The sequence below is a fragment of the Dermacentor variabilis genome, chromosome 2 (genome assembly GCF_050947875.1).
Source record: "Dermacentor variabilis isolate Ectoservices chromosome 2, ASM5094787v1, whole genome shotgun sequence".
Lineage (NCBI taxonomy): Eukaryota > Metazoa > Arthropoda > Arachnida > Ixodida > Ixodidae > Dermacentor > Dermacentor variabilis.
In genome coordinates this window covers 252117876-253271308 of record NC_134569.1, presented here as the reverse complement: position 1 = coordinate 253271308, position 1153433 = coordinate 252117876, and the positions used below count along the sequence as shown (strand labels likewise).

Sequence of the window (1153433 nt, the reverse complement as noted above, 5' to 3'; positions counted from 1 at the left end):
CTTTCTCTGTTGTGGAATAATTCAGCTGAGTAGGGAAGAATGTATAACAGTAGTATGCCATAACTCGCAGGTGCTGTGTGGGACAACATGTCAAATCTCTTTGGCATAGAATTGCCCCTGTACCGTAATTTGAGGCGTCCTTGTTCATCTCGAAAGATAAATTATAATCCGGTAGGGTAAGAACAGGGTTGGAGGATACACGTTGTACTAGTTCTTGATAAGTCTTTTCTCATTCTTCGGTCCAGACAAAAGGTACATCCTTATTTGTGAGCTCCGTCAACTACTTGCTTATCTTCGCAAGATCTTTATTCAAGCACCTCAATTGACTTATGAGTCCAAGGAAGACTCTGAGCCGTGAATGTCGTGCGGTTTTATATGCTTCGTGATCCTTTGGACGGACTCCTGTTTCGTGCCCTTCGTAGCTTCATTGAACACTCTCACAAGGAACACTAACTTTGACTTAAAGAAATCGCTTTTCTGCTAATTTATTTTGAGCTCCCCGTCACTGAGCGCTTGCAAATCTGTCGCCAGGTTTTCGAAGTGCTCCTCTTCTGACCGTGAGTAAACTAGGATATCGTCAATGTAGACGTTGCAGAAACGTCCCAAGTGTGGCTTCGAAACACCGTTCATCATTTTTTTGAAACAAGGCTTCAAACATCAAAGTGTTTGACGAATGCCGAGAACATCTTCGTCTCTTCTCGGAGGGGCACTTGCCAGGAGCCCTTGCAAACGTAGAGACGAGAAAAAACATTGCAGCCTCCCATCTCATTGATTCATCATCATCAGCAGCAGCCTGGCCACACCCACTAAAGGGCAAAGGCCTCTCCCTTACTTCTCCAACTGCATCGGACATGTGCTAATTGTTGGCCATTTTGTACCTGAAAACTTCTTAATCTCGCCCGCGCACCTAACTTTCTGCCGCCCCCTGCTACGCTTCCCTACCCTTGGAATCCAGTCCGTAACCCTCAATGACGATCGGTTATCTTCCTTTCTCATTACCTGTCCTGCCCATGCCCATTTATTTTTCCTAATTTCAACTAACCTGTCTTTACGTCGCGTTTGTTCCCTTACCCAATCTGCTCTTTTCTTATCCCTCAACGTTATGCCCATCATTCTTCTTTCCATAGCTCGTTGCGTCGTCCTCAATTTAAGTACAGCCCTATTCGTAAGCCTCCAGGTTTCTGCCCCGTACGTGAGTACTTGTAAGGCACAACTGTTATGCACTTTTTTCTTGAGGGATAATGGCAACCTGCTGTTCATGATCTGAGAATGCCTTCCAAACGCACCCTAGCCTGTTCTTAATCTTCTGATTATTTCTGTCTCAACAGCCGGATTCGCGGTGACGACCTGCCCTAAGTAGATGTATTTCCTTACCACTTCCAATGCCTCGCTACTTATCGCAAACTGATGTTCTCTTCCCAGACTTCTGCACCCTTCTGCTTTGCCTCTCCAGGTCAGTGAGCATGCATTGCAATTGGTCGCCTGACTTACTAAGTAATGCAATATCATCAGCGAGTCGCAAGTTACCAAGGTATTCTCCCATAACTCTTATCCCCAATTCTTCCCAATCCAGGTTTCTGGATACCTCCTGTAAACATGCTGTGAATAGCATTGAAGATATCGTATCTCCCTGTCTGGCGCCTTTCTTTACTGGGATTTTGTTGCTTTCTTTATGGATGACTACGGTGGCTGTAGAGCCGCTTTAGATTTCTTTCAGTATTTTACATGCGGCTCGTATACACCCTGATTCCGCAATGCCTCCATGACTGCTGAGTTTTTGACTGAATCAAACGCTTTCTCGTAATCAATGAAAGCTATATATAAGGGTTGGTTATATTCCGCATATTTCTCAACCACCTGATTGATAGTGTGAATATGGAATTGACTAGCCTTTACGAAATCCTGTATGGTCCTTTGGTGGACAGAAGTCTAAGATGTTCCTGATTCTATTTGCGATTGCCTTAGTAAATACTTTGTAGGCGACGGGCAGTAAGCTGATCGGTGTATAATTTTTCAAGTCTTAGGCGTCCCCTTTCTTATGGATTAAAATTATGTTAGTGTTTTTCCAACATTCCGGTACGCTCGAAGTCATGAGGCATTGCGTATATAGGGTGGCCAGTTTCTCTAGAACAATCTGCCCACCATCCTTCAACAAATCTGCTGTTACCTGATCCTCCCCAGCTGCCTTCCCCCTTTGCATAGCTCTCAAGGTTTTCTTTACTTCTTCCGGCGTTACCTGTGCGATTTCGAATTCCTCTAAACTATTCTCTCTTCCATTATCGTCGTGGGTGCCACTGGTACTGTATAAATCTCTATAGAAATCCTCAGCCACTTGAACTATCTCATCCATATTAGTAATGATATTGCCGGCTTTGTCTCTTAACGCGTACATCTGATTCTTGCCAATTCCTAGTTTCTTCTTCACTGTTTTTAGGCTTCCTCCATTCCTGAGAGCATGTTCAATTCTATCCATATTATACTTCCTTATGTCAGCTGTCTTACGCTTGTTGATTAACTTCGAAAGTTTTGCCAGTTCTATTTTAGCTGTAGGGTTAGATGCTTTCATACATTGGCGTTTCTTGATCAGATCTTTCGTCTCCTGCGATAGTTTGCTGGTATCTTGCCTAACGGAGTTACCACCGACTTCCATTGCACACTCCTTAATGATGCCCACAAGATTGTCGTTCATTGCTTCAACACTAAGGTCCTCTTCCTGAGTTAAAGCCGAATATCTGTTCAGTAGCTTCATCCGGAATTCCTCTATTTTTCCTCTTACCGCTAACTCATTTATCGGCTGCCTATGTACCAGTTTCTTCCGTTCCCTTCTTAAGTGTAGACTAATTCGAGTTCTTACCATCGTATGGTCACTGCAGCGTACCTTTCTGAGCACGTGCACACATATATGATGCCAGGGTTAGCGCAGAGTATGAAGTATATTTCATTTCTACTGTCGCCATTTGCGCTCCTCTACATCCACTTTCGAATATCCCGCTTGCGGAAGAAGGTATTCATTATCCGCATGTTATTCTGCACTGCAAACTCTACTAATAACTCTCCCCTGCTATTTCTAGAACCTATGCCATATGCCCCCCTCTGACTTGTCTCCAGCCGGCTTCTTGCCTACCCTGGCATTGAAGTCGCCCATCAGTATAGTGCATATTGTTTTGACTGTATCCATCGCGGCTTCCACGTCTTCATAGAAGTTTTCGACTTCCTGGTCATCATGACTGGATGTATGGGCGTATACCTGTACGACCTTCAATTTGTACCTCTCATTAGGTTTCACAACAAGGCCTGCCACCCTATCGTTAATGCTATAGAATTCCTTTATGTTACCAGCTATATCCTTATTAATCAGGAATCCGACTCCTAGTTCTCGTCTCTCCACTATGCCCCGGTAGCATAGGACATGCCCGCTTTCGAGTACTGTATATGCTTCTTTTGTCCTCCTAACCTCATAGAGCCCTATTATATCCCATATACTGCCCGCTAATTCCCCCAATAACTCTTCAAGACTCGGCTCACTTGATAACGTTCTAGCGTTAAACGTGGCCAGATTCAGATTCTCTTTGATTATTTCATCTATATATGGCATACGAAACGGGAACAGGTCGGTGGGTTTGTTTATCTGTCTGTAGTCGGTGCAGAGGCAAAATTTTCCATCCTCATTAGGCGCAATCATGATTGGAGAAGCAAAAGACGATGCAGAGGGGCATATGACACCAGCGTCAAGGATTTTCTGCAGCTCTTCTTTGAGCCAAAGCTTATCTCTCGACATATTGAAGGCCTTCCGCTTCACTGCTGTCGTATCGCGTAGTTCGGATGGTACTTGAAACTTTGATGTCGCTCTTGCGTAGCCTCCCACACAAAGTATCTCTGGGTACATCCGAGTGACGTCTTCTGCTGCAGTGGGCTTGCGAGCATTATCATCGTCATGCGTTGTGTCTTGACCATCCCAACAGAAGCTCAAGCGTAGTTCTTGCATTATTGGACGGTCCAAAAGCATCTGATACTTCACACCGCTAAAAACTGGGGCTTTTACGGAAGTGCTCTTGCCTTGAGACGTAATGAGCACATCCGTCTATTCATTGTACCCTTCTTTGTCTCTGCCAGACCACGACTGGACAATCTTTGGTTATATTTAGCTCTAGGATCTCGTTCTTGTTGACCACAGTGATTGACGCTCCGCTGCACGCGAGTGCTTTCACCTCCTTTCCATTGACTTGTGCGGGAACAGCTTGACACGATCATTAAGGAAAATTGCTTCCTGTACAGGTGGCGAGAGTTGGTCAGACATAATTTTAAATATTTTGTTTTTCTTCTCTTTAGAACAGTCTTTCACAAATAAACCAGATTTGCCGCCTGCCTGCCAAAAATTGTCACTTTGGAACCGCGGTACTAGAGATATTTCATTGACATTAACTTTTGTCGCCGCATATTGTCGCTCCTGAACTAATTGCTTCATAATTGGCAGTATTTGTTCTAGTGTTTGTGGTGCCCCAAGTTGACCTTGATGCTGTATCCGCTTGGGAAGGCCCAGTATGATGAGGGGCACGAGTGACAAGTCTCACAGTGTAGGATCTGCTGCATGCAATAAACCTCCACTTTTCAACAAAATAGTTATGAACAGGGCCAGAAGCGTACATGAAGGCTGTTTCCCTGTCCCAACTTTCGAGCCTACTTTCAGAAAATTTCGACACAAAGTCTTTCCTCGAGTCCGCCCAAGTATTTCATGCCTTTTCGGTCACTCGGAGCTCGTACCAAATCGTTGCGACGCCTCCGAGGTACAACTGCATGTTCATAACCTTGTCAACATCACCCTAGCAACAATTATGGTCACATGTATATTCATGCAAGTCAAGCCAAGCCTGAACATTCTTTGTCAATGATCCGTCGAAGATATACGGTTGAATAAACTGCATTCGTGCCATCAGAGACCGTTGGAGGCCCGTTTGCCTAATGAGTTCCAACAGTTGTTGCCGCTGGCTGTTTTTTTCTTGCAAATCAAGCACATCTCGCAAAATATATTTTGTTCTGGAAACATCTTTGTCTTTTTCATAGCAATCTACTACTGCAGTCGTGAGCCCATTTCCCTGCACTTTCGCGTCGCTATGCTCCTTATTAGGATGCTAGGATGCACGACGGCCACTACATGTTCGTGGTCGCTGTTATTTATCTTGTGAGCATTCATCGTCGCTTCTTCGCCGAAAGCAAGCATACACGTTTTAAGAAAAAACAGTCAAAGTTCGCGCTAACAAGCCGACTTTCCTGCATAGACGCAGTATGCAACGCTCACCAGCCGAACACCATCCATATCGCTGGCCCCGACGTTGACACACATTTTCCTTGGGAAATCGGAGTGGTCCATGAGGCAATTTACACAGGACCATGAGGTAAACAGGGCCAACTTTGTAACAACACTAAGAACAACTAGTTATACGGTCGCCATTACTGTTTATTCTCTCTTCTTGTTTTCCGACTCCTCAAGACCATCCACTCGTTTCATCTTTCTCTCCAACGTTGCAATATTTTTTCTTCAATAAAATCAGTCAAAAGTCAGCGTTTCTTCCTGTTTCTTCGTTTCTCCTTCCCAAAAACGTGTTGCACGGTATCAACCTTATTCAGTGTGAGCCAATTCCTCCCAATTCCTCCCAAGCTGTTGACGCTGAATTTTTTTAAGATTTCCCAATTGATTCATTTTGCTGCAATATTCTCTTTAACATCTGTCTTCTCAGTTCTGGCCGACATTTCATCGTTCTCCAGCTTGGTTTGCCCTATTATTCTGTTTATCAAGGATTGACTGATGGACTAGTTGGTTCACTATACCAGAAAGAACAGTGATTCAAGACGGGACACGAAGGCTGAACAACACACACACAGCGCTTGAAGAAGTGCGCACTGTGTGTGTGGTTCCTACTTTGTGTCCTGTCTTGAAGCGCTGTTCTTTTTGTTCTGTTTATTGCTGGCGTTTAAGTGTAATGGCACCAGGTACCAGTCTGCCCTTTAACACACTTATTTGTCAACTGCGTGTGTTATGGATTACCCTTTGCTCTTAATTGTGTATATTTGTTGAAAACAAATAATAGGTAATAATGATGGTTGCGATACCCGCTTGTTATTCGAAGACTATATATATATTGTGAAGCAGCAGTTATTGCGGCGTTTATTAAGCGTCGGAGATGCGGCGAACCGGCCACGTCCCAAAGCACGGATCACACAAGAGCGAGCCCGACAAGCGATGATGGAGAAGAACGCCATATGAACCCCACATGGTGATGATCATGTACAGATGACAAAGTATAGCTTATAAATGCCCACACTAATGTCCCCTCGCGCGAGAGCAGCCATCCTGGCCCCCAATTCAAAGGGGCGGCGAACGCCTCGTGAAAGGCTTCATACGGGAAACGTGGACAGCCTCAGCAGCACGGCAGCGGCGGTCATTTGGAACAATAAGTGGTGCCACGCGATAGTTAACCGGAGAGGTCTGCGAAAAGACTTTGTAGGGGCCGATGAACCGAAGGTGAAGCTTGTCACACAAGCCAGGAGTACGAACTGGTACGCGGAGTAGCACTTCCTCACCAGGGCGGAAGCACACGACGCGATGGGAGGAGTCGTAATGCTGCTTGTGGTCCTGTTGCCGTGCTTCGGTGTTGATGCGGGTGAGCTGGCGACAACGCAGAATGCGGGACACATATTCTTCACAGGAGGATGGGCATCGATCGACAGTTGGCGCGAAGAAAGAGTCGTCAAGGCAGGAAGAGGGCGAATGACCATAGACAAGGTAAAATGGCGAGTAACTGGTCGTGTGTTGTACGGCGGTATTGTACGCAAAAGTCACGAATGGCAAAATCGCATCCCAGTTTCTGTGATCTGGTTCGATGTACATAGCTGGCATGTCTGACAGCGTGCAATGGAATCGCTCTGTTAGGCCGTTGGTTTGCGGATGGTAACTGGAGGTAGTCTTGTGGGTGGTTCCGGAGGCTCTGACTACTTAATCTACTAGTTGCGAGAGGAATGCGAGAGGAATGCTTTCGAGAGTTGCGAGAGGAATGCAGCAACTTCAGACGCTGAGGCAGAACTCGCACAAGCTGTTTCGGCGTAACGTGTCAAGTGGTCAACGGCTGTCGCAATCCATCGTTTACCGGTGAGAGTCACAGGAAGAGGACCATACAGATCAATGCCAACAACTTCAAATGGTTGCGACGGACACGGAATCAGTTGCAGTTGTCCGCTTGGAGCTGATGTAGGGAGCTTTCGACGCTGACATAAGGCGCAGGACGCTACACTGGCGGACAAGCCAGGCCAGTAGAAGCGACCTTTGATGCGGTCATAAGTTTTCTGGAAACCAAGGTGACCAGCAGTCATGTCGTCGTTAGAAGCCTGCAGGAAAAGAGCACGTAGAGAGCGTGGCAGGACAGGAATCCAGCGTTGACCGTCAGGGTAGAAGACATGGCGGTACAGGACGCGGTTGTCAATTTTAAATTGCGTCAGCTGTCGACGAAGGCGGGCGTTAGGCGGGCGTGAAGCTCCTTGTAGATGGTCTATGATGTGCCGACAGTAAGAGTCGGCAAGTGGATGAGATTGTAAGAATTTGTTGTCGTGTGTAGGCACCTAGTCTACAGTGGCCAACGAGAAAGCATGCGAAGAGGGGTCGTGCGAAAGCTTGTCACGGATGGTAGTTGGAGGTCCATTGCATGGTGTCGTAGTAAGCGGACAGAGAGAAAGCGCGTCTGCATCCTGGTGTGTTTTTCCGGACTTGTAGGTAATAGCAAACTCGTATTCTTGCAGACGAAGGATCCACCAACCAAGTCGCCCAGACAAGTTCAGCTTCGAAAGCCAGCATAATGCATGATGGTCTGTAACGATGGTGAAATGGCGGCCGTCAAGATAAGGTCGAAACTTCTGCACAGACCAAACGATAGCTAGGCATTCGTGCTCCGTGATGGTGTAATTCATTTCGGCGTTTGTGAGAACGCGACTTGCTTACGCGACGACCCTCTCACCTAAAGTGTCGTCTCGTTGTAGAATGCCACCAATGCCGTCACCGCTAGCATCCGTATGCAGGAGGGTAGGAGCAGCTTCATCAAAATGGCGAAGTACTGGTTCAGATGTGAGAGCGCGCTTTAGATGGCCGAACGCTGATTCACATTCGGGAGACCACACAAAGGGAACATTAGAACCCAGTAATTTGTGCAGAGGTGACGCTATTGAGGCGAAGCCTCGTATGAATCGGCGGAAATAGGAAGCGAGGCCTAGGAAACTCCGCAAACCATTCGTCTTTTCGAGACGAGGGAAGTGCCGAACTGCCGAAACCTTGTCAGGATCTGGACAAATGCCGTCTTTGCTCGCAATGTGACCTAATACCTTGATCGTCTTGCTCGCAAAATGGCATTTCTTGGTGTTTAGCTGAAGTCCAGCGTTGGCAAGGCACGTGAGAACTTCATCCAGACGTTTCAGGTGCTGAGAGAAGGTTGACGAGTAAACAAAAATATCGTCCAGATAGCACAAGCAAGTCTTCCACTTCAGGCCACGAAGAACAGTGTCCATCATGCGCTCGAACATTGCGGACGCGTTGCAGAGGCCGAAAAGCATGACATTAAACTCATATAGCCCATCTGGTGTTGAAAACACTGTTTTCTTTTTATCGTCCTCATGCATGGGTATCTGCCAGTTGCCGGAACTCAGATCGAGACTGGAGAAGTACTCGGCACCCTGCAGGGAATCCAAGGCATTGTCTATTCGCGGCATAGGGCATACATCCTTGCGTGTGATCTTGTTAAGTGCTCGGTAGTCGACACAAAATCGAACAGAGCCATCTTTTTTACGAACCAAAACAACGGATGATAACGAAGGGCTAGCAGACGGGCGTATTATGTTCCGTTGGTGCATGTCGGTGGCGTTCTGGTTGACTTTCCTCTCGGCTAGCGATACGCGACACGGTCTACGGCGCACGATGGATGTGCCATCTGTCTCTATCCAATGCGTCGTAATCGTAGTTTTTCCCAACGAAGATGAATGCGCGTCAAACGAAGCTTCATGTTTTTGCAGCAAAGCAAGTAACTGTTGTGACTGCGAAGGTGTCAGATCGGAACTGATGGTAGCTACAAGTGCTGAAGGAGATGCGGCCCGTTCAGTACAAGGAAGTTCAGAGGAATCTGCTTTAAAGGAAACATGAGAGATGGACTCCGATTCAGTGGCGCAAGCCGATGTAGTGCCTTTAGGGATGAGAATCTTTTCGGATGTCTGGTTTGTAGCGCAGAGAAGTGCAGCGCCATGATGAAACCGAACCAGCCCTGATTCAAAGGCTAATACTCTTGCGAGACAGCGTGCAGATGGTAATACGAGCACGTCGCCGCAGTCAATGACATCAGACGTGATATCAACAATGTTTTGATGGCGAGGTGGTAACGCGGTATCTGCTGCAGCAAGCAAGTGAAGTGGTGCGTCATCTGCATGAAGTGAATAGGTCGTGTCGGTCATGTGGAGAACGCGTTGCCCGTAGCAGATGGAGGCGGAGGCCGTAGAAAAAAAATCACATCCCAATATGAGGTGCTGCGCACACGAACTTAGCACTGCAAATTGCCCGTAATGCAGAAGTCCGTCGATGGAAATACGAGCCATGCACATGGCGGTAGGTTGAATGGCGGTCCCTTCAGCAGCGAGTAGTGTAGGTCCATAATAGGGGGTCGTAACTTTCCGGAGTCGCGAACACAATGCACGGTGAATGATTGAAACACTAGTAGCAGTGTTTATCAAAGCTTCGACTTGTACACCTTCTACTACAACCAATATCATATAGCACGGACGCGATGGAGGAATTTCTGTACTGTCGTTCGATGCAGCTTTTCCTCCAAAAGCTGCATAATTCAAGCTTCCGGAGACGCTCAGCGAATTGAGAAGCAGGTCGAAGTGCGGACGTAGAGTGGCGAAGGGGTGATGGCGAGCGGCGTCTCGCAGAACGGTACGTCTGAGCCGTCTCGGATGCTAGAGTAGGTGATGGCGAGCGGCCGCGCGGTGGAGCATAAGGACGGCGTTGGTCATGCAGGCTTCCTAGACGTTGGAATGTAGCGCCGGGCGAAAAGTCATCCCGTTCGTATTCGTCATATCCGCGATGCTCGTCTTGCTGGCGCTTGCGGCAAAGACGTGCTATTTGGCCACGATAGCCGCAGTAGTAGCAGATGGTACGAGGAGGACGCCACTACGGATAGCTAGTTTGGGTAGGTGCGCTGGTAGTCATGGAAGCCATGTGGGCCGGCAGTGGTTTTTGAGGCATCGGTGGAACGAAGACTGGAGTAACTGCGGCGACTTGTGCGTACGCTGGTGGGGCCCGAGGGGTTAGAGGGCACAATCGACAGCTGGCACAATCGGCGACCTGATCGAAGCTCCAGGAGGTTGAGCGGGGAGTCAGAGGATGGAGGACCAAAGAGCACATTTCACCACTTGTGATGCAGCAGTTATCACGACGTTTATTAAGAGTCGAAGATGCGGCGAACCCACCACGTCACAAAGCACGGATCACACAAGAGCGAGCCCCACAAGCGATGATGAAGAACGCCATATGAACCCCACATGACGATGATCATGTACAGATGAAAGAGTATGGCTTATAAATGCCCACAATATATATATATATATATATATATATATATATATATATATAATATATATATATATTGCATTCTAGTGCATTCTAGTGCATATATATATATATATATATATATATATATATATATATATATATATATATATATATATATATATATATATATATATATATATATATATATATATTGCATTCTAGTCGGCTCTTCCACACGGACACATTTTTCATCGGAACCTAGCCATATACAGCTTCGCTGTGAACAAATGTTCGATGCAGTTCTGCCTACAGGGTCGCAAGAGCAAATTGCTGTGCTAGAAGAAGTACATTGTATCATTCACGGAGAGCTCGAAGAAGAGGTTTCGAACCATGCGCAAAAAGTCAGGCTCGTGGAGGATGGCGTCTAGTCCATGCTCCATTTGAAAGATAAAGTCAAGAAGTTGGTGACGCAAATGGATAAGCTACCTGGCACGTGTATGGAAGTGAAAAATGGTCATGACAATACAGAAAGTATGTCCAGAAAGCATAACATAGTTGTTCTTTCAAGACGCGAAGACGAAGTTATACGAAGCTTTCCAATTATCAACACTGCTTCAGCCGAAACTGTTTGCCGTAAAGTTGACCTTGATAATGATGATCCTGCAGCTTTTGGCTCATTCTAGCGGCCACCTTTCTCAGGAAACGCACAGGCCTTATTTGACTTAGGCAACGTTCGCTGTAGTGGTAAATTAAATTATGGGGCTTTACATGCCAAAACCTCAATCTGATTAATAGGCACGCCGTGCACGTCATCATCATCATCAACATCATCATCATCATCAGCCTGGTTAAGTCCACTGCAGGGCAAAGGCCTCTCCCATACTTCTCCAACTACCCCGGTCATGTACTAATTGTGGCCATGTTGTCCCTGCAAACTTCTTAATCTCATCCGACCACCTAACTTTCTGCCGCCCTGTGCTACGCTTCCTTTCCCTTGGAATCCTTTCCGTAACTCTCAATGACCATCGCTTATCTTCCCATCTCATTACGTGTCCTGCCCATGCCCATTTCTTTTTCTTGATTTCAACTAAGATATCACTAACTCGCGTTTGTTCCATTACCCAATCTGCTCTTTTCTTATCCCTTAACGTTACACCTATCATTCTTCTTTCCATAGCTCGTTGCGTCGTCCTCAATTTAAGTAGAACCCTTTTCGTAAGCCTCCAGGTTTCCGCCCCGTACGTGAGTACTGGTAAGACACAGCTGTTATAAACTTTTCTCTTGAGGGATAATGGCAACCTGCTGTTCATGATCTGAGAATGCCTGCCGAACGCACCCCAGCCCATTCTTATTCTTCTGATTATTTCAGTCTCATGATCCGGATCCGCAGTCACTACCTGTCCTAAGTATATATAGATGTATTCCCTTACCACTTCCAATGTCTCACTACCTATCGTAAACTGTTGTTCTCTTCCGAGACTTAAACATTACTTTAGTTTTCGGCAGATTAATTTTTAGACCCACCCTTCGGCTTTGCCTCTCCAGGTCAGTCAGCATGCATTGCAGTTGGTCCCCTGAGTTACTAAGCAAGGCAATATCATCAGCGAATCGCAAGTTATTAAGGTATTCTCCACTAACATTTATCCCCAATTCTTCCCAATCCAGGTCTCTAAATACCTCCTCTAAAAACGCAGTGAATACCATTGGAGAGATCGTATCTCCCTGCCTGAGCCTTTCTTTATTCTTTATTGGGATTTTGTTGCTTTCTTTATGGAGGGCTACGGTGGCTGTGGAGCCGCTATAGATATCTTTCAGTATTTTTACATACGGCTCGTCTACACCCTGATTCCGTAATGCCTTCATGACTGCTGAGGTTTCGACTGAATCAAATGCTTTCTCGTCATCAATGAAAGCTATATATAAGGGTTGGTTATATTCCGCACATTTTTCTATCACCTGATTGATAGTGTGAATATGGTCTATTGTTGAGTAGCCTTTACGGAATCCTGCCTGGTCCTTTGGTTGAGAGAAGTCTAAGGTGTTCCTGATTCTATTTGCAATTACCTTAGTAAATACTTTGTAGGCAACGGACAGTAAACTGATCGGTCTATAATTCTTAAAGTCTTTGGCGTCCCCTTTCTTATGGATTAGGATTATGTTAGCGTTTTTCCAAGATTCCGGTACACTCGAAGTCATGAGGCACTGCGTATACAGGGTGGCCAGTTTCTCTAGAACAACCTGCCCACCATCCTTCAACAAATCTGCTGTTACCTGATCCTCCCCAGCTGCCTTTCCTCTTTGCATAGCTCCCAAGGCTTTGTTTACTTCGTCCGGCGTTACTTGTGGGATTTGGAATTCCTCTTGACTATTCTCTCCCATTATCGTCGTGGGTGCCACTGATACTGTATAAATCTCTATAGAACTCCTCAGCCACTTGAGCTATCTCATCCATATTAGTAATGATATTGCCGGCTTTGTCTCTTAACGCATACATCTGATTCTTGCCAATTCATAATTTCTTCTTCACTGCTTATAGGCTTCCTCCGTTCCGGAGAGCATGTTCAATTCCATCCATATTATACTTCCTTATGTCAGCTGTCTTACGCTTGTTGATTAACTTAGAAATTTCTGCCAGTTCTATTCCAGCTGTAGGGATAGAGGCTTTCATACATTGGCGTTTCTTGATCAGATCTTTCGCCTCCTGCGATAGCTTACTGGTATCCTGTCTAACGGAGTTACCACCGACTTCTATTGCACACTCCTTAATGATGTCCACAAGGTTGTCGTTCATTGCTTCAACGCTAAGGTCCTCTTCCTGAGTTAAAGCTGAATACCTGTTGTGTAGCTTGATCTGGAATTCCTCTATTTTCCCTCTTACTGCTAACTCATTTATCGGCTTCTTATGTACCAGTTTCTTCCGTTCCCTCCTCAGGCCATGCACGTAACCTGCACCTAAACCTAAGTGCACGGATGTCTTCGCATTTCGCCCCCATCTAAATCCGGCCGCAGTGGCCGGGATGCGATCCCGCGACCTCATGCTTAGCAGCCCAACACTACAGGCACTAAGCAGCCATTGCGGGTTGCTTTCAATTATGAAGAGAATGTACGCAGTTCTTGTTGCTGATTTTAGTATATGCCGGATGAATATTGCGATAATTAAACGTCTGTACTGCGTAATTCGTCTTTCTTTATATCGCCTTGACAGAAATTATAAATGCGCACTCGCTGTCTCAGTTTGGCAAAGCGACAACAAAAGTCAGTTCTCAGAGTTCTAATGTACTGGACTAATTTTTCTCCAATGAACCTGACATGAGGTCTTCTTTTACTAATACACCAGGGATGCGTGATCACGGCAATGTCGTTTCAACAATTTCTCGCGGGATCATGGGACACCGAACAACGCATGCGCTCAAGGTTTTGTTTTGTTTTTGAAGAAGCTCATGTCGTTTCACAAGCTAGTGAGCTGGATGCCTTTTATCGTGATTTTCATTAGCTTAGTTCCTGCTTATACATCAACACATTGTGGACCCAAAGTTTTGTTTCTTCGCGTAGGATTGCATCTGCATGTTGTATTGACAAGCCGTGGATGACAGAAGAAATACGCACGCTGGTAAAGAAGAAACAGCGGCCCCTTCGATCTGACTGCACACCACCTGTGTATGCCCTGCACGTAAAATAAAGGCGATTCGTAAAACGTTCGTAAAAGAAAGGCCTAGTGCGCGTAACGCCTACATATATAATCGTGCTTAAAACGAATTCAGTGAAAATGGGAGAGCAGATAAAAACTGAAAGCAATCTAGATTCGTTATTCTGAATGAAATCGACAGCATATGGTATGCAACTGCAGAAAGTAAAGCAGAACATTTCAATTAATATTTTTGTTCAGCCTTTTCTAGTGAAGTAGGCAAAATTACGGGTTTCAAGAGCTTAAAGAACTAACGCACATAAGCGGTATCGACATTTCAGTGGGTCGCGCAATATCCTTATTAAAAATGTAAAAGAACACTCCGCCGTTGGCCTAGAGGGTATTTACAATTTTATTTCGAAGAAATGTGCCGTATCTGTTGCTCCCTATTTTGTGCTTCTTCAGATCTCCCTTGATCAAGGTGCCCTAGTACATGAGTGGAAAAAGGCAAACTTAATACCTGCGCTCACAGGTGGTAAAAAACAAAGGAATTGTAAGTAAGGTCCCATATTATTGACGAACGTAGCCCGCAAAGCACTTGGACATATCATCTATACGTGTAATGAGTCACTTGCAAAATAACATTACTTTCTGTGCAGTTCAGCATGGCTTTAGGACTGGCCTTTCGTGCGACACACAGCTGGTCGAGTTGACTAATGAAATTGCAGCTTCAGTTATTCCCGGTAGCTAAAATGATTGTTTATTTCTAGATTTTCAGAATGCGTCGCACTCTGTTTGCCATATTTAATAACTGCAAATGTTATCGTTCCTTCACCTGTTCATTGCGCTATTACCTGGATATAGGCCCGTTTTTATTTATGTTGTAGTCAAGAGGAATGCGCGGCCCCGCAGCCACATCACCAGTCGCCCGGGAGGCGCGTGCTCGAGATTGCCTGAGCTGCTCTGGTTGAGACACGCTCCCTGTTGCTCTCTCGTGCTGTATTCATATTAGATTCTGGTGGAGGTGCTACGGTTTTCCCCAACCTGGAATTACGCACCCGAACTCTGCCATCCGTCATGCGTGACGACCCGAGCCCGACATCCCCATCGGTTACTCCAGCCATCCTATGTGCCGGTGCCTAGTGTCAGCGGGATCCTGATATCTTCAGCGGCACCGATGAGAAAGACGTTGAAGATTGGCTGGAATTGTATAGACGCGCCAGCAACACCAACAAATGGGACGATCCCCTAAAGCTCGGCAACGCGATCTTGTATTTATCGGGTGTCGCCAAGCTGTGGTTAAAAAACCACGAAGCCGACCTCCGCACGTGGGCTAGCTTCAAAACCGGCATCGCCGAAGTTTTCGACCGCCCTGGCGTGCGCAAACCTTGCGCTGAAGAACGCCTACGAAGCCGATCCCAGCGAACTGGTGAAACTTTCACCAGCTACATTGAGGACATCGTCGACCTCTGCCGGCGTGTCAACCCAACGATGGCGGAGGCGGACAAGGTACGTCACATCATGAGGGGCATTTCCGACGATGCATTTCATATGCTTCTCTCCAAAAACCCAGGCACGCTCTCTCAGGTCACTGAGCTTTGCTAGAGTTTCGACGAGCTCTGCAGACAGTGCCTTCTCACGCGGCGCCCCCCTGCGTCCGACGAAACCCTCGAGAGCATGGCCGCGGCTCCTAAGATGGACTCCCTGCTTGGCCAGATAAAAGAGTGCGTCCGTGCTGAGGTCGCTCGTCATCTTTCGCTTCTGTCCTCAGCCACACCACCACCTTCGCCAGGTCATCCACGAGCAAGTGTGCGCAGCTCTCCCTTTTGCCCGCGAGACTCCGCCTGTGCCGACTCCCATGGCTTTTCCCGAGGTAACTGCACCTCTCAGCTATGCCGAGGCTCTCGCGCGGCCACAACCTCCGATCTGTGCGCCTACCCCATCGGTCGTGCTACTGCGTCCAGCTGCTCACTTCGTTCAGCAGCGGTGCAGCAGTGGACAATGGCGCACAGCTGACAACCGGCAAATATGTTTTGCCTATGGTGCACCTGGCCACGTCGCACGATTTTGTCGTTGCCGAGCAACATCCTACCGCCGTATGTTCGACGCCGCACCATACGTTTCCCCATACCCGTCATCCTCCGCGTCTCAGGACCCCTGCCAGATGTCATCCTCGTCAGAACCCCGGCCAGATGTGTACTTGTTGACCTTCGTTCGCCATCTCCTCGACGCCGCTCGCATTCGCCGATGCGCCATCGTCCTTCTTCGCCGGAACGGGAGAACTAATCGTCGCAGTTCCAGAGGCAAGAACTGTGTCACCCACGAACTGACCAAGGGCTCTCCCTTGTCCGACTAATGTTATTGACGTATATGCGGACGGCGTCGCTGCACTCGCCCTCGTTTACACTGGTGCCGCAGTTTCAGTTATTAGTGCGAAACTTTCCCGTTCGCTCAGAAAAGTCACGACGCCACTGTCCAACGTATCACTTCGTACTGGCAGCGCAGACCGCATCACGCCTGCGGCTGCTTACACTACTCGCGTTGTGACCAACGGCCTCCGTCTACATCGACGAATTTTCGGTGCTGCGTTCTTGTTCCCACGATATTATATTTGGCTGGGACTTCCTTTCCGCTAATAAGGCTGTCATCGACTGTTCTCGGGCTGAAATTGAATTTCAAACGATGTGTAATGCTATCCATTCCTTGACGCTCGTGAACCTGAAGATAAAGTATTTGTTGCCGAAGTCGTTACAATTCCACTGCACTCATCTGCCCTTGCCACAGTGTCATGCAACATTGTTGCTGATGCCAGCGCACTTTTAACGCTATCTGCAATTTTCGCTCATCGCAAATGTTGCCCACTGCCTTTCGCTCTTTTGGACGTTCATGCCGGCGTCAGCAGATTGCTCGTCGCCAAGCGAATATCCTGTCCTCTCACTTTGCTTCGTGACGAGTGCGTTGGCCGTGCCCAGTGTGTCGACCCTGCTGCCGTCATTGACATGTCAACTGGTCCCATCGCCACTCATGAGGTCGCCGGAGTGACCTATAAGCCCGCGCAGGAGCCGACTTCGCCCGATGGCTTACATAGCTCCATCGCCGACACGTTGACTGTTTATCAACGCGCCCAACTTTTAGGCCTTCTCGACAAGTTCGGTTCGTCTTTCGACTGTCAGCATGTTCCCTTGGGCCGCACGTCAACTGTTTGTCATCGCATCGACACGAGTACCAGTGTGCCACTGCGACAAAGACCATATCGCGTATCCGCGACAGAGCGTCGTGTTGTCGACGACCAAGTAGCTGACATGCTCAAGCGCGCCGTCATTCAGCCTTTGGATAGCCCCTGGGCATCTCCCGTTCTTGTTAAGAAGGATGGATCGATACGATTCTGTGTCGATTATCGTCGTCTTAACAAAATAACTCGTTAAGATGTTTACCCTCTTTCGAGAATTGACGAAGCCCTTGGCTGTCTCCAAAGCGCGGAGTTCTTCTCTTTTATCGACTTACGCAGCGGCTATTGGCAAATCCCTATGGCACCCGAAGACCAACCTAAAACGGGCTTTGTAACATCAGATGGTCTATATGAATTTCGTGTCATGCCTTTCGGGCTTTGCAACGCCCCCACAGCATTTTAGCGTATGATGGACAAACTTTTGCGTGGTCTCAAGTGGAAAACGTGCCTGTGCTACTTAGATGATGTGGTCATTTTTTCGCCCGATTTTCCCACCCATCTGAAGTGTTGCAGTGCCTAACTGCCGCCGGCCTTTAGCTCAACTTGAAGAAATGCCACTTTGGCGCAACTCAACTCACCATCCTTGGTTATGTAGTTTCTAAATACGGTATTCTTCCTGACTCCGCCAAGCTCCGTGCAGTTGCTCATTTTCCCATACCTTCCTCCGTAAGAGAACTTCGCAACTTCCTTGGCCTGTGTTCTTACTTTCGTCGCGTCATTCGGAATTTTACATCCATCACCACTCCCTTGAATCAGCTTCTACGGAGCGACTTCAATGACTACGCCTGGTCGTCCGCTTTTGACGATACCTTCCAAGAGTTGCGTCGTCTACTGACCTCGCCGCCTATACTGCGTCACTTCGACCCGACAGCTCCGACCGAAGTATACACCGACGCCAGCACTGTCAGACTGGGCGCTGTGCTCGCGCAGCGCAAATTCGGATTCGACAAGTAGCACGACGTCGTCGCATACGCAAGCCACACCCTCACCAAAGCCGAGCAGGATTATTTCGTTACGGAGAAGGAATGGTTGGCCATAATCTGGGCACTTAGTAAATTTCGACCCTACCTCTATGGCCGCCCCTTCGACGTGATAAAAGACCACCATTCACTTTGTTGGCTATCCACGTTGAAGGAACCTTCAGGTCGATTAGCTCGCTAGGCTTTGCGGTTCCAAGATTTCAACGTGCGCTTGTCTATAGGTCTGGCCGCCGCCACACCGATGCCGACGCGCTTTCCCGTTCGCCCGCGTGAACCGAAAGTGATGCCTACCTCTCTGCCGTTGACCAATTACTTTCGTTCCCAGCAGGCTGTGACATGGCTTCGGAGAAACTCAAGGATGCCTGGATTAGTACTCTTATCCGCTTCCTTTCAAAACAGGCGATTGTTCCTTCACCTTCTCGAGCTTTGCGCCGTCAAGCATCTCACTTCAAAATTCGGGATGGACTTCTCTATCGCCGGACTTACGTCTCTGATGTCCGCAAGTGGCTGCTGGTCAAACTCGACGTCTTCGCGGTGAAATATTGTTACGCCCACAAAAGGCGTTACATGGAAGCCGGGTAGCGTTAGATGCGATGGCCTTGATCAGCTGAGCACCTGTCGAGATTCAGCTAGCCAGCCACCCGTCGTCTTCTTCGTTCTCCACTCTTCGGTGCCCCCGCATACTGTTTGTTGAGGCGTGAACCCACTATGCACGTAAGAGCGTCACATTTCCCTCCGCGCAGACGAAGCCCGCCGGGCAAGTCAAACAGGCTGTCGAGAAATAAAGGGCTTTAAACGGGCGACATGCGAAAGTTCAGTCTTTGCTGACCGTCGGCCATTTGATGTGAGACGTGCTATACGGTAGGTTAATTCGGTGATACGCTCAGTAATAACATAGGGTCCAATATAGTGGGCCAGCAGTTTTTCACATAATCCACGTTTCCTGGTTGGTTTCCAGAGCAACACTAAATTACCAGGGTCATATATCACGTGTCGGCGTCGGCGGTCGCAGCGTGCCTTCGAGCGGTCTTGTGAAAAAAGAGTGCGTAAAGAAGCAAGTCGTCGGGCTTCTTCAGCAAGACAGACTGTCTCTGATATACAAAGATTATCGTGGCTGGAAAAGGGGAAGATAGTGTCTAGTGTATAACGAGGCGTACGAGCGTAAAGAAGAAAGAAGGAACTGCAGCCCGTAACTTCATGCTTTGAGGTGTTAAATGCGTACGTAATGAAAGGTAGCACGCTGTCCCAGTTCTTATTATCTGACGCGACATAGAAGGACACCATGTTAGTAAGAGTTTTGTTCGTGCGTTTCGTAAGACCATTTGTTTGGGGATGATACGGGGTGGAATGTCGAAACCTTGAAGCACATAGACGAAGCATCTCTTCGACCACGTCTGCGGTAAACTGCCGCCCACGATCGTTGATGATGACTCTGGGAGGTCCATGCCGGCGAATGACAAAACGCAGCAGAAAAATACACACTTCGGTGGCAGCAGCCGATGGTATTGCAGCTGTCTCACAGTAGCGTGTCAAGTGATCGGCACACACGATAGTCCAGCGATTCCCATCGGATGAACGCGGGAAAGGATTGAGGAGGTCGACGCCAACTTGCTCAAAGGGAATGCTGGGGGGTGGCAATGGATGGAGTTGACAGAAGGAGCACTCGTCGGATGCTTGTAACGTTGACACACGCTGCAGCTGGACACATACTGGGCGGTCGTCTGGCGAATTTTAGGCCAGTAGAACCTTTCTTGAAGGCGGTAGAGAGTTCGCGCAGAACCCAAATGACCAGATGTTGGATCGTCATGCATAGCGCGCCACACGGAGACCCGGATACTCTCCGGGACCACCAGAAGATATCGTGGGCCTGTAGCAGAATAGTTCATTGTGTAAAGAAGCCCATCACGAACGCAGAAACGAGTGGATGGTGCTGATTGCCTTGCAGTAATGAGCAGTTGTTCTAAAGTTCTGTCTTTTTGTTGCTCGCCCTTGAAGGTATTTATATAAGGAAATCCCGGCTGCAGTGATGCGATACAGCAGTTGAAATTGTCCGCGTCGCAGTCCGTCGTTGGAAGCGGCATGCGCGAGAGGCAGTCAGCGTCGCCGCGTCGGCGGCCGCTTTTATCAGAAACGGTAAAGTTATATTCCTGTAAACTAACTGTCCAACGCGCAAGCCGGCCTGACGGATCGCGGAGATTAACCAGCCAGCAGAGAGAATGGTGGTCTGTCACCACAGTGAAGGCGCGCCCATACAGGTACGACCGGAAGCGCTGTACTGCGAAAATAACTGCAAGACATTCTTGCTCTGTAACGGTGTAGTACCGCTCGGACTTACCTAAAGAGTGACTCGCATAGGCGACGACGTGTTCGTTTGTGTCGACGTGTTGAATAAGGACAACGCCGATGCCAATACCGCTAGCGTCCGTATGAACTTCTGTGGGAGCCGCATAATCGGAGTGTCGGAGAATGGGGACGTCAGACGAGACTTCAGCTCACGAAAACTAGCTTCACATTCAGAAGTCCATTCAAAGGGAACGCCATTCTGGAAGAGGCATGTCAGCGGATACGCGATGTTGGCAAATCCACGAATAAACCGGCGGAAGCACGAGCAAAGCCCTATGCAACTGTGTAGCTCTTTTACATGGCGAGGTTGCTTGAAGGCTTCCACCGTAGCAGTCTTCGCTGGATCAGATCGTATACCGTCCTTATCCACTTGGTGACCCAGAACGAGTGTTTGGCGCTCTCCAAAATGACACTTCTTCGAGTTGAGCACCAAACCCGCTTTGTCCGAGTAGTCTAGCACAAGATCGAGACGGAGGTTGTGCTGACTGAACGTGCGCCCGAAAATCACTACATCGTCTAGATAGCATATGCATACTTCCCACTTCAAACCACGCAGGATGTGGTCCATGAAGCGCTCGAAAGTTGCAGGCGCATTACAGAGCCCGAACGGCATCACATTGAATTCAAAAAGTCCATCTGGTGTTACAAATGCCCTTTTCTCCTTGTCTGCCTTGTGCATAGGAATATGCCAGTACCCCGACCTCAAGTCAACAGACGGAAAGTAAGACGCTGATGAGAGGCAGTCGATAGCATCATCAATACGCGGAAGAGGATATACGACCTTTTTAGTGATGGTGTTGAGGCGGCGGTAGTCAACACAAGATCACCATGTAACATCTTTCTTTCTAACCAGAATTACTGGCGCTGCCCCCCGACTACAGGATTCTTGGATTACATTCTTATTTAGCATTTCGTGGACTTGGTCATTGATCACCTTGCGTTCCGATGGTGAGACTCTGTATGGTTTCTGTCGCAGCTGTTGGGCAGAGCCCGCATCTATGCGATGGTGTATACGAGAAGGAGGGAACAATGGTGGCCCCTCTTGCTGGAAAAAGTCAAACAGACGGGCATGTTTTAGCAGAATATTCGCCGCTTCGGGGCGCTGCTTAGCGCTGAGTGACTTGTTTACCACAGTCAGAAATGAGGATTGCGCCGCAGGGCAGGCATTACCGAAATGGCGCTCATCCGCAGAATCAAGGGCCTCGTATTAATGGCGAGCGATAGCACTTGATCTTCATGGTAGGCGGCAAGTTTCACACCCTTTGGCAGTATTGCAGGTTCATTCGAACAGTTTACGGCCCATAAGTTAGTGCGTCCCTGAACAACTGACAGCGTGCAATACGGTATCAGTACATTCCTCTTGATGCAACTCAGATGAACGGGCTCCACGGTAAGCGTCCAACGTGCCGTCGGTGGTAGGGAAACGGGCAACTGAAACACACGTTGCGGATAACGGAGGCACAACTCTATCCCGGGATACACAAAGCACACTTTCACGATATGGTGGGCCTTCCATAAACGCACCAGAAAAGCTCTTACCTACACTGATTTCACCCGTTTTGCAGTCGACGGTGGCACCACTCAGTTTCAAAAAATCAAGGCCCAGGATTCCGTCATGCGTAGAATGAGGTAGAACAGCGAAATCCGCGTTAAATATTTGACTACCCAAGGTAAGGTCTACATTACACACGTCCATAGTGTACAACAATTCCCCACTCACTCCGCGAAACGTATCGGCACGGACCCAGCGAAATATCACTTTTCGTCCTAGGAGGCTTTTGAACGCAACACTCATCACTTTAACGGTTGCTTCCGTGTCCACTAAGGCCATGGATGAAACCCCGTCAATTAATACAGACACCTTTTTATTAAACATACAAATGGATGGAGGTATCTCTGTCGACATCGAAGATTGTACAGCGACCTCACCTCCAATGGCCGCGCTGGCTAGTTTCCCGGAGGTGGCGACGGGTATCGACGCCGCGGAGAGGGCGATCGGCTTACACGAGGAGCGGGTGGGGGTGTCAAGATTCCATCGGATGCTGGAGAACGGTTCCGCAGCGGCTCCGGGCGCTGGTGAGGCAAGCTTCCCAAATATGCGGGTGAGGGCGAAGAGTGCGGTACCGCCTAGACATCCTCGATCCGTCGAACCTAGGTGGTTGGCGGCGATTGCAGTACCTGGCAATGTGACCGAAGTCGCCACAGCTATAACACACAGGTAAACGACGATCGATGAACTGCCCTTCGATGTGCTCAGCCGTGGGGGGTCGTGTACCAGAGCGAAGCGGCTGAGCCTGCTTCACAGGAGGAATGGTCGGTCTGCGTGCAAACCTGCTGGGGCGAGGGTGTTCTGCAGGTTGGTGTTCGGGTGTAAATGTGCCCTCACGTGGCCATGGAGCTCCTCTGTGGTTGACGTCTGTGACAGATACCGCCGGTTGCCAGGAAGCGCAGGGTGCGGGAGGCGCCATGTGTTGCGGCTAATAAGCATCAGGTTGTCGTATGACGTCGCGCGCAAGTTCCTGGTGCCGCAGCAGTTCTTCACGCACAATCTGCCGTATAGTAGACGAAAGATCGGCGGACGAGCTCTCATCGACGCTGGCAACGGTTGTCACATTCGCCAGGCGTCCAAATTTTGTCACAATGCGGCGTGACGGCAATGACGCACGACATCTGAGACGGAATCAACGTGTTCCCGGCTTATGACGAAATTGTATACATCTTCTGCAATTCTTTTGAGGAGATGTCCGACTCGGTCTTCCTCAGACATCTGCGAATTTACGATTTTGCACAGCTTGAGGATTTCCTCTATGTATATGGTGCATGCTTCTCCAGGAGTTCGAGCTCTTTGAGCTAGCGTTCTAAATGCGCGTTTCTGTTTGGCGTAGGAGTCGCCAAAACGCTTCTTAATTTCCTCAACGAAGCGCTCCCACGTTGTTAGGGAGTCTTCGTGGTTTTCATACCACATTAGCGCTGTCTCACTCAGAAAGAGTACGACATATTCAAGCTGAGTGACAGAATCCCAATGGCTGTAGTGGCTCACCCTTGCGTAGTGCGTCAGCCGCTCGTCGACGTCTTCGCCCACTTTTGCCGTGAACGAGCGTGGTTCCATGTAGTGCTGCAAAGGTCCAACTGCCGCTTACATTTGAGCAGGTGAAACTACAGCTGGAATTTGCCCACCTCCGTCCTGAGCCATAGGGAAAGTCGTTGGCAAGAGACCGGCAAGAGGACGGCTCCGGCGAAGTTCTAGATGTTGTGACTCCGTGGTACGTTGTGTCGTACCCCGCACCTCCACCACTCTGCTACGCTAACAAAAGGCGTTACCTTGAAGCCAGGTAGCGTTAGATGCGATGCCTGATCAGCTGAGCGCCTGTCAAGATTCAACTAGCCAGCCCCCCGCCGGATTCTTCGTTCACCACTCTTCGGTGCCCCTGCATACTGTTTGTTGAGGTGTGAACCCACTATGCACGTAAGAGCGTCACAATACGTTCTGCCTTCCACACTGACCCGCGGTGTGCACATGCGGGTGTCTTCAAGACGTACACCCGGCTTCGCTCCAGGTTTTCTTGGCGTGGCATGTGCACCTCTGTGTGCAAGTACATTCGGTGGTGCCATCAGTGCCAACGCCGCAAGGTTCCTGCTCAGCATGTCTCAGGTCCACTACAACCAATCCCATGTACTGCCAGGCGCTTCCATCGCATTGCATTGACCTGTATGGACCCCTTCCGAGCACCGCTTCCGGGAACTGCTGGATCGTCGTCGCCATCGACCATTTGACGCGATACGCAGAAAGAGCCGCTCTGCCCTCTGCGGTTTACGCTCACGTGAACGAACGAACTGTTGCGTGACCGCCTTTTTCAGCAAGAACCTGGAACAGTTCCTCTGTCAGATTAGGAATCCGTTATCCTCACCCGCCATGTTTGGAGCTATTTCTTGTCCTTGCATATGCGCAACCACCTTTAAACCCCCTGCCTCTTAGGGTAGACAATTTCTAACCGCGCCCAAGGAGCTGGGAGTTTACTCCCTGAGGCCGACCCTAGTTTCGAGGGTGTTGACCCTGATCGTGAGAGCAGCCACCGCTTCTACTAAGTTAAGTTCATGATTGAGCCTTCGAGGCTGTGTACTGACTCACTAACCCCCTTCACGAAATTCCTAATGGCGCTTTGGAATTCCTCGAAGTCCCCTTGTCCTTCACCGCGAGCTGCGAGGGCCCGCTTCTTCGGGGACCGCGCGCCGTGGGAGCCGGTGTGGGCGGTGCTTCAACCTGACTCGCGAAAGGACTCGAACACGGCCCTGAGCTGCGGCAACGCGGCTCTGAGCTGCGCATTCTCCTGCTCTAAGTGAATGACTCTAGGGTTGCTCTGTCTGGCGGCAAACCCTTCGTTACCTTCTGCTTGGCTCGATCGGCCCAGGTGGTCGCCTGAATCCTGCCCTTCGAGCGAGAGCAACCTTTGGAGAAGGAGCTCCCTCTGGGCCGGCCGCGGTGGCCGGCTGCCATGGCAGAGCGGCCCCTCGAGGACGCCCTGGGCACGCTCGGATCTCATACTTGGCAGATGGATGTCACCTGCGGCGTAGGTGTTTTCTCGGTGTTCTTTCGCTGCCTGCTTCTGGGACGGACCAAGTAGGGCACTTGAAAGCATTGCTTGCAGGTTTTGTCCACCGTGAGATGAGGTCCCCTGCAGAGGGCACACTTGCGCAAGCATTCATGCGAGCACTTAACCTAGGTAGGACATTAGGCAGTATAACAGCAAGAGCTTGGTGGCGCAACCCAGCACCCCGTTCCAAAGGGGACGCTCATAACATCCATCCATCCATCCATCATGGTGTTCCCCGGAGGATGATTCCGAATCCGCTCCAAATTGTTTTCTCCAGGGCTGGGCACACGTTGACGCGGTGACCCAGCCTCGCACAGGCGTAGCAAACGTCCGTCTGGCGTATTTGGTGCCTACAGCTAAGCATGCTGGTTCCGCAAATTACGTAGTTCGAAACTTTCAGTCCGTGCAACATAACGACGATCGTGGTGGTGTCATTGACGAGTTTCACTACAAAGGCCTTTGGATTTCTTGACTGGACGATCATGTCGCGCAGCCGGTTATTGTCAAAGTCGAGGTCGACGTCTAGCACGATCCCCTTGCACGTGTTATCCGGTGCCGCCAAGTACGAGTTTATTTCGCCAAATTTTATTTGCACTCCACTTTTGTTCTATTTGACCAGCAGCCGTTTTTGCAGCGTGATGACATGTGCATAGGGTCTTGCGTAGCCCCTATTCTTTGCAACATTTTTCTGGCAAAGGTGGACGACACACTGGAACAGCTGTTAACTTGAGGCTGGAAAAAGCAGCGCGCCTTCAACTACGCCTCTAGTGTAGGCGATGTTTTATCTATATTTAGCAAAAATGAACTTGGGTTGCGTTTCACCCATGAACTCTCGCACCTTTGAATTCTACAGTTTTATACATAAAAATTATATTCTTTGATGTGCACGTTTGCTGGAGCTACTACCCACGGGCTAAGAAGGAGTTGCTGCCCTTCAACTTGGCGTACTCCACGGCAATTAAGGGGGGAATAGCGGTGTTGTGCATAAAATCGGCTCTCTAAAAGTCTGGTCCGCATGAGATTAAGCCCAGTTCTTAAACTTAGGCAAGCCTTTGTTTGGCTGCAGAATTCACCATCTCGGTCTTGACTAACATTCCAAAACCCTCATTCTAAAATTCAAGCGAGGCTCGGGAAGCACAATGGCTGAGGATCAACGGAAGGTGGTCCCTTATATCCATAAACTTTCCCACAATCTTAGGAAGGTGGACAGTAGGCACGGCGTGCCAATTCGTTTCTCGGCCCCATATAAGCTGGGAAAGTTCTGCCCACGTATCTGCAACGCCAGAAAGCGTGGATGCCAGAAGAACTACCTAGTGCCGTTAGTTAAATGTGGCACTGGAGCGGTGCATTGCATTTTCATGTCATGTCGAATATTTTGCCTCGGCGAAACTGGTCGCTGTGTCACTGACCGTTTAGGAGAGCAAGCACAAAAACTGAAAAACCTAGATGATAAATACGCCCATTTAGTTGCGCACGTTAGAAAGTGTACTGATTGTGTGGCCCGGTTGAAAGAGACGACGATTTCACTAAAGAGCCGTGACAAGACATTGCGCATCTCTTTAGAAGCCTACCACATTAGGGAACTTGTTAGCAAGTGCTTTAGCACCCCTTTCCTTGCTCTCTTTAATGCTGAATCCATTGCTGGATACAGCAATGGGTGGTTCAGATTGCAAAGAAAAAGAATTGTTTGCGTGTTGTTGCACTTGGTTGGCTGCATTGCACTTGTGTTGTTAGCACCCTATTACCCTTGACATGTTTCCTCCTTCATTTCCCTTGCTTCACTCGGCATATACAAGGTTTGCTATCCTTGCCAATAAAACCACTTGTTAGTCAGTGTTTCTGTGTACGTGTCTCCTTTCTTGGAGTCGTCTGTTTGCCCTGCTACTCATATGTTTCAAGTGGGAGAGCTGCTTTGTATACATCGATGGTGTGGTAATCTTCACTGAGACATTCAAAGAACATCTGAAGTGCCTAAGAATGGTCCTCCAAGCTACTTACTCAGTGGAGCTGACGCTGAAACCTGAGAAATGCCATTTCAGCTATGAAGAACTGAAACTCCTTGGAGAAGTGAGTGCAGATGGAGTTCGCCCGAACCAGACATAACTGCAGCCGTCGCCACTTTTCCTGTTCCGTCAGATAAAAGAGCAGTGTGACGTTTCCTTGGCTTGCGCACTTACCATCGTCGATATGTTACCAACTTCTCCAAGATAGCCGAACCACCCACGCGACTCACCCGAGAAGATGTACATGTTGCCTGTACCACAGGGCGAGAGACAGCTTTCGCAGAGCTACTGTAGCTCACGCAGACAGCACTTGTACTTGCCCATTTTAATGAGGAGGCAGATAAAGAGGTACACACTGACGCTAGCAACTTCGTACTTGGGGCTGTCCTTGCCCAAGCATCCCGGGCGCTCCGGAGGCAGCCATCGACATCTAACGCTAGTTGCTGGGCCCGATTTCTAACCGTAGCTGCTGGCCACGTCTGAGCCCAGCAACTACCGTTATACGTCACCAGCAGGCTCCTCAGCGTCCCGGAGGCCACCGTTCCCACGCTCTCCACAAGGGTGACGCTGACTGTGCAATGACACGGTCGTGTTGAGCACGTCATAGCTTACTCCAGTTGTACACACTCTCGTGTCGAGACCTACCGCTCCGCTTCAGAGAAAGAATACCTCGCAGCCATGTGGATGGCGACGAAATTCCGGCCCAACCTCTACGGCCGTCTCTTCAAAGTGATGACCGATCACCACTCGCTGCACTGGCTGGCCAATCTCAGGCATACGTCTGACCGCCTCGATCGTTGGAGTTCGCGCTTGCAGGAATTTGACATCCCGATTGTGCACACACCCGCGCACAAATACGAAGATGCCGGCGCGTTTTCACGCGCACCAGTGGGACATCCTTCTCCTAGCTCTGAGGATGAAGATGGTTTCCTCGGGTCCATTTCAGATTCTGACTTCGCGTGAAGACAGCAAGCAGCCAAAGAATTATGGAGGGCCGAAAATCCCATCTTGCTAACATATTACTCGCGAGTTATCCACATATTCTCTGAGAAGGGGCGTGCTGTGCAAGTAAAATGGCTGTGGCAGCGGCAAAGCGTTTCTCCTCGTTGTGTCTACCGGTATACGTGATTACATCCTCTTTGTGGGCCGCGACGAACCCACGTCAGCACACTTGGGCTAGTCGTGGACTCTCGCCCTAGTACGCCTGCGGTACTACTGGCCACGACTTTCATCTAGCGTACACTACTATGCAAAATACTGGCGCTAGTCTCAGCCCCGCAAGCCACCAGCTGTGAAACCTGCCGGCCTACTCCAACCAATTCCACCACCTGAGGTCACCGTTCGAGGTCGTGGGAATGGACCTTCTGGGGCCCCTGCCTTTGTCGTACACTAGAAATAAATAAATTATCGTTGCAACAGACAACCTGACTCCTTATGCCGAGACAAACGTGGCACGGCAAGACGTGAAGTCCTTTGTACACCACATCGTCCTGCGGCATGATGCCCCGTCATGTCTGATCACGGACAAATGAGGACAAATGATGGAGGACATTTCCAGACTGAGCTACATGAGTCGTCAAAAAGGAAGAGCCTGTCATCGACAAACACGTGGGCTGACGGAGAGGTTAAAGAAAGCTATAGCAGGCCTGCTGTCAATGTATATAGACGTGCAGCACAAAATTAGGGACGAGTTCTTCCGTATATCACGTGTGCCTCCAATACAGAAACAGAAGAAACAACACGATTTTTGTATTTCCGCCTGGTTTACGGACTCAACGTGCAAACCATGCTTGGCGCTATGATTTCCCGCGTCAAAAGCGATGAAATTGCTCCACACGCCGAGTAGTACGCCCAGTGCGCCGAAGAAGCCCGCCAACTGGCTCGCGTAAACATCCCTTACCAACAAGATGCCGATGCACGACGTTACAGCCGGCGCCGCTGAGAGGTCATTTATGACCTTGCTGACCGAGTCTGCGTGTGCGCCCCTATTCGACGTCCAGGCTTCTTTGAAAATCTTTTAAGCCGGTAATACAGGCCTAACAAATTTCTGAAACGTGTCAGTGATGTTACCTACGAGGTATTTCCGGATGGCATTTTGCCTTCGCGTCGCCAGCTTCGACCCGAAATCGCGCCTATCGTACGGCTCCAGCCGTATTTCACACAGTAGCTCTTGTACTATTGTGCCATCAAGTCTGTGCTTTCCGAAAATGTGTGTGTGTGGGGGGGGGTCTAATGCCGCCTAATGTTTCTGGAATAAACACGCATAGAAGACGAAAAAGCAGAGGATGGGACTGAACAGTTCTCGGTAACGAGAAACCACTTGGTCGTCTTTTTTACGTGGCCGTCCAAAGCACGCGACAGTTTTTAAAGGGGCAATGGAAGCTTTAAAATCAAACTGTGCAACTGGGTGAAACAAACGGTGTACTGGGGGAACTACAGAATGAGTTCAGAGGATAATATGATTGCACCAACTCAATTTATCGAGATTTCAGTAGCTCAGAATAGACTCTTATGGGTAGCATTTCAGGATATTAAGGGACCCTACGACAACATAAACCGATAATTGTTAAAGGATATTCTCAAGCACGAAGCATGGATGAGAATTTTGTGGAGCAGCTGAGGGAGAAATATAGAGAATACCGAATACAAATTGTGCGGGAATGCCGAAAATGTTGCGTAGTTGTGGAAATTCATCAAGGACTGAAGCGAGGATGTCCTGTGTCTTCAGTGTTCACGCTTTATGTTAAAGGCATAGAAGGCTACTGGAAAACATGGAATTGGGGTTTGATTTATCAGAAATGGGTAATGGACAAAGGGGGAAACAGAAGGTCCCCGAACAGCACAGTGTGGACGAAATAGTGTTAGGAGCGGACAAAGCAAGATATTCATTTTTTTACTGGCACTTGCGAATATTTGTGCTAACGCAGCGACAAATTGGTGCAGCTCAGAAAAATCGGGAATTGTGATCTTCAGTGAAGAGACGTGGCGTCAATTCAACAGCAAGTCACACCCATAGTCACGCAATTTAAATATCTCGTCGTATACATAAACGAAGGAAAGACTTACTCAAGCATCCACCGAGATAACCCGAAAATAAAGGGCAAGTGGGATGCAGCAATAAGGAAATATAGAGCAGTTTGGGGCCTCAATAATTATGAGGTAGTGCGTGGAATCGGGAGAGGAGTAATGGTGCCAGCACTAATGTTCACAAAGGCCGTTCTATGCTTGAAATTGGATATCTTGTCTGTGCTGCAAGTTAACCAAACATCGGTAGGCCGGTTGACTATGGGAGCCCACTGCGAATCCGTCAATAAGGCAGTGTTGGGTGACATAGGTTGTGCCTCGTTTGAAGCCAGAGAAGCGCAGTGCAAAATCAGTTCCGAAGAAACACTCCGGAACATGAATCAAAATAAATGGGCGAATAAAGTCCACAAGTATCTGTACCTGGGATCTGCAATGAACCCTTTGTTTCTTGTAAAAAGCACACAAGAACTTTTGTTCGGGTTCACTTTAAATCCGTTTTCGTCTGCCCATTTGGACACTTTGTTGAAGCCCTGTTGTACTTGCATCTCACACACTGCAAGGTTGCAGGATTTGAAGCCTAATTGTACGTCGTCGACGTAAACGGAATAGAAGATCGCTGGCGGTAATGCAGCACGAAGGGTGTTCATTTACACAATAAAGAGCGTGCAACTAAGCACACCTCCTTGGGGTACACCAGTTTCTTGTATAAAAGGTCGCGACAAAATATTGCCGATTCTCACGCGCAATGTACGTTTGGACAGATAGATTTCTAGTATGTTCAACATATTTCCACGGATGCCCATTCGCGATAAGTTTCGCAGGATCCCATATCGCCACGTTGGGTCATATGGCTTTTCCATATCAAGGAATATCGATAAGAAGAAATGTTTATGTACAAATGCAAGACGGATATTTGCTTCAATGCGTACAATATGATCAGTCGTGGACCGCCCTTCTCTGAAGCCACACTGATAGGGATCAAGTATATTGTTCAGTTCAAGGAAATGTATTAGTCTACGATTAATCATTTTTTCGAATAGCTTACAAAGACAACTTGTAAGAGCTATCGGGCGATAACTTGCCGCCAAGGAAGGGTCTTTACCCAGCTTCAAGACGGGAATAGCAATAGCTTCCTTCCACGAGGACGGAAAGTACCCGGCAGCCCAGATGGAGTTGAAAAGTGCCAGAAGTGTCATTTTTGTGTCTTCATGTAAGTTCTTAATCATGTCATAGATGATTCTATCAGCTCCCAGTGCAGAGCTTCTGCATGTGCTCAATGCAGCTTTAAGCTCGGCAATATTAAAAGGACGGTTATATGGTTCACCTGGAAGGCATTTACGATCAAGTGTCTTAAGTTCAGCTAATTGTTTATATTTGAGGGACGATCTTGTGTAGTGTATGGAACTTGATAAATGCTCGATGTGTTCGCCCAAACCGTTGGCCTGGTCTTCCAAGGTGGTCCCTTGGGGGTCAACTAAAGGCAATGGGTGGACTTGCTGCCCCTTTAGCTTTCGTACGCCATTCCAAACTTTAGACTCTTGAGTGTAGGATATGATGCCCAAGAGAAACCTCTCCCAGCTAGCCCTCCTTGCCTGTCTCCGGGTGCGCCTTCCTTGCGATTTGGGCAGTTTAAATTCAATGAGGTTTTCTGCAGTCGGAGAGCGACGCAGCAAACCCCACGCTTTGTTTTGTTTCTTTCGTGCGAGTCTGCACTGTTCGTTCCACCAGGGAACCCGTCTTTTACAAGAGAGACCTTGTGTTTGTGAAATGAACTTTTGAGCTTCGTCGAGTATAAAACAAGTGAAATATACTACTGCTTCATCTATGTTAAAATTACTGATAAAATTCCGTGATAAGTATGTGGATGCGTTAAAACGATTCCATTCGGCGGAGGCTAGTTTCCACGGGGGGCGTGTGGAGGGCATTCATGCTGATGTATTAAAGTCTACGTTATAGGGAAGTGGTCACTTCCATATGGATTTTCGGTTACATGCCATTATAAATCAGGGAAAATTGAGACAGAACCAATTGACAGGTGTATTGAGGAATATGAATTATGATAACTGTTAAAATACGTTGGTTCCTTCTTGTTGAAGAGGCATGCGCCGGAATTCAGAAAAAAATTTTCAATAAAACGACCTCTCGCGTCACATCGCGGGTCTCCCCACATGGTATTATGGGCGTTAAAATCGCCTTGGATGACGTACGGGTCGGGGAGCTGATCAATCAGGCTGTAAAAATTCCTTTTTCGGAGATCATAATTTGGGGGCATGTATATGCAACATACAGTGATTATGTTGCCAGTGCGGATTTATAAAAAATCGATCGACAGAACTAGCTCTTCTCGACCAGAAAGAATATATACTGGAGAAATTTGAACAAAAACAATTGGTTCTTGGTGTTTTTGTTGATTTTACGCAAGCCTTTGATTACATAAATCATAAAATTTTATTTGAAAAATTAAGTCACTATGGCATTCGTGGGCTTCCCTTATGCTTCTGAAAAGTTATCTTTCGGAAAGACGTCAGTTTGTGTCAATGAATGAAATGGTATCTGACAGAAAGCAAATAATCTCAGGAGTACCGCAGGGTAGCATTCTCGGGCCTTTGATGTTTAATTTATACATAAATGACATAGTCCATATATCTTCAGAAGGTAAATTTGTAATTTATGCTGACGACACTAGCATATTTGTTTCGTCTTCATCAAATGCCGAACTTTTTCATAAAGGTAATGCCATTTTAGAGGAACTAAGCACGTGGGCAGATAATAACCAATTAAATATAAATACAAAGAAAACAAAGGCTGTGATGTTTCATTCTATAGGCAGGAAGGTTTCAGTAATACGTAACCTAGTTTATCGCTGCTCAGCGATAGAGCTAGTTAGGTCTATTAAAGTACTTGGTGTGCATTTTTCAGAATCACTGCAGTGAGATGAGCATATCTATGCGATATTACAAAAGTTAGGTGCAATAACGGGAATTCTGAACAGAAACCGTTACTTGTTTCTGAAGTCAATAAAATTGTTAATCTATAACGCCCTCTTCGCTTCCTATCTAAACTATTGTCATTTGTTCTGGGGACTACAACGCAATCGAATTTCTCGCGGCTATTAGTAATGCAAAAAGGAATTTTGAGAATAATTGAGAATGTGCCACTCCGGCATTCTACTGTGGAGCTCTTTAAAAAATTTAAAATAGTGAGAGTACAAGACACATATGAGTATAAATTGTTGCGTGAATATCGCCTTAACTATGACTGTCATAATTCTATCTTCATGGGTTTGGTGAATCTCCATTTGAAGGAAGCATCATATGCCACTAGAACAACAGAAATATGGAATATTCCATGTTGTCACACTGGCTATGGTCGGCAAATGCTCCAAAACAAACTTCCACGTCTACTAAATGAGTCCAATAAAAACAAATCGATATTCGCGAAGCAACATTATCTGACTAGTACACATTCTTTCTAGCCTAACTTTGACCACTAGAGCTTTTTACGATTTCTATTTAAATATATTGCTTCAATGTCACTATTACTAAGCGTACATTGTTATGAAATGTGCTGTCATTCGATGCTGAGGTGAAGTAAAGTATGTTAACGCATGTTGCCCTACGTAGGACAGTAACTAATGTGTTTAATTTTATGGTTTTGTCACGCTTTATGGCAATGTTGTGCTTAATATGGTTTTGTAAAAGTGTACGACCATGTGAACAGGACGTGTGTGCCTCTGCTGTTGTCTTTGCCAGCGTGGGGGCGAAGGACTCCCTCAAGCCATCCTTAAATGGCTTTTCCCTTCGCCTCCCATCACATGTATATGTGATAAACCAATAAAGAAAGAAAGAAAGAATATACATTTATTCGCCCAATCATTTCGTGCAATTCTACCGGACTGCACAGGTAACCAGCATTTCAGCGCTTATAAAGCCAAATGAGGATAAGCTGATAGCCTTCTCCGAAAATTCGGGATATCTTGTTCCGGCAATCACGGGAGTTGTGATGAGGCGACAAATGTCGCTCCTTTGCAAGAGATTGCAGATGTACTCTCAGTCACCCAATCGCTTGGGGCACTGCTGTAGGATTGCACAGGAGACCATAATTCATGCGCTTATAAAGCCAACCGAGTATAGGCTGATAAACATCTACATGGAATCCGAGATATCTCGTTCAAGCAATCAAGCGAGCTGTGCCAAGGTGCCAGTTGTCGCTGCAATACAGTGGATTAATGATATGATTTTCATCGCCAAATCGTTTCGTGCCCTGCTCCAGGACTGCACAGAAGACCAGAATTCCAGTGTTTATAGAGCCAACCGAGGATAAGCTTACAGTCTTATGAGCCGAATGGAGGATATTTGTTCCGTCAATCAACCCAGCAGCGCCGAGGCGCCAGTGGTTCCCTCGATGTACTGCAAGCGATTTCCGATGTACTTTAATCGCCATATCGATTCGTGCTTGGCTGGTGAACTGAGCCGGAGACCAGAATTCCAGCCCTTAGAAAGCCAACTGAGGATAAGGTGATAGCCCTTTGCACAGAATCTGGAATATCTCGTTCCGGCAATCACGCGAGCTGTGACGAGGCGCCAGTTGTCGCTTCTCTGCAAGGCATTACCGATATATTTTTAATCGCCCAATCGCCTCGCGCCCTGCTACCCGACTGCAGAGGAGACCGGAATTCCAACCCTTATAAGCCAACCGACGATAAGCTGACAACCTTCTGCGCCTAATCCGAGATAACCAGTTCCGTCAATCAACCGAGCAGCGACAAGGCGCCAGTGGTCACTGCACTGCAAGGGATTACCGATATACATATAATCGCCCAATCGTTTCGTGCACTGATGCCGATCTGAACACGAGACCAGAATTCCAGCTCTTAGAATGCCAACCGAGGATAAGCTGATAGCCTTCTGCGCCGGATCCGGGATATATCACCCTGGCAATGAACAGAGCTGTGGCGAGGCGCCAATTGACGCTGCACTGCAAAAGATTTAACGGCCCAATCGCTTCGTGCACTGCTGCCGGACTCCACAAGAGAGCAGAATTCGAACGTTCATAAAGCCAACCGAGTATGAGCTGATAAACTTCTGCACCGAATCTGATATATCTCGTTCAAACAATCAAGCGAGCTGTGATGAGGCGCCAGTTGTCGCTGCACTGCAAGGGATTGCAGTTGTACACTTAGTCGCCAAATCGCTTCGAGCACTGCTGCAGGATTGCACATCAGACCCTAATTCCAGCGCTTGTAAAGCCAACCGAGGATAAGCTGATAAACTTCTGCACCGAATCCAGGATATCTCGTTCCGGCAATCAAGCGAGTTGTGACGAGGCGCCAGTTGTCGCTACACAGTAAGGGATTGCAGATGTACTTCTATCTGTCCAAGCGCTTCGTGCACTCCTGCCGGACTGCACTGGAGACCAGGGGGAGTATACTGTAAAAGTCAACCTAGTGGTCGCTGCTGATTGGATGCGCTATACGAGCACCTCCTCGCTCGTATAGCAGCATCCAATCAGCAGCGACTGAAATATACAGTCCACTAGGTTGACTTTTATTCCAGCGCCTATAACGCCAGCCGAGGATAAGCTGATAACACCCTCCGCCAATCAGGGGTATCTCGTTCCGGCAGTCAAGCGAGCTGTGACGAGGCGCCGGTTATCGCTGCACTGCAAGGGATTACCCACCTGCTTTAATCGCCGAATCGCTTCATGCACTGCTGCCAGACTCCACAGGAGACCAGAATTTCAGCGCTTACAAAGCCTACCGAGAATAAGCCATCCGAGATATAAATGATATTCATGAGGGTATAGACTAGGAAATCCGGTTATACGCTGACGACTGCGTTCTGTATCGGCCATTAAAAGGTACGGCTGACTGTGATGAATTACAAAATGAACAGGATTGAAAGATGGTTCTCAGACTGGCAAATGAGCGTGAACTCCGCGAAAACTAGACTTATGAGTTTTACTTCTTGCGGTGGGATTACGAAACACACATACTTTCCAATGGTGAGGCTCTAGAAACTGCAGAAACATTTCCGTCAGCTTTTTTATCACCCAAATATCTTCACTCAGGCACACATCTTAGCAGCCAAAAGGAAATTCCCACGGATTCCAAGAATTCACGAATTCAGGAATTCAAGGTCGAACAACCACTCGCACATACTAAACTATTGCAGTTTTCATGTCTGCCCTCAACCATTTTGGAATGAAATCATCTCCCAAGTAATATAGCCGAAAAAACGGACCATATCGTATTCAACAAGTACTTAATGGACCATTCGGAAATAATTACATCAGCATTCCTTCCTGCATATCTTCAAATGTCAGAGGATGTGAGATTATTGTTTTTATAATGAAAGAATTATTGGCGTATGATGTTGCCGAATGAGAAGTGACGTAAAGATTTCACAACATGTACGAATTCATGTGAGGATATTCGGCTTACATGCACTTTGCCTTATACCTTCATATATCAACTGTTCTCCGCTCCCTATATAATGCTCAAGCTGTGCCTTTAGGGCAAATAAATGGAAAAAAATATCTCGTTCCGGCAATAAAGCGAGCTGTGGCGAGGCGCCAAATTTCGCTGAACTGCAAGGGATTGCCGATTGACATTTAATCGCCCAATCGCTTCGTGCACTGCTGCTGAACAGCACAGGAGACTATACTTCTTGCAGTTATAAAGGCAACTGAAGATAAGCTGATAACATTCTCCGCCAATCCGGGGTATCTCGTTCCGGCAGTCAAGCAAGCTGTGACGAGGTGCCAATTGTTGCTGCACTGCAAGGCATTGCAGATGTACTTTTATTTGCCCAATCGCTTCGTGCCCAGCTGCTGAACTGTGCAGGAGACCAAAATTCCAGCTCTTAGAAAGCCAACTGAGGGCAAGCTGATAGCGGTCTTCGCCGCATCCGGTGTATCTCGTTCCGGGAATCAAGCGAGCTGTGAAGAGGCGCCACTAGACGCTGCACTGCAAGGCATTGCAGATGTACTTTTATTCGCACAATCGCTTCCCGCACTGATGCCGGATTACACAGAAGATCCAGAGTTCTAGCGCTTATAACGCTAACCGAGAATAAGCTGATAGCCTTCTCTCATAATGCGGATATCTGGTTAGAGCAATGAAGTGATCTGCGATGAGGCGCTAGTTGTCGCTGGGGTGCAAGGGGTTGCCGATATACTTTTAATCACCCAATCGTTTCGTGAACGTCTGCCGGACTGCACATGAGACCAGAATTCCAGCACTTATAAAGCAAACGGACGATAAGCTGACAGCCTTCTGTGCCAAATCCGAGATATCTAGTTCCGTCAATTTTCCGAGCACCGACGAGGCGCCGGTTGTCGCTGCACTGCAAGTGATTAATTATATATTATAATCACCCAATGGCTGCGTGCTGGGCGGCTGAACTGGGCAGGAGACCGAAATTCTAGCTCTTAGAAACCCAACCGAAAATAAGCTCATAGCCTTTTGTGCAGAATACGGAATATGTCGTTCCAGCAATCAAGCAAGTTGGAACGAGGCGCCGGTTGTCGCGGCACAGCAAGGTATTGCAGATGTACCTTTAGTCGAAAAAAATTGGCTGAAGGCTTAGCTTGGTTAAGCCTGGAAGATTGCGAAAGCAAAACCCTTGGCTGCGCCATGGTTCGGCTGATGGTGTGGACATGGTTGCCGTTTGTTAAACTTATGGCTATACATCATCCGACATAGCGCAAGGCAGCGCCGACCGCTGCGAGGAGCCGAGCTGTAGCCCCATTTATCCTCCTAGCGTGAAGTCACACCAACGAGCGCCCTCTCTCGGTAGCGCCGCCGCAGCGGCGCGCAAGGCTTCGCCTCCACCATCGATGCCGCGAGCTGGGGCCCCGTCTCTCGGTCTGGCGTGACGTCACACGGTCACGTGACGCGCAGCTGTGTAAGGAGGCGCCACGACCACCAATGAGGCGAAAGTGCGAGCAGTATTGCTTTCGCAATAAAATAGCTTCGTGCTCTGCTGCCGGCCTAGAATTCGAGCGCTTTTAAAGCCAACCGAGGTTAAGCTGATAATATTCTGAGCTGAATCCGCGATATGTCGCTCCAGCAATGAATAGAGTTGTAGCGAGGCGCCAGATAACTCTGCACTGCGAGGCATTGCAGATGTACTTTTACTCGCCCTATCATTTCGTGCACTGCTGGCGGCCTATACAAGAGACCAGGGCTGCTGTGCAGGTTGCGCCAAGTTTCTCGTTCACCCGAGTTTTACCCGAGTTTGCTCGAAGGCAGTAAGTGAACGGAGATAGCGCGGAACGCGCAAAAGCTACAGGCAAAAAAGTATGTAGACAAAAAGCCGCGTATGGCAGCATGAACGCACCCTACGCGGCACGCTGCTTCCACGTTTGAGCCGCAGAAAGCTGCACCAGGAAACGCGCCAGCGCCGCGTATTGTTATCAACGAATTATCGCAACTTAGCAATACCGTGACTGTCCCGCTGTCTGTCTGCACACTTGCCGTGAGCCGCTTGCCACGCCTTTCCCGGGCGCGTTAAGGGCGTCCCTCCTTTTTCGGGCACTATCTTTCTATCCTCCATCGAATTCGAACAGAGTACATGCGGCACATTCTTGCACCTACACTTTCAATCAAATGAATATGTTAGAATACAACATATAAAATAACGAACACTTTTATTTCTTTAAGTATGTGTTTTTCGTTTTGAATGCTAGAAATTTCTGATGACAAACGGAGATCGAGCAAATTATTAAATTTTGCACTTCTTGCCTCGAGTGGCGACAGTGAGGCGAAAGCTCACAAGCGGATACATTGAAGAGCGTGCGTCTAAATGTCGTACAAAAATCCCTCACGTGACCTGATCCTAGGTGCCTAGGCACAGGATCGTTTAGGGACTTTTGAGAAGGCGCGATGATATGGCGCCAAGTGATGCTGCCAAAGTTGGTTTTTGGTGCGTTGAATCTTCGGCCCACGCCGACCGCTGGTCGTATGATGTCTCCGCAGTGGGTTCAGTATTTGTCGGCGAAACGTTGTGCAGTGGTAATGGTGTGGCATGTCGGCTTTTGGTCTCGGTGAATGCTGCATAGTGGTGTGAGACCCGTACTTCTGAAGAATTCAGTGGGCTGACGCTCGAAATATTGATGTGGCGTAGCGCGTCGGCTATGCAATTTTCGAACCGGCTTGTGCAGCCGCGTCACCACATCGCACATGCACCTTTACTTGACGGGCGTCATAGGCGGAGGTATTCTACGTGTTCTTCGCCACGAGTTACGTTACATAAGTAATATATTGCTTAAAGGGGTGTTTGCTCACAACTGTCCGTGCGTCCTTGAAATGGGGCAACACATGCTTTCAATCGTGTTCAGCGCTAGTGCGCCATTCGTGACGTCATGTGATTTACTTTTATTGTGGGCTTTACGACAGTTATCGCCCAGAGCTCTGAACTTGACGGAGCTTTAGTGACATCACATGGTCTGCCAGAATTCCACGAACTGAAATGCACAGTAGATGTTTAATATTATTCGTACTAAGGGCGCGATAAACACGGTGAGGTGGAGATTATTACTGTCCCGTTATGTTCAGCTGCATCTCTGCCCGTTTTTCGCGCTCTTAGATTTAGCACTGTGATGCAAGGTTCTGTGTAAAGTTGGGACGAACGAATGTGTATATGTGCGTCTTCAACAACTTCACCGCACCACTTTTGCGTATTGCGATAAAGCAAACAGTGCATTGCAGTGACGGGATGTATGGCAGCCCTAGTTCCAGATTTGGTGTCCCCGTTACACATAAGCTACTGCCCCGCCCGTTCTACTGTAATCTCAGGTGCTCTTGGACTCTCTATTTGCCGTTATTTTTATTTTTACATGCTGAATAGTCCCACCGCAACACATATATGTAGTAAGGTGAAGCTTAATAAAGTTGCCAAAGTTTTTGACAGTGTCACACCTAACAATTTAAGAATAACATGGCCAATACAACAGCCCAGACTTTCACTTTAACAATTTTATTATGACTGTCAAACTAATCTTACAGCAAAGAAAAAGAATGTAAACATTCAAGAGTTGATTAGCAAGTAATACTGGAAAGCACACGTATAGCGACAAAGGGTGTGGTGAAGTGCTTTAAACACTCAATCGACACACCTTAAGTGTTAAAAAATTTCTAGCATATTGGTGCAGGTTGATCAGACTTACTGCGATATTGGTTGCTTTACAATGCAAATAACAGTATTGGATAAGAGGATGCAAGGAACTCATGGGCTGCTTGGTTATGCATACCACATGGGTGCCAGAAATATGCAAACAGGGTTCTTGTTTACGCATGCTTCTTGAGTCCACTATTCTGAAGCTCTATATTGTCAGCAGTATAAAGGGAGGCTGTAAAAATAGGGCTTTGAACTTCATAACTCCAATTTTGTTTCTTCTATACACATATAACCTGAACACTACGCTGTCGTGAGAGCATCTGCCTAGCTCACTGCCACATTTTGCGAAAAAAGCAGTGATCGCTCAGTTAGAGTTGCCTGTCCTAATGCCTGTCCTGTCCTCCTAATGCCTGTCTTGCCTGTCCTCCAAGAGTTCTTTAAAGAGTTCATTTTTAAAGCACGAAGCGTGTCATGCCCAACTAGAATATTAACCACCGCAATAAGCTACTAGAATTAACTAAAAAATCAGCAATCTTCTGAAGTCACCTTGATTTGCATCTCTTAAATTGGTTGGTATTGTATTAGGGGAAGGAAAGAACAGCTTAAATAAACAAATGTCTGATCAGAAAGATGTGGTGGTGTGCAGCAGGCTAAGGCAGTGAAAGGAGGCCGTTTTAGCATTGGTCTACCTCTCTCCCAAAACCAGGGACCGCAGCCCAGCCGACTTCACTTGGCTTTGACATGTTCAAATTTCTTTCACGAGCACAGAATACTCAGTCAAGATGAGCTCAATACACATCACCTACATTGGGAATGCAAATACGTAGGCCAAGAGTATGCCACCTTGACAAAGCAGACACCACAGACCTCAAATTAACAAATGACACTATCTATCCCAACTGCCACACCCTCCATTAAACCCAGCATGGGCAACTGTTGGCGTCATCCAGAGTGTCAGTGCGACTCTGCCACAAGAGGCAGCGACTACTATCCGGTATAACACTTGATGTAGGGGTGAAAATGCGCCACATTCACAAAATCAGGGTTTCAGGCTGGGACCATTTCCGTGATGCACTTCAGCCTGCAGAATGTGAAGGTATTGAAGAATCGCTAGCAACACACATCCTTTACAAACTGCAAAGAGAGGCATGCGAACTAGAGCTTACAGGGGCAACATCCAGCCCTGACAATCACCTGCTGCTACTTTGGGGTGAGCAAGCCAAGCTGCATACTGTGTACTTAAATTGTGGCTGCACGCAACAAACCCTGATCAAGGTTCTGCACAAGACTGAGCAGGCAAGGTGTCATAGTAAGAGACTTGCCTGGGACTAGTGGATCGACCACTGCGTGTCATTTGAATGTATAGGTCTCAGTAAGATGCGGCACATTCTCGGCTATAACAGGATGAACCAAATACTGTAATACTATTGAAAAGACGCTGCTCAATCTTCCATGCACATCTGAGTAATTTAAGGAACAAGTTGCAGATGCTTTCCCCGACCATCTCTCAGTTACTGACCGTCACCAGGGTTCTACTACGCACCTTAATGATACTTGCCAAGGAAGGAGTAGAAAGCCTCTTTAAGATGGCAGAACCTTTTGTTGCTCTCGAACATGTCAACACTTAAAACGTACATGGCAAAGATGGAGTCATATTGCAGATGTTGAGGAAGCTTGCCGAAACGAGGAAGCAAGCACTATTCCTTGTAATCAATGAAATCTGGAATATTCGAATTCCCCACAGAGTGGAAACACCTCCGAAACCAGGCAAGAAAGCCGACACCATGGCCAACCTTTGGTCAGCCTCACTCACATTGACAGTGTGCAAATTGACTGAAGGAATATGCCTCGCGAGGCCGAACCAGCATATGGGAAAGACAAGGCTATTTCCACTTGTGCGAGATAGGTTTCTGGCCTAAGGTTGACAGGTGCGACAACAGCCTTTTTCTGCATCAAAGCATCGCAAATACCAGCCGCTTTGGAGGAAAGATGTATTGATTCATAGTCACAGTCGAACCAAAAATAATGTCGAGCACAGTCTGCAACGAGGTGGTACTGGTGGTCTTTCATGAAGCCTGCCCAGGCTTTAGGGTTGCCAGTGTTGCCAAAGCCTCTTCTGCAATCAAATGTTTGAAATATGAAGTTACAGTAAACAGCCAAAGAACTTCTAACAACTGCACAGGTGGAAATGGAGGTAAAACCCGGACCAGCAGACTTGGTTGCAGGAGTGATTCGCTGATGAGCTAAGAAGGTGACTTAACAGTTGTTGACAAGGTATACCGAAATGGTGCAGTATGTGTACGTACTGTAAGGCAGAAAAAGATAAATTTTCTCCAAAGTAATATCAAAAGCCCATCTTTTTTTCAGGATGCCGCTGACGTGCTTCAGGCATGTAACAGGGTTATATAAAGCTGCGTAAGCAAAAGTGATACTAGATACGGCTATGAAGCGTAATATTTTTCTAGGCTAAATTCTTGCTCCTTGAAGTCATTCGACATCATTAACTGTAGCACCAAAGTAGAGGACCAGTAAATGAGCAAAGGCATGTAGTGGGCCCATCTGAATTCTTGTGCTTATGCCAGTCTTCCTTTTTACAGCAATAGCTGCTATGGGCTAACTCCCTTGGCTGTTCTGATGTCTACCGGTGTTGAAACTGGAATTCCCAAATTTCTTGCTAGAATATTGCAAATAAAGTTCTCATTGTGCTGCGAGGATTCAAACATATGATCAAAACATTGGCAGGCCACAATTATATATTTCAGCCGCCCTGCTGAAGGTACAGTAGCGGTGAATACTGATCCTGGAGAGCGCAATCAAGCCAACAGGTGCCATGATTGGCTAACACCTGCTCAGTGTCTGCGTGCTGTATACAAAGCTGGTGTTCACGCCTTCAAGTTCAGACACATCACCTTCCCACTTATGAAGGCAGTCCTATGTTGATTTTTCTTGTTGGATGTAGTGACAGTGATTGGGTGCATCTGCTTCATTAATCTTCTTCTGGTGCTTGGCTTCACAGATTTAGTGGATGGGGCTGTTGGTGTCTCGTTTTCCTCAAGCACAGCGCGAGACTTGACAATGGGTGGGCCAAATATAGATTTGAGAAAACCAAAACAAATTCAGCAGCAAGAAGCTAAAGGGTTGTTTTGGTGCAGACCAGTGGCCAAGTTCGGATATGAAAGTGGAAGAAAAGTCGAGTCTTTCCACTTTAACACTGGGAGACACAACTCGCACAAATAAATACGACTCGTACTTATTTTACTTCTCTAAAGGAGATTACTGACTTCCATTGGCAAGTGTTCACTTCAACAAACACTGCATGAAGCAACCTTTGTCCACATATTTCACCAGCTACTGCATCATTGTTTTGCGTTATGAGTGAAACTGCAATTTTGCTTGTGCCACAACATGCCCAGTTTTGTTTTTTGCAGTAGGATATTAGCTGTGCTATTAAGGCACTTAAATACTCGTGAATAGTAGTAGAGAAAAAAATTAAACTAAGAAAGCAGTGACTTTTTGTGCGTATACAATGCATACAACTGGTGCTCTCTTGGCCATTTCTTCCCTATCTGCTAAACCATTCTAACCTAGAAAAGCTTATACACAATTATTGTGCAAAGTCAGACCGCAACTAAACCGGAGCGATCCTTGGTAAGCTAAGTATATTTATTTGGTAACATTTCCTGCAGCCCTGCTCTTGGGCTTTCTTTCCTGTTCAGCTATGCAGGTTCATTATGAAGTGACGACACAGAATTACAATTTTAATAATTGAAAGACTTAGTGAAACCTTTCTTGGGTGGTTTTTTCTGGGTTTCAGACTCTGCACATTGCATTTTCAGGAATGTTTTCCTTCCGTTTGCTTTTGTTTCAGTTAGTTTATGGGGAGGGCATGTAAACATCTTTTACACCATGTCAAGTACGTGGTGCCATAGAGTGTTCTTGGATGGAGTGCTGCCCTTTCATTATGTACACTATAGTGTTTGTTTTCTGTGTCCAAGGCCGTTTTACATTTGATGTGAGTGTAGCATTTAGCTAAGTTTTACCTCTGTCACCAAAGCTTGAAAGTTTGCTGCCCACTGATTGTAGCATGACGCATGACTTTTTTTTTCAATAAAAGGAAGTCTGTAACTTATCCTGTGCACTGGTTGTCTTTGTCTTTTTGAATTACAATTTGTTGCCTATATTTGCCTTTTGTTGCATTTCACATTAGTTGACATCATTTAACCATATTGCACAAAATATGGATCTGTACTTACAATGTATTGCCACCATAAATATAATAAGTAGAAGTTATTATTTTGCAAATAGCGCCTTTGCATGGTGGTGCAGGGATGGATTGTGGCTATAAGGCACCAGTGCTGCAGGTAGCGCTGCTTGTGCAGAATATTGTTCAACTCTAAAAATACTGCTTTCAAACATAATTGTTCTTATGTTGATTTGTATAGCTCCAGTTCTTGAAACAACAGGCATCTGGTGGAAGAGTAGCTTGCACCTGCAGTTGGAGCCAATTAATAGCCTAATTTCTGCCTGTTTTCATGTTATTAGCATGTTAGTAAAGGCAGTCGTTTTTATAGTGACCTGTTTGCCCATTGTAGAAGCTGCTGCGGGGTGTGAGAATCTTGCACACATCTTCAGCTTTGCAGGGGACACAGCATCTGGCACATAGTTTGTCACAGGCCATGTCTTCGGGGGAAGTTGAGTTGACTCACTTGCATAGGGTGAACCAAGCTTGTTGGATATGAATTAAACCGCCTGTACACTCAGTGGCCTTCTTCATTTTGTGTAACATGTGTGGTTATAGCGACCCTTGTTTTATGCAGGTCTTGTCCAGCAGCGGTCTTTTGTTTTTGAAACACTCAGGATAGCTTTCAGCAAGCTGCACAGGAATACCACTGAAAAACCAGATGTTAATCATTGCACTTATCATACAAAGCTTCGTACAGTATGATGAGGGCATAAATAAATGAGGGTGTTCCTCAAGGCTTTGTAGCACATGGCATGAGTTCGGAGCAACATGGTGTACAGCACTTTTTTGATCGCATGCTATAGATTCAGCAGGTGTGGCCATGGTTTAGGAGCAGCGGAAGGTCAAGAAAACAGATATCTATGAGCAGCACCCTCGTAAAGGAGAGGCAGCGAAAACCAGTGGGAAGCCTGTTCAACATCTGGTTGACCCTGCTGCTGGCTTCATCAGGCAGTGTGAAACAAGAGAAGGAACTCATGAACACATCAGAAGGTTTTTACATATATTGTAAGCACTATTAACGTGCTTCGTCGTTTTCATTTGTACATAGCCATCATCATCTTCCCTGTTCTTCGACTTCTTCGCGCGTGAGCTGGGGGCGTTGCCTTTTGTGGAATAAACAGCGCTGGACAACTCGATCGGTCTCGGTATTATAATATATACACTGTGCTAAGGTTCTCAGGCAGGTCTCTGTCATAACACGTCAAGTCACCCTGCAGGCTATGCGCGACCGACTACATTTGCCTTCGTTTCGGAAAAAGAACTGCTCATTGTAACTGACGAGGATGAAGTGGGCAAAAAACAAAAACAGCAGCTCAATAACCTGGTTTCACTGGTATCAGCAGTGTTTTGTAAGTGTGCACCGCCATACTCCCCAATGCTTTCTTGGGTGACACCAGCAAGGACCAGCTTGAGGCAAGGGGTAATAGACGTCTTTAAAAGCTAAAAATGCATGCATACATGGAAAGCAAATTGTGTCCAAAAAGCAAGCCCTTTACAGGGGCACTGGAAAAGGAACAGATTACTGACAGTGGGAAAAGACAAGCTTCTCTGCTACAAACACCCAAAATTGTTGCCATGTAATAACCTCTGAAGCAATCCCTCTGAAAGAGGAAATCATCGTTGTGCATCCATAAAAAGGGCAGACAGGCAAAGCCCCTTGAGCAATGCTACCAGCTTCAAAAGGCCCACTTCGCAAATCCTGAATTCTTCCTTCTTAGATTTTGCTGGGTGCAAGCTTTCTACTCTCCAAAACTTGTCGCTGAGAGGACTGTTGGCATGGTAGCAATATAGTTCAGAAGCAATTGCAACAAACCTCTTCCTAGTTGGTCTGGAGGCTAACGGTGCTCATGGAGCTACACCATGAGACAAGCAAGCTGACCGGATGCCTCCAAGCCCTTGTTCGCTTATCACATTGTTCTGTTAGTAACAACCATGAGACCTGAAAACTAACAATCTCAAGCTCGGCACTCGCGTGGTTACTGAAGAGGAGGCATAATAAAAAGCACAAAAACAGAAAACTCAAGGGAAAGGATAAAGCCATTTAACACTTAGTATTGCTGCAGCCCACCCCTTTCTGTTATTTTGTCTGGTCGTGCTATATTTTATTTTACTATAGATAGGCATGGAACTTCTCCTGTATACGTGATATTCCCAAGCTCAATCAGTGTCTGATTTTTATAAGCAATATGTGCTGGCTCAAAGAGGCTCAAAACACTTTAATGGAAGCTTCTAGTAGAAAAGGTGCCTGGAATAAAAAAAATGCTGTGCTGCAGCTGCCCTGGTAATATCTTGTCCCCTTAATAAAAATTGTGTTTCCATATCAACTTCAGCCCACCAGTTTAGACTAAAGTACCAGTGCACTTATGAACAACGAATCAATTCTCAAAGAGTATGTGCAGTCCAGCCAAAAGCATGGGCATGAATCCGCATTATGCTCCTGCATTGAAGGTGAATAATGCGTTTCATAATGGTGAATGTGTTTCAGTAAGCTTCCCTGCAATATCAATTTGTAATGTACAAAGAATTGTCAATGAACTTACCACGAGCAAAGATGCACTTGCCTATTATGTCACAATTGAAAATAATGAGCACAGCGTAAACCTATGTTCACTTCCACTCTTACTATGCTTTACTGCACGATGCTTATTCCACCCCTGTATAGTGGTGCAGCAAGCCACAAAATAAACGTTGCATAATTGGGCTTTTTAAGATTACCTGTCTCGCAATACACCGATGTTTCGCGGTGAAGCCTAACCAACATATTGCCGTGAAGCATACTATACGTGGAAAGGGGCCATTGTCACTGGACATAATATGACTACTTTAATTATACACTCATGCACGCGCCACCTCTCAGGTCGCGTGAGTGGACATACTATGCTGGGTGAAAGCGACCCCCTCCCACTTTTAGTATGCTTCACCGCGTAACTAAAATGTACTGCGGCAAAGAAGCAGTGAAAAAAAACAAATGGTTTTAACAACAGTACAGAAATAAACGGGCACCATACATCAGTCTATCAGACGGAAGAGCGTCGCAACAAAAGGTAGCTGATTCACACGGGCTGTGTAGCCCACTTATCAGCCGTAAAGGGTATTATGGGTAATTCAAAACTTCGGGTACACAGAAATATGTTTATATGTTTACGTTCGTATTCTTTGCGTAATAAGACTTCCAGCAATTCCACAATAGAAAGTAATTAACAACACAAACGCAAAAAACACGGACATATGCCTCGTTTTCAACTCGGTCATCATGCAAATGACATATAGCATGGAAAAACGTGAACATGCTGTGTGTTAGCATCGTAAACTTCATACTAGGCAAGGAGCACACCACAATCCCACGACAGCCGCTAATGAGACCAAAACGGGAGCACAAGTCGGTGGACGCGCCAATGCAGTACCTAAGCCACTCTGCTCCTCCACCACCCACGCTGCACGGCTGCACCACTCGTTTCAAGCACAGCATACCACACACGTTCAGCGCTGAACAGTGGGCGGTCGACGCAGTCGCATTTACATGACTTGTAGCGAGCAACACATCCCTCGATGTCCGTTAAGCAAAGTCGGACACGGCGACGCCACATTGCGGTTCGCAGAACTTCGCTGCCGAGGCGCTAGGTCACTTAGACACCACCGCCGGGTTCTCAAGGAAGCACGGGTCACACAACGCAGATTCTGTACTGCCAGAGGTCACCAAGGACAAAGCCGCACTGCCGGACCACCACTGACCACGGCTTTCCGCCAAGTAACACAGAACCTACAACCAACACACAAGCAACGCACGCACAATCACATGAGCAATGTTGAATAACGCGCGGTCCAGAGAACGATCACGCCGAGGACGAATACTCCACGGCGTCGCTTGGCGCCACTGTCGTGTCTTCTAAAAAATCCCTAAACGATCCTGTCTCTAGGCACCAAGGATCAGGTCAGGTGAGGGATTTTTGTACGACATAAAGACGCACGCCATTGATGAGGGTCATTAGCGCGCATCTAATTGTCGTAAAAAATCCCTCACGTGACCTCATCCTAGGTGCCTAGTGACATTATCGTTTAGGGAGTTTTGAGAAGGCGCGATGATGGTGCCAAGTGATGCCGTGGCACGAAAGTTGGTTCTTTATTCCATGGTGGCGTCATGTTGCGCGTTGAATGTCCGGCCCACGCCAACCGCTCGTCTTATGATATCTCCGCAGTGGGTTCAGTATTTGTTGGCGAAAAGTCCTGCAGTGGTAGTGGTGTTGTGGCATGTCGGCTTTTGGTCTCGGTGAACTCTTGGTGTGAGACCCGTATTTCTGAAGAATTCAGTGGTGCTGACGATCGACATATTCAAGTGGCGTAGCGCGTCGGCTATGCACTTTGCGAACCGGCGCTATACAGCAGCTTCATCACATGGCACATCCAGCTTTACTTGACGGGCGTCGTAGGCGGACGTATTGTACGTGTTCTTCGCCACGAATTAGGTTACGTAATATAATGCTTAAGGAGGTGTTTGCTCACAACTGTTCACGCGTCCTTGAAATGGGGCAGCGCATTTTCTATCGTGTTCAGCGCTAGTGCGACGTCCGAGACTTCATGGGAGATACTTTTATTGTGGGTTTTACGACAATTATCGCGTAATGCTGTGAACTTAACGGAGCTTTAGTGACATAACATGGTCTGCCAGAATTCCACGAACTAAAATGCGGAGTAGATACTTAATATTACTCGTACTAAGGGCGCGATAAACACGGCGAGGTGGAGCTTAATACTGTGCCCAGTTATGTCCAGCTGCATCTCTGCCCGTTTTTCGCGCTCTTAGTTTTAACAATGGGATGCAGAGTTCTGTGTAAAGTTGGGGCGGGGGGGGATGAATGAATGTGTAGCTTCATTGCAACACTTTTGTGTAATGCGATGAAGTAAACAGTGTATTGCGGTAGCGGGATGTATGGCAGCCCTAGTTCCAGCTTTGATATCCCCGTTACCCAGAATATACTGCGCCGCCCGCTTTACTATAATGACAGGGGCTCTTGAACTCTCTCTTTGCCGGTATTCTTATTTTCACATGCTGAATGGTCCGATTGCAATACGTATATTTAGCGAGGTGAAGCTTATTAAAGTTGCCAAATGATTTGACAGTGTCAGACCTGACAGTTTTAGACTGACATGGCCAATACAAGACCCCGGACCTCCACTTCAACCATCTTATTAGGCCTGTCAAACTAATATTACAGTACAGAAAAATAATGTAAACAACTCAAGAGTTGATTAGCAAATAATACTGGAAAGCAAATGTGTTGTGGCCAAGGGTGTGGTGAAGTGCTTTAAACACTCAACCGACACACCTTTAGTGCTTAAAAATTTCTAGCATATTGATGCAGGTTCATCAGACTTACTGGGATATTGGTTGCTTTACAATGAATATAATAGTATTGGATAAGAGGATGCAAGCGACTTGTGTGCTGCTTTGTTATGCAAACCACATCGGTCCCAGAAATGCCCAAACAGGGTTCTTGTTTACGCATCTAGCTTATGTCCAGTAATCTAAAGCTCTCTAATGTCAGCGGTATAAAGAGAGTCTGCAGAAATAGGGCTTTGAATTTCACAACTCCAATTGTGTTTCTTTTATAATCATACAAGCAAAAGATTATGCTTTTGTGACAGCGCCTGCCAAGCTCATTGCCACATTTTGCGACAAAAGTAGTGATCACCCAGAGTTGCCTGTCCTAACATTACTCCAAGAACTCTAAAATTCAAACGGTTCATTTTTAAGCACGAAGCATGTCATGCCCAACTAGAAAATTAACCACGCAATAAGATACTAGAAGTAGCTAAAAATCAGCAGTCTTCTGAACTCAGCTTGATTTGCGGCTCCTAAAATGGGCTATTTTTTAATTAGGGGAAGGAAAAAACAGCTTAAATAAACATGTATGATCAGTAAGTTGTCGTGGTGTGCTGCCATATTGTGCAAGTGTGCAAGCCATATTCGCATTGGTCTACCTCTGTCCCAAAACCAGGCACCGCAGCTGAGGCGACTTCACTTGGCTTTGACATCTTCAAATGTCTTTCCCGAGCACAGAATACTCAGTCGAGGTGAGGTGAATGCACATCACCCACATAGGGGATGCAAAGACTTATGGCCAAGAGGATGCCACCTTGACGAAGCAGACACCACAGACCTGATATTACCAAATGACAGCAACGATCGCAAGTGCCACACCCTTCATTAAAACCATAAGGGCAGTACACTTACCTATCATGGGCATCCTTTCAATAGATGAAGCGCCAATAGTGACGGCAAACTGGAAGGAATACAGACAGGACATGGTGCTGGTCCTGTCTGTGTTCCTTCCTGTGTGCCATCACTATTGGTGCTTCATCTATTGAAAGCTATGCACCAACTAGCCCCACGTGTTTTACTAGCATGGGCAACTGGGGGCCTTAATCCAGAGTGTCAGTGCGACTCTGCCCCAAGATGCAGCGACTATTATACGGTATAACACTTGATGTAGGGGTGAAAATGTGCCACCTTCACAAAATCAGGGTTTACGCTGGGACCATGGCCGTGATGCACTTGAGTCTCCAGAATGTGAAGGTGTTGAAGAATCGCTAGCAACACGCATGCTTTATACACTGCAAAGAGCGACATGCGAACTAGACCTTACTGGGCAACATGCAGCCCTGACAATCACCTGGTACACTTTGGGGTGAGCAAGCCAACCTGCATACTGCATACTTAAATTGTGGCTGCACGCATCAAACCCTGATCAATGTTCTGCGCAAGACTGAGCAGGCAAGGTCTTATACTAAGAGACTTGCCAGAGGCTAGTGGATAGACCACTGCGCGTCATTTGAATGCATAGGTCTCAGTAAGATGCGACACATTGTCGGCTATAACAGGATGAACCACATACTGTAATACTATTGAAAACACGCTGCTTGATCTTCAAGTCACATCTGAGTAATTTGAGGAACAAGCTGCAGATGCTTTCCCCGACCACCTCTCAGTGACTAACCGTCACCAGAGTTGTACTACGCACCTTAATGATTACTTGCCAAGGAAGGAATAGAAATCCTCTTTACAATGGCAGAAGCTGTTGTCGCTCTCGAACATGTCAACACTTGAAGCGCACGTGGCAAAGGTGGAGTAATATTGCAGATGTTGAGGAATCTTGCCGAAACGAGGAAGCAAGCACTATTTCTTGTAATCAATGAAATCTGTAACATTGAAATTCCCCACAGAGTGGAAACACTTCCGAAATCAGGCAAGAAACCCGACACCATAGCCAACCTTTGATCAGTCTCACTCACATTGACAGTGTGCAAATTGACTGAAGGAATATGCCCCGCGAGGCTGAACCAGCATATGGGAAAGACGAGACTATTTCCACCTGTGCCAGACTGGTTTCTGGCCTAAGGTTTACAGGTGCGACAATAGCCTCTTTCTGCATCAAAGCATCGCCAATACCAGCCGCTGTGGAGGAACGATATATGGGTTCTAATTCACAGTCGAACCAAAAATGTTGAGCACAGTCTGCAACGAGGAGGTACTGGTGGCCTTTCGTGAAGCTTGCCCAGGCATTAGGGTTGCCAGTGTTTCCAAAGCCTCCTATGCAACAAAATGTTTTAAATGTGAAGTTACAGTAAACAGCCAAAGACTTTTACCAACTGCACAGGTGGAACAGATGAAACCACGATCAGCACACTTGGTTGCAGGAGTGATTCGCTGATGAGCTAAGAAGGTGACTTAACAGATGGCGATAAGGTATACCAAATGCAAGTATGTGCAGTATATATATGTACTGTTAGGCCGAAACAAATGAATTTTCTCCAAAGCAATATCAAAAGCTCATTTTTTTCAGGATGCCACTCATTTGTTTAGGCAAGTGTGGACAGGGTTATGTAATGCTGCATGGACAAAATGATACAACTAAATACAGCTGTTAAGCTCAATTTAGTTTTCTGTGCTAAATTCTTGCTCCTTGAACTCACTCAAGATCATTAACTGTAGCACCAAAGTAATGGACCACTACCAGAACAAAGGCATGTAGTGTGTCCATCTCAATTCTTGTGCTTATGTCAGTCTTTTTTACAGTGATAGCTGCTATGGTATAATTCCCCTGTTGTTCTGATGTCTACTGGTTTTGTCACTGGAATTCCCAAATTTGTTACTAGAACATCGCAAATAAAGTTCTCATGGTGCAGCGAGGGTTCAAACATACGATCAAAAGATTGGCAGTCCACAATTCTATATTTCAGCCACTCTGCTAAAGGTACAATCATGGTGAATACTGACCCTGGAGAGCGCGATCTAGTGAACAAGTGTTATGATTTGGTAACACCTGCTGAATGTCTGCATACGGTATGCAGAGCTGGCGTCTACACCTTAAAGTTCACCTTCTTATTTGTGAAGGCACTCCTATGTTAAATTTTCTTCTCACGTGTAATGACAGTGATTGGGTGCATCTGCTTAATTGATTTTCTTCTATTGCTTGGCTTCTCAGATTTACTGGATGGGGCTCTTGGTGTCTTGTTTTCCTCAAGCACAGCGCGAGACCTCGCAATGCGTAGCCCAAATAAAGATTTGAGAAAACCAAAACAAATTCAGCAGCAAGAAGCTAAAGGGTTGTTTTGGTGGAGACCACGTCCGGATATGAAAGAGAAGGAAGAAAAGTCTTGTCTTTCCACTTCAACACTGGGAGGCACAACTGCCACAAATAAGTACGACTCGTATTTATTCTACTTCTCTAAAGGATATTACCAACTTCCATAGGCTAGTGTTCACTTCACAAGCACCGCATTAAGCAACCTTCCTGCGCATATTTTACCAGCTGCTGCATCATTGTTTTGCGTTACGAGTGAAACTCCAATTTTGCTTATGCCACAACTTGCCCAATTTTGTGTTTTCCAATAGGACGTTAGCAGTGCTGTTAAGGCACTTAAATACTCGTCAATAGTAGTAAAGAAAAAAGTTAGAAAGCAGTGGCTCTTTATGCGTAGACTATGCATACACCTGGTGCTCTCATGGTCGTTTGTTCCCTATCTGCTAAACTATTCTAAACAAGAAAAGCTTATACACAATTATTGGGCAAAGTCAGACCACAACTAGGAGGTATTCTTGGTAAGCAAAGTATATTTGTTTGGTGACACTTTCTATGGCCATGCTATTGGGCTTTCCTTCCTTCCTCTTCAGCGGTGCAGGTTCATCAAGAATTGACGAGACAGTTTGACAATTTCAATCATTGAAAGACATAGTGAAACCTTATTTGGGTTGTTTTTTTCTTGGTTTCAAACTGCACATTGCATTTTAAGGTGTGTTTTCCACGTTTTTTGCTTTTGTTTTTTTATGTGTAGGGCAAGCTAACACTTTTTGCACCATGTCAAGTATGCGGTGCAATAGAGTTCTTGGATGGAGTCTTGCCCTTTCATTCTGTACAATATTATGTCGGTTTTTCGTGTCCAAGGCTGTTGTTTTACATTTGAGTGCGATTTTAGCATTTTGCTAAGTTTTGCCTCTGTCACCCAAACTTGAAAGGTTGCTACCCACTGCTGGTCGCATGACACAGGCGACATTTTTTTTCAATAAAATGAACTCTATCACTTATCCTGTGCACTGGTCGTCTCTTTTGAATTACAATTTCTTGCCTATATTTGCTCTGTTGTTGCATTTCAGATTAGGAATGGCTATCATAGTTAACATCATTTAACCATATTGCACACAATGTGGATGATATGTACTTTCAATATAAAGCCACCATAAACATAAAAAATAGAAGTTAATGATTCAAGAATAGTGCCTTTGCATTGCGGTGCAGTCATGTATTGTGGCTATAAGGTACCAGCAGTGCAGGTAGCACTGCTTCTGCAGAATATAGTTCAACTCTACTACTTTCAAACATCGTTGTATTTATCCGCATTTGTATAGCACCAGTTCCAGTGAACAACACACATATGGTGGAAGAGTGGCTTGCACCTGTAGTTTGGGCCAATGAATAGCCCTTTTCCTGCCCTTTCCTGCCCTTCTGCCCTTTTTCATGTTATTAGCATATTAGAAAAGGCAGTTGTTTTTATAGTAGCCTGTTTGCCCAGCGTGGAAGCCGTTGCGGGGTGTCAGGATCTCGTACACATATTCAGCTTTACAGGGGACACAACATCTGGCACATAATTTGTCACAGGCCATGTCTTCAGGGCAAGTTTAGTTTACTCACTTGCAAATGGAGAACCAAACTTCTTGAAATTGAAGTAAACCGCCTGTACACTCAGTAGCCTTCTTCATATTGTGTGACATGTGGTTATAGCGACCCTTCCTTTATGCACTTCTTGTCCGACAGCAGTCGTTTCCTTTTGAAACACTCAGGATAGCTTTCAGCAAGCTCGAGAGGAATAACACTGAAAAATCAACAAATGTTAATTGTCGAACTTATCATGCAAACCTTCACACAGTAATGAGGGCGTAATTAAATGAGGGTGTTCCTCAAGGCCTTGTAGCACATGTCATGAGTTTGGAGCAACACGATGTATAGCACTTTTTTTATCGCATGCTATAGGTTGAGCAGGTGTGGCCGTGGTTGAAGTGCAGCGCAAGGTCAAGAAAACGGATATCTGTGAGCAGCACCCTGGTAAAGAAGACACTGGGAAAACTAGTGGTAAGCCTGTTGAACATCTGATTGACCCAGTTGCTGACTTCACCAGGCAAAGTGTGATAAAGAGAAGGAAGTCATCAACACACACATCAAAAGGTTATTACATATAGACACTGTACTAAGGTTCTCATGCAGGTTCCCTCTGTGATAACACGCCAACAAGCCTTAGTACGCAAGCTATGCACGACCAACTACATATGCCTTTTGTTTGCACAAAGAACTGCTAGTTGTAACTAATGAGGATGGTGTGGACAAAAAAACGGCAGCTCCATTAGTTAGGTCTCACTGGTATCAATCGTGTTTTGTAAGTGTGCATCGCCACACTCCCCAGTGCGTTCTTCGATGTCATCAGCAAGGACCAGTTTGAGGCAAAGGGTAATAGACGTCTTTACAAGCTAAACATGCATGCATGCATGGAGAGCACATTGCATCCAAAAAGTTTGCACTTTACAGAGGACTGGAGAAGGAATAAATTATTGACAGTGGGCAAAGACAAGCTTCTCTGCTACTAAACCCCCAGCACTGTTGCCATGTAACGACCTCTGAAACAATTGCCCCTTCAGCAATGCTGCCAGCTTCAACAGGCCCACTTTGCACGTCCTGAATGCTTCCTTCTTAGACATTGCTGGGTGCAAGCATTCTAGCGTCCAAAAGTTGTCAATGAGAGCACTGTTGGTTTGGTGGCAATACAGTTCAGAAGCGATTGCAACAAACCTCCCTTCCTAGTTGGTCTGGAGGCTCACAGTGCTCATTATGAACACCATGAGACAACAAAGGTGACTGGATGCCTCCAAGCCCTTGTTCGTTTATCAGACTGTTCTGTTAGTAACAACCAAGAGAACTGAAACCAACAAACTGAAGTTCAGAACTCATGTGGTTACTGTGGAGGATCCATAATAAAAAGCACAAAAACATAAAACTCATGGGAAAGGATAGAGCACCCTTTAACACTTAGTGGTGCTGCAGCGCACCCCCTTCTTTTATTTTGTCTGGTCGTGCTAAATTCTTTTACTATAGATAGGCATGAACTTCTGTACACAGCTTACTCAGAGAGCATAGGTGATGTTCCCAGTCAGTGTCTGATTTTTATATACACTATGTGTTGGCTCAAAGAGGCTCGAAGCACTGTGATGGAAGCTTCTAGTAGAAAAGGTGCCTGGAAGAAAAAAGAAGCTGTGCTGCAATGATCTTGGCAACATCTTATCCCCTTAATAAAATCTGTGCTTCCATATCAACTTCAGCCCTCCAGTTTAAAGTACCAGCACACTTATGAACAACGAATCATTTCTCAAAGAGCATGTGCAGTCCAGCCAAGAGCATGGTCATGAATTCGCATTGTGCTCCTGCATTGAAGGTGTATAATGCGTCCCATAATGGCAAATGTGCTTTAGTAGGTTTCCCTGCAATATGAATTTGTAAAGTGCAAAGAATTGTCAATTGTCAACGAGTATAGACTCACTTGCAAAATATATCACAATTGAATATAATGAGCACAGTGTAAACCTATGTGCCCTTTCCACTCGGCCCCCTCCCACTTTTAGTATGCTTCACCGCGTAACTGAAACTGCGGCAAAGAAACAGTGCATTTGTATTGAGTGAGTAAACAAATGGTTTTTAACACAGCAAAGAAATAAACGCGCACCATGCATCAGTTTACCGCACAGAAGAGCGTCGCAACAAAATGTAGCTGAGTCACACAGGCCGTGTAGCCCACTTAATATTCGTAAAGGGTATTATGTGTAATTCAATATTTCAGACACATAGAAATATGTTTATATGCATACGTTCGAACTCCTTTTGTAATAAGAGTGCCAGAACTTCCACAATAGAAAGTAATTTACAACACACAAACGCAAAGAACACGGACATATGCCTCGTTTTCAACTCTGTCGTCATGCGAATGATATATAAGGGGTATGCACATGACGTCATCCGCGAGGAGAGCTAGCGGCATTCGCGGAGGCCGCCATAACTGCGGTAGCAAGTTCGCGCAGCCTACGCAAGCAGGCCTGCGTCGCCAAGTGGCCCACCGATACGCACGAACCGTTATACGACCTTTGCAATGCGCCTTTCTGACTTGGCTATCGAGTAGTACGTCTTAGGTCAACGATGGGCCTACGCACGTACGTGCGTGGGTTGAGTGAACCAGAAAAATCGCGTTATGAAAACGAAGTGCGCTCGTGTGACTGCGTCGACCAGCTCGAACTCAAGAGTTGATTTCCTTTCCCTTTGTCCTCTTCTAGCTTCAATGCTAGCCAAGGAGGGAAGGTGTTGAAGGTACGAGGTCGGCGCCCCTCCATGATTCGAGTGCACGGTGGCAGTGCGAAGGAAGAGCCGTTGTCCGACGAAGTGACGTTTTATTCAAACGCCGAGGCGTCTGTCCGAGTCCAAGCCCGAAGCTCCGCTTTTTTTTTCTTCTCCAGACAACCAAACATTACTTTTTAAGCCCTCAGTTGTACAAATGATTCGCAAACCAGCCAATCGCACATGCGAGTTCACATCATTGTAACCAATAGCACAACCACCTTCGTGCCGCACACGGCATTGGTGGAAACAGATTCAGTTGGAAACGCGATGGACGGTGACAGTGTGAACGAATCGGATCGAACCCGCGAGTTGATGCTAGAGATAGAGGCTTTAAAGCTCAAGCTAAAGCTGGAAAAGATGAGATCGTCGCGTGCCTTGTTAGAGGAACCGGAGAACGGGAATAAGCACACCGGAATGGCGCGATACGCGAAAGAGTTGAAAGCAGTCCTTGCCCCCATGCCCACTAATGAACCAATGATTCCCGCCTGGTTCAAGAACGTGGACGCTCTTTTTGCGCCATTGGGTGTACCTGAGGAAATACAGGGCACTATTATAGTACCATTTTTAAATGAGAAGATGCGAACATTCGTTGCCAATCAATCCGAGGCTGGTGTAATGCCTTACACAGACCTAAAATCTAGAGTGTTGAAAGAACTGCGGATGACTGCAATTGAATACCGCAGAATGTTTCTCGAAGTCAAGAGGGAAGCTGACGAGTCTTGGAGCCAAGTTGCGGTACGCCTGCAGACAATGTTCACGTACTACGTCAGAAGTAGAGAGGTGCTGACGTTTGAGTGCCTGCAGGAATTTCTGATAGCTGACAGGCTAAAGCAGTTAATGCCAAGTGATCTCCGATCACTGGTCACCCAGCAGGAAGTAAAGGGCTGGTTGAAAGCCGAAGAAATAGCAGAGTTAGCGGCGAATTTCGAAGGAAGTCTGGACATTAGCAGGCAAGGCAATTATTGTGGTGCTCCATCAGGAAGTGATAATTATAGGCCGCAAGCTAAACAAGCCGCTAGTTCGAGCTTCAGCCCTAATTATGTGGTGGGTTTTGGATGTGGACAACGGGGTCACTTTAAAAGAGATTGTGACGCTTCACATAACACTACTGCCAACAAAGCAGAATTTTTGCGTGTAGCTCCCCAGAATGAGACATCAGTTGCGAGCGTTGTCACACCACCGCGACACACCGCCTTTGGAAGCAACCCACTGACGGGTGACCCGAGAATATAGATTTTAGTGGGAGACAAACCCTGCGTCGCGCGAATTGATTCAGGTGCAGATATCACGGTGATACGAGTGAATGAGGTATCGGTCGAGTCTTTGTGTCAGAGCAGCGGCAGAATAAAGCTTACTGGTGGTTTTGCACAGGGTGTCACCGCGCACTTGATGTATGTGCCTCTCGCTCTTCCGTGCTCGTCGGGGAGCATTACTCAGTGTGTGCCATTGCTTTGCGCAGTAACTGATCAGTTAACGACCAGCGCCGCAGTTTTACTCACTCCGGGAGATCACGAATGCCTTCGTCGCTGCCGGCAAGAGCTACGGAATGATCTGAAGGAATGTGATTAGTGCATAGACTTTAAAACAAAGAAATTAGGATCGGAAAAGCATTCTCCGATGAGAGAGCAAGAACAGGTGACTCTATGCTCTACCTGTAACGCTAACGCCGTGCAGCACGCATTTGGGGAACCATCGCGCAATCAGCGCCAGGCCACTAACACTAAAGGTGGGGCAAACCCCTCGTTAGAAGATGAAGGAGAGAGAGAAGAGGGCGCACAAGCCTTGGAGCCGCGAGCTACTAAACCCACGTCAAAGGAGGAACAGCAGCAGTCGGATAGTCGAGATGCTGTAGGGGCGGATGATAGATGCGACAGCGAGCTAGTTCGGCCAGTCAAAGAAAGTTCTTTCGCGAAAGAGCAGAAAGAAGAGTCACTGGCAGATGCTTGGCGCCAGGTGAAAGAGCAGTCGCACGGCATGGTTATCGATGGTCCGTTGCTTCATCACAGGGAACGATTCGATAGGAAACAATGTCCCCAGTTAGCAGTACCAAAGTCGCGCCGAGCCGAAGTGTTGGAGTTAGCGCACGACAGTCCTTGCGGTGGTCAGTAAAAAAGAGGAACAAGCGCATTAAAGGGGCTTTCTTTTGGCCATCATTGGCGTCTGATGTGAAGCACCATTGTCAGAGTTGTCATGGGTGTCAGGTTCATGCGCCTAAGCTGAAAACCGATCCAGTGCCCATGACGCCCCTGAACAGGCCGCAGACACCTTTTCAGGAAGTTTACCGTGACTGCAGAAGCCCCCTTCAGCCAGCTTCGTCACAGGGTCATAAATATGCTGTAAGTGTGGTGGGATCAGATGTACATGCTCCAGACCTTAATACGGTACGCGCGTTCCAGCAGCAGGGACCGCCTAAGAGAAAACTTGAACTGAGGAGTGTTCTAGGGCTTCTCAACTACTATCGAGGCTATGTGCCTAACCATTCAAGACTCGTCTTGCCACTGACAAGGCTGACAAACAAAAGGGCTCCGAACACACTGCCGTGGAACTTGGAGGCACAGGTTGCGTTCGACTCGGTGAAAAAGGCGCTCGCATCAAATCCAGGGTTGAATGCACCAGACTCCCGGCAAAGATTCTTTGTTTGGCCACGGATGCATCGGACATGGTAGTTGGCGCCTGCATCTCCCAAAAAGTAGGTGAAATCGAGCGGTCAGTTGCATATCTTAGTGGGAAGTTGAGCCCGCCGCAACCAAAGTGGTCACAATTGAACGGGAGGCGTTGGCAATTGTGTGGGTGCTAGAGTCTTTGGGTACATGGTTATTTGGCACAAAGATTGAAATAATGACTGACCATGATCCGCTGATTTCCCTGACTTGCGCGGCTCCCTCAAGTGTTAGGCTGAAGCGTTGGGCATTGGCGATTCAAAAGTACGACATAGAAATTGTTCACATCAAAGGGCTGAACAAGGCTGCTTAAGCACTTTCGCGTCTCGGATGATCATTCGGGATGTGTTATATGTTTGTTTAATCAATAGGCTGTTATGTTTCGCTTAGACGCGTATATTAGTTGATGTTAAGCCATGAATTAGTGCCTATACCGAATCACCGTGCAGGATTTGTTTTCGCATGTTCGAACACAAGTGTTAAGTGTCGTTTCAAGGTAACTCTGAAAGACGAATATATTTGTGTATAATGTCGAAATGTCTTGTGTAGCATTTGTCTTGACAAAGGGAAAGGAAATTAACTTCAAGGATCATCAGCTTCGACGCGATGTCGGACTACTCCCTCGCGTGGACGTCCCAGACATCAAGGATTACACTGCGAATGCAACGAGCTCCGCGACCAGCGAGCAATCAAAAGCCTACAAGTCGATGGAAGGCCACCATGATCTGGCGTGCGGCTGGGTGCAGCAGCCGCATGTCAAAGGGCTCGAGTAACATGATCGCCTTCATTAAGGAATTTACTCCGCGTTGTCCACTTGCGTCGTCAAAGGATAGCGTTAAACTTGCTTCAATGAAAAAAAAAATACCCCCCCCCCCCCGAGAACTAAACACTGATTTTACACAGCCTTCGTAATTTTTATGTTACGTCAATTATTCTAGTCTTGCCAAAAGTCTTTTTTTTTTGCCCTCCCAGGTTTGTCAATCACAATCATTCTGTGAAAAGCCACTCGACCCCCCCCCCCCACCATGGCTTCTCGCAAAATAAAACGGCGAGGTGCTGGCGGCACACTGCGCCTGCAAGGGAGGCCTGGCAGAGGCGTGCTCGCACATAGCTGCTGTGCTCTTTTACATTAAAGTTGAAGTTGAGAAGAGAAATAACCACGTGTCGAGAGGAACCCAATCTGGACAACATATTCCTATCACCGAGTTTCTTTCTTGTGTGACTGCGGCATCCGAACATAGCACAGTTCACCGTGACACCAAAGCTCAGTTGACGCACGGCCACGCCGGAGCGTAGTCTGTCCGGATACGTAAACATTGTACGTAGACCCGTTCGTAGACGTAGAACAGCACTGCGCACGAGACACTGAAACGTCCTGTTTATATATCAGCGACTGGATAAAAAAAACAAGGCATACGACGGGCCAAAAGATAGGGGTCAGATGCTCGCGCGAGTAAGACCGCTGCCATTTTTTTCGATGCTCCCCGACCGCCATCAAGGCGCGGCTGCCCCAGTGACACACGCCGCCTCGCGGGTCGAGCTCAGTGTATACCTCCTTTAGCACGGAAAAACGTGAACAAGCTGTGTGTTAGCATCGTAAACTTCAATATCAGCAAGGAGTACACCACAATCCCACGACAGCCGCTAATGAGACCAAAACGCAAGCACATATCTGTGAACGCGCAAATGGAGCCCCTAATCCACTCTGCTCCACCACCAGCTTGACTGCACGGCTGCACCACTCGTTACAAGCACAGCACACCAACCACATTTTCAGCACTGAACAGTGGGCGTTCGACGTAGTCACATATACATGACTTGAGGCCAGCACCACATCCCTCGATGTCCGTTAAGCAAAGGCGGACAAGGTGACGCCACATCGCGGTTCACTGAACTGCGCTGCCGATGCGCTAGGCCACTTCGAGAGAGAGAGAATAAAGATTTATTTCGTAAAGCAAGTAGAAAATTTCCTCGATGAGTGGGGCCCGCAGTCCAGGGCTCCATTGCCATGCGCGACTTCGCGAGCCCGCTGGATCAGCCGTTGCTGTTCCTGCTGGCTTCTGCTTGGGAGCGCAGACTCCCAAGAGGAAAGGGTAGGGTTGGGTATAGGAGGAACACCTGAAGGGTTAGGGCATTCCCATATGGAGTGATACACCGTGGGTTTGGCCCCACAGTGGGGACAATAGGAAGGGTACAGGGCGGGATGAAAGATATGTAGCATGTGGAGACAAGGAAATGAATTGGTCTGCAGTTGCCGCCAGACAGCGGCGACATTTCAATTCTCACCACCGCCGGGTTCTCAAGGAAGCACGGGTCACACAACGCAGATTCTGTATTGCCAGAGCTCACGGAGGCCAAAGCCACACTGCCGCACTACCACTAGTCACGGCTTTCCGCCAAGTAAAATAGAACGTACAACCAACACACAAGCAACGCAAGCACAATCACATTAGCAATGTTGAAGAACGCGTGGACCAGAGAACGAACAGACCACGGCGTCACTCGGCAGCACCATCGTGCCTTCTGAAATATCCCTAAACAATCCTGTCTCTAGGCGCCTAGGATCAGGTCACGTGAGGCATTTTTGTACGACATTTAGACGCAAGCCGCACGCACGAGGGAGTTCATACGATGAGAAGTCGCCGAGGGGCGCTGCAGTGCTATTCTGAATAAAGTCAGTTATGACCCATGGAGGGTCATGACCACGACCTACTGAACTCCAGACCTGCACAGATCTCCCTCCTCCAGCACGCCTGGTCTAGTTCGCCCCTTTCGCCGCTTGGGAAAGAACGTACGAGCAGAGTGGCGCTAGTTATAACCTGTTCGCTATCGTCTGCTTCTGCGATCTGTTCAGCGCTTGTCTTGCCATTTCGGCAGGCATAAAGCGCTTGTATTGGCGGTAAATGAATAAATTCACAAATATACAAAAGAAAACATATTTGCGAATGCTTTGCGTCTGAATAGTGAAACTAGAAGAGGAGGAGTGGTGCAAGAAATGTAAACAACGAGCATAGGTGGCAGCTGCAATGCTAGATCGACGGCATAAATTTCCTTTTCCTAGCCTCCGTAAGAGACTGGAAAAATTGTCTTGAAAAGATTCATAGGATAATCTAGCTTTTTTAGTTGATTATACACAGCCTAGTGTCGTAGATGACATTAGGATTTACTGCTGTGTGCCGTAGTAAAAGGCAGATGATCTGATAAAAGTATAGTTAAAGTATTCACGAGTATAAGTACTCCGCCCGATATGTGCAATAGGTTGATCGATTCTATTTCAAGGAAAGGTGGGGATATCTTGTTTTTATTGTCGTTGCATGTCTAGTTCAGTAGAAAGCTTGCAAAAAATTAAGCGATCCCAGTGCTTTAACACGTGCTGTACTGCAAGCCTTAAATCGTGTCACGGGTCTCTTTTCAAACTGTAAAGCTAGCTTTTCTTTGTGGTACGGCGGCAGCACAACAATGGTGCTTAAGATACGTACGCAGTGAAGCTATGTGTGTAATTCACTTTTTGAACTCACGACACCTTGATGGACAACTTCTAAGAGCTAAAATGTGTGGTAATCGTTCTGTCGTCGAACATTACGGTGGTTTCAAGTTTCTAAAGAGCGCAGAAGCGAATTTTACAACGTGTACAATGAAACTGTTGTGTACTTTGCGAACTCTATGCACAATGTGATATATAATAATCAGCTTCTAAAAGGCAATAGGAGCGGCTATTTAACGCTATTTTAGGGAGCAGCGGACTACACGCTCCGACATTTTTTAGGTTCGGGCAGTCAACTTTTGGAGCCAAGTGACCGATCAAAGCCTTGTGACATCACTGTCACTGTGTTAGCAAAAATCATCAACTAGACAAGCAGTTCGTCACAACACAATCTGCCGCCGTACTAATTATAACGCCGCACAGCCGCCCACCGCGTAGAAGACGGAGGGATGGGTGGATGGATATTATGAGCCTCCCCTTTGGAACGGGGCGGTAGATTGCGCCACCAAGCACTTGCTACTATACTGCCTAATGTCCTACCTAGGTTAAACAATGAAAAAAGAGAAGAAAAAAACACTATGAACCACCACGCCCAAAATTTCTGATCCCCTATTGCGAACTGTGCTTTTGTACGCCTCTGTCTTTTGTCGTTTCCCTACTTTTCTTCCACCAATCCTCCAATCGCCTCTTACTCTCCAAACGCCTCGTACTGCGGATGGATGAATGTATGGATGTTGTGAGCGTCCCCTTTGGAACGGGGCGGTGGGTTGCGCCACCAAGCTCTTGCTACTAAGCTGCCTAGTATGATAACCAGGTTAACCAATGAAAAAAATTAAAAAAACACTATGAACTACCAGGTCCCAATTTTCTGACCCCCTATTGCGAACTGTGCTTTTGTACGTCTCCGTCTTTTGTCGTTACCCTACTTTTCTTCCACCAATCCTCCAATCACCTCTTACTAATGTCTATTGCGGACCTGTTTGCTTTACCACTGCTCCCGCTGAACCCAAGGGCTTTAAGGAGGCCAGTGGTGCCTAAATCGACCGCTGGGTAGATGTCTTCACATTCTAATAAAATATGCTCCGTCGTTTCCCTAGCTTTACCGCAGCAAGCACACGCTTGTTCTTACTTCTTATATCTCGCTTTATAGGTGCGTGTTCTAAGGCATCCCGATCTCGCTTCGAAAAGTAATCAGTTATCATAAATTGTTTCTTTCCTGATTTCCTTTTTCCCTCTTAAGTAGTTACTCATGCCAGCTTTCTTTTCCATTGCCGCCACCCATGAGATCAATTCAGCCTCTCTGACTTTCCGCTTGACCTTCTTTGTTGCTGTGTTGCCCACCCCACAGGTCGCATACTTGCTGGTAAGCTTCCCAGTTCTTTTCCTCCACTGTGAATCAAAGTTTTGCCTGTACAGATACCTGAACACTCACCCCACCCCATTTACTTTCTTCCATATTTCTCAACCGTTCTTCATACTCATTTTTACTGCGAGCTTCCCTCACTTCAAAACTAGTCCAGCCCATATAACCCTGCACAGCTTCATTTGTAGTCTTCCCGTGAGCGCCCAATGCGAGGCGACCCACTGACCTTTGGTTCCCGTCGAGTCCTGATTGTACCCCTGATTTAAAGCAAACAACCGCATTTCTAAAAGTCCTGGAAGCATTACCCCTTTCCACATACTTCGGAGGACCTCGTACCTATTGTATCCCCATAGCGCTCTGTGCTTCATTATGGCTGCATTTCTCTTCCCCTTGACTGTTATGGTTTTTTCCTGTGTTTCCATATATCCATGGCCTTCATTTATCCATATACCAAGGTATTTATATTCTGTTATCCGAGGTATTTCTTGGCCCTGTATCTGCACTGTCTGTTCACTGTTTTCACTGAATACCATAACACCTGATTTTCTAACACTAAATTTCAAACCTAAATTTTTGCCTTCCTGTCCGCATATATTTGCCAGACTTTGCTAATTAGCGAGCAACACAATGTCGTCCGCATAAAATAAACCTGGGAGTTGCTGCTCTATTACTGTACCTGCCTGTCTGTATGAGAGATTAAACCCGTTAATACTTCCTTCTAGCGCCCTCTCCATCCTCACCATGTACATCATAAACAGCAGCGGGGATAAAGGGCACCCCTGCCTCAGTCCCTTCTTGATATGAACTTTCTCCGCGCTCCTCATCCCTTCACATTCAACGCAAATGGCATTTTCTAGGTAAATCTCTCTCAAAAGCTGTAGACAATCGTTACCTAAGCCTTCCCCTTCCGGAATATCCCACAAAATGTTGCGTTCTACGTTGTCGTATGCTCCTGTAATGTCCTAAAAGGCCACATACAACGGTCTGCTTTCTGCTTTTGATATTTCAATACACTGAGTAAGAACAAACAAGTTATCATCCAAACACCTACCTATTCTAAAGCCATTCTGAAGCTCTCCCAAAATGCCATTATTCTCTGCCCATGCTTGAAGCTTTAATTTGATTGCCTGCATTTGCTAGCCTGTATATTACCGATGTAATGGTCAACGGTCTATACGAGTGAATTCTGTCTTTCTCCCCCTTACCTTTATCAATTAAATTCATTCTACTTTGTCGCCAACTGCCTGGTATTCGTCTATCTTTTAAAGTTTCTTCCACTGCTTTCACCAGAGCTTCCTTACTTTTTGGTCCCAGTTCATTTATCAGCCTAACGGGAACCTCGTCTAGCCCTGTGGCTGTGCGCTTAGGAATTTTCTCTTCCGCTTTCTTCCAGTCTGAATTTGTCAGCACCAGCTCCTTTTCCACTTGGGTCTCTTTCATGCTCTTTTTTTCTTCAAATATAACCTCATCCTTGCCTTGGAAAGATTCGGCTGTGTACTTTTTGGATGTAATTTATTGCCGCTTCTCCTTCCAGTCTGTTTTCATCTAGGTCTAGGATATGTTGTTGTATTATTGTTGACTTCCTGCCTAATAATTTTATGTGATTCCAAAATATTCTAAGTGCGGCCTTCTTTTTCTCACGTATTTCTGTCAACCAACCTTAACTTTCACCTTTTAATTTTGCTTGTACCAGTATTTGAACCATAGACTTTTTCTCCCGGTATATTTCCCATTTACTGGTTACTTCATCCTGTGGCAACTGCGCCTTCTTTGCCTGCCTGTGCTCTCGAGATGCTTTCTGTCGTTCGGCGATCGCTTCTCGTTTCTCCTTGTTCCACCAGCTTTTCGGTTTCTTTTTTCCTTTCCAACGAACATGTTTCTCGTTCCATATTTCTGTCGTTATTACACTTAGAAGCTCACCATATTCCCACTCCTTACTTGGCCACTTGCCAACTTCTTCTTCAACTCTAGTGACTATATTTGCTATTTGTTCAGCGTTCACATTTGGGCTGGCCACTGTGCTTTCCTTGCCGTCTTTCCCAACTACATATCCCATTTTCAAAATGATGCGTTTATGGTCACTCCCAATGCTGCTAAACCTTTCCTCATCCATGACCATTTCTCTCAACTTATCATGAATTCCTTCTGTCATCAGACAGTAATCAATGTTCGATTGCCGGTTTCCCACTTCCCACGGGATCAGCCTTCACACTTAGGCCCTGTATTCACGATCACGAGGTTATGTTGCTCGCAAAGGTCCAGCATTGACTTCCCGTTATTGTCGGTATAGCCATCTAAATCCTGTATGTGGGCATTCATGTCACCTAATAGGACAATCTCAGCACCATTCCCGCAACCCTCAATATCAGCGCTTTTGCATTCCACTAACTCTTTATTCTACTCTGTGCAATTTTTTCCGGTCCACAAATATGCATCTCCCAGCCAAGTTTCTTTCCCACTCATTGTACCTGATAACCAAAGATGCTCTTGACATTGTGAATTTACTGTTTTCCATTGGGCTCCCTGATGGATGAGCATTCAGACTCCCCCTCCCTTTCTTTCCGACTTATTTCTGTTCCGCCCTTCCCATACATAATTCTCAATAACTAGCTGCTCTTCTGAGTCTCTAAGGTGCGTTTCTGTAACCGCATATACCCCTATTTGTTCTCTATGTAACTGCTCCTCAATCTCTGCCCACTTTTCCTTTATTCTGCCGCCCTGCATGTTTATGTAGCCTATTACATGGCGAGCTCTTGTTCTTGCTTTCCTCCTTTTTCTGTTATCGACGAAGATGCTCTTCTGATGTTCCCCTAGGGGACCTTCTTCATTACTACCTACTCTGACCTCCTGAGCGCCCGCGGGCCCCCTAAAAAAGCAACAGCGCGATCCCCAAGTCACCAGCCCACTTCTCGTGCTAGCCTTTAATTGAAGTGGATCCCATATCGTTTAAAACCACCACAACTTCTCACTTCCCTGTTTACTTCGACAACCTCGAAGCCCTTCTCTCGGCTCATTTTCCATATTGCCTCATTGGCAGCCGTTACGGCTCTTTGTACGTGACTGTCACGCACAGGCACCTCCAGCACCGTGCACACCACGATCTGCACTTGAGGGGATAGCTAGCGCAAGTCGTGCACCCCCTTCGCCAAGCGCTGGACTAGTCCTGGCCCTTTGCTGTTTAGGACGTCATTTAGTCCACCTGCTACTACGTCAAGGTTGCGCACGTGAGCATTTTCCGTGAGCTTTTCTTTCGCTCGCTCTATGACAGAACTCAGTGTCCGCCCTGGAAATGTCCCTACCGCCACTCTTCTGTCGCCTTTCACCCTCTCCACAACTGCTTTTGAGCACCCATCCATGTTTGAGTCGCCAGCGATGATCACCCTTTCACTTTCTCCTACCTCTCTCTGCTTCACTGTGTCCTTTTCCGCGTGATTCGGACTCGACAAAGGGCATGTCTCCTGGGCTCCTGCTTTTTCCGCGTGGCGGCCTCAAGGTAGGTGCCGCTCTTTCCAGCTTCCTGTGGCTGCAGCGTCGCCTCACTCAGGGCGTGTTGCGCTGCTTCACTATAGCTACGCCGATTCACCGGCAGCGAGCTGGCGACCGCTTGCTTTGGCTCCCTGTCTCCCACTTCGCCTGTAGGGTCTACCCTACTTTCTTAGTCTTTGCCACCGCTTTGGTGTCCTGACCCGACATTCCCCGCTGCCCGCGTCTCAAGCGCGTCCAGCCGCTTTTCCAGTTCGGCGCTCCTTTCTTTCTTCTCGGCCACGGTCCTTACTAACTGCGCGGCCTGGGCCGCCTCCACCTTGACGAAGTTTTCAACTTTCGCCTGCAGTGCTACCCGCTTCTCCTGCTCTTCCCTCAGGTTTGCCTTAAGCTCTTCGAACTTAGCCGCCCAATTCCCTTCCAGTTTTTGGACGGCTTCCCTGACGCCCTCGCACGACCTGCACGTGAAGCTAGACCGCTCCGCGTCTGCTAAATTCTGGAATTTAGTCTCGTCGAGGAAGCACCATCGCAGGCACTCGTCGCACTGCACTTGCTCCCCGTCCCCCGCGGCCTTCACGTTCTTCGATTTCATCGCTAGGCCTACGTCCCTAGGCCCAACGAGCAAGTTCGCCAAATCACTCACCCAAAGCGGACCTCGACCGCTATCCCAAACAAAAATAAAGAATTATCACTCCCTACTCCATGTAAGAATCCGAAGAGCTAGCTGAAAGAATTAAATAAGCCTATCAAATCGGTCCCTCCAACCACCAATCTAGAACAGGTTATAAAAGCTCCAGTTACGGCCGTCGGTTGAACGAAAGTGGTCGCAAGCTGCTCCCATAGAAGCCGAATATCTGTGCAGGTCTGGAGTTCCAGTACGTCGTGGTCATGACCACTCTTTCTCTTTTCGGGGAATAAAAACGCAGCGCCGCGGCACGGCTGTTCATCGCAGGCGCTTCACTAGGCCATTAGGGCCCCCGCTGTACCGACTAAAATCGATACATTAGACATAGATATGGGAGCAACGGCTGTCGCTGCAAATTGGCGGTACGTTATTTTAGGGTCCATAGTGACGCAGTTCAGTGAAAATGTACCAGTTAATCTTTGTGCGCGAAGCCTCTGCGATACATTGCGAAGAAGTGCGTGCTTCCCAGCGACACAATTCATCGCTTGTCATCGCTTGCCCAGTGAAGGTGCCTCTGAGCTCATGTACGCAGTATTTGAGTGTGTTGTGCAGTCCAAGGTGCTTGCGGATTACCTCTGCTGGAGCCAGCAGCGATCGCAGATGGATATCGTAACGACAGCGCAGCAATCGCATTTTGGCAAGTGAGGGCTCTTATGTGCAGTTATGAAATGAGACTTCGAACGGAGAAAGGTGTTGGAACTGTTGAGTGCACAGTACTTGTGATGAAGAAATGCCATTGCACTGGGTCTAGAAGAGCGAGCGATTCTCGGACGCTGATCGTGTTTACGACGTTGTGGCTGCGATACATCTCCGATGATAGAGCAGCCATCTCAAACGCCTGCTGCGATACGCACTCCTCAGCATCGTCGTCCCCCTCGGCGCATCGACGCCTTGCAAGCAGCTACAATGACGTGCCGATAATTATTTACTGTACGCTACTTCGTCACAATGCAGGCAATGAAACAGTGTTGTAGGGCCATCTCAGCCCGAGATGAATGCATAAGCCAGCGACAGTCAACACATTTTTTTATAGTGGTGCTCAGTACATCACCGATGACAGTGCGTTGTGCGTGTTTTCTGTCGGCGGTCAAGATTGTTGATGCCTCTCAGCTCGACACCGCGTCGCCGTTGCCGAAAGATAAGTTGGGCGTGGCCCAACCGTGGTTGGTGAGCGCACAAGAGTTACATGTCTCGTGCGCGGCGTGACCTCTGGTTTTGATTGATAGGCGAACTCGTGCTGAACTCTTACGTCGCGAAACCCCCTCTGAGTTCAACTCGGGAACATGGCGGCGGCAGCAGCAGCCTGTGTCATTGCATCCAGCGGCAGCAAGCATCAGTATGACCGTCTGGACCCGTTCACCAATATGACCGACGTGGAGTCTTTTTGGCTCGTCGAAGGCATCAGCGCGCTGACTATGTGACGAGCTAGGCGGAGACTCTCGTCTGCGGAGACAGCGTGGCGGGCTTCATTCGCTCACCGTCGTAGAGCAAGTCCTCTGCGCCCTCCGTTTCTATGGGACTGGGAGTTTTCAGGGAAGCCTCGGCGCCGAGCGTTAAATTGAACGTCATCAAACTACCGTTAGCCGCTGTGTCAGACTTGTGTCTGACGCGCTTATCGATGTGCCAGTGCGTAAGCGGTGGCTATAGCTTTCCCCAAGACTGCGGCTGAGCGGGCATATATAGAAAATGCTTCCTACTTCGCGGGAACATTACAAACGTAGTCGGGTGTGTCGACCGAACGTACATAGAAATTAGGGCGCCTTCAATGTCAGCGTTACTGTGATTAGCATTGAATCAATGTCTAGACAGACACGCCATATTGCCAAATTTGTCACTTCTGTGTAGCCGACTTAAATTTTGTGTTACCTACATCTCACATGCGGCTGCCTATGATACTGACTTTCTCGCTGGTTGTTGACTTTTTGCCGATTGTTCTACTTGTCTGTCAGGGTGCTTTCCAAATGGCTCACTTTCTTGGGAAAGAGGTCAATTAAGTATAAATGGATAAATTGATATCACAAATTGTGCGAAGTAACCTATGAATGCTAATCTCATAAAGAACTTGGGGTTCTTCATTGGTGAATTTACTTACTATGCATAATGCCGAATTTCGGTCATGTGTCATCTATCGGCCGCACTTGAAACAGCGAGGCACTGCACAAATTTTAGCAGCTCGAGATGTGGATGTTGCGCCAAGCCGGTGGTGCCTATGCATTTGTGGCGAAATGAAAATGCATTGAGAATCTTAGTGTGCTGGCTTGCACGAAGAAACTGCTTCAGGTTCTTTACTCTGTTCACTGTTGATGCCTGTGCCAGACCTTCAGTGTATCTTCTTTCATTTTCTTTCGGGAGGGGGGGCAGCGTCATTCTGGTTGCATAAATCATATATTTTCCTCTTATAATAGGGCTCTAATTCTCAAGCAGTAGAACAATGCAGATCCAATGCTCTGCAGAACTCGGTGTGCGTGAAGATGTCATGAACCACCAAGGCAAAATTACCTATCGGGAGAAATGTGGTACAGATGCCAATAAAAAGTGGGTGTTTAACCCGCCATGATAAAAATAAAAACTGCACAGCAAATAGAGCTTTCGTACAGCTTTAGAGCCATGTTTACAATAACGTGAGATGCTCAAACGAGTAAGAGCTTGCCGCAATGCCAAAGTAGGATGAGCGACATGCAGCATATTCTGGCGTTGAACATGTCCTGTAACCGCTATTTTTATTGTAAGCCTCGCTGCCGCACCTTTCCCTCCGGCACTCCCTTTACTGAAATGCAGCACTGTGTTTCCATTGGTGTGACGATGGTAATGGTAACGGTAGCAGTAAGTCTGGTTAATGCTTGTCTCTTTGATTCCTTTGAGTTTAGTGGTAAAGAATATGGCACGTGCATACACCTGTGCTGAAACTTTTAACACTTGTGATTTTTGGATAGCTAATTTGTGTTGGGACATTTCAAAGATGTGCGCCATTGTGGCCTAATAACTAGAGCATTGGTGAGGTTGAAGACTGGGTGTATCGGTATAGAAGCTTGAAGTTGAATTGCACAACAATTCGACAGGACACAAAGAAGAAAAATGCGCACAGCAGAACGCTCTGCTGTGTGTTACTCTCCTTTGTGTGCAGCCGAATCGTTGTGCGATCCAACTTCAAATAGAGCACTGGGTTTCTTTGGTGCAGGACCGAGGAAGTGTGAGCTATTCGACAACATGCCAGTGCCTTGCTACACAATTATGCAAGTCTGAAGGTTTGCAAGCGAAGCATTGCTTTCAAATCCACCTGATCATGTTATACAAGCACTTATTGAAGGAACCGTCATACAAAAATAATGGGGAAATGAATGGCCTGTGAAAAGTGTAATTTGTATATTGACACTGTTGACATAATAGGTGCCATACCGGCCTCAGAATACCACTGGACAGAGCAGTTTGTTTCCTATGTGAAACGCAGCCTTCCATTACATCCTGTGCAGATAATCAAGCTCAGTTTTGACGTGGTACACAACATTCACTGTAATCGGTTTTGATTCTAAAGAAGTGCCAAACACTACTCTCTTCTTCAAGGACGTCATGGGAATATTTGGCGAGACTTTTTAACAGCCCCTCATAATGGAAGTGTGGCCAGCCAGCTTTGCTTGGATGCCTTTATAGATTTCTGTTCCTGATCACTGTGTGCTATCAAGTCAGTAAAGTCAATGCAACTGGTGCAAGGCATTACGTGATTCTATAGTCGGGTACAACTTTAGGAGGCCGCGGAATCTGCACTTCAACGGCAGGTGAACACAATTCTGCACCAATGGGCAAGCACTCTAGACCGGCGTCGTGCCGCCGGATGCACCAATAACCGCTCGTTGGAGAGGGACTATTTCTGTAGACGTGGAGGCAATCGGCTGCTGCGCTTTGGTTATCTGGGCGGGGCCTCTCCTGTTTTCTGAAGTTGTATGTGACTGTAGAGGATGCCGCTTTTCATAAAATACAAAAGGACAAAGTGTACAATTATTTGGCCTATGAAATGGATACATCAGAAGTGAGCTGTGCAAGGGCTTCAGCTGTGTGAAAATTAGTACATGAAAATATATGACATTGTTCAAAAATATGTGGTATCCAACATGCATGTAATGGCACGTTTGAATCGGGGAGTGTTGCAGTCATATGCACAGTCTGACTATGCATAGGTGATAGCATTATTAAGCTCCTGCTGTTTCCTCTCTTTTCATTGTGAATTACACCGTTCATCTTGTGGCTAATCAACACGCACTGTATTCTTGCACATAGAAAGAACAAACATCACAATAACATGTATGCTGCATTAGTGTATTATTCACTTACATGGTCCAAGAGTGGCATAGGTTGTCTCACGTTTTTGCCTATTTTGAAGAGACACCAAGTGCATGTTACAGGTGTACTAATATGCTCAGCACAGTGTTTACTCCAATCATTTGATTCATGTTTTTGAATAATAAACCAAATAATAAACTGAAAGCTCCTTTCTAAGGTGTCTTCTGGGGGCTTGACTGGAGAGCAGTGAGGGCACCGATACTACTGTCGCAGAGCAGCCCTCTGGACCTCTGCCACACTCTCAAGAGCACGTGCCTGGCGCTCTCCTACTGCTATCAGGCGGTTGAGTGCCTCCAGCAGCAGAATGTTTTGCTGCAAAAAAAGTGGATGATTGGTATGAACCAACCGCATATAAACCATTATTTACAAAGAAAAATGCTCGTTGCACTATTGGTACTAAGTGCGCTTAACTGTGGAAGCCATTAGTGTAGTATGCATAATAAAACAATGTGTCGGGACAACGTTGCTTTATTTTTCATAACTGTGGCTTTTTGAGAGCCAATTGTCATGTTGATTAGTGCACAAGCAGCTGAGGTGTCCCCGCACCTTCACGAGTTTCAACTGTCAGCACCACCAACCTATTTTCGTTCACAGCAAAACAAATGCTTGTCCCTACAATCCCATCTTATCCGAGCTAATTGCATCCTATGCCTACAAACATAATATTTTTGTCCCATTACGCAATTTTCTACCATCCTCGGCTGCAGTGCTCTCTCTCCTTGACACCCATTCTGTCACGCTTATGTAATCACCTCTTATGATTTGCAACAAGTGATTGAAGACGTGCACGGCTTGCCTGCCGATTCCATTTTTTTTCTTTATATCAGATAGCATATCAGTTGCCACGGTTTACTACGCCATTGTCTTCCTGGCTTCATGCTATCTGCATCGATTGTGTTACTTCGCTTTGTACACAGTCCTCGACTTCTCAAGTTTCTTTCTTAACCTCTAGGTATATTACCGATATTGCATAACCGGTAGAAGGCAATGATTCTAAGCATTTTTCAAGGGTATCGGTAATGTGGCGATCACGATTCGGTAATGCCTTCCATGTGCTGTTCAACGCATGAAATTTTTGTATCAGTTTCCTGCTTTATGTCAGTACCTGCTATTAATATTTCACCTGGGTAAAGAAACTCTTCCATAGATTCTGCGGGCTTAGTGTCACTCATGAATTTCTGTTATCTCACCAAGTTAGTGAAGGTTACCTTCGTCTTTTCCATATTTTTGTGGGCCCACATGCATGTAAAATCACGAGCATTCATTGGTTCTCAATGCCTTTTTTGCACTGCTGGAAATTCAGTTCGTTACTACAAAGGTGACTTAATCCGTGCACTCTTATTATGCTAAATATGAAACAGTGGACATATACTTATCTGCAGTTTGTCGATGTCCCCTTCACTGTGCTGGTTGCGAGATCCATCGTCGGCACCACCTCCTTGTCGCATCGTAGCTATATAGGCAGTCTTCCTTTTGCACACACTAGTCAATATTCGTGGCGCTCGCATTGACGCAGAGTGGAGGAACTCAGCGCCCTCGCAGAAGCAGCACCGGACAAATTTCTTCAGCATAGCGCTGTGAAAAATAGGTGTGCTTGGTGATCTGTAAAATCGTCGAAGCTATTGCCAGTTTTCAATAGATTAGTCGCCAAAAGTGACAGCACACAAGAAGAAATGCAGACAGGACAAGGCGCTACTTGCAACTTTTTATTGAAATGACAGGTGGCTGATTATATAGCCATGAGGAGAGGAGAAGGAAAAAAGAGGGACACTCTTTTCATGCGAGCTGTGACGAAGCGGATGTGGTTGCTGAACTACAAGGGATTCCAGATGTACATTTAGTCGCCCAATCGCTTCATGCCCTGCGGCCGGATTGCACTGTAGACTAGCGGGAGTATACTGTAAAAGTCAAGCTAGTGGTCTGTTAATATCGGTCGCGGTGGAGTGGATGCAGCTGTAGGAGCGAGGAGGAGACGAGTGGCCTCAGCCGATCAGCAGCTGCCGAAACGGACAGTCCACTAGGTGGACTCCTACAGAATACCACATCAGAATTCCAGGGCTTACAAAGCAAACCCAGGATACGCTGATAGCTTTCAGCACCGAATCTGGCATATCTCGTTCCGGTAACCAAGTGAGCTGTGACGAGGCGCCAGTTGTCGTTGCACGGTAAGAGACTGCAGATGTGATTTTATTCGCCCAATCTCTTCGTGCACTGTCGCCGGACTGCACAGTAGAAGAGAATTCCAGCGCTTTTAAAGCCAACCAAAGATAAGGTGATAACTTTCTGCTCCGAATCCGGGATATCTCCTTCCGCCAGTCAAGCGAGCTGTGACGAGTCACAAATTGTCGCTGCACTGCAAGGGATCGCAGTTGTACTTTTTTTCGCCAAATTGATTCGTGCACTGCTGCCTGACAGCATAGGAGATAAGGATTGCAGCGGTTACAAAGCCAACCGAGGATAAGCTGATAACCTTCTGCGCCGAATACGAGATTTCTCGTTCCTGCAATCAAGCGAGCTGTGACGAGGTGCCAATTGTCGCTGCACTGCAAGGGATTGCAGATGTACTTTTAGTCATCCATTCTCTTCATGCACTGCTGCCGGACTCCACAGAAGAACATAATTACAGCGCTTTTAAGCCAAGCAAGGATAAGCACGTAGCCTTCGGCGCCTAATTCTGGATATCGTTCTGGCAATGAAACGAGCTGTGACGAGGTGCCAATTGTCGTTGGAGTGCAAGCGATTACCGATCTACTTTATTCGCCCAATCGCTTCGTTTCCGAATGCTGAACTGCAAAAGAGACCAGAAGAGCAGCGCTCATAATACAAACCGAGGATAAGATGATAGCCGTCATGGCCGAATCCGGGATATCTCGTTTGAGCAATCAAGCAATCTGTCATGAGGCGCGGGTTTTCGCTGCAATCCAACGGTTTATGATGTACTTTTAGTCGCCCAGTCGCTTCGTTCACTGCTGTCGGACTGCTCAGAGTACCAAAATCCTAGCGCTCATAAAGCCAACCGAGAATAAGCTGATAGCCTTCTGCACCGAATCCGGAATATCTGGTTCCGGCATAAAGCGAGGTTTGACGAGACGCATGTTGTCGCTGCACTGCAAGTGATTGCCGATGTAATTTAAGTCGCCCAATCGCTTCGTGCAGTGCTGCTGCACTGCAGCGGAGACCATAATTCGCGCGGTTATAAACGCAACCAAAGATAAGCTGATAACATTCTCCGCCAATCCGGGGTATCTAGTTCCGACAGTTAAGCGAGCTGTGACGAGGCGCCAATTGTCGCAGCACTGTAAGGGATTGCAGTTGTACTTTTGTTTGCCCAATCGCTGCGCGCACTGATGCCGGACTGCACAGAAGATCCAGAATGCCAGCGCTTATAACGCCAACCGAGAATAAACTGATAGCCTTCTTCGTCAATGCGGGATATCTCGTTGCAGCATTCAAGTGACCTGGGACGAGGCGCCAGTTGTTTGGCACTGCAAAGGATTGCTGATGTACCTTTATTCGCACAATCGCTCCGTACCCTGCTGCCGCAATGCACAGGAAAGCATAACTGCAGCGCTTTTAAAGCCAACCTAGGTTAAGCTGATAACTTTCTGAGCCGAATTCGTGATATCTCGCTCCGGCAATTAACGGAGCTGTGACAAGGCGCTAGTTGACGCTGCACTGCAAGGCATCGCAGATGTACTTTTACTCGCCCAATCATTTCTCGCATTGCTGCCGGACTGCACAAGAGAGCAGAATTCCAGCGCTTATAAATCCAACCGAGGATAAGCACACAGCCTTCTGCGTTGAATTCTGGATATCTCGTTCAGGCAATCAAGCTCGCTTTGACGAGGCGTCAGTTGTCGCTGCATTGAAAGGTGTTACCGATGGACGTATAATGGTTTCCAGCAGGTACGGACGCGAACACAAGTATAAACAGACAGGACAACGCTGGGCTTACAACTGAGTCCAGCGTTGTCCTGTCCGTTTTTACTTATTTGTGCTCGCGTCCGTACCTGCTGGAAACCATTATACGTTGACCATGCGCCAACTTGCCCAGCAAACTACTCTTCTAAAGGAGTGCCGATATATTTTTAATCTCCCAATCGCATCATGCCATGCTGCCGGACTGTACAGGAGACCAGAATTCAAGCACTTACAAAGCCAACCAAGGATAAGCTGATAGTCTTCTGCGCCGAATCCCGGATACATCGTTCCCGTAGTCAAGCGAGCTGTGCCGAGGTGTTACTTGTCGCTGCACTGAATGGGATTGCAGGTGTACATTTATTCGCCCAATCGGTTTGTGCACTGCTGCCGCACTGCACAGGAAACCAGAATTTCAGCGCTTATAAACCCATCAAAGGATGAGCTGCTAGCCTTCTGCGCCGAATCTGAGATATCTTATTCCGGCAATGAAGCGAGCTACGACGAGGCGCCAGTTGTTCCTGCACTGTAAGGAATGGCAGATGTACTTTCTTTTATTCGCCCAATCGCTTCGCGCACTGAGGCACAAGGAAGATCCAGAATCCCAGCGCTTATAACGCCAACTGAGAATAAGCTGATTGCCTTCTGCGCCAAATCTGGGATAACTCGTTCCGGAAATCAAGCAACCTATGACGAGGCAAGGGATTGAAGATGTACTTTTAGTCGCCCAGTCGCCCAATCGCTTCATCCACTGCTGCTCGGCTTGGCATCTCGAAGAAGTTGGTGTCCTGAAACAAATTGTTAGGGACAGTTCATCTCATAGTGATGGTGCTGAAAGGACCAGGCATCGATTCCGTCATCGACGGGAGCATACAACGCAAGGTGCAGTTCATGCACCGATTTTCGACGACAACAGCTTCTAGTACAAGCAGAATCAAAATCCCAAAAAGGCCTCAAAAGGAAAACTATTATTCTTCAAGAGACTGGCCGGCGCTCCCGAGTGCCCAGCCTTCCATGGAGCGTTCACGCTTGATACTTCCACATGCTGATGTGCAACCAGTAGACTCCCAAATCATTCCGATGCTGCATTCAATTATCCATGTCACGAGAGTAATGTTCGTCAGCTTCGAAACTCCATCCTATTGATGAGGACTGGAAGTGCTGGACACGCTAAGCCCAACCCTAGAGTGAACCATGGTTAACAGCCATCAGTCTTTTCGTAAGGAGGTCAGAGATACATCGATTATTCAGTGGAACGCCAGAGGCTTATGGTCTCGCATTGTTAATTTTGCCAATTTGGGCACTGTAGCCGTTTACTAATTATCGTTATCTGCGAACCAAAATTACGCCATCCGATCAGATTATCCGGCTACGAGTCAACTACGTCCTCAAGGAAAAACGAAAGTAGCAAGGTCATCGTCTTCAATCGACGTTAGCTTGCTTAGGTCGTCCAGTATGTGCAACGTCATGACGACAATCAGTACGTCCGCCTAAAATTAAAAAAAAAATGATGCTAGCCATTATACACGTAGGTGCTTATCTGCATCATGCGCGTTTGACGTCATGACTAGAAGACGTAATAAAAGCATATCCTTGCCCTTGGAATATTACAGGGGGTTTTGATGCCCATCACACAATTTAGGGCATCTCAAGCGTTAACACAGCGGGATGAAGACTCGTTTCGTTTGTCTCTAATGATGACCTCTTGCTGGTGAAAGACTGCATTTCTACGGGGTACTGCGCACAGCTGCTACCTAGACTTGACCTTTGTACCATGCCGCTTTGCCACGCTTAAGTGGTTTTTGGACATTGATACACATGGGAGCGACCCTATTCCCGCTTACCTTAAGATTGACGGGATGTCTAACACTCATCCGCCTAACACACTACAAACAGATTGGACTGTGTCTAAAAAGCTACTAGAGAACGCTTGTCAGAGAAGCCTCCCCTCTGGACTGCAAGAGGCTATAAATAAAGCGGTGCAGACTGCGATGCGCACGTTCATGCGCTCACCGAAGAACTCGTAATTCGACCTAGAGCTGGAGATGGAGCGACTCCGCGCGATTCGTCGTCGTGCCGAGCGAAGATACTGACGCACGAAGTCAATTTATGATCTAAGGACAGCCCGTCGCACTCAAAGGAAAATACAACGTCGAATGAATAAACAGGAATCCGTTAATGGAGAAAATATTGTGAGTCCATTGACTCCCGAAAACCATTATCTCTTATAGGGAGAACTGTGAGAGGCCTGTGTTTTGTTTCTGAACAACGCCTCCCATTCAAGGCCATAGCCTTCTTCCAACGCCGGCAAGACCTCAATGTAGTGAAAGACTTTTGTACTATGACTACATGCCAGTCAACGCGCACAAGATCCCTTACTTTCAACTAGGTTCCTGGCACATGGGATTTACGCACGGATCTGTCATTCACCACTCAAGAGCTCGACGCGGCAGTTACCCTATGCAATCAGTCATCATTACCTGGACCAGTCAGTATATCTTACGTTATATTGTGCCACCTCGGGGAACGCGCGCAATGTTCATTGCTGCCCATCATCATTGAGTCCTGGCAGGCTGAAGACATTCCTCAAGAAGGGAAGACCAATGGTCTGATACCGCTCCTCAAACCTGGCAGGTCTCCTATATAGGTAACTTCTTACCGCTAAATCGTGCTGGTTATTTGCATGGGGAAAGTGATGAAAGGAATAGGGGGGGATATCTACCAGACTTGAATGGTACCTTGAACGCGTTGAAGTTTACCCATACGCCATGGCTGAATTTAGACGTCACCGATGCCCCATGGTCGTCATTGATTTGGTTACGTACGTTCAGCATCAAAAGGCGTGTCAGCGATTATCTGTCGCCATGTACCTCGGCATCAAAGAAGCATACGACAATATTCTGCATGAGGCTTTATTAGACGCTGTGGAAATGGTTGGCCTTGGCAGTCGCCTGTATCGTTGAACACAGTTATTTACATATGCGGTCTCTCTCGGTGTTCTACCAAAAGGTGATTGGTGTGTTGAGCCCAACTCTCTACAACTTTTTGCTTATTGGTCTCCTAGAATGTCTACCAAATGCGGCGAAGTTGTCAATCTATGCCGATGACATCTGTGTCTCGGCATCTGGTGCTACGCGTCCTCAAGCGCTTGCAAGGCTGAAAAAATCTACGACGTTGATATCGACGTGCCTTAGGGAACAAGGCCTCAGAATTTCTCCAGATAAATGTGCATTGGCGGTGTTTAGCAGGAAGCCAATGACGCCTTACGCCATATCCATCCATGGATAAATTATCATCGGGATCGACCGTTACCTCAATTATCGGCCGCGACCTCGGTGTGGCCTACCAAAAGAAGCGCCTGACAACCATCCCTCATCTTTTCAAGTTTCTTTAAGGAAAAGCGTGGCCACGGCGGCCGCATTTCGATGGGGGTGAAAGGCGAAAACACCCGTGTACTTAGATTTGGGTGCACGTTAAAGAATCCCAGGTGGTCGAAATTTCCGGAGTCCTCCACTACGGCGTGCCTCATAATCAGAAAGTGGTTTTGGCACGTAAAACGCCATAATAAAAAAAACGAAAAAAGGAAAAGCGTGGGGTGCTTCAGTGCACGTGATTATGTAACTGTGCCGGACACTATTTCTCGACAATCCGAGGCACAGCTTGGCAGTTCTAATAATTCCAGAACTAACATCCGTGCACTCAAAAGCGCTCAGGCCCAGGCATTTGGGCCCATGCCTAGGGCTGGAGCGATGTGGACCAATATCCGAAAATATTGCAACTGCGCATCATTACACAGCCAAGATTCAGATTTTTGTGGAAACGCTCAGAGCACACGTCAGGCACCTTGCACGCGCCACTCCCCACTATCCCGCCTCACTGCCAGAAGACCGCCCACGCGCCCCTCTTTTTGTCAGACTATACTATCTTATCCTGCATACCTGTCATCAGATTACACAGCAGCAGCGAGGGTTTTGCTTCGCCCATGGTGCTTCGCCCAGCCACGAGGTCAACTGATGGTACCTGGGATTCAAACGAAGACACAGCTCTCGTCACTAGCTCACCAACAATTTTTGTTGCTCTTGCTGTACGAACAATAAAACGATCATACCCATATATACACTGGGGGTCCAACCACCGTGAATAGATCTGCAGGATAAGTAACTTTTCCTGCGAAACGCAGCTCCTTCAAGTTTAAGATACCGCATCAGACTACATCTACAGCCGCTAAGCTTGCTGCTCTTTGTAGCGCAATACACATAAATCGACAGAAACCACCTCACAAGGGAAAATTTTCAGCGACTACAAGGCAGCTCTACATTGCTTGCTTTCCGCCTTACGCCGTTGACTCTGCGAACAACTAGTGCTACAAACCTGAGAGCTCTATCATTTCCTCGTCGAGCAAGGACGGGACAGTGGCTCGGAGGCATCAGGTGAGTACCTGAGATAATAGTAAGGACTAGAAGGGTGGTCGGGTAAGGTTCACAGTTTTTATAACAACGCGTTGCTTACACTGCGTTTGTGCGCAAATTCTCACTCGCTTCACGGCAACGCACTAAATGCTTCGCCCCATTACCTAGGCGTTGTGTGCTGAAGCCATTAGAAATTACGTTTTCTTTGATCATAGCTGAAGAATCGTAGAAAGCGCAGCGTTTTAATAGAGCTTTCCCCTTGGTCTACGTTTTATTCCAATGAGTCAGGAGACAATTACGTGTTGGCCACAAGCTTTTCCTTGACGCATAGCCGCTAAAAGGAAAGTCGCACGCGTGGCAGCAGGAAAGTGCTCATGGTTTGAAGCATGCTTTTAATGCTTATGGGCGCACATCTGCAAATGTATGCGCGCTTCTCATTCCGCGTTCCATGCACTCAGTCCCCCTTTTGGCGTCGAAAAATTTTGGACAAGTGTGCGCTCCGCGTAACGTACGCGGCGTTACGTCTTACCCGATCGTACTAGCGTTCTCGGAAATATGCACTCTTAACTGCAACAGAAACCTACACCGTGTCGTCGTTATTGCTGTGACCTCAACACATGGAGGGAGGAAAACTGAGGAGGGGCTCTGAGGTCACTCACAGTGAAGCTAAGTGAAGCCGCAAGTTGGCGTTGCTCCTCCATTATGTTGGGCAAGCACTCGCTTGTTCACATTTCTCGCGAAACCACGCCGCGCTGCGTGAAACCGGGTTGCTCGGACGCGCGCGGTCCGCAGGAATACTAAACAAAAGTACGTAATTGCCATGTCCCATCGCATTACCGTTGCCGAAGTCATGTTTAAAGAACTTCGCAAATTGGGCTTTTGAGGTCAAATCGACTGCTTTTACGGGCTTTTATGAAAATAAACAAGCTTTATAAAGCAAGCCAAATGAACCGTTCTCATCAACCGCAGGTACCGACCGGTGCCCGCTTCTTGCGTGTTTTTTTTTCTAAAAAGTTCACCTTTATCGCTGGCTGCTACTTGCTTTCCTCTTGTTGGGCCTCCTGGGGCTTTCAGACGGACTTGCGAGCTAGACGTCTGGCTATACGGAAAAAAAAGTACTCATTCTCACTGCACTGTAACAATGCACTGGAGAGCGTACGACACACCGACCCATTTGCGATCCATTTGGATCTCATCATCATCATCATCATCATCAGCAGCAGCAGCAGCAGCAGCAGCAGCATCATCACCATCATCATTATCATCAGCCTGATTACACCCACTGCAGGGCAAAGGCCTCTCCCATACTTCTCCAACTACCCCGGTCATGTACTAATTGTGGCCATGTTGTCCCTGCAAACTTCTTAATCTCATCCGCCCACCTAACTTTCTGCCGCCCTCTGCTACGCTTCCCTTCCCTTGGAATCCACTCCGTAACCCTTAATGACCATCGGTTATCTTCCCTCCTCATTACATGTCCAGCCCATGCCCATTTCTTTTTCTTGATTTCAACTAAGATATCAGAAACTCGCGTTTGTTCCCTCACCCAATCAGCTCTTTTCTTATCCCTTAACGTTACACCTATCCTTCTTTCCATAGCTCGTTGCGTCGTCCTCAATTTAAGTAGAACCCTTTTCGTAAGCCTCCAGGTTTCTGCTCCGTCGTGAGTACTGGTAAGACACAGCTGTTATATACTTTTCTCTTGAGGCATAATGGCAACCTGCTGTTCATGATCTGAGAATGCCTGCCAAACGCACCCCAGCTTATTCTTATTCTTCTGAGTATTTCAGTCTCATGATCCGGATCTGCAGTCACTACCTGTCCTAAGTAGATGTATTCCCTTACCACTTCCAGTGCCTCACTACCTATTGTAAACTGCTGTTCTCTTCCGAGACTGTTAAACATCACTTTAGTTTTTTGCAGATTAATTTTTAGACCCACACTTTGGCTTTGCCTCTCCACGTCAGTGAGCATGCATTGCAGTTGGTCCACTGATTTGCTAAGCAAGGCAATATCATCAGTGAATCGCAAGTAACTAAGGTATTCTCCATTAACTCTTATCCCGAATTCTTCGCAATCAAGGTCTCTGAATACCTCCTGTAAACACGCTGTGAATAGCATTGGAGAGATCGTATCTCCCTGCCTGACGCCTTTCTTTATTGCAATTTTGTTGCATTCTTTATGGAGGACTACGGTGGATGTGGAGCCGCTATAGATATCGTTCAGTATATTTACGTACGGCTCGTCTACACCCTGATTCCGCAAAGCCTCCATGACTGCTGAGGTTTCGACTGAATCAAACGCTTTTTCGTATTCAATGAAAGCTATATATCAGGGTTGGTTATATTCCGCACATTTCTCTATCACCTGATTGATAATGTGAATATGGTCTATTGTTGAGTAGCCTTTACGGAATCCTGCCTGGTCCTTTGGTTGACATTTGGTCCTTTGGTTCCTGATTCTATTTGCGATTATTTTAGTAAGCACTTTGTAGGCAACCGACAGTAAGCTGATCGCTCTATAATTTTTCAAGTCTTTGGCGTCCCCTTTCTTATGGATTAGGATTATGTTAGCGTTTTTCCAAGATTCCGGTACGCTCGAAGTCATGAGGCATTGTGTAAACAGTGTGGCCAGTTACTCTAGAACAATCTGCCCACCATCCTTCAAGAAATCTGCTCTTACCTGATCCTCCACAGCTGTCTTCCCCCTTTGCATAGCTCCCAAGGCTTTCTTTACTTCTTCCAGCGTTACTTGTGGGATTTCAAATTCCTCTAGACTATTCTCTGTTCCATTATCGTCGTGGGTGCCACTGGAGCTGAACAAATCTATATAGAACTCCTCAGCCACTTGAACGATCCCATCCATATAGTGATGATATTGCCGGCTTTGTCTCTTAACGCATACTTCTGATTCTCGCCTATTCCTAGTTTCTTCTTCACTGCTTTTAGGCTTCCTCCGTTCCTGAGAGCATGTTCAATTCTATCCATATTATACTTCCTTATGTCAGCTGTCTTACGCTTTTTGATTAACTTCGAAAGTTCTGCCAGTTCTATTCTAGCTGTAGGGTTAGAGGCTTTCTTACATTGGCGTTTCTTGATCAGATCTTTCGTCTCCTGCGATAGCTTACTGGTATCCTGTCTAACGGAGTTACTACCGACTTCTATTGCACGCTGCTTAATGATTCGCACAAGATTGTCGTTCATTGCTTCAACACTAAGGTCTTCTTCCTGAGTTAAAGCCGAATACCTGTTTTGTACCTTGATCTGGAATTCCTCTATTTTCCCTCTTACCGCTAACTCATTGATCGGCTTCTTATGTACCAGTTTCTTCCGTTCCCTCCTCAGGTCTAGGCTAATTCGAGTTCTTACCATCCTATGGTAAGAACTCCACGAACCACGGACCTCTTGCACGCAAGGCCGGTGTTCTACCTCTACGCCACCGCTGCATTGGATTTTATGAGCACAAACATATTCTGACTGTGGATTGAGGAATCGTCGTGCTTTATTGTCGTGCTTTATTGTCGTCGTGCTCGGTGGCACGACAGCCATGACAACAGCCGCTTACCTGCGACCCCTTTTCGTTCTGCAGGTTCTGCTCTGGTTTGGCCCTCGACCAAGCGACAACGGATGCACTGGCGAGATCCCGGAGGTCTCCTGGCTCCGGGCTTGGCCAGACGCAGCAGATGACCTTGATTTGCCGCACCGAACGAAGCGCACCCCACCGACATCACGAGGCACTGCTACATCGCCGCCCCAAGATCCGTTTCACGAGCCACCACCTTGGCTCTCACAACTGCGCCCTCTGGTTCTACCGTTACCAAGCCACCAGATAACGTCGCCTTTTACTCAGGACTATATAAGTGTGACACCGTGCAGCGCGGCATTCTATGGGCTCGGTGGCACGGCAGCCATGACAACAGCCGCTTACCTGCGACGCCTTTTCGTTCTGCAGGTAAATTATCAGTATTCATTGTATGGCCGACGTACTCGTTATATGGCCCTTGTTGTGCTGCCGAGCCCACAGTGTTGTATTGATATTGCTTTCGATTGTGCACGTGTCCTTCATCAACTACTAATACTGTCCGGAGACGTCGAGTTAAACCCGGTTCCAAGCACCCGGGCAAGCGAAACGCAACCATCCTGTGACATAATGACAGCACTGACTGAAATTCAATCTGGCCAAGCTTCAAAACTAAAAGAAATGAAATCCCTGCAACGTAAGCTGTCCCAGAGCGACAGCGCTATCATCATCATCATCATCAGCCTGGTTACGCCCACTGCAGGGCAAAGGCCTCTCCCATACTTCTCCAACAACCCCGGTCATGTACTAATTGTGGCCATGCCGTCCCTGCAAACTTCTTAATCTCATCCGCCCACCTAACTTTCTGCCGCCCCCTGCTACGCTTCCCTTCCCTTGGGATCCAGTCCGTAACCCTTAATGACCATCGGTTATCTTCCCTCCTCATTACATGTCCTGCCCATGCCCATTTCTTTTTCTTGATTTCAACTAAGATGTCATTAACTCGCGTTTGTTCCCTCACCCAATCTGCTCTTTTCTTATCCCTTAACGTTACACCTATCATTCTTCTTTCCATAGCTCTTTGTGTCGTCCTCAATTTGAGTAGAACCCTTTTCGTAAGCCTCCAGGTTTCTGCCCCGTAGGTGAGTACTGGTAAGACACAGCTATTATATACTTTTCTCTTGAGGGATAACGGCAACCTGCTGTTCATGATTTGGGAATGCCTGCCAAACGCACTCCAGCCCATTCTTATTCTTCTGATTATTTCCGTCTCATGATCCGGATCCGCCGTCACTACCTGCCCTAAGTAGATGTATTCCCTTACGACTTCAAGTGCCTCGCTGCCTATTGTAAATTGCTGTTCTCTCCCGAGACTGTTAAGCATTACTTTAGTTTTCTGCATATTAATTTTTAGACCCACTCTTCTGCTTTGCCTCTCCAGGTCAGTGAGCATGCATTGCAATTGGTTCCCTGAGTTACTAAGCAAGGTAATATCATCAGCGAATCGCAAGTTACTAAGGTATTCTCCATTAACTTTTATCCCCAATTCTTCCCAATCCAGGTCTCTGAATACCTCCTGTAAACACGCTGTGAATAGCATTGGAGATATCGTATCTCCCTGCCTGACGCCTTTCTTTATTGAGATTTTGTTGCTTACTTTATGGAGGACTACGGTGGCTGTGGAGCCGCTATAGATATCTTCCAGTATTTTTACATATGGCTCATCTACACCCTGATTCCGTAATGCCTCCATGACTGCTGAGGTTTCGACTGAATCAAACGCTTTCTCGTAATCAATGAAAGCTATATATAAGGGTTGGTTATATTCTGCACATTTCTCTATCACTTGATTGATAGTGTGAATATGGTCTATTGTTGAGTAGCCTTTACGGAATCCTGCCTGGTCCTTTGGTTGACAGAAGTCTAAGGTGTTCCTGATTCTATTTGCAATTACCTTAGTAAATACTTTGTAGGCAACGGACAGTAAGCTGATCGGTCTATAATTTTTCAAGTCTTTGGCGTCCCCTTTCTTATGGATTAGGATTATGTTAGCGTTCTTCCAAGATTCCGGTACGCTCGAGGTCATGAGGCATCGCGTATACAGGGTGGCCAGTTTCTCTAGGACAATCTGTCCACCATCCTTCAACAAATCTGCTGTTACCTGATCCTCCCCAGCTGCCTTCCCCCTTTGCATATCTCCTAAGGCTTTCTTTACTTCTTCCGGTGTTACCTTCGGGATTTCGAATTCCTCTAGACTATTTTCTCTTCCATTATCGTCGTGGGTGCCACTGGTACTGTATAAATCTCTATAGAACTCCTCAGCCACTTGAACTATCTCATCCATATTAGTAATGATATTGCCGGCTTTGTCTCTTAACGCATACATCTGATTCTTGCCAATTCCTAGTTTCTTCTTCACTGTTTTTAGGCTTCCTCCGCTCCTGAGAGCATGTTCAATTCTATCCATATTATACTTCCTTATGTCAGCTGTCTTACGCTTGTTGATTAACTTCGAAAGTTCTGCCAGTTCTATTCTAGCTGTAGGGTTAGATGCTTTCATACATTGGCGTTTCTTGATCAGATCTTTCGTCTCCTGCGATAGTTTGCTGGTATCCTGCCTAACGGAGTTACCACCGATTGTGTTCATAGGAGGTTGTGGCCAAGTACTGCACCAGGGTGGCCAATCCTGCTCTGGTGAGGGAGTGCGTTACCGGTTCTGGTCACCGGGATCAGGCCACACTCCAGGCCTGTTTGTGCAATTTTATCAACACGCGGATTTTTTTTTTTTAATCCGGTGGAAAATTGCCGGCACCGGGATTCGAACCACGGACCTCTTGCACGCGAGGCGGGTGTTCTACCTCTACGCCACCGCTGCAACAGCGCTATAAAGGAGATTAAAGACCGCCTTGTCAAAATTGAAGAAAACTGCGCATCCCTGGTAGTAATAAAAGAACAAGTTCACGATATCCGGACGCTTGGCGATCAAAATGCAAAAGATATATCATTGATTAAGGACAGGCTGGACGACTCGGAAGACCGCGCGCGACGCTCAGTATTCTTTGGATTAACAGATCGCGCACGTGAAACGTGGGCCGAGTCAGAATCGTTAATAATAGATCTATGCCGTAAAGAATTAAATATAACTGCTCTGTCGGTGGACATCGAACGTGCCCACCGTTTGGGCAAATTCAAAGTAAACAACAACAGGCCAATTATTGTAAAACTTTCACATTTCAAAGTAAAAGAACAAATTATTTCACAGGGTAGGAAACTGAAGGGCACTGAATATAGAATTTCAGAAGATTACTCTCCTAACACTCTAACAGCTAGAAGGCGTTTAGTCGAATTCGCCAAGACACAACAGAAACCATTCAAGCTCCGACATGACAAGCTAACTATTGGAAACACAGCTTACACGTTTGACCGCAACGCAAAAAAGGTTGTCCATCGTGCTTTAAATGCCTAGGCTCCGGCAATGCTAACTCCAAGAAAAATTGTTTTTCGTTTGTTTTTACTAACATTGAAGCATTTTTCCGAAGCTTGACGCTCTGAGTAATCTTGCCGACACAATAGAGTTTGACCTAATTGTTATTACTGAAACTTGGCTGAATTCTACAATAGAAGACTCTGAAATATTGCCATTTTTCCCTAATTTCAATATCTTCAGGCATGGTCGAACTACCAAACGGGGTGGCGGCGTATTCATTGGCGCTCATAAGGACCCTAAATGTACTGAAATTAAGACATCGTCCTCCCTAGAAATTCTGTTCGTCCTGTGTAGTGCCTCTTACCCACCCACAATAATCGCAGTCTGCTATCGCCCCCTGGTAATGATCCTAACTTTGTTGCAGAATTCCACGAAACATTGCGTTCGGTAACTGAATTGCATCACCACTCTCCGATGTTACTGTTCGGTGATTTTAACTTCCCCGCCATAAACTGGACTAACTTAACATCCGCAACTTCGCAACACAGTACCGAAAGCGATATTGTTAACTCCTGCCTAACCTTTGGATGAACGCAACTTGTCACTGAACCTACACGTCAAAGTTGTAATTCTTCTAACATACTCGACCTCATTTTTGCTTCTGATCCTGACAAAGTTTATGCAATGACGCATTTGCCTGGTCTTAGTGATCATTCTATAATCCATGCATCGTACTCCTGTCAGCTTACACAACCTACAAAGATAACCAAAGTGATCAAACTGTATGACAAAGGGAATTACTCGGCAATTAACTCGGAACTCGCACATTTTGCTGCTTCATTCCACACCAGTTTTTTTTATGCGTTCTGTCGAAACTAACTGGCTGCATTTTAAAAACAAGATGCTCGATGTGTTTGCGAGATACGTACCCGTTATCACCCTAACCGAAAAACAGTCATCCCCATGGTTTAATATCACACTAAAGCGTCTTAACAATAAAAAGAAAAGGCTTTTTCGCTCGGCTAAACGATTTAACAACGCTGGCGCATGGAATAAGTATTAGCTTGCAGAAAAAGAATTCGAAGCTCTAGCAAATAAAGAAAAACGCACTTTTTTTTCGCAGACGCTGCCGTCTATGTTAAGAAATAACCCCCAAGAATTCTGGAAGGTTATTAACCCTAATAACTCCCAGCCATTAGCTCTGTTTGACGATCAAGGAGGAGGAGGAGACAAAGGAGAGGAAAGACAGGGAGGTTAGCCAGTGTAAGTACCGGCTGGCTACCCTGTGCTGGGGAAAGGGGTAAAGGGAATAAAAGGAGAAAGAAGAAGAGGGAAAAAATGGAAAAAAAAGAGAAAATTCACACAGTAACGCGAAACTACGCGCTACAACGTTCAAAGGCGGTCGCACAATTCGCAGTTCCTTAAAAACTTCAACAAAGCCCTTAAGGCCTTGAGTGCCGAAGCCCGTCTGGACCAATGTCCTAGAGCTTTTTCCTCTGTAAAGGGGCGATTGTCCAGTTTTGCGAGAGCGGTCACGAGCACTTTTCTTCGCACTGCGTAACGGGGACACTCACATAGGAGGTGTTGAATCGTCTCCTCGCAGCCGCAGGTGTCACAAGTAGGGCTGTCGGCCATGCCAATGCGGAATGAATATGAGTTCGTAAATGCCACGCCGAGCCACAGGCGGCACAGAAGTGTTGCTTCCGCTCGTGGCAACCCTGGTGGTAGGCGGAGTTGCAGACGTGGATCCAATTTGTGTAGACGTGCGTTCGTGAAATCACTGGTGTTCCACAGATTCTGCGTAAGCTTGCGGGCGAGGGAGCGAAGACTTGTGGCTGCATCTGTTCTTGACAGCGGTATGGGTATAATCTGGGCACCATCATGAGCCGACCGGGCAGCGTCATCCGCACTGTCATTTCCTGAAATTCCACAGTGTCCCGGTATCCACTGGTAGATGATGTTGTGTCCCTTGTTGATTGCGTGATGGTGGAGCAGTCGGATGTCTGCGACTAGGTGCTCATTTGATCCATGGTTGAAAGGAGACATCAGACACTGAAGAGCTGCCTTTGAGTCACATAAGATGGACCATGAATGTGATGATTTGTGAACTATAAACTCCAGAGCAGCACGGATAGCTGCGAGTTCTGCAGCCGTCGATGACGTAATGTGAGATGTCTTGAACTTGAGGGTGACGCACTCTGAGGGAATCACCACTGCTCCAGCTGAACTATTAGAGGATACAGAACCGTCTGTGTAAACATGGATGCGTCCTCTGTGCTGTTCATGTAGCACTGAAAGCACGGTTTGTTTGAGGGCGAAAGTGGACATCTCCGTTTTCCTTTTGATACCGGGAATAGCAAGAAGAGCCTGGAGTGGATGGAGGCACCACAGCGGTTGGGGTGGTCGTGCTGCAGGCGTGAAGTTTGACGGTAAAATTCCATGGTTGGCGGCAATAATCTTGCTAAACGCTGAACGAGGTCGAGCGGCAGGAAGGGAGGCGAGATGATGCGATGGAAGGCGGGCGAAGTGCCTGATATGCATCCTTAAAGTGTCGACTTGAAGATACGTGTTGATGGGGTGGTCATGCGCGATGGCTATTGTTGCTGCCGTGGACGCACATCTGGGAAGACCAAGGCAAATTCGCAGTGCTTGCGCTTGTACAGATTGGAGGGCACGGAAGTTGGTCTTGCCGGTCCCACCCAGTACAGGTAAGCTATAGCGCAGGAGACCGAGGAACAGTGCGTTATAGAGTTGGAGCATCGCACTCACAGACGCACCCCATGACTTGCCCGCAAGAAATCTGAGCACGTGGGTTATCATGACTAATTTCCTTTTTAGGTAGGATATTTGAGGACTCCAGGAAAGGTCGCGATCTATTATCACTCCTAGAAACCGGTGCGTCTTCTCGTAGGCAATTGGCTGTCCATTAATTCTGATAACGTACGGTTTCATTGCTTTACGCGTGAAAGCGACTATAGAGCACTTCTCGCAGGACAGCTCCAGACCTCGTGCTCGAAGATAACCTGATGTTAGTGTGGCCGCTTTTTGAAGTCTGGCGCGCACCTGAGGACGCGTCGCTCCTGATGACCAAATGCATATATCGTCTGCATAGATCGACACATGGACGGATTCCGGAAGGGTATGGATCAGGTCGATGAGCACCAGGTTAAATAGAGTGGGGCTCAAAACTCCGCCTTGTGGTACGCCTCGGTACGTGTTGCGTTGTGATGACGCACCGTCCTCTGTTTGCACAAAGAATTACCTGTCCTTCAAGAAGCTGGATATCCACCGAAAAACAAGGCCGCCTAGGCCGACCTCACCCAAGGCGTCCAGGATGGCTTGATGGGTTACGTTGTCATATGCGCCTTTGACATCCAGGAACATCGCCGCTGACAGTCTCCTGAGGCTTTTTTCGTGCTGAACAGACGAGACAAGATCTATAACGTTGTCTATAGAAGAGCGTCCGCGTCGAAAGCCTGCCATAGCGTCAGGATATAACCGGTAGTGTTCTAGATACCACTCTAGACGTGTCAGCACCATCCTCTCCATCACCTTTCCTAGACAACTGGCCAGAGCAATAGGACGATAAGACGCCACATCTAGGGATGATTTACCTGGCTTGAGCAAAGGCACAAGGCGGCTGGACTTCCATGCAGCTGGAACTTCTCCATCACGCCATGAATTATTGTACACGTCTAGAAGTGCATGCCGGGCTGTGTGACCGAGGTTTCCAAGAGCTGCGTATGTCACCCCGTCAGGCCCAGGCGATGAGGAACGTCTGCACGCTGCCAGCGCCGCCCGCAACTCCTCGGTGGAAAACAATTGTCCATACGAGAATCCTGCGAGATTGGAACATCACGGGGATCACGTATAGCGAACGATGGCGGTAAACCAGCAACTTTGAAACAGAAGTCCTCCGCTACGTCGATCTCTCTGCGACCTTGGTAGAGAGCCAGGCATTTGAAGGGGTGGCGTTGTTGCGGTGATGTTCGAAGACCACGCACTGTTCTCCATATATGTGACAGGGGTTTACGTGGATCAAGGGTATCACAGAAGGTCTTCCATCTTAGAGACTGCAGGGAGTTGATCCGACGCTGGATCTTCTTCTGTATGCGTCTCGCCTCCCTTAGGTCGTAGATGGACTTGGTACGCCTGTACCTTCTTTCCGCGCGACGGCGGATTGTTCGAAGCCGCTCCAATTCTGCTTCGAATTCAGAAAATTTAGGAATAGGCCTGAAAGATCTTGTGGCTTCTTGAGCAGCAGCGTTAATTAGCTTCTCGATGTTGCCAGGCAGACAGTCCTGGATCTCTTGGCAATTCTTCTCCATGAGCAATGTGTATTTAGGCCAGTCGATGTGATGAAGAACTGTAGTAGAGTGTGACTTGCGTATGCCGTCGATTTTGACGTATGTTGGAACGTGGTCACTACCATGCGTTTCGTTGTCCGTGAACCATTTCACACTGGCACTGAGGCATCTTGAAACAAATGTCAAGTCCAGGCAGCTGCTGTATGTCTATCCCCACTGAAAAGTGGGACTGCCATCATTTAGGCAGCAGAGCTCATGGTCCGACGCGAAGGATAGTACACGTCTGCCTCGACAGTCCATCTTTAAGCTTCCCCATAGCGGATGATGCGCATTGAAGTCGCCGGTAATAACCCATGGTCCAGGTGTCGCTGTTAAAATTGCACCTAGTCGTGCGTTGTCAAATTGACTATTAGGTGAAATGTAGGCACCTATGAGCGTGAGTGCGACGTTCTTGCATTTTATAGTCAAACACACATACTGATTGTCGTCATTAGGTGCCATCTGGGTGTAAAACATATGTGAAATCGCATCTGATATAAACGATGACTTTGCTGCGGTCGGTACAGGTGGCAGACATGAAAGCTTCATATCCTGATAGGCGGATGGCGCTCTCAACGTTGGGTTCACAAATGACGATGATTGGAAATTTGTTCTTAAAAACAAACGGACAAAAGTCCGAAATACGCGATTTAATGCCTCTGACATTCCATTGGAAGATAGACGCTTCCTTGACCTCTTTAAGGAACGAATGTAGAGGAGCAGCCATGGTGCTTCTCAAGACCGGACAGCACCGGATACAGGGCATCCAGTATTTGAAGTGCGCCTCGAGCCGCCGGAGTGTGTATGGCGGTCAGCAGTGCTCGTAGCGTGTTCATAAGGGCCCTTATCATGGTGACAACTTGTTTGTCGTTGTCTGGGTTGCTGCCAGAAGGTGAAGCATGATTCGGCGAGCGTGCTACATCTTGTCGCTCCGCTGGTGGATCTAGCCGTGGCAATGGCGGCCACTCCTCGCTTGAGGCAATTATATGGGAGACATTCTGCTGAGGAATCTCATTGCTGCTATTGCTAGTTGTATGCAGAAGTTGCTGGACTGTCAGTGGACGCGGTGCATCCTTAGCAATAGCAGTGGGTTTCCTAGATCTCCGGCGACGTGAACGTCGACGTCGCACCTTAGCGGCAGCCTCCCTGTGCGAGGAACCATCCCTGGCCATTTGCCTCAAGACTTTCGCCTCATTTTTCACATGTGGGCAATTCTTCGAAGTTGCATCGTGAGAGCCCTGACAATTTGCGCACTTTTGGTTTTCTACACGACAGGCGTCGGAGCTGTGCGAACCAGAGCACCGTGAGCATACGGCAGCGTTTGTGCAAACCACACTAACGTGCCCTATCCTTTGACACTTCCTGCACTGAAGCGGCTTTGGCACAAAAGGCCGTACAATGTGTCGGAAGTGACCGACCTTGACGTGGGACGGTAGGCTGTCTCCTTTGAAAGTTAACTTGACACACTGCGAGTTTCCCAGGCGGCGGGCTTGCAATATGGCAATTCCCTCTGTCGCCGGCTTGATGAGTATATGCAGGTCAGCATCGCTTATGGAATTATCTACGTCATACACAACGCCGGCCGTACAGTCATGATGGTCTTGTTTATAGCAGCGTACGTTGATGCTATCCAGCACCTTAACGTTGCTCAGAATGTCTAGCGCGCTGCGGTGTGTGACATCTATAGCGAGGATGTTCTTACGGCCGTTGATCCTTATATCTTTGATCTGACCCGGAACAAGTGCCTCGAGCGATACAGATGTGGCTTGGCGGTTGATCCGGTTCAGATTGTCGCTAGCAGCCACAGGCACATATAAAATGGTGAGGTCTGATGGCTTTCGCGTCGGGATCACAGTTGCCTTACTTGTGGAAGGAGACGTCCTGACGAGCCTTCTCTTTGCTTTGTGCTTCGCTACGGGCACGAAGTCGCTGTCATCCGAGGTTTCATCACTGGTCCCTGAGTAGATCACAGTGTCCTCGCTGTAGGTGTCACTCGGGCGACTAGACCGCTTTCTCGGTGCGGTCGCTGTTGACGTAGAGGGACCAGGAACCTCTCCAGGCGACTCCACGTCCATCGCCGTAGTTAAGGGAGTGGCGTCTCCCACAAAGTAGCTTTAAATTCTCAGAGACAAAAAGGCAGCGTTCCACACAGGACACTTCGTCATCGTCCTTTGACGATCAAAACCATCGTATTCCCGATTGCGAAATTGCTGAACAACTTCACCGTACTTTTTATTCCGTCTTCACAACTGAACCTGTTAACATATTACCTCGCTTCCCTCTTTCGGATCATGAAGTCATGCCTGATATTACCTTTTGTCCTTACGGCATTGAGAAACTAATTGATTCATTAAAACTTACATCATCGTCTGGCGTCGATGAAATAAATGTTAAAATGCTGAAAAACACCAAAACAAATGTGAGCGCGATGTTATGTGCTATTTTTCAGCAATCATTGTCATCAGGAGCGGTTCCGGAAGACTGGGGAGTAGGCAAGATTGTTCCAGTCCCCAAAAAAGGTCCTTCATGGCTGTGCTCTAGTTATCGCCCCATTTCACTCACCAGTGTTTGTTGCAAACTAATGGAGCATGTTATTTACTCTCAGATCGTAAACTTTTTAGTATCCAATAACCTCTTCCACCCAGCTCAACATGGCTTCCGTAAAGGTCTTTCATGTGACACCCAGCTAGCTTTATTTTTTCATGATCTAAGCTCTAACCTCGACTTGAACGTACCTGTAGATGCAATTTTCTTAGACTTTAAAAGGCATTTCACAAAATTCCACACCAACGGCTACTCCTAAGACTTTCCGGTCTCAAGATTAATCCACTTGTACTAGACTGGACACGTAGCTTCCTCACTAACCGACAACAGTTTGTATTTGCTAACACGCAGTCATCTAAAAGATCTTCTGTTCTTTCGGGCATACCACAAGGCACAGTTCTCGGACCACTACTCTTTCTAATTTACATTAATGATCTTCCTACTGAGATCTATTCTAACATTCGATTATTCGCAGACGATTGTGTAGTTTATTGACGCATAGCTAACACTTCGGACATGCATTTGCTTCAAGATGACCTAAAAAGCATTGAATTATGGTGTAACAAATGGTTGATGTCTTTGAATACTAAAAAAACCTCGCTAATTTCTTTCCATCGCAGACAGCATCACCAATCAGAAAAATAGACCATGTACGGCGGCGAAATCTCATCCGTAGACTTATATAAATACCTCAGCATAACCTTTTCTACTTCCCTAAATTGGTCACATCATGTCATTAACTTAGCCAATGCCGCGAATCGAACCCTCGGTTAATTTTCTCCGCCGGAATCTAAGACTTGCTCCCCCATCAGTGAAATTGTTAGCTTATGTTACATATGTCCGCCCTAAGTCAGAATATGCATGCTCTGTCTGGGATGCTCATCAACACAACCGATCTAATACACTGGAATCAATTCAAAACCGTGCAGCCCGGCTTATCTACTCTAAATATTCTTATCATGCAAGCGTGTCTGAACGAAAATCCCGTGCCGGTCATACTAATCTATAATCGCGACGTCTTATTTCTAGACTGTCTTTTTCACAAATTCTATCATTCACCACTCCACATTTCAGCTATATTACCAGCTCATCGTCAGTCCAGCCGCATTAACCACGGCAAAGCCGTGTATCCTGCTCCGGCGCTGACTACCTCTCATCTACGATCATTATTTGTGAAAACCGCCAGGGACTGGAACGGTCTGTCTGCCGACATCACGCACCACTCTGACACTCATCACTTCAAGGCTGCTCTCGAATCACTGTTTTGTTAAGGCCCATCCCTCATGTAATACCCCATCTCTGGGGCCTTTGAGGTATAATAATTAAATAAATAAATAAATAAATAAATAAATAAATAAAGTTTGGGTGGCCGCGCATCACTACGACAGTGCCTCGGCGAGGAGGCAGAATGTCGTTTCTGACCCCCCGTTTAGATTCATTGACTGCGGCCTGAAGTGTCTTCCCACGGTAAGTGAAGATTTACGGAACCAAAATCCAAAGTTTTGCGATAGCCGGCATATGGTGCAGAACAATACGCGTGTAGCACCGACCTATGTGCTACCACGGAACAGCCGTTTGATTTGTTCGCAGGCGTACGTTCTGTGGAGCATTGCTCACTATTGCAACGCATCCGCTAGCATTCTCTTCCGGTGTTTCTCTCGTGCACAGATAAAACACGCCTGCGGCAGGAAGGATTCGTTCCTTAGGTCGAAGCAGCCGCTTCTTTCCCATCTTCCCGGAAGAAGCGTCGACTTGCCGGCGCACGGTGCCGAGGGCACATATTCTGCGTAACGCTCTATCAGCACGTGTGTTGAGGTACACCTGTGCAGGTGCGCATAAACACCGAACGCGCTCTGCTTAAAAGACCTCTAGCTCTCGCGAGTACAGCGACAGACAAGCTACAGTTAAGCAACGTGTGTTTTAAAACGCGCCAAGGAAAGTTGTTACTGAACACGAATGTTCTAGACCCGCCGTGGTTCCTCAATGGCTATAGTGTTGGGCTGCTGAACACGAGGTCGCGGGATCGAATCCCGGCCACGGCGGTCGCATTTCGAGGGGGGCGAAATGTGAAACACGCCTGTACCGAGATTTAGGTTCTCGTTAAAGACCCTGAGCTGATCGAAATTTCCGGAGTCTTCCACTATGGCGTGCCTCATAATCACAAAGTGGTTTTCGCACATAGAACCCCCCATAACTAACATAAAAACGGATGTTCTAAACCCAGGACTATGCCTTCTTGCATAACGTCCGTTCTACGTGCGGCAAATGCACCATGCCCTGCCGAAAGCAGGAATCACTGACCTGCAGGGCGTTCATTGTACAGATTGTGAAACGCATCGGTTTTGACCTGCGATGGCACGTTCACATGATTACCCCGAAGAGGGCAAAATTTCCCGCGGATATTCCTTCGTCCGTTGCCATTGCCGTGGCGCCGTACATTGCGTACACCGGTGCATGCGCGTTCATTTCACAAGCTTTAGTTTCTTCTGTCCCACCGGGTCACAATAACGTCCGCGAGAGCACGGTCCAGATAAAATAGCGCAACAAAACACGGAGACTAACGCAAACCTGCCCATACGACGCCTTTTCCACGGTACGAAACCTACGGAGCAACACGTGTGAGCGCGCAGAACCATAAGAAAGCCGCCATTATGGCCCGAACGCACAACCGCTACAGCAAAACAAAGAAAAAAAGACAGCAAAAAAAGGCGAACCTACTACGTCATTTCCTCCACACTTTTCTCCTAGCTTGCGAAGGGGGTAGGGCCTCCCCTCAGTTTTCCTGCCTCCATTTCTCAACACGTGGTGCCATGATCATGCCGCCACCCTCTTCCTCTTCGGTGCGGCGCTTGTCGACGTTCCGCGTGAATGCTTTTTCAGCGTCGTTGAAAACGGAGGGATGCGGCTTTCAGCAGCGAGTTGTGGCGTTGTCAAAGGCCTGCACACAACCTTTGCGTAAAGTTGCGCATGCGTTTCTTGAAACATTTTAAGTGAAATGGCAGTAAGACATGTTACTGTCGCCTAATGGGAGTCAGTACCCACTGCTGCATCGCGTTCACCGCTGCGGCGCCCAGCGTCGGAGCGTAAGCAAACCTAAATCTCGGAAGCAATGTCAGAGGTTGCCGCCCTGAGCGCCGCCATGCTAGCGGAAGTAGCCTGCGGTGAGAACCAATAGGCGTGCAGCTCTGACCATGCCTTCCCTCCCTTCCGGAGCCTAGGGGATATGTATTCCTTATACGGCGTGGGCAATCGGCGCCGCTACTTATCCGAAAAGATGTGAAAGGGCGAAAGACTGGAAAAGCAAGTTGTGAGAGATAACTTGAAGGCAGAAACTTAAAGGCAGAGTGAGGACTAGCTTAAGCAATGCTCTCTCTCAAGGTTTTCGGTCACGTGATAGTACGAAGTGTCGAGATGCCGCCTGGGCCGTCGACGCGTCGTGGAAAAGTACCAAACTTGCGATCTTATCTTCCTTCCCTTTTCCTGTTGCGGCACCATGTAACACTGACGAGTGCAGCAACGCTCCCGCTCTTTCGTATTTTATATTTCTTTTTTACCCGCCGTGGTTGCTCAGTGGCTATGGTGTTGGGCTGCTGAGCACGAGGTCGCGGGATCGAATCCCGGCCATGGCGGCCGCATTTCGATGGGGGCGAAATGCGAAAACACTCGTGTGCTTAGATTTAGGTGCACGTTAAAGAACCCCAGGTGGTCAAAATTTCCGGAGTCCTCCACTACGGCGTGTCTCATAATCAGAAAGTGGTTTTGGCACGTAAAACCCCAAATATTATTATTTCTTTTTTCTTACTTCCCTTTCTATCCGATTTTCTCTCATATGCATCACAGAAACATGGCTTTGTGAGGATGACACTAACATGTTTGGATTCCCGTCTTGTCCTTGGGAATACTGCTCCCGTTCAAATTATTATCACGCAAGATAAGCTATGTTTATTTCCACTAATATTACTTACACTATGGGGAGTGACATTTCTATGCCCATTGCGCAGTGTGAATCGGTAGGGGCTGAAGGAGATCGTTCGTTTCTATCCGTTGACTCTGAAAAATTTGTTCCTTGTGTTACCGCTCGCCGTCATCATCTTCATCTGAATTTACAATTTATCTCGATAACATATTCAACATTTGAGTTTCAAAACACTTTTACTTGGGACGTCGTCTCCTTCCGCCCCCGCACCACAAGCTAGACAGGCCGCAGGGGCGAACGCTAAGCTTTTTACAAATACCTATCCCAACGCCGTCACGGTACACATCAACTACCTGGACGTCTACCGCGACGATGCGTGCCCCCCGTGTGGGGTCACGGCGACGCTCGCACACGTAGCCTGGGAGTGCAGAAACGCTCCGTCCGACTCCACCTCGGGCAAGTGGGAGAAGACCCTACGAAGCCCACTCCTACAAGACCAGCAATAGCCCTTCCAGCAGGCTCACGCAGAGGCCGCCATGTATTCCCTGTTGGTCCCGGCGTGGGCGACGCCCACTGCGTGCTGACGTGCATCCTGCAGGACCGTTATTAAAGTTTGTCCAGTCCAATCATAGTGGATGATATTATTATCAATATTATAGATATCGACAGTAATCAGTGCGTAGCCTACACTAACTGCTTTAGTGGATTCGCGTATGAGCAACTCATAACATCCCCAACAAGATGTACTACTCATGAATCAGGAACACTTCTAGATCATGCATAAACTAACATAACTCCTACACCTAATTCAAACGTTATTAAAACTGACATTAGTGATAACTATCCTATTTTTGCCATTTCTAACTCATTGAATAGCTCGCATTGTTCACGGTACTTAGCCAAGGTATTCAAAAGAATGAATTTATAGAAGACGTAAATAATATTGACTGGTCCGAAATTAATCACGTGCGAGACCCTGAAAGCACACTTGAAAGGTTTTGGGACTTGTTTCGGGAAGCCGTATCTGGGAACACTGTTAATAGCAAATGTAAATGGCAGTACCATTCACCTCGATGTCCACAGGTAACCGAGGGGCTTCTTGAAAGTATGCGTAAAGAAAGACGGCTTATACAAAAAAACAGCCATTCAATCTAACTTTCACATTAAGATAAAAAATACTGCAACATTCTAAATTCTTTACTGAAGAAAGCTGAATGAAGTTATTATGATAAGGAATTTGTTAGCTGCCAGAACAATCTAAAAATAATCGGAGTTACTCAACGCATTCTTAAGCCGAACAACGTGTCAGACTGCAATCTCTAAAATTAATTATAATGATAGTACACACGAAGAAGCACTTCAAACTGCTAATGCTTTTGGTGAGTTCTGTTTTCGAAATGTATAATAAGCATCACGCGGGTGCTGATTGTAGCATGCATCGCGTTCATTTTCTCTTTTCCCTGCAGCAGTTCTCACTAGGATTATGAAGGATACCTCGCCCGGATTAGATGGCATTCAAGCACGCCACTTAGGATTGGTAGGTCAGTTAATATATGGAACGTTCGCCAACATAATTAATAGCATTTTTAAAACTGCAATTTTGCCGTGCACACTTAGAGTGATACCCATTTTTAAGAAAGGTTATAGGTCCATTAGTTCTAATTTCCGACCTATTTATATTATTACGATATCATCGAGCGATGCTCAAGAGACGAGCCGCCGTGAGAATGACGATCAAGTTGGTTGGTGCCCTTGGCCCGAGCGAGTGTGGGCCTGGCTCCAGTGTAAATAGCCTGTGAATAGCATCTTTCGTCTGTGTCTTTCCATACGTAACAATATATTATCCTCTGTTAGCAGAATAATTGAGAAGCTATTTGTTGCTCGCTTGAAGAATTATTTGAAAAAGTTTAATTTATTCAATAACTCCCAATTTGGTTTTCGTTCAGGTAGCTCAACTGAATTGGCGGTAATCTCCTTAACTGACTACATTAGGAATTGTACTGACAAAGGACTTTTAGTTCTAAATTTTTGATTCCTCGAACGTTTTTGACACAATCACGACATGTTACAAAAATGTTAGAAGTCTATGGAATAAATGGTGCATTGTTAATCCTTGTTGAACAGAAAACCAACAGTTTATATTCGGGCAAGTATTCATATACCAAAAACAATTATTCAGAAGGCGCAACAGGGCTCTATTTTGGGACCATTAATAATTAGCTACGTAAATGACCTTCTGCAACACGCTTCACCTTCACAATGCATGTTATATGCTGATGACACAGCTATCTCAGACTCAATTATATCTTTAGCATCGTTAACTCATAAATTAATCAGTTCGTTACCTAAAATTGTTACTTGGTGTCGCAGTAATCACTTGATTTTCATTCCAAACAATACTAAATTCATTGTTTTTCGCTACCCTCAATGAAGACTACCATTTTCACCATGACTCGCACTTTATTTATACTAGCGACTGTGAATCATTTCTTGGTATCTACCTCAATCAACAACTAAAAGTTCACAAGCATATCGCGCAAGTTAAGAAAAGAACTTCTTTCGGTGTACGAGTGTTCTTAACAGCTCGCCTCTTCTCTGTCTAATCCTGCTCTCCTTTCACATTATTATGCACTCATTCGTAGTAATATTATTTACGGGATTGATGGTTATCGCAACATTTATCAGTGCCACTTAACGTATGTGTAGCACACAGAAAACCAAGCTCTGCGCATTATTTCTAACTTTAGTCGAGATAATAATAATATCGTACGCATGGAGAATAAATTGCTGACAACTACTAATTTATGCACACTCAACTTAGAACTAAGCTTTTCAGATTGACTAATAAAAATCTCACACACAATTTTATTTCCTTTGATTCCTTGGAAAATATTCACCCTAGTCGTTTTGCTTACAAAAAAAGTTCTCGTTGCCGATAGCTCTTACTAATTACGGTAAGATGACAGCAGCATCCTGCGATCATAAAATGTCGAATTCACTTCCCTACCCTACTAAAGATAATCTCTTACTGCATTAATAAAACACTTAAAAGCCATCTCTTAAATAAATAATTTTGTTATGACTAAGTTATTATATTTACTCTGTTCCTTTGTTCGTTTCTTTCTTTCCTTTCTTCTTTATAATTTATGTTTGTCATTATTTTACGTGTTAACGATGCACTGTTACGCTTCATGTTAACTTTAGGTACATATTTTCAGCGTTAATGTGAATTTATATTTCTCTATGAAATATTTATGCCATCACAAAGCAGTTTTATGCGTATATAATCCTTGTTTTCTTTACCCGTTTCTTCGTTTGGCTTGGTTAATTCTATATTTCTCTGCTAATTTCGTGATTTGTATAAAACAACCATGTACAGAGGGTCGCGCTATGGTCTTGTGACCTTGGGGCCCTCTTCTGGATATGCTTCTTGAGTAATTGTGCGAAAATTACTCGTCAACTTCGGTCAATTTTCTGTACGTCACAGCTACGCTATCGCAAGGTAAACTATTGACAACACTTTATCGTAAACGTACTGATAGAAACCAGCTTCTACATTTGCGGAACAGCCATGCGCAACATCGCAAAACCGGTATCCCCTACAGTCAGGCTCACCGATTCAAGCGATTGTGTTCGGATCGCAAATATTTCATTTCTAATTGCGAACAACGCGAAGTGCTCTCGTTAAATGGCAGTATCTGTCAAAGTTGATTGACGACGCCATACGCCGAGCACATCAATTAAACAGAGCCGATATTCTTAGCGAAAACGGGTTACCCGAAAAAAGTAACAGCACCAATCTTGTACTAACATTCTCGGCATCAGCGCCAAAAGTCCTTTCTGTATTGAAACGCCATCACAATATCCTTTCCCAATGTGAACATCTTCTCGATATTTTTCCCGAACCGCCTCGCGTCGTGTACCGACGGTGTAAGAACCTCCGCCCTAAGTTAACATCCTCGAAATGAAATGAGCACAACAAGACGTCTGGCTGCGCCCCATGCAACAAAGCGCCTTGCAAGGTGCGTGTGCACATGCAAACCACAGAGAGGGTGATTAGTACGTGCTCAGACTCTACCCGAAAAATTCGCGGATCCTTTAATTGCCATATCACGAATGTTGTATACATACTTGAGTGCACAGATTGAATAAAACGGTATATTGGCCAAATAGAAACCTCGTTTCGAATACGCTTTAATAACTACAGATCGCATGCCAATACTCTTCCTAACCTTCCATTAGCAAGACATATTCGCTTACCAGGCCATTCTTTCGAAAAAGTCAGGGCCCCTATACTTGAATCAGGTTTTCATTCCCATCACGATCACGAAGTCTGCGAGTCTTACCTAATCTATCAGTTTAACACCGTATCATCTGGCATTAACGAAAGCACAGGCACACTAACCAGCGTGCCTACTAAGTATCCTTGACATTAGCCATGACGCATATGTATGCTATGAGACGCAGCTTTTTTTAAAGAACCCTCTATTATTATTGTCTGTTTTTTTCGCTGCTGCGTCAATTCTGTGTCACATAATGTCCATAGTCTGCACCCGACACAGTATTCCACCGTATGCATGCCAATAATAGCCCTGGTCATTCATCCTGCTCGCTATCACGACTACTGAGCAATGCGCTTCACTAGCATCCTGAATGTACTATCGCGCGGTGCCTTATTATCTGCATGTTTCTTTTTATGGTATTATTTTTTTATTGCATTATTTCTTTATTGTCAATTCCAAGTGGTTTACATTGTAATATTGAGCAAACGAACGATTCATTTCTGCGCCGTGCGCCACGTGTGTGGCAGCGCTGTGGCCAGCGGTATCGCTCCATTTATGTTGTTTTTAGAGCGCAGCTCTTTGGCGTCCGTTCCTGGGTTTCGCGTCGTCGTCGCCATTGTCGTCGGCCTCGTAACCAGCTCCGCCCCCCTTTTATCCCCCCAGCGCTAGCAGTGACCGACTGATACCGCTGGATGCCGCTGACGCCGCTAGAGAGTCAAGATAACGTGACTGCATAGAACACCGTCGCCGCCATGCAGAAAGAGGAGGAAAGGGTCCCCCCCCCTGTTCTTGTGTGGCGGATAGGGTGCTCTTCAGTTGCCGACGCGCCGGTTATTTCATGTAGGCCCCGGCACGTCGACGAATACGTGACCACCTTCCCACGGCTAGACCTGGTTCTTAGCGCTGCGGAAGCGAGGGTATCATATTGTTTGTGTCGGCATCGGCGGCGTTGTCCCTGAAACCCACTCCGCAGCTGGGGTTGACTCACTATCGGCGTCAGCGGCATCAGTCAGTCGCTGCTATCTCTTCCCTCCTCCCTTTATAGTGTTGTCCGCTTGCTGCGCGCGCTTCTGCCCCCATCGTTTGCCGCTGGGTGTACACGCCGCCCCCCTCCCCCCTCTTCCTGCGAGTCTCCGGTTGTCAAAGCGCCGGCTCGAACTTAATTCCTTTCTTCGCTCCTCCTCCAATGCAACCCCTGTGCGGTGGCAATCAGAGAGCCAGATCGGTGGCGGCGGATCTGTATATGTGCACCGCCCGAGCCGAAATTGCCGCTGCCGTCCGCCACTGCGAAATTATCTGCCAGTTCTTTCTGAGCCATGAGCGAGACGACCGATGGAAGTCCTCCGTCTGCTGCTGCTGCTGCTGCTGCTAAACGAGCTGCCAGAGCAGAGGCCCAGCGCCGTCGCCGTCAGAATCCAGAGGTGCGTGCCGCCGAAGCAGAAGCTTACCGTCGCCGCCGTCGAGATGATCCAGGAGTACGGGAAATATAAAAAAAAAATTCTGTGATAGCGCATACATGTGTTGCTCGATTTCTTTGCCTCAATCTATCGAAAAGGTGAAACAGCTTATTTGCTGCGCTCAAATTTCGCATTAGGAAGTAACGTAATCGTCGGTAATTTTTCTTGTTATTATTGCGCACAACCTTATCTGATGTATTGCGGGTTTATAAGGAAGCCCAAATGCATGTATATGTTATGTTGACAAAGGCTGGTCCACCAGCCGAAACGTCATTCAAATATATTTTGCGTATTCCCCCCCCCCCCCAACGTACGTCGTACTCTTTTCTTCATTTTACTGCCGGGGCAAGTGTGATTTCCTCAGCCATAACTATATGTATATGTATATATATATATATATATATATATATATATATATATATATATATATATATATATATATATATATATATACACATATATATATATATATGTTTGTATATTGTGAGCATTGTATTACTCCTTCATTTTCTTCATCTGTATATATTGTCACGTGGTCGTGACGTCAAAGAACACAGTAGCAATACTGCGAAAGGCAAAAACTAGCTTTTATTGGGCGAACCTGTGCCCACAAAACAGGCTACACTTAAAGCACAACGAGAGCGGCGAACACAGTCGGCGATTGTCGTAAATCTGATCAGCGGGTCAAGCGCGTGGGCTTTTATAGAGCAGTCGTCGAATATTCCAGACTAATCGTTCGGACCCGCGTGCCTTCCACAAAGTTCTACATCATTCGCGTTACGCAATGAAATCAGATAACACAAGGTTCGGCGACAGCAGACAGCCGGGTAGAAGCGTCGATAACTTTCCAGAAACGTCGGATACATGCAGGCGCGTCCCTCGCTTTGCGATTACAGTTGTTAAGCGGCGAAACGTGGTCGCCCGATAAAGATAAGTACACGTGTCAATATTCATAATCTGCAGAAAACTAAAGTCATATTTACCAGTCTCGGAAGAAAACAGCAGTTTACGATAGGTAGTGAGGCACTGGAAGCGGTAACGGAATACATCTACTTAGGGCAGGTAGTGACGGCGGATCCGGATCATGAGACGGAAATAACCACAAGAATTAGAATGGGCTGGCGTGCGTTTGGCAGGCATTCTCAGCTCATGAACAGCAGGTGTCCATTATCCCTCAAGAGAAAAGTTTATAACAGATGTGTCTTACCAGTACTCACGTACGGGGCAGAAACCTGGAGGCTTACGAAAAGGGTTCTACTTAAATTGAGGACGACGCCACGAGCTATGGAAAGAAGAAGGATATGTGTAACGTTAAGGGATAAGAAAAGAGCAGATTGGTTAAGGGAACAAACGCGAGTTAATGATATCTTAGTTGAAATCAAGAAAAAAATTGGGCATGGGCAGGACACGTAATGAGGAGGGAAGATAACCGATGGTCATTAAGAGTTACGGAATGGATTTCAAGGGAAGGGAAGCGTAGCAGAGGGCGGCAGAAAGTTAGGTGGGTGGAGGAAATTAAGAAGTTTGCAGGGACAATATGGCCACATTTAGTACATGACTGGGGTAGTTGGAGAAGTATGTGAGAGACCTTTGCCCTGCAGTGGGCGTAACCAGGCTGATGATGATGATGATGATGATGATGATGATGATGATGATGATGATGATGATGATCATATATTCATCATCATGGCCAGCGTCCTCGTCTTCAGCGCGCGACCTGATAAATAAACCACCGAGGTTTACCAGCTGCCTCGCAAGTGGTGGAGGCTACCTTGATCCCTTGATCCTCTATGATTTGGAGTTTCCCTGGAGCTTCGTTCAGGTTGCCCTTGCTCCTCCTTTCCGCCACCATGACCAAAGAAGATCCACCAGGAACCTCCGGCGTCACCGTCTCTGCCCCACCCACCGTTCCTTCATGGACCGTCAGCACGCGCTAGCGCAATCTATGTTCGCTGGCCTTCGCAGTAACGACGTTGACGACTTCCTGGATAATTATGACCGCGTGAGTGAGTCTAGCCGTAGGGATGACATGCACAAGCTTCGCAACGTCGCATTCTACCTCACAGAGGTTGCCAGGACTTGGTTTAAGCAGGAGAGCACCTTGCCTGACTGGGCTGCAATCAAACACCAGCTTCGGCAGATTTTAGGTGCCCCCAACGTCAGCTCTGAGGTCGCCAAGAAAAAGCTTGATGGACGCATGCAACCTCCCTGGGAAACATACACCTCTTATATCAAGGTTGTCCTCTTCCTTTGTCGCCGTGTTGACGCCACCATGACGGAATCTAACCGTGTTCGTATTATCATGAAGGGCATTGTGGGGTATCCTGTGTTCGCTTCTGGTTTCGGTTTTGGGTCGTTTACGTCAGGGCGCCTCTCAGCGCCAAACACTGTAAGTTGCGTGCAACGTTGCCACTCGCAGAAATAAAATCATTCTTGGTCTGGTTCCCGACTGAAGCAGTCCGGCTTTTTCTTGCGGCACTGTGCGCCCCGGCCGTTTAGGCCTCATGCCGCAGATCCTCTGTGCGGCGGCCCCGTCGAAGCTACAACAAACTGGCGACGAGGTAAACCACTTACTTTACTTCATACGTCACCTTGCCGTTCTACTTCTGCTGTTCTCCTGCTTCTGGCATGCAAGACGCTACGTTTACTTCGACGTCGTCCACCGCAACTCCCCCGCCATTGTTTTTCGATGCCCAGCATGGCGTTCGCACCCCTCATGGCCCCTTTCCGGGCATTACCCGGTACTCCTTCGGTACTGTGGCTCACATGGAAACGTTCTTTTCGAACGTTTCTCCAGGCGACTGGATGCGAGGCACTATACAAGACGAGAGGAAGAAAGCCATTTTACTGAGTAACTTAGGCTTCGAAGGCCAGCGTGTCTACTACGACCTTGCGTCGCAAACGGACCAGACGGCTACTACGTTCGAAAACATTATTCGCATCTTCGACCAGCACTACGCAGAAAGCACCAATCCCCTGTTGCACCGCATTATTTTCCGGGACAGGAAGCAACTACCTGGGGAAACCTTTCAGGACTTCGTCACTGCGCTACAAAGGCTAGCGCCTGCTTGTGCTTTCGGCGCTTGGCACCACGAATCCCTTCGCGACCAAATCCTCCAAGGCGTCGCATCAACAAGAATACGAGAAAGGCTACTGTACGAAGGATATTCCCTCACGCTCAAGAAAGCCGAGGAAATTGGATGAAGCGTGGAGCAAGTTGACAGGGAAGTTCAAGACTTCAACAGCTCGTCTGTTGAGCCCGTCACGACGCAACGCCAAGATGGTGTCGCCAGCCATCTCCTTCCTCGCCCGGGCGCGCAAGATGGCGGTCCCCGCCCCCCTTCTCCCTCGACCCGGCGCCTTCAAGATGGCGATCAACGGCATGGCGGACAGTCGTATCCTCGAGCGGCCGGCCAACGTGATGCCCGGCCCGAACTCTGCGAAGCCAGTCGAAACATCGCAGTCCATTGCTGCCGATGTGGTTCGCCTCACTACACCGGATGCGATTCAGCCTGTCCGGCAAAGTACGTTACCTGCCGTGCGTGCGGAAAAGTGGCACATTACGCTGCAGTTTGCCGTTCGACGAACCGAACGCAGCGACAGTCTCTTGCTCGAACACAGCTTGTTTCCGTTACCGCTGATACCGAACCAGCCACTACAGTCCGTTTGTCCTTACAACTCAAGCACCATATTCTCGTCCGGCAACAATTCGCGCCGAAGTCCTCTTGGCGAATACTACACTCAAGTTGCTCGTGAACACGGGAGCTACGGTGTGGCTGATGAACAGCTCCCTATGCGAAGAGCATTTCAAGGTTTTTCAATTATCTCCTTCGAGTCTTCGACTCAAGAATTATTCGCAGCAAGAAATACTGCATTCAGGACGTTTCTCCGTGCTCGTCAAGTATCGCAACAAGGCTGCAGTAGTGGCATTTCACGTCACGAACCAAGGCACTTCTCTTCTGGGCTTAGAAGCCATTCAAGCTTTGGGCATTGACATTCAAGGGTCTTCGCTCACATGTAAACAAGTATCAGGACTTACAGCTGACCCAAGCGTCCAGCTTCCGTCTCTTCCACACAACGCTCCAGCGGAGTTCACCCATCTGTTCTCAGGACAATTGGGACTTCTAAAGGGCTTCTTCCATGACGTTCGTCTCCGACCTTCAGTGCAGCCAGTCTCAGCGAAACTGCATCCTCTACCTGTGGTTCTCCGGGAGCAAGTCTCCGCCGAGCTGCAACGCCTGGAATCAGCTGATGTCATCGAACGAGTCACTGCGTACGAGTGGATTTCTCCGCTCGTCGTCGTTCGAAAGGACAATTCCATTCGACTTTGCGTCGATCTTCGAGACTCCAACCAGGCTATCATCATCGATGCCTTTCCACTACCGAAGGCTGACGAACTGTTGCATCGACTCACTGGTGCTACTGTCTTTAGTAAGTTGGACTTGCAGTCAGCTTATCATCACGTTTTATTGTCCGAGAAAAGCCGTAAGCTTACTACTTTTATAACTCATGACGGTCTTTGCCGCTTCAAGCGTGTGTTTCGGTTTGGCATCTGCGCCATCCGCTTTCCAGCTGATCATGTCATCTGTTTTAAAAGACTGTCCAGACACATTGTGCTACCTTGATGATGTTCTTGCATGGGGTCAAATTCAACGTGACCACGACAGAAATTCGCAAACCGTCCTATCTAGGATAAGTAATGCAGGCATGCAGCTTAACCACAAGTGCGTATTCAGTGTCCGAGAATGAACATTCCTAGGGCATAAAATTTCCGCAAACGGCATTTCGCCCATGGATAGCAAAATTCAGGCAGTCGTGGAGGCACCGCAGCCTAAGGAAAAAAAAGGCTCTACATTGATTTCTGGGCCTCAGGATATTATGATAAATTTATCCCGCAGTATACCAACGTAGTGTAACCGCTAAGGAAACTCCTAAGGCAAGGACAGGCCTTTGTCTGGGATCGGGATACTGAATCCAGCTTTCAGGCAGTTAAAGACGTACTTGCATCACGCCCGGTGGTACGCATGTTTGAACCGCATGTGCCTATTATTGTGACGGTTGGTGCTTCTGACGTTGGCATAGGACCCGTCCTACAGCAAAAATGCGGAAATGAGCGCTTTACAGTAGCTTTTGCTTCTCGTACGTTATCTTCCGCAAAACTACGGTACTCTGTAGGCGAACGGGAAGCACTGGCATGTCTGTTTGCGTGTGAACACTGGCATGTTTACTTGTGGTGTCGACAGTTCACTCTACGAACTGATCACCAAGCTCTAGTCACATTGCTGTCTTTAAAGGGTCCTGGACACCCGCCGTGGTTGCTCAGTGGCTATGGTGTTGGGCTGCTGAGCACGAGGTCGCGGGATCGAATCCCGGCCACGGCGGCCGCATTTCGATGGGGGCGAAATGCGAAAACACCCGTGTGCTTAGATTTACGTGCACGTTAAAGAACCCCAGGTGGTCAAAATTTCCGGAGTCCTCCACTACGGCGTGCCTCATAATCAGAAAGTGGTTTTGGCACGTAAAACCCCAAATATTATTATTAAAGGGTCCTGGACAGCGACCATTAAGAATTTCAAGGTGGAATGCCAGATTGCTTTACTACAATTTCTACATTCAGTACTGTAAAGGTGACAAAAGTCATCGTGGACGCATTGTCACGCCTACCTGTCCCTCCCGAATGTGAACCAGCACTAGATGAGGAAATAGTGTCTTTAGTTTTATCTTGTATTACAAAGGAGGAATTCCAAGCAGCCACACAAGCAGATCCAGTGTGCAAAGCATTAAAAGACAAAATAGTAAAATGATGGAGAACTGCGGCGGACCTTCCGCCAGTGTTACATGCATATGCTGCTGTACAGTCCGAATTGTCCTACATGGATAATCTGGTTCTCCGAGGTGAACGTATCGTTACTCCTGCTTTCTTGCGTCAGACACTCCTGTCTATTGCTCATGAAGATCACTTAGGCACCACGAAAACCAAGCTCAGATTGAGAGGCATCTACTGGTGGCCTTGCATGGATAGGCAAGTTGAGGAACTTGTGGGAAACTGCTTTGTGTGCCAACAAGCAGATAAATGTGCCAAACCATCTTTTGCTCCATTACAACCTATCGAATGGCCGTTAAGACCATGGGAAAGTTAGCCATAGACATAATAGGCCCTCTTGATCATGCTCCACAGTGTGCACGTTTTGCTTTGGTGATGTTTGCCAATCATTTCAAGTGCACCGAAGTTGATTTTATGCCTTCCCTCACATCGGAAGCCATCATGCAGTCTCATGTCCAAATTCAGTATAGAAGGATTTTCTGATGCTATAGTGTCCGACAATGGCCCACAGTTTGCTTCTGCACAGTTCGAAAACTTCCTGAAGGAAACAGGCATTAAGCATTTCTTATCTTCTCTTTACCACCCACAGGCCAATGGCCAGGTAGAAAGATTTAACCGTGTCCTTAAAGAATTCATACAGATTGCTATTTTGGAACAGCGAGACCTCAGACTTGCGGTCTTAGAATACTTGGGAATTTACAGGTTTACTCCACATATGACCACCGGTGTGTCTCCAGCTGTGCTGCTCCATATTCGACAACCATGAACTCGGCTGGACGTTGCGAACATGCCTCGAACTCGTCCTGAATTTGCTTCGCCAAAGTTGTGCCATGAAGTGCAGAGTAGAGCACGTGAAAAACAGGAAAATACTAAAAAGTATGTGGATCGTCGTCGCGCAACCAAATGTCCTCAGTTTCAGCCAGGCGACCTAGTTAGGCTGCGTACTTCACGGAAATCTGGTCCTAAATGCTCCGGTCCGTTCAAGATTTATCGCAAAGTAGGCCGAAGTACTTTCCAGATTGAAAATGGCAAGTGTTGGAATGCGTCTAAACTGGTGAAGTACTCGGTACGTCGGCGTGAAACAACAAATGAAAGGAGTCATTTCAATGAGGACACATTTTTTGACGATAGTTTTCCGCGTTTTCGTCCAGTTCCTACTGGTACCCATTTTCCTGCTACAACCACTCCTTTGCAACCACCTTTCTCACCACCGCCGCCGGGTTCATCCCGTGCAGAAAAGTCTCCTGAACGTCCGTGCGGCACTCCTCCCCAAGACACTGCCCCTGAAGGCACTCAGGACACTGACACCTTCCAGTCCCTGTACGAGTAACACTTCTGCTGTTCCTGCTCTACCACCTGAACCAGCCCTCCGTAGGTCTACACGCAATAGGCAACCTCTGGAACGGTTTAAGGATGATGCTTCCAAGTCGCATTCTGCCTTAGGTTACTGTCTAGAGGTTTCAACCCTCCCATGCGAATTCGGCTCTTAACGCCAAAAGTCTTTCTTTCGCCCACTGCAGGGCAAAGGCCTCTCCCATACTTCTCCAACTACCCCGGTCATGTACTAATTGTGGCCATGTTGTCCCTGCAAACGTCTTAATGTCATCCGCCCACCTAACTTTCTGCCGCCCCCTGCTACGCTTCCCTTCCCTTGGAGTCCAGTCTGGAACCCTTAATGACCATTGGGTATCTTCCCTCCTCATTACATGTCCGGCCCATGCCCATTTCGTTTTCTTAATTTCAACTAAGATGTCCTTTACCCGCGTTTGTTGCCTCACCCAATCTGCTCTTTTCTTATCCCTTAACGTTACACCCATCATTCTTCTTTCCATAGCTCGTTGCGTCGTCCTCAATTTCAGCAGAACCCTTTTCGTAAGCCTCCAGGTTTCTGCCTCATATGTGAGTACTCGTAACACACAGCTGTTATACACTTTCCCTTTGAGGGATAGTGGCAACCTGCTGTTCATGATTTGAGAATGCCTGCCAAACGCACCCCAGCCCATTCTTATTCTTCTGGTTATTTCTATCTCATGATCCGGATCCGTGGTCACTACCTGCCCTAAGTAGATGTATTCCCTTACCACTTCCAGTGCCTCGCTACCTATCGTAAACTGCTGTTCTCTTCCGAGACTGTTAAACATTACTTTAGTTTTCTGCAGATTAATTTTCAGACCCACCCTTCTGCTTTGCCTCTCCAGGTCAGTGAGCATGCATTGCAGTTGATCTCCTGAGTTACTAAGCAAGGCAATATCATCAGCGAATCGCAAATTGCTAAGGTATTCTCCATCAACTTTTATCCCCAATTCTTCCCACTCCAGGTCTCTGAATACCTCCTGTAAACATGCTGTGAATAGCATTGGAGAGATCGTATCTCCCTGTCTGACGCCTTTCTTTATTGGGATTTTGTTGCTTTCTTTGTGGTGGACTACGGTGGCTGTGGAGCCGCTATAGATATCTTCCAGTATTTTTACATATGGCTCATCTACACCCTGATTCCGTAATGCCTCCATGACTGCCGAGGTTTCGACTGAATCAAAGGCTTTCTCGTAATCAATGAAAGCTATATATAATTGTTGGTTATATTCTGCACATTTCTCTATCACTTGATTGATAGTGTGAATATGGTCTATTGTTGAGTAGCCTTTACGGAATCCTGCCTGGTCGTTTGGTTGACAGAAGTCTAAGGTGTTCCTGATTCTATTTGCGATTACCTTAGTAAATACTTTGTAGGCAACGGACAGTAAGCTGATCGGGCTACAATTTTTCAACTCTTTGGCGTCCCCTTTCTTATGGATTCGGATTATGTTAGCATTCTTCCAAGATTCCGGTACGCTTAAGGTTATGAGGCGTTGCGTATACAAGGTGGCCAGTTTCTCTAGAACAATCTGACCACCATCCTTCAACAAATCTGCTGTTACCTGATCCTCCCCAGCTGCTTTCCCCCTTTGCATAGCTTCTAAGGCTTTCTTTACTTCTTCTGGCGTTACCTGTGGGATTTCGAATTCCTCTAGGCTATCTCTCTTCCACTATCGTCGTGGGTGCCACTGGTACTGTATAAATCTGTATAGAACTCCTCAGCCACTTGAACTATCTCATCCATATTAGTAACGATATTGCCGGCTTTGCCTCTTAACGCACACATCTGATTCTTGCCTATTCCTAGTTTCTTCTTCGCTCTTTTTAGGCTTCCTCCGTTCCTGAGAGTCTATTCAATTCTATCCATATTATAGTTCCTGATGTCCGCAGTCTTACGCTTGTTGATTAGCATAGAAAGCTCTACCAGTTCTATTCTAGCTGTAGGGTTAGAGGCTTTCATACATTGGCGTTTCTTGATCAGATCTTTCGTCTCCTGCGATAGCTTACTGGTTTCCTGTCTAACGGCGTTACCACCGACTTCTAATGCGCACTCCTTAATGATGCCCATGAGATTGTCGTTCATTGCTTCAACACTAAGGTCCTCTTCCTGAGTTAAAGCCGAATACCTGTTCTGTAGCTTGATCCGGAATTCCTCTAGTTTCCCTCTTACCGCTAACTCATTGATTGGCTTCTTGTGTACCAGTTTCTTCCGTTCCCTCCTCAAGTCTAGGCTAATTCGAGTTCTTACCATCCTATGGTCACTACAGCGTACCTTGCCGAGCACGTCTACATCTTGTATGATGCCAGGGTTCGCGCAGAGTATGAAGTCGATTTCATTTCTAGTCTCACCATTCGGGCTCCTCCACGTCCACTTTCGGCTAACCCGCTTACGGAAAAAGGTATTCATTATCCGCATATTATTCTGTTCTGCAAACTCTACGAATAACTCTCCTCTGCTCTTCGTCTAGTCAAGGGCATAAGTAGCATCCTTCAAATGGGGAGATTTCCGGCAGCATAAAGGGTACTATGTGCACGCTGTACTTACTGCTATACTGCAGATTTATCAGTGGATCCTAGTGGTAGGAAAACTTTGTTTCATTTCTTAGCATCCCAACAGAAGGGATACCATACATTTCTCGTACATTACATTTCTTGCAGCATAAACATGTAGTATGGACATTTTCGCTACGGTAATTACCGCCATATGAATTTGTCTTTCATGAAAAAGTTTTTTTAAAACATTAAGTCGTTAGCATCATTACGGGGGGACTATCCGAACTTTTTGGGAGTGTAAAGTGCTTGTACGCACAATCTCCAATCCACGACAGCCACAGAGACTGTCTCGAGTCAGGCTCGGGGCAAATGACCCACCTATCAATGCTGTCCCAGGGGCCACACAGGTGTTTGCACTGTCTAATTTTGTACTCGGAATTTTTTTTCACGTGAGATCTGTGTGGGCAAGGCTGCATATCATAGTCTTCCCAACACGGGTACTGAAACTCTGCAGAACTGGAGTGCAATCGTGTTCATTTTCAGTTTTCATGTGGTGCGTTTTTCTCAATATGCAGAAGCCAAAGATGTCATTTTCTATTGTGTAAAAAATTACCGACGATTACGTTACTTCCTAATGCGAAATTTGAGCGCAGCAAATAAGCTGTTTCACCTTTTCGATAGATTGAGGCAAAGAAATCGAGCAACACATGTATGCGCTATCACAGAATTTTTTTTTTATATTTCCCGTACTCCTGGATCATCTCGACGGCGGCGACGGTAAGCTTCTGCTTCGGCGGCACGCACCTCTGGATTCTGACGGCGACGGCGCTGGGCCTCTGCTCTGGCAGCTCGTTTAGCAGCAGCAGCAGCAGACGGAGGACTTCCATCGGTCGTCTCGCTCATGGCTCAGAAAGAACTGGCAGATAATTTCGCAGTGGCGAACGGCAGCGGCAATTTCGGCTCGGGCGGTGCACATACAGATCCGCCGCCACCGATCTGGCTCTCTGATTGCCACCGCACAGGGCGAACGGCAGTGGCAATTTCGGCTCGGGCGGTGCACATATACAGATCCGCCGCCACCGATCTGGCTCTGATTGCCACCGCACAGGGGTTGCATTGGAGGAGGAGCGAAGAAAGGAATTAAGTTCGAGCCGGCGCTTTGACAACCGGAGACTCGCAGGAAGAGGGGGGAGGGGGGGGCGTGTACACCCAGCGGCAAACGATGGGGGCAGAAGCGCGCGCAGCAAGCGGACAACACTATAAAGGGAGGAGGGAAGAGATAGCAGCGACTGACTGATGCCGCTGACGCCGATAGTGAGTCAACCCCAGCTGCGGAGTGGGTTTCAGGGACAACGCCGCCGATGCCGACACAAACAATATGATACCCTCGCTTCCGCAGCGCTAAGAACCAGGTCTAGCCGTGGGAAGGTGGTCACGTATTCGTCGACGTGCCGGGGCCTACGTGAAATAACCGGCGCGTCGGCAACTGAAGAGCACCCTATCTGCCACACAAGAACGGGGGGGGGGGGACCCTTTCCTCCTCTTTCTGCATGGCGGCGACGGTGTTCTATGCAGTCACGTTATCTTGACTCTCTAGCGGCGTCAACGGCATCCAGCGGTATCAGTCGGTCGCTGCTAGCGCTGGGGGGATAAAAGGGGGGCGGAGCTGGTTACGAGGCCGACGACAACGCCGACGACGACGCGAAACCCAGGAACGGACGCCAAAGAGCTGCGCTCTAAAATGTCATCACTAAAAACGCGTGTTACAGCGCTAACATGTGTTCTTCTGTAACTCATGTCTTACTTTTGTTGCGAGGAGACCGAGTAGCGCATTTTCCTCTCAAGGGAGAGGTGATGTGGTGTCCTGTGTTGGCTTCTAGTTTCGGTTTTGGGTCGTTTACGTCAGGAAGCCTCTCAGCGCCAAACACTGTAAGTTGCCTGCAGCGTTGCCACTCGCAGAAATAAAATTATTCTTGGTCTGGTCCCCGACTGAAGCAGTCTGGCTTTCTTTTGCGGCGCTGCGCGCCCCGGCCGTTGAGGCCTCATGCCGCAGATCCTATGTCACGCCGCCCCGTCGAAGCTACAACACATTGCCCACGTCGCGTTGACGCACTGGGGATAAAGAATCCGAATACCGTTAACGATGTGATCGCGACTTGCCAACACTTGAACGCACTGCAGGCCATCCGTTTACAACATGTCGCCTGTGACGAGTCTCCTTCCTCGGATACGGAGGTGCGTATGCTGATTCGGACCCTCATACGCGAAGAGCGCCAAGCGTGTGGCCTACTCAGTCCTCCCGTTCTCAAGCCTCAACCTTCGGTTTCTGGCCTGCGTGACATCATCAAAGAGGAGCTGTCCTCCATGACCTGCGCTGCGAGCTGTGCCCTTACTTCGCTGTCGACCTCATATGCTCAGGTTGCGGCTATGCAAGCAGCGTTCGTTCAGACTCCTTCTCCTGCTCCTGCTACTGCTCCCTACCATCTGGCTACTCTAACACCCCGTCCGCCTGCCACAGCATTTCACACTACCCGGCCTACGCCCCGCCCCATTTGTTATTATTGCGGTATTCGCTGGCACATATCGCGTTTTTTGCCGAAGATTACAACCGGACGAACGCCATGGCTACGATGTTTATGAGAGAGACCCGTAGCTTCCTCCGAGTCCCTACTAGCGCCGGCTTTCCCCACGCTCACTTTCTCCACCTCCCGAAGCGCCTCGCAACTACCGTCCAGGGCGCCGCCGCTCGCCCTCCCATCTCGGACGCTCGACATCACCCCTGCAACCGGCCACCCGCACTCCTGACTACCGATTTCAACACTAGATGGTGCTGTCTTTGGAGCGAAAGCTGCATGGCTCGCTCAGACTACAATTCCTCCTGTGTGCCCGACCAGTACTTTATTCGTGTGTGCAGAAGGTGTATTAGTTCTAGCATTGATTCATACGGGAGCACCTATTTATTTTATTCACGTGGACTTCTGCTCTCGTCTACGCAAAGTTAGTACACCTTACAATGGAGCTCTTCTTCGTGGTGCAAAAAATCCTGTGATTCGGCCATCGGCGCAATAGACCGTTCGAGTTTCGATCGACGGCATACGCCACCATATCCTGTTCGCAGTGTTGGCTTCCTGTGCTCACATGCTTATACTAGGGTGGGACTTTCTCTCTTCGGCGTCTGCTTTCATCTTGTGCCGTCGACGCCTCGTTAACTTCACAGAGACCGACGATAGCGACGACGTGTAGACACCGCGCCGTCGCTTACGAACTACTGACGATTGTATGGTGCCACCTGGCCGCGAACGTCACCCATCATGATGCTTTAGTTATACCGTCAGCCCGTTGCCTATGCAAAGAGATTGCTCTGGCACCCAGCTTTGTTCGCTTCACCAACGGCACGGTCACTTTGGCTGTAGTCAACACAACCACTGAGCCAGTACTGCTTCCTAAAGGCGCTGTTGTCATGTGCGTCTTGGACACGCAGCTTGTCTCTGTGCTTACCTCGACTACTGCTGTTTCGCAACCACACACAGCTATGGATCCGGTCCCTGCTTCTGTTCTCGTTAGTACCATCAGCTCCGATCTAACGCCACAGCAGACGGGAGAGTTACTGGCGTTGTTATCCAAGCATAAAGGCACCTTCGACGCGCACTCTCCTCTTCTGGGACAGACTGCTGCGATGGCTCATCGCATACACACTGATGGAACTTTCATCGAGCGCCCGCGGCCATATCGAATTTCTTCCACCGAACCTCACGTCATCGATACCCACGTTACCGTCATGCTGGAACGAAGCATAATCCGCCCTTCCTCAAGCCCTTGGTCGTCACTTGTCGTTTTGGTGGCTAAGAAAGACTACTCAGTGCGATTTCGCGTACACTACCGTGCCTTGAACAAAATAAACCGCAACGATGTATATACACTGCCCCGAATTGATGATGCATTAGATTCATTACAAGGCGCGGAGTATTTCTTCAGCTTTGATCTACGCTCGAGATACTGGCAGATCCCCGTGCACGCAGGAGACAAGGAAAAAACAGCCCTTGCCACGCCCGATGGACTTTACGAATTTAATGTAATGCCTTACGGCCTGTGTAATGCCCCTGTCATATTTGAATGGATGATTGACACCGTACTATGGGGCCTAAAGTGGAAGACTTGGTTAAGCTACCTTGGCGACGTTATCATATTACTTTCGACCTTCCATCAGCCCTTGCAGCGCCTCGACGAAGTCCTGACATGCCTCTCAGCTGCTGGCCTTCAGCTGTATACAAAAAAGTGCCGCTTCGCCAGCAAAACCATTAAATTACTTGGACACCTTGTCAGTAAGAAGGGCCTATGACCTGACCCCGATAATATTACCGCTGTCCTCCGCTTCCTCAGGCCTCGACACGCCAAAACTTGCGTAGCTTCTTTGGCTTAGCTTCGTATTTCCGGCACTTCATACGTAACTTTGCCACCATGGCGGCGCCGCTCCATCAACTCCTTCCTTCTGGATCTTCCTACGTATGGTCGGACGAATTTCAAACTGCTTTTGGCGCCCTCGAGCGGGCCCCCACGTCCGAAGCTGTGCTTTGTCATCTCGACAACACCGCACTCACTCTTCTACATACTGACGCCAGCGGCCACGGTATCGGCGCTGTTCTTCTGCAACGTGAGCAAAATTCCGAAGAACGTATGGTTGCATACGCAAGTCGCACGCTCACAGCTGCACATAAATATCATACGATTGCCGAGCTAGAGTGTCCGCGTTGTTTCGTCTGCCAAAAATTTTGGCATCTGCACGGCCGCCACTTCACGGTCGTTTAAGATCAACGCGCCTTGAACTGGTTGGCGACGCTAAAACATTTACCAGGACGCCTCTGCCGCTGGATACTTCGTTTAAAAGAATATAATTTCGACGTTACCTACAAGTCTGGAAAGAAACAATAGGATGTCAATGCTCTCTCTCGTCCCCTACCACCGTCTTCAAATGCGGCTTGCTTGCCACTACCCGTGAGTAAACCGCAGGGCGGCTCGTCTGCATTCCCTTCGCTCGCAGCTCTCGACCGGCTCCCATCCAGCCATTCTTGTACGTTTCTATTTTGCCAACGTAGTGACTCCTACTGCCACTCCACTATGGAACATATTCGTGGATCATCTCACATACCTTACGCTCGGGTTCCTGTCGTTCGCGTATCACTTCGGGCCCCGATACAGGAGACCTTTCACGACAATCCCACTGCCGGTCACTTTGGTTTCCATAAAACTTTTGCGCGAATTCGCAGCCGCTTCTCCTGGCCGGACTTGCAATCAGCGTACCGAAATACGCGGCTTCCTGATCGCTCTGCCAACACCGCAAAACGACTGGTCTGACCTCCAGTTGGACTGCTCCAGCCTGTCCCGTGTCCTGAAGCTCCTTTTGCAGTCGTTTATATCGACCCCTATGGACGACTACCCTTACACACTGGCGGTAAACGATGAATCGTCACAGCTGTGGACCACTTGACACGGTACGCTGAAACAGCCGCACTACCTTCGGCATCCGCAGAGGAGGTTCCAGCCTTGTTCTTGGAAGCCATCTTTTTGCGGAACGGAGCCCCACGTGTCATTTTGAGTGACCGCAGCAGGAATTTTCTGCCTAAATTTGTCGACGATGTTCTCCGTGCGTCCAATACCATCCATAAAACGACAGGCAGCTACCGCCCTCAAAGTAATGGTCTCACAGAGCGCTTTCATTGCACGCTGTCCGACATATCAATCTACATCAACCCTGACCACACCAATTAGGATGTCATTCTACCATTGGCCACTTTCGCATACAACACGACCGTCCAACGCACTACGGGGTACTCGCCTTTCTTCCTTGGGTATGGTTCGTGTAACGTTTGATCAGTTCGTTTAGCGCATTGCCCGGTGTCGCCAACGTGTCCGCCTCAACACGGACGCCAGTCACCAAGACCGCAAAACTCGCTATGATGCATCCCACCATGTCGCTTCCTTCCACCCTGCAGGTGAAGTGTCGCTGTGGGCCTCAGTTCGCGCTCCTGGCTTATGCGAGAGATTTCAGTCCCGTTTTGTCGGGCCCCACATCGTTCGGGAACAGACTTCGCCAGTTAACTATCGTGTCACTCCAGTTGTTCCGCCTTTGGACGGACGCTGCCGTGCCACACGGAGTGTAGATGTTTCGCGTTTAAAGCCTTTCATACAGCGTTTGCGCCATAACCAGCGGCCAGGTTGGCCGCTCCCACACGCGGGAGAAATTATGTGAGCATTATATTGCTCCTTCATCTTCTTCACCTCTATATATTCAGCATCATGGCCAGCGCTATCGTCTTCAGCGCGCGACCTGCTAAATAATTTGTCGAGGTTTAACAGGTGTCTCGCAATAATATATATAAATATATATATATATATTGTCACAGAAGTATAGACTAAGAGAGGAAGAAGATCGCGAGACGCTGGCTGCTGCGGGTTGTTAAGGGTCAGCCACCTTTTCTACGCTGCTTCATCCTAAGTCGGTATAACGTAAAGCTATTCCGTTCTGTTTCTCTTCCAAAATTCCCGACACCGCTTGCTCATTGGTCGAATTTTTTGAGGTCCCGCCCATTTTTTCTTCCTGTCATGCGACGTCAGGAATGCTCAAAAACCCCCACGTCAAAGTGACGTTTACGCACTCATTATGCTAAATTATGCCGAACAAACCCGCCAAATTCGTGGAATAACAGGCGAGTGCCCCATTCCGTTTGAATAGAAAATGGCGGCCTTTTTTATTGCGTTGGCGGCGGCGGCGGCTCGTCAGCCCGGGTGCGGGAGGAGGGAGGCCGAGGATGCGCTTGACATGCCAGACGATCTGTTTCAGCGGCACTTTCGCCTGAAGAAAGAAACTGTGCGGTGGCCGTGCGACGAAGTGGAGGAGGAACTCGGAGGCGTGAGAACTTCAGCGCTGTCGGTGGAGCGGCAAGTGTAGTGGGCGTTGCGATTCTTCGCAACGGGCAGCTTTCAAGCCTCGGTAGGGAGCGAGGGGACGATCGGCGTCACCCAGCCTGCGGTGAGCAAGTGTGTGCGACGCGTGGCGGAGGCAATCGTCCACGCCGGGGCCCGCAACAAGTGGGTCCATTTCCCGAGGACGTCGGAGGAGAAGGCGGCCGTGCAGGAAAGGTTCCTTCGACGCGGCTCCATTCCCGGCGTCATCTGATGCGTGGACGGCAGCCTTATAGCCATTACCGCACCGAAGGGCGAGCAGATGGCGGCATTCATGTGCCGCAAAGGCTACTACGCCCTCAACACAATGTTTGTAAGTATCTTAATTTTTGTCTAATTTGCCCGTCATAGCAACGCGTGACTTATGCTGTGCGCGCTCTCGTAAGATCTGCGACGCAGGCATGCGGATCCTCGCAGCCGACGCTCTGCGACCAGGGTCAGACCACGACGCCCAGGTCTGGAGAACTACGTGGTTGCGTCGTCAGTTCCAGGAGGGGAGGGGCATATTGCCAAGGCCGGCGAACACCTCCTCGGTGAGCAGCGGGGAAATTTTGTACAGTTGCCATTCTGGCAGCTTGCAGCAAAGCCTGCTCGCGCCGTAAGAGAATATTGAAGCCCGAACCTCTTATGTTATAGTAGGTTATTAGGTATAGGCGAGATGTAGAAATTTTTCAGTGGTATCTGCACGAAACAAAGTGGCAACAGACCTACGCTGTACTTTAAACTAATTTTAATGTGAGTGTACAGTGCACGTGTTGTCACATTATTTTTTACACTGATGGTCATTTATGAATGAAGACTACACAAAGAGCTGCCTTACTGCAAATGCTACTGTGTCCCAGCTGTCATTATCTGTGATCACAGCTGCGTCAGGTGCTCAGTCTGTATATTCCTTTATGGCAGCCTTTCTGTAGTAGTTGCATATTACATGACACATGCTTCGCCTACTAAACTTTGTGCAGATTTCACACCATTTTTTTATGATCCTGCAGGTAACAGCGGCTACCCCCTGGAACCATGGCTCCTGACCCCAGTCACAGGCCACCCTCCCATACACACCGCAGAAGGCAGGTACAACACTGCACATGCTGCCATGCGGTCCGTAGTGGAGCGGTGCATTGGGCTTTTGAAGAGCCGCTTTCGCTGCCTTTAGCGGTACTGCCCCCTCCACTACGAACCGGACATCGCTGCCAGCATTGTTGCAGCATGTGCAGTGTTGCACAACTTGTGTCTTCATGAAGGTGACGTGTTGTTGGATGATGTTAGTGATGACAGCAGCAACAGCAGCAGTGACGATGAAAGTGGCAACCCCTCCCCACAGAGAGTTCCCCGAGTGAGGGCAGCACGCATGATGTACCTGAGAGGCTGTGCTGCCCGGGATAATGTTATTAGCTCGTTCGGCACGACACGGCAGCAGCACTAGCACTACCTGCAAAGGGTGCGAAGGCGGCTGCTTCGACAGCAGCACCGACAGCAGCAATAAACACGTGCCTGACACTGCAGGCAGATGTTTATTAGTGCTGTCTACACACCTAATATAGAGCAGGAACCAATGTGAAGAAATGTGTGCAATTAGTGGATAGCGTGCTGTTTTTTGATGGAATCTGCTCGATCATAACCAGCGTTTTCACGTGTCCTCTGCCAGTGAGCTGTCACTACCGGAGATGATTGCATCATTCCACTGTGACACTACATGAGAGCCTTTCATTTAATACCTGTGGATAGAACACTTTGTGTTCATCAGCAGAATGTTTTAGCCACTTCTCTGGGCAGCTGGGGTTTGCAAAATGATTTGCTGCTGCTGTTGCTTCTGTCATCACCGACACTGTCACCGCCATCTGCACTGTGCATGGGAGGATATTGGTCTTCGTCTCCTCGCTTCCTATTTGGGCTGCTGCCATGCACAACACTTCTTGCTCCACCATGTGTACTGTTCTCACGCACCTTGTAGGCCCTACGCTGTTTTGCCACACAGCCACCGCACAGTTCCTTGACAGAAGGCGAAGTTATGCCGAAAACGATCGCCTGACATGTCAAGCGCGTTCTTCTCCCTTGGGAGAGTGTACATATGTAAATAGAGTTCTGAAATTGAAGGAACACAAATTGTAAATATTCATTTCAAGTGCCACTTGCATTGTTTAAAATCGTTTATTTTTATCTGCATTGTAAATAAACGCATGTGATCCATCTTCAATGCCATCTTTCATCAAAGCAAATGACAGACAAGTACAGAGAGCATGGCTTCATGGCGCCAAAATAGCCGTGTAATGTTCACTACATGGGACCCAGTACACTACCAATGGGCCGTTGGCAGATCTTCAATTGCATAAATATGACACGAGCATAATGTTTTTTTGAACTCACGCACAACCATTTATCTTCATCCAGCAACTTAACAGCAAGAAAGAGGTCTTGTCTATTATGTAGTCAGCATGTTTGTAGCACTAAAATAGTTTCTTTTCAATGACTAGTGTCGTAATAAGACCAGAATATAAAACTGCCATCATATGCTTTTAAGGAACGACAAGTGATAAAATGCTTGGTACTTCAACGGTATTTCATATAACGGCTGCAAGTGCAGCCTGGCAGCGAATGTCAAAATAGTGGCCACATCGATGGCTCCATTATGTATGCCACAAACTGTGCTTAACTACAATGGGGACTAGATTGTATTGCTATCATAGGTAAGGATACCTGAAATATTACAATAACTATCACAAGTAACGGGCGCTTGGTGTTAAGAAAAAATTCCAATTCGGCCAATTTGCATTGCGTAGGCACGAAAGGTTCGACATTGCAAACATGACATACATATGGCATGAAAATTCATTTCTGGTTATCACAGCATTGTTGTTAAGCGCGCCTCTATGTGGGCGCGACACTGTCGTAGTTGCCGTAAAAGTGATTGCATAGTGTATCTTCCGTGGAAGAACGGTGCACATTGAAACATATCAGTAACAACAAAACAAAAGTGAACAAAACCTAACCGAAATATGGCAAATATTCTACGTATAATTTGTAACGTCTCACTTGGACAAATAAAAATACACAGGAAAAGAAATGAACCTGCGGAAAAAATTGGATTAGGAACAGAAATGCAAAAATATGGCAAAAATTCTACACATAATTTATATAACGCCTCACTTGGGCAAACATGCACTGCGAGTGAAAATACACATAAAAAGAAATTACCTTGCAGAAAAATATGATTAGGGACAGAAATGTACGGAAAACGGTCATATCATCCGTTAATGCTACATACCAAAAAAAAAACATGCATTCATGCTTCAAGTGACATCGCAGCACTATCAGTTTTCGCTGCCATGGTTACGCATGAACTGCACTTCAGTTCGCAAGGCTGGCTACAACTCGGCAAAATAGCTTGCGAGGACTTATGGGCACCACCACCAAATGCTGCAGCGGTGATTTGAACGGAAAGATAGGCAACACTTGTACCTAGACAGCACTAAAGGATGATATGGGGAAAAAAAAAGCTGTCCCTCATGGCTGAGGCGGCTCGTGGAGGTGAGCGAGGGCAGCCAGCAGCTGGCGCAGCGTGGTTGCGATGAGACTAGCGGCCTCTCGCGAACCACGCATCTCGGCTACCAGCTGCTGCAGGACCTGCCGGGTCGCCCTCTGCTCTTCCACCAGCTGCTGGTGGTGCTGCGAACCAAATTCACTTAGTTAGCAACAGGTTATGCAATGCAAATTCTCGATCTGCACTGTTTGCAAGTGTTGTAGTTTCATCAAGGTTACTCTTGAGGGCAGCCAGGTCATTTACATATGACATGACAAATGGCCGTGCAAACGTTCATGGTCTGTTATGTTAAAAACGTGTGAAACGTAGCAAATCCTACCAAGCTGCCTCTGCCTGTCAGAAGACAGCATTGGTGACTAGTTGAATTGTTAAAGAAATGATGATCATGCTGTGGCGATACATGCAACCATGGAAATGTTTTGTAAGTTGCTATGTGTTGAAGAACACCTCAAAGGAGATGTATAAACGTGCATGAGCCAATGAGCCAAATGACTACAGATGCCTCTCATGTGTAACATGGTTGTAATGTACATTATTACCATGTGCACTAATCACCTCTTCAAAAAATGACCCGGCCAAGTTGTACGCACCTGCCTATTTTGTTGCAGCAACAGCTGATGGAAGTTGGCGGCCTCCGCATTTGCCGCCTCAGCTTGCTGCCCCTGCCGCGCATACTCGGCGGCTGTACTGCAGGCCGCGTCCTCCAGCAGCTGTTGGCGGGGTGGCCTGCGGGGCTGCTGCCGAGCTGATGGTCCGTAAAAATAAAATCAGTAAACAGGTTAAAAAAATTTCGCTGGTTTTAAAAATGTTACTGGTTCATTATCAGGTGGAAGCCCAGAAAAATAATTCCAGCAACACACCGTTCACAAAATGAACAGTAAATTTGCATAAACAAAAAGGCACTACACCATCATAAAATACTACAATGATAGTACTTTCAGCTTGTACGCTGCACAAGCTGCATTACAAATGGTGTTAATAGTCAAACAGATTATTGTTCCATTTTGCAGCGACATTTAGGCAGGCAGTTTTTCTTTGCCATGTAAATAATATAAATACACAATTTCTGTTTGAAAGGTCCTGACAGATACTGCTTTGTTGCTTTGAGTGATGTGTTCGTATTGCAACAGCTGCTGAAGTGCCTTAAGTGCAGTACCACTTGTCCCCGGCTCGGTCCCGATGGAAACGTGGGCAGCTGCTGGTGGGGCAGGGGGCACTTGTATAGGCTCCTCCTCACTGGAGGTGTCCTGCTGGAACAATAAAGCACGGGACATAATGTGATTAGGCTCCATCAACTGGTTTCAATGTCTATTTCACTTATAGTTTTAAATGAGAAAATTCTTAATCCAGCATGTCACATACTAGTGACTTAGAGCTTTGACAACTCGTTGCTAATGCTTTACAGATTAACGAGCCATGAAATCCATCACAAGGTGTTTCTTAACAGCATGGGGCAGTATTTCCATTCTTGCAAAGTACGGATATCATGTGCTGGCGTGTGTGCTGAATTGTAAGAAAACACACACAAGCACACAACGGCAAAATATTCACCACGGTGTAACTGCCTGGCATCGGTGCACATAGCAAGGAACATTTCTACTCACCTCGGAGTCGTCGCGGAAAAACTCCACAGGAGCGGAAGCTGGCCCGGTTCGGCCAAGCACGGCGAGCACGCGGCCCTCCAGGCCGCCCAGCTTCCCGCCTCCCGTCTTCCTGCAAATGCATGAACACCGTGAGCTTATACGTTCCGAAGATGTTGCTAGCCGCGGGCTCACCTCTTCTCGGCACCCACCTGCGCCGCGATCCTCCGGCAGTCATAGCATAGCCGGGCCCAATAGAGGCGCCAGCGCCAGGCTGCTTTTACTGCCGAACCGATCGCGTTCAGCACCGCGGCAACCTCCTCCCAGAGTGCTTTTTTTTTTTTGAGCAGCACTCATACTTGGCGAGGCGTGTGGCGCCTCTCGCCAAGTATGGATGTTGCTCAATGAATTCAATCAGCATGGTGGCCTGCGCCGCCCAAACTTGCGCGCTTTTAGCAGGAGCAGTCGCCATTTCTTGTTTATTCTGAATTTTTGCGGGACAGCAGCGAATTAATACCAGCAAATCGTACCGTTTCAGATATCACTATGCCGTTAAAACATAACGGTTACATTCATTTAATGTGTTTATCATGCCATAAGTGTACCGTTAAATTTAACCCAATTGAATGACAACAACAACAAAAAACTTTTCTCGTGCAAGTTATATCCAGCAGAATTATTTGTACCGCCCGCACGGGGGAGTGTATCACTGCGCAGCAGCGTGTGGCAGAGAAAAAGAAATGAGCCTCTGTTATGGAGCACCTTCGATTTAAAATAGGACCTACATTCGGAGATAGTTCCGCCTTCCAACCTTCATCAATTCTTCCGTGTCCTATGCGAATAAAAGCAAAAGTGAACGCCATGCGATCACCGCAGATGTTCAGATGCTACTGCTCAGTCATTAAGCACAAGAAAGAATGATGTGTTTACTAACCGAGCACTACGCTTTCACAGTCTTCATGATGTCAACACTTCCAAATTCTTTTCGGGCCTAAGTACCTCGCACGCCGACATTTCATCTAATCGGGCAGCGCTGGGCAAATACACACCAAGTGCGGCCCACAGAACCGATCAGCTGTTTTCACGTAGCCGCCATCTTACGTGTGCGTAGCGAAATGGATTGGATGCTGAATTGGCACATGTGTTGCTATGACTCAAAAAATTTAAATATTTCTGTTTACTTTCAAGCGCGCTTCAACTTATCTTGCGTCAAAAGATTACAAAGCAATTTTACTCTCAGCGACATACAATTGTTCTTTCATCAGGCGTTCATATCTAAATGATACTTGCTATACGGTCCCTTTGCAAATAAAAAACAAGCAAAACGTGCTTCCGGCAACGATGTAGGCTGCTGATTGGGCAGATTGAAAAACGTCGCTGGACCCGCCCCCCTACGCAGAAACAGTCGCGTCATTTTGACGTCCGGAGTTTGGAACTCTTTTCGTTTGGAATAGAATTACGTTATCGCACCCCTGTATATATATTGCAAATACTGCGTTTATATACTCTTAAAATCCCCGTAACATATTGGTGGGAGGTGCGGGGTACCACGGCTGGAAACGGAGCCCCGGAGTGGGCGTCGCATCACAGTCTGCACATGAATGACGGTGAGGACGCGGGATCAATGTCGTTGCCGCCTCCAACAGCACCGTCGCCACCTACATCGCTGTCGCCTTCGGTTGTGGTTGTGCAAGCTAAGGATCCTGGGCCGCTATTTTGTAGCGATGCCTTATGCCTTATTCTATGCTATTCTTATCATCGACCACACACGGCCGCCTGATCCCGTTGATAATGTGGGCAGACCGTCGCTCTGACCACTGGCCAAGCGCGAAAAGCCTGAAAAAGCATAGAATCGAAAAAGGCATCGCTACAAAATACCGGCCCTGGAACTTTCTGCGGGACCGATGGCGCCGACGTTGAAGAGTGGGTGGCTATGTACGAACGAATGGGTGGAACGAACAGATGGGACCCTACGCTTATGCTAGCCAACCTGTTGATCTACCTACGAAGCACGGCAAAGGTGTCGTACGAAAACCACGAAGAGGAGCTCACCAGCTAGAACCAATGCAAAGAGAAGTTGACAGAGTTGTTCGGTAAACCAGCCGTCCGTAAGATTGCCCCAAAGCAGGAACTGGCCTGCCGTGCCCAATCCCCCACGGAGTCCTATGTCTCGTACATCCAGGGCGTGCTGGCACTTTGTGGTAAAGCCGATCGCGACATGAGAGAAGCTGAAAACGTTGGGTACGTGCTTAAGGACATTACTGACGACGCCTTTAATGTGCTCATGTGCAAAAGCTGTTCTACAATTGATGCCATCATTAAAGAGCGCCGACAATTCAAGCAGGCAAGAAGCCGACGCGTCTTGCAACCATTCGGCAGACTTCCGAATATTTCCACAAGGTCGACGTGTGAACATCAACCCGCACAGCAGCATGCGTCGGCATCAGAGGACGTGGTGCGAATCGTTTGACGTGAACTGGATGTGATGGCGCCCGCAGCTTTCTGTTCGCGTAGCCCAGATGCTACCACTTTTTCGGTTCCCCTCGTATAAGCCATCGTTCGCCAGGAACTTGAAAACATTGGATTACATTCTGCCTGTGCTGTCGCCAATCGCAGAGGTAACGAACGCCCTTCTATTATTTTCGCTCCACCGGAACACTTCTATCCGCATTACCGCAACCCGACTGAGTGGAGAACAGCGGACGACCAACCTATTTGTTTCACCTGACGCCGCATTGGTCATGTCGCCCGATACTGTCGCAACTCGTGGCCCCCAATACTCGCATGCCGACCAATCTGAGCAGTTTTGATGGAAATGCCCTCAATGTTTTGGCCCACCGCCCAGCCTAACAGCGCCGATAACTCTGCTAGGAACACGCGGTACAGCCGCTCACCATCGCCGCGCGGACACCAGTCTCGTTCACAGCAAACACGTCGCCCGTCTTCCCGTTCGCCGCAGCCACGTCGCCTTTCGTCCCCTGTGACGTTTGGCCGCAGCCTTTCGGAATACTAAGAAATGCAGCCCTCGGAGGTGGTGCTCAAGTGCCTACTACCGCAGCAAATAATCTGTCTGTGCCCACAAGCAGTGTAATAGACGTTAAAATAGACGACATACCTGTCGAAGCACTGGTCGACACTGGAGCTCACGTGTCTGTGATGAGTGCTGGCCTACGCAGACGCATAAAGCAGGTACTCAACCCAGCATCTGCCCGGTCATTTTCGCTCGTCGAAGGCATCAGTGCGCTCGCTGTGTGACGAGCTAGGCGAATACTCGCCTGTGAAGACAACGTGGCGGGCTTCATTCGCTCACCGTCGAAGAGCAAGTCCTCTGCGCCATCTGTTTCTACTGGACTGGGAGCTTTCACGGATGCGTCGGCCCCGAGCGTTCCATTGCACGTCATCAAACTAATGTGAGCCGCTGTGTCAGACATGTGTCTCACGCGCTTATCGATGCGGCAATGCGTAAGCGGTGGCTGGCTTTCCCGAAGACTGCGGCTGAGCGGGCGTACATAGAAAATGCTTCCTACTTCGCGGGAACATTACGAACGTAGTTGGGTGCGTCGACGCAACGTACGTAGGAATTAAGGCGCCTTCAATCTCAGCGTTACTGTGATTAGCGTTGAAGCAATGTCTAGACACGCCATTTTGCCAAATTTGGCGCTTCTGTGTAGCCGACTTAAATTTTGTGTTCCAGACATCTCACATGCGACTGCTTATGACACTGACATTTTCGCTGGTTGCTGACGTTTCGCCGATTGTTCTACTTGTCTGTCAGGGTGCCTTCAATATGGCTGACTTTCTTGGGAAAGAGGTTAATGAAGTATAAAAAGATAAATGGACATCACAAATTGTGTGAGGTACCCTATGAGTGCTAATATCATAAAGAACTTGGGGTTCTTCATTGGTGAAGTTACTCAGTATACATTATGCAGAATTTTGGTCATGCGTCATCTATCAGCTGCACTATGAAACAGCGAGGCATTGCACAAGTTTTTGCAGTGCGACATGCGGATGTTGCGCCTAGCCGGTTGTGCCTATGCATTTGTGGCGAAATGAAAATACATTGAGAATCTTAGTGTGCTGGCTTGCATGAAGAAAATACTTCCGGGTGTTTGCTTTGTTCACTGTTGTTGCATGTGCCAGAGGTTCTGTGTATATTTTCTTTTGGGGGGGGGGGGGGGGAGGGGGCAGCGTAATTCTGGAAGGACAAAACATTTATTTTCGTCTTATAATGGGGCTCTAATTCTTAAGCAATAGAACAATGCAGATCGAATGTCCTGCAGAACTTGGTGTGAGTGAAGATGTCATGAACTACCAAGGCAAAGTTACATATCGGGAGAAATGTGGTGCAGAAGCCAATGAAAAGTGAGTCTTTAATGCGACATGATAAAAATAAAATTAGCAATGCGAATAGACCTTTTGTACACCTTTAGAGCAATGATTACACAAAATGTGATATGCTTAAATGTGTAAAAGTTCGCCTCAATGCAAAAGTAGGATGAGCGACATGCAGTAGATTTTGGCATTGAACATGTCCTGTAAATGCTATTTTTATTGTAAGCCTCGCTGTCCCGCCTTTCCCTCCGGCACTCCCTTTACTGAAACGTGGCACTGTCTTTCCATTGGCGTCATGATGATGACGGTAACGGCAGCAGTAAGGCTGGTTAATGCTTGCCCCTTTGATTCCTGTGAGTTTAGTTGTAAGTTTAGCTGTGACTAAGTGTAAGTTGAGTTTAGTTGCTGTTGTTTAGCTGTGCTGCAAAATTTGACGCTTGTGGTGATTTTTGTAGTGCTAATTTGTGTGGGGCATTTCAAAGGTCTGCGCCATTGTGGCCTAATAACTAGAGCACTGGTGAGGTTCAAGACTGTATGTATTGGTATAAAAGTTCGAAGTTGAATTGCACAACAATTCGACGGGGTACAAAGAAAAGAAATACACACAGCAGAACGCTCTGCTGTGTGTTATTCTTCTTTGTGTGCCGTCGAACATTTGTGCGATCCAACTTCAAATAGAGCATTGCGCTCCTTTTGTACAGGACCGAGCAAGTCTGAGCTATTCGACAACATGCCAGTGCCTTGCCACACAATTATGGAAGTCTGAAGGTTTGCAAACAACGCTTTGCTTTCAAATCCAACTGCTCATGTAATACAAGCACTGATTGAAAGAACCGTCATACAAGAATAATGGTGAAATGAATGGCCTTAGAGAAGTGTAATTTGTATATTGACACTGTTGACATAATAGGTGCCATACTGGCCTCAAAATAGTACTGGACAGAGCAGTTCGTTTCCTATGTGAAACACAAGCTTCCATTACATGCTGTGAAGATAACCAAGCACAGTTTGTTTTGACGTGGTACGCAACATTCACTGTAATCTGTTTTTGATTTTCAAGAAGTGCCAAACACCACCTCTTTTTCTAGGACGTCATGGGAATATTTGGCGAGACCTTTTTGCAGCCCCTCATAATGGAAGTGTGGCTCGCCAGCTTTGTTTGGATGACTTTATAGATTTCTGTTTCTGATCATTGTGTGCTATCAAGTTGCTAAAGTCTATGCAACCGGTGAAAGCCATTACGTGATTCTATATTCGGATACAACTTTAGGAGGCTGCGGAATCTGCACTTGAAAGGCAGGTGAACACAAGCCTGCATCAATGGGCACGCACTCTAGACTGACATCATGCCGCCGGACCCACTAATACCCGTTCGTTGGAGAGGGACTATTTCTTTAGATGTGGAGGCAATCGGCTGCTGCACTTTGGTCATCTGGGCTTCTCCTGGACGCCTCTGCGGTCTTCTGAAGTTGTATCTGACTGTAGAGGATGCGGCTTTTAATTACAACACAAAAGGACAAAGTGTACAATTATTTGGCCCATGAAATGGGTACACCACGAGTAAGCTATGCAAGGGCTTTAGCTGTGTAAAAATTAGTACATGCAAATATATAACATTGTTAAAGAATATCTGGTATTGAACATGCATGTAATGACACGTTTGAATCGGGGAGTGTTGCATTCATATGCACAGTCTATAGGTGATAGCATTATTATGCTCCTGACGTTTCCTGTCTTTTCATTGTGAATTACACACACCGTTCATCTTGTGGCTAATCAACACGCACTGTATTCTAGCACATAGAAAGAACAAACAGCACAATTACATGTATGCTGCATTAGTGTATTTTTCATTTACATGGTCCAAGAGTGGCACAGGTTGTCTTACGTTTTTGCCCATTTTGAAGGCACCAAGTGCATATTAGCAGTGCACAGTGCAACGTTTACTGCAATAATTTTATTCATGCTCTTGGATAATAAACAAAATAATCAACTGAAAGCTCCTTTATAAGGTGTCTTCTGGGGGCTCGAATGGAGAGCAGTGAGGGCACCGGTACTACTCTTGCAGAGCAGCCCTCTGGACCTCTGCCACACTCAAAAAAGCACGTGCCTGGCGGCTCGCCTACTGCCACCAGGCGGTTGAGTGCCTCCAGCAGCAGAATGCTTTGCGGCAAAAAAAAAGTGGATTGTCGGAATGAATTAACCGCATATAAACCATCATTTACAAAGAAAAATGCCCGTTGCACTATAGGTATTAAGTGCCCTTAACTGTGGAAGCCTTTAGTGTAGTATGCATAATGAAACAATGTGTCAGGACAATGTTGCTTTATTTTTCATAACTGGGCTTATACTTTTCAAAGCCAATTATCATGTTGATTAGTGTGCCAGCAGCTGAAGTATCTCCGCACCTTCACGAGTCTCTACTGTCAGCACCACAAACCTATTTTTGTTCACTGCAAAACAAGTGTCTCTCCCTACAATCCCGTCTTATGCGAGCTGATTGCATCCTATGCCTACAAACATGATATTTTTCTCCTATTACTCAATTTTCCACCATCCTCGGCTGCAGTTCTCTCTCCTTGACACCCATTCTGTCACGCTTATGTAATCACCTGTTATGAGTTGGCGACAAGTGATTGAAGACGTGCATGGCCTGCCAGCAGATTCCATTTTTTTTCTTCATCTCAACTAGCATATCAATTGCTACGGTTTACTATGCCACTGTATTCCTGGCTTCATGCTATCTCCAACGATTTTCTTACTTGGCTTTCTACACGGTCCTCGACTTCTCAAGTTTCTTTGTTAACCTCCAGCTTTATGTCCCACATTGCATAACCGGTAGAATGCAATGATTCTAAACTTTTTTTCAAGGATATAGATAACGTAGCGATCACGATTCGGTAATTCCTTGCATGTTCTGTTCAAACCATGACATTTTTGTATAAGTTTCTGCTTTATATCAGTACCTGTTATTCATATTTCTCCTGGATAAAGATACTCTTCCATAGATTCTGCGGGCTGAATGTCGCTCATGAATTTCTGTTATCTCACCAAGTTAGTGAAAGCTACCTTTATTTCTTCTATATTTTAGCGGACCCACATGCATGTAAAATCATAAACGCTCATTGGTTCTCAATGCCTTTTTTAAACTGCTGGACGTTCAGTTCGTTACTACAAAAGGGACTTATTCCGTGCACTATTATTATGCTAAATATTGTTACGCATGAAGAAAACGAAGACCAGTGAACGTGCTTGCGGTCCCGGGTGGAAGAAGAAAGAAGAGAACGACGCTCAGTTGATAAACCAGCTGACCGCTCTTGCGCTCACCTTCGCGACCTAAAGTAAACGGTCCCCTTCATCCGTCAGGGTTATAAACGGTCTCCTTCGCGCGTAACAAAGTGGTGGAGGTGCTGGGTATCGCTCACAACAACGGAACCATCACTGCCGCAGCTTCGTCGAAGCCGTCGACTTGCCGGCCTCCCGCCATCAGCCGTGACCATCTTCGACATGCCAGAAGAAGGAGCCACTCCGAGGGCAGCGCCTAGCAGTCCGCTGCCATACTACCGAGTTCCACCCACCTTCGGAGGCAAAGCGGGGGAAGATGCCGACGAGTGGCTCGTCCACTACAAACGAGTGAGCAAATCCAACGGGTGGGATGCAACCTCTCAGCTCACCAACGTGGTGTTCTCCCTGACCGATACCGCCCTCGTGTGGTATGAGAACCACGAGGACGCGCTTACGACGTGGGAACATTTTGTTGACGAGTTAAAGGCGTGTTTTGGGGACTCAGTCGCCAAAAAAAAGCGTGCGGAGCAGACACTGTCGCAACGGGCGCAGCTACCAGGTGAGACATGCACAACATACATCGAAGAAGTGTTAAAGCTGTGCAAGGTGGTCAATGCTCGCATGTCGGAAGAAGATAGAGTTGGGCATTTGCTGAAAGGAGTGGCTGAGGATGTGTACAATTTTCTAATTGGAAAGGAGAGCCTCAGTTCTGTGTCCGATGTCATACGGCACTGCAGAACTTTTGAAACGCTAAAGATGCGTCGGATTGCGCCAAAGTTTGGTCGGTTGGCAAACGTTACGACGGTTGCCAGTGTGGACACGAGTCCTTGCCTCGACCTTCCTTCGACCATCCGACAGATTGTCCGCGAGGAACTTTCCCGCCGCGAAGGGTTGTTGCATTCCACTGGTGACCACCATGGCGTGTACACGTCACGTGAGGCTATGACGGCGCCACATTCGGCCCCTTGGCAACCGATGGTTACCAATATGAAACAGTAAACATATACTTATCTGCAATTTGTTGATGTCTCCTTCACTGTGTTGGTTGCGAGATCCATCGCCGGCACCACGTCCTCGTCCTCGTGTCCGCAAGCTGGTGGCATCATCGACACCTATCGACTACGTCCTGATTATTCCGCCTACAAGATTCCAACGACGGCATTACCTGACAACGTGACTCTGCTAGAGACGCCACCTGGCAGTCATGGCGTGACGTCACCTCACCGTACAGCTATAAAGCAAGCACCTCACGAGTTCATCTTCAGTGGGCACGGCGGACGCAGCCTGGCAATGTCACTGACCAGAAATCTGCTCTGTATTCTGCAGGTCAGTAGTCCTTACGGCAATTCATTGCACAGCGATTGTCGTAGCATTATTGTCCTGCCGTGCCCACGGAAATGTCTCGATCTAGCGTATGAGTGTGTTCATGTTTGTAAGCTACTTCTTTGTGGCGACATCGAGAGCAACCCTGGTTCAACACAGAAAGAGCTGTTTGAACAATTACTAGAGGGTCAAACTACTATTCGTAATCATATTTCCGAAATGAAAGCTCAACTAGCCAACGCCGAAAAAATGATTGGTAACCTTCAACAAATACTCGCTAAAATTGAAGAAAAACTTTCAGAAGCTTCTCCTGCTCATGATGATCAGGTTGAAACCACCCTTAAATCACTGGAGCATGTTATTGATTTCCAGACAAAAAAATTAACAGATCTGGAAGACCGAAACAGGCGGTCAAATATAATTATTCATGGCATAACTGACATCCCCGATGAAACTGAAGCGCTGCTTAAGGAAAAGATAATCACTGAGGTAATTAAAGATAAGTTGAAAGTGGAGTGCCATTCCATTGGCCGCATTCACAGACTTGGCCGAAAAGGTACTGACCGTCCAGTTATCATATATCTCCAGGATTTCAATGAAAAGAAACTGATATTTGATAACTGTAAAAAGCTTAAAGGAACGAGCATAAGCATTAGGAACGATTACTCACAAGCTACACTAAAAAAAAGGAAGCTTTTGTGGGACAGCGCGCAAGCTGAGAAACTTGGGGGTAAAAAAGTGTACCTGATTCATGATAAACTTAAGATTGATAAAGATATTTTTTTCTGGGATGAGACAAAGAACATGCGCGTAAAAATAATGAATAAACACTCTTCGCAGCAAGAAACCTGACGCTCCTCCCAAGAATGCGACAAACACTTGCGTATTATTAACCTAAACGCTCGCAGCGTCCTAAACAAAACAGAAAATCTTGAAGTTACTTTATTAGAGCACAGCCCACACATTGCAGTTATAACGGAGACGTGGCTGCGGTCCGAAATAAGTGACGAGGATGTGTTCCCACCTTGTTATCAAGTATTCCGCAAGGATAGGAATTCTAGGGGAGGCGGTGTTGCAGTCCTTATTAAACACCATATAGAAGCTGTTCTACTAGAAGACGATAAAAGTCTTGAATGCTTGTGCATAAAAATCACGTGTTGGGGTCACAAATTCCTTTTGTACGCAATTTACAGACCTCCCGATGCATCACCTGAATATCTAGTCAAGCTACAAGAAAGCACGTCCCAATTCCAGTCAAACAAATTGTTACTTGTGGGTGACCTAAACTTACCTGACGTCATTTGGGAGCGTTTGCAAGCACTTTCACGGAACAATAAACATTTAAACAGCATGCTTAACATAATGCTAACGCATGACCTAATTCAAGTCGTTCAGGAACCCACACGTGTGCAAGGATCTTGCCAATCTTTGCTTGATCTGGTATTTTTGCCCAGAATGTTAACTGAATATACCGTTGCAGTTGTAGAAGGTATATCTGATCATCTACTTGTCAGTATCGATATATCCATAGTCTCTTCCACCCCATCTGAAAAACCTGTGAAGCGTTCCTTCAAGGACTACTCACGCGCAAATGATGCAGCCATAATAGAACATATGGAAACATGTCTCACCGACTTTAACGACAGTGATGTGACAGCACTCTGGCACCGTTTTAAGAACATGTGTGAGTTCTGTATTGATAAATTTGTGCCTGATAAATACAAACTAGTCCGCAAACAAACACCGTGGATGACACGTGATATTATCCATATGACCCGCAAGATAAAAAGGTTAAAGAAAACACGATTACAACCTGATCGAGTTAAAGAAATGAAAGAAAACCTTGCGCGTGCAGTATGCACCTCGAAGGAACACTATTTCAATATAGTACTACCAAACTTTATTGTTGAACAGCCCGAAAAGTTCTGGAATTACTTGAGCGAAAAAAAGAAGCCAGTAGCACAAATCTGCATCGATGGTTCAATCATTACCGATCACAGGGAAATTGCGAGTCACTTCAATTATTATTTTCATAGTGTATTTTCTAACTCTGGCATTGGTTCATCTACAGACAAAACGTTTCACCCATCCGAAGCTAATTTTATTTCATACCCTGGCTTAGTTTCGATGCTAGTTAACTTAAAAACTAAATCTTCTTGCGGTCCTGACAACCTTCCGAACATTTTTTTGAAACGTTATCCTGAAACTATTGCAAGGTTCCTTCTTATTATATTTCATGCTTCGTTGCTTGCTGGAAAATTACCGGATGACTGGAGGGTAGCCAGAGTTGTACCCGTATTCAAGAAGGGTGACTGTTCATTGTTAGAAAATTACCGGCCAATATCATTGACATCCTCATGTTGCAAACTAATTGAACATATTATTGGCAATCAGATTAACGAATTTCTAGATAAACATTCAATACTGTCTAATTTTCAACACGGATTTAGAAAAGGCTATTCAACAGTTACACAACTTGTCACCGTAATTCATTCACTCGCCTCATGCCTCGATAATAATGGTCAAATTGACGCCGTATTTCTTGATTTTAGCAAAGCCTTTGATACAGTTCCACATGACAAATTATTACTAAAACTTAGACATTTTGAGCTCCCTGAAATATTAATCGCATGGATAACAAACTACCTAACAAATCGCCGCCAGTTCGTGGAAATTAATCAGCAACAGTCTGGCTGTCTTCCGGTCACCTCGGGAGTTCCTCAAGGAAGTGTCCTAGGGCCGCTGCTCTTTTTACTCTATATAAATGATATTACTACTTCAATCCATCCCAGCGTGCAAATTAGGTTGTTTGCTGACGACTGTGTGCTTTTTAGGGAAATCACTTCAACCGATGATCAAACTGATTTAAATGCTTCTCTAGCTGGCATTACTGATTGGTGCAAAACATGGGGAATGCGGCTTAACGCTGAAAAGACGGTCTTTCTTCGCTTCACTCGTCAGAAAGCTCCACTAACCTTTAGTTACACGTTAGGTTCGTTGGCCTTGCAGGAAGTAACAAAATATAAGTATTTGGGTGTCACAATTACTAACAACTTATCGTGGAATTTACACATTGATAATATCTGTTCTTCAGCCTTGCGTAAATTATACTTTTTGCGACATAAACTTAGAAATTCCCCACCTAATGTAAAACTGCTTGCTTATTATTCATTAATTAGACCTAAACTTGAATATGCATGTGTTGTTTGGGACCCGTTTACTAAACAAAATATTAAATGTCTCGAAAGGGTACAGAAAAAAGCCGTACGATTCATATATTCTAAATTCTCTCGCTATGATTCCCCCTCACGAATAATGCATGATAATGGCGTCGAAGCCCTTCAGCAGAGAAGGCAACACTTAAGAATTCGATTTCTTACCATGCTTATTAATGGAGACTTATCAATTAATCCTGCATCGTATCTGTTCAGTACAACGTCTAGGCCTACTCGACACCATCATCCGAATTCACTAACACCTTATTTTGCACGGACGGATGTATTCAAGTATTCTTTTTTTCCCCGAACTATAACAGACTGGAATAACTCGTTGTTGCCTGTTTCAATTGTTTGACTCATTGTATTACTGTTGTGTCTTACCACCTTACTTGATTGAATAATGCATTGTAATATTGTTGTGTTTAACCACCCTGCTTGGACCTGTTTTAGGTCTGCAGTATGAAATAAATAAATAAAATAAAAATAAAAATATAGGCTGTCTTCCTTATGCACACACTATGTAATATTCGTGACGCTCGCAGTCACGCAGAGTAGAGGAACTCAGCGCACTCACAGAAGCAGCACCGGACAAGTTGTTTCTTCAGCATTACGCCGTGAACAGTAGGTGCGCGTTGCGATCTGTAAAATCCCCGAAGCTATTAGCAGTCTTACGTGGTGCACGAAAAGGTTGCGCACGGAGGAACAGAACTATCGAAGAAATAGGGGTCATCGTCGAGCCTGATCACTAAGTCGCGCACTGCAAGCTCGTTGAACGAGTTTGTTTACACTGGGCCTCTTCGATGTTTAGCCGCCATGCTCGCCCGGTGAATGGATGTAATGATGCCACCACAGCGCTCCCTCGTGGTATAATGCGAAGCGTGCTAAATTACAAATTAATCTAATACACATTCAGTACACATCTTGTAAGCTTTAAAATGCTTCTAAACAACATTAAATTTAATAATAATATTCTACTAAATGCATTTGTTTTATATCTTGCTTGTGTATGTAATGCACTCGGCGGAACGACAAAGAAGCAAAAGAAGGCACGACCACGCACCGACTGTATGATCACGTGAGCCCCAGTTTGTCGACCACCCAGAAGGCAACGCCCAAGGAATGATAGCCACCCAGAGTTAATCTATTTCAACCAATGAAACTGGAGGCTTGTCGAAAGATAAACTGCGTCTCGGTACCATTTGTGCATTCATCTTGGAGTGTCGCCAGAGCTCGTGAAGATCCCCAGTTTCGCCAAACTGGGCGCATCCTGCATAACAACCCTGTAGTCCATACACCCCATCTCTACTCGAATGTAGTAGACGCATTTGGGGTGCGTGTCTCTTGAGAAGGTGAGGAGAGCGGTGTTTGAGCTTCCTAGCATTCGGGCCCTTTTGATGGTCACTCCTTGAGCCCTGATAGCAGGTGTTGCTGAAGATCTGCTGATTCGGTGTGGGCTGGGAATCCGTGCACCGCCACTTTGTAGCTATCCCCTGGATCCGCTACGTATGCATTGAATGGTTGTTGTTTGCCTCACAGCTTCATGCATGTGATTCGACCAATGATGTCCGCACTTCCAGTGAGAGTGGATACGGTGATGATATTCCTCCCTTCTCGTATTTAGTGTACGAAACCATCTCCGATGATTTTCGTTAGTTCGATCTGCTTCCTGATATTATCCTCCAGGTAACGCGGATCATCTCTTGTGTTAATTCTGTTCTCAGACCTTCATTGAGTCCCGTGTGGTGTTTCGGTATTATCTTGATGTGATTTCTCGGTAATCGGGGTAGAGGGTTCCCCTTCATGCTGCGACAAGTAGCGCCCCTGTGCCGCTGTGCCCGCCTCCTTTCGCGGCGCCTGAGGATGGCTGTCCGTTAAGCTTATGCTTGCTGCTAAAAGCCTTTTGCCTGTCGTTGTTGAAATGACGGACCATAGCCGGCGGGCAGTGACAGATCAAAGAATGCTTTATTGCTTGGTGTTGCTAGTTTTATAACGAAACAGAAAAGGATCACATGACTGGACATGATAGCAAGAGTGCGACACGTGTAATCTGTCTTGCTTATGCTATACATCAGTACGCGGGCTTGATAACGTTACATCACGCGTGCTCGATAAGCCTACATCCCTTCCCCCTAAGCTGTAGTAAGTGAGATGATCTGGGGGCTTCCGTAGGCGAGTCGAACGACGTGGTGACTGTTGGTTTTCGGCTTGAGAGCCGACATCCCGTGCGTCCGAACCTTCATGAGCTGCGGCCTGCTCGGCGCTACACTAAGCTTCGTCGCCTGTCTGGACTTCGCTCGGCTTGCTAGGTGACGACCCTGTGCCGAGCCGTGGCCAGAGTTGGTCTACGTGGCGCCGCTGCGGTCCCTCCGGTGTTTCCAGTGTAACCATTCGTGATCCCGTCGTAGACACTACTGTCGCGGGCAGCTATTTCCGTGCAGACTGAAACTCCCGTGACCATACTTGCCTGCCAGGTTGATACCGTGTTAGTGCTTTTGCTGCTCCTGGAACAGGTTCGCCAGAACAATCACTTTCTGTCCCCTTTTTGTGTGTCAGTGAAGCTGTCAGCCTGGTTCGGGGACGGAAGCCCAACAGCAGTTCTGCGGGCGATTTTCCTCCTTCCAATGGTGTCGTTCCGTAACGAAATAAAAACTTGATTAGTCGCTCCTGCAATGTACCTGCCGGATTCTATCGAAGTCCTTCCTTTACTGTCCGTACAGCCCGGTCCGCCAACCCATTTGATTGAGGATGATATGGGGCTGTTCTGATGTGTTTCACTTGGCTTTTCTTCAAGAAACTGGACATAGTGGCACTTGAAAACTGTGGTCCGTTATCAGATACTAAGCAGTAGGACTGGCCAAAACGGGCGAAAATACCTTGAAGTACTTTAATGGTCGTCTCCGCTGTAGCGGTCTTCGAAAGTAAGGCCTCAATCAACTTTGTCTTGGCATCCACCAACACAAAAACTTGGCAGCCACTGATGGGGCCCGCGAAGTCCATATGCAAGCTGTACCATGGTTTGTTGTTCGCCGAGACGGAACTTCAGCAGCCGGCATGGACCAACATTGTATACACTGAGGGCAGCTTTTAACCAACACTTCAATGTCCCTATCCAGACCAGGCGCTGTACGAGGGCCTCATATCTCAGGTGATTCACCCATTCTGACTGGCACTGGCCTTGAAGTACGCGGACTACGTTGTCACTTATTGCTGGCACAAGAAGCGCACGCTGTTTCCCTGGATCCGTGATGCTGTGGCCCTCAAAAAAGGCCTCCAAACGGACCCGGTGTTCCAGCTAGCTAACTTGTTTTGACTAACTTAACCAGCTTGGTGTCACGCGCGAAGGTAAACATGAACACATATCGCTCGATGACAGCGGAAACGGTCTGTGAATACGCTGGGGAGACTTCCGTCCTTTTTCTTCACCAAGATTACGGGAGATTTTAACGTGCTTTCCGACGGCTAGACGACGTCGCCATGCAGCATTTCGTCGACTAGTTGCCTTATACCTTCACATTCTCGCGTCGTCGAACCTCGGTAAGGGTTCCGGCGGAGAGGTCGGGAGCACTCTTCGTTTATTATGCGATTGTTTGCAACTCATGCTTGCTGGATACTCGATGACGTCGAAAAGCAATCTTTCTATCGTGGAAGACTGTTGAGCCATTGTTGCTTACTCATGGGGAGGCTAACATTTATGTCGAAGACCGGTTCGTGGATCGAGGTAGATGTGGCGGAATCCAACAGTAGAAACTCATTGGTAATTTCCACAATTTTCTCGAGGTGCGCAATCGTCGTGCGGTTGTTGACGTGCTTGTACTCCTGGTAGAAGTTGGTGAGCACCACTCTCGCTTTTCCTCCATGCAGTCGCGCGATGCCTCTTGCTGCGAAAATAATACGATCGAGCAGGAGATGTTGATCGCACTTGATGACGCATTCTACGTTGGCGGGTGTAACGGTGCCAGTGCAAATGACAATGCTGGGCGAGATGGAAGGCTCACTTGATTGTCGAGTGCACTGAAGCCATATCGCTACAGGAGCTCTCCAACAGTACTGCTTGATCTTCGGACAGTTTTACGGACTTTGACTTCAGGTTGGTGATTGTGCCGTGTCGATTCGGGAAGTCTATGCCGAGAACGACGTCTAGTGAACAGTGTTGGAGGATTACAAAGAGGGCAGGGTAAGTTTGGTCACGAAAGGTAATTGTTACCGTGGAATTGAAGTCGGCGTTATTAAGTGCCCTCCAGCGGTCAGGATTTGATGGCCTTCCAGTGCAGTCTTAACTTTCTTCAACTGGTGCGCAATGGGTCCAGTCATGATGGAAGAGTCGGCTCCTGTGTCCACTAAAGCGGTCCACTAAAGCGCCGAGAAGCATATCGAAGTCAGTGGTACTTTCTTTTGCGTTGCGATTAGGTCTTGACATCGCATCAAGGCTGCGTGGCGTTGACCTGGGGATCGTACCCTGCGTCGACAGGTCTTTATTCGTCGGCATATTCTTTACTTCTAGGATTCGTCGGGATGGCGGCGTTATGTTGAAATTTCATCGAGATAGTCTTTTCGGTGTCTTCGTCGGTGTAGGATCTCCGTGAGTTCGCACCGCACCTCCGTCAATTGCAGTAGAGTTGAAATATGGGCGAGTTTGAAAGGAGGCATACTTATGAGTCAGTGCGACAACAACGGAAGACATAGAGATAGAAGAACACAGAGTGAAAGCTGCCTAACAACAGAAATTTATTGAACACGATGCTCCAAAAAACACGGATAAACCAAGACCCGCCTGCGTAGGAACTCTAAGTCGCCTGGAAATAGTTATTGAGCAAGCAGGACATTGAGCAAGCACAACAAAACGACAGATAGATTAGATGCACAATCATCGCACAACCTTTCTATATGGAAGGATTCAGCAAGTTCGCGAGCGTTTCTATACTTGTGTCTGATGTAAACAACAGTTTTTTTAACACAGGACTGCACCCCTAAATCTTCAATGCGCGGAAAGTGGAGAGGTCAGCTTTTCTTTTGGAATATTCTTATGCTGACGCAGGCGCTCACTGATGCTGTTGCTCGACTGCATAATGTAGCATTTCCAACAAGGGAGAGGAATACGATAAACTATAGAAGGATCGACGTTTGGGCGAGTTAGTACTGGTTGAACATCTTGCGCTGCCCCTTTAAGATGTTCGATAAACTATGCCTACGCTGCAGGAAACGAAGGCTTTGCGAGGATTCACGGAGCAACCAACAGTTGCTCCATCTTTCTTCTTTTAAGTCGCAGCACAAGCTTCACCGACTTACGGTTGGCCGAAAAAACAACATCCACGTCAAAACCTTTAGCTGTCTTCTTAAAGCGATGCAACGGACTATGATAAATTGTTACGGTGAAGGGAAGGAAGAAGTTGGATTGGACGAGAGGAAGACGAAGTCTGGCAGTTGCTTGAATGTCATTAACATCAGTTGTAAATATACATTATTTTACACTCGTGGGCCTGCTTTCTTCCTAGAACATTTTGGTGGAAGGTGAGGGGCTACAATCACGGAACTTCGCAGCGGACGTCATCTACCTGCCGCCACAATGGCAAATCAACCGACACAAGCGACAACGCCTCAGCAAACCGTGCCAACGGTCATCCTCACTCATCCGCGGGGCCCAGGGACATTTTGTGGCACGGACAACGCCGACGTGGAGGACTGGCTTACGATGTACGAGCGAGTGTGCGACAACAACATGTGGCACCCAACAATGATGCTAGCAAACGTGATATTTTATCTAAGAGGAACTGCGAAGCAATGGTACGACACACGCGAAGCTGACCTAACGAGCTGGGATATCTGCAAAGAAAAAATGCGAGACCTGTTTGGCAGACCTGTCGGTCGTCATCTGGCAGCGAAAAAAGAACTTGCGTGCCGCCCTCAGACGTCCACAGAATCCTATGTCATGTACATACAGGATGTGCTGGCCTTCTGTCGCAAGACTGATGGCAAAATGACCCAAGCAGACAAGATTGGTCACATACTGAAAGGTATTGCAGACGATGCCTTCAATCTCCTGATGTGTAAGGATTGTGCCACTGTGGATGCAAATGTAAAGGAGTGCCGGCGCTTCGATCAAGCGAAGGGCCGCCGCGTCGCTCAAACTTTCGACCGATTGCCTAATACCGCCGCAACCTCTTCTTGCGAAGACCCGCCGCGGTTCGTTCAGCCCGCAGGACCGGAAGATATCACGCGCATCGTTCGCCGTGAGCTTGAGGCCATGGCTCCGGCTACATTTCGTCCCGACTGACGGGAATGCGTGCCCGCTATCTCCCTTATACAAGCGGTCGTTCGGGAGGAAATAGCAAGTTTGGGCATTCCATCTCTCTGCTCGGTCCGCCATACAAACACCTACCAGATTTCTCCGGCCGCTCGCTAACAGACGCAAAGCTTTCCGCCAGCCCGTCGCAACCCAGCTGACTGGCGCACAGCGGATGATAAAGCCATCTGCTTTAATTGTTCCGGTATTGGACACATCGCCCCTCATTACCGCAACCACTAGTCGTCGCCTCCTCGGTGGTCCTCTCCGAGTCACTACCGCCAAGTACCAGACAATCGCACTTTCTCGCCCTATGCGCCGACAAGGAACATCAACGCCGACAGTGCTCCACCAAGATCCAGCCGCTCCCCATCTGCGCAAGGTCGTAGGTCCCGTTCGCCTCTCGTTCACCGCTCTTCGTCCCCTTCTGCAACCGGTCGCTTCGCTTCGGGAAACTAGGCGGTGCAGCTCCCGGAGGTGAAGCTGCAACTACAACCCGGCCCACAAATCCTCTGTTGACCCTGCCTACATGTGGAAACCTACTGGGCATCGAAGTTGATGGCGTTCCTGTTAGATCTCTCGTTGATACAGGAGCGCAGCTTTCAGTTATGAGCGCTGCTCTCCGCCGAAGGCTCAAGAAGGTTCTGACACCTGCCGTACTGCGCACTGTGCGAGTCGCCGATGGGAGTACTTCACCTGTCCTTGGAATGTGCACAGCACGTGTGACCATTGGGGGGCCATTATACCGTTGTTCTATTTATCGTCCTTGAACACTGTCCGCACGACCTAATTCTCGGCCTCGACTTCCTTTCGAAACACTCTGCCCAAATTGACTGCGCCGCAGGTGTTGTACAGTTGGATCTGCCGCTTCCTGCCCACACAACAACTTGTGCTTCGCACCGCTTATGTTCTGCTGAGTTTGCAAGGCTGTCTCCACAAGCGGCTACAAATGTCCTCCTGACGCCCTGTCCTCCCGTACCTGATGGCGAGTACTTCGTGTCGCCGCTTACTGACGTGGTTTTGTCTCGTAATATTGCCCTGCCGAGCACCTAAGTCCGGATCCGCGAAAACTGCACTCGCTTGCCCATCCTCAATTTTGGATTTTCTTCGCATGTGCTGCCACACGGTATCGCCGTTGCGCATATCACTCCTTTGGAAGAATTTGAGGTTTCTTCTTTGACCTCTGAATCCTTCCTCAGTACCAACGGACCATTGTCACCCACACCTCCGTACTCGACGCCTACGGACGATGTTTCTAAGATGATCGCCCCTGACTTTCCTTCTGAGCAAACAGCAGCTCTTCGTCACCTCCTGTCATCTTATCGGGACATCTTTGATTTGGACGACCGTCCACTTGGCCAGACATCTGTTGTCACGCATCGCATCAACACCGGTGACACCAACCCCATTCATAGGCGGCCGTATCGCGTCTCCGCAACAGAAAGGGCCATCATACAAAAAGAGGTTGACAGGATGATCGACAAGGACATCATTGAACCTTCAAGTAGCCCGTGGGAATCACCAGTTGTCTTAGTAAAGAAGAAAGACAACTCGTGGCGCTTCTGCGTTGACTACCGTCACCTCTACAGGGTAACAAAGAAGGATGTTTATCCCCTGCCTCGCATTGATGACGCTCTTGACTGCCTTCATGGATCCTAATACTTTTCATCAACTGACCTCTGCTCCGGCTATTGGCAGATTAGCGTCGATGAGATGGACCGCGAGAAAACCGCCTTCGCCACACCGGACGGTCTGTACCAATTTAAAGTCATGCCCTTTGGATTATGCAATGCGCCAGCTACATTCGAGCGCATGATGGACTCTCTCTTGCGCGGCTTCAAGTGGTCTACATGCCTCTGTTACCTCGACGATGTGATTGTGTTTTCGCCGAAATTGGAGAGACATCTGCGGCGCCTCACTACCATACTCTCCGTGTTTCGCAGGGCTGGCCTTCAGCTAAACTCCTCCAAGTGCCATGTCGGTCGCCGTGAAATTAACATGCTCGGCCATCTCGTAAACGCCGCCGGAATCCAACCTTATGCACAGAAAGTTCACGCCGTGTGAAATTTTCCTGTACCTTGTTCAACAAACTATGTCCGTAGTTTTCTGGGCTTATGCTCTTATTTCTGGCGATTTGTGAAAAATTTTGCCGACATAGCTCACCCTCTCACTGACCTTAAGAAAGACGTCTCTTTCTCTTGGGGACCACTGCAGGAGAGAGTGTTCTCTACCCTGATTGAGCGGCTTACAACTTCCCCAATTCTGTCACACTTCGACCCTTCTGCGCCAACTGAAGTACGAACTGATGCGAGTGGTGATGGCATCGGCGCTGTCCTCGCTCAGCGTCAACAGGGCCAAGACCGTGTCATCGCTTACGCTAGCCGCCTTCTTTCCACGCCCGAGCGAAATTACTCCATTACGGAGAGAAAATGTTTCGCGCTCGTATGGGCGGTCGCGAAATTTCGGCCGTACCTTCTCGGTCGGAGCTTCTGTGTCGTAACCGATCATCACGCCCTCTGCTAGCTCTCCTCTTTGAAGGACCCAACTGGACGACTTGCACGTAGGGCCTTGCGTCTACAAGAATATACATTTTCTATTATGTATAAACCAGGGCGCCTGCATAAAGACGCTGACTGCCTGTCCCGCAATCCCGTGGATCAACCGGACGATAGCGATGCAGACTCGCACATCAGTGTTCTATCCCTCTCCGGCTTCCTCCACATTGGCGACGAGCAGCGCAAAGATCCTGTTCTTCGAACACTTATGGAACGCCTAAGCTCCTCACCCAATGACCCGTCCCTCCGGATGTTCACCTTGCGTGATGGAACTTTATACCGTCGTAGCGTTCGTCCTGAAGGCCCGGAGCTCCTCCTAGTCGTTCCCAAGCACCTTCGACTAGCCGTGCTCCAGCAATTTCACGACGCTCTTACTGCTGAACATCTGGGCATCACTCGTACATACGACCGCCTACGGCGACGCTTCTTCTGGCCCGGTATTTATCGCTCTGTGCGCCGTTATGTCGCTTCTTGCGACCTGTGTCAGCGCCGGAAGACGCCTGCTATGCCTCCCGCTGGTTTGCTGCAGCCAATTGATATCCCTACAGAGCCCTTCTACCGGGTGGGCCTAGACCTGCTTGGCCCCTTTCCAATTTCCATCAAAGGAAACAAATGGATTGCTGTAGCAACCGATTATGCCACGAGATATGCCATCGCACGAGCGCTACCAACCAGCTGCGCTACAGATGTCGCCGACTTCTTACTATTCGACGTCATCCTGCACCACGGCGCCCCTCACCAGTTGCTGACGGATCGCGGCCGCTACTTTCCATCGAAGGTCGTCGAGGATCTGCTCCGGTCCTGTTCTACAGAACACCAGATTGCTACCGCGCACCACCCTCAAACGAACGGCGTCATCGAGCGACTCAACTGCACGCTAACTGAAATGCTGGCCATGTACGTTTCCGACGATCACCGCGACTGGGACGTCGCTTTACCATACATCACTTTCGCATACACCTCGTCCCGTCACGACACTGCCGGGTTTTCACCATTTTACCTGTTGTATGGCCGCGACCCCAGCTTACCCTTTGACACGTTGCTACCTTCCACAGTACAATCACCCAGCACTGGTTACGCTCGTGATGCTATTGACTTAGCCGCCCAGGCCCGAGAAGTCGCCCGTCATCGCAGTCTCGCAGTCTCGCAAGCTTCTCAAAAGCGACGCTACGACTTTCGGCACCGAGACTCCAATTTTTCACCTGGTTCCCTGGTCCTTCTCTGAACGCCTTCACGTCGCGTCGGCTTGTCGAAAAACTACTTTGCCGTTATTCTGGTCCGTACCAGATCTTACGCCAACTGTCCGACGTGACATACGAGATCGCCCCAGTCGGTCAGCCTTCAGTGCCTTCCAACGTCACCAGCGATGTTGCTCACGTCGCCAGGCTGAAGCCATATGTCCCCCCCCCCATTAAGTGATGCTCTACAACTTGCACCGGGACGGAGCTACCCCGCCGGGAGGGTGATGTTACGGTGAAGGGAAGGAAGAAGTTGGATTGGACGTGAGGAAGGCGGAAGTCTGGCAGTTGCTTGAACGTCATTAACATCAGTCGTAAATATACATTATTTTACACTCGTGGGCCTGCTTTCTTCCTGCAACAATATTGCCGGGTCACTATTCGTGCCATCTAAACCCCTCGACGACAAAGACGACGAACGGGCCGCTCGAGAGTACGAGCACGATTAAGAAAATACAAAGACGTCCTTTTTTGCTGGCCGGCATCATTCTGCACGTCCTTTTCGAGTACGACGCAGTACTGCTACTGCCAGCAAAATAGCCCATGTGCTTGTGGCCTGCGACAGTGGTGAAGGCACTGGGTACCATCGCTTCATGATCGGCACTCCTTCGAGAAGACCTGCATCTTTGCCCACAAGACACCCACACGTCGAGACGCCTGTAGACCGCACGAGCTGCTGCCTAGACCACAAAATTTGGTTTCTTACAAGAATAAGCTCTGTCAGCGGCCACCCCAACTCCAGAAATGGCAGTGTGAAGCAGCCCAAAACAGGTAATGGTCCGGAACCTTCGGATTCCCGACCCCTTTCACCGTGACGCGCACGAAGATGCGGAAGGCTGGCTTGAGCAGTATGAATGGGCTGCTAGATATAATCACTGGCACCCCGACCAGAAACTTATTGACGTCTATTTTGCCCTTGAAGACAGCGCAAGGGCGTGAATAAAAATCGCGAAGGAAGTTTGACGACATGGGACGAGTTTTCCGGTTGGTTACTCGATGCATTGGGGAGCACAAAACGCCGTGAAAACGCACAACGCCTCCTTCAGTCACTTGTCCAATTAACAGCCAAATGAAGGTGTCGCCATCTTTACCGAAGATATGGCGCATCTGTTTCGCCGCACCGATCCCAACATGTCCGAGGCAAAGAAGCTGAGCCACTCATGCGGAGTGCCAAAAAACCGCTGTTCGCTGGACTTATGCGCAATCCGGCGACAACCGTGGATGAGTTTGTTAAGGAAGCCATGGCAATCAAGCGGGCGCTTCAGCAACGGTACCAGCAGTACAATCGCTTGGTCCCTGGGGCACCGACAAGAGCCGCAGTACTCGCCACTAGGATGAGACCTGTTTACGCCAATTGATCCAGCAGATTCTGCTAAAAAATTGGAGGACGCTTAAGCTTCGCCTTCAAGAGTGGAACGCGACAGCGTTCCCGTCGACCCGCCAAGGGGTGTAAGACAATGGGCTACGGCGCAGCGACTACGCGCCCCGCATCGGACGCGGTGAGCGTCGAGCAATGCAGTGTTCGGCGCGACAACGAACTGTGCGCCTGAGCAAGCGACGCACGCCTGAGCCTTAGAAACGGCTCGTTTCTAAGGCAACACCGCGTTCACTAGAGGCGCTTTTGTACCGCTTTGAAGCATCGAAAGCAGATATATAAGGACCTGGTAGACACAATGTTGCTGGTGCCATTGTATCGCTCGATGTTCTGCATTGGACCTGAAAAGGATGTACTAAAAAGAGTAAAACGAATGCCAGTACGCCCGTCGGTAAAGTCCTTCTTTTTCCAGCTCCACACCAATACTTTACCTGTGAAACCGTGGCTAGATGAAAAAGGCCTTTCCGTGCCTTGGAGCGTCAACAGTTTACTATGCCGGAAACGCGAAACAGTACAACACATTTTTCTTGACTGCTGGGATGCAGTGTTCCATCGGGACATCTTACAGAGAACACTAAAGAAGGACTTGCCGATTACACCATATGGGATTCGTTTCTTGCCTACTCTAAATGAAGACAAAGTACCCTATGACATGTTCATGCTCGTGTCTTTACATAGCTTATGGAAAACTAGAATGGCCGTGAGACATGCCGATGTCAATGCCCGGCCTGTTAGAGAATACTTCATTGAAAGCATTTGTCATATTAAGGAAATGTATAATTTGCAAAAAGAAAAACCAACATGGCTCAGTGTGATGACTGAGCTAGCGAATTTCAAGCGTTTTTAGCCCTGTGACTGCCAACCAATGGCAGAGATTTTGTCGTGACCATTGTGTATTGTTAAAATGTCTTGTTTTGTAGCCTTGTTGCCATGTCGATAATAAAGAAAAAAACTCGTGTCTGAGTGGTAACGTCTCCGTCTCACACTCCGGAGACCCTGGTTCGACTCCCACCCAGCCCATCTTGCAAGTTGTTTTTTATTGCTGGGATTTACCGCTCACGGCCAACGCCGCCGACGCCAACACCGACGCCGACGACACCGGCTTTTCAGCGACACGAGCTCCTTAACGCTGTCGCGTTAAAAATTGCAAAGCAGAATGCTGGGTACGCTCCATCAGCGCATGCACCCCCGCCGCAAGAGTTCATGGTTTCCTCCGTCGCTGAAGTGGTGGGCCAGGAACAGGCGTTTGTCGTTTCCGAGCCATATCCCGAGATGTCATATCAGCTGAACGCCTACAGCTACGCAGGTGACGTTCGCCGTCCATTGCATTTCGGGCTGTCATGCCGAACGCATACAGCTATACAGACGCTGTTTGTCGTCCCTTGTCCATACCGATACCACAGTACCGTCAATGGCCTCCAGTCGCAGCCTGGATTCAACTAGAACCTGTATGGCAACCCCAGCTATGGAAGACCGATATGCGGCGCCGACGACAACCATGTTGGCTGGCAAGTGAGCCCATCTAATTTAGGGTGGTGCTCGCCGAACAGTTGAAGATTTCCTGACGTCGCAAGGGGCCGGTCTCCGAGCCCACGGCAGGGAAACTGAAAGCAGCGACCTCTGGTGGTGACGTTGCCAGTGATCAAGTTGCCGAAGATCCGCCACTGTTGCCGAAAAAGGAAGGCGCCGACAAAATTGTAACTGCCGACCTAGCTGTAACAATTGACGAGCACGAAGTGACGACCTTAGTTGACACCGGCGCAGATTTTTCTATAATGAGCGAGCAGCTGGCCGACAAACTCAAGAAAGTTAGAATGGAATGGACGGGTGCTTACACTTGAAATGCTGGAGGCCACATGACACCTACAGGTATGGCAAGTGTACGGCAAGACTCACGATCGGGAACGACGCTTTTGTCGCCACATTCGTGATTCTACCGGAGTGCTGCAAATCACTAATGTTAGGAATGGGCTTTTTAAGGGATTACGGTGCCATTTTCGACATACGCGACGGCGTGGTGACATTTTCCCTGATAAAGACCCGACCCATGGCACAGGACCCCAACGTCGTGTCTTACGTGCTGTCGACGAGGACGTGTGCGTACCACCGCTTTCATGCAGACTTCTTTCCGTCCGCTACGGCACACAGCATCAAGACGCAGTAGCGGAACATGTAACTGCTCTGCTATTCCGCCAAGATATTGCCAACCCCCGTGGCATCGTCAGCTTACTCGACAGGAGGGCGGAGGTGCTCTTGACAAATTTGACAAACGAATGTCGCCACATGAGTAAAGGCACCGTTGTCGCGTACCTTGATGAAATCGATCGCGCTGAAGGATGTTTTGCAATGCAAAGAGAATTCAAGGCTCGTACAACACCATGTACATCCGCTGTGGCCGTCGTTTCGTTCTTAACGCCAACAGAATGACACAATGTTATGGAACTGCTCGAAGAGTTTAAGGACGGCTTCTTCTCTACGTCGCGAGTAGGTCAAACGCCGCTGAAAAAGCATTGCGTCATCAGGGAGGAGACAACAACACCCATTCTACAGAACCCGTATGGTGTGGCTCAGAAAGAACGTCAGGCAATACAGCAGCAGGTAATACAGGATGATGTAATCCAGCCATCAAGGAGCCCTTGGGCATCACCTGTAGTGCTTGCAAAGAAGAAAGGTGGTGCAGGTTCTGCACTAATTATCGCAAGTGGAATCACATTAAAAAGAAAGATGTTTATCTATTGTGACGGATCAATGACTCTTTGGACAGGCTACGGAATGTGCGTTACTGCCCCTATATGGGCCTTAAAAGTGGATACTGGCAGATAGAGGTGGATGAGGGAAATCGTGAGAAGAGTGCTCTTGTGACGCCTGATTGGCTTTACGAATTTAAGGTTCTGCCTTTCCGCTTATTCTCGGCCCCTGTCAGGTTTCAATGGCTCATGTATACTGTCCTATCCGGTCTAAAGTGGAAGACTTGTCTGGTGTACCTCGGTGGCGTGACTGTTTTTTCTGCCATTTTTGAAGAACGTCTAAAACGGCTGTTTCTCAGTTCTTCAAGCCAAAAGGTTCGCGGGGCTTACACTCAAACCAGAAAAATGTCACTTTGAGTTTGAAGAACTTCAGTTCCTAGGTCATGTTGTCAGTCAAGACGGTATTATGCCTCAGCCAGATAAAATTGCAGCCATCACAATGTCCCCACCGCCTACCGATAAGAAGTCAGTCAGACGCTTCCTGGGTCTCTGCACCCATTACCGGATATTTATTGCGGATTCTGCCTAACTCGCCTTTCCACTCACCCGCCTCACAAAAGAAGACTTTGCGTTTGCATGGGGAGAGGAGCAAGAAGTGGGCATTCAACTAGTTGCGGTAGCGTCTACAAACTCCGCCTGTGCTTGCTCACTTTGACGAGGACGCATCAAGAGCAATCGACACAGATGCAAGCAACATGCGCCTTGGCGCTATTCCCGTTCAGTGGCAAGATGGTGCCGAGTGGGTAGTTGCCTATGCGATCAGAACAATGTCACGGGCTGAATCTAACTTCTCAACCACGGAGAAGAAATCTCTGGCTGTCGTATGGGCCGTCGCGAAGTTTCACCCGTAGTTATACGGCAGTGATTTTCAAGTCGTAAGAAACCACCATTCTTTGTGTTGGTTGACCAATATGAAAGATCCTTTTGGACGTTTGGCACGCTGGAGCTTAAGACTTGAAGAATCTGACATGACGATAGTCTACAAATTGGGAAGACAGCACTTAGATGTTGACTGGCTCTCGAAATCACCAATTGAACCGCCTAGCGCAGACGCGGATGAATACGCTGTTTCTTTAGGACTTGTTGATGCGGTCGCCATCTCTCGGCAACAGGAAGATGACCGGCAGCTCAGCTCACTCATGGAGTTCTTTAAACGTCGAGCTACGAAAGTGTCGAAATTATTCTCAAGGAGTCTACCTTCATTCTGTTTGAGTAATGGAGTCCTCTACTGGAAGAACTTCTCTTCAACTGGGAAAATCTATCTGCTTGTAGTTCCCACGAATCTCCGCCACGGAATCTTGCAAGCCTGTCATGACGAAGCCACCTTGGGCCACCTCGCTTACAAGCGAAAATTGGCGCGAATCAAAGTAAGATACTTTTGGCGAAGGCTTGCAGCAGATGTGAAACATTACGTTAGAACTTGCCTTGAGTGCCAGCGATGCAAAGTACCACCGACTAAACCCGCTGGGCTATTGCAGCCCGTTGCAGTACCGGCAACGCCAGTTGCTGAAATTGGAATAGACTTTCTTGGCCCCTTTCCAATATCTGACAGCGGAAACCGATGGGTCATAGTCACGACGGAGTGTCTCACCCTATACGCGGAAATACAGGCAATTACGAGTGTTATTGCATGTGAAGTGGCACGATTCTTTATCGAGAACATTGTCCTGAGACACGGTGCTCCGGCGGTCGTCATAACCGACAAAGAAACCGCCTTCACAGCTGAGATTTTGCGCATTGTGCTCACACTGAGTGGCACAGCGCATAGGTAAACGACAGCCTATCATTCAAAAGCGAATGGGCCTACAGAACGCCTCAGCAAGAATATTGCAGGCTTGCTTTGCATGTACATCGATGCGGAGCACAAGAATTGCACAAATTATTGCCGCAGGTCATATCCGCATATAATACGGCACGCCAGGAAATAACCAAAATGACGCCCTTTGGTTTGATTCATGGTCGAGAAGTCACTACAGTGGTTGATGCTATGTTGCCTCATGAGTACAATGATTCACACGCAGATGCCGTAGAATTCCCTGAGCGCGCCGAAGGAGCACGGCCGTTCGTGCGCGTCAGGATACTTTCACTTTCTTACCTTACTTCCACTGTGCAATGCCTCCACTGTGGAGGTATTACATAAGGGGTGGATGTACAAAAAAGAAAACACTTTGACCATTCAAGATGAGTAGTGAGCTCTTACAGCGTCAATGAAGGCTTGCGGGTTGGTGATGGCCACGATAACGTGGGGAAGGCCGTTCCAGTCTGCAGTAGTGCGTAGAAAAAAAGAAGACGAAAAGCTAAGAAAATGGGTTCGGGTGTGATCAATACTTAGAGAATTGGAAAGCATACTTAGCGCCAGTGATCAAGGACAGAAGGGAGACGACACCACAATGCGCTAACGGCAACCACTTTATTTTCAGAAAACAACCACCTATTTAACCCATCCAGAGTGGCGTCACGTCATCCAAATTTTCACCATTCAAAGGTGTGTCGGTGGGTTCCGTCGACAACGGCCGCTCGAGCACAAGTTGGATTCGACGGTCTTGGTTTCTAGCTGGAATCAACAGCACTCGACGAACGGACAACGAGGATATCAATTTTTCCAAGGTGGGCCCTCGGTTTCCCACTTTATTGAGACTTTGAAGTGTTCGACGCGCTGCATGGTGAGCTAAGCCTAAGGTTCGACATAGCGACGAGAAGCCACCGGCGGCGGCGGAGGCCCAGCTCGAAGACTATGATGGAGACCGTAGAAGGTACGGAGATCGATCCGGAAGAATTGAACGCGCCGGGACAATAGTGCGTTAGAAAGAAGAAAGGAAAAGCGGCCCCCCTAGAGAACAACGAGGCACGCCATATGGAACGGTAGCGAGCCGCCGAGAAGCTCGCAGGGAGGATGATGGCGGCTAAGTCGGTTGAAAGGCAATTTGCCCGACTTCAGGACGGCGCCGAGAAAGTAGTCATGAGGCCGCACGGCGGTATCGTACGTCTAATGAAATACGGAAGTGTGTATTTGGCAGACGTAATACTTAGGGCGGCTGGCGTTAGTCCAGACGCCGCCGGAGAGGACGTCATCTTGATGAATATGAAGCAACATTCCATTCTCGTCGCTACCGTCAGCGCGGAAAGGAGCGAAAACACGCCGACTTGAAGCTACTCGTGTTCGAAGGGGAAAAATTGCAATGACTACGTACGTCCCTATGCCGGAGGACTGCGGAAAAGGCGTCGTGCATGAAGTCCCTTTGTCCTTCTCGGACGCAGATATCTTGAAAAGGCTGCAAATCTACGGGAATCCTCCGGTCCTGGGAGTATGACGACCCGGAAGAACGTCGAGGACAGTTTTAATACTCTTCGAAGACAAAGAGGTGCCGCGTTGGGTGAGACTTACGCCCGTGGCGCAACGCTGCGTAATCTACCGCAAGAAGTGCGAAGCTTATAGCGCCTGCGGGCGGCTCGGACACCGCGAGGACGTCTGCCCAGACCCCGCGAATGTAAAGTGTCGTGGCTGTGGCATGGAGCAACCACCACAAGACCATTTATGTGAACCCAAGTGCCAGCTGTGCGGGAAAGGACACCCGCTCGGTGACAGAAAATGTAGAGAACTCTACTGAGTTCCTTACGAGGTGAAGAAGAGGCAGTGGGAACGAAAGATGAACATGCTACAGCAGCAACTTCAGAAGCAGCAGCAGCAAGCCGGAGCGACTGCCGAGGAGAATCCCAGGGGTCGTTCCAAGGTCAGGCGCGGAAATGAGTACTTTCGCCTCAGAACCGACTGCTTTCCGAGGCTGGAGGAGACCACCGGGGGGCACCAGCAGCGTGGCCGTACGCGGTCCCGCACCAGGGGGCGCTCCGGATTCAGACAAAGGGGGAGATCGAGCTCAAGGGACCCAGCGCACCCATGGGCTAAGAAGCGGAAGCAGAGCACAGACCGAAACAAGGTAAGCTTTGGCAGTGGGGTTTCCCAGGCAAAAGATAAGAAAGAAGAGGAGATCGATAAATTACGGAAAGAGGTTGGGGAGCTTAAAGAGGTCATTAATAAGCTCACTCAAGAGTTGCATAGACCAAAATTACAGGCGTGTACGGGTTCCCCCTCCACCCGCGACGCGCAACCAAATTTGGTATCGAAACCAACCCGCCCGGTCCCTACGGCTGCGACTCCCATGCAGTCTGCGGCAACGGAGGAGGAAAATATGATTATCGAATCGGCTAGACCACCCCCAATGAAACCCAAAGGGGAAGACGTCGATCCGTTGGTGGCACCAGAGAAAAGATTAGAAGCCAAAATCGAAGCTAAATTTAATTCTTTCATGGCCCAAATTATGGGAGCAATACAGCAGACTCAAAGCCAGATACAAGCCCTTTCGGGTGAAGTACAAAAGCAAAGGGCAGAATTAGTAGCCATCGGAGAATGGCAACTAAAAGCCGAGGAACAACTCGACCAGCTCCAACGTGGCCAGAGGCTCGCAAAGTGAGTCTTTAATCTGGCAGTGGAACTGTCGCGGCTTCTAACGCAAGCGAGCGTTAGTGCAACAGTACTTGACGTTATTAGAAAAGAAACCACTAGCTATAGCCCTGATGGAGACAGGCAAAGCAGCACAACTCTCGGGATGCCAAGCTTTTTCAAGTGACAGGGGTGATAAATCTCGCGTCACTAAGTTGATTAAGAGGAATATTGCGGCAATCGTGCACGAAATCAACTCTAGAGACATTGAGGCAGTGCTTCTGGAAATTATTACGGGACAAAAAGAGGAACCCAGCGTGTTCCTATTAAACTTGCACAGTACTCCACAGCAGAGAAAGGTGCGATTCAGGGCCCTCTTTCGCAAAGCTATTCAGGCAGCCGGGACTAATCCCTTGCTAATAGTCGGTGACTTTAATGCAGCGCATCCGGAATGGGGTTACGCTAAACAAGGTCCAAAAGGTAGGCAGCTATGGGAGGACACGCACGAGCTAGGACTCACCCTACACACGGACCCTAGCAGTACGACCAGGGTGGTTAACAGTGTGTGCGCAGACACTTCCCCTGGCCTGACCTTCTCCAAAAACATGACAGATCTGAATTGGGAAAGCTCGGAGCTCAATTTCGGAAGGGATCATTTCATTCTGGCCTCGATCCTTAAAAAAGGGGTGAAGACGCGTCGTGCGCGTCAACCGAGGATCACCGAATGGGGATTATTCAGGGAGAAGCGAGAGAAAGCTGCCATAGGGAAAATCACTAACATAGAGAAATAGACGGAGGTCATCGCACGTCACGTTGAAGAGGCAACAAAGACGCTTGAAGGGGACGATGCCCCGGAAATAGTCGATAGCAAACTGCTTCACATGTGAGAGGCAAAACGTGGTATGGAGCGCAGACTAAAGAAGCAAAAATGGAACCTAATCTTAGAAGGCGGATTGCTAGACATAACAAAGAAATTGGAAATTACGCGATCAAATTATGCGAATTGGTGCAGCAGATGCGACGAGATGGAGAGGGGCATGAGCCTTTCCAAAACGTGGGGTCTGCTGAGACACCTATTAGATCTGACCAATTTGAAAACCCTATCGGGAATTAGATTATCAAAAGCCAGGCAAGCGTATGAGGGTACAGACTCGGAATTTATGGACAAACTAATCACCATGTACATTGGCGATACGCATAGCACCCCCCTTCCAGAGTACGACGGAGCTCCCAGTGAGGAGCTCGACGCACGCATCACGGAGGCGGAGTTCTGGGCAGTAATATTGTGACTAAAAACCAAATCAGCCCCGGGCCCTGACGGGATAGCCAGCAAAATTCTAAGAAATTTGGACGATGTCTCCATCTGCGCTTTGACGGAGTAAATGCAAGAAATTTGCACTAAAGGCCACCTGCCACGCCAGTGGAAGATCGCAAACGTGATCCTGATTCCAAAGCCGGGCAAACCCCCTAAACTAGAAAATCGAAAACCCATTTCCCAAACCTCATGCATGGGAAAATTGATGGAGCGTGTAGTCCAGACCAGACTGACGCACTTTATCGACGAGAACGACCTTTGGCCGCACAAGATCATCGGCTTCCGACGGGGCTTGTGCACGCAGGACGTGATGCTCCGACTAAAACATGACATAATCGACTCACGTTCTAGAGACGCCAAAGTAATCCTCGGCCTGGACTTGACAAAGGCTTTTGATAATGTTAAACGCGAAACGATACTCCACAACCTCACAATGGCTGCAGCGGTGGCGTAGAGCTAGAACACCCCCCTCGCGTGCAAGAGGTCCGTGGTTCGAATCCCAGTGCCGCCTTGTTTTCCGCCGGATTAAAAAAAAGTCATCCGCGTGCAGATAAAATTGCATAAACAGGTCTGGAGTGTGTCCTGATCCCGGTGACCAGAACCGGTAACGCAGTCCATCACCAGAGCAGCATTGGCCACCCTGGTGCAGTACTTGACCACAACCTACTATATGAACACAACAATCAAACCCCGGCCCTCAGACCCCAGCAGCTGCGAAGCAACTGACCACGGTGGCGGTCAGACCTGTGAAGCAGCAGAGGGTGCTAAGAATCCCTGGCTCCGGACAGGCCGCCACTGGAACATGAACCTGGCAACGTTTAACGCTAGAACGCTGTCTAGTGAAGCGAGTCTAGCAGTGCTATTGGAGGAATTAGAGGGCAGTAAATGGGATATAATAGTGCTCAGTGAAGTTAGGAGGCCAGAAGAAGCATATACAGTGCTAAAAAGCGGGCACGTCCTGTGCTACCGGGGATTAGCGGAGATGCGAGAACTGGGAGTCGGATTCCTGATCAATACAAATATAGCTGGTAACATACAGGAATTCTATAGCATTAACGAGAGGGTGGCAGGTGTTCTGAAACTTAATAAGAGGTACAAAATGAAGGTTGTAAAGGTCTACGCCCTTACATCCAGTCATGAGGACCAGGAAGTCGAAAGCTTCCATGAAGACGTGGAATCGGCGATGGGTAAAGTAAAAAAAATACACTATACTCATGGGCGAGTTCAATGCCAAGGTAGGCAAGAAGCAGGCTGGAGACAAGGCAGTGAGGGAATATGGCATAGGCAGTAGGAACAGCAGGGGAGAGTTATTAGTAGAGTTTGCGGAACAGAATAATATACGCATAATGAATACCTTCTTCCGCAAGCGGGATAGCCGAATGTGGACGTGGAGGAGCCCGAACGGCGAGACTAGAAATTAAATAGACTTCATACTCTGCGCTAACCCTGGCATCATACAAGATGTGTAAGTGCTCAGCAAGGTGCGCTGCAGTGACCATAGGATGGTAAGGACTCGAATTAGCCTAGACCTGAGGAGCGAACGGAAGAAACTGGTACATAAGAAGCCGATCAATGAGTTAGCGGTAAGAGGGAAAATAAAGGAATTCCAGATCAAGCTACAGATTCGGCTTTAACTCAGGAAGAGGACCTTAGTGTTGAAGCAATGAACGACAATCTTATGGGCATCATTAAGGAGTGTGCAATAGAAGTCGGTGGTAACTCCGTTAGACAGGATACCAGTAAACTATCGCAGGAGACGAAAGATCTGATCAAGAAACGCCAAAGTATGAAAGCCTCTAACCCTACAACTAGAATAGAACTGGCAGAACTTTCGAAGTTAATCAACAAGCGTAAGACAGCTGACATAAGGAAGTATAATATGGATAGAACTGAACATGCTCTCAGGAACGGAGGAAGCCTAAAAGCAGTGAAGAAAAAACTAGGAATTGGCAAGAATCAGATGTAAGCGTTGAGAGACAAAGCCGGCAATATCATTACTAATATGGATGAGAAAGTTCAAGTGGCTGAGGATTTCTATAGAGATTTATACAGTACCAGTGGCACCCACGACGATAATGGAAGAGAGAATAGTCTAGAGGAATTCGAAATCGCACAGGTAACGCCGGAAGAAGTAAAGAAAACCTTGGGAGCTATGCAAAGGGGGAAGGCAGCTGGGGAGGATCAGGTAACAGCTGATTTGTTGAAGGATGGTGGGCAGATTGTTCTAGAAAAACTGGCCACCCTATATACGCAATGCCTCATGACTTCGAGCGTACCGGAATCTTGGAAAAACACTAACATAATTTTAATCCATAAGAAAGGGGACGCCTAAGACTTGAAAAATTATAGACCGATCAGCTTACTGTCCGTTGCCTACAAAGTATTTACTAAGGTAATTGCAAATAGAATCAGGAACACCTTAGACTTCCATCAACCAAAGGACCAGGCAGGATTCCGTAAAGGCTACTCAACAATAGACCATGTTCACACTATCAATCAGGTGATAGAAAAATGTGTGCAATATAACCAACCTTTATATATAGCTTTCATTGAATACGAGAAAGCGTTTGATTCAGTCGAATCCTCAGCAGTCATGGAGGCATTACGGAATCAGGGTGTAGACGAGTCGTATGTAAAAATACTGAAAGATATCTATAGCGGCTCCACAGCCACCGTAGTCCTCCATAAAGACAGCAACAAATTCCCAATAAAGAAAGGCGTCAGGCAGGGAAATACGATCTCTCCAATGCTATTCACAGCGTGTTTACAGGAGGTATTCAGAGACCTGGATTGGGAAGAATTGGGGATAAGAGTTAATGGAGAATACCTTAGTAACTTGCGATTCGCTGATGATATTGCCTTGCTTAGTAACTCAGGGGACCAGCTGCAATGCATGCTCACTGACCTGGAGAGACAAAGCCGAAGGGTGGGTCTAAAAATTAATTTCCAGAAAACTAAAGTAATTTTTCACAGTCTCGGAAGTCATTGACGACATCATGCGGGCCTGCTCCATACAGCATAAATTTACCACCTCCTACCACACTCAAACGAACGGCCTCACTGAGCGTTTGAACCGCACCCTTACAGACATGCTATGCAAATACGTTTCAGACGACCACCGTGACTGGGACCTGGCTCTACCTTACATTACCTTTGCATACAACTCTTCCCGTCTCGAAACTTCCGGCTTTTCCCCGTTTTACTTCTTGTATGGCCGAGAACTGACGCTACTGCTAAACACCGTGCTTCCTTCCACCCCAGCTTCAACTCCATAAAGACAGCAACAACAGTGGGCGCGGCGGGACCAGCGTAGGCATGTGGTCTCACAAGCTTCTCTTCTGCCTTGTACAGGTTTTCTTACCCAGTTCTGCCGCATCAACGACTGCAGTAAATGGATCAGCAATCGACACGTGTTCTCTGGCTGCACCGTCACCTTTGGAGCCTCTTCTTTTTGATTGTCCATTCCCGCGTGACATCAAGCCTGGAACGCCACCTAGCCACCACGTGACCTTGTCCGAATCGCCTTTAAAAGAACGTCAACAGGAATTTGTCTTCAGTGGGCGCGGCGGGACCAGCGTAGGCATGTGGTCTCACAAGCTTCTCTTCTGCCTTGTGCAGGTTTTCTTACCCAGTTCTGCCGCATCAACGACTGCAGTAAATGGATCAGCAATCGACACGTGTTCTCTGGCTGCACCGTCACCTTTGGAGCCTCTTCTTTTTGGTTGTCCATTCCCGCGTGACATCAAGCCTGGAACGCCACCTAGCCACCACGTGACCTTGTCCGAATCGCCTTTAAAAGAACGTCAACAGGAATTTGTCTTCAGTGGGCGCGGCGGGACCAGCGTAGGCATGTGGTCTCACAAGCTTCTCTTCTGCCTTGTGCAGGTTTTCTTACCCAGTTCTGCCGCATCAACGACTGCAGTAAATGGATCAGCAATCGACACGTGTTCTCTGGCTGCACCGTCCCCTTTGGAGCCTCTTCTTTTTGATTGTCCATTCCCGCGTGACATCAAGCCTGGAACGCCACCTAGCCACCACGTGACCTTGTCCGAATCGCCTTTAAAAGAACGTCAACAGGAATTTGTCTTCAGTGGGCGCGGCGGGACCAGCGTAGGCATGTGGTCTCACAAGCTTCTCTTCTGCCTTGTGCAGGTTTTCTTACCCAGTTCTGCCGCATCAACGACTGCAGTAAATGGATCAGCAATCGACACGTGTTCTCTGGCTGCACCGTCACCTTTGGAGCCTCTTCTTTTTGGTTGTCCATTCCCGCGTGACATCAAGCCTGGAACGCCACCTAGCCACCACGTGACCTTGTCCGAATCGCCTTTAAAAGAACGTCAACAGGAATTTGTCTTCAGTGGGCGCGGCGGGACCAGCGTAGGCATGTGGTCTCACAAGCTTCTCTTCTGCCTTGTGCAGGTTAGTACCGATTACTGTTCTGTTAAAAGTGATTTCCGCTGTCTTCTGGTCCTGCCGTGCCCACAGCAGTTCGTTGAAATTGCCTACAATGGTTTTTGTATGTGCAAACTGCTCCTATGTGGAGACGTTGAAACTAATCCCGGTCCGGATACTAGTGAAATGCTGAAAGAATTACTTAAAGGGCAAAAAGGCCTAGCCACTGAAGTGACTGCTTTGAGAGAGCAACAGAGCAATATGGAAAAACTCATGAATGATATGAGACTAAGGTTTACAGCCTTGGAGAAGCAGACAAACAGGATTGACACTCTAGAACAAACAATATATGAACTCCAGGCGAAAATAACTGATTTAGAAGACAGGAGCCGCCGCTCAAACCTTATTGTTTTTGGAGTAAAAGCGGAACCCGGGGAATGTGAGGCTGACTTGAAAAAGATGGTTCTAACTGAAGTTTTTGCAGAAAAGCTTAATGTATCTTGCAGTTCTGTGGGCAGAATACACAGGCTGGGCAAAAAGGCAACAAACCGCCCTGTAATGGTGTTCTTCCAGGACTATAACGAAAAGCAAGAACTCTTTAAAAACTGCAAGAAACTAAAAGGCAGTAATATTTCAATACAAAGCGATTATTCACGAAACACACTTAGGAAGCGTAAATTACTGTGGGACAGCGCAAAAATAGAAAGGGATGAAGGGAAAAAAGTTACCTTGATAAATGACAAGCTGCGAATCGAAAAAATGCTTTACACCTGGGATGACAGCGATAACAGCAGAGTTCAACTCGGTGATAAAAACAGTTATCAAAGCAAAGACTGCCTTTCACAACCTCGTGTTAAGGAATTTCGCTTACTTAATATAAATGCACGTAGTGTTGTAGATAAATCGGAGGCTTTGGAGGCTATCTTGTTGATTCACAATCCACACGCCGTAGTTACAACCGAGACTTGGCTGAGAGATGATATTGATGATGAAACTTTTTCCCCCGCTCTTATCAAGTTTTTCGCCGTGATAGAGCAACACGTGGAGGGGGAGTTGCGGTCCTGGTGAATCAAAACACAGAGGCACACATGTTGCAGCAAATAGCTAACCATGAAAGTGTGACTTTAAAACTGTCGTACGGGGGTAGATGGTTTGTGCTTTTTGCTGTATACAGACCACCTGATTTACCACCTCAATATTTATGTGATCTGGCCGATCACGTGTCTAAATTTCGCCGTGATAAAATTTACCTTGTCGGTGATTTTAATCTCCCAAATATTGACTGGAATAGTCCCTTCCCTAGTACAAACAATGACATAAATGCTTCATACATGTGTGATATTATGCTGATTCATAATTTGCAACAAGGAGTTAAGCACCCAACGCGCATACACGGTGAAGCTGCGTCTATTCTCGACCTCGTCTTTCTCAGCCAAGAAACAGAACGTTTTACTGTTTCAGTAGAAACTGGGTTGTCTGATCACTGCATGGTGGTTTTTTACTTGTCCCATTCAACAAAATGTCGACAGTGAACCAGCAAAAATTATTTCCGTGAAAAACTTCTCCAGAGCTAATGATGAAAGTGTGTTAGACTACTTCAGCTTACACCTTGACATGTTTCGAGGAACTAATGTTGATGAACTCTGGAATAAATTTAAAGAAATCTGTACGTACTGCATTGATAACTACATTCCTAATAGGACAAAGAAAACGTGTAAAAAAACTCCTTGGATCACGCGAGAAATAATACATTTGAAAAGAAAAATCAAACGACTGAAGCATGAGGGTGCCTGTCGAAATGTAGTTAAAATACATCAGGCTAACTTCACAAGCGCTTTGCGCCAGGCTAAACAAAATTACTTTCAGTATAGCCTGCCAAATTTTCTTCGTGACTCACCACATAAGTTCTGGAAATTTTTATCGAAAAAGAAAAAAACAATTACGCGCATTTCAGGTCAAGGTGTGCAGCTTGCTGATAAATCGCTAATCTCTGAGGCATTCAATAAGTATTTTCAGAGTGTGTTTTCCCATCATGGTTTATTTGTTCAACACAGTACCATGTCTCCCAACTCGACCCCCGACATTGTTTCTTCATCTGGCGTATTCTCCATGCTACTCAACCTCAAAACTAAAGCGTCCGCTGGACCTGACACGATACCAAATATTTTTTGCGCCGTTATGCAGAAGCCATCACAGAGTTCCTGGTTGTTATTTTCCGCAAATCATTTGAAACAGGAAACATTCCTTCCGACTGGAGGAAAGCGCGGATTGTGCCCGTGCTGAAAAAGGGTGATCCTGCCTTGATTGCTAATTATCGTCCCATATCAATAACTTCCACATGTTGCAAACTTGCTGAGCATATCATAGCTAACTACATAACTACATTTCTAAACGATAACAAGGAACTTACCCCCCATCAGCACAGGTTTCGAAAAGGCTTTTCCACTGTCACTCAGCTAACTTCTGTCATTCATACTTTTGCAAGTGTACTAAATAGCGCTGGTCAAATGGATGTTATTTTTTTAGACTTCAGCAAAGCCTTTGATGTTATTTCTCATGCCAAACTAATTTACAAACTTGAACTTATTGGTCTTCCTAATTTCATAATTCGTTGGATTTCCTCATACCTTTCTCACCGCACACAATTTGTTTGTATTGATGATTGCTATTCAAACCACCTGCCGGTCACTGCAGGCGTCCCACAGGGAAGCGTCCTCGGACCTCTCCTCTTTTTGATATATATCAATGACATTACTAACGTTATAACTACCCCTGTTCAAATTAGATTATTTGCAGATGACTGCGTTTTATTTCACCAAATTACTTGCCAAGATGATCAAGTTTTACTAAACTCCAATCTTCAGAACATACATACATGGTGTAATAAATGGGACATGAAGCTAAATTTAGAGATAACAGTATACATGACGATAACTAACAAAAAGGCTTCCTTCTCATTTCCTTACAATATTTCATCTCACCTTCTGACCGAAGTCAGCGAGTACAAGTATCTAGGAGTTACAATAACGAAAAACCTTAGCTGGAATAAACATGTATCAAACGTATGCTCCTCAGCCTTTCGTAAACTCTGCTTTCTTAGACATAAACTAAAACTTGCCCCACCTGAACTTCAAAATTAACCTATTTTTCAATAATACGGCCATCACTAGAATATGCGTGCACCGTCTGGGATCCCTACACTAAACGTAACATCGAGGCCCTTGAAATGATTCAACGCAAAGCCGTCCGTTTTATTTTTTCAAAGTATCGTGTAACTGACTCACCAACGACCCTCATGCGAACTCACGGTATTGAAACATCACAGCTGCGCCGGAAAATTCAAAGACTGAAACTACTTTTCTTACTAAAAAAACCATAAACTTTCTATGAATGCAGACCCCTTCCTTAAACCTAACACTACGCGCCAAACACGAAATCATCATGCACAATCATTAACCCCTTACAGTGCTAGGATTAACGCCTTTAAATACTCATTTTTTCCACGCACCATTGAGGAGTGGAACAGGTGTCCGCCAGATCTTTAAACCAGAGCTGATTCTTTTGACTCAATGTTTTCTTCACAGCATTTAATTTGAGAGCCATGTATTTCTACGTTTACTTTTTGTATTTTGCATCTGAGCCTTGTATTTATTGCTGTATTTTGTGTTACAACTTGTATTTAACATTTTTCAATTTTGCTAATCCTGTTCTTTTTGCATATATTATGTATTCGCCCGTCCTGCTTGGGCCTACTGTAGGCCTGCAGTATGTTCTAAATAAAAAAAAACTAGCGCTTATGCCCGTGATGCAATCGCCCGTGCTGAGCATGCTTGTCAAGTTGCGCGCGTTCGTCTACAAGTGTCTCAAGACAAACAGTAGCGACGCTACGACCTCCGTCACCGTGATGTCCATATTGCGCCGGGCACCCTCGTGTTGCTTTGGTCACCGTCGCGTAAAGTTGGCCTATGTGAGAAACTGCTTTCCTGTTATACCGGCCCATATCGCGTACTCCGCCAAGTGACCGATGTCACCTATGAAATTGCTCTAGCCACGCCCATTACGTCCTCCGCCGTGACAACCAGTCACATTGTCCACGTCGCCCGACTCAAGCCCTACAACTCTCCACGTGCCTTCGATATTTAACGGCACCGTGACGGCGCTTTTGCCGCCGGGGGTAGTATAACGATATTATCGGGAGATACGCAAGAGACGAGCCGCCGCGAGAACGACGACGAAGTGGGTCTGTGCCCTTGGCGCGAGCGAATGTCGGCCTGGCGCTCTGGCTCCAGTCCAGTGTAAATAGCCTGTAAATAGCCTCTTCCGTATGTGTCTTTCTACACGTAACAATATCCAGGTAGCACACAGAGTCTTCAAAGCATCGTATTTTTGGATTCAACGTCCCAAAGAGATTTTTTACCAATCTCGATGCATTAAAACGTCCCAAGCAGGGTAGCTTAAAAGCGAAGAATGAATACGTTTCGAAAGCGTTCGCATACGATAGGCCACCGTTTATAAAGCTTTTTTAGTTTCGAAACTGCTCCTCCCAAAGCGGGCGCGTTTTGCGCCTAGGCACTGAGATGGCGCTGCAGTCTAAGTTTGCGCTACGCTAGCCACGCTGCCGTGCAGCAACCCTGCCGACCATGCTGCCGACGTTGTAGTAGCCGAGAACATTTGCGTCGCGTTTTCTTGTCGAGTGGTCCTGATTTTTTCCCCGCAAGTGGGTATGCATTATCGTGAGTAGTGCGCAATTTGCACTTCAGAAGCTTTCGGTGTATTGTGGTCGGTGTGTGCGCTCACGTCGCCCTTGGACCTGCAAGTTTGCAAGCAACGTGGGCTGCCACTCTTGAACGCCGGATTTTTTTTTTCGCTGTCAAAAGGTTGGTGGTACGTGTGATTTATCTTCGTTGCAATTTATTAGGACTCGGCAACCAAATGCCAACGTGTTTCGTGCCGGGATGCACCAGCGGGTACCGGCGCAACACAGAGAAGAGGCACTTCTTCTCTCCGCCGACCGATCCGCTTCTCCTTGCAAAGTGGCAGAGAGCGATTCCCCGCGCAGACAAAGTGTTGGGGAAAACATGCAAAGTGTGCGACGCCCACTTCCAAGAAGGGGACATTGTGAAGTCCTATAAACATATAATCAACGGAAAAGTGATTGAAATCGAGCGCGGAGTATGGTCCCTCAGGAGTGATGCTGTTCCTACCATATTTCCCAATCTCCCGCAATACTTATCCTCAAATCGTAAACGAAGAAAATCTCCGAAAAAGAGAGCAAGTGTCGCAAGAAACGCAGGGGCAACTCAGAGGGAAGCTGCAGAGGACACCGTACAAGAGCAACCGAAGCCCGTGCAAATCAGCTGTTTGACTGTTAATGAGTTGATGGAGAAGAGCGCGTCTTTGCGGTTGCTTCAACAGTGGAGATTGGCAGCTCTTGACGACGAAAATGGACACCGATCACAGATTGTTTTTTACGAGGCAGGAATGGAGGGAGAGGTGTACAAAATATTGAAGAGTGTCGTAGTCCGCAAAAACATGAGCTACGTAGTATCTGCCGGCGGAAAACTGGTGCCAACGTTGCCCATGGATATGACAATTACTTCGCTAGGAGACGTAGAGGCAATTGTGCAGGTTGTACAAACTATGCAAGCCTGCCATGGTTGCACGTCTAGCAGTGGGGGGACTGTGTACCACAAGCTGTGCAAAATTCTGACTGAGGCAGAAAAAGGGGTCTGTTTAAAGTGTGTGAAGATGATGAAGGACGTCAAAAGAAAAAGTGGACTGAAACCCAAGAAAAATGTGTGCCTTGCAGCCAGTGTTTTGAGGAAGAGGCTCATTCGTGCCGCTGCAGCTCGGGAGCGAAAGAAGAAAGAAATTAGCCAACTCAGTGAAAAGCTGAAGAAAGCGGTTTCAACAACTCTCAGTGAAGTGACGCAAGACCTGCCAGATGCACAAAAGATGGCCATACAGGCGGCCGTCATGCAACAAGCGGCCAAGTCGCCACGTGGGCACCGATACACTACAGATTGGCTTATGATCTGTCTGCTCCTGAGGCTGACAAGCCCAAAGTGTTACAGAACTCTATCTGACTTGAAGATTTTGCCCCTGCCAAGTGCCAGCCGTCTTGTGCAGCTATTGAAGGGTCTTCCGTGTGGCTATGGCCTAAACAAATTTGCCCTTGGTAGCATTAAACTGCATATGGCAGGCAAGCCAGAACATTACACATATGGGTGTCTAATCATTGATGAAGTGAAACTCAGGGAAGGAACCGAGTTTAACAGGTCGTCCTACAAATTTGACGGCTTTGTAGACTACGGGGATGTTACTCAAGTTGGCACGGACCAACTTGCAGACCATGCACTGGTTGTAATGTTCAACCCAATGTTTGCTTCATGGGTACAGCCAATAGCAACTTTTGCAGCTAAGGGTGCAGCACCAGGATGGGTCTTGGCAAAAATAGTGATCAGCTCAGTGCTGCAATTGCATGAACACGGTGCTCGCGTGCTGGCAGTGATCAGCGATGGTGCCGGCAATAACAAATCGATGTGGACGCATCTTGGAATCAGCGGTAAGGTGGAGCACCCACAGTGCAAGATTGAACATCCCTGCCTTCCAGATGGCACATTCCTCCACTTCATATGTGACATGCCACATATTGTGAAATGTATCCGGAATCATATGATGAAGCACAAGTATATATATGGCCAGGCAAGTTGAATTATTCCTCGGATATGCCTGCCTCTTGATTGGTGTCTTTGATGACGCTCGTTTGACCTGTTTTTAATTACTGTGTATAACGGAACGGTGTACAATAATTTATTGCAGATAGGTGAATACCAAGCAAATTTCCAGCACTATGAACGTCTTTTTGAGGCTGAAAAGAAAGTCGCTATAAAAGTGGTACCTAAGTTGACTGAGCATCACGTCAAGCCACAGAAGCTGCAGACCATGAACGTTCGTCTAGCAACTCAGGTAGTGTGTCCTGGCCATTTAGTCATTATGATTATAAACGCTGTAAGCGGTTGATACCATTAAACTGCACGCTTATACATTACACGGCAACTGGGCTTGTCTGCATCCAGGCCTTCTCAAAACTTATTTGCCGCTATGTTTCTTGCAACTTGGGAAATTTCTTTCACTCGTTTTTTTTATTGCAGCTCTTCAGCCGAAGTGTGTCGATTGGCCTGAAGGTCTACAGACAAATGAAAGTACCTGGCTTCGCCGACAGTTCTGGAACGGAACTGTTCACGATGCTCCTAAATGATCTCTTCGACATTCTCAACTCCAAGGTTCCTGCAGCTGGGATACGAAAGGGATCTCCAAAAATTAAGGTACAAAAATTGTTATATGTTGCCTTTTTATTTTGGTGAATGAATGGAGACTTTATTATTCAATAGCTTTGCACTAATTAATATGAAACTCAATCGATTCACCCGTTTTCTGATAAACTGTTTGCTGTTTCTATTCGTTTTCAGTTTTTGGAGGACTTCTTGACAATGATGAACGAGACAGAGTGTATTCCTTATGTCAAGCTGTTTGCATCTAGGCAGACTATAGAGTCCCTGCGTGTAACGCTGATGTCTGTGCTGTCACTTGTTGAGTTTCTCTTCAACCAAGGTGTTGGCTACATTCTGACAGCAAGCCTGAACCAGGATCCACTGGAGGTAACCGTACCCCTTCCATCCTGTTTCCATTTCAACTCCTCATAATTACAGTTGTTAAGCTCCAATTTCTTGCCTTTTAGCCATTCTTCGAACTTGTCAGGTCCTTCGGAGGAGATGAGGACCATCCAACCGTGACCAAATTCGGCCAGCTCTTCAGACTTCTGTCCCTTTACATGCCTGTTAAGCTTGCCACGAAAGGGAACTGTGAAGCCGGGGATGAACGGGTTCTGCTCAGCACATTTCAGAGCCTTGGAGAGAAGCGCCGTGAAGCACTTGTACAAAAAAGAAAGGTTAAAGATTAAGTCTTCCGGCAGCTTACATCACTGCCTTCGAGGGTACTGTCAGCCCCATTTGACGATCATGTGTATAGTGTTTCTAGTCCAGAAAAGGCGGCATTGTACTATTTAGCTGGATATGTGGCACATAAAATGATGAAAGTGACCTCCTACATGGAGTGTAAAAGGGACACAATGGCATCACAAGACACTCTACGTCCTGAAGCAATGCTTGTGATTGAACGCGAGTTTGTGACTGGTAGCCTTGTTTGTCCTTCAAGGAAACTGTTTAGCTGCGTGACAGACATGGAAGAAACTGTTGTGCAAGCATCAAAAAAAGAATCATTTAGAGACCTTTTCTGGAGGATTTTAGATGCCCTTGCCAAGACAGGGACAAACTGTATTGGTTGCCCAGATCATAGCTGTGATTTTACAGCACAGTTTGTACACTTTTATTTGGTGACACGTGTGCACTTTTTTTCCCGAAAGAAGAGCCAGGAGAACGACAGCGCCAATAGAGCTCGGAGGGAGCGTAAAAAAGCAAAGCTCGTGTGAATGGTGAATGAAGCGAAAAAGGAGGTAGCTGAAAGTGTGTGAAGAATTTTAATAAACCAATACAAGTCCACTAAAAACGTCTCTGTAATGTATTTATTTTATAACTATTTACCAGAGGTAGCAGAGCAATGGCAGCATGATATCCATTTATCAAGTAGCCCTCCACATGTTCCTTGAAAACTAAGGAGTCTCTTTATGGAACCTCTTTAGACGATCCTGGAGGGTGTATCGCGTCCTTAATAAAATCGGGGGAAATGTGCAAGCTTTGCTGTTTCAATTTCTGTAAATCCTGAGTTGCGGGAATTCGCGTTCGGAAAACGAATAAAAATTACTCGCGATCAGTGTGATTGATAAGGAGACATAGCGTCACCTTTCAAGCGCAAGTGCGAAGTAAACTTTTCATTTAGCCATACAGATGCGGAGGGTACGAAACGCCAGCGCCGTAATGCACAGACGATCCGTGAGATTCACACGATTTATACCATTGCTTATAGATGTTTTGATCAATAAACGTTGATTCATACGCTATATATGCGACAGCGTAGTTTTCTACAGCAGGTTTAGAGAGTTTAAACGCATTAAAAACCAAAAGCGCGAAATGCACGTGCACGAAAGCGACTATTCTGCCGAAAACAAAATGTAATCGCCAAAGCCCACTGTTTTCTAAATCGCCGATCGTTTGTACGCATACGTGGGCTAACTTATAAAACTTGTAAAGCGCAGATAATGACTCCGTGAAGCGTGAGCAATGCCTTCCGTTAAGCGCCGTGCGAAAACACAACGGAACGCCAGGCGCCTGCAGCAGACGACGCGCTTCCTTGGCGCAAACTTCGACATCAGCGCCGCGGTGGCGGGTGCAGAGGCGGGCCGCATACTCGCTGCGGTGGCGGCGAGGAGATACGGAACTGAAAAGATCTAAAAACGGTGCGATAGGCCGTATCTGTTCAGTTGGCGTGCCGGGTCTTCGACGGCGCCGTTCTTGGCGGGAGAATTCTCCATTTATCAAGCGGCACACGTCGTGTCAATCGCTGCTGTATTCGCCCGGCATTAGCGAGTTGGCCTAGGAAAAAGAAGCCTTTTGTGGTGTTGACCTCATGTCCGAAAAGACGAACGATTCTTAATGAAGTTGACACCGCCACAGGCCACGAGGAAAGGGTGCGCGAGTGCAGCAAAATTGAAGCCACTCTGGGTGACGCGGACAACGGCTCCACATCGAGTGCGGAGGAGCGCTGCCAGTCAGTAGACCGTGCGGGTGCTAGAGGCTGATTCTGACAGCGCATCCTATATTTTAAGAGCTTTCGCTTTTTCATAAACTTTATCATCATTAAATTGTTTCCGACGATTTCTTCCACTCCCCTGCAGTAACTTTTTTTGTCATGATCACCGGTGCAAATGTAAAACGACCGATTGGTCATTCTCATGGTTTTGCAAATTCATTCATGCCACGCACTATAACCGAATAGAACCACTTGCCATCGCACGTAGCTACTGAAGGATACGCAGGAAAATTCAAAGAGCTGCTACACCATCAGCGCGGTGCCCGCCCTGATAACTTTTTACACGTTTTGTTTTCAGTTCCTAACACAATTAGGTGTATTTTACCGACGGAATAATAATTTTTCTTCCGTTTCATGTTGTAAGCATTCTTATGCGGTGTATTTATGAGCCTTTTTTCTACAATACACATAAATAAATGTATAGAGTTAAACAGCGAGCACCACTTTCGATGGCACCGAAGGAATACATCGTACAGCCGTTACTAGGAACGGTGCTCTGCAGAAAGTGTTGTGGTGAATTCTACTGGGAGCACAATGTATACAAAAGCAATGTGCAGAAACCACCGTCGATGAATGTCAGTGCAAGCGAATAGCCCGAACAAGCGAGCGAGCGACAGAAGGAGAGAAAGCGAATGAAATATAGTTGGCTAGAGGGAAAAAAAACGGACCAATGACCCGCCGTGGTTGCTCAGTGGCTATGGTGTTGGGCTGCTGAGCACAAGGTAGCGGAATCGAATCCGGCCACGGCGGCCGCATTTCGATGGGGGCGAAATGCGAAAGCACCCGTGTACTTAGATTTAGGCGCACGTGAATGAACCCCAGGTGGTCCAAATTTCCGGAGTCCTCCAATACGGCGTGCCTCATAATCAGAAAGTGGTTTTGGCACGTAAAACCCCATAATAGTTGTTGACGAACCAACGTTGCACATCAGCAGTACATACGACAGACCACTGACCTCTTATCAACCACAAAAACACTCGGAGACAGAATGTTATTCGCCTTGATATTCATGGGACTCGTCGGTATGGGCTCGGCACTCTTGGGCGCATAGCTTGGTGTGATCGCGCCTGCTCAGACGCGCCGATTGTCTGACCACAATGATGTGGCACTGACGGACGAGAAGTTCATTTGAGGGATCGCCAGACCTTTGTGCGCAGGCGCGAGAAAGAGCGGGTATGAGAGAGAAAATCTGGGGGCTTTTGCTTGTTGAATATGTGACTCTGCCTAGGCACTACGGAAGCGGTTTCTTAGCGTGTGTTGTATGCGTTTGTCCCTTAGACATGCCGGCATTGCGGAGTAAGGTCGAATTTGTTTACGCCCCGACGTTGGCTGCCCGCTCGGTGACGCAGTGAACAGAGACGCCCAATTTGGTGATCTCGGTGTCTGAAGGTACATCGAACATGTAGTAATAGGTTGGTAGTGATTTCAAAGCCCCTCACCCAGATTGGGGGTACCCTACTTCTAGCCCCCGAGGTAGACGTGTGCGGGACGCCTTCGCGGATGCGTTGTTTGTACTACTGAACCATCCCGATTGAGCAGCGCGGGCTGTGCCTCAATCTCGACGTACAACATACGCACCGGATCTTACGAGGTGGTCGGGTACCGGCACTCCCACTTGGCACCTGGAGCCCGACTACTGGTGTAGTGACCACCACCCTATCATCATCGGCCTTCATCCGTCGCAGGCCCGCCGATGGCGCCGCAAGTGTACTGTGGTCAACTGGGGCACCTTTCGCTCCGTTCTTTAATATACCTCTGTGGACTCGTCACCACTAATCGTTACCGCATGCAAAGCGCGCTGAATGAAGCTACAACCTTCAGCTGGGTAGACGTCGATCGACCGGCACCGGATATCGGCCTGCTCAACTAGTGGGCTGCTCCCAGACAAGCTGAGCTAGCAGCATCCCGAGACCCCACTTCTGCACGTGCAAGACTGAATTTCGTTACTGCCAAGGCCCAAAGATATGAGCACGAACCACTCGCGTTGGCACTGGCATACGTGGTGTGAGCGGTTTTCATCCAAGACATCGAATGCTTCTCTCTGGCGAATGTTCCGTGCCATGGAACACGGTTGCCGCCGTCCAGACGCGGCGGCCACGGCCTGCTTCGCTGCTGGCTTGTCGCCGGATGATTTCGCCAGAGAAGCAGCCCGGAAGTTTTTCCCTCAGTACGGCGTGTTGCCTCAAACAGGCAATGGTACTTCCTTGGCAGGCATTCCGGCACATATCGACAAGTTACCATCTACTGCAGACTCCGAGGAGATGGCAAGTTCTTCCACCATGCCTGAGTTCCTTGCAGCGATCGATGGTACCAGTCACAAGACAGCACCCCGTCCAGACTCTATTACTTATGAGGCTTACAATAACCTGAGTTGCGATGTCCTGCCTCAACTCCTCGGCACCATTAACAAGGTATGGTGAGATGGCGTCGTCCCTCCAGGCTGGAAATCGGCTATTGTGATCCCGATTCCGAAACACGGTAAGCCGCCGACCGACCTTGGCAACTTCCAACCCATTTTCCTAACGTCAACGTTGTGCAAGCTTGCTGAGAAAATGCTAGCCACACGACTATCGTGGTGGCTAGAGCACCACGGTTTCTACCACGCTGCTTAATTTGGCTTCCGTCCATCCATAGGTACTGAAAATGGGCTGATTGTCTTGACATCCTCAGTTTGATCGTCAACTCGTAGCCACAGTGTCCATACTGTCCTCGCTATGAACATCGAAAAAGCGTATGATAACATCAGTCACGCTGCCATCTTGGCTTCAATTGATATGCTGCATTTTCCCCCTAGAGTACGGAATTTTGTCAAATCTTTCCTGAAAGACCGACATTTTGCAATTCGCCTCAGTGGTGACGCCGTCGGCTCATTTGTCCCTCTTCGCAGCGTACGCCAGGGATCGGTATTGTCACCCACATTATTAAATATTGCTTTCATCCCGCTTGCATGGCGCTTACATGATGTACCCGACATAAAGTTCTTGTTGTACGCTGATGACATGACGGTATGGAGCACTCATCATGAACTGCAGACTCAAGCCGCTGCCTTTCAATAAGCTTTAGATATCACGTCGACTTATGCTTCTTCGGTCGGCCTTAGGCTTTCCGTCAGCAAATCTGCTTACATGTGAGTCGCCAATCGCTGGGGCCGGCGTAAACTCTCTGCAACACCCATTCGTCTTCATCTATCCCGAACCCCACTTCAGCAATGTTCAACATTAAAAATTCTGCGTCTGACGGTACACGAGTGGGGAACCGGAACTGCTTGGCTCTCCAGCGCTAAAAAGCAGGCAATTCACACGTTGGGTCTGATTAGGCGCATTGCTCCTAACCTAGGTAGCACACAAAGTCTTGAAAACCTCGTATTAATGGATTCAACGTCTGAAACGGATTTTTGACCAAAATCGACGCATCATAGACGTTCCAAACAAGATAGCTTAAAAACGAGGGGTGAATACGTTTTGATAACGTTGGAAGCCAGGCAGCTTAAAAACGAGGGGTGAATACGTTTTGAAAACGACTTCACATGACTCGCTATATCTCTTGAGTTATCAAGCGTAACATTTTCGACAGCACAGTTTTTGGCGGGAGAATTCCTCGCTTGTCAAACAGCACTCGTCGTGTCAATTGCTCCTCTATTCGACCTACATTAGAATGAGTGCGGCAAGAAAAAGAAATTCTTTAGTGGTGTTAACCTAACGTCAGAAGAGACGAAAGATTGCAAATGAAGTTGGCATCCCAACAGGAAGTGTTTTGGGCCAGGAGGAAGTGGAACGTGACTACAGAAACATCGAAGCCGCCCTTACGGCAATGGTAGTCGGCCGAGCCTTCAGCAGGAAGAAAGATCTGTATGACTACCCGGTTCCTTCCAGTGTGTTTGGCATATCAAAGGTGTCATCACTAAATGTGACAATGAGATCCTGGAAAATGAGCAGCGTCGCATGCAAATGCTTCAAAATCCTCGCTGGATAAGGCAGCCTTGCCGTGTTTCCTTTTATTCACAATGCAGGGATGTGAATACCTTACCGCTGAACTAAACTTTTTTTTTCTTCTGAGGCACGAGGGCTGCACAGTTTTCGTGCGTACAAAGCTAACATTTTGTGTCCAACGTTCGAATAGTGAAAACTGCGGTTTGGTTATAAACAGTAGCTTCATTTTATTTCCTCCTTGTGTAATATAAATACATGTAATATAAAGAGAACGCAGTGAACGTTTTCACTATTCTGGCATGTACAAGTTCACTATGCTTTGCATAAGCACGTATGCAGTTAAACATTATATATATATATATATATATATATATATATAATGTGTGTGTGTGTGCCCATGTTTACCTCCATAAGAAATTTTAGGTGATATCTTATACATATGCAATACAGTCAGGATACATTATTCATCAAATAACGCGCTTTCCCCTGGGACCCATGAACAACTTGGAGCTTGGATCCAGAACGCTAAATCATGAAAGTCACATGCAGCATAAATAAAAGTATCGAGTTAATAAGCGACTTCACTTTTGGTGCCAGCGGAGGGACACATCGGTACAGTCGTTTCTAGTAACGGTGCTTCGTAGGAAGTGTGGCAACGAATTTTATACTGTGAGCACAATGTACACAAAAAAATCTGCAAAAACCATCGTCGATGATTGTTAATGCAAGCGATTAGACTGAGCGAGCTAGCGAACAAAAGAACGCGAGAGAAAGCGAGCGAGAGAGAGAGCGAAATATAGTTAGCGTCAGAGAGAACGAACGAACGCGCGAGCGTTTTCCTTGAAAATCAACAGTCCGCCGACCGACCACCGACGACTGAACTACGAAAACATCCGACGGAGAAGAGACAGAAAGCTATTCGCTTTAATATTTCTGAAACTCGTCGTTATAGGCTCGTCACGCTTGGGCGCAGAGCGTGGTGTGATCACACTTATATTAGCCCCGAGAACGGACTACAGGGGCGCTGCAAGCGCCGCTACCGTGACGTCAGGGCATGGACTTGCGCCTGTCGTCTGCTGCAGTTCGGGCGTTGTCCGGGCGCTTTCTGCGGTGTTTTCGTTTGTTCGCCCTCGTTCTCTCCGCTTATATACTTATGGTGGTCGTTTCAAATATATTTTTACGACGTCTTCCTTTGCGAGCATTTATTCAAAGAGCTAATTTCTTAGACAACAATGCAGCTCTCAAAGGCAACGCTACAGTGCCAGCCGAAGGAGCGCAGACCAGCCCATTGCGGGTTTTTCATGCGCGGATGGACAATCGCAAAAACATAGCATATAGGAAGCCAGTTATGATACCATACCTGCCGCGGTACAACAAGTATGTCACAAACGCTGGCTACATATGACTTCTACAACAGTTACGTTGATTTTAATCCGCTTAAACAGGTTTGCTCACGACGAGTAGTTCATGGCTTAATATCTCATTTTTGCATTTCTTCACAGAAACGCTCGGAAGTAACACAGGGACTTAACTAATACTGGAGTTTCGATTCTACAAGCACCGCTTGCTTATTTAACTGCTTGTCAACATTAGGCGGTTCTTCACGTGTTTATTTTAAGCGGCGGAAATTTGAAGTAAAGTTAATGAAGGCTTACAGCTATTTACAGAATACAAATAGGAATGTACCAATATATATTCCCTTTTCCGTGCTACATGTTCAACTCACTTGAGAGATTTACTGGTGCTTGTTGCTTGAGGAATATACATGACGAATCCGTTTGGCGAATTGACACAGGTCGCTCGGCCCAATTCTGTTAGGAAAGTATGCCTGTTGGACCGCATGGCTGCAGCCAGAAAGAAGTCGAAGCGTCATTCACTAGTAGTATGGGACATATTGAAAATACCTAATTCTCCGCCCGCCCGCCCGGTGGGGGGCCAGAAACAAGTGAAAGTATATTCAAGGCTTGTGGTGGCTTTCTTTATGAATGTTTGCGATTGGATTGGAGCAAACTTTATTTTGCCTACAGTTGGGCAAGGCTCTCTTTTTTGTACCGACGAAGCGAATAGTTATCCGTTCGTATAATGAAAGAACGCTGGATCGAGACTTGGTGAGACAGAAGGTGCTTGAATTTTCCTTTTCTAGGAAATCTAAGCTGCGCTGTAGTTGTTCGAGAATACTTTAGCCATTCCAGTTGGCGCTGTAAACAAAATGCTTTATGGTTGCAACTTGAAGTTGTAGAGAACTGATGGGTTTCGCGAACATAGCGTGCCTCCCCATACCGACAGTCGATTGCTACTGTTACGTGATCAGGGGTGTGCCATATTGTCGATAAAGGCAACTGAGGGCCACTATGAAACATTTCATCACTTTCGATTGATTGGCTCTCGATCTCAACAACGAAACTTTTCTCTCAGGTGATTGCTACTATGGTGTTTGTGAATTAACTATGTAAATACTCTACATGACGCGCCGTCGTGTTAGCAGCCCTGAGCAATTGTTTTTGTGGAGGCCTGTTTCAGAGGCGGATGAAAGTAGCAGGAAACTTTTTCATAAGAAATACGCGCCTAACTATTTTTTACACGTTAATGAATGGCCATATTTGAATAGAACAACACACCAGATAATAAGAATCATGATGACAGCTTCGCTGGGCAGTGTCTTTCTAACATCGGATAACATGCTGACGCCAATCGCCAAGATTTTTCTTGCATGTAAAATGCAATGCCTCTCATAGCTAAATACTGAGGGAATGTTAAGTGTTTAGCGAGGCATCATACACAACTTCAAGTGTTGTATTTGCAGACATTGTTCTTACGCAAAATTTACCGATAGACACGGCGCATATGTGCATTGCAAAACCAGTGGACCCCTTTAAAGCAACATAGCTTGCGATATCCAAGCCGCAAAGTTTCTCGACTCACGCGCTTTTGAAGAAGAAACTGTGGTTAACGCATGGCAGCTGAAAGAAGCCGGCGTATCCTTCAACAAGTACGGCTCGAGCCGCCCACGCCCCAAGCATACACGAAGGGAACGAGTGCGCGCGGCAGCCGAGCGAGCTGGAGCGAGCGGCGTCCTGGCCGTGACGTCACTCGCGAGAGGGCGCCACTCCTAATTCTCGCTGCTAATAGAAACGGCAATTGTTTTTTGACATGCTGTAACCCCAATGACGCGGCACTGAAAGCGGAAAGTGCCCTAAATGAGAAAGGAAACTGAAAGGCCTTGCGGAACGCCCAGTGGCAACTTCCAGCTCGGCGCTCTTGCTGCAGGTGGAGTGGCGACAGAACAACGGAGGAGCGCGCGACGTCTGGCTCTGCGCAACATGATTCACGGGTCGAGAAGCACAAAAGCGCAATGCGCACGTCACGCAAGACGCGCACACCAAGGCGCCACGCCACGGCGCGACAGCCTCTTTAGCGGCTTCTACAATATTCAACAACCCATCAACGCGATCCAACCTTGCGCAAGGTGGCGATACCGTCGTCAGATCATGTGACCAAGGTGGCCACTTGATTCGTGATGCCGGGCTGGCGGGCGAGCCGGGCATAGTCACGTCATGATGACACGGTCGCGTCACCGCACTCGCATTGCGTTGTGGTGCGTTTGCAGCTGTTCTGAATGTGCTGCCGCTGCCCTTTGTCATGTAAGTGTTGCAATGTTTTCCTGTCAAGAAAACGACATTCTGTGATTAGTTTGGGTTGTGCGATCTGTTTGTGTAGCTTTAATTTGGAAATCAGTAGTGTTTTCAATTGGAGGGCGCCGAGTGGAGGGCACTAATCAGCTCTTCAAGTTCATTGTCATGTTATGTGAGGCGCCTTTTCACTGACGCTGTAATTAAGGCGTTAAGGGCACCTAGTATAAGGACGAAAGTTAGAGGGACGAAATCGTGCCTGTGTGTCCCTAGTGTCGGGGTCGGCCGCTATGCGTGATCCTAACAAGAAAGCATTTTGCAGAATGCGAAGAAAGGCGGCAAAATTGCTGTCTGTGCACACCTTGCCGATCTCCGCAATAGAGCCGTCATCGTGGTATTTTAGTCCCCCGTTTAGCAAGAGTGTTGCAGACAAGAGAACTGGTTCAAACGGGCTTTTTTTTAATGATTCAGCACTAGTACGGTATCCCAAAAGGTGAGGTCAAGTGCTCGCCCTATTTTCTTCCCTTGCGCTACAGCGCACTGACACAACTTTGCGTGCACCGTATATACCGTGCTTTCGTTTACGCTTCAGGTTCTCGATTGTGTTTTCGCCCCCTTTACCCACGTGAGTGGTATTTCATTGTCTTACGGGGTACCACGTTTGTCCATATATTGTGTCGAATATATGAAACGGCCACATTCGATTTTATTTGACGCCTCGAATGGTAGTAATGTATTGAGTCCCTTGTAGCTTTGTGCTTGTTATCAATTTTACTACTTGGCGAATGGATACAGCATGTACGCTGCATAACTCGCTTGTGGATACTGCGTACATGAGCCGAGTATGTCCTTGGTATAAAATAACTTGTATGCTTTAGGTAGTACGATTGTTTGCAGTTTGGGACATGTGTCGGAATGTACGCTGGGCGCCCTTCGCGCTTTACTTAGTCGGCGGCCTGCCGAGTTCGTGCGGTTGCCATGTGTTCGCATTGAGTTTGCGAAGCGCTCGCGCGGGCTTTTTTTTTATATGTGTTCTGTTCGCACGCGTCGCACAACAGGGCATGCCGCAGTTCTTTGTCCTTGTGCAACACATTTTCTTAGCGTACATCTGTGCATTATTTGATACCGGTTTCACACGGGGCTCTTTTAACCGCTATCCAGTCCGTTACAAATCGAATTTCTCGGTCGTGATTGGCTCCTTAGCGCAAGCTACGAGAGTGAGCCAGTCGCATCGATAATTTCGATCCGGATCGGGCTTGATCGCGATAGAGAGTGGTCGTGTGACACCGGTTTTACACATGGCTCCCACATAGGGAACACTTTAAGTTCAATGCTACTGAGTGAAGAGCAAGTGCATATATATGCCAGTGGTGGTATGTGGGCAAGTCTTTCTGGTGAAGCCAATACTTGTGCATTCAAAACATTTCAAATACCAGCGTAGTGCATCAATGTGTCTACTTCGAGAAAATGGAACACCAGTGCAGATATCTGAGCATACCTGTCCAGGGCAACAAGTGTGTCTACATTGAAACCACTACCAGCATGTACGGCAGTTCTATTTCCAGCAGCGGGACTGCACAATAATCAGTAGGGTGCTCTCAAGCTGTTTATCTGTGAAGCTCTGCCTGGACTGTGTGCCAAATATTTTTGGACGTGAAAGTGAGGGTGAATTGGTAAACATCAGTGGAACTGTGCCTGGACTTTGTGGCAAATGTTTTTGGATGTGAAAGTGTGGGTGAACTGGCAAAGAATTTGCTCTGGGCTACATGTGTTAAACGTTTTTCTCATTCAGAGTGCTTTCTTTTACTTTAGGAGACTGGAGATGTGCGCAAAGAGTGACATGTCAGTGTGCTAATTAATGTATTTGCTGGTTTGCAAATTATTCCTTGCAACCTTGTTTTTGCCCGAGAGGTACAACTTTGCCTCTTGTACAGGGCTTCTAAGATAAAACACTTATTTATTATGACCATTGCTTCCTTTGTTGCACAAATGCAGCTTGCAGTGCATTGCAGTTCATTTCCATGTTTATGTAAGTTACTAATATGAGGCTTGCATATTCATTTCTCACGTTCTGGAGTGGCAAGATGCAGCATTATTGTCTCATCCTTCGCTGTACTACAGTAGTGTTTACTTGTTACACTGAATCACCCGTTTAAGTATTCTGTACTAGTTTCACTTTATTGCTTTTTTGATGTATGGTTATTTTTCTCGCCATTACCTTCTTTGATATATCCTAAAGGCAATATTTCCAATTTTGCATTGTTCCCATTTTTTTTTTAATTTTTGTCATAGGATTGTTTTATGATGGTATGTGGTGGTATTTCTTTTTGTGCTCTTTTGAAGCTTCTAGCTGATTGGTAACATTGCTTGGAGGCAGTTACCATCTGATTCATACTCTTGCATTTTTCAGTCTACTTCCATTCGCTCCGATGTCACTTCTGCATAACTCTAGTCCATATAATAGCACGTGCTCTTTAATATGATAAATGAGACACTTTAGTGCACTTCAGCTTTTTCTGTTCATTTTTGTATGTGTACTTGGAATTTTGTTTATGTGCTAGTGAATGCTCACTTTCGAGTTCAATACGAATCCTTTCTGCGACTTTTGTCATTGTTGATGTACTTTTACTTCTATTTGCATTTCTCACACAGTTTGTTCGAACCTTGCATAAGCATTACATTTTAATAAAGTGTTTTTGCTTGGTCACAATGTTCTAATTTCACGCAGTCTTGGCATGAAGGGCTTGGTCTGGCCGCCTGCCAAGAAGTGACCATTTGTTATTTGCAGGATGTCATTCCCATTTTGGTTGTAAGCATCGTAGCTTACTAAAGGCGGTATTAAGGATTTATTATTCCTAACAGGCTGATTTTCCTGTGACTTGGTAGAGGACGCGCCGGCTATGCGGGGAACAGTGCTTGGACTGCGCCATGGCTCTTACAGGCAACACCGACGCTTCTACTCATCTGGGGCGCGATTGGAGATCGTTGTTCGAAACGCCCGATCAGTTTCACCTCACGCGATTGGCCTAGGCCGTGCCAACGGGTGCGGCTGACGACGTCTGCGCGGCATAGGCCAGTCGCGTGAGGCGAAACTAAACGCGTGTTTTGAACGATGTCTGATCGCGCCCGTCACCCGCGAAAATTAGCTTCAGATGATCGTAAACCTTTCAAGACCACTTCTAGACCAGCTTTTTGATAACGTCCTAAAAACGTTTAGAAATTGGTTACGAATAGTTTTGGCAAAGGGATTACTTGTGTCTTTCCCAATCCTATTTCTTTCCCAATCCTTTTCGAATACGTCTTGCAGACCTGTTCTAGATCGTCTCAAGAAAGTAATTAAGCTGGACATTAGCAGAGATATACGACGTTTTCCCGCCGAAGTTCTCTCATTCGTGTCTTCTTTAACCCGTTTTTATCGTCTTGGATAAACGCTACAAAAACGTTACGTATCTCTTTTGTGCTGCCTGGGAAAACGCGCGGCGCCCGCTCATATGTTGCGCGGCAGTTGGTGAAGGTGGTAGTGCAACCACGCCTTGTTTATCAAGCCCGATTCCAGCATTTGATGAGGGCACAATGGGATCGCCTTGAGGCGGTTAATCGCGAGGCAAGGAGGGTCATCACTTGCCTTCCCCGTATCACCCCGATCCTGGCTCCCCATGAAAATGCACATCTGAACATACTAGATGAGCTGGTGCAGCAGCGACGTGATGCTCGCAGGTTTAAGGCCAGCCTTTCACACGCAACGTGTGCTCTCAGGGCTTACGCTTTCTCGTACTCCCTTCTACAGCCACGATCGCCAGTTCTTGCTCCCTGGAGTTTTGTACAGCTGAGCGATAACAAGTCAACTGATATACGTTGACCAACATCAACTCACGCGGCCGCATCGCTTCGTGACCGAATTATATATCTCGAGATGTCCACCTGCCGCTTGGCTCCATCGTACTTTTCGTTGATGCAAGCCTTCAGGACTATGAAACAACCACTGCAATTTTTGACCTTGCGCACCTGCCCTTAATAAGGCGACCCGGTTTCAAATCCAAGAGCCTCCTTCCTCATTTTGTGCTGAGCTCCTTGCTGTCCGAGGAGCGTTGCGCTCTGTGGCCGCCTTTCCCGTGGTCCCCACGGCCCGCATCGTGATCCACACTCACGCCTTCCAGGCGACGCGGCTTGTGCGACGCCTCAGTCGCAGCCCTGACATATGCCAACAGATCCATCTTCTGGCGGCACGCATCCCGCAGCCAATATATATCGAGTGGACCCCACGCGACCTTCTAAGCTTCCAAAGCCGTGCGTATTCTGCGACCCGTCTAGCGACCTCTCCATCCTCACTGCCTCGGCTATTTCACCCAGATGATGCCACCCTTTATAGGAGCACCTCCGCCGCCGCACACGTCCTCCCATACCTCCGTGTGCGGTAAACCTCCCCCGCGGTCTTACCCGTGCAGAGGAGGTTGTGCTTCGGAGGATCCGTGTCGGGGTTGCCCTCACTCCTGCCGTGACTAGGAAGTGGCCGCACTTTCGCCCTTTATATCCTCGTGCTGAGTGTCCGCTCTGCAAGTCGCGAAATGCTGAAGCCGACATCCACCACCTGCTGTGGGTTTGCCCTGCACTGAAACCGACGAGGCTCCGGGACCTCGCAGCAGCGGGACTTTCGCCGCATAATCCGACCGATTACACTGCGCAGCTTGAACGCCACTGCCTGTTGTCACGCCGCGAGGATTCTTGGCTTCGCGTCTCGCCCACGTTAGATTAGGTTACGTTATGTTTGAGTGAGATTTAGTTTATGTTAGATTACGTTAGTGTAAAAGGCGTTAGGGTGCCGCGGCCTATTCTCACGGCGGTTACCCCTGAGGATTATTGTCTATTCGTCTTTGCCGTGTTTGCTTAGGTTAATACTAGGTTATGTTAACGTTAGGTTAGGTTAGGTTAGCGTAAGAGGCGTTAAGGTAGTGCGACGTATTCTCGCAGGGGCGTCGAGCGTCACTGGCGGCCTTTCAGCCACTTACGTTCAAACGCGGTCGCTAAGGCGGTCTTACTTCTAGATTTTCAGTACATGCGGCCTGGCCTCTACTACGCTCCTTACTGCTCCCACGGAAACATCTGTGATGTTATTTCCAAGGTACATCGCCGTAAGGCGCGATAAAGCAATGGTCCGGCACGACTGACTTAGCACAAGCGCCGCAGGTGCGAGACAGTCTGTCTGACACGGCGGTCGCCAAATGGGTCGCATGTGCCCGCTTCTTCACGTATTTCACCGCGGCAGCAGCCAGCGTCCGAGCATAAACTCATCCCCACTCCGCATTGCCGGCACGCCTAAGGACAAAAGCATACAACGCACGCTAAGAAACCTCTTTCGCAGTGCCTAGGCAGAGCATATATTCAAGAAGCAAAAGCCCCCAGATTTTCTCCACTGACGGCGTCCGAAATGAAAGGCCTGCGAAATGTACAGTGGAATCTCCCAGCTCACTGCTCTCTTTTGAGATGGAGTGGCATATCGAGCAAGCGAGCCGCGCGCGAAAAAACAGTGGAAGACAGGGCCTGACTCTGCGACGTGATTCGCACTCGATCCAGAGAAACGCGCGGTGCGCGCGACACGCGCACCAAGCTCTCACACCGCCTTTCAACACAATCCAACGCAAGGTGGCGATACGACACCGTCATCGTATCGGTCATATGGCCAAGCGTGTGGCCAAGGCTACCATGGGTCTTTGGTTCTTTATTCCATGGATACCGTGTGAAACCGGGCTGTGCATATAGTTCGCACTTGTGGCCGTTTGATCAGTCGAGTATATCTCACTCTTTTCGGTTGCGCTGTGCTTTCTCAAGCAAGTAATGTGCTTTGTTGTCTTACTTGGCATTGTTTGTGCAGCGATTTGTTTGATTTTAATTTGGAGAGCAGCTGAGATTTACCTTCAAGAGTGCCGAGTAGAGGGCACTAATTTGCTCTTCAAGCTCATTGCCATGTCGCTATGGCTATGTAAGGCGCCTTCCGAGTAACGTTGTAGTTAAGGCGCATGAAAATGAAAGTTAGAGATGAAATGTTGCTTTTGAGTGCCTGGCATCGGGTCGGGCGTCATGCATGAAACTAGCAAGTTTTACAGGATGTGAAGAAAGGTGGGCTGTGTCTGCGCACATTGCCTAAATCACCTAGACAGCAGTCATGCAGGAGTGCAGAGTTTTGGGCTAGCTGGTTCGTTGGATCGATCGAAGTCGCTGGACTGAAAGGGACGTGGAAGAGGACAGGACGTGCGCTGCATGCTGTCGTGGTGGCGTTTCAGTCTCCCGTTTAGCGAGAACGTTGCAGGAACTGACAAACCGGCTCTTTGTTAATGTTCATTACGAGTACAGTAGCGCAAGAGATCGGGTGAAGTGCCTGTCCTATTTTCTAGCCCTTGGCTACAGCGCACTTGTATCATATTGCGTGAACCACACCGCCATTGTGTTTTCGCTTGCGATTCAGCTTCTTCGATTGTGTTTTGGCCCCTTTTATCATACGTGACTAGTATTTCATGGTCTTAAGAGGAACTTTGTGTGCAATATGAAACGGCCAATTCAATTGTCTTCGGCGCCTCAGAATGCTAGCAATATATTGCCCTGCTACTAGCTTTGTTCCTGTTATAGCCTTTGTAGTTCGCGATCGGATACCGCATATACTCTGAGTAACTCACTGGTGGATACTGCGTTCGTGAGTCGTGAATCCCTTTGACGTGAAATTTCTTGTTACTCGAGGAAGTCACTACTTTTTGCTGTTAGTGACTGGTACCGGTATCTACGCTGCGCGGCCTTCGCAGCACATAGACGGCCGCCTGCCGAGTTGCGTGTGTCATGTCTACGCACGGAGTTTCGGAAGCGCTCGCGTGGTTTTTTTCGGTTCGGGCGCTGTTGTTGTACTTCGCGCAACAGGGCATCTGCTGTCCTTGGTCCTTGTGCAGCAAATTTTTCAAGCGTACATCAAATAGAGGAACCTCTATTTAGGCATGTCAGCTCATTAAGTAAGTTGATGGGTAAAATGGCATAGCATTTGCTGCTGTACATGTAAGAAGCGACCAGTTTTCCACCATTATCTTACCCCTCCCTGTTCTAAACGCTGTCAAAGGCGGCCGAAACGCCTTATACCTAGCCGGGTTCTCGGCCGACAGCGCACGTGTGATTCTGGAACTACGAGGCCAGGACCGTTTAGAAATCGTTCTATATTGAATTGAAAGCATCCATCGCGGACATATCAAGGAAATTTTTAGGCACGTAAAGCCCTCGGGGCTGTATTTTTCGGCGATAAGGTAGCTTCGCTGATTGTGGGATTAGCTGACTGAGCTATGTCGAATGCTCGGTTGCCATAGTCGCAAGTTCAAATCCCGCTTGAAGAGGAGTTTATTTTCTTTCTTTACGGTGGTCAGCTTGAAATTCACCTCCTCCAGTGCACAACATCTGCAGGCTTTGTGTGACGCCTATCATATGCAAAAGATGCCGAGAGCGAGTGGGGCTATACTAATCCAAGTACAAACAAATTAGGAAGGCCCACTAAGCTTCAACAAGACACTGCCTCACCAGAACAAGAATTGGCCTCCCTGGTGCAGCATTCGGCCAACCCCTCCCACGTGGCGGACTCAATTACCCAATGGCCTTCAGCCTCCAGCAGCTGCGGAGCACTTGAGCAATGCGGCGGTCAGACCTGCAACGCAGCAAAGGGTGCTAAGAATAACTGCGTCCGGACAGGCCGCCAATAGAAACTGACTCTTGAAAAGTTTAATACCCGAACCCTCTCGAGTGAAGCTAGCTTAGCAGGACTCTTTGAGGAATTATCAGACATTGTTTGCGATATCAGCGGCCTTAGTGAGATGAGAAGAACTGGTGAGCCTTATACATTGCTGAATAACGGACATGCCCTCTGCTAGAGAGGTCTCCTAGATAAGACCCAATACGGGGTAGGATTCCTAATCCATAACGACATAGTGGGCAACATTGACGAATTCTACAGAATTAATGAGACCGTAGCTGTAATTGTAATCAAACTTAATAAGAGGTATATATGTTAAAGGTAGTACAAGCCCACGCTCCAACATCCAGTCACGTTGAAGAGGAATTAGATCAGTTCTATGAATGTGTTTAATTAGCGATGAGAAGAGTGCAAACTCAGTATACTTTAGTAATGGCCGACTTGAATGCAAAAATGGGGAAAAAAGGCTGATGAAGAAGCAATTAGCAACTACGGCGCCGATTCTAGGAAGCATGAGGAGAGATGCTGGCAGAATTCGCAGAACGGAATAAGCTTTGAATAATGAACACCTTTTTCAAGATGCGTAGCAACAGAAAATGGACCAAGAAAAGCCCTAATGTGAAACATGAAATGAAATTGACTTCATACTTTCTGCTGATCCCAGCATAGTGCAGGATGTTGAAGCGATAGGTAGGGTAATGTGCAGTGATCATAGGATAGTGAGGGCTAGGATTCACCTCAATTTGCAGGGAGACATAGCAAGACTGGTCAAGAAGAAATAGGTCTACCTTGAAGCAGTAAGGGTAAAAGCAAACAAATTGAGGCTGGTACTTGCAAACAAATATGCAGCCTTAGAACAGAGAGATGATGTTCACATAGAGCTAATGAATGAAACCGTAAGAACGTTGGTTTCAGAGGCAGCAATTGAAGTGGGAGGCAAGGCACCAAGGCAACCAGTAGGCAAGCTCTCCCAAGTAACAAAGAACCCAATAAAGAAACGACAAAAAATGAAAGTGTCCAACTTAAGAGATAAGATAGAATTCGCGGAACTGTCAAAACAGATCAACACGGGGAAAATAAGTGATATTCGGAAATATAACGTCAGAAAGACTGAAGAAGCCGTAAGAAATGGACGCAGCCTGAAATCAGTGAGAAAGAAACTTGGCATAGAACAAACCAAGATGTATGCACTAAGATAAGCAGGGTAATATCGCCAGCAATCTCGAAGATATATTAAAAACAGCGGAAGAATTCCGTACTGGCCAGCACAGTACCCAGAAAAGTCAGGGTACCTCAATTAGACACAGTAATGAACAGGATACAGAAACTCCTCCTACAACTAGCTGTGAGGTCAGAAGGGTCCTGCAAGACATAAAACGAGGAACAGCGTCAGGACAAGATGGAATAATAGTCGCGATAATCATAGATGGAGGAGACATAACGCTTGGAAAACTGGCGGCTGTTTATACGACGTGTCTATCGACTGCAAGGGTCCCAGAAAACTGGAAGAATGCAAACAATATAGTAATCCAGAAAAAGAGAGACGTTAAAGAATTGAAAAATTATAGGCCCATTAGCTTACTCCCAGTATTATATAAAATATTTCCCAAAATAATCTGCAATAGAATAAGCGCAACACTGGACTTTAGTCAACCAAGGGAACAAGCTGGCTTCAGGACGGGATACTACACAATAGATGACATCCATTTCATTAATCAGGTAATTCAGACATCCGCAGAGTATAATAAGCCTTTCTCTATGGCTATCATAGAATACGAAGAGGCATTTCATTCAGTAGAGATACCAATAGTCATAGCGGCATTACGTAATCAAGGAGTACAGGACGCTTATTTAAGTACCTTGGATAATATCTACAGAGGTTCTACAGCTACATTAATTTTGCACAAGAAAAGCATGAAGATACCTATAAAGAAAGGGGTCTGACAGGGCGACGCAATCTCTCCAATGCCATTCACTGCGTGCTTGAAAGAAGTATTCACGCTATTAAACTTTGAAGGCTTAGGAATAAAGATCGACGGCGAATATCTCAGCAACCTTCTGTTTGCCGATGACATTGTTCTATTCGGCAACAATGAAGACGAGTTACAACAAATGATTGAAGGCCTTAACAGAGAGAGTGTAAGAGTGGGATTGAATATTAATATGCAGAAGACAATGTAATGATAAGTAGCCGGGCAAAGGAGCAAGAGTTCAGGATCTCCAGTCGGCCTCTATAGTCTGTGAAGGAGTGCGTTTACCTAGGTCAAGTATCCGCAGGAAACCCTGATCATGAGAAGGAACTTCACAGAATAAGAATGTGTTGGATCGCATACAGTAGACATTGCCAGCTCCTGACTGGAAGCTTACCATTATCATTGAAAAGGATGTTGTACAATGAGTGCATTTTACCTGTCCTTAGATATGGGGCAGAGACTTGGAGACTGACATAGAAGCTTGAGAACAGGTTAAGGACCGCGCAAAGAGCGATGGAACGAAGATTGATAGGCATAAACTTAAGAGACAGAAAGAGAGCGGTTTGGATCAGAGAGCAAATGGGTATAGACGATATTCTAATTGACATCAAGAGAAAAAATATGGTGCTGGTGCTAGACCATTAGGGTTACACAATGGGCACCAAGAGGAGGGAAACGCAATCGAGGACGACAGAAGACTAGATGGAGCGTTGAAATTAGGAAATTCGCGTGCGCTAGTTGTAATCGGTTGGCGCAGGACAGGGGTAATTGGAGATCGCAGGGAGAGGCCTTCATCCTGCATTGGACATAAAACAGGCGGCGGCGGATGCTGCTGCTGCTGATGATGATGCAATGTAGATTATTTGCAAAGCAATTTTAGCCATGTCGTTGCGGAATTGATTTGTGCATGATTAATTCTACATATTAATCCCTACCTGGATGTCTTAGTAGAATATGCTATTACAAGGCGGCAGTGTGCCAATAAATGCAGCAGTATCAGACTAATGCTTGGTAGCTTAGCGTGGTGTCTTGAATGTTAGTAAAGATATGCCAGGTGACATAAAACGTGATAATACCTTAATGCATAGTGGCTCTAATTCTTGCTTCATTGCAATGTACCAACTGATCGTTCTCATTCAGTCCACTGGCATCAACAAAGTGGCCACTGGTCAAAAGCGGGGAAGTATGCGTATATGCATTGGGGAATCTCTCCTTGTCCGCTTTAAAGGACGCCCTACAAATCGTTTAAGAAAGGCAAGCAATGAGATTGCTAACACATGAAGGGCGAGTGAACGCAATTTACATTGTCATTACTTAGTGGAACTGCTTAGTATACTTAATGTGGAATCTGCATATTATGTGCCCATGTAATTGCCTGTTGAAAACAACTTCCGCAATACATTTTTATAGCTAGCATTGGTTATCGTATAATGGTTTCCAGCTAGTACGGACGCGAGCACAAGTAAGTAGAAACGGACAAGACAACGCTGGACTAACAACTGAAGTTTATTGTGAAAACATTCCACAAATCTCTGCCACGCATGGGTGCTTTTTTTCCACAGCCACTAGTCGCATCTTTCTTCTCTCCTGTGATGCTTTTGCACAACTTAACCAGTTCGCTCGGCGCAGAAAACACTAGCTTGACGCCATCCCTAGTGGCCTCCCTCTTAAGATTATGAGACAAGCCAGGCAAATACGGCATCACTACGAGCTTTTTTTTAAATATTCATTGTCGTCCTCGGTTTCCACGGTTTTCTTTCTTGTGTACTTTCTAAACAAGGATTCCGACACAGCCGTCAAAACCCAAGAACAATAACAAGGTTTGTATTCAATTATCAACAAAAGTTATACACGTACACAAAAGAGAAGTCAAACCCCTTCCCTACAAAGGCAACAACACGTGGACTAACATGACAAATTTGGAAACTGAAGTTCCTTATCATTGATATGAACCGAAGGTTCACTCACACATGTATGCGCGCCCAACTTTTTCATGTGAAACGCTTCGCTAATTTCTCTTTCCAGTTTACTGCGCTCTCTCCCCACTTTCGATACACTCTCAAAACCTGGTCGGCATTCGTGCTTTTTGCAATGCAATGGCAAGTTCCCTCCTGCACCTGTAGATAGCAAATAGGGATGCTCACGCATGCGGTCATTAATGCAACGACCTGTCTGGCCGATATGGGACAGTCCGCATGAGAGAGGTATGCGATACACAACCGAAGATGCACAGTCTTTGTGAAAAAAAGTGGTGTGCTTTTTTTCACAGCCACTAGTCGCAACTTTCTTCTCTCCTGTGATGCTTTTGCACAACCTAACTAGTTTTCTCGGCGCTGAAAACACTAGTGTGATGCCATTTCTAGTGGCCACCCTGTTAAGATTATGAGACAAGCCATGCAAATACGGCATCACTATGAGCTTTCTTTTTTTGAAGATTCATTGTCGTCCTCGGTTTCCACAGTTTTCTTTTTTGTGTACTTTCTAAACAAGGATTCTGACACAGCCATCAAAAGTGCGACCGGGTACCCTGCCGACATTAATCTCGCCTTCTGGGCTTCAAAACTCTGCTACAGTGAGTGGGTGCAACTCTTGTTAAGAGCATTCGTGAAGCACAAGGAAACTATGCCAAACTTAATAATTTGGAGTGGGATGACTCGTACGGGAGGAGCGATATTTTCAATCTAAGGCAATATTGCCAACACACATGACTCTCACATGTAAATTTAATTTCCAAATGAAGAAATCTGATCAAGTTTTCTTTGCAAAGTTCGAACGTGAACCTGCGATCACGGGAGGACTCCTTGAAACGCATTAAAATCTTTCTCGCGTTTGATTCAAGGCTATCATCGGATTTAACCTACGTACGAATCGTACGTAGGTTAAATCCTACGTACGAATCGTCCCGCTCCAAATTATTAAATTTCGCATAGTTACCTTGAGCTTCACGAATGCTCTTAACAAGAGTTGCACCCACTCATTTCAGCAGAGTTTTGAAGCCTGGAAGGCGAGATTAATGTCGGCAGGGTACCCGGTCGCACTTTTGATGGCTGCGTCGGAATCTCTCTTTAGAAAGTACACAAAAAAGGAAACCGCGGAAATCGCGGACGACAATGGATCTTCAAAAAGAACAAAGGTCATAGTGATGCCGTACTTGAATGGCTTGTCTCATAATCTTAAGAGGGTGGCCACTAGGACTGGCGTCACACTAGCGTTTTCGGCGTCGAGCAAACTGGTTAGGTTGTGCGAAACCATCACAGGAGAGAAGAAAGATGCGACTAGTAGCTGTGGAAAAAAGCACACCACTTCTTTTCATAAAGACTGTGCATCTTCGGTTGTGTATCGCATACCTCTCTCATGCGGACTGTGCCATATCGGACCGCATGCATGAGCATCCCTATTTACTATCTACAGGTGCAGGAGGGAACTTGCCATTGCATTGCAAAAAGCACGAATGCCGACCAGGTTTTGAGAGTTTATCGATAGTGGGGAGAGAGCGCAGTAAACTGGAAAGAGAAATTAGCGAAGCGTTCCACATGAAAAAGTTCGGCACGGATACATGTGCGAGTGAACCTTCGGTTCATATCAATGATAAAGAACTTCAGTTTCCAAATTTGTCATGTTAGTCCACGTGTTGTTGCCTTTGTCGGGAAGGGGTTTGACTTCGCTTTTGTGTACGTGTATAACTTTTGTTGATAACTGAATACAAACCTTGTTATTGTTCTTGGGTGTATACGCATGCGTGGCGGAGATTTGTGGAATGTTTTCACAACAAACTTCTGTTGTAAGTCCAGTGTTGTCCTGCCCGTTTCTACTTACTTGTGCTCGCGTCCGTACTTGCTGGCAGCCATTATACGTTCACCATGCACCAACTGGCCCAGAAAACTACTCTACTAAAGCATTGGTTATGTTTATTTTTATGATCTGGATACAGTGTTGTAGTTGCATATTTAGAGCTTATGCCAATTTCATAAGTCATAAAACGTTGTAGCTTAAGTGTGCTGCTATATGTTTTATTAGAAGCTGCAGAAATTTGAGCGTGAGGCCTGCCCACTTATCTGGCAAGCACTACGAGAGGGAACACCTAAAGTTTAGCGCTACTAAGTGAAGAGCATACATGTGTCAGGGATGGTATGTGGCCAAGTCGTTCTGGTGAAGATACTGCATCTGCATCCAAAACAATTCAACTAGCAGCGTAGTCCAAAGTTTCGTCTCCACTTCGACGAAATGGAGCACCAGTGCAAATATTTGAGCATACTTGTCCAGGACAGCAAGTGTTTCAACACTGAAAACATTTCAAGTACCAGCATGCACGGTAGTGTCATTGCCAGCGGAACTGTAGACTACAAGGTTATGTGCTCCCGAGCTGTTTATCAATGGAACTCTGCCTTGACTGTGTGCCAAATGTTTTTTAATGTGAAAGCGAGGGTCAACTGGTAAAGCATTAGCTCGGGGTTACATGAGTGGAAGCTTTTTGTTATTCAAAGTGCTTTTTACAGCGAAGCTGTTGCCCCCTAGTGTTTCGGCATTTCTTGTGTCCGTGTCCGTTACCAAAATGTGGGCCGATCGCGACGACAATGCAGGGACAGAAGCAAAGGCTCGTGCCCCCGTAAGGCAGAGGCTTCAGCAAAGCGAAGCGCACAGTGCCTACATTTTTTTCGAATCACGGACACAGAATACAGAACAGCGCACCTTTCAACAAAGAATAAGCTCAAAACAAGCATCCCAGCCACATAACAGCGATAAAGTGCACCTGCTAACAATGTGAAGAACGTAGCGTTCCCCGCATCCTGTTCCAGCAGCGATTACTGCTGCGCAAGCTCCCGCGGCGATGGCAGCTTGCGAAGTGGCAAGTGACGTCCCTAGCTTTTTCTATATGAAATAAGCAGCCTAGCACCTGATTTCAGTGTTTTTGCAGCACCGCTACGGGCGTGGCGTGTTGTCAAAATTACCATCAATCTTAAGCAGTAAAGCAGTGCATATCCCCACAGCAGTTGTAGTGCTGGTGTTAAACAGCTTCGCTGGACGTCCACTTTCGCAGGGCCGGGATGGCGAGCCGATTTCTTTTCTTTTTTTTTGCTTTGGGATACTGAAGATATGTGCAAAGTGTGCTAATGCATTCATGCGTTTGCAGATGACTCATTGCGACTTTATGCCTCTTTTTGCGAGAGTTGTACATATGTGCATTTCGTACAATGCTGTTTGTGTAAACCGATTCGTACTTATTATGACCATTGCCCCCTTGGTTACTGAAACGCAGCTTCCTGTGCATTCCAGTTAATTTCCAAGCTTACACCAGTTCCTAATAATGAGGCTTACACATTCATTTCTTTTGTCCTATAGTACTCAGATTGTCTTAGTTATGTAGCGTTAGTCACTCTTATCGTACTCTGAATTACAGTAGTGCTCACTTCTTCCACAGATTTCCTCTTTAGAGTATTCTATACAATCTTTCACTTTATGGTTTCTTTTTGTTTTGTTTTATGGTTGTCTAAAATATTTTACCGTTACTATATTCGATGTACCGCACAGGCAGTATTTTCAATTTTTACATGTTCCAGATGTTTGGTTTTTATCACAGAATTGATTTTGTTATGTTGTCTTTCGTTATTCCTTTTCTGTGTTCATTACAAGCTTCTAGACTACAAGTAGAATTTCTTGTAGACAGCTACCATCCTATTCAATCTCGCATTTTCTTTGTGCTTCTTGCAATTGCTGTGATATCAGTTTCTAAATTAGTCTGTTCACCTGATAGCATGTGCTCTTTACTGTGTAAAATAAGAAACTTTAGCACACTTCGCGTTCATGCTGTTTGTCATTGCATGTGTACTTACGAATTTCGTTAATGGGAGTTCTTGTTATTGTTGATCAATTTCTAGTTCATTAAGAATTGTTTCTGGGAGTTTTAGTCATTCTTGACGTGCTTTGAATTCGATTTACTTTGCATTTCTCCGATATCTTGCTCACACCTTGCATACGTATTATTTTCGCAATGAATAGTTGCTTTGTGATATGCCCCTTTCATACGCTCTTGGCACAAAAGCCTTGGCCTGGCCGATTGTCAAGATTGCCATGTTGTTAACGGCATGTCATTCCCACTTTGGTTATAAGCATCGCTGCTGCATACCAAAGGCGGCATTGCGGATTCATTTTCTTGGGCATGTTCGTTTTCAGGTGACTTGGTCGAGGATGCGAACGCATCTATAGGCAACACTGCTTGCGAGCACGCCAGGAGCTCAGCAGCACTAGAAACCGGCGCTTCGACTCATTTGGAAACCGTGAAAATTAGCTTTAAATTAGCGTAAGCCTTTCAAAACTACTGCTAGACCGGCTTTTTGATGACGTCTTAAAAGCGTTTAGAAATCATAAATGAAGAGCCCTAGCAAAGGGATTATGTGTGCCTTTCCCTATCCAATTTCAACACCAGCTTTTCGAATACGTTTTAAGAGCTGTTTTTGATCGTTTCAAAAATTGTGATTAAGCCGTAGATTAGCAGACATATACGACGTTTCAGCCACGAAGTTTTCTTACTCGTGTCTGCTTTAAACCGTTTTTATCGTTGCGGATAAACGCTACAAAAACGTCATATATCTCTTTTGTGCTACCTGGGAAGCGTTGTTGGGACACTTTGTCAAACGCTTTAGCGAAGTCAAGGAAAATTGAGTCAGTCTACATGTTAGTGTCTGACTTTGAGTGTAGGCCATGACGGAAAAGAGCGAACTCCGTTTCGCAATATAGTCCTTTGCGAAACCCATGTTGTGATGGATGAAAAGAGCTATTGGAATCAAGGAAGTTCGTTATATCAGTGTAAATAATATGCTCCATGATTTTACACGGTATGCTTATGTAAATAGGCAGGTAGTTTAACGGCGAAACTTGGTTGCCTGACTTGTAGACCTGAACGACCTTGCCTATTCGTTTGGTAGAGTACCGGAAGAGAATGACTGTGAGAACAACAAAGTTAACAACGCGGCAGAAATATGCTTAGAGTTTTTAATAGTTTACAGGTGATTTCGTCAACACCCGCGGACGAAGACACCTTTAGTTTTTCAATTGGTGATGCGACGCCGTTGGCCGAAAAACTTATGGCCGGCATTGTAGACATGGCAGGTGAATAAAACACGGGTAGGGGAACTTCAGGTTCAGTCGTAAAAACTGACGAAATGGCGACGCTAAAAGTATTAGCGCACTCGCAGTCTGAAACACCCTCGTCATTATAAATACGGATAGTGCGAGTAGGCTGAGGGTTCACGGTCTATCAGAATTTACGGGTACAATCAGCGATCATACGGGGGAGGTCTGAGTGAAAAAAAGGATGCTTATGTTGGCGAACCGCTGTTAGATATGCGTGCTGAGTTTGATAGTACCTGTCCAGCGACTCGGCATTTGGTCTTAACTTCGCAGAATCAAAGAGCCGTTTCTTCTTGGTCTCAATTGTTTTCAAAATTTTGGCAAACCACCATTTGTGACAGTTGCTAGGAATAGAGATAAGTGGAGTAGGCTTATCGGCTGAAGAATTCATCTTCTGAAATAATAACCAGTTGTCTTGCACAGATCGATCTCCAAAAGCGGACTTGTTAGTTTGGCAAAATACCTGCAGTTCGTCGTTTATAGCACAGTAGTTCCCTTTGTAGTAGAGGCAAATTTTTTTCATGTGTGACTGGCGTAAAGACAGTTTAAAGGAAAAAGGTAGCATGAATTACTTTGTGGTCAATCAGTTTGCGAAAGTAAGTAATTGATGATGAATATTCGGGGTACGTGGTTAGTGTAAGGTCAAGGGTGTTTGCACTATCTGGCGGGACACGAGTTGGTTCATTTATTAGTTGTGTCCGATTATGGTTCAGACAGAAGTGAAGAAATTTGGCAGTCTCCGATTTACCTGTAGCTAACTGTGTAGTGATGTAATCCATACTGGGGTAATTAAAGTAATCGAAAAGCAAGATACACGCATTACGATAGCTCTTGGTTAATTCACTCAGGATGCTGTTAAGTTTGCTAGGGAAATCAGGACTATGGTTAGGGGTCTGTAGCATACACAAATAATAATTGGTTGGGGACGGCACGGCAAATTAGCCGTAGAATGTTGAGGTTACATGGTATACTGACAGGGCAGCAGGACAGCTCATTCTGAAAGTCCATTAGAACGCCACCCCATCTGGCATCGCGCCTGTCCGGTCGGTATATATCAAACTTAGGAAATTTATTCCAAATGTTGACACCTGAAATGGCGCTGGGAAGCCAGGTTTCCGTTACTACGAGTACATGCTTTCGAATGCTTATACGAGATTAGACACTATTTCACGTCTTGGAAGGAAGCTGCGTATATTGGTGAAGATAACCGAAAGTGAGAAGGTGGCACGAGGCGCAGGAGTGGGATGGCAGTGTGATTGACAGCTGTGATGGCATAGCTATGTCTGTCCTTGCACACCTTGTGAAGATTCATTAAAAAAGAAACGTTGCGAACCCAATATGCAGCTTTTTGTATCGAAGTGAGTAGCGCATAGGCTTATTTTTACAAATGCGTTGAGATGTTTGCGTGTGTTTTGTACCGCCGGGAAACATCCTGACCAATACTACATGGGGTTCCTTTCAGCGCGCGAGTGTTGGTAAGGATCGCCTCTCGTCTTAAAGGCGCAAAATCTGGCAATGATTGGACAATTACGCCCAGGGTTATGGTGACCCAAAGGATGTGCTCTCTCTGTTTCTATTGAGTCAAGGGTTATGTTTAGGTGCTCGGGAGCAAAGTTGGATTTTTGTTTCTTCAGGGTGTGCACGCGATTCTGATAGAGTCGGGGGTTTCATAGAATATTAGGTTGTTTCGACGACGCCGGGAACGATCCTCGGCGTTGTCGAGACGGTTATGTAGGTTATAAACACGACACGGTGTTTCGGTGCTATTAGTCCGTATGGCTACAAGCTGCTCGTGCAAGCGTTTATTATGCTTGCAACGGGGCTTCGACGGATACCATACGATTTTCAGGTCAGCGATGACATTATTTGTTGTAACAAGATTTGCCTTGAGGTATTTAATTTCTGTAGTTACCGTCGACTGACCGGCGGTTGGCTTGCGCAACTCGGCAAGAATAGTCGCATTGTCTGGCCCAGGGGTAGTCTCGATATCGCCCTCGACTAGCAGCAAGGAGCGCCAAACAGCAGCCCATTCACAAAAAGTAGCAAACAAACGCAGTGGCGTCGGCGGCTGAAGCAGCAGGTAATTACTAAATTTTTTTTTACAAATAGGCTGCACGAAGGACCAACCTACATGACGAGGAGCAGTCGATTACTAGTCACACCTGCTGAACAGCGACCGAGCCCACAGTGATACCAACAAGAGCGGTGGCTTTATAGCTGGGGGAGCGATTGTTGTCATGGCCGATGGGATCTTCCAAGCTGTACTGAGGTACAAGTGATGAAAAGGTGGCACAGTTTGCCACATTGGAGCTTGAGTACTGTCCAGCCAAGAGTCACATGACAAAAGCTGGGCAGATCTGCCGGGTGGTTGTGCCCGCAACAGTGATGCGCACGCCGTTGATTCAGTAGCTCAGGAAGGAATATCGGAGCTATGGCTTGACGAGTAACCTGCATGACAAACAGCAGTGGTCACGCCTGCTGAACAGCACCGAGCCCACCTTTACACAGCAAGAATGTGGCAACCGACGATACAATCGCCACCACCAATTCGTTGCTTATGCACCCGGGGGAAGGGTCTGGTTTTGGTATCCGGTACAACTTTGAGGCCCCTCGGTGAAACTTCTACGCCGATACTTAGGACCAAGGTTCGGACAAGGTTCTGCGCCGTATTAGCGACGTGAATTGCGAGGTCCTGGGTTACGGTTCGTGCTACTCCGAACGCCATCAGCAGGTCCCTGAGGTAGTACAGGTGGTGCTCAAGAAGCCACATCTGTCTGAATGATGTGGACACCGAAAAGCTGTTTATCGAGTGTAACGACTACCATCCGATGAGCGTCGGGACGGTGCTCGCTCCAGAGGTGATTCCGGGCCACTATTTGTGCCAACTGCGCCTTGACGACGACAAAGACGATAACCGGGCCGCTCAAGATTAGGAGCACGGTAAAGGAAAAGGACGTTCTTTTATGCTGACCGGCATTGTGCACGTCCTATTCGAGTACGACACGGTACTGCTACTTGCCGCAATAATGCCCATGTGCTTTGTGACCTGCGACAATATGGAATGACAGCAAATCTGCTAATCCTCTTTGCACATGCCGCCAGTTTTAACAGGACGAGATTTACATTTCTTGATGAGGCTCTCGGACCCCGACACAAGCACATGCGCAGGGTACCCTGCGTTTGTCAAATAACAAGCTGCTGCTGAAAAATATCGTAACACTTATATAGGCAACACGTTTTAAGGACGTATGTAGAAAATTTTGAGGAATAGAGCTCGTGATAATCTTTGATATACCAGACGAATCACTAAGAAGTGCCTGTTTGGAAAGCGGGGCGAAAGACCAGCAAATGTGGTCGTTTTGAAAAAAAAAACAAGCGTAGGTCGATAAACTGCAATAAATTATCTTTTTGCAATTCACACGTGAAACTTTTCACACAAGCGCTTGGAAAATCTTCAAGAGGCTTACGGGGTGAAACGGGAGATAATCTCTCCTAAAAATAATTAAAAATCATCCACTCAGCGACAAATCATCACTACCAAATTACATTCCACCAGCCGATCTACAACACTGAAAAAGATGTGGCTTAAAATCGGTGCCACCCTAGAGACAATTCACACTCCGGATTTCTGAATAAACAGGTTGCCTTCGCATGAAACAAACGTGGACTTGAAATAGAAGCTGAGGAGCTCTAAAAAGGCTTCTTGATCTCTTCAAGCTGCTGTTAACAAAGGCGATTTCCTCATTATGTCCGACAATAGAAACAAGAAGAGTGTTTGAAGGCCTGCACTGCCTGGCGTCGACTGCCAATTCTTGAGTGTCTTGTACGCATTTCCAGCATCTTCACAACTGTTATAGCCTCCCTCAGAAATTTTGCTACGGTCTTGGGCGTGTTGTGCATAAGTCCGGCGAAGAGCTCTTGCTTTAACCCACGCACGAGGAAGCTAATTTTCTTCTCCTCAGGCATATCCGAGTGGGCGTCGCGAAACAGGCGCGTCATCTCCTCGGTGAACGCCGCTATGTTCTCGTGGGGCAGCTGCGTGCGAGTTTACAGCAAACCTCGGGCTCGTGCAATGTGCAGCACATTTGTGAAGGTCTGCAGGAAGCCGTCGCGGAACATGTCCGATGTCGTCAGGGTAATTTCCCTTTTTCTCAAACCACGTCCTGGTGGTGTCTTCTAATGCGAAGTGCACACGCCGCGCCTTGCCGTCGCTGTTCCAGTTATTGAATGCAGCTACGTGAGCTTCCAGACAATTTTCCCGGTTTTGAAAAGATCATCCGCGGAAGGTCGGTGGCTCACTGAGCTGTTGCAGCACGATGGGAGACGCTGAAGCTGCCATTGGGGTTGTTGAGTTGGCCACGCTCTTATTGGTCATCTCAAGCGTAAATCCGTGCTCCGTGGGCAGGTTTTGCAGCCTGCGACCTGCTCGATGATCCAAGGCCAAGTTTGTGCGGTCTTCTGGTTGCGACCTTGGATCGCGTTTCTGCGGGGGCGTCCGGTACATTAACGCACAAACACCTCCACCAGATGTCACGTAGTTGAGCACAGCAGCAAGTCTGTAAATAACTTGTTATTGGGCAGAACATGTGCCCTCAAAACCAAGTTACAGTGAAAACACAACGCTAGCAGTGAACACAGTCGGCGATCGCAGGAATCTCATCAACGGGTCAAGCGCGTCGGCTTTTATATATCAGTAGTCGTAAGTTTCAGCGTAATCGCTGGCGCCGGCATGCCTTCAAGAAACTACTACATATTTCGTGTCACCCAAGCGACAAGGTCCTGCGGGAGCACACACAACAGATAGAATCAACGATGGCAAGCGCGTAAATTCGAAATCATGTATGTGCGTGTTGCGCACCGCAATAACGTTTAACATTTCTTAGCCGGTAAAAATCGGTCACTGGATGAGGCTAAACACGTACATGTCTCAATATATTGAACAGTAAGCCACCATCACCGCAATTCCACTGTCATTGATCAACGTCGCTGCCATTTGAACAACGGCCGATGTCTAGCGCTGCCTGGTGCAACTGCACTGGCGCGGTAATCAAACCCCTAGGTTGCAGGACAGCTGCACGATACGCAGAAGACGGTAGTCCCTCCCACTGCCAAGCTCACATTGAGAGAAGAAGGAGTTGGGCAAGTCATGCAATGCAGGCCCCAGTCAGACGAGCAACACTATAGTGTCAGTTTGAGTGAAGGCACTTCGCTGTCATACGCCAGCTGTGATACATTAAGGTATAGTGACACTCGGTAAACTCGTCTGCTAGTACGTTCGCAGAGTTCGCTTCTCTACGTGTGTAGTCGCGTTAGCACTGCTTTATACACTGATTTATACACTGATTTATACACTCATCATGTGGCGTCGACAGAGCATCACAGTAGCCATAGAACCGACGAAATACCAAGAGCGAGTGACACGTGGTAGGGAGTGACGGAGGCATTGATGTGACGTGTGCAATGACGCACGCACTAGGCACAACGTTGGCCGACCATAGCCGTCGGGGAAGCGTGCTCGTCTCCCACCCCGAGGTCCCCCCCCCCTCCCCCACCCACACCTAAATGTACGGAATTTTCAGTCGCAGAAATTTACATTTTACAGAAAGCTGCCTGAGATATTTGACGCCAATCGGTGCGTTTTCTTACTTGTTTTCACTGGTCGCGCCGTCGGCCATTTTTTTGTACCATCTTTCGGTCACGCCGCCCTATTGCCGCGTAATGAGGCATGGAGTGCACTGACAACCTGCTGGTCGACACGGCCTGCCGTGCAGCAGCCAGCGCCGCAGAGCGGGCGGCGCAGCCGGGGCGGGGCCTCGCGGGTGAGTAGGCCAGTCGCCGGGTGCACGGCGCCCGTCAGTCGCCGCCGGTTCCGGGCAGGAGCACTTTCGCTGTTCCGCTGCGTGACATGTCCACCGGGCCGTGAGGTTGTGCGCGACAGGAGCAGTTCCCCCCTGGCGACCTTGGCTGCGCCATGCTCAAGGGATGGTTCGACGCCTTCCGCACCGAAGGTGGACCGACGCTCTACGCGTATGCCAACAGGACCGCGGTGACAGAGGACATGCGGAATATTCTCATATACGTCTGCTTCTCGACGCTCTTCATCGCCTTCATCATCGTCTTCCCGGGGATACGCAAAGAGGTGAGCTCGGTCCCCGCTTAAGTGCTTCCGGTGAAAATGCTGGCCCGCACGTGGTGTTCCCTCCTCGCCGCGCTGTTCTCGGGAACCACACTGTGGCGCGACGCTTCATCGATGCTGGCGAAATCTCAAACGGCCTTGTTTAATGTAATTGCACCTGAGATGTGAAACTCGCTGTATGAGACACGCAGCTTTATTAAAGAGATGGCACTGGTCCACTGCACAGACCTATTAAAAGCGATCTTTCCATGCCATTGTTAATGAGGTCAGTATTGAAAGCCTACTTTTATTGGATGAGGACCTAGTAGTCGCACATCATTGCAAGAGGCATAGTTTCCAACATCGTCGCACATTTATGGTTAGATGCAAACCATGATCTTCGCGGACACGATTTCCTTAGTTTTTCTAGAGACGCACTTGAAAGAACGGGAAATGCGATCCTTGGAAGTCATCACGTGCTCTACTAGTATTGACAGCTGTGAGAGGCAGGTCGGAAGCACGTTGCAAAAGTTATGCTGACTTCTCGCTCAGGCTTTGCGTTTGCAGGCCCTGCTTCCTTGCTGAGGCTTCTTTTACGCGTAATCTTTACGAACAGCACTTCGGCAGCGCCGCCAACGGAGGAGAAAGTGGCCGACCGTTCGTCAGCGGCGCGCCGCAATGCCCGGCGTTCTTGAGTGAAACCGTGACTTCCTTGACACAGTTTCGTCCACAGCGTCGGCGATGATAGCGTCGTTTTATCCCGTTTCTTTAGGCTCGCAGCAGCTTAGCACATCGGCGCTGCAGAACAGGCGCACACGAAACTTTAACGAGAAGCCGTGTGGTCTTCACATTCCATATAAAACAACAGCGGGTCGTCAGAGAAATGAGACGGCATCTTTCTTCGTGTACGTCACGCCAGTGTCATATTAAATGCCTTCTGATTAGTGCGCTTTAGCTATAATCTACGCGTGTATTAATGAGCATTCCAGCATTCTTGCAGGGCTTCAAAACTGCGCAGCGGAAATCTGTACCTCAATGAAACTGCTGCTCTTTCTATGCTTTTGCTTTCCGTGTATGGTTCGGAAGACACTCGTTTTTATCGCACAATGGATAATGTATTCTTCGACGGAGTCCTAGTACAAAACATAGCGATAAAAACTGCGGTGAACAGTTCAGCCGCTATAGGACGAAATTGTGATACACGCACACGGCTGATTGTGTGCGTGGCCATTTGGCGCTGCTTGTTTTTAGTACCAACGTTGACCAAATATTTCCCGCTAATGCAGTTGTGCTTAGCGACTAAAAGATCCCTTTTCGGCTGTTAAGCAAGCGAATATCAGTTTTGCAGTGATTGAACATTGGGACATACTTCATCTAAACAATTCCGACATATTTATTATGCTTATGAAATTCGGTCATCCATTAGTAGCATTTTATTCTGAAAGCTTTGTACTTGCCTGAGCGACTCGAAGTCAATTCGTCCTTTAGATTGCAAGTACACGTAGCGCGAGAAGAGCTGGATAGAAGCCAGTATAAAAGCGAGATCTATGCGTGTGCTTCCATTGACTAGTTGAATAAAAAGCTGCGCTGTTTACAGACATGTCTGATGTGGTGTTTACTTTTTATATTCTCTTTTCTCATTTCAAGAAATAAACGAAAAAAAAATTGATGAACAAGTAATTGAGGAAAGAGCGCAAGAAAGACAGACATGGCACGAAAGAAGTGCTACTGTCAACAGTGCATATATATATATATATATATATGTGTGTGTGTGTGTGTGTGTGTGTGTGTGTGTGTGTGTGTGTGTGTGTGTGTGTGTGTGTGTGTGTGTGTGTGTGTGTGTGTGATACACATCTCACTGTCCATATGGCAACAGAAAATCGCGTCATATATGTACCAACCAGGGTCTCTGAATGTACTCCTGAGTAAGAAAACAAAATTTAATGGGCGATGTCAAGGTGTAGACAATTGCACTCAATTGGCGCTATAACGTAAAACTATTCCAAACTTTTCTATGCCAATTCTGCAATGAGCCCTCTGCGATTGGTCAAACACTTTTTTGGACCACCCCCACTTCACCTGTCTGCACGCGACGTCACGAAAAGCGCGATATCTCTCCATCTGATATGACGGGCACACACGCATTATGCATGATTTGACCAAACAAAAGAATAACAGTTATTTCTGATTCGACGCCTTTTCGCTGTGAGCCCTCGGCCATTAGTCAATTATTTTCGGTTTGCACCCGCTTCATCTGTCTGTCACTCGACATCACAAAACCGCAAAAACTCAACGCGTCAATGTGACGTGTACGCGTTAAAGGGAAGCTGAAGAGTCCGTCGAATTCAATAAGACGCTCATATACGGATGCAGGAACCTTATAAACCAGGCAGGTAAAATTTCGGGGGGGATTTTTCACTTAGGAGCGCCGCAATCGTCGGTTAAGATTGCGCTGTTGCTCCGCCCCCTGTCGGGCGCCGCGCGCTGCTGCGGACGCTGACGATGCGAGCGGAGACCGGAAACCGCGGCGTAGTGACGTCAGCAATGGTGTTCCGTTCCTTCGCAGTCTCCGCGACTGTGCCTGACCGGGCTTATTTCTGCGTGCGTGGCGTCCTAATCTGCTTCGCTCGACTCTACATTCCTTTGTTTGTGTGTGTATAGGAGTGGTAGTTGACGTGCGCAGCATCAATTGAACTTGTAGGCCGATCATGCCGGCGTTCTGTGCAGCCTACGCTTGCACGAACACCAGCGGCCGCGACGATGTTCCGATGTTCCATTAGTTCCTGCAAGACAAGAAGCTTTCACCTAAGTTGGAGGCTGCTGTGAAGCGAAACAACTTCAAGCGCTCAACAACAGTGTTGTGCTCTAACCACTTCAGTGACGATTACTACCGGAGTTTATCAATAATGCGTGCTGTGGGTTCTCCTTCGTGTTAGCACGCCGAACGGAAGGTGCGTGTTAATCTCCCACCCTTGACGCAGGTTTCATCGCGAAGCGCCGCGAATTTTCTATTCACACGTGTGTTGTGAAACAGCCTGCATGCAGCTACCATAACGCAGTGCAAGCGTAAAGTGTTGCATGTGTTGGAAAGCCTGCTCACGCCAGGACGCTGCGCTCCCCCTTCTCTCGCACACATAGAGAAACCGACCATCTCACGTAGCCGACGGACTTCGCCGGTTACGAGTAGCGTGCGGATGGCTATGAAGTATGATGGTTCTATACTACATGTGCTACAACAGCCGGTAAACTTTTCCCGCGTTTAAACCGTCTGTGTAGATTGCCGACAGCTTTGGGGCAGCGCACAAATGCCGAAGAACGCATCACCGCTTGCGTTCTACGAGAAGGCATGCAGGAACATAACACTACAGTTGTTTGCCAGGAAACGTACTCACTGGAACGCTGAATGCAACTTAGCAAAAAACATACTCGTCAAAAAACATTTCCAACACAAGGAGATGCTAACACTTCGCCTTCGTTCGCGTGGAACTCAGTGCTTGCACCAGCATTTTTTGCTTCTTGGAAGGCCGGCTCTTCGCAATCGGCTCGTTCATGTTGGGAACAAAGTATAAACCCCTTACAAGTTACCTGGCACGCGACAGCGACAGCGCGACAAGTGAGGCGATGGCTGTCGCGTTCACTCGTCGCCTGCAGGCCGAACCCCACGCGAGCGACGGCTTTGAGCGACGACTTCCCGGTATAAGGTCAGCAATATACCCGCCGAAACTAGCGTGACGCATGCTTTATCAATTTAAGTTGATGTGTTTTACTGAAAAAGAAGCATGAAATATTTCTGAAGGTCTTGCACTAGGTTGTTACTCTTGCACGCGTAAAATTCAATAATTTGCTCGTTCCGTGCGACAAACAGTAGTATTTGAGTTATGTACATCCAGTTCCGGCTTCGCACTATTGGCTAGTCGCTCATAGCACTTCCGGGCGACGAGCGACGAGTTCTAGATTTCTAGAAACGAGCGATCGAGCGACAACACTGAGCGATGTGTTCAAGAGACGGCCCGTTTTGTCGCTCAAAGCCGTCACCCGTCACCGTCGCGCGCAAAATCGCTCTCGTGGAGTTTGGACTTAACGCCGAACTCCTCGGAGAAACGCAAGCTCTCGAAATTTTCCATGGCAGTCTCAGCAAAACAGCACCAAACTACCTTGCACAGTGCTTCGTGTGTAGCGGCAGCAGTCGGTCCGGACGAACACCATTGTTGACGTCACGAGGCGCCCGACCAATCACAGGCGGAAACGAGGCGCGCGAGCAGGGCGTGTCTGCTGCTGCACTTTTCGTCAAAATAAAATATGCTAGCGCTTTCTTTCGCTCAATTTCGATGCGATATTCGAATTCAGAGGGTTGAAAACCACAAAGTACTGCTCTTCACTCATTTTTTTCTGGAAAAGCCTTCAGCTTCCCTTTAGAGATGCATTATTATACCGAACAAAACTGAATTTTCTTCTGAATAGCCGCAGGCTGCCTCGTTCCAAAAGAAATAAAAGATGGCTGCCGCCGATCGCTCACGAACTGGCTACTCGCACCTGCCGGAAAGCATAGTTTTATTTGAGTACAATAAAACTTTTTGCTTGATCGTGTAACGTTTTCAAGCACTTTCGGCACGTTTGCAACCTCGTTCTGCGAACTCTTCTTTGCTGAGGATCAGTTTCAGCGTCATTCTTAAGCTTCCGTTGCATGCCGCCGCGATTTTCGACCAGCCACTTCAAGCCAGTTAAGTGAAAGCGGACCAATCGCAGACGCCGGCACCATCGATTTTCAGTGCAGTGGCTCGGCCCCATCGAATCCCTCTTCACTTGAGCGTGCTCCTCGCCTTTTGTCAGGCAATTAGATAAGACAAGCCGCTCAGCGTAGGCTATATTACTCTTTTAAGCGAACAAAAGTGAGCTCCTATGAACAAGGAGAGCGTCTGATTGGGCTGTTCAGACAACCTTGCGCGTGACGGCCCGATGCTTGTGTCGGCGGTTACGCAAACATGACATCACCAGATTGGAATAAAAAGATGTTGGAATGGTTTTACATTATAGGCCCCAATATTTTTACACATTGGTTTAAAAGTAAGAAATCTTATATTTGCGACCGATGAATTATTTAATAGCTACTGTTTGCCCCTAGCATCTTGATTTATGACTGAATACGCCAACTTTTATCAGATGAGCAGAATTCCTGCTTAATAGGGAATGGTGATTTGGACATGCAAGGCGTGCTAGGATATTTTGGTATTTTTGCCCAGACCTGGAAGGCTTATTGTACTCAGTTAACGTTCCGAGTGGGTCATCTCGAGCACATTATATACAGTGCCTGGACCAGCAATTGCCCGCATTGGTGTGTCGAGCATTATGTTTCCCGGATGCCAACATAATGGCTCACGCAACACTTTAGCGAAACTAGCCAGATGAACAGTGGATGTCGATTGCCGTTCTGCACGTAGTTGCCGTTTGGTGAGTAGACTTCTGTCCACGAAAAAGCTCGGGCCAAGCGTGTCTCCCAGAAGCGTTTGCGCCATCACAGGTCAGTGGTCGGTGAGGTGGCTGACGGGACTAGTCTATCATAAACGTGAGCAGCGCAAAAGCAACACGTCTGCGCTCATCTCGTTTTGGGCCCCCGGTTCACGTTTGGCCTGGGCAGCGTAGCTCACGAGGGCGCAGGGCGTCTGTTGTGGCGCCTGCAATTGTTGGAAAACCACCTCTCTTTTTTTTCTTCCCAACAAGAGCGGAGGCCATCGCCAATGAAGCTTAGCACACGAGCGATGCCCGCAGAAGGCGTGGGTCGGGAGCTTTTCAACGGAAGCGCGCAGAACTGAGTCGAAAGCAGCGGTTCATTGCGAGCCAGTCTTCCTCGCCGGGCCGGAAGGAATTCCGCGTCCCGCAAGGCCACCGCCGCAGGGGCCGCGGTGAGCGAGGGCGCCAAGGTCGCCGCTTTCTTTGCGGCCCCTCTCCGGCGCGTATGCAAATTGGAGCGCTGCTTCGCCCGAGGTCCTTGGCGAAAGCGAAAGCGCCTCGATTGCGCCAGGAAGACGCCGCGGCAACAAAAAGGGGGCCGCGGCGGCGCTTTGTTTCCCCCTAGTGGCGCCGTCGTGTTCGCCCAGTTTGTTGAACGGGCTGATCGTTCTCAAGTTCCCTGCAACTTTTAAGTATCGCCCGTGGCAGGTAGCACCGTGCTTGTTCTTCGGGCGGCTTATTCCAAGACACGGACATTACTAGCACGAGAAATCTACAGACATATTAAAGTAATTAACAAAAATTCACTAAACAATTTCTTAATTATTTACTTTGCGACATATATTGCAGTTTGCGAATTGTTCTCGGTGTGGTTGCGACACTTTATTCTCCGGGATAACGTAAGTTTCCAACTATTATTTCCCGAAGTCTGGGACGAAATACGTGGGCGCTCCACTTTTGAGCTTCAATGCATAATGGAGCGTTTTGTCAACAAAGTAAGTTGAGCAACAGTGCATTTTTACGGCGAGCTTGATGGCGTATATATTCAAACTGGTGTCATTTTAGCAATTCATTCCTTGTGCATACGCCTTGCAAACTCGCCGGCTAGAAGTCATAAATTGCAATTTGTGCCGTAAAGTAATTAATTGCGAAGGGAATTTGTCAACTTTTCTAATTAGTTGAATACCTGTTTCCATTCCCCGTGAGAGTAATGTCTGCCTCTCTGAATAACCTAGCTCGAGGGTGGGAACTATGTTATTTCCTACAGGCGGTCTTTAAAAATTCAGGGAAGCTTAAAAATTATTACCCCGCATAGTTATAATGTACCAAGTATTGGAGCTAGTCTTACGATAGCTAATAAGATATTGGGTAATCTCATCAGTGAAGAAAAAATTACTACCCTTCTGCTACAATCGTCTTTAACAGGAGTGGTGCAGTGAATATGCGCAATGATATGAACTCGCGCTAAATTCACGTATTCTACCGTAGTCATTGGAGCATTGCCGCATTGTCTTTAATTTATTTTTGCATGGCACGCGATATAACCGGCATCAATAGGGTATCATGACCATCATGGTAGCATCATGGTTGTCGACAGTGCTTCGTGCTTGCGACACGTTCTTAATGTGCATCCTCCAGGGTGCTCGAATCGGGGAGTCTCGTGCTGAAAAAACAAGCTTTTGCAGTCACGCATCGGTTCTGCGTACATTTACGTCGCGGAACAGGACGTCGTGTCAAAAAAATACTGAAAAATTCGGTGAACGTTGGAGACAAGACGCCATGTGCCCCGCGGATTCCCCGACCCGCAATAGCCGGCGTGCGGGCGCGTTGATGAACGTGAGGCACAGCTGTAAGTCGAAAAAGAAACGTGCTTTGCATAAGATGCCACATGTTATGGTATTTCGCATAAGACATTAAAACAAAGATGTAGTCAGCAAACATCGAGTGAAGTAGGGGCTATCTAAATGCACAGAGCTCAAGGGACTGTGTGCCACAGCGAAGAATATCTAAGGTGGTCATTGTGGTCAACAGCATTTCTTTGTCTTGTGGATAATTGTATACGGCGCACAGACTGTTCAGTTCATGAAGGAAAAGCTATACATCAACACAACTACGTCTGGAATACGTCCCCAGCATGTGGAAACCTCGCTGCACACTGCTCCAGCTGTTTGCTACTCAGAACGTAAAAACAAGAAATCATCATTGCCTTGCCTAGCAAAGAAATCGAACTACACTCTTAGGCGAAGTTACACCCTCTGGGTTGTATCTCTGCCACACAACGATAACCGTCATCTGCCTCGCTTGCGTTTCCTTTCTTGAAAACGCGGCGCCCGCTACTTTCCTGCCGGGAATGTCATGCTGATAACGCGCATGCCCTTCCTTACTGGAAAGTACCGGTCTCTCCGCGCTAAAAAAAACGAAATGCGGACAAGACGGATGACGATTATCGTTGTGTGGCAAAAGGGTGTAATTTTGCTGAAGAGTGTAGTGAAAAATGTAATTTGCGCGCATGGAAGCTTGACGAAGATTGGCAATGTGACCATCTGCCACTTTCTCATTCTGTGCTTTCGTCGATATTGCTATGGAGCAGTGGGTGCTTCCGGCGTGTCTCGGTCTCGTCACCTCAAGGTGCCTCTCCGAGTCAAGGCATTACACGAGCCAGTCGTGTAAAAGCGCCGATCAAGAAAGGGAGCCGCAACCAGCGCACTTGACCGTCGTCACCAAAGCGGGGCGCGACAGCCACAGCGCACAATAGTCGGCGCCGTCCCTGAGAGCGGCGGCGCCGCAACCTGGATGCATGCGCGATTCCAGCCTGCGCTTTCCACTTGGGGCGGCCATCAGACAAGCGGCTCGCCGTTTCCTGGCCTCCGGCAAGCCGCGCTCGGCCCGCCATTTTGACACCCAGTTTGGCCGCCGTGCCACAGAGGCGGTCGCTCGGCAAGGTTGCACGCAAAAACAAAGCCCGCGATACAACGCAGCATGCTGGTTGCGAGAAAGTTAAAAATTAAAAGATATGCAAGTACAGCGTAGCTTTCACGAAGCGGTTCAATAGCTCCTTTGATATTAGCAAAAATGCCTACAATTGTTTTTATTTTAATCGCTTGCAACAGGTAATCCCTTGCAATATTTGCATTTACGCGTCACACCTTTCGCGAGCTTCGCTAAAATGCAAATACCGAATCAGGCACGGTGAGAGGTGTCGTCGCGGAGAGCTCGCGAAGGTGAACGGCGTGTGCGGCATCCAACTCGGTGGTGACAGACGACACAGAAGTACGAGCCATTTGCGAATATATTTAAGCATTCTACACCTCTTGGGTCCAAGTGGCACGTATCCTTTCTCAAAGAGTTCGGGAAGACTGTGCCAAGCCACGAGAACAGACGCGGTGTGCGTCGCTCTTCCCTGCGCTGGTGCGGCAGCAACAACCTGCCCACGCCGCCACCCTTTTTCGGCTACGTGTTTGTCGAGTGACCGATTCCCAAGGGCGAAATCAAAGGAATGCTGTTGAATAGTACGCTCGTGTCGGGAGCTGTCATTGTATTGCAATTCTTCTTTTATTGCTCAAAACAGAGGTGCGTTGACAGCTTCACTGTTAAGCCCGTGTGCTGCTGAGACGCAGGGACACGCGCGCCCATACACACACGTGTTGGCTGTTAACACTTTTCACGAGGTACACTTCTCGAAAAAAAAAAAAAAACTCCCATATCTAAGGTCGCGCTGCTTTAGCAAAAATAAGCTATGTGGTTGGGCGGAGATTTGCAGCAAAAAAACTTGCAACCACAATTTCGCTAGAACTAAAATATGATATAACTGTTTGATGACGAACATTAGGTGACGTACTGTAATTACGAAATCGAAGCCGAGAGGCAGTCAAATCATAACTTCTCGGCATAAATCATAATACATGGGCGTTCCAGTTAACAGAATCCCAAAAAGCGCGCCTTTGAGATGATCTCAACTAGAGTAATTTTGTAAGCACATTTCATGGACGAATATCCCGCAAGCGTTTGGAGTTTCAGAGTTTTTGCAAAGCAGACTTGACTTCACTAGTCCTCGGCTTCAATTTTGCATTTATAACAGGCCTTCTAATGTTAGTAAAGCAAATTTTTTGCCGTGTATTAGTTATTTCTGTAAAATATTTCAAGTTTTTTCTCAATGTCCACCTAGCCACAGCCTATCTGCCAATATGGCAGTGGCATAGGTGTGGAAGTTTGTAAACATAAAAATAGTGTTCGCGTAAAAAAAGGCTCCTTGTATATGTGGCTGCAACTATACCAAGTGATAGAATATGGAGCCACAGAAAGTATTGAGGAAGCTTAATTAATACTGCAAATTGCGCCAGTTGGGTAACGGTGAACGCTTTCAATGCTTTCGAGCCTACTTCGCCAGTGGGGTTGCAATGAGCGCAAGCCACTCCGCCAGCTCCACTACCGTATACTTGGACGACCGCCGCACCCCATCGATGACCGCTGCGGGCAACCATTGTGGCGAAGCCGGTCACGTGCACCGGAGTAGTGCCTCTACCGACGACTCTGACTGCGCCGTTTTTCCATCAATTTGCCCCGATGCGTGTTCGGCTTCCCTAGATCGCAGAATTTCTCGACCAGCAGCGCAGGTCGGACATTTCAGAGCGGCAGTCACGCTCACCCTTGCGGCGCTGACATTTCCCATCTAGCGATAGCGCCTCGAGGACGGCGCACCACGCCGGCAAAACAGACGTCAGCGACCTTCCGTGGCGAGGCCGCTCATGCTCGACGCGCTAACGTCACTAACGTTCCGCAAACAAGATTTCACTGGACATACCTGTGTTGATCGACGGCTGAAAAAAATGGATGCACTTGTAGATGCCGGCACAGAATACTCGATTTGCGAGTGCTCTGCAAAAAAGTTGGTACTGGCCACGTGGTCACACCGCGTAGCCTATGCACCACTAGATGCCGCCCTTCTTGCCATTCGTACATGGCCATTCTCGGGATGCACGGTAATGTGGCGCCACTGTTCACTTCCACCAAGTCGACTAATTAAAGACAGCTGCTGCACGGGTGCGCGTTTCGCAGCATCACGATAGCGCCACTCGCGAGTGTTCCGGTCACGTGTGACGAGCCCGGTCGTCGCAGGTCCAAGGCGTTCGTGTAGCGCGAAGCCTCGTTGAGCTTCGTGATACAGCGGTCCTCCTTGCCACCTCGAGGCATCGGCACATACTTCGGGGCACTGCTTTCGCCGAACATTGTCGAGTGTTGTGCTCCTCAAGTGGGCACAGACGACAGTTCGCGCTGAGGCACTCATGTAAACATCGAGGACGACTAAAAGAGATCTCTTAAGCGAGTTCCAGGCGTCACGGTCTGCCAGGTGAGTCAAACACCAATCACGCTGCATCGAATAACGTACGACAACGCGCACGACCGCAGAATGTGAAGCAAGCCCACGTCGTGAAGACCATGGCGTTATTCAGCGTTAGCGCAGTCTGTGGTCTTCCGCGGTCGTTCTCGTGAAGAATAAAGACGAAACGCTCCGTTTCTGTGTTAATTATAGGCTCCTCGACGATATTACCAAGAAGGACGTCTACCCTCTAACACCCATCGGTGATTCTTTAGACAGGTTGCGGTGCGCTAAGTATTTTTTGTTTCTAAAACTAAAAAGCGGTTATTGGGAAGTCGGGTTAGATTAAGGAGACCGCGAGAAAGCAGCTTTTTTTACTTCAGATCGCCTTTTCGAATTCAGATCACTTTCTTTCGGCCTCTGTTCTGCGCCAGCAACTTTCCAGCGAATGATGCGTACCGTTCTCGATGGTCTGAAGTGGCAAAGCTGCCTCGTCTACTACGACGATGTGGCTGTTTTTCGGCAACATTTAACGAACACCTGAAACGACTGCGGCAAGTTCTCGAAGCCATGATATCCGCTAACTTCACCCTTAAGCCTCAGAAGTGTCACTTCGGCTACAAGGAGCTGAAGTTCCTAGGGCGCGTGGTCAACGCGTCCATTTTTTTTTTCTCCGCTGAAGATGTGTTTCGAAAGCCAAACTAATCTTTGGTTACTAATATGACACTCAGCTTGTTCCACTCATCTACGGCGGCCGCTATCCGATGGGGTCGATGTGCCGAAACACCGGCGCACGTAGCTTTTTTGGGTGCACGTCAAGAAACCCCAGGTGATCCAAATTTCCCCACATCCAAATCATCCAAATCACGTCGAGGTTTTGGCACGCAAAACACCATAATTTAACTTTCTTTTTAAATTTGTTCCGCTGAACAACAGTTCTGGGAAAATATGAACATCTAAAAGAGTCAACACGTATAGTAAATAGAGTAATAACGTGAGGGGCTTTTTCTGCCACCATAGCATTTCCAGTAAGCTAAAAGTTGAGATTACTCGACACTGTATAGTATTATTGTATTATAACGATACGCAATCACTTTCTTTTTAGTGTCATTCTCATGTATACTCTCTTTTCAAAATTAATGCCCATATGCCGTTGGCTGCCACTCTCTTCAGCCACCGTATTGAGATCCCTATTTAGCCTGAGTTGCTCGTGATTTGATGTCTTGGTACAGTGCGCAGTCGTCAGCGCAGAGCTTATCGTAAATAATTTTAACGTTTATATAATTAAAATAGAGACAGGAGTGGACCGAGGATGGATTGCTGCGGAACGCCAGAGTAGTCATCAGAAATCAAGTCTGAGGGCGTCCTATTCACAATAATGAATGGACTGCAGTTCAGAAGACAGGCTTTCAATCATACCTAACATCTTATCACGTATAAGTACAAAACTCAAGCTACGAAGCAATTTTTTATGAGAGACCTTATCAAATGATTCGCTAAGGTCAATCAACGTCACGTCTGTTTGCTTTGTTTATTGTGCTTGCAAAATAATACAGTTTCAACTAACTCAATAGTTGTCAAAAACCCCGTCTAAAGCCATCTTATAGATATGATAGATTGGTGTGTTCCCCATGAAAAAACAATAACATGTTTATTAATTATATGCTACGAAAGCTTGTATAATGTTGATGGCGAGGAAACTAGGCAGTAGCTCTTAATCCATGTTTTGACTTCCCTTTTGTGGAGAGGTTTTATTCTAGCTGTCCGCCAGTCATCTTATAATGTTCCTCCGCTGATGGACCTTCTGAATAGGATTCACACCTGTTGGCACACAACTTCATATAATATTTTAAGAAAGCGTTCGAAATGTCACCTGACCCGGGTGACCTCTTAATATCAAGCTTTAACAACGGTGTGTTCAACGTAGCTAGTTGGTTGATCTTTACAATAAAAAAAGCAACAGCGCAACACAGGACGAGCGAGTAAACAGGACAGAGCGCTGACTAGCGACCAAATGGTTTATTTGGAGAAGCAGCCTATAAAGACGTCACCGAATGTGACACAAACGACCGAAAAAGCAGGATAAGAACGGTAAGCGTCAGCCACGGAGATAATCCAGTTCTCTTGTTGATAGCGTGAGGGACGCTGAACTGACGCACGCGTCGCCACTTTTGAATCTGCAAAACGGCTCAAAGATTTCCGGCGCGTGCTTTTCACTATATCTTCCAATTATTTTGCACTTCTTAAAGATCGGGGTGCCACCACAGGTGTTACAGTGAGCAGTCAGATGACTGTGCGGGTGGGTGCATTAATGATCGCCTGCGCGAGCATGCCGCTTCACTCAAAGGACACCCGCACAGTCATCTTGACTGCTCACTGTAACACGTGTGGTAGCAGCCAGATCTTTAAGAAGTGGAAAATAATTGGAAGATATAGTGAAAAGCGCGCGCGGGAAATCTTTGAGCCGTTTTGCAGATTCAAAAGTGGCGACGCGTGCGTCAGTTCAGCGTCCCTCACGCTATCAACAAAAGAACTGGATTATCTCCGTCTTTATAGTATAGTCTCTGTCTCTATTGCATTTTTATTTATAGGTGTTTCAGACAAACTATCAATGGCGATTTGCGTGTCTTCACGTTTGCTTCTTATGCCGCATTTTTTGTTGGTTTAAGTTTGCGCTGCATTTGTAACCTCTCCCAGGTATTTCGTATGTTAATTGCGCCGTCCGGATTTCCTTCTTTTTCATGCTACTTTGGGAACGAAGCATTCAACACAGTCAAAGACAATGCCTTAAAAAGTGCAGCCAGACATTATTTACAGTGAAAGCATTGTGCCTAAAGTCATTTTAATTAGAGGTTTAATTAATATACTCCTACTTAGCACATGGAGCATTGGGAAAGAATTGAATCGTATTACTTTGTTTAAATGAAACACAGTGTAGCGGCAGCACCCCGGTTTTACGGTATGAAATCCCGGTTGTTACGGCACAAGCAATCTCTTCTTTTATAGTGTCACTTGTAATGAACAGATTAAGAATATACCTTGAAATACTTAGCATTATTGTGAATTGCTGGTGGCTGTCACAACTTGTAGTAGGTCGAAGCTAGACGCTAATTAATAATCCTAATAATTATTATCATGCCTACTTTCTGACATACGTTAAAACCTGCAGCAGTAATAGTGCTGCTACTTTTAATGTGACCACAAACTCACACGCGCACTACGAACGTATTGAACAAATGAGCCAACATGGCTGAGTCGCAAGTGCACGACATCCAGGAATAATGGCTGCCCGAGCCGAATGTCTGGTCAATCTAAAACGGCTACTGTTATTTCTTTTTCAAATTTCTTCCCAAGTAAAATAAAGAAAACTTTTAACATTTCTGTTCAGTTTCAATTCGGGCAAAACTAACTGTTTTTATTGGTTTCGATTTAGTTCAGCTACTACCCGCCGTGGTTGCTCAGTGCCTATGGTGTTAGGCTGCTGAGCACGAGGTCGCGGGTTCAAATCCCGGCCACGGCGGCCGCATTTCGATGGGGGCGAAATGCGAAGACACCCGTGTACTTAGATTTAGGTGCACGTTAAAGAACCCCAGGTGGTCGAACTTTCCGGAGTTCTCCACTAGGGCATGCCTCATAATCAGAAAGTGGTTTTGGCACTTAAAACCCCATAATTAGTTCAGCTACTATATCCTGCTTCCAACGCGTCTGTGTATGATTGCCCATCGGCTGACGTGTGCAAAGGTCGGCGCTCCTCTTTGCCTGCGCGCTTTCCTTGAAGTTCGTCCTAGCGCCATAAGCGCGTGCAGCTCGCACTGTTCCATACATCGGGGATGAAGCGTTGTGGTCGTGCCAGTTTCTTAGAAAAAGGAAATGTCTGCTGAATAGTCCAGTTAGGTATACATGGGGCTTGGTTGCTAACTGCTTATAGACATTTCATTAGGCTAAGAGCAAAATATAAAAGAAAAAAGACAAAACATGACACAAACACTGTGGAAGATTTAGGTGCCTTTGCGCTAGGTGTAGAAACATGTCCATCCCTATTGCATTCGTATAGGTTGCCCAGCTAACCTTAGCCGAGCTGTTCAAAAATAAAAAAAAATAAAGGATACAAAAATCACGGTACAATATGCTATTGTAGAACCTACCAAGGGGGAGAGGGGGCTTGGTCACCAGATCTCTTACTACCAAACGCCGTAAGCTTTAGAATGGTATCGCGTGATTGTTCATCATATTTTTATTTGAATAGCTTCGCTAGCGTTAGGTTGGACGTACGGCATGCAGTTGCCAATAACTGTCGCAATAGTGGAAGCAGCCATGCTTGTCGTTCATTTTCCATACTAAGAAGAATGGGACAAATGATCGAGCAAGATCGCTCACACTGCATTTTATGACCGTTTCTAAACCAAGCTTGACGTGCTGTTTGTACTCAGTGCATAAATGCCAAACAAGACCACAAAGGAAAATGAGCAGCGCCTCCTTCTACACAGTGATTACCTGTTTTCTCATAAAGACCAGCCCGTTTGAATTTAACACCGCAAACGATTAGAAATATCTTAATATTGGGGGGGGGGGGGGGCAAAGCGCATGGCGGCCTGCAGTGCTGGCAGGGTGACACGAGACAGGCCACGTGCGCTCCTTCACTCGCTTCGTGTTCTCGCGCAACCGTTTTGTAGGCGAAATGCACGCACGTTTTTCGTCTTTTTTTATCGCGAAGGTCTCACGCTTCCCAGCACGTGTGTTAGCCGTGTGCGGCAAAAACCAAGGCATCAACTGTGGCCACGCAAAGCATCTGACCCGGCCGAGCTTGCAGCAGCGAGCGCCACTGAGGCGGCGCAAATGAGCGCGGCTTACGCAACGCGGCGCGACGCTAAGCGTGTCAAGGCTGAGGCGTGCGTGAACAGCCGCCGCCAGGGGACGCGAATCCATCTTGCGTCGGCCATTCACTCGGCCGGCGCCGCACACAAGATGGCGGGCGGCAGCATTTCTGCGCGCTGGAGGGACACGCCCGCTGCTGCTGTTCGAGCAGCGTTGCGCGACGGCTGTTTTCCTGTTCGCCGTGAAAAACGAGGAGTGCCTGTACTCCAGTTCGGCGCCGTCGCAGGTGTTTGGTGCATGGCATGTGGTCTTCGTTGCGCTTCCTTCACGTAGGGATCAAAACAAACAATTTTCGTGCCCTTGCACTCAGTGAAGCAGAACCAGCGAAGCTTTATTGGGATGACTGTATTGACTGCTATATTGATTTATATAGTCATTGCTGTATTCACTGAATAAGGTCACGTAACTTCGTGGTTGTCGTCTTTATTTTGTCTGATTCGTTCCCTCAGTAGCCACACCTTTGTGGTCGCAGCGGCACACCGCGATCGGTTGTGCTGCTATGCTAGACACGTTCTTGCCAAAGGTTAATTATATACACGACCCGTCGCGCGTCGTCGGCACATTGACGTCCCTATAGCAGTCAATTCCAAACAGTTCCAGCAGGATACAATCCACTTGCCGTCGGAGCGTGCTAGCTCAACGTTAAAGTCTACAATTGGTGGGTACACCCCAGGGGTGAATCCCCGCATGGCTGCCATTGGCTGTTTCATTGCTGACGCTTTTGCGACGCTAGCACTAAGGTCCTCATCCGTTACGGCCCTAGCACGAGGGCAGTACTTTGGCAAAATGGCGGCGCACTCGATTGTTTACGTTGTCATGGGAACACGAACAGCAGCCGCGCGGCGTCTCCTCACCCTTCCGCTCTTCCTTTTTTTTCGTTTTATGTTTATTACGACTACCCGCTCCGCTCCCTTTCCACCTTTCTCCATTCCCCGCGCATGCTTACTCTTTCTTTCTTTTTGCCTGTCCACGGCGCGTACCCTTTTTATCGGGCGCGCGCGATACGCCAGGCATTGGTATTGTTTGTCAACTGGTAGGGTGTGCGCCGTGGGTTCATTTTTGCATGCACGCAGTCTTGGCCGTACATTGACTATGCCAGCACCTGCCAGAACATATTGTAGCGAAGTATCGCAGCCGTTCGATATCTGACGCATCAGCTCACCAGGGAGACGAAGATGAAGCGGGTGAGCTCTGGCAGGGGCAAGTCCAAATCCGCAGGTGCGACGACGAGAGGTAGCATTCCAACAACTAGGTTTATTCACTTGGTATTTTACCTTAAGTTTACACTGTACAAAAATATCTACAAATAGAACGATGTCATACCCGTCGTCGTCGGCCTGCCTGACCGGCCTGGTCTCCCCTGGTGAAGTTGCGCCGTCTGCTGCTGTCTACTTGCTCACACAAAAAGTGCCCAAACTATTCTTCAAATAAGTTTCCGTAGCATCCAAGGGACAGCATTCTCCACCAATGGGCGATGTCGTTACTCCGACCAATCAGGCAGGACGACATCATCCAATAAGGGTCAGAGTTTAAGGGGCCAAGAAAAGGTCACGTCAACACTCCGCATACAAAATCACTGTGACCATAACTAATCAGCTACTGACAGCCGAGCGTGGGAAGAGGACGCGTTATGTGCACGCAGTGACGTCTCAGGTGAGCACATGCCCGCGGCGCAGTCGCCATTATTTCGTTACAAAGGCTTCCCGAGGAGCCCACAATATTCCGGGAAAGAAAGCAAAGAGGCCCGCGGTATACTCATAACGCGACAATATATAAGTTCCACTTCCAACACAGCAGGCCTTTGGCCTCGCTTTATTGACTTCCGTTTTCGAAAACAAATATTTTCGCATAACTTTGTACGATACACGCTACGAAAATGAACAAAAGTGAAAAATGAATGACATTTACGTGACTACTAAACAACACAAAAGTTCACACAGAGTGAAAGAACAAAAAAAAAAACCTCAAGAAAACACGAAGGCGGTTTCATGTACACACATATGAAATATTTTTATATAACGCCCTAAAGGCCAAAGTCTAGAAAAGCTTCTGATATGCGCACTGAGAGCTTCTGATATACTCACTGAGATGTTGCACAAAACTGGACATCGTGTATGACAGAGTCATGACAACTGAGGAAAGAGAAAATTCACTGGTAATGGATGGATGGATGCAAAACTTTAATGAAGGTCCTGAGGTACGCGACTCAGCGCGCTGCAGGCCGCTCCTACGTTGGGCGAGTCAGGCCATGCCCGACCGCCGCATCGTGGGCCCATATTTGCGCCCCAGCATCGGGGCTCAGTAGCGGAGAGCCACTTGTCCTAATTGATTTGTTCGGTGCCTCCTAACGAGGGGCAACGCCAGTGCATATGGTCTAGGCTAGCGAAGTCATTGCAGTGCTTGCAGGAACTAGTGGCATAAGTGTCGGGAAAAGGCTTGCGGAATAAGCTGGGCTGGGATATGAGCCTGTTTGCAATAATCTGAGTGTCAATGCCTGCGCTCTATTTAACTTCTTGTGAGGAAGGGGAAAGTCTGTCCTGCCGAGATAAAAGTGCTGCGCAATTTCATTGTATGTGATCGGTTGATCTCTGTTCTCCACCACTGCGGGCCGGCGTTGGAGTTCTCCATGGTCGCGGAAAGCGAGACCTCGCGCCTTGGAGTGGGCCAGCTCGTTGAGGTTTCTGGGGCCTCCCTTGATGGATCCCATGTGAGCGGGGCACCACGTGAGAGTCTGGATGGCAATGCTTTTGCCGTCGAGGATGCGACAGGCTTGACAAAAATAATGAGACGCAAAATACCTACAAGATAGAATAAAATTCATTGCTTTATTGACAGCCATACCAAACAAAACAAGAACTTACTTATATACCTGCACAAAAGTAATGAAATATGTGATATGACCAATACTACTAAGCACAATGAAAAAGATATGGCAGAACAAAAATAACATTGTACTGAAAATGGAAATACACATTATCGCCTTATTTTGCGCTTGGCCACAACTTGAGTAACGGTGGCAGGGGTGAGCAGAAGGCAGTCAGCTTTTGAAGCTCCACATAGAAAACATTCGCAGAAAGGCCTATTCTTAAAGACCAGGTGAAATAAGCCATTAACGCAACTTTTCTTTCCACACGAATGCAATGCTTAAGAGTAAAGTTACGTTACTAAAGGCAATAACTCACAACTTCTGTGCACTCCTTTGTGTAAGAAACACAAACTGCAGAAATCTGTATAGGGCACTTGCAGTGTTCATGCTTTCCAGAAAGAAAAGGGTATCATGTCGTCACGTGAAGGTTGTTGCACGCTTTTCCCGTCGAAGATTACTGGGATAAACATGAACAGTAAATTTTCAATAGTTAGTACGTTTGTAGAACCGTGACACACAGAAAAAGCGCTGAGGGTGGAACGAAAAGCTGGGCGAGTTATTGAAGTATCAGAATGAGACTTAGCACACGAAAACACAAGTCTTAGACACAGTCATAGTCACAGTCATAAAAATAAAAGTCATAAACCAGGTGACAATAAGGAGGAACATCTATTTGTCAGCTTTCTCTACCGGTAAGAGGAAAGTGTAGCACTATCAAGGAGACTCATGGAGCACATGACCGTGTTCGTGTACATGCGCCTTCTGCTGTCCTTTGGTCTGCGTGCTCACCTGTTGTCTTTAGGCATCGGAAGAACTTTGCTGGGCTTGTTGGTAACGTATTAGTGCGCCACTGCGCTATGCACAAGCGGTGCGAGCCGTGAAACGGGTGAAACGTCGCGGAGAACAGGCACACATGCAGCTATCGAAGACCACGAAACCGGTCAACGAGCAGAAGCGCATGCTTCCAGACAACAGCAGATAACGAAACATGAAACTTCATGCAGCGTGCTAAACGGGCGCAGGGCCGGCGGGCACATGCGGTGACAGGCGAAGGTGAGGGAGTTGGGATGGAGGGCAAGGAGAGAGGAGTTCATGGGAGGGACCAAAGGAAACTGCTCCCTAAAAACCCTTAAACTTCGTAAACTTTCCTCCTCTGCCTGCACTCCCCTACAACTAGCTCAGCTTTCTGTCGTTCTAAGCTTCACGCCTCGTTCCTCCTCTCTGTCACGCTACTTGCTCGAGCGTGGCGCCACCTACACCGCTCGAGCGTAGCAGACGACCTTTCGCAGAGTGAATGCACGCATAGAACGGCGGTGCGCAAGCGTTCGCGTTGCCTTTCTAGCTCCGAGTAAGTGCGTGTACAGCACAGAATTTCTATACGGACGGCTATCAAATTCAGTGACGGCAGTATTTTTTGTGTGTGTGCTTTGATAACAATTTTTTGAAGTATCTGAACGAGCGCTAACGCTGTGCCATGACGAATCCGAATGTATCGTGTTCGCTACAATTAAGTGCGAAACATTGGTCAAGTGCGTGTCGCAAGACTTAGTTGCGAATGGCTGTAAATAACACATTTACGATCGAATGCCAACATCCTGACCTCCAGGAAGCCCTCAGTAGCCTAAATAATCCGCGCCGTCCTTACCATGTCTATTCTCGGCGCGTATCGACTATGATGTATAAAGGCCGAAAGAGGGCACTAACGCTCTGAAGGTTCAAAAGAGTGTCCCAAGTTACAGCGCCGCCTACGTGCGTGCTTGCCAATCCTCTAAGCACGCGCAAAAGCTCAGAGGTGGGCCATAGAGAAAGGAATAGAACAAGAGCGGACACTCGGCGAAAATTGGAAACAGGAAACACGTCACGCGATAGTATTAACGCCGACTACTTGGGGCCGCGAGCACCGAAAACAAAAGAATGTGAAATGAGATTAACAGAAATTGTTTTATTTTTTTTATTCTTTCTCGGAAAACATAAAAATATCTGCGTATGAAAAAAATTAAACTTTGCGGTTTACTTCCGTTGCCTAGCGACATGCGAACCGGCGAATGACGAGCCAGATGTTTGCGTCATTCGTCAGACACACCGCCGAAGCGAGAGAGACCGGCCGCGCATCTGAGCGTTGGACTGTTCGGGCACCTGTCTGCCTGTTTTTCTATTTTGGGATTTAGCCCTGTTTGGCGGCCTCCCGGCGAATAATATCATTCCTTCGGAACTTCGACATGGCACCACTGCACTATTGGACTACGGCAAGGTGAGAAACTTTGTTCGACAGTCTGCGACGCACTTCAAGCAATTAGGCTTACTGCCCGGCACCCAGGCTAGACTTGAGACGCAGTCAACTTGAATTAATCAAGCGTACTGGGAGATGTTTGCGACGCTTTCTATGAGCCCCAATATTATTTTAACTAATTTGGGTAGTTTTTGGGCACGCTAGTCGCACAGGGTGCTGTGACGCAGTTTCGCGTGTACTGAATTTTACTGCGACAAGTTTTGGCGCTTTCCCTGACTGCCAACATTATTGAAACTAATTTGATTACTTTTTGGGGTACCTTTCCAGCGCAGTGGGCGCGCCTGCCGCTGCGACACGGTTAGCGAAAATCAGTTCCGCCGTGGTGCGCGGTTTCGCGCTTTGATGCACTGACAAGTTCATGGCGCTTTCTCTGACGCCCAACATTGTTGAAAATTATTTTCGGTACTTTCATGAGGCCCGCTCGCCGCGCCTGTTTGAACGCAGCGAAAAGCAGCTCGGCCGTGGTAACAAAGTAAGTTTGGCGCGTACTGAATCTTACTGCGACAAGTTTGTGGCAATTTTTATGTCCCCGCAACAATTTAAGCCTTCTTTCAGTACCCACGCTTGTCGAAAACGCGGCGAGCAATCGTCAAGAGTGATAACACGGGAGTGCGTTGCTTGCGCCGGGAGAACGCACAAGCGATAAGCCAAGGAGCTCAAACGCCAGGCACTAGTAACTCGAAAATTTGTCTTCTGAACGGCACCCACGCATTTGTCTTGAGTGCGAGTAAAAGGAATTCTGAGAGCGTCCAGCATGCTCTGGTTGAGAGCCTGTGTTATGGCCACCTCTGTGTATTCGTTGCGTACTATCGCGTCGGTTGTAGCCAAGTTCGCGAAACGCGCCGTAGGCCGCGCATTCGTGCTGTTAAAGGGCAGGAACTAAGTCTTCGGAAGAGGGGAATGCTTGGAATTAGAATGTGTTTGTGGTATGTACGGTACTGCTTGGGGTGAGTCGGGTATTTTCTACGCCGTGTGCGTAAATACGAACTGCTTTTATTTGTAATGGCGCCCATTCACCACTTTCGCACGCTTCGCATCTACAGGCATTATTCTTACATGTTAATACCAAAATAACACTTGTAATTATTTCAGCTCACGTCGTCTGGTGGAGCTTCCTGCGGAAACTACTGCTGCTTACCTGGTGCCAGAACGTTGGATGAATGCACAAAAAGCCCCGCGACGAGCATTTATAAAGAATAAAATAAACATTTCCTCATTTCACAAGGTGTCTTGCGTCGTTATGAAATTGCACGTGGCACATATTCAATGGAGGCTTGTGAAGATCGTTCGCAATCAATTTTAGTTATTAATAATATGATTTGCAAATAAATATTTATTAAATAAGAAATGTAGTAAATATTTGCTGCAAGAAAAATATAAAACCAACGAAGCCGGCGTGACACGCGCCAGCTAGTATTCAAAACGCGCGCGCATAAAACCGGAAGTGTGCTTCAGGTATTAACGCCCACGGCTTGGTGCGCTGCCGTCGATTCGGCCGCTGCGCTCTATGGGAGTGTCCGCGCTTGTGGCATTCATTTCTCTATGGGTGGGCGCTGGCGCTATTATGTTTCCCGTGTCTCAACGTCGACAGAAATACGCGCGGCCGATCATCGAGTCGCGACTCTGCGTATAGAGAAGACGAAATCAGTTTTTTATTATTCGTTCGCGAAGCGGGAATGCGGTAAGAGCGCTTCGTTCAGGTTCACACAAGTGCATAATATTTTCAGGTTAGTGACTTATCACGAATAACATTTCAGCGTGCGTTAACTCGTCCGTTCACGAATTGACGTACCTGTCGCGAACCGAGTCGCACTAAGGTGCATACATTGAGGACGGTTGCGCTCGCTCCGAAATGACTTGCGAGATATGACTTTGGTGAAGTGATGACCGCGTCAAGAATTGACGCGCTATGACGCGGCCGTTGAGTGCAGCAGTTTGCTTAAAAAAATATCAGGCGTAACCTACAAAAAGCGCCTGCTCCACATATAAGGAATGATTTAATAAAAAACGTGTTTATCTGAAGAAATAATATGCCTTGAACATTACAAACCTTCTGCGGGCTCATTGCAATTTCGACTGCTGCGTTTGTTTGTAATTGGATAATGTATTAGGGACTTTTCGCGTGATCAGAAGTTATGACAACGGCGGCATTTTAATTTAGAAAATGAAATGTACGCGAGGCAGCGCCTTGAAGTTTCCTCACGCGGTGGGAGTAAGCAGCAAAGAAGAGATGGCAGCGCCGGCGCTTGCATATGAAGCGGATACCTCCTCTGGCCCGCGCTACGCTATCGATGATATTCGGCCGTTTCCCAGCTAGCCGAGTTGGGCGGGGTCACTTGCGTTTCGCGAGATAGCGATAACGTGGCCTAGAACGTGCGCTCACCGCCACTGGTGGGTCGCGTGTTTTGTCTCAAGGTAGAAAACAAACGCGTAGGCGCCAACGTACAATGACTCATTCTGCTTCCCGCATCGTATCTAACCATGCAGACGACGGCTTGCACGCAGCAGACGACGGAAGCGAGAATCGTTTTCGACGGAATAATCGTACTGTTTGAGCTGGCTGTTTTTTCTTTCTCTTTTTTTAGTGAGGAGGAAAACTGCTTTGCTTTATCAAGAACGTTAGGTTCGGTGCCTTCATTTCAGTTTCGTAGGCAAAACATGACGTTTGCGTCACGTTAAGAAAGCAAAATCAGCCTCATTACATAGGCGTCGTGCCTACTTCCCGGGTCCAAGAAAATAGTAGAATGGTCAAGAATAGAGCCCCTAGGGTGCTTTAGCTAATCAAGTAATCTATGGCTATTTATCAGTCGAACATTTTGCCTCTGTCTCCGTAAACTTTTCTCTCTTACTTGAAACCTTTATATCGACCTTGTATATATAGTTAGCACAGACGTCATCACGGCCGCCATCTTTAGGTACTAGCAAGTCGTGAAGGAGTGTAATCGAGAAACGTGACAGCATCACGGAACGATAGGCCCATCTTGTGTCAAACGACAAAGCGATAACAGGGATAAACCTGTGTAAAACAGTCACCGTCAATAAGCAAAACACGGTGCGTTTCTTACTGCAGTGCACTGATGTCATCATGGCCGCTAGCTTTGGGTTCTAGCGCAGTGAGAGCTGCATCCGTAACGTCACATGAAAACTATCTATAATTACCTATGCGGCTAACGGATCCGGTCGTATGAATTTATTTTCTGCTTTTTTTTTCCACGCGTGCAACGCCACCACCGGAAATGTTCCAAGTAGCAAAAAAGAAGCGAAGAAAAAATGGGGGTGTCACAACAGGTTGGTGGGTTTCATGTACGAAAAAGAAACAGGGGAAGGAGGGCGGAACTGCAGACGCTATACAAGGTAAGTATACCTGGTAGCTAAGCTTCCATAGAAGCCCATACGTTGAAAACGTGGCGGATCATCGGCTGTTCAAGGGGCTTGGCGCCATCTGTACCAAGGAGGTTAAAGGAAATTTGCTTAAAGTTAAAGTTTTTCTTTAACCTCCTTGATCTGTACGAGGAGGGACCACTTCCGGTGGAAGCAGAAACAATTTGACGCCATATCCGTTTAAGACAGAAGTGACGTCATTTTGTGCTCAAAGGCGCGAAATTTGTTTTGGTGGTCTGTCATTAGAGCTGTATAATTAGATGCCCCACCATTCGACTTGATGGGCTTTTCGAGTTTTCAGCGCGGAAAGCGATGAAAGAAAAGGTCAGCCGTACGGGTGTCGATATCGCACCGCTGAGCAGAACATGCTTTCTGTGAAGGCCGACGAAAGCTTTCGGTGCAGACTGCTGGGGTGCTATTCTGGACACGCATGGCGGCTGCACGGCCGCCATTATCCGCCATGTTTACTCTCTGATTGGCTGTCGAGAGGTCACGTGCTTTGAAATTTGTGCCGGGAAGCGGAAGTATTGCAGAATGCAATTTTGCGTTTTCATCAAGATGACGAAACGTGACGTGGAGCTGCAAATTTTATGGACTAATACATTTTTTTGGTCCTTGGCAGCTATATTGCGATGTTAGCGCTTCAAAAAGAATGTGAGCGGTAGCTGCACAACCAGTGCAATGCATGTGCAATTGCGCGAATATGTGATGGCGATTCAAGATATGCGCCATACCAGCTTGCTGATTGGCTGAAGTAATATCTCGTGATGTGCGTCACAGGAAGGGCTGTTTCGTAAGCGTCATTTTGACGATGCGTGACGTTGCGCTGGGCCGTCATTGCTGAGATATTACGCCATAATTTTTGCTGCAACGAGCCGCGCTAATTATGCTAATGAGCAGCCGTATGCAATGGTAGCCGAGAGGAATGCGTATCCCCACATTTTCCCCGTCGTTTGGCGCCACGAAAATATTTTGTTCATAACGCGTGCTCATAGTATTTGCATCGCTCTCGGGTGGTGTTGGCATTTGTGTTTGGGGCCATCATTTTTAAAAGAACGCGTTTATACGAAATAATATTGGTTGAACATAGCAAACTTTCGTCAATGTTGTCCACTTTTCTCTGCTGCATTTGTATTGTAATCAAGATTAATGCCTTTTTGCACAGTCAAAAGTTATGACAACGGGCTCTTTCTAATTTATAAAAAGAAATGTACGCAAGGCGGCGCCTTGAAGTTTCCTCCCGCGGTGCGAGTAACCAGCGAAATGAACAAGAGATGGCAGCGCCGGCGCTTGCGTCGCGCTAGTGGATATCTCTGGCGCCTTCAACGCTATCGGTGATATCCGGCCGTTTCTCAGCCAGCCGAGTCAGGCTGAGTCACTTGCGCTTCACGAGATAGCGATAACGTGGCCTAGAACGTGCGCTCATCAGCACTGATATGTCGTGTATGTTGTCTCAAGCAAGAAAACAAGCGCGTTGGCACCAACATGCCATTAATCATTCCATTTTCGGGGGCACGCATCCTAGCTGTTGAAGCAGGCGACGGCTTGTACGCAGCAGACGACGGAAGCGAGAAGCGTTTTCGACGGAATAATCATACGCTTTGAGATAGCTGCTTTATTTTTAGTGCGGAGGAAAACTGTTTTGCTTTACCGATAACGCTACATTCAGTGCCTTCATTTCAGTTTCTTAGGCGAAACGTCAAGTTGGCTTCACGTTACGTAAGCAAAACGGGGCCACCAGCGCCATTTTGTTTGCGTCCCGCCTACGTCACGCATCGAAGAAAATGGCGGAATGTCCAGAATAGCGCCCCTGGTTCTATTGTCGGACGCCGAGCCGGTTGGCCTGCGCAGTCGCAGAAAACAGCTAAAGTAAGCAATTATCTGGTGGTCATAAGTCACTGCTTTTGACTGAACAGGTTGAGAAACGACGAAGCTTCCGGCGTCGCCAAATTCAGACAAACGCCGACGAGCAAAAGAGCAAAGCATGTTAGGGGGCGTATTGTAGCAGGTGAACTTTGCGAGCGCGCCTTTCTGAACACTTCAAGAGCTACATTACCTTGCAAGCGATAGCGACGTCAGCGCCCCCTCTTACGATGGGTGCTGAAGAAAGGCATCAATGGATAATGATAAAATGCAATAGAGCTGCCTTTTCAATACTTGCCACGCATATATAAAATTGACAAGGAATTTTATTTTTGTTGAATGTATCTGTTTCTCACTTTAATTAATAAAACGCTTTTTTCGTTCCCAGTCTCTGTTCCTTCCAAACTTACTCGCTCTTCAATCGCTGCTCCCATAACCACCGGCCTTGCTGATGTCGCTGACAATTTGTTCTGCTCCGCTTTTCGCGTGAAGCTTCCCGACCTGTTAAGATCGACCTTGCGCTATACTCGAGGAAGAGTGTGTTGGCGCTCGCTTGCTGGCTGTATGGTAACGGGAAAGTCTATCACCTTGAATTATAAACCGACTTAAAAAATTGTTTCTGTCAAACTATCCCTTTACAAATTCTAGCGTAAAACTAAAATTAGCAATACTGCCTGATGAGGGAGCCTTTAATATAATTTATGCATTCGAAAACAGCACATTTTATTGTGGTAGTAATTATATGCACACGCTACGCGATTTTCTGCAGTAGCCGTGATATCATCGTCATCATCATCATCATTAGCCTATTTTGTGTCCACTGCAGGACGGAAGCCTCTCCCTGCGGTCTCGAATTGCCCCTCGCCAGCCGATTCCAACTAGCACCCGCGAATTTCCTAATTTCTTCCCACCACCTTGTCTTCTGCCGTCTGCTACTGCCTTTCCCTACTCTTGGTACCCATTCTGTAACCCTAATTGTGCAACGGTTATCTAACCTGAGCATTAAATGTCTTGCCCAGTGTCATTTCTTTCTCTTAATGTGAATTAGAATATCGGCTCTACCCGTTTGCTCCCAGATCTAAACAGCTCTCTTTCTGTCTCTCGAGGTTCTGCCTAGCATTCTGCGTTAGGATGGATAGCTGGGCGTGTTGGTTAAGCATGATCTGAAGTGAAGGCGAGACGACGACGGTAGACGAAGAGGGAACACACCATACACACAGGGCGCCACTTCTAACAATGCTTGATCAGGAAAAAACGGCACTATTTTATACAGGGAGCGCAATCGCAGTTTCTCGGTCCGCATTCGCGTTCAGGTAAAGCAGCTCTTTGCGTGATAGTGATATTGATGCAACACTTACGCACTTATCACCTGCCTTAATGATCCTTTGGACTTGAATTATTATTCGAACCCATTTTTCGTTGCTTCTGGCCACCACAGCGCAGGCGTAGAAGACTGGCTTACATTTGCAATTTCTACAATGGGCTCCCTGTAGAAAATAGTGGCGTTTTTGCCTGATTGAACATTGTTGGAAGTGGCGCCCTTTGTGTGTTTACTCTTGTAGACCGTCGTTGTCGCGCCTTCACTTCAGGTTAGCCCTCTGCGTTCCATCGCTCTTTGTGCGATCCTTGTTCCCATGCTTCTTTGTCATTCTCCAAGTCTCTGCTCTATATCTCAGCACCGGCGATGTTTCGCATCGATTCGATAACACCGCGGCCGCGCGCCGTATGCTACGGGTGAACCGAGAAGCACGGTGGCCCGATCTCGCGCGCGTAAGTGAGGACGGGAAGCGCGCCATCTTTCATGGCGCGCAAAGAAGCAGGGGGCCGGGAGCGGGCGAGTTTTCTACTCGGGCAGCTGCTTCATGTGGTGCGACTGAGTGTGTCCACGCGGGCCCTATCTTGAAAGCGATCTGTGGTAGGCACAGAGTCTAGGCACGGAGAGCTGATGGCTTCGGGTGCGCTGTGTTTTCGACGCATCGTTGGCTTTACCTATTTACTTACCATGTTTTACTTGCTTACTAATGCTGCTTAATAATTTGCCATCTGAAGCGGTGATTCGCATTTTCGGACGAAATTGCGACATTTATGCTGCTCCATGGCGTCAAATAGAATCGAATTCTATGGAAGGATTTCAGTATCTCAGCAAGACGTTTGTATGCTATACGAGAACAGTACGTATACTACAAAATTGACGGGCAAGATCTCTTTGACTTGCGTCGCTCCGTAATGCAGCTAAACAGGGCTGGCATATTAGGACCCACGTAATAGGTTGATGATGATGAAGAAGATGATGATGATGATGAAGTCGTTTGATATGTTACTAACTCATCTGAAGAAGCTGTATATCAGAGTATTCTCAGAGGAATGTTCGAAGAAATAAAAGAACCTACGAAACCTTCCATAACAGCAAATTAAAAAGAAAATGTTTTCCGACTTTTACAAAAACGAGACACCCAGAACTCTTGCGAGTAGCAAACAAACTGCAGACTCGGCAACTCTTAGATAATGATTACGCGGAGCAGCTCATTCTATGTATTGCTTCACATTACCTAGCAATCCAGTCATAGAATTAAAAAAAATGTTTGCATAAGCAAACTTCAATGTTGGTCTTTATTTAAACACGGTGCCTTGTGCACTGCTCGGTAACTGCTGTCAGAGTGTGCCCCCTGAAAACAGGCCAATTTAAGTAGCTGTTGAGGGCAATGCTGACACAATGAACTTCTTAGTCCTTATGTTCGCCAGACGTATCAGTCAAGAACCACTCCTTCTCAACAACGGAACGTAGAGGTGAGAATGGGATGGCCACTGAAAGAGAAAAACAAAGCCACAAGAAACCTGCAGAAACCATCAAAAGATAATTTCTCATTCCAGCGAGAGCTCGGTTATGAAAGAGGGGTAATATGTCGAGCCGTGTGTGACGCAAGCATTTGTGTTAAATAACAAGAAGACAGCGGCTACAATGGATTGACAACGATGATTTAAAGACAACGTCTTGACGATGGCGGCGGGACAACAAAGGCTTGACAACGACAGTAAGACTGAGGGTACATAAAAGCAACAGAATGAAGGCACACTAATGAGGACGACGGCGTAGTGATGAGGACGACACCGTGACGACGACGACGGTGTAATGACGACGCATTGAAGGCGGTGTCATGACGGCGGCATGAGGAAGACGCGAATGGAAGACGCACAGCTTAACTACGATGGCGTCACCGCCAAGTGGTAGCGTGGCTACGACGCAATGAGGACTGTACGGTGGCAGCCTGCGTGTGACGCATGACACGGGAGGCTTGGAGTGGCAAGCAGCCGTTGTGTTACCGGAATACCACGATACCGAACGCACAACTTAAAAAATGGATTCTGGAGTTTCGCACACTAAGACCATGGTCTGGTTATGAGGCACGCGATAGCGGGAGACTCCTGAATAATTTTCGTTACCTCGCTTTGTCGCGGCATTTTGTTTTTCATGTCATCACTATAGAAATGCGAGTGCCACGGCTAATATCGAACCCAGGACCTCGAATTGAGCAGCGCCACTGCACCAGCATGTCTCGTAACGCTGTAAGAGCAATTAGACAAGCTGGAACCTGGTATCGAGTGCGCAATAAGTTTTACCTAAACAAGTTGCTTTCTCAATTTTGATGCTCCAAGGAAACCTGTGAAATAGTAAACGATCTTCCGAAATCAAACCAGGCTCATCGTCAGTCAATGTTGACGCCGTAGAGACAGCATTGGACGACAAATTGAATCTATTTTTTTTTCTCAAGAAACAAACACTTGGAAGCCTAATGTGGAGCCTAAACAAGGGAAGAAGGGGATCTAGGGGCTGGATTTTGTTAATTATAGCCAGATAAAATGAACAGACAATGAAGCATAGGAAAGCATCAGGCAAGTTAGCTGGGATTGAAATTGGAACCTAGAAAATAATCAAGAGAAATGAGAGCAGGCGATAACTCGTCACCGGTGGGAGCCGAACCCACAGCTCTCTCATTACGCGTTGCGCTATGGTGACGAATATCAGTTCGTCCACTAACTTCGCTATTGGTGTTTAGCAGATCTAGCCCTAGGAGCCACCGCCTCCCAGAGCAACGGTGGGCGTATGAGGAACATCCTTCCTGCGTGATGGCGTCACGTAACACTTAATCATAGGGCAGGCACGTGGCTAATCAACCTGCGTATACTACCTGACGACATCAATGCTGCCATATTCGAGACGCTCGCTATGAATAACCGAGAGAATAAGGGGAACTGAGGCGCTCGCGCAATGCGGAGATTGTGTGTTTGGCTTTCACCGGCGACAAGTTATCTTTTCTCCACTTTTATTTCCCTTCTGTTTATTATTCTCTACATTCCAATTTCAGCCACAGCTAATTTCCGTGGTGCTTTCCATGGCTTTATTGTCTGTTGGCTTTATCTGGTTGTAATATAGAGCCTATAACTTATATAAATACCGGAAATGCGAGCTCAATTTTCAAGCGCTTTGTAGCACGAGCTGAATAAATAACGCGATTTCTTTCCTTTCTGGCCCTTAAAGGGGCACTAAAGGCGAATGTTAATTCAAGCTAAAGTGATAGATTAGTCCTCGAAAATCTCTAAGGCGTCAATATTATCGCGAACAGAGCCTTAATAATCGAGACATTGAGGTAAATGCACAACTTGATGAGAGACACTCCCGGGAAACTTAAGTACTTGCTCGATGATGAAAGCACTCCTCAGTTAAGTTCCGTCACTGGTAGTCAACCACCCACTGCAAAAAACATCCTCGTATTCTATTATTAGAGGAAATAAAATACCACTTGTTAAGTTCTGTTGCTTTCTTTTGAAAAAAGAACTAATTGAAATTGCTCTTTACAACGACCGCGCGCTCGAACGGTCTCTCTCGACTCCGCGCGACCCACGCTTTCGCGTTTCAATAGTTATCGCGTACTGCTGCACAGGTTTTTCTGGCTAGCAAACCTCACACAAACGGCAAGTAGCAGAGAATTCAACATCCATGTGATGTCGCGATATGCCCCAACAGTCTACACCACTTGCCCTCTAAAAACAGCTGCACCCTTTGGGGTGTATATTTGCCACACAACGATAATCGTCATCTGCCTTGTCCGCATTTCCTTTCTCTAACGCGGCGAGCCCGGTACTTTCCAGTAACGAACGGCATGCGTGTTATCAGCATGGCATAGCATTCCCGTCAGGTAAGTAACGAGGGCACTGTTTTCAAGAAAGGAAATGCGGGCAAGACAGATGACTATTTTCGTTGTGTGGCAAGTATACACTCCAGAGGGTGTAAACTTTTCTTATACACTCTAAGAACAGTTTACACCTTTGGAGTGCCCCTTCTGCCACAGAACAGTAATGGTCATCTGCCTTGATGCGTTTCCTTTCTTTAACGCTGCGAGCCCGGTACTTTCCAATAACGAACGGCATGTGCGTTATCAGCATGATAGCATTGCCGACAGGAAATGCTATCATGCTGATAACGCGCATACCGTTCGTTAAAGAAAGGAAACTCATCAAGGCAGATGACCATTATCGTTGTGTTGCAGAAGGGGCACTCCAAATGGTGTAAACTGTTCTTAGAGTGTACAGCGTGGCCAAAAAGCAGCTGGATTCTCCACTGCAGCTGCTGCTACTACTGCAGTCAGAGCAGCGGAGAATCCACTGCCCTGACTTTATCTGTCTTGGCTCGGTACCGCCGTCTGTCGGACGCCGGTTTACTCACCAACGCCAGTGAAGGGCGGGGATGGCGTACGCTACGTCACTACTCCCCCGGTTGGGTGGCGGAAGATTTGAATTTCGAGAAATGTATTCAGACCCTTAAGATACGATTTTCTCGTACAGTAAGTATTTTCTTGGCATGAAAGAAGCGCTGGAAGGTTTCCGGAATGGTATTTAAACAGTCACGTCGACTTAGCATTAGAATTTAGTGTCCCTTTAAGGGCTCAAAAGCATGCTAAGCACTGTGTATTTTAATTTGAAACAGTTGCATAAAGGAAGGAGGAGATAAATGCGTCAGGTGCCCGTGTTTGGTGCAGCATGAAACAGAGCTGTCGTGTCATACGAGGTATCTGTAGACGTTTGAATCCTACCATGTCGTGGATCATGGTGTGCCGTGCGTGGCTAACGTGCCGGTCATTTGAAATGAATCCTAGCTTCACGCCCCTCCTGTTGTATGTGTTCTGCTCGTCGTTAGCCCTGCTGACCACACGACAGATACGATCGCTTGGCGCTGTCAAGCAAGGATGGAAGGGTGCGTTCTTCCGCTCGTTTTTTTCGTGCACTCGTGTTGACAGCCATGTTTGGCAGTGTTTTAAGGACGCGGTCGAGATGAACCAACTCGCCCAACTCAATGAGTTGCTTATTTCTGATTGTGACCTTTTGGGAAAACTTGGATTTGCATTGGATTCGAGAATTCTTCATTGAAAATTGCCAAATATTTCATTCCATATAATGTTAGAAGTGCGAGGAAGAAAAACAACGTGAGTGCGTGATACCGAGCCATGGCGCTGTAGGAGAGCAGCAGATGCTGCACACCACTTCCAGAGCGAACGCACGGGGCGGGTAAATTTGAGATATGCTTTGGGACATTAAGGCCTCTCCTTTTGAGGCTGCCTACTTGTTGTTTTCATTTAGTATTTGGTCACTCTTCCGCATGTTTGCGTCTCTTCGAAACAATGTGCAGCCGCTTCATATCACAACATGCACGAGTGTGCACCTGCTGACGTGTTGTTTTCTAGTTTCATTACCAACATTGTTTTGTTGCCCAGATAACTGAGAGCGGTTGTTATTCATTCTCATACGCCTCGGTTTAGGTTCAAGTTTGAACGGTATTCCACACACAAGCCAAATAAGTACCTATTAGCCTAAATTTACCATCAAACGATCTCCGAGCAGAACTTGATAATTTGGAGTACTGGACGAGACCACGTTCTTGCTCGTGCGCTGTTGCAATTACGTAATGTTGCACCAACAAGCCCCGGTTATTCTGAACTTCATTTCATGTATACCGTCGCATTTTAACTGTTCTTTCCCGTAGACATGCGTCATCATCAACCACGTGGCCGTAGCTTCAAGCCGGGCAAGAAAGTTTTCCTTCTGCATTCGTGGCAGCCAACGCACTGGTTCTCTTCGGAGGCGTCAAGCCATCATATGCCGACGGTTTCACAGTGATGAGAACAACTCGCAGTGAGTGGCGTAGCCAGACATGCACCTACCGGATGTACCTGACGGCAGAGGTTCAACCAGCGTACTCCTCAACTGCAAAAAGACAGCAGGTTGAGTGCCTACGCCTGGCAGACCAAACAACCGATTTTTTCTGGAGCGAACAGCTGATCCAGCTGAGGCAACTGAAGAGATATCAGAGGGCACCTGAGCACTTCTTATGAGTTGTGAATGCTAAAGCATTAACGTCAAATGAGCGCTGCTAAGTGTCATTCGAGTTTTGCGCTGGGAGTTATGTTTTCCAGATTTCCTGCGCGTTATGTTATCGAGTTTTGCAATTAAAGTGGTGCAGGTTATTTTCCTTTACCGCTTGTACGTTCGCACCGTACTACGGGGTCGAGTGCATTAAGCGCATTGAATTCGAACACACTGGCCATGCACACGTTCTGTTACAACTGAATGCGCCGCCTGATGAGGCTCGCATGTGCGCTCCGCACATGCAAGCCTCGGCGAAGCAGAGCGAGTGAAACGGAACCTGCTGCAGTGATAGCGTGCCGGCTGCTGTGCGAGGGGCGAAGGCATCGCCGTGACGTGCTTGTGCCTCTTCGCACGTTTTCCTCCGTTCTTCCGCTCTTCGTCTGCGCTATACTGGCTCGTACGGCCACGTTTCGCTGCTTCCGATGTTGCTGTCGCCGACGATGTAGATGCTTCAGATTCTACAGCGGTGCGTGCGGCCCGAGCCAGCAAACCCCAGCAGACTGCGGCGCCGCATGCCAAAGATGTCCTGCGCGACGAGAGATTGAGGAAGCACCAGCGGCCACCAAGGCTGGCAAGCGCGCAGCAGCTAAGCTCAGTGGGGGTGAGAGGGAGGGGCATGTCTCGGCTATGCCCTATTTGTGCGACAGATTAATTGTGGTTCTTTATTTTTCTAATTATTTCACACACAATACTACGACCATGCATACAATGCTCTACCCAACCTGGCAGTTTCATCCCGATATTCTGAGTGGCCTTGTTTGATTGTTTGAGTGGCCTAGTTTGAGTGTACTTCGCTGTGTAATTACTCATGGTTTTCTACACAGTATCTTTATACAGTGTCGAGAAAACAACTGCATAAATATTTGATATCGATCATTTGCCCACGTCCCCTTTACCGTTCTATACTCTCCAGTCTGTCAGGACATGACATACTTCAGAGAGTCCGCAAGGTGGCTTTATCTCATGTGGCATTTTTTTAATTGTACATTGAAACATAATCTCGGAAAATTCGGTTGCACAACAACCTATCTACTGTGAATTGTCGCCTTTGTAATCTACACAAAACAGTAGAGCATTTCCTCATACGTTGTAAATCGGCAAATATATTTCGGAATGTGCTGCAAAGGAATTTTAAGAAAGCCTTCATTTTGGGTCAGCATACCATACGATACTTGATTACACCCCACGAAGAAAACGTGCCATTTGATATGCTTTCCTCATTGCGCTACAGTGTATAGAGTACAGTCACGCTGTGGACGGAAACGCTGAACCCATCGGCTCATCAAAATTTCAGTATGCTGAAATGATTGTTCGCTTGGCTGACATGTGTGACTTAACGGACCCATTGAGCGAGAAAGCGAGCGTATGTGGCTTTCTCACTCAATGGGCCATTGGATGCTTTCGCGTCAAACGGGGCTAAGTACCTTTGCAGAATTCACACAACGAACATGGCGTTTCAGAAAAACATCAAGCGCGTCTTCTCGGTAGAACCGAACTTCGCAGTGGAACTGAAGAAATCCTTACCAGAATTTCTCGCCATGATGCGTCAGGTAACCAATGTGGCTCCTGAAAATGAAAAAAAGACTGGCGCGTTATTGAAGGAATGGTTATTCTGAGCCGATCTAAGCCAGCCAATTCAAATCATACTGTAAAGAAAGTGCCGTTTTTGTATAACAATCCTTGTGTGTTCGCGTGTCTGATAATGAAAGGGGGTTGTGTTCTCAAAAATGATGTTTTTTAAGGAAAACGCAAACAGAACTGTGTGTACTCTTTTTGAAAGCCACGCTGGTATGTCGTGCTCAAAACTATGATCAGAAGAAAAGAAGTGTAAAGATTTGAACGTGACCAGTCTGGCAGGGGCTATAGGTATCAGTATAAAAGAGGCAACCTTGAGGTTTTCATTAGTGCAAAGATAAACAAACCAGAATGACCTTAAAAAGACATAGTTTCCGAGAATGATTCCTGGCCTAAGCCACTGTCACAATTCTTAAAAGAAAATGTAAACCGACTTCCTTACAATAATCATTTTACGCTAAAGAAATCTGAAGAAGTTGCAGAATTCGCAAGGGCACTTTCGTCACGCATGCTTTTGCAACAGACGTGCAAGGCCTTTACTCTTCGCTTCCACAGTACAGCTTATTGGTGTGAGTAGAATCGATAAGTTCGGTAGCGTGGCTATTTAAAGTCAATCGGGGGTTCACGTTAGCCAGTGCCTAGAGCTTTTAGCGTTTTACCTCAGGCCAACATGTACAGAATAGAATTGGGAAGGCTATCTGCCAAAGTAGAATGTGCGCGTATAGGCTCGGTCATTGCCGTTTTTTTTTTGTGACCTCTCGTGAGCCAACTTCGGCAAAGCAATCTGCAGCTTCCTCGTGAATAGTTCTCTCTTGGAAGGTTTGTCGATTCTATACCTTTTTTTTATTGCGAACTAATCTTGCTTGATCCGGAAGTTGCTGAGATCCTAATAACGGGACGTGAATAAGTGATAAGCTCCGTTGTCAGGGAAGTCGCGTTAATCGACATTTTGGTTTGAGTCTCAGGATAACCACAGTTGCTAGCTGTATGAGCGTGAAGCCAGCAAAACGTTGTTACCATTTAATTCCACACACTCCAAGTTGTTGAAAGAGGTGTGGCGAATATTTGTTTTAAGAATGCTCCGTAGAAATCATGCCCGCTATTATTGGTACAAGCCACACAGTGTCAGTCGGAACGATTATCGAAAGCAGGTTATCCTGAACAGGTACAGGTTACGGAAATGCTCAAGAAAACTGACGAAACAACCGGAATCGCTCACAGAATCCAGTAACAAGAAAGCTATTTTAACATACATTCACGCAGTGTGTCATGATCTAGAGATAAAAGCACAAAAGCCACGAGTATCAGTTGTTTTCTCGGCCTCCAAAAAACTGTCTTCACTGTACAGGCTCAATATGCCCTACAATGACTGTAATGTCGAAAAATAATGTTCCAAGAAGCACAGAAATACTTTTATGATTGCGTTGAAGGTGTTGAAGGTGCCTTTACGTTATGTTAAGCAATATGTCGACCCGACTACCCGATGTGTTAACAAAATATTCCGAGAGCAGATTAACAACATAAGAAAGGGTGAGGAAGGCTTTCTTGCATTACACTGTGACAATTGCGCTTGCAGCCACTCTTCTACGCAGCCCAAGTTATCTTAAAGCAAGCGCGTGCGTGAAGGCGAAATGATTCACAGAATAGGCGAGCAGTGGGTTATTATCAAATAAAGAACCGCTTAAGCTTCAGAAGCTGATGATAATGCCTGCAGACATGCGGAACTTAGATGTGGTTCATGAGTATGTGTAAATTTAGTGCGCTTCCCAGTAGGTTCAGCACCATGGTGCATTCTTTCTTTGGTCCCCGTTCTTGCTTTTGCGCTGTTTTATTTTGATAATTTGCTTCATTTACAAATGAGAAATGTTTCGTATTCAATATGACATCGGGAGGCCTTTCTTCCCGAATGTCTGTATTCGATGCAACTCCAAAGTATTGCTATGTCAACATGGCGAGTTCGATCCTGGTGATGGTGGCTGTATTTATTCAATGGGGGCAAACTGTAAAAATGCTCCTGCAATTCGACAGTGGTGCACATTAAAGAACACCGAGGGCTCATAATTAATTCGAATGCGCCCACTATGGCGTTCCTCATAATTGGATCGTAGTTTTCTCAGATGAAATTCCAGAACTTAATTATTTTATGTATGCAAATATTGAACACCCTAAAGAGACTCACATATTTTTTCTTTTCTAGACCTTTTTTTACATATCCACGAATATACATGAATGCTGTGCGCTCCGCCTTGTGCCCCCATCTTTGATTTATTGCTTTACCGAGAATAGGAAAAGAAAAAGAAAACGTCAGCATTTCAGTCACTTCGCAAATGCGCGACTTTCTGTTGCCATCCATGCATTCGGCCGAGAACCTGATTTCGTCAAGTCGTTTGCATGCACGAGAGGAGTCTCGACCATTTCTCTCCACAAGAGCCGCCGCGTCCTTTGATCCCTCAGCGGACACGTGGAGCTGCTCTCTCGAACAGCCTTGAACCTAACGCGGGGCTACCGCTGGCAAACCAGCTCGTACAAGCTGACATTTCGCGGAACGCGCCAGCTACTCGCTTCACAACGTATGCATCATTCTGAGCTTAAATTCTTTAAAGCGACGCGTTCTTCCTCGCCTTTCCTTGGTTCAGCCTGGGTCGGTCGTTCGGGTTCTGGCTAAGTAGATCCGCGTTCACTTTGCAGCGGCGCGACATTCGCGTATGCTGCCGCGCATGGCTACGAGGATTACGATGGGCCGGGCATGGGCTCTCCAGGCCACCGCGCTCGAACGACGGCATGTTGCTCCGCTGGCCAGCCGCCATAGTTCGTCCCTGCCGCTCGCAATAAAGTAGGCGGCGTCTAGATACCGGTCACCTGCAACTTAAACCAAGTGGGCCCGGAGGTGTGATTCGAGCCCCAGGGCTCACAGCGCAGTAGTCCGACGCTATAACCATTAGGCCACCACTTTCTTTTTTCTTAGATGGTATTTATTGCGTTGTTTATAATGCTATATGCTAAAAACGTGCAAGCCCTAGCCAACACATCTCATATTGATAACCTACAAAGGATATATAAATCGTGCTGTGCACCCCCCCCCCCCCCATTATGCATCACATACAAACAAGTACTCTTGAATTTAAAAAAGTGACAACGGCAGGCAACTGATCATGAGGTGGTACCAGTTCGCCTAAAACTCCGTTAGGTCATACATGTCCTTCGAGCGAACAATCATTTGAGCATACTGAAATTTTGACGAAACGATGGGTTCAGCGTTTCGGTCGACAACATGCCTGTACTCCATACGCTATGTAGCACAATGAGGAAAGCGTATGAAATGACACGCTTTCTCGGTGGGGTGGAATCAAGTATCAGATGGTAGGATGATCCAAAATGAAGTCTTTCTTAAAAGGAGTTTGTAGAGCATCCCAAAATATTATTGCCTATCTACAACCTATGAGGAAATGTTCCACAGTTTTGTGTAGATCACAAAAGGGAAAATTCACTGTAGATACTTTTTTGTGCAACCGAGTTTCCAGAGGTAATGTTTCACTGTGTAATTAAAAATATTTTTTCTTGATGAGATCATGCGGACTCTGAAATACGTCTAGTCCTGGCAGACGGGAGAATATAGAACGGTAAAGGGGAGGTTGGCAAATTATTGATATCAAATATTTACGCAGTTGTTCTTTAATATAGAACGGTAAAGGGGAGGTGGGCAAATTATTGATATCAAATATTTACGCAGTTGTTTTTTCTACATTGTATGGAAAACCAAGAGGAATTAAACAGCGAACTACATTTCATAGATAAAACCCCACAGAGAAGGCCACTCAGAATATCGGGATGAAACTACAAAGTTGGGTAAAGCATCGTATGCATGGTCATACTATTGTATTTCAAATAATTCGAAAAAATAAGAAACTACAACGAATCTGCCGCACAAATAGATGCAACAGACTGACAAGGAGTAGCCGGTGCCGCCATAAAGGCGCCAACCTCTCCTAACATTCACTTCAATAATAAAAGGAGTCCACCAGCGCATGCGAATCTAAAGGTATTATCTCGCCTCGTAGGCTCACAGGCAGAAGGCCACACAAAAGTAGCGAATATTATATGAAAACATTCAATGTATGTCTGGGCACAACAACGTATCTGTAGCTTATAAAATATTTTGTAGCTAGAAATAAGTTACAAACAGGTGCCTACCAAATATAGCAATGCAGGTGGCCTGAACGCATGCCCTTAAAGCACAGACACACTTTCTCGTCAGAAATGTGCTTATGTGTATCAAAGGGGACACCAAGGTATTGGGTGCTATGATTGTGAAAATATTTATAACAACATTACAAGGCCAATAGTGTAATGTTCAGGATGGCAGGTTAAAATCCTTCTGGAGATCGGTCCTATGCACTTGGTAGAGCAATGGTAACGAGAAACAAAAATGAATAAAAGAATCCCGGGAACGAAGCAATGCGAGGTTTACAAATGAGTTGTAAGAGGTAAGTGAGAGCGAAAAAATATTGAAGGAAAAATATGTTACAACTTTTTATATAGTAACACCTAAGTATAAGAGCGTAGAAAAAGAATCAATTCTGGTGGGTTAATTTTTTTAAACATCAACGTCTATTTCTTTTTTTAGAATTTCATAAATATGTACCTACAACATCTACGTGCTTGTAGTGACGCCTGTCACCGGCAAAAGATGCCAAGGGCGAGTGGGGCTATACTAATCCAGGTACAACCAAATTAGGAAGGCCCACTAAGCTTCAACAGTACACTCCCTCACCAGAATAGGAATTGCCTTCCCTGGTTCAGTATTCGGCCACTCCCTCCCGAATGACGCACTCAATTACCCAATGGCCTTCAGTCTCCAGCAGCTGCGGAGCACCCGCTCAAGGCGGCGGTCAGACCTGTAACGCAGCAGAAGGTGCTAAGAATCTCTGGGTCCGGACAGGCTACCAGTGGAAACTGACCCTTGCTGCCTTTAACACCCGAACCTTCTGGAGTGAGGTTAGCTTAGCAGGACTACTTGAGGAAAAAATTGTTTGAAAGTGTACAAAGAGGATTTCTTCCATGCTTCCATTTAAATGTACAATCAATGGGAAACAAAGTAAGTGAACTCTAGTGTGTGTTTAACCAAATGAAAGGTTGTTTTATGTAGTTATGGTAACAGAAACCTGGCAATCGGATATTTCAGAACTTCAACTACCTAATATGAAAACGTTCTCTGTTTTTAGGCTTGTCCATATCTGAGTTTTCTTCTCCGAGGTAATCTCCTTCATATCCCTTGGGTTCGTCAGTGCCGTAGCATTTGGTTCTGACTTCATTGAGGAGCTGCTCGTCTGTTCCCTGATATTGGTGCAGTAGCCTTTGAATTGCTTTGCCGCTTTCTGCTTTGGTCTTGGTAGGGTCCATTAGAGCCTTGAGAATACGCCATGTTTTAGCCGTGCTAAGTGTCCCATTCAGCGAGGTGCTGAGCTGTTGCCACCCTTGCCTGGCTAGGTGTGTTGCATACTCTTCTGCTTGGAGTGTTACCGCAGCTATTTTCTTCTGTAACTTCTTATTAAATTTCTGCCTTTTCCGACTTCTGGTGAGACCGCGTCTTGCCTGGGGAAAACGTAGTCATGGCACTTGATATAAAAGGTGTTTTTGACAATGTCAGCCACGCCGCTATAATGGAGGGGCTAAATAACACCAACTGCGGGAGAAGAATCCATGACTATGTCAAAGACTTCCTGATCAACAGAACGGCCTCAGTGGGACTAGGGGAGTTGAGGAGTGATGCCTTCACCACCCCAAGCAAAGGCACACCCCAAGGATCGGTCATCTCGCCCATACTCTTTAATGGGGCGATGATCGGCCTAGCAGAAAGACTAAGCAGAATCCAGGGCATCCAGCACGCGATGTACGCAGACAACATCATGGTCTGGGCGAATCATGTATCCCTGGGAGAGAAACAGGAGAAGCTACAACAAATAGCAAACTGCATAGAAAGATACGTGAAGGAAAGAGGACTAGCCTGCTCTAGTGAAGTCTGAGCTACTGAGGGTAGTAAGACACCCCACTGATGCACCACTCTTGGTCAAACTGGAAGGGCAATACATCCCGGAGAGGAACATGATAAGTCCTGAGAATGTGGCTACAAGTAAGCAGGAAATGCTGCCACACACTCAGCCTGCTGGAGGGCGAAGAAGAAGAAGCCGAGGTGCGGACGTCCCTCACATCGGCTCCGTCGTTTTTGAATGTTTGTGCTGCCTTCTTTGCCACCATCATGGATTCAAGCGCATCACTGGATTTGTGAAGCCACCGGGAATTGGCGGACACCTTTCTTTAGGGTGGGACTTTCATTTTTGGAGTTTTACTGGCCTTTCTGGTGCAAGACCCAAGTAGGCCTACCGGCCCCGCCGGGCCGCGATGGCGGAAACGCGCATGGAAGATGAAGACGCTACCGGATTAGAAGAGAATGAGGAAGATCTAGGTTGGCAAATTGTGAAAAGCCGAAAATTTCGCTCCACCACAAGGATTGCTGGCGATGGGAAAACATCGCCGCAGAGCCAGCAAGAGCAAGGCAACAGCAGCAAGAACAAGAGACCTACAACCACTATGTTCAAAAACCGCATTGTCAAGGCATCAAGGATGTCCCCAATTGCCCGAGGAGCACAGCAAGATCATCATCCGCCCACGAGGAGGTCTCAACTTGAGCAAAGTGAGCACCACAGTGATGGGCGTGGCGATTATTGAAGCATCGGGCCTGACTCCGCAACAAGCCCGAGAGGATGTCGTTTGCCCTAACTTCACGCAAAACATCGTGGTGGTTAGTACACCAGATCCCAGTCATGCTGCCAGGTATGTGCGAATCAGGTCGATCATTATAGTGGAAGCCGAATATGAACTGAACGCCTACGAGACAGCTCCGCATACCACGTGTAAAGGGGTGATTCGGAGAGTTGACCTCAGACACAATCAGGCCACGATAACGAAGAACATTGTGCATTACTTTACCCACTATCCTTGTCAGCCAAACGTATTAAATCCACGGGCTCGGTCATTGTTCTGTTTGATGGGCTCAAGGTACCCAATTATGTCAGATACGGGTCGACCCTTGTAAGGTGCTACCTGTATAGGAAGCAGTTTGATGTCTGCTATGCTTGCGGAAAGATTGGAGATCGATCAGATGTATGTCCAACACCGGAAGTGGTACAGCGCAGAGGATGTGGAACTCAAAACCCGGAGGACAATCACATGTGTGTGCCTAATTGCAAATTCTGTGGAGGTGACCACCCAACTGGGGACAAGACTTGCCGACAGCGGTACCAAGTTCCATACGTGGTGCGAATTCGACGACGGGAACGGAACAGATCTGCATCGGCGGCGACATCGGCTCAGCTGCAATGGGATGCCCAAACGGGCACCAGGAAGCGCACAAGCTCAAGGAGCCCCACACGGTCAAGACGCCGCTCGCCGTCGAAGGGCAGAAGCCGCTCCAGATCACGTTAATCGCAGGTGCGCTTCGAAGGAGGAGGGCAGACGCCTGGCGACAAGGCGACATCTGGAACAACCTGGGTCGACAAAGTGAAAGGTACTGTGAGGGCTGCGGAGAGCGGTGCGGGGCGGCCGGTCGGAGATAATGATGCCAGGGTAGAACAGCTAATTAAAGAAGTAGCATATCTGAGAAAGGCAAATGAAGAACTTACTAAGCAGGTTGTAGAACTTCGCAAGAACTCGCAGACGGGCTCCACAAAAGTAGCAATAGCCAAACCGGTGAATAATGGCAACAGCCAGGATGAAGAAAATACACCAGCTCCAAAGAAGCGGGCAATAAGCCCAGTAGAAACGACAGTGTGCTCTGCTTTGGAAGAGATCAAGGAGGCAATTAAACAACTTCGAGATGCCATAGATAAAACTAGCTTTAAAGTTGATAAGTTATGGAAATGGAGACTGACGGCTGAAAAGAGGCTTACCAAAGTAGAAGCGCAAGGCGAGGACGACGAATACCTACCTTCAGAAGCAGAAAGCGTCAGATCGCTCCCTGGCGCGTCGGGGGGTTCTACGAAGCGTACTCTAGCGGGTAGCAGTAAGGCGGGTTCTATAAGCAATGGCTAGCAGGGGGAGCTTTACCGTGTGGCAATGGGATTGCCGATGATTTTATCACAAAAAGTCATCTCTCATGCAGTTAATAAAAACCTCTCCAGACAAACCGAAAATAATTATGCTGCAGGAAACCTTGGCGGATGAGATCAGCCTATCCGGATACAAAGCGACATGCAGGGGCAAAGAGCTCGGTAGGGGGCTAGCCACGCTCGTAGATAAGAAAATACCTTACATAGAACATGATTTGCGCCTTGGACTAAACAAATTAGAATACTTACTTGTGGAAATATTTTTGAAAAGGAATAGAGGCAAACCGCAAAGCCTCTTTTGTCTTAATGTTTATAGCAGCCCTAGCGACATGAAACAGAGTTTCAGGGCACTTTTTAATAAGACTATGGCTGTTACTAAGCACGCTCTACTCATTATTGAAGGGAATTTCAACGCCCCACATAAAACCTGGGGATATCGCTGGAATACTAAGAAAGGTGATGGACTCTGGAACCTAGCTACAGATCTTAATCTCTCCCTCATCACAGACCCAGCTTATCCCACTAGGTGTGGTACACCTACATGTAGGGACTCCACCCGAGACCTTACTTTTGTGCCAAATTTAGCGAACGCTGGCCGGAATACCTCCAATATTGACTTGGGTAGTGATCATTACATATTACAAATACTATTGGAAACATCAAGTAATGAGATAAAGCACTTTAACTACATTGACTGGGATCTTTTTCGGAAAGCAAGGAAAAGCAGAGCTGAGACAGAGGCAGAACAAAAGAAAACACTCCAAACTTGGACCACACAGCTCAGATAAGATGTAAAGGCGGCAACGAAGGATATTACCACAGAGGAGGATATCGAAATCATGGACACTAGGCTGGCGCACTTGATTGAAGCCAAACAATCTATGTTAAAAAGATGGGAATCGCAACGGCTGAACAGGAGACTCAGGAAGCGCGTAGCATTGTTGAATAAGGAGATTGAAGAACACTCCAGAAATTTACAGGAACAACAATGGGATGAGCTTTGTAATTCCATAGATGGTCGAATCAGATGTGGTGGAAATTGGAACTTACACATTTGTTTGATGAGAACGACACGAAATCTAATAGGAGAACAGCAGTAGCACGACTCGTTCATCGTGAGAGTCATGACACAACGGAGGAGGCCATTCTGGATCGGCTCGCAGCTAAGTATTTACCACTTAAGGATAGCAATGAGAGTACAGACCTGCCTGAATATACAGGGGAAGACTGTGAGCCTATGGATCAAGACTTCACAGAAAGCGAAGTTCGTGCAGCCCTATACGACTTCAACAGTAGATCTGCTGCCGGTCCAGATGGCATTTCCAATAGGCTGTTGAAAAATTTGGACGATGATTCTATAAAACATTTAACAGAGTATTTCAACGAACTCTGGAAGAACGGTGATTGTCCGAAGGAATGGAGAATTGCTAACACAATTCTTATTCCCAAACCAGGCAAGCAACTAAGTCTAGATAACCTAAGACCCATATCATTAACATCATGTCTGGGCAAAACCATGGAGCATGTCATACTCAATAGACTGACTAAGTATGTAGAAAACAGAAATGTTCCGCATAACCTGATCGGTTTCCGTCCTGGACTTTCGACTCAAGATGCAATGCTTTTAATCAAACATAAGCTTATTCTTGCTAGCCCGCTACATACGAGAGCTCTTCTAGGCCTAGATGTAGAAAAGGCCTTTGATCGCATCAAGCACAGGGCCATATTGGATATCCTCTCGGAGATGGGATTGGGTAAGCGATTGCACAATATAGTGCAAGCCTTTCTCGGTGGCCGTTCTGCGTGTCTCAGGTTAGGCGAACTCCAATCGACAACCCTGGAACTTGGGAATCGTGGGACACCACAAGGGTCTGTCCTATCCCCATGTTATTTAATTTGGCAATGTCAAAAATGGCTCGAAGTCTCGCGCAGTGAGGGTATCCACTTTACTATATATGCAGATGATGTAACAATCTGGAGTGCTGAAGGTAATATGGGACAAACAGAGACCAAGCTACAGGAAAGCATTTATGTGGTAGAAACAACACTTGAGGTTATGGGACTGAACTGCTCTGCTAAAAAATCAGAACTATTGGTATTACGGAGCAGTAAGCGGGGGCGCAAGCCGAACGGATATATCCCAGAGGAAGAACCCCGCATTGACATATACGCCAAGAATGAAGACCCAATCAGGCAGCTGGAGACTATTAGAGTGCTAGGACTTCTGCAAGCGAATGAATCTAATGGCAGGGTGATAGAGCACATCTCTAACAAGTCAGAAGAAGTCATTAGGCTTCTGCGTAGAGTTACCAACAAGCATAAGGGGCTAGGAGAAGACAGTGCCATAAGATTGGTACATGCATGCGCCTTTTGCCACTTCTCGTACGTGGCTGGCATGCTACAATGGACACAGGCTGATAAGAACAAGCTAAACGCTTTAATCAGACGACTTATAAAGACTGCACTAGGACTTCCCATCAGCACGGCCAATGATAGCTTATTGCGCCTAAGGCTGCATAACACACTAGAGGAGATAGCTGAGGCTCAACAGGTGGCCCACCAGGAGAGACTAATGGGGACACGACATGGCAGGGCGCTACTTGAAGAAATTGGCGTAGAAATTAACAACCACACCAGCGAAGGACTATTATTAACACAATTACAAGAGGGACTACGAGAAACAATAAAGATGACCCCGTTCCCTAGGAACATGCACCCGACACATAACCTCGAGATACGGAAGGCAGGGGCGAAGGCACTCGTTCAAGACATAGATCAACATAAGCAGCAGGCGGTGTTCGTTGACGCTGCCTGGGTTAAAAATTGGGACGCGTATACCTCCGTTGTTGTAGACACTCAAGGTAACATACGGGATGCCATCACCGTCTATACCAAGGACCCAACAGTAGCAGAACAAGTAGCAATCGCCGTAGCCGTCCGGGCTAATCGGTGGACACATATTTACAGCGACTCTAGAACAGCCATACGCAACTTTACCAACGGATATGTAACACGGAGAGCAAGAAAATTACTAGAGAAGGTCAACAGTGAGAGGATTGAAATCCGCTGGTTTCCTGCACATCTGGGGGTGTTGGACGGAGCTCGGAGAAACCTCAATGAGGTGGCAAATGAAGCAGCACAAGGACTTTCTAGCCGTGCTCTTCAAGACCGAGCAACTTACATTTCACCCGGAGAACACAGCGATCGATTATTTACACATAATGAAATCACGAAGCATTATTATTTAAGCAGAAGGGAATACCCATTGCCACACGGTAAGCTTTGCAGAACCCAAGTGGTCACATTACGTTTGCTACAGACAAGAACATACCCAAGTCCAGATTTTATTAACAGGCTCTATCCGGAGAGGGAAACTCAAATCAACTGTAATAAGTGCAATGGCATCATTACTCTTGACCACATGCTTTGGCTGTGCCCGCGGCCTTCACAGACTGTGACAAGGAACAAGAATGGTGGCGGCAAGTGCTACACAGCGAATCACTCTCTGGCCAATTACGGGCAGTCCAGAAGGCCCGCGATGTGGCTGAAGGGCTCGGCCTGACAGTCCCAACGTGGGAGCGGCCCGCGTCAACCTAGGGTTGACCTTCAGGACCCAATAAAGTTCTTCTTACCTTACCTTACTCAGCCTGCTCATCAAGTCGGTTGAACAGGTAGGCAGAATGATAACCAGAGTCTCCCACCGAAGGCATGGTATGAAAGAAGACGACACGCTAAAACTCGTCAGAAGCCTCATAGTCAGCAGGGTAATCTACTCGCTGCCATACCACCCCATGATCAAGAGCGAAACTGAACAAGCAGAGACAAGCAGATCCCGTGGAAGGCCTACAAGATGGCACTTAACCTACCAAGAAACACACCTAACGACAAGCTGCTACAGCTAGGGATTAGCAACACCTTCGCCGAACTGGCAGAAGCACAGCTTGGAACACAGTTTCACCGACTGAGAGACACGGCTACGGGAAGAGCGCTCCTGACAAGGTTAGGTCGCGACCCAAGGCGGCATCACGATCGATCCGCCGATATACCCGACGAGATCCGTAAGACCCTGCAGGTCAATCCCATTCCGAAAAACATGGTTCCAAATCTACACGCGACCAGAAGCCAGGCGCGGGCAGATTATGTGGAAAGGCATTTAGCCAAGCTAGAAAACACGGTTTTCACGGATGCAACACTGTATCCATGGAATAGACATACAAATTACATTAAGGCAGCTTCGGTAGTGGTTGACAACGCAGGCAGGCTAATCACCTGCGCAACTACATGTAGCGCCAGGATAGTGGAAGCGGAGGAAGTCGCTGTTGGGCTGGCAGCGGCTGAGGGCTATCGAAAAGACAAATCAATGGTCATTTTAACGGATTCAAAAGCGACATGCAGGAACTACACAAAGGGTAGAATCTGCAGGGTTGCCTTAGCTATCCTCCGCAAGGCAGAACACCTCAGACACACCGCAACCCACAAACTAATCTGGATTCCGGCACACACGGAGATAGAAGGAAATGAAGGGGCAGTCAGCTTGGCTCGCGAGATCACGTACCGAGTCGAGCGGCCACACGCCCTGGGACAGCACTTCATCGTGGAAATCGGCTATTCAGAGTTACTGAACTACCACAGAGGCAAGAGAATTAGATACTCCCCGCCACACAAAGCCTTAACACAGCAAGAAGCAGCTACTTAGCGGACGCTGCAAACGGGAACCTTCTCTAACTTCCATATACTAAGCAAGATGTATCCTACACAATTTAGGAACACTTGCCTGTGGTGCGGGGCAACCCCCACGCTTTACCATATAACCTGGGAGTGTAAGCGTAACTACACATTGCACCAACACAAAACCCCGAGTGCGGAGCAGTGGGAGAGCCGGCTCACCAGATGCGAGCTCGCCGCCCAAAGGGCAATGGTGCAGCACGCAAGCGGAGCAGCGCGGTTCAGTGGAGCCCTGGACTAGGGGCCCAACCCTGCTAAGAAGGTCAAGCGTCTGCAGCTATGAAGACGAAGACCGAACGCTAAACCCTTAATGGACCAAATAAAGTTTTCTCTCTCTCTCTCTCTCTCTGTTTTTAGGCGAAGTCGTCGAGGGGGTGGTGTCACTATGTTACTTGATAATCCTTTACAGCAGTATTGCTCGAAAATTTTACTTTAGTTACTGCTCGTTACGAGATGTCGTGTGTTCACTTTCAAGATGTCATAGTCACCGTATGTTACCGGCCACCTGATGGTAATTTGTCTGATTTTATTGCATTTTTAGATGTTCTCTTAACATTTGTAAATCAACACCAATACACCGTTATATTGGGTGGTGATTTCAATATTGACATGGGGCATGACGGCATGAAAAAGTGCGACTTGGAAGCTACTATTGCGTGCAACGGTTGCGAACACATTATAAATAGATCCACTAGAATTACTCTGTCTTCATAGACTTAATTATGACAAACTGTGATCTGTCGTGTGTGACCTGGGCTGTCCTTACGTATCCTATTAGTGACCGCATGGTGATATGTTGTTCTGTAAAAACAGGTGCACCTACGTTAATTCAGAGTGGCATTCCTTATAGTTATCAGCATGTATCGCCAGCTGCTTTAGATGCCTTCCGTTAATAGATTGGCCTTTTGCATTGGGACAAATTTTTTAACTGAAATGATGCGAATGCAGCCTATGACACTATTTTGGAATCCTTTATTTGTGTATACAAGAACACTTCCCTTATGAACAACGAAATAAACGTAAAGGTTGTCGTAAACTTTGGATGACGCGCGAATTCCTACATAAGATTGACAAAAAAGAGATTATTTCGGAAATTCATGCGTACGCGCGACGAGGCGGACCTAATTGGTTTCAAGCAGTTCGGAAATGCCTTGAGTAAAGAAATGAAGAAATCAAAGGAGCTGTATCACATACAAGCATTTACTTTGTGCTGAAACGAGCAGATGTTTTATGGAGTAAAATAAACTCTTTGATGGGCCGAAATTGGAGAACGGAACAAATTAAGGAGGTGCAATATCATCGAAACTTGGTCAGTGGAGAGGATATGGCCAATGTTCTTAATGATTACTTTGTTTACAGAGACTTGAACGACAGATCACCCGCTGCTTGCCGAACTATGGGTTCAGAAACTACAAATACGTTTTTCTTGGCAGGTACTATTGAACCAGAAGTCCGCAAAGTACTCCTTGGCTTAAGAAACAGTCGCAGCTGCGATACAGATGGCATGCAAATAAAACCAGTGAAATATGTTATTGATCAGATTAGTCCAGCACTAACACACATATTTAATCTCTTTATTTCGACAGGGATATTTCCATCTAAAGTGCAAACGGCACGCGTTATAGCTCTCTACAAAAAGGGGAACAAACATAACGTTGCCAATTATCGACCGATATCTATTCTCCCCGTATTTTCTACAGGTATCGAAAAAAATATTTTTAGTCACTTATCCTGTTTTTGCACCCAAATATATCCTGAGAAAATCATAATATGGCTTCCAAAAATATAAGTCTACAGAACTCGCCCTGCTGGATGAAAAAGAATACATCCTATAACCAGTTTGAACAAAAAAAGGAAGTAGTTCGAATTTTTGTGGATTTCACACAAGCATTTGACTACATTCACCGCGGCATTTTATTTGAAAAATTAAATCATTATGGCTTTCGTGGGCTCCCACTCGCGTTACTTAAAAGCTATCTGGCGCATTGATGTCAATTTGTTTCTATAAATGATTTCGTATCAGATAAGAAGATAACTTCAGGTGTACCACAGGGAGCATTCTGGGTCCTTTATTCTTCACTTTATATTTAATGGTATAGTCCATATCTCCCCAGAAGTTAAGTTTATTATCTATGCAGATGACATGAGTATATTTGTCATCTCAGAATCAGATCTTATTCTTTCTAGTAAAGCTAATGACGTCTTACAGAAGTTAGACAACTGGACTAGTAACAATAAGTTAAAAATAAATGCAACTAAAACAGAAGCCGTAGTTTTTAATTCGAAAGGTGAACAAGGGACTTTCCAGAATAACCTTTTATTTACAGGCTAAGATATAGAAATAGTGAAGTCAGTGAAAGTACTTGGGGTGCATTTCTCCAGTTCTTTGCAATGTGATGACCACGTCAATAATATTCAAATAAAACTAAGTCGGATAACTGGAATATTAAGCCGAATCCGGGGCCTTATCCCCAACTCAGTGAGGTTATTGATATACAAATCGCTGTTTACTTCTTAACTACTCCTATTTGGTTTGGGGAACAACTACAGAAACAAACTTAGCGAAATTGCTGAGACTACAGAAGAAAATACTGAGGATGATAGACAACGCTATAGTTCTAGCACCTAGCGACCCACTATTTAAGAAATATAAGATAATCAAAGTGAATGACCTATATCAATACAGACTACTAAGAGTCTTAGCTGCAAGCGCTCAAACTTTTTGTTCAAGAAGATGGCGAATCTTTGCTTAAAGGAAAATGCGTATGAAACAAGAAATACAGGAATGCGGAACGTTGCTCACTTTCGTACTAATTATGGCTTTCAGATGCTTCGATATACTCTTTGTGTTCATATAGGAGGCAAAGCCGGAGGGTGGGTCTAAAAATTAATCTGCAGAAAACTAAAGTAATGTTTAACAGTCTCGGAAGAGAACAGCAGTTTACGGTAGGTAGTGAGGCCCTGGAAGTGGTAAGGGAATACATCTACCTAGGACAGGTAGTGACTGCGGGTCCGGATCATGAGGCTGAAATAATCAGAAAAATAAGAATGGGCTGGGGTGCGCTTGGCAGGCATTCTCAGATCATGAACAGCAGGTTACCATTATCCCTCTAGAGAAAAGTTTATAACAGCTGTGTGTTACCAGTACTCACGTACGGGGCAGAAACTTGGAGGCTTACGAAAAGGGTTCTACTTAAATTGAGGACGACGCAACAAGCTATGGAAAGAAGAATGATAGGTGTAACGTTAAGGGATAAGAAAAGAGCAGATTGGGTGAGGGAACAAACGCGAGTTAATGATATCTTAGTTGAAATCAAGAAAAAGAAATGGGCATGGGCAGGACACGTAATGAGGAGGGAAGATAACCGATGGTCATTAAGAGTTACAGAATGGATTCCAAGGGAAGGGAAGCGTAGCAGAGGGCGGCAGAAAGTTAGGTGGGCGGATGAGATTAAGAAGTTTGCAGGGACAACATGGCCACAATTAGTACATGACCAAGGTAGTTGGAGAAGTATGAGAGAGGCCTTTGCCCTGCAGTGGGCGTAACCAGGCTGATGATGATGATGATGATGATGTACTCTTACGCGAATTCTAAATAATTACACTAGCAAAGGTATAGATGTGTCGCAGAATTAGCGGATATTTTTATTGTATAAACGATGTAGCAATTTAGGTGCAGAAAATTCCAGCAGTTTTCTTCGTTGTATAAGCTATGTATAAACTATGTTTTCAGTTTTCCTTTATGTCTTGATCTTTACGTAAAACAATGTGTCGTTTAAAAAAAGAAAGAAGTGCTGTGGTAATATGACGTCCTTCAGCTGCGGCCATTGTTCAGGAAGGAGGCGGAGGATCCCTCAAGCCGTCATTTGATTTGAATGGCTTTCCCCTCCGCCTCCTGTTACACTGTACAGCGAAGAAACAAATAAATCAATCAACTATCAGACATTGTTTGGCATATCATCGGCCTTAGTGAGATAAGTACTGGTGAGGCTTATACATTGCTGAATAACGGACATGTCCTCTGCTAGAGTGGTGTCCTAGATGAGAAGCAATACGGGGTAGAATTCATAAACCATAAGGACATAGCGGGCAACATTGACGAATTCTACAGCATTAATCATAGGCTAGCTGTAGTCGTGATCAAACTTAATAAAACGTATAGAGAAACGTTACTACAAGCATACTCTCCAACATCCAGTCACCGTGATGAGGAATCGGATCAGTTCTATGAAGATGTTGAATTAGCGACGGGAAAAGTGCAAATTCAGTATACTGTACTAATGGGCGACTTCAGTGCAAAAGTGGGGGGAAGGCAGGCTGCTGAACAAGCAATTGGCAACTACAGTGCCGATTCTAGAAGCGCTAGAGGAGTGATGCTGGCGGAGTTCGCAGAAAGAAATAGGCATCGAATAAGGAACACCTTTTTCAGTAAGTCTAGCAACAAAAAGTGGACCTGTAAAAGCCCTACTGGTGGAAGAACAAATGAAATTTTCTTCATATCTTCTGCTGATCCCAGCGTCGTGCAGGATGTAGAAGTAATAGATAGGGCAAAATGCAGTGATCATAGGTTAGTGAGCGCTAGGATTCACCTCAATGTGAAGAGAGAAAGAGAAAAATTGGTCCAGAAGAAAGAGGTCAATCTAGAGGCAGTAAGGGTAAAAGCAGACAAATTTAGGCTGCTACTTGCAAACAAATATGCAGCCTTATAAGATGGAGATGATGATGACATAGAGCTAATGAATGCAATCGTAACTAGGCTGGCTTGAGAGGCTGCAATTGAAGTGGGAGGCAAGGCACCAAGGTAACCAGTAGGCAAGCTCTCCGTAGTAACAACGGACCTAATAAAGAAACGAGAAAGAATGAAAGTGTTCAACTCAAGAGATAAGATAAAATTCGCGGAACTCTCCAAACTGATCAAAAAGGCGAAAATAGGTGATATTCGAAACTACAACGTGCGAAAGACTGATGAAGCCGTCAAAAATGGATGCAGCCTGACATCAGTGAGAAAGAAACTTGGCATAGGACAAACCAAGATGTGTGCACTGAAAGATAAGGATGGTAATATCATGAGCAATCTGGAAGATATAGTCAAATAAGCGGAATAATTTTATACTGATCTGTACAATACGCAGAGGAGTCAGGATACCTCCATTAGAAACAGTAATGAACAGGATACAGATACTCCTCGTATAACTAGCGATCAGGTCTGAAGGGCTTTGCAAAACATGCAACGAGGAAGAGCAGCAGGAGAAGATGGAATAACAGTAGGTTTAATCAAAGATGGAGGGGACATTATGCTTGGAAAACAGACAGCTCTCTGTACGAAGTGTCTGTCTACTGCAAGGGTCCCCGAAAGCTGGAAGAATGCAAATATTATAGTAATCCACAAAAAGCGAGACGTTAAAGATTTGAAGAACTATAGACCCATTAGCTTACTCACACTATTATATAAAATATTCGCCAACGTATTCTCCAATAGAATAAGACGCAACACCGGACTTTTGTCAACCAAGGGAACATGCTGGCTTCAGGAAGGGATACTCTACAATGGATCACATCCATGTCATTCATCAGGTTATCGAGAAATCCGCAGAGTACAATAAGCCTATTTATATGGCTTTCATACATTCCGAAAAAGCATTTGATTCAGTAGAGATACCAGCATTCATAGAGGAATTACGTAATCAAGGAGTACAGATTGCTTACGTGAATACCTTGGAAATTATCTACAGAGGTTCTACAGCTACCTTCATTCTACACAAGAAAAGCAGGAAGATACCTATAAAGTAAAGGGTCAGACAGGGAGACACAATCTATCCAATGCTATTCACTGCATGCTTGGAAGAAGTATTCAAGCTATTAAACTGGGAAGGCTTAGGAGTAAGGATCGACGGCGAATATCTCGGCAACCTTCGCTTTGCCGATGACATCATTCCATTCAGCAACAATGCAAACGAGTTACAACAAATGTTTGAGGACCTTAACAGAGGGAGCGTAAAAGTGGGGTTGAAGATTATAGTGCAGAAGACAATGATGATGATGAACAGCTGGGCTAGCGAACAAGTGTTCAGTGACCGCCAGTCGGCCTATAGAGTCTGTGAAGGAATACGTTTACCTGGGTCAATTAATCGCTGGGAACCCTGATCATGAGAAGGCAATTCATAGAAGTATAAAAACGGGTTGGATCGCATACTGCAGACATTGTCAGCTCCTGACTTGAAGCTTACCATTATCATTGAAAAGGAAGGTGTACAATCAATGCATTTTACCAGTGCTGACATATGGGGCAGAGACTTGGAGACTGACAAAGAAGCTTGAGAACATGTTAAGGACCGTGCAAAGAGCGATGGAACGAAGATTGCTAGGCATAACATTAGGAGACAGAAAGAGAGCCGTTTGGATCAGAGAGCAAACGGGTGTAGACGATATTCTAATTGACATCACGAGAAAAAAATGAGCTCGGCAAGTCATGTAATGCGCCGGTGAGATAACCGATGCGCCATTAGGGTTGCAGATTGGGTAACAAGAGATGGGAAACGCAGTCGAGGACGGCAGAAGACTAGGTAGAGCGATGAAATTAGGAAATTCGCGGGCACTAGTTGGAATCGATTGGCGCAGGACAGAGGTAATTGGAGATCGGAGGGAGAGGCCTTCGTCTCTGCAGTGGACATAAAGCAGGCATATGATGATGATGATGATGATGACGGTAGTGGTGGTGGTGAACCTCAGTAAATAATTTTCAAGCACCTGTTTGCTATAACTTGTCCTGTGTCTTATAGCCTTTGATATTTATGTACGGCGGGTGGTGTAGGCAGGCACATTGCGATGGAGGCGGGCGATTTCCACTAACGTGAAATTTTCTTTGCACTGATATAAGTTTCCTGCAAGAGTATATATGTATACAAGACATGATGTTTTCTTGTGTTATGTCTTTCGAAGAGAGGTGTGTTCAGTCCAAGACACATTGGCCACGATAGTCAGCGCCCTTTCCTGCGTGACCGGTATATATTTAAGATTTGATTGCAATGTTGTACGCCATACTAAATCAACGTAATTGATGTGCGAGGCAAACAAAGCATTATAAAGCAGTATTCCAACACAAGTGGGGAAAGTGTGTCTTTTGCCAGCTAACATACCAAGTGTACTGCTGAGCTTCTTAACGACTGGGTCTATGTGTTTATCCCATTGTAATTTGCTGAACAAACTTACACCAAGAATTTTTATTGTGCGCGCAACTTCACTATTCAGACTCAAACATTTTATTGTGATACTGTGGAATTTCTTTACCTTGAGTTCGAAAAATTTCTGCTTAGGTTTTATTGCAATTACCCTGTAGGCAATTTTTGTTTGACCAAATAGAAAGCCTATAAAGAACTTCATTTGCCATTCTCAGTAATTCTGTGCATTTGTGGGTCGATAAGAAAATACTTCTGTTATCGGCATACATTACAAATTGTGCTTCTTGATAAATAGGTACTGGATCATTAACATAAATGTTGAAAAATAGCGGCCTAAGAATACTTCCTTGTGGTACACCTGAAATTTTTAGGTTTAGTTCCAATTCGTATTTATTTATTGAGACGAATCGGGTGCCTTTTAGTGAGACAGGAGGATATTAATGCGATTGGTGTGTCCGTTACCCCATACCATTCAAGTTTACTGAGGAGAATGTTGAGATTGATGTGGTCAAAAGCATGCCTGTAATCAACAAATATGCCTATTGTTAATAACTTGTTTTCAAAGTTTCCTAATATGTACTCTTCTTGATTTAAGAGTGTCACTTGTGTGGATTTATGCTTCTGAAACCCATACTGTGCATCAGTTATAAGATGGAATCTGCTACAAAATGATGACAGCCGATTTTAGATAATTTTCTCCAAGCCGTTTGAGAAAATTGGGCAGATAGATATTGGGCGACAGTTTTTTATATTCTGCTTGTCACTTTTTTGAAAAATAAAGGTTACTATGGAACTGCTCAGTCTATCAGGAAAAGTGCCATAAGAAGTACAAAAGTTGAAAATGTACACCAAAATAGGGGCGATTTCATACGGGACATATTTAATAGACTCTATCTCTAGGTCGTATATGTAAGAGCTACGTAAATATTTTTAGGTTCAAATAAACGGAATACACCTCAGCAGAATCAGTGCGCGCGAAAAAAAGACTGAATTTTTGTTTCTAGGTGCTGTCATATCATTAGCGGGACAAGAATTAAGGTCAGCATTCTCGGCTACATTGTATTGGTTAAATGTATCAGCAAGTTCCTGGTCTTGCGCTCGGCATTCGTTCAATAAAAATTCTTGTGGTGATTCTTCCGTCTCTTTCCGCCCCGTAAGAGCGTTTTTGTTGTGCCACAGTTTACCACTGTGTTGTCCATTCTATACCCCCATATTTAGTGGCTGTATATCCCCATAAATCAAACCAAAGACCTTAGCTTTCCTACCATTTTATCTGGGCCCTCAAAGCCACACTAAATTTTTCCGCCAATTATAGAACTCTTTCAATGGTCGGTTTGTCTCAGCACGAAAGGGCAAGATCACCTGCGTAAGCGAATAGTTTGAGTTCATTGCCCAGAATGTTAAAACGACTAACGTGACTGCACTTTAGAATGCTTATACATGATGGTTCTAAAGAAAGGACTAATAGAAGTGGCGATTACCTCAAACCTTGTTTTAGAGAGGAATGGATACGTACTGGCTCGGACAGATTACTATTAGCAATTTAAGGGGTAGAACAGTCGGAATTAATGTGGGCATTAGAAGCCGTACTAAACTTTTCAGACAATTATAGAAAATTGCCAATGCTCGGTTTATCTGAGCGAAAAAGGCAAGATCACCTGCGTAAGCCAATACTTTGAATTCGTTACCCAGAATGCTAAAAACCACGAATGTCACTGCACTTTGGAATGCTTATACACGATGGCTCTCAAGAAAGGACAAATAGAAGCGGCGATTACCTACAACCTTGTTTTACAGAGGAAAGAATAGGCGCTGGCTCGGACAGGTTGCCATTAACAATTGAACGGGTAGAAACGTTAGAATTCATCTGGGCACTAGAAGCCGTACAAAAATTTTCAGCCAATCTTAGAACTTGTCAGTGCGTGGTTTGCCCGAGAGAGAGGGAGAGATATACCACAGGAAAGGCAGGGAGATTGACCAGACGCACGTCCGGTTTTTTGCCATGCACTGGGGGAAGGGGATATGGGGATGAAAAGAGAGAGGAGATAGTGAGAGTACAGATTCGCGCACATTTTAAGATTCGCACCGTGTCTACACACGGTGGTCAAGACCTGTCGACTTGAAGTATTTCAACAGCGCGGTCGTGGCTCTCTGTGCCATCGACGTGTGCAGCCATGGACCAAGGATCTTCATTACCGAAAATGGTCGAGTCCAGCTGGTTCACTGCTGTCCGGAGAGTTCATGCTCGACTTCGTATTGGGGACAAATGCATATATGACGTGTTCAATCGTTTCTGTGGTTCCACGGGAGTCGATCATGGCCGTATCTCCCAATGTGGAACGAGTAGGCCTTCGTAAATGTCACCCCGAGCCAGGACGACACAATGCTGTCGCCTCTGAGCGGGAAACTTTTGATGGCACTTGTAGCTTAAAGGATGGATCCAGCCTATGAATATTACGCTTCGGGAGGTTGGGCGAAGACCAGTATTAGTGTGCCATAGCTTTAGCCACGATATGAAGCTTTCTTCCAGCGTCGGTTCTGAATAAGTGGATTGGAACTGGTGGCACTTCCGGAAGGGCAGACCGGGTGGCTTCATCGGCGACGTCTTTACCAGCAATGCCGGTATGTCCAGGTAGCCAATGGAATACAATTTCATGCCCTTTAGTGATAGCTTGATGGTGATCTTCTCTTATTTCATACGTCAGCTGCCCATGAGTCCTATGACATAGGGCAATACGCAGACTCTGAAGTGCTGCCTTAGAGTCGTGGAATATGACCCTTTTCTGAAGTGTCTCTTGCAGGAGATATTTGATAGCAGCGCAGCAAACTCTGCCGCTGTTGGTGCTCTGCCGCTATTGCCCTTTCTAGGAAAGAACTATCTTTCTTGCGTAGAGATATCACTTTTCTGCGGGCGGCGCACGCGTGATGTGCCTCAGAAGTTGCCACATATGTGATCGCTTTCGTCGAAATGAAACCCTATCGCAAGTCCGCGCTCGTGCGTCCCAGCCTCCTCGCTGTCCTCTTCTTGAGCGCATACAGCTGCATTCGTGACTTACCAACATGCCGAAACAGTCACTTTTGCTACATACGATATTCCGGCATGCTTATAAGAGCGCCGGAATAGCATACACTTATCTTATAGCCGTGTTCTGCGTTCTTGTTCAAGGGGCACATGTTTCAAACCAGAAACTCCCAGATGTTGTGTACGTTGTCCCATGGGCGGATTGTGACTACGAGTTTATTGGGGAAGTTACTGACTTTGAAAGGCGTCTTAAACAGTATAATTATGACGTGAGAAAACAAAATATGAAAAACGCTGCTTTAGCTGAGGGTGCTGCTTCAAGGGACCACTTACCCAGGTAGCACAAAAGAGATACGTAACGTTTTCGTAGCGTTTATCCAAGACGATAAAAACGGGTTAAAGAAGACACGAATGAGAGAACTTCGGCGGGAAAACGTCGTATATCTCTGCTAATGTCCGGCTTAATTACTTTCTTGAGACGATCTAGAACAGGTCTGCACGACGTATTCGAAAAGCTGGTCTAGAAATAGGATTGGGAAATACACAAGTAATCCCTTTGCCAAAACTATTCGTAACCAATTTCTAAACGTTTTTAGGACGTTATCAAAAAGCTGGTCTAGAAGCGGTCTTGAAAGGTTTACGATCATCTGAAGCTAATTTGCGCGGGTGACGAGCGCGATCAGACATCGTTGTTCAAAACACGCGTTTAGTTTCGCCTCACGCGAAACAAACCTCACTGGCCTAGGCCGCTGGCACAGCATAGGCCAATCGCGTGAGGTGAAACTGATCGGGCGTTTCGAACAACGATCTCCAATCGCGCCCCAGATGAGTAGAAGCGTCGGTGTTGACTGTAAGAGCCATGGCGCAGTGCCAAGCACTGTTCCCCCCATGGCCGGCGCATCCTCTACCAACTCGCACGAAAATGAGCCTGTTAGGAATAATAAATCCTTAATACCGCCTTTAGTAAGCTACGATGCTTACAACCACAATGCGAATGACAGCCTGCAAAGAACAAATGGCCACGTCTTGGCAGGGGGCCAGACCAAGCCCCTCATGCCAAGAGTGCATAAAATGAGAACATTGTGACAAAGCAAAAACACTTTATTAAAATGTAATGCTTATGCAAGGTTCGAACAAACTGTGTGAGAAATGCAAATAGAAGTAAAAGTACATCAACAATGACAAAAGTCGCAGAAAGGATTCGTAACGAACTCTAAAGTGAACATTCACTAGAATATAAAGAAAATTCCAAGTACACATACAAAAATGAACAGAAAAACCTGGAGTGTACTAAAGTGTCTAATTTATCATAGTAAAGTGCGCGTGCTATTAGATGGACTAGAGTTATGCAGAAGTGACATCGGAGCGAATGGAAGAAGTAGACTGAAAAATGCAAGAGTATGAATTGGATGGTAACTGCCTCCAAGCAATGTTACCAATCATCTAGAAGCTTGAAAAGAGCACAAAAAGAAATACCACCGCATACTATCATAAAACAATCCTGTGACAGAAATAAAAAAAAATGGGAACAATGGAAAATTGGAAATATTGCCTTTAGGATATATCAAAGAAGGTAATGGCGAGAAAAAATAACCATACAACAAAAAAGCAATAAAGTGCAATTAGTACAGAATACTTAAACGGGGGATTCAGTGTAACAAGTGAACACTACTGTAGTACAGCGAACGATGAGACAGTAATGCTGCATCTTGCCACTCCAGAACGTGAGAAATGAATATGCAAGCCTCATATTAGAAACTTACATAAACATGGAAATAAACTGCAATGCACTGCAAGCTGCATTTGTGTAACAAAGGAAGCAATGGTCATAATAAATAGTAAGTGTTTTATTTAAAAATCCCTTTACAAGAGGCAAAGTTGTACCTCTCTGGCAAAAATAAAGTTGCAACGAATAATTTGCAAACCAGCAAATACATTAATTAGCACACTGACATGTCACACTTTGCGCACATCTCCAGTCTCCTAAAGTAAAAAAAAAGCACTCTGAATGAGAAAAACGTTTAACACATGTAGCCCAGAGCAAATTCTTTGCCAGTTAACTCACACTTTCACATCCAGAAACATTTGCCACAAAGTCCAGACACAGTTCCACTAATGTTTACCAATTCACCCCCACTTTTACGTCCAAAAATATTTGGCACACAGTCCAGGCAGAGCTTCATAGATAAACAGCTTGAGAGCACCCTACTGATTATTGTGCAGTCCCACTGCTGGAAATAGAACTGCCGTACATGCTGGTAGTGGTTTCAATGTAGACACACTTGCTGCCCTGGACAGGTACGCTCAGATATCTGCACTGGTGCTCCATTTTGTCGAAGTAGACACATTGATGCACTACGCTGGTAATTGAAATGTTTTGAATGCACAAGTATTGGCTTCACCAGAAAGAGACTTGCCCACATACCACCACTGGCATATATATGCCTTTGCTCTTCACTCAGTAGCATTGAACTTAAAGTGTTCCCTATGTGGGAGCCATGTGTAAAACCGGTGTCACACGACCACTCTCGATCGCGATCAAGCCCGATCGGGATCGAAATTATCGATGCGACTGGCTCACTCTCGTAGCTTGCGCAGAGGAGCCAATCACGACCGAGAAATTCGATTTGTAACGGACTGCATAGCGGCTAAAAGAGCCCCGTGTGAAACCGGTATCAAATAATGCACAGACGTACGCTAGGAAAATGTGTTGCACAAGGACAAAGAACTGCGACATGCCCTGTTGTGCGAAGCGCGCGAACAGAGCACGCACACACACACACACACACACACACACACACACACACACACACACACACACACACACACACACACACACACACACACACACACACACACACACACACACACACACACACACACACACACACACACACATATATATATATATATATATATATATATATATATATTTAAACTGCGAGAGCGCTTCGCGAACTCTACGCGCAATCATGGCACCCGCACGAACTCGGCAGGCCGCCGTAAAGCGCGAAGGGCGCACAGCGTACATTCCGACACATGTCCCAAACTGCAAACAATCGTACTACCGAAAGCATAAAAGTTATTTTATACCAAGGACATACTCGACTCACGTATGCAGTATCCACAAGCGAGTTATGCAGCGTACATGCTGTATCCGTTCGACAAATAGTCAAATTGATAACAAGCACAAAGCTACAAGGGACTCAATACATTACTACCATTTGAGGCGTCAAATAAAATCGAATTTGGCCGTTTCATATATTGGACACAATATATGGACACATGTGGTACCCGGTAATACTATGAAATACCCATAACGTGGGTAAAGGGGGCGAAAACACAATCGAGAACCTGAAGCGCAAACGATAAAAGCACGGTATGGTGCACGCAAAATTCTGTCAGTGCGCAGTAGCGCGAGGGAAGAAAATAGGGCGAGCACTTGACCTCACCTTTTGGGATACCGCACTAGTACTGAATCATATAAAAAAAAGCCTGTTTGAACCAGTTCCCTTGTCTGCAACACTCTTGCTAAACGGGAGACTAAAATACCACGATGACGGCTCTATTGCGGAGATCGGCAAGATGCGCACAGACAGAAATTTTGCCTCCTTTCTTCGCATTCTGCAAAATGCTTTCTTGTTAGGATCACGCATAGCGGCCGACCCCGACACTAGGGACACACAGGCACGATTTCGTCCCTCTAACTTTCGTCCTCATACTGCCCCTAAAACCTTAATTACAGCGTCAGTGAAAAGGCGCCTCACATAACATGACAATGAACTTGAAGAGCTGATTAGTGCCCTCCACTCCGCGCCCTCCAATTGAAAACACTACTGATTTCCAAATTAAACTACACAAACAGATCGCACAACCCAAACTAATCACAGAACGTCGTTTTCTTGACGGCAAAACCCTGCAACACCTACATGACAAAGGGCAGCAGCAGCACATTCAGAACAGTCGCAAACAGACCATAGTGCCATGCGAGTGCGATAACGCAACTATGCCCGGCTTCACGAATAACGTGGCCGCCTTGGTCACATAACAATTGAAAAGACTACTGATTTCCAAATTAAAACCACACAAACATATCGCACAACCCAAACTGATCACAGAATATCGTTTTCTTGACGGCAAAACACTGCAACAGTTACATAGCAAAGGGCAGCGGCAGCACATTCAGAACAGTCGCAAACAGACCATAGTGCCATGCGAGTGCGATAACGCAACTATGCCCGGCTTCACGAATAACGTGGCCGCCTTGGTCACATAACAATTGAAAACACTACTGATTTCCAAATTAAAACCACACAAACATATCGCACAACCCAAACTGATCACAGAATATCGTTTTCTTGACAGCAAAACACTGCAACACTTACATAGCAAAGGGCAGCGGCAGCACGTTCAGAACAGCCGCAAACACACCACAGCGCAATGCGGGTGCGGTGACGCGACGACGCCATGACGACGCGACTATGCCCGGCTGCCCGGCATCACGAATCACGTGGCCACCTTGGTCACATGATTTGACGACGCTATCGCCACCTTGCGCAAGGTTGGATCGCGTTGATGGGTTGTTGAATATTGTAGAAGCCGCTAAAGAGGCTGACGCGCCGTGGCGTGGCGGTGACGTTTTGAGTCGTTTGCAAAACGTATTCACCCCTCGTTTTTAAGCTGTCTGGCTTTCAACGTTATCAAAACGTATTCACCCCTCGTTTTTAAGCTATCTTGTTTGGAACGTCTTTGATGCGTCGATTTTGGTCAAAAATCCGTTTCAGACGTTTAATCCCTTAATACGACGTTTTCAAGACTTTGTGTGCTACCTGGGTAATGACAGGGGGAAGGCATGTGTCCTTGGCAGAAAAAAATTGACTTTCTGGAGGCCATTACCTTGAGTCGCTCATTATTCAGAATACATCTCAAACTCTCAACAGGAGCGATGGCAATCTGGTGTCAGTATACGCGTGCTGCCTGTTTAACGTGTTCAAGTCTACTTAAGGAAACTGCTCGAACACATTTCTTTTACCTCTGAAGAGTGCTCCCGTGTGGGAAGAGAAGCGTCTTCTACCGCGAAGCTGCGCATGCGGAAGTCTGTGCCGTCGTTGTCGCACTTCGCTAAAAAGGGGCCACGTGACCTAGCTGGTGAGGAAAGAAAAGAACTCAACAGGGGGATGGGGCTTGGCGTGATACCTTTCTCCCTGGAATAATGCTGCCTTATACGCGAATCTTATATGGTTGTCACACTGTGCATTTTCGGCAATCTAGCCTGATCGGCACCGAACTTATCGACGATTGATTCCACTCTGCCGCGAAACAAACAAATGTCTTGCTGGCGGTTTGCGGCCAACATGCAGTGCACAGCGATTGATAGGCGATACCAGGAGCGCGTAGCTGCCGATCGTCAAAACCATTACAGCGCGCGCATCTGTAGTGGTGGGCCCTGCACCCAGTATGCCGAGCTTTGGATTAGTGGCTCCGCGCATTCCACGTACCCAGCTAAAACTATGGGAAGACCACGAATAGTGCATACTCTTGAGGAAGAAGCTGCCGACCGCGAGGGCTGGCTCGTGCACGGGTTCGTCGTGATAGCACAGACAAAGGATTGAACAAGGGCGGGCACTCCCATAGAGCCGAGCGGCCGAATTGACTGCAGCGCACCAAGCCGTCGGCGTTAATACCTGAAGCAAACTTCCGGTTTTGAGTGCGCGGCGTTTTGAACGCTAGCCCGTACGCGCTACGCGTGCTGCGCTGACCGGTCTTTTTTTTCTTCTTCTACAGCTTAACCGCGCGCATTCTTCGTGTGAAGTCGTTTTATTATTAAGTAAAATTGCTTGCGAACGATACTTTCAAGCCTCCATTGAATATGTGCCACGCTTAATTTCATAAAGACGCAAGTCGCCTTGTGAAATGAGAAAATGTTTGTTTAATTCTATATAAATGCTCGTTGCCGGCTTTTTGTGCACTCATCCAACATTGTGGCACCAGGTAGGGCAGCAGTAGCTCCCGTACGAAGTTCCACCGGACGACGTCGTACGAAGTTCCACCGGACGACGTCAGCTGAAAAAATTAAATTAGGAGCAAGTGTCATTTTGATATTAACATATACGAATAATGCTTGTAGAGGCGAAACTTGTGAAACTGCTGAATCGGTGTCATTACAAGCTAAAGCAGCTCGTTTTTACATACACGGCGTAGAAAATACCCGACTCATCCCAAACAATACCGTACATACCACGAAAGCATCCTACTTACGAGCATTCCCCTGTTCCCGAGCCTTATTTCCTGCACTTTAAGAGCACGAATACATGGGATACTGCCAATTTCCAGGAGAACTTGGCTACAATCGACACGATAGTATACAAGGAATACACAAACTTGGCCACAACACAGGCTCTAAACCAGACCGTGCTTGAAGCTCGCAGAATTCCTCCTACTCGCACTCAAGACAAATGCGTGGGTGCAAAGCCTGTCGTCAGTCGTTCAGAAGACAGAATTTTCAAGTTACAAGTTCCTCACGTTTGAGCTCTTTGGCGTTTATCTTTCGCGCATTCTGCCGGCGCAAGCAACGTACTCCCGCGTTGTCACTCTTGGCAATTACTCGTCGCGCTTTCCACAAGCTTGAGTACCGAAAGAAGGCTTAAATTGTTGCGGGGCCATAAATATTGTCACAAGCTTGACGCAGTAAGATTCAGTACGCGCCAAACTAACTTTCTCACCATGGCCAAGCTGGTTCTCGCTGCATCACGACAGGCGCGGCGGTCATGCCTCATACGTAACAAAAAGAGTACCGTATGTGATTTTCAATAATGTTGGGCGTCAGAGAAAACGCCACGAACTTGTCTTGTCAGTGCGTTAAAGCGCGAAACTTATCTGCGCACCACGGCCGAGCTGTTATTCGCTGACCGCGTCACAGAGCCAGGCGCGCCCATTGCGCTTTAAGGACACCCCAAAAAGTAACGAAATTGGTTACAATAATGTTGGGAGTAAAAGAAAGCGCCAAAACTTGTCGCAGTAAGAGTACACCTGAAACTGCGTCACAGTGCCCTGTGCGACTAGGTGCCCAAAACCTACCGAAATTAGTTAAAATAATATTGGCGCTCATAGAAAGCGTCGTAAACGTCTCCCAGTACGAATCATTCGTTCAAACTAACTGCGCCACGACGGCCACGCTGTTTTTCGTTAACTGCGTCACAAGTCTAGCCTAGGTGCCGTGTCGTAAGCCTCATTGCTTGAAATGGGTCGCAAACTGTCGAGGAACATTTCTCACCTTGCCGTAGTCCAATAGTGCAGTGGTGCCACGTCGAAGTTCAGCAAGAACGCAATAATTTGACGGGAGCACACGAAGCCAGGCTAAATCCAAGAAAAGAAAAACAGGCAGACGGATCGCCGAAAAGGCCAACACTCATATGCGCAGCCGGTCTCGCTGGCTTCGGCGGTGTGTCTGAAGAATGACGCACGCATCTGGCTCGTCATTCGCCGATTCGCCTGTCGCTAGGCAACGGAAGTAAGCCGCACAGTTGAATTTATGCGCAGATATTTTTACTTCTGCTGGGAAAGAATAAAAAAATGAAACAAGTTCTGTTAACCTCATTGACGTTCTCTTTTTTTTTTCAATTCTCGTGGCAGCAAACGGCAGCAATTACTAGCCTGACGTATTTCCTATTGCGAGTTTTCGTCGAGTGTCCCCTCCTGTTTAATTTCTCTCCCTGTGCTCATAGGGCCGATCCCCAGCTGCGCTCCCGAGAAACCGAAGCTCAGCGGCCCACACTTGCTACAAGCGAGGCCGAAACAAATCCATGCTGCAACATTCGGTGCAACTAACACAGCTTCGCTCTTCGACCACCTTCACGGGCTGGGAGGGACATGGATTTTCTACAGCGGAGCTGTTATGTTATGCTATGTTCTGGCGGTTAGTGTGCGTAAGCAAAAATATGGTGGCCGCCCGAAAGCTATTGGCAACCAGCGTTGAAGCGTCGCGTGCCATGACCAGCGCACAGCCTGTAGCGAGCGCTATGTGCACAGCTTCCAGCAGCACACGCAGTGATTTCGTGTCAGCAAATTGAGCGATCCTCTTGAGACACACTCTTCACGGCTGGTCACATGATGGGGAACCGACGTTCTAGAACGTAGCAGCGCGTGCGCTCAACGCATCATTCGTGGCCATGGGCAGAACTTGGCTGGGCCCATCGGGCTATGCGAACGTTGATACAGGCGCGCGTCTCTTATCCTTAAACGTTTCGAGCCATTTTCGTAGCCTCCCTGCTGGACGGTGTCAGCATATTTTTGTTACACATGAAGGCTGTCGTAGCGCCTCCTGGTCGGCACTGGTTCCCCATAGCATAAAGCAAAAGCGGATCATCGGGTTCGCCCCGGCCGCGTTTAATAACGGGAACTGTCAAAACTTGTTGCAATAAAAAGAATAAAAAAAGTAATGCCGCAATGGACGCTGTTTAGCATGGTTGAATGTGTGAAGAGCGGACGCAAAGGTCGGGACCGGAGAAGAACACAGACGACAGGACCGGCGCCCCCGGTCCTGTCGTTTGTGTTCTTCTCCGGTCCTGATCTTTGCGCCCTGCTCTTCACACGTTCAAGCATGAACAAACTAGTCCAAGAAAGAGTTTTAGTTTAGCATGGATTGGGGGCGGTTTGACTTCACGCGCTCTATCGACAAACCGCGTAACCTTATCTGTTTCCTTCCACACGTAGGCCGTGTGCGGTGAGGACTGCGGAAGAACAGCGCGCCTACGAAAAACAGTCGTGAACAGAAGCGCGAATGGGAGGCACGTAATAGGGACGATCGTCGTGCCGCCAATTCCGACTGTATGTCCTTTGATTGGGCTCCCGACCGATTCCACTCCCATCGTAATTGTGGGTGATTTCAACATAGACATGTCTCGGCCTACGGGAAGTGGTTCGTGACCTTTTTTCTTGGAAGGGTTCGGCATTCACTGTTACACAAATCTCGGTGTGCCCGCGACGCGTCATTGGTCGTCTAAAGGCCTCACATTGGCCAACAACCTTTCCAGTGTCGCCACAGAGCCGTTGGCCGTATACCATAGCGATCGGAAAGTGGTAGTAACCTTGGTGACCGAATAATAAATCAAGAAAGCCAAACAAATGTAGGTTAAAAATATAAAAAGAAGCATTGAGTATGCATGCTATTACAGCAAAATTAAAAAAAAGCTAAATTCATTGTTGTACGTGTCTGTTATTTTCAATCAACACATTTATTATCAATATAGTTATGGCCATATATGCATTTAGAGTGTAATGACTGAATTTTTCTTTATTTTAAATTTATTTTGGTTGGCGTAGTGCCCCGGTTTTTGTCTACCTTTTGTCAACAAAAATTCTAAATGTGGTTGCAGTATTGTAGTAACTGAGATGTCATGCAGATTTGCGATGTGGCGCGTGTGCTCAAAGAGGGTGAAGTCATTTTGTGCTTCGCTATATACGAGCGGTGTAATTCGTTGCTGAGGGCGAAATCGTGATATTCGGTTTGCGTACTTACTGCCACTTTGTTCACGTTTATTTTCTCGCGGCCATGTCTGCGTGGATTCCGCTTGTTCGCGGCAACCAGGAGTGGCGAAGTGACGTCGATCTGCCTACTTTCCGATCCATAGCTTGCTTTTCCTTTGGCGAGTAAGCTGCTACCTTCTTCCAGAGAGCATTATTCCTGTTTAAAATAACCGTTAGCAAGACGTCGCACAGGCGTTGCCTGTCGTGCGAGTGGACCACAACAAGACGGGCTTGCGTCCTTGACTCTCTCCGCGGCGGCTATTCGCACCCCGAAGGGCCAACATTGTGCGGCTAACGGGAACTCGCTGCGACGGCGAGGTGCCCCGCGGCCACACCGGAAGTCGCCCATGCCAGAAAAAGGACGCGGCTCTCCACCGGATACGCTTAGCGTGTGTTACCACAGTGGACGGCTTTCCATCAGCCGATGTTTGTGATAGCTGCTAAACAGCTACAGCCCACTAACTGACCAGTGCTAGAAGGTGTCGTGATCGAGGGCTAGTACCGAATGACCCGGCCCCTTGTGTCTCAGCCATGGATCCCTGCTCCTTTCTCCTGGCACGCTAATTTTGGTGTGCCCGTGCGCCCGATTTTCAAATGATCGCCACAGAAACACGAAAGAAATGCATCGGACCGAACAGGCACCCTTCGTGTGGACAGTGAGCAGATCGTAGCGACGCGATCTTTTTCGGGTGACCGATCTTGTTCGCCGTCTAACAAATGTTGCCGCTCACTGCGGGACGTGCCCGCATGAATCGAACGTTTTTCGAATGTTATCAATTTTTCTGCTGTCTGTTGTCACCGAAGCTTTTGTAATCTAATTGCGTGTGCAACGTGAATTGTTTACAACTTTCTGGAAGACACGCGGGCTCCAGCGATTATTCTGGAACCTTCGATGGCTCATGTATAAAAGCCGATGCGCTTTACCCACAGATCAGATTTTTCGACGATCGCCGCTGTGTTCGCCGCTGTCGCCATTCTTTAGGTGTAGCGCTGTTTTTGGGGCACAAGTTCACCCAATAAAACGCTAGTTTCGTCATTCCCAGTTTTGCTGCTTTCTTCACCGTCACTGCTACGTGACAATAGCAACAGCCCTAAAGAGCGTGCATAGAATCTACGAATCCATATTACTTACGAGGATTGCAATCGATCTTAGTAGAATGAGTTCGCACAATGGCAGCCGTCGGAGATTGATTTGTGGTGTTTAGCATATCGGTGCCATGAAATACCGCAGAGAATTGCTCTGGAATAGTTTTGGCCCACGGTGTTTGAAAAGGTGGCATTTCTATTCACACTTGAACCATATATGCGCGGCAATTCTAGCTGCACTTGAACCATATATGCGCGGCACTTCTGCCTGCACTTGAACACAGACAGGAGACGTTCTCTTCCGCTACACTGTAACGAGTGTGATTGCACTCCTATCTTCGACAACGTATCAGTCGTGGGGAAGGCTGAGACTCAGCAGGAAAGAGAGTTCATTGAAGGTTATCACATCTATAAACTTGGTCCCGAGAAGTGTGTAAGCGCGCCGTGGGTGCTCCTAACTAAGAGCTTGAGTTTCTTTATTAATGTGGCCGTTTATAGTAAAGTGCTTATCTTGTGTATGATATCATGTACTTTGCGCATGCTGAGTATGAACTGGGGGACCACGTTTTCGTGAATACACTACAGTTGTTAGGCCAGCCACCTTCCTGTCGCGTTGTCTATGTGTAGCTCCCGATTTTTTTTTTTAATATTCAAATTTGATGGCATTCTCCTAGAATAGGCATTGCCGGCAAGTGGCACCGTAAAGTTATGCAGTATTTTGAAATTCACAAGCGGTAACACTATTGAAGCGATACACTTGTCAGAGCACATGTCCTTTTTTTTAATTATACGCCACCATGAATTTCTTACTGCGCCTCTCTAGAATGCACACAGCAAGCGCGCGTTGATGCGTTATAATGCAGTGCGGTTGCGCCACTTTTAAACAATCTCCTATCGAACGATCCAAGCCAATAAAATAAATTACGTCGAAATGAACAGCCTTCACAACAACAACAAAAAGATATGCGGAACATACATAACAGTGAAGCGAGAAACAACAAAAAAAAAATTGACCAGAGTGATTTCGTTTCCGTTGTCGTCATCGGTAAAAAGAAAACAATAAATATTGCCTGGTTTATAGCAGTATACTCACGAATGGCCGGCGATTTCTACGTGCAAACTAATATTGAGATACCATTCTCTTTGGCAGGTCGATATACAGGGGTTTGTCAGAACCGCTAAACAATGTGGCAATGCTTATAGCGTTGAACGGACGTTGTTAACCAATGTTTAGAGACGTACAGCCAATGAAGGAGCTTTAAAGGCAAAGCAGGCCAGGGATAGCTAGTTGCGTCTCCTGGCGTAGCCATTTATGGTCATTCGCCGGCAAGGCAGGGTCAGCGCTGGATGTGTGATACAATGGATTTGACAGCACTGACATTACAGAGGGAACAGTGGGCTTTGCCGGCCCTGCAATTGCCATCTAAAAACGATAATTGCCCCTTCTTGGACCCATGTAATGTGCTGGCTGCGTAGCCAGGGCCCGCATGTGCACGGCCAGCCCCTCCAAAAAAAAATATTTTTTTACTTACAAATTGTACGTTATGTGTCAACCTCACTTTGTTGGGGTCTAACCAGAGTGTATAATCGATGAAAGGCCGAAATCCTTGTTTCACCCATGGCAGAATCAGAGATCGGGCCCGTTGCCTGTGCTGTTATTTTTCCGCTGGTGGAGACGAAGTGCTTCTCTTGTGGAACACATCTCGCCCATCTCTGTGCTTTTCTGGATATCTCCCTGCACTTGTAGGGTCTACCGCCCCCTACATCGCGGTGATGAATGTACAGCACTCCGAGCACCCTCACGGTGCCTGTTCACCCGCGGTCATCGGTTAGAGAAAACGAGGAAGAACATCGAGTGATAGCGAGGACACAGAGCTGTACTCCGCATCAGAAGACGAGTCCTCGGAAGACAGCTTTCGACTTGTCCAGTGCCGCAAGGCCAAACGAAGAATTCTCAACGGATCTTCGGCGTCCAGCTCGAACACCGTGAAAACAGCACCTCGGCGATGGCTTCACTTCATCCTGTTTGTGCCACCGAACGCTACTGACAACGTACGCGTCCTCAACAGGTTAGCACTCTCCGTATATCTAGAAAACACCGTGCCGAACGAGATCAAGGATGTGAGGATAAACATTAGGCGAAGCATCCTGACAATCGATGTGATGAACCCAAGCGCGCTGAACATACTGCATCATGTAACGCAGCTGGGTAACATCAAGGTCCGCTCCATCGTGCCAGCGAATTGTGCCACAATAACAGGAGTCATCTATGACATTGACAATGAAATACCTAACGCAGACCTCCCAGTTCTCATAAAACCAGCAAGTGAATACGACGTCATTGTGCATGTTGGTCGCCTCGGTAACACACGTTGTGTGGGGATAACGTTCAAAGGTGACTGCCTTCCATCCTACGTGAAGGTTGGCCACTTTCGCAACCAGGTTCGACCATTTATTCCAAGACCAATGCAATGCTTTAATTGTCAGAAGATTGGCAATATGAAGGGTGTTTTCAGATATTCCGCCGTGTGCCCTCGATGCGCCGAACCCCACTCAGAAGACAACTGCAGCGCAGCCGCGTTGAAGTGTCGTAACTGTCAGGGTGATCACTGCGCCTCTTCCAAAAGCTGTCACCAGATCAAGAAAGAGATCACCGTCTTAAACAAATGCTGAGAGACAGCTCAACCCACAAAGAGGCCATGGTGAAAGTACGGTGAAGACGACGTCACCGTCGAAGGACTTCACGACGGAGAATATCAACTTTTCAAGAAAAGTTAACTCGTCAAGCAGCACCATCAGCGGAAGTTTCCAGCACCCCAAACACCGATGTTGGAAGGGAGAAAGCTGTGAGATCTCTCTCTACAAAGGAATGGCCGCCACTTCCTCGTACACGACCGGCAGAAGAGCCGCAGAAGAAGCCGCCCCCGATACAGCAAGGTGCTGTATCCCAGGGGTCGCGGAAAACAGATGATCAAGTGGTCTCTTATTAGGCCTTTAATGAATGCCATTCGCGTGTTGCTAAACAACCTGCACACACCATCTGCCAGAAGGGCGTTTCAAGTACTGGACGCTCTGAGTCCGGTGCTGGCAATTTTTGAGTAGATCACGGCTCCCCAGCCACTGCCTTTCAGGGATGAGGTCCGACAAGCAGCTATTTTTCAGTGGAATGCCCGTGGACTCGGAACGCGCATTTCGGATTTTCGTCGCTTCGTGTATGCCAATATGTTTCCTATTATTGTCATTTGTGAGCCGAACTTATCGAACCCTATCAGGCTTTCTGGATATTAATCGTTTCTGTCCTCAACTGTTAGAGAAAACAGTAAGGTTTTGGTGTTTATACGCCGTGACCTCACCTAAATTCATAATCCTGTGCCACCTACCGACGATAATCAATATATATGCCGAACAATATGGAAAAAGAATTTTACCTTTACTTGTGTGGGCGCCTACCTACGTCCGTCAATTTCAACGCCCATCATACACTATGGGGAAGTTCGAAGGTCAGCGCGAGAGGCAGAGCTCTGGTATGTTGGTAGCTCTGCTATCTCCAGTAATGAACTTTGGCTGCTGAATGATGGAAGCCCTACGTATCTACGTATCTCCACATACAGCAGCTGTTTTGACCTGGCTTTTGTCTCACGAAGCCTTATCAGACGTGCTGGGCGGTTTGCGTGCTCAGAGACGCACGGAAGCAACCATATCTCCACGTACGTCAAGATCAGAGGATTGCCCCCTTCCAAAATAGGAGACACGATCCAAAGAGTGGATTGGAGTAAATTTCAGTCTGTGATCCCTGCGATGCCAATCCATCTTTGGACTTGGCAGAGACAATCAAGAAAGCAGTGCGCGAGAGGCCACGGTTGCGATGTGAACCTTTGTTATAGCACATGCCTCCAGGCCCTTGTACTCAAGGGATCAGCTGAGGCTGTTGTGCTATTTGTCAACAACAATCACCTGTCCATTTTTATTCATGTAATGCTATTACACCATTGTTGTACATCCTATACTTGTAGCATACCGTACTTCAGCCATTCTCATATTTTTATTCCTTTTGTATTTTATGCAACTTATAGCTCTCAGTTTTAGACCTCTCTACAGCCACATCACATCAGCCATTAGCCCATTCAATACTCGTCACCACTGCCTTGGCGCTCTTTGGTCACACTTGGCCCTTGCGCCAATAAACACTACATATCACCATCATCAAGAGTGCAGTGCAAGACATTATGCGCACTCTCACTTGCTCCTCGAAACTGACGGAATTTGATGTGGAACTAGAACGACTTCGAGCAATCCGACGACGTGCTGAAAGAAGATACCGACGTACGGAGACAATGGACGATTTACGGACCACCAGACGCACGCAAAAGAAAATCCAGCGCCGGTTAGACAAGCTCGAATCGCAACGTTGGACTGCCTTCTCTGAGTCGCTAGATCCATGCAAGCCTTTATCGCAACTATGAAGAATGGTGCGCGGTCTCCGGACACTCCCCGTACAGCGGTTCTCATTCAAGGCTCTTGCCCTCTCTGAAAAGGGAGCGCAGATAGACGTGGCAGAGGATTTCTGCGCCAGATTATCCGACCAACTCACAGCTCTCAATATTCCAACACCTTCGAGTAGTTGTCCGCCGCCACGTGATCACCGCATGGATTTACCATTCTCAATCCACGAACTTAAAGCAGCATTAGCTTTGTGTGGCTGTGCATTAGCGCCAGGACCTGATGGAATTTCCTACTGTGAGCTCTGAGTCATCTGGGTGAGCGAGCGAGAGGTGCTCTTCTTGAGCTGTAAAATGGACCTTGGAGAGATGGTGCGCTACCAACAAGCTGGAAGACAAGTCGCCAAGTTCCTCTGCTGAAGTCTGGCAAGTCGCCGTGGGAACTGTAATCATATCGCCCGATCGCTTTGGCAAGCTGTGGGGAAAAGTAATGGAGAGGCTGGTCCTAGGACGCCTTGAGTGGTATTTGGAGTACCATAACACCTACCCGGATGCCATGGTAGGCTTTCGACGTGGTCACTCATCGATCGATAATGTCGTCGACCCGGTCACCTACATTCAGCATGGGAAATGCCGTAAGCGTCTCTGCGCTTCTTTGTTACTGGACGTCAAAGGGGTGTGTGGCAACGTTACGCATGAAACCATCCTCTCTGCTCTCGCAGATGTAGAAGAGGGCGGTCGGATGTTTCAATGGATACGGAGTTAGCTCTCCATGCGATCTTTTTTTTTGTTATCACCGAGGCAGGCCATAGTTCTCTACATTATAGCTGCCGCGGCATCCCCCAGGGCTGTGTACTTAGCCCTGTGTTATGTAATCTAACACTAATTGCTCTCCTTGAGCAAGTGCCAACCACAGTCAGGTTATCAATGTACGCGGAAGACATCTGCATATGGACGTCTGCAGTAATACGCCTACAATTGCGAGCGAGAAATCAGAGAGCCGCCACCCAAACTGCTACCTACCTCCGTAATCGAGGCCTGGAAATTTCCTCCTAAAATGCGCACTAGCGCGATTTACGCGCAAACCCAGGACAAACTACAGCGTAATGATAAATGGCCAAATAATACCTCATGTTTGACCGCAAAAGTTTCTAGGCGTCTTAATCGACGGGGAATTGCAGTTAGGGAATATCGACAAGGGCCATGTTACAACTGTACAGGGTGCTTTTCCTAGGCTTTCTGAGATACAGCTTGCGAGCAATAACCAACACAGGTAAAAGGAATCTACGCAGAATACAAAGCGTTCAGGCTCAAGCGCTCCGGATCTGTCTAGGCCTGACTCGGAGTTCATCAACAGTGGCTACGATAGCAATCGCTGGAGATCACCTTGTCAAGACACATTGAAATTGAAGTGCTCAGGACCCACATAAGGCATCTAACCAGGACTCCTCGTCACCACTCAGCCGCTCTACCAGCGGACAGACCTCGACATCTTTCAGCGAAACGATTGCCGCACATGATGAAATATTGCCAGCGTGTTTCACTCCGGCTGCGAGATCTTCGATTCTCCCATGGCGCCTCGCTCAGCCAGAAATCAACCTCACAATACCTGGCATCAATAAAAAAGCGGATCTATCATCCCCAGCCCTTAAACAGCTCACGCTACCATTTTTGTACGAGAACTACCGTGACACTACAGATATCTACACTGATGGATCTGCCTCGCCAAACAGCTCCGCGGCGCCAATCGTGATACCAGCGACAGGCACAACAATCAAATTTAAGACGACTCACGACAACGTCGATGGCAGCAGAGCTCTTAGCGCTCTTTACTGTACTTCATTACATTGGTAATGAACAGCCACACAAATGGACGATATTCTGCGATTCTAAGCTGGCGCGGCAGTCTCTACTATCACCTTTATGACGCAGACCGCACGAACAACTAATATTTCGCACTACAGAGACGTAACACCACATAAGTGATGCAGGCCATACAATAGACCTCCTATGGCTTCCAAGTCACTGCGAGATTATCGGCAATGAACGGGCCAATCAAGCTGCCCGTTAAGCCCACACTGAGGAGCACCACGTACCAATTCCACTTTCTAGAACTTACGCAGCACGGAAGCTCCGTCTGCTTGCTCGACAGTACACCAGGTCACAATGGTATGACCCCCTTTTAAGAAATTCTCGATTGTACTCCCTTGATCCCACATTAAGTCTTCGAGCGCCATCACAGCTTCGCCGTGGAGACGCCGTGCTTTTGTATCGACTGTGGTTTGGCGTTGCCTTTACCAAAGCCTATGCGTTCCGCATAGGGATGACCGGCACTCCAACCTGTGACCACTTCGGCCATGAAGAATCCACTGACCACATTTTGCGCGCCTGCCCGCAGTACAGTCCACAGAGGAAATGCCTTCGCCACGAACTTGACCAAATGGACGACCAACCGTTATCGAAAAAAATAATTCTACACCATCAAAGGGACCTAACGTCACAGAAGGCCGGTAGATCGCAATAGCGATCTACCGGCCTTTGTGAACGTTTTTGACTAGAACGTCTTTTGTGTGTGTGTGTCTCCATGTGGGCGTGTTTTTTAGGCGTTTTCCTCTCTGTCATTTTTCTAACCCCTATCTCCCATCCCCAGTGTCGGGTAGCAAACCCGAGACTGATATCTGGTTGACCTCCCTGCCTTTCCTCTTCATCTCTCTTTCCGCTGGTGCGCATGCATTTAGCTTGATTGTATGGTTTGATCTTAGGAGGTCATTTAGCATGTGGATATGTATATGTATATATACAAACAGGCGAATGCACGAGCACACCGCTTAAAATGAATGCACAAGTAGAAAGAGGCATCCCTTCCGTTAGCGCTGAACTAATATAACAGTACCAATCAATCAATCAATCAATCAATCAATCAATCAATGTTTATTTCGGACATAAATACAATGCTGTAGGTATGTCCACGAGGCGTGGCAAAAGGAGACGCTTATGTTTCCTGACAAGGCCTTCGCCTCGGGCGTACACATCAGACAGCATTTGCGCTAAATCAAATGCAGTGTGCAATCATATAATACCAAAGAAGTAGAACAAAACAGATATAATACCTAGGGAACAGAAGCAAATTTACACTTGACATAGATTTTAATAAACTGAACACACAATACATCTAACAGTATCGATGAGAATTTTAATAGTGCAATCGCGAAAGCTGTAACAAGGAAGTAGTTTGAAGGGCGTTTTTTTGTCTAATTAATTTTTGCTTACCTCGAAACAATGTTCGTTTTTGTGGAAAATAATTACAACGTCATCTGTATTTCTTATTTTCTTTGCAAACGCATACTAAGAACCAGCTCTTTGTTCGTGGCATTTAGGCATGGCATAGAATGCCTTGGATCATGCGATACGTAATATTCGCGCGTGTTCGAAGGAACAGCTTAGGGCTTTTACTGAGCGGACCCGGGACTGACCCGGGCCCGCTGAAAAACGTTTCATACGGGCCCGGGTTTTCTAGCCAGCCCGGGTCCGTGCCGTGTTCTACCCTGTATACAGTGCAAATGCCCGAACACAAAAGGCGATGAAGTGCTGAAGACGTCATCATCGTTAAGAAATTATGAAAAGGAAGCATCACGTTCGCATGCTTCTTTAGGATGAGGGAGCGGTCGAGCAGTTTAAAGTAAAATTTGGGTATGCACTTTTCAGCGCATTGCAGATCTTGCCTTTGTGAACCTCGTTTTTCTGATTTGAGAATATTGGATGCATGCAAAGGTAAAACTGCGCTTGAACTGTTAGAGGCATTTTACATCCGAACCAATGGTGAATACGGCGCCAGACAAAGCTCAATTTTTTTATGTGATGTCTAAATGCAATGTCTAAGTTCTTGCCGTAGATGACATCTTCTGAACTTCGTCACCCCATGTGATCGCCTGTTTACACTTTCTTCACTGTCGCCCGTTTACAATGTCTTCAGAAGCAAAGCGTGCTATACATATATCATGGTTTGCTTCTGAAGAAACAGTTGTGAGGGTAGAGCTGGTCATGCGGTGTGCTCTTCCCTTTCACGATCTCCTTAAAATTCTTCTTAGTGATCATGCTACAAGAATTATATCTTAGTCAACACCAACTCAACCCTACTGTGGACTTTTCAAAAGCAAATTTCACAATAGGGGTTCAGAAAGTTTGGTTATGGGGATTCATCGTGGTTTTCCTTTTCCATTTCTTTTCCTTTTCTTCTTTTCTTTAACGTAGTTATGACATTACGCAATATAATAACAAGAGCTTGGTGGCACAACTCATCACCCCGTTCCAAAGGGGTTGCTCATGGCATTCATTCATCCATCCATCCAGGGAACATTAGAAAGCGCCAAGCCCTTTATTCGCAAAAGGATAGAAAGTTGGGCGAGTTGATACAGTAACATATTCTTCGATGGGTACAATGTTCTATGTTGGATTGCTACAATACAAGAATATGTTACCTTTATTCGCAATACTTGAAGTTGTCGAGTCCACTAGGGAGTTGGATGACAACATAATAATGCGCACGAAGGGAAACGGTAAAGAATTACATGACAAATAACCTATACAATATTGAAAACGGGCTTACAGCACTAACCGTATTTATCGATTTCATAAGGCAATTGATTCCCTTGACCATAAAATGTTGGCACATAAGTTATCAATTTGGGAAACAAGCAGTATACCTTTAACTTTAATACAGACTCACCTATCTGACGGAAGTTAATATGTATGTATTGGAACAAAAAATTACCCTTGCTACCAACGACAACAAGTGTATCGCAAGGAGGCCGGTTAGAACCGCTTTGGTTTAACGTTTATATAAAGACCATTGTAAGCATTGATTCAAGTGTAAATTTCATCATATATGCAGATGATTTCACCATGCTTATTGCTGGACCTGACGGCAACAATCCGGCGATCTAATGCAACCAGTTACTTTCTTTATTACGATAAAGATTTGCCCTTAAGGCATATTTCTTGGTGCGTATATGTGTATTATGTGTGCTGTGAGGCCTCTGTTGTGTATGAATTGAAGCAGTGTTTTGTGGAATCTGTTGTCATGTATCCAGCGGTCATAGCTGGTTGTCACACTGTAGCGGAGGCCGGCTTGCAGTAGGAGACACGAGCGTTCCGATTTTAAACCAGTACATGTCCATATTAGGTGGTATGTATCTGCTTCCATCACAGGAACGGAGCAGTATAGACACGTAGCACCCAGTGGTAAATGCGGCCAGTTCCACCTTGAGATAACAGCCGGTGTAAGGGCCACCCCGGCCCGAAGCCTCCTGAGCACAACTTCCTCCGCCCTAGTAAGGTGAAGGGGGAGGGAGCAGACACACGGTGGGATAAGAGGGCGTGTGTCCTGCCGGAGAAAATTTTCACGGGCTCGGAGCGAGTTAAGGGGCTGAGGTGGGAGGGGAATAGGCGGAAGATCAGGATTAGGAAGGCAGTGTGCCTGCTGGTCAGCAGCAATGTTGTGAGGGTTCGCAGAATGGCCTTGAATTCAGTGTACCTTGACGCAAGTAGCTGCTTTACTATTCATAGTGTGTATTGTCTGGCAGATTTCCATCGCCTTATCAACCTTCTTGAGTTCCTGAATAGCCGCTGAAGAATCAGTGAAGATATCTAGTTTCTTGATGGTAGGCAGCTTAGATGTCGCATCTTGCACAGCGTCGTGGATGGCTTGAAGTTCCATTACTAGAGCGCTGGCTTCCGTAGAAAAATAGCGCAGGTGGCCGCTGATGAAATTATGCGTAGTACTCAGGAATGAAGTCCTTCCGCCGTCTGGGAGAATGGCAGCATCCGTATAGACTTTGCAGGTGTTAGCGCACGATGCATCGACGATATTGTGTTCGTCAATAATACCTGTTGTATTGTTGCGTCGTAACTTCATTGGCTTATTATTTGTGATGCTGGTGAATTCCCAGGGAGGCATTGGATAGGGCTGATTGTCAATCCGAGAGCAGCGTTGAAAATGAGGATGCAACGCAGCGACAGCCGGAATAAGCTGCTTTTTTATTTCACATGCTTTTTCAAGTTGCAAAATTAGCTCTGCAATTGTGTTAAGCTGGGCATGTTCCTGTAAGGTTGGTATCGGAGTGATGCGGGACAGTGCTGTGATTGTGCGCATAGCATCGCGATTAATCGTCCCCAACTGTGCCAGCTGTGCCAAAGTCAGCCGTTGAAATTGTGCCTGACATAAAATTCGTGGCTGCAAGACTGCACGCACCAACCGTCGAGCTACGCCAGTACGAGCCCCAGCTGCTTTTGCTGCAATGCGACGAATAAGGTGAAGTGTTTTTGTCGAACTCTGTCTGGTTTTACGGAGCCAGTGTGCATCACTGCCGGAGTGGTGAATATCGAGACCCAGTATGCGGACCTCAGAAGCCTCAGGGATTGTCACTGCGCCGAGTCTAAATGAAAGGGGTGCTGCGTGATTCTTGTGCGTCCTTTCTCGTTGGCCACCACAACATAGCTTGATTTTCGGGCGGAAATGTCCAGCCCTGCTTTCCGAGCGTAGTTGTTCAGAACATCAAGGGCTTCTTGAAGCTGTTGAGTTTGTCTAGATATATCTTCATGCACGGACCACAAAGTGACGTCATCCGCATAGATTAAAAACCTCACGTCTGGAATCCGATGTAGTTGCCAGGCTAGAGGTATTAGAGCAACGTTAAAGAAAAGAGGAGCCAGAACCAAACCTTGTGGGACTCCTGTGTTCGATGTGAAGTATCTTTCTTGCCTTCCATCTACTCTAATTGCAAATGTGCGATTCTGAAGGAATGAGTAGATGAATCTTATCTCCCGCGGTGGAAGTCCCAGGTCGATGAGGTTGGCTATAATGATTGCATGGTCTATACTGCCGTAAGCTTTCGTTATGTCTGTTGCTACTACCTTGCGCACAGCGTGACTGTGTGGTGAAACCTGTAAAACATCGTCTGATAAGATAGAAAGTCCGTCTTCAGTTCCCACGTAAGAACGGAATCCAATTTGAGCAGGATGATATATTTATCGTGGCGTTCAAGCCACCAGGAAACACCTGTGGCCAGCATCTTTTCAGCGAGCTTGCAGACAGTTGAGGTTAGTGAAATTAGGCGTAAAAACTGCAGGCTATTTGGAAACTTTCCTGGTTTCGAAATCGCGACAACAATTGAATGCTTCCAATCAGGTGGAACGCTTCCAGTCTCCCATACTTTATTAACAGCCTGAAGAAGTGCGTCGAGAGCTGCTCCTTCCAGGTTCTTGAAAACCTCATAAGGAATACCATCGGGACCAGGTGTTCTTCGTTGCTTCGAAGCTTCAATCGCCGCTATTAGTTCGGCCATGCTGAAAGGGCTGGATATTTCGGATTTGGAAGTTGTGTCAGACTCATCAATTTCGGGGCAGTTTATAGGTGACGCTTGATGGTATTTCGGGAAGAACGCTCTAGCAGCGTGTTCTGCAAATTGATGTGGCGAAATCTGCATCGCTAACCTAACGCTCGCTGCAGGGTGAGGTTGCTTACGACCGCGTTCCATTGCCCGGAACGTACGCCAAAGTGCTCTGTTTCCAATGCCCGATCCAAGATTCTCGCACCACTCATACCATCGTCGTCGAGAAAGTTGCTTTTCGTGCCGATGCGCCTTCGCCGCTATATGGTTAGCACGTGCACGGCTACCTGGTGCATCGGGATTCCTCGACGCATGCACTTCTGCCTGACGTCGCTTTGCCCAAAGTTGCAAAAGGGCGAGGGCCGGTTGAGGTTCTTCCTCGTCAACTGTGGTTAGAGTGGTGTTCCTCCGCAGCAGTTCTTGCAAAGCGGGAAGAATTTCTGAGGGCTCTGAGGGTACTTTATCAATCGATGATTCCCGAAACTTATCCCAATGCGTGACTGTTACTCGTCGTCGAATTTTCTTTATGCACGTTCTGTGCAAACCAATCATTATTCGCATATGATCACTGCCCCATGTATCTGGCTCCACCCGCCACTGCGGCATTCTAGGACCCAACCACAACGTGAGGTCTGGAGCGTTTGTTCTAGATACTGCGGGTACAGCAGATGTAGCTACAGCGTGATGGTTCAACAGTGTAAAAGTGGCATCGCTGATGATGTTTTAGAGCGCAGCTCTTTGGCGTCCGTTCCTGGGTTTCGCGTCGTCGGCGTCGTCGTCGTCGTCGGCCTCGTAACCAGCTCCGCCCCCCTTTCATCCCCCCAGCGCTAGCAGCGACCGACTGATACCGCTGGATGCCGCTGACGCCGCTAGAGAGTCAAGATAACGTGACTGCATAGAACACCGTCGCCGCCATGCAGAAAGAGGAGGAAAGGGTCCCCCCCCCCTGTTCTTGTGTGGCGGATAGCTGGGGTAGACTCACTATCGCCGTCAGCGGCATCAGTCAGTCGCTGCTATCTCTTCCCTCCTCCCTTTATCGTGTTGTCCGCTTGCTGCGCGCGCTTCTGCCCCCATCGTTTCCCGCTGGGTGTACACGCCGCCCCCCTCCGCTTCCGCTTACTGCTGGTTGCTCTCGACGGCGGCGATGAGCCTCCGCTTCGGCGGCGCGAACTGCAGAGTCTTCTCGGCGGCGGCGATGAGCTTCTGCTTCAGCCTCGCTTACTGCTGGTTGCTCTCGACGGCGGCGATGAGCCTCCGCTTCGGCGGCGCGAACGGCAGGGTCTTCTCGGCGGCGGCGCTTAGCCTCTGCTTCCCCCACGGCTGTGACAACCTCGCGAGGCACTTGTATAGATCTCGTCTTTGAGAATCAAGCATTGGTGTACCAAGTCGAACATATATCAGTCTATTTCTCCGACCACAAAGCTTCCTTCATGACTGTCAAGAACTGTTAGTGGAGTCTTTGTTAAAGGAATACGTGTGAAAAATAAAAAAAAATTATGTGATAGCGCATACATGTGTTGCTCGATTTCATTGCCTCAATCTATCCAAAAGGTGAAACAGCTTATTTGCTGCGCTCAAATTTCGCATTAGGAAGTAACGTAATCGTCGGTAATTTTTTTAACTTGGTATCCTCTTCGGGAGTTGTACTTGTACCCCCTTTCTGTATGTAGGGCATTGAAGTCTCTACCCACGAGAATAGGAATTCCCGGGTACGTAGACCGGAGATGGCTATCCACCCCAAGTTCAAACGTGTGCGCTGTGGTCTGGCGTAGAATGACACTAGAATGACAGGAGTCTTGACCGGTCGTGTCAGGACCCCGACAACTTCTTGATTACCACTATACCATGGCTCCAGATCAATCACTGTGTGAGCAATATGCGATGATATATAAACTGCAGCTTTTTCCGGAGCTGAAGCCATTGTAGTAGCACGTCTATCTCTAATAGGTGGGTTATGATACCCATAAAAATTGAACAGGGAGCATAGCTTATTATGCTCTTGAATAAGCAGTGCCCATACATGTAGCTCATCGTATTGAAGCTTGGTTTTAATTTCTCCTAACTTGGAGCTTAGGCCCCCACAATTCCACTGTAGAATTACATCCTGTGACAGCTGCTGCAGAGAATTAGCCATGATGCAGGCAATTCTGAATGAGCAACGTTAGGTGAGCAAGTTGATATAAAGCTACTGTCCAAACAGCTTGGTTGACCTGTTGTGCCGTTAGGGACCCAGGCGTAATAGTGGCATTCGCAGTGGTTAAATGCGTCACGGGTTGGTCCTCTTTTCTGACGATGCAGAATTACCAATTCTTTATGTTTGAGTAGCCGCTCAATCTCTCTGGCCAGTGCGTCTATCCGAGCGTCAATGTCATCATGGTCATCATCCGACTGATACAGAGGTTCTGGTAATTTCTGTTTCTTTGTCTGCGACTGCTTGCCACGCTTAAGAACAGAAGAATACAGTTGTGTTTCTGGGGCTTTTTCTTCTTCTGCCAAGCGCATCTCTGGCTCTTCTGCAGGAAGCTCATAACGATTGTGTGTTGTTACTATAGTCGTTTTTGGTATAGCCTTTCGTATCCCTACTGTGGCCTTCTGTTTAGTCGGACAATTTGTGCTTGTCATATCGTGCTCATCAGATTTACATAAGCCACATCGATATCGTTGTTGGCCTTCTGGTGTGAGCTTTTCTGGATCAATAGTACGCTGTGGGCAAAATGCCTGCATGTGTCCACGTTGAAAGCAGCGGTAGCAGAATATTGCCCGAGGGAGGTAGGGTTCAGTCGCAATATGCAATCATAGTAATAATACCGTTCTCGGATACATTGAGGGCCCTGTACCGTCACTAAGCATGTACGGCTTTTGCCCATGAATCTAGCTGCGAGCACCCTGTGTGTCGTGGAGGTCAATTCACGACATATTATCTCGGGGGTGTCTTCCGTGTCAATGCCATAGACAACACACCTCTGTATATTAGGGCCCGATTCAAAGTAGCACTGCACAGGTAGGTGCTGATCTTCTGACAGCGGGATAGATGTTAAAGTGCACATTTTCTGCACATCACTGAGAGATGCCAAGCGCACAGTGATCGAGTTGGTAGATTTATATGCTGTGAACCCTTTGTATCTAATGGTTTCAAGAGATTGGTCGATGACCCTTTGGACATATTTTGTGGCTAGTGAAGTTATGTCGTAGCATGAAAGGGGGCGTATGTGAACTCGATAGGATTGAGAAGGGGTGGGCGTTGGGTAAGACTGAGAGGGAGTGGGCGTAGGGGAGGCCGTGGAGGAATTGTCTGGGGTGGGCCCTTTTTTGCTGGTTGCTCCGATGCGATGGCGTCTTGTTGAAGCACGTTGATATCGGGACTTCGCTTGGCTGCACTCGTCGAACCGCCAGAGGACCAGATACTTGATGAAGCTGTTAGCTAGTCCCTGTCGAACTCACTTAAATTTATTGCCTTATAAACAAACGTTAGGTTTTTCCATGCCAGAAAAAAGGCAGGGAGAACAGGACATGCGACTAACTATGGTGGTGATGAAGTTGAAACAGTTGAGAAACATGCATTGCCCGGTGTAATATATTTTTGAAGTCTTGCATGGCATTCACGTATTACACACATCTCTAAAAGTCTGGCTTTAATCAGTGGTGAAATGTCGCGGTGCCGTTGGTTGCTTGCGTTAAACGTGAAAATTCATACATATTATGCATTGCTCGTTCCTCGAATTCAGTATTGAAGCTTAGTTTATCTAACTGAATCCAGCATAAAAATTCGTAATAATAATAAAAAAAATTTATTCGGCATGTTGCGCGGCTTGAATCTACTGTGAACGCTTTTCAATAAATTAGCCTTATTGCCATAGAAACACATGTGACAATTATATCTCATTGTCTTTTAATTATCCACACTAAATCTTCAACACCTCTTTATAATAAATGGCGGCCCTATGTGGGCGTAGGCCTGTTATAAATCGCGTACCATGGACATGTGTCTGCCACGCTTTCGTGCACACTAAGAATGCTCTAGAATAACGTTCCTTCAATTCTAAATGAATACAAACAAATATATTACATGTTCGCGAGCACGTTTTGGGAAAATTCCGTGATAGTTGCTGATGTATGTCGCTTATATTTGTATCTGTTTCTTGTTTTTCGGTCGTGTGCCATTCTTGCTTTATTTCATGCGTTTTGCGCGGGATATTTGCATTTTTATATCGCAGCCTTCATGTATTCATCCGTTAAAAAAGCGGCGCGAAATAAACCCAGACAAGGTAGCAACACAGGACAAGCGCTAGCCTGCCAAGTACTTGAAGTTATTGTGCCCATGCACACCTTTGAAAGAAAGTTCCCGGGGAGGGGGAATGCACATCCAACCGCGCAATTGTGGCAGGCTATCTGAAAGTGAACTCGTTAAAATAAAGCTAAAGTACACTATCAGATTAGTGGCCCAGATACACTTTGTGAGTAAGAGTGATCCAAGGAGTGCTGACGCATGCTTCACCTTTCACCATGTAATGGCTTCACCATGTAATAGCTAACGTTTCAAGCATCGCGCGTGCTGCTTCGTCTGTGTATCGGCGCAGTGCCCGCGTCTATGGAAGAATTTAATAGGAACCACACTTTTCGCAGTCGATGGCGAGATGTTTTAATAAAAATTTCCTTCTTTTGCATTTCCTCCTTCTGTGGTTGTTGTATATTCTTTATTTAAATTATGGGATTTTACATGCCAAAAGCACGATCTGATAAGAGGCACGTCCTAGTGGGGGACTCCGAAAATGGCGGCCATCTGGCGTTCTTTAACATGCACGTAAATCTAAATAGACGGGTGTTTTCGCACCATACCCACTTCCAGAAGCGGCGGCCGTGGCCAGGATTCGATCCCGCGACCTCTTGTTTAGCACTGAACACCATAGCCACTGACCAACCGCGGCGGGTTGTGCTTATCTTCCTTGTAAAAGTTACCTGGGACCCTGTCAAGATGCCCATGCAGCTTTAAGTCCAGGTAGCCATCGATAGCTATATGGTGAATAAAATGGAAGAGCAAAGAATTATAGGCTCATTAGCTCGCGTTTTGTGTTCTATAAATTATTCATCAATGTCATTTCTGACAAAACAGGGCAACGGGTGATTTCAGTTAACTTCGAGAAGACGATTGCTTCACAAAAAGAAGATATTCTACAATGTATCACTGCATTTACGTAGTACATCATTTTACTGAACGCCATATGGGGTTCAAGGTCCAGGAATGAGGCCACGTCATGTAGCCCACAGCTGCGGCCGTTCTCACGTGCTTATGATGGGCCATCAAGATGCCGAAAGAGAGAGATTCATGGAACCCAAAAATGTCGGAGGTGCAAGGCTTGCTATTCAGATGGAGTGCTTAAGATGACACGAAGAGTAAACAAATACAGGAGGTGTAGAAGTCAAAAGAGAAAAAAAACTTGAAATCTAGCATAAGGTGGAGCCCGGATCAAAGAAGACCTGACTGGTGTAAGCATAACTGCACGGCCTTCGATGCTCGCACAGCGTTTTTACTTACGGTTCTAAAATTCAGTAGCCTTTATTTTTCAACTACACAAAGCAAAACCGTTGCTGCTTACTACGCAGTGTTGTAGCAGAAGGAGTGACAGCACGTGCTGTGTCAAGCAATTGTTTCATGCAAGCGCTTCATGGAAGCTATGCGCACTTGCTTGGCGAGTAGGTTCTTCTGTTGGCGCAGAACTGAGAGCAGTGAGAAAGATGTACATTGGTCCTTTGTGGTCAGCCGTTCCTTTGCTGAGGGAACAGAAGGCTCGGTAGAGCAAGACTGCCACGCTTCGCTCAGCTTCCGACCTTGGTTCCTCCGCTTACAACCTTCATTGCTTTCGTTTCTGGAAAAGGAATCGGTGCCTCGTGCAGCAACGAGGAGGCGCGTCTCGTCAGCGTGAGCGGCTGCGCCGAGCCTGGACGGCGGAGCACCGGCTGCGCAAGCCGACCAGGTTTCCTTCCGTTCGGCTAACGTAACCTGATTTCCGCGCGCCAGAAAATGAGGTGTCGAAAGTGGATCAAGGCAAAACCCGGTGGCGCGTGAAATATCAGTGAGCTGCATATGCCGATGCAGCTTCTGCTGGGCGTGACACATGCGCCGCTTCTTCGCTGCCGCCATTCCAAAAAGAGCTGATCCGCAAACGTGACGCGTGCACGTGTTGTTCGCTGTGTTGCAGCCGAGATAAAGTGCGAGGTTCGGGAATCCTTTCTGCAAGTTATTTGCTAATCCCAAGGTAATGTAGGCTCCGTCTGCTGTACGGCCCCTACCGGTGGAGATGAGTTTATCGAAATGCAACAAGTATGAATTTCTAGACAGGAAATTGCTCTCTCCGCTTTAACTTTATGATATGTCCTTTTGTATCTCCTATTTGTTTTCTTCTTCCGCAGGTTAAAGAAATACTTTTTAAATCTAAATTTTACTTCCAAGGTGCACGTTCGCACGGTTATGCAGTGTGATTCCGAAAGCCGTTTATCATTGACAAATTGATGGGAACAACGGGCGCGAAGTCGGGGTCACCATTAAGAAAACGGCGTCGATTGCCTCATCAAGCTGCTAACTTTTTTTTCTGAGTAGGCTGTTTCCAATCGGTCGGCCGAAGTGAACGAACGTGTCGTCGGCGCGCTCCGCAACCACCGAGACTACGCTACCTTCACCAACCGCCCTTGACCGCCCTTGCCCGGGCCGCTTTCGCCGGGACTCACATGGGAAGCGGCTTTGTCGCCGTTTCCCACCGACCGCCTTTTCTTCCCGGGACTTTGTTGCCGCTCCCCGCGCCTCTACAGCCCTGAAGCAGTTCCAACGCGGCTGCCCCTGCCGGGGCCATAGCTGCCTTGGCGTGTTTTCTACACCATGAACCAAGAGCGCCATGCGACCAGCTCTTCCGAGGCCCATGTTCTAAACCGGCGTGCAGAGGGCCTTCGGCCAATTCACCGCTCTGTTTCGATAGACATTTATCTACCGCAACGTCATTTTCCAACGAGCAGAAGACGCAATCGGCGACGGAGAGCGCCGCCGCGCGTTTCTCAACAACAACGAAGACGCCCGAGGTGCATACCGCGGGAGTGGCCGCCGATCCCATCGTCGCCAATTTTCCCTCCCAACAGCGAGAGGTGGACACTCCGACCGCGGAAAGCATGGAGGAAGAAGCTGCCCCGAACATTTACGACGATAAAACTGACGACGACACAGGTGGCTGTTGGAAGACAGTCATACGTAAGCGACGCACCCGTCAAACGCGCGCTAAGACGCAACGCTCAAAGAACATCTTGGGCATCCCGGACGCCTCCCAGCCTACCGTACGCAAGCGCGTTCACTGCCTCAACTTCCTTTGCACGATGGAATGATAATTCTGCGGCCTCACGGAGGACTTTGTCTCGATAAGTGGACGCGCCCAGAACTCGCCAGTGCTCTATGGAGTACAGCCGGCTTGACCATCGAGGATCGTCAGGACATCATATTCCGACTGCGACCTCAGCAGAACTTGGCGAGCATCAGCACACCCCAGTCACACGTAGCCGACGCATTGTACAACGTGAGGGAGCTGAACCTTGGTCAGCGGGTCTATACCATCACGACATATTTTGCGGCCCCAGACAACTCATGCAAAGGAATTGTTCCTGGCCTTTTGTCCCGGTACAGCGTCTTCCAAGCTAGTGGATGAGCTTGTGGCTCCTGGAACTCAAATACTTCAAGCACGAAGGATGGGTCAAACCAACGTTGCGTTGGTAACATTTGAAGGACTTAAAGTGCCTCGCTACGTGCGTTTATATGGTGCCGAACTCCGCTGCTACCCCCATCGACCTCGCCAACTGGTTTGCAAGATATGTCACAAGCTCGGCCATTGGGCTGATTACTGTCTTACGCCGCACGTGGTCATTTGCGCGACGTGCGGGACTGACAACCCCACCCCGTCACATCTGTGCACCCCACACTGCAGATCATGTGACAGGACCAACCCTACAGCGGAGCCAAACTGCCCGCGGCGTGCTAGGCAGACACTGAACAAAGCTTGGGTTCGGAAAGCTCTCGAGAAAGAGCAGCGTGAACTCCAACCCTCCTGCGAGCCGACCACTACCACAGATACGGCGGAGACCCGAACGACGCGTGCCCCAACGAAGGAGACCAGAAAAGTCCGGTCGGAGACCCGTTCGAGATCCGGTTGCAAGTTCAAGTCTCGATCCCGATCCCGAGAGGCATCGGTGCGCCTCGCAGAGAAGCGCCCTCCTTCCCCATCTTCCCAACAACCCTACAAGAAGGCACTGCAGACCAACGCCCCAGCCAAGGTGACCCTTGTCCCTTCAGGGGTGCAGCGGACCTCGGAGAAGAAAAGAGCAATGGAGGCGCCTCGGGAGGTAGGTCGGGCGGCGGGTCCCCCACAGCTAGCTCTGCCCCGTAAATCTCTCCCTACCCCTTCCCCTATTACCAATTCGTTACAAAATCCCGATCCTCTAATAGAAATAGCCCGCCTACAGCTCGCTACGCCGCGTAAATCTCTCCCTACCCCTTCCCCTATTACCAATCCGTTACCAAATACCGACCCTCTAATAGAAATAGCCCGCCTGTAGTCGTGACATGGAGCCGCGTTGTGAGCGATTGCAAAAACAAATGGACGCGCTGGTGGCAGACCTGAGCTCTAGTATGCAGGCGGCTCTGGACAGGACAGAACGCCAAATGGAGGTCCTTCAAATATGGATTACGGAGCAAGTGAAATCATGTATAGAGCGCACTTTCGCACGCATGCAAGTTCCTGAGCTTAGCGGTAACAACGAAAGCGCGCTTTCCGACCAAAGCTCTCGGCCGCAACCTTCAAATGTGGGCACCCGGCGCCCGCATCCCTATGCATGACCGCCTGCATCCTCTCGCGATGATGATGGCGCCGCGTAACGCGGAGCAACTACTGGTGTGGCAGTGGGATTGTAGGGGATTCCGCCGAAAACGAGGTTTCCTGCAGCAGTATATCGCCACATCCACGAACCCTCCCGATGTCATACTCTTACAGAAAGTCAATTGCACCCCTTCTTTATCCGGCTACAGGACGCTCTCGTGTGTCTCTCCTCTTGTGGGAGCCTTAGTTTCGAAACATGTCGCATGCATACCACTAACATTGACATTCCTCACCAAATATTGGAAATAATTACGCAAGGTAAACGCACCGAGAGTCTGTTTATACTCAATGCATACAGTTCCCCCCGTTCGCGAACGCACTGTATTCAGCACCTACTAAAATAATTTGGTAGGTTTGGACGGGTTTTCCGGTGGCCGGCGGCTTTAACGATCCGCATACTGCATGGGGTTACGTTAAATCGCAGGCTAAAGGGACCCGCTTATGGAATGCCATCTGTAACATGAGATACACACTGCTTACCGACCCAGAGCAACCCACTCGGACGGGCAACAGCGTATCTCGTGATACCTGCCTGACCTTACCTTCGTGCGCAATACTGGCCCAGTCATTGCGCACGGGCCTTTAGAGGAGCACCTTGGTAGTGACCACTACATTGTGGCTACCACCTTGTCATTACGGGGTGCGTGCAGGCCCGAGCGAAATGTGCGTATAACGGATTGGGCGAAATTCAGGGAACGTTGCCAGGACCCACCTGAGCGCCAAGGGTACGAACGCTGGCTTGACTCTCTCGCACAAGATCTAGAGGCCACAACGAGCCCACTGCCGACCACAACCGAGACACCAGACATAGACCCGCATTTACTTCATCTTTGGAACGCCCGTAGAGGGTTGACACGCCGATGGAAACGACAACGCCTCAACCGCAAACTTAGGAAACGTATAGCTCAAATTACACGGGAATCTCAGGAGTAGGCAAAGATCCTTACGAGGAATAACTGGCGAGGATTTTGCGATCGCCTCTCAGGCACATTGAGCGCAGCAAAAACGTGGTCGATTCTTCGCTCACTCACAGATCCCACCACAACAAAGGGAAAAACATTTCAATAGCTGCACATCCTAATGCAGGAGTACAGGGACGATGTCTCGACACTCCTCAGAGAGCTAGAGAAGCATTTCATACCCACAGGCACGCCGCCGCAGTACCCTGGCTATCCTTATGTAGGCGAGGCGAACGAATTGCTCGATGCAGACATCACATCTGACGAGGTGCGAGTGGTCCGACAACACCTACGCCGCAGCACGGCACCGGGAGCCGACCACATCCGATTCGCCACCCTTCGTAACCTCATTGACGCGGATATTAACCACCTCACCCATATCTTCCATGATTGCTAGCGCAAGGGCATGCTTCCCCAAGCATGGCGACCGACACGCCGACATCACACTGATCCCCAAACCGGGCAAGCCTGTTAAGGTTGAAAACTTACGACCCATCTCCCTAACATCCTGCATTGGTAAGCTCATGGAGCATGCACTCTTGCGGCGTCTGCAGCCCTTCGTCGAACAAAAATCATTCTTTTCTAACTCTGAATTCGGATATCGGGCTCATCTGTCTGCCAAAGATGTGCTTTTACAATTGCGGGAACAAGTCATAGGACCTCCGTCGTCCGCCCAAACGAGAGCACTCATCGCCTTAGACCTAAAAGGTGCATTCGATAATGTTGAACATGACCTCATGCTTCGCAATGTTGCACATTCACACTGTGGAATTCGTATGTACAACTATATCCACGCATTTCTTCGAGATCGCCCAGCCACCGTAGGAATGGGACCGCATCGATCCGGTACGACTCGCCTTGTAGGACGTGGGACACCCCAGGGCTCAGTTCTTTCCCCTACTCAATTCAATATCGCGCTCGCAGGGCTCCCCCGGCTACTCGACCAGATCCCTGATGTCGCCCACGCTATTCATGCGGACGACATTACTATCTGGTCGACACGGGGTTCCGACGGAGCCATTCAGGACCGACTGCAGCAAGCAGTCGATACAGTTTCCGAGTACGCGAGAAAATGCGGCTTAAGATGTGCTCCGGAAAAGTCGGAGCTCATAATCATTCGCCCCCGGAGCCGTTCCTCTACTCCCCCTATCACTGTGCACGTGGATGGCACCCCGATACCACAGGTTATTCGTGCTCGTATCCTCGGCCTACACATCCAAGCGGATGGCAGGTCAAACCACACTGTTTCCCTTCTATCCAGACAGATTGAGTAAATTCTGTCCATGATCCGGAGGGTCTCCAACAGGCGCTCGGGCCTTCGAGAAGAGGACCTGCTGCGCTTTGTGGAGGATTGCGTGATCGCCCGCCTTACATACCATCTCCCATTTCAGCGGTTGACCCAAGCGCAGCAACTTCGCATAGACGCAATGATTCGCAAAGCGACGAAGCTGGCCCATGGCCTCCCGAACTATACTTCCACACTCTTAACTTAGGGACACATAACACTAGGCGAGCTGCTAGAGGCACATTGGGTCAGCCATCGCCAGCGCCTCCTACTCGCTCCTACTGGCCGCCATCTTCTCACACGTCTAGGATACTCTGTCCCACCCCTTGAGTCTGAAACCCGTCCAACGATGTTGTCGTCAGCGATACGGCAAGCACTAAATATTCATCCATTGCCACGTAATATGCACCCCGAGCATGACAAAGGGCGGCGCAAAGCCCGTGTACGATACATTGGCCGCGTGCTTGCAAACATCCCGGAAACACATACTTTATACACGGACACATCACGCACTCAAGAGGGCTATACCTCGGTAGTTTTGGATGGCAGCGAATCCCTGAGAGACTCTGCTGCAATGCGCGGAACAAATGCCGCTCACGGAGAAATTCTCGGTTTTGCTCTTGCAATTCGATACGCCATCCGTGTTCTTGAGGAAGTGTATATATTGACGGACTCGCAACAGGCATGCCGCGCGTTCCTATCAGGGCATGGCATCCCGAGAGCGCCGCACCAAATTCTCAAACAGATCCCGCAAAATACACCAACCACACACCTCCCCGCATCCACTTACCCTGGACCCCTGGTCATATCTCGCTGCCGGGTAATGAACGCGCACATGCGGTTGCCCGAGAAATTTCCCTCCGGGCGACTCGGCGTGGTGAGGCGACTAGTTCAGAGTGGGGGGATCCCTTGCTCCGTTACAGAGACATACTCCGTCATTATACACGCATTCGTCGCACCGAAGCCGCACCATCGCCGTCCTTCTCGCGGGAGAAAGCAGTGACATTACGCCAGTTACAAACCGCAACTTTTCCAAATCTTCGCTCTCTCAATAAATTCTAATAATAATAATATTTGGGGTTTTACGTGCCAAAACCACTTTCTGATTATGAGGCACGCCGTAGTGGAGGACTCCGGAAATTTTGACCACCTGGGGTTCTTTAACATGCACCTAAATCTAAGCACACGGGTGTTTTCGCATTTCGCCCCCATCGAAATGCGGCCGCCGTGGCCGGGATTCGATCCCGCGACCTCGTGCTCAGCAGCCCAACACCATAGACACTGAGCAACCACGGCGGGTTCTCAATAAATTCTACCCACACTGTTATGCAGATCGTTGCCCTGGCTGTGACAGCTCGCCCACAATCTTTCACGTCACGATTGAGTGCACTGCAAACCTCTTTCCTCCTTTGCCAACTCTCCTTTACCCCCTATGCAACAAGAAGCTGTGGGACGATGCCCTCCACGACGGACCTGCCGAGGTCCTCCGAGCTGTGATACAACGGGCTCGAAACATCGCCGGAATCATCTTAGGGACCTTGGACTGAGGGTTACTCCCACACTGTTCTCGCCATTCAAATATTATTAATAAAGATGTTTTATTCTCTCTCTCTCTCTCAGAGTATCTCTTGAAACTAAGGCGTACAAGAGCACCCAGCGCGGTGCGTCGGCGAGCGTCTTATTTCTGATACCACACTCCAATAGGCCAATCGCCTAAGCACCGTCTTCTTTGACTCACGGATATTTTATCAGAAGACAGAGAAATCTCGTAGAGAACGCCCACAGCGTAAGCGAAAACATTCTCATTGCAATCATTGTCGCATGGCTTCTTTTTGCTGTTTCCGTATAAAGGTGCAAGCAGAAGAGTAATCTTACGAGGCTCAGGGTCAACTGTGTTTATGTTCTTCACTGTTGATATCAACCCATGAATATCTGCTCTACACAAATTTCTTGCTTCAATCGCACGGTTCTACACCAAATCCACCTGTCGCATTTCTTGTTCGAATTCTTGCACGGACAGCAAATTATGCATCTGGTTGAGTCTTTGGCGATGGCCACGTGCGCTGGGATTACAAGCCGCGTAGTAGAAAGCGTAGGACGAGCACTGAACGCTAGTGTTAGGATAATAGTGCCATTTCTTTCTTGTATACACTGGCTACGCGAGTGTAGCTATTGCATGAAGGCGCCATCTTCTTCATTTGATGAACAAAAAAAAAAATAACGTTGCTCCGCCAATCTACATGAAGACATTTTTATAGCAGTAGTGTAGCATGAAAACTACACTTTCTACTGGGCAGTTTCAGTGAGTTTAGGCAGCAAGCGACAAACTAACAGGATAGCGCTGCAAACGCGTGGCGCCATTTCGTCGGCGACTGCCGGCACTGATATGCCAACGATAATGAAGGTTCGCTGCAGGAATGGGCAGCGAAGTGCTGGCGTAACCGTGTGTCGCAGACGGTACATATGAAAGTGAGCTAATCCTCAAAGACAAAAATATCTTACTCATGGGTGGTGCAGGCTGTTTCAGACTCCGGGCTGTATTAGATGGATATAGGAGTGGTCGTCTGCGCATTCACGATGTATTTGGCTGCAATTGTCTGCATTGTTTGCTGAAAGGAATCTGCACTGGCTCTTAGTTTCAGGCCAGGGCCGCTGTAGGCAGCGAATGTGTGCGAAGACTGGCGCTTTTCGTCTGCAGAAGACGAAGCGCCGCGTTCTCAGGTTGAACGCAGCGTGAGCCCTGTGCAGCAAACGACATCATAGCCCGAGACTAGACTCGCCTTCGCGCAGGCTCGCCTAGACGAGCCGGCGCGAAGTGTAGGTAAAAAGTAGCCCTAATTTCTTTCACAACGACGCTGACAACGCGCTGCACGCGTCTGTGCAATGAGCGCTTATGAATATAACATGTTATTTTTGTGCGACCATGTATAATAGAAGTTCAACTTCCAGTGAAGCCGTTTCGTTGTACCAAGTGAATTAGCACCACACTTTGAAAACTTTCCGCATAAGATTCATGACATATGGGCCAATAGAGTCAAAAAGTATACTTGGCGCCACATTTCGCACTCTTAAGAAGGCAGGAAAACCTATGCACATGTCACTTGGGAACGCAGCTTTCTTGTGCACGCGTCAAACTTTGCACACATGTTACCGAGCGTGTTCCGTACTCCTACCAAATATAAATTCGGTGCTGCTTTGTACTGTTATGACACAGTGGAAACCCACTACGCACCTCGTATTACTCCGGAAAAGAGGAAAACAGTCGTATTCAGTGTATATTTGCGTACCTAATAACTAAACACTAAAAATTCAACACTTGCCACACAATGCTTTTACTATATTCCGCCCTCCAGTTCGACGAAATGGGAGCCCATGTGCATAGCTCCCAGAACACTCAGAAACATTTCATCTATCGGTCATATAACGATGCTTAGACTGTGTCTGCATTGTTTTTAGAACGCTGCTTTCAGACGCCCGCGTTGTCGGCGCAGAGATGAGTGGCGAACGGCAACGGCCACGGAGCCTGCAGCAAGGCGGAGTGCAGAGGCGACGATGGCTACGGGATGACGCCTGAGTAGCGTGCGTCGTCTTTTCAGCGAAGCCATGCGACGAGCCCGTCCAACACTACTACGCATGAAAGCGCTGCATTAGCGGAGGTATGTCTGCGGCGGCTGTTGTGAATCGCGCCCATGCGTCACCTGCGCTTCGTCTCGCGCGATCCCCCGATTAGCGAGGTAGATACGCCACACTTAGCTCCGTTTGCAACCTGCCGCACGAGGCAGATTATATCGCGAAATGAGAATATGTGTAGAGCTGCGCTCAAATTTCGCATTAGAGTGTGTCGTAATCGCCGGTGAATTTTATTGCAACAAGCGTAATTCCCTGACAGCTTTAACACATTATTTACGAAATCGCCCATAAACGGTTCTGGTTTGATCTGCTCACCGAGCAAGTGAGAACTGTTGGTGTTACCACCGAATTATGTCAGACGTAACAAGAGCAAACCGGGGGATTACGAGGCCATCAAGATCGTGATGAGGAACGGCCAAGTGATCCCGGAGGTCGACAAAATCTGGGTGCTCGGCATGATTATAGGCAAGCGACGGGGCAACGGCGAGACCATTTCCCGCCTTACAGTCAAGATTACCAACGCAATACGCCTCATCAGACGGGTCGCCAACCACAAGGCTAGGATGAAGGAGCTTGATTCGGCTTGTGCACTCCTTCGTAATCAGCCACGTCACATACGTTGCAGCCTTCCACAACTGGATGCAGTGTGAAAAGAATAAGATCAACGCCCTGATGCGCCGAGCTTACAAGGCGGCGCTCAGACTATTCGACAGTACGAACAGCGACAAGCTCCCGAGCCTGGGGGTGCACAATAGCCTTGAGGAAATTGCGGAAGCGCAACGGAACGCTCAGCTGGAGCGGCTCTCTATGACCGCAGCCGGCAGGCGCATACTTAGATATTTGGGCTTCAAGCCCGGGGCGAAAAAGGCGAGTAGTGTTCCTGTCCCGGACGGGATCCGGCGCCAGATTTGCGTAGACCTCATCCCGAGAAACACGAACCCGGAGTTTAACAAGGAGGGAAGAGCGGCGAGGGCCAAGGCCCTCATCGACTTTTACGTCAAGGACGAGCACGAAAGGTTTGTGGATGCGCCAGAATACCAGGGAGACAGCGCGGCGTTCGTAGCTACCGTCATCGAGGCGTCATCCGGCGCGACGAGAGCAGTGGCGAGCTTACGGGTCCTAGACGCGTGTCAGGCGGAGGAGGTGGCCATTGCCCTTGCCATTGCCAACCCCGGATTTCATATGAAATATGACATCCGGGGTTGCAATATGAAACGTCGGTTGCAGTGGCGCGAGCGCTAACCAACCGCGCCGCTGCAACCGACCGTCCAACGTGGTCTAATGACCAAGGACGCATAACGATGCTCAACGAACTTACACAGTTTCACCGCCTGGCTCGAAGGACTTTCCCACCCCCGCACCCGGGGCTGAGCCGAGCGGAGGCACTACTGTTCAGACAATTACAATCTGGTTCCTTACCCACCCCAGTGTTTATGAATCATCTGTACCCGATAGTATATGTGAGTGATGTGTGCCCCGTGTGCCAGCGCGAGAGGGTCACCCGGACGCACATCCTATGGGATTGCACCAAGTTCACCGACGAAGCTTCGACAACTAAAACGATTCCGCCGCGACTCGCGGCTGCGGCGAAATGCTACGACCACGAAATCCAATCCTGGGCCGTCCAGCAGATCTCGGCGTCTCTTGAAAGACAAAAGCCGAGCGAAACCGACGGAACGTTGCCCCTCAGGGCGACCGACCGCGGCAGTAACACGCGCTGGAGTTAAGTAGAGACCACCCGCTGAGAAGACGTCAGGGCACGCGTCGCGGCGCCATTTAGTCATGGTGTCGTTCTGAAGGCGACTAAATAAAGTTGTATCTCTCCCTCTCTCTCTCTCTGTAGAGCGGCACTCAAATTTCGCATTAGGGAGCATCGTAATCGCCGGTGAATTTTTTTGAAACAAGCGTAATTCCCTGACAGGTTTGAAAAATTTCTACGAAATGGCCCATGAATTGCAACATTATCACCGGAAACATTGTTTCGCGCTACATTACCTTTATAAGACAATTTTGCGCTGCTGCACTGTTATGTGCATGGGAATGCCGGTATGTGGGGCTTTAGGACACTGCTTCGAATTGGCATTGTGCTCCGAAAACGAGGATGCCTTGAAGACGCGCCCAGCAAGCACTGTTTTGTCTTTAAAATTATTAATTTTATACAAGAACAGCACGTAAGTGACTCTTATTACACGCGAACATGTTTTCTTTAATGCTGATGACTTGCAATATGATTTAGAAATATATGAAACGTAAAAATTATCAGCGGGCCGCTAAAGTTGAAGGACAAACGATGAGATTCACGATCGCTTTGGAACAGCTTGTAGTCTGTTGCTTTTATTTGCTTAAATATGCATTGTAGGTGAGTAAACCTCATTGAAAGACTCAATTGCTTAATGAAAACCTACAAAGATTTCATTTTAAGAAGGCATTATCTCTGTGCCCATTTCAAAATGTTTTTGACGAAGTCTCTTATACAACAGCAGCCAACACAAGCCTCGCAAATACCCACGACGGCACAGCGCTCGTTAGAAAACTCCATTGGCGGTGGCGCCAGCTTTCGCTCTAGTGAGAAACTCTGTGCTCGTAAACGCCGACTCTGCAGCGTATTGAGCGGCGTGCACGGTTCTCTAAATACGATTTTGACGTACGGGAGCGCTTGAAGAGTGATTTCTTGCAAACATTTTAATGATTCCATGCAGTTTATACTTCTATCATACATCTCCCACAACATGCCACTATTTCAACCAAATATAATTCAAATGCCTCATCTATATCACAGAGTTCACAGGGGAAGGTAACTACATATATGCTTCTTAGTATACGTGAATACAGTCAAAAACGACAATTTAGGATTTATTTCACCGTTCAGAACTTATCTACCCACTTCGAACTTTCATACTTAAAAAAAAAACGGCCGTGGCTTAGCTTGGTTAAGCCTGGTGATTGTGAAGCAATAGTGTGTTATTCTCGGATCAGCTTGTAGTATGGCTGGAGGTAGTCTTGGGTTGTACTAGTGTTACGGCTTACAGTGAATCATCTAAGAGGTTAGAGGAGCGGGAGTTAGGCCGCCCTTGGTGGCTACCGCCTCGCCTCGCGATGGCGTGAGATGGGGCCCCGTTTTTACACAGCTGGTGTGACGTCACACCGACCGTAGCGCCCCTGGCGAGAGGAGCGGGAGTTAGGCCGCCCTTGGTGGCTACCGCCTCGCCTCGCGACGGCGTGAGATGGGGCCCCGTTTTTACACAGCTGGTGTGACGTCACTCTAGGTCACGTGGTGTGACGTCACGCAGCGACTTCACGCTCAAGGTCAATGGTGCCTACCACCGCCTCGCCACGGAACGGGCTGAAGTGTGACCTAAAGTAGTATTGCTTCGCAATAAAAATAGTGAGCACAATACAGATCGGGACAGAGGGACGTTTATAAAAGGCTAGTTAAAGTTTAATGCAGAAACAACATTGCTTGCGTAGCAATCCTACACACGCATACACAATGCAAACAAATAAAGCAAGCGCGCATACATTGGCTTGTAACAATTTCACTTCTCCAGAAATATTACCTATTTATCCAGTAGGGAAGGGATGGCACGCTTTTCTTCCGCTTTCTTGATGTAAAATGCTTCATCAATGTCACGTTCCGGCATCGTCCTTGCCTTTTTTAAAAAACTCGGCTTTGCCGAACAAAGACGTGCATGTGAGCTACTTGCACTGAGTTGCCAAACGGCTGCCGTATCCATTCTTGATGTTGTTTTGCTGTTTGCCTGGCTCTCTTGTTAAAGCATTGTTCATTGTGTGTGTAAACTGTACCACAGAGGAGCGGGATTTCTTACACCACATCTGATATGGCCTCAGTGTGTCTTGATGCGGGATTGATTAAACACGCCAGCTGTCTTTCCTTATGCACGGGTTTGCACACATTGGAGATTTTACAGGGAGCAGAAGAAACTTTCAGTGGACGAAAAATTGGCACTTCCACCGGAAAGGCGAAGCACCGATTGCGATAGCAAATTAGTAGATAGCTGTACGAAGTAAGGATAGTAGTTTTATCGGCTATGTAAATTTGTAACGATTCGCTTACTAACTAAACTAACAACGATAAATTGCGTAAGCGTGGCTCAACGAGGACGTAGAAAGAGACAACCACGCCGAGACAGCGCTGTCTTTGTGTCTGCTTCTTTCTACGTCCTTGTTCAGTAGCGCTTACACATACTTTCATTGATTCAAACTGGCCCGTCAAGGTGTTTTAACTAAGTTAACCAGCACGGTGTCACGCGCGCACAGGTAAACATGAACACACATTGCTCGATGACAACTGTCTGTGGAAACGCTGGAGGAATCGCGGCAGCAGCCGCAACCCAATTTGACCTCCGTGCATATATCGTTTCAGCGCTTACGAAACGTAGAAATCACAGCCCACACGAAGCCACCGTCACAACGCACATTCTTCAGACGTCGCAGATCGCTTTGAAGATGAGGTGCGCGCGGGCGCGCACTATAGTCACATCCCAGGCAGCTTTAAAGACACACGAGCGCCGGCAACGCGTCCCTACGGCGTCCGCGATTCGCGTGGCCAACGCCATAGTAGACGCCGCGGTTGTGTCCAGTCTGTATGGAGTGGCGGGCGAGGAGGACAGCGAGGCACCGTAGCAGCCGCCGGAGAAGAACGCCCCTCCTCCCTCGCCTCACGCCTCTGCCTCGCGCGACTCAGGAAAGGACGCGTATCCGGGCTGAGTTCCTCGCTCGCGCACGCGAGATTGAACCGCGTTCACTCTTGCAGCTTTCATTCATACGGGACACCACGGCAATGGCGACGGCAGAAATCTGCCTGGAGTGTCCATATAATTGCTGTCGCAATAACAGATGAGAATATTAAGCACCTACTGTGCCACTGACCTCAAATTGAACCCCAAGGACATCCACTACATTGAGTGCATAAGTGGTCGTCGGCCGAGTAGACAGTCAAGATTTGGAGGACGCTTAAGCTTCCTCTTTATGAGTCGAACGCGACATCATTCAAAAGTCTTGACTGCTTCTCACGTTTCCTGGAAACCGCAGCTTATGTAACCGTAAAGTTTACGGGCAAACGCTGGCCGCGAATGCTATGCTAGACACGTGACCTCTTTCCTGGGCGCCGGATGCGCGGAGGCGAGTGTCATCTGGATGGTGTTGTTGCAAAGAACCGAGCTTAGGGCGCGCTACTATGAATGGTAGAAACGGTGGAAAAAATGTTTATGATGAGTTTCTGCACAAAAAAATTATGTTTTCTGGAATATTCAAATTACATGGCATACAATTACATGGCATACAATTACACTACAGGCATGATGGAAGAACTATCATGCCTGTAGTTATGTCAGTGACCCTTAACCGTGACCCTCGTTCATCACCAACCGTCGTTCACAGCTGCTGCACGTTTTTCATATATGCGGTACAGATACGTAGATTTAAATGCATTTCAAATGTTCACATGCCCACATTTTATGCAAAGCTTATTTTTACTAATCATACTACAAACTTAACAGTTTCTTCGTTGCAGCAAAATCTGCAAGTGGAAAAAGATTCAAGATGCACGAGCTTCTACATCAAATTTATTCCGTACAAGGGAATGGATGAGCAATTGCTGGTGGCACCAGGGGACGAGCGCTGGTTCTTTGAGCCCTGGGCGGCAGAATTCAAAGCTACTTCGAAGGCAACATGTTATTAAATGTTACAACAGGTTATTTTTATTGCACTAATCACATAAGATGACAAACTTGCAAAGTAAATATTCACACAGGCTGTAACATGACAATACATTTTTGTTTCTCTTCATACTACTGAAGTTAATTTACTATGACACAGTGCTCATTGAACGTACATAAAGAATTTTACATTCCTCACGTGGAGTAAGGCTGATCGAACAAGCAACATATTGCGGGTGATAACGCTGAAGCTATCGCACCTGTCTCATCAGCGGGAGCGCACGACGTTGTCGCTTACCACAAAACAATCGATACCAGTACATCAGTGGACCCTACATGACAAATCAGAACGCCGACATACAAAATAAAAATAAAGAGTAGCGAAAAACCAGGGTGCAGCGTGCAAATTGTACCTGCTAGTATTTACTCTGTTCTGAACACGATGTTTTAGAGCCGCATAGTCAGAACAATCGTACAAGCAGCACAGCGAATTGAGCAAGTTGGCAAGTTAACATTCTTGGCGCGTATGTGCAGCGGGACGCAGACGTGCCGTTCATGCTTTGTCCCGCGTCTGTGTCGCGCTGCACATATACGCCAAAAATTGCACAAGTGAAGAACCTCTCATGTCAGGCGTACGCATTTCAGCGCGTACAGGAGTGCAACGTGAGATAAATGGTGCTTTAGTGAAAACAAGCCCAACTAGCCTCTACAAACACGGCGAATGCACCTCCCATATCCCGGTCCTTTTCGGAGTGGGCCGGTCTCGTACGTCCGCCCGGCTACGCGTAAAAAGCTTTGCCACCTTCCGTGCGGTTTGTGCAGTTGGGTGCTGTGCACCTCGTCATACTGGAATACAAGTGTCAAAATTATTTATTTCGTGCCGCTTCAGCAAAGTCATTAACTTAGTATAGTCGAATGCCGTACCTGAAACCCTGAACCTGCAACGCGCGCTCGACGGTCCGCAGATTCGGCGCCGCGCCCGTAAAGTCGTCTTCGCTGCGGCGCAGTTGAACTTAGCCGTCACTTTACCACACGTGATAGCGCTCGGCGAATAGCGCTGCGAGCGGCGCCAGAAAAGTTATGCGCAACTCTCCTTCCTGCGGAAACACATACCGAAACACTAAGCTAGCGCGCAACGCACTGCGTTCTGGCCACTTCCGTGTGAGTTAGCACATGTTCCATTCCAACGCTGGCGGCGCTGAAGCGCGCCGAAGGCTAGACGTATCTCGTCCCTTCTCCTCCCTCTCTAACTTGAGGTTGCCTCGACGCGCGCCCTCTCCCGCCCTGCACGGCGGTAGGGAGAACGATCAAGACGGTGATTATTTATTGGCCTCCCATTTGAAACGCTAAGGTAAAAATAGTCGCCTAGCCTGCTTGAGTTAATCAGGTTTGCAATGAATTATTTTCGTTGTAACATTTTGGTATGCACCTTCTTAATCTGCTTTCGCTCGCTCAGAACTCCGTCTACCTTGTACAGCTGCCTATTGCTGTAACATATGTGGTCACAACAAACCTCTCCGCATTTCTTCGCGTATCCCGACTGCTGACCGGTTCATGCTTCTATCCACTTTTTAAATACAAGTGCTTCTGGAAGGTGTACATCACCTATGGATAGATGAATGTCTATAAGCGTAGCCCCTTTGGAACAGAGTGGTGTTTTGGGTCATTAAGCTCTTGTTTTTATTTTGCCTGTTGTCCTACCTACCTTAAGAAAAACGCCAACAATTCCCAACACCAAACTTTCTAAACCCTTATTGGAATTTTTGTTTTTGTACGCGTTCCTGGTTTGGCGTCTCTACTTTTTCTTCTTTATGGGGTTTTACATGCCAAAACCACTTTCTGATTATGAGGCACGCCGTAGTGGAGGGCTCCGGAAAGTTCGACCACCTGGGGTTCTTTAACGTGCACCTAAATCTAAGTATACGGGTGTTTTCGCATTTCGCCCCCATCGAAATGCGGCCGCCATGGCCGGGATTCGATCCCGCGACCTCGTGCTCAGCACCCCAACACCATGTCTCTCTACTTTTCTTCCTCCAAACCCGTCTTACTAATCTATGTAGCGGACATGTTTACTTTACCCTGCTCTCCATCAATCTAAAGGCTTCAAGGAGGCCAGGAAAGCTTAAATCGACCACTGAGTAGTTATCCTCACATTCTAACAAAACATGCGCCATCGTTTCCCTAGCTTTATAAGTGCGCGTTCTAAGGCATCCTGATCTCGCTTCGAATTTTAAAGAGCGTCCCTTTCAATTATCGTGCATTATTTCTTTGCTGCATTCATTCATATATCCTTAGCAGTTGCTCATAGCAGGCTTCTTTTCCATTGCCCCCACCCATGAAATTTTCTCAGGCTCTCTTACCTCCCGTTTTACGTTCTTTGTTGCCAAGTTGCTCACCATACAGATCGCATACTTGCTTTTAAAAATTTTTCTCTACAAATACTTGAACACTATCCCAGCCCATTAACTTTCTCCCATATTCATCAGTCGCTCTGCATAACCAATTTTACTCTGAGCTTCCCTCACTTCAAAAGTTGTCCCACCTATATAACCTTGCGCAGCTTCCTTTGTAGTCTTCCCGCGAGCGCCCTATGCGAGGCGTCCCACTGACCTTTGGTTGATATCGAGTCCTCATTGTACCCCTGACTTCAAGCGAACAATCGCATTTCCACTGCAAGTCCTGGAGCCATTGCACCTTTCCCCATACCCCGGAGCATAGAGTTTCTCACTACATTACCTAGAGGGAAATGTGGCGCTGCTGCGCTGTGGTATGCATGGGAATGCCGGTATATTGTGACTTCGGATTGGCATCGTTCTCGGAGAGACAGGACACCTTGAAGACGCGCTTGGCAAGCACCGTTCCGTCTATCGCAATGATTCATTTTCTACTAAAACGGCACGTGAAAAGCTGTTTTGGTTTTATTATTACGTAAAAACATGTTTTGTTTAACTATGAGAACTTCTTATTGCGTGTATGATTATATGTTACGTAAAAAGTATCAGCGGTCCGCTAAAGTTGGATGACAGACGACAAGGTTCGCGATCGCTTTGAAACAGTTTGTCGTCTGTTCTTGTTTTTGTTCGCTTCGCCATGCATTGTAGGTGAGTAAAGATATAATATGCCGGAATGGAAACATTTTATGAAGATTTTACTTTGAGAACGCGTTATTTGTGTAGCCATATCCACGTTTTAGACGAAGCCTCGTAGAACACCAGCCAACACGAGCCTCGCAGACACATATACCGTCATTCCCGTGACAGCACGGTGCCCCCTTAAGAAACTCCCATAGACGGTGGCGCCAGATTTCCCTCTAGGTGTTATAGTGAGAAACTCTATGCCCCGGAGCAACTTGTACCTACTGTATCCCCACAGCGCTCTGCGTTTCATTATCCCTGCATTTCCCTTCCAATTTGCGATTATTGTTTTTTCCTGCGTTTCCACAGATCTATGGGCTTCGTTTATCCTTATTTATTTATTTATTTATGATACCTTCGGGGCCAAAAGCATTACAGAGGCGTGTGGTGTTAATATACAAGCAAAACGTAAAAGAAAAATACAATATTCGCTCATAATACAATGTTAGCTATATCATTGCAAAAGTACATAAAATATTAGCACAATAAAAAGAAAATCCGACATTACAAAGACCCTGTTTATACATTGTTACCTAGAAAATTTCGGAAGTGTTGGTTATCTCTGATAGATACAGCATCAGAAGGAAGGTGATTCTAATCGCGACTAGTCCTGGGCAAGAAAGAGTTAAGGAAATGCTTAGTGTTGCAAATGTCAATTCCAACTTTGTGGCTGTGGTCGATGCGATGGGATCGGTAATGTGGCCTAGAGATAAATTGGTCGCGCAGAACAGAATGATAATACAACTTATGAAAAAGACTTAGTCGGGAAATTTGGCAGCGCGCCGACAGAGACTGGAGGGCAATATTAGACTTCATGGCAGTAACGCTAGCGGTTCGATTGTAGTTACACAGAATAAACCTAACGGAGTTATGTTGAACCAGTTCTAGTGCCGTCACAAGTTTATCCCGACTTGGATCCCATATCGAGCTTGCGTAATCTAGCTTGGAACGTATTAGTATTTTGTACAGCAATAGTTGAAAGGGACCCTGAAACGATTTTGACGATTTTCTACAAACGTACTCAGTCGTTAGAGTAGGTCCTTCTGATCAATAATTGACACATCTAAGTGCTCCGCGTAAAGAGCGTAATTTATTATAAGCTTTTAAAAATGCACATCACCCGCCGTGGTTGCTCAGTGGCTATGGTGTTGGGCTGCTGAGCACGAGGTCGCGGGATCGAATCCCGGCCACGGCGGCCGCATTTCGATGGGGGCGAAATGCGAAAACACCCGTGTGCTTAGATTTAGGTGCACGTTAAAGAACCCCAAGTGGTCAAAATTTCCGGAGTCCTCCACTACGGCGTGCCTCATAATCAGAAAGTGGTTTTGGCACGTAAAACCCCAAATATTATTATTATTATAAAAATGCACATCGCTGCCGATCGCAGCACACTGCTCGGCGGAATTTTAAGCCGCCCCTGCCCATATGACGGAAATTGATTGAAAACTTTATTGTTCCACCGAGCTGGGGTGCCCGCCTCTTAACCTACACGTAGGTAGGAGGGGGAGGACGAAGCAGTCCCCGCGCGTTGAGGACGGTGAGTTCCACGGCCTCAACGGCCAGGCGGATGGCTCGACGCTGGTCGTCTTCAGCCTCGCTCTGGAGCAAGGCTTCCCAGGCTTCTCTACTGTCAATGTTTTCCTTGGACCCTGGGGAGCCAGCACACTCCCATAATATATGGTCTAGCGTACCTTTTTTGCTTACAAATTTTGCAGAGGGCGTCGTTATAGTCCCTCGTCTGTGTTAAGTAGATCCAATGTGGTGATGTATAATTGTTTCCCTGGAGGCGTCGCCAAATGCGAGCGTCCTCCAGAGTGAGAAACCGATGCCAAGGCGGAAAGATTCTTCTTTCGGCTTTGTAGTAATCGACAATTTCCCTGTACGTTATCATGCTATCTTTTATCCCTGGAACTGGCTGCTCTAGAGTTGCCCGGTGGAAGAGTGCTCGGGCGAGCTCGTGAGCGGCTTCGTTGCCTGGGACTTCTTCATGGGCCGGTACCCAAATAAAAGTTATGTCCCTCCTAGGAGGGTTTTTGAGTAGAATGTGGAGTGCTTCTTCCGAGATTCTCCCTTTGTTAAAATTTCGGATAGCTAATTTGTTATCGCATACTATTACTGCCCCTTTTGTACCCGCACAAGCGAGCGCTACTGCAATCTTCTCGGCTGTACAGGCGTCCCTCGTGCACGTGGAGCACGCTATCTTAACGCACCCGTCGCCATGAACCACCGTCGATACCACAGCCTCGTCTCTGCCGCAAGCGGCGTCCACGTAGGCTACGTTATGCGCCGGTGTATTTTTAAGTTTATTTAGTAGAGCCTTAGCTCTGTGAGCTCTCCTCTCTTTGTTGTAGATAGGATGCATATTTTTAGGTAGGGGGGCGATTCGGAAGCGTTTACGCACGTCCAACGGAATGACTTTCTTGTCAGTCGGGGCACCCCTGTCGCATTGAATTCCTACCCATTCCATGATTTTTCTCCCTGTTTTAGACTGGCCTAATCTTTCCAACTGAGACACTCGTACTGCCTCAGTGAGTTCAACTAGCGTGTTGTGAACCCCCATTTTGAGGATGAGGTCTGTCGAGGTCGAGTCTGGGAGCCCTAGGGCTCTCTTAACGTTCTTCCTAATGGTCGCATCTATTTTATCCTTTTCTTCTCGTTTAAACTCAAGATACGGTGTGGCACACGCTATACGGCTGGTAATGAAGGCTTGCATGGGTCTGAGGAGGCTGTTCCCTTTGAGGCCCCTGGCTTTGAGTGAAATTCTCCTAAAGATCCCCGTGACCTGCGCCGCGTATCCTTCTAGCTTTTTGATTGTCGTGAGTTTGCATCCATTTCTGTGGATATACATGCCCAGAATTATTATTTCCTCCACCTTGGGAACCTCATTTACATTTACGAAAACAGTGATGGGTCTGCTGCTTCCAGCGTGTCCCCTTTGATGTTTTGGCTCAATGATTAACAGCGCCGATTTCTGTGGCGAGCACGCCAAGCCTCTGCTGGCCGCATACTCTTCCACCATATTCGCCGCTATTTGTAGTTTAAGTTCGATGGCTGCGTCACTCCCACTGTTAACCCAGATGTTGATATCATCCGCGTACAGGCTAAATTTAATCGATTTATTCTTATTGAGTTCTGCCGGGAGACCCCTCATCGCTATGTTGAATAAGAAGGGTGATAGCACTGACCCTTGCGGGGTTCCCTTGCTCCCAAGTGTGATGGGAGGGGATTTTACACCCAGGAATTTTATATTCGCCTCCCTCTGTGACAGAAAGTCTTTGACGTATGTATATACCCTGTGTCCCACACCTACTTCTTCGAGGCCTACCAAGATAGCCTTATGGCTAACGTTGTCAAATGCCTTGGTGAGGTCGAGACCTAGGATCGCACTGGTGTCAGTTGAGTCGTATCGGTCTAGGATATCATGCTTAAGTCTGAGCATGACATCTTGTGTACTGAGCCCTGGCTTGAATCCAACCATTTCATGCGGCCAGAGATCATTCTCCTCCATTTACCTGGTCAGTCTCGTTTGAACAACATGCTCCATCAATTTCCCTACACACGAGGTACGGTAGATTGGTCGCATGTTGTTCAAGCCGGGTACTTTGCCTGGCTTGGGAATAAAGACTACGTCCGCCTGTTTCCATGTTTTTGGGAGTTCTTTCTCCCACACCTGGTTCATTAATTTGGCTAAGGCAATGATGGACTCATGTTCTAGATTCCTAAGAGCTGTGTCTGTTATCCCGTCCGGACCGGGGGCCGATCTCTTTCTGAGGTTAATAATCTCTGCTCTAACCTCTGTCGTGGTAATGGGAGCATCGAGATCTGGATTGGGAGGTCCCTCGTAGTCCCAAAACACCTCGCTCTCGGCTTTTCCAAGATATGTCCCTTGGAGCTCGCTAATGAGCTCGTCATCTGTGCCAACAAAGCCATGCCTCGCTCTCACCTGGTTTGTACTAGCTTGCATTTTTGATTTACTAGGGTCGATTAGATGTCTGAGAAGGCTCCATGTTTTGGAGAGACTCATATTGGCTTCCATCTCATTGCCCTTGCTGTACCGATTCTGCTCGTTGAGCTTAATCGCATATGTTTCTATTTCTTTGTTGAGTCTGGCTAGTTTGCGCCGGATATTCCTGTTCCAACTTTGTGCCTTGAGTCTTTTCTCCAGGTTACTCTTTCTGCTCCACATGTTCAGCAGTTTGCTGTCTAGTGCTGGGGGTACGTCCTCATCTTCTATAGTTTTAGTCGCTTCCCCTATATGCGTTTTAAAGAGGTGTGTCCACTCGTCGATATTGTAGGTATCGTCCGGCAGTGAGGCCTCCTTTCTTTCTCTCTGAATTTATCCCGCTCCGTTAATTTCGGTTGTTTGATGAGGCGTGTTTTGACGCCTTTTCCTAGAGTGAGCGAAATAATAAAGTGGTCGCTGCCTAGATTTTGTCCTGTGCTTTCCCATGTTACTGTTCCCGCCATATGGCTTATCGTGAGGTCGGGTGCTGTGTCCCTGGTTATACTGTTGCCTGTGCGCGTAGCGACGCATGGGTCAGTATGTAGAGTAAGCGCTAGCGTTTGTATATCTGCCCATGTTCATCTATCTTTGGGGTCCCTGTATGTAGATCCCCATTCCTCGTGAGCCGAGTTAAAGTCTCCCATAATGATGAGAGGTCTCCCATCTGCGGCTTTGTGTGCTTTACGGAATAAAATAATGAATCTAATTTTCTTTTGCTTAGGTGTGCTGTATACATTCAGCAGGAATATGCTATCTCTATTTTTCTTCCCTGTGATAATTTCAACGAGAACAGCCTCTGCCTCGCTGGGGGAGACATCATGGACAATGGTTGCAATTTTACGCTTTACGAAGGTGGCGACTCGGCATTTATCCCCCTTGCCGCTGTCAAAGCCTTGGTAACCCGATAATCTAACAGGGGCCTTTCCCATTTCCTGCACGACTATGGCTACGGGTGCTTCCTGTTGCAGCTCGAGGTATTGTTGCAGCAACGCTCTTTTCCTCTGGTACCCCCTACAATTCCACTGCCAGAATGTGGAGGCATTTTTCGTAACCGAATTTTTATCCATTTCTATTAGGAATCGCTTCTATGGCGCCGATTTTCTCGCACAGCCTAGCTATTGTCGTGCCTAAGGTATCCATCGACTTGCTCAGGGAGTCTATCTTGCAAGATTGTTGGTTCACTTGCGCCTGTAATAGCGCAATTGCTCCTCCATTCGGTAGCTGTCCTGCTTTCATGGTTTAGTTCTCCTTGTCCATTTTCATCAGCCACGTTTCAATTTTCTTTTGCCAGCTCACCAGCAGGTTGGTCTCCCCCGCCTTACGTTTGGAAAGGGGTTGTCTCGTAAAATCCACATTCATATCCTCTTCCTCCTGACCAGACGCAGCTGGCACAGGAGCAGAAGGAGTGATGTGGGTGTTGCGTTTTTTATGAGCCTCTGCAGGTACCTACTCTGTTTTTAGCGCGATCAGCTGATTTTAGGTTTCCCTCAGCAATCGTTTTAACCTCATGTTTGCTTTCTTCTGCTCCTCTATTTCTTTCTTAAGTAAGGCAATCTCATCTTTTTCAGCCTGGGAGCCCTTGCTACCAAAGCTTACCAAGTGGGTATTTTCTTCTTTCTTCTTTTTTCCTCGCGGGTCCTTGGGGTCCCTGGGCGGCAAGCTGGGTCCCCGGCCCTGGTCAGCAGGCCACTTGGCTGAAGTCTGCTGGCGGCCTCCTCCGGACCACGAATTGGACCTCCCTCCGGGTCTCGAGCTAGATCTCGCTCTCGACTGCTGCCCGCCTGGTCTCTGGTAGCATCCCTTGCTCTGCCTCGGTGCTCCTCTCTAGGTGCCGAGGTGGTGGCCTGGGGCTTGGCTTGAGTTGGGGCTTGCACCTGGAGCTTCTATGACGGAAACCACCCATATGACTTCAGTGGGGCGAGTAGTCCGATTGGCTGACGAGGGCGCCTGATCGATAATTTTTCCAACATTATGGTAAACAAATGATGTTCGTAATAGTTGGATGTTAGTTAATTTGTTTTTATAAAAAGAAAGTAACAGAAATAGAATGCACAAGAAGAATTTTTCAGTACACTTAAGCACTTCCGCCAAACAGCAAGTGTCGTCTCCTTGTGTTACAACGTGCTCCGTGTTTGACGAGAGCTCCGCCGTCAGTGTCGGTCTGTCTTTTCACGAGCGCTATGATCCGACTTTGTTGCGTTGTGGACTGCAAATGTAGCTACTGGCAATATATCAAGCTGTGAAATCGTGTCCCTCTTCAAGCCAGTAGACGAGCGGACTGGCTGCAGCGCATCGGACTGCCGCTATCCGATCGGCGCCAGGATTTGCGCGATTGCGGCTGTCACTTTACACCGGAAGATTACTGACGCAGTAGCGCTTCGCGAGTCCGGTATTAGGGTAAACGCAAGCGCAAGGGGACAGGGCCTGACCTTGTCCCCTTGCCTATCGTTTCAGGGGATGAACAGAACTGCAAATGTGATTGGTCTGCACGGTGCAGCCACCTGGTGGCATAGAGCTCGACCCCACACAGAGCAGTAACAAAATGTATTCTTCTTTGCTGCTTGTGTAAATTTTCGCACGAGTGTAATTGTGAATACGTTGCGAATACGTTGGCTCCAAAACAACCGGAAGTGGACGATGTGACGTCGCATCGTGACGCAGATCCAGTTAAGGCGGAGCTTAGCCCCGATCGCTCGGCGAACGAGTTGAGGAGGAAAAGCATGGCTAGGGAGGAGGGTAACTTGTAATGGCTTGTATTTCCATTAATACGTAACGCTTCACTTCAATTGTGGTGCGAATGTTCTACTTAAGCTGTACCCTACGCGTCAACAAAATTTGTCCGAACCGTTTCAGGGGCGCTTTAGGTGAGGATGGCGCTCTAAGGAAGGTACGACGTAAGTAACCTAACATGCGGTTTGCGTTCCTAATTATATTAGCATCGCAAATATATTTAGCAATTCGTACATTACCTGTTATAATTAAGGTACGGAGCGCGGGCACTACGCGCCATCTCGAGAAGGTCGTGGCAGTTAAATGGCACTTGGCGACGGCCCAGCAGAGGGCGACAGTAACATAGACTTTGATCCAAACTCGTTTACGACTTCTTTGCCGTTTTTAATATATCCTTAGTTGCTGACTATTGTTACACATTCTCAGCACGGCAATTAAGGTGTCATTTATTTCCATTGTCATGTTCGAAGACATGTTCACGTTATCTAAGCAGCTGTTTTTCTATAGAAGTAATTATGAGATACTAAGATGACCCATACAGTAAATCCGTCTGCATTCGGCAAAGAAGAAATTGTCTGGAAAAATATACAGTCGCAAGGAAAACCGGCGTTTTGAACAAAATGAAAGATTTGTTGTTCTCGGAGGGATGCCAGTATTTTCTAAAGATTTCCTGACTACACCACTGTATGTGGTCAAGAGTTCGACTAAAGGTCGTCTTTTCCGGAAGCATATTTCATAAAAAAAATATAAGTGCCGTCGTCTGTGTATGGGTACCTATGGCTACGCACGTATGGGGTATGTATAGGTCCTGAAACGTCACTTGTCCGGAAGCATATTTCATAAAAAAAATATAAGTGCCGTCGTCTGTGTATGGGTACCTATGGCTACGCACGTATGGGGTATGTATAGGTCCTGAAACGTCACTTGTCCGGAAGCATATTTCATAAAAAAAATATAAGTGCCGTCGTCTGTGTATGGGTACCTATGGCTACGCACGTATGGGGTATGTATAGGTCCTGAAACGTCACTTGTCCGGAAGCATATTTCATAAAAAAAATATAAGTGCCGTCGTCTGTGTATGGGTACCTATGGCTACGCACGTATGGGGTATGTATAGGTCCTGAAACGTCACTTGTCCGGAAGCATATTTCATAAAAAAATATAAGTGCCGTCGTCTGTGTATGGGTACCTATTGGTACGCACGTATGGGGTATGTATAGGTCCTGAAACGTCACTTGTCCGGAAGCATATTTCATTAAAAAAATATAAGTGCCGTCGTCTGTGTATGGGTACCTATGGCTACGCACGTATGGGGTATGTATAGGTCCTGAAACGTCACTTGTCCGGAAGCATATTTCATAAAAAAAATATAAGTGCCGTCGTCTGTGTATGGGTACCTATGGCTACGCACGTATGGGGTATGTATAGGTCCTGAAACGTCACTTGTCCGGAAGCATATTTCATAAAAAAAGATATAAGTGCCATCGTCTGTGTATGGGTACCTATGGCTACGCACGTATGGGGTATGTATAGGTCCTGAAACGTCACTTGTTCGGAAGCATATTTCATAAAAAAATATAAGTGCCGTCGTCTGTGTATGGGTACCTATGGCTACGCACGTATGGGGTATGTATAGGTCCTGAAACGTCACTTGTCCGGAAGCATATTTCATAAAAAAAATATAAGTGCCGTCGTCTGTGTATGGGTACCTATTGGTACGCACGTATGGGGTATGTATAGGTCCTGAAACGTCACTTGTCCGGAAGCATATTTCATAAAAAAAATATAAGTGCCGTCGTTTGTGTATGGGTACCTATTGGTACGCACGTATGGGGTATGTATAGGTCCTGAAACGTCACTAATAAATTTCACTTGGTCAGTGTTTGTAATTCCTGGCGTTTTGATAATAATATATGGGGTTTTATGTGCCGAATCCACTTTCTGATTATAAGGCACGCCGTAGTGGGGACTCCGGAAATTTCGACCACCTGGGGTTCTTTAACGTGCACCTCAATCTAAGTGCACGGGTGTTTTCGCATTTCGCCCTCATCGAAATGCGGCCGCCGTGAATTCCTGGGGTTTTGTAAAACGTCTGTATATATTGAGTTGGCGGATTTATTCAGTACGTTAAGAAAAAAGTTCCAAGGCTTGCAGGCATCTGTAAGGCACACGTCTTTGCGCAGAGATTTCGGAAACATTTAGCCGTTTCTACGAAATTGTACGTGTTCAGATTGGTTGTACATTTTAGAACGTGTGCTCCTGAGGCCGCTTAAAGGTGAAATCGCCCAGTAAAAGCACGATGTACAAGGAAGAGGATGATGCCGATCTACTACTTTTTGTACTGTTTTTCTGGTAGATCCCTTCGCATTTAACCGCGATAGAAGTGGCTCGACTCTCAACTTCTTGCTTCTGAGGGCAGTATAGCGACAAAATGCCTCTCCGTAAGTGTGGTATAGCGCAGCCGAATATGTATTTAAACATAACTTATTTAGTAATTCTTTGTTGCAGAGTCAATTTCCCACAAAATGGAAGTAAGCAGAAATTCTTGCTCTCAACTAGGTAACTACAAAAGCAGTATGTTGAGATTCGCATCAGGACTTCCCTCAAGTTCTCCCGAAACTCCTGCCGACTGTCTGATTGCTGTACAACCAAGAGAAAGCACAACGTCGATGAAGGCGGCATGACGTCAAGAATGCATGGCATTGTTGTGAACGATGATGGCACGATAATGACACGACGATAAATATGTACACGATGACAATCATGCGCTGAGTGATGCTCGTGAAAAGCTTTCATTGAACAAGTACAACAACTAAGACTGACCGGGCCACTAGCATGATGTGCATCATGCAGCGACCGAGAAATCACCGCTTTGTCAAAGAACGCCGAGAGGGCGCTGCTGCACCGGCGTTGTGCTGCTGCGTGCAAGCCAACTGTTTGCCGCCGTCTTTGACAAAGAAAGCCACGAACACTGCCGACGTTAATGCGACTAGCTTTCGAGGAATACGGCGACACACTGAATTGAAACCGCCAAAATATGCGCCCTGCCCTGGCTCCTCTCTTGGGCTTCCCGGCGTCATCTACTGATGCCCATCTCGAAGTTTGCGCTTCTCTCAAATCACGCAAGGTTTTCTGTATATATATATATATATATATATATGTCACGTCGGTTCGATCCCCGCCATATTCCAGGATGTTCTTTTTGCCATCGAAGAAACGGCACATACTCAGGGGGCTCATCCACTGACTCAAGCTGGCGCCACAAAGGCCCATCGACGAGGGATATCTGTTCACGGGTAAATACCCAGTGACGCAACTTGGCATAAAAGGCGAACGACTCGACACCAGCACGCATAGATAATGTATCTGAAGCATCCTAAGAAGGTTAGCCTTTTTAGCAACGTCAGTCTGCGCGCTTACCCTTTAATAAATCCCAAGATCGAAAGTTCAGATTATTCAGAATCAGAATCAGAATCAGTTTTATTTTCCTCAAGGAAAGGAAAAATGGACCCCAGACAAAAAGCTGAAGTTAATCAACTCAAAGTACGCTTAGTCTTCTGGATTACATACAGGAAATGAAATGGGATAAAAGCTTAATCAAGAGCGTCGAGCAGAAGAATTTAAATGACAGTCAACGCATTAGGATCAGAAAGAAAATATTTAATAAAGCAATGGAAAGAAGTGATAAAATAACTATAGTTTATAACGCTGACACTGGACATTGAGCAAGTATAACAATCTAATAATAATGTCATTTAGACAGGGCAAACAATACTGCAATCAGACAAACAATTGATGGTTCTGCAAATGTTATTACTCTAAAAAATTACGTTCCATTTTATACCACAAATATTTTCGGGAATACACGCAATATTGTTAGCATAACAAACATATAAATAGTTTATATATATATATATATATATATATATATATATATATATATATATATATATATATATATATATATATATATATATATATATATATATATAATGTGCGTGTGTGTGTATTATAATCGTGTGCACCCATTGCTTTACTTCTCCTCTAGTACTCTAAAATATATTCTGAACAATGTTCAATTCCTCAAAAACAAACAACGGAATACTTGTACTTGCACAAATTAGGGCACGCGTACAATTATTCTGTGGTTTAGTTTCGAGGAACGATACATTCTTCACAAAATATCTTAGGGTACGTGAGGGGAAGTAAAACTATCGGTGCACACGATAATCATCCAAGTTATCTATTCATAACCATGAAGTTCAGAAAAGCATTCCGAGTTGTCCAAAAATAATGCAGGATTGATAGTTAAACAACAAATATTTTCAGATGCAATGAAATTTTTGTTATTTTTAGCACGTGCTAAATTGCTGTAAGTAGTGTGGGAAACAAACAGGAAAGTAATTGTGAGACCTGCACAATAATACATCATCCGAAGAAATTAAATCTTCATCTTGACTTTCACTGGAAGAAGTGGCTGATCGCAAGAAAGCACACCAGTAACGGCAAATTCTTTTTTGCACATAATTTGACATTCATGTCCGAATTAGCTGCAAAAAGAACAACACCAAGAATTTAGTGGTCATGACAATATCAACTATTAGGTGACCATATTGACACGTGCACTTGCTTATCTTTTTTTGTGTGAGCGCTTTTCACCGTCTAACAAATAATATCGCTCAGCGCGGGACGCGCCCGCATGTATCGGAAGTTTCTCGAATGTTATCCATAGTTGCCTAGTCAGCGAAGTTTGTGTAATCTGATTGAATGTGCGACGCGAATTGTGTAGAAATTTCTGGAAGACACGCGGGCACCATCGCTTACTCTGGAGTCTTCGATGACTCGTGCAGAAAAGCCGACACGCTTGACCGGCAGATCAGATGACGAAGATCGCCGGCTGTGTTAGCCGGATGTGTTCGCCGCCATCGTTGTTCTTAAAGTGTTGCCTGTTTTTGTGGGCACAGGTTTCCCCAATAACAGTAAGTTTCGTCATTCAAAGTATTGTTACTGTGTTCTTTACCGTCACTACTACAACAGATCTGGCGGAGGTGCTTTGCGTTCATGTGCCGGACGCCCCCACAAAGCCGTGGTCAGAGCCCGAGCAAGACAACACCAACGTCGCCACGGACCAGCGAGCTAGCCGCAGGCTGCAAACACGGCGCCTGAAGCATGAACTTTTGCCTGAAAAGACCACGAAGGCCAAGACAGCAGCTACAATGACAGCCCCTGTGTCGCCTACACCGATCATGCTGCAGCAGCCCAGGGAGCCACCGGCGTTCCGCGGTTCTATATTCTAAGACCCGGAGCGCTGGCTTGACACATATGAGAGCGTCGCTACATTTAACAACTGGAACAGTGACAACAAGCTGCGACATGTCCTTTTTTGGCATTGGAAGACGCCGGCAAGACGTGGTTCGAAAATAGAGAAACCACCTCAACGACGCTGGACCTCTTTCGAAGCGGCTTCCTGCAGACATCCACAAGCGTCGTGCACAAACAGCTTGGGCTGCTGAGCACGAGGTCGCGGGATCGAATCCCGGCCACGGCGGCCGCATTTCGATGGGGGCGAAATGTGAAAACACCCGTGTGCTTAGATTTAGGTGCACGTTAAAGATCCCCAGGTGGTCAAATTTTCCGGAGTCCTCCACTACGGCGTGCCTCATAATCAGAAAGTGGTTTTGGCACGTAAAACCCCAAATATTATTATTATTATTGCACAAACAGCGCACGACGCTTGTCTACTAGCTAGCTATATTACCACCGACTCTACGAGTCTACGAAGCTCTACTAGAAACCCGAGTACAGCTGCCCAATGCGACCATAGCGACCTTCACGGTGGAGAGGGCGCGTCTTTTTCGGCACGCCGGCCCGGAAATGCCGGAGGGGAAGAAAGTCTGCTTCCTGATAATAATAATAATAATAATAATAATAATAATAATATTCTTCAGCAAACAGCAAATCTAGCAAACACCTTCCGTGAACTTGGTCTACCGAACTTCCATTCATTACTTATAGAAACAGTTGTCGTTAAACATTTCTTGAATTCCGCTTTCAAACAAAAAAGTGCCGCCGCAGGAGAGCTTAGAAAACATGTCCGTTATGTAATTCCTCTTTCAGCCACAAGGTATGGCGCGGCCAGACGCTGTGCCTATGTGCCTGACATATTTAACAAATTACCAGAAGAAATTTTGAACGCGACATCAAAAAGAACGCTCAAACACTTCTTAAAGCAGCTACAGTAAAATTTCGCTCTTGTACATTCTTTTTGCATCGCAATAGTTACCCCTTCAACCTTTGTTATATGTAGGTAACCAAATGTTATCTTTTTCTTTTCAATTTTTTGCCTTTCGTTTTATTTATTTATTTATTTTTATTCATTTCTCATCAATTTATCTATATTTTTTTGCTTTGTCTATAACATTCATTGGCACGGTCCTACAAGCCAACTGAGGCTTAGACCGGCCTGCTTGTGTTGTTTTGTATATTTTGTGGCAATAAACATTATTATTATTATTATTATTATTATTATTATTATTATTATTGTTGTTGTTGTTGTTGTTGCCATCTTACAATAATCGTACATCAGAAGGCAGGCCCGTCAAAGCCAAGGAAATGGCTTGCATGACTTGGCCCGGCATGTCGGCAAACAAAGTCAAAATGGCAACATGTACAGAAATGAAAAGCTCGTGGTGTTTATCACACAGAAATGAAACAGAAACTCAGCTGAATTCAGTGACAAAAGAAATACAAGAAACAAGAAAAGAGAAATGTAGTACTATACATATCTTACAGTGCTTTCAACATTTTTTTCAAGTTTCGTTTCGAAGTTGCAGTAAATATATGATCAGGTAGGTCATTGAATATTCTTGGGGCATAAGCATACCTACTAGCTTTACCAAATCTTGTGTTGCAGTGCGGTACTATAACGCAATGTTTTTCGCAGTGCACGGAGAGCAATATATTGCTGTTTAAAATCAGGGTTCCAAAAATGCGTTACCACAACCATTTGAGTGAACAAAATTTTAAATGACGGAAGACCCAGATGTATAAACAAGTTCACATCGTCGGCCGCGGAAGAGTTATAAGCAATGGACTGCAACATATTTTTTTAGAATTCTGTCAATTCGACAGAGCCATCGAGATGAGCAAAACCCGAACAATGTAATGCCATAACGTAACACACTGTAGGCTAAGGCGTGCATGATAGTGATTTTTACAGGCATCGGAACAATCGATTTAATGTTAAAAAGCAGCGATGAAACACTTCTGAGCCTGTCACAAAGATAAGTCATGTGATCATTCCATGAGAGGTCACGGTCAAAGAAAACACCAAGGCATTTAATGGAGTTTACATATTCTACAGGGGCACACTGACACGATTGGCAAGTACCACAGTGCAGAAACAAGGGTAAGTTTGTAACCGTTGCTTTAAGTGGATTTCTAAAACATAACATTTCTGTTTTTTCTTTCTTTATTGGCAAACAGTTGTTAGCAAACCAGGTCACGGCATCGTACACACTCTTGAAGTAACGCAATTGCTTTTGAGTAACAGATACGTTTAGTTAAAAGGTGTCATCTGCATACTGAAATATCAGACACTTCGATACAGCTGAAGAGAAATCATTTATAAATATGTTAAAAAGAAGAGGAGACAATATAGAGCCCTGAGGCACTCCAGCTTTCAAAGGTAGCTTGGTGTTGATGAATAACTCGTTGTCTAAAGATATCACCTGCGAGCGGCCGGACAAATAGTTTTTTAGGAACTGGTAAAATGGCCCCCTGAAACCGAGCAGGGATATATATATATATATATATATATATATATATATATATATATATATATATATATATATATATATATATATATATGTATGTATGTCGCCTAAACCCAGCAACTGTTTTTGCGAGTGTGTCAAATGTTATCGTCGGTAACAACGCGGAAGCCGATATGATTTTGTTCTTTTCCAGAGCGGCCAGCTGGCACCGTTGAAGTTGCTCCCGAAACGCGCGCTAAATGTCGATTGAAGATTGTGGCTGTCCGTGCAAGATCACATGCGACAGCGTCAGCTAGCCTTGAATTGGTAGTGTCTTTCCCGAGTAGGTGGTTATCAGTGACCACGTCCTCGCCGGTTTTGGAACAGATAATTGAAACTGACGTTAAAAGTAGCGTCGTTTTGCGCATCATATAAGGGCGACGACTTTATTCCTTGCAATTCTGTAGCTAGCGCGAAGCTCAGCGTTGCTTGGAGTTCGTTTAAGCCGTTTCCACAACAAGTCTCGGTAGGCGATTGCATACATTATATCCACGGTAAGCCAGTTATGATTTCTCCTCAGTTTAGTTAGAACAATTCGAGTGCAGGCTTCTTGAAAGCTGCGTATTTCCGAACAAATTTGCTCATAAATAAACACTGGCACTTCAGAAACAATCAGTGGAGACCAGTCGAACCTGCCAACCATCTCATCCAATTTGCGTTGATCAACAAAGGCAACGCGCGTCCGCCTATCTGAGCTATTTACTTTCGAACGTTGACGTGTGTTAAAAAGGCGCTTTGAGCTACAACGACAGTGAAATAGTGGTCTGCTAAGCGTTGGGTAATCACGCATGAAGGCAGATCATGATTAGACGCCCGTACGGCGATGTGGTCTAAGCAAGAATGCTTTATTTGGCCATTCACAATTTCTTCACGTGTGAAGGTGGTAACCATGCTTTCGAGGCCAAAAGCAGAAAGGGCAGATAAACAGTCTGACACTTGAGCTTTGCCTGGGCATAATACGTCAATATTTAAATCACCGGTGAGGCAAAACACCTCCTCATAACTGAAACGCTTCAACACAGTCTCTAATTTTATTATAAAGCGACTAACACTTTTTGCTAACAAAGTAAGAGTGGCCTGAAGAAAGCTTACATTTAAACACAGGCATTCCGCATGAGCAAAAACTACATCAATGCATGATACAGTGTACTTTTCATTCACAAAAAGTGCAATCCCACCCCCTCGAAGGTGTGAACGAGTGATAAATTCTGCACTGTAACCTTTTATGGCAAAGAACTCTGTGCTTGATTCGGGAATATTTTTTTCGGTTAGCACAAATACATCTACAAAATTTGTTGCATGTTCTGCAATATGTTTAAACTCATCCTACTATTGGGATGAGTTCAGTCTGCGATGAGTTTAAACTCATCCCAGACTGCGAATATTTATATTGACCAAAGTAAAGTCTAATTCGGAATTCGGACCGAAGCTGTCCTTAAAAGCTCGAAAGCTCGGAAAATCAAGCAGAACAGACGGATAAATATTCATTGGATTTTTTCAACATCCACTTCATTGGTAATGCGAATGAGTGGAGAGTCTTCGTCCTTCTTAGCGAAGATATTGCCTGCTCTCACCCAAACGAAGTTGTACTTGGGTTGCTTGCCTGTGGCCCGGGCAAGCCAGAACAAATGCCGATTTGCCTTGCTCAGCTTGTCATTAAAGTAGAGCTTCGGAAACACTTTGGATTCACAGAGCTGTCGAAGCTTTCCACGAACTTTCATCCAGTTTTCTTTCACGTTTACCGTTGAGAAACAAACCAAGACTGTAGGGACAGTGCGTGTTTTGCCAGAATGTCGGTGGACAGCAGCGACGTCAGCATCAACAGAAAATTCGGGTAAATCAATTTTATCAGCCAGATCATGCAATATTTTCTTCAGATCTTCCTTATCGGCAACCGGTAAACCACGAATTTCCAAATTTGCCTTTCTGCTGTGCTGTTCAGATTCATTTTGATCATGGTGCAATCGTTGCAAAATCTCAGCCTGAACACGGACAGTCTCATTTACCTTCTGAATTTCTCTGTCTCTGGTCCTTGCGGCATCTTCAGACAACTTGAGCTGTTCACGTGTAGTCTCGTACTGCTTTGACAAGAAAGGGACGGCGTCTTCAAGGTCAGAGACGGTCTTCGACAGCTTTAAGAATTCTGCTTTCAGAAGCAACAGCGAGTCAACCTTAGAATGCAGTGCCGGTAGTACTTCTAAGCTTTTCTTTACGTCCTTGATTTCGGCAACAAGAGCTAAAATAGCGTCGTTATTGCCTGCCGCCTGCGCTGAATCCGACTGGGATGAAGAAGGCTGCCTTTTGTTCGCTCTGCAGGTCTTGCACACCCAACCCTCACGTTTCGCCTGTCCCATAATGTTAAAGGTATTAGGGGCAATACCTGAGCAAGTCTGTCCGAGATGATATGAATATTTGCATTCACAACACGCCATCATACGTCCATCACTAGGCAGACTTTTTTGACAGGCAATACAAAGGCTGTCTTCGGACATCGCGACAGGTTATAAAAGCAACGCTTGGCAGTCGGCAGCACTTCACATACAATGAGAAGCAAAAGATTACGAAGGAAAATATACCTGTGGAAGTACAGGCGATCAGTTTAACAGGTCAATGTATCGCTGCCGACTGCGAAGCGGTCTGGGTTGAGTGGGCGTTTTATGCTGAAACGCCGGGTCAGCTTTGCCAGAAGAGCAGGATCCAGGCAATGAAACCAGCCGAGCAGTGTCTGCTGAGCAGTGTATAATAATAATAATAATAATAATAATAATAATAATAATAATAATAATAATAATAATAATAATAATAATAATAATAATAATAATAATAATCAGTTTCTTGCACGAAGTTACAAGCAGCCCACTAATGAGGCCTGCCAAAGCCACATAGGACTTGAGCAGCAGTTCCTGGCAGGCAGTAGAAACCATTAGGAAATGTAAATGACATACTTTTCACATTTTAAGATAATCCATAGGAGGAAGAAAAAGAAATAAGGAAAGAAAGAAAGAAATGGAAGCAAAGTACTGAAGGCAACTAATTGTTTGATTACTGAATGCGACTAAAACTGCTGTAATACTGAAGGCCCCTAAATGTAAATTTGCCTGAGTGTCATTTTTAACTTGTATTTAGTTTTAGCGCGCAGGACACATTGAAGTAAATTATTAAAATATGCAGGAACATACAAGTCTCGTGTTCGCTTGCCATATTTTGTAAAATGCCTTGGTAGGAGATAAGGATACTTAGGCCACAGACAATGTGTGGTAACGTACATACTTGACCTTGAAGTTACTTTCACAGAAGTGTATTGTCACAACGGTTTCCAATAGTAGGTGATTAAAGGCTGGCATAAATAAGGTTCTGAAAACGTCACTTTTGGCATTAAGGTTTAAGTCATAGGTAATGTTTTTTTAAGACGGAACAAAGAATAGAGTTAACCCTAGTCTGCCAATGAATTCCGGAATGTCGATATGCTGTTATGCCGTAATGTAGTACAACATAACACACGGCATGTACAATAAGTTTTCGAACAGACAGAAGTATATAATATCTCAAGCTGTACAACACACATGATATTGCGCGAAGTCGTTTTCATACGTAATTTAAATGGTAATTCCAGGAAAGATCACTGTCGAAGTACAAAGCGATGTATGTTACAGAAGTCAGGTAATTTCAAGGTATACACAAACATGGTCAACACTTTGAATTGTGTGGCACAAACGGGCTGTCGATGTTTAGTTTCTTCAGAGGACTGTGAAAACATGGTTTTCTCTAAGACGCTTTATTATTGAATAAATTAGCAGAGAACCAGCCCATATCCTTCATCGCCACTGCTTGTAAGGAGGTAATAGCATGCATATAGTTGTTTGACTGAGTTTTAATTTCATTTCATTTATTAATACTGTCAGCCTCCTTTAGGGGCTGTAACAGGAGTGGAAAAAAACAAAACGAAACTGAACCACAACATAAATAGTACAAAACATATTGAAAATCATAGTTACACATTAGTTTAAAAAATAATAATAATCTCATGAAAATACACACGAACAAAACAAAAATGCATCACTCAGAACAACTGCCATCTTATGCAGCAGCAATCTGACTTAATGGCCCTGTGCTAGTCCCATAGATGAAATTTTTTGAAGTGGCGTAGAAATTCAGCTAGTCATGTCGACCAAACAGCAGAATCTGGAAGAGAGCTTCAGTCTCTACAAGTTCGGGGAAAAATAACTAAATTTGAAACAATTATTTTTTATAGTCGGTAATGGGATAAACTTACTATGACGATGCCTTGATGTTTCATTAGTTTTAGTTTCAAAGTAATCTGATTTATTTATTTTAAGCTAATTATTTATAATGAGGTAAAAAAGTATTTAGTCTTTCATATCTGGATCTGGTTTCTAGCATAGGCAGTTGGGCTTGTTGGCAGAGATCTGTTGAAGAATGGTTTCGGCGGTATTTGTTAAAGATAAACCTTACAGCGAGTCGCTGACTCCTATCAAGCTTGTGACATTTAGTTGCTGTGTGAGCATTCCATATTACTTTAGCACATTCGATTATCCGTCTGACTAGGGTTTTGTAAGCGAGGCATTTTACATCCGGAGTAGCACTGTGCACAGAGTGTCGCAGGAACCATAGTGTTTTAAAAGCTTTGGAAATGACTTTTTCAATGTGGGTATTCCATCGTAGATGTGATATCAATGTTATGCCTAGGTATTTATACTGATTGACTCTTTCAAGCATATAACCGTTGATTTGATAATTGTAATGAAGAACATTTTTCTTTCTAATTACTGACATGAACACAGACTTTCTAAAGTTTAACTCCATCTGCAAGTCCTTACACCATTTCACTATTCTTTGCAGTTTTAAATTTAATTTAGTCTGATCATCAACTGTGTTTGCGGCACTGTACATCACACAGTCATCAGCAAAATGTGTTCATGGAACATCAATGTTAGTTTGTAAATCAGTAATAAAGATAAAAAAAATAGGAAGGGGCCTAAGACGCTACCTTGCGGTACACCAGAAGCAACGGGAAGTACGATGGACTGACAACCTCTAACAGTTACATACTGTTCACGAGAGGATATATACACAGAAAACCAACGTGTGAGTGTAATACTAATAGGAGGTCTTTCAATTTCAGCATTAAAGGGCGGCCGAATACCATTATCACGTATGTAAACAGATGAAAAATATAAATTATTATCTTCGGCACGTTCATGGGCGTTCTCCTCGGTCTGACCAGGGGGCAGAACTTTAGACGGATTTATATAGCGCCAGAATTTGCCAGGTGACTCGCGAAAAAATTTCGTGAGCGCCACATTATGGAATCTCTTTTCATTCCTTAAGAAGTCTGTTTAAATGCTGACTCATGCGGCGAATGCATAGTTTATTTCCGGGGTTTGGTTTCGGGGAGTAAAGTTTAAGTTTGAGTTTAAGTCTTCGTTTAGGATGAAGTATGTCTCTAGTTATCCAGGGATTCCTATTATTGGTGCGCTAAGTTTTCTTAGGAATAAAGTGATTAAGGCACCGTTCTGCTAATTCCGAAAAGAATTCCCATAGTTGGTCCTTACTAGCACCAAAGTCATACAGCTGTATAAAATCTGCATATGAATAATCGACACAGTCTATCACAGCAGCGTCATCAGCGTCATAAAAATTAAAGAAAAATTTTTTGGACGAAGTACTTCTGACATCTGATGATGAATTTAATGACAAAAAAACATCCTGTGATCTGACAAGCCCTCCAGTGTTTCACATTCGTAGACAGAACTTTGTATACGTTCGGAAACAAAAATCAAATCAAGTGTCAATGATGTTGTAGGACACAACCTTGTGTAATCAGACACAACATGAACTAAATTAGGACAAAAGGCCAGTTCAAGCAACTGCTCACAACCAGGCACTTCCCGTATTCCAGGTAGTTGCGAACACCAGTCAGTGCCGGGTAGGTTGAAATCTCCAAGTAATAATGTCCTACTATCGCGAGGCAGGTAAGTGTCCATAAATGTTCGTAGATTTACTAGGACGTCCACCGGAGCATTTGGGGCCCTGTGAATACCCTCAATGAAGACTGCTTGTTTGTCTCATCTTATCTTGACTCATAGCGCTTCTACGCCATTCACATCCGGAAGTAAAGAAAATGCTATGTTGTCTTTGATAATTAACGCAACTCCTCCCCTCCCCCTCTGTCTTCTCGATCCATTCTTACTATATTATAGTTAGGAGGAGTGACTTAAGTGTTGAGTACATCGCTGTGCAGCCAAGTTTCGGTGATTACTATTATGTGAGGTTCATGTTGTAGGATTACGCTTTCTTATTCGACAAGTTTATTTAATATGCTTCTGGCATTCACATTTATCACATTGAACGGTTTTGACCTTGTGTTCCGGCGTCAATCGCTACTCCCAGAAGGGGTATGGCATATGTACCTTTGTTTCGTAGTTTCGTCCCAGGCGTAAAGGATTTTGTTCACCTTCATCTTATTCAATACCATCTTTACCTTGACGCCGTTTTTTCTTCCGTCTACAGTGGTATTCCAGAGTTTCTTTTCCGAATAGCATGCACTATTTTAGAATAGTACTCTGGCATGCTTATTTTCCCTCCTTTAAGCTTGTAGCAATTATTCATAATCTTAATTTTTTTTCCCTAAAATCACCAATCCTAAGGATAACTTGGCGACACTTATCCGGACTCAGCTTACCAAGACGGCGTATTCTCTGAATGGGACTTAGCTTCTCTCCGAGTTTTGCCTCAAATACATGGTTGTTTACTTTTCTCAGCAATGTTTCTGCGTTTTCATTCTCTTCTTCCAGTATACCTCTTACAATCAGTTTTCTACGCCAGGATTGATTTTCCAAGGCATCAACTTGTTTAGCTAGTGCAGCAATTTTCGCCTGACAATCACTTATCGTAGTCTCAATATCTGATAGCCTTATCTGGAATTTCTCTAGGACCACGAGTTTTGCTTCGATGGAATCGAGTCTTGGTTGGATTTTCTATACCTGCCTCAGGCGATGTTTTTTTTTTTGAATTAGAGTAACTTTGGCGAAAATATCTTTTTGGGTATGTAGAATTTCATTTAGGGTGGTTTCAGAAACAGGCTCAGAGTTTTCCTCTACATCACCTGAAAGCTTCAGTAATATGCATGCCATTGAAAAACAGTCGCGGACACAATGAAGCAGTACTTGTGGACACGGCAGCACAACTAGACAGAGGTAGTCACTACGAAAACCGTATCTTTTTGCACTAACCTGCACATACAAGGGCCATTGAGGTGACATCGTGCCGGCAGGGCTACCCTGTCTACTGATGATCGTAGGTCTGTGAATCAGATTTATAGCTTGCAGGCTCCGTGACGTATCACAGTGGTGTGACGTCACTGTGCTCATCCATAGGGCGCAGAGAACGTTTTGCACGAGGCCATGATCAGTCATATCCGGTGCACGGCGAGAGGTGTCGGCGATGAATCCAGGAAGCCGCCACATCGTTTCGTCGATCGGAGCCGGGGAATCGGAGTGCTGCCGTCCAATGGCCTTCATAACCGGCGGTGTTTCGTAGGCTAGGATCAGGATCGATGCGCGAACCTGCACATACAAAGGCACTTGAGGTGACATCGTCACTGCAGGGCTGCCGTGTCCACTCAATGACAGCATCATTGTACTGATACAATCCAACAGGAACCATATCAACAGGGGCATTCACATAAATAATATATAACAGTGTACTTAGTATATGGCATTGCGGGACGCTGGATTTTATTAAGGAGAAATTGCTCTTAGCCGGCCCGAGAGGAACCTGCTGGCGCCTGTGATGCTGAATGTTTTTCAGGAGCATCAACTATGTGCCGCGAACGCGTAACATGGAAAGCTTGGTTAAAAAAATGCGACGACTCATGCGCTCGAAGGCCTGACTGATGTCAAGAAAGATTGCGCACACAATGTGATTACGTTCGAAAGACAAATCTTAACACGTCAGAGAGATTTCCAAGAAGTACTTAGGTACCTTTACATTGAATCAAACCCTACTGGGAAGGCGATACAATTCTGTGTTTAACCAAGAAGCTTGTCATTGTCAGCAATAAATGCTTTTCCAATACTTGAGATAAGCTGGGCAACACAGAAATTGGGTGATTGTTTTCTGCTCTGCTATGGGCTCCTCCCTTAAAAAGTTCAGTTACTACCGCAGTTTGCATATTTAAAGGGATTGTACCACAGGAAATAATATTGTTAAAAAGAGAGAGCAACACAACTTTGATGACACCAAAAGTGGCGCGCAGGTCATTTACATAAATACCATGAATACTTGGTGATTTGTTACAGTTTAGACTAAAGATAACTGGCCTATGTTCGTCTTCGGCAAGCAAAGGTAGATGCGCAGACTCTGTTATGCAACTGTTATGTACTGTTATGCAAAATATACGATGGTAGAAGCGGTGATGCATTACCCGACAATCGAGAAAAGAAAGCATTAAAATCGTTAGCAAAGGTGTGATCATCTGTACCAAAAGTAGTGAAATCACGTTTGCGATTACCATGATTACTAGCGAATCTGAGGTTATTTAATGAAGACCATGTTTTTCTGGTATCTGCCCGAGCAGATTTAAATGCATCCCGTCAATGAAGTCGCTTAGCGCGAGGAATCATCGCATTTGCCTTATTTCTCGCTTCTTTGAATCTAGAACGCATCGCTTGATTTTTGAATAGCAGTCTGCAGTCTCCAATTCGACGACATATCAAGGCTATCTGCAACTAAACCAACTGCAGGAAGCAAAATGTCGATAATAATATCGCCTATCAAGCAAACAAGGTTCACCTGACTGAGTCGAGATTTCGTGATCGAGTGCGGCTAGGAACAAGCTTCCGTTGAAACAAGGAGGCTGATAAACAGCAAACAAAACCAACAACAAGGTAGGCGTGTTTAGTCGGAGGGTAACATTTTCAGCCTGGTGAAATCTATAACTTAACTCTGTTACGATTAGGGTATCTGTATTAAGGTATCCACAGAATACAGCTGCCATCGTAAACTTCCAGCAGCCCATCCACGAGAAGGCAGTGCGTAGATTCCTTGGCATGTGTGTCTGCTACAGGCGTATTGCCAAGGACGTTTAACGCATCACTGAGCCACTGACACATTTAACCAAGTGGTATGTCGAATTCGAGTGGGGACGCCGCGAGCCGCCGCATGTTAAGAATTCAAACGACACATACAGTCGCCACCGGTATTTGTGCACATCGACGAAGACGCCGATACCGAAATCAACACTCACGCCAGTAGCCTAGGCCTCGGTGCCGTCCTAGTCCAGAGGAAAGACGGACTTCAACGGGTGATAGCTTACGCTAATCTGTCTCTGTCAAAAGAGGAAGGCAATCATTCTGCGACCGAAAAGGAATGCCTCGCCATCATTTGGGCTACAGCAATATTTCGCCCTTACCTATATGACACGCCATTGAATGTCGTCAGCGACAATCACGCGTTGCGTTGGCTAGCGAATTTAAAGGACCCTTCAGGGCGGCTGGCGCGGTGGAGCCTCGGACTGCAAGAATATGACATCACTGTAACCTACAAGTCCAGACGAAAAGTCTTTGATGCCGAATGCCTATAACGCGCCGCCATTGACCCGCCGCCTAAGATGACGACGCCTTCCTTTGAATAATAAGCGCGGAAGTCTTCACTGAACACCAACGAGCAGACCCGGAGCTAAACATCCTCGTCGAGTATTTAGAAGGGAACACCGACGTTGTCCCTAGGGCATTTAAGAGAAAATTGTCTTTGTTCTCCTTGCAACACAACCTACTCGTAAAGAAGAACTTCTTGTTCCCTCAGCGCTGCGTCCAGATGTACTGCACGTCCTACACGACGATCCGACCGGTTGACACCTCGGATTCTCCCAGACGCTATCTAGGACACAGGAAAGCTATTACTGACCACGCCTGACGGCCGAAATTGCCCGTTACGTCAAGGCATGCCGAGACTGTCAGCGACGCAACACACCAGCGACAAGACCAGCGCCATTACTACAGCCGATCCAGCCTCCTGGCCGACCGTTCGAACAGATCGGGATAGACTTGTTGGGACCCTTTCCGATGTAATCATCCGGAAAAAGTCAAGCGGCGTGCTGATGGACTACCTCACCCGCTTCGCTGAACGAAAGCTGTGCCGAAAGGTAGGGCAGGCGAAGTGGCGAAATTCTTCGTCTAGAACATCCTACTGCGGCATGGCGCCCCAGAAGTCCTCTTCACCGACAGAGGAACGACCTTTACAGCGGAGCTCACCCAAGCCATACCGCTATACAGCAAGACAAGCCACATGAGGACAACTGCCTACCACCCGCAGACGAATGGTCTCACGGAGCGCCTGAATAAGACTCTCGCCGACATGCTCGTACTCTACGTCGACGTCGAACACAAGACCTGGAATTCTGTCATGCCGTACGTAACCTTCGCTTACAACACGGCGGCGCAGGACACACCACAGATCACGCCATTCAAGCTAGTGTACGGCGGGAACCCGACAACGATTCTTGACGCCATGCTGTCATACGTCACCGACGAAGAGAATCTTGACGTCGCCACCTATGTCCTGCTCGCCGAAGAAGCCCGAAAGCTCGCCCGTCCACGGATAAAGAACCAGCAGGGGACCAACAGCCGACAGTACAACCTTTCGACGACGCTTCGTCGAGTACCAGCCCGGCGATTGTGTTTGGGTTTGGACCCCAGTACGCCGACGAGGACTTCGCGAGAAGCTTTTACACCGCTATTTCGGACCCTGCAAGATTATCCTGTGCTTTGGCGGGCTCGACTATAAGGTCTTACCAGGCGGCTTTTCGCTTTCACAGCGCGCCGCTCACCACCTGAAAGTTCATGTTGCGCGACCTAAGCCATTCAGCCAGCGATAATGAACTTTGGGACTCTGCATTGCTGACCTTTCTTTATTTTTGTACTCGGTTACTTTGGGCTATATTTCTTTGATAATTGTCCTTTTGTTTCGCTCTCCTGTCATGTTTGTGGCATCGGGACGATGCTTCTTGAGAGGGGGGCATTGACACGGTGGACTTGTCTTTTTCAGGTTCGTGCTTAACAAATGTTATCGCTCAGCGCGAGACGCGCTCGCAAGTATCGGAACACGCGGGCGCAATCGATTACTCTGGAACCTTCGATGACTCGTGCATAGAAGCCGACGCGCTTGACCGACAGATCATATTTAGACGATCGCCGACAGTGTTCGCCACTATCCTTGTGCTTAAAGGGTAGCCAGTTTTCTTGGGCAAGGGTTCGCCCAATAGAAGTTAGTTTCGTCATTAGCAGTACTGCTACTGTGTTCTTTACCGTCACTACTACGTGACAATGTTTAGGAGTCTTTTGCAACTTCACTGCTTCATTTTCAGCTAAGAAAGGCGTTTGTTGTGTTGGAATTCATTTTTATGTGGTATGATTTACACCAAGGCTTCCGCCGTTGGCAACCGCACCCGCGCATCATCATGCGGCGGCAAGTTGTTTTTCGCGAACACTTCAGTTTCTGTTTGCCATATCATTTGGACATCTTAATTAATTAATACAAGAAATTACTTTGGCTATGTTGTCGTTGTCTTCCTTATCTTACACGTTCAAGAAGGCTTACGTACACACACACACACACACACACACACACACACACACACACACACACACACACACACACACACACACATATATATATATATATATATATATATATATATATATATATATATATATATATATATATATATATATATATATATATATTCACACGTGTACTTCTTTATCGGGCGACCACGTTTCACCGCCTAACAAATGTTATCGCACAGCGCAGGACGTGCCTGCTTGTATAGGAAATTTCTATAATGTTATCGATGGCTCCATCCGCTGTCTGCGACCGAACCTTGTGTAATCAGGTTGCATGTATGCGCGACGCGAATAATGTAGAACTTTGTGGAAGACACGCGGGTCCGAGCGATTGCTCTGGTACATTCGACGACTGATGTATAAAAGCCGACGCGCTTGACCGGCTGATCAGATTTCCGACGATCGTCGGCTGTGTTTGCCGCTGTCGCCGTTCTTTGAGTAGAACCTGCTTTTTTGAGGGCACAAGTTCGCCTATTAGCTGTCGTTGAATTGGAAATGGAGAAAATTGTGAAGAAAAGCGATGTGAAAGTGGCCGAAAAGATAACTTGTCGCCGGTGGGAGCCAAACCCACAACCTCCGCATTACGCGTGTGTTGCACTACCACTACGAAATCGAGCCCCTGGTTTCCCACTCTACTCTAGTTTATTTGTTGCGAGAGTCTCAAATCTGGCAGCCTTGGTGTCGTTAGGTAGCATGGTAGGGTTTATTGGTCCCGTGGCTACTGACCAAAGATCATGTGTTACGTGACGCCATCGGGCAAGAAAGGACGTTCCACATCCGCCCACCATGGCTATTAGAGACGCTGACTAACACCCTAGAGCTAGATCTAGGAAACAGAAATACCGAGTTTATTGCACGGATTAATGACCGTCGCAGTTGCACAGTTGGTAGTGGAACGCACGCGTAATGCGCAGGTTGTGGGTTCGGCTGCCACCGGCGACAAGTCATCTTTTCGTCCACGTTCATTGCCCCCTTCATTGCCCCCTTCATTGTTTTCTACATTTCAATTGCATCTGCAGCTAATTTTCCCCATGCTTCCCTTGGCTTCATTGTCTGTTGGCTTTTGCGTGGTCATGATTAAGAAAATCGAGCCCTTCAGTTCCTTTTTCTCTCTCATTTATATATATATATATATATATATATATATATATATATATATATATATATATATATAATTAGAAGATTAGCTATGGGCTTTTGCGTGCTAAAACCCCGATCTGATGGCCAGACACGCCAACTTGGCGGAATCCGGAAATTTGGACGACCGGTGGTTTTTAACGTGCGCCTAAATCAACGTATGGGAGTCTTTACACATTCCGCCCCCATAAAAATGCAGCCGCCGTGGCCGGGATTCAATCTCACGACCTCGCGCTTAGTAGCCCAACACATACATGTGTGTTCGCATGTCGCTCTTCCCAACTGCACAATTTCCAAATAGCCTGTCAACTGCTGAGGAGATGCGAGGCAAAGCTTTGTTTTACAGTGAAGCTTTCATTGCGAGGATAGAAGCGCTTAAATATTATTTATTTATTTATTTAGGATACTTTCAAGGCGCGAAGGCATTACAGAAAGGAGTGGATGAACATAACGAAAAGGTTGTGCAAGATACAAATACATATTCAACGTGGCGTTCCATGAATGCTGGTTTTGAAGGTGTCGGTATACAGGATGGCTGCAACGGTGGCGGGAAGGTGGTTCCAATCTTTGCTTGTGCTAGGGATGAATGCATTACTACAAAGCTTAGTACGTGAAGACGGCATACCAACTTTGAAACTGGGGTGATAAGTGATAAGCTGTTCTTTCAACAAAGGATTGTGGTGGTAGATTTTATGGAATCGCGAAAGGCGGAAACATCTACGACGGAAAAGAAGTTCTAGCAAGTTGTGTTGTTTTCATTAAGGTAACGCTGGCCTGTCGGGAGTAGTTTGATAAGATGAAACGTGCTGAACAATTTTGAATGGCTTCTACGCTGTTTATGAGTGTAATGTTCGCCAGGTCCCAAATGGCGCATGCGTATTCTAGTTACGAGCGAACTAATGTTTTGTAGACAGTTGGTTTCCGTGACGATAATGGGGATGAGAAGTTTCGGCGCAAATAGCTGAACATGCGATTGGCATTGCTACATATAATGTCGACATGCATGTGCCAGGAAAGGTTACTGGTGATATTTAGTCCAAGGTATTTGTACGATGAGACAACTGATAGAGGGCTATTATTGAGGAAATATGTATGCAGATTAGTAGTATTGGTACGCTGTGATACGCGCATGCATTTGCATTTGTTTAAGTTAGGCTTCATAGACCACTTGTTGCACCATAACAGAACGTTATTAAGGTCGTCTTGAAGTTTACGAGAATCATTGAGGTAAGTAATTTTATGATATCTAACGCAGTCATCAGCCAAAAGCCTAATAGTTGAAAATTTCACACAGGAAGCAAGATTATTAATATAGATTAGAAAAAGTAGAGGACCTAGAACCGACTCTTGCGGCAGGCCTGACGTTACCGCGAGGGGCTCGGACGACGAATTGTTCGCGATTACGTATTGTGTTCTATTAGCAAGAAAGTTTTTAATCCAGTCCAATACTAGCGGGTCAATGCTAAGAAGACTACGCTTATGGATTAGTAGGTTATGGGATGCAGTATCGAAGGCTTTAGCAAAATCGATAAGGATGCAATCGGTGTCAAATCCTAAGTCGGTGTTGGAAAAGAGGTCGTTAGTAAAGCAAGCTAGTTGCGCTTAGCAGGAGGATTTCCTAAAGCCATGCTGACTGTTGTCAAAAAAAAAGAGTTCGTCTCAAGAAAATCAACTATGTGGGAATATGTTGTATGCTGCAGAATCTTACAGGGATATAAGACGGTAGTTTTCTGGGCAATGTGTGCGACCTGATTTGTGAACAGGAACTACTTTCCCCACCTTGCCGTCGCTTGGTAGTGATGAGCAGAGTAATGATTGTTGGAATGTCATAGAAAGAATAATTGATGAATAGAGTTCGGTACAATTGAGTATTTTTGAATTAATATTATCTGAACCCGCAGACGAAGATATTTTTAAATTACCGATTAGTTTTCTAATGCCCACCCAGTCTATAAGAATTGAATCCATTGCGCTATCATAAACTTTTTTTGAAGGTGGCAAAAGCATAGGTGCAGCGTCATGAAAAAAGGAAGCAACGACATTATTAAAAATAGTTCAACACAGATCACTTTGAACAGGGGTGTTAGATTGGGACAATTGTATTGTGGCTGGTGTATTACCACGAACGACATTCCAGAATTTACGTCTGTTGACATGTAAGTATGATGGTAATGTAATGTTGAAAAAGGTTTGCTTAGCTTGGGAAATGGCGCTACAATATTCATCGTTAATGCGGTGGTATTCAGACCAACGAATCGGGTTGTTAGATTTTTTTGCGGAACGAAATAACCCTTTTTTCTTGTTCCGAAGACGGCGCAAGGCGGCCGTAAACCAAGGCGACTGGGGATTACAGTGTACTTATCCTTGGGGAACATATTTTCGAATTAGGAATAACAGTTTGCACTTATAAAGGGACCAGTTTTCTTCAAGTGTTCGTTGATCGAAATCGGGCATCATTGCATCCATAAAATGCTCCATTTCTTGCGTAATTGCGGTAATATCCGCTTTGTAATAATGGCGAATTGTCTTAACCTTCTTTGTGTAAGAAAAGCGTGTTTTTAAATCAAACTGCAGCAATGAATGATCACTTATCCCAGGAAGATAAGTAAAGGAGGAAACATGGTCGGGGGTAGTAGACAGCACTAGGTCAAGTGTGTTAGAAGGTGTAGGAGTGATTCGGGTTGGTTTGTGGATCAGCTGTGTTAAGTTGAAGTCAAAGCACAAATTTAAGAATTCAATGTACTCGGCTGAAGTACGCTTAAAATTAACGCAGTCAGTATCCCATATTATGTCTGGAAAATTAAAGTCCCCTAAAAGAAATACCGGAGAATTGGGAAACCTAATAATCAATTTGTTAACGTCATCATAGAGATCTGCAAAAAATGTAGAGGACGATTTTGGTGTCCTGTAACATGCACAGAGTATAAAAGGATGGTCTGAAATGCTCACGTGCACACAGACTAATTCTAGGGGTGATGTAATGTCAATAACAGATGAATTTAGGTTATCTTTGATGGCAATTAAAACGCCCCCTCCTGACCGGATATCGCGGTCGCACCTGTAGATGTTATAAGCACTTTCACAGTCGAATATTTCACTGTTCTTTATTTTCGCGGAAAGCAATGCTTCAGTAAGGACAATGACGTCAGCGGAGCAAGAATCGATAGTTGAAGATAAAGCTGTTCGCTTGTTAGAAACGCTACGCACATTAGCGAAAAGAACAGACGCACTATTTTGACAAGGTAGACTTGAAGATAGCTATGCGGAACGACAGGAAGGATTGTTAAGACCTGTGGCATCGTTATTTAGTTCAGTGGAGAAATCTGAAGAATGAATTTCGCAGATAGTATCGGTGACAAAAGAATACACATAGGTTTTTTTGTTCATGACTAATTTATTTTTCCGCGGAGGAAATGATTGCCCGCTGGCTTTTCCGAATTCAGTTAGTTTCTTTCCAGATTGCCGTGTAGCCCTGCAGAAATCTTCTCCCAGCGATACTTTTGTGGCCTTTAGTAGGCCTTTCAGTGACAGCATCTTTTCTCTAGCTTTGAACGAAGAACGCTTGATAACGATGGGGCGAGTCTTGCCCAGCTCGAAAGAGCCGAGTGCCCTGGCAATCGCTACGTGAGATATTTCTAATTTTGGATGCTTTTAATAAGGTCGCGCACAAGCATTTCAGTTTGTGCCCATGTCTCCGAAGCGTTATCAACAACCCCATAGAACAAAAGGTTGTCCCTCCGTGATCGATCCTCCAAGTCGTCAAGCCTTGATTTTAATTCAGGTTTTCGGCACTAACGGCAGTAGTCACTATTTTGGATATGTCTGTGGTAGGCGTGGATGACTGAAGTGTTTTTACAACTGTTCAAAGGGTCAGCAATCTGGTTGACAGGGCCAACACTTTCAGAGTGAGGGCTTCTTGGGTTGTTTTAAGTTCCGAAAAGGAACGCATTACGTTTTTATGACGGGACTCAGCTAAAGCGGATAAAGCAGCAATGGCAGCAAGGACTGGGCTAGTTACATCATCAGGCCCAGGATTCATCTCTACATCCCCGCAGAGAAGGAGTAGTTTAGAAACGTGCGCACAATCACAAGAAAAATGGTATATAACACAGTCGGGCACGACAGGAACAGCAAAAAGACGCTATTTGAACGTTTGTAATGCAGTGACGGACTGTCACTAACCTGCACGAAGAAGGAGACATTGAGCCGCGAGCGCATTTTCGCTGCTCCTCCGTGCCCACTGAAAATAAGTAGTGGTGCCATTCTGCCGTTGGGGGGGGGGGGGGGGGGGGGGGGGGCGTGTTACGTTTGAAGAGGGAGGCGTGGCCGTTCTCACGGCGGTGACGACAGCAGAACCCACGCTGTTCGGCTGATGTCGAAGATGGAAGCACTCGTGCTGACAATATCTGGTAATCAGCAGTTTGTGGTACCGAGCCTAACGATCCGCCAAGGAAGAAAATCTGCACATAGAAGAAGGAGACATTGAGCGGCGAGCGCGTTTTCGCTGCTCCTCCGTGCCCACTGTGATTGTTTTCGCAAATGTCCGAAATATTACGTCACTAGACCACTGAGAGTTTTGCGAAGCAACTGGCACGTTTGACAGCGGCAGGTTTTCGGTAGGGCATTATCCGCGTGTTCATGCAAAAGCTTGTTGGGCGTGTGAAAGTAGGGTGGTCAACAGGACAATGTAATGTAGCTCCTGCGGAAAAGGAAAAAAAATCGTTGTAATTCCCTACGCACATAAAACATAGCACGGGCTCAGCAGGCCGATTCGATTTATGGGTTTCTGCCCCTAACACGACGAGCGAAATCTGGAAAGGAAGTTGGCGAGGGCAGCTGCCCTTGGTAGTAAGAAAGGCTGCACAATTAAGCATAATTGTGCAGCATTTCCAAGCTGGTATGGATTCATTACACCTATATTTAAGTCATCAAAAAACAACACACAGCGCACAAGGTCACGGGACAACGGGACACTGTCCTCTCTTGTGTGCTGTGTGCTGTTTTTTTGGCGCCTTAAAAGCAGCCATAATGAACACTTAGGGCTAACTTTGGCACAAAAGAAGGCCTAGTTCAGACGACAACAGGTCCAACATAAGCAGAGGAGCCTGAAGGATCAAAATTTACCATGGAAAACGTTTACTGAAAAAAAAGCAGAAGAAAATGTCCCTAATAGCGCCACCGCAGTACCCGATGAAATCCTAATACAGCTAATCGAGAACCTCGGTCCAAAGACCAAGGCATGGCTGACTAATGGCGGATCGAACGAGTGATTAAAACGAAGAAAATTCCAGTTGGTTGTCATGTAAGCAAGATGAGCATAATTTTCAAAGCCAAAGGTGACAAGAATAAGAGGAGTTCGTAGAGGACAGTAACGCCGGTGCTATAAAGAATGGAAATGCCAGCCATTACATTAGAACTTAAAACATTAGAACAGAAAGGGTTCAGAGCAAGCAGGCGCTTAGGAGATAATATTTTTGTTGTAACTTCGTGAATAGAGTTTCCAGCAGCTCAAGTATACCTTTATCGATAGCGTTTATAGATATTAAACGAGCATATGACAACACAGGCAGGAAATTGCTACGATATACTCTCAAGCACGAAGGCACAGATGAAGATTTCGTGTCGCTGCTGAGGGGGGAGACGAGAGAGTAAAAATTGTATGGGAAGCCCGAAATTGTAATGAAGGGGTAGAAATTCACCAAGGACTGAAGCAAGCATGCCCTCTGTCTCCACTGTTCCCGTTTTATGTTAAGGGCTTAGAACAACAAATCGAGAACAGTCAATTAAGGTTTGAATTATCATACACGAGCAATGAACAAATGGCGCAACACAACGTCCCCGCACTGGTGTATGCGAACGACATGGTGCTATTAGCGGGCAGTGCAAGAGATTTACAGACACTGAGCAATATGTGTGGCAACGCAACGACAAATCGAGGCCCTAAATTTACCACAGGGAATTCGGGAATTGGGATCTTTAATGAAGTGACGAGTAACCTGTTGACGATTCAACTGCAAGTCATACCCATTATCATGCAATATACATACTTCCGCGTATACATATATGAAGGAAAGACTCAAGCACCCGTCACGATAATGTGAAAATAAACTGAAGCGGAATAGAGCAATTTTGAAACATAGGATACCTTGGGGCTACAATAAATATCAGGCCGTGTATGGAATCCGGCAAGGAGTCATGGTACCAGTACTCACGTTCGCAAATGCAATTCTATGCTTAAAATTGGATATATTGTAGGGGTTGGAACTTAACTAAGGATTGGTGGGCCGGTTGGCTTTGAGAGCCTTAGGCCAAGCCACAAATAAGGCAGTGCAAGGGGACATGAGTTGGGTCTCGTTTTAATTCAGAGAAGCGCAAGGCAAAATTCGTTTTGAAAAGGCTGAGCAACGGATCAAAAGAAATAGGTGGCGTAAGGGCACAAGTATCTGTACCAAAAGCGTGGACACAGAATAGAGAAAGAGATCAAGAAAGTTGGCAGCCAAGTATAGGGTAACTGAAAGTCTAGATAGACAACCAGGAGGAGCTAGATATGAGTTAGTGAAATCGACAGCGAATTGAATAAAAATAATGAAAACGAGAAAGACTATGGTGATTTACAAAAATGCGAAAAAAAAGTTAAAAAAGAAAACTTGTACGATAACGCGAAGGCAAGTGCCTTGCTATTTTTATGCTCCAGATGGTCGCCTAAGGAAAGAACATACTGTAGCAAATATTTTTGCTGGACTAGGACGGAACCGAGGATTAGGCTACTGCCATCAGTGTGGATTTCCGTATCGGCGTCCTCCTCGAAGTGCGCAAGTACTGGCAGCGACTACATGCGTTGTTTGAGTTCCTGAAATGCATCGGCGTATGACGTTTCCCACTTGAACTCGACATCACATTTAGTTAGCCGTGCAGCAGCTCAGCGATGCGTGAAAAGTCCTCGACAAAGCACCTGTAGCAGGCAGACATGTCAGGGAATCCACGCACTGCCTTCTTGTCGATGGGCTTCAGGAACTTTGGGATGCCAGCTGTCTTCTGCGCGTCGGGGTGGACTCCACATTTGTTGATGACATGGCCCAAGAACAGCAGCTCGTCGTAAGCGAAGCGGCAGTTTTCCGACTTCAGAGTGGGCCCTGATGACTTCATGGCCTCTAGTACTGTCGCAAGCCGCCTAAGGTGATCGTCGAAGTTTTCAGAGGAGACAATGACGTCACCCAACTAAACCCAAACTAACCCCAACTAGACTGGTCTGGCAGACCAGACCAGTCTGGTCTGCGACTTCAATCCTGCTAACAGCGTTACCGTGACGCACTGGAACGTTGCAGGCGCGAGCACATTCAGAATAACAAGACCTTGAACTCATATAGGTCGTCTGGCGTTATGAAGGCGGTCTTATCGCGATCCCTCTCGTCGACTTCTATTTGCCAGTAGCCAGTCTTGAGCTCCATTCATGATAAGTATTTAGCCTTGCAGAGCCGATCCACTGCGTCGTCTATCCGTAGGAGAGAGTATACGTCTTTCTTCGGTGAGCTTGTTCAGTCGATTATAATCGACGCAGTAACGCTGTGTTCCATCCTTTTCCTTCACCAGGATTACAGGAGATCACCACGGGCTTTTCGACGGCTGGATGATGTCTACGCGCAGCATTTCGTCGACTTGTTGCCTGTAGCTTCACGTTCTCCCGTCGAACTCGGTAAGGGGCCTGGCGGAATGGTCTAGCGCTCTCTTCGGTTGTAATGCCATGCTTTGCAACTGGTGTTCGCCGAATCCTCGATGATGTCGAAAAGCAGTCCTTGTATCGTCGACAAGATTTCTGAGCTGTTGCTGCTTGCTGACGGGGAGACTTGGATTTATGTCGAAGTCTGGTCCGGGAACTATGGTCGTCGAGGTAAATAAGGTGGAATCCGAGAGGACAAACGGATTCCTGGTTTTCACAATTTTCTCATTGTATGCGATCGTCGTGCCCTTGTTCATCTGGTTGAACTCGTGCCTGAAGTTAGTCAGCGTGACTTTCCGCTTTCCCTCCATGAAGTTCTAGAATAAAGACACAATAATTAGCAGGGCAATCGTTTTGTTTCAGATAAATAATGAAATGCTGCGGAACTAACGTCTCTGACTCGTTTCGACGTCCCATATGATAATAATGCTGGTATACTTAACCCTACTTCTATTTTTCCGAGTGGAGCTTCGAGTAATGTCTTTCTATGGTGTAAATATCGTCTGCATGATCAAAAGTAGTGGTGTATTGATTCAATTTCCTTACAATTGTTCCATAGAGATGATATTCGTCAGAGTAGCTCTATCTAAACAAAAATTCAATTGCGGGATGCGACAGCGTAGTCTTGTGCATGTAACTTCCCATTGCCGAGAAGGATACCACTGCTTATTCCAAGAAAATCCGACATGTGGTAATACTTCAGCCTCGCCCCCGCAGAATTGCTGCTCCAGGTGGTAGTGCAGGCGTCCTAATAGACCAATCCTTGGAGCGTTCCACAAAGACGCTTCGCTGGGCGATCACCGTGACTGCGACGAGCTCTTCATGCGTGTCGGTCAGCCCGGAGGTGCTCCGTGCGAGTGCTCGCCGGAAGGCCGAGCGCCGGTTTACAGGCGACAAACTGGCTAACTTCTGAACGCGCCTCAAAAACTACGGGGAAGACTTCTGTGGGAAGACTAGGACAAGGACATATGATAGCTTTATTTTAACCCTTTGCTTGTACGTAGCTATGCAAAACAACGTATCTTACATAAACGCGTAGGAAACAATGACTACGTTTTCCTGTGAGCAGACGATCGTCCTACAGAGTTCCCAAGCTTTGTAATAAGCCGTTATGTTGTTTGGGCAGAAAGCCAGCTTACATCCCCTGTTCTTTAATCTGTAAGCACTCTTTGGCGAGTACCTCAATCATATCACGCGAAAAGTGCAATGTCTTGTATCTGCTCATAAATGCGTAATTTGCAAAGATATTCAATCGTTATAATGGTGTAAATCTAGATAATTGGAAGCTTTCTAAGCTATAGGGAGATATAAAGTTTGTAAACAAGGATAAACCGCCTCTGAAAGGCTGGCCATCGTTTCGATAGCAGGACCTATCTTCGTCAAAGGCGGCCTCGTCATCCTCGGCAAGGTAGCTTTAAAGGGTTAGTGCAGAGACGTCATGTGCGGTTGTTGTTGTTGGCGGTTGGTTATAAAGGGAGAGACCTCAGAGATAACGAGCGCGGTCGCTTGACCTCTGTGAGCGTGGTTCCCAAGACGAGGGGACAAGAGCGGGAGAGTGGGAAGGCGGGAGAAAAGAAAAGAGGAAAAACGGGGGGACAACAAGAGGAAAAAGAAAAGGAAAGAAAGAAAAGAAGGGGGCATGGGAGGACGTTGGGGAAGCGAGAGGTTAGGAAATATTCGGGGATGCCATTGGCGGCATGTTTTTGTGGCTTTAAAGAGCCGGTCAGGCGGTCAGTGCACAAGTAATACAAAAGACCCAAAAAACACGAATTGAAAGAGTGACTTTAGTAGCATAGCAGCAATGCGCCGAGTAATATTGAAGTAGTTGAGATGGCGACAAGGAGACTGGGGTGCAATGTATGGGGCAACTGGAAGGCAGCGGCATGGTTTTTCAAGAGACGTTAGCCTCAGTAGCTAAACGTAGGTGTCGTTACGGCGGTATACAGAAATTGCAATACTGCGTGTGGCTGAGGCGCCGAAAAAGGTATACTGACGTCTGGGACATCGGAATGAGTTGCTGAGGGTGTTTCAAAAAACACATAATAAAAACAGACATAAGAAAAGAGAGAGGGGGGAACGAAACCGGAATAACAAATAGGAGGGTGACGTGCGCAGAGGCGGGCGGGGGCAGGCGTACAGGGGAGAAGGGGTTCGCACAGTTGATACAAACGTAATAACATGAAAGAGTATATTAAATTTAGTAGTAGGGAGGAAAATTTTTCGAAATGGAAGGACAGGTGAGGTTAAGAATTAAGGTTAGCTGCTGGCATAATGTCTTTTGTGTCTTGGTTGATGATATAAGAATTGCAGATTTAAGTTACCACTTTTAAAGATTCTAAGTTGCCACGTGGCAAATTGATTCCCGCCGGGTGTGGGCAATTAAACTTGTGTATGTCGCGAGGTGAACGGAAATTTGTTTGGATTATATAGAACCTTACTTTGTCGAATATATGACCATGTTCATTAAAGTGGCCGGCTACTGCTTTAGGTAAATTGTGTGTTGTGTCCGTGCGCTGACCGTTGAGTCTTGTATGAATTTGTTGTCCAGTCTCATCCATGTATTGCTTGCTACAAGCGGCACATTCTAGACAGTAGACTACGTTGCATGATGTGCAGGTGAAAGCCGACGTTACCTTGTGTGCATAATTCGACGCTGTACTTTTCACTGTAGTAGTAGATTGAATATGCTTGCATGTATGGCACCTGGAGCGGCCACAGTGACCGGTTCCCAACTTCGTCTTTGTCCTTAGTCTGCATGCACAAGAATATCTTTAAAATTAATGTTGCGTCTGTAGGCTGCTCTGGGTGGGCCGGGAAAAATCCTATTAAATTTCTGGTTGCTAATGAGAATTGGGTAGTATTTAGTGAGGAGTTTATTCACGTTTATGAGTGCGTTTGAGAATTTAGTAACAATTTAAACCAAAAGTAACAGAGCATGCCGAAAGAGATAAATAGGGCTCCTTGGAAAATGCATGGACATTATTTAGTATCGGTGGGCAAACTGAAATTTGGTGGTGGGTCAACTTGAAATTTGGTGTTACGTCAACTTGAAACAGAGAGGTGGGCCCACTGATATTTGGAGGTGGGCCATCATGAAATATGAGGGTGGGGCATATTGAATTTTGGGGGTGGGCCAACTTGAATTTCGGACGCGGGCCAACTGAAATTTGAGGATGGAACAACTTGAATTTTGTGGTGAGCCAAGTTGAATGCGTATGTGGGCCAACTGAAAATTTGAGGGTGGGCCAACCTAAATTGGTGGAGGGCCATCTTCAAATGTGGGTGTGGGTGAATTAAATTTGGGGATGGGCCAGCTTAAATGCAAGGATGTGCTTACGCATACTGATACACCTCCACTGGAGTTTCTGTATTCTTTTTGGCTTTCCTTTGCGCTGGTGATTTGATCGCTCCACAGCTTTTTCCTGGCAGGGTTTGTCACTGGCAGAAACCAGGCCAGTTGACAGCTCAAAAGTGGCCCGGAAAGAAAGAAAGCTTCCAGCTATTGCGACAGCACAAATTTGAATTGAAGAAAAAAGCCCAACGTATGCTGCAGGATAACTTTAGTTACGATAGACGCGATTTGAATAAAATGACACTTTAGAAGCTTTAGGATTGTTTTTATTTGTTTCGAAAACGCTTTTGAAAATTCTTCCGGAGGAATGAAAGTTGACATCTGGCCTTATAATATTTTACTGAAAACATTTTGAAATTTTCATCAATATCAGGGGAGCGGTACAAAAGCTTACCTTCGCGGGTCGTGTCGAACCTTAAGTCGATCGCCATCTTTCAAGCCACAGTTATTGAAACCTACATACACGCTGTGCATGGTCCATGCTTGTGAACACAAGGGTTGATCTGAACACAAGCGATTGGAGGTGGTATTTGTCCTGCTTTGAATAGGAAGTATCCCGGAATGATTACAACCTAAGAGAGAAAAGTCAGCAGACTTGTGAGATCAAGAGAGCAGACTGGTGGGCTAGATGGTGCCGCATAACTTGAGTCAAAGCGCAAAAAAATAAAAATAAAAACACGAGGACAGCAGAAAGGAACGAAGGCAAAGCGCGTGTCTTCGTTCCCTTCTGTTGCCTTCGTAATTTTTTGCGCTTTTCCTTAAATTGTGAGCTCATTTCGTGCTATGTCAGTGTTCTGCCGCAGTGAAGACCAACATTTTATCGCATTCACCCACTACGGGCAACTGGACTCAAGGCTTATGGTGCGGTTATTAGGGAGCAGGTGTCGAGTAGTATTGAAATGGAACAATGTAAAGCAACGGCTCCGAAATAACGCCTTTGTTATAATATTTAGAATGTGATTATAGCTATTACAATTATATTCTCGGCGCATCCACCACTGTGGATGGGTTGCATGTATAACGCTCATCATCATCATTGTCACGTATGCGTTCTCAGTGCTACCAACGCTATTTTCATGAGCAGGACGACGAATTGCACACTAACACACCGCGATTGTCTGGAACAATTTATATGCGATGCACGCAATGTATGCCTCGTCCACTACAGTCTTTGTTGTGAAATTGTTACTTCAGAAGACTATATCTTTTTCCAACGACCTCCTTCCTATCCGTGCACCGGTTGGTTCTTGTGTAGCTCACTGTAGTGGGCGAGCGCAGTCAAGCATCAGATTTATGCGACAGAAGATTTAATTTTATTTGCGCTGTGGCCATGACGATGCGGCCTAGCGACGACAAAAGTCAGCTTACCAAAATGGAAGGAAAAACAGACAATGGAAGTCTGATTTCCAGCACTTAACCGCAATAAAAATGAAGAAAACCGAGCTAGTGAATTTTAACGGCGCTACGTGGCATTTCTTCACTTGCAATACACCCTGAAGCGCTTAGCCTGACGATGCATATTATGAGACCGCCACACGAAAGTAGCAGACAAAGAAACATGGCAAAAGCGACGTTTCATTATTTAACTGTCGCAGTATGTATGAATGGACGAGGAATTTGCAATACCCATTCCATTATCGATAAAGGAAAGTGCAAGCACTGACAACCAAGAAAAAAGCGTTACTCGACGCAATAACTTCGTTGCTATGGTTTCTGAGAGCTAGATGGCGCATTCAATTCCAACCAGATAAGGGTACATGATTCAAGGAACTACAGGGGTGGGGGGAGGGTCGAAGTTAATGTTTCGGAGTTTCCCGCATTGGCTGTCCCGCTGTCCAGCTTCAGGACGTCCTAACTCATAATAATATTGTCACGTGGCGGTGACGTTAAGAACACAGTAGCAATGCTGTGAAAGGCAAAACTAGATTTTATTGGGCGAACCTGTGCCCCAAAACAGGCTACACTTATAGCACAACGAGAGCGGCGAACACAGTCGGCGATCGTCGAAAAATCTGATCAGTGGGTCAAGCGCGTCGGCTTTTATAGATCAGTCGTCGAATGTTCCAGATTAACCGATGGGACCCGCGTGTCTACCACAAAATTCTACACTATTCGCGTTACGCATACATGCAATCAGATTACACAAGTTGCGGTGAAAGACAGTGTACGGAACCATCGATAACATTCCAGAAACTGCTTTTACATGCAGGCGCGTCCTGCGCTGCGGGATAACATTTGTTAGGAGGCCAAACGTGGTTGCCCGATAAAGATAAGTACACGTGTCAATATTTTAAATCCTTTGTTTCTATGCACCTAAGTTTTCTCCTTCTGCAATTACAAGACTTCGAAAGTAGCAAATTGTCTTCTTATCTCTCGTTATTGCACGAGTTTAATAGAGAAGGCTCAAATCTCGTATGCTTTCCTTGTGTTTCTATGGCTTCGTATGAATGTCTGTTATGGTGATATGTAGCTATATGTTTATACATACATGTGGTTCCGCCGTTCGACCTATGGGCGACCTCGCACATTTGTGGGTCTTTGCAACTCTAGAGCACTTTCATTTGAGACACTTCTCGAACTTTTCAAGTGTGTTTGAGCTTTTTGACTCTTTTCGGTGTTGTTAAGCACGAGTAAAAACAGGCGCTGGACGCCACTCTTTCTTTTAAATTCAGTCGAGTAAATACGGAAATGTATAAAAAGTGAAGACTATATATCCGTTGCATTCTGGCAATGCGCGCTCCGGTTCCCAGAGCGTGGAGGGTGAGAAATAAACCAGAAAGGCCGCGAAGGCACCGCAAATTGCTATGGCACGGGATAAGATAGACGCAGTCTTAATGCTTGTGGAGAGGTATCGTATATTCAGATTGATGTCAAGTTGAATTAATGGTGTTGGATAGGCCATGTAGAGCAGATCACCGATCGTCTAACAGAGGGAAATGCTTTGAAGAGTCGCGGTGGTGAGAATGCTGTATTTGCGTACATTGAAAGGAGTCGGCGAAGCGATGGGTTTCGTACTCTTCGCATAGAAATCGGCCTATCATTATGGTCTACTATCGACAGAGGTAAAAGTGGCCAAAGCTAGATTAGCGAGTTGTCACGTGCTCGAGCCACGGGACGCTCCTTCGCTGATTTCTCACGCCGCATGTTGTGTTTCGCCTCCAGCGAAGTGAAATTTTGCATCTGCCTAAGTGAAATGAACGGGTAGAAGCAACTGGCGTTATGTAAAGGATTCCCGTAGTTTGCATATTGTATGATGCACGTAAGTGGTTAAAGAATCCCTAAAATGCTTATGTATGTTTTGCGTCAAGGCAGCCTTTTTTTTCTCTCTTTTCCTTTCGACGGCGTTCGTTTCGAATGCAGACTGGCTCTCGAGAAACACCTCTGTCGTGGCGCACCGAACAATGAGGCCTGCACAGGAGCTCAGGGACGCCACTAACGAGCGACATCTGTTACGCAAATGCGCCTCGCTGTGGCGGCTGAAGGAGAAAAGTGCGCCGCCGTTCGGACATCGCGGACGGCTGGTTATCTAATAAAGTCAAGGGGAACTCGTGAAAGCGTCACGTAGACAGAGGGTGCAGTGTTCGAGATGGCGCGCGCGAGTAGCCTGCTTCGCCGAGATGACCGTGTCTATATAGTGGCAGGGAAACCTTGGCACACGCTCTGCTGCTACTCGTAAAGATAGGGAGAAAGCAGTGCCGACCGATGTGCTTGATCTAAGGTTTCAAAAGGAAAGTTATACAGCTGCTCTCCAGACACTTGTTAAAAACCGCACATTTTATGCACGACCACGAAGCACATTACTATTGTAGTTCAAGTTTCTGCTGCGCAGTCATTTACTCATAGCCGTTAAAGTTTTTGGGATGCTGTTTGGTTGGGGCTTAGTTCAACATAAGGCTACCAAACCAATGCCTTTGGTGAAGGTGTGCTTTCTACCTTCTCGATTTCTAGAGTGTTTTTTTTCTGTCATCCTTGGGCATAGTTGATTTCGAACACTTGCAGATTATGTAGTCGCGCAAGTTGTACACCCTCTTGACACATTATGGTCTCGATCTTTTGGTTCTGATCATTTAATAATCAATCATTTGAATGTTTTATTTTATGCTCCCACGAACAGCGTTAAACTACTGAGGCGCGGCACAGTAACAAAGAAACGACCGACTGACAGATGCGGTAGCAAACAAAAACAGGGTTTTATTGCACGATAGCACTCCTTTAGTACAACTTGCCACGGCGCTCTTATCCGTGGCTGATACGGAAGCTCCACTGCTTTGCAGGCACGTGACCGCACGACGTCATTTAAGGAGGTATCACATCCTTCCCCCCAAGTCATCTATGCCAGAACGCCACACTGGACGGCGCTGCCGAGAGGAATGTCTCAAAACCATTGATTGGGCCGGGGCAAGCGCAGACACCAGGCTGCGTGGTTCCCATAGGGCAAACGACGCGTTCGCCCCGCCTGCTCAAATCCTTGGTGTTGGATCCCAAGCCCTTCCGCACGTGGTTTCGAAGGCGTCGGTGGATTCTTCCATCTAACGTCTGGACCTGGTGTCATCCCGGCGCCGCAGCAGACCAGCCGTCCGCTGCTTATGATTTTGGCGAAAGTTTCTTGCGTATACAGTCACCGCACTGAAAGCTCTGTCGCGGTAGCAGCTGACCCGCGTTCATTACGTTGGGATGCAGTCTTGCTAGGCTGCGCCGCAGGTTCCGTGCCTAGCATCAGTTCCGCTGGGGCCTTGGCGGCCTCCGAGTGGGGCGTTTATTCTTTGAATAGGAAAGTGACCCTTTACACGCTAGAGTGCCCCGGCTCTGCTTTCTTAGTGCATATTTCACCTCTCGAACCCTGCGTTCCGCTCTGCCATTAATTAACGGGTGATCAGGGTGTACGTCGACTGAATGCCGTGTAGTTTGCGTAACGACTGCATTTCCTCGCTCGTGAACTCTGTGCCGTTATAAGAAAGAGTCAACGACGACCAGGAAAATATCACCGTCAATAGTCTTGCAAAACTGAGATGGATTCTGCTCCACGGCCGCTGTGCTTTCGTCCAAAACATGCGCAGGCGGTCCAGGTTCACACTGCCTGCTTTCTTTTCTACGCGCTGTCAGTGCCGCACGAAGTCTTTGATCTGTGCGTTCATCGGAGACCACAAAACGCAGGACTTTGCGACAGCCTTGATTGCCGTTACATCCGGCTGATTTGAGTGCATCAAGACGCGGACACGTTTTTGCAACGCCCCACGAACTACCACGCGGTTTCCTCAGACCGCGCAATCGCGGTGCACGGACAGTTCAGGCTGTCATACCTGGTACGTACCGTATGCTTTGAGAACCCATTCTCTCGGCCAGCCGTCAACAATCCATTTACTAACATTTAATAGCTGGAAGTCTTGCGACGTGCAAAATGTTATTTCCTGGGTGGTGACTGGTGACCGTGCGACGATCGCTATGTTCCGCCCCCTTCAAGCGGCAATGCAAGTATCGTCCACTTACGGAACCGAGTGTGTTGCCGCGTGTCTTTCCGATGCAATTTTTCTCATTAGGCATCGTGGAGGGAAATTTAAAGACTCTGACGATGGGTTGCGTTAATTTATAGGATGAAAAATGCAAAGGTATCGCTCAGCGAAAGGACTTCACAGCGCGGCCCGCGAGCCAGCCTAGCTTCGTTCTCCTCTTCATCGAATGTCCGCTCGCACGTTTCACGTCCCCGTTCGCAGACGATGCCCTCTGGATAAGTTATTCAGACAATCGACTGTAGACTGTCTTAAAGCGTGGACATGTGTCAGATGTGTTTTTCTGGAGTAGTGACCATAGGTTGTGTCGCTGGGGATTACATACGTAACGTCACTGAGGCGGTCGACAATGACGAATGGACCGGAGTAGCGGCATAACAAAATCCGGCACCGACCGTTTTTGCGGAATGGTGTCCACAACCGCACAAGGTCATGTTTAGTATAACACACAGAACGGTGGCGAGCGTCGTAACGGATCTTTGAATGCTGTTGAGATGCCAGAGTTCGGAGGCGTGCGATGCGACGGGCTTCTTCTGCTCGGCACAATGTTTCGGCAACGGAAATTTCCATGTCTAAAACAGAACGAAGAATTGTGCCGAGACAGCTGCGAGTAGAGCCAGCGTAGAGCAGATAAAACGGAGGGCACCCCGTGGTGCCACGCTTCGCGGTGTTGTAGGTGTAAGTTATAAAAGGTAGTGCTTCGTCCCAGTTTTTGTGCTTGGAATCGACTTAAATGGGTAGCATGTTCGCAAGGTTCGTGCGCTCTAGAGTTCATTGGTCGGCGTGTGATACGGAGGGCATGGCGGAGCTGGAAGGCAGACAGATGCAGGATCTGCTCAACGACGTCGGCGATGAATTGACGCCTGCGGTCACTGATGGAGACTCGGGGAGGACCAGGGCGTAGAATTACAAAGCGACGCATAAACTGCGATACGTGGAAGGCCGTTGCTGCAGTTAGTGCCGCAGTTGGTCGACAAAAACCAACTGCCCATTGATTGGCATTGTTAGATTCCGAAAATGGGCCGAGAAGATCGACACCGACAGCCTCGAAGGGAGAGTTAGAAGGCGGTACACGATGAGGTAGTCCGTGCTGAATAGTCGTGGAAGGCTTGCAACGTTGGCATTGTTCGCCATCCACGACATATTTTTCTGTGTCGTGTTGCATTTTGGACCAGTAGGATCTTTGCTAGATGCGGCGCAACGTTCTCGCAAAGCCCATGTAGCCGCAGGTTGCGTCACCGTGCGTGAAGCGAAGAACGCGGGAACGTAGTTTGTGGAACGATGACAAACAGGCGGGCTCCTTGGCCTGAATAATTTTTCTTGTAGAGGATGTTGTCGTGGACCATAAAACAGCTTGGGCTGACGTGCTCATTCGCAGAGGCGAACAGAGGATGTAACCCACGGTCGTCATGTTGTGCTTTCCAGAATGTTGCGAGATCAGGCAACGGGACGTCGATAGCGTCGATATACTGATCGAAATTTTGAGCGTCGCACTCAGTCCTAGGTAGAAGTAGGCACCATAGGCAGTCAGCGTCTGCGTGGCAGCTGCCGCTTTTGTAGCGCACGACAAAGTCAAACTTGTAAGCACAGGGCCCATCCCGCAAGTCGGCCAGAGGGGTCACGTAGGCCCACCAACCAACACAGAGAACAATTGTCGGTGGTGACTGAGAAACGAGAGCCGTAAACATGCGGGCGAAACTTGAAAATCGCAAAAACGACTGCCGGACACTCCTGTTCCATCAATGTGTAGTTGTGTTCTGCCTTGCTCAATGAACGCCTTTCACAGGCAAGCACGCCTTCAGCATTGTCGTGGCAGGGTTGGACGAGCGCTGCGGCGACGCCGAATCCGCTGGCATCGGTATGAATTTCTGTAGGAGCAGAATAATCAAAGTGGAGTAGCACCCGCCCCGATGTCAGTATGAAGTTTAGCTGCGTAAATGCAGAGTCACAATCCGGTGTCCAGTGGAAAGGCACATCTTTTTGCCGCGAGTCAGTCATTGGTTGCGCCCTGTCAGCAAAATTTGCAAATAAAGCGGCGGAAGTATGAGCATTGTCCCGGAAAATTTTGTAGGTCCCGGAGAGATTGAGGCTTCTTGAAGTTGCTGCCAGCGGCGACTTTCTGTGAATTCGGCCTAAGGCCGTTTTTGGGCCCAAGGTGTCCCAGAAAGAGTATTTCGCGTTCTCCAAAACAACATTCTTTGGAGTTCAATCTCAGTGCAACTTTCTACAGACAGGTTAGAACAGGATCAAGGCAATGGTTATGTTCCTGCAATGCTAGGGCAAAGATCACCACATCGTCCAGGTGAAATGAACAGATTTCCAATTTGAGGCCCCACAACATTATGGCCCCGTATCTTTCAAACGTAGCGGGGGCATTACACAAGCCGAATGGCATAACATTTAATTGAAACAAACCGTCCAGTATTACAAGAAACTCTTTTCTTTGTCAGTCGGATCCATAGTAGTTTGCCAATACGCGCATCGCAAGTTTACCGAGGGAGAATAAGTCGCCGAATGTAAGCTACCGATAACGTCATCGATGCAAGGAAGTGAATAGACGTCCTTCTTGGTTATAGAGTTGAGGCGTCGAAAAGCAACACAGAACCTCCATGACCCGCACTTTTTCGTAACCAAGGTACCAGGCGCAGTCCTGGGACTCTATACGATTCTCGAATAACACCGGCGGTTAGTATCTCAATCCGTGTAGGTATTTGGGCTTGTTGGCGTAACATTTTGAAGTTTTTCTTGTAGTGCAACAAAACACGAGGATGCAGAAGAATAAACAGACTCACGCAGGTGCCGACTTCCTATAACAATTTTATTCCGGGACGAACGCCACTTCTTCCCCCTCACATTTTCTCGCTTTTAGGCACGTGTCTAGTGACAAGGTAACAGAACAAATGATAGTACAACTCACTTGCAGACTAGGCAAAAGCTATTATGTTTAACGCATGCGCAGGAATTGCAACTTTTACTTTCATCGTGACAAGGACGACTGGCTAACACAAGCCTTGCCAAACTATTCAATGCGAGCACTTTCAATGATGAGACGTGTGAATTCGCATTTGCTTCTCCCGGTAATAACTGTATCTTCAAATCGCGAAACGCATCCGCACTTATGACAATAAATTGCGAGGAAGCCATCTGACGAAACCTTGTTAACTTTATTAGAGTTCTCCCTGAGCCTATAATTAATGCAGCGCCTGTGCGTGTCTACGTCCTCATGTTTCTTGCGCTACAAGAAAAACCTCAAAATGTTAGCATCTCGCTGACTTGCTCTGAAATGACTCTGCGCTCCGACGTGCAAACTTGGTAAGGCATTTGTTGAAGTTTAGTAGTGTGGTTTGCTGGGCCATTTGGTGCATGGTGAACATACAGGCGCGAGCACAAGTACAGGGGCGAACACAAGTAAAGGAAACCTGTCCGTTCCTTTTACTTGCGCGGGCACCCGTACTTGCTGGAACCCCCTATACATTCTCTTGTTGGAGAGGACTTGCAGATTCGGTGTCAATGTTGTGACGAGTGCGTGAGCTCGGCATATGAGTTCCCTGTGCCTTATGCACAAAATTAAATACTTTAGCATGTCTGGCCAGCAATGTAACTAAGGCTCTGCGCTTCTGCGAGGGAAGAGACTTGCTAATCGATTTTCAGTTTTCTGCTTCTGTAACAGAGACACCAGCAGGGTCAACCTTAGCAAGTCGCTTAGGCCTCCAATGCAGATGGCACACTCCTTTTCAAACCGGGCAAGGTGCATACCCTCCGGGAGCATAACTGACCTGGCTGTACAGTTCACCACCCAAAGTTGTGTTTTTCCTTCAGTAGGCCACACAAGGCAGCGACGAACAAACATGGTTTTCTTCACACTAGGCAAGGGCAACGGCTCAGTCAGACTATCAAATGAACTGTACTCACGTCGGTTGTCGAAGCACTAGCTAGCACGCTGGACGTGGACGAAGCCGGAAGAATAGAATATTTTACTACAGCGAGGAGGCCGCTTCAACAGCGAGGCTGCTTGCTGAACGAGAGCGGACAACAGAACTTCGCCTGCTCCGCTGCACACTGTCCTACAACACTCTTGCAAAATGTCGATTGCCGAAAATAATGCGGTGCGTGGAATGAGCAAGTACTGCAATTCTGCCTTGCCAGCGACACAAACACACACGATGCCTACACAGACTGGACACACAGACACGCCGCCCACTGCCTGAAAGGTAGTAGGTTTGTCCCCATAAAGCGTAACAATACTGGCAAGTGATTAATTGAAAACTAAACTCATCACAGAAACAGCTGCTGCGGTATCTATCAAAGCCATTGTGGGAATATCGTCAAGAAGCACTTGAACGTTGTTTTGAAGCATCAAAACTGGTCGAGGCACACTTGTGTGCAATGCGGTACGTCCACCGACCTCACCTCCATCGGGTGCCCAAGGTAGTTTCCCTATGGTGGAGGTAGAAACCGCGGCCGTCGATGGCCACCGTCGCTGACGCGCAGTAGGAGGCGGCGTTAGGCTTCGCACAAAGGCGGGGGAGTCACTACGGACCTTCTGTCGGAAGACGGGCTGCTGGACAGTTGGATCGAAAGGTCAGTAGGTGTGATCGGGCCGTGGGCTTCACTGTGGAAATGCCTCAGATCACTCGGAAAATTTCGTACGTGGGCGACATCGCGTAGGGCAGCCCCGTGGGATGTGTCCACGAACACCGTACTGGTAGCACACGGGCCGTTCACGCGGCATACCAAAAGCCGCGGTATTGTGAGTGTATTGGGCACACTGCTCGTGCTCTGGAACGAAAGGAGAGGGTCCGTTGTTGTAGCTGTAACTGTCACAGAGCTCATAAGGCGACTCGACGTTAGAAGCCATTGGTATTTTATTTATTTATTTATTTATTTATTTATTTATTTATTTATTTACAGAATACTCCAGACCGGATCGGTCAAAGTAGGAGAGGGTACATACATTTGTCAGTAAGCCCTATGCCTTAGGATCAGCAACAACGGTGAAGTTGCAATTTACATCCAGAAAATATAATACCAAAACTAAGCAAGGTTACAAAGCAAATACACTTTGTGAGAGTACATGCCCCAAACACCGGTATATAGACAAAGGAGCACACTATGCACAGTTGATAAGTAATCATCATTTCTAACCATACATATACATACTTATATACAGGTTCTCAAAAAGTTGAAGAAAGGAGAGGAGAGTCATGAGGCAGTGAATTCCAGTCGGATATTGTTTTAGGGAAAAATGAATGTTTGAAGAAATTCGTGCGGGCAAATATTGGCTTGATGCTATGACTGTGTTTATGTCGTGAGGGTCTTGTTGTGTCCCCTTCGAAGTAGTCCTGTGTCTGAGTGCCTAGTTTTTGAAAATAACTTCACAGTTATGTCAAAACTAGGCATTTTGTAACTAGGCAGTTTGTAACTTCACAGCGCCGCACGGTGAAGTTACAATTTACATCCAGAAAATATAATACCAAAACTAAGCAAGGTTACAAAGCAAATACACTTTGTGAGAGTACATGCCCCAAACACAGGTATATAGACAAAGGTGCACACTATGCACAGTTGATAAGTAATCATCATTTCTAACCATACATATACATACTTACATACAGGCTCTCAAAAAGTTGAAGAAAGGAGAGGAGAGTCATGAGGCAGGGAATTCCAATCGGATATTGTTTTAGGGAAAAATGAATGTTTGAAGAAATTCGTGCGGGCAAATATTGGCTTGATGCTATGACTGTGTTTATGTCGTGAGGATCTTGTTGTGTCCCCTTCGAAGTAGTCCTGTGTCTGAATGCCTAGTTTTTGAAACTAACTTCACAGTTATGTCAAAACTAGGCATTTTGTAACTAGGCAGTTTGTAACTTCACAGCGCCGCACGGTGAAGTTACAATTTACATCCAGAAAATATAATACCAAAACTAAGCAAGGTTACAAAGCAAATACACTTTGTGAGAGTACATGCCCCAAACACAGGTATATAGACAAAGGTGCACACTATGCACAGTTGATAAGTAATCATCATTTCTAACCATACATATACATACTTATATACAGGCTCTCAAAAAGTTGAAGAAAGGAGAGGAGAGTCATGAGGCAGTGAATTCCAATCGGATATTGTTTTAGGGAAAAATGAATGTTTGAAGAAATTCGTGCGGGCAAATATTGGCTTGATGCTATGACTGTGTTTATGTCGTGAGGGTCTTGTTGCGTCCCCTTCGAAGTAGTCCTGTGTCTGAATGCCTAGTTTTTGAAAATACAAGGAGTGAAAAGAGCGCAGCCGGGCAGCCTTTCTTCTTTCAGCCAATGGCTCAAGGGCTGCCTGACGTAACATGGCGGACGGAGCGTCCCTTCGCTTATACCGGTTATATATAACCTTTACTGATAATCGTTGGAGCTTTTCTAATTTATCTATGTTGATTGTGGTGTGTGTGTCCCATACTATGCTGGCGTATTCAAGAGAAGGTTTGATTTGTACGCTTGAAGTCAAAGTACGCTTGAAGAACTGCCTAATTTATGTTTTATGAAACCTAGATTTTTCCTGGCAGAGCAGCAGATGTCGGAGATATGGGATCACCATTTAAGATCAGTTGTTAAAGTCACCGCCCAGGTATCTGTATTTTTCCACTTGACTAATTATGTTGTCCCCAATGCCATACGTAAATTTCATTTTGTTGATCTCATTCGTAGCACATAAATAAACGGTTTTGTCATAATGAATTGTCATATGTCACTTGTTACACGAGTCTGCGAGGAGCTGCAAGTTCGATTTCGAACCCTCAGCCGAGGCCCGCTGTTGGAGTAGCTGCGCTCGTCGAAACTTGCAGCATTGATAGTATCGGATGGTATTTCATACTGCGTGTCTCAAGCTCGCACAGGAACAGAAACATGCCGACCTAGTCCTTCGCGTACAATGAGACAAATGGTGGAAGAAAGGTCGGCAGGTAGTGAATAATGGCATACATCGACGGTGGTGACCGTTCTCACGATGGTCAGACGTCCGAACTTCGAAATGATGCGACGGGTTTTAAGAGGCTAAAAAGTTTAACAGTGATTAATCACGTCAGGGGCTGATTCTAGACGCTTCATGCCGGTGAGGAAGTGACAAACATCCCCAAAAATACGTTTGATAATATGGCCCACCGCTACTTCAGTATCTCTTAATGTAGGTTCTGCAAGTTTGCCTGGTGACTTGAGTCCTCTGCCACGTCTGCTCCACCCGTTCCTACTTCATTGCTGGCTCTCCAAAGCATTTCTTCATTGCCTCCACAAATAGTTCCGAGGTTGTCAACCTGTCGTCATGATTCTCAAACCATATTAATGCAGTAAAATCAACGAACAACCCCACGTTAGAAAACTGGATAGCGGCATTTCAACCGTTGGATCGGCTCCACCGCCGATAGTGGCTAAGCCACTCACCCAAGTCGTTGCCGGGTTTACGGTGAAGGTCCGCGGCTCCCTGTAGTGGTAAGGAGATGCCCTCGGGGATGGTCGCTGAAGTCTCCGTTTGAGTTCATTTCTTTAGGTACTAGTGCCAAGTCCGCAAGTCGATGGCTGCGGCGAAGCTAGTCCTGTTGTGCTTCCGTCATTGCCAGGCGGGGTTTCTCAGGCAGCACTATATAGTACCTGGCTTACCCCGCACCTTCCACGACAATTGGGATGATGGATCGTGTTTATTTGCAAGATGAATAATGCGAATGCATCGCTCAGCGAAAGCAGTTTACAGCGCCGCACGCGAGCCAGCCCAGCATCGTTCTCATCTTCGTTCACGCGTTTAAGACGAACCGCGCGCGACCGATGGAGACGCCGTGTTACGATGCGCAATGTTCGCTGGCCGACAGGAAAGAGACGGACGCCGTTCCGGGCGTCCACCGCATTTCTCCGAACGTAAATTCACACAATAATGTGGGGCTCCCGCGCCGCGGGACGACGTGCGCAGAGGTCGGCGCCATGAAAGATGAGGAACCGCGTAAGCTGCACGCACTTCTTCTGGCCCGCCATTAAAGAGAAGCGTATATTTTGTAAAACTCAGTCTTCAATCTACGTTACATTTTCTGGTGGATGTGCTGGATACATGCTGCCACTCCCAAATCGAACACCGTCTACAAGCCCAGTACGAAGTCCGGTCGAGCTGACTCCCGTTCACGTACGGACAAGCCATCAACCTTAAGGACGGCCACCTGAGCACGAGCCTCCACCCAATCAAGTCAGAATGATGAGTACATCGGTTCCGTCTTCTTCCTCAATTGCGCCGACCGAGGTCGTCCTCAACCAGCCGTCAATCCCCACATCCTTCCATGGGGACACCTTCGAGGATGTAGGGGACTGGCTCGATCTCTTTGAGCGTGTCGCAGAATTCAACGGCTGGACTCCAGAGCGCAAGCTACGCAGCGCCTACTTTGCCCTCGTGGACTGTGCGCGGACCTGGTTTGAGAACCGTGAGGTGGCCTCTCGACATGGGACGAATTCCGACGGCAGCTAACCAGCACATACGCCAGCCTCGATCGCAAGGAGCGAGCTGAATCTGCAATTAAGGCGAGGGTACAGCGGCCGAACGAAAGCGTCACAATGTTTGTCGAAGATATGTGCCGACTTTTTCGACGCCTGGATTCGTCTATGCCGGAAGAAAAGAAGCTCAGCAACTTGATCATCATCATCATCATCATCATCAGCCTGGTTACGCCCACTGCAGGGCAAAGGCCTCTCCCATGCTTCTCCAACAACCCAACAAGGAACTTGATGCGCGGTGTCAACCAAGCGCTATTTGGTGGCCTAATACGCAACCCACCAAAGACCATTGCAGAGTTTCCGCGGAAGCCATATCAATGGAAAATGCACTGCAACAACGAACAAGGCAGTACAACCGCGACGGGTCGACCCTATCGCGTGACCCTCTCGCTATACCCTTGGACAATGCCGACGCTCTGCGGGAGCTCATTAGGCTTGTTGTTCGAGAAGATCTCCAAAAGCTTCAGGTGGCTCCGGTATCGGTACCACGACTCGCTCTGGCTGAGGTTGTTTGGGAAGAAATCAGGCCGGCAGTACAAGTCCCGGAGCGAAACGAGACACCACAGCACGAGGTATGGCAGCCACAGCCTCGCTTGTCGTATGTGGAAGCTGCGCGAAGTTCGTTGTCCCCAATTTTTCACGATGTGCGCAACGTCCCGGGCATCCATGGTGTGCGCGCCGCTGAACAAGCAACTGGTGACTTGAGGACTCGCCGCATGCCATTCATGGCTGAAACACGACCACCCCGCAAGAGCGATGTGTGGCGCACTGCAGACCGGAGGGCCTTGTGTTTTCATTACGGTGAAGCCGATCACCTCTACAGGGCGTGTCAATACCGCCGAGCTGGGCTCGGTAGATTTACACTGAATGCGCCGTGCCCGCGCAATGGTGAATGTCCCCTGGAGATTGAAGCCTACCACGCGGACGCCAGGACCTCGTTTGCTTCACGATTCCGTGACCCCCGGTCACCGTCACCCGCCCGAAACAGGTCTTCCAGCCCCGTCTTCACGCCGAGCGCAACAAGGCGTCGCTCACCCACTCCTGCCTCCAGGGAAAACTGAGTCCAGTGACCTGGGGAAGTCATGTCGCTGACGTTGTGAGCGCTGAAGATCCTCCACTACGACGAACGCGATATAACGTAGTTGAGACGCAGAGAAAGCAGTGTAGTTTGGTGTCACTATCTTGCGACGTACCAGTACACATAGATGACCACGAAGTCACGGCGTTAATCGACACGGGTGCGGACACGTCTGTTATGAGCCAGAATCTAGCGCGTATACTTAACAAAGTTTCGAAGCAATAGACCGGGACTCAGATTCGTACTGCAGGAGGGCCCCTCATAACTGCAATGGGCCGGTGCACGGCACGAGTCGTGCAAGGCACTTCCTGCACGGCGCGAAGGGGCTTCACGTACATCGGCGACTTCGTCATTCTTCCTGAATGGTCGAAGGACCTTATACTCGGCTTGGATTTTGTAAAGACGAACGGTGCCATCATCGACCTGCAAGAGTCTAGCGACAGCTCCGCTACTACTCAAGCCATAGCGAACAGCAATGACAACGATCGTGACATCGCGCTTCGTGTTGCTGACGATCACGTCACGTTTCCACCTAAGAGCAGCGTGCTTACCCTTTTCCGACGCGACATGGAGGACGACGCCGAAGGAATTGCCGACTGCCTTCAAGTCTGCCCGGCGCACATCTTTAAATGTATAAAATGTTCACCTGTTACTCCTTGCCTGAACTGTGTTATATATATATATCCAAATGTGCATGCACCGACCTGCCGCGTGAGCCTAGTTGAAGCGTGCCATGTATAGAAAATTTGATATGTACCCTGTACTCTGACCATAATTTCTTTTCGTTCTTTTTCTTATTTTTTTTACAAACTGTTTCTTTTCCGAAATCTGTGCTTGATTGTTGTCTTCAGTCGTTTTTATTGCGTTGACATATCATGTGTGCATTGCATAAAACCCTATGCAATGCCTTTCGTGGCCTTTAGGGTATTCAAAATAAATAAATGGGTAAATAAATAAATAAATAAATTGCTGAGGCAGACAGCCCCCTGCTTCTTGAGTGCCATTTTTGCATAGCCAGAGGGCTTCTTCAGGTGCAAAATAAATGTGCAGTCCTTTTGCAAACAAAATTTAGCAACGAGTATCGGCGTGTACCGCGAGGAACGACAATTGCATTTCTTCGCGAAATCATTGATGTTCTTGACATTGCCACTTTGAAAATCGCATCGTCTCAGCAATCCGAGTTACCCAGCCTAAAAGAACAGATTCACGATAACGCTGCTCTGCCAGACCATCTGAAAGACCCTCTACTGAGTCTCGTGGATGAATTTACGGACTTTTTTTCAACGTCTTCCAAAGTGCGGCCCTCGTCCATCACAAAGCACTGCATTATTACGGACAAGTCCACACGTCCTGTTGGTCAGCATGCTTACAGGGTGTCTCCAGTAAAAAGGGAAGCGATCAAGCATCAGGTGAAAAAGATGCTCCAAGACGACGTGGTCCAGCCGTCCACAAGCCCGTGGGCCTCCCCTGTAGCGTTAGTCAGAAAGAAAGACAACACACTACGCTTCTGTGTAGATTATAGAAAGCTCAACCGTGTCACCAAGCGCAATGTTTATCCGTTGCCACGCATCGACGACGCATTGGATCGTCTCCAACATGTCAAGTTTTTTTTTCTTCGTTGGATCTTAAATCAGGATATTGGAAAATCGAGATTGATGAACAGGATTGTGAAAAAAACAGCGTTTGTTACACCTGACGGGCTTTATGAGTTCAAAGTTCTCCCCTTCGGCCACCTTTCAGCGGATGATGAATACCGTGCTTACTGAACTCAAATGGCAAACCTGCCTCGTATACTTTGACGACGTCGTCGTGTTCTCGAGCACGTATGACGAACATCTCGCACGACTCGAGAGTGTCTTCACTGCGACCCGTACGACCGGCCTCACCATGAAACCTGAAAAATGCTACTTCGGGTTCCAAGAGCTCAAATTTCTTCGCCATGTCGTTGGTCCTAAAGGCGTCCGACCAGACGCCGACAAGTTAGCTGCCGTCGCTGAGTTTTCGCCACCCACAGACAAGAAAGCTGTCCAAAGTTTCCTTGTTTTGTGCGCATATTATAGGCGCTTGGTCGAGGAATTCTCGAGAATTGCTGAGCCTCTGACACGGCTTACACACGACGATGTGCCTTTCATATTGGCGGACGAGCAGCTGCAGTTGTTCAATGAATTGCTCAATCATTTGCAAGCGGCCCCAATACTTGCTCCTTACGACGAAGACGCTGACACGGAAATTCATACTGACGCCAGCAATACGGGTCGCGTTTTTACAATTGCTTCTAGGTACAAAGGGGCGTGGCGCTTTTGAAGGCGCTCGATGTTTCTGCGCACACGCGAGTAAGAGCGGGCGCGAGAGAGAAAATCTGGGGGCCTTTGCTCCTTGAATATGTGACTCTGCCTAGGCACTACGGTGGAGAAGTTTCTTTGCGCGTGTAGCGTGCGTTGGTTCCTAGGCCTGCTGGCGTGGCGGAAGGGGGTCGAGTTTGTTTACGCTCCGCCGCTGACAGCCTGCGCGGTGAGGCAATGTGCACGGACGCCCCATTTGGTGATCACTGTCTCAGAAGGGGCAGGGTTCTGAATGGTATATTAGAAATACGCATGCGGGTCTCGGCGTAGTCCTTCTGCAGTGGCAAGCTGGTGCGGTACTCCCCATTGCCTATCCAAGCCGCAGTCTCACCAAGGCTGAGAAAAACTACTCAACCACTGAAAAAGAATGCTTAGCGGTTGTGTGTGCAATTGGTCAATTCCGACCCTACTTGTACGGTAGACCCTTTAAGGCTGTCAGCGATCAAAACCACGCCCTGTGCTGGCTTGGCAACCTCAAGGATCCTTCAGGCAGACTGGCCCGTTGGAGCCTGCGCTTACAAGATTAGGACATAACAGTTGTCTACCGATCTGGAAGGAAGCACAGTGGCGCTGACTGTTTTCCACGCGCACCACTCCCTACGACGTCATTGGGCCCTGACCATAACTTGCAATGAGTCTGCGTTATCGACGCCATAAAGATGGCTGGGCACCAGTGCACTGACCCTGACCTGCCGCTGATCGAGCACCTTCAAGGAGTTGAAGGTGTTTTACACCACTCGCTCGTGCGCGGCTTATCATTGTACTATTTGCACAACAACGACCTTTACAGGAAAAATTGCGGAAGCGGACCAAATACGTATCTCCTTGTCGTGCCGTCGGCGCTGCGCCAAGACATTTTGCAAGCCTCCCATGATGAGCCATGCGCGGTACATCTGGGATTCGCTAAGACATTGACAAGGATACCACAGGAGTATAACTGGCCCCGGCTTTATTCTTATGTGAAATGGTACGTGAAGACCTGCCGTGATTCTCAGCGCCGCAAGAAACCACCAGTTAAACCGGCTGGCTTTCTTCACCCTGTGGAGCCCCCTCAATCACCGTTCCAACAAATACGAATGGATCTACTTGGGCCATTCCCAGTGACTTGTTCGCTCAACAAATGGATAGTCGTCGCTACCGACGACTAACCCGGTACATCAAAACGGAAGCTATTCCGCAAGCAAGCTCGTATGAAGTGGGTAAGTTCTTTGTACGCCACGTCGTTCTACGACATGGTGCACTGTCTGTTCTCATCGCCGACCGCGGTATTGTTACGGGCTTTTCCCGCGCACTGAAGCACGCATCCTGCCCAGCATAGAAGAATGTGCCAGAAAGACGATGAAGACGACGATCAGAGTAGTGCTCGTGTTGTTGTTCTGCCAACTTGAAATTTGAACCTGGGTCAACTAAAATTTGGTGGTGGGCCAACTTGATGTTTGGGAGCGGGCCAACTGAAATTTTGGGGTGTACTTACGCATACTTAGACAATTGGAGTGAAGTTTCTGCATTCTTTTTTTTTCATATCTCGTAAAAGGACATCGCTCTCTTATAGTTGCATGTTGGGCTATTACCTCTTTGAAGAAATCACTAACCACGAATATTTAGGTGCCGTTGTGTCTAGCAACCTCTCCTGAAGCCGTTATGTTATTTTTATAGCTGTCTCCGCGTTTTGTAAACCGTGCTTCCCAAAAGACTATCTGAAAGAAGATCCCACATGTGTTAAATTCCTACTTTATTATCGCCTAATTCGACCGAAGCTAGAGGAATGCCTGTATTGCCTTAGCCCTTTATTGACGAGGGGTGCCTACAGGCAACATACCAGAAGAAAATTATTTTCTTGCCGCGTTTCAGCCTCGAGTACGAAGTCTTGAGTACAAAGTCTTCACCCCACACTGAATGACATGCAGCTCGCGTTCATTCTTGGTTTAGAGAAGAAACACTGGACGAGGAAGAAGTTTGGCACGCTGTCCTACCATACCATACGCACTGTCTTGTGAAAGGAAAGTCAGTGAACAAAGTCCGATGCGAGATATCGAGCTGTATTTGTGTCACACATGTGATACAAATCAAATGAAATGTTCATCTATTTATTTATTTATTTATTTATTTATTTATTTATTTACAGATACTGCAACCCAGAAAGGGCTATTGCAGGAGCGGGTAAATACAATGGGGCAAATGCGAAGCACAATACATGAGAAGCGTACGTGAGAAAGTGGTTAAAGTGAGTACTCAATCATCATCATCATCAGCAGCCTGGTTACGCCCACTGCAGGGCGAAGGCCTCTCCCATACTTAATACTCAGTACTCAATAGAATCCGCCAATTATTTTGTGGGAAGCAACGGATGGAGCCAGGCAGATGATTCCAGAGTTCAATAGTCCTAGGAAGAAAGCTGTATTTAAAAGTGATAGCGGGAGCGAGAAAGACCGATAACTTTAACTGGTTGCTGTTTCATTGATTAGGGGTGTGCTCGTGTCTGGTATGTGTTAGGGAAGGCATAATATGGAAAATAAAAGAGAGCTTAGAAGTTTCAGAGAATCAATGTGACGTCAGTGGGAAAGAGGGGTCAAACCAAGCATATGCAGAGAAGGTGGTGGGGAAAACATTCTGTCATAGCGGTGGTATAGAAGCGAATCGCCTTTTTCTCAACAGATTCAATTTTGTTAATGTCCGAAATTTTGTATGGTTCAATATGGTAGCCGCATATTCAAGAATAGGTCTTACAAGTGTTCCGTACGTAATGAGTGAAGTTTCTTTCGGGGCACCACGAAGGGTTGGGGTCAGGTAACCATGTTTTTTAGTGCTTTGTAACAAGTTATTAGAATATGTTGTGACTAGGATAACCATGTAGTGAAAAGGAGGCCTAAGTACTTATATTCAGAAGCGAGTTGCAGAAAAGTAGAGTTACAGGAGTAGTTTAAATATAAGCAATTTGCATGCCCGTGAAAGGATATGACAACTGTCCTTTTAAAGTTAATCTTCATTTGCCACAGTTCGCACCACTCACAAAAACCTATAATAGTCTTATTCAGAGATGCCGTCATCATTAGGTGTAGAAACACCATTTCAGAGAACGCACTCGTCAGTGTAACGCCGAATTTTTACCGAAACAGAGTTTGGAATGTGGGTAATATAAAGCAACAAAAGTACAGGCACTACAATAGACATTGGAGTACTCTGGAAGATACGGATGCGTCAGCGTAGTTGAAAGAACATAAACATACTGTGTAGTGTTTTAAAAAAAGCTACAGATCCAGTCAACAAGAAAAGTGTTGTTAAGTATATTGCTTAGTTTTTCCAATAGTTCTTGCAATAGTTTTTCGTTCCGCCGCTCTTTGCGCGGTCCTTAAGTTGTTCGCAGGTTTCTTTGTCAGTCTCCAAGTCTCTACCTCATATTTCAGCACCGGTAAAATGCATTGATTGCACGTCTTTATTTTCAATGACAATGGTAAGCTTCCAGCCAGGATCTGAGTATGTCTGCCGAATGCGCTCCAACCCATTTTTATTCTACTGTAAATTTCCTTCTCATAATAAAGGACGCCTGTGTGTTATTGACCTAGGTAAACGTACTCCTTAACAGACTGTAGAGGCTCACTTGTGATCGTTAGCTCTTGTTCCCTTTGTCTACTGTGCATTAATCTTCAATCTAATTCTTATACTCTCTATGTTAAGATCCTCAATCATTTGTTGTAGTTTGTCTGCCGTATTGGTGAATAGAACAATTTCTTCGGTGAACCGAAGGTTGCTAAGATATGTGCCGTCGATTCCTAAGCCTTCCCAGCTTATTAGCTTGACTACTTCTTCCAAGCACGCAGTGCATAGCATTGTCTCCATGTCGGACCCCTTTCTTTATAGATATCTTCCTACTTGTGCAAAATTAAGGTACTTGTGGAATCTCTGCAGATATTTTCCAAGATATTTATGTAGGCGGTCTGTACTCCTTGATTACATAATGCCTCTATGATTTAAAGTATTTATGCTGAATTAAATGCCTTTTCGTAATCTATAAAAGCCAAAGTATATAGTTCGCATTCTTCCAGTTCTCTAGGACCCTTAATGTCGACAGACAGTTCTTATAAAGGACCGCTAGTTTTTCAAGTATTATGTCTCCTCGATCTTTGATGAAATCCACTGGTAGTCCGTTTTCTCCTACCGCTTTCTCCCGTTTCATGTTTTGCAAGGGCCTTCTAACTTCATCGCTATTTATAGACGGAGCTTCTGTAACCTGTTCATTACTACTTCGAATGGAGATATCGTGGCTGATTTGGGTACCGTACAGATCAGTGAAGAATTCTTCCGCCGCTTTTACTATATCTTCGAGCTTGCTGATGATATTACCATGCTTATCTTTCAGTGCGTACATCTTGCTGTTTGTACGATGCCAAGTCTCCTTCGGGCTGATTTCGGCCTGCATCCATTTTTACTGCTTCCTCAGTCTTTCTCACATTATAATTTCAAATATTTGCTATTTTCTCCTTGTTGATTAGTTTGAGAGTTCCGCGAATTCTACCTGATGTCTCTAGTTGGACACTTTTATTCTTTGTCATTTCTTTATTAGGTCCATTGTTATTTAGAAGAGCTTACCTACTGGTTGCCTTGGTGCCCTACCTCCCAATTCAGTCGCTACTTCTGAAGCCAGCCTAGTTGTGGTTTCATTCATTGCCTCTATGTCATCTTCATCTTTCTATTCTAAGGCTGCATATTTGTTTGCAAGTGCCAACTTGAATTGGTCTGCTTTTGCCTTTACTTCGTCTAGGTTAGCCTGTTTCTTCTTGACCAATTTTACTCTGTCGCTCTTTAAATTGCGGTGAATCCGTGCCATCACTAACCTATAATCACTGCGCTTTACCATACCTAACACTTCTACGTCCCGCTCTATGCTGGGATCGGCAGAAATTATGAAATCAATTTCATTTATTCTTTCACCATTAAAGCTCTTCCATGTCCACTTTTTGTTCCAACACTTCCTGAAGAAGGTGTTCATTATTAACAGCTTATTCCTTTCCGCAAATTCTACCAAAATCGCTCCTCGAATGTTCCTGGAATCCACGCTGTAGTTGCCAATTGCTTGCTGAGCAGCCTGCTTTTTCCTCACTTCTGCAATAAATTCGCCCATGACTACAGTATACAGAGTTTTCAATTTTCGCGTCGTTCATGCAACATCTTCATAAAACTGCTCTATTTCTTTGTCCTCGTGACGGGAGGGTTGGAGGGTAGGTTTGTACACCCTTTGTTCGATACCTCCTATTCAGCTTTATTACGACTACCGCTACCCTCTCCATAAGGCTGTAGAATTCATCAATGTGGCCCGCCATGTCCTTATGGATTAGGAATCCTACTTCAAACTTCTTATTTTGGAGACCTCTATAGGGGAGGACGTGACCATTTGTCAGCACTGTATAAGCCTCACTAGTTCTGCCAACCTCACTAAGGCCAATGATATCCCAGACAATACCTGGTAGTTTCTCAAAAATTCATGCTAGGCTAGATTCACTCGAGAAGGTTCGGGCGTTAAACGTTTCAAGGGTCAGTTTCCATTGGCGTCCTGTCCGGGCCGAGAGATTCTTAACACCCTGTGCTGCGTTACAGGTCTCACAACCGCCTTAGTCAGGTGCTTCGCAGCTGCTCGGGACTGAGGACCTTGGTAAATCAAATGAGTCATTTGGGAGATAATGTAACATTGTTAATTGCACAAGACATGTCGGTTGCCATGCAGCGAGGAGGGATTTCGCAATTCTCCTATGTAAATATTGGCTGAAAATAGTCATAGAAGAGAGAGGGAGAGAAAGGGAAAGCAAAGACAGGGAGGTTAACCAGATATTATCTCCAGTTGGCTACCCTGTACTAGGAGAGGAGCACGGCTATGTGATAGGTGACATAGAGGAAGACTTTTAAAAAAATAAAGAAAGCTGCACACGCACATACACACGGACTGTTTCTATGGGCACTGTCACGCAGCCCGCAAAGACGTTCCTAGTCTTACACAGTGTCACCGTACAATCTTACGTCACACAGTGTTCAGTCACACTCTCTCAAAAAGTCCCGTGTCTTTCAAGTACCGCAGCAGCGCCTTCATAGTGGATCGCGCTGATGTTCGCGTAGGCCAGTTTCCAAGGATCTTGTTTTCTGTCATTGGGTCCTTGTCTAGTTTGTCTAGGGTGACTGAGAGGACTGCTCTTTGCGGGTTGAAACGAGAGCACTGACAAAGAATGTGCTCGATTGTTTCATTGCACCCGCATAAGTCACAAAGTGGGCTGTTGGTCATTCCGATAAGAAAATAGTACGCATTTGAGAATGCTACTCCAAGCCATAGAAGGACTAGAAGGGTGCAATCACGTCGTGGAAGCTCGTGAGGAATACGGAGCTGTAAATTAGGGTCCAGGTTATGAAGGTGTGCACTTGTGAACTTAGATGAAGTCCACTGAGCTAATGACAAGTCACGCGCAACTGCGGAAAATTTTTTTCGCTGCATCGGCTTTCGAAAGAGGAATGGCAAAGCAGTTCACGCTGTCATGGACAGATCGGGCAGCTGCGTCTGCTCGATCATTGCCATGTACTCCACAGTGACTAGGCAACCACTGATATATTAATCGTGTCCTTCGTCAACTACGCGATGGTGGACTTCTCTGATCTCTGCGACAAGCTGTTCATGTGGTCCATGGCGCAATGCTGAGAGTACACTCTGTAGGGCTGCTTTGGTATCACAGAAGACTGACCATGCATGGGGTGGCTCCTCCTGCCTGAAAGGAAGAGCCGCACGCAGAGCTACCAGTTCAGCAGCTGTCGCTGATGATACATGTTACGTTTTTAGCTGTATTTTGACGGATCTTGTTGGTATCACCATAGCGGCTAAACTGGCAGATGTGACTGAGCCATCAATTTAAACGTGTACGCAGCCACTGGGCACCTCATGTAAAGGTCCTAGTGTGGGTTCCTTCAGGGCAAACGGCGGCATGTTGGCTTTCTTCATGATTCCTGGGATAATGAGACGTATTTCAGGTCTGTGCAGGCACCATAAAGGTGAGTACTGTCTTGCTGCCGACACGTAGTTCGATGGCAATGAGGTACGATTGGCTACACTTATACGACTGAAAGTTGCGTGTGGCCTTTCTGCGGGTAGAGCGGCAAGATGGTGGGAAGGTAGTCGGGCAACATGCTAAATATGCGCCCTGAGAGCGTCGGTTGCCACGTACGTTGATATTGGGTCATCTTGAGCTATGACAATCGTTGACGCTGTAGATGCACACCTTGGAAGACCGAGACACGTCCTTAGAGCTTGAGCTTGTCCTTAGAGTACACGCAGGTTCGATTTGCAGGTGTTACCAAGCACAGGAAGGCGGTATCTTGCGAAACCGAGGAACAAGGCGTTATAAAGCTGCAGCATTGACCGCACCGATGTGCCCCATGACTTTCCGCCCAGAAATTTGAGATGTATTATTGTCATTAACCTCCTCTTTAGGTATCAAACGTGCGAGCTCCATGATAGGTCGCGGTCGATAATTACCCCTAAGAAGCGGTGTTTCCGTGCGTTTGCAAGTGCTTGCCCATTGACACTTACGGAGTAACGCTTCATTGTCTTCCGAGTGAATGTAACAAGGCAGCATTTCTCTGAAGACAGCTCTAAGTTCTGTTTTAGCAAGTACAGTGATATTAACGTAGCTGCCTTTTGGAGCCGTGCTCGTACCTGCAGTCGTTTTACAGCAGATGCCCAAATGCAAACGTCGTCGGCATATATTGAACTGTGTTGAGCAAGCATCTGACTAGGCCAACGAGCACTAGGTTGAATAGCGTCGGGCTCAATACTCCGCCTTGTGGTACTCCGCCGAACGTTTGGTGTTGAGTCGTGGCACCATCCTCGGTCATCACGAAGAAATGCCTGTCGGTCAAATAACTGCACAGCCACTGAAAATTGCGGCCACTGATTCCGGCTTCAATCAGAACATTTATAATGGCATAATGTGCTATATTATCATAGGCGCCTCTTATATCAAGCAATAATGCCGCAGTGAGTCGTTTCAGACTTTTCTGATGCTGAACAAACGTGACCAAGTGTATGGCATTATCTATGGATAAGCGCCCATGCCTGAAGCCAGCCATAGCGTCTGGGTACACGTTGTAATTTTCCATGTACCATTCCAGGCGCGTCAAAATTATTCTTTCCATTATTTTCCCTATGCATCAGGCCAGAGCGATGGGGCGGTACGATAACAAATCTAACGGTGATTTACCAGGTTTGAGAAGGGGAACCAAGCGGCTGCATTTCCATTCACGTGGAACCAAACCGTTGCGCCAAGACTCGTTGTAATGGTTTAGCAGCATGAGTCGTGCTTTCTGCCCAAGATTGGCGAGCGCCGCATAGGTAACGCCGTCCGGCCAAGGTGCTGATGAGCGCCTGCAAGTTGCCAGTGCCGCTTCCAGCTCCTCCACCGAAAACATTACATTCATGCGGGAATCCCGTGGCACAGAAGTGGCACATGGTTTAAGTGCGCGTTGGAGCTGCAAGCTGGCAACTCTTGAGCAAAATTTTTCAGCAATGTCAATTTCGCTGCGACCTTGGTGCAAAGCGAGGGATTTGATAGGAACACGCTGTTGCGGTGACACGCGAAGTCCACGCACGGTTCTCCATATTTGAGATAATTGTTGACCTGGATCCAACGACTCACAGAAACGTTTCCATCTTTGAGATTGTAGTGCATCGATGCGGCGTTGAATCATCTTTTGCGTCCGCCTTGCCTCTCGGATATCATGGATGGATTTAGTTCTCCTGTATCTTCTTTCAGTCCGTCGGCGAATTGCTCGTAGTCGCTGCAGTTCGGCTTCAGATTCTTCATATTTCGCGAAAGGCTGAAAAGTGCGCGTAGCTTCTTGCATGGCCTTCTAAATTTCGTGTTCCAGGTTTGAATGGTTCCCTTGCAGACCTACTCCCTCCATGTGCTACCGAAACGCCGACCAATCAATTCGCCGGAGTGTCGTGGAGGAGTATTTAGACAGTCCCTTGATCTTCAGGTACGTCGGAATATGGTCGCTTCCATGTAATTGGATGTCTGGGAACAACTGCACGTTTATTTCAAGACGCCGAGAAACCAGGGTCAAGTCTAGGCAGCCGCTGTGCGTAAGCGCGCGCAAATATGTCGAACTACCATCGTTGAGGCAGTAAAGGTCGTGCTGTGTGGCAAAAGATGCTAGCCCCCTTCCCCTGGAGTCCATCTTCAAACTCCCCCAAAGCGGATGGTGAGCATTAACATATCCAGTGCGTTCGTAGGGTCGGGTCTCGCCAATAGCACGTCGTGCAGCCGTTTAGAGTCGAAGCCACTTGAAGGAGCAATCTAAACAGCGCCGAGTGTGAACGTAAGCTTATTGGTTTTCACAATTAAACAAACGTACTGGTTGTCATCATGAGGTGGGACTGGGTGGAACACGTATGTCGATCACATCTAATATATACAATTACCTTGCTCACAGCACCACAGGTGGAGGACATGAATGCCTCATAGCCAGAAATGCGCATAACACTCTGTACGTTCGGTTCGCAAATTACGAGGATGGGAAAACGGTTTTCGAAGACAAAATGTGTAAAATCTGAAATTCTCGATTTGAGAGCACGGGCATTTCACTGCAGTAGAGATGCTTGCTTGACTTCCTTGTGGAAGGGCAGCATGGGGCGGGCCATGGTGCTGTGCGATGCTTTCAAGTACTGGAGTCAGTGCGTCCACTACTTGTAGTGCGCTACGAGCAGCCGGAGTGTCCATGTTTGTCAGTAGTGGACGCATGACATTCGTAAGCGATTTCAGCACAACAATCACTTGTGAATCCTTCTTTCGCATTTGGTCAACTGTAATGACATTTGTGGCTCTGGCGCGTGGCATGTGTTCGGCAGTGCTGGCGACACTTGATTTTATGAAGCATTAATAGCATGGCCGCTTTTTTGGTTCACATTCGTGCTCTTACTGGAGTCTGATAAAACAGGAGGCGGCGTTGCCAGACGAGACCTTTCCCTTGAACCGGAAGAGGATTTCGTAGACTTTCGTTTCCGGGAGTGATGTCGCCTTATCGCTGCAGAAGCATCTCTGTGTGACGATCCGTCTCTGGCCATTTTTCACAAGGTTTTCTGCTCTTTCTTTTGGTGCGGACAGTTTTTTGAGGGTGCACCGTGCGAGCCTTGACAATTTGGGCACTTGAGCTCTGTTGCAGGGCAAGTGTCCATGTCGTGTTGTTCGGAACATCGTGGACATATCTTTGTATTTCGGCAGACAGCAGCCACATGTCCAATTATTTGACACTTTCTGCACTGAAGCGGTTTGGGTACGAAAGGCCGTACCACATGCCGAATGGGGCTAACCTTTACATGTGATGGTAGGCAGTCACCTTTAAACAGGAATCTTACAGAGGTCGACTTGCTAAGGCGCTTGTAGTAAGGCAACACCATCTGTCGCAGGTTTGATTAAAATTTGTAGGTCGCTGTCGCTAATCTATGTGTCAATATCATAAACAGCACCAGCCGTGGTTTCGTGGTCCTGCAGAATGAGGTAGTGGACATTGATGCTGCCCAGGAGCTTTACTGCCATCAAAGCATTTATTGCGCTTCGGTTGTGGACATCAATAGCCAGGCCGTTCTTTGAAGTATTAATTCTGATACCTTTGATTTCCCCCGGGACAAGAGCCTCTCCAGAGAAATGGAAATCACGTTTCGATTAAGGCGGTTAAGGTTGTCGGCAGGTGTGTCCGGCACAAAAAGAATTGTGTGCGCCTATGGCCTTCGCTGTGGCATGAAGGTAGACTTACTTGACGAAGACCGTCCGCTGATGTTTCTTCTGTTGACCTTCCGATGAACCACTCTTTCGAAGCCTTCGGCATCTGAAGCGTTGTCGCTTGGGCAGGAGTACACCACAGTGTCCTCGCTGTCAGCTTGACTAGGAGGGCAATTTCTCTTCCTCGGGCCGGTTCCTGCGGAAGCAGTCACATCGTGTCGGCATTCTGCCGACTCCACTACCATTGCCGTGACAATGGGAGTGGCGTATCCCAGTAAAACACGGGAAAAAGCCGAAGATACTGCAGAGCAAAGGAAAATTGGTGTCTGCAACAATTCATTCGTCTTCACTTCCGTGGTCATCGAAGGTTTTAGCGGTAGCACTAGGATCTCTTATGCCGCATTCATCTGATATAAATGTTTGGTGGGTTTTTTTGCAAAGGCGAAATCGACTCGAAAATTGTGTTGAGTTATTTTTATAAAATTATGCAGAGTGAACTAATAGTAGAAGTTCTTAGCTGCTATAAGTTTTTGGCGAAATACTTCCTTCATAAGCGAAACTGAGCATTTGTTCCAGCATTTTTGTGGCGCTTGCGGCGTGCTCTGGCTCCTCGACGCTTCAAATGCAGTATTTCCCGTGTCATCCAAGGTTTTTCTTTTTTTTAATGGCAGGTAGCGCTCTGTGCAAGATTTAACAGTGGTTTTAAACTGGGATACTATAGCATTGAAATCACTGGTCGAGCGTATCAGGGAGAATGTGTCAAATGAATTGCCTTATGTATCAGGTATGGACGTACCTTTTGCGTGATTATAATGGTAAAAAATTAGCATATTCGTAGTGGCGCCTTGTAACTGAAAGAATAATAGTAGCAATAGCAGCTTTGTGATCGGAAATACCGTTGGTAATGTCGCACCCAAAGCCACTTGTAAAGAGCGGTGCATTCAGGAAAATCAAATCTCGTAATGGGGGCGAGGACATACCTAGTCGCCATCTGTGGGATCACGCGGCGCGCTCCTCATGTTTGGCTTACGGCGCTCAATAAAAACACCACGCGGCAGCCCTCCTGGACATTTGTGTAAGTACTCTCAAAACGATGGAAGCTTTTGACACTCGATATAATAATCTTATAATAATAATAAGCTTTTGCAGTGGTGGAGCTCGCCCCATTGGCGGACTCTCTAGCAGTATCAGATACAATTTGTTTTATTCCAAGGGACAGTAAAAATTCAGGCAACTATCTGGAACGTAAGACGTTATGACCAGTTACTTATAACGAAAGACACGAAATGTTAGATACATTGAAGGCCCCTATACAGATTAAATTTGTAGAGCGAAAAGTGTGCACTTGTATGAATGTGTTAAGGACCGCTAATTCATTTGAGGCAGGTCTGAGTGGTCGATAGAACACACCAATGATTACATGCAATTTGTTATTGTTCGCATGACACCAGATCGTTCCGATCTCATGTGGGCGTTGCAGTGCAGAAAACTGTATTCATATCAGAGGTTGCATACAGTTTTCTGCACTACAACGCCCGCATGAGATCGAAAAGATCTCAGTGCAGAAAAGTGTATGTCAGAGCGCAAAAACAAGGCAACGCCTCCGCCTCTGCCCGCTTTCCTGTCTGCTCTTAAAACGTTATATATTGACACGTGTACTTACATGTTGATCTTTCTCGAGTGACCATGTTTCACCGCTTAACAAATGTTATCGCACAGCGCAGGACGCGCCTGCAAGTATAGGAAGTTTCTGGAATGTTATATCCGCTATCCGCTTATATACATATCCGCTTCTATCCCGCTGTCTGTTGTCGCCGATCCTTCATCGCATGGAAGACATGCGGGCGGAACTTTGTCGAAGACACGTGGGTCCCAGCGATTAGTCTGAAACATTCGATTACTGTTGTATAAAAGCCGACGCGCTTGACCCGCTGATCAGATTTTCGACGAGCGTCGACTGTGTCTGCCGCTCTCGTTGTGCTTTAAGTGCAGCCTGTTTTGTGGGCACAGGTTCGCCCAATAAAAGCTAGTTTTGCCTTTCACAGTATTTCTACTGTGTTCTTTGACGTCACGACCACGTGACAATATTGCATGGGGGAGGGGAGGTTATTTCGCAGGCATAAACGTCACTGTGCAACCAGGTCTCAGTGAAACCAATACCATGCGGGGATTTTTTTAAAGAAAATTAAATTATCGGCTTTTACTTGAGGCGCGCCGTGGTGGGGGACTCCGGGAATATGGGCCATCTCGGATTCTTTAACTTACCCGTAAATCTAATGCACACGGGTGTTTTCGCATTTCGTTCCCATCGAAATGCGGCCGCCGTTGCCGGAATCATTCAATCCCGCAACCACGTGCTTAACAGCCCAACACCGTAGCCACTAAGCAACCACTGGGTTCATGCGGCCAATGTGATGCAGCCAGAAAGGCAAACCTTGAATATTTGTTAAATAGCCTGCTTGCATTAAGATTTAACATGCGGCGTTTATCAGGCATGTCAAGGATTATTCCCTTGGGAGCGCGGTAAACAATGGTCGCTGGCATCATCACGAGTTTTTACAAGTGAGTTAGAAACAACGTTCCAATTGCGAAACTGAATATCAACAAATGCATGGTCGTACATGAGGCGCACCGTTGTGCCGCATTGGTGCCGCAGCTTCCCACGGACGGGTATCGTTGAAAAAAAAATCTTCGTACATGGGCCACTGGACCTTTTTACTTTATATCCAGTCTGTACAGCACTGAGCTTTTCACGAAAGTGAAGGAACTTCAAAATGATGGGGTGAGGTCTCCCACCTCTGCGTCTTCCAAGCCTATGCAATCGCTCAATTTGATGCAGATCAAGCTTGAATATGCGAGTAAAAAAATGTTCTAACTTGCAATCGCAGCGATTCACTAGTCTCATGCTCCCATTCTCTTAGACCATAAGGAATGAGGTTGTTCGGACGCTAGCGATTTTCTAAATCATCATTGTGGGAGGCAAGTGTGTTAATATTGGATGACATTTTCTGAATCACGCTCTGTAGGTTATTGTAGTGCGCTGTGCTAAACTTGGGTGCCTTGTGCTCAAGATGAACTATTTGTTTTCCGATGGCCTCAAAATAAGCGTCGATAGATTTTCACATGTCTGCTGTATCCTGCGTTATCTTGCCTAAGCTAAGCCAATGTTTCGGACACGATAGAGCTAGAATGATCCGTTTGTGTAGCGGAGCGTTCTGAAGGGCTCCGATTTTTTTAGATATCGCCCCTCCGTAGGAGGCTGCTCATGCAGTAAACAAGATAACACATGCAGAAATGTATGTTGAAAGACATTCGTGTGGGTAAGGCATCAGCAACAAGAACCTCTTATATCGATTACAATAAGCGTTATTAAGGTAGCATACCCGCACGAAGAAGCGACAAGGTTTGAACATCTGACAAGTTTGGTGCTGCCTTGCCCACTCAAACGATGAAACTTCGGCGATACCGAATGGAGCCGGCGTGATGACTGGTATTAGCGGGACACTCAGGTCACCGACAGCAGTGGTCAGTAGCTTGTCGAATGCCGCGGTGAACAAACCATGAGTATCTTCAAAGGCAAAGATAGGGCAGGCATCGTACGCATGCGGTAAAGTCAGCACGTGATGACATGTGATCGGTGGTGCATCAAGGAAGACACTCGTAGTATTCTCCGGAAAACGGTTCCAATCGGTCGGCCGAAGTGAACGGACGTGTCGTCGGTGCGCTCCGCAACCACCGAGACTACGCGACCTTCACCGACCGCCCTTGACCGCCCTTGCCTGGGCCGCTTTCGCCGGGAGTCGTATGGGAAGCGGCTTTCTCGCCGTTTCCCACTGACCGCCTTTTCTTCCCGGGACTTTGTTGCCGCTCCCCGCGCATCTACAGCTCTGAAGCAGTTCCAACGCGGCTGCCCCTGCCGGGGCCATAGCTGCCTTGGCGTGTTTTCTACTCCATGAACCAGGAGCGCCAAGCGACCAGCTCTTCCGAGGCCCATGTTCTAAACGGGCGTGCAAAGGGCCTTCGGCCAATTCGCCATAGCTGCCGAGGCAGCTATGGCCCCGGCAGGGGCAGCCGCGTTGGAACTGCTTCAGAGCTGTAGATGCGCGGGGAGCGGCAATAAAGTCCCGGGAAGAAAAGGCGGTCAGTGGGAAACGGCGAGAAAGCCGCTTCCCATACGACTCCCGGCGAAAGCGGCCCAGGCAAGGGCGGTCAAGGGCGGTCGGTGAAGGTCGCGTAGTCTCGGTGGTTGCGGAGCGCACCGACGACACGTCCGTTCACTTCGGCCGACCGATTGGAACCGTTTTCCGGAGAATACTACGAGTGTCTTCCTTGATGCACCACCGATCACATGTCATCACGTGCTGACTTTACCGCATGCGTACGATGCCTGCCCTATCTTTGCCTTTGAAGATACTCATGGTTTGTTCACCGCGGCATTCGACAAGCTACTGACCACTGCTGTCGGTGACCTGAGTGTCCCGCTAATACCAGTCATCACGCCGGCTCCATTCGGTATCGCCGAAGTTTCATCGTTTGAGTGGGCAAGGCAGCACCAAACTTGTCAGATGTTCAAACCTTGTCGCTTCTTCGTGCGGGTATGCTACCTTAATAACGCTTATTGTAATCGATATAAGAGGTTCTTGTTGCTGATGCCTTACACACACGAATGTCTTTCAACATACAAATTTCGATTTATCTACCGCAACGTCATTTTCCAACGAGCAGAAGACACAATCGGCGACACAGAACGCCGCCGCGCGTTCCTCGACAACAACGAAGACGCCCAAAGTGGATACCGCGGGAGTGGCCGCCGATTCCATCGTCGCCGATTTTCCCTCCCAACAATGAGAGGTCGACACTCCGACCGGGGAAAGGATGGAGGAAGGTGCTGCCCCGAACATTTACGACGACACAGGTGGCTGTTGGAAGACAGTCATGCATAAGCGACGCAACCGTCAAACGCGCGCTAAGACGCAACCCTCCGAGAACATCTTGGGCATTCAGGACGCGTCCCAGCCTACCGTACGCAAGCGCATTCGGAATCGGAACCTGCCGCAACTTCCTTTGCACGATGAATAGATAATTCTGAGGCCTCAAGGAGGACTTTGTCTCGATAAGTGGACGCGCCCAGAACTCGCCAGTGCTCTATGGAGTGCTGCCGGCTTGACCACCGAGGATCGTCAGGCCATCATATTCCGACTGCGACCTCAGCATAACCTGGCAATCATCAGCACACCCCAGTCACACGTAGCCGACGCATTGTACAAGGTGAGGGAGCTGAACCTTGGTCAGCGGGTCTATCCCATCACGACATATTTTGCGGCCCCAGCCAACTCATGCAAGGGAATTGTTCCTGGCCTTTTGCCCGGTACATCGTCATCCAAGCTAGTGGATGAGCTTGTGGCTCCTGGAACTCAAATACTCCAAGCACGAATGATGGGTCAAACAACGTTGGTAACATTTGAAGGACTTAAAGTACCTCGCTACGTGCGTTTCTATGGTGCCGAACTCCGCTGCTACCCCCATCGACCCCGCCAACTGGTTTGCAAGATATGTCACAAGCTCGGCCATTGGGCTGATTACTGTCCTACGCCGCACGTGGTCATTTGCGCGACGTGCGGGACTGACAACCCCACCCCGTCACATCTGTGCACCCCACACTGCAGATCCTGTGACGGCACCCACCCTACAGCGGATCCAAACTGCCCGCGGCGTGCTAGGCAGACACTGAACAAAGCTTGGGTGCGGAAAGCTCTCGAGAAAGAGCAGCGTGAACTCCAACCCCTCAGCGGCCCGACCACTACCACAGATACGGCGGAGACCCGAACATCGCGCGCCCCAACGAAGGAGACCAGAAAAGTCCGGTCGGAGACCCGTTCGAGCTCCCGTCGCAAATTCCGGACCCGCTCCAAATCTTGGTCCCGATCCCGCGAGGCATGGGTGCGCCTCCCAGAGAAGCGCCCCCCTTCCCCATCTTCCCGACAACCCTACAAGAAGGCCCTGCAGACCAACGCCCCAGCCAAGGTGACGCTGGTCCCTTCAGGGGTGCAGCGGACCCCGGAGAAGAAAACAGCAATGGAGGCGCCTCGGGAGGTAGGTCGGGCGAAGGGTACCCCACAGCTCGCTCCGCCCAGTAAATCTCTCCCTACCCCTTCCCCCATTACCGATTCGTTACCAAATACCGATCCTCTAATACAAATAGCCCGCCTACGTCGTGACATGGAGGCGCGCTGTGAGCGCCTACAAAAACAAATGGATGCGCTGGTGGCAGACATGAGCACTAACATGTAGGCGGCTCTGGACAGGATAGAACGCCTAATGGAGGCCCTTCATATAGGTATTACGGAGCAAGTGAAATCATGTATAGAGTGCACTTTCGCACGCATGCAAGTTACTGAGCTTAGCGGTAACAACGAAGGCGCGCTTTCCGACCAAGGCTCTCGGCCGCAACCTTCAAATGTGGGCACCCGGCGCCCGCACCCCTCTGCACGACCGCCTGCTTCCTCTCGCGATGATGATGGCGCCGCGTAACGCGGAGCAACTAGTGGTGTGGCAGTGGAATTGTAGGGGATTCCGCCGAAAACGAGGTCCCCTACAGCAGTATATCGCCACATCCACGAACCCTCCCGATGTCATCCTTTTACAGGAAGTCAATTGCACCCCTTCTTTATCCGGCTACAGCACGGCCTCGGGTGTCTTTCCTCGTGTGGGGGCCTTAGTTTCGACACATGTTACATGTCGCATGCATACCACTAACATTGACATTCCTCACCAAATATTGGAAATAATTACGCAAGGTAAACGCAGCGAGAGTCTGTTTATACTCAATGCACACAGTCCCCCCGTTCGCGAACGCACTGTTTTCAGCACCTACTAACAGAATTTGGTTGGTTTGGACGGGTTTGTGTGGTGGCCGGCGACTTTAACGCTCCGCATACTGTATGGGGTTACGTTATATCGCAGGCTAAAGGGACCCGCTTATGGAATGCCATCTGTAACATGAGATACACACTCCTTACCGACCCAGAGCCCCCACTCGCATGGGCAACAGCGTATCTCGTGACACCTGCCCTGACCTTACCTTCATGCGCAATACTGGCCCAGTCGTTGCGCACGGGCCTTTAGAGGAGCACCTTGGTAGTGACCACTACATTGTGGCGCCCACCTTGTCATTACGGGGTGCGCGCAGGCCCGAGCGAAATGTACGTATAACGGATTGGGCGAAATTCAGGGAACGTCGCCAGGACCCACCTGAGTTCCAAGGGTACGAACGCTGGCTTGACTCTCTCGCACAAGATCTAGAGGCCACCACGAGCACGCTGCGCACCACAACCGAGACACCAGACATAGACCCGCATTTACTTCATCTTTAGAACGCCCGCAGAGGGTTGACACGACGATGGAAACGACAACGCCTCAACGGCAAACTTAGGAAACGTATAGATCAAATTACACTGGAATCTCAGGAGTAATGCAAAGATCCTTACGAGGAATAACTGGCGAGGATTTTGCGATCACCTCTCAGGCACATTGAGCATAGCAAAAACGTGGTCGATTCTTCGCTCACTCACACATCCCACCACAACAAAGGGAAAAACATTTCAACAGCTGCACATCCTAATGCAGGGAGTACAGGGACGATGTCTCGACACTCCTCAGAGAGCTCATCCGAGTACAGGGACGATGTCTCGACACTCCTCAGAGAGCTAGAGAAGCATTTCATACCCACAGGCCCGCCGCCGCAGTACCCAGACTATCCTTATGTAGGCGAGGCGAACGAATTGCTAGATGCGGACATCACATCTGACCAGGTGCGGGTGGTCCTACAAGACCTACGCCGCAACACGGCACAGGAAGCCGACCACATCCGATTCGCCACCCTTCGTAACCTCAGTGACTCGCATAATAACCACCTCACCCATATCTTCAATGATTGCTGGCGCAAGGGCATGCTTCCCCAAGCATGGCGACACGCCGACATCACACTGATCCCCAAACCGGGCAAGCCTGTTAAGGTTGAAAACTTAGGACCCATCTCCCTAACATCCTGCATTGGTAAGCTCATGGAGCATGTACTCTTGCGGCGTCTGCAGCCCTTCCTCGAAGAAAAATCATTCTTTTCTAACTCTCAATTCGGATATCGGGCTCATCTTTCTGCCAAAGATGTTCTTTTACAATTGCGGGAACAAGTCATAGGACTTCGTCGTCCGCCCAAACGAGAGCACTCATCGCCTTAGACCTAAAAGGGGCATTCGATAATGTTGAACATGGCCTCATCCTTCGCAATGTTGCACATTCACACTGTGGAATTCGTATGTACAACTATATCCGCGCATTTCTTCGAGATTGCACAGCCACCGTAGGAATGGGACCGCATCGATCCGGTACGACTCGCCTTGTAGGACGTGGGACACCCCAGGGCTCAGTTCTTTCCCCTACTCTATTCAATATCGCGCTCGTGAGGCTCCCCCAGCTACTCGACCAGATCCCTGATGTCGCCCACGCTATTTATGCGGATGACATTACTATCTGGTCGACACGGGGTTCCGACGGAGCCATCCAGGATCGACTGCAGCAAGCAGTCGATACAATTTCTGAGTACGCGAGAAAATGCGGCTTAAGATGTGCTCCGGAAAAGTACGAGCTCATAATCATTTGCCCCCGGAGCCGTTCCTCTACTCCCCCTATCACTGTGCACGTGGATGGCACACCGATACCACAGGTTAATCGTGTTCGTATCCTCGGCTTACACGTCCAAGCGGATGGCAGGTCAAACTACACTGTTTCCCTTCTATCCAGACAGATTGAGCAAATTCTGGCCATGATCCGGAGGGTCTCCAACAGGCGCTCGGGCCTTCGAGAAGAGGACCTGCTGCGCTTGGTGGAGGCATGCGTGATCAGCCGCCTTACATACCATCTCCCATTTCAGCGGTTGACCCAAGCGCAAAAACTTCGCATAGACGCAATGATTCGCAAAGCGACGAAGCTGGGCCATGGCCTCCCGAACTATACTTCCACACACCGTCTGCTTAACTTAGGGACACATAACACACTAGGCGAGCTGCTAGAGGCACATTGGGTCAGCCATCGCCAGCGCCTGCTACTCACTCCTACTGGCCGCCATCTTCTCACACGGCTAGGATACTCTGTCCCACCCCTTGAGTCTGAAACTCGTCCAACGATCTTGTCGTCAGCGATACACCAAGCACTAAGTACTCATCCATTGCCACGTAATATGCACCCCGAGCATGACAAAGGGCGGCGCAAAGCCCGTGTACGATACATTGGCTGCATGCTTGCAAACATCCCGGAAACACACACTTTATACACGGACACATCACGCACTCAAGAGGGCTATACCTCGATAGTTTTGGATGGCAGCGAATCCCTGAGAGACTCTGCTGCAATGCGCGGAACAAATGCCGCTTACGGAAAAATCCTCGGTGTTGCTCTTGCAATTCGATACGCCATCCGTGTTCCTGAGGAAGTGTATATATTGACGGATTCGCAACAGGCATGCGGGCGTTCTTATCAAGACATGGCATCCCGAGAGCGGCGCACCAAATTCTCAAACAGATCCCGCAAAATACACTAAACACACCTCCCCACATCCACTTACTCTGGACTCCTGGTCATACCTCGCTGCCGGGTAACGAACGCGCACATGCGGTTGCCCGAGAAATTTCCCTCCGGGCGACTCGGCGTGGTGAGGCGACTAGTTCAGTGTGGGGGGATTCCTTGCTCCGTTATAAAGGCATACTCCGTCATTATACACGCATTCGTCGCACGCACGCCGCACCATCGCCGTCCTTCTCGCGGGAGGAAGCAGTGGAATTACGCCAGCTAGAAACCGCAACTTTTCCTAATCTTGTCTCTCTCAATATATTCTACCCACACTGTTATGCAGATCGTTGCCCTGGCCGTGGCAGCTCGCCCACAATCTTCCACGTCACGATTGAGTGCACTGCAAACCTCTTTCCTCCCTTGCCAACTCTCCTTTACCCCCTACGGAACAAAGAGCTGTGGCACGATGCCATCCGCGACGGACCTCCCGAGGTCCTCCGAGCAGTGATGCAACGAGCTCGAAACATCGCCGGAATCATCTTAGGGACCCTGGACTGAGGGTTCCTCCCACACTGCTCTCGCCATTCAGATATTATTAATAAAGATGTTTTACTCTCTCTCTCTCTCTCTCTCTCTCTCCGGAAAACAGCCAAGCCGATGAAAACTGCGCGAAAAAGAGACAACGTTCGAACATCTGGCCAGTTTTACTGCTGCCTTGCCCACTGAAACGATGAAACTGGGGCGAGTCTTTTATACCAAAAGGAGCCGGGGTGTAGAATGGGATTAGCGGGCCATTCAGGTCACCGACAGCAGTGGTCAGTAGCTTTCGAATGCCGCGGTGAACAAACCATGAGTGTCTTCCAGGGAGAAGATAGGGCAGTCGTCGCGCGCATGCCGAAGAATCAGCACGTGACGACATGTGATCGGTGGTGCATCCAGGAATACCTTCGCAGTATTCTCCGGAAAAGAGCCAAGCCGATGAAAACTGCGCGAAAAAGAGACAATGTTTGAACACCTGGCCAGTTTCGCTGCTGCCTTGCCCACTGAAACGATGAAACTGGGGCGAGTCTTTTATAGCAAAAGGAACCGGCGTGATGACTGGGATTAGCGGGCCATTCAGGTCACCGACAGCAGTGGTCAGTAGCTTTCGAATGCCGCGGTGAACAAACCATGAGTATCTTCAAGGGCAAAGATAGGGCAGGCATCGCGCGCATGCGGTAAAGTCATGTGATCGGTGGTGCATCCAGGAACACCTTCGCAGTATTCTCCGGAAAACATCCAAGCCGGTGAAAAACTGCGCGCACAAGAGACAACGATTGAACACGTGGCCAGTTTTGCTGCTGCCTTGCCCACTGAAACGAGGAAACTGCGGCGAGTCTTTTATACCAAAGGGAGCTGGCGTCATGACTGGGATTAGCGGGCCATCCAGGTCACCGACAGCAGTGGTCAGTAGCTTTCGAATGCCGCGGTGAACAAACCATGAGTGTCTTCCAGGGCGAAGATAGGGCAGTCGTCGCGCGCATATATATATAATATACCAGAAAGAAAGCAGGTCTGGGTCCGGGTAAATATTCACAGTGAAGTAGAGGCGCGTATGAAGCGGTTTATTGACGTTTCGGCCGGGGTCCGGCCTTCATCAGAATACATTGCATGGTGTCAGTACAGTTAATATACATGTGCCTATAAACCAAATGAAGATACGTTTACATGAACGAATAAAATGGGCGAACAAAATGCATCCGAATCGTTCAAAGGATAGCTGACACGTGTATATACCTATGGCGATTGCGAACATATCATCTAAAATACAAAGCATAAAACGCACCGAAATGAATTGTAAAAACCAATGGCCACGTGACAACAAAACGTCAATATGTGCTCAATATGTGCTATGTTGTCAAGCAAACACAGACACAGAAAAAGGGGAATAGCGCCGTACTAGTAGAAGAAGGAACAAGTGACGGGCTACAAAGACAGGCAACTCAATTTTCGTACACATTCATTCATACCGCACGCGACGGTATCAAAGTTATAGATAAGGAAGGATTCGCGGGCTTCTCTATCATAATTTGAACGAAATCCAGATTGAAGCAACGTGACTCTCAGTTTATCAAATGAGTGGTCAGGAAGATGCACGTGTCTTGAGATGGGCAGGTTGGGCAACGTGTTAGCGTGGGATTCATGATTGTTAAAGCGGAATCTAAAAGGCCCTTCTGTTTGTCCGATGTACAGCTTTTTGCTCAGCATACATTCAAGCATGTATATTACGTTTTTTGTGTCGCAGTCGAAATCGTCTTTCATTTTTAAACGAAAGCTTGAAGACGTACTAGTAACCTGTTGCGATGTCACCATGTAGGGGCATACTTTACTTCGCGGTTTTCGACAAGGATGGCGTCCGATGGCATCAGGGCAGTCAGTCTTAGATGATGATGGTAGTATGTCTCGAATATTTCTAGCTTTACGGTATACTGCTTTAGGCGGATCAGAGAATATGTTTTTGAGGCGTTCACTTTGCATTAGAATATTGTGGTGTTTCTTTAATACATGCGAAACACTTGAGACTGACGCAGTGTGGGTTAGGACAAGATTTGGCTGGGGTGAGGGAGTCGGTTTGTTCTTAATGCAAAGAAGCGTCCTTCGGTTTATAGTTCGGTTTAATGCAAAGAAGCGTACTTCGGTTTATAAAGTGGTTTTGGCACGTTAAACCCCAAGAAAAAAAAAAAACTTTCCGTACCATGAAACAGAGCTACAAAAGAAATTCAACCAATGTTCAACAACAGTGCGCAGAAAAGCACGGAAATAAAAAAATGCAGCTGCAGAAGAAGAGAAAAGAGCTACTCAGGTGTTTATTTTAATAAAAAATGAATCGAAAGCACGTAAGGCGTCTCAACCGCCCATAAAGAAACATCCAAAGGTAACTGGTTTTCCCATTTACCCTTTATGTCTCTTGAACTATGGAAAAGAGGCAAAACAAAGCAGATTTTCACCTTTTTCTATCTTTATCGCAAGCTGTTCTCTTTACGTAAGTATAGGGTGACATCATGAAGGTGCGTTAAACAGTCACGTTTTACACCAATTTTGAGCCGTTGTTTTCCCCTGCCACTTATAATGGTACGTGCTCAGACAGGTGCTGTGAAGGGTCCATGCGGCCACGAAGATTTCACGGATGCTGCCGTGCCACGTGCCGCGAGAAAGAAGGGTTCCGAACGACCTTGAAGAAATTGAGAAAATGGGTTATATTCTAAAAAGGTACATGGTTCAATTTTGCAAACACGGCTCCTAGCACACTACATGCTAAAGTCATTGCTCCTATTGTGGAACGAGGGTCAGTGGCGGGATAGTCGCCTAGCACGAACATTGGATGCGAAAGAAATTTTACGGTCACTATATTGAGGTCATCGTGAAGTTCTGAACAAAATGTGCTACGTGAAGCAGGTAAGTGGTAACACCCGTAACAAATGCAAGTCCTGCACCCGGTATGTATATGCGTGCAAACAAATTTCAGAATTGACGTAAGGGCTATGTTGCTACGATTTATGCTGTTGCGGATGGCTATCAACCAACGTTCACCACTGCGCACGTCATGGGCATTTCGTAGGAATACGTAGCTGCTCGCACACTTCAATATTCCGCGATCGCCGATTTTACATTTAGGCCATGTCTGAGTGTGCACGACAGCGCTGAACGAGCATGTCTATCTGTCTGTCTGTCTGTCGTTCTGTATGTACGCAACAGCTATATCTGTGACATGCGTGCATTACTCGGGCCAGCAGCGGTTATGTCAGCGTTAGTAGCAGACTGGCTGTTGGGTGGATCAAATTCACGCGAGTGACGTGCAAGCGCACAGTAGCTCTTGTTGATGTACAGCTGTTTGAAACGGAGCATGAATAGCTGAGGCTTTCCAGATTCAGAGAGCTCTATGCTTGACTGTCACGTTACGCGACTGAAAATCTTCAGCCGACAAGTTGGAAGGACGGAATTTAGAGCGGGAAAAATCAGTTTGCTTTAGTTTCATCGAGGTGAATTTAGCAATAGTAGGCCGCGATTTCCTGGCGCTGTACTAATCTATAATCTGTGAGCATGGAAGCGGACTTCGCCAGAAAAATCAGGTTTACATTTCTGGAAAGTGTCTCACATACCTTCTGTGTCACGTTGCCTGCGAGGCCATAGAGGATCAGCTTATCTTGACACAATCTACCCTCAGCTTCATCTAGGCGGGAGTCACCGTTTCATCTTCCGTGGCAACGCTGATGAGGCTATGCAAATTTGCACTATTTTCGAATGCTTCAACTGATTAGAAAAGAAATTAGAAAAGAATATTAGAAATGCGAATTAGTTCTCACAGGAGCTAACATTCCTATCAGCTCGGCATGACGAGCATCCAACTGAACTCGCAAATACAGCAACAACGCCATCGCCGAGTTTGAACCAAGGTTAATTTTCAAGTCTTGGGATATAAATAATACCTTAGCACCATACACGCATTCGGTGGCCAAGTCAAACAAAACCAGTGTGCTTAGGAGGAACAGCAGAAAACGATTGACAGAACGTCTCGCGCTAAAGTATCGACTGAGTGGCACAACGACGCACGAAGGCTAGCGCCATTGAAGCCAGACTGCCATGTCTTTTACTCGTGTCAGCAATGGTGTCGTTAACGATGATAGCCGCCCGTAGAGCCAAAGGAAAGCAAACTGTCGGTCATTCGGGTGCGAACAACCGTCGTCAACCTGATCCGCGGTAAACAAGGTTGATGGCGTATTTACGATGTCAGCTGTGGCACCAGGAGCGAAAAAAAAACTATTCATGTGCATGACAAATGCATGGTAAGGTGACAGTTTTGTTACACTCCTCTCCAAGCACTGAACAGTACAAATCAATGCGCCAGGCCATCATGACGTTGAAGTAATTCTGCAGCCCTGTGCGGAACGCTAAACCCCATAAAATATTTTAAATACAAGCACACGTTTAGGTGCAATCGTGATTTACCGCAGAAATCAAGGGACATCAAAGTGGTCTCATCAACGGACAAGTAGGCCGAGCTCGAGCATCAACAACAGTTTTATTTTACGTGTATCCTGGGTGTCCGTATTTGTCACTGCGAACACCCACTGGGGAGAAGGGAGTCGCCCTGGAACCCTAACGTAACGACAATATTGTCGGGTCGTAGTGCGGTTTCAGGTCGTGTAACAGTTTCCCGGCCTCAGAGCTATTGGTCAGTAGATGGCTGGAAGGGCTCAATGACGTAATTTACATGGGACGTCTCACGTAGAACCCGCTAAGGGCCATCATACTTAGCCAGTAGATTTGTGTAAAGGCGGGGAGTGGAGACGGGAACGCAAAGGCATGCCAATGTGCCAAGTGAATGTCACGATGAAGAGGAGGTACGGTCATGATAGTCCTTCTAGCGGGCCTGTTCTTGGCAGGTAAGCGGGCGCGCGATCTTGCGGCATCCCTCAGCATAGGTTATGTTAGGACGAGTTGCGCGTACATAAGGACGAAAAAAGGAGGGAAAAAGAAACGAAGTAGACTTAAAGAACGTGAACTGGTCTTATTCGTAGTTGGTGTTTGTCCTTTTTTACGTGAAGCCCTTCACGAGAAGAAGTTCTTCAGGAGCATCGTCGCAGGGGGCAACTTCTGATAGAGTCGTGGGTTCGGAGGCCTCAGGGTGATAGGAGAGGATTGTGTCCACAAAGTAGGAAGGCTCACGGCCGTAAAGAAGGAGGAACGGGAGAAACTTGTGGTAGACTGAGTGGCGCTGTTGTAAGCGTAGGTAACGAAGGGCAGCAATTCTGGCAGCAATTGGTATGGTCAGCGGAAACGTACATGGCAAGCATTTCGCCTAGTGTTCGGTTAAAGCTCTTAGTCATTCCGTTAGTTTGGCGATGATATGCACTGATAGTGCTATGGACAATGTTACATTCACGTAGAAGGGTTTCTATGGCTTCGCAGAAGAAGGAACATCCGCGATCCGTTAGTAGCTCACGAGTTGCACCTTGTGGAAGAGTGATGTTATGAAGAATGTACAAGGCAGGTTCACGTGATGTTACAGACGGAAGCGCTGAAGTTACGGCGTAGCGCGTGAGGTGGTCCACAGCGACGATGACCCAGCGGTTGCCATTTGGAGCACTCGGAAAGGGTCCGTACAATTAGATTTCGATGCGGCTGAAAGGCCGGGTGGGACTAGGTAATGTTTGGTGTAGCCCAGTTGTCGCGTAAGGTGGGCTCTTGCAGCGTTGGAACTTGTAGCACAAGTGGAAGTACTGCTGGACGAAGCTGCACATTCCGTGCCAGTAGTACCGAAGCCGCAAGCGTGCGTAGGTCATTGATACTCCGGCATGTACAATTGCGGGTCCGCATGAAAGGAGGTACAGATGTCAGAACGTAGACGACGAGTAATCACCAGCAACCATCTGCGGCCAACAGATAAGCAATTGCGGTGATACAGAAGCCCATCGCGGGTGGTAAAGTGATGAGCCCTGCGCCGAAGCGTGCGGGTGGTGGCACGTGGAGACTTTTCAGACCGGAACTTTGCCACAGAGGCTATCCAAGGACGCTGACTCTGCTCGGTTGGCATGCCGCAACATGTACACGACAAATAATCGTTGCTGAGGACAGACGCAGCACCAGGCTCACGGGGCGGTGGAGAGCGGGAAAGGGCGTCGGGCGTCTGCATGTTTACGTCCGAACTGGTAGACGACACGAATATCATAGTCTTGGAGACGTAGTGACCAATGGGCCCGACAAGCAGATGCATCTTGAGGGAAGACAACCAGCGCAGGGCATGATTGTTAGTCACCACGTTGAATGGTCGGCCGTGTCGAAATTTTGTGATCGCCCGAACGATGGCAAGACATTCTGTCTCCGTAATAGAATAGTTCGTTTCCGCTTTGGTGAGGGCACGGCTGTAGTAAAAAATAAAGCAGTACTCGTCGAAGCCAGACTTGCGTTGGGCAAGAATAGCGCCGAGGCCAACGCCGCTATCGTCCGGGTGGATTTCGGTAGGAGCGCTCGGGTTTAAATGGAGCAGAAGAGCACATACAATGACATGTCGTTAGTTATAGCATAGACTGGAGGCAGAGTTCGGGTACGTAGTTCGAGGGTGAAGAGGAAGACCAGCACTTTCGCCAAACGCAAGCGCACGTTATGGCATAATCGTGATTTATTGCAAGTATCAAGTGACATGAAGCGGTCCCATTAGTCGCCAAACAGGCCAAGTGGGGAGAATCAAGAATATACTTCTTTTACGTCTTTTCCTGGCTTCCATATTCATCACTACATAGGTATTTTTGAGGCCGTTCTTGGGCATCTGCTTCATGACCTTAAATAACGTCCTTTGAAAAGTATTTCATCATTCTTTGACCACGAACAACGCGTGTGTGATATAGCCGATGCCCGTTCTTCGCAGGCATCGGCAGGCGGTTAGTTCCAGTTAACCTGGTCCTAAGAACGCGGTCTTGTTTGATCCTTCGTCGCCTTTAATTCATGACGCCTAGACATGATGTCCGGTAAAAAGAATTTCCGAAGGAGCATACTGGGATGAAAGCAATGTCCACGAGGCTTCAGGCATCACGTCCTTTGCTATTCCACCTTGCAGTTACGTGTGTGCCGGGGGACTGTAGTTGCCTTTGCCGTAATTATTTTCTTGGAAATGTTCATGCTGCCATGTCGTTAATCGTCATCTAGTTTGCTTGCGCAACATTTTACTAGTACATTCATGTGCCAACTGACGATGAGTTAGGCTGGTTGGCCAGAATGGAGTAGTTATACTGAAACAAACCACAAAAGATAGCTTCACAAATAAATGCTGTTTGTAATTGGTCATTGCTTTTTTATTCTTGTTGTTGAACTACTTTAGAAAATGAATGACACAGCATGCTCGACATTTTTTTTTATTGAACTTCAACCTATGTCGCATCATGTCAGAAAAGTGAACAACGGCGTTGCCCTGAAGGGCACCATGCTTCCAGTGATGTTCATTGGCAACAGATGCTGCGAAGCGGGTAACAGTAGAAGCCGGAATGGAGTGCCCAGAAAAAGGGGACAATATCAAAGGGAACTTCGAACGACAATAATAATAAAAAATGTAGAACGTATGGTGTCAACAGAAGAAATGGGCGTAACGTTAAAAAAGAGGTAATAATAATGACAATAGGTAATATTGTACATATTACACAACAAAAAGCAGGCAATAATAGTAGCATCACATCAACATGGCATACAAGGAACGAAAATGAATAAAACGAAAGCAAACAAAAAGCGCGCGTGATATGGAGCACCACTGTCTCATCTTTTACAAATTTGTACTCAATGTATTTTACTTGCTGTCTAAAAAGTGAATGCTGTTCCGATGTTTGAGATGGGAGTGCATCTGAAATAATATTTGTTGAATATGGCGTGCTGAACAGCCGACAATATTTAATGATCGTTGCTTGCTAGGCCCGTGTTCGCACATATGAGCACATTATTGACACGTGTACTTCTTTATCTTCCTCGGGTGAGCGCTTTTTCACCGTCTAACAAAGGTTAAAACGCTATCGCTGAGCGCTGTACGGGCGTGCACGTATTGAAAGTTTCTCGAATGTTATCGATGGTTCTATCCGGTGTCTGTTGCCACCGAACCTTGTGTAATTTGTTGTATGCGCGACGCGAATTGTGTGGAACCTTCTGGAAGTCTTGCGGGAACCAGCGATTGTTCAGGAACCTTCGATGACTCGTGCATAAAAGCCGACGCGCTTGCCCCGCAGGTCTTTTTTTTTGTTTTTTTACTATCGTGGAGTGTCTTCGCCGCTATTGTTGTGCTTTGACTGCGACTTGATTTTCTGGGCACGTGTTCGCCCAACAAAAAGTTAGTTTCGCCGGTCGCAGTTTGCGACTGTTCTCTCCATCGTCACTACAACGTGACAATCTAGCACCCCAGTGCTAGTACGGCAACAAGCGCGCAGCGCCGGATATTTCGGAGCTAACGTTGCATATATACCAAGCTTTATACGCTGCGGTATGAGCTTTATCGTCCCCCTCGCGATGCACCAAGCTTGCGCTTCTGACAGGAGTTTAATTAATGCAACCGATAGCTCAGCAATGTGGAAAGTTGGGCGAGTTGGTGACCGATCATCATAGCACGCGAGTTAAGCAGCGCCCTGAACGGAGCAAAGAGAACACAAGGCATTGTGCTCTCTCGGCTGTGTCTTGCTGAGTGCGCCCCGTCACCTACACGAGCGACAGCGTTGTAACTCATGTTAAAAATGAGGTAATACCACATTTCCATCATTCCATCAGGTATTTCTCGCCACAAACTTTATTTGAGCAGAACGTCTTTCGCGTCTAGTTGGTTATTTATTAGAAAGCGATGCTTATTGCGTGATACGGGAAACAGACAACAAACAGAGAAGAAAGAAAGCTTGATGTTCCTTCTGTGTTTGCTTCCCGTCTCGAGCAATGCGTACCACCTCCCGAATTGTCGCATTATTTGCCTTTATAGCGAGCGCGTCGTCACTGTTATCTGCAATAAGCCGTGGCTTCTGAATGTTGTCTCCCGCTTGCATGTGGCTGTTTGTTCCGTCTAAGCGCTGAATCTTTCGATATTGCAAGTGAGAACTTCATTAGAATTGGCTCGTCTCTGTTTATTTTATATAACTTCTTTTTGTGAGAACACGCAACTGCCGCGATTCGTGACTACAAGTTACGTGACAAGTCACTCCACTACTGATTGCCAGCAGCAGTCACGTGACAGAAGTGTTGTGTTCGTTCATGCGTCTGCGGTGATGTCGCAGCGCGGCGGCCTCTTTTCCGTTCGCCACCATTCATCTTGTCTTGCGGCAGCTGCTCATTGCTTGCTTTGATGCAGGTAACTCTGCACGGTTCTTTAGACAAGCCCGGCAGTGCCGTACTTCATATGAAGCGATACAATACCGCGCATCCTGGCAGCCTATGGCGGATTGATTGGTCTGACTCAACGTTCCACAGCAGCAGAGGGACCACCGTAGACAGTGCTATAAATTAATTTACCCACTGGGGCTGCTTAATGGGAAGCTTTATCTCCGCAATTTAAATAATGACATACCAGAAAATTTTATTTGTCCATCATTTGCTGTAGTGAAGCGGATGGATTATTATTTCATGTAATAAGAAATGTTCACATTACCTCACGTCAGAGGGCTCCCGGACTAAGGAGCCTTCCCATCTTAGGGTGATACCGGGCCTAGCTTGGGCCACTTTTTGAATAATAAACGTTTCTCTCTCTCCCCTCTCTCTCTCTCTCTCTCTCTCTCTCTCTCTCTCTCTCTGTCTCTCTCACACACACATTAACTCATTGCCGGAAGCAGATTTTTGTTATGCGACTTACTCTTTTCTCTTTCTTTAAGGCAGTGGCGTGGTATGAATCGAAAATGTTATATAAAACTCAACTGTAAAGTATGCTTCTAAGTAGCCGAGCTACTCACGCCACATAATTATGAAAGCTGATGAGCAAAATGCGTGCAAAATGAAAGCAGGAGCCAACGTTTCGACAAGTGGACTTGTCTTTTTCAAGGCGACGTATTGCTAAAGCTCTAAAGATTCTAAAGCTCCCTTTGAAACGTTTATCCCCATTGGTTGCAATTTCTTGAACTTATGGATAAGGTATGATTCTCTGTATTTTCTTTCTCGTTCAAAACGGAAATTTGACTTTAAGATGTAGAGTTTAAGTTCATCAACGTTATGTCCTGGTTTGTCGAAATGCTCGGCGACGGCTTTGGGAAGCTTTTTAGCTGTGTCCGCGCGATGTCCATTTAATATGACGTTCATTGATTGTCCTACATCACCGATATATTGTTTCTTACAGAAGGAACATTCAAGCGTACAGAGGGGGGTGGGGGGTGGGTGGCCCTGGCTTTGTGCACAGCATTCGTTTACTCTCAATTCGACACGCTAGGACACCTTCCCTCGTTTCCGTACCCTGCCGCCTTACACCCTCTCCCATTTAGAAGAACCCCACCTATCTATATTGTGGCGAGGAAAGGATACGTCGCCTTGAAGAAGACAACTCCACTTGTCGAAACGTTGGCTCCTGCTTTCACCTTGTTCTCGTTTTGCTCATCGTCTTGAATTTCCATCTCCCGCATTCCCCGTGTTTTCCCATAATTATGAACGACTCATCTGGAACCACTACAGCGTAGAAAGTAGACACGTGGTGCGGCGTTTTAAGGCGTTCTTAATTTGTGAGCAGCACGTTTGCGAAAACACCGTTATCAATACAACAATTTCATGTAAACCGACTACCAATCGTTATATTTCACATGATGTTACAGTGCTGTACTGAGTGGTAGTACTTGATTGTGTTGAAGAGTAACGGAGTTGAAGAGCAGTCGTGATTTTTTTGAAATGGCGCATTTCTGCAAACGAAAAATTTCCTTGCTACGTATAGTAGAATATAGATTCTTTTGTCAAATACGAGATTCTCGGTGAAATATTTCCAGCGCTTTTGTAAAAAGACAATTTCGGCATTCGATATTGCCTTTGGATTTCGGCATTGAAAATCGGGTGTATTCGCACAGGAACAAAATTTGTGATTAGCGCGCTGCGCATTGCACGAGCGAATGTTCACGCCCGCCATAGAACGCGCGTCCTCTGTGGCCGCTACGGCGAGAAGGCTAAATGATCACAAAATAGTAACTCTTAGAAAACGGCTATCAAGCAGGTGTTTGCATAGCCACTTGTCTTCGATGATGTCCTACTAAGGACAGAGAAACTGAATTGCTTCCTCTTCTTTTTCGCAGAAATTATCAACCTTCATCAGCGTCACAATAAGCCTGCTTGTCGGGGCTGTCGTACTAAGTGAGTACCAAACATTGTTTTTGCTCTACTCTTTTAACCAACCTCTCTGGAATATATTTGTTTGCAGAATAACTAAATAATTGGGAAGCACGCATTAAAGAAACATCGGCCTGGTAAAATGTAACAGCAGCATGGTTTTGGCACCATTTTGGTCTGTTTAAAAGTGATTTATAAAATGCTTACTAAGTTGCCCCGCTACCCGGAAGCACTGAAGAGGCCACCAGTTGACTACATTGAAAAATACGGGCTACGCTATGTGTAACTTGTGCCTAAAATTGCAACTTTGTAGGTCAGTTAATTGAAAATAATTACTGAATACGGGTTTTCTAAGAATTTTGTATATTATACGCGGTGCTTAGTTTGGTCTTGACACTTTCTTCGGTCGAATCGAGTTGTTTATGTTTCGTTGGAAAAGAAAGCATACCAATGTGTTTTGATGCGGCGGCGGACCCACCTCCGCGAGGACAGCGACGCGCGCTCGGCGCCCGCGTCGAGCCGAACCGCTGCGCCGAACGAGCGGGCCTCCGTCTCGCAGCGGTCGTGCCACTGCGACGAACCTCGCGTGGCCACGCTGCCTGACGCGCCGGGCGATACAGTGGCCTGGAGGCGCATCGCAGTAGCTCGAACAAGTCCAGCTTGCATAATGAAACCTGGCAGCGCTTGAACCGATGCATCAGTGGGAGATCACGTTAAACTTTTTCATCATCATCACGCTAGCGAGAGCGAAGGTCTGAAAATTGCACCTATGAGTTGTATTCTACGCCTTTATACTTAGACATGCTGTTTCACACGTGACTCACGTGCTGTGAGTAACGAGTGACATCAGACAGCAGCCGCTACAGATAGGAATATTTTCAGAAAATGTGAAGAAATGTAGTGTACCCGTTTAAATGCTGGTAACATGTAAGCAGGCACACCTGGATTACGGGCGCACATTCATTTCCATGGAAATAGCTTCCAGAAATAGCTTCGTGATTTGAGAGATCCTTCAGTAAGATTAGACCCTTTTCGGCGGACACAAAAACCCATAAACACTTCTTGCTTAGCACGCTTAAGCGTTCGAGGCAGTTCAGTTAGTTGAGGTGAAAAGGCCTGTTCGGACAATTACAGGCATTTTCCTGTTCAGTCACTTCTGCTTCTCAGACTTGCTTGCGATTTCAAGGGAACGTAAAAGGTGCGCGTTGGGTGACGGCGCCGAAAAGAAGCAATGCTCTCTCAGCTTCAAGAGATATGGGACCCTATAGCGTAAAACTATGCCATTATGTTTTTATTCCAATCTCCTGACGTCAAATTTGCGTAACTGCCGACGCAAGCCTCGGGCCGTGACCCGCAGGGTTGTCTGAACAGACCAATCGAACGCTCTCCTTGTTCAAAGGAGGTCACTTTTGTTTGCTTGAAAAACGAATAACATTGCCTACACTGATGCTGCTTGTCTTATCTAATTGGCTCACAAGTGATGAGGATCACGCTCAAGTGGAGAGGGATTCGATGGGGCCTAGCCACTGCACTGAAAATTGATAAGCCGATGAAGAGGGTGGTGCCGGCGTCTGCGATTGGTCTGCTTTTCCTTACTTAGCCTGCGGTGGCTGGTCAAAAATCGCGACGGCATGCAACGGAAGCTTAAGAATGACGCTACTACGGACCCTCAGCAAAGAAGTGTTGGCAGGACGAGGTCGTAAATGTGCCGAAAGTGCTCGAAAACGTTACACGTCACGCATAAAGGTTTATTATACGCAACAAAACCCATGCTCACCGGCAGGTGCAAGTAGCCATTGCCTGAGTGATCGCCAGCACAGATCTTTTGTTCCTTTCGGAACGGGGCAGCCTGCGACTATTCAGAATAAAATTCAGTTTTGTTCGGCATATTAATGCTTCTTTAACGCGTACATGTCACTTTGACGCGGTGATTTTTCGCGGTTTTTTGACGTCGTAGGACAGACAGGGGAAGTTTGTGCAGCCCGAAAACTTTTGACCAATAGACGACAGCTAATGGCGAAGAGTATCGAATGAGAAATAAGTATTTTTCTTTTCTTCGGTGAAATCACGCACAATCAGTGTCTACACGTCATATCAGATGGGGAGCTATCGCGGATTTCAGGACGGCGCGTGACAGACAGGCGAAGTGGGGGTGCTGCAAAAAAGTTTTTGACCAATCGCGGAGGACTGATTGCAGAAGTGGAATAGAAAAATTTGGGGTAGCTTTATGTTATAGCGCCCATGTTGGGGAAGATAAAATCTTAAGGCAACCGCTTCGCCGCTGCACTCTACGGAGTAAATGTTAGAGCAGTTTTGAGCTTTATGCGTTAAAGAATGGGCTGCATTAACTTTTATGGTTTGAATACTTCGTTAAATAAAATGCTCAAAAATATTTTACAGTGCAAGAAGCAGACAATCAGTGCCACACAGAATCAACGACTACGACCACACCCGATTTTAAGTGGTATGCCGAAAAGCCTGCACTGTAAATTGTAGAAGCACTTTAAGTTGAGCTACTCGAATTGATGGTGGTAAATGGCGCAAGGGAAACACGTACGTGGGGGAAAGCAGGGACACGGCGCCTCGTCTGGTCGTTTTTTTTTTTCCCCCGTGAAAGTTTCCCTTGCGTTGTTTGGCCGCGAGAACTTGTCCGAATAATTGACGGGCTGCAGCGCAGACACAACCCGTGTGTAATAGCACCAGTCCCCCCGAGAGGCAGCAGTGGTTTTCAAAATCGTGATAAACTTTACAAAAAGAGCATGCATCATTAATTTCTTCTTTGTGTAAGAAACGCATTTCTAACCATGATTCTTGAACATGTTCTGCCAGATTGCAGCCTATGGGTTATCAGATCATCAAATAATTGCCGTACTTAAAGCTATGCTTATTATGATGTAAGTAAAGCTGAAATCTGTCCAACATTTTTACGTCTAAAGAACAGCAAGCCGTCCGGTATAGAGAACCTGCAGGTTAAACCGATAAAATATGTTTTTCAATACATTACGTCTGTGCTCCCTTAAATATTAAATCTTGGTGTCCAATTAGGTCAATTTCCTCATGCAATGAAAAGACCGAAGGTATCTGTTAATGACAGATGTGACCATAAGGACTAGGCAAGAAATCGCACGCGAATATCTGTAATACCAATTTTTTCAAAAGGCTTAGATCAGATGTTTTCTCGATTAACCATCGTCTTTAAAAAATAAGTATACATTCCGACTCCCAGTTTGGTTTTAGAAAATCGCATTTTTCTTAAAAAGCCATGTAAAGTCTCAAAGGAAGCGTGCTACAGAACATTGAAAATAAGCATATCACTTTAGGTATTTTCATCGATTATAGTTAGGCCTTCGATTCACTCAACCGTAGTGTACTCATACAAAAACTCGCAGGTTACACAGTTCGTGGTAGGCAGCTCGAATTGTTCCGTTCATATTTATCCAACAGGGCTGAATGTGTGTGTATCGGTAATTACCATTCATGTCCTCTTAGAAAATGTGGTATGCCCAAGGCAGTATTTAGGGTCCTGTTTTGTTAAATGTATACATAAACAATATTGTCAGTAATAATACAAGCTCTATATTTATTATATATGCGGATGACACCGCTACGTTGCTGTCTGGCCCTGATGAACGTGATCTAGCGTCAAGATGTAATCACGTCCTTGAGAAACTAGTATTTTGGCCCCATTCTCTGTGTCTTAACATTAACCCAACTAAAGAAGAAGTACTTTTCTCTGTGCCCAAAGTAATTTACTGAGAAAAGAATAGATACTCTAACAGAAACAGAATTGAAATTATCATTGAGCATAAAATCCATTGCATTGCACTTAACTCGCATCTCACTTGGAATTCCCACATTGACAATTTGCGTGAAAAAACGTTCAATGGGTACAACAGGAGCGCTCTCGCGTTGGCATGCCATTCTTCCATTGCAAGCAAAATAAGTTTATTCCTGCAATTTGCTTCAGATAATAAGTATTGCAGTTTTGTATGGTTACTTCACAAAGAACTATTATTTATTTATTTATTTATTTGTTTGTTTGGTTACTATAAGGGCCGTTGAGGCGTTCCAGATAGGAGTGGTAAATATTTATACAAATCAATAAAAAAGGAGACTTTTAACGTAGGTGATGAAGCCCAGATTTGAAAGCTTCACGCTCAGGAATGGAGACGATGCAAGCGGGCAGGTGGTTCAAGTATTTATTTGTTAATATTCCAGTACATTTATTTATTGCAAAAGAGTTATGCGCAACATCGCAAATGATGATTAGTTATCTTCGACCGAACATTTTCAGTCGTACAACATTATGAAAGTGCAGCACACGTACAAATTGCGTGTTTTGCGCTCATTATGTGTGCCCACTTTGAAGCATTTCATTCCTTCACTTGCACTGGTTCAAAAGTGTATTAATATTCGCACACGTAGCACTGACGTATGGCTGATAACACGTTTCCGTACATTCTTTTTACACATTACAGTACTTGAACCACAACCTTCCTTTAATCCCTCGGAGGTACAAAGATATAGCGACGCCCACATTACTATTAGTACGCCACCTATATTTTATTAAAATATTTTTGTTCGTATTTAGTTATCTTCTTGGGACATGGGCAAACCTATCCTGGTAATATTGGTGCTTCACCTCACAGTGTTTTATAGAGGGAATAATTTCACCTTGAATTGTTCAATGTTTAATGTTTATCTAATGTATTTCTGTTGATCTGTCGTTTTATAGCTTTCTCACCTAGTGATACGCTTCCTTCACTCTCTGCGTCACCATTTTGGCAATACGCTCTCTCAGGTATCTAGTATTGCATACTTTAGAACTCTTACACGTTTACCCTCTTTGTGTTATCATGCGTTCTCAGCATTTCTAATGATTTGTTATATTTAATACATACTTACATGTATGTGTTCATGCCTTGGCATGGAGATCAAAGTCGGGCACCACATGTGCATGAAATAAAAAAAAAGAGCCACTGCCTTGTATCTGGGCCTCTGTCAAGATGCTGACCGCATCTTTTAGCCTTGGGGCACTATAACGTAAAACTATTCGAAACTTTTCTATTCCAATTCTGCAATCAGCCCTCCGCGATTAGCGAAAACCATTTTTGGACCACCCCCACTTCACCTGTCTGTCACGCGACGTCACGAAAACCTCGATAGGTCCCCATCTGATAAGACGTGTACACACTGGTTAGGCATAATTTGACCCAACAAAAGAAAAATAGTTACTTCTGATTCGACTGCCTTTTCAACATTAGCCCTCGGCTATTGGTCAAAAGTTTTCAGGCTGCACCTACTTCACCTGCCAATCACGTGACGTCACAAAACCCCAAAATCTCACCGTGTCAAAGTGACGTGTACGCGTTAAAGAAGCATTAATATGCCGAACAAAACTGAATTTTCTTCTGAATAGCCGCAGGCTGCCCCGTTCCTAAAGGAATAAAAGATGGCTGCCGTCGATCGCTCAGGCAGTGGCTACTCGCACCTGCGGGAGAGCATGGGTTTATTTACGTGTAATAAATCTTTCGTGACCGTGTAACGTTTTCGAACATTTTCGGCACGTTTACGACCTCGTTCTACCAACTCTTCGTTGCTGAGTATGTTTTAGGGTCATTTTTAAGCTTCAGTTGCATGCCGCCGCGATTGTCTACGAGCCAATGTAAGCTAAGTAGGGGAAAACGGACCAATCACGGACGCCAGCAGCACCCTCATCATCCGGTTATCGATTTTCAGTGTAATGGCTCGGCCCCATAGAATCCCTCTCCACTTGAGCTTGCTCCTCGCCTCTTGTAAGTCAATTAAATAAGACAAGCTGCTCAGTGGAGGCAATGTTATTTGTTTTTCAAGCAAAGGAAGGTGACCTCCTGTGAACGAGGAGAGCCTTTGATTGGTCTGTTGAGACAACCCTGTGGGTGACCGCCTGATGCTCTCGTCGGCGCTTACGTAAATTTGACGTCAGGAGATTGGAAAAAAAACATATTTGAATAGCTTTACGTTATAGGGCCCCTGTAAACCATTCCAAGCATGTTTGAAAAAGAACAGAACCTGAAATTTGAATTTTTATAAATTTCTTGGGCAAGAACTACAGAACACTGAAGGAAACACGGAACAATTCACTTTTGTGTCAGTGCGAGCACCTTAACAAGGGAAGCGGCTGCAATACTGGAGTTTTTCTTTTACCCATGGAAATTGTGTATTTCGGCTGGAAAAGTATGTAAAAACCACCGTGTCGCAGATGTATCCCGTTCTTTTTACCAAGACTATTTTTCTGAATTTTCAGTTGACAACGGAGCATGAAAGAATATAGGACGCAACCATTTTCGTGCATGCTCTGAACTAATATCGCGTTTCTTCGTATGTGTCCATAGCTTGCATACAATATTCACGACTTTGGTATCAAAGCGCGAACGCTCTCAACAAGTATTTCTTAGTCATTTTCCAGCGACAGATATTGTAGGCTTGCCATTTTGATATCCGCCAGTGTTCGTTGCAGAAATTTCTAAGTGCTCTGGCAGCCTAATAATGAAAGCATGTGCATGAGTGAATTAGAACCCCATGTAGTGGACGCCTAGAAAGTGCGGTCACCCCACTTTCTTCTATACGTGATGGGCTGACACCATGCTGTGTGGCTTACCTCTTAACAAGGACTGTAGGAAGGAAGAAAAAAGAAAAGCAGAAGGCAGGGAGGTTAACCAGAATAACGTCCGGTTGGTTACCCTACATCAGGGGAATGGGAAAGGGGAAAACAAAGATGACAGTGAGACAGAGGATGGTAGGAAAGGAGGAAATTAGTGGTGAGTTTGCTGTGGCGTATGTTCTAATAGTATTGCACTAATAGTCACGTACGTACACAAGCCCGTCGTCCACAAGAAGCACAAAAGTGCCTTCACAGCTTTATGGGCCGACGAGCGATGGGGTGGAGTGCCAGCAGCATCTGCACGGAAAGCGGCCGATTGTCCACTTCTTGTAGTGCGTCAGCAAGTTCTTGTCTTTCAGGGGCATATCGTGGACAGTGGTACAGCAGGAGGTGGATATTTTCTTCGGTGCCGCACACCTCACACGCTGCACTGTTGGTAACTCGAATTAATGAAGAGTATGCCTTTGTGTAGGGAACTTCTAACCAAAGGCGATAGAGAAGCGTAGCTTCATGCCGAGGAAGTCCGAATGGAGGTCGGAGTTGCAGTAAAGGGTTTAATCGATGCAATCGTGTAAGTCTTAAGTTTAGCGAGTTGCACACGGTCTGTGAGACTGCGTGCCAGGTGTCGAAGCTGCCTTGCGGCGTCTGTCCTCGAAAGCGGAATTGGAACGCTGGGCTGTTATTGATGTGATGTGCGAGCAGCGTTATCGGCGGAATCATTGCCAGTGATTCCACAATGGCCAGGTACGCATTTAAAGACACCCTCGTGACCTTCGTGTTGGACGTGCTTGTGAAGTTTCGCGATTTCGTATGTCAGCTGTTTGCGACATCCGTGTCGCAGAACTCACTGCGTGCAGTGTAATGCCGGTTTGAAGTCAGGGAACACAGCCCATTTTCTAAGTCTTTCAAAATCAATTAATTCCAGTGCACGACGCAGGGCCGTTAATTCTGCCGCCGTTGAGGTCGTGACATGCGATGTCTTGAATCGCAGTGTTATTCCTCACGTTAGTATAACCACCGCACCATAAGAACTGGACGACGTAGCCGATACATCGGTATAGATGTGCACGTGGTCGCTGAAGCCGGGGGAAAATGCCCAAAGCAGGAGGATAGCAGAGAGGCTTGAGCATCAGGGACCCTATAATGAATTAGGTTTTTGTGTCCTTTTCGTTCTATACCATGACTTTTATTAGAGTAAGTAGGGCAAGTAGCAGTACCTAATGTGTAAACTACTGACGTTAATGGTGGACACAGCAACAAAAAAAAATGGTTGAGTTCAATTCACGATGTGTTGTGAGCTTGACTTACGAAATGAAATTTATTGCCTGCTGTTGGACATCTGATATTGTTTTCGCATGCATTTTATCGTGAAAGCCTCCTTACTTTGTCTACTAGGCACCGTTGCCCGGTTGATGCAAAATTGTCTAAACTACCGCACCCCAAGGATTGTTATTAATCCATCGCAATCCAAAATATGCTTCCACTCGCCATGGTGTCATTGTGGTTTCAGCGTTGAACTTGTAAGCATGAGGTCGCAGAATCGAATGCCGGCTACGGCGGCCGCATTTTGATTGACCCGAAACCCCTGTGCACTGTGAATTGGGTGCATGCTGAAGAACGCCAAGTGGTGGAAATTAATCAGCAGCTCCACGCTACAGAGTACCTCATAATCATATCGTGGTTTTGGCGCGTTAAATGGCAGAATTTTCGAAACATGTTTCCGAGACTGGTGACTTGCCGCGAGGCTCAATATTAGGACCTGTTTTATTTCTCGTCACGAGACATTGCTAACTAGCGCTAAAGAACCGGCGGGACGTGAACGAGATGTACACTGGACACCGCGCTCGACCGAATTTTCGCTAGCCTGAAACTTTATCGGATGTGCAGAACCAAGGCGCAAGGAGACAACGTCTATTTTTCCCCGCTTCTATTAACACAGAAACGGTCAAAACAAATCGATACGCGTGTTATTTTTCAGATGGGAACATTCTTTCTTTTTTGAGATCCAGCGACGGGGTGCATGCACATCTATCATCCGCTAGCAAAAACGCTGGCACAGGTGGATGGCTATCTAATTTTGCGAAATGGAATAGCAATCGCATTTATGACATACGCAAAAAAAACATTGTGAGAAGTTGAGTCAATGCGTCGTTCAAACCCGGGAGGAGGACTTGAGGATTAGAATACTCGAGGAAGTGGCCCAACTTCTCTAACGACGGAGTGTGGGGCCGCACTCCTGCAGTTAGCACCTTGTGTGCGTGACTCATAATGATCTCCTACACAAGATACACTCCTAGTACTTGGATGCATATAAAATAATTTCTCTAAGCCAACTACCCAACGTTGCCTTTAGTGCCGCTTTTGCAATGCCCCCCTGCCACGGATGGTGAGGCTATTCTCGGGCTAGGTTACGCCGAAGTGCATCCCGATGGGAGAGGGCGACGAGGCGCTGTCGCCGGGCGGCAGCCGTCGACGGTATTTCTGTTGCCAGTGTGGCGCCACTCTCGGCTGCACGGTAGCTTGATCGTCTTTGAAGGCCGGTAATTGACGTCACTTGAAGGACCTCCGAGGGCCGCCCACCCGCTAAGCCTGGCTTTGTGCCTGATGGCCACGCTGTGCCTCATAGGGGGGCGTAACTGCCTTTCGTCCAGCGTCGCTCCCAAAACGCCGGCTTGACTGTCATGTCGGCACTTGGTATTAGTGTGCTTGAGTCCTTGTCAAACGTACCCCAGGGTTAGATCGTGCTACGTCTGTGTGTGTCGGGGTATGACAAGTATGTCGCCAGCTGTAACTTAACGGCAACGCAAAATAAACAAAACATTAAGATTGACTTATCCGCGGAATAGCTACAAATCAGATGGCAGTAGGGGTAGTCGTGCGTCATATAGAAAGGCGTGCTCAAGCGGAACGATAGTTGCCTGGCTTACACGAGACTGTGCACACTTTTAAATGTGGAAAGCTTCGCTGATTTCACATGCAACTATGCCTACCCGTCGTAGATGCTAAGACGACATAAATATCTAACATAGTTCAGCGTTAAAAGGCCCATAAATGACATAAATTCTTACAATGGTTACTAGAGGGAACTGTAAGCAGAGTGGTACTCAGCCTGCACGGAATTGATGGACTTGCCTAAAGTTCTCGTAGCTTCAGGTAGCTTTGAAATTTAACAATGTTATCAATTTCAACGAAACATTCTGTTATATACATCGCAGTCATTATGCATGTGCGCAGAGTCTTCTCGCTTTCTTCGTCTAGAAATATATGAACGCTTTAGGATGCAAACCAGTGCAGGCAGGTAAACCGCAGTAAATAAAACCACAAGGACGTTTGAAGCCGCAAGCATGGACATCCGACCAATTCATGCACGGACCATCCTTCTTGTGGCAGCTGAACGACTACCAACTCTCTCTGGTAATTTCATAAAGAAACTCTGACCCCAAAATCATTGTGGGATCTAAGGCCACCGAGTGGCTTCTTGCTCCCTTTCAATGGCGTCCTTCCCCGTACTTCTTTAGACATACAAATACGCACTATTCACGTCTGTACCAAACGTCATGGCGATGTCTTCCGTTTTACAAACCGCCATCAATTCTGTCGGGACTCCGCGTGTATCGGATAGGCGCAGTTAATTTCTTTTCCCTTCATCCTGTGGTAGCTTCAACACTAGTCAAGGAGACGGAAGGTGTTTAAGGTCCGAAGTCGGCGCCCCTCGATGATTCGAGTGCACGGTGGCAGCGTGAAGGAACAGCCGTAGTCCAGTAAAGGGACGCTTTACTCAAACGCCGAGGCGTGTGTCCGAGTCCAAGCCCGAACTCCGCTCTCTCCCACAAAACCAAAACATGAATTTTTAAACCATCAGTTACAAAAAGGAATCGCAAACCAGACAATCACACATTGTTAAGAACGGCCTGCTGAAGTGCAAGTTTTGCCAGCCAGTGGCGACAGCTGCGTCAGACTTTTCTTGGAAGGCCGCCTCAACCCTCTAGCCACAGCGTCACTAAGTCGACTGTGTCCGGAGGACAATACGCGCCTCCTCGAGTCTCCATCGCAGGAGCCGAGATGAGTTCGACGAAGCAGGCTTTGTGCCGGAACACGACACCGCCTACCCGGTCTGCCGCGAGCGGGGCAGTCCCCGAGGGAACGTAGTTCGCGGACCCTTCCCACACGCCGTTCGAGACTCAAGACAATGGGCAACCGACCGCGCTGCGGGGGTCAGCTCGGGGAATAAAAGACACCTTTCCTGACGTAAGCCCCGAGTTGAGAATCGTGGTTGAAATGAAAGCTGAAATCCGTTGAAATCCGCTGAAATGAAAGCGCAGTGCATTAGTGTTTGGAGCCCGTTGGATATTTCTGGGGAAGCGGAAGGACATTTGTATCGTATCTGTATCGTATCGTACCTGATGCGTATCGTGTGGAAATATCGCACAGAGCTTTGAGTATGTCTCAGCCTCCATACAGAGAAGAACAGTGACGTATAGTTTACACTCGATTTAACAAAATAATTGCCGCGCTCAAGTTATTTCGCCAAACCGCGAAGTTCGGAAAATCGAGTAACGAATTGTTGGGTCCTTCTAAATCTACAATTTTAAACTAGCGACACACAAAAAGGTACCGCGGTATTGTGTTTGCCGCTAAACCATGCCTGCGCGTGTAAAAAGTCCGTGGGGGGGGGGCTGAATACCGCCGCTCCTATCGCCATCTGGTACGTAAGAATGCTAGCGACTGCTTTGAGTCCATCGTTCCGTGCCTGGCGTGCAGCCTCGACAAAGTTAAAGTAGGGCCGTGACTCGGGGGCCTAATTTTCTACGTGACAGCGTTAGAGCGTACGCTCGAAAAAAAATTCATCTGTGTCAAAATCAGAAATCACAGCTTTTTTTTACTCATTTATTCTTTAAAAGGGATTTAATTCAAGCTAGTTTCGTTAATTCGACATGATAACAACATTGAACCTAATGGGTATTTGCCGGGGAACGAAAATTTCTTCGTTAGATCGGGAACTTGTAAAATCGGGTTTCGTTAGATCGAATTTTAACTTTATATTGACTTGCCCGAAATATAGGCTGCTGATATAATCGTTGAAAGGTTAAAGAAAATAAGGCAGAGAAAAGTAAAAGACGCAAGCCCAACGAAACTTGGGAATCTAAACGATAGGACGCTTCTGGGATGTAGCAATGTAAAAGGTGACACGTGTACTTCTCGCCAGTAGCTATTAGCTGTGTGTGTCACGGGAACGATGCCATGCTTTTCGATGAGATTTGCGCACACAAAAGTACTACGCACATCCAGCTACAGTGAACGAGTGCAATCGGAATCAGACTTTGCCTGGAGCAGTTGAGCAGGCGGCTGACGGCTGCGCGAACGCCGCCTCTCAGTACCTGCTGTGTTTGAGATATGTTGGATACGAGCGCCAAAAACCCACATGCGGTATGGCTGCTCGCGTTTTCAACCTGTAGATTTTGTTGCGAGTGATGGGAAACGTAATTTGCGCTTTTTCTTGGCTTGCTTCGGCGCCCGCAGCGGCCGCCGCTGATGATAAGAGAGCGAAAGTAAACGCGGTTCCGTCTAATACATTCGTGTCTGGTTGAAGCCGGAAGACTAGCAGTGTTTGAAATTATACATTAGTGCTTTAGACTATACCAAAAGAGCATAGCAACTTGATGAAACACTTCAAGCAGCATAGAGAGTAAACGATGAGACTCCAGAAACAGTAAGGGGAAGCTTTACCTTAGGGAACGCAGATGAAAAGGCTGAAATTGTTTATCTGGTCTTTACCATGCCGAATTTGACACGGTTTGGTGAATTAAAATGAAATGAAAATCTATAGCTGTAGGGAGCAGAGGTTATCAATAAAATTTTCGTTTTTTTTTTAATTGTAGCATCTGGGGACACTTATAAAGCGAATAATACTGCATCATACGGAGCTCCAAATTACACGACTAACTTAGGAACATAATTTTGGTGTGCTAAGCTTTGTAACCATTTCAGATAGGTTAATTATTCTATACATCAATTTATCCTTTTTCGATGCTCTTAACTTCGGCACTTTGCAAAACAAAGAGATGTTTTATGTTGCAGCGAGAAGCTAAGCATTACACATAATTTGATAATCTTCTGCACTTTCCAAAGTTAACTAAATGATTTGAAAGATCTCATTGGAGTAAGTTACATTATTTTTGAAAGCACATGGGTGCTCAGGAGCCACTGAAAGTAAAAGCCAAGATTCGCCCTTCGGTTAAGATTTATTTAACGCAGCAATATTCCAAACGCGCTAAAAATTTGTTAAAGTGTTAAAAATTTATTCAGCGGCAATTTCAACAAATGAAAGTAAATATCTCGGCAGACATATATGAGGCCGTGTTTCAAGTGGGTATGACGCACAGCATTTATTAAGCCTCTCATGATACTAAACAAATAAAATTAAAGTAACATGTTAACTAGATCTGATCAAGGGACACTAAGGAAAGAATATATAAGTCCACCACTGAAATCCACGAACTGCACAAAACACCTCGTCGTCACATCGCAGACGCGATCCTTCGAGGGAGGGAATTGTAGAGCGATTCGACGGGCAGCAGACGAATGCGCTCCCACTCTTTTTCAATAGCTGCCCAGAGTTGGTCAGCTGTGGCAGTCGTTAAAACCAGCCTTCTGCTCAAATTGGGCTTCGTCAGGTCCCAAACATTCTCTATTACGTTCAGGTCTGGGCTTCGTGCCGGTCACTCAAATGTAGAGAATCATAAGTTGTCCAGCTTATGGCTGAATGCCATCGACGCCTCACTTAGCTGAAGCCAAACGAAGGCCATCGCCATAGGATGCTTCCAGCACGTAAGGCATCAGGGTATATATCAAAATATACATGTAGGAATCAGACGTTATTTGGCCTATTACAGGGCGAATTGGTCCGAGGCCTCCATAGCTGAAGGCAGCCCACATCTGCAAGTGGCAAACCTGCGAGACACTGGAAGTGGTAAGGGCATACATCTACTTAGGGGAGGTAGTGACCGCGGATCCGTATCATGAGACTGAAATAAACAGAAGAATAAGAATAAGCTGGTGTGTGTTTGGCAGACATTCTCAGATCATGATCTGTAGGTTGCCATTATCCCTCAAGAGAAAAGTATATAACAGCTGTGTCTTACCAGTACTGACCTACAGGGCAGAAATCTCGAGGCGGACGAAAAGCGTTTTTTTTTAATTGAAAACGACGCAACAAGCTATGGAAAGAATAATGATGGGTGCAACGTTAAGGGGGATAGCAAGAGAGCAGACTGGGTGAGGGAACAAACGCGAGTTAGTGACATCTTATTTGAAATCAAGGAAAATAAATGGGCATGGGCAAGGCATGTAATGAGGAGGGAAGATAACCGATGGTCATCAAGGGCTACGAACTGGATTCCAAGCGAAGGGAAGTGTAGCAGCGGGCGGTAGAAAGTTAGGTGGGCGGATGAGATTTAGTTTGCAGGGACGACATTGCCACAATTAGCACATGGCCGGGGTAGTTGGAGAAGTATTAGAGAGGCCTTTGCCCTGCAGTGGGCGCAGCCACGCTGATGATGCTGATGATGATGATAACGATGAGGATCGTTCGTCGAACCTGCACCACAAATAGTAAAATCCTGTAGAAGGAAACATCAAGTTGAGTGCCCACAATAATCGAATTCTGTCGGCAACGAGCGCAGTAAACGAGACTGTTATGCTCACACTTATGAAGTGAACACAATAGGGCGCTGTCGACTCCACTTTTTTCCAATTCAATTCAATTCAGTTTATTTGGACATACATAGGTGGTACAGGATGTCCACGAGGCGCGGCAAAAGGAGGCAACAATGCCTCCTGACAGGGCCTTCACCTCGGGATCACACATTATGACAGCAGGTCGGCATGACAAAATACTGCACTACATTGCGAGATACAAGAAATCAGTGGAAATTCAGAAATACAATGCGGTGTCACATATGACAAATTATCCTACGATTTGATAATATACATTGATTACATCATTCTAATTCACAGAAACAATAATGTAGATAATCATTCAAATTGCACTTGCTCAAGATAAAAGAAAGGTATAATTCTAAGCAAAAGATGCAGAAGAAGAAAGCATCATTTTCATTTTTTTCTTAAATTGAGAAAGGGTTTTGCAATCATTTATGGAGTTGATCATTAAAGGATAAGTGTTACAGAGTGTAACTATTTGGTTGTCTATGATCTGAATACCATGATTTGTGCGTCACTTCAACCAAACCATAGATACAGTGCTGAAGTTATGGGTAAGGTTCCTGCTTAAGTACTTAGTGCAGAAGGATGTAAAATCATGCTTAATGGCATGAAAAATAAGTACAGCCAATGAGAAACTCTAAAGTTGATAGCACGGCAGTACCTTGACTGCGTCGTACAGGGATTCTTTGGTAACAGGTGCGGAACGGAATACCGTCTTCAACGCCCTGAACTGAAGCAAGAAAAGGCGGTCTGAATCTGATTTGTTAATTGTACCCCAAACTAGCTAACAGTACATAAAGTAGGAGTGAATTATGGTATAATAAATCTTCTTTCTCAAACGCAGAGGTAAGAGATATTTTACGCGTTGCAACAAACCGATAGGCGTAGATGCTTTCAAACGAACCTGATCCACGTGATCTGTCCATGTTAAGTCATATTTAAAACAGACGCCCAGGAAGCGGCAAGAATTTTTTGGCAATAGATTGGTATTATAGGTCTGTAGTTGGGCGTGATGATTCAAGGGCTTGTTTTTGGGGCGGAAAATAATATATTGTGTTTTCTGTATATTTAGGTCAAGTTCGTTGTTATTTAACCAGATCTGTAGCTGACTCAGCCACTGATATGCATATAGTTCAAGTGAGGCTAGATTTAAACCAGAAAATAACACATTAGTGTCATCCGCGTAAAGGATAATATCAGGTGTCAGGGGGAAGTTAACGAGGTCATTGATGTATATAATAAACAACAAAAGGCCTAAGAATAGACCCTTGCGACACACCGTACTTAATTATTCCTATATGTGACAGAAATTTATTCATACTAGTGTATTGTTTTCTTCCTTTGAGATATATGTCTATCAGCTCATGTGCTATTCCTTTGATCCCATACTTTCCTAATTTTTCCATCAGAATTTCGTGTCTAATAGAATCAAAGGTTTTTCGGAAGTCAAGAAAAATGCCCAGTGTATATAGTTTCTGTTCAAAGTTTTCCAAAATACGGTCCTTTATGAATACCAGTGCTGTCTCTGTTGATTTACCAGCCTGAAATCCATATTCTTGTTTAGATGTTATACTATGAGCATTTAAAAATTTGTTTAACCTCGTGTATATTATGCGTTAGGGTATCTTAGATAATAGCGGCAAAACAGAAATGGGTCTGTAATTATTCAGATCATTTTTTCGTCCTCCTTTGAATATTAAGGTTACGCGTGCAACTTTCATTTTATCAGGGAATGTACCGGTCTCTAATATGAGATTACAAATATATACTAGAGGATCTACAAGTAATGGAGTACGGCCTTGATGGGGCGTGCACTAATACCGTCATTTCTTGGCGAGCACCCATCCTTCATTGCCTTTACAACACTTACAACTTCTTCCTCCGTTGTAGGTATCAGAAACAGTGAATTGCTATTAGTGGAAGGAACATATGAAGTGATAAGCGTTAACGCTTGGCTCATGCGTGAGCAATTTGGCGAACCTGCATTGAGAAAATTTTCTTTAAGCTTGTTTGCAAGTGGTACACCTGAAAATCTTTTACCGTCGATGTAAAAATCCTGCGGAATGCGTGCTTTGCCACTTTTTATGATGTTAGCTGTTTGCCATAATAATTTAGGGCTGTTCATGACTGTGGAAAATTTGTTGTCGTAGTAAGCTGATTTTGCTTTCTTAATGAAGTTAAGTTGTTACGGAATTTTTTAAACTCCGTGAAATAAACCGCATCTTTCGTTTTTATGAAACGAGCAAACAGCCAGTTTTTTCTGTTGATACGTCTGTATAATACCGGAGTAATCTACTCTTTCGTTATTCTCCTGTGCTTTTTTATAGGCAGGAGTGGAAAAGCACTGTTATAGTGGTGAAGCACTTTCACTAAAAAAAATGTTATATGCCTTACACGGGTTGCTTTCGCTATATATATCATGCCAGACTCATACCATGAGTCTGGCATGATATATGTCTGGCATGATATGCATGCCATATCATGATATGCATGCCATATCATGCCATGAGTCTGGCATATCATGCCAGACCCATGCCAGACTATATCAGTGAATGAAACTGCGCAATGTTATTTTCATTGTTCGTCGGAGGAATTTAGTTCGATGAATTTTTTTCACCAAGGAAAAGAAGACAAAAAAAGTAAGGTGATCACTTAAGCTCGTCAACATTACACCGGATGTTATCTTATTTAAAGTTAAATTAGTAAAGCACAAGTGTATGAGCGTTTCAGAGTGTTGACTAATTCGTGTCGGCTTATCTACAATATTTTCACAACCATATGATAACATCAACTCGAGGAGGTGCACCTGGCTAGCATTGTTTCTTAATAAATCAATATTCATGTCACCAAATATAATAACATGTCGTTTAGTGCAGGTAGCATATTCAAGGAAGGACTCAACGTAAGAAAGGTGCTAACTAATCCGTGAGGGCGTCGGTACGTGCGAAGTATAATCGTATTATGATTGGTCACACCAACTGTCTCAAAATCATCACACACTATGGTGAATTCCGGAAGAACCCCGTAATCAATGTCTTGTTTATATACAAATATACGCCGCCGCCACGTCTTTCTTTCCTAAATACAGAGATGTTGTCATAGCCCGTTAACTGTGTAACATTGCTATTTGATGTATACCATGTTTCTCTAAATCAAACTATGTCAAAGTTACATTTTCTGAGCTCGAGATCAGCCTAAATTTCATCAATCTTATTTCTGAGGCTTTGTGCATTTAAATGATGGAAGCAGAAATATCTGCAATAGCTATTTTAATTTATGAAAGTGTTAAGGGAGTCGCTAGTATAATACATCGTGAAGGTTCACAATAACAGCAGCAATAAAAAAGAAACCAACTTAAGCAATTAGCTCAAGGTCTTGTTCAGAGGCAATCCTTATTGCCCTTGCGCCAGGTTCTTTCCTCACAAAGACCTTTCCATCGGAACACCACGAAAAGTGGTAGCCTTGTTCGCGTGCTCTTGATTTGGCAAGCCATAAGGGCTTTCTGTTCAGTGCCGTCAGATTATCAAAAAAGGAAATGTCTTTATCACACTTCTTCACAACTTCACGCTTTGCAAGCCAATTTACTTTTACAGATTCGCGGGAAAACCTTATCAGAATGATCGGCACTTTGTTCACAGGTGCTGGCAGGTGATGCAAACCGTCCACATCACGCTCATTCGGCAGGGGAAGCTCGAGTTTCTGAGCAAGATTATTCTGTTTTCCGAGAAGGTTTTCTTTTTCGGTGAAAGATATACCGTGAATTTTCATGCTGTGACGCCTACTGTATTGCTGCAATTCGTTTAGTTCCTTAGTCCGCCTTGCAACTTCATTTTTCTCTTGGTGCGCCTCTAAGATTTCTACTCTTTTGCTGAGGCTCTCGATCTGCTCCTCATGTCTGTCAGAAGTTTGTAGGAGAACATCATACTTGTCTGACACATGTTGAAGAAACTTTTCAATGTTACCGACAGTTTCCTTTAGGTTTGACAAGTCTTCCACTTTGGCAGTTAGATTTACCAGACTGCCATTAATCGCACCAAGTAGTTTAATGATAGTTGCAGGTAAGTCATTGCTACGTTGCACTTTGCGCGAAGCGGACATGCGAGATGTTGGACACTTCAATGTTTTCTTTGCTTCCTCATTTTTCGTCTTGAACGCGCGTTCACTTATGCCAGAACATTTGGCTAGGTGGTAGTATTGAGAACACTCAACACATTTCATAGATTCCTCATCATTTGAAAGTTCTTCACAACACGAAAGACAAGTATCGCTTGTCATGATAGCATTCAAAGCAGCAAAGGCAGCAATAAGGGCAGCAGGGCAGCAACATAAATGACAAGAAATACAGGTTAGATTCAAATAATAACCAACCTGCGTATGACATGTGATGAGAACAGCGCCGACGAACAAGTTGCCGCCACTGCTGCCCAATGTGTGAAGCTGGCCAGCGCGGTGTTCGCTTTTAAACGCGAATGGAAGGGGCGGTTCCGGGGAAACGGGTCACACGTGTTCCAGAAGGCGATAATACAACGGATAGCTTGATGGTGGAGGCTTGCGCCCTTGATGCCCAGAATTTCGATGATCCTGCGTATGACAAGTGATGAGAACAGGGCCGACGAACAATTTGCCGCCACTGCTGCCCAATGTGTGAAGCTGTCCAGCGCGTTGTTCGCTCTTAAAGGCGAATTGAAGGGGCGGTTCCGCGGAAACTGGTCACACGTGTTCAAGAAGGCGATAATACAACCGATAGCTTGATGGTGGAGGCTTGCGCCCTTGATGCCCAGAATTTCGATGATCCTGCGCATGACAAGTGATGAGAACAGGGCCGACGAACAATTTGCCGCCACTACTGCCCAATGTGTGAAGCCGTCCAGCGCGTTGTTCGCTCTTAAAGGCGAATTGAAGGGGCGGTTCCGGGGAAACTGGTCACACGTGTTCCAGAAGGCGATAATACAACCGATAGCTTGATGGTGAAGGCTTGCGCCCTTGATGCCCAGAATTTCGATGATCCTGCGCATGACAAGTGATGAGAACAGGGCCGACGAACAATTTGCCGCCACTACTGCCCAATGTGTGAAGCCGTCCAGCGCGTTGTTCGCTCTTAAAGGCGAATTGAATGGGCTGTCCCGGGGAAACTGGTCACACGTGTTCTAGAAGGCGATAATACAACCGATAGCTTGATGGTGGAGGCTTGCGCCCTTGATGCCCAGAATTTCGATGATCCTGCGTATGACAAGTGATGAGAACAGGGCCGACGAACAATTTGCCGCCACTGCTGCCCAATGTGTGAAGCTGTCCAGCGCGTTGTTCGCTCTTAAAGGCGAATTGAAGGGGCGGTTCAGGGGAAACTGGTCACACGTGTTCCAGAAGGCGATAATACAACGGATAGCTTGATGGTGGAGGCTTGCACCCTTGATACCCAGAATTTCGATGATCCTGCGTATGGCAAGTGATGAGAACAGGGCCGACGAACAATTTGCCGCCACTACTGCCCAATGTGTGAAGCTGGCCAGCGCGGTGTTCGCTTTTAAAGGCGAATTGAAGGGGCGGTTCCGCGGAAACTGGTCACACGTGTTCAAGAAGGCGATAATACAACCGATAGCTTGATGGTGGAGGCTTGCGCCCTTGATGCCCAGAATTTCGATGATCCTGCGCATGACAAGTGATGAGAACAGGGCCGACGAACAATTTGCCGCCACTGCTGCCCAATGTGTGAAGCTGTCCAGCGTGTTGTTCGCTCTTAAAGGCGAATTGAAGGGGCGGTTCCGGGGAAACTGGTCACACGTGTTCCAGAAGGCGATAATACAACCGATAGCTTGATGGTGGAGGCTTGCGCCCTTGATGCCCAGAATTTCGATGATCCTGCGCATGACAAGTGATGAGAACAGGGCCGACGAACAATTTGCCGCCACTGCTGCCCAATGTGTGAAGCTGTCCAGCGCGTTGTTCGCTCTTAAAGGCGAATTGAAGGGGCGGTTCCGCGGAAACTGGTCACACGTGTTCAAGAAGGCGATAATACAACCGATAGCTTGATGGTGGAGGCTTGCGCCCTTGATGCCCAGAATTTCGATGATCCTGCGCATGACAAGTGATGAGAACAGGGCCGACGAAGAATTTGCCGCCACTGCTGCCCAATGTGTCACGGGCTTCCCGTGCAGCTTGCGTGTTGCCTGCAGTCAGAGGTGAACGCCTTCAAAGTTCTTGCAGTGTTACGCGACGTGATTATCTTTCTATATTGTAAGTAAAGAAGTGACACTATTTCGTATACAGATACCGGCTTATGCAATGTGACTAAGCTGGACGTAATTTTGCAAACAAATTACTAGAGCGGCACGTTGGAATGGTAATAAGGGAGTATAAATTAAATAACTCTCACGCTATAGACACAAACATTGTAAGAGGGAGCTCACGGGACATCGCAAATGGCAACGCACTACACTTGTTTGAGTAAGGAATATAATGCAGCTTAATATTACATCGTACTGGTAAATGGAAAGCTGAAGTTTCATATCGGGCCTTTGTAGGCATAACGCAAGAGAACGTACTTCATCAAGATAGCACCTAATGCAATTTTTCCCAACTTACCGACACCTCCCCGACCGCCAGACTCTTCGCTGAACGCTCCGCCGGTTGCAACATGACGCTTCATCAGTGAAGACAATCGCGTGCGAATTGTCGGGTCCACAACACGTACGCGGAGGCAAACTCAAGACCTTCTCTGCGATTTTTCCAGGAACATCTTTTGGTACGCAACCCTGCTGTGAATGCCAGCTTCGTGGAGCCTCTGTCTTATCGTTGGCAGGCGGAAACTTGTCAAGCCGAGCTTATTCCTGATCTGCTTAGCAGTTAGAAAGGAATCTGCTACAGATGCAGCCGCATCCTCTTCCTCGTGTGAAGTGGCCCTTTCAGGGTGGCCACGTGGAGCGTATTCGATGCGACCTTCTTCACGGTACGCCTATAAGGCTTGGCTCATAGTTCCCATTGGGCGATCTCTCACATTAGAAATACCTCTATGGGACATTGTGCGTCCCCTTATAGCGATCGCTCGTCGCTCTTCCCTGGTCAGCATTGCAGCCATCGTGAAAAGGGTGTAACAGTTCGCGTCAGTCATTGTTTGCTTCTATTACTTCATCTACTAATTGGCGTTGACGTGCCCATTTACCGCGGTTCGGATGAATTATTGCCATTTTTTATGTTGAACCACGTGTTGTTGCCAGAAGTAACGCAGGCATTCCAGCGCGAATCCACGCTTATCACGAACGGCGACTTTTGCACAAGCGATATCAAGCAAAAAGAAAGACTAAGATAATTTTGACTGTCTCTTATGACAAAATTAACGGCCGATATCGCAGTTTGGCCGCGAGTATACATGCCGCGCGCAGGCTTCTGGCGCTCGAATCCAAGATATCTCGGACTCATCAGGTACTCGTGCATACCGCTCGTGCAGCCGCCAGCCGGCTGCTCGACGGCTCCCGATAAGTCTGATTCCGACTGCACAGACACAGCCGCATAGAACAGTTCACCGATGCCCAGTTGCTTGAGCATCTGATGCTCAGTTCTGCACATGCGCTGGGAGTCGAAGGGAAGGTCGAACAGAAATGCTGTCCAGGGGCCCATAACGGCCATGTTTGCGTAGCGCAGGAAAGTAGAAAAAAAAGGACAGAGACAAATAAAGAGCGCTGCTCCAATTAGCGTTCTTCACTCGTCCCTGTCCTACATTCGCGTGCTACGCGAACAATTACTGTTGTAGACCACGTCCAACTTGCTCGCGCCCTAATATGTCCAGGGGTAATTTCGTTGTTCCGCAGCCATAGTGTCAAAGTCGATGGACGACAACTTTGGCTCGAAGGCGGAGTAACATGCGGTCTCCAGGGAAACGGGTGAGCACGAAAGGCCACCGGCATGCTTCCGCACGGAACGGTCTAGTATGTTGTCTAAACGCAGAACCCAGCGTGCAAGGCGGCAGACGCATCACTGAAGTGCGAGAGCCGAAACAGTGTCTGTTTTAACGTCACTACGTCAAGAAAGCTGCCATATAAGGCTTGTTTCTTTTTCCTTATTTTTTATCACCTACCTAAGCCCGTGGGGAGTGCTCTGGCAAACAGCGTAGCCCATCTGCTTGCTCGTAATAGCGTGCTGAGCGACTGCTACCAAAATACCGTTGGTCCATTAAAATTGTAAGCTGAGTAAGTGGAAACGCCTTCATCTTCCGGTTCTTGCAGACCGGAAGATGCATCAATGCCTGACTTAGAGACCACCATTATTTGTTGTCAGAAGCGAGATTTTCTCTTAACGCTCATAGCCGTGAATGTAGCTGTGCACCTATTCTAGGCCACGGTCAGCAGCATGCAAGGAAAGTAATCGAGGATTTCCATATGAGACCGAAAGGAGATGGTTGCGTTAGCCTGCCGTCCAACGCCCTCTGTGACGTTGAGTTTGGATACCTTAGTAACACGTGTAAATTATGACAGCAATAAAGCAGTCATGCGTCGTTGTTTTTTGGCAGTTTACTTGCACACACTGTTGAATTTTTAATGAGTTATCATTCTTAAAGTACTTGACTCACTTGCGGGGGCCGTCCGTCCGTCCGTCCGTCCGTCCGTCCGTCCGTCCGTCCGTCCGTCCGTCTGTCTGTCTGTCTGTCTGTCTTTCTGTCTTTCTGTCTGTCTGTCTGTCTGTCTGTCTGTCTGTCTGTCTGTCTGTCTGGTCTGTCTGGTCTGTCTGTCTGTCTGTCTGTCTGTCTGTCTGTCTGTCTGTCTGTCTGTCTGTCTGTCTGTCTGTCTGTCTGTCTGTCTGTCTGTCTAATGCCTATATGTGTCTGACCATTTTCCCGCCTGTCTAGATAAATCTGAGTAGCCAGTGGTCGAATGAGTAGTAAACTAGCTGCTGAACTGAGGCAACAGGATTTCAAACCAACCAAATTTGACTCACCGAGTACGCGAAAAGTAGTGGACGCCTTGCATGCGCTGTTTGGTTTCGCATTCACACTCTTGTTTTGCGCGAAAATGGGAAATGGCTCTGTGATTTCAGCTTGTCAGACGCACTGGTTCGTAGCCAAGTTGTCGTTCGTTGGTTGACCACATAACTCGTTGACCACAGAATTCTGAGTGCTTCTAACGGCAATGAATGCTTCGTTACTTATTGATCTTTCTTTTTTACCCACTCCCCTCTGTTATACTTGGGTCTTGACGGCACAACGAAATAAAAAATAAATAAAGAACTAGAGTCGGCATACCACGGAGCAGAAATAATTCGTGTGGTGCGGTACCTCTGACGGCAGCGCGAACAGACTCCATCCCCAACGTAAACCACTTGTTGTTGTTGTCCTGAGTGGGCATGGCACATACCCACAGTGGGGGATTGGCCAAGAATCGAGTGGTTCAATTAGGTGCATAAAAATAATAATGATAACAAAGGAGTTAACAATTAGAGCGTTGGAGTTTAAAAGTAAACGTTTTACTGTTTGGAGAAAAAAAAGAAATAATCAGATGAAAACCGGGTATAAGATAATAACAATAACAATAATTTGCTGCCTCCATCGCCGCACGCTGAGCGTCTGGAGCTCGTCATCGTCCATTAAGAGGAAGCTTTAGCTCGGGTGCTCCTATCTGAGTGCATGTAAAAGGAGAATTCGTTTTTCTCTGCAACCACTGCGCCAAATTTGACTAGGTTTGTTGCTTTTAAAAGAAAAACTTAAAATATAGTGACTGTTGGTTTCGAATTTTTTATTTACGTCGTCAAGTTTTTATTAAAAGTTCGCAAAAATCGCAAATTTTCAGAAAACGAAACAATTAAGTTTACAACTTTGTAACTCAGCAACGAAAAATGATATCACAATACCGTGAATTGCATCTAATAGTATATCTAAAGCGAGCAAAATTGATATGTCAAACATAAATCGCGAAAAACTTGGTAATATGAAAACAAAGCTTTTGCAGAACCCTTGTACACAACATAACGAATTCACGTAAGATATAAATTGACGTATAGAATTTCTCCGCTTTGAATGATCTAATGGAGTACGTTCACAGAACCGCGTTATCTGTTCTTGATACACAGCGATGAAATTGTGCACTTGCCTATCTATAGGGCGACCACGTTCTCGCGTCGAAACTCGGTAAGGGCTCTAGCGGAGTGGTTGAGCGCACTCTTCGGTTATTATGCAATGCGTCGCAACTGGTGTTTGTCGAACCCCCGATGACCTAGAAAAGCAGTCTTTTTATCCTCGGAGAAGACTTCTCAGCTGTTGTTGCTTGCTCATGGGTAGACTTAGATTTACGTCGAAGTCTGGTTCGGGGACTCTGGTCGGCAGGGTAGATGCGGAATATATGACAGCACAGTCATTCGCCCAGTGTTTTTTAACAACACTCTGACCGGCAAGAGGTATATTAGCGAGTTCCTCAAAGGGACGGTTTAAGACTTCTAATGTAACATGCCCCAAGCCCGGCTTGACGCAATGTGGTATCAGCACGACTGGGCCCCAACCCGACAGGTCGCCCGGCTACGGAACAAGAACCAGCAGCGAACCGAAAGCCGACATTACAACTTCCGACGACGCTTCGTCGAGTACCAGCCCGGTGACCGTGTTTGGGTTTGGACCCCGATAAGCCGACGAGGACTCAGTGAGAAACTACTGCGACGCTATTTCTGACCCTACAAGGCCATTCGACGTATTGGCGCATGGACTCTGAGGTCGTGCCAGACGGCATTTCGCGTGCACAGCGGCGCCGCGCACGACCTGAAGTTGTCCATGTGGTGCGTCTTAAACCTTTTTATGCATGCTGACGAACTTCTTTTTTTTGTTTCTTTGCTCAACATCATCATCATCAGCCTGGTTACGCCCACTGCAGGGCAAAGGCCTCTCCTATACTTCTCCAACTGCCCCGGTTATGTACTAATTGTAGCCATGTCGTCCCTGCAAACTTCTTAATCTCATCCGCGCACCTAAATTTCTGCCGCCCCCTGCTACGCTTCCCTTCCCTTGGGATCCAGTCCGTAACCCTTAATGGCCATCGGTTATCTTCCCTCCTCATTACATGTCCTGCCCATGCCCATTCTTGATTTCAACTAAGATGTCATTAACTGGCATTTGTTTCCTCACCAAATCTGCTATTTTCTTATCCCTTAACGTTACACTCATCATTCTTCTTTCCATAGCTCGTTGCGTCGTCCTCAATTTAAGTAGAACCCTTTTCGTAAGCCTACAGGTTTCTGCCCCGTATGTGAGTACTAGTATGACAGAGCTGTTATACACTTTTCTCTTGAGGGATAATGACAATCTTCTGTTCATGATCTGAGAATGCCTGCCAAACGCACCCCAGCCCATTCTTATTCTTCTGATTATTTCAGTCTCATTACCCGGATCCGCGGTCACTACTTACCCTAAGTAGACGTATTCCCTTACCACTTCCAGTGCATCGCTACCTATTGTAAACTGCTGTTCTCTTCCGAGACTATTAAACATTACTTGAGTTTTCTGCAGATTAATTTTTAAACCCACCCTTCTGCTTTACCTCTCAAGGTAAGTGAGCATGCATTGCAACTGGTCCCCTGAGTTGCTAAGCAAGGCAATATTATCAACGAATCGCAGGATACTACGGTATTCTCCATTAACACTTATCCTCAGTTCTTCCCAATCCAGGCCTTTGAGTACCTCCTGCAAACGCGCTGTGAATAGCATTGGAGAGATAGTATTTCCCTGCCTGACGCCTTTCTTTATTGGGATTTTGTTTCTTTCTTTATGGACGACTACGGTAGCTGTGGAGCCGCTATTGATATCTTTCAGTATTTTTACATACGGCTCGTCTACAACCTAATTCCGTAATGCCTCCATGACTGCTGAGGTATCGATTGAATCAAACGCTTTCTCCTAATCAATGAAAGCTACATATAAGGGTTGGTTGTACTCCGCACATTTCTCTATCACCTTATTGATAGTGTGAACATGATCTATTGTTGAGTAGTCTCTACGGAATCCTGCCTGGTCCTTTGGTTGACATTTGGTGCTTTGGTTCCTGATTCTATTTGCGATTATTTTAGTAAGCACTTTGTAGGCAACCGACAGTAAGCTGATCGGTCTTTAATTTTTCAAGTCTTTCCCGTCCCCTTTCGTATGCACTAAGATTATGTTGGCGTTCTTCCAACATTCCGCTACGCTCGAGGTCATGAGGCATTGCGTATACAGGGTGGCCAGTTTTTCTAGAACAATCTGCCCACCATCCTTCCACAAATCCACTGTTACCTGATCCTTCCCAGCTGCCTTCCGCCTTTGTATAGCTCCGAAGGCTTTCTTTTCTGCTTCCGGCGTTACTCGTGCGATTTCAAATTCATCTAGACTGTTGTCTTTTCCATTATCGTCATGGGTGCCACTGGTACAGTATAAATCTATGTAGAACTCCTCAGCCATTTGAACGATGTCATTCATATTAGTAATGATATTGCCGACTTTGTCTCTTAACGCATACATCTGATTCTTGCCTATTCCTTGTTTCTTCATCGCTGCTTTTAGGCTTCCTCTGTTCCTGAGAGCATGTTCAATTCTATGCATATTATACTTCCTTATGTCTGCTGTCTTACGCTTGTTGATTAACTTGGAAAGTTCTGCCAGTTATATTCTACCTGTAGGGTTGGAGGCTTTCATACATTGGCGGTTCTTGATCAGATCTTATGTCTCCTGCGATAGCTTACTTGCATCCTGTCTAACGGAGTTACGACCGACTTCTATTGCACATCTCTTAATGATGCCCATAAGATTGTCGTTCATATCTTCAACACTAAAGTCCTCTTCATGAGTTAAAGCCGAATACCTGTTCTGTAGCTTAATCCGTAATTCCTCTATTTTCCCTCTTACCGCTAACTCGTTGATGGACTTTGATGGAAGCGTTGATGGACCAGTTTCTTCCGTTCTCTCCTCAAGTCTAGGCTAATTCGAGTTCTTACCAACCTATGGTCACTGCAGCGCAGCTTGCCGAGCACGTCCACATCTTGTGTGATGTCAGGGTTAGCGCAGAGTATAAAGTCTATTTCATTTCTAGTCTCGTCATTCTGGCTCCTCCACATACAGTTTCGGCTATCCCGCTTGAGGAAGAAGGTATTCATTATCCGCATATTATTCTGTGCTGCAAAGTCTACTAATAACTCTCCCCTGCTATTCCTAGTGCCTATGCCATATTCGCCCACTGACTTGTCTCCAGCCTGCTTCTTGCCTACCTTGGCATTGAAGTCGCCTATCAGTATAGTGTATCTTGTTTTCACTCTACCCATCGCCGATTCCACGTCTTCATAGAAGCTTTCGACTTCCTGGTAATCATGACTGGATTTAGGGGCGTAGACTTCTACGACCTTCAATTTGTGCCTCTTATTAAGTTTCACAACAAGACCTGCCACCCTCTCGTGCAGGGTGCAGTGGTTGCGTAGAGGTAGAGTATCTGCCTCGCGTGCAAGGGGACTGTGGTTCGAATCCCGGTGACGCGCAAATTTCCACCGGATTAAAAAAAAACCCGCGTGTTGATCAAATTGCATAAACAGGCCTGGAGTGCGGCCTGATCCCGGTGACCAGAACCGGTAACGCACTCCCTCACCAGAGCAGGATTGACCACCCTGGTGCAGTACTTGGCCACAACCTCCCATATGAATACAAAAGCCAAACCCCGGCCCCTCACTCCTCATCAGCTGCGAAGCAACTGACCACAGCGGCGGTCAGACCTGCGACGCAGCAGAGGGTGCTAGAATCCCTGGATCCGGACCGGCCGCCATTGGAATCAGAACCTGGCGACGTTTAATGCTAGAACGTTATGTAGTGAGGCGAGTCTGACAGTGCTATTGGAGGAATTAGAGGGCAGTAAATGGGACATAATAAGGCTCAGTGAATTTAGGAGGACAAATGAAGCATATGCAGTGCTAGAAAGTGGGCACGTCCTGTGCTACCGGGGCTTAGCGGAGAGACGAGACCTAGGAGTCGGATTCCTGATTAATAAGGATATAGCTGGTAACATAAAGGAATTCTATAGCATTGACGAGAGGATGGCAGGTCTTGTTGTGAAAATGTTTTTTTGCTACGGGTGTTTGTCTTTATTACTTTCGTTTGTTTGCAGGATCGAGTCGATGCTTTCCTTTAAGAGGGGGGGGGGTGGTATTGACACGTGCACTTGCTTATCTTTATCGGACAAACGTTATCGCATAGCGCGGGACGCGCCTGCACATATCGGAAGTTTCTGGAATGCTATCGATGCTTCTATCCGCTGCCTGTTGTCGCCGAACCATGCGTTATCTGATTTCATCGCGTGACGCGAATGGCGTAGAACTTTGTGGAAGACACACGGGTCTTGAACATTTGACGACGGCTGTATAAAAGCCGACGCGCTTGACCCGCTTATCAAATTTCAGACGATCGCCGAGTGTGATCGCCGACATCGTTGTTCTTTTGAGTGTGGCCTGCTTTTGAGGGCAGAAGTTAGCCTAATAAAACGCTAGCTTCTATAATCACAGCTTTGCTGCCTTCTTCACCGTCACTACTACGTGACTATATATATATATATATATATATATATATATATATATATATATATATATATATATATATATATATATATATATATATATATATATATATATATATATATGTGTGTGTGTGTGTGTGTGTGTGTGTGTGTGTGTGTGTGTGTGCGGCTCGGAGCATCCTTTTGGAATGTGGGAGGTATGAGGTGATTGTGTGTCATACTGACGAAAGCGAGCGCGCTTGTATCCCGTAAACAAAGAATTTTATATTTGTCTCTAAAAGCGGAGCAAGATTGTGGGAGGGGACTCGATGGGGGTGCAACAGTAACCAACCCGTGTACCCTCACGTAACCGAAATTTGCGCAGAAAGAGTTATTTTGCTTGGATACAGCATTGTATAACCTGAAAATGTATTTTATCGAATTATGCTAGCTTCTTTGAGTGAGAGAGTAATTTGTTTGTTGTTTTTAGGTAGCGCATGCGGTGTGGTGCAATGATAGCGGAGTGGTGCAATGACACATTATATCCGATATTGCCATCGCGTCCAGTAAAGAGTTGTCGGCGCCCATACAAAGTTTTAGAATGAGGCTACGCAGGTCTAAAAATTCAGTTTTAAAGATTTCTGCCCCCTTTTGAAAGACACCACTCCATATTTACGCACTTGAAAGGGTAGGCTTCATTCTGCTCTACAAAATAGAAGGTCCTTGAAAAACAGTAGACTGTCCCTTTATGACACACCATTTGATGTTGACTAAAACTTCGCTTCACATACATTTGAACATGTGCGTTTCATCTGCATATTTTTTATGTTCCTGTATGACGGCCAAACAAGAGAAATTGCGCAGTCGTTTCGTCTTTACTTCTGCCGGAAAGTTTTTGTGCAGCAGTGAGCTGCACGGAAATATGAAGAATCTTTTTGAAGCTATATTTCTCTTTCCTTGCGCTCACCTATGAAGTCCTTACGCCTTTTCTTTATAACCTTCGTTACTGTTCTCACTTCGAAACATCCTGCAAATGAATTACCATTCGTTTGTTCGAAGGAAGGGATCAGCGACGAAATTCTGAGTTCATCGACCTCGTTGTCTTGCAATGACGGGTAGAAGCCATCATGGAGAGGCTGGAAGCACAGCATTGTTCCCGCACCGTTATTACGATAATATGAGAAACTACATATTTTTCTTCGTACCAGCTGTTCGACCGAAATCGCCAGATGTAGTTGTCACGTGCGAGCCACTCCACAGAACTGGCTCCCGCACGCAACCCTCGCGCTGCCACTTTTCCGTCTCATTGTGCAGGCTTGGCGAATGCGCGCTGCGGATCTGTGGGTGAACAGACCACTGACAACCCGCCGTCTTTTTTCAGCCTGCATCTACGGCAGCGATTGGCACGTGGCCAGCGCCGTGGTGTCTAGTCCGTACCGTGCTTTCTCGGCTGACCGCATTTCCGCCCGGGTCGGCGTCCACATAGGACTCAACAGTGTCAACATCACTCTTCGCGGTGAGTTGCAAAATGCGGTTTATAGTCTCTAAGTGCTAGTCCGCTAAAATGGAAATGCATGACAGGTGAATGACAGCGCTTACAAGGCATGACAGAAGAAAGAGGAAACACAGACTTTCAATTGATTCCCTGTATTTATTTTAGTACGACTTATTCAAAAGGCATCCCCACCTAAAAAAAAGAAGAATGAAGCTCGAAATACCGTTATTATTAGTGACATTCGTACGCCACCAGGAAGCTGAAGCTCGCTCAACGAGCGAACGTTCAGTGACCGCCTTTAGAGCGCAAGGAATCCTGTACTAGCCATGAGAGGTAGGTGACCAAAGTTGTTCGAAAGCAGTAAGGCTGTAATTTCTTGTTCGGATACTCTTGCCTATTATTGCCTTTATTCTGTGGAGACGTGTATGCGTGCCACGCAGGAGATGAGTTAAACCCGGATGGAAAACAGATTAAAAAACTCGCAGTAAAGTGCATCAAGTGCAGTGAAGGACATGCTCTAATATTTTGCAAAACGACAAAGTTAAGAAACTTTATTTAAGTACCTGTATGATGTCCTTCTTTGTGAAGTGAAACAATGTAAGCCAGAACTAGTGATACTACAATGTTCGCGCCTATGAAGAGCGATAAATAACTGTAATAATGAAATACATAACAGCTCAGAGTTGTTTTTTTTGCAAAAGCATTCGGTGTATTATCAAGACCGCCTGAGGAGTTCGTGTTAACTATCAAGACGAATGATAGCACACTTTCTTAGGGTAATGAAAAAATTCCCTAAAGACCACATAAGCAGACACCGCATCGCTTTCAACCGGCGAAAGGACCGAATGAAATAAAATTTATCGCAAGCCATCACTGCCAGGTTGATGACTGACGAAATTGCGCCTTCGTACGCTGCCAGCCCTCGAGCCAAGTCGCCCGCTACATAGTGTCTCCGTAAAATCATGGTTCCCTTTTGACCGGTCACACGAAAGCAACAAAACGAGATATAAATCTGAAATATTCAACAAATAAAAGGTAATATCTCCGTAGTGCAAGGGTCTGTGCACACAGGTGATGACGCAGCTGCACCACGAACGGCGCATCAGCCCACACCAGTGTGGAAGGTACAGAAGAATGTTCAGTGTGTGTTTCGTGGCTTGCTAAATTGAAATCCGTGACCAAAGTACAACGTGAATTTGGAGAGCTTTCCTTTTACTTGGTGAATATTTCACATTTCTCTCTTGTATCGTTGAATTCTTGTTACCGCTCAAAAGTGCACCATGAATTTACGGACACACCCTAGTTTTCTGCAGTAATCGCACTAGATGGTGCTATAGTGTCTATACGGGAGCTGCAAGCATGGAAATGTCAGCATGGCAATGGAGGTTGTTGATATACATGTATTTCCCTAAACTTCGTCTTTCTGTCTTCAAACAGTCCTGTCACTGTGCAAATTGCTCGTTTGCAAAACATATTGCGTCACCAATTCTCAGGGATTAGGCATGTGCATAGAGTGTTGTTGCGTACCGCATTTTAAGGCAAAGCGTTTCCTGAAAATTTGGCGCAATGCGTAATGGCTACTGGTGTATACTGCTATCCTGTCGAATGGCTTACACACAAAAAAAGATAAATCATGCGCCCGATGCTGTGATCGAACCTGGGCTGCCCAGCACAGCAGCCGGATGCTCTAATCAAGAGAACACAATTGCACCTTACGCGCTAGGTTAGATGCCCCATTATTAAAAATCGGCGAGATTATGTTTGCCGTTGGGAGGTAAGCGAGCGCCTGAGGAGGAAGGCTGGGCTTGAAGAGAGGGAGACAATAAGATTTTATTGAACGAAAAGGAAAGTGGCGTTAGGAGCCGGTCGGTAGGTCCCTATTCCAAGACTCCACTGGCCCGACCTACTCGCCGCACCTGGTGGAGGAGACCCCTCTGGGTCTTCAGGTCCGTGCCGGCGAGGATGGTCTCTCACTGCTCCCTAGTTTTGATTTTGATCTCAACAGGGAGGAATTCCATTTTGGGGGCATGCTCGCGCATTCCTACGTTGCGTGGACGAGAGTTGGCTTCCACCCGTACTACGGGCAGTGGCCGCGATAGACTCTAGGCCAGATGGATGGCACGTACAGCCAGAGGTGCGGGTAGGTCATCCGCTCCGCTCTAACTTGGGTGGAGCACCGCGTATGTTCTGCGTTCCAGGCGCAAGGATGTCGCGGCAAAGGATCGGATCGGGGTGCCTCGGGCTGCGCTCTTGCTCGGCAAGCCGTAACAAGAGCCCTTTCGGTGCCCACAACCCCCGCGTGGTCCGGGCGCCAGATGACACTGTGCGTTTCCCGGAACTTGTGACCTAGTATGCGTAGGGCACACGATGGTACTCTGTCTTGCATCAACAGGCGACAAGCCACCTGTGAGTCCATGATGATCACAGAAGGCTGGCCGGCTGAGTCTTTTGCCCTAATTGCCATTGCAACGTCGGTTGTCTCCACGTACCCATGGATTTGGTCCTAATTGTAGCACCAATTTGGGTTTTCGATAGGTGTGTCGGGCTTGCAGCCACTATTATAAGGCCACTTGGCCACGGAGTTGCATTTGTGTGCAATGCATCAGCAGAATTCAGTTCTAAATCCTTCTTGAGTTGGTGTGTCCCATCCTTGCGGTGACCTTGGTGGTAAAAATGGGTCATGTATTTGGGAATCGGGGCCACTATAAGGTTTTCGCGCATCGTTCGATGTAAACGATTAAGTCTTCCTCGTAGTATTGCGGACATACGGGGTAGCACACTCTTTCTAGCAGGATTCTACCGGTTGGAGATAAGCTAAGGTGCCCTCTTTGCGATATGAACGCTGCCTTTAGTTATTCGAAGGTGCTGTATACTCCCAATGCGTTTAGTTTCTCCGTGGAGGCGCCCATAGGGAGACCGTTGGTGGCTTTGTAGTCCGTTCATACAAGGGCATGTATCTGCTCCAGTTCCATTTTACACATTTCCTGGTAAAGGAAGCTGTATGTAATGCGAGTGATGATGAAGGCATGAACAAGTCTGAAAGTGGCGGGCTCACTAATGCCGCTACGATGCTTCGTTACTCTTTGTATCAGTTTAGAGATTTGTTTGGCTGTTGTTCGCAGAGCTCTGATTGTTTTATTTGCGCGCCTGTTACTTTGAACCCGAATACCAATTATGCACATTGTTTGCGCCTCTTTGAGCTCTTCTCCGTCGAGCCGGGGCGAGAATTGTGCTTTGCAGTACCCTCTGCCGTGAATTCTGATGAATTCAGATTTCGCCGGCGCGTAAGCCATTACGCTCTTTACTGAAAAAAGGTGTACCGTTTGTATAGCCGCTTTCTTTGTGTCGCAGGGATCCTTGAGTTACCCAAATCGTGATATCATCTGCGTAAAGCGCGAATTGTCGGTCCAGCATTTGTTCCGGTTGTTTAGTTAACCTGTTTATGCCCATATCGAAGTGCAAAAGGGAAAGTATTGATCCTTGAGGGGTTCCACGATTGGGCATACTGAGAGTTTCAGATCGACCTTCTCCTAGCCCTGTCGTAGCTTTTCGGCCCGTTAAGAAGGAGTGAATGTAGTTGCAGGTTTTTTCTCCACACGCCGTATTGCTTAATTCTTGCAAAATAAAGTCGTGTTCCATAATGTAAAAGGCGCTTTTCAAATGTAGTACCACCACTACGTGTTCTGCCCCTGTTGGAATGTAGTTGATCACCTCGTCATGTAGTCTTAAAAATTTGTCTTGCGTGGATACGTGCTGCCTAAAACCGCACATGTTGTCAGACAGGTAGTCGTTTGCTTCTAGGTGGTTAGTTAATTTACTTAGCATGACTTTTTCAAATAGTTTTCCCAGATATGAGGTGAGAGATACGGACCACAGGTTTTGCAGGCTACGGGCTTTCCCGGCCTTCGGCATGAAAATATGGACAATTCCTTCCGTTGCATCGGTAGTGTTACTGTGGCCTTTCTAGATTTTCTAGATGCTCTTCACTAAGGTTTCGTAGCATTGCATAAGCTAGTTTTTGTGGACCGGGGGCGGTGTTCCGTCGTGCGGATTGCTACGAAAAGTCCGGTCTTTGAAAGCGTCTAGCTTCCCATTTGCGGGGTGATTGTACTTCCGTTTGACTGGAGCCACGGTAAGCGTGATTGCCGGCAAGCGTGATTAGTTTCCTTTTGGTGACCGTTTTCGTTACCTCCGGCTCCAGCATGCTTGGAAGTATTGGCCATGTTTTGACGGTTGTTGAATGTGCCTCTCACGGAGTCGCAAAACCGTACTCACTTTTCGGCTTCCAGTGTGCTAGCATAGTTTGCCTTTTCAGCTATTTCTGCTATTTTCATTCCGAGTTAGTCTCTGCCTTTTGCACATCATGGTGAGCCCCCGCCTGCCATCTCATAGTTGCCGGAGAAGGGCTGCAATTATAGAGTTTTAAGTGCTAAGGCTGATTTGCTTAGAAGTGCTGCCGTGAGCCTCCAAAATGTGAGCAGCCCACTCTTCCGCGTTATCGAGCCAGCTGTCGCGTAAGGCAATGCTTCGCTAAATCGACCGGTCCGTGGTGGTTACTGCAATGCCAGTGCCATATTTTGAGTCGGTCTGCTATGCATGTTAGGCTACCGGCCATTGTCACGCTTTCACTTGTGTTTAATTATCGGGGCCGTCTGCTCGACCCGGGCTTACGCTCCTACTTTTACGTGCCGTTTGTTTAAAGCTTACAATTGATTCGTTCAGTTAGCTTTGAAGGTTTGGAATTCAACGTACAGCTGCTTTTCGAATTTCTGCATGCGTTGCATTTATTGGGAGATTTGCGCCAGTGCGTTTTCTATCGGTGTTTGTTTCTTCGTGTCCTTGTTTTATTCACGCTGTTCAATGTCAGTTCAGAATTTTGCGAGCGTTGGCGTGCTTTTAAGAACGCCAACGCTCGCAAAATTTTGGTTTGTCGAATTTTTTCGAGTCCTCCACCCTGTTTTCGGGAGTCTCGGGTTGCGGAGCCCTAAGGGAGGGGGATTGGGAGGTGGGAGGGTCTGGGTGTTAATTTCTTCTTGATTTTATTTTTTTATTTATGGTACCCTCAAGGCCCGAAGGCATTACAGAGGGGAGTGGGAAAATGGGAAGTGTAACAATAAAGTACGGAAAATAAACAATGAAGCGTGTTAGTAATTACTAATTATACAATACTATGTAATATCTTGCCCAATATTTGTAAGTACGACAGACAATGTAAACAAAGTAGCACCTTAATAATTCTTGTTAGTACAATGTTAACCAGTGTCGTCCTTAGTCGCTTGTAAGTACAGCAAGTAAATGAAATAACATGTTAATAATTCCTAATTACACAATGTTAGCTAATGCCTTACGAAACAGTTTGTTGTCAACAATAGATACAATTTCACAGGGAAGGTGGTTCCACTGCCGTGATGATCTGGGAAAAAAAGATTCACTGAAAGTGTTAGTGTTGCCTGTTTGAAGCCCGACCTTATGGCGATGATCGATGCGGCTCAATAGGTAATGAGGCTGAGAAATGAAGTTACTGTGAAGGGAGGAATGATAATAAAATTTGTGAAAGTGTCAAACTTGCTATTGTTCTACGAGATGCAAGTGATGGAAGAGATAGATTGTCCTTCCCTTCATTGATGTTACGCTAGCGGTACGGTTATAATTTGAATATATGAATCGGACTGAGTTATTTTGGACAAGCTCGAGTGAAGAAATAAGGTTTTCATGGTATGAGCCCCACACAGCTGCAGCGTATCCTAATTTAGGACGCACTAATGACTGATAAAGTAGTAATTTTAAGGATGGTGGTGCTTTGGAAAACTTGCAGCGTAAGTAACCGAGCATGCTATTAGCTTTACTTATTATGTACTCAGTGTGAATGTTCCATGTTAGTTTTGCTGTTATATGAACTCCTAAGTATTTGTATGAGTTAACGGGTTCTAGAGGAATATTATTTACATAGTAAGTAGGAAGAGTACTGGTGTTCCTCTGCACGCTCATAACTTTACATTTATTAATATTAAGTTCCATAAGCCAAGTGTTACACCAATCAATCACATAGTCCAAGTCAGACTGAAGAGCGTTAGTGTCGTCGTTAGTAATTATTTCACGATATATCACGCAATCGTCAGCAAACAAGTGAATTTGAGGTGTCAATGAAGAAGGTAGGTCATTGATATAAATCAGAAAAAGTAGGGGCCGTAGTACTGATCCCTGAGGCACACCAAAACGAATTTCAGTCAATGATGAATCATAATTATTTGCAGTAACAAATTGATGACGGTTAGTAAGAAAAGACTCAATCCATTTCAGCAGGTTACTGTCAAGGTTTAAAAGACTCAGCTTGAATAGCAGCAGTTTTTGGCAAACCTTGTCGAATGCTTTGGTAAAGTCTAAAAATACACAGTCGGCACAGGAGACGCGGTCTAAAAATACAGTGTAATCTATGAGTGAAAGATATTAGTTGGGTTTCACAAGAGAATGTTTTGCGAAAAACATGTTGAGCAGAGGTAAAAATGATTTCGAGTCAAGAAAGTTAACGAGATTAGTAAATATAACATGTTCAAGAAGTTTGCAACAGGTGCTGGTAAGCGAAATCGGGCGGTAATTCAGGGGTAAGCTTTTGTTACCAGACTTATGCAATTGAACCACCTTCCCTATTTTCCATTGAGCAGGCAGAGTACAGGTGTTTATTGATTGCTGGAAAATATTAGCAAGTATTACAGAACAGTATGTGTTAGTGTTTTTCAAAAAGTTACTGTTAATGGTATCATAACCGGGAGCTAAGTTTAAAGGCAAATCATCAATCAGCCTAGCAATACCTGCAAAGTCAAGAGCTATGGGTTGCATAATGAGATAGTTGAAGTGTTCTGTGTGTGGTAGATCAATGTTCGATGAAGTGGAAAAATTATTTGCAAATGATTCACTGAGAGTGTTTGCGCAAGCTTCACTTGGAATAACTTCACCTGACTCATCTTTCAAGGTGATCGAGCTATCGGAAGACGGGTTAATGACGCGCCAAAACTTTGGGATATCTGTCGTAAGCATGTCAGGTAATGTATGCGATAAGTAATTGTCTTTAGCATTTTTAGTGCAGTTAAGTACAGATCATTGGCAACGTTATAGGTTTTCCAAGTTGTTTTACTTGCAGATGATTTAAGTAAGCGATAGAGACATTTTTTCTGTTAGATAGGCGCTTTATATAAGAGTTGTACCAAGCGGATTGAGGATTAGAAGTGATGATGCGATTAGGAATGAACTTTTCAGTTAATAGGCGTACTTGTTCTACAAATATATCCCAATGTGACTGGACCGTACGGTTCACAAAATCAGCAAAAGATGTTTGAATAAATGACAATAGTTCATTGTTAATGGCCTCAAAGTTGGCTTTCTTGTAATCGCGTATTACTTTCTTAACTTTTGTCCTTTTGGGATAGCAGACTTTTAAACCGAATGTCAGTCAGGTATGGTCGCTAATACCAGGTAGGTATGTTATACAGGAAGCAAGTTCTGGTCGATTAGTTAGGATTAAATCAAGCGTGTTAACGGTTCTGATTGATGATCTGGTAGGCTGAGTCACAAGTTGGGAAAATGAAAACAGGGAACATAGTTCACAGAAATCTTTAGCCTGAACGGAAAAAGGCTTTATAGTGGGTGGATGCGTATTCCATATTAAATTTGGAAAATTAAGATCACCGAGTAAGAATAACGGTGTTGTAGGAAAACGAAAAAAAATTAGATTAATAGCATCGTGTAGCTGTTCAGTGAAAGTGGCAGATGACCAGGGTGAGCGGTAGCAAACGCCGAGGATTATCTTTGTGTGACCGAGAGTGAGGCAAGCCCACGTGGTTTCAAGTTCAGTGTTAATATCTATATGACATGATGGAATATCTTTAAAAATTTCGAGAAGGACGCCTCGTCCTCGGCGTGCAGATCGGTCACAGCGGTAGACAGCGAAATTGCCGGCGCCACAGAAAGTATCATAATCGCGCACATGTGCAGGAAGCCAAGTTTCTGTCAAGGCAATAATTTTTGCATCGCACGTATCGATTGCCGAAGATAAAGAATGAAATTTATTCACAAGACTTCTTATATTTGTAAAAAGAATAGACAAGTAAGGTAAAGCTTTTTGTGATGTTAGGCCACTATCCCTTACGCTTCCCTATTGTAACGCACGTAGTGGAGCCGAAGGATTCTGTAATGTGCCAGATGCACTCTACGCTCTTTCACGGACGCTATCGGTAGACGCGTCGTAAGTATAACATATATTGTTCAGAAACAATTTATTGTAGTGGAGTTTAAAGTTGGGGGAACCGGGGTGACTGGTACCGAACTCGATTAACTTTTTGCGAGCAACGCGGGTGGGAATCGAGAAGTCTTCGCTAATTGTAAGGTTATTTTGTTTGAATTGATCGCTCAGCGCGAACACTTGCTCCCGGGTTTTCGAATGTGAAAACTTTGCAACTATGGGGCGACACTTGTTAGGATCGAAAGGGCCGAGGCGATGTGCGCGATGGAGGGCGTCATCTGGAAATGTATCGCAGAATGATTTAATCGTTCATATTAACTTGGTCTCGGTTTCTTGCCATGATTCTTTTGTGTCAGGGATACCGTGAAATATTAGGTTATCACGGCGCGATCTGTCTTCAAAGTCAACGAGGCGTAAGTCAAGCGCTTCCAAGCGACAGGTCTTACTGTTTACCTTGTCAATTACTTCTGAGATTTCTTTGGTTACGTGGTCGACGTTTTTAAGTTTTTCTTCAAGTAAATCTAAGCGAGCTGGAGACCAGTAATTTTTGTTTCAATGTTTTTCTGGCCATTTTTGATTGACTTTACGTCAGCAGCTAGCTCGGATTGTGTTTTAGAATTTTGAAGCGATCGAGTGTGAAGATCCTCAAGCAGTTTGAATAAAACGTTCATTTGTTCTGAAGGATCAGAAGGAAGCGATTCAATTTCAAGCAGAGATTCTGAACGTGTGTTAGGTCCAGAGTTAGTCTCGACATCCCCCGAAAGTAATAACAGTAGAATAACAGAAAAACAGTCGTACACTGTGTCAAATAACACCTGTGGGCACGGGAACATTACCAGGTACCGGTTATCAGATTTTTTAGGATGAAGAGAGGCAATTATACGCACCTGCATAGTGAAAACAAGGCGATTAGCCGTGGTGCCACCAGCGCTGTTCCCGTGTCCACTGAAGTGTAGGTCGATGGGTCGGCAGCTTAAATCAGCCTCTCCTGGTGATGGCTGTGTCGATGTGGCTGGGAGGCCGAAGGAAGCGTCGAGCGAAAAGGCCGGCATCGCGGCTGGCGTATCGCTGAAATAGGCTTCGGTCATGCCTGAGGCTGGCGCAAGTAAATGGGACGGTGCGGGTTCACGGGATAAGCAGGACGACCATCCGAAGATGATAAAAAGCAAGACCTGCATACTGAAAACAAGGCGATTAGGCGTGGTGCCACAAGCGCTGTTCCCGTGTCCACGGATCTAGGTCTGGACCTGGATCGCGATCGGGATCTGAACCTGGGTCTTTGTCTTTTCTGGCAGCCTGATTGCGTCTCCGTGAGAGTCGGTCAGGAGTTTTCGTCGGATTTTTCGATGCTGAACTATCTTGGTGTCGCTGGTAGTTCTTGCTTTACTGCGTCTGTTACTGATTCTCGATACTTTTCTCAATTGAGTGGGCGGTGGTTCGACGGTCCTGGTCCTTTCTTTCATTCGCGGCCTCCCGTACAATGTCCTTCTCCGCATACCGTGCATTTGGGGGCGCATTCGGGATCAGGCGCTGGGTTGTGCGTTCCGCACTTGTGGCACACCACTACGTCCAGCTGAGGGCATACATGCGAACGATGGCTTATCTGGTAGCATATGTTGCATACTTGTGTGCTATGCTTGTAAGGATAGCATGCGAGCTCTCCGCCTTTGTAGTAGACACATCCTGGAGTAAGGTGATCATGGCTGTCTTCGTGCGTGAAGTATTTCAACTCCTGGCTTGCGTATTCGGAGATTGGCCTTCAGAGTGTCGGTGGACGTATATGGTTCGAGGCCATGCATGATCCCCTCGTTCCTTCCTTCGCCGCGGTTGCCGCGTGTGTTCAGCGCGTACGTGTGGCCACTCAAATTCAGATCCGTGATTCCGCAAATTTTGCCCGCCATTGTTTGGCTTGGCTTTGACACAATAAAGATGTTCGATCCCGGTTCGATTCGAAGAGGGAACTGGTCATCGCTTACTCGACAGCTTCAGGCCGCGGTCACTGCGTCCGCTAATTGCAGGCTGCTGAAATGTTTCGGGGATAGCCCACGGCGTGGGGGCACAAGGACTTTGAAGTCCTCCCTGGGAAAGGTGGGTGTCGCCTAAAGTTTGATTTCCGTTTGTGCCATTCGGGTGCCGGTGTGCTCTACGTGTAGTGTGTCGTCGATGTTCCAGCATTCTCTGAGAAACGTTTCTTGTTCTTTCTTTGTGCTAGAGCTTTCTTCTACCAGCACGCGAGCACTATTTGCGAGTCCCCATCCGTCTGCTTCGCGTCTTCCATCCAGTAGGTTTGCGCCCCAGGCTCATTCGAGCCGGGAGGGTCGTGCGCTTCGATTTCCTGACAATCCATCCTGTCCCAGCTTTCATCCGGAAGCTTAGAACGGCTTCAGAGTATCGATGTCGTTTAGGGAGCCTCCGATGTCCACATCAGCAGGCGCGAGCACCGCAAACTCGCCGGCGCGTCGGTGGCCGCTTTCACGGTGGCGTTTTCACGCACATGGTTTAACTGCGTTAGCTCTCGAAAAACAAAAAAGTTTCAGTCACTCACATGTGTGGTTGGTATCCTCTAATATGGGTGAAGTTCACGGATCCATTGGGAATTGGGAAAACGGTTGTACTCGCAGAATTCCACTTGGAAAAGCTGAAGAAGTGAGGAGCTCATACGCGCGCGTCCACGCTCTCCGAGGCCGCCAGACGTGAATAAAATTGCCGCGTTCGCTCCCTCTCCGTTCATGCTTCGATGACACCGTGCTCGATGGGTACGTTCGGGTCATCTCTTCTTTGCATGTGCAGCAATATGCGCTTTCCCCTTGGCACACCAAGCTAGATACTGTTTGGAAGTGCACACAGTGGACTGCCCATTCCGGCTGCTGCTGATTGCCTGGCGCCGCTCGTCTCTTCGCTTGTACACCTACATCCAGTCAGCAGCGGCCAAAATGGACCATCTACTTGGAGGACTCTTAGGCAATACAACCCCAGGCGTCCCACCGTCGACATCAATGTAGCGTCCGCAACTGCGTTCGTGCCCTATCCTTTGCGCTTCTACGCCGCCTTGCGTGCACGATCGCGTAATCTCTTCTTTCCATGTGTAGTAATATGTCCTTTTGCCGTGGCGCACCAAGCTCGCACAGTCGACAGCAGTCTAGCGTCCACGACTGCATTCGCGCCCTATCCTTTGCGCTTCGACGCCGCCTTGCGTTCACGTTCGCGTCTTCTCTTGTTTGCATGTGTAGTAATATGTGCTCTCGCCATGGCGCACCAGGCTTCGCACATTCGACATCAGTCTAGCATCCACGACTGCATTCGCGCCTTATCCTTCGCGCTTCGACGCCGCCTTGCGTTGACGTTCGCGCCATCTCTTGTTTGCATGTGTAGTAATATGTGCTCTCGCCATGGCGCACCAGGCTTCGCACAGTCGACAGGAGTCTAGCGTCCACGACTGCATTCGCGCCCTATCCTTTGCGCTTAAAACGCCGCCTTGCGTTCACGTTCTCGCCATCTCTTGTTTGCATGTGTAGTAATACGTGCTCTCGCCGTGGCGCACCAGGCTTCGCACATTCTACATGAGTCTAGCATCCATGACTGCATTCGCGCCCTATCCTTTGCGCTTCGACACCGCCTTGCGTTCACGTTCGCGCCTCTCTTGTTTGCATGTGTAGTAATATGTGCTCTCGCCATGGCGCACCAGGCTTCGCACATTCGACATGAGTCTAGCATCCACCACTGCATTCGCACCCTATCCTTTGCGCTTCGACGCCGCCTTGCGTTCACGTTCGCGCCATATCTTGTTTGCCTGTGTAGTAATATGTGCTCTCGCCATGGCGCACCAGGCTTCGCACATTCAACATCAGTCTAGCATCCACGACTGCATTCGCGCCCTATCCTTCGCGCTTCGACGCCGCCTTGCGTTCACGTTCGCGCCATCTCTTGTTTGCATGTGTAGTAATATGTGCTCTCGCCGTGGCGCACCAGGCTTCGCACATTCGACATGAGTCTAGCATCCACGACTGCATTCGCGCCCTATCCTTCGCGCTTCGACGCCGCCTTGCGTTCACGTTCGCGTCTTCTCTTGTTTGCATGTGTAGTAATATGTGCTCTCGCCGTGGCGCACCAGGCTTCGCACATTCGACATCAGTCTAGCATCCACGACTGCATTCGCGCCCTATCCTTCGCGCTTCGACGCCGCCTTGCGTTCACGTTCGCGTCTTCTCTTGTTTGCATGTGTAGTAATATGTGCTCTCGCCATGGCGCACCAGGCTTCGCACATTCGACATCAGTCTAGCATCCACGACTGCATTCGCGCCCTATCCTTGGCGCTTCGACGCCGCCTTGCGTTCACGTTCGCGTCTTCTCTTGTTTGCATGTGTAGTAATATGTGCTCTCGCCGTGGCGCACCAGGCTTCGCACAGTCGACATCAGTCTAGCATCCACGACTGCATTCGCGCCCTATCCTTGGCGCTTCGACGCCGCCTTGCGTTCACGTTCGCGCCATATCTTGTTTGCATGTGTAGTAATATGTGCTCTCACCATGGCGCACCAGGCTTCGCACATTCAACATCAGTCTAGCATCCACGACTGCATTCGCGCCCTATCCTTCGCGCTTCGACGCCGCCTTGCGTTCACGTTCCCGCCATCTCTTGTTTGCATGTGTAGTAATATGTGCTCTCGCCGTGGCGCACCAGGCTTCGCACATTCGACATGAGTCTAGCATCCACGACTGCATTCGCGCCCTATCCTTCGCGCTTCGACGCCGCCTTGCGTTCACGTTCGCGTCTTCTCTTGTTTGCATGTGTAGTAATATGTGCTCTCGCCGTGGCGCACCAGGCTTCGCACATTCGACATGAGTCTAGCATCCACGACTGCATTCGCGCCCTATCCTTTGCGATTCGACGCCGCCTTGCGTTCACGTTCGCGTCTTCTCTTGTTTGCATGTGTAGTAATATGTGCTCTCGCCGTGGCGCACCAGGCTTCGCACATTCGACATCAGTCTAGCATCCACGACTGCATTCGCGCCCTATCCTTCGCGCTTCGACGCCGCCTTGCGTTCACGTTCGCGTCTTCTCTTGTTTGCATGTGTAGTAATATGTGCTCTCGCCATGGCGCACCAGGCTTCGCACATTCGACATCAGTCTAGCATCCACGACTGCATTCGCGCCCTATCCTTGGCGCTTCGACGCCGCCTTGCGTTCACGTTCGCGTCTTCTCTTGTTTGCATGTGTAGTAATATGTGCTCTCGCCGTGGCGCACCAGGCTTCGCACAGTCGACATCAGTCTAGCATCCACGACTGCATTCGCGCCCTATCCTTGGCGCTTCGACGCCGCCTTGCGTTCACGTTCGCGCCATATCTTGTTTGCATGTGTAGTAATATGTGCTCTCACCATGGCGCACCAGGCTTCGCACATTCAACATCAGTCTAGCATCCACGACTGCATTCGCACCCTATCCTTCGCGCTTCGACGCCGCCTTGCGTTCACGTTCGCGCCATCTCTTATTTGCATGTGTAGTAATATGTGCTCTCGCCGTGGCGCACCAGGCTTCGCACATTCGACATGAGTCTAGCATCCACGACTGCATTCGCGCCCTATCCTTTGCGCTTCGACGCCGCCTTGCGTTCACGTTCGCGCCATCTCTTGTTTGCATGTGTAGTAATATGTGCTCTCGCCATGGCGCACCAGGCTTCGCACATTCGACATGAGTCTAGCATCCACGACTGCATTCGCGCACTATCCTTTGCGCTTCGACGCCGCCTTGCGTTCACGTTCGCGCCATCTCTTGTTTGCATGTGTAGTAATATCTGCTCTCGCCATGGCGCACCAGGCTTCGCACATTCGACATCAGTCTAGCATCCACGACTGCATTCGCGCCCTATCCTTCGCGCTTCGACGCCGCCTTGCGTTCACGTTCGCGTCTTCTCTTGTTTGCATGTGTAGTAATATGTGCTCTCGCCGTGGCGCACCAGGCTTCGCACATTCGACATCAGTCTAGCATCCACGACTGCATTCGCGCCCTATCCTTCGCGCTTCGACGCCGCCTTGCGTTCACGTTCGCGTCTTCTCTTGTTTGCATGTGTAGTAATATGTGCTCTCGCCGTGGCGCACCAGGCTTCGCACATTCGACATGAGTCTAGCATCCACGACTGCATTCGCGCCCTATCCTTGGCGCTTCGACGCCGCCTTGCGTTCACGTTCGCGTCTTCTCTTGTTTGCATGTGTAGTAATATGTGCTCTCGCCGTGGCGCACCAGGCTTCGCACATTCGACATGAGTCTAGCATCCACGACTGCATTCGCGCCCTATCCTTGGCGCTTCGACGCCGCCTTGCGTTCACGTTCGCGTCTTCTCTTGTTTGCATGTGTAGTAATATGTGCTCTCGCCGTGGCCCACCAGGCTTCGCACATTCGACATCAGTCTAGCATGCACGACTGCATTCGCGCCCTATCCTTCGCGCTTCGACGCCGCCTTGCGTTCACGTTCGCGTCTTCTCTTGTTTGCATGTGCAGTAATATGTGCTCTCGCCGTGGCGCACCAGGCTTCGCACAGTCGACATCAGTCTAGCATCCACGACTGCATTCGCGCCCTTTCCTTGGCGCTTCGACGCCGCCTTGCGTTCACGTTCGTGTCTTCTCTTGTTTGCATGTGTAGTAATATGTGCTCTCGCCGTGGCGCACCAGGCTTCGCACATTCGACATGAGTCTAGCATCCACGACTGCATTCGCGCCCTATCCTTGGCGCTTCGACGCCGCCTTGCGTTCACGTTCGCGTCTTCTCTTGTTTGCATGTGTAGTAATATGTGCTCTCGCCGTGGCGCACCAGGCTTCGCACAGTCGACATCAGTCTAGCATCCACGACTGCATTCGCGCCCTATCCTTGGCGCTTCGACGCCGCCTTGCGTTCACGTTCGCGTCTTCTCTTGTTTGCATGTGTAGTAATATGTGCTCTCGCCGTGGCGCACCAGGCTTCGCACATTCGACATCAGTCTAGCATCCATGACTGCATTCGCGCCCTATCCTTCGCGCTTCAACGCCGCCTTGCGTTCACGTTCGCGTCTTCTCTTTTTTGCATGTGTAGTAATATGTGCTGTCGCCGTGGCGCACCAGGCTTCGCACATTCGACATCAGTCTAGCATCCACGACTCCATTCGCGCCCTATCCTTCGCGCTTCAACGCCGCCTTGCGTTCACGTTCGCGTCTTCTCTTTTTTGCATGTGTAGTAATATGTGCTCTCGCCGTGGCGCACCAGGCTTCGCACAGTCGACATCAGTCTAGCATCCACGACTGCATTCGCGCCCTATCCTTCGCGCTTCAACGCCGCCTTGCGTTCACGTTCGCGTCTTCTCTTGTTTGCATGTGTAGTAATATGTGCTCTCGCCGTGGCGCACCAGGCTTCGCACATTCGACATCAGTCTAGCATCGACGACTGCATTCGCGCCCTATCCTTCGCGCTTCGACGCCGCCTTGCGTTCACGTTCGCGCCATCTCTTGTTTGCATGTGTAGTAATATGTGCTCTCGCCATGGCCCACCAGGCTTCGCACATTCGACATGAGTCTAGCATCCACGACTGCATTCGCGCCCTATCCTTTGCGCTTCGACGCCGCCTTGCGTTCACGTTCGCGCCATCTATTGTTTGCATGTGTAGTAATATGTCCTCTCGCCGTGGCGCACCAGGCTTCGCACAGTCGACATCAGTCTAGAATCCACGACTGCATTCGCGCCCTATCCTTTGCGCTTCAACGCCGCCTTGCGTTCACGTTCGCGTCTTCTCTTGTTTGCATGTGTAGTAATATGTGCTCTCGCCGTGGCGCACCAGGCTTCGCACATTCGATATCAGTCTAGCATCCACGACTGCATTCGCGCCCTATCCTTCGCGCTTCGACGCCGCCTTGCGTTCACGTTCGCGCCATCGCTTGTTTGCATGTGTAGTAATATGTGCTCTCGCCGTGGCGCACCAGGCTTCGCACATTCGACATCAGTCTAGCATCCACGACTCCATTCGCGCCCTATCCTTTGCGCTTCAACGCCGCCTTGCGTTCACGTTCGCGTCTTCTCTTGTTTGCATGTGTAGTAATATGTGCTCTCGCCGTGGCGCACCAGGCTTCGCACATTCGACATCAGTCTAGCATCCACGACTGCATTCGCGCCCTATCCTTCGCGCTTCAACGCCGCCTTGCGTTCACGTTCGCGCCATCTGTTCTTTGCATGTGTAGTAATATGCACTTTCGCCGTGGTGCGCCAAGCTTCGCACACGAGCACATCGTAATTGGATTTCTCCGTTCTTTCTGCGCGTGCGCGAGGAGCAGTGGCCGCGAGAGAAATATGTGGGGACTTTCGGTCCTTGAGATTTTTCTTCGCCAACGTACTACGGAGAAGAAAGCTGTTAGCTCCGTTCGTCCCTAGCCGAGCTGCCAAAACAAACGACAGAATGCGTGGCCGGCAAGGCGAAGAAGCCGTGTCCAAAGTGAGTTTGTTGCTATTTTGTTGCGACGGTAACATATTAAATTTTTATAGTCGCAGGTGGATACGTTTGGAAGTGAGGTGTCTTCTCGGATGACTTTATTGGCAAAGCATTACGTCGTGCTGATGCATTGTTCATTAATGTCGTTGAGCATACCACACACTTCAGTTGAATCGCGGGAACGGAAACAGTTTGTGAATTCAACTGCCGTGCCTATGAATTATTCTTAATGTAACTGAGCATACAACACACTTGGAGATTCGTGGGAACGGAACATTTTGTACTATGTGTGTGAAAGTACTAAAACTTGCGTCGCCATGCAATCTCAGCCGTAAATCGTTGTGAAAGCTGTACAGCCACACTGGCAAAACACTACGCCCTGCGGATGAATACGGAACAAATGTATGCTACAGGAAAATGGTCGTCATGCAATTTCATAGCAGTAGACCCTTGGAATGCTGTAAAGTAACACTGATATTCACTACGTGGTGCAGATTCGTAGCGATTCTGAGGTGCTTGTGCGCAAGGGTAATTAATGAAGGAGCGCATATTACTAATCCGGGCTGTTACGATGTCTAGCTCATATACGGGGAGCTCTATGTGGGCGAAACAAGGGCTCAGATCGCTACAACCGCGTGCAAAATAGCTCTGACAGCCTGCCAGTGCACTTGTTCGGCGTCTCTGTGATTGTACTGCGACAGAAGATGTGACGGCAGGTGCGCACGTATATGACACTATATCCTCTGACAGTGGCCGCTTCCCACTCTTGGTATACTTCGCCGCAATACACTGGGCATGCTTGATTGCGCGACACTAGTACCTTGCAGCGAAGCTGACTTTAGGCAAACGCCATCATGCAACGCTCGAGCCATTTTGTCCGTCACTGCGGATAGAAAACGTTCAAGCTATTCGAGCTGCATCATTTTGTCGATGTTTACCCCTCTTTACTAAATAAAGAGGATAACGTACGCTTGTGCGGGTGATTTCAAACATTGATAAAAAGCCTGGTAACCTATGTGCAGTCAGTCAAAAAACACTACGCAGGTGTCCACGCTCCTGTAAAAAAAATGCAATTCAGTGATTTCATTTCATTTCATTTATTTACTCTCAGGGCCGTTCGGCGTTACAGAGAGGAGTGGGTATACAAAATTGCAAATGGCTATACACGAATACATTTTCAGTAGGCAGGTTAATGAAGATGATCATACACAGCAGACTTGAAGACTTCGGGTACTGCGATGAACACGACGGAGGCAGGAAGGTGGTTCCAGTCCGTGCTTGTCTTCGGAACAAACGAATCAAAATAAAGATTAGTCCTGCAGCTTGGCACGCCAACTTTTAACCAGTGGTCCATACGGGCTGAAAAGTAAGTAGGAGTAATAAAGAGTGATTACTTAAGAGTGACAGTGGTGAAATATATTTTGTGAAGGAGGCATAATCGAGAAATACGACGGCGTAAGGAAACGTCAGGAAGATCTAATGTTTTCTTCATTAGCGTTACACTGGCTGAACGAGAATAATTAGAGAGTATAAAACGAACAGAACTATTTTGGATGGATTCGAGGGCTTGTATGAGTGATTTGGTGTGAGGGTCCCAAACGGAAGAAGCATATTCTAGTTTCGGGCTCACAAGAGTATCATATTGAAGTAGTTTTAGGGACACAGGAGCCAGGGAAAAATTACGGCGAAGGAAACCAAGTGTGTGGTTAGCATTATTAGTGATATGTGCAACGTGCTTTTTCCATGATAGGTTGGCAGTAATGTATACGCCAAGATACTTATAATCAGAAACTGAAGTTAAACAAGAGTTATTAAGCTAGTAGGTGCATGAAGACTGGTTAGGCGTACGCGTTATTCTCATTGCTTTGCACTTACCAATATTTAGTTTCATAGACCAGGTGTGACACCAAGTGGAGATGTCATCCTGATCAGATCGAAGAATGGCTGCATCAGAGGGTTGTGAGTCAATGGAATTTGTGAGTCAATGGAATCAGGAAGGTCGTTAATATAAATTAGGAAAAGCAGAGGACCTAGTACGGAGCTTTGGGGAACTCCGGATGTTACGGGGCATACAGGTCAGTCACAGTCATTAATTGAAACGTACTGGGTACGGTCCTGCAAAAAACACTCGATCCACTTTATCACATTAGTGTCAAGGTTTAGTTTACTAAGCTTGAGAAGTAGTAGTTGCTGTGACACAGCATCAAATGCTTTTGCGAAATCTAAAAAAATGCAATCTACAAGTGATGAACAGTCCAAAATGGAAAACAAGTCATTAGTAAACGTGACCAGTTGAGTTTCACAGGAGTGGTGTTTGCGAAAACCGTGCTGATTAGGTGTGAAGCAACAGTTCGATTCTAGATGCGACATTAGGTTAGAATATATTACATGTTCAAGCAGTTTGCATGGAATTGATGTTAATGAGATAAGCCTGTAGTTGTGGAGGCTATGAACATCGCCAGATTTAAGCACCGGAACCACCTTTCCCACCTTCGAGTCGTCCGGCAACGTGGCGCTCTGCAATGACTGAGAAAAGACATACGACAGTATAATGGATGAATAAGTCTGGTTGTTTTCAGAAACTTGTAGTTAATACCATCGGTACCCTCTGGAGTGATGACCCTCTCGAGATGGATCCGCACCTATGTAAGCACAGCCTGTTCATCAGTCGCAAAGTAGGAGCTGAAAAGAACTTTTTAATGGTCATTAAACCACATTCATAGCGATTCATTTGTGGTCAGCCAGTGACAAACGCATTGCACTAAACAGTGAGACTTCGCCTTAAACCGCAATACTCATGTGGCGAACAGGAGAGCAAAAGGCGAAAACAATGTTTTCATATAAGGCAAGCCATCCATGTAGTGTAATTGCGTTCATCGTTGGTGTGTTGACAAATTTACTTTCTGAAGTCCAAATTTTACTGCAACTTAGTTTCCACTGGTGCAGGTGCTTCTACTGGAAACATCCAAACTATGAGTTATCAAATCAGGTTGCCGTCTTGTAGATTTAGAAGTTTTCCTCCAGTCTTAAGTCTTTTCTGAATCTGGAAGAGCTGGCTGATGGCACAAACCACGTAGCTAATATCAGCGTTACTGTATAGCTTTCACAAGGGCCTACTGGTATGAAATTGCATGACGACCATTTTTCTTTAGCATACATTAGTTCCGTATTCATCCGCAGGGCATAGTGTTCTGCCAGTGTGGCTTTACAGCTTTAACAACGAGCTGCTGCACAGATTGCATGGCGACGCAAGTTTTAGTACTTTCACATACAGAGTACAAAATGTTCCATTCCCACGAATCTCCAAGTGTGTTTTATGCTCAGTTACATTAAGAACTAATGCATCGGCACGGCAGTTTAATTAATGAACTGTTTCCGTTCCCGCGATTACCCTGAAGCGTGTGGTATGCTCAACGACACTAATGAACAATATGTCAGCGCGACGTAATGCTTTGCCAGTCATCCGAGAAGACGCCTCACGTCCAACCGTATCCCCTGAGACTATCAGAATTCATTATGAAACCGCCGCAAAAAAAAAGAAAAAAAAAGAAACAAACTCGCATCGGCACGGCAGTCGAATTCATAAATTCTTTCCGTTCCCGCGAATTTCCTGAAGTGTGCTGTATGCTGACCTTGCTCAACGACACTAATGAACAATGCATCGGCACGATGTAATCCTTTGCCACTAAAGTCATCCAAGAAGACATCTCACTTCCAAACGTATCCCCCTGCGACTATAAAAATTTGATATGCAACCATCGCAAAAAACTCACTTTGGACACGGCTTCTTCGCCTTGCCGGCCACGCATTCTCTCGATTGTTTGCCAGCTCGGCTAGGGACAAACGGAGCTAACAACTTTCTTCTCCGTAATACCTAGGCGAAGAGAAATCTGAAGGACCGAAAGTCCCCACATTTCTCCCGCGCGACCACTGCTCCTCGCGCGTGCGAAGAAAGAACGGAGAAATCCAGTTGCGATGTCAAGGTGCCTCGCACAGTCAACATCAGTGTTGCGTCCACGACTGCATTCGCGGCCTACCCTTTGCGCTTCGACATCGCCTTGCGTGCACGTTCGCGTCATCTCTTCTTTGCATGTGTAGTATGTGCTTTCGCCGTGGCGCAGCAGGCATCGCACAGTCGACATCAGTGTAGCGTCGTCTACTGCATTCGCGCCCTATCCTTTGTGCTTTGACGCCGCTGTACTCGCTGTACACTTTCGCTTTATCTCTTGTTTGCATGTGTTTGCATGTGCATGCGCTTTCGCCATGGCGCACCAGGCTACGTACAGTCGACAACAGTGTAGCGTCAACGACTGCATTCGCGCCCTGTCCTCTGTGCTTCGTTGCCGCCGCGCTTGCTGTGCACGTTAGCGTCATTTCTTCTTTGTATGTGTAGTAATATGTGCTTTCGCCGTTGCACACCCGGCTTCACACCGTCCACATCTGTGTAGCGTCCAGGACTGCATTCAAGCCCTATCCTTCGTGCTCCGACGCTGCTGTGTTCGCTGTGCATGTTCGCGTGATCTCTTTTTTGCATGTGTAGTAATATGTGCTTTCGCTGTGGCACACCAGGCTTCGCACCATCGAGATCAGTGCAGCGCTCACATCTCCATTCGCGCCCCATCATGCGATGTCCGAAGCCGCGTTTTCGCTATGCATGGTCGCGTCAACTCTGCTTTGCAAGTGTAGTAATATGTGCTTTCGCAGTGACACAGCAAGCTTCACACCGTCGACATCAATGTAGCGTCCAGAACTGCATTCGAGCCCTATCTTTTATGCATGTTCGCGTCATCTTTTCGTTGCAAATGCGGTAAAATGAGCTTTCGCCGCGGCACATAAGGCTTCGCACCGTCGTCATCACTGTGGCGTCCACGACTGCATTCGCAACCTATCCAATTGTGAGTTGACGCCGCCTTGCTCACTGTGAACGTTCGCGTCATCTCTTCTTTGCATGTGTAGCAATATATGCTTTCGCTATGGCACACCAGGCTTCGCACCATCGAGATCAGTGTAGGGTTCACAACTGCATTCGCGCCCTATCATTTGATCTTCGATGCCGCCTTCCTCGCCATACATGGTCGCGTCAACTCTTGTTTGCATGTGTAGTAATATGTGCATTCGCCGTGGCACACCAGGCTTCGCACCGTCGACATCAACGTACCATTCATGACTGCTTTCGCGCACTATTCTTTGTTCTTCGACGCAGCCGTGCTAGCTGTGCGCGTTAGCGTCATTCCTTCTTTGCATGCATAGTAATAAGTTCTTTCGCCATGGCAAAGCAGGCTTCGCACTGTCAACATCATTCTAGCGTCCACGAATGCATTCGCGCCCTATCCTCTGTGCTTCGTTGCTGCCGTGCTCGCTGTGCACGTTAGCGTCATTACTTCTTTGCATGTGTAGCAGTGAGTACTTTCGCCATGGCACACCAGTTTTCGCACTGTCGACATCATTCTAGCGTCCACGACTGCATTCGCGCCCTACACTTTGTTCTTCGACGCCGCCGTGCTCGCTGTGCTCGTTAGCGTCAATCCTTCTTTGCATGTGTAGTGATAAGTACTTTCGCCGTGTCACACCAGCCTTCGCACCGTCAAAATCATTCTAGCGTCAACGACTGCATTAGCACCCTATCCTCTGTGCTTCGTTGCCGCCGTCCTCGCTGTGCACGTTAGCGTCATTTCTTCTTTGCATTTGTAGTAATATGCGCTTTCACCCTGGCACACCAGGCTTCACACTGTCGACATCACTCTAACGTCAACGACTGCATTCGAGGCCTATCCCCTGTGGTTGGTTGCCGTCGTGCTCGCTGAGCAAGTTAGCGTTATTTCGTCTTTGCATATGTAGAAATATGTGCTTTCGCCATGGCACACCAGGCTTCGCACCGTCGACATCATTGTAGACTCCTCGAATGCATTCACGCCCTAATCTTTGTTCTTCGACGCCGCCGTGCTCGCTGTGCTCGTTAGTGTCACTCCTTCTTTACATGTGTAGAAATTAGTACTTTCGCCGTGGCACACCAGGCTTCGCACTGTCGACATCACTCTAGCGTCAACGACTGCATTCGCGCCCTATCCTCTGTGGTTCGTTGCCGCCGCACTCGCTGTGCTCGTTAGCGTCATTCCTTCGTTCCATGGGTAGTAATAAGTACATTCGCCGTGGCAAACCAGGCTTCGCACTGTCGACATCATTGTAATGTCCACGAATGCATTCGAGCCCTACTGTTTGTTCTTTGATGCCGCCGTGCTCAATGTGCTCGTTAGTGCCATTCCTACTTTGCACGTGTAGTTAAAAGTACTTTCGCCATGGCACACGAGGCTTCCCAAGGTCAACATCATTCTAGCATCAACGACTACATTCGCGCACCATCCTTTGTGCTTCGTTGCCGCCATGCTCGCTGTGCACGTTAGCGTCATTCCTTCTTTGAATGTGTAGTAATAAGTACTTTCGCCATGGCACACCAGTCTTCGCACCGTCAAAATCATTCTAGCGTCAACGACGGCATTAGCACCCTATCCTCTGTGCTTTGCTGCCGCCGTGCTCGCTGTACATGTTAGCGTCATTTCTTCTTTGTATTTTTGGTAATATGTGCTTTCACCGTGGCACACCAGGGTTCGCACTATCGACATCATTCTAGCGTCCACGAATCCATTTGCGCCCTACTCTTTGTTCTTCGAAGCCGCCGTGCTCGCAGTACTCGTTAGCGTCATTCCTTCTTTTCATGTGTAGTAATAAGTACTTTCGCCATGGCACACCAGAGTTCGCACTGTTGACATCATTCTAGGGTTTTCGACTGCATTCGCGCCCTACTCTTTATTCTTTGACGCCGCCGTGCTCGCTCTGGTCGTTAGCGTCATTCCTTCTTTGCATGTGTAGTAATAAGTGCTTTCACCATGGCACACCTGGCTTAGCACTGTCGACATCATTCTGGCGTCAACGACTGCATTCGCGTCCTATCCTCTGTGATTCGTTGTCGCCGTGCTCGCTGTGCACGTTAGCATCATTCCTTCTTTGCATGCGTAGTAATAAGTACTTACGCCATGGCAGAGCAGGCTTCGCACCGTCGACATCATTGTAACATCCTCGACTGCATTCGTGCCCTACTTTTAGTTCTTCGCCGCCGCCGTGCTCGCTGTGCTCGTTAGCGTCATTCTTTCTTTGCATGCGTAGTAATAAGTACTTTCGCCATGGCACACCAGGCTTGCACTGTCGACATCATTCTAACGTTCACGAATCCATTCGCGCCCTACTCTTTTTGCTTCGACACCGGCGTGCTCGCTGTGCTCGTTAGCCTCATTGCTTCTTTTCATGTGTAGTAATAAGTACTTTCGCCATGGCACACCAGACTTCCCACTGTCGACATCATTCTAGCGTCAACGACTGCATTCGCACACTATGCTCTGTGCTTCGTTGTCGCCGTGCTCGCTGTGCACGTTAGCATCATTCCATCTTTGCATGAGTAGTAATAAGTACTTTCGCCATGGCAAAGCAGGCTTCGCACCGTCGACATCATTGTTAGGTCCTCGACTGCATTCGTGCCCTAGTTCTTATTCTTCCACGCCGCCGTGCTCGCTGTGCTCGTTAGCGTCATTCCTTCTATGCATGTGTTGTAATCAGTAATTTCGCCATGGCACACCTGTGTTCGCACTTTCGACATCACTCTAGCGTCAAGGACTGCATTCGCGCCCTATCCTCTGTGGTTCGTTGTCGCTGTGCTCGATGTGCAGGTTAGCATCATTCCTTCTTTGCATGCGTAGTAATAAGTACTTTCGCCATGGCACACCAGGCTTCGCACCGTCGACATTATTCTAACATACTCGACTGCATTCGTGCCCTACTTTTTGCTCTTCGGCGCCGCCGTGCTCGCTGTGATCGTTAGCGTCATTCTTTCTTTTCATGTGTAGTAATAAGTACTTTCGTCATGGCACACCAAGCTTCACACTGTCGACATCATTCTAGCGTCCACGAATCCGTTCGCGCCCTACTCTTTGTTCTTTGACGCTGACGTGCTCGGTGTGCTCGTTAGCGTCATTCCTTCTTTACATGTGTAGTAATATGTGCTTTCGCCGTGGCACACCGGGCTTCACACTGTCGACATCATTCTAGCGTCCACGAATGCATTCGCGCCCTGCTCTTGGTTCTTCGACGCCGCCGTGCTCGATGTGCCCGTTAGCGTCATTCTATCTTTGCATGTGTAGTAATAAGTACTTTCGCCATGGCACACCGGGGTTCGCACTGTCGACATCATTCTAGCGTCCACGAATCCATTTGAGCCCTACTCTTTGTTCTTCGAAGCCGCCGTGCTCGCTGTGCTCGTTAGCGTCATTCCTTCTTTTCATGTGTAGTAATAAGTATTTCGCCATGGCACACCAGGGTTCGCACTGTCGACATCATTCTAGCGTCCTCGACTGCATTCGCGCCCTACTCTTTATTCTTTGACGCCGCCGTGCTCGCTCTGGTCGTTAGCGTCATTCCTTCTTTCCATGTGTAGTAATAAGTGCTTTCACTATGGCACACCAGGCTTAGCACTGTCGACATCATTCTAGCGTCAACGACTGCATTCTATCCTCTGTGCTTCGTTGCCGCCGTGCTGCCTGTGCGCGTTAGGGTCATTCCTTCTTTTTATGTATAGTAATAAGTATTATCGCAATGGCACACCAGTGTTCGCACTGTGGACATCATTCTGGCGTCAACGACTGCATTCCCGTCCTAGCCTCTGTGATTCGTTGTCGCCGTGCTCGCTGTGCACGTTAGCATCATTCCTTTTTTGCATGCGTAGTAATAAGTACTTCCGCGATGGCAGAGCAGGCTTCGCACCGTCGACATCATTGCAGCCTCCTCGAATGCATTCGCACCCTGCTCTTTGTTCTTCGACGCCGCCGGGCTCAATGTGCCCGTTAGCGTCATTCCTTCTTTTCATGTGTAGTAATAAATACTTTCGCCATGGCACACGAGCCTTCGCATTGTCGGCATCATTCTAGCGTCAACGACTGCATTCACACCCTATCCTCTGTGTTTCGTTGTCGCCGTGCTCGCTGTGTACGTTAGCGTCATTTTTTCTTTGCATGTGTAGTAATCTGTGCTTTCGCCGCTGCACACTAGGTTTCGCATTGTCGACATCATTATAGCGTCCACAAATGCATTCGCGCACCACTCCTTGTTCTTCGACGCCGCCGTGCTCAATGTGCTCGTTAGCGTCATTTCTTTTGTGCATGTGTAGTAATAAGTACTTTCGCCATGGCACACCAGGCTTCGCACTGTCGACATCATTGTAGCGTCAACGACTCAATTCGCGCCCCATCCTCTGTGCTTTGTTGCAGCCGTGCTAGCTGTGCTCGTTAGCCTCATTCCTTCTTTGCATGTGTAGTAATAAGTACTTTCGCCATGGTACAGCAGGCTTAGCACTGCCGACATCATTCTAGTGTCCTCGCCGGCATTCGTGCCCTAATCTATGTTCTTCGACGCCGCCGTGCTCGCTGTGCTCGTTAGCGTCATTCCTTCTTTGCATGTGTAGTAATAAGTACTTTCGCCATGGTACACCAGGCTTAGCACTGCCGACATCATTCTAGCGTGCTCGCCAGCATTCCTGCCCTAATCTTTGTTCTTCGACGCCGCCGTGCTCGCTGTGCTCGTTAGCATCATTCCTTCTTTGCATGTGTAGTAATAAGTACTTTCGCCATGGTACACCAGGCTTAGGACTGCCGACATCATTCTAGCGTGCTCGCCAGCATTCGTGCCCTAATCTTCTTCTTCGACGCCGCCGTGCTCGCTGTGCTCTTAAGCGTCATTCCTTCTTCGCATGTGTGCTAATAAGTACTTTCGCCATGGCACACCAGGCTTCCCACTGTCGACATCATTCTAGCGTCAACGACTGCATTCGCGGCCGATCCTCTGTGGTTCGTTGCCGCTGTGCTCGCTGTGCACGTTAGGGTCATTCCTATTTTGCATGTATAGTGATATGTACTTTCGCCATGGCACACCAGACTTCGCACTGTCGACATCATTCTAGCGTCAACGAATGCATTCGAGCCCCACTGTTTGTTCTTCGACGCCGACGTGCTCGATGTGCTCGTTAGCCTCATTTCTTTTTTTCATGTATAGTAATATGCGCTTTCGCCATGGCACACCAGGCTTCTCACTGTCGGCATCATTTTAGCGTCCACGAATCCATTCGCGCCCCTACTTTTGTCATTATTATGCAGCCAAAATGAAATTTTTGACATTATATGTTCGTTTAAACTCATGTGCATCCCTGTCGTAGACGACATATTGACAAGGCCAGTTAAAGAAATCGCCAATATTGTCACCTGTCCCCTGGCGCTATTTGTAACATCATGCTGGTCTCTAGTTGTTTTGCTAATGATGAGGAACTTTGCCTGGGTCCGTCTGATCTACAAGGGTGGTATCAGAGATGAACTACATAACTATATTCTTATCTCTGTGCTGTCAGGTTTCGCAAATGTTGCTGAAACGTAAATAACAATCGGCAATTTAGTTACAATTCTGATAACATATTTGTAGGCAAACAATTTGGTTTTAGAAAAAAAACAAGAGTCCAGTATCCTCCTTACTAGGGATAAAAGAAAAACTGCTTGACTACTTTGAGCGCGCATGAGTAATGGTAGGAATCTTGCTAGACTTGCTTAAAGCTTTTGATTCGTAGCACACGGTATACTAAAAGAAAATCCAGTTAATTATTATCGCCAACAATTCACAACAGTACATCATATCAAGTCGAACACAGGTATGATCTCAACAAACCTCAAGCGTCTCTATTACGCCGCCTTAATATTTTTGCTATTAATCAACAACATAGTTAACATACAAAACACTAAGGGTATTGGGATTTATGCTGACGACACGAATGTATTCTTTCCAAGATAAGATTGTCAAGAATTGCCGTATACAGGATGTTTCGCGCAACTTGTGTAAATTATTTTTAAAAAGTTCTTAGACGTAGGTAAATGAAACCAGCGGCATATTGTTTGCCGTCATGTGGCGCTCCTTAAGGTGTTTTTTTGATATTCCGGTTAACAAATTAATTAACTAAGATGAGTCTTGCTAACTTTTTAATGTTCCCTGTAGGGCCAAGTGCGTTTTGTTTTCTTGTAGAGGGAGTTCAGAAACGACTGATCCAGTTTTTTGTGGAAATGTTCGTGCTGCGCGGCGATATTTTTTCAGCGTTTGAAGAAATGCCGCGAAATTTAATTGTTCTTTAAGGTAATACATTGTCATCCCCAAGTAAATATTTTTTTAGGCTACTTAAGGTAACTTAAACCGCACAAGATTTTTAGCTAACAACAATTTCTTATAGCCACCAATACTTACTAATTTTGGAAAACCATCAGGGTATTTCGCAGCATTATCTATTTGGAACAGCCTCCCAATACATGTCAAGCACTCTTCTTCTTTAGGTTTGTTCAAGAAAACATTATTCACTTTTCTACTAGATAGCCAAAATAATCCGCATATCTAAGCTATCCACTTCACTCCTACTCATTTTCTTTTCGTTCTTCCTTTTTGTAGTTTTTTTCATTGGTAGCCTTTGAAATATATTTGGTTTGTTTTGTTGCGATTGCCTTGACTGCTCTTTTAATTCTGCGACTAGTTATTGACTGTATATGGTGTTGCAGTTTGTACTACATTTACTTTGCTTAATCTTCCACTTAGTGACTACTATATTGCTGTTTTGTGCTGCGTATTTGCTCTAATGTATATATTTTCTGACAGGAGGTCCCCTTTCAGGCACATGCTCTGGGACCTGCTTCTGTATACTTGTGTAAGCACGTATATCAACTTATTAAAAAGATAAACGGAAACTGAAACTGAGAAAGCACGTGACTGCGCTTCTGCGCTATCGTATAGGCGTGTGCTGCAGGCATGTAGTTCGATGGCAGCGAGGGACGATTGTCAACAGTTATACGACAGAATGTAGTGTGTGGCCTTTCTGCAGGTAAAGCAACAAGATGGTAAGAAAGTAGTCGGTCAAAGTGCCGAATATGCGGCCTGAGAGCGTCAATGGCTAAGTACCTTGATAGTGGGTGATATCGAGCTATGACAACCGTTGCCGCTGTAGACGCACACTTTGGAATACCGAGACACGTCCTTAGGGCTTGAGCTTGTAGTCCCTGGAATACACAGAGGTTTGTTTTGCAGGTGCTACCAAGCACAGGGAGGCGCTATCTGGCGAAACCGAGGAACAAGGCGCTATAAGCGCAGCATTGACCGCACCTATGTGCCCCATGACTTTCTGCCCAGAAATTTGAGGAGATCGGTGTATTATTGTCACTAACCTCCTCTTTAGGTAGGAAAAGTGCGAGTTTCATGTAGGCCGCAATCGATAATTACCCCTAAAAAGCGATGTTTTGGTGCGTTTGCAACAGCTTACCCATTGACACTTACAGTGTAATGCTTCACTGCCTTTGAAGTTAATGTAACAAGGCAGCATTTCTCTGAAGACAGCTCTAAGTTCTGTTTTCGCATGTACAGCGATGCTAACGTAGCCGCCTTTTGTAACCTTGCTCGTACACGCAGTCATGTTAGAGCAGACGCCCAGTTGCAGATGTCTTCAGCATAGATTGATACTTGAACTGTGTTTGGCAAGCATCTGACTAGGCCAACGAACACTAGACTGAATAGCGTCGGCTCCAACGCACCGCCTTGCGGTACTCCACGGAATGTTTGGTGTTAAGTTGTGGCACCATCCTCGGTCATCACGTACAAATGCCGGTCGGTCAAAAACCTGCACAGCCACTGAAAAGTGCGGCCACCCATCCCGGCTTCAATCAGGGCCTCTATAATGACATAAAGTGCTACATTATCAGAGGCACCTTTTATGTCAAGGAGTAATGCCGCAGTGAGTCGTTTCAGACGTTTTCGACGTTGAACACACGTGATCAAATTGATGACATTATCTATGGATGAGCACCCACGCCGGAAGCTAGCCATAGCATCTGGTTACACGATGTAACTTTCGAGGCACTATTCAAGGCGTGTCAAAATTATTCCTTCCATTATTTTCCTGATGCAACTGGCCAGAGCGATGGGGCGGTACGATGACAAATCTAACGGTGATTTACCAGGTTTGAGAAGTGGAAACAAGCGGCTCCATTTCCATTCACGTGGAACAAAACAGTTGCGCCAAGATTCGTTGTAATGGGTTAGCAGCATGGTGGAGTCGTGCTTTCTGCCCAAGATTGCCGAGCGCCGCATAGGTAATGCCGTCCGGCCCAGGTGCAGAAGAGCGCCTGCAAGTCGCCAGTGCCGCTTCAAGCTCCTCCACCGAAAACATTACATCCATGCGGGAATCCCGTGGCACAGGAGTGGCACATGGTGTAAGTACGCGTTGAAGCTGCAAGCTGGCTACTCTTGAGCGAAATTCTTCACCAACGCCAATTTCACTGCGACCTTGGAGCAAAGCGAGGGATTTGAAAGGAACACGCTGTTGCGGCGATACGCGATGTACACTCGCAGTTCTCCATATCTGAGAGAAGCGCTGATGTGGATCCAACGAATCACAGAATCGTTTCCATCGTAGAGATTGTAGTGCATCAATGCGACGTTGAATCTTCTTTTTCATGCATGTTCTTTTGCATGCATCTTCTTTTGCAATGTTCCTTTGCAGATCGTGGATGGATTTAGTTCTCCTGTATCTTCTTACAGCCCGCCGGCGAATCGGTCGTAGTCGCTGCAGTTCGGCTTCAAATTCTTCGTATTTCGGGAAAGGCTGAAAACCGTGCGTAGCCCCTTTCATGGCTTTCTGAGTTTCGTGTTCGAGATTAGAATGGTTCCCCTGCTGACATAATTTCTCCATCTGTGACCGAAACACCGACCGGTCAATTAACCGGAGTGTAGTCGAGGAGTACTTAAATAGTCCCTTGATCTTCAGTGGGACTACTTAATCCCTCAATCTGCTATGTGGAAATATGGACGCTTCCATGTGATTCGATGTCTGGGTACCATTGCACGTTTCTTTCAAGGCGCCGAGAAACCAGGGTTAAGTCTAGGCAGGTGCTTTATGTAAGCCCTCACAGATATGTCGGACTACCATCGTTGAGGCAGTAAATGTCGTGCTGTGTGGGAGAGGATGCTAGTCTACATCCCCTGGATTCCATCTTCAACCTCCCCCAACGCGGATGGTGAGCAATAAAATATCCAGTGAGAATTGTAGGGCCCGGGTGTCGGTGATAGCAAATCGTGCAGTCGTTTAGAGTTGAAGCAACTTGAACGAGTAATTTAGACAGTGACCAGAGAGAACGTAAGCTTCTTCGTTTATAAAATTAAACCTACTGGTTGTCTTCTTGAGGCGGGGGTGCAACACGTATGTCAGATCACATCTAATATATACAACGGTCTTGTTTCACGTCACCAAAGGTAGAGGGCATAAATGCCTCATAGCCAGAAATGCGTATGACATTCTGCACGTGCTGCTCGCAAATTACGAGGATGGGAAAATTGTTTTCCAAGAGAAAGTCTCGGAAATTTTAAATTGTCGATTAGAGGCCACTGACATTCCACTACAATAGAGCTGCTTTCTTTACTTCCTTGTGGAAGGACAGCGAGGGGCGGGTCATGGTGCGTGCGAAGCTTTCAAGCACTGGAATTGGCGCGTCCAGCACTTGCAGTGCGGTACGAGCAGCTGGAGTGTCCATGTTTGTCAGTAGTAGACGCATGACATTCGTGAGTGACTGTAGCATAGCAGTCAGTTGTGAATCCTTGTCGTGCATGTGGTCAACTGCAGCCACATTGGACTTTAGTGGCGAGTCATGTGCTGTGGCTCTGGTGCGTGTCATCTCTTCGACAGTGTTGGCCAAACCTCACTTGATGAAGCATGAATAGCTTAGCCGCTTTTTTCGCTGACATTCCTGCTGTTATTGGAGACAGATGGAACAGTATGCAGCGTTGCCTAACGAGGCATCTCCCTTGAACCAGAAGAGTTCGTAGGCTTTCGTTTCCGGGAGCGATGTCGCCTTATCGCAGCAGAAGCATTTTCTTGTGATGGTTCGTCTCTGGTCATTTTTCTCAAGATTTTCTGCTCTTTCTTTAGGCATGGACGGTCTTTCGAGCACGCACTGTGTGACCCTTGAGAATTCGGGTACTTGAGCTCCGTTGCACGGCAAGTGTCAGTGTCGTGTTGTTCCGAACATCGCGGGCATATCGTTGAATTTCGACAGACACCAATCACGTGTCCAATTCTTCAACACCTTCTGCACTGAAGTGGTTTGGGCACGGAAGGCCGTACCACATTCCCAAGGTGATCAACCTTTCCATGTGATGGTAGACAGTCACCTTTAAACACGAGCCTTACTCAGGTCGAATTGGCAAGGCGCAGAGCTTGCAGTAAGGTTTGCCGGTGCCGAGAGGCTCGATAGTATAGCGTGATAAACAGTCAGCATCTTGATACATCCGGCCAGACTTGTACGAACGTCAAAGGTGTACTCATCATCATCATAATAATAATCATCATCATCAGCCTGGCTACGCCCACTGCAGGGCATAGGCCTCTCCCATACTTCACCAACAACCCCGCTCATGTACTAAATGTGGCCATGTCGTCCCTGCAAACTTCTTAATCTCATCCGCCCACCTAACTTTCTGCCGCCCACTGCTACGCTTCCCTTCCCTTGTAATCCAGTCCGTAACCCTTAATGACCATCGGTTATCTTCCCTCCTCATTACATCTCCTGCCCATTCGCGTTTCTTTTTCTTGTTTTCAACTAAGAAGTCATTAACTCGCGTTTGTTCCCTCACCGAATCAGCTCTTTTCTTATCCCTTAACGTTACACCTATCATTCTTCTTTTCATAGCTCGCTGTGTCGTCCTCAATTTAAGTAGAACTCTTTTCGTAAGCCTCCAGGTTTCTACCCCGTACGTGAGTACTGGTAAGACACAGCTGTTATACACTTTCCTCTTGAGGGATAGTGGCAACCTGCTGTTCATGATCTGAGAATGCCTGCCAAACGCACCCCAGCCCATTCTTATTTTTCTGGTTATTTCAGTCTCATGATCCGGATCCGCAGTCACTACCTGTCCTAACTAGATGTATTCCCTTACCACTTCCAGTGCCTCACTACCTATCGTAAACTAGTGTTCTCTTCCGAGGCTTTTAAACATTACTTTAGTTTTCTGCAAATTAATTTTTAGACCAACCCTTCGGCTTTGCCTCTCCAGGTCAGTGAGCATGCATTGTAGCTGGTCCCCTGAGTTACTAAGCAAGGCAATATCATCAGCGAATCACAAGTTACTAAGTTATTCTCCATTAACTCTTATCCCCAATTCTTCCCAATCCAGGTCTCTGAATACCTCCTGTAAACACGCTGTGAATAGCATGTTTACAGGAGGTATTCTGTACTCCTGTAACCGTTAAGCCCAGCGACCAAGCCCTCCTGTAGGATCCTTGAGTGACGAAAGCCTACAAATGGTGTGGTGGTCCGTGACGACCAAAAATGTGCCGCCAAAAAGGGCGGAATTTCGCCACAGCCCAGACTTAAGCGAGGTATTCGCGCTCAGTCAACGAAAAATTCCGCTCCGACTACGAGAGAAGGCGGCTGCCGTAGGCAGTGACACGTTCCTTGTTGTTCTGGCGCTAGGCGAGGACTGCACCTACGCCGTGGCCACTAGCGTGGCTGCGAAGTTCTGTACAGGCCGAAGGGTAAAAATGGGCCAAAATGGGTGGTGATGTAAGTAAACTGACCAAGGGGGTGAATGCGATAGCTTGCTCATGACCCCAAGGAAAAGAGACGTTGTTCTTGAGTTGGTCAGTAAGCGTCCGGACAAGGTCGGCAAGCGAGAGAGAGAAAATAATGCAGAGAAAGGCAGGGAGGTTAACCAGAGGTAGTTCCGGTAGGCTACCCTGCGCAGGGGGAAGGGTTAAGAGCGATAAAAAGAGAAACAGAGTAGAAGGGGGAGATAGAAAGAAGGGGAGACAAGCACAAACAAAGCAGAATTCTGACAAAGCCGAGGAATAAGAGCGCAAGCCGATAAAGCTCCGGACATCTCTGACTGAGTGAGGAACAGGAAAGTCTTGGACGGCACGCATATTGTCGGGGTCAGGCTTAACACAACTAGCGCTAAAAAGGTGAATAAGAATGGTGATGTGATGTCGACTGAAACGGCACTTCGAGGAGTTAGGTTGCAGGCCGGCGCGGCGAAACACACCCAGAATCGCCGACAAGCGGATCACGTGGTTCTCAAAAGTAGGCGAAAAAGAATCATATTATGTAGATAGCAAAGACAAGTAGACCATATATAGCCCCTAAGGAGAGAATCTATCATTCGCTCAAAGGTTGCGGGGGCATTAAGCAATCAAAAAGGCATAACCTTCAAATGCTAAAGTCTAACAGGTGCGACAAACGCATTCTCGCAGTCCATGAAATCAACGGTAATATGCCAGTATCCAAAGGGCAGGTCGATGAGGGAAAAGTACGTGGCGCCGTCGAAGCAGTCCACAGCGTTATTTTTTCGGGACAGTGGTTGTACGTCTTTGCCCGTGCCGTTGTTGATGTGTCATTAGTCTACACAAAAACGCCAGCTGCCGTCTTTTTTTTAGTAACACCACAGAGAACGCCATAAACTAGAAGAAGGTTCAACAAGGTCTTTTGCGAACATTTTGTCAACTTTGACTGGATCCACCCGTCGTTCGGCCAGGGAGACACGATAGGGACGGAGATGCATAGGTGTCGCAGCCCTTGTGTCGATTGGATGCTCAACAACAGGCGTTTGGCTCAAAGAACGATCGCTCCAGTCGAAAATGTCTCGGTAGTACTCCAGGAGAAGGGGAACGTCGCTAGCTTGAGCAGGAGAAAAGTCATTAGAGATCATTCCGCGAAAGTGATCGCACGGCGAACTGGTTGTGGTAGAAGTGATGGATGAACTGTTGGGACTGGAGGGATGCAACGCTAAAATTTCGCAGTCTTCGGCAACAGTGATGGTGTCGAGCGACATACCTGCCGGAATAAGTTGAGGAGAAGCATCATCATCAGCAGCAGCCTAGTTATGCCCACTGCATGGCAAAGGCCTCTCCTATACTTCTCTAACTACCCCGGTCATGTACTGATTGTGGCCATGTTATCCCTGCAAACTCCTTAATCTCATCCGCAAACCAAACTTTCTGCCTCCCCCTGCTGCGCTTCCCTTCCATTGAAATCCAGTCCCTACCCCATAAAGACCATCGGTTATCTTCCCTCCTCATTACATGTCCTGCCCATGCTCATTTCTTTTTCTTGATTTCAACTAATAATAATAATAATAATAATATTTGGGGTTTTATGTGCCAAAACCACTTTCTGATTATGAGGCACGCCGTAGTGGAGGACTCCGGAAATTTTGACCACCTGGGGTTCTTTAACCTGCACCTAAATCTAAGCACACGGGTGTTTTCGCATTTCGCCCCCATTGAAATGCGGCCGCCGTGGCCGGGATTCAATCCCGCGACCTCGTGCTCAGCAGCCCAACACCATAGCCACTGAGCAACCACGGCGGGTGATTTCAACTAAGATGTCATTAACTCGCGTTTGTTCCCTCACCCAATCTGCTCCTTCCTTATCCCTTAACGTTACACCTATCATTCTTCTTTCCATAGCTCGTTGCGTCGTCCTCAATTTAAGTAGAACCCTTTTCGTAAGCCTCCAGGTTTCTGCCCCGTATGTGAGTACAGATAAGATACAGCTGTTATACATTCTTCTCTTGAGGGATAATGGCAAGCTGCTGTTCATGATCTGAGAATGCCTGCCAAACGCACCCCAGCCCAATCTTATTCTTCTGATTATTTCAGTCTCATGGTTCGGATCTGTGGTCACTACCTGCCCTAAGTAGATGTATTCCCTTACCACTTCCAGTGCCTCGCTACAAATCGTAAACTGCTGTTCTTTTCTGAGACTAGTAAACATTATTTTAGTTTTCTGCAGATTAATTTTTAGACCAACCCTTCGGCTTTGCTTCTCCAGATCAGTGAGTATGTATTGCAATTGGCCCCCTGAGTTACTCAGCTAGGCAACATCATCAGCGAATCGCAAGTTACTAACGTATTCTCCATTAACTCTTATCCCCAATTCTTCCCAATCCAGGTCTCTGAATACCTTCTGTAAACACACTGTGAATAGCATTGGAGAGAACGTATCTCCTTGTCTGACGCGTTTCTTTATTGTGATTTTGTTGCTTTCTTTATGGAGGACTACGGAGGCTGTGGAGCCGCTATAGATATCTTTCAGTATGTTTACGTATGGCTCGTCTGCACCCTGATTCCGTAATGTCTGCATAACTGCTGAGGTCTCGACTGAATCAAACGCTCTTTCGTAATCAATGAAAGCTATATAGAAAGGGTTGGTTATATTCCGCCCATTTCTCTATCACCTGATTGACAGTGTGAATATGGTCTATTGTTGGGTAGCCTTTACGGAATCGTGCCTGGTCCTATGACGGACAAAAGACTAAGGTGTTCCTGATACTATTTGCAATTACCCCAGTAAATACTTTGTAGGCAACGGACAGTAAGCTGATCGGTCGATAATTTTTCAAGCCTTTGGCGTCCCCTTTCTTACGGGCTGAAGGCGTTGTTGGCTAGGGGAGGTAGGTCGAGCTGCAAGAGGCCAGTCGCACAGTCAATTAGAGCAGAATTAGTTGTTAGACAGTCCATACCAAGTATAACGTCATAACGACATCGCTCACCCGCCGTGGTTGCTCAGTGGCTATGGTGTTGGGCTGCTGAGCATGAGGTCGCGGGATCGAATCCCGGCCACGGCGGCCGCATTTCGATGGGGGCGAAATGCGAAAACACCCGTGTGCTTAGATTTAGGTGCACGTTAAAGAACCCCAGGTGGTCAAAATTTCCGGAGTCCTCCACTACGGCGTGCCTCATAATCAGAAAGTGGTTTTGGCACGTAAAACGCCAAATATTATTATAACGACATCGCTCAACAACGGCAAATAAAACAGAAGTTGGGTAACTGGCAATGGTGATGCGGGCGGTGCACATTCCGAGGGCGACGGGAGTTCCTCCATCGGCCACTCTTAGAACACGGGACACAGCAGGTGTGACCACCTCCTTTAGGCGACGGCGAAGACCAGAGCTCATGAGAGAAATATGAGCCTCGTTGTCGACAAGTGCAGAGATGGTCACGCCATTAGCGTCAACGTCGGGCATACACCGTCCAGTCCACAGATTAACTAGAGGGTTTGGGGGCTGAGTCGTGGCTGCAGCGTTACCTCCTGGCACTGCATTGCCTAGTTTTCCGTTGTAAACGTGACCGGTGACCTATAGGTGACGGGGAGTGGCTGGACCATGTCGTGGCAGCGTCAGGGTTGCGTGGTTCTGCCGCACATGGTTGCTCAAAAGGGCTGCGATCATGGCGCCGAGCATGGGCAACGGATGGAGTTAGTTGTGAGAACGACCAGTGGTCTTCCGCGACCAGGTCGTTGTCTCCTCGCCACCTGCGCCCGTGACGTCACAGACTTTCTCCTGCACGACTTCATCTTGCTTCGTAGCACTTCGCAACAGCTGCTTACTGACCGCGGTCGTAACTTTCTGTCAAAAGTTATCGCAGGCATTGTGTGTTCCTGCTCCACTCAAACCAAGCTGATCACCTCATACCATCCTCATACCTATTCACTGAGGGAGCGGTTGAAACGTACTTTGAAAGAGATGTTGTCCATGTACGTTTAGAAGGAGCACTATGACTGGGACATTGCCATTCCTTTGGTCACATTTGCCTACAACTCTCCTCGCCACGACACCGTGGTATTTTCTCCATTTTATGTATTGTATGGTCGCCAACCCACCTAGCCCCTTGGTGCTGCACTTCCTCCTGTCGCGACCCCATCAAGCGAGTATGCACACGACGCCATCTACGCCAGCCTGCACGTACTCGACTGACGGGCTCGCAAGCGTTTGTACAACGCCCGCCACCGCGACGTACAGTTTTCGCCTGGTGTACTAGTGCTCCTGTGGTCAGCCTGTCGTCTTGTGGGGCTTTCAGGGAAGCTCCTTTCTCGGTACATGGGCCCCTACCGCGTGCTGCACCAGGTGACACCAGTGACCTATGAAATTGCGCAGGTCAATTCTACCTTACCCTCTACTCCAGCATCCAGTGATGTCGTGCGCGTCAGTAGGCTCAAGGCCTACTACACTGCTCTCCAACCCGGCCCTTGGTTGCTCCGGGACGGCGCTTTTGCCGCCAGGCGTTGTGCTACGGACAAGTATATCCGATGTCCATTGAGGAATAGGCTAGTGGTGCGGATAAGACGACGATGATTAGCGGCTATCGCCGGCCTTTTGGTCAAGCGCAGCGTATTTATCTGTAATTATGCTTCTATATAGCGTCGCCTCTGCCTCTTCCCACGTAACAATATTATGCCGTAGTTATTATGAGAGTGGTCGAATGAGTGGTATAGCGAGATTAATTTGTTTTGTGTAAGTAGACATGAGTTTTAATGAGAATGCGAATACTGCATGCTACATTCTTTTTACGTGAGAAATATGATATTCTTAGTTCAAGTTGCAGTCAAGAGAAATTCCCAGGAAAGATGAGGATGGACTGCAGAGATAGCGTGCAAGCCAAAAGTTAAAGAAAGAAAGGATGCCGAATGTTGTTGATGTGAGGAAAATACAACTTTAGTCTTGGGGGCCTTAACAGATATTATGTTAGCATTACGCGAACTTAGCAGATCACCTGTATAGTACATCACACATCTACTCATTGAGCTGCGTTCCTCTTAGAGGCGGGTATTACACTAATTACACTATTTATTTACGAATAAACAAAAATCACTAATTTACTTTCTTTGTTTTTCAGCGCACATGTGGAAAGATACGAATAGAAGTAAGAAACATCCAAGGCATATCCACTTGTAATAATTGAGGAGCTAGTACCAGTTTTGGGATACGTGCTATATAAGTTGTGTCAAACTGCATTTCTATTTGCGTAGTCTAACAAGTTTTAAGCGCGAACAAAGACGAGACAACGAGCAACAGACACGAGCGCTTGCTTCCAACTGAATTTAATGCAGAAAACCGTAAATTTTATACCTGTTGCAAGAAAGTTACATGTTACAAGAAAGCAGTATTACAAGATAAGGGAGAAAACCGCTACGTGTAGAGAGAAACGTTCACCAAACGTGGGACGTTAGCAAGTTAACGACTCATCAAAACACCGCGAACGCCTGTCGCACCAACCGTCACATTCCAAGAAAGTCAGTTATTATTATTATTATTATTATTATTATTATTATTATTATTATTATTATTATTATTATTTGTTTTGAAAACATATGTACATTCGAAAGGAAAGGGCAAGCGAAGAGCAGGCTGGCAACCGCCACCGGAAGAGCCACAATGCCGGCCTCCTTCTCAGAAAGGAGGCGACAGAAACATAAAAATGAGAGACAGAAAGGAGGGGAGGAAAGGAGAAAAAATAGCAATATGAAAAATGGCAAACAATAAACTAGAACACGCAGTACAGCTCACACACAGTAGGTCTGTAGGCCACTGCAGGTCACGCTGCTGCAGAAAGTCCGTTCATTTTCTGATATGACACAGAAGGTTTCTGACGCATGCGTACTCGACGTCCCGTTAAATTTCTTCTGCTTCGACTATAACTGGAGAGCGAACATCATTGTGCTTTAAATTATCGTGATGACTTCAAACACTGGGATACAATCAAGACAATTAAAACGTAAAGCCAGAAAACCAACAACGTGCTGAACAAAAAAGGCATTTTAATACTAGTTGTGGCTGTGCCCCAGTGTTTGAAGACGCCACAGTAAATTACAAGCCCAGTGATGTCCGCACTCTAGTTATAGTCCAAGCTTCTGGAATTAAAAGGGAGGTCGAGTGAGCATGTGTCAGAAACCCGCTGTGTCATTATCAGGAAAGGAACTGACTTTGTTAGAATGCGACGGCTGGTGGGATAGGCGTTCGCGGTCTTTCGATGACTCGCTGGGTTACTTACGCCCCACGTTTGGTGAAGGGTTTGTTCCCACACGTAGCGGTTTTGTCCCTCATAATACTATGTTCTTGTATCATGTATAAAATCATTGGTTTACGCATTAAACTCATTTGGAAGTTCTTGTTCTTTTTCCCTAGTGAAATGACACAACCCACTCTTGGGGATCAGCCATGCATCGGGTGTTGAAGGAACCGTTAGCATTTTTTAATAGGTTAGCGTTAGATAAAATAAGTATTTTGCAAATGATATTTAAAGTGTCTACTGCTACAGGTATAAATAATCAATTCCTTAGATATTTTGTTAGTTTTGTGAAGATTATAAGGATTTAGAAGAATTCTAACCTAACATGCAATTCGTTTTGTTTCACTTAGAAAAAAGCAGAGGGCTTCACAAACGTTCCTGTGCTTGTAACCCAGTACGGTAGCCCCAAAGGAAAGAGTTACAGGAAGAGTCAAATTCAAGCAAAGCTTTTGGAAGCTTTCTTCTAAAAATCTTTTCCGTTGAGTAATGAAACGGCGGAATGTCAAAAAAGTGCTCCAGAGATTCACTCTCATTGCGTAAAGGACACAAAGGCGATGCAGCCGGACGAAACCTGTGGAGGTAAAAGTTCGGTGGGGTGACTCGGCACCGTAGTCTTGTAACCGTTACTTCAATTTTTCTAGGTGAGCAGCATTTTTTGTGCCAAGCTAAACTGAGATGCGGGAAACCAGAGGTTGCCAATGGTCATTGAGCAAACTTATTGGTAGTAGTATATTTTCTGAATCGCGTCGCAGTGATGAAAGCTGACGAAGGTAAAATAGGGATTACAAAGCCATCGTGGGATGCTACTTCAAGTGTATCTGCATATTCGTTCAAGGCTACACCTTTGTGGCTTTGCACCAACAATAAACGAATGAGACCTAAGTGTCTTTGGAGAAGAGAATAGAAAGTTTTTAATGAATCTGAAAATTTGGGTGGAGTTAGTAAAAACAGACAGACGGGCAATGAGTTGAAAATATGGGTGATGACAGAGATGGTGGTAATTAGCGTAAAGCTAAGACAATTTCCAACAATTCCGCCTGAAGGCGTGAAGGCGTGAAGTCAGATAGGCGAATCGAAAAAGACCAATTGCGATGCGGTCATACAATGCGCACACCTGCCTTTTCTTCACAGACTGAAGCATCGGTTGCTATAACGGTCTTTGTATCCAGGTGTGCAATGTGGTCTTCCAGAATACTATTGAGATATTGATAGAGAAGATGTTTACCATTATTCGGCAAAAATATCATCAAAGTCAGTTTTAGCATCTGGAACCGAGGAATTCAGTAAAGCCACCGCGCGTGGAAGAATGATTGAATGAGTCCAATAGTTTTTGAGCGAGACGAACAACTTGTTGACAACTTGAGTGATACCACACAGAGTAAAAAATTGAGACCGGTTTATTATTAAAAACATATTGTGATCTGCTCTATGGTGATTCGTGTATCTTTAGAAAGGTTTGTACTGTTAGGATTTGAAATCACATGAGAAGAGAAGGAAGGCGCGCTTCTTCATACAGGATATCGTTAACGACAAATTTAGGAAGCCCAAGACTTAGGCGTATCGCCTCTCGTTCTTATAGAGTCAGAAGCCGAATTTCGTAGACAGGTCCGCCAGAAAGCAAAGCGCAGCCAAATTCTATTATCGGGCGAGCATACATAAAATAGATCATAATGAAAACATGCCGATGCAGCCCTGATCTATTGCTGCTGAGTCTACGCTGCATTGTCCTTGTTACTCGTCGTCTGGTCTTCGTTCGCGCTTGAAACATATTAGACTGTGCAATACCAACTAGCCAAAACTTGCACCCTTCTAAGTTTCTTTGCAACTTCCTCCAGTTTAAACAAACAAGCAGACAAGTGCGAGTAAAAAAGTTGGAACGACAATGAGCGCAGCAGAAACTTCCAATTGTTTCATATATTTTACAAGCTTCTGTGTGCATTAACTGCCCATAACATAAGTACAGTGTTGGCCTTAAAACGATCTGCGTAATCTCCGCAACTGTTGAAGTGCGCTTTAGTTTACCTTGTAATATTCCAATGTGTTTTTCACAACGTCTTGTCAACATAATTAATGAATCTCAGAATATTCATCAAACCTGTAAGCACCGACTCTGCATTCACTCTGAAAGACTAACCTACGAGGTGCCTAGCCTCCTCGTAGAGGGCATACTCCTCTACTTTTTTTTCCTGTTTCATCTCGATTCATTTCTGTCGTTTTGTTTTTTGCAGCTATGCCAAGGTACAGCAAGAAAGAAGAGATCAACTTCAATGAGAGGTTCACGTGGCTTGGACGTAAGCTTCACCATTTAATTTACCTCACAACGTCGGAAGTCTGCGCCAATGTTTGTGTGGTTTCGAACGAATGCCGTTTCCTTTTTTTCTTATCTCAGCAACGGCAGCGAATAAGGTATAAAAACGGCTAGCTCGTAATCCATACTCAAGCGACTACAGTACAGAAACAGGCGAAGGAACAGACACAGCGTTTGCGTCTGCTATGCGTGCATACATGCGTGAATGAACGAATGTATGAACGAACGAATTTTACTTTTTTTCGTGAGAATACATGAGACATGACCATAACAAAGAGCCACGTGGCTTGAATATGTTTGAGGCCCGGCGACAGGCGCGGCAAACAGCAGCACAGCACCATAGTACCTTCACTCTAAAGAAGGAAAAAAACAAACAAAAATGAAGATCTTTGCGCCCATCATACAAATGAGCTCACGATCGGCATACTATACACAGACAAAACACATGAACTAAAAGCAGAAAGCTTATACACGCTAAGATTATATTTAAATATTTCGACGCTGAACAATTTAACTAAAATGGTTCGAAGGCTTTTCCCATTTGTACTAACATGAACAATGTTTTTCTTTACATAATATTTCATTTACATTTGCAGTACTGACACTTTCCATTAATAACACAACAGGCGCGCATACTATGGGTGCACAATGCACGTAACACATTAGATAAGCACATACGTGATGGAAAAAATCACCTGAACATTGCATACGTTTAGCAATAGCTGAATAAGGACAATGCATAGAAATAATAATAAGTCACATCGCATCAAAAAATATCAGTCGTGCTCGTGCGTTACGTAGAACAATTCTAAGGGTTATGAGTTTTTGTTTAGAGCCTCCAATCTTACACGAAACCCAGACAAAGTTAGTTCTTGTGATAACGTGATCTTATCAAGTCAAATCAAATGAAATTTTTATTCGACATTGTGTGTACGATGTCAGGAGCATGGAAAAAAGCCATAAGAAATGGATTGACAGGGCATGTGCTCCCTACAATATATGTGCATATTTACGTAAGTATGCCTAAAACAAATAAAAATAATTTATATACAATTTAAAACAATGTCGCATCACTAATCAAATATGCGCAAGGAACAACTGTCAGTTAGTCTATGCATGATGAATGCAAATAAAAAATTCCTAACGGTTGGACAGCTTGACCAAACTAAAGTACAAGAAACATGCTTCCTTGCTTCCCATCAGACTACAGTGGCACCGCAAATATACAAAAGGTAAAAGAAAGTTGCGCACAATTTCAAAGGTGCAAAGGATACCACCGAATAAGAAATATTACTGTTTTTTTTTAGTTCAGCAATGTTGATAGCACAAAAGATAACTCCTCGTGTGCGTAGTTGATTCGTCTATGCGCAACATACCATCTCTTAGAGTTTCTTGTATCATATCTGATAGTTTAAGCTTAGTTTTGATAGCTTCGGTATGAACTTATTACACTTCTTCATTTCTATGTTGCGTTGCTTAAGTAGCGTGACAGTGCAAACCGAATGAATGTTGTGGACGCCAAGGCTCAGGAAAGCGGTTCCGCACCGTAAGCAGAGCTGGAAGCATCACGAACGGCTTTCTTCTGCGGAAGATATAGTTTCCTGATATTAGTTTCTGGTGTATTTCCTTAGGCTTGAAAGGAGTGGTTAATTTGCGATAGGAAAAGAAAATTATCAATTACTAATTTTACCTTCGTCGGTAAAAAGAAACGTAGTTTATTTAGTACTCCAACAGTGCGTGCGAGTTGTTTTTTTTAACCTCATCTAAATGCTCTGTTCATCTTACATGCTCTTCAACTATGACACAGAGGAGTTTTAGCTGAGTTGACAATGCGAATGATGAAGACACCGATTTGAAGATGCCTTGACTGTTTCTCACCTTATTTTACGGCCGGAAATGTGCGGCCTTTGTTTTAGTGCTGTCTAGAACAAGGCAAATCACGGTACTCATCTCCTTTAGCTTGACTAGGACACGGTTGACGTAATCTGTCAGATTTTCGATGATGTGTAAATATCACGTTCTCATCATCTGTATACATGATAAGGTGAGTTGATTCCTCCATTCTTACAATTTCATTGATGTAAATAATAAATAACAGAGCTACAAGGATGCTTCCTTACGGTACGCCAAGCGTTGCTGCGTGGATTTAAAACGTTGCGTTATCTGTGACAACTTTCTGGAATCGAGATTTGAGGGACATGTCAATTTAAGCAGAGGAGCAACACCACTGAAACCGTAGTGACCGTATCTATATATATATATATATATATATATATATATATATATATATATATATATATATATATATATATAGTGCAGTGCGGATGATGCGAGCACATGCCTGAGAGAAGTCTACGATGACCCCAAGACCTAGTAATATGTCTTCTATACCTGCCGAATAACTTCGTTCTGTGTCAAAAGCACCGCCTCAGTTCGTAAGCCCTTCCTGAAACCAAATTGTGGCTTGGATAATATGTTGCACTTTTCACAAAATGATGCCATTCGCTCAGTGATCAGTTTTTCTATATCCTTAGAAAACACACGAAGTAACGATAATGGCCTGAAATTCGATAATCTACTTTTGCCTCCGCCTTTAAATAATAGGCTAACTTTTACAAGTTTCATTCGTCTAGGAAAGGCGTCTTGCGAGAGAATATGGTTGTGCATTTGTTCAGAGATGGCGCTGATTAAATTTACTCTGTAATTCATCGGTCGGATTTGTATGTTCTGAACGTCGCATAATTTACTACTTTAAGTTAAAATTGTCACATGCTTAAACTTCACCAGCATTTGTGGCGAATGAACAGGCGCCCTCGGAGTTTCGTCCAGGCCATAATAGTCTAGGACGCGTTGGTCATAAGGTTTGCTTCCGGGTAACACAGAAAGGCTGTTGAATACTGCGAGGAAATAAATGTACTGCGCGAAATTCAACTGAAGGACGTAGAAAGGAACACGGCCAATCGCCATCATCGTAGCGCTTGTCCCTTGCTGCGTCCTTGTCTTCTGCGCAGGCCGTCTCTTTTCCCGCAGTATGACCCTCTCAAAAACAACTCCTGTTGAATAGTTTAGATAATAGCGCCCCTCATACCGATGTGTAGTTTATAACTAATTCGAGTGGTTGTGCATGTTCCCATTCACGACCAAGAAGAATGTGTTACTGCTTACATATTGGTTCAGTGGGTTATAACGTTTCCTGAATAAATAAATTTTCGAAGTGATTTCGCTTGGCATCAATTGGGGATTTATACAGTTTATTGCGAAACTTCCTAAAAGTACGCGGATCCCGTATGTGTCTAGTCTCATGAAAACGACTCATATTTCTGCCTTACCAATCGCAGTGAGTGAGCCGTTATCCATGCTTTCGGAGCCTTTCTTACGCTGTGGGGGTTACCAAATGAATTTTTTCTGATAATCTGCATTGAATTTGGTTAAGAAAATATTCTTGGAATATTCTGGGTTTGAAGCACTCAAAAGTTCTTCTCAGATAATGGTGAGAACTTATTCCGAAATAATTCCAATGTTCCGATTTCAATGGCGGCCTGTCCTGTCCCAGAGATTCTTAGCACCCTCTGCTGCGTCACAGGTCTGACCGCCGCCTTGGTCAGTTGCTTCGCACTTGCTGGAGACTCAGGGACCGGGGTTTGATTGTTGTATTCCTATAGGAGGTTGTGGTCAAGTACTGCACCAGGGTGGCCAATCCTGCTCTGGTGAGGGAGTGCGTTACCGGTTCTGAACACCGGAATCAGGCCGCACTCCAGGCCTGTTTATGCAATTATATCAACACGCGGATTTTTTTTAGTCCGGTGTAAAATCGCACGGCGCCAGGATTCGAACCACGGTCCTCTCGCCCGCGAGGCGGATGCTCTACCTCTACGACACCGCTGCGCCCTGGCAACGTTTAACGCTAGAACGTTATCTAGTGAGGCGAGTCTAGCAGTGCTATTGGAGGAATTAGCGGGCAGTAAATTGATTATAATATGGCTCAGTGTGGTTAGGAGGACAAAAGATGCATATAAAGTTCTAAAAGCGCGCATGTCCTTTCCTACACGGGCTTAGCGGAGAGACGAGAACTAGGAGTTGGATTCCTGATTAACAAGGATATAGCTGGTAACATACAGAAATTCTATAGCATTAACGAGAGGGTGGCAGGTCTTGTTGTGAAACTTAGGAAGAGCTACAAATTGAACGTCGTACAGGTCTATGCCCCTGCATCCAGTCATAATGACGAGGAAGTCGAAAGCTTCTACGAAGACGTGGAATCGGCGATGGGTAAAGTCACAACAAAATACACTATACTTATGGGCGACTTCAATGCCAGAGTAGGCAAGAAGCAGGCTGGAGGCAAGTCAGTGGGGGAATATGGCATAGGCTCTAGGAATAGCAGGGGAGAGTTATTACTAGAGTTTGCAGAAGAGAATAATATGCGGATAATGAATACCTTCTTCCGCAAGCGGGATAACCGAAAGTGGACGTGGAGGAGCCCGAATGGTGTGACTAGAAATGAAATAGACTTTGTACTCTGCGCTAACTCTGACATCATACAAGATGTAGACGTGCTCGGCAAGGTGCGCTCTAGTCACCATAGGATGTTAAGAACTCGAATTAGCCTAGACTTGAGGAGGGAACGGAAGAAACTGGTACATAAGAAGCCGATCAATGAGTTAGCGGTAAGAGGGAAAATAGAGGAATTCCCGATCAACCTACAGAAGAGGTGTTCGGCTTTAACTCAGGAAGCGGACCTTAGTGTTGAAGCAATGAACGACAATCTTAAGGGCATGTATAAGGAGTGTGCAATAGAAGTCGGTGGTAACTGCGTTAGACAGGATACCAGTAAGCTATCGCAGGAGAATAAAGATCTGATTAACGAAAGCCAATGTATGAAAGCCTCTTACCCTAGAGATAGAATAGAACTGGCAGAATTTACAAGTTATTTACCAACGGAAGACAGCTGACACAAGGAAGTATAATGTGGATAGAATTGAACATACTCTCAGGAACGGAAGAAGCCTAAAAGCAGTGAAGAAGAAAATAGGAAAAGGCAAGAATCAAATCTATGCATTAAGAGACAAAGCCGGCAATCTCATTACTAATATGTTTGAGTTTCTTCAAGTGGCTGAGGAGTTCTATACGCGTAGTGCGCGCCGATGGACGCGCCACTGGTGGCGGCCTTGCTTACAACACACGGGAGAGGATCAGGCGCGCGCCGTAGTTTGTTTTGTCGTTGACCGTGCTTCTCCGTCTTATTCACGTTTTCAGAGCAAAATAGGCAACACCCTTCACATGTGTGGGGTAGCCAAAGCTTCAAGGAATGTCCAAGTATTTTTGCACGGTGGGGTGCTCAAATACCGGCGAAAACGTGCCGGCGATACGCTTCTAATCATTCCCTGCAAAGCCTCATCTGCGGGAGCAACGGTAGCAAAAATGGATCGTCGCTTCGTAGGGAAAGTTCTTGTTCTCATCCTTTCCTTTGTCTCGTCGGTGTTTTTTTTTCTTACTCGATCATAGTTAGACTCGTAAGCGACGAAGGTCGTCTGCAGTGCAGACGGCATTTCGCTCAAGTTCGGAATGCCGTTTGCCGCTTATATTGTTTTCCGCTTCTTTACCGCGTTGCGCTAGCTAAAGGCAGCACGACTGCACGAGCGCATTATGTTGTATGTTAAAGCTACTGAAGTTTTCAAGAACTGAAATTGGTGGTTTTATGTGGCCCGGTAAATGCTCGCACCAGCTGTCGTGCACTTCCTGTCTTTACATCTGTTTTATGTGTGGCTTCGCGCATGTTTAACTGTTGCTAGTTGCTTTGTGCATAACTCTTGTTCATTCTTTTGAGCTGCGAGGTTTTCACCCTGCCTCGTTTGTGAAGGGTATAAATCACGCTGTGTCTTATCGGAATGATACCAAGGAAGTGCTTCTTTAACAGCTTTATTCTTTTCGCCCTAGGGCGTCTTAGATATTGTGTATTTTTTAAATGTGTTTATAAGATAGGTAGTTCAGGGCGAGAATTGCTAATAGTTGCTGCATATGGTATTTTTGTTCCATTTCTCGCATAAAAGTTCGCTTCGCGTTTGGGAAGTCATCACACCTCGATGCGGCCTGAGCAGACTTAACAAGTCGAGCGATTTGTTTGTTTCACAACGTAGTCCTTCTTGCATGTGAATTTTGTACTCACCCGAATTGTTTCTTATTATGCTTACGCTGCAGAGGACTAGACCCGGCCTTGCCACCAGCGCTCATCTACTTTGACTGGCGCTGCTCTGCCTTTAGATATATCGTGTACCACCTCTCTCTAGTAATATAAAAAAGTATCGAAAAGTTATTGAGACTTTAGCTTTGTACCTTTCCAAGCAGCTCCCTTGAGGACCTTAAGATCTCAAACACTGCAGCGGAAACGGCAGTTCATCGGCGTATGCAGCAGAATTGCATCGGCGGTACAGCACTAACACGCGCTTTTATTAACCCGTGCGTTTAGTGACTTCGCTGACTATTGTACGCGTTTCCACCAATAAATTCGCAATTACTCTTCTTGAGGCGACTTCTACTGCACTCATTGGGCGATGTCACATGTATTCATCGGCAGAAAAATCACAACGGCATATGCAGACATCGCACCGTGCGGATTTGTTTGATATAAGTCTGCACTAACGACGGGTGCTAATTATTGAGGCACAGAAGCAGCATTACGGCAAGGGTAGAATTAAAAAAAGAACGATCGAGAGATCGCCTTAATCAACACAATTGATCGTCTAGTTAACATGAGCTTCACTTCATGTAAATGGTGTCCGTGGCGTTTGGCCGCGGGACGCACCTGGCACGTATGTGGACATGTTGTCCCAAACACTGGTAACATCTTGTTCATACCCGCTCCCACAGCGGTCAGCGTCTTCCCTACAGCTCTCACCGCAAAAGCAGCAGCCTGGCACCTGAACAAAGGAGAAATCGCAGCCGCGAACTTCAGCCATCCTTGCTGCAAAGAGTTGTCGTCTGCTACTGCTCCCTCGCGTACTGTTGGAAGCGCCCGCTAGGTGGCTATCAGTGCCGCCTCTATAGGCGATGCACGAGGCGTATAGAGATTTATACAGTACCAGTGGCACCCACGACGCTAATGGCGTAGAGGATAGTCTAGAGGAATTTGACATCCCACAAGTAACGCTGGAAGAAGCAAAGAAAGCCTTGGGAGCTATGCAAAGGAAGAAAGCAGCTTGGGAGGATCAGGTAACAGCAGATTTGTTGAAGGATGGTGGGTAGATTGTTCTAGAAAAACTGGCCACCCTGTATACGCAATCCCTCATGACCTCGAGCGTACCGGGATCTTGGAAGAACGCCAGCATAATCTTACGAAGGAACAGCGCCAACGAAGACGATCACAAGTGGGGAGAACGACACAGGACAAGCGTCTAGCCCAAATGAATGTTGTCCTCAACAAAATCTTAATCCATAGGAAAGGGGATGCCAAAGACTTGAAAAATTATGTACCGATCAGCTTACTGTCCATGGCCTACAAAGTATTTACTAAGGTAATCGCAAATAGAATCAGGGACACCTTATACTTCTGTCAACCGAATGACCAGAGAGGATTTCGTAAAGGCTACTCAACAATAGACCATATTCACACTATCAATCAGGTGATAGATAAATGTGCGGAATATAACCAACCCTTACTCAATTCAATTCAGCTTTATTCAGCATCTGTCAGATGTTTGGAGCATGGACAAAAAGCCTGAAAAGGCTTGACTTGGTTCGTGCACCATAGCATGGCATACAGTGGCATCAATTCCATACAAAAAGCACAGGAAAAAATCAACTTGCACGAAATGCAGAAACTACCGAAAATACAAGAACAATGCAAACAATCCATGAGTACACAGAAATATTGTGGCAAACTCACTGGATCAGAAACGAGGAAAAAATGTAAAACGCGTTAAAATTATTTTTTTCATGACCTTTTTGAAAAGACTCGTAGAATAGAGATTAGACGGTAGTTTCTAAGGTCATTCCTACCACCTTTTAGGTACATTGCTGTAATTTTTGCTTTCATTGATTACGGGAAAGTGTTTGATTCAGTCGAAACCTCAGCAGTCATGCAGGCATTACGGAATCAGGTTGCAGACGAGCTGTATGCAAAAATACTAAAACATATCTATAGCGGCTCCACAGCCACCGTCATCATCATCATCATCATCAGCTTAGTTACGCCCACTGCAGGGCAAAGGCCTCTCCCATACTTCTCCAACTACCCCGGTAATGTACTAATTGTGGCCATGTTGTCCCTGCAAACATCTTAATGTCATCCGTCCACCTAACTTTCTGTCGCCCCCTACTACGCTTCCCTTCCCTTGGAATCCAGTCCGTAACCCTTAATGACCATCGGTTATCTTCCCTCCTCATTACATGTCCGGGCCATGCCCATTTCTTTTTCTTGATTTCAACTAAGATGTCATTTACCCGCGTTTGTTCCCTCACCCAATCTGCTCTTTTGTAACCTTACACCTATCATTCTTCTTTCCATATCTCGTTGCGTCGTCCTCAATTTCAGCAGAACCCTTTTCGTAAGCCTCCAGGTTTCTGCCCCGTGGGTGAGTACTGGTAAGACGCAGCTGTTATACACTTTCCTCTTGAGGGATAGTGGCAACCTGCTGTTCATGATTTGAGAATGCCTGCCAAATGCACCTCAGCCCATTCTTATTCTTCTGGTTATTTCAGTCTCATGATCCGGATCTGCGGTCACTACCTGCCCTAAGTAGGTGTATTCCCTTACCACTTCCAGTGCCTCGCTACCTATGGTAAACTGCTGTTCTCTTCCGAGACTGTTAAACATTACTTTAGTTTTCTGTAGATTAATTTTCAGACCCACCCTTCTGCTTTGCCTCTCCAGGTCAGTGAGCATGCATTGCAATTGGTCTCCTGAGTTACTAAGCAAGGCAATATCATCAGCGAATCGCAAGTTGCTAAGGTATTCTCCATCAACTTTTATCCCCAATTCTTCCCACTCCAGGTCTCTGAATACCTCCTGTAAACATGCTGTGAATAGCATTGGAGATATCGTATCTCCCTGTCTGACGCCTTTCTTTATTGGGATTTTGTAGCTTTCTTTGTGGAGGATTACGGTGGCTGTGGAACCGCTATAAATATCTTCCAGTATCTTTACATATGGCTCATCTACACCCTGATTCCGTTGCGCCTTCATGACTGCTGAGGTTTCGACTGAATCAAATGCTTTTTCGTAATCAATGAAGGCTATATATAAGGGTTGGTTATATTCCGCACATTTCTCTATCACCTGATTGATAGTGTGAATATGGTCTATTGTTGAGTAGCCTTTACGGAATCCTGCCTGGTCCTTTGGTTGACAGAAGTATAAGGTATTCCTGATTCTATTTGCGATTACCTTAGTAAATACTTTGTAGGCAACGGACAGTAAGCTGATCGGTCTATAATTTTTCAAGTCTTTGGCGTCCCCTTTGTTATGGATTAGGATTATGTTAGCGTTCTTCCAAGATTCCGGTACGTTCGAGGTAATGAGGCATTGTGTATAGTCGTATATAGCGTAGTATATAGCGTAGTATATAGCGTAGTATATAGCGTAGTCCACCATAAAGAAAGCAACAAAATCCCAATAAAGAAGGGCGTCCGGCAGGGAGATACTATCTCGCTAATGATACTCACAGCCTGTTTGCAGGAGGTATTCAGAGACCTGCGATGGGAAGAATTAGGTATAAGAGTTGTGGGGATGCGCGACTCCCACGCGTCCCCTGATATGTTGTTTTCCCGCATAGCTCTCGTCTCCTGCAATCCGGCGTCGCCGCGTGGCCTGCGTGATGCCGTGATGCCCCCGGCAGTCGTTCTGGTTGAAGCGCAGTACAAGAGATGACGCGAGTGTTGCGCTGCTAACGGCGGCGTTACGTGGACACCACGGTGGATACTGAAAGGAGAAGGCTCTTGCTCCTTGGTCCAGGATCGGCAAGCTGCACGGACGTTCCGTGAGTGTGCCGATGCATGCTTCTGCGAGACCGTCTCGCGTGGCTTCCTTCGAACGTGCCACCGTTCGCGTGACCGTACGCGCGAACGACCAGGCGTTGGGTTCCAGCATGGGGCGAACATATTCACTCGTTATCCGGTCGTGGTGAGTCGGACTTCTAGATTTGTCGTGCGCCCATCCGCATGTTTTGTGGATAGCAACTCGGCTAGCAGGCTATCTATGAAAGGTGCAATAAATGCCCCTGTGATTTTTTTCACTACTGTGTTGTCGTTCCTTTTTCCCAAGAGCAGGGGTGAGAAAGCCACAGAGTAAATGGAGAATACCTTAGTATCTTGCCATTCACTGATGATATCGCCTTGGATAGCAACTCAGGGGACCGATTTCAATTCATGCTCACGGACCTGGAGACGCAAAGCAGAAGGGCGGATCTGAAAATTAATCTGCAGAAAACTAAAGTAATCTTTAACAGTCTCGGAAGGGAACAGCAGTATACGATAGGTAGCGAGGCGGTGGAAGTGGTAAGGGAATACGTCTACTTAGGGCAGGTAGTGATCGTGGATCCGGATCATGAGACAGAAATAATCAGAGTAAGAATGGGCTGGGGTGCGTTTGGCAGGCCTTCTTAGATCATGAACAGGAGGTTGCCATTATCCCTCAAAAGACAGGTGTATAACAGCTGTGTCTTACCAGTACTTACCTAAGGGGCAGAAACCTGGAGGCTTACGAATAGGGTTCTACTTAAATTGAGGACTACGCAGCGAGCTATGGAAAGAAGAATGATAGGTTTAACGTTAAGGGATAAGAAAAGAGCAGATTGGATGAGCGAACAAACGCGAGTTAATGACTTCTTAGTTGAAAACAAGAAAAAGAAATGCGAATGGGCAGGAGATGTAATGAGGAGGGAAGATAACCGATGGTCATTAAGGGTTACGGACTGGAGTCCAAGAGAAGGGAAGCGCAGCAGGGGGTGGCTGACAGGTGGGCGGCTGAGATTAAGAAGTTTGAAGGGACAACATGGCCACAATTAGCACAAGACCGGGATAGTTGGATAAGTATGGGAGAGGCCTTTGCCCTGCAGTGGGCGTATCCAAATTGACTATTATTATTATTATTATTATTATTATTATTATTATTATTATTATTATTATTATTATTATTATTATTATTATTATTATTATTATTATTATTATTAAGAAGAAGAATCATAATGTACGTACGTTCGCTTGGATTGGAACACCTTTCCACTTGGGAAGCGGTAAATTTCGCAAAACACATTTTGCTTGGACCTAACTGTTTGTATTTCAAAATAATCTGTAGTTTGGTTCAATTCTTCTATTACGTCACGATGCAAATCATTTATTGTCATTAACAACATGCCTCCGCTCCCCTAACATGGGCGATTTATGATCCATTTCGCTTGAAAAGGAAAGACGAGAGGTAAAGAGCGCTTAGCTACAATAATTTTTTTAAGGCAATGTCTTCCTCAGCGTGTGGCTCCTACTTTTCTGTACCGCTTACCTGGGTTTCTAGGTATTTTCGTGAGTCGATCCCGAAGATAGCGCAATCTAAAACTGTGCTGTGGTCACGAAAGTAGAGCAGTCTAAAAAAGAAGGTCATTTATGCGGGTATGTGCCGGTGAAAAGTGTGCGCTTATCCTGTAGGTAGTGCAGTCAAAAAATTATTCAAGCCAACGCTCCTCTTACTTCCCTAGAGGGTAACGCAACAGAATGCCGTGCGCCGTGATTCCGCTGCTTCCTTAACTCGCTCGGGTGGATATTCTCTTTCATACATTGCAACTGGTCAAATGCCAGAACGTAAAATAAAGCTAGAGACAAACGTGCAAGAGACCTACACAGCGCCGACCGCTTTTCTTCTCCAAAGCGAAAAATCAAAGGGGTGCTCACATATTGCTCACCAAGTGCGCCAATCACATGAGCTTCAATAATTTCTCTCTTCATGTGTTCTGTTGCTTTATTAGCATGAAATGATTTTAGCTTCCGTTGTCGACGACATTCAAGAGACCTTGAGCCAAAAGCCACAGCCTATATCTAGGCACTCAAGACGACAACGGAAGAAGAACGAAACGACAACATCCTGACAACGTTGCAAAACAAAAAGAGATCATCCAGGCAACCTGTCAAAAGTTAGAAAATGCAATATCTGGCCCCCGACCCGTTGTACGGGACCGCGTTACATTACTGTCCAAACAAGTTCCAAAAATATTTATTGCCATTTCTTCCTAATGTTTGTTCACAATAACAATCAAGCTGTAACTTCTGGTAAAGTGAAGTTCAATCTGTCATTTCCAATAGCGATGTCGAAACGGCATATTCCATACACTTCAATACCGTGGCGGCTTGCGCTAGTTGGTACATACTCTACAGGTTAACAGGGTGCGTCTCGCATCAGCATTCCGTCTTTAGCCTTTACTGAGGCAGAACTAATTTAATGACCGCAGTAATTCTAGGAAAACCTAATCGGTGTCTCATTCTTGTCGTCACGCGCAGTGATGTACTGTGTTTTCTTTAGGTATACATGTGTGTTCCTTTCTTAACAAAAATTTCAGTCATCAGTCAGCGCTGGTGTGTGTTCCCCCTCTTGTCTTTTGTCTTTTCGCGCTGTTCCCCTGTAGAGTACACCTCACACTTTATTATTATCTTCTGGCGGGTCCACTGCGTCTGTGTTGCTTGTGCTTTATTCAACGCCAGTGGTACGTGAGTTCGCGGCGAGGATTTCGTGCCGCCTTGGGAGATGGCGCCAGGTTGCGCGACCAAGCCGGCCGCGTCCGCCGTGCTGCGGATGTTTTTCCGTAACGCGACTTGCAACGAGGCTCAGTTGAAAACAAGTTCATGGCGGCTGAGGAAGCTTTCAAGCCTGTGTCGCCACCTGGGCGCATACGCTTCTGCTTCGTTCTTCATTTTCCATGAAGTCGCTGTTACAAATGCTGATGCCGAGCATTGCAGCGCAATGGAAGGAGAGGTAGGAAGCGTTTTCCGGAAACCGATCGCTTAGCGAGTTACGCACCCAGGCAGAAGACTGCTTGACTGGGCCCACAATGCCAGGATTAGGCGGCCATTCACGAAGGCGACAGCACCGCCACGTACTGCGTCCACCTACCTAAGACCGCACGTTTATTACCGACCACTTCGACGCGACCAGAAGAAAATTGCGCACTTGCGCCCGAAAGGCAAAGCACCGATTGCGATAGCAAATGTATAGATAGAGGGACGAAGTAAGCATAGTAGTTCTATCGGCCATATAAACTTGTAAACACTCGCTTACTAACTAAGTTAACAATCACAGAATATGTAAGCGTGAGTCAACGAGAACGTAGAAAGAAACACACACACAGAGACAACTCTGTCTTCTTTCACCTTCTTTCTACGTCCTAGTTGAGTCTAGCTTACACATTCTGTAATGAATTCGAACCGACTAGCCCGGCAACGTGCTTTAACTAAATTAACCAGCACGATGTCACGCACGCACAGGAAAACATGAACACATCTCGCTCCATGACAGCGTAAACTGTCTGTGATAATGCTGGAGTTATGAATCGCGGCCGCGGCCGCTGCGAGCGAATTCACCTCCGTGCATCTGTCCCTTTAGCGCGAACGAAACCGTGAAAGCGCAGCGCAGACGAAGCTACCAGCACTACGCGCGCTCTACAAACAACGCAGATCGCTTTGAATATAAGGCCAGCGAGGGCACGAACTTTGGCCACGTCGCAGATCGCTTTCAAGGCACACGAGGGCTGGCAACGCGTCCCTACGGCGTCCACCAAAGGCGTCTACTACGCCGTCCACGATTCTCGTGGCCAACGCCGAACGGCACACCGCGGTTGTCTCCACTCTGTACAGGAGGACATCGAGGCACCCTATGAGCCACCGGAGAAGAATGCCCCATCGGCCTCGCGTGCCACAGGAGAGGGCATGGATCCGGGCGGCGTTCCTCACTCGCGCACTCGAGATTGAACCGCGTTCGCCGGCTCACCCTCACAAGCTTTCATTCATACGGAACCTCACGGCGACGCCGATGGCAGAAGTGCACCTGGAGTGTCCATATAATTGTTATCGCAATAAAAGTAGCGACACACGCCGAGCACCTTGCACTGTTAGAAGAAGAAAAGCGGTTGAACGCGGCTGCGCCACAGGCTGCAAAACACGCCATATGTACGCAATTGTTTCCTATCAGTGTCTGTGAAAGGAAACAATCGCGTCCACATGAACCAGTGCACAGTACACTTTTGAACAAATGTACACTCTTTGGGTCGTATCTTGCCACACAACAATAATCGTCGATTGTCTTACTTGAGTCCCCTTTGTTGAAAGCGCTGCTCTCGCTACTTTCCTGTCGAGAATACTCTGTCATGCTGATAAGGAGCATGCCTTTCGTGACTTGGAAGTACTGGGCTCGAAGCGTTAAATAAAGGAAATGCGGACAAGACAGATGAGGATTGTTGTTATGTGGGAAGATACGGCCAAATGGGTGTAATTTTGCATAAAAGTTCGTGGAGTGTTGCGGTCTGACTGATATACACTTTTGCACAGGATAACGGCACGCAATTCGCGACAACGTACTTCGTCGGCCCGACGGGCACCAGTGGTTATTAGGAGTATCTCGCAGTCGGCATTCCGAGATATGCCCTTCTTCATCGCGATATATTCATCCCGCCTCTCGCCAGCCGTTTCACAACCTTTACCTTGCCCTACGCGGCCGTTTGGGCGCGTAGGCATCTATTTCTGTGGGTCCCTGCCCCTGACACCGGCCGGAAAGCGCTGGGCCACTCCGGCAGTTGACCACCTCACGCAATACGCCGAAACTGCCGCCCTTCCGGCAGCTACAACGCGCGGCTCCCTTCCTGCTTCTTCGATTCATCCTGCGTCGTGGGCCACCTCAGGAACTGCTCAGTGATCGCGGACGTGTCTTCCTGTCCAAAGTGGTTGAAGCCATTCTTCGCACTCTTCATCGTGCAGCTGCGGCATACCATCGTCCAACCAATGGATTTACGGAACGCTGCAACCGTACGCTCCGCGACATGCTTGCCATGTACGTCGCCTCCAACCACACAAATGGGGACGTAATTCTGCCCTTCGTGACCTACGAGTACAATATCGCTGAGAGCACCACTGGTTTTTTACCCTTTTTCTTACTGTACGTGCACTACTCGTAAACGATCGGCACAAGTCTACCATACCGGCCGGATACATCTGAATGTGCGCCCATTTCTGCCACGCAAGACGTGCTTGCGTAGCTCTCGGTTCCTTCCGCTGCACCTGGTTCGTCTTCAAAGCTACTAAAGTACGAAGTGCCCTACTGCGTCGTAGAACGCGCATTCCCCGTCAACTACGTAATCGAACCCGTTGAACTGTCTTCGGACATGCGCCGTCATGGACGAGACATTGTGCACATCGAGCGCCCGAAGCCGTACTATGATCCACTCATAGTGAGGAGCTGATAGGTTGCCGGACGGCTCCCTTTTCGTTCCCGGGGTAAATGTAGCGAAGAAGAGGGACGCTATAGTGGGCCATCCTCTTCAGCGCTTTCTGGTGGGGCAATCTTTCCAGCGCTTTCGCTCGGGGAACGCCCCTCGTGCTGGGACCGTACCTTGCTCTACCGGTCGGTCACAAACGCCGGGGACGCCTTCATAATTTATTTATTTATTCAGCTGCCTCACGGGCTCCAACTGGAGTATTATGTGAGAGGGGGTTAGAAATTCGGCTGCCAACAGACGCACTTCGAACATTCGTATTTGAACATCGTTGTACAATAGTAAGTAAATAAACAAACTGGCACATTGAACGAAAAGGAAACACTTCAAAAGAAAATGCTGCATATTTCTTCTTTGAATAATTTTATTTAATAATGGAGTTTCACGCGCCAAAAAGCATGGTCCGATTATAAGGCACGCTGTAGGGGGAGGGGGGGGGGGGCAGGGTTCTCCGGAAATTTGGACCAGCTGGGGTTAAATTGCACCGGAATTTAAATACACGGGTGTTTTCGCATTTCGTCCCTATCGAAATGCGGCCACCGAGGCCGGGATTCCCTCCCGCCACCTTCTGCTTAGAAGCCTAGCACTGCAGCCACGTATGAACCACAGCGCGCTTTTTTTTTTAGATAATGGCGTCAGACATGTGAACAACGTTGTCCGGGAGACCATCCCTATAGATTGTTGCACGTGGCAAGATTGATGAGTTGAATGCAGTATTTTTCCACGAAAGCTATTTGAAATGCAGGTGATTATGCAATCGTTACCAAGCGCGATTTGTCTCTGTAGAGGTAGGGCGAATAGATGATTTCTATAAACAAGTTTCTGGAAGAAACAAGTAAGTGAGATTGTTCTGCGAGATTCTATTGAAGGAATGAACAACGATGTCCTAATGTTACTTATGCTGGAATTCCAGTTGCAGTCTCGTGCAGTAAAACGAGTGGCCCGATTTCGCACGCCTTCAAGGGAAGGAATGAGGCATTCTTGATGAGGTGACTAAATGGACGATGCGTATTCAAGCTGAGTGCGAACAAATGTTTGATAGGCGAGTTGCCGAGTCGAAGTGGGCATGCCTCTGAGGTTGCGCTTTAGATGACCTAATGTGCGGTTAATTTTAGCAGCGACTTTTCTTTTCAATGTTGGTTCTCCATGAGAGATTAGGAAAATAATGAACGCCGAGGTACTTATATGATGACGCGAGGGTGACTGGACTGTTATTAGGTGAAGAAGAATATAGAAAATTGCATTGTTTTCGTATAAATATCATTAATCGGCATTGATCAGTGTTATAAGACATTTGCCATGATGAGCGCCACGTAGTAATGTGGTCGAGATTTTCCTGGAGACCTATATGCTAGTTCACAGAGCGGATTTCGCGATAAATAAAGCCATCGTCCGTGATAGATTCGATTGTCGCGGTGATGTTTAATGGTAAGTCGTTAATATAGATTAGAAATAATAATGGACCGATTACACAGCCTTACACGCTCCACGAAGCACAAATGGGACATCCCTTAGATGTACTTAAGGCGCCGTTTATCGTCTTGCACACTTCGACCTTACCAGCATGTATTGTGCACATTCGTGGTTTACTGCGTCATTGATTAAAAAAAATTATGGGGTTTAACGTGCCGCAACCACTTCCTGGTTATGAGGCACGCCGTAGTGGAGGACTCCGGAGATTTCTACCACCTGGGGTTCTTTAACGTGCACCTAAACCTAAGTACACGGGTGTTTTCGCATTTCACCCCCATCGAAATGCAGCCGCCGAAGCCGGGATTTGATCCCGCGACCTCGTGCTTAGCAGCCAAACACCATAGCCACTTAGCAACCACGGCGGGTAGGCCATTGATCGAACGCAGTTGGTTTCAGCCACAGGGGAGCCAGCCTTCCTAACACTTGCTACGCCCACTACACCGTTTGAGCTGTCCACTTGCTAGCCAACTTGCAGACTATGTCCTTATTGAGTAGTGCAGTTCAGTACCTCAAGTACGTAGTAGCCGTCACGTTGCCAACGAAAAATGAGACACGCCGCTTATAGCCACCACGGGCAACGCGGCGATGAGCCACAGTGTGTCTGGTGTAGAATCTAAAAAAGTTTGCACCCTTTGGGGTGTATATTTGCCTCACAACAATAATCGTCATCTGTGCTGCCCGCATTTCTTTTCAACGCTGCGAGCCCGGTACTTCCAAGTCACGAACGGCACGCGCCTGGCAGAGCGTGTCAGAACGTTCTCGACAGGAAAGCCGCGAGCACAGCGTTTTCAATAGAAGAAGCACGAGCAAGACAGACGATGGTTATTGTTGAGAGGCAAGCATAGACCCCGAATGGTGCAACCGTTTTTAGAGTGTAGCAGCCATATGAAGGACTATCACGGACAATCTCCGATTGTCGAGAGCTGTGATCTATGCAAGCCAATCAAGTTCTTAGTCTTTACCGGAATGAGATTATCCGAATAAGACACTTTGAGAGCTGATTAAGTTTAGAACATTATTATAGCGCGCCGCCAGCCCCCTTCTGTTTTTCTCTTTCTTACGGCGTTTTCGCGGCAAATGCGACTGAAAACTAAATCTCAAACCTACAAATGATGACAGCAATTTCAATGATAATCTAAAAGAATGAACAAGTTGTAGGCTTGCCTAATGTTTCCTATTTTTACTACAAAGAAAGTGCTAATGTTCGTTGGGTACTGTTTTCTTGCGAATATTCAGTAGTGTGGTGTACATCAGCGACGCAGGTCAAGCAGGACTACCGAGAGGCGCTCGTCAAAGGCCTTCCGTTCCCCATCTTGACTATTGGCGAGTACTTGAGCCAGGACCTGGAAGGGTTCTGCTGGGGCCGGCGCTACCGCCTCGCCGGCCACTACGCTTTCATCCTGCTCTGGTATGTGTCTTCCTTATCCTTCCAAGACGTGTGTGTAAGGCCAGCATCAGGCATCTCGAGCCTCGCCTTTGATGCATCTTGAGCCGTTAACACAAAAATGACTTAAGAAAGCGAGGACATGAAACCTAATGTTGCACTGCAACGGCTCTGAGTTTCGCTTTGAAGAGGCAAATGTGCTGGATCGCCATCACGATCGGGAAATGCGGGACATTTATCAAACCTATTATACCAATAAATATGGGGCCAGATAAGTGAATCAACTTTCGGCGCCCTTACACGACAAGGAGTTCGCGCTTTTGGCCCTATGTCATCCCTAATTTAACCCGGATGTTATTTTAGCAAACACTCTTGCCATAGATGAGTTCTTACAGTTTCTACTGCTGATTCAATAACATACCGACATGACGATATGACCAGTGCATCTTGTACATTGCTTACCTTATGTATATATTTGTGTGTTCTCCATCAGCAAATCTTGTTGCCAGTCAGCGCTCATGTTTATCCTTCTTTCGTTAGCACTTCGTTCTTCTTCTTTTATAGCCTCACTTCACTACTTCGCGCTGAAAAAATTACAGCATGAGACCCCCCTGCACCCGTCTGTTCTCGTGGTGGGAGCACATCGGTTATCATCCTGCCTCCAAAGTACATGTACACTGCGCCCGGAACGTTGAGACAGGACAATGCAATGTATACACCCGGGCTCTTTTTACTGACAGCAAGCGCAGCTCAAGCTGCAGTTTCTCTAGAGGTGTCTCGTCGCCTACATCCTCCGAATCAGGGTCGGGCAGACCCAGCGTTCGTCAAACTCGGAGGACGAGCACGCAATCCGAACATGTTACTCGCCCTCGGAGGAGAAAATGACAGTGGTGCGAAAACCACGTTACCATTGCTACTGTCCGATTTCGCCTTGTCAAAGCTCGTGGCGCTTGCGGGACAAACGGCGGATGCTCTGGTTCTACATGCGCCCGTTGAGATTAAGGCTGCCAACAGCGTCGACGCTGTGTTATAACCACGTGGCTGGAAACGCTCTGAATCTCCATGACTGCTCTGACGACCGGGTGTCTGAGACCGCTCGACGCCAGCGGAGAGCAAGGGAACCTGCGGAACAAAAGGCACGCACTCTCTTTCAACGAAGAGAGCGCTGCTCGCGAGAGCAGCCGCCGAAGTTGCCACAAGTGGGTGCTCGGTGTGCGCGCGCGTCCGGTGGCGTCGAGCTTTCCTCACGAGGTGCCACTGGGCGCTGCCATCCAGCGCAAAAGTATCCGAGTGCGCCAATTAAAATTCACACTTCTATGTGTGGCCTAAGGTGAACATCACCACGAGTTGTCATAAATTCATGTTTAAGGTGATGTTTCGGAAATTGAAAGTGTGCAAAAGGTGACATGAACTTGCCCTATACTTACAGCAGAATTCCTACAGGTCTTAAAGGGGCCCTGAACCACTTTTTATCCAAGTCAGCAAATGCATACTGAACTTGACCTTGAGGCACAGTTGGAATTTGACTTTGGATGTCCACATAGACGCCACTACTTCCCATTTCGGCGCCCACGACGCGCCAGGCCCAGAGGCTATCCCTCGGCTTCTTCTAAGATGGGCAAGATATACTCCGGCGTAACGTGCGCGCGCGGCCACGCGCGTCGCGGTTAAGCGACGTCTGTGAAAAACGCGCAGTCTACAGTTCGGCGTCACGGCGTAGCCGGCGTGCACAGGTGCGCTTGGCGAACTCAACGCCGCCGGCGCGGAGATAGAGCGTGTTCTATTTCACGCGGCTGACGCTAGACCAGAATGCAATGCGCGCTGTAGCGGCAGCGAGCAGAAGGCAGAATGGCGGCCTGCGGTGCGCGTACTGACAGTGTGGCTGTGGTTTTTTTCAACATCCGTGTGTGATGACAGCGCGAGTGAGGACGCCTGTTTGAAGCGATTCGCAACTATCCATGTGTATACGATGCGAAACGCATGGACTACCGCGACACAGAGCGGAAGAACAACGCGTGGGAACCTATACGAAAGCAGTGTGGTCTCGCCACAGGTAAGCTGCATTTCGCAGCTCCTGTACTAGCTGGTGCTAGTCGCCGAGTTGAGGGCGCTTGTCGAATAGCTTTCGTATGTACATGGTCCGCTTCCGTTTTATGCGAAGCATATTACTAAGCTCAACCCAGCTCCTCAGGCGCGGCGGTGTCGCCTTCAAGGCTGACCACGTGACACCGTGACGTCACGACAGAGGAGAAACGGGGCTCCAACTCGCGCCGTCGCTCGCGGCGTCGCGGCGGTATATAAGCAGCTGCGCTTGTTTCTAGGTGGCTTTGGCTCAACTCTTGCAAGATGGGCTGGGTGGGAATAGAACCAGGGTCTCCGGAGTGTGAGACGGAGACGCTACCACTGAGCCACGAGTACGATGCTTCAAAGCGGTACAAAAGCGCCTCTAGTGAATGCGGTGTTGCCTTAGAAACGAGCTGTTTCTAAGGCTCAGGCGTGCGTCGCTTGCTCAGGCGCACATTTCGTTGCCGCGCCGAACGCTGCGTTGCTCGACGCTCACCGCGTCCAATGCGGGGCGCGTAGTCGCTGCGCCGTAGCCCATTCTTACACCCCTTGGCGGATCGACGGGAACGCTGTCGCGTTCCACTCTTGAAGGCGAAGCAGAGTAACGCATGAGTTGTTTCTTCGTCTAGCCGAACCAAATATAGCCAAGCAACAGCAGTTCACCAGGCTAAACAGTGGTTCAACTACTAAAATAAAGGCTAGTATGCTTCGCATCCTGGGCTTAACCTTAGCTAAGCCACAGCCATTTTTTTGACGGAGCCGACGTACTAGCAATATGAGTGCGATGTTCTGGTTGTCAGGACAAGTTAACGCCATCCCGCAAAAGTTTTCGTTTTATGCGCGCGCTACCCGAACAGCACGCTATTCGCCGCAGCCGTGAAGTTGCGCTCCCGGACCTAGAGGTGGCGCCAGCCTCGCGCTGCGCGCGCACGCCGAACTGTAGAGGAAGCAAATTTCTTGCGCCCCCTGGCGTCGCTAGCGCAGCGTATCCGACTTCGCCTGCCGCGGCCTGGCGCGCCGAGAACGTCGGACTATATCTTGGCCTACGGCGGAACTGACGGTGTCTCATGCCTTTGCTGCGCTACAGGGAGGTTGCTATGCGCGGCTTTCTCGCACCGAATGGCAAGTGGCGCACTTCGCCCTTTCGCGCAGCAGAACAGTTTCCGGGTGCCCCACGACATGTCGCCGTCTGCCTTGCAGCCGCATGCCTCGACTGTGTCCGATGGCCACGCCGGCGCAGGCTCGCCGTGGAGCACGCCTCAGCCGTGAGGTCAGCAGACGGGCTCCCCGCGGCACCGCCTACGTAGCAGACACAGCTACGTGCAGCCGTAGTGCGTTCGCTATGTGCGCGACGGGGCTGGAATGCGCGCTTCGCATCGTGTGCTTCATTCACTCTGGCCCTTCTACTTGATGCGGATCGGCTTTGTCCTGCACCAGCTTGTCCGACGGAAAGTAGCCACACACCTATTGCTCATTGGAAGCGTTGCCAATGGCTTAATATAAAGAAATGTATGTCGACGCTTCGATGAAGGAACTGCCAAGAGCGTGCGCGTGCTAGGAAGCGCACGTGGGGTCTCAACTTGTGTTTCGCTTGTTTCGAGGCTAGGTGACCTATCGAACTCTAATCAAAATTAGCGAGACCTGACGACCACGACACCGATAAGCTGTGTAGTCAAAGTTTCGTTCTTACGTTGGCAGCCGCGGCTATGCGCGTGAAGATGGCAGTCGGCTTATTACGGAAATTCGTATTTAAATTCTTATCGAAATTCCAAGCGCCGATTTTTGCCTACTTGTGCCTGTTTAGTAAACTATGTCAACAAATGCACACAGTAAGAGCACAAAGAAGCGCACTCATTGAAACACTCTTATTGATTGATTTCAACTATCGGTCAGTGACAGCATTCTGTGGGAATTTATCCCCTGGCATCATGGAGCAGGCGACAAAATTGAAATAGGGAAGACCAGATCCCTGAGGTAGGGGGGTCGTGTTTCTGAAGAATGATCTCACTTCGGGATAATGTCACCACAAGCACACTACAGCAAGATTCACTATAATCTTCTGAATAAAAAAAATTTCCATAAATTCTCTTCCCAAAACACTTGAACAAATGTCGCAACATTAAAAGGACAAGAAGGGTTGCGGAGCTGCAGTACCGGCCATAGGCAAAAGCAGATTTGAAAACATTGCTGCTGCGCGACAGAAGAAGATGAAGTACGCAGCGGGTGCCGTCAGCACGAGAAATCACGCAAAACTAAAGAAAGGGCGGCCAGCGTCGACGTGGCCGGGCGAGAGGCGGGACAGTGGAGGTGGCGACGAGCCGAGCCGGAGGGCCGTCGCGCACCGGTTGGCCCTGCTCGTCTGCGCACGCGGGCCCGGTGCGGAGACATTCGAGCGGCCCTGTCCCACGCTGCTGCACGAACACCAAGGCAAGCACCACAGACGACGGAACTATTTAGGACTATCAATTTGAACTGTCAATGCAAGTATTGGTTATTTGTAAAACGGAAGGACTGACAAATATGATACCTCGATGAGCAACAGACAAGGATAAATGCACAGTCACCGAACTTTCTTGAGCTTGTACCATATCGCGTCAATTCTTGTCGTGAGATAACAAATGGTTTCTCTCTTAAACATTCGGTCTATGTGTAATTAGAGGACGACCTCGATTATGTTCTGCACAGCATGCGTTGCAATTTGGTGACGATATTGCTAACAGAAACAGGGGCAGCGCAGGACGCCGATTTCAAGAATATTCCGGGGTAAGAACATTTCTACCTCAATCGCCTTTCACGAGGAGGGGGCGTTGTGATTTATGCAAATCAAAAGTTCAAGGTAGATTCGGCCCAAGTTTTTTTATAACGATGAATATAGAAGCTTATTGCAAAAAAATAATGTGAAAATGTGGTCAGTATTCTATAGACCTCCATCCGGCCATGTCACGCCATTCCTAAGCGTTCCTGAAAGCCGTCTTGATTTGTGTTGCTTACAAAATTCAATTACTCGTATTGGAGGGGACTTCAATATTAATGCCATGGCGTTGGAAGGTACTAGTTTTGATTTTATGTCTCTTATTCTAGCAAATAATTTCAAGAACTTAACCAAAACGCACACGACAATTACCGCTTCTTCCGCTAGTATTATTGATTTACTGTGGCTTCTGTTGTTACCTATGCTGGTGCAGTTGCTTATGATATCAGTGATCACTGCGCTATGTTTGCCTCATTTTCACTTCAGTCCGGAATTACGGACTCTAACTGTGATGTTTATTTTAATCAGTGTATGTCTCAGCAGGCCCTCTGCCTTTTTCCTGACTGATTACTGTCTTTCCCGGTTCTTGCTTGTTTCGAACCTGATCAATCAAACAAGTTATTTATTGCTAGGATAAAAGCAATCTATGAAGGGTGCTTTCCATGGGAAACGAAAGTAGTTAACGTCGAATTACGTAAGTCATGGATAACTCCTGAACATGTGAATATGATTAAACGCAAGAACAGGGTTTTCAAACGTTCCATCATTACCCGCGATCCTGCTGACCTGTATGTACTTACATCTTGCCGTAATCAATTGAACGAAGAGCTCCGCAGGTCTGAATGCGTATTTCAATATTGTTTCTTTGATAAAAACAAGGAAATAACTCAAACTTTCTTTGGAAATGCTTGAACGACGCATTTCTAAGCAAAAAGTAAAAGAGGCGCCCTTAGTGATCTAATCATTGAAAGTGATGCTGTGTCCAGGGCTGATCTTGTCGACAAATTTACAATATTTTTTACAAACTTTGTAATCCTGGATGCCCTCCAAGAGCGCTTAGTTCCATTTCAAATGCTCTACTGAATATGCAGTTTTTAATTGCACAGATAATGAACAGTTGTTTTCTGTGTTGATGAACCTTAAAGGGCCCCTGAAACGGTTCGGACAAATTTTGTAGACGCGTAAGATACAGCTAAACTTAATCATTCGCACCATAATTTGTGTGAAGCGTCTCATACTAAGAAAGCTGATTGCAAGTTACCCTCCTCCATAGTCATGCATTTTCTCCTAAACTCGTTCGCCGAGGGATCGGGGCTAAGCTCCGCCTTCACTGGCTCTGCGTGATGATTGCACGTCGTGTCGTCGAGTTCCGGTTCTCTAGGAGCGAGCGCGCGAAGCCTGTCCAAACTCTCCGCCAGCTGCTTGGCAGTCGACCCCAAGCGAGAGTTATCTAAGCAGCGTGCGTTGCGAGCATTCTGTCGCAGCGCCGAACGTGCCTGGTATTCCGGTAACCGCAGGCGACCTGGCTGTTTCGACAGATGGCTGGAGGCATAAACTCAAGCTGATGAAGGAACTTTAGCGTCGACGTACGTGAGCAGCCTGATTGGTCTGAACGGTCTAGCCAACCTGTAAGCGCAGAGCTTAACCAGCCGAACAAAGCGCTTATATTGTTCTCACCAAGTGTAAAACATTTTAAACACTTACAAAAACAACGTGTTAACAATTACATTCCTGCCACAAATTTACACTAGCAGTCAAGAAGAATACAATTCGCTACTGCTACTCTGTGTGGTTGAGCTTTGTGCCACCAGGTGGCTGCACCATGCAGACCATTTACGTTGTGCTTCTGCTTATCCTGTGAAACGGCACGGTCGAACGGCGAGGTCCTATCTCCTTGCGCTTGCGTTTATCCGAATACCGGCCTCGCGAAACGCTATTGTGTTAGTAATGCTCCGGTGTAAATCGACGGCTGCAAACGCGCAAATCCGGGCGCCGATCGAATAGCGGCAGTCCGATGCGCTGCAGCCAGTCCGCTCGTCTACTGCCTTGCACAGGGACACGATGTCGCAGTTTGACACATTGCCAGTCGCTACGTTTGCAGTCCGAAACGCAACTAAGTCAAATCATGGGGCTCGCCAAAAGACAGACCTACTCTCACCGCGGAGCTCTCGTCAAAATGGAGCACGTTGTAACACAAGCAGACAACGCTTGCTGTGTGCCGCAAGTGTTTAAGTATAGTGAGGAATTGTTCTTGTGCATTCCCTTTCTGTTGCTTTCTTTTTATAGGAAGAAATGAACTAATATTCCAACTATTACGAAAAACATTTATTCACCATAAAGTTGGAAAAGTTATTGATGAAGTGCCCTGGGCAGCCAATAAGGTAGTTCGCCCTACTAACATCATTGGGGCAAATGACGTCAAATGGGTGGGCGCGGCTTAAAGCTCAGCCGAGTGATGTGCCGCGATCGGCAGCGATGTACATTTTTTAAACCTTATGATGCATTACCCGATTTACGCGGAGCACTTAGATGTATCAATTAATGATCACAACGACCCACTCTAGCGGCTCCGTACGCTTGTACAAAATCGTCAAAATTGTTTTAGGGTCGCTTTAAATAAAAGTCCTACGAAGATTATAATGGCCTACAAATAAAGTCAATCAAGTTTGTTGCTGATCTCTTAGATTCTTGTTTCGTTTATATATGTATCAAGGTACTGTATCTGCGTAATTCCTTAAACGAAGCAATACTGCTAGGTTTCTAACTCCGTTAAGTTTAGTGACAAGAATATTTTATTAGGTTACCGTCATATTTCCTTTATTCTATTTTCAAAGGCTTTCCTAAAAAATTACTGTGGAGAGCAGTTGGCTTTTTTGATAAACACTCTGTGAGAATCAAATTCCAATTCAGATTTCTTAAAGCGAAATCAAGGGAGCCTGCCTTGCTGCTACGAAAAGAGACTATTTTATGAAATATTGCCATGTAAAATTAACTCTTTATATGCTTACAGGTATTGCAAAGGCGTTTGATCCTTCCAATGATGAAATTCTAATTCGTAAGTTAGAAAAGCATGGCATATGTGGCTCTTGCCTTGATATATTTCGCAAGCAGTCGCTGTATCTTAATGTACATAAGGGCATAATAATATTTCTAGCAATCCGCATTTCAATCTATATGCCGACGATGCAAGCATATTTTTGAGCGGCTACACGCTCTTCGAGCTTCTAGGCAGAGACAATGCTATTCTTGAACCATTGCGTCAGTGGTCAAATGCAGTCGAACTGTATATAAACACTAAAAAACCAAAGCTGTTTTCTTTCGACCTCTAAATTGTGTATTCACCCATAGTAATCCCATGGTGCTTTGCAATATTCTAATAGATATAACTGAAAGTTTTAAATCACTTTGAGTTTTTTTTTTGATGCCTCAATGAAATAGAAAATTATATAGCACATATTGACGCGTGTATCCTGTGCAGACGACAACGAAGATAGGGTCATTAACGGACTTCATCTAGTGGGTCAGTGAGATTCGGGGAGGACGAAGAAGACGTGTCCCTGGCCTGTTTGTTTTTGAACAAGATGTCCTGCGGTTCTTGAAGAACGTCTTTCTGTCTGCTGTCCGCGTTGTACTGCGACACTGGTGGAGGTGCTGAGTATTGACCACGCCTGATTCTCCGGAGTCCTTCTGGGAGTCGTTCATCTAGCCAGGACGCGTTATCACCTGTTACGACACCCGTGCATCGTTTTAATCGTCGACTACGAGGCCTTGCCCCGGAGTTCTCCCCTCTTCAACCACCTCCCTCCAGGAGCTCCTCACATCTCGCAATGGCCGAAACCAGTCCACCGCAAGCGCCAGAAAGCAGCCGGTTTTCCAGTCCATATCAAGCAACCGTTCTGCATCCTCTGGTTTCCGATAGATATCGCGGTGCAGTCTTCGAAGACATTGAAGACTGGCTTGACAAGTATGAACGCGTTCCGCAGATTAACCAGTGGACTGAGCAGCAAAAGCTCTCCCACGTCTATTTCGCCCTTGACGACAGTGGCCGTACTTGGTATGAAAACCGTGAAGCCAGCCTAACGACATGGAATGGCTTTCGGCAGAAAATCACGGATACTTCTGCCAATGCCGACCAACGCGACCGCGTCCAGCAGATGATGGAGCTCCGAGTATAAAAACCTAATGAGTTGGTCAAAATGTTCACCGAGGTCATGGCCCGCCTCTTTCGTAGGCTGTCCCGAACATGACTGAACAAAGAAAGTTGCGCTAGCTATTGCGAGGTGTAAAAGAGCAGTTGTTCGCGGGGCTTGTGCGAAATCCAGCAGTCCCTGTCACTGACTTTATCAAAGAGGTTACAGCTATTGAGCGGGCATTCATCAGAGATGCAGGCAGTATGATTGACTGTCCACCAGCACCACAAGCAATGCCGCCGCAGTGGCTGGCGTTTATCCGAATCCCTTGCGGGAATTGATCAGAGAACACGTCAGTGAGGAAATTCAAAAGATTCTGATGCCGACAGCGGACAGACCCGTAGCGTCAATCGCCAGAGTGGCGCGTGACGAAACCCGGCAGGCGTCACCGGCAGCCGATCTTCAGGACCACCAGCGAACCCTAAGTTACGCCACCGCTGTCCGATGTCCACCATCCGTTACAACCACACCGCAGTACCACCAGCCTCCGACAGTCGTTCCTTGGTCGCCACCGCAAGAGATGGCTTCGAGGCGCGCACCCGTTATGCAGCTACAGTCATACCACGAGCCGTCGTTCACAGCGCCTTGGTCAACGCCGCAACATGACACCACGGGACGGCCGCGATTTCGGAGAACCGACGCATGGCGCGCCGTCGATGGGCGCCCACTCTGATTTCACTGCGGCCACACTTCGCGTCATTGCTGGCATCATTTCGACCTTTTCGTCCGTGCTCCTGTGGTCGACGTGCAAATGACGACTACATGCTACACCACGACGAAACTGCTTTTCAGCGACCTCAAATAGCGCACCCGAACGACGAATCCGTGCCGCATATTGAGTCCGATTTCGGCCGAGGGTCGCGCTTTCCAACACCTCCACGTCAGACGCCTTCCCCTATTGGACGTGCTTTTGCTGACCTCCGAGGACGAAGGTCGCCCAGCCCACGCCGGGGAAACGGAAGGCGGCGATCTCTGGGGGTAAGGTTGCAGGCCCATCGCAAGATAATAAAAAGAAAACCGACACTCTCGCCGCAGAACGACGTGGAGCCGATAAACCCCGACACTGAAAACATTCTTAGCGCTGACAATGATGTTTTGGTGGACGGACAACCAGTGACAGCGTTAGTGGACACTGGTGCCGACTTCTGTATAATAAGTCAGGAACTCGTCCTCCGCCTGAATAAGGTAAAGACGGCCTGGACGGGACCTCACATAAAGACGGCAGCCAGGCAATTACTGATGCCCACTGGAAGGTGTACTGTGTTGCCTACTCCAGGGTAGCGTACCGTACTGCTGCCGAGAAGTAGCGACGCCTGCCTATCGAAGCTCGACCGACATTACTTATTGGGTAGCGTGGCGTTGTAGGCGGGCTGCAGGCATCCGGTAGATCATGGCGACCAAGCAGGGGCGAGACGATTTGCTAGTGCGAAACTTGCACGGTTTATTCAAAGGTAGTTGAAAGAAAGTAAGAAAAGCATGAAGTATGAAGTCTTAAGTATGATGTCTATCAAAAGTACATTTCGGAGCCCCTTAAATAGGCTCTCTACAAGTGTGGGCGGGATCTTGTTTCCGTCGAAGGACACGTGACAGGCACGGAGAGAACGCCCCTCCTCCTGCGATACCAAGCACGGAAAGGACAGGTCGATCCTCTCATCGACGAATCCGGGGAGAAAGTCGGGTGAATGACCTCTCCGGCGTCGTGGGGTCCGGCCAAGAGAAGGTGGGGGGATGAGGTAAGCACACACGATGCCACGACCATGAGAGGAGTGCAAGAGGTCCCCGTGGGCTTCGGCTCAGGTGATAGGGCGAATGACCTCTCCGTCGCTCGTGGGCTCCGGCTCAGGCGGTAGGGTGAATGACCGCTCGCCACGTGGTGTCAGACGCCAACCCTAACAATTGCTATAATTAGCATCTGGGATCCTTTTTTCGTGGCCGCTTTCATCGTTCTTCCTGTGTGCTGTAAAGATTTCATTATTGAAAAGGATTTCCTGAAAGAATACGGCGCCGTAATGAACATCCCGGACCGCATGGTGGCGTTTTATAAGAGCTCTGGTTTAGTCCATTGGTTATCACCGCAACACAACTCCTTTCGTCTAGCAGAAGACGACGTCGTCATCCCACCTAGATCATGTACCCTTGTTTCGGTAGCACGTGACACACCGTTTCATTGCGAGGGAGTTGCGGACCAAATAACCACGTTGTTGCTTACTCGCGGTATCTCGGTCGCACGAGGAATCGTAAATGTCACCGACGGGCGCACGAACCTATTACTAAACAATTTTAGCACAGAGTGACGGTACCTTCCAAAAAGCACGGCTGTGGCTTATTTCGATGGTGTTGCGGATGTTCTCGGCTGCTGTTCACTACTCGAAGAAGCGCCCACGCAAAACCTAGCTTCTGCGCTTGACATAAGCACTGCTTTGTCGCAGCAGGAACGAGAGCGGCTTCTCACACTATTGTTCAAGTTCAATGACTGATTTGTGTCGACGTCCAGCATCGTACGGACGCCTCTAAGGAAGTATTGCATAATTACAGAGGATACGACAAGACAAATTCACCAAAATTCTTATCGTGTGGCTCCCAGAGAACGTGAAGCTATGCATCAACAAGTGCCAAATGCTGGAAGACGATGTGATCCAACAATCATCGAGTCCCTGGGCATCTCCTGTAGTTCTAGTCAAGAAAAAAGGCGGCAGCTTGCGTTTCTGCGTGGACTAACGAAAACTAAATCAGGTGACAAATAAAGACGTGTACCCGCTTCCCCGTATAGGTGATTCACTCAACAGGCTTCGTCACGCGTGTTACTTCTCTTCAATGGACTTAAAACACGGATATTGGCAAATTGAGGTAGATCCGAGAGACCGTAAAGAAACTGCTTTCGTGACACCAGACGTCCTATACGAACTTAAAGTCTTGCTTTTCTGCTTGTACTCTATCCCTGCGACGTTCCAACGCCTCATGGATACTGTGCTTTCGGTTCTGAAGTGAAAAACCTGCTTAGTGTACCTGGACGACGTCATCGTGTTCTCTGCAACGTTTTAAGAACCCCTCGAACGGCTTGAAGCGGTTCTGCAGTCCATAGGGTACGCCGGCCTCACCCAGAATCTGGAGAAGTGCCACTTTGACTTCGCAGAACTACAGTTTCTCGGTCACGTCGTCAGCCACGCAGGTGTTCGCCCAGATCCTGAGAAAATTGCCGCCGTAGCACAGTTTCCCGTACCATCCGATAAAAAGGCTGTCAGGCGTTTCCTGGGCCTCTGTGCCTATTACCGGCGGTTTATTGCGGACTTTGCTCGCATTGCGTCGCTGTTATCTCCCCTAACGAGAGACGACGTTGCTTTGGTATGGGGCCACGAAGAGCAAGGTGCATTCAACGACTTGCAGGAACGCCTTCAGACACCTCCAGTGCTTGCTCATTTTGATGAGACCGCTCCTACATTGTTCCGCACTGATGCCAGCAATGTTGGCTTGGGAGCTGTTATTGTGCAGCGGCAGGAGGGCACAGAAAGAGTACTTGCCTGCGCAAGTAGAACACTCTGACGCACAGAGGCTAATTACTCGACAACTGAGAAAGAATGCCTCGCCGTAGTATGGGCGGTTATGAAATTTCGCCCATAGTTGTATGGCCGCCACTTCACAGTTATCAGCGACCACCATTCACTGTGTTGGTTGATAAACCTTAGAGATCCTTCGGGACGATTGGCGCGTCGGAGCCTACGGCTGCAAGAGTTTGACGTGACTGTCAAGTACATCTCGGGGAAACGACATACGGATGCTGACTGCCTGTCTCGATCACTGATAGAGTCGTCTGCTGCACCCGAATAAGACTCCTCATTTCTTTGTGTTCTGTATACATCCACCATCACGCAACAACAACGGGGCGACCCTGGGATGCTTGAACTCCTCGGTTACTTAGAGGGCAGATCGGCGAAACCGCCTAGAGTTTTCGCAAGAGGACTGTTGTCGTTTTGTTTGCGGGCCAAAGTCCTCTACAAAAGAAGCTGTTCTTCGACCGGGTCCCCCGATCTGCTCGTCATTTCTGCAGCTCTTCGTACGGAAGTACTTCAAGCCTGCGACAACGAGGTGACTTCTGGTCACTTAGGCTACATCAGAATGTTGGCCAGTGTGCAGCAGAGGTACTACTGGCCGAGACTTACCACCACCGTGAAACATCACGGTCGCACTTGCCTCGACTGCCAGAGGCGCCCGTCGGCTCCGTCGAAACCAGCCGGGCTCCTACAACCCGTCCAGGTTCCTCGAAGACCATTTGATCAAATCAGAATGGATATATTAGGCCCACTCCCTACTTCTAGTTCAGGGAATCGATTTCTTATCGTCGCAAGCGACTACCTCACACGTTACGCAGAAGCAAAAGCAATCCAGAGAAGCACAGCTGCCGAGGTGGCACGCTTTTTCATTGAGCACGTTGTGTTGCGACAGGGCGCACCAACCGTCGTAATAACAGACCGAAGAACCGCATTCATGGCTGCGCTTTTAGATTATGTCTTGCTGCTAAGTCGAACGGCTCATCAGAAGTCAACCGCCTACCATCCACAAGCCAAAGGATTAACAGAACGCCTAAACAAAACAATTGAAGACATTCTCTCCATGTGCATGGATGTTGAACCTAAAAACTGAGACGACATCCTACCTTATATCACCTTCGCATACAACACGGCGAAACAAGAGACAACGCCCATGACTCCGTTCACCCTTGTTCACGGACGGGATGTACGAACGATGTTGGATGCGATGCTTCCACGTGACTTTGACGACACTGATACGGACGCCGATGTGTTTACGCAACGCGCAGAAGAGGCTCGGCAGCTCGCACGCCTGCGGACCTGCCATCAGCAAGACTACGACACAGGGTGCTATGATGTTCGCCGTCGAATAATAATCTATGACGTGGCGACAGAGTGTGTATTTGGACACCCATACGTAAACGAGGTCTCTCCAAAAAGTTATTAAGGCGATACTTCGGACAATATTGAGTATTGCGCCGACTCAGTGATGTCACGCACGAGGTCGTTCCCGATAGCCGCAATTGTACGCGGCGCTGCACGCACCGTCGTGAACTTGTCCAAGTCCGCATGAAGCCGTATGTGAGCGAATGGCTATGCGAGGGACCCTTATTTCCGCAAGTGACTCTTCTGGTCTAGCATCCGGACGATGCTCTCCTAGGGACAAATGACGCTTGTGTTTTATGCAGACGACAACGAAGATAGGGACACTAACGGACTTCATCTAGTGGGTCAGTGAGATTCGGCGAGCACGAACAAGATGTGTCTCTGGCCTGTTTGTTTTCGAGCAAGGTGTCCTGCGGCTCTTGAAGAACGTCTCCCTGTCTGCTTTCCGCCTTGTACTGCGACAATATTGAAAAACGCTATGTCATACAGCGGGCCTTCTTTCTATATGTAGATTTCATTTCCCTAGGCGACTAAAGATAATAACCCATCACACTGTTTATCAATGTAATTTTAATTACTGCGACTTTGTCTGGGGCTCGATATCAAGAACTAACCTTAATAAACCTCTAGTATTCCAAAAGAAAGTCGTGAGACATAATACCAGTGTTATAAAGTACACAGTAGACATTAGTTTGTTGAGTATAATATTGTTTGCGTCAACACAACTTTTCTATATCGGCTACTCTGGTACATTAGGTTTTCAACATCTGCAGTGACTGAGTTTCTGAGTTCTCTTGCTGTCATAACCTTAAAGCATAAAGTTTTTCGTACTAGATGCGCTGAAAAGTGGACTGTTCCTCGATGCAGAAAAAAGTATAGTGATCATACATGGCAATTCTTGACGCCCAGGATCCTAAACGCATGCGATACCAGCGGAAGTAATACATTTAATCTCACACTTAAAACATGGAAGTTATATTTTCTAATGTCCGGTATATACGCCTTTCTGTTTTGTGTGAAGTTTTCACGAGGGACTTGTAGGATGTTTGAATTATTGCAACATTTATTCGGAAATTTTGGCTTTTGCAATACTGTTCTCAGATGTAGAAATATTTTTTTTTCTTTTGTACTTCACTATATCATATTACTTCACCAACTCCTATTAAGAAAACGCGCAAACGATACCCCTGGATAACACGCAACATTATCCATATCAAACGGAAAATTAAGACTACGAAAACAGAAAGTGAGAGCGATGGAAGTTGCAGCTATAAAAATTGAGATGAAAAAAGCTCTTGTGAAATCGAAAAAACCGTTCTTTGATCACACGCTTGCCAATTTTCTTAAAAGTTCACCACACAAATTTTGGCGTTACTTCAGTGAAAGAAAGGAACAAAATGAACAGATCGAACATGAAGGAAAAGTCCTAACATGAGTTGAAGACTTAGCTGATACTTCCAATCGGTTCTTTCAGTCAGTTTATACAACAGACAGAGGTGATAAGCTAGGCGAATACGTGAATGGCGACATGAGGACCGCAATGGAACCAGTTATCAGCCGTGAGGGTGTTTTACAATTGCTGCTTGAAGTACATGCGAAGAAGGGAAGCGGACTGGATGGTCTACCAACTCAATTTTTGAAACGATATGCCGAATGGGTTTCCTTTTACTTGGCGATAATATTTGCGAAGTCAATTGAATCTCATTCACTTCCACAAGACTGGCGCAATGCAATAGTAATCCCTGTTTTTAAAAATGTAACCGTACGCAAGTAAACAATTACCGACCCATATCCTTGACGTCAGTTTGCTGCAAGGCCGTAGAACACGTTATTGCGAAACATATTATTAGTTTTCTTGACACTAACGAGTTACTTTCCACAATCCAGCATGGATTTAGGAGCGGCCTTTCTACGGTGACACAGGTAACAGGAACACTCCATGATTTCTACTTGAACATGGATGCACACCTACAAACACACGTAATAAGTGTTGATTTTAGGAAAGCTTTCGATAAGGTTTCTCACCGTAAATTGCTTTTTAAGCTCGATAAAATAGGAATAGGTAAAGAGGTAATACAATAGATAGAGGCCTATTTATCTATGCGTCAACAGTCTGTTAGGATTGAGGATTGCACTTCAAGTCCATTGCGTGTGTATTCTGGGGTTCCCCAAGGTTCCGTTTTGGAACCATTACTGCTTTTGTTGTTTGTTAATGATATCGGTGCACTAGTTGAATCGCCTGTTAAAATGAAACTTTTCGCCGACGACTGTTTGATTTGTTCCCCAATAGGTTGCGAAGGTGACTAAATTAATCTGAACTGACGTTTACAGGCATTAGACGAGTGGTGTTTAAAATGGGACATGGAGATAAACTATAGCAAAACAACATTTACGCATATTCGCTCAAGCAGGAGCGAACTTTCCTTCATATACCACACCGGAAACCATCTTTTGAATAATGCAGCTTCTTTCAAATACTTAGGAGTCAGTATTATGCACACATTGCAATGGCATTCACACATTTATTGTATTTTATTTATTTAGAGATACTGCCAGGCCCTACACAGGGCTATAGCAGGAGAGGAATACGAACAATTATAAATCACATATTTTGTACATGGAACATTGTACATTGAAACACAAAACGGGACAATAAATTAAAATTAATAACACCAAGAGGTAACAGCATAAACCGCTGAAGATGACAAAGACACAAAGTAAAGTATATTATTTACAAACTAGGATATTTCCAATGCGTTTTGCGAAGAAATCAATTGATGAGGATGAAACGGCTTCTTCCGACAGGGAGTTCCATTCTTTGATAGCTCTTGGAAAAAAGCTATACTTGAAACAATCGGTATGAATAACAGGGGGACGAATAAACATTGAATGACGATGTCTAATGGTTTCACCAGAAAGGAATTAAAAAAAGTCTGTATACCTAATATGAACATGATGATGAAAATTGATGATGCTGAATTGATAATATATGTTCCAACGAAAATCAAAAACTATACTTTTTAAATATAAAACTTGAATGCGCTACACGGGACGTGAAACTAACAGCCTACAAAACTTTTGTACGACCAGCCTTGGAGTACGCTTGTGTTGTGTGGTCCCCTCATCAGAAAGTCCTGAAAGCAAAAATACAAAGAATACAAACATTGGCAGTGCGTTTCATATGCGAAAAATACCGCCGCATGGAGTCTGTTACAGCCTTGTTAAAATCTTGTGAACTAGAGCCTCTGGAGGAACGCAGACGTAAGCATAGGCTAAAGTTTCTTTTTAAAATCATGAGTGGGCGAACAAAAATAAACAAAGATCTATATCTACAACCTCCAGAAAGGAGATGCTATCGCCTCAACAATAGCAGAGCTATTCAACATTATCTAACACGTACTGATGCTTTTCGTTCCTCCTTTTTTCCTGACACGATTGAAATGTGGAACAGATTGCCTAATGCAGTTGTGAGCAACGAGGGCCCTGCCGAATTTGAAGATGCGTTAGATACGCTCTTTTGCGAGGATGTATACTGAATTTTCACTACGAGCATTTTTGTTGAATTTTCTTTGTATAACTACTGTTCTTTGCTCCTTTTTTCTATTTTTTTTCTCGTTGTTGCTGTTAACTACAAAGAGCGCCAATGAATTTGTATGTTGCATAGAAAGAAAATTATGTATCATGTATTCTTGACACATCACCCTCCCTGTAATGACCCCCAGAACGGGGTTGACAGTAATAAATAAATAAACATCTATATTCTTCACCTGTCCACATTTTTCTTCACGAGCGGTTATTTTGCATTCTCACTAGAATGAAAGTTTTTATGCTATTGTATAATGCTTTAAATTGAAAACAACCACTGTCGTACTGCCATTGACTGTCTGTAAGGGAACGGGGATCCCGTCAAGCTTCTCGATAGACACCTATTTTCGTCCCTGTTCGCTGCATTTCGGATGTATGAAGTGCAGAAATAAATTAAATTGAACTAAAATGGGATTGAGTGTAGTAGATAATAATTTTTACTCTTTCAATAGCTATTCGTTTGAGTGTGATCGTATATGCATGTATCATGTTATCACTGATTGTTGTCCGCGTTTTCTTTCCTGCCATTTACTTATACTAAGCCTCAGACGTACTCACGCTACACTTTTGTAGCTTTTAGTCTGTGGTCCTTCACCAAGTGTTGTTTTCTCAAAAAAGAAACGCAATCTTCAGAGTATCTTAGTTCGTGCGGACGTGCCCTCTTTTCAGGTAATGTGCGTTAAATGTGGAAATGTGTTTTGTCTGCCGTTATCTCCGTTCGTGTCTTTGACTCCTGCGCTGGGAACCATGACGAAGTACATGGCGACCGCCCTATAAAAAATCACCGCCCCTTCCAGTCCGGGAAAATGGTCGTACAGCGAAGCTATGTTACTTACATGGAGTGTTACACCATGCAAATCAAACTTCACAAACAGTCTTTATTGTAAATCCCGGGCGCGCAGCTCTCGGTCAGCCCTACGACAACTAGTCCGTTAACGAGCCAACTTTCACTGACGCTTGCGGTAGGCAGCTCCTTCCTCAGGAGTGCACACTGCTCGTGGTCTTCCCATAGTTGTAGTTGAGATGGAATGTGAGGAAACACTAATCCAGAACTCTGTATATTGGGTGCAAGGCTCACTTTTTAAGATGCGGGCGCTGCAATGGTTTCTACGATTGGTTGGAGTGGTTTGACGATTGACGTGGCTGCCGGGACTTTTTGCTAGGGCAAGAATAGCCGGCAGCCACGCGCTCCTAGTATCACTTTTTTATCGCTGGGCACTGTTCTTTGGTCGCAAATAGCCGGCATAACATTCTTTTCTTTCGCGGCAGGATGGAATCAATCGTCGGTAAATTTGATGCCGATCTGACCCGATCGCCGAAGATGCACCGGCTGCCGACCATATAAGATTCGTGTATAAGAGAGCATTCTCACAGGATAAAAAGGTCACTCTAACACCCACTTTCCCCTGTTAAGCTCTTCTCTCCCTCTCCCGCTAGGTCATATGGCCCCTTTTTAGCGAAATCAAACAACGACAGCACAGGGTCCGCAAAACAGTTTCGCTATAGAGTTTTTTTTTTAAATGCTTGCCGATCGCTATCCTGGTTGAGCTTATGATAACGACAATCGCGAGTAGTACACAACCCTCGAATTGACAACATATCTCATGGCACCCAATCTGAATGTTTTCAGATGCACAGAACAATTCCACTTGATATACATTCGATGATCCACACTGTCAGCGACTCATCCATATTTCGATAACACTTTCGCATAAGCAGACAGAAACAAAAGGGAGCCGTGGCATCACGATGCACTAACTTCAGCGATTTATTGTTGTTGGAAATTCATGCATTTTATTCCATGCGCAACCATGTTCGAACATCAACACGTCCAAAACACATCAGTGCTACATTAATATTGTCACCTGGCAATAGTGGCATCAATTGTGGCACAACGAGGAATCACAAGACTAACTCATTATTGGGTGAGCCTCTGCCCGTGCACAAAAACAAGTTACACGGGCAGAGCCATTCTGAAGAGCACATGCGTCGATAGTGGGTTATGTATACTTGACTCGTGCTTGCCTACTTTCCGCAAAGTACACCACCATTCTCATCGAGCATACAATCTGATTACGCAAAGTTAGTAAACAACACAGACAACAGATAGAAGCGGCAAATAGATTATATTGACACGTGTACTTATCTTTATCGGGCGACCACGTTTCGCCGCCTAACAAATGTTATCGCACAGCGCGGGACGCGCCTGCATGTATCCGAAGTTTCTGGAAAGCTATCGATGCTTCTAACCTCTGTCTGTTGTCGCCGAAACTTGTGTTATCTGATTTCATCGCCTGACGCGAATGGTGTAGAATTTAGTGGAAGGCACGCGGGTCCCAACGATTAGCCTGGAACATTCGACGACTGCTGTATAAAAGCCGACGCGCTTGACCCGCTGATCAGATTTTCGACGATCGCCGAGTCTGTTCGCCGCTACCGTTGTTCTTTGCGTGTAGCCTGTTTTTGAGGGCACAAGTTCGCCCAATAAAACGCTTGTTTCGTTAATCACAGTTTTGCTACCTTCTTAACCGTCACTAACACGTGACAATATAAACTTACGATATAGAAAAGTGCCTCTTGAGCCGAGCCAGAAGGTTCTAATGAACCTCTTTCGTTAACAGCGTGACGTTACAGGACGTGTGCAAAGCGAAGTGAGGGACGTGGGCAAAGAGCTATTGGGCAAAACATTTCCCTCGCGCCAGGGCTAGCAAGGCACCTATCCCGATGAATAAGTCCGAGTACGTGAGTTCGGTGACAGAAGATGCCCGCCAGCAGAAGATGCCCACCGTCGAGAAGCCTGCGTCTAGATGTACTTTGATCACAGATGGCTGGAAAAATGGCTGGAAATGTTGGCGGCGATTCGGCGGCATATGTGCTTACTGACATGGACACGCTTACACTGTAAGGAAAGAAGCAACTGCGCATCCATCGGTTATGATTACTATACTCCCGGACAACCTTCTGTGGTAATGAAGGGAAAGCTACGTGCACGGAGCTGCTGCAGATGTGTTAGGGCGCCAAGTAGTCCGACATCGTTGACAGTGCTTTTAGCACTCCACTTTTAGTTGCTCGGAGCAGACGCTGAATGAACGCAGCTTCCACGTGCAGCTGTTTAGCGTTTGCCTAGACGCGGAAGGGAAAAGCCGCAAAATAAGTAAGCTCTTGCACGCGGAGGTGTGTTCTGTCTTAACTGTTACCAATAAGGTGCTTTCTCTTTCCCAGCCTAAGCTAACGTGAATTAAAGCCCCGAACTCTTTCCACAAGCACTATCACTTGTGCGCGCTTTGCCTACGTAGCTTTCCCTTCATAGCCACAGAAAGTTTTCTGCACGTATAGGTGCGGCTGCTCACAACGCCGTGTGGCCCGTACGCGTAGCGAGTGATCTACTTCGTCCACTGTTCTAAACAAATTGCCACCCGCGAACAACGAATGGGATGCTTTATCATGACAGTGGCGCCATGTCCTCTTAAGATCACGCGTTTTGTAAATGTACTGCAGCGCCAGAGCTGTTCAAATCGGCTTCCAGCAAGTGAAGGCGCTGAATCAGGAGCTTTTACCTGAAGGTCTTTTTTCTTTCTTTTCTCCGTAGAATCATTGTCCCATACGAACTTGCTCAATTTTTTTGAGGACTTCAAAACATTCGGTCCGCAGTGGAGTGAAAATAGATGGCGCACGGAAAGTAGACTTAGGAGACGTCGCTGCAATTGTTGGAAGCATGACGGACGTGCAAGAGGTTATCCCTTACAATAAATGTATTCAGAAGGCATTGAAATATCATTGGTCAATGTTGAGCATCATATTAAGAAGTCGTTGAGAGTTTTTGGGATATCATTGGGTCCAGTGTTGAGGGCGTTTGAATATTGGCCACTGAAATTTTAATGAAACACCATTGGGTGTCTCAATGTGGAATAATTGTTAAGTTATTATTGAAAGTCTATTGTCCGTATACAGTTGTGTTCGTTTTGTTGAATTGTTGTTGGGTTACCAGTGATGCTGCATGGAAATGATGTTGTGGTAGTTCTGTCGAACTCTTACTGAGCCGTTACTGCCACAGCACTGGAAAGTACATTGTGGCCCAGTCGAGATGGCCTTGAGATTTCAGAACTCTTCACTTAAATATGATTGATATTTCGTTGGGATAGAATTCTTATTTCATTTTCTAATTGCTTTACAATTCACACGTGCATGCCCCGGTGCCGGCTCATAACTTTCCCGAACACAAACAAAAGCAAAGGACGGACCGATATATTTCACGTACCTTAATTCGTATTAAAGATGCGTGCACACGAAACATTATTACAGTATATAAGACACAACTGCATGGAACCTGGAGGCATTGGCTTGTACGAACAGCACTGTTCACACTGCAAATATATCTAAAAAGACGTTTGAACTCAATCGGAAAAATCATTGGTGTCTTCACGTGTGACTTATGTTTGTGACTAGAAGGCAAAGTGACTCAAAAGGCAGGGCTTGAGCACACCCGTTTAACGGATTTGGAACACAGGAACTCTAGAAGCGGGCTTGCATGCGTCAACACACAAAAGACATCTGAGTACGGTACATTAAATTGTTTCGCACACGAACACATCACAGGAATAGTTAGGGCTGTCTGTGCAAACGCAAAATAACAAATAGACTGGAAAAAATTACTTCACGTAAATACATGCGAGCTTTAGCATAGTTCATTCACCACAATTACAATCTAATGAAGTACCAAAGCTGACTTGTCTGGTGGTTTCAGATTGTCCGCGCCATCTATATATTTTCATGTTGCCCCATTATTCGAAATACAACATCGGTCAACTTAGCCATTAATTGACAAGACGTCGTTTAAAAAGTCGTCGGATATGGTGAAAAACACCTGAATCATGTGTTTCTGATGAGCCAGGTTTGCTGTCTCCAGAAATAAACTTCTAAAGCTTTTGTGTAGTGAATGCAGCTTATGTACCTGGTGGCAGTCAAGAACTAACTGCACACCATTTCTTTTCTTATGATATTTTGGAATACAGAAATGTTCATTTTTCACATTTCCTCAATTGAGTGCGCTCCTTTCCAATTAATTTTTCTGGAGAGGCACAAAGCTAATGAAAGCACTTTTTGGGCCTTTTTCACCATAGCCAGTAACTAAGTGGTACCTCGATTAATAAAGAGATAAGGCAAAGCTAGCTAATACTTTGAATAATATAAGAGAAAAAAGTACTTAGCACTGAAAACTGGTAGTATCACACAGCTAATACAATTCCCACCAGCCAAATAAATGGTCGGCTTCATTTGCACCACCAATTAGCCCAGAAATATCCATTATAGAGCATGAGAAAAGGTTCCAATGAGTGGACAGCAAGATTAGCAAATAGTGAAAAACGCAAATAGGTTCATATACAAAACACCATTTACCTCACTTGTGCAGGTAAAATATGAATAAAATGCCACCAGAATATTGCTGCAAAAATGCATAAAACTTGCATAAAAATTGGCACAAACCTATAACTGAAAGCCGAAAGAAACTACAGCAACCATGTTGAAAAAAATTACACCGAATATAATATGCATGCATCATTAAGCTCATGGCAATTTTTCCTCCAATATATACAAAAAGAACACATGCACTTGAAGCATAAAAAAATGTTGGTGCACTTGGAGCCTGCAGCACAGTACAAAGCGGCGTCATAAGAACCGAAAAGTAGAGCTTCATGTGTTTGAAAACTATGAATGTTTGCCTAGTACAACCAGGTATGTGACGTCATATATTGAATGGATGAAAATGATAAATCTTACGCACAAAATTACGATTGCTTTTATTAGCTGCCTCGGAGGACTACTTAAAGCCGAACTAGAAAGATCTACATCAATGATAAAAACAACGTGATGAGGCCCTATGGTATTCTTGCAGAAATAAACAATACAAATAACTCGTATCAATTCTTCGGACGCTTCGGCAATTTGCTTGCATATTTGACAAACAACCCAAACAGAGACTACAAGGATGAATTAAGGTAGGAACAGACACAAACGCTCACTCAACTAGAAGTTTATTCGTGGAGACAAAGATTCAAACACGCTAGCCTACTTAACGAAGAAAACGTCATGCGTACGTGGCAGAAACAACCTGGTACTACAAGAAAAACTGAACCAAGAACAGGTCCTGTAGAATAAACATGTGCGTCAAAAACCTACACAAAACACATAAAAACTGAAAATTTTGGCCTATAAGCGATATTACTTAACGAGAAATGCTGCAGCAACTCTTTCCCGCTAAAGGGGACATAAATTTTGCTTATGCATTTGTCTTCTTCGTGGTCAATAAATAATGCTTCCATAATTCCTCTTGTGTTCTGGTCTTTGTGATGAAACAACTGTTCTTTCTGCCCCTTAGAGCAGAAAAAAAAAACAATTTTATTTTATCACGAAGAACAGAACACCAGAGTAATTACGGAAGCACTATTTACTGATCACGAACGAAACAAATGCATAAGCAAGATCTGTTGCCCTCAGTGGGAAAGAGCTGCAGTTCTTAAGAGTATTTCTCGCTAGGTAGTATTACTTATAGGACAACTATTTAGGTTTTCGTTTTTGACTGAGCTTTATTCGACGTCACAATTTTTTTTCGTGTCGCACGTCGCTGTTTCTGCCACGCATGCATGGCTTTTTAGCTTTGTCAACTTGACCAGTGTGTTTTATACCTCTGGTTTCCAGAATAAACTTTTAGTTGAGTGTTCCTACCTATTCCATCGTCCGTGTCTGTTTGCGCTGCTGTTCATAAACATTCTCACAAGAAAAAGAAAATACCTCCCCTCAAAAGGTTGCCCACCCTTTACAACTAAAAGGCAGAGCAGATGGAAAGTAGCCTTCACAGCGTCCATGCGGCAGCTGTTACACCACAGAGCAGCACAAAAAATAGTTAAAGATCCCACTTGACAGATAGTGGTGACAGAGATGCGAGCTTCCTGGTGAATCAGCCTCATATCAATGGATGTCTCTTGCACGACGCCGAGCTGCTCTTGACGTACGACACTTTAGCATCCGAGCATTTGCGTATGTGTAACCTGTGAGAAGGAATGGGACAGAAAGTGAGATTACGCTGATTAGGAATCTGCCACACACTGCACATAACTACGCTCGATATAGAAGTAAGTACTATACTTACTGGCAAGTAAAAATTTGCATCTCTCTACGAGGGCCGTCGAGAAAAGGAAGAAATGGGTTACCACAGTTAATGTTAACAAAAATGCGCACAACGACGTTTGTTTCCCAGCGGTGAAAAATATTCCCGGCTCTCTCGCAGAAGCGAAGACCACGCGACAGTGCACAGTCCTTACCAAGCAGACATGGAATTTTTGGATAGAAGTCCAGCAGCAGGACAGACCTGAAGATACGCCGAGATAGACGGGCGCGTGAGCGTGCTAGCAGGAGTTAGAACCTGTACCGCTGCACTGAAGCATAGTATCCACGTGGCTCCGATGATTCCGCACGATTTGTGTGCAGTGCGTCACGTACACGCCCTTGTGCGGTAGCGCCTGCGCAGCAAGCTTTCTTCATGCACGTGTCATTCCTTGCCGCGCAAACGATGCTCGAGTGCGGCGCTTAGGTTGGGGCGCCAACGCCCCGGCTGGCGCTCCTTTCGCTTCTGCAAGCAACGCGCATTCGAATCGGTTAGCTCAAAGAGGCAGCAGAGAAGTTTGGCGTGTTCCGGTTATCGCCTATTAAATGCGTGCAGTACGCCTTCAACGGCAACACGCCACGCTAGATGCTTACTATGGTGGGTTTGACGGCGAGAGGCGATAAAGGGAGCCCGTCGGCGGCTGTGTCCTTTGCCGACGTCATGACCACTCCTCTGTTCATTTGCGATGTGTATCCCTGTACACTCACCGCGAGGAAGCTGGACTTATCTGTTGGCCGTTCTCCGCACATCCTTAAAAGGCGAAATATATTTCGCTGCGCACCGTATCATTAGTCGCAACGCAAATCAGAGGCGCGCTTATTGGCGCAGAGTATTGCGAACGTGCCCACACCAGCTCCCGTTTTTCAAGGTTTTCGGCTGTTTCTGCGAAACCGACCCACAAAACTATACCTTTTATAAAGGGGAAATTTCCGAGGAATGGGCAGATAGTGGACTCTTATTGGTGGGTGGACTGTTTACGATTTCGTGACACCTTGAATCTCCGACCACGTAGCGAGAGTGCCAACCCTAATTGGCTACGCCTACTTACGGCGCGGCAGCGCGAGAAGGTCTAGGTCGGACCTCCACGCTGGCGCGGACGACCGGAGTTCAGAGCGAACTATTGACCAACAGAAACCATGCCCGGGATCGTAGCCGTCGAGGGGATAGATATCACCCCCGAGGAGCTCAATGAAGCGGGATGGACGATTGCCCTCCGCAGCAAGCGAAAACAACCCACGAGTACGCCGCCATGGGGCGGGCAACGTGTCACCTATATTATGGCGGCTGGCCGCTGCACGGCCAACTCGCTGGTAAAAAGTTTCATGAAGCAAGTAACGGCAGCCTGTATGCTACCGAAATTACCCAAGGAGCAAATCAAGATCATCGTGCGCTCCAAGGGAGGCCTCGACGTTTCCAATACCGATATTGTACTCTTCGCCAAAGCCCGGGCCATGGCGGTGGCCTTGGCGGAACAGCAGACTGCCGTGGACACCGTGCGCCCGAACGAGGTGCAGGACATTGTGTTTATCTCTATCCCTCATGATAAAAACGCGAGGGCATATGCAAGGATCCTCAAAGATACATACTAAACTCGGCGCCTTTGAGGTGGCAGCCTACATCTCTGCCCCCGATGACATGTGCAATGTTGTAATCAGAAACTTCGACCCTTCATTTGACGAAGGAGCCCTTAAAAGGATGATTCTGAACCCCAGAAACCGTACCGCATTAGAAGCCAGACAAATTAAGAACACACACAAGTAGTTATACCCTTCGACTGCATGCGGGTGGCCAACACAGTCATGTGTGCAGCCGCCCTCGTTCCGTGCTTTCTGTGCAAACGGTAGGTGGATGTATGCTACGCGTGTGGTCACGTGGGTCACCAAGCCGGCGTGCGCTCCAGTAGCCAAGAGGAAAAGAACAAGTGCCGCGGCTGTAGGAAAACTAAGTCTTCAGAGGCACACGAGGAGGAACACCAATGCACACCCAAATGTGAAGCATGCCGTCGTCCCACATAACCGGGGACAGGACAAGGAAACAACGCTACCACGTCGCATATATCGTAAGGCGTCGGCGCCTAAGGCGACGACAAATGGTGCGAACAGCAGCCAGTGACAATGACGTCAGTATCTCCTACGCACAGAGCTCGGTGACACCTGCAGCCGCAAATGGTGGCTCCACCCTTCGAGCTTGCTAGCAATTGAGGGGGCTCTCTCGCTCCAGTAGGCGAACCGGCTCCAGGAAAGGCGAGAACAAAAGCGTACCTAGATGCAAATCTCCGTCCCGGTCCCAGCCCGCGCAGCGGGCCACGTGGGCCGGCAGAGTCAAGGACACAGTGCTCTCAACGGGAAAGAACACTACAACTGCCACACGGGCGAGTGGTAGGCACAATCAGAGCAAGTCAATGATCCCTGAATTCAATCACTTAAGGCGGGAAATCAACAGCTGAGGCGCGAACTTGCAGAACTTGAGGAGACGCTAAATACCATTAGAGTGAAATCTCTAACCGCGATGAAGATAAAATTTAAGCTGTAGGCTTGTTCGCTGCAAAATGGCGGAACCGAGCGAAGCCCCAGCTACCGCCGCCGATCCTCCTGCCAAAATAAAGAGCAGAAGCAAGCTTGCTTCCATAGAAAAAACCCTAGCACACATGATGAAAATTCTCTCCAGGATGCATACGATATTAACTCAACTAGACAGAACTAAGTCCCAAGCCAAAGGCAGGCTTACGGTATCGACATTGCAGACTCGGGCAAACCCGAATTCTGAAGGTGGGGCTAAAGGGCTAATTGATCATCCTCAGTGGGCAAAATGGCGAACGCGAACAGTAATATTCTAAAAATCCGGCAGTGGAACTGCGCAAGTTTCCAGAGGCGCAAGGCCCCGTTGGGACAGCTTATCAGATCTATTGTGGACAAGCCGCAAGTTATATTGTTACAGGAAACACTTTCTAGAGCAGAAATGTGTCTCTCGGGGTACCGCACGGTAGCATACAGGAGAGAAAAGGGCACAGGTATCGCTACCCTTATCAGAAAGAGCATCTCTTTCGTTGAGCACGAGGTCATCGCGTACAAAGCGGGCCTCGAGGCCCAGTTAATAGAGATCCTGCCCAACAGAACAATCAATTCTAATGTTTCCATTTTTAACGTGTACACCGCACCATCACATAGGAAAAGAGACTTCAAAACATTTCTAGTCACCGCGTCTAGGGCGGCAAGAAACACGCCTCTCGTCGCGGGTCACTTTAACGCCTCCAATACCGAATGGAGGCACGCTCACAAAAGCGCGAAAGGGACGAACTAGGCCGTAAGCACTGGCAGCCCAGCTTTATACTTGTCACAGCCCAAAGGCTCCCCACCAGATCCCGTGATTCGGTCAGTCGAGATGCGACCCCCGATCTCACCTTCCTGCGAGGTATCAAAGGCACGTGAGACAACCTCCAGTAGGGGTTCCTCCTCTAGGCAGTGACCATAACATACTCAAAATTTTGTTGCGTGTCAAACCCAGACCGCCCGCGAGATATGAGTATGTGGACTGGGACCTTTGCCGAGAAATCTGAAATAAAACAGTCCCGCCATACGAGACGTATGCAGATCTTCTAGAGACTATCAACATGGTAGTTAAAGGAGCAACCAAAGAAATCATTGCGGATGTGGAGGCTCCTAAAATGAACTCGTGACTTGCTGACCTTATGGAGGCCAAACACGCCCTCTCGTCCAGGTGGAAGACCCCCAAGCTTAATCGTAGACTCTGAGCGAAAATCGCGCTTCTTAACAATGAGATTGAGTCCTATTTGGCCCAGCTCGCCCGGCAGCAACGGGATGACGTGTACCACAACGGACGGGCGTATGCGAAGCGGTAGCAAATGGAGCTTATTTAAAAGTCTTCTGAACAATAAACAGTCTAAGGAGACTGTTAGCCTTGCGACGGAGAGACTCATAAAGAAACAAGTCGCAATCGCTCTCACCGAAAGTGAATAAGCCAACAACTTAGCATATACTTGTATCCCCCTCGCCAAAGACGGGGATAGCCCGGTAGAGCGTGTAAATTACATGGGGCACTCGGCACTTCATCTAAACGAACCCTTCACCGTTTCAGAGATCAGACATGTTCTCTTCAATCTAAATTGCAGATCAGCCCCGGGATCCGATGGAGTCGTGAACAAACTCCTCAGGAACCTAGGCGATATGGTAATCGAGATAGTCACGGCCAAAATTAATGAATTATGGAAAAAGTGGATAGGCCCTGATAACCCCAGACTGGCGTACCGCTATACAGGCACTCATACCCAAACCAGGAAAACCCCCACATATTAATATTTGGCCTATTTCCCTTACATCATGCATCGCCATGGTTGCGGAGCACGCGATGCATAACAGGATCACTGAACATATTGAAAACAAAGGAGTTCTTTAGCCACAACCTAATCGTCTTTAGACACGCGTTGTCCACACAGGACGCTATACTTTTGCTTAAGAGAGCAATCTTTGATAGCCCATATACCGACGTGAGAGGGATCTTCAAGGCCATCGACAGGGTCGCGCATAGACACACCCTGACGGAGATTGCCCCTCTTAACCTGGGTCAGCATTTTCGTGACTACACCAAATCTTTCCTCGCGGATCGCAAGGCACACCTCCGACTAGGCACGGTCTCCGGAAAACCCTTTGAGCTAGGGAGCTTCAGCACCCCGCAGACCTCGGTCCTCTCCCCACTCTTATTTAATATAGCCATGCACAAGCTCTCCACTCGCCTCGCTGTAATCCCGAACTTGGATGAGGCCGTTTATGCGGACGACATCACGATCTGGGCGCCAGGCGGCTCGCTAGCCATGCTCGTACACTCGTTACAAAGCGCGTTAGAGGCTGTGGAAGACTTTCAAACGCGGGCCTTGAAGTCTCCCCCACAAAATCGGAGTTGCTGTTATAAAGACAATCTAGACAAGGGGTCAGAAACCTTGCGCCTCTCAAAACTCCTATTGAAATTCGAGCTAAGAATGGACATCCCATACCGAGGATGGAGTCGGTCAAGATACCAAGGGCTGTAACTCGACGGCCTTCAAGAGGCCCACTGGACAGGCTAGTAATATCCTAGGACTTGTAGCCCGTGTCTCAAATGAAAGGGATGGTCTCGAAGAGGACAATCTGCTCAGAGCTTCTCAGGCATATTTCTTGAGTCATGTTATCTACATTGCGCCGTACCTTAATTGGTGTATCGCGGAAAAGGTCAAACTCGACTCCCTAATCAGAACCGTCCTCAAGCGGGACTCTTATTCAACTCATATTCTATTAAAACGTGTCTCAAATATTATGTGCCAAATATGACTTTAAATTGAATCTTACGTGACCATCCTGAGTCTTCGAAAATGCAAAATGCCAGCGTATGGCAGATAGCCACGAACCGCGTTACAAAGAATGATGTACTTGTGGCTCAAGGTAACAGCAAAATAAGAGAGTAGCGCTGCTTCCCCGAATGCGCGAGCATGAATGGCTAATTTTTAAGAACCTTTAAAACAAGCTCCCGTCCCTCATGGGCCCACATTATCAATGCATCATGCCATGCATAATCCTTCGCAAGATGTATTTCGGCTGCTGAGCTCGAGGTCGCGGGATCAAATCCCGGCCACGGCGGCCGCATTTCGATGGAGGTGATATGCGAAAACACCCGTGTACTTATATTTAGGTGCGCGTTAAAGAACCCCAGGTGGTCAAAGTTTCCGGAGTCCTCCACTACGGCGTGCCTCATAATCAGAAAGTGGTTTTTGCACGTAAAATCCCATAATTTATATTTTTAACCATTCACAAGAGACTCACAATCTACATAAAATGGCTTATGTGGCACACTGCTCTCCGAAGGAAGGAGTGTGAAGTGATTGCATGTGTCATTTATGCGGCTCGATGCCCGACAAGAGTTTGAGGCCACTTAACATAAACACTGCAAAGCCGCAACGCAGCTTCCCGAACAACAAACATCTGTAAGGTGGCCGCATAGTATATGTTTTCAATATCGCAAGTGCTTGAGAATGCCGGAAAGACGGAGTGCTACCAGGAGGCCCAAAGTGCCACAGCAGCTGCCATAGTTACGAAATGAGTAAATATTAGGTAAAGCACTGCCTTCCTGTTTGAGTGTGGTACAAGCGTAGTACAGTCGCGCATCTGTCGCAAAATTATTTGTCGCAGTTCCCCTAAGCTCTTAATGCCTGCCTAAATACAATCGAAAGGCAGCGCGCCTCACACATATCGGAATGAGGTAGCAAGCACTTAGACAATGTGGCCAGAGTACAAAATTTTCACTGTGCAGAGAAGCTGATCCTTGCATGCTAAGTGTGTTCTCTCATACAAATTAAAGTTAGCTAAGGTAAAGTAATTGGACAGGAATAAATTAAGCAGTGCAATTTCACGCACGTCGGGTGCCACTGCCTCTTCGCCTACAATGGTTTCAGTCGAAGTATCGGCAGCAGCAAGCGTTATATTTCCGCGGTTTCGCTCCAGGGCATGTTGTTTGCATGAAGAAAGTGAATGGTGTGCTTAACATCTCAGGCTCGTCAAAGTCAAAATAAAAAAGAGGCTATGTGTTCAAGAAAACTAGATTACTTAGCTATCTGCAGAATTGCGGTTTCGACTGGTTCGGAGTGCCTTCCCTCCAATAGATATCATAAACTGTGCCGCACAACTGATGAAAACAGCCAGGTTCGCACATCAGTCGAAGACCAGTAGCGGCGTTAGCGAACGAGTTGAACGGACACATACACACTTATAGTCGTTCAAGCATATCACTGGAACTGCCTCATGATGTCCGAAAGGAAAAAAAGTACTTTAATCGATATGTTCGAGGGGCGAACCACCGCGCAACCGAAACCTAGTAACGAAGTCTCAAAGCCATTCCCAGTTTCTCTATCGTATTGGGCTATAGAAGCGCTTCCGACGCAAAATAACTGCACTGGGAAATAGCCAATCAATTATTGATTATTTCTTCCCTACAAAACCTTAGAAATTTTTTAAGAACAATCTAATTTGCAGCGTAAGCAATGAACACTACTCTCTAAAAATGCGACTAGGAAATTAGCGGTACATTATGCGTACTGCTGCGAAATTCTGCTCAAAACAATGTTACCAACGCGCGCGCACACACACACACCAGATCATTATGGATGGATGGATAGATGGATGTTATAAGTGCCCCCCTTGGAACGGGCTAAGGGGTTGCGCCACCAAGTTCTTGATATTATACTGCCTAATGTCCTGCCTAAGTTTAAAAAAGAAAAGAAAAAAATACACCCGCGATGAAATTTAATAACCAAGTTTTCTGACCCCCTATTGTGAACTATGTTTTTTTGCGTCTCAGTTCTTTGTTGTTTCCCTACTTCCACCAGTCTTCCAATCGCCTCTTACTAATCTCTGTTGCGGAGATGTTTACTTTACCCCTGCTCTCACTTAACCCAAGCGCTTCAAGGAGTCCAGTGGTGGCAAATCGACCACTGGGCAGATATCTACACATTCTCATAAATCATGTTCCATCGTTTCCCTAGATTTACCGCGACGAGGACATGCGTCTTCCTTCTTACATCTTGCTTTATAGGTGCGTGTTCCAAGGCATCCCTATCTCGCTTCGAAATATAATGAGCTACCCTTTGAGATATCATAAATGGTTTCTTTACTGATTTCGTTTTTTTCCTACTAAGTAGTTACTCATGGCAGGTTTCTTTTCCATTGCCGCCACCCATGAGAATATTTCAGCCTCTCTGACGTTCCACTTGACGTTCTTTCTTGCTGTATTGCTCACTCTACAGGTCGCATACTTGGTGGTAAGCTTCCTAGTTCTTTTCCCCACTGTGAATCAATGTTTTTTCTGTACAAATACCTCAGCACTCTCCCAGCCCATTTACTTTATTCCATATTCTTCATTCGTTCTTCTTAGTCAATTTAACTGTGAGCTTCCCTCACTTCAAAATTTCTGCAGCCCATATCATCCTGTACAGCTTCATCTGTAGTCTTCCCGTAAGCGCCCAATGCGAGGCGTCCCAGTAACCTCTGGTTTGCCGTCGGGTCCCGATTGTACCCCTGATTTCAAGGAAACAACCCCATTTCCAAAAGTAAGTCTTGGAACCATTAGACCTTTCCACCTACCCCGCTGTACCTAGTACCTATTGTATCCGCATAGTACTCTGTGCTTCACCATGGCTGCATTTCTCTTCTCCTCTACTTTTATTGTTTTTTCCTGTTTCCATATATCTGTTGCCTTCGTTTATCCATATACCACTATATATATATTTATTGGGCTCCAGGTACTTCCTGGCCCTGTATTGCCGTTGTATGTTGGCTGTTTTCCTTGAATACCATAACACCTGATTTTCTAAGTCTAAATTGCAAACCTCAATTTTTGCCTACCTGTCCACAAATATTAGCCAGACGATGCAAATCACTTTGCTTGTTAGCTAGCAACACAACATCGTCCACATAAAATAAACCTGGAAGCTGCTGCTCTACTACTGTACCCGCCTGCTTGTATGAGAGATTAAACTCGATATTATTTCTAGCGCCCTCTCCCTCCTCACCATTTACATCATAAATAGCAGTGGGGTTAAAGGGCACCCCTGCCTCAGTACCTTGTTGATATCAACTTTCTCGTCGCTCCTCATCCCATCCCATTCAACGTTAACGGTATTTTCTAGGTAAATTTCGCTCAAAAGCTGTAGCCAATAGTAGTCTAAGCCTTCCCCTTCAAGAATATTTCACAAAATGTAGCAGTCTACGTTGTCATGCACTCCTGCAATGTCTAAAAAGGCCACATATAACGGTATGCTTTCTACTCTTGCTATTTCAATACATTGAGTAAAACAAATAAGTTATTATCTAAACGCCTACCGAACGTGGCACTTATAGCACTACCTAGGAGTAGGAATTATTGTTAATATCTTTATTTTTACAAATGATTATGTTGTTAAAATACTTTGCAGCCCCCTTGCAGATGACGAGGTGACAAGCAAAGTAATATGTGAGTCCGCTATCTCAATTTCTTTCATTTCCCTTTGGCCATGTTTTATTTCACTGAACATAGAGAGCTGCAGACTTCAGATACGACATTTCGGCGAGGCTTGAATAAATCGGGTGCTTTTCGTAAGGCTAGAGCCGGGAGCAGCCGCTGATACAACGATTAGCTGTGGTACTGTTGCGGCTGTTGCTGAATACGAAGCTCTTTCAAGTCCATAGTTATAACGGTTGCCCGCTGCGATCTCCAAGCGCGTTCGTTGTTTGATCTCTAGTACCAAAGCCGCAGGATAAAGAAATTACAATTGCTTTCCAGACAGAGGGTGCGGCGCAGGAAATTCGAAAACCTCTCACGTGTATGTTTGCATACTCCAACGGTTCTCACTGCGCGTCCGATGCTCAAAGGTAGTGTCGTAAGGCTTCATTACGTGTCGGCGCCTAGCTTATCACCACCAGCCCTGAGGCCACTGTGTCTACTTTTGGGGAACTTTACGTGCGCGCAGTCACCCTGTTTGCAAGTGAATTTCTATTGGTCTGGTCCCCGAAACGTGCTCATTTTGGATCGTACCCATGACTATGTCATCTGATGTGTCTTAAAACGACGATGGCATTTGTACGCCAACGAAGAAATCTTAAATCATTATGAACTTAGGCGATCATGAAGCTGGTTCAATGGCGCAGTTTCTACGTAGCGCAAACGGCTACGAATGTGGGGCGGTCCCGGAGATAGCAGTCTAGCTAACGCGGCGCTTCAAAGCGCGAGCTGTAGCAACAGGACGAGGCAGTGGCATGCGGCGCACGTGCCGAGCGTTTCATAGCTTGCTGGGTTTGGAACGCGAGGGGTATGCGTGCAGTCGTGGCCTAATGTTTGGGGCACCGCACTCGACGGTCGGCGTTCGATGCCAACATCGGCCACACTATATTTTCTTTTTGTGAAAGCGAGGTGAAATCAGAACCTACCTACGTGCCGCAATATGACAATATTGAGGCAAACAATGCTTCGCATTATGAAGTTTTAATGTCTTCATTTGGGAGTCCTAATTATGCTGGACTCAACTGCTACAAAACAAAAAAACTGATGAAATCAAAACAAATTACACAATAAATTATTTATTGAGAAGCACTCATGGCAATATTGTGGTGCAATTTTACAGCGAACTCAATTACTTTTGAAATGTTGTTGAAAGTTCATTGTTTCAACAATTACCCAACAATATATCACTGGTGAATCAACAGTAATTTTTGTACGCGATAGAAGTTGGCTTTATAGGAAAGACACAACAACACACTTGCAAGACACGACGGTTGCTCTCGGCTGTTACGAGCCTTCGAATGGCCAGAGGCGCAGCAGTGCGCATGATCGGATGCAACGGCTTCAACAGACGTGGGCGCAATGTTGACGCATGGTGAGCGAACGGGCGGAATTAAGGCCTCTGGGAGGCCTTTGGTATAACGGCAGTACGGTCCGAAGCCCTCTGGTAGAAGGACGGTTCATGAAAGGCGAGCTTAAAGATGGAAGGAGAGGTAGCGTGTCCTGGAACAGGCATTTTTTGATGAAGGGCTTGAAGCTTAGACAGGGAAGGGCATGGACGTGCCACTACTTGTCAGTAGGGGCAGTAGGCCGCAACTGCGGTAGCAGCTGAGGCACGCCATTGCGGTCATCGAGCTTGCCGAAGCCGTTCTTTTAAAGGACAGCTCCTTGGCGCCCGTTCATGCGTTTTCTCTTGCGGCGCAGGCTATTGATAGGAAAGCGAACGATGCTCCAGGCCAGCGCGCCACCTTTCTCAGTCTTCTCCTTGACGCAAACCTTGAAGTTGCCCCACTTGCAGTCCAACTTTTTGCCGAAGATAATAACAAAGTGGTTGAATGAGCTGGCCATGTTGGCCAGGGTGGCGGAGTACAAACCTCGCGCGGCGAGGACCGCGAAGAGTGCTCTCACGGGTTTTTAGAGGTGAAGGGCCTCTTCGGCGGAACGCCACCTTAGGCTGGGAGCGGCCAGCTCCGCTGCTGATCCTTCGACGTACAAAATCCGTTGTTGGGGAGCGTTTTCCACGCGCTCGTGGCATGTTTTCCTCGGCGAAACAGGTACATCATCTTATCGTCGTTTTACGAGTCTGCAACATCCTCACAAGCTGGCTGCTGTGGCTCCAGCGGTAGCGGTTGCTGCTGTCGTCCCACCAGGCTGGAACGGAAGCCCATGAATCAGTAGGCGGTGCCCGAGCGACGGGTGGAGCCGCCGGAGGGGACTCCTTTCTTTTCCCTTCGAGCCTGTGAAAGCTTTCCATGTCGTGGTTCTTGCTCCCGCTGCAGGCGCTCCAAAGGTGTCAGGCATTACATCGGCACAGCGTTCCGTGGTAGGTTAAAAGAGTGCCGCGAAGATCACACACTTTCGCTCGACCCTGGCTAAAGTTGTACAACATAGAGTCGTGTCGGCACTTGTGGCCTTACCGGCGTTGTCGGCGCTATGTAGCTCTGCTGGTCGATGAAGGTTAGCTCTGTAAGAGATGTAGGTGCAGTCGCAAAAGGCCGGGTTTGATTTGTGACGTCCTTGCTACGATAAGGCTCGTGGTGGGACGACATGAACCACGGTGGCTGCACGTAGCGATATCCCTCAATGCCAGAGCAGTGAGAGAGAGAGAGAGAGAGAAAGAGAAACAACTTTACAGGTCCATTATGAAATGAACCGCGTTAAGCGTCTGATGGGGTGGCTCCCTCTTCGCGGGCTCCATATACTTCCAGGGCCGCCTGGCCCCTGTGGATCAGTCGGAGCTGGTCTTCCAGGGCGGGGCTGGACAGCATGATCTCCCATCACTCGTAAAGGGTGGGGATAGCAGGGGGATTAGTTATGGGTATAGGTGGGGGGTGGTCTATGGAAAAATTGCACTCTCCTATGACGTGCCGAAGGGTGCCTAATGCATTGCAGTGAGGACATGTGTCCTTGTATCTCTCTGGGTATATTTTTTTCTGGAGGCAGGGGTGGGGAAAGGATCCTGCCTGGATTTGCCTGTATATTGTTTGTTCGGCTCTGGTCAAGGAGTGGTGGGAGTGATTCGTATAGCAGTTACGGCTTGTGTATTTTTTGTTGTTGAAGAAAGCCTTAAAAGGTGTTGGCGTTGTTGATATGCTGGTCTCGGGGCTATGGTTCGGAGCGATGCTTTGCGGGTGGTATTTGGTCTCTTCGAAGCGGTGGCAATGGTGAGAGGAGCAAGAGTAGTGGCTGTTTTCACGGTTGCGGTTTTCCAGCCAGCAGTTCGTCTGTATTCCATCTTTCTCAGGCTTGCGCGTTTCTTTTCCGGGTAGCCTTTCAGGCAGCGTTTCGTTTTCGAACGAGTCTTACTTGTCTGTTGTGGTCGTGATCTGGGGATCCATATCGGCGGCCACCTTGTTATTCCGAAAAAGCTGACGCTGTACCATCGCCTGTGTCTGTAGTTTCAGTTGTTGAATGCACCGTGTCCGTGGTCTGGCGTTCACACTGACCTTAGTTTGGAGGTCTCGTTGTTGTCCCCGCGGTGTCAGTGATTTGGCGTTTGTGCTAGTCTCCGTCTGAAGATACGCTTTTTGAACGTGCGGTGTCGGACAAGACATTCATTTGAGGTATCGCCGGCCGTTTGTGCGCAGGCTTGAGAGAGAAAATCTGGGGGCTTTTTTCTCTTTGATAATGTGACTCTGCCTAGGCACTGCGGATGAGGTTTCTTAGCGCGTGCTGTGTGCGTTTGTCCCCTACACATGGCGGCATTGCGGAGTGGGGTCGAGTTTGTTTAAGCTCGGAAGTTGGTTGTCCGCGCGGTGAGGCAGGGGCATGGACGCCCCATTTGGTGATGGCTATGTCTGAAGGTATCTCGGACAGACTTTCTCGCGCCTGCTGCGCCGGTGCGGAGTCAGTAAGGCCAGATTAAACTTTTCTTGCCCCTTACGACGCCCTACCTAAAAAAAAGCACTCGACATTTCCGGGGGAGCAGTAGGGACTGTAGTAGAGGCCCGGCCTGCTTTTCTGGTGAAGTATCTTAGCTCTTGGCTGGCTTTTCGCATGTTGCTGTCCGCGACTTTTCAGAAGCATTTTTTCGTGATCCCTTTTGAGTGAAATAAACGTGCAGCGCCTTAGGAGCCGCGGTTGAACGCCAGTGCCTGATGTCACGGCATGAGGATTAAATGCTTTGCATCTCGCCCACGTTAGGTTAGGTTCGCTTAGGTTTAGATTAGGTTTACGCTACCTTAGATTAGGTTACCTTATCGTAAAAGGCGTTAGTGTGGCGCGGCGTATTCTCGCAGCCGTTGCACCATGCGCATTTTTCTGTTTACATGTCAGCCACGTTAGTTTAGGTCAACGTTAGGTTACGTTAGGTTATCGTAAGAGGCGTTAGGATGGCGCGGCTTATTCTCACAGCGGTTACGCTAGTGATTATTGTCTTTTCGTCTGGGCCACCTTTGCTTAAGTTAGCACTAGGTTAGGTTAACGTTAGGTTGCGTTAGGTAAGCGTAACAGGCGGTACGGTAGCGCGACGTATTCTCATAGCGATTATAGAGCAGTCGAGCGTCACCGGCGACCTTTCAGCCACATGCTTTCAAACGCGATTGCTAAGGCCGTCTGACTTCTTGATTTTAAATATGTGTGTCCCGGCCTCTACGATGGCCCCTTCTGCTCCCACGGAATGGAGTGTTGGTGCCCGCTGCTTCACCCATTTAACCGCGCCAGCAGCCAGCGTCCGAGCGTAAACAAACTCGGCCCCACTCCACAGTGTTGGCATGTCAGCGACAAACGCATACAACGCGCGCTATGAAACCTTCTCCATAGTGTCTCAGCAGCAACAGCATATTTTATGTCCACTACAGGACGGGGACCTTATCCTGCGATCCCCAGTTACCTCTGTCCTGCGGCAACCGATTCCGACTAGCGCCCCCGAATTTTCTAATTTCGTCGCCCCGCCTAGTCTTCTGCCGTCCTCTACTGCGTTTCCCTTGTATTGGTACCCATTCTATAACCCTAATGGTCCAGCGGTTATATAAGCTGCGCATTATATGACCTGCACTGTGCCATTTTTTCCCTTAATATCAAATAAAATATCGGCTACACCCGTTTGCCCTCTGATCTTAACCGCTCTCTTTCTGTCCCTTAATCTTATACCTTGCATTCTTCGTTCCATCACCCTTTGTATGGTCCTTGTTCCCAAGCATCTTTGTCAGACTCCAAGTCTCTGCCCCGTATGTCAGCACCGATAAAATGTATTGATTGTGCACCTTCCTTTTCAATGTTAATATAAGCTTCCAGTCAAAAACTGACAATTTCTGCTGTGTGCGATCTAACGCAATCTTATTCTATAAATTTCCTTTTCATGATCAGGGTTCTCTGTCATTAATTGACCGAGGTAAACGTACTCCTTCACAGACCCTAGTGGCTGGCTGCTGATCCTGAACTCTTGTTTCCTTGCCCGGCTATTCATGATTATTTTTGTCTTCTGCCTATTAATCTGCAACCCCAGTCTGGCACTATCTCTCTGAAGGTCCTCAATTATTTGTTGTAACTCGTCTGCAGTGTTGCTGAATAGAACAATGTCATCGGCAAACGGAAGGTTGCTGAGGTATTCGCCGTCGATCCTTACTCCTAAGCCTTCCCAGTTTTATAGCTTGAATATTTCACTATCTCTCTGAAGGTCCTCAATTATTTGCTGTAACTCGTCTGCAGTGTTGCTGAATAGAACAATGTCATCGGCAAACGGAAGGTTGCTGAGGTATTCGCCGTCGATCCTAACTCCTAAGCCTTCCCAGTTTTATAGCTTGAATATTTCTTCCGAGCGCGCAGTGAATAGCATAGGTATAGGTGAGATTGTGTCTCCTTGTCTGACCCCTCTCTTTAAAGGTAACTTCCTGCTTTTCTTGTGGAGAATTAAGGTAGCTGTGGAATCTCTGTAGATATTTTCCAGGATATTTGCGTAAGCGGTCTGTGCTCCTTGATTACGTAATGCCTCTATGACTGCTATATACTCTTTTGAATCTAATGCATTTTAGCAATCTATGAAATCCACAAATAGAGGCTGATTGTGTACTCTGCATATTTCTCGATTACCTGATTGATAACATGGATGTGATCCATTGTAGAGTATCCCTGCCTGAAACATGCCTGTTCCCTTGACTGACTAATGTCCAATGTTGCCCTTGTTCCACTGCAGATTAGCTTGCTGAATATTTTATATAATACTGTGAGTAAGCTAATGGCCCTATAAGTTTTCAATTCTTTAACGTCTCCCTTTTTGTGCTTTTGAATAATGTTTGCATTCTACCAGTTTTCTGGGACCCTTGTAATCGATAGACACCTCGTATAGAGTGCCGCCAGTTTTTTCCAGCATTATGTCTCCTCCATCTTTGATTATATCAACTGTTATACGATCTTCTCCTGCCGCGGTGTCCCGTTTCATGTCTTGCAAGGCCCTTGAGACCTCATTGCTAGTTGTAGGAGGAGTGTCTGCATCCAGTTCATTACTGTTTCGAATGCAGTTCTCCTGAGTTTTGTGGGTACTGCACAGGTCAGTATAGAATTATTCCGCTGCTTTTACTATATCTTCGTAATTGCTGATTTTACCCTGCTTATCTTTCAGTGGATACATCTTGGTTCGTCTTATGCCAAGTTTCCTTCTGACTTAATTCAGGCTGCGCCTCTTTTTTACGGCTTCTTCAGTATTTGTCACGTTATAATTTCAAGTATCACTTATTTTCGTCTTGTGGACCCATTTTGACAGTTTCTTGAATTCTCTCTTATCTCTTGAGTTGGACACTTTCATTATGTGTCGTTTATTAGATCCTTTGTTACATGGAAGAGCTTGCCTACTGGTTGCCTTGGTTCCTTGCCTCCCACTTCCGGAAGCCAGCCTAGTTACGGTTTCATTCATTACCTCTATGTCACCTTCATCTCTCAGTTCTAAGGCTGCATATTTGTTTGCTATTACCCGTACTGCCTCTAGCTTGACCTGTTTCTTCTTGACCAATTTTATTCTTTCTCTCTTCAAATTGAGGTGGATCCTAGCCCTCACTAACCCATGATCACTGCACTTTACCCTACTTATCACTTCCACATACTGCACTAAGCTGGGATCGACAGAAAGTATGAAATCAATTTCATTTCTTGTTGCACCATTTGGGCTTTTCCAGGTGCACTTCCTGTTGCTACGCTTTTGGGATAAGGGTGTGCATTATTTGGAGCTTATTACTTTCTGGGAATTCTGCCAGCGTGTCTCCTCTAGCGTTCCTACAGTCGACGCCTTAGTTTCCAATCGCTTGTTCACTTGTCTGCTTTTTCCCCACTTTATCGTTGAAGTCGCCCATTACTACAGTATACTGAGTTTGCGGTTTTCTGATCGCTAACTCAACATCTCCATAAAACTGATCTACACCATCATTGTGACTGGATGTTGGAGTCTATGCTTGTACTACCTTCAATCTATAACTCTTATTGAGTTTGATTACGTCTTCTATTACCCTCTCTATGGTGCTGTAGAATTCGTCAATGTTGCCCGCTATGTCCTTATAAATTAGGAAACCTACCCCGTATTGGTTCTTATCCGGGAGACCTCTACAGCAGAGTACATGGCCGTTGGCCAGCACTGTATAAGCCTCACCAGTTCTTCTAATCTCGTTAAGGCTAATGATATCTCAAACAATATTTGATAGTTCCTGAAAGAATCCTGCTAAGCTGCCTCATTCGCAGAGTTCGGCTGTTAAAGGTTGCCAGGGTCAGTTTACATTGGATGCCTGTCTGGGTCCAGGGACTCTTAGCACCCTCCGCGACGTTACAGGTCTGACCGCCGCCTTGGTCAGATGCTCAACAGCTGCTGGGGATTGAGGGCCATTGGTTAATTGTAGGAATCATGAGGTAGGAAATAGCTGAATGCTTCAGCAGGTAGGCTGATTCCTGTTCTGGTGAGGGAGTGTACTTGTTGAAGCTTAGTAGGCCTTCCTATTTTGGTTGTACCTGGATTAATTAGCCCCACTTGCTGTCGGCATCTCTTAATGCTGTCAGGCCTCACTCCAAGCCTGCAAATGTAGTGCACGGGAGGAGGTCAAATTCAGGCACACAATCGCCAGATTAAAAAAAAATGTACAAAGATTCGCACTTCCGACTATGCCAACCGAGCATTCGACATAGCTTAGTCAGAATTCCCCAGTTGCGGCAAGGCTACGTTATCGCCAAGAAGTACAGCCCAAAGGGCCCTACATGCCTAAGAGATCCGTTGATTTATCCGCCCTCTGCGTCATAGGTTGAATGATATATTGACAAATGTAAATGGTCCTAACATCGTGGTTCCCCAATCTGTCGCACGCTTGCGGCCTTGAAGCGCCTAGGTACATTATATGTTTTCGGTGGACTGGAACAGTATTTGAAGTAGTGGCTTAGCGCAAATAAAACCACGGACACGAGGAAGACAGACAAGGATAAGCGCTTGTCCTTGTCTGTCTTCCTTGTGTCCGTGGTTTTATTTGCGCTAAGCCACTACTTCAAATAGGGACGACCAACTAGCCCAACGGTCAACTCTTCTGGACTTGAACAGCACTTGAAACTTGTGTGAAAAGAAAGCAAGAAAAAGTAAAAGGGTATCAGTCCTTGCGGAGACACAACATATATGTTCGGCGAACTTTAACACCACTTAAAAGTAGCTTGAAAAAAAGGAAACTGATCAAAAGAAGAAAAAAGTTTTCAGTTATTGCCGGGAATTTACTGGTCGCGTATGGAGGGAGGTACACCACACAGCTCACGGTCCGAGCTGCCTGCGTCAGGCATCGGAGAAGGCCTTCCGGACAAGACGGTACTGATACGATACTAAGTACCTAGGCAGAGTCATATGTTCAAGGAGGAAGAGCCCCCAACTTTCTCTCTCGCGCGCGCTATTACTCGCGCCTGCCCACAAACTTCGCGCGATCCATCAAATGAACCTTATGTCGCTGTTGGTATTCTGGCTTTCGCAGTGACCTCTGTCTGAATATTCCGTTGTACGCGCGCTGTCGGTGGTCTGGCGCTCGCGCCGGCCTCGGTCTGAACATTCGCTTGTTGTACGCGTGGTGTCGGTGGTCTTGCCTTGGCGTTAGCCTCGGTCTGAAGATTCGGTTGTTGCACACGCGGTGTTGGTGGTCTGGCGTTCGATTTGGCCTTGGTCTGGAGGTTCCGTCGTACGCGGGGTGTCGGGGGTGTGACGTTCGCACCGTCCTCGGTCTGAACATTCGGTTGTTGTACGCGTGGTGTCGGTGGTCTTGAGTTCGCGTTGGCCTCTTTCTGAGCATTCAGGTGTTGTACCCGTGGTGCCGGTGGCATCGGTCTGCAGATTCCGTTGTTGCACGCGAGGTGTTGGCGGTGTGGCGTTCGCGTTGACCTTGGTGTGGAGGTTCTGTTGTACGCGCGGTGTCGGCGGTCGGACGGTCGCGCCAGCCTCGGTCTGAACATTCGGTTGTTGCATGCGTCGTGTCGCTGGTGTCGCGTTGGCCTTGGCTTCGGTCTATAGGTTTTGCTGTATGCACCTGTTTGTGGTCAGACGTCCTCGGTGACCTCGGTCTGAAGATTCGGTTGTTGCACACGCGGTGTCAGTGGACTGGCGTTCGCGTTGGCGTCGGTCTGAACATTTGGTTGTTGTACGCGTGGTGTCGGTGGTCCGACTCTCTGCGGTAGCCTCGCTCTGAACATTCGGTTGCTGCACGCGCGGATTCGGTGGTCTGACGTTCGCGTTGGCCTCGATCTGCAGGTTCTGTTGTACGCGCGGTGTCAGTGGGCTGGCGTTCGAGTTGGCCTCGGTCTGAACATTTGGTTGTTGTACGCGTGGTGTCAGTGGGCTGACGTTCTGCTGTAGCCTCGCTCTGAACATTCGGTTGCTGTACGCGCGGATTCGGTGGTCTGGCTTTCGCGTTGCTGTCGGTCGGGAGGTCCTGTTGTACGTGAGGGGTCGGGCGTTTGGCGTTCGCGCCGACCTCGGTATAAACATTCGGTTGTTGTACGCGTGGTGTTGGTGGTCTGAAGTTCGCGGTGGCCTCGGTCTGAAGATTCGGTTGTTGCGCGCGCGGTGTTGGTGGTGTGGCGTTCGCATTGGCCTTGGTCTGGAGGTTCTGTTGTACACGTGGTATCGGTGGTCTGACGGTCGCGCCAGCCTCGTTATGAACATTCGGTTGTTGCACGCGTTGTGTCGGTGGTCTCGAGTTCGCGTTTGCTTCGGCCTATAGGTTTTGCTGTATGCGCCATATTTGTGGTCGGACGTTCGCGGTGACCTCGGTCTGAAGATTAGGTTGTTGCACGCGCGGTGTCAGTGGGCTGGTGTTCGCGTTGCCGTCGGTCTGAACATTTGGTTGTTGTACGCGTGGTGTCGGTTGTCTGACGTTCTGCGGTGGCCTCGCTCTGAAGATGTGGTTGTTGCAGGCGCGGTTCGTGGTCTGGCGTTCGCGTTGGCCTCGGTCTGCAGGCTGTGTTGTACGCGTGGTGTCGGTGGTCTGACGTTCGCGGTGGCCTCGGTCTGGTCATTTGCTTGTTGCAAGTGCGGTGTTTGGTGGTCTGGCGTTTGCATTGGCCTTCGTCTGGAGGTTCTGTTGTACGCGTGGTGTCGGTGGTGGGACGTTCGCACCGGCCACGGTCTGAGCATTCGGTTGTTGTACGCGTGGTGTCGGTGGCCTTGCGTTTGCGTTGGCCTCGGTCTGAACATTCGGTTGTTGTATGCGTGGTGTCGGTGGTCTGACGTTCGTGGTGGCCTCGGTCTGAAGATTCGGTTGTTGCACGCGCAGTGTGGGCGGTCTGGCGTTCGCGCTGGCCTTTGCCTGGTGGGGCTGTTGTACGCGTTGTGTCAGTGGTCTGATGTTCGAGTTGGCCTCGGTCTAGAGATTCTGCTGTATGTGCAGTATTTGTGGTCGGACGTTTCAGTGACCTCGGTCTGAAGATTCGGTTGTTGCACGCGCGGTGTCAGTGGGCTGGCGTTCGTGTTGGGCTCGGTCTGAACATTTGGTTGTTGCACGCGCGGTGTCGGTGGTCTGGCGTTCGGGTTGGTGTCGGTCGGAACGTTCTGTTGTACTTGAAGGGTCGGTGGTCTGATGTTCGCGTCGGCCTCGGTCTGAACATTCGATTGTTGCACGCACGGTGCTGTTGGTCCGGGGTTCGCGTTGACCTCGGTCTGGAGGTTTTGTTGTAGAGGCGGTATTTGTCGTCTGACGTTCGCGGTGGCCTCGGTCTGAAGATTCGGTTCTGGCACGCGCGGTGTTGATGGTCTGGCGGTCGCGTGGGCCTCGGTCTAGAGGTTCTGTTTTATGTGCTGTATTTGTGGTCTGACGTTCGCGGTGGCCTCGATCTCAAGATTCGGTTGTCGCATGCGTGGTGTCGGTGGTCTGGCGTTCGCGTTGGCCTCGGTCTTGAGGGTATGTTGTGTGCGTAGTATTTGTGGTATGACGTTCGCGGTGTCCTCGGGCTGAAGTTTCGGTTGTTGCACGCGAAGTGTCCGTCGTCTGGCGTTCGCGTTGGCCTCGGTCTGGAGGTTCTCTTGTATGCATGGTATGGGTGGTCTCACGTTGGTGGTGGCCTTGGTCGAGACATTCGGTTCTTGTACGCGTGATGTGGGTGGTCTGGCGTTCGCGCTGGCCTCGGTCTGGTGGCTCTGTTGTATGCACAGTGTCGGTGGTCTTGCGTTTGCGATGACGTGGCCCTGCTCACTGGGTGTACGGAGTGGGTGTACTGCTAGTTTAGTGTCTTCTCCTCCAGGTCTTCGAGGCAGACTATCATTCAAGAAGTCTCCGTCGCCATCCAGTGACACTTTGCACTCAGAGAGGCCAACTCATGAATACATCAGTTTATTAGGACAATGTAGAATACATCGACTCGCGGCGGCTGATTATTGGCTCGCTCACTTCCCCCTTCTCATCTTCTCATCTGTACACTTCTTTTAAATGCCTTTGCGAACTGGGACGGAACCCTTGCTTAAGTCTGTTTGCTCACATTTTACCAATGAGCTATATTAAAGTAGGTGGTGTCATCAAAAATAAACACTGTGATCCACCTCCTATTCTAGTCCTGTTTTTGCAGCACACAGCCCAATATCTCTTAAACGAACGCCACATGGCCCTTTTGTTCCAGGTTCACACGTCTCGGTGCAACAAGCCTGGTGCAGTTGCATGCCCCGCGAACACATTGATCGCCCCGCGAGCCACACACCCAAGAAATGCCGCAGAATCCCTCTCGCAGACGAAATGGCCGCTAGGTTCCCATTACATACGTATGCTCGATGGCGGAAACAGTGTCTCCCACAACGGCACGAGAATGTCGACACCCACGTCAGTGTCAGTGTTTGTCTTAGCCCACAAGAACTCACCTATATGTCACTGAGCGACGTGCGCGCGGTGAGGTGGCTGCATGGTCTTTCGCTACGTACGATTCTCCTTTAGATGTTCATATTTATTTCATGTATTTATAACATACTGCACACCACACATGGGTCCTCGCAGGAAGGGCACTCAAGCGTACAAGGCAAATAAGAAAGAAGGCAAGCAAAAGAAAAAGAAACTGCAACTATAGAAATTTAAATACTTTGCAATAAATAGAAATGAATACGCACAAGAGAGAACATATGAGTAACGCACTTCTTTAGGAAGGTTTTAATATATCGCAGGTCGGGAGTTCCACTTAAACAACTGCTCTTGGAACTGCTGACGTAATATACCTTTTTGGCGGTTTCAATTATCCGCTCATTGATTACTCTGCCATGTCTACCACATGTCGCCTCTCATCAGATTTCCTGGATTTTACTCTTGACTACAACTTAACAGAAGTTGTTAACGAATTCACCCGCAGTACTAACATATTGGACCTATTTAGCGACTGTACCAGACTACTGGTCCGATTTCTTACATAGAAGGATTTATTGACCACAAACTCTTTAATTTCCAAATTATTCTACCTTTAACTTTTACAGATTCAGTGACTAAAACTATTCGGGATTATAACGTAGCAATTACGATAGATTCAACCCCGAACTAACCTTTTCTGCCGTCGTTTGCCTCACGGACCGTGAATAAGAATTGGGTTCTTTTTAAGCAAAAAATATTAGAAATAGTGGACAAGTATGTGCCATTGATCTCTATACGCGACGATAAAGGTAACCTTTGGTTTACTAACAACTTCGAACATTACGAAATAAAAAGAATCGTTTCTACAATACTGCGAAACGTAAGAATGCTGCCTCCCACTGGGATAAGTACAAGGATTGCTTACAAGTATTCTGTAAAACTAGAGGCGCAGCGAAGAAGAAATATTATTCGCAGGACTTCGCTCAATTATTAGAAATAATCCTAAAAAATTCTCGAAAATACTTTCTCCTTACAATAAGTCTACTAATCGCATTACAATACACGATTCAAAACAATCTCCGATTTCTCATGAAGATTCTGTGGTTGCTTTAAATGGATATTTCGTGTCTGCTTTTGCACAAGAAGATCGTTCCAATGTGCCAATTGTTCCTAAACAACCCTTCCCTTGCATGGCTCCAATCACCATCACGGACGAAGATATTGCGAACCTCATCGCGAGTCTTAAAGTTTCTACATCATCTGGCATTGATCACAAAAACTCTTAAAATACTTAAGAATCATACTGATATTTCCAGTCGGTTTCTGTGTCTCCTCTTTAACCAGCCTGTATCATCAGGTGAGCTGCCTAAGGACTGGAAGATTTGTAAGGTAGTTCCCCAATTTAAATGCGGGGACAAGCACTCGCCCTGTAATTATCAACCCATCTCACAACATGCATATGCTGCAAATTACTTGAACATATTATAGCTTCTCATATCTACGGTCACCTTGAATGTAATAACTTTTTTCATCTAATCACCCACCCGACGTTTGCGCCCCTCTTTGCGCAACATCTACCCAACCAGGGAGCCCCGTACATGCCAACGCAATCATGGCCGCCAACGCAACACCAGCAGCAGCAGGTTTAACCGCGTGGCAGTGGAACTGTCGCGGCTTCGGAAGGAAGAAGGCAGTCATCCACAGCACATCGTACATGCCGCGCGCAAGGCGGACGTTATACTACTACAAGAAACACTAAACGACGCACCGTCCCTCCCCGGCTACAGAGTGCACAAGGGACCGCCCGACGGGAGAGGCCTGTGCACCCTGGTGAGGAAGGGACTCACGTTCGTCGAACACGAGCTGCAAAGCAATATCAAGATCGAGCACACACTCATCGAAATTATCCCGGACAAGAACACAAAAGGAAGCATATTCCTGCTTAACGTCTACAGCAACCCATCGCAGAGAAAACACATATTCAAGACACTACTGCTCAGAGCCAGCACCGCAGCGGGCCGCAATACGCTGATCGCATGCGGAGACTTCAACACGACGAACCCTGCCTGGGGCTGCGACAAGTACACAGCAAAGGGCCGCGACCTTTCAATAGGTGAAGCGCCAATAGTGACGGCACACAAGAAGAAATGCAGACCAGGACAAGGCGCTACTTGCAACTGTTTATTGAAATCACAGGTGGCTGATTATATAGCCATGAGGAGAGGGGAATGAAAAAAGAGGGACAGTGAATATGTGAATGCGCACGTGCGAGAACACTGAGGATAAAGGGAATCTCGCTTATTCTAAAACTTATCTAAAAGCATGCTTTCATTCGTGTATATATTCAACGACGGGGTACTGACACAGTTGTCAAAAGAGGGCTTTTCCAAATCTCGTTGGCCTCCAACAATACACGCGCAACAGAATCTTTACTTTTATACATGATTGTCGTACCATGAAGCCTTGCTTTACATACTTGCTCATCCTCATTCCCGCAGGCCTCGCAATGAAGCGGCAAGTTTGAACCATATCCATTTTTCAATGAAAGCTTATGCTCCCGCAGGCGTTCATTACTACATTGGCCAGTTTGGCCGATATACTCTTTTCCACACTTCAGTGGTATGTGGTATACTACCCCTTCTTCACACTTAACAAAAGGGTTTCTATGTTTAATAGAACACCCTACTTTTTTAGAGTCATCCGGACCAATCAGGCGGCACAATGTAGCAAGTTTTCGCGGCGCAGAAAAAACCACAGGAATTTTGTATTTCACGGCGACGTGTTTCAGATTATGCGACACTTTATGAGAATATGGTATCACCACCGCTCTTGGTTTCTTTCGACTGTTTGACCTTCTTCACTTCTTTTTCTTACTTTCTTGTGTGAAGATCTTTGTGTGAAGACCTTGGACTACAGAAGCTCGCTAATAGCGTCCACAAATGTAGGAAAAACTGTTTAAATGTATTCTTTACTGCAAAAACGCACAAAGATGATATACCGTTCAGATGTATTGTGAGTGAAAGAGCTTCCTGGCAAAACAACGTTAGCCCATACCTTCTAAAGCCGCTTAACACGTTGGTTATAGATGACCCATTTATGGTAAAGAATAGTTTTGACATCATAGCCTTTTCACGTGAGTCCCAATCGATAGGATGCTTGTTTTCAATAGATGTTGTTGACTTTTTTATTCTATTCCGCAAAAAGAATTGTTAGCTGCCGCCCTGAGCTGCATTGAGATGAACGGGCTGGTATCGTTTCAGAATACCGCAGGAATTTCCGTGGATAACTTCATGGCACTCTTGGAGTTTTATTTGTGCTCAACATCTGTGTGTTTTCAAGGCCACTTTTATGTGCAAAAGAATGGAATTTGTATTGGCTCGTGCGTGGCTCCCGTACTTTGCAACATTTTCCTTGCGGGCATCGACAGAGCGCTATCGAAGGTGTTTGACGGAGGCAAAGTGCTCAAGGTTTTTAGGTATGTTGACGATTTTTTAATTTTACCAACGGAACGATCTCGCATGACTTACTCGCATACTGTGCAGGGCATTTTAACTGATTTTAAACAGAAAGGAAAAGGCTTAGATTTTACTTTCTAACTAGCCAAGGATTAATTTAGGTTTTAGATCTTGACCTAGCCCTTCCTGACGAAGGCTCCTGCTGGATGTACCGACCCCGTGCCCGCAGAGAATTGTTGCCGTATGAGTATACACACTCCAAGACTGTTAAACGAGCAATTGCCACTATGTGCCTCGAATCCGCGCTGAAAAAATCGTGCTGTCATAAGGCACAAGCAAGCTTTGACGACCAGATTTTGAAGTTGAGGAAGGCTAGCTTTCCTTACTTGGTTTTAAGCGCAGTTTCGGAGGCGTTATTGAAAAAACTCAAGAAAGAAAGAAAAAGAAGTGAAGAAAGTCAAGCAGTCGAAAAGAAGCAAAAGCGGTGGTGATACCACATTCTCATAAAGTGGCGCATAATCTGCAACACGTCGCCGTGAAATACAAAATTCCTGTGGTTTTTTTCCGCGCCGCGAAAACTTGCTACATTGTGCCGCCTGATTGGCCCGGATGACTCTAAAAAAGTAGGGTGTTCTGTTAAACATAGAAACCCTTTTGTTAAGTGTGAAGAAGGGGTAGTATACCACATACCACTGAAGTGTGGAAAAGAGTATATCGGGCAAACTGGCCGATGTATTAATGAACGCCTGCGGGAGCATAAGCTTTCATTGAAAAATGGATATGGTTCGAACTTGCCGCTTCATTGCGAGGCCTGCGGGAATGAGAATAAACAAGTATGTAAAGCAAGGCTTCATGATAGGATAATCATGTATAAAAGCAAAGATTCTGTTGCGCGTGAATTGTTGGAGGCCAACGAGATTAGGAAAAGAGGGGACAACTGTGTCAGTACCCCGTCATTGAATATATACACGAATGAAAGCATGTTTTTCGATAAGTTTTAGATTTAGATTAGGCGTGATTCCCTTTATCCTCAGTGTTCTCGCACGTGCGCATTCACATATTCAGTGTCCCTCTTTTTTCGTTCCCCTCTCCTCATGGCTATATAATCAGCCACCTGTGATTTCAATAAACAGTTGCAAGTAGCGCCTTGTCCTGTCTCTATTTCTTCTTGTGTGCCGTCACTATTGGCGCTTCACCTATTGAAAGCTATGCACCAACTAGCCCCACAACGTGTTTTGCCGCGACCTTTACCAAGACGCCACGGAACTCGACTTCACCCTCATCACGGACTCGACACATCCGACGAGAATCGGTAACTCCTTGTCCCGGGACGCCACTTCGGACCTCACGTTCGTAAAGAACGACATCCGGGGCGCGATCACCTGGAGAAACACGGGGACCGACCTAGGCAGCGACCACACCATCGTGGAAATCGGCATACCGGAACACAACGACACCAGCATCAAAACACACAGATGGATAGACTGGGATGCCTTTCGAGACGCCAGAAGCCAGGAGAGCGACAGTGACGACGAGATCGAAGACATCGACTCGTGGACGGTCGAAATCACCAAGAGCGTATGCGACGCGTCCAAAGAAATTGAAATGGGTGCGGAGATCGACAAAGTAGACAGCCGGCTTGCGCATTTCATCGAACCCAAACAGTCGATACTCAATCACTAGAAGAAACAACGGCTTAACCGCAGACTCAGAACGAAGGTGGCGGAGCTGAACCGAGCGATCGAGGGTCACTGCTGCGCTCTCTGCACGCAACAGTGGAACGAGATCTGCAACGCGGCGGACGGGCAGATGCACAGCGGGAAGACGTGGAACCTCCTGCGGCGCCTGCTAGGCGAAACCAAGACCAATTCGCACCAAAAGGGCAGACTCGCCAGGCTCATACATCGGGCGATCTCAGCACACGGCGTCGACGAAGTAACCAGGCGCATTAATGGCAAATACCTGCCGACTACACCCACCGAACAACACGCGCCGTACAGCGGCCTGCCTAACGCGAAACTCGATCGTGACGTCGAGGAGGTACGCGTGGCCCTGCACGACCTCAACTGCCGGTCGGCAGCCGGCCCGGACCTCGTCACGATCAAGGCGCTCAAGAACCTCGACGATGGCTCGATTGAAAACCTTGCAAAATACAACAAGTGCTGGAGAGCGGGCGCGCTGCCAAAGCTGTGGAAGACAGCCAAGACCATCCTGACCCCCAAGCCGGAGAGGCCGCCGGACACGGATAACATCCGGCCCATCTCGCTCACGTCCTGCGTGGGTAAGGTGCTGGAGCACGTCCTGCTCAACAGGTGGCAAGACTACCTGGAGCGAGAAGGGCTGTACCCGGCCACTTTGATCGGCTTCAGACGGCACGTCAGCACGCAGGACGCGATGCTGCAGTTCAAATACCAAATCATCGATGATGGCGGCAGCGCCCGCGACAACAAAGCAATCCTAGAGCTCGACCTGCAGAGCGCCTTCGATAAGGTGAAACACTCGGCGATTCTGTCCCAAGTCTCCAAGCTCAACATGGGCGAAAGATCCTACAACTACATCAAGGACTTCCTCACGGACAGGACCGTCGAGCTACGAGCAGGTGACCTACAGACGCAAGAGAAGAAGCTCGGGAGCACCGGCACACCGCAAGGATCGGTCATTTCGCCGATGCTGTTCAACCTGGTAATGATCGGAGTGGCCGAAAAGCTCGGGGACATCGAAGACGTCAGGCACACCATCTACGCGGACGATATCACGCTGTGGGTGTCTGGTGGCAGCGACGCCCACATCGAGGACGCGCTGCGAGCCGCCGTCGACGCAATAGATCATTTGGAAGGCACCGCACTGAGATGTTGGCCGAGCAAATCGGAGCTACTCATGCTCTTACCTACCAAAAACAGCAGAGGCACGACCAGACAACGCGAAAACGAAAAAATCAGAATCGTAACCAAATCCGGCAACGTGATCCCCGAGGTCGGCAAAATTAGGATCCTAGGCACGGTCATCGAAAAGCACGGAAGAAATGGCGAAACCATCACCCGTCTCAAGGCAAAAACAGCCAACGCGATTCGACTCCTCAAACGAGTCACTACCCGGAAAGCTATGAGATCGGAGAGCCTAATTAGGCTCGTCCAATCCTTCGGCATCAGCCACGTCGCGTACGTTGCAGCCTAACACAGATGGCTGCAACACGAACGTAACAAAATCAACGTGTTCCTATGGGTGGGCAGCGCAACCCGGACGAAGGACGAGAGGAAGTACACAACACGAGCGCAGACTAACAACTGGTTTATTATTTCAAGCAACGGACTATAATATGCAGAAAATGTAAACACGTGTAAAGTGACGTCTACAAGGGTGTTAGCCTATCTTGCCATTCAAAAAAACAGTTTCTTTATCCTGCAGAGTGATAGAAGGCTGGCTGACGCCTGCACCTGAGTTCACATGCATGAAGTAGTCCTCTACAATCTCGCGGGTAATTTGATGCATATTTCCTTTTGTTCAAACATCGGTTTGCATGAGCAAAATCTACAATGCGCGGCCAGATTGTATATAGTATTGTATATTATATTGTATCGGAAATATTGTATAAAAATATGCATCAAATTATCCGCGAGATTGTAGAGGCCTACATCATGCATGTGAACTCAGGCGCATGCGTCAGCCAGCCTTCTATCACTCTGCAGGATAAAGAAACTGATTTTTTAAATGGCAAGATAGGCTAACACCCTTGTAAACGTGACTTTACACGTGTTTACATTTTCTGTATATTATAGTTCGTTGCTTGAAATAATCAACCAGTTGTTAGTCTGCGCTCGTGTTGTGTACTTCCTCTCGTCCTTCGTCCGGGTTGCGCTGCCCATCCATAGCAACATGTTCAATCACCAACTCGCCCAGCTTGCCGTCTTAAAATCAACGTGCTCATCAGAAGAGCGCACAAGACGGCGCTGGGCCTGTTCGAGTCCACGAGCACGACACGCTTGTTACAACTCGGTATACACAATACGCTCGAAGAAATAGCCGAAGCGCAACGGACCTCTCAACTGGAGCGGCTGTCCATGACCAAAGCCGGGAGGAAGATACTGGACGATCTGGGAATTGGACGCTTGAATGAGGTCGAGATGAAACTCCCCGCCCCCGAAGAGGTCCGGCGCCAGACCAGAATCGACTCCATACCGAAGAACATGAATCCCGAGTTCAGCAAGGGAAGAAGAGCGGCGAGGGCCGAGGCTCTCATCGACCAGCATACCAACGACGAACACGCGCGGTACGTGGACGTGGTCGAGCACCGACGGAACGCCTTCGCAGCGGTCGTCATAGAGGCGTCAACCGGCGCCACGAGGACGGCAGCGAGGGTGAGAAGCGCCAGAGCGGAAGAAGCGGAGGAGGTAGCCATCGCCCTGGTCATCGCCGACGCAGACTGCCACACGGTGCTGAGTGACTCGAGACAGACGGTGCAAAACTTCGCCAAAGGCCAAATCTGCAGGGAGGCCGAGCGCGTACTGCGAGCGGTCAAAGTACAAGAACGAAAAGTACGACTCAAATGGTTCCCGGCGAACGCGGGCGACGCGTCGGAACGCAATGAGAACCACAATGAGACGGCACACGCAGCGGCGCGAGCGCTAACCCACCACGCCCCGGCGACAGACCGTCCGACGTGGTTCGGAACCAAGGACCGCATCAGGAAGGCATACCGCCTGGCTCGCAGGACTCTCCCACCCCCGCACCCGAGGTTGAGTCGAGCGGAGGTGGTAGTACTGAGACAGCTACAGACGGGATGGCTACCGAGCCCGAGACTAATGAATCGCATGTACCCCGAGACATATCCGACCGATAAGTGCAGAGTCTGCCCGAGGGAGACCGCAGACTACACACACATCTTGTGGGACTGCGTTGAATATCAGCAGAAGCAAAGTCAAGAACGCTCCCACCGCGGCTCGAGGCAGCCGCGAAGAGCTACGACCGAGAAGATTAGCTCTGGGCCGTCCAGCAGGTCCTCGAGGCGCTCGAAAGGCATGGAACCAGCGAGCCGGCAACGGCGAGCGGAGACCCGCTCCGAGTAACGGCGACTTCGTAGATGACGTAGGCCCTCGTCGGGGCGCGCGAGCGCCCAACTGCACGCATAAATAAAGTTGGCTTCAATCCAAACCAATATCTAATCAGCATGGCTTCAGAAAAGGCTACTCATGTGACACTCAGTTATTTGAATCCACGACAGACCTTCAGTTTAACATGAACTCGAACGATAAAACCGATTGCCTCTTTCTTGACTTCGCTAAGGCGTTCGAGACTGTACCTCCATTGCCGTTTCATTTCTAAATTGTCTGCCCTTTGTATTGATTCATTAACAATCTCTTGGCTACCTAACTTCTTGTCTTCGCCTCAGCAATTTACAGCCGTCAACAACATTTCGTCTAACTTTTGCGACGTCACGTCCGGTGTCCCTCAAGGCAGTGTGCTACGCCCATTACTCTTTTTAATATACATCAACGGCATCAACTAGCCATTCATCGTCAGTCAGGTTATTCGCTGACAACTGCGTCATCTACTGGAATATTATGTTTCAATGATCATCTTACTTTTCAAAATGACCTTGAACTAACCTATAGATGGTGCGTACGTAACATGGCAGATGTCCTTTAACGCCTCCAAATACAAGTAAACTCGTTTAGTCGAAAGCGCACTAACTCAGTGTTCCACTATCCCATTTAAAATACCGTAGTTTCGACTGCCCCATAGTACACATATCTCGGCGTTTATCTTTCATCGGACTTACCCTGCACAACGCATGCAGCAACTGTCTCATCCAAAGCTTCTCAATCTCTGGGCTGCCTGCGTAGAAACTTGCGTAGCGCGCCTTCTAATGTACGAAAATTAGAATATCTTGCTTTTGTTCGCCAACAACTAGAATACTTCATCCACTGGGTCCCCATATCAAGATTATCTAATCCGTATGTTGGAAGCCGTTCAAAATAGGGCAGCTGGATTCATCTCTGGCAACTACGAATATCATTTGAGCATTACCCGAATAAAACAAGACCTCGCATTGCAGTCATTAGAAGATTGCCACGTCATTGCTCTTTTATGTCTGCTTCACAGGTACATTTGTAGCAATGACTTTCACTGTTTGCCTGCGCACGTCTCGTCGCATTTACAACACACTTAGTTTCATGCGCATCTGCGGTCGAACGCAGGCAGTTAACTCATCACCACTACCAACAGCTATTGCACATTGGAACAGTCTCCCGGATCACATTGCATCCATCTCCAATCGTGAAACATTCCGTGATAACCTGAATTCGTTGCGTGTTATTATAGTATAACAATGTCGCACTTTGCTATGTTTAGTGTAATTACTGTTGCCATCCTTACTCAATGCCCTTCTATGGACCTGTAAAGTAATATTATTGAATAAATAAATAAATAAAATTTGTATGTATTTGTCCTGACGAAATGAGGGGTTAATGCATATGTGTGATCGGGAAGTGTACGCCTTGTGGACAAAGGGGTGACGTATGCTGAGGGGTCTAAGGATGATTCGCGATTAATTAGTTGCTATAGCAAAATTCAGGCGAAGCATCTGCCTCCGTGTCTCGAAGAGGGGAATGTCGTTTTCCACCATTAGCTCTGTGGGGGAATCAGCGCACTTAGAATAAATAAAACGAACAGCCTTTCTCTGAACTCTGTCCATGGTTTCAATGTTATGTTTAGTGTATGGATCTCATGCGGTGCAAGAATACTCTAGTTTCGGTCTGAGAAAAGTCGAATAACGTAATAATTTAATGCTGGCAGGTGAATGACTCAGTATTTTTTAAGAAGCAAAGTTTACGGAAGGCAGAACAACAAATATTACTAATATGTGAATTCCGGGAAAGGTTTTTAGAAAGTGTTACGCCTAGGAATTTATAATTTTCAACTACTGTTAAGGATAAAGCGGCCAATGTGTATTCACATTTTAAAGGACTTGTCTTACGAGTAAAACGAAAGCAGACTGCTTTGTCTTTGTTCATGGACATGCTCAACCTATTACACCATTCTTAGATATTGTGTAAGCTTAAATCAAGTTCTGTCTAGTCATATACTCAAGATATTTACTGAAATAAGACGCAGTCGTCCACTAATAATCTCATTTCACGGTGTTGGACATGTCGTTCACTAATAATCTCACGGCGTTGAACATGTCGTTCAAACATGCGTGGATTATCTTCCAGATTGGATATTACACTTCTGTATCACATTTTTGCTCAAATGATCCTTTTCCTTTAATACTACCGCTCCCAGTGAACATTTTTGAAATGCTCAGTGTGTTATGGTTACGTCTTTCACTTATGCAATCCGGGGACGTTGAAACCAATCCGGGTCCAACAACAGAGGCCTTATTGCAGCAAATCCTGGATAAGCAGACACAGATGGAAGCTAGACTAGCTGGCATTGAACTAAAACTAGAATCTTTCTTCGAGCTGTGCGGTAAGTTAACTGCCCTTGAAAGTACTGTCCAACATCTTCATCGCACAGTCGACCAACACCAACAAAGAGTAATTGAATTGGAAGACAGAGCGCGAAGAAATAATCTGATTGTTTTTGGTGTTCCGGAGAGCGTTAACGAAACAAGACAGGATATTAAATAAAAAGTGTTAAAGGGAATATTTTCTGATACTCTTGGCGTCACCATTTCATCGGTGCAGCGCATTCACAGGATTGGTCATAGGAATAAAGAGGGACACAGACCAGTTATTATGAAGGTATATGACTATAATAAAAAAGCAGCCATATTCAAACAGTGCAGCAAACTGAAAGGGACCAATTACATTGTCTCTGACGACTACTCTCGGGAAACGGCGCAAGAAAGGACATTGCTTTGGCGATCAGCGCAGGAAGAAAAGCGCAATGGGGCAAAGATTGAACTGGTCCGCGATAAACTTTTTATCGATCGTGCCGCTTATACGTGGGACTCGCAGTCTAACACGCGTGTGAGGCTTTCGAACAACCAAGATGGTGAATCGCTCCACCGGGACTGACGTGACCAGTTTGAGACCAGATTACTGAACGAAAATGCTCGAAGTAAAATACCTTGCCTCACGCTTTTAAATGTGAATTCTCGTAGTTTACTCAATAAAATTGTTAATTTTAACTGGCTTATAGAAACTCGTCACCCTTCTATAATTTGTGTGACCGAAACTTGGCTCAATAACTCAATCTTAGATGAAGAATTTGTACCACCTGGTTATTGCGTCTTGAGAAAAGATAGATCGTCCGGTCGCGGTGGTGGCGTGGCCTTATTTATTAAAGACGGCATCGACATTTCTTTGCTACCCGAGCTTCCAGAAAATGAGTCAGTTTGGTGCAAAGTTAATATTGACTTCTCAACGTTAGTTATAGGTGTTATATATCGTCCTCCAAATGCCCATTACAATGTGTTTCCTGCTCTGAATGATTAAATCGCAGCACACAGATTAGATAACTACAAAATGGTCTTGTGTGGGGACTTCATTTTTCCATGCATAAATTGGGCTTCACTCGTATCGACTGGTCGCGGCAAGATACAGTGTGACTTGCTCATTGACAATAGTAGTTTCTTTCGATTTCTCACAAGTTGTCCACTCTCCTACGCATGGTGACTCTTTGCTGGATCTTGTGCTTTTGAATGAGCAGTTGGTTAAATGTGGGTTCGAATGTGAAGTCGGTGATGGTCTGTCTGATCACACAGCAGTCCTTCTTAAATTGAATATTGCACCTGAACGCAAAAGACCAGAATACAGGATGATTACTGACTTCACTCGTGCTGATGATGTCATGATACTTGGTGCTTTGGCGTCGCATTTTGATGATCTTTTATTATGTAGTGAATGCTGTAATATTGACATGTTGGTCGAGCGATTATATAAAGTTGTGCATGACTGTCTCTGTAACTTTGTGCCCAAGAAGTGTGCTAAAAGATATCCCAAACATATCTGGTACAGCAGGGAAATTATCCAAATTATCCGTCGCATAAAGAGACTTCGCAAGCGAGGTAAGTCACAACATATAAGTGATGGTGCGCTTTTAGTTAACTTGAACACGGCTCTGCGAGCCAAAATGAATGACGCTAAGAAATTTGATTATGAGGACACACTAACAACATTCATGAAAACCAACCCACACAAATTCTGGAAAACAATTACTCCGTCTGGTCGCTGTTCTTCATCTTTTGTTGTTAATGGTAAACCATGTTCTAACCCTCGTGTTATTTCTGAAGCTTTTAATAAATATTTTAAATCGGTATTTGACAGCGACAACGACACTAGGCCGACATTTAGTCTAGTCACTGAATTTCTATCCTTCCCGAAGTTGGATATAAGTTATAACGGAGTTCTGAATCTTTTGTTGAAAATTGACACGACCTAAAGTGCTGGAGCCGATAATATACCTAGCATGTTTCTAAAAAAGTATTATGAGTGGTGTGCCCGGTACTTGACCGTTATTTTCCAAAACTCCCTCCAAACTGAAACCGTTCCACAAACCTGGAAAATAGCTAACTTAGTACCAGTATTTAGGTCTGGTAAGAAACAAAGCCTCTCCAGTTATACACCAATTTCGTTAATATGCACTTGCTCCCAGGTATTGGAACACATTATACGTAAACATATTGTCTTGCACTTGTCTAACGATAATCTTTTGTCTAATAATCAGCATGGTTTTCGGGCGGGGATTTCTGCTCTCACGCAGTTAATTGACTTCACACACGACATTGCATCATGCCTAAATCATCGCGGTCAGATGGACGCCATTTTTATCGACTACTCAAAGCATTTGATTTGGTTTCTCATAGTAAGCTCATTACTAAACTTGGCACCTTTTTCAAGGGAACTCACGGTGTCCGACTACTAGGCTGGATTGAGGACTACTTGCTATTAAGATCACAGTTTGTCACGTTTAATCACTCTCAGTGAACCTCTGTCTATATAACATCTGGCGTCCCGCAGGGATCAGTTCTGGGCCACTTTTATTTCTCATTTACATTAACGACGTCATCCAGATAACTGATAACGGGTTAGTTAAAATTCGTTTACATGAAGATGACTGCGTTCTGTATTCAAATATACATAATGCATGCGACCAGCTTGCTCTAAATAATGTGTTTTGTTCATTCTGTGATTGGAGCAACACATGGCAGATGAGGTTATATTTTAGCAAAACTGTATCGATGACATTCACTAACAAGAAAAACCATTTTCGTGTTTCGTACACTAACAACACACGTCAGCTAACGCACGTGAAAGAGTTTAAGTACCTAGGTGTAACGTTCTGTTCGAACTTGAATTGGTCTAAGCATGTAGATTTAACTTGCTCCAAGGCACTCAGGAAACTCGGGTTCATAAAATATACATTAAAGGATGCAACCAAAAACCGCAAGCTGACGGCGTACAAATCTTTAGTAAGGCCTGTACTTGAATATGCATCGGCGGTCTGGTCGCCACACTTCGCCAAAGACATCATTAAACTTGAAAATGTGCAGAAAAAAGCAATAAGATTTATATATAAGCATTATGACCGTCACTTCTCTCCCACAGTTCACGCCCGCACGTTATCACTTGACACACTTCAACACAGACGCATATGTGATCGCATTATCCTACTTCACAAGATTTTCAACAAGCGTATTTATGTTGACGCCCCCTTTTCTTTCGCCAGTTCTTCAGCACGTGTCACTCGCCGTTCCAACCCGCTTAACATCGTGCCGTTTATGCCGTTCGTAGACAGCTTCAAATTTTCATTTTTTCCTCTCACAGTCGAATTGTGCAACGATTTAGATGGAACAATACGTGAAATGTCTGTTGATCATTTTGTGCGAGAGTTGCCAAATCATGTATTTTCTTCACAATACTGTACTGTCTTCTCTGTAACTCTCTGCAGTCACATTTGTAATCATGCACTTTCCTAATATTGTTTATGTATAATATTCTGTACCACTCCTGCAATGTCCCAATTCATGGGATAGCAGTATTTGTAAAAAGTAAATAAATAAATAAATAAATTTGTGTACCTGGTGGAGCAACGGTGACAACGTCATTTGTGTAGATAGAAACAGCAATGGCCCCAGGACTCTACCCTGGGGTAAACCGGATGTTACGGGAAGCCAGATGGAGTTGTTACCTTCAATTAAGAGAAACTGCACGCAATCCGAAGGGTAAGGTGCTATCCAAGAAACTACAATCTTAGGCAGGTTATTATCTCTATGTTTTGAATCAGCTTATAATGACCTAGTCTGTGAAATGCTTTCCCAAAATCTAAAAAAGCGCCAATTTGACCTTTAGTATCCAAGGTTTTTGCGAATGTGTGAATTACAGTTAACAGTTGTGTCGTAGATGAATAGCTTTTTCTAAAGCCATGCTGGCAACCTGTTAATATAGAATTTCTTTCTAAAATTTTGGTGGTATGATTGGCGATGATATGTTCAATTAGCGTGCAACGTGCGAAGCTAATAAATATTGGGCGATGATTTTCTACCGACAAAGGACTGTCCTTTTGAAAAATTGGCACAACTTGAGCTGCCCTCCAGCCGTTGGGCACTTGAACCGATAACAAAGAAGCTATAAACGTTATAAAAAGAAGTATACCAATAACCCCGGCACAACGCTCAAGGAACACATTTGGGGAGTTCATCTGGGTCGCACGATTTCTTGTCTCCATGTTTAAGAGCCTTGACACAATACGATTGTATTAAATAAAGTTTGCTTCGTGTGGTTCCAAAACAGCACAATCGGACAAGTTACCCACGTTTGACCAGGAAAAAACACTATGAAAGTAGTTCTTAAAATGTTCAGTGATTTCATTCGTCTTTCATAGTAGTTCTGTCAACTATTAGTTTATTCACAGGCCCCTTCTGGTCACTTAACTGTCCCCAAAATTTTTCCGCTGCGTTTTTCACCAAGCCAGGGGTAGTACTGTTTTAAAGTAGTAATGTTTCGAACTATTAACCGTTCATGCCAACTTGCTTTTGATCTTACGGATAAGTTGGGGTGGTGCGCACTTCTTTCTTTTTAGTTGACGCTTTAGTTCCGAAATGTTACGCCTTATCCACGGCGTTTGTTTGCAGACTTTCTTTCTTTTGTTAGGCACAATTGCACTTATACAGTGACGACACATTTTGAGAAACATTGCCCAGAGCGTGAAAACATCGTTCTCACCTTCACGAATTCAGTGAGGCACGTTTTTATGTATTCTATTATGTTTACACCATCAGCTCTAGAGCAGTATTTGAAGCAGTGTCTTAGTACTTCTCAATGATGACAGGCTTAAATATAGACAAGGAGACAGTTACAAGCATGTGATCGGACAGAGATTCAACTGAGACGACGTATTCAGAAAAACCCCGATTCAGAAAATCCAAATCAAGTACAGTAATTGAAGAACCTTGTAAACGAATAGGTTGCATAACTATTTGAATTAAACCATGCTCTAGAATAATGTCGAAGATAAAGTTAGTGTTTTGTCAGCGTTAGAACCTTGTTAAAGTCATTCTAAGTTAAAAGGAAGCTTTATCTCGGGTGCTCATATATAAATACATGTAAAAGGAGAATTCATTTTTCTCGGCAACCCCGGCACCAAATTTGACAAAGTTTGTTGCATTTGAAAGACGAGCTTAAAATCTAGTGACTTTATCTTAAAATCTTGTGACTCTAGTGAATTTTTGGTTTAGGTCGTCAATATTTATTAACAGGCGGCAAACATTGAAAATTTTCAGAAAACCAAACTATGAAGTTTACAGCTCTGCAACTCGGCAAAGCAAAATGATATCACTATTCTGTGAATGCCTTCTGATAGTACTTCTAAAGCGGACAAAATTGAGATGTTTTCAGTGAATCTAAAAAAATAATTAATATGGAAATACTGCTTTTGCGAAACTTTGTACACAGCGTAACAAATTGAGGTAAAATACAAATTGACATATCAAATTTGTCCGCCTCGAATTATCTAATGGATGCCGTTTACAAAACCGCGATATCTGTTTTTGATGCAGAGCTATTAATTTGTAAACTTCGTGCGTCCATCTTATTCAAGCATGCGCATTTTTCTCATTTTTTCACAAAATCCAGGCGCTAAATCAAAATTCCGCTTGCACGAGTCACAATAATTTAACTTTCTCTCTCAAATGCAACAAATTTCACTAAAATCGGTCCAGTGGTTATCTCAAAAAAGCGTTTTGTGCCTTTTACATTTAATTGAATAGGCCGCATGTTGGTTGGACGCGAGTTAAAGCTTCCTTTTAATTCCAAGTAGAAATAAATCGCGAACAAGAAAAGTTTACTGATGTTGAAAAGGAGACATGGATTTTTTTAGCTTGATCATGTAATCCGATATGAAATCGGCGGGGGGGGGGGGGAGGTCTGTAACACGCAAACAACACAAACAAATGCCCGCAGCATGCCAAGCTATTGCATAGGCACTCGATGTCAGGATTTCCATCAATACGGGTTGCTTTTATCGGGTGTTTTATAGGAAAAGCTACGCCTTCACCCCTATCGGCTCTTTTCCGACAAAACCTTTTATAACAGGGGGAAAAAACTAGGTCACTTGTTACCTGAATATGTGACTAGGTCTCAGTAATTACAATAACATGAGGGTCGTGTATAATATATCTTGGGCACCATACTGTAAGTGCTAAAAGCAACGCAGTTCAAACACAAACGACTGTCAGCTGTGACAGAATAAACAACCTGCACGAGTGTTATGCATGGGGCTCCCGGCTTCCAACCTTGTTGCGTTCAATGCTTGTAAGGCTGATTTTATCGGCCAACTTACCTGTGCTGCTCTTGTCTCAAAGGGCTGGCGGCAGTCGGTAGTGATCTGGAATGAAGACGAAAATGGACCCGGCTGATGGGGCAAGAGATCTTTTCGTGGCAATCAAGCCCCTCGGTGACTTCAGTTTCCTATTCGTCGTTGTCGCTCACGAGCTCTTAAATATTGGCCTCTATTTCAGGGAGGTAACAGTCATTCACATTGAGTTCGATTAAGAGCACCTGCAAGTAGGTAGGTGTCGGTTTCGTTTCTTGCAAGGCTTTGGTTGCGGTGGTGATGACTAGGGTAGCGGCACTTCGAATGACGTTGTCCTTGTGGTGCAGCCGGTCCATGATCGGTTGTACGGAGAGCTGTCTCCTTCCCCGGTTCGACGGCACCATAATGTGCGGCCGCCGTCGGATATGATTACTCGGTGCGGCTTTTCTATTGGAAGCCCGTGTCACCTGGCCCATGGTGAATGCGCTTCGTCCGACCTTTATCACAACATAGAGTACAGGATTAAGGAGTTCGAAAAGGGGCCCAGTTGGTGTAGCTTCATCGTTCTGCGCGCCATGACAAAACTACGTGAACAATGAAACCGCACCGCTCGTTTAATGCGTACGGCGTTACCATAGAGGGACATAGATGGACATTTGGTTGAGCTCCAGTATTTCAAGATCTACGGGTAGTATTTGCAAATTACGGCAACTGCTTCGACAATGATTAAGAAAGGAACTAGATTACACAATATAGTTCACTCGCACCTACAAAAGCGATCTTGTGTGGGAGAATACGACTAAAGCGAACGCAGATAGAATTCATGTCTTGCAAAAAAAAAGCTACACGACTAATACGGGGACTACCGCAGACGTTTCATACGGCACTTTTCAAAAAAATGTCAAGCACTAATCCTTACATACTTCCTGAAAACAACACTGGCGATGGTTATGTGCAACCAAGCCTCATCCCAGAGGTTTTTTTCAGAGCCATCTTGCGAGAGAACATTGCCCCAGCCTACGCGTAAGATTTGTGAAAAAGCAGAACTACGCACCAATGACGACGCTGAATAAATGAGCTTTGAAATTGCGCATTTTTTAAACCAACACCCTTTTGAAGCTACCTTGATTGAGGACTTCGGCTCATAGCCTGTTTTTGAAAGGAAGGTGCATTCATAGCTATCATCAATACAAACATAAACACTTTGTCCTTCTTCATGTTGTCAAAAAGTATTTGCTGTCTATATTTTATGATGTGGGGGGGGGGGTGTCATTTGTAAATCGCGAAATTCATCCTTTCGCTGTCATTTGCCTGCGTTAATTTTGTCATCCTTTTGGTTTGACTTCAATACTTTTTTTACTTAAATGTAATAATTCCTATTCACCTATATTATGTACAAAAGCGTTACTGTATTGACCTACTTCTGGTGTCTTATAGCTATTGTTTTTTTTCTGCTCTGTTATAGCCTTTGTGAAATTGCGACACTGAATATTGTCATTTTCCGGGGTCGGGGCGGGAATTTGTATTTCCGGAGGGCAGGCGTCCTGTCAGGATTTTTTGCCTTTTTGCTGGTCGCCTAGGCAACTGTGTATATTTTTTCTAGTTACCTGAAATAGACTTCAAACTTCTGCTCACTGAGCATTGAGGGCGTAGGCGACTGACATCTACGATCGTGATCAAGAAGCCAGATTACGATTTAATGAATCCGCATTGAATTATCTCGCCTTTCAATATGCCTGTATAGCACTCTACCTGGATGTGGCTTGTCCGCGATGGAAATTGCCTGTGTACAGGCGCATCAATATATGTGGCAGGAAGCTCAAACTCTTTCTCGCTACAATAACAAGCTAAAAATTCACCGACAATTAGGATACTCCAGAATGCGAAATTTCAGCGCTGCTCTATACACGTTTTCATGTCGCGTGTCAATATTTTGTATTCTATTGTACAGGGCGTCCCACGTAACTTGAGCCAAGCATTAAAAATATGCAAACGCTTCGTAGCTAGACAGAACCAAGGTAATGTTGTTTGCCGTCGCTTGGCCATACTCAGATTTAACGATAGAGTATTAATATGTAACCAATCCGTTAGTCGACTAAATATGTATTAATTGAATTTTCATAACCCTGTCATCGATCAGTCGGCAAATGACACATTAGTATTATCGGGGTACATTATTATTCTTTGGGAAAATGGAATTAAAGCGAGATCTTTAATACAAAGGTTAAACAATAGCGGACAACCGCCGTGGTTGCTCAGTGGCTATGGTGTTGGGCTGTTGAGCACGAGCTCGCGGGATCGAATCCCAGCCACGGCGGCCGCATTTCGATGGGGGCGAAATGCGAAAACACCCGTGTGCTTAGATTTAGGTGCACGTTAAAGAATCCCAGGTGGTCGAAATTTCCGGAGTCCCCCTACGGCGTGCCTCATAATCAGAAAGTGGTTTTGGCACGCAAAACCCTATAATTTTTTAAACAATAGCGGACACAATTTTGAATTTTCAATTTCGGTGACTTTACCTTATTGACTTTAACATATTGGTATCTATTTGTAAGATACCTTTGTAATACTTTTAGTGCAATACCGCTTATTCCGTAATCGTGTAGCTTATTTCAAAGCATGTCATAATTCACCGAATCAAAGCTTTCCTTAAATCTATGAATAGCTCAATAGTGTATAGTCTTTGTTCAATGTTATCTATGATTGCATGTTTAGCATTCAGTAGTGCCTGCTCACAAGATGTTCCTTTCCGAAAAGCGTACTGCGCGTCCCGCATGGCATCGTATTTAGCCATAAAGCCTCCACTGCGAATATTTATGACTCTTTCAAAACTTCAGATAATAAAAGAAGTACTGAGATTAGTCGAAAATTATTGGCACTGTGATCTGTTCCCCCTTGATGAAATGGGCATACTCTAGCTATTTTAACCGCATCAGGAAATATGCCGCATTGCAGCATTGAGTTAGCAATGTGACCTATAGGAATAGGAATTATGTCTGCTACATGTTTATCTGGAACTGAGAGGATATCATCAATACCAGAAGTAGTATAATTTTTTTTTATATTTCCGGTTATTTTGACCACTTCATGCACTGTTTTAGGCAATAAAACAAGCGAATTCAGAAGCGTCTTTCTTTGCACGTTCGCAGTGTTTGATAGATTAACAGGTAGTATGTATTCTCTACTACTTATGAATTGAGCATTTAGTACTCTAGCAGGTTCTTCGTCACTAAGAGTACCCTCAGCTGCCGTTACATTTATGGTGTTGAAGTGTTTACAAGCACTTGTAATTGCCGTGAGCAGTCAAGTGGACATTTTGCGTACATTTGCAGGCTTCTGTCTCGCTGACTGCCGGGTCGTATTTGGGGTGGACGAGGAGCGTCGCGCCAGCAATGGCTTCTTTGTTGCCTCTAAGTGCGCGGGCAGCGGTGTCGTTCCAGGCCACAGGAGTATTCGTTGTCTTGAGGCCAGAAAGTAGGTCGCGTAGAGGCTGAAATATATTGGCGCAGCGAGGAATGAAGCTGCGGCAATAGTTGGCGAGGCCAAGAAATTCGCGTATCTGCATTGGTGGCGGTTTACTGAGGACAGACCGCTTATGCCTGTTTCATAAAATAAAGTACATTAATAATTACCTAACCATGACACTTCTTTTGCCTGCGAGCCATTTGTCATTCCGTTTTGATCAACAAATGAAGGTTTGGGTGCCTCAGTGTAAAAGCAGTGCATACCTTGAAGCCTCCATCCCGAAAACAAGTCAAGACTGAAATCGTCTTCCCGCCTCCATCGTCACTATCACAGACCATGATGTGTTGAAGTCGGCTATCTGGGATAATGTGCTGCCCCATTAGCCACATTTTCTTTGCCTATTGCCACTCCTCACTGTAATGCCTGTACGGCCTTGAGAGTAAATGAATGAATTGAAAAGAAAGTAAACCCACCGATGGATGTGACGCGGGTGGGGAGTGGACGAATGTCGTGTGGGTTGTCGCGACGGCCGAGGAAATCCAACTTCGTAACGCCCAACTCGCTCTTTGGACCGTTAACACAACAAAACTTGCTCAGTCTTGCGAGCAGTTGACGTAGATGGAGCTTGTGAGCTACGCCGATGATGCTGTAGACGAGGCTGTCGTCGAGATAAAGCAACACGTCAAGCCACGTAATACCTGGTCAACGAAACGCAGAAAGATCTGGGATGCATTACGAAGACCGAAAGGCATGCGCAGATATTCGAAAAGGCCGAGGAGTGTTATAATGGCGGTCTTGGGAATTTCTCAGGCTCCAGACCAGGTCGACCTTCCTAAATGTGATGCTGCCGTGCAGTGGCGCCGTAAAGTCCCGAATGTGAGGTATTGGCTACCGGTCTAGGACAGTAGCCTTGTTGGGAGCATGGTAATCGCCGCTAGTGCGCCAGTCATCGGTTTTTCTTAGGCACCTTATGGAGCGGCAAAACCCAAGGACTGCAGGAGGGACGAATGAAGTCAAGGTCAAGCAAGTGTTCAACGTCCTCTTTGGCGACAGCTAGACGATCCGGCGCGAGGCGACGAACCCGAGCAAACACAAAAGGGCCAGTTGGGACAATATGATGTGCCACGCTGTGAGCTACCCAGGACTCAAACAAGGGGGGGGGGGGGGGGGAAGACGTCCGCAAACTCAGCAAGGGCACCTGACCAAGGGTCGGGAACGGCCATGTGCGCCTGGAGAAGCCGAAGCGGTGCAGCGCGACAGGGAACTTCTTGGACGTTCAAGCTCGTCTCGGAGTATAAGATGCTGCTGCGCCGCACGTCGACGACGAGCTTGTAGGGCCATAGAAATTCGGCTGAAATGGTGGGGTGGCGCACGGCCGTGATGACAAAGATCCTGCGAAAGGTACGTCTGAGACCGATGTCAAGAGTCACGGACTTTTGGACATAGGTCCGGATGATCAATTCCTTGACCACGGTAAAAGGAGGTGAGTCGGGAAGATGGCAGCGCTCAGCCAACGTAGGAATAAGGAAGCAAATCTCGGCGCTTTTGGCGCTGACTTGGTGACAAGGTCGGTGACGTGGAAAATGCGACTGGATCTGGGGCCGGGAACAGCGGTCGCCGTCACTGTTCGGCTCAACCGTTTCTCGCCTAGGATGAGGGCTGGTGGCACTGGTTTACACGAGAGCCATGGCGATGGTGGTCCCAGCAAAGTATAACGGGAGGAAGTGAACGGCGTGCAGAGGGACCGGGGCTGAGGCGGCGAGGTCATGACGAAGAACGCGGCCGGTTTCTTCAGATGGCAACGACCACAGCTGTCAGTCGGGCTGTTTGCCGTCTAAGCTCCTCGTTAGCTTCGAGGAGACGCACATAGTAGTTCCCAGCGGCTGCGCTGTGGGACGGAGGGTCAGGAAGGTGATGAACTGTGGCCATGGAGAGAAAAATGACATCCATAATCTTGTGGATCAACTGAGATTCCAGCGTCGAGAATGAAGACCCCGTCAGGATTATGCGCACCTTCGGATAAGGCGCTGCAGGCAAAGTTCCCGGAAAAGTGCGCTGTTAGTTGAAGGAGAGCGGTCTCCTACCAAGGCTTGCAAGCGACGCAATAAGTCGGTATGTTTGCGGTGGTCGAGTTCCGCCAATGTAAGAAGTTGCTGTAATCAATTTTGCTCCGTTTCAGCAGTGCGCGGGATGAGCGTCGCCTTAAGGTAATCATGGGGCGGTCGATGAGTGGCGAGCGTACAACATCGCGAGTAATCACAGCAGCGATAGGTGGAAGCGCTTCAACGACGTGCCCGAACGTGGTCGACTGCGAACTGGGGTGGTAGCGATGGAGTAACGATTCGATGGTAGTGAACCAAATTTCCGAGACAAACGACCGGAACTCCGGGAGATTGAGAGGGGAGATCTCGGTATCGCGGGACAGTGGCGTTGACGGCAGTACTTGAGCAGGAGAATCCGCGGCCATGGTTGACAGGAGAGAAGGCGGACTGCGATTTTATACGTTTTATTACAGCTCGCTTCATCATACACCATATCTGTTGGCCCCACCCCCTCACCATTCCCTGCGTACAGGACATTCCTTGCAAGTCCTCGCAGCCATGCTGCAACCTTCTCTGCATCTTTCTTTTGCCGATCATCAACTGACTGGAATGACCTGCCCCATAACATCGTCGAAATCTCCTTTTCCTGGACGTTTGCAGGTAAGCCTAATAGTAATATTGTTCATTGAACTCATGTGGCCACTAATTAGAGTAAACAACATTGGCAAACCCCACCCCTTATCTAATGCACCAGGGAGGGGTCTTTAAGGAAATAAAAGTGAAGTAAAGTGAAGACAGCGGGGCTCCATGCGGCGGTAGGCCTAGCGAAGCGGCTGAGGCACCCGGAGCTGACAGCGATGACGCGGAGTCCGAAGCCACCTATTTGTGGGTGACCAAAACCCAGACAGACGCTGGTACCTGGTGTCCACAAATTATATTTTATGCGAGCCCGCTCAATCAGGCGGAAGCTTTATTCCGCCGATTGCACTGCTCGCGACAGTGCAATCCGAGACGTCAGCAGTCTGGGCGTGTCGGCGTCGTCTTTTGTGACCGAACCATTGTGGCACGTAGTAGCGCGCTACAGGCTGGTTGGTGAAACATTCTTTCGTCAATGAAAAGCCTTATTTAGCTCAGCTTTCACACGGACGCCTGATCGTGAGCGAGTAAGGCTTTTTCATGAAGAACGACAACATTACCGTCTTTGCGTAAAAGATGACGCCTCTCCGCCCCCCTCCCCCCCCCCCGACAATTTGGACATGTCTGAAAACTTCGTTTCCTCATGCGAATGCGTAAAGCAGGAGCTCTTCGCCGCACTGCTAACACGTTAGCCCTCTTAGTCGACGTCGAGCACAAGAAGACGTACGGTGCGATCATTCAGTATATAATCTTGGCTTACAACACGGCAGTGCGAGAAAGAACACAGAACACGCCGTCAACTACTCTCGACGCTATGCTGCCACACGTTGACGACGAAGAGAATCGGAAGTCGCCAAAGAAGCACAAAAACTCGCCCGCCTGCCCATCAACAAGCAACAAAGGATGGACAGCCGACGTTACAATCTTCCACCACGGTACGTGGAGTACAAGCCCGGCCACTGTGTTTGCGTTTCGACCTCGATACGTTGACGATGACTTGGCGAAGAACTTTTGCGATGCTGTTTCGGGCCCTACGAGATCGTCCGACGTATTGGCGCAGTAGACTGTGCGGTCGTGCTTGATGGGAGTGCACATTCAGAGCGGCGCCGCTCAGGACTTGAAAGAGTTCATGTTGTTCGCGTTAAGGCGTTCGACCATTGCTAACGAACCTTGGGAGTTCCTTTTTTTGTCGCCTTGTTATTTTTCTCTTCTAAGGCTACTTGTTTTTCGCTCTCTTGCTATGTTTGTCACATTGGGACAATGCTTGACATGCGTACTTGTTTTCTGTGTGCGGTGACCGCATTTCACCGGCTAACAAATGTTAAAGGTTATGGCTCAGCGCAGTACTCCTTCTTGTATTCGAAGTTCCCGAAGGTTGTCGATGATTCTATGCGTTTTCCAGCTTGCTGCCCAGCATCGTGTAATCAAAGTCTGTGTGCGACGGGAGTATTGGTGTACATTCCAGAACTTACGCCAGCGCCAGCGATATTACGCTGGGAGGTTAACTGAGCCATCGGTCTACTAGGCCACGTATTCACTGAGCCAATGTGTCTGATCTTGCTTAATAGATACTGATGAGCTAGTTCGTGAACCATGATATTGATAAAGCAGCGTGCTTAAAACTGGCCATGCCCTCCTTTATGTGTGAACATGTCAGTGTGAAGACGCGCTGCTTCATCAGCATCGTGTATGATCTGCAGACCAGATTTCGACGATCGCCGACATTCCTCGCCATTATCGTTATGCTTCGAGTGTCACTTGCTTTGTGGCCGCAGCTCACAAGTTCATTTTTATTGAGCATTTTTTTTCTGAGAACACGACAGAAGAGAAAAATGCCAGGGGGGAGGAACAAAATGCAATTAACACAGTGGCTTGACGAGATCTGTCGCCCAATAACAAAGTTAGTTTCATGATTCACTGTTTTTACTGTATTCTTCGCCCTCACTGCAACGTGAAAATACTGACACGTGTACTAGTTTATCTTTTTCGGGGGACCGCTCTTTACCGTCTAGCAAACGTTATCGCTCAGCGCGGGATGCGCCCGCATGTATCTGAAGTTCCTCGAGTTTTATCGATGGTTCTTCACGCTGTGTGGGGTCACCGAAGCTTGCGTAATCTGACGGCATATGCGGCGCGAATCGCGTAGAACTTTCTGGAAGACACGCAAGCACCAGTGATTACTCTGAAACCTTCGATGGCTCATGTACAAAAGCCGATACACTTAACCGGCAGATTAGATTTTCGACGATCGTACACAGTGCTCGCCGCTGTCGCTGTTCTTTGAGTGTAGCCTGTTTTTGAGGGCACAGAAAAGATTCATCTAAAAGATCGAGAAGCTTGGGGTGCTATTTTCGACACGCATGGCGGCTGCACGACCACCTTTATCCGCCAAGTTGACTCTCTGATTGGCTGTGGAGAGAACACGTGCCTTTAAATTTGTGCCAGGAAACGAAAGCTTTGCAAAATGCAATTTTGCGTGTTCATCAAGATGACGACATATGACGTGGAGCTGCAAGTTGCTGCAAGTTGCTGCAAGAACTGCAAGCTATATTGCGACAATAGCGCTTCAAAAAGCAAGTGATCGGTAGCGTACAGAAGCTAGTGCAATGCATCTGCGATTTCGTGAATATGTGGTGGCGATCCAAGATATGCGCCACACCAGCTAGCTGATTGGCTGAAGGAATATGCTGTGGGGAACTTTACAGAGGGGGCCATTTCGTAAGCGTCAATTTGACGTTGCGTGACGTTGCGCTGGGCCGCCATTGCAGAGATTTTCCAACATAATATGTGGTGCGACGAGCCACGCCAATTATGCTAATGAGCAGCCATATGCAATGGCGGCCGAGAGGAATGCGTATCGCCACGTTTTTCCCCGTCCTTTGCTGCCATGAAAAATGTTGTGTTCATAACGCGTGCTCATAGTATTTGCATCGCTCTCGGGTGGTGTTGGCATTTGTGTTCTGGGCCATCATTTAATAAAAGAACGGGTTTACACGAAATAGTGTTGGTTGAACATAGCAAACTTTCTGCAACGTTGTCCTCTTATCACTGCTGTCATCATCATCAGCAGCAGCAGCAGCAGCAGCAGCCTGGTTATGCCCACTGCAGGGCAAAGGCCTCTCCCATACTTCTCCAACAACCACGGTCATGTACTAATTGTGGCCATGTCGTCCCTGCAAACTTCTTAATCTCATCCGCCCACCTAACTTTCTGCCGCCCCCTGCTACGCTTCCCTTCCCTTGGAATCCAGTCCGTAACCCTTAATGACCATCGGTTATCTTCCGTCCTCATTACATCTCATGCCCATACCCCATTTCTTTTTCTTGATTTCAACTAAGATGTCATTAACTCGCGTTTGTTCCCTCACCCAATCTGCTCTTTTCTTATCCCTTAACGTTACACCGATCATTCTTCTTTCCATAGCTCGTTGCGTCGTCCTCAATTTAAGTAGAACCCTTTTCGTAAGCCTCCAGCTTTCTGCCCCGTAGGTGAGTACTGGTAAGATGCAGCTATTATACACTTTTCTCTTGAGGGATAATAGCAACCTGCTGTTCATGATCTGAGAATGCCTGCCAAACGCACCCCATTCCATTCTTATTCTTCTGATTAGTTACGTCTCATGATCTGGATCCGCCGTCAATACCTGCCCTAAGTAGATGTATTCCCTTACCACTTCCAGTGCCCCGCTGCCTATTGTAAATTGCTGTTCTCTTCCGAGACTGTTAAACATTACTTTAGTTTTTCGCAGATTAATTTTAGACCCTCTCTTCTGCTTTGCCTCTCCAGGTCAGTGAGCATGCGTTGCAATTGATCCCCTGAGTTATTAAGCAAGGCAATATCATCACTGAATCGCAAGTTACAAGGTATTCCCCTTTAACTTTTACCCCCAATTCTTCCCAATCCAGGTCTCTGAATACTTCCTGTAAGCACGCTGTGAATAGCATTGGAGAGATCGTATCTCCCTGCCCGACACCTTTCTTTATTGGGATTTTGTTGCTTTCTTTATGGAGGACTACGGTGGGTGTGGAGCCGCTATGGATATCTTTAAGTATTTTTATATACGGCTCGTCTACACCCTCATTCCATAATGCCTCCATGACTACTGAGGTTTCGACAGAATCAAACGCTTTCTCGTAATCAATGAAAGCTATATATAAGGGTTGGTTATATTCCGCATATTTCTCTATCACCTGATTGATAGTGTGATTATGGTCTATTGTTGGGTAGCATTTACGAAATCCTGCCTGGTCCTTTGCTTGACAGAAGTCTAAGGTGTTGCTGATTCTATTTGCGATTACCTTAGTAAATAGTCGTATTGAATAGAATTTATTGATAGGAAAGACAGAGAGGTCGACCTGAGCTAGTGCGCTCTAGTCTGCTACTCTGCACTTGGGAAGAGGGAAGGGGAGTGAAAGTATTGGGATGGATGATGATGATAAGAGAAGTTGTGAGTGCTTATGTACATGAGACAGTTGTCTCGCTAAAGCCGCTCGTCGAGCTTGGTGTCCTGCAGAAGCTTCAACAATATTTTTGTTGCACGCATTGAAATTTCAGTGTCAGGCCATGGGCTGCGGACAGCTTCCTGCGACAGTGTTTGCCTGCCAACGCTGGCTAGGAAACTGTCTAACGTCCTTCGCTCCAGCATAAATGCTGGGCAGTCGCACAGTACGTGTTGCAGTGTTTCGGGCATCTGGAAGGGTTCACAATCAGGGTTGTTCGATTGGCCGATGAGGTGTGCGTAGCGACGGGTGAAAGCAACGCCGAGCCGAATCCTGTGTAGCAATGATGTTTTGCTCCGTGTAAGCTTCGGGGGCAAACCGAATTTACCGTCTGGATCAGTCATATGTAGACGTCTGTGAATGTTGTCATAGTGGGCTCTGTAAGCATTTGTAAGGTCCTGCGTGAGTGCCTTGATGATGGAGTTGGTGTCAGGTCGCGAGTAGGCAATCCGTACTTCATCAGAGGAAGAGGAGGCCGGTCTTGCCTCACTGTCAGCGAGTTCATTGCCAAACACACCACAATGGCTAGGCACCCATTGAAAGGTGATCACGTGGTCACCTAACTCGGCTCTGTGAAAAAGTTCGACGATTTCCAGCACGAGCAGATAGTATGGTCCTTTCTTTAAAAAGTATTTTAGTGCCTGTAGCGCTGATTTGGCTTCGCACAATATCGTCCATTTATGGGTTATGGGGTTATTTATGCGTTCTCATAAAACCGACAACCTCCCGTATTCCCGCAAGTTCCGCAGCCATAGATGTCGATTTGTGGTCTAATCTAGACCGTCGAGTAATTCCAAGTTGTGGGATGACAAATGCGGCCGTTGTGGCAGACGGCGTGACCTAACCATCGGTATATACTTGTACAGTCCCACTATATAATGTAAATATATGGAACAGGGTGAGCTGCTTCAAGCCAATGGAATAAACGTGAGATTTCTTCATAATTCCGGGTATCTGAATCCTCACTAGTGGTCTTGGAAATGTCCATGGAGGTGTCGCGGGGATATCGGTGGCATGGAATCTTGCAGGTATAATGCCTGCGTGACATACAATAGCTTTAGAAAAACCACAGTCAAGGTTGGTACTTTGAAGTGTGGACAGTGGATAGTCTGAGTGTCTGGTTAGCAGGCGAAGATAGGTTCGCACAGGTTCACGAGACCTGTATATGTCGATTGGACAAGCCCGTGCTTCCGCTATTGTGCCCTTAGTTGACGTGCAGCGTGGGAAGAAGCCAAGACATATCCGTAGTGATTGTGCCTGAAGGCTCTCCAGTGTGCGCATACAAGATGACCCCATGTTAGATAACACAGGCATGCTGTAGCGTATGTAGCCCACAAAAAGTGCCTGGTACACTTGGAGCAAGCTTCGCTCAGAGGGGACCCATCTCAGTCCTGATATTACACGAAGAACGTGTATGAAGTTGGTCAGTTTAGCGCTAAGCGCAATAACATGTTTGGTCCAAGAAAGACTGCGGTCTATTATCACGCCAAGAAATCTGTGGTGGGTGGCTAAAGGGAGCGCCGTTCCATCGACAACGATTGGATAATGTGACATTGATTTGCGCGTTAATGCCATGACTGCACACTTAGTTGCTGAGAGTTTCAGGCCTCTACGGCGCAAGTACTTCGCCGGTATGGTAGCCGCACGTTGCAGCCTTGTACGCACTTATGGACGTGCGACCCCAGATGACCAGATACAGATATCATCCGCGTACGTACTGATACGCGCTGTTTCAGGTAGCTCGTCTGCAAGGCCCACCAGTATGATATTGAACAATATTGGGCTAAGGACACCACCCTGCGGAACACTCCTGCGAAGGTCATGTCTATCCGTCTCGCCATACGAAGTGGACATGAAAATGGTGCGGCCACTGAGGCAACTCTGCAGCCATGCATACATCCGGCCACCAACTCCAATATTCTCAAGCGCCCGAAGAATCGAATGGTGGAAGACGTCGTAGGCACTTTTGATATCCAGAAATATTGCGCATACCAGACGACGGCCTCTCTTTTCCTGTTGAACAGAAGATACTAGGTCGATCACACCGTCAATGGACGATCGGCCTCTTCTCAATCCAATGATGAAGTCAGGAAGTCCAGCACTTTTCTCGAGTAGCCATTCCAGTCTGCTCAGTACCATCCGCTCCATCACTTTACCGACACAGCTTGCCAAGGCTATTGGCAGATAATGTGGGAAATCATGTGGGCATTTCCCAGGTTTTAGCACAGCCACAACACGACTGTACTTCCAGTGATTAGGCACGTTTGCTGTGTCCCACGTAGAGTTGTAGAGCGTCAGGAGAATATCTCGAGCTTCTACTCCAAGATGACAAATCGCGGAGTATGTAATTCCGTCTGGTCCTGGACAAGTTGACCGGCGGGAACTAGATATCGCAGCGTGGAGCTCGTGTATAGTAAAAGGCGTGTCTAGACGGTGATCACTAGATGGTGGGAAAGTCAGTCGTGATTGCGTTGGTATATCGTTAGAGGAGCTCACAAGTAATTTACAGAAGTCATCGGCGACCTCAACTTCCCGCCGGCCTTGCCGTATGGCCACAGCGCTGAACGGGCGAAGCTGTTGTGGAGGCGAGCGAAGGCTTCGTACAATTTTCCAAATTCTAGAGAGGTTTTCTCGGATCCAGACAGCCACAGAATGATCTCCAGCGTTGTAAGCTTTTCAAGGTGGCGCAGGACATGACGCTGAGCCCGGCGTGATGCAGTGACGTCTAATGGTGATTTGGTCCTTCTATATTTCCGTTCTGCTCGACGCCGTATCGCGCGACGTTGCTCATACTGGTTATCAATGGGTGATCTAGGTGAACGTGCGTTGATGTGTTTTGTTGTGTCACGTAAAGTTGTCGCGATGACATCTTCAATATTGGATGGTGCTTGGATGGCTTGACATGCGGTGGTCACAGATTCTCGAAATGTTGGCCAATCGATAGAACGCGCAGTGTGCGGAGCTGGGGGATGTAATCATTTCAACTGAATATATGTTGGTAGATGGTCACTTCCATGGGTGTCGAGATCAGTACACCATCGTGTAGCAGACAGCAGGCTTTTTGAAACAAACGCAATGTCAAGACAACTGCTGTAGTAAGAGCCTCGAAGGTATGTTGGCGAGCCATCATTGATCGCCATCAAGCCTTGACTAAGCATGAAGTCAGCCAAGTGTCTACCGCGGGCGTTCGTCGAAGCAGAACCCCACAGGGGATGGTGGGCATTAAAGTCACCGATGACTATGTGGGGACCCGGACAAGTTTTTGTTATGGACAGCAAATATGAACAGTCTATGCTCGATGTTGGGGGTATATATCTGCCAATTACTGAGAATGTGCGCCGCTTGTACTTCACCGTTATGCAAACGTACTCGTTGGAAGCGTGTGCAGGAATGTCTTTACGAAGGCACGTTAAATTCCGACGAACAAAAGTGAGCACTTTGCTTAAATTGTGATCATTCCCTGACCACAGCGGCACATATCCAGATACGCGTAGTAAAGAAGTCATGTTTGGTTCACATATTACAGCCACGGGAAACTAGTATTTGAAAATCCACTGCCGAAAGTCTGCGAGGCGGCCTCGTAGGCCTCTGGCATTCCACTGCATTATTGCAGATCGTCGTAATTGGTTTTCAAAAGAGAGCGCCATGATGCCTTATCGTAGAGCCGCGAGGAGCGGTTCCAAAGCATCTAGAACATGTAGCACGGTCTTAGCAACCGGCGTCTGTAGTCCGCAGAGAAGTGAACGCATCGTAGTTATCAGGTGTTTCAGCATACTTCGTACATTTTCATTTTCTGTCTTATCATTCTCAACCACCTTTGCAGACACATCCCCCGACGCATTCAAGTCAGTTTGTTTGGGTGGGAGCGACGGCCAGTCAATGTCAGAGTCGGTCGGCGGAAGCGTCGTTTTATGCAGCGCATGTGTTCCACGTGCTTCTGCCGAAGAAGGTACGTCGGGCCCGCATCTTGATCGCAGAAGCAAACTTGGCAAGCGAGGAGTTTGCCATGTGGCCGATGGTACATCTTTACGGGAAGTACTCTTGTCTTGCTGTCGTCTGTGTCGCGATCGGCGTCGGTGGCGTCGCATCGATGTAGCAGCCTGTCTGTGAGTGGAGTTGTCCCGCACCATCTCTCTAAGCACTGACATTTCGTCCTTAATTTTCTGGCAGTCTTTTGATGTCGCTTCATGTGGACCGGCGCAATTAGGACATTTTAGGGCATTAGCATCGCAGCTATCATTTTGATGGGCCCCTCCACACCATTGGCATGTTACGCCGCCCTTGCAAGCTACGCTTACGTGTCCTATTTTGAAACACTTCCGACACTGCACCAGTTTTGGCAGGTAAGGGCGCACACGGTGTCTTACGTATCCTACTTTTACGTAGTCAGGTAATGTTTCAGAGTCAAAAACTATTTTAATACACCGGGACTCACCGAAGCGGTGAATCAGCACTGTTTGTGCGGTGCAATTGAAAAGCCTCTGGAGGTCAGTGTCTGCGATTTCTTTGTCCACGTCACAGATAACGCCAAGCGAGGTTCCTTTTACATACGCAAAGAGGGAGTGCACTGGGATGTTTCCTAGTAGTGTGGCAGCTTTTAGCGTATCCAGAATTGACTTGTTCGCGTCAACCGAGAGGATGTTCCTCCGTGCGTTAATTCTGATCTCGCTGACTTGGCCTGGCGCAATTCGCTCAAAGTACTCTGTTAAGCTCTGCCTGTTCAAGGTATTCAGATCGTCGGTAGCTGTGGTAGGGACGTAACCAACAGTGAATGACTGCTTACCAGTGTCCTGCGTGGGCAACGATTCACTGTCTGTTGATGTCCTCCTGAGTTTTCTCTTCAAAAGGTGACCCGCGGCAAGTGTGAAATCGTTGTCCGATTCCATTTCTTCAACCGTTGAGCTGTCGGAAAATTCAAGGGCGATAGTGGAAGGGCTAGTGCGGTACCTTGTCTTCGATGCAGCCAGTGGTGGACGACCAGGGTCAAACGCTTTGTTGGGATTCCTATCCCCCATCCCGGAGGATGACGTTGTGCCCTTTGCACAGCCTCTGATGTCGAAAAACGTCCGAAACACAGGAAAATGAAGAGACCACAGCTATAGGCGTTCTTCTTCCGAAGCACTTCTTCTTCCTCGTGAGCCCTGTTGATTGTTAGTAAATAGTTTGTAGGCAACAGACAGTAAGCTGATCGGTCTACAATTTTTCAACTCTTTGGCGTCCCCTTTCTTATGCATTAGGATTATGTTAGCGTTCTTCCAAGATTCTGGCACGCTCGAGGTCATGAGGCATTTCGTATACAGGGTGGCCAGTTTCTCTAGAACAATCTGCCCACCAGCCTTCAATAAATCTGCTGTTACCTGATCCTCCCCAGCTGCCTTCCCCCTTTGCATAGCTCCCATGGCTTTCTTTACTTCTTCCGGCGTTACCTGTGGGATATGGAATTCCTCTAGACTATTCTCTCTTACATTATCGTCGTGGGTGCCACTGGTACTGTATAAATCTCTATAGAACTCCTCAGCCATTTGAACTATCTCATCCATATTAGTAATGGATTGTAATTAGTAATGATATTGCCGGCTTTGTGTCTTAACGCATACATCTGATTCTTGCCGATTCCTAGTTTCTTCACTGCTTTTAGGCTTCCTCCGTTCTTGAGAACATGTTCAATTCTATCCATATTATACTTCCTTATGTCAGCTGTCGTACGCTTGTTGACTAACTTCGAAAGTTCTGCCAGGTCTATTCTAGCTGTAGGGTTAGAGGCTTTCGCACATTGGCGTTTCTTGATCAGACCTTTCGTCTCCTGTGATAGCTTACTGGTATCCTGTCTAGCGGAGTTACCACATACTTCTGTTGCGCACTACTTAATGATGCCCACAACATTGTCGTTCATTGATTCAACACTAGGGTCCTCTTTCTGAGTTAAAGCCGAATACCTGTTCTGTAGCTCGATCTGGCATTCCTCTATTTTCCCTCTTACCACTAACTGATTGATCGGCTTGTTATGTACCAGTTTCTTCCGTTCTCTCCTCAGGTCTAGGCTAATTCGAGTTCTTAACATCCTATGGTCACTGCAGCGCACCCTGCTGAGCACGTCCACATCTTGTATGATGCCAGGGTTACCGCAGAGTATGAAGTCTATTTCATTTCTAGTCTCGCCGTTCGGGCTCCTCCACGTCCACTTTCGGCTATCCCGCTTGAGGAAGAAGGTATTCATTATCCGCATATTATGGTGTTCCGCAAACTCTACTAATAGCTCTCCCCTGCTATTCCTAGTGCCTATGCCATATTCCCCCAATGCCTTGTCTCCAGCCTGCTTCTTGCCTACCTTGGCATTGAAGTCGCGCATCAGTATAGTGTATTTTGTTTTGACTTCACGCATCGCAGATTCCACGTCTTCATAGAAGCTTTCGACTTCCTGGTCATCATGACTGGATATAGGGGCGTAGACCTGTACAACCTTCATTTTGTACCTCTTATTAAGTTTCACAAGACCTGCCACCCTCTCTTTAATGCTATAGAATTCCTTTATGTTACCAGCTATATTCTTATTAATCAGGAATCCGACTCCTAGTTCTCGTCTCTCCGCTAAGCTCCTGTAGCACAGGACGTGCCCGCTTTTTAGCACTGTATATGTTTGTTTTGGCCTCCTAACTTCACTGAGCCCTATTATATCCCATTTACTGCCCTCTAATTCCTCCTATAGCACCACTGCTGCCACTGCTGTGTTTGTACTGTAATCAAGATTGATGCTTTTTCGCACAATCAGAAGTTATGAGAACGGCCTCTTTTTAATTTATAAAAAGAAATGTACGCAAGGCGGCGCCTTGAAGTTTCCTCCCGCGGTGCCAGTAACCAGCGAAATGAACAAGAGATGGCAGCGCCGGGGCTTGCGTCGCACTAGCAGACATTTCTGGCGCGCGCAACGCTATCGGTTATATTCGGCCGTTTGTCAGCCAGCCAAGTCGGGCTGAGTCACTTGCGTTTCGCAAAATAGCAATAACGCGGCCTAGAACGTGTGCTCATCACCCCTGGTCGGTCGGGTACGTTGCCTCGAGGTAGAAAACAAGCGCGTTGACACCAATGTACGATGACTCATTCCGTTTCCCGGGTGCACGCATCCTAGCGAATGAAGCAGACGACGGCTTGCACGCAGCAGACGACGGAAGTGGGAAGCGTTTTCGACTGAATAATCGTGCGCTTTGAGCTAGCTGCTTTGTTATTACTGGGGAGGAAAACAATTGCTTTATCAAGAACGTTAGGTTAAGTGCCTTCATGTCAGTTTATTAGGCAAAACGTCAAGTTTGCGTCACGTTACGAAAGCAAAACGGGGCTATCAGCGCCATTTTGAACGTGTCGCGTCTACGTCACGCCTTGAAGAAAATGGCGGAACGTCCAGGCATAGAGTTTCTCACTACATTACCTAGAGGGAAATCTGGCGCTGCTGCGCTGTTGTATGCATGGGAATGCCGGTATATTGTGGATTCGGATTGGCATCGTTCTCGTAGAGGCAGGACACCTTGAACATGCGCTTGGCAAGTACCGTTCCGTCTGTCACAATGATTCATTTTCTACTAGAACAGCACGTGAAAAGCTGTTTTAGCTTTATTATTGCGCGAAAACATGTTTTGTTCAACTATGAGAGCTTGTTATTGTGCGTACGACTACATGTTACGTAAAAAGTACCGCTAAAGTTGGAGAACAGACTACAAGGTTCGCGCTCGCTTTGAAACAGTTGGTCGTCTGTTCTTGCTTTTCTTCGCTTGGTCATGCATCGTGGGAGAGTAAAGATGTAATATGCGTGAATGGAAACATTTTATGAAGATTTTACTTGGAGAACGCGTTATTTGCGTAGCCATATCCACGTTTTAGACGAAGCCTCTTACAACACCAGCCAACACGAGCCTCGCAGACACACATACCGTCATTCCCATGACGGCACGGTGCCCCCTTAAGAAACTCCCGTAGACGGTGGCGCCAGATTACCCTCTAGGTGTTATAGTGAGAAACTCTACGCGTCCAGGGACCGAGGGCGCTATTCTGGACATTCCGCCATTTTCTTCGATGCGTTACGTAGGCGCGACGTAAACAAAATGGTGCTGGTGGCCCCGTTTTGCTTACGTAACGTGGCGCCAACTTGACGTTTCGCCTAAGAAACTGTAATGAAGGCACTGAATGTAGCGTTATCGGTAAAGCAAAACAGTTTTCCTCCGCAGTAAAAATAAAGCAGCTATCTCAAAGTGTATGATTATTCCGTCGAAAACGCTTCTCATTTCCGTCGTCTGCTGCGTACAAGCCGTCGTCTGCTTCAATAGCTAGGATGCGTGTCCCGGAAAATGTAATGAGTCATCGCATGTTGGCGCCAACGCGCTTGTTTTCTTGCTTGAGACAACATACGCGATCTACCAGTGGTGATGAGCGCACGTTCTAGGCCATGTTATCGCTATCTCGTGAAACGCAAGGGACTCAGCCCGACTCGGCTGGCTGAGAAACGGCCGAATATCACCGATAGCGTTGCGCGCGCCTGAGATATCCACTAGCGCGACGCAAGCGCCGGCGCTGCCATCTCTTGTTCATTTCGCTGGTTACTCGCACCGTGGGAAGAAACTTCAAGGCGCCGCCTTGCGTACATTTCTTTTTATAAATTGGAAAGAGCCTGTTGTCATAACTTCTGATTGTGCGAAAAGGCATTAATCTTGATTACAATACAAATGCAGCAGGGAAAAGTGGACAACATTGCCGAAAGTTTGCTATGTTCAACCAATATTATTTCGTATAAGCGCGTTCTTTTAAAAAATGATGGCCCCAAACACAAACGCCAACACCACCCGAGAGCGATGCAAATACTATGAGCACGCGTTATGAACAAAAGATTTTCGTGGCGCCAAACGACGGGGAAAATGTGGCGATACGCATTCCTCTCGGCTGTCATTGCATAGGGCTGCTCATTAGCATAATTCGCGCGGCTCGTCGCAGCAAAAATTATGGCGGAAAATCTCAGCAATGACGGCCCAGCGCTACGTCACGCATCGTCAAAAGGACGTTTACGAAACAGCCCTTCCTGTGACGCTCCTCACGAGATATTCCTTCAGCCAATCAGCAAGCTGGCATGGCGCATATCTTGGATCGCCACCACATATTCGCGCAACTTCAGATGCATTGCACTGGCTTCTGCACGCTACCGCTCACATTCTTTTTGAAGCGCTAACATCACTATATATTTGCCAAGGGCCAAAAAATGTATTAGTCCATAAAATTAGCAGCTCCACGTCACGTTTCGTCATCTTGATGAAAACGCAAAATGACATTTCGCAAAACTTCTGTTTCCCGGCACAAATTTCAAGGCACGTCAGCTCTCCACAGCCAATGAGAGTGTAAACATGGCGGATAATGGCGGCCATGCAGCCGCCATGCGTGTCGAGAATAGCACCCCGAATCTTATAACGGTTTGGAATACGAACCATTTGCTTCGCCGCTTACGTCGCTAAATATGCCACTCCAAAGCCGTTGGTGGAAGAAGGGGAGGACGCGACAAATAGAAGAGAGGGTGCCATCTCTGAAGTGTACGTTATTATATGACGAGTAATTCGAAGAATTGCAGAATGTTTCTGCTTGCCAAATAAATGTAAAATACAAACTAAATATTATATACCAAGTTCTGAAGTATAAACGTGTGGTGCCGGGCGTTTACGCAATGCAGAAGCAATTTATTAATGTCATTCTTTTTCATTCTCAGCCGCCTGGTGGTATCGCTAGCGTAAATTGGTTGGCAGAGCGCAGCGCTATGTCGTCCGCTACCCAGGAGTTGGCACGATGCACGCAACAGGAACGCACTGACAGCACTTCTTAAGTAGCGAGCGCGACAAAACCGTTAACTGGTTCTTAGGGACACCTTTACTAGCCGACTATATCAATTTTCCTTCTTTTTTCCCCCTTCGTCATCGGTTTGGACATGACTAGCTCGCCGCCGCGTTGGCGCTATCCCGGCGATCTGCCCGTCGGCGCGTCGCGTGATAGAAGCAATGGACTTGAAATAGAACATTAGGATATACGGGCCCTGCATTGCCTGCGCGAAGTAAAATCGAAGAGTGTGGCGCTGACGGTGCGCGCTGTGCCGGGAAATGGAGGAACACATTGTGGCAATCCGGAACCAGACAAAAAAGGGCAGCCAAATAAGAGAGCTCCACAATACCTTCCCGTCCTGACTGTATAGTTTTATCAGCCGAACGAAGGGAGCGCTGAACCAGCCTAGGTTGAACCTTTCTGATTGCTGAACGGCGATCTGCGAGCTATTCACGCTGGCGATAGCACTGGGAATTCGACCTAATATGTCCTTGGCCTTGGCTTTGAAGCGGAGGTCAGGGGAAAGCTGACCCAGCCCTTCTACCGGTCAGCACAGTAATTGTGGGAGCAACTTTGTGGACAGTGTCGGCAGCAGAGATCCAGACCATTCCGATGAATCCCTGGCGTCCGACCGACCTCTGGAAGCGGCAAGGTGGTGGCGATGAACCGCAGCGCGCAATATTCCTTCCTCTGCCTGGAATGACCACTGGTACGCTTGCACCCGAGTCTCCTCCATTTGATAGCGTAGCCTGCAAAAGGTCTACTTCGAAAGCCGGCAAGGGCGGTGCAACTGATTATCCGTCACTTCTTCGAACGCGCATCGCACTTCCAGCCGTGCTCGACGCCGAAAGAGCAACGCCAAGCCGACGACGAAGGCAATCGCCTCCGATGCAACCAACGCATGCGTGCGCGACTCCCGCGTGTCACCGGGGTCGCACGACCGGCGCGCGCGGCCAGGGTCGCAAGCCAACAGCCAAGCCACAGCAACTGAATCCAAAGCGGACTACCCCTAGGCCGGTTCCTACGACCGGTTCGCTTTGAAAATGATGGACAGATGCATGAAAAATTCATAAATTGCGATACCGCCCCGCTGCCTCGGACGACCTGTGACGTACCCAAAATTTAATCCTATCAGGGGAGACCAAACGAACGGTTCCCCAACCGAACCGCTATAAGATTCGGCCCCAGAATAGCGCCCTTGGAACAAAAACCGTGCCAAAACCTATCGCCAGAGACATTCAGTTAGTGGTGCATGACTGAAGCCCGACTAGTTGAGGGGGGGGGGGGGGTGGACGAACACTGAAACTAGAAAACCATGTGAAAAAAAAGCGTTCCAATATTTTTAACCAGAATACCGCTACATATCCCGTTTCCAGTATCTTTGCTGTACTAAAACAACAAAAGGATAACTTTTTCTATTTCACAATTGATCAGTTCATTCTTGGTGACCCTTATCAACCAGTGATTCCGGCGCAAAACTTGGCAACACTGTGCAAACCAGTTATTATGTCACTGGGAATGGCGTTGATCATTTGAACGTGGCGGTTTCATCCGAGTTTCTTTTTTGCGTGTTTGTTCGAAGTGTGGCGTGCACTTCACTTCAAATTTTGCCTGACCCATCGCACGAAATTTATTGTTGAAAGATGTGAGTGAAGCTTTTTATTATCGTGCAAGTTCGCAGTGTGGCATCCGACGCGCTGGTCTCGTCGTCACGATAAATGCGCAACGCTCTGCGAAGAAACGTCGCGCTAGGTTCGTTCGTTTTCCGTAAGAAAGGCTCTGACTATCCGACGGGCAGCAAAATTAGTAAGGGCAATGTTTTGTAAATGATAATGTGGGGCAATGTTATCTGATAACCGTTGGATATGGTGTCGCAGAAAATTACGAATGATTCTGTGAAAAGGTTATGCATATGTTACTAAACGTTACGACAGTGTGATGGACATAGTACTTGTCATCCATCGAAACATGTTTTATTTGGTCATTTATATTGGTTGAATTATTCTAGACAGATAAAAGTGAAGTTTCTTTTGAAACCTTTGTGGCAGTGACATTTATTTCCATCCTATTCGCTCACCTTCCTAAGGAACCTACTGGAGCAATGGCCTTCTATAAAAGTGAGCATAGTTATGTTCACATTAACACATATACCACTCCTATAGTTTAATGGCGCCTTCGGCTGACCCGAGTCCCAAGCCCGCATCAGCCTCAAACGAAAAATAACTTCTGGCGTAGCGGTCGAAGTGCCAGGCGGTAAAGAAATTCAGATTCGCGCCAAACAGCACGTGACCTTGACGTCACTGTCAATTCCAGTTAATTTTCTGGCTCTTAGGAGGCATTATATGAAATCCTTCCAAAGTTTCCCTGTCGCCCTGATGAAGATCAAGGTGCGGGATATACTGGATTTTCATAAAATGGGGTCAACTTATGGGTAACGTTAGCCGAAGGTTTAAGTAAATGGGTTGTTTACGCCTCTCTAAAACACTTCAAGAGCTGTACAAACGTATATTACAAACCGCGTAGGAGGTTTGTCCAATGGCCGAAAATAGAGAGTTTCAGCGTGGCAGCTATTTCAGTAAATGCAAACGGACTAGGTGTTTTGACGGAGGAGTGGAGGCGCAAGCACGAACAGCCTGCACGGCATAGCAACCTAGTAGCGCAGTGCTTAACGCGACAAACACGCAGCCGATATTGCAGTAATAAAGTGTATTCCACTTTGCTTTTGGTGTAAATTTTCGGTAACAACAGGATTACGGCGCTAACGAAAATTGACACCAGTAGCAAAGCAAACTACACTTGGTTGCTGCAGTAGTATCTGCCCTCGTCTGGTCGAGCTCTCAGCAACCAGTTCACTGCACCGAGCAGGGCCTTCACTATTGCGCCTCCGCTCATCGGTCAGAACTCCAAGTCCGCTTGCATTTACCGGAATAGCGGCCACACCAAAGCTCTTTAATCAGAACAAAAGTTGCGGCGCTATGCAGCCGAAGACAAAGTGAGACACAAATGACATATACGGGTGCAACTTCCAACTGCTCGTTCACCTGAAACCACGCGATTTCATACACGAAACCTAACTGGAAAATAATCACAGTAGAGATACATTGACAAGGGCGATAGGAGCTAACACTGCTCCTCAGCCAGCGATCTGAACTGAATTATCATTGCAGGCTCATAGGCGCACGCCTGCATTACAGGCGCAAGCCGAGTATCAAACCGGTTGAGGCAGCTGAACGTGCTAATCTTGGTGACAATTACAGGTTATCTCTTATGAATGACATTTCTGTCCCACTTAATGGTAGTGACGGCATGCTAACACACTTATTTTCTTCTCTTTTTATTAAAAAAGACTCGATTATCTCCCTTTCAGTGCGGTTTCTTGCTTTCCTTAGAAATGTCGGTTTGTACAGGAGTGGCACACAAGCACAGCGCCTGCAGTGGTCTGCCATGTTGCTGATGACCGGCAACCGCTGATTTCTCGCTGGATCGCTGAAACATCGGCCCGTTTGTCCCTGCGCACTTTAGCATAATACTGTAAACCACATCACCAACACAATCGGTCTAGCGCGTGAAATGCTCTTTAGACCATGTAGCCGCAGTTCATTCGCCATCAAAGGGCGAATCGTGGCCAGTTTGCGAGGGGTGGAAAACACAATGCGCAAATTGCATCTGGTTACGACCTTCTTTACATTGTCTGACAGCTTATGAACGTACGGTACTACGTGCATGGACACTTTTCCTTTTACTTCTGCACTATTTCTCCTATTTTAACCTTTGCGGGAGGCTTTTGCGAACACCCGTAATAACGGAGGGAGAAAATCGAGCGTCTTGCAATCGTGTAATTTGATTTCTAAAACCTCTAACAAGATTGTGCTCACCCGCCGTGGTCGCTTAGTGGCTATTGTGTAGGGTTGCTCAGCAGGAGGTTGCGCGATCGAATTCTGGCCACGGCGACCGCATATCGATGGGGGAGAAATGCGAAAACACCCGTGTGCTTATATGTAGGAGCACGTTAAAGAACCCAAGTGGTCCAAATTTCCGGTGTGCCCCACTATGGCGTGCCTTGTAATCAGATTGTGGTTCTGGCACGGGAAACCCTATAGTATTTAAGATTGTGCTCGGCACGCTTTAGATATCCCCCTCGTGATCAGTTTAGAATGTGCATTGTCAAATTGTACTAAGAAATGTGACTAATAAACGCATCCTGCCATCTGTATCGTCTTCACCAATCGTCCTCGTGTTTTAAGCGCCTTCACACGATCGTCATGTCAAACCAACTCGCCAAACTATGTGTACTGCTTAGCGCCGTAACTTTTGCTTTTAAGTCATGAACCAACTAGCGCAGCAACAAATTTTGTTAAATTGTCTTTCTAACAACCCAACGTAGCGGGAGCATTATTATGCATGATGCGTGTGCAGTGTCAAATGTGTTAGGTAATTACAGTTGCGACAAATTCACCGACGGCTACAACACTCCCTAATGCAAAATTTGAGCGCAGCTTCATAGGTGTTTTCATTTCGCAATATATTGGCTTGCGCAGACAGTCTCTCTCTCTTGCGGCACGTTGAAAACGAAGCGAAGTGTGGCGCGACTGCCTCGCCGATCGGCAGATCGCGAGAGAGAGAGCGCGTGGTGGACGTGCGGGCACGATTCACAGCAGCCGCCCCAAGCAGACCTCCCCTCATGCAGCGTTTTGTTTCCATCTGTGGTATCGGTGGCGTCATCGGGGAACAGACGACGCGCAATACTCTGTCCCCATCCCGTAGCCATCGTTTCTAGAGCCCGTCTTGCACGACACTACGCGTTTCGTCTCAAGCACTTACATACCCTCCCCCTCTGCTTTCCGCCTCATGCTGCCGGTGCACCCTCCTCCTCCGCTTTCCTCCTCGCGCTCCCTTCGCTATCGTCATCCTTCATCCCCCGCTACGCTCCACGTTTGGCCTTTCATCCTTCGCTTTGCTCGTTCACTCGGTTACGCCGAGTAGTTCCCACGCCGACGCTCGCCACCGGAATGGGCACCTAAGAGCTGTGCTCTAAAATTTATAAGCAAGTGTTCCAAAGCGCCATACGGCCGTTCTCAGCTACACAAGTTTCTTGGTGTCCCCTGAGAAATGTACGTCACACGGAGTTTACACTTGGTCAAAATGGCGCGCGTGGCTAACTGCATGTCATTAACGGTGGGTTTTTAACATGGGTCGCCTAATTAGAATCGTTGGGAATAATCACTGAATACTCGTATTTTTCCTATTTTAATGCATGCAACGAGGCTCGTAAGTGGTTTTCGCGGCGCTTCATGAACTGCAGAAGGCAACTTCTATGAATTTTGTAAAAGTGAGGGTCGTGTTATGAAAAATGTTTAAGGACAATTGAAATGCAATAAATTACGAATGCATGCACTCCGGAGCGTTTTCAGTGTGTTTTAGCAGCCGCGTGAGCTTTAGCCCGCTGCCCTAGCATAAATAAAGAGCCTACTGATATCTAACTTTACAAAATGCGGGACCGTTATAGAAAATTAGTACGCGAAGTGACATGCATGTGGATTAAGTAAGCACTCTGCGGAAAATTCATTTTGCAGTGCTCGAAAGCGTTATACGATCGCTTTACGCAGCAATGGTACAATGTAGCATTCTATCCTATACCCACTTTTTACACTAGCTAATTGTGTCCCTCCGTTACTTCTTGCTTTTCCCAGTCTAAGTATTTTATGGCTCCCATTTAATCGTTTGCGGCATCTTTGTGCATACGTACTTCTATAAGATAACCTTTCCTGAGTAAATTATGAATGCGGGGATAATGGTGAATACAACGGCGATGATGTGATGCTGCTCTTGTGAAACTGACAGTCCACTCTTACACATTTTTTCTCAATCTTACCTTGTTTCTGATATGTGCATGAAAATGAGGCTGAGTCAATCTGCAGATTGCTGGGACCTCTGGGTTGCAGGTCAAACATCTCCTCAACCCGGAGACATGGGCTGCTTTTACTATACACGTGATGTGCGTGAGATGCAACGATACCATACCGCTGTGCCAGCGTCGCAGTAACTTCTGGTGTGATTTGCAGGACTTCCCTGGCGCTGTGGCTGCTCATGAACGTGCTGCTGTGCGCCGTGCCCAGGTACGGCGCCTACGCCATGCAGCTCACCGGCGCCGTGATGCTGCTCAGCGGCGCCCTCTACGCGTCGCTGCTGCCGGCACGGCCACTGGTCATCCCCTTCGAGGGCGGCCTGCTCCGCTTCACCTTCGGCTGGTGCTTTTGGGCGGTGCTCGGAGCAGGCAAGTATTGTCGTCTTTCTCGGCACGACGTGCGCCTTCGTTTTGCCTGACAGTAGCTTTTAGGATTCCCTGCCATGCACCACGAATGCTTAGCGCCATTTTCCTGATAGAAGTACGAAAAGGTTAAACACAAAAAAGCGTGGGGAAGAGCAACCAGAGTTGCTCTTCGTGCGTTTGTGCTTTGGTACTCTGATTGCAAGCACCAGACACGTTGAAGCAAAACGTCAGGACTGCCGGAAGAGTTCAATAGCAGAGCTTCTGAATGGCAACTACGTAGTCGGAATGATTACGACATCAATCCAGAGCTTAAGACAACCGGAGTGTAATGGCACATGTCTGGTAGACGGAATTGCAATGGAATGGGAGCCCGGGATTCCGAAATGCAGTTGGAAGGCATTGGGCACGTTGTCCCGGTGTGTTACGTGTTGATTTTCTCAGTGGAAAAGGTGTTGGGCTGCTGAGCACGAGGTCGTCACCTTAATGCCGGCCACGGCAGCCACATATCGATGGAGGCGAAAACATCCGTGTACTTGGATTTAGGTGCACGCTAGGAAAACCCAGGTGGTCCGAATTTCCGGAGTGCCACACTGGGGGGTGGCTCATAATCACATCGTAGTTTTTGTACATAAAACCCCATAATTTAATTAAGTGTTGTTTTTAGGTGATAATACACAACTGGTAAATTTGCCATTTTTGATAAATTAGACTAGGCCAATTTATTACATTTCTCAATTTTTACAATACGGCGCCTTCAATATTTAACTTTAGTTGACTACCTGTGCCGCGATAATTACAAACAGCACGGTATTCTGTGCTAGCAGCACTTCTGATGACCTAAGCAGAATTCTTTGTTACCATCTTTACATTCCTTTAGACGCACTAACATTTCCCTTTCACTGACTTTATTGAAATCTAGACAATATACAATTGGCCAGGTGAAGAGGGCTAAAGGTGACACACATGGTCATCTGGCGAGGACCTAGACACCCTGCATTCACGCAGGCACACTTTCAACATGGTCAGTGACGAAGTACAAGCAAATTCATAGAGGAAGACTACAGCAATATACATAAGTACACCGTACATTCAAATCAGTCTATTTAAATATTAATAATAACTACAAACACTTTCACATGACAAAAAAACAAAGCAAGGAAGCCTAACTGTATCTCCTAAACAACACTAAAAAAATGTGCTCTTGACATACATGTTCAAAACAAAGAAGAAATCCTAACTTGCGCATAGACGATTAGCGAGAGTTACTTCCTTAAAAGGACACTAAAGCGAAACAAAAAATCAGTTTAGATTAATGAAGAATTGTTTGAGAACCATGCAGGCAGTCATTTCAAAGAAATAGTTTGATTATTAGATGGAGGAAATGAAGGTCCAAGTATCAGTATTTGAATTTCGCGCCAAAACCCCAGCGCCGGTACGTCAGCGTGACGTCAGGGATTTCAAAGTATATTTTCGTATTTGAACCGCGTTGACTGAATAAAGGTTCCCGAAACTTGCCATGTTTAATATTTGGCTCCTTTAGAACACAATGTAGTCAATCTGTACCGCTATATGTAATTCGTAGGCCTTAGAAGATGCCATCAAAATCCAAGACGTCACAGCCACCAAGTGCGGGAACTTAAGTAGGCGTCGCCACCCGTACTTCGTTCTTGCGCTTTTTCTGGCTTACCAAACGTCTTATCGTTGTAAGAGTGGTGTTTTGGTGTTGTAGAACGGTAATTTACTGATGTAGAAGAAATCATTTTTCACTGTAGTCTCCCTTTAACGTTTAGTCAAAGGGTAATAGTTTCTGTATCTTAATTACAGATTTATTTAAGGATTTATGTAATTTAATTGCTTTGTTTTAGTGACCTTCTTATCACTTCGCTAAGGAGTCAAGCTGGCAAGAGTTACTCGATGGAGCGAGAACATGCTTGACCTACGTCAAAGGTATGCCAGCCAGAAGCAGCCATTTCGCAAGTGCTTGCACACTGCGCGAATCAATGGGTATTTGGAATGCCCGCCATGCTTTTTCGCGCACTGTCGGGTATCCTGGAGGCGTGGTAACAGCTGGTTCCGGGGGTGATCTCAAAAATGGTGCCAGTTTTTAAGCCAGTAAATGTGAAAACCACAAGGCAGCAGGCTTTCGTGACTCCATTGGGTCAACACTCATTTAGTGCGGTAGTCGCAATCTGCATGGTGTTATGATTGGGGGTTCAATCCCATCGCTCGTGATCCGTTGTCAAGTTTGGAGTCGGGCATGAATTAGAAGATAGTTGGCCCATGCCGACGTCCAACTTATCCACGCTGAGGACGTTGATGAAGGGAAGGACTGCTTTTCATCGAGAACGAGGAATATGGGTATATTTACAGTATTTATATCAGTCTAACATGACTGTTTGAGAAAGTACATCAGTCTAACATGACTGCTTGAGAGAGAGTGTCCTGAGCAGCCGCACAACAGCGGTTTTTAAACACTCGGTCCTCTCCCGATACAAGGTGAGTCGAATGTTCGTTTAGTCATCGCAAGCTAGCCGCCTCTCTACGGCATGGTTTACACACACACACGCATACACACAGGTGCGAAGGACCGCAGCCGACGTCAGAGGGGCTCCGTAGAACTCGGAGCCGTTCCGGGTAGCGCGTTACCTAGCGTCTTGGCCGGTGCGTGGGAAGCAGCGCAAAACGGCGTTCCCGCGGCAACTCGCGCACCCGTAGCAGATCAGGTCCGTGTTGGGGGGTTTGGGAACAATAGTTGGCCCGCCGAACTCATTCCGTCACAACGGCGATGAGGCTAGAGGTTGGCGGCGGTTTCAGCACAAAGCCTGCTTCGTCGAACGCATCCTAGCTGAAGCGACGGAGAGTGGGGGATGCGCGTCTTGTTCCCCGACACAAAGTCGATTTAGTGACGCTGTGGCTAGAGGTTGGCGGCGATGCTCCCGAGATGTTGCTTCCACAGTCGCAACTAGGTGGCAAACTTGCACTGCAGCTAGTCGTTCTTAACAGCGCCTCCATGGCCCAGAAAATCTCGACTGTCTAGCGCAGATAAACGCTGGGCAGGAAGAGAACGGCTGGTGGCCAGGGGGTGATGTCTTGGCTCGCAGTAACCACTTGTGCAATGATGTCACCGCCCCAAAACATCCAACAAGGACAGGCAACTGCAAAATGAATCCCACAACACGGCTCTACGCCGAGATGACGTACCTTGGCTCTCACTTTAGACCCGCTAGGCTTCAAAAAAAACATAAGTGCAGAAACAAAAAAATGCTGCATTTCGCTATGCTAATTTCTGAAGCAATTTCGTGCTGACATATTCAGCAATCATGGAGGGAATCCTACTAAATGAGAGGAGATCTTCTTGGCTTAACAACATTAACACTAGTAACCCTAAAATTTAGGCGGGACCCTCAAAGGCAGAATTCAAATCAGTCTGTTCAAACCATCCGCATTGCTATGCAACTTTCCCTTCTTATATCTAACGGAGAGGTTGTACTCTTCGAGAGTGAGGCTCCATCGGAGCAAGCGGCCATTTTTGTGTGACATTTGATTGAGCCACGTCAGTGGACAGTGGTCGGTCTCGAAGATGAACTTCGCTCCGTACAAGTAACCTGCCAACTTCTGGGCGGCCCAAACTAAACAAGCGCATTCATTCTCTGAAGCGCTGTAGGCTTCCTCTCTTACATTTAGTTTACGGCTGGCATAGAGGATAGGATGCTCCTCGTTATCGTCACCGACCTGACTAAGTACCACGCCCATACCTCTCTCGCATGCGTCGCATTGAACTATGAATTCCTTTGTGTAGTCTGGCGCGCGAAGCACAGGACGAGAAACCAATAGCGTTTTCAAACTTTGGAAAGCGTTCTCTTTGTCCTTATCCCAGTGTACGTTACTCGGTGTTCCCTTTCGGAGGGCGTCCGTTAATGGACTTGCCATTTGCGAGTAATTCGGAATGTACCGTTGATAGTACCCCACAAGTCCCAAAAATGAACGAAGGTCTGTTTTCCTGCGCGGCTGAGGAAATTCTCCAATCGTAGCTACCTTCAGCTCGGCCGGCCGTCTCATGCCTTGGCCGACAACATGGCCCAAATAAGTAACCTGTGAACAACCAAACCTACACTTTTCCGCTTTCATCGTTAAGCCGGCTTCCCTCAACCGTGAGAACACCTGTTTAAGGTGCGATACGTGTTGTTCCCAGCTGTCCGAAAAAATTGCTTCATCATCAAGATAGGGCAAGGCGAACTCCTGCAAGTCTTTTAGGACAATATCCATTAACTTAGAGAAGCTAAACAGCGCGTTCTTCAGCCCGAAGCTGAGTGCGAGAGGGCGAAAAGTGCCTACAGGTGAGATGAATGCGGCATAGCGGCTGGCACTTTCTGAAAGGGGAACTGGCCAGTAACCCCGCACGAGATCTATAGTTGAAATGTATTTAGCAGCGCTAACTCTTTCAATTTGTTCCTGAATGTTGGGTATCGGGTACAACTGATCCCTAGTTATGGTATTTAACTTCCTGTAATCAACACGCGAACGAAGGTCCTTGTTAGGGGTTTATACCAGTATTAGCGGCGACGTGTAGTCACTCTGAGCGGGCTCAATAACTCCCCACTTTAGCATGCGTTGTATCTCTGCCTTCATAATCTCTCTCTGTCTTGGAGACACCCTGTAAGGCTTTGATCTTACTGACTCGGTTGATGTCAGCTCAATTTCATGCGTTATTAGTTCGGTTCTACCCGGCCGTTCGCTGAATCTGTCGAGATATTCCTCTAATACCTCTATTAGCTCATCTAGCTGCTCGGGTCTTAGAGCGTGCGAGCTTACCGAGTGTTCTACTACTTCTTCTAGGCCGATTTCAGAGTTGGAGGCCGCCCTATACTCCTTAAACTTGGTACTAGTGCCATCCTGCTCTTTGATGGTATAGTTAACGACTCCGCTCTGCTCTACATAAGGCTTCATCAAATTACAGTGATATAGCTTCACTTCCTTTCTGCGACCGGGCTTTTTCAGAGCATAGCTAATATCTGAAAGTTTTTGCAACACTTTAAGGGGCCCGTCCCAGTGAACTTCAAGCTTGTTCCTTGTTGAAGGTTTGAGGATCATTACCTGGTCTCCGGCGTTAAAGGTACGAAGCCTCGCGTTCTTGTCGTAAAAGAATTTGGCATTCTTTTGAGCTACTCCTATGTTCTTTCCGACTAGTTCTTGGGTTGCGCTTAGCCGTTCCAGCAAATTTAGCACGTATTCAACCACTGTTGGACTCTCCCCTCTTTCCTCCCACATCTCTCTTAACATTCTCAGTGGAGAACGGAGTGTCCTCCCATACACTAGTTCTGCTGGCGAGAACCCTGTCGCTTCATGTGGAACCGTTCGCAAAGCAAACAAAGTTGCTGGCAGACAGTTCTCCCAGTCCTCCTTGTGCTCGTAACAGAGCGCACGCAAAACTCGCTTAAGCACCGAATGCCACCTCTCTACACTGTTTGACTGAGGGTGATAGACAGAACTGTGTATTAACTTTACCCCGCACTTTTGCAAGAATGTGGAAGTCAGTGCGCTCGTGAATACTGACCCTTGATCTGCCTGAATTTCGGCTGGAAACCCAACTCGTGCAAACACTGTCAAAAGCGCGTCTACTACTTCGGTGGAGCTGAGCTCTTTCAGAGGGATTGCTTCTGGAAACTTTGTAGCCGGACACAGCATGGTAAACAAGTACCTGTAGCCCGATTTTGTTTTTGGAAGGGGCCCTACCGTGTCTATTACAAGTCGTCTGAAAGGCTCTGTGATTAAGGGCACTGCCTTCAGTGGAGCTTTCCATGTCTCTCCTGGTTTACCAGAACGCTGGCAGGCGTCGCATGATCTTACAAAGTTTTCTACGTCTTTGAAACAGCCAGGCCAGTAGTATTCGATAAGCAATCTTTCCTTTGATTTGTTTATGCCTAGGTGGCCGGACCACCCATTTCCGTGACAGAGACTCAAAAGGTCCTCCATATACTTAGTAGGTACGACTAACTGATCTAAAATCCTACCCTTTTCATCTCTGTAGTGCCGATACAACAATCCTCCTCTCTCATGTATTGTCACGTTGCGCCTAGCAATGCCTTCTTTAGCTGTGTGATGCAATTTAGCTACGCCATCAGCATTCTTTTGCTTGGCTGCCAGTGACTCTCTATCCACACGTAAGAGCTGATCAAAGTTCTTTGAGGCCGGTGATAATAACGACCCTGTCTCACTTGGGAGTGCGTCAGCTTGCTCTTCCTGCAGGCTTGAACTTTGACACTCTAGTGCCACGCTCTCATTGAACTGGTCAGCTGGCAGGCTTTCCTCAACTGTTTTTTCATCACTCGAGCCTAGCTCGGATTCGGTTATTGCAGTTATCTCCTTTGCTACTTCCGCTGGAGCAGCTTGTGCCTTTCCGGCCGAAAGCGACGCGATTTTACGAGCTTGGCCTCGCGTCAATGCCTGTACTACGCCCACTCCCAGTTTAAGCCTTTTGTCACGCAGTAAATGATTCGAACGATTCGAAAAGATGTAAGGGTACTGCAGTGACAAAAATTTGGAAACTGCAGCCTCAGTCTCTAGCTCCCCGAATGGTCCACTGATTTTGACTTTGGCCATGGGGCGACATACGCTGTGTTCTTCTACAACCTGTTTGATCCATGCTACTTCTCCGGTGACCCCGGTACATGACCGGGGTTGTTGGAGAAGTATGGGAGAGGCCTTTGCCCTGCAGTGGGCGTAACCAGGCTGATGATGATGATGATGATGATGATGACTTCTCCGGTGAAGTCATCTACCGTCACGTAAGACGGATGGACAATGTCCATCGTGGCGGCACCGTCTCTTAGCACTCGGCATGGTTTGCCATTAACTTGCAGGTTCTGAAGATATGGACTTAAAAGTTCCATATTCTCGTCTTTTTCCTCCACGTAGGAGAAAACTACGCTAGGCTTCCCGCAGTGTACAGCTGTATGTCCCAGTTTGTGGCATTTGTAACAGCGAATGGGTCTAAAAGATTCGAATTTTCTTTTCTGTTCTTTTTGTGTGGTTTCTCCGTTAAGTTTCTCCTCGCTCTTTTCTGCGGCCTTTTCCTCCATGTCTACAGGCTCCGATCGTCTAGTCTGCGAACCGTTTTTGAACGGAAATGGTTTCCGCGGTCCATTTCGACCGACCCAGTTACCGTCCTCGGCGTTCAACTTTCTACGCGTTGCATACTCTTCAGCTAATTCAGCCGCCCTTTCCACAGTGTTTACATTCCCTCTGTCTTGCACCCACAGTTTCATTGCTTGGGGGATGGTTTTGTAAAACTGCTCTAGATACATGCATTCAGTGATCATGTCTCTGCTGTCGTACGCTTCCGCGCTTTTCAGCCACTCGACTAGGTTGGCCTTAAGCTGTATGCAAACTCAGGATATCCCTCGCTATCTTTCTTGCCTGTGCTCCTAAACCTTTGCCGAAAAGCTTCGGCTGAAAGGTGGTATTTCTTCAGGAGACTAGCCTTAACTTTTGCATAATCATATGCATCCTGTGCACTCAGTCTGGCGATTACTTCCGCCGCCTCACACGGCAACATAGACAGCAACCGCTGTGGCCATGTACTCGGACCGAAGTTCATCTTTTCGCAAGTCCTTTCAAAATTGCATAGGAACAAGCCTATGTCGGTCCCGACCTCAAATGGCTTTAATAGCCTGTCCATGCGGTACGATTCCGCCTCGCTTGATCGTCCCAGAGCGCCTTCACTTCCTTGAGACAAATACAAACGTTTGCTTTCAAGTTCCAGTTGCATTTTTCTTAACTCGCGATCTTAATCGCGTTCCTCCCTTTCTTTTGTCTCTCGTTCTTCTCTCTTTTTCAGAAGTTCAAACCCCATTTCAATTTCTTTCTCACTGGCCTGTTCGGAAATTAGCTTTAGTAATTCCGATTTTAGCATTTCCTTGCGTACATCTAGGCCCAGTTCCTCACCAACAATCAACAACTCGTCTCTCAGCAGTGTCCTTAACTCCATGATTGCTGCTTTACTGCCTTGATCCTGCTCTATAAATCTAGCTAGGAAAACACAACCTAGCTAACACTCAACAATCTAGCTTCCCTACTGTTCTCAACAGAACAACCACAACATGATGCCTAGAGAGTCAAAGCAAGAACCAAGCACTCACCGCAGTCACAGCACCACGCCGCAAAGTCCATCTCACCGCTGTCAGCCAGTTATCAGAATATGGGGCTCAATCCCATCGCTCGTGATCCGTTGTCAAGTTTGGAGTCGGGCATGAATTAGAAGATAGTTGGCCCATGCCGACGTCCAACTTATCCACGCTGAGGACGTTTATGAAGGGAAGGACTGCTTTTCATCGAGAACGAGGAATATGGGTATATTTACAGTATTTATATCAGTCTAACATGACTGTTTGAGAAAGTACATCAGTCTAACATGACTGCTTGAGAGAGAGTGTCCTGAGCAGCCGCACAACAGCGGTTTTTAAACACTCGGTCCTCTCCCGATAAAAGGTGATGCGAACGTTCGTTCAGTCATCGCGAACTAGCCGCCTCTCTACGGCACGGTTTACACACACACATGCACACACGCATACACACAGGTGCGAATATCCGGAGCCGACATCAGAGGGGCCCCGTAGAACTCGGAGCCGTTCCGGGTAGCACGTTGTCTTGCGTCTTGGCCGGTGCGTGGGAAGCAGCGCAAAACGGCGTTCCTGCGGCAACTCGCGCACCCGTAGCAGATCAGGTCCGCGTTGGGGAGTTTGGAACAATAGTTGGCCCGCCGAACTCATTCCGTCACAACGGCGATGAGGCTAGAGGTTGGCCGTAGTTTCAGCACAAAGCCTGCTTCATCGAACGCATCCTAGCTGAAGTGACGGAGAGTGGGGGATGCGCGTCTTGTTCCCCGACACAAAGTCGATTTAGTGACGATGTGGCTAGGGGTTGGCGGCGATGCTCCCGAGATGTTGCTTCCACAGTCGCAACTGGGTGGCAAACTTGCACTGCAGCTGGCCGTTGTTAACAATGGAGACTACCACATTGGTTTTGCTTGCCCATTTTTAAAATTAATTGCTTTCGTCCACAGCGGAGCATGGTAAGCATTATCTTGTGCTTGTATTTACTCGAATATTTATTAGTTAGCTAAATTACGGGCAATAATGACCTAAATAAAGATGCCGCCACGCGTGTTGGCTCTCATGTTTAAACAAAATAGTACCTGACGGTAACTGTCAGGTTGCTGAGACGGCAAAACTACCTTTTTTGTCGCGTAGATAAAAAGTGAAAGTCAGCAAATGAAATCATTTCATTAATAGGATTTGTACGAATAGAATGCACAAGTTGACCCCCTCGGAAAGGGAGTATTGTCGAACTCTCATCCATTTGGAGAAGTGTTTGAATTACGGAGACCTCCCCTCTCCGCAATTTAGGGGGAATGGAACGAAGGGCTGGGGACTGCATAACTCTTATCAGTAGTGCATGACTAGCTGAAGCCACAAATAAAACTAACGCAAACACAAGAATCTGGCGCTACTCTTGACAACTGGATTTATTGCACTACGTTAGACCAAACAGAAATACACTAAAATGAGCCTCAGCGCAGGTTTCTCGCTGTCTCCTGGTCCTCTCGGGGCGCTCGGGGCACCCGTTCTCGTGTTCCATTTGTGCAACAATGGCATCATCGAGCAGAAAACAGCTAGCCTAAAAGCAATTTATGTTATGCGCACGAATACGCTTTCTGCGTTTTCAGATTACACCGTTAAAGTCGAAAATCACTGGTTGGTAAAAAAAATGATGATTCGAGAAAAACTAAATATTTCTCGGACCGCAACTAGAATCTCAAGACCGCTTCGTGCCTACGTTCGAGGGGGAAAAAAGGCTGTTAGAAGATGAGAAAATTTATCGTGGCAACAAACTTCTCTCACGGCCTGATCATCAAGCTGAGGTTGTTAATTAAACAGACGAACTATAATCTATAATTAACGAACCAGACGCTGAATCTGCTCTTTTGCAGGATGCGCACTGCGAGCTTGTCGTGCTGTGCCCCTGCAGGCGCTGCTAAGTCAGTGGGATGCCAATATGCGACAAAAGGTCGCGGCGACTTCCGTTCTGTGCTTGACGTTGTTGACGACAAGTGCTGCAAAGGTCATTAACAACTTCCGAGAGTTGTACGCGGTTGTTCCTCACTGCTGAGTGCACTCAGCAAGACATTCTTGTTCCGCGCTCATATCGTGAACACCACAGAAACATGACAGTACTTTGCTGGCAAGGCCTGCACTGTTCAAGAAGTTGTTCACACAGTCGCTTTCAGAACCATAGATGCCAGAGACTCGCGCTTACATTCATGCACGGCACCCGCTTCAGTACGAATGCTGAAAGGCACTTTTCCATGTTTCCTTTTGTAAGCCACAGCCCGGCGTAATGACCAATTCCGGCATTAATAAATAAGAATGTATGGTATAATATACTAAATTGTAAAGACCATATACCCTACAGTAATATGCCGTAATGTTCAGTTCCGTTACTGTGCGTGTACTGTCTTGTTTTCCACTCTATACCTTGTTTAAAAATAACCGGTTAGAATGTCTTTAAAACTAAAAAGAGAAAAAACCAAAACAAAAAGAAAAACATGTGCCATTCCACTGCTGGGAAGGGGGATTAGAAGCAAAGCTGTTTACACAGGACATAGAGGTGACACATAATTCAGATCAAAAGTATGAGATAATTTTATTTCTTGGTGTTGGGCTGCTGAGCACGAGGTCGCGGAATCGAATCCCGGCCACGGCGGCCGCATTTCGATGGGGGCGAAATGCGAAAACACCCGTGTGCTTAGATTTAGGTGCATGCTAAAGAACCCCAGGTGGCCAAAATTTGCGGAGTCCTCCACTACGGCGTGCCTCATAATCAGAAAGTGGTTTTGGCACGTAAACCCCCCCCCCCCCAAAAAAAATTATTTCTCTTGAGCAGTGATTGTGGTCATCCCGAAGAAAGACACACGCGCACACATTTTTATTTTAATCGGCGATCTTGATCGGCGGCACACGAACACAGACATATTTCCTGATCGGCGGCACGTACTTACATTTATTCTAGGTCGACAGCATCCGAACGCAAACACACGTTTTCTTGATCGCCGTGCCTTAGTCGGTGGTCATAGTAGTAGGACCACGTTCGTATCATGCTCTTCATTGTATGCAAAAGTTTACACGCCCCGTCACGTGCATTTATTGTTTGAAAGGTGGTCATCGTGACGATGGGTGCTTACGCGCACAAACTCTCTTATCGCCTCCTCTGTCATGACATGCGTAAGCATTTCTATGCCTACCCTACGAGAAATGTGTCCATCAGAGAGAGCGAATAAACTTTATAGAAAACAGCACACACGCGTAGGCAGCTCTTTCGCAGTGCGTTGGGTAGTCCCGTCTGTCAAGGAATCCAGCGGCCTCAGCTGCCCTTCTCGCTTGGTTGACCAAGTCACCCGTCGAGTCGGAGCTGCACGGCGCTGCCACCCGTTGCTGTGTGGTGGGGTGTGTTATGGGGGTGAGCTGTAGCTTGCATTGCGTGAGCCCATATCGCGTGGTAAAACGTTGCGCATTGATCGCAGTGGGTGCATTTATGGGAATACAGCGCAGGCTGTATTGCGTGGTAGAGACTCAAGAGTGGATATTTGTTTTCAGTTTCCGCCACATTACGGTTTGCTCTCGCGTCAGAGCATTATGAGGAGCCAGTAGTTTTCTTCGTGAAAGGCCGTATTGTTGTACGAAATGCGTGTGGGTTGATGGGCTTGGGGTGGAACTGCTCGGCGTGCCCGGCTCCCGGTGTGCACGCGCTCCGACGTGTGCCTGCTGATTGCCGCGTAAGGACTCATGCCCCGGAGTCCACAAGATTTGTATGTAAGCGGGAGTTGGTGCGCTCCAATCAGAATGCGACGTGCGGCTCTGGATATCTCTGCCCTGGAAGAACTTCTGCATGCCTTCTGGGAGTCCGTCAAAACTGTTACGCACTCCCAGTGCGGTCTCGTCGTGATGGCTAACGCTGTCGCTAGTTCCTCTGCTTCTGCAGAGGTCGCACTGGAAACCGACGACCATTTATTTAGGTCCCGTGATTGTCGACTACGCTGGTGACAAATACGGTTCTTCTTGTGGTGCTGGCCGCTTCTACGCACAAGACATTGGAGTGATTCCAAAACTTCCTCGCGAGCGCCTGCGCTCGGGCATGTCGCCGTCTGATGTCGAAGTTCGGGTTCATGTTTCTAGGAATTGGTGAGACGTGCATAGTGTCCTGTATTCGTTTTGGATTTTTTGTCAGTGCGCTGGTCTTACGTACAGAATATCCAAGACGCAGTGTCCCGCTGTTGTGCATTGTAGTCATTCGTTTTGATTTACCAGGTGGGCCTCTATAGTTTCCCGTGCTTTGTTTTACACCCCTGTCTCCTCGAGGCGAAAAGTAGCCGTTCCGCGTGGGAGTCCGAGCGCTTGCTTATACGCCTTGCGCATGAGGCGGTCGAGTACCTCCACTTCCCCATTATTTAAATATGGTGCTGTGTACGCAATGCGGCTCACAATCAGAGCCTGCACTAGTTGGATCAGGTCTTTTTCCTTGAGTACCGTCTTTCTACTGGTAATTTGTTGCATCATGCGCAAGATCTGCGGGATCGTGTGTCGTAGCTTCTGTATGGCGCATCCTCTGGCCCCGTCTTTTTGTAAGTGTAAGCTGAGGATACCAAGTCTGTGCACCTTGGGGATTTCTCTAGGACCTATTCGCAGGTGGTTGGTTGGTGGCTGGGTTGTTGATCGTCCCCGTGAGCGCTTCTCAATTATGAAGAGCTTCAACTTCTCCAACGCGCATTGCAGTCTGCTTGTCTCCGCGTATCTTGCTGCAGCGTCCACTGCCTCTTGCAATGCCTCTTGTTGTTCTCTTATGGACCCTCCAACCGTGCACATCGTGATGTCGTCTGCATAAGACATGCCTGATCCCCGGCATTTTCTCGTGTAGCGCTAGAAGTTTCATCATGGCCATGTTGAAAGGTATCGGCGACAGCACTGCTCCTTGTCGCGTTCCTTTATTAGGTCTGTCTACTCACTGTGACCTCACATTTCCCAGCCCTGTTGTGGCTGTACGATCTGTGAGGAAAGCCCTCACGTAATTCCAAGTTCGTCGCCCTCAATTTGTGTCGCTGAGATTTGCCAGTGTGGCTTCCGGCCCCACGTTGTCAAAGGCCCCCTTCGGATATAGTGCAAGAATTGCTTTCGGGCCGAAACGGCGTTGCTGCATTCAGCCCTTCTTCTTGAGCTGCAGAAGCACGTCTTGCGTTGATACTTTTAAGCTGAAAACCAAACATCGTGTTCCGCAGGATCTGATGTTCTTCGATATGCGTCTGTAGCCTGTCTAAGATCATGCGTTCCATCAGTTTACTGATGCAAGACGTGAGCGAAATGTGCCTTATGTTCTCCAGGCAGGGCATTTTTTTCAGGCTTTGGTATCAGCGTAACGTCTGCATGCATAAATTTGTCCGTCAAGTATGAATGGCGTATACCGCCGTAAGCAAGAAAAAAAATAAAGACCTGCAAGTCTACTGATATTGAAAATGGTGCCAATTGATAACTAATCTACCGAAAATGCCTATCCAAGTTATGAGGGGTATAAGATTTTGCATAGAATGAGGCGAATATGCATTTAATTCGGGAGCTGAGTTTTTTCGCAAGCGGATTTGTTGACGGACACGAGAAATCCACAGAACTCTAGCCATAAACAGCTTCACTTTCAAAAAGGCCGAGAACTCATTGTGCCGTACGGAGAGCTCCTCTCAACTCCGACATTTGTGGAAACAGTAGACTCCAAAATGTAACCTCTGATTTACCCCCGCGGAATATGGGCTTCAGAAACCCAGAACCTTCTGTTAATAAACAACTCAGCCCCTTTGCCAATCTTACGAATACGATTTTTGTGCGCGCTTATTTTTAAAAATTTAGTACGGATCGATTACTATACTTATAAAATGTCCCTTTCACTTCAAAAGCAATGTAAAGATTTAACTAGGGTACTGCCGGTAGAACTCATTTATTGCTACATTCCTCCGGCCAACGTCGTCGTCTTCTTGTCCTCTTCATTACCCCGCTGGCGATGTGGATCGCCACACACTCTCAATGCGCTATCCTATTGAAGCCTTTCAAACTTTTCCACTAGGTCCTTGGTAGTATATTGTCTTCAGCAGTCCTTGTTGTCTAGCTGCCTCGATGACGTAGTAAGGTCCTGTAAACGGCGTTTTCAAATCAAGTCCCTTTCGGACCAGAATCCACGAATCTGGTTCAATCTCCGGCATCTTTGTGCATTGTCTGCGGTCAAAATTCTTTTTCATTGTTGCTCTATATATTTTGTCGCTGATCAGGAGTCTTTGGCTGTTCCTTTAGATCAATTTGTTTCACTAAGCCCAATTCGTGGTCCACTGGCAGCCATGAGCTCGTTCCAAATGCCGCAAAAAGTGGGCTGTATCCCAGGCCTGCTGTATATGATCTGTTGAGATGTGCAACAGCGGCTTCCAAGGCGCATTTCCCACCGCCTTTGAATTTGCGGTATAATCGCCGGTACATCTTCAAGTCCCTTATCACTCGCTCTGCACGGGAATCCGCTTCCGGATGGTAAGGTGCTGGGAAGCGAAGGGTGATATTTCTTATCTCAGCCCAAAGTCGCAGTTTTTTGCTTTTAAAGGCTGGACCATTGTCTGCGACGACGACACTGACGGTTTTGAAGAGTCCTCGTTCTAGTAATATCACGCAGTTTGCGTCCTCCGTTCCAGCTTTGGCGGCTACAAAACACGTGCACTCGTCCGCGGCGACAAGGAATGCTTGCGTCCTCCTAACTCCCTCTCTCTTCTTTTTGATTTCGGCAAAACCAAGATGCACAACCTCCAAGGAGATAACGCAATACTTTGGCAAGACCATGCTATTGCCTCTAAGCTTGTACGCGGCTTTAACCAGCTGACACTAATGACAGGTTTTCACATAATTTGTCATGTTTTCTTTCATGTTTTCTTTGTTTAAAATAAAACGCTAGCATATCTTGTGGTATGTCTTGCAGAATGCGTCATGTCCTCCTGTCTCGGGACTAGGGTGGTAAAGCTTCAGGACTGTTGGCCAGCTGCTGCAGTTGATTCATCTGGCATTTCTGAAGGTGAAGCAGTGTGTTCAGAACTGTTATGTCACTGTCTGGCGGCGTTACAGCTAGCTCAGTTTCATGAGTTAAGATGGGTCCTTTAGAACAAGTTTCAGACTCGTCTTATTCTTTCGAGGCAGGAATGGTACCTTTAGTGACGGTGTCGTCAGCCGTAAACCCGGAAGCACTTGTGACGCTCCATAGAACATCAGGCGTGGTGACATCCTCCAGTGGCTCGGCATGTTACTCGTCACCTGCTTGCTAGCTTTCCATGGTGGTTCGTCCTTCGTTGAACGCGACGTTCATCTTCTTCGCCACAGGTTCCTGCTTTCGACTGCGCCAATGTACAGATTTTACTAGGGTACTGCCGGTAGAAACCATTTATTGCTACATTCCTCCGGCCAATGTCGACGTCTTCTTCTCTTTTTCATTACCTCACAGGCGATGTGGATCGCCACAAGCAAGTATCCACATTTTTGGCGTTCAAAAATAATATTGTTACGGGAAAGAAGAAGCGTGCGCCCATTTACAGGTGGCTTTTAATGGCTGAGCCAATAAGCGTAGAGCAGCGATACCACCGAACTCTTCTTCGTCGTCTCCCAGACCACCATGAGCGTCCTCCTCTTCCCACATTACCGGCTGTGACATCACTCCCGACGGAAAAAAGCACCTGATTAGTGCGGCTCGTCGGTCTGAGAGAGGCAAGGTTTGAGACGGCTGACGTGGATGATGTCAGAGAGAGGTGAAGGCACCGTGGCATTCATCGGAAACACTTCATATGTGACAGGGGTCAGCTGGCGAAGGATGCGGTAAGGGCCATAGTATCGCGAAGGAATTTCTCAGAAAAACCAACGCGCCGAGTTGGATACCAAACTAGCACGAGAGCACCTGATTCGTAGTTCACGTCGGGATGGCGCTGGTCGTAACGGAACTTCTGGCGTGTCTGGGAAGCAGAAAGACGAATACGGGCAATCTGGCGTGCTTGGGTCGCTGTGGCTATCACATCCCGAGTGTACTCTGTCGGCGAGTCGAGTGTGGTCAAAAGTCTCGAAAGGCAAAGTCGGCTCACGGCCGAAGGGGCGATAGAAGGGTGAACAGCCAGCTGTGTCGTGACGCCAGGAATTCTAGGCGAACGTGACAAATGGTAGAGCAATGTCCCAGTCGCGATTATCGGAGGAAACATGCATTGCTAGCATGTCAGTTATTGTGCGGTTCAGGCGTTCGGTAAGACCCTTAGTTTGAGGATGGTAAGCGGTAGTAAGTTTGTGTTTAGTAGCACATGATCGAAGTAGGTCGTCTATGACTTTGGCAAGAAAGTATCTGCCGCGATCGGTGAGAAGTTGACGAGGTGCACCGTGGTGCAAGATGACGTCGTGAAGGAAGAAATCAGCGACGTCGGTAGCGCAGCTGGTGGGTAGGGCTCTAATAATGGCATAATAATAGCGAGCTGTATAGTCCGTAGCGACGGCAATCCACCTATTTCCGTCATTTGATATAGGGAATGGTCCGAAGAGATTAACGCCAATGCGAAAAATAGGGTCGGCCGGTATATCCAAAGGCTGAAGCAGTCCGGCAGGAGGCACAGCTGTTCTTTTCCGGCGTCGACACGACTCACACGCGGCAAGATAGCGCCGGACGGAGCGGTTGAGAAGGGACCAGAAAAACTGTCGCCGAATACGGTCATATATAGCTCCGCGTGACGCCAAGGTGTCCAGCGGTGGGAACGTCGTGCAGTTGCTGCAGTACAATCTGTCGCAGATGAGACGGAATGACGGTTAGGAACTCGGACTCGTCGGGGTGCATGTTGCGGCGATACAGGATGCCATTTTGTAGTACGAACGTGTGAAGGGATGGGTCAGACGGATCAGAGAGCAGGCGTTCGATAATGGGGCACAACGACTCAACGCGTCGTTGTTCAGCGCCAATGTCTTGCAAGGCAGAGAGCGAAAGAACTGCACTAAACCATCCGGTACATCGACGTGATGACGAGACAGGAAGTCGGCGTCCTGATGTAGACGACCCGAGTTGTAGACCACAGTGTATGTGTATTCCTGCAGCCGTAGGGACCAGAGACCGAGGCGTCCGGTGGGATCCTTGAGGGAGGAAAGCCAACAAAGGGCGTGGTGGTCGGTTGTAACAGTAAATGGTCGACCATATATGTAGGGTCGGAACTTGCCCACCGCCCAAATGAGGCCGATGCACTCACGCTCAGTAATCGAGTAATAGCGCTCGGTGGGAGAGAGGAGGCGGCTGGCGTAGGCGATAACGCGGTCGTGTCCACATTGGCGTACAGCTAAAACTGCGCCGATGCCGTAGGGCCTGGCATCAGTGCGGATTTCCCGGAGCGGAGGCGTCAAAATGGGCGAGAACAGGAGGTTTGGTGAGCAGCGTGATGAGCTGCGAGAAAGCATAGGCTTGTTTAGAGCCCCAACAGAAAGGAACGTCTTTCTTCAGGAGGTCAGTCAGGGGACGGGCAACATGGGCGAAATTTTCCACAAATCTGTGGAAGCAGAGCAAAGGCACATAAAGATGCGAACATCTTTGGCACAAGTTGGTACGGGGAAATTCTGCACAGCATGAACTTTAGCGGGGTCGGGGCGAATGCCTGACGAATCGAGGAGGTGTCCGAGCATGGTTATTTGGCGGTGACCGAAGTAGCACTTGGATGAGTTGAGCTGCAAGCCAGCGGTGCGAAAAACAGAAAGAACAGATGAAAGTCTTTCAAGATGAGTCGTCAAAGTTGAACGGAATACGATGACATCATCCAAGTAGCACAAACAGATGGACCATTTCAAACTACGCAAGAGCATGTCCATCATCCGTTCAAAGGTCACCGGGGCATTGCACAAGCCAAATGACATTAGCCGGAAGTGATATAGGCCGTCTGTTGTGACGAATGCGGTCTTTTCAGGGTCGATTTTATCCACGATCATTTCCCAATATCCAGAGCGAAGGTCTATAGATGAAAAATTTATGTCACCGTGGACACAATCCAGAGCATCGTCAATGCGTGGAAATAGATATACATCTGTCTTGGTAATCGTGTTTAGATGACGATAGTCAACGCAGTATCGCCAGCTGTTATCCTCCTTTTTGACGAGAACAACAGGTGACGCCCACGGGCTGGAAGAGTGTTCAATAATCCCTTTGGCAAGCATCTTGCCAACCTCACTCTGGATAACTTGTCGCTCAGAGGGCGACACCTGGTATGGGCGTCTGCGAACAGGTGCTGCATCGCCAGTATTTATACGATGCTTCCCGACCGTAGTTTGACAAAAAGGGCGATCGTTCAGGTCGAAAATGTCGGAATAGGACTCAAGGAGGCCACGGAGCTCTGTGGCTTGTTGGGTTGAGAGGTCGGGTGCAATCATCTGTGTGAAGTCGTCGGTTGCGGCTGATGCAGAAGGAGCAGAATGAGCATTGGTCGAAGACGGCGCAACAGATAGAGCGGAAACGTGGCACTCGTGCGTCGGTGACAACGTGGCAAGAGACATGCCTCAAGAAAGTACTTGTGGGCACTGTCCGAAATTTATGATGGGAAGACATGTCTTATTGTCCGCAACAGAAACGACGGTGTGTGGGAATGAGATTGTGAGAAAGCAGGACTGACGTCGTGGGAGTAAGGACGTATTCTCCGTCAGGTACAGGTGGGCTGGCTAAAACAGGGTTGCAAGTTGCTGCAAGAAATGGCAGGCGTATAAAATCCGCGGAACAAAGCTGAGTTGTAGCTTGAGCAGGAAGGTCAATGGGAACAGGTAAAGGTAGGTCAAGTTGTACAACACCGGCGGAACAGTCAATCAGAGCAGAATGGTCGGACAAAAAGTCGAGTCCGAGGATCACATTGTGAGGGCAACGTTCAAGCACATTAAACAAAACGGACGTGTGGCGACCGGCGACACTTACACGAGCAGTATACATTCTAAGCACAGGCGGAGTTCCACCGTCAGTGGCCTGGAACAGTCGAGTCGGAGCAGCAGTAAGTACTTTCTTCAAGCGCGTTCGAAGCTCCGTACTTATGATGAAAATTTGGGCTCCGGTTTCGATGAGTACTGTAACGGGCAAACCATCCACGTCCACGTCCAGAAGGTTCCGATTAGTAGGCAGGGTCAGCAGAGGAATTTCAGGCCAGTGTTCTAGAGCAGCGTCACCTCCAGGAGCTGCCCCAGTTACTTTCCCATCGGAGAGCGGCGACGGTAAGCTGGGGATGGAGAGCGACGCAGCTGGGGCGAACGGGAGCGGCGACTATGTGGTGATGGCGATCGGCTGGCTGGTCGCGGCGGCTCGAGCGTTTTCAGATGCGTCTTCAACCTCGGTGGAGAGTGATGACGGGCGGGGATTCAGTGAGGAGCGGCGGTAGGCGGGAAAGTTTGGTCGAGAGTGGGCTGGCCAGGAACTTCGACAGTGGCGAGAGATGTGGCCCACACATCCACAGTAAAAGCAGATGGGTCTATCGTCATGAGTGCGCCAGTCGGCCGGGTTTCGATCGCTCGGATATGGACCGTATTGGCTCCGGTGAACAGGGGCCGAGGCAGCAGACGAAGCAAAGTCAGGACGGCTGGTGGAGCAGATGGATGGAAGACCTACATTGGCAAGTTCTTGGCGAATGACCGACTGAATGAGTGACACAAGCGGCCGTGAATCATCAAAGCACTGCGTCACTGGCGTGCCAGGAGACTCTGTTTCGATTTCTCGCCGAACGATACGTACGGCCTTCTCGCAGGAGGTGGGCTCACGCGGTGGACAAATGTCTTCGCACATCGATGAATCTGCGGTATTGGGTAGACGCACAAAGTGTTGAACTATGCGGTGACTCATCGCGTCTTCGAAACGGCGACATTCATTAATGATCTCATTGGCCGTTGCGATGTTCTTATAAACAAGCAGGTTAAGCGCGTCTCCCGCGATGCCTTTTAAGACGTGGCTGACCTTGTCCGCCTCTGCCATATTGTTATCTACTTTGCGGCAAAGAGCGAGGACGTCCTGGATATACGCCACGTAAGATTCAGTGGACGTCTGTACGCGGGTCCCAAGGTCCCTCTTCGCAGCACGTTGGCGGCCGACGTGTTTGCCGAACAAATCTCTAAGCTTCTGTTTGTACTGGTCCCAACTCGTAATCTCTTCTTCATGTGTTTCGAACCAGACCCGTGCTGCTTTCTTGAGGTAGAATATTATATTAGCCAGCATAAGCGTGTTATCCCACCTGTTGTGTGCGCTAACCCGTTCATAATTCTGTAACCAGTCATCGACGTCAACGTTGTCAATCTCGGAAAACATGCCAGGGCCGCGAGGCTGGGCCAGGATGACCGTCGGTGGCGACGACGGGACCGTGGTTGAACTCTCTCCTTCGGATGACATGGCGGCCAGGTTACGTCCGCTGCGGAGCTCCGTCTTGCGCAAGTGATTACCCTGCACCTCCACCAATGATGTTACGGGAAGGAAGAAGCGGGCGTCTATTTACAGATGGCTTTTAATGGCTGAGCCGACAAGCGTAGAACAGCGATACTACCAAACTCTTGTTCGTCGTCTCCAAGACCACCATCAGCGTCCTCTTCTTCCCACATTACCGACTGTGACGATATGAATATTTGAAACAAGTTGAACATATTGCGGTCTGTTCGGAGGCAGACGCGATCCTTTGCGACTGCTTCTATCTAACCTGTGAATGTCAGTCCCACTTGATGCTAAAACGTAGCACCTGGTGGCGGAATTGAGCTCGAGAGGTAAGCTCAGCCTCTTGACAAAGAAGCCTTAAGAAAAATCCAACCTCTTCGTTGGGCATGAGTGATACGCAAATCCTGCGAGTGCACGTCTCCACAATCAAGTTTTTCATCAATTATATGGCGATTTATTTAGGTTAAGTGAGATTAGTTTAACATGTTTACCCTGGTCATTAGTGTTATTTTTCATTTCATACAAAAACACATACATACACAGAAAGGTAAATAGTCAAGGGGCAGGCTGGCAACTGTCACCGAGAGGGGCACAAAGCCTGCCTACGCTTTAGGAAGGAAGGGGTAGAAAAAGAAGTCGAGGATCAAAAGGGAAGTAAAGAAGAAAGAAACAGCAAGATGATCGTCTTTGAGACATGTCATCTTGCTGTGATTCGCCAAAGTATTTTATTTATTTATTTATTTATTTATTTATTTATTTATTTATTTATATATTTATTTATTTATTTATTTACTTATTTATTGATACTACAATCCCGGTATCGGGATTATTGCAGGGTGAGAAAAATAATTAAGCAGTTTCACAAAAATGGCAAAATGTAAACAAAAGAAATAAGGGTGCAGGTTGAAGCGCTGCAGCCAGCATCAGGAATACATTTGAACAAGATATCAAACAGTGAAAAATAAAATACACAATACACAGTAAAGTGATGAAATGCAGTAACACAGACTAGGCAATATGTTGAGCGAATAACGTCAGTGACGGTTGCAACACTTCATTGTTAGTGAGGTTATTCCAATCGGTAATAGTTCGTGGAAGAAATGAGTATTTAAAACAGTTATTACGGATGCGAAAAGGCCTTAAAGTTAGCTGATGTCGTTGTCGGGTCGCATACCCTAACAAAAAATGAACTCAATGGGTGATTTCAGTTCTGTAGTGTCCTTTAATTAATTGGTACATGAATTTAAGTCTTGCAGAACGACTTCGCTCATTTATTGTCGGCAGACCAGTTTTGATTAAAATATGTGTTATCGATGGACGTCGATAATTATTATGTATGTATCGAGCAGCCTTCCTTTGAACCCTCTCTACTTGGTTTATGTTAGTCTTAGTGAATGGGTCCCAAATGATAGCAGCATAATCTAAGGTAGGCAAGACAATACATTTGTAAGCAGGGAGGCGGACAGATGGAGTGCATAACCGCAATGCCCGTCTTAAGAAAAACAATTTACGAAAAGCGTTACACGTTATGAAATCAATATTTTTGTTTCAGCTGAGATTGTTAGTGACCCAGAGCCCTAGATATTTATATTCTGTTACTTCTGCAAGTGCCACATCATTAATACTGTAATCAAACGGTAAGGCACTCTTTTTGTGAGTATTCCTCATCAATACAGTTTTTTTTTAAATTAATGGACATTTGCCATGATTCACACCTTGCAGAAACTTTTTGCAACGTGCTATTTAGTAGTATTTGATCTGAGACACTTCTTACTACTGCATAAATGACACAATCATCAGCGTAAAGCCTAATTTCCACAGGAATGTTAGACACAATGTCATTAATATATATTAATAGAGGCCCAAGAACAGAGCCGTGAGGGACGCCAGAGTGAACCGTAAGCTTGTCAGAACAATGATTGTTAAAAACAACGAATTGTTCCCTGTTTAAAAGGTAGGCTGAAATCCACTTTACTAATTGTTTGTTATGAAGTATTGTGTCTAACTTACAAATTAACTTTTCGTGAGTGACCCTGTCAAAAGCTTTCGAGAAATCCATAAATACGGCGTCAATCTTTGTTCCATTGTTAATTGAAGAGTAAATGTAAGTAAATGGAAGTAAGTAAATGGAAATGGAAATGTAAGTAAATGGAAGTAACAGTAAATGTAAGAGCTGGTTGCACTCATGAAAAGCTTTATGATGAAGTGAATTAGAATGGGTTGCAGCTTTACAGTCAGGAACATAAACCTTATTTGCATGAGGAAGGCGGCGTCATATGAAATATGGTGGAGCTAGGGAAACTGAGCGCGCGAGTCGCTTGTGTTGTTATATATTGTGGAACAGAGTGAGACGGAATGTCTCGCGGCGGTTAATAGGCAACCTGAGGTTAGAAGAGCATTCACGTCTCTTGAACATGAGATGCGGTGGATGTTGCGATGATAAACAAATCAAACTGACCGATTTTGTACAGCTTCAAGCTGCTTCATAAGACAGGTATTACTAGGCTCTTCCACGGACGAAGCCTATTACAAACATGGCCAGGTATTGCTAGGGTAAAAGAGGAGGAGGAAATAACTTTGATTCGTGTCCTGCGATTTGGTGGGGAGGACCAAATGCCCCGCCTAGGTGACGGCCAGGAGTTCGTGGCTCCTGGCGGCATCCTCGACCCGCTGGCCGGCCCATAGTTGATCCGCGAGGCCGCGCTACTCGCGGGGCTGAGCAGCGCGGCTTCCTAGCGCGTGCGAAGGCCGCGTTCTCGTTATTTCTAGAAGCCGCGTTCTCGTTATTTTTATGTATCCCTCGGCATTCCCATAATATATGCTCCAGAGTGGCTCTGGATTCGCATGTGTTGCATTTGTCCGCTTGATATATATCCGGATATATGATGTGCAAAAGCGCAGGATTCGGATACGTCCTAGTTTGTAACTGCCGCCATGCGACAGACTGCTTTTTTGTCAATTTTGGGTGAGGTCGTGGGAATATGTCCCGCTCTAACCTATAGTGTTTCGTAATGTCATTATATGTTGTCATTCTGTCCTCCCACTCCCATTCATTTACTGCACCGTCACGTCCGGAGGGTGTCGGGGCGTCACTTGCGACTGCGGCTCGGTCCGTAAGCCCTCGTGCCGCGTCGTGTGCTGCCTCGTTGTGGCCGTCCTCCGCGAGGGTGTGAGCGGGTGTCCATATGATGCACACCTTTCTTTTGAAATTTTGACCTCCTGCAAGAAGAATGTGTAGTGCCACCGGGGAGATTCGGCCGTTGGCAAAGTTTCTTATTGCCGTCTGAGAGTCGCTGACTATCACAGTTGCGTTAGTCTGAGCTACTGCGAGCGCTATGGCTACTTCTTCCGCGATCTCGTTACTTGTGGTGCGTATCGTCGCGCACGTCTTGCACTGTTTCTCGCTATCGATTACAGCTGCCGTAAAGCCTCGGCTGCGACTGTATCGAGCTGCGTCTACGAAGACTGCGTCCTTGTCTCTGCCGAATTTCGTTTGTATCTGCTTCGCTCTGTTCTCTCGTCTGTCCTTATTGTGTTCTGGGTGCATGTTCTTTGGTATTGGGGGTATTACCACTGTTTCCTTCGTCTCTCTCGGGATGTCCACCTTGACACCGTGCTATGTGTGGTAACCTATTTCTAGTCTCTCTAGGTTGTGTCTGCCGGCTCTAGTCTTAGAGAGGCGTTCATATTGTGCCGTACATTGCGCTTCAATGAGCTCGTCTTTTGTGTTGTGGAGGCCTAGTTTTTGTAGCAACTTGTCCGTGCTGGTACTGATTGGTAGCCCTATGGCAAGTTTGGATATTTTCCGAATGAGGCATTCTAGTTTGATCTTTTCCGCGACATGCCATTTTAAGTGCGGCGCTACTACTATTCTATTTATTACGAAGGCCTGTATTAACCTGATCGTGTTTTCCTCTCTCATCCCGCGATGTTTGTTTGCTATCCTCCTTATTAGTCTCATGATTTGCGCGACAATTCCTTCCAGTCTTCTGAGGGTTTCTCCGTTGTTGCCCTTGGCTTCGATGAGGAGCCCCAATACCCTGATCCTGTCTACCATGGGTATGGGTTTCCCATCGGGCGTCTTTAACTGCATCTTGTCTCTATGGGTGAGATCGTCCCTGTAGTTGCCTGGTTTGCGACCTCTGCGAATCGGTCTGTACAGTAACAACTCCGATTTCTCTGACGAGCAGGTTAGCCCTATCCACTCTAGATATCGTTCGATTGTTTCGACCGCTGCTTGAAGCGTTTGTTCTATTTGCCCGTCACTTCCGTTTCTCAGCCATAAGGTGATATCGTCAGCGTATAAGGTATGGTTGAGTCCCTCGATTTCTTGTAGCTTGGCTGGCGGCCCGATTAGCGCCAGATTGAATAGCATCGGTGATAAGACGGAGCCATTTGGCGTGCTTGCGCTGCCTATCTCGATCTCCTCCGAAACTAGGTCCGCTATCGTGATCTTTGCCTTTCTGCCCGTTGGAAAATTGCTTACATATTCGTACGTCCGTTTTCCCAGTCCTAGTTCTCCTACTTTATCTAGTATTGTTGCACGTGTTCCGTTATCGAAGGCCTTTCTTAGGTCCAATCCGAAAATTGCCGTCGTCGATCTTCCCGAATCTTCTATGATCTGATGTTTTAGTTGTAACACAGCGTGCTGGGCTGAGAGATTTCTCCTGAATCCTATCATCGTGGGTGGGAGCGCTTCCCACCCACGATGATACTCGCTAGGACCACGTGCTCCATGAGTTTCCCCACGCAAGACGTGAGAGATATGGGTTTCAAATTGTCAATCTGCAGTCGCTTGCCCGGTTTAGGTATTAACACGATTTCTGCCGTCTTCCGTTGCTGCGGAACCTGCCCGGCCTCCCAGCATTCCGTAATATATTCTGTTAACTTAGTTATAGACTCATCGTCCAAGTTCCTTGGCGTTTTATTCGTTACCCCGTCTAGGCCGGGTGCCGATTTGCTATCGAGTTTCTGTAGGGCTGCCCTGACTTCTGACTCGCCGATTTTGCTGTCTAATTTGTCATTTACCTGCCCTGTGTAGTCAGGGTGTATGACGGGCATCGTTTGCGAGATGTATCTTTTCTCGATTTCCTTGAGGAAGTCCTGCTCTGTCCCTGGGTACGCTTGTATTAGCCGACTTATATTTTGCCTATGTGCCGACTTGGTCCCGTCCGGGTCTAACAAATATCGAAGGATGTTCCACGTTTTGACATTCTTATCTGACTGTCTATGTCGTTGCGTTTTTCTTCCCACTGTTGTCTGCATAGCTGCTGGGCATACTGTTCTATGTCCCTCTTCAATCTGGCTATCTTTCTACGAAGCGTCCGGTTGTGTTTTTTCCATCTCCGTTGCAACCATGCCTTAGCTTCCCACATGGCTAGAAGCTTATTGTCTACCATATATAAATGTGCCTCCGCCGGGATTATTTTCGTAGCTGCCGCCACATCTCCATTTAGTTTTTCGGTCCATTCCTCAATACCTTGTGTCATGTCGTCGGCCTCCTCCCTTATTTTCCTGAATGTGTCCCAGTCGACCATCTTAAGTTGTCTAGCCTTTGTCTTGCGTGGTCCTGCCCTTACTGTTATTTCTAGTATATTGTGATCGCTCCCACAGTCGTGTTGCGTATTTGTCCACTGCGTGTCCGGTATGTTCTTGATGAACTTTAAATCTGGCGTAGTATCCGCGCAAACGGTGTTACGTATTCTCGTGGAAACCGATGGGTCGGTCACGAGGGTCAGGTCTTCCTGTTGCGCGTCTAGTCAGAGATTCCTGCCTTTTTGAGTTTCGATTTTGTATCCCTATGCCGCGTGTTGGGCGTTAAAATCGCCTCCAATCACTACCACTCGGTTGTCCGCTATGGCTAAGGTTTTTTCAAGGAGCGTTCAAAATTTATGGTGTCTGCATTTTGGACTGCTATAAATATTTAATACGAAGAGACTGTCCTTCGTTATCCGCGTGGGTATGAGTTCGAGAAGAATATGATCGATTGACTTAACCTCCGTGTCGTGTTGCACGACCGAGTGATTTCGCTTTACCAACGTCGTCAGCGCCTTCGTCAACCCCCCCCCCCCCACTTTGGCAGCAGCAAAGGACTTGTATCCCGATAATTTTGCCAGCCCGTGCGTTTCTTGCATCATTCTAATATCCGGGGTTTTTTTTCTTTAAGGTGTTGTTGCAGAATGTATCGTTTTCGATCGTATCCTCTACAATTCCATTGCCAAATCGTGTATCTATTTCTTCTGTGCGTGGCGGCGTCACAGGTTTTCCAATCCCTCATAGGATACCGGGGGCCTAGTGTACGGCTTGATGGCCGTCTTAACCGGTCTTCCCTACTTGCTTGCGGTCACCATATTGCTAGTTTCGCTTCGAAGTCAGCCATAATTTGTTGCACTTGCTGTTGTATCGCCTTTCCTAGCGCCTCCATCTTTGCCTCTATCTTTGCCTCAAGCCTCATTTCCAGTTGTTCTAGTTTACTTTCAAATTTGGTTTCGTTCTGTTGGATGCTGGCTTCAATTTTGGGTTAAAATTCCTCCTGCCTTTTTTGGAGCGTCGTGGCTGGCTTGGGTTTCTTTATTCCGGTTTCAGTCGGAGCGTTCTCGGTTTTACGTTTAATGTGGATGAGTGCTACGTCTTCTTCCATTGCTGTGTCTTTTTGCTCCCTTATAACTCGCGAGGTTTCCTCGTTGCGTGCACTTTCCCGCTCCTCGAACAGTCGTTCTCTTCCCTGAGTTTTCTAATTTCATCCATAAACGCAACATTGCTCTGCCTGATCTGCGCCAATTCTTTCTCTAGCGTCTTAACTCTATTTTGAAAAGCGGCCTCTGCCTCCGCACGCGCCCCACAAGCCGCGTCCGCCCAGCTCGCCTGTAAAGGTCCCGCGGTGCCGATGACGTTGTTCTTTCCTTTTAGGCTTTGAGATCCTCCTCCCCCCTGTGATCCGGGAGATCCGGTATTGCTGGTCTTGGGTCTGGATCTCGATCTGGACCGCGATTTCGATCTGGTTCTGGTGACGTCGAGCGGCCCCTTTCCCTTGCCTAGAGCTTGGGGCAGTCTACCAGTCCGGATCCGTCCCTCGTTCGATGTTCAGACAGTTGTCTCCAGTCTTCCCGTACTGGACTGTACCGTCTCTCAGCTTCCCTTTCCTAGCAGATCGCTTCTTCTTCCTCTAGTATGGCTCGCTCTCAGCGGCGCCTCCTTACCAAGTACGGTAACTTGTATCTGGCATTACATCGGCGATCCGCCGTAGCGTGGTCTTTGCCGCAGAGCTGGCACTTCGCTTCGCAATCGTGGTCCTGCGGCGGGTTCTCCATCCCGCAGCCTCTGCATATCCTGCTGTTCGGGTTCGGGCAGACATCGGCTCTGTGACCGAGGCGTCCGCACTGGTAGCACACGTCTATTTGCTTCCGGTATAGTGAGCACTTGAGCAGTGCCCTTCCGTATCTCACGTAGTTTGGGACGTGATGCCCGTCGAAAAGGATGATGATGTTCCTGAAGTTCCCCATCCTTTTCGCCATGAGGACCGTCGAATTCCTCGGTGTTACTAGCATCTCTGCTATTTTTCTAGGGGACACCTCGCGCGTTACTCCTCTTATCACTCCCTTAGCTGTATCCTCCGGAGCCGACTTGTACGCGTTGGCTCCGAACTCCTTGTCTCCCATCCTCAGTCGAGTTATCGTCCTGTATCTTTCGGGGCGCTCCTCCGATGGCGTGCTGATCACTAGAATGCTCTTTTTGTAGTTGGCACACACCGTGTCATCTTGCGATTCTTTCCTGCTGATTCCCGCGGCGTTGCCGACGCAGAATTCTAGGCGATTGATCCCATAGTCGGTGACCTTCAAGCCGTCGCGTGGGCGCACTATTATCTTGTACTCTGCCTTCGGCAAACTGGGCATCCTGCTTGCCGCCATGATTTGCCTTGCTTTCCGTCCCTTGCTCCACCTATTGTTGAATGCGTTCTCGCTTGAGAAGCGCGCTGCCTGATCCTTGGTTCCGTGAGATATTGTCTGCTCATTGGCACATCCTCCTCTCTTCACCACACGCCAACCTGCTTCGTCCTCATACTGTTCTCTCGTTATATCCTCTCCTTCCACGCTCACCGCTGTCATCTTGCAGCTCTAACCCGAAAAGAGGCGACCTCGCGGGGCTGAAACCACCAGCTTTGTTGGGTCAAGCTTAGCGGCCGTGTCGGCGTGGCGTAACATAAAAGGGGTCGACGTGCCGAAAATAAACGGTCCACCTACTTGAGAATGATATCAGGGTTGTGTGTGGGACTTCCACTTCCTTCTCGATAATAAGGCGTCGGTGAATTCTTCGAATGTACGCCGAGAATCAATCAAAATCTGCGGTGCCGACGCGACACGCATCCGCACATTGCGTGTTCTTCTTCTTCCTGCGGGTAAAGCAATTTGTTTAATGCTACAGGCACTAAGGTTTCTTCGGATGTAGCGATGACTGCGATCAGCTTTTACGATTACGTAATATACATGCAGCTTCCACATTACATCATATGTAGAGCCGTAGATATTGTTACGTAGTAGTGACGGTGAAGAAAGCAGGAATACTGGAAATGACGAATGAAGTGTTTTATTCGGCGAACTACTGCCCTCAACAACAGGCTACACAAGGAAAGTCGGCAGCTGCGGACACGGTCGGCGATGGTCGAAAATCTGAACAGCAGGTCAAGCGCGTCGGCTTTTATACATCAGTCGTCGAAGGTTCCAGAGTAATCGTTGGGGTCCGCGTGTCTTCCAGAAAGTTGTACAACATTCGCGTGGCGCATACATGAAATCAGATTACACAAGGTTCGGTCACTACAGACAGCGGATAGAATCATCGATAGCTTTCGAGAAACTTCCGATACATGCAGGCGCGTCCTGCTCTGGGCGATCACATTTGCCGGCGCCGAAGCGTGGTCACCCGATGAAGATAAACAACCACACGTGTCAATATTTATGTGATGGATAATGAATTCTTTCAATATTCCAAGAAAGCGTTCAATGTTCTTTGGTTTTATTTCTATAACATTTATATGGACACTCCAGGCGATGTTTCGCCGTCACCGCGATGTTATATTGTCAGTGCAAGTGCAATAAAATTCCACCACGCCCCTCGCGCCGTGTGCTGCGCGCGCGAGGGAGAGGCGAGAATGGTGGTTAGCTGGGGGGGCGTCCGCAGTTTTCGCGCGTGCCCAATGTCACGCGATGAAGTGCGCGTCTCCTCATCCTCCATAGCCCGGCCATCGCTGCGCGCGGCTATCCGCGCGGCCCACGCACCGCATCGTGCAGCTAGTCTACTGCGGCTGCAATGCCACAGGATGAGCTGACATAGCTGGTGGCTTCGTGCGCACTATTTGCCCATGCGCCGGCGGTTTTTGAGATCGCGTGATCTCAACTTTCCGAGTGACGATGAAGCGAGAGGCAATACGTGCCGCTGCCGGCATTCTTCATTGCGCCAGCGCTGTGGCAGCGAGTGTTCGTTTCGGAGTCATCGAGTGACACCTGTTGCAGGAGCCCTTTTCCGCGGACCAATCGGTCCATACTGATCAGGCAACTTACTGAGAAAAGGCATCGCGCCCGGTCCTTTCTTTCCGTCCTTCATGTATTTTGCGCTGCCTGTTACTTGTTGAGTGAGATCGGCTCGTGTTTGCCTGAGCGCGATTGACAACGCCCTTTTTAATTATCAATTTTTAAGAATAATACATGTCAATATTATCGAATATAGTAATTTAGTGATCACAAATTTATTTAAAAAATTTAATTATGTCATTTTACGTGCCAAAACCACTTTCTGATTATGAGGCACGCCGTAGAGGAGCACTCCGGAAGTTTCGACCACCTGGGGTTCTTTAACGTGCACCTAAATCGAAGTACACGGTTGGTTTCGCATTTCGCCCCCATCGAAACGCGGCCGCCGTGGCCGGGATTCAATCCCGCGACCTTGTACTCAGGAGCCTAACACCATAGCCACTGAGCAACCACGGCGGGTATAAATTAATTCATTATTAGAGGAATGTTTGCTGCAATTTCTACGGCCGATGCAATTGCGCACCTTACTTGGTGTAATTGTCTAATACATTGACATCGCTAGCAATGGATCGTCTTTTAGTTTGAGCGGAGCGTGAGAATGGGTGTCTAGTTGGCTAATTACTGTGTCGATTTAGAGCCATGCTGAGAACACATCGCTGACATCTCTGTTCTTGTTGACACGTCTTTATTCACATCTTTGCCCTTAAAGGGCTCTAGTGAATTGATTTGCGAAGTTCCGGGTCTGAAAAGGTAAGAGAAACAGTGATAGGGCAGACTTAATTATCTACATCATGGGGTCTGATGGGGTCAAGAGCATCCAGGAATTCTTACAGTGACCGCCAGAGCTCTTTGGCAGTCGCATCACTCCTGTGTCTCGGCAGTGCCCAGGTCTGTAAGGAAGGTTGGTCGACATTCCGTTGGGAGCACAGCAAGGGCTCTTTTTGCCTGGGGCCGGAATACAGCCAGCAGTCCCAGATTAAGTGTTCGAGGTCGACCCGGTTGTTGCAGAGGCCTCTGTAGGAAACACTCTGTAGTAATGCTTAGCATCTCTTTGAAATTTGTTAGCAGTGTGTTTAGCATGCTTGGCAAAATGGAGGATAGCATACGGTTCTGCCTTGGAGCTGTGAACGACATGTCTCATGAGGTGGGATTTACTGTCCGTTCGGTTGCTTCCATATTTGTCCACGCGGTGTTAAACATTGGCTCACCCTCTGGTCCTTCGATAGAAGCATTCACATAGCCTATATGGCACCTGCCATAGTGGTCGTTGGCTTCGCTTGGTTGGTGCGTATATTTCTCATGGCGTTTGGCGTGGGCCTGTCTCCTTGCCAGTTGATCTTGTCCCAAGTTTTTCAGCAGTGGCTTGGGATCCACAATTGGTACGTGCTCTCAAGGGGGAGATAAGCGTGGAAGCGTCGAAAGATGAGAGATGTCATGCCCAATTTTAACTAAAGTGGCCGTTCCGGCGTTTGTGGCCCTGAGGCGTGTCACATGAGTGTGCTCGTGCGTTGAAATAAGATCAGCGATGTCACCCAACGCGAATCAGCTCTTGAATGCAGAGGGTAGCGTGTACCTCGTCAGTCCTCTCATTACTCTCCTTGCCTCGTTATTGAGCTGTTACAGGGTACGTAGCTGTGTTCCGGTGATTGGGTGAAAAGGGGCGCCATACAGGATGCGAGAATGTAGGAAAGCCTGCACCAGACTGTCTCATTTCTTTTTCTTTACCACCCATCGTACGCTTGAGAACACTGCAGAGGATTTGGATGACCTGCTTGGTGACTTTTACTGTTTGGTTGTACCAAGTTGTGGATACAGACGGCCCGTACAAAAACATTCCGAGTATGCGGATGACCCGCTTCCAGAGAGTGGGTATCTTTCCCTTCGAGAGATAAACGCTGACTTTTTCCTCGTCCTTCGACTCTAACCCTTTCCCATCTTAGATAACGACAAACTCGGTCTTCTCCGGCGCGAGCGTAAGCTCTATCGCCCTCGTGAAGCTCTCGATGTGATTTAACGCCGTCTTCAGGACCTCCTCTTGTTATCCCGGGGAGCCTCGCGTAGTGCACAGTGCCACATCATCTGCGTAAATAGCGTGCTCAATGCTTGTGATTTTATCTACTTTTGCAGGAAGAGCTGCTAAGATAATGTTAAATAATGTTGGGGAGATTTGCACTCCCTGTGGGACTCCCACCCCGTTATGCTGATAGGAGCTGAGCTTGCTGCCTACTTGAACTTGAAACGTTCTGTCCTGCAGGAGCGCGGCCATAAAATTGTGCATGTGGCCTTTGATGCCCATTTCTTGCATCGCCTGGATGATAGAGGTGTGGGGAAGGCTATTGAAAGCTTTGCTAAAGTCCACCCAAAAAACTATGTGATGACATGAGGACTAGCTATTGAGCACGTCCTCTTTTAGGCGGAGCATAATACCCTGAGTAAAAAGACCAGGCCGAAATCCATACTGAGTGTGAGACAGGAGACCATTTTCTTGCAACCACCATATTAACCTTGCGTTCACCGTGCTCTCCAAAAGTTTACACACACATGACGGGAGCGAAACTGGTCTTAAGTTTCCCAGGCTGTTCGGTGACTTGCTCGGTTTCGGAACAGGCTTGACAATCGAGTGGCAAGACCCTTTTTATGCTTACAAACAGGCTTCCCAGAAGACTTGCGGTTAAGCCCCCTGGAACAACACAAGTGACAATAGCCTATAAATTTACTGAACCCTCCAGTTGGCATCATTTTTGCTGTAAAGTTGGAATGTTCGACAAGTGAAGTTTATTGTGCAATGCAACAAAAAAGCCCATACGTGAGATCGACGCATGGCTCACTTTCTTTATATCTGAACACATGAAGAATGTATGGCTACAGTAAACTATGCCACAAAATACTTCTGTTTTCTTTGCTGACTTGACTGTCAGAAATGCATGACCGGTAGTTTTCTGTGTTCATGAATGCACTGCTTCCACATTGTGTACAAAAAGGACCTATGCGATTTAACTGCGCCAGAAGAGCGCTTTCGCATCCTTCGGTAAGGATTTTGATGTGCGCTGCCGTGATTCCATCAATACCTGGCGCGTCACGGGTGTTCATTCTGCGTATAGAGACTTCGAGCTCGGTGGCCGTGAAGGGCCGGTTTAGGTCATCGTGTGCGTCTTGGGCATCGTCCCTCGCATAGGTTCTATTTATGGTACTATTTGAATGGGGGAAAATATGTCTGCCGCTTTTTCTGTGAATTCGGCATTGGTGATGCCATCTTTCAAGGCAACACCGTCTGCGCCGTCCGAGGTATGACGGTGCCGAAGAAGAGATCTCAATATAGCTCTCGCCCTGCTTGAATTAATCGATCCATTGATGTGCTCGCACACCTGAATCCAATGCTCGGAGGGTAGCTCGCCCGCATACGTCTCAATTTCTTTTTGTAAAGAGCGTAATTTAGTTCGTATTGTCCGAGGGCGCCCCTTCGCTCTATAAGAAGAGAGAAGTTTGGGCCTGCGGTTACATAGATGTAGGAGGTGCCTATTCGGATCTGGTTGGTCCGGAGAAAAATGCTGCGTCTTAGTTGCTGTGCGCTTAGCACACTTCATAGCCTGCGTTAAGGAGTCAATGTTATTAATCGGGCTGGTTTCTTCTAGCACCATCCGATATTTGTGACAGTGTGCAATCGTACAATCTCGCATGTAAGACGGCTGGTGGCACGAGGAACCATTTGCTCTCACTGTAATGGGAAGTGGAAGATGGTCACGGCCAAAAGAGTCCTGTAGAAGTTTCCATGTTCACAGACTTGCAAGCTGCTGCCAGAGCATTTGAGAAAGGCTCGGTATGCAAGGAAGCCGCTCGCGTTCTCTCTGCAGCACCTTGGACAGGCAAAAAGCACTCAATCTGGTTTCCAGATCACATAGGCAGCGGAGCTCGTGAAGCCGTCCCCACCGCCAACAAAATTGCTGACTCCCAAGTGGGCAATTGTAGGCCTGGGGAAGGCAATGGCACAGGGTCCCTCTCCTTACTTTTAACGAGGCCTGCAAGCACTATCAACTAGGGCGTGGGAAGTTTCTGATTCCACACCCACACCCAAACAGACCACAGGCAATCACCCTGCGAATGCTGCAGACGAAGACGTACCGGTCTCCATTTCTTTGCTTAAAATTCCTAAGAGGCATGGACCCGGGCTGTACGCGCTGTGGATATCCCAGATGCACTCTTAAGCACATGCTCTGGCAGTGTCACGACTTGCGCGGGGGCTCAGGGTCTCTCTCTTCGGAGGAAGACTGGCTCCGGCTCGTTACAAGCTCCTAAGGAAGAGCAACTCAGGAGACTGTCCGAGAGCATGCGAGATCGCCGAGTGTCTCACCCTCCAGGCTTCATCGTGGGCGCGGACCGCAGGTGCTGCCGCCTAACAGGGGCACTCGTCGTCTTCTCATGACCAAAATGAAATTATTTATCTAGCTTCCTGTCCCTGGACGCCGAGGCGATGGTACAGATGGGCCAGCAGACGCTTCAGAAGGCGGCCCAGCACATGACGCTAAAGACGAACCGTGCATATTATCGATTATAGAACTTACTACAGCACGCTGGACGCTCAAGAAAGAAATGAAGAACGAAGCTTGCATGAGCTCGCATGCCATCTGTTGGAGAGCGGTGTAATTAGAGCCCGGGGTGGCTTTACGATTGCTAGTAAGTATAGCGGGGCGTGGCACTTGTGAAGGCGCCGGACATTTGCACGCACGCGCGAGTAAGCGCCGGCGTGAGGGAGAAAATGTGCGGTTTTTGCTCCTTGTATATATGACTGTGCCTAGGCACTACGGAGGGGGAATTAGCGTGTGTTGTAGGCGTTTGTCCCTAGGCGTGCCAGTATTGCGGAGTGGGTTCGAGTTTATTTACGCTCGGACGCCGGCTGCGAGCGCAGTGAAACAGGTGATAATATCGCAGATGTTTCCATGCGAGCAGTAGAAACTGAATGCTCAGGACGTAACCGTTGTGCGAATATGCCACGCCATTCTAACAGCTTTTACGCTAACTTAGCGCAACGTAACGTTAACGTAGCCCAACTTAAGCTAGCGTTTCCCTAACCCAACATAACATAACGTGGCCAAGACGCAAACACAATAATATGCACGGCGTAACCACTGTGAGAATAAGCCGTGGCACCCTCACACCTTTTACGCTAACTCATCCTAACGTTACCCTAACCTAACGAGCCCGAGATAGAAATAAATAATGCGCACGACGTAAACGTTACGAAAATACGCCGCGCCGCCCTAAAGGCTTCTACGATAACCTAGCGTAACGTAACGTTAACGTATTCCAACCTAAGCTAACATTAAGCTAACTTAACATAACGTGGCCGAGATGCAAAGTCAATAATCCGCACGGCGGATCCACTGTGAGAATGCGACCGGGCACCGCAACGCCTTTTACGGTAACTTAACGTAACCTAAGCTAACCTAAACCTAACCTAAGCTAACATAACCTAGCGTGGGCCACACGCAAAGCGAATAATCCTCGCGGCGTGTCCTAAGGCAATCGCGTTCGTCCGTGGTTGCTAAGGGCCCGTGCGTTTATTTCACTCAAACGGGACCCCTCAAAATGCTCGTGAAAAGTCCTGGCCCTAGTACTGTGTAGGCTGTAGTGTAGGCTCGGCCTGTACTACGGCCCCTATTGCCCCCCCCCCCCCGGGAAATTTAAGGATTCTTATTTTTTAAGGTACAGTGCCGTAAAGCGTGACAAAGTTATAAACCGGCATGGCTGGCTCAGCACCAGCGGCATACGCGTGAGAAAGTCTATACAACGCACCTTCACACACAGCGATCACCAAATGAAGCGTCAGTGCCCGCTGCTTCACCTGTCTCCCCACGCCGGCAACCAGCGTCCGAGCGTAAACAAACTCGACCCCACTCCGCTATGCCGGCAGGCCTAGGGACAAACGCACGCAACACGCGCAAAGAAACTTCTCCACCGTAGTGCCTAAGCAGAGTCGCGTATTCAGGAGCAAAGGACCCCAGAATTTCTCTCTCGCACCCCCTCTTACTCGCGGCTGCGCAGAAACTTCGGGCGATCCCTCAAATGACCGTCTCGTCTTCACCACACAGGCAAGCTTGCAAGGTGCGAATATAAGCGGGGTTTATATGTATGCCGTGCAGTCTTTCAAATGAAGCAGTATTTGACGATTGTCGTCTCTTAGTGTCAGCATGTTGACGCCATAAAAAAAAGCAGCGATCTGCTGTTTCCCAGTATGAAGCTGTATTCGATGGCTGTTCAGTGCCACCATGCGGCTGCAGCTACTACCCCCCCCCCCCCCCGGGCTGCATTTCTACAATTGCATCCACGACGATAATGGAAGAGGAAGTAGTCTAGAGGAATTCGACATCCCACAAGTAACGCCGGAAGAAGTAAAGAAAGTCTTAGGAGCTATGCAAAGGGGGAAGGCAGCTGGGTAGGATCGGGTAACAGCAGATTTGTTGAAAGATGATGGGCAGATTGTTCTAGAAAAACTGGCCACTCTGTATACGCAATGCCTCATGACCTCAAGCGTACCCGAATCTTGGAAGAACCCCAACATAATTTTAATCCATAAGAAAGGGGATGCCAAATATTCGAAAAATTATAGACCGATCAGGCTACTGTCCGTTGGCTACAAAGTATTTACTAAGGTAATCGCAAATAGAATCAGGAGCACCTTAGACTTGTGTCAACCAAAGGATCAGGCAGGATTCCGTAAAGCCTACTCAACAATAGACCACATTCACACTATCAGTCAGGTGATAGAGAAATGTGCCGAATATAACCAACCTTTCATTGATTACGAGAAAACGTTTGATTCAGTCAAAAGCTCAGCAGTCATGCAAGCATTTCAGAATCAGTGTGTAGACGAGCCTTATGTAAAAATACTGAAAGATATTGCTGCATTATCTTCGTCGTGTCGAAATCCTCCATTGACGCTCCCAACGAACCAGAACATACCGTATTTGCGTGATTCTAAGCGCCCCCCGATTCTAAGCACCCCCCCCCCCTCTATTTCCGCAAAAAAAGTTGGCAAAAAAGTTTGCATGCGAATCTAAGCACCCCCCTATTTGTTAGGAAGACCGCGTTGGCAAGGCCGCCAAACGCGCTTGCTCACTCTGGAATCATTGCTCGGCGGACCTGCAGGCACGCGGTCGATGCTTCGGTTGGATGCGTTTCGCGGCCATCTAACGCCGGAGGTAAAGACAAAGCTTCGGAACATCAATAGCGACGTGGTTGTGATTCCGGGTGGCATGACGCCAATGCTGCAACCCCTCGACGTTTCAGTCAACAAGCCCTTCAAAGCCAATCTCCGACAGGAGTACGAAGAGTGGGTGCGAAACCCTAACCCGAAGAAGGCGCCGACGGGAAAGCTGCAGAAAGCGTCCCCATCAACCATCGCAAAGTGGATTTTGGACGCGTGGAAGAGGGTCCAAGTGGACGTTCTGGTCAAATCATTTAAGAAGTGCTTGATCACAAACAACATGGACGGAACGGAAGACGACCTGCTGTGGGATACCCAGAGCAACGGTTCAAGCGGTGCGACGAACTCGAGTGGCGGTGATAATGAGTTAGCATCCTACACAAGCGGTGGGTTCATTGTCTGCACCTATTTTTCTTTTGAATGTTTGCAAAATAAAATGTTATTTCTCGCACCCATCTCGTCGTGATGTCGCAACGAAGAGAGGGAGGAGGGGGAGGGGGTCACTCTAGATTTTTCGAATCTAAGCACCCCCCTCACTTTGGGCATCGCGATCGTGAAAAAAAAGGGTGCTTAGAATCGAGTAAATACGGTACTTGATGTTCCCGTCGACAGTGTCCATTTGACGGCGTTAATAGATACTGGAGCCCAGGTTTCCATAATCACTTCTAACCTCCACCCTCGACTGAGGAAGTTCTCACGCCTCCTTCTACTCGAGCCCTACGCGTGGCCGATGGTAGCACTGTTGACGTAACTGGAATGTGTACTTCCCGTATCAGTATTGCCGACTGCCACGTTCCTGTTCTTTTCACAGTGCTGACCAATTGTCCCCATGACCTAATCCTTGGACTCAAATTTCTTATGGCACATTCAGCTTTGATCGACTGTTCTGCCGGTGCCCTTTGCCTCGAACTTCCTCTACTCGCGCATATTCGCATGGAACTACCGATCAACTTTAATACGACCGCCTTCGTCCGCCTGCCTCCTAAAGCCTTGTCTTTCGTCGATTTGCTATCATATTTTCCTGTGCCTGACGGTGATTATGTCGCCACACCTGTTCATCATGTCCTTTTAATGCACAATATCACTGTGCCCCACTCCGTCTTCGCCGTTGCCGATAACCGGACATGAAAAAGGAAGTTCTACCCCAAGGCATATCGGTTGCGACGCTGCATGCTGTAGGAGATGACCACGTCATGACGTTTTCAGTTGACTTCTTCTCAGATTCTTCACCATGTCCACAGGATGCCCTTTGTCCTGACGCAACATTTCGTCCTATGATTTCTGCGGATCTATTGCCTGAACAAGCAGTAACTCTGTGCCGCCTTTTGGTTTACTATCACGACATCTTCGACCTCAACAATCGCCAATTGGGCCAGACTTCAATTGTTAGGCATCACATAAATACTGGCGATGCCAGTCCTATTCATGCCCGGCCATATCGAGTTTCTGCTTCAGAGCGCAACGTTATTCAAGATGAAGTGAACAAGCTGCTTGCCTAAAGTATTGTTGAACATTCGTCCAGCCCTTGGGCGTCGCCCGTGCTACTTGTTACAAAGGAAGATGGCACGTGGCTTTTCTGCGTAGATTGTCATCTCAACCACATTACCAGGAAAGATGCCCACCCCTTGCCTCGCATTGCTGACGCCCTCGATTGTCTCCTGGTGCCAAATACTTCTCATGGATACGCAACTTTCTGACTAACCGTCAACAGTTCGTTTACGCTAACCAATGCTCGTCTACCTTATCACCCGTTATCTCCGGCGTGCCGCAAGGCACAGTCCTGGGGCCACTACTCTTCTTAATATACATTAACGACTTACCGATAGGTTGTTCTTCCAAAATTCGTTTATTTGCTGATGATTCTGTAATCTATCGTCCTATTACTAACGACGCTTATTCTCGCGCTCTCCAGTCCGACTTCAACGTCATTGAAACTTGATGTAATAATTGGCTAATGTCCCTCAACGTCAAAAAAAACGTCGCTACTTACTTTCCATCGCCGCCAACAATTTATTTCAGCTAATTACATTATCGCCGGTTCGGAAATATGTGCTGTGACTTCATATAAGTACCTAGGAATTAATCTGTCCAATAACCTTAGTTGGTCCTCGCACATTTACAACATTAGCAATGATGCCAATCGTGTACTATGCTACCTGCGCCGTAATCTACGTCTTGTTCCGCCCTCAGTGAAACTACTCGCATATTTAACAATCATTCGACCCAAACTGGAATACGCATGCTCAGTGTGGGACCCACACCAATCTAACCTGGCAACAGCACTAGAATCCACACAGAATCGTGCAGCAAGGTTCATTCATTCTAACTACTCTTACCACACTAGCGTTACTAAACTTAAATCGTCTGTGAACCTTCCAACCCTCGAGCAGCGCCGCAAAACAGCAAGACTGTGCCTCTTTTACAAATTTTATCACTCACTACTTCATCCCTCGCAGGGGCGTCTGCGTCAGCAGGCGTTTGGTGTGTTGCGACACCACGTACCCGAGCACATGAGGGTTGGACCCTCCCGCGCGTAGCCGTGTCCGGGGGAAAGGGGATCCTGGGGCTTGAGCCAATGCCGGGTGTTTGGACCTTTACGGCCCCTCGGCGGCGGCAACACACCCCATTGGCCTCGGCTTCACGTAGACGGCACCTCCAGAATGACCCACCTGGGGGAAATCGGCAGTCGCCCTTTCCTGTCGCTCTCTCTCCTCAAATCTTCGTCTTTATCTCTCACTTTTGACCTTTCTTGTCTCCTCCTCTCTTCCAGTTACTTCCTTTCTCCACGGCGGCAAGGGTTAACATTGTTTGGCTATCCTACCTTGGATGCACGATATTTGGTTATAGCGACGGCCTACGTCTGGCGTCGTGCAGGCTTGAACACAAGCTTTGCCGCGTCCCCTCGTTGGACTCCGTGATGGGCGGTTGGCGCTGTTGCCGAACATACACATATTCCTATGGCAGCACGAACCTCTGTCGTCTATGATCGGCGTCTGAAAAGATACTGCAGCGAAGTACCATTCCATTTCTCCTTTCGGAGCAACACTCCATCCTTCCCCAAATACTATGTAGTACACAGCGAAAGCAACATGCCAGTAAGAAAACTCTCTTCATTCCTTGTAGCCAAATGCCTGAAAAAAAAATCGGACCGACGTACAAAGCCTCCAAAATGTATATCGGGGCCTCCTCATAGAACTGAATGATAAAGACCAAGCAGAGAAGCTCACTGACCTTACCAGTATTGGCGACGCGACAGTGACAGTGTCAGTCAATAGAGCACTTAATACAAGCAGGGGAGTGATATCTGCAGAAGACTTTATTGGTTTGAGCGATGAGGAACTCCTTGAGGGTTTCCAAGAGCAAAATGTGACAAAGGTACAAAGAATAGCAATCCGCAGAAACGACCAAGAAATCCCCACCAAACATGCTACACTCACCTTCGGAACAAGCGAAATGCCTACCTCCCTGGATGCAGGGTATGTAAAAGTAAACGTGAGGCCATATATCCCGAACCCAAGACGGTGTTTCAAGTGCCAAAGGTTCGGACATGCTTCACATGCATGCCGAGGTCAAGCAACGTGTGCTAAATGCAGCTCCAGTGACATCAAACTGAAAAATGCACTTCTTCCCCATATTGTATCAACTGCAAAGGAGACTATCCAGCCTACTCGCGGTCTTGCCCATGCTGGAAAAAAGAAGAACAAGTAATAGCACCAACTGTCAAACAAAAATTTCGTTCTTTGAAGCCGGAAAGCGGCTATCATACCTTCCGCGAAGAAGTTATGGCGATATGACGCAGGCGCGGGAGCGTCACAAAGGCCCCCAGAGTCATGCGAGCCCACGCGCAGTGGTTCCGCAGTAACCCCTCCCGCCTCCGTGGTGGAAGCAGCCAGTACTGCTCCACCCTCTTCGGAGGCCTTGCAGACACCAGTCCCGCAAGGCCCTAAGATCAAGAGAACCCCAAAGCCCGAGGCACGTGTCTCGGCGCCCAACTCTCGGTCCTCCAGCGCCTCAGAGAGAGCGATGGAGGTCGATAGAGATGTCACTGACACCGAAGGACAAGCGCTCTCTTGAGCGCGGTAAGAGGGAAAAGATCCCAATAACCACCCAAAATAAGAAGACGATAACTTGAAGGTTATTGCTCCTTTGTATCACCCTTCTTGAGATCTACGTCACCTAACATCTTTCCTGTCTCCTATTCAACTGTTAACGCCATTTTTACCCTTCAAATCCCCCATAATGGCTTTTATTATTCACTGGAATGGTAGAGGTCTTTTACATAACTTAGGTGACATTAAAGACCTGTTATTTAACTTCTTTCCTGTGGCCTTATGCTTACAGGAAACAAACCTAGGCGAAAAACACAAACATATTTTAAAAGGTTTCACTGTTGTACGGCGCGACCGTACTCAGATGAACCGGCTTTCCAGTGGTGTAGCCATTGTTGTGCAGGGCGGTATTGCAGCTAGAGAAGTTCCCATCACCAGTCACATAGAAGCCGTTGCTGTCACCATTATAACTCACAAAACCATCACCATTTGCTCGCTGTATATCCCCCCCCCCACCCATTTTACCACTAAAGACTTAGAAAATGTAACAGGTCAATTACCGGAGCCATTTGTTTTATTGGGGGATTTTAATGCTCACGGTACTCTTTGGGGCAGTATCAAAACTTACCAAAGAGGGCAAATGGTTGAGGGTTTTATTCTGTCAAATGATATCTGCCTTTTAAATTCAGGTCCACCGACATACTTTTCACCGACTTCCCGCACTTTTAGTTGTTTATATTTAGCTTTTTGCTCACCATCTCTTTTTAATGATCTTAAATGGGAAACACTCGACAAGTCTTATGGCAGTGATCACTTTCCCGCAATAATCAAATTTTTATCATCACCTTCAACCTTAGTCACTAGGCCACGCCAGTGCAAATTACAGCTCGCTGACTGGCCGCTTTTTATGAAACACGCGAAACTGGAAGTTGTCTTTTCACAAGAACAAAGCATTGACGAACTTAACAAAAAAATCACTGAGGACATAATCTCTGCAGCAGAAAAGGCGATGCCCCAGTCATCCGGTATTGTACACAAAAGGCTAAATCCCTGGTGGACTAACGAGTGTACCGACACCAAAAAGAAAGAAAATAAGGCCTGGGGAATCCTACGTAGGTACCCCCACTTATAGCAACCTTTTATATTTCAAACAGGCCAAAGCTAAAGCACGATTTATTCGAAGAAAGGCAGAGAAATCGTCATGGCAAAAATATGTATCTTCTATTAATAGCACGGTCACGTCAAAACGAATGTGGAACCAGGTAAGGAAATTCAAAGGAGAGTACACCATCATACGCAATACCACAGCGTATTCTCACTGTGGTTAGGCCGTGAGAATTGTTTTCGTCTCGGCCACTTGTCGTTAGGTTAACGTTCGGTTAGGTTAGGTTAGCGTAAAAGGCGTGAGGGCAGCATGACATATTCTCATAGCGGTTGCAGGGGCGTCGAGCGGCACCGGCGGCCTCTCAGCCACTTGCGTTCAACCGCGGTCGCTAAGGCGCTCTGACTTCTTGATTTTCAATGTATGCGGCCCGGCCTCTACTACGGTTCCTACTGCTCCCACGAAACATCTGTGATGTTATTTACAAGGTACATCGCCGCAAGCGGCAAGAAAGCTATGATCCGGTACGACTGACTTAGCACGAGAGCCGCAGATGCGAGACAGTCTGTCCGACACAGCGGTCGCCAAATTGGGTGTCAGTGCCCGCTGCTCCACCTATTTCTCCGCGCCGGCAGCCAGCGTCCAAGAGTAAACAAACTCGACCCACTCCTCAGTTCCGGCATGCCTAGGGACAAACGCATACAACATGCAGTAAGAAACCTCATCCGAAGTGCCCACACAGAGTCATATTCAAGCAGCAAAAGCCCCCAGATGTTCTCTCTCACGCCCGCTTTTACTCGCGCCCGCGCACGAACGCTGCGCGATCCCTCAAATGCTGTCTCGTTTGGCGAAGCGGTCGCGTGTCCGACTCGCAAATCCAACTCCCAATCCGACGGACCAAGTTCGAATCCTAGAATGTGAATTTCTTTCTTTAAAGCTAAAATCATTTACTTTATAAGTTTAGATTATTCTGAGCCCTTTCGTGAATGTGACCTGGGCTTCTTGACACGCCGTGGACGCCGCCGTCTTTTCCGCTGAACGGGAGCCTTAAAGCTTTCGCGTTAACAAATAATTAAATAAATAAATGTACCCTAATCTGCAGTTAGGCCGCGCCGGCGCTTTCTACTAACCCTCAGCCCGTCCAGAGCTCTAGCTTGTCACACCTTGACACCGGACATTATATTTGTCGCACTGTAGTGTTGGAAAATAAGTATTTGGACGGCAGTTATAGAGCGTCTCAGATCGAAGAAAAATAGTTATAAGCGATTCGACCTGGAGCTCAAGTCGGTCAAAGACAGTCTTCCCGAGAAAGCTGGGGATGAGAATTGGGTGGAGCCATTGCCCACGGCGCTCTATCGCATCGCCACTCACTTGAAGGGAGCAAGAGGAGCTTCAGGATGCCTAACTTTTTGGTTTCACTATCTTCGGGGTCACCCGACATTTTGGACGGTACGTACACAAGAAAACGAGCAGCATCTTTTATTTAGATTACGCTATCTTTGAGACCAGGGCCCATCGTTTGCGGAACCATTTTCGGGATCTGTTCGCGAAAGTGTCTAGAAATTGTGATAAGTGGGTGCAACCTGCTAAAGAAGGCATTGATCTGGTAAGCAGTGGCAGGGACCTGCCGAAATGCTTTAGGATATGCACAAGGCAGCATGGAAGCGCGGCGGCTAGCTTTTGCCCGGTGCGCTCGACGCGACGAGGTTGGCCGTGTTATCAAGCAGCAGTGGCTCAACTATTGGTCGATGAAATTGAGACTTCTCCAACGGGAGCCACAGCAGAGTTTATTTATTCTGAACTTGGTGAACCTGGTAACTTGGCTGGTTTCAGAAGCAGCAATTAAAGTGGGAGGCGAGGCACCAAGGAGACTCGCACGTAATTAAAGGCATAATAAAAAGCTACAAAGCATGACAGTGTCAACTCAAGAGTTTGCTGAACATTCAAAGCTGATGAACAAGAAGAATAGTGTTTTCGCGGGGGGAAACCGCAGCCGAAGGAAGAAGGCGTAAGCAGAAGCAAACGTGGTTTATTCCATGACGACTCGTAGTGGAAATGCAGCCCGGTGGCCACATGACTGGGCTAATATAACAAGCTGCCGCGATAGTCGCGCCACCGCTATCGCTCTAGCGGCGATGATAACACAACACTCCTCCCTCTTTATTTTAGAGGGTGCACTTGTAGCCTTATACAATAGTTGAAGAACGGGCTTAGTATCGCTCGGGTCGACGGCGTTGTCTTGACGGCTAGCGCCTTTGCGGAGCTGATGTCTCTGATGGAGGAGCGGGAGCTGGAGGGACGGACTCCCCGGGTACCGGCTCTTCTGACGTTGGCTGGTCACCAGCCTGGCTTTGAGGGAAGACCAGGAACCCCTCCGAAAAGTCGGAGTCGGATGCCCTTGGTGTCATCATAGGGCCGGCGCCAGCCAGCAGCTGGTCGAGATGTCGACACCAGATGAAGTTGCCTCGGGGTGTGGCTACCATGACTTTGTACAAGACTGGTCCAGTCTTCAGAACGGTTCCACGAACCAACTTCGTTGAGCCTGTGTAATTGCGAAATAGAACACTGTCATTAACACAATAACAGTCCCTGTTGCTCCTGCGCTGCTGCATTTGGGTCAACTGATTGTGCATCACCTTCCCCTCCACTGTAGGCTTCATTGCATCCAGCCTGGTGCGCAATCTTCTACCCATCGACAGGTTAGCTGGAGCTTCTCCAGTCGTAGGGTGAGGCGTATTTCGGTACTCCAATAAAAGTTGTGAAGCGTTTCTTCGACGGACTGTTTTTGCCCCAGAATTGTTTGCAATGGCTTGTGATCCGTAATCAACGTGAAACATCTCCCATAGATGTAGAAATGAAACTTTTTGACGGCAAAGAAAATGGCCAGCGCTTCTTTTTCTAGCTGACTGTACTTTTTTTGGCCTCAGTTAACGTGCGCGACGCATAAAACACAGGCCTAGAGCTTCTATCTTCAGTTACATGAGAAAGTACTGCAGCCACGCCATATTGAGAAGCGTCACCTGCCACCTGCAAAGATTTTTCGGGGTCGTAATGCGCCAGGATCGAGGATGACGCCAACGCCTTCTTGATTTCCCCGAACGCCCTTTGACACGATTCATCCCAGAGCCATGGCTGGTCGCGACGCAGCAGTTTGTAAAGTGGACTCGCCAGAGTAGACAATCGAGGAACAAACTTCCCGTTGTAATTTACAATGCCCAGAAACGATTGTAGTTGCTGCTTGCCTGTGGGTGCGGATGCTTTCATTAGTGCTTTTATCTTGCCTGGCGTTGTGCTGACACCTGCTGCACTGATAACATGACCCAGATACTGTAATTCCGTTTGGAAAAATGAACAGTTTTCTTTCTTTACTCGAACGCCGCGCTCAGTCAACCGCTTCAGAACCGCTTCGAGATTTGCAAAATGCTCGTCTGACGTCTTGCTGGTGAGGAGAACGTCATCCAAATAGCAGCTGATGCCTTTCAGGCCTTTCAACATTGTGTCCATAATTCTTTGGAAAATGGAAGGTGCCGAAGAAACCCCGAACGGCAGCCTGTTTATTGAAAACAGTGCTTTATGAGTGTTTAGTGTCAAATACTTTCTTGACGACTCTGTCGTTACTACCTGCTGATAGGCTCGATTTAGGTCAATTTTAGAAAATTCTTGGCCCCCTGCGAGCGCTGTGAACAACACGTCGATTCTCGGGAGTAAATAGCGGTCAGTTTCCAGACAAGGGTTTAGGGTGGTCTTGTAATCGACGCATAGTCTTATGCCACCGTCCTTCTTTACTACTGGCACAACCGGCGTGGCGTAGTCACTTGTCCCCACTAGCGAAATGACTCCCATGTCTTCCAACTTTTTAAGCTGAGCCTCGACTGCTGGTTGCAATGCAAAGGGCAGGCTTCTTGCCTTCATAAATTTTGGCACGCTACCTTCTTTCAGGGACAATGTCGCTCTTCTGTAATTGTCCCCAGTTCGTCCTGAAACAAACTCTCGTACCTGTCTAGAAGAGCGCGCAGTCTGTAACATGCAAAATTGTCCCACTTGGGAATAGCGTTCAGCTTGAACATGCAGCTCCAGTCGAGTCGGATGGCTTGCAACCATTGTCCACCTAGCAGAGGGGGTCCCTTTTCTCTCGTGTGTGAAAAGGCAGCTGGGCCCTCTGCTCTCCGTACTGCACGGCAACGTCAGCAACTCCGACAGGCTAGATGATGGCTCCATCGAACGTCCGCAGCTTCAGCGTCGTTCGCACGACCTTGATAGAGGGAAACATTTGACGAAACTGATCCAAAGACATTAAGGACATAGTAGCCCTCGTATCCAGCTCCATTTCCAAGGGTACGTCTTGTACTTGCACTGAAATTTTTCTGGGCTACATACCAGGCGAAACAATTCCCTTCACGCTAACAGAAGCTTGAACGGGAGTCAACCCCTTCATCGCGTTTCGACGCGCTCCCTTCGTCGTTCTCTTCTTGTTAGCTTGGCATACTCTTTGAATGTGCCCTTTCTTATCACATTTGAAATAGATGGCCGCATCGTGCGGGCACAGTCTGCTTTTATGTTTCGCAGATCCGCAGCGGTAGCGATTTCCCTGTGTCATATCAGTTTCCCCAAGCGTTCCGACTTTGTGAACGTCTGGTACGCTTGATTCCAAAGCGTGCACTTCTGCAACGCTCTTTTTCGCCGCTTCCATGGCTAGCGAGCGTTCTACGGCTTTCTGGAAGGTTAGCTTGTTATTCTCCGTGAATAACACGCGCTGTATATCTTCTCGGCACAGACCGCAGACAAAACGGTCCCGCAATGACTGATCAAGGGCGGATTCAAATTCGCATGTCTGTGCCAATTTCCGCAACTGCGCAACATATTCCGAAATTGATTCAGTCTCAAGTTTTGCTCTTCTGTGAAATTTTGCGCGTTCGCCGATTACCGACGGCTTCGGTGACAAATGGTCACCAAGAAGTCTCTTTAAAAACTCGAAACCTTTAGCTGACGGCAATTCCGGCGCGGTCAACGACTTGAGAAGAGTGTACGTCTTTGGGCCTATGAGACTCAAAAAAGCGTGTACCTTGTCGTCCTCGGGGATACGGTTGACCTGAAGAAACGACGACAAGCGTTCCTCGTACGACGGCCAATCGCTTGCGGACTCGTCAAAGGGCTCGATGTGTCCCAGTCGACCCACGATTTGCGCCACTGCACCCGCCGCTGCCGGACATTCCGTTGCCATGTCAGCTTGCCGCAGAATTGGTCAGGATCCCGTCCTCGTCGCCAGTGTAGTCTTTTCGCGGGGGGAAATTGCAGCCCAAGGAAGAAGGCGTAAGCAAAACCAAACGTTGTTTATTTCATGACGGCCCATAGTGGAAATGCAGCCGGGTGGCCACATGACTGGGCTATAGCAAGCTGTCGCGATAGTCGCGCCGCCGCTATCGCTCTAGCGGCGATGATAACACAACAAAGAAAGTAAGCGATATTCGGAAATTTAACGTCGGAACAATATATGCAGTGAAAGATACGCAGAGCAATATCATCAAAAGTTACGGTAATATCGTAAAGGTTGCAGAGGAATTCTTTACAAGTCTGTCCAGTGCCATGAGCATCCGCGCAATCTTCATTGGAAGTAGTGATGTAACAGGAAACGGAGGCTTCTTTTATAACTAGCGATGAAGATGTAAGGGAGGGGGGGGGGACTTTCAAGACACGTCCCGGGGAAAGCGATAGCAGAAAATGGCAGTCCACTTAATACAAATGGAATAGATATGTTCGAAAACCTTGCGAACCTTTATGCACAATACCTAACAAATTGACGTGGACCAGAGATCTCGAAAAATGCCAACCATACAGTATTACATAAGAAGAAGAGTTCACTGTTGGGCTAGTTGGTCGTCCATATTTGAAGTAGTAGCTTAGTGCGAATAAAACCAGGGACACAAGGAAGACAGGCAAGGACAAGCGCTTGTCCTTGTCTGTCTTCCTTGTGTCCGTGGTTTTATTCGCGCTAAGCTACTACTTCAAGCGCTTGTCCCTGTCTGTCTTCCTTGTGTCCGTGGTTTTATTCGCGTTAAGCTACTACTTCAAATTACATAAGAAGAGAAAGTCTAAGGAATCCAAAAAATATATGCCGATTAGCTTGCTTTCAGTATTGTGTAAAATATTTGCCAAGATAATTTCCAAGCAAATCAAGGCAGCACCTGATTTTAATCAATCAAGAGAACAGGCTGGCTTCACATCTGTGTCATCAATGAGGTAATTGAGCATCTGCGGAGTACAATCAAACTGTCTATATGGCTATCATAGACTATGAAAATACGTTTGACTAAGTAGGATACCAGCAGTGATGGAGGCATCGCTTAATCAAGGAGTACGGGAGGCATACGTGAATATATTTGGAAATATCTACAAATATCTACAGATACCTTGGTTCTCAACAAAGTTGAAAATTACCTATTGAGAAAGGGGTCTGGCAAGGAGACACACTTTATCCAATGCAAGTCACTTCATGATTAAAAGAAGTATTCAAGATATTAGACTAGGAAAGCTTAGGAGTGAGGATCAACAGCGAATAAATCAACAACCTTCGGTTTGGAGAAGACATTGTCCTGTTGAGCGACTGTTGGGTTGAATTGCAACACATGATTGAGGACCTTGACCGAGAAAGCATGAGAGTAGAGTTGAACAATAATGTGCGGAAGACAAAACTCATGTTCAAAAGCCTGCAGCGGAACAAGAATTCACGATCCCCATTTAGCCCCTAGCGTCTGTACAGTGGTACGTTTATCTAGGTCAGGTACGCACACGAGATCCTGATCAGGGGAAGGAAATTTACAGAAGAAATTTGATTGGTGTGCATATGACAGGCATTACCAAATCGAAACTGGAAGCTTACCACTTTCGTTGAAAAAAGAAAGTGTACAAGCATTGCATTCTACCGGTGATAACATTTGGGGCAGAAGCTGGGAGGGTAGCAGAGGCTCCTACCAGGATGCAGAGACTCTTTCTATTACTAGCGATAAAGGTACAAGATGCTTGCAAGGCATATATCGAGGACAGTGGCAGAAATGGATAGAATAACATTCGATTTATTTATTTGTTTAATTTTTTTACCATACTTCCAAGGCTCGTATGCATTACAGGAAGGAGTGGTAAAGTAAAACGGTGTGCAGGTGAAGATAAAGAAATACTTAAGGACAAATAACGAGATTAACAGAGTAAATTAACAAAAAGCTCGATGGCACCCTTAAAGCTCTTGGTGTCTGTGATCGCGGAAATCACGGTGGGAAGGTAGCTTCATTCAACCCTAGCCTTGGGGAAGGCAGAATCGTTACAGCCATTAGGGCGGCAAGATGGCACACAAACATGAAAGTTTTGGTCAGCGCATATCAGTCACTTTATGCGAAGACCGGCGTTCACATATGTAAGCGAGCCGGTTGTCGGTGAAGAATAAAGTTTATTGCCGGTGGGACGCGGGCATATATAGGAACAGGAGCGTGACGTCACAGGTCACGATGCCGCGTCGCTGGCAGCTCTGCCACATCTTCCCTTTTTTATATAAACAAGTAGTTCAACGTCTATCAGGCAATGGGTACAGACGATGTTGGGATGTTGCCGTATGCTTCGTCGTAGCTCTGGGAAAGGAGGTTCGACGTATTAGACATCAGACTTTAGAGGATCGTGTGGTTGTGGTGCCACGTCGCGTAGATGCTCTCGGGTCCGCCTGATCTCCCGGCCGTCTCCCGTTTTCAGGATCGCTGAACGTGGTGCTTCCGCTGGCTTTAGGAAGACAGCAGGTGCCCAGGTCCGGTGAGGAGTGTCGTACGCTGTTACCTGTTGCCCCAACGATATGGGGGGCAGCTGTCTGGAGCCGCGGTTGTAGTATATTTTCTGGCGTTGACGGATTTCCTGCAGACGGCGGTGAACAGCTTTGCAGGGCACCGTCTCTGGTGCCAGGTGCGTTGTGGGTACTGGCAGCAGGGTTCTCGTCAGTCGTCCCGTGAGTCTCTGCGCAGGGGACTTCATCACCGCATCCCCGGGGGTATTTCGCCACTCAAATAAAGCCATTTGGAAGTCGGGTGTCCAATACGAGCACATCTGTAGTTGTTTCTTAGCCTCTTGAACAGCCCTCTCAGCCATTCCGTTAGAGCGCGGGTAATAAGGGCTCGAAGTTACGTGTGCAATACCTAATGTGCTCAGAAGCTCTTTGAAATCCGCGCCGTGGAACGGTGGGCCGTTATCACTGCACAGCTTTGAGGGAAGCCCATGAACAGCAAAAATATCCGAACTCCATGATTTCAGTAGTTTTGCAGTGACGTTTTGTAATTCACGTATCTCAAAAAAGAATGAATAGATGTCCACGATTATGGCAAACTGTCGGCTGCCGTAACAGAACAAGTCCATTCCTACAGTTTCCTATGCTAAACCAGGCATTTCGGGACACAAAAGCGGCATCTTCGGGTTCCGCTATTGATGCGTTTGGCAGATCTTGCAAGCTCTACAGTACTGTTCAATATCCGCGGACATGCTGGGCCAGAACATAACGCTTCTCGCTCGTTCTTTGATTTTGTCTGCTCCCGAATGTGCGGCGACGAGGAGGCTCAATATTTCTGCTCTCTTCGAGTGTGGTATGATTACCTTATTGCTGCGGAACAGTAGGCCATCCTGGATGTGTATGCCCTCCCAGTATGACCAGTAGGGGCGCACGGCTACCGGGATATCACGTTTATTGTCCGGCCAGCTTGTTTGCGCATATCCTCGTAGCTTGAGCAGGGTTAGGTCGCTATCGGTTGCTACAAGGAGGTCTTCGATGCGTGTTTCAGAAGCAGAAACAAAATCGAGCACATTTACTTGAAACTGTTCGGACTCTTCAGCCATGCACACTTTGCTCGGAATTGCCGGTGAGACGCTGGTATATATAGAAACAGGAGCGTGACGTCACAGGTCACGATGCCGCGTCGCTGGCAGCTCTGCCACATCTTCCCTTTTTTTATGTAAACAAGTAGTTCAACGTCTCTCAGGCAATGGGTACAGACAGGGCTTGCGACTTTACCGTGTTCTTCGTCGTAGCTCTTGGAAAGGAGGTTCGACGTCTGAGACATCAGTCTCTAGTGGATTAGTAGTTCAGCATCCCACCGCTGCGACCATGTAAGCGAGCCGGTTATCGGTGAAGAACAACGCTTATTGCCAGTGAGACGCTGATATATGTAGGAACAGGAGCGTGACGTCAGAGGTCACGATGCCGCGTCGCTGGCAGCGCTGCCACATCTTTTCTTTTTTATATATAAACAAGTAGTTCAACGTCTCTCAGGCAATGGGTACAGACAGGGCTTGCTACGTTGCCGTGTGCTTCGTCGTAGCTCTGGAAAAGGAGGTTCGACATCTGAGACATCAGTCTCTAGATGATTAGTAGTTCAGCATCCCACCGCTGCCACCATGTAAGGGAGCCGGTTGTCGGTGAAGAACAACGCTTATTGCCATTGGGACGCTGGTATATGTAGGAACAGGAGCGTGACGTCACAGGTCACGATGCCGCGTCGCTGGCACCTCTGCCACAACATATACACGAAGTTCTTCTGATGCTTGAAAAGAAAATAACCGAATTAGAGAACCAGAGTAATAACCCTCATTTGATTATTTTTGTGCTACCAGAACCGGAGGGTGAAAACAGCAAATCACTGGAAACAGCCGTAAATAAATAAAGAACTTCTCGAGCCGAACCCGATAGCTATTGAACGAATACATTGATTAGGTCGACCGTCCACTAATAAGAGGCGACCGGTCATACTGAGGTTGATCGATACAAGAAACAAAACATCAATTCTGAAACAATGGCACAAGCTGCTATATCAGTGAGGGAAGAATATTCGCGACAAGTTCGAGAAGTTAGAAGAAGGCTTTGGGCAAGTACGAAACAAAAACCAGAGAAGGCGGATAAGATTTCATTTCCTTTGGACAAATTGTATATCAACAGGATAGCTTAAATTCGGAGCAATAAAAATATGAAAGAATTCCTGTTAAAAAAGTGACGCAGAAAAACCGCACCGCCCAACGAGCCGTCGTCTCGCGCAAGCGCAGAAATAGGCACAAAAATCGACGATGTTCAAGACAATAATTCAGATGTTGCATATTTATAAATCCTCGAACCTTCCTCCCACGTAAATTCAGTTTCATGCAAGGATAAACGCCAGTGCATCGTGAACTTCAATGCACGTAGCGTAGTGAACAAGACCGTTTTCCTAGAAATTCGGTTGCTACAACACCTTCCGCACATCACGGTCATAGCAGAAACCTGGCTGCGTAGCGATATAATAAATGAACTTGTCTTTCCACCCCATTACAAAGTTTTTCGTAAGGACATAATGCGCAGAGGCGGAGGTGTAGCCGTTCTAGTTCAGATAGGATCAGATAAGATCAGATAGGAGCTACGCTGCTTGGTGATACTCCCGACCTGGAGTGTTTACGCCTTAAGTTATCGCGCTGGGGTCATGTGCTGTGCGTATGTTACAGCCCACCTGACGCTACACCAGATTACTTGATCAAGCTTCCAGAGATCAAGATCAAGCTTCTATCTACCAAAATAAGAATTTTTTTGATCGGCTATCTTAACCTGCCTGGTGTCAGCTGGGAGCTCCTCCAGGCAAACAATAAGGTTGATGTAAACGCTACCAGCATACTTGACATTATGCTGAGACCTGATCTAATCCAAGTGGTTAATGAATCCACACGTGCACAAGGGTCATCATGTTCTATATTAGATGTGAAATTTTTAAACCGAACCATTTCTGAGCATATCGTAACAATAGAAGATGGTTTATCTGATCATTACCTTGTTGCCATTTTATTGCCTCTTGTCAAGACTGCTGCTCCGAAAATTGCCAAAACCAACTCTTTTAAAGATTACTCCAGAGCTGATGACGCCAGCGTCATTGACTACATGGAAACCTGTCTTATGCGCTTTGCAGAAAACGGTGGTGTGTGTACGCTATGGACAGCCTTTACTACAACGTGCAGATATTGCATAGATACATTTATACGTACTAAAATAAGAATGTGAATAAAAGTACTCCTTGGATGGTGCGCGTTATAGTACAACTAAAAATCGCAACATTGAACGAATAAAAAGAAGCATCCATGCACGGTCGTTATCGCTGAACTACGAGAAAAGCTGTCCTGTGCCGTGCGTTAGTCAAAATATTTTTTATTTTACCACAACATTGCCTAACTTTATGAAGAAAGCGCCGGATAAGTCTTGGGGTTACCTAGGGGATAGCAAGAAGGCTGTTGATGGCACCATTGTTAACGACTTGAATGCCATCGCAGAACCTTTTAACAATTACTTTCATAGTCGATTCTCCCGTGCGAGTTCAGGGCCGTCTTTAAGCTCTGCAGTGTTTAAACAGCATGAGACGAACTTTACTTCTTAGCATGGCATTGTGTCTATGTTACTCAATGTAAAAAACCGAAACAACTCCTCATTCAGACAACGTCCCGAATGTGTTCCCTATTAGATGCGCCGAAACTGTTGCCACGTTCTTAGCGATATCGTTCAGAGCATCTTTGTTACGCGCGAAAGTGCCTAAAGATTGGAAGATGACTCGAGTTGTTCTGGTCGTTAAGAAAGGAAATCGATGATTCTTCGAGAATCACCGCTCCATATCAGTGACATCATCTTGCTCCAAAAATATCGAGCACATAATCGCCACTCACAATCATGAATTCTTAAAAGAAAACATGATACTAAGAAGTCCTCAACATGGTTTCAGACAGGCTGTACCACTTTCACGCAACTAGTAATAGTAATCGATTCACTTGCCCAAGCTTTGGATGTCAACAATCAAATTGATGCTGTGGTTTTGGACTTCAGTAATGCTTTCGACAGAGTAATTCACGAAAAACTAATTCTAAAATTAGAAACATTAACCTGCATCATCATCATCATCAGCCTATTTTATGTCCACTGCAGGCCTTCGTCCTTCAGTGGAGATAAAATAGGCTGCTGATGAAAATAATGATGATGAAACTTCCAGAGATTTTAATAACTTGGATAACAGACTATCTGGATAATCGCCAACTGCATGTTTCGGTTGATGATCACAACTCAGGAAATCTACCAGTCAGTTCAGATGTTCCCCAGGGCAGTGTTCTCGGTCCATTGCTCTTTCTTTCATATAATAAGGACATTGTTACCGTCGTCAAACCTGGGACACAAATACGATGTTTGCAGACGACTGCGTTGCATGTCATAGTATTAAGTCCGCGGAAGGTCAGAGGAAACTTATGTCTAGCTTGAATAAAATATTTTTGTCGTGCAATGAATAGGGCATTGCTGCAAACAGAAAAAACTGTCCCTCTTTGTGAATAAAACCGCTACAGACACAGGACGGAGGGAGACGACAACACAGGGCGGTTGATGGCCGGTTGCACCTCCGTCCTGTGACGGTAGCGGTTTTATTGGCAATGTGTCACCGACTGGCCTACAACTGTACCAAAGCTAAATTATCTGTCTGTCTTCGCATAACGCATAAAAGAACCCCCCTGGAGTACGCGTATCAAATGGGTCCTATTCCATTAAAGCAAGTTGAAAGTTACGTGCACCTTGGCGTAACTTTCACTAACAGTTTTTCATGGAACTTTCAGATTGACAACATATGTTCTTCTGCCTTCCGCAAGGTAACTTTTCTGTGATACTAGCTTAGATATTCCCCCTCAAACGTGAAGCCGCTCACTTACCTACAGCGGGCCAAAACATGAATATGCTTGCGTCGCATGGAATCGCTATGCTAAGGTCAATATGAACAAACTCGGGAGGATATAGAGAAAGTCTTTTCACTTTGTTTATTCCAAATTTGAAAGTTCGGACTCGCTGCCAGAGTTGATGTTGGCCAACAACATTCCTTCGCTTGAACAAAGACAGAAATACTGGCTAGATTCTTTATATAATCTAAACCACAAATTGGCTCTGGACCCTTCACTATATGTAAGCCCCCTTTACACAAGGAATAAACGATACATCGTCTTGATACACTAACACCTGTCTATGCTAGGATTTTCCAGCTACAATTTTCCCTTCTTTCCACGGACTACTTCCGGATTGATTCATTATACAAAAAAAAAAGTGAGGCGTGCAGACAGGACGCAAGAGTAGAGAAGTGGACAAGTGGAGAAGCGTTGTCCCTTTCTCTACTCTTGTGTCATGTCTGCACGCCTCACTTCTTTTTTGCATAATGAATCCTTACCAACTAGCTCAGCTTTCTGTCGTTCTAAGTTCCGAATGGAATTCTCTAACCGCACCGTACAACATGGGACTGTCTTTTTTAAATATGTATGTTTCTTTCAAATTAGTATTTCCGTTGCACTAAGGAGTGTGCATACATTTGTTCCCTTTGCTGTTGAATGATCGCGGCAAGTTCTTCTCTCTCACTTCGTGCGCAACGCTTAGTTGCCTATTGTGACTAATCTCATGCATTCATCCAGTTTATAGCGTTGCGTTTGCGCCCCCTTCTGCTTTCCATAATTTACCCGGAAGAACGTATTGATTCAGGCTTTGTGTTTTGATCTTTTCACGAATTGCTTTGTGATCAACATGTCATAGAAAAGTGTGTATTATTTCTGCATGCATATGAATATACCTATGTATCTTTGTATTTCTATGTCTAGTCTTGCAGTTAAGTATGTCGAGCCCTCCTGCAAAGACCACAATGTGCTCTGCAGCATGTACTAAATCAATAAATAAATATGATACATACATGGCAGGAGAAAAAGGAACATCTTTTAGAACATGATTACAATGGCAGAACTTGTGGAACAATGGAAGGCGAGAGCATTGACGATCCGAGGAAAGGTGAGCGTGGACTTCAATTGTGAAACACTGGCACGACGACAGTAATTTGATAAAAGATTAAACAAGCAGCGTACTTCTGGACTGAGTCAAGGGCAGTAAAAAGTCTTACATGGTAAAGGTTCCAGATTGCTGTGGATATTCTAATATAATCAAAGATGGAGTAGATATTGTGCTGGAAAGTTTTCTGTCATTTACAGGCGATGACTCTCGACTTGGAGGGTCCTATAGAGCTCAGAAAATGCTAATACCTGAGAAAAGATAGCTGTCACCAGAACTAACTAGGCGAGTTGGCAAGTATTCGTGGTGAAATGCGTAGTGCGCGCAATGGACGAGGACGCAGAGTAGTTGGACACACAAGCACTTCGGAAAGAGCGAAAAAGCGCATACCAATAAGGACATTAAAAGATTGCAAAAAGCAGAATAGCAGTGTCGAGCTTTCGGGTGGCTTTGGTAAAAGCTTGTTGCCACCCAACGAATGAATGCTTTGCAAAGCAGGTACAAGGCTAGCTTCAGTGGGATTCCCGGAGCACAATAATTTGCAAAGCGGTAGAGAAAGTAAGTAAGATAGTAAAGGGTTTACAAACAATAGATTCAAGGAGCAGACATAGCACGGAGAGAAAAGGCCTTGCGGCTGCTCGTTATGTCCACTATTTTTCGCATGGGCTAAAGAATGTTGCCCGCCGGTATGGCGCTGAGGTGGTTTTCAGGGCTCCTAACAAGACCCAAAAAGTGTGGCACGCTGTTTCAAAAAAGTTTCACATTACAAAAAGAAAATGCAGCTGCGGTTTTAGACAAGATCAAAAATTTACGAAACGCAAAATATGTATTGTGTACCGGATTTCGTTATCATGTGGCAACATGTACATAGGACAAACCGGTCGGTGCATAAACACTCATATAAAAGAACATCAACATGAACTTGAAAAGGGGGGCACGCGTACACAAGAAAAAGACGTTAGACATGGACGGACGCAGCGTCCGTCTGTGTCTAACGCTTTTTCCTGGTGTGTGCGTCCTTTGTGTTTCGCTGGTACCCCCTTTTTCAAGTTCATCATGCACCAGCTGGCCCAAGAGCTTGAGCTAACACATCAACATTCTTTCGGAAAAGAAAATCATTCGCGCTTGTCTAACCACTGCAACCTATGTAATTGTCAACCGGTAATTTTCGACATTGATATTTTGTTTCCAGAAATAAATAAACTAATACCTGAAATTACAGAAGCGTTTCATGTAAGGTGTGCTGAAAAATGCATCAGTCAGCCATCGGTTGCTATTGCTGACAAAGAATTTGAATTCTCGAATACTGCTTGAAGCGTTCTAATCTGGTTATATAAAAATTGCTGACTCGTTTTGCCCAGACCCCGTGCCGATAGCTGACGCTTTTATGTTCTTTCGCTTTCAAAAAATAAACAGTTGTGACAAGCGATCGCGTGTCCAGCCTCTCTGCGTTCTTGTGTATTGCGCGCGCTATAAATTTCCCCATGAATTGCTGTCAGTATTGTATAAAATATTCACTAAGATAACTTCCAATAGAATCAGGACAACACTTGGTCTATAACAAGCAAGAGAGCAGGCTGGCTTCAAGAAGGGACATTTTCCAATGGATCACGTCCATGTCATCAGTCAAGTAATTGAGAAGTCTGCGCAGTAGAATAAACCTTTCTATATGACTTGCACAGATTATGAAAAGACGTTTTCCTCGTTAGAAATACCAGCAGTCATGGAGGCATTACATTATCGAGGAGTACAGGAGGTACCCATGAATATATTCGTATCTACAATGACTCTACAGCTACGCTATATCCACAAGTAAAGGAAAAAATGACTATCAAGAAAGGAGTCAGAAAATAAGACACAATTTCTCGAAAGCCATTCACTGCATAGGAAGGCTTAGGAGTGAGGGTCAACGGCGAATACCTCAGCAACCTTCGGTTTACAGATGGCATTGCCCTGTTCAGCAACACTTGGCATAAAAGGAAATAAATGTTTGAGGACGTAAACCATGAAGGTATAAGAGTGGAACTGAAGATTAATATGCAGAACACTAAAGTAATGTTCAATAGGCTGGCAAGCGAACAACAATTCATGATCGCCAGTAAGCCTCCAGAGTCTGTGTAGTAGTACTAGGCCGATCGCTTACAGCGGACCTTCATCTTGAAAAGGAATTTATAGAAGCATAAAAATGGGTTATAATGCATACGGCAGGCCTTACCAAATCCTGACAGGGAGCTTACCACTTGCGTTGAAAAGAAAATGCATATTAATTGCATTCTAGCAGTGCTAACATAAGGGGCAGAAAGTGGGAGCTTAACAATGAAGCTCTAGAACAAGTGAACCGCCGGGTGAAGAGCGATGGAACGAAATATGTTAAGCGTGGCATTAAGAGACGGGTAGGGAGCGACGTGGATCAGAGAGCAAACGCAGATAGCCGATATCTAGTTGAGAGTGACAGAAAAAAAGATGCAGCTGGGCAGACCATTTAATGCGTAGGGCAGATAACTGGCGTGACCAGTGAGGTACATAATTGCTGTCAAAGGAAGGGAAACGCAGTCGAGGACGGCGGTACACTAGGTGGGGTGATGAAATTGGGAAATTTGCAGACGCAAGTCGAAGTCAGCTAGCGCAAGACAGGGAAAAGACGGATATGGCCGGGAGGGGCCTTCGTCCTGCAGTGGGCATAAAAATAGGCTGATGATGAGTTGCAGCGTATGATAATGGACTCTTATTCCGCTCTGCTTGGTATGTTGTGAAGACACGTGCAAACAAACAGAATGTCGAACCATGGAAGCGCAACTATGAAACACCTATGTCGTCGTAGTGGAATCTTTTAGGCTGTAGCTCCTCTTAAGTCGAAAAAGAACACTCACCGAGTATATCGAACCAACCTGATATAATAAAAGACTATTTAAGGAATTCAAAATAATTCCGCCGCAATTTATACGCATATTTATGTGAGGTAATGGTAAACATTTATTTCTTATTCAACTCTTCCCACTTGTGTTCTTGCGGCAAGAGTGATTATGTTGTAAGAAACTCGATGATATTTACGTATTGCATTTGACTCTACGCCGGACGATTGTGGAGGCTGCAGAAGCATTCCTTGGTGGACCAACTGTGTCGTAAGCCGGTATCCATAGGTGCTCCTCCACGTGCTATGATTTGTAAGACATTGCGGAAAAACGCTCAACAACGATCTGCCTCTATATACCTATAGAATTAAATATTATTTTTCGTATTATTACCATTAGCATACGCAGTCGAATGATGACTATCTACAGTTCCATACCACTGCAGATGGCAAGAAAACTTTACCATCTAGCAGATGGACGTCGGTATATTCTTATTTATTATTTCTGCAAGCTATAGTCAAGTTCTAATTTAAATAAAAGGAGCACTGTACTCTGCTGGTGCTAGAGAATAATCTTGTTTATGTACATCAGGGTATTTAGTGCAGCGTGCCAGTCTCTGTCGAATTGACGTTTTCCATTTTTGGTTTTAATGCAATTAGCACTCTTAGGATACGTCGCGTTCTTTGCGGCATCTATCTATCTATCTATCTATCTATCTATCTATCTATCTATCTATCTATCTATCTATCTATCTATCTATCTATCTCTGTCTGTCTGTCTGTCTGTCTGTCTGTCTGTCTGTCTGTCTGTCTGTCCGTCCGTCCGTCCGTCCGTCCGTCCGTCCGTCTGTCTGTCTGTCTGTCTGTCTGTCTGTCTGTCTGTCTGTCTGTCTGTCTGTCTGTCTGTCTGTGTCGTTCACTGTTTTCCCGTCAACTTAGGTTTATGGGGCTAGTAAGCTAGTGGGACAGTATCGGACTGCAGTGCTGAGGGAACCGGGTTCGAAACGAACTGTGGTTCCGAATTTGATCACTGGTTGTGTGTGCCGCTGTTCAACGAAACTCTTTAAGGCCAACTTCGATCACTGGGTATGTGTCAGTGGGTATGACGCACTCATCAGTGAATCTCTTTGACGCCAATTTTAGTCACTGCGTATGTGTCTCTTTTCAGTGGGGGACAAAAATCCTCCGAAATTTATAGGTGGTGTGCGGAATTGCAGCTGAATCATATACTGCGACATTTCCGTTTGATTCACACAGATGCGCTAGGCGCAGCTCGACAGCACAGCGTGCGCAGAGGGAAGTCAGAGGAGCACGGCATCACATCACGCGTTTGAACGATGGCAGTAGGGTCCGTCACTACACCGCTCCAGTACTGATCACGCTATCGTTGGCATTCATCGGGAAATAAGGCATTTCCGCTTCGTTTACCTTGTGCTGTCCTTTGTCATTTAATTCAGGAAATAAATTAAACACAACGTGGCCCTGGCACAGTGGACAGGATGTTCGTCTTCAAACTACGTGAACGTTTGATCCGATTGTTGGGAAAAGCGTGAACAGACAAAAGCGACATACGACGAGCGCTTGACTCTATGGTCTTTGCCCATTTGCGCTTATCCTAACTACAGATGCACACCAAGTCGCCTATTTTGCCATTTTAATCAAGTTCGAACGGAGGTCGGCTATCTTCTGTTTTTCGCTTGCTTGGCGAAAGACTAAGATCTTCGCCGATTTCTAGCTGACAGCGTCTGTTCGCCGCAAAAAGGCCGGATGAACTTTGCGCAACCGTAGGATCCCAGTGGTGGATGGGGAACTGCAGTACCAGAGTCTACACAAGGAGCAGACGGAGCGCGCGCTCTGTCTGCTCCACGTACAGTTCCACGTACAGCGCCAGCAGACGATGTCTCGTGACATCGTCTGCTGGCGTTGTATTTGGAACTAAAGCATAGAGGGCGCGTTTCTATACCGACAGAAATATACTGTAGAAGGATCGACATTTGGGCGAATTGGTATTGGTGGAACATCTTGAAGGGGCAGCGCAATATGACGAAAACAGAAGGCAGGAACAGACAAGACAGCGCTGTCCTGTGTGTTCCTGCCTTCTGTCTTCGTCGTATTGCGGTGTCCCTTCAAGATGTTCAACAAACAGAAAGAACGCATCAATGTCAAGGCAACGCCTCGACCTAACGGCAGTTGGCAAATAGGCGCTGTAGCTAAGAGCGTTCAGGATAAGCACGGTTTACAGTCGTCTCGTGCCATGACATAATAAATTGAGGTGCCGTTGATGCAATTCCATCCTGTGCGCTATTAAAGTGTACCCTTTTCCTACGAAGGTTGTAAACAGGACACAGTGAAGAAATTATACATGCACATTAGCATTCATCAACTCTAGGCGAACAAGAGAAAACAGCGTTTCAAGTGAGGAAGACAAATCCCCTGGTCCAAGTGGTTGAGGCTTCCGGTCCTTCTTCCTGTATTGTATACTGTAACTCCGCACACAGGGTGGCGTAGCGAGAAACAGAAGTGAAGCAGCTATCGCTATTGGCCACTCTTATTAGCATCGCTCACACACAGCTATGCCACGCGCGCCAGCAGACAAAATAACACAAGATGTTCGCTGCCACTAAATGTGAACTAAATTATTTATAACGAAAGCATGTTATATCTTTCCGTTCATATCTTGTTTTTCATGCAGGGTCAGTCGCAGCATTCTGTGGGCTCTCGATTGTGGTGCTTGACATTTTCTTCCCGAACAAGTTCTCTACAATTCTCGAAGTTGACTACGACACGCCTTACCGATACTTCGTGGGCCAGGACTGCGTTACAGACCGCAAAACCAGCACAGTCACTACCCCAGACGGCGACAAGGTACGGATTTTTTTTCTTCTTAGATTCCAACAAATGGCTTAACTGAGCCTAAAGAACAATTCAAGCCAGTTAAAAAACGATAGGCGACCCTAATCTTGCACTTAGGTATATCTTAATGGTACTCGCACCTTGGAAGTGGTGCTCTTTAGGTTACGCGAGCGAACATCTTTCCGCTGGCACGATATGCAGGCGAGGGAGGGCGAGGAGGAAGCGCAGCGTGCACAACCTGGCGGGGCGTAGCCCCCTAGCGAGCGGCTCAGCAAGCGCACCTTACGTGCCCTCTCCAGTGATGACATCAGCGCATGTACCGGGAGCGCGTGTGCAAGTGTTGCGAACAAGCAGGCGATCGCCGGGAGCGGAGAAGTGAGAGAGTGATGTCACATCTTCTCTGCTAGCCAGATGATCAGTCTATGCCACGGAACTGTTTTCGATTAATTATCCGGTTGAATATCGTGCCACCTTCATGTGTGTGAAGTCATTAGTGACGTCATTGCTACCGCTTTCTACTTCCCGGTTTCCAGGAATTTCGCCAAAGTCGTGCTCACATGGCGGGTCTCTAAAGCCTGCGATTATGTGCTTTGTGCGAGGTAATCAGTGATTTCTAATTAATTCTCATTATTCCAGACACTTTAGTAACTCAACTTGTAACTAAACTTATCCTCTGATATCATATCAATAATGAAGTCCATGAATTTTGCACTCTTTTATTTTTTCAGTCTTTCCTTTATTTTGAATTTCGTCCCCGGTCGTCTCAGGAGGCGAACCGGAAGCGCAGCGCAAGAAACAAAAGTGTCACTCGATGCTTGTGCCACTAAAATAAGAATACGCGCAAAGCTCAACACAACAAGCGCCCTGGTATGATGTTCGACTTTGTCTGTGTCCTTCTGAAAGAAGCAACTAGCTCAGCAACAAGCTTTGTGAACTGAGTTTATTCCTTTTAGGGTACTGCTCTGGCCAAGTTGGTTGCATTGTTTGATGGTAGGCTTTGTGTACAAACTGGGGAATGAAGACAGGAGACGAGACAAGTAAAAGCACAAATTTTATACGGATTTTTATAAGTGAAAAGCTTGAAATTTGAAATACACGATGTATGACGTGCACTTTGTTGGCATAAAAAACACAGAAATAAGAAATCATCTTTAAACAAACAAGGGACATTTGAAAACAGTGACACGTGCACCATGCACCGTAGTATCCATCCATACGCAACTTGTGCCGAGAAATGATGATTTTTCAGACGCCGTTTTTGTGATAGACAATCTGCCTCTTTTACAGCGAAGCTGTTTAACTGACGCACCTGTATAAATGAGCCTTATTCGTGGCTGGCAAACGTCTGTAAAGTGAACAAAAAAGATGGCGGCGCTGCGTGGTCTCGTAGGGAGATATGTGGGCTGGCTAACATCCGTTAATTGTGCTAACCGATAACGTGCTATAGTACGGCGCAGAGGAAAGAAAGGACACGTGATTTCACTGCTCGCCGCACTTGCGCAATTGAGAAGCGCGCCAGAGCTGGCCAGGGTTGCTGCGCGCTGCGTCTGGTGTTGTCTGCTCTCTATGCAATAGCGCGGCAGTTTATTTATTTTTTTTATTTATTTGATTATTTGTTTGTTTGTTTGTTTGTTTGTTTGTTTGTTTGTTTGAATACCTTCATGGCTCATAGGGCGTTGAAAAAAGGAGTGGTAACAATAAATATAAAAAACAAAACGCAAATATCAGGTAACATATTCAACGACATATTTAAAGTCAATGAGGTCCGTAATATGTGCAATGGAGGTGGGCAAGTGATTACCTTCATGGCTCATAGGGCTTTGAAAAAAGGAGTGGTAACAATGAATATAAAAAACAAAACGCAAATATCAGGTAACATATTCAAGCATATTTTTAAAGTCAATGGGGTCCGTAATATGTACAATGGAGGTGGGCAAGTGATTACCTTCATGGCTCATAGGGCTTTGAAAAAAGGAGTGGTAACAATGAATATAAAAAACAAAACGCAAATATCAGGTAACATATTCAAGCATATTTTTAAAGTCAATGGGGTCCGTAATATGTACAATGGAGCTGGGCAAGTGATTACCTTCATGGCTCATAGGGCTTTGAAAAAAGGAGTGGTAACAATGAATATAAAAAACAAAACGCAAATATCAGGTAACATATTCAAGCATATTTTTAAAGTCAATGGGGTCCGTAATATGTACAATGGAGCTGGGCAAGTGATTACCTTCATGGCTCATAGGGCTTTGAAAAAAGGAGTGGTAACAATGAATATAAAAAACAAAACGCAAATATCAGGTAACATATTCAAGCATATTTTTAAAGTCAATGGGGTCCGTAATATGTACAATGGAGCTGGGCAAGTGATTACCTTCATGGCTCATAGGGCTTTGAAAAAAGGAGTGGTAACAATGAATATAAAAAACAAAACGCAAATATCAGGTAACATATTCAAGCATATTTTTAAAGTCAATGGGGTCCGTAATATGTACAATGGAGCTGGGCAAGTGATTACCTTCATGGCTCATAGGGCTTTGAAAAAAGGAGTGGTAACAATAAATATAAAAAACAAAACGCAAATATCAGGTAACATATTCAAGCATATTTTTAAAGTCAATGGGGTCCGTAATATGTACAATGGAGGTGGGCAAGTGATTACCTTCATGGCTCATAGGGCTTTGAAAGAAGGAGTGGTAACTATGAATATAAAAAACAAAACGCAAATATCAGGTAACATATTCAAGCATATTTTTAAAGTCAATGGGGTCCGTAATATGTACAATGGAGCTGGGCAAGTGATTACCTTCATGGCTCATAGGGCTTTGAAAAAAGGAGTGGTAACAATAAATATAAAAAACAAAACGCAAATATCAGGTAACATATTCAAGCATATTTTTAAAGTCAATGGGGTCCGTAATATGTACAATGGAGCTGGGCAAGTGATTACCTTCATGGCTCATAGGGCTTTGAAAAAAGGAGTGGTAACAATGAGTATAAAAAACAAAACGCAAATATCAGGTAACATATTCAAGCATATTTTTAAAGTCAATGGGGTCCGTAATATGTACAATGGAGCTGGGCAAGTGATTACCTTCATGGCTCATAGGGCTTTGAAAAAAGGAGTGGTAACAATGAATATAAAAAACAAAACGCAAATATCAGGTAACATATTCAAGCATATTTTTAAAGTCAATGGGGTCCGTAATATGTACAATGGAGGTGGGCAAGTGATTACCTTCATGGCTCATAGGGCTTTGAAAAAAGGAGTGGTAACAATGAATATAAAAAACAAAACGCAAATATCAGGTAACATATTCAAGCATATTTTTAAAGTCAATGGGGTCCGTAATATGTACAATGGAGGTGGGCAAGTGATTACCTTCATGGCTCATAGGGCTTTGAAAAAAGGAGTGGTAACAATGAATATAAAAAACAAAACGCAAATATCAGGTAACATATTCAAGCATATTTTTAAAGTCAATGGGGTCCGTAATATGTACAATGGAGCTGGGCAAGTGATTACCTTCATGGCTCATAGGGCTTTGAAAAAAGGAGTGGTAACAATGAATATAAAAAACAAAACGCAAATATCAGGTAACATATTCAAGCATATTTTTAAAGTCAATGGGGTCCGTAATATGTACAATGGAGCTGGGCAAGCGATTACCTTCATGGCTCATAGGGCTTTGAAAAAAGGAGTGGTAACAATGAATATAAAAAACAAAACGCAAATATCAGGTAACATATTCAAGCATATTTTTAAAGTCAATGGGGTCCGTAATATGTACAATGGAGGTGGGCAAGTGATTACCTTCATGGCTCATAGGGCTCTGAAAAAAGGAGTGGTAACAATGAATATAAAAAACAAAACGCAAATATCAGGTAACATATTCAAGCATATTTTTAAAGTCAATGGGGTCCGTAATATGTACAATGGAGCTGGGCAAGTGATTACCTTCATGGCTCATAGGGCTTTGAAAAAAGGAGTGGTAACAATAAATATAAAAAACAAAACGCAAATATCAGGTAACATATTCAAGCATATTTTTAAAGTCAATGGGGTCCGTAATATGTATAATGGAGGTGGGCAAGTGATTACCTTCATGGCTCATAGGGCTTTGAAAAAAGGAGTAGTAACAATGAATATAAAAAACAAAACGCAAATATCAGGTAACATATTCAAGCATATTTTTAAAGTCAATGGGGTCCGTAATATGTACAATGGAGGTGGGCAAGTGATTACCTTCATGGCTCATAGGGCTTTGAAAAAAGGAGTGGTAGCAATAAATATAAAAAACAAAACGCAAATATCAGGTAACATATTCAAGCATATTTTTAAAGTCAATGGGGTCCGTAATATGTACAATGGAGGTGGGCAAGTGATTACCTTCATGGCTCATAGGGCTTTGAAAAAAGGAGTGGTAACAATGAATATAAAAAACAAAACGCAAATATCAGGTAACATATTCAAGCATATTTTTAAAGTCAATGGGGTCCGTAATATGTACAATGGAGGTGGGCAAGTGATTACCTTCATGGCTCATAGGGCTTTGAAAAAAGGAGTGGTAACAATGAATATAAAAAACAAAACGCAAATATCAGGTAACATATTCAAGCATATTTTTAAAGTCAATGGGGTCCGTAATATGTACAATGGAGGTGGGCAAGTGATTACCTTCATGGCTCATAGGGCTTTGAAAAAAGGAGTGGTAACAATGAATATAAAAAACAAAACGCAAATATCAGGTAACATATTCAAGCATATTTTTAAAGTCAATGGGGTCCGTAATATGTACAATATAGCTGGGCAAGTGATTACCTTCATGGCTCATAGGGCTTTGAAAAAAGGAGTGGTAACAATGAATATAAAAAACAAAACGCAAATATCAGGTAACATATTCAAGCATATTTTTAAAGTCAATGGGGTCCGTAATATGTACAATGGAGGTGGGCAAGTGATTACCTTCATGGCTCATAGGGCTTTGAAAAAAGGAGTGGTAACAATGAATATAAAAAACAAAACGCAAATATCAGGTAACATATTCAAGCATATTTTTAAAGTCAATGGGGTCCGTAATATGTACAATGGAGCTGGGCAAGTGATTACCTTCATGGCTCATAGGGCTTTGAAAAAAGGAGTGGTAACAATGAATATAAAAAACAAAACGCAAATATCAGGTAACATATTCAAGCATATTTTTAAAGTCAATGGGGTCCGTAATATGTACAATATAGCTGGGCAAGTGATTACCTTCATGGCTCATAGGGCTTTGAAAAAAGGAGTGGTAACAATGAATATAAAAAACAAAACGCAAATATCAGGTAACATATTCAAGCATATTTTTAAAGTCAATGGGGTCCGTAATATGTACAATGGAGGTGGGCAAGTGATTACCTTCATGGCTCATAGGGCTTTGAAAAAAGGAGTGGTAACAATGAATATAAAAAACAAAACGCAAATATCAGGTAACATATTCAAGCATATTTTTAAAGTCAATGGGGTCCGTAATATGTACAATGGAGCTGGGCAAGTGATTACCTTCATGGCTCATAGGGCTTTGAAAAAAGGAGTGGTAACAATGAATATAAAAAACAAAACGCAAATATCGGGTAACATATTCAAGCATATTTTTAAAGTCAATGGGGTCCGTAATATGTACAATGGAGCTGGGCAAGCGATTACCTTCATGGCTCATAGGGCTTTGAAAAAAGGAGTGGTAACAATGAATATAAAAAACAAAACGCAAATATCAGGTAACATATTCAAGCATATTTTTAAAGTCAATGGGGTCCGTAATATGTACAATGGAGGTGGGCAAGTGATTACCTTCATGGCTCATAGGGCTCTGAAAAAAGGAGTGGTAACAATGAATATAAAAAACAAAACGCAAATATCAGGTAACATATTCAAGCATATTTTTAAAGTCAATGGGGTCCGTAATATGTACAATGGAGCTGGGCAAGTGATTACCTTCATGGCTCATAGGGCTTTGAAAAAAGGAGTGGTAACAATAAATATAAAAAACAAAACGCAAATATCAGGTAACATATTCAAGCATATTTTTAAAGTCAATGGGGTCCGTAATATGTACAATGGAGGTGGGCAAGTGATTACCTTCATGGCTCATAGGGCTTTGAAAAAAGGAGTGGTAACAATGAATATAAAAAACAAAACGCAAATATCAGGTAACATATTCAAGCATATTTTTAAAGTCAATGGGGTCCGTAATATGTACAATGGAGCTGGGCAAGTGATTACCTTCATGGTTCATAGGGCTTTGAAAAAAGGAGTGGTAACAATAAATATAAAAAACAAAACGCAAATATCAGGTAACATATTCAAGCATATTTTTAAAGTCAATGGGGTCCGTAATATGTACAATGGAGGTGGGCAAGTGATTACCTTCATGGCTCATAGGGCTTTGAAAAAAGGAGTAGTAACAATGAATATAAAAAACAAAACGCAAATATCAGGTAACATATTCAAGCATATTTTTAAAGTCAATGGGGTCCGTAATATGTACAATGGAGGTGGGCAAGTGATTACCTTCATGGCTCATAGGGCTTTGAAAAAAGGAGTGGTAACAATAAATATAAAAAACAAAACGCAAATATTAGGTAACATATTCAAGCATATTTTTAAAGTCAATGGGGTCCGTAATATGTACAATGGAGGTGGGCAAGTGATTACCTTCATGGCTCATAGGGCTTTGAAAAAAGGAGTGGTAACAATGAATATAAAAAACAAAACGCAAATATCAGGTAACATATTCAAGCATATTTTTAAAGTCAATGGGGTCCGTAATATGTACAATGGAGGTGGGCAAGTGATTACCTTCATGGCTCATAGGGCTTTGAAAAAAGGAGTGGTAACAATGAATATAAAAAACAAAACGCAAATATCAGGTAACATATTCAAGCATATTTTTAAAGTCAATGGGGTCCGTAATATGTACAATGGAGGTGGGCAAGTGATTACCTTCATGGCTCATAGGGCTTTGAAAAAAGGAGTGGTAACAATGAATATAAAAAACAAAACGCAAATATCAGGTAACATATTCAAGCATATTTTTAAAGTCAATGGGGTCCGTAATATGTACAATGGAGGTGGGCAAGTGATTACCTTCATGGCTCATAGGGCTTTGAAAAAAGGAGTGGTAACTATGAATATAAAAAACAAAACGCAAATATCAGGTAACATATTCAAGCATATTTTTAAAGTCAATGGGGTCCGTAATATGTACAATGGAGCTGGGCAAGTGATTACCTTCATGGTTCATAGGGCTTTGAAAAAAGGAGTGGTAACAATAAATATAAAAAACAAAACGCAAATATTAGGTAACATATTCAAGCATATTTTTAAAGTCAATGGGGTCCGTAATATGTACAATGGAGCTGGGCAAGTGATTACCTTCATGGCTCATAGGGCTTTGAAAAAAGGAGTAGTAACAATGAATATAAAAAACAAAACGCAAATATCAGGTAACATATTCAAGCATATTTTTAAAGTCAATGGGGTCCGTAATATGTACAATGGAGGTGGGCAAGTGATTACCTTCATGGCTCATAGGGCTTTGAAAAAAGGAGTGGTAACAATAAATATAAAAAACAAAACGCAAATATTAGGTAACATATTCAAGCATATTTTTAAAGTCAATGGGGTCCGTAATATGTACAATGGAGGTGGGCAAGTGATTACCTTCATGGCTCATAGGGCTTTGAAAAAAGGAGTGGTAACAATAAATATAAAAAACAAAACGCAAATATCAGGTAACATATTCAAGCATATTTTTAAAGTCAATGGGGTCCGTAATATGTACAATGGAGGTGGGCAAGTGATTCCAGTCATTACAAGTCTGAGGGATAGAAGAATGAAAGTGTTGGTCAGTGGGACGACGAGGGCTGGGAAAGTAATTCTTGCTTAAGGTGGGGCTTATCGTAGTGAGTCTTACGAAATAAGGCGGGACGTGCTACTTTGCTGCGCACGAAGAGGGACGGAAGCCGTAACGCCGTTTTCATGATGAAACACTGGAAAGACGGGAGTACTTGGAAAAAAATGAAGCCTGCGCTACTATTCTGTACAGCTTCAAGGCGACCATAAGACTTTCAGCAAATGGATCCCACACTGCTGATACATATTCTAGTTCGGAATGAACAAAAGTTTTATAAAGTTTTAGATGGGCCACTGAAAAGGTTACGGCGCAAGTATGCCTCATTAGCATCACTGGCAATATAGCGTGTTGGCCAAGACAGGTTAGAATTAGTGTGGATCCCGAAGTATTTGTAAGCAGTCACTTGTTCGAGAGGGAAACAATTTATGTTGTACTTACAAGCGTTAGTGGAAAATTTACAAGAAATTTTCATTAGTTTGCACTTTGTCACGTTGAGTTTCATTTTCTATGAGTTAGGTCAATTAGAAATATTGTTTGGGCCAGTCTGTAGTAGTGATGTGTCAGTATCAGAGGCAATCACGCAATATACAGCACAGTCGTCTGCAAAAAAGCCTTCTAGAAGAGTTAATACAATCAGGTAAAAAAAATTTGTAAAAGAAGGGGCCCAATGGCAGGACCTTGGGGCCCTCCTGAAAGGACAAGACAGAGAGAACAATGGTAGCCATTGGTAGTTACAAATTGCTGCAGGTTTAACAAAAACTTTTTTATCCAAGCAAGAATGTTAGAGTTGAGATTTGGTGTACTAAGCTTAAGATAAAGTAGTTCATGGTAGACAAGGTGAAAAGCTTTATGGAAATGTAATAATGCACGATCAATATAAAATCCCATGTCTAGAGCTACTAATAGTTCATCAGTAAATGAAGTTAATAGCATTTCCCAAGGAGAATTTCTTCCTGAAACCATGCTGACGAGATGTCAAAAAATAATTAGTTTCGAAAAGGTGACCAGATGAGAATAAACGACATGAAAGATCGTACAAGGGACACTAGCACGGGCGTATTCAGCCCCCCCCCCCCCCCCGAAATGTTTTCGTGTTGTCGTTCGCCGCCGACCAAAACAGCCCCCGGCGCCGGAAATAACGCTGGATTTTGTCTAGAATGGGGGGGGGGTCTTTTTCACGCTCGAAAATACTTTTCAGCGCGAACATTGTGAAATCGGGCTGGATTTCGCGGCAACGCCCATGCACCGGAAGTCGCATAACGCAGATAGCCCCATACGAGCACGAAGATTCAAGGGCGTTTTCATGCCGAGCGGGCTCGTCGCAGCATCACGCGGAGGCCGCGGAATCTACGGAGCGCATGGATTTGATTTTTCTTTTCATTTCATTTAATGAAGCCTTAAAGGCCCGGAGGCATTACATAAGGCGGGGGCGAACAAAGTATGAGGAAGTCTCCATCACGCAAAGGAGGGAAAAGAGGAAGATAGACGAAGAATAGAAAAGGAAACAACGCTCGGGAGGGAACCGAGCAAGCGGTACTATCATCAAAATCACTGTAAAGAAACCATAAAATACAACAAAATACATACTACATAAATACTATTAAAAACATATTATGCGTAAGAGCGAATCACTATCAATTAATTACTTAAAAGGGGTCAAGTAGCAAATGCATTTGTGACAAACCATTCTAGGTGTAGTGGATTGTTAGTTTCTCACGGAAAGTCGTGTGGTCGGCGGAAGAGACAATACAGTCGGGCAGTGTTCCACAGCGCTATTGCATTTGGAAAAAAGAATCCTTCATCGAAGACGTAAGGCAGTGAATGTGCGCGATTGGACAGCTGTGGTTGAGGCGGGGAGAGATTCTAGGCGGAGGTTGTAGTCGAGGGTGTCTGGCTATTTGGTGATAGTAGAAAGAGTGAAGCATGCAGAGACGCGAGATGATACGACGTGATTGGAGACTGGCCAGATCGAGTGTGCATTTTAGTTCAGTTATGCTGGTTTTACTTGAGTAGTTTGACATGATAAAGCGTGTAGCATGATTCTGAATGGCTTCTAATTTGTAGGTGAGGTATGCTTGCGAGGAGTGGCAGATAGATGATGCGTACTCCAGTTTCAGCCGAATGTATGCATGATATGCAAGTTTTTTAATAGCGGGCGATGCAGATTTCAGATTGCGACGCAAGAAACCAAGTGTGCGCGAGGCGTTTGCGCATATTGTTTCAATGTGAGTAACCCATGATAATGACGATGTCAAGTTAACACCTAGATACTTATAGCAGTCAGTTCGTGGTATTGTAGTTGAGCTTATGTGGTACGCGTAATTTGTAATGCTGCGCTTACGTGAAAAGGACATACATTGGCACTTATTAAGGTTAAGAGGCGTGAACCATTTTTCACACCATGAAACGATAGTGTTTATGTCTTCTTGTAGGTCAATGGAATCACCAGGGTTATGGATGGCGTTGTAGATGACGCAGTCATCAGCAAAAATACGAAGTCTAGTTCTTGTGCTACATGGCAGGTCATTGATATAGATTAAATCACGCGGAGGCCGCGGAATCTACGGAGCGCATGAATCTCAATTCTGAAACTTTATGGGCATTAAGCTCTCACAAACGTTTGATGCAAAAGGTGCATTGACATTTCCAAAGTCGTGCTTTAGATTTTCAACTCAGGAACATTGTGGCTTTAAAGCTGTTATAAACCTTTGACGCCAAAGCTACATTGACTTTCCTAAAGTCGTACTTGGGATCACACAACGAGAAAAGCCAAATCAACACACTATCAGACAAGCTGACAAAGCACGCAGTGAGGTCCGATGGGACGAAGCGTTTTGGTGGTCCTTTCGTTCCGTAATGTCACAGAAAAGACTATCAACTTTTTTATTGCGAAGCAATACTACTTTAGGTCGCACTTCAGCCCGTTCCGTGGCGAGGCGGTGGTAGGCACTATTGACCTTTAGCGTGACCTCGCTGCGTGACGTCACACCACGTGACCTAGAGTGACGTCACACCAGCTGTGTAAAAACGGGGCCCCATCTCACGCCGTCGCGAGGCGAGGCGGTAGCCGCCAACGGCGGCCTAACTCCCGCTCCTCTCACCTCTTAGATGATTCACTGTAAGCCGTAACACTAGCATAACCCAAGACTACCACCAGCCATACTACCAGCTGATCCGAGAATAACACACTATTGCTTCGCAATCACCAGGCTTAACCAAGCTAAGCCACGGCCGCTTTTTTTTTTTTTCACCTGCGTCAAAGAATCCACGTCAAGACACTACAGCCAGCAAAGGTAACTACGGTCTTATTTATTTTTCTGCTTTGACTTTTATTCGCGAGGACACATTGAGCCTCTTGTTTTTGTGTGTGTGTGTGCTCGCTACACGCGGGCTGCCGGAACCAGCCAGAGCGCATGCATCTTTCTGTGTTGCCCCGACCACCGCGCGGCGCACTTCGATACGTGTTCGTTTTTCTCTGGCCGAGTGGATTTTCGGCTGGCATAGTTTTGGACGTCTTCTGGCTAGCAGACGAGAAAAAGAAAAAAAAATGGTCGCTCGCCGCCATCACTGCAGGGACGGAGTGCAACTCGTTCGTTTGAGCGCGACCTCTCAGCAAAATTTTGTCTCCCTGGTGTAGAATACCGAGCAGTATGTCTATGGTTCTCTGTGGACCAAGCATCTCACATTTTCTTCGACGTTCCTTCGGTTGCCACATTAGTTACCCAAATAGGCAATCTGTTATGGCCAATATGCTTTCCTTGTGTTTTCTTCATTTCTGTGTCCCGCACCACAGTAGAAAAACAAAGACGTTGCGGCGCAGCAAATTCTCGTATGGTGAAAGTTCAATTTTATTACTTCTTCTTTTGCGGAAAGTAATGGCCACGGGTTGCTTCATTTGCCGGATACTCTTATTATACTATTGCGATAGCAATTATATGGGCACTCTAGGCGCATTCTTGCCGTCAACGTCGCCCTCATGTTCCGTATAAAGTCCGAGGGCGATAACATCGTGACCGCGCGCTGCATGCTCTATGTGCGAGTGAAAGCGTAGGGGGAGAAGGAACGGGGCATGGATGAGCTGACGATGGTGGCTCAGTCGTGTGTGCGCAATGGAGAAAATTGGGGAGGAAGTGCGCCGCCTCCTGTCGCGCGCGATACATCAGGGGAGTGGAGCGAGTGGGGGGCTGTGATCTGTGAATCTGTTGTTGCGCAAGATGTTTATTGCCTTGTTTGGAGCATTATATACAGTTACTTTTTCTTATATATAAGGATTTATTGGAGACTTATACGTATATTTAAATATCTTGTTGCGAGGTTTTGTGTATAGGTGCAGTGAACTTTTCCAGTGACACTTGTTGCCCTTTATCAAGCTGTATCTTCGCATTTGTATATTATATTGTATATTTGAATTTCTAATGCACGAGAGCTACTCAAATGAAAGCGAGCCAACCAACCCCGCGCAATAATGGTTCAGTTCATTATGTGCGAGGCACGCGCATGGCACAGAGCAATCTCTTATTTAGAGAAAGGACACGCAGGTGGGAGGATAAAGGTCCGTTAAAGGGACCCTTACCAGTTCTAGCCATTTTGAACTGACAAGCGCATAGCACGCATTGCGCGATAACGATCGTGTCTGAAAAGTATTACATCGCTACGCGCCGCGGAAAGATCGGAAATTTCAAACCGGACGCCGTTTTTCCTACTCCTCGCGGCCGCTGGGCTCTGAGCTGGAGGATGACGTGCTCGTGTACCTGCGCCTACGCGCTGACGTGCGCAGTGTGACGTCGCTCGTGGTGGCACGTGACTTTGAAAATTATTCAACATCTGTCATCTGTGTGATCTCTTGCTTGAATTCACTAATTGAGGTCTAGAGAAATAATAAAACACACGTACAAACATAATGCCTGCGTGTTTTTTTTGTTTTGCTTCCCACCGAAGCAACAGAGATGTACTTTCGCTTCGTCAGCTTGTTTTCACGGTTGTGCGGTCACCTGCGCACATAGTGAAACTATGCCATTTTGTACCGTGTTCCAGCGCGTGATCATGTTCGGCGATCCACTTGTTCTGCCTCAGTATTCGTGTAGCACTGAATTATACCGCTGGTCATGCTTCCTTGTGCACAGCGCGCAAAATGCTGCGCTGCGCGAACGAGACAGCAGCTCGTGCGCGACGCTGTCGGCGGAAGTGCGTAGCGCCGAAAAAAAACGATGAGAAAAAAATGTGAAGGCGGGGCCCATGACGTATGTGTCGCGCGTTCTTCGAGGTCCGGCATGGGGGAACGCAGGGAAGGAATTTCGTTTGCGGAGGCTAGACGGAGCGAGTGAAGAGTCTCCCTATGCAGTGGAGCTCGCCTCCTGAAATCATGCGTTCGCGGCACTGAAATATTCCTATCTCGGCTATTATAGAGCCGACTTGAAAAATTTTTCTGGTAGTAAATTCCCTAGAAGACACGTAACAACTTTCAGCGAATAAGCAAAACTTGTTATGCAGCCCGGTGAAGGGCCCTTTAATGCTCTCGTACACTGGGTTGAACTTGGTTCCGTGGCATGATGGACACTCCAGAAGTTGAACAGCGTGGTGTCGTGAGGTTTTTGGCAGCTGAAGATGTTTCCCAAAAAGAAATTAGTGGTCATATGGCTGCCGTGTACGTTGAGCATTGCATTTCCTTGGCCACTGTGAAGCGTTGGAGAAAACGGTTCAAAGAACGTGAACGTTGCAAAGACAATCCAAGACCATGCCAAAGCCACCGTGCAATCACCCCAACACAATTGCGAAGGCTGATTAGGCAAAAACGGAGAATAAGCATCGATGAATTGGCAGGGCGTATAAACATCAGTCACGGTTCGGGTCATACCATAATTTATGAACACTTCGGTTATCGGATCTTGTGTACGCCATGGATGCCCAAAATATTGAACAACCATCAGAAGACGAAGAGGTTCGGCGCTGCCTTGACTTATATAATCCGATATCACAATGACGGTGACGGCATTTTGTCTGCAATTGGGACCGGGAACGAATCATTGTGCCACTACTGAGAGCCTGAAACAGGGCGACAAAGCTTACAGTAGAAACATCTGAATTCACCACCCCCAAGGAAAGCAAAAGCCGTCATTTCCGCCGGAATGATGTTTTTGGTTGTCGGCGGCCATTTGCTAAACCTGGAGAGACTATCAATCGTTTTAGATATTGTAAAATGTCGGACGGGAGCGTGTCCCAATCAAAAAAATTACCGACGATTACGTTACTTCCTAATGCGAAATTTGAGCGCAGCAAATAAGCTGTTTCACCTTTTGGATAGATTGAGGCAAAGAAATCGAGCAACACATGTATGCGCTATCACAGAATTTTTTTTTTTATTTTTCACACGTATTCCTTTAACAAAGACTCCACTAACAGTTCTTGACAGTCATGAAGGAAGCTTTGTGGTCGGAGAAATAGACTGATATATGTTCGACTTGGTACACCAATGCTTGATTCTCAAAGACGATATCTATACAAGTGCCTCGCGAGGTTGTCACAGCCGTGGGGGAAGCAGAGGCTAAGCGCCGCCGCCGAGAAGACCCTGCCGTTCGCGCCGCCGAAGCGGAGGCTCATTGCCGCCGTCGAGAGCAACCAGCAGTAAGCGAGGCTGAAGCAGAAGCTCATCGCCGCCGCCGAGAAGACCCTGCAGTTCGCGCCGCCGAAGCGGAGGCTCATCGCCGCCGTCGAGAGCAACCAGCAGTAAGCGGAAGCGGAGGGGGGCGGCGTGTACACCCAGCGGCAAACGATGGGGGCAGAAGCGCGCGCAGCAAGCGGACAACACGATAAAGGGAGGAGGGAAGAGATAGCAGCGACTGACTGATGCCTTTGACTGATACTCTTTCTGCATGGCGGCGACGGTGTTCTATGCAGTCACGTTATCTTGACTCTCTAGCGGCGTCAGCGGCATCCAGCGGTATCAGTCGGTCGCTGCTAGCGCTGGGGGGATGAAAGGGGGGCGGAGCTGGTTACGAGGCCGACGCCGACGCCGACGACGACGCCGACGACGACGCGAAACCCAGGAACGGACGCCAAAGAGCTGCGCTCTAAAACAAACGACGTGGTAAATTGAGAAATGTGGTCATCCTACTCCACGACAATGCCCGTCCTCATGTTACAGATGTGGTTAATACAAAACTGGTTAAGTGGGAAATGCTGCAACATCTGACACACAGCCCAGACCTGTCGCCTTGCGACTTCCACATTTTGGAGCATTTGAAAAAAACTGCTCAAGGAAACCAGATTCGTGTCGGACGATGACGTGAAAGAGTCAGTTACAGACTTTTTGAAGTAGGAACCCAAGGAGTTTTTGTGAGACGAGAATGATGTGACTCGTTTTACAGTGGGACAAATGTCTAAATGCCCATGGATACTACTTTTAAATAAAGTACGCCGTTAGTCATATATTTGCATTGGCTCACTCTTCTTTACTCGTCCTCGCATATTTTTCAAAACTCCTGCTTTTTATATGGGACCTCTGTTGCGACTATAATTTCGGTGCAATTACTCCCGATACACGACTAATGACAGCAGCTCCTGCGCAATACATTCCAACAATGGACAGCGTCATTGAGATTTTCCCCTGGTCGTTGCATACATACAAAATTGTAAACAAGGTTGTTGAATGACAAAGCAACAGAGATGCAAATGAGAAAAAGGCAGGGAGGTTAACAAAGTTTTATTAAAATATTTGTCCTCAACTTGTTCATTTCATGGCCTTTACATTTTTCATGTCAGCAGCATGCACTGCTTTTCTGGTTTCATACTGATATGACTCTAAAGTTGGTGTGATATTTTCTTTACATATTAAATAGACAGAAAACTTGGAAGCACTGATATAAGTTATGTCGACCGCAATTTTTTAGACATACGAGTATATTCTTTTATGAAGAAATACATATTTTACTTGTCCTGACGATGCGTAGCGTTCAAGAATTCATTTGCAGCATCTTTTGCAATTGCAATGCACATATTATTAATGTATTTGATCCCTCGACGAATTCTAGAAGGAGGAGGCCGAGCCGCTGTGTGAGCCCCTGCCCCCCCCCCCCTCTAAAGAAATTCGTGGGTACGCCACTGGACACTGGTCATATGATATTGGCCTATAATTTAGCGCAGAATCAGTGTCACCTGATTTAAATAACGGCAACACTTTGCCCACCTTCCAATCCCAAGACAACACACCAGAATTTATAGTCTGAGCGAAAAGCTCATATAAATAAAAATTGACGACTAAGCAACCGTAGTTCGCGTCACAAAATTTTTGCAGGCACTCAGCACGCTCATCTAAAAATTCTTTTGAAAATACTTCGTTGAATACGTAAAAACATTGCGAAGGAGAAACAGTGACGCCACTGTCATCAGTTATTGACGACACGTTTTCGCGTGCACGCTTAACAACACTCCGGAACTTTTTGGAGTCGTCTTTTAACAAAGGAGGTAGTGTGGTGCCAAAGAAAGTGGGCTCGGCGTCCTTAATCGCATTTTTATGTTTGCAGACGACCTGTTGATATGCGGTCCGATCATTCTATGACTGGCGGTCCAGTCCATTCCTGAACTTTATTTTTCAGAAAAAGTGCTTTTTTTTTTATTATGAAAGCGCTTTAAGGCCGCATTAAGCCAAAGTGACCTTCGCTTGCGGCGCATAACCCCCAGAGGTGCATATTTGCTTTCTAGACATTGAGGAGGAGGAGGAGAAATAAACTTGTATTTTCGAAACAACATCCCGGGGTAAGCCCCGGTTCTACTCTAGGCGGGAGGTCTCCTCATTCCAGGAACCCTCTGGCCTTCGCTGCCTCCTTGGCCCTCGGAAACGAGTTTGGCCTCCCACGTTTCGATGAGGTCTTCGCATTCTTTAATGGCGTTACAGTCTTTCGGTGAAGGCTATGCGTCTGTGTCTAGATGCCATGAACACTAGAGGATCTAGGCAGAAACATTTTGAGAAAGAGGTGAACATTTTTTTAAGCATTGACCAGTTGTCCTCGACAGAGCGCTCATAAAAACTGGGCATGCAACCTTCCAAGAGGGCTGCTAGATCACTATTAATAACTGAAAAATCGACCTTGTTATAATCTCTGATGGATTTTGGGTCACTGGTGAGAAGTTTAACAATTACTTTAATTCAAATGTTAATTACGCAGTGGTCGCTCAGTCCTGGTAAAAAAATGAATGCACGAGATCAGGAGCTGTTAGAATTAGATCAAGTACGTTAGCGCTGGACAAAGTAGTGCTCGATGGAGTAGTGACTAACTGAGTGAAGTTAAAATCGCAGCATATTTTCACGAAGGCGGCACTTTCACTTGAGGACTCTTTGAGAACAGGAAAATGACCGGACCAATCAATCTTAGGGAAACTAAAGTCACCTAAAATGAATATGGGTGCGTAAGGGAACGTAACAATAATAACATTTAAAGCATCATATAAATCAAAAGAAAAATTATGCCCATCGTTACATGGCCGATACCAAATAAAAAAATTATGTCGCAGTGGTTAATGCATGCTCATGCACAAACAAGTTCTAAAAGTGACTCAATGCGAATGTGATAAGAGGGAATGTGATCGGAAGTGCAAATTATTTCGCATTTCTACATATTCCTACTTTTTTTGCTGCTGCCCCTAATGCCCGAGCAAGTGTTTCTTTTTTTTCGTGTAATGCGTGTACAAGCGTTCTATGGAAACCTACAGTGCGCCAACATTTTGGAAATTTTGTATTTTTGCAACCTGTGCATTGCGATGAGCACTGACCTTGGCGGATCATGGCTAGCATGTTTTGAGGAATTAGTGGCTGATGACAATTATATGACATGTGCGGAATGCGGTCTACGTTATCATCTGGGAAAGTGCTCAGGTGTTGGAGCGCACGTGTAGATCAAAAAACGCGGAAGCCAAAGCCAAAATCAAGAGTTAGACATGTCGCGGCACAGCCTTTCGAAGCGCTGACACTGTACGACAGCACAAAAGTAATGCGCTTATTGCCTTGAGCAGGCAGCTGGCGCACATAAGTAGAATGCTTGCTGCGCTTACAGTGAAGGTCGATCAGATATCTGGTCTTAAAGATGTAGTGAGCAGCATTGATTCGTCTGTGCAGCACATGTCTGATACGTATGATAAGCTCATGGAAGCTTCAAATGAACACGATAAGAAAATCGGAGCCCTGCACAAGAGTGCAACGGCCGACCGAGATAGCAACACTGTGCAAACGAAGAGAGCAGCGCAGCTATAAATACGTTCCCTTATTATCAATAAAGCGTTCTTCTTGTAGCCACGACCGTGTGCATTACGCTTGATACATGGTGTCAGAAGTGGGATCGCTCACGGGACCATGACCGACCTGCGCCCGCCTGAGCCACTGCAAGTGGGCGACAACGCAGCGGCGTCCAGGCAGACATTCAAGCAACGCATCGAGCTGTGCCTGATAGCAACTGAGTTCACGAAGCCACGCAGTAAGGAGCAGAAAGCTGCAATTTTTTTGCATGTTGCGAGTCAAGAAGCAATTGACGTGTTTAATACTCCGAACCTATCACCGGAGGAAGCTAAAGACTACGACGTTTTGGTTAAAGCATTTGAAAACTACTGCTTGCCTAAGTGTAATGAAACTTATGAGCGATATGTGTTTCGCTCGCGTCGTCAGGCACACGGAGAGCCATTCGAACAGTTCTTTCGGGATCTGCAACTAAAAGCAAGAACGTGCAACTTCGGGGATTTACGAAATTCCATGCTGCGGGATCAGATTTTCTATGGCATTTGCAGCTCTTCCCTACGAGAAAAACTTCTTCGAAAGAAAGACCTGACCCTAGTCACAGCGGTGGAATGCTGCAAAGCTGAGGAACTTCCCGAATCGCAAAATAGGGCATGGACGGAGGAAAACAAGATTGAACCTTTTTTTACGAACGCAAGCTAAACACGGACGCCAAATGCCGGTATTACAACTTCTCGCATGCGCCAAAGAAGTGCCCGGCGTACGGCAAAACATGCAATAAGTGCACGAAGCCTAACCACTTTGCCGCCTGCGGTACGAGCAAGGGAGCAGTCGTTGATGACGTGTCGAACGAGCGGAGAGTAACAATGACTTCGACGTTCTGGAGATCAGGTCGACGAAAAGTAAGCGTGGCCCTGAAAGTCGCGGCTGGATTGTAACAACGAGCATTGAGGGAACCGATGTGCAGCTGAAGGTCGACACGGGAGCACAGGCTAACGTGTTGCCGCGTTCGCTGTTCAAAAGGCTCGGAACTAACGAAACAGCAGCCGTACCCCGCAAGGAGCATCCTGCGCCATTACGGCGGCGGCGAAATACCGCACTGTGGAAAAGTTCGCCTCGCCGTGCAGTTGGACAAACGGCGTGTACTACTTGAGTTCTTCATAGTAAAGAAGCAAGCCATTCTGGGCCTCGGGGCAAGTGAGCAACTTGGTCTGGTCAACAGAGTGAACTCGGTGGACAGCAGCGAGACATACGGAAGCTTAAAGCAGGCATTCCCAAGGCTATTCACGGGCACTGGCAGGACGCGGCGCGAGTACAAAATGGTGCTCCGAAAGGACGCTGTCCCTGTGGTTCAGCCAACCCGGCGTGTTCCTTACGCCCTCAAGAAGCCACTTAAGAAAGAACTTGACCGTATGAATGCTGCGAACATCATCGAGAAGGTGGAAGAACCGTCAGACTGGGTAAGTCCCTTGGTTACCGTGAGGAAGCAAAATGGAGACTTAAGAGTATGCATGGACCCGCGGGCAGTTAATAGGGCGGTAAAGAGGGATCGCTTTCAGTTGCCATGCCGGGAAGAAATCGAAGGTGCTCTAGCGCATGCAAAGTATTTCAGTAGACTCGATGCAAACAGTGAGTTCAATCAAATTCCCCTCGAGAAAAAAACATCAGAAATCTGCACATTCAGTTCACCGTTTGGTAGGCATCGGTATCTCAGACTGCCATTCGGTATTGCATCTGCACCCGAAGTTTCCCAGCGTACAATGAGCCAGATATTCGACGACCTCCCGGGAACACGTGTGTACATTGACGATGTGCTAGTATGGGGTTCTACGCGAAAGGAGCACGATGAACGCCTGTACAAAGCGCTGGAAAGGGCACAGGCAGAGGGCCTAACTTTGAATGCTGGAAAGTGCATTTTTGGACGTGCTGAAATTAGCTTCTTGCGTGATAAGATTAGTTCCAAAAGTATTTAGCCACATCCCGACCTGATAAAGTGCCTTTTAAACCACCCTCCGCCAACTACCAAGAAAGACGTTCAACGCTTGCTTGGCACCGTGAACTATTTCGGGAAATACTTGCCACTGTTGTCAGCCCACACTGAGGCCCTACGCAACCTGATTACAAACGACACACTTTTCGAGTTGACGCATGTTCACGAGCGTGAGTGGGTGCTGCTCAGAAAGATGGACGGAAGCACCCGTCCTGGCTATCTTTAATCCCGAGCTTTCCACGAAACTGTCGACGGATGCGTCAGCATTTGCACTCGGAGCAGTGCTTTTCCAACAACATGGAAACGACTGGCGCCCGGTAGGCTACGCATCGCGAGCACTCGCAGAAACTGAGCGAAGGTACGCCCAAATAGAAAGAGAGGCCCTGGGCATAACATTCGGCTGTGAAAAGTTTATTGATTACGTTACTGGAAGACATGTAGTTATCAAAACCGACCACAACCCATTATTGGCTATTTCAAAGAAAGAAATAGGCGACATGCCACCCCGTCTGCAACGGATATTTCTTCGACTGCTGAAGTACGAGTTTGAGTAGCAGTATGTTCCAGGCAGCAAATTGGTTGTTGCCGACACCCTGTCACGAATCCCATCACAGAAACAACCAGAAAAAGGCTCAACGGTCGTTTAACTTCATGCCGTGGGCGTCCTGACTGCCGTTGTTGGAGAAGCAAACCTATCTCGTCTGCAGGCAGCAACGGCCATTCTTGCAACGGCGCAAGACGTTATCTCCAGCCTGCAGTCTTCAATACCTGTAGAAGGTGAGCTAAAGTCCTTCGCACAAGAACTTTCTGTAGTCAACCGAGTACTCCCCAAGGAAACTAACGTAGTCGTACGTGCAAGCATGCGAACAGAAATGCTGCGACGAGTGCACCAAGGGCATCTCGGCTTAGGAAAATGCAAGTCGAGGGCTCGCAAGTTGATGTATTGGCCAGGAATGTCAACAGATATTACCTATGTCATTGACAGGTGTGAGGTTTGCAAGAAGTTTGCTTATCGACAGCCTGACGAGCCCCTGTGCCAACGCACTGTTCCAGACAGGCCATGGGTGAGGGTGGGTACAGATCTTTTTAACACGCCGGAAAGCATTTTTAGCTGTCTACGACGCCTACTCTACTTTTACAGACGTCGAGCATATCAAGGATAACTCGGCAACGACTGTCATCCATAAACTACGGAAGATCTTTGCAAGGTATGGATTACCACTAGAAGTTTGCAGTGATGGTGGTCCGCAGTTCACGTCAAAAGAGTTTAAAGATTTTGCGGCTCGTTATGACTTTGTGCATACGATTTCCAGTCCCCATTTTCCCAGGTCCAATGGACTCGCTGAGAAGGGCGTACAAGTGGTCAAACGGCTTCTTGGCAAGACTGAGAGGAAGAAAGAGGACTTCTGTTTGGGCCTTCTCAATTACAGGGTATGACCTCTCGAGGATGGTCGATCACCATCCGAACTGTTAATGGGACGAAGTCTCAGAACGCTACTTCCAGATTTTTCAGCATCATCATCATCATCATCATCAGGTCCCGTCCAAAAACATGTTCAAGCAAGGACCACAGGAAGACCACTAACTCCACTACAGAAGGGAGGCGTCGTCCGCATCCTCGGAATTGGTAGATGGGAAATCAAGGCGCAAGTCCAAGATCTCGTGGCCCCAAGGTCGTACACCGTTCTGACAGAGGATGGCCGGGCTTTCCGTCGAAAATAGACAGCACCTTCGCAAAACACCAGGAGCGTTCCGTCGAGCCATTCATTACCAGGTGGACGACTGCGACGACACCTCCGATTCATCTTCGAGCGCAGCCTCGCAGCAGCCGCCTGAACCTCCGCATGCCGCACCGGATCGACCACCAGCAGGCACATCCGGCCCACCCAACCTCCCCGATTCACTAAGGCGATCTACCCGACCGCGAAGACCACCAGATCGCCTGGCCTACACGCACGGATTCCGGCAGACTGAAACAACCTAGGAATATTGACTGCTACTCTTCGACGTTGAGTGCTTTCCGTGTTTTCAGTGTTTCCATTCTTCAAAGAAAGAAGGATGCAACGGCTAACTAAGATAGCAACACTGTGCACACGAAGAGAGCAGCGCAGCTATACACACGTTCCCTTCTTATCAATAAACCATTCTTCTTGTAGCCACGACCGTGTGCATTACGCTCGATACAAAGGGGGTTGATATTTTCTAAGCAGCGAATGACAAAGAAAAATTTGAAGAGTTAAGCAATGAGCTCAATGCCCTTGAATGAACACAGCAGTAAACAAAACATGGAACCTCATGGCTTGTCTGAAACTGAACGCGAAGATTTAATGGAGAAACATAATGATCTCTCTGTCAAGCTTGATCTGCCAGTGCTTAGAAAGAATTATGTTGATGGGCTGCATCGTATTCCCTCTCGTTCCGACAGAATTCCTGTAGTGCTCATCAAGTTCTGCAAACTGTCCACAAAAGCACAGTGGATTGCAAGCGTAGCACTCTCAAGCAATGTAATACGAATATTCATTTTTTGCCAACTTAACTGCGCAAAACAGCAAGCTACTGTGGCTCGCGAAGGCAAGAACCGCTGAGGCACCAAGAAAGGGAAGATATTTGCTCCAAATGAACCAAGTACTCGCGCCGTTTTGCATTAACAATGTGAGTGATTTAGGCAAAATTGTCTAGAACTGTGTGCCTTTATGTTTTTCCCTTTAAAAAGAAGTTGAAGTATGGCCTATTTTTCTGCTGATTCATTTCAAGAACTGCTAAAGGTATCTGCTTATGGTGCAAATAATAGCCTATCCTTTTATCACTTAAATGCGCAAAGCCTAAGAAACAAGGCCGAGCAAGTGTGACCCTATACATGTGAAAAAGCCTATCTTTCGACATGCAGAAAGATTACACGGGTATTTTCGATAATTTGGAGCCTGTTAGTGCACAACACCGCAACATTTTTTGTAATTGTGCTGTGCCGCCCCCCGTAAGGAAGCACAGAGGCCTCTATTCCGTTTGAGTATTTAGAAAATGCGAATTCGAATAAATGGCGCATTATTGCGATTGGGGATTTTAATATCGATATTATGGCTACGTCTCCTATTCAAGTGGCCCTAACAGAACTGATGCTTCTGTTTGGCTGTGCTAACATGATTGAGTCGTGAACACGAGTAAACAAATCGTCATCAACCTCAGTAGATCTGTTACACAAACTTCCTCGTGACGCAATCCTTTCTAGGGTGTTTTCCTTGGCTCTAAGCGACCTCTTACTGCGCTTTGTATTTTTTTTTCAGTAAAAAAACGAACTACTCCTATTTACTCAAGTAGAACCAGTGAATCTAATAATATCGCAAGCTTCTGTGAATTCATGACAATAAATTGGGTAGATGTTTACAGTGCAACTGAGAGAAATGACCCATACGATAATTTTATAACAAAAGTGATTAACCATTATAATGTCACTTTTCCTGTGGTAGCAATTAAAAAGCACAGAAATGCTCGAAAATATTGGATAACTAAGGCTCTTTATGTAAGAATAGAACACAAAAAACTTGATGTTCTCCGGTTTTCTCAAAACAGGAAGTTCCGATATCATAGCCTAGTACAAAAAGTTTCGTAATACACTAAACACCGATCTTAAGAAAGCAAAGTCATCTTTTTACAGAGATGAGTTCTCGCTTATACGGAACAATCATAAGCTGATCTGGGAAGAAATTAAAACTCTCATAGGTAACAAAACTAACGCAACACCTCTTGAAGTGCTGATAAGTGGTTATCTTGATACCGGAGTTCCGTTAGCAAACAAATTTACTGCACATTTCCTGGAAACGGGCAAATATACAGCCTCAAATCCCCTCCCATATAGTACCTCCCTTACGTCATATTGTTGCAGTCTTCAATGAAGCATACTAAACGAACTGGTTTATTGTGGGCGAACTTGTGCCCGGAAACGCAATATTGAGCATGCACAGAATTTAAAAGAAGAGCCAACCGGAGCCAATTCCACAGTCAACTGCGTCTCTACGCCCAACGCACTTTTCACGCGCCCCGAAGGCCAGGAGCCACGCCGTGACGTCTCATTGGACGGGGGGACTCCGGCGCCGCCGTGTACGCGTGCACGGCAGACACGCGCTGTATCGCTATGCGCGAGGCGTTGCTATGAGTAATGGCGATGCTATGAGTAATGCCTAGGGGCTTTAGCGATGAGGCGTTTGGAATGATACCTCCCGAGAGTTCTCGTAACTGACATGTGCAGAGCTCGCCGCGGCATTAGTCTCCCTCCGAAAACGCATCGTCCTGATGCGTGTGAAACAAATTGATTTATAGATGTGTTTTCATTGCCTGTCGTAGTAAGGCTTCATGCGAACTACATGTACGACCTCCGCATAGCTGTGTCGCTTTGATCGCTCTTGTTCAAGAGGGATGACTTCGTAATTCAGGTCACCTACTCGGCGAATTACCTCGTAAGGTCCAAAGTATCGGCGAAGGAGTTTCCACAAAGTCCGCGACGACGCACTGGTGTCCATACCCACACTTTAGCGCCTGGGTGGTACTTAATTCTCTGCGGCGCAGGTTGTAGTGCCTTGCGTCCCTACGTTGTTCCTGGCGTATGCGAAACCGTTCCAACAGCCGGGCTTCTTCAGCTCCTTGTAGGAAGTCGTCGACGTCATAAGGGTTGCTGTCATCATCTACTCGCAACATAGCATCCAGTGTGATTGTTACTGTGTGGCCATAGACCACTTGAAATGGAGTGACCTGAGTTGTCTCCTGTACAGCCGCATTGACACGTGTACTTGTCTTCATCGGGCACACGTTTCACCGCCTAACAAATGTTACCGCACAGCGCAGGACGCGCTTGCATGTGTGGGAAGTTTCTGGAATATTATCGATGGTTCCATCCACTGTTTGTGACCGAACCTTGTGTAATCCGATTGCATGTGTGCGCGACGCGAATAATCTAGAACTTTGTGGAAGGCGGCGCGGGTCCCATTGATTAGTCTGGAACATTCGACGATTGATGTAAAAAGCCGGCGCGCTTGACCCGTTGATCAGATTTTCGACGATCGCCGACCGTATTCGCCACTATCATTGTGCTATACGTGTAGCCTGTTTTTGTGGGCACAGGTTCGCCCAATAAAAGTTAGCCTTGTTTTTCACAGTCTTGCTACTGTGTTCTTCGACGTCACCACCACGTGACACCTTGTGGAGCTGCTTGTGCGTTCATGCACCGAACGCCCCCGCAAAGCCGCCATACAAGCCCGAAGCCCAACGACAAAACCAGCATCGCCCAAGAGCAGGGTGCTAGCTGCCGACTGCAAGGACTGCCCCCAGGGCACGGACTTCTACCTGAGACGACAAAGAAGGTCGTGGCCAAGACAACCCCAATGGCTGCCTCAGCGTCCCCCGTTATCCTTCAACATCCTCGGGACCCACCCACCTTCCACGGAGCAGCTACTGAAGACCCGGAATCCTCGCTGGAGACCTACCAACGAATCGCGACTTTCAAAAACTGGGACTCCGACGACAAGCTGCCGCATGCATACTTCGCCTTAGAAGACGCCGCCAGAACGTGGTTTGAGAACCGGGAGTCGACCATGACAACATGGGGCCTGTTCCGTAGCGGCTTCCTTCGCACCTTCACGAGCGTCGTGCGCAAGAAAAGGGCCGAAGCCATGCTGGACACCCGAGCGCAGCTACTTAACGCCAACGTTGCCATATTCACGGAAGAAATTAACCGTCTGTCCCGCCACGCCGACGCGGATATGCCCCAGGAGAAGAAAGTCCGCCTTCTCATGCGCGGTGTGAAGGAAGAACTTTTCGGCGCAATAATACGGAGCCCACCGAAGACCGTAGAAGAGTTTCTTCGCCAGGCCACCAGCATCGAGAAGACACTCGAAATGCGGAACCGGCAATTCAACCCCCGCACAAACTCTACCAACTACACAGGAATTCAATCTCTGGCCACCGATGATCTGCGCGAGACTATCAGGGCGGTCGTTCGGGAAGAGCTGCAGAAGTTATACCCTAGGTCGCAGCCTCAAGTAGCCTCAATCGCCGAAATCGTCAAAGATGAGCTTGAGCGATCCCTTGAAGTTCCTGAGGTGCAACCAGAATCGCCGCAGCCCCAGCCGGAAGCGATGACCTACGCCGCCGTCGCCCGCCCCCAACGCCCCCCTGCACGACCGCCCCAGGGACCTTTAACGCCACAATTCCATCGTGCACCGCCGCCACCGCCGCCTACACGCCCGCCCGCCGCCCAGCGCCGCTACGCAAGGAAGACGCACATTTGGCGCGCCCCTGACCACCGCCGCTCTGCTACCACTGGGGCGAAGCCGGCCATGTGTACCCTCGATGCCCATACCGGGCAATGGGACTGCGAGGGTTCGCTGTTAACACGCCGCGACCACAGCTTGCCGAATGACCTCGCGATATCGCCGGCTACCTCGCCGCCACTCAGTGGAGTGCTCGACGACCGTCCCATTCGCCGTCAACAGGCCGTTACCTGTCGCCGCAGCGCCGACCATACACTGGCTCAGCCCGGGGCCGGTCAGCGAGCCCGTATCCGGAAAACTAAAAGCAGCAACCGATGGAGCTGCGGTTGCTGTGCGTCGAACTGACGAAGATCCCCCACCGCCGACGAAGACACCGAAGGGACCATCTCGACGACATAATAACGACACGCCGCCGTCCTGACGAAGTCAGGAAGCCAAGACTACACCGACGAAAGACGACTCGACAACGCGACGTTCCAGCTTCAGTTCAACACGACGCAGCCGTGATCCGACGCCAAGGCCTAACTGCAACGCCAGACAAAGAGCCACCGACCTCGACGTGCTTCTCGACGGCCACGCAGTTACCACCTTAGTGGACACAGGGGCGGATTACTCCGTAATGAGTGGACGCATCGCCGCCCAGTTGAAGAAAGTTAAAACTGCATGGGAAGGCCCTCAAATTCGGACCGCTGGAGGACACCTCATAACGCCGACTGGAATCTGCACGGCAAGAAGTACCGTTCATAACCGGACTTACCCTGACACCTTCGTTATCCTCCAAGAGTGTTGACGAGACGTCGTTCTCAGCATGGACGGCATAATCATCGACCTGAAGTCGAAGTCGATAACGCTGTCGGGAGATGGAGCGATACCGCCGGAGAGCTCTCGTAGTCACCATGCCTTAAGCGTGCTCGAAAGTCAACTCAGCATCCCGCCTCGCTCCAGCATTGTGATTTCCGTCGGCACCAAAACACCTGCCGACGTAGAAGGCGTCATAGAGGGTGACCAACGTCTACTGCTCGACCGTGAAATTTGCGTCGCAAGAGGCATCGCTCGACTGCACGGAGGGAAAACTGAAGTATTGCTGACGAACTTCAGCCAGGAGTTTGAGCACATCAACAAGGGCACGACGATCGCGTACATCGAGGAAATTCTGGAAACCAGTAATGCTTTTGTCCTCTCGGATTCTGCCGCATCTACCCCGATGACCATGGTTTCCGAACCAGACTACGACATTAATCTAAGTTTCCCCTTGATTAAGCAACAGCAGCTCAGAAGTCTGCTCCGACGATACAAAGGCTGCTTTTCGACGTCATCGAGGATTCGGCAAACACCAGTCACCAAGCATCGCATAATCACCGAGGAGTGCGCTCGACTACTCCGCCAGAGCCCTTACCGAGTTTCGCCGCGAGAACGTGAAGCTATAAGATAACAAGTCGATGAAATGCTGCGCGACAATACCATCCAGCCGTCGAAAAGCCCGTGGGCATGCCCTGTTGTCTTGGTGAAGAAAAAGGACGGAACCTTATGTTTCTGCGTCGATTATCGTCGACTGAACAAGATCACAAAGAAGGATGTATACCCCCTACCACGGATAGACGACGCATTAGATCGACTCTGCAACGCAAAATACTGCTCGTCCATGGATCTCAAATCTGGCAACTGGCAAATAGAAGTCGACGGGAGAGATAGCGAAAAGACCGCTTTCATCAAGCCAGACGGCCTCTACGAGTTCAAGTTCATGCCATTCGGACTGTGCTCGGCGCCTGCAACGTTCCAGCGCGTCATGGACACGGTGTTAGCAGGATTGAAGTGGCAGACCTGTCTTGTTTACTTAGAGGACGTCGTCGTCTTCGCCGGAAATTTCAACGATCACCTTAGGCGGCTTGCGACAGTACTAGAGGCCGTCAAGTCATCAGGGCTCACTCTGAAGCCAGAAAAGTACCGCTTCGCTTAAGATCAGCTTCTTTTCGTAGGCCACGTCATCAGCAAGTTTCGAGTCCGCCCTACCCGCAGAAGACAGCTGCCATCGCAAAGTTCCCGCAGCCAATCGACAAGACGGCAGTGCGCAGATTCCTTGGCATGTGTGCCAACTACAAGCGCTTTGTCAAGGACTTTTCACGCATCGCTGAGCCGCTGACACAGCTAACTAAATGTGACGTCGAGTTCAAGTGGGAAACGCCGCAGGCCCACGCATTTCAAGAACTCAAACGACGCATGCAGTCGCCGCTCGTACTTGCACGCCGATACCGAAATCCACACTGACGCCAGTAGCCTTGGCGTCGGTGCCGTCCAAGTCCAGAGAAACGATGAACATGAACACATGATAGCTTACGCTAGCCCGTTGTTGTCAAAAGCGGAAGGCAATAATTGTACAAACGAAAAGGAATGCCTGGCCATCGTTCGAGCTACAGCGAAATTTCGCCCTTAGCCATATGGCAGGCCATTCAAAGTCGTCAGCGACCATCATGCCTTGTGTTGGCTAGCAAATTTAAAGGATCCTTCAGGACGGTTGGCGCGGTGGAGCCTGACTTCAAGAATATATCAGTGTAACCTATAAATCCGCACGAAAACACTCTGATGCCGATTGCCTATCACGCGCACCTATTGACTCGCCGCCGCAAGATGACGAAGATGACGACGCCTTCCTTGGCATTTTAAGCGCGGAAGACTTCGCTGAACAGCAGCGAGCTGACCCGGAGTGGAAAAACCTCGTCGAGTGTTTCGAAGGGCACACCGACGTTGTCCCCAGGGCATTTAAGCACGGATTATCTTCCTTCGCGCTTCAAAACAATCTACTCGTAAAGAATAACTTATCACCAGTGCGTGCCAACTACCTTCTTGTTGTCCCATCAGGACTAGGTCCAGAAGTATTGCACGCTCTACATGACGATCCGACCGCTGGACACCGCGGATTCTCCCGGACACTATCGAGGGGACAGGAAAGGTATTATTGGCCATACCTGACCGCCGATGTCGCCCGTTATGTCACAACATGACGAGACTGTCAGCGACACAAGACACCAGCGACAAGGCCAGCCAGATTACTACAGCCAATCAAGCCTCCTTGCCGACCATTCCAGCAGATCGGAATGGACTTGTTGGGACCCTTTCCGACGTCAACAACCGGAAATAAGTGGATCGTCGTGGCGACGGACTACCTCACCTGCTTCGCTGAAACTAAAGCAGTGCTGAAAGGTAGGGCAGCCGAAGTGGCGAAATTCTTTGTCGAAAACATCCTGCTGCGACATGGCGCCCCAGAAGTCATCACCGACAGAGGAACGGTCTTTACAGCGGAGCTCACCCAAGCCATTCTGCAATGCAGTCAGACAAGGTATTGGAGGACAACGGCCTACCACCCACAGACGAATGGTCTTACGGAGCGGCTGAATAAGACCCTCGCCGACATGCTGGCATTGTATGTCGACGTCGAACACAAGACCTGGGATGTCGTCCTGCCGTACGTAACATTCGCTTACAACATGGCGGTGCAAGACACAACACAGATCACGCCATTCAAACTGGTTTACGGCAGGAACCCGACGACGACGCTCGACGCCATGCTGCCGCACGTCACTGACGAGGAGAATCTTGACGTCGCCACCTTTCTCCAGCGTGCCGAAGAAGCCCGACAGCTCGCCCGCCAGCGGATCAAGAACCAGCAGAGCATCGACAGCCGACACTACAACCTCCGACGACGCTTCGTCGAGTACCATCCCGGCGACCGTGTTTGGGTATGGACCCCGATACGCCGACGAGGACTCAGTGAGAAACTACTGCGACGCTATTTCGGACCCTACAAGGTCATCCAACGTATTGGCGCACTGGACTATGAGGTCGTGCCAGACGGCATTTCGCATTCACCGAGGTGCCGCGCACGATCTGAAGTGGCCCACGTGGTGCGTCTTAAACCTTTTTACGGACGCTGACGAACTTCCTTATTTTGTTGTTTTCGTTGCTACGAGCGCTTTTCTTTATTACTTTCGTTTGTTTGCAGCATCGGATCGTTGCTTTTTTAAAAGGGGTGTATTGACACGCGTACTGGTCTTCATCGGGTGACACGTTTCACCGCCTAACGAATTTTTTCGCCCAGCGCAGGACGCGCTTGCATGTGTGGGAAGTTTCTGGAATGTTATCGATGGTTCCATCCACTGTTTGTGACCGAACCTTGTGTAATCTGATTGCATGTGTGCACGACGCGAATAATGTAGAACTTTGTGGAAGGCGCGCGGGTCCCAGCGATTCGTCTGGAACATTCGACGATTGATGTATAAAAGCCGACGCGCTTAACCCATTTATGTGATTTTCGAGGATCGCCGACCGTGTTCGCCGCTATGGTTGTACTATACGTGTAGCCTGTGAGCACAGGTTCGCCCAATAAATGTTGTTTCATTGTTTTATCGTCTTGTTTTTCACAGTATTGCTACTGTGTTCGTCGACGTCACCACCATGTGACAGTATTATAGGCGAAAGTGGCGTAACCCAAGATTGCGTTCCACATCTTATGTTCGAGTTCGACATACATGGACAGCATATCGGCCAGGGTTCGGTTTAGACGTTCCGTCAGGCCGTTTCTTTGGGGGTGGTATGCAGTGCTTTTCCTGTGACTGGTGTGAGTCATCTTCATGAAACACTGCATCAAATCGGCTGTGAAGGCAACTCCTCGATCAGTAATCACGACCATTTGTGCATCATGTCGCAGTACTATGTTACAGACGAAGAAATTGGCAACTTCAACTGCCGTTCCTCGCTCAAGGCAGCCAGTTTCAGCATATCGTGTTAAATAGTCCGTGGCTACTACGATCCATCTCTTCGCTGGCGATGATGTTGGGAACGGTCCAAGAAGATCCATTCCAACTTGTTGAAATGGAGTCTTCACTGGGTCTATGGGTTGGAGAAGGCCGGCCGGTTTCACGGCTGGTGATTTGCGCCTTTGACCTTCGTGACATGTCTTTGCGTAATGCTGCACAGACGGAAACAATTTAGGCCAGAAGTATCTGAGACGAATTCTGGTGAACGTCTGGCTGACACCTAAGTGACCCGACGATGGTTCATCATGGCAAGCTTCCAAAATTTACGGTCGCATGGCTCACGGTACGACGAGCAAGAATTTTTCCTGATTGCGTTCAAAGATTCTCTTGTAGAGCGCATTATCTCGGCGGCAAAATGACGATAAACCTCTCATAAACATAAGTGGGACTTGGACGTCGTATCCTTTGAGGTGCTTGATCAGTGGGAGCAATTCTGTCTTGGCCCGTTGACGCTCGACGATTTGCGAAGCTTTCATCGCTGTAAGCAACAGGAAACCTTCTGAAGGAGTAGACTCCGCTGGTGAGCGGGACAAGCAGTCAGCGTTGTTATGTTTCCTTCCAGACCTGTATACAACAGTAATGTCGTATTCTTGGAGCCTGAGGCTCCACCTCGCAAGTCGTCCAGATGGGTCCTTTAGGTTCGCCAGCCAGTATAGAGAATGGTGATCGCTAACTGCGCGGAACGGCCTGCCATAGAGTGGGCACGGCGCGGGCATCGTGAACATCCGTCCGAAACACCCGTTTCTGTTTCTTGTGCAGGCCGTTCTTTTCGTCAACGGCGTTTCGACGTCAACTGAACCACGTGTGAATGATTCCGTGGTGGGAGTGATGGAGCAGCAGATACACTGGCTCAACGTTTCCTTGACAAGATCAACTGCGGACATGGTCATGCGCGACGGTGCTACTGACGCCGATAGATTTTCAGCGCCACCATCGGCAACGTTGCCTTGCGACAATGCTATAAAAGAAGAAGCATCATGGATCTTCGCCAGTGGGCACGGTGCGGGCATCGTGAACATGCGTCTGAAACACCCGTTTCTGTTTCTTGCGCCGGCCGTTCTTTTCGTCAAAGGCGCTTCGACGTCAACTGAACCACGTGTCAATGATTCCGTGGTGGGAGTGATGGAGCAGCAGATATACACTGACTCAACGTTTCCTTGACAAGATCAACTCCGGACATGGTCATGCGCGACGGTGCTACTGACGTCGACAGATTTTCAGCGCCACCATCGGCAACGTTGCCTTGCGACAATGCTATAAAAGAAGAAGCATCACGGATCTTCGCCAGTGGGCACGGTGCGGGCATCGTGAACATGCGTCTGCAACACCCGTTTCTGTTTCTTGTGCCGGCCGTTCTTTTCGTCAAAGGCGCTTCGACGTCAACTGAACCACGTGTCAATGATTCCGTGGTGGGAGTGATGGAGCAGCAGATACACTGACTCAACGTTTCCTTGACAAGATCAACTGCGGACATGGTCATGCGCGACGGTGCTACTGACGCCGACAGATTTTCAGCGCCACCATCGGCAACGTTGCCTTGCGACAATGCTATAAAAGAAGAAGCATCACGGATCTTCGCCAGTGGGCACGGTGCGGGCATCGTGAACATGCGTCTGAAACACCCGTTTCTGTTTCTTGTGCCGGCCGTTCTTTTCGTCAAAGGCGCTTCGACGTCAACTGAACCACGTGTCAATGATTCCGTGGTGGGAGTGATGGAGCAGCAGATACACTGACTCAACGTTTCCTTGACAAGATCAACTGCGGACATGGTCATGCGCGACGGTGCTACTGACGCCGACAGATTTTCAGCGCCACCATCGGCAACGTTGCCTTGCGACAATGCTATAAAAGAAGAAGCATCACGGATCTTCGCCAGTGGGCACGGTGCGGGCATCGTGAACATGCGTCTGAAACACCCGTTTCTGTTTCTTGTGCCGGCCGTTCTTTTCGTCAAAGGCGCTTCGACGTCAACTGAACCACGTGTCAATGATTCCGTGGTGGGAGTGATGGAGCAGCAGATACACTGACTCAACGTTTCCTTGACAAGATCAACTCCGGACATGGTCATGCGCGACGGTGCTACTGACGTCGACAGATTTTCGGCGCCACCATCGGTAACGTTGCCTTGCGACAATGCTATAAAAGAAGCATCACGGATCTTCGCCAGTGGGCACGGCGCGGGCATCGTGAACATGCGTCTGAAACACCCGTTTCTGTTTCTTGTGCAGGTGAGAAACGATCGCCCCGTTCACTGTTATAGAAGTAACAGTGTATGTCTGCTCCTTGTGCCGTGCCCACGGCCACTGTTTTCACTGTTTTCACTGTTTACCGCCCCATACCACCACTGTATCGGGGTGCTTCCATGCCTAGAAGCCTTGTTAGTGCCTTTGTGTGAATTACTGCTGTTGATATGCGACGATGTCAAACGGAATCAGGGTCCCATGAATGATCAACTTACGGAGATGTACAAATTAATGAAGGACATGCATGAACGTTCAATTCGCATTGAAGCTGCACAGATGACGAAGTCAAGCGACATCTTAGAGCTTAAGAGCCAGCAACAATCACTTACTAAAGATATTTCTACCATAGTTACGCGCCTAGAATCTGTCGAAAAGCGGATATCTATTTTGGATGATGTATACAGTGCGAATTAACAACAACGCGTAAACTAACTGAGCAGGTGGAAAGCGAGGCACTTAGGCTACGCGTGCGTCTTGATGAAGCAGAAGATCGCTCTCGGAGGGACAATTTAGTATTTTTTGGTATCGTTGATAACGCTTCTGAAACGGCGCAGCAGACAGAAGAAAATGTTTTAAGTTTAATTTGCCAATCTCTCAAAATAACCTTATCTGCCGATAACATTGCGCGCGCGCATAGGATCGGGCGATTTTCTACCAACAAAGTTCGACCTATTATAGTAAAGCTTTCCACCTGCAAAACAAAGAAGCGATTTTTTCAAAGCGTCACACGCTCAAAGGAAGCAGAGTGGTCATGCGAGAAGATTTTTCAGCCAACACTCGTCGTATTAGAGAGAAACTAACTAATTATGCCAAAGAACTGAACTGCCCTTTAAAACTGCGCTATAACAAATTAATCGCTAATGACACATGCTACGGCTATGATTGCAGTGCTGCCGCACTCTATGAAATAGGACCATTCAGAAGCGCAACCGATGCCACCAACTTCTCCCCGCGGCACCTTCGTTCTGGTCGCGCACTGGCTTCCCCGGGAAGCGAGGAGACAGCCAGGGGTGGCGGCCCTTCCGCTAACAAGAGCCGCCCGACTGTGCTCTCTACCAACGTTCGCAGCTTTTTGCCGAAGAAAGATGAAATGTGTGCATTGATCAACGACTCTAACGCTGATATTGTCGCGTTAACCGAAACTTGGCTTTCTAATAAAATACCAAACGAATAGCTGTTTTGCTGTGAAAGAAAATGCAAAATATTTCGATGTGATAGGCCTAATCGATGTGGCGGTGGTGTTCTTCTTGCTGTAAACATGGAACTTGAAAGCTACGCTGTTGATATAAAGACTAGTGTGGAGGCAACATGGTGTTGCCTCAACCTGGCTCTTAAAAAAATTCTCATTGGTGTATGCTGCCGCCCTCCTTCTGAGTGTTCCAATTTTCATGACGACCCATGATTGCCTGAATCACGTATACATTTTGTTTCCCGGAGCGCCAGTCATTGTACTAGGTGATTTCAATTTTCCTAACATTATGTGGTCAAATTCGTACTCATATTCATCGCCTAATTGAGCTGAAGCAGACCATTTCCTTCACATCTGCTCCGATTTCGGTTTGACACAGCTGGTTCAATTTCCTACACGCGTTACAAATAATACATCTTCAATTCTTGACCTTGTTTTGACATCAATGCCGGAAATTGTATCTTGTGTGTCTAACACGCCTGGTATCAGCGATCATGTAATTATACAGGCAAAGATTTCACTGCCTTTCTCACGCGCGCGAAAGCATCTCAAAACAATACACGTCTACAAAAAAGCGGATTTCGATGCAATTAACGATGAATTATGCTCCTTTTTAGATGAGTTTTTGTCCGATTACCTGAAACGATTTGTGCAAAGCAACTGGGACTTACTTAAAACGAAAATTTCAGAACTAACCTTTTGATACATTGCTATCAAGAAAGTTTTTTCGAATACGAGAGCCCCGTACTTAAGCAGATATATACATATACCGTCTTTCTAACCGTAAGAAAAGGCTCTATCGCACTGCTATGAAATCTCAGTCGAATAAACGTTGGTCAGCCTATAAATCTGCCACCACAACTTACTTATCTGAAATGAAATGATGTAAATTTTTGTTTTTTAATCTCACCCTTCCAAAGATGCTAAAAAATAACTCTAGACAATTTTGGAGTGTCATACGGGGCAATGAGCGCAGTGCAATAGCTTTGCTAACAACGGAAGGACATCCAGTGCCTGACGTAGAATGCGCGTCCGTATTGAATGATACATTTGTAAAGGCTTTTTCTCGCCCAGTAGTTACCAATGCACAATATGCCTTGCCATTACGTCATTACTTGCCCATGGACGCCATCTTTATTACTTCTGAGGGTATTCGTACAGTCATTAAGAAACTGAAAAACTCATCATCATGTGGCGTCGACAGCATCAGTACAAAATTCTTGAAAAATACTATTGAATACTCCTCTATCATATTGGCATGCATTTTTTCACAGTCCCTGCAGCTATCTAGCCTTCCGGAAGACTGGCTGATAGGTAAGGTTTGCCAGTTCACAAGTCTGGGGTAACCCACAATCCATCAAATTTCCGTCCAATTTCACTCACATCTGTTCCATGTAAAGTTTTTGAACACATTACCTTCACTCACCTTGTCACTTTTCTTGAGTCATACCAGTTTTTTTACATCCTCACAACATGGCTTCCGCAAAAATTTTTCTTGCGAAACACAGCTTCTAGTCTTTACTAACGACCTGCATCATTTACTTGATTCTTGATTCACAATAGACTGTATTTCTTTATATTACTCCAAAGCATTTGACAAGGTTAGTCATAATTTACTACTTTTTAAGCTCGGCCAGTTAAATCTAGATCCCAAGTTTCTAAACTGGATTCGAGCTTTCCTTTTTAACCGTACTCTGTTTGTTTCCGAAAATAATGTTGATTCCCCAGTACAGCCAGTGCTATCGGGAGTTCCCCAGGGGTCTGTATTGCGACCATTACTTTTTTTAATTTTCATGAATGACTTACTCGATAACATTTCATCAAAGATTTGCCTATTTGCGGATGACTGTGTAATTTATCAGAAAATAACTAACCTAATTAACCCAACCTAACTAATAACTAACTAACTAAGACGATGGTGCCTTTCTTCAGACCGACTTATATACTATACATTCCTGGTGTCAAACGTGGTACATGGAATTGAACATTTCGAAATGCAAATCAATGCTCGTATCTCGCACCTTATTAGCATCACAGCACTATCATCTTGATAATACGCCTCTTGAGTCTGTTTATTCTTACAAATGTCTCGGTATTAACATTTGTAGTAACCTATCATGGAACCATCATGTGAGGCACGTCGTCACCAAAGCTAACCGATCACTTAGGTACTTTCGAAGAAACTTCTATATGACACCCCCATCACTTAAAAAGCTTCTCTACACAACTTAAATTCGTCCGTCACTTGAATACGCATCATCTATCTGGGATCCCGGTGGTACTACACTGATAAAAGAAATTGAAAGAGTGCAGAATCGTTCCGTTCGCTTCATCTTATCCAATTATGACCACACAGCCAGTGTTACCATGATGAAGTCACTACTTAACCTTCCAGAACTTACAATTCGGCGTAAAATAGCCTGGCTCACTCTTTTTCATAAAATTTACTATCACAACAATCATCTCCGCAATCAGTTCATTAAATCCCCTCCTTTCATTTCATCTAGAATTGACCACCTCCAAAAAGTTGATGTTTCTCGTTGTAGAACTGTAACCTGTTCACATGCATTTTTATCTAGAACCACCTGCGAATGGAATCAGCTGCCAGGAGCAGCTACAGCTATCACGGATACAACGCGCTTTAAGGATTCTTGAATAACATGCTTAATTATTTGTATTGAATTTGCCCTTCTGTTTTTTGCTTGTTGTTGTTTAGTTTTAGGTGTTCAAATTACTCTGCTTTATCTTGGATGCGACTGTTTCAGTTCATTTTTGTATTAAGCTGGTGATTGTTCATGCTTCTCATTGTGATTGTATCAACTGTTTTTTCCAATTTTCGTCTGTAATATGTCCCTCCCCTCTGTAATGTGCAAACCCTGAGGGTAAAATAAATAACTAAATAAATAAATATGGTCAGAACTTGCTGATGGCCCAAATGACAGCCATACACTCCTTTTCTGTCGTGGAGTGATTTGTTTCAGCTTTCCAGAGAGTGCGGCTAGCATACGCTATGACTTTGTCTTCCCCATTTTGCCACTGAACTAGAACTGTGCCAAGACCGAGATTGCTTGCATCTGTGTGGACTTCTGTGTCCACTGTTTCGTTGAAGTGGGCGAGGATCTGTGGGGCTTGGAATCGTTCCTTTAATTCATTGGATGCGTATTCTTGTTCAGTATGCTACGTAAAGGGTACATCTTTTTTAGTAAGTTTCGTTAGAGGTTCGGCAATTTTTAGAAGCTTTCTACAAGTCGTCTGCAGTAAGCGCATAGTCCCGAACATTGCCGTAATGTCTTCTTGTTTGTCGGCGTTGGAAACCACGCAACAGCAGCAGTCTTGTCGATATCCGGACTAATACCTTGCGCGCTAATTACGTGACCCAGGAAACGAAGTTCTTGGAATCCAACTGGCTCTTTTCCAGTTTATAGGTTAGGCCTGCGGAGCGGATGGCTTGGAGCACTAAACGCAACCTCTCTACATACTGGTCGAATGCTGCGGAAAATACCACTACGTCGCCTAGGTAAACTAGCATGGCTGCCATTTGAGACCCGAGAGGACACTGTCCATCATGGGTTGGAATGTCGCCGGCGCACAGCAGAGGCCGAATGGAAGCTCTTTGAACTCATACAGGCCATCGGGTTACAAAAGCAGTTTTTTCACGATCTCTTTCATCTACTTCAATTTGCGAATACCCGCTCTTGAGATCTAATGAAGAGAAAAAATTTGCATGTCATGGGCGATCCAACGTGTCATCAATGCGCGGTAAGGGGTTTCTTTGCATCACGCTTGGTCACACTGTTCAATTTCCGGTAATCAGCACAGCATCTCAGTGTATTTTCCTTTTTTCTCACAAGGACTACGGGCGACGCCCACGGCCTGTTTGATGGTTGAATGACATCGTCCTCAAGGATCTCTTGCACCTGACTCTTTATGACCTCTCGTTCAACCGGTGACACTCGGTACGGATGTTAGTATTAGCCTGGTCGCTTCGTCTGTTATTATACGGTGTTTAACAATTGGTGTGGGCCGTACCTTTGACGAGGTGGAGAAACATTCTGCGAATTGATTTATAAGGTTCTCCATCATTTCTTTCTGGGCTGGCGACAGACTTTGGTTGATCGCAACTGATGTTACGGCGTCATACGTAGTTTGGGCAGCAGGCGGCCTTGACGCTAAGCTACATACATCTCTGACTGTAGTAGCGCTGCGTAGGAAGGCAATGGCTGTGTTCTTTGCGACGTGCTGAAATTCACTTTAGAAGTTCGTCAGCAATACATCAGCACACCCATCGCGTAGTTGAACAATTCCTCGTGCTACGCAAATACCTTTTTTTTTTCAACAGTAGCTCGACGTTGGCCTCCGCTATACCTTCCGAGTCGTCGAATGCTTCGTTTCTTACGCGAACCAGCATGCTGCATTGTGGTGGCACGGTTATGCCATCGTCGGTAACCCGCAAGGCAACGTGTTCTAGCTCCTCCGACTCTTGCGTGTCTATAGCCTGCTTTGTAGAAAATTACACACTAGAATTCTGCAGGTTAATTATGGCACCATTTGGTAGAACAAAGTCCATTCCGAGTATTACATCCTTCGAACATTCTGGTAGTACGACAAAAACCGCGACGTAAGAAAAACCTCGAATCTCGATTCTCATTGTACAGCTATCCAGGGGCGTAATGAGGTGTCCACCAGCAGTACGTGTCTGGGGTCCACTGCACGGCATCAAAATTCTTTTCAGTTTCTTCGTGAGTGCATATCTTACGACGGAATAATCAGCCCCTGTGTCAACTAATGCACTCAATTTATGACCGTCTATCGCAATGCGCAAGTCTGAAGAAATTCTCTGTTCACTTATTTTATTCATCTGCTTCTGCTCGTCGCGGCTGCTCGGTAAACTTGACGGAGGATCTTGGCTTTCTCGAACGTCAGCGGCCTCGCCTCGACAGGCCGCTCGCTTCAGTTTTCCTGACGTGGGCTCCGCGAACGACGCCTTCGTGAAATCGCGGATGTTCGTGGACTCGGTGATCGGCAGCGTGTAGACGCTGATGATCGTGACTGTTATTGGTATCTAGCAGCCGGGTCCTGTGGTCTGGTCAAGTAACCCTGAATTTCGATGGGTCTTTCGTCATTACGGGGACAAGGTACATTTATCGTAAAGCCACGAAGACCTGCTCTGCGATATGGGTACCTTCTGTAAAGGTGTCCAGCTTCTCCTCAGAGGAAACAGAGTGGCGTCCGATCGGGTGCACGCCACACGTCGCTTTTTCGTGGCCTCAGCTCTGCTAGAAGAGGTCCCCTACGCAGAGTCGGCTGGCGGCTGCTGGGGGTCGCGAATGGAGCACTATGCCCAGTCGGTTGGCATAACACATCAGCGTACGTCGCCACGCGACGTACCGGTGGTGGTTGTTCATGATGCACAGGTGGTTCCTCACGTCCGGGCTGCAGAATGGCGTGGCGAACTTCGTGTCGAATGACGGAGGCGAGAGTTGAAACTGTCGGCGTGGCTTTCGGTAGCTGCAGCCTTCGAAGCTCCTCCTTTACGATTGATCGCACCAGTTCCCTTAGTGCTTCGGTGTTACTGCCTGGGCCTGCTGACAGGATATCGGCCGGTGCGCTGGTGACATCACGATTGTAGTGATGGGCACTCTGCTGCAGCGCCTTCTCTATGGTCATCGCTTCGGTGCGAAACTCAGCAACACTGTGTGGTGGGTTGCGGACGAGTCCTGCAAACAGCTCCTGTTTAACGCCACGCATCAGATGGCGTAATTTCTTCTCTTCGGTCATGTTTGGATCCGCGAGCGTGAAGAGACGGGACATGTCCTCGATATATATGCCGACAATCTCGTTAGTGCGCTGGTTTCTGGCTTGCAGAGCATGCTCTGCCTTCTCTCGCCGATCGGTGCTGGCATACGTGGCAAGCAGCTGTCGCCGAAATTCTTCCCATGAAGATAGCGTTGCTTCATGATTCACGTACCATGTCCTCGTTGACTCTTCTAACGCGAAGTACACGTTGCGAAGCTTCCATGTCTCGTCCCAGCCGTTGAAATCTGCCACTCGCTCGATGTGCCCTAACCAGTCTTCCACATCTTCGAACGTATCGCCGTAGGAGGACTCGGGCGTGCGTGGTGGGTACACGATGAGCTGAGACGTTGCCACTCGGCTGGTCATGGTTGCACCGTCGCTGGGAACTGTTGCCTGCACTGCTGCAGCAACAGGAAGTGGTCCGAACTCGGGCGGGTCTCCTCGGATGCGGCGGCTTGTGCGCTGCTGTACTGAAGTCAGTTCCCTGGGTTCCAATCGCTGAGTGTCGGCGCTTTATTCTCTTACGAACTGGGGACTTCCAATCATACCCCGCACCCCCACCAGAAATGTCGCACTCTTGAATGAAGCACACTAAACAAACTGTTTTCTTGGGGGGGCGAACTTGTACCCGGAAACTCCATATTAAGCATGCGCACAATTTAAAAGAGGAGTCACCCGGAGCCTATTCCACAGTCAACCGCGTCTCTACACCGAACGCGCTTTTCACGCGCCCCGTAGGCCAGGAGCCACGCCGTGACTTCTCATTGGACGGGAGACGGGCGCTGCCATGCGGGATGCGCCATGCGCGAGGAGTTGCTGGCGTTCTTCTAATGGCGATGCTATGAATAATGCCTAGGGGCTTTAGCGTTGAGGCGCTTGTAATGGTACCTCACGAGAGTGCTCGTAACTGACATGTGCAAAGCTCTCTGCGGCAATATATGCACACTATAAATTCTGACTTGATATTCCTGACACTAACAACAGAAGCAGAAGTTACAACCATTATTAGTTCTCTCAAATATACCTGTGCTCCTGGGGACGATGATCTTTCACCATTGCGGTTAAACATTCTATTGGGTGCTTTATAGGACCGTTGACTTACATATTTAATCAGATGTTGGTTACTGCAGGGTTCCCGGGTAGACGAAAAGTAGCCCGTGTTACTGTTGTTTTCAGTGGCGCGAAGAAAACAGAATTCGGCTGTTGCCGGCCAATTTCAGTTCTGCCAGTTTTATCTAAGGTTGCTGAAAAAATAGTTTACATGCAACTTTTTGGTTTATTTTCCTCCAAGAGTGTGATAAGTGATCATCAATATAGCTTCCAACCCGGCGAGTCGACTGAGACCGCAATACTTTATATAAAAACTGTCTTAATTTTAAAAAATTGATATAGGTTTAGACTGACAAAGAATCTTGAGACCAAATTAAGAAGCGCGCGAAGAGCAATGCTACTCTCTGGACATCACTCATCTTTCTTCTTCAATTGATCTGAACAAGTGGTCAGCACAGCCTGAGCCCCATCACGCCTGTATGGCCCGACACCACAACTCCATGATTATATTGTCACGTGGCAGTGATGTTAGAGAACACAGAAGCAATAGTGTTAAAGACAAAACTAACTGTTATTGGACGAACCTGTGCTCACAAAAACTGGCTACACTTAGCGCACAACGTTAGCGGCGAACACAGGCGGCGATTCTCGTAAATCTGATAAGCGGGTCAAGAGCGTCGGCTCTTATACATCAGTCGTCGAATGTTTCAGAGTGAGTAATCGCTGGAATCCGCGTGCTTCCACAAAGTTCTACACTATTGAAGTCGCGCATACATGAAATCAGATTACAGAAGTTTCGGTGACAGACAGCGAATGGAACCATCGATAACATTCCAGAAACTTCCGATACATGCAGACGCGTCCTGCGCCGTGCGATAACATTTGTTCGGCGGTGACAAACGGTCATCCGGAAAAGATGAACAACTACACGTGTCAATACCCTTTCTTAAAAAGCGTATACCCGATGCTGCAAACAAACCAAAGTAATAAACAAAACACCCGTAGCAAAGAAACAACAAAATAAGGAAGTTCGTCAGCGTGCGTAAACGGGTTTACGACGCACCACGTGGACCACTTCAGATCGTGTGCGGCGCCGCTGTGCATGCGAAATGCCGTCTGGCACGACCTCACAGTCCAGGGAGCTAATACGTCGGATGATCTTCTACGGTCCGGAATAGCGTCGCAAATAGTTTCTCACTGAATCCTCGTCGGCGTATTGTGGTCCAAACCCAAACACGGTCGCCGGGATGGTACTCGACGTACCGGCGTCGGAAGTTGTAGTGTCGGCTGTCGGTACGATGCTGCTTCTTGTTCCGTAGGCGGACGAGCTGTCGTGCTTCTTCTGCGCGCTGGAGATAGCTAGCGACGTCAAGATTCTCTTAGTAACGTGCGGCAGCATGGCGTCGAGCATTGTCGTCGGGTTCCTGCCGTAAACCAGCTTGAACGACGTCATCTGTATTGTTCCTTGCGCCGCCGTGTTGTAAGCAAAGGTTACGTACGGCAGGACCGCGTCCCACGTCTTGTGCTCGACGTCGACGTACATTGCTAGCATGTCGGCGAGGGTCTTGTTCAGGCGCTCCGTGAGGCCATTCGTCTGCGGGTGGTAGGCATTTGTCCTCCGGTTGCTTGGCTGGCTGTGTTTCAGAATGGCATGGGTGAGCTCTGCTGTAAAGGCCGTTCCTCTGTCGGTGATGAGGACTTCTGGGGCACCATGTCGCAGCAGGATGTTCTTGACGGAGAATTTCGCCACTTCGGCTTTGTTGCCTTTCTGTACAGTTTTAGTTTCAGCCAAGCGGGTGAGATTTTACTTTGCGTTTGTTAATTTCGGTGGCCCCGCCCTTCAAAAGGAAGAAAAAAATACATTGTTGCGGCACAGCGAATTGTCGCGTGGTGATAGTTCGATTTTGTTGCTTCTCTTTTGCGGAAAGTAATGTGCCACGGGACGCTTCAGCTGCCGGATACTCTTATTACATTATTGCGATAACAATTATATGGACACTGCAGGCACATTCCTGCCGTCGCCGTCGCCCTCGTGCTTCGTGTAAAGTATAAGGGTGACAACATCGTGACCGCGCGCTGCATGATGTATGTGCGAGGAAAAGCGTAGGGTGTGGTGGAATGGGTGAGCCGACGATACAGGCTCAGTGTTGTGTGCGCAAAGGAGAGAAGCGGGGGGCAAGCGCGCCACCTTCCGTTGCGCGCTATACATCGGGGGAAGTGGAAGGAGGGTGGGCGGGCCTTAGGATTCTCTGATCTGTGAATCTGTGCTTCGGCAACATGTTTATTGGCTGTGTTTGACACATTATAACAGTGGATTTATCGTAAATGCGTGTATTTATTGGAGACTTGCACGTATATTTAATTATCTTCTGGCCAGCCAGATATTGTGTATACGTGCAGTGAGCTTTGTTTCCAGTTACACTTTATTGCCCTTTATAAAGCTGTATCTTCGCATTTGTATGTTCCATTGTATCTTCGCATTTCTAATGTACGAGGGCGTGTCAAATGAAAGTGAGCCAACCCATCCCGCGCAATAATGGTTCGGTTCATTATCTGCGAGGCATGCACGTAGCACACAAGCATCTCCCATTTACAAAAGTGACATGCAGGTGTGAGGATAAATGTTCTTTAATGCTCGCATACACTGGGTTGAACATGGTTGCGTGACGTAATGCACGCTCCAGAAGTTGAGTAGCGTGGCGTTGTGAGGTATTTGACAGCTGAACGTGTTTCCTTAAAAGAAATTAGTTGCAGTAGGGCTGCCGTGTACGTTGAGCATTGCATCTCATTGGCCACTGTGAAACGTTGGAGCAAACGGTTCAGAGAAGGACGTGAAAGTTGCAAAGACGATCCAAGACCGGTCCAAAATCACCGTGCGATCACCCCCAACACAACTACAAAGGTTTAGGAGCTGATTAGACAATAACGGAGGATAAGCATCAATGAACTGGCAGAGCGTGCGAAAATCAGCCACGCTTCTGTTTACACCATAATTTATGAACATCTCGGTTATCGGCCCTTATGTGCGCAATAGATGCCCAAGATTTTCAACCACCGCCAGAAGACGGAGAATTTTGGCACTGCCTTGACTAATATGATCTGGTATGGCAATGAGCGTGACGACTTCTTCTCTGCAATTTTGATCGGGAACGAACCAAGGTTCCACTACTGCGAGCCTGAAACACGATGGCAAAGCTTACAGTGTAAACATTCGAATTCACCACCCCCAAAGAAAGCAAAGGCCGTCATTTCCGCCGGAGAGGTGTTGTTGACTTTTTTTAGATCGTCAGGGGTCATTAGTGATAGAATTTGCCAAATATTGAGAGAGTATGAATTTTTTCCGATATTGTGAAACGCCGGGTCGGTTGCATGTCGCAATCAGGAACAAACGACGTGGAAAATTGACGAATGGGGTCATCTTGTTCCATGACAATGCCCGTCCCCATGCCGCTGATGTGGTTAATACAAAACTGGCAAAGTTCAAGTGGGAAACGCTGCAAGATCCGCCATACAGCTCAGACCTGTCGCCTTGCCACTTCCACATTTTTGCGCAGCTGAAAAAACAGCTCAAGGGAACCAGATTCGTGTCGGACGCTGACGTGAAAGAGTCAGTTGCAAACTTTTTGAAGCAGTAACCCAAGGAGTTTTACGAGACGGGAATCACGCAACTCGTTTGTCAATAGGACAAATGTCGAATTCTTCGTGGACCCTAATTCTGAATAAAGTACCCCGTTTGTCATATGTTCGCATTGGCTCATGTTCATTTGACTGGCCCTCGTGTATTTTGCGGAACCCCTGCTTCTTATACGTGCTGTCTGTTGCGACTACAATTTCGGTGCAATTACTCACGATACACGACCGGTGAGACCTTCTGCTGCGTAATATATTGGAACAAATGACAGCGTGATAGAGATTTTTCATTGGCCGTTGCATATGTACAAGAACGTAAATGACGTTCTTGAATGACAAAGTTTGATTAACATATTTGTTCTCAAATTGTTCATTTCATGGCCTTAACCTTTTTCATGTCAGCGGCATGCACTGCTTTGCTAGTTTCTAACTGATATAGTTCTAACGTTCCTGTGATATTTTCGTTACTTATTAAATAGACAAAAAATATAGAAGCATTGATATCCGTTACTTTGGGCACAATTTCTGGCACATGCGAGTATATTCTTTCATGAAAAAATACACATTTTACTTGTTTTGACAGTGCGTAGCGTTCAAGAAATCGTTTGCAGAATCTTTGGCAATGTCAATGCAGTATGTATTTGATCCATGAATTCATGTATTTGATCCCTCGACGAATTGTTTAAGATGAAGCTTTAGTTCGGGTCCAACTCCAACGCGGCCTATTCAAATACATGTAAAACGCAGAAACGCTTTTCTCAGATAACCCCTGGATCGCTTTTAATCAAATTTGTTGCATTTGAGAGAGAAAGTTAAATTCTAGTGTCTGTTCGAAACGGAATATCGGTTTAGAGCCTGAATTTTGTTTAAAATATTTTGAAAGTTCGAAAAACGTAGAAGCACAACGTTTACAAATTAATAGCTCTGCATCAAGAACGGATATTGCGGTTCTGCAATTGGCATCTATTAAAACAGTCAAAGCGGAGAAATTTGGTACGTCAATTGTTATCTTACGTGAATTTGTTACGTTGTGTACAAGGGTCCTGCAAAAGCCGTATTTCCATAATACTAAACTATTTTAGAAACATGCATAACGAAAGAATTTTGTCCGCTGTAGATTTACTATTAGATGCAATTGACAGAATTTTGATATCATTTTTCGTTGTTGAGTTACAGTTTCAAACTTGATAGTTTCGTTCTCTAAAAATTTGCGAATTATGCCAGTTTTAAATAAAGAATTGACAGCCTAAATGAAATACTCAGAACCAACAATCGCAAGAATTTAAGTTTTTCTTTTAAATGCAACAAACCTCGTAACATTTCGTGCAGCGCTTGCCGAGAATAACGAATTCTTCTACATATATTTTGATACGAGCACCCGAGCTAAACCTTGCCCTTAAGGAGGAGGCTGAGCTGCCCCAACGTGAGCCTCTCCCCGAACAAAATTTCTGGCTACGCCACTAGCAGCCACAGTTCAAAGCACCGCGGAGTGAGCGCTCTAATTTTTCACTTGGAGCTGCTCCACCACGTGCGCGCTCAACATCGCGGAACAGCACAGCACCGGAGAAAGGTTGTCCCAGGTCCCGCACACTCACGAGCACATCATAAATGTATTTCTCCGCTCTTTCTGCGCATGCGCGAGGAGCAGTGGTCGCGACAGAGAAATAGGGGGACTTTCAGTCCTTGAGATTTCTCTTCGCCTAGGTACTACGGAGGAGGAAGTTGTTAGCTCCTTTCGTCCCTAGCCGAGCTGGCAACGCAATCTACAGAATGCGTGGCCGGCAAGGCGAAGAACCCTTGTCCAAGGTGAGTTTGTTGCTATTTTGTTGCGACGGTAGCATATTAAATTTTTATAGTCGCAGGGGGATACGTTTCGAAGTGAGGTGTCTTCTCGGATGACTTCAGTGGCAAAGCATTACGTCGTGCCGTTGCATTGTTCATTAGTGTCGTTGAGCAAGGTCAGCGTACCGCACACTTCAAGATATTTGCGGGAACAGAAACAGTTTATGAATTCGACTGCCGTGCCGATGCGAGTTCGTTGCTTTCTTTTTGTTTTTTTGCGGCGGTTTCATATTAAATTCTGATAGTCGCAGGGGAATACGTTTGGACGTGAGGCGTCTTCTCGGATGAATTTAATGACAAAACATTACGTCGTGCTGATACATTGTTCATTAGTGTCGTTGAGCATACCACCCACTTCAGTTGAATCGCGGGAACGGAAACTGTTTGTGAATTCAACTGCCGTGCCCATGAATTAGTTCTTAATGTAACTGAACATACAACACACATAGAGATTCGTGGGAACGGAACATTTTGTACTATGTGTGTGAAAGTACTAAAACTTGCGTCGCCATGCAATCTCAGCCGTAAATCGTTGTGAAAGCTGTACAGCCACACTGGAAAAACACTACGCCCTGCGGATGAATATGGAACATATGTATGCTAAAGAACAATGGTCGTCATGCAATTTCGTAGCAGTGACCGTTGTGAAAGCTGTACAGTAACACTGATACTGGCTACATGGTGCAGATTCGTAGCGATTCTGAGGTGCTTGTGCGCAAGAGTAATCAATGAAGGAGCGCGTATTACTAATCACGGCTGTTAAGATGTCTAGCTCATATACGGGGCGCTCTATGTGGGCGAAACAGGGGCTCAGATCGCTACAACCGCGTGCGAAATAGCTCTGAAGGCCTGCCAGTACCCTTGTTCAGCGTCTCTGTGATTGTACTGCGACAGAAGATGTGACGGCAGGTGCGCACGTATATGACACTATATCCTCTGACAGTGGCCGCTTCCCACTCTTGGTATACGTCGCCGCAATACACTGGGCATGCTTGATTGCGCGACACTAGTACCTTGCAGCGAAGCTGACTTTAGGCAAACAGCATTGTGCAACGCTCGAGCCATCTTGTCCGTCATTGCGGATAGAAAACGCATACACGTTCAAGCTATTCGAGCTGCATCATTTTGTTGATGTTTATCCCTCTTTACTAAATAAAGAGGATAACGTACGCCTGTGTGGGTGATTTAAAATATTGATAGAAAGCCTGGTAACCTATGTGCAGTCAGTCAAAAAACACTATTTATGCAGGTGTCAGCGCTCCTGTAAAAAAAAGTAAAAGAATGCAATTCAGTGATGACCATCTGGAGGTGAATCCGCACCTATGTAAGCACAGTCGGCTCATCAGTCGCACAGTAGGAGCTGAAGAAAACTTTTCAATACTAATCATACGACATTGATAGCGATTCATTTGTGGTCAGCCAGTGACAAACGCATTGCACTAGACAGTGAGACTTCGCCTTAATCCGCAATGCTTATGTGGCGAACAGGAGAGCAAAAGGTGCAAATGATGTTTTCATACAACGCAAGTCATCCATGTAGTGGAATTGTGTTTATCGTTGGTGTAATGTTGACGCATTTACTTTCTGAAGTCCAACTTGTGCTGCAACTTTGTTTCCATTGGTGCAGGTGCTTGTATTGGAAACATCCAAACTATGATTTATCAAATCAGAATGCCGTCTTGTAGTTTAAGAAATTTTCCTCCGGTCCTAAGTCTTTTCTGAATCTGGAAGAGCTGGCTGATTGCACAAACCACGTAGCCAATATCAGTGTTACTGTACGGCTTTCACAATGGTCTACTGCTATGAAATTGCATGTCGACCATTTTTCTTTAGCATACATTTGTTCCGTATTCATCCGCAGGACATAGTGTTTTGCCAGCATAATGTTTTGCTAGTGGCTGTACAGCTCTCACAACGATCTGACGATCTACGGCTCCGATTGCATGGCGACGCAAGTTTTAGTACTTTCACATACAGAGTACACAATGTTCCATTCCCACGAATCTCCAAGTGTGTTGTATGCTCAGTTACATTAAGAACTAATGCATCGGCACGGCAGTTTAATTAATGAACTCTTTCCGTTCCCGCGATTACCCTGAAGCGTGTGGTATGCTCAACGACACTAATGAACAATATGTCAGCGCGACGTAATGCTTTGCCATTAAAGTCATCCGAGAAAACGCCTCACGTCCAAACGTATCCCCCTGCGACTATCAGAATTTAATATGAAACCGCCGCAAAAAAACAAAAAAGCAACAAACTCGCATAGGCACGGCAGTCGAATTCATAAACTGTTTCCCTTCCCGGGAATATCTTGAAGTGTGCGGTATGCTGACCTTGCTCAACGACACTAATGAACAATGCATTTGCATGATGTAATGCTTTGCCACTAAAGTGATCCGAGAAGACACCTCACTTCCAAACGTATCCCCCTGCGACTATAAAAATTTAATATGCTACCGTCGCAACAAAATAGCAACGAACTCACCTTGGACAAGGCTTCTACGCCTTGCCGGCCACGCATTCTGTCGATTGCGTTGCCAGCTCGGCTAGGGACGAACGGAGTTAACAACTTTCTTCCCCGTAGTACCTAGACGAAGAGAAATCTCAAGGACCGAAAGTCCCCACATTTCTCTCTCGCGACCACTGCACCTCGCGCATGCGAAGAAAGAGCGGAGAAATCAATTTATGATGTGCTCGTCCGCACACTCATGTTCAACAAAGGGCCACAGAGGGCGAAAAAATCGACCACGCGCCGCTGCTAACAAAACCAGCATAGTAGAGTCACTTCGGGATGCTTACGTTAGTTGCAACATTTCCCGCTAGAGGCGCTGTATTAAGCGCAATTTTAGCTTACAAAGTTTTTATTACAATTACCGAAGTGTCCTTATCACATAAAAAAAGAGGACAATATTACCATTGCTAATTAGATATTGTTCTATTTGTTAGTAAGTTTATCGTTTCTTCGTCATTATAAACGCAAAAAGCGTTCTGCATCATCGATCTTTCACGTGACCTCTGGCCTGGATATAAAAATTTTACCGGTATTTCCGAGTGCACGGCGGCACGGATTCATTCGTTCGTACACTCGGACTGGTTGCTTCTTTGTTTCTAAAACTAGTTTCTTGCGCTTCGATGTCTCGCGTTATTTAACTTGGGGTGAAGTGACGTGTTTGCAAGCGGACATGTAAGCCCGGAAGTCGGGTTTCGGTCGGGAGCCAATCGGCATACGCCTGCACCGAAACGCGAGCTGGATCTTGCTGCGGCTGACAACGGCAATAACGGTGAGTCGTTTAACACCGCTGCTTGAATCGTTATATAATATCCTTCTCATAAACCTACAGGCGGAGACAAGTTAATGAACTAGATCGTGCATTATATGGGCAGTCAGGATCTCCAGTTGCTTTTTCCTAAATAAACCTTTACTTGCGAGGCTGTCACACAATCAGGAAAGAAAGAGCGACATCGGAAAGCGCGTCTCAGTTTTTCAGCTTATTGTAGCCGTGGTCATAGGTGACTGAGTAGCCTTATCAATATACATGTAAAACTTTTTTTCGAGTCCGACGGCAACTTCTTTCGTCCACAAAACCGAATATTTTACCAAAAGATTAAAGTGAAAGTACAGAATTTATTGTGTGAAACAGTTGAAAGCATGATAATTCACCCATATTTTGTACTTGTTGGTTCCAAATGTTCTTGCTGTTCAGTTTGGTTTACCGTAGGGCATTTGTTCTTGCAGTGTTGAAGCAGTGCATCACGTTCGTGCAGAAAAATAATGCATCTGTTCGAATAGCTTCATGACTTTCATGCATTTGCTTGTGGAACCAGCAGTATGGTCTCTTCTAATGTATAAATGAGCGCACAAATGTTCTCATTGGTGATCCTAATAATACTTGAGCTGTTCACGTGCATTCTAGTTAGGCAGACATCAATTTTATGGACAATAGGAATATTTATCTAACATGCTGCTTAAACACCCTAGAACCGGCAGTGTACATTTGCATGTGTTCTGTAGTCGCAAACCATTACAATATGTCACACCTTTTTGCATTTTATATGGTAAAAGTGTGCTTTTTCAATTTCTGATTCAGTAAAAATTTCTGTTCCAGACATACAGTAATGAGGACGGCACCAGTATAAAGCAACACGCTCCACGCACTAAACAGAAACTGTTAGGCCTGATTTAGCCAATCAGTGCTCTTAAAGAAGCGGGTGGAGTAGATGGAGCCTGCTACGACGAGGCTATTGTGTGGACGTTGGCTGCTCTCTCCAATCTGTTTCCACTGATGCTTGTCGCTCGTTACCACAGCGCCAGGTGCGATGAAAACAAGCATTATGCCAGTCATCATACGGTTGAATGTGCCGCAAGCGAACCGTGTGTGCAAATGCTCGCTGATGCCATGTTGATCTTAGCCAATGTGTGGAGTAGATTCTCTACCTTATGTGAGTGGTGTGGTGAAGTTGTTGACTCCAACCGTTAGCTCAAACGGATAGGACACTCTGTCCAATCTGTTCAGATGCACCTAAAACCCATGAAGAAGCACGGACTATGCTGGCCAAAAGTGTTCCGCCACTTTGCCCTTAACCTCTGCTTCAATAGCCCAAAAGTGTACTGGTACCTGGCAAAAACCCTCAGCCTTCCAACAGTAAAAATTGCAGTATAACTCTAATCATGATGTTGTTGTTGGTTATGTTGACAGCGGCACTGAAAGGTCTGGTCGTGTAGCGGACTCAGCACTCTTGTTTCTGGTGTCTGGTATAGCGAAGCAGTGGCTCCAACCTGTAGCTTTAATGATAGATGACGGCACAGTTCCTTCTGGACCCATTCTGATTTTGCTGAGACAACTAATAAGTAAGGTGAAGGACTGTGGTCTCTATATAAATGCACTCATCTATGACCAAGCTGCGAACAATTGTGCACTTGGGACAGCGCTCGGAATAACCCCATAAGATCCTTTTTTTAAATGGATGGGACGAAAATATGCTTTTTGACTCGTCGCACTTATTGAAGTGTACTATAAACAACTTGCGGAATATGACCTCAAGATTGACAAGGATGTTGTTACATGGAAACACATACTCAGAGTCCACCCATCACCTAAAACTGAAATACCTGCCAAAAAACGCGGATGGGCATTTGTACGATACTCCTTTCAGCAACATGAAAACGTTTGCTTGGGAGGTCTTCAGCAACAGTGTGTTTGGCAATTGAAACCTTCATTGCTTTTAATGTTCTACCTCCTACTGCCCCACACACAGCCAGCTTTGTACAAAGGATGGACAAGCTATTCGATGCTTTGAACAGCTCTGCAGTGCTCTTAAAGAAGCGGAAAATGAGACGTGTCATGACCTCGTCTGCAGAGCACATTGAATGTTTAAAGGCTTGCGTGCTTTGGATCAAGCCCTGGAAGTTTGATTGCCCTCGCCAACCTAGGATCTGTATATGGGTGGCAGTTAACAATCAAAGCAATCTTCTTGCTGTGGCAAGACTTCTACGAATCTTTTAATTTTTAATTCTTGCTAACGCGGCAGCCAAATCAGAATCCACTTGAGAATATGTTCGGGATTATTCGTCAGCAGCATGGTTGCAATGAAACTCCAAATGCCTGCCAGTCTAAAGCACATTGCTGTGTCAAAGCTTTTCAAGCTTTCTGACAACAGTAACTGTGAGGAGGACAAGGGCTTTCTTTTAACTCTACTTAAGTCGCTGCAACTGACCAACCTCAGCCGACCGATTGAAAGGCCCACTAGCTCCACAAGAGCTACTTTTACAGAAGGGCTCACGGAAATTAGAGCAGAAGCGAGTGCTGACGTGCTTGAGCAAAGCACAATTTACTATGTGTGTGGTTATTTTATACAGACATTCCTAAAGAAAAGTCGGTGCAGCTCGTCCCACAACCTCCTGAAGGGAAGTAAGCAGGACCTTGCAAAACCTAGTCAGTTATTTACAATGTTTAGACCTGTTTAAATATAGGGCAATGCCCTCGGCCATTTAACTGTGCCAGCTGATGCAGCATACGAGAGGCTATTGTGCACCATCATGGTGTTACAAGTGAACTGTTCTCCATTGAAGCCAAGGAGACCGGTCATCCACTGTTCTGTAGTTCAGACGGCAAATGGCAATTTCTGCAGCTCTATGTCCACCTTAGATTCTCTGGCATTTGCGGTTTAAAAACCGGGCGTTAAGCTTCCCAAAAGCACCTAAACCTGCTGCCAAAAGAAAACTGAAGAAGCTACAGTAGGCAATTGTCGGGGTGTCTTGCAAATATAAGACCAACACTTTCTTTTTCGCTTGAGTGACTCGTGGTTTTGGTTTCATTATCTTCGTTAGCATCCCGGCCTTGTCAAATTATTCCATTGGTGCCAAGTATCACATTTCCTTTTCTAGGAATATAAGCTTTTTCATTGCCCATTCTTTTTCGAGACGATTCTTCCTCCTCATCCAAACGTACAGATCAAGCAATCCTTGCTACATAGCATTTGACTTGTTCGTGGCCTTTAGTGCTTGCAAAGTGGAGTGGCTTTCTACTTGCGCGCAATATTTCTCATCCCCATATTGAGTTGCTAGTCTCATTCAGAATTTCTCTCCTTGCTTGAAAGACTGGGTTTTTGCCAGGTACACCGAGGCGATTGCGAGTTCTGTTGCGATGCTGTAGCTCTTGGTCATGGTTGCCGTGTTACGTTTCTCGGATGTGGCAGCCTCGTCAGTTGCATTGGGCAGCAGTCTCTCGAGGTAAACACCTGCTACTGCAGTCTGCACAGCGACATGGACTCCCAATTTACATGCACCGTGGGCGAATTGTGCTTGCGGCCTTCCTCGCCGGCCGCGACCTGGCATGAATAGAGACCAGCATACGTGTTTACATGGTCTGAAGTGAATGAAGTTGATAGCCACGTAGTTGGAAAAGCCCGCAAAAGTGGCTGACAAAGGCGATGTCCACGAAACGGACGATGCACATATTGAGACAAAGTGGGGCACGAAGTGCCAGCGCCGCTTTAGCGGCTCCGGAAAGAGCAAAAAGAAACGTGCAGGTTGGCAAGGAGTTGAACGCTAAAATGGCGTGTAGTGCATGTTGTTATGTTGGCTGCAGATGCCTGCGTCACCCGATTGCTTCGCAATGCAAGTTGTTCATCTTCAACGGCAACCGTCGGTTCAAACAGGTGGGCGTTCTGTCCAATCCGTTTGCGCAGCTGGTTGTCGCTCGTCACCAGACCAACATGCGCGACGACGAAGTCCCGTTTAGGAGCTCGCGTTAATGATTCCAGCGCATGTCGACATGCAAATTTTATTTCTGTTGGATGAGAATGTACATGAAGACTGCTCGTCTTCTGCCAATAAAGTAGCACGTTCTGTTCACTCCCTTGTGGCTTGTTTGTATGGGCGTCAGTAGAGGCTCTCAGGTCTCCTGATAATTAGAACGCACCGGCTACGCGGCAGCCGAGGCATCGAGGCATGCCGCCTAGCCGGCAGGGCAAGCACGGCGCGTACGAGCGGATACAAGCGTACACGACCGGCGAAAAACGACCATATTGGATATTGCTCTAAAAAAACTGAATTTCCACTTTTTGTTTTAGAAGCGCGATCTGGGGGCGTCCACCTAGGTAAATTCCATGCGCTGCCGCTGCTTATTTTCGCACCACTGCGGAAGGTACAGTTTCCCTTCTCTAAAATTGGTTCTTCATTCAATGGTTGTCCGTCCAGCGAGCAGCGAGGTCCATCGAAGGGAGATCGTCAGTCAGCCATCGCGTGTCGCCGCCAAAGCACGACAGTCGTTCGTCATTCGTTGGATGTAACAACAAATCCTCCACGGTAAGTGAATTCTAACATAGGTGCACATCCTGCGTATATGACCTGCTATCGCCAGGAAGTCGTCGCGGCGCTTAGCCGACGCGATTGACAACCGACTAAGCGAGCGCGCTTGTCTCTCGGATGTCAATCGAGAAAGCCAGTCGTCGCGATAACTACGTGTGATTGTATCACTTGTCGCTGTCCGTAAGAGCTTTGAACATAGCAAACGTTGCCAGAACCAGGGTATGTTGAATAAGAGGTGAGGCGAGAAGACGCTTAAAATGGTTTGTTGACGAGGCCTTGATTCCGAGCCTATGCGGAGCATGCTTAGCGTGCGTTTTGTGTGTTTGAATTTGTTCAGTTTGGCAGCCTATACTGTGTACGGAACGCTATTGAAATAAGGAGTCATATAGCAGAAGGCGTCATTTTGCTGGCGGCATGCTTTCGTTATAAGCCGCGCGCTTGACGGTGTCTCGCCCATAGGCAATCTGCGACCACTGAAGTTACGTGCAGCACCAGTGCTAGTTAGAAACTTTGCCGCAGGCATTCAGCTGCACGCTGCAAGAGGTCAATTGGGCGCGTTATATTTAACTTACTGAGAACGCATGAGGAAGTTGTTTTATGCTGAATAAAGTATAAACCCCATATAAGCGATCTTGTGCGCGATATCTACAAGCGATGCGATGGAGATGGCTGTCGCGTTCGCTCGTCGCCTACAAGTCGTACTCCGTGCGAGCGACGATTTTGAGCGACGCCTCCCCGGTGTTGCCGGTATGGGGGCTGCAAACACGCGTCGAAACTATCGTGACGCGTGCTTTAGTAATTCAAGTTGATGTATTTTACTGTAAAAAGTAGCACAAATATTTCCGAAGGTCTTTCTGAAGTAAGTTCTTATCCTTGCACGTATAAAAATTCAATCGTTTGCTCGTCCCACGCGACAGTCGCTAGTACTTGAGCGATGCACATCCAGTTCCGGCTTCGCGCTATTGGCTAGCCGCTCATAGCGCTTCCGGGAGACGAGCGACGGTTTCTAGATTTCCAGAACCGAGCGATCTGCTCAGGCGACGGTCCGTCGCTCGTCGCCGTCGTGCACTAAAGCGCTCTCATGGTGTTTAGTCCTAAGATTGAACTGCTTTTGCTCATGTATTGAAATGGTGTGATTGTATGTCTGATTTTGTGTCTCCTGTTGCAGTTTTCGAGCATGGTGCGAATCTGAAAAGGTGCTTATGTCTACGAACTCGGTGAATTGTCAAACAGCGAGTTAAGCATCGACATCGAATGTAACGGCTGCTGTGTGGAATTACAATTGCAGAGGCGCTTTGCATGCGCTTATTGTTTAGGACATGCCTGTGCATTTGCTAATATTAGTTGCCGTTTCAGAGTTATGTCATATGAACAGCTAAATAATCCTTCCTCTGTTGGTTACAAGCTTAATGTGTGCATCTTGATACCGCATGGCAGATCAAGATGTGTTTATCGCTTTAATAGTTTTCGTAGAGAAATGAAGTACAAAATTAAAAAGTAGTTTTTATTCTGTGTTACCAGTCATCTGTCATACACAAAACAAAGGGTTGGTCTAACAAACTAATAACTACGGTCTTACTGTAACTTTCACATGCCTTCAAGAATGTAAAATGCTAGATTTAAAACAGCAGCACTAGTAGAGTCTGTCAAAAATTAACTCCATTGCACACCTCATAAATAAAAAGTTCATGCCTTTTAATAAGCTTAGATGCAGGCTGCAGTGAACTTTCTTGTTATTACTGAAATGTGGGTCAGCTTACCATAACAAACCATGTCGCCCTTTCTTATAGGCACATCCAGTCATATCCGTTGAACTGGAGGACCATATGTTAATTCCTACTGAGCATCATGTTTGCAGACATGATCCTCAAATGGTGGCTTGAGCAGTGGCACAACCAGACATGGTGTGGGAGGCACATTGAGCACGTGCTTAGGATGTGTCACAAGTGTTTGCGACACACCAGTCTAATGACAGACCTGTTACATCTGACAGTTACCAACATTCTATTTATTAGCAGGAGTATTTTAACATGGGTGCCGAATGACGATGAACTGTCAGTTATTTCTTTTTTGTTTCAACCGAAAAATTGAAGTTAGTTTAGCAGTTGACTGTTGCAGTCATTTAGATGTTTCGCATGCATTTCAGTAAGAAGACTAAGAGCTAAGACTTTCTTTTAGTGCCGTGACCTTGACTGTCTTGACATTGTTTTACACCATGTCCTCGTGTTGACTTTTGCACACTATATTTTTCTGGCACCCGCTTTATGTAATGCAAGAAGGCAGCTGCAAGGACACAAGGATGTCAAAGAGCCAGCCCAGCGCGACTTCACGTAGTGCAGAGGAGCGCACTCCAGAGAACCAAAATACATTGCGATGCAATTTGGGCAAGAAAACTAAAATTTTTATTTATTTTTTATTTACAATACTGCCAGTCTCTACTGAGACCATAGCAGGAGGGCACTAATATATGCACATAAACAAAGAACACTGATAATGTTAAGTATGAATACATGTATAACGTCAGTTTTGCACCTTAAAACATGAACAATTTTTACTACACAATGTATACACCAAACAAAAGTACATGCGAACTTTCAAAAAAAAAGTAAGAAATGGCAATTGAGGTATTCTACAGTGCATACCCGACTACATACACAGGACACAAGTACATGGTGGTTTGCACGATCAATAATAGCACTAGCAATTTTAACTTGCTAAACAATTTTTTCAATTTCTAATTCAAACTGAGACAGTGACTCTGTGTTAGTGGTGAGAGGCGATAACATATTCCATTCACGGATGGCAACCGGAAAAAAGGAATATTTAAACACATTATTAGTACATTTATATTCTACTAAGGTGTTTGTGTGTTTGTGCCTGGTAGGTCGTGTTTGTGAATAAGAAACGTAATTTGAAATGTCAATTTTGAAAGAATTATGCAGAAGTTGATAAAGAAATTTCAAGCGTGCCTGTTTCGCTCGTGCTTCGAGCGTAAGGAGCCCAGAAATTGCTAGAAGGTTAGAGGGAGAGCATTCACGTCTAAATTTGTTATGGATAAATCGAATGGCCTTCCTTTGTACTGTTTCTGTTTTCTTTATGTTAGTTTGGGTGTGAGGGAACCATACAGTGTTTCCGTATTCGAGGATCGGCCTAACAAATGTTTTGTATGCTAGGAGTTTTGTTGACAAGGGTGCGAGTTGAAGTGATCTGCGAAGGAAAAATAACTTTTGCATAGCAGATGAGGTAATGTGGTGAATATGCTCGTCCCACCTTAGGTCTGACGTTATTGTTAAGCCTAGATATTTATATTTTTGTACTTTAGTCAAAACTGTACCATTTATGGTGTAGCAGAAGTCTGAAGGTTCTTTTTTCCTCGTTATGGTCATACATGCTGATTTTTTTACATTGATTATCATCTGCCAGTATGAGCACCATTTCGTAATACTACTAAGTGATTTGTAAAGGAAGTAGTGATCTTGATCATTTTTAATTTCTCTATAAATGATACAGTCATCCGCGAATAACTTTATTTTACAGTCTATGTTAGTGGTTATATCATTAATATACACGAGAAATAACAAGGGCCCAAGCACGGAGCCCTGTGGTACTCCTGACGTAACTGATACTATATCTGATGTTGTATGTTCGAAAATAACAAACTGACACCTATTAAACAAAAACCCACGAACCCAAGCAACAATTTCTGTGTCTCCGATAATGCTTTTTAGTTTATTTATTAGTTTGGTGTGACAAACACAATCAAACGCTTTAGAAAAATCAAGTAGGATTAGGTCCGTTTGGCCGTGATTGTCAATACCCAGCGCGAGATCGTGTATGACTTTTGTTAATTGAGTTATGGTCGATAAACCCCTGCGAAAACCATGCTGGTTAGGGGACAGGATGCCTTCGTTTTCAAAAAAAATTGTTAAATGTTTTAGAATTATATGTTCGAGTAGTTTGCATGCCGTGCTCGTTAACGATATTGGTCTGAAGTTTGATTCAACGGATTTATCTCCCGACTTGTAGATCGGAATAATTTTAGATATTTTCCAATCTTTGGGTAGTTTTGATGTCGATAGGGATTTACGGAAAATAAGGCCGAGGTATCTGCTGCACCACTGTGCGTACCTTTTAAGAAATTGGTTGGGTATATTGTCCGGACCACATGCTTTTTTAGTGTCTAGGGCAAGAAGAAGGTTAAGAACACCAGCGTCTGTGATAACGAGTGGGTCGATAGTGGAAACAGTCCGTGGAACTAAGTCCGGCATGACGCCATTATCATTTGTGAAGACCGAACGAAAGAATTGGTTATATCTGTTCGCTGTATCCGCTTTTTCACTTGACGAGAGCTGAGTTATGAGTGTGTTTTTTTGGCGAAAGTGGTTCCAGAATCTATGTGGATTGTTCTTTATAAAGCTGGGGAGTACGGTGTTGAAGTAATGGTGTTTCGCTTCTTTCGATTTCTGTTTGAAATTTTTTGCTGCAAGCGCTAGCCTAGGGGTCTTAGATGGAGTATTTCCTGTTGCCTTGCTAGCTTTGCGTAACCTTTTGAGTTGGCGTTTTGCATGTATTACTTCCCGAGTAATCCATGGGTTATTTTTCAAGGGTTTTTTCGATTTAACAGGAATAAAATGGGTTACACAGTGGGACACTATGTCTTTAAAACGCATCCAGACAACATTTATATCTGACAAAGGATCTGAGGCCAATGCCGAAACCTCTTGGAATTCGTGAGATAAATAGGTTTGTATGTGGGCGTCATCTGCTTTGTCGAAATTGATTAGTTTGGGCTGTGGTTTGCACTGATATTTTGTAATCTAGTGGTAAGATACACATCGGAATATTGTGATCGGATATTCCTTCTATTACTTCTAACTTCACTTGTTCTAAGAGAAAGTTACTACTTAGTAAGATCAGGTCAAGTATACTCCGAGACTCGTTTTGCACCCTTGTGGGGTATTCCACAATTTGGCGCAAGTTGAAATTTAACATCATATCGAGAAGGGCTTCTGAAGCCTTTGTTGTGTACTGCATGGTAGACCAGTTAAGGTCGGCAAGGTTAAAATCACCCATAAGAATAACACGACAATTACGAGCATGTTGCTGCAAATATTCTTGTATGGCAATTATGCATTCGTGTCCACATACGGGGCTTCGATATAGGCAACCAACAACTATACTTGTGCCTTTAGTGTTAATCTTACAAAAGATTGCCTCGGCATCAGCTACCTCTGGAAGAATGACCAGTGGGATTGATTTCTTTATTGCTAGCGCCACGCCTCCACCACGTGATTGCCTATCTTTGCGAACCAGTACATAGTTTGGGGGAGTGACTTCATGACTTGAGACAGACAATGATAACCATGTTTCGGTGACTGCCACTATATCTGGTTCACGATCGAGCAATAAGTTTTCAAATGGCTGCACCTTATTTAAGATACTTCGAGCGTTGACGTTTAACAACGTTATTTTTTCTTGCGCTGGTATTGGCGTGTTGCCGGGCGGTTTACTTCGTTTTTTCTTTTTTCCACGTTCGCGTTGTTTTTTTGCTCCATTTTGTCGTGCTTCTTTATTTCTACCCTGTCATTCTTTTCGTCATCCCAGATGAAAATACGGTTGTTAATGAATAGTTTGTTGTACGCTAACGACACCTTGTCTTTATTTTCGCGGTTTGCCTGTGCACTGTTCCAGAGTTTCTTTCGGGTCTCTCTAACTTTTCGCGAAAAATCTTCCCCTATTGAGAGGTCTGATTTCTTTAGTTTAAAGCAGTTTTTTAGTATGACACTTTTATCTCTTGCGTCTAGTAATTTAAATATCACAGGCCTCGTCTTGTTCGGTCCTCGTCTTCCTAAACGATGTATGCGCTCAATGGCCACAGGTTCGAGTTCAAGGATTTTTGTGATTATTTCCTCATTTACAGCCTCTTCTAGCGCTTCGCTTGTTTCTTCTTCCATTTCTGGTAGGCCATAAACAATTAAGTTTGACCTTCTGCTACGGTTTTCGATGTCGTCTATTTTTTCTTCAAGACTCTTAATTACCTTATTCATAGAAGCCATTTCTGTAGGACACGCGGTCACTTCAGCTTCGAGTTTCGTAATGAGGTCAAGCTTGCTCTCTATATCCCCTAGTCGCTTTTCTTTGATATCTTTAATGTCGGAAGCAATTTCGGTAAGTTGTTTGGCGATTTGCTCGAGGTCAGGGCCGGGGTTGCTTTCAATATCTCCGCCCATCAACAATAGCTTCTTAAAGTATGTCATGCATGATTCACACACAGCCATATACTGCCATGGGCACGGCAACACCAGCAAGAAACGGTCACTTGAACGGAGGCATTTCCCAAACCGTTTTCTCACCTGCAAAATGTAGCCGAACGGGCAATTTGTGAGCCGCATGTCGACGGTGCCACCGTGCCCAGTGACAGGGGGTCCCTTGTGGAACGCATATATAGCCGCAGATTGTGCAGACTCCTGGTGGCGCTCTACAGCAGATGGGTAGGCGCATGTGCCGGTAAGCTGATGTAGCTGATAGTCGAAGATCCGTGTCGGCAGCGTCGGTGCGTAGTCATTCCTTGTATGCCGGTCCAGCGCAGTCGCAGTGGTCCCGGTAGTTCCGAGCCGCACATCGCCTGCGTCGAGTAGCAGGCCGAAGACGAACTGCAAAATGTAGACGAACGGGCAATTTGTGAGCCGCATGTCGACGGTGCCACCGTGCCCAGGTATAGGTATATAAAATATAGGTATATTGGGTGTACCACTTGAATAAATGTCAACAAAATCAAAATACAGTATGTCACACCAAGATCAAAATTCTCACGATCTCTAGGCAGTCATCTTAACATGGTATATTTATGTAATGTCTCTGATGGTAAAGTCAAAATCAAGTATGCTATCTGGAGACAAACACATAGGAGCAAATGTCATTGAAAAGTTAGAAATGTGCTTTAAAAAGCTGTTCAGTTGTGAGAAGTGACTGCTTCTTGTCTTGCCGCTCAAGAGATATATCGAGGTGATAAAAAAATAGTGGTACAGTGAAATTGCATACTTGCTTAGTGGCATGATACCTACTTGCAATGTGCACGGTGCGTGTGTTGACTATAAAAGGCAACAGCTCATGCTTCGTTAGGTGCTTACATACACTTAATAGCTTTAGTAGCTTGCATTTAACAGCATGTGAATGCAAGGGTGTAAATACAAACCACTGTGATTCGGTATTTTAAATGCTGACATGAAGCAGGCAGATTTTCATGTCTTCCTTTTTATCTATTTTTTACACCTAATTTTAGAATAATTGATTCCTTTTAAGTCCGAGAAAGGGGAAGCATTGGGGAAGAGAATCCCACGTTTAAGAAGTCATTATCGTTTGCGTGCATGCTCATGAAACCAGTTCATTAGAACCGCTCGTGTCTCCCGCAGCGAAAGCAAGGAGCAATTAGGGTGTTTCACTGCATACGCTGTGGTGCACACCTTACGTCTTGCAGCCGGAGAGTCACTTGCAATTGAACATTATTTGAAAAAATGTAAAATTGTAGTTTCTCCAATCTACTTTCCAAGCAAGTATGCTAGTGGAGGTAGAGATGCGTTCAATGCAAAGAACTGAGAGTATCTGAGTACAACAGTTGTTCATCAATTGGCGGATGTGAACATGCAGTGTTAAGAAAAAGCCCCTTAGTGTCATTGCTTCTGTAGATATAGCTCTTCTGGACTTAAAATAAAGTGTAGTGAGGCGATGTATTAATCGTCCTAGACACCTATGTACTTGTTTTGAGACGAAGATCCTGTCAAGTGCGATAATTTTTCTTTAGCGCATCTTAACCACTTCAGTAGAAAAAACGGTTTGGTTTCAAGTAGTTGGTTCATTGTGCAAGTATATGCATAGTTGCATGCAAAATCCACGTGCATGGAAAGGATGTGTGAAACTGGATGATGCCATTCTCAGTTTGTTTTGCTTTTTTGACTTTTTCGTGCACTTCCCTGACTGTACTTATGCTTATGTCGCCTTTGATGCATCATATTCATCACATCTGATTTTGGTTCTCATCTGAAGCCATCCTATACTTTAGTTAGATTGCATATTCAACAAATCACAATAACTGATTATGTAATTATGCAAGTTGCTCCTCAGAAATATAGCATTGTTACCATAATGGAAATGAAAAGCTACCATATATCACAAGAAATTTGATGCGCAAGATTTGAATGCCAATGCTCCTTGCAGTTTTATACTCATTTTATTATTACAATCCGTAATTAAAAAGTGAACTTTTTTTCGAACCTGCATATATATCATCTCGTACTGACCATCGGCATAAATTGAGCGCTCCACACTGTCGCACGAACCTATTTTTTATTCATTTATTCATAAAACTGCCAATGAATGGAATCATCTGCCGGCCTCAATTGTTAACATAACCGATACATCTGCTTTTAGAACTACTATTGAAGAACACGTTTGTTAATCCGCACTTTCTAATTTTTTTCTTGTTATTATTATACCCTGTTATCTGCACATGCTCTGTATTTCGTTCCACTCCCTTCTGTAACGCCTTCGGGCCTTGAAGGTGCAATAAATAAATTAATACATTTGCTACACACTAGACAATATTGTAAATTAAATTTTACTAATTTGTGAGAGTGTAACGGATGAATCAACAGCACCAGGAAACTACTTTCTGAAGGAGGCCAACCGAATAGGAAATATAATACGCCTCTATACCGGTTTGAGACCGGGCAGGGTATTGCTGCAGAACCACGACAAAACACACTTAGAAACAATGGGGTGCAGCCCATACATGAAAAACTTTATGTGAAATATAAGCAAAGCTAGCTAGATCTGTGGCCTCACATGAGAATATGCAACACATTTCTAAATGCACTGTACTCTCAGTCTGCAACATCCATACGCTGTACAGGACGTTATCAAATGAGCTTCTGTCTTAGAATATGACACACAGAAAAAGTTACTTGCACAATTTATCTACATTACCAGCCCCATGCTTAACAGCTCATCTGCTAACCTCTGCCATATAAGTGCACGCATTTTGTGCCACAAATGTGTTCGCTGGCCAGTAATGTGGCACATATTTCTCTTCATAGTGTCAATAGTCTGTGAGTTTGCACACGTTTGTTTTGTTTAATTTCCATTGTATACTTTATTTTTGAAAAGAAGGAGCCAAATGAAATTAAATGATATTTCTACACTGTAATACTTATCAAACTTTAGAAAATATACTTATGTTTTATTACAAGATGTGTTCTGAAGTTCATGGGCATCATTGTAATCTGATTTTATGTTTGTCAGTATGTTTCTCAAATTATTATTGTTTGTCTTGTGACTGATCAATAAAAATGTTCACCTTTACGAAAGAAAATGTTTGAGTAACTAGGCAACTACAGATTACATCCCATTCACCAATCATAAGTACAGAAGCTGCTTATGAAGAAATCAAATACTTCCCACATGTAAGTATTCTGAATCCCTTCAAACCTGCCATGGCTCTACATCGTGCTTTCACACTATTGGGAAGAGTACTAGCACTCTCTTCTGAAGGAGTACAAGCACTCTGTTTGGGGGAGTAGGAACACTCGGCTTGGAGAAGTAGAAGTACTCGGTTGGGAGGAGTGGAAGCACTCGGTCTGTGGGCAGAGTATTAGCACTCTGCGGAAGAGTACTAGCACTCCCTGTAGGGAGAGTACTAGCACTCAGCGGAAGAGTACTAGCGCTCCCTTGCGAGAGAGTAACAAAACTCTGTCAGGAAGAGTTGACCTACTCTCTCAAAGAAGGTCGTTCTACTCTCGCAAAGAGAGGGAAATATGGGACAAGCAGATACTCCCTCAAAGAGAGTGCCCGGAACTATCTTTGTTCCTAGAGTGTGCCAAGGAATCTACGCACTGCCTTGTCGATGGGTTGCGGGAACTTTGCGATGGCAGCAGTCTTCTGCGGGTCGGGGCGGACTTCAGATTTGCTGATGACGGGGCCTAGGAACAGAAACTCATCGTAAACGAAGCGGCACTTTTCCGGCTTCACAGTGAGCCCTGACGACTTGATGGCCTCTAATACTTTCGCACGCCTCCTAAGCTGATCTTCGAAATTTCTACCGAACACAACGACGTCATCCAAGTAAAGACACACGTTTGCCATTTTAATCCTGCTAACACCGTGTCCATGACGCGCTGGAACGTTGCAGGCGCTGAGCAGTCCGAATGGCATGAACTTGAACTCGCAGAGGCCGTCTGGCGTAATGAAGGCGGTCTGGCGTGATGAAGGCAGTACGAAGGCACTCTAGCTGTTCCTGGGCACTATAATAAACATTTCATTGATTAATTAGTATTGTAGTAAACAATTTTGCTTTTTAAGTATGTACTAGTATATTATTTCAGTGCAGTAGCTTTTGTGCAATTAAAATAAAAGGTATGAATTAAGAAAGTGAAATAAAATGCTATGTACCTGACATATGCATTGTGCTCTGAATTTCTTCCGAGCTTTAATAATGGTTGGCTGCTGTATCCAGTGTTGTGCAATAAAATAACATGCCGCACCAATTATGGCGTGTATATATATATATATATTATGCAAATGAGCTGCCCCCATACATTCGAATAAGCGCTTCAATAGAACGACTTGGCAACGAAAGACACCTAGTAAAACCCTTTGATTCTCAAGCCTATATTACGATTATTTGACGGTACGTCATTTCATTATTGTCCAGAAAGGCAAACTTGACATGTTGAAACTTGTTACAATAGAACGTTACCTTTACACTCTGAAATCTTTTTATAGCAATAGACTCGATGTGAAGGCCTCCTAATCAACAACCTAAAATAATAAGTTAGGTGCTCCATGGGCAAGATTTGACAGTATCAGGAATCGGGAGCAAACAAGCTACGAATTACGTCAATTTTCACTATTCTGTTTTGTTTTTTTTTTTTTGCGTGTGTGAGTGCTACAGATGTTTCAATTCATTTTTGCTGATTTTTTCGGGACCCACTTTTTCTGGTTTCTTTCATGCACCAGCAACAAGCATAATTATATTGACACGGATACTTTATCTGTCTCCGATGACCGTATTTCACCGGCTAAATAATTTTAAGCGCTATCGCTCCGCGCAGGATGCGCGTGCACGTATCGGAAGTTTGGCGAATGTTATCCATGGTTCTATTGGCAATTGTCTGTTGTCGACGAGCCTTGTAGAATCTGATTGCACACGCGACAGGAATTATGTAGTAATTTCTAGAAGGCGCGCGGGCACCAGCGAATACGCTGCAACTTTCGACGAATGATATATCAAAACCGACGCGTTCAACCCGCAAAGGAGGTTTTCGACGATCGCCGACGTTGCTCGCCGCTATCGTTGCGATTGAGTCTGCATCATTTTTCACAGTCACTATAATACGTGACAATATTTCTAACATATTTTTTTTCAATTCTTACATAGTTGGCTGTGCAATGAGCTACCAGAAAATGAAATGGTACGGCAGCTTTTTATATGATATGGCATCGTCGTGCAGGCGTTTGCAAAGCGATCTTACGGATGGACGACGCGCGAGCGCGATCGCTGATGTCGATATCTCCTGCACTAATGTTACTTCAAAGATAAAAAGAAACTGTTGCGGCAGGCATGCATTCATTAATCAAACATGTTTTTTTTTATATCTAAAAGAGCATACAGATCATTAACTTATTGTTTCAAGCTTAGTTTACAGCAGGCTGTTTTAGGTCGGACTTGGACGGTTGCAGACAAAATAGTCCAGCAACAGTGCGCCGCAGCCGAGGAGCGAGCTTCGGCGCGCTTCAGAGCTTGTGTCCAGCGGTTACGTGCCCTCTTCCTCTGACCAACGCGGAGCAAAGTGTTGGCTTATCACCGCATCCCAAAGCTTGCCGACGCGTGGTTGGGTCTCTCTTCGCTCCTCCTCCAATGCCACCCCTGTGCGGCGGCAATCAGAGCGCCAGCTCAGTGGCGGTACATCTCGATGACGTGCTGCTGCCCAAGCCGACACGCACAACCACCTTCCGTTGACTCGCTAGCAGCGTCTCAGGCCTCGGTCACCCGCGCCCATCTCTTCGCCGCGCAATGTTCAGCGTACGCGCTGCCTCCCGCGACCTTCCGGTGTGCGAAGCAGTTGTGGCAAGTTGCGCTCCCTTTGCGGCGGCTGGTTCGAAATGTTCCGCACGAGACGGATTGTCCGAGGCTGAGAGACGGATTATATTGTAATATGAACCGTCTGTGAGCCCTGGACCATTATAAGTAGTTTAATAAATATAAATAATTTTATATAAATAGTTTAATCTCAGCCCGTTCTTTCTGCGTCGTGAGCGAGGCAAGCGGTGGAAGTCCTTCGTCTGCCGCTGCTGCTAAACTAGCTGCGCGAGCACAGGCTCAGCGCCGTAACGCCAGAACCCAGACATGCGCTAGACTGAAGCAGAAGCTAGGCGTCGTCACCAAGAAGACCACGAAGTGCGTGCCATCGAAGCGGAATAGGTGCCACAAAAGCCGAAACGGCTGTGGCTATGCGTTTCGACTTGGGCAGCAGCACGTCATCGAGATCAGCCACCACCGAGCCGGCGCTCTGATAGACCTCAGACTCTGCCCAGGCGGCGCTGCGGATGGATGGATGGATGGATGGATGGACGATTGAGGCTCAACCCTTTGAATCGGGCGGCGGCGGCGCGCGCCCCCTAGCTTTAATGGTTCTATATGCATGCATACCTATGTATTTACTCCTTTACTTTTGCGTTGATATTATCCACCAATCAGATAGTCTCCGTTTAGTTATTTCTACCTGTTCAAAGTCTATTCTACTTTCACTGTCTTTAAAACCCAAAGCTTTGAATAGTTCCCCGTTAGATTCAACTGCAGGGTGAAGTTGTTTACAAGCAAGCATCAGATGTTCAGCCGTTTCCTCCTCCTCTCCACATGCCTCGCACACCAAATTTATCTCCTGGTATCTGGCTCGGTACGTTTTAGTCCGCAGTACACCTGTCCTGGCTTCAAACAACAATGAGCTTCCCTTAGAGTTATCGTAAATATTTTCTTTGGCTATTTCTTGCTTAAACGTCCTGTATGTCTCCAATGCCAATTTGGTTTGAATCTCTGTACTCCACACACCCCTCTCTGTCTCCTTAACCTTTTTCTTGACAGATAATTCCTTACTTGTCCCCCCGCTACTGCCCAAGTATTTGCTTGTCAATTTTCTAGTTCGCTTCCTCCACCGCGTGTCAACATTCCTCGTGCATAAGTAACTGAAAACCTTCCTAGCCCACCGAATTTCCCCCATTTTTCTCAATCGCTCCTCAAATGCTATCTTGCTACTAGCCTCTCTGCCCTCGAAAGAAGACCATCCCAGATCCCCCTGCACTCCAAGATTTGGTGTCTTGCCATGTGCTCCCAGAGCGAACCTACCCACACCACGTTGCCTAATTTCCAACTGTTGCCGGGTCTCTGTTCTAATATATAGAACTGCATTGGCAAAATTCAGGCCTGGTACCATTACCCCCTTCCATATCCCTCGTACTACCTCGTACCTATTGTAGTTCCACAGTGCCCTACTCTTCATAATCGCTGCACTTCTGTTACCTTTAGTCGTTAGATATTTTTCGTACTCTGTCAGATTCTCAATGTCATTATTTATCCACACCCCAAGGTACTTGTATTTATCGACTATCTCCAGCGTGGCCTCCTGTATATTATGCTCACCGCAAATGTTATCATAAAAAATCATGACTGCTGATTTTTCTTTGCTAAACTTCAAGCCTAATCTGTCTCCTTCTGTACCAGATATGTCCATTAATTCCTGCAGATCTTCTGCATTGTCAGCCATTAACACAATATCATCCGCGTACATCAGTCCTGGTAATGACTGTTCAATCAATTTTCCTTGTTTGAAAAATGATAGGTTGAAGCCGAGTCCGCTTTGCTGTATTATGGCCTCTAAACCTTGTAGGTACAGCATAAACATCAGAGGTGACAATGGGCACCCCTGCCTAAGCCCCCGCCGAATCATTACAGGCTCCGAAACCTGCTTTTCCCATTGTATAATCACCCGGTTACCTTTATAGATATCTTTTAAGAAATTGGTTACTCCATCTTGCACTCCTAAAGCTTCCAGAATGCCCCACAAGCCCTCTTGAAGTACACTGTCATAGGCTCCCTTGATGTCCAAAAAAGCCAGCCATAGAGGTCTGTGCTCCTTTTCAGCTATTTCAATGCACTGTGTTAGCGAGAACAGATTGTCTTCTAGCCTCCTATGCTTCCGGAACCCATTTTGTAGCTCTCCAAGTACCCCCTCGTTCTCTACCCATGCGTGCAGTCTGTCCTTTATAATCTGCATAACCACCCTGTAAACCACTGACGTCACTGTTATAGGCCCGTAGTTATTTATGTCAGCTTTGTCCCCCTTTCCCTTATATATCATTCTCATCCTACTTAGCCTCCATTCGTCAGGTACTTTACCATCCACTAGCATTTTGCTCACCACCTCCCTCAATGCTTTCTTAGATTTCGGGCCCAATTTCTTTATTAACGTAATTGGAATAGCATCGGAGCCTGCCGATGTGCTACTTGGTACCCTCTTCTCAGCCCTTTCCCACTCTTTTTGTCCAAGCGAAAGCAGTGAGTTGACCGGGCTATCCCTCTCCGACGTACTGCATGTACCATTTCTCTGTTTTGTAAATTTTTCCCTCATCATGGTTCCTTCTCTCCTTCTAACCGAGTACCTTGAGCTGTTACTATATACCTCTGCTCCAGGCTTGTCCTATTACCCAAGGAGTTCAGATGTTGCCAGAATTTTCTAGCGGCCTGTTTATCTTTTTTATTGCTTATTTTTGACAGCCATTGGGACCCTTCTGTCTTGATTTTCTCGTTGATCAAATAGGATGCTTCCCTTTTGCATTTTATGTAGTTTACCCATTTCCTCTCTACTTCTGCTTCAGGTTCTCCCTTACTTTTGGAATACCTGTGTTCCCTGGAGGCTTCCTGACGTTTCTTTATGGCCTTCTTAACCTCTTCATCCCACCAGCTCTTGAGTTTTCGTATCCCTTGCCTTGTTTTCCTGACTCGCGCCTTACCTAGCTCACGCTCAAATAGTCTCATTAACTTTGGGTAAGTCCAATCAGTTTCAGTACCCTCTGATATTTCCTCTTCAATTTGTTTGGCCGCTATTTCCACTTGGTCTTCTGAGTAAAAAATCACATCTGGCGTTTCCTCGCGCGTCGTTCGTGCTTTAGTTTCCCTCTTAAAACTCAACTTGATACGTTTGTGGTCGCTACCTATACTTCTGGAGCCCTGTTCATCTATAATCATGGCTCCTAATCTATCGTACATCCTATGTGACATTAACGCATAATCTATTGTCGAGTGTCGACCCCCTACCTCCCATGTTATGATCCCGTCACACTTTTCAGTAGAGTTACAGACAACTAAGTTAAGCCTCTCACACATATCCAGCAGCATGTTACTTGTGGAGTCTGTGTACCCATCCATATCTTCAACATGCGCATTCATGTCTCCTAATACAATTACTTCACATCCTTTTCCTAGCTCATTGATGTCCGCTGCTATACAGTCCAACATTTTTTTTTGTTTTCCTCTTTAGCATTTGATCCTGTCCAAAGGTATACAAAGCCTAGAAGTGTTTTCGCCCCTGCTACTTTTCCTTTTAGCCATAAATGCTCCTTGCATTCCTGTTTGACCCTTTGCCAATTTGTATTTTTATGAATGAGTGCTCCAATTCCCCCACCCTTTCTGCTACCCTGCACTCTGTCGCAGTATTCCCATGCATAATCAGGGTTACAGGGCGGTTGTTCCATGTCCCTAAGATGTGTCTCTACAAACCCATAAACCATTAAGTTCTCCTGTCTCAGTTGTTCTTCGATTTCCTCCCATTTTAGCCTATTTCTTCCACCTTGCATGTTAATGAACCCTATGTCTGACTTAGTTTGGCTCTTGCGCTTATTCCTGTCACCTCGCAATGATGTAGAGGTAGCGGACGACTTCTGCAAAATGATTGTGGGCACAACTCAACCAGCCTCAATCCAATTCGAAGTTTGTGCGCCACCTTCCTCAAGTAACCACTACGGCTTGCTCTTCACGATGCCCGAATTAGAGGCTGCTCTTGCGTCGTGTCGGCATTCATCTCCTCATGGCCCTGACGGGATCTCGTACTGGTCTCTATCTCACCTTGGCAGGGCTGGTCGCACTGCGCTGCTCAATTATTACAACGACACATGGGTCTCCGGTATTGTTCCGCAGCAGTGGAAGATCAGCCGTCTGGTTGCTCTCTTGAAGCCTGGAAAGACTCCCTATGAGCTTACCTCATACCGCCCAGTTGCATTAGCCAGCTGTGTTGGAAAAGTTATGGAACGAATGGTCTTGGCGAGGCTCGAATGGTTTCTGGAAAGAAATGATCTTTATCCGAACATGATGACCGGTTTTCGGCGGGGTCGTTCTTCAATTGACAGCGTCATTGACTTTGTTACGACAGTGGAACATGAAAAACGTCAACGCCGACTCGTCGCCGCTGTTTTCTTAGATATCAAAGGGGCCTACGACAACATCCTTCATGAAGCCATTCTCGATGCCCTAGATAACTTGGGTATTGGCGGCCGGCTCTACCTGTGGTTTGTGAGCTACCTCAGCGGCCGTTTCGTTTACATGTCCACGCCTGACGGAGAGACTAACCGTCATCAGGTATGCCGTGGAGTTCCTCAGGGAGGAGTTCTCAGCCCAACATTATTTAATGTGGCACTGATTGGGCTGGTGAGCGAACTTCCACCTCACATCCACATCAGTGCATATGCAGATGACATCTGCATCTGGGCTTCTGGTACAACACGCCCACAACTACGTGCGAAATTACAACGGGCTGTGTCATCTACTTCACGATACATACGGCGTCAGGGTTTGCGCTTAGCTGCCGAAAAATGTTTTGTGGTTGCATTCACATGCAAATCCGTCTGCCGATACCCGATCTCCATTAACGGTGTCATAATACCTTATGTCTCCCACCACAGATTCTTGGGCATTATCATCAACCGCGATTTGTCATGGACGAGCCATGTTAATATGTTGAAGCAAAAACTTAATCAGTTTTACCATGTTCTTCGCTTCGCAACAGGCATAACACGCATGAAATGGGGCCCCACGGAAGGCTCATTAATAAGACTTTATCAGTCTTTTCGTAGGCTACATTCGATACAGCCTTCCGATACTCTCAAACCTGAGCATTTCTTCCTTACGGACATTAGAAAGCGTCCAAGCGCAGGCACTCAAAATATGCCTCGGGTTGCCACGGCGTGCCTCCAACAAAGGCACAACTGAGGAAGCCCACGTATGCCCATTATCGATATACCTGTCCCACGAACCACTTCGTGTGTATTTACGCTTACTGACACGACACCATTGCCATCCATTGACGTCGGTTCTACATGAGCGGCCGGACAGCAGTTTCACAAGTGCACTCCGCTGCCATCTACCCCACATAACCTCAGGCTATGCCCTTCCATATCACCCCGTCAAACCAGCATGGGTGATATTTCAACCTTCCGTATGCGTACATGTCCCCGGCATACTAAAAAAATCATTCGTTCCCGTCAGTGGACTACAACAACTTGCTCTCGCGTACATCTGGTCAGAATACCAGACATATGTTCATGTTTACACAGACGGTTCCGCGTCACCAAAGGCATCGACAGCAGCTGTGGTGATACCAGCCCAACAGATGACTCGAGGTTTCATATTAGACCACAATTCTACATCAACCGCGGCAGAGCTTGTGGCTATTCGGGAAGCGATTCGCCACATCTGCGGAGAAAGACCTCAAGAGTGGTGCATTTTCACGGACTCAAAACCCGCGCTGCAAATTTTGGGATGCTTCCTGCGTCACACCGCATATCAGGTTCTGGCACTGCAGATCACCGAGCTACTTTCATGCGCTCAAGAAAAACACCACCGCATAGTGTTCCAATGGATCCCGGGACACTGTGGGCTCAACGGTAATGAGATGGCCAATGCTGCAGCAAGACGCGCCCTCAGCAATGGCCTGCGAACTGTAGTGCCATTCTCCAGACCGGACATCACATGCCTCCTATCGGAATTCATGAGGAGTGCGACGAGAAGATACTGGGCCCAGCCAGACGCTCGTCACGTCCGCCTTAAAAGGCTGGATCCCGATATGAAATTTCCTATTCTGCGTGGAATTCCACGCCCTCATGCATGCCTGATAGACAGACTGCGATTAGGCGTCGCCTTCACGCGCAGATATTTGCACATTATTGGACGGACAGACTCCCCGGACTGTTTAGTGTGTGGTGCTGTAGAGACTATAGAACATGTGCTCGTGGTGTGCCCTGAGTATGCGCGCGAAAGACTGACAATGGCAGATACATTGACACATTTACAAAATGGACCACTGTCGGAGGACCTCTTGCTATGTGCATGGCTACAGAGTTGGCAGACGACAGAGACAATGCGTGCATTTTCACGCTTCCTAGGTGACACGGGCCTGGACTCACGCCTGTGATACCAGTTGTGTAATGTGTCTTTCGCTTCGTTCTTCCCATTATCATCCCCCATTGTGACCCTTTTTCTTCCCCTCTTCCCCTTCCCTTACGTAGAGTAGCAGGCCAGATGCTCCAATATCCGGCCAACCTCTCTACATTTTCCAATCATTAAAATACTTCTTTTTTCTATCTTCCTGTCACCTCTCCTACAGTACCGATGTTCGCGTGTTTGTGGCTCCTGCCTCGAATCGTCCACGCCTACACTGCTTCTTTCAGGACTCTGGGTCCCCCTAAAAAAGCTGTTGCCTGGCGACCCATCCTGCCCCCTATCCTTTTGCCAGTGGCACCACTGTAGTGAATGCCATACTGCACAAAAGGCCGGAAGCCGGTTCCGTACACGTCCCTGTTGACCTCCATCACGCTGTACCCGGGTCGTCCGCTCAGACTCCTAATGACCCGATTGGCCTCAACCACCCTCCTTTCTACCTGGTAAGCCTGGCCCTGGACCTCTGGGATAGTGCATATGGTCACATGCACCCTCCCGGAGGCCTCTCTAAGCTTACTCAGCCCAGTCTCAATGTGCCTCTCAAGGTCCTGGCTTCTCCCCTTAAGCACGTCATTGAGCCCAGAATGCATAATGACCAAGCTGTCGCTCTCCGTGCTGACCCCAACTACTTCCCGCGCCTTGGTCATTGCTTCCGCCATGCCCTTGCCCGCTTGCGCCTCCACCTGTACTCGCCCGTCCGCCTTCACTCTCGCCATCACCCCCTGTTCGACCCTCCCCGCATTGGAGTCCCCTATTACCAGGACCCTTCTACGTGCAAACCGTTCGACTGCAGCCTGTGTCCGCTGCCCCTCCCTTTGCGCCCGCTGGCGCCCCTGTGGCTGCAGCGTCGCCTCACTCGGGGCGCGTTGTGCAGCTTCACTATAACTACGCCGTGTCACCGGCGGCGAGCTGAGGACGGCTTGCTCTGGCTCCCTGCCTCCCACTTCGCCTGTAGGTTCTACCCTACTTTCTGAGTTTTTGCCAGCGCTTTGTTGTCCTTACCCGACCTTCTCCGCTGCCCGCGTCTCCAGCGCGTCGAGCCGCCTTTCCAGTTCGGCGCTCCTTTCTTTTTCTTCCTCAAGCTCGGCCACGGTCCTTACTAACTGCGCGGCCTGGGCCGCCTCCACCTTGACGAAATTGTCAACTTTCGCCTGCAGTGCTACCCGCTTCTCCTGTTCCTCCCTCAGGTCTGCCTTAAGCTTGTCGAACTTAGCCGCCCAATTCCCTTCCAGTTTTTGGACGGCTTCCCTGACGCCCTCGCACGACCTGCACGTGAAGCTAGACCCCTCCGCGTCTGCTAAATTCTGGAACTTAGTTTCGTCGAGGAAGCACCATCGCAGGCACTCGTCGCACTGCACTTGCTCCCCGTCCCCTGCGGCCTTCGCGTTCTTCGATTTCATCGCTAGGCCTACGTCCTTAGGCCCAACGAGGAAGTTCGCCAAATCACTCAAGCAAAGCCGACCTCGACCGCTATCCCAAACTAAAATAAAGAATTATCACTCCCTACCCCATGTAAGAATCCGAGGAGCTAGCTGAAAGAATTAACTAAGCCTATCAATAGGTCCCACCTACCAACTAGGCCTAGCGGGGGAGCCGCCAGACCTAGACAAAGCCGGTACGTTTGCTACACTTACCAAGAATTCAAAATTTGCTCCTCTACTCCATGCAACAGAAAACACTTCAAAACACTAGCTAATAAAGATAAAAAAGTACTTAGCTACAAACGAAGTCGCTGAAGCCTCGACCACAGGAGCGTCCGAGCGTCCGTTGCCAAATGCATAGAGTTACTACGGAAAAACCTGTCACCAGCGCCCCCATCGGAGCCTTGGCGCGAACTGAGTAGTGCAAGGAGAGCTGTCCGCAAGCGAAGCTGCATAGGCCACAATGGACCCTTCTCTTTCGTTTGTGTTGAGGCACGGTTTCCTAAAAATCAAGGACCTGGAAAGCTTCTTCCGCCCATCCACGCTTCGGAAACGAAGCTCAGCGGAGCGAAGTACGTGTACAATATAAAATAAAGTCTCAAGTGTTATTTCGGCGTGGTGCAACTCGCAAGTACAGAGAGCATCAGGTTTGTCTGTATGCATATCAGCATAAAATCTAAGCATTTCAAATTGTATCATATTGAATATGTCCTGAACACAAGACTTATTAAGTATCTCCTATATTTTTATGCATTTTATCGTAATCTTTTGTCTCGAAATTATTTACACAGAGTAAATCTTTTCATAGCCGTTCCCAGGGCAGCAAACAGCAAACGTTTTCCAAGGCAGCAAATAGGGTGCGATCATAACGAAAGTAAGCTTCCGACAGTGCCTACGCGCTGCATCTTTCTTTCTCGAAGGAGCTACAGCATCGCTCAGTACCTTAATTTGAACTTTTTTGCAGACGCTTCGACCAACAAGCGCGCACAAATAAATGTAAATAAATGCGACATTTTTTTCTTTACACATGTGCGTTATTTCGCAATTACTCGTCCAGTGCTCCTACAGCAACTTTATTGCTCACATTTGAAAAACGCCGTTGAGCAGGCTTAGCACATTGCGAAGCGTGCTGGTTGTATCGGCGCAGGACATACAAAATACCAGAAGTAGAAATGAGCTCGCTGTGCAACGATGCTCTAGAACAGGTATTTGAATTCATAAACGAACCAAAATGTTTGGTTAAGCTGACCTGCCAGATCTCTCCTTTCGAATTGTTGAGTCAAGGGGAGACGGACGTCTGTTAAAAGGCGTATATATCGATGGCACATAAGCAAGATGGTTCGCAACGTTGTTTTTTTTCTGTTACCAACGAAGTCGCGGCTGCAGATTCTTGAGTTTTCGCTTAGTTACCACGGCCCTCCGTCAGGGCTACGCAACAGAATTACAAAATAACAAAATTGTCGCACTTCCTCATGCGAGCCGCTGTGTTGTGGGGAATGCAAGTAATCCGACTACCCAACAGGTTGAACGGCCTGTATCCAGCGCTCTCACCTTTCCCCTTCATACGATCGCGATGGAAATCGGTAAAACTGAACGTTGTTATTCCGTCCTTCACGTTCATGGCAATTTACAACACAACAGTAGCGTCGATTGCGGCGTTTCTTCATAGCGCGCGGAGCCATCGCGGTTGCCGTCGTTTCCGCCATCAGTCTGACGAATGAGCCAGCAAGCGCTTTATGGCAGTTCGGAGGCGCGTCCGACTACCGTAGAAATTCATAGCTCTCTGTCTGGGTGTTAAATGCGCAAAACGCTCGCCATGTGGACCAAAATCTAGTTAAATCGTTGTTTCGCAGTCGCTAGCTGCATAGGCAACTTAGCAAGGGAGTCGGGCTTCGCACTACTCAATTATTGCCTCTTCGAACCGGCAGGTGGCGCTACGCGTGTTGCAAAACTCCAGAGTCTGACTTCCATTGCCGCCGCCTGGCCGCCGCACAGGGATGGCATTGGAGCAGGAGCGAAGAGAGTAAGGGTCGCGCCGTGCGCGAGAGATGGCGCCGGGAGCGCGCGCAGCTAGAGCAGCGCGCTGCCCCGGCTACGGAGCTTGTTGCGGCGAGGGACAACGACGAGGCACAAAAGCGACGCAAAACGCAGGAACGTGGGCTAACGAGCTGCGCTCTAAAAAATTGTCGCCGTCTGTTATCTTGCCCTTGGTTGCTCTGCAAGTTTATAGATGATCTGGGGTCGTATAACGTAAAACTATTCGAATATATTTTTAATCCAATCATCATCATCATCAGCCTGGTTACGCCCAGTACAGTGCAAAGGCCTCTCCCATACTTCTCCAACTACCCCGGTCATGTACTAATTGTGGCCATGTTGTCCCTGTAAACTTCGTAATCTCATCCGCCCACCTAACTTTCTGCCGCCCTCTTCTACGCTTCCCTTCCCTTGGAATCCAGTGCGTAACCCTTAATGACCATCGCTTATCTTCCCTCCTCATTACATGTCCTGGCCATGCCCCATTTCTTTCTCTTGATTTCAACTAAGATGTCATTAACTCGCGCTTGTTCCCTCACCCAATGTGCTCTTTTCTTATCCCTTAACGTTACACCCATCATTCTTCCAATCATATTCCAATCTCCTGACGTCAAATTTGCGTAACCCCCGGCGCAAGCATCGGATGGTCACTTCGCAGGGTTGTCTCAACAAACCAATCAAATGCTCCCCTCGTTCAAACGAGGTCACTTTTGTTTGCCTGAAAAACGAATAACGTTGTCTGCACTGAGCCGCTTGTCTTATCTAAGTGGCTAACAAGAGGCGAGGAGCACGCTCAAGTAGAGAAGGATTCGATGCGGTCTAGCCACTGCACTAAATATCGACAACCGGATGAAGAGGGTGGTGCCCGCGTCTGCGATTGGTCCGCATTCTCTCACTTAGCTTGCGGTGTCTCGTCGACAATCGCAGTGGCATGCAGCGGAAGCTTAAGAATGACACTAAAACGGGTCCTCAGCAAAGAAATGTTGGCAGAACGCGGTCATACACGTGCTGAAAGTTCTGGAAAACGTTACATGGCCACGCAAAATGTTTTATTACACGCAAATAAACCCATGCTCCCCGGCAGGGGCGAATAGCCAGTGTCGGAGCGATCGGCGGCAGCCATCTTCTATTCCATTGGGAACGGGGCAGCCTGCGGATATTCAGAAGAAAATTCAGTTTTCTTGGGCATATGAATACATTTTTAACGCGTACGCGTCACTTTGACGCGGTAAGTTATTGCGGTTTTGTGACGTTGCGCGAGAGGCAGGTGAAGTGGGTTTCGCACGAAAACTTGTCACCAATAGCCGAGAGCTAATGGCAAAAAGGCGTCGAGCCATAAATAACTATTTTTCTTTTGCTCGGTCAAAACATGCATAATCACTGTCAACACGTCATATCAGATGGAGAGCTTCGCGGTTTTCGTGGCGTCGCATGACCGACAGGCGAAAGGGGGGGGGGGAGGAAATCCAAAAATAGTTTTTGACCAATCGCGGAGGGCTGATTGCTGAATTGGAATAGAAAAGTTTGAAATAGCTTTACGTTATAGCGCCCCTGCATGACGTTCTAACTTTTTTTTTGTTAGTAACCCAGCCCTGCCTTTGTTTTGCTAGGTAACTTTATTATCCCAAACATTTGCTGGAAATTCCATCCATTTTCAACCTTAGCCAAAAAATTTCTTCATTTCTGCCCAGTCTTTTCACTTGCACATATATGAGAGCCTAGAAGGACACCCTGATCTAACGCCAACATTCCCTGCCTGTTGCTGAAATCCCATGCAGCGCTTGTCTGCGTCCTTTCGCCGTCCTGTGTCCAAGTTCGCGCTCTTACACGTCATGGACCCGCACCAACTAGCCCGGTCGCTTACCTTACTACAGTCTCATACTAGCCTCGTGTCAGATATCACCCACATGCCTGCTTTAAGCAATGAGAGTTTACTATCGTTTACAATCAATATATAGGGTCCCAAAGCTGAAAACCAGTCTAGAACCTTATCTAACTTCAATAAAGGTAACTTTAATGCTATAAACCAGTGCCAGTGCACATTTCTTGACACGATTTTGCAAGATTTCGATCAGTGAGATGTTCACTTGAATTGGAACATGTTTCTTTCTGGGAATAATGTACTCACAAGCAGATACATCCCCTTAGGCACAGTCACCTCTAATCGCAAAGCGCTATGGTACAACACCTATACTAAATGCCTCTCAGGCAATAAAAAATATGGCTGTATAGATCAGCCAAAACTAGTTGAAATGTCGCTAGGCAAAGAACTTAGTTACCTCTTAGTGGTACACAAGTGCGCTTAAAAGGGCCAAAGACAGCTTCTATTCTAAGAATGTGCCATCAACGCTTTAAACATATACTAAGAAAGTTTTGCGCACTACAAGCCCCATCGACAAAGTGACGTTAGCTTATTCGATCACACAGGTAACACTGTTCCATCAATCAAGTGCACATCTCTCCTGAACGATGATTCTGTAAATTTTTCTGACACTTTCAATGTTTGCTTACCTGCTACAAAATTTTACAACCATTCAGTAACATTTCCAATAATAATTTACCCTGCTGGTGTAGAGAGCATATTTATGAGTACTAGATTTTAACCATCACCTGACTGCGATTTCATTAGCCGTCTCATTGAAAAGCGATGCTGCCTATTCCTCAATAATAATAACAAAGTTTTCGAACATTCGCTTGACACAGACTTTTACGGGCTGAGTGGAAAGTCGGCAAGGTGATTCCACTACATAGGTCAGGTAAACGCATCCCCCAATTACCTATACTAGCTGATTTCACTTACTAGCATTCTCTGTAAAATTTAGAGCATATTTTTTTTTGTCTCGCTAGCTCTCTTGAATCATACTCTTTTGTGCCCTCGCGTGCAGCACAGCTTCAAAGAGACATGCTCTTGTGAAGCGTAACTAGTACCACTCATACATAAACTCAGAGTCATCCTTGATCGACCCTCATTCGCAGATAACACATTTTTACATTTTTTAAAAGCATTTGACAAGGTATGCTAAAGACTACTACTAGATAAGCTTTGGCTTCTAAACCTACATAGGACGTTACTTACGTGGCTTGAGTGTTTTTCAACCAACCGCTCCCACTAAGTTACGATCAACATCACTGACATAGAGCTTAACAGTGTTCACTCTGATGTCTCGCAAAACTCGCTACTTGGCCCACTTCTCTTTCTTATTTACATTAATGATTGGCTGTTCTCCGTTTTTTGTCACATATTCGTTTGTTTGCTGACGACTGTGGCAAATGACACCTGAATAACCCTTTAACTAACTACAAATGTCTTGGTGTACATATTTGCAGCAACATTGCCTGGTCTATTCACTGCACTTACGTCGCAAGCAACGCTAACAGAAGTTTGGGCTTTCTTCGTTAAATTGTCAATGACTGGTAGATGCGCGAACATGAGTGACATCTGGTGGCGCTTCAAGGGGGCTTCCTCCGCTTTCTTCCTCATTCTTCCTCTGCAACCTCCTCCTTTGCTTTTCTCCTCGCGCTTTTTCGGCTCTCACCGTATTTGATCCTGCGGTGCGCTCCGCGTTCGCTCTTTCATCTATCGTAATGCTCGTTCGCTCGGTTACTACGCCGAAGCACGCCGACATTCAACGCAGGAACGGGCACCTTACAGCTGCGCACTAAAAGAGCTGCCAAACGCGTATTACTGCGCTACATCTTACTGTGGCGCCGGTTTCGGCAAAAGTTCCCTAGAGAATGGCGGCTACAAGGGAGCAAAGGAAACCGTTTTTGGAACCACTGTGCCAGTGTATAAAAAAAGAAGTAGCTTTTCCTTCAGCTTCGACTCGTTTAGGCTGAGGCCATGTGATATGCCTTTTTTTGCTTAGGTAATCACGCATTCTAATGGAAACGAGTGTTGGAGCGCTATTCTGGATATCGTCAAATCCGGTAATGGCAGCACTTTGAGGTAGAAAGCAGCCCTCCGAGTCCATCAGAGCTGACAAAATAGCGAACTTGACAATATGGCCGAATTTGACCACGTAAGAAAAAGCATCTCTATTTTCCATACGGTGGATACTCGGGCTTTCTCGTGCATCACGCTGTACATGTAAGGTGGGAATACTGCTTGTTTGTGCTTTGCACCGCCGTCAAGTTTATCAGTGATTTCTATTTTACAGGCTAACGTTGAGGGCGGTGAACCCGTGGCTGAGGCAGCGTCCTATCGTTCAACGGGAATCGTGAATGCAGCTTACGAAGACAGCGACGACGGAAGCGTCGTTGTCCACGGAAAGCGCGCCGTGTCCCTGCACAACTTCGGGAAGTACGCGGCCAAGGAGGAGCGGCGACGCAGCTTCGCGCCCACCAAGTGCGTTTTCGGCTCTCAATGCCGGCTTGCCAACTGTTTTTACGTATTGTTTAGCTTCATAATTAGTTTTATGCAGTTATGGTACGAGTCATCAAGCTATCTCTTACGAGCTGTTCTAACACGTGCAATATTGGATTATAAGACCTACGGTGCTTGGTCACCAGACTTCTTTCACCACCAAGCTAATTAGAGTAGATGAAGGGAGTGTCCCCAGGGCGGAGGAAGCTTTGGCCTTACGCACGGACCACGAGAAGAGGGTCAAGAAGAGTGCTGTTTCAGTAGGTGAGCTTGGTCTTGCCGGAGACTTGCGATCGAGTGACTTTTAATTAGATAGGTACACTGCCTATTTATGAGACAGTACATGGGAGCCCTTACAATATAGTATAGTGACCGATGCTAGCTTCCCCGTAAGAACCGCAAACTGGCGAGCGAAAGACGGGAAACCGAGGAAGGGAGAAGAACGCCTTTGTTTATTCCTGCTGACTCGTGGCACGGAGGCCTCGCGTCGGAGCGTGCCAGTTGTTCGATTACGGTGCACGGTGCCGCAAACGGTGGTGCGGGCCGTGGTGTGTCGGGCTGCACCCACAAGGTTCAAGGGCGCACTTCGTCGTGGCGGCACCCTGCCTTTGTTCACCTTGTTCAGTCGAGCACGGGGGCGCACCTCGGGGAATCGAAAACCTCGGCGCAGTGCACCCTTCATTGTTCCAGAGAAACTTGGCTGAATCGAACGAACCTATAGAAGGCGGCCAACGAAGACGACGATGGCCGCTAGAGGACTTCATTTTATTGGCTTACTGTTATCACAATACTACCACCATAATATATATATATATATATATATATATATATATATATATATAGTCATATGATGAGAAGCCAACAAACACTGACACGAAGGACAACATAGCGGTAATTACTTGTGCCTAATGAATGTAATGAAGAAACGAAAACTAATGGAATTTAAAGTGGATGAAAAAACAACTTGCCGCAGGTGGGAACCGAACCCACAACCTTCGCATTTCGCGTGCGATGCTCTACCAATTGAGCTACCGCGGCACTGTTTCCCCATCCACTTACTTGGGTATTTATGTGTACTAGTAGAACCCTGGGAGTGTTAGCCAGCGCCACCACTCACAGACCTTGGCGGCGGGCGTGGAACGCCCTTGTTGCCGTCAAAGCAACAAGGACGTTCGCGACCGTGCCCGCGACCTCGTGCTCAGCAGCCGACACTATAACCACTGAGAAACCACGGCGGGCGGCAGGTGCGAGTAGCAAGTGCCTGAGCGACAGGGGGCAGTCATCTTTATTCCTATCGGAGCGGGGCAGCCTGCGGCTATTCAGTAGATAATGCAGTGTTGTTCGGCATACTGATGCATGTTTAATGCGTACACGTCATTTTGACGTGGTGATTTCTCGTGATTTTCTAACGCCGCGTGACAGGTAGGTGAAGTGGGTGTCGCACGAAAACTTTTCACCAATAGCCGAGAGCTAATGGCAAAAAGGCGTCAAATCAGAAATAACTATTTTTCTTTTGCTCGGTCCAAACATGCATAATCACTGTCAACACGTCATATCAAATGGAGAGCTTCGCGGTTTTCGTGACGTCGCATGACCGACAGGCAAAGGGGGGGGGGGGGGGTCCAAAAATAGTTTTTGACCAATTGCGGAGGGCTGATTGCTGAATTGGAATAGAAAAGTTTCAAATAGCTTTACGTTATAGCGCCCTTGGTGCGTTGTAATAGATGCGATTTTAAAGTGCTATATGCGCTGAATGGAGCGCGAAATTATTATATAACACAGAGTATTACAATCATGAAAAATATTTTATTTTTGCACAATAATTGACATTCGTGCAATTTTTTTCAATTATTCATTGTCCTACTTAACTATAAGACATAGCAGTTACCGAAAAAGTTACTCGTACACAGGAGGAGGAGGAGGAGGAGGAACTTGCAGAAACTGTTGCGCGGTTCATTCCTGGGTGGTTCCCTCTGACAGGGCTCCACTGGCGATCGCGGCTCGCCGGGCCTGGTCGAGGGTCGCCAGTTGGCTTCCCAGGTCCAGTTCGGAGAGTCTCGCCTCCCAAGACCACGCAGTGAGTGTGTGTGTTGTGACTCGTGGCGAAATTGCGTCGCCCGGACGGTCGGTGCATTCGTGTGCTACATGTGTGGGTATGTGTTAGTTTGCAGGCGGCGCCAGTCTCTTGCCTGGAGTTTATTGAGAGCTTTGTGCGGGGGAGCGTATTGCGTTCTTCCGAGACGTTGGTCCTGTAGTATTTGATGACCTGTCGTTAATAACTCGTGGGTCGCTCGTCGGTCTGTCGGGGGCTGAAGAACGGTGTGCCCTGCCGCTCGGCTAGTGAGACCTCGAGCTGCGCAGTCCGCCTCTTCGTTTCCCCGCAGACCTTCGTGCCCGGGGCACCAGACGATACCGTGGGTCCATTCTAGTGAGCGAGCCACGATTCGAATGGCTTGTATAGGGACCGTTCCATTCATGTATAAACGACACGCCGCTTGTGAGTGTGTAAGGACGCGGGCGGACCTTTCCTTGCTCTCGGCGTCGCGAAGTGCGAGAGCGATCGCTGCTGCTTCTGCTGCTGCGCTGCATGTGGCGCGGATGGAGGCAGAGGCTACCAGGTTCCCCTGATTGACAACGGCGAGTTTGTATTTGGGCCCGCAACGTGGCGACGAGGGATACGGGCTAGTGTCCGTGTAGTATGTGTCTGGGTCTCTGAAATAGCGTTTGTGCAACATGCGGGCACGCGCTGTTCTTCTCTCTTGATTGTGGGTGGGGTGCATGTTCTTGGGGATAGGGTGTACTACACTGTTCTCAATGTGGTTAGTCAAGAGTTGTGTTTCTTCTTTGCAGTACTGAGGCGTCAACGGGTACCCTAGTCGTTGAAGAAGGTGTCTTCCCTGTTGAGTCTTGTTGAGGCGCTCCCTCTGCGCTACTAGCGTGGCACTTGCTAGCTCCTCAAAGGTGTTGTATACACCTAGCGCTAGTAATTTATTTGTGCTTGTGCTTGACGGTAGCTGTAAAGCCGTTTTGTGCGCCATTCTTATGAGAGTGTCCATGCGCTCTGTCTCGCTTTTGCGCTTGACTTGATACGGGAGTGCGTAGGTGACACGGCTGATGACGAGGGCTTGTACCAGTCTTAAGATATCGTCCTCTGTAAAACCATCTTTGCTGCGCGCTACTCTGGCGATGAGTGATGCGGTGCTTCTTATAACGTGATTTAATTTCTCTGAGGCTACCTTTATGCCGTTGTTCTCCTGGACGTGCATACCTAGTAAGCGTGTTGTCGGGACGCGCTTTATAGGTTGCCCGGCAATCTCTAGATGTATTGGCGGGGCTCGATGTTCCTTAGTTTGCTTGGGCCGGACTTGAAGGTACTCCGACTTGTGTAGGGCACACCTCATTCCTGCTGTGGTTAGGCATGACTCGATGTGTCCGATAGCTGTGAGTAATGTGTTTTCTATGTCGCCGTATGAACCCTTGGTTGCCCATAGGGTGATATCGTCGGCATAGAAGGCACATCTGAGTTTTGGGATGTTTTCCAGTTGTAAAGCAAGTTTTCTAAGTCCGATGTTGGAGAGGAAAGGAGATATCATTGATCCTTGCGGAGTACCCTTCTGCGGTAGATCATATATGTCTGATTGTAGGCCTGCTATGCCGATGCGGGCTTTGCGGTGGCTGAGAAAAGCCACGGTATAATGGTATACTCGCTCTCCGCATCCTATGGCGGCGAGGCCATCTAGGATGGTTTCATGTGCTATATTATCAAATGCTTTTTCCACGTCAAGGGCTAGGAGTATGTTGTTGTTGCTGCCCGGTTGTGGGTTGAGGACCTCTTCCTTGAGCAGGAGGAAGACATCCTGTGCTGACATGCCTTTCCGAAATCCGTACATGCAATTGGGGTGTAGTCGATGTTCTTCCATGTGTTGTTCTATTCGAATGAGTAATATTCGTTCAAGAAGCTTGCCCAGGCAAGACGTGAGCGAGATCGGTCGTAATTGATCGAGCCTGCGCGGTTTTCCCGGTTTGGGTACAAGGACTATGTGAGCTGTAGTCCATTCCTCAGGTAATGTTCCGCCCGGTGTCCATATTTCTTCGTTCAGCTGCTTTGTAAAGGCTCGCAGGGTTTCATCACTTAGGTTTCTCAAGATGGCGTTGGTGATCCCGTCGGGACGCGGTGCCGTGTTTTTTTTTTTTTTTTGAAACTCTGTGCTGCCGCGTATACCTCCGCATACGTGATGGGTGCATCAAGTATCTCGTTCGGAGGTCCCGCATATTGAGGGTATGGTTTCGGATGCCCGGTCCGGATTCCCGTGTATGTTTGCTGTAGTTCCTGTAAGAGTTCATCCTGGGTTCCCGGATATTCGCCAACGAGTTCTTGTAGGGTTGTGTTTGTTTCTGTTTTCGTATTTGAAGGATCGATGATGCTGCGGAGTATGTTCCACGTCTTTTTGGTGCTTAGCGTGCCTTTAAGCGAATTGCAGAACGTGCGACAATTGTCCCTGTGAACCTTCAGGGGAAAATTGCTGGCCTGTTTTGTGACGTTTGATATCCTAAGTCTAAGTTTGCGATTTAGCTTCTGTTTGCGCCATCTTTTTGTGAGGCCTCTGCATTCTTCCCATAAGTGTATCAGATGGTTGTCGATTGCCGGCGTGTCGGTGTCGGTTCGGTACACTTTACACTTTGTTGGCGTCATATAGTTCTTTGATGCGTTGGGCCCACTCCTTGATCGTGGTTAAGCGGCCTTGATGTTCCGGGAAGGGCGGACTTGTATCCAAATCGAGCTGTTGCCACTCCCTAAACTTAGGCCAACTTGTAATTTTGGCTCTCCCTAGAGGTCGGCGTAGTTTGGCCGAGGCGCTGGTGATTTCGATAATGTAGTGATCACTACCCAGCGAGCCGTCTAGGACCCTCCAGCTTGTTCCCACGGTATCGTTGGTGATGGTGAGATCAGGGGTCGTGTCCCTGCTGGCGCTGTTTCCTATTCGAGTAGGCGTACCTGGTACAGTAATTAGAGTGCATTCGTGGCGCTCTATGGCTTCTAGGAGCTTCGTGCCCTTGGTATCTGCTTTCGAGTAGCCCCGCGTGTTGTGCTTTGCATTGAAATCTCCGGTTATAATTAGGCGATCGCGGTGTTCCAGCATTCCCTGTAGGTGCCGGAACATTGACGCGAAGTCAGCCTTTCTGTCGCGGGGGGGACTGTATACGTTGCATACGACTTGTTTAGGTCTTCCCTTCTTGACATGCCTTATTGTGGTGATGACATGTAGGATTTCCTCACCCGGAAGCACTGTCAGGGTTGTTGCCAAATCTTTGCGGACGAGCGTGGCCACCCTACGGTAGCTGAGGTTGTACTGTATTTTATACCCCATAATTGGCTTCGGTTGCTCTTCCCCCTCTTGCAGGCAGATAATATCCGGGGGTACTAGCGCCGCCTGTACGTATAGCGAGAGGGATGCGTGCTTGCTTTTAATGTACCTACAGTTCCAAGACCAGATCGTGATGCTTTCGCTTTCCATTTGAGGTATACGGGCCATGATGGGACTTAGAGGGTATTGTGCTGTCTGTGTCGGAAGTTAGCATGCTACCGTCATCTGTCTGAGAGGGTATTTTACTACTTTTTCGTTTACGCTTGGGTTCTTTGGTTAGGGATTCGTTAACGTATTTCTTTAATTCTTGGAATTCCGCAAAAAACTGTTGAAATTGTTGCTGTATTTGTTGTATTATTTGTTGTTGTGATTGTTGCAGTGCTTGTTGCAATTGGTCCTGGGTTATCAGGTTGCTCTCAGACGGTGAGTGCGCCTGAGGCTGCTTTGGCTGTGTTGTTTGCGGGGAGGGGGGCGGTTGTGTTTGTAGTGGCGGATGTCCGGTGAGAGTGCTTAGCTGTGGTAATTGAGATTGTGGCGATCGCTCACAGGTCGCAGCGTGTGCCGATTCAAGCATGGCCACTCTTTTCATTGAAGTTTCGATTTTGTGCTCGTAGTCGGTTAGACGCTGTTTTTGCTGTCTGTTTTCCTCAATTACTCTCTGGTGTTCTGGATTTTGTGTGATCGGTGTGGATGTGATTTAGGGTTGGGAGAGACCACTTCCGCCCAGCTTACCTCGTGTGAAGGCTTCTGCTTCCTTGCCGGAGGCGACGGGTTCCTTTTGGGTGTCGGTGGTGCCCGATGCTCGCGGCTCACTGACCGGGAGCGGGAGCGGGATTGGGAGCGGGAGCGTTCCTCGGTATTGACCGGCCGGCTGCGAGTGTCCGCCCTGTAGGTCTCTTCTTCGTCTTCCGAGGCGAACCATCGTGGGGCTTTCGACTTCATCGGGGCTGACGATGGTGTGGGTCAGGGTCGAACCGGTTTGAGTCGCTGCTTGCACGAGTGGTCACCGGTTGGGTGGGCCTCCCCGCACGAGGCGCAGTTTATCTCGCATTTGTATCCGTCGGTTGGATTAAGCAGTCCGCACAATCTACAGATGGGTCTGTCTGGGTTTGGGCACACGTCGGTACGGTGGCCCTTTTCCCTGCAGATCTTGCAGACTTGGAGCGGTCGGTCTAAATGGATAGCAACGGAGTTCACCTCCGTAGTAGTACACAAATCGTGGTAGATGGGGACCAATAAAGGTCAGCGCTGCACTTTCAGTGGCACCGATCATCCTGGCTGTGAGGATTTTCACGCCTTGTGTTCTCACTCTGAGGTGGGCCATGAGGGTTTCGGTGGTTGTGTGCAACGGTATTCCATGTACCACTCCTCTGAGGGTGCCTTCTCCTTGGGCGGTGTATGCGCGCACTGCGTGATTTCTGCCGCTAAGTGTTAAGGTGTGGATGTGTCTTGCTTCTTCGGCGACCTCTTCGTACTGGGTCGATAGGATGGCTATGTTGGATCCCGGATTGATTCTCAGCATGAATTTGTCATCCGCGAAATCGTTGTGGCACGCGTCGATGATCGCTCGTGCAAGTGTATGAGTGAGCACGTTTCTTAATGGCAGACCTTGATTTGGACGAATGATTATCTTGTAGTCATTTTTCGGAAGCGGTGGAGGTCTAGCGACTCTCCGCGTTGTTGATGTCTTAGTGGTAGTTGCGGGGTCTTGGGGCTTCACACTACCGCGTCGCCTCTCCAAGGCTTCTTGCTTGCGTTGCTTTTGTGTTCGTACTGATTGCCAATTGAGATCTTCTCTCACGGTGTTATGGCACAGAGTTTCTTGGCTCACCGGTTCGGTAGTCTGGTCCATGCTTTCTTCTTCGTGTCCTCCGGAAGTTGTATGGAGGGAGTCCACGATCGTAGTCGCTTCGTTCACCATGGTTAGGCCAAGTGCCGTCGCGGGAATCCCCGTCGGTGAAGCGAGCGGCTGCCGCCGCCGGTTAGGGTTAGCGGCTCACCCGTGGTGACGAAACTTTCAAGAATCCTCCTGGGGCCCTCGGTGGTCGGATTTCCACGGGGATGGCGTCAATGCGGTCCTAATAACGTTAGGAAGCTGGTGAAAGCGTTTCGTGTCGTTTTCTGTTGAAAACACCATTAAAAACTCACGAAGCTGCGGAGCCCGACGCGAGCCGGCGTTGACACTGTGGTCTTCTTCTTCTCACACAGAACATAAGTCTAAAACCTGAAAACAAAAACAGCATAGAAACTTTGCTATGGTTGTAGCATTTGAGTGACAAGATGACATTATGCAAGTCATGCCCGTCAAAGAAGGCTAACGCAGTCAACAAAATTAAAGCAATGGTAGCATTTTTATGCAAGAGAGTTGCAAATGCAAGATCAGTTCGAAGTCTCAAATTCGTAGTACAGAATGTGGGAACGACATATCATATGGAACATTCATCCCACTTTAGTACTTACTCTAAAGCCTACAAAATCAACATTGTGGCAGCGCAAAAGAAAATCCCTCTAAAACTCGACAACATAACTAAAATAGTCATTATACACCTCACAAAATGCAGCTCGGGGAACAAAACACACGTGCCATTTATACGCAACCCCACTCTCCAGCTGCAATTCAACATGTATGTCGCATTTGATTCAAATTTAAAACAGACATGAAGATCAGAAAAACAATGCGAGTCATCGTTGACTTACGCCTGAAAGACATAGGTATGCCCTTCCTCGAACTTGAGAATCAAAGAGAGGGCACGTGAGAATACTTACGCAATGAAGCTTTATTGCAGATAAAAATATAAAAATGTCAGTTCATGTGTAGTGTTTCTACATTTTACACTAGACTGTGTAAAAACAATACTGAAACAAAATTCATGGCAAAGAGACTAGAACGCCAACTTGGTATACTTTTGCAGTTGTATTTAAAAGTCTGTTTTAAGTGCCGAATAGCAAGCTAGAATTACACCGAAAATTCCAACTTACATCGTCCATGTAGTCCGTTGGCGAAGCGATTGATAACTTTTTCACTCTCAACAGGGACGCCTCTTTGCCTATGTAGCAAGGCCAGGCTGGTCACGCGTGCTTCACTCATCTGTGATCGCAGCACTGTTCTTAAGCGACGCAGTGCGCAGTGCGTGACCTTTAGGCATTGGCATCGCTGACAGGCCAGTATTTGCACAAATGCCGTAATCATCGAAAGGAAAATGTCACCGTCGCATATGTAAAGCGCTCAACAGCTGTAGAAGGGATGCCCGCTTCGCTTTCCGACTTTTTCGCCACAGTTGGGCTTCAATCGCAGTTATCTGGACATGTCTTCCAATATCTTAGTCATACCGCTGGGCAATCTCCCTCTCTAGTTGGACGGCATAAAGACGAAGAGTCCACAGAGCCGAAAAGTGTCTTCGTTAAACCTTGACTTAAGGTCTGCCAACCCAGTAGTGCGCTGTACACCCGGATAAGCACTCTGAAGTGTTCCACCTGTGGTGGGTTTTGGTTCAGCCGCGAGCGCGCGGCGACCGTCTCCAGACTTGGAGACGGTTCTATCGCGGCGCAGTCCACTGCCCGTACGATGGTCATCAACAAGCGCGGTGCCAGCTTCTATACGCTTGATCTCTGTGGTAGCCACGATTGCGTGTCGATTGAACGGCTACAAGCAGCCACCAAGTCCCATACAAGTACCGACCACGCCATCCCTCCCAGCCCCGTTGCCGCTACTTCGTTGCATTCTCCGCCCCCTTCCACGGCTACAACCTACGAGCATTCTTCTGTATCCTTCAGACTTCCGACTTTCACCGGGCTTCTTCTCCAGCCGGCAGCCTATATAGCAGCACCAAAGAGAGAGAGAAAGAAATCACTTCATTCTATTACAAAAAAATGCATCGACGGCCTCAGTTCAGAGCGTCGCTTGCGGCATGCTTCAGCACTCGGCCGATAAAGTCTGCAGAAAAATCGTTGGTCATAAAGGGTCGTTGCGGCGGTCAGCCCCTAGGGCGAAGGGACAGGTCGGAGTGATGAGGGTTTGGCTAAGGGGCGTAGTTTTGCAAGGCATTGCCATAGAATGTGCGCTGTGTTGGGAGGATACAACTCACAAGGGCTACAGTGAAGGAGGTCATCAGTAGGTAGGCCTTGCAGGAGGTGCTTCCGTGCCGGAGTGAGCAGAGTGTGCGTATGAGCTTGTCGGTTGACTGTGCCCTGCTGTCGTGTAATGTATTGGTGTAGCTTAGGGTATACCCTGCGCTCGTCCCTAAACGGATGCAATTGTGGTGGAAGCGTTGGTGAGACGAACTGATTTGGTCGGGGGCTGTTGGGAGCCTGGAATATCATATTGTCACGTGGTAGTGACGTTGAAGAACACAGTAGCAAATACTTTGAAAGACAAAACTAACTTTTATTGGCCGAACCTGTGCCCACAAAAACAGGCTACACTTATAGCACAACGATAGCGGCGAACACGGTCGGTGATCGTCGAAAATCTGATCAGCGGGTCAAGCGCGTCGGCTTTTATACAGCAGTCGTCGAATGTTCCAGACTAATCGTTCAGGCACGCGTGCCTTCCACAAAGTTCTACACCATTCGCGTCACGCGATGAAATCAGATAACAGAAGGTTCGGCGACAACAGACAGCCGGGTAGAAGCATCGATAACTTTCCAGAAACTTCGGATACATGCAGGCGCGTCCCGCGCTGCGCGGTTACACTGGTAAGCGGCGAAACGTGGTCGCCCGATAAAGATAAGTACACGTGTCAAACCCCCCCTCTTAAAAAGCATCGACCCGATACTGCAAACAAACGAAAGTAATAAACGAAAGCACTTGTAGCACAGAAAACAAAAAATAAGGAAGTTAGTCAGCGTCCGTAAAAGCGTTTAAGGCGCACCGCGTGGACCACTTCAGGTCGTGCGCGGCGCCGCTCTGAATGCGAAATGCCGTCTGGCACGACCTCATAGTCCAGTGCGCCAATACGTCGGATGACCTTGTAGGTCCCGAAATAGCGTCGCAGTAGTTTCTCAGTGAGTCCTCGTCGGCGTATCGGGGTCCATACCCAAACACGGTCGCCGGGATGGTACTCGACGAAGCGTCGTCGGAGGTTGTAGTGTCGGCTGTCAGTCCTCTGCTGGTTCTTGGTCCGCAAGCGAGCGAGCTGTGGGGCTTCTTCGGCGCGCTGGAGGTAGGTAGCGACGTCAAGGTTCTCCTCGTCAGTGACGTGCGGCAGCATCGCGTCGAGCATCGTCGTCGGGTTCCTGCCGTACACCAGCTTGAATGGCGTGATATGTGTTGTTTCTTGCACCGCCGTGTTGTAAGCGAATGTTACGTACGGCAGGAAGGCATCCCAGGTCTTGTGTTCGACGTCGACGTACATCGCTAGCATGTCGGTGAGGCTCTTATTCAGCCGCTTCGTAAGACCATTCGTCTGCGGGTGAAAGGCCGTTGTCCTCCTATGCCTTGTCTGACTGTAATTCAGAATGGCTTGGGTGAGCTCCGCTGTAAAGGCCGTTCCTCTGTCGGTGATGAAAACTTCTGGGGCGCCATGTCGCAGCAGGATGTTTTCTACAAAGAATTTCGCCATTTTGGCTGCGCTACCTTTCGGCAGTGCTTTTGTTTCAGCGAAGCGGGTGAGGTAGTCCGTCCCCACGACGATCCACTTATTTTCGGTTATTGACGTCGGAATGGGTCCCAGCAAATCCATCCCGATCTGCTGGAATGGTCGGCAAGGAGGCTCGATTGGCTGTAGTAATCCGGCTGGCCTTGTCGACTGTGTCTTGCGTGGTTGACAGTCTCGGCATGTTCTGACATAACGGGCGAAGTCGGTGGTCAGGCGCGGCCAATAATACTTTTCTTGTATCCTCGATAGTCTGCGGGAAAATCCGAGGTGTCCAGCGGTCGGATCGTCATGTAGGGCGTGCAATACTTCTGGACGAAGTCCTGACGGGACAACAAGAAGGTAATTGGCGCGGACTGGTGAGAAGTTCTTCACGAGTAGATTGTTTTGAAGCGTGAAGGAATATAATCCGCGCTTAAATGCCCTGGGGACAACGTCGGTGTGCCCTTCCAAATATTCGACGAGGCCTTTTAGCTCCGGGTCTCCCTGTTGCTGTTCAGCGAAGTCTTCCGCGCTTATCATTCCAAGGAAGGCGTCGTCATTCTCGTCATCTTGCGGCGGCGGGTCAATGGGTGCGCGTGATAGGCAATCGTCATTGGAGTGTTTACGTGCGGACTTGTAGGTTACAGTGATGTCATATTCTTGTAGTCTGAGGCTCCATCGCGCCAGTCGTCCTGAAGGATCCTTTATATTCGCTAGCCAACACAACGCGTCATGGTCACTGACGACTTTGAATGGCCTGCCATAAAGATAAGGGCGAAATTTAGCTGTAGCCCAAAAGCATGGCGAGGCATTCCTTTTCGGTCGTAGAATAGTTGCCTTCCGCTTTTGACAGCGACCTGCTAGCGTAAGCTATCACCTGTTCGACTCCGTTTCTTCTCTGGACTAGAACGCCATCGAGGCCTAGGCTACTGGCGTCAGTATGGATTTCTGTATCGGCGTACGCGTCGAAGTGCGCAAGTACCGGCGGCGACTGCATGCGTCGTTTGAGTTCTTCAAATGCGTCCGCCTGAGGCGTTTCCCACTTGAACTCAACATCACATTTACTTAGATGTGTCAACGGCTCGGCGATGCGTGAAAAGTCCTTGAAAAAGCGCCTGTAGTAGGCACATACGCCAAGGAATCTACGCACTGCCTTCTTGTTTATGGGTTGCGGGAACTGTGCGATGGCAGCTGTCTTTTTCAGTTCTGGACGGACACCAGATTTGCTGATTACGTGGCCTAGGAACAGAAGCTCATCGTAAGCGAAGCGGCATTTTTCCGGCTTCAGAGTAAGCCCTGACGACTTGATGGCCTCTAGTACTGTCGCAAGCCGCCTGAGGTGATCGTCGAAATTTCCGGCGAAGACGACGACGTCATCCAAATAAACGAGACAGGTCTGCCACTTCAATCCTGCTAACACCGTGACCATGACGCGCTGGAACGTTGCAGGCGCCGTGCACAGTCCGAATGGCATAACCTTGAACTCGTAGAGGCCGTCTGGGGTGATGAAGGCCGTCTTTTCGCGATCTCTTTCGTCGACTTCTATTTGCCAATAGCCATACTTCAGGTCTATCGACGAGAAGTATTTAGCGTTGCAGAGCCTATCCAATGCGTCGTCTATTCGTGGGAGGGGGTGTACGTCCTTCTTCGTGATCTTGTTCAGACGACGATAATCGACGCAGAAACGTAGGGTTCCGTCCTTTTTCTTTACCAGGACAACAGGGGATGCCCACGGGCTTTTCGACGGCTGGATGATGTCGTTGCGCAGCATTTCGTCGACTTGTTCTCTTATAGCTGCACGTTCTCGCGGCGAAACTCGGTAAGGGCTCTGGCGGAGTGGTCGAGCGCACTCCTCGGTGATTATGCGATGCTTGGCGACTGGTGTTTGTCGAGTCCTCGATGACGTCGAAAAGTAGCCTTTGTATTGTCATAGCAGACTTCTGAACTGCTGTTGCTTAATCACGGGGCGACTTGGATTAATGTCGTAGTCTGGTTCGGGAACCATCGTCGTCGGGGTAGATGCGGCGGAATCCGAGAGGACAAACTTGTTACTGGTTTCCAGAATGTCCTCGATGTACGCGATCGTCGTGCCCTTGTTGATGTGCTTGAACTCTTGGCTGAAGTTTGTCAGCAACACTTCCACTTGCCCTCCGTGGAGTCGAGCGATCCCTCTTACGACGCAAATTTCACGGTCTAGCAGTAGACGTTGGTCGCCTTCGATGACGCCTTCTACGTCAGCGGGTGTTTCGGTGCCGACCGAAATAACACTGCTCGAGCGAGGCGGGATGCGTACTTGATCTTCGAGAACACTCAAGGCGTGGTGACTACGAAAGCTCTCCGGCGGTATCGCTTGATCTTCCGCAGCGTTATCGATTTTGACTTCAGGTCTATGATTACGCCGTGTTGGTTCAGGAAGTCCATGCCGAGAATGACTTCTCGTGAACACTGTTGGAGGATAACGAAGGTGGAAGGGTAAGTCCGGTCATGAACGGTTATTCTTGCCGTGCAGATTCCAGCCGGCGTGTTGAGGTGTCCTCCAGCGGTCCAAATTTGGGGGCCCTCCCATGCAGTCTTAACCTTCTTCAACTGGGCGGCGATGCATCCACTCATTACGGAGTAATCGGCCCCTGTGTCGACTAAAGCAGTGACTGCGTGGCCGTCGAGAAGTACGCCGAGGTCGGTGGTTCTTTGTCTGGCGTTGCAGTTGGGTCTTGGCGTCGAATAACGGCTGCGTCGCGTTGAACTGAAGCTGGAACGTCGCGTGGTCAAGCCGTCTTTCGTCGGTGTAGTCTTGGCTTCCTGACTTCGTCGGGACGGCGGGTGTCGTCATTAGGTCGTCTAGATGGTTTCTTCGTCGTCTTCGTCGGCGGCGGAGGATCTTCGTCAGTTCGACGAACAGCAACCGCACCTCCATCGGTTGCTGCTTTTAGTTTTCCAGATATGGGCTCGCTGACCGGCCCCAGGCTGGGCCAGTGTATGGTCGGCGCTGCGGCGAGAGGTAGCGGCCTGGTGATGGCGAACGCGACGGTCGTCGAGAGCTCCACTGAGTAGCGGCGAGGTAGTCGGCGATATCGCGAGGGCGTTCACCTTGCTGCGGGCGCGGAGCGTTGACGGCGAAACCTCGCAGTCTCATCTCCCGGTATGGGCATCGGCGATACACATGGCCGGCTTCTCCGCAGTGATAGCAGAGCGGGCGGTGGTCGGGGGCTCGCCAAATGTCCGTCTTCGTCGCGTAGGTGCGCTGGGCGACGGGTGGGTGTGCTGGCGGCGGCGGCGGTGGACGACGGAATTGTGTCGTTGCAGGGCCCTGGCGTTGTCGCGGAGGGGGACCTTGACGGCGTGCGACGGCGGCGTATGTCATCGCTTCTGGCTGGGGCTGCGGTAATTGTGGTTGTAGCTCGGGAACTCCAAGCGATCGGTGCACCTCTTCTTTCACGATGTCGGCGATCAAAGCCACTTGGGGCTGCGAAGAAGGCAGGACTTTGCGCAGTTCTTCGCGCACAATGGCCCTCATGGTCTCCTGAAGGTCCTCGGAATCCAGTCCTTGGATGGCGTACTGCGGCGTGAGTCCCTGGCGGTTATATTGCCGGGTGCGCATCTCCAGAGTTTTCTCGATCATCGATGCCTCTGCAGAAAACTCAGCTACGGTCTTCGACGGGTTACGAATAAGTCCGGCGAAAAGTTCTTGCTTGATACATCAGGAAGCGGACTTTTTTCTCCTCTGACATTTCCGGGTCGGCGTGCCGGAAAAGACGGGCCATCTCCTCCGTGAAGATCGCGATCGTCTCATTTGCCAGCTGCACTCTGGTTTCTAGTAATGCTTGGGCTCGCTCTTTTCGCACGACGCTTGTAAACGTTTACAAGAAGCAGCTTCGGAATAGGTCCCACGTCGTTAAGGTGGCTTCTTCATTCTCGAACCAGAATTTCGAACCAGATTCTCGAACCAGGTCCTGGCGGCGTCTTCCAGTGCGAAATAGACATGCGGCAGCTTGTCGTCGCTGTCCCAACTGTTAAACGTAGCGACCCACTCATACGTCTCGAGCCAGGTTTCCGGGTCCTCTAATGTTAATCCGCAGAACGTCGGAGGTTCCCTGGGCTGCTGCAGCACGATGGGGGACGTTGGGGCTGCCATTGGGGTTGCCTTGGCCACAATGTTCTTGGTCTTCTCAAGTAGGAGTCCGCGCTCCGGGGGCAGCTGTTGAAGACGGCGGCTTGCTCGATGCTTCATGACTACGTTGGTGTTCTCTTTGGGGTCCGGGCTTGGATCACGGCTTGTCGGGGGCGTCCGGTACATGAACGAAAAGCACCTCCACCAGATGTCATGTGTTGTTGACGTTGAAGAACACAGTAGCAAATACCGTGAAAGACAAAACTAACTTTTATTGGGCGAACCTGTGCCCACAAAAACAGGCTACACTTATAGCACAACGATAGCGGCGAACACGGTCGGTGATCGTCCAGCGGGTCAAGCGCGTCCGCTTTTATACAGCAGTCGTCGAATGCTGCAGACTAATCGTTCGGCCCCGCGTGCCTTCCACAAAGTTCTACACCGTTCGCGTCACGCGATGAAATCAGATAACACAAGGTTCGGCGACAACAGACAGCCGGGTAGAAGCATCGATAACTTTCCAGAAACTTCAGATACATGCAGGCGCGTCGCGCGCTGTGCGATTACATTTGTTAAGCGGCGAAACGTGGTCGCCCGATAAAGATAAGTACACATTTCAATATGACAGGCAAGCTAATTAGCTCGTTCATTCCCCAACATCCCCTCATGAACAGGAACCCAGACAATCTCTACATGTCGATGAATGCATTCCTGTAACTTTTCTGTTATATGTTTAGGTAAGTCGTCATGTACGAGTTTTCTACGTGCTGACAATGAATCATTGGGAGATGTCGTTGCGAGATGGTGTATTGCTGCTACTACCGCTTGTAGTTCTGTGGTCGTATCAGTGTTTGAATGCACTGTGAGTTGTCCGAAAGGTGTGATTCACCACCGCTACAGCAGCGTGTTTGTCTTGAACGATAGCATCTGTATAGCAATATGTGCCATGTAGGTTGCACCCTGTGTGTCTTTTGAAGTATGCTACTCTTTGTGTCCGCCTAGCCTTATTTATCACAGGGTGCATGTGTCTGCGGAGTGGTGTCATTTTCAGAAGTGACCTAGTTCGCGAGGAAAGTGATAATGTGGCTTGTGCGAGTGGGGGCGATGGTTAAAAGCCTATACTATGAAGTATGTGTCTACCCTGCGCAGTCTGTCGAAGTCGGAGTTCTTGCGTTCGTTTGTGTGGCATAATTATTTCGGTGAGGGTATTGTGACATCCTATGCCGACAAGTAGTTGTGTGCCCATGCTGACGGGGTGTACCAATGCTAGTTTGGTAGCCTTGCGAATTAACGCATCCATGCGTGCCGTATCTTGTTTGCGGAGATTGGTATAAGGCAAATGGTATCGGAGTCTGGATATAAGTAACGCGTCAAGAAGGCGTAGCACGCCTGCTTCTTTTAGTGCACGGTTTCTATTCGATACCCTTCGCTCTCCTTGTCTGTGCAAGCGTTGTGTTGTAGTGGCGGGGCCACCGTCTCACTGTACATGGAGCCCTAGAATCCTCAAACAGTTTGGCTGGGTTATGGGTGTGTTCTCCCATGTAATCTTGATGCATGGAGGTTTCCACCTGATGTTATGTAATAGGAGAAGTGCTGATTTTTACGGAGCACATGGGAGTCTAATTTTTGCCGCCGCAGCCTAAACGTTGTTGAAAGTCTGTTGAAAGGTGTCTTTTATCAGACCTGGCGATCCTCTTTTTATCCAGATGGTGATATAATCGGCATAAATTGCGTATTTGATGTGTTTAACTTGTAGTGCCTTGTGTATTCTGCACATGGCTATGCTGAACAACGTCATTGTTTATTATTTCTTTATGCTGTACTTCGAGTAAGGAATTTTATCAACGCGGCAAAATAATAAGAGTCTCGTGTGAATTGCTTTGAAGAACATGTAAATATGATTAATTATACATATAATTATTAATAATTACTTAATTACCTCAATTATCTAATGACTTTATGAATATTATACTTTCGCACTTTTCAGAAATGCCTACACGAATCTATTTTATCCGCCTCACACGCAAAGAAATTCAAAGTTGAGAATGAGAAGCAGTGTCTTTTTACTGCTGCTACGTAAATCTCTGTCTTCAACTGGTCTCGGTTCCAGCGACGAATTTTCACGATAGCTAGCAGTTTATTATTTTTTTTTTAAAGCAAGCTGTCATTACGCGGCCAGACACGGCAGATCACTAGCGATGGAAGCAGTGCAGCCGCTATGGTAGTGCAACGACGCAGCTGATAAAATTCACCGTCGTTAAGCACGTTCGCCTGGTGTCGTCTATGGAATGTTGGACGCATAGACTGGCTGAGATGTTATTATTGTTGTTATCTAATTAAAAGGAACCTGCTTAATGCTGCTCACACAAGAGAACCACCCTGCTCGCAAATATTAGCGCCGTACAATTTGAATCGATAAACGGCCCAGACTGCAGTCGATGCCAATGAGCTACTGCTTATCGATCGCCAGAAAGGCCTTAAAGCCTTTATTCAAGTAATAGAGCACATACTTAAAACACAGAAGTCTAATAAAAACAATAACCTACCGATTTTTTATTTTGTATGCTTGTCGGTTATTGTATGTACATTTACAGATAAAATATTCAGCCGCGTCCCCTAGCCGGAACGTACGAGTTAAAGTCGAGGACGTAGCAGCTCCACGCACGCGCGCCATGCTGGAACGCGCCCCGCTTTGGCGCCCTGCACGCGAAGAACTTCGCGCGCTGCCTGGCGGGGACGACGAACGCGGCGCCGCGGGCACGGAGGTCGGTCGCAAGCGGTGCTGCACGCTTTTGTCGAAGCGTTAGGGCGCATACCCATTGCTCGGAATACCACATACATAGTGACAGCACAGACAGTTAGACATTCCAGAAGGCAGCGGAGCTCTGTTATTTGCGAAGGAAACGTTACTTGTTTGTTTCCCGATTTGAGAGGCAAATGTGTAGAGCTGATATCGTTGTTCATTTCTGTAAAAAACGTTAAAATTTAGTTTACAAAGATAAGCACGAGTTCTGCACCGACGAAATAACCCTAAGGGTCGTCAGTTCTTCTAAAGCCAGACAGTGAACATTTCCTTTACGAAACAGCATGTAGGTTCTGTATGCGAACCTAATTCGCTCAGGCATCATTCTCATAACTCTAAATACGTAATTGAAATCACTGGGTATGAAGAAATCTGCGGCAGGCGGCACGTAGCCACGGCCCATTTAGGCCGGCCAGCCATTCTCGGCAGCGGCCGCCGCTCAGGTCGAGCCCATCTTCCCCTGCTTGGCGAGTCGCTGCAAATGTAACAAGTGCTCATCTACTTCCTGGCTTAGTATTGTCTTGGCCCGTATGCGTGTGGTTATATATGAACCAGACATATGGTAATCTGTGTCGAGCTGTGCACGTTTGGCAATATAAATGAAAAAATTAATGAAATTGTGGGTTCTTACGTGCAAAAACCACGACCTGGCACGCCGCAGTGCCAGGTCCACCAGTTTGGACCACCAGAGGTTCTTTAATGTGCGCCTAGATGTACATCGAATCTTCTTTGCCAGTAGAAATAAACTGGTTTGGTGGAAATATAGACAATTTCTTACCTCCTTCGATTATGTGTGCTTAAGTGCGTAATATGAGTAGCTTGTACCATCCAAAATAATAGCTCGGACTCTTGTTAGCCATATACGTATATCTGAATGCAATAGGGTAGGTAATTCTTCTGTCGCATGCGTGAAGCTTTGATAGCAAAGAGTAGCTTTGAAAGAAACGCGGCACTGCATCACAGCGCGCACAATGCACCTCATAGCGTAACAGCTTTTCTGGAGGAAGAGGCGGGTCCTCGCAAGGAAGCGCAGGCGGCCCATCGATTGGACGGACTCGCGACCGCCGCAGGCGCGAGCTGCATGAAAGCCTGCCAGCGCAGTCGTTTGCTCGTAAACCACGGCCGCTGCACGTGAGGCTGAATGTTATGCTGCTATGTGGCTGCTGATATTTCTCGTCGTACTTGCAAAACGCATTCAAGGTTCTCACAAAGGATAATCTTGTAGATCGTCTTTCAATAGGTTCAATTCCTCACTTGTACACAAATACGTATTCTTCACCCGTTCAACACATGTCACTTTCATTGATATCCTATTTACTTGAAGCTTCTGCAAGTATGGCTCACTATCTCTTAAGAATGATTTTTTGCGGCTGGCATCCCGTCCAAGCCTTGCTTGGTCTTTTGGTTCTAATTTTTTTTGGAAGCCGGAGCATCGGCCAGCATCGAGGGAACAGTGTCGCGCCGGTGATACACCCTCGAAATCCGCACAATACGCTAACTGAAATGCTCCTCGAAGTGGCGCTCGCAAACGACTAAAGCGGTTGAAACATTTTCTCACCACGGCTGAACGGCAAGTTCACGTTGTTCGGCAAGTTCCGGTCATCGCGGCGTCAAATAGGGCGATAATTTAGCTCGTGGCTTGCGCGTTTGTGGCCCAGCTAACGTATCGGCGGAAAGCAAGTGGTGCCTATTTCTGTACATTCATTCTATCTGCTTTCATTGTGTCTCGAAGCCCAAAAAGCTTTGTATTTACGAGCATTACCGACAGTACTCACTTCGCTTCTCAAATGTCTCAGTACATTGCTAGAGCTCACAAAACAATCGTGACTGCGAGCGCAGTGCCCCCTGTCCTGTGAACAGCCGATGTAAATGTCCGCTTTTGAAGGCGACTCTTTGTAGCAAGAAGATTGTCATTTCCTCTCTCAGCGTAATTTAACCACTTACTGTCATGTTTTAGTGGGAAAATCAATTATTTTAACCACACCAGGCGCGCAATAACAACAGACTGAGCAACGCGCGCTTTGCGACAGGCCTCTGACCGCAGCGCTACTCCTGCTGACGCGGAGAAGCAGCGAACTAGGCCGGTCGGCCACCTGCTCGTCTAGCCACCATGGTAGTACTACCGACCTCCGACACCGGACACGTTGCGTTTCGGCCACCGTGAATGCATCTTCCAGCGCGCACCAAAGTTTTGCTTAAAGGTGGGGCACGGTTAATGCACAACGCATGGCTCACATCTTGGTTTACACCGCGAGAAAAACCAATCACATCTTCAAAATTAATTCGCACAACGTGAGACACGAACAAAGGCCAAAAAGACACAATGCAGCTAGAGCAGCGAATGAGGGGACGCAGCAGCTTCCGCCTTCCGGCCCTGCCGCGCGCCGAGTTGTCTGCGAAACGGAATGTCTCGTCACTTCCGGCCGCTTTGCGTTCGCCAAGCAGCGGGCGTGCAAATTGCGCTACGCCGAAGAAATGTCACAGAAATTGCGACAGTAATGCCTAAGCACTCTTTGGTTACGCTGTTACATGCCTTGCTTAGTTTATGCATGTCTACCTATCGCTTTTCTGGCGCTAACGAAACGAAATCCGTGTCACGGATGGTGTGGGAATTAGTTGTCAGTAGAAAGCTGCATGGCCCCTTCAAAGCGATCGTATCAACTGAAGCGGAATGCCGTCATAACCGCTTTCACTACAGCTGCTTATCCCCTTTCTATTTTCTCTTTTTCCTTTTTTGCCACAACCTTGACGCGGCGGCGGCACCAGTTTGTCTAAGGCCACCAATCATTTATTATTATTATTATTATTATTATTATTATTATTATTATTATTATTATTATTATTATTATTATTATTATTATTATTATTATTATTATTACATGTACCACGCAGTTATTTTTATACTCAGCAGCCCCAAAACAGGCTTCTTTGTGCACACACTGGGCTGCGGGAAAGTAAGCTTTCGAGGTGGCCTGCGTGCAACAGTTCTCTCTCCGATCGATTCTTTCAACGCGATAGCGCTAAGGAGCCCGTCTGGCAGAAAATCTGATGAACCGCACCGGACGTCGCATCGGCAAAACGCTTTTCGAACCACGCATACCCAGCATTTCCATATGATGCAAGGAATTGACTAAACTATTTGAATTTCTCAAGCTAAAATACGTAGAAAAATCGTAAACTATGACTTGCACAGAACCTACAGACATGATAGCTCCAGGATTGTAATTTGACTATACAAGAAAACATAATTCTGTTACGCGAAAACTCAAACAAACCCCTCTACACACACAAACCGGCCGCGGCGTTCACAGACCGGAGGCAGCGTCCGCCATCTACCGCGCGCCGGCGCGATGGGTGTCTTGGGGGCCACGGAGCGGCGCGCCCGGTTACTTGGGTTAACTCCAGCTAGAGCTCGCCTCCGCCACATAGCGGCCCACGCAAGAGCGCGAGACGTTCATCTGAGGGATCGCCAGTCGTTTCTGCGCAGGCGTGAGTAGGAGCGGGCGCGAGAGAGAAAATCTGGGGGTTATTGCTCCTTGAAAAATTGGAGGACGCTTAAGCTTCGCCTTCAAGAGTGGAACGCGACAGCGTTCCCGTCGACCCGCCAAGGGGTGTAAGACAATGGGCTACGGCGCAGCGACTACGCGCCCCGCATCGGACGCGGTGAGCGTCGAGCAACACAGCGTTCGGCGCGGCAACGAAACGTGCGCCTGAGCAAGCGACGCACGCCTGAGCCTTAGAAACAGCTCGTCTCTAAGGCAACACCGCATTCACTAGAGGCGCTTTTGTACCCCTTTGAAGCATCGAACTCGTGGCTGAGTAAATAAAGAAAAAAAAGAACTCGTGGCTGAGTGGTAGCGTCTCCGTCTCACACTCCGGAGACCTTAGTTCGATTCTCACCCAGCCCATCTTGCAAGTTGTTTTTTATTGATGAAGTGCCTGCCGGGATTTATCGCTCACGGCCAACGCCACCGGCTCTGACGCCGACGACACCGGCTTTTCTGCGACACGAGCTCCTTAACGCTGTCGCGTTAATATATGACTCTGCCTACGCACTACGGAGGAGGTTTCTTAGCACGAGTTGTATGCGCTTGTCCCCTAGACTTGCCGGCATTGCTGAGTGTGGTCAAGTTTGTTTACGCTCCGCCTCTGGCGGCCCGCGCGGTGAGGCAGTGGGCACGGACGCCCCATTTGGTGATCGCTGCGTCTGAAGGGGCAAGGTTCTGACTGGTGTTGTTTAAGTCACGGGTCGCTTTTTTCGTCGCGACCATAGATTGGATTTTTTACAAGCACTGCTCGTGGAGGGCACATGTAACCGGCAAACGGATGCCTCATGAGAGCACCTGAGGTTATAATAAAGCAGGCGGTGCGGGATCTCCAGGGCACCCAAGGTTCAAAGCTGCAAGCAGGGCGGCCCGTGCCAGGGGTGGATCGGCTCTACACGAAAAAAGCATGGCCAGGCGACGCTGCTGCGCCTGCCGACAGCGCCCCCAATGTGAAAACGTCAAGCAGCGCGGTGGCGCCGTGGCGCAGTGTCCACTTCGTTTACATTGCTTCGTCCGCGCTTTTCTTCGCTGCTCGTGCTCACGGAGCTCCGTTTTCGACGGCGGCAGAACGCCTGCTTGCGCAACAGCGATGCAAAGATTGCAGTGCGGTTTCAAGAAGGTTGCCGACGCTGACAGCGTTTTTCGTGGAGGCCACCTGAAGAAAGGGGAGCGTGTGCTTCCGCATGTGTACGGCGTTGAACAAATTGTGGACGGCGATGTGACAGTGAAAGCCAAGTGCATATCACAGGTGTCCGACAAGATGGTATACGACGTCGAGTTAGACGTATGCACCTAGTTCGGAAATTTAGCCACCTTTATTTCAATTACAACATAAGTCACTCTGGCAGCAGGAACTTCTGTTGTCATACTACTCAATGACTGCAGATCCAGTGGGCTGCTTGTTGACGGTTCTGTCACTTCAGAAAGGCATGTTCTGGAGTCTGTTTCACATGTGCCTTGATGCTGCTCAAGAGCTGTGTCGCTGCAGTGCGAGAGCACATGTCCCGCTAGTGCCGATTGCTGAGAAGACTGCTGCGATTGCCATTGGTCTGTTAGACGCCGCTCCCATCTGCATCGCATAGGAATGAGACAGCATGTGTGCCTATTTGTTGTGGGAATTAAATTACTCCCAATAATATGTTTGCAAAGGTAACGTTCCTGTGATTGTGTGCATATATTATTCTACAAGAGTGCTACCACTACAAATTATGATACTTGCACACTGCCAGTCATACCTTTTCACCCTCTCTCGATCTTGTGCTTGCTTTCGGTATATAGGCGGAAAGATGGTAGGAATGTATGATGGATGCTGATTTAGGTCACTCTCGCAGTTCCCAGCGAAATGGGTGCTGCAAATTTGTTTGCTTTCTGATGGCTCCCAGGGAGTGTCATCAGCACTGCGAGCACAGAAAGAACACATGCATTAAGCACCAATAAGCATGGCCATATACTAACGAAAAAGAGCCTCTTCCCATCTTCAGCAACGTGGCCTAGCTTATAGCTCCTTGTACTCTCTCAGCCTTAGGTTCAAGCAAATCACATACTAAGATGTTTTTGACAAACTATACACGCCTTTAATATATGGCGATTCGGAGATGCCTGTAACTTGTGCAGCCTATTTGTTGTCACGTAACATCACTGCATGGCACGAAGGGAACTGCATTATTATAAAGCTAACGCAGTAACGTGGAAAGTTGGGCGAGTTGGTGATTAATAATCATATCGTGTTGGTGAAGCGGCGCGCTGACCAGTACAAAGCGGGTGTTGCAAGCACAGCGAGTGTCATGTATTTGTGTGTGTGTCTGCGTTGTCCTGGTCAGTGCGCTGCTTCACCAGAACACCAAAGGAGTTTCCTTCCCAGAGTACACAAAATCCTAGACCACAACAGCCAAAACATACATCTGCTCAAAAGTAACAATTTAAGTACTACATTGGCGCATATTGCCTTATATCAATGCAGATGTTGGAGTCATTGCAACTCATCGCATTAGTCAGCAAGGTATACTTTCACTGCTCATGAGAAATGGCTCGTACAGACTGCTCCGCGAAATGAACCGAGACCACGTTAACAAGGGATTAACTTGGGGCCAGCAGCTCGAGCGCAAGCATTAGCAATACATGCCTCACAAAAGCAAGTCAAGTTCCTCGTCGGGCGAGCAGCTCAATTTAGCTCGCGCCGATGGCCGGCTGCTACAGGAAACGAAGATTTTCGGCAGGAAGAGTGAATCAGAAAGAATGTACAAGCTGGTAATTACCTTAAAGCATGCTTGGATATTGTGAACTTAGAAAGCATGGCCAAACAACAAACATAACGCGCACGTCTCGAGCGGCTGCTTTTCGATCTGCCGCTTGCCGACGCACGCGACGACCGCGGCTTGCCCAAATACGGACCACACAAAAGTAGCGCGCGGCCCCTTTTGTTACCTGCACAACTAGTAGTTAAGCTTGCAGCGTTTGGGAACGGGAAATAATTCTCTTGAGCTCGTCCTTGCCGATCGCGAGGGAAGGCACAGTGCAATCAAATAAATTCGGGCGTTCTAAGTGCCAAAACCATGCCAAAACCACGAAATCATTATGAGGCACGCTGTAATGGGGAGTATCCGGAATAATTTTAACATCCGAGGGTTCTTTAACGTGCACAAAAACCAAAGCACACGGTAACAAGGGTGTTCTTGGACTTTGCCCCTATCTAAATGCGGCCGCCGTGGCCGGGAATCGAGCCCGCATCGTCGAGCTGAGCGGCGCAACACGCATGTATTTACCGCCAACACACGGCGGATGTCACGACAATTCAACTACACGACACGACTAAAGAAACGGCCGTGCGCCATAAAGAGGCATATCACTATTGCGTTTTCATCGAGCGGCCGTGATATTGCACGCGAATGCGAAAGTATGAGACTTACTTGACTCGGCGCACTGCAGTTATCCATGCTTTTCGTCGGCCCTCGTGCCACTTCCCCCGGAAATCTCTAGAACTTCATGGACGGCGTTCGACCTTTCGTGTTTTCGAGGCTGCTGTGGCAATCAACAACACAGCAGTATTGCGTGCCACCTTTCCTGGCTGATAAAATCGCACTCGCCATCGCAGAAACAACGCGCACGAGCGCTCCCGCCGTGCAGAACACAGGCGCGCGCTAGCGCAGCGACGACCTTCGAAACTTCCATCTGTCCGCTAGGGGAGCAATCGGCGCTGGTGCCGCGCGGGCAAACTTTAGGTTGCCTCGTCTATGGCGGACAGCCAATTTTGTATGCGAACAGCCCCTGCCACCTTCGGCCTCCACGGCCCCAACCGACGGACCAGTCCGGGTTCCAGCTTTAGTGTTCCGGAGGCGCCGCCAATAATTCGAAATAATGCCACATTGTTACAATTAGTAAAAAACACGATTGAATAAATATATTTACGTCCAGCTGCCAACTTGTGACGCTAAGTTCGGCACTACCGCGCCCCGCGACTTCTGTAACACCAGTCAGAACTTTGCCACTGAAGGTAAGTCGGACAGACTTTCTCGCGCCTGCGGCGCTGGTGCTGAGCCAGTCATCGTCACCGGCGGCTTTTCAGCCACTTGCCTTCAACCGCGGTTGCTAAGGCGTTCTGCCTTCTAGATTTTCAATATAGGCGGCCGAGGCTCTACTACGGTCGCTACTGCTGTCACAGAAATATCTGTGCTGTTATTTACAAAGTACACCGCTGTAAGGCGCGAGAAAGCTATGATCCGCCACGATTGACTTAGCCCGCTACTTCACCTACTTTACCGCGCCGGCAGCCAGCGTCTGAGCGTAAACAAACTCGACCTCACTCCGCCATGCCGGCACACCTAGGGACAACAGCTAACAACACTCGCTAAGAAGCCTCCTCCGTAGTGCCTAGGCAGAGCCATATATTCAAGGAGCAAAAGCCCCCAGATTTTCTCTCTCGCGCCCGCTCCTACTCGTGCCTGTACACAAACGACTGGCGATCCATCAAATGAACGTCTCATCGCAAGAGGCCGTGTTTCCACCACAAAGCTCGCCTTCGTGCATAGCGTTCGCGGCAAGCGTTCCAGGTAAACATTACGGTTGCATATGCTCCAGTGCCAGGAAGCATGAGAAGCAGTCAGGGATCTTTGAATGCTGTCGCGTTCCACCCTTAAAGGCGAAGCTTAAGCGTCCTCCAAATTTATTTATTTATTTATTTTCTTTCTTTTTTTGCTACGCAAGTATATGGGCAGTCCAGGCGCATTTCTGCCGCCGCCGGCGCCCTGAGGTTCCTGATAAAGTCCAAGAGAAATGAAATCGTGGCCGCGCGCAGTATGCTCTATTTTCAAAGCGTGCCATGGTGAATCCGCGAACGCGGCTCAATCTCGCGCGCGTGAGCGAGGTAGGTGGGGCTGAAGCGCGCAAGGCACGGGAGTGAGGCGAGAGACGAGGGGCGTTCTTTTCCGGCGGCTGCTGCTTATGCGGGCGCCGTATCTGGAAAGCGATCTGCGACGTGGCCACAGTGCGTGCCCGCGCGGGCCTCCAAAGCAATCTGCAATGTCTGCTGAGTGCGCGTAGTACCGATAGCTCCGCATGCGCTGTGCTTTCGACGTTTCGTTTGCGTTGAAGCGAGAGCACGCAAACGAATGCACGCAGGTCAATTCGCTCGCTACTGCTGCGGCGATTCTTCACTCCAGCATTTTCAAAGCGAGTTTCCGCGGTCATCGAACGACATGTCTTCATGTTTACTTGCGCGTGATACCGTGATTGTTGATTTCGTGAGCGAATGTTAACAAGATTGTACGGTCACTAAATCTGCTATCCTTACTTCGTATAGCTCTGCTGATTCGCTATCGCAATCCGTGCTTCGCCTTTCAGGGGAAACTACGACCTTCTTTTTCAAATGTTTCTTTATCGCTTAAAAGCTAGAAATCATCTGCATATACACTTTGATAACGAATAAGTGTCTTAACTTCGCAAATTACGCATTCTTGTGCAGATAAACTTTTTGTATGACACAGATTTTCTTGGAGTACTCGCCAAAAAAAATCTGTTGCTACACGTTCATCCTCACGGGTTTGCTTGCTCGTGTGTGCTCCTGTTTGCTGCCACTTCGTTGTGGTCTCTAGTTAGAGCAGTGAGCTACCACTACGTCTTGTGCGGAGCCTTTCTATTTGGGGCACTTTCTGTGCCGCATCAATGTAGGACAGCGCGCTAACCAAGAACGAGATGCTCTGGTGCGATCAAATTACGCGCTGCGTCGGCACGACATGCCACCGCACAGTGAGATCTGACAATGGCGCTCACATTTTGCTTGTGTGACGATGAGGCGTAAGAATTCAAGTCCCTCATGCGTGCCTGCCAAGAAGTGATAACTTTTCAAAATGTTGTTGTGCCAAAGAAATTGATTATGCTGAAGAAATTAGCTCTGTCAGTGCTTTGCACACATAGAACCATTTATGAACTATCTGTATGACAGGCTTCAAGTCAGTCTCAGGTAAGGCTTATTCGTATCACTTATCGGTTGAAAAGTAAATTAGTCTAATTTTAATGCTTGTGTAATTACTATCTCGAACCGCTTCAAAAGATATCCTACCGTGCTTACACCATCTCGAGAAAGTCGAATAATTATAGCAACTTTCCAAATGTTAAGTATTTCGAACGTCTTTTCTGAAATCAACTTCAGCTAGCCTACTGCAGGACGTCGGCTTGGCCCAGCGATCTACAATTATTCCTGTCTTGTACGCCATCTTCTGTCTGCAAATGTCCTTGTTTCGGCACACAGCCTAGTTATATAAAATACTGTGTGCGTTTTGTAGAAACAGACGAGGAAAATGAAGGCTGCATTCGTAAGAGGGCAAGCTAGTGCATCAGCAATTACAGTCTTGACGACTCCAGTCCCTGAATGTACGTATAGGCTAAGACTGTCCAACATTGTCTGAGGATCTGCTCAGAAAGCGCATGAGTAGCTTAGTGAAGTTCTGAAGGTAGGGGGAGACTCCGGAGGAAATTAACTTTCAGCTCACCGGTGTAAATGTCTTCCTTACGGCTTCGCGAAGCAATATGTATGTTGAGGCCATTGTTCATCAGAGGCTCCTGTAAAAGCACGTTCCTCTTCTGTAATGTATCCAAAAGCTTGTTTAGGGTGGCCAGTTTTTGTTGGGCTGTTGAGGGCACCGCAAAATTCCTGCAGAATTGTGCAAGTTGCTCACGTGTTTTCATTTCGCTAGTGCAGTTTGTCTGAGCAGTGTTTAATTGCACCATGACATTCCAGTGAGCACGAAATCTAATGATAATCAATAAAATGACACATGAAGCTGCGTTCCTCTGTGTGTAACATTTTAGGGTGGCCGCCATACCAGTAACATCAGAATCTTAGAAAAAAATGCAATACGCACAGACGCATCACTCAATGCGTATACGCGTTCTTGTGCCCAAATTTACACTTGTACATGAATGTGCTCAACAGTCATCGATTCAGTCTTGCAAGCAACAAGCAAATAAGAAATAACAATAAGAAACCAACAAGCAAATACACCAAGGAAAAGATAGGGGCAATTACTTCTTACATAACGAGGGTCTCGAATCCTGCAACAATGATTCCTTCAGGTAGCCTTGTGCAGGTTTATTCCCCAGCTGCCTTCACCCAGAACGATCACGCACTCGTGAAGCCTGCGGCAGAAAAGATGTTGCACATCCGCCGCCAAGATTTGTGAGTGGTGGCGCTGGCTAATGCTCCCAAGCTTAGTTCTAGTAGTAACAGATGAATACCCAAGAAAATGGATGGGGAAACCGCGCCGCGGTAGCTCAATCGGTAAGAACATCGCTCGCGTAATACGAAGACGTGGGATCGTTCCCCACCTGCCGCCATTTGTTGTTTATCCACTTTCATTGCCATTACTTTATCGTTTCTTTAATTCAATTCGTAAGTGGAAGTAATTTTCCATATGTTTTCTTTGGTGTCCTTCTTTGTTGGCTTCTCATGATATGATTAATAAAACTCAGGCCCCTCGGTTCACCTCTTTTTTCTCTTACGCACACCTTATGTGAAATTTACAGGCTCCTTAGAGTAGGGGGTTTTCATTAAAATGGGTGCTAAAAGTATAAATCCCATGCAAACGATCTTGCAAGCGAAACGATGGAGGTGGCTGTTGCGTTCACTCGTCGCCGGCAAGTCGAAGCCAACGCGAGCGATGACTTTGAGCGACGTTTCCCCGGTGTGTGTATGAGGGAAGCATATACGCACCGAAACTGGCGTGATGCGTGCTTCTTGTTAATTTGTGTTTGTGCTTTACAGTAAATAGCTGCATAAAATGTTTATGAAGGTCTTGCAGTAGGTTCATATTCTTGCGCGTACCAAAATTTAGTTGTTTGCTCGTTCCGTGCGACAATACTTAGTACTTGAGTGACATCCAGTTCCTGCTTCGCTCTATTATCTACTCACTCATAGCACTTCTGGATGACGCGCGAGGAATTCTAGATTTTCAGAACTGAGCGATCGAGTGACAAGACTAGTTAATGGTTCGCGCGATGGCCCGTTTCATCGCTCAGAGTTGTCACTTGTCGCCGTCGCGCACAAAATTGATTTCATGGGATTTGGGCTCAAGGGTGTAATCGAAAGTGTAAATTTAAAAAAAAAACATAAGACCCTGTAACACCCTTAAGGGTGTTAAAACGATATTTAGCGAGTGTGTGTCGGTATGCGTGACTGTCGCACGAAATTTAGAAGCCTCAGCTTCGCCCGTGTTCTCGAGTGAATGCATTTCGTTTTGCAGACGATCCAGCTTCACAGTGACGACATCGAAAGACGTGAACATCGACCTCCAGTCGGCAGCCATGTGGTGACCAGACGACCTGGCAGGCTCCCGTGCCTGTCGCCGACGCTCGAGCAACATCGACACTTCTCATGCTCAATGCCGCTGTGCGGGACGGCGCTCTTTGAAGCCGGACGTTCTTCGTCGTCGTGCCCTCGGAGGAAGGGCTGTGATTTGTGTGACGCCCTCAGCTATGGCTGTTTGCTTCTGAGCGTGCCACATTCTGAACGCAAGCACGTTCAGAGACATTCGTATATTCGGCGCCAATGTGTGTGAAGACGTGTAGAAACTGAAAGCATTTGTTAGAAGTGTCGAGGGTTCAAGCCTTCCAGCCAATAGAACACACCATTACTGGGTGGTTTGTTAAAGTTATCCACCGCCAAAACGTCTAATGGAACCTTAGAGAAAGTAGAAGCGATTGAGCGCTTAAAGCAATTTTCAACTTTTTCTCTCGCTTTTTTTTTTGGGGGGGGGGGGGAATTGGGCGACCTGTGTACTAAAACAAAGGCGGAACGCTCGTCATGGCACATTCCACGCAAGAAAGCGTTTTACACCACAATAGCGTTTCAAGTATCATTGCAGGTAACAAATTGATGGCACACTAGTCATGCGAGAAGCAAAAAAAAAAAACGGTGGGATGTGATAGACGGCCCATTATAGACGTAGAAACGAGCGAGTGCTTACTTTAATACTCAAAAATTTTGTGTGAAGTATGACACTCGAAAGACATTTGATGCAACTCAAGTAGCACAAGCACGCTTTTTAATTTTGTTAAGTATGTATTTCTTGCACTGCCAGTGGCATGCGCCAGTGGTTTCCATTTCTGAGAGTCGTGTTCTAAGTGTTAGGAACGCGGACGAGCAGCGGCCATTTCTGCTTTAAATACTGATATTGGCATTGCAACTGGCACCTATTAGCCTTTACGTTGTTCTATGCATAAAATGGTCGAACTGAAAGCGATACAGCATGCAGGTTATGTGAAATCAATTACTCGCTGAACGCAAAAAACAAAGTTTTCCTACGTTTATTCCAATCATACGTGATGCGCTTGACTCCTTAGTCAACGGCACGGATTCCACCACAGACTGCTCAAATGCGTTACTTTCTTAAAGATGGAGGAATGCAAGCATGGTAAATTTGATATTTTCACACCGTATAGATGCAATATTCGCGGCCGTAGCTGTTGCAAGCAGTTCTTATTGCTAATGTTCGCTTTCTTTCGCCAAGCATTGCCGAAGCTGTCGGCACTATGTCAGCTCTGTAGTGCTGGATGACAGCCTCGTGAAGGCTTAACACATTCAGTGCGCTCAATCACGCGCACTCGTTGATTGTCAAGATCGACGCTGCTCGTTGGTCGTAGGCGACGGCGTTTGTGCACAGCGGCCTCCCGGGGCCTGGGCTTGAACGGTGCCGACGCAAGCAGAAGCGACTCCAGATGTGGTGATACTCTAGTCGGGCCGGGGACACGTGTCACGCCGAGCTCTGTGGCTGGTCCATCAGATGTAGGGAAGTCTCTTCCGGCGCATGCGCAAAAGAGCTGAAAAATCGGCTACTTCAAGTGCGCACTCGTGTTTTGAAGCTTTGTGATAAAAATGAAATAAAAAATGCAACTCACTGTTTTGCTCCCTTCTTGGTGCTGGCAACTGTTGAAAATATGCAATTGTGGCGCGTGGCGAAACCTGTTGTACCTGTTTTTAAGCACAGGAACCGCTTAAGAAACGACTGACCGATGGCTGTGGCCCTTGGCGTCGAGAACAAAGTAAGGCTCACACTTGGAGGTTAGAAGGGCACAAGGTGGTGTTCTGCCCGTGCTGCGTTGTCAGCTGCCACGCCAAGCCAATAACCATGCTGGCACTCGAACAACCAGTGGGGCCTCTATTCGTTTATTTATAAATTCTAAGTTGCTAATCTAAAGAACTACAAAAATGTGACCACCCACGGACAATGAATATCTTCCAGAAAGAGTGCCGCTACCAGGGGTCCTACAACGTAAAACTATTCCAATATTTTTTTATTCCAATCCCCTGACGTCAAACTTCCGTAACCTACAAACTTCCTACACAAGCATCGGGCGGTGACCCGCCGAGTTATTTAAAGATACCAATGAAATGTTTTCCTTTTTTATAGGAGGTGACTTTTGTTTGCTTTAAAAACGAATAACATTGCCTACACTGAGCGGCTTGTCTTATCTAATTGGCTCATAAGAGGCGAGGAGCACTGCTCAAGTGGAGAGGGATTCATTGGGGCCGAGCCAGTGCACAGAAAATTGATAACCGGATGAAGAGAATGGTGCGGTGTCTGCTATTGCTCCGATTTTCCTTACTTAGCCTGCGGTGGCTGGTCGACAATCGCGGCGGCATGCAACGGAAGGTTAAGAATGCCGCTAAAAAGGATCAGCAAAGAAAAGTTGACTGAGCGAGGTCGTAAAAACATGCCCAAAGTGCTCGAAAACGTTACACAGCCACGCAAGAAGCATTATTGTACGCAAATGAACCCATACTCTCTGGCAGGTGCGAGTAGTCAGTGCCTGAGCGATCGGCGGCAGCCATCTTTTATTCCTTTCGGAACGGGACAGCCTGCGGCTATTCAGAGAAAAATTCAGTTTTGTTCGGCTTATTGATGCATTTTTAACGCGTACACGTCACTTTGACGCAGTAAGTTATCGCGGTTTTGTGACGTCGCGTGAGAGGCAGGTGAAGTGCGTGCAGCCCGAAACCTTTTGACCGATAGCCGAGGGCTAATGGCGAAAAGGCGTCGAATCAGAAATAACTGTTTTTCTTTTGGTCTTTGCAGTTATGCATAATCAATGTTTTCAAAACATCATATTAGATGGAGAGTTACCGCGGTTTTCGTGACGTCGCGTGACAGACACGCGAAGTGGGGGTGGCTAAAAGAAGTTGTTGGCCAATGGCGGAGGGATTATTGCAGAATTGGATTAGAAAAGTTTGGAATAGCTTTACGTTATAGCCCCCCAGCGTCCCGATAACGTAAAACTATTCCAATATGTTTTTATTCCAATCTGCTGACGTCAAATTTGCGTAACCGCCGACGCAAGCTACGAGCCGTCAACCGCAGGATTGTCTGAACAGACCAACCAAACGCTCTCCTCTGTCATAGGAGGTCACTTTTGTTTGGTTGAAAAGCTAATAACAGTGCCTACACTGAGCAGCTTGTGTTATCTAATTGGCTGGCAAGAGGCAAAGAGCACACTCAAGTGAAGAGGGATTCGATGGAGTCGAGCCACTGCACTAAATATCTATAGCAGCATGAAGGTGGTAGTGCCGGCGTCTGCGATTGGTCCGCTTTCCCTTATCTTGCGGTGGCTGGTCGAAAATCGCTGCGACATGTAACGGAAGCTTAAAAGCGACGCTAAAACGGATCCTCAGCAAAGAAGAGTTGGCAGAGCGAGGTCATAAACCTGCCGAAAATGCTCGAGAACGTTACACGGCCACGCAAAACATTGTATTACACGCAAATTCATGCTCTGCGGTAAGTGCGAGTCGCCAGTGCCTGAGCGATCGGCGGCAGCCATCTTTTATCCTTTTCGGAATGGGGCAGCCTGCGGATATTCAGAAGAAAATTCAGTTTCGTTCGCCATATGAATGCATCTTTAACGCGTACACGTCACTTTGAAGCGGTGATTTTTTGCGGTTTTGTGACGTCGCGTGGCAGGCATGTGAAATAGGTGTTGCCCGAAAACTCTCGTCCAATAGCCGAGGGATAACAGCGAAAAGGCGTCGAATCAGAAATAACTATATTTCTTTTTTTCCGGCCAAGTCGTACATAATAAGTGTGCACACGACATATCAGATGGGGAGCTGTCGCGGTATTCGTGACGTCGCGTGACAGACAGGTGAAGTGAGGGCAAAGAAGCTTTTGACCGATCGCGGAGGGCGTACTGCGAATCGAAAAGTTTGGAACAGCTTTACGTTATAGCGCCCCAGGACTGGGTTACCTGCGCTCTCAAAAGAATCGAGTCGGCAAATTGCAGCCACGTGGTGCGAAGCGCACCTGCTCCTCGTGCCCTTTCTGAAAGCAATCTGCAACGGCAACGTCCATTTCGTGCGTTGCCTTGGTTATTAAAGCGAGACTTGCCATCGGAACTCCCAAATAGCCGTATACTTTATGCCTATGCGAGTTTCTTCCTCGAAATTTTCGTAGTGATTTCACCGCACAACAAGGAGTAGTAAACACACACACACAAACACACACACACACACACACACACATATATATATATATATATATATATATGTGTGTGTGTGTGTGTGTGTGTGTGTGTGTGTGTGTGTGTGTGTGTGTGTGTGTGTTTATGTATGTGTGTATGTATGTATGTATGTATGTATGTATGTATGTATGTATGTATGTATGTATGTATGTATGGGAACAGAGACGAAAAGGTTTTGGCGCGCACGTCCCCAAAGCGATTCAAAAACGAAGCGACGACCCGAGATCCTGAGAGCTCTTCGTCTCCGTAGACACTCAACCAATCACAGCGGAAGGCGCGCGCGGCGGGGCGCTGCTGGGTTCCTTGCTGCACCGCCGGACAGCGCTCGCCTCCGTGGCAGCGGCGGCACTTGCCGTGCGGGAGAAAAAATAAGAACCAGAAAGCTCTCATTCGGGCATACCATTCGCCGCAAGCATTTCCCCGTAAAAATTACGGTCGCATAAGCTCAAGTTACCGTCGAGCAGCAACTGTAGCATACGGAGCAGGGAGTGACGCAGCTACCAGGCACCTTCCCAGGATAATTTTTTCGGGGTGGGGGGGGGGGGTGCAACTCAATGTAACTTTTCTATGAAAATGAGGGGGGCAACTTTACTAGTACAAATGTGGATGACGCCCACCATTCGCCATAAGAACGCGCAAACCCACAAAAGAGAAATGCAATAATACGTATTTTACAGGTTCGCCTGTGCGATACACCTCTCCTTTACTTGGCAAACAAAGAACCAAGTCAAATGAACTCGCGCAGGAAAGAAGCGCAGGAAGAACAGTGCCAAGAACTGGTAAAGAAGCGAAAGCGTAAAATAAAGATTACTTTAGTAGAACTTAAAAAAAAACAGCAGTTCGCAACAAAGGCACACGGAGCGCGTGGAGTTGTGTTACTACGCCAGCAAATCACAGAAGCAAACAAAATCGTTTTCATGCAGCCTTTTCAAAATGGCGTCGTACTTGATACCTCCGGAGCGTCTGCTTTTCTTGAAGAGTCTTCTCATCGGCGGAAGCAATGAGGTGTGCGACCGACATGGACGAAATGCATGGAGCCTGAGCATTTCACTCTTCAAAAGTCTGCGGTGCAGTTCATTTCACTGCTGAAACTTCACTGCCAACTGAAGTGAAACTTCGCAACTAGTAGTTGCAGCGAAGCTGGCATGTTATTTTAGTTCAATAAAGAATTAGGCATTCGCCATACCACTATAATAGGCGAGGGAAAAGGTATAAAATTACGCGCTTATAAGTTTATTTTTGTAGTTACCGCCTTATTTGGTAACAGAAAAAGCTTGAAGTACGAATTATTTGCAGCGTCGCGGAGGAACAGCGGCTGGCGGTTATGAGGGTGTGGGCCGGGCATCATTGCAGACTTGAGTTGTATCCGACAATAGTAGCGTTTTTTTAATTAGCTCTGGGAGAATTATACAGAAATATATATTTGCGGAACAACCACAGTTCTTTTGGATCCCTAGTTTACTGATCCAACAAGATAAGTGTCACCACCGACTCGTATTGCTATTTGGGAAATTACGTAACGATGCGTGGCCGCCAGTCGCGTACAACCGCGCATGGCACAGGGAGCTGCGATTCTACACGTACTGCGCCCTCCGCGGAAGGTTAGAAAAACACCTACGTAAGCACAGCAGAGAAGCGGCTACGTTAGGCGGCTTGAATGCTATGCTTTTCACAGGTGTTTTATACCCCAGATATCAGTGCTTAGTAGTTAACAAAAGAAATGCAATGGAATTCCAAATGACAGGCAAAGTAGTTTTGTTTTATTTCATTTATCCACTTAACGAAGCCCTACAATAGTGCTGTAACAAACCTTTGCCGTCCTCGTTATTCCCTCTTGAGACCCTCTCCACACCCGTATACAACTTTAATCATTCTCATTAATAAACTGTAGAAGCGTCATTCAGAACACACGGAATTGTCCATAACTTCCGGCGGTGTTTTCTCTACTTTCTTTTTAAAGAAAAAGACGTTGATACATAAATATTTTCATAAACAACAATTCAATTATTTAATTTTCGCTTTCCTTCCCGTCTGGCAGTTGATTTGGCTCTCTCCTTGAGTAGGTCGCTTAATTTCTCAAATCCTTGCAACTCTTCTTTCCAGTTGGCAATTTTGCACGAAAAGAGCTGTACAATTATGGAAAAACCAGACGCGTTAACGGGTGACAGTCATATCGCCTATGAGTTTAAGGGCTATTGCAAGGTTTTATGATGGACGCTGTCTCTTATTATTTTATTTTCCACTTTATGTAACTTATATCACGGCACGGACGTATGGTTCCGAGGATCCGTCAATGTCGCGGCGAGCCGTCACTCGAGGAAATAATGAAACAAAAAGAAAGTTTTAATGCAATTGGCATTTCCTCTGGCAGAAACTCGTTCCACGTGCATACAGACCAGCTGACCACGAACTGAATCCCTTTCCTGGTCCCTGGATCAGTCTAAACGAAGAAAGCTGAACTCACGAAGCAGCAACGAAGCGCGTGACCGTTGAATAGACGGTGACAACTGAATGCACCTGGGGTTAATCGCGCGGGCACCGCGAGGAAACTGGCCTTCACATCCCAGAAGACGCCGATATCCAAAAGGAGTGAAAAAGGCAGGAAAACGTTGACCACCGAACAACTGTCAAGTCTCAACATTGATTTCGCGGCGCTTTGGGAATGTGTGTGAGAAGTGGTGGCGGGGAGGGGGGAAGGGGGGTATGCGTCTTAACGTCGAGGGGGGGGGCGGCTCTGCTACGTGCCTGGCAGCTACACTTTCGTATGTGGAAGCAGAACCCGTCTAGCAACTGATTTGTGCTCTCACAATGCTGTGGGAAGGCCGCGTGTAGCGACAACCGACGAGCAGTGTGAACACGATGGGTGCCGAAGGAAGTAGCAACGTCAATATGCATAACAGCATCCTGCTCAGTGTAGGCAGGACGCAGCGGTTCCTGCCCAATGCAAACCACGCACAGTTAGGACGCCTGAAGAGCAGCGGGAATACGATGAGCGGCGAGCGGTACAGCAACATCAAAATGTACAAAGGCGTCATGCTCAGGCTCGGCAGAACCCAGTTCAAGGCTACGTCACATTGGTCTATAGGATCATGTGATACCACAGCTTTTTCGGCCAGCCACCTTCACAGCGTGGATTGGAGCCCGGTTATTAAGGTGATAGATTTAAGTGGCTCGTTGCAATGGCTCATACCTAAACAGCACGGCGTCTAGTCGAGAATTACAAAAAAATCACCGCCCCTTCCAGTCCGTGAAGATGGTCAAACAGCGAAGCTGTGGTATTTACACCGAGTGTTACACCATGCAAGTCAAACTTCGCAAGCAGTCTATATTATAAACCTTTTGTTCCACTTTTCATTCACCTAATGTTCGCTTTTGCGTGCTTCCCGTGGTAAGCATGCGTTAGGAGTGCTTTTTTTTTTTGCGGTTCTCCCAGTGTTTCGTTTTTTTTTTTTGCGCGTGGAGTTTCTGTCTGTGTTTTGCCGTGCTTCTTTCGCGGTAGGCAGCTTCTTCCTCAGGAGTGCGCACTACTCGTGGTCTTCCCTTTGCTGTAGCCGGGATGGAATGTGCGAAACAACTAATCCAAAGACCCGTATACAGGGCTCAATGTTGCTTGCGTTCGATATCTCAAGTTTGCTCGGTGGCGGGGTTAGCAGCATCCACCAGGCATTGCCACTTGCGATTCTTCAAAATTAAATGTCTTTAAAATTAAATCTGTTCAGCTGGAACAGCTCATGGAACATGTTATACACAACCGAATTTCCAAGCACATCGAGAAACAAGGATTGTTTCCGTACAACATGATTGGCTTTCGTCCGGCCCTGTCAACGCAAGACGTGATGAAGCTTATCAAGTGTCAAATCACTGACAACACCACAAGAGATGTTAGAGGCATCTTAGGCTTAGACCTCCAGAAGGCCTTTGACAATGCATCCCATGCTCACATTCTCAACTCTATCTCGGAGCTCAATTTGGGAGACGCCTTCCACAGATACATAAGCTCGTTCCTACGGGATCGCAAGGCCGCGCTCAAAATCGGTGACGTCAAGTCCGACAATTTCAGTTTGGGCCCCAGAGGCATGCCACAAGGAGCGGTAGTCTCAGCACTGCTTTTTTGAAATTGCCATGAAAAAACTATCGCTAAGGCTCTCCAACATAGAAGGGAACAATCATACGCTCTACGCTGATGATATCACAATCTGGTGCACCGGAGGAAACGAAGGAGCTGTTGAATTAGGCTTACAGGAGGCTGTAGATGAAACAGAGATGTACGTGGAAAATACGGGGCTTAGATGCTCCCCGAGCAAGTCTGAGCTCCTCCTCTACAGGCCAATCAGGAGAGGTCCCAAACCTAGAGGCTGGAAACCATTGTCAGAAATAAACGTCAAACTCCACACTAAAAGCGGCTGTACCATCCCCAGAGTAGACACCATTCGGGTCCTTGGCATGTTCATCGAATCCAATGGCAGTAACAATACGACGCTCAAAAAGCTCACAGCCAAGACTGAAAACATGATCAGACTTGTCAAGAGAGTATCGAATAGGCGTGGAGGCTTAAAGGAAGACAACCTCCTCAGGTTGTTCCATGCCTTCCTCATGACTCATATAGTTTATGTGGCAGCCGTGCACAACTGGTATAACTCCGAGAAGAAACGATTAAACACACTGATCAGAAAAAGTATAAAAAAGTATTAGGCATTCCGTTACGGGCGAGTACGGATCTCCTTATGCAACTAGGAGTGCACAGCACATTGGACGAGATAATCGAGGCCCAGGAGTCAGCCGAACTGGCCCGTCTATCCTGTACCCCGGCTGGAAAGAAGATCCTGGCTGTTCTTGGGGTCAACCCTATCCTTATGGAAGAGCGGAAATATGAAATTTCAGAAGGTCAAAGGAACAACATACGAGTTGCACCGTTTCCCCGTAATGTTAATCCTCAACACAGCCTAGGTAGACGCAGGCCAAGAGCCCTCGCCCTCCTCAAGCGTACCAAGGACGATCCCTACTCAGCATGTTTTGTCGACGCCGCCCAATATGGACAGTCGTCTAACTTCGTTATTGCCCTCGTTGATCACAACGGACAGATAGTGAATGCGGCTTCCCTGAACTGCTCAACACCAGCCAGAGCGGAGCAGGTCGCAGTTGCTATAGCACTCCTAGACAACAGCAGATCACAAATCTTCACTGATTCGAGATCGGTGGTCAGGGCTTTCGCTTCAGGATCCATCGCTGAGGAGGCTCACAAGATTCTCAAGAACAAGATCATCTCTCCGCACACCATCACGTGGTTTCCGGCTCACCTCGAACCCCAGCTTGACTCGTTTCCCAATCTCAATGACATCGCCCACTCCCAAGCGCGCGCACTAACCCACCGCGCGGGAGCAGGATCGAGCTCAGACTCCGGGGTTCTCGAGTTTCGGGGCACTCTCACTACTTTCAGCGAAATTACTACGCACTATCACCTGGGTAGGAGGACTTATCCTCCCCCTCACAGCAAGCTGGCTAGACCTCTGGCGTCCACTTTACGCATGCTTCAGACTAAGTGCTATCCAAACGCGGCCCTTCTCCACACGATCACTCCAGAGGCTTGTAGCTCTACTTGCCCCGACTGTGGGGCTGTTAGCAATCTCGCACACATGCTCTGGCGATGCCCCTCGTTACAGAGACCCAATCCCATCACAGAAGAAGAATGGATCTCTGCCATCCAGAGCTCAGAACTTTCACGTCAAACCTGGGCTGTCCAGAGAGCCCACGATGTGGCGGTTAGGCTCGGCCTACCCGTCCCCTCGTGGGAGCGGCCCGCAGCTCTGCCCTAGGGCAAAGCTTCTCAGGACCTTGTAAATAAAGGTCTGTCTGTCTGTCTGTCTGTCTGTCTGTCTGTCTGTCTGTCTGTCTGTCTGTCTGTCTGTCTGTCTGTCTGTCTGTCTGTCTGTCTGTCTGTCTGTCTGTCTGTCTGTCTGTCTGTCTGTCTGTCTGTCTGTCTGTCTGTCTGTCTGTCCATGAACAGCTGATACCCCCTTAAGCAATGGCTCATACCCCCGCTAACGCGGCCTTCCCATTACGACGACAGAAGTAAAATACTACGCTGTAACGACGAGCGGCAACGGAGCCCCTTTAGAAGACGACGACGGCGATCGAGCCATCGCTCATCCTCTTAGCGAGGTCCGACAAACACGGCACAGTGTGCACATAGCTCAGCCTCGAAAAAGCGTCACCGTCGTTGCTGCTGCCATGAACAAGAAGGCCTGAATCCCAAGATCAGATTCTACCGTTTTCCTTCAAGGCCTCACGAACCGGAGCGTTGGTCGCGCTGGATAAATGCAGTTTGTCGCGCTCTGTAAGCGAAACTTCGCGTCATGGTGACTACTTCCCCTCTCCTGAAGCTTGCTTGATTATCTGCATTGCTGCGAGCAGCACAGGTTATCTGCGAACAGCACAGGTTAGATAGTTGAATGGGCTCTTCCTTGACCTCAAGCTGGCACGTTGAGGCAGCGCAGCAAGGTAGTATTGATTACAGCACATCTATGTTCGAGCGCTGTCATTAAAAACTACATCAAGCGAGCAGCGCACGAGGTCGCGCTGCAGCGCGATTCGCACGTACGTTACTGCGAGCTCATATGCATTGCATCAGATATTTATCAGTTGCTAAAGGACAGATGGCCGCTGCTACAGCGCAGGCATAACTACTTGTCTGCCGGCATGCAGTCAGCAAAGGTAGCAGGATCGAGCCCCGCCGTTTCGCCGCACGTCGAGAGACCGCTGCCGTCGCGGCGCGTGCCGTCGTGCGCTCGAGCACGACGTATACAGCACGACGCTCGAGGAGTTCCGTGCACATGATATCTGCTTATCGCTACTGTGAATTCATTTATAGCGAGCATTTCCTCGCATTTGTGCGCCCGAATCTAGCAGCGTGCAAACCTTACCTGAAGTTCAACTTCGTGCGCGACTCGCTTCACTTGCGAATGACACCGCGCTAAAGCTTCGCCGCTTATTTCTTGAACGGCGTACACGTATTCGGCGTTGCATACTTTCTTGCCTTTACGCAGCGTGCCATCCCTGCAAAAATCTTCGCCTCCCGATATTCGCTGCAAGCCGTGGTACAACACAACCGAAAAGGGCGGGTCCATATTGTAAACGCGCTTTCCGAAGCAGACGACCGAGCTTGGTACTACCCAGTTCAGGACAGAGGGCGCCTTTTAGCACCACTTTCGCAGCGCCCCGAGGACAAAGAAGGAGCCCCATAAGGCCAAATGAAACCGTTCGAAGCGTCCTAACGCGCTCGTTTGTGCGGAAAGAGTTTATAATTCATAGGACCGCTCAGCGGCGTTCAATTGGACATTAATGCTTCTTATTTTGCACGCACTTTTTGCACACTCATCACGTGACGCCACCTCCTTCCCCATTGGCTGCGCTGCCACGTGCCCTACAACGCAAGAACTAGGCCACACGTTTAGTCAGCCAGATGACTACTGCGTCGCGCGCGCAATCCGCCTTTTGCGATTGATTGTAGCACCATCGTGCGGTGGCCACGAAAAACAATTTGGCAGACGCCGCTACGCGCCGCCCCACGCGAGACTCGCGGCCAAACAAGCAGCGTGTGAGCCAAGACCGTAAGAACGCGCCGTCATATTTTGTCATCGTCAGCTAGCCATCGAGCCCGCTGGTGAATGCTTTGTACTCGGAGGTTTCTTCAGCGTGAGGTACGGCTGGAAGAAGAGCTTCGGCAACGCTTTACTGGCTCCTCCTCGGCCTGAAACCGCTGCACCTGTGGCGTCAAATGAATAAGTAATAAAACAGTACGAGTACGTACAAAAAACGCGTTATTCGAATAGGGCATGAGGTGTAGTTCTTAAGGCGAATATCACGTTTCACCACTCCATGTCTTGCTTTACGCAGGCAGTGGGGAGGCCAACAGAATGCCGAGTTGCATAGGTTATTTACCCGCAGAAAGTGTTTGTAGATTTACAAAAATGCCAAATAACATGGTCAGAATGACTAAAATTGGTGATTCTCCTGTTTGTGGGGCGCCTGTTTTCCTCTTAGAACGCGCCGCGGTAGGAACATAGCGGTCGACCACGTCCATTTTTTTGAACTGGTGCGTATGCACAAACAGCGTCGGTATTACAGTTTTACAGTTTTAGTACTGCGTACATTGCGTACGCAACGGCGTTGCGTTCGTAAGATCGCTTCGTTCTGCAAAGTGCGCATGGGGATAACGCAGCACGAACGGTACGTGATGCGTACGCAGGCATCCGATTCTTGCGTGCATACGTAGGGAGCCTTGCGTGGTTGCTCTCGTGGTTCTCGTTTGTTCGGGAGAGCGCGAGTCAAAAGAGTTTCCCACAATGGCAGCGTCAAAGGCGACCAGCGGAAGACTGTACTTTTCAACGACCTATGATTTGGCTTTGCTCCGTGAAGTGAACGTGCAGAAGCCATTCCCAGATCTTGCACGGTGGGAATGCATAGCAAAAATAGGAACTTTGTTTTTGAGAAAGTGTACAGTGTGTGCTGTTTACGCGAAAGGCTGGAGCTGCTTTTGGCGCGGTTCGTCGCAAATGGCCGTGCCAGCCTCAGAAAGCAAGTACTCGGTTTTTATTTTTTTTTTTCGACATGATTCGTGTATTTCATCCGTATTAAATGTAGTCTCTTAAGGGCCTGATTGTAGGGCGCGATAACGCTACTCTATTCCAAACGAAAAGAGTTCCAAACTCCGGACGAACCAGCGACGTTTTTCAATCTGCCCAATCAGCAGCCTCCATCGTTGCCGGAAGCATGTTCTGCTTGTTTTTTTATTTGCAAAGGGACTGTATAGCAAGTGACATTTAGATATAAACATCTGATAAAAGAACAATTGTGTGTCGCTGAGAGTAAAAGTGTTTTGTAATCTTTTGACGCAAGAGAAGTTGAAGCGCGATTGAAAGTAAACACAAATAATTTAATTTTTTGAGTCATAGCCACACATGTGCCAATTCAGCATCCAATCCATTTCGCTACACACACGTAAGATGGCTGTTACGTGAAAACAGCTGATCGGTTCTGTGGGCCGCACTTGGTGTGTATCTGCCCGTAGCGCTGCCCGATTAGATGAAATCTCGGCGTGCGAGGTACTTTCGCCCGAGAAGAATTTGGAAGTGTTGACATCATGAAGACTGTGAAAGCTTAGTGCTAGGTGAGTAAACACATCATTCTTTCTTGTGCTTAGTGACTGAGCAGTAGCATCTGAACATCTGCGGTGATCGCATGGCGTTCACTTTTGCTTTTATTCGCATAGGATACGGAAGAATCGATGAAGGTTGGAAGGCATCTCAACAGATAGCTGGTAAGTAAACGTTTTCTATAAACGATCGCAACTATCTCCGAATATAGGTCCTGATTTAAATCGAGGGTGGTCCGTAACAGAGGCTCATTTTTTTTTTCTCTGCCACACACTGCTGCGCAGTGATACATTCCTCCGTGCGGGCGGTACAGATAATTCTGCTGGATATAACTTGCACGAGAAAAGATTTTTGTTGTTGTTTATTCACTTGTGTTAAATTTAACGTTAACATTTATGGCGTGATAAAATAACAACACATTAAATGAATGTAACCGTTATGTTTTAACGGCATAGTGATATCTGAAACGGTACGATTTGCTGGTATTAATTCGCTGCGGTCCGGCAAAAATTGAGAATGAAGAAATGGCGACTGCTCCTGTTAAAGCGCGCAAGTTTCGGCGGCGCAGGCCACCATGCTGATTGAATTCATTGAGCAGCATCCATACTTGGCGAGAGGCTTGTGGCGCCTCTCGCCAAGTATGGATGCTGCTCAGAAAAAAGCACTGTGGGAGGAGATTGCCGCGGCGTTAAACGCGATCGGACCGGCAGTCAAAGCAGCCCGGCGCTGGCGCCTCTATTGGGCCCGGCTGTGCTATGACTGCCGGAAGATCGCGACGCAGGTGGGCGCCGAGAAGAGGTGAGCCCGCGACTAGCAACATCTTCGGAACGTATAAGCTCACGGTGTTCATACATTTGCAGGAAGACGGGAGGCGGGAAGCTGGGCGGCCTGGAGGGCCGCGTGCTCGCCGTGCTTGGCCGAACCGGGCCAGCTTCCGCTCCTGTGGAGTTTTTCCGCGACGACTCCGAGGTGAGTAGAAATGTTCCTTGCTATGTGCACCGATGTCGGGCAGTTACACCGTGGTGAATATTTTGCCGTTGTGTGCTTGTGTGTGTTTTCTTACAATTCAACACACATGCCAGCACATGATATCCGTACTTTGCAAGAATGGAAATACTGCCCCATGCTGTTAAGAAACACCTTGTGATGGATTTCATGGCTCGTTAATCCGTAAAGCATCAGCAACGAGTTGTCAAAGCTCTAAGTCACTAGTATGTCGCATGCTGGATTAAGAATTTTCTGATTTAAAACTATAAGTGAAATAGACATTGAAACCAGTTGATGGAGCCTAATCACATTATGTCCCGTACTTTATTGTTCCAGCAGGACACCTCCAGTGAGGAGGAGCCTATACATGTGCCCCCTGCCCCACCAGCAGCTGCCCACGTTTCCATCGGGACCGAGCCGGGGACAAGTGGTACTGCACTTAAGGCACTTCAGCAGCTGTTGCAATACGAACACATTACTCAAAGCAACAAAGCAGTATCTGTCAGGACCTTTCAAACAGAAATTGTGTATTTATATTATTTACATGGCAAAGAAAAACTGCCTGCCTAAATGTCGCTGCAAAATGGAACAATAATCTGTTTGACTATTAACACCATTTGTAATGCAGCTTGTGCAGCGTACAAGCTGAAAGTACTATCATTGTAGTATTTTATGATGGTGTAGTGCCTTTTTGTTTATGCAAATTTACTGTTCATTTTGTGAACGGTGTGTTGCTGGAATTATTTTTCTGGGCTTCCACCTGATAATGAACCAGTAACATTTTTAAAACCAGCGAAATTTTTTTAACCTGTTTACTGATTTTATTTTACGGACCATCAGCTCGGCAGCAGCCCCGCAGGCCACCCCGCCAACAGCTGCTGGAGGACGCGGCCTGCAGTACAGCCGCCGAGTATGCGCGGCAGGGGCAGCAAGCTGAGGCGGCAAATGCGGAGGCCGCCAACTTCCATCAGCTGTTGCTGCAACAAAATAGGCAGGTGCGTACAACTTGGCCGGGTCATTTTTTGAAGAGGTGATTAGTGCACATGGTAATAATGTACATTACAACCATGTTACACATGAGAGGCATCTGTAGTCATTTGGCTCATTGGCTCATGCACGTTTATACATCTCCTTTGAGGTGTTCTTCAACACATAGCAACTTACAAAACATTTCCATGGTTGCACGTATCGCCACAGCATGATCATCATTTGTTTAACAATTCAACTAGTCACCAATGCTGTCTTCTGACAGGCAGAGGCAGCTTGGTAGGATTTGCTACGTTTCACACGTTTTTAACATAACAGACCATGAACGTTTGCACGGCCATTTGTCATGTCATATGTAAATGACCTGGCTGCCCTCAAGAGTAACCTTGATGAAACTACAACACTTGCAAACAGTGCAGATCGAGAATTTGCATTGCATAACCTGTTGCTAACTAAGTGAATTTGGTTCGCAGCACCACCAGCAGCTGGTGGAAGAGCAGAGGGCGACCCGGCAGGTCCTGCAGCAGCTGGTAGCCGAGATGCGTGGTTCGCGAGAGGCCGCTAGTCTCATCGCAACCACGCTGCGCCAGCTGCTGGCTGCCCTCGCTCACCTCCGCGAGCCGCCTCAGCCATGAGGGACAGCTTTTTTTTTCCCCATATCATCCTTTAGTGCTGTCTAGGTACAAGTGTTGCCTATCTTTCCGTTCAAATCACCGCTGCAGCATTTGGTGGTGGTGCCCATACGTCCTCGCAAGCTGTTGTGCCGCCAAGTTGTAGCCAGTCTTGTGAACTGATGTGTAGGTCATGCGTGACCATGGCAGCGAAGACTGACAGTGCTGTGATGTCACTTGAAACACGAATGCATGTTTTTTTTTGTATGTAGCACTAAAGGATGATATGGCTGTTTTCCGTACATTTCTGTCCCTAATCATTTTTTTGCAAGGTAATTTCTCTTATGTGTATTTTCATTTGTAGTGCAAGTTTGCCCAAGTGAGACATTATATAACTTATATGTAGAATTGTTGCGTTTCGGTTCCTAACCGTATTTTTTCCCCAAGTTTATTTCTTTTCGTGTGTATATTTATTTGACCAAGTGAGACGGTATAACTTATATGTACAATTTTTGCCATATTTTCGCGTTTCTGTTCCTAACCGTATTTCCCCAAGTTCATTTCTTTTCGTGTGTATTTTTATTTGTCCAAGTGAGACGGTATAACTTATATATACAATTTTTGCCATATTTTCGTTAGGTGTTGTTCACTTTTGTTTTGCTGTTACTGATATGTTTCAATGTGCACCGTTCTTCCACGGAAGATACACTATGCAATCACTTTTACGGCAACTACGACATTGCCTCGCACACATACAGGTGCACTGAACTACAATGCTGTGATAACTGGAAATCAATTTTCATGCCATATGTATGTCATGTTTGCAATGTCAAACCATTCGTGCCTACGCAAAGTGGCCGAATTGGTATTTTTGTTCACACCAAGCACCTGTTACTTGTGATGGTTACTGTGATATTTCAGGTGTCCTTACCTATGATAGCAATACAACCTAGTTCCCATTGTAGTTGAGCACAGTTTGCGACATACGTAATGGAGCCATCGATGTGGCCGCTATTTTGACATTCACTGCCAGGCTGCTCTTGCAGCCGTTATATGAAATACCGTTGAAGTGCCAAGCATTTTCTCACTTGTCGTTCCTTAAAAGCATGTCATGGCTGTTTTATAGTGTGATCGTACTACGGCACTAGTCATTGAAAAGTAACTATTTTGTGCTACAAACATGCTGACTACATAATAGTCAAGACCTCTTTCTTGCTGTTAAGTTGCTGGATGAAGATAAATGGTTGTGCGTGAGTTCAAAAAAACATCATTATGCTCGTGTCATATTTATGCAATTTAAGATCTGCCAACGGCCCATTGGTAGTGTACTGGGTCCCATGTAGTGAACATTACACGGCTATTATGGCGCCATGAAGCCATGCTCTCTGTACTCGTCTGTCATTTGCTTTGATGAAAGATGGCATTGAAGATGGATCACATGGTTTTATTTACAATGCAGATATAAATAAACGATTTTAAACAATACAAGTGGCACTTGAAATGAATATTTACAATTCGTGTTCCTTCAATTTCAGAACCCTATTTACATATGTACACTCTCCCAAGGGAGAAGAACGCGCTTGACATGCCAGGTAATAGTTTTCGGCATAACTTGGCCTTCTGTCAAGGAACTGTGCGGTGGCTGTGTGGCAAAACAGCGCAGGGCCTACAAGGTGCGTGAGAACAGTACACATGGTGGAGCGAGAAGTGTTGTGCTTTTCAGCAGCCCAAATAGGAAGCAAGGAGACGAAGACCAGCCTCCCATGCACAGTGCAGATGGCGGTGACAGTGTCGGTGATGACAGAAGCAACAGCAGCAGCAGCAAATCATTTGGCGAACCCCAGCTGCCCAGAGAAGTGGCTAAAACATTTTGCTGATGAACACAAAGTGTTCTATCCACAGGTACTAAATGAAAGACTCTCATGTAGTGTCACAGTGGAATGATGCAATCATCTCCGGTAGTGACAGCTCACTGGCAGAGGACACGTGAAAACGCTGGTTATGATCGAGCAGATTCCATCAAAAAACAGCACGCTATCCACTAATTGCACACATTTCTTCACATTGGTTCCTGCTCTCTATTAGGTGTGTAGACAGCAGTAATAAACATCTGCCTGCAGTGTCAGGCACGTGTTTATTGCTGCTGTCGGTGCTGCTGTCGAAGCAGCCGCCTTCGCACCCTTTGCAGGTAGTGCTGGTGCTGCTGCCGTGTCGTGCCGAACGAGCTAATAACATTATCCCGGGCAGCACAGCCTCTCAGGTACATCATGCGTGCTGCCCTCACTCGGGGAACTCTCTGTGGGGAGGGGTTGCCACTTTCATCGTCACTGCTGCTGTTGCTGCTGTCATCACTAACATCATCCAACAACACGTCACCTTCGTCAAGACACAAGTTTTGCAACACTGCACATGCTGCAACGACGTTGGCAGCGCGGTCTGGTTCGTAGTGGAGGACGCGGTACCGCTGAAGGCAGCGAAAGCGGCTCTTCAAAAGCCCAATGCACCGCTCCACTACGGACCGCATGGCAGCATGTGCAGTGTTGTACCTGCCTTCTGCAGTGTGTATGGGAGGGTGGCCTGTGACTGGGGTCAGGAGCCATGGTTCCAGGGGGCAGCCGCTGTCACCTGCAGGATCATAAAACATGTGAAATCTGCACAAAGTTTAGTAGGCGAAGCATGGGTCATGTAAAATGCACATACTACAGAAAGGCTGCAATAAAGAAATATACAGGCTGAGCACCTGACGCAGCTGTGATCACAGATAACAATAGCTGGGACATAGTAGCATCCCTATTTGCAGCAAGGCAGCTCTTTGTGTAGTCTTCATTCACAAATGACTGTCAGTGTAAAAAAGAATGTGACAACGCGTGCACTGTACACTCACATTAAAAATTAATTTAAAGTACAACGCAGGTGTGTTGTCACTTTGTTTCGTGCAGATACCATTGGAAAATTTCTACATCTCGCCTATACTTAATAACCTGACTATAACATAAGGGGTTCGGGCTTCAATATTCTCTTACGGCGCAAGCACTCTTTGCTGCATGCTGCCAGAATTACAACTGTACAAAATTTTCCCGCTGCTCACCGAGGAGGTGTTCGCCGGTCTTGGCAATATGCCCCTCCTGGAACCGACGACGCAACCACGTAGTTCTCCAGACGTGGGCGTCGTGGTCTGACCCCGGTCGCAGAGCGTCGACGGCGAGGATCCGCATGCCTGCGTCGCAGATCTGACGAGAGCGCGCACAGCATAAGCCACGCGTTGCTATGACGCTCAAATTAGACGAAAATTAAGATACTTACGAACATTGTGTTGAGGGCGTAGTAGCCTTTGCGGCACATGAATGCCGCCTTCTGCTCGCCCTTCGGTGCGATGATGGCTATCAGGCTGCCGTCCACGCATCCGATGACGCCGGGAATGAAGCCGCGTCCAAGGAACCCTTCCTTCACGGCCGCCTTCTCCTCCGACGTCCTCGGGAAATGGACCCACTTGTTGCGGGCCCCGGCGTGGACGATTGCCTCCGCCACGCGTCGCACACACTTGCTCACCGCAGGCTGAGTGACGCCGATCGTCTCCTCGCTCCCTACCGAGGCTTGAAAGCTGCCCGTTGCGAAGAATCGCAACGCGCACTACACTTGCCGCTCCACCGATAGCGCTGAAGTTCTCACGCCTCCGAGTTCCTCCTCCACTTCGTCGCACGGCCACCGCACAGTTTCTTTCTTCAGGCGAAAGTGCCGCTGAAACAGATCGTCTGGCATGTCAAGCGCATCCTCGGCCTCCCTCCTCCCGCACCCGGGCTGACGAGCCACCGCCGCCAACGCAATCAAGAAGGCCGCCATTTTTTTCTATTCCAAATGGAACGGGGCACTCATCGGTTATTCCACGAATTTGGCGGGTTATTTCGGCATAACCTAGCATAATGAGTGCGTAAACGTCACTTTGACGTGGCAGTTTTTGAGCATTCCTGACGTCGCTTGACAGGCAGGCAAAATGGGCGCGGCCTAAAAAAATTCGACCAATGAGCGAGCGGTGTCGGCCATTTTGGAATAGAAACAGAACGGAATAGTTTTACGTTATACCGACCATAGTCCGACGAAGTGGGAACGCGCTCACACGTTACATCATGTTATCGAGATCAACAGCGTCTAATTCGACCGACGGTTCGACGTACCGGCAGACACGGCCAGTGCGCCCCGACGCGTCCGGCGTCAAACGCGCGCCCACTTGCGTACGTAAGCATTTCCCTAACGCGACTCCCGCTCCTTCGTTCGGCAAAGCACTGGCGTGCTGCGCACGTATCGTGATGGCGCAGCGTACTAAAACTGTCTATTGTCATTTAGTAGTGACGGTAAAGAACACAGTAGCAATACTGTGAATGACGAAACTAACTTTTATTGACCGAACCTGTTCCCACAAAACAGGTTACACTGAAAGCACGACGATAGCGGCGAACACAGTCGGCGATCGTCGAAATCGGATCAGCGGGTCAAGCGCGGCAGCTTTTATACATGAGCTATCGAACGTTTGAGAGTAATCGCTGGTGCCCGCGTGTCTTCCAGAAAGTTCTACACTATCCGCGTCGCGCTTACGTGCAATCAGATTACACAAGGTTCGGTGACGACAGACAGCGGATAGAACAATCGATAACATTCGACAAACTTCCGATACATGCAGGCGCGTCCTGCGCCGAGCGATAACATTTGTTTAACGGTGAAAAGAGGTAACCTGAAAAAAGATAAACAAGCACACGTGTCAGTATGAAGTCTAGATGTCTGGGTGACAGCGAAGGCGCTCCGAAATGTGTTAATTACACAGCAGGACGCGCCACTCAATTGCAGAAGATGGCGCACGGGAAAATGAGCCTTAGTGCATACCGTACTACATCCCGATTCGCTAAACGAACATAGAAGCCTTCTGCGAGCAAATATTCCTTTATGCCGACAAGAATGACGAAACGACTACTAGCAACGATCGCTAACAAGCACTACCAGCTACTTCCACAGTGCGTGCACGCGACGTTTCCAATGTCAGCCCGGCAGTGCAGGTGAGCTTGGCTCAGATAACTACGCCGACATCACGAGCATTCGCTGAGCGTTTCGAAAGCTGCACGGTGCGAATTTGCGAAATGGCGTTCTAGCGGCGGTCTCACAGACACGATAGAAAAGAAAAAACACTTCGCGTTTCACTCAACCAGGTCGCGCGAGCTCAGAGATCGTTTGTTTCGCTAGCTCAAGCATACATTTGCATCTTCGTCGAGATTATTCGTATGATTCGGTAATGACAAGAACAGAGAGGTAAACTGCATATGCCAGTACATACCTGTCACAAAGTGCAGCCCTAATCCAGGCTTCGCGGCGCTGTCGATCGCGTTTTACTGACGGAAATGTGAAAATCCGCATTGCCCTGCTGGGATGGTCACGAGAGGGGCAGCCGTAAACGAGACGTGACATTGACATCGCGCCATATTGCGATGGCAATAATGTTCGAAAGGACGTACGTGCGCGCGGCAGCGGGAATGACAAGGCTGACAAATGATTGAAAAAACCTTATTGGAGTTCCGCGCCGAGGTCGCCAACTCGTCGCGCACCCGGCTAGCCCCGAGTCGGGGCGGGCAGGTCTAGCATAGCTTTGGTCTAGCTCACCGCGGCCCGATCATAGGCACGCCGGAAAGCCAGGATTCACATTGTCTAGAGCGGGGCTACGCAAACGCTCGTCCCACTCCTCCTTGCTGAACTTGGGGTATCTCGACCCGCACTCCCGGAACATGTGTGCTAGGGTGGAGTCTGCCCGCCGGATGGGCAGGCGTCGTCGTGATATACGTCGGGGTAAACCTTGTAGAACGGCAAGACACGGTCTGTAAGAGTCAAAGAGAAACGGCTGGCGCCCCATTCCACGGGCAGCGCATGCCACAGCCGTACTCTAATAACTGGGAGCAGAGTCAAGTACGGCCGTGCGCCTGACAAATTGCTTCGGTCCTCAGCCGCTAGGGCGCTCAGCATGCGCAGCTTGACGACGCAGAAGGCTGATCACGCACTGGGCACACGTTCAGTCTATCAGAGCCGTGGAGACGCCATCGGGGAAGCGTGCTCGCCTAGCACCCTAGGGGTCCGTGTTTGTATAGCGCCCAGGCCGAAATTTACCTAACATTCTTTTTGAAGGCATTAGTTTACTTTGTTTGCATCCCTGAGAAACTTGACGCCAATCCGAGTATTCTTTATGTGCTTTTGCTCTTTGCCGTGGGCCAGTTTTGGTGCCATCATCCGGTCACGCCGCCGACAGCAACGCCGGATTTTCGCCTAATGAGTATATACAGCTTTCGCATTAATAAAGCATTGCATACCCCCCGGAAGTATGCTATGTCCGAGTATGCTCACGCCAAGCGAGGAACGAGGTGTGACGTGCGAGGCGGCGGGAGCACGCATGCTTCCGAAAACAGCTCCGCGAGTTCTCCTTTCCCCTGGTGAGAGAATGCAACGTAAAGTCGAATAGAAGGATTGCTGGCGCGAGTCTGAGCCCGCTATGCGAGAGCGTGAAGCCGCAGCTAAGCGTCGAAAACGAGTCAAAGAAGCCGAACTGCTAAAGCGGCAACGCAACAATTCGAGATGGCAGCTAGCGTGTTTGTCTGCCGTCTTTGCGCCTGAATATTTTCGCTGGTTTTCTCAAGAGACAGCAACTTAGCCAAGAAGCCGAATGTCACGCAAAACGGCTTGCCACCCGTTTACTTCACACTGCGGCTTGTTAAGTGTTACAAGAATTTACCAAGTGTGCAGCAGGCATTCGCGTTCGCCTATTACAGGAGTGTAGCATGCTGCCGACTTTATTTTTAGAGCGCAGCTCTTTGGTGTCCGTTCCCGCGTTTAGCCTGTTTCACATGATGCGATTTTCGTCGCACCGGAAGTGCGATTTCCGTCGTTTGCGATGAAAATCGCAGTCGCAGTGCCGACCCCCCGATTTTCGGCTGCGACCAACCGGTTGGTCGCACAGTCGCACCGATCGCTGCGATTTTCCGTCGAAATTGCGCGGAGAGCTGTCAACGGAGCTATTCCGCCGGTTTGTTTTGGAAAATGGCGTCTCGCACGACAAGTGCAATGCGCGGAGACGTGGATCGTCGAATTCGGTACGTACGCGAAGGGAGAATAAATAACTTGTGCCGCATATTCGATTCTCCCATTTATGTACGTTTGTTGACACGCTACGCAGCAAATAAAGTGCATTTTCACGTTTGCTTCGTACGCCTTTGCGAGTTGTCAGTGCTAGGAGGTGTTCGATCCGCAGCACACGACGAAGTCGTCACAATTTTCTTTTGTTGAGTGGCATGCAAAAAACGCATTTACGGAGCAGCTTGAATTATATCAACCTCGGCAAAGGCAAATGACAAGACAGCAAAGTACCCGAAGTTTCAACGTTGCGCTGAACGCGGTACCGTTCAGTTGCATTTTCTTGTCGGTTTTCAAGCGTGAATTTCCCGATGCATCTTGAAAGTTTATCTTAGCTCTTATTAAATTTGACAGAGCAAAAGTGTCGGCTATCGTAATGAATTTGCTACGATAGCATTAAATCCGTGGCTTGAATAAAATATTACATTCACGTTAAGTTGCACCTCTGCTCTGGAGAATTTCTTTTTTTTTTTTGGCACAGAAACCAATAAACATTGACTATGTTGCGGACTTTGTATCCTTACTGCATCTGTATGAACACTTGCTTTCAAAGGTAGTTAACTCTAGAGCTAGTAGATTAAGTAAATTGCTTGCTATAGTGGCACAGTGACAACGTACCCTCCTGCACAATCATGTAGAACTCGTACAACAATGCGAAAAGCAAGCAAACGGCCTGTTCTTGTGGGGATAAAACAGTATAAAACGAAACGCTGAAGAAAAGTAAATCAAAACTGTGCAGTTAAGTCAGCCAGTTCAGCCAGTACAAGCAGTTCTTGCACGTTCACAGCTGATCAAGTGTGCAGAAACATTCATGCCTTACATGTTTCTAGTAAGTTTCTAATAAGTTTGTGATCACATATATTAGTGTGTAAACCCATATAACGATATCCGCTGCGATTACTATCTTTATAAGTAATGAAATACCATGCTACTTGCTAGAACATATATCACTCGAGGATTTTAGAACAAATTTCTGCATTTCAACTATACACAATATGTGGTTTATTCAATAAAGGACCACAAACTTGGCTTTTTTGCAATGACAAACTTATTCCAAACTTTACTTACATACGGGCAAGAAACAAAAATTATAGACAGAAATATTGTTCTTCAATTTGTTCACCTGCCACTGTGGCTATAGCATTCTGCTGCTAACACAAGGCGAGGGGTTCATTTGCCAACCATGGAAGTCGCATTTCGATGGGAGTCGTAGGTAAAAAAAAAAACTCTTGCACTTAGATTTAGTTCATCGCCTTTTATTGAACCCTTAAACTTCAAAATACTATTGCATAGGGGGGCATACTTATGCAAAATCTTACACCAATAGAAAGCAAAGGGCAGAATTGTCAAACAACCATCTTTCGTGATAATTCGAGTGTGTAAGTATTCATTGCTTCAATATATATTGTTCAACAGCTCTGCACAAATAAGCATGATCAGGTATAGCAAGTACTCTGTCAGGAAGCTGGTTCTACAGATGTATAAATGTCGAGGCATGAATGCTCATACTACGTCGCACACATAGCACAAAGAAAACCTTTTTCAAGAGTTGTCCCTTCTGGCAGATATGAGTGGGCCATAAGCAGCAGAAACTTTATTGCAGGACATTGTGTAATACCGCTTATGAAAGAATGAAGAGAGTGAAGAGGCTTTTAACAGCAGTACTGCCTCATGCTATTCTAATAAGAGGAACGATGAGCAAAAAAATTTCTGGTAGAGCACTTAAACAGTAACTTTCTGAAAGATAGAAAATTCCAGGTGAGAGTTGGAGGTACATTTGGCCCACACACACCAACAACACGGGCATACTACAAGAAACACTACAGCCTATGGTGTATTACAGTCTATGGGAAAGCTATCTTCTATAGAAATCAAGAATGATGCAACAAGTCCTCGACAACACTGCAGACTTTCTTGGCCAGTCTGGCCTCTCGCTTTCTGATAAGTCAGCTCATATTGACGTCGGAAAAAAAAGAAAGACTAGAACTACCCCAGATTGCGCATTGTGATCCACATAGCTGGACAAATATGCCCGCAAGTCAACATCCACAAATCCTCAGCTAGTGTAAGCCCATGACGGCACGTGGGTGAAACAATTATGCAATGCCTGGACGCAACTTCCACACCTGGTGAAAAGAATAATCTCGAAATCATGGGGGTGGACGAGTGGATATTATGGAAAATCGCAGATGCTGTGCTTGTGTCCAAGGTGTGGTACAGTATGAATTACCAGCAGCACACAAAAAAGACAACTCATCAAATACAGGCATCGGGTAGTAATAACAGGTCTTTCCAACTTTACCATGCTTGAAGACCTCTATGAGAAAGAGCTAACGAACAAGCACCTAGACAGAGTACAGTTGCAGCCTGCAGCACAAATTCTTTGTCTCAAGAGCTCAGAACCTCGTCCCAAGATACTATGCCAGCTAGCATGTGAGATGCAAAGACGACTACCCTTCCCTTCAGAAATACAACTTCGAGAGTACCTGAACTTGAAACACAACAGGCCCATACCGTGAAATATCGGGGCAAACAATTAGGCCAGGAGACTATATGCAACTACCAAACACACAGAGGAGGTTGCTAATCATGAAGATGCAAGCAAACATAAGGCCCATATAATATCTACACTGACCTGGCAATAGCAGTGTAACAGTAGTATGACACTACATAAAACTAAACCCCATATAAGTGAGTACCATTCCAGGTCATCCTACACCTAGAAAAGCTGAACTGAAAGCAATAAAAGCAGCACTTGTAGTGCAGATTACACCCTGCACAACACCCTGCATGGATTCACCAGAAACTGTCTCGGTCTGCACATCACACAAGATTGTCAGGAAAATCAGGAGATTGACACGCGACTTGTAAGCACATGGCCAGAAATTAAATTACAGATATTCCAGGACACAAGAGGGCTTATAAGCCTGACATAATAACTGAAAACTAGATCAGTTTGTGTGTATTCATTATTAACTAAAGTTCAACAGATAGACAACAGACAAGAACGAAGCGCTCTGTGTGTTAACTTCGTTCTTGTCCATCGTATTTCTGTTGCAATATAGTTAATGAATTCACGAGTAGCAGCAGCAGCTCTAGCAGCAGAGCGCGCGTGCAGCAGTCTCTCTCCGACTTCCCAATAGGTTCAAAAATGTGTCCCTGTATTTAATTAAATGAAATGTGCAGCCCTGGTGTGTCACTTGGTAACTACAGTGCATAACTGAGTCATAAACATTATGTTAACACATTACAAAACACAAGTGCGTAACATAATTCAGAAAGACTTTGATGGACCCGTTGGATTAACACAATGAACCACTCATTGCACTTTCCATGATCGTGATCTTGCAAAGTGCGATGTGTGGCATTACAAATAAACAATGTGATAAACCCAAGCCAAACATGTGCATAACCTCATTAAGAAACACAGACATAACCAATAATATAGAAAGACTTGAATAAACCATTGGAATTAACCCAGTGATAAACACCGGGGCCGCACATTTCAGCTTCGCTGGTTTACCGTCTGTACAGGGTGCATGGGCAGTAACTTTTTCTGTTATTGTTTGTTAAGTATTGTATAATGTTGTGCCAGTAAAATACGTTGGGCTAGTTGGTGCAATGTACTGGTACTGCTTTTTTTACTGGTTTTTTTTCTTAATGTTGTGCCCTTCTCCCTTTTGTAACAACTTTTTTATTCCCCCTCGCACAATACTCCAACCTTGCAGCCTGCGAGGTATATAAATAAATAAGTACATAAGCACGTCACTCATTCATCTGCATACACCTCGCACCATTTCTTGCTCAACAAACGTCACTTTCTTGATGTCTCGCAGCGTGCATCTACATTAACTGCCATTTGCGTTTCGGTATGGTTTGTGAACAGTGTAATGCATAAAGATTACATGACATTAAGGTTGTGACCTATGCGGTGCATAAGCAAACCTTGCAAAAGAGGACATGTTCGATTGTTGAAATTAAGACAAATTGTATATATCACAGTTACTTTAACAGCATTTAATTGACCACTTGACAAAAACTTCACTTTGCATAGATTCCAACACGTACACTGAATCTGCAGTTTTTTTTTTGCTTATTAATGTAGTCGTTACTGCACGGCCACATTGTAGATTTGAAAACAAAGTTAAATAAATTTGTTTGTTGCAATATAACAATATGTGTAGATCACTGCGATTGTAACCCCAGAACTTGATACAAACATGCACACTATAGGATGCAGACAAATGCTCAGGACAAATTTCAGAATGTTTGCATCCTGATACTTATGAAAGTGAACGGTTTCATTCCATGGCTGTCAATGAGAGGGGGAGAGAAAACTTAATTGTGTTCGTGGAACAAAAACGCATTGATAAGCTTAGACATATAGTCATTGCTTAACACTTTCGAAATGAATAATTATAGCTTGCTATCGACATTGAAGCAGCCTTTCGACAGCAAGAAAGGGAATCAGTTTTTCCAGCTCTGAACATTGAATTGCAGGAAATGCAAGCAGGCATAAAATTCTGCCAATGTAATCTGTTTAGGAATACCAAATTGGAATAAACATTGAGGCTTGCATTTGTACTTTCCCTGGCTGAGCAATCTAGATTGAAATGACTCCAATAAGCTTGTCATAACAATGTTGATCTAATACAGGTTAAATGCATGACTAGCTTAAGAAATCTGGATGATTGCTATAAATTACAGTGAAGAAACTATAATATCAAATAACATTATTAATATAATAATATTTATTTCCACAAAACAGGCTAACCGTGAGAGGCGTGCGAGGCTGAGCAGAAAGCTGAAAAATTCTACGGCAAGTGCGCCTGCCGTGGGTAACGATCCTGCATAAGGAATAGCGCGTATTGATATGGTCTTCTTGTTAGAAGTTCCGAGTATACTACCAGCGCGAGACACGCGACAACAAAGTGGACGAGAAGCGTGTCTTTTAGAATGCTATGTTACAACGTACAGGTTTCTACAAAAGTGACGGTAACTGCTCGAAACATTTGTTGCGTCGGCTTTTGCGCCTTTAGAAATATTTAGAGAGGGCTCCCATATATATATTCGCAGCGCAAGCACGGCGATGGACGAACCAGCCTAGCGCTAGGGTTGAATTTCACAACGCAATTTTCATTCCACGTCGTAATCACACATATCGTTTGAGGCTTCGTTCAGGGGCACACGCGGGCGTTCGGGTTGGTGCTTCTTGTTGCGTTTGGCGTAAGAATAGGGCTAGGAGCAGGCACCACATATGCGCAATGACGGGCAATATACACGCATCATTTCTCCAGAAGCTGACGCCGAGCACGGGTAGCGCGAAGATCTTGTTGGGCTGACACGACAACTTCGTGGCAGCCGAATTCCAAATACTTCATATGCGGTGAGGGTAGCTATATGAACTTGTCGATAGGTCATCTTGTAGATTGTTGTAGCGCAGGCAGAACGAAACGGTCATAGAATGTAGAAACGACAACATACAGCGCTGAACCATAGAATAAAGAACCGCCGAACCACCTGCGAACAGCTGTTTACGTGCGCGATGTCGCACTGAACTACAGAAACCGCCGTCGCGCACTCCAAGACAAATCTTACCAAACGTTTTTAAATTAGTAAACGTACATATTATTTGCTTCTAATCAAGAGAAGTCAATAATATTATAGTGTAAACGGTTTATTCACTTCAATAAAAGAATTATGCAGCGTGTGTCACAAAACCTGGCAATAAGCAACCCTGGGCGTCGCACCCGTCGCATTATTGAAATCGCAATCATGTGAAATGAGCCCCCTAAAAATCGCATTGCGACGCGTGCGACAGCACCGATTTTCGTCGTTGCAGTCGCATGTGAAACAGCCTTTCGGCGTCGCCGTCGTGCCTCGTCGTAATGAAGGTCATCATGCACGCGCTGCCCTAGCTGAGCGCGCTCCTGCTGCCATGTTTCGCGCGCGGTGCGAGTCACGCTCTCCCCTTGACATGGGGCGCGTTAAGTTAAGGCGCTCGAGCGCGCTCTAGCCAGCAGGCGTGCGTCCATTTGTCGTACAAAAATCCCTCACGTGACCTGATCCTAGGTGCCTAGGGACAGCATCGTTTAGGGATTTTTGAGAAGGCGCGATGCTGGCGCCGAGCGACGCCGTGGCGTGTTCGTCCTCGGCGTGATCGCTCTCTGCACCGCGCGTTGTTCAACATTGCTCATGTGATTGTGCGTGCGTTGCTTGTGTGTTGGTTGTAGGTTCTGTGTTACTTGGTGGAAAGCCGTGAGTAGTGGCGGTGCGGCAGCGCGGCTTTGGCCTCGGTGAGCTCTGGCAGTACAGAATCTGCGTTGTGTGACCCGTGCTTTCTTGAGAACCCGGCGGTGGTGACAATTGAAATATCGAAGTGGCCTAGCGCCTCGGCAGTGAAGTTCTGCGAACCGCGATGTGGCGTCGCCGTGTCCGACTTTGCTTAAGGGACATCGAGGGATGTGCTGCTCGCTGCAAGTCATGTAAATGCGACTGCGTCGACCGCCCACTGTTCAGCGCTGAATGTGTGTTTGGTGTGCTGTGCTTGAAACGAGTGGTGCAGCCGTGCAGCTGGGGTGGCGGAGGAGCAGAGTGGCTTAGGGGCTCCGTTTGCGCATTCACAGACATGTGCTCCCGTCTTGGTCTCATTAGCGGCGGTCGCGGGATTGTGGTGTGCTCCTTGCCTAGTATGAAGTTTACGATGCTAACACACAGCATGTTTCCGCGCTATATGTCATTTGCATGACGGCCGAGATGAAAACGAGACATATGTATGTGTTCTTTGTGTTTGTGTGTTGTAAATTACTTTCTGTTGTGGGAGTTCTGGGAGTCTTATTACGCAAGGAGGGCGAACGTAAACATAAACACGTGTGTCTGAAGTTTTGAATTACCCATAATACCCTTTACGACTGATAAGTGGGCTACACGTCCTGCGTGAATCAGCCACCGTATGTTGCGACGCTCTTCCGTGTGGTAGACTGATGCATGGTGCGCGTTTATTTCTGTACGGTTGTAAAAACCGTTTGTTTATTCACTCAATACAAATGTGCGGCTTCTTCGCCGCAGTACATTTTAGTTACGCGGTGAAGCATACTAAAAGTGCGAGGGGGACCGCTATCAGCCAGCATAGCGTGTCCACTTAGGCGACGAGAGGCGGCAGGTGCGCGAGTGTGTAATTAAAGAACTCTTATTATGTCCAGTGACAGTGGCCCCTTTTCACTTTTAGTATGCTTCACCGCAGTAGATTGCTCAGGCTTCACCGCGAAATATTAGTGTATTGCGAGAAAGATAATCTTAAAAATCCCAATTATGCAGCGCTTCTTTTGTAGCTTGCTACACCGCAATACAGGAATGTAAATAAGCATCGTGCAGTAAAGCATACTAAGAGTGGAAAGGGCACATAGGTTTACACTTTGCTCATTATTTTCAATTGTGACATAATTTGGAAGTGCATCTGTGCTCGTGGTAAGCTTCATTGACAATTATTTGTAAACTATAAATTCATATTGCAGGGAAGCTTACTAAAGCACATTCGCCATTATGGTACGTGTTATTCACCTTCAATGCAGAAGCACAATGCGGATTCTTGCCCCTGCTTTTGGCTGGACTGCACACGCTCTTTGAGAATTGATTCACTTCATTAATTCATTCTTTGATTAAGCACGAGATCTAGCAAAGGGTAGACCAAATATAGATTTGAGAAAACCGAAACGAATTCAGCAGTAATGAGCTAAAGGGTTCTTTTGGTGTAGACCAGTGGCCAAGTCCGGATATAAAGAGCAGGAAGAAAAGCCGAGTCTTTCCACTTCAACACTGGGAGGCACAACTCCCACAAATAAATACGACTCTTACTTATTTGACTTTTTTAAGATTACTGACTTGCATCGGCAAGTGTTCACTTCAACAAACACTGCATAAAGTAAGGTTCCTGCGCATATTTCACCAGCTAATGTATCATTGTTTCACATTATGAGTGAAACTGCAATTTTCTTTATGCCACAACTTGCCCAATTTTGTGTTTAGTATGTTAGCAGTGCTATTAAGGTACTTAAATACTCATGAATAGTAGAGAGAAAAAAATAAGAAAGCAGTGGCTTTTTGTGCGTAGACTATGCATACACCTGTTGTTCTTATGGTCACTTTTCCCTATCCGCTAAACCATTCTAAACAAGGAAAGTTTCTACACACACAAGTTTACCACGGGTATCGTTGGTAAGCAAAGTATATTTATTCGGTGACATTTTCTGCAGCCCTGCTATTGGGCTTTCCTTCCTTCCTTTTCAGCTGTGCAGGAGAAGTGATGAGACAGTTTTAATCGTTGAAAGACTTAGCGAAACCTTTTTCGGGTTTTTTCTTGGTTTCAGACTCTGCACATTGCATTTTAAGACGTGTTTTCTGTGTTAGTTGCTTTTTCTTTATGGGTAGGGCATGTCAACATTATTTACACCATGTCAAGTATGTGGTGCCACAGACTGTTCTTAGATGGAGTCTTGCCCTTTCATTCTGTACAATATGATGTCGGTTGTTTGTGTCCAAGGCCGTTATACAGCTTGATTGTAGCATTTTGCCTAGTTTTGCCTCTGCCACTCAAGCTTGAAAGATTGCTACCCACTGCTGGTGGCATGACACATGTGACATTTCTTTTTCAATAGAAGGAAGTTTGTCACTTATCCTGTGCACTGGTTGTCTCTTGTCTCTCTGAATTGCAATTTGTTGCCTATATTTGCTCTTTTGTTGCATTTCAGATTAGGAATGGCTATCATAATTGACATTTAACCATATTGCACACAATGTGGATGATATGTAATTACAATATATGGCCACCATAAATATAATAGAAGTTAATAATTCAAGAATAGTGCATTTGCATGGTGGTGCAGAATATAGTTCAACTCTACTATTTTCAAACATCATTGTTTTTATATGCATTTGTACAACTCCAGTTTCTGTGAACAACACACACCTGGTGGTAAAGTGGCTTGCACCTGCAGTTGGGTCCACTGAATAGCCAAATTTCGGCCTGTTTTCATGTTATTAGCATATTAATAAAGGCAGTCGTTTTTATAGTAGCCTGTTTGCCCAGTGTAGAAGCCGCTGCAGGGTGTCAGGATCTCATACACATCTTCAGCTTTGCAGGGGACACAGCATCTGGCACATAATTTGTCACAGGCCATGTATTCAGGGCAAGTTGAGTTTACTCACTAGCAAAGGGAGAACCAAGCTTGTTGGATATGAAGTAAACCGCCTGTATACTCAGTGGCCTTCTTCATTTCCTGTGACATATGTGGTTATAGCGACCCTTGTTTTAAGCACCTCTTGTCCAGCAGCGGTCGTTTGCTTTTGAAACACTCAGGGTAGCTTTCAGCAAGCTGGACAGGAATAACACTGAAAAACCAGCAGATGTTAATTGTTGCACTTATCATGCGAAGCTTCGCACAGTCTGAAAGAGGGCGTAAATAAATGAGGGTGTTCCTCAAGGCCTTGTAGCACATGTCACGAGTTTGCAGCAACATGATGTATAGTACTTTTTTGATCGCATGCTATAGGTTTAGTAGGTGACGTAGTAGTTCTGCGGAATTCCGCAAGGTCGAGAGAAGTAATGAATAAAGAGAAAATCAGACATCCACCTGTTCGTAGCAATTGCTACAAAGGAAACCCATATGGGTTCCTCGAAAGAAAGGCCTCATAGTTGAATAAAAATTCGTCCTGGTCCGGGACTCGAACCCGGGACCACCGCCTTTCCAGGGCAGCCGCTCTACTATCTGAGCTAACCAGGCAGCTAGCAGATGGCAGGGCGAAGTCGAATTTGTCGACAACACGAAGCAAAGTCAAGTGTTTGACGTAGTAGTTCTACGGAATCCCGCAAGGTGGAGGAACCCGTATGGGTTTTCTTTGTAGCCATTGCTACGAACGGGTGGATGTCTGATTTTCTCTTTATTCAGGTTTAGCAGGTGTGGCCATGGTTGAAGTGCAGTGCAAGGTCAAGAAAACATCTATGAGCAGAACCCTGGTAAAGGAGACCCTGGGAAAACTAGTGGGAAGCCTGTTGAACATCTGGTTGACCCACTTGCTGGCTCCATCAGGCAAAGTATGATAAAGAGAAGGAAGTCATCAACATATCGGAAGGTTTTTACATATAAACACTGTGCTAAGGTCATAACATGCCAACAAGTCTTAGTGCGCAGGCTATGCACGACCAACTACATATGCCTTCTGTTTGGACATTGCTCATTGTAACTAACCAGGATGGAGTGGACAAAAAACGAACAGCAGCTCCATTAATTTGGTTTCACTGGTATCAACAATGTTTTGTAAGTGTACATTGCCATACTCCCCAATGCCTTCTTGGGTGACATCAGCAAGGACCAGCTTGAGGCAAGGGGTAATAGACATCTTTATAAGCTAAAAATGCATGCATGCATGGAGAGCACATTGTGTCCAAAAAGTAGGCACTTCACGGAGGCACTGGAGAAGGAACAGATTATTAACAGTGGGCAAAGACAAGCTACTAAACACCCAACACTGTTGCCATGTAACGACCTCTGAAACAATCCTTCTTAAGGAGGAAATCATCTTTGTGAATCCATAATGAGGGCAGATGGGCAAAGCCCCTTCAGTAATGCTGCCATTGAGAGCACTGTTGGTTTGGTGGCAATACAGTTCAGAAGTGATTGCAACAAACCTCCCATCCTAGTTGGCCTGGATGCTCACGGTGCTTATGAAGCAGCACCATGAGGCAAGCAAGGTGAACGGATGCCTCCAAGCCCTTGTTCGTTTATCACACTGTTCTGTTAGTAACAACCATAAGACTTTAAACCAGCAAGCTCAAGTTCAGCACTCGCGTGGTTACTGCGGAAAATCCATAAAAAGCACAAAAACAGAAAACTCAAGGGAAAGGCTAAAGCACCATTTAACACTTAGTATTGCTGCAGCCCACCCCCTGGTGCCAGGAAGAAAAAAAAAGTCTGACAACTTCCAAATCCGAAATATCCAGCCCTTTCAGCATGGCTGAACTAATAGCGGCGATTGAAACTTCAAAGCAACGAGAAACACCTGGTCCCGATGGTATTCCTTATGAGGTTTTCAAGAACATGGAAGGAGCAGCTCTCAATGCACTTCTTCAGGCTATTAATAAAGTATGGGAGACTGGAAACATTCCACCTGATTGGAAGCATTCAATTGTTGTCGTGATTCCGAAACCAGGAAAGTCTCCAAATAGCCTGCAGTTTTTACGCCTAATTTCACTAACCTCAACTGTCTGCAAGCTCGCTGAAAAGAAGCTGGCCACAGGTGTTTCCTGGTGGCTTGAACGCCACGATAAATATATCATCCTGCTCAAATTGGATTCCGTTCTTACTTGGGAACTGAAGACGGACTTTCTATCTTATCAGACGATGTTTCACAGGTTTCACCACAGCCACGCTGTGCGCACGGTAGTAGCAACAGACATAACGAAAGCTTATGACAATATAGACCATGCAATCATTATAGCCAACCTCATCGACCTGGGACTTCCACCGTGGGTGATAAGATTCATCTACTCATTCCTTCAGAATCACACATTTGCGATTAGAGTAGATGGAAGGCAAGAAAGATACTTCACATCGAGCAGAGGAGTCCCACAAGGTTCGGTTTTGGCTCCTCTTCGCTTCAACGTTGCTCTAATACCTCTAGCCTGGCAACTACACCGGATTCCAAACAGGAGGTTCTTAATCTATGCGGATGCCGTCACTTTGTGGTCCGTGCATGAAGATATATCTAGACAAACTCAACAGCTTCAAGAAGCCCTTGATGTTCTGAACAACTACGCTCGGAAAGCAGGGTTGGACATTTCCGCCCAAAAATCAAGCTATGTTGTGGTGGCCAACAAGAAAGGACGCACAAGAATCATGCAGCACCCCTTTACATTTAGACTGGGCGCAGTGACTATCCCTGAGGCTTCTGAGGTCCGCATACTGGGTCTCGATATTCACCACTCCAGCAGTGGTGCACACTGGCTCCGTAAAACCAGACAGAGCTCGACAAAAACACTTCACCTTATTCCTCGCATTGCAGCAAAAGCAGCTGGAGCTCGTACTGACGTAGCTCGACGGTTGGTGCGTGCAGTCTTGCAGCCACGAATTTTATATCAGGCACAATTTCAACGGCTGACTTTGGCACAGCTGGCACAGTTGGAGACGATTAATCGCGATGCTATGCGCACAATCACAGCACTGCCCCGCATCACTCCGATACCAACCTTACAGGAACATGGCCAGCTCAACACAATTACAGAGCTAATTTTGCAACGTGAAATAAAAAAGCAACTTATTCCGGCTGTCGCCGCGTTGCATGCTCATTTTCAATGCGGCTCTCGGATTGACAATCAGCCCTATCCAATGCCTCCCTGGGAATTCACCAGCATCACAACTAATAAGCCAATGAAGTTACGACGCAGCGATACAACAGGTATTACTGACGAACACAATATCCTCGATGCATCATGCGCTAACACCTGCAAAGTCTATACGGATGCTGCCATTCTCCCAGACGGCAGAAGGACATCATTCCTGAGTACTACGCATAATTTCATCAGCGGCCACCAGTGCTATTTATCTACGGAAGCCAGCGCTCTAGTAATGGAACTTCAAGCCATCCACGACGCTGTGCAAGATGCGACATGTAAGCTGCCTACCATCAAGCAACTAGATATCTTCACTGATTTTTCGCGGCTGTTCAGAAACTCAAGAAGGTTGATAAGGCGATGGAAATCTGCGAGACAATACACACTATGAATAGTAAAACAGCTACTTGCGTCAAGGTACACTGGATTCAAGGCCATTCAGAGAACCTTCACAACATTGCTGCAGCAGGCACACTGCCCTCCTAACACTGGTTCTCCGCCTATTCTGCTCCCAGCTCAACCCCTTAACTCGCTCCGAGCCCGTGAAAATTTTCTCCGGCAGGACACACGCCCTCTTATCCCACCGTGTGTCTGCTACCTCCCCCTTCACCTTACTAGGGCGGAGGAAGTTGTGCTTAGGAGGCTTCCGGCAGGGGTGGCCTTTACACCGGCCGTTATCTCAAGGTGGAACTGGTCGCATTTACCACTGGGTGCTACGTGTCCATACTGCTCCGTTCCTGTGATGGAAGCAGATACATACCTCCTAATATGGACATGTACTGGTTTTAAATCGGAACGCTTGCGTCTCCTACTGCAAGCCGGCCTCCGCTACAGTGTGACAACCAGCTATGACCGCTGGATACATGACAACAGATTCCACAAAACACTGCTTCAATTCATACACAACACAGGCCTCACAGCACACATGTAATACACATATACGCATCAAGAATTATGCCTTAAGGGCAAGTCTTTATCGCAATTAAAAAAAAAAGCGAACATGCTGTGTGTTAGCGTCGTAAACTTCATACTAGGCAAGGAGCTAGCACACCACAATCCCGCGACCGCCGCTAATGAGACCAAGACGGGAGCACATGTCTGTGAACGCGCAAACGGAGCCCCTAAGCCACTCTGCTCCTCCGCCACCCCAGCTGCACGGCTACACCACTCGTTTCAAGCACAGCACACCAAACACACATTCAGCGCTGAACAGTGGGCGGTCGACGCAGTCGCTTTTACATGACTTGCAGCGAGCAGCACATCCCTCAATGTCCGTTAAGCTAAGTCGGACACGGCGACGCCACATCGCGGTTCGCAAAACTTTGTTGCCGAGGCGCTAGGCCACTTCGATATTTCAATTGTCACCACCGCCGGGTTCTCAAGAAAGCACGGGTCACACAACGCAGATTCTGTACTGCCAGAGCTCACCGAGGCCAAAGCCGCGCTGCCGCACCGCCACTACTCACGGCTTTCCGCCAAGTAACACAGAACCTACAACCAACACACAAGCAGCGCACGCGCAATCACATGAGCAATGTTGAAAAACGCGCGATGCAGAGAGCGATCAAGCCGAGGACGAACACGCCACGGCGTCGCTCGGCGCCAGCATCGCGCCTTCTCAAAAATCCCTAAACAGTGCTGTCCCTAGGCACCTAGGATCAGGTCACGTGAGAGATTTTTGTACAAATAGACGCACGCAGCCAGCAGAGCGCGCTCTTTTAAGCTAACGGCTAAAAAGCGACTTCCGTTGCGTGATTGCGGAGCGCGCTCTACGCGCACCATCCTGGAAACGGTGCGCGAGAGCGCGCGCCTGCTACGGCGTCCGGAAAAATGACGTGTTTCCTACTCTTTCCACTGATGCAAGTCCGTTCTCCTTGCCCACTCGTTCCCCTCGCCGCCGCGCTGCCGGGCGTCTGAAGCTGCTGTCAGGCGAGATCGGCAACGTGTTGGCGCGCTTTGAGCTTGCATCGCAACGTAAGCCGCCGCTGATGCCTCCGTCGCCGCGCGTCAAGTTCTTCTACCTCTTCATCGTCTAACAAGGACTGCAGGAGTACGGTCGGCGGGGCCATTTTCGAAAAGCGCGCGAAGTGCAATGGCGGATGCGGAAGCAACATAACATTCGCCAGACGGCACGTTCGTGCACCCGAAAACAGTCGGCGAAAATGGCCGTTAAGTTAAGAGGAAGCTTTAGCTCGAGTGCTCCTATGCAAATACATGTAAAAGGAGTATTCGTTTTTCTCGGCAACCACTGCACCAAATTTGACGAGGTTTGTTGCATTTAAAAGAAAAACCTGAAATCTAGTGACTGTTGGTTTCGAATTTTTGAGTTAGGTCGTCAATCTTTTATTAAAAATTGGCGAAAATCAAAAATTTTCAAAAAACGAAACTATCAAGTTTACAACTCTGTAACTCAACCACTAAGAATGATAATACAATTCTGTGAATTGCATCTAAACGTACATCCATAGCGAACAAAATTGATATGTTACACATGAATATAAAAAAAATTTAATCATAGGGAAATACAACTTTTGTAAAACTGTTGTAACCAACGTAACAAATTCATGTAAGATGTAAGATGACATATTGAATTTGTCCGCTTTGAATGATCTAATGGATGCCGTTTACAGAAATGCGATATCAGTTCTTGATGCATAGCCATCAATTTGTAAACTTCGTGCTTCTATTTTTTTCAAACAGTCAAATATTTGAAAATCGTTTTAAGAAAATTCAAGCCCTAAATCGAAATTCCGCTTCCAACAGTCACTAGAATTTAACTTTATCTTTCAAATGCGACAAATGTCATCAAAATCGGTCCAGGGATTATATCATAAAAACGTTTTTGCGTTTTACATGTATTTGAATAGGCCGCGTCGGAGTTGGGCCCGAGCTAAAGCTTCCTCTTAAGCTCCGAAGGCGTCCCACTCGAGCGCACTCGAGCGTGCTCCTTTGAAGTTCGGAGCGCGCTAACTTAACGCGCCCATAGACTATATGCCCCTTGTCCTAAAAAGCAGGATCACGTGTTCTCGCCAATCCTCTCACCACGTACGTCTTAATGTCGTACAAAAATCCATCACGTGACCTGATCCTAGGTGCCTAGGGACAGGATCGTTTAGGAACTTTTGAGAAGGCACGATGGTGGCGCCACGTGATGCCGTGGTTCCATGTGGGGCGTTGAATCTCCGGCCCACGCCTACCGCTGGTCGCATGGAGGAAGGAAACTCAGAAGAGGCCCTGACGTAACTCTTTGTGAAGCTAAGTGAAGCCGGAAGTTGGCGTGGCTCATGGCGTTGCTCCGCCTATCGGGCCAGCTCTCCTCTCTTGCTTACGATTCTCGCGAAACCACGCCGCGCTGCGCGCATTCGGCCTGCTCGGACGCGCGCGCTCCGCAGCAACACTAAACAATCGCGATGTCTCATTGCATTACCGTTGCCGAATTCATGTTAAAAGAAGTTTATAATGAACTTCGCAGATTGGGCCGTGAGAGCGAATCGGCAACTTTTACCGCCTTATATGAAAATAAACATGCATTATAAGGCCAGTAAACTGAACCGTTCTCATCAACCGCAAGCACCGGCCGCTGCCTAGTTCTTGCGTGCTTAAAAAAAAAAACAAGGCCACCTTTATCGCTGCCTTCCACTTGCTTTTCTCTGCTTGGGCGTCCTGGGGCTCTCAGACGATCTTGTAATACGAAAAAAATGTACGCATTCTCACTGCACTGCAAGAACGCACTGGAGACACGTACGACACAGCGACCCATTTGCGATCCGTTTGGAGTTTATGAGCACAAACGCATTCTCGCGTGAGCAATCGTCGTGCTTTATTGAACAAACTTCGGGTGGCCGCGCATCACTTCGACAGCGCGCCGGCGAGGAGGCAGATTGTCATTTCTGACTCCGCGTTTAGATTCACCGGGAGTGTCCTAAGCGGCGAATCTAAAGAATGCGCACCGATGACCTCAAAAGATTCTTGAGGTCCGCATACTTGATTTCAAGCTTCACGTCGGAAATCACTCCAGTTGTTGTCTCCTTCCCGTAAGTAATAAAGTAGCGAACGGGGATTGCGCTTAACTGTGGAATGGTCTTTAACTTTTCCAGTATTGCGGAATTTTTCACATCTATTTTCAGGATGTTCTTGCGAGCGTTGATCCTGATCTCGTTGATTTGCTCAGGGGCCACACTTTCAAATCATTCGGTTAGAAACTGCCTACTGAGGAAGTTCATGCTGTGTGACGGCGAGAGCGGCACGTAAGAAAAAACGAAGGATTCCTGCGCACTCTGATTCGATGAAGTCGTCTTAGTCGACATACGGTGCATCTTCTTTATACGGTGGCCTATGGCTACGGTGTACTCGATGTCAGAGTCCATGGCTTCTGGCGTTCAGCTTGATCGCGCCGGTTCGAGCTTCCAAAACACGTCGTCCAAAAATGAGCGATGAAGCAGACGACTGACCTTGTTCAGGTGGTTGTGGGAACACCTTTTTGCTCATCCTTGATGAAATGGCTCTCACGAATATGGCGAAAGCGTAAAAAAATGCATAACAGCGAGTAGCCCAGAGGCCCAGTGAGCTCTGGGCACTTCTTTCTCTTCCTCCCCCCAAGGCACTCAGGAGTTTAGAAATTACGCGATCAACTGAGAGCCGAGGCAACAGCCAAACAGGAAGGAAAAGCGAAAATTAACACATTTAACCATTGTTTGTGAAAATATTTATGGGTCAACATCTTTTTGTTTAAAAAGGAAGTAGAAAAAATGCCGCCGGAGGTGGAGAATGATTCCCTGTGTTTTGAATGATGCTTCCACAGTTCTCAGTCGAGCCGCCTGACATGGCCACTTCTTTGCTGTGCTTATGTGCGTGTTTTTCTAACATTTCGCGGTGGGCGAAGTACTGTCTAGAACCGCAGCGACCTGCGCTCTACGCGGTTGCGCGGGGCTGATGACCACGCATCGTTACGAAACTTCCCAGCTAACAATACGAGTCGGTTTCGGCGCTTAAATTGGCAGAGCAATAAATGAGGAATCCAAATGAACTGTGATTGTTGCCGAACTATCTATATTTTTCTCTATAATTCTTCCAGAGCTAATTAAAAAAACGCTAATACAAATCTTTATATTACACTTTCGCTTGTTTATTTTTCTTGGGAGTGTTCCTTGTTTGTCAAGTGAAGGAGAGGTGTATCTCACAGGCGTACCTCTGAGATGCTCCTCCTTTCTCTTTTGCGGGTTCGCGCATTTTTATAGCGAACGGTAGGCATTATTCACGTTTATACTAGTAAAACTACCCCCCTCCCCTATTTTATAAAAAAAAGTCACCTTGGCGTGCCTCCCCCCCTCCCTCGAAATAAAATCCTGGGTACGTGCCTGCTTCCTTCTAGCGCCCTTTCCATCCTCACCATGTACATCATAAACAGCAGTGGGGTAAAGGGCCCCGCTGCCTCAATGCCTTGTAATCAGCTTTCTCCTCTGTCCTCATCCCTTCCCATTCAATGCAAACGGTATTTTCTAGGTAAATCTCTCTCAAAATCTGTAGACAATCGTCACCTAGGCCTTCCGATTCCAAACTACCCCACAAAATGTTGCGGTCTTCGTTATCATACGCTCCTGTCATATATATAAAAAGGCGACATACAATGGTCTGCTTTCTACTCAATATTGGATCGATGGATGGATGGATGGATGGATGGATGGATGGATGGATGGATGGATGGATGGATGGATGGATGGATGGATGGATGAGGCTCAACCCTTTGAATCGGGCGGCGGCGCCTGCTGAAATACGTATGGATGGATGTTATGAGCGTCCCCTTTGGAACGGGTCGGTGGGTTGCGCCACCAAGCTCTTGCTATTATACTGCCTATTATCCTACCTAGGTTAAGTAACAAAAAAAAACACTATGAACTCCCACAACCAAACTTTCCGATCCCCTATTGCGAACTGTGCTTTTGTACGTCTCCGTCTTTTGTCGTTTCCTTACTTTTATTCCATCAATCCTCCAATCGCCTCTTACTAATCCTATTGCAGACATTTTTACTTTTCCACTGCTCTCGCTGAACCCAAGGGCTTCAAGGAGTCCAGTGGTGCCTAAATCAACCACTGAGTAGACAGACGTCTTCACATTCTAATAAAACATGCTCCATAGTTTCCCTAGCTTTACCGCAGCAAGCACATGCTTCTTCTTCCTTCTTATATCTCGCTTTATAGGCGCGTGTTCTAAGGCATCCTGATCTCCCTTCGAAAAGTAATGAGCTTCCCTTTGAGTTATCATAAATTGTTTCTTTCCTGATTTCCTTTTTTCCTCTTAAGTAGTTACTCATGACAGGTTTCTTTTCCATTGCCGCCACCCATGAGATTATTTCAGCCTCTCTGACTTTCCGCTTGACCGTCTTTGTTGCTGTGTTGCCCACCCTAGAGGCCACACACTTGCTGGTAAGCTTCCTAGCTCTTTTCCTCCACTGTGAATCAATGTTTTTCCTGTACAGATACCTCAACACTCTCCCATCCCATTTACTTCCATATTCCTCAGCCGTTCTTCATACTCAATTTTACTGCCAGCTTCCCTCACTTCAAAACTAGTCCAGCCCATATCACCCTGCACAGCTTCAATTGTCTTCCCGTGAGCACCCAATTCAAGGCGACCCACTGACCTTTGGTTCCCATCGAGTCCTGATTGTACCCCTGATTTAAAGCAAACAAACGCATTTCTAAAAGTAAGTCCTGGAACCATTACACCTTTCCACATACCTCGGAGGACCTCATACCTATTGTATCCGCATAGCGCTCTGTTCTTCATTATGGTTTTATCCATATACCAAGGTATTTATATTCTGTTACCCGAGGTATTTCCTTGCCTTGTATCTCCACCGTCTGTTCACTGTTTTCACTGAATACCATAACACCTGATTTTCTAACACTAAATTTCAAACCTAAATTGTTGCCTTCCTGCCCACAGATATTAGCCAGACGTTGCAAATCACTTTGCTTGTTAGCTAGCAACACAATGTCGTCCGCATAAAATAAACCTGGCAGCTGCTGCTCTATTTCTGTACCCGCGTGTTTGTATGAGAAATTAAACCCGATATTACTTCCTTCTCGCGCCCTCTCCATACTCACCATGTACATCATGAACAGGAGCGGGGATGAAGGGCAACCCTGCCTCAGTCCCTTGTTGATATGAACTTTCTCCTCGCTCCTCATCCCTTCCCATTCAACGCAAACGCTATTTTCTGAGTAAATCTCTCTCAAAAGCTGTAGAGAATCGTAACCTAAGCCTTTTTCTTCCAGAATATCCCACAAAATGTTGCGATCTACGTTGTCATACCCTCCTGTAATGTCTAAAAAGGCCACATATAACGGTCTGCTTTCTAATTTTGATATTTCAATACGCTGAGCAAGAACAAATGAGTTATCATCTAAACGCCTACCTATTCTGAAGCTATTCTGAAGTTCTCCCAAAATGTCATTATTCTCTGCCCATGCTGGAAACTTTAGTTTGATTGCCGGCATTGCTAGCCTGTATATTACCGAGGGTCTATCAAGGGTCTACACGAGTGAATTTTATCTTTCTCCCTCTTACCATAATAAATTGAATTCATTCTACTTTGTCACCAACTGTCTGGTATACCTCTATCTCTTAAAGTTTTTTCCACTGCTTTCACCCGAGCTTCCTTTCTTTTTGGTCCCAGTTCATTTATCAGCCTAACGGGAACCTCGTCTAGCCCTGTGGCTGTGCGCTTAGGAATTTTCTCCTCCGCTTTCTTCCAGCTAAAATTTGTCAGCACCAGCTCCTTTTTCACTTGGGTCTCTTTCATGCTCTTTTTTTCTTCAAATACAACCTCGTTATTGCATTGCAAAGATTGGGCTGTTATTTTTCGGATGTAATTTATTGCCGCTTCTCCTTCCAGTCTGTTTTCCTCTTCGTCTAGGATATGTTGTATTGTTGCTGTCTTCCTGCCTAATAGTTTTATGTGGTTCCAACATATTCTAGGCGCGGCCTTCTTTTTTCTAACGTATTTCTGACAACCAACGTTCAGTTTCGTTAATTTTGCTTGCACCAGTATTTGAACCATACACTTTTTCTTCCGGTATATTTCCCATTTACTGGTTTCTTCACCCTGCGGCAACTGCTCCTTCTTTGCCTGCCGTTGCTCTCGAGATTCTTTCTGTCGTTCGGCGATCGCTTCTCGTATCTCCCTGTTCCACCAGCTTTTCGGTTTCTTTCTTCCTTTCCAACAAACATGTTGTTTCTCTTTCCGTATTTCTGTCGTTATTAAACTTAGAAGCTCACCATATTCCCACTCTTTACTTGGTCATTTGCCAAGTCCTTCCTCGACTCTAGTGACTATATTTGCTATTTGTTCAGCTTTAAAATTTGAACTGGCCACTTCGCGCCCCTTGCTCTCTTTCCCAACTGCATATCCCATTTCCAAAATGATGCGCTTATGGTGATTCCCTATGCTGCTATGCCCTTCCTCATTCATCAATGACCATTTCTGTCAACTTATCATGAATTCCTACTGTCATCAGACCGTAATCAATGTTCGATTGCCGGTTTCCCACTTCCCACGTGATCTGCCCTTCACACTTCGGCCCGGTGTTCACGATAACGGTGTTCACGGTGTTCACGATGTGGCGCGGTAAATCCTCGCACCAGCTGTCGCGCACTTCATGTTCTTACATCTACTTTATGCGTGGCTTCGCCTGTGTTTAACTGTTGCTAGTTGCTGCATGCATAACTCTTGTCGATTATTTTGAGCTGTGAAGTTTTCACGCTGCCTTGTTTGCAAAGGGTATAAATCACGCTGTGTCTTATCGGAATGATACCGAGGAAGTGCATCTTTAACAGGTTTATTCTTTTCACCCGAGGGCATCTTAGATATTGTTTGTGTTTTTGGAAATGTGTTTAGAAAATAGGTAGTTCAGGGCGAGAATTGCTAATAGCTGCTGCATATGGTATTTTTGTTCCAGTCCCGTTTGGGAAGTCATCACACCTGGATGCTGCCTGAGCAAACTTAACACGCCGAGTGATTTGTTTGTTTCACAACGTAGTCCCTTCTTGCATGTGAGTTTTGTACTCAACTGAATGTGGCACCTCTCTCTAGTAATATAAAAAGTACTGAAAAGTTAGTCAGTCTTTAGCTTTTTACGTTTCCAAGCAGCTCTCTTGGGGAATTTAAAATTGCAGAAACTGTAGTTCGTCGGCGTATGCAGCAGAATTGCATCGGCGGTACAGCACTAACACGCGCTTTTATTAACCCGTGTGTTTGGTGACTTCGTTGGCTAGTGTACGCGTTTCCATCAATAAATTGGCACTCTTTTTGAGGCGACTTCGACTGCAGTTATTCGGCGATGCCACATGTATTCACCGGCAGAAAAATCATAACGGCATATGCAGAGATTGCACCGTGTGTATTTGTTTAATATAAGTCTGCACTAACGACGGGTGCTTATTATTCGGGTACAGAAGCAGCATTGCGGCAAGGGTAGAATAAAAAAAAACCATCGAGATATCGCATCACTCAACAAAATTTATCGGCTAGTCAACATGAGCTCCACGTCATGTAAATGGGGTTCATGGCGTTTGTCAGCGGGACACACCTTGCACGTATGTGGACCACGTTGTCCCAAACACCGGTAACATCGTGTTCATACCCGCTCGTACAGAGGTCAGCATCTTCTCTACAGCTGTCACCGCAGAAGCAGCAGCCTGGCACCCGAACAAAGGAGAAATCGCAGCCGCGAACTTCAGCCATCCTTGCTGCAAAGGGTTGTCGTCTGCTACTGCTCCCGCGTGTACTGTTGGAAGCGTCCGCTAGGTGGCTTTCAGTGGCGCCTCTATAGGCGGTACACGAGGCGTATAGCTATCGACGCACTCCGGGCGCATGTTCGCCATATATCCAGAGTGCCTGACCACCATCTCGCTCGCTTGCCTGAGAAAAGACCCAAGGCAGCGTTCTCTAGTGTTCCTGTATATGCTCCCGCAGGGAGCAGAGTTGCGCATAACTTTTCCGGCGCCGCTCGCACCGCTATTCGCCGAGCGTGATCACGTGGCGCAAAATGACGTCAAATGATCAACCTGCGCGCTCCGAAGCCAACTTTACGGAAACGGCGCCGACTCGTTTCTGTCAGTGCCATAGAAATTGCAATCAGTGGATTGTCGAGCGCACGTAGCAAACGATCGGCTCCGGGCTGCAGGTATGGTATTCGAGGATATTAAGTTAATGATTTTGTTGAAGTACTGCGAAGCAGGTCATTTTGACACTTGTATTCCAGTACGACGGGTTGCAGCGCAACAAACTGCGCCTATCGCACGGAAGGTGGCAAAGCTTTTTACGCGGTGCCATGCGGACGGACGATACCGGCCGGCTCCGGAAGGGACCAGGATATGCGAGGTCCGTTCGCCTTGATTACAGAGGTGGGTTCGGCTTGTTACACTAAAGCGGTATTTATCTCGTGTAACACTCCTGTACACGCTGAAATGCGTGCGCCTGGCATCAGAGGTTTCTCACTTGTCCAATTTTTGGTGCATATGTGCAGCGCGACACAGACGCGGTACAAAGAAAGGACGACACGTCTCTGGCACGCTGCTCATATACGCCAAGAATGTTAACTTACCAACTCGTTCAATTCGCTTTGTTGCTTGTACGATGCGGCTCCAGAAAAGTGTGTTCAGAACAGAGTAAATACTAGCAGGTACGATTTACCCGTGCACCCTGGCTTTTCCTGCTCCGTTTTTAATTTTTTTTTTTTCGTCGGCGTTTTGATTTTTCAGGTAAAGTCGATTGATGTGCTGGTGTTCATTGTTTTGTAGTAAACGAAAACACCGTGCGCTCGCGCTTATGAGACAGCTGCGACAGGTTCAGCATTTACCACCCGCAATATGTTACTTCTTCGATCAGCCGTAGTCGACGTGAGGAATGTGAAATTATTTTTGTACGTTTAATAAGCGCTGTGTTATAATAAATTAACTTGAGAAGTATGAAGAGATAAAGAAATATGTGCTGTCATATTACAGTCTGCAATGTGTGAATCATTACATTGCCAGTTTGTCATCTTATGTGATTAGTCCAATAAAGATAACCTGTTGTTACTCTTAATAACTTGTTGCTTTTCTAGTGGCTTTGAATTCTGCCCCCCACCCCCCAAGGCTCCAAGAACCAGCACTCATCCCCTGCTGCCACTAGCCATTTCTCATCCATTCCCTTGTACGAAAAAAAAAAATTGATCTAGAAGTTCGTGCATCTTGAATCTTTTTCCACTTGAATATTTGCTGCTACGAAGCAGCTGTTAAGATTGCGGTATGAAACGTAAAAGTAAGCTTTGCATACGATGTGCGCATGTGAACATTTGAAATGCGTTTAAATTTACGTGTCTGCACCGCATATATCGAAAACGTGCAGCTGCTGTGAACGACGTTTAGTGACGAATGACGGTCAATGGTCACTGACATAATTGCAGGCACGATAGTTCTGTTGGCGACATTCATTATTCGTCTCGTTTCGGCAGCCAAAATGTGCTGGCATAATTGTCTACCACATATATGTGAAGTTTTCCTTAAACACCCTTTAAAACTTTCTTGCCTGCCGCCTCCGCGGGAAAACTTCACATGCTTGCTGAAAAACATTGCACCGTTTTTTGTTGCAAGGTGATGCGCGTTTGCACGCCAACTTTTGTGCGGTTCGAGCCACGGGCGTAGTCAGGATTTTATTTCGAGGGATAGGAGGGGGGGGCGTCCTATTCTTTATATGTACATTCGTGCGTGTGTCTGTATATGAGCGTGTATATATGTACACACAAACTAAAAATTTTGGGGGGTTGGCACCTCTCCGGCTACGCCAATCGTTCGACCTCGGCCTGCATTAAAAAGTGTCATCTTGCTCAGCGCTTGCGTGCAGTTACCGCATGTAGCTTGTGACCAGCAGACAAAAAAAAAAAGGAAATGGAACACCGCGCAGCATTTGCCTCCTGCGCGCGCGAGGAGTGGCTCCACTGCAGAGCTGGATCACAAACCGGACCTATGCGAAACTCTGCTCCCTGCGAGAGCATATACAGGAACACTAGCGTTCTCCAGATCAATTGCCGCTAACCGGCACTCTTTGTCTTTGAGGTACTCACCCGCAACAAGAACGCCATCCCCTATGTGGTGCTTGAAAAAGCCTCCTGTGTACCTTGCTGTTGCAGGAATAGTGAAGAAAGCTAGCCTGACCACCGCGGCTCTCAAGCAGATCACATTGGAACTTTTGCATCGTTCATACGCTAACCGAATCCATGTTTACACGGATGGTTCCGTCTCGGAAAATTCTACGGGTGCCGCTGTCCTACCATCTCAATCGGTCGTCATCGAGTTTAAGACTTCACACGTAACATCTACAGGTTCCGAACTGGCCGCTCTTCGCGCTGCTGTCGAATATATTGAAGAAGAACCACCCAACAAATGGGCAATATTGTGCGACTCGAAAGCAGCCCTCCAGAGCTTGCGAAGTTTACGACGTGGCAATTATGAACAGCTGGTGTCACAAATCAACGAAACCTGCCATTGTGCTTCTGAACGAGGACATGATATCATATTTCAATGGCTGCCGGGACATTGTGGCATCGTTGGTAATCACCTCGCCGATGATGCTGCCTGACGTGCACAAGTTGGCTCACCGACACTCCTTATACCTTTATCGAGAGTCGACGCTGCAAGAGAGCTTCGTAGTCTCGCTCGTACCATCATGTTAAGTTTAAGTGTAGTTTATACAGCCTCGACCCATCACTGAAACTTAAATTACCAGCGAATCTTCCACGACGTGACGCAACACTGCTGCGTCGGCTGTGCGTAGGAGTAGCATTCACCAACTCCTACATCTATCGTATTGGAATGGCGGATTCACCAATGTGCGCTAAGTGCAAGTGTGAAGAGACCATCAGTCACCTTTTGTGCCACTGTTCTCGCTTCGATAATCAACGTGAGACTCTCCAGTGTGCCTTGAATAGACTGGATGACAGGCCGTTTACGAAAGCGAAGATCTTGGGAGCCTGGCCCCACAGTTCATTAGCGCAGAAAGCAGTTCGAGCGCTTTTTCACTACCTGAAGGCAACAGACTGGAGTGCCCGACTATAGACATCCTACACCTAAGTTCTCTCTCTCTTTCACTCCCCATTCCCCTCCCCACGTGTAAGGTAGCAAACTGGACTCAATCTGGTTAACCTCCCTGCCTTTCCTTCTTCCCTTCTCTCTCTCTTATCTAGCACTTCGACGTTCCTACGACTCATGTTTTCCGAAGTGTTAAGTATTCCTGCAGTAATAGGTACGTGTTTTCATTGTTTCCTGTCGAAGTGCTTCGGTATTTAAACAGTCAAAGCGAAACCAATCGAATTGAAAACGTAACAATTTTACACATGATATGCAGTTCAGCGTATTGCCGTAGCCATGTGTTGCTTTTGATTTCCTAAGCATAGAATAAAGCGCAAGTGTTTAATCTTATAGAAACTACAATTTTAAACAATAATTATGTTGTACTTAAAGGGACACTAAAGGTTAATATTACGTCAATGTGGACTGTTGAAATATATCATCACAGAAACCTCGAAACGCTTGTTTCATGCAAAGAAGAGACTTATTTTAAGAGAAAATGCGTTCTGAAGCGTCTGCGTACCTCTAGAACAGTTCAAATCGCCAGCCCACCGCTTGAGGAGTGGTGACGTCATGGCCTCATAGTGACGTTGCACCGCCGGTGAGTAAAACGGCGCCCGCAGACGGCGCTACGGCTTTATTGCGCAAAACGCAAACGCGCGGCCAGAAACAGTGCCAAGACAGAGCCGACAGCAGCGCGAAAGCGGAACTATGGTGGCTAGCGGAAGGGAAAGCGCGCGACGATAAGCTGATTCTTCATTTTATGACGCCAACTTCAACGCTCGTTGCAATGGACGACCCTGACAACCACACATTGGCTCGCGATGCTGCGCTCGACTTCGGCAATTTAAGCACTGATGAACCTGACCTGCTGCTGGGTGCTCGCGCTGCCCGCGTCGTTGCGTACTACTACGATGACAACTGTATGTCATGGCCACGACCTACTGTATAAGGGGCGACCTGCGCGTGCGGCGCTGCGCCAGCGCCGCCGATTTGCTTTTGCTTGTGTGGCTTTTTTTTTGTTTTCCATACAGGCGCCACGAACAGTGGCGCTAGTGCTCACCCCCACGTACTCCAACCTCGTAGCCGGCCGCACGCACGGGCAGCAAGCATTTCAGCGAGAGCACGGAAGGACGCAAACGCACGTGCGCGAAACAGTCGATTAGCTGAGTAATTGGTGATCTGTTGGTGTTGCTAGATCTTGATTACCAGATTCTATTTCAGTGACACTGCGATTCTCAGCCCCGTGGGCGCCGGCTTTCGCGTTTGCGCCAACTTCAAGCACGATGGTTTACTGCTGCGTGCCGTTGTGCAAGTCGAGCGGCCGAGCATCAAGAGGAATTTCATTTTATGAGTTCCCCGTGACCGATATTAGGAACCAATGCTTGAAACCTGAACAATCCTGTACAAAAAAAAAAATGGCTGGGGCTTAGCTAAGGTTAAGCCTGGATATCTCGAAGCGAAAAGGTTCGGTGATGCTTATGGTTTAGCTTATGGTTATGGATTTAGCCTATGGTTATGCTTACGGTTTAGCTTATGGTTATGCTTTAGCCTATGGATATGCTTACGGTTTAACTTATGGATATGCTTATGGTGTAATTAAGTTATGGGTATGCTTACGGTTTAGGTTTGTGATTAAGCCTATGGTTATGCTTACGGTTTCACTTATGGATATGCTTACGGTTTAGCTTATGGTTATGCTATACGTGTGCCTTGTGTAGTTATGCAAATTGCTTATCAATGATATATACCATAAGTTATGCATGATTACTAAACTTCTTTATTCATCATTGTTGGGCACATTGTCTTGCGATTTCTGTACTGCCATAAACCCAGCTCTCTGTATCGGTAGTATCCCTCTCTTCTCCTTCCATGTTGAATGCGCACGCCTATTCACTGGCAAACGGTTATATAGTCGGCCTCCGCGATAAACACGCGCTTGCGGCGAACGTCAAACGATGACGCATAGCGCGCTGCAGTGGCCACATGCATCGACTCCGAGCACGCTTACGGAGCCAATTCCGACATACGCCGGCTCGCGCGAAGCGCGGTGTTGACTAGCGTAGCGAAGCTTTTCGCTTGAAAAGCCCAACTCCAGAGAAGTGCTTAAAGTGTAGTGATTGTCTGTGTGATGGCACAACAAATCGTCCTTGGAATTTTTCAAGCTAGACTTTTGTTATCATTTGGTAAAGCGGCGTGTAAATAAATGCGTCAATAACAGCACATTTTTACGATTGTGGCATGCACTGCAATTAACCTACTCACGTTCTGCCGCGTTCTCAACGGCACATTACTTCAGTGAACGTGCCGAATGCAGCAAAGGATCGCGTGGGCCCTGAAAAGCGGTACGTAGTGCGTTCATTGCGTCTGGCTCGGGACTAGCGAAACCTACGGGAGAATGAAGTGCGCTCAGGCCTCGGCTAGCGCGGAAAGTGCGCACCAGACCTTATTGGCACCACAGCACTAACCAACATTTTAGCAGGCAATGAGGGGAGAAAAAAATTACCGACGATTACGTTACTTCCTAATGCGAAATTTGAGCGCAGCAAATAAGCTGTTTCACCTTTTCGATAGATTGAGGCAAAGAAATCGAGCAACACATGTATGCGCTATCACAGAATTTTTTTTTATTTTTCACATGTATTCCTTTAACAAAGACTCCACTAGGTAAGCTTCTGCTTCGGCGGCACGCACCTCTGGATTCTGACGGCGACGGCGCTGGGCCTCTGCTCTGGCAGCTCGTTTAGCAGCAGCAGCAGCAGACGGAGGACTTCCATCGGTCGTCTCGCTCATGGCTCAGAAAGAACTGGCAGATAATTTCGCAGTGGCGAACGGCAGCGGCAATTTCGGCTCGGGCGGTGCACATATACAGATCCGCCGCCACCGATCTGGCTCTCTGATTGCCACCGCACAGGGCGAACGGCAGCGGCAATTTCGGCTCGGGCGGTGCACATATACAGATCCGCCGCCACCGATCTGGCTCTCTGATTGCCACCGCACAGGGGTTGCATTGGAGGAGGAGCGAAGAAAGGAATTAAGTTCGAGCCGGCGCTTTGACAACCGGAGACTCGCAGGAAGAGGGGGGAGGGGGGTGGCGTGTACACCCAGCGGCAAACGATGGGGGCAGAAGCGCGCGCAGCAAGCGGACAACACTATAAAGGGAGGAGGGAAGAGATAGCAGCGACTGACTGATGCCGCTGACGCCGATAGTGAGTCAACCCCAGCTGCGGAGTTGGTTTCAGGGACAACGCCGCCGATGCCGACACAAACAATATGATACCCTCGCTTCCGCAGCGCTAAGAACCAGGTCTAGCCGTGGGAAGGTGGTCACGTATTCGTCGACGTGCCGGGGCCTACGTGAAATAACCGGCGCGTCGGCAACTGAAGAGCACCCTATCCGCCACACAAGAACAGGGGGGGGGGGCCTTTCCTCCTCTTTCTGCATGGCGGCGACGGTGTTCTATGCAGTCACGTTATCTTGACTCTCTAGCGGCGTCAGCGGCATCCAGCGGTATCAGTCGGTCGCTGCTAGCGCTGGGGGGATGAAAGGGGGGCGGAGCTGGTTACGAGGCCGACGACAACGCCGACGACGACGCGAAACCCAGGAACGGACGCCAAAGAGCTGCGCTCTAAAATCTCTAAGGGATTACACTATGTCAATCCTAGCAGCCGCGCGGCCGCACCTTCAAAGTAGTTTCAAGTTTCATTGTACTGCACAGCGAAGATACCAAATATCTGGGGCATGTATCACATGTACTGCCGCGCATTTTTCTAGCCGCACCCTGTCTATAACGTGAAATGGCGAGTTTACTGCAGCTCCTCTACGAATTTTTACCGTTTTCGCAGTACTCCTGAAGGCAGGGCCGGAGCGTTTCGGGCGTTGCTGTGAGGGTGAGCACTGGCGGCCTCTACCGGCACGCTTGGTCCCTACTCAGTGATCACGTGGTATTTCTTCGGCCGCGCGCTGCCATAGGCGACCACGGAATGCGCAGGTCGCTCTTTATACAGTAGGTCGTGGTCATGGCTGTACATATTCGCACATTTGTAGCTTTTCCTTCATGAAAACCAAATGCCCCACTCACCGCCCCGTCTTCGACCTGCAGTTGTTCTTGCGCTTCGGAAAATGCAGGCAAGAGCGACGGAACAGCCCCACGGAAAAGGTTTGCTTTGAAAGCACTCCAGGCGACTTCAGTAAGTCGCCGTTCAACTCGTAATCCTCTGAACGAAAGGGCAGCGCGCACACGATGCGATTTTTCGGCTCTTTGTCAACGCGCTGTGGCAGAGGTACGGCACTAAACCACTTCGAACGGAGAGGTTCACTCGTTATGGCACGCAGTGATAAGTAACGTTAAATTCGCCGCTGCAGATGCCCTTGGCCAAGTTCCGCGGATCGTTCGCATCCCACATCGCATGGACGTGGCATTCACGCTGCTTGTTCCAAATGCAAGTTTCGCGAGCCAGCAGAACTAGCGCAGCACGACGCGATAACGAAACAACTGAAACTCCAAAGCGCGCGAGGCGCAGAGTCGAGCGAAAACGAAACCTTTCGACCACTCATACTATTGAAGGGGAACGTCAAAATGCTATTTTTTCTTAGAATCGAATAGAAGTGGACAAGTAGCATTTTCTTCCGTCTTATAATCTAATGAAATGATCTTTTTAATACGTGTAGTTGAGGACATAAATAATGATGAGGAGTGCCTTCGTCATCAGGCTAGTACCGGAATGTCGTTGAGGGGTCTCAACTCGTGACGTGCATATACCTCAATTTCTCGGTTACTAAAGCTCTGTTCGCAATTATTTTGACGCCTTAGACGTTCTAGAGCATTGCTTTATCACTTTAACTTTACGTCATAGTAACATTTAGTGTCCCTTTAATAATAGACAACTTCCAGTAATCTCATAGACTACATCCGAAGCACCAAGATTTCACCAAGGCCTCGTCACTTTGCAAATTTAAAATTATAATCCCTACTTCAATCGCGAACAACATGCCTGGTTCTATCATGATCACTTCATTTCACCACATTCTGGCCAGTTGCCAGTTCCTTTAGGCGTCCTCCAAGTTTTCTGTTCGTGCTTACAATCGAGATTCATTTCGATAGGTTTTCTTTCAGCAACGATTCGCTGGAACTTGAGGTTCCGGGGCCAACAAAAGTGTTCTGTGTGCAAGCATCACGCAGCTGTTGTTGATGTCAAGGGTCGACCTTCGCGACGTCACGGCCATTTTTTTACGACGGGTTGTCCAAAGGGATTACCGCAGTCGAATGTGAAATCGTACATACAGATAAAACTGAAAATTAAAATGGCTCTATCTGGCTACAAATTTGTTTTGCTGTTTGTTGTGCTTGGCTACATTTGGGCTACAGTTTCTCTAGCTTTGGGCTACGCCGCCTTGTCCGACCTGACAACACTGGTGCCGACATAGATTGCGGTAATGCGGCACCGATGCGAGCGAGGGTATCCTACAGGGGGACATCTTGCTGTGGGTTAACATGAACGCATCCACCAAAATGTAACGAGTCCGGCACCTTGAATGGGCTTCAAGCAGCACACGACACACCCAAATCTCAGCCGTTCCAAAAACCAACTGTTCCCCTGACCCACTGCTGCTTCTTCCTTCAAATTTCGCCATGTACACATGAGTGGGTGGATTCGCCATGGTTCTCAGTGGAAACATAATATGAAGTTCTTGCTTCCTGTTAAATTACTGATCTGTACTATCCGTATTTATTAATTACCAAATGCAAATTTTCTGTTTCTTGAATAGTGGTTATATCATTTATAACGAAGATGCTATATTAAGAAAACAGCGCAATTCAGCGTTAATAATGAGGAAAATGTGCTTGACATGAGTGTCTCCCAGTTGCAATAACATACTCATGTACTATCTGACACATATCGTTTCGGGCTCGGCCAAAGGTACTTGCCCCGAAAGAAAAAATGTTAATCACTGAGAGAGGAAGGCCCATATGCAATAGGGGCTGTTCTAAGTTCGGCAAATTAAGACGAAATGGTCCAATGATTCTATAACCCCACATGATGCAAAAAGGTTTGATGGTGCGAACCGACACCTACTCTTGTACAGATTTAGTTGGGGTATTTGACATCATAATGGAGTAATGGAAACTTCACACTGCCGAGACGGGAACGGAACATTAAATGTTCCTAATCCAGTGCAGCAAGGAGGGGCTCATTTTTTCGACCTAGGACTTGCTGTCGCCTTCAACATCTTGTTACCGCTAGCAGAGTGAGGCTGGGTATAAAGAAACTCAGTGGCCCATGAAGAGCTGCCTTTGTCAAGCAGTCTTCCATCTCATTAAAAGCTGCTCCACAATGTCCAAGTATCCACAAAAACCCCATTTTTAATAAGAATGTGTAGCGATTAGGGCAATAGTGAATCATTTGTGCTTTCTAGCAACATAAAAACTGACAGGCAGTCTGCGAGCAATGTTATGCATAACCCATTTTTCTTAATTTTGTATACGGGCAAGCACGTTGCCGCATAAATTGGAGTAGAATCAGGAAGACAGATAGCAAAGCTCCATGATAGTGTTTCAGAGCAAATCCCTATTGCTGATTTCTCATCTTTTTGTGATGCATCCACGACACATTGTATGGAAAATCTTCCAGATACTTATTCAAGAGTCCAACTGGTGTATGTATGGCTATGAATTTAGTTCCTTGGAAATACATTATCAAACCTACAAGTAATAAATGTTCTATCCTTCTGCTTGCCCTTCTGTTACTTGCAGTGTTCTTCCTTACCTGTACTTGAAGGCACAATGCGACATGGCCAGATAGTTGGATTTTATTTGCCAACGGTTTTGGAAGTGGAACTTCCTTTATCAGCAGCATATTGGCTTCAGAGCTTCTTGGATGCGACATGGCCAGATAGTTGGATTTTATTTGCCAACGGTTTTGGAACTGGAACTTCCTTCATCGGGAGCGTATTGGCTTCAGAGCTTCTTGGATGCGACATGGCCAAACAGTTGGATTTTATTTGCCAACGGTTTTGGAAGTGGAACTTCCTTCATCAGGAGCGTATAGGCTTCAGAGCTTCTTGGATGCGACATGGCCAGATAGTTGGATTTTATTTGCCAACGGTTTTGGAAGTGGAACTTCCTTAATCAGGATCGTATTGGCTTCAGAGCTTCTTGGATGCAGCGGTGCCACTGCACCTATGAATTACTTCACGGCACACATTGCAATTGACGAATTGTAGCTGGTGAGTTTGCAAGGCATGACAACCTAGAATGAATTTTAAGGATGGCACAAGTTTCAAGTTATGCGCCGTGAAGCTTTAAGTAGAAATACACTATAGTTTCACTTGTTTATTTTTCAAACCACTGTTTTATTAGCCACTGCGTTTTTAATCACTGTTTTTAAACCACTGTTTTTTTAAGCACAAAAGTAACTCGAATGTGCATGCATTTCGTCGCACACTTTGGGAATTAATATCTCGAAACTGGCATCATCCTGAAAATTTGTTCCAAGTGAATACTTCTTCTGAACTGACTGGGTGCAATTCATGAATTGCAATATGTGCCGGGAAGTAGTTAGTTAGAACCTTATAATTCGTGAATTTGTGATAATTCGTCAATTATGCATTTCAATTTCTCACGCAAGTAACGTCCGCCTCTGAGTAATCCAGCTTACTGACTGGAATCATGCTATCTGCCACAAGGCATTTTTAAAAATTCTGTATAGTCTATATACAGAATTTACGGGGATATATCCCATATATCCACAAATATGTTCGGTGTGACAGCTGCAGCAGCCATGGTCCGAAAAGTCTGGCACTGTTCACTAGGAACGCTTCGCTTTAAGTGGAGATGCACATTTACACAGCTCGCTTGCCTCGTCAACACGTGTGCGTTTCTTTTTTAACATGCTTAAAATTCAAGAATTTCATTTACTTTTCAACTAAGGCTGTTTATGGCACTAACATCTGTCTGCATGGTGCATTTGAAGTGCATCATTTATATCCCTGTCAGCCAGGCCAAAACAATGCATGATAATTTTGTAATCAGAAAAGCCTGGCACATATATGCATGCAGCACAATGTGCAGGTAGATTTTCAGGCTATGTAACCTGTTTGGGGCATGGATTATATGCATGCTGCACAATGTGCAGGTAGATTTTCAGGCTATGTAACCTGTTTGGGGCATGGATAATCTGTTTGCTTTATGTAAGATTAAATATAATTATGTTTTTTTCAAGAGACAAAGAACATAATATTGATACTTTCGCGTGCCTAAAGAGCATAATGAGTGGTCTGAAAAGATATCAGGAATGGTAGATTAAAGGTGCCAAATGTATGTTTTTTTTTTCCACATTGGTAACAAAGCTGACCTGCAAGGTGAGCACATGTTCCTGAGCTGTTGCGCTCCTGCCTGTACTGCTAGTTGGTGGCCTCTGCCCACCACGAGATGCAAGGAAGTGAGGACACGACGGCGCCATCTGCTTTCGTCTACATTCAGTTATGCCTGCACGTTGAGAGAACACAAGCGGGACCTGGTGCTGCCGATGAATTCCTGTGCTGCTAACATGTTCACGACGAGGGATTTGATTTCAGTGTAGTCGGGTTTGATTACGAGTGCTGGTCATTATGCTGATACCAGTTTTAGATGTCGGCAAGTGCCATGTATACTACTGTATTGTGTTTTGAGTGATTCCCTTAAAAACAGCCGTGTTTACATCAAAATGAGTGTTGTTCAGTTGAGAGAGCACCTGTCTGTTCTTGGCTTAGTGTCCTTGTGATGCTTCTTTTTCTTTTTGTTTTCTTCAAAATATATATTGTAGCTCAGCCAGCTGCTGCAAAAGTGTTGAAAGTTTTACCAAATAAAATTCTTTTTCGTGAAACCGCGTCACTCAACTTGAGGTACAGTGCAAGACTGCAGAGGAGACGAAGGCACAGCTCGTCTCCTCTGTCGCTCTGTGGACCTTGTTGTGCCTCAAGTTATGCAGTCTCAACTAGCCCCCCAGCCTGTTCTTCTCATGTCAAACAACGTTCAGCATTCCCACCACCAAGCTGCAGCAGCGCTCGGCTGATCATGGCGTGGCTCGTCTTCCACAGGAGCCCGGCCAGCACTTCGTCCTCGGCTGCGGCTGAAGGCCTGCACTGGCAGCAGTTGTTGAAGTACGCGCCTCCTGCATCGGCCAGCTCTGGTGCCGTGGCACAAAGCACAGTTGTCGCAGCACCTTGTGCCAAAGACTTGGTGAATGGCCGCGCGAGCAAGAAGAGAGTCCAATATAACCAACTCTCGCGTGGGAGGCCAGTGAACATCATGTTTCCTGGATGCACGGCATAGGCACGGACGCCTCGCGAACCCCACTGTCGGTCAAGTTCGGCCGCAAACAGCATGTTGCACAGCTTGGTGTCATTGTAAACCAACATGGAATAGAAGCCCCGGCCCGTTGGATTTGACAGGCGGTCTTCGGACAAGTTGGCAGCCGAGAGGAAGCTGAAGCGGTGGCTCTCGGACGACAGCACAACAACACGTGCAGGCACAGAAGCAACTAAGAGTGGTTCCAGCAACATTGTCAAGTAGAAATGGCCCAGATGATTCACCTGGAGTTGTCAAGGCACATGCAAAGACAAATTTCAAGACAATGCAGTAATTCACAAGTAAACATCCATTCAAAATCAGACTGGTTGGGATACACTCGAGATTATATTAATTACTTACACTTTTAGTCCTGAATAGGAAAGATACAATGCAAGATGACAGCCACAAGCACTAAGTTTACTGTGTGTATAAGCACTGCGTGAACAAATTGTAATTATCTGGCATTAAATATTAGTTGGAATTTAGCACTTGAGCTTGTCCTTTTGCATTCCGTTATCTGTTCCTTTTCTAGGCTAAAAATGGGAGAGTTATGGACTTCTAACTACAGTCGACTCCCGGTAATTTGACCTCAATAAATTTGAGTTTTCGCTCAATTCAAATATACTGATAAATCCTAGCAATAAAAAATACATTGCTACAGAAGGAAAACTATTTTAGTTCAAATGCAAAAGCATGTGCTTCGGTTAACTCGACCCCCACTGACCTCAACCGGTGCCCCCTAAGCAGAGCGGCTACTAAAACCTAGAAAACACGAGAAATACAGCAAACGGCACTACTCCTGTCGATTTTCAGGATTTCATGACAGTGTTCAGGCTTGTGGGCCACTTACCTATGATAACACTGTCAGCAATGTGACAGTCAATGCTGAGACAACATTTAAACATGTCAGTGCTCTTCACCATATGCTGGTAAGTTAAAAGCACAAGTCAGGACCTAAAGGTCTTTAGTAAATAAAGTTCTACATGCAGTTTCAGCTCTTGAGAGCGATTGATTATCACACCACACTCGACAGGAAGGAAACTCTCGATTCTCATACAATGTCCAAGCTCACAACGGCCACCTCCAACTAATGACGGAGCACAACAGAAACAGTCACGAACCTCTGCAACCAAATCCAGGTTGCCAAAACATTTACTGCACACTGTATTCAGGAAAGAGGACTTCTCAACAGATATCACCAAGAAGTTGCATGTAACTGAAACTAATAGTCAATGATAAAAAAAAAAGCTTTGTAGCAAAGTTTTCAAGGCACAATTCAGAGCACTTGGCGCAGTTTTAGCATTTTCATTTGCTCCCGCGTCTCGTCCCGTTTTGCGTTTTGAGACTTGACATAGAAATGGAGCCTTGTCAGCACATAGAAATTTATGATTCTATTCGTAAGTGCTGTTTTGTGTTCAGGGCAGCCAACAAGGTTCAGTTTGGTAAGCTGGAGAAAAGATACGGATCCGTAATGCTGTCGCTTCTTACTTGCTTCTCACTGAAGCAGTGGGTGAAACTGTTTTCCAGTATTTCACCAGTGCATTCAGCTGATCTGGCAGATATAAAAGTCCTCCCCTGTCAACAGCAGTGGTGAGGGCAGCTTTCTTGGAGAGGTATGATGAAGCACTTGGTAAACTGTTGGCACTGCATCACTTGTGAGCACGGGTTGATTACGGGGAATCTTGACTGTTTCGCCATTGACCATGCGAGTGAAGTGACACACAATGTATTGTTTGTGAAAGTGAATCTCACAGAAGGCTGTTTTCTCGTCAAGAGATCTGTTGGCCCAGAATGCCGCCTGCCGCCACGTTTCAAAACATTCGGGGTCCTTTGGCATAGAAAACAAAGTGACAAGCTTCCCGTCTTCCTTGACAATACGTAACCGGGTGTGCAGTGAGGCGCAAAGCAGCGCCTTTGCATTGCTTTCTTTACACAAGGATCCATTTAGCTGGTACAGGGCACGGAACTCAAGCCTACATGCTAATGAGCAATCTTTCACCGAAAAATAAAAAAACTCAAAAATCACATGCGTGAAACGTCGAACCGAGAAGACGACAATCACATGTGCTCATGCACAGATATCAGGGGGAAAGAGCCGGAGAGGCAAGGGAAGACAGCAATGCTGACTGCAGCACCACCACGGCCACTGTGGCGGTGGCATGAATCGAAGGAGCGCACTTTTGCCGCGAGCATACAGGCGTTGGCGCCACCTCTACTTCTAGCCACTATACCATAGTCTTCGCCAGTCGCCATTTTGGTCAAACGTGCGAAGTCGGAATCTGACTTCGCATTCCTGTCGGAGTCCTACTTGTTGCATACGACAATTCGGGACACATGGTACCAATGATCAAGTGGTGCGTAGCTCCACCCAGAACTGGCGTCCCTGCATAGACGCTCAGAATGATGCCACAAATAAAGTGAAAACAAGCATGTTTGCATAGATCTCCCTTTTCTAAACAAAAGATGCCAATATAAACACGATTATGCATGCTGTGTAGACATGTTTCTGCAAGCTCACGTTCATAGTGTAAGCTTTGTCGGCAACTCCATATGACCAGGAGCCGGCAGGGTTAGCTTGTTGGGCCGTCAAATCGGAGACCTGTGGTGCTCACGACACGATCGCATGCAGCTCATGATACAGCATCTATATTGGTCCGCACAACATATACACAGTTATGTTGCACTTAAACTGTAATACATTTGATTTTATCAGTACCGACGGAAGCAAACATGCAATCCAGACAAGCCTGCGATCACTGGGAGACGGTATAAGCCTAGCTCACTGGCTGCCGGATCACTGACAGCCCTTGAGTTTCAATCCGTGACCGCGCAACTTCCTGCAAACTTTCTTGGATTATTTTTCACCATGGGGGGTGGGAGTTGCTTGGAATTTTATGGTAAGCCCAGTACCGCACTTGCATGCTTGGCCGCACAAACACCGCTGTATTGTGGCAAAGCCGAGTGTAGGACACTGGCCACTACTGTGTAACACACATTAGACCCTTGCCTGCATTTCCTGCTAAAATATCTTCTCAGTGTTTGATGTCTACTTTTCAGAGGAGCCTTAATGTCTCCCTACAATGTTTGTTTCCTACTTTCGACAGATAGAAAGTGGGTGCACATTTGATTTGGGGGTGTGTTAGAATCGAGCAAATTTTATCAAATGAATCGGCGGCGTGCTGACATTCTTTCTGCATCTCGTTTAACTCGACCAGCCAGATATTTCGATCAACCTTGTCAGTCCTGTCAGGGTCAAATTAATGGAAGTCAACTTACTAAATTACAACTGTATTTGTGTGCACAAGGTTAGGTCACATAATGTATTACTTGTACACCTTTGTGCTTCCAGTATGCAATACAGTGCGTCTTGGCCATCAGAAGCACTAGCGGCGCATAGTGGCTGCTGGCCATAGAGGCATGTCACTCGCCGCTCATTTGGCGGTAAATAGGCCAAGAGCTGGAATGCCTCCTGTATAATCAATATTTTATATTTCGTGGCATAAAAGCATGATATGCCTAATAAAATTATAATACATGTAGCTTTCTTTTATCTGTGGTGCACAATTTTTAGTCTGCAAATGCGTGCAGTGAGAAAAGTCTCTTTGACCTTAGCGGTATTGACAAGGGTTGGCGTTTGGCCTTGCATTGTGACAGCATTGTGACAGCATTGTGACAGGTAAAAGCATTTGAAAAGACAGTGAGGACACAACAGGTGCACTGCTTGTCATGAAGGAATCAAAACACAGGTCTACCAACTGAATTCACAGTCTATGCGACCTTCAGCCGATCTATGCACAAACCTTGCACAAATGCGCACATAGCTGCTCATTTTCTCTCCGAACATGCAATGTTTGTCAGACATTTTCAACGAAATGGAAGAATGCATGAATAAAGGGCCTGTCTTTCCTTGTATCAGCCACCAGAAACATAGACATGATGTGTGAATAGTTCATGAAAATAAAAAAAGCTGAAAAAACATATTCGTGTTGCGCCCTTTACTGGAGGTCAACACTTACAGCAATGGCACCAGCCACTGGTAGAGTCCTCACGCATGTCCTCTTTCTATAGACACTAGAGTACAACACTTTTTAAGTGACTTCAATTTGCTTCATATGAATTTGCTGGCAAGAAACATTTTTGAACGGGCACTTAAAAGGTGAAGCTCAATAAGAATAGGTGCATTCGGCATATTTTCAAGACTCCGTATTCATTTATTTGCCGGTAAAAGACTGACCACTAGTGGAGGAAATGTAGCGCGAAGCTTCCCACGTGCCTCATGTAATTTGTAAAATTATGAGTTACAAAGTATTCCTACCTATTTTGATCACTCTTGTGCAGAACAGTTCTTCAGACTAGCTAGGCCAAGCCCTTGGTTCCCTTAGAAAAAAAAAAAAATTCCCAGCTCATTGGTAAATAATGTACTACACACAGACCCAAGCATATGCTGTCAACGTTATCGCAGCTGACGGACTGGGTTGGTATTCTGTGCAATGTTAATTTATGCCTGCTTTTTTATTTGTATGCCCCACCTGCTTGGGCTATGTCAAGGCCTGCAGTATTGTATAATAAATAAATAAATAAATAAATAATATTCATGATGTCATGGGGAGCTAGCACAAAAACTTCAAAGTGGTGTTGCCATGAGTCTTAAATTTTGCCGTCCTTCCTGTCTTGCCAAGCCTGGGCTGTAACAAATAGTATGTGCTTGCAACAAAGGTATTTGCATGTCAAATGCTACTTCACAACAATGAGGTATAACTCTATAGCAAACACAACTGATCAGGTGCAATGCAATGCACGCAATGCCTGTCACACTCGGCCAGACAAACGCAACTATGTTTTTGATACAAGAGCAATAAAGGGCTGCTTACAAAGAGGACTTTTGTGGGCACAAGAAGCATGCACATGAAATGAGGGCCATCATAGCAGATTCAACTGCGTGGCCCAACCTGTCTCTGCATGAGGGATGCTTCAAAATTGTATTATTTCTCCTGCATGTCTGTACAGTTGACTTCTGTTAATTTGACCCTTGCAGGACAGCAAGATTTGGTTTATTTATCCAAAATGTTGAATTAACAAATAGAAACAAAATGAATGAATTCATCACATATATTTTGCTGCTTGAAGTTGTCTGTAACGCATTTTTGTTTCTTGCTCTTGAAGTGTGGCTAGGCAAGCATGAGGCAGAGAGAGCCGACACGTCTAAAACCTGTTTCAGTGTGAGACAACATAAAACAAGTGGGCACAGATGGATTGACGAGTGGTAGGAGTGCTGACCAGTAAAAGAGAAAAATTTATTTAAACAAAACAGCTTTACACTAAGGAAGCACCGTGTGCTGAATTCCTTGTGCTTTGGAGCTTCTGGTAATCGCTGTGCCATAAGAGGGGCTCTGGTTGCTGTAGAAACAAACCAAGAGCCATGCTTTTGAGTTTGAACTGCTAAACTAGTTTCCCTTCCAAAGGAGAAAAGTTGAATGAATCAAGGTAGAATTAATGGGAATCAACTGTAGAACCACTTAACAATTCAGCTGCAACCTAAGTTACAGAATAAACAATGTGTATAAGAGCTTGAGTAAGTAAATGCAAGCCACTTATACACAAGAAAAGACAGCAGCTGCAGTAACTATGAGCACTGATAGGCCAGAACAGGTTCCATAGTACAGTCAAAACCACTTATAACAATATTCAAGTGCCACGAACATTCCATTGTTATAACCGATAATTGTTATAGGTTGGTTGCATGAAAAAGAAATCAGAATGGGGGATGGCCCGTAGCTGTTCCAAGAAAATTATAATGGCGGGGTGCCAGTTCTCCTCCCTGCCACTTTCCTCGACCTGGCTTCTGATTAGGTTGACTCGTTTAACTGTTTACCTCTGCTTTCTGCACACTTCGATCGCGTGTAACAAGCCGTGGCTGTCGGCGTTCAAGAATGGCACTGCTATAACAACTGCAAAGGGGAGTCATGGGCGGCAAGTGACTTACGATCTCTACTAAGGCATCACTTTGGTGGCCCCAAAAGGCGCCTTTTAAAAATGCAGGAAGGTTGCCACAGCAGCATCTCAGCTTGAGAAACCCAGAAGAAACGCTGGAGCGAGATCTCCACAAGCATTTCGTCACATACTTTCCACTGGCTTGCACGAGAAAACCGTATGTCCGTCAGCCTCGCTTATCTTTACGCGAAGCTTGCCGACATCCTTCTCCAAGGCATCCAGGTGCTCCATGTAGTGAAGCGGAAGGTCCGTCGTGAAAACAAGCCCATGAGGGACTGAATCATTTACAGGACCTCCAGTGGAGACAATGTTGAGGCTCCATTTACACTCCATTTACAAATCTGTAGCAGTGCGCTTTCTTTTTCACCGGCAACGTCATGTATTGCTGATGATCAGGTTGCGGATCAGCCATCTTCCATTTCCGCGGCAAGTCAAACGAGGCTGAGAACCAACATGGCCAGGAATGACTTCGACGCAACGAACAAAGACAAGCACGAGCAACTTAATCCGTTAGCAGAACTGCGCAGAATGCCGGCTATAGAATAAAGAACCAACTGTGAGGGCCCAGCGAGCAGTCCGGGAGCAGCGCTGGCAGCATTGTCAGCCCTGTTGGCATGTTTTGGAGAGTGGAGCGGCACAGAGCTATTCCATTCGTCATCAGGTGGGCAGAAGGGCGATGGGACAGATGCGCGCGAGGCTGGCGTGCATCTCTAATGGAGGGAAGCACGCAGTGGCAGTTGGGCCGCGTTCACATTGGGGGAACGGCAAGCGGCCGGAAAATCTTTTCCGTGCATGTACAAGATGTTCACATTTCTTTCACCCCTGCAGTGGAAACCACTGCCGCTTTCGCCCACATTCATCTAGTTTGCGTACGTTTGTCCACGTGATGGCGCTGTTCATCACACTATTTCAAGACATACGTTCAATCATTGACCCATCAGTTAGTAAAAGCTATCATTTCGCGCAACTGCGCAGGTCATTTTTAACTTTCGTCTACCATGGAAGATAAACAAGACATAGTTTCGATAGCTTTAGCTAGTTGCTTTTCCTGAAAATAGACAATGAACAACAGAAAATGTTAAATTTTACTACCAGAAGTTTACATGTTAGTACAGCTTCTGGTGAAGCAGAAGCGTTTTCCACTTCGCTGAGGCGAAAAAATCGGTCCGCGGCTGATTTTTTCGCCGCCACTTTTTCCACCCGTTTTTCCGCCTAGGTAGGCAGATTTTTTCAAGTTTTTTCCGCTTCCGCCTGCTCCGAGACCAAGTGTGAATGCAGCCTTAGGGTCGTGGGTGATCATGCAACAGCTCGCATTTCACTTTTTCTTTTCAAGGATTTCACATTTCACTACCTCTCGGTTAGGACACTTAGCAGCCAGACTTCATTGTTATAACCGATAATGCGGCATGGGAACATTGTAGTAAGCGGGTTATTTCCCCATAGAAAACATACAAAAGTTGACGGTGCAGCAGCTTTTCATTGTTACAACTGATATATTGTTATAACTGATATGTTGTTAAAACCGGTATCATTATAAGTGGTTTCGGCTGTACTGGCACACAATAAAACATTTTCTTTGGTACTCTGCCATATGCAAGGATGAAGTTGAGAAAGATTGTGTAACACAGCCTTATGGTTGCCTAGAAATATTGTAAATCGTCTTCTAATTAAATATTTGAATTCAGTACCATTGGACTGAGTTAGCCTACTAATAATTGGTACTTCAACTTGCACATAGTATTTCAACACTTACAGCATGCAGCAGTAATAAGGCTGTGACAAGATAGCTGAGGATGCCAAAGTGTGTGCGCGCGCACTTGAAGAAACAAGGAGAGCTTAATTGCCCCAGTTTAGAGGGTGCTTTAGCTCTGAGTCAACTCTGATTTCCCCATTTATATACAGTTAAACCTCGATATAACAAACTTTATTATAACAGAGTTCTCGATATAACAAGTTACTTAACTTTTCAGAACCTTTTGTCCATAGAACACCATGTATTTAGAACCTCAATATAACGACATGGGTCTGCATGCAATTCCAATATAACGAAGTTTAACTGCCACCGCAAATGAAATGAATGAATGTGAAGTGTTTAGTGGCGCAAGTTTAGGCGCATCGTGTTCTGTATAAAGTCTAAGTGTGACAAGATATCGTGCCCCCGTGCACTTCAGTTGCGAGTGAAAGTGTGTAAGGGTGAGAGAAAAAAATATGGTGGCTTCACAAGCATTGCCTTCCTGTGCTAGCAAAGGGAAAGAGGGGGAGGGCAGCAAGGTGTTGATGGGAGTGAGCCGTGATAAAGCGCACGCGACGAGGTGGAGTTGGGCTAATTTGGCGCGTGTATCGATTTCTGGCGAGCGTCTCAGCTGTGACTGCGAATGGCTGTAAGCGTGGGTGAGCACGCACAGCTGCACACCATGCTTTAGAGGTAATCTGCTGCGTATGCAAAGAACGAGCGTGTCAAGACGGAGTGGCACAATGTAAGCTGCCTTACTGCGCATTTAGTATAGGAGGTTGCGTAATCTCGAGTTTCGGTAAGCCGTTGGAGCGGGAGGCAGATGAAGCATTTGCTCCCCGCTACTGGCACTTTTCCTGATAGCATCGTCCCAGCGCGGGCGACGCTATCAGCCATGGGGGCAGAGTGCACGTGGAAGTGTGGCTGGCTTCGCTTAATTTGTACCGCTGAGAAGATATTGTCAATGTACATGGCACGAAACCGTATCATTCGTCGCCGACTCCGAAATTTCAGACTTAAGCTGTGCTAAATTTTGGGAACAAACCTGGAAGGTGCGTTCAAAGCCATCTTCAGTGATGGAGTGTGGAATTGCAAACACACCAGCATTGAGGATGAGCATGTCTAGGTGTTGCCGCTGCTGGGCAAGGGCCGTGGCAAAGTCACGCACGGACTGCAGGGAAGCCAAATCTAGAGGCAGAAAGGATAACTTGGTGCTGGGCTTCTTGGCTTTGGCCTGGGCTATGGCTTTGGCCACAGCATCAGCCGAGCGACAGGCAATGACCACATCGCAACCATGCGAGGCCAGGGTTAGTGCAGTCTCGAGGCCAATGCCCGAGCTGCCACCAGTGACGACAGCCGTCTGGCCATCCAGGTTTCGTCCGTGCAACACCTGTGGCAATAGAGGTTACCAAAGGAGTGTCTGTATGAATCGTCCCATGACACATGACAACCTGTGAATGCGTTTTGCCAAATTTGGTCACTTGTATAAAAAAAAAAAAAATTGCAATACATTCTCGTAAACTACATGCTCTGTATGCAACTATTGTTCATGCTAAGAAGAATTGTCCTTTATTGTCACTGCTAAATTTTCAATACAGTGCTACATCTTATGTTGCAATTAAGCCTAGAAGGTCGCACTGACAGTTGTGTGATCCTGGGGCCACATCCTGTATTAATACTGCAACAAATAAAATTTGGAGTGTCAGTGTATAGGAGCTAAGGTGAATTGGAGATGCATCTTTCCTGCCGTGCATAAAAGGGCTCTTTTAAAATTTGATGACCACTGCAAAAAAAAAAAAGCATGTTATTCAGGACATCGGCAGCTTAACTCTTGCAGAGTCACTGAAAAGATTCTGTCCCGCCATATTCCTTTTGACATTCCTTTTGTAAGATAGGAGTTTGAGTACCACACCAGGAGGGCATTTGCCATTAGTGTTCAGTCATTTTTTGTTTTGTTTCTCCTCTACCAAAGATAAACTACTCTGTAACGCCTGTCCGTCGTACATGTTCTTCTTTTAATCCTTACCTTCTTAGTGCGGTTTTTTTCTTCAAGTATGTTCTGTACATTTTATAACAACCGAGAAAAAAACCTGATGCTGGGCGTGTTGCCTCCAAAAATACCCAAGACTGAAAGGATTAAATAGCAAATTATGGAGGTGCTATGCCTCAAAGCTACCACTGCACTGAGAGAATGCAAGCGGGGTACAGGATTAACTTTGATCACACAAGAGCTTCCAGTGTGCACCAAGGTCTTAATGTGTAAAAATTTCCCTAAACTTAAATCCTCATTGGAATGAAGCAGACACGGCCAGGATTCACAACCTAGTGCGTACCGGCAAACAGTCACTGAGCCACTCGGGTGTTTGGGAACTCGGAGCAATAGCAAACTAATGCGGCAATAGCCAAACCAACGGTGCACTCCTTTTTTTGGGCCCTGCTCTGCCCTCGCATCCTGTCGCCTGTATCCCTATTGGCACCAACTCGCCCAGCTGCTTTATTGCTGTCACATTTGGTGCAATAAATTTGTTTTTCCACATTCCCCGCAATTGGTTGAGTTTGGTCTTGCATATTATGTTGTACTGTCAAATCTTGTTAAATCAAACACGTTTCATTCGAACTTGTGGTTTATTCGAACTGATGCCGTGGTAACATCTAAGTTATGTGTATTCCAATAAGTGAAAATGCCCGGTAATTCAAACGCGCAAGCATTTGCGATGGTTAATTCGAACATACCACACTCTGACAATGCTTTCAGCAGCACACCAAATAATGCAGCGGTGCCTCGGACCAGCATTGCTCTCACCCAGGCATCAAAAAAAAAAACTCAGCCTGAAGAAAAATAGAGCGAAGAAAAAATAAACCATAGTGAAAAATCACCCTCTCTCAAACGGCAAGGTCGCTGTTTGTGCGTCGTGCCGCAATGCCCCACCCACTCGGCAGCAAAATGCATGCCTAGGGAGGGTTGGGCAATTTCGCGCGGCTTGCCACAGCGGCAAGCGAGCCGCGAGCAGACGAGACCAATGAGAGCAACCCCAAAAGTGACGTACGTGTGGAAAACTGGTGGCACGTGGACCCGCCTGACTGCTCTATTCGTACTCACGTTTGGTTCAGCCGTACTGCGTGTTTCACACTATAGTCTGCTCGCATCAGCTCGTTCCTGTTTTGGTTGGCTTGGTTTGGTCTCACTTGCATTTTTTTTTTTAAATGCCAAGTCTAAACCGAGATGTCTCGATGGAAAGGTTGTTAGCGAAAGTGCACCATATCCAAGTCTGTATGACCTGACAGACCCTGAATGCAGGGATGCAAAGGAAACACACAGTACATTATTCTCCTTTTGAATGCAGTGACACCGCAACAGAAGCGAGCACAACAACATCATTACAATCAGTGGCAACGTCCTCATCATTTTGATAAGACATGACTCGCATTAAGAACACAGGATGACGAACATAAACACAGTGCCAATCTGTCAGCAGACGAAGGAAAAAGGCATGCAAGCATGCAGAGTTTGGCCTCGGGATGTCCGCTGCTTTGGTTGCAGTCTTACGTGGTAGTAAAGCCTAGCGCCATTCGACAAGCTAGCGGGAAAGCAAATCTGCCTCCCTCCCACCTTTCCCCGCAACTACGCTCCCCTTGCCCTTCCTCTCAACTTCTTCACCTTCGACCGTCTCCGCACCGACACTGCCAGCCCCGTCGGCCTGGTACCAGCTTAGCCCGCTCCCTGAAGTTTCGTTTTGCATCATTATTGGGAAGCGAGTATTGGCGGGCGTGGGAAGTTTCGTGGTCCTCATTCGTTCTGTGCTTGCACGTCGTGATATATCACGACCGCTCCGTTCATGCATTGTGCTATGGTGCTGAATACTTTAAGAACAAGTCCTTCTTTTAATTCAAACTTGTTTTCATTCAAACAAATTTTTTGGCTCTTTGAGTTCGAATTATCGAGATTCGACTGCATTACGCATTTGCTGTTGACTGCTTTCAGTTTTCTTTTTTGTAGAACACTGTCCACCAAGTTGATGCTTCCACTGGGGATTCCAATATATAAAGTATGACCACACGCTCCACCTCACAGCGTATGATGAAGACAGATGTTGAAGTGCCACTTGCACAGCCCACTGGGGGTGTTGTTATTACACACACTGGCACTTTCATGGAACCATCCAGGCAGTGTTCTCTTGCAAAATATTTCTTATTTGTGGTGCAGACATTAGTATTACACTCAACGATTCAGGCCAACCTGGCTCCTTCCTCAAGGGTTAAATGACAAATGGCTATTCATCATAATCATCAGCCTGGTTACGCCCACTGCAGGGCAAAGGCCTCTCCCATATTTCTCCAACTACCCCGGTCATGTACTAATTGTGGCCATGTTGTCCCTGCAAACTTCTTAATCTCATCCGCCCACCTAACTTTCTGCCGCCCTCTGCTACGCTTCCCTTCCCTTGGAATGCATTCTGTAACTCTTAATGACCATCGGTTATCTTCCCTCCTTATTACGTGTCCTGCCCATGCCCATTTATTTTTCTTGATTTCGACTAAGATATCATTAACTCGCGTTTGTTCCCTCACCCAATCAGCTCTTTTCTTATCCCTTAATGTTACATCTATCATTCTTCTTTCCATAGCTCGTTGCGTCGTCCTCAATTTAAGTAGAACCCTTTTCGTAAGCTTCCAGGTTTCTGCCCCGTACATGAGTACTCGTGAGACACAGCTGTTATAAACTTTTCTCTTGAGGGATAATGGCAACCTGCTGTTCATGATCTGAGAATGCCTGCCAAACGCGTACCAGCCCATTCTAATTCTTCTGATTATTTCAGCCTCATGATCCGGATCCGCAGTCACTACCTGTCCTAAGTAGATGTATTCCCTTACCACTTCTAGTGCCTCACTACCTATCGTAAACTGCTGTTCTCTTCCGAGACTGTTAAACATTACTTTAGTTTTCTGCAAATTAATTTTTAGACCCACCCTTCGGCTTTGCCTCTCCAGGTCAGTAAGCATGCATTGCAGCTGGTCCCCTGAGTTACTAAGCAAGGCAATATCATCAGCGAATCGCAAGTTACTAAGGTATTCTCCATTAACACTTATCCCCAATTCTTCCCAATCCAGGTCTCTGAATACCTCCTGTAAACAAGCTGTGAATAGCATTGGAGAGATTGTATCTCCTTGCCTGACGCCTTTCTTTGTTGAGATTTTGTTGCTTTCTTTATCGAGGACTACGGTGGCTGTGGAGCCGCTATAGATATCTTTCAGTATTTTTACATACGGCTCGTCTACACCCTGATTCCGCAATGCCTCCATGACTGCTGAGGTTTCGACTGAATCAAACGCTTTCTCGTAATAATAATAATAATATTTGAAGTTTTACGTGCCAAAACGACATTCTGATTATGAGGCAGGCCGTAGTGGAGGATTCCGGAAATTTTGACCACCTGGGGTTCTTTAACATGCGCCTAAATCTAAGCACACGGGTGTTTTCGAATTTCGCCCCCATCGAAATGCGGCCGCCGTGGCCGGGATTCGATCCCGTGACCTCGTGCGCAGCAGCCCAACACCATAGCCACGCTTTCTCGTAATCAATGAAAGCTATATATAAAGGTTGGTTATATTCTGCACATTTTTTTATCACCTGATTGATAGTGTGAATATGGTCTATTGTTGAGTAGCCTTTACGGAATCCTGCCTGGTCCTTTGGTTGACGGAAGTCTAAGGTTTTCCTGATTCTATTTGCAATTACCTTAGTAAATACTTTGTAGGCAACGGACAGTAAGCTGATCGGTTTATAATTTTTCAAGTCTTTGGCGTCCCCTTTCAGATGGATTAGGGTTATGTTAGCGTTCTTCCAAGATTCCGGTACGTTCGAGGTTATGAGGCATTGCGTATACAGGGTGGCCAGTTTCTCTAAAACGATCTGCCCACCATCCTTCAACAAATCTGCTGTTACCTGAGCCTCCCCAGCTGCCTTCCCCCTTTCCATATCTCCTAAGGCTTTCTTTACTTCTTCCGGCGTTACCTGTGGGATTTCGAATTTCTCTAGAATATTCTCTCTTCCATTATCGTCGTGGGCGCCACTGGTACTGTACAAATCTCGATAGATCTCCTCAGCCACTTGAACTATCTCATCCATATTAGTAATGATATTGCCGGCTTTGTCTCTTAACGCATACATCTGATTCTTGCCGATTCCTAGTTTTTTCTTCACTGCTTTTAGGCTTCCTCCGTTCCTGAGAGCATGTTCAATTCTATCCATATTATGCTTCCTTATGTCAGCTGCCTTACGCTTGTGGATTAACTTCGAAAGTTCTGCCAGTTCTATTTTAGCTGTAGGGTTAGAGGCTTTCATACATTGGCGTTTCTTGATCAGATCTTTCGTCTCCTGCGATAGTTTACTGGTATCCTGCCTAACGGAGTTACCACCGACTTCTATTGCACACTCCATAATGATGCCCACAAGATTGTCGTTCATTGCTTCAACACTAAGGTCCTCTTCCTGAGTTAAAGCCGAATACCTGTTCTGTAGCTTGATCTGGAATTCCTTTATTTTCCCTCTTACCGCTAACTCATTGATCGGCTTCTTATGTACCAGTTTCTTCCGGTCCCTCCTCAGGTCTAGGCTAATTCGAGTTCTCACCATCCTATAGTCACTGCAGCGCACCTTGCTAAGCACGTCCACATCTTGTATGATGCCAGGGTTAGCGCAGAGTATGAAGTCTATTTCATTTCTAGTCTCGCTGTTCGGGCTCCTCCACGTCCACTTTCGGCTATCCCGCTTGTGGAAGAAGGTATTCATTATCCGCATATTATTCTGTTCCGCAAACTCCACTAATAACTCTCCCCTGCTATTCCTATGCCATATTCCCCCACTGCCTTGTCTCCAGCCTGCTTCTTGCCTACCTTGGCATTGAAGTCGCCCATCAGTATAGTGTATTTTGTTTTGACTTCACCCATCGCAGATTCCACGTCTTCATAGAAGCTTTCGACTTCCTGGTCATCATGACTGGATGTAGGGGCGTAGACCTGTACAACCTTCATTTTGTACCTCTTATTAAGTTTCAGAACACCTGCCACACTCTCATTAATGCTATAGAATTCCTGTATGTTACCAGCTATATTCTTATTAATCAGGAATCCGACTCCTAGTTCTCACCTCTCCGCTAAGCCCCGGTAGCACAGGACGTGGCCGCTTTTTAGCACTGTATATGCTTCTTTTGGCCTCCTAACTTTACTGAGCCCTACTATGTATATCCCATTGACTGCCCTCTAATTCCTTCAATAGCACTGCTAGACTCGCCTCACTAGATAACGTTCTAGCGTTAAATGTTGCCAGGTTCATGTTCCAATGACGGCCTGTCCGGAGCCAGGGATTCTTAGCACCCTCTGCTGCGTCGCAGGTCTGACCGCCGCCGTGGTCAGTTGCTTCGCAGCTGCTGGGGACTGAGGGCCGGGGTTTGATTGTTGTGTTCATATAGGAGGTTGTGGCCAAGTACTGCACCAAGGTGGCGAATCCTGCTCTGGTGAGGGAGTGCGTTACCGGTTCTGGTCACCGGGATCAGGACACACTCCAGACCTGTTTATGCAATTTTATCAACACGCGGATTTCTTTTTTTTTAATCCGGTGGAAAGTTGCGTGGCACCGGGATTTGAACCACGGACCTCTTGCACGCGAGGCGGGTGTTCTACCGCTACGCCACCGCTGCTCCGACAAATGGCTATTGGTGCAGCTATAATAAGGCTCTATAAAATAAGGTAAGGCTGGGGAAGTTGAACATAGGCTGGCTTTACTTGTTTTTCTAGTACTATTCACAGGCCGAGAGGACCAAGAAAAAGAGAGCAAGAGTGGGAGGGAGGGGCAGCAGCCACGACAGCGTCAAGGCTACCCTAGACCCCAGTCACAATTTAAAAGCGAGCTTTCTAGTGGGGCAGTTGGCCCAACTAATGGTGGCGCAGTCATTTTTACAAACAGCATGTACAAGCACAGTTTACTGGAGCTATACGACATGGAAAATGTAGACACGTCTCTCCTTATGAAACCACGCACAAGAGACAAGCTCCAGTGTGTGCAGTTGGCATGTAGCATGCACACTAATGATGACCGATGCTGCCATTACACAGAAGCATGCTTGAAAACAAGCCTTCACTACTCCTTGTTAAATAGTACAGGCTGTAAGCATACACATCGTGGAGGTTACCCTTCGAACAGCTGACGACGCATGCTTTGTGTTTTGGACCTGCTGTGGCTTAAAAGTCTTTTTCGAGGGTTTGCCTCTGTTTGTAGGATTGTGGTTTTTTTCCAAAGGCAACTTCGTGTTTGGCACCTTCAGAATATTCGGAGCGAGCACTGCTTTAACTGCTGAGTAATAATGGAGATACAAGTCATGCTTCTGTATTCCCTAGGCAACTACACACATGTAAATGATATGCTCTCCTGTCACACCGTAAGGCCATCCTGCCAATGAGATTGGTTGCACCGCAAGAGTGGCGTATGAGCGTCATGGGTGGATTGATGGGCCAGCCTTGGGGTGGCATCAGGAACTTCAATGTCAACCGCAACTCCAAAATTTTTATGACTTCCAACTCTCACATTAAGTGCTTGAGCCTTACTTTGTATTTCACATTAAAATTTATATCAACTAAAATACTGAACACATTCTTACCGTATATCAGGGTCACATCCTTTAAGTGACATAAATATAAGTATTATGAAGTTCTATTTCCCTCGGAAAACCTCAAAGGCAAAAATATCTTCCAACAACTTTTTGTTTCTATTTTGCATTAATATTAGTTGCACAGCATGTTCTTTACAATGCATCTGCTCAAATGAAAACATATGCAATGTGTGTGTATGTAATAAAGTATTTCGAGCTATGAATTCCAAATAACTATTATAACAAATGAATGTGAATAATATTGTTACGTAAGAAGATGCAGATGAAAAGCTATATACAAGTATATTTACAACGTAATATGCCGCACTTGGCCAAGAGGCAACAGCCCGCGCTAGCCTCTAATCGTCGTCGTCGTCTTCTTACTGCTCGCCTCTTCGTCATTGGTAATAATATTCCGTAGCACTACCCCCAGCGTCAAAAGCGCCGTCCCGGAGCGACTAAAGGCCGGACTCGGAAGCAGTGTAGTAGGCCTTGAGCCTGCTGACGTGCACGACATCACTAGATTCCAGAGTAGAAGACGAGGTTGAGCTCACAGGAGCAATTTCATACGTCACAGGCGTCACCTGGCGCAGCACGCAGTAGGGCCCTGTGTATCGCGAAAGCAGCTTTTCTGAAAGCCCGACGTGACGAGAGGGCGACCACAGGAGCACGAGTGCACCAGGCGAAAACTGTACGTCACGGTGGCGGGCGTTGTACTGACGCTGCTGCGTGGTTTGCGAGTCCGTCAGTCGAGCACGGGCAAGCTGGCGTGCATGGTCGGCGAGGGCGATGGCGTCGTGCGCATACTCGCTTGTTGAGATAGAAGCAGGAGGAAGTGCCGTGTCAAGGGGCAAGGTCGGTTCGTGACCGTAGAGTAGATAAAAGGGAGAAAATCCGGCGGTGTCGTGCCGGGAAGAATTATAAGCAAATGTGACGTAAGGAAGGGCAATGTCCCAGTCGTGGTGGTCCTTGGAAACGTACTTGGACAGCATATCGGTAAGAGTACGGTTTAACCGCTCTGTCAGGCCATTGGTTTGAGGATGGTATGAGGTAGTCAGCTTGTGTTGAGTGGAGCAGGAACGTACAATGTCGGCGATAACTTTCGAGAGGAAGTTACAACCACGGTCAGTGGGCAGCTGTCGCAGGGCGCCATGAAGTAAGATAATGTCACGCAAGAGAAAGTCCGCGACGTCAGTGACGCAACTGGTAGGGAGAGCCCGCGTGATAGCGTATCGGGTGGCGTAATCAGTTGCGACGGCTACCCATTTGTTCCCAGAGGATGACGTGGGAAAGGGACCGAGGTGGTCTAATCCAACACGAAAGAACAGTTCCACAGGGACAGTGATCGGCTGGAGATGACCGGCAGGTAGCACCTGAGGTGTTTTCCGACGCTGGCAGGTATCACAGGCAGCAACATAGCGTCGGACGGAGCCAGCGAGACCAGGCCAATAGAAGCGGCGGCGGACGCGGTCATAAAAGCGGGTTACGCCAAGATGTCCTGCAGTAGGTGCGTCATGCATCTCAAAGAGCACAGTCTGTCCTAGATGTTTTGGCACGGCAAGAAGAAGATCAGATCCGTCAGGGAGGAAGCCCAAGGACGGTAACCTGGCGACGGCCGAATTGGCACTTCGATGCGTTCAGTTGCAAACCGGCGCGACGAAAAACGTCCAGGACTGCTGAGAGGCGCTCGAGGTGCGTAGCGAACACAGGGGAGCATACTATAACGTCGTCCAAGTAGCACAGGCATGTGGACCATTTGAAACCGTGAAGAAGGGAGTCCATCATGCGTTCAAAAGTGGCAGGAGCGTTACACAGACCGAACGGCATCACTTTGAATTGATAAAGACCGTCCGGAGTTACAAAAGCAGTTTTCTCGCAGTCGAGATTGTCCACGGCAATTTGCCAGTAGCCGGAGCAGAGGTTAATAGAGGAGAAGTAGCGAGCACCACGGAGGCAGTCAAGGGCGTCATCGATCCGAGGTAGGGGATACACGTCCTTTTTGGTAACCCTGTTAAGGTGCCGATAATCCACGCAAAAGCGCCATGAGCCATTCTTTTTTTACCAGTACAACAGGTGACGCCCATGGACTACATGACGGTTGTATGATGTTCCTGGCAAGCATTTTGCGAACTTCTGCGTGAATAACTTGACGCTATGCTGGTGACACTCGATATGGGCAGCGATGAATAGGAGGGGCATCACTGGTATTAATGCGATGTTTAACAGCTGTAGTTTGGGCCAAAGGACGATCGTTAAAGTAAAAAATATCGTTGTAGGAAAACAGAACGCGGTAGAGCTCACGAGTGTGCTCGGACGGCATGTCGGGCGCAATCATTTTCTGTAAGTCGGCGATGGTACAAGTTGTCGACTGCGATGGCAGAGGAGGATCGGCTGAATTGTCGTCTACCTCAATAGATGCTATTGAGTGATCCTCGAATGAGCAAAGCTGGGCCAGAGACATCCCACGTGGCAGCACTTGTGTCATCAAGCCAAAATTGACCACTGGCAGGCAGATGCAATTCGCCATAATAGATAAAACGGTATGAGGCACCGTGATCCCGTGTGTAAGGAGGACGTCTTGCATAGGAGCCACGATATAGTGACCGTCGGGCACTGGTGGGGATGACACTAGGTCAACGTAAGTCAGTGCCGAAGGTGGCAAGCGAACGAAGTCAACGGAACTGAGGCGACTGGGGTGTGGTTCAGCGGGATCCAGAACAGGCAGGTCAAGGCAGAGAGTACTGGCGGAACAATCGATGAGAGCAGAATGTGCGGAGAGGAAGTCTAAGCCGAGGATGATGTCGTGGGGACAGTGGGCGATGACTGTGAATAGCACAATTGTGGAGCGATCGGCGAAGGAGACACGGGCGGCACACATACCAATTACGGGGGCTGTTCCGCCATCGGCGACACGGACAACATGCGTCGTGGCGAGCGTGATTATTTTTTTCAGGCGGGTACGAAGGTCAGCGCTCATTACCGACAAATGCGCCCTAGTGTCTATAAGAGCAGATACAGGAACACCGTCGACTTACATGTCAAGAAGGTTCAGATGAGTGGGCAACGTCAGTGGAGGATTTGGCGGCGTAGGGAGCAATGCAGCGTCACCTCGAGGCGCTGCATCATCTAGTTTTCCGGCTGGGAGCGGCGTCCGAAGGGAGTCGGCGAAAAGGAACGACGGGGCTGGGGAGAGCGAGATTGTCGTCGTTGGGGCGAAGGTGAACGAGAATAGGGGCGGTTCGGCACAGGAGAGTCAGTGGCGGCATTATCGGAGCGTGCGGCATAGGGACGAGAAGGGCCACCTGAGGGGCGAGTGTAGGCAGTATAAGCAGACTGGGTCGGGGAAGTCCAGCGACTTCGACAGTGCCGAGAAATGTGCCCGATGCGACGGCAGTGAAAACAAATGGGCTTGTCGTCAGAAGTGCGCCATTCAGATGGGTTGCGGAAACGTGGTGGGTAAGAAGATGCGGGACGGTGCGGAATCGAAGTAGTCGGATGGGTATCAGGGCGATGGGCCGAGCAGATGGTGTGAAGGCCCATGTTTTCGAACTCCTAGCAGACAACTGCCTGGATCAGGGAAACCGTGACTGCAGGTGCGTTGGTGGGGCTGGATTCGAAGGCAGCCAGATAGGCGGCCTCAATCTCACGCCGGACGATCTTGGTAATATCGCGAGTGTTGTTGGGACGAGGAGTGTCGGCACAGGAAGATGTCGCTGGGGTGTTGGGCAAACGGGCAAACTGCTGGTCGATACGTCGGCTTTTAGCGAGTTCCAGGCGGCGGCACTCTTTTATAACAGCATCCACAGTCGCGACGTTGTTGAATACGAGCAAGTTGAAGGCGTCATCGGCAATGCCTTTGAGGATATGGGATACCTTGTCTGACTCAGTCATGTGTGCTTCAACTTTGCGGCATAGAGCCAAGACATCCTGAATGTACGTGACATAGGGCTCTGTTGACGTCTGCACACGGCCGAAAAGCGCCTTCTGCGCAGCAAGTTTGTGACCGTAGGGGTTGCCGAACAAGTCTTGGAGCGTTTGTTTGAGCGAATCCCAACTGGTGAGCTCATCTTTGTGCATCCGAAACCAAACTCGAGGTATGCCACCGAGGTAAAAGACTACGTTGGCGAGCATGATAGTAGGGTCCCACCGGTTATTGCGGCTGACGTGTTCGTACAGGCTGATCCAGTCATCGACATCTTCCCCATCTTTGCCCGAGAATACGCCAGGATCACGAGGAGCAGGGAGAGTGATGTAGGTCGTCGAAGTGGCAGCAGGTGTCGGGGGCGGCTGAGTCTAGTTGTCATCGCCGGGAGCCATGAAGCTAGGCTCGACGTACCGTCCACTGCAAAGCTCTGCGACGAGGTACAGGGAACGTCTACCTCTACCAGATATGTTACGTAAGAAGATGCAGATGAAAAGCTACATACAAGTATATTTACAACGTAATACGCTGCACTTGGCCAAGAGGCAACAGCCCGCGCTAGCCTCTAATCGTCGTCGTCGTCTTCTTACTGCTCGCCTCTTCGTCATTGGTAATACTATTCCGTAGCAATATTCAGGGTTGGACAAAGCCCAAATACATGTAAATGAATGAATAGAAATGGTTTACTTCGAAGGTGACACCACAAACTAACAAGAAACAAATGCTACAACTCAACCCTACTAAGATTACATTCTTTTTTTTTCTAGATCATTAGAGAAAGTGTCAGGTACATAGACCTCACCCCCTGCTTCAAATCCACCTTCAGCTTTCATTTGGATATTCTAATGTTTTCTTGGCATGCACAGGTGCAATATTTCAGAGAAATTATCGCCATGAGATCTACCTACCAGATTTATTCTATTTCCACTATGCAAACTTAGTTAGGGGCCCTCCGACACATGCAGTTAGCATAATATTACTAATAAAGGCACAGACATTGTCTTAATGTACCGGATGTCCTTTTTAGTGTTAAAATAATTTTTTTAAATCACCTCTGGCATATATAACATGAATCTACTCATTGAGCTCGATTACTCCAAGAGGCAACCCTCACTTGCACTAAACATCAAAATCTACAATTGACTACTTAAATTTTTGCTAATGAACATTATAACTAATTACTTTACTGCACATGCAGCAATGTATAAAAATAAAGCCAATGATTTCACAAGGTACACTCACTTGGAAAAAATTTTGAAACTCCAGAACTTTATAGAGTGCTAAGCAGCCTAAATCTTGGTCTCCACATTGGTGATGCACTATCTAGCAAGCACAGTGCGATCGGAGATGGTTGTTCGGCGCGTTCGTTCGGTTACCGGCGCGCGCGATTGGCCTACTCCGCGCCGACGTCGCCAGCCGCGGGGCGCCGCCCCGTTTTTGGTGACGTCAAAATGACGACACGCTCCTGTCAATCATCCGCCCACCGAGCATTTCGTCCGAACGCGACGGGAGTTGAGTAAGTTTGGAGCGATCATACGGCTTCGCATGGCGCGTCTGGTGGATTGGATTGGATCCAACAAGCGGCCTTTTCGGCTGCGGAATGGCAGGTTTGAATCCAATTCATAGTTTAATTCTAGAAAATGGCGCTTCCGTTGGAAATTTAGGTTGTTGCGCTGGCTTTTCTAGAGGAAGGAGGAGAGCGGGTGGCGGTGCGAAACGCGTTTGAAGAGATGGCAGAAAGTGAATTCCGGCGTCGTTTTTGTTTCTCGAAACAAATAATTCGTTGGTTGTACAGAGAAATCGACAAGATCATCGGTGCCAGCGAGCCACTGGGATGTTGTCGCTGCCTCTTGAAAAGTGCGCCACTCTTCCCGTCGTTTTTTTTTTTCTTTTTCCTTCTCGCTGTGCGCGACACCACCTAGGGACGACGCAAAGAACCTAATAGTTATAAATTGCAGTAGTCACACGTACTACTATTTGAAAACGTGTTTGGGCTTGAGAAGAAAAAAATACATTTCTTTAGATAAAGATTTAATTCACTTGGAAGACGAGAAACATTTGGTTTTGTAGTACACTGTTTGCAAGCAGACGACAAACGACGCAAGTAAACTTCCGGGGAGGTCACCGCTTTCTGATTGGCTGCTCTCTCCGCCCCGCTGTCACAAATTTTGCATACTGCAACTCTGTGACGTTGCAGCAACTGAACAGAACGCGTATCGAACAAAATATCTCCGATCGCGCCCCAGCTTAACCACAACCTTCTATATCTTGTAATGCCTGCCCAGTCACGTCACTCAGCAATGCATGGGAGCCAGTAGTTCACTGTAGTGACACTGCATTCACAGTCATTTGACTCATGTTTTTGCTCTAGCATAGGCAACTTTAGGTGGACACTACTGCTGTTCTGTAGCAGTCCGTGCCCGCTCCTTGCCTTCTGCCCGACATGCTACGAATGATAGTTGGCGTGTCCCTATAAACTGTGACCAATAACTGGGAAAGTGGCGCCATCTTAGGGACCCCTGGCTTGGCATCACTGCGCCGGCATTGAAAAAATACTGGAGGATATGCCTTGACAAAGCCCGTATGTGCGATGAGACTTGCGCATTTCAAAGACTACAGCCAAAGACTAAACACAACATGGTTTAGCAGATTGAAACTGTTGAGTAACCATGCTTCTTCCATGGTTTTCTCCATGATTTCATTGATCAGGAACTTTTATTCATCACGTAAGATCAACAGCTGGGCTGAAGTGGCTCACTTGGAAGAGGCAGACCCCACAGTGCAAAGTGCTTGCACATTTGATAGATGACATTTTCCAAGAGAAAAAGAAGCAAGGCAGGTGTTAATAAGAGGGCGGCCATACTGGCTGGCCGAAGTTTGTTTTTTGCCCTTGCTCAGAATGCATTCTACTAATTCTGCTTGAGTGTTATATGTGCTATTGCTAGCTTAAAGAAGCTCCTGAATCTCTGCTGCTCGAAGCACTTGTACTTTTTGGACACAAAAGCAGACAAAACACATTTAAATTGCTAGCTTATATATTCATTTCTATTATTTTTGTTATACTGAACTTGTAATAAAATTAATTATAACATAGGTGAGCAGCAGAGCAAATGTGATACGTGCAGCTCTTGAGTAACTGAGCTCTTTACAGCGATAATAAAGAAATAATAATAAATTCTAGTAAATGCAAAACATGCACTATTCCTATAGATTGCATAATAGTGGTGCTTGAAGGTGGCTATGGCAGTAGCATGCATGCAGTGTCTATGGCCTGCAGAAAGCCGTATATAATTGCCTTTCACGGCAACAAATATATGGTGCTTTAACCGTATATGTTCTGCGGCGTGGCATCGAATGCAACAAGTGCTCCGATGAAAGCGCACCAGAACGCATCAAAGTGCTCCGGTGTTGCACTGAGCGACGGCCACATTGCAAGACTGCTGCGGCGTCCGAACTCACTGGTGACATCACCGCCCGCCAGGATATATGATTTGGTGCGCTGGCAGGCGTCTTGGTATGGGGTTTGAACTGTTGTCTGTTGTGGTCTTCCAACAGTGCGTCTGCACCGACACAGTAGCGGCAACGCAACATGGTGTCAGAAGTTTCCAACTAATGTCAGGAAAGTAGCCTCATGCTGTGCTTTTTCGCTATGGATCTCTCTACAAAGAGGCACAACACCACCACCGTGCCTGGTGATGACCCAAGACCACCTTGCTCTGGAATGTTGGCCACCCAGCCACCATCACACTTCAACTTCGAAAGAACGTCCAAATGGCCAGCATGGTCGTGAGAATTAGATGACTACCGGATTGCGTCAGGATTGAACTAGTGCAACGAGGAAGCTGAAGTCCAGACTCTGCTTAACACAATGGGCAAACAAGCAAGGACGATATGTCAAACCTTCGGCTTGCCGGAAGATGATGCCAAGAAATACGAGGTTATGCAAGGCAAGTGTGATAAGCACTTCGTGGCTGCTCGCAATGTCATTTATGAAAGTGCTTGCTTTCACAGCAGAAGCCAGAATTCAAGAGAGTCCATTGACAACTTTGTCACAACTGTGCACACGCTTGCAGACTGGTGCGACTTCGGCACTTTCAAAGACAGAATGATTCGCGACTGCTTTGTCCTTGGCTTCAAGGACGCGAAGCTCTCCGAAACGCTGCAAATGGATGCCGACCTCACGCTGGCAAGCGCCGTCGCCAAGGCCCGTTTCAAAGAAACAGTACAAAAACAACAACAGCAGTTGCAAAACGTCGGTTCGTCCGTTACAAAAATGGAAATAGATGTGGACGCTATTGAGAAAAGCGCGTCTTCGCAACCTCTTCGAAAGGAGGATCTCACGCATCAGGTAGGGGGCACGGCAACTCAAGTCAAAGCGCAGCGGTGTCTGTTCTGCAGGCAAGCGTCACATCCAAGGCTTGTGTACCCAGCAAAGTGCTACCATTGCAATGTGAAGGGACACTTAAGCGCAGTCTGCCGCAAGAGCGGTTCTGAGGTTTCTATACCAAGAAGAATGGACCACAACGAAACGACAAATACTGTCTGTTTGATAGTTGCCTGTTTCCAACTAATAACCGCATTGAACTTTCCCAAAACCTTTAGTCGATTTCCGCTGGGTCCCATTAGAACTATGCCCGTTTTATTTAAATTTGATGGGATCCCAGGGAAAGTTGAAGGCAGCGACTACCAGTAAACCAGCTAAGGAGCATCTTTGCATGGCATGGTATTCCTGAAGTTGTGTTCTCAGACAACGGAACGCAGTTTATCTCATCAGCATTTTATTCTTTTTTTCAAGAATATGGGTTCCGACATGTCACGTCCAGCCCGAGATATCCACAGGCCAACGGAGAGGTCGAGAGGATGGTTAAGATGATAAAAACTCTTATTCAGAAATCCCATGATCCGTACCTAGCCTTATTAGGGTACATTGATACCCCCGTACCATTGGGGAAAACTTCTGCCGAGCTCTTGATGGGCTGGCGACTGCGTACTACGATTTCCTTGCACCCCATGAAGCTTTCACCCGAGGTCGTCAACCTGAAAAGGGTTCGTGATGAAGATTGTGTAGTCGGGGAGAAGCAGCGGAAGAACTTCAATTGCGTCATGCGGCCTCAAATATTCCACCCCTGCGGCCAGGGAATAGTGTGTGGGTGAATTAATGTAAAGCAGCAGGCATTTTCCTACGGACGCCAAGAGACCAAGGTCCTACGTCACCAGAATGGACTCTGTAGTACAAATCAAGAGAAATCAGAGGGCTCTCGTGTGGCTTGAGCCAAATACTTATGACAAGGTGGGAAGTTAACACTTCCCACAGGGCGTAAGCTCGCCCAACACTGCCAGAAATTTGGTCCATCTGGCAAGTGAGCAGTCTGCCTTGTCAGATGATAGTAAAGAAAGACAGCTTGTTCCGTTGCCTGCGTATCAACCGAGTGCTTACGTGACATGCTCGGGAACAAGAGTGATTGTACCGGAACCATATGGATACGAGCAGTGAAAATTTTTGCAGCCTGTTTCAAGTTTGCTTGTTGTGCTTCCACTGTCCAAAGTGCTGTATTGTGTGACCAATGTGACTCATCTTTTTTGTACCAGTGCAGCGATATTACAGGACGGATCCAAGATTTTAAAAAATGGGGAAGATGTGGCGTTGCATCGAACGCAAGCAGTGCACCGGGGGGGTTTTACGTGCCAAAACCACTTTCTGATTATGAATGCAAGCAGTGCACCGGTAAACGCGCACCGGAATGCATCAAAGTGCTCCGGCATTCCACTGAGCAACGCCCGCGTTGCAACACTGCTGCAGCATCCGAGCTCGCTGGTGACATCACCGCCCGTCAGGATATATCAAGGGGTGCACTGACGACAAACAGGGGCTTCTGGGTGCGGGGCTTAAACTGTTGTCTTTTGTGTTCTTCCAATGGTGTGTCTGCGCTGACGCAGTGGCAGAAACTCTACATGTGTCTACATAGCAAGCAAGGAAAAGCACGCAGTACTGCTGCCACAATATCGTAACCATATGTGTCCATCAAGAATGTTGGCGTGTGCAATAATAAACTTTATCGCATTGGACTAGCTGATAAATCGAACAAAAGGAGACGTTGGTGGCCTTCAAAATGCAGTGATAGAGAGTTGGACAATGCCACTGCGTGACGGGGTAACACTGAGCTTAGTGTGACAAGTTGGTGGCGCCGTGCTCCCCCACCTCCTCTGTCTTCTGCATTGGATTGGCGCGGCTCGCTACATGCTCGCGCTCACATTTCCGAGCACAGATTGGCATAACCCTGCTTTTAGCACTGGGCTTTTAACAGGTCGCTCGATGCTCGCGCTAAAAGGCGTCAGCTATCACAGACACGCTTTTTGCCATGTGTTCGCCGCATAAGCACAAATAAGTGTGCGCCTGCTTTTCGCACTGGGCTTTTAACAGACAGCTAGCTGTTCGCAATTAAAGATGAAGTGCGCGTCACCAAGCACAGAAGCGTTTTGCCGTGCATATAAGCACGCAGGAATGCCAGAAAGCCAATACGCAACGGGACAGGAAACTATGCTCTATATTTCCTTTACTTTGTGATGTACCTTCACACTGGGTAGCGCCGAGCGATGGCTTCTAACAACTTCGTGGACCGCATCACGGGCGTTCACACGCAAAAAAAAAAAAAAGAAAAAAGAAGAAAGAAAGACCGCCGTGATTGCTTAGTGGCTATGGTGTTGGGCTGTAAGCACGTGGTCGCAGGATCGAATCCCCGCCACGGCGGCCGCATTTCGATGGGGCGCGAAATGCACAAACACCCGTGCACGTTAAAGAACCCCAGGTGGTCCAAATTTCTGCACAAATTTCTGCAGTCCCTACTACGGCGTGCCTCATTATGAGATCGTGGTTTTGGAACGTAAAACCGCATCATTTATTTTTTTAATAGAAAGTTATTGGCGAAAAGTGAAGCGCCATTTACTCACCACAACTGCACCGCTACTGGAGTCGCACCTGATATGGTTGTGGCGGCAGTCTAATTAACATCCATGTGCGCTGCAAAGACTCTCTTCTGCGTTTGTTAGAAACCATCGCTCGGCTACTTAGTGTATAGGTACATCACAGAGTAACGGGAAAACAAAGCTTAGTTTGCTGTCCCTTTGCTTGTATGCTTCATGGCATTCCTGTGTGCTTGTATACATGCACGGCAAAAAGCGCGCGTCTGGGCTAGCCGACGCCTTTTAGCGCGAGCAGCGAGCGACCTGTTGACAGCCCAGTGCAGACAGCAGGCGCACACCAATCTGTGCTCGGAAATGCCAGCGCAAGCATGTAGCGAGCCGCGCCAACCAATGCAGAAAACAGGAGGAGGGAGAGCGCGGCGCCGCCAATTTGTGACGCTAAGCTAAGCGTTACCGCATCAAGGTGCCAACCCAAAAAGATGCTTTACCAATGGTGAAATGAACAGCCATCAACCACGGGCTGAATTAGTTAGACCTTACGCCACCTGCATGGCTGTCGAGCTGGCGTCGAAGCGCTGGCGGGGCCCCAGTCGGCCGCCTTCCTCGACGGGGAAAGCGAGCCGCGGGTCGGTCTGGCTTCGGCGTCCCGAAGCTCTCTCCACGAAGGCGCCGTCGCCGCTTTGTTCCCAACCGAAGGGCAGCTGAGCCGAGACACGCTTGCGTTTGCCCGTTCGCGGGTGCGTCCACTGCGTGCGCTGTCCCAGATGGTCGGCATAGTAGACGGAGCCGTCGCTCGCAACGCGCTCCTCCCAGCCCGCTGGTAACTCGTCCTCGCTATCGGTCTCCGGAAGCAAGCTCGACATTTTCGCAACCTATTTGTAGAGGAAGGGCCCTGACGACGGCTACGATTAACGACGCCGCGATCAGGGAGAGCGACTTTTGGCGTCGGTCAAACCTGCATGTTTTGCCGCTGCGAGTGCTGGTAGGGTGGCTAGAAGGGGAGGTGTGAATACCGGTGGCGCTATCCTTCGGGCGCGCGTGACCCCCTTGCGCACCGATGCCACCAGGAGGAATGTGGCGCTGCCGCTCGCGGCGGGGGACTCGTAGCCGTGCTGGCCTGCGCCTCCGCTGTCAGTTGGTCTCGGCGCCCCTTTTGGAGTGTTCCTCGCGACAATCCGTAATTCGAGGGCGAGATGCAGTCGGCAGCGAAAAAGAAGACGGAGCTTTGTGTCCGGATGTGATACTGGGTGCAAGAAAACCTCAGAAAAGGTATCTCTTCCGTGCCCCTGCCTGCAAACAAGCATTTGCCAAACGGGATCGAGTGGTCCCAATGGTCAGGCCAGGCTCATTGAAGCTATGACGTCGAGGTTCCCTGCAGAAGTCATGAGGTTATTTTAACATAGTTTTTCTCTCAATATGGCGCATGATTGTTCTCTTTGGTATTTCAGATGGGGCAGCAAGAAAGAGGCCACCCTTGATGAAACTCTTCCGTTTCTTGATGAATGGGAGGCTCACTCCAATGGGCTCGGCTTTCTTAGTAACAGTACTTCTGAGGGGCTGACGATGACCATCCATTCAACAAAACACCTTCTAAAGTACCTCACCGACAATGCTGACATCATGTACATGATGACTTCGAAACTGAGCCAAGACCGCGCCTAGAGCAATGTTTTGGCGTTGTGAGACAAGCGAGTGGGGCAAATAATCATCCTACCCCACCTCAATTCATTCTAGTCATAAGGTGTGTATACGTGCAAGCTTGGTATATAGTACCAATGTTTTACAGAAGTTCGGCATGCTTAAGTAACAAATGTTGCTTGCGCACATCCAGGTGTCTTAGTTTCTAGAACCTCACAAGGAGCCCCAAGGACGGCAATGTGTCGTCGGATGTCCTGGGGTTGTTATCTGTTGGAGAGGTGCTGGCTGAACAAGAAAGCCACAGTGAAGACAGCGTGAAGGCTGTGCCAACAGATGCCGTGCAAGTGGCTGTGGACCACCAAAGTTATGTAGAGCACCGCAGCGACGCACGGCTTAAAGTTTATTACATTGCAGGTTATAGGGCGAGAAGGCGTGTTTTGCCCACACATTGTGAAGACTGCAAAGCAGCATGTCTTAGTGATAAAGGCAATATCCCCAGAGAACTTCCATCAGAGGCATCCAAAGAGTGGCACCTTGAGGGCCTTTTATATCCCTCAGAATCGTTCTATAAGCTGGACAATGCCCTTGAAAACAAGCTCACTCGTTTATTCAGTATAACACCCGCCGTGGTTGCTCAGTGGCTATGGTGTTGGGCTGCTGAGCACGAGGTCGTGGGATCGCATCCCGGCCACGGCGGCCGCATTTTGATGGGGGCGAAATGCGAAAACACCCGTGTCCTTAGATCTAGGTGCACGTTAAAGAATTCCAGGTGGTCAAAATTACCGGAGCCCTCCACTACGGCGTGCCTCATAATCAGAAAATGGTTTTTGGCACGCAGAACCCCATAATTTTTAATTCAGTGTAACACGCTGGCATGCCAAAGCTGTGGCCGAGATTTTGCAGTCAATTGGTTAAACATCAAAGATTGGTTGCCTAGACCATTCTGCTACCCTGACAGCCTCAGTTATACGTTTTTATTGCCTCACAGAGATTCACTTTTTGCTTAAAGGTGTCAATCAGCAGAGCAGTGAGAAGAAACGGAAAACACTGAAACCTTGTGTGTTGTAAATTTTTTTCCTCACTTGTAAATAAACGATTTCATGACCAGATCTGTTGCTTCACCGTCTGCAATCATAGTAAATTGCTTATATGAGCGTCAAAATGACATGCTACAGGTCTGCAAGCGCAGACAAAAAGTGGTTTGTAAACACGTCCAGACGTTATCAGGTATGCAGTTTACAGCTAGGTCTTACGGCACGCATAGGGTGATTGACTGCTAATCTCGAGGACGACGGTCGCATTTTCAGGGAGGCGATAAGCAAGGCGCCTGTGCGCCGTATGATGTCAAAAAAAAAAAAATATGGGGTTTTACGTGCCAAAACCACTTTCTGATTATGAGGCACGCCGTAGTGGGGGACTCCGGAAATTTGGACCACCTGGGGTTCTTTAACGTGCACCTAAATCTAAGTACACGGGTGTTTTCGCATTTCGCTCCCATAGAAATGCGGCAGCCGTGGCCCGTATGATGTCAGTGCGCGTTAAAGAACCCGAAGTGGTCGAAATTATTTCGAAGCCCCCACTAGCCCCTAACACCCAAAGCCAGCTCACGAAATGCGCACAGACGAAACGCGTTTGAATCTCGATACAGTGCGAACTGGGCCCGTAAAATTTCGCAGGTGTAACGATGTGGGCTGACATAACATTGTTGTCATGATAAAGATTAATTCTTTGACGCTCGCAGAAAGCGCGCGATACCCGAAACGGGCTCACTTTCCCTTCGGTGGTAGAGATGCAGCCGACGCGAGGCTGGCGAGGCGCTCATTTCGGCTGCGTGCTTACCCCGCCTTGGTCAACAGCGCCGCCCCGCGGCATCGGTGCGCTGTGGGGTCACGTTTGCGCCGCCGGTATTCACACCTCCCCTACTAGCCACCCTAGTGCTGGCGTTACGGACGGGAAGTACATGGATTTGTCTGATCTTCGGGCTTGTGGAGTCAGACGTTTTTGTGGCTTTGTATATTATGCTATATAAATCTTATTGTCGTAAATTTCAGCCAATTTATACTCTTCGAACTGCAGAAGACGCCGGGAACACGCACAATTGCTATTAATGGTAACGACAGGTGGCCAAACCGAAACGCGCCAAGCGTCTCAAGGCACTGGCACGCCCGCGATAAATTCATAAGGACGTTTCATTCGCTTGTGGCTTAACAATATCAGGCATCTGTGCTAGAGCAAATCCTGCCGTCGAACAATTTTAATGACGTTTATTTAATCATTTATTACGAAATACACTGTTGAAAATGAAGAATATTATTCAGGTTAGAAAGGTTGTCCTTCTAGCCTCCATAGTGAGAAACTCTATGTGTATCACCACACTCCAGCCATAGAGTTTTCTACAAGCTATGACCTGTGCTAGTACCACGAACTACTGTATAGAAAACTGTACTTGTGCTATGGCTGCAACAACAACCAAAAAGTGAAAAAAAAAGAAAGTGTTCTAATTGTGGCGCTAGTAGGTATCTTGCTTCAGAGAAATGTTGTTCGTCTACATGTGGTATAAGCATAAGTAACACGTGCTTACGAGTCAGCTGACGCAAGCGAATACAATCGGAAGTCGTAGCGCAGTTAGCAGGCCGTCGATCGTCTTTCTGGGACACCGATAACGCTTTAACCGGCGTTACGGAGTTATTACAGGGATATTATACGGTGTCTAGAGGCATCACCACCTAACGGCGAATACAATTTCAACGGAGTTTTCGAGGTAGGTGCGCGATGTTCATTAAATCAGGATCAGCATATGTACTACGCGACGTGAAAGGAGCTTCTGGTTGGGCACTTGTTGCGCGTTCCATCTGGAGAAGACTAGAATACGAGCGGTGGAGCCTGCAAATGTGCTTGTTGACGTCGAACTGCAGGGATGCCATTGCTGTCCTTTCATTGGAACAGAGAGCTAAAATTTGTTAAGGGGGGAAGCCGCATTGTCGTCGAAATGTAATGAACAGGGATTGTCCATTTTAATATAGCGGCAGGGCTCCTTCTTTATTTTCTCTGACAGCTTCCACGAGGACATGTCAGCGACTATCAAAAACCACTGCGCTGATGCATACATTACGCCCCAACAACTGCGCATGAAATGAAGTGCTGCTTGTGTTTGGCTGTACACTTGATAACTGCGACATATAGCATGCTCTTAAAAGCTTCATATCTGCAGTGTCGGCTGATTTTCGAAACAAAAGGTAGCACAAGAAAACGAGGCGCACCTCTGCAGGTTACATTGTCTATTTGTGTTAGCGGTTCAGCAGAAATTTTACCATGTCTAATGTCCCAGATTTAGACGTTGATATGCGCCGTACTACGTCTCAAATGTGCAGCATACAAAATGGTTAAAGCATTACGAACATGTCACTAGGTAGGTTGTACACTGCAACAACCTGGTCCGCACTCGTGCTGTGTAGAGAAAAATGAAAGATTGACCAGAAATCGGGTTTGCTACCCTGCACTAGGGGTTGTGGGAAGGAGGCTATTGCTGAGTGCTGCTGGCCGACTTGGTTACTGGAATCATAAAGCATTATTAGCTTTGGTAAAACCTGGACAAGAACATTACTAAAATCTTAACAAAACGCCAAGAAATCGGGACACGTTTCCAGGATTGTGCATGGCCCACCACATAACGTTCAGTTTGCTATTGTAGTTTGTCATGCTTATCATGCTCTGGCCACCAAGACATGTGCTGCATTATTTAAATATATCTCAAGCGGCAGCTAGCTCAACCAGTTTTTTCTCCTTTAAGGTATTCCAGAAGTGGGCTGGAAAACAAGAGCACTGCTCCAGTTTAACTGTATACTTATCAATGGTTTTCGAAGCTGCAAAAGTGTGTCCGCACATGTCAATGCATATAATACCGCTGTCACATGGTCACTTTATATCGTCAATTGAAGTCCATCAGGTTAAACATTTTTTACTTCAATTGGCTCCCTCTTGCAGCTTGCTCAAAGGTGCTAATTGCGACTGATAAATTTGGTCCCAATCTGGCTCAATCGCAATGCTTGGAGGAAAAGGGCTGTAAGAAGTCTGAAAGGGACCTGAGCAAATCGTACTTTCATTTCTCAAATGGGCTGCAGCGTTGTGAGATTTGATAGCCAGCCCCACCGATGATGAAGGCGGGCATCGTGGCGACGAAAAATGAGAAGAAAATTGTATTTGCATTGTGGATACTTGATCATAGTCCTGAGTGGTTCTGGTTAACGTAGGCATCGGGACGGTCTTAAATAACCTCCTGCATAAGCCGAGACAATCAGCAGAAAGGAAAGCGAGGGACCTCCACAGAAAAGCCTGTTTACCCACCCCCCATGGTTTCTTGTGTTGTCATACTCATCTCGGGAAGGGGCTGTTGGTGCGCCCATGGAGGTGCCAGTGCTTGTGTGTTCGGTGCAGTTCTCTTGTTGACTTGGGTCTGCTCAGGCAGTGGCAAATGCTAAAGCAGTGATGTTTTCTTGGAGAGGAGGACAATTGGTTACAGAATGGCAGGCAAACTGCAATGTTGTCCAGACTTGTGACACTGAATTTCAGGCCTATCATAACAAGACACAAGCATAGCATGCAAATACACAGTGGTTGGATGGATTTATGGCAAACCTCTGACGTCTTGTGAGTGAGTGCCTGGAGTGAAAATGCAACGTTGTAGTTCAGTAACGTCAACCTTTTACATTCCGAAAGTTCACGCATAACTATAATGAACCACTGTACGTGGCACTTGCTGCATTACACCCGAGGTGCATGAAGTAAACGTACTGCATTCATAGTTCTTGCAATTTGGAAGAAAGGAAGGACAGTTTGCAGCTTAAGTGATTCGGATGCCATGGGCACATAGGCTGAGAAAACCACTATTGCTCCCTGCCAAGGCTAAAATATTACTTGCAGTTGCGTGGCAAAGTGAGTACAAGAACATCTATTATATCACTAGAAACAATATAGAAAACATCAACCGGGACAATCTGTAATTTTTTCTAGACACCCAACATAAATTTGGGACATTTTGGGATAATGAAGTCCCTGAAAACCAGGTGCAAGCAATTTGGTAGATGCATGTACATAGCCAACACCAATGTTTGGACATTTTATGAAACCAGGATGTGTCCCCACAATCCCAACTCTAAACATTATTACATTGAAGACGAAACACGGAATGCTGCAGTTACCAGCCCTGATAAAAAAAGAAAATATTAAGGTACGGTTCAACTAACTCTAAGCTTGCCAACTGTGAACTGCCTGTGCAAGGCCCTCAGCAGGCCGTGTGCGCACCGAGTCACAATCGGCATAAAATGGCAAGTAGGGCACCCAAGTGCTGTGGGCTTTCCACTAGGGATCATTGCCTTTGTCTTGGGAAGTCTAGTAAAAGAGGTAAAATCTGGTGAAAGCATGCGTGCTTGCCCAGTTGCTAATTGTGCCATATTTGCACCAGCTGTCACACCATTAAAAAAAATATGGTGGCACAATGTGGCATCCCAGTGTTATTTTCGCAACTGAAAAACTGATATGATGGTGCCTAGTTGTAAATGACACAAAAAGAAAAGAATGGTGTGACATGCAAAACAGGAGTTGTTTATAAAATGCTCTTCTGCTGTTGCAAGTTTTACATTGGAAAGACTAGAAGCTGCCTTAATAACAAACCAAAGGAGGATCGTGCACAGGTTCAGGCATTAGCAGGGTCAGGACATCTAGCAGACCATTGTCAAAGATTTGAATGAACAGCAGGGTATGGCAGTGCACATGTACTGGGTAAATTCAAGGTGCCAAAATGAAGGTTAATATATATACAAGGCCTTCAGAATACAAAAAAAAAAATCGACAACTGAACCTTCTAATGAGATTTCAAATGAAGAAATTGATTGCTTCAACAAATAGGATGTGTACTGCATGCTTTATAGGTGGTATGATCAGTTTGGGATGTAATCTTGAACTTGAATATGAGCCTCTTGTGCATGTAATCTTATGTGCAGTATAAAACTGTTTGATGTCCAGGGCCTTTCTTGTGCATCTTGCATTTGTGTTTCATCTTCCATAGTGCTGGAACTATATTTCATAACGCCAGTGCAAGTCCCATGATATGTGCATACGTGCTAGTGTAACATTTACTGGTGTCTCAGGCTGGTTGATTTGTTATACAGGTACTGGACATTGTGCAGAAATATGAGATGTGTTTAAAAAGCGCAGTGAATGGTACCTGAAAGCAACAGAAGTTACTACACTGCACAACACTGCAAAGCTGAGCCACATGATTTTTTTGCCCATTGCCGACAATGGCAGGCTGGCTTTTAGTTCCTTGCGATAGGGTGCAAGCTTGTGTATCTGCTTTTGTTGGCCTCTGTGGTAGATGCACAGAGTATTGCACAATTGAATTTCTCAGCACATCCCTATATGCTTCATTCAAGATGCTTTTCCCCCCTTGTCTTTCTGTTGGTGCTCTGAGCTGCTGCTGTGAGTATGGCTGCCTGTTTTGCAGGGCGGCATCATGTTCAGTTCCATATTTGGCCGGAAACGGGCTCCTGCAGAGCAACCAGCAACAGTCCAAGAGAGCCAGCAGGGTGACTTTGTTGTCTTTGAAAGCACAGGTGTCCACGAACCACTACCAGCTGCAGAGAATCCTCTTGTTAGTGCCTATTTCTTTGCTTTGCATTGATTGATTGCGCGGTTTGTGAGATACTGCATGCTCTGAGCTCAGAAAGCAAGGCCAATGTAATGAAATGTTTGTAGTACTAAATGCTTATTTATTCAAGTTGACTTGAAGGCCTTTGAAAATGGAGTTGGAAAGAGGAAGGGTGCTGTCAAAGATACAGTTGAATTACATCACAACATTGATGCTTTTTCTGACAAAACTTCATCACGGAATTTCGTAGATGTGAAATTTACAAATAGTTATGAAACTTGTTTTAAGAGGAAGCTTTAGCTTGGCGGCTCGTATCTAAGTACATGGGAAAGAAGGAGCGAATTCTTGATTTAAGTCATTCATATTGTTGAGCCGCCTCCTCGGACTAACGAAGAAGACGACGATGGCCAGGACATTGTGCATGTTCAGCCAGCTTGGCCATCCCTGTAAGTAGTCTCTGCTTATAATCGTACTGTGCTTTCATCTATTTGATGTCCCGTCCACGTTGGTGGAGGTGCTGATTACTCCCGCCGCACAACAGAGCTCATAAGCGGTTGGCGCTGCGGTGCGACCACCGTGGCAGACCAGCACCCAAAGTCTGCACTGCAGACCAAGATTGTTTTAGTCCATCCTCAAGACTCTCGAATGTTCAACGGGACTGATGGTGTCATCGTTGAGGAGTGGCTGACAATATGAATGAGTGAGAGATCACAATCAGTGGGCCCTGACAGTCCTGATGGCCACTGTGGTCTTTTATCTGAATAGAAGGGTGAAGTTGTGGTATGACGATCATGAGGCCAAACTTGGGGGCTGGGATACATTTAAGCAAAAGCTCTGTGACCTGTTCGGTAAGGCCTCCAGTCGCAAAATCACTGCAAAGAAACAGCTGTGAACTCGTGCCCAAACATGTGCAGCACAGGATGTGGTGGTGCTGTGTCATAAAGCTGACAGCGACATGCCAAAGTGTGACAAGGTAGGCCATGTCCTGAAGGGGATAGCGGATGACATATTCAATCTGCTCATGTGCAGAAATTGTGCTACCATCGATGCCGTGGTCGAGGAGTGCCAGCGCCTTGAGCCGGCCTAGAGCCGTCATATTGAGTGACCAAAAAATTTGCCCAGCTTCCCAACACTGCCGCGACATCTTGTGCAGAGCGGCTGCCATCTCACCTTTCACCGCATTCAACCGAATTAGAGGATTGTCTGCCGTGAAAACGAAGTGATAGCTCCAGCTTTAACAACAGCCAGCTCTAACACCGGTGACTCAAGTGCGCCAGTGGTTTCACTTGTCCAGGTCATCATGCGAAATGAACTCTCGAATCTCGGGGTTTATGCTGCTTGTGCTGTGGACAGTTGTACGTCCACTTCTGCGAGCCCGACATCGTTATCTCATTACCAAAGGAGTGCTCCATGACCTCGGAACCCTGCTGATTGGAGAACTGAAGACGATTGACCTACCTGCTTTAACTGCCGCTGTGTCGGGCACATTACTCGCTACTGTAACAACTGCTGGTCATTCCCACAAAGTACTTCATCCTTTGCCCATGCTTGCCACCTGGATTGCGGCCCTTTTGAGTCACCATTTGCTGCATGCCCATACAATCCTCACGCTGCCACGACATGGTCCAGCTGCTCACCGTCACCTAGAGGTCACCAGTGGCTTTCACAACCTTTCAGTTGTATATACTTCCACTCACTGCCACCTCACTACATGAAGTTGCCGGGAAACCGTGGCTCCTTCACTTTGGAAAACTTGACGATGCAGCACCTGGAGGTAATGCTGCATCCATGACTCCGTTCCAAAACCCCCTAGTTACTCTGCCAACTTGGCTCGACAGAAGTTTGCACCAACACTGGTGGCCACGGCATAGGTGCAGTCCTCGCCCAACGCCACGGCGACCAGGGACGTGTCATTGCCTGTGCCAGCGGCCTCCTCTCTTCGTTGGAACGGAATTTTTCAATAACTGAGTTTGACTGCCTCGCTTTAGTCTGGGCTGTGGCAAAATTCCGCCCTAACTTATATGGCCGTATGTTTTCTGTCATCATGTACCACCACGCTCTTTGCTGGCTCTCGTCACTGAAGAATCCTACAGGAAGGCTTGGTCGCTGGGCTTTACGGTTTCAGGAGTATTCATTTGATATTCTTTACAAGTCTGGCTGGATGCACCAAGATGCTGACTGTTTATCACACTACCCTGTCTACGAGCGGGATATCGGTGACTTCGTCATGGCTATTTCAGATCTGGCCAACATCTGCACTGAACAGAAAAGTGACCACACGTTACGATCTATAATAGGCCACCTCCATTCTCGTCAGCCCAACCCATCACTTCGTCTGAGCTCCATGACTATATTCTTTACCATTGTAGTACCGCTCCCGATGGCCCGGGGCTTCTGCTTTTTCTCCCCAAGCAACTTTGTGCAACTGTTCTCAAAGAACTTCACAATGTCCCAACCACTGGCCATCTTGGAGTGTCTCGCACATACAAGCCTGTGCAGCGCTGGTTTTTCTGGCCTGGTCTGTACCGATCAGTTCGACACTACATTGCTGCGTGTGACTTTGACGCCATGTTGCTGCATGTGACTTTTGTCAGCAATGTAAATGGCCCTCGGCATTACCTGCAGGCCTTCTACAGCTCACTGACAGCCCACTGACATACCCATGGAGCCATTCTACTGCGTCGGTCTCGCAGTGGGTTGCAGTTGAGACTGAGCTTTGCCCAGTAGTTGGGCCACTGACGTCGCCGATTTCCTACTTCATGATGTTATCCTTCATGATGCCCCTAGGCAGCTGCTGACAGACTGAGGCCACTACTTCTTGTCCAAAGTTCTCCCTGACCTCCTTCGTTCCTGTTCTGTGGGGCACAAGCTCACTACTGCATACCATCTGCAGACCAATGGGATCATCGAGAGCTGAACCTCATCTTAACTATTATGCTGGTGATGTATGTGTCTGACAATTATCAGGACTGGAACAGCACTTTGCCATACATCACGTTCACGTACAACTCATCCCGTCACAACACCACCAGTTTTTTTCCATTATGCCTACTTTTTGGCCACCACCCAGCATTGCCTTTCGACACGTTACTACCTGCTGCCATACAACATAGCACAGAGTATGCCCATGAGGCTGCCGCATTAGCCCATCTGGCATGTCAGATCTCTCATGAGCGACTCGACTCACAATTATTTCAGAAGGACCACTATGACCGTAACCACCAACACCTCTGCCTTTCTCTGGGATCTCTTGTACTTCTCTGGACTCCATCTCATCACGTAGGACTTTCCAAAAATATTTTGTCGCATTACAATGGAGCTTACAAGGTTTTACGGCAACTTAGTGACATTAATTATGAGATCGTGCCACTGGACACTTCTTCACCACCTACCCTGTCATCTCAGGACGTGCACGTATCCATGTTGAAGTCACAATTTTTTGCCGCCTCCTGCTCATGTAATCAGTCTGCACCGAGATGGCGCTTCACCCGCCAGGGAGGTTAGACGTTACGAGCCACCTCCTTGGACTAACGAAGAAGGCAACGATGGCCAGGTCGTTGCACATGTTCAGCCATCTTGGCCACACCATGCTTAGCTGATTGATTTTGTTACGCGAATGAAGGATTAAGAACTGGAGACTATTCACAAAGTATATTTACAAAGGATAACTGCAGCACTGGCCAATTCAGCTGACAGCTCGAGAGCCAGAGAGCGTTCGTCATCTTCGTCGGGGCGCCCGTGTGCATCGTCCAGAAGAACCACGCAATATGCATGTGCATTTGAACCCGAATATATTGTTATGGGGATGTTGGGAGTATCGACTGAATATATTTACAGTGTATATACAAGCAAAGTCAATATTGTCAAGATGGCTGACCAGCAACAAGACGCAGCAGCCAGCGTCTCGCGATCTTCTTCCTCTCTCTCTTCTGTCATCCTTCCGTAACAGGACACACGGGTGGTGAAGTGCCGTCTCGGCGCATGGTAGGCAAAGAACTGCGAGCGAAGTATGGCTTCAGCCGTGAAACCTGCATGGCGTCAACAGGCGGCCGACTTGAGGCTAGATGAAACTGTAATGGCGTGATCTCGTAATTGACGTCGTTAACTTGACGTCGGACTTCATAAGGCCCTGTGTAGTGAGAGAGGAGCTTCGGGGAGAGGCAGACCCGACGACATGGTGACCAAAGCAGCACCCAAGCACCTGGGGCAAACTGAACATTGTGATGGCACAGGTTGTGACGCTCTTTTTGAAGATTCCGTGAGGCCAATAAGTGAGATCGGGCGACTTGACGCGCCATGTGAGCGCAATCGATGACTTCACGAGCGTACTCAGTGGCAATGCGGGGCACAGAAGGTAGGATCGTGTCAAAGGGCAAAGTGGGGTTGCGACCATACAAAAAATAAAAGGGTGAATATGTCGGGACAAGTTATAAGCGAATGTCACGTAGGCCAGCGTGGCGTCCCAGTCGCGGTGATCGTTGGAGACGTACATCAACAGCATCTCTGTAAATTTTTGGTGTAGATGTTTTGTAAGACCGTTCGTTTGTGGGTGGTAGGCAGTGGAAAGCTTGTGCCCAGTGGCACAACAGCGGAGGAGGTCGTCCACAACTCGAGACAAGAACAAGCGGCCACCGTCTGTAAGTAACTGTTGAGGTGCACCGTGCTGGAGAATGATGGCGTGAAGGGGAAAATCGGCGAAGTCAATTGCACAACTAGTCAGCAACGCCTTTGTGATCGCGTAGCGTGTTGCATAATCAGTCACGACAGCGATCCACTTATTCCCTCTAGTCTGAAAAGGGCCAAGCGGGTGAAGGCCAACGCGAAAGAAGAATGGTTCAGGGGTGGCAGTCAGCTGACAGGTGGCAGGCGAGGTTTCTTCCGGCGCTGACACAATTCGCAAGTTGCTACATAACGATGCACAGAGCGGTAGAGACCCGACCAGAAGAACCGGCGTCGTACACGGTTGTATGTACGCAAAACTGCAAGGTGTCCGCCGTCGGTGCCTCGTGAAGTCGTTTGACAATGACGGATTGCAGATGGCGAGGAAGGACAAGGACAACTCAGGGCCGTCAGGGTTGATATTGCGGCGGTAGAGGATGCTGTCATGCAGCACAAACATGCGTCATGTGCCGTCAGTGCTGCCTGATGCCTGATTGCACTCCGGCGATGATGGACTGTAAGGATGCATCGCTTTGTTCAGCGTGCCTGTCGGTCATGTCAGTCAAAGCGATCACTCAGGTCACCGGATCATGCGCAACAGGATAGGGAGGATTCACGGGGTGATGCGAGAGGCAGTCAGCGTCCTTGTGCAGGCATCCAGACTTATGGTTGACAACAAGCGAAAATTCCTGGAGCCGCAACGCCCAGTGACCAAGCCGTCCTGTGGGGTCCCGGAGGGAAGACAGCCAGCAGAGGGCATTGGGGTCTGTAACAACTGAAAACATGCGGCCATACAAATATGGCAGGAACTTGGCAACCGCACAAACTAAAGCCAAGCACTCCCGCTCAGCGACGGAGTAATTTCTCTTGGCAAGTGACAGCAGGCAGCTGGCATAAGCTATCACGCACTCAGTACCATTCTGCTGTTGGGCGAGAACAATGCCGGTGCTGAGGCCGCTTGTATCAGTGTGGACTTTGGTCAGTGCAGATGGATCAAAGTGGGCAAGTATGGGAGGGGTGGTCAGAAACCCAATGAGAGCGGCGAAAGCGTGAGCTTGCTAAGGGCCCCACGAGAACGGCTTGTTCTTTAGATCTGTCAAAGGCCGAGCAACGTCGGCAAAGTTTTTGACCAAACGGTTAAAGTAAAAACACAGGCCGACGAAGCTGCGCATGTCAAAAGCAGAACGTGGCACAGGGAAACTGTACAGCACGAACTTTTTCCAGATCTGGTTGGACACCGGATACATTAACGAGGTGTCCGAATACGGTAGTCTGACGGTAATCTGAGCTACAAGGGCTGCTCTAGACTACTTGAAGATAGCCATACTAGATGCAAGGCTTTAAGGAAACCAATGTGTTAGTGTATATGTGCATCCCTTTTTCCTATCCTCTTCGTCATCTTCTATCACTCTTTTTTTGTCCCCTTTCCTTTTTACCCTGTGCGGAGTAACAGGCCAGAGCATGCTAGCTCAGGCCAACCTCTCGGCCTTTCTAATAAATTGTCTCTCTCTCTCTCTCTCTTTCTGTACACTTTTCTTTTCAATGACAGTGGTAAGTTTCCAGTCAGGATTTGGTAATACCTGCCCTATGCAGTCCAACCCATCTTTAATTTTCTGTAAATGTCCTCATGATCAGGTACCCTGCCAGTAATTGAACTATATAGATGTACTTCTGCACCGACTCTTGAGGCTGACTAGAGATCATGAATTATTGTTTCCTTGCCAGGCTATTGAGCATTATCTTTGGATTCTGCATATTAATCTTGAACCCTACTTTTACACTTCCTCGGTTAAGGTCCTCTTTCGTTTGTTGCAGTTTATTCCCAGTTTTTGTGAACAGGACAATGTCATGTGCAAACCAAAGGTTGTTGAAGCATTTGCTGTTGATGCTCAGAAACGTACGTACCATAGGTACAAACATGGATATCCCCCACAAAAGCACATGAAGTACCCTAAGAAAGCACATTAAACACAAGAAAACACATTTGGCTCAGGGTGGCGATTACTGTTAGCTGCTGCATATGGTCTTGGTGTTAGATTTTTGCTGAAATATTTGCTACATGTTTGTGAAATCATTACACTTTGATGCTCTGAGCAGACTTACCATGCAGAATGCCTTTTCACGTTTGCATTTCGTACTTAATTGAATTCTTCATCGTTTGGATCTTAGAAGTGTCATGTGCATCACAAAGGACTAACCTCCGCCTTGCTGCCAGTGCCCATCCGCTTTGGCTGGCACTGGCTCGCCTTCAAATATATTGTGCGGCTTCTACCTTCTGTACCATTAGAAAAAAAGATACTCAAAATGGGTAAAACTTTGGCATTGTGCATTTCCAAGCAGGTCACAAGGAATTTCAGATTGTGAGAACTGCAGCGGAAACGGCAGTTAATCGATTTATGCAGTGGAATTGCATTGGCGGCCCAGTGCTAACTCACACGTTCATTCAGCCGGGCATTTGGTGAATTCATTGACTAGTGTACACATTTCCATTAACAAATTCGCGACTAATCTTCCTGAGGCAACTTTGATGGCACTTATTCGACAATTTAACATGTACATATTCATTGGTAGCAAGATCACTACAATATGTACTGGCATCACACCGTGTGGAGTCGCTTGAGTCTGCACTGATGATTTCTGCCTAATATTGAGGTACAGCCAGAGTAGAAATAAAAAGAAAATGATTGAGACATTGATTTTAGCCAGCAAAACGAAGCGGCTCCATAACACTAGCTCTACTTTGTATAACTGGCCTTTGTTGCGATTGTCTGTAAGACGCTTCCTGCACATATGCGGACTAGATTGTCGTAAACTCTGGTAACATGATGTACATGTCTCCTCAGGTAGAGGCCTGCTCCTTTCTTGCATCTGTTACTGCTGAAGTAGTGATGTGGTAGTCGAACAAAGGGAAAATCACAGCCGGAAATTTCAGCCATCCTTGCTATAAGGTATTGTCTGCTGCTACTTGCTTCACGAGCGTGCTTTCAGAAGCACCCACCAGGTGGCCATTAGTGGTGCCCCTGTGCATATAAGCAGCTGCATCACATTGTAGACACCATATGCTAGATCATTGCGCACCAGCTCAGGGTGGTGACTGAAGCGAAGCAAAATAAAGAAATGCTTTCTATTAATTGTTGCTGTCACACCGCTGCCTTATTGCTTTCATGTAGCCATCAAGAAAGTCGTGTAGCCATGTTAGTTCTTTTAAACCACTTTTGAGAGTGCTGTTGTTGCCTGCGCAAGTGTAAAAAATTTTGGGAAGTAATAAATCCGATACCATAGTCATCATCCCTTGTGTCGATAACGAAAGACGGTGAGCTTCTCCTGCAGTCCGATGTTGCGGAAAAATTAAACACTTTCTTCTGTTGGGTTTTCACATCAGAAGAACCAGTGACACCACATCTGAACTTTTTCAGCTTAAATACTTCAATGAATGACCTCAAAGTCACTCGCGAAGGTGTGGAAGCCACTATATATCATCTACCAGTTAATTCGGCACCCAGACCAGATGACATCTGCGCAGAATTGCTAAAGCTTACAAAACCAGCTATATCATGTATCTTGGTTGCTATTTTTCAACAGTCAGTTGATACAGGATGCGTGCCTGATGCCTGGAGTTGTGCATGCGTGATTCCCATTTTTAAATCTGGTGATCCCTCCTTAGTCTCAAACTACAGGCCCACTTACAAGCATATGTTGTAAATTACTTGAGCACATCATATCATCCACCATCATGAAATTCTAACAGATTACAATTTCTTCTCTAGCAATCAGCGTGGTTTCCTTCGTGGTTGTTCCTGTGAAACTCAACTATTTGAATTGGTAACTGACCTCCACGAAGCCGTTCATGGTGGACAATTCAGGGAATCCCTGTTGAGAAAGTATCCACATTTAAATATCTCGGAGTTCACTTATCCTCTGATTTATCTTGGAACGAGCACATTAATACCATAACCAGTAAGGCATTCAGAACACTCGGCTTCATTAAACATAACTTATACTTGGCGAACTCTGCTACTAAGTTATTAGCATACACTACACTTGTTCGTCCAAAGGTAAAAGTAAACATCCATTATTTGGAATCCGCATCAAACCTATCTGATCGATCACCTTGAAGCAGTACAAAATAAAGCAGCAAGATATATCACAAAATATACTCGCAAAACTACAGTGTTACTGATATCAAGGAATCACTTTCATTGCCCTCTCTTCAAAACCGCCGACTAATAACATTAGCACATTTTCATGCACTTTATCATAGTAGATCCCTGTTCTGCGAATCTTACATCAATGCAGCTCGCAGTATTTTTCAGCGTTTTGATCACCCATTTAAAGTGCAACCCTTTTTTGCTTGCACTAATCTGTATTGTCATTCACCATTACTTTTGGCTATATATCGTTGGAATAAACTACGAAGGGACATTGTATCTGCCATTAACCATGATGTTTTTGTTAACAAGTTGAAGATTTTCCTAAATGTGTGATTATTTCTGTGTTGAGTGCTTACTTGTGTATGTTATTCTTTCTGTATATAATTATGTCACTGTATCTTACCAATGTTCTTTTTTACACGTTTGTAATTGTAACTGGCTCCCCCCTATGTAATGCCCGAATGGGCCTTTAGGGTATATGAATAAATGTGAGGGCTCACGCAGTGTTCAATATGTTGTTTGCATTTTTCAGCAAGACTTTAGGACAAGGAAAAAATAACTAGGATAAATGCAGTGGGCTTGAAACTGTTGAATTGTATGTTTTCGAATGTGATGCACAGTTTGACATGTGATGTCATGCAATTATAGAAGTATTTTCTAAGTTAAATAATTAGTTTGGACTAGTTAGCTAATGAGTGATGACTGAAGTTTTCTAGTTTACGCTAGGTGGTTACAAGCAAAACACTGTTGCTCCCATCTTCGTATCCTGTAGCCTCTTTCTTAAATAGCTCAGTCGGTGTTAGCTGGAACACACTGTTGAAGAACCAGAGTTATCACTGTGATTAAGCACACAGAATTCATGAATTTGTTTAATGCTATGGCAGAAAGAAAGATTGGCACAGTTAGATAGATGTGGTTGCTTTTAATGAACAGCATTTTGTTTTGTCATTGTAAACATCTTTTTGTCTGTTCAGCAGGAGATACTGGTACCTTAATATCATTGTGATTTTGCAAGAGCCCATAAAATCCTTCTTGTCCATATATCACCTCACAAAGTTTTTCAAAACTGCCTTTGGTCGTACCAATGAAATGCAAGCAGCAATGTGTGTGGCAAACAACATGATTAGCACAGCCTGCTGCATATGCTCAGTTCAGGCGATAGGTGGGAGGATGCATGTTCCACTGCAATATACCTGGTCCTGGTTTACTGCATAGTTGTTTAGCATACTGCCAGCACAGCTGTTTATGCCACATGGTATCGCCAAAGGCAGAGAGTGCAAGCTAAGCTCAAGCTTGACTTTATGGCATATGCTGCTTTCTTCTTTTTCTTTACGCATTGTATAAGACCTCCTTCATTTCTTTCAAACACAAATTGGAATTAGGGGCCTACTTACCTGTCCAAAATAAAGCCGACCTATGAACCTTCTCTATGCCAACTTTTGGATGTTTTTGTGCAGAATATGCTTTTGAATGTCTGCTTGCCTTATGAGGCTGCACACTGAGCAAGCTGCGGTAGACCAAATTGCACCTTCTAGTGCGATTGCTGAAGCTATTGACATCAGTGCTTGGCATTGACTTTTGCATTGCTCCATACCTTTTCTTCTCTCCATTCAAAAATGTAGGCTAAAAGGTTTGTGGAGCAGAGAGTGTATAGGCACTGGTGCAAAGATGGTGAAATACCAGTTGATCAGACATCGCACAGACTTCTTAGCTGAAAGCACAATTACAAAATACCTCACCTGCAGCATGGAGGTATAGTTATGTTTCACTTGAATGAATGATTTTATTGTGATGGCAATTACATGGACACTCCAGGTGAATTTTCACCACTGCCGTCAATGTGAAGTTCCGTGTAAAGTCCATGTGCAGTAAATTCGTGGTCACATGCTGCATGCTGTAGGTGCAAGGGTGAGCCAAGTAGGTTGGTGGCGTGACATTGCACATTGCAGTGGAGGACGGCAGGTAGGATCTGCCTGTTTGTTGCGTGTGCAAGTGCGTTGCGAGGAAGTGGTGGGATGTGCATGCGCTAGGAGGGGGCAGGTTTCATGCTTCCCCTCTCCTACTGCGGCCTCGTCTGCGTATGGCGCAGGCCATTTGCTCACTGTGGGCAATTTTTTGCTCGCTGCTAGTGCTGCTGTTCATCGCATCACCGTCTTGACAGCGAGTGTCTGCGGTCATTGGGTGTGATTTTGTTGCTCTCTTGTGGCACCTTGAAAAGAAGTTTGGCGACTGGTACAATCCAGCGGCTCTGTATGCAAACACAGATGGAACCATGCTGTTAAGCTTGGGTGGGATCAGTGATAGTTGAGCAAGTCAGTATGAGGTCATGATGGTTACACAGGGCAAGGGAACATTTACATGTGGAAAAAAGAACAGGAAAGGACAAGGTGCCGACTTCCAACATATTGTCTCGTGCAACAACGCACACACAGACACACACACACACACACACACTGCAAAGATCACAAAAAGAAAATTAGAAACAAGCAAAAACCAGCGAAAAACGGTGGTGGGATGCTGATGGTTGTCAAGGTGTACATAGTGGTGTGCTTCTTGCACCACACCTTAGTGCTTTCTACTGAATCAGCAGTGGCATGTCTGTTGCACATGATGCCGTTTCTGTCTGCATATTTTCAGTGGATAGTAGCTTTGTCCATATTGTCTGCATCATGTAGGTAATCTGATCCATGTGTGTGCACATGCATATAAATGTTTTATGCTGAGCCTATTCCAGGTTTCTGGTTCTTTCTATTTTTTTCAGGTGAATATAGAAACTCAGCGGTCTCCGCCTCCTACAAGCCAGCCACATGGCATTGATGGTGTGCCCTTTCAACTCAACACCAGCCTGGCTCAGTCTGGTACCACCGCTGGTGATGTGGACGCGCTTCTTCGCAGGTTGCGTGCCATGGGTGACCTGTCCTGGACTGAATACGACTACAGTGTTGAGAGGCGCATACTGCATGACTATGCCTAGGGGCTGATTCTGTATGCATACTGCCACCATGCATATCGACCTCCAAACAAGGTCTTTGTGCATTTGTGATGTGTAAAAATCACGGTTTTATTGAACAGTTGCAAATACATGACCTGTGATAAGGTGAATAGTAGATACGTGTGGCAGAATGAAAGGAGTTTTCTTCTGCTTGCAAACATGTGCTGCCTTGTGTGCACAGGACTTGGATGGTGCAAGTGCATCAGGCAAATAACTGTTGGCACAAAATACTTGCTTGCCCTTGGAATGCCTGGCACACATTGTCTCTAATGTAGATGACATGTGTGAGGAACTACAGCCAGAGGCTTTATTCACTCCTGCGGTGTCACGGTTTTGTGACAGAAGCTGACAATGGATATTACTTAATGCAATAGTCACTAGTGCGGGCCATACATGGTGCTTATACAGTGTTTGCGCACCTTTGGGCACATGACACATCTAAGCGCTCTCTCTGTACGTAATTATTCTTCTAATGCATGTCTACTTATGCATGTATACTGTATGATACTGTCTTATTAATGTAATCAATGTTCTAGAAATAATTGCAGTATTGTAATTAGTGGAAATATGTTCCCTAGCGATAAAAGAAAGATAGCTGGCCACTTCTCTGCATGCATTATGGATAATTAGCTGACACCGCATAAGGTTGTTGGAGTGCTGAAGTAGGTGTAACTAGACCAGATGTCTATAGAAAATTAATATAAATTGTAATTGTTTATTGTTAACAACAAAGTGACCAATTGTCTGTAGTAAAGGCACAAGGCTTGTTTTGACATAGCTGCCAGAATGAAATCTGTGTTGACACCTGTTATTCTGTGTTTAAATAAAGAATGTCAATTTTTGTAAAGCTATCTTGAAACTTTGAATGGTGGTAAGTGCAACACATGGCGACAATTTTTCCCATCATTTGTACTGGCACTTAAGGGGACAGCAATTGAAACATGGGAGAAAATGTACACATGTGGAAACCGTTGTTCAAGTACAAAAATGAAGCACAAAAATGGCTCTTGAATATTGAAGAGACCATGCTTTCAATTTGGGAGGTTCTGTGAAGCTGGAGCTTTCCAGTAGAAAACACATTGAGCTCGTGGGGTCTCGGCTGCACTTGTTAACCCAGGAGACGACAGTACAGTAGTGGAAACACCATAGGCGGAAAGTTTTCATTATTCCGGGGGGGATGGGGGGGGGCGAACAGATTTCCGACCCCACCCCCCACACACACAGAGGAAGAATTGTTCACTCAAGTGATGACCTTACATGAGTATCTACAAGACACCACAGGAGACAATTCAATTTCACAGCCGAAATCCCCTTGCATGACTTTTATTGGATGAGCCATGCGACAAGCTTATTCAGTTAACACGTTAGGGAGATATGCATGTTTTGTGTGTAATAAGTCGCCTTGCTGTAGCTACTAGTCCTGCCGTAGCTGCGAATGACTATGCGTAGCTGACGCTTACGCGGCCAGCGTGCCGCATCTAACTGTTGGTTATCATTGGTGGGTGCAACGATAAAGGCTGAGCAGGGATGGCTGATAGCTTCATTGCGCACTGTCTTCCTTCCTGGGCTGTCTTCCTGCGCCCCCAGTGTTGCAGATCGTGTAGTCTAGGTTAACAGACAGGGTAATAGGACATCGTTGACAGAGGCCGTCCTGTAGTGGACAGAAAGGTGGGTGGATAGTGATGATTCTAATTTTCGGAGTCACGGTGAATCGCGTAGCTGTACAAACCGTTCATCCCCACTGCCGGCGTTCTTCATAATGCCAGGGTTTTAATAGTGAGCGCTCGTGGTCATACAGTTTTGATATTTACAGGTTTACATGGTCCATACATTACACTATGCTTATTGTTTGAATTAGTAAGTGAATGGTTATCGCAATTTATTCGGCCAATATAGCTAACGTATAGACTCGTGTTAGGACTGCACTTTTTTGTTGCCATTATAACGAGTCTTAGATGGGACCGGGACATTTGATCTGATTTTGCCAACTACGAGTATGAAATCCACTGTAAACCTTTGCAATCGCCTCTAACCATCTTGTAGCGACGCGCGAAATTATGCAGCGCACTAAAATTCGCTATTTGAGTGCGATCGGAACTAGCACACCGAACTCGATTGCTTCTCCGCTGGATTCTTAAAAAAATGGTTGTCAAGTTGGGGCAAGGCCCTTACACGGATTTATACGGTAAGATTCTTCTTTCGTGTAATCATCTTGTAATTTGCTATCAGTAATTATGCTTCGCCTTTCCAGCGACCCTGCAACCTATTTTTTCTTCTTTTCTTTTACTGCTAATGCGAGTATAAGCGTTGATGTGCATGGCTACCATTGATTTCGATTTCGAGTAAATCGTACTTGGCCTCATTTCGGTTACTGAGTAAATTAGATTATATTTATGACCTCTGCATGCAAGTGGCGATCGATGTTTAATTCCATTCTTAATAAATGTAAATTATTGGAAGAGTTGTTAGCGTTGCCTAGTGTAAAGAGAAGCAATACTGAGACATAATTCACTTGCATTTCACATGCCTTTGATAAAAGACTTTGCCGAAGGTGTCACTGAAGTCTGCAGGTTTGTTTCAAGGTCAAAAAAAGTACGCCAAACAATTTGAAGCGAGGTGAACATACAGCAACATATTCACCCTCTAGACGGAAGCTATCCTATGCCGTTAGAAATAATTGTTAGTTCCATCTAGTTCGGAAAGACTTCTCCGATGCATGAGACAGGCAGCCGAGACCGTGAACTGTTTGGTGTACCTCCCTGCAGACATGACTAGGGAATTTGCGGTAAGTGCTGAGATCTTTTTCATTTTCTAGTTTTCTTTTCTGTTCCACACTACTTTAAAGTGCTTTTCAATTCCGGCAAAAATATATCATGTATCTAGCCATGTTCAAGGCCGCTTGCATACAGGAGACTCTGAAACCACGATGTTGGAACCATTGAGAAATACTATGCCATGCCACCTGCCGCGATCATCAAAACCTGTGTACCAGGGATAATTCAAGCCTGTTTTCAGGCATCTGAGATATACTAAATGGATATACTAAGAACTCGGAGTTATACTCAATAGACCCATGTATAAACTTATCAATGCCGGAAACTCTAAGAGACAACAGAAAATTTGAAACTTTGGTACACCGGCTGCGTCTTGGTACTGCTTTTACGAGACACTTCTTGTACAGAATAAAACTTGTCTCTAGCCCGCAGTGTTCTTGTGGCCATCCAGACGAAGATGTGCATCATCTTCTTCTCGAGTGCTCGAAATACGATACACAAAGAACGGTACTGCAAGCTAATTTGTTTATATTAGACAGAAGACCATTCACTCTAAAAAAGATACTTGGCCCATGGCCAACTGCGGGCCTTCAAAAAAGAGCGCTTCTTGCTCTGAAAAAGTTTTTAGAGGAGACCAACATTTTGGGGAAATATTAAGTATTGGATGATCCGAATACGCTAAATGAGTTACATAAACGTTCGTGGTGCGTAGTTGGTTTATGTGGTGATCGCAACTTTTACGCAATACGTATAATTCTGTCCTGCACTTGGAGTGTATTACAAGTGTTGTTGTGTGTTTTGGCTGTTCAAAACATCGGACTTCATATATGCGTACTTGGACTGAACTCATGCACAGAACTTTGCGACTCGTGTACTGTTGGACTATATTTTTTATTGATCCGGTGTTCTACTGAGTGTTACATTTAGTGTCGCTATTCTCCCTTTTTGCGCAAATTTGTTTCGTCAGCCAAGTGACAAGGAGTAGCCGGTGCCACCACATAAAGGCGCCAACCTCTCCTACCATTCACTTCAATAAAAAAAAATAAAATTAGAAATGGCTCTACCGACATGCCTCGCACTGACTTTCTAATAAGAGCCCACTCCTCCCCCCCTCCCAATATATTACTGTGCTAAAGGAAGAGAAAAAGTGATGAGAAGGTTTCCAGTAGCATGCAAACAATAAGAAATAATGTAACGTGAACAGTTGCAAATTTAACATACAAATTTTCATCAAGTAAAAAAAAAGTAGTTTGCGTCCAGTTATTTCTTGTGCACTTGTATTCGTTTTCGCGGGTTTCCGTTTGCACTCCTGTAGATCACGAGCATGCATTCGCAACTGTGAATGGTCATCGGTACGCCTGTAAGGTTTGGCTAGCCGAATTCACGGCCGCCTTCGCACGTGCGATTCTAGAACTAAGAGGCCAGAAAAGTTTAGAAATCGTTCTATATTGAGTTGCTCATCACGATCGGGAAAGCACATCTGTCGCGGATACATCAAGTTTTTGGGCACGTAAGATTTACGAAATGGGTTGGAGAAATCTCCAAAACGCACTGCCGATATGTTCGAAATCAAAGAAGTTTTTAGGCATGAGGGCCCTCTGGGCTGTACTTGTTGTCGATAAGGTAGCCTCGTCGCCAATGGATTATGTGACTGAGCTATGTCGAATGCTAAATGTGGGGACTTTCGGTCCTTGAGATTCCTCTTCGCCTAGGTACTACGGGGAAGAAAGTTGTTAGCTTCGTTTGTCCCCATCGAGCTGGCAGACAGAATGCATGGCCGGCAAGACGGAGAAGCTGTGCCCAAGGTGAGTTCGTTGCTATTTTGTTGCAACCGTAGCATATTAAATTTTTATAGTCGCAGGAGAATACGTTTGGAAGTGAGGTGTGTTCTCGGATGACTTTAGTGGCAAAGCATATTTTACATCGCGCCGATGCATTGTTCATTAGTGTCGTTGAGCAAGGTCAGCATACCGCACACTTCACGATGAATGAATGGACTTTATTTTGAGATTCGCGGGAGCAGAAACAGTTTATGAATTCGACTGCCTTGCCAATGCGAGGTTGTTGCTTCTTCTTTTTTTCTTCTTTTTTTTTTTTGCGGCGGTAGCATATTAAATTCTGATGGTCGCAGGGGGATACGTTTGAACGTGAGGCGTTTTCTCAGACGACCTTAGTGCCGATGCATTGTTCATTAGTGTCGTTGAGCATTCCACACAATTCAGGGGAATCACGGGAACGGAATATTTTGTGCTCTGTATGTGAAAGTACTAAAACTTCGCCATGCAATCTGAGCCGTAGCTCGTTTTGAGAGCTGTACAGCCACACTGGCAAAGCACTACGTACACCCTGCTGATGAATACGGAACATATGTATGCTAAAGAACAATGGTCGTCATGCAATTTCGTAGCAGTGACCGTTGTGAAAGCTGTACAGTAACACTGATGCTGGCTACGTGGTGCAGATTCGTAGCGATTCTGAGGTGCTTGTGCGCAAGAGTAATCAATGAAGGAGCGCGTATTACTAATCACGGTTGTTACGATGTCTAGTTCATATACGGGGCGCTCTATGTGGGCGAAACAGGGGCTCAGATCGCTACAACCGCGTGCGAAATAGCTCTGAAGGCCTGCCAGTACTTGTTCGGCGTCTCCGTGCTTGTACTGCGACAGGAGACGTGACGGAAGATGAGCACGTATATCACGCTATATCCTTTGACAGTGACCGCTTTCCACTCTTGGTATACTTCGCCGCAATACACTGCGCATGCTTGATTGCGCGACACTAGTACCTTGCAGCGAAGCTGACTTTAGGCAAACGGCATCATGCAACGCTCGAGCCATTTTGTCCGTCACTGCGGATAGAAAACGTTCAAGCTATTCGAGCTGCATCATTTTGTTGATGTTTACCCCTCTTTACTAAATAAAGAGAATAACGTACGCTTGTGCGGGTGATTTAAAAGATTGATAAAAAGCCTGGTAGCCTATGTGCAGTCAGTGAAAAAACACTATTTATGCAGGTTTTACTTAATGCTCCTGTAAAAAAAAATGCAAGTCAATGATGACCCGCTGGAGGTGGATCCGCACCTCTGTAAGCACAGCCGGCTCATCAGTCACAAAGTAGGAGCTGAAGAGAACATTTTAATGCTCATTATACGACATTGATAGCGATTAATTTGTGGTCAGCCAGTGACAAACGCACTGCACTAAACAGTGAGGCTTCGTCTTAATCCGCATTGCTTATGTGGCGAACAGGAGAGCAAAATGTGAAAACAATGTTTCCATACAAGGCAAGTCATCCATGTAGTGGAATTGCGTTTATCGTTGGTGTAATGTTGGCGTACTTACTTTCTGAAGTCCAACTTTTACTGCAACTTAGTTTCCGGTGGTGCAGGTGCTTCTACTGGAAAGCATCCAAACTATGATTTATCAAATCAGTTTACCGAGTTGTAGTTTTAGAAATTGTCCTCTGGTCTTAAGTCTTTTCTGAATCTGGAAGAGCTGGCTGATTGCACATTTCATCTCGAGATATATACTCACACGCTTCCGGCAACACAGGTTAACACACTTTGTTGAGTGCAGATGAGCGCTGTAAATTCAATCATTTTGATGAGGCACCGATCTAATGCCGTTCACTCTTGCCACGGCAATTGTTCAACTTGTACTGTACTTGTTTCTTCCAGCTTCCATTTGCAGCACCAGGGCTAAGGCACAACAGCAATAACATTTCTAGCAGAAAATGCTTGCTCCTTGGCATCTGATCTCCCCGTTCATTTGCTACTTTCTTCCATTTTTTTTGTGTTATGCTCTTGCCTTCACACTGTCAGACTGTTCTCCTTCATGCGTTTCCTTGTACTCTTTCTGTCCGCTTCTTCCTAAACATACCGTACATGCCTTCAGTCATGTCCAATTGATCGATGCAGTCTTGTCCTTTTGTCTCTCTCCTCCAGAACCTGCAACTTTCGACAATTCTCCAACATTATTGTACTTCTTTTGTGATAGTGCCTGGCTATCTGTTGCAGATGCCACGCATTCGCTTTGCAATGGTTTATTAGACCACATACATAAATTATTAAGTGTTGTATAACACCTCGACACTCCAGCACTTCCACAAAATTCTTGCAGAAGTGGAAACAAAGATTACAACCACAGCTTACGATGTCTGCATCAAAGCTTCATATTACCAACACGTCTGCAGTGTTGTTGCCTATGCTTCCTGAACAGGAAAGTCAGTTGCTCCAGTTCACAAAGCTAGAATAACTGCGAAGTGATTGAGCTATCTGATTGTGCTGCGTTTTGTTGCCACAGGCTGTACAATTAAGGTCATGGCTTGTGTTAACTAAAGCCCCTGCATCTACGCGCCACCGCCAAAACGACTGCAGAAACCGCATCTTTTTGCCTGCTGCATTCCTTTGCTATTTTTACAGCGAAGCTGTATATTGCTAGGGTCTGACCAAAAGTGCATACATCGACAGGGTGTGTAGGAAAAATTTGTGTCGACCAAAATGGATCCACAGTGGCCGGCGGTGCTCAGTGGCTCCGGAGTGTATGGCAAAATAATAAAACGTCACTGTGTACCCACCAATGGTCTGTGTCTCGTTTTCTTCTGACGTCGACATCGCTCTAGCGACGTTATCAGCAGTTTTACTTTGGTCCTGCTATGGCCAGGACGCACGTAGTCCATACTGAAGAAGAACAATGTGCATGTAAAGAGCACCGGTGTGAGCAACAGCATGAATGGGTGTGAAGGCGACGGGCAGCTGCTATAGCCGGACGCGTCTTGTCCGCAGATCCGTAATGTCGGATAGCTGCTCTGTGACCGATGAAGAACAGCGTGCCCGTGAGGATCACCTTTGCGAACAGAAGCGGGATGTGGGCGCGAAAGCATCGGCGACCAATTGCAGTATATCACAATGACCACAAAGCAATGGTTACCGTGGTGACAAAGTAAATAGAAAATAAAAGATGGCGATGTTGTGTGTACGCGTCTTTATTCAATCAATGTAGCAATTAACCATATATAACTCGATATACTATCAACAAGTAGACTTGCAGCTAGTCTTCCATCTTCACACAGTGGAAGGGCTCTGAATTGTATTTTTTTATCATTTGTCATCAAACTTGTGCATTTTATTTTTGTATTGCTACAGCCTGTTTCGTGCCATTACTGTTTTCTCTGCTTTCGCCTATTCTTCAGCAGTTGCTGGCATTGTCTCTTGCCTAGGTGCTGGTCCGAGTGGCATGCAAGAGATGCCATAGGCAGATTAATCACAGGGTGTTCAATGTAAGAGCACGTCAATATTACTGGTGTTTTTCATTTTTAGGCAGGCTTTTCTGAACTCTTGTTTGATAAAACCTTGCTTTGTTGATAAAGAAGTGATTATCTTTGACAAGTTGTTTCCAATGACAACATATTTTTTCTACGTCGAAAGTTCACACATTTGCCAACAAGGTGCACACACGACTCGAAGCACTTTGAAACTTTATAGGTCTTGCTTCATACTTTGTCAGTTGCTTTGGCATTTTATCCCCATTTTTTTATCTCATTAAGCTGGCTGCATTGCGGGTATACCGAACTTTCTACTTAGTACTCAGCACGAAACAATGCCTTAAAACCACTTTGTTGTCCACTCGCCTCACCATGCTACTGTGTGGTCTTGAACAGAATTTTCCATCATAAGTACACTGTTACAAACTTACACATGACAAGTACATTACCCTATATGCAAGCAATGCACTGTTGAAAGCCGAGTTAAATACTTCACCAAAAGAACTGCTTCCACCTCCAGTTCACTCTTTTTAGTCTGTTATCTAAACATCCTGCCAAATACTGTTATTGCTATCGTTTCCTGCGGCAAATGTTCATTGTCAGTAGACCTGAATTGTTATGTCTGCCAGCGCAAGTATTATGCCTGAAAATGTACTATGGTGGTGTCCTGTTCTCTTAAGGATGACCAATTTTCCTGGAAACCATAGTAGCCAGGAGAATGGCATTTAAAATGTGCATTACGACGGTCCTGCAGAAGAGCAGAGCTCAGTGTTTGAGCCTTGACATCACTTCATAGAATACCTGCATATCACTTGTGCTCAATTAACCTTGCTATTAACCTTGCTGCAAGACTTTTTCCAATGGCAAGGCCTAGAATGTTGGTCAATTTTTAATGCTCTGACCTAGTTTGATGTGATTTTCTGTGACATTTTTCTATATTGCTCTTTCTTGATTATTTTGAATAGTGGCCTTCTTAAGAGCTATTGCTTCATTAGATGTTTCCTAGGAAGGAAAATCTTGGATGCTTTTGTACCACACTAGTGCGTATTATCTGTATGGGAACAAAGCGCTGCATGAGCGGAGGTCTGTCTGCGGCAGCTGCTGTGAATTGCGCTCACGCATCACCCATGTGCTGCTCTCGTGGTCTTCCAATTAGCAAGGCAGTCGCGCCACACTTCGCTTCGTTTGCGAAGTGTCACGCGAGACAGATTGTCCGCGCCAGCCAATATATTGCAAAATGAAAACATGTATAGAGCTGCACTCAAATTTCGCTTGGCAGTAGGCAAAATATTTAGTAAAAATAACAATTATATAAATACCATGCAAGGAAACCAATCAATATGTACTGAACTAAACTTGTCACCTAATCGCACTATAGGGAACCCCTGATCATTCAAGTTACACCAAAGGCATGTGTCATATTCAAATAGTCTCTTGTGCACGCAGTGCATGAATGAGATATCACTGAAAAATATGTGAATGCCTATGGGAGTGTAATAAGGACTGGCACTTTTTTTCACTATAACTGTCAGTTCCCTATATGTTGCTTCGCTATAGAGAGGTTATGCTTTAATAGAAACAGTTGGAAGACGGTTCTGTCCACGTTGTCACTTCCATCTATATTTTGTATTGGACTGTGCATTCAGGTTAAGACCCATCAACTAGTACAAATTAATTTACATATAACTCATGAAAGGAAGTGCACTGCAGTTGGGGCTTTGGAACTAGGCCTGTGTTTGAAACAGATTCTAGTGGTCGACACATGAAGTGGGCTCGTTCGTGTGAGTACCCATGTCAGTGCTGTATTGTCTTTGAAGAGGATCGATCGATTGTTCCTGCTTTAGATAAAGTCTAGTGATCTAGAGCATATTTTAAAAGGCTCATGAAGAAGGTAACACTTTTGGACTTTGCGTGCTAACTACTACCTTGTCAGTTACTGCAGTTTTTGTAAATATTCAGTAAATATATTTGGTGCGTCTCTTTTCTCTGTAACACTTTTATGGAGGTTGCGGATGCTTCCAGATGCAAGACGGATTTATGCTGTAGGCGCTCCTTGGCTGCATCTGCAATGCCAGCTCAAGGCGAGAATGCTTCGGGCACGTTGCCATCTGCGCCCACAGTCATCCTGGCATAACCGCCATGGTATGTTACTGCGCCAGTAAATTTTCTACCTTCCTACTCTCGTTGCACAGAGTGCCTCAAGCTGGCGTAACCGGCTTACTATATATTTGGTAGAGAAACTTTTCTTCAGCTGTCGTCGCTTCTCTTCCATCAGAGGTGGGAAGACACAGATGTTTGCATTTAAAGAAAATACTTTATGTACACAATATTTACATCGGCAGCTATTTACAGTGAGTCTGACGTATCAACTCGACATAGCCGATAGTGCATAACACCGTTCGTACGTCAAGACCCCTCAGTTACACTGGGACCGGCGCCTTAACGCGGCAGAGCCGAAAGTGCGGAGCACCTTTCCTGCGCCCGGAAACCCCGTGAGAGGTCGGGAGCCAGGTTTCAAACTTCAGTTGCTCCTCCCGAATCCCCTCACGGCAAATCACGACACCCCAGTGACCTGATTGGGTCAACTGGGCTGTCACTCATTGGACACCCTCTCTCCCTCACCCTCTCCCTGCGTTCCTCGGAACATTTAGAGAGATAGAGGGAGAGAAAGGAACTACCAAACAACAAATAAACAAAATATCCCAACCGTCCTGCTCTGCGACATGTATGGGAAAGTCTCCCGACACTTTGAAGAACACTTACGGGGAACGACCATCTGCGTCGCCCCGTCCTCGCACCTTAAGTAAAACCATCGCGCACTGCGTGCCGCAAAGGGCACCCCTGCCGATGCGCACGCACCGATTCATCATGCCGTCTTGTGCATGGTTCGTCTCCTCCAGCGGGCCCATAAAGCTAAGTGCAGAGATGGATTGTGTCTCCGGTGCCAGCCTGTCTTTGAAGAGACCGCGCCTCGGGTCACCGATCCCTCTGACTTTAAGTTGCCCCTTTGTACCCCAGGCATGCCCATTGACGTCCTAATGACGCTTTGCCCCTGGTCCGTCCCAGGCAGGGCGCCTCCGTCCGCGCTTCCTGGCCAAAGGGCCCCCAACGTCACACCCTTTCCTACGTTTCAAGACCGCACGTGCGAGAGGTTAAAATGTCCCGAGGTGGAGACGCCGGCTACCTGCCGCCAAAGAGCGCCTCCTGACTCACTAACCAAGCGCCCACCTGGTTTTGCTCTCGGCGAAGCCCGAAAACGGCGATTTTCCACAATTCTGGGGCAAAATTACTTCTTAGCCCCCATGCCGTTCGTCAACATCCCTTACAGTATGTTGGCCACAGAAACGTCACGTGGGTTGAAAATATGTGTAAGGTGCTGTGAACACAGTGGGCAGGTAGGCTTTGCTTGCCTTGCGTAGTTTAGATTTCAGCTTATGGTCTTGAAAATCTCACCTTGTGCTTCAACTGAAGCATTACAAGCAATGGTGTCTGTCCTTTAGCATCGTTATCTAAAGCTTTTCCCCTGTGTTGCCATCTGTTTGCAGCAATATTTCTCTTACTTATCTTATGTTCAAGTGCCATTGTAAGTTAATTCTGGTTCACGCACATTTGATCCATCCTGTCATGTCTCGGCCCTAAATGTTGCGGAACCTGTATCTGTGAAAATAGAGGGTTTTCACACCAGTTTCTCCTCTAACATAGGACACTGATGTTGTTTAGAGCATCAGCAAATGTCGATAGCGTCTTGTTTCTGCGGAGAAATCGACAAGCAAATGCTCTGTTCTGACAGACGCGGGTACCATGATGGGGCCGATTACACCTGTGTGAATCAGGCCTTCGCCAGGAACATAGTTGTCAATTTGCCTTTAGACCAGTCTGGCTATGTCAAGAATTGCTGGATAAAACACACTTCTCTCTTTCAGAAAGAGATAATTGAAGTTTTTTGAAGGTTGTCCTAATTTCCTGCCTCTGACTTGAGCAGGTATGCAAGATGCATGCATTAGGTCCATAGAATTGACTGCACCATTTGAAGGTGCACCACTGCTAATGTTCGATTTGCCTGCAAGATTGTGAAACATGCTTTGTTAAGAGTCTTATGGCTTAGGTAAATATTACCTCTCAATGTGCAGAAATACGTGTCAAGATGTTGAACTTTAAAGTGTTAGTGACATTATATTTTTGACTGTTCAGTTCTTGTGTTAATTCAAGGTCCTAGACTTCTAAAGTCTAGAGAAAATTGTGACAAGCTTCAGAGCGCAGTTAGTAATTTACTAATTTTTCCACAGCCAGTTTCAGTGTCGTTTCTTTTTATAATGTGGAACCTCGATACGATTCTGCTTAATACGTTTTTCGGGATGTAAAGTTTTATTTTTCTTTTCCCGAAAATCTGATTTGGTTGGATAATATGTTGCATGATAAAATTTTTGTATGTTACACTTTATTTTCCAGCTCCTGTGAAGATTGTATCAACAATGTTCTACTGTGTTTCAGTTTTTAATTTATTTCTCATTAACCCTTTATTGACGATAGTTGCCTACAGGCAACATTCTAGGAAAAAGTGTTTGACTTGCCTAGTTTCATTATTGAGTACCAAGATTCTGGCTAGATGTCTTTGGCCAACACTGAATGAGAGGCAACAACTGTCATTTGTTGGTTTAGAGCAGGAATACTCGACTAGGAAGAAGTTTGGCATGTGACTCACTGTCTTTTGAAAGCAAGGTCAGAGGTTATAGGCCGATGCAAGATATCCAACTGCGGTGGTGTCACGCATGTGATGTAAAGCAAAAGAAATGTGCACCTATGGTTCACATATGATGAGGGCTATCTATACACATTGAAAACGAAGCCTTAGGTGGCTTGGGGTGAAGCCCACTTCCAGATTTCTGCCTGGGGCTCTTGTATTAAATAATTACCCCTTCAAATGAGTAAAATTATAAAACTTTCCACATATTTATTTATGAGGAGAAAATGTGCACATCAGCAGCTGTGAAATATCATAACCTCACCGAGCATTCGATCTCACTCAACCTCAAGTTCGTTCATGAGGTTGCCATAGCTAAACATTTTTAACAGCCAACCAACGTTGCATCATTTTGGGAGGTTGATATCAGCTTAGGTCGACTTCATTACGTCAGCCTTGTGAACCTTATGAGGTTGGCCATCTTTGCTTGGAAGTCTACATTCTATGGCCTCCGGTAGAGTCGTGGGGCGCTATAACGTAAAACGATTCCAAACTTTTCTATTCCAATTCTGCAATGAGCCCACCACGATTGGTCAAAACGTTTTCGTGCCACTCCCAACTTCGCCTGTCTGTCACGCGACGTCACGAAAACCGAAAAAGCTCTCCATCTGATATAACGTGTACACACTGATTATACATGATTAAACCACACAAAAGAAAAATAATTACTCCTGATTCGACGCCTTTTCACCATTAGCCGTCTGCTATTAGTTCAATGTTTTCGGGCTACACCCACTTTGCCTATCTGTCACGCGACCTCACAACACCGCGAAAACTCACTGCGTCAAAGTGACGTGTACACGAAAAAATTGCATTACTATGATACTATGAAGAAGAAAACTGAAAATTTTTCTGAATAGCCAGAGACTGCCCCATTCCGAAAGGAATAGAAGATAGCTGCCCGCCGATCACTCAGGCCCTCGCCACTCGCACCTGCCGGTGAGCATGTATTTATTTGCACATAACAAACCTTCTTGCGTGGCAGTAAAACGTTATCGAGGCCTTTCGGCATGTATGCGGCATCGCTCTGCCAACTCTTCCTTGCTGACGATCCGTTTTAGCGGCATTCTTATCTTTCCATTGCACGCCGCCGCAATTTTCGACCGGCCACCGCAAGCTAAGTAAGGCGAAGCGGACCAATCGGAGAAGCCAGCACCACCTTCTTCGTCCGGTTATCGATTTTCAGTGTGCTGGCTCGGCCCCCCCATCGCAATTCTCACCACTAGACCGTGCTCCTCGCTTCTTGTCAGCCAATTAGGTAAGGAAAACCGCTGAGTGTAGGCAATGTTATTGCTTTTGAAAGCGAACAAAGGTGACCTTGTATAAACGAGGAGAATGTTTGATTGGGTTGCTCAGACCACGTCACCGTCCGATGCTTGCGCCGGTGGTTGCGTAAATTTGACGTCAGGAGATTCAAATCAAAACAATTTGGAATCATTTTACGTTATAGCGCCCCTGCACGTGCTTTATTTTAGGTACGTTCGATTCGCCTGCACCACCTGAACCAATTCACGAGGTGCTGCACCCTGCCATTCGTTCCAGCGGTACAGCAATGGCGCCCGCTGCCACTCCGTTCGTCTCAAAAGGTGCAGGGCTGGTTCATGATTTTGCTGCACCTACTCCGCTGTCGGTGCCGACTTGGTGCAGGCGTACAGGTGCGAAGCAGCAGTGCAGCAGACAACCCAGCACACGGGCGCGAGCGCCATTAAAAGCCCGATTACGCATGTCTGATGTGTCTGCAAGTGTGGTTTGTAGTTACGGCCCACAAGCCGATCATTCTTGTTGTTCAGCATCTTTCAAATTTACGTACTCTGTGCACATTAATCGGGCATAACGTAACGCCTGCACCGCATCTGCACCTTGGCATTCGTTTCGAGTGTTGCGCTGTGCCTGTACCGCAGAAATCGAGCTGTGCAACTTCTGGACTTCTCGTGAACCGCCGTTAACTGGTTCACAGTGGTGCAGGCGAATCGAACGGACCTTTTAAGTGCTTCCACATGAAGTTCTTATTTGCCCTTATGTTGCCTGGTGGCCTGATGGCTGCTTCAGGTATTGTACAGAATGTTCGATTGAGCATTCAAAGAAAATTTAAGGGTTTGAATGCTCATGAAGACCAAAATTCAGTGACACACAAACGCTTTAATTCTGCACATAAACTAAATATTGTCAAATTTCCTTCTTCCTAGCTGTATTCAGTTAAGCGTGCTACTAAGTTGGAATTACTGGAAAAGTAAAAAAGGCAATTCTCTTTTATAGTGTAGAGCGTCGACTGATAACTGGCCTTACGGCCAGCAATGATGCGCTTACCTTGAGGAGGATGCTTTAGTTCAGTGCCAGCTCTAATCTCTTTATTCAAATACATGTGAAATGCAGAAATGCTTTTGAGACAACTACTGGACCAATTTCAATGAAATTTGTTGCATTTGAGAGAGAAAGTTAAATTTTAGTCATTCTACGCAGCACAATTTTGATTTAGGACCTTGAATATTGAGGAGAAATTGCTGAACGTCAGTAAGCTTAAAAAATATAAGCACGAAGTTAAGAATTTCATAGTTTTGTGTCAAGTTGTAAACTTTATACGGAAGTCTTTTTAATTTCGCAATTTTCAACATTTCCTGCCACAGGAAATTGCCTCTTGAAACAGTCGCTACATTTCAGCTTTTTTTTTTCTACATGTAACCAACCTCATCGAATTCCATCACCTGCTTTCAGAGAAAAACTATTTCTCTGTTCCCATGTATTCAGATAGGAGCTCCCGAGATAAAGCTGCCTCCAAGTCAGGTAAACCGTTGTATTAAAGAACATTATAAGGATGGTGTAACAAGAATTGTATTCTCATCTGAATTACTAAAGTATCCTTTTTCCTTTGTCATAGGTGAAAAAGTAAAGTATTAGCAACGTTCTGACACCTACACTGTCCTTATTGGTATTTAGTGTAACTAAATTCGGCTTCTGCATTACTTGTGTTGATAGCATGCTTGTTGCAAATTCTTATTTGCTCCTTTTGCAAATTTTCATTCTGTTCACAGAACTTTCCAAAAGGGGAACGTATCCAATAAAATAAAGCACTAATTTACTTTCATGCTGAGCATTCATAACTTTTACAAATTGACGTGGTTTCTACCTGGTGATCTTCACTTTACTAAAGAGTCATGAGCTAGGCACTAGGGTATCCCAGCAACATCATGAGCAAGCAACGCCATCTTCTCTCATCTCTTAGAGAAAAAAAAAATTCGTTATAACCTTACTTCACTCTGCAAAGGCTTAAAGCATAAAAATATCATTCCTTTTTTATTTTTACATCTTATTGACACGTGTACTTATCTTTATCGGGCGACCACGTTTCGCCGCTTAACAACTGTAATCGCACAGCGCGGGACGCGCCTGCATGTATCCGAAGTTTCTGGAAAGTTATCGATGCTTCTATCCGCACTCTGTTGCCGCCGAACCTTGTGTTATCTGATTTATTCGCCTGACGCGAATGGCGTAGAACTTTGTGGAAGGCACGCGGGTCCGAACGATTAGTCTGGAACATTCGACGACTGTTCTTTAAAAGCCGACGCGCTTGGCCCGCTGATCAGATTTACGACGATCGCCGACTGTGTTCGCCGCTCTCGTTGTGCTTTAAGTGTAGCCTGTTTTGTGGGCACAGGTTCGCCCAATAAAAGCTAGTTTTTGCCTTTCACAGTATTGCTACTGTGTTCTTTGACGTCACGACCACGTGACATCTGGTGGAGGTGCTTTGCGTTCATGTACCGGACGCCCCCACAAAGCCGTGACCCAAGCCCTCACTCGGAAGACACCAACGTCGCCAAGAACCAGCGAGGTAGCCGCAGGCTGCAAGGACTGCCCCCGGAGCACGGACTTTTGCCTGAGACGACTAGGAAGATGGCCACCAAGTCCACCCCAATGGCAGCCCCAGCGTCACCCGTCGTGCTGCAGCAGCCCAGGGAGCCTCCGACGTTCCGCGGTTCAACTTTCGAGGACCCGGAAAGCTGGCTTGAGACGTACGAGAGAGTCGCTACCTTTAACAACTGGAACTGCGACGACAAACTGCGATATGTCTTCTTCGCTTTGGAAGACGCGGCCAGGACGTGGTTCGAGAACCGAGAAGCCACGTTAACGACCTGGGAACTTTTCCGAAGCGGCTTCCTGCAGACATTCGCAAGCGTCGTACGCCGAGAACGAGCCCAAGCGCTATTAGAAACCCGGGTGCAGCTACCTAATGAGACGACCGCGATCTACACGGAAGAAATGAGCCGTCTCTTCCACCACGCACGACCCTGAAATGCCCGAGGAAAAGAAAGTCCGCCTGCTGATGCGTGGTGTGAAGGAGGAACTTTTTGCCGGAATGGTACGAAGCCCACCGAAGACCGTCGACGAGTTTCTTCGCGAGGCCACCAGCATCGAGAAGACACTCGAGATGCGAAACCGGCAATTCGACCGCCGCACGAACTCGACCAACTACGCCGGAGTTCAATCACTGGCCACCGACGACCTGCGCGAGACTATCCGAGCGGTCGTGCGGGAGGAGCTACAAAAGCTGTTCCCACCATCACAGCCTCAAGTGGCTTCGATTGCCGACGCCGTGCGTGAGGAGCTCCAACAACAACTTGGAGTAGCCCCTGTATCGCCCCAGCCTGAGCCGCAAGCGATGACCTACGCCGCCGTCGCACGCCGTCAAGGTCCCCCTCCGCGACCGCGCCAGGGCCCTGTCACGCCGCAGTTCCGTCGTCCGCCGCCGCCACCGCCAGCACGACCACCCGTCGCCCAGCGCACCTACGCGAGGAAGACGGACATTTGGCGCGCCCCCGACCACCGCCCGCTCTGCTACCACTGCGGTGAAGCCGGTCATGTGTACCGCCGATGCCCATACCGCGACCTGGGATTGCGAGGCTTCGCCGTCAACGCACAGCGCCCGAGGGAAGGTGAACGCCCTCGTGACATCGCCGACTACCTCGCCGCTACTCAGTGGAGCCCTCGACGACCGTCCCGTTCGCCATCACCAGGCCGCTACCTGTCACCGCAGCGCCGACCATACACTGGCCCAGCCCGGGGCCGGTCAGCGAGCCCATATCCGGAAAACTAAAAGCAGCAACCGATGGAGGTGCGGTTGCTGTTCGTCGAAATGACGAAGATCCTCCGCCGCCGACGAAGACACCGAAGAAACTACCTCGACGACATAACGACACGACGCCGTCCCGACGAAATCGGGAAGCCAAGACTACACCGATGAAAGACGACTTGACGACGCGACGTTCCAACTTGAATTCAACACGACGCAGCCGTGATCCGACGCCAAGACCCAACTGCAACGCAAGACAAAGAACCACCGACCTCGACGTGCTTCTCGACGGCCGCGCAGTCACTGCCTTAGTCGACACAGGGGCCGATTACTCCGTAATGAGTGGACACATCGCCGCCCAGTTGAAGAAGGTTAAGACTGCATGGGAGGGCCCCGAAATTCGGACCGCTGGAGGGCACCTCATTACGCCGACTGGAATCTGCACGGCAAGAATTACCATTCATGACCGGACTTACCCTGCCACCTTCGTCATCCTGCAACAGTGTTCACGAGACGTCATTCTCGGCATGGACTTCCTGAACCAACACGGCGCAATCATCGACCTGAAGTCGCAGTCAATAACGCTGTCGGAAGATCAAGCGATACCGTCGGAGAGCCCTCATAGTCACCACGCCTTGAGTGTGCTCGAAGATCAAGTGAGCATCCCGCCTCGCTCCAGCATCGTTATTTCGGTCGGCACCGAAACACCCGCTGACGTAGAAGGCGTCATTGAAGGCGACCAACGTCTACTACTCGACCGTGAAATTTGCGTCGCAAGAGGGATGGCTCGACTACATGGAGGAAACACGAAAGTGCTGCTGACAAACTTCAGCCAGGAGTTCAAGCACATCAACAAGGGCACGACGATCGCATTCATCGAGGAAATACAGGAAACCAGCGATGCGTTTGTACTCTCGGATTCTGTCGTATCTACCCCGACGACTGTAGTTCCCGAGCCAGACTTCGACATAAATCCAAGTCTCCCCGTGATTAAGCAGCAACAGCTCAGAAGTCTGCTTCGACGATACAAAGACTGCTTTTCGACGTCATCAAGGATTCGACAAACACCAGTCGCAAAGCATCGCATAATAACCGAAGAGTGCTCTCGACCACTCCGCCAGAGCCCTTACCGAGTTTCGACGCGAGAACGTGAAGCTATTAGGCAACAAGTCGACGAAATGCTGCGCGACGACATCATCTAGCCGTCGAAAAGCCCGTGGGCCTCTCCTGTAGTCCTGGTAAAGAAAAAGGACGGAACCCTACGCTTCTGCGTCGATTATCGTCGACTGAACAAGATCACGAAGAAGGATGTGTACCCCCTTCCACGGATAGACGACGCATTGGATCGGCTCTGCAACGCTAAATACTTCTCGTCGATGGACCTCAAGTCTGGCTACTGGCAAATAGAAGTCGACGAGAGAGATCGCGAACAGGCTGCCTTCATCACGCCAGACGGTCTCTACGAGTTCAAGGTCATGCCATTCGGACTGTGCTCGGCGCCGGCAACGTTTCAGCGCGTCATGGACACGGTGTTAGCCGGACTGAAGTGGCAGACGTGCCTTGTTTACCTGGATGACGTCGTCGTCTTCGCCGGAAATTTCGACGATCACCTTAGGCGGCTTGCGACAGTGTTAGAAGCCATCAAGTCATCAGGGCTCACTCTGAAGCCGGAAAAGTGCCGTTTCGCTTACGATGAGCTTTTATTCCTAGGCCACGTGATCAGCAAATCAGGAGTACGCCCCGACCCACAGAAGACAGCTGCCATCGCAAAGTTCTAGCAGCCAACCGACAAGAAGGCAGTGCGCAGATTCCTTGGCATGTGTGCCTACTATAGGCGCTTTGTCAAGGACTTTTCACGCATCGCGGAGCCGCTAACACATCTAACCAAATGTGATGTCGCGTTCAAGTGGGAAACGCCGCAGGCCGAGGCATTTCAAGAACTCAAACGACGCATGCAGTCGCCGCCGGTACTTGCACACTTCGACGAGGACGCCGATACCGAAATCCACACTGACGCCAGTAGCCTAGGCCTCGGTGCCGTCCTAGTCCAGAGGAAAGAAGGACTTGAAAGGGTGATATCGTATGCTAGCCGGTCGCTGTCAAAAGCGGAAAGCAACTATTCTACGACTGAAAAGGAATGCCTCGCCATCATTTGGGCTACAGCTAAATTCCGCCCTTACCTCTATGGCAGGCCATTCAAAGTCGTCAGCGACCACCACGCGTTGTGTTGGCTAGCTAACTTAAAGGACCCTTCAGGACGGCTGGCGCGGTGGAGCCTCAGACTACAAGAATATGACGTCACGGTAATATACAAGTCCGGAAGAAAACACTCCGACGCCGACTGCTTATCGCGCACCCCCATCGATCCCCCGCCGCAAGACGACGAGGAGGACGACGCCTTCCTTGGCATAATAAGCGCGGAAGACTTCACTAAACAGCAACGAGCCGACCCGGAGCTAAAAGGCCTCGTCGAGTATTTGGAAGGGAACACCGACGTTGTCCCTAGGGCATTTAAGCGCGGGTTGTCTTCGTTCACGCTACAAAAGAACCTGCTCGTGAAGAAGAACTTCTCACCAGTCCGCGCCAGCTACCTTCTTGTTGTACCGTCAGCGCTGCGTCCAGAAATACTGCACGCCTTACACGACGATCCAACCGCTGGGCACCTCGGATTCTCCCGGACGCTGTTGAGAATACAGGAAAGGTATTACTGGCCGCGTCTGACCGCCGACGTCGCCCGTTACGTCAAGACATGCCGAGACTGTCAACGACGCAAGACACCACCGACAAGGCCAGCAGGATGACTACAGCCGATCGAACCTCCTCGCCGACCATTCCAGCAGATTGGGATGGATTTGTTGGGGCCGTTTCCGATATCAACATCCGGGAATAAGTGGATCGTCGTGGCGACGGACTATCTCACCCGTTTTGCTGAAACTAAAGCTCTACCAAAAGGCAGCGCAACCGAAGTGGCGAAATTTTTCGTCGAGAACATCCTGCTGCGACATGGTGCTCCAGAAGTCCTCATCACCGACAGAGGAACGGCTTTTACAGCAGAGCTCACCCAAGCCATTCTGCAGTACAGCCAGACAAGCCACAGGAGGACAACTGCCTACCATCCGCAGACGAATGGTCTCAAGGAGCGCCTGAACAAGACCCTCGCCGACATGCTAGCAATGTACGTCGACGTCGAACACAAGACGTGGGACGCGGTCCTGCCGTACGTAACATTCGCTTACAACACGGCGGTGCAAGAAACAACACAGATCACGCCGTTTATGCTGGTTTACGGCAGGAACCCGACGACGACGCTTGACGCCATGCTGCCGCACGTAATTGACGAAGAGAATGTTGACGTCGCTAGCTATCTCCAGCGCGCTGAAGAAGCCCGACAGCTCGCCCGCCTGCGAATCAAGAGCCAGCAGAGGACTGACAGCCGACACTACAACCTCCGACGACGCTTCGTCGAGTACCAGCCTGGCGACCGTGTTTGGGTCTGGACCCCGATACGCCGACGAGGACTCAGTGAGAAACTACTCCGACGCTATTTCGGACCCTACAAGGTCATCCGACGTATTGGCGCTCTGGACTATGAGGTCATGCCAGACGGCATTTCGCATTCACAGCGGCGCCGCGCACGACCTGAAGTGGTCCACGTGGTGCGCCTTAAACCCTTTTACGGACGCTGACGAACTTCGTCATTTTTGTTCTTTACTTTGCTGCGAGTACTTTTGTTTATTACCTTCGTTTGTTTGCAGCATCGGGTCGATGCTTTTTAAGAGGGGGGTATTGACACGTGTACTTATCTTTATCGGGCGACCACGTTTCGCCGCTTAACAACTGTAATCGCACAGCGCGGGACGCGCCTGCATGTATCCGAAGTTTCTGGAAAGTTATCGATGCTTCTATCCGCACTCTGTTGCCGCCGAACCTTGTGTTATCTGATTTATTCGCCTGACGCGAATGGCGTAGAACTTTGTGGAAGGCACGCGGGTCCGAACGATTAGTCTGGAACATTCGACGACTGTTCTTTAAAAGCCGACGCGCTTGGCCCGCTGATCAGATTTACGACGATCGCCGACTGTGTTCGCCGCTCTCGTTGTGCTTTAAGTGTAGCCTGTTTTGTGGGCACAGGTTCGCCCAATAAAAGCTAGTTTTTGCCTTTCACAGTATTGCTACTGTGTTCTTTGACGTCACGACCACGTGACATTATATTACACAAGCGCATATTAAACAATGAACAGTACACTTCATCGTCATCTCCCATCCGGTCATCCATGGCGCAAGACTACGCGACTGCCAGGTCAGCAATGCAAATTAAAGAAAGTGTACCACACATGAAATAGAATGCTGAAAGACTTCTAGATAAAATATGTTGTGTTGTAGTTTAACCTTCTCCCCCCTCCCACATGACAAAAACTTGTTTACATGTCGAGGTAGCATCAGGAAATATTATTTTCTTTCTGATTGAAATTAAACCTGAAAAGTATTCTATCAAGTGCAGAGGGCAGAAGAGCATTAGCAAATACCATAGCTTTCAAGATTTTTCACACAACGCCTATAGGTTGCCTTGATGCTGCCTCCAATCTCCCATGTACTGAAGCATGCACACACATCATACCACCATTGATACCGAAGTCCCACTCAAAAGTCTCTGGCCCCCGCAAATCATCCTGCATGTACCGCTGACAAGGTGTACATCTTTGAAGAAGTTATTCCTGATTCAAACATCTGATGGGCCAGAAAACTATAAATTTCGTTATGTCACCAATAACCAAAACACGAATTAATATTCCTGCTTGCAGGGACACAAACTGACTGCTGTTACTGAACAGCGCACTGTGGCATTCAAGTGAAGAATGATCTTAAACGTCACTTATACGAATAATCATTCCGTTGTATGGCTGGGGTTCCTAGGTCATGCGAATTGCAGTAGAGCTGCTTCGTGTAGTGACTTACTTGGGGCTGCTCAATATTACCATATTTTTGTGATGCCACTCTAATGTCCGCGAAATAAAAAAAAACGTTTCTTTCTACATTGTCTTATCATTGCTTCGCAATTTGCAAGTACAGTGCAGCAAGAAGGGGCCTTGCCTTATATTGGTTCTATTTGAAATAGACAATAGCTGTTTATTTCGGCATGCACGCTGTAGTTCGTGCTCTGCAGGTCTTCAAGCTCGAGTGCCTGCTTCCGAGAAACAAATGACTGTGTCACACAACCACAATAACACGAAAGTGCCTTCTTTATGATAAATACAAAAAATGACAACTAGGGCAGACTGGCAGAGCAGTAATCAGTAATAAAACAATACATTGCGCAGTTTATTTGCCTAAGAAATATGAGGTCTGCACATCAAGATTAGCAATTTCCGGCGGCTTGCTCGCCTTATACAATCAGTTTACATTGTTAGCTCAACATATCCGTTTGATGGATTTCACAGTCCTCTTTCACTCTCTGCATCTCCCTTACTTCACCAATTCTGTTGTTGCTGTGAACACCACCGAAATTACAGTGGACTCTCATTGATACGATCTTCATGGAAACTGTAAAATAAACCGTATGATCCAAAAATCGTGTAAAGGGGCAAATTTTTTTTGCTCATGTAAACCGTTTAATCTATTATAAGGTTTAAAACATCCGCATCGCTAGAGATCGCAGGGGCACCATTCCCCGCATTTTCAGCCACCCTAAAAGAAAGGAGAATTCACTCATAACCACACACGTTTTCCACCACTCAAGTTTCAATACCCGCCATGGTGACATAGTGGCTTTTGGTTTGCACTGCTAAGCCCAAGGGTGCGGAATTAAATTCCGGCCACAGTGGCTGCATTTTGATGCGGCCAAATCCAAAAACCCCTGGCTACCGTGCATTGAGTGCACGTTAAAGAACCTCAGATGGTCAAATTTAACCCAGAGTCTCCCACTACACTGTGCTTCATAATCATATTGTCACAGTGTAGTGACTGTGAAGAACACAGTAGCAAAAACTGTGAATCATGATAGTAACTCTTTATTGGGCGAACCTGTGCCCGGAAACAACAAGTTACAGTCAAGCAAAACGGCGGCGGCAAGCACAGTCGGTCATCGGCGAAAATATGATCTGAAATGTAAGGCGTGTCAGTGTTTATACATGACTCGTAGAAGGTTCCAGGGTAGTCGCTGGCGCCCGCAAGCCTTCTGGAAAGTACTTCACAATTCGTGTCGTGCATACAATATAATCGCACAAGGTTAGGCAAGAACAGCCATACCCGCCGTGGTTGCTCAGTGGCTATGGCGTTGGGCTGCTGAGCACGAGGTCGCGGGATCGAATCCCGGCCACGGCGGCCGCATTTCGATGGGGGCGAAATGCGAAAACACCCGTGTACTTAGATTTAGGTGCACGTTAAAGAACCCCAGGTGGTGAAAATTTCCGGAGTCCTCCACTACGGCGTGCCTCATAATCAGAAAGTGGTTTTGGCACGTAAAACCCCAAATATTATTATTATTATTATTATTAAGAACAGCCATAACAGGTAGAATCAACAATAACATTTGAGTAAGTTTCTATCATGCAGGTACCTCTTGCGTAGAGCGAAAGCTTTCTGTTGTTAGCGGGTGAAATGCAGTCCCCCAGAAAAGGATAAATAAGTACACGTGTCAATGTCGTGGCTTCTGCATGTAAAACCCCAAATTAAGCTGTTGTATTCCCTCTAAGTGGCATAGGTTGCATGCATTTAAGGCAGTGTGACTCTACTCAAGAGCCATATATACAGTCGACTTCCGTTAATTCGATCATATTTCTTGGGTTTTACGTGCCAAAACCAGTTCTGTTTGTGAGGCACGCCTGGTAATTCGATCCTGACGGGAGCATTGAGACTGGTCAAATTAAACAAAAGGCATAAACAAACATCGAAACATGCCATTGCTTCACTTGACAGTATTTGCCTTTAAAGTTAACTTTGGTCGCGTTTCAGTTTAGTGCTACCCCTGCAAGCATGAACAGCTACTAACTTGCCCAGTTTCTCCGTGCACGGCACATTTAATTAAGGAAGACGTACTATGCCTCATTAACGGTCTCATATACAAGACACATGGAAGGTGAAACAAGGACTCAAATCACCGTTGAAACGTAGGAAACAGCTCTGAATGTATGCCAGTATGCTTATTAGGTGGCTAGGTGCTCCTACTGTGACAGGAGACTGCGTGCCTGTATAATCAAGGAACACATACTATGTCCTGTGACAGTGGCCCTTTTCCATTCTTGGTATGCTTCACCACAATAAGTTGCGTATGCTTCAGCGCATAACACGGCTGTATTGGGGCGAATCAGACCAGTGAGGTTCGATTATCCGGCGAAGGCCAATTTTGAGATTGAAATAACAGAAGTCTGGGCCCATAGAAATGTATTTCATTAAATGTAAAAATCATCAGCGAACAACCTTATTTGAATGGGGCGACTGACTAGTTCTACAATATCATTAATACAGTGAACTCTCACTTGAGTGAACTTCAAGGGACCGAAGGAAATAGTTCACTTAACTGAAAGTTCACTAAACTGAATATTCACTAGACCAACATACGCAATGGCATGCAGAGTCAGAAGTTTGAAGTGCAATTCATGGAGTAAGAGACATGGCATCCATAGTGTTAGAAATGTGTGAACTGGAATTTGTACAAATCAACAAGCACAAGGTTCGTAACAGTTATAATTCTGCCTTTCTCACTTAGAAAAAAAATCTGTAATCTTCTTCTGGACTTGTACTTTTAAAGCTCAGGAAGTAACATAACTGTCCAAAGTCAATGTTTTTGTACACTTCTTCAGGCACAGCTTGCTTTTGAGACACAAAGTCCCTCAACTTTACAATGTACCCTACATCCTCAGCTATCGCAACTCAAATCAACATTAGGGGGCGCTGCGAAGCCTGGCCCGGTCTGGCTACACTGTGCAGTAAGGCGGCTTTACGGAGGTCCCCGCGTACGCTGTCCTTGGTGAAAATATTAAGCTTGTTGCACTGCGATGTTAATTCGCGCTGTTTTGTGGGGGGAGAACGGGTAGTGGACGCCGAGCACCTCATTTTAGTCGGTACCAGTGGTACAGTGAGTAATTAAGTAGAAGTGGTCGCGCATGTGTGCAAACCTCCGGCGTGACAGCGGACCCGCACGAGATTGTGGTGAGAATCGCCGACGCATTCCGGGACCCATCGATCGTGGAGGCAAAGTGCTCCTGCACTGCTGGATTGTCGCAAAAGTGCAAGCACGTCTCGGCTGTTTCTCCTGGCACCTTATCCTGGAACATTTGGTGTAGTTGTCAGTCCCTTTAATGTTTCATCTCTACATTGCGTTTCAATGCTGTTCATATTGCAAAGATCGTATAAAGTGAGATGTTCATGTGCGTGCACAGTTGTAAGCAGAAGAGATCCTATTATGTGCCAAACTGCAACTTAGCTTCACCTTGTGCTGTGGCGCTTGAGGTTACCTATCACAATACATATCCTGCTTTTTTCTTTTGCCGACATGACTGTTCTCCTATGGCTCATACGTTATTGTTTCACAATTTGTGCACGAGCAACTGCGTGATATCAGTGGCGACTCAGGCAGAACTCATGAAACCAACTTTTGTTGTCTTTGTTTGTGCCCTTCTTAAAGGGGCCCTGAAACTGGCATGCTGCATAATATAGATACCACGACCACCACAAGCTCTGTTCGCAGGACGATCAGACAGCCGTGTGTACTTATTGGTCTCTGTAAGTGATGTAGCTCCAGGCGTCCATCTCGCGTTTAGAGAGTGCCACACATGCCTGAACCACAAGTAGCAATGTGTAAAAAAAAAAAAACTTGACCAGGACCTTGCTACCTTGCCATGCACCGTGTAGCTTCCAGCACACTAGCTGAGGCGAAAGGAGAAAGCAATGCATCAGTGCAATAACTACTAATTCCGCTTACAGTTCAATGATTCTAAAAATTTTTGCAGCAGGCGATGTCCTTTTGTAGTGAGGTAACTATGATCAGTCGGAAGTGTTTCAGTGCCCCTTTAAGTGTTTTTTAAGTGCTTTAAGTGCATGTTAAAGTTTTATGTCACTTACTTTTCATTTATTGATATGTTGATAGTAAGGACAGCTCTATATGCTCTCTGGAGGTCAATAATTATCATTCACTGATGTTAAGTCTGCACAAGTGTCTCCCCGTGTTGTATTACCAGTGGTTTAGTTATGCTTCCCAGGACAGCCATTTGCACTGTATTCAACAAATTGGGAAGAAGCATAAATTATGGTACATATACCAGCTGGGGTCATTTGAATCAAACCATTCTTTCAGGGTACTCAACTCTGGTGGCCAAACTTTTTAAATACTCATCGTATGCAGGTTTGACATTGTTCCATGTTACTTCTCATGTTCTGTTTGGCAAGATATACCCTCATATGCTAAAAAGTGCAACAAAAATGGGCTTGAGTAAAATGTATGAGGCAAACACCTTGACACAGAGTACAGTGAAGAAAATATTGAGTGCATGTGGTTTATTTTGTGAAAAAATACAAGTAAGGCAAGGGACAACAAACAGCCATTAAAGAATAACCACAACTCTATGCACACCGATCATAAGTGAACTGCAAATATCTCGGAATACCATAAGATGAAAACTTGCATCAGAATGCGTAGCGTAAATCAGCACTTCAATGAAGAATACAAGTTGCAAAAGAATGTGCATTGCTAATTTACAAAAAGTGTGTTGAAGTTGAAGTCTGCAGGTTTGGCCAATGTAAACAAGTGCAGCATGTAGATCACATGGCAGCGACCGTGTGTGAAAAGTATGAAATGGCTGAGTGGCATAAAAAATGCTGAATTTCCAAACAGAAGACCGCACTTACTCTCAAGGCCGCCACGCTTTGATGGAGCCAAGGTCACACGCACAAATGCCTCTATGCAATACAGGCTACTTGCAATATCGCCAGCCATGGCACATGACTTCAGGTGAATCACCTAATGCCGAATATGCAAACGTGCCACTGGAATTGTGAAGAATTTTTTAAAAAATGCGGGGTACGACACATTCATGTGACATGGTCTTTTCGCTTTGGTATTGGAGAAGGCAGGGAAAGAACACTTGCGCACCCTAGTCGAGCCAGAGACAAAATGTGTGCTGGTAGTAATGCTTGCCTTCTGGCAGCATGGTAACAGGACAGGTTCTTCCATTTCCCAAGATGTGGCAAATTTCCTGTTAGAAATGGCTTCAGGTACTTGGCTTACAGAAACCAAGGTTGTCCAAGTGACATCGGGTGAATTAATTTGAAAATCTTCGGAAAAAAGGCTTTCTAGACGACACCTTACATATACCAGCGTATAACCAAAATTTGCAATAGGGCCTGGTGAGGGGCCCTTACGAGGCCATGCACAATTAAGTTTTCCTAATAAAGAAAAATAAACTCGGGCAACACATGTTAAGTTCAAATGGGCTGCAACAATACACAAGATTGTGGAGATGTAAAAAAATGCAAACAAAACATTAGAACAGGCTATAGTAAGGAAGTACACAATGGAAACAAGGAATATAAAAAAATTGTTGGAGGGGAATTTATCTGCCAAAAGTGAACCAACAACACCATTTTAGAAGGAGCACTATAAAAGATTATTTTTCAATGAAGGAAAAGAAGTGCTTTCCTCACACTTCCCACTAGTTTAAAGGGGTTGAGACACCAAATTTTGAGGCTATAAGAAGCATACTGTAGGCTTGCTCTGTATGCAAAGACACTCAACATGAAGTGCTAGACACAGAAAAGTTTAAAGTATGTTTTCATTCTCTTCCAAAGAGTGCCTAAATGCTCGTTCTCGTGATTGAAACCCATCGCTACCGCGATCGACACCGATGTCACTGTGTTGGAAGCACAACGAAAATTTTAGTGACGTCATACCACATTAGAGTGACGTGCAATGAGTGGTGACCCACAGCACCGGGCAAGCCTAGAGAGGCTTGAGTCTAGAGGGCAATGAGCCGCGTCAGTCATAGAGTCATAATTGGAGCTGCTGCAGCTAGCCCAGACAACTGTCGGCGTGGTTTTGTTTGCCTGCACTGGTACAGAATGTGTGTGCGGGACCAGATGATGCAGCAGTGTGAGCGTCACAGCTTGGTGGGCCCACGTGACCAAGCTTTCTAGACATTGACATCACTGTCCAACTCTGCGCCCACAAACCGAAACTGAAAATTGTTCACATAAATAATGCAATATTAACTTATTTACTGAGAATATAAGAATATTCGAGTGTGCACCATGCTTCCTGGAGCAATAAGAAACGTTTGAAACAAAGAACGCGCAAGCCAAAAACTTGATGTCTCAACCCCATTAACGTGACTTATTTTGCCATACAGAGACTGGCTGACGTGTATCTTAGTGTTACTGGTTTTAAGATGAAGCCTGAAATTCTTGGTAAATTGTTTCAGAAATAACGTAATCAATACTCAGAGGAAGATAATACTTCTGACAGGAACAACATGCTTTTAGTTTCTAATTAGCCACGCAATTACATTACCAGAGCCAAACCACTTGATCTGTAAGAGGACAACCCAACGAAGGTCTATTTCAAATGTAAAATAAGGGCAAGCTCTGGCTTCACCTCTGCTGGTAAGGAACATGGTGCTTCCACTCCTGTAAAGTTTTTTAAAATTCCTTGCATGGAAAGCACGAACCACTTTTACGATGCACATAATACGTTTGGGAAACGTATTGATGCAGGACTCACAAAAATCGATGTGTTGCTAAAATTGGTGATGAAAGGTTTGTGATGCCTGCAGCTATTATGACAATGTCGTCAAGTAATTCCACCATGATCCATGGGATTCTTGTTGACAACACGGAATATATTCATTCGCTGCATAGCACGCTGTACATAAGCTCTTGCTGATGCTACCTTCTGTGTCCTAAGTGAATCACCCTTTGACATCTGCTTTTGTTTGCTGAGTGGAGGCCTGATTAACTCAATTAAGTTGTCCGCACAAATGTCATCAATAAGAAAGCCACAGTCTGCTATTATGGCATCTGATATCGGGTCTAGTTGCTTGACGAGGCAGCTTTGCTCAAACAGGGCCTTGTCTGAGGTGCGGCCTCCATATCCTTGGCTTATGTAGGCACTAAGACCACTTGTTGTAACAGTCACCATATATTTAACCGTGAAACCTTTCTTATAGAAGGGGTAGGTCTGTAATGCACATCGCAAACAGTTGGGCTGGCTAATAGGAATTACGGTGCAATCTACAATGACACGCACATTACTGAAGTGTTTAAAACAGACAGGCAAATGTTCAACATCATCTTTTGGTAGCACAGCCACAGTTACTTTTAAAATTTCAGACATCGACCGAGCAGTCTCTGCAATTATGTTGCTACATGTAGTTCGAGAACAGTTAAAAAGGTGACTCAAGAATGCAGTGGAAATATTATGCTTCAATTTCGCCAATGTCAATGCAATTGTTTTTACACATAACTGGTGCCGTCCTGAAAGTGGATGAATTTTTGTGTAGCACGTCACATGAGCATTCAGAACATCGAATGATGGCAGGCCTGTGAATGTATTTACGTTGCTACTATTTATCGTGTTCACAAACTTCTGTCGAAAAGTGCGCGATGTCATTTGGTCAGCCTTGCTTTCTGTAAGCCTTGTCCCTGAAGCAATTTCTAGTAGGAAATTTGCCACGTCTTTTTCTTCTCTTGAGTACTCTGCCACTAATGTCCGGGGGCCAGGTTGGCAAGCACATTCCTGTCACAAAACAAAAGCAAGAGTTGTAATGTCTGACATATCTGACGCGAGATGCAGCTTCTTTTTGTCATTCCAATAATGCACGTCAATGTGTTAAATTCAATGTTTGAAGTAGGAAAGCCAGGCTTTTTGCATCAGTTAATTTGCACCCATCACACACCACAATCCTTTCACGAAGTTAATCCAGAAAACATGCTGCCGGCTACGTAAAGACAGCTACCACATCACAAATATATAGAAAAAATAAATTGCCATATTTGCTATGTCCTTGTCCCTTATGGTGTTTGCAAGGCTTTGGTCCATGCTACTAGGGGATGGGAAATCGTTCTGCAATGTCAGATAGAGTTCAGTTCAAGAAACCAGTGGTTAAGCAATGTGTGCACAAGTTGCAGTTAATATGCACCCATCACACACCACGTGCTACAATGCTTTTACGATGTCAATCCAGAAAGCATGCCACCGTCTAGGTAAAGACAGCTACCACAACACATACATATACAAAAAGAAATTACCATATTTCCATTGTCACTTATTTGGTCCATGCTGTTGCTGTCAGGGGATGGGAGATCGTCCTGCAATGTCAGAGTTTAATCCCAAGGAATTAGTGGTGAAGCAATGTGTGCACAATTTGCAGGCAGCCAATTTACCATGGTGGTCGTGCTGACAGGTGCATGGAGCAACACCTTTGCTTCTAATGGGGAGGCAGCAGTTTCTTTGCTTGATTCATTCTGTAATGCATTAAAAGGTGTTGACATCTATTGCATGCTTGTAGACATGGTGTATGTACCATAAGCATATAAGTGCTGCACCATGCAGTCAAATTAACTTACTCTGGCTGACCGATACGCACGTCGGCGAAGTCTTGCCAGTGAAAGCTCTTTCATATGAGCATCCTTGTTCTCATCATAACATGACGTCCTAGGCAGGTTTTCAGTTGGTATTGCATTTTTTTTCAGCCGCTGTCTTTGACATGCTACATCTGAAAAAATAAATGAATTGTTTATGCTTTATTGTACCTCAATATGGGCTGCACCCAGAATTATTTTCTTTTTACCTCAGAAACAAGGCCACAATATTTATAAAAAAGCATTTGCAAGGAAATGAAGCACGGTTTGAGTGTGCAAGGCTATGCAACGTTGTACACCGAATGTAGCATCTGCAAAACGTAGTTGAAAGCTGCTCATAACGCAAAGTACACAGGTGCAAACACCACCACATGACCGGAGTAGTTTTGCCGCTGACTTGGGGATGATTTAATAACACAGATAAAGCTAGCTTAGGTACTAATACTGCACATACATGTGCGACACGTCAGTAGACGGCGGACGCCTTAAATTTTCCTCGCAACTAGCAAACGAGTGTAAAATAGACATGTGGCTGTCGCTTAAGTGGCAAACTTCTGCAATGAACGTGATAGGCTCGCCGTCGGTGCAAAATACCAGTGTCATATGGCCACTCTTGAGCGCGTCGGAGATTCTCAAGTGCAAGTGGCAAATTCGTAATCAGTCGCGCTGGGAAGTGCCCGTGTGCAGTGCGCCTGTGCTGCAAGTTCATCCGCGCCACGCATGATATTTATTCCGCTTTGGCATGCCACATACGTGGCACGTTTACACTCAACACTTCCCGAACTTGCTAGTACATCATTCGTAAACATTTGAATCTCCGACGCCCGTATAAGTTGCGCGAGACGTGCTGGGCATCAAAAGCCTCCCGAGTTACAGCCGGGTGTAGCCAACGAGCGCAGAGGTGACGTTCCTCGCAGAAACCGCTGTGAAGCGTCAAACATGAGCTCTAATTACAGCCAATGTGGTTAACGAGTGCAGAGGAGACGTTCCTCGGAGAAACCGCTGTGACAGGTCTCGAACCTGTGCTCGAATTTCGCGTTGCGGCTAACATATGCAGCAAATAATGCATAGCCCAATCGCCAGTGCTCGCAATGTGAAACGTGTTTACATAAGGTGACACAGCGACATGTATAATGGCCACGCACAATGGTCATGCATTAGGTTCGAGTTCACAAGCTCACAATAGTGTCTCACCTGGTAAGGAGCAATTATCCCGTGCAAAATGCCGTGAGCAAACAGTCACTGTCAGCGTCACAGCCTTGCCGATGCGGATGTTAGCGATCCACCTGGTTCTGCGGCTTTAGCCTTTCGACTCGGAGGGAAATGCGTGAACCGAAATATCGCTGTCCTTCCATCTCGCTGGCACGCACCGAGGAACACAGCATAATTGCTTGGCCGTTCGCTTTTTCTTTGCTAGCAGCTCCATTCTTCCGTCCGCGACAGCAGCCTCTACCGCACACACGGCGACTGGACCTCCGTATGGCGTTTCTCCCTACTGCCGCTAGGTGTCGCATGAATTGCTGGAGTTGCGAATAGGGCTTGAAAATGGCTCGGAAGTTGCCTCTTCTTCGTCTCTTCTTCGTCTTGTTCGCCTCCTCTTCGAAAGAAAGAGACGATGACCATGCCACGACTAGCCGGTCGGAAAAAAACACACACCACGTGGTTTGTGGTGCGACAGATCGCCGCTTTGCTCTGGCGGCATTGCAAGCGCCAGCGATGTTACTTTGCTCATGGCCTCCGAGATTACATCCTTGCTCGGTTTGTGCGGGCGATCTCGGAGGTCATGCCTCGTTGCCGTTCGTTTTCAGCACCGTTGCTTTGCCCCAGGGGCGCTGTAGCGCCAGCGACATTACGTTGCCGCTGGAGCGGCGGTTTGATGAGGGCGGGCATCGGTTCTTATCGTAAAAATAAGTCTTGGTCCTCTGAGCGAGTTCGCTAAACTGAAATATTGACTGTTCCGAAATTTGTTTAAGTAAAACATTTTTGCATAGAATCTGTAAGAAAACTGCCGGGGATATTTAAAAAGTTCGTTATTCTGAAATATTCGATAAACCGACGTTCGTACAACTGAGATTTTACTGTATATATAAAAAATAACAAGAGGCCAATCATGCCGCGTTGAGGAACACTGGAAATAACTGGCACTTCATGGGAAGGGCAATCGCTTACGCTGGCGAATTGTTTGTGCTTAGTTAAGTATGCAGAGATTCAGCCAATGAAGTGTGGCGGAAGATTTGTGATTTCGAGCTTCTCAATTAGTTTAGAGTGACAAACAAGCTCAAATGCTTTTCTGCAATACAGGAATATAACATCAATCTGGCCAGCTTTACTAAGAATGCTAGCAAATAATGCTTGCATGTACAAACCCGTGATCCAACTTACAATAAATAATTGTTGAAAGTACCACTTGTGTGTGTCTCTTCTCTCGTCTTCCTCGTCTAAGGTTTCTGCGCTAAGCACTAAACAATGTACCAACAATGTTAAAAGTCAATCCTTGCAATGTAAAGTTTTTTTCCCAAAAATACTCCGCACTTCTCTGAAATGCGAACATATTTGTTGTTCAATATTCAATAGTTCAGTGTCCTCAAATATTCATATTTAATTCTATCCAGAAATATCAGAATATGAAAACCCCTACTACGTATGGGCCTTGAGTGGAGCAGTACGGCCTTAAATGCATGCAACCAGTGCCACTTACAGGGAATACAAGAGGAGAGTTCAGGGTTTTACGTGCAAAAACCACGACATGATTATGAGGCACACCATAATGGGGGACTCCGGATTAATTTTGACCACCTGGAATTCTTCAATGTGCACTCAATGCATGTTGCTTAGGTGTTTTTGGATTTCTTCCCCATGGAAATGCAGCTGCCGCAGTCGGAATTTGATCCCGAACCCTTGGGCTCAGCAGCACACAACGTCAAAGGCACTATGGCTGGTTTTGACACTTGAGGGGTGGAAAACAAACCTAGAAAAGCACTAGAAGAGATGTTTTTTTAGATTGATTGACACATGTGATGCCAGTCACAACCAGGCTTCTGGTCAACTGAGAAGTTTGTAAATGAGAGTGACTGAAAGGTGATGGTATCTGCCGCACCAAGAGGACATCAGGAACATGCTCACATTGTCCAAATGATCATTTTTACAGCCCCAATTGAGAAAACAAATCCGTTGGCTGCCTAATGGCCAGGCACCCTTACTGCACAACTATAAATTACCGAGCAAAGCAAAAATTACCTACTGTATATGTCCACTCAGGAAGTGCAGTTCCCTTTGAGAATGGTCACCACATGCACCTGAGTTTCTCCCTAAAGATTCCAGTATGTGTCGTTATTGACAGAAAGGAAGATTTGATGACTTCTAATTGTGTGTTCTCCAATTGAATACAAGTAAAAATGTCAATGGCTATTTGATTTGCATTTGACATTTTGAATATTTGCACAGCACAAATGTATGCTCCAGCTATACTCGAGAAGAACACCATCAGTGCAGATTGTGAAACACCTGACGAGTAGGCGAAAAAAAAAAACCTTAGTTTTCAGGGCTCTGAAATTATTTTCAGTTTTATGCAAGTGCACCGTCAGTAGGGTGCCTACTGCTGATCATCAAGGGTTGAGCATTTAATATATTCCTGTAATTTTCCTGTAACAACAATTCTTTCCTACCTCGAATAAACACTCATTATCAATGTTTACTGCTCTCTTTATGGCAATTAAATACTGGAACCAACTACCACCCCCTATTGAAGCCTGCCGCACAACATTAACATTCAAGAGAGATATGAAGAAATATTTACTAGACACTACTGGCTACACACTCATTACTATTAACATATAACGGATACAAATCTATTTTACCCTTTTCAATGCTTCTGTATTTGCCTAATGTATCGTTATTATTCTCTATCGCCCATTGTCTTTATTTTTTCTTCCTTCTTTTTAAAAATTTTAAGTTTTTTGTCGCACAGTAAATATTTCACTTGTACTTCGCATATTGTAAGCATATTTTTTTCTAATCATCTGGTACATTAACTTTGTGTTCTTTGATATGTGTCATCCCTATGTTTCCATAACGTGCCAATTACTACATTTTTATTTATTCATACGCAGTATCTATTTCATTTGCTTGTATTTGTAAGTAGCTTCCTTGAATTTGATTATTTGCTTCAATAACTTCGCGTATTCTGATGTGTATCACTGCTACGTTACGTAATGTTTTAATTGCTCTATTGTTAAACTACTAATTCCTCCCACTGACAGTTTTTGTAAATCTGGGACCTCCTTCTGTACTAATGATGAAATAGAATTTACGTATTCTGCATCAATTGTATAATTATTAGGTATTAAACATATCCATTGCTAAATGCCACAGTGGCACCACTCCCCAGGTTTTGAGCCACCTCTAGTAGAACAAACAAGTGTTCTTTTTACTCATGAAGTGAATAGGCTTCCCGCATGACATCATTAAGAATCCACAAAGCAAGCCTCTCCATTAAGCATATTTTTAGTAGGATATGAAGGCATAGTAATTGATGTACCTGTAAAAGTAAACACACTAATGTAAGACATGTAGATGTTTCTTTAGTCCACTGGTAGACTTGCCTGAGATAGCAGATTGTCCGCTACTGTTGTCTGCACATGTACTACCGAGCAAAAAAGTTTACTGGCCATGGGATCTCAGAAAACGCTAAATATCCGAGCAACCTTTAAAAGTAGCCAGTAAAACCGTACATCACAATGTTCGCATATACCAGTAGAGGCTGGAAATGTGAATACCATACTGCATTTTGAGGCTGCGGAGATAGTCAGCTTTTTGTCAGATCCCTTGGTTCGTGAACTTCCTTGGTCGATAGTACATCTGTATGTGTGTGGTAGGGAAGGTATGAATTAGAGAATTTCTCCAAAATAGCAGGGCTTTGCTGTAGATGTGCCAGGCTGTAGATGTGCAGACAAAGAGTGAAAAAGAATGCAATAATGTTTAACAATAGCACAGTGACGACAGCAACCGAAGAAAAGCAGCAGAAGGGCACATGTGGTGGCAGAAACTTGCACTGTGCCTATTGCACTTATATTCTTGTACTGCAGGTGAGTGCAGAGAGTAAGCTATCGCGACTGCACACTGTACAAAACATAAGCGCTCTATGTAAACTTCATTTTGAGGCCACCATTGCCACAATAAAAAAAACTGCATCTCTAAGTGACGCGGGAACACTCGGTTCAAGTAAACTGCAAGTAGCCAACACTACTGTCACTGTACGATGTCGTGCCCAACGAGGCAGGACATAGCCAAGGCCACATAGAATAAAATTGACATTGGAGAAGGAAGGCTTTAGAGGAGGGAAATTTTTAACCACTTGCAACTCTTTATAAAGTATGGTGACAAAACTTTTTTGAGTAACCATTCAAGGAGAGACTGTGCATGTGTAGGTAACACACAATAAAAATCGTTGCAGGGACCCTTTGGGTGATGAAGTTAACGTTTAGTCTTTTTTTCTTTATGCACCCACAAGGCTCTGTTGCACACGTACAGTTTTACCGTGAAAATTTTTTTCCTTATCAATTTGTGTTGTACCTGTTTTTTCACCAATAAACTTGCCGTTGTGAATAGGTGCTCGTGTGTGTTCCTTACTTTCATTGTTTGATTGTGTTCTGTTGTCTTTAACTTCAGTAATTCCTCAGCGGCAATACTGATGTCATTTTTATTTATTTGTAGTGCTTTAAGCTAATATGGCCAGCCCTACATAATAGAGAAAGAGTGACATAAAGAAATGAGCAAGATATGCTTACTGGGAAGTGAAGTGATTGCTTTCGATGGTGCAGGGTGGACACCTTAGGAAATGATGGCTGCAACAATGTAATAATTATTTTTTTTTCACACTTCCTCAGTGGTCTCAACAGCATTCTGCTTGCATTATCACCAGCATCAGAAGGTCTACTGGTAAGTGATAAACAAATTCTGACATCATACCAGCTAATAACTGCCTTGCTCAAGGTGGGCAACTGAGCTATTTCACGATAGGAGTGTTTGAAAACTTGCATCAATATTGACTAAACGAAATGATATTTTGCTTCAGATACCTGGAAAGAACTAGCATTAGTGAGTTTGATCTCTTGAAGATATGCCTTATGGTAAATAAATGGAGGTGCATTTGCCCATTTAGAATGAGAATGTGGAAATTAATGGGACATTGAAAAGACACTTCAACATTCCGACGGTTGTTGCAATTACGAAGGGCATGACAGTTCCCGCAGCATTACTGTTCTGCTTACCGTTTAAAGGTTACCAGCTTACTGCTGTGGTTTGGACATTGAACTCTACATTCGATCTCACATTGTGTGTTCTTGTTGTACCTGCCCTGAACCCCATCCTTTCCGTGCATACGAGGTGTGTTCAAAAAGAAACCGAACTTTTGCTATAACACCTTTACTGCTTATGGTACAACATTTTAAGTGCTAGCTTCTTCAAAGTAGCCCCTCTACTGGCAATGCACTCTTCCAATCTTTTCTTCAATTTCTGGAAAACCTCCTGGAACGCACTTTCTGGAATGGCACGCAGGTCTCTTCTCGCATTGTCCTGGATCTCCTCTACGATTTGGAAACGACGTCCTTTCAAGGTGGTTTTCAGTTTGGGGAATATAAAAAAGTCTGCTGGGGGTCTAGGTCTGGAGAATATGGTGGGTGGGGCACACCAGGAGTGTGCTGTTTCGCTAAATAGCTGCGGACAAGGAACGACACGTGAGCCGGGGCATTGTCACGATGGAACATCCAAGCCTGATTTTCCCACAATTCAGGCCTCTTACTGCGGACAGAATCTCTCAAACGGGCTAGGATTCCCTGGCAAACTTCTCTGCTTACTGTCTGACCATGTGGCACAAATTCCTGATGGGCAATGCCTTTGCATTCAAAAAACACCACTAACATCACCTTCATTTTTGACCGACTCATGCGTGCTTTTTTTGGATGAAGGGAACCTTTGGCTACCACTGTGATGACTGCACTTTCGTTTCAACATCGTAGCCATAAACCCATGTCTCATCGGCTGTTATGATGTTCTTAAAAAAGTTTTCATCGTCATTGGCAGCAGTGAGCTTTTCCTGGCTGATTTCAACACAGGTCTGCTTCTGTTCGTCAGTCAACAAACGTGGCACGAATTTTGCACTGACACGACGAATCCCAAGTTTGTCACTCAAAATTTCATGACATGATCCTACGCCGATACCCCCATCGTCAGCGACTTATCGAACAGTCAAACGACGATTTCCACGAATCACAGTTCGAACGCTTTCGACATGGTCATCATCTGTCGATGTGGAACGTCGTCCAGGCTGGGGATCGTCACCGACCGACATTCTTCCGCCTTCAAAACACTTTAACCAATCATAGCACTGCGTGTGACTCATACAGTCCTCCCCGTATGCTTGGCTAAGCAATTGAAATGTCTCTGTGAAAGCTTTGCCAAGTTTGTAGCAGAACATCACACACACACACGCTGTGCTTCCAATTCCTTCATTGTCACTTTGGCACCAATCCGAAAAGCAGCTTTTTCATGTGCTCACTACAGCGGCTGTAGCTCGCCAACTAAAGCCTGTTTCACATGCAAGCGAAAATGCTCGCGAATCCTGCCGCCGCGCCGCAGAAATCGGTTTCGAGCGGCGGCGGCGGCACTAGCGGCGTGAGCGGCGAGGTTCGGGCAAGTTGGAATTTCATCGCGGCGGCAGAGCGGCAGCGCCGCTTCCGAACGGCCCGCTTCGCCACGTGACCAGAGGAGGACTGGTGCGGGAAAGCCTGCACATAGGACGATGTTTATATACTTGCTACACGTGGTACGGGCAACATGCCAAGAGAGCTTTTCAACGAACTGCTTATCACTGAAGTTTCAAAACGGCCACTGCTCTGGAATGTGAAAGACAACAACTTCCGCAATAGGACGTCTAAAGAGTCCCTTTGGGAAGAAGTAAGGGGCGCCTTGCTGAAACACTTTGACACCGGTAAGCGAAAAAAAAAAAACAGTTGTATTGAACTGCGAGATTGTCAGTGTTGATAAATATTTTTTTTAATGTTGCCGACTCTTGAATGGAATGACAGTGCTTGTGTTAAAAGTATTTTTTCTCGCTTCTCTAGCGAAACGCCTTTTCTTTAATTATGCAACCGCGAGAAAAAGAAAGCTGTCATTCCTTTAGATAAGAGGAAGCTTTAGCTCAGGTGTTCCCATCTAAATATATGTAAAAGGACAATTCGTTTTTGGCAACCACCGCACCAAATTCGACGAGGTTTGTCGCATTTAAAAGAAATACTTAAGGTCTAGAGACTGTTTGTTTCGAATTCTTTATTTAAATGGTCAACTTTTTATTAAAAATTGGCAAAAAGCGCACATTTTTGGAAAACGAAACTACCAAGTTTACGACTCCGTAACTCAGCAATGAAAAACGATGGCACAATTATGTGGATTGCATTTAATAGTACATCTGACGCTGACAAAATTGATATGTCACACATGATTCTAAAAAAATTTAGTAATGTGGAAATACAATTTTTGCAGAACCCTTGTACATATCGTAACGAATTCACGTAAAATATAAATTAGCATATCGAATTTCTCCGCTTTGAATGATCCAATATATGCCGTTTACAGAATCGCGATATCTGCTCTTGATCGAGTAATTTGTAAACTTGGTGTCTCTATTCTTTCTTAACTTACGAATTTTTGGAAATTCTTGTAATAAAATTAAGGCCCTAAATAGAAATTCCGCAACCAACAGTCACTAGAATTTCTTTCTCTCTCAAATACAACAAATTTCATTAACATCGGCCCAGTGGTTATCTTAGAAAAGTGTTTTTGTGTTTTAGACGTATTTGAATAGGCTGCAACGGAGTTGCGCCCGAGCTAAAGCTACTGCGAGTAGGCCCGTTCATGTGGGCTTTATTTTATTATTGTGCTCACAGATGGCAAAATCCGCATGTTCACGCAAAACTTTGACCTTTATATGAGCTCAAAATTATTTATCCCTTGTGTTGATTAACATCATGTGGTATACTGGTCCCCATTTCAGTGACTATAGAAGAAATCCAAACAAGGTGGAAAAATCTCAAAGATACTTTTAGAAAGAAAATTAAAGATGAAGCAGACACCAAGAAGAGTGGAGCAGCAGCTGCTAGCAAATCAATTTGGCCATATATGCAGCAGCTAGAGGTCCTCAGGGATGCCGTTGAAACGAGACGGTAAGCAACAAGTAATATGCATGTGAAAACGAGTTGACACTTTGTGCACATTCTACGCAGGAGCTACTGCAACCTTGGACCAACTGATCTCTCAGTTGGTCGCACAGATATTCTCGCGGACAACTCAGTGGCTAATGGGAACTTGGCGCCCAACAGTGGTGCAGCTACATGCGGAAGCCCAGCGCGAAACAGTCAGAAGGATCCAGATGCCTCTTTGGACACCCTCGAAGTACTGTTTCAAACCCCAGGCTGTGCAGATGCAAATGAAGCGGGGTCTATGACGGCAACCCCCAGCACAAGCGGTGTCCCGTCATCAAGGGTAAATAAGCGACAAAAGAGGCGCCACGAACTGGACGAGACAGATAGGCAGCTGCAATCCGTGCGGAATACCATTGCTGCTCACAGGCCCATGGACGCTTCAAGCCATTTTTTGCTGTCACTTAGACCACAAGTTGAAGCAACTCCTGCACACATGCTGATGCATCTAAAGATGGAGCTGCTGAGCATTTGTGAGCATTACAGTCAAGGGAAATACCCAGTGGGCCTTCTTGTGCACCCATCATACGAAGAAGAATAAGGCATATTCCGGTTTATTCCCATGCCATGTTTATTTCCCCATGCCAAACTTGCTTGCTGCACACACACACACACACACACACACACACACACACACACACACACACACACACACACACACACACACACACACACACACACACACACACACACACACACACGCACGCACGCACGCACGCACGCACGCACGCACGCACGCACACACACACACACACACACACACACACACACACACACACACACACACACACACACAGAGGGAGAGAGAGAGAGAGAGAGAGAGAGAGGTGGCACAGAGCATTGTCTTCAGTGCCGCAGTCCAGCTGATGCCCACTGCCATGGCACAGCTCCTTGCGTGCTATTAAAATAGTCCTTGAAAATCTCCCTTGTTGCAGCTGCACTGCGACTGTAGTTATGGCCCACCGGAGGCGCCAATTCAAGCATGGCTTGGGTGTCTTCTTCCCGCCACTGGCCTTCAGTCACGTTACCGTAGCAGTCTTCTGAGTCCGCATAGTTTGGTGGCATGTAAGCTGCATCTTCACTCAGAAAATTGTGCAGCACACATGCAGCCATTACCACATAATCACGCATTCTCCGGGTGCAGGTTAATAACTCGGCGGAAAATTCGAAACCTCGAGGCCATCACCCCGAATGCGTTTTCAAAACACCTCCTGAAATGAAAAAAGAATTTTGATACAAGTACATTGCACTTGTGATCTCGAGAGGTACATCAAATTAGGTCAACAATTTCTGCCGCTAGGCTAGTGATGACACCCACACCGTAAATTAATGTAGCACTGAAACAAACCTTGCACGACTGAGCCGATAGTTGAATATTCGTTTGCCTTCATCTAGGCCTCTACCTAGGTAAGGCCGAAGAAAGTCGGGGCGAAGCTGGACCGCTTCGTCCCCTACGAAAACGTGGGGTGCCACCGTTGAAGTCTCTGGTAGGCATTTTGGTGCCGGGAGACCGAGGAGGCCACGCTCCAAGAATTTCCCTAGCCTTGAGGCTCCGAGTGTTCCGCCATCGCTCTGCCGCCCATAGGCCCCAACGTCTACAAGGATAAACTTCAGATTGCTGTCAGCTATAGCCATAAACACTATAGAGTATGGGCCCTGGAATGATGAATGGTTAATGATGTTACGGGAAGGAAGAAGCGTTCGTCTATTTACAGGTAGCTTTTAATGGCTGAGCCAACAAGCGTAGAGCATCGATCTTGCTAAAACACTTCTTCGTCGTCTCCAAGACCACCATCAGCGTCGTCTTCTTTCCACATTACCGACTGTGACATCACCCCCGTCGGAAAAAGCACCTGATTGGTGCGGCTCATCGGTCGAAGAAAGGTAAGGTTTGAGACGGCTGACGTGGATGATGTCAGAGAGGGGGGAAGGCACCGTGGCATTCAGCGGAGACACTTCATATGTGACAGGGGTCACCTGGCGAAGGATGCGGTAAGGGCCATAGTATCGCGAGAGTAATTTCTCGGAAAGACCAACATGCCGAGCTGGATACCATACTAGCACAAGAGCGCCTGGTTCGTAGTTCACGTCGTGATGGCGCTTGTCGTAACGGTACTTCTGGCGTGTCTGGGAAGCAGACAGACGAATGCGGGCGATCTGGCGTGCTTGGGTCGCTGTGGCTATTACATCCCGAGTGTACTCTGTCGGCGAGTCGAGCGTGGTCGAGAGAAGTGTCTCGAAAGGCAAAGTCGGCTCACGGCCGAAGAGGAGATAGAAGGGTGAACAGCCAGCTGTGTCGTGGCGCGAGGAATTGTAGGCGAACGTGACAAATGGTAGAGCAATGTCCCAGTCGCGGTGATCGGAGGAAACATACATTGCGAGCATGTCCGTTAATGTGCGGTTCAGGCGTTCGGTAAGACCGTTAGTTTGAGGATGGTAAGCGGTAGTAAGTTTATGTTTAGTAGCACATGATCGAAGTAGGTCGTCTATGACTTTGGCAAGAAAGTATCTTCCACGATCGGTGAGAAGTTGACGAGGTGCACCGTGGTGCAAGATAACGTCGTGAAGCAAGAAATCAGCGACGTCTGTAGCGCAGCTGGTCGGTAGGGCTCTAGTAATGGCATAGCGAGTTGTATAGTCCGTAGCGACGGCGATCCACCTATTTCCGTCCTCGGATATAGGGAATGGTCCAAGGAGATCAAGGCCAACGCGAAAAAAAGGGTCGGCCGGTATATCCAAAGGCTGCAGCAGTCCGGCAGGAGGCACAGCTGGTCTTTTTCGGCGTTGACACGACTCACACGCGGCAACATAGCGCCGGACGGAGCGGTTGAGACGCGGCCAGAAAAACCGTCGCCGAATTCGGTCATAGGTCCGCGTGACGCCAAGGTGTCCAGCGGTGGGAACGTCGTGCAGTTGCTGCAGTACAATCGTTTGCAGATGAGACGGAATGACGGTTAGGAGCTCGGGCCCATCGGGGTGCATGTTGCGGCGATACAGGATGCCATTTTGTAGGACGAACATGTGAAGGGATGGGTCAGACGGAGCAGAGAGCAGGCGTTCGATAATGGGGCGTAACGACTCGTCGCGTCGTTGTTCAGCGCCAATGTCTTGCAAGGCTGAGAGGGAAAGAACGCAGATCGGTGCGACATCCACTAAACCGTCCGGTACATCGACGGGATGACGAGACAGGCAGTCGGCGTCCTGATGTAGACGACCCGACTTGTAGACCACAGTGTAGGTGTATTCTTGCAGCCGTAGGGCCCAGCGACCGAGGCGGCCGGTGGGATCCTTGAGGGAGGAAAGCCAACAAAGGGCGTGGTGGTCGGTTGTAACTGTAAATGGTCGTCCATATATGTAGGGTCGGAACTTGCCCACCGCCCAAATGAGGGCGAGGCACTCGCGCTCAGTAATCGAGTAGTTGCGCTCGGCGGGAGAGAGGAGGCGACTGGAGTAGGCGATAACGCGGTCGTGCCCACATTGGCGTTGAGCTAAAACTGCACCGATTCCGTAGCCACTGGCGTCAGTGCGGATTTCTGTCGGAGCGGAGGGGTCAAAATGGGCGAGAACAGGAGGTGTAGTAAGCAGCGTGATGAGCTGCGAGAAAGCAGACGCTTGTTCAGAGCCCCAATAGAAAGGAACGTCTTTCCTCAGGAGGTCAGTCAGGGGACGGGCAACATGGGCGAAATTTTCCACAAACCTGCGGAAGTAAGAGCAAAGGCCCATAAAGCTGCGAACATCTTTGGCACAAGTTGGTACAGGGAAATTCTGCACAGCATGAACTTTAGCGGGGTCGGGGCGAATGCCTGACGAATCGACAAGGTGTCCGAGCATAGTTATTTGGCGGTGACCGAAGTGGCACTTGGACGAGTTGAGCTGTAAGCCAGCGGTGCGCAAAACGGAAAGAATAGATGAAAGTCTTTCAAGATGTGTCGCAAAAGTTGAAGAGAAGACGATGACGTCATCCAAGTAGCACAAACAGATGGACCATTTCAAACCACGCAAGAGCATGTCCATCATCCGTTCAAAGGTCGCCGGGGCATTGCACAAGCCAAATGGCATTACTCGGAACTGATATAGGCCGTCTGGTGTGACGAAAGCGGTCTTTTCACGGTCCATGTCATCCACGGCAATTTGCCAATATCCAGAGCGAAGGTCTATAGATGAAAAATAAGTGGCACCGTGGAGACAATCCAGAGCATCGTCAATGCGGGGAAGTGGATACACATCTTTCTTGGTGATCGTGTGTAGATGACGATAGTCAACGCAGAATCGCCAGCTGTTATCCTTCTTTTTGACGAGAACAACAGGGGACGCCCACGGACTGGAAGAGTGTTCAATAATCCCTTTGGCAAGCATCTTGTCAACCTCGCTCTGGATAACTTGTCGTTCAGAGGGCGACACCCGGTATGGGCGTCTGCGAACAGGTGCTGCATCGCCGGTATTTATCCGATGCGTCACGACCGTAGTTTGACGCAAAGGGCGATCGTTCAGATCGAAAATGTCGGAGTAGGACTCGAGGAGGCCACGGAGCTGTGCGGCTTGTTGGGTGGAGAGGTCCGGTGCAATCATCTTTGTAAAGTCATCGGTCGGGGCTGATGCAGAAGGCGCAGAATGAGCAGTGGTCGAAGACGGCGCAACAGATAGAGCAGAAATGTGGCACTCGTGTGTTGGTGACAACGTGGCAAGAGACATGCCTCGAGGAACTACTTGCGGGCACTGTCCGAAATTTAGGATCGGAAGACATGCCTGATTGTCTGCAACAGAAACGATGGTGTGTGGGAAGGAGACATTGTGAGAAAGCAGGACTGACGTCGCGGGAGTGAGGACATAGTCTCCATCAGGTACAGGTGGGCTGGCTAAAACAGGGATGAAGGTTGCTGCAAGAGATGGCAGGCGTATAAAATCCGCGGAACAAAGCTGAGCTGGAGCTTGAGCAGGAAGGTCAATGGGAACAGGTAGGGGGAAGTCAAGTTGTACGACACCGGCGGAACAATCAATCAGAGCAGAATGGGCGGACAAAAAGTCGAGTCCGAGGATCACATTGTGAGGGCAACGTTCAAGCACACTAAACAAAACGGACGTGTGGCGACCGGCGACACTGACACGAGCGGTACACATTCCAAGCACAGCCGGAGTTCCACCATCGGCGACCTGGAGCAGTCGAGTCGGAGCAGGGGTAAGTACCTTTTTCAAGCGCGTTCGAAGCTCCGCACTCATGATGGAAATTTGGGCTCCAGTGTCGATGAGTGCTGTAACGGGCAAACCATCCACGTCCACGTCCAGAAGGTTCCGATTAGTAGGCAGGGTCAGCAGAGGAATTTCAGGCCGGTGTTCTAGAGCAGCGTCACCTCCAGGAGCTGCCCCAGTTAGTTTCCCGTCGGAGAGCGGCGACGGTAAGCTGGGGATGGAGAGCGACGCAGCTGGGGCGAACGGGAGCGGCGACTATGTGGTGATGGCGATCGGCTGGTCGCGGTGGCTCGAGCGTTGTCAGGTGCGTCTTCAACCTCGGTGGAGAGTGATGGCGGGCGAGGATTCAGTGGGGAGCGGCGGTAGGCGGGAAAGCTTGGTCGTGAGTGGGCTGGCGAGGAACTTCGACAGTGGCGAGAGATGTGGCCCACACGTCCACAGTAAAAACAGATGGGTCTATCGTCATGGGTGCGCCATTCGGCCGGGTTGCGATAGCTCGGATACGGACCGTATTGGCTCCGGTGAACAGGGGCAGAGACAGCAGACGAAGCAAAGTCAGGACGGCTGGCGGAGCAGATGGATGGAAGACCTACATTCGCAAGTTCTTGGCGAATGACCGACTGAATGAGTGACACAAGCGGCCGGGAATCGTCAAAGCACTGCGTCAATATTGAGAAAATAGTGATTTACAAACAAAAACGGGTCAATGTGTACATTACTTTATAGTTGAAGTATAGGCTGCCTGAATTTGGTGGGGCCTGAATCTGCACGTGTTTCTCATCCACGGCGCCTACACAATTCGGGAAGTTCCATTTTTCAAAAAAATCTTTCGGCTACCTTCTGCCAATCGGAAGTAGTTGGCACCTGTGGTGGGAACGAAGCAGACATAAAGGTAACTGAGTAATACTTGTTGGGGGGCTAGTTGGTGCATGTTTCCAGAAGAGGGCTGTAGCGCCGAAAAACACAACAGACCGCAAGCGAGACGGGACAGGCGCATCCCATATGCGCCTGTCCCGTCTCGCTTGCGGTCTGTTGTGTTTTTCGGTGCTACAACCCTCTTCTGGAGACATAAAGGCATTTTTAGTGTAAGATGAGAAACAGTGCAAACCAAATAGCGGCATGTAAAGAGAAGTGCCATCCTGCAGTTATTTAACGTCCCTGTCTTTAGTTCGTTCTATTTATTTGTAGTACGAATTGACAAGCAGAGCAACATATACACTTCGATAAAATCTTAATGCCTCAAGCAACAGATCACATACAGCTTATTCTTTCTTTTTGAAAGGGGGGAGGCATGTAAGCTTAGGAACCATTCACTAAACACTCCAAATCAAAGAGTGCATATCACACATATAATTCTGGTATCTTTACAGTATATAACCACGTGCATGTTGGTGGGAAGACTGCATGATCTTGCTCTTGAGCTCTTGTAGCATATGCAATACTTTTTGAGACTTCACACTCTCAACACTATCCACGTGCTTCCTATTTTGTCTTCAGTTTGTATTTAAACGGACAGGTGCCTTTGGAAATATTACAATGGACATTCATGATATGCAGTTCTCCCTTTGCTCTCTTGCAATTTGCCCTTCCTCATTGTCATTTACAATGTGCACATAGAGTGGACAGTGTCTAATTCACACGATGCTCATTGCTAAACTGTTCTTAAAAACAAATCTCTTAGAATATGCAGTGATGAATAATAAGCAATCATTATGTATATGAATTTATCCCTGCAGTATTCTTACAATATGTAGGCTACCTACATCACATATGGGGAGAAAAAGATTCCTGTAGTGTGTGGGGTCGCTTAACATCCCAAAGCGACGTGGGCTATGAGGGACGCCGTAGTGAAGGGCTCGGCGTTAATTTCGACCGGTTTAATGCGCACTGCCATCGAACAGTACGGCGGGCGCCTAGCGTTTCACCTCCATCTAAACGGTCTCTTCCTGCCAACAACATACCTTGAGACAAATGGGCTGAAGAGTTTCCCACAACACCTTGCAAGTCTCGCGGATAATAATATCAGCTGTTGAGATGCCCACTCTGAATGCCAGGGCGATATCTTGAATTTGCATCCCTGATGCCATGTACCTGGAAGGAAGCTCAGAAGTAATGTCAGCTTGGCGTACTCGGGTCACCGATTTATCAATGAAATGCGGCGACCTTCTGAAAGAAAATTATGGGGTTTTACGTGCCAAAACCACTTTCTGATTATGCGGAACGCCGTAGTGGAGGACTCCGGAAATTTCGACCACCTGGGGTTCTTTAACGTGCAGTTAACCTAAGTACACGGGTGTTTTCGCATTTCGCCCCCATCGAAATGCGACCGCCGTGGCCGGGATTCGATCCCGCGACCTCGTGCTCAGCAGCCCAACACCATAGCCACTGAGCAACCACGGCGGGTCGACCTACCTGAGAGTCATTGCAAGTCGTGCGCGTGACGGTATAGGTTCCCGCACAACGAAGGGCTTCGTAAGCGGCCCTTCAACGAGGGTATGGAGCTCCTCAAACTTTTCTGCCGTCATCTTATAGTACTTCTGAAAATACTCCGTGTCGGCGTTCATGAGCAGCGGCATCTGCACGAAAATATTGCAGAGTAAAGTACCAGCAACACGATAACTATTTCTGTGAAAACACAACTCACCGCGGTGTGGAACTCGGATTCCTCCTTCCGTTTCTCCCAGATGGGTGTCACCCACCAACGCCGTGGAACCCGGAGTTCGAGCAAAGCTTTCCGTTTTTTTAAAAGGCAGTACTCCTCGAGCAAAAGGAGATGCGTGTAGGAATCGTCATGCGGTGCACATAAATCCATCTCCATCTCAGTCTCCGTCCACACGATAGCATCCATTGTGGCAGAATACCGAGCCGCTCGCGAGTTTGTGCGCCGCATATGCGCATCTTTTTACAAAAACAACACAAAATATAAAAAGTAAGCATGATTTAGATACTTAAAGCGCAGGATATGTATTTATAAAATAAAAATTTGGGAATCAGGGACAAAGCAACACTTATATTGGTAGTCGCAAACTACCGAAACTGGCTGAAAGTCCCGCGTTTTTTGCCAGCAACATTGGTATTCGCAGCGGCGGAAAACGCGCGGCGGCAATGCATGTGAAACGAAACCTCGCGAAAAGCTTCGCAGCGCCGCGCCGCTGTTCGCTCAATCGCTTGCATGTGAAACAGGCATAACGGTCAGAGTGAAACGTGGCAAATGGCAGCTTGTTGTCTAAACCTGCCGCTACATGCGCTCAGTAGCCGCAGCGTGCTCCCTCTGCCGGCTGGCACGCTATTTCAAAAGTTTGGTTTCTTTTTGAACACACTACGTATATTTTACTGCACACACACAAAAAAAAAACCTTGAGTCATAAGTGAGCACCGTGTCTGCCTCCTTTCCTTTTCCAATCAGTTGGCACTGTTTTCGTTCTAAAAATCTTCTAGGAACTAGGCCATTAAGAAACTGTCTTGCAAGTGCCCTATATTATCTGTGTTATACAGTCCAGTTTGTCAGTCCACCTAAATTTAACATCGTTTACAAATTCTGCTTAAGCGATTCAAGATTTTATGTATCGTGTATACGTCTACAGGTCAACACTACATATTTCATGTGATTAAAAGTTACTATGCAGAAAATGTTCGTTTTATTTAAAGACGAAGCAGTTTAAGTGATAATGTATGTCCTGACTAGGTAAAGCTAATGAAAGGTGACCAAACATATTTTTCAAAGAAAGGCTATGTGTATGTACTACAAGCAATACAACACATCTATTTGCATGACGCTGCGATAGGTCCCATGACCAGTGTGACTTGCTTTCTGTAAGCAGTACAGGCTGTACAGAGCTGTCAAGTTAGCTAGTCTTTAGTCTATCTAGCTTGCATTCCTGGTGCTTTCATGTATACAAACCAGAAGGCTGCCTTCTACAGTCTTATGCTGAAAATTATAAAGTGTTGGCTGACACTGCCTTGGAATGTTCACAGGCATTCGGCTCACCAGGAGACATCATTTGTGTTCGCAACAGCAGGCGAAGGGTAAATAAAAAAATAAAGTACACATTGATTTAAAAGCATTCATCTTCACTACATTGTGCAATATGAGGATGCCTTTCCAAAGGAATGTAGCCAATGCCATCTGCAAGCACATTGCTCACCAGCTGCAGTGGCTTTATATCAACACAAGTGACATGCAAGGACATCGTTGTGCTTGAAGTGAGGTGCATGTAAAGCACCACAGTCCAATCAAACTGCTCATCTTTTATACATGTACAGCGGTTTTGCTCCCACTTTGAGGGCGACATGAGGAGCCTGGATGCCATCAGCCATACCATACAAAAACTGTCCCAACTTTCATTCAAATGACTCGACATAACTGTGATAGGCTAGCCATTTTTTTATTTGGATACACTGTTCAGTTTTTGCATGTTATAATGCAGGCATACCACCAATTAAGTTAAGCATTGTGAAAATCAAGTACACTACATTGCCTACTTAAGCACATGAACATTTAAGCAAAAAATTTTTTTCTGCTTATGCAGTGACCTACAGCTACAAAAGAAAGACAAAGACAGTGCAGACGTGTTAGTAATATCAAGCTTTGATGCAGACGTAGTAAGCTGTGGTGAGGAATGAAGTGTAATCTTTGTTTCCACTTCTGCATGAATATTGTGGAAGTGCTGGAGGGTCAAGGTTTTATAGAGCAATTAATAATTTATGTATGTGGTCTAATAAACCATTGCAAAGTGAATGTGTGGCATCAGCAACAGATAGCCAGGCACTATCATAAAAAAAGTAAAATAATGCTGGGGAGTGATTGTCGAAAGTTGCAGGTCCTGGGGGAGAGAGACAAAAGGACAAGTCTGCATCGATCAATTGGACATGACTGAAGGCATGTACGGTATGTCGAGGAAGAAGCGGACAGAAAGTGTGCAAGGAAAAGCTTGAAGGAGAACAGTCGGTCAGTGTGAAGACAAGAGCATCACATAAAAAAATGGAAGAAAATAGCAAATGAACGGGGAGATCAGAAGCCAATGAGCAAGCATTTTCTGCTAGAAATGTTATTGCTGTTGTGCCTTAGCCCTGGTGCTGCAAATGGAAGCTGGAGGAAACAAGTACAGCACAAGCTGAAAAATTGCCGTGGCAAGAGTGAACGGCATTAGATCGGTGCCTCATCAAAATGACTGAATTTGCAGTGCTCATCTGCACTCAACAAAGTGTGTTGACCTGTGTTGCCGGAAATGTGTGAGTATATATCTCGAGATGAAATGGTGCAATCAGCCAGCTCTTCCAGATTCAGAAAAGACTTAAGACCAGAGGACAATTTCTAAAACTACAAGACGGCAAACTGATTTGATAAATCATAGTTTGGATGTTTCCAGTAGAAGCACCTGCACCACCGGATACTAAGTTGCAGTAAAAGTTGGACTTCAGAAAGTAAATACGTCAACATTACACCAACGATCAACGCAATTCCACTACATGGATGACTTTCCTTGTATGAAAACATTGTTTTCAGATTTTGCTCTCCTGTTCGCCACATAAGCAATGCGGATTAAGACGAAGTCTCACTGTTTAGTGCAGTGCGTTTGTCATCGGCTGCCCACAAATTAATAGCTATCAATGTCGTATAATGAGAATTAAAATGTTCTCTTCAGCTCCTACTTTGTGACTAATGAGCCGGCTGTGCTTACATAGGTGCGGATCCACCTCCAGCGGGTCATCATTGACTTGCATTTTTTTACAGGAGCATTAAGTAAAACCTGCATAAATAGTGTTTTTTCACTGACTGCACATAGGCTACCAGGCTTTTTATCAATCTTTTAAATCACCCGCACAAGCGTACGTTATCCTCTTTATTTAGTAAAGAGGGGTAAACATCGACAAAATGATGCAGCTCGAATAGCTTGAACGTTTTCTATCCGCAGTGACGGACAAAATGGCTCGAGCGTTGCATGATGCCGTTTTCCTAAAGTCAGCTTCGCCGCAAGGTACCAGTGTCGCGCAATCAAGCATGCGCAGTGTATTGCGGCGAAGTATACCAAGAGTGGAAAGCGGTCACTGTCAAAGGATATAGCGTGATATACGTGCGCATCTTCCGTCACGCTTCCTGTCGCAGTACAAGCACGGAGACGCAGAACAAGTACTGGCAGGCCTTCAGAGCTATTTCGCACGCGGTTGTAGCGATCTGAGCCCCTGTTTCGCCCACATAGAGCGCCCCGTATATGAGCTAGACATCTTAACAGCCGGGATTAGTAATACGCGTTCCTTCATTAATTACTCTTGCGTACAAGCACCTCAGAATCGCTACGAATCTGCACCACGTAGCCAGTATCAGTGTTACTGTACAGCTTTCACAACGGTCACTGCTATGAAATTGCATAACGACCATTTTTCTTCAGCATACATTTGTTCCGTATTCATCAGCAGGGCTTAGTGTTTTGCCAGTGTGGCTGTACAGCTCTCAAAACGAGCTACGGCTCAGATTGCATGGCGAAGTTTTAGTACTTTCACATACAGATTACAATATGTTCCATTCCCACGAATCTCCAAGTGTGTTGTATGCTCAGTTACATTAAGAACTAATTCATCGGCACGGCAGTTGAATTCATAAAATGTTTCCATTCCCGCGATTCCCCTGAAGTGTGCGGTATGCTCAACGACACTAATGAACAATGCATCGGCGCGACGTAATGCTTTGCCGGTAAAGTCATCCGAGAAAACTCCTCAGGTTCAGTCATACCCCCTGCGACTATCAAAATTTGATATGCTTCCACCGCAAAAAAAGAAGGAAAAAAAAAAGAAATCAACAACCTCGCATCGGCACGGCAGTGGAATTCATAAACTGTTTCCCGCGAATCTCCTGAAGTGTGCGGTTTGCTGACCTTGCTCTACGACACTAATGAACAATGCATCGGCACGATGTAATGCTTTGCCACTAAAGTCATCCGAGAAAACACCTCACTTCCAAACGTATCCCTCCGCGACCATAAAAATTTAATATGCTACCGTCGCAACAAAACAGCAACTAACTCACCTCGGACGCGGCTACTTCGCCTTGCCGGCCACGCATTATGACTACCAGCTCGATAGGGACAAACGGAGCTAACAACTCTTTTCCCAGTAGTACCTAGGCGAAGAGAAATCTTAAGGACCGAAAGTCCTCATGTTTATCTCTCGCAACCACGGCTCTTCGTGCATGCGCTGAAAGAGCGGAGAAATCCAATTATGATGTGCTCGTGCTCACGTTTGCGCCCCCGCAAATCCGGCAATCCACTCAAACCGCTCCCGTTTACCGGAATAGCGGACAGGCTAAACGTCTCTATTAGCTCTAGTATAAGCACTGTCCAAAGCTGTAGAAAGCCCGAAGTCACCTAGGAACTGTCAATGTCTTTTGCTGTGCGGGCGGCCCATAGCCGTATTGTTCTGCGTGGATCGTCTGGCCACTCTGAATTTTGACCCAGCAGCTCAAGTTTGGGACGACGTGGATGGATGGATGGAAGGTAAGAGCGTCTCCTTTGAAGCGGTGTGATGGCAGTTGCCACCATGCTCAGCTTTTTATTTTTGTTTAACTGTGTTGTGTAAATTATTCAAATTCGCCATTTTATTTAAATACGTCTTCCTAAACATTTAACCTTATGTCACTTCTCTGCTTTTGAGCCACCAATCCTCCTATCGCCTCTTGCTAAATTCCACCGCATATTTATTTACAAGACTATTGTTATCTCTGAACCCAGAGCCTTGGGAAGCGTGACTGTGCCCGCATCGACATCGCGATCGATACCATCACATTTTAGTATGAGGTCTTGTATTGCTTTTGCAGATTTACCAGACACAGTACATGTGTCTTCTTCTTCGTTAAATTTCTTTTTGTAGCTCCGCGTTCTAAGACATCCTGACCTAGCTTCAAAGAGTAGGGCACTGCCTCTTGAGTTATCATAAAACGCTTCCTTCCTGATCTGCTGTTTCCGGTATCGATGTACTTCCACACTATGCTTCTTTTCCATTGAATTTATCCAATTTTTACCTTCCGCGTTTTTAACCTGTCGTTTAATGCTCTGTCTTTCTTCGTCCTCGTGTCTAGCATACTTACTGGTTAGCTTCCTAGTTCTTTTCCGCCTTTGTAAGTCAACGCTCTTTCGGTATAGCTATTTAATTACCTTAGCTGCTTACTTGTCATCGTCCAATTTCCTCAGGCGTTTTTCGTATAGGATTTTACTCTGAGCTTCCCGTGCTTCGAACGATGCCCAACCCATATCCCCCTGTACTGCTTCGTTTGTGGTTTTCCCGTGGGCACCTAGTTCTAATCTTCCAACAGCTCTCTGATTTACTTCTAGTCTCGACTGAACCTCTGCCCTTAAGCACAGGACCGCATTCCCGAAAGTAAGCCCCGGCACCATTACTCCCTTCCAAATACCTCTCAGTACCTCATACCTATTGTACCCCCAGAATGCCCTATGTTTCATTATCCCGGCATCTCTTCGCCCTTTTGCTATGTGAGACTGTTCGTGCTTTTCCGTGTACATCTGCTCTTTGTTTATCCATACCCCAAGATATTTGTATTCGGCCCCTCGGGGTATTTTGTGGCCTTGTAAGCTCCTGATCAGTTGTATCGTTGAAAAACATCCCACCGGACTTCGCTGCACTGAAACTGAAGCCTAAACTGTCGCCTTCGTCTCCACAGTAATTAACCAGAGTTTGCAAATCTTCCTGGCTATCTGCCAACAGTACAATATGGTCAGCATACATTAAACCCGGTAGTCGTTGCTGAACAACCTTTCCGCCTAATCTGTACGACAGATTATACCCTAGATTGCTTCCCTGTAGCCTTCTTTCCATACTTATTTATTTATTTATTTTCAATACTGCCAGTCTCTTTATCGAGACCATAGCAGGTGGGCATATTGTTACTATGTAAGCGTTGATACAACATTATTCATAGAACATGTGAATACAAAGTACAATGAACTAGATACGCTACATGTAGGTACACAGTAAAGTCTGGAAAAATGCAAAAAAAAGAAAGACATCGTCTCATGCATATAATTAGTGAAGTCAGCTATAACAATAAAACAGATGTTATAAATACAATAAATTGTCATTCAATACAATCTCGTGAAATATAAATGCAACAACAATTTACAACCTAACAGTGCATAACCTAATGCAATCTAACATAACATAACATAAGAGATAGATCTAAACATCATATCATATAAAGCATGAAAAGCAGCGGTGATACAGGACAGCCTTGCCTTAATTCTTTGTGTACCTCGACAGTTGTCGTGGTAACATTCCTTCCTACGTTATTTCAACATTATTTTCTCGATATATTTCCTGTAGAAAATCAATTACCTCACGATCGATACCTTCAAAAGGCAAGCAGGCACGCCATCAAGCGGGCGATACGTGGCTCGGGGTTTCTCGGTAAGCGCTGTAAACTTTTCCCTTACTTTTTTCACACAAGTTTTAAGTGCTGTTCAAATTCGCCGAAACTATATCGTGTACCTAGGCGCGTTCAATGCCGCATGCGTGCGTGAGATTCGGGAACCACGATGTTAGGACTTCTGCGAATTGACATCATATCCTGCAACCCAGGTACATACCCAATTGGGGGGGGGGGGCCCTCCACCGAAATTAAGACGCATACCCCCCACCCTTCCCGTCCACGCCACCACTTCTCAAACACATTCCTAAAGCACCACGCAATCAATGTTGAAACTTGACCGCTATTCGGCGGTCAACATTTTGCTGCCTTTTTCACTCCTTTTGGATGGCGGTAGTCCTCGGCATCTCCTGGGGTGTGAAGGCCAGTTTCCTCATCGATTCGGTGCCCACGCGATGAACTCAAGATGAATTCAGTTGTCACTGTCTTTTCCACGGTCACGCGCATCGCTGTTGCTTCGTTAGTTCAACCTTCTTTGTTTAGACTTATCCATGCATGGACTAGGAAAGGGATTCGGTTCATGGTCAGCTGGTGTGTATGCAGGTGGAACGAGCTGCGGCCAGAGAAAAGGACAATTATGTTTAACTTTTTCTTTTGCTTCATTATTTCCTCTAATAATGGCTCGTTGCGACGCTGACAGATTCTCGGAACTGTATACCCACGATATGAGTTGGATAAGGTGGAAAATAAAATAATACGATATAGCGTCCATCACCAAACCCTGCAATAACCCTTAAACTCATAGGCAATATGACTGTCTCGTCTGGTTTTTCTCTAATTGTAGAGCTCTTTTCGTGCAAAATTGCCATCTGGAAACAAGAGTCGCAGGGAGTTGAGAAATGAGGTGATCTACTAAGGGAAAGAGCCAATTAAGGCAGCAACGAAACAGGAAGGAAAAGCGAAAATTAACAAATAAAACCGTTGTTTACAAAATTTTTATGGATCAACATCTTTTTATTTAAAAAGGAAGTAGAGCAGAAAAAGGAAGTGGAGAATAATTCCGTGTGTACTGAATGACGCTTGTACAGTTATCATTCGAGCCACCAAACGTAGCCACTTCTCTGCTGTGCTCACGTAGGTGTTTTTCTAACCGTCCGGGGTGGGCGTAGTGCGTATAGAATCGCAGCGTCCTGCGCCCTGCGCGGTTGTACGGGACTGGCAGCCACGCATCGTTACGTAACTTCCCAAATTCCCAGAAAGGCAGGACCTCTCAAGCTGTCTATACAGCTTTTTCCCTGGCTGTCCTCGCAACACCAGTTGCGGAAATAAACCTTCAAACCTTCAAACCTTCAAATAACGATACGAGTTGGTTGTGGCACTTAACTTGGTAGAGCATAAACGAGGGATCCGAAAGAACTGTGATTGTTCTGCAAATATATATTTCTCTATAATTCTTCCAGAGCTAATTAAAAAATACGCTACTATAGTCGGATACAAGTTGTCTGCAGTGAACAGTGGCTGAAGGTTATGAGGGCGTGGGCGGGACGCCCTCGCCCTCATAACCTCCAGCCACTGTTACTCTGCGAGGCTGCAAGTAATCCGTACATCAAACTTTTCCTGTTACCCAAATAAGGCGGTTACCACAAAAATAAAATTAGCGCGTAATTTTATACGTTTTGCCTCGCCTGTTATAGTGATATGGCCAAAGCCTCATTCTTTATTGAACTGAAATAACATGCCTGCTTTGCTGCAGCTATTTATTGTGAAGTTTCAATTCAGTTGGCAATGAAGTTTTATGAGTAAAACGGGTTGAAAGGTGTTGAAACCGGTTGAAAGCATTTAAATGAGCGGCACGGCAGACATTTCAAGAGTGAAATGCTCGGACTCCGTTCACTTTGTCCATGTCTGTTGCACACCTCATTGCTTCCGCCGGTGAAAAGACTCTTCAAGAACAGCAGACGCTCCGGAGGTATCCAGTACGACGCCATTTTGAAAAGGCCGCATGACGGCGATTTTGCTTGCTTCTGTGATTGGCTGGCGAAGTAACACAACTCCGCGCGGTTTGTGTGCCTTCGCTGCCAACTGCTGCTTTCTTTAAGTTCTATTCTAGAGTAATCCTTTTTTACACTTTGGCTTCTTTATTTGTTCTAGGCAGTGTTCTTCCTGCGCAAGTCTATTTCACGTAGTTCCCTTGTTTGCCAAGTAAAGGAGAGGTGTATCGCACAGGGCGTACTTGTAAAATACACCATATTTCATTTCTCTTTTGTGGGTTTACGCGTTTTCATGGCGAATGGTGGAGGTAATTCACATTTGTACTAGCAAAGTACCCCGCCCCCCTCATTCGCATAAAGGTTACCTTGGGTTGGGCGCCCCCCCCCCCCTTCCCCGAAATATATCCTGGGTACGTGCCTGCTGCAACCTATGAGCCGCAGAGGGCGAATGAATCAACGGATCTCTTAGGCATGTAGGGCCCTCTGGGCTGTAATTCTCGGGGATAAAGTAGCCTCGCGCCCTGCGGGATTATCTGACCAAGCTATGCTGAATGCTCGGTTTCGATAGTCAAAAGTTCGAATCCTCTCTTTTTTTTTTGAAGATCTAACGATGGTGTACCTGACTTCGACCTTCTCCAGTGCACTACATCTGCAGGCTTGGAGTGACGCCTGACACCAGCAAAAGATGCTGAGAGCGAGTGAGGCTATACTAATCGAAGTACAACCAAATTAGGAAGGCCCAATAAGCTAGTGAGGCTATACTAATCGAGGTACGACCAAATTAGGAAGACCCAATACGCTTCAACAAGACAACCCCTCACCAGAACAGGATTTGGCCTTCCTGGGAAAGTATTCGGTTACTCCCTGCCAAATGACTCATTCAATTACCCAATGGCCCTCAGTTCCCAACAGCGGCGGAGCACCTGACCAAGGTGGCGGTCAGACCTGTAACGCCGCAGATTGTACTAAGAATCTCTGGGTCCGGACAGGCCACCAATGGTAATTGACCCTTGCAACATTTAACACCCGAACCCTTTCGAGTGAAGCTAGGTTAGCAGGACTATTTGAGGAACTATCTGACATTGTTAAAGATATCATTGGCCTTAGTGAGGTTAGAACTGATGAGGCTTATACATTGCTAACATGTCCTCTGCTATAGAGGTCTCCTAGATAAGAAGGCTTCCTAATCCCTAAGGACATATGGGGCAACATTGACGAATTCTTCAGCATTAATGAGAGGGTAGCTGAAGTCGTAATCAAACTTAATAAGGGATATAGATTCATCATCATCATCATCATCAGCCTAGTTACGCCCACTGCAGGGCAAAGGCCTCTCCCATACTACTCCAACTACCCCGGTCATGTACTAATTGTGGCCATGTTGTCCCTGCAAACGTCTTAATTTCATCCGCCCACCTAACTTTCTGCCGCCCCCTGCTACGCTTCCCTTCCCTTGGAATCCAGTCCGTAACCCTTAATGACCATCGGTTATCTTCCCTCCTCATTACATGTCCTGCCCATGCCCATTTCTTTTTCTTGATTTCAACTAAGATGTCGTTTACCCGCGTTTGTTGCCTCACCCAATCTGCTCTTTTGTTATCCCTTAACGTTACACCCATCATTCTTCTTTCCATAGCTCGTTGCGTCGTCCTCAATTTCAGCAGAACCCTTTTCGTAAGCCTCCAGGTTTCTGCCCTATATGTGAGTACTGGTAACACACAGCTGTTATACACTTTCCTTTTGAGGGATAGTGGCAACCTGCTGTTCATGATTTGAGAATGCCTGCCAAACGCACCCCAGCCCATTCTTATTCTTCTGGTTACTTCAGTCTCATGATCCGGATCCGTGGTCACTACCTGCCCTAAGTAGATGTATTCCCTTACCACTTCCAGTGCTTCGCTACCTATCGTAAACTGCTGTTCTCTTCCGAGACTGTTAAACAATACTTTAGTTTTCTGCAAATTAATTTTCAGACCCACCCTTCTGCTTTGCCTCTCCAGGTCAGTGAGCATGCATTGCAATTGGTCTCCTGAGTTACTAAGCAAGGCAATATCATCAGCGAATCGCAAGTTGCTGAGGTATTCTCCATCAACTTTTATCCCCAATTGTTCCCACTCCAGGCCTCTGAATACCTCCTGTAAACATGCTGTGAATAGCATTGGAGATATCGTATCTCCCTGTCTGACGCCTTTCTTTATAGGGATTTTGTTACTTTCTTTGTGGAGGACTACGGTGGCTGTGGAGCCGCTATAGATATCTTCCAGTATATTTACATATGGCTCATCTACACCCTGATTCCGTAATGCCTCCATGACTGCTGAGGTTTCGACTGAATCAAACGCTTTCTCGTAATCAATGAAAGCTATATATAAGGGTTGGTTATATTCTGCACATTTCTCTATCACTTGATTGACAGTGTGAATATGGTCTATTGTTGAGTAGCCTTTACGGAATCCTGCCTGGTCCTTTGGTTGACACAAGTCTAAGGTGTTCCTGATTCTATTTGCGATTACCTTAGTAAATACTTTGTAGGCAACGGACAGTAAGCTGATTGGTCTATAATATTCAAGTCTTTGGCGTCCCCTTTCTTATGGATTAGGGTTATGTTAGCGTTCTTCCAATATTCCGGTACGCTCGAGGTTATGAGGCATTGCGTATACAGGGTGGCCAGTTTCTCTAGAACAATCTGACCACCATCTTTCAACAAATCTGCTGTTACCTGATCCTCCCCAGCTGCCTTCCCCCTTTGCATAGCTCCTAAGGCTTTCTTTACTTCTTCTGGCGTTACCTGTGGGATTTCGAATTCCTCTAGGCTATTCTGTCTTCCACTATCGTCGTGGGTACCACTGGTACTGTATAAATCTCTATAGAACTCCTCAGCCACTTGAACTATCTCATCCATATTAGTAACCATATTGCCGGCTTTGTCTCTTAACGCACACGTCTGATTCTTGCCTATTCCTAGTTTCTTCTTCACTGTTTTTAGGCTTGCTCCGTTCCTGAGAGCCTGTTCAATTCTATCCATATTATAGTTTCTGATGTCCGCTGTCTTACGCTTGTTGATTAACTTAGAAAATTCTGCCAGTTCTATTCTAGCTGTAGGGTTAGAGGCTTTCATACATAGGCGTTTCTTGATCAGATCTTTCGTCTCCTGCGATAGCTTACTGGTTTCCTGTATAATGGCGTTACCACCGACTTCTATTGCGCCCTCCTTAATGATGCCCATGAGATTGTCGTTCATTGCTGCAACACTAAGGTCCTCTTCCTGAGTTAAAGCCGAGTACCTGTTCTGTAGCTTGATCCGGAATTCCTCTAGTTTCCCTCTTACCGCTAACTCATTGATTGGCTTCTTGTGTACCAGTTTCTTCCGTTCCCTCCTCAAGTCTAGGCTAATTCGAGTTCTTACCATTCTATTGTCACTGCAGCGTACCTTGCCGAGCACGTCTACATCTTGTATGATGCCAGGGTTCGCGCAGAGTATGAAGTCGATTTCATTTCTAGTCTCACCATTCGGGCTCCTCCACGTCCACTTTCGACTAACCCGCTTGCGGAAAAAGGTGTTCATTATCCGCATATTATTCTGTTCTGCAAACTCTACTAATAATTCTCCTCTGCTATTCCTAGAGCCTATGCCATATTCCCCCACTGACTTGTCTCCAGCCTGCTTCTTGCCTACCCTGGCATTGAAGTCGCCCATCAGTATAGTGTATTTTGTTTTGACTTTACCCATCGCCGATTCCACGTCTTCATAAAACCTTTCGACTTCCTGGTCATCATGACTGCATGTAGGGGCATAGACTTGTACCACCTTCAATTTGTACCTCTTATTAAGCTTCACAACAAGACCTGCCACCCTCTCGTTAATGCTATAGAATTCCTGTATGTTACCAGCTATTTCCTTATTAATCAGGAATCCGACTCCTAGTTCTCGTCTCTCTGCTAAGCCCCGGTAACACAGTACATGCCCGTTTTTTAGCACTGTATATGCTTGTTTTGTCCTCCTAACCTCACTGAGCCCTATTATATCCCATTTACTACCCTCTAATTCCTCCAATAACACTGCTAGACTCGCCTCGCTAGATAGCGTTCTAACGTTAAACGTTGCCAGGTTCAGATTCCAATGGCGGCCTGTCCGGAGCCAGGTATTCTTAGCACCCTCTGCAGCGTCACAGATCTCACCGCCGCCGTGGTCAGTTGCTTCGCGGCTGCTGGGGACTGAGGGCCGGGGTTTGATTGTTGTATTCATATAGGAGGTTGTGGCCAAGTACTGCACCAGGGTGGCCAATCCTGCTCTGGTGAGAGAGTGCGTTACCGGTTCTGGTCACCGGGATCAGGCCGCACTCCAGGCCTGTTTGTGCAATTTTCTCAACACACGTTTTTTTTTGTATTTTCCGGTGGAGAATTGCGCTGCACCGGGATTTGAATCACGGTCCTTTTGCACTGGAGACGGATACTCTACCGTCCCCGCAGGAGTTAAATTAAAAATTGGATTATGGGGTTTTGCGTGACAAAACCACTTTCTGATTATGCACGCTTTAGTGGAGGACTCCGAAAATTTCGACCACCTGGGGTTCTTTAACGTGCACCAAATTCTAAGTACACGGGTGTTTTCGCATTTCGCCCCCATCGAAAGGCGGCCGCCGTGGCCGGGGTCCGATCCCGCGACCTCGTGCTCAGCAGTCTAACACCATAATCACTGAGCAACCACGGCGGGTCCCGCAGGAGTTGTACGCCTCATTTAACCTACAGTGGTGCCCTATTTGATCAGTCAAGCTGGACCAATCTGAGCTCGGTTATACCGCATGAATGGCATTCGGCTAGAGAACCTGGTATTTATGACCTGCACATGTGTGGCCACACATAATTGAGGATATATAACTTTTTTTTTAGGAGGGTTTCCGTACAGTGATAAAATGAAGGAAAAGACATTAAAAAGAAAGAAAAAAAGGGGGAAAAAAGGAACACAACTTGTGATTTGAACTCGTGATCCTTCAACGTTGCCCGGAAAGGTAGCTCAGTTGGTTGGTTCGTCGAGCCAGCGGTTACTTTCAAGCGCCATAGCTCCTGCTCCGAGCCTCATACTTATGTGGAAAGGGGCTGGTGTTGTCGGCGACAGTCGATTGGAAGGCATAATTTCTTGAAAAAATGGCCGCCAGAGGAGCAGCGTGAACTCGAGCGGCTTTAGAGACTAGGAAAACTGCCTTACAATATTTAGACTTGAGGGGAAGCTTCGTTAACAAACTATAACACGGCAATCAGCACTCGAATACGACGAGAGAAATTATTGAGACGTGGAAAATTCCCTTGAAATAAATCTGGTTTGCGAGACAAATGCTTGTATGTATTGAATCTCTTAAAAAATGAGGGGGGAAATATGCGCTCACCGAGAGGGCATCGTCAGCACGAGACCACCACCAGGCACCTTACGGGGATGTGGAGAGCTTCGCGGCCGGAACGAAGCCTCCCCTCTCCGCCGGCCAGGCGTGGAAAACGCGCTTTCCGATCGCTCAAGGTTGCGTAGGAATAGTATAGCTCTAGCGTCTAGGAAAAGCTTTAACAGGTGCGAGGGCGGCACGCATAGCGTGGGAAGCTAGCCGCCGGAATAGCTATCTTCGAGAGCTATTCTATATTATATTATATTATACTTCGAGAGCTATGACTGATGCTTTTCTATATATATGTATTCATCTCATCTATGCGATCGCATGCGCGCGCTGTTTCTTTGTCTCTGCGTGTAGTAGTTAAGAGAGCCAGTTTAAGGGCGGAGAAGAGGGAAGGAAAGGAAAGCAAACTTGCAGCGCCGTGGTTTTAAAGCACAACCGTGGTAGAGAAACGGAAAGGCGATATAAGCATGCGTGTCCATGATACGCACACGACAAACTGCCTTACAATATTTAGACTTGAGGGGAAGCTTCGTTAACAAACTATAACACGGCAATCAGCACTCGAATATAATTATAACCCTAATAATAATTGTAAATATTCATCTCATCTATAGGATCTAAAGCGCGCACTGTTTCTTGTCTCTGCGTGTAGTAGTTAAGAGAGCCAGTTTAAGGGCGGAGAAGAGGGAAGGAAAGGAAAGCAAACTTGCAGCGCCGTGGTTTTAAAGCACAACCGTGGTAGAGAAACGGAAAGGCGATATAAGCATGCGTGTCCATGATACGCACACGACAAACTGCCTTACAATATTTAGACTTGAGGGGAAGCTTCGTTAACAAACTATAACACGGTAATCAGCACTCGAATATAATTATAACCCTAATAATAATTGTAAATATTCATCTCATCTATAGGATCTAAAGCGCGCACTGTTTCTTGTCTCTGCGTGTAGTAGTTAAGAGAGCCAGTATAAGGGCGGAGAAGAGGGAAGGAAAGGAAAGCAAACTTGCAGCGCCGTGGTTTTAAAGCACAACCGTGGTAGAGAAACGGAAAGGCGATATAAGCATGCGTGGCCATGATACGCACACGACAAACTGCCTTACAATATTTAGACTTGAGGGGTAGTTTCGTTAACAAACTATAACACGGCAATCAGCACTCGAATATAATTATAACCCTAATAATAATTGTAAATATTCATCTCATCTATAGGATCTAAAGCGCGCGCTGTTTCTTGCCTCTGCGTGTAGTAGTTAAGAGAGCCAGTTTAAGGGCGGAGAAGAGGGAAGGAAAGGAAAGCAAACTTGCAGCGCCGTGGTTTTAAAGCGCAACCGTGGTAGAGAAACGGAAAGGCGATATAAGCATGCGTGGCCATGATATGCACACGACAAACTGCCTTACAATATTTAGACTTGAGGGGAAGCTTCGTTAACAAACTATAACACGGCAATCAGCACTCGAATACGACGAGAGAAATTATTGAGACGTGGAAAATTCCCTTGAAATAAATCTGGTTTGGGAGACAAATGCTTGTATGTATTGAATCATTTAAAAAATGAGGGGGGAAATATGCGCTCACCGAGAGGGCATCGTCAGCGCGAGACCACCACCAGGCACCTTACGGGCATGTGGAGAGCTTCGCGGCCGGAACGAAGCCTCCCCTCTCCGCCGGCCAGGCGTGGAAAACGCGCTTTCCGATCGCTCAAGGTTGCGCAGGAATAGTATAGCTCTAGCGTCTAGGAAAAGCTTTAACAGGTGCGAGGGTGGCACGCATAGCGTGGGAAGCTAGCCGCCGGAATAGCTATCTTCGAGAGCTATTCTATAATATATTATATTATACTTCGAGAGCTATGACTGATGATTTTCTATATATATGTATTCATCTCATCTATGCGATCGCATGCGCGCGCTGTTTCTTTGTCTCTGCGTGTAGTAGTTAAGAGAGCCAGTTTAAGGGCGGAGAAGAGGGAAGGAAAGGAAAGCAAACTTGCAGCGCCGTGGTTTTAAAGCACAACCGTGGTAGAGAAACGGAAAGGCGATATAAGCATGCGTGACCATGATACGCACACGACAAACTGCCTTACAATATTTAGACTTGAGGGGAAGCTTCGTTAACAAACTATAACACGGCAATCAGCACTCGAATATAATTATAACCCTAATAATAATTGTAAATATTCATCTCATCTATAGGATCTAAAGCGCGCACTGTTTCTTGTCTCTGCGTGTAGTAGTTAAGAGAGCCAGTTTAAGGGCGGAGAAGAGGGAAGGAAAGGAAAGCAAACTTGCAGCGCCGTGGTTTTAAAGCACAACCGTGGTAGAGAAACGGAAAGGCGATATAAGCATGCGTGTCCATGATACGCACACGACAAACTGCCTTACAAAATTTAGACTTGAGGGGTAGTTTCGTTAACAAACTATAACACGGCAATCAGCACTCGAATATAATTATAACCCTAATAATAATTGTAAATATTCATCTCATCTATAGGATCTAAAGCGCGCGCTGTTTCTTGCCTATGCGTGTAGTAGTTAAGAGAGCCAGTTTAAGGGCGGAGAAGAGGGAAGGAAAGGAAAGCAAACTTGCAGCGCCGTGGTTTTAAAGCACAACCGTGGTAGAGAAACGGAAAGGCGATATAAGCATGCGTGTCCATGATACGCACACGACAAACTGCCTTACAATATTTAGACTTGAGGGGAAGCTTCGTTAACAAACTATAACACGGCAATCAGCACTCGAATGTAATTATAACCCTAATAATAATTGTAAATATTCATCTCATCTATAGGATCTAAAGCGCGCACTGTTTCTTGTCTCTGCGTGTAGTAGTTAAGAGAGCCAGTTTAAGGGCGGAGAAGAGGGAAGGAAAGGAAAGCAAACTTGCAGCGCCGTGGTTTTAAAGCACAACCGTGGTAGAGAAACGGAAAGGCGATATAAGCATGCGTGTCCATGATACGCACACGACAAACTGCCTTACAATATTTAGACTTGAGGGGAAGCTTCGTTAACAAACTATAACACGGTAATCAGCACTCGAATATAATTATAACCCTAATAATAATTGTAAATATTCATCTCATCTATAGGATCTAAAGCGCGCACTGTTTCTTGTCTCTGCGTGTAGTAGTTAAGAGAGCCAGTATAAGGGCGGAGAAGAGGGAAGGAAAGGAAAGCAAACTTGCAGCGCCGTGGTTTTAAAGCACAACCGTGGTAGAGAAACGGAAAGGCGATATAAGCATGCGTGGCCATGATACGCACACGACAAACTGCCTTACAATATTTAGACTTGAGGGGTAGTTTCGTTAACAAACTATAACACGGCAATCAGCACTCGAATATAATTATAACCCTAATAATAATTGTAAATATTCATCTCATCTATAGGATCTAAAGCGCGCGCTGTTTCTTGCCTCTGCGTGTAGTAGTTAAGAGAGCCAGTTTAAGGGCGGAGAAGAGGGAAGGAAAGGAAAGCAAACTTGCAGCGCCGTGGTTTTAAAGCGCAACCGTGGTAGAGAAACGGAAAGGCGATATAAGCATGCGTGGCCATGATATGCACACGACAAACTGCCTTACAATATTTAGACTTGAGGGGAAGCTTCGTTAACAAACTATAACACGGCAATCAGCACTCGAATACGACGAGAGAAATTATTGAGACGTGGAAAATTCCCTTGAAATAAATCTGGTTTGGGAGACAAATGCTTGTATGTATTGAATCATTTAAAAAATGAGGGGGGAAATATGCGCTCACCGAGAGGGCATCGTCAGCGCGAGACCACCACCAGGCACCTTACGGGCATGTGGAGAGCTTCGCGGCCGGAACGAAGCCTCCCCTCTCCGCCGGCCAGGCGTGGAAAACGCGCTTTCCGATCGCTCAAGGTTGCGCAGGAATAGTATAGCTCTAGCGTCTAGGAAAAGCTTTAACAGGTGCGAGGGTGGCACGCATAGCGTGGGAAGCTAGCCGCCGGAATAGCTATCTTCGAGAGCTATTCTATATTATATTATATTATACTTCGAGAGCTATGACTGATGATTTTCTATATATATGTATTCATCTCATCTATGCGATCGCATGCGCGCGCTGTTTCTTTGTCTCTGCGTGTAGTAGTTAAGAGAGCCAGTTTAAGGGCGGAGAAGAGGGAAGGAAAGGAAAGCAAACTTGCAGCGCCGTGGTTTTAAAGCACAACCGTGGTAGAGAAACGGAAAGGCGATATAAGCATGCGTGACCATGATACGCACACGACAAACTGCCTTACAATATTTAGACTTGAGGGGAAGCTTCGTTAACAAACTATAACACGGCAATCAGCACTCGAATATAATTATAACCCTAATAATAATTGTAAATATTCATCTCATCTATAGGATCTAAAGCGCGCACTGTTTCTTGTCTCTGCGTGTAGTAGTTAAGAGAGCCAGTTTAAGGGCGGAGAAGAGGGAAGGAAAGGAAAGCAAACTTGCAGCGCCGTGGTTTTAAAGCACAACCGTGGTAGAGAAACGGAAAGGCGATATAAGCATGCGTGTCCATGATACGCACACGACAAACTGCCTTACAATATTTAGACTTGAGGGGAAGCTTCGTTAACAAACTATAACACGGCAATCAGCACTCGAATATAATTATAACCCTAATAATAATTGTAAATATTCATCTCATCTATAGGATCTAAAGCGCGCACTGTTTCTTGTCTCTGCGTGTAGTAGTTAAGAGAGCCAGTATAAGGGTGGAGAAGAGGGAAGGAAAGGAAAGCAAACTTGCAGCGCCGTGGTTTTAAAGCACAACCGTGGTAGAGAAACGGAAAGGCGATATAAGCATGCGTGTCCATGATACGCACACGACAAACTGCCTTACAATATTTAGACTTGAGGGGAAGCTTCGTTAACAAACTATAACACGGCAATCAGCACTCGAATGTAATTATAACCCTAATAATAATTGTAAATATTCATCTCATCTATAGGATCTAAAGCGCGCACTGTTTCTTGTCTCTGCATGTAGTAGTTAAGAGAGCCAGTTTAAGGGCGTAGAAGAGGGAAGGAAAGGAAAGCAAACTTGCAGCGCCGTGGTTTTAAAGCACAACCGTGGTAGAGAAACGGAAAGGCGATATAAGCATGCGTGTCCATGATACGCACACGACAAACTGCCTTACAAAATTTAGACTTGAGGGGTAGTTTCGTTAACAAACTATAACACGGCAATCAGCACTCGAATATAATTATAACCCTAATAATAATTGTAAATATTCATCTCATCTATAGGATCTAAAGCGCGCGCTGTTTCTTGCCTATGCGTGTAGTAGTTAAGAGAGCCAGTTTAAGGGCGGAGAAGAGGGAAGGAAAGGAAAGCAAACTTGCAGCGCCGTGGTTTTAAAGCGCAACCGTGGTAGAGAAACGGAAAGGCGATATAAGCATGCGGGGCCATGATACGCACACGACAAACTGCCTTACAATATTTAGACTTGAGGGGAAGCTTCGTTAACAAACTATAACACGGCAATCAGCACTCGAATACGACGAGAGAAATTATTGAGACGTGGAAAATTCCCTTGAAATAAATCTGGTTTGCGAGACAAATGCTTGTATGTATTGAATCTCTTAAAAAATGAGGGGGGAAATATGCGCTCACCGAGAGGGCATCGTCAGCACAAGACCACCACCAGGCACCTTACGGGGATAGATTACGGGGATAGATATAGATTAAAGGTAGTACAAGCCTACGCTCCAACATCCAGTCACGCTGGTGAAGAAGTAGATCAGTTTTATGAAGATGTTGAATTAGCGATGAGAAAAGTGCAAACTCAGTATACTGTAATAATGGGCGACTTTAATGCAAAAGTGAGGAAATGTAGGCTGGTGAACAAGCAAATGAGAACTATGGCGTCGATTCTAGGAGCGCTAGAGGAGAGATGCTGGCAGAATTCGCTGAAAAAAATAAGCTTCGAATAATGAACATTTTTTTCAGGAAGCGCAGCAACAGAAAGTGGTCCTGGAAAAGCCCTAATGGTGAAACAAGAAATGAAATTGACTTCATATCGTCTGCTGATTCGAGCATAGTGGAGGATGTAGAAGTTATAGGTAGGGTAAAAGCAGTGATAATAGTTTAGTAAGGGCTAGCATTCACCTCAATTTGAAGAGAACAAGAGCAAAATTGGTCAAGAAGAAACAAGTTAACCTAGAGGCAGTAAGGCTAAAAGCAGACAAATTCAGGCTGGTACTTGCAAACAAATATGCAGCCTTAGAACAGAGATGATGATGACATACAGCTAATGAATGAAACCGTACCTAGGCTGGCTTCAGAAGCAGCAATTTAAATGGGAGTCAAGGCACCAAGGCAACCAGTAGGCAAGCTCTCCTATGTAAGAAAGGACGTAATAAAGAAACGAGACAAAATGAAAGTGTCCAACTCAAGAGATAAGATAGAATTCGCTGAACTGTCAAAACTAATCAACAAGGCGAAAATAAGGGATATTCAAAACATGAGACAGACTGAAGAAGCCGTAGAAAACGGATGCAGCCTTAAATCAGTGAGAAAGAAACTTGGCATAGGCCAAACCAAGATGTATGCACTGAAAAATAAGCAGTGCAATATCATCAGCTATCTCGAAGATATAGTAAAATAAGCGTAAGAATTCTATACTGACCTGTACAGTAACCAGAGGTGTCGGGATACCTCCATTAGAAACAGTAATGAAATGAACAGGATACACAAACTCTTATAACTAGCGATGAGGTCAGAAGGGCCTCGCAAGACATGAAACGAGGAAGAGCGGCACGAGAAGATGGAATAACAGTCGATTTAATCAAAGATGCAAGAGACATAATGCTTGGAAAACTCGCGGCTCTTTACGTGAAGTGTTTATCGACTGCAAAGGCCCCAGAAAAGTGGAAGAATGCAAACATTATACCAATATAAAAATGGGTGGACGTTAAGTATGTGAAAAATTATAGGCCCATTAGCTAATTCCAAGTATTATATAGAACATTTACAAAAATAATCTCCAATAAAATAAGGGCAACACCGGACTTTTGTCGACCAAGGGGACCAGCTGGCTTCAGGAAGGGATATTCTAAAATAGATCACATCCATGTCATTAATAAGATTATGGAGAAATCCACAAAGTGCAATAAGCCTCTCTATATGGCTTTCATAGACTACGAAGAGGCATTTGACTCAGTTGAGATACCAGCACTCATAGAGGCATTACGTAATGAAGGAGTAGAGAACACTTACGTAAATACCTTGCATAATATCTACAGAGGTTCTACAGCTACCCTGACTCTACACAAGAAAAGCAGCAAGATACTTATGAAGAAAAAAGCATGACAGCGAGACACACTCTCTCCAATACTATTCACGTACTGCATGCTTAGAAGAAGTATTCAAGCTATTAAAGTGGGAAGACTTATGAGTAAGGATGGACGGCGAATACTTCAGCAACCTGCGGTTTTCCGATAGTATTGTTCTATTCAGCAACAATGCAGACGAGTTACAACAAATGATTGAGGACTTTAAGAGGGAGAGTGTAAGAGTGGGGTTGAAGAATAATTTGCGGAAGATAAAGATAATGATGAATAGCCGGGCAAAGGAACAAGTGTTCAAGATCGCCAGTCAGCCTCTAGAGTCTATGAAGGAGTACGTTTACCGAGTTGAATTACTCACAGGGAACCCTGATCATGAGAAGGAAATTCATAGAAGAACGCACATGAGTTGGATCGCATACGGCAAACATTGTCAGCTCCTGACTGGAAGCTCACCATTATCATTGAAAAGGAAGGTGTACAATCGTGCATTTTACCAGTGCTCACATATGGGACAGATACTTGGAGACTGAGAAAGAAACTTGAGATCAAGTTAAGGACCGCGCAAAGAGTGTTGGGAGGAAAATTACTAGGCATAACATTAAGAGACAGAAAGAGAGCGGTTTGGATCAGAGAGCAAACATGTATAGACGATATTCTAATTGACATCAATAGAAAAAAATGGAGCTGGGCAGGTCATGTAATGCGCCGATTAGATAACCGTTGGACCATTAGGGTTACAGAATGGGTACCAAGAGAAGGGAAACGCAGTCGATGACGGCAGAAGACTAGACGGAGCGATGAAAATAGGAAATTCGCGGGCGCTAGTTGGAATCGGTTGGCGCAGGACAGGGGTAATTGGAGATCGTAGGGAGAGGCCTTCGTCCTGCAGTGGACATAAAAACAGGCTAATGATGATGATGTTAGTTGGCTACCTCTTTCACTTAAAAAAATGTAATACATTTTGTACTGTGTATATATTTAAATATATTGTCGGTGCTTGTTGGTTACAGCGAAAATTATAACAGATTATGTCGAAGATAAACAATATGGATGAGGTAGCCACCACAGTGCTTCTAAGGTGCTTGTCCTCCTGTTGTGAAAATTTGCAGAAAGGAATCTAAAGTACGAATCGAAAGCCGTGCACCTACGCGCCAAGCATGATGCAGTCAGCTTTTAGCCACAATAAAATTTTGAGTGTAAAGGTTCATGCAAGTTAAACCTCAAATGATGTGGGTGACCGAACTCTGGTAATGACACTTTGGGGAAGAGGAGAATCGAGGTCGCCGGAGGTGGGGGCTCTGCCCCCTCCAGAAAACATTGGATGGGGCTCGAGCCCCGGTGGCCCCGCGTAGTCGGCGCGCATGGGAAACATAAAAAGGAAATTTATTGCACCCAGCCAAAATACACGCATAGAAAATAGTTCCTTGTTTCAAGACACACTCAGAAATCGTGTATCTCTTCCATATTCTTCTTTATGCACGGTTTTTCCAGCCCTTTGTTTTACGGTAGAATCTGCTTGCCAATTTCAATTGGCGTCACTGACGCATATTCTACCGCAAACTAAAGGGCCGGACAAACCGTGCATAAAGAAGAATAAAGATACAACTAAGAGACTGGCCATTCTGCCTGACGTACACAACTTGTCGGGCCTAAAGAAGGTTGCTGAGAGACGTGACGTCCCAGTCATATTCTCTGCGCCTATCAAGTGAAGAGACTTGTGCAAGAAAGATTCGGATAAGGAGCAGACGAAGAGGACACTCCAAGCAAAAAAAAAAAGATGAGGTCGGCACAAGATCGGGCCGACGCCCATGGCCAGTTATAAAGTAGACGGCCCGATCTCAACCATTTGGGTTTGGCCGAGCTTGGCTTTTGCACGTTGCCAGCCAGCCAGGCTTTTGCACGTTTGCCGACCGCCTACCGGCGTTCGGAAAACGGGCAGGCTACGTGCAATTAAAAAAAAAAGTTAAGTCACTTATGCGGGGTGATTATTCTTATGTCGACTTTTTTGAAGGCCTCTTGTCTCAGATACCAGCCTGTTCCGCTTCTTCAACAGGGTTACGTTAAGTGGTGGACATTACATTCTGGATAAGCGGGAAGTGCTGAGGCATTTAATTGAAGAAATCGCGCTAACTATATTTTACTTAATCGCTTTAGGACACATGCTGTAATGACGGAATTAGAGGTCGCGAACGTGCAGGACCTATTCAGTCGGAAGCAATTTTCTAACAAGCACCAATTTAGAGATATGCGAAGTCAGAGTCAGCAAAGTGAGTTGATGTCCTGATTACTTTTCATGAGCATTGCATACATTCGCAGTGTAACAAGAAAATAGCTATGACACCAAGGCAGTCTTGCCGTATACTCTGCGTTTATTTTGAAGCTGATTGGTTACAACTGAATCGGCCTTTCACGTTAAAAGATTCATTTCTACCATTGCAACATGTGCACTAAAGTTAATAATTAAAATTATAATTGGCACAATTTTGTGAATTACCAACTTATGTACTACTAGTCATTTTGAAAGTAATGTGTCCACCTGTTAAATGCAGCCCAGATGAAGAAGCGGAATGCTGGTACCTGCAACAAGAATTAAAGAAAAAAAATTGACATAGTAAAGCACACATTGTATAATTCGCTGTTTAATTCATCCACACGTCCTTGTCTTAAAGCGCGCTACAGAAGGCGAGTGCTTTGTAGACAAATTATCATTACAGCTCATTTTTTTTCAAATTTTATTGAACTATTTAGACACAAACACAACAGAAATGCTGTAATGTGAAATGCTGTAATAATAGGTTAGTGGTTGTGCCAGACATAATGTGTGAATTGATCAATGCGTCTTGTATGGGTAGTTGATAATTTTTTGCTTGAATTGCATAAGTTCATTCACCAGAGAACTGTGCAGCCAGGTCACAAATGACTGATTCTGCTATGGCCCCGCTCTGGTATCTGAAATACAGACAAGCACTATGTGAGTTTCAGAGATGGGACATGTATAACTATTGTTTGGGTGATGAATATTGGACCATATGCCTTGTAGCCTCTCAATAACTCTTAAGCACTCTACTTATAAATAGGTTCTGACAAATCCACAACTTTTCATGACAAACACTAAATACGCATCGTACATGCAAACACAGTTTCACGTTACTTAGCCTCAAAATAAGCGTCGAAAAAAGCTTACGCCAGCGAGGAGAAATTCGCATTTCCTCAAATTATCTTACGCGGGTCACAACAGCGGCAACGTGCTTGCATCGCGCGCACGGCATGTCCCGGATAACTTTGGCCAGAGTTTAAAGACGTGCAAATTCCACGTAGCTGGACAGGCCAAAGGTAATGGTGTTTGCCGTCGTTTAGAGATACTCAAACTATGTTTTTCATTCCGCCAAATTAGATTATCAGTGCTAATTAATTAACGTCTCGAATGTTATAATTAGATGAAAAGTGTCAATGAGAAAATTGTAGAGCGGCATGAAAACCTCCGGATACACCTTTCTGTTGCCAATACGTGCTACATGAAAGTATTTCCGAGCGTTAAATAAGCCCGCAGATGCACGCAAAATCGCCGCGCGACTGGCCGTTCGAGGCACTTTCCTTGTATTCGCGGGCTTCTCTCACTCGGAAAAAACACGCTTATGAAGCATATGTTGAGGAACAGAAAGCTGTATCGAGAGTTTTTCACGTCGCTCTGTAAGTCTCTCATTTACATTTTTTCATCTAACTATAATGTTCGAGAAGCTGAATTATTAATTAACATGATCTTATTAGGCGGAATGAAAAAATAGTTTGAGTATCTCCAACCATTAGCTTTTTTCTGTCCAGCTACGTGACATTTGGATTTTCTTAAAGTGTTTTGTTGCGTGGTTCATGCGAAGGAGCAGAAAAGTTTCCAGGGGGGCAAGCGACGTTTATTGCCACATGTTCGTTGGGGCGTGGCTGGTCGCGATAAGCCTGCGGGCAAGTTGCGCAATGTTGCCAGGTCGGACAAGGCGGCGTAGCCCAAAGCTAGAGAAGTTGTAGCCCAAACGTAGCCAAAGACAAAAAAGAGCATAAAAAATGTAGTCAAATGCACCCATTTTTATTTGCAGTATAATTTGTTCAAACATTTTTCCCATTCGACTGCACTCTTAAAAAAAATGTACACCCTTTGGAGTGTATATTTGCCACACAACAATAGTCGTCATCTGTCTTGCTTGCGCTTCCTTTCTTGAAAACGCTGCGCTTGCTACTTTCATGTTGAGAATGCTCTGTCATGCAGATAACGCGCATGCCGTTTGTGACTTGGAAGTACCGGGCTCGCAGCAATAATGAAACGTTATGCAGACAAGACACATGATGATTATTGTTGTGTGGCAAGATACTACCCAAAGGATGTAGTTTTGTTTTAGTCTACGGCAATCCCTTTTTGCGCACCCCGTCGTAACGAAATCTCCGTGACACCGTGACGGTCGACCTTTGACATCAACAGCGACATCATGCTTGCATACGGAACACTTTTTGGTTGGCCCCGGAAACTCAAGTTCCGGCGAATCGCTGCAGAGGGCGAACCTATCGAAATGACTCTCAAATGTAAGCGCGAACAGAAAACTTGGAGGCCGCTTCGCCTTTAAAGGTGGAATGCAATGGCATTCAAAGATCCGCGGCTTCTTCTCACGCTTCCCGGCAACTGCAGCTTATGTAACCGTAAGGTTGCCTGCAAATGCTGGTGGCTAACGCTGTGCACAAAGACGAGCTTTCTGTTTCTTTTTTCGCACCCTCGGATGGCGGGCGCCGCCGCTGCCGCGGGGGCGGATGGTGTTTCAAGGAATCGAGTGCACCGTTCCCACTAATGGTGAAGTGGGCAGATCGCACCGCTGCACACCGGGGCGCCCCAGTGCGCCGTTTCATCCAACCATTGCCGCCCCAGGGCAGTCCAGTGCACGCCGGTGTAGTCTGACGAATTCGCCATAAGACGGACCTGAAACGGCAGCTAGGAAAGGGTTCTGTGTTTGAGTTTCCGCGCAACAGAAATATGTTTTCTCAGATGTTCAAATTACAATCCGACGGTATCATGTCTGTAGGTTGTCTGTAAGTCAAACTTTAGAATTTTCTGACGCATTTTACTTTGAGAAATTTAATTAGTGCACTAACGCTTTTGCGCCTAGCGGAAGGCCTGCGTGATTCGGGGTCATTTTCCTCATACGCGCAGCGACGCCGACACTGGGCTCTGACAGTGGATTTTCTGAAACACGGGGCCCTTAATGCTGTCGCGTTAAAATTCATCTCACAGGAAGATGGCAGCAAAGCTTACCGTGAGAAACATGGAGCAGTCGAAAGTGGTACGTGTCGCAATACTGGCCATGAACACACGGAGCGCGTCATCTATCTGTGCTTCCCTCCTTTCATGCCAGCGCGATGCGTGCCAGACCCTATTTTATTTTTCTGCCTTTCTGAGCATAGCCGGTACAGTGTACTGTGAAACACCCTCTACTCCCAGGCTCATCCGATACCCGGTGATCGCGTGTCTGATGACTGAAACTGATAAGACGAAGATGAGACGATGTTGCTGACTCAGATGTTCGCACGGTGAAGCGCGGTGTAACTTTAAGTGCATCAAAGATCAAAGCCGTCGGCTTGGACAACGGTGCACTGAGGGAAGGGGTGCATTTCCCGCACGCATACATGCACAACCGCGCCGCCGGCTCAGAAATCTAAAACATGGCCTTCGAGATTTGTTTCTACTCGACGAGAGCAACGTCTGAAGCGTAGGTTAGGGCACCGTGCACGTATAGCCCGAACAAAGCCAAGCAGCAGATTTTCAGTAGCCCAAATATAGTCACATAACCAACTCACCAAGTCGACACCAAAAATTATTTTCTGTAGCCACATATATTTGGCCAAACATGGCAACATTGAGGTTGCGGCGGACGCCTTTTATACGTTTCGCGCGCATTATTGACCGTATGACAATGTGCGACACCAGCACGGGCACCACATAAAATGTAGCTAAAATTAGCGGGGACACCCTGCATAGCACGCTACGGACACTGAATACACAAACAGGTGCTCCATGGCCTCTTAATTCGCTTGCACGACAAGCTTTGGCATACGAACTCTTACACATTAAGTGCAGCTACAAGGGCCACAAGGCATCGAATTTATGCTGTGCTATTAGCATGTTGATTTCAACATATCGATAAGCACAGAAGAGCTGTCGAAAGAAAGAAACGCTGCCTAGCGCGCTCTCCGCCTACAATGCTACAAAAGATAGGCTCTAATAGTGTAAATAATACGTGCTACTTACGTGTAATATGGACGTCCGTAGGAGGTGAAAATCCGCAGGCTGGAAATATTCATCTCTCGCGAAGAAGCGCAGCACTATCGAAACCGTGCGAAGCTGCGCCTATCAAGCAGCCACCGAACGCTTCTTTCTGCCATAAGCTCCCCCCAAAAGCCACCACCTACACGCCCGCCTCCTGCCGGTTCCTTCCCAGTGAATGCTGTCTGACCCGACTGCCACAGGCGGTCGGGTCAGACAGGTCGGGGAGCTCTTTCCCCAGCTCCCCGACCTGCAAGTTGTTTTGGATGACCTGCGGGACAAGGACTGAGCGCTTGCAGTGCTCTATGAGAAGATTGCCGACGTCAAAAACGACGGTGACGAGTATGACGCGCAAGCGTCATACTCGTCACATGTCGTCCCTGTTGTACTGGAGTACCACGACAAGATCCGCAACACTATGAGCCGGGTCCACTTCCTTCTGAATCTTCCTGCAAGGGCTGGCGACAGCGCCACCCAGAGCGTTCTGAGTGGAACTGTGGCCCAAGGCCTGTCCATCAAGCAAGTTCCCGAGCAGCGATGCGAGTTGCCCCACTGAAGCTACGGCTACCCATTTTCTCTAGTGAACTTCGTGAGCGGCAGGGCTTCTGGGAGCATTTCGTGGCCACGATCCATTGTAACCGTGAGCTGTCTGACATACAGAAGTTTTCCTATTTAAAATCATACTTAACCGTAACGGCGAAACGTGCGATCGGAGGCGTGCGCTTGGCTGACGCGGTGAAAATGTTCCGAGATCGGTTCGGTCGTCCTACCGCCCTCGCAGACCACCACATTGGCAGCTTTCTTGCCATCGCACCCATTGATGGTTCTTCTCAGGTGTCGCAGCTGCAGGAACTTTCGTACAAGGTGTCTCGACAGCCTCGGAGTTCCAGCATCAGAATATGCGGTCATACTTCATCGTGTCCTTATGCGATCGCTCCTCGAAGATATCGCTATTCTCTGCCGTCAACGCAAGCCGCAGACTCAGGCAAACGAAGGGGCTATTCCAAGGTCGCGGCAAGAAGAGGTGTGACAGGTCATCAAGTTCTTGCAGGTGAAAGTCGAGAACAGAGAAGGGGGCCAGGCCTCCCGTTCAAGATGCCTATCAAAAGCACTTCCGCGGGTCAGGGGCGATGCCAACCTTGTCTACAACCGCCGGTACTGTTAGCATTAGCGCTGGCCCCGCGATCTGCGTGAAACGACCATTCCTGCTGTGTACTGTGCGATCAACGTGACCACGCCATAAAGGACTGTCATGTCACATTGTCAGCCGACGAGATTAAACGCCGACTAACTGGAAAAAACATGTTTTAAATGTGGCAGAGAGGGACACGTCGCGCGGAAGTGCCGAAACGCCACGTGGCTCAAGTGCAAGTACTGCTCGAAACGTCATCTTTCAGCACTTTGCACCACATGGAAACAAGACAGCAACCGTCTGTCTACCAAGAGCAGTGATCTACTGAAAAGTGACAAGTCTCCAGTGGCAAATGCTCCAGCTAGTAGTTCTATGTCTGCACCTGTCCTGATGGGAACGGCCAGTGTGGGCGTCGAGAAAAAAATAGTACAATTCCGTGTTAGTTCAATAACTGATTGACACCAGCAGCCAGACACGTATAGTCGACGCGACCTGTCCAAAAGGCTCGACCTGTCTTCCCTCGGGATAGAAGACCTCTCCCTGTTAACGTTTGACACTTCTAAGTGTTCCCGCTCTTACAGTTGCCGAAGCGGTAAGCTCGAACTTCATAGTCGGTTCGACTCCCGCAACATCTCGGTAGGCGTGTTGGAGATACCGGAAGTCTGCACCGTGACGACTCCAGCCAACGGGCAATATCTCCTCGCAAAGTTGTGTGAACGCAAGATGCTTGTCGCAGATGAACATCGACTGGGCGATCAGGCGATAGCCACGGTCCGTGTCCTTATAAGATATGGGTCACCGACGCATTGGGGAGAGCGAGCCCCGGCGAGGGGATGGCGAGTGACCCGACGGAAATTCTGGGAGGTCAGCACGAGCAGACGGTTGGGGGAAGAAGCGGCGTATTGGCAGGAGGGCTGGCTGCCGTACTGGAACGGCCGAGAGGCGTCGCTGAATGCTGGAGGGCGACGGCGGCAATATCGGGCGACGTGTCCGGGAGTGCAGCAGCAATAACAAATGGGACGATTGTCAGTCGTCCTCCAAGGATTAGCTCTCAGTACAGACCAAGATGCAGCATGGGCTTCCGGTGGCACCGGTTGGCACTGGATCGAGAAAGGCGCCGGCCGAAGCCTGCGTAATGCCTGCGCCTACGTAAGAGGCGCGGCCACAGGCAGGACTGGCTGCGAATAGGTGAGAGGTGTGGCGACAGGCGGCTGATGGTGTGTAGAAGGAACAACTTGAGCGACTTCTTCGGAAATGAGAATGCGGAGCGTGTTTGGAAGACGGGAGGTGGGTCCTGAGTGAAGGGACTAAAGAAAGTTGACAGGCAACTTCCTCACGGACGAAGTTCTTGAACTACTGAAAGAATTAGGATTGGTCGTACATGCTGTCAAGGCTCGCCAACAAGTCGCTTTGCGGAGGACGCCAAGTCGAAGCGCGTTGGCTCCTTAACTCATCATAACCTTGGCATAGGCTGACGACTTCAGAAACAGTGCGTGGATTCCTGGCTAGGAGCAAATGGAATAATAATAATAATAATAATAATAATAATAATAATAATAATAATAATAATAATAATAATAATAATAATAATAATAATAATAATAATAATAATAATAATAATAATGCGCCGCCATCAATGCCTTACAGTATGCGGTGAGTTCTGTCAGCTTCGGGCATGACGGCATTGACTCGTTTAAAAGGTCCGCGACGTCTTCAGTCTAGTTCGTGAACGTTTCTGACATCTGCTGTGCTCGGGCGCGTAAGCCTTATTCAGCGCGCAGCTTGCGAACAGAGGGTCGGCCGAACACTTCCGTAAAGGTTGTCTTGAAGACTGAACATGTGGGTACGTCATTTTGGTGGTTGTTAAACCAGAGTTGGGCAACGCCAGCCAGATAAAAGATGACGTGGGTTAACTTGGCTGGGTCATCCTACTTGTGCGCGCTCACCAGTTTGTATGATGTAAACTAGTCTTACAGGTCTTCGTCGTCCGCAACTCTGAAGATCTTGGCGTCCTGTTGTCGTGGAACGCCGGTGCAGGTGACGGACTGTGGTGTCGGCACTGTTTGGGATGCGTCGGTCGGATGTGTGGCGGGTGGTATAGCGTTCTTGGTCGCAGCTCAAGGGTTTCAGGCGACGGGGTTTGAAGCCCAGCAACCCCACCTTTGAGAGAAGGTTTACTAGCGGCTCCTCGTGCAAAGGCCACAGCAACCGGGAACGGCCAGGTAGCCAGAAGCTCCGTCCAAAAAGACGGCAGCAAGCAGCAGCGCGAGCTGAGCCGAGCCGCGCGTTGATGATGCGGCTGTACAGCGAGACGCTTCTTCTTCTTCACAGATCAAACCTATGCACAGTTGGGACTGTCTTCGGTTGGCTGGTGCAAGGCGTCTACCCAATAAGGTCCACCAATGCCCTGCCTAATTGGAACTTCAGCACAGCTGCCCTATTCCTTGCGTGCGAGTAGAATGAGGAAGCCCCATATGACATTGCTGACCCTACGGAGATGTGACGACTCGATGCAGTATGTATCACCGACCCTCAGTATACCGCCAGCGTTTGTGGCCAAGCGGCAGTGACTGAATCCACACAGTACGTGCACAAGGAAGCTGGGTCTTACGGGGTTCCTCTCATGATAAGGCACCAAGGAAGTCTGTGACTTGCACAAACCGAAGTGTCGTCGTAAACCGATTGAGATGCCAGCTTCAGCGCTTCGAAATACAGCAGGAGCTACTGCCGGAGCATAACCGCGCCATCAGCGAGTACTTCAAATTCAGTCACGCCAAACGTGTATACCCTTCTCTAGAGACCGAAGCAAATGTTTACTACCTTCCGCACCATGCAGTCATCCGTCGAGAAGCTATCACTATGCTTAGTGTTTGACGTCTCCTCCCATGAACGTGGCGAGTCATCGCTCAACGATATCTTGGACAAACGGGTGAAACTTGGTGCCGAGCTCTAGCAAATACTTGTACTAGTTAACGATGAACCCAATTATCCCGATAGTGGGTATTCGAAAAGCTTTTCTTCAAATTTCAATTCGACAAGATCGTGATGCTCTCCGCTTTCTACAGCTTCACCGACTGCGCGGCGAAGAGAGTACACCCATCGTCGAATGGCGAATGAATCGTGTTCCCTTCCGAGTGTCGTCTGGCCCTTTCCTCCTATCTACTACTTTGCAGCGCATCAATTCTCAATGCGGCAAAACACCCATTTACTGAAGCTATCCCAGCTGAACCTGTACCACGGCATCTTAAACTGGATTATTGAAGTTCTCACTAACTGATCACAGTCAGTGCATGTCAATAATTACACTTCCGTGGCCCTGCCTGTAACATCTGCAGAAATTACAGGGAGGGGGTTACTTGCCATGGCGTCCCACAAGGTAGCATTAGGCCCCCTGCTTTTTCCTATTTATATTAAATACCTCCCTCTTCATGTTTCCTCTCAAATCCGTATGTTAGCTGACGATTCCGTCATCTACCGCATAATTACTAATGACTCTGACAACAGTATATTACAAGATGACCTTAGCAAAATGCAAGACTGGCACAGCGACTAGTTAATGAACATTAACCCCAGTAAATGTAATGTGCTTCACTCGCCGCCATTAGTCCTTATACTCACCGTATTGTCATTTGTCACGTGGTGGTGAGGTTGAAAAACACAGTAACAATACTGCGAAAGACAAAACTAACTTTTATTGGGTGAACCTGTGCCCACGAAAACAGGCTACACTTACAGCGCAATGATAGCGGCGAACACGGTCGGCGATCGTCGAAAATCTGATCAAGGGGTCAATCGCGTCGGCTTTTATACATCAATCGTCGAATGTTCCAGACTAATCGCTGGGACCTGCGCGCTTTCCACAGAGTTCTACATTATTCGCGTCGCGCACACATGCAATCAGATTACACAAGGTTCGGTCACAGACAGTGGATGGAACCATCGATAACATTCCAGAAACTTCCCACACATGCTAGCGCATCCTGCGCTGTGCAATAACATTTGTTAGGCGGTGAAACGTGTCGCCCGATGAAGACAAGTACACGTGTCACTATTATACTCAGCCCTGTTGTGGACGCGCAAGCCTCTGTGGTGGACTGGTCTTTCGTGATTGCCACAGCCTCATTTGCAATGGACTGCGAAGATTTACGCCGCTCCTTCACCGGAGCGAGACCAGGGAAGTGATAACAGCTTGCCCCATGTACCGCAGTAGTGGCGCACCCTGCGCCCCTGCACGAGCCACTGCTTGAGGCTGCAAGCTTTGGAAGCCCCTCCCCATTACTCCGAGTAAGGTTTTTGTGCTCAAACGACGACGCAACATGAGAGGACCACGAGGATACCGTTTTTTTTCTGCAAGTGGGACATATTTTCGCCATTTTTGGACTTTGTGTGTTCGGCACAGCAGGTAGCTGAGTTGAGCCCAACAGCGCTAAGCCTAACGAGGCCGACCTGGCCCGCAACGTCCCTACCGGAGGATCGTTTGCCGCTCGTAGACGCGCGAAAGCTGTGAATTATGGTTATTGTGGAAGGAACGATTATACCCGAGGAACTTTTGGTACCAGGACAATGGTACGTGAGCCAAGCAGGAAGATACGTGCCGCTAGAGAAGAGCGGACAAAAAACTGCGAAACAGCGAGCCCAGGAGAGACAAGCAGGCAGGCAAATGGCGGCCAAGTCAATCGAGCGTCAGCAAACGCGCATTCCAGACAGCGCCGAGAAAATTGTTCTCCGATCACGTGGCAGCCTAGTTAAGCTTACCAAATGTGGAACAGCATATTTGACTGACATCATCTCTGTTTCGCAAGGCCCTCAAAATTTCAGGCAACCAGCCACTGTTGATAGCGGGGGACTTTAATGCACATCACCAGGAATGTGGGGTGCCCGCACCAAAGCCCAAAAGGCAGGCAGCTGTGGAAGATACGCATGACCTAGGGCTCACTCTGCACACGGACCCCGAGAGTCCAACGAGGGTGGGCAATAGCGTCAGTCATGATACATCTCCAGATGTGATCTGATCTGATCTGATCTTGAAAAACGTAAAAGGTCTAGAATGGCATAATTCGGATCAAAATTTTGGCAGCGACCACTAGATAATTGTTTCCATACTGAAAGAATTCCTTTAGACGCGCAGGGCTGGCGCACAGGTCGTCGTTGAGCGGGATCAGTTTAGAGATATCAGGAGGGCGCAGAAACTGGGGTCCATGAGAAACATCGAGGAATGGGCGACGGCGCTCAAATCGGCCGTTGGAGGGAGGACAAAAACGCTCTAAGGGCATAACGCCTCGGAGATTGCGGACAGCCGGCTTGTGCATATGTGGAAAGCTAAGCAAAGCATGAGGGTCGTCTCAAAAAACAGAAATGGAACCGCAACATCAGAAGGAGGATCGCGAGGCATAATAGTAAAATTGAAGATTATACTTTTAAATTATGCGAACAAAACTAGGGCGACAAGTGTGACGAAATGGAGGGGAGCACGAACCTCTCCGAGACGTGGAGCATCCTCCGGCGCTTGTTGGACCCCTAAACCTCGAAGACTGAATTCGGTATAAGATTGGTAAAAGCGAGGCATGCGTTCGAAGGGAACGATGATAATTTCATGAACAAATTAATTGAGATGTACGTGGAGGAAACACCGCGAACTCCACTTCCCGACGATGGTGGAGCACCTAACGAGGCCTTGGACGCCATCACAGAAGCCCAAGTGAGGGCAGAGATTGTAAGACTTAAAACGAAGTTGGTGCCGGGCCTTGACGGGGTAACGAACAAAATGCTCAGGAAATTAGATGATGACCCCACTAGGTATCTAACGGAATACATGCAGGAATGTTGGGATGAAGACGAGGTCCCGCAACAGTGGAAGACGGCAAGCATTATTTTAAAACCGGAACCCGGGAAACCTCCGCAATTGGCAGACTTGGGCCAATTTGCTTAAATTCATGCGTGGGGAAATTGATGGAGCACGTCCTCCAGACCAGACTGATGGGCTTCATGGAGCAGGGCAATCTGTGGCCACATGAGATGGTCGGGTTCCGACCTCACTTGTGTGCGCAGGATATCATGCTCCAAATCAAATATGATATAACTGACTCAAGGTCTAAAGATGCAAAAGCCATTATGGGGCTGGACCTTACGAAGGCTTTCGACAGCTCATACCAGGAGGCGGTCCTGGAAGGGCTGAACAAGGCTAATGTAGGTACCAGAACATAACGGCGCATCGGGGACTTCCTGGCGGGAAGAACTGCCTGCATGAAGTTCCAAACGCTGGAATCCCCCACAATTGAGCTAGGGAGTGAGGGTACGCCCCAGGGATCAGTGCTGTCTCCCCTACTATTCAACGTGGCTATGAAGCAACTCCCCGAGCAATTGGCGAAACTCGAGGGACTAAAATTTAGTATATATGGTGGATGAGGTCACCCTGTGGGTCAACCGGGGAAGGGACTCGGCAGTCGAAAGCCTGCTCCAGGCCGCCACAGACAACATAGTCGATTACGCGGCCGAGAGAGACCTAGCGCGCTCGCCGCAGAAATCAGAATCGTTTATATACAATCCGACACACTTAAGGTGCGAGACACCGTCGTTCATCAAAATTAAAGTGGCGGGTAAGTAGGTACCAAAGAAACGGAAAACACTTTGTCGAGACTAAAGTGTGAAATGCCGGAAGCCTGACACCATTGCCAATGGCGATTGGTTGCGTCGGAAAAACCACGGAGGCACACAACTCGTACACTGTTATGTGAATGTTTGTTTGTTTATTAAATGGCTACAACGTAGTTTACGCCTATTTCTATCGTTTCGATGTCTTCTGAGTCCATCATTTCAAGGCTGTCATCTGGGAGGATGTCGGCTTGCAACTCATGGCCGGTGAACTCCTTGTGCTTTAGTGGGTCCACACCCAGGATGTCTGCTTTGCAGCGCCGAACTGTTGCAGTGCCGTTTGTGGATCAGGAGGAGACGAGTCTTCCATGGCGGTGTCCTGGTGTAGTTGGCCATCCTCATCATCCACCTCGCTCGATTGACTTGTACTTGCTTGGCTTGCCACGGCAAGATGGCGGTCACGGCGCTTCCGAACTTTATTTGCTTTGGTACCCGGAGATGCAGCAAGTCGCTTCAAACGAATTGCCTCTCTTGTGTTGGCCCGTCGGGTCCCTGGACTCTGTGGTGTCGGACGCGCCTCGCCGCCCTAATGCATGTGACCTGTACGCCCAGCCTCTCTTGAACGCCGCTTGCGTTCAGAGCTGCCGCACGTGGCGTCACGAGGCATCCTTCCCACACGATACCGCAAAGTAAACTGCCGCCACCGCTGCCGCCACACCACACCCAAGCAGACGGTCGCCTCGCGCCCCTCGCGACAGTGACGTCAGGCCACACAGTGCCCAATCGGGATGCCACCTCAAGCGCCTGACGACAGTGACGTCAGGGCGCACCGTAGAACACATGCCGCCACGCGTGCCGATGTGATGAGTCACCCCGCGAGGCGCCGGACCACCCCGACACCCGCACTTGACGACAGTGACGTGATACACGCAACCAATCAGGAGGCGCACACCTGTGCCTAGCGACAGTGACGTCATGACACAGAGGAGACCAATCAGAAGGCTGGCAAGCTGTGACAGTTTCTGCTAACGGCAGATGACCTTGACAATGACCCATTAAAGGCTTCCGCCTTAAAGTCGAGCAAATCGGAATCTTGGGCATTACTCTCCAGTCACACGGCCATAATGGCGATACCGTCAAGAGGCTGCAGAATCACGCGATGCTGACCCTGAGTCTAATTAGGCGGGTGGTAAGCAAAGGCCGAGGGTTAAAGGAGAAAAATTTGATTTAACTAATACAGGCGTACATCTTCAGCCAAGTGAGGTACGCAACGAAATATCTCGATTTGAAAGCGGTGCAAAGAGAAAAAAAGATTGCTTCTCTAACGAGAAAATACGTAAAAAGAGCGCTGGGACTGCCCATGTGCACATTCACAGAGAGCCTGATGGCTCTAGGGGCGCACAACACATGGACATAACTGGCAGAAGCAGTGCGGACCTCTTAAATTGAGAGACTTTGCAACGCAAGGACAGGAAGAACCCTATTGACCAAAGTTGGAATAAATCCGGATTGACGCCCCATTTTTTAAATAGTAGATAGGGAAGTCATAGGGAAGTAGATAGGGAAGTCAGAAAAGGTCTGATTGTCCCCTCTGCCAAAAAACATGCACCCGGAACATAACAACAAAGACAGGAGGCAAAAACGAGCCGAAACATTACAGATTAGATTCGGCGAAATTTCAGAACATAAGGTGGCCTATGTAGACGCGGCAACGGCCGTCAGCCGCCGGGGTAATCCCGTGACAGGTGCCACTCTGCGCGAGCGGAGCATAGAAGTTGCGGAGGAAATTGCGATCGCGTTAGCTTGCGCTGGAACGGAGTCGGAATTTGTGATCAATGGCAGCAAAATTGCCATAAAAAATTTAACAAGGGAAGGACCTCGCCCTTAGCGGCCAGAATTCTAGGCCGGAGAAAGTCAAATAGAAAAGTTAAAATAATTTGTACTCCGGCGCGTGAAGTCGTCCCCGGCAGCGAGGCGGCCCACGAGCTGGTTCAAGATCTCTACCGCAAAGCCGCTACGGTGCCCCTCGATGACCAAGAGAGCGGAGAGCGCATGCTAAAATATGAAGAGATCACGTAGCATTATAGATTGGATCGTAGACTGGCATACCTGCCAGACCTGAAATTATACAACAGACAAGCAGTAGCGTGGTTAGACGACTGAAAACTTACACGCATCCTCACCCGGTTATGCCGAACCCCATGTTCCCCGAAGCCATGAGCGATAGGCGTAATCCTTGCGGGGCGAGAGGGATCCTCGACCACATAATATGGGGGTGCCCGTACTCTCCCGGGGGGACGCACAATATAGGTAGTAGAGGCACCTGGGAGACCCTGCTGCGCAGCTCGCACTCTGAGCTCCAGCTCCGGCTGGTCCAACTGGCTGAAGAGTTTGCTGGGACCCAAGACCCCCCAGCCTGCAACTGCACCCGCCCCTTGCACCCGCCTGCACCCGCCCCTTGACCTGCGTGTCAGGGGGTGGGTAGTTCACCCTATGGGTTGGACAAGAAAGTTTATTCTATTTATCCGAGTAAAGGCTTCGATGCTGAGGTTGCGCCGGAACGCTTCGCTGAACAAGCCATCTTCTACCGGACCACTGACGACGTCAAAGTTGCACCACGCGGAGATGTATTGGCTGAGGCTTGTCCAACACTCCGCATTCGCAAGCGAAGTCACAGCCTTGGAGGAATAACAACGAGTTACCAACACCTCGAGTGTGCTCACATTACAGCCGTTTCATGATCATGACAGGCTACTGCATGTAGGAGGTCGACTGCAGCAGCTTAACGACCGAGATGAATTGAAGCATCCGATCTTGCTTACTACAGATCACCGATTCGCCGACTTCTTGCTTGATGCAACGCATATACGACTCTTACATTGAGGAGTTCAACTCACTCTACTTGACCTACGAGAACGCATTTGGATCACCAAGGGGCATCGCATAGTGAAGCGCATTTTGAATGCTTGCTTAGCATGCCACCGACGGCACCTACTTCCCGACGCTGCCCCTGTACTACCCCTGCCAAAGGAGATAATTAGGGAAGCAACACGGTTTGAAGTGGTGGGAATTGACTTCTGTGGGTCAGTGAGTGAGTGAGTAAAGACTTTATTTGAAAACAAGGTATTGACGGATGACCTTGTTGTTAGGTAGCCACGAGCCCCTGGGCCCGGGCGGCTTCTTCAGCTCTCTCGATGACCTTGGCCTGCAGGTCAGGGTCGGAGCTGAGCAACGCGGCCTCCCACTGCTCAGTACTACTTATTTCGTGATTTGTGTGATTTTCGGCTGGGCACGCCCACATAATATGGCATAGATCCGCTTTTTGCTTACGATGCTTACATGTATTAGGGTATTGGTCCGGGTAGTAGTAGTGACAGGCTACGGGGTTGGGGTAGGTGTTCGTCTGAAGTCGTCTCCAAGCTACTTCTTGTCGCTTGTTAAGCGATTTGTGTGCTGGCGGGTACACTGCCCTGGCTAACCTGTAGTGCTGAGTTATTTCCTGGTAACTGACCATGCGATCCCTCCCTGACCCTAGCGTGAGCCGTCCGGGTGCTCGGTTGGCGAGTCCTCGAGCGGCGGTGTGGGCAGCATCGTTGCCGGGTAGGGAGGAGTGTGCTGGTGCCCAAATGATCTGGATTGGTCGTGGGTGTTGGTTTGTGTCTATTATGTGTTTTACAGGAGCCGAGACCCGACCTTTCGCAAAATTGCGTACTGCTGCTCTGGAATCGCTAACAATGTAATGACAATGTGTGGAGACTATTGCCAGAGCGATAGCCGCCTCTTCCGCTGTTTCGGAGCTTCTGGTGTGAATTGAACCACCAGCGAGTATTTGACCTGAGGAGTCCACCACTGCAAGGGACATACAGTTGCGTTCTATGTATTCTGCTGCGTCGACATAGACTACGTCTTTGAAGGAGTGGAATTTCTGATGTAGGGCTTTGGACCGCTCGGCCCTCCTTTCCTTGTGGAATTCGGGGTGCATGTTTTTAGGGAGTGGATTAATTTTGAGATGGCGCCTCTGATCGTGAGAAATGTCTACTTTAATGCTTTGCATCGACTCGTAGTTGATGCCGAGATTCTGGAGGATGTTTCGCCCGGCGGCACTCTGAGCTAGCCTTTCGTATTGAGATATAAGGTGCGCTTCTACTAGTTCATCGAGGGTGTTGTGCACACCTAGGGCTAGCAATTTAGCGTTGGCCGTTCTTATAGGTAGCCCAAGAGCCTGTTTATAGGCCCTCCGGATAATCCCCTCTATTTTCTCTCTCTCAGCCGCTTTGAGGCAGAGGTACGGGGTGATGTAGGTGATGCGGCTGAGAACGAAGGCTTGTACCAACCTTATGAGGTTGGCTTCTTTCATGCCAGAGTGTCGGTTGGCAATTCTTGAAATGAGTCGCATCGTCTGCTGAACGCATGCTTCCAGTTTATGAATTGTGTTGCCGTTGCGCCCGTGAGCTTGCATGAAGAGGCCTAGTACACGGATGGTGGTCACCACCGGGATCGCGTCTCCTCCGGCTCGCACAGTGGTTTCTGGGGATGGCGCAGTGCCGGATTTGCGGTTTGTAGGGGCTCTGAGTAGGAAGAGTTCTGATTTTTGCGGGGAGCAGGCGAGGCCTTTGTCGGTAACGTACTTTTCAACCGTGTCTACAGCTTGTTGCAGCGTGGTTTCTATATCTCCATCGCTACCTTTAACCACCCACAGGGTAATGTCGTCGCCATACAGACTGGGGTGTAGACCTGGAATCTGATTAAGTTGTTCCGGTAATCTGATCATTGCTAAATTAAAGGTCAAAGTATTGCCGTGCTGAATCACCCTTGAATGCAAAAGTGTGCATCATCGTCTTTTCTGGCGCTGTCATGAGGGCAGCATATATACCTGGAGTTGACCAAAGGTTTGACAGCGCAAGCATTTTTATTAGCCTTCAGGTGGTTTGCAGCACGACTTTTAATTCCTGCCATCATGCTGTCCAACGACGTGAAAACATTCCGTGGCAGCGTCAAGCATTTGTAATCCCTTTTCGAGGACAGCGTTCAGGACTACACCAGTTCTTACCGAAATGCAATGGCGCTTTATTGTTTAATCTGTGCAGTGGTGGGGTAATTTTGCGGAGCCTGTAATTCGCACAATGTTGCGGCTCGAGGTAGCGTTTGGGCAAGGAATCCACCAAGCCCAACAACGAATACGTCCAGTTGTAGGAATGAAAGAGAAAATGTTTTTGTATTAGTTATACTGGCTCCAGAAACGAGAGCCAATTCCATGCAGAAGCATAATAAACGTCTGAGTTCCACATCAGGACACACCAACCCCACTATACGGAAGGTCTCCTGTTTTAATACCGTCGTCTTCCTTAGGCGCTTACACCAGGGAATCTCATGAATGTATCCTGGCCGATCACGATCGCATCGTTCCGCCGCACTCCGCCTCCCATGGTGCTAAATATGCCCGTTATATTTAGCAAATTTAGCGTATTTAGCGAATTTCGCATATTTAGCAAACGCACCGAAATCCGGGAATCCGAGGTCGGCGCCGTTCTTCGGTAGCCGTCGATTTGGACCCTTTTCATACGTTAGTTCATGATGATGTGTGGTGTTTTATGGCGCAAGGGCCAGGATTGGCCAAAGAGCGCCATGACAAGTGGTAATGTTGACGATGTATTATGGATGGCGTGCACAATGAATTTCTCGTGGTAGATGGGACATGGCTTAAAAGGGCCTAAAACCTGTCGCTGTAAGTGACGTAGAAAATATAGGTTCTAAAATAATGACGGTGACTAGGCAGTGATGGGGGCTACGGCAATGGGTTTTCGTTAAAAGATGATGCAATAAAACATAACACTGACACCAGAGTTTCAAGAGAGCCCTAGAATGCAGGGCTGTTAGTCTTGTGCTAAAAGTTGCCTGGCCAAATGATTTTCAGCGTGTCGGTTTCGGCTAAAAAATCTAAGACTGTTTGCAGATTAAAAAGCGGTTCATCGCTAAGAAAAAATGCAGGGTGAGGGGGTATATTCTCGCGTTATGCACCGGGGAAATACTTTTTCCTCTCTGTTTCTATGGCAGGGCACTGAATAAGAACATGGATGACTGTGAGACTATTGCCGCATTAATACAAGTTGGAGGATCGCCCCCAGTCAAGAGATAAGAGTCAGTACCGTATGTGTGGCCTATGTGTGTGTATGTATGTGTGGACAATTAGCACATGACCGGGGTAGTTGGAGAAGTATGGGAGAGGCCTTTGCCCTGCAGTGGGGATAACCAGGCTGATGATGATGATCCTTAATCGGCAAAGAAGTACGTCTTTCTACCGTGCTGTTTTTCCATTTATCCATTTCCCCAGTTTTGGTTTTAAAATCTAAAGCTTATTCATTGCTTGTGTATCCTACTCGCCTTGCCAATGATTCCTCAATTTACGGCGCAGAAGAGGCTTTAGGTCTGTGGCAGGGATGGGGGTATTTCCATCTTTGTCGCTAAAACTCACTGACGTAGCCATTTCGTCAGCAGCCACATTGCCTTCTATACCCCGGTGGCCAGGTACCCAGCATAAGACGATCACTTGGTTGCACATATTTGCAGAGCACAACAAGGTATATAGTTCACTCGAAACGGAGTTCTTGTGTTTTCGTAGGCTAATTAGGGCTCTCACTACACTTAATGAGTCTGTGAAGACTATTAAGAAGAAGACTATATTTGTGAGCCGTATGTGTTGAATAGCCCTAAGTATAGCGTATGCTTCCGCTGTAAAATACTGGTGTGTGGGTTTAGTGCTCTAGATGCCAAAAATGAGGGTCCCAGAGCTGCGTAAGCAACACCAGCAGGAGACTTCGCATCATCTGTATAAAATTAATCACAGGAGTACTTTTCCTTAATTTCCAGAAAATGCGAATATATGTGTGCCTTCGGGGCTCATTTCGATATTGCTAAGAAAGAGATGTCACATTGGATAGTCTGCCACTCCCAAGGCGGTGGAAGCCGTGTAGGAGCCAGTAGGACATTGTGTACAAGAGGGACCCCTGTTTTTTATGGGAGTACTTCCAACCAAAGGGACAGAGGAGGCCTAGCGGCTGGGCGGTTACGAAACAGCCTAACAGTGGACATGTCATAAATAGTAGAATGACAAGGATGTTTCATATTTGAGCTAACTTGCAGGGAGTAGGAGAAAGTTGAATATGTCCTTTGGTAGCGCAATGACCATTAGTTTGATTTAACTTAGAGGCTTTGCACAGGGATAGTCCTAAACGTGCCTGTAGCAAGGCGGATACCTAAGTGGTGAATAGGATCTAGCATTTTCAAAGCGCTAGATGCAGCAGAATTATAGACTATTGCTCCGTAGCCAAGCCGTGGTAATATTCATCATCATTATCACCATCATCATCATCAGCCTGGTTACGCCCACTGCAGGGCAAAGGCCTCTCCCATACTTCTCCAACTATCCCGGTCATGTACTAATTGTGGCCATGTTGTCCCTGCAAACATCTTAATCTCATCCGCCCACCTAACTTACTGGCGTCCCCTGCTACGCTTCCCTTCCCTTGGAATCGTCTGTAATCCTTATTGACCATCGGTTGTCTTTCCTCATTACATGTCCTGCCCATGCCCCCCATTTCTTTTTCTTGATTTAAACTAAGGCGTCATTAACTCGCGTCTGTTCCCTCACCCACTCTGCTCTCTTCTTATCCCTTAACGTTACACCTATCATTCTTCTTTCCATAGCTAGTTGCGTCGTCCTCAGTTTAAGTAGAACCCTTTTCGTAAGCCTCCAGGTTTCTGCCCCGTATGTGAGTACTGGTAATACACAGCTGTTATAAACTTTTCTCTTGAGGGATAATGGCAACCTGCTGTTCATGATCTGAGAATGCCTGCCAAATACGTACCAGCCCATTCTAATTCTTCTGATTATTTCAGTCTCATGATCCGGATCCGCAGTAACTACCTGTCCTAAGTTGATGTATTCCCTTACCACTTCCAGTGCCTCGCTACCTATCGCAAACTGCTGTCCTCTTCCGAGACTGTTAAACATTACTTTAGTTGTCCGCATACTAATTTTAAGACCTACCCTTCTGCTTTGCCTCTCCAGGTCAGTGAGCATGCATTGCAATTGGTCCCCTGAGTTACTAAGCAAGGCAGTATTATCAGCGAATCGCAAGTTAGTAAGGTATTCTCCATTAACTTTTATCCCCGATTCTTCGCAATCCAGGTCTCTGAATACCGCCTGTAAACACGGTGTGAATAGCATTGAAGAGATCTTATCTCCCTGTAGTGTTAATAGTAGTGTTAATACTACATTTTTATAAAGTTTTAAAAGGCACCTCCTGTTGTCGCTTCCCCAAGATGTGCGTGACAAGACCTTGAGCAGATTCATAGTCTTGAGGCACTTTGATTTCAGATACTTCAGGTGGGGTACAAAAGTTAGCTTGCTGTCGAAAAGGATCCCTAGAAATTTGTGTTCATGGCTCACAGATAGCAGTTCTCCATTTAGATCTATTGCGGCGTCCCCAAGTATGCCTCTCTTGTTAGAGAACAGGACGCATGTAGTTTTTTGTGGGTTTAGCTTGAAACCGTTTTTGTCTGCCCACTTAGATAATTTATTTATGCAAAGCTGTACTTGTCGCTCACAGATACTTAGATTGCATGATTTGAAACCTATCTGGATGTCATCCACATATACAGAATAACTCATAGTATGTGGTATGGCAGTCTGGCTCGAGTTCATTTTGACAATAAAAAGAGTGCAGCTGAGCACACCTCCTCGTGGAACACCATCCTCTTGCGTAAATGGACTAGACAGAATGTTACCCACTCTAACCCGGAACGTGCGATTGGAGAGGTAACCCTGAATCATGTTCAGCAAGTTGCATCGAACTGCCATTTCAGACAAATCACGGAGAATTCCAAATCGCCAGGTTGTGTCGTATGCCTTCTCCATATCTAAAAATACTGACAAGGGAAACTGTTTGTGGACAAAGGCATCACGGATATTTGTCTCGACGAGGACAAGGTGATCTGTTGTGGACCTATCTTCCCTAAAACCGCACTGTAAGGGATCGAGTATCTTACTGCTTTCAAGAAAATGGATGAGGCGACGTTTAATCATTTTCTCAACTAGTTTGCATAGACAACTTGTCAGAGCCATAGGTCTACAACTGTGGGGTGAGGAATGGTCCTTACCCTCTTTGGGAATAGGGATTACGATTGGTACTTTCCAGACGGAAGGAATGTAGCCGCCAGAGAACATGGAATTAAAGAGTGACAGTAGTGTTTCTTGGGTTTCAGGGTGTAAGTGTCTGATCATCTTGTACATTATTCTGTGACTTCCTGGAGTGGACTTGTTGCAACAGTTCAGTGAGGTCTGGAACTCAACCATTCTAAATGGACGATTGCTTACTTCATTGGATGTGCCTTTCCGACCCAGAGTGATCTGTTCTGCTGGTCGCTCGTATTTTAGGAATGTATCTGTGTAATAAGATGTATTGGAAATGTGCTCGAAATGTGCTTCTAGACAGTCAGCCTGGACCTCAAGGGTATCTCCTTGCGTGTTTATTAATGGTAGAGGATGAGTTTCGCGGCCTTTTATTTTGTTTACCCGGTTCCAGGCTTTTCTTTCGTCTGTATAAGAATTAATGCCGGAAATGTATTTTTGCCAACTGTCCCTTTTCGCACGGCGGCGCGTCCTTCTACCTTCTGATTTTTGTTAAAGCTGATAAGGTTTTCGATAGTCGGAGAGTCACGGAGCTGATTCCAAGCCTTATTCTGTTTCTTTCGCGCTTCCTTACATTCATCCTTTCACCAGGAAACACGTCGTTTAATAGGCGATGCATTTGTTTGCGGGATACATATTGACGCTACATCGACAATAAATGCGGCTAAATATGACAATGCATCGTCAATAGTAAGCGCTCGAATATCATCCCAGGCCATATATGCCAGCTCTCCGTATCGCTGTCAGTTCGCTGAGTCAGCTTTCCACTGAGGCGCATGTGGAGAACATTCGTCCCGTTTCTTTAATTTTCAAACAATCGGGAAATGATCACTCCCGTATGGATTCTTATGTAACTTCCACTCCAAGTAGGGCACGACTGTACTTGAAACAATGGTTAAATCTATAGATGAAAATGCCTTGTTTGCGACGCTGTAAAAAGTTGGCTCCTTCTTATTTAGCAAACACGCACCTGTACTTAACAGGAAGTTTCAATCAGACGCCCTCCGGCATCACATCGAGAGTTGCCCTACAAGGTATGATGAGGATTTAGGTTTCCTACGACAATTTAGGGTTCCGGTAGTTGCACAATAAAGCTTTGAAATTCAGTTTCGGAAAGTTGACAGTTGGGAGGAATGTATATAGATGCAATTGTCAGCAGCTTGCTAAAGAGCACTGCTGTGACTGCAACTGCCTCTAGGGGCGTTTTAAGTTGCAATTGCCGGCAAGCAACTCTTATCTCCTATTATTGCCACACCGCCCGACGCGGCAAGGGCCTCGTTGCGGTCTTTTCGGAAAATGGCATACTGCCGGAGAAAGTTTGTTTGTGAAAGTTCAAGATGTGTTTCTTGGATACACAGCACCTTTGGAGTGTACCTATGTAAATGTTCCTTAATGTCGTCTAGGTAGTGGAGTAAACCCCTGACATTCCACTGTAATATCTGTGTGTCCATATTACATGTGTTTTGTGCTGTGTGTCTAAAAGAAATAGATTAGATTAGCTCACGAGACCATTCCAGGCCCCGTCATACGGAATTTTTCTTTCTGCACGACGCGTTCGGGGGCGCTGCCGCTCCTTGGGCGTCTGAGACGCCGGAGTTGTGGTGGTATCCATCACCTCGTCTGAGGCGGTGGATACTGCCCGTGCGGCGGACACTTTCGCGGGAGTGTTGGGCCGATCTGGACGGGAAGTGGCCCTGGGTCCAACAGGCCCGAGGGTCTGCTGGCCTTCCTTTGCGGGGGCCAGAACAGCGCTGGCTGTTCCAGCCGGGGGGGGGAGGGGGGGGCTGTTGGCGTGACCGCCGTCACCCTCCGTGTGACTTGGGCGGCTGCCGAATAATGTAGCGCTGCAACCCGGCGCGCCACGTCGGTGTAGGAGGGACTTGACTGATTGTGGAGTGAAAAACGCTTACGTGCCTCTGGAAAAGCTAGGTTGAGTTTTACTTTCAGCTCTATGATTTGTTTAACTTTTTTCCACGAGGGGCACGATCGCGAGTAGGCGGGGTGATCTCCTTCACAGTTGGCACAGTTACGTACGGCAGGACGGCATCCCAGGTCTTGTGTTCGACGTCGACGTACATTTATTTATTTATTTATCATACCCTCAGGGCCATTACGGCATTATAGAGGGGAGTGGTTACAAGCAAAACGGGTAAATTCAACAAACAGGAGTTACTAGTGCAGAAAATTATGTATATAAATATGTATATACAAAACTATTTAACAAATGGCACCTAGATATACAACGTTAGCTAAGGCGTTTGTGAGTACAGGTTGAACAATATGAAAAAAAGGTTCCTAGTTATACAGTGCTAGCTATGGCATTCTTGAATAATTGGTGATCTGCGATAGTGGCTATCGAGGCGGAGAGGTGATTCCACTCATTGGAAGTGCGTGGTACAAATGACTGCAAAAAAGCGTTGGATCTGCAAAATGAAATGCCGACCTTATGAATGTGGTCTAGTCTGGGTGATACATACGGAGGCAGAGAAATAAGTTTGTTGCGTAGCAGCGGGTGATGAAATAATTTATGAAAAAGCACAAACGGAACAATTTTCGACATGATGACAAGGACGGTAGGTTAAGGCTAGATTTCATGGCACGGTTCTATTATAGATAGAAAGAATGAAACGAGTAGAGTTATTCTGAACCATTTCCAGTGAGTGCATTAGGTTTACTTGACCTGGATCCCAGATTGAAGCAGCATACTCAAGTTTAGGTCGTATTAGAGTTTTATAGAGGACTAATTTTAAGGAAAAAATTGCTAGCATGTTGGCGAGGGTCTTATTCAGGCGCTCCGTAAGACTATTCGTCTGTGGGTGGTAGACAGTTGTCCTCCTATGCCTTGTCTGACTGCACTGCAGAAGGGCTTGGTCTGCTGGAACGTTCTCGGCCTTACCAATGGTGAAAACGGTGTGTATAATTTTACTGAATCCATTAAAAGGAACGTTTTTTGATGTGATGGTGTGCAGACTTGGAAATGTTTGAACAATAAATATTCTTTTTCAAGCAGTTGTTCTAATGCCATGTGGAGGAGAGCGCAGAATATTCGCCTTTTGATGTCCAGGCTGTCATGAAGCTTCTTTTCGTCAAGAGGAAAACCCCAAAGAGACTTATGCAAATGTAAGCGAAACACTGAGCAACAATTAAGTGCCCATCTTTCTCTGCCACTAAGTAGCGTGTACAATGGCGTACTAATGGAAAGCCCCATCAGGTGGAAGCTCATTTTGGAGCATTTTGAGCGATCTGGCGACGCCGTCTTCGAGGTGCTGGTGGTAACAAGTTTATTCTTTCTTTTAAGGATACAATTGCCCCTTGATCGAAGTTATACGAGGGAAAGGAAAATGCGGAAGAAGCCTGAGTAAGAAACCTGGACGAATCACTATTATCTCGAAACTGCACAGGCCCAATAGACAACAAACAATCCTGGGAAAACCTCTGGACGACGTTGCTGAATATTAAGAACGTCCGCAGGAAGTACGAAAATACCTAGGGGACGTATTAATGGATGTCCGGAGGAGTACAATGCGCAAAGAAATTGTACATCCTGGGCGGGGTCCGTCGGACATCAAAAACGGACGTTGGGACGTTTACAAATTTTGTTACTGCTTTTCACCGCGTCCAATCGACGTCCGCGGGATATCCGAATGTCCAGTGCACGGGAAGAGCGGGACTTTCTGTGGCTGTTAAACATCCTAAGGACATCAAAGGCGCGGATCATGTGTGGACATGTGTAAAGAGTTCTAGGCGAGGCGGACGTACTTCGCCCCTAATAACGGGAATTTTAGAACGAGTAGCCGAAATTAGTAACGATTGTTTTATAAGTGCCGGCGGGGGCAGTTGTTTAATCAGAGAACGTGGAGGCAGTCAAATTTTAATGCACTCCCGTTTTTTAATTCTTGAAAATTGTGTCCAATTCGTGGACTTCCTTAATCGAACGTCAAGCTCAATCCAAGCAATACAGTGTTTTATTTTGGCGTTCTTACGCTCCGCTTAGCAGCTGAGTGAAGCGGAAGCGCGAATGCGTATGCGCCCTTTGCTTAGCCGCAAGCGGTCTAGCGGAGCGAAAAAAACGCCCCCTTACAAGCTGCTTGAGCCGAGCGTGCTGTGCAGCGCGTTGGCTGGCGTTGGCGTCAGAAAGGATTGGATTGGATGCAGAAAGCGAGATTGCTGGCTACCATGTGGCGTTCCCCAAGACGGCGCTCTATTTTCCACTGGATAAAATGGACCAGTAACGCATTACAAGTGCACGTCCAGATACTTTATGGAGAAATAAGTTATATATATTCCTATTACTTTATAAAAGAGATCAATGGATACTTTAATTTTGTTTCATTACCATGAATTTGGCCAGAGTGCGCTGCAACCACGAATGGTGCAAGCAAAGACAAAAGGTGAAAAGGTTGGTTGTCAGAAATACGTGAGAAAAAAAAAAGGCCGCACTTAGAATATTGTGACGCTCTTACGTGCATAGTGGGTCCACGCCTCAACAAACAGTATGCGGGGGCACCGAAGAGTGGTGAACGAAGAAGACGACGGGTGGCTGGCTAGCTGAATCTCGACAGGCGCTCAGCTGATCAAGGCCATCGCATCTAACTCTACCCGGCTTCAAAGTAGCGCCTTTTGTGGGCGTACCAATTTTCGGAATCACATAAAATTGTTAGTCGGGAAGTCAACAACAATAGAACATATCCTAGACGAAGATGGAAATGAAGAAGAAGGGGAAGCGGCATTAAATTACATCCGAGAAATAACAGCCGAATCTTTCCAAGGATATGACGAGGTTTGAAGAAAAAAAGAGCATGAAAGAGACCGGAGGTGGAAAAGGAACTGGTGCTAACAAGTTTCAACTGGAAGAAAGCGGAAGAGAAAATCCCTAAGCGCACAGCCACGCGGCTAGACGAGGTTCTCGTTAGGCTGATTAATGAACTAGGACCAAAAAGTAAGGAAACTCTGGCGAAAGCAGTGGAAGAAACTTTAAAAGATAGACGACAGTTGGCGACAAAGTAGAATGAATTTAATTTAAAAAGGCGAGGGGGAGAAAGATAGAATTCACTCGTATAGACCGTTCACCATTACACCGGTAATATACAGGCTAGCAATGCAGGCAATCAAATTAAAGCTTCAAGCATGGGTAGAGAATAATTGCATTTTGGGAGAGCTTCAGAATGGCTTCAGAATAGGTAGGCGTTTAGGTGACAACTTATTTGTTCGTCCTCAGTGTATTGAAATATCAAAAGTAGAAAGGAGACCGTTATATGTGGCCTTTTTAGACATTACAGGAGCCTATGACAACGCAGACCGCAACATTTCGTGGGGTATTCTGGAAGGGAAAGTATTAGGTGACGATTGTCTACAGCTTTTGAGAGATATTTACCTAGAAAATACCGTTTGCGTTGAATGGGAAGGGATGCGGGGCGAGGAGAACGTTCATATCAACAAGGGACTGAGGCAGGGGTGCCCTTTATCCCCACTGCTGTTTATGATGTACGTGGTGAGGATGGAGAGGGCGCTAGAAGGATGTAATATAGAGGTTCATCTCTTATACAAATAGGCGTGAACAGTAGACCAGTAGCTTCCAGGTTTATTTTATGTGGACGACATTGTGTTGCTAGCTAAGAATCAAAGTGATTTGCAACGACGGACTAATCTCTGTGGACTGGAAGGCGAGAATTGGGGCTTGAAATTTAGCGTTAAAATTCGTGTTTCAGTGTCCTAAATTCAATGAAAATAGTGAAGCGGCAGTGGAAATAAAGGGCCAGAAAATATCTCGGCTCAAAGAATATAGATACATTCGTGTATAGATATACGAATGCAACAGATATATGGAAACACAGGAAAAAACAATAACAGTAAAGGGGAAGAGAAATGCAGCTATAATGAAAGAGAGCGCTATGCGAATACAATAGGTACGAGGTGCTCAGGGGCATGGGGAAAGGTGTAGTGGTGCCAGGGCTTACTTTTGGAAATGCTTATGGTATGCTTGAAATCAGGAGTACAACCAAGAGTCGATGGCACCCAGACGTCAGTGGGACGCCTCGCATTGGGCGATCACGGGAAGACTACAAATGAAGCTGTGCAGGGTGATATGGGCTGGAGAAATTTAGAAGTGAGGGAAACTCACATTAATATTAATTATGAAGAACGGCTGAGGAATATGGAAGAATGTGAACGGGTTGGGATAGTGTTGAGGTAGTTGTACATTCAGAGCCGAGGAAAAGAACTAGGAAGCTTACCAGCAAGTATGCGGCCTGCAGGGTGAGCAACACAGCGACAAACAATGTGAAGCAGAAAATCAGAGATGCTGAAATAATCTCATGGGTGGCGGCAAAGGAAAAGAAACATGCCGTTAGTGGCTACTTCGGAGGAAAAGGCTAAATAAGAAAAAAAACCATTTATGATAACTCAAGAAGAAGCTCATTACTTTTCGAAGCGAAATCAGGATGCCTTAGATCACGCACTTATAAAGCGAGATATAAGAAGGAAGAAGAAGCATATGCTTGCTGTGGTAAGGCTAGGGAAACCATGGAGCAGTTTTACAGCGAAGCTGTATACCTGTGCCGTGTAAGAAAATGTTCGTGTCGTTGTAAGCAAAAAACTCCCCATATGTGGGCTGGACCCGGAGATAGTGCAATGCCGGGCCGACCCGCGGCGGAGGTGAATCCGGCCTTAAAGACTGCCCGTACGTGGGCCGATAGCGAAGACAATGCAATGCCGGGCCTACCCACGGCGGAGGTGAAGCAGGCATTAAGCATTCCCCATACGTGGGCCCATCCCAAAGATAGTGCAATGCCGGGCCTACCCGTGGCGCAAGTGAAGCAGGCATTAAGCGCTCCCCATACGTGGGCCGATCCCGAAGACAGTGCAATGCCGGCTAATCCGCGGCGGAGGTGAATCAGACGTTATGCACTCCCCATACATGGGCTGACCCCGAAAAAAGTGCAGTACCGGGCCTACCAGCGGCGGAGGTGAAGCAGGCGTTAAGCACTCCTCATACGTGGGCCGATCTCGAAGATAGTGCAATGCCGGGCTGACCCGTGGCGGAGGTGAGGTAGGCGTTAAGCGCTCCCCCTGCGTTGGCCGATCCTGAACATAGTGCAATGCCGGGCCTACCCACGGCGAAGGTGAAGCAGGCGGTAAGCACTCCCCATACGTGGGCCGATCCCGAAGATAATGTAATACCGACCCGATCACGGCGAAGGTGAAGCAGGCGTTAGACTCCCCATGCGTGGGCCGATCAAGAATATAGTGTAATGCCGGGCCGATCCGCGGCGAAGGGGAAGCAGGCGTTAAGGACTCCCTGCGTGGGCCGCTTCGGAAGATTGCGGAATACCGGCCGACCCGCGCCGTAGATGAAGCAGGCGTTAAGCACTCCCCATGCATGGGCCGATCCCGAAGATAGTGCAATGCCGGGCCGACCCGCGGCGGAGGTGCATCAGGCCTTAAAGACTGCCCGTACGTGGGCCGATAGCGAAGACAATGCAATGCCGGGCCTACCCGCGGCGGAGATGAAACAAGTGTTAAGCACTCCCCATACGTGGACCGATCCCAAATATAGCGCAACGCCGGGCGGACCTGCGGCGGAGGTGAAGCAGGCGTTAGGCACTCCCCATAAGTGGGCCAATCCCAAAGACAGTGCAATGCCGGCCGACCGCCACGGGAGGTGAAGCAGGCGTTAAGCATTCCCCCCACGTGGGCCTATCCCGAGGATAGTGCAATGCCGGGCCGACCCGTGCGGGAGAGGGAGCAGGCGTTAAGCACTCCCCATACGTGGGCCGATTCCCAAGCCAGTGCATTGCCGGGCCGACCCGCGGCGGAGGTGAAGCAGGCGTTAAGCACTCCCCGTACATGGGCCCATCCCAAACGTTGTGCGATGCCAGGCCTACCCGCGGCGGAGGTGAAGCAGGCATTAAGAACTGCCCATGTGTGGACCCATGCCGAAGACAGTGCAATACGGGCCCTACCAGCGGCGGAGGTGAAGCAGGCGTTAAGCACTCCTTATACGTGGGCCGATCCCGAAAAAGTGCAATGCCGGGCCGACCCGCGGAGATGAAGCAGATGTTAAGCACTCCCCACACGTGGGCCGCTCCCGAAGATGGAACGATGGCGGGCTAACCCGCGGCAGAGGTGAAGCAAGCGTTAAGCACTCCCCATACATGGGCCGATCCCGAACAAAGTGCAGTGCCGGGCCTGCCAGCGGCGGAGGTTAAGCAGGCGTGGGCACCACTGGCACCACTGGTCTCCTTGAATCTCTTGGGTTCACCGGGAGCAGGGGGAAAGTAAACATGTCCGCATTAGATATTAGTAAGAGGCGATTGGAAGATTGGCGGAAGACAATTAGGGAAACGACAAAAATGGAGACCTACAAAAACAAAGTTGACAATAAGAGGTCAGAAAATTTGGTTATGGGAATTTATCGTGTTTATTTATTTTTCCTATTATTCGTTTTTAACCCAGGTAGGAAAATAGGAATTATGATAGGAGGAGCTTGGTGGCGCAATCCACAAAGGTGACGCTCATATCCATCCATCCATATCGTCCGCTCTGCTTCGTTAAACGTAGAAATAAAACATAAAAATCACCCACCGCTCTGCTGTGGCTTAGGGCCGACTTACGCTCAAACCGCCCATCGCCGCACGCCGCACCGCATGCAGGCGGTTCGTAATAAACGGGCGGTCGTCGCGATCGGTCACAAAATTTCATTTACGCTGAAAACGCACGATGCGGTGCGGTTCGCATGCGCCCTCTGGTTGTCCAAATAGGTAATCAGCTACTGGCAACATGCATCAGCGAGTTGAGAAGTCTCGTGTGCTGGCGACCAGCAAAATTTCGCATCGTGCTCGGATTTTGTTGTTACATTTGCTCTCTTATTAGTTATTTTTTTATTAATTAGCTCAAGCGGTTCGCATGCGCAGGCATCGGCACTTCGGTTTGGGGACGCCACGTCTGTTGAAAGCCAGCAAACATTCGGCAGTGCGCAGAGCAACACTGTTCGAAGTCGGCAACTATCACCAACAGCAGACGACACTGGCATATTTTTGTCGATGTAAGTTGAAGCTTCCGTGTCATGGTGAAAACGCGACTCTTGCACTGTCACATTCTGTGCTGCATGTGTGGCGTTGACGTGGTGACCCACCTTTGGAACACTGTGCAGTCGTCTTACTTGTGCCGCTTTTTAAATTTGTTTATTGCTACCACATAATGTTGCGACAACATGCGTCACTATGTGCTCGGTTGTGTATGGCGCGATGGCGCACTTTTTGTAGCTGTGCTATCGAAAGCTTGTATTGTGGACAAGCGACGCACCGCCGCTCATCGGCTGGACAAAGCACCAGCGCGGAAGAAACGGGAAGCGACCCCATCCCGAGTCGAGTTCCTGAGAATCCTTCGTCGTCGCCCTCAGCGTCTCGGCTACCGGACAGGGACCGACAGTTTGCCCCCTCGAACACATGCAGCTCTCGCCTGCGTCTTTTGTAGAAAATAAACGTAGTCTGTTTTCTGCCAGCAACCGATGCGCACTCCTTTCACGGATGGGGCCAGACCCCGTACGTAACACTGTCGATGAGGCAGGAGTTGCGAAGCGGATAAGTTTTCGAAGTTAAGGCCGTGGCTACAGGACGAATGCACGGCGCTGTCGAGCCTTTCTCGGACAAATCATGGGAATCGTGGATCCAGCGCCTCGAGTTTACTTCGTGGCGAGCGACGTCAGCGACAAAGCTAAGAAGTGGACACTTCTCACGCGTTGTGGAGCCGACACTTTCGAACACTGTGTGCGCGCGCTGATAGCGCAGAAGATCCCGAGAGAAGTCAACTTCAATTATTTAGTGACACTTCTGGGGCGGCACTTCGACACCAGGACATCCGAGCTTTACAGCCGGTACGTGTTTCAAAGACCCGACCAATGGCCAGACGAGTCGATCAGCAGCTACGCTGCGGCCCTCGGAACCTTGACAGCCGATTGCAACTTCGGAGCGCTGCCTTCGGCTACAATATCGACGACGTCACCTCACATCCAAACGACCGCTTCAGCAGCGAACCCAACTATGCCGTGATGTAACGGGAGAGGTTCGTCCGCGGCGTCTGGGACGAACATCTTCCACAGAGACTGTTCGCAGAAAAATCCTGACATTTAAATGCGCTGTTGACTTAGCCCTGTCAGCAGAAAGTGTCGCAAGGCATCATCGAGATATCAAGGGAGTGGCAAACTCGGGGGAAAGTAACAGGACGTCGCAAATCAAGCCAAAAGGCAAGCGTACGTCAGCATGACATTGCTATCGATGCGACGGCTTGCATGACCTCTAAACGTGCCAATTCAAGACAACCGAGTGCCATTTCTGCTCCAAGGAAGGTCACATCGAGCGTGCCTGCATCTCAATGAAAAAGAAAAACACGGGACCACGCTCCGACAACTAGCAGCTACGGGCACACAGTGCCAACCCACCACCTGTCAGCAAATCCTGCTGCAAGCTGCACACAGTGAGTGTACGTACACACTGCCGTAAATTCCTCGAGGACTTGAGAGTGGAGGGAAAGCCAGTCCAGTTTGATGTGGACGCAGGTACGGCATGCTTCATAATAAGCGAAGACACGGACTACAGAATGTGGAAGAAAAACACTGCGTCACTTTCATGCGAGCCGCTCGATTTGCACACACGGTCAGGTAAAGAATTACACTTCCTGGGCTCCACACAAGTTCGTGTGAGGTTGAATTCAAATGACTATCTGCTGCCATTGTTGGTTATGAAGGGCACCAGGTGCAACGCCCTAGGAAGAGATTGGTTTTTGGCACTTCACATTCAGGTGAAGGGGATCAACTACGTTGGAGAGCCAGCAGTAGAAATTACAGAGGTTCGGGGATGACACCCAGATGTCTTCAAAAAAATTAAATTAAAATAAATTATGGGGTTTTACGTGCCAAAACCACTTTCTAATTATGAGGCACGCCGTAGTGGAGGACTCCGGAAATTTCGACCACCTGGGGTTCTTTAACGTGCACCTTAATCTAAGTACACGGGTGTTTTCGCATTTCGCTACCATCGAAATGCGGCCGCCGTGGCCGGGAGATGTCTTCAAGGAAGACATTGGAAGCTATACAGGTATACCTGTATACAGGTCACTGTAGCACTGCTCACAGTGAACACCACAATATGACTATTCAGGGTGGAATGTCTCCCGTTCTGAATCTCCACTGCACCAGCTATCTTCCAGTGCGTGAGGGAGACAAAGATACTTGGAATTCCAGGGGTTAATGTTCACCTTGACGACATCATTGTCAACGGGAATAGTGCAAATGAGCACGCACAGTGTCTTAATCAGGTTCTATTCGTGGCTAACTGAGAAAGGCTTACGCCTAAAGAAAGAAAAATGCAGGTTCGGAATTATGTCAGTTGAGCTTCTGAGAGATCGAATTGACAGAAATGGTGCTCGCAACATCGCAAAAAAGGTTGAGGCTATACTTCAAGCACCCAAACCATCTGACAAGACATCCCTAAGGGCTTCTCTGCGCTTTATTTTATTTGACGACTGCTTTTTGAAGAACGGAGCGATGTTTGTGGTAGAATTGTATAGGCTCCTAGAGAAAAACACGCCCTGGAAGTGGAAGAGCAATCATGAAGCCGATTTCGAGGCACTTCAGGAGATGATCCGTCCACCTACAGTGCTCACTCACTACGACGAGACGAAGCCCTTTCTTTTGTGATGGACGCATCGCCGTACGGCGTTGATGCCGTCCTCGCTCGGGAAGATGCTATTTGCCGAGAGGCGTCCATTGCATTCGGATCATGAACACTGGGAAGTGGCGAAAAGAGCTACTTCTAGCTCAAGAAAGAAAGTGTAGCAGTAATCTACGGCATCAGTCATTTTCATCACTACATAGCTGGCCGGCATGTGACCGTAATAACAGATCGCCAGGCACTGAGTGGAACCGTGAGTGAAACAAAGCAAGTACCCCGGGTCTTTTGATCAAGGATGGCGCGGTGGTGCCTTAAACTAGCAACGTATGATTACAAGTTACTGTACTGGCCTGGCCTACTGCACCAAAATGTGGACATTCTAAGCTGAGTTCCACTACAGGCACAAGTTGATGAGCCTTATCCCCCGGGAGACGTGCTCATGTTGGCTACCGTGCCCAGCTTGGAGCTTTCACCACGTCAACTAGCACGAATGACTCGAGAGGAGTCAGTTTTGTCGCAAGTGCTGGAGGCTGTCTCAAACGGTGAAGTTAATAAACTGACAAAAAAACAGTTTTCATCATGCAGGAAACGGGAGGCTGAACTTTCAGCGCAGGAAGGGTGCCTTGTTAGAGGCTCCCGGGTGGTAAGTCCAACAAAGGCAAGAAAGTACGTTCTTAAACTCGCACCTGCAAACCACCACATAATTGCGGCCATGAAGGTATGCGCACGAAGGTATTTTTGGTGGCCAGGCATTGACGCAGATCGGCTCGCTAGAAACTGTGCAACTTGTTGCCAACACCAAAGGGCACCAGTGCCCAAATGGGAACGCACAAGAACGCCTTGGGACGCAGTTCACGCAGACTTCGTTGGCCCCCTGGAAGGCAGAATGCTGGCTAATTGTTGTAGACGCATACAGCAAATGGTTGGAAGTGTGCTCCATGCGCAATACACAGTCTGCCACATTGATTGCGGAACTCCGGAACCTTTTCGCAGCTTTTGGGCTTCCCAAAAAGCTTGTGACTGATAACGAACCATCCTTCGTTTCATTAGAAGTTGAAAGCTTTCTAAAGAAGAATGGGGCGACCCACGTAACAAGTGCACCATATCATCCTACAACGAAAGGCCAAGCAGAAAGGCTGGTTTTTGAAACAAAACTAGCATAAGCCGAAAATAAGGATGGAACATTCGCGTGTAAGCTGGCCCAGTTTTTGCTAGAGCAACACACCACCATCTATCTGCACATGAATGGGCAAAATGCCAGCTGCACTTGTGTTCGGGCTTGAGCAGGATACAGCTCTCACGTGCACTGAGCCTCAAGCAAAAGCGAACAAAATCCATACCAACTGCAACAGGAACACAAAGTTGAGAGTACTCGCTGTCAAGCAAGCAGTTTTCTTTCGAAACTTCGGAGGGAATCTGATCTGGACGGAGGGAATGGTTTTGGAAAAGCTAGGCCACAGATCATGGCTCATTAAAAGCCCTAACAGGTTAGTGCGATGACAACGTGACTACATCAAGGCCTGTGCTTTTAGACACCCCACAGAAGATTCAGCGACACAGGATAAAAGCTGTACAGTAACCGCGACCAGTGTCCCGCTCCCATTTATGTTTGGGTTAAAAGCAGATAACTCCACGTTGTCAGAGGCCACTTTCTCAGGAACGCTGGAGCCTTCGCAATCATCGGTGACGAAACCAGAGATTGGCACAGCCCCTGAGACCGTGCCAAACACGACTGCAGAGTCATGTTGGCAGCGGGAACGACGCCCTCCGGATCACTACGGCGACTCCATCTAAGGGAGGAAAGTGCTGTGTACAAGTGACGCACCACCGCTCTTTGGCTGGACAAAACAACAGTGCGGACGAAACAGGAAGCGACCGCACCCCGAGTCGAGTTCCAAAAATTCTCTATCACCCCCAGCGTGTCGGCCACTGGACAGGGACCGAGAGTTTGCCCCCTCGAACTCATGCGGCTCTCGTCTGCATCTCTTGTAGAAAATAAACTCCGTCTGTTGTCTGCCACAAACCAATGCGCATTCCTTTCACGAATGAGGCCAGACCCTGTACGTTGCAGCTTGCAAGAACGCGCATACACACAGGTGTATCTAAGCCAATGAGCAAGGGATCTGTCGCAGCAACAGCGTAGCACGCTGAAGCGCCGCAGCGTTATTTATTAACCTACCCCGATACAGATGGTTCTATTATCACGGAATACAGCTGTGTAGATTGACAAGTCACTTCTTCACCGAGCGTGCATGTGTATCATCAACAATGGCGTGTTTATTCAGGTGCACTTTGCTGCTGAGGTCTTTTTAGTAGCTGTCAATAATGAGCCTACAATTGATTACATGATGTAATATGGCATCGGTACTTCGGAACAATGATGTAACACTGAATGAACGTACAGGAGCGCTGTGCGACACATATCATAGTTACTTCTTCAGGCAGAGATGCTTGTCAGATCTGTTTTCAAGAGAAGAATGTTTGCATGAAAACAAATATTAATTCATATTGCTGAAAGGACACCTCATATAGACATGAATTCACGTAATGTTTCCATTTCTTGCTGGTGTTAAAGATGTCCCTGCAAATAGAAGTAGTGTTATGTCATTCATGCCTTAAGAGATGACAGAGGTCTACGGGGGCACACAAGGCAGCAATACCCATGCATAAATGCCTGGGTGGCCAGTATGCTGCCACTTCCCTATTTATCCATACGTCGACCAGCATTTAAACAATGTACAGCCTGTGGTCAAAGTGAATACAGGCATGCTTGCTCTCTCAGCAATGGTGGCAATCAAGCATGATTGCTTTGAGACCGTTTGCTGCTGTCAACATCATTTATGCATGCATTCTCTTTTATTCTTTTCCCTAGATAACAAAGAAGCTTGCACAGTCAGTAAGCTATAGCAAAGTAATGTTATTTGATTGCGTTGGGCATGGCCCAAATGTCCCATTCATTTAGTGACAACCTAGCTAGCACAGCCACATTAAAAAGAGAAGTGCATAGGCTAACAAACAGGTGCACAGTATCTGTACTTCATCTCAAAGCTTCAACGATTGCATTCCCCTTATCTAAAACTCTCTAATAAACTTTGCAATGAGTGCAGTGATCTTGCATGTGAAATGGTTGACGTAGTAAGTAGTTTTATATTTGCCTTTCTTAATCAGTAACAGCTTAAACAGGCACACGACAATGAAATGAAATGCTGGCTCATATGGTGCACAAGACACAAGTAGGGGAGAACATTTGCCATGCCTGCTGTAACACCAATTCCAACATGCAGTAGCTTGTAGTTGTCAATGAATGCATGTTCACTGTGCCAGTGCAACTTGTACCTACCTCTAATGAAAGCACAGAATGTCTGCATTCTAGACATTAGTTCATTAGCACCGTGTGCATGGCAGCACAAGAAAGTAAGGGAATGTTTATTGCCATTTTTTATTTTCATAGCCAAGAGACAGTTTCTTGGGTGGAGCTTTGTGACGGATTCATAATATGTACTGTGTAAATCTGCAATGCGGACATGTTCTATTATCCAATCACTTAAGTAGTCAAATGAATGCACATAGCCCCATAAGCACTGTGAAACGGAATGCAGAAATTTGTAGTTAAGAAGCCATAGCGACTCGCAATCTGTGCTGAACATAAAATATAAAAATGCGTAGTGGGAAATTGGGTGCACATTCTCATCTGTCATACAAATCCATTGATTACAAGTAATCTTTAACTCGTTCTCGTATTGCTTGCAGTTGCACAAACCTTACTGCAGCATCCACTGTGGAGTAAAATATTCTTGCAAGTCACAGCTACTGGTTCACTCTTATAACATATATTAGCCCTCAGGCTGTCCTGTATTCCTTCACGCATGCTACCATAGCATGGCTGTGCTCAATCACCTCTTTCCATTCCACTGAAATGAAGATGGCATAAATTTGTTACCAAAGTATTCTCTGAAGCACAACTGTTTATCATTCTTTAAGCCTCTGAGAAGCAAGGATGGATGTTCAGCCTTGCTGTTGTGGCATTTCATAGGTTCTAACCCACCATCATATTTCTAAACAAGCAATGATGAAATTATATAGTCAAGCCATACCATTAGGACAACTGATGTATTACTTGCCCAGGGAGTCTCACTGCCACCTCCCCAATTTCGTAAATACTTAGGCATGTTGACAACTTAGACAGGTTGAAGTTCACTTCACAGCCTATGTTTTAACACGACAAATAAGCCTGATTAACCCAACAGCCCTTATATCATTCTCTTAATCACTTGAAATACTAACTAGCACATGGCATGTAGTCATATTCCGTTTGTATGTTTGGTCAATACCACAAATCATTTTTGTCGCCATTACAGCCTAGATGATGCTGCCTTTCTTTATAATAACTAAGCAACAACCTTACTTGGTGCATTGCTGTGAGAAATATAACTAGCTTCACAGTAGCACTGCACATGTACCCTCAGAACACATCGTAGACATGCTTATATAGGTACTACAGGCTGGCCACAATCAGCACAAATTTGATATCTACATGAACAGGGTACAAATTCATGTGTATCAAATAAATGTCTGTTCCATTGAGAGGCTGCGTACTTGTGTGCGATATAGTTATTGAGTCACTACACTTATGGCAGAAGAACAGAATACACAAAACAACAAAATCAAGTTCTTTCTGAAAAGCTGCTTTTTGCCAATATTATATGCAGCAAAGTAAGACTTCAGAAAGCACAAATATGGCTTGGGCGCATCTTTATGCATTGTATAAGAAGTAGAGGTGGGCGAATGTTAATTTTTTTCAAACACAAATTGAACAAAAATATTAAGCATCAAATATTGAATAGTGACATGATGACGTAGTGCTTGCAGTAGCAATATATACTTGCATAAATATAGGTACTACCTCTTAACCAACTAATGCAAAATATAGCTAACTATTAGGGACAAAGAATAAGTTTTAAATGCAAGACTATTAATTGTTATATTAAAAATAACAACTTGAATACTCTATCAACAACTTTAGAGCCTCGTTGCAAAGAAGCTTTCCAAGAAACAATGGCTGCTGTATGAAGAGCTTCCAAAAATACACAATAAATTGTTACCAAAAACATGAAAGTTGTAGAAAAAATAAACTTAATGAAGGACCAATGTTTTGTGGACACATGTAAAAGGACTTGTTGCAAGGAAAACAACACAGACTTGTCGCATATAAGATAAATCTGCTAGATCAAGAGATGTGTGGTTGGCTTTTACGAAAAAAAAGCCTATGGGAAAGTTTTGTGCCAATATGGCTAGAAGATACTTTCGTCACCGTGCTAGCCTGCTAGCCTTTGGGAGCCTTGTCACATATTCGTTGTTAAAAAATTTCCAATTTATATATTGACACAAAAGCCTCCTCTAATCACGGAAAAAGAATAGAATTGTGATATAGTATACATAACATTTAGAACATCAGGGTTCTATTTTTCACATTACACAAATACTAGTGAAAGACAAAGCTGCAAGAAACAGCATAACACTGGCTTAATCCGTAATTGATTGAGTCAATGAGTTTCCAATTTCATGTGGCAAAGTTGCATAGGGCAGATGGGATGTGACATCTGTGATTCGGAGATGCGTTATTGTATCTGGGTACAAGTATTATACAAATGATCATTCTGAGAATAAAGAAATAACAGGCATTGATTACCAGTATGTCATTATGTCACTTCTATCTGAAAAGTGACTATCATTTCAAGTCAAAGTTGTATTGAGCATCATGTTTATGTGCCCGTATATGTGTACCCCATGAACCGTTGCTTTAAGTTGTGACCAGTGTCATGTCATTCCTGTATGTAATTGTGGTTTGAGACAATACACTTATATAACTTTTGATCAGCATCCTAGTACATTTTCTTGTATTTGCACACAGGCTTTCTGTCGGAACACACTCTTCGCACCCACGATAAATACTGCAGTCAGTAAAATGGAGTTTTAGATTATTTCCTAAACTGCTTTCATTCCAGCAAGTAGGCACCGAGCAGACGCTGTGGTGCCACAAGTGAACATTTATAAGGGCATTCATCCTTGCTGTTTATTAAGGTGGCTGCAAGGTAAATGGAGGGAAAGCGTACAGGTGAAGCAAAGCTCCGCTGTCGCAAGCACGTAAACAATGATTATGGTTATGACATGGAAACTTTTTTTACGTCAATCCTCCAACCATGGAGCATGTACTGACAGGATGGAAAGCAGACACCTAGTAGACGGCGCAGCGCGATGAACGCATCTTGAGGGGCATTCAGCCTTCCTATTAGTTAAGGAGCCCAGCAGCTTCTCCAGTGCTGCAAGGAACTACTGAGATGGGAGTAAAGCTCACAGAACACATTGTTAGCATGAAAGGTTGGTGTCGTGTTCCAGGGTTTCCGTGGACGAAGAGGCAGACTGAACTTGAAACATGTTTTATTGCATGGCAGCAACTTAATGTGACAGAATGACAGCCAAGAAATATAAGGGCAAAAAGCACACCACAGCTTGGCAGCCAGCGATTATATACAAACAGTGGGCGAGGGTGATGCGATTGCAATATGACCCGCGTGACAGAAAGGGAGACGCTATCACACATGTACACGTGTACAGATATGCGACAGTTGGGCAGTAGCAGAGAAGGTGCTTTGCTGTGTCGTCACACGTGCAAAAAATTGCATCAGGAGCATTTGCATAGCTTACATTACAGAATATGACACCTAGCACAAAATAAATAATTGCAATACAATGTGTTCTGTGAGCTGTACTCCATCTCAGTAGTTCCTTGCAGCACTGGAGAATCTGCTGGGCTCCTTAGCTAATGGGAAGGCTGAATGCCCCTCAAGATGTGTTCACCGCGCTGCGCCGTCTGCTCGGTGTGTGCAGTGATACAACTTCTAAGCTGTTCCCTAGCCTCCGCTCTTCATAAAGTGTAAAATGTGCAGAGACAGCTCTGGAAACAAACGTGTACAAAGCAAGGAATATGCTTTGATAAAATACCTATATTGAGATGCCATAGTCATGATGACCAGGAAGTCGAAAGCTTCTATGAAGACGTGGAATCGGCGATGGGTAGACATGACATGACAAGAACTTTATTTGAGTCCTGAGATCTTGGGGAGCTAAAACCGAAGTCTCCTGAAGATCAAGTCGGTGGCGCCACCCACGATGGGACCGGGAGATGAAGTTCCGCCGCAATGTCGTGGGCCCTATGGTCAGCCTGGAGTTGCATGTGGAGATTGCTGCTCTTGAGCGATTCCTGCCATTGTTCTTTCGTGATGGGTGGAGAGGCGTTAAGGGCTGGGCACAGCCAGAGCATGTGTTCAAAAGAGCATGAGTCATGACCACATTTGGGGCACGACTGTGAGTGGGCAGGATCTATCCTGTTAAGAGACCAAGGAGTGGGATACGAACAGGTTTGCAGAAGTTTGAGTGTGATAGCCTGAAGTTTGTTCAATTTAGGGTGAGGGGATGGAAATGTCCTCCTGCCCAGTCGATAATGGGAAACAATTTCGTGGAATGTACATAATGCATCTTTGTGGATGTTGACTTCGTTACGAGCCTGGCTACCCACGACAGCGCGGTACGTGAAATCACGCGCTCTCCGGTGGGCCTGCTCGTTAGGATTACATCCAAGTGGGTTAACTGAGCTATCTAGATGGGCTGGGAACCACGAGATGTGGTATCCTTCGCTGCTCGCCCTAGTCCTTTGAAGTGCTTTAAGCAAAATACTTTTCGCCTGTTCAGATACGAGAGCGGACGAGAAGGATCTAACCACCGTGCGCGAGTCCGAGAAGATGATAGCGGGAACTTTTGAGCTGTGAAAAGCCTGAGTGATCGCCGCTTCCTCCGCCACATGGGCAAACTTCGTATAAACAGAGGCTGCATTGACCAGGTTGCCTGCCGCTTCTACCACCGAGACAGCGAACTTATCCCCACTGTCATACCTGGAAGCATCGACAAAGAGGGCATCTAGTTTCTGCTCATTTGTCTTTTTAAGGATGGACTTGGCTCTCGCTAATCTCCTACCCTCGTTATGCACTGGGTGGATGTTTCGCGGAACGGGCTCAACCATGATGCGAGTTCTGGTTTCCCGGATCAAGCTAACTTTGGTCGCCGGTTCATGTCTTGGTTGGATTCCCGCTTCTTCTAAGATCTTGATCCCTGGCTTAGTGGATGAAAGTCTCATTATTTGACCCGCTGTGTGAGCTTCTGTTAGCTCATCGATGGTGTTATGGAGTCCTAGCTCCAGCAGCTTCTCAGTGCTTGTGGACTTCGGAAGGCCGAGCACGCGCTTGAGGCCGGTTCTGATTAGGGAGTCGAGCTTGGATTTTCTGCTTTACCCCAATTAAGGTACGGCGCGATGTAGATAACACGACTCAGGAAGAATGCTTGATAGGCTCTGAACAAATTGTCCTCTTTGAGACCGCCTCTTCGATTTGAGACGCGGGCTACAAGTCTTAGGACATTACTAGCCTGTCCAGTGAGCCTGTTGAGGGCCGTCGAGTTACAGCCCTTGGCCTCAATGAGGAGAACTAGAATTTTGACCGAGTCCATTCTCGGTATGGGATGCCCATTGTTAGCTCGAATTTCTATCGGCAGAGTTTCCAGAGGCGCAAGGTCTCTGACCCCCTGTCTGGACTGGCGGTATAACAATAGCTCTGATTTAGCGGGGAAGTGTTGAAGGCCCGTGTTTGAAAGAAAGTCTTGAGTAGCCTCCAACGCGCTCTGTAACGAGTGTTCGAGCATGGCTAGCGATCCGCCCGGTGCCCATATCGTGATATCGTCCGCATAAATGGCGTGACCAACGTTTGGGATTGCAGCGAGGCGAGTGGAGAGCTTGTGCATGGCTATATTAAATAAGAATGGGGACAGGACCGAGCCCTGCGGGGTGCCGCAGGTGCCTAGTTCGTAGGGTCCTCCTGTGACCATGCCTAAACGGAGGTGTGCCTTGCGATCCGCGAGGAAAGATCTGGTGTAATCATGAAACCGCTGGCCCAGGTTGAGAGACGAAATCTCCGTCAGTATGTGTTTATGCGTGACCCTGTCGAATGCCTTGGAGAGGTCCAGTGCGAGGATCCCTCTCACGCCGCGAGTAGGGTTATCAAAGATTGCTTTCTTAAGCAAAAGCATAGCGTCCTGTGTGGACAATGCCTGTCTAAAGCGAATTAGATTGTGTCTAAAGAGCTCCTTGTTTTCAATATGTTCAGTTATCCTGTTACGTATTGCGTGCTCCGCAACCTTGGCGATGCATGATGTAAGGGAAATAGGCCGCAGAATATTTATATGTGGGCAGATAATTTATATGTGGGCGATGGGTAGAGTGGAAAGAAAACACACTATACTGATGGGCGACTTCAATGCCAAGGTAGGCAAGAAGCAGGCTGGAGACAAGGCAGTAGGGAAATATGGCATAGGCACTAGGAATAGCAGGGGAGAGTTATTAGTAGAGTTTGGGGAACAGAATAATATGCGGATAATGAATACCTTCTTCCGCGAGCGGGATAGCCGAAAGTGGACGTGGAGGAGTCCGAACGGCGAGACTAGAAATGAAATAGACTTCATACACTGCGCTAACCCTGGCATCATACAAGATGTGGACGTGCTCGACAAGGTGCGCTCCAGTGAGCACAGGATGGTAAGAACTCGAATTAGCCTACACCTGAGGAGGGAACGGAAGAAACTGGTACATAAGAAGCCGATCAATGAGTTAGCGTTAAGAGGGAAAATAGAGGAATTCCGGATCAAGCTACAGAACAGGTATTCCGCTTTAACTCAGGAAGAGGACCTTAGTGTTGAAGCAATGAACGACAATCTTATGGGCATCATTAAGGAGTGCGCAATAGAAGTCGGCGGTAACTCCGTTAGATAGAAGACCAGTAAGCTATCGCAGGTGACGAAAGATCTGATCAAGAAACGCCAATGTATGAAAGCCTCTAACCCTACAGCTAGAATAGAACTGGCAGAACTTTCCAAGTTAATCAACAAGCGTAAGACAGCTGACATAAGGAAGTATAATATGGATAGAATTGAAAATGCTCTTAGGCACGGAGCAAGCCTGAAAGCAGTGAAGAAACTGGGAATTGGCAAGAATCAGATGTATGCCTTAAGAGACAAAGCCGGCAATATCATAACTGATATGGATGAGAGATTTCAAGTAGCTGAGAAGCTGTATAGAGATTTATACAGTACCAGTGGCATAATGGAAGAGAGAATAGTCTAGAGGAATTTGATATGCCACAGGTAACGCCGGAAGAAGTAAAGAAAGCCTTGGGAGTTATGCAAAGGGGGAAGGCAGCTGGGGAGGATCAGGTAACAGCAGATTTGTTGAAGGATGGTGGGCAGATTGTTCTAGAGAAACTGGCCACCCTGTATACGCAATGCCTCATGACCTCGAGCGTGCCGGACTCTTGGAAGAACGCTAACATAATCCTAATCCATAAGAAAGGGGACGCCAAAGACTTGAAAAATTATAGACCGATCAGCTTACTGTCAGTTGCCTACAAACTATTTACTAAGGTAATCGCAAACAGAATAAGGAACACCTTAGACTTCTGTCAAGGAAGGAACCAGGCAGCATTCCGTAAAGGCTACTCAACAATAGACCATATTCACACTATCAATCAGGTGATAGAGAAATGTGCGGAATATGACCAACCATTACATATAGCTTTCATTAAATACGAGAAAGCATTTGATTTTGTCGAAACCTCAGCAGTCATGGATGCATTACGTAATCAGGGTGTAGACGAGCCGTATGTAAAAATACTCAAGGATATCTATAGCGGCTCCACAGCCACCGTAGTCCTCCATAAAGAAAGCAACAAAATTCCATTAAAGAAAGGCGTCAGGCAGGGAGATACGATCTCTCCCATGATATTCACAGCGTGTTTACAGGAGGTATACAGAGACCTGGATTGGGAAGAATTGGGGATAAGAGTTAATGGAGAATACCTTAGTAACTTGCGATTCGCTGATGATATTGCCTTGCTTAGTAACTCAGGGGACCAACTGCAATGCATGCTCACTGACCTGGAGAGGCAAAGCAGAAGGGTGGGTCTAAAAAGTAATCTGCAGAAAACTAAAGTAATGTTTAACAGTCTCGGAAGAGAACAGCAATTTACAATAGTTAGCGAGGCACTGGAAGTGGTAAGGGAATACATCTACTTAGGGCAGGTAGTGACAGCGGATCTGGATCATGAGACGGAAATAATCAGAAGAATATGAATGGGCTGGGGTGCGTTTGGCAGACATTTTCAGATCATGAACAGCAGGTTGCATTATCCCTCAAGAGAAAAGTGTATAATACCTGTGTATTACCAGTACTCACCTACGGGGCAGAAACCTGAACACATGTGGAATAAGTGGTTCCTGCCAATTTTGAAGTCAACAATACAAGGTCAAAAAGGGTACGAGAAGATAAGCAAGAACCCAGTGCTCACAGTAGGACACGTGCAGCTCTCACAACCTTCTAAAGAAGTATTGGAACTCGGTCCAAATTTTGCGCTTCCCCCGAGACTAGACGCAGCAGTGAAGTTTGCCATTATCAGACGAGTAGCAGAAAAAGCAAATGAAGAGGACGCTAGCAGAGTTGTGGCTGACGGAGCAGATACACTGGCTCGTTCAAAAGAATGCAAACGCCATGTGCACAGTTTTGTTAAAACTGTAAAGGAACTGAAAAAAGAAAACTTCATATTGTGCCTTTCAGACAAAGGGGGATTTGTAGTATTTGATGGCAGCAGCTACAATACAAAAGCATTAGAAGCCATCAACAAGAACTTCTGGAAGGTAGAAAATAAAGACCTAAAGAAAGCGAAAAGAAAGGTAAAGATTCTTATAGCAGAAACAACTAATTGTAGCCAGCTGTGCAACAAGGTTAAAGCAGCAAAAACCACCACGCTGTCGGTGTTCTTCAGTGGAAAAACCCATAAAATTGGTACGTGGCAATTGCTGCTTTCAGCGCGCATTTTCACGCAACTTTCTCAAGTTAGGGTAGAAGATCAGTTCATGATTAGGAACTCTGAAGAAGTAACCTTCGAGATAAGAATGTATGAAATGAATTATTGGTACGGGTTCTCGATTGACATCGAAGATATGTTTTATTCGCTACCGCGTGCGGATTTGATTAATGTACTGAGAAAGCCAGTCTTGGAGCAAGGAGTCATTCTATTTCAAAACTCCGTAAGAATGTCTGTGGAGACCTTCTTGGAGCTTTTGAGCGCCTATTTCGCTGCCACAATCACTGTACATGATGGTACCTTGTTTGTCCAAAACAGAGGGGTCTGCATTGGATCAAAAATAGCCCCAATCCTGAATGACTTGTACTTGGCAGCGTGCGACAAGAAAATTCAAGGATCCATCAAGGAAAGGCGTGTCACGCGGATCTATCGATATGTGGACGACTTCTTGATACTGTGCCAAACAGAGAATGCAATAAAACACGTTGTGGGGCTAGTTGGTGCATAGCTTTCAATAGATGAAGCGCCAATAGTGATGGCACACTAGGAAGGAACAAAGACAGGACAAGGCGCTACTTGCAGCTGTTTATTGAAGTCAGAGGTGGCTGATTATATAGCCATAGGAAGAGGGGGGCGAAAAAAGATGAACACTGATTATATGAATGCGCACGTGCGAGAACACTGAATATATATATGAAGAAAATCGCGTTTAATCTAAATCTAAAACTTATCTATGAACATGCTTTCCTTTGTGTAAATATTCAGAGACGGGATGCTGGATTCCGAGGAGGGCGATCGCAATCTTTGCATTTTACCGCGTACCGAACTAGTGCCATGCATAGAATTCAGGTGTATGCGATGGCCTTCGTGTTTGTAATGCACATCCAAAAAACGGCAAAGCACACGAAATTGCCGGCTTTATTCCTTCCGACCCTCGCGCAAGCACAACACACATCCGTCTGTTTCCTTTGGCGATCGCACGGACTGAAGAGGTCAGGAAGAGTACAGCTGGTTAGAGAAATAGCTTTGCAGGTGCTGCATAGCTCTTGCAATGACCACAATAAACCACACAAAAAATAAACTGCCGCTGCAGCCTAGCGGTCTAGGCCTCGCGCTCCGCTTCTCTTCGAACCAGTGCCATGTTTATGCTGTCGCCGCACGGAGGCGAAAGTTCACGACCGCCTCTCGTGACGTCACGCCGGCCATTACTGGCGAACCGCTCGCTTGCGGTGCGGCGTGTGGCCATGGGCGGTTTGAGCGTATATCGGTCCTCAGGGGGGCAAATCGGAGCGGAGCGGACTGTAAAGGCGCTCAACACACTCTAATATTGAAACCGAGCATGCCTCGCCGCTTCGTCACGCGGAAACGTCTGTGACTATGTCTGAATGATGACATGTCGAGGCAAATAATAATACTGCACGTTGCGGCTTAGGTTTGCCATGCAAAACGTGCAGTATCAGTATTTGCCGTGATGTTCATTTTCAAACGTAGTCGCACTTCTCGTTATGGGGCTTTTCTATCTGATATGAGAGCGGACTGCCTTTCTCTCGGTGCGCTCGTTTTCGATGTTGCCTGGATTGAGCGTTGAAATTCGTTGACGAATTTCTTGAATAATGCGCAAGTTTCAGGATCTTCTTTTTAATGGACGTGCATTTCAGTTTGACTTGCTCTAAGGTTATCATTTAAACTACCCTCAAAGCACTAATAAAATAGTAAAATAGACCGAATTTGTTAACTGTTCTGAAACTCACGCTTTTAGCAGCAAAGTATGTCCGCCTCGCCAAGAAAACTCTTCTATAGAAATGCCAAGTTCGCTAGGCTCGGAGCTTTCTTTCTTTAAAAAAAATCTGTGTGCTAAAAAAAGCACCCTGTATGACGAGCATCATCATCATCATCATCATCATCATCAGCCTGGTTACGCCCACTGCAGGGCAAAGTCTTTCCCATACTTCTCCAACAACCCCGGTCATGTACTAATTGTGGCCATGCCGTCCCTGCAAACTTCTTAATCTCATCCGCCCACCTAACTTTCTGCCGCCCCCTGCTACGCTTCCCTTCCCTTGGGATCCAGTCCGTAACCCTTAATGACCATCGGTTATCTTCCCTCCTCATTACATGTCCTGCCCATGCCCATTTCTTTTTCTTGATTTCAACTAAGATGTCATTAACTCGCGTTTGTTCCCTCACCCAGTCTGCTCTTTTCTTATCCCTTAACGTTACACCTATCATTCTTCTTTCCATAGCTCGTTGTGTCGTCCTCAATTTGAGTAGAACCCTTTTAGTAAGCCTCCAGGTTTCTGCCCCGTAGGTGAGTACTGGTAAGACACAGCTATTATATACTTATATGACGAGCAGAAAGGTGCCAATTGGGCAATTTGCACACACCAGAGCACACAAATATGCACTCACCAGAGCAGCGGCAGTAATCTGAAGAGTAGTAACTAGACCTGAGGAGGGAACGGAAGAAACTAGTACATAAGAAGCCGATCAATGAGTTAGTGGTAACAGGGAAAATAGAGGAATTTCAGATCAAGCTACAGAACAGGTATTCGGCTTTAACTCAGGAAGAGGACCTTAGTGTTGAAGCAATGAACGACAATCTTGTGGGCATCATTAAGGATTGTGCAATAGAAGTCGGGGGTAACTCCTAGACAGGATACCAGTAAGCTATCGCAGGAGACGAAAGATCTGATAAAGAAACGCCAATGTATGAAAGCCTCTAACCCTACAGCTAGAATAGAACTGGCAGAACTTTCGATGTTAATCAACAAGCGTATGACAGCTGACATAAGGAAGTATAATATGGATAGAATTCAACATGCTCTCAGGAACGGAGGCAGCCTAAAAGCAGTGCAGAAGAAACTAGGAATTGGGAAGAATCAGATGTATGCGTTAAGAGACAAAGCCGGCAATATCATTACTAATATGGATGAGATAGTTCAAGTGGCTGAGGAGTTCTATAGAGATGTATACAGTACCAGTGGCACCCACGGCGCTAATGGAAGAGAGAATAGTCTATAGGAATTCGAAATCCCACAGGTAACGCCGGAAGAAGTAAAGAAAGCCTTGGGAGCTATGCAAAGGGGGAAGGCAGCTGGGGAAGATCAGGCAACGGCAGATTTCTTGAAGGATGGTGGGCAGATTGTTCTAGAGAAACTGGCCACCCTGTATACGCATTGCCTCATAACCTCGAGCATACTGGAATCTTGGAAGAACGCTAACGTAATCCTAACCCATAAGAAAGGGGACGCCAAAGACTTGAAAAATTATAGACCGATCAGCTTACTGTCAGTTGCCTACAAACTATTTACTAACGTAATCGCAAATAGAATCAGGAACACCTCAGACTTCTGTCAACCAAAGGACCAGGCAGGATTCCGTAAAGGCTACTCAACAATAACACTATCATAATAACATAACACTACATAATAACACTACATAACACTACATAATAACACTATCAATCAGGTGAGAGAGAAATGTGCGGAATATAACCAACCATTATATATAGCTTTCATTGATTACGAGAAAGCGTTTGATTCTGTCGAAACCTCTGCAGTCATCGAGGCATTACGGAATCAGGGCGTAGACGAGCCGTATGTAGAAATACTGAAAGATAGCTGCTCCACAGACACCGTAGTCCTCCATAAAGAAAGCAACAAGATCCCAATAAAGAAAGGCGTTAGGCAGGGAGATACGGTCTCTCCAATGCTATTCACAGCGTGTTTACAGGAGGTATTCAGAGACCTGGACTGGGAAGAATTGGGGATAAAAGTTAATGGAGAATACCTCACTAACTTGCGACTCGCTGATGATATTGCCTTGCTTAGTAACTCAGGGGACAAATTGCCATGCCTGCTAACTGACCTGGAGAGGCAAAGCAGAAGAGTGGGTCAAAAAATTAATCTGCAGAAAACTAAAGTAATGGTTAACAGTCTTGGAAGAGAACAGCAATTTACAATAGGTAGCGAGAGACTGGAAATGGTAAGGGGGTACTTAGAGCAGGTAGTGACGGCGGATCTGGATCATGAGACGGAAATAATCAGAAGAATAGGAATGGGCTGGGGTGCTTTTACCAGGCATTCTCAGATCATGAACAGCAGGTTGCCATTATCCCTCAAGAGAAAAGTGTATAATAGCTGTGTCTTACCAGTACTCACCTACGGGGCAGAAACCTGGAGGCTTACGAAAAGGGTTGTACTTAAATTGAGGACGACACAACGAGCTATGGAAAGAAGAATGATGGGTGTAACGTTAAGGGATAAGAAAAGAGCAGATTGGGTGAGGGAACAAACGCGAGTTAATGACATCTTAGTTGAAATCATGAAAAAGAAATGGGCATGGGCAGCACATATAATGAGGAGGGAAGATAACCGATGGTCATTAAGGGTAACGGACTGGATTCCAAGGAAAGGGAAGCGTAGCAGGGGACGGCAGAAAGTTAGGTGGGCGGTTGAGATTAAGAAGTTTGCAGGGACGACATGGCCACAATTAGTAGATGAGCGGGGTTGTTGCAGAAGTATGGGAGAGGCCTTTGCTTGCAGTGGGCGTAACCAGGCTGATGATGAAGAGGATGAACTACATTTTTTTTCAATTTCCATGCACATTTGTTCACCAGAACACCAGTGTTTTGCTCTTTGTACATCTGGGATGGTTTGTTGGCCCAGGGATTCAGATGCAGGTAGCAAAGTCATAGACAGGGCAAACATTTCTCAATGACAAACGGCAACAATTACACTTAGGATGAACTAGCAAGACACTGAACAATTTTTGTAGGGGTCGACGCAGTTCACGGCTTACGCGAGTTGTTACAACGCCTTTCCCTACTGATGATAAGATGAGTCTTCGTAAGGTGATCACTCACAGTACTTGGTGACGATGTCTGAGGCGTTAGCGGTTGTAGACTTGCAGCGCAGCTTCTACGACAAAATCGTACAGGCGGCCAGCGCACGAGCAGACCCTAAACTGCTCGCGCGTGAGAACGGCAGGCCCACGCTGACAGCAACACGGCGCCGCAGCCACTACTGCAGCAGGCCGGTTGTGCCGGCCACTTTCACGTGGCTTGCCCGAACATCGTACTCTCGGCCAGGGCCACCTGCTACGACTGGGTTCGAAAGCCCGTTCACTGCGGGAACAGCACCGACCTGTTCTGTCTGGTCCGAACGTCAGTACTGACCCGGAACACTGGTTCACTGCAGGACACACCAGTTTTGTCCCGGCTGGTCCGGTAGCACCTGCTCGGTCCCTGTTGTGCCTCAGGTTGAACCCGTACACATAATGGCTAGCCTGGCAGAGCCAGCTCAACCGTTTTCCGTTTCGAGAGCCGCGATCTTCTATGCACGTTCGTCTCGAGCACACGCATTCACTTGTTCTTCATGGCTTCCTTTGGCTTCTTCCATGTTGCCATAGTAATTTCTTGCTACAACATCACTGTCTTACTCTACAAGTTCTACGCTCTGTCAGAGACTGTTGTGTCCCTTCTTTCACTGGTTTTGTTGTGCCATTTATTTCACCAGTATACAGTAATCGCTAGGAACATTTGTACGAGTCATCGTCAACATATGATATGCAAAATTTTATTGTTTCTATAATTTGCATTCATGTGAATAGACTGTGTAACGTTTACTGAACATCGTTGTAGCGTTTTTACGCACACTTCTGCAAACGATATGCCACCATCCAAAGCGTGAATGAAGTATAGAAGGGGCACAGGCACATGTCAGTTGGTGCCCATGTCAACTATTCATATCGTGAATTAAGGCATCGTCAGACTAAAGCAGGTACACATTTCTATTAGTAAAAACAGCAACAACAAATGGTTAAGTGCCACGCAATAAATCCTAACTACGTAAATACATAAAATATTGAGTACATGGTGCATTGCGACCGGGACTTGGGCGTTCGGATCTAATTGGGATGTACAGACGATATTCGTGGTTCAATGGGGAGTGAAATGCATAGAATCACCGGACCAATTGTTATATAAGATTGATTTGGTGCTTCACTGCATTCCATTGTCGCTGCTTAAAGATGTGTGTGTGTGTGCGCGCACACACACCTATACACGACACAACACACATACCGTCCGATATACGTCTGCCACAGGATCCCCTTTCGGATGTCCGATGTACGTACAAATTTGTTTTTTTTTTCGATATCCGCCGGACGTCCGATGGATGTCTGCTGGATATTTGCGGACGTCCGTAGTATGTTCGTTTTATCGGAAACGGTTGTAGACGTCGGACGGATATCCATGGTTGCTTGGGTTTCGGTCACCTACATTCACTGCGCTAGCTCGGCTTCAACGTGATACTCTCCGCTTCAGCGTGCTCCTCGCCTGTTGTCAGCCAATCAGATGAGAAGAAAATTGAGCGACGATTACGATGCTCCCTAATGTGAATTTCGAGCGCAGCTGTTTAGGTGTTTTGAATTGACGATACATCATGGCAAATAATTTGATTCTGAAAGACAAGGTGCTCTCGGCGGCGGCGCTGGGCCCGTGCTCGGGCAGCTCGTTTATAGCAGCGGCAAAGGAAGCATTTTCACCGGTTGCGTCGTTCATTGCACAGAAAGAAAGCGTGAACACGGAAACTCGTGGCTCGCGCGGAGCTCATCCTCTAGCGGCGACGCCGCCGCAGGCGAAGTAGCGCATGCGCAGGGGTTCCGAAGTCCCCGCCAGCGCTTTGTTTCCACGCTTGCCGCATGTCTGCTCATGCTGGCACTCCGCTTTCCTCCTTACCGTTTTCACCATGCCCTCCTCCGCTTCCTGGTTGCGCGGCGCCCTTTTTTTCGCCGCTTTTCTCCTCGCGTCTTTCATCCCACAGCTGCGCTCCGCGTTGGCTTTCATGTGTTGGTGTACTTGTTCCCACGGTTACGCCGACACCGAGGCCGACTCTCGCCGTATCAAAGAGCTATGCTCTAAAAAGTAGCAGTATCGACTGAAAGGCGAATGACGGATTGCGATAGAAAAGTAGTAAGCTACATGAAGTAAGGATAGTAGTTTTTACGGCCGTCTAAACGTGTAGACATTTGCTTACTAATTAAATTACCAAGCATTGTGTGACGTGTGCACGAGAAAACATCTCACTTGATGACCGCAGAAACTCGCGGTCAAAACGCTGCAGTGAGCAAGCGCGGCAGTAGCAGTGAGCGAATTGACTTTCGTGCTGCCTCTCGCTGCAACGCGAACAAAACGGCTAAAACACAGCGCACACGAAGCTATCAGCACTTGGCGTACCCTGTCCCATCGCACATCGTCTTGCGACCCTGTCCTATCGCAGATCGCCGCAGATGCCACCTATGGCGCTTTCGCGCCATAGGTAGTAGCCGCCAGAGTAGAGCCCCCTCTCCCTCCCCTTTCCCCGGTGCCTTGCGCACGACGGAAGATGGCGCGTTTACTTCCTGCTTTCCTCCTTTCGCCATCGCCATCGTCAGCACACCCTTGCACGCTTTCACTCGCACATACAGCATACGGCGCCCGCCGACGATGTTATCGCCCCTGGACTTTATATGGAACATCACGGCGGTGCCGACGGTGACGGCACGAATGCACCTCGAGTGTCCCTATAATTTCTATCGCAACAAAGCCGGTCAGGTTAGGCAATGATACTCGCTCATATATAATCTTCCAGGGTGTTTGATCGATTCAAAGAATGCTGCAGGCCACCGCCCGAATGCTTACGTCGGCGGTTGCGTACATTTGACATCAAGAGATTAGAAGAAAAACAGATTGGAATAGTTTTACTTTAGAGGGCATCTGGTATATACAGTAAGTGTGAAAGAGTCGCCAAACCTTAACGTTGTTTCTTTACTTATGATGTGGAGAACTGGAACAGATACATAAAATCTGCGCTCGACGGGATATGCTTTTAATTGCCGAGATGGGATATTATACTAAGGCTAGTTATTATCTTCATCCGCTTCTAGACTGCATGAATACTTTGTTTAGCGCAAAACGACAGGCACAAGAAAGACGACCAGGACAAGGCGCTACCCTCAACTGACATCATTTTATTGCGTCACTCCTTTATAGACCGCTCAAACCAGAGGAACATGCGCAGTGAGCACCATGCGGTGGAGCCACCAACATCCGATCCCAAGAGCACACTCATGCGACAGAATCCAAAAAACCAAATTCAGCGCTGTACAAGGTTAAGTAAGGCACACTAATGCACTGTGACCCCAATGACTGAATGAAAAATACTTCCGATAACTCTCGGGCTCTGGTGTCACGGCTCTTTTTCAAAATCGTGGTATCACGAAACATGGGTTTGCACTTGCATGTTTTACAATGCCGAGTCAAATGGGAACCTGTGCCTGTTGGTATGGATCGCTCATGTTCTCTAAGGCGCTCGTTAACACAGCGGCCTGACTGCCCTACATACACTTTGCCACATGACAAGGGAATCTTATAAACCACACCGACGCTGCAATCTACAAACTTCACGTGGTTCTTTTCACAATCAGGTTTTTTACTTGTTTTAGAAATACGTTGTCGTCTTGCGCTAAACAAAGTATTCATGGATTCGCACCAACTAGCCCGCCAACGCATTGTGCTGAACTATCTTTCTAGACTGCACTTTTACTTTCTTTTCGAGTTAACTGTTAAGACCTCAACATAACGTCATAACATGCAGAAAACGCGTTGTGTGCAGCACGCGCGTCGCTTCAAATCGGATTGTCAGAAAAAAAAGGCTCGGAAGCATCGATGCTCACAAGCACGTCCATGCAAGGCATACTATCGGTCACATAGTCAACATTGAACTTTATATAGTTATAAAGTTACAAACAAATAGGAAATTGCGCATCCTGATGATGATGATTTGGGATTTTTATGGCGCAGCAGCCGTGCAGACTATAATGCGCCAAGCACATGTTTTTTGTATGAGCTTATTTGTTTGAATGCTGTAAAAGGGTGTAAATGGCCAAGTAAACGTATAAAACATGGAATGTGCTATAGTTCTTGTAGGATTCCTGTGGAGTTAAAAAAGTTAGACGTATCTTCATATGGGACCATTGCTTCGTCGCTCAATACGAACATAGGATGGATTTCTTTTTTCGTAAAAAAATCTTAAAATATCTTTCCCTCCATTTTTCTAAGCCAGGACATGTTATTAAAATGTGTAGCACGTTTAAACTTTCACCGCAGTGTTGGCATGTTGGTTGTGGTTTGTTATGAACTAACCATGCGTCAGCCTTGTGCGCCCAATTCTTAAGCGACATAAAATAACCTCGTAAAATCTTTGTCTGTGGCGACAACTCTGCCATTCTCGTAAAATAGGTTTTATGCAATGAAGCTTGTTGAATTTTTCTTGAAACCACACTTTCTGCCAGTGTTTCCCAACTGCTATTTTTAAAGTTGCTTTATAATCTTGCCAAGGTAGGCCAACAACATGTAGCTCCAAATCTTTGGTATGGGCTGCCATAAAATCTGATCTTTCATTCCCGGGAATTCCTACATGACTAGGAATCCAGCAGAAAGTAACATTTAACGCTCTCTTGTGACATGCTGTGTATTGATTTTTTATTTTCTTCAGTAGATTATTTCTAGATGGTAACCTAGATGCGAGAGCTTGAAGAGAGCTCAAGGAGTCGCTAAATATAACAGATTGATTATTTCCTCCTTTCAGGATGTCTTCAAGAGCTAACGAAATGGCATGAAGTTCTGCAGTAAAGACAGTCTGACTTCCTGACTTGGAAGTCTCATTTGTTTTTCAAATTAATTTGATGTCACTGCAGCGCTTTACATTGCCTTTGCTTTTTGATCCATCTGTAAACTATTTCATGCAAAAAGTATATTCTAAATATATTTCTAAATATTCACTTAGTAACGCCTCTCTTGGTGAAAATTGTTTTCTGTTTTTGTTAACCTAAAGTCGCATTGCGCATGTTTCATCTCCCAAGGAGCAAAAGAAGGTTCGTCTTGCAAGAATTCATTTTTTACGTCGTAACATAGGTCCGCATTCAGCTTTTGGTACCTGATAAAGAAGGAACGAATGATTGCCGGTTTGTTGCTAAAATGTATTTCAAAGCGCGCCCTTGTAAATAGTAGTCTACAAGGATGCGTTTAAGAGGGCTGTACTCTCATTATGTACATGCTTCCAAGAAATAGTTTTCTGTTTTCCAAAGACAGCTGGTTGGTTTCTGCATACAAGCTTTGTATGGGAGACGTACGAAACGCGCCGGAACACAGACGTAGTCCAAGGTGATGCACCGGATCAAGAACATCTAATGCCGACTTTCGAGCTGAGCCGTACACAAAACATCCGTAGTCTAATTGTGACCGGACAGCTGCATTGTATATACGAAGCAGGCATATTCTATCTGAACCCCATTATCGGTGGGATAAGAGCTTTATTAAATTTATCGATTTCAGAGATTTCTGTTTTGCATAAGTGATGTGCGCTTTGAAGTTGAGTTTCTTGTAAAAGATTATACCAAGAAATTTGTGTTCGTTCTTTGCTGTGATTTGCTGTCCTTTCATATGTAGTGTTGGGTCCGGTGTGAGCCTTCGGTATTGACTGAAAGGCACGCATATTGTTTTTTCTGCTCAAAATTTAAAACCATTTTCGTTTGCCCATCGCACTATAGAGTTTACACCCAACTGGAGTTGGCGTTCGCAAGTAGCCATATTACAAGAGGAGAAACAAAGTTGTATGTCATCGACATATAAAGAATACATTAAGGAAGAAGGAATAACTGTAGTCATCGAATTGAGCTTCACTAAATATAGTGTAACGCTCAATACTCCAGCTTGCGGCACTCCATTCTTCTGCATAAAACAGTTGGAGAAGGTTGGTCCAAACATCACCTGAAAAGTTCGGTCCTCCAGATAGCTTTTGATTATACCAAGCATGTGCCCTTTAATTCCGTATCTGTGCAAGTCCATTAAAATACCATGTCTCCACGTCGTAGCATACGCTTTTGATAAGTCAAAGAAAACGGAGACGCAATGTTGCCTTTGGGCGAAAGATTCACGGATTTTCGCTTCTAACCGGACTAATTGGTGGATTGTGCTGCGATTGGCTCTAAAGCCACACTGGTACTGATCCAGTAACCCGTTAGTTTCCAAAAGACGTACAAGCCGTTTGTTAACCATTCTGTCGAATGTTTTTTCTAAACAACTGGTTAAGGCAATGGGGCGATAACTGTTAGGGTCAGAGCGCTCCTTTCCAGGTTTTAGAAGTGGTAGAACTATCGCCTGCTTCCATGCTTTTGGAAAATAGCCTTCCGCCCACAACCTGTTGAAGAGTTGAAGGATTGTGTCGTACGTGTTCATGTGTAGGTGTCGCAGCATTTCGTAGTGTATGTTGTCCGGACCTGCTGAATGGCTCTTTCCTAAATATATCGCATCGAAGAGTTCAGTTTTTGTAAAAGGACAGTTATATGGCTCATTACTATTCAGGGATATCCGAAGATCTTTCTTTTCTGCACTGGTCTTTAGCTTAAGAAACTCGGTAGTGTAATAGGCGTCACTCGAAATTCCAGCAAAGCGCTCGCCAAGTATATTTGCTTGCCCTGTAAGATTCGTTTCCTCGTCAAATATAGGGAGTGTGTATTCTGTATGAACACCATCAATCTTTCTCACTTTCTCCCAGACTGATTTACTTGTAGTGTGACTGTTTATCGAGCTCACATATTTCACCCATGATGTTCTTCTTGCTATCCGTCTTTCCCTTCTAGCCTCACTGTGCTTTTGTTTAAAAACAATAAATTTTCGAAAGTTGGGTACCTGTTTAGACGAGACCATGCACAGTTTTGTTTCCTACGAGCTTTATCACATGCATCATTCCACCGCGGTTTTGGTCTACGTGGAAGCTTCCCTTGTGAAAGTGGTATGGAGTTTTCAGCTGCATCTAAAATTTGTTTCGTTATCGCATCACATAAGTCGTCAATATTGAGTGCGATGACATCATCAATCCTTATTTCAGAGCTTTCCAAAAAAAGAGACTAGTCTGCTTTACCCAGCTTCCATCTCTGTCTTCGTGCTGGCATTGTTGGAGGCGCGTCGATCGACTTGAATATTACAGGGTAGTGGTCGCTGCCACGTGGGTTTTTCCTCACGTCCCAAATAAAAAACCTAGCAAGTGATGGCGTGCCACAGGAGAGGTCAATGCTTGACGTAGATTCTGATTTTGCTATAAAATATGTTGGCTTTCCATCATTAAAAAGGCACACATTGCAGTTGTCTAAAAATTCTTCCATCATTTTCCCTCTCGCATCAGTGTGGCTACTGCCCCGGATATTGTTATGAGCGTTAAAATCACCCAATAAAAGGAAAGGTTCTGGAAGTTCTTCTACGAGATTTTCTAATTCTTTTCTTGTGATATTCTTACCTGGTGGTAAGTACAGGGAGCATACTGTTATTGTTTTTTCTATCTGAACCTTTATTGCAACAGCTTCTAAGTTGGTGTTAAGCTTCACTTCACGTACTGGGACTCCTTGAGCAACCACTATAGCGACTCCTGCGCATGCGACTGACGACTGTTCCCTATCTTTGCGAAAGATGCTATATCGACGTAGAGGTTGTTTATGGCAACCTTTCAAATGAGTTTCTTGCAAACACATAACAAAAGCCTCGGCATCCTCGAAAAGATCGTAAATGTCATCAATATTAGTTCTTAAACCACGGCAGTTCCACTGCACAATAGTAGGCATATTTGATGATGTGGATTATCAAGTGCTTCACGAAGAAATTCTATGTAAAAGGTCACAAAGATGATATATGTAAATGAGCTAGAAACTTGCTAAAATGCTTTTTAGGTTGAGTCTCCTTGGCAGGGGGAATGACCGGAAGTCTACCCCCTTTGTGTTTTCCAGGGGGAATGCCCGACTTTTTGGTTTGCCTACCAGATGTAGGCTCTTTTGTTTGATTCGTGTCCGGCGGACACACTTCCACATATCATCGCCCTTTCGGCGTTCATCGTTGATGGTGCTTGATGAAGGTGCCGGCTTCTTGGAAAGAAGCTCTTATCCTTCGGCACCGATGTTGAGACCTTCGTGGCCTCTACCGCGTGCTGACCGACGTCAGCCCCAGCAGAAGCCTCTGGGCCTCTTGGGAGAGGTTTGCTACGAGCGTGTGTTTTTTCACTGGGTGAGGAGGGCCGGAGTGCTGACACTTTGTCCAGCAGCTCCACCTGTGTTCCAACTGCCACACCGGCGGCGCACGCCCTCTATGCACAGCCTGTGCGTAAGTACCTCTGTCGGCAAACGCGGCTCTCTTTTTGGCTTCAATGTATGATATGTTCTCCCGTACCTTCAATGCAATCACTTCTTTTTCTTTTTTCCACTCAGGACAAGATCTGGAAAACGCCGCGTGCTGACCCGCGCAGTTTGCACAGTGTACGTTTCATCACCATGGTCTGGTTGACCGCATTTAGCACAGGTTGGTCTTCGGCGACATGACTGGGATCCGTGCCCATATTTCTGACACCGAAAGCACCGGCGGGGATTGGGCAAATATGGTCTTACTCTAAGGTACAGGTAGGCGGCCTTAAAGGCACTTAGAAGCGTTAAGGAGTTGAAGGTCAGCACAATGTGTTTGCTCGAAGTTTGAATGTTTTTTTTTAAATTTAATTCGTCTTGCAGATAGAACACCCTGATCTCTCAAGGCTTCTTCGGTTTCCTCGTCTGTGCACTTTAGGAGTTCTGTTTCTGAAATCACTCCCTTCGCGTAGTTCAGTGTACGATGTGGTGAGACAGACACACTGTTCTCACCGATCGTGTCAAGTTTCTTAATATGCCTGCTATACTCAGCCGTCATAACTTCCAGCAAGAGGTCTCCAGAATTCATTTTCTTTGCTTTGTATGTCTCACCAATACACTCGTTAAGTGCCTTGGCGATGAGAAAAGGGGACATGTCTTGAATTTTTCGTTCAGTTTCAGACGTGATGACAAAAAATCTTGTAAAGCTCTCACTAGGTTTACTGAAGTTCATTACCTCGGTCCGGTGCCTTTTCGGCCTCCGATCAGGTTTTGCTGAAGAGGGGGTTGTATCCATGAAATTACATATACGTTCGGCAGCTAAGCTGCCGCCCACAATGGAGCCCAACATGGGAGTGCTTTAAAAACCACTAGCCATACATAACTGCTATAACCATATAACCATGACCAGGGAAGGCCACGCCCACATGGTTAACCCTTGCCGCCTTGAAATTCGGCAGTGAGAAGAAGTGATAAGAAGACAGGAAAGAAGAGACAGCGAGAGGGAAAGCAAAAAATTGAATAGAGGGACAGGAAAAGGCAACTGCCGATTTCCTCCAGGTGGGTCAGTCTGGAGGTGCCTTCTAAGTGAAGCAGAGGCCAAAGAGGTGTGTTGCTTCCGCCGGGGGACCGTAAAGGTCCAAACACCCGGCATTGGCTCAACCCCCAGGATCCCCTTTGCCCCGGACACGGCTAAGCCGCGCACGACTACACGCGGGAGGATCCAACCGTCATGTGCTCGGGTACGTGGTGTCGCAACACACGAAACGCCTGCTGACGCAGACGCACCTGCGGGGTGCGCCCATCCTGAATATAATCAAATTGACATATCGTCCACACAGCCACCGTTCATTTATGGGCTTCCGATCTTCGCAAAAAAGAACAATCAGTTGTTGGGGTAGTTGGTCTATTGTTGGTCAGGAAAAAAAAGTTAGCTCCACGAAAGCAAATACACACTGGAAAGGAAGACAAACGCTGCTTACAACGGTTCAATAGCGAGGAAGTCTTAAAGTGCAGATAAGCAAACTCCTAGACGAAAAGCATGCTAGTGTCGACCAAAATTTTGCATGAACATGCGTTTACTGAAGCGCTCAAATCAAAGAAAAGATGCTCAGTAAGTTTGAGAAGAAGTAGGCGATCGGTCTGTCTCTAGACGCCAAAAAGCTTTGCGACTTCATTAAACATACCATCCCATTTCGTAAGTTGCTATACTTTGGAATTCGTGGTGTTACCCTAAACCTGATACGTAGTCACTTTAGCGCTAAAATACAATCACCATCACCATCCTGTATTCATGCCCACTGCAGGACGCAAGCTGTGGCAAAGCGTACACACGCAGCTTTGATCGGCAATGGTAAAAACATGCTTGTAGTGCATGCACATTCCTTGTGGCGAGGCGTACGCTGTTGCGTGAATGGTAAAAATAGAAATGCGAGGAGTTCATTTTCAGTCATACCTTTAGGCCGATGGACTATTAAGGAAGCTTAAAACTGCGCGAAAAACAAAACAAGGAGATGCGCAAGGAACACAGAATGCACCTCAAGCGTAGCACCACGAATCTATTCAATTTCGATTCTGTGTTCATGGCGTATAGTGTGCTCCTTCCGCTTGTCCTCGTTTTTCTTCGTGCGGTCTTAACCTTCCTTCAAGTATGTACCAACTAGCCAGCAAGAACGCCTTACTAATAGTTTACGATAAAACATTTTTTCCACACAGCGCAGACCGCACTGAAACAAACGCGCTTACTGATCACCGCGTCTCATTAATTCCCAACTGTAGAAAAATGTAGAGCCCTGAATCTCTGTAGATGCCTAGTTACTGAGACTTCCTTATTACACCTCACGCGCGTCCACATTTCGCATTACACCGCACACACAAACAAACACACTCGCACGCCCACGCCAATACGCACACACACATCACCGCGGTCCGTTTCCCTACGCAGAGTTGAGACCAAACCGTCGCTATTTTTCTCCGTGCACTTTATCACGCCACGACATACGTGGCGCATTACCGACGAAAAGCAGATGTCGCTTTCCTTCATCGGACAGTCCATCAGAAATCACTACGTTGTTTAATCCCGCAAGTTAATGTGCCAGCGTACCCAGTTTTCTATCACGCAGTTTACCAAACACTGATGTTCTTCGGTACACACTACTGCTAATCTGACTGACAAGATGTTTGTGAAGGTTCGCGAAAAATCAAGAGAACACGTCCACGTGAGGCACACACGAACCAAACATTGTGTTACTAAACGCCGCCGAGAGCTGGCGGAAGCGGCGTTTTGCCAACCCGAGCCACCGCACGCGCACCGGTGACGTCATGCTGTGACGTCGCAGGCGCTACGTGACGTACCCAGGGAGAGGTCTAGTAGGCATTCATGCTTTCGCATTCAAGACTCATGAGTAATTAGGTGACTCCGGATTTTTTTCTCAATATCAACTAGAATATCAGATATACTCGTCTAGCGTTACGCTTAACATTTGTCAACCTATCGCTCTTTCCGTGGTCCTTAACTTGTTCTCAAGCTTCTTTGTTAACTTCCAAGTTTCTGTCCGATATGTTAGCAGTGGTAGTATGCAATGATTGCACACCATTTACGACAGTGGTAAGCTCCCAGTTAGGATTCGGCAATGGCTGCCGTATGCACTCCAACCCATTTTTATTCTGCTGTAAATTTTCTTTTCATGATCAGGGTCCGTTGTGATAATTGATCTAGGTAAACGCACTCCTTCACAGACTCTATAGAAGTTGACTGGCGAACACGTCCCACGTCACTTGAGGCAATTGTGGAGAGGGTGAAAGGCGATAAAAGAGTGGCGGTAGGGACATTTCCAGGGCGGATACTGGGTTCTGTCATGGAGCGAGCAAAAGAAAAGCTCGTGGAAAATTCCCACATGCGCAACCTTTTCATAGTAGCAGGTGCGCTAAATGACGTCCTGAACAGGAAAGGGACAGGACCAGCCCAGCGCTTGGCGAAGTGGGTGGACGATTTGCGCGAGCTATCCCGTCAGGTGCAGATCGCGGTGTGCACGGTGCCGGAGGTGCCTGTTTGTGACAGTCACGTACAAAGAGCCGTAATGGCTGCTAATGAGGTAATATGGAAAAGGAGCCGAGAGAAAGACTTCGAGGTTGTCGAAGTAAACAGGTAAGTGAGAAGGTCTGGTGGTTTTAAACGAGACGGGATCCACTTCAATTACAGGCTGGCACAAGAAGTGTGCTGGCGAATTGGTGGTCGCGCTGTTGCTTCTTTAGGGGGCCCGCGGGCGCTCAGGAGGCCAGAGTAGATAGTAATGAAGAAGGTCCCCTAGGGGAACCTCAGAAGAGCATCGCCGTCGATAGCAAGAAAAGGAGGAAAGCAAGAAAGAGAGCTCGCCATGCAATAGGCCACATAAACGTGCAAGGCGGCAGAAGAAAGGAAAAGTGGGCAGAGATTGAGGAACGGTTAAATAGAGAACAAATAGGGGTGTATGCGGTTACAGAAACGCGCCTTGGAGACTCAGAAAAGCCGTCAGTTATTGAGAATTATGTTTGGGAAGGGTGCAACAGAAAGAAGTCGGAAACAAAGGGAGGGAGAGTCGGTATGCTCATCCATCAGGGAGCCAATTGGAAAAGAGTAAATTCAAAATGTCAAGAGCATCTTTGGTTATCAGGTGCAATGAGTGGGAAAGAAACTTGGCTGGGCGTTACGTATTTGTGGACCGGAAATATTTGCACAGAGAAGAATAAAGAGTTAGTGGAATGCATGAGCGCTGATATTAAGGGTTTCGGGAATGGTGCTGAAATTGCCCTATTAGGTGACATGAATGCCCACATACAGGATTTAGATGGCTATACCGACAATAACGGGAAGTCAATGCTGGACCTTTCCGAGCAGCATAACCTCGCGATCGTGAATACAGGGCCTAAGTGTGAAGGGCAGATCACGTGGTAAGTGGGAAACCGGCAATCGAACATTGATTACTGTCTGATGACAGAAGGAATTCATGATAAGTAGAGAGAAATTGTCATTGATGAGGAAGGGTATAGCAACATAGGGAGTGACCATAAGCGCATCATCTTAAAAATGGGATATGCAGTTGGGAAAGAGAGCAAGGACCGCGAACTGGCCAGTTCAAATTTTAAAGCTGAACAAACAGCAAATATAGTCACTAGAGTCGAGGAAGGACTTGGCAAATGGCCAAGTAAAGAGTGGGAATATGGTGAGCATCTAAGTGTAATAACGGCAGAAATATGGAAAGAGCAACAACAGGTTCGTTGGAAAGGAACAAAAAAAAAACCGAAAAACTGGTTGAACAGGGAGATACGAGAAGCAATCGCCGAACGACAGGAAGAATCTCGAGAGCAACGGCAGGCAAAGAAGGAGCAGTTGCCGCAGGATGAAGAAACCAGTAAATGGGAAATATACCGGAAGAAAAAGTGTATAGTTCAAATACTGGTGCAAGCAAAATTAAAAGGTGAAAGTGAACGTTGGTTGTCAGAAATACGTGAGAAAAAAGAAGGCCGCACCTAGAATGCGTTGGAACCACATAAAACTATTAGGCTGGAAGACAGCAACAATACAACAACATATCCTAGACGAAGAGGAAAACAGACTGGAAGGACAAGCGGCAATAAATTACATCCGAAAAATAACAGCCGAATCTTTGCAATGCAATGACGAGGTTGTATTTGAAGGAAAAAAGAGCATGAAAGAGACCCAAGTGAAAAAAGGAGCTGGTGCTGACAAATTTCAACTGGAAGAAAGCGGAAGAGAAAATTCCTAAGCGCACAGCCAACAGGGCTAGACGAGGTTCCCGTTAGGTTGATTAATGAACTAGGACCAAAAAGAAAGGAAGCTCTGATGAAAGCAGTGGAAAAAACTTTAAAAGATAGAGGAATACCAGACAGTTGGTGACAAAGTAGAATGAATTCAATTTATAATGGTAAGAGGGAGAAAGATAAAATTCACTCGTGCAGACCCTTGATCGACCCTCGGTAATATACAGGCTAGCAATGCCGGCAATCAAATTAAAGTTTCCAGCATGGGCAGAGAATTATGACTTTTTGGGAGAACTTCAGAATAGCTTCAGAATAGGTAGGCGTTTAGATGATAACTTATTTGTTCTTGCTCAGTGTATTGAAATATCAAACGTAGAAAGCAGACATTATATGTGGCCTTTTTAGACATTACAGGAGCCTATGACAACGTAGACCGCAACATCTTGTGGGAAATTGTGAAAGGGAAAGGCTTAGGTAACGATTGTCTACAGCTTTTGAGAGAGATTTACCTAGAAAATACCGTTTGCGTTGAATGGGAAGGGATGAGAAGCGAGGAGAATGTTCATGTCGACAAGAGACTGAGGCAGGGGTGTCCTTTATTCCCGCTGCTGTTTATGATGTACATGGTGGGGATGGAGAGGGCGCTAGAAGGAAGTAATATCAGGTTTATACTCTCATACAAATAGGCGGGTAGAGTAGTTGAGCTGCAGCTCCCAGGTTTATTTTATGCGGATGACATTGTGTTGCTAGCTAACAAGCGAAGTGATTTGCAACGTCTGGCTAATATCTGTGGACAGGAAGGCAACAATTTAGGTTTTAAATTTAGTGTTAGAAAATCAGGTGTTATGGTATTCAATGAAAACACTGAACAGACAGTGGAGATACAGGGCCAGGAAATACCTCGGGTAACAGAATATAAATACCTTGGTATATGGATAAACGAGCGCAATAGATATATGGAAACACAGGAAAAAAGAACAGTGAAGGGGAAGGGAAATGCAGTCATAATGAAACGCAGAGCGCTATGGGGATACAATAGGTACGAGGTCCTCCGAGGTATGTGGAAAGGTGTAATGGTTCGAGGACTTACTTTTGGAAATGCGGTTGTTTGCTTTCAATCAGGGGTGCAATCAGGAATCGATGGGAAGCAAAGGTCTGTAGGTCGCCTCGCATTGGGCGCTCAAGGGAAGACTACAAATGAAGCTGTGCAGGGTGATATGGGTTGGATGGGTTTAGAAGTGAGGGAAGCTCGCAGTAAAATTGAGTATGAAGAACGCCTGAGGAATATGGAAGAAAGTAAATGGGCTGGGAGAGTGTTCAGGTATCTATCTGTACAGGAAAAACATTGATTCACTGTGGAGGAAAAGAACTTGGAAGCTTACCTGCAAGTATGTGGTCTTCATTATGCAAAATAGAAGTGAGGCGTGCAGACAGGACATAAGAGTAGAGAAGTGGACAACACGAACGCCGTCTATCAACTGAAGGGGGCACTGAGGCGAAAAAAGAAAGAAGGCACAAAACTCATCTGCGCATGCTCAGGAATGGTAACACCACGAGTCAATCGGGTAAACGTGCCGGCCTACGTGAGAGATAACTGTTAAGGTACTTAATCTCTTCCTTATGTAAAGTAATCGAAGGCTGACTCACGCACGCACTTCCACCATTATAGATATGCCATGCCTCTACCATAAGACGCGTATCTTCATTCTTATGCCTGTACAATATCGCGCATTCATCTAACTCTGGCGTGCAGTTACAATCTCGGCAATGAAGCGAAAAATTAGAAGGCGATCCACCGGTTAACGACATTTTATGTTCCATTGACCTCTGATTGATACACCGTCCCGTTTGCCCTACGTAGAACTGGCCACAGCTAAGGGGAATTTTATAAACCACACCCATACGACAGTCAGTAAAACAGTTGTTCTTATTGTGCTTCACTGGAGAAATATCTGTTCGTTTTTTGCCTTTTACCCGCTCCTTTTTATTCTGTACGGCAGCGCATATCTTACCTAGCTTATTGGGAGCAGTGAAAGCAACATTAACATCATATCTACTAGCAACTTTTTTAAGCCTGTGCGACACTGAATGAATATACGGAATAGCCACTACTCTTTTTTTTTTGCTATTACTGCTTTCTGTAATCACGTCCGTCCCTCTCGAAACCGACTTCTTTAGGCGCTCAGCCACAGTGGCCACCGCTACACTAGGATACCCTGCTTCTAATAGACGCCGGACCTGCGCATTAAAACTGGCGGTCATTTTGTGCATGCACGATCTGGTGAGGGAAGACTTAAGGCACGACATGGCAATTCCGTTTTTTACTAATTTAGAATGCTTGGATTGAAAGTTTAGCAACGGCTTCGAAGATCTTGGGGAGTACTGCCAACAAACATGATTTTGTTCGAAGATCAAGGAAATGTCAAGAAACTGAATTACCCGTCGCTGAGGAAATTCCTTGGTAAACTTTAATTCTCCCCCATAAAGTTTAAATTGCTCACTTACTGAGGTAGCAGCGGAATCGAATTCTTCCCTATTACAGAAAATCAGGTAATCATCAACGTAACGAAATTTCTTGATAACACTATCACCTAAGGCTTTCTCTAAGCAGTTGTCAACCTTACTCAGGTAAATGTTGCTAAGAATAGGGGCAACCTTTGAGCCAATACAAATGCCTGATTTCTGCAGAAAAACGCCATCTCTCCACCCAATCAGCGTCGACTTCAAGTACATTGAAAGAATTTCTAGAAAAGCTCCCGTGGAAACACCGCATCTGTCAATAAAAGCCGACTCTTGCACTTGTTTTTTAATGCACTTATTTACGGAATTTAGCAACCCGTCATGCGGCAAGGAATAATACAGGTCTTCGATATCCATACTAAAAGCAGTACAATCACCAGGATTTTCCTCTCTCAAATACTGAACTAGTGCCTGAGAATTACGCAGGCAAAAGGGGTCTGAAAAAAACTAGAGAAGCTAGGCAGTTCTGAAGGTAACTAGCGACACAGACCTGCCATGTCCCTTTCTCTGACACTATAGCACGAAAAGGAATTTGTTGTTTATGGGTCTTGGCCGAGAAAAACAGTCCTAAAGTGAGGGATTTAGCTTTCTTGACATTACAGACAAGCCTATCAAGATTATGTCTTGACAAGAGGTCAACCGCACGTTGCTTAACTACCGAAGGCTTGAGTTTTACTGGCTGCAAATTCTTTTCTATGGCTGAAATCGCTTTTTCTGAGAACATGTCATCTGGCATAATTACGAAAAAACCTTCCTTGTCAGATATTACTGGTCTAAGTTTATGCTCCACAAGGTAATCAACTAACGGTCGGACAGGGTCAGGCGTCTTAAAATGAGAATCTGATTGTTTAATGCTAGCAATGCAATCCGAAATACAGCTTGAGCGCTCTTCTTCCGGGACGAGCCTGGTTATGCAGCGCGGTATGCTTAAAACGTCAACGGGTTTTACGTTAGGCTTAAAACAGTGCTTAGGACCTAAAGCAAGGGTTCTTCTATGGTTATCACTCACGATGGCATCTCCAAGAACCAGTACCTTATTCGACGGTGAATTATTAGATAGGTGTTTTCTCTTACTTTGTTGAAGCTCCGCAAGTTTCATCCTCCATAGGAAGTCCGCATGTTGCACGGCTAACTTATTCCAATTGGCGTAGGGGCGGTTCCGATGGCGACCGACTCCCAGGGCCGCGCAACGGACCCTTAGACATTCCTGGTAGAACCTAACTTGGCGCCAAGATTCAGCGGAAAGAATAGCTCCAATCCTTCTGGCATGCCCAGTTGATGGTTGAAGAAAGCCGCACATCATTTGAACTTCCAATGGGACGACACAATTACGACTAAACCACGACATGGTTCTAGCGCGGAACAAACATATCGCAATTAGGGAAGCTAACGAAGCAGGATTGTGCAGATAAGTAGGGGAACATGGAAAAGGGCTCAGAGTACTAGAAATGAAGCTTAGAACGACAGAAAGCTGAGCTAGTTGGTAAGTTGGTAAGGAAGGTTTTTTTCGTGATTATGCCAGATGACATGTTCTCAGAAAAAGCGATTTCAGCCATCGAAAATAATTTGCAGCCAGTAAAACTCAAGCCTTCGGTAGTTAAGCAACGTGCGGTTGACCTCTTGTCAAGACATAATCTTGATAGGCTTGTCTGTAATGTCAAGAAAGCTAAATCCCTCACTTTAGGACTGTTTTTCTCGGCCAAGACCCATAAACAACAAATTCCTTTTCGTGCTATAGTGTCAGAGAAAGGGACATGGCAGGTCTGTGTCGCTAGTTACCTTCAGAACTGCCTAGCTTCTCTAGTTTTTTTCAGACCCCTTTTGCCTGCGTAATTCTCAGGCACTAGTTCAGTATTTGAGAGAGGAAAATCCTGGTGATTGTACTGCTTTTAGTATGGATATCGAAGACCTGTATTATTCCTTGCCGCATGACGGGTTGCTAAATTCCGTAAATGAGTGCATTAAAGAACAAGTGCAAGAGTCGGCTTTTATTGACAGATGCGGTGTTTCCACGGGAGCTTTTCTAGAAATTCTTTCAATGTACTTGAAGTCGACGCTGACTGGGTGGAGAGATGGCGTTTTTCTGCAGAAATCAGGCATTTGTATTGGCTCAAAGGTTGCGCCTATTCTTAGCAACATTTACCTGAGTAAGGTTGACAACTGCTTAGAGAAAGCCTTAGGTGATGGTGTTATCAAGATATTTCGTTACGTTGATGATTACCTGATTTTCTGTAATAGGGAAGAATTCGATTCCGCTGCTACCTCAGTAAGTGAGCAATTTAAACTTTATGGGGGAGGATTAAAGTTTACCAAAGAATTTCCTCAGCGACGCGTAATTCAGTTTCTTGACATTTCCTTGATCTTCGAACAAAATCATGTTTGTTGGCAGTACTCCCCAAGATCTTCGAAGCCGTTACTAAACTTTCAATCCAAGCATTCTAAATTAGTAAAAAACGGAATTGCCATGTCGTGCCTTAAGTCTTCCCTCACCAGATCGTGCATGCACAAAATGAGCGCCAGTTTTAATGCGCAGGTCCGGCGTCTATTAGAAGCAGGGTATCCTAGTGTAGCGGTGGCCACTGTGGCTGAGCGCCTAAAGAAGTCGGTTTCGAGAGGGACGGACGTGATTACAGAAAGCAGTAATAGCAAAAAAAAGAGTAGTGGCTATTCCGTATATTCATTCAGTGTCGCACAGGCTTAAAAAAGTTGCTAGTAGATATGATGTTAATGTTGCTTTCACTGCTCCCAATAAGCTAGGTAAGATATGCGCTGCCGTACAGAATAAAAAGGAGCGGGTAAAAGGCAAACAACGAACAGATATTTCTCCAGTGAAGCACAATAAGAACAACTGTTTTACTGACTGTCGTATGGGTGTGGTTTATAAAATTCCCTAGCTGTGGCCAGTTCTACGTAGGGCAAACGGGACGGTGTATCAATCAGAGGTCAATGGAACATAAAATGTCGTTAACCGGTGGATCGCCTTCTAATTTTTCGCTTCATTGCCGAGATTGTAACTGCACGCCAGAGTTAGATGAATGCGCGATATTGTACAGGCATAAGAATGAAGATACGCGTCTTATGGTAGAGGCATGGCATATCTATAATGGTGGAAGTGCGTGCGTGAGTCAGCCTTCGATTACTTTACATAAGGAAGAGATTAAGTACCTTAACAGTTATCTCTCACGTAGGCCGGCACGTTTACCCGATGGACTCGTGGTGTTACCATTCCTGAGCATGCGCAGATGAGTTTTGTGCCTTCTTTCTTTTTTCGCCTCAGTGCCCCCTTCAGTTGATAGACGGCGTTCGTGTTGTCCACTTCTCTACTCCTGTGTCCTGTCTGCACGCCTCACTTCTATTTTGCATAATGAATACTTACCAACTAGCTCAGCTTTTTGTCGTTCTAAGTATGTGGTCTGTAGGGTGGGCAACACAGCAACAAAGACGTTCAAGCGGAAAGTCAGAGAGGCTGAAGTAATCTCATGGGTGGCGGCAATGAAAAGGAAACCTGCCATAAGTAACTACGTAAGAGGAAAAAACGAAATCAGGAATGAAACAATTTATGATAACTCATAAGGAAGCTCAATACTTTTCGAAGCGAGATCGGGATGCCTTAGAACACGCACCTATAAAGCGATATATAAGAAGGAACAAGACCCATGTGCTTGCTGCGGTAAAGCTAGGGAAACTATGGATCATGTTTTATTAGAATGTGAAGACGTCTACCCAGCGGTCGATTTAGGCACAACTAGCCTCCTTGAAGCCCTTGGGTTCAGCGGGAGCAGTGGAAATGTAAATGTGTCCGCAATAGGCATTAGTAAGAGGCGATTGGAGGATTGGTGGACGAAAAGCAGGGAAACGATTAAAAAGGGAGACGTACAAAAGCACAGTTAGCAATAGGAGATCAGAAAATTTGGATGTGGGACTTTGCAGTGTTTATTTTTTATTGTTATTGTTTAACTTATGTAGGACATTAGGCAGTATAATAGCAAGAGCTTGGTGGCGCTACCGATCGCCCCGTTCCAAAGGGGACGCTCATAACATCTATCCATCCATCCAGAAAGCGCAGCTTTTATAGAGCGACATCCTATATGGCTAGTTCTCACCGGTATGCCTCAACGCCTTAGCTCCCGCGTAGCTTGTGCGTTCTAATTGCCAGGAGACCAAAGAGCCTCCATTAACACCCCTACATATACGTCACAAGTGAGTGAACACAACGTGCGCCTTTATTGGCAGAGGACAAGCTGTGTACAATCTTGTGAAAGAGCAGAAATAAAATTGGAATGTAGAGATACGCTGAATTCATTGACGCGAGCTCGTAAACGGCTCACGTTCCTATAAGTGAAGGTTACGTACGGCAGGACGGCATCACAGGTCTTGTGTTCGACGTCCACGCACATTGCTAGCATGTCGGCGAGGGTCTTATTCAGGAGTTCCGTAAGACCATTCGTCTGCGGGTGATGGGCAGTTGTCCTCCTGTGCCTTGTCTGAATGTATCGCAGAATGGCTTGGGTGAGCTCTGCTGTAAAGGCCGTTCCTCTGTCGGGGATGAGTACTTCTGGGGCGCCATGTTGCAGCAGGATGTTCTCGACGAAGAATTTCGCCACTTCGGCGGTGCTACCTTTCGGCAGAGCTTTAGTTTCAGCGAAGCGGGTGAGAGAGTCCGTCGTCACGACGGTCCACTTATTTCCGTATGTTGACGACAGAATTGGTCCCAACAAATCCATTCCGATCTGCTGAAATGGTCGGCAAGGAGGTTCGATTGGCTGTAGTAGTCCTGCTGGCCTTCTGGTGGTGTCTTGCGTCGCTGACAGTCTTGGCAAATCTTGAGCTAACGGGCAACGTCTCCATTCCATTCCATTATTTCAGCATTCATCTTTAAATGTACAAATGCTAGGACAGGAGCAAAAAGCCGCTATTTTAAGCGGCTTGACAAGGGCCCCTGTCCCTACAGTATTTGGCAGCAGACAGTTTGTGAACACTTTTCACGCAACAATACACCGATACATGAAATATATTTTGAAAAATGTTGCTAAGGGCATGATAACATGCGTTTTTGAAAACACACTATAACCAACATTTTTTTTTACTAGAAATACACTCCTTCTCTTAACAGAAAAAAAAAGAACAGATTTATGTAACGTGGTGAAACAATACATTTTTTCCAGGTACATAATAATATATGAAAGAACTTTCACATACAAGACAAATACAGAATAATTCTATACTGTAGTTACAACCAATAAAAGGAAATGCAAATACAACATACACTAATCACATGCAGGCGCACGGCTAATGAAACATTCTTTCAATATTCGACGTGACACAGTCCTAAGATCCATGTTTTCTTTTTCAAGACTGTTCAGTAATACCGATACGGTAGTCGGTCCTTTCCATGATTAGTTCGTGAAAAAGGCACGGCCCAAGTTCCTCGCTCCCGAATGTCGTATTTGAGGGGATGAGGTTTGCTTAGATTACAAAGATCAGTAAATCCCGTGTGGCCTCGTTTTACGCTTTCTTTATATTTCATAGCAAGATTAAACTGATAATTGTAATCGAATGGAAGAACATGAAACTTAGAAAAGAATGTACTTGTATGACTGCCGTAATAAATACAAGCATCATGGCGCAATGCTTTTTTTTTGTAAAAGAGATAGTGTCTGAATATTTTTTGTGACGTTGTCCCCCATACAAGACTACAATAGTTTGCATGAGAAATAAATATGGTGTTATACAGCAATAGCCGTAGTTTTAACGGAAGAACACCTCGAAGCCTGCAAAGAGCACCGCATGCCTTTGCCATACTTGTTGCCACGCGCTCCACGTGTTTATCCCACCTTAAATGCTGATCAAAAATCACTCCCAGTGTTTTCACGGCCGCAGTGACGTTAATTCGTTCTGAACGATAGAATATGTTTAGATTACGATTTACATTTTTTTGCGCTGGTGCAGAAAGAACAGCTTTGGTTTTTCTAGAGTTAATCTGTAAAGAATTTGCTTTGCTCCACAAATATAGTTTATCAAGGACGGTGTTTGCTAGTTGTGATTCAGCATTGCATGATTGGAAGAAGAGACTGGTGTCATCAGCGTATATTATATAGTGTGGTAGGTTACTGATGTTTTTTAAATCATTTATATAGATGTTGAACAGTATAGGTCCTAATATTCTCCCTTGGGGAACACCAGCTTCTAAATTCAGGGGGTCTGAGTATTCTCCTGAGATGTAAACGCATTGTTTCCTATGGGTTAAGTATGACTTTAGCATGTACAGGGGTAATCCACGGAATCCATAATGTTCGAGTTTTTTTTTAGTAGAGTAGTATGATTGATCCTGTCAAACGCTTTGGAAAAAACGATAAATACGCATAATGTTAATTTTTTCTCTTCATAGCCGTTCAAGATTAAATCCTTCTGTGTTAACAGAGCTAATCCAGTCGATCGGCCGTTACGAAACCCAAATTTATGCGGAGATAATAATTGATATTTTTCACAAAATGACATAACCCTTTTACAGATAACCTTCTCTAAGCCTTTTAATATGACAGGGAGCACTGACACCAGCCGATAATTTGACATGTCATTTCTGTCCCCTGATTTGAACAGAGCAGTAACCTTTGCATGTTGCATTTTTTAGGGAAAACACCAGTAGACAAGCAAACATTGCATACGTGGGTGAAAGCGGGCACTAACAAGTCTACTGCAAATTTAATTGGTTTAATCTGGAGACCATCGATGTCACGTGCCTTATTGTTCTTTAAGGATATAAAAGCAGAGTAAACCTCGCCCGGTGTCGTAGGCTTAAAAAACGCTGTATTTACACTAGGCGCACCCAAAAAATTGAGCGCATCTATATTGTGAGCGCTAATAACTAACTTTGTAAAGTGTTCATTGAGACGATTTGCTAATTCTATACCCTTTAGCTGTTTCCCATTCTCTGTAATCTCGAGCTCTTCATAACGACTTCTGTCGCGATTTAGGAGCTTATTAAGCGCACGCCAAACTAGGTCGCCTTTGGTATCAGCATTACTAAATAGCTTTTCCAGATATTCTTTTTTGTATCTCGAAGAAACTTAGTTACGAAGTTTCGCTATTTCTTAAGTGCAAAGAGATCATCCAGGCTTCTAGACTGCACAAAGTGAGAGCACAATTGGTTTTTTTTACGAATTAGCTTTAAACACTCATTTGTTAACGAAGGTTTCCGTATATTTCTAGATGTTTTTACCCTTTTTAGTTCAAAACAACTAGTGTACGTATTTTTAATGATATGCAAGAGCGTATCGTAGGCCGTATCAGCATCGTTACACTCGAATACGGGTGTCCAGTTTACACTTCGAAGATGGTTTCGAAAGTCATTCATTGTTGTTGGATTTATTTCTTGCCTGACGAAAGATTCACATTGGTTTCGGCTCGCTTTAAGCGTTTTATTTCGTTTAGAAAGCATGTATATCGGCAAGTGATCACCTAAGTGGGCGGCAATGATACCAGCATCGATATCTGCAGGCATTGGGCTGTTCGTAATAAATAAGTCGATAAGGAATTCAGACAGGCATGTGACTCGAGTGGGTGTTTATATCATGTTCGCACAACCAAAAGAATCAAGGAGTAACATCAGGTTGCGGCAAACTGTATTCGATTGCAGTAAGTTTATGTTACAGTCACTGCCTATGTTTATGCACAGTCTATTCTGGTAAGCATAACACAGTAATTGTTCTAAAAAGACAAGAAATCTTTCACTACTACCATCAGGTGGTCGATACAAAACAGCGAGAACATAGGATCCACGTTGTACCGTAAGCGCTTCGTAGTCTGGTGTGGTTTTTGAAAGATCTGCAATCAAGTCACATAAAAGCCTTTCTGACACCATCTGCATCACACCTCCGCCACGGCGGTTTGGTCTATTTAGAAAGAAGCTTTGGTATCCGGGCAAGGAAATGACATCTTCTGAGTTGTACCATGTCTCACTTATTATTATGTCAAACCTGAACGTTAATTGGTTAAGAAATGCTTCTATCTGATCGTGTTTATTACGGGCAGACTGAACATTAAAATGCACAAAGGTAAGAGAGTCGGCGTAACCAGGACGAACAAGGTTGCGTGGCACGATCATTGCAAAATGAGATACAAAGAGTGTTCGTTGCTAATCGCCACTAGCAGATTTTAGCTAGGTCTGCCTCGCATGTAACTTTAACAACACTATACTCTTCCGTTTTTCGCGCGAATGCTTGTCCGTTCCTCACCCATACAAAGCGCCATTTCATTTCCTTTTTCTTTGCCACAGTCATGCCAAGCAGTTGCTTTAGTTGAGGGCACAAATGCTCGTTCACGAAGACAGACTGCTTGGAAGAAAAACCGATGTCTTCTGCGGTGATCCTTGCTTTTCATGCTTTTTTGATCACAGCATCACGTTTCGACCGACGATTGAAAGACACTACTGTTCTTATCAGTATAAGAATTCCGCACAGGAACGCGATGGCACGCATCAATATCTTGCTCAGTTATCCGCACGCCAAGCACTTCCCCGACCTTCTGCAGAACGTTTCTAAGGTTCTCATTCTGCAAGCAAGGAACACCTTTCACCTCAATATTCCTATTTCTCGAATATTGATCCTGTGTCACTATCTTAAGTGAGTCCTGGCACACTTGCTTTCTCAGCTGCTCAACCTGTTGCAGAAGAGGCTCCTGTGCTGCTTTTAGGCCGGCATTTTCCTTTCTAAGTGCTTCAAATTCTATTTTCAGAGACTCATACTGTTCACTAGTGAATTCTACAATTTGCCTGAGCTCTCGAAGTTCCTTACGGAACTCGCGTTTGAGATCCGCAAATTCCCGTTTAAGTTCGTCATTTTCCATTTTGAGCAACAGCAGAAACACACGGCAAACACGCAAAAGTGCGAGTACCTCAGACAAAAGTCGGCAGCAGGGCAGAATAGCAGACTATAAGCAATACAAAAAAAATGATTTCCGACCTGCAGAATAGCTGAAACGTAAGTGTCGGCTCCTGCTGCTGCCTCTGCGGCCAAATAACAGCGAAGGGCCAGCAATGCTCCTTATAAAGGGCTTGCAGAGCAACCGACGTGACGTAGATCCACGTGGCTCCAGCAATCAGGCGTAGGCAGTCCAGGCAGGCAGCGATGCAGCCGCTGGGTGCAGTTGCACTCAAGGTCACGATGCAACCGCACACCGTCTTCTTGAAGGTCGTTGAGCGTCTGCAGAAATCTGTAGAATAGATGAAACGTAAGTGACGGCTCCTGCTGCTGCCTCTGCTGCCAAAGACGCTGCCAGTAATACCTTTCCTGTATCCTCGATAGCGTACGGGAGAATCCGAGGTGCCCAGCGGCCGGATCACCATGTAGGGCGTGCAGTATTTCTGGACGCAGCGCTGACGGAACAATAAGAATGTAGTTGGCGCGGACTGCTTAGAAGTTTTTATTCACGAGCAGGTTGTTTTGTAGCATAAACGAAGACAATCCTCAAAATGCCCTAGGGACAACGTCGATGTTTCCTTCCAAATATTCGATGAGGCCATTTAGCTCCGGGTCTGCTCTTTGCTGTTTAGTGAAGTCTTGCGCGCTTATTATTCCGAGGAAGGCGTCGTCTTGCAGCGGGGGATCAATGGGGGTGCGTGATAGGCAGTCGGCGTCGGTGTTTTCGTCCGGACTTGTAGATTACCGTGACGTCATATTGTTGCAGTCTGAGGCTCCACCGCGCCAGCCGTCCTGAAGGGTCCTTTAAGTTAGCTAGCCAACACAACGCGTGATGGTCGCTGACCACTTTGAATGGCCTGCCATATAAGTAAGGGCGAAATTTCGCTGTAGCCTAAACGATGGCGAGGCATTCCTTTTCGGTTGTAGAATAATTGCCTTCCACTTTTGACAACGACCGGCTAGCGTAAGCTATCACGTGTTCATGTCCATCATTTCTCTGGACTAGGACGGCACAGAGGCCTAGGCTACTGGCGTCAGTGTGTATTTCGGTACCGGCGTGTTCGTCGAAGTGCGCAAGTACGGGCGGCAACTGCATGCGTCGTTTCAGTTCTTGAAATGCGTCGGCCTGCGGCGTTTACCACTTGAACTCGACATCACATTTGGTTAGATGTGTTAGCGGCTCCGCGATGCGTGAAAACTCCTTGACAAAGCGCCTGTAGTAGGCACACATGCCAAGGAATCTCGATGGGCTGCGGGAACTTTGGGATGGAAGCTATCTTCTGGGGGTGGGGGCGGACTCCAGATTTGCTGATGACGTTGCCAAGAAACAGAAGCTCCTCGTAAGCGAAGCGGCACTTTTCCGGCTTCAGAGTAAGCCCTGATGACCTGATGGCCACTAGTACTGTTGCAAGCCGCCTAAGCTGATCGTCGAAATTTCCGGCGAAGACCACGACGTCATCCAAGTATACGAGACAGGTCTGCCACTTCAATCCGGCTAAAACCGTGTCCATCACGCGCTGGGACGTTGCAGGCGCCGAGCACAGTCCGAATGGCATAACCTTGAACTCGTAGAGGCCGTCTGGGGCGATGAAGGCGGTCTTTTCGCAATCTCTTTCGTCGACTTCTGTTTGCCAGTAGCCAGATTTGAGGTGCATCGACGAGACGTATTTATCGTTGCAGAGCCGATCCAATGCGTCATCTATTCGTGGGAGGAGGTATACGTCCTTCTTCGTGATCTTTTTCAGACGACGATAATCGACGCAGAAACGTAGGGTTCCGTCCTTTTGCTTCACCAAGACTACAGGGGATGCTCACGGGCTTTTTGCCGGCTGGATGATGTCGCCGCGCAGCATTTCGTCGACTTGGTGCCTTATAGCCTCACGTTCTCGCGTAGAAACTCGGTAAGGGCTCTGGCGGAGTGGTTGAGCGCACTCTTCGGTTATTATGCGATGCTTTGCGACTGGCGTGTCGAATTCTTTATGACGTCGAAAAGCGCTCTTTGTATCGTCGATGTAAACTTCTGAGCTGTTGTTGCTTAATTATGGGGAGACTTGGATTTACGTCGAAGTCTGGTTCGGGGACTATGGTCGGCGGGGTAGATGCTGCAGAATCTTAGAGGACAAAGGCATTGCTCGTTTCCACAATTTCCTCGATGTATGCGATTATCTTGCCCTTGCTGATGTGCTTGGATTCCTGGCTGAAGTTTGTCAGCAATACTTTCGTGTTTCCTCCGTGCAGTCGAGTGATTCTAGTCGAGCGGTCCAAGTTTGAGGGCCTTCCCATGTAGTTTTAACTTTCTTCAACTGGGCGGCGATGTGTCCACTCATGACGGAGTAATCAGTCCCTGTGTCCACTAAGGCGGCAACTGCGTGGCCGTCGAGAAGCACGTTGAGGTCGGTGGTTCTTTGTCTGGTGTTGCAGTTAGGTCTTGGCGTTGTGTTCAACTGAAGCTGGAACGTCGCTTCGTCAAGTCGTCTTTCGTTAGTGTAGTCTTGGTTTCCCGACTTCGTTGGGATGGCGGCGTGTCGTTATTATGTCGTCGAGATGGTCTCTTCGTCGTCTTCGTTGGCGGCGGAGGATCTTGGTCAGTTCGACGAACAGCAACCGCACCTCCATCGGTTGCTGCTTTTAGTTTTCCGGATATGGACTCGCAGAGCGGCCCCGGGCTGGGACGGTGTGTGGTCAGCGCTGCGGCGACAGGTAGCGGCCTGGTGACGGCGAACGGGATGGTCGTCGAGGGCCCCACTGAGTGGCGGCGTGGTAGTCGGCGATATTGCGAGGTCGTTCGCCAATCTGTGGTCGCGGCGCGTTAACGGCGAACCCCGGGGTCCCATCTCCCGGTATTTGCATCGGCGGTAGATGTGCCCAGCTTCTCCGCAGTGATAGCAAAGCGGACGGTAATCGGGGGCGCGCCAAACGTCAGTCTTCCTTGGAATGCCGCGTGAGGTGACGGCTTGGCCTGCAGGTGGCGGGGGTTGTGGTGGACGACGGAACTTTGTCATCACTGGGTCCCGCCGTGGACGCAGAGAGGGAACGTGACGGCGGGCTACAGCGGCGTATGTCATCGCTTGCGGCTGACGCTGCGGAGATTCAAGGCCTACTCCGACTAGTTGTTGGAGCTCCTCGCGTACGGCATCGGCAATCGAAGCCACTTGAGGCTGTGATGAAGGCAACAGCTTCTGTAGTTTCTCCCGCAAGACCGCTCGGAAAGTCTCGCGCAGGTACTCGGTGGCCAGTGACACAACTCCGGCGTAGTTTGTCGAGTTCGTGTGGCGGTTGAATTGCCGGTTCCGCATTTTCAGTGTCTTCTAGATGCTGGTGGCTTCGCGAAGAAACTCACCGACGGTCCTCGGTGGGCTCCGTACCATTCCGGCGAAAAGTTCCTCGTTTACACCACGCATCACCAGGCGGACTTTCTTTTCCTCGGACATTTCCAGGTCAGCGTGGTGGAACAGGCGACTCATTTCTTCTGTAAACATCGCGGTGGTTTCATTAGGCAGCTGCACTCGGGTTTCTAGTAGTGCTTGGGTTCGTTCTCGGCGTACGACGCTTGTGAAGGACTGCAGGAAGCCGCTTCGGAACTGGTCCCACGTCGTTAAGGTGGCTTCTCGGTTCTCGAATCACGTCCTGGAAGTGTCTTCCAATGCGAAGAAGACATGTCGCAGTTTGTCGTCGCTGTTCCAGCTGTTAAAAACAGCGACCCTCTCAGTATGTCTCAACCAGGTTTCCGGGTCCTCGAATGTTGAACCGCGGAACGTGGAAGGCTCTCCGGGCTGCTGCAGCGCGGTACGGGACGCTGGGGCTGCCATTGTAGTTGCTTGGCCACAATCTTCTTGGTCTTCTCAGGTAGAAGTCTGTGCTCCGGGGGCAACTGTTGAAGACGGCGGCTTGATCGATGGTCCGGGACTACGTTGGTGTTCTCTTTGCGGTCCAGGCTTGGATGACTGCTTATCGGGGGCGTCCGGTACATGAAACAAAAGCACCGCCACCAGATGTCACGTGGTGGTGACGTTGAAGAACACAGTAGCAATACTGTGAAAGACAAAACGCGTATTTGGCGAACCTGTGCCCACAAAAACAGGCTACACTTATAGCACAACGATAGCGGCGAACGCGGTCGGCGATCGTCGAAAATCTGATCAGCGAGTCAAGCGCTTCCGCTTTTATAGATCAGTCGTCGAATGTTCCAGAGTAGTCGCTGGGACCCGCGTGCCTTCTACAAAGTTCTACATTATTCGCGTCGCGCACACATGCGATCAGATTACACAAGGTTCGGCGACAACAGACAGCGGGTGGAAGCATCGATAACATTCCAGAAACTTCCGATACACGCAGGCGCGTCCTGCGCTGTGCGATAACATTTGTTAGGCGGTGAAACGTGTCGCCCGATAAAGACATACAAGTACACGTGTCAATAGCTTCGGCCCTTTCCTTACGCACGACGCTCGTAAAGTTCCGCAGGAACGCGCTACCGAACAGCTCGCACGTTGTCAGGGTCGACTTCCGGTTCTCAAACCACGTCCTGGCGTCGTCTACTAAGGCGAAGTATACATGCCGCAGCTTGTCGTCGGAATCCCAGTTGTTGAAAGTCGCGATTCTTTCATATGTCTCGAGCCAGGTTTTTGAATCTTCAGACGAAGATCCATGAAAGGTTGGTGGGTCCCGAGGTTGTTGCAGCAGAATGGAGGACGCTGGAGCAGCCATTGGGGTTTCTTACTTGGGCTTGATCCCTCTGGTCTTTTCGGGAAGAGGTCCGTATTCCGGTCGCAATCCTTGCTGCCTAAGGCTTGCTCGCTGGTCCTTGGCGACGTCGGGGCTGTCTTCGGGTTTCGGGTTTGGATCGCGGCTTTGCGGGGGCGTTAGGTACATGAACGCCCTAGCACCTCCACCATGCGTCACGTAGTAGTGACGGCGAAGAAGGCAGCAAAACTGTGAATAACGAAACTGGCGTTTTAGTGGGTGAACTTGTGTCCTCAAAAGTAGGCTAGACTCAAAGAACAACGATAGCGACGAATACAATCGGCGATCGTCGAAAATCTGATCAGCGGGTTAAGCGCGTCGGCTTTTATACATCAGTCGCCGAACGTTCCAGAGTATTCGCTGGGACCCGCGTGTCTGGCCCAACGTTCTACACTATTCGCGTCGCGCACACATGCAATCAGATTACACGAGGTTCGGTGACAGACAGCGAATGGAACCATCGATAACATTGCAGAAACTTGCGATACATGCAGGCGCGTACTGTGCTGTGCGAAAACATTTGTTAGGCGGTGATAAGTGGTCTCCCAGGAAAGAAAAAGTACACGTGTCAATGTATTGTAATGGTTTGCGACTACAGAACACATGCAAATGTACACTGTCTGTTTTAGGGTGCTCAAGCAGCATGTTAAATAAGTATTGCCACTGTACATAAGATTGATATCTGCCTAACTACAATGCATTCCAAGAGCTTACGTATTATTAAGATCACAAATGAGAACATTGGGCGCTCATTTATACACTAGAAGAGATCACACTGCTGGTTCCACAAGCAAATGCATGAAACCCACGAAACTATAAGAATTGATGCATTCTTTCTCTACACGAACGTGATGCACCGCTTCACTACTGCCAACTGAACTGAACTGAACTGCCAACTGAATTGAACTGAAACCAACTGAACAGCAAGAGCATGTGGAACCAACAAGTGCGAGATAGGGGTGAATTATCATGCTTGCAACTATTTAATACATTGAATTCTATAATTTCACTTCATTTTACAAAACGGTTATTTGGTTTTGTGGACAAAAGAAGTTGCCGGAGGACTCGCAAAAAAGGTTTTATATATATATTGATAACGCTACTCAGTCACCTATGGCCACGGCTACAATAAAATGAAAAATGTGACGCGCGTTCCGCTATTGCTTTCTCTTTCTTTCCTGATTGTGTGTGTATAACGATGGCCTCGCAACTAAAGGTTTATTTAGGAAACAGCAACGGAGAGTGCTGACTGCCCGTATCTAATGCAGGATCTAGTTCCTTAACTTGTCTCTGCCGGCATGTTAATGATAAGAATATTATATACCGATTCAAGCAGCGGTGTTAAACGACTCACCGTTATTCCCGTTGTCAGCAGCAGCAGAGTCCAGCTCCCGTTTCGATGCAGACGTGTTCCGTATGGCTTACGACCGAAACCTAGCTTTCCGGCTTACATGTCCGCTTGCAAACACGTCACTCCACCCCAAATTAAATAACGCGAGACATCTTGGCGCAATAAAATAGTTTTAGCAACAAAGTAGCAACCAGCCTAAGAGTACGAACAAATGTATTCGTGCCGCAGTGCACCTGGAAAATACCGGTAAGAATTTTAAATCCAGGAACCGAAACTTATAACGGTTCGGAAGGGAACCGGTTCACTTGGCCTCATCTGAGTGGTCAAAATTCTGCTTGCGTCAGAGACAGTGGGGCAGCACCGCAAATCATGATCGCGTCACCCATCTGTCAATCATTTCCGAAGCGAGCCCGTCTTTGGCTAAGAGGGGAGCCAGCGAAGGGGTAGTCCGCTTTGGGTTCCGTTGCTGTGGCTTGGCTGTTGGCTTGCGAACCTGGCCGCGCGCGCCGGTAGCGCGACCCTGGAGACGTGCGGGCGTCGCGCGCGTCTGCTGCGTCGTCTGCTTGGCGTTGCTCTTTCGGTGCCGACAACGGCGGGAAGTGCGATACGCGTTCGCAGAAATGACGGATAATCAGTTGCACCGCCCTTGCCGGATTTCTAAGTTGACCTCTTGCAGGCTACTCTATCAATTGGAGGAGACTCGGGTGCAAGCGTACCAGTGGTCGTTCCACGAGGAGGAAGCAAATGCGCGCTACGGTTCATCGCCACCGGCCTGCAGCTCGCAAAGGTCGGTCGGAAGCGAAAAATTCATCGGAATGGCCTAGATCTCTGCTGCCGACGCTGTCCACGAAATTGCACTCGCAATTACTGTGTTGGCCGGTAGAAGCGCTAGGCCAGCTTTCCCGTGACCTCCGCTTCAAAGCCAATGCCAAGGAGATATTTGCATGGTGAGATCGAATTCCCAGTGCTATCGCCAGCGTGAATAGCTCGCGGATCGCCGTTCAGCAATCAGAAGGGTTCAACCTAGGCTAGCTCAGCGCTTCCTTCGTTCGGCTGATAAAACAATACAGTGAGGACGGGAAGATCTTGTGGAGATATCTTATTTGGCTGCCCTGTTTTCTATAGTTCGGGAGTGCCGCACTTTGTTCCTCAATTTCACGGCACAGCACGCACCGTCCAGCACCACCCTGTTCAATTTTACTTCACGCAGGCAATGCAGGGCCCATATATTCGTAATGTTCGATATCAAGTTCCACTGCTTCTCTCACGCGACGCGCCGTGGGGCAGATCGCCGGGATCGCCGCGAGCGAGTCACGTCCGAGCCGATGACGCAGGGCGAAAAAAGAAGGAAAATTGATATAGTCGGCTAGTAAAGTGGCCCTGAGAACCAGTTCACGGTTTGCTTGCGTTCGCTGCTGAAGAAGTGCTAGCAGTGCGTTCCTGTTTCGTGAATTGTACAAGCTCCTGCTAGTGTATCGTGCAAATCTGACCTGCCATGCCAGCGCATGCTACCACCATGCGAATGAGCTAGAGATTTATTTATTTATTTATATATATATTTATTTATTTAAAGGTACATCACAGGCTCCGGTCGGAGCATTGAGTGATGGGGGATTATACAATAAAATACGTGATGAGCATGAACAAGAACAAAGAAAAGTAACAGTAAGGAGAACAAAAAGATGCATCATTATACAGTCTTATTTTGTAAAATGAGTATATTGTAACGACGTGGGATCGACGAGTATGCGTAGCAGCACCGCCAAGAAACGCACTTTATCAGTCATGCAAGGGAAAAACAACAACGTCTTCTTCGTTTTCCCCGCTTCACCTAAAAACCCGCGCTACTTCAGCGTCGTCCCCACTAGCGCATACCCGCTGCATTATGGTTCTGCCAAATATAGTTGTGTCATTTGCTCCCCCTTTAGAAAAGATCATCGTCCCGATTATAGAGGCTTGGAAAGCAGCGGTAAAGAACTGCGCAGTCTTGCCAGTCCTCATAGTACGGCTTCATACGAAGCACGTGAACGACCTCTGGTAAGTGCCGTCGGCGCTTTGAACAGTGCGAGCTGTCTGGAACGACTTCGTAGTTGATGTCACTGATGCGTCGGAGAACTATGTAGGGCCCGAAGTATTTGCGTAGGAGCTTTTCAGAGATCCCACGCTGTTGAATAGGTGTCCAGACCCACACTTTGGCGCCGATGTTGTATGTTACGACTTTGTGCCGAAGATTGTAGCGTCTGGCGTCACTGTCCTGTTGTTCGTGGATTCGCAGACGCGCAAGCTGTCTTGCTGTCTCTGCTCAGTGTTTTATCTCTTCAGCACCCGTGTCGTTGTCGTCAAATTCATGAGCGAGCATTGAGTCTAATGTTGTTGTAACCTCACGGCCGTATACGAGACTGAAGGGCGTCTTGCGAGTGGTCTCTTGACGAGCTGTATTGTACGCGAAGGTGACATAAGGTAAAACCTCGTCCCAGTTCCTATGCTCTACATCTACGTACATGCTTATCATATCAGCCAATGTCCTATTGAGTCGTTCTGTCAGTCCGTTTGTTTCAGGGTGATACGCTGTTGTCTTCCGGTGGGCGGTACCACTTAGACGTAGAACGATATCTAAAAACTGGGCCATGAACGCAGTACCTCTGTCGGTGACGACTACTGCGGCAGCGCCATGCCTTAAAACGATGGATTCCAAAAAAAATCGCGCCACTTCATCTGCTGTTGCCCGTTGCAGAGCACTTGTCTCGGCATATATAGTGAGATAATCCGTGGCGACGATTATCACCTATTACCAGTAGTAGACGTTGGGAAGGGGCCCAGAAAGTCCATGCCTAAACGTGCAAATGTTGGGGCCGGTACGTCAACAGGGTGCAGTAAGCCGGCTGGTTTGACGGATGGCGGTTTACGACGTTGGAAATCCAGACATGTCTGAACGTAACGTTTAACGACCGCAGTGAGTCTCGGCGAGTAGCAATTCTGCCGAATCCGTGCCAGTGTGCGAGTGTAGCCCAAGTGCCCAGCAGTCGGCTCGTTGTGGCAGGCGTGTAAGATTTCACGTCGAAGCGGTGACGGAACAACAAGTAAGTAGTTGCTGCCGCTAGGCGAGAAGTTCTTCTTGTCGAGGACGTGGCGACGCAAGCAGTATGATGCCACCCCTCTTGCAAAGAGCCTCGGCACGCTGTTGGTTCGTCCTTCGTGGTAATCAATAAGCGGCAGCAATTCAATGTCATCCCGTTGCTGGCGTGAAAGATCGGCAGTATCCACGAGTCCCTAAAAACCGTGTCATCATCGTCTTGTGCTGCCGGCTCAACAGGAGACCTAGAAAGGCAGTCGGCGTCTGCGTGCCGTTTTCCCGCCTTGTATGTAACTCTTGGAGTCGAAGACTCCAGTGTGCGAGCCGGCCGGAAGGATCTTTCAAATTAATGAGCCAGCAGATGGAACGGTGATGACTAACGACGGTGAAAGACCGACCATACAAATACGGACGAAATTTCAGAACTGCCCATACCATTGCGAGGCATTCTTTTTCAGTGGTGGAGTAGTTAGCTTCGGCGCGGGCTTGTGTCCTACTGGCGTAAGCAATCACTTTTTCGCTGTTGCCCTGCCATTGTACTAGCACGGCCCCTAGACCGACATTACTAGCGTCTGTATGCAATATCGTCGGGGCTTCCTCATCGAAGTGTGCTAATACGGGAGGCGATTGCATGCGTTGCCGGAGCTCGAGGAATGCTCGCTGCTGGTCTTCGCCCCAAGTAAAAGGCATATCTTCTCGGGTGAGCTGTGTTAAAGGCCATGCGATACGCGAGAAATTCGCAATAAATCGCCGATAATATGCACAGAGTCCCAGAAAACGTCGCACGGCTTTTTTGTCTGATGGAATCGGAAAATTAGCGACGGTGGCAATTTTATCCGGATCAGGTCGGCCTCCTTGGCTACTGACGACGTGACCGAGGAACTGGAGCTCATGAAAACCAAAATCGCACTTCTCAGGCTTCAAAGTGAGACCGGCAGAGCGTATCGCTTCAAAAACAGTTTTCAGCCTTTGTAAGTGTTCGTCGAACGTTGCGGAAAAGACAATCACGTCATCCAAGTACACCAGGCATGTTTGCCATTTGAGTAGAGCACAGTGTCCATTAGACGCTGAAATGTTGCTGGCGCCGAACACAAACCGAAAGGAAGTACCTGAAATTCATAAATTCCTTCAGGCGTCACAAAGGCTGTTTTCTCACGGTCTCTCTCAACCACTTCGATCTGCCAATAACCGATTTTCAAGTCCATTGAGGAAAAGTAGCACGCGTTTCGCAACCTATCCAAGGAATTATCAATACGTTGCAGTGGATAAACGTCCTTCTTTGTGACCTGATTGAGCTTCCGATAGTCTAGGCAGAAGCGTAGGCTAGCGTCCTTCGTCTTCACTAAAACTACAGGTGGTGCCCAAGGACTATTAGATGGTCGAATAACGCCATCTTCCAGCATCGTCTTCACTTGTTTTCGTATTGCTTCGCGTTCCTTTGGGGCCACACGATAAGGGTTTTGTCGGATGGGTCTGGCGTCGACATCAGTAATGATGCGGTGTTTGGTAAGTGGCGTTTGGCCACCTCTTGACGCAGAAGAGAAACAGCCCTTGTACTGATTGATGAGCTCAACAAGACGGTTCCGCTCAACGGCCGTTAACGTCGGATTAACGTCTACAATAGGCGCAGCTCTGTGGATTTTAGAGGCCGACTCCTGCGCTAAGTGGCAGTCTTCTACTTCTGCCACTTCGTCAAAATAGGCGACAGCAGTGCCTCTAACGATGTGTCGGCGCTCCTTACTAAAATTCGTGAGCAAGAGTTCGGCGCTTCCGTCGATTACATTGATAAGTGCTCTGGCAATGGAGACACCGCAATTCAGTGCTAGCGCACTGATGTGTTCCGCTACTCCAGTCCCATTTTGCGGCTGTCACAGCGCACCTGTACGAGAGAGCAACTCCGCGGCAAAAGTATGACGTCGTCCGCGGCAATATGTAAGCGAGGTTGTTGTGGCTTCTCATGGGTGACATTATCCGAACTCGTGGCAAATGTGACGCTTCTGTCACGGATGTTAATCACGGCGCCGTACTCCCGTAGGAAATCCATGCTCAATATAAGTTCTCTACAACACTCAGTAAGGATGACGAGGGTAACGACGAAGGTTGAACCGGCGATTAAGAGTCGGGCCGTGCACTTCCCGACAGGTGTCATCAACTGGCCTCCGGCGGTTCTTATGTTGGGCCCGTGCCATGGTGTCTTCACCTTCCTTAGTTTTCAGCGACCTGTAAGCTTAGGAGTGAAAAATGGGAGCCAGTGTCAACCACAGCGGCTATTTCGTGGCCGTCAATGCATACGATGAGCTCGGCGCTGACGATGTCAGGTACGTCTTTCGTACTTCTATCCGTCGTAATCGTCGTTGTGCTGGGCGTCTTTTTCGTCAATGTAGTCTTCACGTCGTCGTTCGTCGATAACGGGGGATGTGGAGCAGTTCGAGTATTGGCAACCTCACCCCCGGAGGTCGCTGCGGCTAGTTTCCCCGTCGAGGGCTAGGCGATCTGCCCCTAGTGACGTCGGCAAAACTGCGACGAGTCGGCGAATTGTAGCGCGCCGGAGATGGAGAAGGAGAACGTGGTCGGGGCACCGTCGTATTTTGTGGCTGACTGTTCACAGGAGCGTCGTTGTAAGCGCGTCGACGGTCGTATGGAGAATAAGCATAGTTGGCAGGAAAGCTTGGGTGTTGAGCGGCTCGATAGTTGTTCCATTTGTGGCAAACTCTATAGGCGTGTCCAGCTTCACCACAATGGTAGCACACTAATCGACGGTCGACAGTGCGCCACAAATCGGTTTTCTGACGCTGATAGTTCGGCGGTAACTCTCCATGGAGCCAAGGAGTGGCGTGCGCATGTCGAAAATACGGCGTTGTTTGTGCTGGCATGATCGACGGGGTCGGTAGAGTCGACGAGGGCGACGATGTCGGCTGTTTGTGGCGTAGGTGGCGTTGTTGTTATGGCTGTCAACGGCGTTGAAGTTGCGTTGAGTGGACGGCGAACAGCTTCCGCATAAGTGAGGCGCCGCGGAACGTTCCCACAGTCTGGCGCTGAAAAAGCTTGCCGGACTTCCTCCCGGACTACATCAGCAACAAAAGATAACGCTGGCGTCGGTTCCGTAGGCGCAACCACAAAGCCGAGCTGCGGAAGCTCTTCTCGCACCACTTCTCGGAGAACTTCACGCAGAGACATGTCGTTACTCGCAGCCAGTACGGAAGTGTTCGCCGCCGAGTTGCTCATGTCATGCTGGCGGTATCGTTGCTGCAGGGCCCGTTCAATGGCTGTAGCCTCTTTTGTGAGCTGTGCCACTGTTGTCGGTGGATTTCTCACAAGACCGGCAAACAGTTGCTCCTTCACTCTTCGCAAGAGATATCGCAGCTTTCTTTCCTCTGGCATGTCTGGGTCTGCCCTACGGAAAAGACGGGCCATGTCTTCCGAGAACATAGTAACACTCTCGTTGGGCTTTTGAACGCGGATTTCAAGCAGACGCTGCGCGTTTTCCCTCCTGTCGATGCTTGAAAAGGTATCCAGCTGCTGTGCGCGGAAGTCGTCCCACGTGGCAAAGCTCCTCTCCAGGTTTACGTACCACGTACGAGCATTGTCCTTCAAATAGAAATACACTCTAGAGTTTGTCCGCCGAGGTGGTCTTATGGTTATACTGGGCGACGCGCTCGAACTGGTCTAGCCAATCTTGGACGTCTTCAAAGGCATCACCATGAAAGCTATCCGGGACCATAGGATTCTGTAGTGTTACTTGCGATGGAGCTGCGGTGGCCATGTTATTGGTAGGAGGCAAACGATTTCTCGAAGTTTCTTGCAGGGGACTGGACTCGGGTGCTAAGCCTAGCAGGCGATGACTGAACCGGTGGACCGGTGTTTCGATGCGCGATGGTGATTCCGGGCTCGATCGTCAGCTCCGCGAAGGGGTGCAAAGCATGAAGAATACCCAGCACCTCCACCAGTGTAACGACGTGGGATCGACGAGTATGCGTAGCAGCACCGCCAAGAAACGCACTTTATCAGTCGTCCAAGGGAAAAACAACAACGTCTTCTTCGTTTTCCCCGCTTCACCTAAAAACCCGCGCTACTTCAGCGTCGTCCCCACTGGCGCATACCAGCTGCATTATGGTTCTGCCAAATATAGTTGTGTCAATATCAGCGCTCATGGAAATGTTCACGGTTAGTGATTGAAACAATGGCATCGGGAAGATCGTTCCAAAGTGCGATGGCGTGTGGCAAAGCCGAGGAATTGAAAGCTTTAGTTTTACTAAATAAGCGTTTGATGCTGAGGTGATTATGAAGGCGCGTGGATGTACGTAATGGTTTTTCAAGTGGCAGTGGGGATGGCGTTACGCTGTGAATATATTGGTGTATTAAGCATAAAAGAGCAACAGAACGACGAAGACTTAAAGTTTGGAATGAAAATCGTAGGTTAATTTTTGTTATACTGGAATGGCGGTCATAGTTGCATGAAATGAATCGAGCGGCTCTATTTTGTACGGCTTCCAGCATTGAGATTAAATACTTTTGATGAGGCGACCAGATGGATGAAGCAAATTCAAGCTGTGGGCGGACCAAGGTTAAATATGCCAATTGGCGTGTATGAGCTGAGCAATGACGCAACTTTCGACGTAAGTAACCCAGTGTTTGTGACGCTTTAGCACATATGTTGGTGATATGTAATTTACATGAAAGGTCGGATATGATGCAAACCTAAGTACTTATATGACACCGCACGGGGCAGTGAAACACTGTCTATAGAATACGTGAAGTTAGAAAGTGACTGTTTACGAGTAAAGGAAATTGTTTTGCACTTATTCGAGTTCAAGGTCATAAGCCAGTTATCACACCAAGTATAAACGAGGTTAAGGTCCTTTTGGAGGATCAAGTGGTCATCATGACTTTCGATAGTGCGGTATACGATGCAGTCGTCAGCAAACAGTCGCATGCAAGAGGAAATGTTAGAAGGTAGGTCATTAATATAAATTAAAAAAAGCAAAGGGCCTAGCACGCTGCCCTGCTGAACACCGGATGTGACATCAGAAAAAGAAGAAGCAAAATTATTGACGACTGAACTGCTTGCGAAAAGATAGAAAGTTACGAAGCGAAGATAGGGTTAGGGAGTCGAGTCTGAGAGCAGATAGCTTAGTGATGAGGCGGCAGTGAGCAACGCGATCAAATGCTTTTGAGTAGTCAAGAAAGATGCATTCAGTTTGAAGGTTATTATCCATGTTAAAGTGCAAGTCAGTGGTGAACTCTAGTAACTGCGTATCACACGAAAAAGATTTTCGGAACCCATGCTGGTTATTAAAAAAGAAGTTATTAAACTCGAGGTGGTCATAAATATTCGACGCAATAATATGCTCAAGCATTTTGAACATATGCAAGTGAGCGAGATAGGGCCGTAGTTAGCCATATTTCGGTTACCACTTTTAAACACTGGAATTACTTTTCCAACTTTCCAATGAAGTGGAAGGTGGCCTGTTGATAAAGATTGTGAAAAAATGGGACATAATATTTTGCTAGAGATAGACAATGTATTCTTCAAGATTTTAGAACATATGTTATCGGGACCAGCAGAGGAAGATACCTTAAGGTTAGTAATGAGGCATGCGATTCCTTGAATTGTGATGCAATGGGCTCCACGTATCTAAATTCATGATCAGGAATAATGGACATTTTGGAATGATCTTCAACAGTAAACACAGATGAAAAGAACCTATTGAATTCCTATGCGCTCTCTTGATGTGACAGCTCGATTTGGTCATCTTTTTGCAGCGATATGTGATGGATAGTGCTGTCTGGAGCAATGGTTCGCCAAAACTTTCTAGCATTAGAAGCTAGTAATGAAGGTAGGTCACGGAAGTAGTACTTGTCTTTAGCCGAGGTTACTTCAGCGCAGTACTTCTTTGAACACATTTTATATTCAGCCCACAAATTACAATCGCGCGATTTCTTAGCACGTTTGTACAAGTGTTGTTTTCTGTTACGTAGAGTACGAATATATTTATTAAACCAAGGCTTAGATTTATCATTCGCTAATATCGCCTCCTGCCCACTGTCTAGTTTTCGAACGGTTTCCAACACAGATGCAAGCGTTTTTCCCAGAGTATCAAAGTCGGGTCCTGGGTTCAATTCAATGTCACCGGCGAGTAACAATATCATATTCGCCAAGGCAGAACACAATCGTGAAATGACAGACAAGGCATGCCTAACACCCTCGAGTGGCTCCATTGGGCGCGACACCGCTACAAGGCATCTATCGTCACTTCTCAGACAAGAAGCATACTTAAGGTAACTAACCTGCAAAAGTAGCGTGCGTGAGTTGTGCATGCTGGTATCGGTGTCGTGCCCAAGGGATACAGTCTGCGGCGGCCGTTTATAAGCGGCGCTGGTTGAGCAGGTGATGACCATTGCTGAGCGTTGTTGCCAGATGAAGCTCCCAGAGGCATCCAGATTCGGCCAAACGAGCACCGAGGTGGGTGGAAGCTGTAATTCTTGCGCCGGGCCTCGCCGCCAGGAAACCAGGGCCCAGTGGTTTGCAGAAGTAGCGTGCGTGAGTTATGCATGCTGGTATCGGTGCCGTGCCCCTAAGATAAAGATAGATAGGTAGATAAAGACTACACGTGCTTATCATGCAGGGCACCATGTATACCCACCTCGTCCTGTTAATGAACGTTCTTTGTTGCTGATTTCCCATCGCGTCGCATCTGATACGTGATGGCAGAAGCGGTCGCGTCGCTTCGTGACGCCCGCGCATAAATCGACAGCAAGCAGCAGCTGAGGAATACGACGCAAAGTTCGGGCAGGACGGATCAATTTCTCGTCAAGGATGGAACTACTTGAGGCACCTGACCGCCTGCTGCTACCCGGAAACATCGCAAAGAATTGGGAGCGATTCAAACAGACGTTTGAGCTGTTCTTGGAAGCAACGGCAGCAGCAAAGGAGCCGAGGACTCCAGCCGCAAAGACCGCGTTTCTGCTGGGCTTTGCGGGAGAGGACGCGCTCGAGGTATTCCATAATTTTTCTTTTTCCCCGGAAGAAAGCAAGCAAGATAATGAGACCGCAGGAAACAAGTTCGCTGAATACTGCCAAGAGCAGCAGAAAGAAGTCTGAGAGATACTTGTTCCGCTCGAGAACACAAGCAGAAGGCAAAACATTCGAGCACTTCCTGCGTGACCTCAAAAGAGAGTCACGCAGCTGTAACTTCGAGACCTTGACTGAATCCTTAATCCGCGACCAGATTTTCTTCGGTAAAAACAACGCCAAGCTGCGCGAAAAGATGCTCAAAGAAAAGGACCTCACGCTCCTCAAAGCTGTACAGGCATGCCGTGCAGCGAAAGTATCTGCGCTACAGAGTGAAGCGTGGTTGCAGGCAGGCAGCCAAGTTACTGTGATTGTTACTCAACAATGCACTAACCGAGTTTTACAACTGGTACATTATAGATTTTCCGAAGCGCACAGTAGACACCAACTGGACGCTTTTTAAAAATAAAATGATCGAACTCACTGAGACTTACATACCAACTATCATTTTAACATAGCGACTTTCGTCCCTATGGTTCAACAACACATTAAAACGACTAAACAATAAGAAGAAAAGATTATTTCGTAAAGCCAAGTATTCCAATACCGCTCTGGCCTGGGAAAAATATTACGTTGGTGTAAAAGCTAAACGAACCTTCTACTCAACCACACTCCCCTACATGCTGCAACACAATCCCAAACGAATCTGGAAATACATTAACCCAAAAGAACCGTAAACCATAATTATTATATGATAGCGACAATAACCACGTTCCAGACCATAAAGTATCTGCAGTACTAAACTCTGTCTTCTCTTCGGTGTTCACTTCAGAACTTAACACTGACCTCCAAGACTGTCCTTACCTGAACAACCCAACGATGCCAGACATGACAATCGAATCATATGGTATCACCAAGCTAACTGAAACCCTCAAATTAACACCCTCAGCCGGCATCGATGGAATCAATTCCAAAATGCTTATCTCTGGTGTATTTTTATGCCATATCTTTCAGCAATCATCATCTGGAGTGGTGCCGCAAGACTGGAAAATAGGTAAGATAATTCCAGTACCAAAAAAAGGATCATCGTCATCATGCCACAATTACCGTCCAATTTCCCTCATCAGTGTTTGTTCTAAACTAATGGAGCATTTAATGTATTCTCGTATTGTAAATTACCTAACATCCACTGATTTCTTCAATCCTAATCAACACGGTTTTCAGAAAGGCATGTCCTGCGAGACTCAACTAGCTCTATTCGTTAATGACATCAGCTAGCATCTTGATCAAAACATACCCATAGACGCCCTCTCCCTAGATTTCCAACAGGCTTTCGACAAGGTTCCTCATGAACGGCTCTTGCTAAAACTATCACGTCTTAATCTTAACCCTTGTGTTCTCCAATGGATACGCAACTTTCTGACTAACCGTCAACAGTTCGTTTACGCTAACGAATCCTCCTCTAATTTATCAGCCGTTATCTCCGGCGTGCTACAAGGCTCAGTCCCGATGCCACTACTCTTCTTAATATACATTAACGACTTACCGAAAATGCGCTTGTTTGCTGATGATTGTGTAATCTATCGTCCTATTACTAACGACACCGATTCTAGCGCTCTCCAGTCCGACCTTAACGTCATTGAAACTTGGTGTAATAATTGACTAATGTCCCTCAACATAAAAAAAAACGTCGCTACTTACTTTCCATAGACGCCAATAATTTATTTCAGGCAATTGCATTATCGCCGATTCGGAAATATGTGCTGTGCCTTCTTATAAGTACCTAGGAATTAACTTGTCCAAAAACCTCGGTTGGTCCTCGCACAATTGCAGCATTAGCAGTGATGCCAATCGTGCACTATGCTACCTGCGCCGTAATCTACGTCTTCTTACGCCCTCAGTAAAACTACTCGCATATTTAACAATCGTTCAACCCAAACTGGAATACGCATGCTCAGTGTGGGACCCACACCAATCTAACCTGGCAACATCACCAGAATCCATACAGAATCGTGCAGCAAGGTTGATTAATTCTAACTACTCTTACCGCACTAGCATTAGTAAACTTAAGTCAACTCTGAACCTTCCAATCCTCGAGCACCACCGCAAAACAGCAAGACTGTGCCTCTTTTACAAATTTTATTACTCACTACTTCGTCAGACCGACATTACGCCTGCGCATCGCACTTCATCCCTTCATAGCCATTCAAAGGCGCCCTCCAGCTCGCACCTCAGCTCATCTTAATTCTTTCTTCGTTCAAACAGCGAAAGACCGGAATCATCTACCTGCTGAAGCGGTGCACCTACTCCAGTCATTCTTCGTTCAAGGCATTCATTGAAGATATGAACTAAATATGTCCACCCCTCATGTGAAAACCCAAATGGGGTATTTGAGGTACCAATAAATAAATAAATTAATTAAAAGATCGCAAAAGCACAGTTGCACCAAATTAAATCGGTCTCATGCGCAAGCATTGTGCCCGGCCTTCGGAAAGACGTGCTTTGTGTGCAAGCGAAAGAATTCTTTCGCTCTGTCCTGCCGTAAACGAGTAGATGAGGTACACAAAGATGGTGACGACTTCAGCGTTCTGAATGTAAAAATCTGCAACGTCAGCAGAAGACTGGACGGGAAAGGCAAAAGTTGCGGGTGAAACGGTAGTGCTAAAATTAGACACAGGTTCCCAAGCCAATTTGTTGCCCTACTCTATCTACATAAGATGCAAGGGACACCTGAAGCAAAAGCCAAGTAGTGCAGTCCTTCGGTCATATAGTGGTGGTGTCATCAAGCACATTGGCGTAGCGACTCTGCAAGTTGTTGAATAATCGGTGCGGCAGCGTTTCTTTTTTCATTGTTAAGAATAGCAACCCGGCAATCCTCGGAGTAATCGCAAGCGAAACGATGGGACTGGTGTCACGCACAGTGGACATTGTCAGTAAGGATGGCACCGCAGAAATTCTGAAGAACTTTCCAGATTTATTTCGCGGAAACCGGCTGCTTGCAACGATCGTAACACATGGTCTTGCGCAAGGATGCAACATCAATAGTAATGCCAGCGCCAAGGGTGCTACTGTTTCTGAGAGAATCACTCCGGGATGAGCTAGATCGGATGGAAAGCAGCGGTATCAACGAGAAGGTCAACGAGCCGACAGACTGGGTGAGCCCTCTGGCTATCGACAAAAGAAAAAACAAGAAAACGGAAAGCTGGACGTGTGCTTCGAATCGCGAAGGGAGAATTATCAAACGCTGAAACGAGAAGATGTAAAAGCACAGTTGGCAGGGGCCAAATACTTCTCGCTCCTTGACGCAAACTCCAGCTTCCACGAAATCCCTCTAGACAATGCAACGTCAAATATCTGCACGTGGCACACCATTTGCGCGTTACCGCTTGCTAAGGCTGCCGTTCGGAATAACTTCAGCGCCAGAAGTATTCCAGAAGGCAATGAGTGAAATCTGTGACCGAGCCACTGGAGTGCACGTTTACATAGATGACATATTAATCTGGGAAGCTACTGAAATTAAGCACGATGCGCGCCTCCACCATGCTTTGCAGTTGGCCAGACAGGCTGGATTGACATTCAATGCTGATAAATGCAACTAAAGGCTAACTGAAATCGATATTTTGGGTGACGTTATATCTCAAGACGGCATAAAGCCAAAGCCTTGGCTTTGCACATTACTGGGCAAAATGTCTCACCCGGCAGACAAGGCGGCAGTGCACTGGATGGTAGGAGCAGCAAATTGCATCGGCAAGTTCATACCTCACCTGCCCGATAAAACGAACCTTCTACGCAGTCTTTTAAAGAAAGGCCCTATTTTTTAATGGACTCAGCAGCATGCTCACGAATGGGCAGTTATTTGCGAGCATTTAAGCAAATCACTGTTGCTTGCTATCTTTGACTCGTCTCGAGAAACAAAAACCTCCACAAATTCCCCAAAATGCGGGCTAGGATTTGCGCTTGTACAGCGTTACGGCGACGATTGGCGGCCAGTTGCCTGCGCATCTCTTGCTATGACTGCCGAAGAACAAAGCTATTCCCAGATAGAGAAAGAAGCGATGGGCATTAGGTTTGGCTGCGAAAAATTTCACCATTTGTTATATGGTTGCAAGATTCTTATTGAGGTCGACCACCACCCGTTAATCGCTATCGCTGCAAAAGCGATTGGTGACATGCCGCCACGACTTCAACGTTTTCTTATGCGCTTACTTACATATGACTATCACCTTCGTTTTGTGCCAGGCAAAAAGCTGCTCCTGGCTGACACGCTCTGAAGATCGTCGCCAACTGCAGCTGGGGATACCACTGGATCCAGCGAGGATGTAGAAGTCTACGCAACAAGCATTGTCTCGAATCAAAAGGACAATGGATCGCATAGCGAGGGAAACCGCAGCCGATCGCGAGTTTAGTTATCAACTACCTAAACGGCAAGGGAAGACTCGAAGGCAATTTGAAATCGTTCACATCCGAGTGAGCTCTTGTCGAAGGCATTCTGTTTAATGGGATGCAAGGTAGTAATCCCAAAGTCATTGAGGACAGAAATGCTCGAACGCATTCATAAAGGGCATTTGGATGTATACAAGTCAAAGCTAAAAGCTCGACGCTTGGTTTTGTGGCCAGGTCTTAACACAGACATCGATAGGATGCTACAATACCGTGCGGCTTGCCGCAAGTATGCTTACGCGCAGCAAAGGGACCCTCTAGTATTAACGCCTCCACCATTGTATGCATGGTACAGAGTGGGAGTTAACTTCTTCCAGCAAGGTGGAAGTTCAGACCTATGCGTCTTTGACGCCTTGTCCAAATTTGCAGAAGTCCAAAAACTGATCGACTCTTCCACCAAATCTGCCATCGAAAAACTGAGTGCCATATTTTCTACATATGGCATCCCAGTAGAATTTTGTAGCGATAATGGTCCTCAGTTTTCGTCTCATGAATTCGCACTTCTTGCTGCTAGATTCGACTTCCATCATGTGACTTCAATACCATGGTTCCCCCAGTCCAACGGCCTCGCCGAGAAAGGCGTTCAAATTGTAAAACAAATTATGAAAAAGACTAGGGAACCGAAATAGGACTTTTGGCCTGGGCTGCTAACCTACCGTTTGTGCCCTCTCGAAGACGGTCGCTGACCGAGTGAACTCCTACACAGAATACGCCTATGCACGAGACTTCCGGACTTCAGCCAACACTCAAGTATTCACGTGACTAAACGCAAGCAGTTCTAAGTTCGGGGCCGATGCCTACCAGCACTCAAGAAAGGCGATGTCGTAAGGATCAAGGACAAGTCATGGACCCGCAAGGCACAGGTTCTAGGGCCAGCCGCACCAAGGCCGTATGAGGTAGCTACGGAAGATGGGAGAAGGTTACGACGCAACCGGCAACACCTGCTGAGCACGCGCGAGAAGTATCGTAAAGAACCATTAGAAAGTGAGCTCTCGTCAAGTGACGATAGTGATGACGCCACCGAGTCAGAATTTCCCCAGCGTGTACACAACGAGGAAAATCGAAATCACACACTACCTTTGGGGCAGAGTGCGCAGGCCGATAACCAGGACCGTCAGAGCCAGGGTGGTTCTCAAATTCCATTCCTCATCCAGTCATACGCAGATCAGCGCGGCAGACACGACATCCTCATCGACTACGTTACGATAGTGATTTCAATTAAGTAGCATAAACTGTCATGTGTCCGTAGGGAGATGTATCGTGCAAGGCTCACCTGCCATGCGAGCGCATGCGCCGCTACCCCCATGCGAATGAGCTACACATAAAGACTACGCGTGCTTATCATGCAGGCCACTATATATATATGCCTACCTGGTCCTGTTAATAAACGTTCTTTGTTGCTGACTTCCCTTCGTGTCGTATCTGATACAGGTGGCACACGACATACCGCTGCGCTCTGCCAACTTTACGCTTGCGGCACCACCTGTCGACTGAGAATGAAAAATAATCACATTAATAAATTACTTCTGCATTGCGTAGACGCCCAGCACTACACGTTTATACTTTAGAACTTGCTGTATAATATTTTTTTATTTTTTTTATTTATTTAGCAAGCAGAAACATTCTGCTGTACCTCGATTAGCGCGTCATACAATGACGTACACTTCAGAAGTGGAGCCCTCTCACCTATTGGTCGCGTTCTCCCCTTCTTCCACCACCGGCTTGGGAGTGGCCCATTTAGTGACCTAAGCGGCGAAGTGAAGAGTTTGTTTTCCGAACCGTTATAAGATTCCGCCCCAAGCCAGAGGTAACGTGGAAGATCGATGATGCTGAACGCTATTTACGTTTATAATGACAAAAAGCAATAAACTTATTAAAAAAGAGTACAATATCTGAGAGCAGATTGGGTGAGGGAACAAACGCGAGTTAATGATATCTTAGTTGAAATCAACACAAAGAAATTGGGCATGGACAGGACACGTAATGAGGAGGGAAGATAACCGATGCTCATTAAGAGTTACGGAATGGATTTCAAGGGAAGAGAAGCGTAGCAGAGGGCCGCAGAAAGTTAGGTGCGCGGATGAGATTAAGAAGTTTTCAGGCACAACATGGCCACAATTAGTACATGACCGGGGTAGTTGGAGAAGTATGGGAGAGGCCTTTGCCCTGCAGTGGGCGTAACCAGGCTGATGATGATGATGACAATATCTGAGTAGAAACGATAACTTTGCACTCTTTTTTATGTAATAAAAATGCCTCGATAATTGCAGGAGAAAGTTAGTAAGATAAAATCGCGCTTATTACGGCGCCTCTAGCGGGATATCTGGAAACTAACGCAGACATCCCTGGAGTGCTTCTACTATGCATGTTTTATTAGCAGCGACGCGCAATCGATTTTTTCGCCCTCTGTGGCCATTTGTTGAGCTTCAGAGTTGATACGTTTGCGTCAAATCGGAATCGCTGGCGATTTGACCGCTTGCAAATCGAGCTTACGATGTACGTGCGGCGAAGGCCATACTGATAGGTGTTGTATTGCCTAAGGTGACAAGAATCGCCTCCGACGTGGTTCAAGTCGCACTGCTTATTATGTCCCCGTTCACGTGCACGAAACGCAGATGTTAGAAATAATTGACAGGTGGAAATGCTCTAAGAGAGAAGCTATTGCGATTGCCGAAAAAAGGTACACGGCGTGGTGGTGTTACCGTATGTGAAGCTTCTTTAATAGATGCGACTATTTTGAAGGCATTTAAGGCCCTCGTTGAAAAGGAAATGTCACACGCAACGGAGCGATTAGTCAGCTTCTCTGAATGTCTGTCTCAATTTCCCAGTACTTAGATGGCCAACTTCCTACAGATAAAATCACCTAAACTGGGGCTTTCGCCCCTTCAACACGGAAATACATTCAATTCCATTGAATCCAATACTCCTAAGACTTCTGAACAGATTACAGCCCAGTGATCTCTTAGTCTTCGTGGAATTCTGGCGAACTAAACACGCGGAACCCGCGGAACTAAACACGCGGAACTCATGCGGGGACTCATAAACGTGCCGGTAAACCCTGACGTAATCCTGCAACAGAAACTTGCCCTTGATAGAAATCTCCATTTAAGAAAGAATTGCTCCTTTCGTTTATATCGATCCTCCAGAGGTGTGGGTTAAGGTATCAATTAGAATTTGCCACAAGCAAATATAGTGACACGTGTACTTATCTTTATCGGGCGACCACGTTTCGCCGCCTAACAAATGTAATCGCACAGCGCGGGACGCGCCTGCATGTATCCGAAGTTTCTGGAAAGTTATCGATGCTTCTTTCCGGCTGTCTGTTGTCGCCGAACGTTGTGCTATCTGATTTCATCGCTTGACGCGAATGGTGTAGAACTTTGTGGAAGGCATGCGGGTCCGAACGATTAGTTTGGCACATTCGACGACTGCTGTATAAAAGCGGACGCGCTTGACCCGCTGATCGGATTTTCGACAATCGCCGACCGTGTTCGCCGCAATCGTTGTGCTATAAGTGCAGCCTGTTTTTGTGGGCACAGGTTCGCCCAATAAAAGTTAGTTTTGTCTTTCACAGCATTTGCTACTGTGTTCTTCAACGTCACCACCACGTGACACATGGTGGAGGTGCTTTTCGTTCATGTACCGGACGCCCCCGACAAGGCGTGATCCAAGCCCGGACCGCAAAGGGAACACCAACGTAGTCCCGGAGCATCGAGCAAGCCGCCGTCTTCAACAGCTGCCCCCGGAGCACGGAATTCTACCTGAGAAGACCAAGACTATTGTAGCCAAATCCCCAATGCCAGCCCCAGCGTCCCCCATCGTGCTGCAGCAGCCCAGGGAACCTCCTATGTTCTGCGGATCAACATTCGAGGACCCGGAAACCTGGCTCGAGACGTATTAGAGGGTCGCTACGTTTAACAGTTGGGACAACGACGACAAACTGCGGCATGTCTATTTCGCACTGGAAGACGCCGCCAGGACCTGGTTCGAGAATCGAGAAGCCACCTTAACGACGTGGGAGCTGTTCCGAAGCGGCTTCTTGCAAACATTCACAAGCGTGGTGCGAAAAGAGCGAACCCAAGCTCTGCAAGAAACCAGAGCGCAGCTGCCAAATCAGACGATCGCGATCTTCACGGACGAGATGGCCCGTCTTTTCCGGCACGCCGACCCGGAAATGTCGGAGGAGAAAAAAGTCCGCTTCCTGACGCGGGGCGTCAAGCAAGAACTTTTCGCCGGTCTTATTCGTAACCCGCCGAAGACCGCAGCTGAGTTTTCTGCAGAGGCATCGACGATCGAGAAAACTCTGCAGATGCGCACCCGGCAATATAACCGCCAGGGGCTCACGCCGCAGTACGCCATCCAAGGACTGGGTTCGGATGACCTTCAAGAGACCATCAGCCATTGTGCGCGAAGAACTGCGCAAGGTCCTGCCTTCGTCGCAGCCTCAAGTGCCCTCGATCGCCGACATCGTGAAAGATGAGGTTCAGCGATCGCTTGGAGTTCCTGAGGTGCAACCTCAATTACTGCAGCCCCAGCCAGAAGCGATGACCAACGCAGCCGTCGCACGCCGTCAATGCCCCCCTCCGCGACCGCGCCAGGGCCCTGTAACGGCGCAATTCCGTCGTCCGCTGCCGCCAGCACGCCCACCCGTCGCCCAGTGCACCTACGCGAGGAAGACGGACATTTGGCGAGCCCCCGACTAGCGCGCGCTCTGCTATCGCTGCGGAGAAGCCGGCCATGTGTACCGCCGATGTCCATACCACGACATGGGACTGAGAGGGTTCGCCGTCAACGCGCCGCATCCACAGCTTGGGGAGCGCCCACGTGACATCGCCGATTACCTAGCCGCCACTCAGTGCAACTCTCCATGACCGTGCCGTTCGCCGTCACCAGGCCGCTACCTCTCGCCGCAGCGCCGTCCATACACTGGCCCAGCCCGGGGCTGGTCAGCGAGCCCATATCCGGAAAACTAAAAGCAGCAACCGATGGAGGTGCGGTTGCTGTTCGTCGAACTGGCGAAGATCCTCCGCTGCCGATGAAGACGCCGAAGATACTATCTCGACGACATAATAACGACACGCCGCCGTCCCGACGCAGCCGCGATCCGACGCCAAGACCTAACTGTAACGCAAGGCAAAGAACCACCGACCTCGACGTGCTCAGTCACCGCGTTAGCCGACACAGAGGCCGATTACTCCGTCATGAGTGGACACATTGCCGCACCGTTGAAGAATGTTAAGACTGCATGGGAAGGCCGCCAAATTCGGACCCCTGGAGGACACCTCATCACGCCGACTGGAATCTGCCCGGCAAGAATTACCGTTCATGACCGCATTACCCTGCCGCCTTCGTTACCCTCCAACAATGTTCACATGACGTCATTCTCGGCATGGACTTCCTAAACCAACACGGCGCAGTCATCGACCTGAAGTCGAAAACCCTGTCTGAAGATCAAGCGATACCTCCGGAGAGCTCTCGTAGTCAGCATGCCTTAAGCGTGCTCGAAAGTCAAGTCAGCATCCCGCCTCGCCCCAGCATTGTCATTTCCGTCGGCACCAAAACACCTGCCGACGTAGAAGGCGTTATCGAGGATGACCAACGCCTACTGCTAGACCGTGAAATTTGTGTCGCAAGAGGGATCGCTCGACTCCACGGAGAGAAAACGGAAGTGATGCTAACCAACTTCAGCAAAGAGTTCAAGCACATCAGCAAAGGCACGACAATCGCGTACATCGAGGAGATTGTTGAAACGAGCAATGCCTTTGTCCTCTCAGATTCTGCAGCATCTACCCCGCCGACCATAGTCCCCGAACCAGACTTCGACGTAAATTCAAGTCTCCCCATGAGCAAGCAGCAAAAGCTCTGAAGTCTTCTCCGACGATACAAGGATTGCTTTTTGACTTCATCGAAGATTAAACAAACACCAGTTGCAAAGCATCGCATAATAACCGAAGAGTGCGCTCAACCACTCCGCCAGAGCCCTTACCGAGTTTCGAAGCGAGAACGTGAAGCTATTAGGCAACAAGTCGACGAAATGCTACGCGACAACATCATCCAAACGTCGAAAAGCCCGTGGGCATCTGTTGTCCTGGTGAAGAAAAAGGACGGTACCCTACGTTTCTGTGTCGATTATTGTCGTCTGAACAAGATCACCGAAGAAGGACGTATACCCGCTCCCACCAATAGACGACGCATTGGATCGGCTCTGGAACGCTAAATACTTCTCGTCGATGGACCTCAAGTCTGGCTACTGGCAAATAGAAGTCTACGAAAGAGATCGCGAAAAGACCGCCTTCATCGCCTCAGACGGCCTCTACGAGTTCAAGGTTATACCATTCGGACTGTGCTCGGCGCCTGCAACGTTCCAGCGCGTCATGGACATGGTTTTAGCAGGATTGGAGTCGCAGACCTCTCTCGTATACTTGGATGACGTCGTTGTCTTCGCCGGCAATTTCGACGAACACCTTAGGCGGCTTGCAACAGTACTAGAGGCCATCAAGTCATCAGAGCTCACTCTGAAGCCAGAAAAGTGCCGCTTCGCTTACGATGAGCTTCTGTTTCTAGGCCACGTCATCAGCAAGTCTGGAGTCCGCCCCGACCCGCAGAAGACAGCTGCCATCGCAAATTTCCCGCAACACATCGTCAAGAAGGCAGTGCGTAGATTTCTTGGCATGTGTGCCTACTACAGGTGATTTGTCAAGGACTTTTCACGCATCGCTGAGCGGCTGACACAGCGAACAATATGTGACATCGAGTTCAAGTGGGAAACGCCGCAGGCCGACGCATTTCAAGAACTCAAACGAGGCATGCAGTTGCCGCCCGTACTTGCGCACTTCGACGAGCACGCCGATACCGAACTACACACTGACGCCAGTAGCGTAGGCCTCGGTGCCGTCCTAGTCCAGAGAAAAGATGGACATGGACACGTGATAGCTTACGCTAGCCGGTCGTTGTCAAAAGCGGAAGGCAATTATTATACAACCGAAAAGGAATGCCTCGCCATCGTTTGGGCTACAGCGAAATTTCGCCCTTACCTGTATGGCAGGCCATTCAAAGTGGTCAGCCACCATCACCCGTTTTGTTGGCTAGCTAACTTAAAGGACCCTTCAGGACGGCTGACACGGTGGAGCCTCAGACTACAAGAATACGACATCACTGTAACATACAAGTCCGGAAGAAAAGACTCAGATGCCGATTGCCTATCACGCGCTCCCATTGACTCGCCGCCGGAAGATGACGAGGATGACGACGCCTTCCATTGAATAATAAGCGCGGAAGACTTCGCCAAACAGCAACGAGGAGACTCGGAGTTAAAAGTCCTAGTTGAGTATTTGGAAGGGCACACCGACGTTGTCCCTAGGGCATTTAAGCGTGGATTGTATTCGTTCACGCTTCAAAACCACCTACTCGTGAAGAAGAACTTCTCACCAGTCCGCGTAAACTGCCTTCTTGTTGTTCCGTCGGCGCTGCGTCCAGAAGTACTGCACGCCCTACATGACGATCCGAGCGCTGGGCACCTCGGTTTCTCCCGGACGCTATCGAGGATACAATAAAGGTATTACTGGCCGTGTCTGACCGCCGATGTCGCCCGTTACGTCACGACATGCCGAGACTGTCAGCGACGCAAGACACCACCGACAAGGCCAGCGCGATTACTGCAGCCGATCAAGCCTCCTTACCGACCTTTTCAGTAGATCGGGATGGACTTGTTGGGACCGTTTCCGACATCAACTTCCAGAAATAAATGGATCGTCGTGGCGACGGACTATCTCACCCGCTTCACTGAAACTAAAGCTCTACCGAAAGGCAGCGCAGCCGTAGAGGCGAAATTTTTCGTCGAGAACATCCTGCTGCGACATGGTGCTCCAGAAGTCCTCATCACCGACAGAAGAACGGCTTTTACAGCAGAGCTCACGCAAGCATTTCTGCAATACAGCCAGACGAGTAACAGGAGGACAACTGCTTACATACGCAGACGATTGGTCTCACGGAGCGCCTGAACAAGACCCTCACCGATATGCTAGCAATGTACGTCGACGTCGAGCACAAAACGTGGGACGCGGTCCTGTCGTACGTAACTTTTGCTTACAACACGGCGGTGCAAGAAACAACACAGAGCACGTCGTTTAAGCTGATTCACGGCAGGAACCCGACGACGACGGTCGACGCCATGCTGCCGCACGTCACCGACGAAGATAATCTTGACGTCGCGACCTTTCTCCAGCGCGCCGAAGAAGCCCGACTACTCGCCCTCCTACGGATCCAGAACCAGCAGCGTACCGACAGCCGACACTACAACCTCCGACGACGCTTCGTCGAGTGCCAGCGCGGTGACCGTGTTTGGGTTTGGACCCCTATACGCCGACGAGGACTGAGCGAGAAGCTTTTGCATCGCTATTTCGGACCGTACAAGATCATCCGACGTATTGGCTCACTGGACTATGAGGCCGTGCCTGACGGCATTTCGCTGTCACAGCGGCGCCTCTAACGACCTGAAATTGTCCACGTTGTGCGACTCAAGCCGTACTACCAGCGTTGATGAACTTTGGGACTTCACGTAACTGACCTTTGTACTTTGTTTTTTTTTTCGTTGTTTTGTTACTTATGTTTAATAAGTTTCCTTTTGTGTTTCGCTCTCTTATATTTGTAGCATCGGGACGATGCTTTTTAAGAGGGCAGTATTGACACGTGTACTTATCTTTATCGGGCGACCATGTTTTGCCGCCTAACAAATGTAATCGCACAGCGCAGGACGCGCCTGTATGGATCCGAAGTTTCTGGAAAGTTATCGATGCTTCTTTCCGGCTGTCTGTTGTCGCCGAACGTTGCGTTATCTGATTTCATCGCGTAACGCGAATGGTGTAGAACTTTGTGGAAGGCACGCGGGTCCGAACGATTAGTCTGGAACGTTCGACCACTGCTGTATAAAAGCGGACGCGCTTGACCCGCTGATCGGATTTTCGACGATCGCCGACCGTGTTCGCCGCTATCGTTGTGCTGTAAGTGCAGCCTGTTTTTGTGTGCACAGGTTCGCCCAATAAAAGTTAGTTTTGTCTTTCACAGTATTTGCTACTGTGTTCTTCAACGTCACCACCACGTGACAATAGTATGGAAGCTTGTGTCCCTTGAGTTTGGAAGAATAGTGATAGATTTAAGCCTGCCTGCCTGTCTCACATTTTTTATAGCCAATGCCTATTTTCCTTCAGGTCTTCACCACATGTGTCCCTCTGAAAGTAGATTTCTATTGTGGAAGCGATATTTTTCTTTCCGGAGAATATCACTGCCATAATTTGACATGAGCTCTAAAAACAGATTCGTGCAGCACTCGCATGTGGGATAGGTCGTGGGAAAATATTCTTACATGCCTAAATTGAGGAAATCCTACTGCTGTCAGAGATCAGACTGCTCCTGTTCAAGACTTTAGTTTTAAAGCAAATCACATTGATTAATATACTCCAGAAGGACACGTTGCTCGGCTGGTTGACGCTTACTTAATGACACGATGTAGCGCAAGGGCGCAATCATTTGTCAAAGACACACAGAACACGTCAAGCGCCTGTGACTGTAGCTCTGTATCTTCGTTGTGCTGGTGCCCTTGCGCTGCGTCATGCCATTACATTGATTAAGTTTGCGTTGGGACCAGCACGAATAACCGTATCGGGATACAGCGCTGCGGAGAGAGAGAGAGAGAGAGAGAGAGAGAGAGAGAGGAGAGGCAGAAGAAAGACAGGGAGGTTAACACGAGATTATCTCCGGTTAGCTACCCTGTACTGGGGGAGGGGCAAGGAGATGCAATTGGTGAGAGAGAAGGATAAAAAAAAGAAAAGAAAAACCTAAACGCACACACGCACGTACACACGAACTGTTTCTGTGGGCACTGTCACGCAGCCCGCAAATGCGTTCCTAGTCTTACGCAGTCTCACCGTACAGTCCTACGTGCCACAGTGTACAGTCACAATTTGTCGGAAAGTTCCTTGTCTTTCCAGTATCGCAGCAGCACCTTCATAGCGGATCGCGCTGATGTTCGCGTAGGCCAGTTTCCAAGAATCTTGTTTTCTGACATTGGGCGCTTGTCCAGTTTGTCTAGGGTGGCTGAGAGGACCGCTCTTTGTGGGTTAGAACGAGAGCACTGACAAAGAAGATGCTCGGTTGTTTCATTGCACCCGCAGAAGTCACAAAATGGGCTGCTGGCCATTCCGATAAGGAAAGAGTAGGCATTTGAAAATGCTACATCAAGCCATAGACGGACTAGAAGGCTGCAGTCACGTTGTGTTAGCTTGGGCGGAATACGGAGCTGTAAATTAGGGTCCAGGTATCTTAGTGCACTTGTGAAATCGGACGAATTCCATTCGGCTAATGTCAGCTCACGCGCAAATGCCGAAAGTTTTTTCGCTGCGTCGGCTCTCGAAAGAGGAATGGTAACCATTTGAAAATGCTACATCAAGCCATAGACGGACTAGAAGGCTGCAGTCACGTCGTGGAAGCTTGGGTGGAATACGGAGCTGTAAATTAGGGTCCAGGTATTTTCGAGCACTTGTGAAATCGGATGAATTCCATTCGGCTAATGTCAGCTCACGCGCAAGTGCGGAAAGTTTTTTCGCTGCGTCGGCACTCGAAAGAGGAATGGCAACGCATTTGATGCCGTCCTGGGCAGATCGGGCAGCTGCGTCTGCTCGGTCATTGCCATGTATGCCACAGTGACTAGGCAACCACTGATATATTATATCGTGTCCTTCGTCAACTAGCCGATGGTGTACTTCTCTGATCTCTGCGACGAGCTGCTCATGTGATCCATGGCACAGTGCTGAGAGTACACTCTGTAGGGTTGCCTTGGAATCGCCGAAGACTGACCATGCGTGGGGTGGCTCCTCCTGAATGAAATGAAGATCCGCACGCAGGGCTACCAGTTCAGCAGCTGTCGTTGTCACCGTTTGGTCGTCGGATATATTTGTGGATATTCAATGACAACTTTGGCCACTGGGTGTTTGAGGGGAGGCGTGAGGCGAACTGTGTCCCACATAATTAATAATTAGTTCTTCGAACGAACGGAGTCGACCACTGACTGATGGTGCACTGCTGCCAAGCTGCTCGGGTGTTTCCTCACGTGTCGGCTGGTTCGAGCGGGGAGAGCATGCGGATATGCAACTTCGTCGCCATCACGGTAACGGCTCGCCGTAGACTACTGGTTATGTGCCCCAGCAGACACTTTCGACACAGGGTACTTGCAAGTGTGTGTACACACATTCTTGACCAGTCCCCCAGAATGGATGTGCCACTGCGAAGAGGTATGAAACCTTAAATGTTTTTAAATATCTGTTGTATACTTATCCGAGCATACACTTCTGTCAACTTGTTTCTCTCGACGAGCATCATACATCGCCTTCTTGCTCACTACGCAGTCTGCCAGCAGCCACGGGCGTCGAAGCTGTGCTCGTGTCATCCTCTAAGGCTGCCACCTGGCTAACTCACACACAACTTGACGGCATTTGGATTTCAACTTTATTTTGGTGAGCCTCTCTTCTTCAACCTCAAGTCTCTTCGTTTTCGCCTGGCCGACCGTTGAATGAGCCATAAATGACGAGATAATTGCGGTGATATTTTCTGCATGTCTGGTAATCTGTTTAGTTTCTTACGTGCGTACTTTCGTAAATTACAGTACATTTAAATATTTTTCGCGGTGCTCATTGGCTTTCCTGTCCGACGCAAGCTTTACATAGAAAAACATAGAGCATATTTGTTATGTGTTAAAGGATTCTCTTGAAAAAGCTGAATTTGTGTTACAATCCCTCAAAAATGATTAATCTTTGCCTTGATGCAATGATGACTGCTCACGTGCTTCGGCTAGGCATACACAACACCATGGAGGAGATAGCCGAGGCTCAGGAACGGGCCCAGCTAACTCGGCTGTCCACCACGCCGGCAGACGTATTGTCGAGAAGATCGCGGTCGCCCCTTTGCCCCGCAACTTTCATCCCGTTCACAACGCAGGTTGTCGCAAGGCAAGAGCAGTGAATACACTGAAGCAAATAAATAAGGACAAGATCGAAGCAAGCTTCGTGGACGCAGGTGCATACCGAGACGGCAAGGCTTTTGCGGTTTTCGTCGTGGACACGTTGGGCAAAGTCATAAACTGTGCTTCCTTCCGCACGACGAAGCCCGAGGTGGCTGAGCAAGTGGCCACTCGCCATGCAAGACGGTTGGAGAGAAAGGATGTATTGCGATTCGAAAGTGGCTGTCAGGACATTCCAGAAAGGCCGGATAGCCCGGCAGGTAATTCAAATTCTGAAAGGCGCCAAACACGGCGACACCTCCATACACTCCATCCTTTGGTTCCCTGCCCACGTCGGGGCGATTGAGGGGGTTCCTCTAATCCTCAACGAGTCCGCCCACGAGGCTACGCGTAGCTTTACCGACCGCGCTACCCTCGGATCGGGCGACTCTCTCCCCGGACACAGAGACGCTCCTTTCACGCACAGCGAACTTACTAATTTCTTTTGCTTAGAGAGAAGGGTTTTCCTGCCGCCTCACTCCAAGCTAAGCAGGACGCAGGCGGTCACGTTAAGAATCTTGCAAATGAACTCTTACACAAATCCGGCGTCCCTTAACAGCATATATCCCGAGATTTATCCGAATTGTTCTTGCGTGGCCTGTGGTGAGGTTGCTACTTTGCCTCATATGCTCTGGGAGTGTGGGTCGCTGGGCCCGACGTTCACCAAGGGGAGTGGGACGTGCTCCTGCGAAGTCCCGTCTTTGAGGACCAAATCCTGGCAGGTCAGCGCGCCCGCGATTGGGCCGGCAAGCTAGATCTGTCAGTCCCGTCGTGGGATTAGCCGAATGTGCGTTTTATCGCGTTCTGCTGGACTCAATAAAAGTTTATTCACTCGCTCGCTCGCTCACTCACTCACTCACTCACTCACTCACTCACTCACTCACTCACTCACTCACTCACTCACTCACTCACTCACTCACTCACTCACTCACTCACTCACTCACTCACTCACTCACTCACTCACTCACTCACTTCTCACGTGACTACAGACTAAGAAGCCACTAGGAAGAAACTGTTACTTAATCAGTGCCCTTAAGATTCGATTGACTTATCATTTGCGGGTGTTTTCATACGAACTGTGTTTAAGACAGGTGATGATTAAGACATTAAAGATTCAGACTTTCTTCCTAAATCGAATAAGAAATGCGTGCGGTTCAGCTTTCTGCTCTTGAAGAAGTTGATTTCGCTGTCAACAAATGCGGAATTCAGTGTTCTGTTTACCGAAGAAATAAAAGGATTAATGGAAGTTTTCACTAGATGGCTGGAGCGACCCTTTTCATTTGAACTTCCAACACTTCCGTTGCTTTACCAGTTCCAGAAAAGTATAACTGAGATGTTTATATCCAATTTGTCAAATGATCTGAGATCGTGAGACATTTAACCCCGTGTGTTTCTTCGCAGCTTTCTCAATTGCCAATTCGCAACACGGATGTGAGCCAATGTTCCTCCTAGGGTCATTGCGTTTACTGAAGTCAAGCGTTGATCTGATCCTGTTGGAAGACACCTTGATGAATATTTTGCACAATATCGAAATCAAGCTAATGGAAACCTATAATTATTCAATGCTTTAGCGTCTCCCATCATATAAGCTAGTATCATGTTGGCATTCTTACAATACTTTGGTACACTTCAAGCCATCAAGCGCTGCGAATAGAGGGTTGGAATGTTTTCAATAATATATCTCATCCATTTTTGATTAAATAAACATTTATGCCTTTTTCTAGCACCCCTTTCGCCCTAGACATATCTTGCAAGGCTCATCGATAATTGCACGTGGAACTTGTTGATTTCGAATAGGGCACGTGATTCATTTTTTTTAAAGCGTGAGTTATATAAGGCAAGGCAGCACCAGCATGGTCGCGAGAGTGCGCCAAGAAAGCTTTGCCTTGAAAACGTGCGTTTGCCGCAGCTGGGAGCCTCTTTCGCAGCGCGCGCGCGATCTGCCACGTACGATCGAGTCATCGCGACGGCTATGGCTTGCATGTACGCTAGCAGGCTGCAGCGTCACCATTGATGACCAAGGCGCGAATGTGAAACATCCTTTCGCCCGCAAGAGTAGCAAAAGGCAACCGGTCAATAAACCATCGTGTGCCACCTCATCACATCGAAGCTGCCAATTTGAGGCTGTTGCTTGAACTTTAACAACGAGAAATGAGAAGCTTCTATTTTGTGGGACTTACAACCACATGAATTAAGAAGAAAGTGAGCCTTGCTTGGCTACTGCTCAAATTGATAATGCTTGATCTCACTAATCTCACTAATCGCCACCCTTTACCCTACTTACCACTTATGCAAACTGCACAATGTTGGGGTTGCCACAGAGCGTAGAATTTGTTTGTTTCATTTCCTGTATGGGCTTTTCCAAGGGCATCTCCTGTTATTACGCATGCAAAAGAAGGTCCTCAGTATTCTCAATGGATTCCAATCCACACACTCTATCTTCGAGGGGAGTATCTCCTCGGCTATGCTTAAAATCGATGCAGTAGTTTTCAATTGCCCTAAATACAGCATACGTGGTTTTTATTTTTATCACTCCTAATCAAAGTAAGGTCCTCATAAAACTGTTATTTTCCTTGATTATGACAGGACGTTCGAGTGTAGGCTTGTGCTCCCTTTTATGTACATGGACCTCGTATTTTTTGCGATATGCGAGAGCGCCGGTGTACTTAGATTTAGGTGCACGTTAAATAACCCCAGGTTGTCCAAATATCCGGAGTCCCCCACTGCGGCGTGCCACATAATCGGATCATGGTTTCGGCTCGTAATCTTCATAATTTTTTACCTTCTATTTACCTTTACTGTGGTAGTGTGTGACGGTATACGCGTCACTATCAATATAAATATGGGAAATGTGTCGGCGTAGCACGAAACAGGCACGCACGCACGTATACACACGCACACACACACACACACACACACACACACACACACACACACACACACACACACACACACACACACACACACACACACACACACACACACACACACACACACACACACGGACGCGTACGCACGTACACACACGCACACACGCACACAAACACACACACACGCGCACGCACAAAAACAGACAATTTTACCAGTTTCTGCTATAACTTGTAATAAGGGAGACAACATGACGTGGAAATATTATTTATTTCAAATTGAGTTTGCTGCACGCTCATTTGGTGGCGCCACATCCACCGACGCCTATTGCAAGGACATCGGTAAATTGCGTTGACGAGCAGCACATGTGCTGCACCGGAAACACGCACCGTTTCTATGCAGAGAATTGATTCAAGCGGAAAAGTGGGGATCAATCGCACTTGGGTGTGTCTTGCGGCTGCAGAACTTCCTTCCGCATGAACTTCTGTAGCGCCCGGATCGTATTGACTCGCTCGTACTCCATTGTGAGGTTTAGTTGCATCGGACAGAGACATGGCATGAGTGGTAAAAGTAAGTACACAAGAAACGCTCTGGGGAAGATCAGTTCTGTTGTTACATCCTAACAAATGAAATGCAAGATTTCATTTTAAGCACGCTGCCTCCCATGTTGAAGTTTTCCGACCGAAAATGGCTGGTCTCATGCTCTCACTTTCTCATCGACAACTTTCTGTGGTGATTAAGGGGAAGTATACAGAGGCGAATCTCGCGCAAGTGAACTCCTGAGAAAAAGAAAACCCACTCTTCATCTGTCTGTTTTTCCTATAGAATAGAAACACTTACAGCTTATCTACAACATCAAAATAAGGCAACCTAGATCAGGCAGTGTTGAATTTCTCTTAATTTTTCTCTTTTCTCTTCCACATTTCACTCTAAAAACGAGGGAGAGTATTGCAGGATTGAAGGGGACGATTTACATTTCAAAGCGTTGTTTTACTCCCGCAAAATGTCGAGTGGAGTGAAATGCATTGTTCAATCCCTCAGCAATGGGAGAGTGAAATGTGCTTTTCACTCTGCCCCTTCTGAGAGAGAATAGAATGCCCGTTATACTCTTGCGGCAATAGAGAACAAAGCTTACCGTAAGCATCTGCTTCAACTGTAGGAGGCTGGCCCAGAACATGGCGATGTATCACTCACGCACGCTGAGCAATCAACACACCGTCTTGCTTCTAAGAGAACAGGCAGCCACACTTCAAAGGAACGCGGAGCCAGCACTCTACTTTTTCACTCGGAGTCGCTCCACCGCCCGCGCGCACAACATCGCGGAACAGCACAGTACCGGAGAGAGGTGATCCGTCCAGCGAGCAGCAACGAAGGCCATCCAAGGGATATCGTGTGTCAGCCATCTCGCGTCGCCGCGAAAACACGACAGTCATTCGTCATTCATTGGATATAACGAATCCTCCACGGTAAGTGAATTCTAACTTAGGTGCACATTCTGCGTAGATGACATGCGTAGAGGCCAGGAAGTCGTCGCGGCGCTTAGCCGACACGATTTACAACGAACTAGGCAAGCGGGCTGTGTCTCTTGGTGTCAATCGAAAAAGCCAGTCGTCGCGATAAGTGCACGTGATTTCATCACTTGCCGCTGTCCGTAAGAGCTTTGAAAATCGCAAACGCTTCCTTAACCATGGTATGCTCATTAAGACGTGAGGTGAGAGGACGCTTAAAATGGTTTGTTAGCTCATGATTCCGAGCCTATGCGGAGCGTGCTTCATCATCATCACCATCAGCCTGGTTACGCCCACTGCAGGGAAAAGGCCTCTCCCATACTTCTCCAACAACCCCGGTCATGCACTAATTGTGGCCATGTCGTCCCTGCAAACTTCTTAATCTTATCCGCCCACCTAACTTTCTGCCGCCCCCTGCTACGCTTCCCTTCCCTTGGAATCCAGTCCGTAACCCTTAATGACCATCGGTTATCTTCCCTCCTCATTACATCTCCTGCCCATGCCCCCATTTCTTTTTCTTGATTTCAACTAAGATGTCACTAACTCGCGTTTGTTCCCTCACCCAATTTGCTCTTTTCTTATCCCTTAACGTTACACCTATCATTCTTTCCATAGCTCGTTGCGTCGTCCTCAATTTGAGTAGAACCCTTTTCGTAAGCCTCCAGGTTTCTGCCCCGTAGGTGAGTACTGGTAAGACAGAGCTGTTATACACTTTTCTCTTGAGGGATAATGGCAACCTGCTGTTCATGATCTTAGAATGCCTGCCAAACGCACCCTGCAGCCCATCCTTATTCTTCTGATTATTTCCGTCTCATGATCCGGATCCGCCGACACTACCTGCCCGAAGTAGATGTATTCCCTTACCACTTCCAGTGCCTCGCTACCTAATGTAAATTGCTGTTCTCTTCCGAGACTGTTAAACATTACTTTAGTTTTCTGCAGATTAATTTCTAGACCCACTCTTCTGCTTCGACTCTCCAGGTCAGTGAGCATGCATTGCAATTGGTCCCCTGAGTTACTAAGCAAGGCAATATCATCAGCGAATCGCAAGTTACTAAGGTAGTCTCCATTAACTTTTATCCCCAATTCTTCCCAATCCAGGTCTCTGAATACCTCCTGTAAACACGCTGTGAATAGCATTGGAGAGGTCGTATCTCCCTGCCTGACGCCTTTCTTTATTGGGATTTTGTTGCTTTCTTTATGGAGGACTACGGTGGCTGTGGAGCCGCTATAGATATCTTTCAGTATCTTTACATACGGCTCGTCTACACCCTGGTTCCGTAATGCCTCCATGACTGCTGAGGTTTCGACAGAATCAAACACTTTCTCGTAATCAATGAAAGCTATATATCAGGGTTGGTTACATTCCACACATTTCTCTATCACCTGATTGATAGTGTTGTAAGGAGGTTTATTGGACGAGTCCAACAAACAGGCGGTAGCTCAGAACAGTAGGTCGGGAGAGCCAGATGGTGGCGTTCGAGCGCCGATCTCGTGCCCTCCGCTCTTGATGATGATCGGGATATCATTTCTGCCTTTCTTCATTGCAATTGCCCCCGTCGAGAAAGGTGGAGCCATCCTGGCGATCTAACAGATGGGGACAAGAGGGTCGAAGTACGGCTTCAGGCGGTCTACGGGAACAACATCACGCCCACGTCGACGACGGTCGCCTTGCAGCGTAAGAGGTTCAATGACGTAGTTTACGGGCGAAGTACGCTCGACGACGCGGTAGGGACCATGATAATTTTGGAGAAGTTTGGACGACAAGCCAGGGGCGCAGGGTGGTACAAGCAGCCACACAAGTGCTCCAGGAGCGAATGTTGCGGCAGGAGAGTGGTGATCATCGCGGGCGTTTTTCCGGCGTTGTTGGTCGGCTGTAGTAAAGCGCTTGGCTAGTTGTCGGCAATCTTCAGCGTAACGGGCGGCTTCCGACACGGGCGTGCACTCTGAGGCATCTGGTGCGTATGGCAGCAACGTGTCGATAGTGTGCGTCGGCTGGCGACCGTACAGAAGGAAGAAGGGGGAATACCCGGTTGTGACTTGCGTAGCGGTGTTGTACGCGTATGTCGCAAATGGAAGAACCAGGTCCCAGTTGGACTGATCAGATGCAACATGTGTCGCAAGCATGTCGCCCAGTGTCCGATTAAACCGCTCAGTGAGACCGTTCGTCTGAGGGTGGTAGGCAGTGCACGTCCGATGCACAATGTTGCACTGGTGGAGAAGTGCTTGGATTACATCAGAGAGAAATACGCGGCCATGATCACTGAGAAGTTCGCGAGGAGGACCGTGTCGAAGCACAAAACGCTTGAGAATGAAAGAGGCGACGTCCTGTGCTGTCGCGGTGGGAAGAGCAGCGGTTTCGGCGTATCGTGTAAGGTGGTCGACAGCAATGATAGCCCATCTGTTTCCCGCCGTGGTCAAAGGTAAAGGTCCATAAAGGTCGATGCCAACGCGGTCGAATGGGCGGTCTGGGCATGGAAGGGGCTGTAATGAAGCTGCGGCAGGATGCGGCGGTTTTTTTCGTCGCTGACACTCCTGGCAGCCGCGAATGAACTTGGGAACAAAGCGAAACATTCCGCGCCAGTAGTACCTTTGGCGTAAGCGTTCATAGGTCTTGAAGACACCGCCGCGAGCACACTGCGGGTCGGAGTGAAAGGACGCGCAGATTGTAGAGCGCAGCGTTCTGGGGATAACTAGGAGCCACTTCCTACAATCCGGCGAGTAGTTGCGCCGGTACAGGAGGCCATCACGGATGCTGAAGTGCGAAGCTTGGCGTCGCAGTGTTCGAGTGGTCGAAAGGGTGGGTGCCTCGGATAAAACGTCAAGAAGCGAAGCGATCCAGGGATCGTGGCGCTGTGCAGAGGAGACGGTGGTGACGTCAAGAGCTGACAATGGGTGGTCTATAATGGATATGGACGCAGTTTCGGTGGATAGTGGTGACCGCGACAGTGCATCAGCATCGGCATGCTTGCTTCCGGAACGATACATAACGCGGATGTCGAACTCTTGAAGTCGAAGAGCCCAGCGGGCAAGGAGACCTGACGGATCCTTCAACGAAGACAACCAACATAACGCATGATGATCCGTCACTACATCAAACGTCCGGTCATATAAGTAAGGGCGGAACTTGGCAAGTGCCCAGACTATTGCCAAGCATTCTTTCTCGGTGACGCTATAGTTTGACTCAGCCTTGGTGAGCGTTCTGCTGGCGTATGCGACGACATACTCTGCGAACCCAGGCTTTCGTTGTGCGAGAACAGCATCGAGGCCGACACCACTGGCGTCTGTGTGCACCTCAGTTGCGGCCGTAGGATCGTAGTGGCGCAGTATAGGTGGTGACGTCATGAGACGGCGAAGGGTGGAGAAGGCTTGGTCACACTCAGAAGACCATGACGAAAGATTTGAGGCGCTGCTTAAAAGTTTGGTCACAGGCGCAATTATAGAGGCGAAGTTGCGCACAAACCGACGAAAGCAGGAGCATAACCCTATGAAGCTTCGTAACTGCTTTAGAGTCGTCGGTTTGGGGAAGTCGGTCACGGCTCGTAGCCCGTACAAAAACGACTGTTGATTAATCATTGATATATTGTTGGGGAATTGTTGAAACAACGGACTTCAACAAATTTTCAAGAGCAATTGAGTTCACTCAACCGTTGCACAAGAATATTACCGTTGAGTGTTCTTAATAAACAATTTATTGGGTAATTTGTGTTGATTTTTCTAGTTGTTTTTTATTGTGTAGCAGTTGAGTCCAGTATACAATAATTAGGACTCGCATATGAAGACATTCCAAATATTTATTGCGATGCGTTCCAACCTCATTCCTGTCACTTTGCGGCAGGTAGCTTCTTCTTTCGCGTCGTTTTCATTAAAAGAAAATATTGTGTGACCGATGGGGTGGAATCGAAGGTCGGCCGTCGAGCCCGGTACTCTAACCAATAGGCCACGAGCGCGCGCATACTCCTCTCATTCGAAAGCCAGTAACCTCTGAAATGCTTGGCGCGTGCCCCGCGTGCCATTTCCTGGTGCTGTCGCTACAGCTGGCGCTTTGAAGCGCCTATCTCCGAGACCGCCCCACTTTCGTAGCCATTTTTGCTACGTAAAAACTGCAACGTTAGACAAGATTCATGACCGCCCAAGTTCATAACGATTTATTTCTTCGCCGCTGTACAAATGGCATCGTCGTTTTAACATACACTAGATGACATAACCATTGGTAGGATTCGAAGTGAGCACGTTTCGGGGAGCAGAAGAATGGGAAATTCACTGGCAAACACGGTGACTACGCGCATGTGGAGTTCCCCAAAAGTAGACACGGCGGCAGCGCGGCCGGTGATAAGACAGGTGCCGATAGGCGACGACGCTACCTTCGAGCATCGGACGCGCTGTGGGAACCGTATGATGCAAGCACGCACACGCTACAAACATACACGGGTGAGGTCTTCAAATTTCCTACGACGTACCCTCTGTCCGCAAAGGAAATATAGTTTTTTTATCCAATGTGCCTGGTACTAGAGATCAAAGAACGAACGCGCTTTGAGATCGCAGCGCACAACCGCTATAACCATTTACTTCAAAGAGCTTCAGATTCAGCAACGGCCGCAACAGTATCACAGCTAATCGCTGTATCTGCGGCTGCTCCCGCCTCTCGCCTTGCAAGAAGCACGCGTTTTATTTGAGCCTCGCCGAACTGTCGTCTCATCTCCGAAGTCTGCAGGTCTCGTATGTTCAGTCAAGAACACCAAAGGGAAATGAAAGAAATACAGGTAACGGACTCTTATCATACCTTACTTGTCACCTCGTCATCTGCAAAGGCATTACAAACTATTTTAGAAGCTTTGTTTTTGTAAAAACAGCAAAATTAGTAGTAATCCTTATTTCTAGGTGGAGCGACAAACGACAAGGTAGCGTTCGGGTGTGTATGTGTGCGCGCAAGCGGGTGCAACCGAGCTTCGTTTTGCGCACACTTTTGCAACAGTACACACGGTTACCGCTAGTTTCGTAGTCGCATTTTCGGTCATAGTATTTATTGTTTACGCTACAAATTAGGTTGCTCTTGAAACTTTGTAAAGGTTAGTTGATGAAAAATTATTGCTAATTAATTGGCGGTTTTTAAGTGCCGTTATGTTGTGTTTCAAAGGTTTTTAGAACTGAATACGATAGTGAAGCTGTGAACGGCTTTCGGACTCAGTTATTCGGTTGCAGTTGTGCGGTGGTTCACGCCTCGTGCTTCTTGATGAAAGTATTTGTTTTCTTTTCGGACATCATGACGCACATTTTAGTGAAATGCTCTCAGGACGATAAGTGGGACGTTTATCCGTTGAAGTGGTTGGTTCACCCAGCTACTAGTCTTCTACTGATGTGCGAGCCTGGTTGTTTTGATGAGTTGGGCGGCAGAGGTCATGATGCCTGTTGGAGAGAAGGCATCCCGAAACAGTCGCAGCCGCACTTGTGACGATAGGTAAGTAATCTCGTTTTCTTGGGCACGTAGCCTCTTTTTCTATTTTGACATTGATGAGCGTGAGATGTTAAGCACACCGTTCACTTTCTTCTAGCAAACCGCATGCCCCGGAGCAAATGCGCGCGATATTAACTCTCGCTGCCGCCGTCACTTCGTTTGATACAATGGTAGGCGAAGAGGCAGCGGCACCCCATATGCGTAAAATTACATTGCTTCATTTCTTCCTGTCTAATAACGTTTCTTTCATTTGTATGAGAGAAGACAATTGGAACATAGGGATCGGCTTCTCTGCGCAGTGATAATTTTGTACAGTGGCCACGTCATCTTTCAAGGAGGCTCACGTGGGCCGTCTAAGCGCTTGTTATCGCGTTCCAATACGTGAGAGGCGCGCTGCCTTTCAAGGTATTTAGGCAGGCACTACGAGGTTAGGAGAACTGCGACAAATAATTGTGCAGCAGGTATGCAGCTGTGCTGTGCTTGTACCACACTCGTACCGGAAGGCAGTGTTGCACTTCACACTTACACATTTCGTAACTATGGCAGCCGCTGTGGCAATTTGGGGCCCGAGGTCGTGGATACGATCCCTGCAGCGGCCGCATTCCAAAGGAACGGAATGCAACAACGCTCGTGCATTGTGCATTGTATGCACGTAAAAATTTCCAGGAAGTCAAAATTAATACGGAGTCCCCAACTACGACGTACATCATGATCAGATCGTTGGTTTGGCACGTGGAACATCAGAATATTTTTTTTTCGTAGTGGCTCATCGTATACCATACGGTTAGTGTGATCACCTTTTGTGCCGTAGCGGTTAAGCGCGCCTTGATTTTGGTTGCGCCTAATGATGCGGCGCACCGCAAAATATATTTCGCCTCTTTGGGATTTGCGGAGAACCGCCAACCGATAAGTCGCAGCTTCCGCGCGGTGACTGTACACGGATACACAGCACAAATGAACAGAGGTGTGGTGACAACGTCGGCAAAGAACAAGGCCGCCGACGGGCTCGCCTTATCGCCTATGACCGCCAAAACTACCGCAGTAAGCATCTTTATCTAGCGCGGCGCGTTTCTGTTGGAGGCGTAGTGTACAGTTTTAATTGGCGATAACCGAAACATGCCAGCGTTCTCTGCTGCCTCATTGAGCTGGGCCGATCGAAATGTGCGTTGCTTGTAGAAACGAAAGGAGCGCCACTCAGCGCGTTGTGGCCTCGAGCTAAGCGTCGCACTCCAGCACCGTTTGCGCGGTGAAGAATGACGCGTGCATGAAGCTAGCTCGCTGCGCAGACTCTACCGCGCACAACGCGCAAAGGGGTGTACGCGACGTTCTGCACACAAATCGCGCGGGATGATCGGAGCCACGCCGGAGCGGCTAGCTTTAGAGAAGCGGTACATGTTCTCACTCGTACAGGCACGCTCACGCTCGCATCGCTCTCGGCGTATCCTTAGGTCATTCCTTCTGCTGGACTTCTACCCAAAGATTCCATATCTGCTTGGTATCGGCCATGCGCTGTCGCGTGGTCTTTGGTTCTGCGAGAGAGCCGGGAATATTTTTACCTGCTGTGAAACATCGCTGTGCTTGTATTAGTTAACATTTACCGTAGCAACCCATTTCTTCCTTTTCTCCACGGCACTCGTACAGAGTCGCAAATTGCCAGTATAGTGTGTACTTCTATTTCGTGTGTAGTTATGTGCATTATGTGGCAGATTCTTAATCCGCGTAATCTCATTTTCTGTCCACATTCCCTTCTCACAGGTCACGCATGCAGCAAATTCCCAGGTGCTAAAGTGTTCTACGCGAAACACACCTTGGCGTCGTGCAAGAGACACCCGTTGATATGTGGCTGACTCACTAGCAAGCTCTTATCTCCGTTGTTTTAATCGCGGTGAAAGACATGTGATAAAGCTTGTATATATTTACGTGAAGTCATTTGTTTCAAGTCTGTTATTTTGCCTTCTCACAGTCAGTTGTAGCTCTTCCTGTGATGTGTTAGTGTACGAAACATTTTAATGTAACATATTCAGATGTATTTTGTGTATTCACACGCAAGCAGCTTCAAGTGTTCATGTGTTCAAAGTTGGTTGTTACGAGGGTATGTTTAAGCCCTGCCTTTTGAGTCACTTTGCCTTCTAGTGATAAACTTAGTCGAAAGTGAAGACCACAATGATTGTTTTGATTGAATTAATATGTATAGGTTTTTTCAGATGTATTTACACTGCTAGAGTGCTGTAGGTACTAGCCTATGTCTCTAGGTTCGATGTAGTGCTGCCTTATGTACTGTAATAATGCTTCATGTGCACGCATCTTAGTGTAAATAAAGGTAATTCAAGTTGATCAGTCTCTCCTTTGATTTTGTTTGTGTTTGGGAAAGTTATGAGCAGGCACCGGGGCATGCAAGTGTGAACAGCAAAGCAATTTCAATATATTGTTACGGTTAATGTTAAACCGGCTTTATTCAAGGGACGAGATGGATGGTAAAGTCAAGATGGCGTCCTGAGGCTGCACCAGCTCACTTCTTCTTCCTCTTCTCCTCGCCCGGCTCATGCCGTAGCAATCCCCGGTTGCCAGGCGAAGCCCGCTGGGCAAGTCCAAATCACTCGGAAAGCGTAGGGTGAAACCGCTTAAGACGGGCAACATGTACTAACTGGGTCCGGCTAGACCGACGACCAGTCGACGTCAAGCGTGCCACTACGTACGTCAAGTCACTCAAGCGATCTACAATGACAAATGGGCCCGTGTACTGGGGTAAAAACTTTTCGCATAAGCCACGTTTACGTTGCGGAGTCCACAACCACACAAAGTCTCCTTTGGCGTACGAGACAGACTGGTGTCGGCTGTCATAGCGCTCTTTCGATCGGTCTTGCGATGCCACAGTACGAAGACGAGCGATACGCCGGGCTTCTTCGGCAAGACAAAGCGTCTTGGCAACAGAGTACTCGCTGTGAAAGTCAAACGGTAGTATAGTCAATGCAGCTTAGCGGTGAACGTGCGTAAAGGAGATAAAAAGGACTGTAATCGGTCGTCTCATGCTTTGCAGTATTATATGCATAGGTGATGAAGGGGAGTACGTCATCCCAGTCCTTGTGATCGGAAGATACGTACATGGCCAGCATGTTAGTTAGAGTTCTGTTCGTACGTTCTACAAGCCCATTTGTCTGAGGGTGGTAAGGCGTTGAATGACGGAACTGCGAACTGCAAAGACGAAGCAGTTCTTCTACGGCGTCCGCAACGAACTGACGACCGCGATCGCTAATGATCACACACGGGGGGACCATGTCGAAGAATAATGAATCGAAGCAAAAACGTTGCAACGGACGCAGCTGTTGAAGATGGCACGGCCGCCGTTTCCGCGTAACGGGTCAGATGGTCGACACATACGATCACCCATCGGTTGTCGTTAGATGATCGGGGAAATGGGCCCAGAAGATCGATACCCACTTGTTCAAATGGCAGGCGATGCGGCGGCAGAGGTTGGAGAAGACCTGGCGGAGCGGTCGTAGGGCGCTTGTAGCGTTGACATTGTTCGCAACTGGCGACGTAGTGCTTGACCGTGTCCCGCATTCTGGGCCAGTAAAAACGCTCCTGTGTCCGGTTCAAAGTTCTTATGAATCCTAGATGGCCAGAGGTCACATCGTTGTGCATGGCTCTCAGTATGTCCGTTCGCAGACTCTGCGGCACCACCAGAAGGAAGCGTGCGCCTTTAACCGAATAATTGGTCTTGTAAAGCAGGCCGTCACGGACACAAAATCGACCGGTGGCTCCAGGACGCGATGCGGCCACAAATAGAGGTTCCAAACCAATATCATTTTCCTGCTCTGCTTTGAAAGTCATCGAGTCTGGGAATGTAGACGAAATGGGAGCAAAAGAGTCATCAAAATTGTCTTCGTCACACTCCGTCGTCGTCAGAGGAAGGCGGGAGAGACAGTCCGCATCTGCGTGGCGACGCCCGGACTTGTAGGAAATAACGAAGTCGTACTCCTGCAGTCGAAGAGCCCAACGTGCCAGTCGTCCATTAGGGTCACGGAGATTCACCAACCAGCACAACGCGTGGTGGTCAGTAATGATAGTGAACGGGCGTCCGTAGATATAAGGTCGAAATTTGTGGACAGCGAAAACAGCTACCAAGCATTCTTGCTCGGTCACAGTGTACTTGCGTTCCGCCTTAGTCAAAGAGCGACTAGCATAAGCCACAACGTGTTCAGCTCCTTGATGACGTTGCACAAGTACGGCGCCGATGCCGATGCCACTGGCATTAGCGTGCACTTCCGTAGGTGCGCATGCATCGAAGTGACGCAATATGGGCCCTGATGTTCGTAGAAATTTTAGCTGACGGAACGCGTCGTCGCAAGCCGATGTCCAGTTGAAAGGGACGGCTTTCTGGAGAAGACATGTTAGGGGGTACACCACGTCGGCGAATCTTGGGACGAAGCGCCGAAAATACGAGCACAGGCCCAAGAAACTCCTCAACTCCCGCACTGACTTCGGTGCTACGAAGGAGCTGACTGCCTCAATCTTCCGTGGATCTGGCCTCACACCGTTTTTGTCGACCAGATGCCCAAGTACTAACGTCTCGGTTTCTCCAAAACGACATTTCTTGGAATTTAGGATCAAGCCGGCTTGTTTGACACAATCCAGAACAAGATTGAGACGGCTGTTATGTTCACTCAATGTGCTGCCAAAAATCACCACATCATCGAGGTAGCACAAACAAATTTCCCATTTAAGTCCTCGGAGGATAGTATCCATGAATCGTTCGAATGTTGCTGGCGCGTTACAAAGGCCGAACGGCATAACGTTAAATTCATAAAGACCGTCTGGTGTCACGAAGGCCGTTTTCTCCTTATCGTCTGGGTGCATGGGTATCTGCCAATACCCCGATCGCAAATCCAGTGATGAAAAGTAGGCAGCGGAATGTAGGCAGTCGATGACATCATCAATTCTAGGAAGCGGATACACATCCTTTTTGGTGACCGCATTCAGTTTCCTGTAATCAACGCAAAACCGCCACGATTCACCCTTCTTGTTTACTAAAATTACTGGTGCTGCCCACGGACTAGAAGACTCTTGGACAACACTTTTCCGCAGCATGTCTTTCACCTGTTCAGCAATAACTGTCCTCTCTGCTGAAGAAACGCGGTAAGGCTTTTGCCGAATGGGGTGCGCAGATCCGGTGTCAATTCTGTGGCGAGCACGAGAACGCGGGAGTGAAGCCTGCTTGTCGCCTTCTGTGAAATCGAACACAGAAAGATGTGCCCACAAAACTTGTGCGAGAGCGCGGCGCTCATGTGAGGGCAGTGCCTTGTCGATCATTCGTAGGATCTGCTCTTCAGAAATGCTTCTTTGGGGATCGCTAGTATGAGACTGCTCCTCCTCGCTTAGAACTGTAATGGAGCTGTAAGTAATCTCGTCAAATTCAGCAAGCTTCATATCACGCGGGAGAACGGCAGGGACGCAAGAACAATTGAAAGCCCACAAATTGGAGGCGCCATTCACTACTCTCACGACAGAGCGTAGTACAAGTACATCTTTCTTTGCGCAGCTCGACGTAAGTGGCTGGACTTGCGCGTCAAACGATGAAAGGTCGGCAGCAGCGAAATTGACAGGGATACGTGACAGCGACCAAGGCGGTACCAGCAAATCTTTCAAAACAACACAATAGTTTTTCACTGGTAAGGATGTGTCGGCAAGGGTGGCGAGAAGCGCGCTATTCAAAGTAATTTCGCCTGTGCCACAGTTAACGGATGCACCACAATCCTGAAGAAAGTCAATCCCGAGAATCACATCACGAGTGCATCGCGGTAGTACGAGAAATTCTGTTATAAGATCTTCTCCTCCGAACAAAACACTTGCAACACAAATACCAAGGGGAACTAGGCACTCTCCGCTGACACCACGAAACGTCACACCATCATTCCACGGGAACATAACTTTCCTACCCAGCCTCTCTTTGAAAGTCACACTCATGACGGAAACGGTAGCACCAGTATCCACTAATGCTGTTGCAGATATACTATCAATTAACACACGCACTTTGTTCTTCACCATCATAATAGGCAGAGGAGTATTTCGCAGATACACAGACTGTGCGGCGACCTTACCTCCATCGGCCGCGCCGGCTAGTTTCCCGACGGCGGTGGAGACGTAGCACGTCGCCGTGGTGACGGTGAACGGCGTTGGCGACTGGTTGGGGGCGTCAGGCTGCGGTGAGAAGCTGGCGAGCCACTCCTTCTACTATACTGACGGAAGGTATTCCGAGGTGGCGCGCCTGTGGTGTTTGCAGGGTCTATCGGCCAACGGTCGTCATAACTATCACGTCCAAAATTAGGCCAAGTTGGTGGTGGGCCATATGTTGTTGTCTGTCGGCGCCGGCGACAAAAACGAGCAATGTGTCCTGAGGCGCCACAGCTGTAACATACAGGAGATGCGCGACCGACGTTGTATGCCTCGGAGTCAACCCTGGGACGCTGCGAATAATAAACGCGATCTTCCGAATTCCGATTCGTGGTGGTAGCTCGACGAGTTCGTTGATCGTGCGTCATGTCGTCGGGAAAGGTACGTCGGTGCTGTCGCAGCTGATCAACTCGACAGTCTGCAACGCCTGGCATGGCAGACAATGCTGACACAGCAGATGCATGTTCTTGAGGTTGATTGGAAGCGCAACCAAGCTGTTCGACATCCGCCCCTTTGGTGTGTCGTTCCAGTTCTTCGCGGACAATTTGCCTTATAGTTGCCGCAAGGTCAAATTGAAAGCTGTAGTTATCGTTTTCGTCAACGCTTGCCACCGTTGTGACATTTGCTAGCCTGCCAAACTTTGGCGTGATACGGCGCAGCTTCAAGGCCTCAAATGTGCGGCAATGCTTGATGAGGTCGGCGACCGAGGCGAGACTCTCCTTTCCGATTAAATAATTGTAAACATCCTCGGCTATGCCTTTGAGAAGGTGTCCAACCTTGTCCTCTTCGGACATTCGAGGATTCGGTCTTGCAAAGCTTCAGGATCGCCTCTATGTACGTAGTACAGGTCTCACCTGGGACTTGAGCGCGCTGAAGCAATGTCTGCTCCGCCCGCTTCCGTTTCGTGGTGGAATCGCCAAAGCACTCTGTGAAGTGAGTAACGAAGCTGTCCCACGTTGTGAACGTATCTTCATGGTTCTCGAACCACACTAGCGCCGTGTCTGTGAGGAACAGAACCACATTGTCGAGCTGAGTCGTGGAGTTCCAGCCGTTGTACTTGCTCACACGCTTGTAGTGGGTGAGCCATTCCTCCACGTCCTCGCCGAATTTTCCAGAGAAAGGGCGGGGCTCCATCTGATGCATCCAGGCGCCGGTTGTTCGCACTGGAGCTGCCAGAGAAGGCTGTTCGTCGCTGCTGTGGGACATCGGGATCTCAAGTGGTGTTGGAGGCAGTCGAGCGAGGCGTCGGCTCCGGCGTGGCACTTGCTGCAGCAGCTCCGTCGTCTTGGTCGAAGTACCCCGCACCTCCACCACAAAACTGTTATGGTTAATGTTAAACCGGCTTTATTCAAGGGACGACATGGATGGTAAAGTCAAGATGGCGTCCTGAGGCTGCACCAGCTCACTTCTTCTTCCTCTTCTCCTCGCCCGGCTCATGCCGTAGCAATATGAATAAGAATCCACTAGCCAACGAAAGGTCAATCATGTTTCAATGGCGACTTCTGAAATCTCAATGCCATCTCAACTGTGCCACAATGTGCTTTTCAGTGCTGTGGCAATAATAATTCAACAACAGGTCAACAGAACTATCACAACGTCAGTTCAATGGAGAATCAATGGTAACTCAACAACCATTCAACAAAACGAACACAACGGGCCGTCTAAGCACAATGGACTTTCAATGGCAACTTAACAATTATTCCACATTGAGGTACCCAATGGTGTTTCAATTCAATTTCAGTGGCCAATATTTAAGAGTCCTCAACAATCAACCCAACAATTCTCCAACAAACTCGGAATAATTCCTCAATAAAAACAACATTGACCAACGAGAGTTCAATGCCTTCTCAATAATCTTTTTTGTACGGGAGTTTAGCCGGGTCCGGAAGCACACCGTCTTTTGATACGACGTGACCGAGAATTGTAAGTTTTCGCGCTGCAAAGCGGCACTTCTTGAGATTTAGTTGCAGCTGAGCTGTCTTCGGACACGTCAGGACATGATTGAGGCGTTCCAGATGGGTTGCGAAATCTGGCGCAAAGACAACAATGTCGTCGAGGTAGCAGAGACATATGTGCCACTTCAAACCCCGCAGAACAGACTCCATGATGCGCTCGAAGGTGGCAGGCGCATTGCAGAGGCCGAAGGGCATGACATTGAATTCATATAGACCGTCAGGCGTGACGAAGGCTGTCTTTGAACGGTCGGCCTCTGCTAAAGGCACCTGCCAATACCCGGAACGCAAATCTAACGATAAAAAAAAACTCGGCACCTTGTAGGCAATCAAGGGCATCGTCAATTCTGGGTAACGGGTATACGTCTTTTCGAGTGACCTTGTTTAGGCGCCGGTAATCCACGCAGAAGCGAATTGATCCATCCTTTTTTTAACGAGAACCACAGGTGATGCCCATGGACTTTGTGAAGGGCGAATAACGTCGCGTTTAAGCATGTCGTCAACCTAGTCGGTAATAACTTGACGTTCCGCGGTGGAGACACGGTAAGGGCGTTGTCGCACTGGCGAGTTGGAGCCGGTGTCGATGTAGTGAACAATGGTAGAAGTTCGGCCAAGGGCACGTTGTGCAACATCGAAAGAGTCGCGGAACTGGTAGAGCTGCCGGATAAGAGCAGAGCGTTCAAATGGTGACAGTCCGTCTGCGATCGACGAATCGAATAGGTCGGCAGCTGGTGCATCAGAAGGACTAAGGGCACTGACGACGTCGAGGTCGCGTCGAGCTGAATCTTGCTGCACGCAAAAAATTTGGCCGATATCAATGGGTTGCACGCATCCAAGGGATTCACCTTTAAGCAGTTTGATGGGATACGGAAGAGGATTTCTGAGGCAGAGAGCGCTTGTTCTATTCGAAATAGAGAGGGTCGAATAAGGCAGAAGAAGTGGCTTCCGACTTAGAAGGAGGCGTGATGGTTCAAAGAATGTAGCTTCATCACATATGCTGTTGCAGAACACGGGGAGCAAAACAGCTGCTGTCGGCGGAATTTCTGTGTCTTCTGTTACGACTAGTTTGTGTACGGCTTGATGAACGGGGTTGTAGGACTGGTCACCCAGCGGAAAGAGCTCAAGTTCAGATCTGGCACAATCAATAAGGGTGTGATTATGCGATAGAAAGTCCCAGCCAAGTATGCTGTCGTGCGAGCAGGATGAAAGGACGATAAACTCAACAGTGTAGTGCTCTTTAGCGATAATAAGTCGAGCAGTGCAGGCAGCTATAGGCCGAACAGGGTCTCCATTCGTTGTACGTAAGGGCATCATCTCAAGAGGCGTGGTCACCTACCGAAGCTTGCGGCAAAATGTGGCGTCTATAACAGAAACGGCAGCACCGATATCGACAAGAGCATATGCACGGGTGCCTTCTACAGAAACTTCGACAATATTCGACGGCAAAGTTCGAGGACTTGAGCATTTCGACAGCGCAGTTCTTGCCTCACGAACTGCGGGGGCTAGTTTCCCTCATTTTCAGGGGCTGGTCGACGACGCATGGGCGACTAGGATCGGCGACGGGGTGAAGGTGAGCGACGAGACGTGGGTTGCGGATAGCCACGTGAAGACGTGCTTGTTTGCGGACCCGGACTCTCATAACGAGAGCGGGGACGATCCATGTAGTTCTGCGAATGGGCGTCTGAGTATCCTGGCGCGCGACGGCGGCAGAATCGGGCGATATGACCAGGGCCACCGCATGCAAAACAGATCGGCTGGTTGTCGCGCGTTCGCCAGGGATTCGCAGTGATGGGAGCAGCCCATGTCACGGACGGCTGAATCGGGGATGCAGCATACGACACACCATGGGACGGTGAGGGCTGCTGAAGCTGCTGCCGCTTTACTACGTCAGCGTAACTGAGAGGCGCGGCGACAGGTTGCTGCTGAATGGGCATCGGCATGGCCTCGGAAGTCTGTTCTTGGATGACTTGTTCAAACACGGGAGCCAACGGGATTGGTCGCTGCAGTTGCTGCTGCTGTGGGAGCTCCTGAGGCTGAGCAAACGGCAGGAGAGACAACTGACGGGCTACCTCCTCACGCACAAATTCTTTCATTTGTGCGAGAAGGTGTGACTGGTCAGGCACGATGTCCAGTGCAGCGAGTGGTTGACTGTGTGTGAGATGAACGTCGCTGAGAGCCCGCTGCCTTCTCAATTCGTCATAGCTGTGGCACAGAGTTACCACTTCAGACACTGTGCCAGGAGACTTCGCGAGAAGCATTTGAAAGATATCGTCGTCGACACCCTTCATTATATGTTGTATTTTGGCACTTTCGCTCATTGTAGCATCGGCGCGCCTGCAGAGATCGATTATGTCCTCAATATAGGCGGTTAAAGTTTCATTTGGTTCCTGTGCCCGCGTGCGCAGCCGTTGCTCGGCGCGTAACTTCCGCACGGCAGGGCGACCGAAAACGGCAGATATTGCCTCTTTAAAAGCGGACCAGTTCTCAAATTCCGATTCATGGTTCGTATACCAGAGCTTCGCCACGCCAGCCAGATAAAAGTTCGCGGTACTCAGCTTAGCAGCGTCATCCCACTTGTTGGGTCCACTAACTTTTTCGTAGGCCGACAGCCAGTCCTCGACGTCGTGGTCTTCCATACCCGAAAATACCGGGGGGTCTCGCTGGCGAACCGGGCCGGTGCAAACGGCGGCCGGGAGAGATGGCGGCGGTTGGGCAGCGTCAGCTTGCATGGTCGAGTGCAACGTAGGGGATCGGAGTTCCAGGGTGTCGGCGATGTGCGTACCCAGCACGATCCACCAAATGTAAGGAGGTTTATTGGACGAGTCCAACAAACAGGCGGTAGCTCAGAACAGTAGGTCGGGAGAGCCAGATGGTGGTGTTCGAGCGCCGATCTCGTGCCCTCCGCATTTGATGATGATCGGGGTGTCATTTCTGCCTTTCTTCATTACAGTGTGAATATGGTCTATTGTTGAGTATCCTTTACGGAATCCTGCCTGGTCCTTTCATTGACAGAAGTCTAAGGTGTTCCTGATTCTATTTGCGATTATCTTAGTAAATACCTTGTAGGCAACTGACAGTAAGCTGATCGGTCTATAATTTTTCAAGTCTTTAGCGTCCCCTTTCCTATGGATTAGGATTATGTTAGCGTTCTTCCAAGATTCCGGTACGCTCGAGGTCACGAGGCATTGCGTATACAGGGCTGCCAGTTTCTGTAGAACAATCTGTCCACTATCCTTCAAGAAATCTGCTGTTACCTGATCCTCCCCAGCTGCCTTCCCCCTTTGCATATCTCCCAAGGCTTTCTTTACTTCTTCCGGCGTTACCTGTGGGATTTCGAATTCCTCTAGACTATTTTATCTTCCATTATCGTCGTGGGTGCCACTGGTACTGTATAAATCTCTATAGAACTCCTCAGCCACTTGAACTATCTCATCCATATTAGTAATGATATTGCCGGCTTTGTCTCTTAACGCATACAACTGATTCTTGCCAATTCCTAGTTTCTTCTTCACTGCTTTTAGGCTTCCTCCGTTCCTGAGAGCATGTTCAATTCTGTCCATATTATACTTCCTTATGTCAGCTGTCTTACGCTTGTTGATTAACTTCGAAAGTTCTGCCAGTTCTATTCTAGCTGTAGGGTTAGAGGCTTTCATACACTGGCGTTTCTTGATCAGATCTTTCATCTCCTGCGACAGTTTACTGGTATCTTGCCTAACGGAGTTACCACCGACTTCCATTGCACACTCCTTAATGATGCCCACAAGATTGTCGTTCATCGCTTCAACACTAAGGTCCTCTTTCTCAGTTAAAGGCGAATACCTGTTCTGTAGCTTGATCTGGAATTCCTCTGTTTTCCCTGTTACCGCTAACTCATTGATCGGCTTCTTATGTACCAGTTTCTTCCGTTCCCTCCTCAGGTCCAGGCTAATTCGAGTTCTTACCATCCTGTGGTCACTGCAGCGCACCTTGCCGAGCACGTCCGCATCTTGTATGATGCCAGGGTTAGCGCAGAGTATGAAGTCTATTTCATTTCTAGTCTCGCCGTTTGGGCTCCTCCACGTCCACTTTCGCCTATCCCGCTTGTGGAAGAAGGTATTCATTATCCGCATTGTTCTGCAAATTGTACTAATATAATAACTCTCCCCTGTTATTCCTAGTGCCTATGCCATATTCCCCCACTGCCTTGTCTCCAGCCTGCTTCTTGCCTACCTTGGCATTAAAGTCGCCCATTAGTATAGTGTATTTTGTTTTCACTCTACCCATCGCCGATTCCACGTCTTCATAGAAGCTTTCGACTTCCTGGTCATCATGACTGGATGTAGGGGCGTAGACCTGTACAACCTTCATTTTGTACCTTTTATTAAGTTTCACAACAAGACCTGCCACCCTCTCGTTAATGCTATAGAATTCCTGTATGTTACCAGCTATATTTTTATTAATCAGGAATCCGACTCCTAGTTCTCGTCTCTCCGCTAAGCCCCGGTAGCACAGGTCGTGCCTGCTTTTTAGCACTCTATATGCTTCTTTTGGCCTCCTAAATTCACTGAGCCCTATTATATCCCATTTACTGCCCTCTAATTCCTCCAATAGCACTGCTAGACTCGCCTCACTAGATAACGTTCTAGCATTAAACGTTGCCAGGTTCATATTCCAATGGCGGCCTGTCCGGAGCCAGAGCGTCCTTAGCGTGCGTTTTGTGTGTTTGAATTTATTCAGTCTTGCAGCATACTGTGTACGGAACGCTGTTGAAGTAACGATGCACATAACACAAGGCGTCATTTTGCTGGCGGCATGTTTTCGTTATAGATAAGCCACGCGCTTGACGGTGTCTCACCCATCGGTAATCTGCGACCACTGAAGTTACGTGCAACGCCAGTGCTAGCTAGAAACTTTGCCGCAGGCATTCAGCTGCATGCTGCAAGAGGTCAGTTGGCTGCATTACTGAAAACGTACCGAAAACCTCTTGAAAACGTACTGAAAACGAAATAGTAATTATTGTTTTATGCTGGATAAAGTATCAACCCCATATAAGCGATCTTGCGCGCGACAGCGACAAGCGATGCGATGTAGATGGCTGTCGTGTTCGCTCGTCGCTTGCAAGTTGTGCTCCGGGCGAGCGACGATTTTAGCCACGTTTCCAGGGTGTTGCCGGTATGAAGGCTGCAAATGCGCGTGAAAACTAGCGTTACGCGTGCTTTTGTAATTTAAGTTGATGCATTTTACCGTAAAAAGCAGCATAAATATTTCTGAATGTCTTGCAGTAGGTTTTTATCCTTGCACGTATAAAATTTGATCGTTTGCTCGTTCCGTGCGACAATCGGTAGTATTTCAGTGATGTACAGTCAATCGCAAAAGTTTGCGGAATGCGCGAGCGTGTGGCAAGGCGACCCTCTTCCCCTTCTAGCGGTGAGCCCCTGGTGTCGAGACCGACGCCTGCACTCGTGCGAGTCCCTCCGAGACTGCAAGCGTGCATGTTTCCGCGCTTCCTCCTTGCGGGCCGGCGATATCCGAATGTAGCCGCAAGGTAGCCCTCTTGCGATATGCGCTGTGGCGGCTTCGACGGGCGAAATTGTGTGAAACGTGTTTAGAAGCGTGAACGTAGGGGCGCCACTGCGGCCGCTTTTTGTCGAGTCACGAGCGCTGACGCTTAGGTCTGGCCGGTGGCGAACGCAACAAGTCATTTTTTTTTTCTGGGCTGCACCTTCTCGTGGCCAATCTTCGTTGTTTCTTTTTACGAACGGTGCGTTCTACCGCAGAAGAGTGTGGCAGATGACGCGCTCTATAGAAGGAGACCGACACGACGAAAATGGACAATTGATTTCTGTTGTATAAACGAAGTTCTGCCCGTCGATGCCGCCACGGCGCATATCGCAAGAGGGCTACCTCACGGCTACATTCGGATATCGCCGGGCACGCAAACAGGAAGCGCGGAAACATTCACGCTTGCAGTCTCGGAGGGACGCGCATGCGTGCAGGCGTCGGTCTCGACACCAGGGATTCACCGCTAGAAGGGGAGGAGGATCGCTTTGCCACGCGCTCGCACATCCCGCAAACTTTTTCTGTTGACTGTACATCCAGTTACGGCTTCGCGCTATTGGCTAGTCGCTCATAGCGCTTGCGGGGCGACGAGCGACGAATTCTAGATTGCCAGAACCGAGCGATCTGTTCAAGCGACGGCCCGTTTTGTCGCTCGAAGCCATCGCTCGTCGCCGTCACAGACAAAATCGCTCTCATGGGGTTTAGACTGAACTGTTTCGCTCATGTATTGAAATGTTGTGATTATAGGTCCGATTTTATGTCTCCTGTTGCGGTTTTCGAGAACAGTGCGAATCGGAAAGGGCGCTTGTGTGTACGAACTTGCTGAATTGTCAAGCAGCGAGTTATGGCTGCGTGGAATTACAATTGCAGAGGCGTTTTGCATGCGTTGGACATGCCTGTGCATTTGCTAATATGAGTTAGCGCTTCAGAGTTAGGTCTTATGTCATATGAACAGCTAAATCACCCTTCCTCGGTGGGTTACAAGCGTAATGTGTTCATTGTGCTACTGCATGGCATATCAAAATGTGTTTATTGCTTTAGTATTTTTAGTGGAGAAATAACGTAAAAAATAAAACGTTGCTTTTATTCCGTGTTACCAGTCGTCTGTCATACACAAAACAAAGAGTAGGTCTAATAAACTAATAACTGCGGTCTATAACAGCAACCATTACATGCCTTCAAGAATGTAAAATGCTAGATTTAAAAATGGCTGTGGCTTAGCTAAGGTTAAGCCCAGGATGCGCAGCATACTAGCCTATATTTTAACGCGACAGCGTTAAGGAGCTCGTGTCGCAGAAAAGCCGGTGTCGTCGGCGTCGGCTCATGCGTGCGGCGCTTGCTCAGGCGCACATTTCGTTGTCTCGCCGAACGCTGCGTTGCTCGACGCTCACCGCGTCCGATGCAGGGCGCGTAGTCGCTGCGCCGTAGCAAAGCCACCTAGAAACAGTCTCTGTAGCACGCCGCAACCTTCGCTTCTCATTCCAACGAGCAGCTCTGTCTCCAGGAGGCATCTCACCTCGTCAGTGTCTAGCAGAGGCAAGACGCCGCGAGCGACGGCGCGAGTTGGAGCCCCGTTTCTCCTCTGTCGTGACATCACGGTGTCACGTGGTCAGCCTTGAAGGCGATGCCGCGAGCGACGGCGCGAGTTGGAGCCCCGTTTCTCCTCTGTCGTGACGTCACGGTGTCACGTGGTATTGAAGGCGACACCGCCGCGCCTGAGGAGCTGGGTTGAGCTCTAGTAATATGCTTCGCATAAAAACTGCAGCAGTAGTCGAGTCTGTCCAAAATGAACTCCATTGCAGACCTCAAAAATGACACGTTCATGCCTTTTGTAAGCTTAGATGCAGGCTGCAGTGAACCGTCTTGTTGTTATTGAAATATGGGCCAGCTTACCATAACAAGCCATGTTGCCCTTTCTTATAGGCACATCTAGCCATATCCATTGAACTGGAGGAGCATATGTTAATTCCTATTTAGCATCAAGTTTGCAGATATGATCCTCAAATTATGGCTTGAGCAGTGGCACAACCAGAGATGGTGTGGGGGGCACACTGAGTACGTGCTTAGGATGTGTCACAAGTGGTGTTTGCGACACACCAGACTAATGACAGACTTATGAAATCTGACAATAACCAATATTCTATTTATTAGTAGGAGTATTGTAATAGCGGTGCTGAACGAGGATGAACTGTCGGTTACTTTTTTCTTTAAATCTAAAAATGGAATAACTGAGCATGTGTTGGCGGGCTAGTTCGTTAAGCATGATTACAGAGACGGCGCCGAATAAAACAACACACGAAGAAGGGGAACACGTTCTTAGTGCGCCTACGTGCTGTCTCGTGTCCCCCTTCTTCGTGTGTTGTTTTATTCGGCGCCGTCTGTCTAAAAATGGAAGTTTAGCAGTTGACTGTTGCAGTAATTTAGATGTTTCGCATGCATTTCAGTAGGAATACTACTAAAGCTTTCTTTTAGTGCCGTGACCTTATTTCTTGACTGTCTTGATGTTTTTTTACACCATGTCCTCGTGTTGATTTTTGCACACGCTATTTTTCAGGCACCCGCTTTATATAACACAAGAAGGCAGCTGCAAGGACACAAGGATATCAAAGAGCCAGCCCAGCGCGACTCCATGTTGTGCAGAGGAGCGCACGCCAAAGAATCAAAATACGTTGTCATACAATTTGGACGAGAAAACTACAAAGTGGGTATATTGGGGGTACCATTTGGCTAAATGTCAACAAAACTTTCAAAGTACAGTATGTCACACCAAGATGAAAATTTTCGCGTGCTCTAGGCAGTCATCTTAACATGGTATATTTATGTAATGTCTCTGATGGGAAAGTCAAGATCAAGTATGCTCTCTGGAGACGAACACATAGGAACAAGTGCTATTGAAAAGTTAGAAGTGTGTTTAAAAAAAGCTGATTAGTCTTGTGGGAAGTGACCGTTTTTTGTCTTGCCTTTCAACAGATATACCCATGTGATAAAAAATAATGGTACAATAAAACTGCATATTTACTCAGTGACATAACACATACTTGCAATGAGCACGGTGTCTGTGTTCACTATAAAAAGCAACAGCTCATGCTTGGTTAGGTGCCTAAATAATTTAGCAGCATGTGAATGCAAGGGTGCAAATGCAAACCCCTGTCATTCTGTATTTTAAATACTGACACGAAGCAGACAGATTTTCATGTCTTCCCTTTTATCAATTTTCACACCTATAATTAGGAGTATGGCGTCCTCTCAGGTTCCAGAAAGGAGAAGCATTGGAGGCAGAGTATCCCGTGTTTAAGAAGTAGTCGTTCACGTGCATGCTCACGAGACCAGTTCATTAGAACCGCTCATGCCTTCAGAAGCGAAAGCAAGGAGCAATTAAGGCCTTCAAATATGTTCCCTGTGGTGCGCACCTTACGGCTTAGAACACTTGCCATTGAAAATTATTTTTAAAATGTAACATTGTGGTTTCTCCTTCTGTGAAATAGTCATATGATAGCTTCTCGCAGGCATTTGATATTTTGATTAGGGTGACTCAATCTACTTGCTAACCAAGTATGCTAGTGGAGGCATACATGTGTTCAATGTAAAAATTGAGAGCATCTGAGTGGAACACTTGTTCATCATTGGCGGATGTGAACATATAGTGTTAATAAAGCAAAAGCCCCTTTGATGGCTTCTGCAGACATAATTCTTATAAGGCAAAATAAAATTAAAGCATTTTGGGACATGGTAAATTTCGGGACTTTAGGTAGAGTGCAAAGTGAGGCGATGTATTAATGTTCCCAGACACATAAGTACTTGTTTTGAGGCGAAGATAAAATTCTGTGAAGGCCGATAATTTTTCTTACTTTAGCGCATCTTAATCACTTCAACCGAAAGAGGCTTTGGTTTGAGGTAGTTGGTTCATTGTACAAGTATATGCATACCAGCATGCAAAATACACGTGCACAGAAGGGATGTGTGAAACAGGATGGTGCCTTTCCCAATTTATGATTTGACTTTCTGTCTGTTTTTTTTTTCGTGCACTGCCCTGCCTGAGCTTACGCTTATGTCTCCTTTGATGCATATATTCATCCCACCTGATTTTTTGTTCCCAGCTGAAGACATGCTATATTTAGTTAGATTGCATTTTCAACTAGTCACAATAATTGGTGTAAATATGCAAGCTGCTCCTCAGAAGTATAGCATTCTTACCGTAATGGGAGCGAAAAGCTACCATAGATGACAATAAATTTCATGCGCAAGATTTTAATGCCAATGCTCCTTGCAGTTTCTATTCATTTGCTACACACAGATAATACTGTAAATTTAATTTCATTTATTTGTAAGAACGTTTAGCGGATCAATCGCAACAGCACAAGGAAACTACTTTCGTGAGGAAGCCAACCGAATAGGAAATACGATATGCCTCTGTACCGCTTTGAGACCGGGCAGGATATTGCTGTAGAACCACGAAAAGACCCGCTTAGAAACAATGGGGTGCAGCCCATACAACAGTAACTTTATGTGAAATATAAACAAAGGTAGCTGTACCTAGGGCTTTGCATGAGAATACACATTTTTAAATGCACTGTACTGTCACTCTGGAACATCCATATGCTGTACAGGACGTTATAAAATGAGCTGATATCTTAGAAAAATGGCACACAAAAACGTTTTTTGCACAGTTTAGCTAGGTTACCAGCCCCGTACTTAGCAGCTCATCTGGTAACCTCTGCCATATAGGTGCAGGCGCTTTGTGGCAGAAATGCGTTTACTGGCCAGCAATGTGCCGCACATTTCTCTTCAATCATAGTGTCAATACTTTGTCATTTTGCACACGTTTGTTCTTTGTTTAACTACCCATTGCACACTTTACTTTGGAGAAGGTGAAGACAATTGACAATAAAGAATATTTCTACGCTAGTACTGATGGAACATTAGAGAATATACTTATGTTTTATTACAAGATGTGTTCTGAAGTTCATGAGTATCATTGTAATCTGATTTTATGTGTTTGTCACTATGTTTCTCACATTATTATTCGGTTGGTCAATAATATAGAAAATGTTTCATCTGAGTAACTCGGCGACTACAGATTAGATCCAATTCACCAAGCGTAAGTGCAGGAGTTGCTTATGAGGGAATCAAACATTCCCCACAGGTAAATATTGCTAATCCCTCCTAACGTGACCATGAGTCTATATTGTCGCGTGGTAGTGACGTTAAAGAACACAGTAGCAATACTGTGAAAGAAAAAACAAGCTTTTATTGGGCGAACATGTGCCCACAACACAGGCTAGACTTAAGCACAACGAGAGCGGCGAACACAGTCGGCGATCGTCGAAAAAATCTGATCAGCGAGTCAAGCGCGTCGGCTTTTATACAGCAGTTGTCGGATATTCCAGACTAATCGCTGGGACCCGTGTGTCTTCCACAAAGTTCAATACCATTCGCGTCATGCGATGAAGTCAGATACCACAAGGTTCGGCGACAACAGACAGCGGATAGAAGCATCAATAACATTCCAGAAACTTCCAATACATGCACGGGCGTCTCGCGCTGTGCGATAGCATTTGTTAAGCGGTGAAACATGGTCACCCGAGAAAGATCAACGTGTACACGGTCGTCCACTCTTAGAATGCCGCTCCGTGCTGCCGGCGCACCGCGGGGCGCCTCTGTCGGGCGCCGGAGAAACTATTGCGCAGGTGCAGTGAGAGCCGCAGGCGGGGCTTCGCGCGTCGTCTGCTACAGTGCGCCCTGTACTGCGTTGAAGTGGACTTCAAATTTGCACTGCCTCCGCAGAACGCCGATCGGAGAAACCTTTCTGAATAAACAAAAGACTGCTGAGAAGCCTATCAGCTGCTTTTATCCCGTTGCAGCAACCGTAGCAAAGTTTCCTGCGTGCCTGGTGAAGTTGAAACACACAAATAAGCATACCGGGGAGAAAATGCGCGCCGCGTAATATTCGAAGCTTTATACTACTTCTGCAGCACTACGATCCGCCAATATTTTTAATTTTTGGCGTCTTGCTGAGTAGCTGGTAATAAGTGTTAGCAGACGACTGCTGTTGTCTGCTGAAATCTCGGCGCAACGAAAATTAATCGGAGCGGAATAGTAATAGTGGAGGTGGAGCTACATTTTCAGTCTCTTATTTTACCTTCCCACAGATAGAGGTAGACGGCCAGGTAGACTCATCAGCGAATGAAAACAATCCCTAAGGTTTACCAGAAACTCAGTCATCAGCTTTGCATGGCTTTAAGTAGTTGCTGAGAGGATATTTATTAAGGCAATAGCGTTTAATTGTTCCTACTAGCGTCCGTTCGTTACATTTTAGGTCACGTGACCATAATATCACGTGACATCACGGTGCAGCGGGTCGTGGTGTCACATGATCCCTATGCCACGCTTGCGCCAGCTGCTCTTCTCATCTGTCACGAAATGAAGTCAAGCGCGGCAAATTCAACTCAGTGGAATCAGTCGAAAACGGCTTTCGCCTTCCCCAAGTTAATAAACATCTATGTGCCTCCAACGAATTTTACAGTTCACAGGTGACCGCAGGAAAATATGCCGTACTGTGTTCCCACTAAGTTCAAAGTATGTGGCTGGCGTATTGAAGCAGGACATGTTGAATTGGGTATGTGGAGAATGTGGACAATACTGAGGGCCTAGTAAACCTTAGGGATTGTTTTCAAACGCTGATGAGTCTACCTGGCCGTCTACCTCTATCTGTGGGAAGGTAAAATAGGAGACAAAATGTAGCTCCACCTCCACTATTACTATTCCGCTCCGATTAATTTTCGTTGCGCCGAGATTTCAGCAGACAACAGCAGCCGTCTGCTAACACTTATTACCAGCTACTCAGCAAGACGCCAAAAATTAAAAATATTGGCGGATCTTAGTGCTGCAGCAGTAGTATAAAGGTTCGAATATTACGCGGCGCGCATTTTCTCCCCGGTATGCTTATTTGTGTGTCTCAACTTCACCAGCCACGTAGGAAACTTTGCTACGGTTGCTGCAACGGGATAAAAGCAGCTGATAGGCTTCTCAGCAGTCTTTTGTTTATTCAGAAACGTTTCTCCGATCGGCGATCTGCGGAGGCAGTGCAAATTTGAAGCCCACTTCAACGCAGTACAGGGCGCACTGTAGTAGACGACGCGCGAAGCCCCGCCAGCGGCTCTCACTGCACCTGCGCAATAGTTTCTCCGGCGCCCGACAGAGGCGCCCCGCGGAGCGCCGGCAGCACCGAGCGGCATTCTGACTAAGAGTGGACGACCGTGTACACGTGTCAATACCTCCCTCTTAAAGAAAAGCATCCACCCGATACTGCAAACAAAAGAAAGTAATAAGCAAAAACACCCGCAGCAACGAAATAACAAAATAACGAAGTTCGTCAGCGTGCGTAAAAGGATTTAAGACGCACTACGTGGACCAATTCAGATCGTGCGCGGCGCCGCGGTGACTGCGAAATGCCGTCTGGCACGACCTCGTAGTCCAGTTCGCCAACACGTCGGGTGACCTTGCAGGGTCCGAAATAGTGCCGCAATAGTTTCTCACTGAGTCCTCGACTACGGATTGGGGTCCAAACACAAACACGGTCGCCAGGCTGGTACTGGACGTAGCGTCGTCGGAGGTTGTAGTGTCGGCTGTCGGTACGCTGCTGGTTCTTGATCCGTAGGCGGGCGAGCTGTCGGGCTTCTACGGCACGCTGGAGGTAGGTATCGACGTCAAGATTCTCTTCGTGAGTCACGTGCAGCAGCATGGCGTCGAGAGTCGTCGTCGGGTTCCTGCCGTAAACCGGCTTGAACGGCGTGATCTGTGTTGTTTCTTGCACCGCCGTGTTGTAAGCGAAGGTTACGTACGGCAGCACGGCACCCCACGTCTTGTGCTCGACGTCGACGTATATTGCTATCATGTCGGCGAGGGTCTTATTCAGACGCTCCTTGAGACCATTCGTTTGCGGATGGTAGGCAGTTGTCCTTCTGTGGCTTGTCTGGCTGTATTGCAGAATGGCTTGGGTGAGCTCTTCTGTGAAGCCCGTTCCACTGTCGGTGATGACGACTTCTGGGGCAGCATGTCGCAGCAGGATGTTCTCGACGAAACATTTCGCCGCTTCGGCTGCGCTGCCTTTTGGTAGGGCTTTAGTTTCAGCGAAGCGGGTGAGATAGTCCGTCGCCACGACAATCCACTTATTCCCGGATGTTGACGTCGGAAACTGCCCCAACAAATCTATCCCAATCTGCTGGAATGGTCGGCGAGGAGGTTCGATCGGCTGTAGTAATCCTGCTGGCCTTGTCGGTGGTGTCTTGCGTCGCTGACAGTCTCGGCATGTCTTGACGTAACGGGCGACGTCGGCGGTCGGACGCGGCCAGTAATACATTTCCTGTATCCTCGAGAACGTCGGGGAGGATCCGAGGTGCCCATCGGTTGGATTGTCGTGTAGGGCGTGCAGTACTTGTGGACGCAGCGCCGAGGGAACAACAAGAAGGTAGTTGGCGCGGACTGGTGAGAAGTTCTTCTGTAGGAGTAGGTTGTTTTGTAGATTGAACGAAGACAACCCGCGCTTAAATGCCCTAGGGACAGCGTCGGTGTTCCCTTCCAAATAATCGACGAGGCCTTTTAGCTTCGGGTCTGCTCGTTGCTGTTCAGCGAAGTCTTCCGCGCTTATTATTCCCTAGAAGGCGTCGTCATCCTCGTCATGATCCTCGCCAGGCGCGTGATATGCAATCGGCATTTGAGTGTTTTCGTTCGGACCTGTAGGTTGCAGTGATGTCGTATTCTTGTAGTCTGAGGCTCCACCGCGCCAGTCGTCCTGAAGGATCCTTTAAGTTAGCTAGCCAACACAACGCGTGATGATCGCTGACCACTTTGAATGGCCTCCTATATATATAAGGTAGGAATTTTGCTGTAGCCCAAATGATGGCGAGGCATTCCTTTTAATTCGTAGAATAATTGCCTTCCGCTTTTGACAGCGTACGTCTAGTAAAAGATATCACCCGTTCAAGTCCGTCTTTCCTCTGGACTAGGATGGCACCGAGGCCTAGTCTACTGGCGCCAGTGTGGATATCGGTATCGGCGTCCTCGTCGAAATGTGGAAGTACCGGCGGCGACTGCATGCGTCGTTTGAGTTCTTGAAATGCATCGGCCTGCGGCGTTTCCCACTTGAACTCGACATCACGTATGGTTAGATGTGTTAGCGGCTCCGCGATGCGTGAAAAGTCCTTGACAAAGCGCCTGTAGTCGGCACACATGCCAAGGAATCTACGCACTGCCGTCTTGTCGATGAGCTGCGGGAACTTTCCGATGGAAGCTGTCTTCTGCGGGTCGGAGCGGACTCCAGATCTGCTGATGACGTGGCCTAGAAACAGAAGCTCCTCGTAAGCGAAGCGGCACTTTTCTGGCTTCAGAGTAAGCCCTGATGACCTGATGGCCGCTAGTACTGTTGCAAGCCGCCTAAGGTGATCGTCGAAATTTCTGGCGAAGACTACGACGTCATCCAAGTATACGAGATAGGTCTGCCACTTCAATCCTGCTAAAACCGTGTCCATCACGCGCTGGAACGTTGCAGGCGCCGAGCACAGTCCGAATGGCATAACCTTGAACTCGTAGAGGCCGTCTGGGGCGATGAAGGCGGTCTTTTCGCAATCTCTTTCGTCGACTTCTATTTGCCAGTAGCCAGACTTGAGGTCCATCGACGAGAAGTATTTAGCATTGCAGAGCCGATCCAATGCGTCGTCTATTCGTGGGAGGGGGTATACGTCCTTCTTCGGTGATCTTGTTTAGATTACGATAATCGACGCAGAAACGTAGGGTTCCGTTCTTTTTCTTCACCAAGAATACAGGAGATGCCCACGGGCTTTTTGAAGGCTGGATGATGTCGTCGCGCCGCATTTCGTTGACTTGGTGCCTTTTAGCCTCACGTTCTCGCGTAATACTCGATAAGGGCTCTAGTGGAGTGGTCGAGCACACTCCTCGGTTATTATGCAATGCTTTGCGACTGGCGTTTGTCGAATCCTTGATGACGTCGAAAAGCACTCTTTGTACCGTCGAAGTAAACTTCTGAGCTGTTGTTGCTTAATCATGGGGACACTTGGATATATGTCGAAGTCTGGTTCGGGAACTATGGTCCTCGGGGTACATGGGGCAGAATCCGAGAGGACAAACGCATTGCTAGTTTCCAGAATTTCCTCGAGGCAATCGTAGTGCCCTTGTTGATTTGCTTGAACTCCTGACTGAAATTTGTCAACAACACTTTCGTGTTTCCTCCGTGCAGTCGAGCGATTCCTCTTGCGACGCTAATTTCGCGATCGAGCAGTAGACGTTGGTCGCCTTCGATGACGCCTTCTACGTCATCAGGTGTTTCGGAGCCGACCGAAATAACAATGCTGGAGCGAGGCGGGATGCTCACTTGATCTTCGAGCACACTCAAGGCGCAGTGACTAGGAAGGCTCTCCGGCGGTATTGCTTGATCTTCCGACAGTGTTATTGACTTCGACTTCAGGTCGATGATTGCGCCGTGTTGGTTCACGAAGTCGATGCCGAGAATGACGTCTCGTGAACACTGTTGGAGGATAACGGACGGAGCAGGGTAAGTCCGATCGTGAATGGTAATTCTTGCCGTGCACACTCCAGTCGGCTTTATGAGGTGTCCTCCAGTGGTCCGAATTTGAGGGACTTCCCATGTAGTCTTAACTTTCTTCAACTGGGCGACGATGTGTCCACTCATTACGGAGTAATCAGCCCCTGTGTCGACTAAGGCGCTGACTGCGTGGCCGTCCAGAAGCACGTCGAGGTCGGTGATTCTTTGTCTTGCATTACAGTTCAGTCTTGGCGTCGGATCACGGCTGCGTCGCGTTGACCTGTAGCTGGTATGTGACGTTGTGAAGTCGTCTTTCGTCATCGTATTCTTTGCTTTCACCGAGAGGTACTGCGAGAGGTACTGGGATCGTTGCCGAGCACCTCCACCTTATGTCACGTGCTAGTGATGTTAAAGAACACTGTAGCAATACTGTGAAAGACAAAGCTAGCTTTTATTGGGCGAACCTGTGCCCACAAAACAGGCTGCCCCGGAAAGGCGGCGGTCCTGGGTTCGAGTCCCGGACCAGGACGAATTTTTCTTCAACTCTCAGGCTTTTCTTTTGAGGAATCCGTACGGGTTTTCTTTGTAGCAGTTGCTACAAACGGGTGGATGTCTGATTTTCCCTTTATTCATTACTTCTCTCCACCTTGCGGGTTTCCGCAGAACTATGCCGTCAAACAGTTGCCTTTGCTTCGTGTTGTGGACAAATTAGACTTCGCCCTGCCATCTGCTAGCCAGCCGCCTGGTTAGCTCAGATGGTAGAGCGGCTGCCCCAGAAAGGCGGTGGTCCCGAGTTCGAGTTCCGGGCCAGGACGAATTTTTCTGCAACTCTGAGGCTTTTATTTCGAGGAACCAGTATGCGTTTCCTTTGTAGCAGTTGCTACAAACGGGCGGATGTCTGATTTTCCCTTTATTCGGCGATCGTCAAAAAAATCTGATCAGCGGGTCAAACGCGTCTGCTTTTACACAGCAGTCTTCGAATGTTCCAGACTGATCGCGGAGCCCACGTGTCTTCCACAAAGTTCTATACCATTCGTGTCATGCGATGAAATCAGATACCGCAAGGTTCGGCGACAACAGACAGCGGATAGGAGCATCGATAACATTTCCGAAACTTCCGATACATGCACGCGCGTCCTGCGCTGTGCGATAACATTTGTTAAGCAGTGAAACGTGGTCACCCGAGAAAGATAAACGTGTGCACGTGTCAATATCGTGCTTTCACACTATTGGGAAGAGTACTAGCACTCTGTTCTGGAGTACAAGCACTCTGTTTGTGAGAGTAGGAACACGGCCTGGAGGAGTAGAAATACTAGATGTGGAGGAGTAGAAGCGCTCGGTCTGGTAGAGTACTATTACCCTTGTGGGGAGAGTATTAGCGCTTTGCGGAAGAGCACTAGCAGTCCCTCGCGGTGGAGTAATAAAACTGTCAGGAGGAGGTATTCTACTCTCTCTCAAAGGGGGTCGATTTGCCCTCCAAAAGAGAGTCAAATATGGCACAAGCAGATACTCCCTCGAAGAGAGTGCGCGGAACTCTGTTTTTAGAGTGTAGGGCAAGTGCAAAACTGTAATATATGGAAGCTACTCCCCCAGTCTCTGTTCCGAGAAACCAAAAGCGATGTCAGGCGTGGCCAGCCTACTTGGCGCACTCACACGTGCGCAGAAGCTCCGCCCTAGCCACTTCCCCTTCAATGCTACAGAAAGATGTTGGCTAGTATAGTAGCATTGTCGAAGCAGCGGTATCGCGTGCCAGCAGCAAGTGAATACCAACTTCGTGAAAATAGTGGAAATGGCGGCTGCAACCACTGTGCTCACGTTGTGTCCTTCGATACAGTTGCAGCGCGAAGTCGTACATTTTGTGCGGTTGAAAGAACGTGTGCCAATACAAGCACTACGGGGTGTTCGTGTATTCCTACGGGTATAACAAATCGCGCGGGTCTCGATGAAATATTGAGAGCAAGGCACTGATTATATCGTACAGTTATTTGCTAGCCTGGCAAAACTAATATGATACAAAATCGCACCTGTAAAAATAAGTTGAGTTTCTCCCGTGCCATTACGTGCAATAAAAATGTGACATTAAATAGCATGTGTCGAGTTCTAACATAGCCACTCGCCGTCGCATGACACTTATGGTGCGCGTCAGCCATGCTATCGGACCTGTCAAACAGGGACGCATAGTGCGTTGTGCGTCGAGCTTTTGTTACCCCCTGCGTCACCCTTCCCGAAAGTGCAAATGGAAGCCGGCACGGTAGTTCACCCTTATGCCGAGAAAAGCTGCTTTGCACACTGGAATTCCGTTCAATGGCGACCAGACCCCTCCAGCTGAGTGCCTACCAGGCGAGGAGGCAAAGCCGGATGGAGGCAGCCATCGGAGAATAGAGCCCAAAGAGTGTTCGCAGTTGCACGCGCCCGACGATTGGACCAAAATGAGGACATCTAGATGGGTTCGACGAGTGGCCGAAAATGATGTGACCCCGACGAACTAAATAGGCTATAAGCCAGAGAACCATCGCGGAGAGAGATGTTCTTCTTGCCGCCGGTCGCAGTGTGCGATTTGCTGACGGCAGTCGATGGCTTTTTACTACTATTTTACTTTGATCTATTCTTGTGCATAATGTACTATCGGCCAAAAAAGTAAACGGACCACGGCACCGCTGGCCGGAGCGGCTGCGGGGCCGCACCGGGGCGCTGCTATCTCGCTCCGCGCGCTGACGGCGAGAGTGCCCCGAGTGACGCCAGACTTCGCCCTCTCTCTCTTACGGATCCTTGTCACGCTTGATAAATTTCTAGTGCACCGTTCGGTTGCTCTGCTGCTGACGGTCGCGACGAAGGGGACTGTGCTTCGCCGGTAGTTTAGCACATGGCGCTGTCGAACAGTAGTGGACGGCCGCGGGGTGTCAAACCGCGCCACTGAGGAGGAACGAAGACTCGTTCTTAATGTTGTTTTGCTTATATTCACCATACCTCTCATATGAGTGCATTTCGCTGGCGTCCACCGCTGCTCGATTTTAGACAACACAACAAAAGCAGCCGCAGCGGCGGCTACGGTGACGCGCGCTTGCAGGTGCCAAGCTTTACTGCCGGCGCGGGTTCTCTGTCGATATTACTTTTCCGGCATTGTCTCCAGCAGTGGGTTTATTAACTATAGCAGTGCGCCTCTTCACACTGCTTTAATTCGCTACTACAATACACAGTCCGTTATGAAACTTTCTTTACAAAAGTACCGTCAGAAAGAGATGATTGGAAAGACTAATCGGAAAGACAAGGCGCTCGTGAAAGTTTATTCACGGAAGAAAATAAAAATTGGGGTTCCATGCGTTGAAGAGGTCCTCAATGGGATGAAAATTCGCCGTCGTCCGCGATTACTTGGCCTACTCGCCTTGGCATCAAGTCATAGAGCGCGGCCACTAGCTCCGGACGTCCGCGTAGTGCTTCCCACCCTTCTTTCGCGGTATGATGCAGCTGATCTGCGGTGCCACAGCAAAGGGGCCAATAGGACACCGGCGTTCAATATTTCCTTTTTATTCTCTCGAACGGTGTCGGCGACGCGCTTTGTAGTGCGCGCTGCTATCCAGATATGGTTGTGTCCAGCCATTGGACACTGGAAGACTAGGAAATGTTTAAAAACGAGAACGGTCGCATTCGTTTCGTCGCAAAAATACCATCCCGGGTGCCGATCGAGGAGAGAAGGCGCATCGTGCGGCTTTGCATAGAACGTGTCCCTCAGCGTGAAATCTGCCGCAGCACTAGGAGGAGCAGAACATCGGTCAACCGCATTATTCAAGCCTATAGGGATGAATACCGCAGAATTGCTGATGCTCAGCGCAGTGGGCGGCCAAGGCTTACAACGTTGGAAGAGGACCAACAGATAGTTGCTGCCACTGTTGTTGACCCCTTTCTGAACGCCAGGGAAATTCGCGACGCACTGGACCTCAGTTGCTGTAGCGAGACTATCAGGAGCAGACTGCGAGAGGCAGGTCTCATGAACTGCGTTGCCGCTCAGAAGCCGCACCTGACGACGAAGCAGAGGGAAGAGCCACTGAATTTTGCCCGAGCGTTCGAGCAATGGACTGCAGAGGAGTGGCGGAAGTCATCTTCACGGATGAGTCAACGTTCAGCACACGCTGGGACCAACAGCAGCGTCTGTGGCGTCCGTTGAACAGCAGGTACGACCTGTCATCCTTGCAGCTGAGGGAAGTTGCGGGTAAAGTTTGCATAGCTAGTCAGTGCTAAAAAATAGGGATTGTTTGCAACGCATACTAGCCTTAAGAATGCTGTACAGCCTCATTTCTCGTCTTACTGCATGACTACACGTAGGCGCAGTATTGACTACGAAGTGTTTCTTTTGCGTCATTGCATATCAGCGAGCTGAATGTTAGACAGGGTATGATTTAAGCCTTCATTATTTTATTTTCTACAGCAGAGTGAGGTGGCTGCGCGTTAAGTTTTGTACCCGACATATGTTAATGACTGCTCTCTCATATGCCCAGATCTGACCCCGGCCACATCCACAGCGTGCTCAGCAGCGGCCGCTGCTCGGTTAGTGTTTGGGGCGCCATCAGTAAGGACGGCCTTGGCCCACTCGTGCGGATTGAGGGTTCGTTCACTGGGTCGAAGTACTGCGAACTCCTCGTCAAGCACTTGATTCCATACGTTCTGGACGGGCCATTTCGGGACGGGTGCTACATGTTCCAGCACGACCGCAGCCCTGTGCACAAAGCCCGCGCTGTGAGTGCACTTCTGGAGAGCTACGCCGTGCGTCAGCTTCCGTGGCCGCCTAACGGGGCTGATCTTAACTCCATCGAGAACGTTTGGGCAATGTTTAAGAAGACTCTTGCCTCACGGCGCCTGTGTGGTGGCACAGCGGATCAGCTTTGGCATGCCGTGAAGGAAGAGTGGGAAGCACTACGCGGACGTCCGGAGCTAGTGGCCGCGCTCTATGACTCGATGCCAAGGCGAGTAGGCCAAGTCATCGCAGTCGACGGCGAATTTTCATCCCATTGAGGACCTCTTCAACGCATGGAACCCCAATTTTTATTTTTTTCCGTGAATAAACTTTCACGAGCGACTTGTCTTTCAGATTAGTCTTTCCAATCATCTCTTTCTGACGGTACTTCTATAAGGAAAGTTTCATAACGGACTGTGTATTGTAGTAGCGAATTAAAGCAGTGTGAAGAGGCGCACTGCTATAGTTAATAAACCCACTGCTGGAGACAATGCCGGAAAAGTAATATCGACAGAGAACCCGCGCCGGCAGTAAAGCTTGGCACCTGCAAGCGCGCGTCACCGTAGCCGCCGCTGCGGCTGCTTTCGTTGTGTTGTCTAAAATCGAGCAGCGGTGGACGCCAGCGAAATGCACTCATATGAGAGGTACGGTGAATATAAGCAAAACAACATTAAGAACGAGTCTTCGTTCCTTCTCAGTGGCGCGGTTTGACGCCCCGCGGCCGTCCACTACTGTTCAACAGCGCCATGTGCTAAACTACCGGCGATGCACAGTCCCCTTCGTCGCGACCGTCAGCAGCAGAGCAACCGAACGGCGCACTAGAAATTTATCAAGCGTGACAAGGATCCGTAAGAGAGAGAGGGCGAAGTCTGGCGTCACTCGGGGCACTCTCGCCGTCAGCGCGCGGAGCTCCGCGAGATAGCAGCGCCCCAGTGCGGCCCCGCAGCCGCTCCGGCCAGCGGTGCCGTGGTCCGCTTACTTTTTTGGCCGATAGTACATAAACCTCCATTTCTCTAGTCCCACTCAACGTCCACCTACTCCCGCACACCAAGGCAGTATCTCAATAGTATGGATGTTTTTCAGTCCGGTGGCGTAGGCTTGCCCGTGAGCGGGGGCCGCGACTTTCGAGCCTCTCCTGCTTTCACGCGACGGATCAGCTTTGCGAAGCTAACAATAGAGAGTTTTAGCCCAGCGGGTTTACGGCCAGCGGAGCGGAGCGGGCGAGCGGAGACACGAGTGCGCATGCGCACAACGCTGAGGCGGCCAGCGGTTTTACGGAGCAGCGTTTACGCACGCTGGAAAGCACTCCCCAGCGGGGGTATACGCAGCGCGCGAGCGTGCGTAAGCGCGCGCGGACGTGTATGGGAAATGGAAGATGGCAGCCGGCAGTTCTGCATCGACGACGGTGACTGCGGCGCTGACCCGTACATTAGTACTCAGTATATTATTAACAAATAATGTACTGAGAACACGTAATATATCTTTATTCAACATTTCTTGCATTATAAAAGCAAGCGTAATTCAAATTCATTTCTCAGTAACTCCTATTCGGACCACTAGGTGGGGAAGCAGAGCGCCCCGCTCTCTCCGCTCGAGCGGGTGAGTGATCCGCCGGGCTAAAATTCTTTTTTCGCGAGCCGCTCCGCTGGCGCAACGGTGGAGACCGCGAGCGGAGCGAAACGTAAACCCGCTGAGCTAAAACTCTCTAATACGTCCCGCCGGACACACCAGCGGCGACACCATGGTGAGACACGTTTGACGAATACGTGGTTGATGGACGCCATTCGGCGGCCGATCCCGATGCTGGTACCTTGAAACTCCAGTAAAAGGGCGTTCTGCGCCACTCCCTTACGGCCGCTGCAAGCCGCCAAAGCCGGTCGGCAGACGAGCCAGCTAATTTCTGGGCCATCCCAGGAGCCAGGACGTGCCCTTTGAGTGAAGCGTGAAATCTCCTGTATGCGAGCGTCCCATCGTTTCTCTGAGGCAATGGACCGGCTGAGCCTGCAGGGGTAAATATACGATTGTGTTCACTGAACAAAGGTGCCCGAGTGATTGCGTGCTCCCTCACCCTCAAGGCTTCGGCGACTTTGGGCGCTCTGGTTGGACGAAGCTGTGACCACATATTCCCCTTGCCTAAGGATCTAGGGAGGACAGAGGGGATTTACGTGGACTTTTTCGGCTTCTTTGGCGTGCTTCGATTCAGTCATGCTAGACTATAGAGGCGTAACGTTGTCTACTCATGTACCTATTGTAAATAAACCCAGTACTCTTCGTTCTAGATGACAACCTATTCCTCTCTTCAACAACGTCCTCCGCGGGGATGGGGTGGACCCTTGCTGCTGTGCCCGACCCCAACTATTACAAGTCTTGCCGCCATAAGTGGCCTCCTTTTCAAAATGCCGATTGTGGAGCGGATGCGCTGCCGCCAGTAACCAAGGTTCTTAAACAATGATTCCAACATGTGATCGCCGATTCGGTTACCGCACATGTAAGGGTGGAATCGCAAGGTAGAGTGTATACCATCAGAGTGCAAGTGAGGCGCCCTTATGCGCCCTGATACATGAAGCATTAGTTTTATTGTGATAACAATTATACAGACGCTACTGGCCAATTTTCGCCATCATTGTCACCGTGAGGTTCCATATAAGTCCAAGTGAAATAAGACCCTATCGCCTGCCGCGCATGTGCTGATCGTGTGAGGAAAAGCGTGCAAGCGCGAGCCAAAGATTGGGGCTTGATGCGCACGGCCTCCCGGCGCTTCCATTGCTGGCGGTCGCGTTATCAAGCGTGAGCAGGGAGCGGGAGGAGGTGGGGGAGAGCGCGCGCAAGAGAGCAACATCGGTGGCATGGAACAAGGTGAGCGTGCGTTTTCTCCTCTACCCCAGCCGTGGATGCGCATGGCTTTCCGCGCGCCTGAGCGCATATGCGGGCCACACATTGAATTTAAAGGTAATCTGCGGTGGCTATAAAGCCCAAGGACGAGGCGAGATGGCTGGTGTCTAGAAGCACACTGCGTTTCCACGAGGCTGTTGTTGGAGGCTGCGTAGCAAACTTTTACGAGACGCGATGAAGTGGGAAGCAACGCGAAGCCTTCATCACTGCAGCGTTGTAACAACGAGCGCGTGACAGCATGTTTATTACTTTAGTTAGTATAGTCGAATGTTGACTGATATTTATGCGGCCGCTGTTGTGAACTTTACGTCGTGTAGTTGTGTAATATTTTGCTACCACTGTCAATACTTCGCATTGCTGCGATTTTTCAGATGCGTAAAGCATAATCACCGAAGGTCGTCATATGTGGGGCCGACGCGTGTTCGTACTGTTTTTCTATTTGAGCGTTGTTTCGCAAGCAACACACGCATATGATGTGCGACAATCAGCTTGGTCGAGAGTGATTATATGCGCGTTATTTATTATAACACAATACCGCACTGACCATACTGACATGACAAACCATGCAAAAATGGGAAAGCTTGTTCCAGAAATTCTTCAGTCAATTACGTATATTGCTGAGATTGGGTGTTGTAGTTCTGGGAATCGGGTGTCACACAAAGGGGGGCGCTCTTGGCTACGACGAGCCTAAATGCAGGCGCTGCCGTTGCAGTTAAGCTCTCTAAGCCGTCGGTGCGTCCCGAGAACAGCTAGCTGGCCAATTCTGCCGGGGCGTCACACGTAGGCTACGCGAGCCCACCCTTAACGACGCGAGTTGTTTGCTTGCTGGGTGAGGAGTTCGAGGACGGGAGGTTGGCGTATTAGAAGAGGCGGTTTATTTAAATCTTTACAGGATATTTTTAGCAAACACATTAAACACGCTAAAGATACTCGGTCTCGCAGGAGTACCGAGCACAGTATAATAATAATATTTGGGGTTTTACGTGCCAAAACCACTTTCTGATTATGAGGCACGCCGTAGTGGAGGACTCCGGAAATTTCGACCACCTGGGGTTCTTTAACGTGCGCCTAAATCTAAGTACACGGGTGTTTTCGCATTTCGCCCCCATCGAAATGCGGCCGCCGTGGCCGGGATTCGATCCCGCGACCTCGTGCTCAGCAGCCTAACACCATAGCCACTGAGCAACCACGGCGGGTTACCGAGCACAGTAAATTTCAACTCGGAGAACACCTTCTTCCTAACTTCGTTGCCAATTGCCATGTTCGTGAGACTACTGACAAAGGACACACGCACGAGGCTCGGCGTGCAAGTGCCCACTGGCCTGTATGGCCCCAGAACGTTTATTTAAAACGAACAGAAACGCACCACAGGTCGGCCAGGCAGACGACAATGATTATTGACACGTGGACTTGTTTATCTTTTCCGGGTGAGCGCTTTTCACCGTCTAAGAAATGTTATCGCACAGCACGGGACGCATATGCATGTATCGGAAGTTTCTGGAATGTTATCGATGGTTCTATCCGCTGTCTGTTGTCACCGAACCTTCTCTAATCTGATTGCATGTATGCGCTACCCGAATGGTGCAGAACTTTCTGGAAGAAACGTGGGCACCAGCGCTTGTTCTGGAATGTTCGATGGCTCGTGTATAAAAGCCGACGCGCTTGACAGGCAGATCAGATTTCGACGATCACCGACTGGGTTGGCCGCCGTCGCCGTTCTTTAATTGTAGCTTGTTTTTGAGGGCACAAGTTCGCCCAATAAAGCGGTAGTTTTGTCATACCCAGTTTTGCTGCTTTCTTCAGCGTCATTACTACGTGACAATATAACAGCTGCATCATTATCTTTAGGAGCAGACATGTACACAACTCTGGCGGCACAAAAGTACACGGTTCTAGGAGCACACGGCGACATCCTTATGAAAGCAGGCCAAAGTGTCTTTTTAAAAACTATCCGCATTCCCTTTATCAGTATGCCAGAGAAACAGGTGATGTCCTGAGCGGCCGATGCGGAGTGTTGTGACGGTAGACGTCACAACACTCCGCCTTCGAGGAGAAGGTCCATGCGCCGATCGTCCAGAAGAGTAAGCAAGTACACCACATGAGCGGTGGTAGGTGAAGGATACAAGCTTCCCAGAAGAAAAAAACCATACCCCAAAATGACCAACCACTCCTTGAGCGGTTAGTGGGTTGGCATGAAGCACGTGCAATACTTCAACGTCAGCACTTTAGCTGGCAATTGAACGACGCACGCTTGGTCGGCTCGCTGAACCCGCACAAACCGCATTTTAGCCTTCTTTCCGGTAGAATATTTAGCCGAAACTCCGGAAAACATCTCGTGGTCGCGTTCCCATGATGAACCCTGCCAATTAACCCACACCTGAACGACACACGTCACGAAATACGAATTTGACAATAACATCATGGGCGAGTAGCCACTGTAGGCTACGTGTCAGCACTCCGTGCGCACTCTGGCCAATGACTTTTGTGGGATGCTGTTCATACCCATGTCACAATGACACAGGCACATGCTAATACCCCAAGCGTAAGAAGAAAGAAATAGAAAGCATGCATTCCAGGAAGGGAAACCCTTTCGGAGGCCACCGTTGCTGCACTATCACTGAACCCTTATGAAAATGGATTTAGAGTTCCTTTAGAACTCCTAATGAGTTCCTGTGAAGTCAAAAGGGACTATATAGGAACTCGGGATCTAGAGAGTCGCCTGCATAGAATCTCTATAAGTCTAAGGAAACCTGTCTATAGAAACAAATCATTTTACACACAATAGATGTGCAATAGAGGGTGTACTGACGTCAGATGTACTGAATTATATAAAGTAATTTTCATAGAATGCCTTTAAAACTTCTAACGCGACCTTTCTATAGACTGACTCTCCATTCACCCTCTATAAGCGCTATATAGAGGTTTTATTGTCATCATATGTACAACGTTCTACAAAATAGCGTCTGTAGCTAGTTTTTAACACTTCTAATGCGGTTTGTATATAGACTGACTCTCCATTCACCCTCTACAAGCGGTCTATAGAGGGTTTATTTTCATCATATGTACAGCATTCTATAGAAGAATGTTTATGGAACGTTTTCAGAACTTATAATGCTGCCTGTCTAGAATGGCTCTACATCAACCCTCCATAATCGTTCTATAGAGGTCGCATTAACATCTTATGTACCAAATTCTATAGAAAAATGTTTATAGAACGTTTTCAGAAACGTTCTATAGAAGTCGCAGTGACATCTTATGTGCCAAATTCTATAGAAAGGTGTTTATAGAACGTTTCCAGAACTTCTGATGCGGCCTGTCTATAGGATGGTTCTACATCCTTCCTCTATGAACGTTCTATAGAGGTCGTATTGACATCATATGTACCAGATTCTATACAAACATGTTTATAGAACGTTTTCAGAGCTTCTAATGCGGCCTGTCTCTAAACTGGCTCTCCATTCCAGTTCTAAAAATGTGCCATCACATGACATACTTCCTGAATTCTATTAAGGAACGTTTACAGGACTTGTCTAAGAACGGCTCTATATTTGCCCTCCATAAACAGTCAACAGAAGATGTGAATACAATTGAATAATATCTCAAAGTGTCTTTCTAATTTGGGAAGGCAACAGTGCACCCATGAAAAATTTTGAAAATGGGACAAATTATTTGAAAAAATGATATACATTACTTCAGAGCGAATCAGACAATTCCATTTGCCTTTAAATGGTGCGAGGCCGGCCTCACACCACGTTAACAGCAAATATGTGCTGTGTCTCAGTGCTGTGAGCCCACAGCAATGAGAGTGTAGTGAGATATTGACACGTTATAGTAAATGTGATTCACGCACTGCAAGACGTTTAGGTATTTTGTTTTTTAGTTCGATGCACAGAGCTGTATCACTAAGTTCTTAAAAATTACTACTCACGCACTTTTCGAGGAATAAAAAACCTGATTATTTCAACCCAATTTCAGAGGTTTTTTACTATCAAGCAAGAGCATCGTTAAGAAAACATACATTGACGAAGGCGGACATCACACTAACTGAAATTAGACAAACCAAAGTAATATAACGGAAGCTCGCATTGCGGTTTCTATCGCATATGCAGGTAAAATCACAAAGATAACCAAGAAACACTAACAAAAACTGCGCGTTAGCAGCCGCGTCATATCTGTTTGGTAGAGTGCAGTGACTGCAGCACTTGGGGCGGGAACACATCGAACGCCGGCGCACATTCCTTGCACACACCACTCAAATGCACGCGCAGAAACGTGAAGTTTTTAACGCGACAGCGCTAAGGAGCTCGTGTCGCACAAAAGCCGGTGTCGTCGGCGTCGGTGTCTGCAGCGGTGGCCGTGAGCGATAAATCCCGAGCGGCACTTCATAAATAAAAAACTACTTGGAAGATGGGCTGGGTGGGAATGAAAGCAGGGTCTCCGGAGTGTGAGACGGAGATGTTCCCACTCAGCCCTAAGTTTTTTTTTTCTGTATTGCCAGTCCTCGACATATCAACAAAAATTTCTTAAATGATATACAAAAAGAAACAAAACAGGAATGAATACAAAAATCGAACAAGAAACAGTGATATCACATTCGTTGCCGTCGGCTACTATGGAATGACGTTGTCTTATTAAAATTCCTTCAGTGCTGTCAGGGGTTTAACCCTGGACAGCCACTCAGGAACAGGCTGTTTCAACTTCTGCACTTCCACATACCGTTGCATGCATTCCCGGAAGTATACACGCGCCGGTCGGGCATCAGGGTCACACTGGTAGCCCGCCATTCTTGCGTGTCATAAACAGTGGAGGCCCGTAAGCATGATGACGTCGTGCGGGAAACCTTCGTCGTCATTTACTGGCAGAGACCTGATTCTGTGGGGATCTATCGGTAACTCCTTTTTTAGAGTCCTTTGCAGCACGTCCCAGAAAAAAACCCCTTCCCAACAGTGGATGAAGACATGTTCTATGGTTTCTGGTTCTTTACAAATAAGGCAACGTGTTCCCCATGGCAAGTAGAACCCCGGTTGTTCCAGGAAGCTTTTAACAGGTAAAGTGCCGTTATGTAATTTGAAAAAGAACGATTTCTTGGCTGGCTGAACTGGCATCTTCTTCACTCTTTTCAATACGTCTAGGACTGGGCCTCCGCTGTACACGGCTCTGTACATGGGTACAAGCAAGACACTGTCACACAAATCACGATATAGTTTTTCTGTTTTGCACTCCACAAATATGCGCTTGAAAAACGAACACGCAAAAGGGAACACTATGAACTATTTCCCGAAATAAACCACGGACTGGTCCTGGCGTTATTTCCGTACCTACAGCGAATTCGGGAAGTGATCTTGACAGCCTCATTTGGATCACCGTGCGCAGAAATGGGTCATTTGTATCTCGAAAGAAGAAGAATCTATTCACCAGTTGACGCAAGAAGAGGTGCGCCAACCCCAGACCACCATCCTTCACACGTCGGAAGAGATTATCTCGGCTGCATCGCTCCCAGCTCGATGCCCACAAGAATACAGCGAACACGCGGTGCAGTTTCTGGCCATTGATACGAGAGCACTGTAGGACCTGCATTACGTACCAGATCTTTGTCACGAGAAACACGTTGCACGCTGTAGCTCTCGCGAACATTGACAAGTGAACGGCGTTCCATCGGTCGGCTTTTTCATTTAGTTCTTTTGTTCGCTCCTTAGAGTACTCGCTACTGTCCTTGTAGGCATCAAGGGGTGCGCCAAGGTACTTAACTGGCGTCGTGACCCAGTTTACGTTAGAAAAGTGGTCTGGTGTGGCCGCCCATCTCCCATGCCAAAACCCCAAACAGATCTGCCAATTCACGAAGCTATTAGTAGCGTTACCAAACTGTCTGACGATGCTCACAGTGTTCAATACACTTTCCTTATCTTTACAGCAGCGTACCCGCCGTGGTTGCTTAGTGGCTATGGTGTTGGGCTGCTGAGCACGAGGTCGCGGGATCGAATCCCGGCCACGGCGGCCGCATTTCGATGGGGGCGAAATGCGAAAACACCCGTGTGCTTAGATTTAGGTGCACGTTAAAGAACCCCAGGTGGTCAAAATTTCCGGAGTCCTCCACTACGGCGTGCCTCATAATCAGAAAGTGGTTTTGGCACGTAAAACCCCAAATATTATTATTATCTTTACAGCACACAGCCACATCGTCAGCATATGCCAATAGCTTCACCTCTGCTGATTGAAGACAATATCCCTTAATGCATTCATTTTCGATGATGGCTTGATACAGCGTTTCTATGTAAACACAATACAGGAGTGGACTGAGTGGACAACCCTGGCGAACGGAGCGCTTCACGTTAGTGAGGGCCCCCAACGTCTGATTAATTATAAGTCTGGTATAGCAGCTCCGGTACGCCATGGTCACCACCTCAGTGATTATGTGGCCAAAATTAACGTGTTCAAGGATGGTGAGCAATATCTCGTGAGAAACGCAATCAAACACTTTCTCCAAGTCAAGCTGGAGGATCGCTACTGCATCACATATGGCGTCACAACACTCCCAGCACACACTTCTTCTTATGAATGTCAGTAAAAATGGTTCTGCCGCGGATGCCACACGTCTGGTGTGGGCCGACTACTTCCTTAACTGACTGGACACGCCGTGCCAGCACCTTCATCAATAATTTGTAGTCGCAGTTAGTAAGCGCTATGGGTCTGTAGGAGAAAAGTTGTTTGAGCTTTTCGGTCTCTTCTGTTTTCGGTATTAGTACTGTATGGGACTGGCTAAAGGATGGTGGAAATATTTTCAGTTCGTAGGCTTCATTGAAAACTGCGGGTAAGATAGGAGCTAGGTGGCCTCTAATCGATTTGTACCAAGCGGCACAAAGACCGTCTGCACCTGGTGACTTGCCAGGGTTCAGGCCTTCGATGGCCTTCATCACTTCATGTTCAGTTATTGGTCGTTCTAACGTTTCTTTAAGTTCGTCGACAGCTGTGGCATTCGATGCAAAAATAGATGCTTGAAATCAGGCATCGTGACATGTCTGAATGCAAAAAGCTTTTGGTAATGTTCAAAGAACGCCTGCCCTATGTTATTGTTATCGGTTAATACCACCCCTTCATAATCAATGGCCTCAATCTGCTTACGTCTGGAATGTTTTTTTTTCTAGTCCCAGGGCTCTTTTCGTTGGCGTTTCCCCGCATGTTAGTCTTTCTGTCCTAGCACGCACGAGTGCGCCTCGATAGCGCTCTTCGTCGAACACTTCGAGCTTTTTCTTAACAGCGCGCATATCGTCTTGATAAGCGCCCGGTTGCTTGCATTCCAGCGTCGCCAATTTTTCCAGCAATGTTTTTAAATCCTTTTCTCTGGCCTTTTCTTCATAACGCAATACGCTACCTTTTTCAATTGCTTTCATTTTAATGGTTTGCTTCAAGAACTCCCATTCCTCGCCAAACTTTATAGAACTGTCTGTTGCAAAATAATTCAGAGCAGCCACTACCTTTTCATTAAGTTTCATCCCGGAGCAGCTCAGCATTCATTTTCCACAGTTCCCAGACGAATTTGTTTCGTTCTTTCTTGCTGCCCACCCTGCGTTTTACCAGGCAGTGGTCCGAGAATAATATGGCCGTAACTGCATAGCACTGGCATTTTTCTACTAAATCGTATGAAAGACAGATCCGGTCTAATCGTGCGTAACTTGTGCCCTGAAAGTGAGTGTACATCACGTCTCGGTCAGCCCAAAAACACTCAGCGACATCTTCTAATTTTAATTCATGTATAATCTGTGCCAGGATATCGCTGATTTTGTCATAAACTACGCGTCGCGTAGACCTATCCTCAGAATTCAATACGCAGTTGAAATCCCCTACACAGGCTATCATTTTGTGCACATGCAAATGATACTTTAAAGTGGAAAAGAAATTTGCCCTCTCTTGCACAGTATTAGGTGCATAAATGCAAAACGCGCGCCATTGGACATTGCTACACCTGAAGTCACAATAGACAAGTCGACCAGAAGTGCACGAGAAGTAACAATCTATGACAAGACCAGGGAGGTTCCTCACGAACAGCACACACCCTGCCGAAGTCCCTAAGGCGTGGCTCACTACCGTATAATAGTTATACGCGAACCTTTGCACCATGCACCCGGTCTCCTCCTCGCCCTCCACTTTGGTTTCTTGCACGGCTAAAACGTCGAGGTCGTGGTCCACTAGTAGTCTGTAAACCCAACTGTTTCCTTTTGGCGGCCAGACCTCGAACGTGTAGCGTGCCGAGGCTAAGCGATGGGTTAATAGCCATTATTAATGAAAACCGGAGGGGAGAAGGCCCGGAGCATGGTGCTCACCTTAACGTCTAGCTGACCGCTAGACGCCTCCGTGGCCATCCGGTAGCCGTCGCCCGAGTTCGTCTTTGGTCGGCTTCGGGGTGAGCCTCCAGGTTCGGCTTAGGCTTGAGGGTGGAGCGCCTTCCGGGTAGCGTCTTAGCGGGCGGTGCCTCGGAGTCACCGCCGGCCTTTCCGTCGACTTTCTCCTCCTGCTGCAGGGACCTCTTGACCGGTGGCGAGACGCCTTCGACGCGGGCGCCAACTGGGGTCTCGTTGCCTTCCTCTGCCTGCGTAGCATCCGTAGCTGGCTGGCGGCTCTCATTTTCTTGCGGAACCGTCCTCACGCCCTCCAATGTAGCTGCTGGCTCGTTGGGGGGAGGGCCGTTGTTGCGTCCTCCTTTAGTCGGCATGGTCGTCCCGCTCGTTTCTGCCGCCACATTGCTGTTTCCAGCTCCCTTGGCCGCTTCCTCCGCCTCGGTCACGTCCCTCATATGCTCTGATGTGGAATCCTCGCTTTGCGTCGAGCGCGCGGCTACTGCGTAACATCGTACACAGTCCGCGTCATTGTGTCCGAAAAGCCTGCACCGGGAGCAACGGGGAACCTTACAGTCTCAAAGCACGTGGCCAGAGCCCCGGCAGCGGAGGCACTGCATGGGACGTCCTGGGGCTACCACCAGCGTAAGCTCGCCGGCGACGCGGATCTGGTGGGGCAGGTCGTCAACTTTCAGCCCAGTACTGCACTGCTCGGGTTGTCGAGCCTTTGTCGGAGACGCCATCCAATCGCCAGCGCTCGCGGGTCACCTCCGTCACTTTGCCAAAGGAAGCCAGCGCGGTCTTCACGTCTTTTTCATTCACCCCATGCAGAAAGCCAGTGGATACGAAGCTTCACTTGTTGTTCCTTGGGGTCGATGACCAAGCAGCGACGCTCCTTCACCTGCAGCTCCATTAGTGCCGTCAGCTTTTGAGCATCCTCGGGTGTCGTCATCGTTACCGCCCATACATGGTTGATCTGGTACGCTCCAAAGGCGACGACGCTAGAGAGCATACCAAGAGCTTGAAGCGCATCCCGAAAATCCTCGACGCGAAAAGGGCGAACACGAGCGTTGCCGTGCAAAAAAGAAACTGTGTTTAAAACGATGCGTCCTGTAGGTAGCCGAGGCAAAATAATCTGATAATCCTTATCATCCTCCGTCGAAAGCCTCTTGCCGCGGCTAACAGCCGCATATGCCGCTCCATTGGAGCCCATGATTCCGCGGTCCGTTCAGCTCGGGAGCCGGAAGCAGAATGGCTCAGCCACAAGTTGGATGGTTCAAAGTGGTACAAAAGCGCCTTTACTAAATACTAAATGCGGTGTTGCCTTAGAAACGTGCCGTAGAAAGTTTTACTGCGGTATGGTATGGAGAACTTTATTGGGTCCTGAAGGTCAACCATACGTTCACGCGGGCCGCTCCCACGTTGGGACTGTTAGGCCGAGCCCTTCAGCCACATCGCGGGCCTTCTGGACTGCCCGTAATTGGTCAGAGAGTGATTCACTGTGTAGCATTTGCCGCCACCATTCTTGTTCCTTGTCACGGTCTGTGAAGACTGCGGGGCACTGCCAAAGCATGTGGTCAAGAGTAATGATGCCATTGCACTTATTACAGTTGGTTTGAATTTCCCTCTCCGGATAGATCCTGTTAATAAAATATGGACTTGGGTATGTTCTTGTCTGTAGCAAACGTAATGTGACCGCTTGGGCTCTGCAAAGCTTACCGTGTGGCAATGGGTATTCCCTTCTGCTTAAATAATAATGTTTCGTGATTTCGTTATATGTTAATAACCGATCCCTGTGTTCCCCGGGTGAAGTGTAAGTTGCTCGGTCTTGAAGAGCACGGCTAGAAAGTCCTCGTGCTGCTTCATTTGCCACCTCATTGAGGTTTCTCCGAGCTCCGTCCACCACCCCCAGATGTGCAGGAAACCAGCGGATTTCGATCCTCTCACTCTTGACCTTCTCTAATAATTTTGTTGCTATCCGTGTCACATATCCGTTGGTAAAGTTGCGTATGGCTGTTCTAGAGTCGCTGTAAATATGTGTCCACCGATTAGCCCGGATGGCTAAGGCGATTGCTACTTGTTCTGCTACTGTGGGGTCCTTGGTATAGACGGTGATGGCATCCTGTATGTTACCTTGAGTGTCTACGACAACGGAGGTATACGCATCCTTATTTTTAACCCAGGCAGCGTCAACGAACACCGCCTGCTGCTTATGTTGATCTATGTCTTGAAGTTTTACTGCGGTGTATATCGGTAATTATGAGCATGTAACTTACAGAAGTCGCCGTTACACGAGTAGCGAAGTACGTTTCCGCTACATTTCTTCTGCGCTCTGCGCACACGCAGAGCCATCTTGCAGCAAACACAGAAGACCCCTCCTCGCAATGTGCGGCGCTGCACCGAAACGTGGCGCGCCACTCGCCCGCTTCTCCCCTTCGGGCCGTACGGGGACCGGTGCGAGGATGCCCCACTACCCTTACGTTTAATAAGTTTTCTCGCTCTCTCTCCTACCAGCTTCCAGCGTGCGTCACTCGAACCCTCGTGTTTAGGCGACGCGGCTCTTCTTTCCGCTCACAGCGCATTCTCCGCTAGGGGACCGTGGAGTACTGACGTGCCTCACATGGGCTCCTGCGTCCTGCGCTCATCTCTACAAGAGAGGCCACCCACCCCTTTCATTTTGCACCGATAGAATCGGCAAGATTCAAGGAACCAGCGGATACCACCTACATTAAATGTGAGTGCGTTTTGGTCAAGATTTCGAGCTTCATCTTCGCCGACCACCCCGCGCCTTGCTACGCCTAACGCCGCGCGAGACCACGGTGGTCCGCTGGGGAAAACACCTGTCGCTCGTGCAGCAGGCACACGGCGAGTGAAAGGAGTCCGACACCGCTCGACGCCGCACAAGCAACAGGCGTTGCTCATGCACTGTGAGCCGAAGCCGACGCGTCCAACGTCCGAGGGTCGTTTCGCGGAAGATATGATAGGCTGCGTGCCGTTCTGAAGTCTCGGGCCAAGATGGTTTTCGCTTCGCCCCGAGAACGCCCGCCACGCGTTCGCCACCGTCGCCATGCCAGTTTGAGCCTGGTGACACTGGGCCCTGCATCCCTCGACGAACTCCGGGCAAGGGAGGACCTGGAACTTCGTGCCACTCGTATGCTGGGCCAGTGGCTCAGTCAGCGGGCCACCACCGTCGATCTCCCTGTGGATCCCCCCTGCCTACTACCACTTCGAAGCCTCTCCAGGATGGCCCCCCAGTACAGGAGCCCCATGCTTCGGTCCCGCTCCCCCCCTCCGACGACGAGGACCTGGATTTGTCCAGCTCCAGGAAGCGCGCCCGCGAGAAGGAGAGCGAGGACGAGGAGCCAACCGGGCGCCGTAAGCAGCCGTCGAGCTCTCCCCCCAGCCCGGAGCAGCACACGGCAGCCAGCTGCCACGTGCAGCAACCGGACCACGGCAGCGCCATTTCCGCACACTCGGGCGAAACAGCCGCCACCTCCTCTCCTTCCGCCGTCCAAGACGGAGGCCCTCCAAAAAGGGCGAGCGTCACCTCTCGACATCCCGCCGAGTCTACAGCCGCCTCCTCCGCGCCCCCTCTGAGCAAGGGCGCGCCCGGCACCATCCTCGACGCGCCGTCTGCTCCTGATGGCGGCGCGTCCCCTGCAGCGTCTGCTACCGAACCAGCTGCAAACGAAAGAGCTGCCGACGCGATGGAGCTGACGGACGCAACACCCACTGTTTCGTCACATCAGGGCCCTGATAACCCCGCGGCGCGGTTTCTGAAGGACCCACCATGCCAGCCTTCTTCGCGGCCGAAGCCAAAAGGGAAGAAGAAGAAGCTGAAAAAGAGGAAGGAGCCTGCCCATGATCCAAATTCCTTCTTTCTTGCTCATTGGCCTCGATTTCACACTCCACAGATCATATTTGTTCAAAAACAATTAGATAGCCTGAATGTGAACATTCGAGAGGTAATTCCGTCAACCGAATCACATGAGAATATTAAGATAGATTTTGATGACATTTCCCCCCAAACTCTAAGTTTAAATCTGCCACTTTTTTAAATAACCTGTTGCAAGAGCACCTAGCACACGTGCAAACAAATAACATAATAGCTACAGACGCTTCAGTGAACAACGAAAAGGCGGGCGCAGGCATCTTCTCGCTTTCGCTTGGCTGGTCATTCTCCTTGAGACTGCCAGACTTCACACCTGTTTTTGAAGCCGCGCTTTTAGCAATTCTTTTAGCGCTTCGGAAACTCCCGTCGAACTCAATAAGTGCGGTTATTATAACAGATTCCCTTTCAGTCTGTTCTTCGCTTACGGCTTCACCCAATTCGCCACCACTAAAGAGGTTTCTAACATTAGTTCCTCCGCAGTTGAATTCTCTAAAACTATTATGGGTACCGGGACATTGTGGCTTACATTCAAATGAAATGGCAGACGCATTAGCGCGAGCATCCCTGAGTGGACCTATAATGCCTGTTCTTCCTTTGGTGGCTCACATAACAGCAATCAGATATAGAAAATATTCAATTCATAGAGATGTCAGTGAATCAATAACAACATTGACAGAATATCAGCACCTCAAATATCCGTGGAAAATCTAGTGGTGTCCATCAAGACAATCAGAAGTAGCGGTCACGAGATTACGCTGCCGTGTCCCTCCATTAAACATATATTTACACAGGACTGGCCTGACGCTATCACCTCTGTGTCCATACTGCCATAGAGTTTCCTACAAAATTACTAGAGGGAACTCTGGCGCTAGTGTCTACGTGAGCTACAATGGGAGCAGTTGTCCCAGCATGGGAATTATGGGAAGTACATGGATTTGCCTAAACTTCGTCCTTTTTGGCTTCAAACGGCTTTGTGACTTAGTAAACTCGTCATTTTCAACAGTTTATTGCGTAATAAATAATTAAATAAACATCATTAAAATTGCCCGACTGCAGGATTCGAACACAGGGACTCTAGTACAGAAGCCTGATATTGAAACCATTAAGCCACGGATGCATGTATCGACAAGCGAATGAAACGCACTTATGAATTTATCGCGGGCATGCCAGTGCTTTGAGACGCTTGGTGCGTTTCGATTTGGGCACAAACAAGCTCAATCATTGCAATTAATTGTAATTGTACGCGTTCCCCGGCGTCTTCTACACTTCGAAGAATATAGATTGCGCTGAAATATACTACAATAAGATTTATATAGCGTAATATACAAAGCCACAAGAACGTCTGAATCCACAAGCACGAAGATCAGACAAATCCATGTACTTCCCATCATTCCCATGGTAGCACAACGACTGCAGCGCCAGAGTTCCCTCTAGTAATTTTGTAGGAAACTCTATGCATACAGCCAAGAAACAGAATCACTAGATCATTATTTTTTGTTATGTCGACGATACAAATTGTTAAGAAAAAGACATCTAGAACTTCCGTTCGCAAAATTAGGATTAATGTTATCACCAGAAATCATACTATCTTTCGGTTCGTCAATTATAGGGGTCAGCCACAGGGACGTATTTGATGCCGTTTGCAGTTACATGCAGTCAACAAAACGAATAACTTTTTAACTTTTGTCTTGTATTTTATTTGTTTTGTATGTTTTCTTCTCTCTCTTTAGTTATATTTTTTTTCTCATCGAATAAGTGGCACTTCAAAAAGAATAGGCGAACGTTTCAGCACGCAATTCCTGGCCAATCCCCCAGTGTGGGTATGAGCCATAACACGAGGCCATCATCATCATCATCATCATGTTTCCCGTTCGTCTCCCGCGGCAACGGACGACTCGCGGCGCCCACACGCTACCCTGGTCACACCCAGCGTGCCTACAGCCGCAGTACAGAGAGCGGCACCATCCGCCCGCGAGTCCACCACGTACGACTTCACGCTGGTGCAGTCAAAGAGGGACCGGCGGCGTGCATGAGCCCTGGAGACTGCTGCACTCCCAGTTGACCCTGCGGTCATCGGTACGGTGCTTTCCGTCCCTCGGCGCCCGGTGGAACCTTCCGAGGAGCACCGCGCCTCTCACTCGCTGCAACTCTCTTCGCGGCCCGGTGTTGCAGTGGTTCGCGTTAACCACAAACGCAACATCGTGGCAGCCGATACTACCACCCGGGAGTGCCTGGAGGAGCTGCTGGCAGTCACTCAGCTGCACGGAATTCCAGTGACTGCCAGACTGCCAGCCGAGCGCGGCAAGAGCACCGGCTTCCTGCGCTGGGTAGTCGGGTTACCCGCGGACACAGACCTGCTGGGGGCCATCGAGTCGAGCGTTCCCGTGCTGTCGGCAACGAGGGAGGAGAGCACCATCACCATCCGATTCGCGGGACCGGTCCCTCCTGAACACGTGCGCCTTTTCAAGCTCGGGTTCAGGGTGAGGCCTGCCAGGCCCCGTCCGGTGCAATGTCGGCAGTGCGGCCGCTTCGGGCACGTACTGGAGTCCTGCAGATGGCCGACCGACTGCATCTCATGCGGCAAGAGCCACGCGGAGGGCGCCTCGTGCCAGAAAGTCCGCTGCAGGAATTGCGGGGGCCCTCATAGGGCCGACTCTCCCGCCTGCCCCAAATGGCAGGAAGAACGGGAGGTGGCCACCATCATGGCTTCCTCCACCTCGGCATTGTCGAGGCGTGCTGTCAGGGCAGCAGTCCGGGAGGAGAAGCGGCCGCAGCAGTCCTCCTCATCTCCGGTGCGGTCCTATGCGAGCGTGCTGAAGGGCCCCAGCCCTGCACCCAGGCATCCGGTACCAGCCCCTCGTGCCTCTCAACGCCAGCAGACGCACGATACTGCTGCTCCACCCGCCCAAACTACTATGGATCAGCTGGTAGAAAACCTGCTGCTCACCATGCAAGCAGTCAGCACCATGCTGCCAGCTGACCATCCGCTTCGGGCCATCTGCCTGCAGGCAGTGGCATGTCAACAGCAACATAATCACCATGGCTAGTCGCACAGCAAAACGTCAGCCGCGGATCCTGCAGTGGAACGTGCGCTCGCTGCGCCCACGACACGCCGAACTTTCCGAACACCTACTTCTGCACGAGTACGACGTGCTCGCGTTGCAAGAGACATACACGCGCGACGGGAAGTGCGACCTTCCTGAATTCGTGGGATACCGCAGTGCGACCACCTGCGAGTTACGGACTTGCGCCAACGTGCAGTGCTGTGATCCGCTCCATCCACCCGGTCGCTCCCGCGCGTCTATTTACGTCCGCGCGCGCCTTGCCCAAGCCGTCGTTCGTGTGGCCGACATCGTTCCCACCTCCGTAGAGTGTGTGGCTGTGACTGTGCGCGTTGGGGGGGGGGGGCGACACTTGTGTCGCCTGCGTGTACGTACAACCCGTGCAGCGATGGGATACGTCTTTCGTGGAGAGCCGCACTGCGCGCATCAACGGTGACTGTGTTGTGTGCGGCGACTTTAACTCTCACCACACGGCATGGGGCAGCAGCCGCTGTGAGCCCAATGGCAGGAACCTGCTGAACTCCATCCACTCCTTTGGTCTGCTGATCATCAACACCGGCAGTCCCACTTTCGTGCGTCGGAAGGTGCGCGGGAGTGTGATAGACTTATCGATGGTTAGCGAACGGTGCCACTATGAGTGGGTACGCAGCCCTGAAAATCAGGGGTAGGATCATTATAGGATCTCGCTTGACCCGCTCGGTCTGAGCCGTGACCGGACCTGTACCTATCGCATCACTGACTGGGCTCTGTTCAGGACGCTCTGTGCCACGCCCCCTCCGGCGAACACCGACTTCCTCACGCACATTTCGAGGTGCGTTGTCGCCGCGACCAAGTCGTGTACGGTGCCCGCTGGAACGCCGGCGCCCGACATCAAACTTCTGAACTTACACGCGGCACGCCGGCGCGCTGAACGCCGCGCCATCAAAAGCGACAAGGTGGAGCACTGGACACTTTACAACCGCCTTGATGCCGCGTGCCGTCGTCATGCCAGGCAGCGTCGCAACCAGAGCTGGTAGAGTCTCTGCCTCTCCTTGGAGGGCACCCGCGACAAAGCACGCCCCTGGCGCATTCTCGCCGCCCTATGTAGTCCCACAATCCCCCGCCGCCCTGCACTCTCCATCGCAGTGGCCCGGGGCTTGAGTGCCGAGCAATTAGCCGAACTCTTCGCGGATACGTTCGCTCCGCCGTCTGTGTGCCCTGTCACAGCCGCCGTCGAACTTCCGCCACACAGCATGGTTGAACGGCTCACTACTATGCGCTATTTCCCCACAAGCGCAATTCTGGAGCATGTAGAAGTGCTGTGTTCTGCCGAGTTCACGCTCAGCGAGTTGCGCATCGTCTTGAACAGACGCAAACGTCACTCCGCTCCCGGTTCCGACGGCTTTACTCATGAAGTCCTGAGGAACATTGATGCAGCTCAGCTTCCGTCATTTCTCGAGGTCTTCAACTCGGTCTGGCGCAGCGGCATCATTCCCGCCGACTGGAAAGAGGCGATCGTCGTTCCCATTCTCAAGCGCGACAAACCAGCCTCGAACATCAACTCCTATCGCCCAGTATCGCTAACCTCGGTACCCGGCAAAACAATGGAGTCCATGGCTTTGCACCGCCTTGAATGGATTGCCTCCGCCCTAGACGCCTTTGCCCCAGAACAAAGCGGCTTCCGCCGACTGCGCTCGACAGCTGATTCCGTCGCGGACGTTGTCGCTACGCTCGAGGACGCGGCAAGCCGCCACGAAGCCGGGTACCTGGTGCTGCTCGATGTGGAACGCGCGTTCGACGGCCTCCCGCACGGCACCATCATTCAAGCGCTTCGCGAGCGGCGTATCACCGGCCGCCTGCTGGACTATGTCTCGGCCTTTCTTAACGGCCGAACGCTCAGAGTGCGCGTGGGTGACGCGCTCAGCACCCCCCGTAGCGTGACCTCTGGTGTTCCTCAGGGCAGTGTCCTCAGCCCTTTCCTCTTCAACTTGGCGCTGGCAAGGCTACCTGATTTCATCCCGAAGCTGACAGCCTTCGAAGTCCGTGTGGCGATTTACGCTGATGACATCGCTCTTTTTGCTTGCGGGCCCACGGACCATGTCTACCAAGTGCGTCAATCACTTCAGTCGGCGATCAACGCCGTGGACGAATATCTCGGCAGCATAGGGCTTCAGCTCGCGGCGTCAAAAACCGAGACTCTACTAATTCACCCCCGTGTGAGCCGTGCACGCTTTGAAGTGCCAACTCTCTCGCTGCGCGGAAGCCCCATCCCGTGGCAGAGAAAAGTCCGGTACCTCGGCTTCCACATCGACTGCCGCCTAAACTTTAACGCGGCCACCACACAACTCTGCAGGGACTCCAGGAAAGTCGCAGGCGCCGCACGCTTCCTGCTCGCCCGAGGCTGCGGCTGCACACCGCATCTTGCGCTCCGAGTTCAAAACTCGATCGCAACGTCACGAGCGCTCAACGCGCTCGCACTTACCAACGCCAGTGCAGCCAACTGGAAGGCCGTCGACTTCGAGCACCGCACCGCAGTTCGCCAAATGTACGCGCTTCCCCGCTTCTCGCAAGTAGGGGCAACTCTCGCCGAAGCGGGAAACTGGCCGCCCTCACTTCGCGCGCGGAAACAAGCGCTTCACCACATCGAGCGTCTGCAACGGAGGCCACAGGGTCAGCGTCTGGTGTGCCGCCTACACAACCTCGAGGGCTCGGGCATGGGCCAACCTGCCACCGAGTTCAGCACTCGAATCACCTCTTTGCCTCAACTCCTCCCCCTGCCGCCTTCGCCGCACGCCTCCGCGCTCCTCGACGTAAACATCACCGTACCGGGCGTCAAGAGCAAGCGACAAACAGCACTGTGTGCCATGCAGCAGGAGACGGCTGCATTGATCTTCGAACATCTACGCGACCGACTCCTAGGGCGCGATCTTGTACGCGTTCCAAAATAGAACGGACCGCCTCCGTTCTAAACGTCACGAAATAGGCGGTCCGCAGTGTTCGCGAGAACGAGAGGAAGCAAACAGCCAATGAGCGAAGTGGAAGCCTGCGTCACGCTTTTGACGTCTGCTTGGGGACCGTATAATATATTGAGAAGCGTTTGCAGCATATTGAGAAGTATTTTGCTATTATGAGTGAGTAGCAAAATGTGTTGGTGTTGCTTTGCAAGATTCAATTTTGAATGCAATACGACTGAAACAAAATATTGCGGTTAATGTCTTCAAATGGCGCTAGGTGGTGTCGCAGTTTTGCGAAACGTTTAGTGATGGCTTGAGCCACCACCTCGTTTCAAGCACACGGCGCGAATTTTGAAGCGGTTGGTTCAGTCGAGCCAACGCCTCCTTTTGCCTAGCACTGGAAGTTGCGAAGTTCTGTATTCTATGGCCATGGCGCTAAACGTGGCAGCACCGAAGGGGCCGCGCGTGTCGGAGGCGCAGAAGGAGACGGTGGTCGCCTTCATGCAACAGCATCCCCAGCTGGCTATAAGATCCAGCGAGCTGGGGCCACGCTTCACTGCTGGCGACCGCCGACGGCTGCGGCAGCAGCTAGCCGATCAGCTGAACACGCAAGGGCCTGTCACGAAAACCACTGAGCAGTGGCAAGAGTGGTGGCGGAAGCAAGTGTTCGAGGCCCGCCGCAACCCTGCCGCAATTACTCAAGAACAAAGGTGAGTGACCGTCCAATGGCCTGGGCGATTTGTCCTTCGACATTGGCGTGTATTTTCAGAAGCACAGGAGGGGGGCAGCTACATGGCTTTCATGGCCGAGTCCTGCAGCTCACCGGGCCTCCACGGCGTGACCGACCTCCCCTACCAAGAGGTAAGCACACTGCCGCCGTAATATCATGGGTTCCTGAATGGTGCCGGTTTAGAGTTTGCCATTATCTGTAAGTGGTACCTTTAGCAGAACGCGACACCGTTGGTGAACAGGAAAATAGCGTAGGAGAGAACGGAAAAGCAGGTAGGTTAATCAACTAGAATCTCAGGTGGCTGCGTTTTCGGGAAAAGGGGGGTTAAGTGATTAAAACAGAATTAAAATGCCTTCAATTAAATGCCTTCATACAATTTCATAAGCTCTTGAGCTTTGCCTCGGACACCATAGTTTGCCAGTTATGCAGTAAAATTCTGTAGTTCATCAACTGAAAAGCGTGAGTAAAATCTATATATATTCCTGCACCTATCTCCTTATTTTGAAATATATGTATTATGATTTCATATTGAGTCAGTAATGTTGTTTCAGTGGATCGGTTCTCATTTCCTTTTCGAATGGCCGAAGGTTTTCATCTTTTGATTGTACAAACTGCGCGCACCACCTGTTATTATGCTAGATCATTTGAAGCAAGTCGGACGTCATCCAGGGTTTCTCTGCCTATGATGGCATGGCTGTTTTTCTTAGTGGAAATGTCCGTTATAGATAGTCTTGAATGCAGTTATGAAGTTAATAAAAGCGGTATCACTATTATTTGCTTCGAAAATGTGCTGAAAATGTGCCGGAAATGTACATGGGGTGACGAAACAGTGAAATATTCAGGCTCTGGTTGGAATCGGTTAGCGCGGAACAAGGGTAAAGACTAGTGGGGGTGGGAGCAACAACAGCGAAATATCACAGCCGCTACACTTCACAAGAGTTACTCTGTTTGAAGATTTGTAGGTTGCCAGTGGTGCGAGGTTGGCGAAGGAAGTGGGCAGGCCATTGCTTAGCAGGACTCTTTGAGGAACTATCAGGCATTGTTTGGGATATCATCGGCCTTAGTCAGATTAGAACTGGAGAGGATTATACAGTGCTGACTAACGGCCATGTCCTCTGCTATAGAGGTCTCCCATATAAGAAGCAATACGGGTAGGCTTCCTAATTCATAAGCACACAGCGGGCAACACTGGCGAATTCTACAGCATTAGTGAAGGGTAACATTAGTTGTAATCAAACTTAATGAGATGTATAGATTAAACGTAGCACTTAGATTAAAGGTAGCACAAGTTTAAGCTCTAACATCCAGTAATGATGATGATGAAGGAGATCCCTTTTATGAAGATATTGAATAAGCCATGAAAAAAGTGAAAACTCATTATACTGTAGTAATAAGCGGCTTCAATGCAAAAGTGGGAAAAAAGTAATTGGCAATTTCGGCGTCGATTCGAGGAACGCTAAAGAAGAGATTCTGGTAGAATTCGCAGAAAGGAATAAGCGGCGTACAATGAAGACATTCTTAAGGAAGCGTAGCAACAGGAAGTGAACCTGGTAAAGCCCTAATGGTGAAACAAGAAATGAGATTCATTTCATACTTTCTGCGGATCGCAGCATAGTGCAGGATGTAGAATTGTTAGATTTAGTGACCGTAGGCCAGTGAGGGCTAGGATACACCTTAAGTTGAAGAGACAAAGAGGAAAATTTGTCAAGAAGGAACAGGTCATCCTAGATGCAAGTAAGGCACAAGCAGACAAATATGCAGCTTTGGAACAGAGATATGAAAATGACTTAAAGGTAATGAATGAAACTGCAACAACGCTAGCTTCAGAGAGCAATTGAAGTGGGAGGCAAGGCACCAGGGAAACTAGCAAATAAGGTCTCCCAAGCAATAAGGACCTAATAAACAAACAACAAAGAATGAAACAGTCCAACTCGAGAGATCAGATAGAATGCGGGAAATTGTAGAAACTGATCAACAAGGACCAAATAAAGGATATTCTAAATTATAACATAAGAAAGACTGAAGAAGCAGTAATAAATGAACGCAGCATGAAATCAGTGAGAAGAAAACTCGTCATAGGAAAAACCGCGGTCGATGCACTGAAAGATAAGCAGGCCAATATCATCAGCGATTTCGAAGGTGTTGCAAAAGAAGCGGAAGAATTCTATACTTACCTGTACAATACCCAGAGCAGCAAGGGCACCTCCTATGATAGTATTAATGAACAGGATACAGAGGCTCCTATATTTTGTTATGAAGTTAGAAGGACCTTAGTAGACATGAAATGAGGAAAGGCGGCAGGTGAAGATGGAATAACAGTCGATTCAATCAAAGATGAAGGATACACCATACTTCGAAGGCATGCGGCAATTTATACAAAATGTCTCATCACTTCAAGGCTCCCATAGAACTGGAAGAATGCCAACATTATGCTACTCCACAAAAAGGGTGACGTTAAATAATAGAAAAATTATAGTCCCATTACCTTACTTTCTGTGCTGTGTAAAATAATCCCGAAGATAATTTCCAATAGAATAAGGGATACACTTGACTTCAGTCAACCAAGGAAACAGGCTGGCTTCTGGAAGGGATACTGTACAATGGATCTTATCCATGTAAGCAATCAGGCAATCGAGAAATCTGCAGAGTACAATCCGCATCTCAACATGGCTTTCATGGATTACGAAAATGCATTTGAATCTGTAGACATACCAGCAATCATAGAGCCACTACGTAATTAAGGAGTAGAGGATAATTACATAAATATCTCGGAAAATATCTGCAAAGATTCCAAAGCTACCCTAATTCTCCACAAGAAAAGTAGGAAGACACCTATAAAGAAATGTGTCAGACAAACAGATACAATATCTCCAACGCTATTCACTGCGTGCTTGGAAAAAGTATTCAAGCCAATAAACTGAGAAGATATAGAAGTAAGAATGGACGGCGAATACGTCAGCAACCTACGGTTTGCAGATGACATTGTCTTATTCAGCAATACTTCGGGCGAGTTACAAAACATGTTTGAGGACCTTAAGAGAAGAGTGTAAGAGTGAGGCTGAATATTAATATGCAGAAAACCAAGATAATGATAAACAGCCTGGCAAGGGAACAAAAGTTCAGGATCGCCACTCAGCCTCTAGAGTATGCGAACGAATACGTTTGCCTAGAGCAATTGATCTTTAGAAGGAAACTTACAGACGAATAAAATTGGGTTGGAGCGGATCCGGCAGACATAACGAGATGGATATTGTGAGCGTACCAGTATCACTAAAAAGAAAGATTTAGAATCAATGCATTCTACCGGTGCTATAATATGGGGCAGAAACTTGGAGACTGACAATGAAGCTCGAAAACAAGTTAAGAAAGGCACAAAGAGAGGTGGGAAATTATTCAAGGTATTAAACTGGTAAAACTTAGGAGTAAAGTACAAAGGCGTATATCTCAGCGACCTTCGATTTGCGGATGACCTTGTCCTGTTCAGCAACACTGGGGACGAGTTAAAACTAATTATTGAGCACCTCAACAGAGAGAGGATAGAGTGGGGTTAAAGATTGATATGCACAAGACAAAGATAATTATCAATAGCCGGGCAAGGGAACAAGAGTTTAGGATCACCAGTAAGCTCCTAGTGTCTGCGAAGCGGTACATTTACCTAGGTCAATTATTCACGTCGAACCTTGAAAATGCGAAAGAAATTCGCTGAAATTGGTTGGAGCGCGTACGGCAGGCATTGTCAGCTCCTAACTAGAAGGTTGCCATTATCATGTAAAAGGAAGGTGTACAATCAGTGAATCTTATGGGTCCTGACATATGGCGTAGAAACTTGGAGACTGACAAAGAAGCTTGAGAATAAATTAAGGACCACACAAAGAGCGATGCGACGAAGAATACTAGGCATAATGTTAAGAGACAGAAAGAGAGCGGTTTGTATCAAAGAGAAAACGGGTATAGCCGATATTCTAATCGAAATTAAGGGAAAGAAGTGGAACTGGGCAGGTCATCTGGTGCGCAGGTTAGATAACGGGTGGACGATTAGGGTTACAGAATGGGGCAAAGGAATGGGAAGCGCAGTCGAGGACGTCAGGATAAGGTGGGGCGATGAAATGAGGAAATTCGCGGGCGCTTGTTGGAATCGGTTGGCGTAGGACGGGGGTAGTTGGAGATCGAAGGGAGAGGTCTTTGTCCTGCAGTGCACATAAAATAGGTTCATGATGATGATGATGATGATGATGATGAAGAAGAATAGCATGGGGGAAATTATATATCGGGTCTAATCGAAATCAGAATTAATAAGGTGAAGGTAAAAAGAGAAGCGGGCGGCGCAAAAATAAATTGCTGTTAGCGAGATTTGAACTAATACATTCCTATTACAGAATGAGTACCAAAACAAGGGATGCGCAGTCAAGCACGCCAGAAAACTAGGTGGGGTGATGAAATGAGGACATGTGTATGCTCAAGTTGGGGAGTCGGTTAGCGCAGCAGGACAGGGGTAAAGAGTAATGGGAGTGCGAGCAACAACAGAAAAATATCAGAGCAGCTACACTTTTTCACAAAAGGTACTCTTTCATTGTAGACTTGTAGGATGCCGGTGCTGCGAGAGGAACGATTGAAGTAGGCAGGCGATTTCAGTCGGCGCTGGTCTGTGAGACAAGGGATTCGTAATAATGTTTAATATGCCAAGTCAACACGTCAGCATTGAGACGATGGTAACGCGCAATTATATGTTATGATGGGCAGAGAGAGGAAATTGTTTGAAGTGTTTATTGAAATAAAAAAAATTGTAAAATATTCAATGGAGGGCTAGGTGTCGTCGTGCAGAAAGGTCAGGAAGACCTTTTTTTTTTGTTCGGGAAACGGTGTATTGGCGCGAACAATTAGAAGGAATGAAGTGTGCAGCACGATTCTGAAGCGATGCAAAGGACCTGAATAACGATTTAGTTTGGGTGTCTCTGACAGACGATGCATATTTCACTTTGCATCAGACGAGCGTCTCGCATAAAAGCAGTTTCAAGTATACTGGCGCTTAAGAAATGCTGCGGCGAAGAAAGTCAAGCATGCGGTTGACGCTGTTAATGTGTTGGAGATGAAAATTCGTGGAAATATGATTACTAATGCGAGCGGATAGGTACGTTTATGAAGTCACTGAAGTTACAAAGGAACCATTAATACTAAACAACGAAAATTCGACGAGGTGGCGCTGCGAGCAGCCGTCCCGATCAGACGCACGTTCGCATAGCTCCGACGTTTTTGAACCTTCGGGCCCGGAAGTTTTTGGGCTTGGCTCCCAAAGATGGATGGGCCGCCAAGTTCACGTTCCTCGACATCCCAGGATAACGTTTCGAACGTTTCCACGTCAACTACTGGTGCAGAAAACCAGTTGGAATCATCGGACGCACCCGCCGCCGGTGCCAACATGGCTTCAAAGTAGCTGCAGCAAGACGCGACGGCAGCATCGCTTCAGAGCGGCGGCACAGATAACGCGACGGAATCTTCCGAACTGCTTGATGCCGATGCAAGCATGACGGATGCGGATGACGAATCCAGTGAAGTGGTTGCGACGATACCTGCCTCCAATCCCTTTTCTGTTTTTGCCACGGAAAACGCAATCAGTTTGCTGTTGACGTTTCGCACACTCATGCTAGGGACCGTCGCTTCTCGGACTTCAGTCTCTCATAATTTCTGGAAATGAAACCATTCGCACGGGCCAGATCCGCGGCGTCATCTATCGTGCTGATGGGCTTTGAAGCGAACAGCTTATGGTCAACCTGAAGTGCCACTCGTGCAGGATAGTGAGTGCCAGGCCCATGGGTAAGAACGGAGCAGCCCTTATCACGTTTGAGAACTCTAAAGTGCCACGTAAAATTCACCTATACAACACTCTCCTACCGGTAATACTTTACCATCTTAAAGCTGCCATTTGTGAGCCCTGTCACAAAATCGGGCACCAACAAAAATTGTGCCCGGTAGTCGACCAACGTCGCTGCTCGGTCTGCGGTCGCGCTGCACATGGCAACCTCGAGATCTGTCCGGCAGAACCCCTATGCTGCAACTGTGGAGGTCAACATGTAGCCACAGACCCGAAGTGCCCTGCTCGGCAACTCGCTACGAAAACCCTTAGGAACGGCATTATGCGCCGTATCCGATTGTCCCGACGAAAGGAGGGTCAGCAACGAGCTGAGCTTCGTCGAAGCAACCAAACGTTTACGCAGGCAGCGCAAAAGAGCTCTGCCAGTACGCAGCCGTCATCCTCGGGGCGCTATGTGTTTGCTCCAAAGGACTTCCCTTCGATACAAAACCAGCCACTGCCGAAGACAACAAATAGCAGGCGTAAACCTAAGAGGCGAGACCTTCGCAAACGATCAACCGAACCTGAGAGCTTTCGTCAAGCGAATGCCATTCCTTCATCTTCACAAACAACACCCTTTGAACGACAGCTGACGGTACCAAAGTAAGCACGCGTACACAGGGCATATGCTGAAGCTCTCTGCAATACACGACAAGGTGCAGAAATGCGTCCTGATGCTGACCACTCACGCACCGTACGCTTAGAGATTGACCAGCTTAGGAAAATATTCGAACTAATTACCACCGACGTTATCAAGCGGATGCTTCTACTCTTGGGTATGCCGCAGATTTGTCCAAGGCAAGAGATCGGACTTGGGCACTCATTAGCTTCAATTTCGCGGACCTCCCAGTTTAGCACTGGCGGGTACTAGTGTGAAAACTCATTGAGTTTTTGCTCCCGATTCTACTGTGTGGTCTTACAATGGAACTGCCGGGGAATCAGCCGTAAACGAGCAGAACTCCAGAGGAGATTGTCCATTCCGTTCAGATGATACTCATCTGTGAATGCAAGCGTTACGCACACCCATGGCTCCCAAGTCATGTATTCACTAGATAAATGTGTTTCAGAAACTATATTTATGGAGCCAACTGACGAACATGAGGTGTTTGCAACAATAAAAAATCTTAATAACAGCAATCCATTGGATATTGACAATTTACAAATTAAGCCAATAAAATATGTCTTACATCACTTGCCATTTATCCGCACGTTGGTCCATATATTCAATTTAGCAATAGAATCGGCAACTTTCCCAGATGGCATGAAACGAGCTAAAGTATCTTTGCTATACACACATGGCGACATAAATAATGTTTCTAATTATAGACCAATATCTATCCTACCCATTTCTTCCAAAGTGCTAGAAAAAATTATTGCTACGTGCCTAACAACGTTTCTAGACAGACATGATGTAGTAACAAACTCAGTTTTGTTTTAGAAAAGGTAGATCTACGAAAGCCGCCCTTTTATCCTTGAAAGAAAGTATTGTGCAAAGCATAGACAACGGAGAATTCGCCCTCGGGCTCTTCATGGATTTTAGCAAGGCTTTTGATTGCATCAGTCATGGCCATTCTTAAATATAAACTATTAATATATGGAGTACGCGGACATCCACTCACTTTAATAGAACTCAGTGTGTATGTATTAACAACATCTTATCTTCTTTCTTAACACTTAAAAATGGAGTGCCGCAAGGGAGTGTTTTGGGCCCACTATTATTTAACTTATATATTAATGACCTAGTAAATATAGATTCTACAGTTGATTTCTTTATATATGCGGATGATAGCACTATACTCTTCTGTGGAAAACACGCAAACGAACTAATTATCAGGTGTAATGCATTGCTGATGAAACTATGTGCTTGGTCACATTCAAATGTGATCAGAATTAACACCACTAAAACGAAAGCTATTCTTTTCAGAGCCAGAAATAAACATTTTTAGTTGGAACATTCAATCACTTATTTAGGCAAACACATAGAACTAGTTAATGAACACAAAATACTTGGAGTAATATTTTCATGTCATTTGAGTTGGGATGCTCACTTTAAAACCTTCGAAACAAGTTTTCTGCAGTCGCCGGTGTACTATCTCGCTGTAGAGCTTACATGCCGACAAAAGCCAAGCTACAAATTTATCATGCATTGTTCACCTCGCAATTTAATTATTGCAGTTTAGTATGGACAACCACAACACGAACTAACATAAATAAAATAGTTACATTACAAAAGGTGCTTTTCCGACACATTGCTAATATTGAAGCCCGATCAACAACAAAAACATTGTCAGAAACATACTAAATCATATGGGTAGATCAAAACTATGAATATCGTCTTTTTTGCAAATGTGTTATTTTGCAAAGAAAGAATGGAGAGATTTTCTTACATCACTAGCGACCTTGCAACACCATGACATACCTCGGCATCTCAGAAACCCTGGACCTTGGCTTGTACCGCGCTTTCGCACCGAGTATAAGTTACAATCTATTAAACACAATTTGCCGAAAATTCTAAATAATCATGTTCACGCTAATAAGTTCTCTCGTAAAGAGTTGAAGATGTATTCCGTTAACCTATAACATATATATTCATGCATAACGATGCATATGAATGACCATGTTTTCTTTTTTGCCTTTTTTGTTTTATTTGTATAAAAATGTCTTGTTGATTCTTACATATCCTGTAATAAGCATGGATCTGAGTTTTCAAATTTATGTTTAGTAAATTTCTGCTTAAGTTTTTTTGTACCAAAAAGGTTACTGTTATCGCGCTGCCATGTATAACGCCTCCTGGGTCCAGTCAAGCGGCTGACAGCAGCTTTTAGCCCGGGAGGACGTTTCTAGTCTGTACTAGAAGAAAAATAAACTTGAACTTGAACTTACGCGCACGCTTCGGATAGCTATCTTACTTCAGGAGACTAGTATTCATAGACCTAATCTAATAGGGTACAAACCTTATTGCGCCCCGTCCATTCAACACCGATGTCCTGGGTCAGGATCGCGAAGGGCGCCTGCAGTAGCCAACGGGCAAGCATGCGTTCTTGTCCTCTCACACGCGGCCCACACAGACGCAAGAGGTAGCGGGAGTGCGCCTCACTCTATACGGTGATGAACAAGCCTTGGTGTTTTCGGTTTATGCCAGGTCGTTCGGCACTACGACATATCGAGTGGATATATCTTTTGTGGCACATTATTGAAGAATATACGCACAAGATCGTGTTGTAGATTGTTCAAGAAAAACTCGCCACCCTGTATACGCAATGCATCATGACTTCGAGCGTACTGGAATCCTAATCCATAAGAAATGGGACGCCAAAGACTTGAAAAATTATAGACCGATCTGCTTACTGTCCGATGCCTACAAAGTATTTACTAAGGTAATCGCAAATAGAGTCAGAAACACCTTAGACTTTTGTCAACCAAAGGACCAGACAGCATTCCGTAATGGCTACTCAACAATACACCATATTCTCACTATTAATCAGGTGATAGAGAAATGGGCGGAATATAAACAACCCTTATATATAGCTTTCATTGATTACGAGAAAGCGCTTGATTCAGTCGAAACCTCAGCAGTCATGGAGGCATTGCGGAATCAGGGTGTAGACGAGCCGTATGTAAAAATACCGAAAGATATCTATAGCGGCTGCACAACCACCGTAGTCCCACATAAAGCGAGCAACAAAATCCCAAGAAAGAAAGGCGTCAGGCCGGGAGATACGATTTCTCCAATGCTATTCACAGCGTGTTTACAGGAGGTATTCAGAGACCTGGATTGCGAAGAATTGGGGATAAGAGTTAACGCAGAATACCTTAGTAACTTGCGATTCGCTGATGATATTGCCTTGCTTAGTAACTCAGGGGACCAACTGCAATGCATGCTCACTGACCTGGAAAGGCAAAGCCGAAGGATGGGTGTAAAAATTTATCTGCAGAAAAGTAATGTTCAACAGTCTCGGGAGAGAACAGTAGCTTACGATAAGTAGCGATGCACTGGAAGTGGTAAGGGAATACATCTACTTAGGACAGGTAGTGACCGCGTATCCGAATCATCTAACTGAAATAATCAGAGGAATAAGAATGATCTCGGGTGCGTTCGGCAGGCATTCTCAGATCATGAACAGCAATTTGCCATTATCCCTCAAGAGAAAAGTGTAGAACAGCTGTGTCTTACTAGTACTCACATACGAGGCAGAAACCTGGAGGCTTACGAAAAGGGTTCTACTTAAATTGAGGACGACGCAACGAGCCATGGAAAGAACAATGATGGGTGTAACGTTAAGGGATAAGAAAAGAGCAGATTGGGTAAGGGAACAACCGCGAGTTTGTAACAAACATGTGACGCCCCCTCACGCATAATGTTCGTTCGCCGCCAGGCTCGGTGGCCTGCAGGCAACATTGGTCACCGCACCGCAATAAAAACCGACGAGCATGGCTGCTCGGCGGTCAGTCATCGTTCAGCACCACCACGCTGCGGAGCGTCAGTCTATCGGAGGGTGCCCCGAGGCCTCCCTTGTTCACGAACCCGGGTGGATCGTGACAGGTTAATGACATCTTAGTTAAAATCAAGAAAAAGAAATAGGGGCATGGGGTGGACATGTAATGAGGAGGGATGATAACTGATGGTCATTAAGGGTTACGGACTGGATTCCAAGGGAAGGAAAGCATAACAGGGTGCGGCAGAAAGTTAGGTGGGCGGATGAGATTAAGAAGTTTGCAGGGACGACATGGCCACAATTAGTACATGACCGGGGTAGTTGGAGAAGTATGGGAGAGGGTTTTGCCCTGCAGTGGGTGTAACCAGGCTCATGATGATGATGATCACTATTATGGGTCGGGCATTCTAGCAGTCGAATTTTATACTTCAGTGAAGGGGAAGAAAATAAACCAAGAAAAAGTGGAAAGACTAAACAGGGTAATCTTTTATTCCCCAGAGGTAATTATATACAGGGTGTCCCACGTAACTTGAGCCAAACATTAAAAATGTTCAAATGCCACTTAGCTGGACAGAACCAAGGTAATTTTGTTGGCCGTCGCTTAGAGATACCCAGATTTTCTTCATTACACGTAATTAGATAATTGCACTTAATTTATCGACTTCTCAACTATGGGAATTACATGAAAAGTGTCAATGAGATAATTGTAGAGCAACATGATAAGCTCCCAATACATTATTTTTAGAGCGGGAAAGTAGCCGCGAATACACGCAAAGCACCTTGAGCGGCCAGTCGCGCGGCAATTTTGCGTGTTTCTTGACCTGATGAAAGGTATCGTCGTGTTTTATCACCTGAGGAGAAACCAAGAAGAAGCAATGAACGCTATTACGATGTCAACGCTGCATAGAAACGTTCAAAACAAATTATAAAAGGTATTGATGAGGACGCCTTCAAATGTGAGCGAATTATCCGGCTACCATGGCCGAAGTTATCAATTTGTGCCAATGTTTTGACGAGCTACGGAAACAACGCTTCCTAGCTCGGCGCCCACAACCCTCCGATCTTTCACTAGCAGCGTTTGTTGTTGGCGAGTACCAGACACTTTTGCTGGCGCAAATAAAAGAATTTGTGCATGAGGAGGTAGCGCGACAGCTCTCCATTCTGCCGACGACGGAGAAGCCTTCTCACTGTTCTGCTCCAGCGATCTGACAGATGATTGAAAAACAAGTGGCCGACGCTCTTTCATCTCCCTTTGAGCCGGATCTCGTGACCTCACCTCTGACGTACACTCAAGCCATTGTACAGGAGCCGCATCGGTCGGGATTCACTCCTCCGCCTTCAGCGCCTCGCCAGCTGGCGGCTCCCTTTTTTATTGCACAGCAGCACGTTACTAGTCCCTAGCGCACGGCTGACAGCCGTCATTATGCGACGCCTGCGGTACCCTGGGACATGTAGCGCGGTTCTAACGCCGGCGCTTCCCCTCCTTCGTGGGCACCGCGTGAGCCCCCAGCTATGGCTTTCGACAATCCCGCATGCCACAACAGCCGCCACCGGAAGCCTGCGTTGCTTATAACATACCAGCTCCGCTGTCACAGCCCTATGGTACTCGTCGCTCGCCTTCCCCTCGTCGCCGCTCACTCTCACCCATGCGCCGTAGACCCAGTGCCAGTGCTACTGAGGCGGAAAACTGATTTCCGCCGTTCCTGAGGTACAAATTGCGTCGTCGTTGAAACATTAAAGTCCTTGCTTTTCCCCTGCTAACGTTATTCAAGTGTCCATTGCTGACATCAAATCTCTTGCGCTCGTCGATACAGGTGCTGCTGTATCCGCGATTAGTGAAAAGCTTTGTCGTTTATTACGGAAGGTGACCATGACGCGTTCGGTACTGCCACTTAAAAGAGCAAGTGCACAACAGTTTGAGCCTGTGTCTATGTGCACTGTCAGGATGCTGATGCGAAACATTTTGCATTCGATTGATTTCTTTTTGCTACCTTGTTGCTGCCACGTTGTGATTCTCGCCTAGGATTTTCTGTCGCCCCAACATGCTGTCGTTGACAGTGCACGTGCTTAGATTCAGTCCTCTGTCCTGTGCAATATGCCAGCTCACAACTTTCAAGTTAATTATGTTAGCAAGACCTGTGTAGCTTCAGGTAGAGACCATCCTCCTGACAGTGGTGTATCTGTCCCTTTTTTGCGCGTCGCTTGCCGACGAGACGGTCATGTTTACAACCGCTGCCGTCTGCAGTCGCCGCCAGCCTATATTGCTGCCTATCCACCTCCTCACGGTTTACCATGGTGCCGGAGAAGTACTGGTTTCTTACATAAATTCGTACACTTTGGCTTCGCACTTTGGCGACACTATTGGCATCATCCAGACTGGGGACGCTGACGTTATGGTGCGTTTACCTGCTGCCAACGACGTGGCTACTGCTAATGTAACAGCACTGACGCCCCATGTGCCACCTCACCGGATATCAGTCGATGATTTTTTTAATTCAAGATACTTTCCAGGGCCCAGAAGGACATTGAGTAAGGGGGACAAATATCAGCATAAATAGTATGGGAACAAGTATCAAATGCCGACGCAAGATGCAAAACACCGTGTGAAAGGGAAAAATTATGCACTGCAAACGATAAAAAAAATACATGGACGCCAGAAACATCGAATTATATCACGAGTAACATGAATGCGTCATATGTGGCTAAGACATATCGTAAGAAAAACAGTGGTCATCCAGGAAATGTCATTGATGTAAGATGCCGAAGATAACAAGGCATACCGCAATAGCTACGAGAATGGAAATGGAAACCAACTGAAGAGACCCAAGTCACGGCGTCACTCCTTAGACGTCGCTACTTGTCGCTCTATTGCCGGTGGCCTCGATCCGACACAACGTGAGCGGCTACTTAGTATCTTAAATGATTTTCCGGCACTTTTTATTCAAACCAAGCGTTATTAGGCCGCACAAGTGTCCATCATGTGAGGCCTCAAATGGAAGACAAGTTTGTGTTACTTAACGACGTCGTAGCTTTCTGCCCTCATTTCACTGCTCCCCACTCCCATCTACGCAAAGTTCCTACTTGCCTTGCCACCGCCAGCCTTCAACTTGCCTTGAAAAAGTGCCGCTTCGAAGCTCGCCAGCTGGCCATATTTGGCCAGGTGGTTTCCAAAGACGGCGTCTATCCCGGCCCCGACAAGGTTGGTGCTGTCGCGAAAGTTACGCGGCTCACTGCAGTGAAGGAGTTCGGAAGTTTTGTTCGCTCTCTGCTCTTAATTTCGTTGCATTGTGCGCAACTTCGCCTGCATCATCAAACTCCTGACGAAGCTCTTGGCTTGCCCTGGTGACCTTCGCGATTAGACGGCGGCATGTGCCCAGGCCTTCACCATTTTGCGTCGTTTGGTTGCTTCATCGCCCGTACTACATCACTACAACCAGAGTGCTCCGACCGAAGTGCATACGAACCCCAGCGGCGTTGGCCTTGGAGCCGTCTTCGCGCAACACAAGCCTTACTGCCAGGAATATGTAGCTGCCTATGCGAGTCGTACCCTCACAAAGGCAAAACCAATTATTCTGTCACTGAAAAAGGAGGTTTTGGCTATAGTTTGGACGTTAAACAAGTTTCCTCTTTACTTGCGTGGCCATCCCTCTGACGTTATTACAGACCCCCATGCGCTGTGCAGGCTTGCATCACTGAAAGACCCGTCGGGGCGTCCTGGACGTTGGGCTCTTCGGCTCTAATAATTTGACATTCGCGTCATCTATGGCTCTGGACGTCAACATTCTGACGCAGATGCGCTCTCCCGATCACCCAGGTGATCCGACGAAACGCCACCCTCATCCATGGAGTGCCCAGTCGCTACGCTTACTGTTACTGTCATGTCCTCTGAACAGAGAAAAGATCTGTGAATGAGGCTCTCATTGACATTCTCACCAATTGTTCAATGGCTACATGCCCTCGAGCACTTCATTGCAGAGCCACCCATTTCCTGCTACGGGACGCTATCTTTTACCGCCAAAACTATCAGTCAGATGGTTCCAAATGCTTTGTATTCATCCCTCACCATTTGAGATCCTACATGTGCAGGCATTTCCACGCCGACCCACAACAACCCCATGGTGGAGTCCTGGAAACCTACAAGCGGCCTCGCCAGCAGCGCTACTGGAGCGGCATGTATTCTTAGGTTCGCAAATACATTCGGTCATGCGCAGCCTGTCAGCGACGAAAGACATCTCCTCATACGATAAGCGCTCTGCAACCTTTACCCTAACCTGCCCGTCATTTTGATCGGATTGCCACCGACCTTTATGGGTCGCTTCCATGCCCTGCTAACAGAAATCGTTGGATAATTTTCGCAGTAGACCACCTAACAAGATACGCCGCAACTGCTAAACTTGCTTCGGCTGCTGCTCGTGACGTCGCCGCATTCATCTTACGGCTCGGAGCACAGCGAGAACGGTCAGTGACTGCTGCCGTTTAGAACGACAGAAAGTTGAGCTAGTTAGTAAGGATTCGATATGCAAAAAAAAAAAAAGAGGTGAGGCGTGCAGACAGGACACAAGAGTAGAGAAGTGGACAACTCGAAACCTGACTATCGACTGAAGAGAGCACTGAGGCGAAAAAAGAAAGGACACAGAACTCATCTGTGCAAGCTCAGGAATGGTATCACCACGTGTCAGACGGGTACATGTGTTGGTCTACATGAGAGATAACCGTTAAGGCACTTAATCTCTTCCTTGTGTAAGGTAATCGAAGGCTGACTCTTGCACGCACTTCCACATTTATAGATATGACATGCCTCTACCACAAGGCGCATATGTTCATTCCTATGCCTGTACAATATCACGCATTCATCTAACTCTGGCGTGCAGTTGCAATCTTGGCAATGCAGGGAAAGATTAGAAGGCGATCCACCAGTTAACGATCTTTTATGCTCCATTAGCCTTTGATTGATACACCGCCCCGTTTTCCCTATGTGGAACTGGCCACAGCTAAGGATAATATTATAAACCACACCCATACGACAGTCAGTAAACATGTTGTTCTTAGTGTGCTTCACTGGACAAATATCTGTGCTTTTTTTTTTGCCTTTTACCTGCTCCCTTTTCCTATGCACGGCAGCGCATATCTTACCTAGCTCACTGGGAGCAGTGAAAGCACATTAACATCATATCTACTTGCAACTTTTTTAAGCTTGTGCGACACTGAATGAATGTACGGAATAGCCACTACTGTTTTTTGCTAGTACTGCTTCCTGTAATCACGTCCGTCCCCCTCGCAACCGACTTCTTTAGGCGCTCAGCCACAGTGGCCACTGCTACACTAGGATAACCTGCTTCTAATAGGCGCCAGACCTGCGCATTAAAACTAGCGCTCTTTTTGTGCATGCGGGATCTGTTGAGAGAAGGCTTAAGGCACGACATGACAATTCTGTTTTTTACTGCTTTGGAATGCTTGGATTGAAAGTTTAGCAACGGCTTCGAAGATCTTGGGGAGTACTGCCAACAAACGTGATTTTGTTCGAAGACCAAGGAAATGTCAAGAAACTGAATCACGCGTGGCTGAGGAAATTCCTTAATAAACTTTAATCCTCCTCCATAGAGTTTAAATTGCTCGCTTACTGAGGTAGCAGCCGAATCTAATTATTCCATATTGCAGAAAATCAGGTAATCATCAACGTAACGAAATATCTTGATAACGCTATCACCTAAGGCTTTCTCTAAGCAGCTGTCAACCTTACTCAGGTAAATATTGCTAACAATAGGGGCAACCATTGAGCCAATATAAATGCCTGATTTCTGCAGAAAAACGCCATCTCTCCACCGAATCAGCATCGACTTCAAGTACATTGAAATAATTTCTATAAAAGCCCCCGTGGAAGCACCGCATCTATCAATAAAAGCCGACTCTTGCACTTGTTCTTTAATGCACTCATTTACGGAATTTAGCAACCCGTCATGCGGCAAGGAATAATACAGGTCTTCGATATCCATACTAGAAGCTGTACAATCACCAGGATTTTCCTCTCTTAAATACTGAACTAGTGCCTGAGAATTACGCAAGCAAAAGGGGTCTGAAAAACTAGTGAAGCTATGCAGTTCTGTAGGTAACTAGCGACACAAACCTGCCACGTCCCTTTCTCTGACACTATAGCACGAAAAGGACTTTCTTGCTTATGGGTATTTGCCGAAAAAAAACAGTTTTAAGGTGAGGGATTTTGCTTTCATGACATTAGAGACTACCCTATCAAGATTATGTCTTGACAGGAGGTCAACCGCACGTTGCTTAACTGCCGAAGGCTTAAGCTCTACTGGCTGTAAATTATTTTCGATGGCTGAAATCGCCTTTTCTGAAAACATGTCATCTGGCATAATTACGAAATAACCTTCCTTGTCAGATATTACTGTTCTAAGTTTATGCTCCACAAGGTAATTAACTAACGGGCGGACAGGGCCAGACGTCTTAAAATGAGAATTTGATTGTTTAATGCTAGCAATGCAATCTGAAATGCAGCGCGAGCGTTCTTCTTCCGGGACGAACCTGGTTATGCAGCTTGGCATGCATGGTTTTAAGCCTGCCGCGCTGCATAACCAGGTTCGTCGTTGTTGGGCCTGATCATTCCAATTGGAACGGCGTCCTCCGTTTTGTCACGTACCCGTATAATACCGCCATTCACTCTACCACAGACTTATAACCATTCTTTATGGACATGAGCCATCGTCTATCCTCGATAACGTACTACCGTATCATCTGGACGCCTCTGAATCCACTTATCTTTCCGAAGTTGCTTGCCATGATGAAGAGTGCCCTGAAATGGCTTGCTCGTTCCCGTCGGATACCCAAGCAGACTAATTGACGGAAAATTGCGAAGGAACAATGAAGAAAGTGTTTACATAGTGATGCGAGCCCTAACACATGTGTGCCAAGATTTGGTTCCTGTGGTTAACTAAACAATTAAAAAAGCTCTAACAGACAAGCACCGCAGTGCTTATTGGAGTGCGCTGCCAATGCGTCTGAGTTTTTCTTCAATATCGCGGTCAGGGGGGCAAATTTAGTGACACTGTGAGGTAGTTCACAGCATTGTGCACTTCGCTGTACTTAGTGTCAATTTGGCAGCGTGTTCCTACACGGGACAGAAAAGTATCCAGAAGCCTCAATGGCAACGCCAATTTACAAATTACCATGCCCGTTGATGTTTTAGCCGATGTTTGTTAGATAACTATATGTTATGAAATTAAACGCATTAATGTGTGATGTAAGAAAGGTAATTTATTGGAACCACATTATGGTACAACCCCAAGTTGAAAAATGCATTTTTTTTCAGTGAAGCTCAATTTTCTTAGTTAGTTCAGCAATTCACTAAATACGTTATCATCATCATCATCATCCCGGTTACGCCCACTGCAGGGCAGAGGTCTCTCCCATACTTCTCCAACTAGCCCGGTCATGTACTAATTGTGGCCATGTTGTCCCTGCAAACTTCCTAATCTCATCCGCCCACCTGACTTCCTGCCGTCCCCTGCTACGCTTCTCTTCCCTTGGAATCCAGTCCGTAACCCTTAATGACCATCCGTTATCTTCCCTCCTCCTTACATGTCCTACCCACGCCCATTTTTTCTTCATTTCAACTAAGCTGTCATTAACTCGCATTTGTTCCCTCACCCAATCTGCTCTTATCCCTTAACGTTACACCCATCAATCTTCTTTCCATAGCTCATTGCGTTGTCCTCAATTTAAGCTGAACCCTTTTCGTAAGCCTCCAGATTTCTGCACCGTACGTGAGTACTGGTAAGACACAGCTGTTATACACTTTCCTCCTGAGGGATAATGACAGCCTGCCGATCCTGATCTGGGAATGCCTGCCAAACGCACCCCAGACCATCTTATCCTGATTCAGTCTCATGATCCGGATCCGCGGTCACTGCCTGAACTAAGTAGATATGTTTCCTTACCACTTCCAGTGCCTCGCTATCTATCGTAAACTGCTGTTCTCTTCCGAGACTGTTAAACATTACTTTAGTTTTCTGTAGAATAATGTTTAAACCCACACTTCTGCTTTGTCTCTCCAGGTCAGTGAGCATGCAATGCAATTGGTCCCCTGAGTTACTAAGCAAGGCAATATGATCAGCGAATCGCAAGTTACTAAGGTATTCTCAATTAATTCTTATCCCCAAATCTTCCCAATCCAGGTCTCTGAATACCTCCTGTAAACACGCTGTGAATAGCATTGGAGAAATCGTATCGCCCGGCCTGACGCCTTTCTTTCTTGGGATTTTGTTGCTCCCTTTATGTGGGACTACGGTGGTTGTCCAGCCGCTATAGATATCTTTCAGTATTTTTACATACGGCTCGTCTACACCCTGATTCCGTAATGCCTCCATGACTGTTGAGGTTTCGACTGAATCTAACGCTTTCTCGTAATCAATGAAAGCTATATATAAGGGTTGGTTTTATTCCACCCATTTCTCTATCACCTGATTGACAGTGTGAATATGGTCTATTGTTGGGTAACCTTCACGGGATCGTGCCTGGTCCTATGGCTGACAAAAGTCTAAGGTGTTCCTGCTACTATTTGCGGTTACCTTAGTAAATACCTTGTAGGCAAGGGACAGTAAGCTGAGCGGTCTATAATTTTTCATGTCTTTGGCGTCCACTTTCTTATGGATTAGGATTATGTTAGCGTTCTTCCAAGATTCCGGTACGCTCGAAGCGATGAGGCATTGCGTATACAGGGTAACCAGTTCTTCAAGAACAATCTGCCCGCCATTCTTCAACAAAACTGCTGTTACCTGATCCTCGCCTGTTGCCTTCCTCCTTTGCATAACTCCCAGGGCTTTCTTTGCTTCTTTCGGCGCTACTTGTGGGATTTCAAATTCCTCTTGGCTTTTTCTCTTCCGTTATCGTCGTGGGTGCCACTGGTACTGTATAAATCTCTATAGAACTCCTCAGTCACTTGAACTACCCCATCCATATTAGTAACAATATTGCCGGCTTTGTCTCTTAACGCATACATCTGATTCTTGCCTATTCCTAGTTCCTTCTTCACTGCTTTTAGGCTTCCTCCCTTCCTGAGAGCATGTTCAATTCTATCCATATTATAGTTCCTTATGTCAGCTGTCTTACGCTTGTTGATTAACTTGGAAAGTTCTGCCAGTTCTATTCTAGCTGTAGGGTTCTATTGCGCACTCCTTAATGATGCCCATAAGATTGTCGTTCATTGCTTCAACACTAAGGTCCTCTTCCTGATTTAAAGCCGAATACCTGTTATGTAGCTTGATCCTGAATTCCTCTATTTTCCCTCTTAACGCTAACTCATTGATCGGCTTCATTTGTACCAGTTTCTTCCGTTTCCTTCTCAGGTCTAGGCTAATTCGAGTTCTTACCATCCTATGGTCACTGCAGCGCACCTTGCCGAGCACGTCCACATCTTGTATGATGCCAGGGTGAGTGCAGAGTATAAAGTCTATTTCGTTTCTAGTCTGGCTATTCTGGCTCCTCCACGTACACTTTCGGCTATCCCGCTTGCGCAAGAAGGTATTCATTATCCGCATATTATCCTGCTCTGCAAATTCTACTAATAACTCTCCCCCGCTATTCCTAGAGCCTATGTCATATTGCCAGACTGACTTGTCTCCAGCCTGCTTCTTGGCTTCCCTGGCTTTGAAGTCGCCCATCAGCACAGTGTATATTGTATCGACTTTACCCATCGTCGATTACACGTATTCATAGAAGCTTTCGACTTCCTGGTCATCATGACTGGATGTAGGGGCGTAGACCTTTATGACCTTCAATTTGTACCTCTTGATAAGTTTCACAAGACCTGTCACCCTCTCCTTAATGCTATAAAATTCCTGTGTTTTACCAGAAATATCTTTATTAAACAGAATCCCACTCCTAGTTCTTGTCATTCCGCTAAGCCCCGGTAGCACAGGACGTGCCCGCATTTTATCACTGTATATGCTGGTTTTGTTCTAACTTCACTGAGCCCTATTATATCCCATTTTCTGCCCGCTAATTCCTCCAATAGCACTGCTAGACTTGCCTCACCAGGGAACGTTCTAGCGTTAAACGTTGCCAGGTTCAGATTCCGATGGCGGCCTGCCCGCTTAATACATTTTGCAGCAAAAAATTATGTTCCTGCGCTGTGTCTTCGAAAAAGTGCACCAGAACCCACGACACCATCCAGTGTCAGTGAAACCGAAAGTGAAGGCCATTTATAAGATGAGAATGGGTCAAATCTGCAGTAGTTTCTTTTTCGACATTAATATAACTTCAAACAAATAATAAGGGCTCGAAAAAAGTTTTAGCGATTTTCTACCTGCAATAAATATAAGCTCTCCCGTCGGAAATGCACCACGTATATATCCGAAACATGTTTACACTTTTTCATTATTTCGCACGTTAAGTGAATGGCAAATTTTTTTTATTTAGGGCATTTACATATTTTTTTTCATATTTAATAGTGGTTACAGTGTCATGAAGTTCGCAGTACAAAGGCCAAGGAAAAAATTGTTCACAGGAATCAATACTCGAGTCTCAGTGTGCGAAGGCCCTAGTAACAGAGGGGCCTAGCGAAATGCTTTTAAACCTGGGGCCCTATAACGTAAAACTATTCGGATACGTTTTTATTCCAGTCTCCTTACGTCAAATTTGGGTAACCACCGATGCATGCATCGGGCGGTCACCCGCAGGGTTGTCTGAACAGACCAATCAAATGCTCTCCTCGTTCATAGGTCGCTCTGTTGTTTGTTCCAAGAATGAATAACATTGGCTACGCTGCGCAGCTTGTCTTATCTAATTGGTTGACAAGAGGCGAGGAGCACGCTCAAGTGGAGAGCGATTCGACGGGGCCGAGTCCCTGCACTGAAAATCGATAACCGGACGAAGAGGGCGGTGCCGGCGTCTGCGATTGGTACGCTTTCCCTTACTGAACTTGCGGTGGCTGGTCGAAAATCATGGCGGCATGCAACGGAAGGTTAACAATGACGCTAAAACGGATCCTCAGGAAAGAAGAGTTGGCAGAACGAGGTAGGAAATATGTCGAAAGTGCTCGAAAGCGTTGCACCGCCACGCAAGAAGATTTATTATACGCAAATAAACGCATGCTTTCTGGCAGGTGGGAGTAGCCAGTGCTGTAGCGATCGGCGGCAGCCATCTTTTATTCCTTTCGGAATGGGGCTGCCTGCGGCTATTCAGGCGAAAGCTCAGTTTTGTTCAGCATATTATTGCGTCTTTAACGCGTACACGTCACGCTGATGCAGTGAGTTTTTGCGGTCTTGTGACGTCGCATGATAGGCAGGTCAAGTGGGTGCAGCCCGAAAGCTTTTGACCAATAGCCAAGTGCTACTGGCTAAAATGCGTCGAATGAAAAATAACGATTTTTCTGTTCGGTCAAATCATGCATAATCAGTGCATACACGTCATGTCAGATGGGGAGCTATCGCGGTTTTCGTAACGTCGCGTGACAGACAAGTGATGTGGGGGTGGCCCAAAAAAGTTTTTGTCCAATCACGTAGGGCTGATTGCAGAATTCGAATAGAAAAGTTTGGAATAGTTTAACGTTATAGCGCGCCTGGTTATTAAATGTGTAAGCATTTCTGTGCCTGCCCAATAAAAATTATTTACGCGTCCTTCAGGCACGTAAGACGATTGCAATGGCTCGTTCCCGCCAAAATAAACCCAAGTAACGCTAAGGCTTCAAGCACTCAGCAAAGTGAAGTGAACCGCGCATATGTTCGTTGAAATCACCCATTTAACGCAAAGAACAGCATATGTTTCAATAAAGAACAAGCTGAAAACAGGCCGCCAAACCATCACTAAAGCAATTCATACTCTTCAGCAAATGTAGTGGTGGATTTGCAGCAAACAACGTTAAATTGAGGTGTTCAGCGTCCGAAACCTGCAACAGTGGGTTAAGGGGAGCTGCAGTAGACAACATCATATTAATCTGGACGTACTGTAGTACTTAAACGTGCACCCAAAGCTCGGTACACGGCGATTGCACGATCTCACGCTCCAGGGAGCGCCGCTACTACATTCGGGAATCAAATAGTCGACACGTGCTTACCAGCACAGCCACACCCACGGTTCAGCCTGAAACGCCTAACTTCGTTAACAATGAGGCGGTCTGCAAATTTGATACCGCAAATTCAGATAAACGGCATGTTAAACCATTATCATCGTCATCATCAGGCTATTTTGTCTCCACTGCAGGATGAAGGCTGGTTCCTACAATTACCCCGGTCCAGCGTCAACCGATTCCAACTTGCACCTTTCAATTTCCTAATTTCACCAGCCCGCCTAGTTTTCTGCGTCCCCGACTGCGCTTCCTTTCTCTTAGCACCTGTTTTGTAACACTAATGTTGCACCGGCCATCTAACATACGCAATCCATGGCCTGGCCAGCTCTATTTTTTTCTGTTAATGTAAATTCGACAACCGCCGCCCAAGCTCTCCGTACAGAGGGTGAACCTGCAGAGCTGAAACGTGCGGCACTGGTGTTTATCAATCGGCTAAACCCGATGGTTCACTAAACGGCAGCTTAATACGTTGCCAGATCCTCGGTACGCTGTTACTGCGTGCACTCGGCCGCACGGTCCTGTTTTTGTGCCCGGGCTGCAGCATCGACACGGCGTAAACGAGTTCGTTCCCGCTTCTGCTGGCGGCGTTGCTGATCCAAAGCTGCCTGTTCCTAAGGAGTACGTGAGACGGATGGCCTACCAGTTTCGAAGCCGGAGGGAAACGGCTGTGCGCACGCTCGGCTACGACGGAGGGCAATGAGGTGCCTACTGGCGTGGCTAATCCAACACCACCTAGAAACCACAAGGCCTTTCTACTGCTATCCATAACGTCATGTTAGCTGGCTTGACTGCTAGAAAAGTCAACGGAGATGCTCCTGAGTAGGCAACGTTGATTTTGACGTCACCGCTTTGATTACGCCTGCCTTGTCAATGAAAATTTCGGGCCAGACAGCGTGACGTTTTCGATGGGAGTAAACAGGCCTTGTGCTATCTAGGTGGTCGTTTGTACTCGCGCGTCTCTTTTTTTTTGCGAATGCGCAATTGGTTGCGACGGAGAAGGTTTCGCCGTACAGGCGACAGACAGGCGGACGGATGGACGAATCGGCTAGCCATATACAGTTTCGCTGTAATATCGGCTATCCCCGTTTGCTCACTGATCCACACCGCTCTCCTCCTGTCTCATAACGTTACGCCGAACATTCCTCATTCCATCGCTCTTTGCGTCGTCTAGGTTGAAGCTCGAGAACAAGTTAAGTTATGCAAAAGGATAGAAAGTTGGGCGAGTTGGTAAGGTAACATGATCTTGGGCAGCGCGAAGACTAGGAGCAGACAGGACGAGCACTAAGTCTCAACTAAAATTTTACTAGACACATGCCTTCAAACTGGCCATAATATAGCTCTGTGGTTCCGATCACTCTTTTTTTTCCCAAAACGCACTGTAAAGCATTGAAGCACAAAAATAACTGGAATGTCCTTGTATTTCCTTTCATACTTATAGAAAAATCTCGAAACTCCTGTCATCCAAGAAATAAGTTTGAAGTGAGTACGTCTTTCAAGCTGACTGGCTACAACTTGTAAACTGCAATATGCGCCGTAATGTTATAAGTGAATTAGTAAATTTGTGATAATCAGCTGAATGTGTTTCCATTTCTTGTGCTAGTAATGTCCTCCTCTGAATAATCCAGCTTAGGAACAAGAATTGTGCTACCTGGCAGAGGCAACTTAAAAAAATCTGTAAAACTAAAAAAAAAGATCACTCTGCACAATCATTATTTATTGGTTGAATGATGCGTGCCAAGTTCTGTAAACATTATCTACTTTTGAAACATGGCACTCGCAATGATTGATGCCATGCGGAAAAGTTTATTATGCTGTATTGCTTGTTGTATGAGCCAGTTGTGTTTTCTGCCGAGATAACGTACCTTCACAGGTCATTCCATTTCAAGCGACTTATTCATATTGCCTGCTCAAAACTTTTAGATGAAAAGAAAACAGCTATTAGTGACGTGCTTGAAGGAATTAAAAATTATTCATACTGTGCGTTCCATTTCCATTTTGTTCGGTGCCACAAAAAATGACGAATTTACAGAAATTTTGGTTTCATGCATTGAAAATATGAAAGGCACATCAATGCCATTGCCGGAGAGCTTTTGTTGCACTTCAAGTTTAAGCGAACTTATACCAAACAATTCTTATCTTGCATTTTAGATTGCAAAACAAACCACTTTTGCGAAGTTATGTAAAATGCAGTTTTTCTTGAACAGAGCCACTCTGACAATGGCACGGATGCACATGCAGCTGTGTCATTCCATGCCGAATCGACCAGTGCTTTTTCGACACTGCAGATATAGCTGAAAAAATTGCCAAATGTTTATTGTAGTTCAAAACTCCTTCAAAACTTCGATTTCTTTTTGCCGAAAATTTCGTTGCATTTTGGGGACAGCTTATTATTCCTGCTCAGCTGAGCTAGAGGATGTCAACCATCATTCTTTTTCAAAATCATATTGTATGTATCGTGGCCTTCAAATTGTCTGCATGAAAATACGGTGAATTGATGCGACTGCCAAAATAGCGAATTTTTCAAAAATGTGAACATTTCGAGTGCTCACAGGCAAAATGGAGTAAAAGTGCAAATGCGTTTATTTCATTTCGTAATAAAGAATTCAAAAGACAAAAATTAAATACAGAATAGTAGCCCAAGTGACATAGTATAGCAGAAAAATATTTGAAGGTCTGAAGGTTTAGCCGATCGTCTGTAAAGAAACTGTAAACTTCTAATCTTCTGCAGGAAGCTTCATGTTCAAGGTAAGACAGCTTTGGTGGTTGACAAAAAATACTTGTGATACATTATTAGATAGCTCTACATGTCTGCTACGAATGTGAAGTTAAAAAAGAAGGCATTATTTTTAAATGTGAATTTTTTAAAAATATTTCTCAGAACTGGCTTTTTTTCCGACGAGTGCACACGCTTGCCGGCCCGGAATGCAGACGACAAAGCTGGCTTCATCTGCAACACAGATGACAGAGAAGCGGTGTTAGGGCCTGCGTTTTATTGCCAAGAGACGCAAGCTCTAACACAACGAGGCTTGCACTTGGTGTGGGCCGGGTAAACCATACAGCCATTGCACATGAAATATCAATACGTGTTAAACTCGTGAGAGAGTCCTGTGGTGTTAAAGATACGTTTCATGCAGTTTACAAGAAGAATTATTTGCTATTACGTACGCAGTATATCGAGAAAGAGCGCTGATATTGTTCGCACTACAATGTCGTACTGCAATGCAATGCGACATACAGCGAGCAGGACACTTTGTGCCCTCCTCCTTGGAACCCAATGACGATGCAAGTAGAAAACATCTTCATAAATGCAACATAAATCCTACACGAGTATGAAGAAATTCTTGTGGTGTTGGGTATTACTAGTGTGAGAGCCGGAACATGCTGATCTATAGAAGACGTATGTGCCGTGTTCAGTCTGATGAGGTCCGATATTGTTGGTGACCACTTTACGCGTTCATGTAAAAAAAAATGAGTCGAGGCTGCGGCGCTTGACATCGCCTGCCTTCGTTTTGATAAAAAAGGCAGTTAGGGTTTGTTGACTAGTTGTGGCTAATTATATTAACAATCTTTCCTTGCTAGATGACACGGCTTCATTATTTATGCTGTATGCGTGTTTCCCAAATGGACATTACAAAAATAGTTTATCGCAATTTACTAATACCTTTTGAGAAGTTGTCATATTCATTGCAGAAATGTAGGGCTATGTAATGATGGGTCAATTATACTTTTGCGCCAGCCACCAAAGCTAGTTTGTACACCTTCAAAACAAGGCTTTTTGCGAAACATTTGAATCTAAAGTTTTTTTAGGCGATCTACTGAACCTCCAAGGCTTCGAATATTTATCAGCTATCCGAAGTCAACCACGCTGCGATTCTATATTTATTCTGTGCCTTCTGTATTTCCCTGCGTTCGCAGACAAAATTCAAAGTTTGCAATTTTGGTAATCACACCACTTCATTCTTGTGACACGAACACCATCTGAATATCTCGATCATACAATTTCCCTTTGAAAATAAACGTAAATGAGTGCCTTCTAGCTTAGATGGCCCAGAACAATCAATTTCTGCCAAAATTTTAGAAAAATGTTTGCAAGGAAAAATAACTGGGGAGAAAGAGTTCGGAGCTTCAACAAACAACAAAAATTTTCAACTATATCTGTGATGGTAAAAAAACGCTGGTTGGTTGACTTGGAATGACTGAGGTGCACGTATTAAAGAAAACATTTTCAAAAAATTTATCCTTTTACCTACTTTGGGGAATCAAGGAAACTTCAAATGGTTTTCATAATGGAACAGTTCTTCACAAAACTGGGTAATTTGGCATGAAATGACTGAAGATATTTAAAAAATATACTAATAAAGAAATACTACCCTTGCTGGAACTATACCAAAAACCAACATAAAATGCACTGAAATATAACAAAGCACAACCCTTGTATGCTGGATTGAGACATCCAACGTGGGCTTTTCAGGAGACTAGCATAATTACCATAAATTAAATTAACATAAATATGTCAAGGCATGCAAAGTCACAATATTTGTACGCTCGTTTGAGAAATCCAAACCGGGCTTTTCAGGAGACGACCATAAACGAACATAAAAATGTCAAAAAATTTAAAAAGCACAGCCCTTTTGTTTTGAGCTGTTCAACTTGGGTTCTTCCGAGGCTTTTGGTCCCATGCGACAACCGCGGCCAGAGTGTTCTTTAGATGGGGCATGTTTGTTGGTACCAGAAAACTTGCGACATGTGAAGCCTGCGAAAACAACAAAAAGCCAGAACAAGTTCTAAAAAGCAACTTCCACATGTAAGAGTGTGGCATACAATCGGCCCTCATTATAATAAAATTATTTATGCATTTTATTTTTTTATTGGTACATACTGCAGCCCCATAGGAGGGCTAATGCAGGAGTCGGGAAAACAGTGTTGAACAAAAATAAAGCGAAATCAACAATGACTCTTGCAACATCGTTACAATCGTTTACAACATCTTACAAATTGTTTTCATCGATTCATAAAAAGCAACGACACAGCAATACGCACACATAAAGTCCGAACTATACCTGATTTAAGTAGTTACACATACTGGTTTTCATAGGGAACTTTCGAATTCGCTTATCGGGAGTGAACGAAGGCAGCCAGGTAAGGAATTCCACACTTCTATTGTGCGGTGAAAGATGCTGTACTTGAAAGTATTTGCACGGGCATAGAGAGGGTTAAGATTAGGCTCGTGGAAATTACGCGTGCAAGAAGGTTTCATGAAAGATATGCAAGCTGTGTTTGAAGTGTGATATGACTTGTCAATTATGTTGTGCAAAAATTTTAATGATTCCACATCACGATGTACTGAAAGTAATGTTAGTTTCAGCGTAGGGAGGGCAGACGAGGGCGAAAAATAGCGGTCATACCGATGTAAAATGAAACGGACGGCTTTTTTCTTAACTGTTTCTAGTTTGATTATGTTGTTTTGGTTATGTGGTGACCAGACTGTTGCGGCATAATCGATAATGGGGCGAACAAGAGTTTTATACATTAAAAGTTTAGTTGCCTTCGGAGCCTTTTGCATAGTACTAGGTAGGTATCCAAGCTGTTTTAGGGCCTTTGAACATGTTTTGTCAATGTGTGCTGTTCATGAGAGATTGTGAGTAAATGTTACGCCAAGGTATTTGTATTGTCGAACTCTGGTTAAAGGTGCCCCATTCAAGGAATATGTCGCAATTACAGGTGCTGCTCTTTTCGTGAAGGACAAAACAACCGTTCTTTTAAAATTAATGTTCATTTTCCATTTTTCACGCCAAGCACCGAAAGGTACAAAGGAATCGTTTAATCGCTGAAAACTATTCGGGGTGTCAATCACGTCGTACAAGACGCAATCGTCAGCATAAAGATGAATATTAGAGGAAACATATTTTGGGAGGTCCCATTGACATAAATTATAAACAATAAAGGACCCAGGACAGATCCTTGAGGAACCCCCGGAGCCGACTTCAAGTATGGATGACCTTGCAGAACAGAGTCGACGTATTGGAACTAGTTAGAAAGAAATCTAGCAATCAAATTGGCCAGACGGGAATTTTTTAGTATTGCATTTAATTTTGCAAGAGGTGAGAATGAAGTAATGAATCGAAACCTTTAGAAAAGTCGATGAAGATAGCATCAATCTGTTTACCGAGATCCAATTGATAAGCGATGTCATGAGTGAAGTCTGTTAACTGCGTGATAGTACTGAAACCACGTCTAAAGCCGTGCTGTACATTAGTTAGAATGTTGTTCGACTCCAGAAAATCTATTGTGTGTTTGTAAATAATATGTTCCAGCATTTTGCACGATTGGGAAGTTAAAGAAATTGGTCTGTAATTCGTTACGTCTATCTTCCTGCCTGTTTTATACAAGGGTATTACTCTTGCAAGTTTCCATGATGAAGGAACGATTCCTGTATCGAGAGACTTATTGAATATAATTTCAAGATAGCGTGATGTCCATTGTGAATAGCGAAGTAAAAACAAATTAGGAATACCGTCGGAGCCACTAGACATTTCTGCGTCTAAATTTAATATCAAATAAGGAACGCCATTAACATCAACTGAAATGTCGGAAATAGAAAAATATGAATCATTATCAAAAGCAGGGTAGACATGAGAGCCGTTTGCGTACACCGAATGGAAATATTCATTCAATGCATTGGAGATGCGTGCAGGATCATTTATAGTTTCATCATTGATAGTCAATGAAGAATCAGTAGTAGGCATCACAGAACGCCAGAACTTCCGAGGATTATTTCTTAGTAATCCTGGCAACTCGATATGAAAGAAAAAATCTTTGGCCGTATTCATTTTCAAATTTAGTTCCTGTTTGGCAGAGGGGAATCTAGCAATTGCGTTTTGAGCGTCTCAGTCTTCTAACACGGCGTGATAACTGCAAAATTTCTCTAGTCATCCAAGGGAGGGCACGATTTTTTTTCTTACTTTTTAACGGAACGAAGCGTTGAATACACAGCTTTGTAATGTTTTCAAATTGGCGAACAAATGTATTCACGTCACAATCTTTACTTAGTGTGCAAAACGATTCAAAACGTTCTGATAAGACATCAAGAATAGACGTGTCGTCAGAGCGATTAAAGTCGAAAAAAAGTTTGAATTTCGGCACGCGGTTTACAAACTGTGCAGTTTAGCGATATAAACACTGCCTTGTGATCTGAAATTCCGTCAGTAATTTCACACTTAGACAGCTTATCAACAAGGTCTGAACTAATGAACACCAGGTAAAGAAGTGTGTTTTGTCTTGTTGCGCCATCGACTACTCGTGTAAGCCCAAAAGATAAAAAAAAGTTAATTAGTTCGCTACCTAAACAAGTGTGATGCGATAGTGAGGGCCAGTGAATATCTGGTGTGTTAAAGTCTCCCATTAAAATTAAGCTAGATGCATGAAAACTGTGCGTGTTGATGTAATCAGCGAGAAGAAAAATGTTATCAGGTGAGGAGGCAGGTGGATGGTAGAAAATAGAGGCAATGATTGTTTTTTTGCTTGGGTACAACTTACACCAAACAGACTGAAGATCTGCTGGAGGAGAGATAAGTGAAAACTTTAAGTCCGATTTAAAAAAAAAGGGCAACACCGCCTCCCCTGTCAGTTTTGCGGTCTGATCAGACAGCTACATAGCCGGGTGGCGCATTTACATTCACTCGCCTGTGCAGCCGGTCGGCTTCAGCGCCGCCCCCGCGGCACCAACGGGAACTATATATCTAGGTAACTTTTCGCCCTAGGGGAGCCTAGGTCCCTAGGTGTCGTTTAAAAAACGCGCCTAGCTCTTGAAACGCCCTAGTCCCCATAAGCGCGCGCGCGGGGCCCATAGAAATATACCATAGCGCAGGGTAGTATTGTTTGTGCCAACTCGCCGGAGCAGCAGGGTGGGCGGTTCATTGCGCGTGCACGCAAACAGCACGACCACGAACGAAGCGATACAAGGTGGAACAGCGCGTTTTACGGCAATCGAAGTTGTGTGTGTGTGACGCGCTTGGTATGGGCAAAGAGCAATTTAGTTGCGTGTGGGACGAATGTGTATGCGCAAATAGCACGACCACGAATGAAGATGGAACATCGCGTTTTGGCGTTTGCTGTGCGGAAACAGCAATGGAGTTGCGTGTGTGACGCATTCGCGCAAACAGCACGACCACGAACGAAGCGATGCAAGGTGGAACAGCGCGTTTTGCGCAATCTAGTTTTGTGTGTGTGTTTGTGTGTGGCGCGTTTGTGATGTGCAAAGAGCACGACAACGACCGTGTTCTAAGTACGCTAGAGCAAAGCGATTGTTGGATTCTACATACGTATTGAACGGGCGTTAAAACAAGAGACACACGGGATTGCGACGCGACCAGCCGCGATGTAAAGCACTGTACGTACGTAAGTTTCCAGCACAGACTTTTAATTCGGAGTGAATAAGGGACTCACCACGAGTGATTTGTATGCGGAGGTTAACACATATGTGCATTAATTAGCGGTGGTATAGAAAAAAGGGGGAGGGGGGAGCGGAGGGCGGCGAGGATTGCTAATACAGATGCTCGAAAGCGTTTCCACGCATGTTTTGTCAGTGTACTCGATGAACTAAATGCCGCATTAAAGAAATTGTGACGAAATATTGTCATGTACGTAGTGGCACAGTTTAAAATGTGTCATAGAGTAAATCAGAGAAGAACCGAAGCGTATCATGGGGGGGTGTAAAAATTTGTGAAAAGTACAGCTGCAAGCTTATGTTGTGCAGCATTGTCCGATGTAGAGATATTGTTCTTATGAATGTAGCACCCATCGCCCTTGTACACATGTGTTCTGGCTTCGACGCACTACCATCGAGGCATTAATCGAGGTTAATAAATCTGTACGCGCAACGAGCGCGTCGCCCTGGTTTCGGTTTTCGCTGCCGTTCGTGGTAATAAACCATTTGTAAATTGTACTTTTTGTTGGCGATTCTCTGGACAAGGGACGAAAACAAACTGGCAGTTAAAATAAGCAATACATAAAATATTTTAACTGAAGAACTTTCAACATTCTATAAAGTAACTCTAACATGCTAGGGCTCTAAGCGCCACCTGTTTCCGGTAGTCTAAATGTGTCATGGCGGCTTCCTGTCAATTGGATGTGAGCGTAGCATGGGAGTTTCAATGGTACATCTAAGCTTTCTTGGTTATCCCAAGCTGTTCTTTATCCTCCCGCGTAATAACTCTTTCTTGTACCCGATAGAATACCGAATAGGGATCGTATAGAAGCTCAGAGGCTGCACCTGTCATTCACATAGACAAGTAATGTAACTGGTCGCGACCATGTTCAACTCATCTGGGACGTACATAATTTGTGTTATTTATGCATGATTAGGCACCATATTTCACGCCGCCTGAAGTCCTCGCTGAAAGTACGCTTTAACTGCACTGCACCCCTTAAATTGACACGTATCTGTAACGTGCTTGAGCCGTTATTTATAGCCCATATTTGGCGGACTGCGATTTTAACCGTATGCCCACTACCTCCCCTTTGTTCTGTTGCGCTCGCGCTATCAATGTTTTTAGATCCAGAAGGCTGCTTCCGCATGAAAAAAAGAGACTCGCTGTGTTAGATTGTACACATGGAAAGCGAACGCTGTGACACGTTCTTTAAATTGGCCGACTGTTGCAAGCGCTGGCATCATTGCCGTCGCCGAAGTGTATATACAGGCACACTATAATAGAGACATGCGTATTTACAGTGCCAAATGAACAATTTTGTGTTTCGTCCCTTGGCGCTCTCCTGCTCGGCCTGACAGGCAAGTGTCACGTAGTGCGTTGCACTGAACGCGCATGAGCATACAGCGAAATCTACGCGAGCGGTTTTATAGACAAATGCTCGAAGATTTCTATCATCAGCTGCCACTTGAAATTGCGTTTAGCTAGCAAGCCAGCACTAGTGTCTGCGTTTTCAAGCATACACTTGATAATACGAAGATAATGAGAGAAAGTGTACAGACATGAATGAAAGATTAAATATTTCTTGACACTCGTAAATCCTCAAACCTGCCAGTTCTGCGTTAGTGCGTAAAAAAGTGGAATTTTATGTTGTTTAAAAGCAGACATTGGTTCATCCAAACATGGCTTTGCCTAGGCGTTCGCATTGTATGAATGAATTATCAAATGCATGGGCATTAGAGCAATGAGGCGATGTAGCTGAAAAATGCACCTTTGTTGTCTTTTCAGTTTGCCTCATGCTATTCTGTCTCAAGTTTAGCCATTGTCAAAGCAGCAATTTCGACTGGCACAGCAACGCTCATCTGAATGGCATCTGTCAATATCGTAAGTTGTCATTGCTCCTTTCAGCACATATGTTACAGGGCCTTCGACATCTTCAGTACGACCTAAATAGGTTTCACAGCTGTGATTACCTCAGTGCATATAGAAGCAACGAAGTGATGTCAAATACTTTTGCAGAATAACTGAAATGTGGGCAAGTTCATTCGGATTCATGATTATGGCATATTTGAACCCAACACTGTGTAACATTACTACACAGACTGGCGTTTCGGGTAGTCGAGACAAGATTCTTATCAACACCTCTTTGAGATTTGGCAAACTGTTAGCTAGGTGGGATAAAGTAATTGTGATTTAGAAAGGTAGCCTCAACATCGAGCACAAGGCAAGAGGCGAGTTTTTTATTGTAATAGTTTTCTACAAGCACGCACATTAGCCTTACGAGCCGTACGAGCCTTACGGTCGTACGAGCATTTTTGTAGAACACCCTTCCCTGTATAAGAAGGGTCATGTTGCTTACTGCTTAGTTGGTGTTACGCATTGTCCACTTCTATGGTGTTGATGCCCAGGATCTCTACAAAACGGAACCTCTTTGGTACAGTCTTGTGGCTGCTTGTGTTCTCCCCTAGCCAGAGGCATGAAAGGGGGTTCACGGTCACTGACCAAGTCTGATGTATAACCCGACGTTTCGGAACTGCATACGGGTTCCTTGTTCACTGAGTTGGACAGGAAGTCGTCGTCACTTATGTAGCCAGCACGTGACGTAACGAACATGCGCAAATGGCAGGCATAGTCCCTGGTGTCCGATTCATCGTAGATGGCGTCGATTGAATGATTATCGATTCTAGCAGCCGCCGGGATGACATGTTCTTTTCTTTGGCAACAACAGTGGCATTGTCCCAGTCAATCTTGTGACTATGCTCCTGCGCATGCTTGGCAAATAATAGTTGTGTGACTATTATTTCTTTGATCACGTTTTTTTTGTTTCCATGCCTGAACAGACGAACTTTCGTCGAACCCTTGATTATGTAGCCAGAGGTAGTGGCACTGGTTGTGTCCTGTTTGAGATAAATGGTCATTTTGTCCCTGTCTATTCACTATGATCTTGGCTTATCTCCTGGCTGCTGAAGTGTGCCTGCATTTTCCAGGTCAACTACTCGGGCATTAATGTCTGGATACAAATTGGGTAAATCTTGCATGCCATGCCCAACATCAGAGTAAGTTTTCTGTTTCTGCCAGCACTTTTGCTCATGCACTTTCATTTTCCTCCGGTCCAGGAGTTGTGGAAAGCAGCTCTCTGCAGTAGCTGGAAGTGTACTCATAAGCCTTCGGCTCGTGAGCATTTGCACTAGCGAGGAGCTATTTTTCAGAAGGCTCAGTCTATAATCGTGTGTCTTGTAGGCATCACCTGACGTCTCAAGGGAGTTCTTTTCTTGGATAACTTTACAGTGGCTTCTGCGAGATCATTGCGCTGTTGTTAGCGTGGACTACACGCCGTTTGTTGGGATTCTTATGAATTCTGCAAACAGCGAACTGCGCCCTTTTGCATGCTACAGTTTGTTGCGGTTCACGACCACTACACCATTGTACGCCTTGTGAAAACAAAGGCATTGAGTCACAACCACAGGTCCTGTCAAACTAGCCAGTACTAGCTCAGGATACCTTTACTGGTATTTTGTGACGATGAGCCACCACACTCCTCCAATAGAAAATATGTCCGTGGTGAACTTCTGTAACAGCTTTTCTCAGAATCCTAGTTGCAGAAGTGTCACCTTTCTCTTAGCCCTCTGGTGCTAGCATGTATTACATGACTTGAAGACATTTGCTGTTTGTATGTATTTATGATGCAGTACTTTCTAGTCTTGCTAGGCATTTATTGATTCTCAGGTGGCCTTCAAGTGAGAAGTGCTGGGTGGGTAAGCTCCTGTAGGTTCTTGGGCGCGATGGTTTTGTTGCCAAAATATCAACATGTCTTGGACAACATCGTCCTTGTGAAGCCAGAATTCTTTCAGACTTTCAGATACGAAGTTGGCAGTAGCGTTAATCTAGCACTTGTTCTTTCTTCAGTCATTGTAAAGAAGGTGGGGAGAGGCAGCATGCATAGCCTTCAATCTTGGTGGGCCCTTCTGGTGCCTGTTATTCTCCTTCACACGAGACCTTGACAGTGTATCAGCTGCGGGAAAGTCTTTGCCTAAGATGTACATTATGCGTCATAATGTATCAATCATGTGCACACTTTATGAATTGGGAAAGAGATTGTTGCCCCATTAATAGAATTTATCTTGAGCTTGCAAGAAAGAAAGCACATCATTCTCTATCTGGGCATAGCCAGGCACTCTGTCTCTGCAAAATATCTTGAGGCGTATCTAGTAACATGTTGCCCATCGTCTTGCTTTTGGCTGAGCACTGCAACTAGACCACAGCACAAAGCATCTGCTGTGATTAGCAGCTGGTCTCTTATATTGAGGAGCACCAGCCAAGCACTGGATTTGAAGAAAGTATTTCGTTTCATTTTGAGAATTCTTGAACCTGTCTGGGTTCCAGATAAACCATGCTTTGAAAACCGCATGCTGGACAATGGGTGTAGTGTTTGTCATGTTAGGAGCGAATAAACCTAGATAGGTGGTCATGCCCATGAGCAGCTGTAGTTCTGGAGGATGGTCTTGGCATGTATGTGACAGCTTTGAGCTTGTTTTCGTTCATGATGTGCCCCAAGTAGGATATTGTTGTGATGCCAAACTTACATCTCTGTTGATGGCAGCTCTTGCACAGTGGGTGCCCTCAAATGTGCTGCAGAGTTCTTTGTGTTGCTGTTTAGTTGAGCACCAACTGATAGCCTCGACCATATGACAAGCAACACATATAAGTTCTGGATGAATATCATTCATATACCATTGTATTTGATCTGGGGCAGGCCAGATACCAAATCTCATGAGCAGTTAAAGTGAAACCAACACAGCGGTGCTGTAAAGGTGGTCAAGACCTTTCCGTCATTTCTCAGGGATTTGCAAAAGCCCTGAATTTGGGCATAAGTTTTTCAGACACCAAGCTGTGACTCATAGTATCTGAAGGATATGCTCTACTGCAGGAATTGGATATGATTCTCATACGACTTGCTTGTTCAGTTTTTGTATAATCCATAAAAGTGTGCAGTGCTCCTGATGGCTTCGTCACCACTACCATAAGCGCGCACCAAGGAGTTGGCTATGTCATAGCTGTGGTAAAAGCAGGCTTAAACCTGCAGAAGTTTGGCTTTTATCTTCTATAAAAGTAGCCATACAAAACAGTGAAATATTAGTGCAAAGAACACGGGCTGCAGTTTCAACATTGTCATGCAAGCTGCGCAAAGTGTTTGAGGATGCGGCTTTGAATCTCCTCAACCATTAACATTCTCAATCTGCCTAAGCGCTGGACTTCAGCTTCACAATCACCTCTGAGACCTATTTAGCAAATTTCTTTGGAAATAGCAGCATTCTGTTTGATGCACGAGATGTAACCTTATGTTGTGCTAGTCGCCTTACACACTGACCACAGTAACTTGGAGATCACCACCTTCTTGAAATGTCACGAACCACATTGTTTTCAAGGTGAGACAAGAAATCGTGTCTAATTATCATCTGTGACAAAAAGAAATAACTGATGCCTGTGGCAAGGTGCCATTCAAGTGGTTGAGTTCCTCCAGGAGCTAGGGCGTGGTACGAGTGAGAACCCTCAAAAGCCAATTATGGCCTTAGCCAAGCAGCCCCAGGTGACATAGTAAAGCTTTTTGGGTACGATATCATTAGGCACCACCCTATGTAATTTATTTGCTTCCACAACACCTGCATGGCTCGCGAGTGTCCGGTGATAAACTTCTGAAGCCACATCAACCTCGATGTAGCATCCCTAGTTCTGAATACTTCAATCTGCATGCCACTATGTATGGCGGGTGTTACTGGGAAGGAGACTAACGAACAGCTACACATAGTCAAGAACTCTCTAAAGGCTGTTATTGCGGAAGCACTGCCCAACATCAGTACATGCTATATGATACAAGAATGTTGCTACTATTAAATATGAATTCAGTCAGTAATTGAAGATGGTTTTACTCAATAGCCTTATAAAAAAACGGTAAAAGAAAGCTAATAAATTTCTAACTGATGTTTCGAATGTTGTCTGGAAAAAAATCATTATGTCTTCAAATACCTCACGCAGCCGGTAATCCTGTTCTACTTCTTCATGACCTTCAGGTATGCTAGAGAAGTCTTTCTCGTCATTATGCTCCAAAATGTAGTTGAGCAAAAAGAGTAAACCTAGGTGGCTGACAGGATGGCTCTTCTTTAAGTGCTGTGTGTAGAAGAAAAAAAGCATGTAAACATCTTCAACACTGTAATGGGCATTAACTGTTAGGGATGAAACATGAAAAACCCAAAGGAAATCATTTAGGTTTGGTAGACATGCAGAAAGTACACAGAGACTAAAGACAGTGAAGGAAAATGAAAAATGTTTGTGTAAGCTTCTTCAGCAATGCGTTTGTTGCCGGCAGGCAACACCAGGCAGAACTTGGAAAGCAACCTTCACCCCGAGTCGACGTCAATTGTGCGTGAAATTTGTGCATATTGAAACAAAGATGTGGGGTTCCCGCACCACAGAACGGCGCGCGCAAAGGTCGGTGCCACGAAAGACGATGACGTGCGTAAGCTGCACGCTCTTGTTCTGGCCCGCCATTAAAGAGAAGCGTATATTTTTCAAGACTCCGTCTCCAATGTACGTTACATTTTTCTGGTGTAGGTGCGGGGTACATGCTACCACTCCCAGATCGAACACCGTCTACAAGCACAGTACGAAGTCCGATCGAGCTGACTCCTATGCAGGTACGGACAAGCTGCCGACTTCAAGGACTGCCGCCTGAGCACGAGCCTCTACGCAATCAAGTCAGAAAGATGAATAGATTGGTTCCATCTTCTTCCTCGACCGCGCCGACCGGGGTCGTCCTCAACCAGCCGCGAACCCCCACGTCCTTCCATGGGGACACCTTCGAGGGTGTAGAGGACTGGCTCGATCACTTTGAGCGTGTCGCAGAATTCAACGGCTGGACTCCAGAGCGCAAGCTACGCAACGCCTACTTTCTCCTCGAGAACTATGCCCGGATATGGTTTGAGAACCGTGAGGCGGGGCCCTATGGACATGGGGCCAATTCTGACGGCAGCTAATCGGCAGATACGCCAGCTTCGATCGCAACGAGCGAGCTGAATGTGCAATTCAGGCGAGAGTACAGAGGCCGAACGAAAGCGTTGCAATGTTTGTCGAAGATATGTGCCGACTTTTCCGACGCACGGATCCGTCTATGCCGGAAGAAAAGAAGCTCAGGAACTTGATGTGCGGTGTCAAGCAAGAGTTATTCGGTGCCCTAATACGCAACCCACCAAACATTGTTGCAGAGTTTCTCGCGGAAGCCGTATCAATGGAAAATTCACTGCAGCAGCGAACAAGGCAGAACCGCGATCTGTCGACCATATCGCGTAACTCTCTCGCTATACCCCTGGATAATACAAACGCCTTGTGGGAGCTCATTAGGCTTATCGTTCGAGAAGAGCTTCAAAAGCTTCAGGTGGCTCCAGCATCAGTACAGCTACTCGCTCTGGCTGAGGTCGTCCGGGAGGAAATCAGGCAGGCAGTCAAAGTCCCAGAGCGAAGTCCCACAGTCCAAGTCCCACAGCATGAGGTACGGCAGCCACAACCTCGCATGTCGTATGCGGAAGCTGCGCGAAGTTCGTCGTCCACGTTTTTTAGCGATGTGAGCGACGTCCTGGATTTTCATGGTGAGCGCGCCGTTGAACAAACAACTGGCGACTTCAGGCGTCGCCGCATGCCGTACATGGCTGAAACACAACCACCCAGCAAGAGCGACGTATGGCGCACCGCAGACCGGAGGCCCTTGTGTTTTCATTGCGGTGAAGCCGGTCACCTCTACTGGGCGTGTCCCTACCGTCGAGCTGGGCTCCGTGAATTTTCACTGAATGGGCCGCGCCTGCGCAATGGTGAACGCGCCCTGGAGATTGAAGCATACCTCGCGGTTGCCAGGACCTCGTTCGTCCCACGATTTCGTGAACCCCGGTCACCGTCACCCGCCCGAAACAGGTCTTCCCGCCCCCTATTCATACCGAGAGCAACGAGGCGTCGTTCACTCAGCCCAGCCTCCCGGGAAAACTGAGTCCAGCGACCTGCGGAGGTGAAGTCGCTGACGTTACGAACGCTGAAGATCCTCCACTACGACGACCGCGCTATGACGTAATCGAGACGCAGAGAAAGCTGTGTAGTTCCGTGTCAGTATCCTGCGACGTACCAGTTAACATAGATGATCACGAAGTCACGGCGTTAATCGGCACGGGTGCGGACATGTCTGTTATTAGCCAGAATCTTACGCGTCTACAGAACAAAGTTTCGACGCGATGGACCGGAACTCAGATTCGTACCGCAGGAGGGCATCTCATAACTCCAATGGGCCCGTGCAAGGCACGAGTCAACATTCGGGACCTCATGTACATCAGCGACTTCGTCATTCTTCCTGAATGTTCAAAGGACCTCATACTCGGCATGGATTTCCTTCAGGCGAACGGTGCCATCATCGACCTGCAAGAGTCTAGAGTCAGCTTCGCTACTACGCAAGCCATAGCGAACGGTAATGACAACGACCGTGACATCGCACTTCGCATAGCTGACGATCACATCACGTTGCCAACCAAGAGCAGCGTGCTTACCCTTGTCCGATGTGACATGGAGGACGCCGCCGAAGGAATTGCTGAGGCAAACATGCTCCTGCTTCTTGAGCGCCACATTGGTATAGCCAGAGGCCATCTTCAGGTGCGAAACAAATGTTCAGTCGTTTTGCTAACAAACTTTAGCAACGAGTATCGGCATGTACCGCGAGAAAGGACAATCGCATTTATTCTCGAAATCATTAATGTTACTGACATTTTCACATTGGAAACCGTCGCGTCTCAGCAACCTGAGTTACCCAGCCTAAAAGAACGCATTCAAGTTAACGCCGCTCTGCCAGACCATCAGAAAGACCGTCTACTGAGTCTCGTGAATGAATTTGCGGACTGTTTTTCAACGTCATCCAAAGTGCGGCGCACATCCATCACAAAGCACCGCATTATTACGGACCAGTCCGCACGTCCTGTCCGTCAGCATCCTTACAGACTGTCTCCAGTGGAAAGGGAAGCGATCAAGCATCAGGTGAAAGATGCTCCAAGACGACGTGATCTAGCCATCCACCAGCCCGTGGGCCTCCCCTGTAGTGTTAGTCAGAAAGAAAGACAACACACTACGCTTCTGTGTAAATTACAGAAAGTTGAACCGTGTCCCCAAGCGTTATGTTTATCCATTGCCACGCATCGACGACGCATTGCATCGTCTACAACATGCCAAGTTTTTTTTCTTCGTTGGATATTAAATCAGGATATTGGAGAATCGAACTTGATGAACAGGATCGTGAAAAAACAGCGTTTGTGACACCTGACGGGCTTTATGAGTTCAAAGTTCTCCCCTTCGGTCTCTGTTCCGCACCTTCCACCTTTCAGCGGACGATGGATACTGTGCTTGCTGAAATCAAATGGCAAACCTGCCTCGTATACTTGGACGATGTCGTCGTGTCCTCGAGAACGTTTGACGAACATCTGGCACGACTCGAGAGTGTCCTCACAGCGATCCATACTGCCGGCCTCACCACCAAACCTGAAAAATGCTACTTCGGGTGCCAAGAGCTCAAATTTCTTGGCCATGTCGTTGGTCCTCAAGGCGTCCGACCAGACCCCGACAAGTTAGCTGCCGTCGCTGAGTTTTCACCACCCACAGACAAGAAGGCTGTCCAACACTTCCTTGGTTTGTGCGCATATTATGGGCGCATCGTCAAGGGATTCTCGAGAATTGTTGAGCCTCTTACACGGCTTACATGCGATGATGCGCCTTTCATTTGGGCGGACGAGCCGCAGCAGTCGTTCAATGGATTGCGCAAGCGTTTGCAACAGGCCCCGATACTTGCTCATTTCAACTAAGACGCTGACACTGAAATTCATACTGACGCCAGCAATGCTGGTCTCGGCGCTTGTGCCGTGGCAAGCTGGTGCGGAATGCACCATTGCTTATGCAAGCCGCAGTCTCACCAAGGTTGAGAAAAACTACTTAACCACTGAAAAAGAATGCTTAGCGGTTGTGTGGGCAATTGGTAAAATCCGACTCTACTTGTGCGGTAGACCCTTTAACGCTGTCAGCCATCACCACGCCCTGTGGTGGCTTGCCAACCTCAAGTATCCTTCAGGCAGACTAGTGCGTTGGAGCCTGCGCTTACAAGAGTACGATATTACAGTTGTCTACCGATCTGGCAGGAAGCACAGTGACGCCGACTGTCACGCGCACCACTCCCTGCGACCTCATCGGACCCTGACCATGACTTGCCATTTGTCGGCGTTATCGACGCCATAAAGGTGGCTGAGCACCAGCGCGCTGACACTGAGCTGCTGCCGCTGATTGAGCACTTTCAAGGAGTTGAAGGTGTTTTACCCCACTCGCTCGTGCGCGGCGTATCATCATACTACTTGCACAACAACGTTTTTTACAGGAAAAACTGCAGAAGCTGTACCAATACGTACCTCCTTGTGCCGTCGGTGCTACGCCAAGACATTTTGCGAGCCTGCCGTGATGAGCCATGCGCGGGACATCTGGGATTCGCTAAGACTTTAGGCAAGAATACGACAGAAGTATTACTGGCCCCGGCTTTATTCTTCTGTGCAACGGCACGTGAAGAGCTGTCGCGATTGTCAGCGCCACAAGAAACCACCAGTTAAACCGGCTGGCTCCTGTGGACTCTCCTCAAGCACCGTTCCAACAAATAGGAATGGATTTACTTGGGCCGATCCCAGTGACCTCTTCACGCAACAGATGGATAGTCGTTGCTACCGACTACTTAACCCGGTACGCCGAAACCGAAGCTATCCCGCAAGCAAGTTCATATGAAGTGGCCAAGTTCTTTTTACGCAACATCGTCCTAAGACATGGTGCACAGTCTGTTCTCATCACTGACCGCGGTACAGCATTTACAGCGGAACTTATGCAGGACGTTCTTCAGCTGACGCATAGCTCTCACCGCAAGAGCACTGCGCATCACCCTCAAACCAATGTATTAACGGAACGTCTAAACAGAACGCTGGCTGATATGCTCTCCATGTATGTCGACGTAGAGCACAAGACGTGGTACGCGATCTTACCCTATGTGACTTTCGCGTATAGCACTGCTGTACAGGAGACTACACAGTTTACGCCGTTCGAACTTGTATATGGGCGCCACGTCAGGTCAACACTTGACGCCATGCTACCTCTGGCTGATAATGGCCCGACCAGCGAACACGCAGAAGAGTTCGTACAAAGAGCCAAAGAGGCACGCCAGCTTGCTCGGCATCGTATCCGGAGCCAATAGCATACCGACACCCTTCGATACAACCAGGGTCAACGCGATCATCCATTACAATGCCGGCGGCTGCGTGTTAGTCTGGACGCCCGTCCGTTGCCGTGGGCTCTCAGAAAAGTTGATCCGCCGATATTTTGGTCCCTACAAGGTTACGCGCCGCCTCAGTGACATGACCTACGAAGTTGTCCCCTGCAGTTCTGTCCCCAGTTCACTCCGTCATCGTCCTCCCGCTAAAGTTGTTCATGTAGTGTTCATGTAGTATGAAACCATACTATGCGCGTACGTGAACGCCGAGATGCACCTGAGCAGCTCCATTTTTATGTCGTCGAAAGAACTTTTTGACGCGACCGAGACGGTCGCTTTTCGCATGGGAGGCAATTGACACAAAGATGTGGCGCTCCCGCACCACAGGACGGCACGCGCAAAGGTCGGCGCCACTAAAGACGATTAAGTGCGTAAGCTTCACGCTCTTGTTCTGGCCCGCCATTAAAGAGAAGCGTATATCTTGCAAGACTCCGTCTCCAATCTACGTTACAATATAGTCCTTGTCGGGTGTACAATTAATTAAGCATTATATTGCATGTTTTACACATTACTCATCTAATGCCTTAGCAGCGAAGGTTTTTCCTCTGCCTTTCCTGTAAAAAATTTTTGGGAAGTGCCCAAATGCATCTACTTTGATTTTTTTTTGTGCATGGCACATTTGCTGTTTGCCTGGAACTGGTTCACAATATTAACAACCATAGCGTTCAGGGCCCCGTGTCGCTGAAAATTCAGCAGTGGTGTTCCGAACCATGCATCCCGATTCATGCAGGCCCTCCACGTGGCACATAGGCGTTACTGAAATAATTAAAATTCTCAAATTAGAATGTGTCAAAATATTCATCAAATATGACTTGCACACAACCTCGAGACATGATAGCGTTGGATTGTAATTTGAATATGCGGGAAAACATAATTTTGTTGCGCGGAAACTCAAACACAAACCCCTTTTCCAGCTGCCATTTCAGGTCTGTCTTAGGAGTGGCACGCCCCAGAAAGCTCACCTTCATGCATAGCGTTTGCCACCAGCATTTTCAGAAAACATTACAGAAGCATAAGCTGCAGCTGCCCGGAAGCGTGTGAAGCAGCCAGGGGTTTTTCAATGCTATCGTGTTCCACTCCTAAAGGCGCAGCTTAAGTGTCCTCTAATCTTTTTTTTCGCTGTTTGGAGACTGCCTTCTTGAAGGTGTTGCTTCGTTTCTTTTCTGCTGTAGGGCGAATGCAATATCTGCTTTGAACAACAGCAAAGCCACATTTTGATTACACTTGATGCTGGCTGCACTATCGCGGCATCTCTCCTGAACACTACCCAACAGTTCTCCATGATGTTATCACTGAAAGAGAATACACAGGACACCTTCGTGTACCCCTTCATCTACCTCGAAGTAGTATGCCATAGCTCTATGATCATATCCTCAACGTCCACTACATTCTTGGATTCATTTCAGATAGCTGGAATGTACAGACTAAGAAAGCTCGGAAGCGCTTGCACTCTTTGGAGAATTTTGTAGGAGCACTTTCAGGCTGTTCTAGTGACACTAAAAATACTGGCTCTCCTGTAAGCGAGAGTAGATGTAAGCATGAAATGGCTGCCGATAAAGCAGATTGATTGTAGATGATACTAGCCACAATGTTAAAATGGGTGTATCGCACATTCGGAACGGCACACCCCACCACACCACACCGCACCACGCAACTGTACACTGGTCCATATGGAAGCAAGTTTCCTGTCAAAGACAGAACCCCATTGCAAGTCTCGTCTCAGTCCACCAGGCGCGCCATGGACCTCACAGACTGCTGGCATTGAAAAGAGCACAAGCAACTGTGTCTCAGTGCCAAAAGATGACAAGTGTACAATGCTTTGTATCTGCCTGTGAACGTCGCTATTAGAAGTGACAAACAATACTTCAGCGTACTAGAAGTTACAGCTTGAGTGATATTGTGAGCCAATATTTAGAACTCAGAAGCAATATTTTTTGTAACTTGTTTGGGAAGTAACTAGCATATGTATTGCAGTCTTGACTGATTGCCCGGATGACCTGGTTTGAGTGCCATGATAATGGCTCTGACTTTTGGTTCATTGAAGGTTGCTCACAATAGGAGCTAAAAGCATTTCATGCTTAAAATGTCTGCAGCAGCGGCACTGTTCGGTTAGTCAAGGACCTCATTTCATGGCCCTCTTTCTGACAACTTCGAACACTGTTTCTGACTTTGTAACGCTTCCTAGAATTTATCCTTCAAATTCTTATGTGAAAGAACCACGCATCAATTTTGGCATATTTGTCAAACCGTACAAGAAGAATTGTTCCTGATTTCACAACTACAACCTGTAAACCAATAGAGCAGAATTGTTAGTTGAAATATGTAATCCAAATCAGGGAGCCATTCTCAAGACGATGTTCCCGCTGGCACTGATGTGTGGCATTCCTGGAATTGGCGAAATCTTTATTCTACATTATAAAGCATGAAATATTCACACGTGCTCTGCTTTCCTTCTTTTTTGGGCTTTGCTGTTTCAAGGAGCTTTGCCCTTTGAGTGGCAGCAGCCTGATTGACATAACTCCTGACTCACGCACTTAACATTTTTGCACAGTTTGGTGAAGGAATAGCCAGATTTTGAGAAGTACATGTTTAGCAGAGTCTATAGGTGCTGGCTTTTGGTGTGGAGAGACAAGCAGCTTCATAGCTTCCCTCCTGTCTGTTGTCATTGTGTCAGCAAACTGAAATGAAAACTCTCGAAACAGTATATTTGTTAATGAGGAATCTTTGAAAGGCACATTGTGAAGCACATGTCGATGAATTGCTTCAGTCTTTTACATTATACAAATTATGCCATGTGCTGGCGAGAGGCAAAAAAAAAGCTGTTCGCTTTAAAAATTAACAATAATCTCCAGAGTTTGTGAAGTGATTGAGATATTGTTACCCAGTACCTTCAACAAAGATGTTATGGTAAACAGTGCAAGGAGCTAGCACACTTAAACTAATTGCAGATATTTGGCGGAGTTGTATATGAGACAAGATAGCCGACCAATTTTCCTCTAATGCATGTGAGCTTTCTCATCTTCACGGTGTAATGTAATCTTTTCAGGTAGCGGATAAAGAATGTGTGGCAACACGAAATTGCCTTTGACGACACAGGCGAGTAGTGGATGCCACACTTCAGTTTAAAAAAATTAGCTATAATAAACGGAATTTCCAAAAAACAAATTTTATGTTTGGCCTGCCTTCTTTTGGGTGATCAGACATGGGAGCCATTAGGCATCATGGCTCATACGTGCTCCCTTTATGCTTGAGAGGTGTGTGCACAATGCTCCTTGCACGCTGAAAAAAATGGAGACCACCCATAATTGGTCTTGGTTGGCTCCCTTAGCCGCAAGTGTTATCTGAAGATATAGCTGCTTTTTGTTACTCTTTCTGACCAGTGTGTTTTAGATACATAAATTTACGATGGACGTGCATGTTCAGTGTGATTGCAGGAATGAGAAACTTTACTGGAAGAGATGCAAGTGCTTTGCAAGAGATGCAAGTGCTGGCCCATTTCATGAAAAAAAGGCTTTGTTTTCATTGTTTACAGTAACCTAAGGGTCAGGCGGACTTTATTACAAAAGCAAAGAGAGAAATTGGTTGACAGAGAAATGCAAAGCCTGCTGACCACATCGTAACTGTCTAGCGCATAGACGACACCTGCACATTGGCCAACAGTGTGGGAAAGGAGAAGGGATGGAAAGATGAAAGAAATTGCCATGAAGCACATGTGGTGAAAAGGAGAATGAAGCGAAAATTGGTGGCAGTCTGCAAAAGCTGGATATTCTTGATGAGAAAACTGAAACATTGGACAAATAATTAATAGCAACCTTTATAAAGTCTTGCCGCCGTATTCAGCAATACATCTTGAAGTTCATGCTTGGCTTGAAATAAATGACGCATGATGTGAACGCGCCCAAGATGCTCATTGCGTTTCTTTTGGTGTGTTCACGACAGGCGTTATTTAAATCGAGTAAGCATGGGCTTCAAGTTAAGATGCATTTCTGAATATGTGAGTTAGTGTTATGGCATGGTGAAGCTCTATGGAATGAAGACTTCATGAATTAGAGAATAGATGTGCCCGTGAGAACCTACTTTTAAGTATTATCGCAGACATCTTAATCACAAGAACAGTCTGAAGCATGTGGTAGGTTTGTGAAGACTTTCCGAGAAACCCGCATGGGTTTTTTCTGTAACAGTTTGCTACAATAGGGTGTATGACTCATTTTACATTTCCTGATCACCTTGCATATTTCCGCACAATGCTTTCGTCATTACTGTTCAGTGGTTCTTGTTTAACAAAATGGAGTCATGAGAAAAGAATGAAAAAGGGGACTTTTAGGCACTGAAAAGGCAATACAGGCACGTATGTCAAAAGAGGCACTTGTAGGCAGGATAAATGCAAGATTACCTTGTTTACGTGTCCATAGTTTGTGCTTACAAAGAAGACAGAACGAGGATGCCAGGAAAAAATAAGCATTTTGTCTGAGGTTTCTTTCATTATGAAGCTGTTTACAATGATGAGAACTAAATACAAAAAGTGTGGTCCTTATGAATGGACACGTTCTCCCAGTTGCAATTCATAGATTAAGTAAGATTTTGAGGGACTTCAGTCGCACCTCAAAAAGAAGTCCATGATCAATAAACAGTGCAGGAAGCTAGTATAACAGTTTTCATTGACAGTGAGTTGGCCCAAGAATCTGATCCAGTTTGCATTTTCAATGAAATTTCTATTGATTGGCTATTATTGATCTGTACAATAAGTGCAGCTCACATACTGTACAGCACGCAGTCCTATTTATGCCTTCGGCCTCAGTTATACCATGTTAAATGTGTGGAAGTACAACAGATTCATAAAACCAGCTCTCTTTATCACCTTATCTTAGGGAGGGACTTGTCGACGTTACAGTGCAGAGCATGAACATTTTCTTAGGAGAAGGCTTCCAGTTATTTATGAATTATATAGTAGAGGTTCATTACCTCTTGAAAACTGTTCTGCATAACACTCGTGCTTCTTCACACATCTATCATGATTCTCTCAAATACGGGACAAGTTGGATGCTGCAGATAAATGGGTTCCTGCAGAGCCTAGAGCTGCAGCATCAATAGGTATCTAAATTTTCATTTCTTTCTTGTTGTTTGGTCCAGTTCCCTGAAACATACACATAGAACTGCAACTGTTCAGTCCGAGTACCAATATTAAATGTGTCATTTTGGGGCTTCAATGATTTGCTGAAGTTGATGGAAAGTGGACTGTATAGAAAAAATGGCTGTAACCTTAACTATCACCTTCTGCGCATAACCTTTCAGATACTGCACTAAATATAATCTAAAACACATGAAAAGTTTTTATAGAACAAAGTACAGCCATACTGGATCTCCCTGGCATCATTATCATATGTCACTGGTGTGGCACTTACACACAATGTGGGAACTACCACGGCTCGTACAATGCTCCGAAAGATACACTGCAATAGCGCAACTATGCTCAATGGCATTTGAACTGTTTCTTGCAATTGCAACAACAACAACTTCTAGCCATGCATTTATTCATTTATGACTATGATGGTCGTGAAGCCTAAGAGCTTTTCTACCTAGCGATACTGCAAGCTTGTCTGCTGAAACTAGCTGCACAAAAGAGCAACAGTAGCTTGTGTTCCAGCAGAACTTGAGGGCGGATTACAGGTTCTTGCCACACTATAGATGAGAAATATGAACATACTCCCAAGCTTCAATATCTTAGCTGGTGTAAATCTGCAATACAGGTAATGCACTCCCTTAATTGCATTGCTTAGAGCTGTCAAACTACACCTCTTGTGCTATGCACATTTTGGGGCTGGCAAGAAGTTCCACTAGACAAGGTGTCAACCACACAGGCACTTAAAACATTGAGTTAAGTGTGTTTAAGGCTGACTAAACACAATTTGCCACTTGGCTTGGATCTCGATTCCTTTCCCCTCTAGTGTCATTGACTGAAGAGCCACAACAGGAGTAGAGTAGCAATGTTTTTTTGTCTTGCCTGTTTACTAATAGCAAGAAACTACGCTCTAGCACTGTAGCGTAATCAAAGAACGAAAGGTCAAGTTTATTGAGCAAGGTTGATCAAGCAGCTCTCCAGTAGTCTGGGCCCCACGTCAGAGGGTATCGTCGTATCGTGTCCCGACTACAAATGGGCATGAAGACTACTAGAGGCTGCGGTTTCAGTAGAAGGTAGGGAATAACCATTAATTAAGGGTAAGTCTTTGCTTTTGACAATGATCGGCCAAATTTAATCACGATTTCCCACTTCTCCACCGGTGCGGAATTGCCATCGTCCTTTTAAGATTGACCACATTACAAAACGTACGTACGTACAGTCCTATACACCGCGGCTGGTGGCGTCGCAATTTCGTGTTTCTCTAGTTTAAATGCCCGTTCAATACGCATGTAGAACCCAACAATCGGTTTGCTCTGGCGCAATTAGAAGACGATCGTCATCGTGCTCTTTGCGCACCACCAACGCGTCGCACATGCACACGCACAGGCACAACTCCATTGAGCAATAGGCGCTGTTCCAACTTGCATCGCTTCGTTCGTGGTCATGCTGTTTGTGCGAACAAACGCATCACACACTCAATGCAACTCGGTCGCTCTTTGCGCACACCAAACGCCTTGTTCCACCTTCGTTCGTGGTCGTGCTATTTGCGCATAAACATTCGTCACACACGCAACTCGATTGCTCTTTGCACACACCAAGCGCGTCACACACACACAATTCGGTTGCCGTAAAACGCGCTGTTCTACCTTGTATCGCTTCGTTCGTGGTCGTACTGCTTGAGTGCACGCGCGATAAACCGCTCACCCTATTGCTCAGGCGAGCTGGCGCAAACAATTCTACCCTGTATTTCTATGGGCCTATGTATTTCTACTAGGGCGTTTCAGGAGCTAGGCGCGTTTTTTACACAACAAGGGACCTCGGCTCCCCTAGGGCGAAAAATTACCTAGATGTATAGTTCCCATTGGCGCCGCGGGGGTGGCGCTGCAGTCGACCGGCTGCACAGGCGAGCGAATATAAATGCGCAGCCGGGTGGAGTGATTTAAGAGTCATTTATGTGATCGTGAAGCCATGTTTCAGTGACACCAATGAAATGAGGGGAATATGAGGCTACCTAGGAAAGAAACAGCGGGAACTTATTTACTAGACTTCTCGCATTCAAATTCAACAAAGTAAGCTTGTAAGAGTCGCGAATTTGTCAAGGTGAAGATGACGTGGCCGGGAGAGTGTTATCAGAAAGGCTCGAATTATTCACTTCGGTGTTTGCAGCGAGACCTGAATCGTCAACTAGGGCATTAGCTGCATCATTACACCTGTAGCGGACACCATTTATAAAGACGTGCTAAAAGACATGTTTTTCGCCGAAATTGAACACTCACGAAAGGAAGACACATAGAGACAACACGGGCGGGGTTGCTAAAAAACATGTCTTTTAGCAAGCACCAACTAGGCCAAAGAGCAATTCTGTTGCAATATAAAGGCATGGTCATAACGCAACCTCACCACAGAGCCATGGTCACGAAAAGAAGAGGTTGCTGCCCATAGCTTTTTGCGAATGGCACGTGCCTTAGCCGAGTAATCTTCAGTGATGTAAAATTTTGTTCCTTTCAGCTTTGAGGCAATTTTCATTATTTCTACTTTGTTCCTAAAGTCTAGCACTCGTAATATAACTGGGCGCGATCTACCTTCCATTTGATGCCAATTCTGTGACAACGTACGATGGGCGGGCATTCAATTTGAAGTTTCTCTGTGAAAAATTGGTGTACATTAGACAAAAGCGTATGTGTGTTTTCAGCATTGTGTTCACGAAGTCCATGCAAAATTATATTGTTGCGTCTCGAGCGATATTCAAGGTCATCATTCTTTTTAATTAGTTCCGAAACGGCCTGAGATAAAGAGCGTACGTCAGAAGCAGAATGGTCAATCGAGACTCTAGGATCAGCGCTAGTTTTTTCGAGAGCGGCCACACGGGATTCCAGAGCGTCAAAACGCGTGTTAACAGTTTGCTGAAAAACCTTGATGTCAGCGATGTCACGAGCGATCGTTTTTTGCCCAGCCAATTGTTCTGTCAGCATTCCGGAAATATTATTCAAGTCATTATCAGGTTCAGTAGATGAACACGAAGTTTTGTCTGAATTACTGGTGTTACGAATCGTCTTTCTCGTGGGACCGGGATTTATTTCTACATCACCGCTAAGGACAAGCCGATTTGCGCAGAACAGTGCATGCATAAAACAAGACAAAAAGCTCTGTGGGCAAGAGAGCAGCAGCAAACAACGATAATCTGATCTCAAACAATTAGCAATTTTAAAGTAACGTACCTGCACAAAAAACAAGACGCGATTAAGCCTCATGTTGGTGCTGCTGCAGTCTTGCCCACTGAAGAGGGAAGCCGGGTCCAGGACTCTTAAGCGTTTTGTTGATGACGTCATTGACAAACAGCATGCTCCTATTGGGCCGTCCGATGACGTCACATGTAAGTTGGAACCATATGGCGCGACGATAGGATCACTATCACACTTGCCAAAGCTGTCACACAGGGAGGTGACAGGGAAATTCGGAGGTAGACCATCATACGCGGGCACAGGCTGTAGCTTCCAACTTTCCGCGGGTACAGCTTCACAGCATGACCACTTAAATTTATTTAAAGTGGCACAGGACTCCACTAAGTCTCACATGCAGAAAAGGGTAAAAAGGAACAAAACACTGCAGCAAAGTAACTTTGTGAATATCTTGAATGTCGAAGATGTGAACTTTGCTCTCTTAGAAACAAAATGGCAAAAAAACTTCACATCGTTCATGAAGAAGCTTATACTGACAACTAAGATTATTTCTTGTAACTTTGATAATTAAAATGTGAAGCACTTCACTGGGCTTTTCCGTGCTCCAAATACAATACTGTCATGTCACTAGAGTTGAGTGTCACTGCATATCAAGTTAGGGTTCACGAGTTCACATGCAATTGGAGTGCACTTCTTGCGTTTATATGGCTTAGGACTTTCTGCTTTAAAAAATACTGCTTACTGCAAAGTATTTTTTTGCCTCAACGACTGAACGACTCTTATAATGATGACTCTCTATAGTTGTGCGCCAAGCTGGTTGCAATGAAACATACAGAATGTGACAGATACGAAGAAATGATCAGTCTTCTAAGAGCCATAGGCCAGTGGACTTACTTCTTGAACCATTTGATGTTCACTGACGTACATTTGTGTTTGCGACAGAACATTTGGAAAAATTCACCTTTTCTGAACAAAGTGTTGCTTAGCATCACACTGGCGGAGCTGCAACTTTCTGGCAATTCTAGAAACTATTCTTATTGTGCTGTCGCCCCTCAGGTTTCTTGAAAACTTTTTTTACTTACCTCCTTTGTGGCTTTCATTCCAGTAGTTTGGGAGTGTCACCATTTCACCTAGTTTATTATAAAACAAGTTTTTGAAAGTTTCATTACACAAAACATTATGTTGCTTGATCCGGCATAGAAAAATAAAACGTGTAAAACTGCAAATACTCAAAAGGTTTTGCTGCTTTATTGTCATTTAAAAATCTATATACCCATCTTTTTCTCGAGAAATCACTCTGAAGAACTTAATCTGCAATAAAAATATTAGGGATGTGCGAATGGTGATGTTTGAGACTGGATTGAATAATGCCAGAAGCCATTCCGAAAGGACTTCTTCTTGGGCAAGTTGGTGCTTAGATTTCCGAGGTATACTTTGTGGCGCAAAATACATTTCTTGAAAAGGGACAGGGCTCTTCATTGTCTTCCTTTCTTCTTTCACTTTTCAAGAAATGCATTTTGCGCCACAAAGTATACCTAAGAAATGCCAGAAGCAAATCGAATATTGAATAACTTCTCAATAATGAACAGCTGCTATCACAATTAATTCAAAATTATGCCAACATCCTAGTATTCTTAACGTTAAAAAGCTTGTGTCGTTGCATACTATGTTATGAAGAGCTTGCAATAGCGCTGTGGAACACTCTGCCCGACTGTATTGTCTCTTCCGCCGACCACACGACTTTCCGTGAGAAACTAACAATCCACTACTACACCTAGAATGGCTCGTCTCAAATGCATTTGCTTATTGACCCCTTTTAAGTAATTAATTGATAGTGATTCGTTCTTACGCATATTATGTTTTTAATAGTATTTATGTAGTATGTATTTTGTTGTATATTATGGTTTCTTTACAGTGATATTGATGATAGTACTGCTTGCTCGGCTCCCTCCTGAGCGTTGTTTCCTTTTTTATTCTTCGTCTATCTTTTCTTCCTCTTTTCCCTCTTTAGCGTGATGAAGAGTTCCTCATACTTTGTTTGCCCCCGCCTTATGTAATGCCTCCGGGCCTTTAAGGCTTCAATAAATGAAATGAAATGAAAAACAAATGGAGCAGCAAAAGGTTTCTTCACATGCAGCCTTGCTATACAGCCTCTAAAGTAGAGCTACTTAAGTGACGTAGCCTGGTCTGCTATTCGTACAAGTTCTCACATTTCATGTCTATACTGTATTCTTGGATGTGTAAATTGACTGCACTCTGGCTCAAATTATGTTTCATTGCTGTTTTGAAATGTTGAAATAATATTCGCATTTAAATATAGTGACCATTCAAAGACTAAATCTAATAGGACACTATTCAATTCAAAAGTTTTGAGTATTTGCATACGACTAAGAATATATCTCCTAATTTGGAGAGATATTTTCCCCCAAAATGTGATCCTCAATTGAGGTAAAATATTCACCTTTTCACCTTTCACCTTCTTTGAATAATTTAAGCCCTTAATCTACTTAGCAATGGTTCATGATAACCCTGTAAACAGGCAAGTGAAGTAAGGAAGCAGGAAACAATTCCAATGATTTCAGAATGGGAGTAGTGGACATGACCAATGGTCTCTAGAAGCTTCGCAGAGTAGTCGCCAAGGGCCTATTCTCAAATTTATTTAGGCATATGGGAAAAAGCCACATAAATATATTTTTTTCATACCTTAGAATACAAAGTGATAAAATGCATGTTAATAAATAGGTTAGGCGCTTAGAAAGAGTAAGCCTTCACTATATATAGTACTGTTGACAGTGATGCTGGCAACTCTGCCCCTGTTGTTTCCTTGATTGAAACAACCAAAAGAAAATTGCTACAGAACTCATGTTCCATCTGCTGAAAGGCTGCTGTCTGGCACCACATGAACCTCCTTTAAGATAGGAGCAACTTTAATTCAATGTGGTCTGTTAAAATTGGTGAAACTACGGTCCCTGGTCCCTCAAGGGAGAGGGCAGAGGAGCTGTGGTAAATAAACGTGTAATAAATAAATTTTTTTTAACTTGACAAGGAATATGTCGTTTTTACTTTACAATTGAAAACGACAGATATGGGAGATGCTGGCCGACGCAATAAATCGAAGGTTTAATTGCAAAATCGTATTCTCACAAAAAGAAATTAAATGGAGAGCGCTGGAGAAAAAGCACATGCTAGTGAAACAACACAACTGTATGTTCGGCGGTGACCGGAGGACCTGCGACTTTGAACAGTTAGGACATTTTTGAAACCATTCCATGCATGATAATTCGATATAGTTCGCAAGAGTGCTCTCGCGTAGCTGAGTGTTCGAGCTGTATGATCTTCATGGTTAAAGAACTGTTTCTCTGTGTTCTTTTGTAGCCACTTGGAGCTTTAAAAAGAAACTACTTCGTAAATGAGCAAATGGTTCACATTTCTTCATAATGCCAATGAGTCCACCGTTATATAGCCGTCAGCTTATTATTTATGAAGGTACATGCTGAAAAGCAATGCGCCAATTAAAGGCTTGAGCAAAATTAGCCCCGATTTCGGTTTTTGAGGCAGCTAACTGAGGTCTTCGAGACTATGTGCTCGTTTAATCCTGTCTACGTCGCGGGGGCAGGACGAAGATTTAGGCAAGTTACAGTAATTCTTTTTCTCATTGAAATACATTGTGTGCGTGCCATCAATAATCACTTTCCATGCCTAAATAACACCTCTTCCTTATTGTAGTTAAGGGATGTATGCAATAAGTAGTATTACTACTGCTTGCTAGTTGTTCAGTACAGAATGCTCTTGCAAAATAGTTGAAGTTAGGGCACAAATTTCTGCCGCCAGGGCCAAGTCATCTGCCCCCAGTCGCCAGCTGTCGAGTCCCCGGCCAACCACAAGTAGCGGCAGCATTGCAGAAGGCGTTATGGATCTGGACCGGGACTTCACCACTGCCCAGTCTAGCACAGCAGCCCTGTTCTGGGCAGCAGCCGAGTCCAGCCCAGCAACCACCACAGGGCCCTTCAGTAAGACGACCCCGACAGGACTCAAACCAGCTGCCTGTAGAATGTTTTCTTAATTAATTAAAGCATGCTGTAGAAAACGGAGAAAGGCACCACAGAGAGTGCATGAGGCTTGAGGAGGAGAGACTGGCTGTTTAAAGTAGACGGTAGGTGTTGTTGTACTGCAGCATCAGCAGCAGCGGCCTGCTCCTGTCGTTTTTATTCGTATATAAATTGTTTTTCAATTTCTTCTATATTGTTCGTTTGTGCCTGTAATTGTTGTGTTGTTTAGCCTTTACTAAATATTTAAATTACAACGTTCATAATTATTCTTTCATCACACTTTTTCGTTCATTTATATCGTTCTTTTTCATTTATTTATTTATTTATTTATTTATTTATTTATACATTTATTTATTTGCGAGACCCTCGAGCTACATAGCTGTACATTACAGAGAGGAGGGGCGAGAGTACATTGCCAGAGTAAAAAACACAGGATTAGTTCTAGGAATTCACAGTGCAGGGAAAAAAAGAGATAATAAAAAACGGGGAATGTATTTATAGCAGCCGAAAGAAAGCTGACATAATATGAAACACAGAAAGAGCACGCTTTACGAAGCAAACAATGTCCACAAATAATTACGTTACGCCATTTGCTAACATGTTGACACGTGTACTTATATTTATCGGGCGACCACGTTTCGCCGCCTAACAAAACTTATCGCACAGCGTGGGACACGCCTACTTGTATCCGAAGTTTCTGGAAAGTTATCGATGCGTCTATAAGCTGTCTGTTGTCGCCGAACCTTGTGTTATCTTATTTCATCGCGTGTCGCGAATAGTGTAGAACTTTGTGGAAGGCACGCGGGTCCCAATGATTAGTCTGGAACATTCGATGACTGCTGTATAAAAGCCGATGCGCTGGACCCACTGATCAGATTTTCGACGATCGCCGACCGTGTCCGCCGCTATCGTTGTGCTATAAATGTAGCCTGTTTTGTGGGCACAAGCTCGCCCAATAAAAGTTAGTTTTGTCGTTCACAGTATTGCTACTGTGTTCTTTGATGTCATGACCACGTGGCATCTGGTGGAGGGGCTTGTCCTCCATGTACGGGAAGCCCCCGACAAGCCGTGATCCAAGCCCGGACCGCAAAGAGAGCACCAACGTAGTCCTGGACCATCGAGCAAGCCGTCGTCTACAACTGCTGCCCTCGGAGCACGGACTTCTACCTGAGAAGACCAAGAAGATTGTGGCCAAGACAACCACAATGGCTGCCCCAGTGTCACCCATCGTATTTCAACAAGCCAGGAGTCCCCTACCTTCCGTGGAGCTACGTCAGAGGATCCTGAAACCTGGCTCGAAACCTTCGAAAGGATCTCGACCTTCAATAACTGGACCTCTGGGGATAAGCTACGACACGTGTACTTCTCCTTGGAAGATGCCGCGAGGACTTGGTTCGAGAACCGGGAGTCCCCCCTAGCAACATGGGACCTGTTCCGCAGTAACTTCCTGAGGACTTTCACGAGCTTTGTCCGAAAAGGGCCGAAGTTCTACTGGAAACCTGAGGCCAACTATCCAATGAGACCATCGCCATCTTCAGAGAAGAGATGACTCGTCTTTTCTGGCACGCCTACCCGGAAATGTCCGAAGAGAAAAGAGTACGTTTCTTGATGCGAGGCGTGAAGCAAGAACTTTTCGCCGGACTAATCCGAAACCCACCGAAGACCGTAGCTGAGTTCCTGACAGAGGCTACGACGATTAAGAAAACTTTGGAAATACGCACTAGGCAATATAACCGCCAAGTGCTCACGCCTCAGTGCGCCATCCAAGCGCTAAGCACCGTTGATCTCCAAGAGACCATCAGGGCCATTGTGCGCGAAGAACTGCGCAAGGTCTTGCCTTCGTCACAGCCTCAAGTAGCTCCGATCGCTGACATCATGAAAGAAGAGGTGCACCGATCGCTTGGAGTTCCTGAGGTACAACCAAATTACCGCAGCCCCAGCCAGAAGTGATGACTTACGCCTCCGTCGCACGCCGTCAAGGTCCCCCTCAGCGACCGTGCCAGGCCCCTGAACCGCCGATATTTCGTCGTCCGCCGCCACCGCCGCCAGCACGGCCACCCGTCGCCCAGCGCACCTTCGCGAAGAAGACGAACATTTGGCGCGCCCCAGACCACCGCCCGCTCTGCTACCACTGCGGCGAAGCCGGCCATGTGTACCGCCGATGCACATACCGCGACCTGGGATTGCGAGGCTTCGCCGTCAACGGACAGCGGCCGAGGGAAGGTAAACGCCCTCGTGACATCGCCGACTGCCTCGCCGCTACTCAGTAGAGCCCTCGACGACCATCGCGTTCGCCGTCACCAGGCCGCTACCTATCGCCGCAGCGCCGTCAATACAGTGGCCCAGCCCGGGGCCGGTCAGCGAGGCCATATCCGGAAAACTAAAAGCAGCAACCGATGGACGTGCGGTCGCTGTTCGCCGAACTGACGAAGATCCTCCGCCGCCGACGAAGACGCCGAAGAAACTACCTCGACGACACAACGACATGCCGCCGTCCCGACGAAATGTGGATGCATAGAATACGACGACGAACGACGACCTGACGACGTCCCACACCAGCCACAGGTCTACGCGACACAGCCGTGATCCGTGCCAAGGCCTAACTGTAATGCAAGATAAAGAACCAACGACCTCGACGTGTTTCTCGACGGCCACGCAGTCACCGCCTTAGTAGACACAGGAGCCGATTACTTCGTCATGAGTGGACCCATCGCAGCAAAATTGAAGAAAGTTAAGACTGCATGGGAAGGCCCGTTAATTCGGACCGCTGGAGGACACCTCATCACGCCGAGTGGAATCTGCACGGCAAGAATTACCATTCCTGACCGGACTTACCCTGCCACCTTCGTTATCCTGCAACAGTGTTCACGAGACGTCATTCTCGGCATGGACTTCCTTAACCAACACGGCACAATCATCGACCTGAAGTCGATGTCAATAACGCTGTCGGAAGATCAAGCGATGCCGCCGGAGAGCCCTCGTAGTCACCACGCCTTGAGTGTGCTCGAAGGTCAAGTGAACATCCCGCCTCGCTCCAGCTTTGTTATTTCGGTCGGCACCGAATCACCCGCTGACGTAGGAGGCGTCATCGAAGGCGACGAACGTCTACTGCTCGACCATGAAATTTGCGTCGCAAGACGGATTGCTCGACTGCACGGAGGAAACACGAAAGTGTTGCTGACAAACTTCAGCCAGGAGTTCAAGCACATCAACAAGGGCATGATGATCGCATACATCGAGAACATTCAGGAAACCAGCGATGCGTTTGTCTTCTCGGATTCTGTCGCATCTACCCGACAACCGTCGTTCCCGAGCCAGACATCGACATAAATCCAAGTCTCCCCGTAATTAAGATGCAACAGCTCAGAAGTCTGCTTCGACAATACAAAGACTGCTTTTCGACGTCGTCGAGGATTCGACAAACACCAGTCGCAAAGCATCGCATAATAATCGAAGAGTGCGCTCGACCACTCCGCCGGAGCCCATACCGAGTTTTGCCGCGAGAACTCGAAGCTGTAAGACAAGTCGACGAAATGCTGCGCGACGACATCATCCAGCCGTCGAAAAGCCCGTGGGCGTCTCCAGTTGTTTTAGTGAACAAAAAGGACGGAACCCTACGTTTCTGCGTCGATTATCGTCGACTGAACAAAATCACGAAGAAAGACGTATACCCCCTCCAACGGATAGACGACGCATTGGATCGGCTCTGCAATGCTAAATACTTCTCACTGATGGACCTCAAGTGCTCCTGGCAAATAGAAGTCGACGAAAGGGATCGCGAAAAGACCGCCTTCATCACGCCAGACGGCCTCTATGAGTTCAAGGTTATGTCATTTAGACTGTGCTCAGTGCCTGGAACGTTCCAGCGCGTGATGGACACGGTTTTAGCAGGATTGAAGTGGCAGACCTCTCTCGTTTACTTGGATGACGTAGTTGTATTCGCCGGAAATTTCAACGATCACCTTAAGCGGCTTGCGACACTATTCGAGGCCATGAAGTGATCAGGGCTCACTCTGAAGCCGGAAAAGTGTCGCTTCGCTTACGATGAGCTTCTATTCCTAGGCCACGTCATCAGCAAATCTGGAGTATACCCCAACCCGCAGAAGACAGCTGCCATCGCAAAGTTCCCACAGCCCACCGACAAGGCAGTGCGTAGATTTCTTGGCATGTGTGCCTACAACAGGCGATTTGTCAAGGACTTTTCACGCATCGCTGTGCCGCTGACACAGCTAACTAAATGTGACGTCGAGTTCAAGTTTGAAACGCCGCAGGCCGACGCATTTCAAGAACTCAAACGACGTATGCAGTCGCCGCCGGTACTGGCACGCGTCGAGGAGGACGCCGATACTGAAATCCACACTGACGCCAGTAGCCTAGGCCTCGGTGCCTAGTCCAGAGTCCAGTCCAGTCCAGAGGAAAGGCGGACTTGAACGGGTGATATCTTATACTAGACGTTCGCTGTCAAAAGCGGAAGGCTATTATTCTACGACTGAAAAGGACTGCCTCGCCACCACTTGGGCTACAGCAAAA

At 47.0% G+C, this 1153433-nt stretch overlaps 5 protein-coding genes, 1 long non-coding RNA gene, 1 other non-coding gene and 1 pseudogene across 9 annotated transcripts; 5 read left to right on the top strand and 3 right to left on the bottom strand.

The window, feature by feature from the left end:
• The first annotated feature begins 171222 nt into the window (after window positions 1-171222).
• On the top strand, window positions 171223-172292 carry LOC142571250 (uncharacterized). The gene is made up of 2 exons (XM_075679501.1): window positions 171223-171410; window positions 171491-172292. The coding sequence occupies exons 1-2, from the start codon at window positions 171243-171245 to the stop codon at window positions 171710-171712; spliced, it is 390 nt and encodes a 129-aa protein (XP_075535616.1). The 5' UTR covers window positions 171223-171242; the 3' UTR covers window positions 171713-172292.
• A 31448-nt stretch (window positions 172293-203740) lies between these two features.
• LOC142573237 (dual oxidase maturation factor 2-like) lies at window positions 203741-750839 on the top strand. Of its 2 annotated transcripts, XM_075682836.1 has the most exons (9): window positions 203741-204029; window positions 396004-396061; window positions 426258-426392; window positions 468236-468298; window positions 486504-486657; window positions 576326-576537; window positions 638293-638465; window positions 719348-719535; window positions 749186-750839. In XM_075682836.1, exons 1-9 carry the CDS (start codon window positions 203862-203864, stop codon window positions 749253-749255), a joined length of 1221 nt encoding a protein of 406 aa, XP_075538951.1. In that variant the 5' UTR covers window positions 203741-203861; the 3' UTR covers window positions 749256-750839. The 2 variants fall into 2 exon arrangements, with proteins under 2 accessions (XP_075538951.1, XP_075538952.1); XM_075682837.1 differs by lacking the exon at window positions 426258-426392.
• Window positions 657890-660544, top strand: LOC142573376 (uncharacterized; annotated as a pseudogene).
• LOC142573375 (uncharacterized) lies at window positions 711945-717330 on the bottom strand. Its single transcript, XM_075683014.1, has 2 exons — window positions 717319-717330; window positions 711945-712571 (listed from the first exon to the last, which is right to left on the bottom strand). Exons 1-2 carry the CDS (start codon window positions 717328-717330, stop codon window positions 711945-711947), a joined length of 639 nt encoding a protein of 212 aa, XP_075539129.1.
• On the bottom strand, window positions 720519-720591 carry TRNAS-CGA (transfer RNA serine (anticodon CGA)). The gene has a single exon. It is a non-coding gene; the product is annotated as a tRNA-Ser (tRNA).
• A 51033-nt stretch (window positions 750840-801872) lies between the features above and the next one.
• Window positions 801873-806515, top strand: LOC142573236 (uncharacterized). The gene is made up of 2 exons (XR_012826257.1): window positions 801873-802034; window positions 806194-806515. It is a non-coding gene; the product is annotated as an uncharacterized LOC142573236 (long non-coding RNA).
• Wwox (WW domain-containing oxidoreductase) lies at window positions 804639-835446 on the bottom strand. Of its 2 annotated transcripts, none has more exons than XM_075682835.1 (3): window positions 834922-835446; window positions 815944-816288; window positions 804639-807417 (listed from the first exon to the last, which is right to left on the bottom strand). In XM_075682835.1, the coding sequence occupies exons 1-3, from the start codon at window positions 835159-835161 to the stop codon at window positions 806842-806844; spliced, it is 1161 nt and encodes a 386-aa protein (XP_075538950.1). In that variant the 5' UTR covers window positions 835162-835446; the 3' UTR covers window positions 804639-806841. The 2 variants fall into 2 exon arrangements, with proteins under 2 accessions (XP_075538950.1, XP_075538949.1); XM_075682834.1 differs by having other exon boundaries at window positions 834932-835444.
• Window positions 835447-838607: 3161 nt separating this feature from the next.
• Window positions 838608-855323, top strand: LOC142573234 (uncharacterized). Its single transcript, XM_075682833.1, has 3 exons — window positions 838608-838785; window positions 842527-842673; window positions 854242-855323. The coding sequence occupies exons 2-3, from the start codon at window positions 842536-842538 to the stop codon at window positions 854452-854454; spliced, it is 351 nt and encodes a 116-aa protein (XP_075538948.1). The 5' UTR covers window positions 838608-838785; window positions 842527-842535; the 3' UTR covers window positions 854455-855323.
• Window positions 855324-1153433: the final 298110 nt, after the last annotated feature.

Coding starts and splice junctions, on each gene's coding strand:
- LOC142571250 (XM_075679501.1), top strand. CDS start 171,243: ATGATGAACGAGACAGAGTGTATTCCTTATGTCAAGCTGTTTGCATCT. Junction 171,411..171,490: donor TGAACCAGGATCCACTGGAG/GTAACCGTACCC, acceptor CTTGCCTTTTAG/CCATTCTTCGAACTTGTCAG.
- LOC142573237 (XM_075682836.1), top strand. CDS start 203,862: ATGCTCAAGGGATGGTTCGACGCCTTCCGCACCGAAGGTGGACCGACG. Junction 396,062..426,257: donor TGTCGGGGCTGTCGTACTAA/GTGAGTACCAAA, acceptor GTCTTTTTTCAG/CCTGCATCTACGGCAGCGAT. Junction 638,466..719,347: donor CTACCCCAGACGGCGACAAG/GTACGGATTTTT, acceptor TCTATTTTACAG/GCTAACGTTGAGGGCGGTGA.
- Wwox (XM_075682834.1), bottom strand. CDS start 835,249: ATGTCGAGCTTGCTTCCGGAGACCGATAGCGAGGACGAGTTACCAGCG. Junction 816,289..834,931: donor CCAGCTCGACAGCCATGCAG/GTGGCGTAAGGT, acceptor CTATTGCCACAG/GTGTTGCACGGACGAAACCT. Junction 807,418..815,943: donor GCTTTGAACGCACCTTCCAG/GTTTGTTCCCAA, acceptor TGACAACTCCAG/GTGAATCATCTGGGCCATTT.
- LOC142573234 (XM_075682833.1), top strand. CDS start 842,536: ATGTTCAGTTCCATATTTGGCCGGAAACGGGCTCCTGCAGAGCAACCA. Junction 842,674..854,241: donor CAGCTGCAGAGAATCCTCTT/GTTAGTGCCTAT, acceptor TATTTTTTTCAG/GTGAATATAGAAACTCAGCG.